At 36.4% G+C, this 925,531-nt stretch overlaps 2 protein-coding genes, 2 long non-coding RNA genes and 2 pseudogenes across 14 annotated transcripts; 2 read left to right on the top strand and 4 right to left on the bottom strand.

The window, feature by feature from the left end:
• Window positions 1-33,101: 33,101 nt before the first annotated feature.
• Window positions 33,102-49,622, top strand: LOC101683142. Its single transcript, XR_001176200.2, has 3 exons — window positions 33,102-33,398; window positions 33,727-33,893; window positions 48,084-49,622. It is a non-coding gene; the product is annotated as an uncharacterized LOC101683142 (long non-coding RNA).
• Window positions 49,623-70,620: 20,998 nt separating this feature from the next.
• NBEA (neurobeachin) lies at window positions 70,621-749,120 on the bottom strand. 11 transcript variants are annotated; one of them, XM_013044893.2, is made up of 59 exons: window positions 748,273-749,120; window positions 670,060-670,291; window positions 666,586-666,686; window positions 666,250-666,345; window positions 660,206-660,327; window positions 657,698-657,824; window positions 650,035-650,154; window positions 647,220-647,366; window positions 626,523-626,720; window positions 625,740-625,873; window positions 603,358-603,466; window positions 592,338-592,490; window positions 591,027-591,195; window positions 584,298-584,377; window positions 583,515-583,577; window positions 583,322-583,419; window positions 579,362-579,454; window positions 551,294-551,402; window positions 545,487-545,568; window positions 544,488-544,611; window positions 543,471-543,663; window positions 540,495-541,511; window positions 538,575-538,792; window positions 534,931-535,084; window positions 528,407-528,415; window positions 525,880-526,060; window positions 523,546-523,676; window positions 520,299-520,406; window positions 514,279-514,447; window positions 512,715-512,810; window positions 498,184-498,622; window positions 486,083-486,237; window positions 483,672-483,798; window positions 466,237-466,364; window positions 428,764-428,825; window positions 407,117-407,181; window positions 378,784-378,892; window positions 374,946-375,112; window positions 303,199-303,323; window positions 285,663-285,806; window positions 265,484-265,620; window positions 181,934-182,051; window positions 181,504-181,606; window positions 175,494-175,609; window positions 164,683-164,795; window positions 148,314-148,454; window positions 138,174-138,293; window positions 126,466-126,618; window positions 111,258-111,425; window positions 95,726-95,788; window positions 95,315-95,404; window positions 92,744-92,936; window positions 91,084-91,155; window positions 89,033-89,188; window positions 88,356-88,526; window positions 77,604-77,705; window positions 75,406-75,602; window positions 74,279-74,430; window positions 70,621-72,519 (listed from the first exon to the last, which is right to left on the bottom strand). In XM_013044893.2, the coding sequence occupies exons 1-59, from the start codon at window positions 748,564-748,566 to the stop codon at window positions 72,429-72,431; spliced, it is 8,904 nt and encodes a 2,967-aa protein (XP_012900347.2). In that variant the 5' UTR covers window positions 748,567-749,120; the 3' UTR covers window positions 70,621-72,428. The 11 variants fall into 11 exon arrangements, with proteins under 11 accessions (XP_012900347.2, XP_012900349.2, XP_012900350.2 ...); XM_013044895.2 differs by having other exon boundaries at window positions 92,744-92,921; XM_013044896.2 differs by having other exon boundaries at window positions 486,101-486,237.
• LOC123389060 lies at window positions 102,467-102,685 on the bottom strand (annotated as a pseudogene).
• On the top strand, window positions 261,227-263,774 carry MAB21L1 (mab-21 like 1). The gene has a single exon (XM_004770791.3). The coding sequence runs from the start codon at window positions 261,837-261,839 to the stop codon at window positions 262,914-262,916; it is 1,080 nt and encodes a 359-aa protein (XP_004770848.1). The 5' UTR covers window positions 261,227-261,836; the 3' UTR covers window positions 262,917-263,774.
• LOC123389016 lies at window positions 640,967-642,579 on the bottom strand (annotated as a pseudogene).
• A 101,332-nt stretch (window positions 749,121-850,452) lies between the features above and the next one.
• On the bottom strand, window positions 850,453-908,358 carry LOC106003603. Its single transcript, XR_001176198.2, has 5 exons — window positions 908,121-908,358; window positions 863,801-863,938; window positions 858,037-858,103; window positions 851,804-851,887; window positions 850,453-850,636 (listed from the first exon to the last, which is right to left on the bottom strand). It is a non-coding gene; the product is annotated as an uncharacterized LOC106003603 (long non-coding RNA).
• Window positions 908,359-925,531: the final 17,173 nt, after the last annotated feature.

Below are 925,531 nucleotides of genomic sequence, written 5' to 3'. Positions count from 1 at the left end.
GGGAGGAAGAAAGAAAGGAGGACCTGAAGGCTGTTGAGATCAAAGGTGCCTCAGTCTTACCACCTGGTGTCTTATCTGGGGAGTTTAAAAGGAAAGTAATATATTAACGGCTCACAGTGTGCTCCTTAAAACCAGTCGCAGGAGATGGTCTGTGGGAATCACAGAACATGCCTTGGCAACATAGCTTTTTCTCCTCCACATTCTTTAGCCAAGTGAATGGTCCCCTGTGATAGGGTGAGTAATAGTAAGATCTCATCAATGGCACCATCCCTGCATTTCTGTAGGAAGCAGGAGGGGGGTATTTCCCAAGAATGTTCTCATTCCCATCCTGTGCTGTCCGTTCTTTCCTTGACTTCCAAGATCCCCTTGGAGGACCCATTCCTCCCCACCTGGAAGAACGGTTTCTGAACCTTCATAACGAACAGAAATTTCAGCCTGAGGCATCCCCCTCCCCCATCTGCCATCAAGAGCAGGTCATCTCCCATCTCCAGCAAGTTCTTATCAGGTCAATCCCTCTGTTGGGTCCTAGTTCACAAAGTAAAACCCGTCACTACTGCCTCTGCTATGCTGGAGGTCCTGGGTAGGAAAGAAGGAAATAGAGAGGTACTATCCAGAACAATCAGGGCTGTGATAAAGAAAAACACAGGATGTTTTGGGAGCATCTGTGATGGCAGAGTTCAGAGGAGGCTTCCTGGAGAGGACGCCCCTGTTGAGGGCCCGAAGTGTAAGTGGGAGTCATCTAAGAGAAGGAGGAAGATACTCCAAGCCAAGAGAACATACACAGAGAACACAAAGGAGCTCAGAATTGGTAAGACAGAGGCCTAGAGTCTGCCCAGTGAAGCCAGGGTACAGCCCAGGGATCCGGGTCTCTGGACCTGCAGCTGTCGTGCAGGGGGACTGACACATCCCCTCATCGTGTGTGCTAGGTGAACTGAAATATGAAACAGGTCCCAATGCAGGTCCCCACGACTTGGCTAAGGAGGAAGTAGGACAGGGCAAACAGCCCTTCAGGGCATTAAAGACACTTTCATAAATAATATGGACCCAAATCACCTCCCCCCCTTAACAACAATAGCAGAGGGCTACTTCCCTTTGCCAGCAAAAGAGCTGGTCACACATTAATCCTGTCCTATAAGGAATAGGATCTCCACCTCACAAAGCTTATCAGCTCATTGCTCACAGGGCAAAATCATTTTTCTCTCCTATGTTGCTCACTTCTGAAAAAAAGAAGAAAAGAAAAGAGAAATGCACTGACCCTGAAAATAGCACTCTCTCTCCTTCTTCCTGGACAAATCCACGTTGTCACCTCTCCCTACAGCAGGGTGATAATTAGCGTTCCACCCAAGAGCGGTTTCGTTATTCCATCAGAATTACCTATTAATTTGCTGGATTTTTCTGATTAAGTAGTGAACTTGTCACTGCCGGCACATGGTTCAGAATGTGAAACACTCTTTCATTTTCAACAGGTAAATCAAGGCCCTAAACAACCCGGACATTTTCAATTTCCTCTCTCGACATGGTTCCCATTGTTCTCACCATTGTGGACGTTCTGTTTTTTAATAACATTTTCCAAACCCTCTGGTCCCCTGCCGAGTAAAGCATTTTTGCTTCATCAGTAGCTTCTGTTGTTTCTACTTTTCTTATAGAGGAGGGTTAATGGTTTACAAGGTTTCTTAAATTGGAAGACTGAAAATTTTCTGCTCAGGTCGGGAGGGGAGCCTCATTTGCACACTTGGACCCTCTGATTTGCTCCAGGAACTTCTCCTTTCTCGTGGGTTTGTGGGTTCTTCTGACTTGCCCATACCTGGGAATGCTCTTCTGCAAAACGGTTGGCAGGTTACGGGTGCTTCTCACCTTCCTCTCTCAACATGCTTGCACTGAGATATCTGATGAAAATACACCGTGGTGGGGAACAGGAAGGAGGCAGATATCACCTAGGCAGCCTGAGTCTCTAGAATGCCCAGAGCTGCATTCATAAAAATGGGAAAGTGAAGATCCACGGCCTGGGTGACTGAGTCACTGGAGGATAATTGCTGCTGAACCTCGGATCTCGTTAGCATCAGCTAAGCCCAGCCTCTCGGACTTGCTCAGAACTAGAGCCCTGTGGGCCGCACTGGTGCTTACAGGAACAGGGGATGCCCTTGGGCCCAAGGGGTCACTCCTGTGAGTCACTCAGGATTATCCTACTCAGTTCCAGCCCCAGCCTAGCAGCAGGGCTTGCTTTCACGAATACGAGGCAGGCCAGGGTTCATGGGACCAAGCGAGGCCTCCTGCCACAGACTATGCCCCCTCCCAGTGCCCGGCTTCTCTAGTCAGTGTTTTAGCCAAAACAGCCGCGCAAGCCCCGATGTGACATAGCTTCCTCCTGCTCTCCTCCCCCAGGGGCCCATCTGCCCCCGAAATCCATGTGGCTCCCCAACCCCCATCCCCATAAATACACATGGTTTCCACTTCTTAACGTGGTCCTCAACCCAGACTGGCCTTTGGGCAACTCTGGCCTTGGCCTCCACCATGCCTCTGACAGTCTGGAGACTTGGGAATCATTTCCAAGAAATGATTTCACGAGGGAGGCCATGTGCCCCAATAAGAGAAATGGGTACCATGTCGAGGTAGTCAAAAGCACAGTTGGTGAGGAGGCTCTCTGCTGTTTCCTGCCTGGTGGGGCACGAATATGTCCTGAGAAATGTCCCAACTACAGCCACTCATCATGAACCCCCTGTGAGCCAGGGAACCTGTGACAAAGCAGTGGAGCGTTCCCGCTCTGAAGTCTGTCGCACCAGCATTGAGGTTTAGAGCTCCCTGCTTCTGAGCAGCTGGAGTTAGCTGGCTCATCTCCCCGCTCCGGGGGCTCAGTGGTGCAGGGGCTGTTACTAGAGTCCCCAGGGGTGCTGTGAACTAGTTCTCCTTAAAGTAGGTGTATGTGTATGGGAGGTGTATGGGGTGTATGTGCATGGGGTGTGTGTGTGTGTGTATGTGTGGTATGTACGTGGTATATGTGCATATGGGGTGTGTGTGCACATGTGTGCATGTGTGTGTGGTGTCTGTGTATGCCTGTACGCATGCATGTGTTTATGTGTGTGGTGTAGGTGGTGCATATATGTATAGTGGTGTATATGTGTATGGCATATATATATATATGTGTGCATGTGTATGCAGTGTGTATGTATGTGCTATGTGGGGTATATATGTGTATATATGTATAGTGTATATGTATGTATGTGGTATATGTGATATATGCATATGTATATGTGATATATACATATGTATACAGTTGCATGTGTGTGGATTATATGTATGTATGTATGTGTGGTATATGTGATATATATTTATGTATATGGTTGCATAGGTGTGTGGCGTATATGTATGTATATGCATGTGGTATATGTGATATATAGATGATGTACATATACACATATATATGTGGTATATGTGATATGTATATGGTTGCATATATGTGTGGTATATATATATATATGTATGTGTGCAGGTTGTGCGGTGTTTGTATAAGTGGGTGGTACGTGTTGTGTATATATGTCCATATAGTGTGTGTATTTATGCATGTGGTTTATATGTGGGCACACACCTGTGTGCATGTAGTATGTGTGTATCCATGTGTGTGGCATGTGTAGGTGTGTAGTGTGCTGTGTGGTGTGTGTAGGGGGCGTGGTAATTGAAAAATGTGAGTTCACCTCCTACAGTGCGGCAAGCTTCCCACTGGGGACAGCTTAACGATCTAAATGTTTGCCATCTTATTATCCCCCATAAAGATGATCCTCGCTCTCCCACAGTGTCAGTCCTGATATCTGCTCTAACAGGGGACCGAGCCCCTGGCCGGAGCCGGCCCCCTCGAGCTCTATTTACTCTCCTACGCTGTCTTCCACTTCATCATTTGCCACAAGCATGGGAGGCAGCTGCAGCAACTTTAGATTTGAGTAGTCAGCCTCAAAAGTCTTGCCGTAAATCAGGAAGGCACAATCTGGCACTTGGAAAATGAGTTGCTCTTCTCTTCAATACAAGTTACTATATTTTCCGTCCAGGGTAAGAGTTTCCTGTCTCCCTGCCTTCCCCAGGGCTGATGCTCTTCACAGATATCTGATGTGAAAGGCTGCCTGCTGGCTATTGGCATCTTAAAAATGTTTACATGTGAAATCACCAGACCATTATCTTTCTTCCACACGAGGCCCAGCTTTAACAATCTGCCAGTTGCCCTCGATATTGACTTTCTTTCTTCCTGTTGGTCTGGCTGACACTAGCATGCCTGCTGGGAAGGCTCACCGTGTCTCCGCAGAGCGGAGGGAGCCCGCCAGGCCCCCTGTCTGGTGATGGGGTCACGGGAGGGAAAGGGCCGTATTTGTAAGTATAAGCACAGACTCACTCGATGCAGCGGGCGAAAACTTCAGAGGGCAAGGGTGTGAAATTCCCCTTTGCCTGAGAAAACCTAGATTCCTCCATTTGGTTTCAGCTATACCTGAGAAGCTGTGCCTTACACGGAATGCATTTTCTGCATCCCTGCACGGATCCTAGAAGCCAGATTGCAAAGGAGGTTGGGGAGTGAGAAGCAGGACAGCCCCTCCTGTCCCACGGGTACACCAATCTCCTTGTATTCTGGAGTTGTGCAGATGGCAGCATGCAGAGGGGTGAGTATGAGATAAGGAAATAAAGCCAGACAAATACAGCTAACTCTTTAGAGCGCATTGGCTGAAAATAGGTAGCCAGAGATTTAAAAAAACAAAATGAGGCTAAAAGAGAATGAGTTAATTGTATCAACTCTTTTAAAATCCAGAGAAGAATGTATGTATTAAAAAGCTAAGCAGACAGATATATTGAGAGAAAGGAAATGACTATAAAAAAGAGTCTCAACATCATTACTCACTAGGTCAATGCAAATCAAAATATCAATGAGATATGCCCCACTGTGTGGGATGACTAAAATAAAAAAGGCAGACACTAACAAGTGTTGGAGAGGATATGAAGAAATTAAACCCCTTATACATGGCTTGTGGGATATGAAAATGGCACATCCACTTTGAAAAATGGCTTGGCAGTTCCTCAGATTGTAAAAGATAGAGTTACCGCAGAACCTGGCAATTCTGCTCCTACATGTATGCCCAAGAGAATTGAGAACACGTTCACACAAAGACCTATACACAAATGTTCACAGCGGCATTATTCATAATTGCCAAAAAATGGACATCATTCAAATGTGATTCACTGTTGAACAAATAAACAAAATTTGGTTTTGTTTATGTATATTCAAAATATCCACACAATCAATAGTATTCTGACACAATAGGAGAGGAAGTACTGATTTGCACTACAACACAGATGAGTTTGGAAACATTACATTGAGTGAGAGAAACTATTTACCAAAGTCTCCCTATTGTAGGAGTCCATTTATATTAAATACCCGGAACAGGTGAATCCAAGGATCAGGCGGAGCTAGTAGTAGGGAGAGACTGCTGCCAGGTATGGGGTTTCTTTGGGAAATGATAAAGGCATTCTAAAATGATACTGGGGTAAAAGTTGCACAACTCTATGAATATACTAAAACCCCTAAAGTGTACACTTTCATGGGGCGACTCCTACGATATGTGAAGGGAGACAGAGCTTCCTAAGGCAGCTGCTGATTTGCATGAGGGAATTTCCACACAACTGGAAGCTCCAGCTCAGTGACATGGGGGCCCCACTGGTCAGTCTCAGGAGGGCCCAGTGGCAACAGACATGGAAATGCCACTGCACTCAGCTAAAACTATTATATTCTAGAAAAGCTGTTATTTTTCAAAATTAAGACTTTCTGTATCCCTGTTCTCTTTCTCTCCTGCCTCATCTGCTGCCTATGCCCCTCCCTTCCTCCAACACTCCCTCTTCCACTGGGTCAAGTTCTAGTATTCCTGTAAGACCCACTAGTACAACTCCATTTGGTGAAGTCTTTGCCAACCACTCCCACCCTCACCCCCAGTAAGTCAACTGGGTCATTTCTGCTTTGAGGACCAGTGTACTATCTCACACTATTTATCATTAAAATTCACCTTGCTCTAGGGCAAGTGTGTGTTTGGATGCCTGTCTCACCTCTTTGGAAGGCCAGTTCGCCTATCTTCTCTCACCCACATTTTTCTCTATAGCTCTTAGTACTGCTTCTAAAAAGAACAGGTGCTTACCAAATGTCTGGGAGCAAAAGCATGGAAGGATGGAAGGAAGAAGAATGCCTTGATAAGCAACTGGGTTTTCAGTGAAAAAGAGAATGCTTTCAGATGTTGAAAAGTCCTGTAGCCCCTAAGTGAAATAAGTCAGAGAGGAGGACAATTACCATATGGTTTAACTTATATGTGAAATCTTAAAAAAAACCCAAACAAGTGAATGAACAAACAAGCAAACAAACAGAAAGCAGAAACAGACCCATAAATACAAAAAACAAACTGATGGTCCTGAGGGAGGGTGGGAGGATACATAAAATGGGTGAAGGGCAGTGGTTGATACAGGCTACTGGTTATGGAATGAATAACTCACAGCGTAGAAAAGCTAGTCAATGGTATTGTAATAGCTTGACTGGTGGCAGATGGGAGCTCCACTTATGGTGAGCACAGCAGAATGGATAGCCTTGTCCAATCACTCTGTTGTCCACATTGGTAACATTGGTGTCAATTCTACTTCAACTAAAAATATGGACTCTAACTTTTGCACTAAGATACATAAAGAAATAACAACTCATGTGCCTACACACTGGTGAACATTCATCAATACTGTCTATTTCTTCACTACTAATGAATGTTCACCAGTGAGTAGGCACATGAACCTAAGTGTTATCTTGTTAATCTGAATCTGGCTTTTAATAGCTATGTAGAAAAGATGTTCAAGAAATGCATACGAACCCTGAGACAAAAAAAGTAAATACAGTCAAGATCTTGATCCTCCAACCAACAGACACCATTTCGATGTGCTAATAGCTGTGAAGAACTGGAGTGATCAGTTAACGCTAAGGAGAGGTGTTAACTGAATTTTAGCATGTATGGAAATGAAATAGCAGATCAGGAAAAGTTTTTGGGTGACAATTTCCATTGACCCATGCCCTAATGTAGGACGTTGTTCAAAGTTGATGTTTTCCTCTTGGCGGTGAAAATGATCAAATGTTTGTATCATTAATCCTAGAACTCCCAGATGCCACAAACATGAAAATACTTGAGCCCACAGTGTGGCAATGAGAAGGTATATCTCCCTAAGGGTAGTGGCTAGATGAGTCACATTTGCCAGGTTTGAGTATCCAAATGTTTTTTGACAAAAGGAATGCATGTTCATTGTTGAAAATTGAACATTATGGGTAAACAAAAAGAAGGGGGAAATCATTTGTAATTCTACCACTGGAAGATAAGTACTATGAAGATGTCAGCATGTATCCTTCCAATCTTTAAAAAAATAAGATTATCCACAGCATGGAGGTTCCTCAAAATGTTGAAAATAGAGCTGCCCTATGACCCAGCAATTGCGCTACTGGGTATTTACCCTAAAGATACAAATGTAGTGATCCAAAGGGGCACGTGCACCCGAATGTTTATAGCAGCAATGTCCACAATAGCCAAACTATGGAAAGAACCTAGATGTCCATCAACAGATGAATGGATCAAGAAGATGTGGTATATATACACAATGGAATACTATGCAGCCATCAAAAGAAATGAAATCTTGCCATTTGCGACAACATGGATGGAACTAGAGCGTATCATGCTTAGCGAAATAAGTCAAGCGGAGAAAGACAACTAGCATATGTTCTCCCTGATATGAGGAAGTGGTGATGCAACATGGGGGCTTAAGTGGGTAGAAGAAGAATCAATGAAACAAGATGGAATTGGGAGGGAGACAAACCATAAGTGACTCTTAATCTCACAAAACAAACTGAGGGTTGCTGGGGGGAGGGAGGTTGGGAGAAGGGGGTGGGATTATGGACATTGGGGAGGGTATGTGCTTTGGTGAGTGCTGTGAAGTGTGTAAACCTAGTGATTCACAGACCTGTACCCCTGGGGATAAAAATATATGTTTATAAAAAATAAAAAATTTAAAAATTTAAAAAAATAAAATAAAATAAAAAATAAGATTATCCCATATATACAAACATTTGAGACATTTAACTACTATTTTTTGAGTCTTCTGGGTGGAAGAGATGTACCCATCAGTAAAACAAGAGCTCCCTCTTGAAGCTTCTATTTTACTTGGAGGGGAATATACTATAAACATAATAAGAAAATTATTCATGTATCTCATTGAATTTCAGGCACCATTGGTATCAGTTATTATTACCTAATAAAAGACATTAAGTCACTATTCTGTGGGTCAGTTTGGTGTGGGCTCAGCTGGGTGGTTCTTCTGATCTCTTCTGAGATGATTCCTCTAATCCACCATCAACTCCCCAGGAGCCCCCAGCTCTGCTTTCAGCATTTTATCTGTCCACTGGGATAGTAGAAGCACCTGGGCCATTTGTCTGTCATCATCCAGGAGGCTAGCTTGGGGTTGTTCATATGGCAGAAGCAAAGTTCCAAGAGAGATCAGGCTTCTTGGGGACCAGGCTAAGAAGTGGCCCCTCACTCCTACCACAGTGTCTCTATCAAAGCAAGCTACTATACCAGGCAAGCAAGGAAATAGAGGAACTACAAAATAAAAGGGGGATATGCAAATAAGGGAATAATCACAACCATTTCTGCCAACAATCCGTCACACGTCAACTGATGATGCGCCATCATCCTATGCATGACTCTAAAAAAGAAAAGTGGGGCTGGCTCAGTGAGTGGAACATGTGACTCTTGATTTCAGGGATGTGAGTTCAAGTCCCACATCAGGTATAGAGATTACTTGGGAAAATTAAAAAAGAAAAGAGAAAAGCCACCAGCTAGTTGTAAGACATAGTGACTGTCAGCTGTATCTCCAGATCAGAAATGTTTAACTGTAGAAATCATAATGCATCATAAATCAATGAAAAATGGCAATTAGAAAGTCATAAGTCTATGGGAAAAATATAGAACTGGGAAAAGTAATGGGGAATACTAGCAGTGAGGGAGGCAAGGTGCAGTTTTAAGTAAGGCAGTCAAGGTCACCCAGAAGGTCTGAGCAAAGATAAGGCTTGAAGCAAGAGTTTGCCTGGTGTGCCCAAGAAATGAGAAGTGTGTTGTGCTGGATCAAGCAAAGGGGAGAGCAGAGAGAGAGGTAATCTGAGAGGTAATAAGAGAAGAGTGAGGTGTGGAGGGCTTTGTAAGCCATTTTATGTGTTGGACTCTGAGTGAGCCAGGAAGCTATGAGCAGAGGAGCTCCGCCTTAGCGGGGTCACTATGCCACTGTGTTGAGAAGAACTTGTGAGGTATAACAGTGAGAAGACCAGAGGAAAGACCACTGTACCCATCCAGCTGAGAGCCAATGGTGGTTCATACTAGGACAATTGCAGTGACTCTGGTGAGATTCAAATTCTGGGTACACTTTGATTGTAGGGGCCAAAGGATTTCCCGAGGGGTGGGATGTGGGCTGTGACGATCAAGGATAACTCCAAAGTTTTGTCCCGAGCAGTTGGAAGGAGGGAGTTGCCATTCACCATGGTAGTGGCTACAGTAAGCATAGTTGGCAAATGGTGGGACATCAGGACTTCATATTTTTTAAAGAGTCGAGATTAACTTTTTAAAAGATTTTATTTATTTATTTGTCAGAGAGAGAGAGTGCGCCCAGGCATGTGTGCTCACAAGCAGGGGAGTGGCAGGCAGAGGGAGAAGCAGGCTCCCCATTGAGCAAGGAGCCTGATGCGGGGCTTGACCCCAGGACCCCAGGATCAAGACCTGAGCCGAAGGCAGATGCTTAACAGACTGAGGCACCCGGATGTCCTAATCAAGATTAATTTTTGTCTATTAAATATCCAAGTGCATTTTAACCATCTTTTCTCAATTAAAATGTTATTATATCATGCTTGTCATTCAATGTTCTTTTACATCTTTTTAAATAATTATACTATTCCTTGCATGGATATATCATGATCTTTTTAATTATCCCCTATTGATAAACATTTAGATGTGTCTAATATTTTATGAATACAAACAAGGACTCAGTGAATATCCTCGTAGCAAAATCTTTGTGCAGATCATTGAATTTCTTAGTATAAATTCCTCAAATTAGAATTGCTGGTACAGAAAGTTTACATATTTTTCATATGTTTAGTATATGTGGTAAAGTTTCTCTGTAGAAAAGTACCAATTTGTGTTCCTACCACAATGAGTGACTTACACTCATGTGCAGTTTTAACTTCAGAGATTCAGATCAGAGAAAACATTTCCTGAGATAAAAATAGTTTTACTGTAAACCTAACAAACATTTATGGTATACCTACTACCTCCCAGATGTATTTTCTGTGCCCAGGCATAACCTTACCGAATTCGCACAAACTATATTAAAGAGCGATTGAGAAATGAGCCCAGAATTAAAGGGCCAGTAAGTGACAACATCAGGATATGAACCACTGAAGAGCAGTCACAAACCTAAATGCATTTGGGGGGCGCCTGGGTGGCTCAGTGAGTTAAAGCCACTGCCTTCGGCTCAGGTCATGATCCCAGGGTCCTGGGATGGAGCCCCACATTGGGCTCTCTGCTCAGCAGGGAGCCTGCTCCCTCCTCTCTCTCCGCCTGCCTCCCTGCCTACTTGTGATCTCTGCCTGTCAAATAAATAAATAAAATCTTTAAAAAAAAATGCATTTGGGACCCACTGAGAGTCACAGAACACCCTGGGGAGGGGTGAGCTGCAGACACACCAACACACAAAACATCAGAGTAAGGAGAAGATCAAGACAGGAGCAAAGGCCCATTTTGTGAGCACGGACAAGTAAGTGTTGTTAAACCAGAAAGAAAGGAGCAGTTCAGGGAACTAAGAACAAAGCCTAACCGTTCCCTCAAAGAAAAGAAACAAGAGCTTAAAGGCATCTTAGTTCCATTGTCTTCCCACAATCGTACGGAGGAGAAGAAACAGAACAGTCGGCCAGAAAATACACATTATGTTGTGAAAAGAGATGATGATGTTACTCAGGCCATAGACACGAGGTCAACGAGGCTGGGTGATTAAATTGCCGAGGCCTAATCCCCCAGCTGGAAGGAATCCAAGAGGAAGAGGGAGGTGGGTCCGTCTGTGTGAAAATAGAGTATTACCCTTAAAGTAAAGGCATTTTCAGAAGGCCTTCAAAGGGCAAATGGGAACAACAACGTGGTAAGACCGATGTCACGTCGCACATGGCCTTGCATTTCACACCTAGAAAAAGTTAATAGATGGGGCAAAAGGAGTGCTGAGACAAGAGAGAAATATGCTATTGTCTGGTAAACGTTGAATCAGTGAGTGAGGCCGGTAGCGATCATAAAGTCCGCCCGGCCTGTCAGACACCTGGCGAGCTTGGTGGTCAGGTGCAGGCCAGACCGGCTGAGGACGGGCTCCTGCTGACGGTCCTTGAGGACCAGACTGGTGCAGACATGAGCTCCTCCCGCCTCCATTCTCACTGGACACGAGGCCCTTCTGCGCTAATACAGAGCGACCTTCAGGCCTTGACCTTGTGAGTTCCTTCTTCCTCTCTGGTGGCAACGTTCAGCCACCAGATGTTTAAGTCATCTTACCCCAGCCTAGGGCCCGAGTGGCAATTAGTTGTTGTTGTTTTATTTTAAATTGAAGTGACATTCGCATAACACAAAATTACCTCCCTGAAAGCGTCCAGTTTGGTGGCAATTAGTACATTCACAGCACTGTACAACCACAACATCTCTCTAGTTCCGAAATGGCCGCTGGCTTTCTCTGAGTGTAGTTGCGGCCCCCGTGAGGCCTTGCTAAATGCATTAGATACGTTCATATCCGAATGGGTGTTAATACAGGTAAACAATGCCTGCACTTAGACTGGGAACCGGGCACTGTTCTCCGCTCTGCTAAAACACACTTGGCATTTGTTCATTCGTTTTTTCAGAGGCTTAAAATTGAGACATGCCTTATAAATGAGGGAGGGAAAGGAAGAACAGAACATCGCTGTAGTTCATTCTTCTTTTTTTTTTTTTTTAAGCTTAAGATAAAAAGGAACACCAATCATTTGAATGTTTTCTAGTATATTCTAAACCCCTGAAAGTAGCGACCTTCTTATTTGTCTTTGTGTTCCTAATACCCAGCACAGCAGTGTCCGCGCTGTTAGGTCAATTCACGCCCACACACCTGTGTATACTATACCTGCTCAACATTTCAGGAAAACTCTACTCTCGTGTGGTTGGTTTTGTTCTTTGGTTCCGAGATTTTTTTTCCCCCCCTTAAAAAATGGTATCTCTTACAAAGATGAGTAAGAAGAAATACTACTGGGGGAAAAGTGGGTTTAGAGCTGGAAAGGACTCGAGAGAATTTTATGCCCTTAATTTACACCTGAGTCCAGAGAGAAACGAAGTCCTGCGAGCTGGAGAGCACACTCCATCTGCCCATGGTAAGCAGAACTCACCTGGGAAATCAAAACCCGCATCTCCCTCCTTACGAAGCGGGGAGGAAGAGGAAGAGGAATTCAGCTTGTTGAGTGCAATCCCCCAGCAAGAAAGCCTCATCGGAAACATTCCCACCTGCAAGCATCTCCCTTGACTGGGGGGGTTATAGTCAGCAACCCCGCAGATGCTCTGTCACCCCTGGCAAAACCGAGGCCAAGTCGGGTCAAGGACGCAGGACTGAGCAAGAGTTCAAGCGCACCCTGCTCCCAGCCCTCCTGCCGGGCCCAGTTTCTCCAGTGCGTCCACCTGCTCGCTCTGCTGTGGCAATACCGCAGACTGGGTTGCTAACAACAAAATGTATTTTCTTGAAATCAAAATAAGGAAGTTTATTTTTCAAGAAATGTTATTCTTGGACTTCCTGGAAAGTCCAAATTCAAGTTGCTAGTAGGTTGACGCGTGGTGAGAGCTCTCCTCCTGGGTGTCAGCGCGGGGCTCACCGGACCTTTCCTCTGCGCGTGCTCCTGGAGCAGGGGAGAGGTGAGGGGGGAAGAGAGCGCTCTGCTTAAAAGCGAGCAAGAGTCCATATTTCAGGCGGCAGAAAGAATGTGTCCCAGTATAGCGTAGTGGTGCAGTTTCAGTTTTACTCCGGCGCGGGTAGGGGGATGGGGTATCGCTCAACACATTGGGTTTTGTCTGCACTTGGGTTTTGGTTTGATTTTCTCTGCTTTGGCTTTAGTGTTTACGGCAGCACACGTGCATTCGATGGGCCCAGGGCCTTTTGTCCTCATAAAGCAGAGGCACAGAATCCATATCCCCTCAAGGCCCCTTCCACCAAATTTGAAGCCAAATTCCAAAGTGTAGACACCAAGCCCAGGCTTGGAAACGTCACAGTGAGATAGATGTTCCTTGTCCTGCTGAGTGCGGCTGCTGATATGAGTAAGGGGACTGTCTTTCCTCCAGGTCAGTGACACCTGGGCCCCACTGGTCAGCCCCAGGGAGGGGACAGAGACAAGGGACCCTGGAATGCCACTACACTTGGCCATTAGGCAAAGAGCTGGCAGCAGGCTTCTGGCTCACGGAAAGACAATCCTGCCCTGACCTTGGCCCTGCTCATTACCCCTTGCCATTTTGGTGGGGGCTTCCAGTGCCATTGCGGAAAGCTGGGATGGTTCTACTTATTTTGGCAAATAAAAATCTGGTAATAAATAATAGGAAATGAAGATGAGAGCTATGTTTATGCTCACATGTATATGAAAAAAAAAAATAAAAACCAGAGTAACCCCATCTTCCAGCTGAATGCTTTTTGCCAGGTCACCCTCCCACACCAGAACTATCTGGAATCGACTGCCTCGTTGTCCTAGGAGTCTGTCTCTTAAATACTAAGCACACATTTGGAGGGAAAGATCCCAAATGCTCCCCTCGGTGGAGTAACCCTGAGCAACTTCCTCAGAATACTGGATCCATGTCACAAACATTTCCTCACAACCCTGTCCCTGGAGCTGTTTCCACCTCTGGACACAAACTCAGAATGTTACTCCCAGATCTGAGGATGATTTTCAAACAGTGGAATGCCAAATGCATGACTGAATTCAGTCTCTCCTTTCCCCATGGTCTCCTCAACTTTAGAAAGAAAAGAAGTCCTTTTCTTAGCCCTTTACAACAATGGTAACATCTTTACACAATGGGAAAAATGCTTTTTATGCAGAATTAATCATTCTGACCAAATATGAAAAGTGCACAATGATGTAAAGCCACTGACTCGAAGACTAGAAATTGAGGAGACTTTTTTTTTAAAGATTTTGTTTATTTATTTGAGGGAGATAGCTTGTGTGTGTGTGTGAGAGAGAGAGAGAGGAGAGAGAGCTAGCTATCACAAGCAGGGGGGTAGGGACAAAGGGAGAAGCAGACTCCCGAACTGAGCAGGAAGCCCAATGTAGAATTCGATCCTAGGACCTGGGGATCATGACCTGAGTTGAAGGCAAATGCTTAACTGACAGAGCCACCCAGGCTCTCAAGGAGATTTTTTTTTTTTTTAAGATTTTTAAAAATTTATTTGACAGACAAAGATCACAAATAAGCAGAGAGGTAGGCAGAGAGAGAGAGAGAGAGAGAGGCTCCCTGCTGAGCAGAAAGCCTGATGCAGGACTCGATCCCTGGACCCTGAGATCATGCCCTGAGCTGAAGGCAGCGGCTTAAACCACTGAGCCACCCAGGCATCCACAGGAGATATTTTTTATAAAGGACTTTAAAGCAGGGCAGTTAATAAACCGCAGAGCCAGAGAGTGAGGGTTGAGTACAGGCCACAAGATCAGGGACTTTATAGTCACATAGACCTAGGTTCAAGGCCAAACTCTGCTACTTACCAGCTACAAGATCTTGGGAAAATTACTTAAACCCCCAACTTCAGATTCCTCTTTGGTGAAAGGGAGATAATCCCTTGCAAGGCTGTTGAAAATGCAGCAAGGTAACATGATAGTTTCCTTAGCCCACAGGGCATGGAACAATCAACTGGGAGCTGTCAGAAATAGAAGTACCTAGGTTCCTGTAGTGATTGGAATAATGTCCCCCTTTGCCTCCCAGAATTTATGTCCCCATGGGAACTCTGAATGTGACTTTATTTGGAAAAAGGGTCTGTGCAGATATAATTAAGGCAAGGATCAAGAAGAGATCATCCCACATTAAGATAGACCCCAAATCTAATGAAAGTGTCCTTATAAGAGACAGAGAAGAAGACGTCCATGTGAAGATGGAGGCAGAGAATGGAGTGATATGTGTACGAGCCAAGAAATGTCCAGAATTGCCCCCAGAATCTGGGAGAAAACATTGGAGGGATTATTCCTGGGGTACCTGGGTGGCTCAGTCAGTTGGGTGTCTGCCTTGGCTCAGGTCATGATCCTAGGTCCTGGGATTAAGCCCCAAATCAGGCTTCCTGCTCAGCAGAGAGTCTACTTCTCCCTCTGCCCCTCCCCCCTCCTAGGGCGCTCTCTCTCTCTCTCTCCCTCTCAAATAAATAAATAAGAATCTTTAAAAAAGGAGGGGGATTATTCTTGTGAGTCTCCAAAAGGAACGAATCCTGCTCACACCTTAATCTTGGACTTCCAGCCTCCAGAACTCCAAGAGAATACAATTCTATTGTATTCCAAGTTCCTGGCAATTTGTTACAGCAGCCCAAGAAGACCCAGAGACCTTCATTTAATTGTAGTCTTTAAATACGTACAGAGTCCTTGCCATGTGCCGACAATTATTCTAGCTCTGCAGCACAATTACAGTAGCCACTAGCCACATATGGCGTTTGAGCACTTGAATCGTGGCCAGTGTGGACTGAGCTATGCTCTATGTGTAAAATACACCTGGATTTCAAAGACTCTGTACCACAAGAAAAGTAAAATGTTTTACAATAACTTTATATTGACTACATGTTAAAGTAATATTTTGAATATATTGAGTTAAATGATAATAGTATTAAAATGAACTTCATTGGTTTCTCTCACTTTTTAAGTGTCTCTACTAGAATATATATATGTATATATATATTAAGATTAAAAAAAAATTATTTGACAGAGAGAGACACAGTGAGAAAGAGAACACAAGCAGAAGGAGTTGGAGGGGAAGAGCAGGCTTCCTGCTGAGCAGGGAGCCTGATGCGGGGCTTGATCCCAAGACCCTGGGATCATGACCTGAGCCAAAGGCGGACACTTAACTGACTGAGCCACCTAGGCACCCCTAGAAGATATTTTTTAAATTACACATGTGACCAAAATCATATTTCTCTTTGACAGTGCTGTTCTAGGCATTGGAAATACACCAATGAATAAAATCCCTGCTGTCAGGTGCCTCACATTCTAGCACTTTCCCCTGGGTGGGGGCAGTGGGGAGTGATCAGGGAAGAATTCCCCATGGAGTATGTGCTGCACCTGGCAGGGCCTCTGGGACATTTTCTGAGCACCTGCTGCTTTGCGCTCCCAAACCCCCAAGCGGCAGCCCTCAGTAGGGACCATCACCTCATTCCAGGGACCATCAACAGCCAGTAACAGCCCCAGGACCAGACCCAAGCAAGACATCAGTCACTAACTCAGGTTTCCTTCCAGGGTGCCCGGAAGCAGAGTAGGTCCTACCTGTGGCCTCACTTCAGAACTCTGCGGGGCCTGCTTCTGGTTCAGTCAGGAAAACCTGAGGGCAGAGCGATTTGCCTGTTCGATTTCCTTATCAGTTACATGAAAATTTTAAGAAAAGAAAAGGACGGGTAGGCGTTATGTTTTAGCATTGTTTTGCCAATTGTACTCCAGAATGTATCGGAAAGAAACATTATTCAAATGTGAGGTCAACGAGGAGAAATCATGGGAATATTGTAAGGCAATTACATCACCTGCAAATACAGTTTTACTTCTTCCTTTTGGGAAGTGCTTTTTATTTCTGGGGTGCTTTTTGTTTCCCTTTCTTGCCTCGTTTTCCTGGCTAGAACCTCCTGTACTCGCTGAATGCAAACTTGGGCTAGGCGCGGGGCTAGTGTTTTACGTGCTTCGTTTCATCAAATTCTCCAGACAACACTATGAAGTAAGTGTCACTATCGCCTGCGTTTTATGGATAAGTGAACTTGGCCTTCAAAGGGTTAAATGGCCTACTGAGGTTACCAACCTTGTCAAGTGACCTACTTAGGTGACCTAGTCAGCAACTCAGCCTGGGGATTTGAACCTGCCTCTGTTGGATTCCACAGCCCAGGGTCTTAAATGACACTGGCCGCGCGTTGCCGAACCAAAGCTCCCTGTGAGCTAGGAGGGAGCGACTCTGGCCCTTCCGGTGGCGACATGGCAGGAGGGCCCCAGCTGCCTTGCCTGATCCGCTGGGTTGCCAGGACACTACTCTAAGCTCCACAATACCGGACTCGGTGAAAGGGTCGTGTTCCACCCTCTACAGCCATGGGTCGTGCTATTCCTAAGAACTAAGAAGGACGTGGGAGGAGAAGAAGGAAAACCCCACAGAGAGAAGGAGCTGAGGGCAGGCCTGGCTCCCCAAAGGTGTCCGATGCAGGAAGTCAAAGGGATGTGGACACACAAAGTGATATTCTGAGGACTGACTCAGTCCTGGTAGCAGAGGACTGTTGTGAGGTGTCTTTTCCCTAAGAGTTCTAGAGTAGACAATAAATGCCCCTGTAGCTAAATCCCAATCATCAATATTTCTAGAGTAGGAAAGGTGATTTGTAGGCACCGAGCGTCCACTCTTACACACAGGAGTCCTTAAGCCTTTCAGGAGCCCTGTGGAGGGTAGCAGCTTTAGCAAAACACTTTATTTATTTATTTATTTTTCTAAAATCTTATTTATTTGACAGAGAGAGAACACAGGCAGGGGAGTATTAGAGGGAGAAGCAGGCTTTCCCCGGAGCAGAGAGCCCAGTGCAGGGCTCGATCCCAGGATCCTGGGATCATGACCTGAACTGAAGGCAAAGGGCTTACCGCTTAACCGGCCAAGCCACACAGGTGTCCCTAATGAGCCATTTTAAAGACGAGGCAGCTGAGGTTCAGAGACCTCGGTTTCTCATCTGCCGAAGCCACACAGTTACCGAGCAGGAAAGCGAGCTTGGCGGACGTCTCCACTCTCAACCCTGAGCTTTAAGATTCAGGCCTCTGACTCCCAGAGACAGAGGAAATGTCGGTCCTCCCAGGACGATGCAGGACAGTCATCATCAAGCTGAAGAACACGTCTCCCTCGGCTGCTGCGACCAAACCTTCCCGTTTGGTGCCTGCATGTGGATAAATCTATCTCGATTCCTCGACTTGCACGAATTCTCGCTCCTAAAAATTAACAGAGAACAAGCCTGTGTGTTTTCCCTCTGCCATTTCTCCTGCCCACTATTCCTTCTTCTATTTTTATAAGAAACACAAAACCAAAAGCAAGCAACCACAACAAAATCGTCCTCTGCCGTGTTGTCCCAGGTTTCAAAACCTCCACGGCACCAAACAAAGAACGGGTCAAAACACCATAAATCTCTCTCATCTCATTAAGAAATATGTCCAGTAAGAACTTCTAATTTTATGCTCATTCTTATTTTTTAAGACGTGTGAAATCTTTATTTGGTTATGAACAATTGCTTATTCGTAATCATAATACCATCTCAATCCTGAAGAAAATTTTAAGCCTATAAACTTAATAGACAGACACACATCTGTATTTATCACAGAAACATAAGAAAGAGTATTTGTAAAAGATAAGCACACAAATTTAATGCAGTCTGATGGGTCTTTTTTTTTTTTTTTTTTTTTAAGGATTTATTTATTTATTTGGGAGAGAGACAGCGAGCCAGAGCATGAAAGGGGAGAAGGTCAGAGGGAGAAGCAGACTCCCTGTGGAGCTGGGAGCCTGATGCGGGACTTGATCCCGGGACTCCAGGATCATAAACTGAGCATAAGACAGTTGCTCAACCAGCTGAGCCACCCAGGTACCCCAGTCTGATGGGTCTTAAAGGGAACTAGAATGGAAATTTGATGTCAAAGAGAAGCACCTATACTTCTGTTTTTAAATGGATGTTGGGGGGGGGGTTCAATCTTCCAGTTGGACAGATTTAAAGAATTCATAACAGTTTAACTTGAATTGTCCAATTTTGCAATCTGCCTGAAGTTACCTCCTTTGCATTGAACACAAGCTTCTGATCAAAAAATGTCTCCATGGGGCACCTGGGTGGCTCAGTGGGTTAAGCCGCTGCCTTCGGCTCAGGTCATGATCTCAGAGTCCTGGGATTGAGCCCTGCATCCGGCTCTCTGCTCAGCGGGGGCCCTGCTTCCTCCTCTCTCTCTGCCTGCCTCTCTGCCTACTTGTGATCTCTCTCTGTCAAATAAATAAATAAAATCTTTAAAAACAAAAAATGTCTCCAGATCATTGCCATAGTCTCTTCCCATCCTCTGAAAACTGGTCATCTATGAAAAATATCTGACTGCCTATTAACCACACACTCCCTACCCTTAGGTATTCTGCAAAGAGAGAGCGTGGAGAGAGAAGGGGGTGAGTGACCTCATCTTTCCCGAGACCACACTGAAAATTCCCCACCCACTGGCAAAAAGAGCACCCAAGCTGCTGCTGAGTTGCGCTCTTCCCAGGTGGCTTTGGAGCCTAATCCCTTCGAGGCTGGGAATGCAGCCATTGTGTCCTTGCTTTTTTACCGTTGTCAGTGACCAGGTTCACTCCAGAGCACCCTGCAAATTATAATGCCTCACAGGTGTATGGCAATGGATTCCCCCCTGACTATTTGCAAAGATCTTTGAAGGACCCAAAGCAGAGCGTTCTCTTTATTATTCTACTCCATTAGGCGTGTTTTCTTTTGTTCTCTACAAGCACTGGGCTTTAACTTCTGGAATATTGAATTTCGTTTGCTTCTTCTCCCCTTCCCCAGGCTACTGAAACCGGTTGCTATCTTCAGCTGCTCTCCCCACCCCCTGTTCTTCTCCTGGTCATGGTGAATTTGGATCCGTAAAAGCCTTGTAGCAGCGTCAATTATTTTTTTAATAAAAGATAATATTGGTCTTGGCACCAAGGCTTGTCAGAAACGCTCCCTTTCGCTTTCCCTGAATGAACAACTTGCTCCTAATCATAGACCTCTTTTTTTCTTGCTTTCTCAGGCTGAGTTCAGCTTGGTATGAACATCTTTTCACAGGCCTTTCTGGTTCATGCTCTGGAGTGATGCAGAAGGATCACATGCCTGGTCACTTCTTGTCCTCTTCCGAGGACATTCCAGAAAGACTTGTTTTGATAAACCTGCTGAGCCAGGCTCTTAAGTCTACTGGGAGCACGGGACTCCCAGGTGGCTGGTCACCTTGGATTTTTGGCAGAAGACCCAGGATTTCCCCTGGGACTGAGTTAGGCACCGGCCTGGGCTGGGATATTGGCTGCTCCACATGCCAACAGCATGATCTCAGGGCCAGAACTCCCTGAACCTCCACGTCCCCATTCGGAACCCCGGAAACATAACTCCTACATCACGAGACTTAACCAAGACAGTGCTTGTCAAATACCCGATTTAGTGCTGAGACCCAGTAAGGGCCAACAAATGGCCCCGTGCATTCTGAGAGTTTGTCCAGCAGGAGAGCCGTGACTTAAAAGGGTTCCTGTTCCATTTAGTGAAACTGTTCATGTAACTCGTTCCTCAACCAGATGCCATGACCTCATATTTCACTAATGTCACTTTTTGTTATATTTAAAATTCTCAACTGGAAGCCTTTTATATCCCGTTCTCTAACTTGCATAATGAGTTTCTGCGGAACTCGAAAATTAAAGTAGCATTTGCTTTCTTTTAACTGCGCTAAGCAAAATCATTTGTTTTATTTCTGCAATTTGAGTCTCTCTTTCAAAGGCTGATTTTTGCCGATTCCCCCTGGGGTTTCCTTTCATCAGCGCGTTCCCGGAGTGCCCCCCTCCCCCCCTCCCCAGCTTAGAAATCACAGGACGCACTGGTCATCGTGTGCATATTCAATTTTCCAAAAGGCAGCTGAGAAATCTCGGCCTTGGAGATCGGCTCTTCTCAGTTTTCAGCTTTGGTTTCTCTCAGCCTGAGGACCGTTTGGACGTGGGCCTAAGAACATAGTCACACAATGTCAGAGTATTAGCATTAAGTGGGCGATGCCCCTCTTCCTGCCTCGCGGCCTCATTTAGAAAAACACGAGAAAATAAATCTAATCTCCTCACGGTTCCCTTGTGCTGCACCACAGCCGGAATGTTATATGATTTCAAATTACTTATTAGAAATATTCCTGTGGGTATCATGTTGAGGATTACTTTTCCAAGGTTATTATAGTGCCTGTATCGTTAGGAAAATGAGGTGTAATTCTACCTGCTATCTCATTCCAAAGGCTTCCTCTACCTTTGGACAAAAACCAACTTCCAAGTCAAGGAGTGGGACATTTATCTTCTGTTTCACCCTCGCTTCCCATCACATTTTGGATGACAAGCAGAGGGTGGGAAAAAGGGCTTTCTCGAACCATTTGCTTCTAATAATAGAGTGCAGGCTTATCTCTTCTTTCAAAAGAGCTGATGTGACACCCAGAGGGAGCTTAGCGTTAGAAAAGGCCAGTGCCCCAGAGTGGCATTGTTGAAGTTTTGCACTCCTGATCATTTGTGAGTAGAAAAACAAGGAAAATGCCTGTGGAAGGAATTCGGAGCAATGCAATGCAAATATGGGTGCCAGAAGGCAGCTTGCTGGGACTCCCTGAGAACCAAATCCCGGAGTGACCTTGAGCAAGTCACTTCACTTCCTTAAGTCTGACCGGAAACTGCCTTCTTTGTACCTATTGGGGGTGTGGCTGTCTCATGAACGCATGTATCAATTATCTGCATTTGGATTTACCGGAGGCAAATCTTTCAAATTCATTGACAGCACTCACCATTTAATTATTTTCCACAGGTAACAGCTCCCTCATTCTGCAAGAAACACTAACATTTCCACTCCGTACTTCTCTGACCTGCCCGTCTCTTGTAGTTCTCGCTTCCTCTATCTCATTGGTGCAGGGAAGTCCCTTGCAACATCAATTACATTGTCATTTTTGCTCCAGGGGCATTTGGAAGGGCAGTACATTCAGCTTTTCCTAGAACCTTTCAGAGAGCCTACAAAAAAGCCCTGTTTTCCGCCCAGGTTTTACTGAGGGATAAACACAGAGAGGGGATGGGAAAGGGAATCTGTTCCCAGCATCTTCAAAATCAGTCTTCAAAGCAAGGGTCCTTGCTTTGTTGGAAGGGAACGTCCACAAAATTTTAAAGCACTGAATTTGATGAAAAGCACAAACCCAGTTCCAAACCAAATACCAGTGAGTTTTGAATAGCCTTCTCTTCTCCTGGTGCAGAAAATGGAAGGTTGACTTCATTTGCATTCACACATTTTTGTCCTTCGAGTTTGAAAGATGTAATTGCTCTCTGGCTAGGCGAACACGGCTGATTTTGACCTGTCCAAAACGAATAAATCAAACTTTGAAAAACGTTTGGAGACCCTGAACAGATCAACCACATTTGTTTTACTCTCATGACTAAGTCTCCTCAGCTAAAACAAAGTAAGAACATTATGCAATTATTTAGAGGAAATTCGGGACCTTTGGGACAGTCAATCATATAATTCAGGCGAAAGTGGATTTGGGGCCCTGACATTTGCAGATAATTGCGCAACCCTCAGCTGTGTGAGCTGGTCCTGGGAGAGCTCGCACCTTCGATTTGCCCCTTTTCTCCCATTCTGCTTCACTTTGTGCCTCTTGATTAGCAATAAAATGAATAAATCACACACAGACCCTTGTCTTGGCTCTTGTGAGATACGCTAAGAGAGATGAATACGAAAACTGTAAAATACCAAACTAAAGGTGTCCTCCCCAACTGCATTTCTCATTTAAAAAAAAAAAAAAGAAGAAGAAGAAGAGAGACTCGTTCAGCAAACATGAGCTTCGAAACTAAGGCTCAGCCCAGATGTTATTAAGTATAAATATTTATAAGACCCATAAAGATCCTGGCTAAGCTCAATTTTGCCTTAATGTGGCAAATGTTTCAAATTCGGCTCTTTCACTGTTTGAAGCCTTTAGAAGGCAGGATACAGTAGAAAACGCATTACTGCTGGTGAGAGCAGGGGAGTTTCTCTTTTATGTTTTATGACCGTTTTTTCATTGGGGGGTATTGCTTTTCTCAGGAATCACTTCTCAAAGCCTGTCTTTTCCAAGAAGCCAGAAGAAGGTATGTTTGCTGTAGTCATGAATTCAAGGGGGCATTGAGTGAGGCCCCCACATGGTGAAACGTGCATCCTCGCCACGAACGGGTGGAGGAAAGCCAGGTTCTCTTTGTTCTTTCCCTGTCTCAGTTATTATGAAACATACAGCAAGAGCCTAAAAGCCTCAGTGTAGTCATCCATTCAGTGGGTATGTGCCTATTACAATAAGCAGTGCACAGTTATCTCATGGTTTTAAATCTTGAATTTGGCTAATTAGTGCATGCTTTTCCACAGAGAAATGTTGAGCCACAGTATGAAAAATCACTGCTCTGATAACTTTTAGAGGCCTAAGTGAAAGAACTGTGGGCACAGAAGCTGTGATTCTGTGACGAAACAAATTTAACTCTATGATGGTTGGGGTTCCAGATTCTTGAACAGGGCTCAATGTATGAAATCATTATTATTTTTCATCCTTTTGTTTTATGGTAACTAAAATCATCTGCCCACAAGTCTTGCCCACCAACGAACCATGCAATGCCTAGTGATCTCAAACCCCTTTGGTTAAACACACCGTGTTAAGATCATACCCACCCACCTGCTGCAAAAAGATTTATTAATGAATAGGAGGATTCATCTCTGGGTGGGGATGAAAAGAACCTTGAGTTTCCCCCTTAGAATAAGTCCTAATTTGCTAAATAATTCGTGCTTCGTTGGGAAAGTCTTGAGGCTCTTTTAGCCAACTGGGCCCAGCCCAGGTCTGGAGCCTATCCCTACACATGCGGCCTTCCTGTTGCTGAGAGCTCAGGAATGGAGGCCCACGGCCCTTCCCCAGCACCACTGTTTTAGCAAGTTCTCCAGGCCTGCCCATGCCAGCCCCACCCTGTTCCCTACCCCCATTCTCACAGCTCAGCCCTTTTTGGCTCCTCAACTTGGCAATTCATGTTCACCCTGGGTGCGCTGTTCTCCTCCATGGAGGCCTTCATCTGCTGGACACATCTGGAAAGTGCTCCATGGTGCTTACCTGGATTCCCTGATTAATGTAGATGTAAAGATTTTATCAAGGCTCCTGGCGGCTGGACTTCAAGATGTAATCACAAAATCAATCCACATAGACTAACTGGGCAGAGACTCACTAAGAAGACATCCCACAATGTCAGGCACTTAATTAAGGCACTCGGGCTCCCCTGCCCCAGATTGATTCTTTTCTCTGCCTAACAGGTGATACTGCTCTAGGTGGACAGGCCACCAGGGGCTGGAGACCAGCCTGCCTTCAGAGTCTTGCAGTTCATAGGACTGCCACCAGGGGGCACCTGCGCATCATCCCACTCCCCAGGGAATGGACCAGAGAGGACCCACGAGATCCCTCTTGCAGTTGCAGCCCCCCAGCAACCTTCAAGAGGCAGCTCACGGGGTTTGTAACATCTGCTCAGCTGCATTTTGTTTGCTGAGCTCCATGATTCTTCTCTTAGCTTCAGGCATGTACTGAGGATACACAGAGACTCCTCTCTTCCCCCTGCCTCCCCTCCCATTCTGTTGTGTCCACTCCCATGAGTGGACACTACGACAGAGGGATTGTCTGACCCCTGGGCACTCAGCCTGCTGCTCTGGCCTTAGCATCTGGGAACACCAGCCAGGCTGGCTTGCTTGGCATCGACGTTTCCATTGGAAATTCAGAGACTTCAGACATAGAGGTTATTAACAATGTAAGCACCTTGTGAAAAGTAGCGCAGATCAGAGATTATCAATTTCCTGCCGCTTGACGATACTGAGCTCAGTCTGTGCAGCCATTGCCTGGCCTTGATTCGTCAGGCTCATCTGGCGTGATTTTAGCACATTATCATTTAATTCCGCAAACATTTGCCAGGCATTGTGCTGGGGATATACTTGTCATGCTCCAGTAATTTACGGACTAGTGAGGGAAGAAAGTCAAGTCAACAGGCCATGATAAAACAGGGCATTCTGGCAAGAGCTGAGGGTAAAGGGCTTCCAAAATCAGGCACTGTCCGACTCAGTCCTGGAGGATGAGTCCCCTCGCCGGCCCTCAGTGGCATCTGAGTAGCTCTGGGCCAGCTCTGGTGCCTGGGCACCTGGCACCTGGCTATAGAGAAGCAGTTCTATTCCCCTGTAGCAGCAAGGGACTGGAAGGCTCCAGAGAAGTTCAGACTGTCATTTATTCATTCAGCATTTGCCGGAGTACCTACTACATGCCAGACAACAAAACCAGTCCAAACTAAGCCAGGCTGGACAGCACTCTTCATCAGGAGGCTACTGACCCACTGATGCCCACATGAGACACCAAAATCTTGAGTCCAATAGTCAGGTAGAGTCCACCCAGTCCTGGCCTGAGAGACAAAGCTTCCAGTTCTTCTTCTCTGGATCCAGACCCTTGGCCATCCTGGAGGATTATCTCTGCTGTGGCCAGAATGTGTCTCATCCACAATTCAGTGGTCTAAGAAATACAAATTTTTAAACATTTTCCATAACTTTATTTCTGTTTCACGTTCCTGTTCCCCTGACAGTCAGAATCAGGTTTTCCATTTATTCTGGATTTCGTCTCCCCATGTTTTCCAGAGTGGCGTTGATGTTCCATGGACTTGGTTATACTGAGGCAGGAGAGTTGGGGGGGGATTTAGTACAGTCTGAGGTGTCAGCTGAGCCTGTCCAAATAGCCCCTCAAGTCAAGGCTCTTTCCACCAAGGAGAGACATTGAGATAAGTTCCTCCCACTGCTCCCATGGGGCCCTGGCCACCTGCAAACTAGCTCTGCAGTCTTCACTTTCAAGATTCTGTCCTGGAAAACTATCAGGGCCTCTTCTGAGGCAGCCAACCTGGGACTCTTTTCTCATTCCTGGGGGGCATTTTTTTTTTTAATAAGCTAGAGGGGGGAATCCATTCTCTTTCTTGACGTTTTTACTCTGAGAGATTTCCTGTACCTTTGGGTCTGCTTTGGAGTCATGGAATAATACGTTTATGGGGTTAGGCTTTGAAAAACCAAGGCAAGAGACAGGTTTCCCTTCTCTCTCTCTCTCTCTCTCTCTCTTTTTTTTTTTTTTTTAAGAAAATGCTTTATTTCAACTTTATTTCTGTTTTCTGTTGGAGAGTCTGTGGAAGAATACACTGGAATGGTTCCTATCCCTCCTGTGACCTGAGCAGTGGGAGCCACAGACCAGGCTTCATGGCCAGCAGAACGCTCTAGGCGGCAGCTCGGGACAGGCTCAGATAGCCTGCGGTCGGACTAGTCTGTGACCTTGGCTTGCGTAGCAGTAAACCTGGGGGCTGGAACAGTCCATTTGCCCTGAAACTCCTCCTTGGTCCCAGCCTTCTCAGCAGCAGTCTGCTCTTCCTGCTCCATCTCCTCCGGAACTCTGTGAAAGCAGACATCCGGCATGACCACGCATGGGTGTTCAAAGTTGACAGTGCCGTGCATGCACTAAACTTTGTCCGCCAGCACCCAGCACAGCAGACCCGCTGCATGAGCTCCCTGTATGTTGCATGGGATGACAATGTCTGCAGAGCACAGAGGATAGTCTGTATCATACAGAGCAGTGGTGGGCAGGCTAACATACAGTGCATGGGAGAGAGAAATCTCAGCTCCTTGAAAAGGCAGGATCTCATTAGTGAGGGTTCCAGGAGCAAAGCCTCCAGTGATGGGAGCAGATCCCGTGGCAGCAGCAAAATTCAGCTTAGCCCACTGGCCAATATTCCTGGAGGCTGTGACAACTGACATCAGCCAGGTTTTCAATGGCAGCAGTCGCTCAAGCTGCGAGCAGAAACTTCTCCCAGGTTCTCTTCTTATTTATGACATAGAGGCCATCACTTTTCCTTTTGTAGATGTACTGATCTGTTTGGAAGTCAGGGTTGATGCCATCTAAGGGGGACATCCTCCCCTTTCAGTTGCAGGATATCAAGAGATCTGGACACTGTGAAAGAGACCCTCTACTCAGAAGAACACTGCATGGCCTCCTCTCTGGGTATTGCAAAAGGGTGCACTTGCAGCTGTGCCATCCGCCTGGCCCTTGGGCAATGCAGTGAGGGGACACAGGGGAGGAAGGACGATTACCAGGAGAGAAATTTTAAAAATCAGTTAATATCTCCGTGAAAGTGTCAAAGATGTTACTCTACCACATCAAGGCATTCTTAGTTTTTAATCCCTGCCTAGACCAAGTTCCCAGTTCCCTTTAAGAACAATCTTTCATCTACCAGCTCTGTGTGGCTCCAACGTGCGCTGCAAAAAGGCTGCCTCCAGATTTATTTCTGCTCCTCCAACCCTGTGCCTGTCTCCCTGAGGGTAAGTCTCCCAGCACCGAGGCAAACAGAGGGGTGGATAGAATATAGCTTGGTGGGAAAGCCTCAATGCCAGAGAAATTTGGGCTAACCAGATCCCCACACTTCTCTGGGTAAATCAACCAGTCTCTAGACTACAGTCACTTTGAAACGTCGCTAGGCAACTATCTCACCACGCACCCCCCCCAAAACAATAAAGAGAATTGACCAGTAAGGCGACTATCTCACCATGTACCCTCCCCCCGCCAACAATAAAGAGAATTGACTAGTAAGGAACCATAGGAGACTCTTTTTTTTTTTTTTTTAAAGATTTTATTTATTTATTTATTTGACAGAGAGAGACACAGTGAGAGAAGGAACACAAGCAGGGGGAGTGGGAGAGGTAGAAGCAGGCTTCCCTCTGAGAGAGAGCCTGATGTGGGGCTTGATCCCAGGACCCTGAGATCAGGGCCTGAGCTGAAGGCAGATGCCTAACAATTGAGCCAATAAGAGACTCTTGGATAGAGAGCAAACTAAGGGTTGATGGAGGTAGGTGGGTGGGGGGGTGGGCTGGATGGGGGATGGGCGTTAAGGGGGCCACTTGTGATGAGCTCCCGGTGCTGTATGTAAGTGATGAATCACTGAATTCTAATCCAGAAACCAATATTGCACTATATGTTAACTAACTAGAATTTACATAAAAATTTGAAAAATACAAAAACAAAACAAAAGCATTGAGTTGGCTCTGGGAAACACAAAAATCAAAGCCACAGACAGGCCTGCCCTTAAAGAGCTTACAGTAGAGGAAGAAAGGACACAGAATGTGTGTTTTGATCTAAGAAAAGGAGCTCAGGTTTGAACATGCACTGTTTTGAGTTAACTGGCAGAAATTTCTGGAACTAAGGATGGAACCAGTAAAGTATAGATGATGATTCAACACTGACAGGAGACAAGATCATTAACAATTAAGAAGAGCTACTATATTGAACACTCTATGTCCTGGGTCACATGATACCCTAATGTCTTCACATGAATTAACTCTTTTAATGAGGTTGGTATTATTATTATTATTATTATATTTATGTCAAATCAAAAGTGAGAAAACTCTGCAAAGGTTAAAGAACTTGTCCAAGGCCTTGGGGCTGACAGGCGGGGATGATAGGAGTCAAGGTCAAGCTGAAGGGCTCGGAATCCATGGAACCAGGGTGCCACGCCTTTGACCAGACAGTGTTTCCCTTAGGTGTCTCTACCATTCTGTTTGAGGGAAGCCGCGCCATCGTTTGTCTCTCGGATTTTCCCCACAGCCCCTCGCACACCTGGCCTCCAGTTAGTGTCTTTGACCGACTGACTTTTTAAGTCTCCTCCTTTGTGAGGTGGCTGTGAAGTGTTATCCGAGACATTGAACTTCATTCCACACACTCGCATTGAGTATCTAAAGCAGGCAGGTGTGAGAGTGGGATTCAAAGATAAGTAAGATGTGATTCCTAGCCTCTAGGAATTTCTGATTTGTGTGTGAGGAGGAGGGAGAGAGAGGAAGAGAAAAACAACTCAGACCAGCTCCTGCCACAGTGCAGGCCCTGGGAATCTTCTGGGCTCCAAGCCAGCTCACAGAGACACTATGACCTCGGGAGCAGCCTCGGGGAGCCTTGATACAGGACTGACTTCCCACTAGGCACAGCGGGAGGAGGGCCTGGGACCCTTGATAGGTTTAGGAGTACTGAAAATGTTTCTACTTTTCTTTTAAATCAGAAAAACAATGGATAATAGTAATGAACTCAGCCTGGATTATGTTTATCTTCTGCCAACACAGGTATTTAACATTTTTAATTAATTAATTATTAATTAATTAAATTAATTAATTAAATTTGCTTCTTTGTTTACTCATTTGTTTATTTGCTTGCTTGCTTGCTCACTGACTTACTTACATGGAGATCACGAAAGCAAAAGTGTCCGAGACCCATGAAAGTCATGGCTCCGTTGTGGGGGCCAGATTAGACGCTCAATGCATGCTGGTGCTGGATTTGCAGGTACTGGATTATATAAGGTGCTAAAAATTGTCCTTGACTCTGAAACTTGGGGTAACGTTTTATCATCGATTAACATCTCAAGGTCCAAAGTTGATAGGAAAACAAACTTTAAACCATGAAATTTTGTCCTTATAAGACCAGGATGGGGGAAAAAAAGATCCAAACACTGGCATCCCCTTCCTGGACCCCAAATAACACCCCTGTGTGCCCCCAACCCTAGAATTATTCAGAATCAATTGCTAAGAACGAGGTTCCATCTCTCTCCCTGCCCCGAGGATGCAAGTGCCAAGAGCAAAAGCCACATTCTGAAAACACAGATGTAACCCACGCATGCTGCCGGTGACTGAGAAGGGAAGCCACGCCAACCCTCCTGCTTCAGTTCTGCTGCTCATCAGTGGGCACGGGAGGCCCTACCGGCTACTGGCTGTCAGACTGGAGCGGGCACCAGAGCTGGAGTCCAGAGTGGCAGCTGGTCTCAGGAAGAGGTGACTGTGGAGAGAGGAGTGCAGTCCCTGTGGGGCCACTGGTAGCAGAGCTGGCGGGAAAGGCAGGGCAGTCAATGCATCGCGAGAGCAAGGGTTAGCCCAGAGGCGGCCTGTTCCCCAAGCCACTCAAGGGATGGCTCCTGGTGTTAAGCTTCTTTCAAAGCCCCACAAGGACTTGGAATCAGGGTGAGGGCAGTTAGACGACATCTGCGAAGGGTAAGAAGAGACAGTGACTCATGCTTGCAAACGCTGACCGATGCTACCTCATACCTGAAGCGCAAAGTGACATTTCTCGCCCTTTCCCCAAATAAATCTTCCCTGTGCTGCATTCTCTGAGGACCTCAAGGCCTGTCAAGGACTTGGCCCCGAGCTCATTGAAACCACAGTAGATTGCCAAGTTTTGCAGATGTTTGCACTGACTGCTTTATGTTTTGCAATATTCTAGATCTGTTCCCAAGTGATGTTCATCCATTCACCAAGTTAATGCTTAATAAGAATGATCTACAGAGGGTGACAGCTCCAAAAGACGAGGAGAGGGAAAAGCACCTCCAAAGAGAATGGATGGGCAAAATAAATAAATAAAAACAGCGCGGTTCCCAATAGCTTGAGGTGCGGAAAAGGGAACTTGAGCAGGAAAAGGAAAGAAGACAATGGGGTTTATTTATGGATACACGGGCATGTTTCTTTTTCTCAGAAGTGCTGTGAGACCCCACCTGGGCCAGGAATGTTCCCGCTGACCCGATCCCGAGGGGAGATGTTGATACGGATGAGCACAGAGGAGCTGTGCCTGAACTCCACGATGTGGGCTCTTACGGAAACATGGATCTAGTCAGTGGCCAAGGAGGGGTTAGTTCCCAGGGCAAGGAAAGTTTGGCTAACTCCGAAGGAAGCAGAATGAGCCCAACCTCCAAAACCTGAATTACAATTCCTGCTTTTTAGCCCGCTTTTATCTACAGCATCTCATTTAATGCTGGAAAAATCCTGTGGGCATCCATATTAGTATCTCTATGGAAAGGTAGAGAGTTAAAGGCCAACTGACAAGGTAGCAGCAGATCGGAGATTAAAGGACAGGCCTCCTTCCCTGCATTTTGTGTGATGTATAAAACACTAAGTATGCTTTATGGCTGCAATGCGCCGTATGGGCCACACATAGTGTCTCCAGTCCTTCCCTCGATGCTACGGGAGTAGTGTTATCATCTTCATTCAAAGATGCCAAAATTAATGCTCAGGGAGAGATTATGCAACAGACCTGAGGTCACAATCCATTCGACAAAAAGATGAGGCCTCTGTTTTGTGCTAAGCCTGGGCTTTCTCAGATACCAAGCAAAGCAGGTAAAATTGAGAAGAAGGAATTCCTAAAAGGTCTCAGTCAAAGTGAGTTGTATTTGAAAAAAAAAAAAAAATTTAAGGCAAAATAATCATTGGGTGCACTGTGGGTTTTGGTTTTTGGGGGGTTTGTTTTGTTTTTTTATTTTTTGTTTTTTGTTTCGTGCTAACAGGCTGAATTCCACGGCGGAACAAGAGAAGAGCCGTAATTGCTTGGAAAGATTGCAGATGTACCCAGACTCATTTTATTAATTAAGCAGGCCTGGATGCTAATTCAGTTGCTATGCACCAGAGCTCCCGGGACATGCACGCAGAAGCTGAACCTTTAAGGAGATTTATATATAATGCAGGTGGGAATTTTAGAAGAGGAGAGGAGGAATGTGGTTGCACAGCCACGCTATGCTAAGCACAGAATCCAGTTTCTTAACAGCGTTGGTGGCTGATGCCACCCCAGCTCTCCACAGGCTGGAGGACATGAGGAGGGACATGGACAATTATAACAGTAAATATAATAGTAATAATCATAGTAAGAAAGCATTCTTAAACAAACACAATTCTGGATCTACCCTCTTTGTAGGACTCCAGCCCGCCTCAGTGTCCCCCCAGCTTGCGACGGGGCCCCAGGGACCCTGGCAGACTTGCTATCTCACAGCGGGCACCAGCCTCCTGCTGCCCCAGGTCCCTCCTCCCCCCATGGCAGCTTCCGTCTCTGAGCCGCCAAGCTGCTGATGCTGCGGAGGCCTGACATCGCCCTCCAGCTGGAGGTTGCCCTGGCTGACCTCCGGCTGCCCTGTCCCTGTCCCCCGCTCCGGAGACTGGCCTCAGGGGCAATCTTGTCTTTAACACGTGGCCTCCTCTGTTCCAGAGGTCACAGAAGACTGCGCCCAGAGCTCCCCACGTCTTACAGAGATTTTAATGAAACAGCTCTCCTATTTATTTGTGTTGCTGCCTCCATTGCCCGGGGCCATGGCACCCGGCCAGGAGCAGGGGGGGCTGAGCTTTTGGGGGTGGGGCTCAGCAGGGACAGCACACTTGCTGTCCTGTCCCTTAGCTCCCGGCTCTGCCGCTCAGCCCGGCATCAATTCTTTATCGTCCCCTCTGTTTCTCCCAGGCACGTCTGAATCCGGGGGTGAATACGGTTTAGCTTGTACCCTGCGACACTCACTAAAGCTAACCAGGTTTCCCCCCAACGTAGGAGATTCCGCCAGAAGGAGAACAAAGGTCAGTGCGGTCGTGTGGAATCTGATTAACACAAAGCTGCAGAAACACACTCCTGGATTAAATGCTTTCCCCAGCCATCCCCCCCTTGGGCAGCAGGAGCAGTTCTCGCTCCAGTGGAATATGGGTCAGTGTGCTTTGCTTGCCCAGTGGGGTGGGTTCAGCGCCCACATTTCAAGTCGGGTTCTGCTATTGTTATTTAAAAATGGTGTATGTTCAAGAACGATGCTATTGCTTGAATTTAAAAGGAAAGGGATTTAAACAAAGTTTATTACATTGGGATAAAGAAGAAAATGTTGCTTTTTTAAAAAATCATTACTACTAAGGCATAATGTACAGACCTCCTCTCCAGTATATAGTTGGGTGACAGATACACACAGTTGGGCATTAACCATGATCGGGTTTCCACTCCTTTCCCCCCAAAGTTTCCCCGTGTCCCTTGGCATACCCACAGCCTATACCCCAGCCCCCCACAACCATCAGTCTGTTTTCTGTCCTTACAGTTTTACCTTTCTGAGGATGTCATCTGAATGGAATCATACACTGTATATAGGGCTTTGTGTCTGGTTAATTTCACCTAGCACAATGCCTTTGAGGTTCATCCCCCTGGCTCTCTTACCAGCCTTTCATTCCTTTTACAGCAGAGCAGGATCCCTTATTTGGAGGCTCTGCAATTTGTCCGTACATTCACCAGTAGACGACTATTTCGGTTGTTCCCAGTTTTTAGCTGCTATGAACACTTGTTTACAAGTCTTTGTGAAAACATATGTTTTCACTTATTTGGGGGTAAATACCTAAGAGTGGGATTGCCGGGCCATTTGGCAAGTATATATAGAAGATTTTTTGGAGCTGAGGGGAGTCTAAGAATGTTGCCTGGGTGGCTTACTCAGGGAGTAACATATCAAGGTGATGGATTTTAAGAAGAATTAGCTCATCTCCGGGGTCTGTCCTGCCTTCCAAGGCCTGAGGTGAGTCAGTTGACTGCATTGTTGGGCTGGACACAAGAGACGGGGCAGGTGTCTTTCATTATTATTAGGGGGCTTCACCACTTACAAAGTTGTGACCTTGGGCAAGTACTGAAGTCATGGTTCTTTTGTTTCCGTTGCTTTAAAATGAGCTATAGCACCGTGCTTACTTCACAGAGACCTGTGAGGGTTTTTTAAAGTAAAGATTGGAGCGTAATGCCTGTCACCTAGCAAGGACTCAATAAACACCACCTATTTAAAGTCGATGGGGAAATCAGAACTAGCATTTAAACTGAAAATGATCATAGCAGGGATCATTTGTCTTCCTCAGGAGCTCTGGTATTTTGAACCAAATATGCTTGCCAGATACCACGAAGAACACATTCATGCATTCAGCACATATTGAGGGCCTGCTGAGTGCCATGAGAGGAAGACAGGCCCCGTTCCCGTCCTTCATATGGAGTTTACAGTCTAGCGGGAGAGACAGGCCCATGAAAGGTATGTCTAATGTGTGTCCTTATGACCCAGAATGAGCACCACGCAAACTGAGAGGACGGGGGAGGGTGTACAAGCCTGCAGGCCTGCCCACCCTACCCCTCTCTGGGCACGGGGATGACCCTTTACCATTTCTTTCTTTCTTTCTTTTTTTAAGATTTTATTTATTAACTTGAGAGAGAGCTTGTGTGAGAGAGAGCATGAGAGAGGAAAGGGTCAGAGTGAGAAGCAGACTCCCCACTGAGCAGGGAGCCGGATGTGGGACTCCATCCTGGGACTCCAGGATCATGATCTGAGCTGAAGGCAGCCGCCGCGCACCCCCGACCCCTCTGGCGCAGCCAACACTTTACAGTTTCTAACCTCAGCTCAGTGATTGCCTGTGCTTAAGAGGAAGGGAAGAACAGCTCCTCCTGATCTCCTTCACTCATTTTCCCGTTGACTCATTATTCATCAGCAACCATTTGCCCGATGCCCTTTAGAATCAGGCTGCCGTCCTGGGCGCCAGGGCCACGTACACACAGGAGTAAAACAAGCTTCTCCTGCCAGGGGGCTTACGACAAAGTTGAGGATGGGACCAGGATGTATGCACAGTGACATCTCGTCTCCCCGCTGCAACCACTCCATGAAAAGGATGGCGCAACTTTGATGAGTCCATGGGAGAGGGAGCTAAGCATGGTTTCCATTTCTGCTGGCCCAGATTTAGCAACAGGAGGATCCCGCGGGGACTTAAAGTTACAAACTTGCTGCCTTGGCTAAACATGACCCACAGACATGGGGACTCGTCTCCTTGGGGGCCCGAGGGAGAAGTTAAAGCCCCTGAGGAGGAGGCGGTAGAGGACGTTAGACCCACCATCAGTCCCGTCCCTGAAGCCAGGTAGTGCTCGCCAAGACTTCCAGAGGAAACTGAGGGTAAACGAGCCACGGGGCTGCTGTGGAGATGGGGAACATGTCTTGGAAAATAACAACTGTTTCAGAAAATTGGAAAGGTACTAATGTGCTGAGAAGCCAGTCCTGATGTGCAGCAACCAGGACCTGCGTGGCAGTCTCAGGGACTAACAGATTGGCCTTTCTCATGGGTCTCATCCAGGCCCAGCCCAAGGCAGCGACTAGCCAAGTGGTAGTGTTAATGCCACCTGTGTGTTCCCCTTTTGTCCCTGCCTAAGTTTTCAGGTGCACCCACTGAATGCCTTCTGAGCGCTAGGCATAGTGCTTGGTCCTATGGGTAGATGTGGGTTGCATTGGCTTTTCCAGCACCCTCAATTTCCTTGGGTACCTGTTCCCTTCCCCCACCCCCAAATCACATGATGTTGCGGAGCTATCCATCTCGGGTTCATAGTCTCCTAGTCAAGAGATGGTCCATACATCCAGGCTCCACCATTCTACCCTTTTTTCTGGTGGCCAATAGTGGTCATATGACGTGAACTGGACCAGTTAGAGCCTCTTGTGCAGCCCAGGTATGAAAGCTTTGTGGTGAACTATATATCCTAGAATTCCCTTTCCAGTATGTTTTTACACAGGGTGGGCTATAAGAGACATTCTGTTGGGAGTTGTGAAGGACAGAAGGGAAGCGGTAGCCATTTCGTAAGATACACTTACCTTCTCCTACTTATTCCCTCAAACACTAATTTGGGTGCTGCTAAAAAGGGATTTTACAGATGTAATTAAAGTCCCTGATCAGTTGACTTGAGGTTAGGGACATTATCCTGGGTTGGCCTAACTTAATCAGTTGGGAGTCCTTAAAAGAAGGCTTAGGCCTTCCCTGGACAGTGGCTTGCACCCATGCCTGTGGGTCCTGCCTGCTTCTGAATTTCCCCCTCTGTAGGCCTCCTCTCTGGATTTCTTATGTGCTTATCCAGCCAATTCCTCATGATAAATCTCCAAGGGTGTGTGTGTGTGTGTGTGTGTGTGTGTGTGTCCTATTGATTCTGCTTCCCTGGTTGAACTCTGACCAGTACAACAAAAGACAGGGTTTTATGTTTGGGTTATTATTGCAGTCCTCCCGCTGTCCCATGCATCCGTTTTCTTCTCCTGTTATACTAGGACTTCTGATTTTCAGCTAGTCTCACAGCCACCCTGAGGTTCAAAAGTCAAAAGGTAAGTATTGACCCAAGAGAAGTAAGAAAAAATAGTCACAGAAAGATTTGTACACTGATATTTGTAGCAGCTTTTTAAAAATTATCACTAAGAATGAGAAAAAAAACCCAATTGTGCATCAAATAGGAAATGGATAAATGGACCACATACATCCATATAATGGGGTAATTCTCAGCAATGAAAAGGAACAACTACCATTCCCAAAGCAGCATGGAGGAATCTCAAAAGCACTCAAAAGCTAAGTGAAAGAAACCAGTTTAAGGCTACGTATTTGCAAATCATATATCTGATAAGAAAATTGCATCCAGAATATCTACATAACTCTTACAATGCAAAAATAAAGACATGTAATGTAACGGAAAAGCAGGTCTAACAAAATCTGAATAGAGATATTTCCAAAGATGATACATAAGTGCCAAGAAGCACATAAAAAGATGATTAACACCAATAGTCACTAGAAAATGCAACTTTAAAACCACAATGAGATACTATTTTACCCCCCCCCAAGATGACTAAAATAAAAAGACAGACAATTACAAGTGTTGGCAAGGATGCTAAGGAAATGAGTACCTTCCCAAGGCAGAAAGAGGACCTAGAGTTATCAACAAAGATAGGGAGTGGGGTAAGAGAGTCTTTATACTTCAGAAGAGCAGCAACTCTGGAGGAGAAGTACACAGATAGCTACTTCAGGTGCTGCTAAGTGGTCAAGGAGGATCCAGACAAGTAAAGAGGGGCATGAATCAACCAGGTTGTCCATGTCCCCCAAGACAGCCCCACTGGCTACACCACACCACCGTGACTTGCAGGGCTGGGTAAAGGGGTGGGAAGAAGACCTTGAAGAAGTCATAAGAGTGAGACAAGCTCTTTAGGAAGACCTGGATGTATTTCTGGGTACAAGGGACTGCCCCAGAGAGTGCAGTGCAGTGGGAGGAGGCTGAAAGCCCAGGAAAATGGAGTGGGCTGGATGAGGAGTAGGGCTTATGGTCCTTTCCCCAAGCTACAACCCCTTTTCCTCTTTCTCCAGTCAGAATGAATAACAGACATCTTCACTGGATATTAGAAAACTTAGTTTCTCAGGCCAAAACCCTTTGGTATGATAATAATAATTGTAACTGATTTATTGGGGGCATAACTCATTGGATACAAACATGAAATGGTTTCTTCTTTCCAATAACTAGCCCTTGATAAAGTCCATGTTGAACTCTCCCTTCTAACTAAGGACCAGATGCCCTCATCACACCAACTTGACCACATTCCATTAGTTTCCATCACTCTTGGTTACTAAAATGTTCGGTGTTGGCATCTAAAACTCAGTCTTCATCATGAAAATGTCTTCATTCTTGAACTGGGGCTATCACTGCTTTGAGAGGAGGAGGCAGTGTGATCTGGCGCCGAGACTCTCCCTTTCCAGTAAGACCTGGCTTTGCCACTGCCATGCCCAAAGAAGACCGTCTCTGCTGGTCACTATCACGGTGGTACGTGGCTCATCTGGTTCCCTGTGCTCTGTGGGCAGCCTCATCTGAGGTGTTACCCTCCACTTAGGCAGTGTGGGGTCTCTTCTTGGAGAAATGTTCAGTTTCACCTCCACTCCTGAAAATAGTTCAGCTCCACTAGCAATGCCTATCTTCCACCCATCCTCAGATGTGGCGTCTCATTGACCTTGACATGTCCCTGGCTCTCACGCCCTTGGTAAATGTTCCACTCTTTCATGGCCATAGAAACCGCTGGGCTCCTCTTCCATAACCTACGATGCTCAGGAATGTTCACATCCTAACTCAACTGGGGCTCCCTAAGAAGTAGGGGAGCCAGCTAAAATAAGCCAAATATACTAGAAAATTATTCATTGTTCTTCTGAAATTCAAACTGACCTGGGCATTCTGTAGCTTTACTTGCTAAATCTGGCAATTGCTGCAGAAACAAACTCTGAGGTGAAGACTTGCATGCAGAAAGCTCATGGGGGAGTGCGCTGGGGATTGATGCCTGTGAGGGAGTGAAGCCAGTAGAAGTGGGCAGAGAAAGGAGTTGAACTGAGATGCAGTCACAACAAAGACCTCAACCCACCGTCCCGGGAGCTCTGGAGCACGGCAGATCCTTCAGAATCGCCCGGCATTGAGGGGAAGGTGGCTGGGGCTTTGTACTCCCCAGATGACCCATCAGTAGATATGGGCTGCCCCTGGAAGGTGTGACCTCCGGCAGGGCAGGGCTCCTCAGCAGCGTCCAGTCTGGCATGAGAGGCTCAGCTGAGAGCTGTAAGCCGCCAGCCAGTCCGGCACAGAGAAGTTAGACCTCTCTATGGAGTGGAAACCACCTGCCATTGGAACTCACCATATAGAGGTTTCACCTCCATCAAGCCGCAAGTAGAATTTGAATGGTCATAAGGCAAAGGGCAAGAAGCCAAGGTAAGAGGAAGCTACACTGCCCAGAATGGACTATTTTTGTGAGGGAACCGGTGATTTTGTTTGGGCACCACACTCTTACCACGAATATCGTGGGTATAAAATGCACATAACCGAGTTTAAAAGCTACGAGCCTAAAGTGTCTGTACAGCTTTATGACCACTTCAGAGTTAACAGTGGGGCTCCGTGAGCATCCTTCCCCTTTAACAGAGGTGCGTGCGGGACTCCCATGCGCACCCACCACACGACGCAGGGGCTTTACAATCCAGCAAACATCATGACAGAGCTCACATAGCTAAATACAATCAACAAGTTACAGAACTTAAAAAAAAAAAAAAAATGCTGGAATGAAGCGAAGCTTTAAGGCACAGTGGGCCCTGAAGCCCTGTCCTGCGCTCAGTCCTGCACCCGTCTCCGCCCGGACCCCCTCCCGCTCGCTCTTTCCCACGGTCCCGGAGGGCAGGGGCTGACTTCTGACACACCGGACACTACTTTGGCTGGCTTCAGCGAAGATCTCGGCGGTCAGGCCGCCCCCTCTGGTGTCCTGGAATGCCCCGCTCGGCTTCCTACACCCCTGCTGGCTCGGCAAATTCAGCCGCTCACACCCACAGCCGCACCCAGGCCTTGTCATCACCGGGCTGCTCTCGCAGACACTCCGCACTCCATCATCCCCACTCGCTGGCCACGAGCCCTGTTTTTCCAGTTGTCTCCTTCCCTCCCGTCCCCGGGCTGTTCTCCCAGCAAGGCAGGCTGCCCCGGGTCCCTGCCTACACCACCATTCAGCACCTCAGCCGCGCTCGCATCAGCGTCCTTGCCCCTTTCCTTCCATCCTGCCCACCTAGGGCATCGCACCTGGGGGGCTGCTGGAGCAGTGCCCACAAGATGGCGCTGCAGAGTGAGATCACACACGCCACCCCTCCACCCCACCCCCTGCCAACCTGCGCCCCTCCACCCCCCTATCCCCACCCCTGTGTTGGCTCTTCTTCCAAAGCTACTCAGTGGCCCTCTTCTTCCAGACAGTTCCCCCTCACTTCTCCAAGAACGTCCCAATTCCTCCTGCCCTCCTCTCCCCCTCCCTCCAGCCGGTGACCTCACCTGCTGCTTCACAGAAGATGGAGGAGGTCCTCAAAGGAGAACGCCCCAACTTTCTGCTGCTTCCTCAAGCTCAGGCACACCTCTCCATTCCCTCCTCCTCGCGCTGGTCTCAGAGGAAGATGCGGCCCTCCCTGTGGAGAGACCTTTTCTATCTGGTCTCCCAAACCTCTCTCCTCCCGTATCTTTAGTCTCCTGCTACCGTGATTTCCTCTCTTACCAAATCACTTCCTTTCTGCAGTCTCCATCTGTCTGGATGTATAAATATACTCAAGATCTTGCCGGACTTTAAAACGAAATTACCAAATGACCCTAAAGTTCCAAGAAGAATCAGCAGGTTTCTGTTCAGTTGGCACTTAGATGACCTGAGAATGAGCGATCGGTAAAGTTTCCGTTTCCACATGCTCCATCTACAATTCAAGTCTCGGAAATACGCCTCCTGCCCCAGCCACATCCCTGCAATGCCTGCATCGTGACCCGTTTCAGTCTTAACTGGACCACACTCTAGTTCTGGCTCTGTAGACTGTTCTCTCCTTGAATGTCTTCCCAGGATGCTCTTGCTCAGGTTCTCCCATGGACATCTGACACCTTGGTGCTGTAAGCGTTCTTCTCTTTCCTCCTTGCTTCTCTCTCTGCTCATCTTCCTGTGGGTTAAACCCTTCTGAGCAGGCCTGTGACTCCCAAAGCATCATCATCTCCAGCCATCCGTCTCCTGGGACCTTCAACCCAGATGCGGAGCTGCCTCCCAGACTCTCCTCCTGAATTATCTGGGGAGACGGGGTTCCTCAACTCATCACAGCCAGACCCACATGTCTTCTCTAGACAGGTCTGCAGGCCAAGTGTGCGTACCACCATTTACCAATGGACTCATAATCAGAAACCTAAGAAGTGTATTTGATTCTTCTCTCTTTCTCCTTCTATATCCAATCTGGACAGAAAACAAGTATACAGGACACCTGGCAACCACCTGGCTAAACTTTGAGTTTCTTAAGCAGTATTCTGATGAGTTTGCATCTTAGCACTCATTAGCAGTGTTTGTTCATGTCTTTATTCTTTCTCTCACTGCCTTATCCAGCCACAAACCAGAGCTCAGTGTCTTCTGGGGCCAGTACTCTGCTCAGCACAACCTGGAGTGGCATAGGGGGTGGGGAGGGACTGCTAATGAGTACAGGGTTTCTTTTCATGGTAATGAAAATATCTTGAAATTGGATTGTAGTGATGCTTGCACAAACCTATACATTTACTGAAAAACACTGCATTGTGTAATATGTGAATTATACCTCAATTTTTTAATTGGCTTACCTATGTTTTAATTTTTGAGTTGTAAGAGTTATTTATATGTAAGTTCCTTAACAGATGTGTGATTTGATAATACCTTTTCCCATTCTGTAGGCTGTCTTTTTACTTTCTTGATGGTATTGTTTGCAGTTCTGAATGTTTGAGTTTTGATGTCATCTTCAGTTCTCTATATATCTGTTTACTTATTTATTGTCACCTGTGCTTTCCATGTCTGGAAAACCATTTGCCTAATCTAAGGTCTTGAAGATTTGTTCCAAAGTTTTCTTTTAAGGTTTTCTAGTTGTAGCTGCTTTTCCATTGAGGCTTATGATTTCATTTATTGTGTGAAGTAGGGATCCAACTTTATTTTTTTCCCCCATTGAATTGTCTTGGCATCCTTGCTGAAAATCAATTGACTGTCAATGTATGAATTTATTTCGGGACTATTAGTTATATTCCATTACTCTAGATATCTATCCTTATGCCAGTACCATGTAGTCTTGATTACTCTTTGTTAAAAGTCTTAAAGTTGGGAAGCATGAATCCTGCAACTTTTTCTTATTTTTCAAGGTCTGTTTGGCTATTCTGGGTAGCTTGAACTTTCATGTGCATTTTAGGATCAGCTTGTCACTTTCTGCAAAGAAGCCAACAGGTCCTAGAATATAACATAGGAGAAAAGCTACATGACCTTGGGTATGGTAATGACTTTCTAAATACAACACCAAAGGCATGAAAATAAATATTTGGTAAACTGGACTTCATTAAAATTAAAAACTTCTGCTTTGTGAAAGACAGTGTTAAGAGAAGGAGAAGACAAGCACAAACTGGGAGAAAATATTTGCAAAAGACACATTTGCTAAAGGGCTGTCACCCAAAATATGCAAAGGACTCTTAAAACTCAACAAGAAACAAAAATAACTCAATTAAAAAATGAGCCAGACATCTTAACAGGCACCTTGCCAAAGAAGATACACAGATGACCAAAAAGCATAGGAAAGGAAGCTCCATTTCCTTTCTATGTCATCAGGGAAATACAAATATAAAAAACAGTGAAATATCATTATACATCTATTAGAGTGGCTATAATATGGAGCAATAACAACACCAAATGCTGGCAAATATGTAGAGCAAAAGGAACTCTAATCATTGCTGGTATGAATGCAAAATGGTACAACCATTTTGGAAGACAGTGTGGCAGTTTCTTACAAACTAAATATACTCCCATCATTATAATCCAGCCGTTGTGCTCTTATTATGTACCCAAAGGAGTTGAAAACTTGAATCTATACAAAAATTTGCACATGGATGTTTATAGCAGCTTTTTAATAATTGCCAAAACCTGGAAGTACCCCAAAATATCCTTCAGCAGATGAACAGATAAACTGCGGTACGTTTAGACAGAGCAGTATTATTCAGTGCTAAAAAGAAATGAGCTGTCAAGCCATGAAAAGACTGGGAGGAACTTTAAGTACATATGACTAAGTGAAAGGAGCCAATCGGAAAAGGTTGCATATTGTATGATTCCATCTATATGACATTCTGGAAAAGGCAAAATGATGGAGACAGTAAAAAGCTCAGTGGTAGGGGGTAGAGGTGGGAAGGCATGAATGGGTAGACAATAGAGGATTTTTAGGGCAGAGAAAAGACTCTGTATGATATTGTAATAGTACACACATTATCATCCATTTGTCGAAACCATAGGATGTTCAATACCAAGACTGCACTATCATGTTAGCTATGGATTTTGAGCAATTGTGATGTATCATCATAGTTTCATCAGTGGTAACAAATGTCCCACTCTAGTGAGGGATGTTGAAAGTGGGGGATGCTAGGTGTGTGTGGGGCAGGGAATGGAAAATCAAGGTACCTTCCCCTCAATTTTGCTGTGAACCTAAAACTGCTCTGAAAAATTGTTGTAAAAAAATAAAATACAATAAAAAGAAGATGCCATGAGGAGTGCTGTAGGTATTGCTTTACAGTTGTAAATCAATTTTGGGACTATTGCCATCTTCATAATATCAAGCCTTCTAATCCATGAACATCTTTCCATTTATTTAGAACTTTACTTTTTTGTAACAATGTTTTGCAGTTTTCAGTATACATGTATTGTATTATTTTGTTAAATTTATACTTAAGGATTGTTAAATTTACATCTAAGCATGCTATTGTAAATGAAGTCGCTTTCTTAATTTCACTTTCAGATTGTTTATTGCTCATGTATAAGAATGCAACTGATTTTTGCACATTGAGCATTATTATAGCAAAAGAGTGTTGGGGGGCGCCTGGATGGCTCAGCGGGTTGGGCCTCTGCCTGAGGCTCAGGTCATGGTCTCGGGGTCCTGGGATTGAGCCGCGCATCAGTCTCTGCTCTCAGCTCAGTGGTAAGCCTGCTTCCCCCTCTCTCTCTGCCTGCCTCTGCCTACTTGTAATCTCTCTGCCAAATAAGTAAATTAAATCTTTAAAAAAAAAAAGAGTGTTGGATTTTGACAAGTATTTTATCTGTGTCTAATGAAATGATCATGTGGTTTCTGTCCTTTATTCTGTTAATATGATTTACTACATAAATTTTTTATATGTTGAGCCAACCTCGCATCCCCAGAATAAATCCTACTTGGTTGTGGTATATAACCTTATGTACATGTTGCTGGATTTGGTTTACTAGAACTTTGTTAGGATTTTTGCATCTGTATTGAAGAGAGATTTGGTCTCAGTTGATTTTCTTTTTAATTTGTGACGTCTTGGCTGGTTTTGGCATCAGGGTAATTCTGTGGCATTCTTGCCCAAAATGCATAACTTGAACTCCATCACGAGGATATCGGACATAGCTAAATTAAGAATGACTCCACAAAAAAACTGGCCAGCACTCTTCAAAAGTGTGACAGTCATGGAAGAGAAAGGAAGCTTGAAAAAATGGGCCGTAGTAAAGGCAACTAAGTTGACATGACAACTAAATGTGAGATGTACTATTAGATGAGAAAAAATGGAACACAAAAACTACATTGGGGGGGGCAATTATTGAAGCTTGATGCAGGTATATAGATTAGATAATAGAATTGGATCAATGTTACTTTCCTGACACTGGTAATTGTACTGTTTCCTGTAAAATGTTAACATTTGGGGAATTCTTTTACTAGTTTCCCGACTTCTTTTATGTCTGAAATTACTACAAAATAGGGAGTTAAAAATTAACAACAACAACAAAAATTTTAAGTGTGTGTGTCTGAAGTACCATTGCTTCAGTGAGGGAAAGAAAGTTTGAGAGCCAGAGAAGCATGAGAACCAAGGCCTGGTGTCTAGTATTTCTGGCACCTGTAAGTGGCTGAGTAGTTTCTGGAACCCAGAGTGTGGAAGGCAGTGAGGATACCCTGAAGGCTGTGGGAAGTCACGATGGGAATGGACACGGATGCAGTCAGATGAGCTTTTTTGATGGATGATTTGGGAGACCAGCAGGGACAGATAGTAATACAGGAGACAAGGGAGAGACTAAGGGATGGGAGTGATAGAAATAGAAAGAAATACAAAGACCCTTATGAACTTGCAAAGAGAAATTATTTTGCCCAATGGAGTTACAGTCCCCATAGTTTCATTGTAGATTTTATTGTAGATTAAAAAAAAATCTAATATTGGAGGGGCACCTGGGTGGCTCAGTCAATTAAGTGGCTGAGTCTTGATTTCAGCTCAGGTCATGATCTCAGGGTCATGGGATCAAGCCCCATGTCAGGGTCCATGCTTAGCATGGAGTCTGCTTGTCCCTCTCCCTCCTCATGCTTGCATACTTTCTCAAATAAATAAACAAAAGTCTTTTTAAAAAAACATTAAAAAAATGAAAATAAATAAATCTAATACTAGAAAGAAAGACCATCCTGATGTCTGTATCCTCAACAATAACAATCTTTGACCCCCAATTCAATCTCAGAGAACTGAGGAGTGTGCTTGGGTAGGAATTAAAATGAATGGACTTTAACTGCAGGGAAGGGAAAGGACTTTCTTTACCATGCTAAAGAGATCTGGCTAATCGATCAGAAGATCCAATCTTGAGGAGCTACAGTTTCTTCCTTTGGGGATGGAGGATTCTCACAATGACCTCCAGGAGAGACTTGAGAAAATTTCTATCAATGGAGAGCTGAGGCAAACTGCATCTGGGTTGTGGTGACCTGGAGGAAAACTATTTTGACCAGAGAACTAAGGCACTAGAAGGGAATGACAGTCTGTGATGGGAAGAGCGGGATAGCGAGGAAGAGAAGAAGCAGGGTGACTGTACTCCTTCCGGTCAGTCCCTTGGAGTTCTAGAGACACCAGCCACTTTATTGGGGTCTCAGGTATACTTTTAAAAAGGAGGGGGAGGGGCACCTGGGTGGCTCAGTGGATTAAAGCCTCTGCCTTTGGCTCAGGTCATGATCCCAGGGTCCTGGGATCGAGCCCCACATCAGGCTCTCTGCTCAGCAGGGAGCCTGCTTCCTACTCTCTCTCTCTCTGCCTCCCTCTCTGCCTACTTGTGATCTCTGTCTGTCAAATAAATAAATAAAATCTTAAAAAAAGAAAAAGGAGAAGGAGGTTTGAAACAAGCTTGCATACATTCTGCCATATTTAGAAATGTTTACACCCAAAAATTATTTTTTCCACTAGCATGATTCCAACTGTATCTATTAGGTTGTACCATGTAACATTGAAAGTTGGCCAGCAGTGAGTTGTGGGTAAAATGGATGCTAATATGGGATTAGAAATAGTCTGGATTGGACACGGAGGAGATCAGGCAAGAGGAGAGCCTACATGGCTTGTTGGGTGGAATCCCTGGACCTGGCTCTTGATTGAGCAGAGGGGAAATGAGTCTCTAAGGAAGGGGGGTTCAAAGCACATGGTCGGCTGTACCAAATGCTTCTGCCAGGAGACGTGGAAACTGAAAGATAGCCAACAGATGTCTTATTGATCAGTTCTTGAAGATTCTATTAGTTTCCTGTGGCTGCTATAACAAACGGCCAAAAACTTGGTGCCTTAAAACATATTTTCTTGTAGTTCTAGAGGTCAGATGTCCAAATCAGTCTCTTTGGGGGTAGGGACAGAGTGTCAGCAAGGCTGCGTCCTCTGGAGGCTCTAGCAGGGAAATGCATCCCTTGCTTCTTCCAGTTTATAGAGGTTGCTGAGGTTCCATGGCTGGCGGTGAACCTGGCCACTCTGGTGTTGGCTTCCGTTGTCTCAGTGCCTTCTCCTTCAGTGTCAGAGTTCCTTCTGTCTCACTCTTATAAGGATCCTCATGATTGCATTTAGAGTCCATCCAGATAATCCAGAATAACCTTCCAATCCCAAGATCCTTGGCTAATCACGTCTTCAAAGTCCCTTTTGCCATGTGAGGTCACCTCTGCCAGGTCCAAGGTTTAGGATGTGGATGTCTTTGGGGGCCATTACTCAGCTTCCCACAAAGACCTTGGTGAGAACAGTCCCCTCACAGCCAGGGGTGTAGCAGCAGAATGCAGAGGGGCGATGTTGGCTGGGACCCTGGCTGGATGACTCATTTGAGACTGTGAGGAGATATATGGGTGGAGGGAACCAACACCTGGGAAAGGACTAAAGAACAGTTTACAGAGTTCTGGTACAGGAGCAGAGCTGAAGATGTGAAGATGGACATTGGTTATTTGTGAAGAGTGTGATTAACATGAAAATGAGAGCAAAAATCATGGCCAGGGTTAAGGATGAAGGGTCCCAGAACTTTAACAGTGTAGGCAACACCAAAGCATGTGGAAAGTTGCCCAGCCTTCAGCCTTCTGGGTTAACAAAGACACTGATGGATGAGTCATGGTCCTGAATGATTCTATCTACCCTAACTGCTAAGATCTTCTACTGTCTTCCATGCTCAGTTTCTTAAAGCTATGTACATCTGAAGCATAAAAGGACCAAGAAAAATTATGAGGGTTTTCAGGGTTGTGTGTGGTTCCTCTACACAGCCCCAGATACCAGGAAATGGCATGTGTGCAAGCCTGGGCCCAGAGATGGGATGAGATGACACCCTCTTCTCTGGGCAAAGAAGCTATTAAGTCAAGAAAGAGCTACTTTGAGAATAAAAGCTCACAGCAATGCCACTACATGGGCCAAACCCTTTTCTTTCTCCTTCTGAGATTCCTTTTCTTCTCTTAATTGGCAAGAGCATGGCAGATGTTTGAAATGCATCTTGTCTGATTTGTCAGGAGGAATCACAATAATTTGATGTTGCTGTCCCTGGTCCAGCTTTCCTTGTGCCTTTTAAAACTGAAACAACTCTTGTCTTTTTAGTTTTCTATTCTTTTCTCTTCTTCCCCGGTCTCATTTCTCTGGTTCTAGCGAAGCTCTTCTGGCGGTTGTGGTTGTTTGCATTATACCTTCTCTACTCTCTTTGCTCCAGCCACACCCCCCCACCCACTCCTCCCCACTGTGCTGGCCTCTATTGTCCCCCATTTTGAGAGGGAGAAGGTGCTCTCCAGTATCTGAAGCAGTGCTCTGACGGAAGCCCCAGACATCCCCAGTGGCCTCCAGAGTCCGTTCCTGCCCAGGGAGGGAAGCTGGAGGCCAGTCAGGGCTCCCACCCTGCACTGAGGAGGCGGAATCCCAGATTCCCAGAAACGCATTTGGGCATTTGGGTCTGTCTTTGTGAAAGAAAATGATACTTCTCCAGGCAGGTGGTACTATTTTGGGGCACATTTTAATGTGCAATTTCGAGTGCACATTTGACACACAGCTCAGACAGAAATAATCAGGTTAATGTGTGTGTCTGCACTGTCACGTGGTCAGGCTTGAGGTGAGAGCAGATTTACACACCGAAATCAAAAGGAAATAGCGGGAACCGTCTTCTGCTACATTCCATGACAATAAATGGTCGCGCGATGGAGGGCTGCCAACACCACTCTCCGCTCCTTTTACTCCCGCCCGGAACGTTCTTCCGTTTGAAAGAAAGTGAGTTTCCGAGGTGCTTGAGTGCATCTGATAAATACAGATTTTTATTAACAGGGGCGCATGTAAACAAAGGCTATGTAAACAGAGAGACGCCTGGCAGCAAGGGAGACGTATGCTCAGTGTCAGGAGATTTTCTTAAAATGAAGTGTAAGGAAGTTTATAGGAATTCTTGAGCAGATGTTTTGGTTCAAGAAGATATCCTGCCTCTCTGATGTCTGATGCAGAAGATGGTCAAACCAGAGGGCTTGAGTTCCACGGCGTCGGGCATTTTTCATTGCATGTTTTTGTTCAAGGAAAAGCGCTTTTTGTTTTCTTTTGTTTGGGGGGGGGGGGCTAGGATGCTAGAGAAACAACCTATTAGATTCACAGCATGGTTTTTTCTTTTCTTTTTTTTTTTTTTTTTTTTGGAAAGTTCAACCTTCAAATGAAAGAACCATATTGAGGGTTATTTTTTAAGTAAAACTGCACGGAAAGCGTCGGCCTGTGAACGCATGAAGAAGTAGAAGCTCCCCACATCCAGCCCACGGGGTAATATCCAAAATATGCGTGTGTCACCCTTTGGCTCCCTGAGTAATGAATCAGTGCAGACTTTGCAAAAGCAGCTGTATTGAGCCTGCAAGTCACCTCGGCCACAGCCTTCAGAGTTGAAGGGAAGAAACTTCGAGATTAAAGGGCAGCCTTTTCCCTCTGAAATGGAATAATTGTGATATGGGATTTGCTTTTTTCCCCCACGTTTTGAAGAAAAACAATGTTCTTCCTGCTGTGATGAATTTATTCAGGAGGTTTGAAAGGAAAGCCGAGTCCCAAGAGGAGGAGGACCCTGAGTCAAGAGGGTGAAGGCTGGGTTTTCAGCACATGTGTTCTCATTTATCAAGGGGCGGTGCTCGGTGTGAAGGGGGAAAATACCCAGGGTGCAAAGATTCAAGGGGATCAAATTATTTTTCCATTTGTCTCAGAAGGAAAGGAAGAGAGGAAATAAAAGAGGGAAGGAAAATCATTTCATTATGTGGTAATCAAATGCAACGTGGGCTGGCCAGCGAGTGGCAACTTTATTTTTCAGAGAGGCTCGCTCTAGGGTGTCCTGAACCTCCCAGGGTGAGGCTCTGATGGTGGAACTTGAAAACAGCGGGAGCACAAGAACAGAAGTCGCAGGGATGTCTACACTTGTCATCTCTCACATGACCTCTTGGCTACGGTCCTTCCTCGCCACACCTGCATGAATCGGTTCGAGGGGGAAGAGGGAAAGGAAAACTGAGTGGAGCATTTACGACAAGCGAGGCATTGCGCATGCGTTTTCTCCCCCACGATAAACCTGCGAGGTAGACGCTATTATCCCCAGTATAGAGGTGAGCAAAAAGTTTCAGTATCTTGTGAGCCTTGTGCAAAGGGCCACTGCTAGGAAGACCTAGCCCCTATCAGAGCTCTTTTTAGGTATTCCTCACCGCCCTCCTGACAAGTGTCCCTGGCATGGGAGCTGCTGGACTGAAGGTCCCTTTGGCATCACAAGATAAAGGCCCAAACGATGTAACACATGCTTGCTGCTGGTCAGTTGCTTTGCCTGCTTTAGGGAACAACGGTGGTGTGAAAATCCCGGGTCCTGAAGCTATTTAGTCTTCCTGATCTGGCACCCTTCCCATAAGCGCAGCACCTAACATAGGAAATTTAATCCCACATCCCCCCAAGGCCTTTCTCTCAGATCCTCGCACAGAGCGAAGGCCACTTATGAAATTCCTGCTAGCTGCCACGACCTTCCAGAATTCCTCAGGAAGGTCACAGATTGGGCTTCACCTTGACGGTGCACACTGGGCTCAGTACTCTGTACTCTGTGCTCAGGCTCCCCAGAGCTGTGGGGAGAGAAGGATAGAGTGGTCTAGAAGCTGAGATGTTTGCAGATTTTTTTAAATTTTTTTTTTAAGATTTTATTTATTAATTTGACAGAGAGAAATCACAAGTAGACGGAGAGGCAGCCAGAGAGAGAGAGAGAGAGGGAAGCAGGCTCTCTGCTCAGCAGAGAGCCCGATGCGGGACTCGATCCCAGGACTCTGAGATCATGACCTGAGCCGAAGGCAGTGGCTTAACCCACTGAGCCACCCAGGCGCCCCTGTTTGCAGATTTTTGAAACACAAGTCTCTTACTTTTAAGTTTAAATGTGGGCCTATTGTTTTCTCCTGATGATAATAAACAGGGTAGGGAAAGAGAAAGACACAGGGGGAAAGAGGGGGAGAGGGCAGGTGGCAGTCATGTCAAGCAAAATGATCCAAACTCAGTCTCAAAGAGGTGTAGATGCAGTTCTATGGCATTTCCACAGCGTGGGCTCTTCTCTCTGTGGGAGTGAGGGCGAGCAGGTCAGATACCAGGAGGCCCCATCAGGGGGAGCAAACAGGCCCTCACAGGCCAGTTCCAGCCTCTGCCAAGCGGCCAGCTCTGCTAATAGGAGTGGACAGGGTAGATTTTGAAAAGAAATCCAGAGAGTCCAGAAATGCGATCACTAAGGGACTGGGGAGATGAGATCCTCACTGTGAAGGCTCAGGGCCTGTGGTCCTTCCTGATGTGCGGGAGCCCAGGCTGGAGCCTCTTGTCACAAATGTGATTACCCTGTCCCTCCTACCCAGCCAGGGCAGAAGAAAGTGACTTCTGTTCACAGGACTGCTATAGTCAGGAGGTGTCGCTGGCCTCTTGCAAATGGCCACAAGCCGCAGGCTTGCTTGGTCTAGAACTTTCTCCTTGAAGTAACAGAAATAAACATTTGGAAAAAAAGATGCAATAAGCGTAACAGCTTGTGACCTGACTTCAGTGCCAGTGAGCCTAGGTGGCATGTGGGACTATGCCATCGGGTCAGCGGTGATCTCTGCAGACTTACAGAGACAGGACAGCCCACCTCCGTTCACAGACAGACTCTCTCCCAAGGAGGACAGTGTGTGAATTGTCTGACAATAAAATGGGCCTCGGGGAACTAAAGCTGCTCCAGGCCAGGGGAAGATCAAAAGGCAGTAGAACACAAGCATCCTGGCATCAGGATGATGGAACCCAACACCAATTCCATACACAAAAAACAAGGTAGCTCCGGAAGTAGACAGACCCAAGTGCAAATCCATAGGCTCAGTCACCTTACTGTTTAGGGGACCTCCTGAATTTCAGCCAGTGGTTCCCCATCTATGAAGATGGAAAGAGTAACCCCTGCCTCTGGGGACTGAGGTTTGGATCAAATGAGACAACATATAGGATTACTTCAATAGCCAGTTACCTGGCAATTATTAATATCATTATGCAAATAAAAATCAATGGAGAGGGGCGCTTGGGTGGCTCAGTGGGTTAAAGCCTTTGCATTGGCTCAGGTCATGATCCCAGGGTCCTGGGATCGAGCCCCGCATCGGTCTCTCTGCTCAGCGGGGAGCCTGCTTCCTCCTCTCTCTCTATCTGCCTGCCTCTCCCCCTACTTGAGATCTCTGTCTGAAAGAACTAACTAAATAAAATAACAAACAAACAAACAAATAAATCTTAAATAAGTAAATAAATCTCTCTGCTTAAATAAATAAAAAAATCTTTAAAAAAAAGGCTCTTAAAGAAAAAAAAATCAATGAAAGAAGATATAAAGGTAACAGCCTTGTCCAGAGTCAGTCCGCGGAAAGTCAGGGATTTGAGCCCTATGTCTATTGTGGTAGGGGGCTTCCAAGAGGGCACCAATGAGTCCTACCTCCTGGAGGTCACATCCTGGCTAATCTCCTGACGCACCGTATCCAGAGGTACAGCAGAAGTTACAGCATGTCATGAGATGAAATTGTAAGAGGCTGTGGCTCAGAGTAGAGTGGTGGTTGCTGGGAGAGGGTGGAAGAAATGGGGAGATGTTCGTCAGAGGCTATAATGTTTCAATTATACAAGATGAAGGAATTCTGGAAATCTAATGAACAGCCTGTTGACTGTAGTTAACAGTACTATATTGTATATTTGAAATTGGCTAAGAGAGTGTATCTTAGGTGTTCTTACCACACATACACACAAATTAACTATGTGAAGTATTGTCAATTATCTTGATTGTGATGATTATTTTACAGTATTTATACATATCAAAATATCAGTTTGTACACCTTAAATATATACAATTTTAATTTGTCAAAATACTTTAATAAAGCTGAAAAGAAGAGACTGTGGCTTCCATCTTGGCTCTGTCTCAGTTGCTCTCTCTGGGCGGAAGCCAGCCGCCATGTCCTGAGGGTGCTCAGGGAGGGAGCCCCACGTGGTGGTAAGATGTTCATGGCCAGCAAGAAGCTGGAGCCTTCCAGCAGCTACTTGAATGAACTTCATATTTTATTTTAGCCAGCCTCAGCCAATAGCTTGCCTGAAACCCAGCGGAGTTCCTCCCAATTCTTATTCCACAGAAACTGTGAGAGAATAAACTGTAATATTTGGGGTAATTCATAGCATAGTAGTAGATTAGTACATCTGTCTTTACATTACACCATTCAATATTATGTTCATTTATTTATTTTTTCAATGAATGTTAACTGAGTACCTTATACATGCCAGGATTCGAGTTAGGGGATCCAAAAAGAATCTCTAGAGGGCTTGCAGGCAGCATGGGTAGGAGTGAGAAAGGAAGACCTTTTTTTTTTTTTTTTTAAAGATTTTATTTATTTATTTGAGAGAGAGAGAGAGAACATGATCTAGGAGGAGGCACAGAGAGAGAAACAGACTCCCACTGAGCAAGGAGCCAGACACTAAGCAGGGAGCCCTACTTGGGGCTAGATCCCAGGACCCTGAGATCATAATCTGAGTCAAAGGCAGATACTTCACTGACTGAGACACCCAGGTGCTCCAAAGGAAGACTTAGAAAAGACAACTGAAAGAAAACCTAAAATGAGGAGTGAGGATAGCTGTGGGCATGGAGGGCACCTCTGGAGAGAGGAAGCTGATGAGGGGCTCAGGGGCTCAAATCAGAGCCATTAGGTGTGAGGGTGGGGGAGAGATGAGTCTGAAGAGATCTACTCTTGTACTCCAAATATGTTAAACCATCCGGCCTCACAGCTGCCTGGAACAACAGATGCTGGCTGGAACACAAGGGGCTGATTCTCGTCACATTTCCAGGAGATGAACAGAGAAACACTGCACAGAGAGGCTGTATTGGTGTCTTGGGGCTGCAATAATAACGTACCACAGGCCTGGGGGCCTTGAACAATGGGGGTTTACTGTCTTGCAATTCTGGAAGTCCTAAGTCTGAGATCAAGGCGTCAGCGGGTTGGTTCCTTCTGAGGGCCATGAAAGAGAATCTATTCCATGCCTCTTGCCTAGTTTCTGGTGGTTTGCTCAAAATCTTTGGCCTTGGCCTGTAGAAACATCACTCTGATCTCAGCCTTTGTCTTCACGTGGCTTTCTGCCTGTGTTTGTCTGTGTCCAGATTTCCTCTTTCTAGAAGAACACCTGTGATATTGGATTAGAACACCCCCTTTATTTTTTTATTTTTTATTTTTTTTTGCTAATGACCTTATCTTAACCTGATTACCTCTGTAAAGACTATTTCCCAATAGGGTCACTTGCTGAAGTACCAGGAGTTGGGACTCCAACATATCTTTTTTTGGGGGGGGGGGTGCCCACAATTCAACCCATAACAGGGACACTGCAGGTTATGAGTTAGTTGATAGACATCTTTTAGAATGACCCAGAAGTCCATGAATAACTATACAGTCCCCAGATGGCTTTTACAACTCACCCTGGGCAGTTAAGGAGGTTGAAAACTAAGCAACTGCACTGGTATTAAGTTAAGAAGCCAACCTATTCCTTTCCTGTTGGGGCAGGCAAGAAAACTACCGTGGGAGTAGTTTTCCTCAGTAGTAAACCTATTTGCTAAAAGAGCCCTAACAAAATACCAATAGACTGTGTGACTTAAACAACAGAAATCTATTTTCTCCCTGTTCTGGAGGCTAGAAGTCCAAGATCAAGGTGCTGGCAGGCCTGGTTTCTCCTGAGGCCTTTCTCCTTGGCTTGCAAAAAGCTGCCTTCTTACTGTGTCCTCACATGGCCTTCCTTCTGCATGAACATATGACTAGTTCTAGTCTTCACCTTGTAAGGATGACAGTCCTATTGGATTAGGGTTAACACTAACAGGCTCCTTTTTAACTCAGTTATCTCTTTAAAGACCTAATCTCCAAATATGGGTACATTCGATGCTGGGGCTCGGGACCTCAACCTAAGAATTTGGGGCAGACACAATTCAAATTCTAACTGTAGCTATAGGGAAAGTCACTGTTCTGACTTAGAGGAACAAGCCAGTAGTTTTAAGTTTGGTCTTTAAGAGGAGCAGATGAATAGCTTTTCCTGGGGGAGGCTATGGGGAGGCTCCTGGAGAGATCTCTCTTAAATCCAGTCCATCCCCGAATATCTCCTGCTCCTTTAAAGTCCTGCCCCAGCCCAGGCCTTCACCTGGCAGTGTGAGAATCCCTCCCCTTCTCCCAGGTTCTGCCATCCGGTCTGTGGGATGGCTCTCAGAAGGCGTCTCTCCCCCGATCCTTCAGCGGAGTGGCTGCCAGCCCCTGGGGGCCCAGCAAAGAGGACTTCTGTTTTGACTCTTCATTTTCTCACATTTTCCCTTTCAACCTAGTCTGTCTTATATCTCTCTTTCTTATTTTTCTTTCTAACCCCCTCTGTTCCTCTTCAATGTAATTTTAAAGTGAAAACACATGGCCGCAAAACCAGGTCTCTCCATTTACTCAGCTGCACCTACTTATTCAATTTAAACTGGAAGGCTAGTTTACAAACTTTCAAAAATAAGTCCTGGGCCAATGTGGAGAACTGTATAAACACAGGTCTAGTTTCATTTCTACTTGTTTCGATCCCCCCCCACCCCCCTTGCAAATAGCCTTCCTAGTATAAAAGCCAGAACATAGGCATGCACACACACATACACACTTTTTCTTTCTGGAAGTTCCTCCTTGATTTCTAATTCTGTAACAAAATAAACAGGTCTTGAACAGAAAATGGGAGTTTTTAAGAGACGGTTTCCAGCAAACTGTCAATTAACATTAGTGACATCATTCAACACAATATCAGTTTAAAGGGCTTCGGGATAGAGTGTTTGATTGTTAGAAAAATGACTAACTGAGTAAGTGAATTCTGCCTTCTCTTCATGAAAGACACACATGCACTAGTTTTTCTAACTGTTAATCCTAATCCTTTTTCACTTTTGGAAGGAAAAGGAAGGCAGCTTTGTAAAATAGGGCAAAAAACCACATTTCTTGTAGTCCTGCTGTTCATGTTTCGGTGCAAGGGAACCAAAATGAGAAAATTAACCCTCAAATACTCTGGAAATAGATTCACGTTGTTTTACCCTAAAATGATCAATAGTATAGCCTTAGAAGTTCCTTATTTGAACCCATCCAACCATACCATATAGATTATGCCCTTCTGAAACATATAGAATGATCAAGAAGGGTCATACCAAAGTAGAACGTTTTATTTATCTCCCATTTGTAGGGTTCAAGACCACACATTTTTCACACAGTGTCTTACGTGGCCCTTACAAAGACCCTATGGAAGAACTTTCTCCCAAGACTGCTTTCGCAGATAAGCAGTAGAAGATTCAAAATCATGTCTAGTGAAAGTAAAGGCAATGCATCTCTACTCAGCTGGGAGGGATACACAAGTCTGGGGTTTTGTCATATTCTCAAGTGTCACAAAATGACCTTCCATAAAGTAATATTCTTGCTGTGGAATCAATAGTGTCCTTCCAAAATTCCTATGTTGAAGCCCTAACCCCCAGTCCCTCAAATGTGACTTTATTTGGAGATAGAGCCTGTAAGGTCATAATAAGGTATGAGTCTTAAGGTAAATGAGGTCATAAGAGCGGGGCCCTAATCCAGTAGGACTGGTATCCTTGTAGGAATAAGAAGAGACAGCAGAGATCCCCCACCCCTCCTCTGAGCACAAGAGAGTAAGGGCCATGTGAAGATATAGCAAGAAGGTAGCCATCTCCAGCCAGAAAGAGACACCTCACCAGAAAGCATCCTTGAGGCTCCTAGCTTCCAGAACTTAAAAAATTATTTTCTGTTGTTTAAGCTACCCAGTCTGTGGTATTTTTTTTATGACAGCCTGAGCAGACTAACACAATTTTATTGGTGAATCTTGGTTGGAGGCTGCTTCCCTAATTTTATCCCATTTAGGGAACCAAACTCTTGTCCTTAATGGTGCCATAAATTTCTCTCTGTGCAGAGACCCCTGTAATAAAACCTGGAGAATTTCTTGAATTTAGGACTTTATGGAAGAAAGCAATGGTAAGACCCATGCCTGGAAATGAAAACCATAATTGCACAATGTGAAAAGTACTATTTCTTGCCTGATTGAAAAATTGGTGAAACCCTTCACGGGTGCAACTTAGGGAGTTACTCCAATGAGACTTGAGTTCTGTCCCTCTTGACTCTCTGTGAGGGTTCCCCACTCTTGTCCCGGTCCAGCCCATACCCCCAAGGGCATGCCTATACATCACGATGTTCTTGCCCTGCAGGAAAATCTGATCCATAGATGTGTTATTATTAGGGTACATTTTCAGGATATCATCATATCAACATTGTCTCTAAGGAAATTTCCTCCTTGCTGTATTTTCAGTGAAACCCTTGAAACTGAATATCCACCATTTCCTTCTCAGTCAGACTGGTGCTTCCTGTTCTTGCCACTTGATATTCTGCTTTACTTCTCCAGGTCTCCAGCAGAAGACCAACTCCTCACTGCTGTCCCCCAGAAAGCAGGACTCCTACCTGAGCCAAAGCCCTCCCTGTGTGATATCATTTCACATCCCTCCAGCTGTGTTCAGGAGTTTTTTTTTTTTTAAAAGCCACTGCGTGCCCATTCTTCCATGGGGCACCCCCGATGAAGTCCAGAAAGATAGCTATTCATTATTAATCCTGACTGCTTTCCAAACAGCTGTGGAAAATGTAGGCCAAGTCTACGGATGCTTAGTCTTTGAGTGTTTTCCTTACCCTGATCCTATAAGGACCTTCTCTTTGTGTACATGGTCTCAGTCCTCTAGCTCTGGGTTTGGTAACAATCAGAAATAAAAACAAGCAGGAGATGATTGGAGGTGACAGAATGGCAAGTATAATACCTAAGAATCTTCTTGTGAATTCATTACATTTAAGGTTTTTTGCCTAAGGAAAACTTAGCATGTATAAGAGATGGCAAACGGAAGCCAGAACTTTGCTTTTTTTTTTTTTTTTCCAACTAACAATCAAAATGGAATTGGGGATGTGGTAGAGTGTGGTATGGTTTCAGTAACAGAGATGTGGAAAGAAAGACGATGCTCCTGGCAATTCTGAAGTCTCACTGATCCGGGGACAACTGTTGATTGAGATTCATCGAGATTCACTGAGATTCCACTGAGATTCATCACCTTTTCTCATCTGATCAGCCACTTTAAACAAAGTCCCCAGAAAATAAATTTTGTGTTTATATTGCCTATCAGCTTTCCTTCTTTTTATTAATTTTTTTTTAAAAGAAAGGAACAAAAGCAAGCTTTTTTTTTTTAAAGAGAGATTTTATTTATTTATTTGTCAGAGAGAGAGAGAGAGCACAGTAGGGGGAGTAACAGGCGGAGGGAGAAACAGACTCCCTGCTGAGCAGAGAGCCTGACACGGGACTTGATCCCAAGCCCTCAAGATCACGACCCAAGCCCAAGGCAGACGTTTAACTGACTGAGCCACCCAAACAAACTTTAATGTTATTCTTTTTGCTGCTCTATACACTGGAGGGGAGACAGTAGGTCTGTAGGCTAAGGCAAGGGATTAGGGATATTCATACCTCCAGGCAGGAAATGGCTTCTGCAGATGAAGGAGAAGTGGCTGGTCTCTTTGTTTTTGGTGATTCATTGTGTTTCCTGCTTTAGAAGATTCACATTTTTCACCAATTTTGTAAGACTCTCAATGACTATCTCTTTGAATATTGCTTTCCTCCCATTCTTTGAAAATTCAGCAGGACATGTAGAACTTCTCATTCTATCTTAGATGTTTCCGTATCTTTTATCTCTTAGCTTTCTATTTTTAATTCTAGTTGATTTCCTCAGAGCTAAATTTCAGGTCACTAATTCTTTCTTTAGCTGAGTCTAATCTGCAGTGTAACCTGTCCATTAAGCTTTATATTTCACTAATTGCATTTTTCTTTCCTTGAAGTTTGATTTTTTTTTTTTTTTTTTTGAAACCAGCTTGGTCTTTTGGATAGTGTGTTTTTCATATTCATTCTCCTTTCCCCTTTGGGTCAAAAAAATAACCATAAGAAATTTAGGATATAAAATACATATTAAAAGATACAGAACATATTAAACCATTTAAACTATTTTGATTTTGACAATTCCAATATCCATAATACTGAATACTTAGGTTGTAATTCTTCTGATGATTGATTCTTGTTTTTGTGGCATGCTTCCTGTGTGTGTGTATGCTTATATTCCATGCAAACTTCTCCATAGGAAGTTGGTGCAGACTCAGAGTCTGTTTGTCTGTTTCTCCAGGAGTGATTTGGATTTATTTTTTGATGCACAGGGAAATACCAAACCAGGACCTCTTTGTGTGTGCTTTCTTTTTAAGATTTATTTATTTGTTTGAGGGGGGCAGGGGGAGAGGAAAAGTGAGTCTAAAGCAGATTTCCTACCATGTCCGGAGGCCAAGACGGGGCTCAATCTACCCACCCTGAGATCACAACCTGACCTGAAACCAAGAGTCAGATGATCAACTGACTGTGACACCAAGGTGCCCTGAGGACCTCTTTGAATGGAAGATATGGCTCTGGGCTTTAAGCATCAAACAGGTAGTGGGCAGGGTTGTGATTATGAACTGTCCATGGAGACTTTTTTCCCTCTCTACACAGAGCCAAGACAAGACAGAAAAATTCCTTGGCTTTGTCTTTTTTTTTGTTTGTTTGTTTTATTTTTATTTTTTTTCCTGGGCATTTTAAGACTAGCCTTCCACTTTAAGAATTGGAATTCTGGGGACGCCTGGACAGCTCAGTTGGCTGGACGACTGGCTTCGGCTCAGGTCAGGTCCCAGGATCGAGTCCCGCATTGGGCTCCCAGCTCTACGGGGAGTCTGCTTCTCTCTCTGACCTTCTCCTCACTCATGTTCTCTCTCACTGTCTTTCTCTAAAATAAATAAATAAAATCTTAAAAAAAAAAAAGAATTGGAATTCTGGCTTTATGGGAGGGTAGCTCTGGTCTAGCTCTTTCCTTTGATGGGTCAAGGCCTTATCTTTTGTTCCCCATGGGGCCTTAAAAACTGGGGATTTACAAATGATCTTTGGGTCATTTGTAGAATTTACCTCTCTGGAATCATGAGTCAGCTTTGTTTTTTGCCTTCTGGTGACCTCCCTAGGGTTTTTGTCAACTGCTGTATTATTAGAAGTTTTGTAGCGCAATGGTGTTTAAATGGCTAAACCTCCATATTGCTAAAATAGAATCTAAATGATTTGCTCTGATTTTTGCCAATTTTTAAAATTTCTGTTTGCTCTTTTGATTCTGTACTTTTCTTTATAAAATAAAAGTGTAATTTACCCAAATTTCTCAAAGAGTTACCCCAATATCTCTGTGCCAATAGCTCACATGCCTTTTCATTTACTTTACATAGTTTTTAGTTTTCTCCTCTAAACTTGTGCCAGTTTTCTCCTTAGAACTTCAGGTCTGGATTTCTCATTATACTATATGAGGAACAACTGGATCTCATTTCCAAACAATGGCCACTTCCTTACTTCTTTTTACATTATGAAGAAATCTGGCAAGGATAATGCAACAACTATTTGCATTTTTCTTTGACCTGTCTGTGGACCAAACATCAGTGCCATTATAAAATCTGGATTCCACTTCTGTGATTCCACAAAATCAATATAGATACTCATGATCTCCTGACTTTGAAGATGGCCATTGGAAGTCCTCAGAAACAGGAATTTTTGGGTTTGTTTCTACCTCCCTTATTTTCAATTTATAAATAAGTGTTTGGGATTCACTTTTAGATGAACTGATTATGGGCTCCCTTGTCAAATTAGGTGGGGAGGTGGTATTCTACTAATTAACGGTGAGGTTTTTGTTGTTGAGGAATGTCATGTAAGCAACTGATGCTGCCAAGGAAAATGTGGACTCCTGGTATTCCTGGTACTGTTGGAACAGCACTAGGTTTGTTCTCCTTATCCTACGGATAAGGTCGGAAGTTTCAGTGAGGTAGATTTATTTTTTATAACAAAGAGAGGAAAACATTCCAGATCTCTCCAATCAAGGAGCCAGAGCTCTGTGCTCCCCATCCCTTACAGGACCAGATAGGAAGCAGTGACAAGGATGAAAACAGACTTTATAACGGGAAACACGGGGTTTGTTTCCAGCTGTATTATCACAGATTAGTGAAATTTAAGCATTAGGAAACAAACAACTTCCACCACAACATAGGCAGCCACATTCTGTGGAATTCATTTCAGAGTCCCTAAAGGAAACCCACATGCTCAGAGTTGGGGGAATGGCAGAGACTCCGCTGCCTGAATCCAAAGTGTCATGGGATGCTCCTGAAATTCTGAAGGGCTGAGGTGGGCCCTGTACAATGTCTGCTTCCAGAATCATCCACATTGGAACCACCTCCCTCAGCTGCGTGTATGTAGCAGGTCAGCTCCTTAGGAACACCAGGCTTTGCCTGTGGTACGCCCCAAGTATGCTTCCCCAAGGGTGGGAGTCACTACTCTCTTCCTGTACATCCTCTTGGGGCTAAAATCCCCACCTGTGAGGCCCCAGCTTCCTGCCACCTGTCTTCCAGGAAGGCTGCCCCAGCCCACACGGATCCCTGCTGTGTTCCCCGGGCTCCTCCCACCCCTGTCCTGAAGTAGTGATCCCAGTATCTACTGGCTTCCAGCTTTCCCGATCCCTGGGTAATAGTTAAGAACAGGGTTACTGGAACTCTGGTTGGTGTAATACCAACTTCCCAGAATTTTCATTCTGAACTCACACTCATTTATACCTTGATATCCAATTATGTAAAATAAAGGCACTGACTTTCCATTTCAAGTTCAACAAAGGTGCTCCTGTGTAGAAAAGGCTCTATCACATCCTTCCTCAGTGCCCAATGCTTTCCAAGAGATCTCTCTTTAATTCCCACCTTTCCTTCTGATTATCAGCTTGTTCATCCCCTCAACGCAGTTTTGGATTCCAACGCACTTCGCGTACTTCAGGAGGCTGGAGAATCACTCAGAATGAGAGTGGGGTGAAGAGGCTCAGCCAGCAAGCAGGTGGAGGCTGCCTGGAGGGGATTAAGAGGCGGGAAGGGAGGGGGATGGGAGGGGGAATAGGCTGTGGAGGGAGTTTCTAGGCTCCCCGTCTTCACCGGGAGCCACCCACAGCCAGCCTTCTCCCAGAGGCGGTTCCTTGCCTTCCCCACCTTCCAACCCTCACCCTTCTGCTTTCCTTCTCAGCTGAAGCCGGTCCCCTAGGGCCTGATCCTTCCTGCCTAGGAACATTTAGTTTAGCCTGGACCTCTTCCCTGATCATCCTACATGAAAAAAGCTGCTGGGAAGGACCTCAGGCCTGGGCCCTAGACCTCTCTTGGCAGGAGTAGAGACTGAGGACTAATTTAGAGTATAATTATTTAGCTATTAGAGCACTGGTTTGGATTTGGCTTTTTAAAAAATAAAATAGCCTTACCCTCTCTCTTTGACATATCCATGACACTCTTCGACACTCCATGACACAACGCTACGGAATGAGAGCTGTGTTGTCATTTTGCCTGTTTTGCCATCACGTTTCCGGCAGTGACACTTGATACGGAAACGGCGAGTGACTCCTTAGTTTCCCCACTGAACTGTCACCCCCAAGGGTTTGTTTTACTTACACTCTGAACCCAGGACCTTACATGAAAGTTGGCAAATGATAGAGGCTTAAAACTTCGTCACATGAATGAATAAACGGATGAAAGGGCGGCTTTCACTCCCAGCAAAGATACCAGCGAAGCTTCTAGACCCTCACGAGAGATCATGGTCCCATTTCTTATATTCAGGATTTTCAAAATCACCAGATGTGCCCTCACCACTAAATTGGGGGAGCATGGCCTCTGGCCCTGGTCCGGGAGGTCCTGGGCCAGGCAGGACTGAACTTTGCAGTGTGCCAGTGAGGGTGAGATTTCCAGAAGGCCGAAAACCTCAGTCCCGCTGAGTTAGTGCTTCCAAGGGTGACCCCTCATTGAGCTGCTTTCCCATTAAATCCTTGGACTTTACCCACTACCATCATAGAAAAGGCCAAATAAAAATGGCATTTGCCCATGCTCCTGAAAAGGCAGAGCTCATTTGATTACTGGAGTTTTGATTTCTCAGTGTCTCGCACTGAAAGATGACTTCATTTCAGAATTTATGATGAGGCATCCCCTCTGTGTGTGCCTATGTCTCTGGGCCTCAGGTCTGTTATGTGAAAATAGGACAGATAAGGTTTCCTTACATGGCTGTTGCTGAGAGGGGAAGAAATAACACACTGAAGTGACCCAATGGTGTGGAGCCCCCCCCCCCGCAGGCACTCAGTAGGAATATCTCAGTGTATTTCTTTTTTTTTTTTTTTTAAGATTTTATTTATTTATTTGTCAGGGATAGAGGGAGAGAGAGAGAATGAGCAAGCACAGGCAGACAGAGAGGCAGGCAGAGGCAGAAGCAGGCTGCCTGCCGAGCAAGGAGCCTGATGTGGGACTTGATCCCAAGACGGTGGGATCATGACCTGGGCCGAAGGCAGCCGCTTAACCCACTGAGCCACCCAGGCGTCCCTCTCTGTGTATTTCTGATGATGCTTCTCCCCTTCTGCTTCTGGCTGGCCCCGCCTGAAAGCTCAACACGAAGTTAAGTCCTGTCACAGCAGCGACAACCCTCCTGGTTAGCAGAGCTGCTTTTTCTTCCCCGTTCCTATTGTTCTCTCTGTAAATCCCTGCGGTGTGGGCCTGTGCTTTGTGCCTGTTACCAGCCTCACCCTCAGGCCTCGCTCTTTGAACCACTCCAGCTCTCCGAGGAAGCCATTGGTCTCGCGTTTCCTCACACACAACAAAACACAGTAAGAGCCATAAACCAGCACACCCACAGTCTCCTGACACCACCGGATCCTCAGTGCCTGGCAGGGCCACCCATTGCGCTGAGGACACTGCCTCACAACCTCCTGTCCTCCCCCCAACCCCCACCCCCAAACAACCGGTGCCTTGTGGGCAACCTGCCTTCCCACTTTCACGTTGGACGTAGCCTCTGGGGAACGTTCCTTCTGTGCCAACTCAGCAGATGCATTTCCACGAGAGCTTTTGTATTTGACCCAACATTCTCGTTGTTCCAATTTGAAAAGGGGGTTCCGGGCATCTGGCTTGCCACACGGCTTGAAACAGAGGAGGCTTTCTGACACTTCCATAAAACACTTTTCTGCTTTAATTCCCTGGAGCTGGATTTTTGCTCGTAAGAAGCCTGGCTGATGGGGAGGAGACTCCTTCTCCAAGGCTTCTGGGGACTCTTTCTCCTGCAGGTGACTCTGGGACAGAAGTGAGGGAAGAATTTATCGATGGAGCCAGGATTTGGAGGCTCACATCCCTTCTTCTGGCTCTGCACCTCTCAAGACTGGACTGGGGGAGAAGTGCAGACTGGGCAGGGCCCCTTCGGAGCGGCAGGGGATTTTGGATGAACCGTATGTTCTCTATGGGCAGGGTTGAGCCAGTGGCTTGCTGCTGTGTCCGATAGACATAAACTTGGTTCTAAGTGCTGTTTGCTAAGAGAGTTTGCTTTGGCTTAATTCTGGGCAGAGGATGGTACCCCTTGCCCTCTTGTACCTTTGGCCTCTGGGCCTTGGAACTGCTGCTTCCTGGATTTCTTTCATTTTCTTTTCTTTCTTTCTTTTTTAAAGATTTTATTTATTTATTTGTCAGAAAGAAAATGAGAGAGAGAGAGAATGCACAAGCAGGGGGAGCAGCAGGCACGGGGAGAAATGGGCTCCCCACTGAGAAGGAAGGCCTAGGCAGGACTTGATCCAGTGACCCTGGGGTCTTGAGCTGAGCTGAAAGCAGACGCTTAGCCCACTGAGCTACCCGGGTGTCCTGCCTCTGTTTTGATTTCTGTGTCTGCTCTGTTTCTGAGGGCAAATGCCAGCTCTTAAATCAGGTGTTTGGGGATTTCAGGAAATAGCATTTCAGAAACATTCTGGATACCAACTTCATTTGATCAAGAAGGACGTGAACAATGATTGTTTACTGTTTCCTTAATTTCATTCGAAAGGAAGAGTTTAGTGCACAGAAAGGCGTCGTCTCCGAGTAGGAAGGCTTGAGTGACTTCAGCTGGAGGACAAATCCCTTCTCCAGGTTTTATTTGTCTGATTTCACTTTAGACCAAAGGTATCTTTGTCCTGGGCCTTCAGATCAGGCTTGGGGAGTGCTGATTTATTTCATGGGGTGTTTCCAGGCCTGCCCCCCCTCTTTGGCCCTCTGGGGGTACTGGCTACGTTGCCCGTGGCTGGTGACCCTGGCAGTATGTACCCAGGGCCTCCCTCATCCCAAACTCTTCGTCTTCTGCACCCCCTAGCAGAGGATGGCCAGTGTCTCTCCAGCCTGCCCCATTCCTGGCTGTTCTGGGGGTCGGATGGCGGGCAGGGGAGCAGGGTGGGAACCTTGTCACTTTTACCGCATGGATGGCTGAATGAGGCAGGAGTCATGACCTCTCTGGCCATCAGCCCTCCCCAGGCATGGAGAACTCAACATTTCCCGAGGCTACCTGGGAAGTGCTGGCTCAGACCTCTCTAGCCAGAGCCCCTGGGCCTGCAGCAGCCACGGCCCGCTCTGCCCTCACAGCAGTTCTCATGGGAATCTTGCCACCAGAGGAGAGGACAGTCTGTCCAGAGGCGTCCAAGCTTCCAACCGCAGCTTTCCCTACCAGGGTTTTCGCTCTAGAAGCAAACAGGGAAAACATGTCATTACCCAAGAGAATCATTGCTCAGAGAAGGTCTGGCTAAGAACTTGAATCTCCCAGTGGTGTTGAGTGGCTTCTTGTTTTTGTTTTTGTACTGACCAAGAAGGGGCATTATAAAAACAGACCAACCAGCCAGAATGAAACCAAACAAAATCTCTTGTTTCTTACCAGGTGCTAAACAGAGCTGAAATCCAAATTTATGTCTGCATGGGGTGTTGGGAAGCTGCCGCCTCAGCCTCTTCCATGGAGGGTTCAGATTCCATCCAAAAAGGTCCACAGTCCCTGCCTCCCCCGTGAGTTCTGCTCCTGTCATACAAGCCCTTGAGTTGGTGCCTGGGGCTTCCTGGTCCGATAGTAACGCCTCACAGTTCTCTAACACTTCATGAGCAGCAAAGCATACAACTGTGCAAAGGCTCTATCTATCACATGCCTGAAAGCCTTGGCCTCACGAACATTCAGTCACCTGCCCAAGGTCACAGAGCTTGGACCCAGACCCAAGCCTCCAAATCCCAAGTCTATTATTTTTTTCCCAAACATGACCCATGCATTTACTTGTTCATTAGTTTATTAATTCATTCCATCAACATTTTGTTTTCTTTTCTTTATTTATTTGACAGAAAGAGAGAGAGAGAGAGATCACAAGGAGGCAGAGAGGCAGGCAGAGAGAGAGGGGTGGGGAGCAGGCTCCCTGCTGAGCAGAGACCCCCCCCCGACATGGGGCTCGATCCCAGGACCCTGAGATCATTACCTGAACCGAAGGCAGAGGCTTAACCCACTGAGCCACCCAGGTGCCCCTTGATCAACATTTTCAAGGGCCTAGCATGTAGGTTCACAGTCCAGTGGGAAAGACAGACACATAAATGACAGTGACAATATAGTTTTGTGCTCAATGTCCAGGACAGCAAAAGGAAAAAATCCGCCAGTCGAGCTGTCTTGTAGTTAGGGAAGATGTGTGTCAGTGAGCAGTGAGAAGACAGGGAGATGGGTGCAAAAGGAGACGTGTGTGTGTAAGCAATCCTGTGCGCAGAGATGGGCACCACCTGTGAGGGGAAGGGGACGTCCCTGAGGAGAAGGCATTGGAGCCAAGGCTGTCATTGGAAGAAAAACAGTGCTCATCAAGACAGGGAAGCCAAGATGGCAGACCTGCAAACCCCAGGAGAAAGAGGCTGCTGCTGGGTGCCAGGCTGGCTCAGTTGTTAAGCGTCTGCCTTCTGCTCAGGTCATGATCCCAGGGTCATGGGATCAAGTCCTGATTCCGGCTTCCTGCTTTGCAGGGAGCCTGCTTCTCCCTCTCCTACTCCCCTTGCTTGTGTTCCCTCTCCTCTGTGTCTCTCTCTGTCAGATTAAATAAATAAAATTAAAAAAAAAAAAAGGCTGCTGCTGGAGGTGGTCACCAGCTATGACTTTGGGACAAGCTTATGTCTGACGAATCTGGAGTGGTCACAAGAGTCAGTGTGAGGCAGGGCACATTTTTTTTTTAACTTTTTAAAGTACGCTTTTTACTCATGTATAACATACACATGGAGAAGTACACAAGTAATTACTGAACATACAGCTCAATGAATATTCACAAAGAGAATGCCCCAGGGTAGCACACCCAGCTCACCAGAGACAACCTAAAGCCCCAAGATAGGACTCCGGCCCCCCAGGGTCCCCCTTCCAGACCCTTACCGGTTACAGTCTCCGACTGAGAGTAATCCCCGTTCTGATTTGTAACAGCCTGTGCCAGCTTCACCGGGTGTGGGACTTTGTGTAAACTCTGGTATATACTCTTTCGTGTCTGGAATTTTCTAGTCAACATCTATGTTTGGTTATTAGGAACAAAGTTGCTAAGGGCATTCCCCCTGCCCACCCAGATCTTGTTGATGGAAAAAAACAGGCATTTCATTTGGGTCTTTACTTAAACATGGGATTGCTGGGTCCTACTATAGGCTGGGAAGAGGCTTAGTTTTACTACCAAATGTAGACTTGTGTCCCATCTTTTTCAGCAGAGGTAGGGAGCTGGGGACAGGGGGCTATATTAGTCAAGGGTGCTTTCATTTGCTCTCAAGCACCAAAAATACAGCTTTGATCAATTAGGGCAGGTGAAGGGGGGGATTTTTTTGGTCATTGAGTAAAGCAGGGGTCCAGAATTGGGCCACCTATTAGAATGAGGGCCACCTATTAGAATGAGGGGTTTGTGGGCTGTGGCTAATGGACGAGTGCACATAATCTTTCATTTCTCATGGCTTTCTCCTCACCTATTGACCACAGGCTTTCTCTGTGTGACGGAGAACATGGTTGCTAGCAGTCCCTGGTTTCTCAGTAACAGATTAGTGACACCAGAGGAGAAGACTTCTCTCCCCCACTTCCGCATATCCAAATTTCAAGGAAGGCTCTGGCCAGTCAACCCTTGTCCAATCACTGAACTCACCAGAATGGAGGTGATATGGACAGACGTGAATCCAGGAGGTCCCAAGGATTGGGGTCCAGTAAACCATATCACAGGAAAGGGAGGAAAAGTACCCCCTCCCAACCATTGCATAGAAGACAAATAGGGGTTGCCTGGGTGGCTCAGTGGGTTAAGCCTCTGCCTTGGGCTCAGGTCATCTCAGGGTCCTGGGATCGAGTCCCGCATCGGGCTCTCTGCTCAGCAAGGAACCTGCTTCCTCTCTCTGCCTGCCTCTCTGCTTACTTGTGATCTCTCTCTATCAAATAAATAAATAAAATCTTAAAAAAAAAAAAAAGAAGACAAATAGGAAAAGGATGCCAAACAGATGAAATGAAACATGTTCACTAGACTGTGGAAGGCAATGTCCATCCGAACTCTACTGAGAGCCAGGTGTTCCACCAGGGGATAGATGTACGTTATGAAATCTGATTGTCAAAAACAGCTTGTAGGGGATGCCTGGGTGGCTCAGTTGGTTAAGCCGCTGCCTTTGGCTCAGGTCATGATCCTAAGGTCCTGGGATCGAGTCCCGCATCGGGCTCCTTGCTCAGCGGGGAGCCTGCTCCCTTCTCTGCCTCTGCCTCCCACTCTGTCTGCTTGTGTGCTCTTTCTCTCTCTGACAAATAAATAAATAAATAAAAATCTTAAAAAAAAAAACAACTTGTAGTGTAGATGCTATTATAACCATTTTAATTGATGAGGGAACTTAAAGTTTACTTCCGGAGTGAGAAGCCCCATTATTGCATCATGCTCTTCTGCGCTCGAACTGACCAGAATACCAGGAGAAATTCTTATCCCAAATCATGTCAGCTCCCCCTTTTTTTTCCCAACTGGATGAATGTGAGTAAAAAAGCAGTAATTTAAAAATTTATTCCTTCTTTTATTGCTATGGGAATTGTTATAATCAGTGATTCCTTGAGCCTGGATGGATAAAGCCCATGACTGGAGGACCACAGAGCGGGGCAGGAGAGGGCAATCCCAAGTAGTGGGGAGAAGTGTCACATCCCAGCCAACTTTATCACTTTTATCTGGGGATCTGGTATTTATCTGTTACGTTCAGCAAGTCTACATTTATTGAAATCTATGTGAATCCAACACTGTACTAAGGCTGTGGGATAAAAGGGTGCCATTGCCCAGGAGACTCACAGCCACCAGGGAAGAGAGACAAGTAAGCCATGACCACACACCACTCAGTGCTGTGAGAGGGACATACCAGGCTTGAGGAAGCTAATGCAGCAGGCAGGGAAAGCCTCACAGAGAAGGGAGCACCTGAGCTGAATCTATAACAATAGGTAGAAGTATTATGATGTTGTAATTTACTTGAAAATATCCACGGTAGCCATTGTGATAGTATTCGCTAATTGATACTACATACTTTTTTTCTTTTTAAGATTTTATTTATTTATTTGAGAGAGAGCATGAGAGGGCAGAAGGTCAGAGGGAGAGGCAGACTCCCCATGGAGCTGGGAACCGGATGTAGGACTCCATCCCTGGACTCCAGGAGGATGAACTGAGCCGAAGACAGTTGCTTAACTAACTGAGCCACCAGGTGCCCTGATACTGCATTCTAAGGGGTGGTCAGTTGCTCTGATCAGAGATTCATGCCCCAGATAATTTAATCAGCAAGGTCTCAATATACGTCAGGGCCTGGAGCTCCAACTTCCTTATTCCAAAGGAAACCAAAAGCTTTTATTAAGTTAGGATAGTGAATGCCAAGAACTGCTTTTCAGTGGGGGAAATTTTTGCCGCCTTAATTAGCATAAGGGATGCTACAAATGGTCTCTCATTGATGAAATTAGTGGTAGTTAATATATGTGAATTCAATATGCACTGGCTACGGTATTTTAGAGACCTTTCCTACCTCTTCACATCCAGGTATAAGAATCCACTGAAGACATTAGTCTATACCCTTAGTTTGGGTGCCCGAAGCTGATACCCAAATGATTGCACTGGATGGCATCACAGCCTTCTGATGGCATCATGAGGCTGATAGGATCCTTCTCCTAAAATGTTGACACAAATGGTTGTCAGGTCATCTAAAAAGGCATTGGAATTCACCACCCAGAAGAACTCTATGCTTGGTTTTGTACTTGACTGCTAGTGTATGTTTGTGAAAGGGGCCCTTGGGTGATGCCGTCAGTTGAGCACGTGACTTGTGATCTCCCCTCGGGTCTGGATCTCACGGTCATGAGTTCAAGCCCCACACTGGGCTCCACACTGGTGAAAAGCTATCTCCACATGTGGTAGAATTTGGTCCTGAAAACTGTTTGCATCATAATATAGTGTGCACGTGCGGTTTGGGTGCTACCTTTCCCTGCCAAAAGACTGACCACGACTAATTGATTTCGGTCGATTTGCAACAAGTTCAGATAGTAAACGCAATGAAGTGCTCTCTGGGTGGGGGAGCACTAGGGCCCAAGGCACAGGGAAGTTCTCAGGGATTTGGAAATAGGCGGGTGCCCCAGAGGTACTGGGTGCCGGAGAGGGATAATGAGAATGTTTCTCTCCTGAAGAACTTCTGTGCTCAATTACTGAGTTGGGATTTCATCCCTCACATTAGTGATGTTGAAAACATGCCCAAGGATGACCCACAGTGGAATCGCTTGGGAGAAAAGGGGCCTAGGTTCCACTCTTAAAAATAAGCTCCCCAGGCAATCTCCGCACCCGCTCCCCCTTGCCCCCGACCCCACCAGAGTTTAAGAATATAGAAAGCCCGTGCTAGGGTGCTCAGCAGTGGGATGACTGGGTATGTGACTGGGTGGTAGTGAACCAGAGCCACCAGCAGCAGGGAGTTTGACTCGAGACGCCGCTACTGGTCAGGAGGTTTTGGTGACAGTTCAGATGATGGTTCTAGAAGCAGGGAGTTGGTTTAAAGAGCCACCAGTAGCCAGCCTGACTGAGTGACTGATGGGCTGCCAGAAGGCCGGTTTGAGGGAGCTGGCTGGGCTTATGATGACTGACAGATGTCTGGCTGGGGGACAGAGTGGAGAGTGATAGGAGCAAGCCTTTCTCAGGCTGCGGTTGGTTGTCCTTTTGGTCTGGAGTATGCAGATGGAAGCTTGCTTGCAGTTCTGTCGCTCCCTGGGCTGGCTGGGCTGCTACCCCACTGCCCGCGCCAAACCAGCCAAATAGAGTCCCCTCAGCACCCCCTCCCCCCGCCCGCACCCCCCCTCCTCTGCCCTGCTGGCAGCTGCTCAGCTCCTGCGGGTTGCTCAGTCCCTGCCCGTGTCATGCCTGGTCCACGACAAATTCTAGAAAGCACGGATCGATTGAGAACAGCATTATTTGATAATATTCATGTAATGAGCAAATATACCCTTCACCATCACCTACATTTAGTTCCTTTTAAATAAAATAAAAATAATCCAAAAAGTGGATTATGTGGAAGAAACAACCGGGCTGTTTCCCTCTGGTCACTGTTGCCCCAAATCCCTGCCAGATGGTCAAGCAGAGAAGCTCACGTTTCAGCAAATTACAGAACCTCATTAGGACTCTAGTTCATGTTTTGAGATGCCGTAGGCCTTTATATGAGGTGATGCTGATTTCTTAAACTTGTATGACAACATAATGAATGCATGTTAGTGAAGTGTCCAATGAAATGTGAAACAATCAGTGAATTCTTTGCATATTTTATTTTTCTTTTTTTGATTTCCAACTCACACACATCTGGCATATTTTACATCTTTGCAATAAAACATGGTTACAATAGCTTAAGGAATTTATATATCCAAAATATTTCACCATGATCTCAAGATGAAATGAACTTGTCTTCCAGATGTTCAGTATCCTCCCAATTCTAAGCTACAAACTCAAGATATTGCTTACAGCCTGGTGATGAATAACTTAATCATTACGCTGATCCCCCAGAATTTCAGAATATCATAAATACAAACAACAATGAAGAAGGAATTCAGTGCTAAAACTTACTAATACAAGGTGGATGACAAATAAGTAATCACGTCAATAAATAATGATATGTTTCTGGTGCAAAGTGCCAATACAAAGAACCCATTATCTTGTTGTATCTTTTTAAATAAATGACTGCAAGTGAGTATAAATTCTGAGAAAATTACATTCCTGGAACATGCCTCATAGCCCTACCGACACAATATGTACATCTATGACGATACAGCCACCAAATATACAAAGAAGAAACATGAATAAAGTGTATATACCCCTGGGCGTATAACTTGATCAGTACAAGGTATGGAAAATCATTTGATACCCATCATTTTATATCATAAAAGATGAAGTGCCTTAGGCTAAGAATGTGGCTTTAGGTGAGAATTGCACAAGAACCTAAAAGAATAACCTCAGTTATTGTTATAATAAAGCCAGACTCGTTATTAAAGAAACTAAGCTATTTGAGAACCAAGGAGGAAGAAAACAAACAAACAAAAAAACCAAAAAACAAAACAAAAAAAAACCCCCCAAAAACGGAACCAAAAATAGTTAGCATCAGATTCTCCTCCCCTAATGTACACACACTAAGCCAGCAGGATGACTCTGGAAGAGATGTCCAGGAGTTGGGAAGTCATTACTATGGAACTAATGATCGTGACTCCTATTTATACAATAAAAACCAAGACCTCATCCCTAAGCCCCCTTTCTGCTGTGTCTTCAAATTATGAAGGGTAGGGCTGAATTTTCTTTGTATAAAGTAGCAAAAATGGCAAATAATGGCTTAGTATCCAAATGCTTTATGAGCAAATTTCACTTAGAAGGGATGAATTTAGATTAAAAAGTGCAAACCATATTTGGTGAGAATGTCAAAAATTACTGATTGAGCCCAAATTCAACCCTTTCATACAAGCTGTGTCCTTGGACAGATCTTTCTGTTTCATAGTGTGAATGCACCTGTTCCATCAAGACATCAGGATTAAAGAACATGCAAGTTGTAACTCCACAATAAAATTAAGAAACGTTTTGTTCTTTATACAAGGTTTTACTTTTACAAAAGTATCCCTTTAAATAAGATGCATCTGATGTACAAAGTATCAAACGTGTTTTTTTTTTTTTTTTTCTCAGCTTGAAAAGAGGCTGGAAATGGGATGCAGGTTAGGTTCAAAGCTTAAACTTTGTAACAACTGGACACAAGGTTCCTCAGAATTGTCAAAAGTCTCTTGTGACGCGTCCTACTACCTTTTCTCAATAAACAACAATATATGAAATAATTACCAAAACATCTCCTAATTCATATAATTTACATGATATAAGCTTGCTTGGTAGCAGCTGGTGTTCAGTCGTGAAAAAACACACAAAGGAAAATGGCTGCTGACTACAATGTACAGCTATTGCTGGGTGTGATGGAATGTACAAACGGAGGTCGATGTAGACGAGTTTTTTCCACCAGAGATATTGCCTTTCCATGAAGCACTTGTGCTCTCAGCTTTGACTTGGCTTTTGGTTCTTCATTTGTCTTCAGTATCTGTTCTGATGTTCATAATGCCACCGATTAAAATCTATATTAAAAGCTACGATGCTACCAGAGGCCATGCCAGTGATCAGCGTCCTGGAAGAGCAGAGACAGTCGTTAAGAAAGAGGTGAGCTCCCTGATGGGGCTGCTCCTTTCTACTAGACCCTGTTACCATCTCTGAGTTCCCCCTGGGTCTTAGTTTTGGGGCCATCGACACGGGATTACAATTTATTCCTGGTTCTCCCTGGAGAACTTGAATCGATCCTGCTCAGACCCAGACTGCCAGACTAGTGTTGTTTAGTTTTGGACCAGACGGCTCACCAGGTAAGTATTTTTCGGGGAAGTAGCCTCAATGTGTGTATATCACTTCTGTGCATGTGCTTCTGCTCTAACGTATCAGGGACAGTGTAAGACACAATAATAACTGAAATTAGGGATGAGATTTACATAGAAATAGAAACCTGACCAGTGTCTTTCTTCACTCCTCTTTGGAGACACCGACCCTCTCTCCTGATGCCTAATGAATAAAGCCCTCCTCACCCCTCCAGAAGTCAGTCACCTCCTTCTCCTGACATGCCAGTCCCTGCCTCCCTCATATACAATTACTATGATTATTTGAGCTCCTAGGGGGTCAGTAATCTTAGTACCTGGTAGTGTTACTCTGTGATGACAGCGAATGTTGGCAGCATGAATACACGCGTGCGTAAGACTGTCAGGGAGAGCACTGGATCTACTCACTTTATTTCAAATGCTTTAGAAACACTCAGGTATCCACACCTAATTACACAACAAAGCATTCCCATTTACTCACGAATAGGGACTGCAGCATTTTGGAACATTGCTTCTTTTAAGTTTTCTTTAAAGACAGGCTAGGCTGCATATCAAAAATACTTCTTTCCCGAAGGGGTACTGTATTTTCTTGATGACTTCAGTACCATTTTACTAGATTGTGTAGGTGCTTTGTTAAGTTTGTGGTATAGCCTTACTGTTTATAATATTTTGAAACCTCTATCTTTATAAAGAATATACGTATAGTTTTAAAAAGTTGGTTAATAAGCTTTTATTTCTGATAAATATACAGAAAAAAGAAGAAATTACATACCCTGTTAAGATTATAGAGTTTAAAATTGTTTAAATTGTTAGAAATTTTAGACTTCATATTTCAAGTATCCTTTTCCCTTTACAGTAAACCCCAAGGTGAGTTTTAGGGACTAGTAAAATCCTGTTGCCAACCGAGGGAAAATGGAAAATTTTATTAATTGCTTAACTCTCACATCAATTCTTTCAAAAAAAAATTGTAGTGTTTCGGGGAAATATATAAACTGTAACAAAATAACATAAATGAGGAATATGTGCATAAGAAAGGGGGGGGAGGGATGGTCTCAGTAACAGGTGAGTGTTTGTAGCTTTTCAAACAGAGGTCAGTTCTGGGGGCATTGCTAGCTACAAGCATGTCTCAAGCTGAAACACACCTGAGCAGAGAAGCATGAATCTCCTTTTCAGAATGGAAGCCGGGGGGCCTGTCTGAGACGGGGTGAGGATCTTAGAACAGAGACGTCGGTGGGAATAATTCTGTTTTGGGCAGTGTCTGCACGTGCCGGTTCTTCCTGAGACCCATGTCTTCCTTTCTTGTTTCCGCCCACCACCCCTTCTGACTTTCCTCCTCTGTTTTCTTCTGACCAGAATCCTTTCGTATAGCACTTCCTCCCCGCCTCCACGTACCCTTTTCGGTGCTAGTCTTTCTTCCATCTGGGTGCTGGAATCTTATTCACAGCACCTGTCACCCTTGGTAGAATGTAAAGAACTTTCAGTGATAGTCCTGACATGATTAAGTTTCTCCCTGATGGGGCTCACCTCTGGTCATGGGACAAGTCCATTGCTCTAATGCCAGCATCACATCCGGGGTAAATGTACAGCTGCTTGAAGTCACAGGCCTGCCAGACCTCCACCACACCGTTGTCGCCTCCGGTCACCAGGTTCTGGCCATCACTGCTCAGGAGAATGGCCTTTGGAAAACGCAGAGAAACAACAATTTCTCTCAGTTTTTCCCAGATGGTCAATGTTCATTACTGAAAAGCCCTCGATCCAGTTCTCTCATAATTATTATCTACTTTTAGCCATTTGTCCAAGTTGCCTGAAGTCCAGTCCACAAAATTTCCAATGTGGAATTCATCAGGGTTCTTACATAAACAAAGGGTCTTATTAAAACCAATTACGGTTACAAAATAACAGAGGTCCCAGAGAGAATATTATCAATCTAATTCAGGAAGAACTTGAGAATTAAGTAACATGATGTTTTGTTAAGTCCTGAACATGAACAATGTCAAGACTTTCAGAACAAATGGCAGAAGCATATTTCAAAACAGTTTCTAATAACGATAAAGCAACCATCACGATTCATTTCTGAGTGAACGGCAGTCTCTCAGCATGTAATTGTGGTCTGGGGCCCTAAAGGTAAGATTCTTTGACAATCAACTCACTTTTAATGTCAGGGGTGCAGCACTGTATATAAAGGAGCCAAAGAAAAATCTCCTTAGGGGTCTGACCTCTAATCAAACAAAAGCTATCATCTTTAAAACCTAATTCACTGAGTTAACTACTTGGGATTAAATGCACTTTGGGTTTGTTCAAAGCACTCATCTACATGAATTTACAGGCTTTTAAAACCAGCACACATTTGGGGCACCTGGGTGGCTCAGATGGTTCAGCTTCTGCCTTCAGCTCAGGTGGTGATCTCAGGGTCGCCCCTTCCTGTCTCCATCCCCTCGCTCAGCGGGGAATCTGCTTCTCTCTCTCTCCTTCACCCCTCCACTCAGCCCATGCTCTTTCTCTCAAATAAATACATAATATCTTAAAAAACAAACCAGCACACATTTATTTATCTGGATACCTGAGAAATTCTATTATAAATTGTTTAATGTAAGAAGGTCGATCTATCTCTTGGCTTCAGTCCCTGTTTAGCACTGAATATGAAGATATACCCTGGTTGAATCGTTGATCTCCATCTGAGCCAGAAGTTTCCCGTTAATGCTGAAATTGCTGAATCGCCCTCGTTCATAGTATATGATACAGTGGCCTTCGCTAGAAACGGAAATCAAGCGCGGGAACAAGCAGTTTTCTGGTCCTTCAAGGGCTCGCAGCAAATCTCCAGTGATGGTGTGGACAAGGCAAGGGCCCTCTGCAGAAGGAAGAAATCCACGGCCACAGTCATTCGTGACAAGTCACATATGAACATATGAACACTCACTAACCCACTGGCTATGTACACTCTGATTTGTTGTGAGAAGGCAGAAAGGAAAGAGGTATATTTAAACAGATCATAGATGCGACTGATGAATTGTTGAGCACTACATCCGAAACTAATGATGTCCTATATGTTGGCTAATTGAATTAAAAAATATATATATATATTTATATATTAAAACAAACAAACAACAACAATAACAACAACAAAACCCAGATTGAATACAGGGAGCTGTTAACACACACAGATCTTCCCAATTTTTTATCTAGGGAAATACTTGGTCTTTTCCTTCATGAGATAATATTCATAAAAAAGGATACACCTCATAGATAATGTGACAAGAGAAGACTGAATGTCCCGAAGTTTTCTTTTTTAGCTTTTGTTTTTGGAAGTTTTCTTTTTTAGTTATGTTTCTCAAAAGTTTAGGAGAATGACCAAAACAACTGCTAATTTTCTTGAGTATCATCAAAACTTCAGCATTGTATCATATAAATACATTGCTATCAAAGGAATTTTACCTTCTCCATAATCCATACACAAAATGTAAAAGGCAAAATTAAGATACTTAATCAAGTAATTCAGACAGCTGAAACACGTTTTGTCTGTGAATATAAACAATGAGGCAAGAGTATAAAAGTAGGCTGGGGAGTGACTTATTTTCCTCTGCACCCACCCCTCCCCAAGGAGAAATTGTGTTGATAAGATAAAAATTTCACTAGGCAAGTTGACAGAAATAACTGGTTCATATAGTTTGGTATTACCCACCCGCCAACAAAACCACCTCACAAAGAGAGTTTAATGCATTCCATTTCTGTTCCAATTGACTCCAGTAGATATGTAGTTTACGAAACAAGTGGCATTATAAGGCTAAGTTTTTTCCTGATTACCAAAAGAAAATTCGGGAGAAAAAGAAAATAGCAATCACCTCTAATATCACCTGCTGCCTTTAGAAAATACCATTTTTTCCCTATACCTACTATGTGTCTTTGTTTTCTTTTCCTTTTCACTTTACAGGATAGAATAACGTTACACATATTGTTGCTCTTTCCTTTTTTGATTAAAAAGACATTTATTGAAAATATCCTATGTGTCCACAGGGTCATTTACTCTTAGATATAAAAGTGAAAAAAACAGTCTCTAACCTTCAGGCATTACATCCATTTTCCATAAAGCAGCCAGGATAAGCTCCTAAAAACCAAATCTGATCATCACATCACTTTGCTTAAAAAAACTTCAGTGGCTTCCTACTACCCCCAGAATAAAATACACATGGCAAATCCACCGGCCTGCCCGCCTGCCAGCCTTCTCTCTCCCTAGCTCTGCCACCACAAGTACCCACTCAGCCCCTCTGGTATTCTGCCATTTCTCCTGAGCCCCAGGCTCCTTCCTGCCCCAGAGCCTCACCACGGAGAATTGGGCATCTGATCTAGGATGGGAATCTGAGTTTCCTGCCTTTTCTTGACACCACACTTTTTCCACAAAAAGTAACCTTCCCCCCCACCAAGTAATCATGTTTCCTTTCCCACCAACCTCAATACAGCCCTGGGCCTTAGGAAGGACGGGGCTCTGGTGGGAGGTGGGTCCAAGGTTATGTCTGAGAAGCAACCTGATGCCCCCAGGACTCCCATTGCCTCACGGTACCTTCCCCCACCTTTTATATGTTCTTTTTAATGGCTGCATCATAGGGATGTGCTGCAGTTTAATTTACCAGTGTCCTGGATAGAATGCTGGTGACCACAAAGTACCACATAAAATTTTATGTATGTTCCATATTAGTACTAGTAAATATTAATAAGAAAACAAAACAGTTACAAGGAACCCAAGGATTCCATTGTCTGTAGAGAGCCTCCCAAAGGCAATAAATCATAAATCACAGTTAGCTTGAGAAAACAGTACCGTTTTAAAAGACCTAAAATGAAGGAAATGCCTTCTGACCTTTAGCACCACTGATAACAAGTCCAAGTTCGGCACAGACAGAAACACAGACAACTTCATGGTCATGGCCTGTGAGGACAGCTCTGGGTGCAGGATAGTCACCTGCAAGGAAACAGCAGCAGTGGGTTAGTACAGACCGATGCCAGAAACGAAGGGCTATACCATTAAATCAAACATTTAAAAATCGTTAATGCTTATTAAGAGCATTTACCAGCCGTGTGATCATGAGCCGGTGGCTTAACCTCTCTGCGGTTTTCTCACCTGTAAACTACTAACTACTACAGTAACCCTACAATACGGGTCATTCAGGTGACTTGAGTAAGTTAACAGATATGTTGTAACAACATCATGACACATAGCTACCCTGCTTTTCCCACTATTAAGAATAGACACCAAACCTGCCACAGCATTTATATGCATTATCTCATTTAATTATGGCAAAGGTCATATGAGACAGGTACTGTTATTATCTCTATTTTATAGCGCAGAAACCAAGGCTTTGCAAGGTTATTCAACCTGCACAAATTCAAACAGCTAGCAAGTGTTGGAATTGAACCCAGAACTATCTAATTTTGAAACTCATGCTCTTACCCATTTAAAAATGTTCTCTACAATCTCCAACAACATATGCTGAGGAGCTTTGATTTTGAGGGGAGGGAAAAGTAGTGAAGGGAAAGAAGAGATGATCATCTTAAGTTTCCACCTGACTTAATATTAAATCGAAGCTAGCCAACAAGTCCAGCTCTGTTACACGACGTAAGCATTTTCACTGCCAAGTGCTTTCACAATCATTAAGTAAATGATTTTTAAGTGACAGGCATTCTTCTAAGCAGGCTCGGAGCTGGAAGTGTAAAGAGGTGTAAGGCATGACATGGAACTCTTGCAAACTCATCAGTAACAACTATGGCCTTTCCCAGGCTTCCCACTGGACAATGCCAAGTGTGAGGAAGAACAGATTATGTGCACAGAGATAGCAGGGATCCAAAGACCTCCGCATAAAGAGCATCAGAATGTCTGGTGAGTAACCTGCACAAAGACAGTGTGAGAAGGATCAGCAAAGTTGAGAGGGCGGCACGCCCAACATGATCTTATTGGGTCAGACCGTTTGGAGAAGCCCATCTGGGAGAGAGATGAGAGGTCTCTACAGACTTGGGTGCAGACTTGTGAAGGAAAAGGAAACAGTGGCAAGTCACAGAGGCACTGTGGAAGGCGAACGGGCTAATGGTGCCAACCTGTGTAGGGTTCTTGGTGGTTCCCTTGGTAGGTGGGAAAAGAAAGCCCGTGTTGGCCATCCTGGGTGTATGTGAGGACCTTTAAAAGACTCACTGCAGTGAAATTCTGCTGGAGGTGGGGTGATCAGAAACGAGGATGTGAAACAGTAACAGTACAGGTTGGACCTGACCCACTCAATGAAATTCAACAAATTATTTATCAATGCCTTGTAATACCCCACTACTTCCATTTTGCATTAACATCACGCTTATTAATGTCTTATGTTGCCTATTTCTGTTTTTGTTTGTAAACAGTTCCAGCTGACTCATACTGTCTGACATTGGTTTATACGGATGTGTGGTTTAGTTGACTCTACAGTATCAGCTTAGCAAACATAAGGAAGTAGTACACATAAATACGCCTCTGTGCATATTTACAAATAAATTATTTCATCTTCAATGGATTATTGACCATCACTTTTTCTCCTTGAAAAGGCACGTTGGAACTTGGTCTTGTAACTGCAACTCCCCCAGAATTCTTGGTATTCCTCAAACTAGGGTCTGTGTACCCTGGGCTCTGTGGATGTTTTCTTGGGAGTGAAAAGTTCCATGGAAAATTTTAAAATCCAGATTTATACTTTGATGATTTTCTAAACATATTTGTTAACCAATTATTAAAGATGAGCTCTCTCTTTGTTGTCAAAAATTTATGCTGTGGCGATTTAAAATTGACATATGCTTTAAAAATTAAGATGAACTAATTAATTCAGTATTTTTTAAACTTGTTTATGGGGTCCAAGAATACATTCCTCAGAGTCAGTTTTTTTGTGGGGGTGGGGGAGGTTAATGACTACTTTGTTGTCCTTAAAAGGGGACAGTGTAATAGTGAAGTTTGAGGAACATTTTTGTAGATTAATTTTCTTTCTCTAAGGTCACAAATTCTTTTTGCTTTGGTAGCCTCCACAAAGATACCTGATCTTCCTTTGTTTTCAGAAATAAATATTTAAAAATCAGTTACATAACATGTTAAATATTTATAACATATGTATAAAATTAAAAGAACAGAATAAATTCAGTTGTACTCACCTCCTAGTTTAAGAAATATAAAACATTGCCAGTAACTTTGGTGCTCTTTCTTATATCTTGGACTTATGCCTTTATAGACACACACACACACACACACACACACACACACGAAATTTTATTTATTTACTTGACAGAAAGAGAGGGACAGTGAATGAGGGAGAGAACACAAGCAGGGTGAGTGGGAGAGGGAGAAGCAGGCTTCCTGCTAAGCAAGGAGCCCGATGTGGGCTTGATCCCAGGACCCTGAGATCATGAACTGAGCTGAAGGCAGATGCTTAACAACTGAGTCACCCAGACACCCCTATTTATACTTTTTTGAGAGAGAGAGTGAGAGTGTGCATGAGTGAGCTGGGGCTGGGAGAAGCAGAGGGAGAGGAGAGAGTGAATCTCAAACAGGCTCCATATTCATCACGGAGCCGCCTGCGGCTCCATCTCATGACCCTGAGATCAGACCTGAGCTGAAACCAAAATTAAGACGCTTAACCGACTGAGCCACCCAGGCGCCCCAGATATGTGCCTTTAAAAAAAAAAAAGTTATGTATTTTTCTCTTTTGTTCATCCTGCTTCACCTGGTCATTGAGTTTGTGATCTTTTTAAATAGTGCTTGCTTGCTTGCATGCTGACCTGTTTTTCCCTGTCAATTATATTCTGGACGGGGTGCCCCCTGCCCACTCCCAATTCTTGTCTCTCAGAAAGCCACCCTGTGCTTTGGGGATGACAATGCTCTGAGCTCCTCCTGGGCTGTGATGTCTGGGCCTCACTGTGGAGGCGGCGGGGGGTGGGGGGTGAGGGGGGCCGGGAGTGAATGTTCAGGGGCTGGTAACAGTGCCTGTCTCCTGGATAGCCCCTCCCTTGGCACCAATGTGACCCACAGCACTGAGCAGCTGCAGGGGTGCTACAGTTCTATGCCCCACAGTGGCCCGAGGGAAGGCAGTAATAGATCTGGGGAAATTTTGGAGGAAAAGGGCTCCTCCTTAGCTCCTCTAACTAAGACAACTCATCCGGCAAAGCACGTAATGCTCTTCCCTCTGGTTTGCCAATACCTCCTCCTTCAGACCCACCCATCTTCTGTCTCTGCAGGAATTGCTCAGTTTTAGGAGAGCTTTCCCAGATCTGTCAGTTTCCATTTTGCTTTGGGGCATCTCTCTGATGGATATGGGAGAGGAGGACAGCAGCCCGAGCGAGTGTGTCATCTTCTTCTAAGTTTATGTACACGGCTATAATATTGGCACGGCATATTGGCAAACTACCCATTTATATTGGTCAGCAGTCCCGGATTTGTCTGAAATGTATTTATAAAATTATGCTTCAAAGATGCCTTGCATTCCCTGGTAAAATGAGAATTAAGATTTTCTGTGTAATACCATCCTTAATTTTTCTAAGTGATTATTTTATGTTGGAGAGGCTGGTGAGCTGAAAAGTCCTGAAATTACATGCTTAATGAAATTTACATAAAGTAGAGTTATCTAAACTTTTCCCTTATAGGCTACAGAAAAAAGTAGAAAGCAATTTAGTTCTCTTGCAGGGAACTGAAAAACATGTATAAAAACTATTCCTTGTGTATGTAATCTATTTTCTATTAGGAAATAAGGTTTTCAAAGGCTTGCATCTGATTTAGAAAGTTAAAAAATTTTTTTTCATTACAGTCTCCCCAGAGCATTTGAATGAACTGTGGAACTTAACTACTAGGGGCCATTGTTTAGGGCCCTGAAAAACCAGTGTTTCCCTCTTTAAACTAGAAGAAAGTAAATAACATGTTTTTCAGGGGTTTCTGAGTTGGGAAACCTGCAGCAGGGGGAAAGCATATTTCCCGGCCAGGGATATTTCATTGCCAGGGACAGATGTCACACACCCCAACAATCATTCAAAATCTTGGGAATATTCTGTCACTGTCACATCACAATTGATGGATGTAGCTGGGGGTTAAAGGGCCTGTGCACAGGGAGGTGCAGGTGAGCCCCCCCCCCAGGACAGCAGTGCTGTCACCCTTGTCCCCCCTCATCTCCTCGACACACGAGCTCTCCCTGTGATGGCATTACCACGTGTGACAGAGAACAAACACGCCCGATTCTGAGGTTGCTTAGAGGCAAGCATTTGGAAACTCCAAGTATCAAAGGCTTATTATAAGCAGATTCCATCTCATTTTTAAGCAAAAGTCATTTCAATATTTTCAAAATGGATGGATGATGAAAACAGTACGAAGATATTAGATGTTATTCACGTGGCTCTGACGAGAACTTTTTCAGTGAGATGGTCTCTGCTTTTAGAGAAATGATCAAAGTAAAGATACTCATGGTTCTTATTATTTTAAACCTTATTTGTGGGACTACTAATACGCAGGGGGAAGCTTTGGTCCTTCTGAATTAAGAGTTAAACAAAAACAGCCGAGTTTCTACAATCTGTGACCCTCAGCGCAGTTCTGCTGGAGTCAGAGGATGAACGTCTCGATGATGTATGACATTCAGATTTTATCTGCCACCTTTGTTAGCTCTCTGCAGAATCCCCGTGGAAGGTATTTTCACTCATGTTTATACCTACATAAAAACAGGATGACTTCAAATCCCCAAATACATATTTTAGTCAGTACTCCAATTTCAAGATTTATTTAAAAAAAAAAAACAAACTGTTAGACAATTGTTATGGTAGCTCAGAAGAATTGTGTCCATGAGCTGTCCCTTATGGAGACTCTGTCCTCAGCCACTTGTGGAGGTCTGGCCCAAGCACCAAGAATGCCTGGTCCTACATTTTCCACAGGTCACAGGTGACCCAAATAAAAACATCCCAGGGGTGGAAAATGCCCTCTAGTGTGGTTTCATTTTATCGTATACTCACAGAATACTCACTGAAAAGCAGAAGATAGCTGTTCATTCACTCTAAGTTCTTTTTCTCTGGGAGAGAAGATACTGACTGACCACCTTTGAGCATGGCCGTAGCAGCACAAATCTCTTCCCTTGAAGTCCTGAGCCTGGATCTAGGTCAAGGACATTACTGTCCTGCCATTACCTTCCCCAAACAGTCAACCGTATAATCCAAGGAAGCAGAGCTTTGCATGATGCCCAGAGACACCTCCAACCCTCCTGGTGTGGATCTGAAGTTCTCTGATCACGGAAACGTATTAGTTGACTCCTGTGTTTTTCTATATTGCTTTTGACTCAAGCCAAAGAGCCTTCCAGCCTCAGTTCCATAAAGGGAGGAAAGGCACTGACCAAGGAGGCATTCAGCCCCCTTCTTAATCAGGAATCCTATAAAGTCTCCTAATGTTAGGCTAAGGGGATGCGAGGCTGGGAAAAGGATGTTATATTACAGACCTCATTGTTGAGAGTCCTAGGAGTTAGGAATTGTTCACATGTCACTATGCTCCCTCTGATACATTTCATAAGCCCTAGATAAGATCCCTTGGTCTGGGAAGTGACGCAAACATACATCTATGTTAAAAATATCTGTGGGCTGTTCTTTGTCCAGGCTTTCATCTGGTATGATACCACCGGTTAGCGGTGGTCATGGAGCTGGGCACCAGGATAGCCGTAGTAAGAGAAGGCTGGATGCAAACAAAGAGAGGGGCAGGATTTGGCAGATGTTTAGTGACAGGCTGTGGCTGGCAGGATGGTCAGTGTCCAGAGCTGAAGCTCACACAATGGGAGCCTGGGGAAGGGATGTGTGCACAGCTGGAGTCTCCTTTTCAATGGGCTTCTCGTTTCAGAGTTTGCATAATGCTCATACAAGAGCTAGAAGACTTATTTTTTAAAAAGTGAAATTGAAAAGGCATAATCATGTCTTATTCGTGTCACTCGAATATCTGTAGATGTGATCTGAAAAGGCGAAAAGTAAATTCTCTTCCAAAGTTTCCTACGGCTAGGATTTTAAAAATGTCCTATGTATGTATCGGCAGACTCTCTACCAACCATCTTGTGTCTGGTATAAACATTAAAACCACACACTTTAAAAGCAAATTGGATTTGGAGCTGAGGTCCTAGTGTATTTTAAGTGTCTGCTGAAGAGACAACAATGTTGACTTGCCCCTCTTGTGACTATCTTGTTGGAAGCTACAGCACGTAATGAGAAATGTCAAGTCCCAAGATCAATGAAATTTTGGGCTCCAGGGATTCAACAGGAATAGCATTGATCCTTTTAAAGAACACCAGTCAGAGATGGGTTGTAATATATTGCAAAGAGGGGCTCAGGAGGATAAGCGGCCAAGTCCAAGATACCTACCTGACAAAAAATTCAATCAGCTTTTAGCACAAATTGCCTGCTCTGCTCTCCTTTCTTTCATGCAGTAGGCTGCTTCCAATTAAAGTGCGCAAATTAATTTTTATCACTTCCAAATTAGTTTCAGAATTTGTGCAAAAGAGTGTTTCAGATGAAAGCATCTGTCCCTCACATCTCTGTGATTCTGTTATCTAGTCAGGGACCTATTTAAATCTCCAAGAAAATTTTCTAATGTCAAAGTCCCAAGTTTGAAAGAGTAACACTGGATATTAGCATTATAAAATATATTCATAAAACAACTGTAATTCAGCTGAAACCTAGCTAGGTAGCACCTGCTTATTTCTTTTATGGTCTGAAGCTCTTTTTAATGATCTGCCTCTAAATGTTCATCGTCTTTGTAGTGAATCCATTACAAATATACAAATAATTAGGAAAAGACTTTCTGAAATGTCTGAATTAGCCACAATAATATATTTGACTCAAAGAAACCCTAAACACTTTCTGCACCTACCTAAAAAATTCTACAAACATTACTCAGATTTTCCTCTGTGGTACTAACAGAGCTCTCCATTAAAAAAGAATAATGACAGTGCAAAAGAGACACAAATATATTAGAGAGCCACTTGAATTAATCTTGAGAAAGTGATTAAGTGAATCCTATCATTTTATGTTGTGCTGAATAAATATGATTCAGCCTCTGACATACAAAGAAATTCAATGTCCACACCAAGACCAAACCGTGAATTCTAATGGCTACTGGCATGTTGTGTTTCACACTAGGACTTTCCCCTTCAAGTCTAGGTTAATATATACAACCCTCAAAACCTAAGGGCATTGTGCTGCACACTTTAATATGAATTTAGATATAACCAGCTTTTTGGTCTTGAGTAGCAATGCATTAAAGATAGAAAACACATACAGCCCGATTCTCTGACCTGTGAATTGGTAGCTAGAATAGATTAAACTGGGACAGAAGAAAAAATCTTTTTCTTTCATGTTGTGAGTTTTCTGATGGCAAGGACTATGTCTATGTCAACACCCATGGCTGATCTCTGATGTGACAGTCAATTCAGTGTGTGCTGTGCCTGCTTTTACAAAAAAAAAAAAAAAAAATAGAGAGAGAATTGACGAATGTATGTGGTCCCTCTCATCATGCGTGTGTTACCAGGTTGGCTAATTTAACAGATTCAGGGAGACATGAATCAGTCAAATCTATCAAATACTGGATATGACTAATGATTAATTTATTATTATTATAATTATCCATATGGTAAAAAGCTGATACATTTTTAATGTAATTATTATTTGGTACCCAAGATGTAAGATCAAACATTTTGTAGTATGATACCAAACATCATCTGATAGCAATTTATGATTCATGTGACAAGTATTCAATATGTTCAGGACATTCAAGCAGACAAAGCAGTTTGGTGATTAGTGTAATACTAGGCCAGAGACTCTGACTACCCCGCTTTCCCAGCGGCTAAGATCGGACCAGCACCCAGCAGGCCTTCAATGCATGTTTGCTGCTTGCCTAACACTTCAGGTGATCATCCTGTTTATTCTAAAAGAGCATTTTTTCCCCCTTACATTAAGGATGATGGATGAAATAAAGCCATATGACGTAAGTCCATATTAAATGTCCAAAACTCTTGACAGGGTGGGTTTTACAAAGTCATTTACAATAGTTTTGACCAAAAATAAATTCTTACAAATGGAGGCAAAAGTAAAAGATATGCATCAATAATATTCTTAATTTCTTAAGGATAATCTTGTCTTATTGAAAGCTTAAATAAAATCCTGCATCTTAACAAATATAATATTCATAATTTTGTTCTTAAGGGTCAATATAAAATTTTTATTTATATAGCTCCTGTTGTAAGGAACCTTATCCACTCTAAGTATTACTACATTTAATTTTTCTTGATAACCGATGGACTAAAGCAACCATCGTTAATCATCTTTTCATTTAAAAGATCATCAGAAAAATCACACAAATTAAGTAGCTAATACAATTACTATAATTTAACATGTAAAAAAAATTCTTTACCTCAGAGCAATATGATATATAAAATATCTTATCTCAGCTACCAGACAGTAGCTTTCAAGAAATGAATCCTCTTTTTGGAAATATCATTTTCATCATTTCTGAGTGCCAGTTTGAAGATGTTAGTTAATGAGATTTAAAGCACTATTCTGTTTCTTAAAAAAAACAAACAAAACAAACACTGTTATCTAAAAACTTCTAATTTTTATCAATATAGATGGAAGATACTACACAGACCTGTTGCTTAGATAAGTTTTTCTAATGAATACTACACTACTACAAAAATGAAGATTTGTAAATACGCAAAAATAAATTTACATGAAATATAGCTGATAATGTACCATGCTTGAGAATAAGAAAGCCATCCGTGGTAGATCAAGGGTCTTATCCACACATGCATATGCACACACGCATACATACACACACTAGAATTCTGCTAAAAATGAAGTTTCTGGTTTTTTTTTTTTTTAAGGGTGTAGCTTTACAAAGGAATAAATGAGGTTAACTTTTTAGTAGTTAGAGTATGATATTTGTTATAATGTGGATTTGGCAGCTAACTATTTGAGCTGGCTGGAAATCAAGCAACACTGAATATTTTTTTCCCTTAAGCCAGTATCATATCTTAGTTCACAACTTAGAGCAGAGGCTGATGTGCATAACGCACACCCTTTCTCTTACTCAGTGTCTATGCTAAGAGCCGTTACTCCATGATGCACCTTGAGGTTCTTCATCTGCAGCAAGCGTGAAACCTTGCGTGATATTTGGTCTCATCTAGTTCATCTCCCACTATCTTCATTCATATATCTATATATCTATATGTCTCTATATATTTCATTTCATTTTTTCTCTACTATGATAGGGAGTTTGTTCCTATCAATTGAAAGCCATTTCCTCTTTTTGCAATATTCCTGTCAAAATGTGTAAGAGCGGGAGCGGGTGGGACTTGAAGGACAGACAGACATACACCTGGGCTTCCATCCTCAGCATTCTCACAGGCTGGAATGAACAGACCAGGGGTGGCAGCCTCCGACCACGCACCTGAAAGAGAGTTTCTTGCCCATTTGTCGTCTACTCTTAAATATTTCAGTGGCAGACACACAGCATTCCTAGAAAACTCTTATTGCTGTTTTGTCATAAACAGAGCCAAACTCATGGTTCAGTTTTTTTCGGAAGTACTGTGTAAGCTGTGACCAATGTATGAATTGCCCTGGTTTATAGGTACTCACCATTATCAACACCTTACAGACACCATACTCTATTTCATAGGAAATCTTTGCACTGAAACTATTGAAAGCTTGGTAATTAATAACAGCGATTATTTCTAGGCAATCTCTTATCTAGTCCTTCATTTAACAATGTTGAAAACCCTATTATGTGTGTCACTATGCCAGGAACCAGAAATTTAAAATGGAAAGGGAGAGCCTCATGATTCATTTTAGTGTTTCATCAGAACAACAGTTCCAAAGAATAATTTTTAAATGTACTGCCATGAGCAAAAGATACCATGGAAAAACATGTTTGAGAAATTGGGGATTAATAAAATTTCAATAGATATGTTTGTTTTAGTAAGACGTTCAGAACTTACCTAGAGAGTAAGAGTAAATGCAGTGTTTTCTAAAATTATTTTACTCTGCAGTCCCCCCATTTTTTTCTCTACAGGATATCTTAGGAGCATTGATGAATAAAAAATACTTAGGAATCATCACAAGCAAAGCAACTATCTTACTCAGTTTTTGCCATTCCAAAGCCTAGTTTGAAGGGAGTACTCAATCATCGTTAAATGAATACATGGAGATACTAGACATGTGGTAGAAAGTAATAAGTGTCCTCATTGAGACACAGATAAAACCTTTTAGGAATTCAGAGGAGGGAGAGAATATATTCATTTGAGAGAAATTATATGAAGTTTAATGGACTAGGTGATACTGAAGGAAATTTCTGAAGGATAGAGACATTTGGACACTGGGGGACGGCTGCCAATGACAGGGTTGATGTGAGGGGACCGGGACTTTCCCCAAGTTGAAGGTTACAGTAATTGCTCTTTTTTCACTTTAACCATAGCGACATTCTAACAAAGATTTTTGCCACTTAAAGCTTTCAGATTTTAAAATCCTTACAACCCTAGGAAAAGCTGTTAGAAAAATTTAAAAAAGCAAAATATGTTGTAGTCTGATGGGACACTTCTAGACAAATACTCACTGCTATTAGGGTTGTCTCCTATGATATGGTGCCGCCCACTCCAGTACCAGAGAAGCAGGGTAGCATCTCGAGACCCAGACACAATGTAGCAGTCCCCACCTATGTAGGACTCAGACCTGGCCAGGCACGTGACCACATCCCAGTGGCCAAACACGATCTGAGTTAATTTCCCTGAAACACAGAAACACTAGGTTTAACTCATTTTGCCATTTTTCTTTAAATGGTAATAAGCTTAACTTTATTTTACTAAATTTGTGAAAAGTAAATGTGTAAATATGAAAATTTATAAGCTAATTCAAATCTAGCCATGGATGCTTTCCTGAATTTCTTCTGGGAAATGATACAAGAGTGTTCCTTGGGATTTTTAAGGACATGACTTAGAAAACAACACAATCGTGATTTTCATTCTTCAGGGGTTGGGCCAGACTAAGGGGAGGTTTAAGGTCCTTTACTGGACTTGGTTTGGGGAAGGGACAACAGTCCCATTTGTCCTATGAAATCAGGACTCATGCAAAGGTTTGGAATGGATAGAATTATAATGGGTTACTTACAATGTGAACACTTAATGTGGCACTCAAGATGAAAATGCCTACATTATTAAACATGATTTTATTTTAAGCCCTGGGTGTAACAATAGGCATTTTGAAGAGAATAAGGTATTTTGTGGTTAACCTTACCTGTTTCTGTAGAGTAAACTCTGAAGCTCTTATCCCAGAATCCACAGATGAGGATATAGCGATTATCTGCTGTGACCACAAAACAATGTGCATTGATTTGTATACTCTGATCGACAAGGTCCGTGATCTGCCTTTTGTTCACACCCGAGTTATTGGCTAGACGGACACAGAAAAAAGAATTTAAAGGAGGATTCCACAGGAGATTCATCAAGGTATATTTTTGTGCTTCTTTTACCTAGAAATGGGTTTTTAAGGTTATAAGATTATTAACATTTTAACATTCCCCCATGGGAACAGAAGCTTAATTTTTAGTAGCTGTGGAAATTTATGAACTCTCTTACCTATCTAAAAGTTGTCAGACATTTCAGTTCTTTCTCCCCCAAGAAATAAGAACAATATGCAGACTTCAGATAATGAATTGAAAATAAAAATATTTAAATGCCTTGAATTCTATCCACGTTCACTACACACAAGTTCATTAGTGTCCAACAAGTTCTGTAATTAGGAGGAAAAAGTATTGTGTGAAGTACGGTATATAAGGGAAAAAAAAGTCTTACTATTTGCCCCAGTCTGTCATTTTCTGATGGCATTTACAATTCATGTGGAAAAAAGAGGGGAGAGGTTTGAGCAAGGGATGTTGTTATGTGGGCAGCCCCACAGGGAGCTTCAGGTCAGCCGCTTTAAAGACCTGGATTGTCAACAAACAGAAGGCCCTTCCAGAATGGGCTGGCAGGGGAGGGGAGGAATAGGAAAGATGGGACTGGGGAGGAAGGAGACAGGCAGAGACTCCAGTGGATAGCACTGGGATTGAACCGGAACAAAGCCAGGAACTCGGAGACACCGTGTGATTTCCCTATGCCTGTCTGCATGCCAGCATGTCCCGTTCTCCGCGCTGTCCTTTGAGGCGACGGCCCTGGGCTGAATTCTTAAGCAGGAGATGCAGACGGTCACCCACACTCTCTCACGCCAATTAGACTGAAGTGCTACTATTTGTAGAGTCCCACTAATGCTACAATAATAACAACGCTAGGGAGGTTAGCCAAAAAAATTATACAGAGAAAGGTAGCAAAGAAAAAGAAAATCAAAGGTTCTGAGTCACTTGAAAACTACATAATTGGTCCTTAATTAATTATAATAGAGCTGCTAATTTTTCCATGGTTGCTTTCCTGCTGTATGTGACTCTGTTGATGTCTCTTGGACGGAGGAATAGCTGGACTAGACTCTAAAAATATGCCCAGTCCTGAATCGTATCTTCCCAAAGACATGTAAATGTTGTTTCGTGTACGGGTATGAAGTAACTAACTCAAATGACTGCCCTTTAGCTTACTTCTGAGTTCAAAGATGAAGGGTGAATTAAGAAATATCAAAAAAGATATACCATAATTGGATATGCCTTTACACTTTTTTATGCCATTTTCATTTTTTTTTCTAATTTAGTTGCCTACATGATCCCATGAAAAAGGCACGACACATATCCTGATCAGTCATTTTGCAGATAGGAAATTGAGGCCTAGGAAAATGAAGGGGCTTGTTCTGGATTATCTGCTTATTAGTATGTATGTGATTTAAAAATATTTCCATTATCTGTTGCAAAGAGTTATAGTTCCTAAGTTTGCAATTCACATGAAATCTTTAATTAAAAAAACCTGGCCCTATTGAAAAGAGATTTGTAGAAAAGAGGTCTTTCGTGTTGGTTCTGTTTAATGATTTTTTTTGAGTCCTTACATATTTTAAGTATTTTAAATAATATACAGTTATTAAAGAATAGTTCAGGCTGAAAGAAAGGACAGTTTAGAATGATTTTCCTTGTTTTGAATGAACTTAAATGACCTTAAATGAACTTAAACTTAAACTTAAATGACCTCCTAAAAAATCAAGGAAATGCCAGATAGCATATTGTGCTTTACACAGCTCCTGTGGTAATTCAGTTTTATTTACACATCAATTTGATGGCAGAAAAATTATCATTCAACTACCTTTTGTGATAAATAACTACATAGGAATCTGTGGACAGTCAGTATTCATGAAAATGTATTTTTTTGTTAACGTACCAATCAGGGGGTCCATTTCAATGGGAAGATGATGAGCTTGATCCAAGGAGTATCCTGGAGCTCCTCTGAGGCCTAAAGATTAAACAGAAGGAGAAAACTAGCACAAAAGTCTGAGAGAGAAGGAACGTCCTAGTAAGCAGTGTTTTATGATGACTGTAGAAAAGGTGTACTGCTTAAAAATGATTTGGCAAATAGTTGTAAGAATGATGGTCATAAAAAACATCCTTGTGGATACTCTCAAAAGAAATCATCACAACAGGGACTGCTAGCTTCCATGGAAAGAATGTTCCTATCCTAACAAGAAAAAGCCACATAGAATAGAAGACCATAACATTTCTTGAACCCAACAAAGAGCTCAGATTTCTGGGCAACCAATAAGGCTGTGCCTGCAAGCAGGGGTGGGCGTGAGCACAGCGGGGCTCACCTGAGCCAGGGCAGAGGGGAAGGCGGGGCTTCCGTCTTCTTTCACTAGACGACAAGTCAACTGAAGGTTAAAACATGGAGCCAAACCTAAGACCTTAAGCTCAGGAGAAGCTGCTATCAGAGGATTAATATTTAGGGCTTCATTGAGTTCATTAGTCATAGTATTTTTACATGTGATTATATAACATATATGATACTTTTGAACAATGCTAAAGAAAAATTAATCCTTTATAGTTTTTTTCTCAATGCAAATATTTCTAGAGGCTCAGACTTCTGTGAATAATAAAGTTATATTTTTTTTCTTAAGATGCTTGCTGCATCTTTCAGATCAAATGGAATTAGTTATACCTCATGTTGATAGTATCACCAACAAACATAAAATAAATGCATCTAGAAACTCTTAGATTAAGCTAGGATTTATATGATACTGTTTTTCAGAGCAATACAAAAGTTAGGAGAATAGAAAAATTCAGATTAATTTACCACGGCTTATCCATTTAGTCCTAGAGACAGTGAGAGTCCTGGGGTTTCCGAGGAAATTGTAAGGGGTGAATCTGGCCAACTAAATCATTTGGTCATGTCAACTTCTGTTCTGGTTAGGTAAGTATCAATACGTCTAATTTTGATAATAGAATCCTATCACTTTAAGTTGCCAGCTGGAACTCTTGGGAATGAGTTTAAAGAAAACACACACGGAATCACTGAACAATTTAGATTTTGTCTTTTCTCAAAGAATCTCAGCTCCTCAAGGAGGGAGACGGTGTCTGTCTTGTTCATTGCTGTACTCCCGGTGTGCATGACTATTTGACACAAAGTGGCCATTCAAATATTTGCCAAATAAATTCGTGAAATGGAAGAAAGAGGATTTGAAACCATTATCTAGGAAATCCAGATTTCAACTCACTTTTGTTTAATATAGCATAAAAGTGGTTTTTTTTCCTTTTCTTCCCTGTGGGGCAGGCATAGAGTAGGGTGGGGGTGGGGCGGAATTATTTGTAGACCTGCTTCAATTCATTGAATATTATTGAACATTTAACCCCCAGCCCAGCATTCTGTGAGGCCCCAACACAGAACAGCTGCGAACAAGACAGACAAGACTCCCCTCGTCAGGTCTGGCAGTGGTCTGCTCTGCCGCTGTCTGTAGACCTGGCATACGGCTAGACCCCAGCACACTTACCTTACCTTAACTGTAGCTCCTAAGAGCCCTCTAGCAAGTGACGCACTTGGACACACGTACCTACTGTGTTGTGCCACCGATTCACCGCAAACAGCCGGCTGCAGGTCACGGTCACCACCGCGGGGATGGTCAGGTGGGGCAGCGTGTTGGCTGCCACGTGGGTCACCGGAGAATTTGATGGGAACTTCAGCACCATGATCACATCCTGTTGCATCTGATCTTTAAACATGAGTGGACTCTGTGGAAGGAAACACTGTTGAATAGAAAGGGAAGAGAGCAGAAGAAAACAGAAGGGATAACACAGTTAGTGAAAGCTCTGGGGAGACGGAGGTTAACACAGACGAGGCTAGCATGAGCAGCGAGCAAAGCAACCCCAACTTCCAGCCTGGGAGGATGGCACAGGGAAAGGGGCAAAGGCTCTCTCTGTGCAGCCGCTGACAGGGGACACCAGTTCACCAAGGACCCGCCTCAGAGTAAGCCTCGTGAGACAGCGGGGTGAGACGGGAGCTCACAGACCGGTCTCATGACACAGCAGCATTGCTCAGGGCGGTGAAAAATCAGTGACTGACACTGTTTACATGAAAGATAACATGAATGAATTGATACTTTCATTTTTTACCTGGTTGATCTGGGGACATGACTCCAGCCTAAGTAACTAAAATACACTAGCCTGCCCTGTCAGAGCTTTGCCCGAGTCCTGGCTGTGGCAATACTGACTGGTTGTGGTTGACGCCTCGTTTCTAGACTGTGCGTTTCCTGAGGGCTACCCCCTTCCATCAGTCTTTGCTTTCATACCTCTAGCATGTGACTCGATAGAAAGCAGACACTATAAATGCTACTATTCGAGCAACTATAAAACACCATAAATACTACCACACCAAAACAAAATGGGGATGCTGGAACTAGCCATTCTGTCGGGTTTGTAACTGTTCTGTAACTGTTTCTACACAAGGAATCGTCTGCTCCACGAGCTTAGAAGGGCTAGGTCTCCTTTATGAGCAGTTCCATGCCAATTTAGTCTCTCACCATTTTCCCCAGGAAAGCAATGAATCCTGCCTGGGCACTTCTCCAGGATAAGTATTTTTATTATTATTATTAAACAGAGACGACTAATATGGGAATAAAACTCTTCTGCCAAAGCATTTCATAAAATAAAGTGTTAGAGATATTCTCTTGGACAGTTTATTAAAAATACTTCATCTAAGGCTTGGGGATCCGAGGCCACATCCCCACGTCTACACCGTGACTACGTGTTCTTATGGAACCGTGTGCTTGGTGTCAACCTCTCTGCTTCGTCACACGCGAGGACCAATTTCAATCACAAGAGATCATTAGTGACTAATCAAGGGGGATGAAGCTGTTGGAGCCATTGTAAAGAGAAAAAAACGCGTTTTCAAACAAACACATTTATTTATGTGTTTCACTAGGAGTTTAACTACTGATTCCTTGACAGTCCCCTCTGGGTTGTCGGCGCTTAGCGTCATGCCTGACACACAGAAGGAACTCGATATGAATTTGTTAAGAAACTGAAAAAATAAATGAAAGGTCTCAGCAGTACTTCCGCCACAAAATAACAGCTTATAAATTTGTTTGCAAATATACTGTGGACCATACTTCAGAGCTCTTTACTCTAAAATTAAGGTACTTGCTGCTTTGATAATTGCCTAGAAAAATGGATGAACTTTAATTCATTTTGCAAACATATTCCTTTGCCTTCAAGCATTTTTCACTTCAGTAAAAAAAAAAATCAGTGAAAAGCCACAGCTTAAAAAATAAATTCCTTCTAAAGAAGTTTCTTGGGAAAAAAATTCACCATCTTCAAATTAAAGAGGGAAATGTTGTACATTTTGCTAATAAAATGAAAAAGGACGGTTTTGTTATGAAAACGAGCTTTTAAAATTCAGATTAAAATGAAAAGAATATTACCCTTCCCCTTGTAAAACGGGAATAAAAGTTTTAATATGAGGAGCTAGCGGAGATGATGACACCAGCTAACATTTATTGAGAACGTATTGCACACCAGGTGCTGGTCTAAGTGCTCTACGGTATTAAGTCATGAAATTCTCAGGGCAGATGCTTTGCTTTCATGGAACAGATGCTGCAACATAAACAGAGAGGTTAAACACCTTGCCCAAGTCATTCCCTAGCTAGAGGCAGAGCTGGTGTTTGACCCGAGTGGCTCTGGAGCTCTTTCTTAACTCTCCTGACCTGGTGAATTACCTCTGTATTTCTGTCTTCTTAAAATCAGCTAGTCCCCCTACCCCACCTTGCCCCAGAAGATTAAATTGGGCCATATCATACTGTGTTGATATTATATTTTCATCCTACTTTATAAATCAAATCTAATTCTGGTGCCTGGATGTGTCTGAATGAGTTTATGCAGGGGCATACAGAGTCAGAGAAGACCGCGATTTTTGTGAACCCCAAACTGGGGGAGCGTAGCAGGACTTAAAGGTAAGAACCGCACTCCCCTCTGTTTCTCCACAGGGTATCGGCATCCACTTAGCCTGGAGAGTTTAACCAGTAAATCGAGAAGCCTTTAAAAATGCTGCTGAAATGACGATTTTATTTGACGTGTTCCCAGGTACAGAAAAAGCAAAAAAACTTTTTGTTCAGGTGGCTCTGTCTTACCAGGTGCATGGCAGAGCTCCGAGGCGGATGTGGTTCGATAAGCAACTGAGAGGGCGTCTGTCCAAAGTTCTGTATCTGTGCCTCCATGGCCTGCAGGGGAAGGAGAGTGACTGTCACAATCGATATGCATCAACGAGAGAGGTCATCACGCTCCCTGCCAGTGCAAGTGGATCCCAAGTCAGCCATGAAAGACGTCCAGAAAATTCACCGGGTGCTCTTTCTCTGAGGGTGCAGAATCACCCACGTGTTAGTATGCTGTAGACAAGCTTTGCTTTCTCTTTCCAAACATGCTTCCGTTAACCAAGTGGCTATTCTTATGTAGAAGCCAGGGTTAAACGTGTGAGGGTTAGATGGTGAATGCATGCGGCTGAAGCCAAACAACACTTCTCACACTCAATACACCACGTGTACCTTCAGAAAGTCCTGTGTGAGGAGGAATGTATGGGGATCTCTAATGAAATAAGCTTCTAGGATCTTGGGGAAAAAGAATGATACATAAAGTCCACCAGTGATAGGAAATAAAATTCAGGAAATCACATGTTCCAGTCAATACAGTGGGTAATCATCAAGACTGCTGTATAATGATTGATTAATGATGGCCAAATTTTCAGTACAAAAAAATATGTTTTAGCATGCTATGCTGTTTTAAGATCAATGCTGAAGTATTATCTAATGTTTATATGGTATGAATTCACATGTCTCAAAAATTCTTTGAAATTTTACAGCCCAAAGAGGAAAGAATTCTTTGGGCATCTTGAGCTAGGAAATATTTTATTAAAGCCTGTGCAGATAAGAAATATTAATGAGATTTTATGGCTTCCAACGAATAAAAATAACTTTGGATCTCAAGCTGTCTGGACTGTGTAATATGCCTTTCTCTGTGTGTATGTCAAAGACACAATCTTACAGGAGATTTATGTATGTCTTCTATATATTAATCCTACAGGCAAAAAAATTTCAATATATTAAGCTAGACTAGCAGAAATATTTTTCCAAAATACTGTTAGCGTGTAATTTAAGTCAACAACGAGAAGCACAATATTTACAATAGTCATTACTCTGTTACCATGCTAATTTTTCCCCTAAAATTGTGTGCAATTTGGTTGCACATAAAAATGAAATACGAAACTCATTGCTGAGTGCTTAGGAATGCAGGTAAGGTGGTAGATGGCTCTCGACACCGCGCTGCCACTAATCGCATCAGTATCTACAAATCTCATTTATAAAGTACTTAAATTTAACAATCTGTCTGCCCACACTGCATTTCAAGAAAATGTTTATCAATAAAAATGTGAATTTTCAAATTTATTAGCAATATTAAACATGAATGCATCATTATCTGCCATATTTTAGCAATTGCACAAATGGGGCTTTGGTTCTTTTATTTGCAGAGGCAATAGGATGAATTATTAAATCTCTTTAAGTGCTGTCCAATTTTAATGTGTCCATTTATTTGCATGGTGTCCACTCACACGCAAAGTGTGACTATTTAAGTAAATCGTATTCACATAGGTACCATCATACTTTATCTCCCCAGTGCAAGATTTACGATTATAAAAGAGGGAAGAGACCATTTCTGGTTAGGTTCACATCATGAACAATAAGCTCTTGAGAATTACCTGGAAGAAGAAAAAAAAAAGGTAATTTCATTGTTAAAGTTGCCCTAGCTAGAGACTTCACATAACATGAAGAGCTGAAGTTGCTCTAACAATAGGTCCTCTGGTTTGTGTTCAGACTTCTCCAGAAAGAGGACTGGGATGGGGTGGGGAGATGAGGGGTAAAATTAAACACAGTTTAGTCTCTAGGTCAGTGTCTGTACTTAGTAGGTAGCCTTTAAATGGCCATAGAAGGACTGAATCCACAAACACGCTCTGTTTGACTTGATTTTTGTTCTGAAAGGCAAGTATTAAAACTGTATCAGAAAATCTCCGGAGACTCACCTATTTTCCAGAAATCGGTACAGTTCTCTTTGGCGGGCCTACCCCCTCCCCGTCCTCTTTGGACTGAGGCAGAGTACACACATGTATTTATTTTAAACTATTCTCATATGACATTAGGGTAAATATTAAGCTGTGATCAAGTTAATATTGTGACTTTTGCCCTCTTATTAAGACAGTCTATTTCCTACACTTACCATTTATTTATTTTTTAAACACTAAACTGAATCCCTCTTCCTTGTGATCCACATCACATGCCTTCATGACCTAAAAGTTCTTAGTCCAATGTTTACCTTTTGGCTCTCTTGTAATCCTGTCTACCAGTAATCCCTTAACCTCTGATTTAAAAATACACAGATCTTTCTGATCTTGAAAAAGCACACTGCCTCCTCTAAGTGTTTCTTGGCACTACCAACACTCTTGAATGAGGAGTGAGCACCCACGGATTTTCTTCACTTCTCCCGTCCCATGTTTTCTGTCCTCCCCACCTTTAGAAAGTCATCAATGTCTTCTTTCTGTTAAGAGGGATGCACTCTGTATGGGAGGGGGCCCAGGGATGTACACAGGCCATTCTGTGATCTATGAAGCATAGCAGCTGAGTGGTTGTTCTGAGAACTACTCCCGATGTAGGAAAAATGCCTCCCTTTCATGTGAACCTTGGGGCAGGTTTCTCAATGCTTCCCAGACTCCCCAAATCGCAGTGAATGTCCTCCATATACTCATTGCACTTTTCTCCCTTCACCATGAAATTCAGTGCACAGCTCTTTACATAGGTCTGTTTGCTCAGACTGTTGATCTTCGCAGGTGAAGGCTGTGACTTAGTCCTAACAGAGTCCAAAAACATTCGCTGAATATGGAAGTGGGGCAACAGTGGGACATTAGTGCAAAACTGAAAGGTAGCCCAGAAAAGGAAAAGCACAGTAGTAGAGAAAACATCGGAGTGCTTTACTTTTACAATTCAATACCACAAGAACAATGACGTTAACAAACGCTGTTAAATGCTTCTATCCCACTGTGTCGAGGGATAAAAAATCAGATACCAGCCTGCCCTCAAGAAGTTTTCAGCCCATGAGGACATAAGATGAGTGAGTAATCAGGGCACACAGCAGGTGGAGGACCCTGGCGATAGAGGGTAGAGGGTAGAGCAGGGCACAGGGACAGCAGGGCTGTTAGGAAAGGGGCTTCCTGAAAAGGGATATGAGCTGAGGTCTGAATATTAAGTCAGAATTGGCTAGCCAAAGGCAAAAAAAGACAATTGGAAATAGCATTAAAAAAAAAAAAATCGGGGCGCCTGGGTGGCTCAGTGGGTTAAAGCCTCTGCCTTCGGCTCAGGTCATGATCCCAGGGTCCTGGGATTGAGCCCCGCATTGGGCTCTCTGCTCAGCAGGGAGCCTGCTTCCTCCTCTCCCTCTGCCTGCTTCTCTGCCTACTTGTGATCTCTATCTGTCAAATAAATAAATAAAATCTTTAAAAAAAAAATCAACACATTTCTATTTTTCTCTACACTGTTCTGTGTGTGTCGAAGAGACTTAATACTAGCTTTATTTATTCATAAAATATTTACTTACTGAGCACTTACTGTGTACTGGGTACCATTTTAGATATTTGTGATATTCACCAAAGAAAACAGATAGAGATTTGGGCTCTTGGGAAGGTTAACACTCTAGCCAGGATGGCACAGGAGCTTACATTCAGCCTGATGTCACAAGCCAGCAGCCTTTGGGCTACAATCAGCTCACAGGTATGGTTTCTATTTGAGCCAACATTTATAGGTCAGAAAATTTCATACAATAAATTGGATTTTTTTTGGCTTCTCTCAAAAAAACCCAGAAGAGGTAGATCATCAGCATTCTTGCACAGCAACACCTGTCTGGTGCCAAAGCAAAGGGGCCCTTTTGTAATGCCCACTGGGCACGTATGCCTCGTGGCCCGCTTCACTGGTTTATTCTCTGACTCCTACACACTTTAGTATTAGTTAATCCTTTTAAAATCTACTACCAAAATGTTAATTTGTATTACAAGGAAGCTATCGCTTTATAGGTCTACAGTAGTCCTGCCCTCTTCCTCGGGGTGTATGGTCCAAGACCCCAAAGAATGCCTGAAACTGGATGGTCCTGAACCCTATGTACAATTTTTTTCCTATACATACACACCTATGATAAAGTTTAATGAATAAATCATGCACAGTGAGAGATTAACAGCAGTAGGTACCGATAAAATAGAATAGCAATAATACACTGTAATAAAAGTTACGTGAATGTGATCTCTCTCTCAAAATACCTTACGGTACTGGGCTCACCCTTCTCCTTAGGATGGTGATGTGAGGCGATAAAATGCCTGTCTGATGAGTGGGCACCTGGGTGGCTTAGTTAGATATCAGCTTAGACATTCAATTAAGCGTCAGCCTTTGGCTCAGGTCAGGATATCAGGGTCCTGGGGTCAAACCCTGCTTTGGGCTCCCTGCTTTGCAGAGAGTCTGCTTCTCCCTCTCCCTATGCCCCATGTACCCCCACCCTGCTCATGTCCTCTCAAATAAATAAAATCTTTTTAAAAAATGATCAACTAATGAGATGAAGTGAGGTAATGAGGTAGTAGGCACTGCAACCTAATATCGAGCTACTGCTGACCTTCTGAGGCTAGGTCAGAATCACTGCTTCTAGAACATGGCTGACCTCGGGTCACTGAAACTGTGGAAAGCCAAACAGTGCCTAGGGAGCCTACTGCTCTGCACTTCCCACTGAAGCAAGAAAGAACCGATAGGGTATGCGTGAGCCCACGACTTTTATAACATGTTTGACAGAAGAGCAAAACTTGGGATATAAGTCTGTCCATCTAGCTTCATCGAATCTCAGACGTTATCTCTTGTGAGAAGCATCATTAATTTATATAATATTAAGATGTAGAAAATGTTACTAATTAAACTATGATCCACTATTCATTGTAAGACACCCTGCAATTTGGAGTGCTGCGATGCGGCAAGGACAAGCATCTCAGAATCAGTCAGTGATCCTAACTTTTTACATATAATAAACAGTGACAGAAATCTTACACATGTCATATAAATCTAGCATGGATAATGGGCTCAAAACAGTAGATTTTTCAAAACAAATGTGACTGACAAAATCTTTGGTGTTTTACAAATAGGAAAGAAATTTTTTAGGGGTAAGCAAGAGGAGGGAAACATGTGACCTAAGTTAGGAACAGCAGCACAAAGTAAACCAGAACAGCACTTTCACATTTCATTACACACATAGGACACATAATTCAGTTCTACCTGCTTATATGTAATACAAAGCTCCCATTAGGGAAAGTTCCTATTAGGGACAGTTTCCTGTTTTTCCCCTCCCTACCTTCTAGATAGGCCCACTTTGTAAAATCCTCCAGAACCCACCCGCCAAGTTACAAAATTACCCACATTTTCATCAAGCTCTGCTTTTTTTCTCACTTATTTTCAACAAGCTCTCTCTTAGTCTTATGCTATGCAAAGGTCAGGGCCAAGGGTACAACTGCATCATCTATGTCCTGCACAGAGGTGCCCAGTTGGGGAGCAAATGAAGGACAGAATATACTTCAAATGCCAAAGGAAGGAGCACCTTTTATTATTCCTCTTTTAATGAGGGTTTCTTTTTTAATTTGCACAAAGGGGCCATCTGTGTTGGCGACGGCCGAGACACACACCTCACTCCTTCGACCTGCTGCACCTCTTGCTTAATTGCTTTTATCTCCTTCTTGCCTTCCGTCCCCGCCAAAAACAAAAGCTACCTCCTCTATAAATACCGATACATAGCTGGGATTAAATCCTCAGAAGAGGAAGTAAATATGCTGTGGCTAATACGCATTATGTGTATCCTGTTAATATGAACGTTTTCATAGCCAGGGTATAATTACATATGGTGACAGATAAGTGGTAGTTCAGAATGATGTTCAAATTACTGATAAATTCAAAATATTCTAAAAGAAAGATATTACTACGTAGGTGAATAAGCAAGCTTTCTCCCTTCCCTTGTGTTTATTAGTTATCTAGAGTACACCCTCTTTGGTCTCCAAGAGATAAAAACTTCGGTTAAACTTGCCTTTCCACAATGCAAAACTTTAATCCAAATACATTTTTCTCCTGTAGAATCTTTACAACTTCTCGTTACATTTACATTTGTAAGTGTAATTTAGTATTGTCTTTCTGGTGACGTGTCATAAGGTTGAAGTGATGAGAAAGACAGTGAGAGGAAGCTAATAAGGTAAAGCTGTCAAATGACCTAGTTCATCCATTTTGCTTGGTCCGTGTCATCTTTTAAATTGTTTTCCAGAAAAGTCAGCATTTTATAAAGTACGACAGGTTGTGCTACCCACAAGGCAAATATCAGACTATGCTGAAATTACTAGTTAATTATTGATAATTTTTCAGAAAATAAAAATAGCAAAAGTGATTCCTTGGGGACAAAGAAAAGGATTTTCTAAAAATTTCCTGTATTATTTCATTTTATAGCTTGTACTTAGCACGGTTTTATTTTAATGCTTTAAAGTGGATATTCTTTTTTTTTTAACCAGAAAATACACCTTTGACATACAATTAAAAATATATATGTGATTTATATCATCTTTCTGTGTTACCTCCAATTCTACCAATTCTATACCAAATAGGAAAAAGGAATGGAATTTTGAAAAGTCTGAAATGATAAAAGAAAAGATTACTTAATGGCAGACTGTATTTTAACTGATATGCTTTTGCTTCTGGTTTATTGTTATAATAAAACAAGATCATATAAAGCATTACTTTTTAATGCTAGAAAAACAGGAGCAAAATAAATCAAGAAAATAATATCTGCATTTTATTATTTCTTGCTTTACAAACATTAAACTATATAAAAAATTAAAAATGCTATTTTATATTCAACTGCTTCTAATTTGTCATAGAAACTACACAATAGAAGAACAATCGTGTTTCCTTTTGTTTTAATAATCAGCTGCATTAAGGCTAAGTCTATACGAGCAAAATTTTTAGAATATTTCAGTAAGTACTTAATAACTCAAGTGAAAAAGAGAACCACATTTGCTGTAACTATCAGACCATGTTAGGCACTATTGAGAGAGAGGATTCTGAATTGTTCATTTACATGCTTCAGTGTTTGGTTTTATTCTTTCAGTATAAACCTAAAAGAAACAAAGAAGAGAATTATCCTCTTGCCGAGTACTATTTCTGCCTGGACTGATGAGTTATAATGATGATATTACACATCTCACTTAACAAAGGAATGTGAACAGTGAAGGTGAAGAGCAAGCACCATATCCTTTGGATAAAAAAAAAAATGCTCCGTCCCAAACATTTTTTTCTTCAAGTTAGGTCAGTGCCATTGGTGGCAAGCTCACTCAATTTTTATGTTTAAACTGATAAGAACAGATACTACACTTGATCTTAGCCAAAAGGCCGAGAAGCGATCAATTTTTATGTTTAAAGATAAGTAAAAGTCAACTCAGGTAGGAAAAGTACATGTATTTTTCATGTGGCAGGTAGTGGCTGTTCCACCCTGGATGCCTTAAATAAATTTGCCTAACGCAGGGCGCCTGGGTGCCTTCAGCTCAGGTCCTGATCCCAGGGTCCTGAGATCTAGCCCCGGATCGGGCTCTCTGCTCAGCAGGGAGCCTGCTTCCTCCTACCTCTCTGCCTGCTTCTCTGCCTACTTGTGATCTCTGTCTGTCAAATAAATAAATAAAATCTTAAAAAAAAAAATTTGCCTAACACTGTGACTAACTCAGGGGGAACACAGTAGTGAGCGGGATCATCTTCCTTGCCCCGGACAGACTGGCTTTCAGAGACTGCATCCTTGCTACTCTCTTGCTCCTCTATCTTCCCAATCTTTTTGGGCAATGAGAGCGCAGGACAGGAAATAGGAAGAGGACGCAAAACTTATCCTCTGGTCCTTCCTTGCTGGGTGCCAGTTTGCCAGTGGCTGGGTTGCAGGCCACAGCTCCACATTGTGGAGTCGACCGGGGCTCCATCTCATGACCATGAGGATCATGACCTGAGCCAAAACCAAGAGTCGGATGGATGCCTAACGGACTGAGCCACCCAAGTGCCCATTGGGTTGACCATTAAGTAGTACCTAAGTAAAGGACTCAACCCAGAAATGCTTATGGAATGTGAGAAGAACCAGTACAATGTTCCTGCCTAATTCTCCCCAGTTGAATCAATGTATATAAAGAAATTCAATGCTGGCTGATGCAGGAAATGGAAGTTGGGGGAAGATGGTGGTGGAGGAGGAGGAATGAGAGACAAGTCGTAGTACCGGTGATGACCTTTCCTCACCATCAAATAAGTTCACATGGAGTGTCTGATCATGGAAAGGAAATAAGGAAAATAATAAAAGTTGAGAAGATTTGCCTGGAAGTGGAATGACATCAAGACAAAGGTTTACCAGGTGGTGGTATAAACATTACAAAATGAAATCATATACTTTTATTAGGCTAAATTCAGATTAAAAAATAGTATTTCATTTATTTGGCAGAACAAAGTACTCTTTTTTGATCTTGACATAAATGGGAAACAGCAATTTAGATATACTGTATTCAGATTTCAAATGGCTTTAAATAGGTTCATTATCAATATGTTTAAAACCTTTAAAAATGAGCTCCCAACATCTAACTGAAATGCTTAGGTATTTAGATTGAGTAATATCTACTTCAACAAACTGAAGCATGCAATATGTTTTGAATAATTGTTAATTTATGCTAAGGTAACAACTGTGTAATATAACTGAAATCTATGTTAATAGAAGATAAGGAAATCCCTTCCAGCTATTTCTATTACAAACAGCAGGCTGCAATTTTCACCCTTCTTCCTTGTGTAAAATATGACTTTAGATTCTTGTGAAAGCATTTGCTGTTAATTTCTGAAAATCAATAATTAGCACTTCTCAACACTACGCAATAAAAATAACACAAAGATGAGAAAAAGCACATCTCACATAAATGACACACATTCCACTTGGACTAGCTGCATTATTTATGCTTTCCTAGTGGACGATTGATGACCATGGACTAGCTAAGGACTGCAGTAATTACAAGGAGAAAAGATAAACCTAAATTAAAGATTTATTCACTCATCAAAATCAAATGTGTGTCATTAATTTTCTTGATACTAATTTCTACATAGAAACTTCTTTATTCACTGATTCTTTGCAATGCAAGTCTCACTGCTCTGAGTGAGGAACACAACATACAAACACATCTGAAACTACACTCTTGTTAGTTTTAGGGATTATAAAATTTTTCTTGCTCCCAAACGATTCTTTAAGCTTCAAGGAATACCTCATGTGTCTTTCTACTCCCATAGTTTAAAATGTAGGGGGTTTCTTCCTATTTTATTTATTATTTTATTTTTCTTTCTTTTTATTTTGACATTTGAATTTGCTGACATTTTTAAGTCAGTAAAACTTCTAGCAATTATAGGGAAAAAATGAAGATGGTTTTAAGAAATCTTTATCAGCCATTTTTTTGATCATTTGTTGCAATCACATCTCAGAATAAATGCCCAGGAGAAAAACCGCGAACATCCCCCACATGAAAACAATCAGGCATCATGGCCTTATAAATGGGCAACATTGTGCTACAACCCACTCAAGTGATCCACAAGGCAGGTGTTGCTATCCCTCATCAGACAGTAGAAAGGAGTCAGATATGGGGGAAGGAAAAGACAAGGGATAACAAATACACAGAAGGAATAAGCAATGACCAGACGGCCATCAGTATCATCCCTACAAATACCATCATTTACATCATTAGGATGAAAAGCGGATTCATTTTTTCCTTATAAATTTTATGAGCTCATCTTCTAGAAAAGCCAGCACTGTAACTGTTTTGGTTAAAGACAGGTCTGTCTTGTGGTTCTTGACAGCCTTATCATGTCAGGTTTCTGTAGTAGCAGGAATGGTTTAGCAAGAAAATAAAGTGAAAACTGAAGGAATCTATCCTACTTTCTTTGGGCATATTCTCACTAAAGCAGGTCCAAAGGAATGCTTTGCTATCCCTGTCAGATCAAAGAAAGAGATAAACGCAGAAAATATAATCTAAGAAGACCAAGAAATATTAGTAACAAGAAATTGGACTAAAAATGCCACACTTTTATAACTACTGGTAATATTAAAATTTAGTATTTAGTGTTTTAATAGTTCCAGCATAGATAAATGTGTACATATGCATTAATAAATAAATATTGCATGGCCCATATGTTCTAATAGTTTGCCAAAAAATAGCCTTTTGTGGTAGGCCTGTGTATATACCTCCCACTGTCGAAGAGAAGTCATTTAAGTCATTTTTCAGTTTGGCAGTATCGACTGCACATATGATGATATAGAGAAATGAATTATTAAAACGAAAGTTCTTCCAAGATAGTACATTTAATTATGCTTTTAGGTAATGATAGCCAGTATCTGTGTAGTGCTTTATGGTTTACAAAGTGTTTTCCCATATCTTTTCTGATATGACCCTCAAATATAGACTTAGGTATCATTTCTGCTGTCATTTTCTAGGTGGGAAAACCAAGGTACGTAAAAGTAAAGTGACTCACTTAATGTCTCATATTGTAACGACTAGCTGTGATAAAACCTATTATCTGAATTCTACCTTTCTATCATCTTTTATTGCCTCTTACATACCATATAATCATACTTTAAGGAAGACAGGCTTGAGTAAGTATATCCATGATTGGAAGAGTGATCCATTTTAGAAACACTTGTAGAATGAAATGTTTTTCACTCATTATAAGAGTATAGTATATAAAAAAAGAATGTGACATTTAATTTGTAATCTCTACTAACCAACTATTGACTATGCCATAATCCCCTAGTGCCTTTGGAACTCTTAACACTGACAAAACAAGTTTTTCTGGAAAGTGGTTAAAATAAACAATGAATAAAACGGCTGAGAAAGAGTTCGTTCTTTCTTTCTTTCTTTCTTTCTTTCTTTCTTTCTTTCTTTCTTTCTAGAGAGCAGGGGCAAGTGAGGGGAGGGTCAGAGGGAGAGAGAGAATCTGAAGCAGGCTCCACACCTAGCGCTGAGCTCAACAGGGGCTCGATTTCCATAACCTGAGATCCTGATCCGAGCCAAAATTAAGAATTGAACTTAGACAACTGAGCCACGAAGGCATCTCACTGAGAAAGATTTCTTAAAACTACCTTAAAATTTGCCTTGTAATTCCTGGAAGTTTTACTGAGTGGAGAGTTTTAAGAAATTCAAAAGCACAAACAAAATAGAAAGAAAAACCTTACAGGTTAAATTAGTGAAATGGGAATACACATCAGGTGTCCCTCATTTTTAAGAATCATTTGGAAAGTAAGAAGAATATCATCTCTAAAACTAGTTGTATTAGTAATTACTGTTACTTTAAAATCCCTAGTATTAGTAATTACTGTTATTTTAAAATCCCTCGGAAGTAAAGGGATTAAAGCAACCCCGACTTGAGAATCAGGAGACCTCACCCAAAGCTGACTCTGGCACTACATAGACAGGTGTCCTTGGAAAAATTATTTTATGAGAGTGTTGGCCTAGATGAATGGCTTTTAACTGGGGATGTGTAAGAAATGCTTGGAAAGGTTTTTGTTTTTCAAAATAAACCTGCTTGACCCCTCTCCCTGGATATCCTGAGATGCCTATGGGATGGGGAGACGGACAGTGGATACGGAGTTAGATGGGGTTAGATGGATATGGCAAGTGTACCTGAAAATAGTCAAGGGCTTAGGGATATAGAAGCAATTCAGTCAAAGCTTGAAACTCGGTGATAGGTACATGGAAGTTCATCACACCATTCTCTCTCCTTTTATAGGAGAGGCAGAAAAGCTTTCCAGATCTTCTTATACACCTCATACACCTTAAACTTTAATGTCTCAGACAAGTCCCTGGGGATCTCCTTAAATGCATGTTCTGATTTATTAGGTTGGAAAGTCCTGAGAGTCTGAAGTTCTCACAAGTCCCAGGTGATGGTGTTACTACTGGTTTATGGACTATATTTGAGTAGAAAAGAATTAGAACACCATGGGACCTGATAATTACTAACTAGAATATTTTATTTCCTCAGTAGGTCATAGGATGGGTGGAATTTCATGGCCATCATTTGGTAAGTAAAAATATAAAGCAAATCACATCATTTTTATTAATATGTAAAATTAATTTTACATAGAGCTTAAAATTACTGCTCAAATAGTTGAGCTCATCTATGAAATAACGTATCTAGAAGATTATGATGTAAGCCAAGACTTAAGACAATTTAAATAATATCTAGATCCAACAGATCTAGTGTTTACATATTAAGAAAAGCTTTGTACCAGAACTGTTCTGTCATGTTTCCGCCCAGAGGCTGTCATGATAAAGTTTATTATCAGTTACTGCTTTACAAGTATAAAATAAGTTAAGCTGTCATATTTTTCTCAGGCAAAGATCCTAAGCTGTCAGAGAATGTCAATTTTAAATCTGACATAGAGAAGAAAATTATCTGTTATTCTGACCTCTAATTTCTTGACATTTTAATGCCATAATTGCTGTGGTTAGTGCTGCTTCATGAGTTCACCTGTCAAGGAAGAATGAATCAATAACCTTAAGCCATTTCTCAAATTTTAGCCCTGACTTCAAAGCTCAAAGTTATACACAGATTATAGGAGATATATATAATTTTTTCACAAGAGACATACTAATATTCATATATTAAATATTTATTGTTTAAATCAGTGCTTAATTTAAGCATCCAAAAAATCACCTTCCTTAGGCTAGCTGGAGTTCAGTATAAGATAACTATAATCTGGGGTGCCTGGGTGGCTCAGTGGGTTAAAGCCTCTGCCTTCAGCTCAGGTCATGATCTCAGGGTCCTGGGATCGAGCCCCGCATCGGGCTCTCTGCTCAGCGGGGAGCCTGCTTCCCCTCTCCCTCTCTGCCTGCCTCTCTGCCTACTTGTGATCACTCTCTCTGTGTCAAATAAATAAATAAAATCTTTAAAAAAAAAAAAGAAACTATAATCTTCCTCAGGTTTTACCTATGTGAAATGTAATGATCTTAATATTTAAAAGATACAAAGACAAACATTATCAAATAAAGGAAATTCATTAAGCTACATAAGAGGGCTAACATTTTGAATAATGCTTTTTCCAAGAGTTTGTGTCCAACCATTTAGGTAGGTATCAACTTTCACAAGTCATGGTACCATAGCTAGTCCTCTGGGATCTCAACAGTGATGTTTTCATAAAACATGCTGTGCCTCCTAGAAGGCCTCCTCACTGGGAAAATGTATATGTTAAGGGGATGTAAATGGCTACCAAATAATGAATATACTGCACTTCATTCCACATTATCTACATTATCTACAGAGTTCTCTTGGGTGACAGTAGATGCTAAACACTTCTCAGGTTGGCAAATATGTCATGTATTAATCCTTCTTTATAGAGAGAGCACTTGACGTAGAGGGAGATCAAACGTCTTGGCCAACACTAGACCACTTACAGATTTTATGTGGATTCTTAAATGATAGTGCAGTACTTTTTTTTTTCCCACAGAATCTCAGTTTTAATTACTAATATGGTAAGAATGGAGAGCTATATCTCACTCAAGCCTTGAATGAGTGGAGGACGTTATTCAGAATATGTTAGGTTTCTGGGGTAGAGGAGATAAATGTGGGGAATAGGAAGAAGGACAGTTAGCTCATGTCCCTTGTTACCATTTAGTCTGTGGCTTTGGCTACAATGTAATAAGCATGTCTTAGCGGTCTTAAGGAGATAAAGTATCTTCCTAAGCAGACTTGAGTTGACAAAGGTCCATGCGGTCAGAGCAAATGTCTCTCTGTGCTGGTGTGTGCTTGCGGCTCTGCTGGCTGGCCGAAGAAAGGTAACCGTGTTCCAGGTGTGTGCTCCCTAAAAGAGTATTCTGAGAACGGATATCAGAGTTTTTGGGTCAGGGTGGCAGGAGAGGAGCTGGGGTAGAAGGACATATCTATCACAGAATGCCTCTGGAAGTTTCTCTGGTGGAACCTCCATATTCAACAATTATGTGCTCAGAATAAGAATGCTAGAAGGAGAGGGTCCTGAACTCAGGCTGCCTAGTGCTTGGCAACTGGTCTCACTATGAGGAAATCAGGAGCAGTAACATATTGTTCAGACCATCTTTATAATAAGCGAACACCATGGCTGAACCACTCTCATCCAATTAAAACTTTTTAAAAATTATACATTTTCATGTAGTATTTCATTGGGAAGTCCTATAATTTGATAAGTAAGTCCCATGCATAGTTTTTCCCCCCACTGTCCAAAGCAAGGATGTGAAATTTTACAGAAGCAGGTATTTTTATAGAATTTAAATAATAAACACAATACCTATGTAAAGAAAGTCTCAATTCTAATTCCATTTTCTTTTTATTCCCATTTATCATTTTACTGACTCTCATATAAATACTAAAAACCTGCATATGTCTGTCAACTGTAATGCTGTCTTGTACTTTCATTACGTACAGTATGCTTAAAAATTATATTTTCCCCAAGAGGATTAATTGCAACTTTCTTTACAAGGACAGAACTCTATATTGGATAAAAAGGTATGATCAGCTATTCAGAAGTAAAAAGGTTTATGGTATTTAAAAGTCAAAAACCAATTTGGAGGTGGCCTTGGGATAAAAGGATAAGCTTCCTCCAATTGCTTTTTTTTTTTTTTCCTGATTCTAAAGTTATTGGTTCTAAAAGGAGAATATAATTTGTAAGGTGTTTACAGAACTGGGCAAAGGTGTATTGTGAAAAAAGTAATTAAGCTCAGAATGATCTTCTATAAAATAATCTGATTACAGTTTGTACAGGGGTTACTAAATCAGGCGAGTGTAATGGTTTGCAGAGAAAAATCCCTTTTTTCACCCATGAATTTCATAATACCTGTCTTCTCTCTCATTCATTTATTCTGCATCTCTGCTCCCTTCTTCCAGCTTCAGGCACAATCCATTTCCTCACACGCACAACGTGATCTAACACTGCACCTAATGACATGCTTACAATGTGTTCTCTGACTATTTAGCCCTAAGAGTCCAATGAGCACCGATCTCAAGTCTCTCTCCTCTCTTCTTCCCTGCTGGAAGCCATACAAATGGAGCCATTTTGTTTTTGTAGAGGTATGTAAGAAACAAGTTTATGGATGTAGATTTTTCTTGTAGAGCTTTACTTCCCAAATCTACAAGCTTTCCACTTCTAAAATTAAAAGTAAAAAAATAAAACAAGCATTCCACTGATGGGAAAAGTAGACACAATTGCTTGTTTTGCACCCAGCAGATGGCCACTATCGGGGGAATGGAGGCTGGGACGTGGCTTCCTAGCAGCGGCACTTACCCAGCAGCTGTTGCTCCGTTAGTCTTTCACCTATCTGAAGTCATTTTGTGCAGTGGGGAAGTGATTTAAGTAATATTTTATATGAATATTTTCACTAAAAATACTTATGCACATAGTAGAGCACATAATTCCCAACTGTTAGCTATAAACTTTCAGGGTAAGAAATACAGGAATAAAAATACTCTGCCCTCATCTATTTTATTGATGTATTTTGGAGAACATTCTGGAATAAAATACTATACCCTCATGTATTTTATCAGTACATTTTTTTGAGCATTCTGTCTGGAAGTCTGTAATTTTGCTTTTATTAAGAAAATGCACACTAGCAGCTTATTTTAATGTGAACAATTCTTTTTCAAATATTTAACTACGTTTCATTAATAACATGCACAGAGCATAAGCATTTTAATGAAGATGCTGAAATAAAACAAGTAAAATAGGAATACTGAAGTGCATTACATGTGTCTATAATTCAAGAGAAGAACACAGCGGTCTCATTACTTGGTTTTGACATATAATATTCACTTTCCTACATTTGTCAAAACCCTGAAATTTATGTTTTATAAAAATTTGTGTTTAAAGGAAATTTACAGAGAAAGAGATGGAAAGCCAAATTTGTGCCTGAGAGATGACAGAAACTTTTGGAATAATATGGAACTTAACACCTACCTCCCTGAGCACCGGGTCAGTGATGCTATCCAGGTTCACAGAGCCTTCATAGGTTAAGTAGTGAAAAACATTCAGAGCACGGACGGCTTCCGGTCCTCGCTGTTTGTAGCCAAATATAAGGTCAATCCACTGATGGAGTTGGCAAGAAACAAATTCACTTTCCAGGGCCTGCAATGAATGAGTCAAGAAAGATGTAAGAGACTGTACAAACTTAGTAAATCTCCCTTTTCCTTAATTTGAAATACTCTATATAAAGAAGTACCATATACTCTTTGCATTACATATATTACACATTTTATCTGCACGTATTAGATGTCCGGTTCCTAGAAATGGTAAAATAATACAACACAGACCCGACTGAAAATTTTCTTTCAAAATGCTTAACTTTCTTGTGGCTCCATTATGTATAGGACACAATTTTTAAACATTAAATAGATTTCTTAAAAAGACACATTCATGTTTTCAACAAAACTAACTTGAAGTACCTGTTTTAATTTTACAGTAATTTCATTTCTCATTTTTAAATAATTTCATTAGAAACTTTGATATACACTTATTTTCCTGCCTAAAGTCTTCAAATGTAATACTAACACTACTAAAAAGGGGATGCCTTCTCTTGGCTACAAATGAACTCTTGCTTTTACACAGCCTAGGAATCACTGGGCAATTTTACATGTTGGCTAGCTAGTAGGAAATGAATGCAAATTACTGACAGGCAATGACCAGACTAAGCTTCTGTAAAGAGTCAGAAAAAAAAGAAGTCCTTTTCATTGCATAAGAAACATCATAAGCTTCCTGGAGGTATCCTGACATGTAGGCACAGAGTTCTGTTGATACCTGTGACATGAGCAGTGTCGATCACTTTATGGCTCTCTATGCCTCTCACTTACTGCATCCACTTGTCATCAATTTCTTATTGATTTTAAGAGTACACTGATTTCAGCAACATGAACAAAAGCTATAGAGATAGCTTCTTAAATTTCAACTAAGTGTAGCGTATTAAGCAATTTTCTAAATTACAGCTGTAACTAAATATGTGAATGAAGTCATTCTATGGCTTCATGACCCTGATTTCTAAGGCGTTGACACCAATTTGGAATAACTTAATTAATAAATGATTTCTTAAATCAGCCCTCTGATAATTTCATTTGATTTTTTAATCTACAAAATGTCCGAATGATACTTTGTAACTTTTCCTATGATCATATTTTACTAGTAATTTTATTTCCCTCAACTTCTTGATTGACTTCTTTCAAAAGTTTTGGTATTTTACTTATACCAATTACTGTGGATGTTTCTCATTCAGAAATATAACAGACTTTATAAAAGGTAGTTTCTGTACTAAAACTAAACATAATTCTATATTCTCTATCTTAGTTGTATTGATATAACAGCTCAGACTAGAATATAGGGAAGAAGACTAAAATATAAGAACGAGGTTGGTTAAACTTCTATATCTGTTATGTCAATACTGTTGATTTGGTCAATGTGTATAAATGATTCTATACAAGCAGTGTAACTAGTTGATAAAGAAAAAAGTCAGTTTAATTATTTAGTAATGTTTTCAGTCCTCAGTACAATAAATGAAAGGACAAAAACAAAAAAATTATGGAGTAGCTATTGTCCAAATGTATTCATGGGAATTCAAAATAGTGAAATCAGATCTGCTACTTAAATAAGATTTTAGGGGCAACGGGGTGGCTCAGTCGGTTGGGTGACCGACTCTTGTTTTTGGCTCAGGCCATGATCTCATGGGTTGTGAGATCTAGTCCTGCCAAGGGCGACCTGTTCACCAAGGAGCTGGCTTGAAGATTCTCTCCCTTCACCCCTCTCCACACTTGTGGCATGCTCTCTTCCAAATACATAAATAAATCTTTAAAAATAGAAATAAAGCATGATTTTACCAACACCATCACATAATCAGTTAAGCAGCAACCATTTCAAATAAATTCTATTGGTACCACTAGACATATTTGGAAAGTATTGATGAAACTTAATATTATTCTGTTACAGTAAAATAATTATTGACTAAAAGGCCAAATGTAGTTGTGAGAGGTAGAGGGAATAATAATTTTCACTAATTTGAATTTTAAAAATCGATTTGTTCTCTTTTATCTCCATCTCCTACTTTCACTTCCCTTCTCCACCAGAAGCAATATCTGTAATATGTTTGATGTTTCTCCTTTTGTTTGCCTGTTTTTATAAAATATTACTCCTTATATGTACGTATACATATTATGCATGTCTTTTTGATTCATAGCAACGGTACAGGGTTATAGATTTCACTTAGTTTCTTATTGTTTCCATGTAGCATTGCTTTTGAAGATCAGCCCAGGTCCCTGTGTTCATATGAAGTCCATGGTGCACAAAGCTACCCCCAGCAGTGAGCGCTAGACTGTCTCTAACGCCTTCAGACACAATGCTGGGATGAATGTCCTCTATTGCATCTTATTTTGGATCTTGGTGAGAATTTCTTGGGGACTCATCATCTGGAGTACGACTGCTATGTCACTGTAGTGGATGTGTACAGACTTAAGGACCCAGAAGTCAGTAGGGCTCAGATGCTCTTCAGGATGGCTGCCCCTGCCTCCACTCCCTCCAGCAGTGCATATAAGGTTCTATATGTCCACACCCCCATCAACTCTTAGTATTATCCAGGTCTCTAATTTAGCCACTGTAAGATATGTGAAACACTATCCCATTGTTATAGTTCTCTAATTAACAAGGAATTTGACATCTTTTTAATATAGCCATTTGGGTTTCCTCTTGTGTAGACTTCTTGTTCACATCCTTTGCTCATCATTTTATGGAGGGTCCTGTCTTTGTGTTGCTACTTTGCAGAAGTTCTTTATATATTTCAGGTAATAGTTCCTTGTTGGTTTAAAACATTGCAAATACATCCTCCAAATGTCACATGTCTATGAACTTTATCCATGTTGTTCTTTGTTAAATAGAAATTCTTTTTTTTTTATTTTTTTATTTTTTATAAACATATATTTTTATCCTCAGGGGTACAGGTCTGTGAATCTCCAGATTTACACACTTCACAGCACTCACCAAAGCACATACCCTCCCCAATGTCCATAACCACATGTTAAATAGAAATTCTTAATTTTGAGTTAATCAAATTTTTTTCTCCTTATTTTTATGCTTTTGGGATTTTGTTTTGAAATTACAAAGATAACTTTCTATAATTTTTATGTATTGGCTTTACTTTTATGGTTTTACTCTCCAAATCATGATCTTTAGTAGACCTAGAGTCTACTTTCACTCATATGTGGTATTAAATAGGGATCCAGTATTATTTTTGTTTATGTAGAAGTCAGTTTTTCCAGTACCGTCTATTAAACAAACACACCTTTCTCAGTGGTATGTGATGCCATCTTTAGTGTGTGTATATTTGAAACAAAGATATAAAACTGCTAGGGTTTATAGATATGATAATCTACCTAGAAAAAGCAATACAATCAGCAGCGAAATTATTAGAACTAATACAAGGGTTGCAAGGTACCTTTTTCTTTCTTTTTCTCCTTTCTTCCGTCCCTCTTTCCTTCCTTCCTCTCTTTTCCCCATGCAACCATCCATTCGGATATGTATGAGTCTCTAGATCTTTCCACTCTTTTTACTTCTTTTATCTTAGTTATCTTTATTTCTCATGTATCTTTACATTTGGTGAATTTCTCTTTTTTTCAGTCATTGCAGCTATTTCTGGGCCTTTATTCTTCCCTAAATAACTTTTATAATAAGTGTACATAGATACATCTTAATTATTTAGAGAAGTCCAATAAACTTATGGATTAATTTGGGAGAATTGATGTTGGGTTTTCCCATCCAAGGTCCTAGAATGTCTTTCTACTAATATAGATTATTTTCTATGTTAAAAAATTAGTATTTTCTTGGGACGCCTGGGTGGCTCAGTTGGTTAAGCAGCTGCCTTCAGTTCAGGTCATGATCCCAGCATCCTGGGATCGAGTCCCACATCGGGCTCCTTGCTCGGCAGGGAGCCTGCTTCTCCCTCTGCCTCTGCCTGCCATTCTGTCTGCCTGTGCTCTCTCTCTCTCTGACAAATAAATAAAATCTTAAAAAAAAAAAATTAGTATTTTCTTGGGATGCCTGGGTGGCTCAGTCATTAAGTGTCTGCCTTCAGCTCAGGTCATGATCCCAGGGTCCTGGGATGGAGCCCAACATCAGGCTCCCTGTATGGCAGGAAGCTTGCTTCTCCCTCTCCCACTCCCCCAACTTGTGTTCCCTCTCTCACTGTCTCTCTCTCTGAAAAATAAATAAATAAATCTTGTAAAAAATTAGTATTTTCTCCATAAACGATGTGGGAATTCTTGCTTAAATTAATTTCCAGACAGTCCATAAGTTTTGATGTAATTATATCATTTCTAAAATTACATTTCATATTTGGTTACTAATGATGTAAAAAAATGCCATTGATTTCTTTAAGGTGATTTTGCTTCAGGCAAGTCTTATTAGTTATAGTGACAATTTCTTTATTTTTTCTTACAGAATTGTTCTTAACTTTGACGACTACATTAAACAATAGTGGTGATATGAAGCATCTTTGTCTTTTTCCTAATCTTAACAATTAGTCTTTTTGTAATACACATATATACACACAAATCTCATACATGCTATATCTATATACACACACACATTTACACATTACATTATATATGTACACACTCACAAATATTATATATATACATATATGTGTATATTTATGTATAATTGTACACATATATGTGTGTGTGTATATATATAAAATTTGGGGGTTAGATAATATTTAACTACTTTTGGAATCAAGATCACACTAGCCTCATGGATGGCTTGCTATGTTTCCTGCAACTACTTTCTAAGAAATGACTTTATTATCTCTTAAAAGTTTGGGAGAATTTACGTGTAAAATAATATGGCCTTCGATAATTTGGAGATGGGAAGATTTTACCATTTACATTTCTTTAAGGCCTCTAAGTCTCTATTTCTTTTGGTGCCAATTTCAACATTCTCTATATTTTTCTCAGTATTTATTTCATCTCAGTTTAAAAAATTATTAGTTCATTCTTGTTTACAACACTCTTTAATTCAATTTAAAAAATCTCTAAGTCTATAGTTATTTATCCTACCCCAGTCTATATGTTAGATAGGCAGCAGAGTGAATCATTGAACGATTAATTATTTAAATAATTCTGCCCCAGCTTTTTTGGGGGGATTATAAAAATTAAATGACAAAGAAACAATAAGATAGCAGATTCAACAGATAATGTCTTGTAGATTGCCTGTCTTGCTAGTCACTATGGGGAGAGAAAAGAAAATCTGGAAAATCTCTTTTCCAGAGAAAAGAAAAGAAAAGTCAACCCTGGTTCTAAATCAAATGCATACCTGAGAAGTGAATTTTAGATAGCCCGTGACAAAAGCATAAAGACCTATCTCAAGCTAAAGGCTGACACTGAGGCTTAACTATATTCTAACCAGTATCAGTCTGTTACTAAATACATGCTATCTGCTTATTTGTTCTTTATAGAAGTATATTTTCTCGTACAAACCCATTTTGGACTCTGAAACAAGATTTTATTGCAAATACTTACAATGGAAAAATATAAAGAAATACTTGATTACTAAGCTATTAGGGTTATAATGGTCTTAATAGCTTTCGTTTCCCTCTACTTGCATATCTAAAAGCAGAAGCAATTGTTTTAAGCCTAGATAAACCAATTCCCAATCCATAATTCTACCCTGGGGATCTGGGAGGAAGGAAATAAAGAGTGAGATTTAAACCAGAGAGGATACCTCTTAGATGGATAATAGTTACCTAATTCTAATTTCCATGTTGTCTCATGGGTATTCTGGAGATAGGTTTAGGATAAAGCATCTCCGAACTTATGAAAAAGGAAACTAGGCTAGGGGTATAAACTCTGAGGAAAGAAAATTTGTTTCTCCTGAATTCTTTTTATTTAGGAATAATGAATTTCCATCTCCTCTTCTAGATTAGAACAAGAATATTTCCAAGCCTTTTCTCTTATTGCCTCAAAAATTTGCTTTTGATATTGAAAAAATTCTCTAAAGAGAGTTGCATCATGTAGTCAAGGGGATAACCAGAAATCATAGCACGACTTTTTCTGTAGGGGTACTTAAATTATTCTGGACTTCATTTCTTTCTTCTTCTTCTTCTTCTTCTTTTTTTTTTTTTTTTAAGATTTTATTTGTTTATTTGACAGAGATTACAAGTAGACAGAGAGGCAGGCATTGAGAGAGAGAGGGAAGCAGGCTCCCTGCTGAGCAGAAAGCCTGATGCGGGACTCGATCCCAGGACCCTGAGATCATGACCTGAGCTGAAAAAAGAGGCTTTAACCCACTGAGCCACCCAGGCACCCTGGACTTGATTTCTTACTGGATGTTTAACCCAGGGGATTTTTCTCCAGTCCCACTAGCCCTACCCTGGTCTTAGCTCTCATTGTTCTCTACATGGGCGACTCCAATACATCTCAACCTCTCTCTCTAATCCAACTCATCTTGCACCCTGCTGGGGGAACAGACCTCTGAAACCATCACACTCACATTGTCCTCCTCTATTTCAAATATCCTAAGGTTCCTCCTAGCAAAACACATTAGGGTTAACTTTACTGACCCCTAAGGCCTTTTCAAACCTTGCTCCCACCTTTCCCCACTAGTTCTTAGGACTTCCGAATATACCTCATTGGCTCCAAGGAGCACAGACAATTCACAGTTACCAGCACAGAGCAGCCCATACAACCTTTGAGTCTCTGTTGCTCCTTTATCCCCTTTGAAAGCATTTCATCCTCCTGCTTCTTTTTCAGTCTTACCCATCCTTCTTACTCAACTGCAAGGTTTGTTTCCTGAGTTCTCCAGATCACACTCTATGAATTCTTCTATGACTTTCTATGATACTTGAAAGCCATACCCTCCTGTTTAATGGAGTAAGATAATGTATACACATTTACTTGTGAAAATCAATTTGCATATAAATTGGAAAGTGCTATACAAACAAATGGGGTTATTACCAATTAGCACTTGTTTCAAACTGGCAACACTGTATCTTCAATTAGAATATAAGCTTTTTGAAGATAAGGATCATATCTAATACTTCTTTTCCATTTGTCATAACTCTTAACCTAGTATTAAATAATAAATATTTAATAAATATTATTGGTTAATTAATTAAGCAATGGGAAAGATACGTTGGTAACAAGAAGGAAGAAATGTCAGGGGTGGTAAAGAAGCTCATTCATTCATTCAGCGAATATTGAGTGAGCATCTGTTATGCCCTGAGACTATTCTAGATTTTAGGGTTATGACAGTAAATAAATCAAGATCCCTGCTCAGCAGCGTCTACACTATAGTGGGGGGCAATCAACACAACCCCAGATAATTAATAAGCTACAGAGCATGTCAGAAGGTGGTTAAGTGCTAAAGAAAAAAGAGTAAGGTAGGAAAGAGAGTTAAGGAGTATATATGGATGGATTGGGGGGGGGGGGACTGTTAATTTGGCAGAGGTGGTCAGAGAAGGCTTCTTTGTGTTTGTGACAATTAAGGACCGCAATGAGGAAAGTAACTACAAAGATATCTGGGGGAAGAGGATTTCAAATGGAGGCCAACAGCCATTCATTCATTCATTCATTCAACCCTAATCCATTCATTATGAAGCATCTATTATGTGGTAGATAGTTATTTTAGGCAGGAGATACTATGATAACCAATACAAAAGCTCAGATCTCTAGGAGCATGCCCCATTGAAATGCAAATAAACAAGGTGAAAATACTCTAATCTCTCTCCAGCCCCCAATTACTAACTATCTACCCCAGAAACTAGCCTAGGAGAATATACAGATGAATAAGGATTCCATGTCCTCAAAAATATCAGTCTAGTGGGAGATAAACATGGCAGCTTGGGCTTTTCCTGGGCTCAAACTCTAAGCTGACAATAGGCACTAAACACAACCCCATCCCATTTCTAGCAGAAATTACTAAATATAATGATGCATCTCCACTGCTTTATCCATCACCACTCTACACACTTGCCTGTATAAGACTAGAGAAATCTGAGAGAAAATGGTCACAGCTAGGAAGCTGCTGAGCGAGGCTATTGGCTTGAACTTTGTTATTTTTTAAAAATTATTTAAAAAAATTTTTTTTTATTTAAATTCAATTTAGTTAACATACACTGAATGAGTAATTTCAGGGACGGAACTTACTGATTCGTCAGTTGCATCTAACAGCCAGTGCTTATCACATCATGTGCCCTTCTTAATGCCCATGCCCCCAGTTACCCCACCCCCACCCCCACATCCCCTCCAGCAGCGCTCAGTTTCTTCCCCATAGTTAAGAGTCTCTGTGGTTTGTCTCCCATTCTTATTTTACTTATTTTACTTTTTCTTCCCTTCCCCTACATTCATCTGCTTTGTTTCTTAAATTCCACACAGGAGTGAAATCCCATGGTATTCGTCTGACTGACTTATGTTGCTTAGCATTATATTAGCATTATACCTTCTAGCTTCATCCACGTTGTTGCAAATGGCAAGATTTCATTCTTTTTTGATGGCTGAGTAATATTCATTGATTAACTTCTTACTAACTTCACTGCTACCACCCTGGTCCAAGCCAACATCATCTCTCATAAAATCTGCTATCCAGATATCCCTGATTCTACCCTGTGCCCTCAACAGTTCATAACTACACTGTAGCCAGAAGGATCCTTTCAAAATGAAGTAGGATCATGCCATGCTTCTGCTGCAACACTGCGATGACTCTCTATTTCACTCAGAGTAAAAATGCAAAGAGTTTACGATGGCCTTCGAGGCCTTCTGTGATCTGGCCTCATTGCTGTTCAGTCTTCTATTAGGTGCCCCCTGCTCACTCCACCCCAGCTCCCTGCCTTGCTTGGGAAGCACATCCCTGCCACAGGACCTTTGCTCCAGATGGTCCTTCTGCCTGCAATGGTCTCTCCCAAGACAGTCACTTGGTCCACTCTCTCACCTCCTTCCAGTCTTTAATGCAAATCTCACTTCCACAGTGAGGGGATCCTGGCCACCTACTCTTGTATTCCTGGCCCCCTTAACCTTCCACTACTTCTTTTTTTCCATAGTATTGATTAATTTCTAATATACTATGTATTTTACTCATTTATTATTTTATTGTTTGTTTGATCAAAAGTAAGCTCTATGAGGGCAGGGATCTTTGTATGTTTCACCCATCTACTCCAAACACATGAAACAGCACGTGAAACACTCAATAATTACCTGTTGAATGAATGGATTAGAGCACCTATCAGTGTTTGCTGGCACTGATGTGTACTTGTCAATGTTCCTACTAGAGTGTGAGCTCCTGAGGGCCATTCACTGTGTTGCTCATGCTTGGGTTTTCAGAGCCCCGAGCAGTGTGAACTGTGTACCAGGCCCTTCATGACTGGGATAAAAGAAGGAATTTCTCTACTTGAGTTTTCTTTCCAGTGGAATCCACGTCCAAGTCTTCTTTTGTGTCTTCCATAATGCCTTCCTCAGAGCTGGTTCAAAGATTTGTGGAATAAATAAATCCCCAGTTTTAGAGATAAGGAGTACCCTGAAGCTCCACTATATTAAGGGGGGGTCTTAATATAGTGCGTCCAAGGGGTCGCAGCTGGCCCGTGGCAGAGCAGGCACGTAAGCACAAAAGCTCTGTTTCAGGAATTTGAGTTTGCCGCAGAACACTTCCACAAATTCTCATTTCCTGAAAATTCTTTTCAGTATAAGGATATAATTCTTTTAGTATAAAGATATAATTCTTTTAGTATAAAGATATACCCCAAATGCAAATTGTTACCTATCGAAAAGAGACTTTTTCTTTAAGATATAAAAATCATATAAAGGATGTGATATAGCAAAAACAAAACCACATTCGGTTCTGCTTTCTCTGCCTCAGTGCCCTGTGCTCTGCTCTGCAGATGGAGACTGTTCTACATTTGGTCCAGGAGCACCAGGGATCTGCTGGGCTGAGGGCCGGATGAGATTATCAGAGCACATCCGTGAAAGGCCTTTTTCTAAAACAAATTTTAAAAAAGGGCAGATTATGATTGATGAACCCAGCATTAGGGTAATGTTATCAGAGATACTTTCTCTTTCTGTCCTTTGTGGAGAGGTCAGATTATAATCACGTTAGAACCGAACACAGTGCTTTATTAATGTTTCATGAGTGAGTCGGCTGTAATCAGCCTAGCCGGGTGTGGGTAAATTAAACCAATTTTTGATGTATGAACTCAGTGCACTTAGAATTTATTGAAATGTCTACCCAACGTGTCCATATCACTTTTCCTGTTTTTCTAATGAGATCAAATTTTGGATTTCACCGTTCTTCAGTAAAACACAGTCCTGGTCCCTGTATTTACAAAGTATAAACAACTGTAATTAATTATATATACTATTTCCCATAACCAGAAAACCAATTAAGCAAAAAAAGTACATCCTTAAAAACCAAAGTACTGTCTCCTTTTTAAAAATAAGAGAAGGAAATTAAGTTGTATACATACGCAAGTTTCCACAAAATACATCAAATACCTTTTCGGTTGCTGCCATAAGATAATAAAACTGATTTATCATCAGTGATATCATCCCTTTTTATAGTATTACTTTTGTCTTCTTTGCTTGGATTTCTTAATGACAGCTTGAAAGAAGGAGAGAATGCTCATGGATGTAGAATACTAATCCATACAAAGAGATGAATGTTTTTTACCACTGTGAATGTCATTTCTTTGGGATATATGACATTTTCATTTTATACTTTAGGCTCATTACAAAGAACCCCTTCAAGTAACTGAAGATAATCCCAGCCCAAATTATACATATACTAGAGTACATTTTCTCTAAACCCATTTCCTAAGAACTAAATCCTATATGAGCTACCCAGCTGGGACAAAGTTAGAAACTTTCAATGTTATAAAACAATTTGAAAACAATTTGCATTCATGGAATTTGTGGAAAATTTAAACCCTTCTGCACCTATATCTGTTACTCAGGCTTTGTATATTAGAGAAATAATCATCAAATAATGATTCCTTCAGTAGAAAAAAACAGAGAGAGAGGCACATGATTGATTAAGTTTCCTAGTGTTGACACAGGGGTCTTGACATGAATTCTGCATGACATCAGCGTGATCATTTCCCATCAGAATGGCCCGAAAACTGACCAGAAGTTGGAGCAAAAGGTCCTGTGAAGGACAACGTGGGCTATGGAAAGCAGCGCAAGGGACACCGAGGGAGGACGGCAGCTGCGGAGACACACAGCTACTCTTCAGAAGACGGCCTCTGAGAGCGTGGCTCCCTAGCCCTGTTCTCAGGGGCAGCACCTCCCATTGCCCCTGCGCCGGAATTCTGATGCAACCAAGAATGGCAGCTATAGATGCAGAGCCTTGTGTATACCAAGGCAGCCTTCCCTTCCCATTCTGCAGAGACCCTTCAAGGAAAACCCAGGCAAAGATGACAGGAAGAATAGATACCTCTCAAGCCACCCAGTCTGTGCTACAGGCACTGCCTACATATGGTCGATTTAACCTGGCCGTGCACCCCGTGGCTGCAGAGAAGCAAGATGGCGGCACTTTGATTTTTTTTCCAGTAGGCAGAATTTTGTGTAAAGCCTTTCATTCCATGGAGTAGAGATTTAGTTAAAGTCTTCACTGACTCATGAATGCCGATGAGATAACAGGAATTTGGTTTAAGATAGAGAAAACCCCCATGCCTTGCTTCTTTAATTTCTTCACAAAAACAAGTTGGAAATTGTTATTATAATAAAAATATAACACATAATATATAATATGTATATAATTATACATGTAATATATAAATAAGAATATGTTATATGTCAATTACACCTCAATTAAAAAAAGAACTACAAATAAGTACGATGCCTTTCTGAAAATGTTTTATGGTATTTTCTGAAAAGCACAAGTATTTATGTCTCATATTTCAGTCAGTTATAAAATTTACTTCTTTTGAATATGTGAGAGAAGATCTTTGAGGACAGTTAATTCATCATATCATATGCAATCTTTAAGTTCCTAGTACACTATATGTACTTGGCTTGACAACACACTTGACTTGATAAATCCGTATTTGCAGTGACAGTAAATAGTGAGATTTATTTTTTTTTATAAAGATTTTATTTATTTGACAGACAGAGATCACAAGTAGGCAGAGAGGCAGGCAGAGAGGAGGAAGCAGGCTCCCTGCCAAGCAGAGAGCCTGATACCGGGCTCGATCCCAGGACTCTGGGATCATGACCTGAGCCGAAGGCAGAGGCTTTAACCCATTGAGCCACCCAGGCGCCTGGTGAGATTTATTTTAAAGAAGCACTGCATTTTGTCTTAAAGTTTGCTCAGCAGCACTTGCGCTTATGGAAAGACAAGATACAGGAGGTATATAAACAGAAGTCAGGTAATTATCAGTCACGTGATAGTAACTGGTAAGGTTAGTATCAGGAGTAAGTTATTTCTTGTATTTTATTTACATGCAATAGAGGTACTCTGGGCAACTACAGATATAAGTTATTACTGAAAAGTATTCATGGATCTAGATAGATGAAGCCTTATGATTTTTCTGCAAATTTAGTCAAGTGTATATGGTCTTTTTTATTTAGTTTATATGAATACTAATTACCTGATAGCTTCTTATCCATAATAATTATCTTTCCCTATATTCACAAAGTTCTATATTTGATGCTGTCTTGGGGATTTGCTTTTAGAAGCACAACTGCCTTTTCTTTTTCAATTAGGCATACTATTAATAAAATTATTAATTCTGGGGGCACATGAACTTCTTTCACTAATGAGGAACACAAAGGTTGTATCTATAATGAATCACTACTTAATGTTTTATTAATATATATGTAAAAATGTTCTGGCATCTAAAAAGCACATGAAGAGACACTCAATATCACTAGTCACTAGAAAAAAGGAAATTAAACTATAATGAGATTTTACTTCATATCCGCTAGAATGGTTATAATAATTAAAAAAAAAACAGGCAATGACAAGTGTTGGTGAAGATACAGGGGAGGTGAGTCACCCTTAGTAGGAATGTAAGATGGTACAATCACTTTACAAAATAGGTAATTTTTAAAAAAGTTAAACATAAATTTACCATGACTCAATAATTCTACTGTAGGTATATACCCCAAAACAATGAAAACCTATGTCCACATTGAGATTGGTATGTGAATGTTCATAGCGGCATTATTTGTAACGGCCAAAAAGTGAAAACCCACGTGTTCAACAACTGATGAATGGTAAACAAAACAATGGCCTATCCATCCATGGACTACCATTACAAAAAAGAGCCAACTACGGATATGTGCTACAACATGGATTAATCTCAGAAACTATGCTAAGTAAAAGAAGTCAAACACAGAAGAACACATATCATACAGTTCTAGTTCTATAAAATGTCCAGAAAAGGCAAGCCTATGGAGAGAGAAAGTTGACTAGTGGTTGCCTGGGCTGGAGGTAGGCATGGGGAGTGACTTCAAATAGGCATATGATCTTTCTGGAATGACAGAAATTTTCTAAAATTAGACTGTGGTGATGGTCACACAACTCTGTAAATTAACTAAAAGTTATTAAATTGTACATCAAAAGAAAATGAATTTTATGGTAATGATTTAAAAAAATTTATAAGGTGGGGCACCTGGGTGGCTCAGTGGGTTAAAGCCTCTGCCTTTGGCTCAGGTCATGATCCCAGGGTCCTGGGATCAAGCCCCACATCAAGCTCTCTGCCTGGCAGGGAGCCTGCTTCCTCCTCTCTCTCTGCCTGCCTCTCTGCCTACTTGTGATCTCTGTATATCAAGTAAATAAATACAATTTAAAAAAATTTATAAGGTATCTATTCATATTTTATAGATGAGAAATGTGAGGACCAGAGATGCTCCACAATCTACCTAGAGCAATGAAGCTAGTAAAGGGCATTGTAGTAATGGTTGTATAATTCTGTGAATAAATGAAAACCCCTTTATTTATTTATTTTTTACTTTATATCGGTGAACTGTATGGTGAATTATATCTGTGTGACATATGTGAATTCTGTAAGTCTTACCAAAAAAATGGACTAAGGAATATGTGAACTCCATTGTAAATATGGACTTTATTTGGATTCTGATTCAAATAAATTGGGTGTAAAAACAAAGTAAAATATATTTATAGGACAGTTGGAAAAAATTGGGAGTGAGTGAACAGATTTATTTTGAGTCACTGACTTTCTTAATTCCTCAATTTACTAAGAATAATAGTATACTAAGGAGGTTGTTTGGCAAAGAGGTTCATTTCCATATACCATAACAACACTGAGATTAAAATCTTCTGAAATATGGATAAAATATATCAAAATCTATAAAATACCCACATGCAAACATTCTATTTACACATTTTTTTACCTGAACACCTAGATATCTGCCAGATATCTGTCACACAGATTTAAAAAGTAATGACATTTTTCAATTTAAGAATGTTTACTAGATGGGTGTTCTCTTAAGGACAAGTATATTATATATATATATTTTTTTCTTTTTAAGAGAGAGAGCGAACATGTGTGTTTGTGTATGTGTGTGCGTGCACGTGCACGTGAGTGGGGGGCTGTGGGGCGGAAGGAGAGGGAGAGAGAGAATCTTAAGCAAGCTCCATACCCAGCACAGAGTCCCACAAAAGCCTCAATCTCAGGACCCTGAGATCATGACTTGGGCTGAAATCAAGAATTGGATCCTGAACCAACTGAGCCACACAGGTGCCCCACGAGGATATCTGAAGGTATGTTTCACAGCTTATGATTTCCTGCATGCAAATATGTTCTAAATGTAAATTATTTTGTTTTGAGTATTTTATGAGTAAAAAAGAGTCCAGATTTAGCTGGTAGACAAAAATAAGAAGTGGACATTTATATCAAGCATTTTAGAATATCTTCTCTTAGTCAACAGATGCTCATCTGACTGTCTTCTCCTAAGGGAGCAAATATAACTGAATTACCATTCCTTTATTAGTCTTCATGAAAGGAAAATCCACTCCACAATAAAGAATAATGTCAAAAGACAATAGTAAAATGCTTGCCTTCTTTTTTCTTAAAATTTTAACCTTGTATTTATAGATGTTAAATGGCAATTTGTTAATAGAAACAAAAGAGAACAGAATGTTTTTACTTCTTGATGACCACTCAAAGCTTAAATAAAATCTCTCTTACCATCCTGTTGATCCGTACAAAGTCTTCAGGTTTTTTTGCCCAAGGAGGAAGACCAACATCATTTACTACAACTTCATCTTCTCTGACTCCGAGATTGTATCCATTACTGTTGACAAACATCTCCGGTAGATAATAGAACTCTGGAATTAGTTCCTGCCAGGAATAAAAATGTGGCATGTTAAACCACTTTAAAAAAGAGTTGAAGTAAAGTATTATAACTTGTTAACTATGAACTGGATTAAATACTTTCTTTACTAAAATTCAATGTTTTATTACCTAATTCTATTCTTCATTTGATTTTCTTTACATAAGAGGAAGAGAAGGAAGAGAGGAGAAGGAAAGAGAAAACAAATATTTTTCTTGAACATTTTATTTGATAATTTATGTTTATAAGACTTTCATTCTTATCTTGCCAGAACTGGTTAAGAGAAATGGGTTACAGGACCCGCAGTAGTTCATAATATCATTCTTAAACAAATACGTAAAGCTATACCTACAAGACTATGCCACTCACCAAACTTTTCTGAATATTATTAAGGAAATATCCAATTAAAAAAAAAGTTGCTGCCAGTATTGGTTAGAAATAATGTCATACCTTTTACTTTTATTTTTGATCACAAGGGCAGTTACAATACATGATTTTTATAAAAAGATTCATAGTTTTATTTCATAATTTGCCAAAATTACTTTTGTACCTATCAGTAAACACAATGAAGAGATGATATACAGTGTGAGAGTAATTTCTAAATATGTAGCACAGCACCTGAATGGTATTGGTTTTTAATAAACTGGATGCAAAGACAACTTGTGTTACTTGGATATAGAGATGGCATAAACAACTTGATTCAAGGCAAAGTTCTGTTTGACGCACAATGTCTAAAATGAGGCTTATGCTTCTTTGGAATAAATCTGGTATAGAAATGAGCTGTTTTTATGACCCTTTTTGTTGTCCCTTTTTTTTTTTTAAAGCAACTGGAAGAAAATGAAAACAAAAACCACTATAGTTTTTATGTATACCTTCTATACAATAATTTAAAAAACCCAACAACAATCTTCTCAAATAGCAATATGAGGGTTAAATTAACTTTAAATTATATTGTGAAAAGCATAAGATCATTTATTTGGGTCATGATCAATGTGGATAATTCAGTGCCTGAAATTCAACTCTTGCTTGGGTCTTCTCAAGAAATTCACAGAAAAATTAAAAAAAAAAAAAGAAAAACAAAAAACAAAGAACAAAAAACACCACCAAACACTGATGTCTTCAAATAAATCAAATTATTAACTTTCAAAGAAAAGCATACACAAAACCTTTCTCTTTATGGGTTCTCCTGCTAAAACCAACATTTGTCCGTGATAACATAAGTGGGTGTTTATCTTTCTAATATTCTATGAGAATTTGATTATTATCCATTCTGATGATGATAAATGTGAACCATAAAAAAAAAATAATAAAGTTTGAGTACAGGGCACTGTGACAGGTATGAAGAAAGAAGAACGAACAAGAGATGGTTTTATTTCAAGGAATTTATAATCTTGTCCACAGGGTAAATGCATAAACAGATGGTTATACTACATAATAATAATAGTTTGAAAGAAGTATGAACCAAGAACAAGGGAACGCAGAGCAGAAGGTAGGGAACTCGGGGCAAGTCTGGAAAGATTTTACTGGAGACCAGATATTTGAATTCAACTATGCCTGAAGATAAAGGCGGGGGGAAGGGGCAAGGGGACCATCAGGGAGTATTACCAGGAAGTGGTAAGGACTGAGTCTGAGTAGAGGATAGGATATACAGGGGGATAAAGGTCAAGATGGGGGAAATGGGCTGGTGAGAGTTATACGGAAGAGGAGATGAAAGAAGCTTCATGACAAGCTAAGCTGTTTGGATTTTAGATTACTGGACAAATTTATTTTATACCAAGACTTTGAGTGTCAACATAAAGGATGGACTGGAGAGGAGAGACTGGGTGTCTATGTGTATGCAGGGAGAAGGGGAACCAGAAGCAGTAAGGGCACCGGGAGGGAAGGGGAGAAGGGCAAGTGCAAGCGACAGTAATGGGACATGTCGTGGGACTTTACCAGGGAGGACAACCTGCGACAGAGGTGAGGAGAGGTGTACAAAGAAGAGGGAATTAGGTGGCTCACACTGTGTGATACTCATTCATTAACAACAAACTATGTGTAAGACATCAAGGCCATAAGAGAGTGTGGGAAAGGAGAATTATGGTGAGATTAACACAAACTCATGTAAATTGTCAGTGACATGTATGTAAAAGGGGAAAATGAGAAAGTGCTGAAAGAAAAACCAATAGGTAAACCAACACCCTTATTTACAAATCATGATATAGTTTAGTGGGTGGGCAAGGCAGGAGCGAAAGACTGCTTCAGAAATATTCTATCAGCAGTGACTATAACGAGCTGATTTCTGGGCTGGGAAAGCGCCATGGTGTGTAGTATATTGCTCTGAAGGAGCAATCTGGTAAAGGCGTGTGTGATCACAGACTAGAAGGTAGAAGTAAAGCATCATTCCAGCTCTCATTGATCTGTATGCCATCAGAAGTACGTAACTGTTATGATGTGATGTTTCTGTTCCTCTAAAATTCAAATGTTGAGGGTGCCTGGGTGGCTCAGGTTGGTTAAGCCTCTGCCATCAGCTCAGGTCATGATCCCAGGGTCCTGGGATTGAGTCCTGCATCAGGTCCCCTGCTCGGGGGGGGGGGGGGGTCTGCTTCTTTCCCCTCCTCTGTCTTCCCTGCTTGCAATCTCTCTTTCAGTATCTCTCCCTCCCCCTCTCTCTGATAAACAAATAAAAAATAAAAAATTAATTCAAATGTTAAAACTCTATCTTCTATGATGGTATTAGGAGGTGGAGTCATTGGAAGTTAATTAGAATTAGATGAGGTCATGAAGGTGGAGCCAGCTCGAACGAGATTAGTGTCCTTAGAGGAGGGAGCCCACTTCTGCCACGGGAGACACAGCTAGACAATGGACGTCTGTGAACCAGGAAGCAGATGCTCACCAGACCTCGAACCTGACCATGTGGGCAACCTTAGTTTTGGACCTCCAGTCTCTACAACTGTGGGAAATAAATACTGTTGTTTAGAAGCTCCCTCATTTATGATAAAATATAGATGCCTAAGCTGACCAAGACAATATTTATTCACTTATTATTTCAGTGCATTAAGAGAAAACTTATAATTTTCTTTTGATCTTACTCTCATGGTTTGGGAAAGCATGAACAATTACTAAAAGATGTAGAGAAAGGTAAAGAATATCACTGTTTGCCCATTACCCATTCTTTATGTGACACAGCACGACAACAGCATTCCAAATGGTCCAGAAGGTGGGAAAGAATGTAAGCTCACATAGTCGCTCTTTGTGGAGTGTGATTTATATGTCGTAGGCTAACAGGAGTCAGGGATTTCCCTTCCTGCCTTTTATCAGTTATTTGTGTTCATGTCCCATCTCTAGAACTAGATCTAAGCTTCCTGGAGGGCACACAGAGAGATATAGCCACAAGGATAAAGCAATATAGATTTATTTTTTATTTAAACAGCCCAAAGAGTCTTAATTTATCTTTGACTATCTTGGTGCTTTATAATGTTTTCCAAATATATTATTTTCCATTCTTCCCTATGGCAAAGGGTCACATAAACTATATGGTTATTATTAACCTACTTACCACCATAATACTATTTTCCTAAATGTCATTAAATTAGAATCAGAAAGGCCACAAAGCCCTAGGATTTTACATTAACACCGATTTAGGTAAAAGCAGATTTTCAAGCCTGATTTTGTGAGGCTTATATTTTGTTGAACCCTCATAGCTCTTGGTGTTATAATTTGTATGCAGCAGGTGCTCATTAAATATTAAGTTATTGATGATATTAGGTAAAGTTATTTTAATATAACTAGAAATCCCTTGGGGCAATATGCAGATGGTTGGGAAAATGCCTCAAGATCGGAAAATAACCAATGAAGGACTTTATTAAATAAAAGAAAAAGGATGAACCCCATCATAAAATTTGTACCCTTTGAGGGGCAATTTTCGCAGTTTAAAAAAAATGTTATCTTGCTTATCCTAGTTAGGTATAAAAGGTTTAATAGTGTAAAAGAGTTCACTTTAAAATACAGAAAAAGTTGGTTTTAAAGTTGCTGACAAAGTTGTACCCAAACTGCAGAAGTGGAAGAAACAAGACCTACTTTTTTTCAATTCAAACTCTCTAGCATAAGAAGGGGCTAAAAGCTGGTGGCCACTAAGGAGGAAAAGGAAGGCTAAGGAAGGTCACGCCTGATGATTACCTAGAAAGGTAGGAGGAAAAGTAAGGAGTTCAGCAGGAGGGAACATTCTGGAAGGCTTTAATCAAGGCCAGTTACATGAAAAAGTAGCGTGACTAGGGCCTTCAGGATGATCCCTTGATAAAGGCTGTGCTCTCTACTCCAGTCCGTCTGGGCAGCCAAACTACGCTCACTAATCAGGGTGTTGATTAAGATGCTGGAAAAAGCTGTTAGACGCCTGATGTTTGAAGGGCTGAAGAAATGCTTTCAGATTTCTAATAGAGGGAACAGTCACAAACAGACACATTTTTTAAGGCAAATATAAAGAAACTCCTGAAGTTCAGCTTAACTGCAAGGCCCCTAAAAACTTCAAAAGACCAGAACCATGTGGGACTAAAGCTGTCTGCACGCTGAATCCTGAGCTGGGGAAGTTTTTGTTTTGTTTTTTTCTTTTTCTTTTTCTGAAGGGGAAGGAACCAGTAAAATCACACAGTCTAGGGAGAAGTTGTTAAAGCAGTAGAGTGGGTGTAAATTTTAATTTTAATGCCTCAGTTTATTTTAAATCTTTAAAATTAAAAGATTAGAAGATCTTGTTTCAAATAGCATTTTAAAATTTAATGCTGGCATATAAATACAGGACATTGGGATATCATTTATATTCATATTTATATAATTTAAGAGATTTGCTTATTTAAAAAAAGAAAAACCTCATGAATAAGTGAGTTTCATCTGGGATATTTAACTGTGAAGTCCAAGAAGATGACAATTACTCTATCTGTGCTCTAAGACAAGGAATGAGCTGAAATGTTACCTCTGGTCATTCAATCTTAAAATAGTACATAGAATTTATTTGTATCTTTTTAAAAATTTTATGTTATTTTGCATTTTATGTTTTTATTTATTTAATTTATTATTTTTATTATTTGTATCTTATGCTATGTCTTGGCACTGTTGTAAAGTGCTTTATATGGATTTTCTTAGTCATCACGAAAATTTCATGAGGTAGGTATTCTCATTCTTCCCATTTTCTAGACATGAACACTGAGGCAGAGAGAACGTTAAGTAATTTGCTAATGACTACACTGGAAATAGGTGGTAAAGCCCCAAATCAAAACTGATTGCTTTAAATCCAGGGTCTCTGCTCTTATAGTTTCTCTTTTGCCTTCTGAAGAAGCGAGCCTATCATTCTGCATGACTTCATTCTGTTTTGATTTCCTGCATAGCAACTATAATATATAATAATATAATATTATATATTCAATATATTCATATTCAATATTCATATAATCAATAGTCAATATATTCTTATCCATGAAATATACTATATATATATATAATATATATTAGGCTCCTGTGTCACACTATACTGGAAATCTCATGACAATAGAGATCATTGTTTTGCTCACTGGTTCACACCACTCACTAGCTAGCAATGGTGTCTAGTACAAAAGAGATGCTCAATACAAATGTTTGAGATACAAAAAAAAAAAAAGAAGAAGAATCAATTACTGCTGTGTGTTTATCATCTCCTGAGTTTCAGGTATGAAATAGTAATAAAAACAATACTGAAGGCCACGGTTTCCAAGCTGTGTTAGATTAAGCAGAGGTCCTTCAGGTGAGCGGTTAGTTGAAGGTAAGAGGGAGGCAGTTTTGGGATGATCTCTTCTTCTACCAGGAAGAGCTATTTTACGTGCATCAGAATTAAATAGATATTAAACCTGGACTTCTTGCCAGCTTGGGCAAGATTTTTTTTTTTAAATAAAGATTTATTTATTTATTTTAGAGAGAGAGAGATTCCACGGTGCTGCAAATCAAATGTGGCCACAGGGTAAAAGGCGTGGCTATAAACCCCTTTATAAGGGCTCAGCAAAATTTAAGGTGGTGGTTTGTAGAACCACTCAGCCACACAAAGGGATTCCGAGAATCCTAAGGGCATCGTAAACAGCATCTTAACTCATAGTCAGAAACAGAGGGGATCCTAACAAAAGGATTTTTGGGTGCATGTTTTTTCTCATAATGAACTATAATTTGATACATAGAAAGTCCACAAAATTTTAAAGGAGGTTGAAAGATGTCTTGGCCCCAACTTTCGATGATCAGGAAGCATTTGGAGAAAGCCACTCAGCTGCAGACAAGGGCTATTTTTAAATGGAGAGGAAAGCTGATCCAGAAGGCAAAGCCAAGGTCTCAGACGACCTGACCCCAGAGTCCAGGAAACTGGCAACACGTGCCTGGCTGTAATTACCAAGAACCAGACACTGCTCTGGACCTTCCACATCCCCTCCTTTGGAGTGGTCTGTTGAGGTTTACCTGGCTCACCACCCTATGCCGAGTGTACATGGGACCGCTAGCTTGCCTTTCCAGGTTCCAGGTGTCCAAATTAGAAATTTCTGCACTGTATCTGTATCTGGACCTGATACAGACCATGAGATACTAGATTTTGACCCTGATACAGTAATGTGGCTAACAAGTTGAGTATATTTTGCATCTAAGAGGAACGTGAATTGTGACCAGAGAGGGGGCTTTAGGAGACTATTTCCAAAGAGGGCCACCAACACCCCTCTAACCTCCATGTCCTATTGAAATGTGACTTTGCTGCTCAGCACACTGGGAAGCAGAGTTCATTGCTCCCCTTCCTTAATTTGGGCTGGTCCCGTGACTTGTTTTGACCAACAGAATGCTGTTTCTCTCAAGTTTAGGCATTTAGCAGCTTTGCAGTTTTTGTTTTGTTTTGTTTTGTTTTAACCCTCTTATTAGGAAGCCACTGTGAAGAGAAGTGTGATTTTCTTAGAAAGACTATTCAGAGAGAGGGCCAGCCAGGCTCCAGCAGTTCCAGCCATCCTTGCTGAAGCAAAGGATAAGTGAGTGAGGTCACCTTGAATCCTCCAGACCCAGACAGGCCCCCCCTCCAGTGGTCCCCAGGTGGATCAGAGTTGAGCTGTACCTGATGAACCTTACTCTGATTGCAGAATCCTAGGGAAAGAAACAGCTGTATTTCTTAAGCCCCTAGGGTTTGAGGTGGTTTGTTACACAGCAAAAAATGACTAAAGGAACACTTGATTGATCAGTGATTCCAAGCTAGTCCGAAGGGCTGAATGTGATGATACGGTCATGCAAAAGAATTAAAGCAGCATGCCAAGCAATGAAAAGGCACTACCAATAACTAAAGAGACCTTGGTGCTGGTTTTGGCTTCCTTCTTACCTACTGTGTGAACTTAGGCAGGCCACTTAATACCTGTGGATCTCCAGGTAGAGAGCAACGATAGCTATCTCACAGGGCTGTTCTGAAGACTACCAAATAAATGACCAAAAAGCATGTTTAAAAACTATTGAGAACCACTCCGAAAACATGCATGCTCCTCTTGTAACTGGGAAGCACGCTCCTTCAGAAGGCACTTCAGAGACCAACTTGTCTACTTCATGTAAGAGCTCTTCTGCTTACTCTATTCCCACTGATAGATTTCTGTTAATTAGCTTCCCTTTAAGCAAACAGTCCAAGTAGTTTAAGGTTTCCTAAATGAAAAACAGTGCGGAAAGACACCAAATACTATCAAAGAAATGGCAAGATGAATATTATAACAGGCATTTTCTGTCCGTAAATGTGATTTCTGGTTTATTTTAACAGCTATACTAAAACCCTACGGTACAGTTAATAGTGTTATATACGTTCTGTCAATAATAAGAAAATATCCTCAAACACAATTTCTAATTTACAAGCTTATGACAAGTTCAAGCTGCTGAGAAATTGGACTTGAAAGTATGTCTTAGAGTGATAGAAGACCACTATTAACACTATCATAATTGTATACCTATTGCATCAAATCTGACATTTCAGTTTAATATATTTTGCTGAGAGAGCATACCATTTTATGGCTTCCTAGTGAAATCAAATCCAACCCAGACGTTTTCACTTTTCTAATATAATTCACTGCAAGGTTTTAAAGCTGCCATCTCTTTTCTTCCTTTTTTTCAAAAGATTGATGCCCTGGCATTCGTTAATTCCACAAGAGCTCATAATGGGTCAATGAGTCAGTGGCGAGCACCTCCATTAACTGTATTAATTTACACTATGTCACCTTAATGACATTTTGTCACAGCTACCTTTCCTGACATCTACATAGCTATTCAAAAGTAATATAACAACTTTTGAAGGCATTAAGGAATCGTAGTGTGAGAACTCCAGTGAGTTGAATGTCATTGTTACCAAGACTACACTAGAGGAGAGAAATAAAAAAGAAAATAAAAATAAAGTAAAAAACTAACAAGTCTGACTTAACTCAGGGGACCTGGCTCCCGAAAGGTCACTTCACCAACACTCCATCTCTGCCCAGCTTGTATGCATTACCACAGGAAGAGACTGATGTTAATAAAGACAGACAGAATGAAACCAACCACTCCATTCTAGTTCTTTCTTATATGATTATCTAAGCTAGGAGATATTGCAGACGTACTTTTCTTCATAAATGGAAACTCATTTCCTTAAAATTATATCCAATGCTTTATTTAACAGCTTGGGGATAAGAAATCAAAAACTTAGGTTTTAACACATGGTTAGCAAAACTATTATTACTCTTGGTAACATATTCTTCCCTGCTAAATCCGGTATTATTTCAGACGGAAAAAGTATCATGGGTTTTAATCAGTACATTTAAATGTGAATTTAGAAAGTCTCAATTTACTACCAGTATTACCAAAAAACCTCTTTAACATTTCCTTAATGAGAACCCTCAAATTCTGATGCCATACATGGAAAGACAGACACATTTGGACACACAGACACACAGATACACACAAAATAGAGGAAAGAAGACTGAGAAACAATACTTGTAATGCAGTTTGATGCGATTTCAAAGATCTTTTTCAAATCAGTAAGAAAAAGATATTTGACCCAACTGAAAAATGGGAAAAAATATGACTAAGTTTAGGGGTCAATTATTGAAATACGAAACATGAAAAATGCTCAACTTCAGTCACAATTAATGACATGCAAGCCCAAACAAAGACAACTCTATTTTCACTCACCAGATTAGCAAAAATTCCACTATTTATTATAATAATGATGAGGGGGGCGTGGGGAAGGAAGCATCTTCACACATGCTCTAGGGAGTGAATTATCATCTTTGGGAATAATGGTTTGGCAATATCTTTCCAAATTAAAAATGTATATAGCCATTTAGCCATTAATAGAAATTATCCTTTACACGTATACGCAAAGTTCATCAAGATCACGTGCAAGGGTGTTTACTGCAGCCTTGTGTTGAACAGGAACAATCGCAGAGAAAGACAAACTACCCATAAATAGGAGATTGTTTACATAAATTATCGTGTATGCGTGCAGTGTGCAGCCTTGAAAAAGAACGGGTCTACATGGAAAGATATTCACGATATGTTATCATAAAATATGAAAGAGAACTGAAAATGGGGGAAAAAAATCCCTGCAATGTCAAGCTGGGTAATGAGCTTCTTATGAACGAATTAAGTTCGGGGGTGGGGGAATAAGTCCTGTTTGTATTCAGCACAGCTGCCTGAGGATAAAAAATAAAAAACCTCCCCATTTAGCGACAGCCACATTGGTCTTTGTCTTTGATGATGTGACCCCCAGGAACCAAAGGAACACAACTGGTAACAACATGCAAGCGTTTCTTGAAAGTACCAGAACAGGAAAACTCTGGGAGAAATCCTAGCAGTTGTAGAGGGAAAAGCCTGATAGGAATATTGATCATTGGAGACTGACCTGTACCTTGGTGAGGTATTTTTGGTGATGAGAAGCATCAATAAAGTTCTCAGTATAGAAAGTAAAGTGTAACGTTGTAGCTACTCACATAAATTAGAATGATTAACTCTGATCTGTGTGTGGGTTTGTGTGGGTTTGTGAGGGTAGGTCTTTGAATTAAGCTGAAAAGCCCATTTTCTTTTTTGTGATGATGTCTGATAAGAGTGAGCAAGCATTTTCATTTGATATAATTTGGTACAATGTGGATACTGCTCTGAATTAAGATATGAATAACCTTAAATATGACAGGAAGCCTTAAAATATAGATAATAATATTTAATTCAAACACAAAATACTTATTAAGGGCTTTTTATGAACATTAGGCTAATTCTAGAAGCTTCTGGACTCCTCATTTTCTGTGTAAATTCTGAGTGTGTTACAAAAGAAAAAACAAGACTCTCTCCCTGATTTCACTGGAAAGGAGTCAGTTTAAATGACAGTTCGCGGATGCTTTAGAGTTTAGAGTTTAGAGTTCCTCAGCGAAGTTATAAGGCTGCTGGGAGAAAACTGTATGCCTTCAGAGTTTAGTATAGTAAGGATGCATGTTAAATTATCTTATTGTCAAAATATGAATATGTTATATGCACAAATTAATATTCATTTATGCAAACTTTGATCGTAATCAGACAAAATACATGAAGAAGCTACATGGATCAATTTTGTTTGTTTTCTGCTTTCAAAAAGAACTGAACAAAGTTGTGTTCAATCAGTTTTCTTACACTTCAGTAACACTGTGATTGCCTTTAAAAATGTTTGCAATAGATAAACACAAATATGAAAATGATAATTTTGACTTTAATTCAGTGCCTTTTGTTGGATTAAGACCCTAAATGGAGTAACTCCGTAATATTTTTATATTTAACAATATGAATGGCAGTGACAGGGAAAAAACTGCCTTGAAGAAAAAGGCTTTAGGAACACGTATATGTGGTGCAATAACCTGATCAGATCAAGTATCAGAGAATAAAAGAGAAAAACGAGAGAACAAATGTATGTTACTGTTTTGAATAGAACCTTTTTTAAGAAACAAAAGCCCATATAAACGAATAACAAACATTAGTATTTAACAATAGTTAAATAGTACCAACTGTAAAATTACTCAGTGCTCTGGCTGTTCCTGGGTATTGTGTGTGTGTTGGTTTAATCTAATGTGTATTGTTGCATGGTATCCCCAGGCACAGTCAAGTAAAAGCTAAGGCCGTACAGAAAAGCCTACATTTTAAATGGGTCTTGTCATTAATGCTTTATTAATTGCCCCAGGCTACGTAAACCCAAAGCTGGGCAAGCTATAACAATATGACACATTAAGGTCAAATCCAATTCCTGCTGTGTTTTATGGAATGGGCCAAATATTGAGTTAACAGCAGGAAAGGCAATTTATGGCCTTTTCTTTCCATCTCCAGATTATTCGATCTAAATTAGATAGGAATTTTTTGAAATTATGAAAACACCTTAACTGAATAATATAAATGAATTCTGAATCGTTTTCTGTGATGCTCAAAATTATTTCCTCTAGTTTCCTTTTAGGTTAGATGTACCACATGCTTTTAAAATACAATGGAACAAAACTGTCTTATACATATAATTAAATTTTTAAAAATCAAGATTTCTGCATATTTTGAAATTAAATTACTACTATTGAATCAAAGAACCCACCTTTACATCAGAAGTATCTCTCTGACTAGTTCTCCAAGATCTTGCAACCGACGAGAAGGTTCGATCTGGATGGTCAAACTTTCCATCATTTGCATTGAGGAAGAAGGTTGTGAAAGGTTCCTAAGAGAAAAGAGGAAGAAGAATCAGGAATTTGACCCTCCTGAAGGCAGCTGCCTTGTTCCACTGAAAATATGATCGTCTTTGAAACCCCTGTAAGGTAGAAACAGTGCAGGGTCCTGGAAAGATGCCTATGTTGAGGAGTCAGGGGGAGACTGACTGGGCCTGACTGGGCTACTGAGGGCCATTTTGCTTCTTGGGCTTTCATCTTCTGATCGGTAAGATGATGGCGTTCTAGTGCTCTAATGATTTAATGATGAATGATTTTGAATTATTATCAGTTTGTAAGTCAGATGTTCTTTCTCATAACTAAGGCCATACGTAACGTATTAATACCGCCGAAGAATATCACTCTGGCACTGATCACTGCACTGTGGAACTGGGTAGGTAGGGAATGGCCATCTTCTATTACCTATGAAAATCTATTAAAAGTACATGTACCACATCATGGTCTGATGATCTTTTTAAAATGCAAAGTTCTGTTGAAAATCTTTCAGTAGCTCTTCAGAGCTCTTCAGAGCAATTCTAAATCATTCAACTTGTCTTAAAAGATCCTGAATGATCTGGAAACTTACCTGTCACCTTCCCTTCTCCACATTCGCAGGTCGTGACACACTGCTCTCACTTTCTGTCCTTTGTAGGGGATGTTCCCTCTGCCTGGTACCAATTTATCCCTTCCCTTCCCCATCCTTGCTTGGCTAAGTGCTGGCTATCCTTTATGCCCCAGCCAAGATGTCACTTTTCTCCCGAAAGATTTTCCTTGATTTGCCAAGCTCTCCAGTATGCTCAAATACAACCTATATTTTCTAAATACGTCACTAAAACACTTGTCACACTGTTTTGTAAGTGATTTGTAACTTGTCTATCTCTCCCCACCCCCCACAGAAACCTGTCATGCTCACTGTTTTATCTTCAACACTTAGAACAATACCTGGTACACAGAAGTTGCTCCATGTATAATTTGGTGAAGAAATGAATGAAATAAAGTGAAGTGCATATAATAAGACTAGATAACTCTAGTCCTTTCGGTACTCTGTCACTGTCACCTCATAGAAACACAGTATCTGCCATCCAGTACATGCCCATAGCAGGAAACCTAAGAATGACTATCACATGGTTCTAATGCACTTAGTTTTAATGCTTTCTGTATACTTTTTATGTGGGGGGAGAGACATTATTTCTGATGCCATTAAGTTCATTTCTGAATAACATTTATTCTTACCAAGGATCTCTTACTTAACTACAAGTATAACACAGATAAATATCTATATTCTTTTCCATGGTTTCATTCTTTCTTAAGTCTAGGATGAATGACATGTCATCCCCTAGGTTCAATAATGCTAAGACGTCTACATGATGTTTTCCTGAACAGTTACATTTCTTCAGTATATAATCCCCATTATTCTTTTATACCTATAAAACATTACTGGGCCCCTTCAAACTTTTCTTGTTGTCATTGGCTGTAAGGGCCAGCTGCCGGCCAACAGGCACAACCATTCATCTTCCTCAGTCTCTTCCTGAAATTTAGTGTGGCTGGACATCATCAGTGTTAAAAGTTGGTAATACATCACCAATTTTTTATGTTCACTATCAGATGACAGTAAGGTGTGATTAAAGAGATAGGATGAAGAATGATATAACAATATATTGAGAAGATCTGTATTACTGATTCTCCTGAAAATCAGATCTGCATCCAGGAAGCCCATATTGCTATGATTTTAAGTGATATGAAAGACAAATAGATGTCACTGAAATTAAGTTAGGAAGAAAAATCTTATGAGATGTCCTTCACTAATCAATTTGATTTGCAGATTTTTTTAGCTAACTAATAAACATTATGTAATTAATGCGGCATATCATGGCACAAAGTTCAAGTGGGGGTAAAAACCATGCTAGAAGTAGCAAATGGCAAACTGAATGAAATATGACAGATGTAAATTGGAATCTTGGTGGAACAAACCATTAACCTCTTTTAGGCAAGTTATTTAACCTTAAGTTTCGTGTTAAGTAACTGCTTCAGGTCCTTCATCTATGTTAATTGGGAAGGGCAACACCTAGGGGATAATTATGGGCATTATAGACAATTAAATAATATTGAGAAAGCTTGAAGTGTCTCACCTGACACAGTTATAAAAATGACTACAGGTTTATGTGCTGTGTCGAGTCCCTACTGCTGGGATGGGCTTCACACCAGACTGACAACCTGGCCAGACGCGTGCTGCCTTAGGTCCTATCCATGTCTGTATCCTTAGCACCAAGTACCCGGCTTGGCTCATAGTCAGTGTTTAATAAAGGTTTCTCGAATGCACCTCAACATACAATTACTGTTGGGAGATTAGGTATGCCTGGGTAAGAGTAAGATAGTTTTTGTCAGTTTTTAACTACTTGTTTGACCAAAACGATATAACTTCAGAATCCACTTCTTCATTGCTCTAGGATGCCGATGTTGGGTGTGGGTTTTTTTTTTTTTTTTCTCTTTCTCTCTGCAGGTGTAGCCAGAGATTAATTTAGAAGGATGGCACTTGTCTCTACAATTTTTAACCTATTATACAGATGTGAGTGAAGACCCATTTATACATGCAAAGCCTTTTTTTTTTTTTATCATCAGCCAGTAAAAGCTGATCTACCTCTATCCTGACCTAAATTATAAAATCCTTCCTGGTTTTCAACCTTAACAGAGGCATGCCCAAAATAGCACAGGTGTGCATAGTACAAAGAAATCTGAAATTAAAGAATTATTTTCCTTTTGGTCATCAAGTTTATGAAACTGGTGGCACCCAAAGGTGGAGAGGATGAAAGAATTCTACATTTCACAGTTTTAAGTAGCTTTTAAAAAGATCTGATTAACAACTGTTTTAGGGTCACATACTACATTACTGACATATATTCTCATTATTCCTGAAGGCCTCCAGCTGCGACAGTGGTAGAATACGAATGGAAATTGATAACCTATTTGTTTCTAAGTGAGTATTGATCTTTCAAGCTCTGATTACCGTAGAGATTACCTTTTTCCATGTGTCTCCTTATTACCTTCAAGGCACAGTGGAAGGCTTTTCTTTTTTCATTTGACTCACGCCTCACTAACAGAGACGATTAAGTGCTATATTATGCTTAAGAAACTTCTGTATTTTTTTACTTAACATATGCTGATTGAACTATTTTCTGTGTGTACATTAGCATATTAGATAATTTATCATTCTACCAGAAAAGCTTTTGGTTTGCAAGATGTACAAATGAAAAAAAATTAAACAGAAATTTCAGAAATTAAAATGTGGGCATTTGTTGCATTTTACGAGCTTCCTGTTAGGTTCTGTCATATGAATGGCTGATGGACCTCCTTCTTCTAATTACATCTACCCTAAGGTCACTTCGTATCTTCCAACCCTGTCTTAGTACTAGAAAACCCAACCAACCATGCCTGCACTGGGTAGTTGTATCTGTCCTACTGCATTCTATCAGAACCTTATCCCCTGTGAGGACACTAACAACTTTTTTGGCCTTTCAATGATGACAGACCCATGAACTCTGTCTTGGGCAATCTAACCTTCTTCCCTGCCCCTCTTCTCTTCACTCAATTCCGCTATTCTTCTGTCTTCTGTATTTGCAGAGTAATCTCATAAGAATCTTTTCAGTCCCTCTCTGCTATGCTTTTCTTCTTTGCCTTCCTTTATTTGGGGGGGTGGGATAGACAGTGCCTGGAACACAATTCTACCAAAGAAAAATGTGTATCTTGGAGTGACATAAAGCATAATAAAGATCAAAGGGAAGGGAACGAAGAAGACTGGGCACATTTTCTGTGCTCAGCCCTGTATTACTTCATTTAACTCATCCTTGTGATTATCCTTCAGAGTAGGTATAATTATTTCTGTTTAACATATGAGAAAATTCAGGGTCATATTCTAGGAAATGGAGGAGCTATTATTTGTACTGTGCATTCCTAATCCAGAAATTTGTTTTCTCCCATTCCTTTTGAAGGAATTCAGAAGTATCTTTTAGAATCTTCAAAAAGTCTCTTTTAATTGACCTACATACCTATTTTAAACCAGGCTTTTGGTTAAAAATTCCTTATCTGTTGGAGATTCTTCAAGAAATTAGGAATAGAATTACTATATAACCCCGCTCTTCCATTTCTGGGTATTTATCCAAGGAATACAAGGAGACTACTTTGAAAAGATACATGTACCTCTATGTTCATTGTGGCATTATTTACAATAACCAAGATATGGAAACAACTTAAATGTCCATTGATAGATGAATGGATAGAGAAGCTGTGGTGAATTTATACAGAGCACTACTACTCAGCTATGAAAAAGGATGAAACTGTCCCATTTGAAATAGTATGGATGGGCCCTAAGTGTATTACATGATAAGCAAAATAAATCAGATAGAGAAAGACAGTATTGCATGATTTCATTCATGTGGAATCTAAAACACACACACACACACACACACACACACAAACAACCATAAATGAAAAAGGTAAAACAAAACAAATTCAGGAACAGACTCTAGTGGTTCTGAGGGGAAGAGCTTCGGGCAGTGGTTGAAGTGGGTGAAGAGGGTCAGCTGTGTGGCAATGAATGGTAACTAGACTGCGGGTGGTGATCATTTTGCAGCAAACACAGATGTCAAATTATAAAGAAAGATGAAACTTGTATAATACCTGAAACATATAATAATTTAAAAATAATAAAAAACCAGAATTCCTCATCTTTAAGTAAATCTGCATTGTCTGTAAGCATCAGTATTCAAGATAAACATGACAACCCTATTTTATTCAGGAGCATTATCTTTGGGCTTTAATTACAATACCTGCAGAAGTGTTTCTGCTATTTTTTTCACTACAAATACATATTTTTAAAGATTCAGACTCTTGGGTAGGCTTTCCAAAAAACCCATAATTTATTTTTAAAAGTCTCAAATTCCACAACTGATTTATAAATGAACTTTTGTTGCACAACCTATTTAACTTCCTTAAAGATTATGATTAAATGTTTGACAAATGAGTTTTGAATAGTTCGGTGGAATACAGTGTATTTGGAAGGTGAACAGGTCGCTGAGGGATGTAAAGGTCAGAGGGTAAGATTTAGTTACTTCTGTGGGTATGTTATATGCTATATATTCAGGGTAAGAGTTAAAGTAAAAACATTCCAAGTAAAATGTGCCCTTTATACTAGTTAATATCTGAAGAAACTCCAAACTCCACTCTAATATTTCATTCATCATTTGCCCAATGGCAGCTACCAAGGAATCCGCGTTTTCAGAATCTTGTAATTCAGATGAGTGATTTCACTGGTAGTTTGTCTAAAATAATATTTTTAATTAAAAGAAATGAGTTATGTAGTTGATTAACATTTTAAAACAGTTATTATCATTGTTGGTACTATACATATTGAGTAAAACTAATAGAGAGTTTAATGACTTTGGGTGCAAAAGGCTTGAAAGTTAAAAGGGAAAACTTACTTACTCTGTATTTTGTTTTTATGAACAAATTCTAGGTGACATGAATTCTAATGCATTTTCTACTTCATAAACTCCATGGGATGGGAGTGAGGAAATCACAATTCCCTGGGCCATTAGGCTAAACACTTAGTAAGCTATTAGAATGGGATACTTTTATTTATAACAGCAGGACACAAGATATGTTGGCCAAATGAATCCCCATAAAAGCAATCCTATAGATCTGTTCTAACTCAGTAGCCACTTGCCACTGTTACTATTGAGTACCTGAAGTATGGCTCCTTCGAACCAAATGTGCTATAAATATAAAAATACATTCTCGATTTCAAAGACTTAGAACCAAAAAAGAGTAGAATATATCTTCAAAAATTTTTATATCGGTTATGTGTTAAAAGTATAACATTCTGGGGTGCCTGGGTGGCTCAGTGGGTTAAAGCCTCTGCCTTCGGCTCAGGTCATGTTCCCAGGGTCCTGGGATCGAGCCCTGTGTCGGGGCTCTCTGCTCAGCAGGGAGCCTGCTTCCCTTCCTCTCTCTCTGCCTGCCTCTGCCTACTTGTGATCTCTGTCTTTCAAATAAATAAAGAAAATCTTTAAAAAAAAAGTATAACATTCTGAATATACTGGGTTAACAAATACATGTATTAATATTAATTCCACCTGTTTTTTTTTTTTTTTACTCTTAAATGTGGCTACTAGAAATTTTAGATTATGTAAGTGGCTAGCATTTTATTTCTATTGTGCAGCACTGTTATAGATAATACTGAAAGGGATTTATAGAATAAATATGAACAGAATTTATGCCATATTCTTATACTGATTCAAATTTGTACTCCATTTCACTGGAATAATAAATCAACTTAAGGATGAATTGTGATTTATGATTTGAGAAAGAATTTAACTTTATCAGGGATACTCGAGTCTTAAATCAAGCTGTTGCTAGCAAGTTTTTTTTTTACAGATTTATTTATTTATTTTTGAGGGAGTGCACACATGCATGTGCAAGTCAGGGGGAGGGGCAGGTGGTGGGGGAAAGGGGGAACCCTCAAGCAGACTCCCTGTTGACTGCAGAGCCTGACACAGGCTCAGCTCCAGGACACTGAGATTATGACCTAAGCTAAAACCAAGATTTAGATGCTCAACCGACTGAGCTACCCAGGTGCCCTAATAGCAAGTATTTTTATGGACTCACATAAGTAAGTAATAAATCTGACTTCAGACTAATTTGATTACACATAAACTATTGAATATCAACTTATATATGTCAAAATGTTATCACATATATACTCTCAATTAATTCTCAAACAATCCAGTTTTATGATAATGTTCTTTCTGAAATGATTTCGGACATTTTTTTTTTAAAATCACCAAAATAAGAGGTGTCTCACTCTCCCCATGGCCATGGTTCACTAGCAATGATTGTCCTTGATGGAATCCAAAGACATCCTTGATGTGAAAAGGCCTCCCAGGATGAGTATCTCTGGCTTCAGTGCTTTCTAAAAATTTCCTTCTCTAACAGTTTTGGAAGTCCCTTTGAGCGTGAACGCTATGTCACCAAATAGACTGGGCTGATTAGGAAGTATATCTAAAGGGCAGTGTAAGCCTGGGTATGTCTTTCCTTGCCCTGCAGAGTGAATTCTGGGCAGCAAATATACCTTGAACTTTACTGACACTCTTTTTCTCTAGGCTTTTTTTTTTTTTAATCCCTTCTGCTCATTTTGTTGTTTATAACATTTATAACACGCACTGCTAATCAGTCATTTCCCATTGGTGGTGGTAATGACCAAGAATTTGGTTTTATGATCTCACCATTTGGTGATCAGAGAATTTATTAGTCTTTTTGTTTTCTTGTCTGCCTATTTGTGAGCCCAAATCAAATAAGAAGATATTTTATGTCCATTGTAAAGGACACCAACTCCTTGAGATCTTGAATGGTAATTTTTTGTCTTCTGTGTTTTGTTTTGGCCTGTGGCTGATATTACAGGATAGCAGCTATAAGTTCTCAATATACCAGTGTGTCTGTAATTCAGAAAAGCTTTTAACTCCTGTGTGAGTGTGAAGTATTTTCCTACATCTGGAGAGTATTTAAAAAATTATTACAACCCATAAACTAAAGTGCTCTGTTCTGATTGGTTTATAGGGGTAACCAGGGACCTATTTAAATCTTATATTCCTCAAAAATTAACAGAAATAGAAATTCTTATTCTTTAAAAGTGTTAGAGTTTAAAAATTTTCTTAAGAAACATTAGCTCAGAAACATTTTTATAAAAGAATCTAAGCTCGTGTAATTAAGGTGAACTTGTGGACAAATCAGACTAATAAAAAAGAAAGTTTTATGTATTTTCTTTTAGTTTATAATTACAGAGTTTGTTTTTTAAATAATATTTGGGCTTATTTTCTAATAGGCTAGTTAGATCTAAACTTTTTAAAACTACTTATACTGCTTTAAGATGATACAAAATTTCTGTTCAGTTAAACTGAGTCACAACTCTGACAAATCTTTTACTGTAATAACAGTAATTGTTTATAACATATTACCTATCAGTGATTTAAAAGTTACTTAAAAGATACTCACACTGTATTTGTTTTAAGTCAATTTGTCCCCATAACAGAAAGAACATTTGAGAAGGACCTCCCAACTAAAGCTGTCAGTTAGGTAGAGGAGAAAAAAATCTTTGGAAAATATAAAATGTGGTCTCACATACACACATTTTCATGTACTCTATGTGTTTCTGAGGTAAATCAGCCTCATGAAACAGAATGGTCTAAGGTATATTTTGGTAAGGGGAGAAGACATTGTTGATTGCACTGATTTATAGATTCGGTTTAACATTCCATAATACTCCTCAGTTGCTTAATAGAAAAAAAAAAAAAATTCAGACCATCTGACTCCAGTAACTGTTCTTAACTAGACTGGTTTGAAGAAAGTAAGACTAAAGACTAAAGGCAAGAAGATTTGTTAAGGGCATTTTCTCATCTAGATGAGAAAAATGGAAACCTAAACTAAGGAAATGCCAGAGTTAATAGAGCAAGGGGACAGACTGCAGACATACTTAGCTGGTAAAATCTAGCTGATGCGATGTCTGACTGGATATAACAGGCTGGTAAAATAGAGCAAGTATCTAGATCAGGCAACTGGGTGAATGATCACACCATTTATTTAGATTGGAAATGCAGGAAGAACCAAAGATGAGTTCATTTTTGGAAATGGTGTACATGGTATTAGGAGGTGTTTAGGTAGAAATATCCAGTAGGCACTTTTGGAAATAAAAATAAAATGAGAATAAAAGCTGGGAGCCCAAGAAAAACGCTTGCAGTGAAGACAGAAGCTGGATGGCATTAGCTTATAATTAAATGGCATAGCCCAGATAAAGAATACAGAAAAATCCTAGGGCACAGAAACATCGAGGAAAAAAAAAAATCTGAGCATGAGACTGAGTAGGGCAGTTAAGATGACAGGAAATGAACCAAGAGAGGATACTGTCTGAGGAGTCATGAGAAGGAAGAATTTTTTTTTCAAGATTTTATTTCTTTGTTTGAGAGAGAGAGAACACAAGCAGTGGGAAAGGGAGAGGGAGAAGCAGGCTCCCAACTGAGAGGGAGCCTGATGAGGGAGGGACTCCATCCTAGGACCCTGGGATCATGACCTGAGCCAAACGCAAACACTTAATCAACTGAGCCACCCAGGCACCTTGAGAGGGAAGAATTTTAAGAAGGAGAGAGTAAGGAATGGTGCCAAAAGCTTCAAATACACTGTGGTAAGAAATGGGAAGTTCTAGCCCCGTCACTTGTGACTTCCGCAAAAACAGTTCAGCAAAGGGGTAGAAAGAACATTTGAGAAGGACCTCCCAACTAAAGCTGTCAGTTAGGTAGAGGAGAAAAAAATCTTTGGAAAATATAAAATGTGGTCTCACATACACACATTTTCATGTACTCTATGTGTTTCTGAGGTAAATCAGCCTCATGAAACAGAATGATCTAAAGATTGGCTAAAGATTGAATGGGAGGTGATAAAGCAGAGAGGAGCACAGGACAGTGCAGTTTAGTGGAGGCTGTGCTGACATGTGGCTCTGAAGAAAGAGAACTGGGAAGTAACTGCAGGTTCGGCCAGGGTGCAAGGAAACATGTCTGTGTGTGTGTGTGTATGTGTGTATACGTATGTGTGCACTTATGGATGTATACTTGTATTTGAAAGATCAGAGAGACTTGAATGTTTTAGGAGAAAGAGAAAGTCTTCAAAACATTTAGAAACTGTTCTTAAAGCATACTGCCCAAGAAGCAAGCTGGAGAGGGCCAGGGAAGAGAGCCAGCTTGCGACCATCGGTGAAAAAAAGAAATGGGACATTACGGATGCACTCCAAGAGTCCGGTTCCTTTTATAACTGGTTTAGGCTTAAGTAGCTCACAATAATCTATCTTCTTAACCCAATTTTCTAAATGAGAAAACTCATTTAAAAAAAAAAAGGATTCAGGTTTTACTAGAGTTTGAAATCTCGTTTCTACTTCACTGGCCTCTAATCTTTGTTTAAAACAAAAAACGGTATAGTAACTTAATGAAGAGACTCACAATTCGAACAAGCCAGGATAAGGTAGATGTTGCTGTTGAGTAGTGCGTATTATAATGGTAGGGGGGGCTTTGATCATCTTCCCATGTCTCATAACGCTCTGCATAAAACACAGCTCTCTTTGGGTTCAAAGCACCGATTGGCTGTAAGAAGAGAAAAGAAGCATTTCACTTAATACAGTTATATTAAGCATGCTACAACTCTTTATGCTAAAAGTATTTACTGTTAATTCATTTTAACCCCAGAGCATACAAAATTTTGTATTATATTTTATCAAATTTGATTTTAATATTAATTATGGATCATGACATACGTCAACAATCTCTCAGGAAGAGATGTCTCTGAATTTTGCGAAGTTTCTGGATTTTACTAAAAGTTTCAGTAAACTGGATTACTAGGATGATCCAGTTTAAACTGTCAAGGCAAAACCAAGACAATGTCATTGTCCTGCCTACTTATTAATAACCATAATGAATGTTTAGCTTGATCATAGGAAATCCAAGGAGGAGAAGGTGAAGCAGTTGACCATGTAACAACCATATTAGAGAAAACCTCCTTTTACCAGAGGGCCACCCACAGTGCAAAAGATAATAATCACCCACATGGAAACCCTGTTGGAAGGCTGGTTCCATTTTTTATTATACAAATGGCGCATACATCTTCTTTATTAAGTGAAACTACAAACCTAAGGCTGATGAAAATAATCCAGACAATTCCCAAGTTCCTAGAAAGCATTTTGTAAAGCCACTAAGACCTTCCTATCATCCCAATGATGACATTAATCCCTGGAGTGGAGCATACAGTAAAATGCTCAGGATACAATATACATAGATTATTTCCCCCCTCAAAAAAGTGTGGGTTAATTGGATCATTGCCTCAAACTTCTTAGCACACCTACCTAATCATTAAAAGAATTTCTAGCATATAGTCCTCATGATTTCAAATAAGAAACTGTTTTAGCTTCAATTTCTTGATTTTGGTTTATGGGACATGGAGTCCATTTTCATGATACCTAATAGCTACGTTATTTTGCTTTAGGATGCATACTATTATATATAAATATTTATAGAGAAAACAAGATGAACACTAAGTATAATATAGAACTCCTTTATTCAAAATTTAATATTACTAGTTAACTATGAAGTTTCCCCCAGGGCTTAATTTTAACAAGAGAAGTAGTAGAAAATTAGTGTTTCAATGGGACAAATAATGTTACACAAGAGAGAAAGATTCATTTATAAATTGTTTGTAAGCTTTTTCTTTTGGTCCTATGGGACTAATTCAAATAACACAATGATGTCAGCAGTTAAAGGTCTGTTAGAATTTCCATAATAAACTCTTATTTGCAAGGGCTCTTATCTTTAATACTAAAATTATTTGTAAACTATGCTCATTTTTCTTTAACTTAATTATGACTTAACAAAGACTAAACAATTTAATTATTTTTAAAAATTTTTGAAAATGTTTAATTATTTAAAAATGTTTAAGAACTTTGGTTTAAATATACTTTTAAATATTCTAAGGCTTACATTTTATTCTACATTAAATTTCACTGTTCATCTTTCAAATCTTTTTGCATAGATATCAAAAGGCAATATAATTTCATTAAATATCACATAGAATATTAATAACACTTAAAACAAATATATAAGTAATTTTTGGTAAAAGGATAGTTACCATAGTAGAAGGAATGTGAGCTCTTCCTGAATTGAAATAGTTTTTCATTTAAGAAAGCCAACATATCTTATACTTTCTAAATGTGCAGACATCTGTTTTTCTTTCTCAATATGAAAAGACTATTTTTTCAAAGCATTTAAAATGTTTAATACTTTGTTCTCTCTTGAATAAGCTAATGGGCTTTCACATGCATAAAATGGCTTCCAATAGGTAAGGATTGACCTTATCTGAGATTTTGTTTGTTCACACAAAAATTCTTGAAAAAGGAACAAGTCCTCCCTTTAATCTTTTCCAGCTTATCACCAACTACCAGAAAAAGGATAAAGTAAATATTTACACTTTTTATTTTACTTGAGTTTCATCAAAGTCATTGTTTTGGAGTGTTTGACAGAGAGTAATACTTTGTAGGAAACAGTTGCACAGTATTAAGGTATACACATGCCTCCATTAGTAACTTCTTAAAATGAATTTCCAATTTTGAATTTTTATCTAATACATTTAGAAACTAATTTTGTATATAACAAGATGTAAATGATCTAGTTTGTACTTATTATTTTTCTATTATTTTGCTCTAGTAATCAGGAAGCAATAAATCATCTGAAGGCAAAATGCTTGAAAATGTCTGAAAAACAAAAATATCATCACAGATGATGTATTTTCTTATGGGATCCAAACACACAATATCTATCTATTTATCTTCCCCCTGTCTACCTGTCCATCTATCATCTACCTGCCTATAGTGATCTACTTACCTGTGTATAAACTGATATGGTTGTGTTTGTTATCCTTTTAAAATTTGAGCAAATAATGCAGTGTCAAAGCCATTTGGATATAGCAAATGAATAAGGTAGGAAATCCGGCGAAACAGTAAAACTCTGCTTAATAAAATGTAGAAGCTTATTTTGTAATCTTTTTCAATTTTTACCATAATTACATAGTAATGATTACCAGTTTTCTCTCAAACAGTAGGCTTTTAGGAACGGCCACTTCTATGCTTTTTAAGTGTTCCCAGATGAAAAGGTTTACCTGAAAGTTTAGAACTTGCTATTAGATGTATTATGATTTTGTTTTTGTTGGTTTGCCATGACTTGACACTAAGAAATAAAATAATGCAGACAACAAGGCAAAAATTAAAAACAAAAATTCCACCTATGTAGCATTTTTATTATAATTCAGTTTCTCAAACTGCTACAAAGCCTACATAGCTTCCAAAATAACTATTTTCAATATAAAATTGATGGAAAATCATACATATTAACATTACCACATCTACATAAAACAACAGAATTTATCAAAGAATCAGTGTTGAGGATATTCGCTACTTTATTACTCAATTTCCCCTGTTTGAATATTAAAGTGAGAAATTTGTCTCTGTCTTAAGTACCACAAAAAGCTTTGTTTTCCTGAAAACAAACAAACAAACAAACAAAAAGCAAAAAAACCCCTGTCTTTATTATATGGAACAAAGATCCTGACAGATACTCATGGAGATTTACATTATGAAAGGCTCTGAGAAATGTTATAAACAGAATTACTTAATCTTGTTCACTCCAGTATTTACCATTTTTTATTTTTACTAGATCCTCATCATTTTTTGTTTTCATAATAACTATTAATAGGCCATAGCACTAGGGCTCCTTGAAAAGTTCTGGTTAGAATCCTTATGGTATGCATTTCTGAGTGTGAACTTTTTCTTTGATTATATTTTCCTATTCTCCTTCCTTTTCTGTTCTCTTAGTCTTGATTGATCAACACAATTCTCTTTCATGAAACCTTACAAGTTTTATCAAGTGCATTTTATGGGATAGGTATATAAATTAAAGAGGTGAAAACAACAAAGATTATTTAAATAAAAAATACTAATTGGGTAAATGGTACTTTATGAAGCATTCAAAGAACTTTAGGGGATGTGAAAGTCTGGGCACATAGCTGGATTATTTGAATAAATAAAGAAATAAAAAATAAATGTGGACTGACTTGAGGTGCAGTCAATGCCATTAAAATAGATTATAATTTTTAAGACTAAAAAAGGTTTTCAAGAGGAATCAGAGGTCCAATTAAAGTAATATTAATAAAACTTAATTCTGGTATTTCAAAAAAAAAAACTTGAAAATGCTCATTATGTTGATGGTATTAGGATTCGACTTACATATATAAAATGTTTGTGAGCTCACTATTGCTAGTGTTCTCTGCTGCAAATGCTGATGGTACCTCATACTTACAACAGATACTGTTTTCACATCCATTTTCTGGATTGATTTGTGTAAGTCTTGAGGTGGGCAAGGCATTCATTCTGAACCTAATTTCATGAGAAGGAAACAGGTACATGGGTCTCTACTCTTTCCACAACACTGAGGTGCCATTTCATGGCGAAATAAGAAATTCTGATCTTGATGTTTTTTTCTCCTATAACCGCGTACTTAATTCCTAAACCATCATGGATCTTCAGAAATTGGAGTACACCCTATAGGCCTGCAAGTCCAGCTCCCTCACAGTATAGACGAGAACAATGAAGAAATGTCCAGTCAAGACTGCACTGCTAGTCAGAGGCTCTACGTTTTGCAGAACCAGCTGAAGCTTTGTGCCAGATACAGCTGGGAGCGGGATAGAGCTGAGTGATCTATTTGACTTCATCTCAATACTCTCAACACATCTGAGCTTCTAACATATTGGAGTTATCTTGTTATCTTTCATTATAATAACCAAGAGCTTGGGAATCCTGAGAAGAGGCTTCAAGAATTCTTGTCCTTTCGGGGCACCTGGGTGGCTCAGTGGGTTAAAGCCTCTGCTTTCGGCTCAGGTCATGGTCCCAGGGTCCTGGGATCGAGCCCCGCATTGGGCTCTCGGTTCAGCGGGGAGCCTGCTTCCTTCTCTCTCTCTCTCTCTCTCTGCCTGCCTCTCTGCCTACTTGTGATCTCTCTGTCAAATAAATAAATAAAATCTTTTTTAAAAAAAAGAATTCTTGTCCTTTCATTTTTTTTTTTCAGTCATGAGCTATATATATGTATCATCATTCTTAAAATTCTCAGGACAACATAGAAATCATACCCACACATGCTTCTGTGCTCAAGGAAATGCCCTGCCTCTCTTCTTATCTGACCAGAGAATTTCAATGTATTCTTCTCATAGCAGCTCAAATTTCATCTGTGAAGCCCTACATGATACTCTCTGGTAATAGGCAAATCTATAACTTCCTTTTACCAGAAGGCTAGCCCTTCAAGGCAATGGTTTTTACTCATTTCTATGTTCGGAGCACTTGATACACAACTTGGCTCTTTTCAGGTATGTAATAAATGCTGAATGAATGAAGATTGAATGATCTGATTATATAACATTAGTTAAGTATGTAATCAATTTCGTGGGGGACGAGGGGCTGAGGGAGAAGGACAGAGAGAACCTCAAGCAGGCTCCACACCTAGTGTGAAGCCTGAGATCATGACCTGAGCCAAAATCAAGAGTTGGACACTTAACTGACTGAGCTACATAGGTGTCCCTGATGATATAACATTTAAATTTCAAAAAGGAAACTTCAGACAAAAATTTTAGGCAAAATCAAAAGACAAATAACAAAGTGAAAAATATTTATAGTGCTCATGATAAAGGGCTAGTTTCCTTAAAATGTGAGCTCTCACAAATCAGTAAGAAACTAATGAATAATCTAGTTGAATAAGTGAGCAAATGAGATGAACAGGCAATTTACAAAAGCAAATCTTCAATATATGTAGGAAAAACATCACTAGTTAACACAATATAATTATATCCAATATAATGGATAGCTATTCTTTTTCTGTTCACCATACATTACTCCTTCTTCCTTTATGAACCACTCCTTCCCTACTCTTGGTATATCTGGTTCAGGTGGGCTGACTCCATTATCTGATTCCCTCAGTGGGCATGTGATCCAGAATTGGCAATCAGCATATTCTATCCACATGGCCACTAAGATTAGTAGAGAAATGGGCAGATGATTCAAGTTACTCTAATGAAACTCTGCTGAGACTCTCTGGGAAAGAAGCTTTCTCTTTTTCTAGTGGAATTACAAAGGCATCACTACTATAACATAGTGAAGCCTGTCTGAAAATGAAAAATACAATTTTTCATGGAAACGAAAAATGGAAAGGAAAAATACCAGAGATGCAGCATCCTATGACACTGGTGAGTTTCCTGAACAAACCAATCCCTGAATTCTAAGTTATGTGGGCCAATAAAAAATTTCTGTTTTTAAATTATAGCCAGTTTAAGTTGATTTTCTTTCCTTATAGTTAAAAATCAGAAGTACATGGCAAGTTTTAAAATGTCCAATAAAAACGAGTTTTATTCATTAGATTGTCAAAAATTAAGTTTCACAATACTCAGTGTTGGCCAGGAAATAGCAAAACATGATATGTCATAATACTGTTGGTGTTATACATTTCTCGTGGGGCAAAGTGGTAATATTTTCTTAAAAATATTCACTTGCTTTTGATCCAATTATTCCACTTCGAGGAATTTATAATATGGAAAGAATCAGATACAAGGATATTTATATTTCTTGCAACATTGCTTGAAATGGCAAAACAAAATGAAACAGAAACTCCCCACAAAACTAGAAATAGTCTAATCCAGTAAGGCACTAGTTAAATAAGTGATGATATACTCATACTACTGCATACTATGCATCTAATTGAAAAGGCTGATTTGGAAAAACTCCCAGATAAACTCATTCAATAAATATTGAGTGCCTACTATGTGTCGGTAATTACTCTAGGCTTACAATAAGATAAATGAGGTTGCTGTTCTCATGATGTTTCCTGTGTGTGTGTGCGCATACGCGCATGCACGCCCTTTAGAGGCAAAGACAGATGGAATCCAAATAAACAATTAGGTAAATGAGAAAAATACCAGAGGTAAGTGCTCTACGGGTAAAACAGAATGGGACAGTAGCGACCGGGTGATACGGACGGCATCTCTCAAGGAGAACCTCTAGGCAGAGATTATATGTAGTTCAGAAACGAGAGAATTCAAGACAGAGGAAAAGCTAGTACAAAGGCTTCTTAGAGGCCTGACTACCAGGCTCAGGGAACAGAAAGAGAGTGTGACTAAAGCACAGTAGACGAGAGGAAGGGATTAGGAGATGACGTGAGAAAATAGGTAAAGGCATATCATATGGTTTTGCAGATCAGGGAAATGAACTACAAATGAAAATTTTATGGTAAGTGAAGGGGAGAGTCACTGAATGCTTTTAAGCAGGAGATAACCAAGATCGAGTTAAGCTTTAAAAAGGTAACTCCAGGGGTGCCTGGGTGGCTCAGGGGGTTAAAGCCTCTGCCTTCCGCTTGGGTCATGAACCCGGGGTCCTGGGATCGAGCCCTGCATCAGGCTCTCTGCTTGGCAGGGAGCCTGCCTCCTCCTCTTTCTCTCTCTCTGCTTGCTTCTCTGCCTGCTTGTGATCTGTCTGTCAAATAAATAAATAAAATCTTAAAAAAAAAAAAAAGGTAACTCCAATAGTTTTGTGGAGAATGGGTTACAGGTAATATTAAATCATTATTATGAGTACTAGGGTTGAAAAAAGCCATTAGCATCATAGCAATATCAGCATTGTAGTCTTATCAATGACTTTATAAAAATAGTATTATCAATAGCTTTCTAAAAATTCTGAGTACATAAGTAATATATTTTTGCTAACTATTCAGAGAAAAAGTTTGAAGAATATACATAAAACATAAAATTATAAAATTAGTTGCCTCTGCCTGCCCCTCTCCCTGGCTCATTCTCTCTCTCTCTCTCTCTCTCTCTCTGTCTCCCCCTCGCTAAATAAATAAATAAATAAATAAAATCTTTAAAAAAAATTGGTTTATCCTGCATATAGAATGTTAAGGGCTTTTCTCAGTTATAGGACCCAGAAAAATCTTTCAAATATGAACATTTAAACTTTTATAAATTTTAGGGTTTTTTGTTTTGTTTTGTTTAGAAAAAGAGCAAGAGAGAGTGTGTGTAGGTCGGCAGGGGCAGAGCAATAGGGAAAGAGAATCTCAAGCAGGCTCCACACTCAGTGCAGAGCCTGATGTGGGGCTTGATCTCACTACCCTGAGAGATCACAGAGGGAGAAGGAGAAACAGGCTCCCCACTGAGCAGGAAGCCTGATAAGGGACTTGATCCCAGGAGCCTGGGATCATGACCCGACCTGAAGGCAGACCCTTAACCTACTGAGCCACCCAGGGGCCCCAGAAAGGTTGCTGTCTTAAACAGACAAAATCCCCCCTTTGCAATTTTATGCACAGAATGGCATCATCAGGTGAACTTCAGCTAATCACCATATAATTCCCACATACATGCCTAAAAAATGGAACCTGAAGTAATGAAGTGTTAATAAAAGTCAGTGTTAAGATTTATACTTTGCTGGCTATCTTTGAGTGCAATTCTTTTCATATTTTTTCAGAGGGTAAATAAACATGACTAGTTACATTATGGGGAAGCAGACTTTGAGCCAAAGTTGAATTCTGAGGAGCACAACGTATTAGCATATTCACAGGTATCTTTGTTCCATGTAGGACTGAAGTCTTTGGAGGTAAAGAATCGCTGACTTGGTATATTTCTTTGCACCCTCTGCTCCTATCACATGGCTGTCCAAAGTGCAGGGCATTTAGAAAAGGTGGAGGGCACCTAGAAGATTAACTAATCACTATAGTTTGGTTGTGTGTGTATTTTCTTAAAGTATATTCTACTTCCCTACTATAGAGAAATAATAGGTAACAAATGAAAGGAAATGCAACTTACAAAGCCCGTGCAATTCATCCTAATGTTGTGAAGATAAAATGAGAAGATCTATGGAAGATGCTTAGCAGGGTGCCTGGCTATATAATAAGTACCTGTCAGTTACTGGCTGGTGTTATCACTGTCCCAGGATAATTCCTAAGAAAATCAGTTTTAAATATTTTAGTGAAAAGTAACCAGTTTTGACATAAAAGCAATGGAGGTATAATTAAGTACCTTAAATCTTCATGTGTCAGTTCTAAAAGCTTTCTAAATATTAAGTAGTACAATGATGAGCCTGTTGAGGAGTTTCAAGATCATCTCCACTGGATCTCCTGTTTCAGCTGGAAAGAAAGGTTAAAGGAGACAGACTCTGGCCTAGGTTTGCCTTGATGCTGCTGTACTTGAGATGTGACACCAAAGTGCACAAGCAAGCTCTCTTTCCTTCTCTGTAGGTAGCATCTAAGAGCAGACACTACAGAAACGCTCCTATTGTTTCCAGCTCCTCCTCTAACAGCTTAAAGTTTTCCTTTCTTTTAAACATTTCTTTCTTTCTCTCTCTCTTTTCCTTCCTTCCTCCCTCCCTGCCCCTCTGTCTCTTTCTCTCTCTCCCTCTTTTCTTTTTCCCTTCCCTTTTCCTTTCTTTTTTCCTTCCCTTTCCCTTTTCTTTCTTCTTCTCTCCCTTCCTCTCCCCCCCCCCTTTCCTCCTTTCTTTCTAAGTAATCTTTCACCTAACATGGGGCTCAAACTCATGACCCTGACATCAAGAGTCTCAAGTAGTACCAATACTGGGAGCCAGCCGGGCACCCTGACAGCTTAAAGTTTTGAAAGCAGGATGGGCTCTAGTATTTTCTCTCTCTCTCTCTCTCTCTCTGAAAGGGAAGAACAACTGGCTAAATGGGAAAGAAACTAGAAAAGAGACTCTAAGGGAGGACATTTAGTATAACCAGGCAGAGCAAGCGACCAGTTTGGGACTTCTGTGTAAATCCTCAAAATGCCCCATCACCCTATTACACATTTCCAACAAACAGTGGAGATAAAAACAAAGAGCACCTCACTCTTTCTGGTTACCACAGTGTCTATGAACCCGCTCTGTTCTTTGTCTACACTTACTTGGTTTTTTTCCTTTCAATTAGAAGGAAAAGAACTTAATATGCCACCAGGTAAACCAAACATGACTTGTAAACCCTTAAGAGCATGGACCAGTTCTTACTGTCTTTTTATCTCCTGTACCCGGAAAACACAGGTGTGGAATAAAGGTTTGTGTAAGGAAAGAACAAATAAATGAATAAAATTATCTACTTCAATAAGTCCAATTTTGAAATTGATACCTTTTTGCATTCCCCCCCCCCCAAGCTAGACCCTCGTCTTGGCTTATTCCATGAGTTTAAGACAGTATTCAAATATTGCCAATCAATATTCTGTCTTCAACATTTCAATATAAGCAAGCCTAACAAAAACAGTTTTCAGGTTGGGCTGTATGTTAAGGTGACATTCAACATATATTTAGAATATTTCAAATTTGGCAGTAGGCTTTTTGGCAGATGGTATAGAATAATCTGTCTTCTACCAGGTTTTCTATCATCATAGTCAGCTACTAATACACTTAATCATTTTGCCATTCTTCACACGCTATTGTTAAAACCCAAGCATTAGGGAGATTGTTATACTAGGGTATACAGAATGAATTTCATTTTAGATACTGTTAACTGAAGATGAAAAAGAAAGACAAAATAACTGCAGAAACTCGCACCACATTGCTGAATCGAGCACTCCCCACCTTAACGACGCACACCCTTCTCTATGTGGTATATAGACATTTGGCAGTAGTATCAGGGGTGCATGGCTGAAGAGTATTCACACTTCAGTGCCTCCATTTGCATTCTCACATTTCAAAGCCTCAAGGCATTATCACTTCCTTTTTTTAAGTGGCATAATAATTTGGGAAAATGGTTATGCTTATCATCATCTGTCAGTCAAACAACTCCTGTGTTAACAAAATATATTTTTTCCACTCAGTGAATGGGTGTGTGTGTGATGTCTTACGCTCATGTCAATATTAGCAGGACTTGGCTTTGTGATGAAACTATTTCATTTATCAGAGGGCATGGCTGGGAAATAGGAAAATTCCATTTACACTTTAATGAGCAGAGGCTGCGCTTCACGTCAAAGTCTTGTAACCACTGTAATTTAAGAGCAAAGTTCATATGAGTATATGTAAATAACTCAAGCACTGGCGTGTATCATGTTTTAAGATAGATTTCACCACGAGGTCACATCTCCATAAGGAAAATCTCGATACATGGAGGGAAAAATTGTCTACACCCACTGCTGGTTGAATATTGAAGAGATAAGTCAATGACATATTGTTTCATTTGCTGTCCATCATGCCAAACGAGAAACATAACCTCTAACCTGTACATGTAATAAATAAAACTTGAAAGTCTGAGGCCTAATCAAATGAGGGATCCAGTAAATTTTACTGATAAAGAATTTTCATTGTTCCTGTGCTCTTCATTCACTGAACTGGGTTAAGGAAAGAACATGAATATTATAAATATAATAAAATAGTTTAGTCTAAATAAATGTGCCTCTCAAGTTTCAATAAATATTTAACTTCAGCATCTCGATGTTTATAGTTCGGAGAAGTTGACAATTTAAAGAGATGCAAAAGCAATTACTTATTGCATGAAAATGTGACTTTATATTTTACTAAAAGGTATTGCTTTTTATTTTATTAGAGCAAAATTAAATCAAGCAATCTTTCCCTATATTTTTTTCAGTTGCACAAACAACAGTGAACCCTCAGCTGACAGTCACGGAAACTGGCTTTGTAGCTCCCAGTCACTGAATGCCACTAGCGAGCCAGGTGTGCCACTAGGTGCCTTTCCTACATTAGAGCATTTAAGTCTTTCAGAAACCGTGTTATGTAAGTACTACTGTGCTTATGTTAAAGAAGAGGAGAAAGAAGTTCACAGAGCTCTCTCTCAGAGGGGCTCTCTAAGAGAATAAACCAGGACTGTGAACATGAAATGAGGGACAAGCTGTAAGAAGCCCCTGAAACTTGAGGGGCTTTGAAGTTTAAGCTTCATGAGCTTTTTGGCAAATTTATCTCTGATTCCACCTAATATTCATATATTAAACTTGTATGTATGTAATAAAAAGCTACTGCCTATCGGCTGTTTTCCCCTCATAACCAGTGACTATTCCTTGAGGGTTAGGACTATATTTTAAAGTCTTCTTAGCACCTTGCAAAGCTCCTTTTATGAAGTAGCTCAGTGCATATAAACCTGTAATTTATTTGCTATTCTCTAGATTATAGAAATCGGAAAGAAGAAGCTCTCAGATATACTATTTTTCACTTTATAACAGAGAGTTGTTTGCTGACCACAACTCAGTCCCCTTTCTTTAGGAAACAGAAACCCAAGTTTCCTTTGGTCAACTCTCAGCCCATCCTTCTTTGACAGGTGTCTGGTGTGATCCTGACTACCACTGACTCCAACCATGGGAAATAATTGGCTTATCTCATCTCCAGTGAACATATTCTACTGCTGTTAAGCAGCACCAATGATACACTAGGAGGCATTTTTGGGGTTTCTAAAAAAGAAAAGTTTTTCTCTCTTCCGTGAGCATGACTTTGGTGAGATACTCGCTCTTTCATTGGGTTGTATGATGTGAGGTCTGGAACTGAGGCACCTGTTTTACTTCTATACTGTCCACAAGTTCTAACTGATGACATAGAATTTCATGAAGCCAGTATAGTGTGGGGATATAAAGATGAAAATATTTTGATATTTTTTAGGATTATATATTTTATTTATTGTATATTTCAAAGCTTCTTAATTTTTTATTCTTTCGAATAAAGAATAGATTCTAAAGATTTGAGAACATAAAAATCATTTGGGGCTTCAAATGTTGTATAATGAAACAAATTCTAGAATTATTCATTACTACAAATTATTCCATGGGTCACAATCTTTGCTTAGGAACAACTTCTTTTGCTCTTAGAGATCTTTTAGAGGGTTCCTGGTTAATAACAACATTCAGATATTTAAATTCTTGCTTGAGCTTCTGAAGATTAACAAACTTTCCATTAAAAATTTCTTACTGTAGTACTGATTATACCTACAAGAATTTCATGTGCTTCTTAGTGGTCATCTCATTACAATAATATTTCATTATTAATAGTTTGTCCTTCCAATTATATTATTATACTTCAAATGTCACTTTCCTGTTAGGTGTATAATATGACACATTTTCATACATTAAAATATTGTTTATTAATGATTTTTCTACAGGATAGTTTTGAGTTTCTAGCCCATTTGTAAGAAGTTCCTATTAAGAAATTCAATGAAGCATGGGAACAAAGCAAGAGTAATTTATTAACACATCAGGAGGCTTTAATTTGCTAACATTTTCCTATCATGTTAGTCTGACAGAATATAAAGAACAAATTACTAAAGCATGGAACATAGCAGAACTGAAAAAAAAAAAGCTATCTATCTTTTAAGAGCTCATGGGTTCAAATGTTCACAACATGAAGGACTCCATGGTTAGTATTCACTCTGCCTTGTCTATTTACCTCTTCTACTTAACATTATATAAACTCAGGAGAGCACACGTGAGTTACAAATGGAAATATTCTGCCAAAAGGAACACAGATTAAATGGTTCAGCATTAAAAACCTGAAGAATGTTTACATATTCTAGTTACTTTAGAAAGAGTGATTTCCTCCTTTAGTTTATGTCATCTTTTCTATATGATATACCAAAATTTTCTGTATGATAAACTAAAAATCCATAATTACTAGTAAATACTTTACTGTATGCTTTCTCTTATCTATATTAATCATAACGAAGGCTGTACTTTCTTTGGTTGGGACAGTGTTGCAAGAACACTGGAGTCCCGTGTCTTCGAGTAGTTAAGTATGAACTCTAATTTGGTACCATCTCCACTACACTGTCGATATGCTGGCCTCAGATTTCTGGTAACTACCTGAGTTTTCATCTCAACTCTGGACTGGACTCTTCCCAAAAAGGGCTGTGACTAAGTCTGTTTTATCAACTCCTGTAGATCCTTTCAGCTAGTACAGTGCTTGACATATAGGAAGTATGTGATAAACATTTATTGACTAAAAATAAATAAATAAACAGAGGAAGTAAAGGAAACTTAGTTGAGAATTTCCTATCACCACAATATTCTAGTTCATTTCAAAGAAAAAGGCCTTCCTTCCCTGTTTTTAAAGTAATTAAAAAAAAAAAAATCTAACATAGCCATAGTGGTAGTCAGCTCTTGAGGTTTTAATACCATGTATCATGCTACTTGAGAATCTAAAAAATTGTACTGTATATATATTTTATAGTGACTAGTGTATAACAGTCATTTGAATAATGCTAAATAAAACATACATGGACAAGACTGTGTTAAAGAACTATTCTGACAGGGGCGCCTGGGTGGTTCAGTGGGTTAAAGCCTCTGCCTTTGGCTCAGGTCATGACCTCAGGGTCCTGGGATCTAGCCCGGCATCGGGCTCTGCGCTCATCAGGGAGCCTGCTTCCTCCTCTCTCTCTCTCTGCCTGCCTCTCTGCCTACTTGTGATCTCTCTCTGTCAAATAAATAAACAAAATCTTTAAAAACAAAAAACAAAAAACAAAAAAACTAGTCTGACAGTTTTTATCCTCACACTGATGAGTTAGTTTGGTTTTGTTTTATAACCAAAGATTATACCGTAACTTTGGCAAGTCATTTCAAAAATGTCTATCTTCAAACATTAAGATCCTAATATGAATATAACAGTATGTATTTGTCATCAATATTTGAAAGAGAATTCAAAATATATGACCTCTATCAATGATTTACATCATTTTTAAACATACAGTGTCGGTGTTCACTAGTATTGATAGGCTAAGCACTATCCCAAGTTCTTTACACTTTTTTTGTTTAGTTCTTATTAACTCATCAAATCCTCACAACAAGCCTATTATTATTGTCCCTATTTTACAGGTGAAGAAACTGAGGCAAAGAGACAATTAACCTTGTCTAAGACCCTGAAGCCAGTAAGTGGCACAATTAAGACTTGAACCCAGTCCATCCAGCTCGAGCGTTCTCATTCCTAACCACTACTTACTGCCTCTTATGTAGATCTCTCTATAAAATATTGGACCTTATTATTTTACTTTGCAGAGACTGGTTTTATGATTCAGATACTTTATAACTGGATTTGCTCCAGAGGGCAGACCCCATGAGTTACAGTGCTTCCATCTATCTACCTGGGCCTGAATCATTAATTACTTGTCCATGGTAAATGACACAAGATTTTTGTTCAGTTTATTTGAACTGGAAAAATTACTATATTTGAAAACCATATTGGAGTTCAGTTGCTCGTACTTTGTTTTCTCCCAGATATGGGACTCTCAGTAAGGTGTAGACTAACCGACCTCTTATGGCCCTTTTGTACCTGTAATATCATAAATAAAATTAGCAGTGAGCTAGCAACGGAGATTAGATAAGGAAGTCACATAAAATAACAGAACGAAAGAGTGAATGATAGATCAGGATATGCAAATATTAGTACACGGGCTTCAAAACGGGCTGAGAAATATTCCATGTGTAATACTAATAGCTAATAATCACGACGTGCTTCAATGCGCCAAGAACCATGTCACATTCTTGATGCACATGTCATTTGATTTTTGCAACTGTGTGGCTTAGGATAGTAGTGCTGTTCTCCTGTTACAAATGTGGAAATGCAGGCTAGGGAAAAGTGACTTCAGGTCACATAGCTAGTAAGCAGTGGAATACAAAACGTCAGCTTAGGTAGGTCTAGTTCTCAAAGGCAAGAGAGCAGGCAAGAGAAGGTGTGCTGAGTGAAAAACCATGTGCGGAATCATTTCTAAACCAGCTGCAATGGTTATGCTCTCAGCCCTCCCCCCGCCCAACCCAAACATTCACCCATACGCCTTGTATGGCCTTGTATGGCCACCAATATGTCCACCAAGTATGACAGAAAAGAGAATGAAGTGAGTTGGGAGAAATTGGAGGGGGAGACGAACCACGAGAGACTGTGGACTCTGAGAAACAAACTGGAGGTTTTGGAAGGGAGCGGTGTGGAGTATGGGTGAGCCTGGTGGTGGGTACTAAGGAGGGCACGTACTGCATGGAGCACTGGGTGTGGTGCATAAACAATGAATCTTGGAACACTGAAAAAATAAAATTTAAAAAGAATAAAATTCAGTGAATGGGGGCTGAGGCTTAAAATGGCTGAAGTATACATATTAAACTTAATGGTCTGGCTCTGACATCAGCTTAGGCTACAGAGAAGTTTTTGGGGGGCTCATTTCCTAATCCTTTACTGCACTTTCAATAATTAAGTACTCCACTTAAGTCTCCTCTGGACAAATGAAGTAAACTAATAGCAAATTTGCTTTTTATTCTTATCCCCCATTATGTAATTTTTATTTTGCCAATTTTAGGGCCAAATCTTCTCTCTTGTATCTTAACAGATCTGTGATGAATTATTGTGTCCTACTTTCTTTTCACTAGGATGTTCCCCTATGTAGTGTGTGTGTGTGTGTGTGTGTGTGTGTGTTATGGTCAAGATTACATGTCTTATCACCTAAGAAATATATCACAGAAATAATTTGCAACCACACCTTGTTCTAATTTCAGGTTTTTTACCTTGACCTTTACAACAAAGGATATCTGAGCAACCTCCCCTTACATCTGCTTTTTCTTAAATATGTATTGCATTTTCCCTATACTAGTACTCATTTATCTTCTTGTAGCTTAATACCTATGCTAAGAATTGATGAGATTTAGATGTTGACCACAAAATGAGAAGACCCAGGTTTTCTTTCTTATAAACATTAATTGGCTATATTGGATACATATACATACCTGGTAGAAATACTTTGAGAATAAAGTTTTATGAAGAAAATTGACTTCAATATATTTAAAAGTTACCTTTGATAGATCCCTGAAGTTTCCTGGAAGAGTCAAGTCCAATTCTTCTGATTCATAGTTTGTTAATACCCATGGAAACACGGGATATTGGTTCAGGTCATTATATGTCCGTCCTAGTAATAAAAAAGAGAAATGAAAATCTGTATATGCACTAAGTGCTTATGAATTGTTCTTGTTCTTATATAAGGAAACCATTGGATTTCAGAAGAGAATAATTATTTATTGAACTCATAAATTTGGTTTAATCAAAAGCAATCTAATAACAATGTATTTCAATTGAATTCACTCAATAATAGTTAAGACACAAGTAACTAGAACTACTTTCTAGAATATAGACTTGTGGTAGAGACTGAGAGCCGTTTATTGTAATTCGTTTCTCTTCTTGGTCTGGACCACATTTCTCAGCCTTCCTTACAAGCAGCTATAGGCATGGTATTCCGTTCTAATTGATAGAACCTGAGCAGAAGTTGTATGTCCCACTCCTGGTCCTGACCCATTGCAACCTGCCACCTGGGGACCTCCATTCTCTTTTCTGTGGATTCTGATGAAGACATTACCGGCATCTGAAAAACAGAGCTTCATTGGTGAAGACCCCCGAAAGTGATCACGGATGAGGGATCCTGCCGATCTGTACATCTTCAGGTTATGTGATGGTATTCTACTACAATGATTATATATCTAGAAGTTACATTGCCAGTGTAAAGAATATTATATGAGCTTATACCAAGAATTACAAAAATAAGAATAACTTGAGAATGTACAAGTTAACAAGTCATCTGAAGCCAATATGAAGAAGTTCAGAAGCAGATGTCTCGCGTATTGTCTTTTCACTCTTTTAGGTTGGTTCACACATTTTCTTTTTGTGTTATGTTGTTTCACTTCAGTGGAGAGTTGCTGTACCTTAGGTTGGGTTTGTTGTTTATTTTCTGATAGAATGACTTAAGAGGCTCAGGTAGGTTATGGAAGCACAGTGGGAAGGTAGAAAGTTTAGGAAGCACACGGCACTGGCTCACTCCCATAAACTGGTACTGGAATACATAGGGATGAAATTAAGAAAATCACTCTTAAAGAAACGGGGCCAAAGGAAACTTTTGTTGCACAAGTTTTTTGTTTTTTGTTTGTTTTTATTTTGTTTTGTTTTGTTTTTGCAAAAATATGTTATAATCTGATCATGGGTAACTTTCTAAATTCCCATTTGAATTCATACAAAAGGGCGATTTCCCCAGTATTTAATGATACAGATTTCACCTAGAATGAATGCTGTGGTGCCCACAACACACAGAGCCTAAGAGTAATATAGATATGCATACATGATCTCATTTGGCATCAAGAATTGTCATTAAATGACACCTACTTTTTGTAGCAATTGGTTAACGTGGTTGTATAATAGGAAAAAAACCAACCCTGATCCAAGGGAGAACTAAATCTGCTACTACAAGCATCAGATCAAATTCATTCATTCATTTCATAAACATTGTAGTGGGTGAATATTTTATCTGTTAATGATACATTAACATTTTATCCACATTTTATAACAAAGTAATATATTGCTTTAAATGTGTAAATTGATGGAGGTAACAGATAGAAAGCAAGACGTTCCTTCTACTTTGCACTTCCTGGACTGAGGTGAGAGGCAGGTTAGGGTCCCCTTTGTTCCCCCAGTACAGGGCTCATGCAGACACGACACAGGGGTTGCTGCTAATACACATCACTGTTTACTTGTCTGCTTCTGCATCACTCTGTGAATGCGTGAATGTAGAGTCTAGAGTTTTGTTTCATTTTTAATCTCAAACATACCATCTGCCAATAAATGTTTGTTGAAGGAATGGATACAGAGGTGATAAAAATGGGATAAGATGAACCAAATTTTAGGTGAACAAATAGCCAAGTGAAAAAAAGGAAAATTGCAGGCTGGTGTCTTTGGTGGATGAGGGCTATGTAGGGCGAGAACAGTATATATGAGAGAGAGTGACACTGTGAACCTGCATGATAAGCTAGAAGGAGACTCTGCAGCTAGACAGCTCAGCCAATGAATGCACCTGTTTTATAAGTCCACTATGAAGATTCAGCCTGATAAGAAAACACACAAGTTCGGAATCTTTATTAAGGTCTCGTGCATGAGAATGTTCTGGTAAAGCAGTATCACTGTAGAGTACAAAGTATAACATTCTAAAATTTGGAATGTATTATTGACAGCTACATATATGTCAGCCTAGGATGCTTGATGACTCTCGGCATTTTTTTTTCTATATGTGTATGGATACAGAGAGTCCAGATTGGCTAGGCAGAGCTATTTCTGGGATTCAAACTGGGCCCATGGCATTTTTAGGGCCCTGTCATTTTCTGGGTTACCATTCTACTTAAAAATCTGTAGGTTTTGGGGCACCTGGGTGGCTCAGTGGGTTAAAGCCTCTGCCTTCGGCTCAAGTCATGATCCCAGGGTCCTGGGATCAAGCCCCACAGTCAGGCTCTCTGTTCAGCAGGGAGCCTGCTTCCCTTCTCTCTCTCGCCTGCCTCTCTGCCTATTTGTGATCTCTGTCTGTCAAATAAATAAATAAAGTCTTAAAAAAAAATCTGCAGGTTTCAATGAAAAATAGGTCTTCCGGTAGGTAAGTGTATTTTTATAGAATAATGTTGTTATTATTTCTGTAACATATATTTATATTACTTATAGGAATAAAATAGTTGGAAATGAGATACCATAGTTTTTTAAAATTTTCTGATAAGGTTTAATTCCATATATACTAAGGGAAAAAACCTATCAAAATAAAATAAATAAAAAGCCCACTTATACTGTCTTAGTACTTAAATGTATCATATAACTACAAACAGCATAAAAATAAAGACCGTATTTGAAGACACCAGCTTCTTAAAAGAAGTGACTTTCTAATATAGGAAACAAGATAATGGTATTTCTGTAAAACAGGCCAAGAAAGAAACCATCATCTTTAAAACATACACACACAAAATTGATTGATGACATCAGTTACAGCTTATGGCAATTGCTCCGTCCTAGGTTTTTTGCAATTCACTTTTACTAATCTATGGAAGTTTCCTTAAAAATAAATTCTAACAAAAATTTAGCAATATTTAAATTACTAAAGTTGATAGTACATTCAAATTCTAATAAACAGAAGAAATTTTATCAATCAGTGTGCTTACATATAGCCAAACTTCTTTAAATAAAAATTTTCACATAAAACCTTTACTCCATGGATAGTCGATATAAATTTTTTATTTAAATTAAAAATGCACAATGTATTTAAAAATCACATGGAATGAAAAAGAATAAATGGCATTTCGGATTTTTAATTCAGGAATTAGCGTTGTTACTTAATTATTTTACTGAATATCTTTGTGAAATGAACAAAAAAACGACTGTTTACTAAATTAGGAAAAGAAGTGAAGTATTTCCAAAGTAATACCTGTTACTTGGAGGTACCTATTTATGAACTGTTCTGTTCTTTGTTTTTTTTTTTTGTTTTGTTTTATGGTTTTTTTTTTAAAGGATAATTTGAAGTTTAGTAAATAACCTTGTGCTATAATTGGTAGGGTTCTATCCTTTTCCAGCAGTGGTAAGTGGCGATTTTTTTTCTTTAACCTAACTATGCTTATAAGGTTTTATCTTAGAAGATGAATATTAAATATTGCAAGCCTATGACACTAATCTACTCAAACAATAAAAGTGAAGCACAGTAAATGAGATCTCAGAAACATTGGATCTGTTTCTTCATTTAAAAAAAAACTTTTTAATTAAACCATCCAATTTAATGTTTTTATATGGCACTTTAGTTTTGAAGGTAAAGTGATCTAGAGACAGCTGACAAAGAAATTATAACTGCAATTCCTTGGTGAAAATGTTAATGACAGCAAAGTATTGTTTAATTAGATGATTGCAGCATCTGGATTAACACTCTTTAAGAGCGATGTTCCTGTGCTTGTCTGCTTCTTCACACTTTACAGACATTTTGTCATCTCTAGGTCATTAGGAAAGAATTTTTAATGATTTTTCTAGAAGCAAGCAGTTCAAGTTACATCTAATTAGATGACAATAATAAGCCCAACACATGCAGTAGCTAAATATATACATAATTAACCAGGGAGGGCTTGTACATCACAGAGTAAAAAAGTGGAAAATGCTAAACAGGAGAAAAAGGTTGGGGTTGGGGAAGTTGTGCTGAATTCATTAGCTGATCATATGAAACACAACTCGAAAACCTTAATTCTCAGACCTAACAGAATCATTTATACAAAGCTATGTTAGCAATCACTCTGCTATTTTCATAAATGCAAGAATGCCAGATTTTAACGTCTTGTTCATGGCAGTATCTAATAAGGTATAAAATGAGGCATAGGTTGTATTTTTCAGCACACAATGAACAAAAATTGGGTCCACACCAGGAATTAGAGGTTGAAGCCACATTTTTATTTGAACTCTAAGCATCATTAAACTTCTTCTATGTGTAAAATAAGAAGAAGAAGAAGAAAAAAGAAAAGAAAAAAAATTATTCTACATAAATCTTCCAAAACTTAAGTTCTTTGAAAGTAAAAAAAGGCATGGGTTTCAAGAATAGTTACATAGATTATTCCAGAGTCCTGAGCTAGACTTTCATGCAGTTTTAAAAATCATGTCTTCCAAGAATATTTAATGAAATTGAAAAAGAAGAATCTGAACCTCTAAGTGTAGCAAGTTCCCAATGAGATAGGACACATAGAAAAAGGAGAAAAACCACCAACACTGTTAAATGGGATGTATACACTGCTAGGCTTATGAGTAAGTTAATCTTTTAATTACTCTACCCCATATTTCCAATTCTTTTTTCTTTTTTTTTTTTTTAAGATTTTATTTATTTATTTGACAGAGATCACAAGTAGGCAGAGAGGCAGACAGAGAGAGAGAGGAGGAAGCAGGCTCCTTGCTGAACAGAGAACCCGATGCGGGGCTCAATCCCAGGACCCTGGGATCATGACCTGAGCTGAAGGCAGAGGCTTTAACCCACTGAGCCACCCAGGTACCCCCATATTTCCAATTTTCTATAGTGAGTATTTATTAAATTTATAAGAAGGCCATAGAAATCAAAGGCCATGAAAATATGTATGGGCTTTTAGGTGTCTTGTAGAAACAGTATGTTCTCTGAATTTTTGATAAACTTCTTTTACTATGTAAAGTAGTTTTACAAAACTCACCTATATAAAATAAAATGTTTATTTATATGCAATTATGTAAATATACATATATCAGATGAGGGTATAAGAAAATTTAATAATGCATCAATACTAAGACACTGCTGTTATATGCTTTATACAGAGTCTCATTTTTAAAAACATCTAGAAAGAAGAACAGCAAAATAATGGAAGGCAAGAAATGAGGCATAAATATACTTTGTATTTTATGTTAAAATATATGTTAATATATTTTATGTTAAAATATATGTTAACATTTTATGTTAACATGTATTTTATGTTAAAATAATATTTTGGAGAAAAAGGAAGTCTGAAAGTGTAAGACAGGAACCAAATTTTTTTTTTTACAGAAAATGTAGATTTACTAAGTGACATTAGCCTGTATTTTTAAAAATGTGAAGCCAAGAAAGATTGTTTCCTCTTTCCAGATTCCCATTCTGTAACCCTTCTCTTTAATCCAGGAAATGTAAAGAATCTCTCATCTAGCAATTCTAGTAAATTCACATAATAGATCACACAATCAAGCACAACACTTGCAAAGCCTAAATATTAAATCAGTCCAATTTGAGGGATATTTACTTGGCAAAACTTCTTTTTTTTCCTCTGTAGCATTATCGTAATCTCATTAGAAAGATGAAAAACCGATATAAGGGGCGCCTGGGTGGCTCAGTCGTTAGGCATTTGCCTTCGGCTAAGGTCATGATCCCAGGGTCCTGGAATCAAGCCCTGCATCGGGCTTCCTGCTCAGCAGGGAGCCTTCTCCCTCTCCCACTCCCCCTGCTTGTGTTCTTTCTCTCACTGTCTCTCTCTCTCTGTGTCAAATAAATAAAATCTTAAAAAAAAAGAAAGAAAGAAAGAAAGGGAGGAAGGAAGGAAATGCTAAGGTCACATCACCATAAATGAATACAGACCTGTGATACATACAGTGCCATAGAAGGTGTGAGTGCTATAGAAGATTAATACGATTATCTTTAGGTATGTCTTCTAAAGAATATAGATACAGTGCAGTGGTCCTCAAAGTGGGGACCCTAGAACAGTGGCATCAGCATCACCTGGGGATTTGTCAGAAATTCAAATTCTTGAGCCCTACCCTCAACTACTGAGTCAGAACCTGTGGGCATGGGGCCCAACCATCCGAGCTGCAGCAAGCCCTCCAGGTGATTCTGGGAACCAGGAGTATCCTGGATGCCGGGTTGGTGACCATGTTGCAGTCTTGTGGCTGGTGATACTCAGCTAAGTTCTCCCCAGGAGTTGCCGTCGTCAGAAGAAAGCCCCCTCACCAGGGTCTGTCTCCTTCCCAGGAGCCTGCATCCAGTGACAGCAGTGTGGAGGAGGTAATGAAGGCCTGGCCCTCTTGTTTCAAGGCAAGACGACTCTGAAGAGATATCCTAGCTCCTGCATCCCTGTGGGACCTGCTGAGGCCTTTGCTGTACAACCCTGGGGTTCAGTTTCTCTTTAGTGAAGCTTCTCTATACAACCATCACCTAAACCCTTGGTGCTGGTGCGCAATACAAGATGGTACTCCTACTTAAAATTTCAAAATGACGGCCAGGGAAGAACTGGCAGGATATATCCACGGAGGGTTCCTTAGGATATTTACATTCATAACTCTTTCCAAGTGTCCTTCTATTTCTGTATCAAGGTTCATGTTGCCTGGATCATCATTAACGTAGACAAAATCCTTGAGATAATTCAAAGCCCAGCATTTCTACAAGGCTCCCCCTTGAGTAGATTGGCTCAGCCCATCTCCCAATTCTGTAAACTTTTAGGACAGTTAATGGCACATAACAGCGTGCCCTCTTGTACGTTCCAAATGTCTTTATATGCAAATATTGTTCTGATAATCAGGCCTTAAATGGCTAGGGCAATGGTGCTCAAACTGCATATGCATCAAAACCATCTAGAAGGCTTGCTGACGCACAGAGAGCTGGGCCCCACTCCCGGGGTTTCTGAGTCAGTAGGGTTGAGGAGGAGGCTGAGGACAAGTGACACTGACACTGCCGGTCAGGGCGCCACACCTGTAAACCAATGAACTAGAACACCGCACTGTGATTTCTACTTTTTGTATAATGACACTGTATACGGAGTCATGCACTTCTCTTTCCCTCTCTCTCTCATTCTCTTTTTGCCATACCTGCTACCACTACTCTAATCCAGCTCTTCACCCCACGTCTTCTTTTCTCTTGGAATGCTCTCTGTTGACTTTCCACTGAATTCTTTCTCATACTACATTTTCCAATTTAAACGTTGTCTATGAGAAGCTTTTCCTGATCTCTTACTTATAAGTAACGCCGTCTAGAACTGTGACTCCAAATGGCTTTGTAGATTCTCCCGTTCTAATAACGATCACTTCTCCTGGGATTGCTGGTGAGCACGGGTGTTTTGCTGACTACACTGCTCTCTCCAAAGGCAGAAACCATACTTTAGTTTTCCCTGCAGTGTCAGCACCCGAGTGTGTGTTCAGTAACTATTTACAAAAAGAACGGAATAAATTGACTTCGTATCTGGAGACCTGTCAAACTCTCCTATCAACAGCTCTCCCCAACTTTAGGCTATCTCATTTCTGGTTCAGGCCATACCCAGTTACCGGCTTAATTTTCCTAAAACTCCACCTGCATCCCCTTCCACTCCAAAATCACACTGACTCCTAAGATTCCAAGATCAGGCTCTTTACAATCTGGCTCTTCCTGATAGCTCCAATATTATCTGTTCTTATTCTCTGTTCCAGCCAAGATACTATTCTCATGTCCACTGAACACATCACATATCCCACTGGCAGAAATTTGTAAAGGTCTGCTCTTTTTTCCCTGCCCAGACAAACACATATTTAAAATTCCTCCACTCTACTTAGCTCTCACAGCATCCATTATTTACAGCTCTTATTCAGCACTTAATATCAGCTCTTAAAATGCTCTCTTATTTATGTATATTTCATTTACCCATCCAGTTGTAAGTGCTCTGCGTTCCTAGTCCCGATTTTATACTTCTTTTTAATCCACTGTCTACAACAGACAGGCTTTAATGTTTAGTTACAACCACTGTAAAGGAGAAGCCTATTAAAAGTCTTTTAAAAAAAAGCCAGTGGCCTCTACATTCTTTGTGTCATCAAATAAAACAGACCCCAATGATTCAAAAGAGAGTAAAATGGCACTTAAAAACCCCTATAACCTGCATGCTCTAGCTCCGAGACCCAAAGACCGTCTCAACCAGAAAAACAAGATGAAACAACAGTGTCTGTCTTGCCCAGGTGTAGCTTTCAGAAAGGATCACAATGTTATACCTCCCTCCACACTGCAATCTTTCCCAGCTTGACGGAGAAGCTCCCAGAAAGCAACAGGCTTGCGGCGGGCAGTGGCTGTAGTTGGTACTGTACCACACCGTAAAGTACATCAGACACCAGTAAAATGTAGTGGGGAAGGACAGAAACCAGGTGAGTCCTTTAATACAATGAACTGGACCACATTCCAACCAGAAAGACGGTGAGAATCCCACTTTGGACTAGCAGAATAGCTTAATATGAATGCCGGCTCCACTGGAAACTGAGCCATGAGTGAGTCTGACCCTCGTCTTCCAGTTTTACATACGACAGCTCCAAGCAGCTTGCACAGCCAAGGAAAAAAGCACATGACCATCTATGACACATGATAGACAATGAGCATTGCTATATTTCTCGAGGATAACACAAAAGCCTAACATATCGAATATGGAAAAATACTGCAGAAGACTGGAAAGAGAACATTATCCTAAAAATCAGGTTAAGTGCCATGTAGCTGAAAGTAATATACTGCACTACCAAGAAGAAAATTTAAATAGGGTTTGAAATCCTTCATAATATGCAAAATATATGGACTCCAAAAAGTAAGAGTTTAATAAGAACATGGATCCTGGGTAGTAAATCATATTGACAGAGGTAGGCAATGAATGAGGACTAAATTGAGTTAAAGTTGAGAATTCAATGTTGATTCGTTTTTTAGTTCAAAAAGAAGAGAAATATACTTTAGAGGGTTTAAAAAATTTAAACCTGTCTCTAGGAGAATAAATAACAAGATGTCTACATTCTAAATCACTAACAAAGTGGGCAAAAATGTATAAGCTAAAGAAAAACAAAATATAAAAACAAGGAAACATTTTAAAAACAATAATATAAAATGAGGTGATAGAAAACCAAACATACCACTTATTATGACAGAGGTGAACATATTAAATATGGTATGGAAAGACTGAAGTCTAAGACGGGGTCAAAACTTGACATTCCACCTGTGCTCTAGGACAAAGTTGGCACATCTGAGATTCTGTCTTTTTTCTCTTTGGCGCTGAAGCTTCTTTCTGCTACATTACGCTCTTAGCTGAATATGCTAATGAAGTTTTTTACATTTCGGATATTTAAGTTCACTTGATCCATGTAAGAAATGCTATTTAAACAGTATAACCCATTTCCTGTGTCTTTGAGGGAGTAAATAGGTTTCTTCAAGATATAAACATCATGCACACTGATATATATACACGTATATATACAAATATGTGATGGGAATATCATAAAGATACGTGTGTATATATATATGTGCATAAAATAAATACTAAATAAATACTAATAAATACTAAAATTAAAATTTATGCAATAATCCTTTGGTTGTACCTCTAGTTTCCTATTAGCAAAGGATTAACATTACAATGTTTTAAGTGATTAAAGTGCAAAACTATTTCCAACAACTCTTTTATTCCTTTTTGTTCACAAATTGCGTTCTCCTGCCTATCTAATACAAATCTATATCTCCCATATTTAATATGCATATCCCTAAAGCATCCATATTCACACATATATGATCGATTTAAAGAGTGCTATTACACACTTATCCTTTTAAGCCTTTATTCATAATAGAACAATAACCAAAGGGAAGCATGTGTATTTATGTAGTTACTTCAATTCATCTGCTTCCAAAAAGTTTTTGTAGAGCCTGATTTATAGAAGTAAACTTCTTGTAATTCAACAAGAAGGGCTTCTGGAGCTTAATTTAGGAAAAAAGAAAGAGGTACTTAAATCTCATAAACATGTTTAACCACTGACAGCCTGTGATTTAGCAGAAAAACAAAGCCACTGCCTTCTTCTAATTTACAAGCATGGCACTGCTGAGGTTGATGGCAGTTACTCATCATTTAGAAAGCCAATCTGATTTTATATTTTTATTTGAAGATTTTAAGAAAAAAAGATCCTGTAACCCAATCATGCCATAATCCAGGTGACATCTGTACTAGGCAGAATCCTGTTGTTATTCTCCTGTCTAGCTGCTATTGCTGAGAATGACAAAGTAGGGAAATTACATTTTCCCATTATTATTTCCAGACACTTTCTGGCAATGGTTTGTTGACTCTAATAAACCTTCAGACAAAGCTGTCAGCAAAGGAAATGGCAAAAGGAGAGCAAGGAAAAGCCTCTTCAACAACAAATGCATCTAAAACCTCAGTACCAGCCTGTGAAGTTTCTGATAACATTTAACATGAGTGCTTCAATATTTATTCTAATGCCGTATTTGAATTCCAAGGGAAAAAAATGTAGTACATCAAGTCATATTACTGATGATTTTGATGAACACAAACATATTATGAAATGAAAGAATGAGATGTCTTACCTGCTATAGTGTTAAGGAACATCAAATATTCGAAGTTGGAAATTTCCCTTCTTTGCCAGCGCTGAGTCATGTTGGAAGATTTATAAAGCTGTCGAGGAGTGGCCAGTGATATCCTCCTAGCAATTAAGCAAACCATAACAAATGTAGTCTCTTTTAAGTAATGACTTTTAAAAATCAATATTAACTAATACATTGGTTTAATATCAATCCATTTAAAGTAATTCATGGTTTATCCTTAGGCAAATTTAAAATACATCTTAATTGCAGATATTAGCAATCTTCAAAAATTCTACTATAGAAAAGATACATTTAGAGACTCAGGATAAACCACTATGAAAACACCTATTTGTATAATATGGCTGCAAATGGGTTTTTTATAAGTCAACAAGAATGAAAAGGTAAAACTACACTCAAGATAATTAAGCAGGTTTTCAACAGTACAGCAAATCTTTCCCATGCTAATAAGCTAAGTAGGTATAGGTAGTCAGGTACCATCTTACAAGCATTTGACTGAAACTTCATATAATCATGGCGGCCACTTTTACTCCTAACCACCGCCCCCCAACCCCCATACACAGAGTGTGCATCTGTGTACAGCCTCTACCCACACCACACATAGCCCTCTCATGATACAAACTACAAGCTGGGAACTTTGAAAACATGAATTCAGAAGGAGGGACACGGGAATAGCTTAAGGGAATAAAATTGGGACAGTTTGTGTAAATGATGAACGTTTTAAGGTTCACTGTGTTTATCTAAGAAATAATGAAAGTGAACTCTATTTGTAAAAGTATGATAAAGCTACTGAGTTTCTAGAATGATCATTACCTATGACAAAGGTTCCTAAACTTTTTCAGTTCATTAGACCCTTAGTGTGTCAGGAATTTTTCATGTTATCCTGAGGCCAGGAGAAACACCCAACAGTTCTGTTTATTAATTAGCTATATCTAAATAATACTTATGTCTTAACAACTCAGTAGCTGTTTGAAAACTCCTAAACTGAAAGAAAAACAATATTTTTACTTTATTCTTAAATAACCACAAATACTTACTAAAGGGCTGTGTGCCCCTGGTGGATACTGCAGAGCTTCTGAAGCCTCAGAGTCACATCAGGCCCCACCACCTTCACCCCTGCTCCACATGGAGTTTCATGCAGCTCTTGTTTCTTATCATAGCAACTCCCCAAAACTGGTTCACAAAGCTAAGACGTCACGGGAAAGAGTGCAGTGCTATCTAATGTTCAAATGTAGAACTAACTCCAGCTAATAGTCTGTGCATTGAGAGATGTTGCTGTGTTCCCTTGAAAAGGATGAATTGCCCTGCAGCACCCTGTGAATTCACGGTGACATCCCAGGCTTCCTTCATGCTCCGTTTGTGAACTGCAGACTTAAGACTATTTCTGTCTCATGTATTAGTATCAAATTTTTTATTCACATGGAATCCTAATAGGTACCCTCTTGTACATAGTAGGAGTTAAAATATGTGTTAGCTGAAGAAAAAGAGGGATGGAAAGGAACTTTTTATCTCAAATTCAAATCTGAATTAAGAATTTCAGAATCATTAGGTGTAACTTAATATTTAAAATATTGACATTTTTGCAGAATTTTCTTAGCAACATATATTTTGACTCCTACTGACTCCAAAGGAACTGTATGAGTTTAATGATTCACTTCAGTGCAATGTTAAATGGTATGTATGTTTCATACTTTAAGTCTAAAGTTCAGTACAGTCCTCAATTAATTTGCAATGATTTTCACAGTGCTTCCAGATTTTGATCCATACTGGTACCGATATTCAAAATCTTCCCAGCTATACTTCCACTCACATAACTATTTCATGTTACAAATTTTAGCCCTGATCCTGATGTTGTCATGGCAACATGCAAAGCTAGACTCTGAATTATCAAGGAATTAATAAGCTATGCTTAGTCCAATTTTCATTGTGCTACTATTATAATTGTATCCCTAGTCTAATTTGCACAGTATTACTATTATAATCATATTCTCACTATTCTGACTAAAATTTTTACCTGTGGCTAAAAGCAATGCATATAACAAAGTTTTGAATTCTTTTTGTTGACATTTTGAACCCAAACAATTAAAGAAGAAAATTGTTGATCTGGAAATAATTCTGACCATCAAAAACACCACCAGATCAAAAACCAAACAAATCCTATCAAGTATAAATAATGGAAATTATGGGGGAAAGTTATTATGTCATTCTTAGAGTATGTGACGGTGAGGAGGAATGTGGCCATGGGAAATGAATTGAGAAAAGCAGGTCAGGGGAAAGGATCAGATTTTCCTATTTAATGCTCCGTGTTTCCCACTATAAACTCATTGAGAGCGGAGCCTTGTTTTACTTATTGTTATATGCTGAGCATTTAGCAATGTTTAGTATATAGTGGGCTCTCGATACTACATGACTTGAATTACTTGTCACCCTGAAAGAAAATATGGCTGAAGAGAAAGGTGATGATAAAAAATTAAATAACTCAACCAGATGAAGAAGAAAAATGGAAAAGAGTAAATCAATAGGGCTTTCCCAAATAACCCATAATAACTTTAGATAGTAGAATGAGGATGGCTGGTATGTATTGGGGCTATAGTAGGATGCTTTTAGAAGCAGGGGATAAGGTGAAGACAAAATTGCCCTCCTGAGAATAAAAACTATTATGTACCATAACAAAAGGTGACCATTTAAAATCAGCAATCCTATGGATACAACCAGGTGTATCCTTAGTAAGTGAAGAATCTGATTAAATCCAAAGTTAATTGATTGTACCATCTGAATAGAAAAATACATTAACCAAATGCTAATAATCAACATGGAATCTAGAATATGGGCATATTTTTGCCAGTATTTTTCCATCATTGTGCAGGGGTGAAGGTGTTGTTCTTATGACCAACATGGGAAACTGTGACAGATGACACAGGATAGAAATTGAGAATGAGCTATGATTTTGGGCAAGATAAGTAACTTATCTGAATTAAAGTCTTCTTCTCTGTAAAATGGGATCTGAATCACATTGTTTTAGGAATGTGGTTGTTTTAAGAATTAAGGGCAAAGAGCTCCCTTTTGTCATATAAGGACATGGGGAGAAAATGGTCATCTGTGAACCAGAAAGTAGGTTCTAGTCAGACCCCAAAATTGCTGGCATCTTGATCTTAGACTTTCTAGCCTCCAGAATGTCAAGAAATTAGTTTTTATTGTTTATAAACCAAAAATGAAGAAAGAAAGAGAGAAAGGAAGGAAAGAAAGAATGAACAAAAAGCAACAATCTGATCTGCAATGTGATCTCTTTGAAGGGCTTGCCCAAGAAGTGGCTTAAATGATAAGCGAAGTCAATTATTCAAGCAGTATACCAGCCTTTGAATTTGGTAAACTTTTTTTTATTTATAAATCTTACAGACTTAGTTTAGAGTAAGCTCCCTAGAGTCTGATAAACTCTGTTTAAACTGCTAAAATCCAATGTCAAGAAAACAAAACAGACAATGAAGCTCTTGGTGATTCTACCATGATACTCTCAGCTGGGAGGCTTCCACTGGTAGGATCCAGACATCGTCCCTTCTCTTTGACAATTCTCTAACTATAACAGGACTTACATATCACACACACACACGTGTTTATGGGAATGTGTGCATAGATCTATTTACCTACCCTCCTACCCACCTCCCAACTTATCTATATCTGTGTGTACGTGTTGCATATACGTGTACAGAGTGTATGTGTTAATAGTTTATAAAATGTCTTCACTTTATGATCTCAAGACATTCATAAAACATCTCTTTTCAGGGATACCGTCTCCATTTTATAGCAGATGAAACTGTCATTCCTCTTGCCCAGTGTTCTTCATCCTTTCCACTAATATGAATTGAGTTCCTCCTAAGTACCAGGCTCTGTTAGTGTTACCTAGACAGTAAGGGGCAGGACTCAGCCTAGATTCAGTGTTTCTCCTTCCCCCATCTACTGCTTCTAAGGCTATATATCATAGGAAATACGTAAAATTGAACTTCGAGAGTATCATTAGGAAACTAAGAATGAGTCGAGGAGAGGGGAACAAAGGACCAGAGGGGTTTAAGATAGAATGGTTGTTTGAAGCCACAGCAAACCCCAAACTACTAACCATCTATTTTGTTTCCAGTTTTTCAATCAAGAAGGATAATCTTCCAACAGCCAAAGGAGACCAAAGGTACCAAAGGAGACCAAAGGAATTATACTCATAATAGATAAGGGAGAGAAAACAAGAGCTTCCGTTGTTTTAAATGCACCCAGGTCCAGACAAGTCCAAAAGCATGGAAGGAACTTATACACATCATTGAGAAACCCCTATTGGTAATCTCTGAAGAAACATGATCATTAAGAAAGATGTCAGGAGGCAGAAGATCATTAAAAAAAAAAAAAAGGATGAAATCTATTTGTCAGTTCTTAATGTCAATTCCTGGAAAAATTCTTGCATTGACAATTAAACAAACAGTTTGAAAGCACTTGGGAAAGGAAGCAGTCATTACATGAGTTAGCTTCGATTCGGTAAGAACAAGTCTGGCAAAACTAACCTCATTTTCTTTTTTTTTTTTTTTTGATAGATTAAATGCATTTTTCCTTTGACCTGTATTCTACAGAAGTACTTCTTCATTACCCACTAATGTCTTAATTTAATCTTGTCATTCTGCTAGTAAATAGCCTAGCGTGTACATACACGTCAGTGAACTGGTCTTACACTGTGAGCTTAATACGAAAGCCGGTGCACTGAGATGGAAGGTAACTCCAGCTGAGTAGCACCTAGAAAGCACCTCAGCAATTAGGCACTGTGCTAGGTGCTTTGGATGAAAGAGAAGTAAGACACAGTCCGTGTCTTTTAAATGTCTGTAGCCTGTTTAAGGGAAGATGGACAAAGATTAGTTTTTCTTTCCCTCCATGCTGGGCTCTGCAATAATTCCCATGGACACAGTGTGCCATGCCGAAGAAGACACTGTTGTTTGTTTGTCTGAAGCTGGGTTCTTTCTTTCTTGCCACCAGGAAACCTATTTTGTTCAAGTAGGAGGTGGCAAGGAGTTCAGAGGTATAGTTTACCCTGAGTCTTACCCAGGGGATGATTGGCCAAAGTCAGTCAACTCACTCTGCTTCGGCAGTGATTGTTTTAAGGACAGGAAGGTGACCCCATTCAGGCTGAGGGGACCTGAGATAAAGACTGTGGGAGGCATGTGACAAATATATTCTTTCCTAAAACATAGAAGTTCAATGAGAAATCCTTTGTGCTTTTTCCCCACCTAATGCATTTGGTGAAACTGTGGTGTCCGGAGCACTAGCAGTGATTTTGTGAATATGAAGTCAACTGAGGCTCCTCACATCACTGAACCTCTGAGCCAGGACTGACAACTCCTTAACTCCAGACCTTTTATAAAATAAGACTCAAACAGCAAAACATCCTTTTGTTTAAGCCATTTTTAGACAGGTATTCAGTTACTTGACTAACTGAATTTAGTGATACACATAATTACTGTGTTATCTATTAGATCAGTATCTTTCAATAAAATAAGATTTCAAGTGATATTTTAAAATAATAGGATGAAAGATTTAGGAAATGGCTAAAAGTACATAATCATTCATGACTATTAATCTCCATAAATTCTCATTTTCATAAAGAAGCATGTATACATAGCATTTACAAAAACAACGTACATGTGATTAAAGAAAATTTAATCACAAATACCATGAAGCTTTTGGCATATTTTTTGTAAGATGTTAAGCAAAAATGTGTTAATTATATGCTAGCTATGATATGCAATCAACTTTTTTGCTTTCTCATTTACATATGTGTTAAAGAAACCTATACACCAACTATTCTGTCATTCTTAAAATAGCTAATTTCTTTCCGTACAAATGGCTTACAGAGAAAAATTTCTTGGTTCTCAAAATAATTATAATGGTATAACCTTATTTATATTTGTCATATTGAGATTAAAGTATGTTAACGAACCACAGATAACGTGTAATATGATATAATTACCTGGCTTGTGGCAAACCATAGCTGGTCCCTACTCCAACCCGAGGCAAACTATAGACAACTTTTTTTACTGTTGCTTGGTCAGGGAAATTAAACATAACCGAGGCTGCGGTAAGAAGAAAAAACATGATTTAGAAAACCACAGGAGAGCTAACCATCAATTTCAGAAATCATTTTCAAGTGCCTCTCATGATTTATTTGTAGAGGTAATGAATCTTCATGGAAAATCAGTTTTCTGTATAACTTTATCCATGAGAAATCTAGGATTAACATTTTTAATTAAGCAAATTAACTTTTACTTTTATTTTTGTTTTAATGAGGGCATATCAAAGAGAGAAATACAGCAGGGAAAAATGAAGACTGTAACACACCATGTAAGTAAATAACATCCAAATATGAGCACATTTATTTCCAAATACTTAAGGGGCCTTACTTCGGTTTGCCATAAATACTTCCAAAGCAGTGTTTTGTAGAAGATAACGTCTTGAAAATACAGCTCGTATCTCGCTGAACATCCATTTTCCATGAAGTCCTTCAGTGTACGCAAGAACCTAAAATAAATCGTTTAAAGGGAAGGGTCAATCAGTAAAATGTGTGTCTAAGACTTAGTCTGACAGTATCTTAGACAGTACTCTATAAAAGTCAGTAAATTAGGGATTACCTTCCTGAATTCATGATAGATCACAACACTGTCAATCATTTGATTCTGTATAAGAGTATTTGCAAAATTTCTACCTTTCTAAATTTTCTTAGTTGCCTCATGAAGAAATCAAGGAGCAGAAAAATTATATGTTCAAAGTCACCCTGTGACTTAAGACAGAAAATATATTCTATTTTCATCTAGTATATAATCAGGTGGACAAGGTAACCTGACATACGCTGTTGGTTCTTTTCCAACATTTGTTTTGTTCCTTCATCCTCAGTTAATGGAAGCTCAGTTAGCCCCAGTACCCATGTGGTCTATGCCAGTCAATGGATCATGGCTGGTCTGTGGCAGGGGTAGCAAGTATTTTTGGTAAATGGACAAATAGCAAATATTTTTGGATTTTAAAAGCCATATGGTCCCTACCACAACTACTCAGCTTTGCCATTATAGAGTGAAAGCAGTCACAGACAATGTATAAATGAATGGGTATGGCTGTGTTCCCATAAAACTTTATTTATAACAACAAGGGTGGCCTGAATTTGGTCCTGGGGCCAATCTGTCTGATCCACAGTCTAAGCCAATCATGGCGAAGGCATGCTTTCTCAAATTGCCTTGAAACTAGAGGTGAGGACATTTGACCCAAAACTGGCTAATGAGAACAAAACCAGAGTCACTTAGGGATGTATCAGCTGATAAAATGAGTTATTCGTAGCTGGTACACTCTTTTCCCCTTCTTTCTTGGGTGGAGATATAATGGCACAAACTGTAGCAGCGATCGAATAACCATGAGAGGAAAGCCAAGGGAATTGCAGCGAGGTTGGCCTGGACACTGAGTTAGTGAAACACGCTCAGCAGCCCCCACATCTGCACTTCCTGTTACACGATATAGTTAAGTCCATACTCGATAAAGGCACTGCAGTCAAAAATGCAACAAATTCATTCCCTCCTGATACACCGATGTAGAGTCACTATACAAAACACATTTCTACTTGCATTACTATATATAATCTACTACATTTACATTTGCTTCGGTGAAATCAAAACCGGTTGAATTCTACGTGCATGGTATTTCTTAAGCTTTGCAAACAAGTTACGAATTCCCTTTTTACATTTCTTTTCTCTAGAAAAAAAAATATGATCCTTTAGTCTTGCATATTTTGAAAATTCCATTTTCTAAATCCTTAATTCAGTTTTTGTCTTTCCCTAGATGCTAGAAAGTTTTGGAGGCAGTCAGACTTCTATTTAAATCCTGAAATGTTTTGGAGCCAGGCAGACTCCTATTGAAATCTTGGCTCTGCTATGCAGCAGTTATAGGACCTTGGAAAAATTATTTAACTCCATCTGATTTTCATCATCTGAAAAACAGTGATAATACTACTATTATTGGTTGGTCTAAGCAGAGACAATGAACCTTAAGTGCATGGTCTTAGTTATTATTTAAGTCCTGTTTATAAGTTTATAGGTCTTTATGGTTGAGCATAAAATGACAACAACTGTTACTTTGACTTCTAAATGTAAAACTATACATTTCACAAACGGGTTATAGTGACTTGCCACAATTTATATCAATAAATTCTTAATCTGATGCAATGTTCTCCAGACTTGAATTTCACAGACTGGTATAATTTTTTTTTTAATTTATTTATTTATTTGACAGACAGAGATCACAAGTAGGCAGAGAGGCAGGCAGAGAGAGGAGGAAGCAGGCTCCCTGCTGAGCAGAGAGCCCGATGCGGGGCTCAATCCCAGGACCCTGAGATCATGACCTGAGCTGAAGGCAGAGGCTTTAACCCACTGAGCCACCCAGGCGCCCCCGGTATAATTTTCTTTTTAATGAGAAGAGTACTGATACAAGATTGATAACTTTTTTTTGTCAAGCAGGGAAAATTTTAAGATAAATAAAACACCCAACACCCAAAACAACAAAAACAATCTTCCACATGACCATTACTTTGCTAAAAAATGTAACTATTAAGGTCTTTTGAAAACCCAAACAGTACAATGATAGTTTTGAACAGTTTTGAAAACCCAAACAGTACCATCTCAGAAAAAAGGAGAGAGCTTTTCACAAAAGCTGTGTTGGCACCTTTCTAGGAAAGCCATTGTGCCAGGAGGATGGGGACAAAAGACCACACACACACACACACACACACACCCTTCACTCACATGTTTACTTCTTCTCCTCTTTGGGAATGATGCGATGTATATTTGGTCTGTATTCCTTTCCATTATTTTACTTCTAGCAGGCAGGTAGTTCACAAACACATGCAAACACGCAGGAGTTAGTCTGACTCCTTAAGCACTCCCTGTAACCCCAAAGCTGGTCTCACCGACTTTGCCGGTTATCACTGGATTGTTTTCCAGCCTCAAGTTCACCCTTAATTGCTCGTTCTCTGTAAATAAATCCGTACCCTTTGTTTTTGCTTTGCTAACTGGCATGATGTTAAGCTTTGTCTAAAAGGACACTGAAGAAATAAATTAAAAAAAAGAAAAAAAAGGACACTGAAGACAAACTGCATGGCAGACAAAGGGGTTTTCAGTGCTGGTGCTGGGCGAGTTCACTCGGCAGCTTCCGGCAGAACCTGGGGCTTCTCCAGGGCCTGGCCCCTGCAGCGTGTGATGGCCAACCGCATCCAGCCACTTGAAGGTTTTTCCTGTACTTCCCTCTGCCCCGGGCAGTTTTGTAGCAGAGTGCCTCTGGTGAGAACCCCTCCCAAGAACAGTTTCAACTACTCCCTCGAAGGTAATTTCTGTAAAGTTCTGGAGCGCAGAGCTCCAGCAAGTACCTGAGCAGAGCCCTGGAGTGACTTCTCCATCCTTCAGGGAGCTACAGCCCCGCCTTCCCCAGGGAGGCCTGGGGGGCCACTTCCTTAGGTTCAGCGACAGCTCTAAGGTAGAGACTGCTCCTTTTCAATACCCTTCTTAGAATCCTTAGAGTTCTTTTTGTTTCTTACTAACCATTCTCTGTACTCTAATCTCCTGGTATAATTTATGATTATTCATTTTACACTTTCCCTGTTTAAGTTGCTATGCGGTTTTCCTCTCCTGATGGATGCAGGCTGATAGACTCAATCAGTTCTCCCTCCAGCTGGGGCCACGACAGTCCTCAGGGGCCCTCAGGAGCAAGAAAAAAGGGAAACTGAGATAGTCAGAGGAACTCAGGAAAGTGGTGCCAAGAAGTAAAAGGAGAATAAAACTAAACGAAAATTATTTCCTAGTAGCTAGTAAACAGGAATTTGGAAGCAAATTCCAAAAGACAGATCCAAAGGTACAAAGCTATTTTGAGTAAGGGCGGGATCACCTGAGTTAAGTGTGCAGCCCTTCCCACAGGGACTGTGGGGAGAAAAATTATTTATATACATAACTACTTACAACTTTATAAAAAATCTTCCTAATTATTTTACAGTAACCTATGTTATATTTAAGCTTTTGAAATCCTTAACGACAAGCTGATAAAAGATAATGCTCTAAACTGGTCATAATTCCCTGCCAGGAAATCCACGAGAGCCTAGAGTCCTCTTCTTTTTTTATAACAAACCACCTCCTGCTTTCCCTTCTCATTCCCGTCAAAACTGCATATGTGATAAAACTCTCCTAAAATACTGTATTTAAACATTGTTATATGCCCTCGTGTGAGGTGCCTTTCCAGTGTGTGGAATCACCACAGCTAACCTCTACTGTCTCTTCTATTGTATCACTATTTTAATTCTTTGCATAGCACTTATTTATTTTTATTTATATTTTTTATTTTTTTTCTCTGTCCTCCCCCGTCACGTGAAAGTTTTAAGAGAACGGGACTCTGTCTGTTGCATTTACTGCTCAATACATAGTGCCTAAAACAGTGCCTGGCATCGGGTGTTCTATACACATTTGTTTGTTGAATAAATCACTAAGAAAAATGGACAGAGATAACAGATATGGGGAAGGCCACAAAGAAATCTTACAATGTGTGGGCATTTCTGACTTCTTGGCTGAACTGGAAAAGCTTTCTAGTTTGGCCCACAGACGTCTCAGGTACTATCTTCATGGTGGAACCCAACAAGCATCTCTCCTGACATGAGATTTAGTTAAGTTCCGAAAAAATAAAATAGGATAACTGGTTTCTCTTCTGTGGTAATCTAATTTTCACTCTTGGGGAACCCTAGACTCAGTTATACCCCATCTTGAAAGACCACACTCCCTCACAAAAAGGAGTCCTTCACGCTCGAGGGATTAGGGGAGCTCTTTAGGCTGCAGTATTTTGACTTCAGTTTATACACTGACATCTCTCACTTTAAAAAAAAAAATGTGTACTGAGGTGTGTCACGGAATATCACCCGGCACCCCTCTTGAGAATCAGTTTTATTTCTGGTAAGCAACAAAATTTTTTGTCATGAAATGGATGGAAATGGATGGAAAGTAAAATGGAAACAATGATGTTCTATCAAGATAAAACTCTGGCATTCTGGTAAGTTTTCTTTACCATGGGCACCCTTAGACTACACCACAATCTCCATTGCTCTTCCCAGCTCTTGGGCAACGAGAAAGCCCGCACACTCAGCAGAGGGTACCCTAGTGCGATTTTTATGACACAACGCTGTGTGGTACGCAGAAGCTGTGGTAAAAGGTTCTGGGACCGGGGGCAGAATGATCTGTTAAGATACTACTTCAGGCAAGTGATGAAGGGTTTAATCAGTTTGTACTCATTTCAGAAATGTAAAGAAATATCATTTATAGTTGGTTACATATTGAGTTTACAGCACGTTTCTATAAAAATTTGGGCCTCAAGCCCAGGTCTGAAATATGACCTCAGACTATAAAACTGATTGTATTTTATTTATACCTTTACTAGTTACATTATGTTCCATAAGTTTCAGGACCTGCCATAATAACTCTTGAAGTTCTTCATCACAGCCCCTTGATGTCTTTCTATACTACATAGAACTTGTACTTTCTATACTATACTACATACATACTTGTACTTTCATTTCTGTTTGAGGTTTGTGGCTTTTGTTTTCTTTCCTAAATCAGCCTTCCTGTATCATCTGGTCTGTCCCTGCCTGCTTCTCCAAATTATTTAATGTACTATGAAATCTAATCAACAGACACTAACTACCCCAATTCAGTTTTGTTTTCTGAAAATCGAATAAATGTAATTTTTAGGATGTCATATAGGTCATAAACAAGAATATGAGAGCATCTTGATCCCAAATCTTAGGGAACTTTGTGGTTTTTTTCTTAACTGACCACTGAACCAGATTGAGCCACCTGCTTACCATCCAAAAGAAGTGAAGGGAGAAAAGAGTTCATGCTGCCTCATACCCTGAGGTCTGCTCTTTTCACTTAGACACTGAGGTGCTCAGGAAGCAATTTATAAAACAAATGTAATAGAGAACCCTTGTAAGCCATCTCACCCAAATGTGTGCTTAACACAGATTATTTGATGATCCTGTTGAAGAAAAATCGGGTTGCTGTACACTCATGTGTATCAGACATGTATATGTTGTCAGAAACATGTATACGGCTGTCAAATCAGTTTTCTCTTTTCTCCCCCCTTTTAAGGCAGCGAATATTGTGCAACCTAAAAAAGTACTTGTTTAGTGGTATCTGTGCTGATCTCCAATCATCGAACACATCTGTTAGAATATTACAAATACTTTCTTTTTTGAATACAAAAGATCTAAATTTTGCTGCAGGTTTTATTTTCTGTTAAGAATTGATGAAAATGTTGCAGAAGGCTGGATAGACATGCCCTTTCCAGCGTTCATGAGGTCGTCATTTCTACCCGACTGGCACTTGCAGCTTAATTAAAGGGGTTTAGTACAATGTAAAGTAACAAGTCCCCATTACTTTCGTAATTCCGTATACATGTTCAGTGATGTGGGCTATAACAGATAAATTCAAGATGGAATAGTTCATACGTAATTTCAGGTTTACATTCCTACGTGATGGTGTATGTTCTTTTCCCATCCGGCAGCTGAATGGAGAGAATTCTAAAGCCTGGAAGTAAAGACGAATCACAAGACGGAGGAAGCTTGCTTTCTATAATGGACCGAGCGCAAGATCATCTTGGACCGCTAACTGCTGTGGTGGCACAAGGGGCGAGGGCATAGGGAGCGGCAGTGACAGTGAGACCTCTGACTGATACTCTCCCCTCTGTTCCCGCCACAATGTCTTGGTGATGCTATTTCCTCATTAAAGGCACGGAGAAGTAGGAGATATAAGAAATAATCAGACATGCATGGAAGGACTGACAAGAGAAACACAACGGAACAGCCTCTTCTCAATGGGCAATACAATAACCTTCCAAGAGATAAGTTAGGTACACACGATTTAACAGAATAAATGTCCAAATCCTCATTTTTTTTAAAGGATTTTATTTATTTATTTGAGAGAGAGAGAGTGAGGGAGAGCACAAGCCAGGGTAGGCAGTGGGAGAAGCAGGCTCCCCGCTGAGCAGGGAGCCTGACTCTAGGCTGGATCCCAGGGGGATCATGATCTGAGCCGAAGGCAGATGCTTATGAGCCACTCAGGCGTCCCCAGATTCTCAACTTCTTAAAATCTATCTGGCTAAGACTGAGCCTATCAGGGAAGTACAGGTTCTCTTTCTCATATCGTTTCTCCCCATTGTCCTTTCCTATTTAAAAAAAAAAAATGTTGTGAAGAAGACAGCTCTCTGGTATATTGCCTGAGGTCTGAGATCTGTTGAGGGGGAAAGAGCCTCGAATAAGGGTAAGTTAAAATACTGACAGAGAGGTTGAAAAGCGGATGTCCTCAATGACCAGATTTTTAAAAATCCTTTTGCAAATCACATGATTTCTCGATTCACTTTCAAAGAGTGAAGGTGGATCTAACGGAGCTGACAATGGAGAGATAATTAAAAGTAATTTTTGATTACAGATCACTGGGTGATTTTTAGCATACAACTTAGAAGCAGTACAAAAAATTATAACACTACTATAATAAAACTTCAATATCCTATTGATTTATGTGAATGAGATTTTCCAACATATCTACAAAAAAGAAAACTAGGAGGAGCTACAATATCGATCCTAGTATTGTCCTAGCGATATCCATATGTGGATATATTAACCGTTCATCTCAATCAGAGACGAATTTCCAACAGCATTTTATTTTTGAGCTTAATAACTATTTTCCAAAGTTCATAATATGTTTGTGTTCTTCTATGGTTGTAAGCTGATGTTATTTATAATAACTTATTCTAGAATATGTGTTAAATATTTAAAATTTTATGATCTTAGAAATTTAAAAATTAAAACTCTAATTCATAAATGTATATACTTTCTGCAGATTCATATAATATAGTAAGTAATAAAAGGCTTTCAAGAATAAGATATCTTAGATAAATTTTGGGGAGGGAATCAACTGAAAATATGAGCTCAAAGAGAAAGAGGAATTACATAAAACGTTCATTTGAAAAAAGAGGATTCATGTATTTTAACCGACTGAGCCACCCAGGCGCCTCTTATTATTCGTGTATTTTAAAATGGGTGATGACAGTAATCAAAGCACTGGTTTATTGGATAGATTTGATTGTACTGAATCCATCTGAAAAGTGATTATGTGAACCAGACTAACCCATTTGGAGAAATCCCCCCCGGGGATGACCATCCTGTAACCTGAAACCTTCCAGCGAGCAGCCCCCCACCCACATTCTTTCTTTTTGTTTAACCACCCCCTTAAGTACCTCTCTGGGGCATAATGTTCTTGATCTGCACTGGAGATATGACTATCACATACACACCTCTTCTTAAAGATCTTCTCCTGGGTGGTCCCTCACCAGGTACTCCCAGCCTCTAGGGCTATAAAAACAGGTCTTAGAGGGTTGTGGGGTTGCAGATCTAGTCCTCTTGCGGCTGCCCAGGACACTCTGTTAAGTTTCCTTGAGAAACCATTTCTCAGGAAGCTGAATTGTTAGCCTTTTTCTTCAGTCTTAAGGCTTCTTTGGCCTTTGGAAGTCATTTATTAGCTATCTCCCCTTCATGAAACAGTGATACAACATTTTACTTTAAAATAGCATTATTTGGAACATGTGGGATATTATATCTTTTAAAAATGTTCAAACTTACGACAAGATTTAGATATAAACTTAAACTTGTGCAGGGCGGTTTTTTATATTGAAGTGTAGCCGACATACAATATTAGGTGGTATATAGTCCTGTGAATATTTTTTACACAATAAATAAGAAAAAAAAGGGGGGGGGAACGATTGCAATAGACCAGTAAAGAGAATAAAGAATAAAGAAATCTTCAAATAGTTGATGGAACAGTCTCACTTTAGCCTCTTGCCCAATTAATAATGAAAATAATCATCAAAACTGTCAAGGGCAGGCAGCATAATCAGTAATATCTAGTACAGACTGAAACATTGATCACAGACTCAAATCTTTTTGTGAATTTTTTCCTGATGAAATGGGGTAATATAAAACTGAAAATGGGGCAAACTGTATATGGCTTAACTCTGAAGTAAGGGAAAATGCTGAAGGAATTAATTTGGCAAATGAGGAATTACAGAAAATATATTCTCAATGAAAATGAAACAATAGATGCTATTACTCCTATAGTTCTAAGGTTAAATATTCATAAACACAGCTATTATCCATATGTGGATTAAAACAGCAGGACTGCAACATCCTCCAACTGGGGGAAATTTAGGCAGCCCATCCATAGAGAGCTTTTTATTTAATAACCTTGCTTTTGTTGTAATTCATCAATGCACATATCTGCCTATCCTAGATTTAAAGTCACCCGAGGGTCCGTCTTTCTTACTAGCTGCGAGAGCTCAGGTAAGTTAGTTACTTTTCAATTCTTTAGTTTACTTAAGATTTGGGGGAAATAATACCTTACCACACAAGGTGATCATGAGAATTCAATGGAATAAATCTTTTTAAAAATGCTTGGTACAGTGCCTGGCACACAGGAAGTGCTAGACAAATCTAACTTATAATTACTGCCCATCAGACACAGAGACACACAACATCGCCAGCAAGGCAGTAAAAAAACCAGACCACAGTAAACAAACTTATACTAAGCTGACAAGTCACAGCTCTTTTTCCTTAGTGGCAGCTGGTACCCTAGAAATTCTCCAGAATCACAGAGCTAAGCTCTCATGAGAAAACCCAGCTGTTTGGGACATGGAGCTACCACCATCAGTAGTGACCATTCTCAGAGGCTTCTTCCTACCTTCTCTTCCTGTCTATGGGTGAGGAGGCCAGCCCTTTTCTACCAAGCCTGACCTCATGATGTATTTTATTTACTTTCAGTGACTTTCATTGAGCAGAGATGTATCGATTGACCTTCATGAGCTGATGGTGAGCATGAGGGGAGGAATCCTTCACCTCCCATAATTCACGGTCTGCTGGAGGATCAGACAGTGGGAAGAGGGGGGAAAGAAGAGGGTCTCGAGCAGAAGGAATAACACGTATGTAAGTATGGTGCTTTGGGGAATGGGTCCAGGCTGTCTGGAACACATACGTAAAGAGGAGAAAGGTGAAAAATATAATTAGAATAATGAAGATGGGCAAGGAACCAGGACATGGGGAAATATGTGATTCATGTTAGAGTTGAACTTGCAGTCTGCAAGAAACAGATAGCCCTTATTGTTAAACAAAGGGCTGAGATGATCAAATTTGCACTTGAAGTCACTGCTGTGGCTACAGGGTATACGAAGTCCCAAATAATCTATGCGAACGTTATTTTATAGTCATTAGTAGAAAACCATGAACTCTTTCAAAAAGAGTATTGTTTGTACCTGGCCGATAGTATCTCATACCATGGCAAATACATTTAAATTTCCTTATTTTATTCCATACATCCCGTCAACAGTTGGAGACTTCTTGAGGGTAGAGACTAGGTTGTATTCTATTTTTTATTCCTTACAGAACCTGCACATGGAAGGAACTCAATCAGTTTTTGTTGAAGAAAATATTGAAAATTTAATTTACAAACAAACTTTGAGTTGCAGCTGGAGTCCTCTGTGACTACTTCATCCTCAAATGCACATGCTCAAAATTACGGTAAAATTCTTGAAATTAAAAAACGATATTGGCAAGGTTGCTTCATTTTTGTCCTACTCATGAATGTCCCCATGTGTAACTATTATATATTTGGCTGTGTTTTCTCATTTTCTCAAATTTGGCAAACTCTAAAATCTTGTATTTGTCTCTCTGCTGTTATTTAACAAAGGGGAGAAATGGAGTAGCGGGAGAGAGAACTCTACACTGTTGGAAAGAAGCTTATTTCTGGCTTCTAGAATTTCCTTTCTTTTACATACTGGATATTTTAACTTCCCCTGTATTATTCTGCATGGTGGCAAGTTTTAAACTAGTTATATATATATACATACATATACATCCACTTATATGTATAGCTTGTCATATGGATGTGTGTGTGTGTATCTAGTATTTATTTATCTATCTATCTATCTATCTATCTATATCCATATCTCCTGTTTTTTAGCTTTATTTTCTTCTATGTGAGATCATCTGGTTTTCTGGATTACAGGTTTTTCTTTGAATCTTTTTGGTAGTAGAGTCTGATTTGTGGATACTATTAGTTGTTAGCACAAATTGTTTCCCTTTTTTTCAAATATTTCACATTCAAGTTCTAGGTGCAGTCAGAAATGATACAAGATTAGATGGGGTATTTGCATTAGCTGCATGTTGCATTAGTGAAATCATTCTTAACTTGCAGAGTAGACATAAAGGAGAATTGCTTTTGACTGGAGATCTAATTATGCTATGAGAGAAATCTTTTAACAAATTAAAATAATTTTATTTAAAATTTTTTATCATAATAGAGTTTATACATAAAAATTATATATACTTATGGTACACAATATTTAATAAGTGCTAACTATTATGATTAGTAGTTAAAAATTAGTAGTTAAAAAATTCCATATTTAGTCACAATGTGCATTATGCCTGGTTCTTCTTCCTTTTTTTTTTTTTTTTAAGATTTTATCTATTTATTTGACAGACAGAGATCACAAGTAGGCAGAGAGGCAGGCAGAAAGGTTGGGGGGGGGCGGGAATCAGGCTCCCAGCAGAGCAGGGGGCCCGATGCGAGCGAGGCTCAATCCCAGGACCCTGGGACCATGATCTGAGCCGAAGGCAGAGGCTTTAACCCACTAAGCCACCCAGGCGCCTCTATGCCTGGTTCTTAAGTCCTAACCATCTTGAACACTTTTCAGCTCCCAAATGTACCATGTTCTATCATGCTTCTGTGTCCTCGTACATGCGGTTTCTTTTGATTAACTCCTATTAATGACTGAGCTAGAAGAGCCTGCTGCTACCTCTGAGGACCCTGTACCCACCTATGACACGTGCCAGACCGTTACTACAATTGATGGTTTACTTGTCTGTGTCTCTTGCTAACCTGTGAGCTCACTGAGGGCAAAAATTCTGTATTTTTGACATCTCTGTATTTTTCATACTTAGCACAGAGCCCAGCACACAGCAATAATTTAACAGTAAGTAGTAATAACTTATAAATGCCTCTGTTGATCAATGTTTAGTAATACACATGTATAGGAAAGTTATCATTTATATGGTCTACATGAATTAAAAAGCAGTCAGGTTAAGACAGTCTAGAGTGATTCCCAATTCATTTTATATTGGACAGGACATGGAAAGTTGCCCCCTCCCGAAAAGTTCCCTTTTACCATGTTGATTACCTATGACCCCACAACTCTGGCCATGGTGACTGAACTAGGATGGACCCCTAATATAAAAGTAGTTATCTAAGTTGGATAGCCACAGTTCATGGCTGTGAGAACCCTGTTGGTCTCTCAGAACCAGGCTGTCATGAATGGTGACTGGCTGACACCATTGATTATTTCTCTTGATGATGTGAATGTGAGATATCCAGAGACAACTCTCACAGGAAGGTGGGAAGAAGCCAAAAGACAGAGAAGGCAGTCAGTCACCAGAAATCATAAGCAGCAGGAGTTCTGAGAAAGCAGAAGTCAAGACCAAAAGAGATGGGTCTAGTCATCGATGTAACTATCTCTTATGCCAGACACATCCGGTACCACTTTGCTCTCCTGGCTCCAGCTCTTTCTTTTCCATACCATGTTGTTTCCTGTCACAGAGCCAATGCTCATATTCTTCCTTCTCTGGAAATATCTCCCCCTCCCCTCTTTGCCTACTTCATTTCTACTCATCCTTGAGCTTTCTTTACTTAGTGTTTTCTCAGCTGACCTCTCTTGCTAGGTTAACCTCCCCCTAGCCCCCATGGCATACTCTCATAGTTCCATATACAAGAGAAGTTCTTTATAGCATGTACCACAAATTTTGCAAATTTATCATATATTTTATTAATGTAATCTCCTCCACTCTTTGACCACTTGTTTCTGCCCATTACTGTATCTCTACTGCTTGGCACAGTGCCTGTTACATTGTAGAAACTCAGTAAATAACCTGCTGAATGACTGAATTAAAGGTGTATTTAGAATGAGTTAGTCTGTAGGAGTGACAATATAAATAAAAATGTAGAGTAACTGGCGCTGTAATGTTAATGGATGTCTATGGTTTAAAGACATTAAAAGAATGGGGTCATGGAGCTTGGATGAAATTACAGTTTCTCTGAAGGCCTGATGAGGATTTCCCTTTTGCACATTACCATGCTTCCCTACAATAAACTCTGTAGTTGACATTATTGTTTCCTCACTCAGAATCTACTTCTGCTTCCCCCATCTTCCACTTTCCTGATTAACAGAACACTGATTGTGTTTTATTGACTTCAACTCCGTGCACTTCTCAGTCAGGACACTGTGACCCCGGGCCAGTCCCAGGGGCAGATCAAGTTAGTAAAAATGTCTCCATACTTAAGAGGAAACCAATGGAAGAGATATTCTCTCCATCCTGTGAACATTCCCGGGCTTACTTTGATTTGGAGAAATATTTGAGCCACACTGTTATCAATGTGAGAATGAGGACAAACCAAGGATGACAGAATGGAGATGGGGAACGAGCCTGGGTTCTTGAAAACATATAGAAGTATCTGGATCAATCAACCTTGGAGATCAGTATAATTCAGGACTTGCCATTTTATGATGCAAACACATCCATCCATGCATATAAAGCTATTTGAATTAGGACATGTGTTACTTACAGCTGAAAATTTTCTGATACAAACTCTTACTGCTTGATGTAACCTTCATGTCTGTTTTATCTGAAGAAGGAAAAAGACTAATACCATACACACACACACACACACACGCACACACACACATACACCAGAAACACTGTACTCTCTGCTCAAGTATCTGTAAACCCAATGGTTCCAAAAAATAAAGTGTACTAAAATTTCTTAAAAATATGCAAACATTAAATGTTTCCATATTTTGTATATGTTCTAGAATAGCTTTTCTTCCTTGATTGCCTGATGAAGTCCTACTTTGTACTAAATGCTGACTGCTGGGTGCCTGGGTGGCTCAGTGGGTTAAGCCACTGCCTTCGGCTTGGGTCATGGTCTCAGGGTCCTGGGATCCAGTCCTGCATCGGGCTCTCTGCTCACCGGAGAGCCTGCTTCCCTCTCTCTCTCTGCCTGCCTCTCTGTCTACTTGTGATCTCTCTCTGTCAAATAAATAAATAAAAATCTTTAAAAGCTGACTGCTCAAAAAAAGTCTCCTCAAAAGACATTGAACTTTTATCCTGTATCTGTCAGGTAGGTTTCCAGGCTCATTGGGGACAGAAAAGACAATATGAAAGTGAATTATTTTTCGAGTTTTAAAGACTTCTTTTTCAGTGATAATTGCAACTGAAAGCTATTTTCGTACAAGTGCAGCTTTTAAGTATGTTTACCCTTGAAAGCCCAAGTATTCTTGGGCACTCACAGATGCACCCACAGGGTTCATGAGAATTTTTCTTTTTCAAAGCTGGAGCTCTTCTAGAATCAGTGTCTCTCAAAGAAGGGGTTAAAAAAATGAAGCCCAATCTTTACGTAGGGAATCTGCATTTGGGAAGTCCCAACTGGGGGTTATTTTTAGTAACACTAATACTGCCTACCACAGTATTAGTGTTACCCTTGACAAATTTCCTCACACGACCAGTATGTACCAAAAAGTATGTGGTTTATTAGCACTTAGTCTGGTGGACTATGATCATTTTTTATAACCAGACTGGAGTTGAAAGAACTTAGACTTTTATAGAGGATGACAGAAAGACTGAGAGCTGAAGTAACCACTTCAGTGCTGTGTTAACACGAGAACATTCCTTAACATAACTGAGACACAGTTGGCACTCACATAAAATAAGAATGATCATGTCCACTTTACTGGGTTGCTGTATTAAGTGAAATAACATAAAAAGTGTCTAGGGGAAAGGTCGGTACAAAAGAAGTACCACATAAATGTGCCAAACAAATGAACTCCCAATCCTTCCCCACCAGGACCTTCGTGAAACTCTCAGTCAGGACTGAATAGAGTGAGTCCCTGCTGTGGTCTTGGCCCAGGTCCTTCTCCAGTGTCCATTATTCTCTGCTTCTCCATCTTACACTGGTTCATCTAAATCTGGCTATTTCCAAGAATTGGTTCTAATATAACCCTTACTGGATGGCTTTGAGTGTTCTATGTTTGAAGTTTACCCTTTAAAAAAAAAAATCTTAACTGCTTCAGCAGGAGACATTTCAGCACCTGAATTTCCTGTGGTATTTTTACTCCTACTCTACATTATCTGATAAATAACAGCTCCTCAAGAAATGCAACTCAATTTAAGTGTAAACAGCTCAGTAAACATTCCTTGTTTGTACATGAATGTCTTTCACACAGATATTTGTAATTAGGGGGTAATAAGAGATTTTAGAGCCCTCCTAACTTTTATAGGCAATGAAAATTGTCCTTCTACGGTTGGGTATCCCCCCCCGCCACAAAGTCTATTCTTCATTACCATCATGCTCCAAGACTATATTTGTTTCTTCTGTTTTCTTTATATTCCTTGGTTGTAAACCTATTTGCAGTAAATACTGTTTTGCTGAGAATTTGCCATTTATGTTCCACTTGAACAACATGAGCAAGTACTCTGTCCCCAGGGAAGGTTGTTAGCATCACATGTCATTTGTTTATCAAACAACAACTTAGTCCACACCTACTAAGCTCCCAATGTTGTGCTAGGTGATGGAAATACACTAGTGAACAAGAGAAAGATGGTCGCTCCGTTTTTCCCCCCTCCTTTTACATGGCTCATCGTATCTCTTTGTAGAAAGCCTTGATAATTGATTAATACAATTCGATTTCACTGGGTTGCTAAAAAAACACCATTAAATAGGTTACTGTACTTAACAGATATCTCCAGTTATAAGTACTTGCTATAGGCAAGAGGCTGTCCAGAGCATTTACGGCAGAAAGGATTCACGGAGACGTTGATTTTCAACTTAGTTCTCATTAAATGGTAGCTCTAACGATGACTGTGAAGCCATTAAGACCAGTGAAAGGAGCACAGGTATAGCATGAACTCTGCATTTCAGAACGACTGTTCTGGCAGTGGTGAGAAGAATTTGGAAGATGCTAGACTGGAAACTTGAACTCTGCCAATAGGAAGTAAAGGAGGTCCTATCTAAGAAAGTTGCAGAAGAGAGGAAGAGGAAAGGAAATATAGTAAACATATTTAGAATTAGGAAGACCTGTATGTTTTTGTTTTGTTTAATACTGACACAAAGAAATGAAAGAAACTGAACCTTTGCAAGAGTTTCTGGCTCCAGGGACTGGGCGAATGGTGCTCTCCACCACACTGTAGGTTTAGGGTTACTGGCAGACCACTGTTGTGAGAAAAGTAAGAGGTTCGGTCCGGTTCCAGATAACACAATCACTACGCTCATCATCACTCATTTAAGCATGAATTTGTGCAAATAAGATGTGTTAACAAAAGCAACCAACATTTGATCTACATTTGACTACTTAAAAAAAAGATAGCATGTGAATAGCATATAAATAAATTAAAATAGCTAATTTTTATTAAAGTTTTGCTCTTCACTTAAAGTATAAGTAAACCCAATATTATTTACCCCAGAAACAGAGGTTATTTATAAGTCTCTATCAACACTGAATGTTTTCCCTGGCACTAGGCATTGTGTCTGGCACACAGCAAGTGTGTGTAGCTCCGTGGACATCTACTGTATGTTTCTCCAATATTCATGTCTTAGTAAAGAAATAAAAATGCATACCAGAGACATCCAGAGAGCAAATTTATTTGCAAAGAAGATGGCCCGTAGGATATAGTATTCCATATAGTAAAAATACACAGATGTATTAATATACTTAACTCTTATTTTTTATTTTTATTAAAAGATTTTATTTACTCAAGAGAGAATGAGAGCGAGAGAGAAAGAGCACAAGTGGGGGGTGGGAAGGCCAGAGGAAGAGGGAGAAGCAGACTTCCCACTGAGCAGGGAGCCTGATATGAGATTATGACCTGAGCTGAAGGTAGATGCTTAACCAACTGAGACACACAGGCGCCCCTAATTATATTATATTTTAAATAATGTCAGGCAGTTCTTAATTTTTGTTTTTATGCCAAAGCAGAAAAATTCTTATTGGGTGGATAGGGAAATTTAAAAGATTCTGACCTTTATAACTAATGCCACTAAAATGTGGGAAGGCATTCCACAAGAGGAATAACAAATTAATCTAGATGGGAAACTGGGGGGGGGGGGGAGGATATATACATATATATATGCAATTTTCATAATGTATAATAGAGGTCCATATGATGTCTAACACACAAAAATACATACATGAGACAAACTGTACTATTTATCAATACTTGCCTCCTATAGACATTGTGATACAGTACAATTTTGCTTAAAACATATCAAACAGATAAAGCCCAGAAAATATAGTACAAATGTCTCTTTGCTGGTTGAATACATGACTAACTTTACTTACAGAAGATTTAAAACTATACGGAGACATAGATATACTATTTTTATCTATGAGATTGACAAAAATCTAAATGTTCAATAATACTGAGCTTGCTGTGGGGAAAATAGTCACTCACTATATTGAGGGTGGGAATGTAAATCAGTATAACTTATATCAAGGAGATTTTGGCATTAGCTATCAAGATTTCAAATATTTACACCCTTCACCCAGTAATCTCATTGCTAGGAATTTATCCTGTGCAAGATGAAGAAAGACAAAGTGTGTACTAGACTCTCGACTGCAGTATTGCTTATAATACCAAAAAAAAAAAAAAAAAAAAAAAAAAAATGGAGGGAAATGCCCACCAATGGGGGGAAGGGGTTAATTCAGTAAAGTAATTAAATAAAATATGGAATAAGCTTACATTATTTAGGATGCTTTTTCAAAGAAAAAGAACACAAAGTTATAAATAAAAAATTAGGTATGTTATATAAGTGAATACTTATTTAGAATAAGAAAAAAAATCACAACAAATATTGGAGCCTTGGACATTACAGTGGTTTTCTTTTGAGGCCTCTTAAAACAGTTGAGTAAACAGCCCACTACACAATTCCCAGAAACTTGTCTTTCACAGGCTTTGTGGACTAAGGGACCCTGGTGCCTATGCTTCGTTAGCTTTACAGTAAATACATAAGAAAATCTAGAGGTATCTGTGATGATGTGTATACTAAACTAATTTCTAATTATTCTAATAATTTTACTTAATTTCTTAACATACATTTAAAATTTTTTTAAATGTGCCACTATATATATAGATCAGAAATCTCAGGTCTGTCATAAAGAGGTAATAATTTCCTCGAATTTACCGTATCTGTAACAAAGCTTTTTATCATCACAAGCATTATATTCAGTGTTCATTTAATTAATTAACATTGTGATTTTGTCATTTTTATTATAAATAAAATATCTAACGTATATTCAACATCATATTTCAAAATACTTAAAAGATTTTGAAAAAACATGGAAAAATATAAATTCACACTTTCTTCATGAAGGATTGATGTGCCTGTGTTTGGCTGCTTTCAGCTTTGCCTGAAAGGTATTTTTCATGTGATAAAGAAAAGATATTTTAATGCATTTTGAAATAAAAATCCAAGCCTTTAATAAATGCCTAAGCATCTAAGCATTAAAGTGAAATTCAACGGTAAATCAAAGCTAAATAAAAATTACACTACCCTCAACTTTTTAGCTCCAAGATAGGGTTTTACACAGTAATATTAAAAAGAAAGTTTAATATATGATAGCTGACAATTTCAAACTAATCCCTACTCTACCTTCTTTTTCTTTTATGAACCACTGAAGCAAAGTCCAACAGACAGCGTAAGATGAATCTCAGGTCCAGTACAAGCTTTTCAAGCCTAATCAAATGGGTGTAAAAACATATATAAAAAGATGAAAGTGCTTTGCTTTTACATATGGCAAAATAAATCAGTAAAAAGCTGAAGAAAGAAGTGAGATGTTCCATAGGGGCAGGTTAAGTCTGATGCTAATGCTTACTTAAAATGGTGACAGTCTGGAGTAGTGAAGCCTTGCTGGGCTGCTTTAATTTCTCCCTGGAATAGCTCCCTCCCAACCTTCTGCAGCACATCAAAGTCTCTGGAGCTCAATTAAAATTGGATTATATTGAAATGCTCTATCTATGGGAACTGTGTGCTCACTAACACTTTTCTCTCAGTAATACTCCAGATGACAGTTGCCCATCCCAATTTAAACAGTTGTCATAGAGACGGGGAACTAAAGCAGCAGAAACTAACAATACAAAGGAAAGGTAAGGGCTAAGATTTCTGTGAATGAGGAGCTTGCTTTTTTCAGCAACACTGTTTATTACACCAATGACAAAGTACAGAGATACAAACAGTGTTACAGTTTGTATCTTGCATGAATAGAGAGTTAACCACAGTAGCACTAAGATCACATGAACATGTATGTCAAATGTTTTCTATCTGGGCATGTTCTGTTTTCCAAAAATTAAAGATCAAATGCTTCTCCCAACAGATAGCAGCTATCAGAAACTACAGATAGTAAAGGGACTATGGCTAGCAAGTTTATAAATAAAGATGTCAATATCTACTTTTTAATTGCAGGTACAACCCAGAGAGAAGAATTTCTTGGATGAAGATTATTTTTCCCTTCTGCAAGACTACAGATTTTAAAAGTTTAAATTTGGGGTTGAAAATGATAAATCATGACTCTGCATGCATATACGTTTCAAACGAGCACTAATTTTTGGCCCAGGCAGTTCACCTTAAAAGTGTTCTTATCATTGACAAAGAAATACATTTCTAAATTTGATTTTGGAATTTATTTCTGGCTTTAATTAGCAGGTATTCTATAATCTTCTCTAATTTCTCTTCCTGACATCAAAGCGTATCAGCACAGGCGGAAAACTCTGTCAGCTTCCTAAAAGCCGAAGAATGAAGATTGCTTAAATTTGTGGCAGTTCTAAAGAGCAGTGTATCTGAGACTGTAGACTGCTAGTAACGATACTATGTTCTCACGGAGATGGCATGTTTCTGGCAGTAGAAAAACTCTAACCTTTCTTGTAATTGGCTTATCCCAAGTCCTAAGATTGTTTTTCCTATCATTGTGCAGATCACCATGGAAATAAATGGACTATTGCTATTTTATAGAATATTGCACCGTTTTTCCTTTTAAGCTCTCAGTACCTGAGGTTCTTTTTCTCTTGGGAAGGCTATGTTGGGATTCTGAAGCAGCAACAAGGCAGAGTGCACAAAGTGCAGGCCAAAGGGGAAGGAAACAAAAATGTGTCAGAAAATCTAAAAACTGCACAGATCAAAATTTGTCAAAACAAGGCCCTGGTTTAAACCAACAAGAAGGGCCCCTACAGCTTGGGCCTTGACAAAGCACAGACTTTTTATTTATTTATTTATTTTTAGCCCAGCTGTAGAAAACACCATCTAATGAACCTGTCTGGGGCGGCTGTCCCCATCCTGTCAGGCATGTCAGGAAATGACAAGCACTGGGGACAGGCCGCCGCCAGTCATAGACAGGCCTGCCAGCTGGAGAGTCCAGCCCCAATCTAATCACACCACCAGAAAATAACTTTCATGCTTTCAGCTTGACAGGATGGACTTGAGGAAAAAAAAAAAAATTAGGACTGGAAACAATGCTTTTGGTTTCAATTACGTATCATTTTTACACAGCAATTAAAAGTAATCTAACTAACCCATGCAATCCCTGTTACTTCACATCGATGCAACAAAGTGTAAATGTCATTATTAGAGAGAAACACATCTAAAGGTTACTTTGATAATATGGGCACGGAAAAAAAGGATATAAGACCACCTCTGTCTCTGTCCATAGAGAAGCTACAACATATCAGAAATTTAATATTTTTTATTCAGTTTATTGATATCATAATCCCTTATGTTCAAAGAATTTTCTTATAAAGATCACCAGGGAGCAGTAGTGCTGATTTTATTTCTTGTGTCTTGAGAACCAATGCATATGAAGAGAGAAACAGGAGAAAACTGGCATTTTCAGATGGCTGTAACACATCTCTGCCTTTTGTGATGTTGGGAAAAAAGAACCATTATGAATAAATACAACCCAATTAGAACATTACAACTTGGATCATGTTTATATTATATAACCTGACATAAAGAACTAAAGCATGAAGACTTGCAATTAAAAAAAATCATACTCTGATTAAATCATTTCCATGAATCAGATGGCTGTTTCAGCAGCATGCAGATCACCATATAAATATGTCCACCTTGCATGGAAGTATTTGGAATAAAGGTACATGTAATATGTATAGGTTAACACTTCATTCAGTATATGCCCACATGTAAATAAATGATTATACAGTAAAATATACCTTATATTCATTAGGGTTTTTCACTCATTTTTTCCATAGAGTAACTGCTGGCATTAACACTGAGAGCAAAAAGAGCCAAATACAGCGCTCTGTGTGTGTTTCAGTCTACATAAATGCATAGAACAGGCTTAAAGGACTACTTATTCTGTTAACTAAAGGTAGACTCCCACGCCCCCTCACTTTTGAAGTCATGAATCATATGATTCAATATGAATGGGAGCAATATCACATCACATAGTAATCTATTTGAAATATATTACTGAAAATAGGTGGCTGGCACATGATAACTGCCACTTACTGGCCTGGTCAATTTGGTCAACTTCTCTAACCGTTCTGAGCCCATTTCCTCTTCTAAAAAATAGTGAAAATGATGTTTGCCTCAAAGCATTGTTGTGGATTAGAGAGTGGATATAGAATCTCTGTCTCCATGCCTAGAACACGTACATGATTAAAAAAGTTACTACCATTACTTAAGAGAATGCAGCGAAGAGTAAACAATTTAAAATCAGGTTTACCCTCTACAAAATAATACTCCTTCTGAAGAGCATATGAGACTGGATATTGCTTCGATAGTATAAAGAACAGTCTTTCATAATAACCCAATCACACTGAAGTCACAGTAAGTATGCAGAACCCAGCAACCAAAACTGGAATATATCCAAGTGATGGTTATGACCCTTGCCCCCAGAAAATGACCAGGAGATTCTTAACGAACTCAAGAGAAAGGGACTTAGTTTTCTCCTTAGACAATCGAGGTAAAGTGGACATGCATTTAAAATTTTATATTTTCTTATGCAAAATACATGTTTCTAACATATAATGATTTTATTCAAGCTCTTAGTATAATTTTGTCATTAGTTTGCTCAGTCCTGCTTTATTGCTGCATTATTTAATTCATTTCAGTCATGTAGGAGCAAAGAGAGCTATGGCCTACTGACCTCAATTTTCACTTAAAGAAACAAATTTCCTTTTTGCAAACTAAGACAATTTTTCTCCTGTCAACCTTGTTTTAAAATATTAACCTTATTCCCATTACAGTAAATATTCATATTTGTCATCCAGATTTGCTTACAATTGCAACTTTAATCAAGTTATGAAATTGCTTCTGTTCTTAGTTTATCTATCCCCCAATACAGATGAAAATATATGTTTTCAATGAGCTATCTTTATTACTGTGTAAATGCACTTAAAAGAATGTGTTCTTTATTTTTGCTTAGCATCAACTAACATCTAGAAAGGGAACAAAACAAGCAAAATAGAGTCTGATTATAGGTTTTCTTGACAATGACTATATACAGTATTTCCGGAGATCTGTGTAATTGGCTTGCCCTCCTGTTAGAAGCCATCATAATGGATATACTTATTTCTGGAGTAAAACTGTTGGATGTATGAACAACTGTGAAAACTGAGGAAGTCTGAATTGAACAGGATCAAATTACTATAATGCATCCATAAAACAATGTGGAATTCCCAGGCAAGGGAAAAGAAAATGAAGCCACGATAGTACAACTTGTACCTCTAAGGATTTCTTTCATATAAAGGGTCAGAAGCAAATATGGCAGAGTTTTATGACATGTTAAAGTTGGGTGTTGGGTACGTGGCATTTGTTATATTATTCTTTGATTTTTTTTTTGTTTGACTATTTCATAATAACATAATGTAAAATATTAACATAACAAAGTTAAAAGTATTGAATGTATGCTCTTATATCTGTATCTCTGTTTACTAAATATTTTCAAATATTCAACTTTATCTCATCATCACAGAATCACCATGTAATGCACAGAGATGAAGTTTTTATTCCCATTTTACCAGTGAGGAAGAAAAGACTCAGGGATGCTGATTTCCTCCCATCCAGTTCATAAGAAATCTGAACAATGGCAGAGCTGGGACTAGAACCCAAGTGCCCTGCTTCAGAGTTCTCAGAGAGTGACACTTCCCCATAAATATGGGCAAGTTTTCTCACATTTATTTCATTCATATTGTAATATTTATGAACAACCTCTCTAGTCATTCACATATGTCTTTATAAACATTTGATGATTTGATATACAATTGTATATAATTTGATATATATAATATATAATTTGATATTATATGTATATAATTAATTTATGATAAGCATCAATTTGTTTTTAAATACTTTCTGAAATATGGTAGGACCTTCAAAAAAAACAAAGAGTCACTAATAAATTTTGTGACTTGGCATAATTCTAAACAAAGGACATCAGGGGCAACTGGGTGGCTCAGTCATTAAGCGTCTGCCTTCAGCTTAGGTCATGATCCCAGGGTCCTGGGATTGAGGACCCTGCATCGGCTCCCTGATCCACGGGGAGAATGCTTCTCCCCTCTCCCATTCCCCTTGCTTGTGTTCCCTTTCTTGCTCTCTCTCTCTGTCAAATAAATTTAAAAAAAAAAATCTTTCAAATAAACAAATAAATAATATAACTAAAAATAGTTCTCTTTGTTAAAAAAAAAAATGGGTCCACCTCAATGATTGGGATATATCATGCCCTACCTATATAGTGCTGTACAGATAAAAGCCTCCTACTCATTCATACAGGTAGTGTTCCTCAAAATACCTTGGGTACTGATGAGGAACATCTATATAAATGTCTATAGTTCTGTTTACCATAGTGTAAAGGAAATTTTATTTGGAAGAGACATGTTTTATAGTTTTCTATGATACAACCATCAGTAAATTTAATTATATAATTTATAAAATCTAGGTGGCGTATTACGCCATTTTAGTTATCCTCGGAAAATATTTAGCTTTATTGTGCCTGCTGGTTGAGTATGAAAAACTCGATGTAATACACCAGGTCGAAATAAAGGGATTTAGAAATGACAATCCTGTCCAATGACACAGAACTTGATACAGAACTTTCTCTAACCAGAATAAATAACCTACGGAGTTCATAGGTTGCGGACAGTCCAACTAAATGGAGTTTACAGGAAGCACTGGGAGGCACCTTGGGGAGGGGTGGGAGAAGACAGTAAGTGGAGGTGAGGAGGTGAAGGGAGGCACTTCCGAGGCATTCCCGGGACTACACTGTTTATTGCCGACCATTTGTTGGGAATGTGTCCGAAAGATCTGGTTTGTTCTTTGGGAACATATTCTCAAGGGAGGAATCCTTCTCTTCTGTTTTGACCTACGGCACAGATCTTCCTTATGGATTCTGCGTTGGCTGGCGGCGCGCGGTGTACCTACAGGGAGCAAGTGAAACGCTGAAGTTTCCTCTGTCCAGTGCCCCCTAAAGAACTTATTACTAAAGACATCCTACCAGTGGATTATTGCCACTGTTGGAACGAATACAGCAACAGAGCACTCAGGAAACAACAAACAAAACATTATACAGAATATGATGAATATGATGCAAACGTCAATACAAGTTCTTAGTTTTAAATGTTTCAACTGTCAAAAAAGAGAAAGAAGATGGGTGAATGTGGCATTCAACTTAAATCTTTAAAAAAGGACAGAAAAACATATCAAAGGAAAAAGGCAGAAGGAAAATAGTTGAAGTAAAAAAATCATTAGAAAATTAAAAAGTGAAAAATTTTTAAGTCTGAAATGGATTCTTTGAGAAGACAAGTGAAAAAGACAAATCCTTGGTAAATATCTTTTAAAAAGAAAAAAGAAAACCATAAAAAAGTTAAAAAAAATAATAGGGCTGCAATAACTAATACAGAAAGATGCTTAAAATTAAAAATGAACACTCTGAAGACTTGTATGTATTTAAGAATAATTTCTCTTTTACACTGTGAAGTAGCTCCCAGGAGAGGCAAGGATCTGCTTTCTCTACCAAGTACGTGGCTATCCTCTCCCAGAGCGAGACCTTCCGCCCTCCTCCAAGAGTCCCCCTTTCAAGCCTCCGACTCAAATCTGAGTGTCCAGGCCAGGCTCCTTGTAAGTTGCAATCCTCATTCCAATGTCCACAAGACCTCTTCAGCTGAATGTTTCATGGGAAACTCAATCCGATATGTCCAAAATAAAACTTACGTTTTCCTTAAAACTTGCTCTTCTTTCTTAGGAAAAGTAAACGTTAGTGCTCCATCATTCCAAAGTCAGACAGAAATGAATGTGAAAATTCACCTTGCATTTTTAGTTATGTGAGCACATGCAAAGTACCTAAATTCTTCGAAGTTTGTATTTACCTCTAAACTAGTGAGAATAATATAATATTCATAGAGACATTATGAGGATTAAGTTAAATAACATAATAATAATAGAAAAGTCTTTAGCGTAGTACTTTTGGATAACACAAGCACTCACAGCAAGTGGTAACTATCATAGGGGTAAGTTCCTATCATTATCTCCGTGAATGGCGCTACTATTCATGAAGGAATCAAAGCTAAAATTTGGACTTATCTGTAAACATTCCTGTTCCTTCACTCCCTAATTCCAGTGGGTGGCTCAATCTTGATGATTTTAGCTCCAAACTATGTTTCAAATCTACCCTTTCCTCTACACTTCCACTACTAACACCCTCACCTGGATCTTTTCAAATCTGGCCTCTATGGTGCCCTGGCCTCTGGACTTGCCTGACCCCCAGCCCTGGCATCTGATAGCTACACTGCTGCTGCCTGTCAGTTCCCTCCTCCAGGAACCCCTTAGTCCCCTCCAGCACCCACCCCTGTGCCCCTGCTTCACACACTCCATGGAAGCTCTGCTGTTCTCAGAACCCATGTGCTTTGCCTCTCCCTGCTTTTGCAGCCTTGTTCCTTCTATCTGTTTGAAATGTCTTGCTTCCCTCCTTCTATCTGTTTGAAATACCTTGCTTCCCTCTCTCTGATCCACTGTTTACAGCTCATGTTTGAATCCTGTCATCCTCCAAACTGGGTTGCTTGTTCCTTCTTTCTTCTTGCGTAGTATAAAGAAGGAAGAAAGCACCAAAATAGTTAAAGAGAGGAACTTTCTGGAGCATGGGTCCCAACCATCCCCTTTTTCTCTGAGAAGTACTTCCATATTGTCAGGAATATGCCCTGCAAATTACATTGATGTGTGGCCCTGCCTCTCCTTACCCACCGCTGATTTAGGCCAGGGTGAACACCGGTTGCAGATGCTAGCCTATGTGAGATCTCCTCTTGCTGGAATGTAAAACTGGATTTTTAGCTGGTGTTGGAGAGGCAGTGAACTGCAGAAAGCCGTAGTGGCTACTTTTGGGTTTTAGACAGGGAGATCTGGGGACACGGGATGTGTGGAGATAAGTGACAAGTAAGCAGCAGCAGAGACAGGAGACCATATCATCAAGAAAGGGAGAAATCTAGACCTTCCAATTCTTTGGAAATTTGGGTTTCCCAATTTTCAGTTCCAGTCTCTCATCAAGCTCAGCTCTACTTGTCACTGGATTCTATGAACCACTCCTAACGGCTTAAAATAAATGATCTTTTAGATTAAGCTAGTTTGAGTTCTATTTCTTGCAACCAAATGCCCCCTGAAAGTTCATACTTGTGACAATAATGGAATTAGGATTAGAATTTGTCGGTGGCATTTTGCTGCCTAAATCCTATCATATTCTGCTTTCTCTGGTAGGGTTCTTGACTGAGAAAATATACAAGAGAGAATAATAACTAGATGCAAAGCTAAGATTTTTTTTTTAATTAATAGCTGAGATTATCCCCCCCCCCCCATTGCAAGGTTATTCTGCCAAGAGTTAGATTAAAGAATTTGGTATGGAGTTGAAGCCAAAGCAGGGCTTCCACCTCCCAGCATGAAAAGAGATCTTGGGGTATATGTACCTGAATATCCCTGTGGGAAATATTTGGCTAGACTTCAAGAGGAATCTATTCAACTTAATGATTCTATGGAATAAAATGGAAGAAAACGGGCTGGCTAGCCTACCTTGAGGGATCAGTTCTGTCCAGATGTGTTTACCTCATGGGAGCACTGACAATTTAACATTATACCGACCCTACCAGTAGTGAATTTTTATGGCCCAGTGAATACTTCTGGCTCTGGAAAATCAGAGTAGAAATTCCTTTCCCATGGGAAGAGCAACAAAAGCTTGTGCCGAAATTTCTCCTCTATGGACAAAGCAGAGATGTGAAGAAATAAAAGGATCCCTCCTTAAATTTGTCAAAAATCTAAAAATTTGGCTTTATGGAATCTCATAAATAAATAATGAGTTTTAAGGGCAACGTCTCAAATTGAAACAATAAGGACACTTAGAAACTTCCAGAGAACTTTACTCTGGTTTAAGGAAGAGAGTTGTGAGAAGCTAGAAGACTGTGTCCTTTTCCTCTGTGGGGTCAAGAGGGAAAGAAAATCAGGCTGAAAGTAATGTTTGGTCCAGGAAAACGAAGAGGAGGAGCCAATTCTTAGGGTTGTCAGGAGAAAAAAAAAGTCAACTGGTCATTTGGTTGATGTCCCTGAGAGCCTTACTGACAGGATGTCCTAGATTTATGGGCACTGGGCTCTTCTAACACTGGATACTCTTACCTACTCCTCACTAGAGATACCACTGGCACATCTTCCCTGACAGGCCCTTATTCTATTCAGAATCCCCTGTCCTCAGTGCCACTGGAGCTAAGGGGAAGAAATATTCCAATCTTGGCAGTAACGGAGAGATGTAGTTGCCTAATGCCTTTTATCACTGAAGCATTGTTATACATGGCAACTGTATCAGTATTAGGCACTTGAGGCTCGACTTCTACCTAACGAAGTCATCAGATTAAGTTATGCTTTTTATTTCCTCTGCAAAGCATACTGACTCACGCCTACATTATACTGAATGCTATTGAAAAGGCTAATATTATTTTTTAAAGTAAATGAAACTAATATTTCATTCATGGATCCTTAGGAAATCTAAATATTAAAGGAGTCGACATTATCATCAAAAGCATTTCTGTAGAAATATTTGGGAATGTCAGTGTGATGGCCTCTATATAAAGCCCATTAGAGACAGGAATGAGCTCACCTTTAAGTTTAAAAGTTGAAATATAAACTTAAAATAATCTATTAGTTACAAGCAATTAAATAAAACTAAAATCCTAATTTATCTGATACTAAGAAGTATCATTTTGGGCCCTGCTAAGTAGACTAGAATTTTGAAATTTGGATAATGTGAGACCATGAGAATACTACTACATTTTTAAAGAACATTAAAAAATTTTTTTATTTATTTTTGAGAGAGCATGCATTATAGGAGCCCAGGATTGCAAGAGAAGGGGGAGGGCAGAGGGAGAGAGAGATTCTCCAGCAGACTCCTGCTGAGTACAGATCCTTACCTAGGGTTCCATCTCATACACCTGAGATCATGACCTGAGCTAAAACCAAGAGTTGGTCGCTTAACTGACTGAGGTGCCCCTCTATGTTTCCCCCCAAAAAAGACCAGATTCATAAAACAGCTTTTAGAATGAGAAGACAAAAGAAGCCTTGACAGTTAAGGGAAGTTTGAATTTAAATAGAAAGAAAAAGAAAGAGAAATCCTGGCATCCAATCTAACAAGCAGTTTGAAAAGTTGTTTAGAAGGCTAAGTAGCATTGTATTGGTCAATCCATTGATGTTCATTTCTCCTCTTCACAGTGGAGTTCAAAATTTGCGAAGGTGAGAAAGGAGCCAATTCTGCTTCTTTTGTCATCTTCTGCACTTGATTTGGGTTTACAGTCACTTAAGAATTGCTTTCCATGGGGCGCCTGGGTGGCTCAGTGGGTTAAAGCCTCTGTCTTCGGCTCAGGTTATGATCTTAGGGTCCTGGGATCGAGCCCCGCATCGGGCTCTCTGCTCAGCAGGGAGCCTGCTTCCTCCTCTCTCTCTGCCTGCCTCTCTGCCTACTTGTGATCTCTGTCTATCAAATAAATAAATAAAATCTTTAAAAAAAAAAAAAAAAAAAAAAAGAATTGCTTTCCTCCAGTTGTCGGAGTGGCAGCAAGTATAGAAGAAAGTGTCAGTTTCTATGAAGTTCCCACAACCTGAGTCCCCCAAATGCTTGGTAGGACACAGAGTACATTGTCCCTGACCCACATTACACCAGTAATCAGAATCAGGTGGCTAGTGCTAGCAAGAAGGGCAACTGGGTGTCCTCACCCTGACTGTGCATTTGTGCACAAAAGTAGTAAGTTGCTTTAGTTCTTCTCATAAAACCACAGGGGTGTGTTTTCCATAAGTGCAATAAGTATTACCATTCTACCCATTATGTAGCGTAATTATGACTAATGCTTCCTGCCTTCTCTAAAAGTCAAGGAACTAGATAAAGTCATGAGTCAAAGAACTCCCGTCATCTAACATCCCTTTTGCTAGAACAAAGACATGTAGAGTCCTGTGCCACAGGAGAAAAGCATGGACTTTGGCATTAAACAAACTTCAGTTCCACTCCTGGCCCTGCTGCATTACAGCTTTTGTGATTTGGAGCAAATGACTTGGACCCAAAGAGTCTGTTTCCTCATGTGTAAAATGAGGTTGTATAATATCTACATTTTAGGATCATTATAAGGAATCAAGATTTAGGTATTTCTAAGTAAAACATAATAAAGTGCTCTATAGATCTGTCTTCTTTCCATATCATAAATGTACCTGTAAGAGTTCAATGAAATTGATTCAAATGTCAAATGAAAAGAACACTATCATCCCAACTAAGCAGGAAACTTCCTGAACACAGGGACGAGTTCACTTCGGCATACTCAGGACAGAACAAAGTGCCTGGTCCGTGTAAGCCACTCAGTAAGTCCATGTTCAACAAATGGCAACTATTTGACAATTTATCAGGATGTACAGATGCAAACTCAACAAGAAAAAAAAAACCCCTTAAAAATGTAAAATTAAAAATCATAAGGTTGGGGCGCCTGGTGGCTCAGTGGGTTAAAGCCTCTGCCTTCGGCTCAGGTCATGATCCCAGGGTCCTGGGATGGAGCACTGCATCGGGCTCTCTGCTCAGCAGGGAGCCTGCTTCCTCTTCTCTCTCTGCTTGCCTCTCTGCCTACTTGTGATCTCTGTCTGTCCAATAAATAATAAATAAAATCTTTAAAAAACTCACAAGGTTAATATTAAATTTTGATATGGCAAAGCCAAGTATAAGGAAAAGTGATATAAATTTAAAAATACTTGAGATTGTTAGGGACCTTGATTTAATTCAAGTCAACAAATATGACCGAGTTTCTTGTTAGGTTTCATGAACTTTGGAGCCAGGAAAAGTTGGGTACAACTTTTTTACATGTTTGGAAAGTTAAAGAAAAGAGAAATACGTACATCTGATGGGTTTGGGGAAAGCTTCCTATTAAAGATAATATTTGATGAGGGCCTTGAAGAGTGGCTGGTGTGTAAAAGATGGAGAAGGGATCAGGGTGGACTTCAGCAGCCTAAAAGGGCAGGAGAGGTTTTAACTGGTTAAAAAATTTCTAGGGGAGGCTGGGTGGCTCAGTCCATTGAGCATCTGACTCTTGGTTTCCGCTTTAGTCTCAGGGTCATGAGACTGAGCCCTGCATCAGGCTCTGCACTCAATGTGATTTGCTTAAGCGCACCTCTCTCTCTCTTCCTGTGCTCCCCCACCTCCATGCATGTGCTCTTTCTCTCTCTAAAATAAAAAATAAAAATCCTGAAAAAAACAAAAAGCTTCTAACTAATTCCAATTGGCAATAATGCCTGGGTGATTAGAGGAAGATGGTATCTTCTAAAATCAGGAAGATGAAATTTTGGAAGAAAAGGAAAATGATGAGTTTGGCTTGGGGCAAGCAAAGCATCCAGAGAGGGCTGTTCAGAGAGCAGGTAGCTAATACGGAAAAGGAACTACAGTGAGAAGACATGACTACAAAGAGGTATTTGGCATCATCTGCACAGAGAGACAGCTTATGGCATGGCGAGAGATTGAATCTCTACGGGAGAGAACGCAGGAGGTGGAAAAAACACACCTTGGAGAATGGGAGAATCACATGCAGGGCACAGCAGAAGGAAGAGCAGCTGGTGAGAAAGACTTCAGGGCCAGTGAATTAGCAGAGTAGTGCTCCTGAGGATTTTGGAAGCTCAGTGTCGAATACTGGGCAGAAATCAAGGAACGCTAGGACAGAAAAAAGCCACTGAATTTAAACATTCAGAGTTCTAAAATATGGGATTGATGCAAAAAGACAGTGTAATTTTGACTGCACATATATGATATAATGTCGACAAGAGTAAAGGGCCATATGGTGTTTGAAAGATCACGAGCTTCGGAGCCAGGAAAACCTGGGTTCGCATCCTTGATACTTCCTGGTTGTGAGCTTGACAAATGACTGAACATGTCTGAATTTTAGTTTCCTCTTTGGTGAAGGGGTGATAATGATATCTAACTCACTTAGCTCTTGGTGAATATTAAGTTAGGTAATGTACGGCGTGTAAGTGTCTAACACAGTGTCTGGTATACATTAGGAACATGACAAATGTTAGTTTCTCTTCCTCGCTCTATGGAAAACACAAGGCAGAGGAAGCTCCCTTAGTGAAGAAACACTTCAGACAGACATACATGAAAAGCAGTAAAATGTAATCAGAGTGTGGCATAAATAATGAATTTTAAAAAATCAAACAGCAAAAGGAAAGAACACTGGATCAGGTGTCTGAAGAGGTTGGGTCTATTCCTAGCAACATCATTTACAATGGAATTATTTAGATAAACTCATTTAATTTTCTGCTCCTCGGTTTTCCCATTTAAAGAGATGAAATAGGAATTCTGGTTCTGCTCATCAAAAATGACTATTTCATGGATCAAATACGAAAAGTTTTATAGGAAGACAGTTTGGAAATTATTACACAATGAAAACATAGTAGTATTTGGTAACATTACTGCTCCGCACGCCCGTATGTGTATGTACACAGTAAACTGTTGGTTGCCAGCTGCATTTTAACAATGAATAATTCTCAGTTCTCGCTGACACCCGAATCCTGACCCTTTGTTACCTTTCCTGAATATATGAACCCATTATGTAGACAAGGATGAAATTCAGGCTTCTTATACTCAAATTAGTCTTCAACTCTTGAGTACGTCCACAGGGTGCAGATTTAAGCATGTAATTTGATCATCTGACTCTCCTACAGGCTCAGTTCACACAAAAAAATATTTTTAAGGTTTCTGCAACATTTAAGGTTAACTCAGTACGAGGTGCAAATTACTATCAGAAGGGAATCCATGTCCCAAAAGGTTTCTCAGATTCCAGCAAAACACCTGTGCTACAGTTCTGCAACCAGAAGGGCAGTGGTTGCTAATATTATAATTGTACCTTAACTGCGTGTGATATACCATGTGCTCTGGAATAATTGACCAAATGAGAAGTTATAAGAAACAGGTAATAGAGGAAAATAGAAATGAAGACGTTAGCATTTAAAATTTTTAATTACACCTTCACTTAAATGTGTTTGCTCTTTACTGTTACCTAAGAGAAACCAGTATTACATGAAAGGGAAATGTGCTGAGAATATGAAAGGAACAAACAAAATGGATTATAAAAAGCATTATTTTCTTAACCTAATGATCTTAGGATGATCAACATAACAATCTAATGCATTATGAAGTGTTTCCTCACTGAATGTGAATCTCTAAATTTAAAAGAACAATTTTGGGGGTAATACATGGAAAAATGCATTTTGAAATTCTATCATTTTTCTTTTTCAAGGTATAACTAATAATGAAAACTGCTGCTAACAGAAGGACAAATATTCTGCTGGATTTTTGTGGTGGCTTCAGAACATTCAAAAGGTGATAGTGATGATGTGTTTTTTTGATAAGAGGGGAGGGGACTAAAAAGTGCCTTGTCAGTTCTCTCCTCCTTGCCAGCTGCATTAAAATGCAGCTCTGAGCACCTTCCCCCCCACCCCAGTCTGGAATTTCAGGAGCAAAGAGTACAAAAGAGCTGATGAGCAATGAATGCTTCACCCATCCTCAATTAATCTTGTCTCTCTACCTTTGCTTTTGCTTTCCCTCTACATGAAGGTAATAATGACACCCTCATCCATTATCCTTTTATCCCTGTTATTCTCGTGAAATTGCTTAATAATATGTTACAGATTCGTCTTCACTCACATAATTCTTCCTGTCATTTGCAGTATATCATCCTACAAACATACAGCCCACTTTCACTGGCCGTTCTTTGAAGATTATTGTCAGTGACATCTTCAGGATGCGTTTAGAATCTGGAGCATCATTTCTGTTGCAACGGGGAATTACACTGACTTATCTGTCATTGCCAAAAGCACAACAAGCAATTCAGTGTTAATGCAAAGGTAACACAGGTTTTTATCCTGCTGCCAGAACGAGAGCTCTTGTAAATTTATGCTAATATAGCCCTTTTGGAGTTTAATAACCTCTTACCCTACTGGAAAAAGACCTCCCCCCCCACACACATACACAAACACAGACGAACTCACACCCCCATATACTGCAACTAGAGCTGACCAACTGGTAATTATTCATTCTCAATATTTTTTCTCCCGTGAATGTTAATTTCACTTGAGTATTACATAGACCGGCGACAGAAAATAAGGGAAATGAAAAGATGGCACTTCGATCACCAAAATACCAAATTCTTTTTGATGAGAAAATATTTTCACTCAAAGAATTAATAAAAGTTCCTCCACGACTGCTGCTGTAGTTTGGTTTTCTATCAAGAGTTCAAGACCACTACAAATGAGCAGTTTTCCCTGATTGAGGGTGGCATTCCAGAGGGACCCAGGCAATCCAGCGTGCATGCCAAGTCTGACAACACATGACAAGCTGGTCGGCGTGCAGTAATTTGACTAATTATACCGGATTAGAGCATATTAATGCAAGCTGTTTTCTCCAGAGTTAATGACCTGCTGACTGGGTTCTGTTAGGCCCCACCAGGTCTACAGGCAGCTAAAAAACAAAACCCTGTTTTGTAAGCCCTCGTCATTTCACATCAGCAAATGAGTATATCAAACTACTGAACAGCAAAATGTAAGCGACATTTTGTCTGCTATAAACTCATACAGCCTTCCCTCAGTTTCCACCTCAAGGGCTTCTTTTAGATAAAATTGATGTCAGTTTCTTTTCTTTTCTTTCTTTTTTTTTCTCTTTTAAAGAGGAGTAGCTGAAAAGTCAAGTCTGGGAGAAAAAGGAAATAATTTTATGAGTGTGTTATTGTTGGAGGGGTAGAGGCTGCTGTTTTGAAACCGTGTTCATGTGAAAACAATTTTAAATGTATACTAATTTTATTACACATCTACTTTCTCAATCACAATGTTACAAATAGTTAAGGAGTGCCAAACGCAGATTAATGTGTAATAAGATTTTTTCTATCTCAAACTTTATTTGAAGGATATTTCTAACCCCAAAGGGATTTTTGTATTTTAGAAAAGCATCTGGATGATTTTAAAATTACATAAATAGAGAAAAATGTGATATATTAACATTTTCAAATTATTTGCTCCTTTCTTTAAAATTAGGTCATGTTTAACTAAAAACTAGCTAGCAATTTTAACATGTCCCTGAGTATGTTAAGGTTTACATAATTTATACACATAGCTTGCTTCTGAAAAGATGTAAAGTAACTTACCAAGGTACATAAAATGTGATTTGAATTAGAGGTCAAAAATAGAGAATAAATCTCGATATAAGACTGGTAACAACAATACAAAGCATACCATAGAATCATTTAAACTTCCTTTGTTTGGGCTACAGACCCGTGAACTCCCAACAGCCAATTTGGAAAAAGAAGTAATAAATTCACAACAATGTTAATAAGATAAAACAAACCGGTTCAGGAATAACCGCATAATTATTTCTAATACAAAGCTAGAAATGACTTTATGCCAAGGGTTTTCACAAAAAGGGCACCGTATCGTGCAATAAATAACATCTCAACAATATCCTTACACTGAATTTCAAAGTATACAGTATTTCTCAAAGCACAAGTTAGAAGCAAATGAGTGCTATTGAGAGGTAGTAAGCGAGACCCCCCAACTGGGCTTCCGAGAGCAGGGAACTCCTCCATAGTTTCTGTGCAAGGGGCCCACCTACAAGGACCATGAGGAGCCTCCCCCGGCAGAATCAATAGCAGCTAATCCTTAGGGTTGCCAATACTCTGTGGTTTGGCCTGGCTCAAGAATATGAACTCAGTGAATCAGATTCCCGTAGAGTACTGGAAATAAGAAACACAGAGAGAACGGTGTACCTGCCAGCTAGGAACAGATGTAATGAGAGGCTAGGGGAGCCGAAGTGAGATCTGGGCAAAGCTGAAAATTCAAGTGAACCAAAGCTATGAGTAAGCATAAGGAGCTTATCTGTTTATGGAGAAGAAAAAGAACGCACTCGTAGATTAGCAGACCAACTGGTTTATGGAAGATGGATGGAGAGATCAGTCCCTAGAACTGACTTAGATTTTTAGTTTTATCACTCTAGACCGTATAGCCTTGCGATAAAGTCCCTCTTTCTTGAGGTAATTTGAATGAAGTCTGTTCCGTGAAGCCAAGGAATTTAACCAGAAAAGAGGCCAACATGGTGATCCAGGATCACAGTTTCTGCTTATCAGGTGTAATCCAGGAGTAGAGAATATTTAGGAATGAACAAACTCTTTTACATGTAGGCAATTCTCTATAAATAATGTTTCATGCAGCCCACACTGGAATTGTCATCGGGGGGTGGGTGAAGATGAGGCTTCCTTTCATGTACCTATAGTGTAACTAATGTGTGTTAGAAATTAAAAGCAAAACCATATGCTTTCACTGACAGTTCAAGACAGGGGTGAACTTGGCAAGCTCTTCCGGAAACCTCAGGGTTTTGTTTGTTTTGTTTTGCTTTGTTTTGTTTTTAAACACCTACCTAAAGAGAAGACTACACTCCATTTCTACTCTGGGTAACCAGGAACAGGGCTAAGACTCCACTTGGAAAACTCAGTCCGAGCCCCATCTAATGCACAGACTGACAGGAGGTCTCATCTTCAGATCTTCACTCCATAGCTAATAGCCATAAAATTCTTTGTTTAAAATAAATAACACACTAGAAGAAGAGGAAAAATATCAAAAATTCTACATTGGGCATTAAAATAAGTTTCAGTAAAGGTACCCACATACGGTCCAATTTCAAACAATATTGCTTTTTAGTGCCCCTACTAGAGTAACACACCCCTTGGATGACTCCTTTTTATTGCTACTACCCTTGGTTAGGCCGTCAAAAACCACTCCTTCAGGGGCGCCTGGGTGGCTCAGTGGTTTGGGCTGCTGCCTTCGGCTCGGTTCATGATCTCAGGGTCCTGGGATCGAGCCCCGCATCGGGCTCTCTGCTCCGCAGGAAGCCTGCTTCCCTCTTTCTCTCTCTCTCTCTCTGCCTGCCTCTCTGCCTACTTGTGATCTCTGTCTGTCAGATAAATAAATAAAATCTTTAAAAAAAAAAAACCCTCTTTCAGCATTGTTGTCTTCAAATTCTTGCTTTGTACTAAACTCAGAGTGATTATTATTTGGAAAAGTAAATATGATTAAAACACTTTATCAGCTTCTCCTTCCTCACGCCTGATAGGAAAGTGTAAACTTTTTGATATGGTTTACTGTCTCCCTCAGAATCTGGCAGTACCCTCTCCAGGCTAATGCTTGCAGGCGTCCTATCCTTTACGTCCTCCCAATATTCAGAGTTTCAAACCCTTGAATGTATCCTTTTCTCTCCCACACTTAAGTCTCCATATCTGGTCACCCAAAAATAGTCAGTGAAATTGAACAGATCTGAATTCTACTGCTTAGTTCTATTAATCTTTAGCTCTGTGATCTTGAGCAAATTACTTCACTTGGTTGAGCCTCTATTTCTTCATCTCTAATTGAGATAATCCTATCCATATTTAAGGGGTTGTGATGATAAAGTTCTGTATGAAGATGTTCAACAAATGATTGGCACTTACAATTACTTTAGATGGGGACACCAATCTACCAACATTAATATTTAAACAATTAATAATTTAAATATTACTAGCCTGGGACACATGGGGGGCTCAGTCTGTTGAGCCGAAGCTCTTGGTTTCAGCTCAGGTCATGATCTCAGGGTCCTGAGATCAAGCCCAGCATTCGGCTCCACACTCAGTGGGGAGTCTGCTTCAGAATTCTTTCTCTCTCTCTGCCCCTCCCCCTACTTACTTTCATTCTCTCTAAAATAAATAAGACTTCAGAATAAATAAATAAATAAAAACATCGAACAAAATAAATAAATAAAAATATCTAGTCTACACTGTAATATAACTCAAATGGTCCTTATAATCCTAAGACAAAATTATTATTTCTTAAAAGATTTATCTATTTATTTTAGAGAGAGAGAGAGAGAGAAAGAGTGAGTTGGCATGAGTGGAGGGAGGGGTAGAGGGAGAGGAGAGAGACTCTCAAGCAGATACCTCGCTGAGCACAGAGCCCGATGTGGAGCTCTATCTCAGGACCCTGAGATCACGGCCTCAGCTGAAATCAAGAACTGGATATTTAATCGACTGAGCCACCACTATGACAAATGATTATGACAGAAAAAGGATATAACTAACATGTTAATCAGGCCATTTCTGAGCATTACACAATAAAAGGTGCATTTAAAATTAAAGAATACCCAGAAGACGCTGGCCCATGTGGTAGCTGTGGAGGTGGTGAGAAGTGGTAAAATCCTGCATATATTTTGAGGTAGAAACGACAGGATTTGCTAAGAGACTATATATATGAGGTAGGAGGGAGAGAGACAAGTCAAGGATAACTCCAAGGTTTTGGCTTGAACAATCCGGCTGATGGAGTTCCAAGAACTTTGATAAGAAAGACTGTAGGCAGAACAGTTTTTTTGGATCGGGGCAGGAGAAAAGGAAAATAGTAGGAGTTCAGGTTTGGACAAGGTGAGTTTGATTTACCTATCAGACACCCAAGTAGAAATGACAAGTAGGCAGCTGAATATCAGAGTTCAACACAGAGATTCAGGCTAGAAAAATACATTGTAAAATTTCGGAATATAGAAGATATTTAAAACCCTAAGACTGAGTGGGATTACCAAGGGGGTAACTATAAAAAGAAAGAGAAGAGGTCCAAGAACTAAGCTTTGAGGCACTCTAGTCCTGGGTAGTTGTGGAGAAAGAAGGGTTCAGCCAACAGGACTGTAAAGGGAAAATAAGGGAGGAGAGTGTATTTTAGGTACAAGGGGAAACATTAACAGGAGATCCGTATTGTTTTACACATCCAAAATGACTGGGTAAGTATTAAAAAGAAGTCTTGCTATGTGAAATTAGATGACTTACGTTCCTTTCTAACTCTATAGCAAATAGTTTCATAACTTTAAAAATGATGTAGAGCTGGGAATGAATTGGGCAGCGCTAGTTCTAACCAGTTGTATGACCTGAGACTATTTGGGGGCCTTATTTGTTCTAAAGAATTGGAATGAAATAATTTATTAGAAATGCTAACCCTAAATACCTAGGGGGTAATTTACTTTGGATTTATCCTCTATGTTGCAAGGAATGAATGAGGGAGTAACAGAATGCTAATGTTTTTTTGGGTGCTAGGCATTTGCTACTTCTTAGTACTATTTAAATTTTCCAAAGATCCTATGAGGTAGCTCTTAATGGTCCCAATTTTTGGATGAGAAAACTCAAGATTTGCAAATTTAAATGTCTTTATATCCGGGCACCTGGGTGGCTAAGGGGGTTAAAGCCTCTGCCTTCAGCTCAGGTCATGATCCCAGGGTCCTGGGATGGAGTCCCACATTGGGCTATCTGCTCAGCGGGGAGCCTGCTTCCTCTTCTCTCTCTCTGCCTGCCTCTCTGCCTACTTGTGATCTCTGTCTGTCAAATAAATAAATAAATAAAATATTTAAAAAAATGTCTTTATATCCAAGCTTGCCTAACTGTGCAGCGTTGGCTGTTTTAATTATGACAATTTTTTTTGTCACAGTTCTGTGTAATAATTTCAAATTACTATTGCTAACTTAATATACATACACATATATATGGTTTATCAAACACCACAAAAACCTAATAAGCAGGCTTATAAATCTAAAAAAAAATCTTTCCAATAACTTAAAAAGTGCCAAAAAAATAATAAATCACACGTATTTAATAGATAAAATTGGAAAGATTTAAGAGAATAGGATGAATTGATACAGATCTGGTGTCAAGTGATTACAAGAATTTGGTTTTTCACCTTCTTTTCTCTGCCTACTTGCAATCTGTCTGTCAAATAAAGTGTTTTTAAAAATATTATTTTGAATTCTGCTTCTTGCCCATTTGCTTTCTTTACAATAATATATGTTTTTATACATTTTCTTTTTAAAAATATTTTAATTATTTGACAGAGAGTGGTCACAGGTATGCAGAGGCAGGCAGAGAAAGAGGGGGAAGCAGGCTCCCTGCTGAGCAGAGAGCTGGATGAGATACTCAATCCCAAGACCCTGAGATCAGGACCTGAGCCGAAGGCAGAGGTTTAACCCACTGAGCCACCCAGGCTCCCCTTTATAGGTTTACTTTTAACAGTCAATTAATATTAGCCAGCAATTTATAATAAATTATGTTCTGGACAGTAGTATTTGTATTTATTACTGAAAGGTAACACTCCACTTAAAAATGAAAATTATACGTCAATAAAAGGATTGTGTGTATGTATGTGAGAGAGAGAGAGAGACAGACAGACAGAAAGAGAGAGAGAGAGAGAGAACAGGCATGCAGGGTCTTGTGAGCAAGTGGGGAGGAGCAAAGGCAGAGGGAGCCAATCTTAAGAAGCAGGCTCCGGGACCAGCGCTGGAGGGGAAGCAGGATTGGATCTCACAACTCTGAGATGACCTGAGCATAAATTAAGAGTCAGACGCACTTGACCGACTGAGCCACCCAGATGCCCCTCAATAAAAGGGTTTTTATATTTTATTTTTACATACTCAGAAACAGAAGTTTCTGGGCGCCTGGGTGGTTCAGTCGGTTAAGCGGCTGCCTTTGGCTCGGGTCATGATCCCAGCACCCTGGGATCGAGCCCCACATCAGCCTCTCTGCTCAATGGGGAGCCTACTTCTCCCTCTCCCTCTGACTGCCGCTCTATCTACTTACTTGTGCTCTCTCCATCTCTCTGTAAAATAAATAAATAAAATCTTAAAAAAAAAAATAATAGAAGTTTCAAGTAAAGCCAACAATGAGGCCGGATGGTGTGAGCCGATAGGAGGAGTCTGAACTCCGCCAACCTTCGAACTGAGCATGCTCAGTCCATGGGCAGCAGGTGCTCTTCAGCTCCACCGTCATTAGAGAAATTCTATTTATACAGTAGTTACACTTAGGGGTAAAAATTTCATGTGTGTGTATCTGAAGCTTCATTAAGTTTTAGGTAAAGGAATGGAAAACCAGTTTTAGTTAAGAACTGGTAAGGAACTATTTTGCATGGGAAGAAAGCCACAAAACTTTTGGCAGAGTTTATAAATTGGCAGCCTTTTGGCCCAAGTTTGTTATAGATATGTTTTACTTGGCTTGTGCTGTGCTTTTGGTTGTGTTGTTGTTTTCAATTCCACTTAGCTGGCAACATTCTATAGTCCAGATGCTCCACATTCTTATTTTGTAATCCAAAACATTTCCTTTAAAATGAATATTCATTTGGGATTACATATAAAGAATGTGAACTATCTCAATAATCTAATTATAAATGAATATTCATAATTGTTTCCTTCATCCTCGATAATATTATAATATACATCCTTCCAGCCCTTTTACCTAAAGCTGTAGTCCTATTCCTTTACTTAAAATTTGCACATTTTGAATTGGCTTTTGTTTCTTTCTCTGAAAGAGTAATGATAATTGGACAATGTGTTAACACTTCACTAGACAACTTTAAGCTCACAATCTATTGATGAAAAAGAAATAAAGATTTTTAAGTATATCACCAAACCATTTTGATAACCAGGTTACCAAAATTTAGTATTAGTGATAATATCCCATGCCTATAAGGGGTCAATGAAATGTGTGCATGTATATGCTACTTTATATACCGAGATACACTTTCAAGCACAGTTTTAAAGGCACGATGTACAAAAGCCTTTTACAAAACAAAACATGAATTCTCCATTCCAGCAACTCTGTTTCTAGGAAATTGTCCTGAGGAATAGGGGAACATTGTATAAAGGGGTATTTACAAAATTATTCATTGTTGAAAATAGAGAATAATTTAAATGTTAATCTAGAGGTGACTGGTTATTGTATTTGCACAATGAAATGTTATATGGCTGCTAAAAAGAATGATGTAGATAAATACTTATTGAAACAGAAATATGTGTCTCTATATTTTATGTATATACAGACATACAGATACATGTATAAATAAGTCTATGTATATGATACTGTTGTGTGAAAAAGCAAGTTAAAAATAATCTGTATACCATCATCTATAAAAATACATCTACTTGTATGTGGAAAGGTACTGAAAAGGTATGGTGTTATAAATGTCAACAAATTTTATTTCTGGGCTGTTGGACAAGGACTATTTTAAATTTTTCTTTTCTCTTTTTTTTGAAGTAGGCTCCATGCCCAGTGTGAAGTCCAACGTGAGGCTTGAACTCATGACCCTGAGTTAAGACCTGAGCTGAGATCATGAGTCAGGTGCTTAGTGGACTGAGCCATATTCCATGCCACAAATTTTAAAAACTATTTTAAATTGCCTGCATTTTAACATTAGCAAATGTGCATGTATATGAAGTTAAAAACAATAAATGTGCTCATTTTGAAAGCAAAACAACTTTTGATTCATTATAGGGAAAAAATAAACAGTGATAGAGGGCATTAGTCTACAGGCTCACAATATACCCTTAACTTTATATTGTCTTTGATTACACTGGAAAACAGTAAACACATGCAAAAGGCAGTTTTTATTTATTTATTTATTTATTTATTTTAAAAGGCAGTTGTTATTTTTTTAGAGATTTTATTTATTTATTTGGGAGAGAGAGAGTGCATGAGAGGAGAAAGGTCAGAGAGAGAAGCAGACTCCCTGCCGAGCAGGTGGTGAAGAGGTATTATTGACTGCTAACCTCAAAAGGTATACAGTATCAGCAAAATTTTTATATAGTGAGAAACTGAATTTAGTTAACTGTAAGTTTTCTATGTTCATAAAACTTCAAATAATTAATAAAAAACACCCCAAACTTGATTTGATGTTTTCTAATTTCCATTCCCAACCCCTGTATACGAATGACATGAAGCTGAGAAACCATGTGCTGAGAAACCAGCGGGGGGTGGTGAGGCTCCTCTGGAGGGTCTGCCAATCCTTGTTGTATAAATACTCACACCACGGCAGATTTCAGGCTGCCAAGGTGAGGTCACCGAATGTGGCGCTGGGAAGAAATGAGCACATGCCGCTTTTCCAGTCTAAAGGAGGGGCTCAGGGCACCACCCATTCCACACTAGCGGATTCCAATCTGTTGCCACATGGTAAGCAGATAAATCATGTACTAAGCCTTGTAGAATGAATTTAAAAAAAAAAAAAAAAACACCAGAGAAAATATAACCAAGAAAGAAATACTGTTCGAGAAGAAGTCACTTGCTTCTTTCCTGCCCACGAACATAGTCTAAAGCTGGCCTGAAGCTTTCCTCTGAACTTACAATTATTTATATCTTTTTAGATGCCTTTTTCTACATGTTCAATTAATAGATGATCAGTGCAAAGATTCACAATGTCAGTGTTGAGTCAGAGGTGTATGTGCAAATGTTTTCGATTCTTTGGAATGAAAATACATAAGTACAAAGGTGTCTTCAACGGGTCAACTCAAAGTCACTTTCTTAGGAAAATCTTCCCCCCAACTCGCCAATCAGATCACATTCCCCAAGAAGAGTATATTCCTGACTGTAAATTTATGTATATTTGTGGGCTTCTTTGATTTCTCCCCTCTCTCCCAACACGAAAGCTCCAAAGGGCAAGGTGGTGTTCTTTCAGTTCTCCACCGTTTCACCAAAAACAGTACTCTCTGCACTAGTAGGTGACTCAAATACATTTTTAAAAATAAATAATTTGGGGCGCCTGGGTGGCTCAGTCGGTTGGGTGTCTGCCTTCGGCTCGGGTCATGATCCCAGGGTCCTGGGATCGAGTCCCACACATTTGCCTCCCTGCTCAGCAGGGAGCCTGCTTCTCCTTCTCCCTCTGCCATTCTGCCCACTTGTGCTTTCTGGCTCTCTGTGTGTCAAATAAATGAATAAAATCTTTAAAAAATAAGTAAGTAAGTAAATAAATAAATAACTTGTTCACTGCAGAAAGATGTTTACTTGTAAACACTCACGTATGAGCGCATACCCACACAACCCACTGGAAAATGTGAACATTAAAATTCGGTGAAGGAATCTGGAATTTGAAAGAATTAACAGTCTTGTTTTACATACTGGAAGCTTCACAGACATACAAGAAGCTGAGGAAAGGGAACTCGGTATGGAATGCACGGGGTCACTATGAAAAGATTTGCAGACAGCAAGAAATACATTTACCATATCCCACTTTTTCAGAAAGACTGATGTGTGTTCAAAAGCAGCTAAGCACACAAAAAGGGTGAAGTTGGTTATTAGCACTGGAAGCTCTTGTGTTCCAGGCCGCTGTGGTCCAAATATAAACAAAGATGTAACCGATTGCATATAATCTAGCCTGATTGCTATTTACCAGGCTCACTTTATAATTGGTCCTTAGTTCTTAGCAAACCAGAGACTAAAAATACAGCTTTGAGAAATGTCAACATTAAGAAGGCATTTACAATAAAAAAATCAAGCAAAAACCCAAAACAGTATTTTTAAGGATTAAGAATGACATCATCATGACACTTTTTTAAATTGGGAAAGCATATTATTAGAAAGTAGCAAAAATGGTTCACAGTAGACGCCCCACAAAACATTTTAGCTGGTATCTTCCACGCACTGCTCCAGTGAAAAAGGGTAAGCGGTAAAAATGTGCTTCTGAGAGTTTTAAACCATATTGTACAGAAGTCACATCAAATTAATACTGAGGACCATTTAGAGCTTTTATTCTGAAAAGCTTTTGAGAAGGGATTAAACTATGAAAACTCTCATGATACTAAAGTACCTATTAATGGGTTGAGGAGGTAAGAAAGGAACAATGAAAGTGTTATTTTTAGATAAATCTTTACTTTGTGTGTCTCAGCACAAAGCTCTGCTGAAGGGCACAGCAACAGTTGTCCAGCAACAGCCCAAGTGTGGAAGCACTGAGTCGCGGAATTCTGTTGTCTTTTATTTTCCAACGAGGTCATTTTCTTCACGGTGACATCACAGAGTTAGAGGACATGAGGAAACATAAATACACCTCGATGGCCTCGGACAGGCTAAAACACCAAGTTATTCTAAGTATTTGCCGAACTGAAGAAGACAATCACGAGGTCCCTCTTTTCTTGAAGGGCAACGCATCTTTGCCGGACCTTAAAACAGACTACTCGCTGAAAAAATGAGTTTCCACTCCCTATGATAATATCTTACAGAATGAACAATTATGTTTTCAAAAAAAAAAAAAAAAAAAAAAAGCAGGAACCAGCACGAGGAGTGAGAACACAAACCTCGGTAGTTGTCATCTCATCAAAAATAATGAATGCTCAAGAGGGTTCAACTTCATGTCTTCCCAGTCATTGGTCCAATCACAATGGGCTACCCGAAGAGAAAGGAGTAGGCAAAAAACATTTCTTCATCAGCCCTAGCTAGCACCCGTAACCTCCAAACAACTATATACCAGCTGATCTGACAAGGCAACAACCCCAAAGACAACTGGAAATGTTGTTGCTAGCCTGCTGAGCCTCCATCAGGGAAGGGGCACACCACATGGTGGATGACAGCTCTGTGTCTGTCCCATCTCGCCGCCTTTCCCCCTCTTCCCTGACACACAGTTATGCACTCACAGAGCAGTCTTATGGCTAATGATGCAAACATGAAGTGTAAAGTCTCCTTAATTTGACCCTTGTTAAACTCCTAATTGGATTGAAGCAGGCTCTGAGTGGAAAGCAACCCTGGATTATACAGGAAAGCCCTTACAAAATGCAGCCCAAATGACAAAGGGCGGCCCTGGCTGCAGGACGTCACAGAGAACAGGCAATGAATTGCAGCTGTCACTTAAGTTAAAAATCTAATCAATTGCCTTTTTTTAAACAGGTAACTTTTAGAACAGTTTCTTCATTGTGATACTCTTCAGAGGACGCTTGACCCAAATTTAATAAGCCGCTATAAAGTAGAAGAGCAGCTGTAGAGCAAACACTGGAGAATGATACTGTGCATTCAGAGTCTTAATGATTTTAAAATGACTACAACCATTGCTTCATTCACGAGGAACAAAGCTCAGGCTCTCCACTCAACAATGTCTTAACACAAACTGTCTGAGCAGACAGCGTTCATTTGTCCTTCATGAACTCCAGAGGTCAGCCGCATTCTGAGGATATCTCAACAGTTTAATTGTGTTTCTTCTGGAAGAAGTCTGAGGAGAGAGACTTAGGATTCCTTGTATATGAAAACTAGCTTTTCTGCAAGGAAATATACAGCTTAAGTACAGAGACGGCGGGGGGGGGCAGTGCATGATATGCAGACAGGTGTAAAACATGAAGTAATTATAGAAGCTCAAATTAGTTCTTAGGCCCGAGGCAAAAAAGAGAACAGTGCCTTGACAAAAGGGAATAGCAAATAAGGGTAGCAAACAAAAAATGGCTTGAATGTGTAAATTAGCAAGAAAAATGAGACAGAAAAGCAGCTTTACTCTACTATTATTCCCCACATGAGAACAGAGCAGCTGAACATGATCAAGAGAGCTTTGGAGAAGAGAGGCAGCCATCAGCGCGGCCTCGCAGCCAAAGAGTGGCAGCTCCGCGCTTTCTAGTCAGTCACTCATTATGTGCTGAAGTGCTCTTGAGAAGTGCCTCTTATACTTGACCTATCATATGACTTCTTCTGTAAACACATAATCCCTGCTTGTTAGGTGGTGTCAACACTAGCATTCATTCACGAGGGTAGTCTTTTTGTGAATAGACACTTTAGAAGTGCTGCCAAAACCAAAGAATTGACACCATAATAAAACAATTTGAATTTCAACCAGGTAAACAGATCTTGTGCTTTTCTGGAGAAAGCAATGGCAAAGAGCATTACATCCATTTTTTCTCTCATTTGGGACAAAAAGCAGAACAAAACAAAACTGCTTGCTGATGGCAAGACTATTTTTTTTCCCCCCACAAGTGATTATGATTAACTTATGTTACAGATCCGAGCCGGGAATAATAGCTAATTTTAAATTGCCCGACGTGGTCACATACATTCCACTAAGGACGCCTGCTTTAAATACCAAAACAACACACAAATCTCAACCACAAGGTCATGAACAACTCATTAATAACATCAGAGAAGTGTAGGTCTGTATGTCTCTTGTATCAGGCATGGCTGACCGCAAGGTATCAAGGAAAAAAAAGGAAATTAATGGAGCATTTAGCACGCTATATTTCCATTAGTGAAGACAGATATCATTTAATTAAAGTATAACAGAAACTAACATTTAATGTAGCTGACAAATTTATTTTTAGTATTTATAGATACTTTCTGTGAAGTATCTCATATTCTTATGGAATATTCTTATGAAGATGCAGATTTGAAGCAAAAAATAGTTTTCAGGTGCATGTGAGTAAGTTCAGTGGTCAGGGAGAAAGTACAATTCATTAAAGAGATTGGAACATTTGTTTTCTTCAACTTCTTCTCTTTCAATTATCCTGAAGCTTTTCAAAAAATGCTAAGTGCAATCCCTGGGCTCCTAGTGCTTTAAGAAGAGTGTGTCATCATCTATATTGCTATAACCACCTCTGAAATAAATAAACCCTGATGTCTTCATGTGCTACAGTCATGATGTGTCAGTGAGGTTTACCCCACCAGTCATCGACACCGGAGGACCCTTGCCTTGGCCCCCTTGCCCTGGGAGCTAGACTGGAACCAATGTGCCTGCAGGAGGAAGAAACTAAATAGTAACTAGCAGATATTTGCCTCATCTCATGGAAGATATTTTGGTAATTCTTATTGGACACACAAAAGACAAGATCAGCCATAAAAAGTTTTCAACCCAGGGAGGACTGGGTGTTACAAGTGAAATATCTATCTCATACATAAACAGATAATTCTTCATGCCTAGGAAAATGTCTACTGAGCATCTCCAGGCCACTTCCTTCATGAAATTTGATTTATGTGACCTTAAAAATTAGAGTTTTCATACAAATAAAAATATGCTAAGATCAAGGTTATAAATCTGTCACTAAATAATTTGGCTTCTAAAATAACAGTCATCTCCAGGAAAAAGCATGAATAAATAAAATGACACATTCAAGGCACAAAATATGAGTTAAAAATCTTACAATGAAAGTTTAGTAATCCATAAACATAAATATTCATTTCAAGTGGATTTTAAATAGACCTCTCTAAACATCTGGTAGAAAATTAATGGAAAAGTATAAATATATTAGTTATATAATATATACGATTATAAGTAAGTAATCTAAAGTCTCCTAGGTACACCGAATACTTTAGATTTCTATAAAATGAAATCTCATTGCCCTCACTCAAAGAGAAAATACGCCAATATCTTTCTCATTTCTGAGGTTCTCCGTCTTTCTAAATTGGCTGGTATTTAGGAAACAAATGGCTGAAAGATGCCATGCCCAGATTTATACAGACCTTCCTGGTGTGTAAATTAGTGCCTTATAGGTACACCAGAAAATTTGGGCGTTACCTTTCTCAGCACTCTAAGGGCATCAGTGACTTCACTGAAAGAATAATGTGTTAAAGGAACCCCAGGGTATAAAAGAATTTGCCTAGCTTACTCCACCAGTATAATTTATTTTCTGGGAGAATATGATAAATGAAACCATTTTTCTTATTAAAATCTTTTCGAAAATTCTGTTCTTAGATAAAAACACTGTCTGAATGAAGAGAATTACAGAAGTTAAGAATAGCTGATGAAATAGGCTTACACTTTTCAGTCCATTTGTGTGTGTGTGTGCATAGGAGGAGTACCTCCTCAATTTCCCCATAGAAGTTTCTTCAGAATTCTGACTGAATAACTTTGGTTGACAATGCTCCCTACTTATGAGATAATGTATTGGAGGTGATCTTGGTCTTTCATATCGTTAATTTTGGTACAAATCTGCATTTTTGAAGAGTCTATATTAATAAGAGCTCTGAATTGCTATTTAAATAATTCAGTTTTTATGATTAGAACATAGATTTAGGAGAAAGAATTGTTCATATGGTTCTCTAGAAATTCAGGCAATTAAGAATTGGCTTGATAAAGTTAAGGAGAAGTTCAAAAGCACAAGGAAATTACACAACAATTTATTTAGAAATTTGTTAAAATTGGTGTGAGGGGAAGAAGGGGGTATGATTTGGGGAAAGAAGAGAAATGGGCTGACTCGGGTTCTAAGCTCTTAGATTCAACCCTGCCTATCAACCTGGGGCTGCTATTAAGGCTTTTCTTTGACTTTTTACGAAAATGTATTTTATAGGAATCATATTTGTAATTATTTAAAACTTTGTGGGAATGGAACCCTTTTCAAAACATTGTTTTATGTTATTGCTTGACCTTCCAATGTAGAATTTTTAAAACATACTTTAAGGGACACAATATATGAAAGTACAAGACTGCCTATGTCTCATTGGAAAGTACTATTAGAATATTCTTCTTTATTTTGTGCTAGGACTTCCATCCATTGGTCTTACTTGTGTTCTTTGGAAGACCACATATAAATATACTCTTTATTATAAATGACAGGCTTTTTAGAGGCAACTGTTATGTCCTACCCCATTCCTATCTTTAGAATCCAAATTAGTCTCTTCAGTGGGCTAACCTAGCCCCAGTTCCTTCAAGTCACATGATGGTGGTTTCTGTATCATTTATATATCTTGATGTCAAAGTATTCACTAACTCAGTTTTGTGCCATCTGTAGATTGGTTTTTAATTTAATTTCATTGTGTCAGAGAAAATTCTTTGTATTATTTAAATGCTTTTAAATTATGGAGTTTTTTTTTTTATGGCCTAACATATGGTTTAGCCTAGAGAACATTGTATGTACACTAGAGAAAAATCCTGTAATTGGGTGGAGTGTTCTTTAGATGTCCATTAGGTCTGCTTAGTTTATTATTCAAGTCTTTCATGGATTTGTTAATTTGCTGTCTACTTAATCTACTTGTTAATCTACTATCTACTGTCTGTCCATAATTGAAAGTGGGGTATGGAAATCTCCAAACTATTATTAAGTAACTATTTCTCCCTTCATTTCAGTCCGTTTTTGCTTTATGTATTTTGGGCTTTGTGTTGGGTGTCTACACATTTATAATTGTTTTATATTCCCAATGCATTAACCCTTTTATCATTTTAAATGTCTCTCTTAAATGACACTGTGCCCCACAGGGTTAATGAGGTTGAAAACAGCATAAAGTTTAAAGTTTGTTTCTCAGAGGGTTGTTTCCCCTGATCCCCCGTTGTGTCTTTTCAGATCCCACTATCAAATCCACTGGTGGTTCCCACAGAAGCCTGGACTCAAGATCAACTGATGCAGTTCCAGCTCAGGAACAAGGAAGGCCCTGCCTTCCATACCCAAGATAAGGAGCCCAAGACCCCCTGCAGTTTAAACCAGCTCTCAGAGCATATGCAACCCGTCTTCTCCATGTCTGCAGTTAATCTCCTGAGGTCAAGGGGCTGAATTTTGTCTCATTCTGATATTGTCTTCTTCTACAGTGAACATGGGACATATGTTACATATATGTTCGCTCAGTGCACACACTCCATCTTTCCTCACGAAGAGTCACAAGTTTCCCTGCCCTTTTCATCAACATGTATGTAATCTCAACCACTATGGTTACAGAAAACTTGTTCTGTCCTCCTTGAGGGAGATGGGTTTGAGGCTTGCCCTCCATCTCATCTCCTCCTCCTTTGGCTGCCTCTTGAATAAACTCTTTCCTTGCTACAAAGCAATGATGTCTCAGTGACTGGCTTTGAGCACTTGGACTTGGGTGCAGTTATATTAGTTAAGATTTTTTTTTTTACGTCAAAACCTATTTTCCTGTTATTAGTATAGTCACTCCGATAGCAGTCTTTTAGGATTGCTGTTTGCATGGTATCCCTTTTTATCATCTATAATTTTCAACCTATTTTTATCTTTAAATCTAAACTGGATCAAAGTATAATTGATTGCATGTAGTTTCAGGTAGAGAGCACATAGGTTTTGTTGCCTTTTTAATTTAAAAAAAATTAAATTGAAAAAAAAGGCAGTCTGACTGTCTTCTTTCTGATTGGCTGTCTAACCTATTCACATTTGATGTTATTATTCGTGTGGCTAGATTTATGTCTGTCATTTTGCTTTTTGTTTTCTACATGTCTCATGTCTTATTCTTCATCTGTTCCTCCTCTACTGTTTTCTTTTGCATTAATATTTTCTAAGGCAACATGGTAATTTCTTTAATGATTTTTTAAACTACTTAAAGTTAGGTTATTTTCCTAGACATGACTTTAGGGTTTATAACATATATCTTATCAGAATACAAATGTATTTCAATAAATTTAGAACTAGTTGCTTATCAAAAGGATCTGAGGCACTCTTGAGTCATTCTCCTAGGTCTTCATTATACCTTTATTAACAATGTTGAACAAGGCACCAAGTACAAAATTTCCTAGTATTTTGCCCATATCTGGACTTTTGATACATCTCATTCTTTATAATCCCTCAATGATGATTAGTTCTTCAATCAAACCTACAGGTTCTTTTATTTCCCTGATGCAATGAATTCATTTAGCGTGATTAATTACTTTTTTCTATATTTTATTTTCATTAGTTCTTACTCTTAATCATATTCACTATATCCTCCCCAAAGCTATATAAAAACAAATATGTAGAGTTGTCTTTTTATTTAATTTTAATTTTTAAAGTTTTTTTTTTTTAATTCATTTGAGAGAGAGAGAGAGAGAGTGAGCACAAGAGAGCATAAGCCAGGGGAGGGTTAGAGGCTCCGGGAGAAGCAGACTCCCTGCTCAGCTCCGCCTCCAGGCTCCATCCCAGGACCTGGGATCATAACCTGAGCTGAAGGCAGAGGCTTAACCATATGAGCTATCCAGGCATTGTTAGAGTCCTCTTTTTAAAAATTAGTAAGTAGGGGTGTCTGGGTGGCTCAGTCAGTTAAGCATCCGACTTTTGGTTTCAGCTGAGTTCATAAGCTCAGGGTCCTGAGATCAAGCCCTCCATTGGGCTCCTCACTTAGTGTGCAGTCTGTTTGTCCTTCTCCCTCTGCCCCTCCCCCTGTTTTTTCTCTCTCTCTCATAAAGATAAAATCTTCAGAAAATTATCTAGTAACTAAAGTTTTAATTTAAAAATGATACATAATGAAGATATCATTAAAAGTATAGACCAATAATTTGTTTATAAAAGATTCATTATGAAATACATTTAAATATATTTCAAATAATAAGAGTATAATTTACAGCTAACTTTCTAGGAATAGATATGCTGCATTTAATGAAGTCTATTTTCAAAGGTAAAAACGCTGATATTTTCTGCTGACCTCAAAGTTAAATAAAATACAGAGAGCTAAATGATTTAGAAGTGGATGTGCAGAATAGGCTTCAGAAATCATGTATCCCAATTCTCTCATTATATATGGCAAGAAACTGGACAGAGGTTACCCTAACCCCCAATAAAGGTCATATAGCTTATTTGAAAAAGACCAAGTCTAGAACCCAAGTGTTCTGATTTTGAGCCAAGTGCTTTTCTTTCTCTACTGAAACATCAAAGGAGTTAGCTGATAGTCAAAGACTTAAAGGAAAAGTATTTTTGGCAGTTTTATATAGCTTAAATGAAACAGATATGCCAAGTTTATTAAGACTTGGGTTGACTTCTTGGGTGCCTGAGTGGCTCAATCAGTTGAGCCTCTGACTCTTGATTTTTGGCTCAAGTCATGATCTCAGGGTCATGGGATTGAGCCCTACTGTGGACTTTGCACTCAGCAGGGAGTCTGCTTAAATTTCTCTCACTCCCTGTACATCTGCCCCTCCCCCGGCTCATGTGTGCTCACACTCTCTCTCTCTCAAATAAATAAATATATCTTAAAAAAAAAAAAAAAAAAAGACTTGTGTTGGTCCCTGAATAAAGTTTCATACATATATCAGGGTCTTTTAAAGAAGCCTATTTTTTCTGCTACAGGAGTAAATTAAAACTCTACTCATCAGCTGCTGATGAAAAAAAAGTTTTATTAAACATCTCAAGAGTACTACTCAAAGCAATGAAGTAGAAATGATTTTCGGATGTAGTCTTTTGGCTCCCAGTATTCCAGCAACCCCTCTCAGGCTCATTTATTTCCTTCTGTGCAGGCTCTGGTGACTCAGCCTCTTTTCCTTTCCTCTCCATTCATTCAATTTGTGTTTTTATTTTTTTTCTATTCCAAAGTTTCTTCTCCCGCCCCCCCCCGCCCAAAATCTTATCACCACTTTTAGAGAATTCAATATTCATATATTCAGTATTCAGTCTATTCCAGTTTAATCTTGAAATTCCTTGACTTCTTTGAATTGCAACCATCTATGTCTGTGGATGGCCACATTCTGCTTCGTGATCTACTCGGCCTCCTACCTTTAATAACTCATCTCACTAGGCTTTTACTTGACTACATCTCACTCTCATCTCGGGTTTCCAGATACAGTACAGGATGTTTGTTTAGGCAAACAATGAAATGCTCATCTGAAACTCAAATCTGATTTCGAGATGTGCTAAGATTTTAGGTAGAGATGGAGAGAACCTTTTTGTATGCTAATGAGAAGCCCTGTATTTCCATATGCTAAATATGCTAAACCCCACAAGACTTCTAGTTTCTTCATCTTTCCATTTTTTTTTGCCATTTGTCAACCTGACTACATTTCTTCCCTCCAGTTTAGAACTAGTAGTCTGTCAGTGTAATCATGTAAGTACCTTTTTTTTTAACGTTCTAGTCACTGACATTTTATTTATTTTTAATTTAAATGCAATTAATTAACATATAATGTATTATTGGTTTCAGAGTAGAGGTCAGTGATTCGGTAGTCTCATATAATGCCCAATGCTCACTACATCACGTGCCCTCCTTAATGTCCATCACTCTTTTCTTCAACTTTTTTGCATCCATATCCTTCAGCCATAAACTCTCCATAAACCCTCATTCTGTAACCTCGTCTTTCCCCTCTTGTACGTTTTGGCTAAATGATACGGATAACTTTGACTTTATGTAAATGGACACCACTGCAAATTCATGGTTTCCATCACGGTGGGGCTTCGCTCTTTCTCCTTCATCTTTTACTTGTTTTTGATTAGTGTATTACCTCCTATCCCTTTTAGTGATGATTTAAACATCCAAGACCCTCAATCCTTACTGAAGTCCCAGCGCTTTCTACTGCCAAGAGAAAACTGAGGCCAACTTATATACTCCATCAACTATTCAACAACCACATATCAACTTCTTTCTCTCCACAATTACCTTGCAACATGCAACAGCTTCTTCCTGGTATATTTCTAGACCTTCCTCCTGCCAATCCCACACCAACACCCTCACCATCCATTGTTTGTATTCCATATGAATACAGTAAACAACCTGTTATGCTAGTAACTGTGCAGAGTCTACTTCCAAGGAAAACGGAACCATCTCTTCATTGCAGCCTCAAGAAAATGATACCATTTCTTTCTGCTGGTCTTGGAGATAAGCCTCCATGAATTAGCCCTCTCTTTTCCAAGTTTAACCTTGCTTCTGTTGTTTGTTTCTGCTCTAAATAGGTGAAAGTCTTTCTTCAAATCTATCCTGCATCCCTCCATAATTGGCACAATATCTCCAACTTTTCCTTTGTATCTCATTTTCTTGACCGTGTATTTTACACTTCACTTACTCCCATTTACTTTTCAACCTCACTGGAATCTGCACTCGGTCTCTACCATTCTGCAAAAACTGGTGTGGACAGACAAAGAACTTTTCATCTTACTTAAACTTCATGTGGTAGCTGAGTGGGTATCCACTACCTTTTTATTAAAACTTGCTTGTTTTTGGCTTTTAAGAGAATCCTGTCTCTTGGTTTTCCTCCTTCCTTTTCTGAGCATCACCTCTCATTCACCTGTCCTGGATCATCATCCTCTGTTGGTACTCCTTAGGATAATGTCCTTGAACCCTTTTTCATTCTATATTGTCTCCTGATGTCTTTCAAGCACTACCATGCTTCTCACTACACAAAATATGATGAAAATGTGACTTTTCTCCTAAGCTCTAAAGTCCTACATTTAGCTGCTTTCTTAACTTTTCCACCTGGATAACCCACAGGTTCAGTAGTTAAAACTGAATTCTTCATCTTCCCAGAAAACATGTTTTTTGCTCCAATATTTCTATATCTCCATTGGTAGAGTTTCTATACATATCACTCGAGGCAGAAACCTGAAAAGCAGCTTAAATGTGCCCAAATACTCTTCTATCTTTTCCAGGCAGTTGCTTTTCACAGTGGAGGCTATAAGCTCCACTGTATTAGTTAGCATAGTGCTTGAGAACAAAAGGATGGGAAGAGAAAAATATATATATATGCTTGATAGGTCTGTTGATAGGACCAATCTACTCATCCTTGAGGTTTTTCATTCAGAAAACTTTCCTGGGGGGTGCCAGGGTGGCTCAGTGGGTTAAAGCCTTTGCCTTCGGCTCAGGTCATGATCCCAGAGTCCTGGGATCTAGCCCTGCATCATGCTCTCTGCTCTGCAGGGAGCCTGCTTCCTCCTCTCTCTCTCTGCCTGCCTCTCTGCCTACTTGTGATCTCTGTCAAATAAATACACAAAAATCTTAAAAAACAAAAACAAAAACAAAAAACAAAAACCTCTCTAAATTCTCCTGAATGAAGACACTCATTTGAAATGTGTTGAGCAGTAAGTGTCTTTAGGGAAGACTATCAGATGATAAAGGAAGGTTCGGAACTGCCATGTGTGGCAATATAAGGCAGGAAAGAGCCCCAGGAATTGCTCCCTTATATCGTCTTATGGCACCAGGTGAACAGTGGCACCTTGAGATGGCTGTGCAACCTACTTAACAATATTTGGTTTTTAATAATTCTCAGGAAAGCAAATAGAAGCCAGCCAGTTTGTCCAATAGACTATATGTATATTATTAATAGTAATCTTGGATGAAATATAATGCTTGAAAATTAGTTTGCCCATTTTTTTGTGGGGCTGGTCTACAGATGAAATGTGTACTATGATCACTGTTTTCTTATAAACACCAAACATGTCCTAATCTTCCTCCTACATTTTTGATACCTTAAGATTAAGGTAAGTTTCATCCACTCAACATTTATGTGTCAGTCATTTACTATGCATGCAGTCTTATGCTGGGTATTTTGGGGCAAGGGTAAATAAGATAAAATTTTGCTTATCATCCAGGAATTTTAAATATATTTGGGGGACAAAAGACATTTACAAATTTAAATACTTTTTTAGATAGCACTCATCTGCACTTGACTTAGAAAAGTCAAGTGATAGAAGATTACTGAGAAGGAAAAATCATTTTTTTATTTGGGAAAATCAGAGAAAAGATACATTTGACTTTAAAAGAAAGGAATGCAATTCTGATAGGTGAAGAGTGAGAGGTAAAAAGGTAGAGAAAGAAATGTAAGAATTATGTTTGGAAAATAATCTGCAGCAGAGAGTTCAAGGTAGAGTGTCAAGAAGTTAATATTGCTATACTGCAGTGAAGTTAATATTGCTATAGTGGCCCAATAGTGAAGAGCTTTGAATGCCAGGAGTGGCTCTTTTCTTTCCCTCCTTTTCCTCCTGCCTCCCTTCCGCTTCTGAGAATTGGGAGTCAAAGTAAGGTTTTTAACAGGGGAGTAGCATGATAGAAGTGTCTGAGAAAGTCTGTCCAGCAGCTTTCTTTATGATGGCCTAGAAAAGGGGAAGACAGCACTGGGAGCCACAGGCGAGTAACAAATTGATAAAGACCTGAACCTGGGTGATGGTGTGGGTATGACAGCAATACATGAGAAAGATACCAGGAAAAAATAAGAATCCACAAGACTTGCTGATGAACAGAGCACGGGGGTCGTAGAGAAAGAGCAAAGGGTGGGAAAGGAGTCAGTGATGACTCGGATGTCAAGTCTTTGCAATTACAGCAATGACTCAAGCCAATGACAGAAACAAAGGGAGAAATGAGATACAGCACTTCTCAGGAAAAGCTTTTGACTACTTGAGAAGGCGGCAGAACAACATGGAGAGAATGGGGGCATCAATCTGGAAAGTGTCCACCAAGAAGGAGAAAATGACGATGAAGGGGAAACAGAGGTCAGGACTAAAGGCACAGATTTGTGACGCATCTACACAGGATCATTCAAGTTGTATAACATAAGACGAGGAGAAGCTAAACAGTACACCCATATTTAAGAGGTTAGAGCTTGAAAGAGAAAGGGGAATCAAGTTAATGGTGAAAACTCAGAGTTAGTGAGGAAAGAGGCAAAGCAGGGTAATGAATGGATACAGTGAGTAGAGCACAACCGTTAAATGTATGGATCCCGAAGTCACAAAGGACGGTTTCAAGTCCCAGCCCCAACCAGAGGCCCTTAATTAACTTTTCTAAGCTCTTCTTTTCTCATCTCCAAAAATGAGATGGCAATACCTACCTCTCAGGGCACTCATCACCAGCTGACATGTTACACAGTTGTTTACTTGCTTATATATTTATATGCTAACTTAATGTCTCCCCACTGGAATGCATACTCATTGTCTAGCCTCAACTGTTTTCAGATCTTTAGGAAATGAGACAGTAGTTGCTTCTTTGCTACGTAGCCCCGGATTCCAATTCTGGGACCAGAGGAAAAATCCCACTGAGTCTCCTGCTGCATACCTAAAGTGTTTAGCGTAAGGCCCTGCCCAGAATAGCTAATATTAGTTCAATAACTAATATTATTCCCTTTGTGAAGAGAGTAAAATTTCAAAAACGAGGAAAAGGTCAATGATGTCAGGATGCCATTAAGATCTGTGAATTAGGTTACAACTTTTAAGTACAGTTTTCATAGCTTTATGACAAACAAAATATGCAGCAGAATTAACTGGTGATCTCCTTTCATTCCTTCTTTCCTGTTTTTTTTTTTCCCTTTATATACCCATTTCTCCCTCCCTCCACCCCTTCCCAACAACAGATATTTATCGAGCACTCATCATAAGCCAGGCACTGTTTTAGATCCTTGGTATGCAGCAATGGAGAGACAAAATCCTTGCCTTCATTAAAAGCTTAGATTTAAATGTGGGGAGAGAGATATTAATCGTGATAAATAAGTAAAAACATATGTAGATAGTGGTAAATGGTAGGGGGAAAAGGCAGCAGAGCGGGAACAGGGAGAGACTGTGTATTTCATTTTTAGATAGGTTAGCACCTGAAAGGCATAAGGGAAAATGTCATGCAGATACCAGAAGCAGAGAGAACTCCACACGGAAGAACCAGCAAATGCACTGGTCCTGGTGTGAGTGGGTGCCAGGGTGCTTGGTGAAGACACAGTAATGGTGACAGTCATAAACAATGATGTCAGGAGGTAAAGGGGGTAGAAACAGAAGGGCAAGGTGCTGGTCGTAGGGCTAACAAAGGCTTGGATTTTTTACTCTGCGGTGGGAAGCCATTAGGGAATTGTGAACTTGAGAGTGGTATGATCTGACCTTAGTTTTAACAGATCTCTCTGGCTGCCATGTCAAGAAAAGAGTAGAGAGGGTAAAGCCAGAAGAGGATAAGGGAGGAAACCAAGGCGCCTCTTGGATAACTACAAGCAAACATAAGAGATGAGGGTGATTTGATCGGGATGGAAGCGATAACGTTGGTGAGAGCGAATCAGATTCTGGATGACTTGCTGACGCACCAGATTTGCGCTACGAAAACATGAGGGGAGTCAAGAATGGCAGCCGACTTGTTGGCAAAAAGGACTGCTGTTTGCCGAAGCAGGGAAGCCTGCGGGAGAAGCAGGCTGGGGTTGAAGGGCGGGGGTTCAGTTCGGAGAGGTTATGTTTGATACACATCTTCCACACGTGAAAAGATGTGGGGGAGACAGCTGCGTAAATGTGTTTGGAGTTGAGAGAAGAGGTCTTGGCTAGAGCTATAAATTTGAGAGTCATCAATATACTGATTTTATTAGCGGTTATAGGATAATCATTCACTCCTTCAACCAGCATTGAGTGTCTGCTGTCGGCTATCAAAACAGCCAGTAAAATTAACAAATTTTTCCACTGGACAGATGATATTCATTTCATGATTCATTCAATAAAGATTCACCTCAGTGCTATGCTAGGTAAGCTCAGGGGTCTAGAGGCAGAAAAAGCAGGGTTAGAATTCTAGTTCTGTACTTACTGTATGGACTTGGAGAATACAAGTTAAGACAATAGTCTAAGCCTTATGTGTATTAATTTATTTAATCTGTGCAATACTGATATAGGTATCATTACCCTTATATTACAGAAGGGAAAACAAACTAGGGTAAGTGTAGTGGGATGACCAAGAAAGCAGGCTCTGAAGTCTGGATTCAGAGGGGCTGGCTGTACAGCTTTGGCTCTGCAAATTCATAGCTCTGCAAATTTGGAGGACTTACTTGGTTTTCCCGTGGCTCAGCTTCTCAACAATGAAATGACAGCAGCAGGATCTACGATAGTGCTGTTCAGAGGAAGGTACAGTAACACTGACCAAGGATCTGGCACAGTACCTAGCATATGATAAGAACTCAGTATTTATTGACTTTGATCAAGCCTATTTGTCTCTTTTAGAGATGGAAGAATTGAAAACTGAGAAAAAAAGATGTTCTTCAAGCCCAAGAAATAACAATCACCTGCAACTTTTTCCTTTATTGTTCTAATACTATTATTTGAGGGTTTAGGTGACTTTCCAGCAGGGGTTAAAGATGAGGAACAGTAAGACTTGGATTTATCAGAGGAAGCATTAAACATTTTGTGATAAAGATCAGGGAATCTCCGACTGGTTCCTAAGTCATTACTTGGGCTATGGAGCTGACGATCTAACTCTTACGTGTCTCCATATATCCAGTGAAGTGGAACGGTACTTGGTCTCAAAGTATTTATTATCTGGGCTCTAGAGGAGGGGGAATTGTATATACTGGGATCACGAGATAAAAGTGGTAACTCAACAACGAATTATGTTAGAGTTTCCAGACAAAGGAGAGCGAATCAGACACAGGCTACAACAACTACCTACTCGAAGGGACTTCAGTATCTTATATCCTGAGCATGAGCCTTTAATTAAGTTATAGCCTTCTTGTGTTGGCAATGGTGTCTGTCCTCATTCTAGGACACCCTCGTAAGCTACCAGATCTTAACCTGCACAACAAAAGTGCTGCTCACTGAAACAGTTATAACAGGAAATGAAAGCAAGTTGATGGGATTTCAAGTGTTTCAAGCCACTGAATCACTGACTACTTGGCGAGGGCATGAGAGAAATGTCAGTCTCAACAGGGCTAACACTGTGAAGCCATATCAGTGAACCAGTTTTGAAACATGAAGGCTGATTTTTAAAAATTTTCTTATTTCCTCAGGAAACCTAATAGGGAACTTCCATTAGAGATTTTCAGTTATTTTGCTTGCAGGTTTATTCCCCAAGGGTACATAATTTTTAAAGAGGCTCTTATCACTTGATATCATCTATCCCCTTATCTCTCACAGGCGCCGTATAAACTTTTTGATATACACACAAAAACAAAAGAGGATGAAGAACTGGCATTCCCCTCACCTCTGGGGACTAGCAAATACCACAAACTTTTACTCTGAACCATTTTTCTCAGGATTTCAAATACACAATCTTTATTTTCAATGCCCATCAAACAAACATAAAAATCGAGTAGCAGTATCAACACAATGCTAGCAAAAACAGAGGGCCTAGATTATGATTTGGAGAATTCTTAGGACTCAGACAAGAGCATAAGAATAAATCATTTAGAGAATTAGCTATGTTCCAGGCTTCATTAGTTCTAATTATCCCCCAAATATGCTCAGCAGAATGCACTTGGGTCAGCTGGGACTGACACACAATAGGGAAGCAACTTATAAACTCCTCAAAGCACAAAAAGAGTTCATAAAACAACTGCTTGTGCATTTAGAGTCATGCGATAACACCTCTTATTGCATAAGCCACCAGATGAAACAGATGGGGCCACTCTTCACTTGAGAATGTTTCTTTTGTAAAAACACTGGACTTCCTTATTCTCCATTCGAGACACAAACTGCAAGAAAGCCAAATCTGAGGCCAGCTCTCTCTGTGTTTTATTGCCTAGATGTCACAGCAATAGTAAATAATGTATTAATGAAATATCCTTATTTAGGGGGGAAAAAAAAACTTGGCAAATAAAAACATGAGCTTCCACTCAGAGAAATTTAAGGCTTTAAAATAACATATCACTTAAAAAGTTTTTTCTTTTTTTTTTTCTTACACAATTCACAGTGCATTTTATCAAAATACTTAATATCGGTTACCTTTTATTACTTAATCTTCTGGGTATGTTTTTCCAGCGATATATTCATTACTTAAGGAGAGCTTCTTTACTCTACATTCAGCAGTTCACTCTGGGTTATTATATATTCAGATTTAGGCATTGCTTTTGAAGAAAATACTAGAGAAGAATGGGTCCTGATTGGTGAAACTACTTTAGCTTAATAAAATGTTTTCACATTGGCTTTAACTTATTAAATACATCACTCTTTTTTTTTTTTTTTTTTTTTTTTTTTTTTTAAATTTTTTATTTTTTATAAACATATATTTTTATCCCCAGGGGTACAGGTCTGTGAATCACCAGGTTTACACACTTCACAGCACTCACCAAATCACATACCCTCCCCAATGTCCATAATCCCACCCCCTTCTCCCAAACCCCCTCCCCCCAGCAACCCTCAGTTTGTTGTGAGATTAAGAGTCACTTATGGTTTGTCTCCCTCCCAATCCCATCTTGTTTCATTTATTCTTCTACCCACTTAAGCCTCCATGTTGCATCACCACTTCCTCATATCAGGGAGATCATATGATAGTTGTCTTTCTCTGCTTGACTTATTTCGCTAAGCATGATACGCTCTAGTTCCATCCATGTTGTTGCAAATGGCAAGATTTCATTTCTTTTGATGGCTGCATAGTATTCCATTGTGTATATATACCACATCTTCTTGATCCATTCATCTGTTGATGGACATCTAGGTTCTTTCCATAGTTTGGCTATTGTGGACATTGCTGCTATAAACATTCGGGTGCAAGTGTCCCTTTGGATCACTACATTTGTATCTTTAGGGTAAATACCCAATAGTGCAATTGCTGGGTCATAGGGCAGTTCTATTTTCAACATTTTGAGGAACCTCCATGCTGTTTTCCAGAGTGGCTGCACCAGCTTGCATTCCCACCAACAGTGTAGGAGGGTTCCCCTTTTCTCCGCATCCTCGCCAGCATCTGTCATTTCCTGACTTGTTGATTTTAGCCATTCTGACTGGTGTGAGGTGATATCTCATTGTGGTTTTGATTTGTATTTCCCTGATGCCGAGTGATATGGAGCACTTTTTCATGTGTCTGTTGGCCATCTGGATGTCTTCTTTGCAGAAATGTCTGTTCATGTCTTCTGCCCATTTCTTGATTGGATTATTTGTTCTTTGGGTGTTGAGTTTGCTAAGTTCTTTATAGATTCTGGACACTAGTCCTTTATCTGATATGTCGTTTGCAAATATCTTCTCCCATTCTGTCAGTTGTCTTTTGATTTTGTTAACTGTTTCCTTTGCTGTGCAAAAGCTTTTGATCTTGATGAAATCCCAATAGTTCATTTTTGCCCTTGCTTCTCTTGCCTTTTGCGTTGTTCCTAGGAAGATGTTGCTGCGGCGGCAGAGGTCGAAGAGGTTGCTGCCCGTGTTCTCCTCCTCAAGGATTTGATGGATTCCTTTCGTACATTGAGGTCCTTCATCCATTTTGAGTCTATTTTTGTGTGTGGTGTAAGGAAATGGTCCAATTTCATTTTTCTGCATGTGGCTGTCCAATTTTCCCAGCACCATTTATTGAAAAGGCTGTCTTTTTTCCATTGGACATTCTTTCCTGCTTTGTCGAAGATTAGTTGACCATAGATTTGAGGGTCTATTTCTGGGCTCTCTATTCTGTTCCATTGATCTATGTGTCTGTTTTTGTGCCAGTACCATGCTGTCTTGATGATGACAGCTTTGTAATAGAGCCTGAAGTCCGGAATTGTGATGCCACCAACGTTGGCTTTCTTTTTCAATATCCCTTTGGCTATTCGAGGTCTTTTCTGGTTCCATATAAATTTTAGAATTATTTGTTCCATTTCTTTGAAAAAGATGGACGGTACTTTGATAGGAATTGCATTAAATGTGTAGATTGCTTTAGGTAGCATAGACATTTTCACAATATTTATTCTTCCAATCCAGGAGCATGGAACATTTTTCCATTTCTTTGTGTCTTCCTCAATTTCTTTCATGAGTACTTTATAGTTTTCTGAGTATAGATTCTGTGTCTCTTTGGTTAGGTTTATTCCTAGGTATCTTATGGTTTTGGATGCAATTGTAAATGGGATTGACTCCTTAATATCTCTTTCTTCTGTCTTGCTGTTGGTGTAGAGAAATGCAACTGATTTCTGTGCATTGATTTTATATCCTGACACTTTACTGAATTCCTGTATAAGTTCTAGCAGTTTTGGAGTGCAGTCTTTTGGGTTTTCCACATATAGTATCATATCATCTGCGAAGAGTGATAATTTGACTTCTTCTTTGCCGATTTGGATGCCTTTAATTTCCTTTTGTTGTCTGATTGCTGAGGCTAGGACCTCTAGTACGATGTTGAATAGCAGTGGTGATAATGGACATCCCTGCCGTGTTCCTGACCTTAGCGGAAAAGCTTTCAGTTTTTCTCCATTGAGAATGATATTTGCGGTGGGTTTTTCATAGATGGCTTTGATGATATTGAGGTATGTGCCCTCTATCCCTACACTTTGAAGAGTTTTGATCAGGAAGGGATGTTGTACTTTGTCAAATGCTTTTTCAGCATCTATTGAGAGTATCATATGGTTCTTGTTCTTACTTTTATTGATGTGTTGTATCACATTGACTGATTTGCGGATGTTGAACCAACCTTGCAGCCCTGGAATAAATCCCACTTGGTCGTGGTGAATAATCTTTTTAATGTACTGTTGAATCCTATTGGCTAGTATTTTGTTGAGTATTTTTCGCATCTGTGTTCATCAAGGATATCGGTCTATAGCTCTCTTTTTTGGTGGGATCCTTGTCTGGTTTTGGGATCAAGGTGATGCTGGCCTCATAAAATGAGTTTGGAAGTTTTCCTTCCATTTCTATTTTTTGGAACAGTTTCAGGAGAATAGGAATTAGTTCTTCTTTAAATGTTTGGTAGAATTCCCCCGGGAAGCCGTCTGGCCCTGGGCTTTTGTTTGTTTGGAGATTTTTAATGACTGTTTCAATCTCCTTACTGGTTATGGGTCTGTTCAGGCTTTCTATTTCTTCCTGGTTCAGTTGTGGTAGTTTATATGTTTCTAGGAATGCATCCATTTCTTCCAGATTGTCAAATTTATTGCCGTAGAGTTGCTCATAGTATGTTCTTATAATAGTTTGTATTTCTTTGGTGTTAGTTGTGATCTCTCCTCTTTCATTCATGATTTTATTTATTTGGGTCCTTTCTCTTTTCTTTTTGATAAGTCGGGCCAGGGGTTTATCAATTTTATTAATTCTTTCAAAGAACCAGCTCCTAGTTTCGTTGATTTGTTCTATTGTTTTTTTGGTTTCTATTTCATTGATTTCTGCTCTGATCTTTATGATTTCTCTTCTCCTGCTGGGCTTAGGGTTTCTTTCTTGTTCTTTCTCCAGCTCCTTTAGGTGTAGGGTTAGGTTGTGTACCTGAGACCTTTCTTGTTTCTTGAGAAAGGCTTGTACCGCTATATATTTTCCTCTCAGGACTGCCTTTGTTGTGTCCCACAGATTTTGAACCGTTGTGTTTTCATTATCATTTGTTTCCATGATTTTTTTCAATTCTTCTTTAATTTCCCGGTTGACCCATTCATTCTTTAGAAGGATACTGTTTAGTCTCCATGTATTTGGGTTCTTTCCAAACTTCCTTTTGTGGTTGAGTTCTAGCTTTAGAGCATTGTGGTCTGAAAATATGCAGGGAATGATCCCAATCTTTTGATACCGGTTGAGTCCTGATTTAGGACCGAGGATGTGATCTATTCTGGAGAATGTTCCATGTGCACTAGAGAAGAATGTGTATTCTGTTGCTTTGGGATGAAATATTCTGAATATATCTGTGATGTCCATCTGGTCCAGTGTGTCATTTAAGGCCTTTATATCCTTGCTGATCTTTTGCTTGGATGACCTGTCCATTTCAGTGAGGGGAGTGTTAAAGTCCCCTACTATCATTGTATTATTGTTGATGTTTTTCTTTGATTTTGTTATTAATTGGTTTATATAGTTGGCTGCTCCCACATTGGGGGCATAGATATTTAAAATTGTTAAATCTTCTTGTTGGACAGACCCTTTGAGTATGATATAGTGTCCTTCCTCATCTCTTATTATAGTCTTTGGCTTAAAATCTAATTGATCTGATATAAGGATTGCCACTCCTGCTTTCTTCTGATGTCCATTAGCATGGTAAATTCTTTTCCACCCCCTCACTTTAAATCTGGAGGTGTCTTCTTCGGCTTAAAATGTGTTTCTTGGAGGCAACATATAGATGGGTTTTGTTTTTTTTATCCATTCTGATACCCTGTGTCTTTTGACAGGGGCATTTAGCCCATTCACATTCAGGGTAACTATTGAGAGATATGAATTTAGTGCCATTGTATTGCCTGTAAGGTGACTGTTACTGTATATGGTCTCTGTTCCTTTCTGATCTACCACTTGTAGGCTCTCTCTTTGCTTAGAGGACCCCTTTCAAGATTTCCTGTAGAGCTGGTTTGGTATTTGCAAATTCTTTCAGTTGTTGTTTGTCCTGGAAGCTTTTAATCTCTCCTTCTATTTTCAATGATAGCCTAGCTGGATATAGTATTCTTGGCTGCATGTTTTTTCTCGTTTAGTGCTCTGAAAATATCATGCCAGCTCTTTCTGGCCTGCCAGGTCTCTGTGGATAAGTCAGCTGCCAATCTAATATTTTTACCATTGTATGTTACAGACTTCTTTTCCCGGGCTGCTTTCAGGATTTTCTCTTTGTCATTGAGACTTGTAAATTTTACTATTAGGTGACGGGGTGTGGGCCTATTCTTATTGATTTTGAGGGGCATTCTCTGAACTTCCTGAATTTTGATGCTCGTTCCCTTTGCCATATTGGGGAAATTCTCCCCAATAATTCTCTCCAGTATACCTTCTGCTCCCCTCTCACTTTCTTCTTCTTCTGGAATCCCAATTATTCTAATGTTGTTTCGTCTTATGGTGTCACTTATCTCTCGAATTCTCCCCTCGTGGTCCAGTAGCTGTTTGTCCCTCTTTTGATCAGCTTCTTTATTCTCTGTCATTTGGTCTTCTATATCACTAATTCTTTCTTCTGCCTCATTTATCCTAGCAGTGAGAGCCTCCATTTTTGATTGCACCTCATTAATAGCTTTTTTGATTTCAACTTGGTTAGATTTTAGTTCTTTTATTTCTCCAGAAAGGGCTTTTATATCTCTCGAGAGGGTTTCTCTAATATCTTCCATGCCTTTTTTCGAGCCCGGCTAGAACCTTGAGAATTGTCATTCTGAACTCTAGATCTGACATATTACCGATGTCTGTATTGATTAGGTCCCTAGCCTTCGGTACTGCCTCTTGTTCTTTTTTTTTGTGTTGAATTTTTACGTCTTGTCATTTTGTCCAGATAAGAGTAAATGAAGGGCAAGTAAAATACTAAAAGGGTGGCAACAACCCCAGGAAAATATGCTTTAACCAAATTAGAAGAGATCCAAAATCGTGAGTGGGGAGAAAGGGGATAAAAAGAGGTTCAAAAAGGAAGAGAGAAAAAAGAAAAAAAAAAAAAAAAAAAAAAAAAAAAAAGAAAAGAATTTTAAAAAAAGAAAACACCTAAGAAAAATTAAAAAAAAAAAAAATATATATATATATTAGATAAACTAGTAAAAAATCGTTAAAAAAGAAAAAGGTAACAGTTAAAAAAAAAAAAAAATTTTACCCGAAGGCGAGAAAAAAAAAAAAGAAAAAGAAAAAATTAAATTAACTGCAAGACTAAAAAAAATCACAGGAAAAAAGCCATGAGTTCCGTGCTTGGCTTTCTCCTCCTCTGGAATTCTGCTGCTCTCCTTGGTATTAAAACCGCACTCCTTGGTAGGTGAACTTGGTCTCGGCTGGATTTCTTGTTGATCTTCTGGGGGAGGGGCCTGTTGTAGTGATTCTCAAGTGTCTTTGCCCCAGGCGGAATTACACTGCCCTTACCCGGGGCCGGGGTGAGTAATCCGCTCGGGTTTGCTTTCAGGAGCTTTTGTTCCCTGAGCGCTTTCCGTAGAGTTCCAGAGGACGGGAATACAAATGGCGGCCTCCTGGTCTCCGGCCCGGAGGAGCCGAGAGCCCAGGGCCCCACTCCTCAGTGCGCCCTCAGAGAACAGCGCCCAGTTACTCCCGTCTGCCTGACCTCCGGCCGCGCTCCGAGCTCACCGAGCCTGCGACCGGTTCAAGGTCACCCCGAGCTGCGAGCTCACTGTCGGCTCTGCCTCTGTAGCCGGCTTTCCCGTTCCAATACCCGCAAGCTCTGCGACACTCAGACACCCCCGATCCTTCTGTGACCCTGCGGGACCTGAGGCCACGCTGACCCCGCGTGGGCTTCGCCCCGGTTTAGCCTCTGGAGCGATGTCCCTCAGCGGAACAGACTTTTAAAAGTCCCGATTTTGTGCGCGGTTGCTCCGCCGCTTGCCGGGAGCCGGCCCCTCCCCCCGGGGTCTATCTTCCCGTCGCTTTGGATTCACTTCTCCGCCGGTCCTACCTTTCAGAAAGTGGTTGATTTTCTGTTTCCAGAATTGCTGTTCTTCTTCTCTTCGATCTGCCGATGGATTTTCAGGTGTTTGCAATCTTTAGATAAGCTATCTAGCTGATCTCCGGCTAGCTGAAGCAGTCTCAGCTTGCTACTTCTCCGCCATCTTGACTCCTCCTTCTAAATACATCACTCTTAAAAAGCATTTGCCTCTGTCCATATTCAGTTATTTAGAAACTATTGTTACCAAAAATTATCACCCAAATATTAGTGGATCAATATGAAAATTATTCCAATAACATTATAAGACTCTATGAACGTATTTATTTACATTAAAAACTTATTGTTTTTTCTGTGCATTCTTCAAACTTATGGGAAATGTGTAGATGCTCTTTGTAGACAAAAAAAAGGCTGACAAAGCAAAACTGATAAATAGGTCAAAATATATAAAGTACACTTTATCCCAAATGGGGCTTATTAGTTACATATTTTGATAACGCCATAAGAAACTAGTATTAGGATTTCAAGTGTTTGGCAAAAAACTACATAAAGGCTATGGAATATTGGGTGAGTCTAATCTAGCCATATATCTTAAGTGGATTAGCCTCTTTGTATACTTAGCTGAGCAAAAACAGTAGATTCATTATAGTTAATTTCCATTTTGCTATGAATGATTGTTCTGTAAAAAGCCTGTAACAACTTTTAAGAAAGAACCCTTATGCCTATTATTCTTATTCAAAACAACAGCATAACTTATAAGTCAAACCACAGGAGAAACAGCTAAAAATGGTAAGATAAAATGAGTTGGAAACATTAAAGAGTCATGTACTTAGGACTCCAAAACATATGTTTAAACAAATATGGTATTTGCTGGCATATAGCTCAGCATTTATCAACGGGATTATGAAGACAACCCCCAAAAGCGAATATGAGTGTGTTTCACTTAACAGAAGCCTCTCCACTCTACATTTCCCAATCTACTCTGGGAGTGATAAATTTACACAACTCACTTGAAGAAAACGATGTATGAGAATGGGTCTTGAATGGTGAAATGACTTAAAATATGTTGTGATGGCTGAAGGTCAGAGGATATTCAATTTGATACCTTAAATGATGAATATAAAGGACTTATTTCTGTTAAATGAGTAAGGCTAAGACAACAAAAGGTGAAAGTTTCAAGGAGAAAAGAGTTTGGTTCAGTATTAAGAAGAGTTTTTTGGGATGCCTGGCTGGCTCAGTCAAAGAGCATGCGACTCTTGATCTCGGGGTCATGAGTTTGAACCCCACATTGAGTGTAGAGATTACTTAAATAAATAAAATTTAAAAAAGAAAAAGAAGCATCTAACTATCAAAACTGTCTGTAAATGCGAGTAGTTAGCTGAGTAGATAATAAAGTTGTCATCAGTGGAGGTAAAAGTAGAGGCTGGATGACCATTCCTTAGTAATGCTGTAGGGAAGATTCAGGCAGTTAATGAGGAGGGCTGCATTATGTTCTCCTCTAAAGTTTCCTTCTTGCCCTGGTATAAAATATCTGACGCATGGAGTAGAATTAGGTTCTTCCTCCTAGCACTAACTGCATAATATATTTTAATGAGATGGCCATTGTAAATTCTACATAATTTTTATATACAGTGAAATACTTGCAACTTACTAAGCATTAGTGCTAATTAGTAATTATAAATAGAATTCTATAATTAAAACATATAAAGATGGAGCGTTCACAACAGGAACAGACACATCATTGATAAAATTCCTTATATGGTAGTATCTGCATCAAATAAAAATTTAGTAAGGAATAAAAACAACTGGCAAACAAATAGCTTTCTTAGAAACAACTGTTTTTTTTTTTTTTTAAATCCATGATGAAAGAGCATTTTTAATGTGTCTTAACTGAAAGATGTGCAATACCATGGCTGGTATAACTCACTGATATCACCAAGTAAAATCATATGTATAAAAAAAGTAAATGGATATTTTATTCAATTAATTGCTGAATTGTTTCTCTTCGTCATTTTTATAAAAGTATATCCCATTAATCATAGGTTTTATTATGAAATGTTTCTTTAGGTGAAATAGTCCAATTTGATGTTCATTAAACAGCACATGTATTTTCTAAATAGTTTCTCTCTATGTGATCAATACATTATTTTCATAAAATAAAGATTTATAACATACAAACAGCCTCACTATTTACTTGATTAAAAGCCTCCTAATAAAGAACTTAATCTTTAAAATTCATCAAACAATCATATTCTTAATGGAAATGTAAGCCTGGTAGTTTCTTTTCATAATAACACTTACTTATATCCCAGCAGCAGTTGCTAAAAATTACCTCTTAGACACAGACAGCACAGACAGGCATGCCTTCACGCACGCGCACAGACATCTACATCTCTGCCACATACAGTCTTGATATTGTGGTGCTGAGAGCAGCTGCAGTCAGACAAACCTAGTTCTGCAATTACCCTTGCTAACACACTTAACCTGTTTAAGCCTCAGTCGCTATTGGTAAATGGGGACTACTATTTGTTGTGAAGATTAAATGTGATCAAATACTCATAAGATTTGTTCTCCCTTTCTTATCACCATCTACTCTCAACTCACTGAATTATTTTAAGTATCAAGTGAAATAATGCATATAAAAGTTTTTTGTAAATCTAAAAGAATGTTGCAATTGTATTATCTCATTTAATAGGCAATTTATCCCCTGCATTGCATGACATCATGGTTAACAGTGTTCATTATTATTATTAATTTTTGTTGTTGTTGGGGGGGTGTGGAGTACCAGAGGGAGAGGGAGAAAGAGAATCTGAAGCAGGCTCCATGCTCAGTGAGGAGCCCAAGGCAGGGCTGGATCTCAGGACCCTGAGATCATGATCTGAGCTGAAATCAAGAGTATGATGCTTAACACTTACTTAATGGACTGAGCCACACAGACACCATTACCCTTTTGAATAACTGTAATAACAAATTTCTATAGAAGAAATAAGCAGCTTAAAACAAAAGCTCAAGTTTGAAAATAGGAAAACCAATCATTAGCAACAATTATTTTCTAAATCGTTTTGGAATAATCCACAGTTTTAAAAAAATAATATAAAAATTTATCTCAAACAGGCTGGGCCAGTACACCCAGCAGGAGAACAGAGGCTTTTCCACTCTTTGCTCGATGAAGAGAAAGAAAGAATACATTTTTCCCTCAAAATTCCACCTATTCCAGCCTATTTTCTAGACTAAACAATTTGGATAATGCTCTCAATAATTCACACTACCTGAGTTACACGCAGAGTTCAAATACACATTCTGGTGCGGCTGTAAAGTATATTTTCCCTAGAGTTCCTCATTTAGGAGTATCCCGGCCTTCCAGGGTCAAGCCATGTAAATGATACCCAACTCGGAAAAATTTTTAAAAAGGGAGTCTGTGTTTTGATCCTGTTCTGATTTTTGTTTTTAAAGATACAGCTATTGGAACTATCGCAGCTGATAATTTCATTCTGACATGAGTTTAAAAGGTTAAGTTACTATCTGAGGAAAGGTAATCTGGTTGCCTTTCACGGCAGCCTGCAAACTCTGCAATCTGCATAGAGCGGGGCATTTGTCATCATTAGCTGAGCTGTGACAGCTGGCACCCAGGGTGTCCCAGAATCAAGAAGTGGCAGAGAGACTCTTGCTTTAGGTGGCCATTAAGTGTAGCAGGTTTCTGGAGGAGGAAGTATATTTTATGAAAAGCTTTGTGATGTAACTAACAGCAGTGAACATATTTGAATTTTCCGTAACATGGATAATACAATGATAGCACATAATTAGCAGGTTGCCTCTAGACAACAAGATGCCAGACTACAGTATGAATAAACATCTCCTGCCTGCCACTTAGAGAGGGAGAATGGTTTGCAGCACCCACATGGCTCGGGCACACTGTGTTTTTTCAAGGTTGGATTAGGGTGATCAACGGGTAAGTATACTCAAAGAAACAGACCAAAGAAACAGACCGAAGACGGAGAGAATAGTTCTCAGTTGTCGTTTAAATTTGGTAGCAAACAATGCACAGTGTCTCAGGAGCGAGCTCAACCACACACACCCATGATAGTGCCCATCCTTTTGATAACATGAATATGAAAACTGAAATCATTCCCACACATGCAATCCTCCAACTGTCTGAGGTGTCTGTAATTGGTACTAAGTCTTTAAAATAATCCTCGGCTGAAGTTAAAATCAGAATCTTTTTACCAGAACGAGGGTTACTAACTACGGGTCTGAAGCAGTTGTGAGGAACACACCCAGAAAAGAATTCTTATGACTTTAAAATTTCATACGTTTGTCTTGTTAGCGCAAAACCATGTAGAGCAAAAGAAAATATAAGTTAAAAAAATAGGTTGATCAGATCTTTGAAACATAAGAGTGCTATGACCCCTTTAAAAAATCATCAATGTTTGCAAACATAATCAATAACACTAGGTTTTATATTATTATGTAAACTAGTTTTCCACAAATAAAACTAATTTTTGTGTTAATGTAAAATCTATGCAAATACATGCAGTCATTTATCAGGAAAGCTGACAAGCATTCCATATTGGAGGGGGAAATGGAACTGCCTCAAGAATAGAGGCAATTAATTATTTCTGTATTTTTTCTTCTTCTGTCTTGAGGCACAAAAGTTATCCATCCAGTTAAAACAGCAAATGAAATAAAGAGATTTTTTTTTTATTTAAACACATATGGCTTTTGCCTGCAATACTGATCACCACAAGGTCTACAGATGCCCGTGGCTAAATTGTACACTGGCAGATGCACACAGGGGAAAACTGTGCTAATGCAGCGTGGAGAGCAAAACAAATGAAGAACTGAATTTGCTAGTAAAAGAAAAAAAAAACACAACAAAAAGCAAAAACCCCCAAACCAAAAGAAACCCTAAAATCACCCCCCCAGCACCTCCCACCCCGGCTCCCCACCCAGGGAGTTACGCAATTTCCTTATCAAATACAGGTTCAGGTTGCAAAAAACTTAACCATCATCTGTTGCAGGAAAGCAGAAAACAATTTTTAAATCTATGAAAGTGTTTTTATGGAAACACATACGTATTATGCGTGTGGGTGACTGAGCAGTATATTTGTGTTTAGAGAAAATGGCTAGCGAAGTTTTATATTTCTCAATTTTGCGATTAAAAGCTTATGATAAGCTTTTAATTGCCACAGTGTGTGTATCTGTATATACACTGTCAGAACTTCCAGTTATTATTATTTAAAAACTCTGTTTAGCATCATCTCTGAAGATATTACTGAAAACTGTCTAGGTTATCATGGACCAATCTTGCAGATGTGATATTATGTCCTGGTGGCCACAAGAATCTTGGATTTAGTAGTTGCTTCCCTTTAACAGATTAAAATAAATGTATAGAGGCCAATTCAATCTTTTCCTATCTGAAATACTCTGTGTGTGTGTGTGTGTGTGTGTGTGTGTACGTGCACAGGCTATTTTGCGAACCATAAAAAGAGTATACTTTCTAAAAATGGTTTAAGATTATTAAGAAAGCAATAACTTCTTTCTTAATAGGCCTGTAAGCATGCATAACATTAAAATCTCTGTTGTAATTGCCAAATAAAAATATAAAACAGAAAACATTTAAATAATTTTATATCTTGGGGAAAATAACAGAAGACTAGTTGGACTACTCCAAGTTGTAAAAAAGGCAAAATACTTGAAAGAGCATCTTGGTCAACGAATACGTCTGCTTTCCTACAATTTAAGAATTCTTTGTTTGGAGTATTTATAACCATTGAAATTTAAATGACAATGTATATTTATATAAAATTAGGATTAGAAGCATATGTTCCAAGAATGTGCATACGTTAATTAATATTAGTTCTAACAAACTCCTTGGCCTTGTCCCCCACCACTCAAAGGGAGGATTAATTTACTGAAAATGTAAAGTACAATGTAATTTAAATACTGAAAGGAGATTCATTTCTCCAGTGACAGAGAGCTAGTAACATTACCAATATGCCTCAAATGTTGCTAACTTATATGAGGAATCCCTGTGTACTACGCATTTGCCATTCAAATATAAACTATATTCTTAAGTCTAATGTACACACTCATGCTTGTGTAACATATAGTAGCAGTTCGTTTGAAAAATAAATCTTTTACCTAGCGTTAAGGTGACATACATTATATTTAAACAACTTTTACGGAACACAAAAAAGTGCAAATCGATTGCTTGCCTATCTGAAATATCATTTTGTACTCTGCCTCCACTTCAGTGCTACTAGATTAAAACTGGCCTTAAATTAGAAGGGAGATAAAATAGTAAATTCTAGAGGAATAAATAAAGATTTACAACCCAAGGATTTTTTGACATAAAAGTAAACCACCCAGATGCATATAAACGAATCATAAAATTTATGAATTAAAAAGAAGAATAGGGGCACGAGGAAACTTTTGTGGCAATGGAAATATTCTATGCCTGTGCCAGATGATCTGACTCTAGATATTTGCTAAAATTCACAGGATGGCACATTCATGTGGAAAAACCAGAGAACAGAATGGTACTGTACATAAAATACACATCAATAAACTTGACTTAAATAATAAAAACAGATTTCACATAAAAATAAAATAAAGGTATACTTTCTATTTGGTGGTTTCACAATTTTTTATTGGAAAGACTACAGTCTTACAAACTCTGCACTCTCATGCTTTTTGATCTAGATGTGCAGACAAAATGAATAAACATGTAGATTAAAAAGTATTAACTACTTACTAGGACTTTGATTTGATATTTTGATAAGTCATGGAAAATTAGGGTTTTTAGAAACGATATGCATTTGTACACTAAAATGTGTATTACTAGAATAGTGAAAATAATCATAAGTGAAAATGAAATCATTATTTAGGTGGTGTATTCTCAGATGTTTATATCTCTATATCATATATATCTATATATATATATATGCAAAACTATAAACGAAATTCCTATTTATAAACGAATTTCCTTCCTTTTCTATAAAGCTTTTATTTTATTACATAAAATATATATGATACAAGGTAATAGTTTTCATTTGATATAATTATTCTTTTAGATTATTACTCCAGTTGCTGATCATTAAAAAAAATAAATCCTAGTAGAGGAATTGCTTTGTTCATTAAAAAGTAAGCTCCAAAACTGTAAATTGGATGTAGAAAAGGTTACTTTAGACATGCAATCACTGAATGTTGATTATCTACATACCATACTCTAGTCTCAAGGTCATGTTGAATATTTCCTGTGGCTTAATCACATACAGTATGGGACAGTAATGAGAGCTCTGCAGTCCAAGATGACCCACTACAGATGTACAGATTAAGACACTAATCGCATCGGATTCCATTGTTTTCTCTAAGAGCAATAAAACTCTAATGCGCTAAGAGTACTAAGGCTGTGGTCACATACACAAATGTCTATAAATCCGCGTGAATTATGGGTTGAGGAGTCCCTAGTTTTCATACATTCATAAAGAAAGGAACTGCCTGTGCCCATTTATCTCGTCAGAATATTTCTACACTATCTGAATGAAAAACAGAGGCTGAAATCTCATAAAGTGAATTTGAATTTTCTACATCATAAAGAGGACAGTGACTTTCTGAAGGGTCTATGAGGAACTGGACTATTGGAACCAACACTTCCTCCATAATACTCAATAAATAAATGACTAACCCCAATATCCTTACATTTCTGGAAGAAAGATAACAATCTGTTTTGAGCAATAAGAAAATCTTTGGCTAATAAACTTCCCCTCAGATTTTTCAATTTACACAAGCAACTTAAAATATCCTACACCTCTATGTATACATTCAAATGAAGTGGGGAAAGTGAGCTGATTACCTAAATAACCCAGGCTTTCAATTTCTTCTTCTACCAAAAGAAACATTTTTATCCAGAATTATCCAGAATCACTACAAATCTGCAAATCCAGCAGTGGTCATAATTCTGGTAAGGTACGCTTCCAGTGTCCATCTTTCATCTCAAATTGACTTTCTTTCCAACGTTTATTAGCACCAATAACAAATTTACTAAGGAACATTGTAGGGAAAAGAAGTGGTCCCCACAACAAATGCTGACTATACGATGGGTACAGGGGGTGAGCAAAACCAAGGCCACAGCCCTGATCATTCAAGTGAAGGATTAAGGAAATAATTTTTTAAAGAACTGCAATCATCAGGATGCGCTGGCTGAAACAACAAAACAGGGTCTAAATTGTGTCAACAGTGACCTCAATTCTCTGCTTTACTTTGTCATAAGCCTGATATTAAAATAAGAAATAAGTGTTTTAAGAAATCATTAAAACTTTGGAAGCTCTCAAGCTATTTTTTTTTCAAGTGTTCTTATACAAGGAGTCACAACAGGAAAAAAGGTAGAGATGCCATCAAATTAGATTACCAGAGAAACTCCCTCTATTTTACTTTATTTAATGTGACACATAAAGAAAACCCTGCACAAATATCTGTCTTTAATTTCTCTAGTGTAAAAAAAGAAATATATTGTGTCTGGCAGAATGAAGCAGATGAAATAGCCTGGGTGCATTTAAAAAACGAAGTGGGGGGAGGCAGAAATCAGATGCGTACAATGAGCCTTCAAAGCCACTCCAGCAGTAGGGATAAATAATTTAATAAACTCAACTTCATATTCTTTTTATCTCCCCAGTGTAATAAGCACATATTAAAAAAATAAAACTTTAAGTTCATGAATACTTGTGAATAGAAGAGCAGCCAGCAAACATGAAAAACACAAAACAATATCTATTTGAGCATTTAACATGTATATGCATATTCCCTAACAGATACATTTTTCTAGATGAAAGGTCACAGTGGCTTAAATTTATGAACATGTAATTCAAATTTAAATTAGTTTTTAAAAAAAACACAGAAACCTTGCATTCCTACATTTCTCAACATAATAGTTTTCCTTTAAACCTAATAAGGTGACTATTTATGCATTACTTTGTGTATCCCATATAAATTATGTAGGTTTACAGAATGCGGGTAAGTTACTTAAGCAACAATACTTCAGGAAAAAAATATTTTGCCATTATTATTTTGAATGTCTGGAAATGTTAAGGATCACAGTATTTAATTGTTTTATATTCATTAATGCTACTAACATGTACAATAATGGTATTTGTGACTTTTTGGGATTCTTTTCATAAACGGTGCATTTTAAATCAAGGCTGCCTAGTATCCTAAGTAAATGAAATGAAAAACTCAAGTCAAATCCCAAATATCATTCAAACTATCATTAAATCATGAGATTCTTGGCTTTTTTTTTTCCCCCTTCAATTAGGTCAGTTTTCTTCAATTATCATTCTATTATTAGCTCGTGTCAAAGATGCCTGCACAGCCTAGGACGAATACAATTAAGCATTTATCTCCTAAAGCATGGGACACACAGAAGCTTTTATTCTAGTACTAAGATTATATATAGTAAAATATATATATATAAGTAAGATTGGGATCATTAGAGTTGTTTTATAACTTCTCACATAAGTAAATAAATTGATTTTAAGCTATCCCCAGGTAGTGCATCCTCATTTGAAATAACCAGTTCAATAGGCCAAAGGTGTTTCAAAAAATTACTATAAAATAAGTTACTCCCACAAAACTATCTCCAAAGCCTAGATTAAAAGCGGCCGAATTACATAAAAATATACCATATATGTTAAATTCCTCTACATAGGTCATTTCAATTAAAAAAAATTAAGGGACAGAAAAACATCCTCCTCGGACAGTTTAATTTTCCCTTCCACAATGAGAGGTGTCTACTAAGATCACTGAAAGGTTTCAGCTACAGAAGGCAATTCATTTCACGTGTTCAGTGTAATAGAAAATCACTGTGTTGCAGCAACAAGCAGAACTTGCACTGGAGTATTATTCTAGGGCGCCCAGTTCACCTGCAGTGATAGCAGCGGGTGGGTGAATCCTGTGTTATGTAAATCACTGTCAGCTCCCAATGTGAAGGGTGCTGGAGGAAGCAGCCCAGAAAACACAGTCCGGCGTCCTTGAAACAGAATGACTTCACTTCCCTGGAACATTCTACGACTAACGAGTTTCTTAGTCCTTTTCTCACCATCCATTTTTCTTCTTCAAAGTGCAAATCGTTAGTGAAAAGGCCCCGGTTACACCAATTAGTTTGCACAAAGTGCTTCGGTGTTTAGCTTCGCTTTAACCCAATTAAGCCGCACAGTGAGCCCCGAAGATGCGCCACCTGCGCGCCAGGCTCCAGCGAGCCGGCCCGGCGCCCCTCGCGTCCTTCGCGTGAGACCCATCCGGACCGCCGCACCACGGTGCCCCCCAAACGGCTCTGGGGCCTCCGCGTCCCAGGCTGCACGTCCTCGGCAACCGGGGACACTTGCAGGTGGCCCAAGAAATCGAGGGACGAGGTCCTGGCCGAGCAATTCTGTTCTGAACCCCAGGGAGATTGCGCTGGGCACAGGGGCCCGCGGCCGGCGACGAGAAAGCGCGGGGCTTGGCTGCGACCTCACGTGGGGCCCAAGGGGGGCGGTCGGGGCCGAGAGGTTCGCGGGCAGGGGCCGTGGCCTGGAGCAGTGGAGAACCCGAGGACACCAAGTAAGGTTTAAAAGGACGGGCACACAGGGAAACAATCCCTATGGAAGAGAGAGAGGAAAAGAAGGATGGCTCGGGAGTGCGGACCAGCGAGAGAGGGAACCTGCGCTGGGCGAGAGCCTGACGCGGCTTTCCCCCTGAGGCCAAGGCACTTCTCCGCCTTCTGGGCCGAGGGTTCTCCGGTTCTGATTTGCCTCCTCTTCTTCTTCCAACTGCCAAAAGGTAGCAGTGCATTCACCCGCAAAGCCTGCGAAGTGGGGAGGGGTTCTTCGGGTTGTTCCCAATCCCTGCTCCTAAGGGAATAGAAGGTTCCTGGGGAAAACAGTAGATGGATGCCATGAGCCCCAACTCTCATGTACTATTTTAAGCTAGATCGGAATCTATTACTCTTGGATAAGGAGAAAAGGAAATAATAGATGGCTTTGTGACGCTCATACCTGTGCAAAAACAAATAAACAAACAAACAAATAAATAAATAAATAAGCAAGCAAATGCTGGAGTAAAAAGTAGGAGCCTGGAACAAGATCTTGTTGAAAGCGGATCTGAAGGAAAGAGCCTACAGACCTGTTACCAGGAGTTATAGGATTTTGCTGGAAATATTGTTAAAGAGATGGCATCTAAATTAAAGGTAGACATTAAAAAATCTGCTTAGGTTTTAAAACCACTACATAATCCCTAAGTGGTATTTATTTCCTTTCCTGTACATTAAGGACACAACTGGTACCACCAGAAAACAAAACAAAACAAAACAAAAACAAAAAGCATATTCTATATAAATCCATTCTCCCCCTCCTGTTTCAAGTTTCCAAAATGCAGAAATGCTGATTTCTTTCAAAGTATTCCAAATGATATTTTAAATTTAAAAGCTCTGGATGACTGCAAATTAATTTTCTCTTAAAATCTTACCCATTTTCCCTCAACCAAATCACATGAAATCCTATAACAATTAGAAGTCTACTGTCAGGTCACCACTAAGGACACTTAAGCGAGGAGGTATAATTATACATCAATAAGCAAGCCAGAAACCCTAAACGTGAACATTTTCAGAACAGTTATCTGCCAGTAGGTCTCATCTCCATGATTCTGCTTTGATTTCACATATTAAAACATAGCTATGAACTCACATTACAGTAATCTCTCAATCATAGAGATAAGTTATTTTTAAAATATTCCCATCAGTGCATACAAAGCTTACTGTCCTGATTATGTTGGGCAAGTCTACCAAAGTACAAAGAGGGCTGCAGTTGGGGAGAGGGGGAGTAACACTAAACATTTTTTAAACATCCTAACTTAAACTGGGGTAGACAACACCTAACAAAGCAATAATTTTCATATTCCTTTCAACAACTGCAAATGAGGGGAAAAAACCAGAGATAAAACGCTGCATAGTGTTAAAAAACAAAACAAAACAAAACAAAACAAAAAAAAAACAACACCAAACGCACACGCACAAAAAACCCAACCCAAAACCCCATTCTAACATATAGGAACATCCCCCAAATGACACAGGCATCAGTCCATCTAAAGCCAACTTACATATACATGAAAGAGCAAACTCTCAACCTGCATTTAAAAAGACCTCAAGGATTACCAGACGTTAATTATCTTACCCTAAATGCAAGTTACTGACTTTTGTTTTAGAAGACCCCATCTAGTTCACTAATTGATGGATGGCCATTAATACACCTGTATTTGCATTTCCCCTGCAAAAAGACAGGCAGGGTTTTCAACACGGAAGAGAACCACTTTGCCAAGTCTTTTCAAAACGTCAATATGCTTCAATTAATACCAAAGCTGAGAGATTCCTCTTGATTTCCAAAACTGTCTAGGTGGCCTGCGTGGTTTTCTGCCGGCAGCAGCCTCCTACCTTTAGTTTGTGTGCCTATATCCATGAGGGGGGATTAATTAGCCGGGTTGGAGCTGAAGGAGGCTGTCCTGACGAGCCCAGTGGCGATTGGCCGCCAGCCTGCCTGGCCCTGCCTTTATAATTTCCACACGAGTGCATCTGGGCTCTTAGACAAACCAACAGCAGCTTCTTCTGACATATACACACTCACACTCACCCCCGACACACTCAGCACACTTTTCCTCCATCTGATTAACAGTCCAGCATACACAATGATTACGGGAAAGCGTAAATAAATACGGAAAGGGTTGATTATTTTGACTACTGGAAGAGCTTTGCTGGGTCTCAGCGCAACTTTTGTTTTCATTACTGAGAAGGTGATCTCTCCATGCGTTTCTCTCACACAAGGATTCTTTAAAAGAGGAAGAAAGACCGAGAGAGGGGGGAGAACAATCTTTCACTTTAAGACCGTCTGGGCTCAAAGATAAAAGGAAGGGGAAAGCAGCGGCTAGGAACCCACCGCAGCAACACATCGGAGAGCGTTTGGGTACATTTCTGAGCGCAGCGGCCCGTTTCTCCACCGAAGTTGGCTCCAGCGCTAGCAGCCGCATTGGATCCCACAGCTTACTGCGAGACTCCGGTGTACAATCCGGATCTCTGCCCCAACATGATCGCGGCCCAGGCCAAGCTGGTATACCATCTGAATAAATACTACAATGAGAAATGCCAAGCCAGGAAAGCTGCCATTGCAAAAACTATCCGGGAAGTCTGCAAAGTAGTTTCCGACGTGCTTAAAGAAGTGGAAGTGCAGGAGCCCCGGTTCATCAGCTCTCTCAACGAGATGGACAACCGCTACGAGGGCCTCGAGGTCATCTCCCCCACCGAATTTGAAGTGGTGCTTTACCTTAACCAAATGGGGGTGTTCAACTTTGTGGACGACGGCTCGCTGCCGGGCTGCGCGGTGCTGAAGTTGAGCGACGGGCGCAAGAGGAGCATGTCCCTCTGGGTGGAATTCATTACCGCCTCCGGCTACCTCTCGGCGCGCAAAATCCGGTCCAGGTTTCAGACGCTGGTGGCTCAAGCGGTAGACAAATGTAGCTACAGGGATGTGGTAAAGATGGTGGCAGACACCAGCGAAGTGAAACTGAGAATCCGAGATAGGTACGTGGTGCAGATCACCCCGGCTTTTAAATGCACCGGGATCTGGCCGAGGAGTGCTGCCCACTGGCCACTTCCCCACATCCCCTGGCCGGGACCCAACCGGGTGGCGGAGGTCAAAGCGGAAGGGTTCAATCTCTTGTCCAAGGAGTGCCACTCCCTGGCCGGCAAACAGAGCTCGGCCGAGAGCGACGCCTGGGTGCTGCAGTTCGCGGAAGCAGAGAACAGACTGCAGATGGGGGGCTGCAGAAAGAAATGCCTCTCCATCCTCAAAACCTTACGGGATCGTCACCTTGAACTGCCAGGCCAGCCCCTGAACAATTACCACATGAAGACTTTGGTTTCCTACGAGTGTGAAAAGCATCCCCGGGAGTCAGACTGGGACGAGTCTTGCCTGGGTGATCGGCTTAACGGGATTTTGCTGCAACTTATCTCCTGCCTGCAGTGCCGGCGGTGTCCTCACTACTTCCTACCGAACTTAGATCTGTTTCAAGGCAAACCTCATTCGGCTCTGGAAAACGCTGCCAAACAAACGTGGCGACTGGCAAGAGAGATCCTGACCAACCCGAAAAGTTTGGAAAAACTTTAGAGGACAGTTTAATCGAGAGCCGAAATGTGATTACTCTTCTCAAAGATCTGATTCAGTGTAAACTTCCTGTTGGATTCCTAATATCCCACTTGTCAGTGCAAACAATTTCTTCCTTAAAAAGGAGTAACAATACAACGTGTAGGCATCATCTCACCCACCCCTCCAAGGGGAGAAAAAGAAGTAGGGAAAGCGGATGGAGAAAAACCCAAACCCACAAGTATTAGAAGACTTCTTTACAAAGGATTTCCCTTGCAAAGTACACAGTAATACCGGGAAAACAACCTGGCTGTAATGCAAGACCACAGCGAACACTCTGCCTAACTTTCAAAGGATTATAGCAATCCTGGTGATTTAGGTGCATCTGTCTGTGAGTAAACACGATTTGGATATGCCATCTGAAGGAAAGTGTAATGTATATTTTGCTTTGTAACAAATATTGTGATCTCACTTTGTCTTTGAAAGTGTGGATGTTGGTGTTTTGTGATTTGGTGAACAGAAGTTAAATTGCCGTTTTGGAGACTGCCAGACATTTTCCACTAACAAAGATACCATTTAAAGGTAGATTTCCTCCTGGTACTTTTATCTGTCTTTGAAAGTGTCTGAACTTTAAAAAGTTTACATTTTGTTTCAAATATAATGCTTGTTCTATTTCTAACATTCCATAAATATACTTGAAATGTTATTTAAATATATTCAAAGAAATTTGAATTCAGCTTATATAATAACGCTTGAATATCTGAATTATATATTTGAAAAATGCACTTGAAATACACTGGATAACTACTTTTGTGATTTAGATTTTAATTTCTGTTGCTGGTTTTTATTTAATTAGAAGCTAATAAATGAAGTAAAATAAAAGTTGTTGTGTCTCACTTTAAATTGTTTTTCTATCAAAAAAGGTAATGCTCCATTTTGAAAATTCAACCCACTCGAGTATTTTAAACATTTTAAGGAGTATGCTAATGAAACTAAAAATAAAACCTTAAAATCCTGGAGAAAACTCTTTGTACAGCTACACAATATAATGATTTACTTATAAGACTATTTCTTTCTACAACAGACACACTTAAATCTACCCTTGAAAGCTTGCTCTTCCAGATTAGTATTTCTGTAGCATTTTTGATAATGAGGAAAAACTATGTCATGATGGTACAGACTGCTCAGTTAAAAATTAGACTAACTCAGAGAAAGTGAACTTCAAGTCATAATGAAAGTTTCAAAATGGCAAGCCCCATTTGCTAACCAAATAAAGATTATTTCTGACCATTTTATGTCAAATCTTATTTTATGCAGTAAGTGTTCCATTAGCTGAGGAAGTTAATCAGAAATCCCAAATTTCTTTTTACTTCAAAGAGCAAACTAATGATAAAAGCATAAAGACACACTTTCGATTATTTAAAAATCAAATACACTACATTCATACCCATTTTAAACATTCCAGCCTTTGGGAGCTGGAAGTGCAAGAAGTCCTATGACTGTCCTTCCAAGTATTTTAATATCAACAAGTGCTGAGAGCACTAATCACCTACAGGCCTCAAGGTAGGTGGTTAATTCAGACGGGAATGAATTTTAGAATTTCAATTCCTCTTCCACAAAGTGTTTAATGATACTTTATCTCTATGTAAAAATTACATATAAGTAGTATAGTTCTGGATCTGTGGGCGCATTTGTCTTTGACGATATTAGAATAGTTCCTTCTGATAACACCACACAGAAAGATCTTTATAAACTGATGCTTGAATATCTGGCATGACACTTGAATTCTTAACCTCAGGAAAAAAGTTTGCAAACTGCACAGGAACATAAAAGTTAAAACAACAATCAAATTGGTTTCAATAAAAAGAGCAGGGGTGTAGAGCTATCCTAATATCAGGTGTTAAAATCTATACATTAAGATATAATAAATAAATATTTATGTACTTCATACTGTCCAAGTAGGTATTTTTCTGGCATGGCACCCACAGAAGAACACGAACTTTAAACATCTGATTGCTAGTATATACCCATATACCTATATACACTTTAAATCAACGCTTCTCAAACAATCAGTTTCTCTTATTCTAAATTCACATGTAAAACTCATTCTCACTTCAGGAGATGAAAAACTGATGTAATAATGGAGTGGAATTTATATCTAAACGCTGCTGCTCCCCAGTTTCCTTACAACCTTTCAATGAATAGTAATTCACATTGCAATTTACACTGTTGGAAAGTAAAAGTCATCTTAAAATATTTCAGAAGACCCCTCCTGGTCTTCCCAGAGAGCCTGGGATGCTGTACCCCAGAGGCTTTGGAACAATTGGCTTACCTACCAAATTTACCCAAGCGCACACAAAGGCACTCATGGAGAGACTGTAATGTGCATGCTCTGGTAACACGGGATTTAAAATCATTAATATATTTTTCAATCCCATAAAAAAGAGCATGTGTTATTTCATTCATTTTATTTCCTATGACAAAAATGGAAATGTGCTCCCCTCCCCCACTGTCATTTAAAACCAAGCAAAATCGAAAACCACTTCCTGCCAGAAAGCCACTAGTACTGCACACGAATCACTCTGACTCACTTTCGTGTCGATCTTCTTGAAGGCAGGATCATCCTCATCTACCTCGAAGTAGATTTCGGTCGTGGTGATGGAGAGAGTCCCCTTGGCCACCACCACAGGAGCGATGAGCTGGGCTGGGGTGCTGAGAACCACTGGGCCTGAAAGACAAGGGCACAGGAGTCAGTCCCTGTGGCCCTCTCCCGCTCCCTCCCAAAGGGTGCCGCAGGTCTTTATTTTTAAAGATGCACTAAGAAAATGGTGCCAGTGTAACCCGGCCAGCTTCTTTCATGTGAGATAAGGTCTGCTTAGCTCTTGCACATTATCTTATAACAAGAGTAGAGATAAATAATCCCATAAAACCCCAAGTGGTCAAGATACCGAATAAGTGACCCTTAGCAAGCGAGTATGTATCCTCCACCTAGAAATCCTATAAATGCTCGGGATTCTCCATTGAGCACCACCGGCTTTCCGAAAGAGACCGCAGGCAGTCAGCACTGCCCCCAAAGACCAGCCATCCTGTAAAGCCGTTCCACTCGGCAGCAGCGTTCCCCAAGGATGGGCGGGAGGATGTGAAGGGGTATGGGATCTAAATATATAAATTCCACTGTACTAACGGGTTTGCATCTTGCAGGAAGATTAATATCAGCGTCCTAGGGCGCGCCACATCCATATCCACGCACACAAAGATATTAAGTACATTTCTTATATAGAAAAGAACAAAAATCGTTAATCGCACCCACAATCAAAAGTGATGAAACTGTAAGACGCTTGAACAAGAAGATTCTTAGAAAAGCGTCCGAAAAGTACTATCTCTCAACTTGGAAAACTAGAGAAACTAATCTCCAGTAAAAGAGATTTTTAGAAAGTGTGCCTACTGAGGTGCTTACTTCGAATTCCCTCAGTCTGAGTTAACGTTGAAAATTACGTCTTAGAATATAAATTCGAAGGGGATTACTTAGCTGCCCTTGAAGATTCCCCAAAAGGGGAGGCTTTTTTTTTTTTTTTTTTTTTTTTTTGCTATACTGTACTTAAGATACAGACACGGAAATCAGAAATTACTTGTTCTTTTTCTCTGCTCTTCTCTTTTCTTTCCTTCCTTCCTTCCTTCTCTCCCCCCGCCCCTTTTTTTCCTCTTCGTTTTTGGTAGCAAGGGCGCCGTTTGTTCCCTTCCACCCGCCCCCCGCCCGCCCGCCCTGAAATGCATATAGTCAAATGAGTCACATTAACAGTAGGATAAAGGCAATAAAAAGGCAGGTCCCCTGCGGCCGCCCAGGCTCGGGCCCCTCGGCGGCTGCTCCTCCCGGGGAGACCCGCTCCTCTGGCCACCGCCAAGGCCACTGATAGCAGGCCCGACCCCGCCGGGCGCAGGAACTGCCGGAAAGTTCACGTTTCCAGGGAGTAGCACACACTAAACCCGCGACCGCCCTGCACAAAGCCCGGCCGTTCCCGCTGCGGGAGGCACACAGAGGAATCGGCCGGCTTCAGCCGCGCTCAACGGGGTGGACGGAAGCAAACTGGGTCAGTGTCGGCCTTCACCCCAGATCCTGACCGCCGGGCTCTGACTAACGCCAAGCCCTTTCTTTCAGTTTACTGCTCCCCGTCCTCCAGGAGCCCGCACTGGGGGCGGGGGAGGGGGGCTCCGGCCCCGGGGCGCGCGGACTCCCGGCCCGGGTTTCCGCCGCGGAGCCCAGCGGAGTCGGGGTCCAGCTCGGCTCCACAAGGTTTTTCTTTCCAAAGGGCGAGGCGGTCGATCTGAAGCGCCACTTTAAAGGCTCATCAATCTTAATCTAAGTTGCTCAAGTAATTATGCCCGAATCTCTTGTACGATTACAAGTGGATTTGGGTTTCTATTCCCCAGGCCCTCCTTTGTGTTTATTGGAGGGTCTGTGCGCGCGCTCCGAGGCGCCTCCTGCCTCCCGCGCCCTCCTCGGAATCCCCCATCGCTCGGGCCGGTTCGAACCGCTCCCTTAACCCTTCCGCCACCAGGACGCTCTTCTGGATGCCACCTTCCCTGTTTCCCTTTCGGAGAAATCCAGAAAGCTTATTCTTGATTGGGGCGAGGTGAGAAAGAAGGTGCCGTGACTGACATCAAAAACAGGGTCTTCTTAAATGTCGCTGGGCCTTGCTAAAACCTCAGGAAAGTCGTCATTCTATACACTGGCGACTACTGATTTCTGGTTTAATAGAGGTTTCTGGCATTTGGAGACGTAGAATGGTCACAAACATTTAAAATGGCGAGCTATTCCTTGCTCTTAAAAAGTAATTTAACATATCCAAACAATTAAATTGGGGTGGCATAAAAAAAAATCCCTGAACACATTATCAAAACCGTACATACTGATTTACTGAAATATATTACGAATTTTTAAGGACACATCTCCGTGAACTTTTAACGAGGAACGCATTCTCTCTACTAAACTCTCTACATTTCTGAGAGAAGACTGCCCTCCTTTCTGCTTTTACTCCAATCTTATTCTGTTGAATTGAGATTTTCTGGGGGTTTATAAAAGGACTTCGAACTGGTCCTTATTTAAAAAAGACGCGTCATGAAACATTCAGCCTTCATAGTGTGTCATTTTTACCCCTGTCCTTGGGAAATCTCCAATTACAACTTCCAATTCCATATTATGTTTAAGGAGCACTGAATCTTTTTGTTGTAGCCTTCAGGGAGCAAACCAGCATCAGAGAGAATACAGAGTTAATCCACTACAGCAATAGAGAGAGGGGATTATGTTTTAATCCCTTTTGGGGGAGCCTCTGGATTTTAGGGATCTGATACGAAAATGTTTACATAAGACACCATCACAAACCAGCAGATCTTACATGGAAGATCTGGTTATCTGAAAGCTTGGGATCCCTGTTCAAATAAAAATAGCTTAAGAAGGGCAGCCTCTCTGGATGCCAGAGAGATGGCGATAGAGCAGATTTTGTTCTAGAAGATAACTGGGTACAAATTTAACCTCCTAACTTTCCTTGGTGTGGTGAGTTCAAGACTGAATGTAGATATATCCATTCCAATCATTACTAGAGCAATAAAAGGATACGTTATAATACTGTTCTCAAGCACACACTGAAGTCAAGTGATGGCTGTTGAAGTGCAGTTAAACAAATAGATGGAACCAAACCTCCTCCCCTGTATTGATGCATACAATACAGTCCTTTAGAATTCCACCATGCAAAGTGGTAACTAAAGGAACTCATAAGTGTTATTTACTTCTAGCACTGACAACAGAGTGTTGAAGCAATATTGATCCATTACTATTTTTGAAAGGAAAAGGATATTACTTGACATTAATTTAAGTGCTAATTTAAAGTCTGTCCTAGAACAAAGATTACCCAAGCATAAGGAAAAGACTCTTCAAATGAATGAACTTCTCTTTCAGAGTCACAGCATCTTTAATCAGTTGAGATGGTAAACCTAGAGTCGAAAGTACATATGTTTTATATTTGAAAAGGGAACTATTCATCAGATGTATTTTAAAAGTAGAATGTTAAAAAATACTTGTGGGTTTGGATGATTCTACTGAAAACAAAATTCCAAGTCTGGAGATCTCACTAATACACCAACTTTTTAATAGAGCTTTAGAGTTTACAAGGTTCTTTTATATCATTTTTACTTAACTACTAGTTCAATATTCATAGTTTAGGAGGTATGGATGTGTCGATACTCTCCTGTCGAAGACCAACCGGGAATACATCTGTAGTTTAAGAGGTTGGGTTTACTGCTCACTGCAGTGAGTAAGACACAGGCAACTTAGAAAGAGTGTCAAAAAGGACTTTTGTAGGATCTGGGCTTTGGTGAAGCGATTCTGGGAAGGGTTCAAGGAGCATGGCTTTGCTCTGGATTGGGCTCTGTCAGGAAGCAGGGATAATTCTGCGATTATGGGTCTTAATAAATCTCATTTAGAGGGAGGGAGGACCAGATCTAGCTAATGCTATAGTTAGCAGAGAAGTGGTAGTCCCTCATATTAAAAAGGAGATGGGGGGGCTGTTTGGTATTGAGGTGGTCTGCAGTGTAACCTTGCTTTTGTCTATACTTCCATGACTTATAAAGTCGTTTTTTGCTTCACATCATCATCATGAGACCTTGTCTGATCCTGGTGTTCTGGGAGGTTGTTTATGACCAACAGGAGAACACCAAGGCCTAGCTGTGAGCTCTAGGCTAATTCCTGGCAATATGCGCTTCCTTTCAAGGCTCAGGGTAGTTTCCAGAGGTCAAGGACTGCTTTTGTTTTTCTTACAAAGAGAAATTAGTCATTTTTTAGGGGTGTCAATAACATTCTAGGTATTAACAGGCAATTAAATTTTCAAACAAGGCTAAGATTCTTTATGAATTTCAATATAATGTACCACAAGAGTATATAGGGACAAAGAATTGAAGTTTAAATAAAATTGGCAATTACAATTATTTGATGAATTTTAATTGGCCCAAACTGTATTTAGTATGTCTGAAGTTACAATGTATTTTAGAATCACTTGAATACTTCCTAAACTTAGTTTAATATTAATAAAAGTATTATTAACTATGTAGATTTTCTCTGACCTCAATTACTTCGAAACCACGTGCTCAATTTGCTTTACGGACACTTAAAAGACAATTATTTGGGAATAATAAACATTGACTAATCTTTATAAATTATTAAACTTAAAATCCTGACATTATTTAAAAGGAATAGAGTTCATCTGAAATCCTTTGTGTTTAGTGCAAAACGATAGCATTCAAAAAAATTAAAAAAAAATAAAAATGATTCTTACAATTATTTCTACACTGTGATTCAATTTGTAGGAAAATAACTCCTAGCACGAGTGACTGAGCATATGTAAGATATCTATCTGCATTGGACTTCTATTATTTTTAAGTATGACAATGTAATTTAAAGAAAACTTTTCTTAGGGTGCCTGCGTAGCTCAGTTGGTTAAGTGTTTGCCTTTGGCTTAGGTCAGGGTCCTGGGGTCCTGGGATGAGCCCTGTGTTCAGCTCTCTCCCTGCTGGGATTTGCTTCTTCCTCTCCCTCTGACCCTTCCTCCTGCCTGTGCTCTCTCTTCTGTTCCTGCTTTCTCTCTCTCTCTCTCTCTCAAATAAATAAATAAATAAAAATCTTAAAAAATATTTCTCCCATAGAATTAAAAGGATAACATGCATCACTCTCAGAACAACTTAAAAGAAACTAATAAGAGTATGAGAAAGTTGGAACTTAGTTTTGAAATCCTAGGAAAGCTTTAGGCACAAAGAAAATGGAGGTGTTTGTGTGTGTGCCTGGGGAAGAGGGAGTTGGGGGAAATGTTGCAGAAGATCTGAGATTTCTATCATTTAGGATAGTTCCCTGGATTTCAGGCATTTGAAATGCCCCAAGAAAAAAGAAAGTATAGTAACAAAATCTCTAGACAATGTTTCTTTTCTTTATGTACAGAGAATATTGATAGTGGTCCAAATATACTACCAGAATAATAGTCCTTTGAGGTTTTCAAAAACTTCTTGCATGAAAGTAGTTTATGTTTGAGTTTGTTATGTTTATACTTGAGTCAAAAAAAATAATGTGAACAACTAAGAGAATACGTAGCTCAAGAATTATGAATTTAACTTCTAGCAGTATTCCCTCCCTCCCTAACACACACACACACACACACACACACATTCCATTACAAACCCCAATTTTTAAAAATGGATTTTTATTACTTATTTGTCAGAGAGAGAGAGTTTCACATGCACAAGCAGGGGGAGCAGCAGGCAGATTGAGAAGCAGGTTCCTTGCTAAGCAGGGAGCCCGATGGGGCACTCTATCCCAGAACCCTGGGATCAGGACCTGAGTCGAAGGCAGATGCTTAACTGAGTCACCCAAGCATCCCTACAAACCCAAATTTTATACAAAGCTCACTGTGCCCAAGACGTGGTTTCTCTTTGGTGACTTTTTGAACATAATCTATCTTTAGATTGAGAGGGACAATAACCAATCATCTCCATAGTGCACTTAGTGTATTAGTTTATTACTGTACAAAAAAAGGAGACAGGTGTTTAAGAACCACATCAGTGTTTTCAGATCCAAGTACTCCTACCTCTGGTAAAACTCAACATGGTCTGAAACAGAAACGGAAAGAGTAGAACCTTCTATATAAGAACAGTTGAAGACTGCATTTAACAAAATATCTGTTCATCAGGGTAGAACACTTATTTTTGCACTAATATATTTTTAAAAGATTTCATTTTTATTTACTTGACACAGAGAGAGATTGCAAGTAGGCAGAGAGGCAGTGGGTGGGGGGGAGCAGGCTCTCTGCTGAGCAGAGAGCCCCATGCGGGCCTTCATCCCAGGATCCCAAGACCATGACCTGAGCCAAAGGCAGAGGCTTAACCCACTGAGCCACTCGGGCACCCTATTTTTGCACTAATATTATCTAACATCTCATCTTATTCATTGTGCTTATAGTAAATAATTTTTAAAAGTAACAAGAGATAATCTGATAGGTTCTAATTTTAACTTACCATTTAGGCTTTCCAATTTATTTGTATAACAGATAATCTTGTGTTAAAAATAAATCAACAAAAACTAGTGCATTTTCCACAAAGGCAATGAATGATTTTACTGGGAAAAAAGCTTATAAAGCATATATAGTCTAAGTAAAATACAAATGAGTTTTTAAGCACAAAAATATACTCAAAAACAGTGATAGTCTTAATGTCCATGGTGATAATTTGTTCTGCTTTTTGATTCAATAGGTGATCCAGATGAGATTTGTGTTTCTAGTTACATCACATTTAGTTCAACATATGGAATACATTTTTCATTTTCTGGAAGGGTAGTGACTCTTTTATGGCACTAGGATATCATTTAATGATTGAGAAGAGTAAATTCCTGCTAGAATAGATGAGTGAATAAACCAGAGGAGATGATTTAAATCTATTGGACTAGGAGGTACTCTTGGCATCCCTTGGTTGGAGTAAGTGCCTTGCCTTCATGCTCCCATGGTTTCCCGGGTGCATCTTCACTGCAGCCTTATAGTATATTAAATATATGTGTTTTGAAGTCTATTTCTCCCATTTGGCATAAGTTACTTACAGAAAGGAGCGTTATCTTCTTATCTAACACAGTAACTGTCACATAGTATGCAATCTGTCTTTATGGAATTGCAAAGAGATTGTCACATTTGTATGTTAGAGCTAAAAGGACACTTACATTAACAGATCACATCCTTTCTATTTTTCTGGAAATGACTTCAAATTATTCTTTAAAAATGTGAAAGACAATGCATTTCGAAGAAAACATAAATAAAAGATGCTGAAAACCAACAAGAGCTATTATGTAATTGGTCAATCTAGCTAGGTTCCACGCATACCATTATTTTTTAAATGGCATAATTTAAAAACTGCCATATCGTTCCTACCAAGTAGTTCCTTCTTGTAAATTAAATGCTTAGAGAGAGATATTCAACTCAGCATTCACTCATTCATTCATGTAGTCAACAAAAATTATTCACTGTTTTTGGTACTAAGAGAGCATATAGTAAAGTATAAGACATGAATTTTTCTCAAGAGCTTATATTACATAGTAAAGATAAGAAATACATAGGACATAAGGGAGGAAGGGTAGCTGAGGATTGTTAAAGCACTTTACATGAATTGATCTCACTTACTCCTCACGACAACAAACCTAGGAGAGAGGTACTGCTACTGTGTCCATTTTACAGATAGAAAATGAGATCAAGGGGTGAAGTAATTTAGGGAAGGCCATACAACTAGTAAATGGTAGAGACAAGATTCGGACTGGTTATGTGACTTCAAAGTCAGAGCCTTTAACTGTTATGCATTCTGCCTCTCAACAAGAGAGGGCCAGATAAATATTCCATAGACATTCACTGAACTGTGATGATTTCCATCCAGCCTCTTTTGGGGGTCGGTGGAGTTGGGACAGGATGATGGCATCGGCATTTAAAGTGAGATATAATGGGTGGGTTGGTGTGGACAGGCGATATGAGAGAGAAGAGCACTGTAAGCAGGGCAGAAGAGTTAGAACAAACACCCAGATAAAGTATGTGAACAGGAATAAGGAAGACTGGCCAGTGATTAGGATGTATAAAGTCTGGGGCCGGGCAGTGTGAGATGCAACTGAAAACACACGTACACCGGGGAGCCTCAGTGACTCAGTCAGTGAAGTGTCTGCCTTTGGCTCAGGTCAAGAGCCAAGGGGTCCTGGGACCGAGCCCCACACGGACCCCACATCGGACTCCCTGCTCAGCGGGAAAGCTACTCTTCCCTCTCCCTCTGCCTGCTGCTCCCCCTGCTTGTGCTCTCCCTCTCTGTCAAATAAATGAGTAAAATCTTGGAAAAAAAAAAAAAAGAAAAAGAAAACATACATAGCTGTGAACGTGAGATGTTTCGGGAATGTTTAAGGAATCAAAGATTAGAGTTCAGGTATTATAGTCTGTGAAGCAGTTATCTATCCCTTTTTGTGGTCACACATCTTGTGGAGAAGACGGTGAAATATATAGTTCCTTCCTAGAAAATTCACATAGGAACATTTTTCCATCCTGACTATATAAAGAAATGAAAGTTTTGTATTTTGGAGGAAAAAGAAAATCTGTCATTGATCTTGATGCCCTCTTCCATCTAAAGACTTTTCTGCCTCTGCGTCTGTCAATACCTCTTTTTCTCCAATTTCAGAAAATGTACCTTCCATCCTGTGCCAAGCAGTTACTCACTCTACCAGGGGTGGTTTCCTACCCATCCTGCCTTGACTAGCAACTGTCTTATCTTTGTTCCTTTTCTCCTTTGTTAGGCTTCTACATATCAGTTTCTACTTCTTAGTTCCTCACTCCTATTCACTCCTTTTTATGTCACTCTCATCCTCTACTTGGGCCAGAGTGATAGGAGAATATACATGAATTAATATGTTAAAAGCTCAGAAAAGTCTATCCATCAATTTTTTTTAAAAAACTGTGTAACATTTTATATTTAAACCCAGAATTTAGCTATACTTCTCCCCCTCATTAACACATTTCAAAACACCTGTGTTCCAAGGAATATCAATTTAAAAATGTTCAGTGAGAGATCCTTGATTTCTACAGCATACTCGTCTCTATTGTTCTTTTACTGCTTGACTTCCGTGGTATCCTTGGTGGACTCTGCCTTTGGCCTGCTGCTCTTCTTCCTGTATAGTCTCACTTTTCTTGGGTGATTTCAGTGGTTTTAATTGTAAACTCCACGCTCAACTTGGGTGTCAAATTCTAAACCTTTGTATTTGGCCAAACTGAACCAAGTGTCTTCAATCTCTTCTCCCCTGAAACCCTGCATCTTCACATTCTCAAACATATTTAATAGTATGTATATCATCCCTTCTCTCAGGCTTTGTTTCCCTCATTCTTACATTCTTACTCCTCACACCCAGCCCGGCATCAGTCGTTGACATTTTAGTGTTGTTTTGAGGCTGTCCCCTTTGCTTTCTTGCCACCACCAACTGAAATTTAGTTCATGCTCCTATCTCTTCGAGTTCAGACAACAGCCTTTTACCTCAAATGTGGGCATCCTAAAATACTGAGCTACACAGTGGCCTGAGTGATTAAAAATATATATATATATATATATATATATACACACACAAAAACACACACATATATATGTCATGATCTCGGGGTCCTGGGGTCAAGCCCCACATCAGGTTCTCTGCTCAACAGGGAGCCTGCTTCCCCCTCTCTCTCTGCCTGCCTCTCTGTCTCCTTGTGATCTCTCTCTCTCTCTGTCAAATAAATGAATAAAGTCTTAAAATAAATAAATATATAGGATCTTCTCATTGCCAGCTTAAAATCCTTCATTGTCTCGCTATGGCTTCAGGATAAAAATCCAGGTTCCTCATGGCACATAAAGCTTCCCTAGCAAGCTTGTTAGTCTCAACTGCAGAGACTCCTTGCCTCATACTTTTACCTGAATAATTTAGAACTACTGTTTCAGAGGGAAGGTGGTATTTTAGTATATGATGTTTTCCACAGTCTGCAACAAGTCTTTAAATCTTTCTAAATCCTTTACTTATGTTCCTGGACTCAAGATAGGAAACACTATTCTAGGAAGGCGTTCCAGAATACACATGATGGTCAAGGGTCCTGTTTTGTGTTAACGTGGTTTCCTTTGTATATCTAGGTTGCTGTTGTTTTTCATTGTCTGTTTTTCCTCTAGACTATAACGTCCTTGGAAGCAGAAACTTTAATCATATGTGTCTTTTTACTTTTAAGCACCCACCATAATGTCATTCATTTAGTAAATATCCAATATCAATACTTGTTTTGCTTGGATAACCACATCCAACCTCAACCAAGTAGGGATCTGGCTTCAGAGAATAAAGACTTGGCAGGTCCTTTCAGCTCTTATTTTTACTGTGTGCAATGAATTTTGACATTCTGTATTCAAATTTATTCTTTTCTCTTTTATTTCATTTACAAATAATGCTGGTAATGATCCATGTAGTTGATTTGCTTACACACCAATGGGTTGAAACTTGTAATTAAAAACCAAGCAAACACTGATATAGTAGAATGAACAAGGGGTTTAACAAAGGCAGAAAAATGGGTTTAATAAATCTCAGCTCATCTCTGCTTGTGATGTGATCATAAGTAAATACTTTAATGTCCAAACCTTAATTTCCACATCTGAAAATGAACTGTAATACTTAATTTAGAGTTGTGAAGTTATCACCTGCAGTATCGTTTTCTTTCAACAAATGTAAATTATGTCTCCCAGCTTCACTTGCCCAATGGTGCATACTTTTTTACTACTACTATCAAGCTCATTTTGCTTTCCCCCTTAAAACTGGTTGGTGAGTTGAGACTCCTCCTCCTAGCCCCTGAGATGCAAGATGTTTTAAGAAAGTTTTCTATGGTATCTGGTTCTTAATGTTCCTGTTTTATATACAAATTGAACTAGAATAACACTACAACTATACTTAGCAGTTTTATTTAGTGACTTAAAATGAAAGAAAAATTCAATAGAATTTTTGGGATTCAAAAAAGCATAAAACACTGCAGTCAGTCATCATCATCATCTTCTTCTTCTTCTTTTTTTTTTTTAAAGATTTTATTTTTAAGTAATCTCTACACCTAATGTGGGACTCAAATTCACAACCTGGAGATCAAGAGTCCCATGCTCTTACTGGTTACTGAATTATTCTTACTAATTAAACCAGGTAGGTATCCTGTAATCAGTCATATTCTGATTAACTGAACTGCTTAAACATTCTATCTGGAAAAGAATGCTTAACAATATTTAGACAGGCAACTCAGTCTGAATTTCTCTTCTTTTTTGCTGATAAAATGTTCTACACTTATATTTATTGGGATGATGATTTGAACTGATGGAGCAGATTCTATTGTGATAACTAACTACTTATAAGTTGATTGCAATGTAAATATTGCTTAAGGACATTTTGCACAAAGCCATGTAAATGAAATAATCAAATGAATAAAATATTTGCACTATACAGAAAGACTTATTTGTCCTTTTGTATAGTAGGGCTCTAAATGCAGTGGTGAAATCCGTTTTTTTTTTTTTTAAGATTTTATTTATTTATTTGACAGAGATCACAAGCAGGCAGAGAGGCAGGCAGAGAGAGAGGAGGAAGCAGGCTCCCCGCTGAGCAGAGAGCCCGATGCGGGGCTCGATCCCAGGACCCTGGGATCATGACCTGAGCCGAAGGCAGCGGCTTAACCCACTGAGCCACCCAGGCGCCCCGAAATCCGTTTTTATATAGTGTTTGAATTCATGCCAAAGTCTTTTGGAGAGAGTCTTCTGGAGCAAGGCCTCATAGGTGTGGCAGTGTGCAATGATGGTTACTCATCTCTTCCTCTTCTCCACGTTTGGCAGTAAAAAAGTTTAATTACCTCACATTTCTTTTTCTCCAAGTGTGACAAAAAAGGTGACCTGTATATTTCCAGTAGGTGATTAATATGTTTATACACACACACACACACACACACACACACATATATATATATATAATTTTTTTTGAATGAGAATTTAGTCCCCTGCATGTAGGAGAGATCTGGTGTACTGATAAGATAGCTCTGTTCTTGATTGCCTCTGCTCTTCAGGTTGAAAATAAGTATAACTATAAGTCTTAGAAGAGTTACTTTATGGGAAATCCTCTGTACAGAGAAGCAAGTAAAAAATAAAAATGAGTTTCAACTAGAACATTGTATGAGGAAGAATAGGCATTGTTGTGGTTTGTGAAACACTTGCACGCATAACAAAGGATGGCCTCTTAAGAAAAGATGTAAGAATTTATATATGATCTGAATCATGGCTGATGGTCTACTAAATAATACTTGAATTTGTCTTTTTATAATATTTTAAATTTACATAGTTTGGTTAGCAGGGATGTGTTATGATGAAGAGTCCCTTTAAAAGTCTTCCTACAGACTAACTATATGGTTGAAAGAGACATTCATTTTTTTGGGGACACTAACAAAATATGGGTTCTAGCAAAATGTTGCAGGCTATAAATGGCCTTGTGGACACTGTAAAGTTGCGAGGAGAGAGTAAAAAGGCTAGATAGTCAAGGTAAAGCTTTTGTTTATTTTTAGAACCCTTTAAGTGAATAAAAAAATTAGGTTAGAAATTTAAATATTTTAGCTTTTATAGGCAATGGGCATGCGTTATTGTTGTCTTCAAGAGCTCTGCGAATTCTGTGTTTGAAGCTGAATGTGACCCCTTTGGGTATACTATTTATGAGTGGCAGAGCAACTTAATTCAAAGAGAGAGAAAAAAGACTTATAAAGACTCATAAGGCTTTTTCAACATCAAATAGCTTTTACTAAACAATATTTTGATGAGTTAAGTGTGAGTGAGTCAGGGACATATGGATTAAATTTCCCTTGAAATACACATGGGCTTAAAAAATTAAGGGGGAAATACTGAGCAAAATGCATTTTAGAGAATGCAGAACATTTAAAAGACATTTTTCTCCTAAATACAAATATCAGATTGATTCAATTCTAGTTTGACTCTGTAACTAAAACTACATAAAATAAATATGAAAAAATCTTGTAAAAATGCTAGTTTTATTAGGGAAACACTGTTCATTAACCATATTTGAATTGTATTGCAGAGCAGTTAGGCTTCAGCAGATCTGATCTGATTATGAGTTTATCTATATCTATGTAACACTGAACTTGTTCCTTCTGTAGTACTTATTCTCTTATTCCATTAAACAATTATAAGAATTTTTTTTGTGTTTAGTTTCAAATGTATTTCTTTCTTAATCACGTATTTCTCTGAAAAACTCTCAGCTTTTAGAATTTTGCTTTTCCTGTATTTTGATTATAATTTTCTCGAATCTTGAGTTCTTCCTTCTTATATGCTGCATATTTTACTTTATCCTCTTTTCTTTGCTCAGTTTTTAGGTAACATTCAATTTGTATATAAACAATTTTGCCTCTGGTATCTGAACATTCCAAGTTAGAACTTTTGAAGGCCTAATTATCTATCTAATCATCTTAATTGTCGACTTTCATTTATTAGGGTAGACATATTTTATGTTCTAACTTCCTGGTTACTGAAGTTCCTGCGAGGTAGTTGTAGGTAGGCTAATTCTCTTGATTTTTTTTCTTTCTATCCGCTTCTGAGTCCCAGCATTCTGCACCCTAAATATTGAATAGTAGGCAAATCAGTGAGTGAATGAAATAAAATAGAGATTTAGGGAGATAGGAATGGTTAACCTTAAAACAAATTCTAACCAAATTTCCACCCCCTCCCCAATTATTTGATATCTGCTTTCATTTTGTGTCTGTGTGGGTTTTTTCTTTTTAAGATTTTATTTATTTATTTGACAGAGAGAGATCACAAGTAGGCAGAGAGGCAGGCAGAGAGAGAGGAGGAAGCAGGCTCCCTGCTGAGCAGAGAGCCCAATGCGGGACTCGATCCCAGGACCCTGAGATCATGACCTGAGCCGAAGGCAGCGGCTTAACCCACTGAGCCACCCAGGCGCCCCTGTGTGGGTTTTTTTTTAAAAAGCTTTTATTTATTTATTTGAGAGACAGACAGAGAGTATGGGGGGGGTGGGGGAGGCAGAGGGAGAAGCAGACTCCCCACTAAGCAGGAAGCCCTTTATGGGGCTTGACACCAGGACCCTGTGATCATGACCTGAACCAAAGGCAGAGGCTTAACTGACTGAGCTACCCAGGTGCCCCTGCTTTCACTTTGAATTAGTAGAATAAAGATAAAAGAAAACAGACAAAGCTTTGACCAGTGAACAACAAGAAAAACAGTCTGAAAGGTATAGCCATCTTAACAACAGTGAAAGTAAACCTGGGAATTTTCTAGGGCATTAAACGTGTGTCCTGCAGAGAAGCTCTCCATCACTTTGGAGAATCTCCTATTAATTGCATCTTGTTTCTCTTAGTAGATGTCCTCCTTATTTCTATGCATTTTTAAAAAAGATTTTATTTATTTCACAGAGAGAGATTACAAGTAGGCAGAGAGGCTGGCCAAGGGGTGGTGGGAAACAGGCTCCCCACTGAGCAGAGAGTCCAATGGGGGAATCAATCCCAGGACCCTGAGATCATGACACGAGCTGACAGCAGAGGCTTTAACCCACTGAGCTACCCAAGCACCCCATTTCTATGTATTTTTATTCTTAAATTCATATAATTCTGAGTTTTGGATTTTTGACTCTGTGCATGGAATATAGTGTATATGTGTATGTGTGAAAAGGATTATAAATGTACCATTTTGAAAAAGCCATATAAAAAATCCAAGTCTTATATTTCAACACTTCTTTCCCATGTTGCTAGTTTTCTATACTAGTTACTTTTTCCCCCCTAGTTACTCTTTTTAAATATTCAAAATAACATTATAATCCTTTGGTAATGGAATATCTTTTCCAAGTGATAAGGTGTTTTTTGGTTAAGAGTCACAGTGGTACTAGACTTTTAAAATGGGAATGTTAAGAACATTTAGTTAAAATGATAAAATTAGCAGAAGCTGGGATGGAAGAAAGATTAATTTAGTTCTTACCTGGAAAAGTCAAGTGATGAGTTGAGTAATTTCAATAATTCAATTAGTATGAGCAAATGATCTGATAATTCAAGCCCTTAAAAACTTAATTTTAATAGTTCAGAATTTTTGTTTTGTTTTTTGTTTTTGGTATAAATTAACCAGATAATGATCTCAGCTCTCTAGTTTATTCCAACCTACATTGAATTTTTCAATGGGAACCTTATTAGGACAAGTAATTGTATTAGAAGATTTCTTCATGGTTCAAAGGTACGTGGGATATGGTTACCATACCTAAGGAATTTGCAGTCTAAAAGGAAAGAAAAAACATATAGAAAGGCATCTTGTGTAAGTATCTTAAGAATGACATGATCAAAACTTTACAGAGTTGGCTATAATAAAAAAGACAGATAGTGACCAGCATTAAGGATGTGGAGAAATGGGACCCTCAGACACTGCTGATAGGAATGTAAAATGATGCAGCCACTTTGGAAAACAGTATTGCAGTTCCTCAAAAAGTTAAAAATAGAGTTATTATTTGACCCAGCAATTTCATACCTAGGTATATATTCAAGAAAAATGAAAGCATATGTTGACATAAAGTGTTGTACATGAATGTTCATAGCAGCATTAGTCACAGTAGCAAAAAGGTGGAAACAAACCAAGTGTCCATCAATTAATGAATGATAAGCAAAATGTGATATATCCATACAATGAATAGCCACCATTTATTCACCATAAAAAGGGACACTCATGCTAAAACATGGATGAGTCTTGAAAACATTATGCTAAGTAAAAGAATTTAGTAAAAGAATTCTTTTACTTAGAAGCTAGTCACAGAAGACTACATATTATACAATTATGTTTATATGAAATGTCCAGAAGAGTTAAATCTATGGAGACTGAAAGTAGATTAGTGGTCCTCCAGGGCAGTGGAGGGGACATGGGAAAATTGGGTAGAATAGCCAAAGGGTATGGAGGTTTCTTTTTTGGTGTGATGAAATGTTCTAAAATTGTGATAATTTGTTTTTAATAATTTGCAGAGCTGATAAACCATAAAGGACCACCATCATGATGAATTCAGAATTCCCCAATTTGACAAAATTAGTAATATTTGGTAGTAACAATAGAGAAATCTGTACATATTCCAAGTCTGTTATGGAAAATATTTCTACTCTCAGTTGGTGTATGTGACAGAACTACTGCCCTAAAAAAAAAAAAAAAATGAAGTACACTTTATGAGCGGAACACAATTCTACCAGTTGAATTATATCATTCACTTTTACTTCACATAAATTTTAGTTAATCTTAAATTTTAGTTACTCAGTAATTGTTTGCAGAAATAACTTGCCACGTTGAGTTTCAAATTAAAGTATACATTGGGATTTTAGATTAAAATCAGTTGAATTATACTAATTAATTTCAGTGTTTTAGATAACAATATAATTAGTAAATTGAAATTTTTAGTTATGTATGGTGTCTTAGGTGCTAATTCACTTTGGTGAGTCACTACAAACTAAAAAAGCAATTAAAATAAATTAAGTTAGATGTTATTAATATAATAATTGCTTAATTCATTTGCATACTTCTATATTATAATTATATTAGCCATTTGCTACAATGCATAATAAATTGAGTAATTAATAATCACACACACTTAACTTGCCTCTTGAGATGAACAGCTTGGGAAGAAAGGGAACTAAAAGTGAAACAGAAAATTGTATGACATTTAAGTCTGTAGAATTTGGTGGACTATTTTATCTTTATTAAAACTAGACAACTCCAAAGCAAATGGTAAAAACATGAGAGTCAATATTTAAATAAAATTGTGTTAAAATCTATCAAATTTTTTAACTTACCAGAATGATTTTAGAGAACAGATACATAAAACTAAAATAAATTATTATGCATATTCTTAGACTTCTAAATATAGTTTAATGGAACTAGTGTAAAAATTGAGGTATAGGCTGAGGATCTTGTCTTTACATCATTTTAGAAGAATCTTTAAGTATATACACATGCATATTTAAATATACTATTTGGCATATTTGAATTCAAATAATAACATATGTATTTTTAAGGAAACACATTATTTTATTTACTTCTTAACCTTATACAATTTCCTTAATCTCTCTTGGTCTCTATAGCCTCATTTGTAAAATTAGGGTAATAATAGTACTAAGCTCATAGAGTTACTGTCAATATTAAAGCTCTTTGAATGCTGCCTGGTTGTTACTTAGTAAGATATGCTAGCTACTCTTCTTTCTCTTTTTTCTTTTTATAAACAGAAACTGATCCTATCTTTTAAACCTCCCAATATAATTAATCTTAACTAAATTAGTACATTCCCTTAGTTTTCTATTCTAATTAATATCTTTTTTCCCTGAAATTTAACTTGACTATTAAGAAATATTGCATATTGACAAATTATAATGCATCATCTCCTCATCTGTGTGCTTGTCAACAAAACAGGGCTTTTTAAGAACAGGAAAATGAATCATACTATTCAGCAGATTTAGGTTTACCATTATTATTGTAAAAATGGTGTCCTCATTCATAGAAAATCTAAAGTCTAAGAAGTCTAACTACTTGTATATTTTTGAAGGTACATTTCTTACATTACTAATATGCAAGCTGTGTCACTGAGTCATGAAAAAAATAAACCTATAATTTTCATCTCAGAAGTGGAAAATGGGCATTGGTTATTTTATATAATATTTCCAGATACCAAGTATAGATTATATTAATTTTGTGCACAGATTTTAGGATCTCCTGGATCTTACTGTAGACTTAGGTCTCCTGCGATCATGAAAGTGTTCTCTAGGCAGCTTAGCACTGTTCAGTTATTTAGAACAATAAGTTAACTATAAGAAAGCCATTATCCTTTAACAACTTTTAATTTCTGAGACAAAGACAACAAAATGGTTACATATTTATGTGGTCTGAAATTTTATTAACAGCTGATTTTTAAAAATCTAACAATAGTGGTTTGTAATTAACTTCCAAAATGATTTTTATGTGATGTCACTATCACACCAGTCTAGCTAATTAACAGGTGTCAGCATTTATAAAATGAATCTATACATTCCTACTTCCTGTACCCTTACTTCTTTCACAAAACATCCATCCCTTCCTTCTTTTCTACTGAATTCAAAGCTCAGAGTAACATTTGTGGACTGCTATTTTAAAGAGGAACATTATAGACTAGATAGGGGATCAATATTTTAGGACAGTTTGTAAGATTTATCAGACACGAGGATTCTGCAAAAAGAGTATGAATTAGAACCAGGTGGAAATGGGCAGGAATGGATCTGCTCAAAGAAAAGTCTACTTAAAAGAGAGAATTTAAAGAAGTCTTGACAGAGTGAGTTGGTCAAGAGCCACACAATTAGATTTTTAAATAATTTACTGCAAGCATACTTTCATTATTCTTTAGATATTTTAACTTAATGTTGTTTTGGGAATTTTGCTTATAAGCATAAATTAATAATAATAATTACTCTAGCTACAATCAAAGGAGAGAAATATAAAGAAGTTATGAGTCTTTATTGGATTTTGCCTCTGGTAGTTTTGGGCAGATCTTATTACAATAAACTTCAGGGTATCAGCCAACTTTGTATCAACTAATTAATTACCTTTTTTTTTTAAGATTATATTTATTTATTTGACAGAGGGGTAGGGGAAGCAGGCTCCCTGCTGAGCAGAGAGCCTGATGTGGGGCTTGATCCCAGGACCCTGAGATCACGACCTGAGCCGAAGGCAGAGGCTTAACCCACTGAGCCACCCAGGTGCCCCTAATTAATTACTTTTATAATGGGAACTAAGGATCAGAGAGTCTAAACTAAACCATATAATGATTGAAACTATTTATCAACATATGTGGATGAGAAAAGATGACATATTATCTGAAAAGGTCATAAATCATGTTTATAAATTTTCTTTCGTTCTTTAGGATCAAAAATAAGACCAGAAAAAGAGAAAACAAATCCGTGGGCAAAAAGAAATCACAGACTTCATTTGCTTAAATTTCCAAATGGCCGCAGAGAAAATCTCTGAACTATTAAAACAAACCACAAAAACAATAAAACCAAACTTCAACATTTACTTAGGAATTCAAGGCAAACATTTGTTCATAGACTTAGGATTACTTTTAAATAGGACAAATAATTTTCATCACACAGAAATGTTAGTGACATAGGTATATCTAGGAGCTGGCATTCGAGTAACTTATTAAACATTCTCTAGAAGAGAGAGAATAAGGTGCCATCTCTAGTTTACAATTAATAAGAACATCCCTTTGATAAAAAGAGAAATCTCTAACTGACAGAAACATCACTGGAGGCTTTCATAAAGCCTGATAATTTTCAGCACACTTCTGGAAATAGGAGTGCAATTTTGTAAACTGAATGATGAGTACAAGTCCACTTTTCTATTGCTATCTGCCACATAGCAGTGTATGGGCTGGAAATACAGAATTAAGGTTAAGACTTAGCCACTACTTGAGCAGGAGTTTTTAACTTGAAATTTAGGATAGGATTCTATAGACTGGTTTCCAGGTGTCAGTGAACCCTCCAAAATTGTGTATAAAATTATACCTGCACCTTCATGAAGCAATGTGTTTTCACAGATTCTCAAAAATAGTTTAAAACCCAAACAAGGTAACGGGCCCAGACCTAAATCCATATATCCATATCCCACATGGTCACTGCAGATACTGCTCTCAATCGACCTGACACCGGCACCAGGACAGGGTAAAAACAGTGTCTGCTAATGGTGGAGATCAGCAGTGTGGGTATACAGAAATACATCAGGGACATTCCAAAGAGTGGTAGCAAATTTGAGTGTCTGCTGGCTGAAGTGGCCATTTTCATGGCTGTTAGCAGGCTAGAGTCATTCGTAAGTCAGTGAGACTATTATTCTGTCCCCTTCCAATTATTCAGGCAGTTAGATGGGACTTCTGCTATAAGCTATCTCTCCTATATTAAAAAGTTGCTCCTCAGTCCAAAGAAAGTAGATGCAGCTATTCATTCATTAGTACTAAAATATATATTTGTTTCCTCTCTCTCCAATATTGCGATTGTGATGAAGTAAATTATTAACGGTCACATGATTCAGTATCGTTCCAACCACTGGCACCAACTCATTCGCCAGGAGATAGATTTTAAGTTCATAAACTTTGCATGTGTTTCTTACTTACAACAAACAGAAGAAAGATATTTAAACATTTACCTGCAAGATTGTCAATCTCTTTCTCCTGCAGGAGACTGACTGCATCATCATCTCCTTCCAGCATAAGTTCTGTCTCTGCGTTTTGATTCACTATTGCTTGACTTCTGAAGGCTTTCTTGGACTTCACCACATCTTCTTCAGTGCCTAATCACAGAGGAAATATAATAATTTAGGTGATTATGATTATTTGGCCTTCAGTATTAAAAATAATCTATTACTTTCTTATAATTATAGGCCGCATTTATGTATGAGTTTACAATTACAGAACATTTTTACCTTCTTTATCTTGTTTGCTGTTCAAAATAACTCTGAGAAAGGCGGGGGGCGGGCAGGAGTGTAATCAATCACCTACCCTTATTTTACAGAGGAGGAAACAGGCCGAAAAAGCTCATTCCTCACTGAGGGACCAAGGAGTTGGCCAGTGGTAGAGAAAAGACTATAAATCCACATCCTGGGGCTCTAACATCACCACTTTCTATAAAAAATCTGCACCTCATCACAAGCTTGGTTTTCTGATACATAAAAGTACACAATTTTGCATAATTATACTTTTATGTGAGTTAGAGAATCAAATGATCAGATCATTTTTGAAAGTAGATAAGGATGAAGAAAACAAGAACGCGTCCACACCTGAAGAGGGCAGTGATTGTCGCTGCGAAGTTACAAATGGTGGAGTTAGGAATGACGGCCACACAAAATGGACTGCACAATAGCTATTTCCTTCACGGTCAGTGAAAGCAATAATGGTTTTCGGAACTGATAGCCTTATTTTGTTATATAAAATAGAATAGAAGGCCAAAAATCCAAAAACAAAGTCATAAAAATTGAAATATCGCCAAAGCTGACCTAGCATTAACATATCAGTCAGTGTAAAGGTTAGAAATTATAATGCATTTGAATTCCTCGTGGATTTGACTCCTTAACAGATATAATTCAATATTTATATTTCAATATTACATTTCAATATTTTAAGGAATAGCCACTTCAGCTACCGCCTTTGGAGGTGGTGATGATTCTAAAATTATCTGAATAGCAAGTAAATTTATATATATAAATATATATGAATATATATATGTACATATATATATATATTTGTATTTCATATCACTTGAGGTTGGAATTCAGCCTGGAAGAGAATGTAATTTACTGTATTCTAGCCATAGTATTAGTATATAGGCTTCAAGGAAGCAGCATTTCCTGGGAAAATACCTACACATGTCATAAGGTGTGGTGGATATATTCCTGAAAATGGGAGCCTAATAAATCACTCCTGCATGGTAGTGTTGTTATCACAGTTCTGGGGACTTATAAAGTGTCTGTGTACATATGCAATTGCTCTCCAAATCTTGCCATGACTTTGGCCAAAATGCCCTCCAGTTAACAATTAACAATACTTTTGGTCATTCTCCCAGGCCCAATATAGGACTTCTGACGGCCCATTACGGTCTGTGGTATCTGCTCAACCATTGTTTTGGAAGTACATTTAGCTGCCGTAACACTTGCATTGTAAAAGTGTTAGTCTCTTTCATTGCAACTTGCATGCTTCTTTTAGTTAGTGACGCAGAGCCAAGTCTGTTCACTAAAACATTAATAAGTTGGTTCAAAAGTAGCACATATAGGAGTAAAAAACACACGAGGAACACAGTCATAACACAAAGGCACCGTAGAATGTAACTGTCACAGAGGTACAGTCTGTCATCCTAGCTCTGACTGGAAAACAGCATTTAGAAAGCATGGCTAAAATATAGCATCACAGCATCAAGTAATACATTGTTAAATATATATTTTGATAAGTACTTCAGAAACAAACAGTATTATTACAACTCAATGCTACATGGCAGGTGAGGGGCATTAAATGGGTTATATGTACATTTTTCTCTCACTGGCCCTCAGATAATTCTTACTTCTGGAATAAAAGACTGAGGACTGATTACTGAATGCTCCAGAACCTTATCTTAATTTTATTTGGTTTCTTGATGATATAAAGCCAGTGAAACAGAAATCTTCCGGGGGTATGTATCCTTATAACTTGTTTGCTTCTTGGGTAGTAACTTAATTTAAGAAGCTCAGAGCTTGTATCATCTGAGAACAGAAGAGGCGAATCCAGTCATTAACAACTGAGAAGCCTCTCCTGAAGTCCTTATAGCCATATTTCTATTAGACATCTGCAGCTGGATATTTGCAGCTCCACATGTCCCTAACTGAATGAATCATCTATTAGTTCCCCACCTGTCCCGATTTTGATCAACCCACTTAAGCCACGAACCTAGGGGTCATCCTGGTGACTGCCATGGCCTGGGCTCAGGCCACCATTGTTTTGGTCTGGAGGTCTTCCATAGCTCCATTATTTACACCATCCCGCACATTTTTGTCAGAGTGATTATTACAAAGCAAAAATAAGTGGAGGATATTTGCCTTCTGCATAATGTTTCCTCCCAATCAACAATACTCAATGCAAGGCTTATATGATAGGAGTCCCAATCTACACTCCTTAGCATGGCTGAGCCAGGCCTTTTATCCTCTCAATACCAGCTTTGCGTTATCTTTTCTCTATCATCAGCAATATGAACCATTTATAGCTCCTCAAACCTTCTTACCTGGGCTAATATTATTCCTTCTATATGGTGTATTCCTTCCTTTCTCCTTTTTGGGGCTCATTCCATTCGATCTTCCAAACTCACCTTTGTTGGGGGCCTTTCCTAGCCAACTGCTCTGTACTTTCACAGTTGACACAGAACTCTACCACACTGTACAGGTGTTATCTGTTATGTGCTTGTCTTCTCCACAGGGCTCCGGGCTCGTTTCTGCAAGCCTCAGTGTGGGGCACACAGCAGACTTGTAACAAACATAACCCAAACTGAGTTCAGCTCTACCCACTTTGTTTTCTTGTTTCTGATTTCTTAAGGTAAATTTGTGTGCCCCTTCCTTGATGATTTCATCACACCTTATAAATCCTATTACTGCAGTTATAGCAACAAGCTTCAGTCTTTGCTTCCTTAGTTTTCAGCACACTGCCTGGCACGGAGCGAGCCCTCATATCAGCTAAACAAATGAATAATCTGAGACATAGAAGTTACCTCTGGATATTTCTTAACCTGAAAATCCCAAGATTTTTCAGAAAGTCCTGGTGATTTGCCTCCAGTTTGGGGACCAATTGGAGAATTTATGTATTTACATGAAAGAGAACTTGGTTCTTTATATGAAATAATCAATAAAATTCCTTAAGTACGAGTCAGCCTGATAAAACAAATTTCCCCTTGTGGACAACCATGTTTAATCTGCTTTGTCATTAAGAAAAGGAATATACATTACTCTTGTGTTATTAAAATTAAAATCTACAAATAAAGTCAATGTAGTCAAAGAAAGGTGAGCTCTGAAATGTGTATTAAGCAGCTTTCACTTTTATCCTCTCTGGTTTTAAAACAGTAAAACAATTATGTCTTTAAGAGGCATATAGTAAGCTGATCCATACCGACACTGAACTCACCATCCCTGTTGAAGTGTTATCAGTCTGTAGCTCAGTAAACTTTCTGATTTTATGGTACTGCACGAAACATTTATCTAAATTAAAGTGTACAAGATCCAAAGGTGCATTTCAATCATAATATCTTCTATGAATTAGAGTTTCATTCATCAAAATTACAAGTAAAAAGAGGTAAGGTCTCAAAGGGCTGTCTCATTACAAGGCTTATAAACACTGTCCTTAGAAAGAATTGGTTTAACACCCAACAAATCAAAATCTGATTGGGAAGAGAATTTCCTTGAGATAATCTATCTTCACAAGACATGTTGGACTGAGTGCACTTCTTGGCCTCTTTAGCCATTCATCAAGAAATTAACAAGCGAATACTACAAACCACCAGATCTCCCTGTGATCTGAAATTGTGAATTATGTGAATTTGAAAATGTGAATTATGTGTAAAAAGTTGGATAGTATAGGCATATATTCTTATTTACTAAGAAGACATCAAAATGCCATAAATTAGGAAGGTTCAGAAGTAATAAAATACCACCAAATTATAGATTAATCCAAATCCAAAATTATTTTTACATTATTTTCCATATCGTGTGACAAATAACAACTACAGAAAAACATTCTATACTCATAAGATTTCTTAGTAAATATATATGCTTGTAGTTCTGTGGGTAAAAACATTATCTAGTATAGAATAATGTATTAGACAAAACTAAATAAAGTTCTTCTTTCAATAAATTTATTTTAACGAATAGGATCCATAGAAACAAAGTGTATTTTAAAACCAAAGTAACAAGAGAACTAAAATGTTTCTAGGATTGTTATTATACTCTAATAATTACTCTATAATTATATTATTATTATATTGTAAATAAGTATGTTAAAATATAGAAATGACAAGTTGGAAACATTAACTTATCTTTTTTTTTTTTTTAAAGATTTTATTTATTTATTTGACAGAGAGAAATCACAAGTAGACGGAGAGGCAGGCAGAAAGAGAGAGAGGGAAGCAGGCTCCCTGCTGAGCAGAGAGCCCGATTCCGGACTCGATCCCAGGACCCTGAGATCATGACCTGAGCCGAAGGCAGCGGCTTAACCCACTGAGCCACCCAGGCGCCCCAACGTTAACTTATCTTAATAATATTCAGAGAATATGTCTATCTGGAAAGTGGACAGTCAGGTGAAGAAGTTATTTTATTTGTTCTTATTTATTGACAAATATAGTTAATGTAAAGAAAAAGACTACATGGTAGTTTATCTGTTTAAGGAATTATTCTATACAAATTCTATACAGCTCTAAAACATCTATACTAATAAAGATGAAAAGTAATTTATAGAGATAGGGAAACCGTAAATAATATATGTGTGGCTAATGCACACAGAGGAAAGATATAAGCCTGTAAATGCCAATTTTATTTTATTTTATTTTATTTTTAAAAAGATTTTATTTATTTATTTGACAGAGATCACAAGTAAGCAGAGAAGCAGGCAGAGAGAGAGGAGGAAACAGGCTCCCCGATCCCAATGTGGGGCTCGATCCCAGAACCCTGGGATCATGACCTGGGCCAAAGGCAGAGGCTTTAACCCACTGAGCCACCCAGGTGCCCCTAACATGCCAATTTTAGCAGAGCATCCGCTTCTTACCAGTTTTGCACTATTATTTATTTATTTTGCATTAAGTATAGAAATATGGCTTTAATTTATTAAAATTTTAATTAAAAAATATAAAAAAATTATATAAAAATATGTATGTATGTGTCCATCTAATGTGAGTCTGTTGTGTAAGAATACATTTTCAATTTTATTTGATCTGTGCAATTAAATACATGGTCTATGACTCATGATCTGGCCCCTACTTCTTTAACCTCACTATTTTACCAGTTTGGTACCTTCACATCTTATATTCCCCAAGAGCAGGATGCTTCTGTTCCCAAACATGCAGCACTTTTTCAAGCGTTTAAATCTGACCTATGTAATTTCTCTTACATGGAATTCTCTTACTTGCCTTGTCCTTCAAGATTCAGTGTAGCTAATTACTCCCTTTTCCGTATAAACTTTTATCTTGCAAATAAGTCAAAATATATTATCATGATTTTTTGATATTTTTTCTGGAGTCTTTTATTTGGGTATTATCTTATTAAAAATGTGTCAAATATCAAACAAAGTGGCAATCGATAATGTTGAATGAGCACGTGAAAACAGAAGCCTAATTCATATGGTCATCATTTTATATGCACACTACATAAATTATTTCTCTTTATGTCCTTTATAGTCTTATAAATGCTGAATATGAGCTTTGCAATTCTAACTTTATTTTCCTCCCTAACATCTATTAAGAACATATTTTTAAAAGATATTTAGACCAATCTCTGGACTTCTTTTTCTCAACCTGTGAAAGAGGAAGTAAGTATTTATCAACCAAACTCCCACAGGGTTACTGCAATGTTAAAATGAGACAATGGATACTAAAATACTTTGAAATGTGTGAAAAGCTTACTTATATAATAAGCTATCAAAACGATTGTTAAGATTTTGGTAAAATAGATAAGAAGAAATATTAGAGGAGTTTACTAAGTGTACAACTCAAAACTGAACAAGAATACAGCCAGTGCTTTACTGCTTATAATACTGTTTCTAACATTTATATGAAGGAGGAAAAAAGCAGGCTGATGTGAGGATTAAAAAACTCAAGATAACTCATGCATGTAAGGTCTCAGTACAGTGCCTGACAAACAATGGGTATTCAACAACTAATCTTTCCTTTCCTTCAGTTGCGATTAATCTTTTTCCCTCTGCCATGCTGTCATTACTCTGTTTATATTCACTACAGTGAAATATGAGCCTTCATCTCCTCCACTGATGGTATGCTCCCTGAAGACAGGAAGTAGAGCTTGTGGACAGGTCCCATGAAGTGTTTGTGAAATTAAATGGAGTGTAAACAGCTTACATTAAAAAACTGTTTCCTCCCAATAAACATAATATTCATTTAAAGATATTATTAAATAAAACTACACAAGCATCAGTATATTTGACATGTGTTTTTGATTTTCTATATCGGTATGTTAAGATATAAGAATTTTTAATATCTTAGATATCTGAAGGAAAAGAACAGCTTTCTCAACAAGGTTGTTATCAGAATTTGCTTTAGAGAATTATACATAGATAATGCATTTAATATATACTTTCCTTCTATCACTGGAAGAAAATGGGCAGAAGAGAAATTCAGTTTTATTTCAATTTTGTCTAAATGTAACATCAGGAACAATTCTAATGTTTCTAAACATCTGGAAGTCAGTTTCACAAATGACATTCTTTTGTGAAAGAAAAATTCTTTTCAATATATACAACTTCATGATATTTCTAGCTTGTAAAATCTGTTTTGACAAAATCTACCCCTATGTAAATAAGATAAAATGTTGCAATTCAATGTCAGTTATACTTCAATAATATAAAAAATGCTGCAATTCATTTTCAAACCTAAATGATCTCCTTTAGAAGTATTAATGACATGAATTTCTTGGGGTATTTTAAAATAAAGATTACTTTTTCCTCATTAAAGCTGAAATCAGAGCCACAAATATTTTTATAGAACAGTGCTTTTAGTAACTTTAAGAGATATTATTTAATTTTCACTAAAAACAAAAGATTTTAAGATAAATGTAACTCTAAACTAATTACATTAGATATGGTGACATGTTATCATGCAATAATAGGTATGAATCAATCTACTGCTGAGAAGTTTATAATGTCGAACATTTCAAAGAAGTTGAAAGAACATTTTTTACTATATTGAGAAAACTATGACTCAAAATATATTATTCTGACCTTAACAAGAAAGCATGTGTGTGTGATAACACAACATACTTTACTATTTTAGTATAAAGTAAATTTGTTTCATTGTCAATAATTTAAATTCAAAATTAAATTTTTTGCTTGCCTTTATACACAGACGTAGCATTTCTTTCCTCAAAAAAACATAAATAATGCTGACATAAAAGGAGAGACCTACTAAAGACTAAGGACTAAAAGAAATCATGTTTTATATAGAACAGTATTCAAAAAACTCTCATACTTTGCAGTAGAAACATCCTAATGATAAAAGCCTGTTAGTGATACTGAATGAAACACTACTAATAGAATGACTAGAAATCTCAGGTATCTTTTCTTCTCTTTTATACCTAGTGCTGAGTCAGGAGACTCACTTCATCAACACAAAGTCATTTTATGAAAGCAAGTATTTTCACAAATGAAATAGATGGTTTTTATTTGCTGTTTTAAATATACTTTAAGTAAAAATCTGAATGGCTATTGACCAGACTTAATAAACACAGAGAAGAAATCCAGACAGTTCTCAGCCACCAAATTCCTCCTTTCTTAGTTGTGGGTATTTTAATCTGAATACATTAGATTTAGCTGTGGTTCCCACTTCATTTTTGCTGACTGAGAATATATTTAATAACCGAACGAGGTATTATCCAAACTACCAAAAAACTAAAAACCCAAGATACCAGGCTTCAAATTTATCATGAAATTGATTCCAAAATAGTAATCCTTGCCTAAATAAATCATTGATGTTACTTATGGTTCATTTTAGCACATTCTTATAGCACATAAAATCAGAGTCTGTGTTTTTACCAATGAAGAACTTGCATAGACTTTTGTTTCAAACTAGACAAACACTATTATCTGCTTTTCTCAAAGAAAATATTCAGTGGAATAGTAAAATGCAGAATTAGCAGTATAGGCATTAATTAAGATAAAGTGTTCACAGAAATTATTCTAAGTGGTAAATTCTTATTCAGATTAGTTATGCTTGTAAACGATTTGCTGGAGTATAAGAAATAAAATAGGAAAATGGCTACCTAACATCAACAGTTATTGCTCAGTGGAAAAGGACATCAAGGACACTTGCAAGTAAAAGAATTGGATCAATATTAACGTGATTTTCATTTCATGCTTCCCCAACTCCAGTAAGCTGACAATATACTCTGATTATGTGAACTGCCTCAGAGTAACACAGAAAAGGTTATTAGAGCAAGAGGTGGAAATGGAATGCACTTTTTATATTGACAGGCCTGCTAATAGAGTATACTGATTTTTCAAGACATGCAATGCATTTTTACAATTTGGTTCTGACAGCAAAAATGGAATTTCATTTATTCCTAATTCAAAATATTCATATGTAAGCAATATTTCTTAGAGCAGACCAACAAAGGGAATATTCTCAAATAGCATTTTGAACTGAAAAAAATGCAATTAAAAAGGTGCAGGAAAATATTATTGAATTTAAGTGCACCACTATATAAGTATAAAATGCTAACTTAATAAACTTCTTAATGGAGTGAATGCAGAAAACTGCATTCTGTGCTTTTTAAAGGAAATTTGATAAATCATATTTTAACAATATACATGATGATAAATGTGGAATCCCTGTGCATTTTAGACTGGATATTACTTGAGAGGCTTTTGATTAGCCATGAAGTTAGAATAATTTTTAAATATTTGAACTAGGATTTTATTATATTCAAAATCACATGGCACAATTTACTTGTGGGAAAAAATGCTAAAACATATAGAAAACTTGGGGCAGTTTGGAAACCTCTAAATATCATACAAAGCAGAATGATGCATTATTCATCTTTGAATAATGGCTCCTATGTTAAAATGCGCTTAGAAAAAGAGTAGTATGAAATTAAGTCCATCGAAAAGAGCAAAATAAGCTATGTTTACATGGTTGTAGTGACTTTTATCCTTGTTCTGTACTTCTCTGGCATTTCTAGATTTTCTACAACGAGCATGTTTCTCTTCAGGAAGGAAAGAAGGAAGGAAGAAAAGAAGGAAGAAAGGAAGAAAAAAGAATTAAAGAATCTTTGCATGATGAGTCAGGAGGAGTAGAGGGTAGATGAGTAGTAGAATGGAAGAAAGTTCTGGCTCTCCTGGGAATGAAAGAAAAGATGATTCGGGCAACTTAAAGGAGGGCTGAGGGGGTGGGCACACTTCCCCGGGCAGTGGGTGGTATCAACCTGGGGAATGATGCTTGTTTTTTCTTCAAAAAGCCTGTCACACACTTCCATGGGCAAAATTTCCTTTAAAACCCTGGGAAATGGGAGTAGGAGGTATTTTGGCTAGATAAGCAACTGGCTCAGAGACATGGGGAAAAAAATGTAATAAACAAAAATTTCTTTTTAGGTATTAAAAAAATTGGAATAGCTAAGAGGTCGGAGCTGATATTGGTTATTTAAAACACTTTTAAAAACACCCAGAATATTTTAAAGTACATTTTTGTAAATGACACAGAAGTGCATTCTATAAATGACACTAAGTTCATCCGTAGTGATATGATATGTCTTTATGGATTGTATATCTCTATAGGATACAAGAGTAAGCCAAAATTTAACAGGTAAAGTTTAAAGTGGGGAAATGCTCAATAACGCTCTTGCAGTTAAGAAAATTCCAAATGTACCAACAGGAACACACTGTACAGTAAGAGAAGGGTGTTGAGACTGAGTTTTTGTTCTCTCTGCCACTTACCAGTTAGCATGTCACCTAACTTCTCTGGTCTGTCATTTTCTGAAATAAAAACTCGTTAATGGCTCTACCTAGTGAGAAGTCCTTGTACAAAATGGTTTCTAACAGGTCTTTCAGCCTCATTTTGTACTATGTCCCCACACTGTCCTGTGTTCCATCACACACCACCATCTTGCACTCCCAGGACACATTATGTCATGTGGTGTGGTCCCTTGCTCCACATGGCCACCTTCTCACCTACTGGCTCAGGAAGATCTCTATTCACCCTTTCAAGTCCAGCTAAAATTTATTTCTTCAGTTAGGCAAACCCCTTCACTGAGCTCAGACAGCATTTTATACACATCAATAAAAAATATTTATCATAGTGTGCTGTAATTATCTCTAAATGCCAACTGTGTATACACTTAGTGAAAAATTAGTCTAAAAGGATATAAGTAAGATTATGAACAGTTCTATGCCACTGAGCAATAATATAATTTTGTCAGCTCTCTATCTTACACAGCCTTTGATGCTTTAAGTGGAAATAAAGTGCTGGCATAAAAAAAAAATTCAAAATTTGAAAACACCATATTTGTAGACCTCTTTCACAGGACTCCCATCCTTCAATGTTATTACTGAAAATGATGAAAATATGTGGCTAAAATACCATATGTATACCTTGAAATTAATCAATTATCAATTAAATTGAAAAAGCAGCAGTGAAAAAAAAAAAAAAAAAACCCAGCAACTAAATGCACAAAATTGAATTAATGTGGATACTCTAAATGAAATAAATAGAAGATATCATTTCCTGTTTTCAAGTGGTTTATATCGCAGATTATGACACATCTAAAATCGGGTATTTTCTGAAATCGTTATGAAGTGGCTGAGCACAAAAAGCAAAATATTGAGGCCATTTAAAGGAATACGTTAGGCTCTTTTATGCCTTCATGTCTTGGTAATTTCTTTAACTACTGCCATTCCTGGCTTACCTGATCTTCTCACAAGACAGTTCCTAAGTAGTTACTTGTGCAAAGTCTACTCCAACTCACCAGACTCAGAGTTAGTCACTCTCTCCACCTGTGCTACTTTATGAATGACTATGACTACCTCTGTCTATGATAACTATTTCTCCTCAGTAAACCAGGATTTTTTAACCTTGGGACTAGTGACATTTAGGGTTGAATTTGCGTTGTCATTGTTCTGTGGAAACTCTCCTGTGCATGACAGGATATTTTAGCAGCAGTTTGTTCAGTAGATGCTCATAACACACGTGTACCTCCCCAACTGTTACAAAGCACCACACTACACTGTGTGCTCCTAGAAGGTAGAAACTGTCTCAAACTCTGAGGCCAGCATTTAGCACATGCTTAGCATGCAGAAGAAATTCAATAAATGCTTTTAAAGTAGTAAGGTTATTTGATTTTTTTCTGAATGTGTTTAAAGCCTACCATCTGAATCTTCAACACAAAACGGAGTTGTTAGAACATTTGTTTTTTGTGTTTTTTTAAGATTTTATTTATTTATTTGACAGAGAGATCACAAGTAGGCAGAGCAGCAGGCAGAGAGAGAGGGGGAAGCAGGCTTCTTGTTGAGCAGAGAGCCCAACTCGGGGCTCGATCCCAGGACCCTGAGATCATGACCTGAACTGAAGGCAGAGGCTTAACCCACTGAGCCACCCAGGTGCCCCATAACATTTGTTGATACAAAAATGTTATATAGTCTGTGAAATGGATTTGATAAGAATATCTTACAATTATATAATTTGTTTTAATTATTTTAAGAGACTATAAGAACCAAAGGGTAAAGGGGTGCCTGGTGGCTCAGTGGGTTCTGCATCTGGCTTAGGCTCAGGTCATGATCTCAGGGTCTCATCTTAGTGGGGAGTCTGCTTCTCCCTCTCCCTCTGACTCTCCCCAGTCTTGCTTTCACTCACTCATGTGCTCTCTCAAACGAATAAAGAAAAAAATCTTAAAAAAAAGAAAAAAAAATCAAAGGTTGAAGAGAATGCTATGATATTACAATATGACACTGGCACCAAAAAGAGCTGAAAGATGGTCCCCTACATTTCTTTTCCTCCCTCTCTTTTCGAAGAGTTTTACATCATTCAATTTTCAGTGAAATATTTTAACCATAATCAGATCACCTAGTTCATTCCAAATATGGAGAGTTAATTAATAATACACCAATTAAAATGGAGTTATCGAGGAACAGTATGTTTGCTAGTGTTTCTACACAAGACGAACAATAGGCTATTAAGTAAAGAAATCAAATCGTATTTCTCAAATATGATAATAACTGTAAACTCTTAAAAAAGAAGTCAGATAATTAGCTTTTTTCTGAACAATTTTTATAGATGCATTAGAATTTTTTATTCTCAGTGCTTTCCTTATTTCTGCAAGTAGCACATTACAGTAGCCATGCATATACCGTCAAAACTAATTTAATTCCAGATTCATTACAGAGCTGTTTTTTATTCATCAAGGTCATATCTTGATGGCTTCACAAGCTTAGATAAATCAGGTGTTAAGGAGACACATCTCTGAGGAACCTAAGGATGTTCTCATTTGCAGTTCTCAGCATATCTTATTATTTATTGCCAAAGAAATGACTGATTAACTTTGTCATCTTTGCTTCATGTTTTTTTTTCTTCCAGCTGAAGCAGTCTGCCCTCTTCTGCAATGCCCGATCAGACCTATTTAAGATGATGTCTTTGATCACAGACATGGGGGAGTTTGCAATCTTAGGCTTTGATGAAACATTGTTCCACTATAATTTTATGGAAGGGAAACAGAGTTTTAAATGATAATCGACAGTCACAAAGACAACCAAACTTATTAGGATTCTGCACTATCCTTTGACAGCATCATCTTTAAGCAGCAAAAATGTACCAGAAGTTGACCACTTCAGGTTTTATTTAAACATATAAACAATATACAAAACCTCCCTTTTCAATCATTTCCTCATTAGCTAATTTGTCCCAAAGAAGAAAGTTAGAAGATGTATTTATGAGTTTGAAAATATGTTCTTTATATTCTTCCTTATGGTCTGAAAATTCAGTCATCAATAAAATTTGCACTTATATGAAATTTTACCATTAGAAAATACCTAAATAATATACTGAATACATATAAAATTAGAACATTAAGCATCAGGAAAAAATCGCATGCCTCTAGGTTTTTATTAATCACATTCCAACACCAAGGTGGAAAGTATATCAAATCACACCAAATCTTTTGCACATGACAACCTCATAAATTATTCAACTCATTAGTATTACTAAGAAGCATGAAAAACTCCATCAGTATTAAAGATGTTTTCCAGCAGAAAAAGGTCAACCAAAAGTTTTAATAATGAACTTGAAGGAAAAGCTTTCCAAAGTCAATATGAAACAAAATTATTGTCCTTTTTGTCTTTTTGAAAATACAGCCAATTCTGATTATTTGCTCATATAAAAGAACGCCCTGTTAATATATTTTCTTTGTGACTCCACATAAATTGTCTGAAAAGAATGTTCAAATTATGGCTAAATGTTCCTGCCCATCCCATGAAAGTTAACTAAAATTTAATGTAAATATCTGAATTTAGAGAAAAATCAAATAATTAAAAAATTTTTAAAGAAAATATTAAGTCTGCTAGTTCAGATTTAGTTCTCTTACATGAATCCAGGCTCACAGTGTAGAAACTGAGTATGCCAGGAACGAACAGAGAGACCTGACCAGTGTTCAAATCCCAGGGACTGCTCTGATGGCCATGTAAGTACTCCCTATCGATGTAATTGAAGATTACCTCCTCAGCTTGTACAACTTGTTTAAAATTCTGAAAACTTTGATCACTGATTCAAACACTTCTAGCCACAATGAAAGTTCCACTCATAATATTTCCTTCTGTTCCTAAAAGAATTTTTTTTGCCACAATGTAGAGGAATACAAATTTTTTTTGACCAGAGATTATAGCAGGGTTTCTGTGTATTTAATGCTCAACTTTCAAGTAAGAATGCATAGGGAAACTGAAATAGTGTCAATATTTAAAATAGAGGAAGGAACATATTGAATTTCAATTTGTCCTATAAGTCCTCTCAAAATGTGGAGGTTTGTACAAAAAATATACCTTTTCTATGTCTACACAAACCAAATCATTCAATCATTTGGGTGTTAGTCTACATACCACAAGACTCTAAGATACTTAAAACATATTTAAATGTTTAAAGGCAGGCAGAGTGGCCAGATGATGGGCAGAATTTTTTACTTTTATATGAATATTTTAGTAGTATATGAATACAAAAGCTTTATTCAAAATACACAAAATATGTTTTCAATTAAGGTTTTCAACACTTATTTTTATTGGGTGAAGTGCTTTATAATAATTACTGATATTTGTTTCCTATTTCTTCTGAAGAAAGAACTTTATAGGTTAGGAGGCACATTAAGAGCTTGGAGGATGATTCAGTAATACATTTTTCTCTTGGCAGTTTGTAATTCCTATTTCTTTTCTTCTTCTTAAAGATTTATTTACTGAAAGAGAGACAGAGAAGCAGAGAGGCAGAGGGAAAGAGAATTTCAAGCAGACTCCCCACTGAGAATGGAGCCCCATGTGGAGCTCATGACCCTGAGATCATGACCTGAGCTGAAATCAATAGATAGATGTGTAACTGAACCACACAGATGCCCCACCTCCTTCTATTTCTTTGAACAGATCACATCAGGGAGTACTCTCCCACTCACTCTTCAGAATCCTCCACATTTTAGTCCCTACTGTCTACATGGTTCTAAAAGTCCGCTGATGTGAACTGTGATAAAGGCTGAAGGGGTATGCTCTTCAATTGTTTTGCAGGTAGAATTGTTTTAGTTCTCCTTTGTCTTCCATCACATGACCTTAATCCAGAAAAAGGATGTGATAATAACTTTGGCATGGGTACCATATAGCTTTCTTGGATGTTTTATGGCATACATGTGGTCTTTGTTCTAGATATGAATAAAATAAAAACATGCCCCTGTTTCCTTCTATCAAAGAACCCAACTCAGGAGAGATAGTAAGTTCTGAATACTGATGATGATGATTCAGTATTTAAAATTCATAAACTGCTACATATTTTAAAATACTCTCATACCACACACAGAGAATATTTAGTATCACCCAGAGCTTCCTTCAATTTTCAAAGTTAGACTACTATTTTCAGTTTAGGTTCATTAACAATAGATACTATATTACCAAAACCTGACAACCAGATGTCTTAAAAGATTTTAAAATTTGTTTCTGATAGGCTTTAACAATGGTTTAAGAATAGAGATATTTTATAAATTAAAGCATCCACTTTTACAGAGAATCCCAATTTTTTTTCTAACACTCTCTTTAAAAGAATGCTGAATGTAGTAAAATGTGGATCCTATATAATTAAACCTTTGGCAACTCATCATCACAAATAATATCAATTTAGCCTAACTCTATAAATTATCTCTAGAGTTTTCTATTTTCTTAAAACAGATTCTTTTTTTTTTTTTAAGATTTTATTATTTATTTGACAGACAGAGGTCACAAGTAGACAGAGAGGCAGGCAGAGAGAGAAGAAGGGAAGCAGGCTTCGCTGCGGAGCAGAGAGCCCGACGTGGGGCTCGATCCCGGGACCTTGGGGTCATGACCTGAGCTGAAGGCAGAGGCTTTAACCCACTGAGCCACCCAGGTGCCCCTAGAGTTTTCTGTTTTCAAATGGGATGAATTCAAACAGGATGAGTTGGTGAAAAAGTCTAAGTTACTAGGTATATGCAATGAAGTTTAAATTATTTTAAGTTCATATTATAAAGCATGCCACTTGAAGTAGGTATTTCTAAAAATCTCTTTTGTAGAGCATAACGATAATACCTCATTTTAAGCATAAATACAATACCTCAAGTTAAGTGCTAAATGCCGTAAGTGCTAAAATCCCTTTGGTGATCTCTCTTGCTGATTAAAGAAATCCTCTATAGTACTGGTCTACTGTAAGGTTTTTTTCCTAATTTTTTCTATTTTTTTCTAGTATATTCTTTCCATTAGTTACTTTTACTATATAAAGTTATGCTGTGATTTTTATCTTAGGCATAAGTTTCATATGAAATCCTCATGTGTTTATTTAATTATGTTTGACTCTTACTAAGTTATTATATCAATTCACAGACTATTTGCACAACAAATTGCAAAAGCTTCATACATTTTCTTTTTAACAGGATTAAGTATTTTCTGTTTAATCCATCAAGAACATGAATAGTTATGAATGTTTATAAATTACATAAATTTTAAAGCAGATGGCTCACATTCAAGTAAATGAAAATTAACATAATAATAACAAAGTAATTGTAAGAATAAAAGTGGTTAATAACAAAAATGAATAAACAGTATTCATTAATGGTATTTTCTGAGTGTATAGAATTTATAAAATTTTGAGATAATAAATCACACTTAAACTTATTAGAGAACTTAAAAAAGGGACAAAACCGTCCTATTTAGATTTCCAGGTAGACAGAAAATATTAATTTAATTTTAAAATGCAGTATTTTTATTAAAGTATAAAATATTTTGGTATTTTCTATTTATTATGCCTTTTATTATTTATTTATTTATTTATTTATTTATTTGTTTGTTTTTAAGGTTTTACTTATTTATTTGAGAGAGAGAAGATGAGGGGAGATGTCAGAGGGAGAAGCAGACTCTCTATTGAGTTGGAAGCCCCATGCGGGACTAGATCCTGGGACTCCAGGATCATGACCTGAGCTGAAGTCAGTTGCTTAACCAACTGGGCCACCCAGGCATCCCTGTTATACTTTTTTAAAGGACAAATTAGGATTAGTTCTATGTGTGATAATTGATATCTTTAAAGTGAGATGGTCTTTTTAAAATTTTATTTGCAACCCAATGGAGGACTGGGAACTTAAATGGACATATTGTAGCAGGATTTTATTTATTTATTTATTTATTTATTTATTTTAATTTTATTTTTTAGACTGAAAAGAATAGAATAATAATACAAAATGTTACATAATAACATTATTAATAAGGCATTTATTTCAGTTAAATACACAAATATGTGCATATATATTCCTAAAAACACCACACATATGTGTATATATATTTCATATATATATATTAACATAGTATACATGAGTGTGTGTACACATATACAAATTATACATAAAAATATTTAAGTCTGAGTATGCGATCACAATTGTATATATTTTTTACACCTTGTGTCTAGGTCACCAAAGTTGAAAAGGCACTGAAAAAGAAATTCACTTTACTCTTGGTTTAGGCTGTATGAGATGGATGGATGTTGGGTAATAATCAGTTATGCCGAGTCTTAAATAGAGTTATATAAACTCTATTAAGAAGATGAAAGGTCTAAAATACATCACAGGCGAAAAACTGGGTTAAGCATCACCTGCATGATGCCGAAGGATAAAGCAGAAGACAGTATTTTTGACTTACAACCTAGAGAATTTTAAGTGCTAGGAAGAAATGAATTATCAACCACAAAGAGTCATGTCATATCCAGAATATTTTTGTGTAAGAGGCATTGGTACTGACCATACTCTACTGCAGCTTTGAGAAGGGCTTCAGCGTGAGTGGAGCCAAATGCATTTCGAACAAACCGTCTCCTTCGGCGAAGATCATCTTCCCAGTAATCCAAACGCCAGAAATCATGCAGTTGGCTAGGAATGAGGAAATAAACAGTCATCACTATTAATAACAATGTAAAATGGGAAATACATTTTTTACACAACATTAAAGCTTTATTTCCTTGGTCTCAATGGAAAATTAAGATGATTTTGGAGATCTTTATCTTTTACATTTGTGTTTACATACGTTTCCTGTACAAATGACCAAAACTTAAAATAGTAACATTCTCGTATTTTAAGCATTGTAACACTCAGTTATGCTTTCTCTACAATGTTCTTCCATCTACTGAAAACATTAATCATGGGGAGTTTAGTAACAAATGCAGCATCAAATTACAAGTATTAATGGCACAGTTTTCATTCTTTTACACTGTTTTTAACAAGGCTTGTAAATCACAGGATAGACCTCACTACAAATAGTTTGCAATTTAATGACCATGGTTTCTTAGTAGACTGAATTAAGAACCATAAAATATTGCCCAGTTGGATTTGGTGGAACAATGATTAAAATAATGTGCTGAAATATTCATTGAAGTAATTCCCTGCTGCCCACAGCAACCTGAGAAAAGTGCAATTTTATCCATTATTAATAATACTGAATTAGAGCTGCAAAAAATTCCAGTATGTGGTAATTGTCTTGGTAAATTATTATTCTAACACTAACAGAGTCCTTGGATGATTTTACCGCTTTCAGCTAATATAAGCTATTAACAATCATAGCCTTCATTGGGTAACATTGCCTAAACCATGTTATGCTCTAAACCAATATTAAAAATCCAAGAGATAGTTCAGAAGATACTGAAATCTGTTCATTGTATATCAATGGAATGTTTCATGATATAATTTTTGTTTTCAACTTAATTTCAATAAACACTGGTGATAAATGCCACTGTTTGAGAAGTCTGTTTTTCTCTATTTACAGTATTTGGAGTACCATACTAAAGAGATAATATTCTAATTTTCCTGAGCAGCACTATTCATAAAAACACATAAAATGCTTTCATAAAAGATTTGATTTCATTTTTATTTTGCCATTTATTGGAAAAAATACTACATTTGATTAAAGCTGTAACTATGTATGTTTTGCTCTTCATTGTTTCTCTAGTGCAAAGACAGAACATACTGTTTTTTATACAATGTTTTTAATAAATATTCAATGAATTAATTATACCAATTTGGTACTTTGGAGATATACAGACATGAACAGTCACTGAGAACAATAATTTACTTTTGAAAAACATTTTGGATTGTATAACTATATAATTTTGTTTTCCACTACTTAATTATAAAATAACGTAACAAGGTAAGGGCTATACAAAACGAATATTAAAATTATAAGGCGAGGATGCGGAGAAAGGGGAACCCTCTTCCACTGTTGGTGGGAATGCAAGCTGGTGCAGCCACTCTGGAAAACAGCATGGAGGTTCCTCAAAATGTTGAAAATAGAACTGCCCTATGACCCAGCAATCGCACTATTGGGTATTTACCCTAAAGATACAAACGTAGTGATCCAAAGGGGCACATGCACCCGAATGTTTATAGCAGCAATGTCCACAATAGCCAAACTATGGAAAGAACCTAGATGTCCATCAACAGATGAATGGATCAAGAAGATGTGGTATATATACACAATGGAATACTATGTAGCCATCAAAAGAAATGAAATCTTGCCATTTGTGACAACATGGATGGAACTAGAGCGTATCATGCTTAGTGAAATAAGTCAAGCAGAGAAAGACAACTATCATATGATCTCCCTGATATGAGGAAGTGGTGATGCAACATGGGGGCTTAAGTGGGTAGGAGAAGAATAAATGAAACAAGATGGGATTGGGAGGGAGACAAACCATAAGTGACTCTTAATCCCACAAAACAAACTGAGGGTTGCTGGGGGGGAGGGGGTTTGGGAGAAGGGGGTGGGATTATGGACATTGGGGAGGGTATGTGCTTTGGTGAGTGCTGTGAAGTGTGTAAACCTGGTGATTCACAGACCTGTACCCCTGGGGATAAAAATATATGTTTATAAAAAATAAAATTAAAAAAAATAAAATAAAATTAAAAAAAAGAAAAAAAATTATAAGGTTTGACGTATATTTGAATATACTTGTTTTTCTATACATTGTAATTATAATAACTATATTTTTCTGAAAGAAATAAGGATTATAAGTGCCTCTGTCACTAATTTAAAATAGGACAATTTCTGGGACAGGGGGGTGGCTCAGTTGGTTAAGTGTCCGACTCTTGATTTCAGCTCAGGTCATAATCTCAGGGTTGTGAGATCAAGTCCTGCACTGGACTTCATGCTGGGCATGGAGCCTGCTTAAGATTCTCTCTTTCCCTCTCCCTCTGCCTCTACCCCTGCTTCCACTGTGTTCTCTCTTTTTCTAAATAAATAAATAAAATGAAATAAAATAGGACCATTTCTATCCTTAAAAATAAAACCAATCCTAGTGGTTTAAGGAAGACCCTGCTAAATCTTGCCATAAAGATTTTTCTTAAGAGTATGTCAAAGTTAAGTTCTGAACTCAGCAGGAGAGACAGATCTAATGTTATCTCAAATTTCTAATTATACACATACTTTTCTATATTCCTCCTATTAAGTATGAGAAAATTTGGACACTGTATGTAAAACAAATATACCAAGATTCTGAAAGGTGGAAAGCAGAAGACAGACTGGCTAACAACCCCAGGGCCTAAGAAAGAACACCCGTGGTCATCTTTTTGTGTAATATATCCTAGACTTTGAAGCAAAGAGGCTAATAACCCAGGCAGATTAATGGGAGTAGACCAAAATAAACAAACAAATAAATCAATAAATAAAATGCCCCCAACAAAAACCTGGTTTCTCTAGCCAAAGAACCAAGAAAGGTACAGCCCAACAAGACAGAAAACTTTTAGACAACTATTGTACTCCAGCCAAACACCAAAGAGAAACTGTGGACCCACTTACTCACACCAAAAAGTATTAGTGGGAAGCCTACATCTGAACCCTAACCAAGGTGAAATCCTAACATCCTCACCAGGGTGGTATCAGAGAAGGTCATACCGGGAACCAGGACTTTATGTCTGTTGACTGGTAACAAGGCATTGCACCCTTATGAGGTCGGTGGGAGACCATGTGGAGGGCCTGGAATCCACCCCTCTCCCCTGCCCCAGCTAGAGGGTAATGAGGTGTCCTCCCTCCCACTGTGGTGCTATCAGTGGGGGCCTAGTAGAGAGTTAGGACTTTCACCAGTGATCAGCACAAATGAGGCAACCCCCACTAGTGGACACCACACAGGAGGTGGGAACTCCCACTCTTGCCAAGCAGTAATGAGGAGTTGCTCACTCTCTGGATGTCAGCAGAGTTCAAGTGGGGAAACTAGATTTCTACCTTCACCTGGCAGTAAAAATGCAGTGCTTCCCCATTTCTCCTAATGGAGTGATGTCAGGGAAAGTCAACTAAAATAGGAGGTTTTAATAAGATACAAAATATCTCAGAAAAGAATAAGAAAATATCCTGCTTCAATCCAAAGTTACCTGTCACACCAAGAACATGGAAGATCTGAAACAGAATGTAAAAAGTCACCCATAGATGCTAACGCTGAGATGACAGGGATGTTAGAATTTTCTGGCAAGGGTTCTAAACTATGTGTGATTTTAAAAATGCTTCACTGAACATTAGGAACATGTTTGGAGCAAATAAAAAAATAGCAAGCCACAGGAAAGAAAATGAAAGTCTCACTTAGCAAAAAATTAGAAGATGTAAATAAGCATCAAATATTTTGGAACTGACAAATATAATAACCAAAATGAAAAGTTCAGTGGATGGGTTCAACAGAATGGAAGGGACAGATGAAAAAACTAGTTAAACGGCAGATAGAACAATAGATACTGCCCAATCATCATAACAGAGCAAATGGACTGAAAAAAAAAAATGAACAAAGCCTCAGGGATCTAACATATTTGAGTCACTGGAGTTCTGGAAGGAGAGAGGAAAGAAAGCAGGGATGAAAACAGTCCCTAAAAAATAATAGCTGAATACTTCCTAAATCCAGTCCAAAAGCATAATGTATAGATTTAAAGAAACTGACTAAACTCCATATATAATAAATCTGAAGAAATGTATGTCAAGACACATCATGATTAAACATCTGAAAAGAAAGGATAAAGAAAAAAAAATCTACAAAACAGCCAGAGAAAAATGACACCTCATCTACAGATATAAAACACTTAGAATGACAGCATATTTTACATCAAAAGCTATGGTGGCCAGAAGAAATAGCCAAGTATTTTTTATGTGCTGAAAAAAAGAGCTGTCAACTCAGTTTCCTGCAACCAGTGAAATTATCCTTCAGGAATAAAAAATAAAGAACTTTCAGATGAGGAAAATGAAGTATTTGTTGCCATCAGGGCTAGTCTAAAAATTGGCTATAGGCAGTCTTATAAACACGGAAGTGATAAAAGGAACACTGGAACACCAGGAAGCAAAAAAGAACATGATAAGCAAAATATGAGTAAATATATAGGTTTTCCTTTTCTTTTTTTAGTGTCCTAAATTATGTTTTATTATTAAGCAAAAATTTTAACACCATCTGCTGTGGTTCTGAGTGTGCGTAGAGGTAATATTTACGACAGATATACTATAAGTGGGGGAGGGTAAAGGGATGTAAAGGAAGTAAAGATTCGATACTTCACTTGGACTGGTAAAATGACATCAACAGTAGACTGTGAGAAAATACATATCCAGTCACTAAAAAGGCAACCACTAAAAGAAGCTATATAAAGCTATACACTCAAAAACACTATGGATAAATCAAAATGGAATTCCAAAAAATGTTCAAGTAATCCACAGGAAGACAGGAAAAACAGAGCAATAAAAAACAAGGATAACAACAACAAAAAATAATGTTTTAAAAAGAAAGCTGTCTATAAGAAACAGACTTCAAATATACTAATATAGACAGGTGGAAAATAAAAGAATAAAAAAGATCATTCAACCATTAATCAAAGGAAAGCAGGAATGGCTATATTAATACCAGATAAACACATACTACAGAAAAAAGTAAAATTACTAGAGACAAAGAAGGACCCTATGAAGACAAAAGGGCCAATCTGCCAATTAGACACAAATCCCAATGTGTATGTGCCAAACAACAGATCTGCAAAACAAGTCAAGCAAAAACTGGTAAACTGAAAGAGACAAAGAAAAATACACAGTTATAGTGTGTGAATATATACCCTTCTTTTCAGCAATTGATAGAACACTTAGAAGCTCAGCAAAGATATAGAAGAACACAATACCATCACAAGCCAACATATTTAGAATACTCCAACTAACAATTACAGAATACACATTTTTTTCAAGTGTAGATGGAACTTATATTACCTATATTACCAAAATAGACCATATGCTGGTCCACAACACACATCTAACAAACTTAGAAGAACTGGTACAATCCTACAAAGTGGAACAAAGAGAAATCAGTAACAGAAGGCAAGAGAAAAAAATTCTCTAAACACTTGGAAACTAAAGCAACACACTATTAAATAACTCATGAGTCAAAAAAGAATAATCAAGGGAAAACAAAAAATAAAATGAACTGAATAAAAATTACAATAAAAATATCAAAGTTTCTGGGACACAGCTAAAATAATAATGATGGGAAAATTTATAGTACAAATACATATCTTAGAAAAGATGAAATATTTCAAATAAATACTCTAACCTCCACTTTGAGAATATAGAAAAGTAAGAGCAACAAGCAGAGGAAGGAAATAATAAAGATAAAATTAAGAATCGGGCCCCTCAGTAGCTCAATTTGTTAAGCTTCTGCCTTTAGCTCAGATCATGATCCCGGGTTCTTGCATTAGGCTCCCTGCTCAGTGGGAATTCTGATTCTCCCTCTACCCTGCCCCCTTCTCATGATCCTTCTCTCCCTCCTTACTCCTTCCTCTCTCTTGGATAAATAAATAAAATCTTTTTAAAAAAGAGATAAAAATAGGAATCACCAAGATTCAAAACAGAAAAACAATAGAGAAAAATCAATACAACAAAGAGCTGAGTCTTAAAAAATACCAACAAAACTGATAAAGGAAAAAGAGAAGACAGATTACCAATATCTGCAAAGAAACAGCATATATAATTACAGGCTCTGAAGACATCAAAAGCATAAGTAAATATATGAAATACTCCACACACATAAATTTGACAGCTTAAACAAAATGGACCAATTCCTCAAAGAGTACAAACTACCACAACTCACTCAATATGAAATAGATAATTTGAATAGATCAGTAACTATTAAGAAAATTTAATACATTTAAAACTGCCCCAAAAGAATCTCCAGGGCCATTTGGTTTTATTGGAAAATTCTATCAAACATTTAAAGAAAACCGACCTCAATTATACATCATTTCACCTAGAAAAAAAGAGAAGGAAATATTTCTTAATTAATTTTATAGCTAGTATTACCAAAATAAAAACCAAAGACAGCACAAAGGAATAAAACTAGACCAATATCCCTTATGGATATAGACTAAAAATCCTTAATAAAATATTAGCAAATAGAATTAGGCAATGTATAATAAAAATTATACATGATGACAAATGAAGTTTATTCCAGGGAAGCAAGTTTTGCTCAGTATTTGAAAATTAATTAATATGATCCACCACATTAATGGCTAAAGAAGAAAAATCATATGACCACATTAGTCAATATAGAAAAGAATTTGACACAATTCAACATGCATCCATGAAAAGAAATTCTCAGAAAAAAAAGAATAAAAGACAACTTCCTCAACTTCATAAAGCATCTACAAAAACCCTACAGCTAAATTATACTTAAAAATGAGGACCGAAGGATTTTCTCCTAAAACTGTAAAAAATACAAAATATCTTCTCTCACAGTTCTTATTCAACATACTACAGGAATTTTTAGCCAATGCAATATGGCAAAAAAGAAGAAAAGGAATATAGTATAGGAAAGGGAGAAATAAAATTTGTCTCTATTTCCAGATCACATTATTGTTTATGTAAAAAATCACACAAAATCTATCAAAAATTCCTGAAACTAATGACTAAGATTAACAAGGTCACAGGATAAACACACAAATATCAGTTGTGTTTCTATATGCTAGCAATGAAGACATGAACAGTGAAAGAAAATTTTAATTTAAAATTACAAAAAAAGAGAAATAATGATAACCTAAAAAAAATGTAGAAGACTTGCATAATGAAAACTACATAGTAATGATGAAAAAAGAGAATAATATCTAAAAAAAAAAAAAAAAAAGAGAATAATATCTAAATAAAGTGGAAAACCATACCATGTTCATGGATTGGAAAATTCAACATGGTAAAAATATCAATTCTCCTCAAATTGATATACAGGTTTAACAGAATTTCTATCAAAATTCCAGCAAGGTTTTTAGTAGATATGAACAAGATTACTTTAAAATTTATATAATAGAAGGTTAAAATGGGAGGAACAAGTCTATTTGATTTCAAGACATTAAATAGTTCAAGACTGTGAGATACTGGTCAGGGATAGACAGAGATTAATGAAATAGAGAACTGAGAAATAAACCTACACAGATATGACCAACTTATTTTGACAGAAGTTAAAAACCAATTCAATGCAGGAAAGATATCTTTTCAGTGAATTGTACTGGAGCAATTGAACATCCATAGGCAAAAAGAAAAAAAAAAAAAACTCCCCAAATTTAAAAAAATAGAGACAAAAAACCAACCAAATAAACAAAAACCCTGACCTAAATCTCATATCTTTAAAAAAATTAACTTAAAATGGTTCTGAATTATGTATAATTGTAAAACTATAAAAATTGGGGGTAAGAAAAGGAGAAAATCTTTGGTAAAGGGCTAGGTAAAGAGTTTGTAGACTTGACACAAAAAGCATAAGCCTGGAAAGGAAAAACTGATAAAGCAAACTAATAGAAATTTAAAACATTTGCTCTACAAAAGAACATATTAAGATGAAAAGAGTATGTGAAACTATTTGTAAACTACCTACCTGACAAAGAATTAAAATTTAGAATATATGCAAAATTCTCAAAACCTAATCTAAAAACCTAAAACCTAAAAAAAGTAAACTATATATATAGAACATGGGCAAAAGACTTGAAGAGACATTTCACGAAACAAGATATACAGATGGCAAATACACACATGAAAAGATGTTCAGTAATATTATCCATTAGGGATAGGAAAATTAAAACCACATGAGATATTTACTATACACCTATCAGAATTGCTAAAATAAAATAAAAAGTGACAACACAGAATGCTGGTAAAAATAGAGAAGCTGGGTCACTCATGACCCAAGAATGAGTAAAATAGAATAGAATGTAAAATAGAATAGTTAGGGTGGAAAACAGTTTTCTTAAAAAATTAAACATGTAATTATCATTTGTCTCAGTAATTATACTCACGGACATTTATCCTAGAAAAATGAAAACTTATGTTCACAGAAAAACATGGACACAAATGTGTATAAGCAGCTGTATTTGTAATACCCCCAAACTGGAAACACCACAAATGTCCTCCAATTGGTAAATGGTTAAACAAATGTGGTACATCCATACCACGGAATACTAGTCAGCAGGAAAGAAAGACAAACTATTGATACATAGGACAACCTGGATGAATCTTCACAGAAGGATGCTGATTGAAAAAAACCCATGCGCAAAATTACCTACAGTATGATTCCATTTATGTAACATTCTTGAAATGACAAAAGTGAAGAAATGAAGAACAGACTAGTGTCTCCTGGGGTTTTAGGAAAAGAGAGTCAGGAATCGGGTGGGTGTTGCCAATAAAAGAGCAATGTGAGGGATCCCTGTGAAAATAGAAATGTTCTGTATCTTGACCGTATCAATACCCTGGCTATAATATCACACTATAGTTCTACAAGATGTTACCATTGGCAGAAACTAGGTAAAAGGCATATGGGATCTGTCTTATTTTGTTTTTGTTGTTTGTTTTTTTAAATTATGTTCAGTTAACCAACATATAGTACATCATTAGTTTTTGATGCAGTATTCAACGATTCATTAGCTGCGTATAAATAACACCCAGGGTTTATCACCACATATGCCCTCTTTAACACCCATCACCCAGTTGCCCCATTCCCCCACCCCTCCCCTCTGTAACCCTGTTTGGTTCCTGGAGTCCAGAGTCTCCCGTGGTTTGTCTCCCTCTTTGATTTCTTCCCATTCCATTTTCCTTCCCTTCTCCTGTGGTCCACAGCACTATTCCTTATGTTTCACATATAAGTGAAATCATCCTAAAATTTGTGTGGAATTGCCAGAGGAATGTCTTATCTCTTAAATGTATGTGAATCTACAGTTATCTCAAAACAAAGCTCAGTTTTAAACATGACCTTACCATACTGAGATTTCAATATTTTGATATGTAAAATTGCCTATACACTCACACAGATAATGAAGTTAAATGAGTCAACTTTTTAAATTTCCAAATTCAGCATATCCTATACCTCCTTTATATTTATTTACTTTTCATGATGAAAAACACACTTTTTCTCCACTGTCTCTGTTCCCCAAAGAACTCTCGATAAAGAAGGATCCTGGATCCTTATTCCTAAGATTAATTTCTATCTCAGTTGGGGAAGACCTTCCTGTACCAATGCTCAGGCAAGCAGCTATGTTTCTGTACCTGTGGTAGAGAATACTGCATATGGGGCAAGTGAGGTCAGGGATGGAATTGCAAGTGAATAATACAGAATACACCAGTTTTCTCTCTGTTTGTCGGGGGGAAAAGGACACTGCCAGTTCATTTCCTTCTCTCCTGGAGGGACATAAACACTTAAAGGCTAGTAACCAAAATGCAAAGAATAAATGACAGAATAAATGCTGCATTTTACTGGAAGTTCTTCTTCCTTCGAATATCACAAACTAGTTTAAATTGTGATTTGATAAAACTGCATTCTGTCATATCTTTTTTTTCAAATCACTATTGCTAATGCCGAAATCCCATATCCTGTTCATTTCAAATGCATTTTCTGTGTTTTGTTCCATTTTAAAGTATATTTCTCTTTCACTGTTTTAAAGCAAAACAAACAAAAAAAGTCCTTATGCTAATTAAATGAGTAATACTCTTCTTGATTCACATAAAAATTTAAGTCTAAGTAACAATGAAAAATATTTATCTGTAACTTCTAAAATCTAAAATCCATCCTCTTATTTTTGTTGAAGGAGGAAGATGGGAAGTTTGAGATATTTGTTCTCTGATTTGTTCTTCTGGTATTTTTCCCATTATTATGTGGAAATTACTTTAGATTATTGAGTCAGTCTTGGATCATATTTAGGGTTTTCAATATTTGAACAGATATCAACTCTTCTATGGAACTATTGGTTCCTTTTAAACCATGCTTATTTTACTCTTTTTAGTTTAAAGACTGTTGACACTGAACACTGATGAAATACCAGCAGATATTGAGAGCTGTGCTTTCTTTGGATGATCTTCTAAAATTACTGTTAGTCCCCGACAACAGGCCAATCCCCAAGTTCACCTTTACCTAGACTGTGACAGAGAGGGTGTCTCTGAGCCGGCAGAGTGTGCCAGCAGCTGCTTCCTTGTCCTCCTTGCAAATGCACGAATGTGTGCCACAAAGTAGCTTTCTCGTTTCTTCATTACTCTGTGCCTTTTCCCCCCTCCCTCCTCCAACCCTAGTAGAAAAGGGGACTTTTCCCTCCTCATTTCTTTATTTCTTAAAATGTAATCAGTTACTGCAAGATGGTCAATACTAGCAAACAACATACTGGTTTGTTCAATAGATAGTCTCCTCTGAGGAGTCTGAAAACCCTAACACAAACAGGTCCCTAAAAATGTGCAAATTATACTGATCCAAGAAAACTCAACAAGAGGCCAAAATAAGCATCCCTATGGCCTTGGCCTTGTATAATCTGGAAGAAGCCATGTTCCTGGACGGTGCAGGAGAACATAGATAGTATAAAAGAGCACAGAGACCAGGAACAGTGGACAGCTCATAAGAGGTTGATTACACAAGCAAATCGTGTACTTTGTAGGAAAAGTAAAGCAGTACTTTGCACCTACAGTGGCCTCCTAGGTCAACGCAGAAGAAAGTCTCTTCCCTGCCACGATGGAACCTGATGGAGGAGTTATATGATTTTTGTAGACTACATCTCTGCCCTTTCTGGGTTTTGGTCTTTCTGACATTTATCTCATAGTTCTGTGTTTGTTCCTTTGCACTTGTGTTCCTCTTTGCGTTTCTTTTTCCTTGTATGTGTTTTTCACTCACACTGGTTTCTTTTTTGTTGGCATTTTCTCTATTGTATTTTCACTACTATGTTTTTAAAACCTTTTATAAATACTGAAGTTTTTTTGTTTGTTGAAATTCTGGTCATGAGACTTGTACCTATTTTCTTGAAATTTCTGAAGCCTACTTTCCTGTATTATATCTAGCAGTCCCATTATTTAAAAAGGAGTATGTGGTAACTTATTCATCACTAACCCATGGAGGGCTTTTATGTGTCCACAAAGCTCCTGAAATGGTATCCAAAATTTTGTGGGATATGAACATATGTATTTTGGGGAAAGAGGTCCACAGTTTCAATAACATTTTTCTCAAAACAGTTTCTGATCCAAAAATGTTTAGAAATTTATTAGAGTATATAAATCATTCTCTCCTTGTGTTTCCACTATTTTTTTTTCTGATCAATAATACTGTTTACCAGCAACTCAAGAGTTGTTGGAAGTACTTCTGTTGGCAGAATGATAGGCCTACAAAAGGCTAACATTTTAACACCATTATATTTAGCATCTGTGCCAAGCTACCAATTCAGAAAATCATCACTCTGTTTTCTTTACAATCTCTTATTCACTTTTTTCCTTCTTCAATGTTTTCATTCAAAAAAAGTATTTATTGAGCATTTATTCCATGTTAGGCAATGTTCTTTGTGCTAAAGATATATTCTAGTAGCAAAACATATATAATAGATATAGTCCCTTCCTTTTATTCTCACTTACATGTTCTTCACCATACTCCCATTGAAATTTATCAGTTTACAGGTTTGTAGATTCTTTAACTAAATCGATCCTCTATCACTCCTTCCACTTAAAATTTCGGTGTAATGAAACTGGACTACTTTATTATACCATACGCAAAAATAAACTCAAAATGGATTAAAGTCCTAAATGTAAGACCTGAAACCATACAGATTTTAGAAGAAAACATGGGCAGTAAGCTCTCTGATATTGACCTAGCAACATTTTTTAAAGATCTGTCTCCTCTGGCAAGGGAAACAAAAGCAAAAATAAACTATTAGAATTATACCAAAATAAAAAGCTTTTGCATAGCAAGGGAAACCATCAACAGAATGAAAAGGCAACCTACTGAGTGCTAAATGATATATGCAAGTGATATATCCAATAAGAGGCATACTGACCAAAATATATAAAGAACTTAGAAAAGTCAACACCAAAAACACAAATAACCCAATTAAAAAATGGGCAGAGGAACTGAATAGGCATTTTTTCAAAGAAGACATACAGATGACCAGCACACATGTAAAGATGTTCAACAACACTAATCATCAGAAAAATGCAAATCAAAACCACAGTGAGATATCACCTTATAACTGTCGGTATGGTCAGCATTGAAAGATAAGAAATAACAAGTTTGGTGAGAATGTGGAGAAAAGGAAACCTTGTGTACTGTTGGTGGGAATGTAAACTGGTGCAGCCACTGTGGAAAAGTGTATGGAGGGGCCTCAAAAATTAAAAATAGAAATACTTGGGCACCTGGGTGGCTCAGTGGGTTAAAGCCTCTGCCTTCGGCTCAGGTCATGATCTCAGGGTCCTGGGATCGAGCCCCGCATCGGGCTCTCTGCTCAACAGGGAGTCTGCTTCCTCCTCTCTCTCTCTCTGCCTGCCTCTCTGCCTACTTGTGATCTGTCAAATAAATAAATAAAATCTTTAAAACAAACAAACAGAAATACCACATAATCCAGTAATTCCACTGCTGCATATTTGGCCAAAGAAAATGAAAACAGTAATTCAAAAAGATATATGCACCCCTATATTTACTGCAGCATTATTTACATTAGCCAAGATAAGGAAGCAATCTGTGTACATTGATAGATGAATGGATAAACTTTAGTGTGTGTGTGTGTGTGTGTACACTTGAATATTACTCAGCCATAAAAAGAATGAGATTTTTCCATTTGTGGAAACATGGATGGACCCAGAGGGTATTATGTTAAGTGAAATAAATCAAACAGAGAAAGACAAATGCCATATGATTTTACTTTATGTGGAGTCTAAAAAGCAAATGAATAAGCAAGCAAACAAAAACCAAAAACAGACCCATAAATATAGAGAATAAACTGATGGCTGCCAGAAGGGAGGGTGTTGGAAGCAATATGGGTGAATGGGAATGCGGAATACAGGCTTCCAATTATGAAATGAATAAGACATGGGGATAATAGGTACAGCCTAGGGAATACAGTCAATGACACTGTAGTTGTTGTATGGTGACAGAGGGCAGCTACAATTGTGGTGAACATAGCATAATGTATAGCCCTTCTGAATATGTTGCATACCCAAAATGAATGGAACATGTGTATAATTCAATAAAAATTAAAAATAAAAAAATTCAGTGTATGTACCTATACTTTGCCATATTATTCTATATCCTGTGAGCCACTCCAGAAAAACAAAACAAAACAGAAAAGGAGCCACTCCACTAAGTTTTTCAGAATAACTCCAGAAAGGACTGTTAGTAATAATTTATAAGCATGATCAAAAATTGTATTCTGTGATACACCTCTTTAGGTCAGTATATTCTGCATGCTCTGAGAGTTTCAGGTGTACAGTTAGGTGCACAGACACTTCTTTCCATGAAGGAGGACTCACTGAGATTCCCTGCCCTGGAGAGCAGCCAGGTGAACACATATGGGAGATACTGTTCGAGCATCACCAAAGATGTGTAGGGAGTCATGCTGCCCTCATGTTCTGCTTGGATTTGCCAGTTTACAGCAGTTAAAATGTCATGTCTGCTACCTCCAATTGGGCAACTAGGAGGGTGCATGTGATATCGTATGTATTTCCATGTATTTATTTATTTTAGTTCTTGTAACCTTGTTTTTACCTTTCAAGAATGAATTATAGAAACACTAAGTATCATATGTATGTGTTGTTCATGAGCATGGTTTTACAAGGAAAGTGAATTAATTGCTAGAAAAGAGTGGGTCAACAGCCAGTAATTAATGAAGAGAAGAGAAGATCATCAGTTAGGTTGTATTATGATAATGAATGTTACTACAACTGCAATGGCATTCATTAAATTAAATTTGGTGTTATTTTAGCATAAACAGAGCTCAGGAAATAATTTTTCTCCAAGAAATTTTTGATAATTACATTTTAGACTCATGAGAATGCACTACATTCTGTAAAAGGGATCCCTCCTGCCCTCCCAGGAATGGATACCTTCATAAGCTAGGGAGAAAACTGAATTTACCTGGTAAAACATGACTGTATTTTTAATTGGTTACTTGGTATTTGGTAACAAAAATTATCCAATGGAACTGAGAAAAGAGTGAAAGGCACAAAGGAATATTTTGCTAAATATACATGTAATATATAATGAGAACGTGAATTTTATACTTGGCTAAATAACTGGTGGTAATCACTGAGGTCAGGACTTCTGTGAATGACTTTTAGTCCTACCAGGATCTAAGAAAACACTAACACTAACTGTCAGACTAATGATTAAAAAATTGTTATCTTCTCTTCCTCTGGACACACTGGAGATTGTACTTCTCCATCCATTTTGAAATACAGCATGTCTACGTGACTTCCTCTCAGTCAATAAAATGTGAGCAAAAGTGAGTCACTTCCAGAAGTATGTTTAAGAGCCAATGAACAGCCTGCCGTGCTCCCTTCCCTCCACTGTAGTGATCAGGAAGATATGCACTGATAGGGAATTTCCATCATTTCGTAACCTGAATGAATGACGTCAGTGAAAGAGTTTCCCTGCAGACCCATGTTGGGTGTGGAGTAGAAGTGAGAAATAAACTTTTCTTGTGATGAACTGAATGAAGGTAATGTGCACGTCACTGTAGTTTAATCTAACCCAACTGGGCAAATTCCTAGATTAACAATACTTTTTCAAGGTCTAATATTTATGGAGGGTTTACTGTGTTCCAGACACTTTTCTGAGCACAGAATGTGGACAACTTCACTCTTGATCTTTTCACTTTGCGAGGAGTATTATTATTAACCCATTTTGCAAATAGAGAAGTGGAGGCAGAGGTGAAATAAGTGCCCAGTATTAAGCAACCAGTAGATGCGAGAATTAGGATCTGTCCCCAGGATGGCTGACTTCTTAACTCCGGCTCCCCTGCTTCAAACTGTAAAGAAAGCAACCAAGGAAATCAGACTATCTTGAGGATACCACACTGAAAGCACCCACACAGCTGTTCCCTGCTTCTTTAATAAGCAGAACTAATTGTTGTAAATCAAAAATAATAACCACGAAATACATAGAATGCTGTGTGCTTATTGTGTATGCTTATCATATAGTCAACAAATATTTATTGGACACCCACCATAAGCCAGGCCATGGGCTAAGAACTAGGTGTGCAGAGGTCAATAAACTAACATGATCCCTGTCTTTGTGCAGCTTTCAGTCTATTTCATAGTGTAAGAAAGCAAATAAATCTATGGTAGCTTTTCTAAGTGTTAAGAACGAAAGAGATAAAAAGATATAGTAATAAAAACAGGGGAACCAACTGGCTGCTAACGTATAAATACACATGTGGGAGTATGCTAATGCAACATCATTACAAAGTATGCTGGCCAAAAGAAGTCTATAGTTACTGGCACCCTTAGTTCTCCTCCATAAGAAAAATCATTTGCCTTTAATTTCACATGCCTTGTGTGCTGTTAGTCAGTTCCTAGTGATATATATTGCCCTAATGCTTTAAGTGCATGTATGTGTGCACACACTCATATCCAAATATGTCTGCACACATACATTTGATATTATCTTAAGCCAATTTTACTGTTTTGACTTTTTCCTATGTATGTACTGAGTCATGTACTGAGTCATTCTTCTATAGTCTTCTTTCTCTGACATGTTTGCATCCACTCTAACCTGAGCTTGCATATTATACCTGCTCATTTAAATTACAAATTAATTGGTGATGCTCCTGAATAATGTATCCTTCCTGTCTTTGAAAAGTGCACTCTCACATTCTGACACTGTAAAGTCAAAGTTCAGAGAGCCAAATCCTAATCTTCAGCCCATCCCTTCTCAGCCAGACTAGTCTGCTCCCTCTCCACAGAATTACTGAACCTGGAAGGAAAGACAGGATTCCATAACCAGGATGCCAGATACACCACTGGGGATGCATTCCAACCTTTTGGCTATATCATTTGCTCCCATGCATATCAGTGGGGAGTAGTTACTATGAATGATGAGTCTTGAGAAGCTCTATAACATTTTGGATTCACAAAGGAGGGAGACAGTGATTGATAAATGTATACGAATTATGCAAGACTCCCAATTAACGAAAATAAAACTTCAGATGAAAAAATAATGAATATTACTAAAGCATATGTTAGACTGCACAGCTGTACTTAACAATGAGAACATTTTTGTTAGCAATCAAATCAAACAGCTAAGACATGAAAAAGAAAGTAGGCAGTAAAGAAAACTTTTTGTCTAAAATTTGCTTCCAATATGGGTTTCTTATTTTTACTGAGTTTCGATCTAACTTTTGGTTTATATTGCTGCTCTCTTTAGATGACCCCATTTGTAGCTTTTGCTACCTTCTGCCTTCCTTTTTCCCATATTGCTTACGGAAGTGACAACGTATTGCACTTCTCATTAGTTTTGATCCTAATTTACTTTTTGTCAGAAGGAAAAAAAAGTAGTATCATTTGGTTAACATATCATAATATTATGTCAGCCACATAACATGAAAAGTAAAGCCTTTCAGCATAAACAACATTATACCAAAAAAAAAAAAAAACCCTCTTAATTTACTCACAATGAGCATTGAAAAGCCATGTTAATATTACCTGGTCATACTGAAGGAGGATATTTTCTATTGTAAGTTTGAAGATAGATGCATGCCTATTTGATAAAGGGCTACTTGCCTATTTGATAAAGGGCTGAGCAAATCATTCAAGAAAAAAATCTTCATTCTGTCCTCAAAATAATTAATCATATCAGAAAGCTTATATTACTTTTTATAATGTTGCAGAAAGAGAAGTCTTTTGATAGAGTACTAGACGTTTTATTTGATTTTTAATTTTTTTTCTTTCTTTTCTTCAGGGACAGCAGTTTTCTGAAGATAAAAAAAAATTCAGATGATTACTTTCGCCTTGTGGGTGCACCATTACTCCCTATGAGCCTGGTTTTCTGGTATCATAAGGAATAAAGTGGTTTTATAGACTTTAAGTGATAGTTTTCAGTGTGAAAATGACAGATGAGGAAAAAAAGCCCAGCAGCATCTGGTCAGGTTCCGTACATTGTCGTAAGATGGAAGAGCAGCTATTTTAAGTGTGTTGTCCAGGAAACTGGGCTCGATTCTCACAGAATACTTATTTACAATACTTGTGAATTGTTAAGTCTCAACTAAAAGAAGAGAAATGAAATTATGGGTCAAGTAGCCCCACAGAGCAGTGGAGTTGGTTTCTGAGTGCCCTTGATCTATAGCTAAAGAGGAAGCACAACCCCAGCAGGGCACCGCAATCTCAATTCCAGTAAGTGTGGTTTCTTAAGGAGGTCACTAGGTGTGACCCTTCATAAAAGATTTGGTTGGAATAAATGGAAAGGTTTTAACAGTGAAATAGTTTAAGGGACAGTTTGATATACAACTTTTATTTTATTAAGGCTTGTGGGGGGAAAAAGTGGCTCCAGTGTTATGAGCAATTAAACAAGGAGGCAGGTCTGGAGAGTAGAGCAGGGAAGTCATCTCCAAAAAAAGGAAGAAGGAAAAAAAAGAACTTCATTCAATGTGGTCTCAATTACCCACATGATGCACAAATGTTTAATTGCATTTTCATTCTTTCTTTCTGCACCTTGAACCAACTATCCTTCTGACTCAGCCTTTTTTGGGGGGAAAAAGGAGCAATAACATTCCAAGCTTTTTAGAGCTTATAAACACTCCTTTTCTTTCTCTCTTCTAGACTTTCAATTTAAAGCAATCTTAGGACAGAAATAATTACCTTAATCTTAATTGAGAAAATTGTAAAATTACTTGTGAAACATCTAATTCTGTACAGCAATCATCGCACTTGAAGAAAATAGATATTCTTTGATCCTGATAATTACTGCTATGGTGAATAGGCTTAAGTATTTTTAGAAATTATAATTAAAAATTCTTCCCTGTAAGACTTCAGGAATTGATCACTATAAGAAATCACACAGAAAAGGATTTACTTAAGTTTGAAGGATATCATCATACTAAATTGTATAAATTTCGATGTTCTTTAAAATTGTATCTATTACCGCTAAATAAATGTTTTCTAAATGCTACAAAAATTTTATATAAAAGGGGTTCCTTTGGTTATATAACAGTTACAAGTCTGGTATTATTTAAAATCATTTACGTTTGTGATTTTCATTACTGCATTCTCTAAGCCTCAGTTCCTTCATTTATAAAAGGGGGTAAATAAAACTTACTTCATGGAATTGTCATAAGGAATGCATGTAAAGTATTCAACTCAGTGCACAGTACATATAAGCAAGAGGCAGGAATAGGAGGAAAAATGGTAAGAATTAGGTTCAAATCCCAGCCCTGTCACTTGTCACAAGAATGACAACTTGTTTGAGTATTACTTTTCTTATCTATATGGGGGTAATATTAATTAATGTTTTCACCCACTACTTGTTAAAAGTCTACCAATAAACAGTAATTATATCACTAGGTACACAAAAGTGCATTTAGTTTTTCATTTCTATTAAACTAAAACAATAAGTTTCCAGAAATTCAGATATGTTTTTAAGGTCTAATATTTTTTAATGTAACATTTAATTGAAGTGACAGATATATGGAAATGAATTCTTTAATCTTGCTTTGCCGGGTCACAGAGTGACCTTCTTTCCAATTTCATCACCCCTATCACATTATTTAGAATCTCTATTCTCTTCAGACTTTAGCTGTTCCTCTCATTAAAATGTTCACGTTTAAAAAAAAAAAAGTTCATGCTTATCCAATTAGCAGTTAATTGTGTATTATTCTGTATGCTATGTTTCTATGTTTATTTTGTATCACATGCCATTCTTCTCTTGAAAAATATTCTTGCTTATAAATTTGGTAATTAAACATTCTATTGTACTTTGGTGAATCTCAAGAACTTTTCATTTGCTATCTCATACATGTACACCTTCACTCTCTCAGACTATAAACAAGAGATCAAGGATCAAGGTATTTGTCTTAGGCAGATTGGTAATGCCACAGTACCTTTTCCTTTCCTTTTTTTTTTTTTTTAAGATTTTATTTATTTATTTGACATAGAGAGAGAGAGTCAGAGGGAGAGGGAATACAAGCAGGGGAAGTGGGACAGGGAGAAGCAGGCTCCCCAGTGAGCAGGGAGCTCAACCCAGGGCTCCATCCCAGGACCCAGGGATTATGACCTGAGCTGAAGGCAGACGCTTAAGGACTAAGCCCCCTAGGTGCCCCAATAATAGACTACTTTAAATGAAGAAAGACAAACTTCAAACAGTGTTTGCAAATAACAGCTGTGCAATAATATTTGTAATTTGATTGTTCTCTCATGGTGTTTTCTAGTGCTAAAAATTAGATTTAACTTTTTAAAAACAAATTTTGACAGAGAGAAATCTTCAAAGGCAGAGCAAAACTACTAATTCTTAAACATGTTTGGCACTAAAAATATCACCTTGTAAGTGATATTTTTATAATAATAATACTGGCACTTAAGAGATCACTTTCTTAGTAATAGCTTATCATCACATTGTAGGGGGGAATGATTTGCCAGTAACATATTTAACCCAAATAGGAAAACATAGTAAACTAAGAACACAGTGACAATTTAGTTTGCCTCTGTGAATTTGCTTTAGGCTATACAATTATTTCAGTAATCAAATGCAAGCTGGAGCATTTATATTTGATTCTTTCTGGTATTTATGAGGCCCACCAAAGAAAATGTTAACATCCAAAAAAAGTTATCTAACACATTTATTTTAAAACTAATTGAAAAAGTTTATGAGTTTTATAATTAACTTTCTATTTTCAAAAGCTCTCAACTTTGTTGATGCTTTTAATTTTGCCCATTCAGAAAACAACCGAATCCTATGCTCCCTTCCCTTTGATTTTTTCCCTATAAATATTCATCTTTAAAAATATTTTAAAAAGTAATTTTATCTCCCTGATTTTTATTTGTTATACTAACAGTCTTATAAAAATAGACAAAACAGAAAAGCACCCCACTAGCTGAGCAAACATTTCATACAGCAAACTTTTCATTATATCTTTACCTCTCACTAATGTAGATAATATTTTGAAGAACTATATTCACAATAGAGGAATACTTTTTAAATCATTTTTAAACTGGTATTTAGGGGCGCTTGGGTGGCTCAGTGGGTTAAAGCCTCTGCCTTTGGCTCAGGTCATGAATCCCGGGTCCTAGGATAGAGCCCCATATTGGGCTCTTTGCTTGGCGGGGAGCCTGCTTCTCCCCCCCTCTCTCTGCCTACTTATGATTTCTGTCTGTCAAATAAATAAATAAAATCTTAAAAAAAAACAAACTGGTGTTTAAATATAACATTTAATTTTGAATTCATTTTTAGTGTTCTGGTAGAACATATTTTTCTAAAGGGTAGCATAACTTGTACACTTACATAACTTACATATATTTAAATATTCACCTCAATACTTGTGGCTCAGTTATTATAATTATATTCAAAGTAATATTTTAATCAAAATGGAATAACTGAAATTTTTTCTTACTTTTGGAATAGTTTTAAATTATTTTCTTAATTTAGATAAGTTTCTTTTTTTTTCTTTCTTTCTTCTTAGATTTTATTTTAAGTAATCTCTACACCTAATGTGGGGCTTGAATTCACAACCCTGAGATCAAGAGTTGCACGCTCAACTGAGGAACCAGGTGCCCCAAATTCAGATAACCTTCTTGCATGACATTTTACTTTTATTTATTTTGACTCAATTTTCAAAATTTAAATAGTTCACGTAAATTTAATAATTTGTACACTTAAAAAATAAGATTTGCTATACACATATTCACATCCTATAATTACAGATGGACAGCTGCTACTCAGTTTTACTCAATTTACATTTCTTCCTTTACATAAGAGCAGCATATATGCTGAAAACGTGACGCAAAAAAAAGTGACTAGAAAACGCAGCACACAGTTCACAATTCACCAATCCATATCAACTAATTTGACCTCCAACAGAAGTATTTTTGAATATAAATATAAAAAATAAGGATAAAATGTACAATTTAGCCGATAAAAAATGGCCTCTATCTTACCTAAAAGCGTATTCTTTCCAAAGTAATTATTTAAAGACAGCAATAACTCTTAGCAAAATACCAAGAAACTTTTCTCTTACAGCTGTCTCAAGATAGAGATAGAGGCCAGTAACAAATGTTTCACAATACAGTTCCATACAGAAAGATTCAATTAACTGAGATGTTTGGGGGCTCTGGTGATGAGTTTTCTGCAGAAGTGGAAGTCTGCATTAAACAAAACTGTTTAATTTTAACTCAAGATCCCAACTCAACATCCCAAGCTCATTTGACCACATAATACTTGACTCAAGTTAACACTGACAGCCCTCGCATCATACTTTGGAATGTTGTCCGTGATTCCTCATTTAAAAACACTATGTACAGGTCTGTGAATCACCAGGTTTACACACTTCACAGCACTCACCAAAGCACAGACCTGTACCCCTGGGGATAAAAATATATGTTTATAAAAAATAAAAAATTTAAAAAAAAATAAATAAATAAAAACACTATGTACTATGAGCCAATGGCTGGTGGCTATGATAGCTGATTCATGCAACCTCCCCCTTGCTGATGAAGGCAGAGACCTTTGCTATTTTGATCACTGCTATATGGCAAGTGTTTAGAAATGGTGCTTGTTATAGTGCCTTGCTCTATAACTACCATGCTCTAGTAACTGTGTTTGGGAACAAAGGAAGAAAGATTAGTTAGGAGCATTTTCTGCTTAAGAAGCTTATGGTCTTATGAGAGGAGGACAAAGATAGAAACAATTACAATATAATGTGGAAATTGATGTTTCAATAAAGCACTTTGAGGGCATATGTGAAGGACTTATGAACTCCACTGGTGAGATCAAAGAGATGGAAGCTAGGAATAAACCTTTAAATGATAAAGAGGGATTACTGGGTGGACAAGGAAAGGAGATATATTGACCCTTTAATACAGCTACACTGAAAAAGAATAATCCTAAAGTTTCCAACTCTAATAACAATGGTTTCTTCATGGTTTTCTCCTCTTTTCCTATATTGGAGTGTTCCATAACTGAGTGAAGAGATAAATAAATTTTATCTTCATTTGATTGTCTCAATTATCTCATAGCTTGAATCTCATTCAAACATTCCCAGGAAACTTCTAGACTAGAAATTCAGACTAGAAATGGTAAAATACAGAAAAAGAAAGATTAGTGTGGGTTGAATGGTAAAAGGAAGTATTGAGCCAGATTACAGGCCTGCATGAAGTTTTTTGATCATCTTTAATATTCTCAACTCCAAAGTTCATTCTCTTCAAAGTCCTTTTCAAGGTTGTTATAATCCTTTACAAATATATAATTTTTCTAGTTCTGAAAAAATAGGTTATAACAGATGTCTCTCTTTTCTTTTTTGTGACTCTCATTGTGCTGTTTTTTGAGCAACAAATATGAACCAGGAACCACATTACATTCTTTAAACATAACATTTAAGCCTTACAACAGTTCTATGAAATATGTATTTCAACCTCTAATTTATAGATGGAAAAGGAGGCTCAAGAAGTTATATACCAGTCCAACTTGCAGGTTCAATATTCAATAAATACATACTTAATGCCTATTCTAAAATAGGCATTATTTCTAGGAACTAGGGATTCAACAGTGACCAGATTGAAAAGGTCTCTGTTGTCATGAAGTTTACATTCTCATATGGTGAAATAGACAATAAGTATGTAAAAAAGTAACAAAACCTCACTTTGGATAATGGTAATACATACAAAGAAAATACAGCTTCATTGTGGAATAGAGAGTGAGTGGGTATACTCTATACAATACGCTTAGGGAACGCCTCTATGAGAAGTTAACATGTGAGCTAGTATCTCATTGATGAGAAAGACCCAGCAGCCACCCAATAATGAAAGGTTCTAGACTATAGAGGGAGCTAGCTCAGAAGGCATTGCATTGGAAATGAGCATCGCACGTCTGAGTAACAAAAGGAACGCTAGTGAAGTTCAAGCTTAGAAAATAGCATCAAATATGTTCTGATATTAGGCAGGGACAGGATCATTTGGGGTCTTGAAGGAATCTATAGAAGGAATAATAAGATTTTATTTATACTTCTCTTACTCTGGCTTCTGTGTGAGGAAAAAATGGTTTAAGGTTAAGTGAAACCTGAAAAAGAGGTAAGGAGGATGTTGAAGGAGTCAAGATGGAGACAGGAAAGGAGGGCACATTTGAAATATATTTTACAGCTAGAGCCAATAGGATGAGTTAATACAAAGGCGAAGGCAGAGGCAGGGAACGAGTGGTGAGAGTGGTGAGAAAAAAAAGGGAATGAAAAATCATTCTTAATCGGAGTTCTGCCTCTAATTTGGAAGAGTACCAACAAATTGGATGTCCCACAGATCACACCTATAAAATTTGAGAAATTAGATATAACAATGACCTGAGAGCTGTGGAGGATAAATGAAACAGTATGATTTTGGAAGGGGAGTTAAAATGAGGAAGTGATCATCTTTCTGATCATCTAGTTCTGAAAAGGAAGAGTTCTTTATTTTTGAGTGTAAAATATTTTTTATTTAAAATATTAAAAAAAATACCCTCAAAATATTTTAAATATTTTTTTTCTTAATTTTTTATTTTTTTATAAACATATATTTTTATCCCTAGGGGTACAGGTCTGTGAATCACCAGGTTTATTTTAAATATTTTGAGGGTATTTTTGAGGTATTTTTGTCAGAAGGATAGCTACAGTCAGGAAAATGGTACAAGGTGACTTGAACTCTAATAGAAAGTCTGCTTCTAGACATGGGACCAGGGGGAAGGACCTTGAGGTAAACAGAGATGCTGAAAAATAAGGTGGGAACCATGAAAAGGAGAGTTCCTGTGAAGTAGAATGCCAATTCTATGTTTAAGTTCTGTTCAAGACCCTTGCTAAATCTTGAACTGCATGTGTAGGACAGACAAAAGCAATCTGAACTAAGATGTGAGCCACAACCCACTGTTTATATGACAGAGTTTATAGTTTGAGTCTAACCTAGCTAACTGCAAGCTAAAACAATAATCTCAACATTCTTTGAAGGAATGTACCAGAACCCACAGTTCTCATCACATAACATTTGCAATTTCTGGGATACAGCAAAAAGCTACAAAGAGTCAGAAAAAGTATGACCCATTCTCAAGAAAAAAGGTAATCAGTGAATGTCAACCCCAAGATAATTCAAGTCTAGGAATTACTAGACAAAGGGCTTTAAAACAGTATAATAAAGTAAAGAAAAATACATGATTAATGAAAGATAGGAAATCTCAGCAATAGAAATGTAAAAGAGAATCAAATGTAAATTTCAGAATGCAGAAGTCAAATGTCTGAAATAATATTCACTGGGTAGATTTAAGAGTTGAATGGAAATACAGAGAAAGTGAACTTGAAGATAGATCAATAGAATTTATCCAACCTGAAAAGAAAATTGAAAAAAAAAAATCAACAGAGCCTTGGGTTTCTGTAGTACAATATCAGAAGGTCTATCAAACTTATAATTGGGAGTCCCCCAAATACAAAGATACTTGAGGAAAGAATGGCCTAAAACTTCCCACATTCACAATGATATAAATACAGAGATTTAAGAAGTTGAGTGATCTCCTAGAACATAAAGATCAAGAAAACCACACATTAGAACATCCTAGTCAGGTTGTTCAAAACTAAAGATAAAGATAAAATCGTGAAAGTGGCTGGAGAAAAAGAACAAACTACAAATTACAAATGGGAAAATATGGAAGGCAGGAAACAGAGCGGAAACATCTTTACGATACATAAAGAAAGTAATAAACTACCAGCCTAGAATTCTATATCCAGGAAAAATATCCTTCAAGAATAAAGATAAAATAATTGACTTTTCAGCAAAAGGAAAAGTATGAGTGTCCACTGACATCAGATGTGCACTATTAGATGTGATAAAGAAAATTCTTCAGTCTGAAGGAAAATACCAGATGGAAACTTAAATCTTCTGAAATGACCAAAGAGTGCTAGAAATAGTAAATGCTTGGATAATATACATAACTATTTTATCCCTTAATTTCTCCAATATATATATGATATCAAAGCAAAAATTATGATATGCTCTTGTGGAATTCCTAATGTATGCAGGTGTTATACATTATACAAGAAATACAGCACAAAGTATTTTGGATGAGGGATGGGGAAGATAAATGGATATTTATGGATGTAAAGTTTTTATATTTTACACAAAGTGGTAGACAATTAAATCGAGGTAGACTGAAAATTAAGATGTATAAAATAATCTCCAGATCAACCACTAAAAATATATAATGCAAAGAAGTACAGCTAAAAAGCTGGCATATAAGTTAAAATGAAATTATATAAGATATTCAAATAATCCAAAAGAAGACAGAGAGGAGAAACATATCAAAAGCAGAGAAGACACATGAAAAACAAACATTAAAATTATAAACTAAATCTAATCATATAAATATTAACACACTATTCCAATTGGAAAATGGAGACCAAAATGGATTAAAAGCAATACCCAACTATATGCTGTGTACAAGACATCCTTAGTAAAGGGGTCAATTCTTCAAGAATACATAATATTCATGTGTATTTAGCTAATATTAGAACCTCATAATAGAGGCATAGCTTGGAGACTCACCACCTCAATAAAGTGAGTATTACTAAAAAGTAAGTAAAGTGCATTTTTTGGCTTCCCAATGCATGTAAGTTATGTTACCCTATACTGTAGTTTATTCAGTATGCAATGGCATTATGTCTAAAAAACAAGATACATTAATTATAAGATGTCTTATTGCTAAAAAACGCTAACCATCATCTGAGCTTTGAGCGAGTCATAACCACTGATCACAGATCACCAAAACAGCAATAATAATAATGAAAAAATTTGAAATATTGTGTGAATTACCAAAATGTGACACTATGCGAGCAAATGCTGGAAAAACGGTGCCAATGGAGTTCCCTGGTGCAGGATTTCTACAAACCTACAATTTGTAAAAAACAAAACAAAACACAAAAAACCCCACAAAAAAACAAACCAAAACAAAAAACTGCGTATCTATGAAACACAATAAAGCAAAACACAATAAAATGAAGTATGCCTCATGTGAAGCAAAAGTGACAGAATTAAAGGGAGAAAGAGATAATCCCATTATACTGTTAGGAGATTTTAATACCTCTCTTTCAGTAGATAGAATTAGTAAACAAAAAATATCAGTAAAGGCACAGACCATCTGAACGATAGTATCAACCACTTTGGCCTAGTTTAAATTTATAGGACACTATGCTCAATGACTAAAGAATGCATATTATCTCCAAGTGCACATGGTATGTCTACCAAAATATGCCATGCTTACAGGTCCATAAAACAATCTTTAAATTTAGAATAATTGAAATTATTGTTCTTTGATTACAATGGAATAAATAATGGTAAGATCTATGAACACTCCAAATATTCGTAAATGAAATAACACACGTATACATGTTATACAAGAGATTTCAAACTTAATGATGAAAGTACAATGAATGTGAGATGCAGCTAATGCAATCATAGAAATTTACAGCTTTAAATACTTACATGAGAAAAGAAAGAGAAGATACATTAGAAAACCAGTAACCTAAGATTGCACCCCCAGAATACTAGAAAAATAAGAGCAAAGTAAACTTAACATAAGTAGAAAAAGGAAAACAATAAAGGTAAGAGCAGAAATCACAAATTGTTATTTGGCAGAGAATTTGTTAAACTAGCAAGACCCAGGTTTAGCATACATTTGGAAATCTCCCAAGAATGTGCTTATGTTCTATGTTTATGTGTATGCATATGTTATGTGGAGGAGATATCAAGATCTAGAACCATTCGCACAAAGAAAATGGCCAATTTTATAATGAATTTGGGTAACTGGAGCTCCTTCTTGCTTTTATAGCAAGAAAAATAAATTTGTTAATTCTTAGAATTTTTAGGTAAATTGGTATTGCGCTACTTTTCATTTGATTTGGAAAATCTTTATAACAACCAAAGAAAATCTGTTTTATAATATTAGCTTTACTGTGACATAGATTTTCATCAGTGATCATATATATACTTCAAGCTCCAATGTCAGATTATAAAAAAGGGAACAGAGAGAGAAGAAAGGATGAAAGGATGAAAGGAGAGAATTATGTCCCTTTTGTATCTTGAGGAGATAATCATTTTCTTCAAAGATAAAGAAATACCTAAATTTCTGTTCCTAGGAGCAGTGCTTTCAGATCTTATAATGCTCCACTGAAGTATTCCTTCGTATGGTGGAGACAGACCAATCCATCAATGATAGGGAGCAAGAGAGAAAATTACTAGAACATTTTTGGTTTCAGTCTTCCAGTCCTTGGCTTTATAAAGAAGTAATGAACTTGTCCTTTTTGGAAGTGGAAGATGAGCTATTTTCCTAATATATCTGCTTAAGTATGATGATATAATATAGTTCAAATAGAAGGTAAGCCTTTGTTACCTCGATATGCTGCATATGAGAATAGAACACCTACAGGGTGCCTGGGTGCCTCAGTTGGTTAAGTGTCTGCCTTTAACTCAGGTCATGGTCCCAGGGTCCTGGGATCAAGTCCTGCATCAGGCTCCCTGCTCAGAATCTGCTTCTCCCTCTGCCTCTGCCATTTCCACCCCCCACTCCCGGTCATGCTCTTTCTCTCTCTTGCTCTTTCTCAAATAAATAAAGTCTTTAAAAAAAAAAGTTTAGAATAGAATACCTACAATGGACTTCTGGTCTCTAAGATAAAACTCTTGGCAGTAAGAGCGGTAGTTGCACTGCTTAGCAAATATCCACAGAGAAAACAAGCCAGTTAGAGAGATTTCTCCTAAAAGGATAGAACTTGAGTCGAGGTTTGCTATGTCTAATAAAAAACAAATCTAAATGGATGGGAGGCAGAATGCAAGGATAGACAAGGGATTTGCTGCTGTTTCCTTTCATTTGAAAACAGAGAAATTAAAATTGTATTTCCAATTATTTCAGTGTTCTAGGAACTTCTTAGCTTCAAATCAGGATATCAATGGTCGTATTCATACAAAAATTTTAAATAAGGACATTTTAGAGTTTCCTTAATTTTCCATAAATGCTTGAAACTAACCAAATAAAAAAGGCCTCTAAATTTAAATTACCTAAATATGATAATTGGAAAACTTTTTAAAACAAACAAGTCTTTTGTGCTCGCTTCGGCAGCACATATACTAAAACAAGTCTTTCAATGATGCTTTGAATACCAACTTTTACCAAACACAAACTTTCAAAGAAAAAAGCATACCATAGGATTTTAATTAAAAGCTTGATAATGAAACCTGTTATCACTTATTTCTTATTCTATGATTTACATAATTACTAATTTTGGAGCACTGCATTTATAGTTCATTTCAGATAGGAGGAAAGCAAAATTCAGTGGGAATTCTTCAATTTTAAGTTTAGGAGTCTATCAGAATTTTCAAAATCTATTTTTTTTTTAAAATGTGCTAAGAATGTGTATTGAGAGGAAGATGCTTCTTCTGCTTTAGGCTAACTCTCTAAGGTACTACAGCGGGCAATTATCTATTAAAATTGCTATCTTTCAGTGTTAGGATAACTGGACAACTTACACTGACTAAGTACAATTGGAACCTAGTCATAGTGGTTGGGATAGTTTAGTGAGGTTGTAAAGAAACAGCTGCTCAGAAAGAATGTGGATTCTTACTGAATTTGGACTCAGCCTGAGGTCCCAGCTAGCTACAAGTGCTAGCTCTGGAGAGTCAACCAATACAACTATAACAGGAAACAAGCAGTGGAATGTTCAGCTGTGACCTAGAAGGTCATTTACAATCACAATGTATTCTACCTGAACTTCTCTTCTGAATGCTGTTGACTCTACTGAGTCTTTAACTCTGTGTCTCAAAATGCCATTGGTTCTGGACAAGATTACCATTCTTAATATGAAATTATGTACGATAAAGAAAATCCCATGTATTTAAATACCTGACTTTATTTATTTTCAGATATCTCCAGGTCTCATGGCAACTTTGATCTGCTATTTCTATCGTTAGGATGGCTTTTATCTGAAACTCCTGGGATAGATTATGTTTTGCAAGCCATAATTTTTCAGATGTTAGAAAAACAGTATGTTGTGGCTCTTTGTATTATGGATGACTCCTGGTAGCATTTCATTTGGGTTAGTATTTCCTGATCAAATAAATTAATATTTCTGCAAAGAAATGTACAAAAACTTTACTAAATGAGATAGAGACAACAAATAGCCACATATATTGGCTAACACTATTTTATCACCCAATATATTGTCCACAAACATATAAAAAAATTTACAGTTTTCAGAGCTTTAAAAGGATTAGATCTATAACAAATCCTAGAAGTGAAACTTTTATTCTCATTTGGCCCAAATGCTAAATGGATACAAAGTTTATTTTATTTTCCAATAGTATTACTCTGTCGCCATATTAGAGTCCTAGTAAGTAAACGTAAACCTTTTTTTTTTTTTAGATTTTATTTATTTATTTGACAGACAGAGATCACAAGTAGGCAGAGAGGCAGGCAAGAGAGAGAGGGTGGGAAGCAGGCTCCCTGCTGAGCAGAGAGCCAGATGCAGAGCTTAATCCCAGGACGCTGAGATTGTGACCCTAGCTGAAGGCAGAGGCTTAATCTGTTGAGCCACCCAGGCACCCTAAACTTAAAGTTATTTTGCTTTCATTTTCATAAATGATGAAATCATAATCTTATTAGCCTTCTTGGGTTCCTCTAAATAAAATTAATAAAACATACTGCATATAAAATATGAGTAATGCATTTGTGGAAAAGTTCATTTTCATTGATTTGTTATATAACATCCCAAAGAAACAGTGGGTTTGTGATGTCTCCTACTTGCTATTGTTCTTACATCTCTCTTACATACAGATTCTAATACCAGCAATGTCTACAGTCAAATTAATATGAAAGCAGCATTATATACATTATGCATACACCTGAGATCTAAAGAAAAACTAAATTCAGTTGCATATAATAATTAATTTATGAAACTAACATATATAATATTTGAAGATGTAATTCAGTTAGAATTAAGAAATACTTTCCTGATAACCTAGTCTGATGAGCCATGACAGAGATAGTCTTCAACTCATATGTGTAAATTTCTTGATTTCACTTTTTTTTGAAATTGTATTTATTTGACTGAGAGAGAGAAAGCAAACACACAGGAGAAGGAGCAGGCAGAAGGAGAGGAAGAAGAGACTCCCTGGGAGAGCAAAGAACCCATGCGGGGCTTGTTGCTAGGACCCTGGGATCATGACCAGAGCCAAAGGCATACCCTTAACCGACTGAACCACCCAGGTGCCCCACTGATTTCACTTTTTTTAATGTTTTAGGTGTAGTTCTTAAAAGCATTATGATGAGAACAGAAATTTTCCTTTTGAAATCCCTACACATTCCACATTTCCATAATTCTTATTTATCTACACACACACCCATGGGACCTACAATTCTAAATAGACATCTATGAAAACCACTGGCATATATACACACATATACATACATATTATGTTCTTTTAAGCAAAGTTTAGTATTAAATTAATATGGAATTAAATAACAAATCAGGATAAATCTGTATAAGGCATAAAGATTTTGTAAATTTTTTTTTAGGGGAGAGGCATTGCTTGATTCCACAACCCTGCGATCATGACCTGAGCCGAAATCAAGAGCTGGGGGCTTAACCAACTGAGTCCCTGATTTTGTACACTTTTAACTATCCTCATTATTCACCAAGTCTTTCTAAATTATGTTTTTCTGTTGTATTATCACTCCATATCTATGTTAACTGGCATATAACTGCAATTTCAAATTCTCCGGTGTGTATAATGTACATGAAATTCATTAATGAGAAGGCTCGGCACACCCTTACACTGAGCTGTTTTATCGAGAAACATTTAAATTACATGTAAAGCTTCCTTTTGGCATATGAAAAGTGATTTAAGACTTCAGGTAAGTTGCAGGAATAAAACCATTGCTCTTACTATATATCAACAATATCAACAAAACAATAATGTGAACACTGATGACATGGGATAGGTAGAAGTGGAGATAATACAATTCGACACTCTTCAAGTATATATAAAATCTATGATTTATTTATTTTTTGCCCTTTAAAAAATATTTTATTTAAATTCAAGTTAGATAACATATAATATATTATTAATTTCCGGGGTAGAATTTAGTGATTCATCAGTTGCGCATAAACCCAGTGTTTATGACAAGTGTCCTCCTAATGCCCATTACCTATTTACCCCAACTCCTCTCTCACCTCCCCTCTAGCAGTCCTGTTTGTTCCTTATGTTTAAGAGTTTCTTATGGTTTACTTTCCTTTCTGTTTTTATCTTATTTTATTTTTCTATCCTATGTTCATCTGTTTTGCTTGGAACTGAGGTATTAAATATTATCTGTCCTGTCAGAGGTGCCAGTATAGGTAACAGCCTGAAATTCAGGAAAAATGGTTCTTGTGAAGCAGGTGACTGGGGTGTGGGATGGTAATGCTATTTTAGAGATTATAAACTTCCTGAAAATCGCTCTTGAATATCAGCCTTTATCTGTAATGTCATTTGCAAATATCCTCTCCCATTCCGTGGGCTGTCTCTTAGTTTTGTTGACTGTTTCCTTTGCTGTGCAGAAGTTTTTTGTTTTGATGAAAGTTCATTTTTGCTTTTGTTTCACTTGCTTTTGGAGATGTATCTTGAAAGAAGTTACTGTGGCCAGTGTTCTCCTCTAGGATTTTGATGGATTCCTGTCTCACTTTGAAGTCTTTCATCCATTTGAGTTTATCTTTGTGTATGGGGTAAGGGAATGGTCCAGTTTCACTCTTCTTTATGTAGCTGTTCAATTTTCCCAGCACCACTTATAGAAGAGACTGTCTTTTTTCCACTGGTTATTTTTTTCTGATTTGTCAAAGATTAGTAGACCATACAGTTGAGGGTCCATTTCTAACTTCTCAAACTCAACACTCAAAAAACTAATAAGTCAGACAAAAAACAGGCTGAAGACATAAACAGACAATTCTCCAAAGAAGACAAGCCAATGGCTAACACACACATGAGAAAATGCTCAACATCACTTAGTCATCAGGGAAATATAAATCAAAACCACAATGAGATATCACCTTACATCAATTAGAATGGCAAAAATTAACAAAACAGGAAATAAGTGTTGGCGAGGATGTGAAAAAAGGGGAACACTCTGACACTGTTTGGTGGGAATGCAAGCTGGTATGGCCACTCTGGAAAACAGTATGGAGGTTCCTCAAGACGTTAAGAATAGAGCTACCTTACAATCCAGCATTTGCACTACTAGGTGTTTACCCCAAAGATTCAGATGTAGTGAAAAGAACGGGCATGTGCACCCCAATGTTCATAGCAGCAATGTCCACAATAGCCAAACGGTGGAAGGAGCTGAGATGCCCTTCAACAGATGAATGGATAAAGAAGATGTGGTCTATATATATAATGGAATACTACTTAGCCATCAGAAAGGATGAATACCCACCATTTGCATTGACAAGGATGGAACTGAGGGGATTATGCTTAGTGAAGTAAGTCAAGCAGAAAAGACAATTATCATATGGTTTCACTTATATGTGGAACATAAAGAATAGCAGCATTAAAAGAAGGAAGGGAAAAATGAAGGGGAGACGAACCATGAGAGACTATGGACTTCGGGAAAGAAACTGAGGCTTTCAGAGGGGAGGGAAGGAGGGGGATGGGTTAACCTGGCGATGGGTATTAAAGAGGGCACATATTGCCTGGAGCACTGGATGTTATATGCAAATAATGAACCATGGAACGCTACATCAAAAACAAATGATGTGCTGTATAGTGACTAACAGAACATAATAAAAAACAAAACAAAAACAAAAACTTTCTGAAAACAAAGATTACCTAGTAAATAAGTACTTTGTGCTGACAGGTATCTTGAGCATAATAGGTGTTCAAGAATATTTTTTAGAAAATTGTTTTCTTTTTTAAATCAAAGTAGCAAAAGAAGCACCACTTTTTAAATCACAGATTTATTTTTAATGAGTATAATTTAAAAGAAGAAAAATAAAATCTATAAAAAAAAAGTGGTATTTCTTTTGCTACTTTTAAAATCATGACTTAGATAAAAAAATTTTTTTTTTTCTGAGATACCTAATAGCTCAAGATACCTAATAGCACAAAGTACCTAACTAGGTGATCTTTGATTTCAGGAAGTTTATAATCTCTAAAAATAGCATTATCATCCCCCATCAAGTCACCTACTTCACAAGAACCATTTTTCCTGAACTTCAGTCTGCTACCCACCCTGGCACCTCTGACAGGACAGATAATATTTAATGCCATAGTTCCTTTTCTCTATAGGCATGGATTCCCTAACAGTTGGTTTACTTTAGTAGTTGAGCAAACATTGTAGATTCACCAGTCACCAGTCTGGGGGAAAAAAAATTCAAAAATCTACTTAATTGAATTTAGTATTTTTCAAAGTACTGTATCTTGAATTTTCTTGTGTCTGCCTCCAAATGGATAAAGTCTCAAAGGAAAAAGTGCTGTTATGCTCCAAATCCTTGTTTTTGAAGAATGAGGAAAGATCCAGTATATATTTAACCTGAGTGTCAAATACAAAGATTTTGATAGAAAAGATATTAGCACTGAATATGTCTGAAGTCTGCAAACTGTCTTCCCATATTTATTTCATTGGGCCCATTTTACTTAAGCTTGAAGAAGAAGAATTAGAGGTGATAAATGAATGGACTCCTCTTATACACCAATAAATTAAAAAAATATATAGGTTAATACTAAAAAGCCATCTTAGGAAAAATAAGTGTACAAATGAAAATTCCAAAACAAAGATTACATATTAGAGGGTATTGAGTGCTATGTGTTTGTGGACCTTCCTTATTTCAGAAAACACACACAAATATATATAGAAACCCTACAAAAGAAATAAACCATAGAAGAGACTAAAGGACAGGTTCTTTATTAGAAAAAAATGTGCCCTTAGTCACATAAACTACCAAAGCAAATGAACTAAGATAGAATAATAAAATTAGTATACTTAGCTAGCAGTTGAACCATTTGCAAAAAAGGACCACTTTATCTGTGCTCTTTTCTTTGGCAGAATCCAATAAACTGCCATTATATTCTTTCTAAATGGTTCCATTACAAGGATTCTATAACAACAGCCTAATCTCTTGATAATTATAATAAATGCTTGTAATCAAAGTAGGAACCATTTAAAATAGGAAGGAGAAAGGCTGTTTTCCATCAAACTCATTGTAGTTCCGTGACCTCTGAAGCATTCAGCTACAAATACAGCTTTCCACCCAATCGTGTTCAAATAAATATGCAAGAAAATACTAGATCAATGATGGTTGGGGTTGGGCTATTTTAGTATTTTTTGTTTCAGAATTTTAAATTGTGTTAACATTAAGAATAAAGAGACATCTCTGCTCAGAGTTTAAATGTCCAGAATTCAAATGATAAATGATTTGATTAGATTTGTAATATTTCTTTCAGGAGAACAAAAGTAATAGTTATTTTAGAAACCTATAATGATGAGCTATTCACAGTGTTTATGGCATTAAGGAAGTATTATTTTCCTAGAGGACAGCACATCTCAACACAGAAGTTAGGACTGTATTTACTTGAACAATGATTTCCAGAGATCACATAAGTAACTGAAGGCTGATAAAGTTACGGGAAATGACTATATACGATCAGAATGGCTTTCATCTGCATTTTGTTAGACCCAGCATTGATTTCACTTTTCAGCTGTGAACAGCGAGAGCCCAGCTGTGGCCAGAGTGGGAGCAAACTGTGAACCAGGGTTACATTAGAGGGGGATTGTTGAAAAAAAAAAAAAGAAAAGAAAAGAAAAGGTAATGCTTTTTAATAAGCCTTGGTAAAAAACTACTCTTTGTAAACATTTGGAGAAATACATATAAGGGTTTCCACAAACTGTCAAGAGTGGTGAATCTAATTTATGACAAAATGAAAGCTTTGTGCTCAGTTATGGGAATAAACAGAATTATAGGGAGAAAATAAACAAAGAGAAGGAAAATATAAAATATACTGCCTTCAAGGCAGAAACAACTACATTTTACTTGGTATTCCCAGATGTGCTAAGAGGAAATTTATGACAGCACACTGAAAAGCAAGATTCCCTTTGTGAAACCTTTCACATTTATTTAACTAAGCGCAATCATTGAAAATGACCTTTATCCAAACCCTTCACAGCAGTCTTAAAATGATCTAAAATGACTGCCAGATATTCTTTAAATAACATTACTTAACTAAAAGTCATTACCCAGGGGCAATATTAAAGTACTGGCAAGTATTTACAGATCTATTTTCAGCAAAATATAACATAGGCTTAATGAAAAATTGATAGCACATTAAACATCTTTGTTGAAAAGCTAACAAATAATACAAATTATTTGAGTTTTCCAGAACTGGTAGGAAATGCATGGTGGTTTTCACATTCAAGGCATCTTATTTACTTTTGAATGGAGATAAATGGCACAAGAAAAGAAATCCAAGAAATGTTTACTGCTTAAAACTATAAAAAAACAAAAGTGTTATGCCAAGAGAAAGACTTTCCAAAACAGTTTTAAACTAAATAAACTAAATTTTTATGTTTGTCAAATGTAGTAAATTTCAGAAAACTGGACTTATTGATTCTATTGCCAAGATAAGCACATAAAAATTTGACTATTTCTGTTTTCCTTTTTAATTTAGATTCAATGGAAGATGAAAGTCTAACTACTGGTCTGGGAATGGAGAGATGGGTAAAAGCATAGGTGAGGAATCATTGATAATTGATTTAAAAAGATGTATAATTGTGGAATCTGAATTTTTCAAAAAAAATTTCCATTGTTTCATAATGCATTTGTTTTAGTTAGCAAAAACTGGATGTGCTCTGGGGGAAAGATTTTCCTCTATTAAGAGGATGATTAGTTCAGTAAATCATGGCTTTGAGATAAAGATGATTACTGTATCTCCTTGATGGGAAAAGGAGAAGGGTAGAGGAGGTTCATTTCACCACAAAGCAATTATGCTGAGCCAGAACGTTACAATTTATCATGGCTGAAAGATGACACTCACTGTTAGCCAAGGGAAACTGCTACTCAAATGCTCCCATCTAGATCAATACACCATGGGTTTTTTTTCCCCCTTAGCAAAAAGTAATTATACAACAGAAACTTCACAATCAATACCTTCTCAGGCTAACTTAAAGTCAGCTATATAGGCATGAAGGTATGGTACTGTCAGCTGTCACTGAAGTCTACCCCATTAAATCCAAATTAAGCCTGTTATCCTGTGCTGTTAATCAAATCTTTACCAGTATTATTTCAAGTCCTCAATATTGGTTCCTTAGAAATAAAATGTTGTCAGGTTTTGTGTTTGTTTTTTGTCACTAAAACATACCAAGTTTCTATTGACCATATAACAACATAGGAGAACTGCCTTTAATTAGCCCATTAGTATGTTAGAAGGAAATAAAAAGAAAAAAATGAAAAGAAAAAAATCATTTCACAAAATGAAAACCATCAATGTCTCTAACTCAGTGAAAAGTAAGTACTTCTGGAAGCCTGCTTCCTAATCTTCCAGTTGAGGCTCTGACCTTTGAACTGCTAAGATCCCTTAACAGAAAAATGCACAATTTTGTCATGTGCGATTGAAGTTTTCTCAGGAAAAAATGAGAGACCTGCAGTTGTGGAGGTGATCGTAGATAATTGTACATATGCTTATTTTGTAAACATGGATAAAAAATAGGTGTCACAATCATTTGAAAATCTATCCAATGTCAATTTGACAACTGCTTTTTGTGAGATAGAGCTTAGTCTTATAAACCAATCTAATATACCAGAAAAGGTTAAAGGGCATGGAAAAATCACTCCTTTGGTGAAAAAAATTTTGACATCCAATTTTCAAGCTGATTTATCAGTAGAAAGCTAAAATTGATAGGTTGCCATTACTGGGGAGTAGCCTGTCTAAGAAAGCCGTTACAAAACCTCTCGTTTTGATTTAGCCACATTAATCAATACAAACCTATACTGTTTCAATTTTTAAAACATTGATCTTCTGCTATAAGCTGAGTACAGCCACATTTATCAACAATCATAAAAAAAGCTCAATCTATTTTTAAACAAATGTTCAGAAAATAAAATGAGCAGATGAAATTCAGGTTTACTTGCCTTGTTGGTTAATCATTTTACCAAGAATGGTTTAATATAGTTAATTGAGGAACTGAGTTCAACTTTTTTTATATAACTTTTTAATATAACTATTACTTTTCACTTTGTTCTCAATTTTAACTAGTCCAACATTATCTCCTGGGTTTCCCAGTTATTAATTCTAGTTTCAGATTATCCTAGAGTTACTCTAAGTTACTCTAAATATTTACATAAGCAGTGATAAAAATTATAGAGTGAATTACTACTTAATACACAAAATACTTCATTTGCTAATCAACAGCTAAAACTGACAACACAGAATGACAGACATTTTGAAAGAATTTTAGACTGCACAGTAGAAATATTTTTGGGGCACAGAGGACTTAAATATTTCTGAATTCACAACTACAGAGATGAAAATCCTGCTAACTTAAAAATATAGGAATTTTGCTCAAAATTATCTGTCATGTTCTGGAAGATTCAAAGTAGAAAAAGTAAAAATCAATATGCTTTGCAAACAAAGTTTAAGTATTTGTTGTGGCACAATTAGCATTTTATTATAAGTGGTATTAAGAATCTACAAGAAATGAACAGAAGGAAATACTACTATGGAATAATCCTGCCTTTAAAAATTTTTCCAAAATGAAAGCATTCAAGTTATATCATATATGTTAAATAAGTATATTTGTTTTACATTTAGAAACATTATGTTTTCTATTATATATTTGTTAAATATATACTTATGTTAAAAATCTGTCACATTAAAATAATTATACATGAAATACTATCTCATTTGCTATGGATCTCTAAAGAAAATTATATAAAACATTATGAGAAAATGGAAGGGATGAGGAAATGAAGTAAATCATACACGTTAGCCATTATTTATTAAGATTCCCTTTCCATGTGTGCACGGCATTATGGTAAAGGTTATACAAAGCCAGATAAATGGATTCAGTCCCTGTCCATTCAGTATGAAGCAGATAACATCAAAAGAGATTTTATTGTACTAGGCACATATTACAGATAAAACATTTCCAACTAACATGTTAAGTAAAAGAAAATATTAATTTCTTAAATTTACAAACCTAGAACATATGATTTGTATTCTTTAACTGGCAGAAGTAAAATGATCAAAACAATAGAAAAGCAAAACAAAAAAAAAATCAGTTACTATGAAAAACTGTAAAGTTAAAACAAAAAATATTTAAAATTTACAATGTAAATAATCAAAAAGAAGTACTCTGTAGACAATACATGTATATACTCATGCCAACCTTAATTTATCAAATTTACCAAAATTAGAACTCCCTAAAATTTTTTTTTTAAGATTTATTTATTTGACAGACAGAAATCACAAGTAGGCAGAGAAGCATGCAGAGAGAGAGGGGGAAGCAGGCTCCTTACCAAGCAGAAAGCCCCATGTGGGGCTCCATCCCAGGACCCTGGGATCGTGACCTGAGCCGAAGGCAGAGGCTTTAACACATTGAGCCACCCAGGTGCCCCAAAACTCCCTAAAATTTTTAACATAATAAAGAGTCAAAAAGGTTTACCTGAAGAACAAAAATAATGCTAGAAGAAAATGTATGCCATCAATGCAGAGTTTCAAACATAAAGTATCTGAGGCAACAGTGGCTGGAGTGTATTTTTGAAAGAAAAAGTTACATGAAAAAGTAGATAAAATCTTCAGACTGAATTGTTTGGTGATCCCCAAGTGAGCTCATAATTAACTTTGGGAATGGCACAATATTATAGTCTTATCTCTCTAAAAAAGGTAGTCCATTTGCATAAGGGCATGATTGAAAGTGTATCAGTAATTTCTTAAAAAACCATTTTAAAATTGTAGTGTAGGTGCTAACATACTCTGATTTGTAAAGAAGCATAAGTAGGGAGCCTTGATAAAAACTAGAATATAACCTACTGTGTGATGAAATTATGTCTCTTTTAATTATATATCAGGCACTTTTGGAGACGTCAAGGGTTAATGCCTAAGAGATGTAATTTGTACTTAGCGATTTTTACTAAAGATAGAAAGAATCTATTTAGTTATAAACGTTTAGGATAAGTAAAGGCTCTCTAGAACATGAAAATGATTCAGTAACAAGGTACTAACATTAATATTTAAAATTGATACTCATGGGGCACCTGGTGGCTCATATAATAAATAAATAATTTTTTTTAAAGATTTTATTTATTTATTTGACAGACAGAGATCACAAGTAGGCAGAGAGGCAGGCAGAGAGAGAGAGGGAAGCAGGCTCCCTACCAAGCAGAGAGCCTGTTGCGGGGCTCCATCCCAGGACCCTGAGATCATGACCTGAGCCGAAGGCAGAGGCTTCAACCCACTGAGCCACTCAGGCACCCCTAAATAAATACAATTAAAAAAAAATTGATACTCATAATGTTCACAGTTTTTCTTTTTATTCGCTGACCTTATCTTTGGTGTCTTAGTTATGTCCCAAATCCGTGTATTTTGGGGGTCTGGATATTAGAATCTCTTTTCTTTTTTTTTTTTTTTTAAGATTTTTATTTATTTATTTGACAGAGAGAGATCACAAGTAGGCAGAGAGACAGGCAGGGTGAGAGAGAGAGGGAAGCAGGCTCCCAGGACCCTGAGATCATGACCTGAGCCGAAGGCAGCGGCTTAACCCACTGAGCCACCCAGGTGCCCCTAGAATCTCTTTTCTTTTCAATCTTTATCTTAGTTCTAAAAACCACCTGGGCCTTGTGTTAGATTTATCTTTCCAGATGGGACTCTCATAAGTCCAGCCCATCACATCACAGCCCAATACTTATCTGCTTGGCTGCTTCAGCACTCTTCCAAACATAGAGGAAAATACCCATTCACCTCCAACATAGAAAAATGTTTGAACATATACACATACTGTTTTGACTCTTTTCCTGATATTCTTTTCCCTTTTCCTCTTTTAAAATACCAACAGAAATTTTACCAACATTATTCTTGTCATCAAGGTCAATTTTTAAGAATAATTTAATTTTCTGCTTTCCCAACTTTTTTTTTTTTTTTTTTTTTAAAGTAGGCTCCATGCTTAGTGTGGAGCTCAATGCAGGGTTTGAACCTAAGACCCTGCGATCAAGACCTGAGCTGAGATGAAGAGTTGGAGGCTTAACCAACCAAGCCACCTAGACGGCCTTGCTTTCTCAACTTTGATAGCTTTCTTATTCCTTTCCATGTCTTTTCAAGCAAAAGAGCTGTGTAAAATATATCCTGTGTACCAACTGTGGCCTCTGAGCCACGAGAATGCCCACAGTAGTCTAAACTAGGGGTGTTTGTAAACCTGACTGAGGTTTTCTTTGTTGTTAAAGTTAAGCCATTTTCATTTTTAGTTCAACTTAGCTTACAAGTTTTTAGTTGCTGTTACAAAATGTAGATATTTTTGTTATTATTAATGTGGGTATTATTATAAATAACTATAACACTTTTTGGAAATGTAAACCTATTGTAAAGTTAAGATAAAAGAAGAGTGAATAATAAAGGAATCATGCCTTCCTTCCTCCCAGGTTTGTGCAGGAATACTAGTAACAATTCAGTTATTTTCTTCATTAATTCATTCATTTTATAATTATCTAATTGACCATTTTCAGATGCATTAATGTTTTCTGAAATATACAACTTAATACCCATAAGGCATTATACTACATAAAAATAACAACTAATTATTTACTCCAAATCCATTTAGTACTTTCTCCTTTCATGTTTGCTGTACATTTTTTAAAAATTTTTTATTTTTTATAAAAATATATTTTTATCCCCAGGGGTACAGGTCTGTGAATCACCAGGTTTACACACTTCACAGCACTCACCAAAGCACATACCCTCCCCAATGTCCATAACCCCACCCCCCTTCTCCCACCCCCTCCCCCCAGCAACCCTCAGTTTGTTTTGTGAGATTAAGAGTCACTTATGGTTTGTCTCCCTCCCAATCCCATCTTGTTTCATTGATTCTTCTCCTACCCAGTTAAGCCCCCATGTTGTTTGCTGTACTTTTGACTAAAAAGTAAAAGCTAAGTAACTTTGTGGTACTTAAATATATGCTAAATAAAATAGAATAGAACTAAACGATCTGTTCTGAATATTAAGACAACAAGGACAGTACCAAAAAGTAATAAGTAATGACACTTTCATCATTCCCAATGACTCTCATAGCCATTTGCTTCTTATTTAAGAAAGCACTGAGCTAATGGGATAAAGAAGCCATCATCAAGAGATTCTATGGGATTCTGGTATCATGACTACCATAGAAAAACCTTGTTATCATGTCATCAGAGTTTCAGCCCTACATGATAAATATCCTGGCTAGTACCCTATATAAGATGTTTCCCCTCACATTCATCACCCTGAGGTACTATATTGCTTGTTTCCTTTTCTCTAGTGCCCTGTGACCTCATTTTAACATTCAGTATCATATGACATGAATGCCTATTATATCTGTCATGGCTAAAGAATAATTGTTTTTTTTCCCCCCCTGCTCCTCATCCATTTACTTTTGTCTGTGTTTGTGTGAATGTTAATTATTATTTTATTATTTATTTATTGGTGACTTATTACATTAAAATGTATTTTCATCATTACAGAATTGTTTTTATTTTTTTAATTTTTTTTTATCCCTGCCAGGCTTTACATTAACATATAATGTATTATTTGTTTCAAGGGTTCCATTTACTTTTATAACTGGGTATTAAATATAATTAGACATAGAAGAATACAAAAAAATTTTAAAATGACAAGAAACAAACTATTTTTATGAATATAAAGTAATACCATTATAAAAATTAGTTAAATGAACTTGTTTGGAGGGGGTAGAAAATTTCATTAAGAATCAAGAAGATTGTGCTCTTTTTTTTAAATGCACTCCCAGTTCTGATTTAGTATCACCAAAAGCAGGTCATGACCTCTCAAGACTTATTTCCTTATCTATAAAATTGAGTTGCCTACACAACCGGGTCTAATCTTTAGCTGGGCATTCAAGATCTTCCTTGATTGAATTTGAACTCTGTTTTGCAGTCTTATCTGTAACTACTACCATTCTCATACTTTATTCTGAATAATTTAATGTAATGAGATAAGCCTGGCTGTTTCAACACTGTGCTATTCCTTGGAACTGAAAAATCTGAGTATTCATCTATGTCTTTATAAAGCATACAGTCTAGTTAATAGGTCACTTAAATATAACTAAATACTGTTTGAGATGATCTTATAAACTAAACTACTTGAGGTAGCATACTTGAGGCTGAGACTAATTTTTACACATCTTTGTATTTTATGCAGTGCACAGCACAATGGCTTGCTATGTGTCACTTCACAGAATTGTTGTCTAATATATATTAACTTGGATGGAAGAAGGCATATTGTCCCAAATGACATATTATTTGAATTACCAGTTAGCTAACAAACACAGCAATCTATGTGCTAAACACATCGCTAGAGGTTAGGCACTTGAACTTTTGAGAAGTTTTCAATCTAAAAAGTTGTTTTCTATTTTAATAATCACCCATTGATAGCTTAATATTATAACACCAATCAACCGACTCACTACTTCCATAGAAGAGGAGAAAAATCATATGAATACTGCGATGAAGAAAAAACATACAACAAAGTTACAAATTTATTTAGGATAAAAACTTTAAACAAACCAAAACGGAAAGGGGAAGCGAACTTTCTTTTACCTAATAAAGAATACTTACCAAGCAACAAACAATCCTCTGGCAAATACCACAATCACTACAAAATACGTGAAACTTTCTCATTGCCATTAGGAACAAGACAAGTGGTGCCATACTTCAATATTATACTGGGGGTTCTAGCCATTAGAATAAAGTAAGAAAAACAACCAAGAAAAAAGTATGCAGATTAAAAAGGAAGTAAAATTCAGTATTTGCAGATGATATGATGTGTCCACAAGAAGTCTAATAAATATACAAATTATTATAATTAAGAACTGAATTTGGAAGTGGGTAAAAGTCTATGCAAGGAAACAACTATATTTCATGTGTCAGTCTCAAGCTCACAGTTAAATTTTTAAAACATTTGCAGCAGTTTCACAAAAAAAATACCCAAGAATAAATCCTAGGAAAGATTTATACCTCCACATTAAAACCCCAAATTACTACTGAGAGAAATTAAAGAAGACCTACATGAATAGAGTTGTAAGGTCATCTAAATGATAACATTTATATTTCAGTATTTTAAAGATGTCAATTCTCTTCAGCTTCTTCCAAAGAGTCAATGCACTCCTAATCAAAATTCCAACACATTTTTTTTTCTTGCAGAAAGTGGCAAAGCAAATTAAAAAAAAAAAAAAACACACACACACACAACAAAAAACTACAGTGGAAATGAAAAGACCAGGAATGGTCAAGTGAAGTTGTGAGAACCACAAAGCTGAAGGACTTGCTCAAGCAGGTGCCAAGACCTATTTACAGAGCAGCAGTAAGTAAGGCAGTGTGGGACTGGTGCAGGAATAGACAAAGTGATCAATAGTATTGAAGAGAAAGTCCAGAAAGTCCAGAGACAGGCCCAGAAATTGACATTTTAGTACAGTGGAGGGAAAGAATGATCTTTTCAATAAATAGGGCTGTGTCAAATGAATATCCATATGGTAAAACATTAATCTTGACTTCCACCACTTGCCATACATGATTCCAGATGGGTTTCAACTCTAAATGTGAAAAGGCAAAGCAATAAAGCTTTTAGAAGAAAACCTAGGAGAATATCTCTGTGATGCTGGAGCAGGCAAAGATATCTTAAACAAGAAAAAGAAATCACTAACCATAAGAGAAAAAATGGACAATCTGGACAAGATATAGGAAAGCAAAAGGCAACCCACAGAGTGGGAGATTTCTGCAATATATACATCCAACAAAAAGGCCATAGATCCAGAAAACTTAATGAAGTCTTAAAAATCAATAAGAATAAAAAGATAGCCAAGAGAACAACAGACAGAAGACTTATACTGACGTTTGACAAAAGTGGATGGGGAAACCTTTAAGTGGTCATTATAAAAGGTGCTCAAATTGATTAGTTATTGGGAAAATTCAGATTAAGACTATAATGTAATATATTCAACTTTGGCCTGAACGGTTAAAATGAAAAAGACCAAAAATGCCAAGTGTTAGAGAGGATATAGAGGATATAGAATGACTAAGTGAACACTTTGGAAAACTTACACTGTAAAGCTAAACACAAGCTATACTATGACTTAACAACCAATCCTAGATACATGCGTAATAGAAATATGTTGATTTTTCATCAAAGAAGTAACAAAAATGAAAACAAACACATACTAAAATGTTCACAACAATATGACTCATACTAGTCAAAATCTGTATAATAAGTTCAAGTATATTCACAAAATGAAATACTATCTACGCAACAGGGATGAATCTCACAAATGTTATACTGAGTAGAAGGTACCAGACAAAAGAGTTCATACTCTATGATTCATTCACATAAATACAGAAGTAGGTAAAAGAAATATATTGTCTTAGAATATAGGATACTGGTTATTGGTAGTTGGCTGGGTAGAAGTACAAATGAGACTTCTAAGGTTTGGTAATGTTCTGTTTCTTTATCTAGGATAACTACATGTTTTCAGTTTTTGAAAATTCACTGGTCTGTTTCGTGATATATGCACAAACTGTCTATGTTTGCCTTTTTTCACTCTGTGATAATCTGTAGTCTATTTTGCTGCTTATTTGAAATCCATATCTATCAATCTGAGTTACTTATAAAATAAAATCTATTAAAGATGCCCCAAACCCTGATTTTACTTGCATTCTTTACCAGCACATGAAGAAAAACTACAAAACCAACTTAATAAGCAAACGATGTTAAATGGCCAGCCAAAGTCATGATATATTTAAATATACCAGGAAACCTCTAAAATATGTTTACAATGACCAGTTGTATTTTCTAGAGTTTGACCACAAACATTCATTCCTGTGAGTTAGAAACCTGTCTCTTTTAGCTTCCACTAGAAAAACAGATTTATGCTTATGGGGGAGAAACACTTTATTTAGGGTTTTATTTTTCAGAGGCCATGCCAGCCAACAGGGCCAGAGAAACTTCTGGAAAGAGAGACTCTGAAACACAAAACAAAATGAAAGAAAAATAGATTTAACTTAGTTTATGTAGGCCTACTCCTAGATTCACACACATACACACACATATATATACACAGAAGCTTACTCATCATTTTGTAGATCTAAACTTATTTTTCCCCAAGACAGTAAGATTCAATGACATATCAATTCAATTTTGATAGATCATTATCAGAATTATTATTTTGTTCTTTTAATTTTGTTCTAATCCTAAAGCTACACTGAAATCAGAGTAACTATGATGGTTTTTAGAAAGATAAATGATAGGATGACACTCTGTCCTCTAAGCCGCTCTCTTAGAGTGATTAGTAAAGAGCTTGTGAAGATCAGAATAAGAATAAGGAATTTCAATGAAAAGACCCAAATGTGTATTCTTGTTTTTGGCAGGGAGTGAGTCTGTGTACTTGTATGTATGTTTGTGGTTACTTATGTATTTTGATAGCATAAATGACATATAGGCATGACAGAGGTCATAAAGTCAGGGCTGGAAGTATCATAATTTATCATGAAGTTACTGTAAAGGCATGTGTCAGGTAGCTTCCAAGGCAATATGATATGGTAAAGCCCTGGCCGAGAAAAGAACTGAAGTCCAAAGGCTAAATATCTGGATGGATTAGTAAAGACAATTGGGATCTGAGCTAGAGGCTTATTTATTTATTTATTTATTTATTTATTTAAAGAGAGAGTTTTCCTTTTTTTTTTTTTTTAAGATTTTATTTATTTATTTGACATACAGAAATCACGAGTAGACAGAGAGGCAGGCAGAGAGAGAGGGGGAGGCAGAGAGAGAGGGGGAGGCAGGCTTCCCACTGAGCAGAGAGCCTGATGTGGGGCTTGATCCCAGGACCCTGGGATCATGACCTGAGCCGAAGGCAGAGGCTTAACCCACTGAGGCACCCAGGCGCCCTGAGGCTTATTTATTAAAAGAGGTAAATTTTAACAAGGTTATGGAATGAGAGGCAGCACCTTGTCGCTTTTTGATGTGTTTCAAATGTACAAGTTTGGACACATTTGCATTTGGGGGAAATTAACCACCCAAACAAACCATAGAGAATAGAGATTATTGCTATACGGGAAGGGGACATCCTATCAAACCCTAATCCCCAAAGTATAGTTCTTTCTTACTGCCAGACTCAACAGTTTAGTCCTACTTGGCAGGGGAATGGATTCTGCCTTGTGTTTCTGTCCACAATCACTGGTCAGTGTTTAAATCAGCTTTTTCCTCTACCTAGTGTTTCACCATCTTTGCTGCTGGTCCTTCCTACCCATTAGCCTGATAGGGCTTTCGATCAACATCAATAAGCCTGCTACCAGGGTAACTCACTCCCACAGTTGGTAGGGATGTCTGTCTGTCTCTTAATCTCTGTGTGGTAAAAATACAAAATAAGATAACGTGAAATAAAATAAAATCCCCAAACACAGAAAACAACCTGTCAACAAACAAAATCTCTCGAAACATAAACTTGGTTCTTACCCGTGTTTTCGCTATTTCTTAGCTCTTTAAACCTGAAAACAAAGGGTACTGGATTCCCATGGCCTTTTCCTCACCATAGAATTTATCCTCTTACTAAGATGAACAAGGTCTGAAAATCTGCCAGGAAGAGACATTGTACATACTGCTCTGTGTATGAGCCTCCCAACTTCTCAGTGGGGTACTGCACTGTCCACCCTAACCAGGATTGTAACAACTCTTCTGTGGTCTCCCTTTATTAAAGCATGTGCCCACAACTTCACACCCCCTTTTCCTAATTGCTCTGCGACTCTAAATCCCCCTCTTCTTCAACAGCTTAACCCATCCATGGGGAGGACAACCTATTTCTTCCACCCTCAGTGTCACCTGAAGACTCCAGCCTCCTGGAGACCTAGTCCTCAGGTCTTGCACAACTCTATAGACAACCGGGATAATTGCTAGAATGAATGAAAAGGAAGAAAAGAAGAAAAATGAACTAAACTTAGGCCATGTGTGACACCAAAGTATCTGTTTTTTTCCTCAAGTAGGATCTGACACATACTAATCTGGGCTTTATGAATAATAGTAACATCATAATTATATTGTAGTTTATGTGACAGAAATTGTAAATAAGGAAAAAAATTTAGTCTTATAAAATTATTTACAGACATTTCATCCACAGCAGTGAAATTAAATTTAACCAAATTTAAGATGAAAGAAACATTCTTAAAAAGTAATGAAGACTTTCACTCTGAAATGATTCCAGCATTCAAATATAGCAGCCATCTCAACGAACGAACACCAGACAGCAACTTCATAATGCTTAAGGGCTCTGTACTTTACAACAGGGCCCTTAATGGAAAAGTTAATGTTGCGTTGAATAAAAGTGAGCTGCTCAGCTGCTGTGGTAAAACCTTTAGATCATGGAAATAATGAGTCATTTTTCTTTCTCTATTCTTGACCAAAAACAAGAGTTAAAAAAAAAAAGGAATTAAGAAAAAGATAATAAAAACAACAACAATGACAGGTTTATGCTTATACACCCCCCCCCTTAGGTTAGTTCCTGACAAACTGCATCCTAGTCATGATGTTAAAAGTAGCAAAAGTTGGATTAATAGTAGCCAAAGTACAAAATCCTATTGGAAAAGAGGATTAGAGGTTTTACCATACCAAACTGACAAAAAGTTTTTTACATATGGAAATTGGGAGACAAATGTAACTTGCTTTAAGATCATTTCATCTTTAAGATTGTTTCATCCTATAGATCTATTATCTAAGCAATAAGAGTATTAACAGCATTTGCTTTTTCAAAGGATGTTGAAGCAAAATTTATTTTCTTCCAATTTGTGGACATGATCCCTGGAATATGGTTGAGTGAGAACTGGGTGTTAAGTTCTTTTAGTTTCTTCCATTAATGTACCTAAGTGCTATGAAATGTTAGTTTTTTTTCTTGAATGTATCAATGTCCTCAATTTTTTTCCCTCAATGCCTTAATAGTTGCTTACAAAAATGAGTGGGGTAAGAAACTACTGAAGTAAAAAATTTACATTTGAAAAATTAAATAATTGCAAATATTTTTAAAAAGTGAATATAGAAAAAATAACAATGTAATACATTGAAAACACAATAGAAAGCTATATTAAAATATCCTTGCAGAAAACAAGTTTTAAATTTTTAATCTTAAATACACCAACAAATTTGAACTGCCTTAATAATGTCATAATATACATGATTTTTATCTATTTTTTTCTTTTAATGATATGACTACTAGATACAGCAAATATTATCTAAGAATGGAATACAAACTATAATACATGATTATTTTCTAGTATTGCTTGTTAGACAAAGGGAGTGGTAAAATCCTTCTGTAATAGTACTATGCAGGCCATATTTATTCCATCACATAGTTAATTCCTAAAGCTGAAACAATCATTACATTTTGATGTTCATCTGTTTTATTGAACTACCCACAGGGAGATTTATGGGAATGCTATCATGTCAGGGTCACAAGATTAAGTGAATAGTGATGACAGTAAACAAGCCATTTCTCTATATTCCAAAGGGTTTAACTCAGTTACTTAAAATGCCATAAACATAAATAGTCTTCTCTCTACAATGTATCCATGACAGATGACTTCAAAATATAGCACTCTAGGGCAATGGCACTTTCCAACTAAAAAGGCAAGTCTTATTATTGACAAAAGACAGTAAAGTACTTGTGAACACAAGCAGCAAAAAACACTTCACAATCTAATGCATAAAACTGTAGCATGAATATAATATACAGAAATGCCACTGGAAATTAATTTACTCATTTCATTTATATAAACAAAAATATATATGATATGTGGTATCTGATATGCAATTATAAAAAGATCTTTGAAGAGAAAAATACTGTTTGAATTCAAATTAAACATTTTTGTATGTCTCTTTATGATTTTCAAAAAGTCAATGGGTTGAACATACTATATTAGGGAATATAGTGGTATTTAACTAAAAATGTCTAACATACAGGCTTATTAAAAAAAATCACATTAAATGAGTCCAGAGATTTTTCTCAACAGCCTAGTAAGGTATCATCTTCAATGATCCCAGCAAAAACACCATCTGCCAAGACAGCAGATGTTACTGCTTGAGAAATATTTCCTACAGTTTCACAAATGCATATGGTAATTAGGAGCCCAATAAATGACTGAGGGATTGTGATCATCTCCCTTTAATTCCAGGCACTTGTTGCAAATGGTCAAAAATTTCAAACTTTATGCCATCTCCAAATCAAGGAGAAGTTTCATTTATGTGAAAATCCAAAACTTTGTTTTTTGTTTTAGACCTAATGACTTCCATGCTAAGAAAGTGAGACTTTGTGAGATTTTTAATTTTATAATCTATTTATTATTTTCTTCATTTGTGTATTTTATACAACTCTAACTCCATGTATTAAGCATTTTATAGAGTGTTTTATTTCTGAGACTTATTAAAATAATCATTTTAATTTTTAAAAAGCCTATATATGTTAGGGAAAAAAGCAACAGAAATAATTGGCTGGCAATCAACTGGGTCATAAAGGTTTTAGTGTAATCATCTTCATAGTCAAATTATAGACATTTTTGGTCTTGCCCTGTGCAACCACTATCGGTTTATATCACCTCATCATTTCAAATCATTGCTCTTGCCTATGTGATCTGCATTAGATTTCTATCAGAGAAAATGATCTGATAGACTTTTTAAAGTTCTGCCATCCATCCTATAGTATATTTTCTATTCTTATTTGGAGTTGCCAAATATTTATATATATTATATATATATATGTGTATATATATACACATATATATGTGTGTGTGTATAAAATTGAACTATCACAGGGAGTTATATATAATTATATTTATAGTTATAGCTATATATTATTTATTTATTTATTCATTTATTTATTTTTAGGAGAGGTGAACTTTGAACTTTAGGAAAGGTGAACTTTGAGACTCCTTTAAGGCTCTTGCTGAATCTGGCAATACCATCTATTCCTCTCTCCACCTGGAGTCCTATACCAACATCCTCTGTCATTCCTTTTATTTGCTGAAGTTTTAAAAGATGCTGACAATCATCCTTTCCATCCCAAGTAGTGAAATTATCTTGGGTAATTCAATAGAAGTGCCAAATACAAGGTCCCATCTTTTTTTCAGTTTATTGACCTCCTCATTACCATTATCTTCAATTGATTTCACTTAACCACTTTCAGGACCCCATTCTGGATTTGTTAATCTTGTACTGCTGTTGCTCTGAAATCTTATATTAAAACATCCTAAAACTTCCCATTCTTTCAGCTTATCAACCTTGTTTTCTTGACTTATTATCTGCCTACCAATCTCCTTCTTTCCCTCCTGAACTACCTTAGACTAAGTACACAATCTATCATTACAACCATTTTCTTACTTGTATCTTAATATCTTTGCTCCTTTCCCTTGATGAACCTACCCAGCAAAACACAACCCTGGAAGAATCTACCATTTTCAGTGCTTGGAAGAAGAAAGAATATATATATATTGCTGACAGCACCTGTTGATGGAAAATCTGTGTATGTGTGCTGTATGGGGAAGGGAGGACTGAAAGAAAGAAGTAAATCAAGGATGTCTCCTACATGTCCTTCGCTGGGTGAAAAAGAGAGATGAAATTTGTACTGGAAAAAGTTTTGGCCATGCCTGAGAAAGTTATCACATGCATAACTAGTGACCTAATGTCAAATGGAGCTCTAGTTTCAATCTTGTGGTGGACATTTATACTAGAATATGCCACAGGCAAGGCAAACTCAGTATTCATTTTCCCATCTATACCAGTTCTTTGAGTGCTTTTCAATTCTAAGAATGGCCCACCATTTACCCACAGAATCATGAAAGTAACATGGACAACATCCTTGGTTCTTTCCTATCTAGTTAATTACTAAGTCATCACAACTCTTAGATGTGTGTTTTCTATTAGAGCAGTAATAATTAGTAATCTCTGAGGAGGAGTCAAGATGGCGGAGAAGTAGCAGGCTGAGACTACATCAGCTAGCCTGAGATCAGCTAGATAGCTTATCTAAAGATTGCAAACACCTGAAAATCCATCTGCCGATGGAAGAGAAGAAGAACAGCAATTCTGGAAACAGAAAAACAACCACTTTCTGAAAGGTAGGACCGGCGGAGAAGTGAATCCAAAGCGAGGGGAAGATAGACCCCGGGGGGAGGGGCCGGCTCCCGGCAAGTGGCAGAGCAACAGCGCACAAAATCAGGACTTTTAAAAGTCTGTTCCGCTGAGGGACATCGCGTCAGAGGCTAAACCAGGGCGAAGCCCATGCGAGGTCAGCGTGGCCGCAGGTCCCGCAGGGTCACAGAAGGATCGGGGGTGTCTGAGTGTCGCAGAGCTTGTGGGTATTGGAACGGGAAAGCCGGCTACAGAGACAGAGCCGACAGTAAGCTCGCAGCTCAGGGTAACCTTGAACCGGTCGCAGGCTCGGTGAGCTCGGAGCGCGGCCGGAGGTCAGACAGACGGGAGTAACTGGGCGCTGTTCTCTGAGGGCGCACTGAGGAGTGGGGCCCTGGGCTCTCAGCTCCTCCGGGCCCGGAGACCAGGAGGCCACCATTTGTATTCCCCGTCCTCCGGAACTCTACAGAAAGCGCTCAGGGAACAAAAGCTCCTGAAAGCAAAACCAAGCGGATTACTCACCCCGGCCCCTGGTAAGGGCGGTGCAATTCCGCCTGGGGCAAAGACACTTGAGAATCTCTACAACAGGCCCCTCCCCCAGAAGATCAACAAGAAATCCAGCCGAGACCAAGTTCACCTACCAAGGAGTGCGGTTTCAATACCAAGGAGAGCAGCAGAATTCCAGAGGAGGAGAAAGCAAAGCACGGAACTCATGGCTTTTTCCCTGTGATTTTTTTTAGTCTTGCAGTTAATTTAATTTTTTTCTTTTTCATTTTTTCTTGCCTTCTGGTAAAACTTTTTTTTAACTTTTACCTTTTTCTTTTTTAATGTTTTTTAACCAGTTTATCTAATATATATATTTTTTCCTTTTTATATTTTTCTTATTTGTTTTTTTTTTAATTCTTTTCTTTTTTTTTTCTTTTTTCTTTTTTTTTCTTTCTTCCTTTTTGAACCTCTTTTTATCCCCTTTCTCCCCCCTCACGATTTGTGATCTCTTCTAATTTGGTTATAGCATATTGCCTGGGGTTGTTGCCACCCTTTTAGTATTTTACTTGCTCCTTCATATACTCTTATCTGGACAAAATGACAAGAAGGAAAAATTCAACACTAAAAAAAGAACAAGAGGCAGTACCAAAGGCTAGGGACCTAATCAATACAGACATTGGTAATATGTCAGATCTAGAGTTCAGAATGACAATTCTCAAGGTTCTAGCCGGGCTCGAAAAAGGCATGGAAGATATCACAGAAACCCTCACGAGAGATATAAAAGCCCTTTCTGGAGAAATAAAAGAACTAAAATCTAACCAAGTTGAAATCAAAAAAGCTATTAATGAGGTGCAATCAAAAATGGAGGCTCTCACTGCTAGGATAAATGAGGCAGAAGAAAGAATTAGTGATATAGAAGACCAAATGACAGAGAATAAAGAAGCTGAGCAAAAGAGGGACAAACAGCTACTGGACCACGAGGGGAGAATTCGAGAGATAAGTGACACCATAAGACGAAACAACATTAAAATAATTGGGATTCCAGAAGAAGAAGAAAGAGAGAGGGGAGCAGAAAGTATACTGGAGAGAATTATTGGGGAGAATTTCCCCAATATGGCAAAGGGAACGAGCATCAAAATTCAGGAGGTTCAGAGAACGCCCCTCAAAATCAATAAGAATAGGCCCACACCCCGTCAGCTAATAGTAAAATTTACAAGTCTCAGTGACAAAGAGAAAATCCTGAAAGCAGCCCGGGAAAAGAAGTCTGTAACATACAATGGTAAAAATATTAGATTGGCAGCTGACTTATCCACAGAGACCTGGCAGGCCAGAAAGAGCTGGCATGATATTTTCAGAGCACTAAACGAGAAAAACATGCAGCCAAGAATACTATATCCAGCTAGGCTATCATTGAAAATAGAAGGAGAGATTAAAAGCTTCCAGGACAAACAAAAACTGAAAGAATTTGCAAACACCAAACCAGCTCTACAGGAAATATTGAAAGGGGTCCTCTAAGCAAAGAGAGAGCGTACAAGTGGTAGATCAGAAAGGAACAGAGACTATATACAGTAACAGTCACCTTACAGGCAATACAATGGCACTAAATTCATATCTCTCAATAGTTACCCTGAATGTTAATGGGCTAAATGCCCCTGTCAAAAGACACAGGGTATCAGAATGGATAAAAAAACAAAACCCATCTATATGCTGCCTCCAAGAAACTCATTTTAAGCCCGAAGACACCTCCAGATTTAAAGTGAGGTGGTGGAAAAGAATTTACCATGCTAATGCACATCAGAAGAAAGCAGGAGTGGCAATCCTTATATCAGATCAATTAGATTTTAAGCCAAAGACTATAGTAAGAGATGAGGAAGGACACTATATCATACTCAAAGGGTCTGTCCAACAAGAAGATCTAACAATTTTAAATATCTATGCTCCCAACGTGGGAGCAGCCAACTATATAAACCAATTAATAACAAAATCAAAGAAACACATAAACAATAATACAATAATAGTAGGGGACTTTAACACTCCCCTCACTGAAATGGACAGATCATCCAAGCAAAAGATCAGCAAGGAAATAAAGGCCTTAAACGACACACTGGACCAGATGGACATCACAGATACATTCAGAACATTTCATCCCAAAGCAACAGAATACACATTCTTCTCTAGTGCACATGGAACATTCCATCCTCGGTCCTAAATCAGGACTCAACCGGTATCAAAAGATTGGGATCATTCCCTGCATATTTTCAGACCACAATGCTCTAAAGCTAGAACTCAACCACAAAAGGAAGTTTAGAAAGAACCCAAATACATGGAGACTAAACAGCATCCTTCTAAAGAATGAATGCGTCAACCGGGAAATTAAAGAAGAATTGAAAAAAATCATGGAAACAAATGATAATGAAAATACAATGGTTCATAATCTGTGGGACACAACAAAGGCAGTCCTGAGAGGAAAATATATAGCGGTACAAGCCTTTCTCAAGAAACAAGAAAGGTCTCAGGTACACAACCTAACCCTACACCTAAAGGAGCTGGAGAAAGAACAAGAAAGAAACCCTAAGCCCAGCAGGAGAAGAGAAATCATAAAGATCAGAGCAGAAATCAATGAAATAGAAGCCAAAAAAACTATAGAACAAATCAACGGAACTAGGAGCTGGTTCTTTGAAAGAATTAATAAAATTGATAAACCCCTGGCCCGACTTATCAAAAAGAAAAGAGAAAGGACCCAAATAAATAAAATCAGGAACGAAAGAGGAGAGATCACAACTAACACCAAAGAAATACAAACTATTATAAGAACATACTATGAGCAACTCTACGCCAATAAATTTGACAATCTGGAAGAAATGGATGCATTCCTAGAAACATATAAACTACCACAACTGAACCAGGAAGAAATAGAAAGCCTGAACAGACCCATAACCAGTAAGGAGATTGAAACAGTCATTAAAAATCTCCAAACAAACAAAAGCCCAGGGCCAGACGGCTTCCCGGGGGAATTCTACCAAACATTTAAAGAAGAACTAATTCCTATTCTCCTGAAACTGTTCCAAAAAATAGAAATGGAAGGAAAACTTCCAAACTCATTTTATGAGGCCAGCATCACCTTGATCCCAAAGCCAGACAAGGATCCCATCAAAAAAGAGAGCTATAGACCAATATCCTTGATGAACACAGATGCGAAAATACTCAACAAAATACTAGCCAATAGGATTCAACAGTACATTAAAAGGATTATTCACCACGACCAAGTGGGATTTATTCCAGGGCTGCAAGGTTGGTTCAACATCAGCAAATCAGTCAATGTGATACAACACATCAATAAAAGAAAGAACAAGAACCATATCATACTCTCAATAGATGCTGAAAAAGCATTTGACAAAGTACAGCATCCCTTCCTGATCAAAACTCTTCAAAGTGTAGGGATAGAGGGCACATACCTCAATATCATCAAAGCCATCTATGAAAACCTAATATCATTCTCAATGGATAAAAACTGAAAGCTTTTCCGCTAAGGTCAGGAACACGGCAGGGATGTCCATTATCACCACTGCTATTCAACATAGTACTAGAGGTCCTAGCCTCAGCAATCAGACAACAAAAGGAAATTAAAGGCATCCAAATTGGCAAAGAAGAAGTCAAATTATCACTCTTCGCAGATGATATGATACTATATGTGGAAAATCCAAAAGACTCCACTCCAAAACTGCTAGAACTTATACAGGAATTCAGTAAAGTGTCAGGATATAAAATCAATGCACAGAAATCAGTTGCATTTCTCTACACCAACAGCAAGACAGAAGAAAGAGAAATTAAGGAGTCAATCCCATTTACAATTGCACCCAAAACCATAAGATACCTAGGAATAAACATAACCAAAGAGGCACAGAATCTATACTCAGAAAACTATAAAGTACTCATGAAAGAAATTGAGGAAGACACAAAGAAATGGAAAAATGTTCCATGCTCCTGGATTAGAAAAATAAATATTGTGAAAATGTCTATGCTACCTAAAGCAATCTACACATTTAATGCAATTCCTATCAAAGTACAATCCATCTTTTTCAAAGAAATGGAACAAATAATTCTAAAATTTATATGGAACCAGAAAAGACCTCGAATAGCCAAAGGGATATTAAAAAAGAAAGCCAACGTTGGTGACATCACAATTCTGGACTTCAAGCTCTATTACAAAGCTGTCATCATCAAGAGAGCATGGTACTGGCACAAAAACAGACACATAGATCAATGGAACAGAATAGAGAGCCCAGAAAGAGACCCTCAACTCTACAGTCAACTAATCTTCGACAAAGCAGGAAAGAATGTCCAATGGAAAAAAGACAGCCTCTTCAATAAATGGTGTTGGGAAAATTGGACAGCCACATGCAGAAAAATGAAATTGGACCATTTCCTTACACCACACACAAAAATAGACTCAAAATGGATGAAGGACCTCAATGTGCGAAAGGAATCCATCAAAATCCTTGAGGAGAACACAGGCAGCAACCTCTTCGACCTCAGCCGCAGCAATATCTTCCTAGGAACAACGCCAAAGGCAAGGGAAGCAAGGGCAAAAATGAACTATTGGGATTTCATCAAGATCAAAAGCTTTTGCACAGCAAAGGAAACAGTTAATAAAATCAAAAGACAACTGACAGAATGGGAGAAGATATTTGCAAACAACATATCAGATAAAGGACTAGTGTGCAGAATCTATAAAGAACTTAGCAAACTCAACACCCAAAGAACAAATAATCCAATCAAGAAATGGGCAGAAGACATGAACAGACATTTCTGCAAAGAAGACATCCAGATGGCCAACAGACACATGAAAAAGTGCTCCATATCAGTCGGCATCAGGGAAATACAAATCAAAACCACAATGAGATATCACCTCACACCAAGTCAAAATGGCTAAAATCAACAAGTCGGGAAATGACAGATGTTGGCGAGGATGCGGAGAAAGGGGAACCCTCTTCCACTGTTGGTGGGAATGCAAGCTGGTGCAGCCACTCTGGAAAACAGCATGGAGGTTCCTCAAAATGTTGAAAATAGAACTGCCCTATGACCCAGCAATCGCACTATTGGGTATTTACCCTAAAGATACAAACGTAGTGATCCAAAGGGGCACATGCACCCGAATGTTTATAGCAGCAATGTCCACAATAGCCAAACTATGGAAAGAACCTAGATGTCCATCAACAGATGAATGGATCAAGAAGAAGTGGTATATATACACAATGGAATACTATGTAGCCATCAAAAGAAATGAAATCTTGCCATTTGCGACAACATGGATGGAACTAGAGCGTATCATGCTTAGCAAAATAAGTCAAGCAGAGAAAGACAACTATCATATGATCTCCCTGATATGAGGAAGTGGTGATGCAACATGGGGGCTTAAGTGGGTAGGAGAAGAATAAATGAAACAAGATGGGATTGGGAGGGAGACAAACCATAAGTGACTCTTAATCTCACAAAACAAACTGAGGGTTGCTGGGGGGAGGGGTTTGGGAGAAGGGGGGAGGGATTATGGACATTGGGGGGGGTATGTGCTTTGGTGAGTGCTGTGAAGTGTGTAAACCTGGTGATTCACAGACCTGTTCCCCTGGGGATAAAAATATATGTTTATAAAAAATAAAAAATTTAAAAAAAAAGAATTAGTAATCTCAATTAAAACAGTGAGTTGATGTCAAAGGGTCAAATTACCAATGAAAAATAAAATATGTTCCATGATTACAGAACCTTTGCTCCAAACAGATGTCCCAGGATAGTTGTAGAAAGGTTTGGGCTAGGGAATCTACATTGATCAGAAAAATAAGCAAAATCTCTACTTCACTGTATGCCAACCCCTCCAAAACAAGAAAGATTTGAATCTAGGAGACCTGAGGCTACCTTTATCTTCTTAGGATCCCTAAGGGATACTCCTTTTAAAAAGTAGTTCAACTATCTCTAAAGAGATGATAGACCATAGAGGCTTGAGTGGCGAAGAGACTGAAGTATCCAAGGTTTGAGTTTATTCGAAGACTAAGAAGATGATATATGAAGAGGGTCCTGAAAATTGTTTGGGGGACATCTACTCCCAGTGAAATAGCAGGAACATACAAGGCTGTACCTTAGGTGCCACAGCTCCTTGCATTAATATAGAACCTCATCTCTCATTCTGTCCAGAAACAGACCTCCCTTCAAGCATAAATTAAGCATATCTCTAGAGCCCAGAGTGAAATGAGGATCCTAGGACTTTATATTAATAAGATTACTAGAATCTCTGCATAATCCAGGGATGTATATATAGGGACTTATTAATAACTGAGATTGAATTTTCAAACAGTCCCATGGAGGGGACTCACAGCAAATTAGTTTTGAATTAAATAAATACCTGAGCAGTGGCTGTAGTTTTTACCCATTAGAGATGGCAACAGAGAATGTTTAAAGAGAAGGGAAATAGAAGTGAAACCAGGAAGTGAAAGTTAATGGGATTATTTCAGAATATTCTTTTTTTTTTTTTTTTTTTTTTTTATTTTTTTTTTTTTTTTTTTTAATTTTTAATTTTTATAAACATATATTTTTATCCCCAGGGGTACAGGTCTGTGAATCACCAGGTTTACACACTTCACAGCACTCACCAAATCACATACCCTCCCCAATGTCCATAATCCCACCCCCTTCTCCCAAACCCCCTCCCCCCGGCAACCCTCAGTTTGTTTTGTGAGATTAAGAGTCACTTATGGTTTGTCAGATGAATGGATCAAGAAGATGTGGTATATATACACAATGGAATACTATGCAGCCATCAAAAGAAATGAAATCTTGCCATTTGCGACAACATGGATGGAACTAGAGCGTATCATGCTTAGCGAAATAAGTCAAGCAGAGAAAGACAACTATCATATGATATCCCTGATATGAGGAAGTGGTGATGCAACATGGAGGCTTAAGTGGGTAGAAGAATAAATTTCAGAATATTCTAAAGCCAAAATTTATTTCCAGTCTTCACTCCACAGCACTACTTGCTCATTCTTTATGATTTTAAATTCATGATACAGTGAGTATGGGAACTCTTGTTTTGAAGGTGTAGAATATCAGGTTGAAATCCAGTAAGTATGTCATTTTCCCACTTGAAAACGTTCATTTGCATAGCTCTTAGGAAGCTAAGGAATAAGCATTCTATGAAACTTCATAGCCATTAAACAAATGTGGACTGTGATATAAATATATTTTATTTCTAAGCAGGTTTTTTTCCCCATCTTATATCTCACATTGTTATGGAGATCATAATTAGTAGATTTAGTATAACCCTTAACAATCAATACACCTGGCAGCACAGTTTGTAACAACTGTATTCACTGAGCATAGAGCACATTCTTAATTTAAATCCTGACACTTTAAACTACTTAGAAATTGCTGTGAGAAAGTTCTTTTTTCCTCCCTTTGAACATTTCATAATCTTTATTAGAGAATAATACATTTACTACATTTACTTTAGGATTTTAAAAACTATATAATTAAAAAAGGACATATAGTGAAAATCAATTCATTTATAGGTATTAGGTACCGAAAAATCTAACTTACATTCTTAAAATTATATGACAAATACACCTGCGGTGGCATGAAAATAATTGAGATAATCTAAGTTGTAATTTATTTAACTTTAAAACAGTAGATTAATAATATTTTATTATAATTCTCAATATTAAAAATTGAATATACTTTGATAAATATTAGTATTCACAGCTCAAGAGTCATCTATAAAACTTTTCTGGGCCTTTGATTTTTTAACTTTCTGAACATTTATTAATTTATATACAGTAAAATTCATTTTTTTTGGTGTACAGTTCTATGAATCCTGATAAAAGCATAGCCATGAAACCTACTGTAGTTAAGATATAGAACAGTTCAATCCTCCCCTAAAACTCGCTCACATTATCCCTTACTCGTCAAATTCTCTTTCTACTCTTAACTCCTAGAAACAACCAATATGTTTTATTTGCCTACAGTTTTGCTTTTTCCAAATGTCACATAAATGGAAGTAAACAATTGTGTTCTTTTGAGTCTGGGTTCTTTCATTTTTGTAGAATACACCTGAGATTCATTCAGGTTGTTGCATGTATCAAGAGCTGATTCCTTTATATTGCTGAGTACTATTCCATTATATGGATGTACTATTTATTTATCCATTCACCAGCTGAAGAACATTTGGGCTATTTTCAATTGGGGGGCATTTATTAATAGAGCCGCTATGAGCATTCATGTGAAAGTTTTCTGTGTGGATGTTAAGTCTTCATTTCTCTTGGAGTAAATACCTAGGAGTAGGATTGTTGTGTCACATGGTAAGTAGATGTTTGATTGTATAAGAAAAGCACCAAACAGCTTTCCAAATAGGATACACCATTTTGTATTTCCAGTGGCAATGTACGTGAGTTCCAGCTACTTCACCTGTTTGCCAGCTCTTGATTGTAAGGTTTTTGTTTTAACTTTAGTCATACGAATAGATAAGTATTAGCATCTGACTGTTGTTTTACTTTGAACTTTCTTAATAGCCAAGGATAGTATCTTTTCATGTAGGTATTAGTCATCTATATAGTCTGTGCTGAAGTGTCCAAATATTTTGCTTGCTTTTTTATTGTAATGTTTTTCTTACTGTTAAGTTTGAAAAGTTCTTTATACATACATATCACATATATACAAATATACGTATATATTTGTATATGCACACACACCCCCCCACACACTTATAAGTCCCTTGTATACTATTATACTTGGGTAAATATATATACTAATATTTCCATCCATTTATATTTGTAAGACCTTTGCAAGATTATGTGATTTGTAGTCTGTAGTTTTCCCAATCTGAGAGAATGTGGCATTCTCAACAGTTTCTTTCACACAAAAAAGTTTTTAATTTGATAAAGCCTGCCATGGATTGAATGTTTTTGTGTCCTCCCAGCAGCCCATACCGCCCCCACCCCAATTTTATGTTGAAACCCAATCCCCAGTGTGGTAGTATTGGAAGTGAGGTCTTTGGAAAGTGATTAGGTAATGATGGTGGAGTCCTCCTCAATGGGATTAATGCCCTTATAAAAGGAACCTTATGAAGATCCCTCAACTCTTTCATCTTGTGAAAATACAGCATGAAGGCACCCATCTACATGAACGGGGATGTGGGCTCACCTGACACTAAATTTGCCAGTGCTTCTATCTTGGACTTATCAGCCTCCAGAATTGTTAGATACAAAAATTTCTGTTGTTTATAAGCTACCATATGGTGTTTTTGTTATAGTAGCCCAAGCAGACTAAGATGAAGTCCACTGTAGCACTTTCTCTTTCATTTATCAATCAGGCTTTTAGTGCTGTATTTAATAACTCTGTCCAACATGAACAAGGCTGAAAAGATTTCCTCCTATATTTTCTTCCAGAAATTTTAGAATTTACATTGTATATATACGTCTACATCAATTTAAAGTTAAATTTTGCATAAGACGCAAGTCATAGTTCAGGGTCTAATTTTTGCATTTGAATATTTGATTGTTCCAGCATTATTTGTTGAAAAGACAGACTGTAATGTCTCCACTAACTTGTCTTTGCATCTTTGTGGGAAAAACCATAACAAAACAAAACAACTCTCTCTTCATTCCTGATTTCCAAGTTCCCTTATGTTTCTTTCTCCTTGTGCCTGAAGAACATCCTTCAGCATTTCTTTGAGAACATGTCTGGCAGAGAGGAATTCTCTTAGATTTCCACCATTTGACAATGTATTTAGTTTGTTTGTATTTCTAGAGGGTATTTTTGTTAAATTAAGAATTTTGGTTTGGCAATTGCTGGACTCCATGATTTCTGATGAAATGCGATAATTATTTGAATTGTTTTTCCTTTATACATAATGTTTATATGCTCTGGATTCTGTTAAGATTTTCTTTTTAATCTTTAGTTTTTAGGAGATGGATTATGATGTGTCTGGGTATAGTTTTTACTGAGCTTATCCTGAGCTTCTTCAATATCTAACTTGACATCTTTCACCAAATTTGTTAAATGTTCAGCCATTTTTTTCTTTTAGTAATTGTTCTGCATGAATCTCTTTCTCCTCCTTCTATGAGACATCAATGATATGAATTTTAGACCTTTTAATATTGTCCCACAGGTAACTGGAGCTCTTTCCCTTATTTTCCCCACTCTGTTTCTCTGTGTTCTTCACTTGTATAATTTTGGCGATCTATCTTCAAGCTCACGGACTCTCTCTTCTGTCAGAATCTTCATTCTACTATTAAGCTCATTAAATCATTTTTTATTTCAGATACTACATTATTTATTTTCATTTGACTCTTTCATATACTTTCTATTTCTCTTCTGAGATCTTCTGTCATTCCATTCATTTAAAAAATGTTAACTTGACTTCATGGAAGGTAGTTCTAACAGCTGCTTTAAAGTACTTTTCTCATACTTCTAATATCTGGGTTATCTTGGATTGGTATTTATTAATTATCTTTTCTTGAGAAATGATAAGATTTCACAGGTTCTTTGTATATTAGGTAATTTTGGATTATATCTTGGATATCTTAAATATTATGCTGTTGGACACTGGACCCTGTTAGCCACCTATTAAGAATATGTATGTGTTTATTTTTGTTTGAGCAGTCAATCTACCACGGATTGCAAGTTCTATCTTGCCTTCTGTGGGCAGTAGTTCTATTGTCCATTTAGACCATTATCTTGGACTTGTAAAAACTTTAAAAATACCTTCTAAAGCCCCAGACTTTTTAGTCTTATTCAGTTTAGTGTTTTTGTCTCATTATTCCAATCAATAATTTTTACAATAAATACAAAAATTAATTTCATTATTGAAATCACCATGGGCTTTAGGGTTACATGGATCTGGATTCAAATCCTATTCCTATTACTTAGTTGTATAACACTGGGCCAGCTACTCCACTTCTCTGAGACTCACATTTCTTTTTTTTTTTAAGATTTTATTTATTTATTTGAGAGACAGGGATCATAAGTAGGCAGAGAGATGGGGAGAGGGGGCAGGGAGCAGGCTCCCCACTGAGCAGAGAACCAGACATGGGGCTTAGTCCCAGGACCCTGGGATCATGTCCTGAGCCGAAGGCAGCAGCTTTTACTCACTGAGCCACCCAGGTGCCCCAAGACTCACATTTCTTACATGCAAATCGGAAAAAATAATACCTACCTTATAAAGTTATTAGAATAAAAATAAGATATTAGATGGAAGTATCAACTGAGAGACTCCCATTACAAAGCTGCCCTCAATAAAATCTTCTACTATAAAAAACTCAATAGTAATGCCTATATGAAAATGTACACTAAAAATTGGGATTATGTGTGTGTGTGTGTGTTTATGTGCATTTTTACTCAAGAGCCTATTAAAATCTCGAGTTTAATTTAGGTTGTTATGGCTTATGCAGTTTTTTCCCCAGTTTTACTAAGATATAGTTGAAATCCAGCATGATATAAGTTTAAGGTATAAAGCAAAATAATTTGACTTATGTGTATTGTGAAATGATTACCATAGTAAGATTAGTCAACATCCATCATCTCACAGAGACATGAAAAAAAGGGAAAAAATGGTTTTTTCCTTTGTGATAAGAATGCTTAGTATCTAGTGTCTTAACTTTCATATGTGCCATCTAGCAGTGAGCTAGTCATCATGTTGTACATTATATCCCCAGTACTTATTTATCTTACTACTGAAAGTTGGTACATTTTGACCACCTTCCTCCAATTCACCCTCCACCAACCACCTATAGCTGGTAACCACAAGTCTGATCTCTTTTTCTATGACTTTGTTTCTTTCTTTCTTTCTTTTTGGTTCCACATGTGAGATCATATAATATTTGTCCTTCTCTGTCTGATTTATTTCACTTAGCATAATGTGAGGTTCATCCATGTTGTTGCACATGGCAGGACTCCCTTGTTTTGTTTTGTTTTGTTTTTCTTTATGGCTGAGTAACATTCCATCACACACACACACACACACACACACACACACACATTCCTATAGATATGACACAAAACTGGATCCATTCACAGATTGATGGACACTTAAATTGTTTCCATGTCTCAGCTATTGTAAATAATGCTGCTATGATCATGCGGGTCCAGATATCTTTTCAATATAATGTTTTCATTTCCTTCGAATATATTCTAGAATAGGAATTGCTGAATCATATGGTATTTCTATTTTTAATTTTTTGAGGAACCTCCATACTACTGCCCATAGTTTCTGCACCAACTTACATTCTTGCCAACAGTTGCTCAAGGGCACCTTTTTCTCTACATTCTTACCACATTTGTTCTCTCTTGTCTTCTTGATGATAGCCATTCTAACAGGTGTGAGGTGATATCTCACCGTGGTTTTGATTTGTGTTTCCCTAATCATTGGTAATGTTGAGCATCTTTTCATGTACCTGTTGGCAATTCTTATATCGTCTTTGGAAAAATGCCTATCAAGTCCTTTGCCCAGTTTTTAAGTAAGCGATATAGTTTAAGAAACTGAAAATATGATCCAAAAATATAAGATAAAGAAAAACTATTCATACATACTAAGGATTATTTTAAAACATTAATTCTTGAATATGCATTTTTAAAGGGCTGTCAGATTCTAGTTCCTCCTCAGGAAAAAATAAAGAGCAATAATATTAATTCAAATGCTGAAGTATGTTAGAGCCAGCATAACCACTGAGTCAAAAGATAAAAGGAATTTTAAGTTAAAATTCAATATTTTCTTGGGTAAGATAGCAAGTATAACATTATAGGAATGAAATTCCTTCAGATTTAACATATATTTAATAACAGGGATGTAATTGTACCATTTAATCCTTCCTCTTAGGAAGCTACAAGTCTATTGGAAGATATGTGTATCCGCACAGCTATAAAACATTAAGTGGTGTAGCAAAGATAATTGCAATACAGATAATAACAAAATAGGAGGAGGTAGGGTTAAGAAAAATAGGGAAAGTCAGGGAATGCTACAGGAGGGGTGATATTTGAACTCAGATATAAATAGAGAGACCATACTTCCCTATTACTTCCAATATGTCTTTAAAAAGCAGTCAGACTGATCTTTTAAAACATTAATCAGATCACGTTACTCTTCTGCTCAAAACCTTTCACTGCTGTTTATGCCACTTAGGATAAAGTCACAAATTCTTAACATGATCTATAAGACTTTAAATCATCCGGCTCATATGTTACTCTCCAGCCTTATCTCAAGCCACTATCCCCACTGCTCACTAAGCTCTAGAAATATGAGCCTCCTTTCCGTTCATTTTATTATTTCTAAGCTGAGTCTCTGTTTAATATTTCTCTCTCTTGAATGTTCTATACCTCACCTGTTGTGATGATTCCCTGTTCATTCTTTAGCTCAAACAGAACTTATTTAAAGAAATCTTCTCTTTCCCTGATCTAACATGAAGATCATTCGTTATACCCTCTCCTTTAGATTACCCTGTACTTTTCTTTCCTAGTAATTGCCAGAGTTTGTATTTACATTTTTTATTTCTATAATCATTTGTTTTGTTTAATATCAGTCACTTCTATTTGACTATTGTGAATTAAATGAGGACAGGGAGTAAGTCTTCTTTACCACTATGCTAATGCAAGTTATCTGTTCATTAAATTAATAAGATCAATAAATTATAGCTATATATTAGAGGGTTAGAGGGTTCTGGGAAATCTCTTTTCATGAATTGATGGCTGATGGGAAATTACTTTAAAAAGGTCTTTGGAAGGAGAAGAATAAAGTGGGAGGATTGATGCTACTTGTTTCAAAACTACCATAAAGCCGCATTAACCAAGACAATATGGTATTGCTGGAAGTACAGACGAATAGGTCAATGGGACACAGAACCCAGAAATACAATACAGACTTCACATCCTTCAAAAAAAATTAGCTAAAAACAGATCACAGACCTAAATATAAAATGCAAAACCATAAAACTTCTAGAAGAGAAAACCTAGATGACTTTGGGTATAGATGGGTGGTGCCTTTTTAGATACAACACCAAAGATATTACCCATGAAAGAAACAACAGAAGCCAGACTTTATTAAAATTAGTAACTTCTGCACTACAAAGGACACCATCAAGAGAATGAAAAGACAAGCCACAGACTGGGAGAAAATATTTGCAAAAGACATATCTGATAAAGGATGGTTATGCAAAACATAGAAAGAATTCTTAAAACTCAATAATAAGAAAGCAAAGAGCTTGGTTAAAAAATGGACCAAAGACTTAACAGACACCTCACCAAAGAAGATATACATATGGAAAATAAGCACATGACAAGATGCTCCACATCATATGTCATCAGGAATATTCAAATCAAAACAATGAGATACCACTACTACATACACCTATTGGATGGTCCAAATCTGGTACACTGACAATAGTTAAAGCTGGTGAGGAGGCAGAACAACAGAAATTCTCATACATTGGTAGTGAGAATGCAAAATGTTATAGCCTCTTTGAAGACACTCTGGTGGTTTCATACAGAACTAAACATATTCTTATCATACCATTCAGCAATCATGGTTTTTAGTGTTTACCCAAAGGAGCTGAAAACCAATGTCCATACAAAAACCTGCCCAAAAATATTTATTCATAACTGCCAAAACTTGGAAGCAACCAAGACACTCTCCAGTAGGTAAATGGATAAATAAACTGTGGTATATCCAGACAATGAAATATTATTCAGCACTAAAAGAAAATCAGCCATCAAGCCATGAAAAGATATGGAGGAACCTTAATTGCATGTCACTGAGTAAAAGAACCAAATCTGAAAAGGTTACATACTGTACGACTTCAACTATATAACATTCTGGAAAAGGCAAAACTATAGATTTAAAAACAAAACAAAACAAAACAAAAAAACCAGTGGTTGCCCAGGGTGGGGGAGGGGGGGGGGAGAGAGAAATGAATAAGCAGAACACAGAGAAATTTTAGAGCAATTAAAATACTCCATAGGATATTATAATGCTGGATATATGGGATAATTTGTCCCAACCCACAGAACCAACTCCAAGAGTGAGCCGTCAGGTGGACTATGGAGTTCGGGTGACTATGCTATACTGTGTCAATGTGGGTTCAGTCCCGGTAAAAAATGTACCATTTGGGAGAATGACCATGATTACGGGAGAGGGTATACATGTGTGTTGGGAGAGGGTATAAGGAAAATCTGTTGTGAACCTAAAGCTGCTCTAAAAAAAGGCTTTTTAAAAAGGCTTTTTTTCAAAGAGCTAACAAAAAAGAAAAGAGACTAACAAATATAAAAAGTCTACTCTGTGTCAGCTACTGTATTAAGCATTTTGCATTATAATACTTCAGTTTACCATTTAAATAATCCAATGAAATGAGAATTGCTTCTCTCACTTTCCAGATGAACCCAAGCTTTGGTTTTATGCAAGGCTAAGTACATTTTGTCATTTAATAATACGATTTCATTCAAAATATAAAATCGTCCCAGACAACAGACTAATTTATTTTCCATTCCATTACCAGTATCACTGTAAAAAAGGTATACATCAAGTGTTCATTTATTAATTTATTCAGTGGATATTTATTTAGCACCATGTATCAGGCATTATTCTAGGTGTGAGGTATTCTATGGACAAAAGAGAGAAAAATCCCTTCCATTATGGAGCTTGTATTCTCATGGGAGACAAAACAATACAACTAATAAATAAGTACATAATATATAAGATAGTAATAAATGTTGGAAAAGGAAAAATAAAGCAGAGAAATACAATACAAAACACGTGGGTGGGAAGAAGTGGCTACAGATAATGGCTTTTTTGAGAAAGTACTATTTCAATTAAAACTGGAAGAAAGTGGGAGAGGGAGCTGCATAGATTGGGAGAAAATATTCCAAATAGAATAGGCATGTCCTAAAAGCCAGAAAAACAGCAAAAAGCCACAGTGACTGGAATAAAATGAGCCAGGGGAGAGTAGCAGGAGAGGAGGTCAAAGAGTTAACAAAGATCATAACCTCTCATCCATGGCTCACTCCACGGCAGCCATACTGGTCTCTGCCTGCTCTTGGAACAGGCCAAGCACCTCCTTCTTTTGCAGGCTGTTCCCTCTGTTTAAAATGCTCAGAGAGTTCTTTGCCCAAGTGGTTCTTTATTAGAATGGATTTCTCTGAACACTCTATCAAAAATAGCGCATTCTGTCCTTGTAGGTCATTGTAAGGATATTAACTTTCAGTGGCACAGGAAACTTCTGGAGCAACACCGTTCAGTGCAACTTTGTGCAATAATGGAAACGTTCTGTGCTGTCTAATATGCTAGCTGCCACCCACATGTGGCTACTGAGTACCTGAAAGGTGGCCCTACATTTTAAATTAAATTTAATTTTTATTAAATTTCAATAGCCACATGTGACTAATGGTTACCATCTTGCGCAGCACGTCTGAGCAGAGGAGCAAAAGGATACACATTTTAATAAAATTCGCCCAGGCTGTTGTTTTGAGAATGGCCTTTAGGAGGATCAAGGCAGAAGCAGGAAGACTATTGAAAACGCTGCTGGGACAAGGCAAGTGAGAAATGATGGCATCATTTTAGATCAAGGGGACCGCAAGGGTAATGTGCTAGACATATTCTGTGACAGAGTCAGTAAGATGTGCCTCAGGGTTCAATATGTGATGTGTTAGGAGCACATTTACGGCCTGGGCAAATTTAAGAATGGAGCTGCCCTCGGCTGAGGTAGAGATGGTTTGGGAGAAAGTCTTAGGAGCTGTTTCATCACCTGAAGTATGGTATCTAAGTAGAAGATGCCAAATAGGTAGATGGATAAACAAGTCTGGAGGTGAGTGAGAGATCTGGAGTAGGGATAATAAACTAGGGAGTTATCAACGTAGTGGTTGCGTTTTTAAGCCATGAGATTTGTAAAAGCTACAATAAAGAGTGAATAAAACAAAAAAGAGAAGCAATCTAATGACTGAGTCTTATTAATTAGTCAAATACTAAGTAAGATTATAGAGAACAAAACCTATTCTTAAATATTTAGCGTTCAGTGACTTACTTAAGAAAGGATGATTAACAGAAAGATTGTGTGTGTTTTTTGTTAATCACTGGGAATTAATGTGCAGGAAAGAAGAGAATCTACCTTTATATCTAAGGGGTCCTACTGCCAGTCTTTCTATCAGTCTAATGAAACCCAGTAAAGGATTAGCTGAACAGAGGATGCACTTGACTCATGACTGCATCCATGGAGGTGATTCTCTGTTAACTATATCCTAATTAGATGATGAAATAATTAAGACCTCAAGTTCTCATGCATCTTTAAACACTGAAGGCAATATCCTGAGTCATATCACCTGAATTATTAGCAATATTATATTACAATCCTGATTGTATATAACTAAGAAGATAAATCCAATTCAGAAAACACAAAAACGAGAGACAAGGTCTAGAGCTGGGCAAAAGGCCCATATTATTGTTACCAGGTATGATGTTATACTTTATGTGTCACGTTGACTAGGCTATGGTGCTCAGTTGTTTGGTCAAATAACAGTCTAGATGTTGCTGCGAAGGTATTTCCTAAATGTAGTTAATTAACATTTATAATCACTGGACTTTAAATAAAAGATAAAATGTGGGTGGACCTCATCCAATTAGTTGAAGGCCTTAAAAAAACAAAAATAAGAACAAAACAAAATAAACCTTGAGGTTCATTGGAGAAGAAGAAATCCTCTGTTAGGACTATAGCAAAACTCATGCCTTAGTTTCTAGCCTGCCAGTCTATCCTACAGATTTCAGACGTACCAGCCCTCATAATCATGTGAGTCAATTCTTTAAAATAAATCTATTTGTATTTCTATATTTATATTTATACCTATATCTCTATGTCTCAAATATATCCCATTGGTTCTGTTTTTATGTTTTTCTGGAGAACTCTGACTAAAACACTGTCTCTCTTTGTGTGATACTATGTACGTTTTTATTTAACTTCTGAAAGCTCCAGTTTCCTCAATATAATATGGAAAACATTTGAGTACCAAACTAAATAGAGATGTTCTAAAGGTTAAATGAAATAATTCATGTAAAATTCTTAATATGATGCTTGGCACACAATAAGCATTCAATAAATCTAGGTGTCACAGTATCACTATTATTATAAGAAAGAAATACTGAGTGTTGATTATTTTTAAGGTCATTAAGTTATAATTTTGCCTTAAATACAAAAATTATAAAGATTTACCAAGTGTATCTTATATTTGAAATACCAGGCCAGATGATCAAACAGTATCATGGTCATATTCTAGATGTTCTTCCCCAACTAAGAGAGTAAGTTCTATCAGGAGTCTTCTTAGTTGTGTGCTGGTCACAGTTAACCAAGCCCTAAACTCTGCCAGAGACTTAAAAGCATTTTTTTTTTCCAGAAAATATTTTTTTTTTATTTTATTTTTTATAAACTTATATTTTTATCCCCAGGGGTACAGGTCTGTAAATCGCCAGGTATACACACTTCACAGCACTCACCAAAGCACATATTTAATAGGATCAAATATAATGAAGATCTAAAAATGAAGAACATTAGCAATCGAAATATTGTGACCTGCCTCACTATTATTTTTCTAGAAAACTTCATTGTGTAGAGGAAATAAAAAAAAATTTATGCCCACAAAACTTCTGCGAGAACATCTGTAATTCATAAACAACCAATTTTGGTTTTACTTTTACTATGATATCATAAATGCCCTAATTATAAATACTTTTACTATGATATCATAAATGAAAATCTTTCCTAAGAAAGACTGAATAGAAAAATATGGAAGAAAAGTTTTAAAAAATGTGTTACCTCTACACAGTAAATGTTTCTATTATTACCTGTTTTTAAGAAAAATTAAGAATGATATAAATTTAATTACTAGGTAAAGTTGACTCTTCAAAGTTGAAAAAAAGCCACTTCTTATAATTAACACACATCATATAAGAGATAGTAATCTAAAATACTTGCCTAATTTTTTTATATTACATATTACTGTTAAATTAGAAATGGCTTGCACTGGAGCTTCTGCTAAAAGTTTAGATTTTCTAACTGAAGGATTCTAACAAGGAATTACTAAAGATATCAGGGAAAAATTCAAGCAATTTTGTATGCTTTAAATAATTTTTTCTGCATAATTTTAAAGTTTCTAATCTTTAACTTCTAACTATTATAAATAACCTGTGAGTTATTATTTACTTGTAAATTTGTGAAACTCACCTATGGGAAACTGCTCCCCAAGCACCATGCTTATTTGTGAGAATATTAAGGATCTTCTGTTTCAGTTGGTTTGCTGTAACGTGGTCTCGATGTTTAGCAGCACTTATGAGATGATCACACATCTTTTCCTCCTCTCTTCTATCAGCAGCATACTGGGCACACTGCGACTACAAAAAATATGAACAATGCATAATGTTTAACAATGTATAACTTCTGCGGTGTCCAAGTAAGGAAGGATATCTGACCTTAAATTGAAGGGTAATAACACAATCTTGTGAAAATTTAATTTAAGGAAAGTAAAACAGAAAGAATATGGTCACTACAATCACTTTTCAAAGTGATTATAGATGTAAAGATGTGTGCTATGTGATTATTCATGAAGTATATAGAAGATAATTTGGATGGTATTATATTAAGCAATTAATGATCTTTAAGGCTCCTAAAATTCTGAGTCTGATTTTAATATGTTCCCAAAGTAATAATTTTAGAAGAATGGTTTATTAAAAATATAAATCTAATTATTATTTTAACCAATATGGTATATGCCACACTTAAAATGAGAATTACATTCTTGAAAATTAATATAGAGATCCAAAACTTGCCATTTTATTTCTAGTTTTCCAATTTCATGAATGGCAATGTGGTATACAAGGAAAAGGAATGACTTAGGAATTTAGATTTGGATTTATTCCATACTTTGTGAAAATTCTTTTCTTTCCCCAGTTTCATATTTAAAGAATGAGAAGCTAAAGTTTTCTCTATAATCTCTCCCAACTCTAGAATTTAATGTGTTCAAAGGTTCCCATGATAACAACCCTCTTATTCTCATCTTTTCTAATAATCAGTTGTTCTGTCCACTGTCCGCATTCATGCTCACCAGTATCAGTGACATAGCTAATCAGTATCCATCTCACTATGTATCAGACAGGTTCAATATGAACATGAAGATGAACATCTCTTTAATTAGGTTTGTTTTTTTGTATAGTAATTTTTATATAGGGTGGACTGATCGTAAATTCTAACTTTACCAAGCATATAATATGAGTCATATAACTAGAGGAAAAAAAAGCCTCACATCTAAAAATACATATAATTGGTTCACATTCATCTTTACTACGTAAAAATTTGTTTCATGGAAGGAATTTGAACATATCCCTTCAGTCTATCTATTGATGCAGACTATTACCACAAGTCATCTCTTTCAGAGAAATAACCTTACAGTACTCTAAGAAGGATTAATTCATTTTCCAATTTATCTTTTTGTACAGGGAATCACCAATTAGTACAATGATCTGCCTCCATAATGAGGTTAATATTTCATTAGCTCATTGAGAGCAAAATGAAATTTTCATTTTTCTTCCTTAACAATTACAATGGTTAACTAAAAAAACTGTGAAGTACCCATCTCAAATTAAATATACTTTATCTCTTAATCACAGGCTTATATGGGAGACAGAGAAATTCCCAACAAGTCCTAATAAAATATCATGGCTTTTATAAAATCTTTTACAATTTAAAAGTGTTAAGTGTTTGGTAAACCACTTAAGCGTGCACATGCACACACACACTCAAAGTCAATGCATTTAGCAATACAGCTCTAACCTAAAAAGAACAAATTTAAACATTTCTGTTAAAAAAATACATCCATTAAATAGCAATGATGATACTCTCAAAATTTGATTTATGTAATTTTATTTTCTATTTACATAATCTAAAAAGCCCTGAGTCTTCATGTCCACTTCATAGTCTCTTATCACTCTTTGACATGCATCCTCAACAGGAATGAACTCATGCCCAGGGCATAAAAAGTGGTATTGAGGATGAGAAAAAACCATATCCTTTCTACGTATAAAGCACAGATGCATATATAGTACACAAACAGATATGCAGCATATTATAGAAATAAAATTTTACTGCGAGAGGGAGATTAGAAAAGATTCCTTAGGGGGCACTAATGAAAAAAAGGCCGAGAACCACTGTCCTCAGCTTAATTCCATTTTGGCTAAATATGTGTTAAAACTTGTCACTAATATCTAGCTGCTTAAAAATCTATTTTAAATGCTTTCATATAATAAATATTAACTGTTTTATATCCCCACAAAATTTCTTGATTTTCTTAGTAGATATATGAATGATTCAAAACTCATCCTGCAGGGGATTCAGCTAATATTCTAAATCTTATTTACTAACAGAAGTTAATTGAATATCCTTATTTTGTTTCAACTCCTGACATATCTCATATCTAAACATATTCTTCAAAAAACAGATAAGTCAAAATTTTCTTGACACCCAGATTATAGCAGGATATCTTGATAAATATCCAATAGTATTTACTCTTTAAGGGATATGATACTTTGATAAACACCCAATTGTCAATGTATTTTTATCAAAGTTTAAAATATTTGTTATTATTTTTTTTTTTTTTCAAAATAAGGTTGTTGCAATCTCATGTGACAAATGTGTGCTGTCTCCTCTGACAAATGAAGCAGAGGTTGGGTATGAGAGTGACAACAGTTATTTCTCTGTCTTGTGCTTTTCAGCTAGCAAGGTCAGAGATTACTAGACCGAGGGCATCAACTTGCATGACTAAGAGAGCTGGCTTACTGAGATAAAAACCTCATCAAAACTGAAATCTTGGACTCTGATTTCCAGCCGTGCCCCACTTGTTTGCATGTTGCATCAGGAAAATAAATTGATGGTTATTTATTATTTTCAAGGCCTATGTTCTCCTCTAAGATTTTTATAGATTCCTGCCTCACGTTGAGTGAAATAAGTCAAGCAGAGAAAGTCAATGATATGGTTTCAGTTACTTGTGGAGCATAAGGAATAACACTGAGGACATTAGGAGAAGGAAAGGAAAAGTGAATTGGGGGAAAACGGAGAGGGAGATGAAGTATGAGACTGTGGGTTCTGAGAAACAAAAAGGGTTTTGGAAGGGTTGGGGTGGGGGGATGGGTGAGCCTGGTGGTGGGTATGTAGGAGGGCACGTATTGCATGGAGCACTGGGTGTGCTGCATAAACAATGAATCTTGGAAAAATAAAATTAAATTAAACAAAAAAAAAAAAAAAGAAGAAGAGTATTTTCAGGGCCACTGACAGTTCAACCTAAGCCAAATGGCAGGTCACCTGAATATTTCTGAAACCAAGTTTTGTCAAAAATTGAGTGAATTAAGTAATCACTATAATTTAAAACACTGAAATCAAGATATTGAATTGAGGCAATTCAAATAATGGCAAATAATTATTAACATGCTGGAAATATAAAAATATTTTTATAAAACCTATTAGTATAGAATATACAATATCTCAATACACTTTAGTTTTTGCACGTGAAATAGAAATGATAATTTTTCTTTAGCCAAGGTACTTATGAGGATTTTAAAATTATTCTATTCCCAATATATGTATAGATCTACATGTATACCATATAATAGCAAAGCTTAAGTTGTCAGTGAAATATCGATTATAATAATGAGACAACTGAAGTGATCTTCAGTCACTCTAAAGATGGATATACTGATAAATAATAAATTATGGAATATTTGGTAAAACTGAGGTTCTTCATATAACAACTTATTATGCCCATCTCTAAGTGATGTATAAAACTAGTTTAAAAATTACTAAAGTAATTGCATCATAAAATTTTATTTGCCTTTAAGAGTATATCAGAACAACTTCAGTCTACCAAAGGGTTAGGCATATTGTAAGAAGAATTTCTGAATGTTGTAAATGAGGTAAAAATTAGTGCTCTGTGTTTGGCATTTACGAAAGCTTTAAAAAAAAAAAAAAGAACTGCTTTAAAACGGTTTATAAAAAACCTTCTTTATAAAAACCTTACCTCAAACTCTGCATGTTTATGTACATCCTCAGCTCGCTGTCTGTTCAAAATAAACTCAGCTTCATTTGCAACACGAACTATATGGTCCTTCATAGCATGGCATAGTAATCTAAAAAGGAAGATACCTTTGGAATTATTATTCTTAATAGCTTCAGTTAATACTACTTTTTAATAATCAAGTTTCAGTATTTGAAATATTAATTATGCATAAAGTTTAAAGTTACATTATGAAATTAAGATAGATGAAATTATAATTCAAAGACATTTGAAATACAGAAATATACCGTAAAAATGTTACAACAATGCCTCTATGTGGTAAGTACTGTGTATCTTGTGAAAGAATGATTCACTTAATTTGATGTAGTTAATGCAAAAGAATCAAGGCTTTTTGACAGTGTTTTAAATGGTTAAAACAGAATTCACCACCTTTGAAGTAAATGGTTAAAACAACAGAATTCACTATCATAGAAGTAAATTTTCACACAAAATCTAGATGGCCATATATTAGGAAATCTATAAATTTCATTTTTAAACAATAGAACTTATTTGAATATTCAAATTGTTTTGAAAAAGTATGTAGCCATATAGTGAAAAGCCTCCCTTTATCACCTAGACACATGATTTCCAAACACATCAGGCACCGTTTGTTATTAGTTTCTTGCATGTTTTCAGAGACTTTTAAAAATACATAATACAAATACATTCTCCCCCCCCAACTTCCTTACACTATTGTTAGTGTATTATACAGTCTTTTCTATACCTAGCTTTTCTCACTTAGCAATATCCTTTGAAGACCTTTTCTTTTCTCTCTCTGTTTTTTAAAGATTTTATTTATTTATTTGACAGGCAGAGATCACAAGTAGGCAGAGAGGCAGGCGGGGGGGGGGGAGCAGGCTCCCTGCTGAGCAGCGGGCCCCATGTGGGGGGTGCGATCCCAGAACCCTGGGATCATGACCTGAGCTGAAGGCAGAGGCTTTAACCCACTGAGCCACCCAGGCACCCCTTGAAGACCTTTTCTTATGTACACACAGGGAGCTTCTTCATATTTCTTTTATAGCAAAGGGCAGAGGTTATTCAAAGATGGCTGCAACAGTATCTCCGATCCCACATGCTCTTTTGAAGTGTGAGAGTGTTATTGCTCCATCAAAAAGAGGAGTCATTTTCTGCAGCTCTTAGGTCTGCCTGTGACTTCTTGTGACCAACAGAATATAACAGAGGTGATGCTTTGTGACTTCTGAGTCCAGGCCATAAGATGTCTTGCACATTTTGCCTTCCTTTCTTGGAACTTTGTCTTCTAGAATCTGCTGCCCTGCTGAGAGAAACTCAAATTATGTGGCCAATCCAAGGAGGAGAATAGAGGATCTCAGGATCCCAGGCCTACATGAGCTCCTAGCCCAGAGCCAGCCTCCCAGGTGAATGAAATGCCAGACAACTTCACAGGGAACAAAGGAATTGCTGAGCTGAGCCCAGTTATGTGAATAAAGACAGGTTTAAACCACATGATGATGATGATGATGATGATGAAGGAGGAGGAGGAGAAGGATAAGAAATCAATCATAACTGTCACCAAATCACTTATTGAGAGATAGATAATAAAATATGTAGTTTACACAAAATATTTAATCCTCACAAGAATCCTCAGACATATATATTATTTTCATTTTTATACATAAGAAACTAAGGCTCAGAAAAATTAAGTTCTTTGCCTCAGATTATAATTTTTAAAAAATTCTCAAAATTCTATATATTTGGCATTGCATTTTCATTAGCCAACAGTATTTTTTGAAGTAAAACCTTTCATGTTAACTACTGCTCTCCTCCGCTGTGGGCATTCTAACATTAATTCTTGTCATTTTGTCAATTATAAACAGTGATTTGGCCCTCTGCATCTTTTAAAATGTTTTCTTCTGCAATAAGCGATTACTGTGTTAAAGACATACAAATGGCTATCAGACACAGGAAAAAATGTTCATCATCACTAGCCATCAGGGAGATTCAAATTAAAACCACATTGAGATACCACCTTACACCAGTTAGAATGGCCAAAATTAGCAAGACAGGAAACAACATGTGTTGGAGGGGATGTGGAGAAAGGGGAACCCTCTTACACTGTTGGTGGGAATGCAAGTTGGTGCAGCCTCTTTGGAGAACAGTGTGGAGATTCCTCAAGAAATTAAAAATAGAGCTTCCCTATGACCCTGCCATTGCACTACTGAGTATTTATCCCGAAGATACAGATGTAGTGAAAAGAAGGGCCATCTGTACCCCAATGTTTATAGCAGCAATGGCCACGGTCGCCAAACTGTGGAAAGAACCAAGATGCCCTTCAACGGACGAATGGATAAGGAAGATGTGGTCCATATACACTATGGAGTATTATGCCTCCATCAGAAAGGATGAATACCCAACTTTTGTAGCAACATGGACGGGACTGGAAGAGATTATGCTAAGTGAAATAAGTCAAGCAGAGAGGGTCAATTATCATATGGTTTCACCTATTTGTGGAGCATAACAAATAGCACGGAGGACATAGGGAGTTAGAGAGGAGAAGGGAGGTGGGGGAAATTGGAAGGGGAGGTGAACCATGAGAGACTATGGACTCTGAAAAACAATCTGAGGGTTTTGAAGGGGCGGGGGGTGGGAGGTTGGGGTACCAGGTGGTGGGTATTAGAGAGGGCACGGATTGCATGGAGCACTGGGTGTGGTGCAAAAATAATGAATACTGTTATGCTGAAAAATAAATAAATAAATAAATAAATAAAATCTTTTAAAAAATACAAAGAAAAGATGTGAAATACATTAGCATATACACAGAACATGTAGGAGGGATTAAAAAACTTTTTTTTTTCTTGAATGATAGCATGGAGGACATCAGGACAAGGAAGGGAAAAATGAAGGTGGGGAATCAGAGGGGGAGATGAACTACGAGAGACTATGGACTCTGGGACACATACTGAGGGTTTCAGAGGGGAGGGAGTGGGGGCATGGGTTAGCCTGGTGATGGGTATTAAGGGCATATACTGCAATGATCACTGGGTCTTATATGTAAACAATGAATCATGGAACACTACATCAAAAACTAATGAAGTATTGTATGGTGACTTACATTACATAAAAGAAAGAGAGTAAGGAAGTTACATAACAATAAAGGAAAACAAAAAAAAATATAATAATAATCGAAGGACATTTGAAGTTACCCTTAAGTCTTTCTGGGTTTTTCTTTAAGGGCAAACTTACAAAATAATATCTATTCTTTTACCTATGTCTTTTCAAGATTCAATTCAAATACTTACCTCCATTCATGGTCCAGTTTTTTCTCTACTTAGATTTTTAACAAGAGTGCTCTTTTTAAGACTGTTGTTCTTTATTTCCACTGCTCATTAATAAAATGAATTATCATTTTTTTCTTGCTCAAGTTGTTGAAAATTTTAATCAGAATGGGAAAGATTGAACCTCATTTTAACTTTTGTATTTACTAAAGAGCAACTCCTAGTAACTATTCCTATATTGTTCACTACATTGTCTACCCAAGGCAAACTCCTCTTTTTCACTGATAAATATGAATAAGCAAACAAAAAACCATTACTGAGTACCCTGATATTTCTAAATTATTGCCTAAATATAATTTGTAAAAGCTCTATAACATGTCTTGGAAGTGAGTCTGTACTGAATTTATTTCACCTTTGAAGTATATTAAGGTTGAATTACATAGCAGTAAGTTTTACTATCTTTTCACCAAATTATGTGCGATAACTGTGTAGCATCTTCTATAAAAATCAGCAGGTGAATGATCTCTATGTTTCGTAAGGCAGTAATGTAGATACTGAATTCAAGATAGTTCTCAGTAAAAACCTATTCCCCCAAAGTCTGTATGTAGTCTGACATCATCACTCCATGGGGAGATTTAAGGTAAATAATGGCTGTCACTCTCAGACCAGCAGGCACTTCCCACCTTATGACACAGGCACAACTAAAATCTTGCATAGCAGCAGAGTAAGTGGAAATATCACCTGGAAGCATGCAGCAATAATCTCTCCAGTTACTTAAGAGGAACACAGGCATATTCCAATGGGAATATTTTCTTAATTTTTAGAACAAAAGTTAATGATAATATAAATGAAGATAATAAAAATGAAGAACGAAAAGGTTAGGGGAATCTGTTAGAAACCACAATACTTGGAAAAAAGGCTCAGACTTCTCTATAATGTTGGAAGGCAAACAATCATACAGATAATCTTCAATTCACTGATGGAGGTAGAAAAAGAAAAGAAGTTAAAAAAAGACTGTAACTTAAACTCTGAATATTAACTTTTGATGAAATAATTGGTCTATATTTGTTAGGCTGGCTTCAAAAGAGAAAAGAGATGTGAAATACAGGAATATTCTGTTCAATGGCTTTGTCTAGTGCATGAAAGCTGAAGAAAGCCAGGAGGAAATCTAATATGTGCAAATTAGTGTGGATTACAAAACTTAAATAGATTAACAGAAGACAGCAGGGAAGGAGAGGCCCTGGGTCTGGCAGTTAATAGGTAGGACTCCCCAGGAGCAAAACAGTGGATTGGTAAAGCAAAGAGGCATGGTGGCAGAGAGGGGCAGGGGTGGGGAAGACTCTTACCTCAGAAACACCAGAGAAACTGTATCAATTATCTGAAAGTCAGTCTGTCCTCCTAGCTCTGCTCTGACACTAATGAGTTCTGCATCAATGAACATACTTATGAGTTACACATCAACTAACTTAGGTTGTTTTACTTCCATGGAGAGAAGGAATCTTTAGTTGACTTAATCATTCTGGGTAACTTCATTATCCACAGGGAAAACCATTCCCCAGATTATATCGCAATTCCTTGTCCCTTTTTTTTTTTTTAATATTTTATTTATTTATTTGACAGAGATCACAAGTAGGCAGAGAGGCAGGCAGAGAGAGAGGGGGAAGCAGGCTCCCCGCTGAGCAGAGAGCCCGATGTGGGGCTCGATCCCAGGATCCTGGGATCATGACCTGAGCCGAAAGCAGAGGCTTTAACCCACTGAGCCACCCAGGCGCCCCTCCTTGTCCCTTTTTATTTTTTTTTTATTTTTTTATTTTTTTAAAAGATTTTATTTATTTGTCAGAGAGAGCGAGCGAAAGCGAGCACAGGCAGACAGAGTGGAAGGCAGAGTCAGACGGAGAAGCAGGCTCCCTGCAGAGCAAGGAGCCCGATATGGGACTCATCCCAGGACGCTGGGATCATGACCTGAGCCGAAGGCAGCTGCTTAACCAACTGAGCCACCCAGGCGCCCCTCCTTGTCCCTTTTTAACAGGATCTAAAAATACCTAAATCTATGATTCCTTTAGAAACTTCAATTCTACTTCACTTCAGGAAATCACTCTACTGGCCCTAATTGTCTTCACTTCCTAAATCTTTAAACTCCAACAATCTACTTTCTGGCTACAACCTCCCTACACTTACTGTTCTCTCTTGCCTTTATTTGTCCCTCCCCTGGATCCAGGCAAAAACAAGCTCTGAATTCTTCTAACTGCACTTGTTTAATCCCTCTATTTTCTCTTAATCCTTCTTCCACCGCTCAGATTCACTTCTTTTCCCATTGAACTTGCCATCCCGTAGTTCCATGTTGTAACTACTTTCTTGCTGGCACTGTCACTCAATTCTTATCTACCTGCTACAATTGCTCAGGCATCCCTAGATTAAGACATTGGTCTCGCTTCTCTGTCCTATATCTGGACTGTTGAGGAAACTCACAAAACCAAATTTCATTGAAGATGAAATTTCTATTTCTTTTTCACAGCCAATTTCTTTTACTCATGTTTTGAGAGTCCACAGAAATGTCTTTAGTGTTCTAACTTTATTCACTTAAATTTTTTCTTTATTTAAAAAAATACTGTCTTTACTCGAAGGTATGTTTGTAGTGATTTGGATATGTATTTAACACATAAACACACACATTTATTAACCACTCTGCTGCACTTCATGTTTATCATTCTTTTGCCTCTTCATCGTTTAATCTAATCTATGTATATTGCAAAATATGTTGCCCAGATTAACTTGTTTTGAAGTTTTAGAAATAAAGTGGCATGTTTTCTGCACTCTTCAGATTAAGAAAATCCTTTTCTGTTTCTCGTTTGCTAAGACTATTTTTTAAAAAATCACGAATGTTGAATTTTATTGGGTGCGTCTGAACAGACTGAGAGGATAATAAGGATTTAATAGGATAAATCAAACACATTTTTAGGAATTTTACAATAATGAACAACTTTGGCCTTCCTGGGTTAACTTTCCCCCTTCTCCCTTCCCCAGTTCTCCACTCCCACAGACATAGTATATCTTTATACATGGCTGGACTGTGTTCTGCAAATATTTTAATTAGGATTCACACATCTACATTAATAATGGAGACTGGCTTGTGATTTTCCTTTCTCCCACACATCTTGTTTGCTTTTGTAGTCAGGATTAAACAGTCCTCAAAGAATGAATTAAGAGCGTTCCCTCTGTGTTCTCGAGCAGTTGGTATATGGTTGGAACAGTGTTTTATTTGAACATTTGGTAGCATATACTTAAACTATAACTGTAGGAAGAATTTTTACTGATTAAATTTCCTTCATACTTAGAATTTTAGGGTTTTGCTACTTGTTACTCAGTCTTTAGAACTTATATATTTTCTAGGAATCTTCCCATTTCATTAAAATTTTTATTTTTAATGGTAAAACATTTTGATAGCACCCTCATTATCTTTTCCAAGTTTTTTTTTTTTAAGATTTTATTTATTTATTTGACAGACAGAGATCACAAGTAGGCAGAGAAGCAGGCAGAGAGAGGGGGAAGCAGGCTCTCTGCTGAGCAGAGAGCCCAATGCGGGACTTCATCCCAGGACGCTGGGATCATGACCTGAGAGGAAGGCCAAGGCTTTAACCCACTGAGCCACCCAGAGGACCCTCCAAGTTTGTTTTATCTACAATTATGTTTCTTTTTTAAATTTCTGATGTTTATTTTTCTGTTTTGTTCTTGATCAATCTTGGCATAGTTTGCCTGTGTTATTATTATTTAAAGAAAAAAACTTTGTATTTGTTCATCCACTCTATTTTAACTTATTTTTCTGTTCAGTGATTTCTGGTCTTTATTATCAACTTCCTTCTACTTTGTGACAGCTTATTCTGTTATTCTGTTTTTTCTAACTGGGACATTATTTTTTTAGCTGGTGATTCAGCTCCTTAGTTTTAGGCTTATTCTCTAATATAAGCTTTTAAAACTACACATTTATCTTCAAATTCCATTTTTCTTGCATTACATCCATTTTAGTATTCAGCATCTTCATTACTGTTTAGTTTCAAATATTTTTCTCTTCTGATTTTTCTTTAAAATATAAATTACTTAGATATTTAAATTTTTTCTATAATTATGAGGCTGTTATTTTTCTTCTTGTCTTTAAATGTAAATGTGCTATCAGATATCATGGTAACACTAACTCTTAAAATTTTGATGAGATGATCTGGCTGTGTCATCAGACTCCATTAATGTGACTCATTTATTTGTGAGTATGTATTCTTTACGGTTGGCACAAAGTTCCTATAATGTTAGGAAAAAGCTAGATATGACAGTGGAAGGAATGCCTGGAGGCAAACTCCCAAGACCTTGATGGGGAATGATAGAGACCTGAGGTAGAAGCAAGGATGGTGATAAAGAGGGCTCACATTAGAAGCCCAAGGGTACAACATCTTGACCTTGAGGCTTCTAAGACTTTGGGACTAATAGACCAAGAGCCTCCGGTATGGAGCATGCCCCTCTCCTCTTCTACCTCTGCCCCAGGGTAGCCCCTAAACTCATTATAATGCATTTGCTTTGCAGTTATAGCACAGCCCCCCATGGAGAAAAGTTGCCATGATGATTCCAGTACAAACTGTGTAGGGTCAAAAACTACCCCTCCCAACCCCCAAATGACTGGAAGTAGTGTCCGAAAGTGATCACCCTACTTGACAAAACAGCTCCTACCAGCCCAGAAAGACCCAACAAATATCCAATCCTCAAACTGCTTTGTGCTTGCTGCTTTCCTTCTGGCTGTCTTTATTGGAGCACCCATCCTCAAGTATATCTTTTTGTGGGGAATCCAAGAATGGAGACCTTAATTCACACAATGCAGACTCTCCCACTGATTAACAATAATATCAAACCCGCTAACTTATGTCACTCAAATCTTGTGTATTTCTTTTCTTTCTTTCTTTTTTCTTCTCCTTTATTTTTTTTGGCAGGAGGCAGGTAGGGGAGAGAGAGAAAGGGAAAGAAAGAATCTTAAGCAGGCTCCAAGCTAGCTCCAAGGTAGGCATGGAGCCTGATGCAGGGCTTGATCCCACAACCCTGAAATAATGACCAAAGCAGAAATCCAAGAGTTGGATGCTTAACAAATGAGCCACCCAGGTGCCCCCAATCCTGTATGTTTTTGTTAATTTTTTTGTGTGACGGATATTTTGATGATTGATATTAGAGTATTAAAATCATTAAGGTGGAAGATTTGTCATTTTCTTCCTGATGTTCCATCAATTTTTGCTTTAATATTTCGATGCTATTTTATGAAACGTAAAAGTATAGACTGTAGTACCTTACTGATAAAATCAATTTTTTTAAAAGCTATATGACCTGATTCATTAATATTAATAATTTGTACCTTAAAACCTATTTTGTATATTAGCATAGCTGTGTAAGCTTTGTTTTGGTTACTGTCCACCATATACTTGTCTATCATTTTACTTTTAACATTCCTTAGGTTTCAGGAATGTCTTTAGTAAATAGAACATAAAAAGTTTTTAATTCAAACTCACAAATTCTGTTCCTTATGGAAATTATTGTCCATTTGCCCCAATTGTGCACATTGTTATACAATGTACTTATTTCTAACACAATATTTCTGTGCGTCTCAGTTTTTTAATGTTTTGTTTTATTTTCATTTTTTTCCTTTCACTAATTGGAATTGTGTTTATGCAATTCTTTTCACTGTTATTCTTGGAATTTTATCAGGTATAGTTAACAAAGTATAAAATTAATACTGTAACTGTCTTCTACAACAATATGACCTAACAATTTTTGTCTTACACATTATTGTCCAATATTGTCCAGTTCAAACTCACACATTATATATCATTATCACTTTGAAAAAACAATCCCTAGGGCGCCTGGGTGGCTCAGTGGGTTAAGACGCTGCCTTCGGCTCATGTCATGATCTCAGGGTCCTGGGATCGAGTCCCGCATTGGGCTCTCTGCTCAGCAGGGAGCCTGCTTCCCTTCCTCTCTCTCTGCCTGCCTTTCTGCCTACTTGTGATCTCTCTCTGTCAAGTAAATAAATAAAATCTAAAAAAAAAAGAAAAAAGAAAAAACAATCCCTATTTTAAATGTATATGCATATTTATTACATAAATACAATTTATTTGCACATTTTTTGTCTCTTTGTCTTTCTGAGATTATTTCTTTGAATCTGACATGTACACACTATAAATTAAGTAGTGGCCATTCTCTCAGTGGTAAACTCTAAGATTCTGATTATCACTAAATTTTATTTTACCTTAAATTGTGTAGCATTCTAAAAATTCAGATATATTTCACATTAATGACATTTAAAAATGTATACTTTAGTGGTTTTTAGTATGTTCTCTATGTTGTACAATGATCAGCACTATCTAATTCTAGAACATTTCCATCATTCCTCAAAAAACCCCATATTAGATATTTTTTCCAAAGAAGATATCCAAATATCAAGCAGGTACATGAAAAGATGCTCAACATCATTAATAACGAGGGAAATGCAAATCAAAACCACAATGAGATAAGAGATAACAAGGGTTGGCAAGGATGTGGAGAAAAGGGAACACCTGTATACTGTTGGTAGGAATGTACATTAGTTCAACCACTATGGAACCAATATGGAGGTTCCCCCCAAAATTAAAAACTCTACATCAAGATGATATAGCAATTTCGCTTTTGGGAATACACCCAAGAAAAAGAAAACAGGGTATCAAAGAGATACATGCATTCCCATGTTTACTGCATCATTATTCAGAATAGCCAGGAAATGGAAACAACCTAAGTGTCCATCAATGAATGAATGGATAAAGAAGATAAGGAGCATCTTTCAGCCACAAAATGGGAACATCACTCAGCCACAAGAAAGAAGGATGTCCTGCCAAATGCTCAAGACCTTGAGCATTTTATACAATTGAGATAAGCCAGACAAAGAAAGACAAGTATTGTACAATATAACTTATATGTGGAATCTAAAAAAACCGAAACTCCTAAAAGCAGAGAGTAAGATGATAGTTACCAGGGGTTGGGGGATGGAGGTGTAGGCCAGATATTGTTTAAGATTATAGACTTGCAATGAATAAGCCCTAGAGATCTAAAATTTCACATTATACTGACCATACAATATTTTATTTTAATCAACTGTGCTAGGAGACTAGAACTTAATGATTCCAACCACTAAAAAGAAAGGATAATTATATAATATGATATAGCAATCACATTACAATGTATAAATGTGTTAATATGTTATATACCTTAAATTTGCAATAAAAACAACACTAAAACAAAAACTCCCTTTACCTATTGGTAGTTCCAATTTCCCCTTTCTTACTCCTTCCACCCCCTGGTAACTAATTTTCTTTCTGTATCTATGGAATTACCTATTCTGGACATTTCACATAAATGGAATCATATAATATATGCCCTTTTGTGTCTGGATGCTTTAGTACCATAATGTTTTTCAGGTTTATCCATGTTGTTGTATGTATAAGTACTTTGTTCCTTTTGATGGCTAAATAATATTCCATCGATACAGCTTTTTTTCACTTTGCCATTAGTGTTATCTACACTTAAATTTCTTAAATGTCTACTCAATAGATAAGATAATAGTTAGAGTCACTATATACAGATATTAGTCTACTTTTCTAATCTTACTGCCTCTTTAACATACTTATTCCATGTCCTAGAAAATAATCTTTGGAACTCTTTTAAAAACTCACACTCTTTCAGGACTTCAAAAAGTGCCATTTCTTCCTGTAACTCTTTCACACCCTCCTCCCAAAAAAGCTAAAAGACCTTCCAATTTCTCAAATGTGCTGGCATTATAATATTTATCACATTGTTTTATGTACTTTTTCTTTTCTTTTTAACAACTTTCTCTCTCTTAGACTGTGAAATTCATAAAATTAGGTACAGTGCCTATTCATCTCTAAGGCCAACATGATTTGCAAGGTACCTGGTATGAAATATGGACTCACCAATAACATATGGCTAATTGGATGAATGACTGAATGAATACACAAATATGTTATATGAGAAGGAGGGGCAAAGAAGAAATAGAATTTTAATATTAAGGTAATTTTTTAACACCATGAAATTCTATGGTACATTTAGCACATGGTGTAAATAAAAAATGCTGGGTAACTCAGAAATATCTATTACAGAACATTTTCTTCCTCATAGTATCTATACAATACAGAAAATGAAAGAAATTATCTTCATCATCTTCTTCTTCTTCTTCTTTTTTTGTTTTTTAAAGAAAAAGAGAGGTGGGGTAGAGGCAGAGGGAGAGGGATGGAGAGAGTCTTGAATAGGCTCCATGCCCAACACAGAGTTCAACACAGGGCTCCATCTTACAACTTTGAGATCATGACCTGAGCCAAAATCAAGAGTCTGATGCTTAACCAATGGCCATCCAGGCATTCCAAGTAGCCCTTATCTTCTAATGTGAGCCTATTTTCCAAAGGAAATAGAAAAAAACCCCATCAATTTGTTCAATCCTATTTATTCCTACTTTTGAAACAGACAGAGTTGTCATGGATATAAGAAAGAAGTCAAGAGACAAAACAAAGTAATCTATTCTAAATGGAACAGATATCAGTAGGGCAAAATATGATATTCTAGAAAGAATCCAATTTTATGCAGTATTGTTATAATTTAATTGCTTGTCTTTGACTTGAGATTAACAGATACTGAATTTTAAATATAATCTCTGTAATTTGATGAAAGAAAAAAATCAATAGAAAAAGCAATACAAGAGGTCAGAAAAATTAGTATTCCGTTATTTATGATGAATGAGGGGACAAAAGCAAATCTAGTTTATATTTAGGTTCTGCCTTTTATCAGTATTATGAATTGAGCAATTTTCCTTGTGTCTGAGTTTCAGTTTCCTGATTGGAAAATGAGGGTGTACTATTTCAGATATCTTATAAACTGTGGGAAAAAATGTATGTCCAAACTTTAAGATTAGATTTTTAGATCCTGATTTATTTAGCCAAGAAGACAGACTCCAAATGGAAGTTAAGTGGTCACACAGCATAGAAGCACAATTGCCTTTGGCCCCAAAATCTGGCATAGAGATTCTGGTGACACTGCAAGGTAGAGTCTGGTTGGGTCAGAGAAGCTCAATTGTTTCCTGTATGATACTCTTTAATAGACTATTTAGGGATACCTGGGTGGCTCAGTTGGTTAAGGATCTGCCTTTGGCTCAGGTCATGATCCCCAGGTGTCCCGGTATGGAGCTCCAAGTCAGGTTACCTGCTCAGTGGGGAGCCTGCTTTTCCCTCTACTGTTCTCCCTGCTTGTGCTCTGTCAAATAAATAGGCAGTCTTTAAAAAAATAAACTGTTTAAAAATCTAGAAAATCCCTATAATTTAATTTTAAATTTTAAAAAATTTTAGAAAATGTTTACAAACTTTGGGCTCTACTGGTTCTTGAAATATTTTAGTGCCAACAAGTCTTCACCTTATGAAAATAGCAGAATAAATACCATGTTGTTCCTGAGAAGTGTATCTCTGACTTTAACTTTCTTACATTCCCCAAAAGTACATTTTCTTTAAGGAGGGACAACAGCTCATAGGGTTGTGATGAGCACAAGTGAGAGAACACTTGTGAAGCGTCTGATATGTACTATGTGCCCCCCCCATAGTAGTTCACTTTTCTAAAAGGTACACATTGATACATTGGTTCTTTTACATTCATTAAGAAGGAAAAACAATGGCAGATCTTGACATTTGTTTATGAATCCCCACATCAGGCTGTGGTGGGACTCTCAAACTGATTCTGCATATTCAAACCTAGATTTGTAAGTCAGCATATTAGTTATGAACTGTACTACTCATAAAACTTTGTATTTTTTAGGCAAGACCCAATTTACTCAATTATATGACTGGTAAAATACGAAGATTAGAAAACTGGGGCATAGTAGGGGGTCTCTGTAGTGGGCTACCCTGAGTGTTTCTTTGGTGCAAAGGAAAGAAAAGTAGAAAAACAGACATTAGAGACCTGAAAACGCTCTCTCTCTACGGCTGTTAGAAAAAAAAAATTACATACAGTATCAAGTTTTTCTTTTAAAACACTAAGTCTTTCCCAGAGAATAAGATCTACGAATTATTCATGCTTTTAGATCAACTTACTATATGAAAACCTATTCTATACAAATATAATCAGACTTACCCTTGTCTCAGATTCCCTAGAAAACTGGAGTTTTGATTTGGGAAACGTAGAAAGAAGGAAGATAAAACCTAAAGGACAATTTTGGAGTTTGAGATTGATATCTAAGGACTGGATATGGAAGGGAGGCATTAAAGAGAGAAAGGGCGGTGAGGAGAGGGAATTAGCACTGGTTGAAACCTACCCCCCTACCTAATTAACTGTTATGAAAAAAGCCCTGGAAATTAAGTAATTATGTTGGATGAAGACTCATTTTCTTATCACCTATTTGAGGCTTCAAGTAAGTCTATCATTTCAAATACCAAAAGGTAGAAATTTATATTATAATCTGCCATGAACCTAAATAGTTATTATACTCCTTAGTGAAGCATAGGGAAAAAAAACCACTTAGCTTATGATTATATTTATGTTTCCAGTTATGCGTAAAGATGGTGATAATTTTAGATGACTCCTAAGATGAATGAATAAAGTGTAGTAGTTCTCATAGTTCTCAAATTTTGGTGTACATTTTGGTGTACTGATCACTTGCAGAACATATTAAAAATGGTGATATAACTCCTATCCAGAGATACTGACTGCACAGGTCTGAAGTGAGACCCTAGCATCTACATGTTTCATAAACATCCCTGTGATACTAAAGCACATTGACATTTGAGGACCACTGAATTCACACAGTGTAAATGATGGGAAAGTCTGTATATGATTTCTTAGAAATCTCCATGTCTCTCTCTTCACGTGGGGAATATGGCACTGCTTAGTTAACTTCATTTATTTGCACAATCCCAAAATCAATCCTCAAGTTAACTAGCTCAGAAATAACACCACTAGAAGGATTACAAAGAGCATATATACATGTATTTAACATTGTAGGTTAGGGTCATTTCTTAAGATGAGTCCCCAGGTATTCTAATACTAGTTTGGTCACTAGATTAAGTAAATCAACTTGTACGGTACACATGCAAAGGGAGTTACTTTTGATTTGTTCAAAGGCCAAAATGGTCAATTTATATAAAACCTCCTACTTTTCTCCTTTCCAATCTCTTCGGTGATAGGTTGCTTAGCTATTTACTCTTCTATGTAAAACCAGTCTCAACAAGCTAATACCAGTATGAAGGATTTGTATAACTTACTGAGATTATAGTTTAATATGGATTTAGAAACATTGCTATTAGAATAGGGTATGTTAAGGTTGTTTTAAGACACAAAACCTGTCAATTCAGCTTAGAAGAGTGACTTTTAAACTGTGTCTCAAAGTAAAATACGAGAAATATACTTCTTATCACAACCCTATATACCCACACAACAAACACTTTAGCAAACAATATTTACCTGAACAGATAATACACTCAATTATTTTTTCTATTATTTACAATTTTCTATTTTGGAAAATGCTGATAGCGGTAACCCATTAAATTGATTTCATGCACTATTAATGGTCAAGAAAATAGTTTCAAAAATACTGACCAGAAGACTCATTCCTATTAGGGTTAAACCTGGGTCAAATAATCAATCTCCTAGCTTAAATTTTGGGCTTCCATGTAAACAGCTCCAAATTGCAATGTCCAGAAGGACAGTCAATGCTAACAAGAATACAAGTCTGAAAAGCAATGGAATAGGACTCGGTGAATTGAGAAATACCAGCTCAAGATCAGGGATGTGGCAGTGACTAAAGGAAAGAAGGCTTGCTTCAAGCCATTTTAGTCTACTTAACTTCTAATAATAGAAGCAGAGAAACATGGATTGATGGTGTGTACACAAATAGCATGGAGGACATGGGGAGTTAGGGAGGAGAAGAAAGTTGGGGGAAATTGGAAGGGGAGGTGAACCATGAGAGACTATGGACTCTGAAAAACAAACTGAGGGGTTTGAAGTGGTGGGGGGGGGTGGGAGGTTGGGGTACCAGGTGGTGGGTATTATAGAGGGCACAGATTGCATGGAGCACTGGGTGTGATGCAAAAATAATGACTACTGTTATGCTGAAAATAAATAAAAATAAATTAAAAAAAAAAAGAAAATTTGGGGGAAAAATTTGGAGGCAAATGAGGCATAACAGCACCATTATAATACAATGATGCCAGGAAGAATTGTGTACTCCAGGAGAGTCTCTTTGGTTAATTTCCCAAGTCCTGTGCTCCCTCAATGATATCGTTCCTTTTCCAAAAGAAAAGTGTTGCAGAAGTATCCCAATATTATGACCCCAAGTCCCAATAAGAGCTTTTACCTTGATTAAAAATTTAATATCTTAAATTCTTATTTTTTAAAAATATAATCTTCTCGAAGAACTAGAGAATAATGCAATATAAAATACATTTCTTTTAGAAAGAAGGGAGAGAACAAGTAACATATGACTTTTATTTACTGTTTTGACTGCTAAGTAGCACAATACACTAGGAAGCCTCTGAAAAGGTCATTATTACTACCCTACCTACCACCTGGATGTGTATATTAGTGTTCTGCATAAAATGTGATTTAGCCAATAAGGGAGTAGTGAGACTATCATAATAAGAACACAGAAAAACCCATTAGTGCTCTCGACAGGATGTGTAAGGTACTATAGAGTCATCAACCTTCAAAACCCAGCTCACATGCCACTTATTAAATATATAATAATAAAAACAAATGATCATTTCTTGGGTGCCTATTATGCATCAGGAACATTGCAAATTGATTACTTATCAGGCTAGGAGCATTATAGGTATCATTTCATATGATGCTTACTTCCTTTGATATCTTATTAGATAAGCATTATTAGCCCATTATACTGATGAAGAAACTAAGGCTTAGAAAGATTGACTAAGTTGCCCAAAGTTGCACAGTCAATTGTGTTTGACTTGTTTGGGAAACGTAATCACTTTGATTTGGCTTCTCACAGGGCATTCCAGAGAGTGAGATATAGAGTTAGGCATTCATTCATTCAACAGTAATTTATTGAGGACCTTCTTTGTTGTAGTAAAGGACCATGAAATATGAGGGTGACACAGGAGTGAATGGAGGGAGCCAGGATCAGTGTGGAAGGTAAGGGAGGCCAATTAAGTAAAGTCCTTGCAGGTCATATTACAGAACTTCGCAAGCAGTGAAGCACTACTGTACTTCTTTTTTTTTTTTTTAAGTTAGGTTTATTGAGATCTAATTTACAAATAATAAAATTAATTCTCATTAAATGCACATTTCCATGAGTTTTGACAAATGCATATTTTAAGCCACCACTACAAACAAGAACATTTCCATCACCCAAAAATGTTCCCTTGTGTTCTTCTCTTGCCATCGCAAGAACTGAACTATTCTCTGTCCCTCTAATTTTGAGTTTTCCATAATATCTCATAAATGCAAAGATAGCATATTTTTGCTGTCTGGCTTCTTTAGCTTCACAAAATTAAGTTCCTTGTATGTGGTGCATTTCAGTGGCTCATACCTTTTACTGCTGAGTAGTATTCCATAATGCTAGATCATAGTTATTTTATTCACTTACCTAGTGATGGACATTTGGGCCATTTCCTGTCTTTCACTATTATAAATAAAGCTGCTGTGAACATTCACATACAGATCTTAATGTGAACTAATGTTTTCATTTCTCTTGGGAAGATATGTAAAGCTTAGAATTATTGGGCCAAATGGTTAAGTGTTTGTTTAACCCTTTAAGATACTGACAAACTGGTTTTCAAGTGGATTCCCACCAGCAAGGTACAGCCAGTGGCTCCACAGTCTCATCAATGTTTAGTATTGTCAGTCAACTGAATTATATCGATTATAGTATGTGCATAATGCCATCTCACTAAGTTTAAAATTGAATTTTTCAAATGAATAATGATGTGGAACATGGTTTCATGCGCTGATTGGCCACCTGTATATCTTGTTTGTTACTGTGTCTGTTTAAATCATTTGCCCGATTTATATTGGGTACTTTGTCTTTTTATTACTGAGTTGTAAGATCTTTTTTCTTCCCTTCCATTGATATACCTATCTTTATAGCAATCCTTCAACTCTGTTCATTTTTTATTTTTGCTATCACAGGTCCTTTGTATTGTCACAGAAATTTAAAACTCAGCTTACTAATTTCCACCAAGAAAACTAAAATTGCCTGCTGGAATTTTGATTAGATTTGAGTCTACAGACCAGTCTGGGGAGCACTAACATATTAACCATGTTAGGTCCTCTGATCCATGGATACATATTTCTGCATTTCTTTATTTTTAATTTTTTTTTACAAAATTGTTTTGTAGTTTTATCATATAGATCTTTCACAAATGTTATTAAGTACAACAACCCTAAGTAGTTCTTATTTTTGATACCATTATGGTTTTGATTTAAGCTTCTAATATTTCACATATATTATAAATACACATTATTATTATTGATTTTTGAATACTGACCTCATATCATCTTGCAACTTTGTTAAATTCACTTATTATAGTACCTTTTATCAGCCACCTTAGAACTTTCTACTGGCCTAACTTAACTGGCCATGACCTCCAGCCCAATACTGAATACAAATAGTGAGTGAGAACATCTTTGCCTTGTTTTTGATCCAATGGGAAATCATGTAAGTCTTTCACCATTATGTAGGATGTTAGCTGTATGTTTTTTTGTAGATAGCATTTATTACATTGAGGGAGTTTAACTTCTAGTTTACTGAGAGTTTTTTTTATGAATATATGTTGAATTTTTCAAATGTTTTTCTTATGTCTACTAAAATACCCTTACTTTTTTCTTTTTTAATCTGTTGATATAGTGTATTACATTGATAGCTATTTTTGAATCTGAAACCAACTCTGCATCCTTGGAATAAACACCTTTTGCTTATGATATAACTCTTTTCATATAGATTTAATTTGACAATTTTTATAAGGGCAAGTAATATTGCACTTATGTTTACAATGGATATTGATCTGTAATTTTATTTCTTGTAATTGTTATTATTATCAAGGTGATGAAATCACACTAAATGAGATGTAAAGTATTACTTACTCTTCTATTTTTGGAAGACTGAGTATAATTGGTATTAGTTTTTCCTTAAATATTGGGTAGAAATATTAAATAATTTTAAAAATCAATCTACTCCTAAGAGTAAGTCTATTGTTTTCCTTTGTGCTAAGAATGAAAAAAAACTAGACTTTGAATGAATAATGGACTGTTTTGAAGTCTGCTCATAAGTATAAGTAGTGTTTTTAAAAATATATCTAAATATTTAATATATGCAAACATAAACAATGAACTTTTTCTTATTCCTCTTCCAGCTTGGACTGTGACCCTTTATAACAGTCATATCATAAAAGAAGTATTCTGGTTTGTCAGATGTTGGTCTATACAACAATAACTAAAGAATAGGTAAAGGGCTTTCCCTTTACCAACATGAAAAATAATCAGCCTATGGGGCACCTGGGTGGCTCAGTGGGTTAAAGCCTCTGCCTTTGGCTCAGGTCATGATCCCAGGGTCCTGGAATCGAGCCCCGCATTGGGCTCTCTGCTCCGTGGGGAGCCTGCTTCCTCCTCTCTCTCTCTGCTTGCCTCTCTGCCTACTTGTAATATCTGTCAAATAAATAAATAAAATCTTTTAAAAAATTATTTATAAAAAAAATAATCAGCCTATAGAATACACATGAGAAAATGTTCATCATCATTGGCCATCAGGGAAATTAAATCAAAACCACATTTAGATACCACCCTACACCAGTTAGAATTGCAAAGATTAAAAAGGCAGGAAACAACAAATGTTGGAGAGGATGTGGAGAAACTGCAATGCTCTTACACTGCTGGTGGGAATGTAAGTTGGTGTAGTCACTTTGGAAAACAGTGTGGAGATTCCTCAGAAAATTAAAAATACAGCTACCCTATGACCCGGCAATTACACTACAGGGTATTTACCCCAAAGATACAGATGTAGTGAAAAGAAGGGTCATATGTACCTCAATTTTCATAGCAGCAATGTCCACAATAGCCAAACTGTGGAAAGAGCTAAGATGCCCTTTAACAGATGAATGGATAAAGACGTGGTCCATATATATACAATGGAATATTACTCAACCATAAGAAAGGATGAATACCCAGCTTTTGCATCAACATGGATGGGACTGGAGGGGATTATGCTGAGTAAAATAAGTCAAGCAAAGAAAGTCAAGTATCATATGGTTTCACTTACTTGTGGAACATAAGGAATAATGGGGGGGGCATTAAGAGAAGGAAAGGAAAAGTGAATTGGGGCAAATCGGAGGGGGAGATGAACCATGAGGGTCTGTGGACTCTGAGAAACAATCTGAGGGTTTTAATGGGGAGGGGGTGGGGAGATGGGTGAGCCTGGTGGTGGGTATTATGGAGGGCACGTATTGCATGGAGCACTAGTGTGGTGCATAAAAAATGAATCTTGGAACACTGCAACAAAAACTAAAGATGTATTTTATAGTAACTAAAATAACACAATTAAAAAAAAAAGAAAAAAGAAAAATAATCAGCTTATATGCAACACTTAAATTCCCCTGGCACCTTAGGAAGAGCTTCTAGACTAAAATCTATAGTTCAGGCCATGGCTATTCTCTTGTCTTACCAGGCTTGCTCATTCTATTCCTTCAGCTCAGCTTTTACCTTTAGCATATCCTTGGAATGGCCATACACATTGTACCTTCATGTTAGCATGGTCCCTCCAGCAACCTGTTAGTTTGCCCATACCTGTTATTTAATCAACATATGACCCACAAACGTCAATTCTAGGTTCCTCTGTCGCCAAGTTATGTCAGAATGGGATAGAAACTGAATCAAGGTTTCCTATAAAGAAATGGGTCATCTGAATCTTGATTTTCCTGCCATAAGTAATTTTCCTGCAATAAGTAAGCTAAGATCAACAATAAAAAATTAATGTCTTTAAGAAATAAGAATAAGCAGGAAATAAGGCATTATATAAATGAATATACTAAAAATTGAGCACTCTTGGCGTTTGTCTTTTAATATAAAGAACTGTGAGTGTTTTGTGAATTGTTACTTAACTCTTACCAAAGTTAAAATAATGTTGCCTAGGAGGAAAGCATATTTAAAAAGTTGTCCTCATAAAGAATCTCAATATATACACTTATGCAGATATATTTTAAACATGGTTAAAATGTAATTCAAATAAAGTTTATGATGACTAAATTCTAAAATTTATTTTCTTATTCCTTGAAATTAGCTATTATTACATAGTTTGCTTATCTTAGTTGTAGGTAAACATTTTATTTATAATCAATGTCTAAAATTAAGTCTATAAATTAGCAATACTATTTAAATGATACAATTAATTTTGTAAAAGCACAAGATTTCCCCTCTCGTTCATTTGCAAAATTCAGCATGATTTAAAAACCTATTACATGAGTAAAATGAGTAACACATAGTAAGGAAAAGGTATAGATTAGGTGAGTTGGGAACTTCTGTTTTCCAGAAGTTTTCAGGGGTTCTTGATTCAAAATTAAACCAACTCTCAACTCTAAGAAAAAAAAGTTTCTTATCTTACAGTTTTGGAAGTTATTTATTTATTTTTTTAATACAGATGTTGCCAAATCAAAGATACAAATAGATAAATTCAAACTTTATTGCTTTGATTATTAAATAAGCCAAACCAAAACTTACTGTTTTAATTATTATATAGCATTTGTTAAATTAAAGAAGATATTCAAATCAAGGCCATATAATTACTAAAGAATTATGTTAAGATGCAATATCCTTTTCCTTTTCAAAAACTAAGAAATGCAAGCTATATATTTTTCACTATTTTAAAGAACAAAATAAAAATTGGAATCTAATCTTACATTAAATTCAGTACCAAACACAAATACGCACTGGTTCTTATATTATATCTTATATGGTTTCAAAAGAGTGATGAAGGTTTATTTTAGGCAAATGATAAATTCATTTCAAAGGATCACTCAAATTGATTATTTAAAAATGTCTTTCTTATTTGCTTTATAGTTCAATTCATATTTTAATAATTTAAATTCCAATTATTATTGCCAAGATATTATAGGCAATTTTACATCCCATTAACCTTGCTTTGTTTTAATTATAAAGATCCTTTGTTAGATTCCTTTAAATGATCCAGTTTATAATTTCAGCCTGTCCTAGGGAGTACTTTAATTCAGCTGCACATTCATCAACTGTTTTTGTCCTGTTAATTGTAGACAACTGCACAATTGCTTTCTCTAGCTATGATTGATGAATTATATTCACGAGTATAGCTGTTAAGTAGGATAAACATTTATAACAATTTCCACTTAAAGATTTTTAACTTCATTCCTACGAGGACAAATTAAAAACTAATATTCTAATGACCAAGAGAAAGTGGTTTTTTTTTATATGCTTCATTTTAAATTATTAGAAAGAGTTAAGGAAAAGACTGTATGTCTGTGCAAACGAGATAAGAGTGTATAAAGAATTTAATTTGTGTTTAGCAAATAGGAGGCCTCAACAAATAGAAGCCAGATAAATGGAGTAATGTGTATTTAGTATAACTACATCTCAACTATCTCGTATGATATTTTTTTACTTGAAACTCCCAAGTTCAAATTTATGAAAGAGAAAGGTCTAAATTGAAAGGAGAGGAAGCAAACTATAAAGTTGAGAGTCAGCAAAATTCTGAATATATGTTGTAAGTAATGACAACAACAATAAAACTTCCTTTTTTAAAGTCTGTGTTGTAGCAGTTATAATAAATGTCATATATTATTTCCAACCTTCAGAGAAAATGGGCAAGAAAGGTGTTACGCCCTTCTACAGATGTGAAACGATGTCAGAGGGAGATTATGTTACATGCCTAGAGTCTGACAGTTTATCAATACAAGAACTAGTATTTGAATGCCATACAAATGATACACATACGTGACGTGCTGTAATAGGCACTGTGGAAAGAACCCTACAAAACACACGATGACAAAACAGGCCCTAACACTGTATGGAAGTACACACCAGGACAACTGTAAGGTGCTATGAGAACACAGGAGGGCACCTCATCTGGAATAGGGGTGGGGTATAGCTGTATAACCCTACAGGGATGGGGTCAGGGGTTGGCACTCAGTGAAGACGTTTTTTCATTGAAGTATGAGAAATGAGTGTCTTAAAGCAAATGCCCATCTTCTCTGTACTGTGGACGGCTGAGGAAAACATTCCAGTATCAAAGACGGCAGTCTCCATCTGGCCCCACAACATCTGGGCCAGAGGCCCAAGGTTCCTATCTTTTCTCTCTGTTCTTTTACACTGGTTATTTTCAACAATCTCCTTTCTTCTCAAATGTGACACCTACTTCTCCAAATTTTCTTCATTTTCAGTAAAGGGTCCTACCTGTCACTTCATAGAGAAGACAGAAGGTATCCTCAAAAACCCCTTTGAGACCTGACGCCAACATAACTGTCTGCCTCTTTTCTCAGTGCTTTTCCACAAGGGGCCAAGCCATGCACCTCTATCTAAATGAGATGTATTCAGTGACCATTTAAAAAATACTCGAGTTCTTCCTTTCTTCCAAAAAATACCCCATTACCTCAAACCCACCTCCAGCAATCACTTTATCCATCCTCTTCTTGACCAAACTCCTTACTTAGAGTTGCTGTATGTGTGAACAACACTCATCTCCCACACATTCCTCAGCTCAGAACAACCTAGGTCCTGAACCCAGTTCTCTCATTAAATCACCACCTTCTCAGAAATCATTCCCTGAATCATCTGCTCCCTGTTGTACCCTTTACTTTGGCACATTTATTGTATCAGTAATTGTAAGACTGTTGTCCCCATGAGACTGTAAACTCTTACAGCAGGGCCGGGGTCTCTACCCAGCATTTGAGCACAAAGGAATTCACCAGCATACATATGAATGAAATCAACACTGACAGCCTCGTCACTGAATCCGGTGGTCTCTTTCATCCTAGCTTGAAAACCCTTTTGCTGACTGCTCATTTCATCTCAAACATTCTAGTCACCATTCTTTCCTTCATTCCTCCAAAAAATATTTGTGATTGTGAACTACGTGTTGGGTATTATACCAGAAACCAGGAATAGATCAGTGAAGAGGATACAAGTTCTTAAGGAAAGTACATTTTGGTGGGGAAGATAGATGTAGACAACGAAAATAATCTGAGATGATCTTACTAAATGTTAAAACAGAGCCATGTGATGGAAGTGTGGTAACTCAATAAGATGGGTCAAGGGAGCCTCTCTGAGAGGGTGACATTTAAGCTGATTCCTAATGATAGAAAACAGCCAATAATGTACAGCTGTGGGGAAAGAGGATTCCCAGCAGGAACAGCAGTAAAATGGCCTCAGGTTCTCTGTTCGCTCTACACAGGTTTGCCGAGAATCACATCTGTATCCTTATCTACCATTTACACATAGAAGCTGAGGACGCCTAAATCCAAATCCCCCTTCTCCTTGTCTCTTTGCAGAATTAGAGACCCACGTTCAAGATGTGTATTCTACATTTTCACTCAGAGATTTCACAGGTGCTACAAAATCAGCATAGCCAAAGGTGAAACCATCTCCCACCCAGACCATGTCCTTCCTTCTGTATTGTTCTAAGTAAGCTATACTTAGAGTATAAACTATCCAGCTTTAAAGCCAGAAATCAAGTTCTCCTTGATTCCTTCTTTTCCCTCTCATACTTCAATCTATCAGCAATTCTCTAGACTTAATTTCTAAAGTATACTTTAATTCTGTCCACTTCTTCTTTCCTCATACCACTAGTAGTCAGTCTATGACATCATCATCTTAAATGAGATTACTGAACCTCTGATTAAATTCAGTCTAGAGCCCCTGAAGTCCATTTGCCACAGTGTGGATTATGCCTAGCTCTCTTCAATTCTATCACAGCACCCTTAGCATAGCTTAGAAACCCCCTCATGGCATGACTCTTGCCAGCGATCCTTGCCATGAAGGGATGACATTGCCTTTACATGGCTGGTATACAACAGGCACTTAAATAGCTCTTGGCTGACTAAAAAGAGATGTCCAGCAACATGTCTTGCTGTCTCTTGCTTCCAGGCTTTGATATCACACCATTCCCTTGGCCCAGAGAACAGAGAACCATCTCTCAGTTCTCAATGAAGATGGCATTCTATTTGTATACACTTTTTTTTGGAACCTCCTGGATTTTTTTTTTTTTTTTACTTTTATAGACTATTTTTAGAGAATTTTAGGTTCACAGCAACCTTGAGGAGAAGACATAGAGATTTCCCAGATACCCCCTCCTCACACACAGACTTTCCCCCATTATCACCATCCCCTAACAGAGTGGTACATTTGTAACAAATGATGAACCTAACTTAATATAGTATTATCACTTTCACTATATCACTATATTATCACTTAATATAGTATTAACACTTTCGGTGTTTTACATTCTATGGGTTTCAATAAATGTATAATGACATGTATCCACTATTATAGTATCAAACAGAGTAGATTCACTGGCCTGAAAATCCTCTGTGTTCTGCCTATTTATGCCTTCCTCCTCTCTAACCCCTGGCAACTACTAATCTTTTTACTGTCTCTATAAGTCTTGCCTTTTCAAGAATGTATATGGCTGGAATCATAGAGTAGGTTTTCAGATTGGCTTTTTCTACTTAGTAATATGCAACTAGGGTTTCTCCATGTCTTTTCATGTTTTGATAGCTCATATATACATATTTTTTGGGGTAAAGATTTTATTTATTTGACAGAGAGAGAGCAAGAGAGAGAGAGAGCCAGAGAGCACAAGCAGGGGGAGTGGCAGGGGAAGAGGGAGAAGCAAGTTTACCACTGAGCAGAGAGCCCAATATGGGGCTCGATCCCAGGACCCTAAGATCATGACCTGAGCTGAAGGCAGATGCTTAGTTGACTTAGCCACCCAGGTACTCTGACAGCTCATTTCTTACTATCACTAGATAATAAATATTCCATCATCTGGTTATACCACATCAATAAATGAGTATCTACTTATCCATTCATCTACTGAAGGACATCTTGGTTGCTTCCATGTTTTGGCAATTATGAATAAATAAGTGAGTATCTACTTATCCATTCATCTACTGAAGGACATCTTGGTTGCTTCCATGTTTTGGCAATTATGAATAAATAAATGAGTATCTACTTATCCATTCATCTACTGAAGGACATCTTGGTTGCTTCCATGTTTTGGCAATTATGAATAAAGTGGTATAAACATCTGTGTGCAGGTTTTTACATGAACATAAGTTTTCAAGTCCTCTGAGAAGATATAAGGGAGAATAACTGCTAGATCTGCAGTAAGAGTATGTTAAGTTTTGTAAAAATCTACCAACCTATTTTGCAAAGTGGCTGTACCATTCTGTATTCTCACCACCAATGAATGAGAGTTCCTGCTGCTCTATATCCTGGTCAGCACTCAGTGTTGTCAGCGTTCCAGATTTTGGTGATTCTATTAGGTGCGTAGTAGTATCTCGTTGTTTTTATTTGTATTTCCCTGATGACTTATGATGACAGGCATATTTTCCTAAGCTTATCTGCTGTATGTAGATCTTCTTTGCTGAGGTGTCTGTTAAGGTTTTTGCCTCATTTTTTAATCAGGTTATTTTCTTATTATTAAATTTTAAGAGTTCTTTGTATATTTTAGAGAACAGTCCTTTATCAGAAGTGTCTTTTGCAAATATTTTCTCCCAGTCTGTGGCTTGTCTTTTCATTCTCTTGACACTGACTTTTGTAAAATGGAACTATTTAATTCTAGACTACCAACTCTTTCTTTCATGGATCATGTCTTTGGTATTATATCTAAACAGTCATCACCAAACCCAAGGTCATCCAGATTTTCTCCTATGTTATCTTCAATACACTTTAGTTTTGTATCTTACATTCAGATCTCAGATCCATTTTGAGTTAATTTTTGTGAAGACTATAAGGTCTTTATCTAGATTTATATTTTTGCACGTGGATGTCTAGCACCATTTACTGAAAATGCTATCTTTGTTCTATTGTATTGGTTTTTCTTAGATAAGTTTTTTGAAAACCCTGATACTCCTACCACTGGAGAATATACCCTTTTCAGTCTAGATTAAGTGTCCTCTCTTATACTTGTATTAATACCTATCCCATCTCTATCACAGCACCCTTATAATATGGTATGTGTTATTCTAATATTTGCCTTTTCCCAAAAATTCAGAACCATGTTTGTCTCCTTGACTTCTCTATTCCCATCTCCTATAATAGTATTTGGTATGTAGTAGACACTGAATAGACATTTGCTGTATTGATGTACACATGATCTATTCTTTCATATTATAACTACTCGTGTTTTTATTTTTGTTCCAAAATCATCTTTCTTAACAAGTGGTATGTAAAGTGAAAACAAAAATCTATAATAGAACGAATAACATTATGGTGAACATTTTGAAGGTTTCTATAATTCCAACTTTTTTCCTAAAAAGCAAAATAAAATGAACTCCAACCTTTATCACTGAACAGTAAAATAGGATCAAAACTAAAACCTCTGATATCAGCAAAATTTCCCCCCCTTCTCTTTTCTAAGACAATAGCTATAATCTTAAGTGCTGAATATTCAATTATATTAACTCTTCAGAGAGTTACTGACGACAAGATAATTTCTGTTTTCTTCCTTCCCAGTAGAAACAAATTGACAAAATTAGCATGTATGTGAATTGAGAGATTTCTATAACTGATATGAAAATGAATAGTCTGGGCAACATTTTTTTTTTCTATTTTTCATCCCCTTAAGATGGATAATAATCATGATCAATTTTTATCACAAAATAGTTTTATAAGAACTATAGTATGCTATTATTATGTAAAATTCGTATTTATATTATAAAAGAAAACTGTTATTTTCCTGCATCTTTTGCTTTGTGGTGAATGTAAAACTTATTCTAACTTCTAGAGGTGTGTTATTATGACTAAAAATAATTCAGTCATGGAATATGTTTAAGTGAGGAATATACAATAAAATGAATTATAAAAACAGAGGTTATGTCTCTGCATTATAATAAAGTGATAGGAGAAAACTATTACTAAAAAGGAATCCTAAAGAGCATTTAACTTTTTAAAAATAGGTTTCATTACCATATATAAACTAATTTTCAGAGAATATCTTGTAAAATATTCTTTCATGACATCTCCCTGGACAAAGAGAAGTTTTATATACAGTAAGCATTATTCCCTTATCATCAACTTAATTAAATATAGTTTCAAATAAGAAGTAAGTAGATTATGCCAAATATTCAGTTGTTATTTTCCAGAGAATACGTTATAGCATAGAAAAAACATTGTAGTGGATGCAGGACATTGGCTGACAGAAGCCATACATCTCAAAATGGTGACAGTTAACATCTGTCTCAATGTATCCACTGCCAATAAAGTACTGGAAAAACCACAGTGAACAACTGTTTATCCTAAAGTGATAAGTATAATAATGGGCCCAAACACAAATTTACTTACAGCATCATCTTAACAATGGGGCATATGAATTCCTAACCTGACCATATTTAACATTCTTCACATTTTCAGTGGGATATCCAAGAGCATGATATGTTCAGGTAAAACGGCTTCACATGAACTGAGATGGGCTGAGGGAGCAAACACTGAGCAAGGCTTTGAAAACAGATGGAGTGGCAGATGGGACTGCAGACTGGGTTCACTTGATCTGTGTTAAACAACTCTACTACCCAGTAAGACGGGGCTCAAATCTTACAGAAGCCTTATAAAGTTCGTTCCTTTAGTTCATAGATGCTTTTCCCCACCCTAAAAATAAATATGATTTATATCTTAAACTTTGTTCCTTTTAATTACCTGTGTGATAAGTTATTTAACTCAAGTATATTTTCTTACTCATTTTTGGAACAGATGGTAGGAGAGCAGTTGCCTAGTGGAATAAAATGTACATGGATTAATTGTCTAAAAATTGTAAAATTAATTACCTTCCTTCATTGATGAGTTCAATAAATGCAAGTCCTGCATTCTTCTGAATAGAATTCTGCCATTCCTAAAGGAGAAACCAAACCAAATATCAGAAAAATGAGCATGTAAACAAAAGTAACATCTGGTTTAAGGATCATATTGATGTTGTTAACAACTTCCATGTTACATCATTTCTAAATCATTTTTAAATCTATTTCTAACATATGTTAAAATATTTTGTAAGAAATCGAAATTTTAAAAGTAGCTCTGTATCACTTAGTTCAGAAGATGCTTTTGAATATGAATTCCCAGTAAATTTCAGGCTTGAAATTTACTGGATTGAGAAAGTGAGACACAGGTTACAGAAGGCTCTCAGCACAAAGCCTCCTTCCAAAAGAAATAAAATAACTAGTCATGCAACTATACAAGCACTAGAATCATCAGGGAAAGAAAATATTAGCTCTGAATATAGAGATTTTTCACTGAGGCTGCAAAACAAAAATCAGAATTATATACAAGAGATTTAAATTGATTTGGAAATGTTCTAGTTACACATGCATTCCAAGTGACTGAAAACTACGTAGGAAAAAGGGTTACGAATGAATTCTTTTGAATTTGCAAAAAAAGGGGGGGGAATAATATACCATAAGTGACTCTTAATCTCACAAAACAAACTGAGGGTTGCTGGGGGGAGGGGGTTTGGGAGAAGGGGGTGGGATTATGGACATTGGGGAGGGTATGTGCTTTGGTGAGTGCTGTGAAATGTGTAAACCTGGTGATTCACAGACCTGTACCCCTGGGGATAAAAATATATGTTTATAAAAAATAAAAAAAAAATTCAAAAAAAAAAAACTATATCCAAATGAAACCTCTCTTTGCTAATCTAGTTTAGAATATATTTGTTCATTTGGCAGTTCCACAGTGTCATCATTATAAATTTGTCATTGTTTTAGTGTTTTGGATTAGGAAAGTATACTGCTTATTTTGTATTCTTCCAATGGCATATTTAGAATATGCCTTAGCCATTTTTTAAGCCCTTTTTAAAGGGTATTGGTTTCTTTTAGTGATTTCAATTTTTTGTTTTTTTATATACCTGGTAAGTTGCATTTTTGGGATTAAAAATCACATCCCTTTCAATAGTACTATAAATAAATGCCTCCTTAATACATTTTATACAAGATCCCTATTGATCACTCACATCACTCATCTATAGGTAATTTTTCTCCACGAGAAAAGTTGCTAAGTTGCTACACACCATGGTAGTCAGCTGACTTGTCACAAATTCACTTTCATAAAAAACAGTCTCTATGTCAACCCTTTCCTCTACTCTTGATCATATTGCCTTTTTAAAGCTTTGCATATATACTGGGAATAAATGTGGTCCCAAAAAGTAGGTACTTGGATTTGTAAATATTTTCTGCTCGAAGTAAATCTGTGAAGAATTACAGAAGAATGCATCATGATCTGTTTCCCCAGAAGGGAGAATCAACAACTTGGGAAAAGAGATGTGGAAGCCTGGGGACAGTAATGATCGTACGAAGGCCTAAATGCTTCTATGGTTTGCTAAATGGTTTTAGCAAAGCCACTTTTAGCTATCATATATAATCTTTAATGAAAATTCATCTAAATGACAAGATCACTATAGCATTTTACAGTGCTTATTAAAACTTTAAAATCATTTCTGTTGAAAATAATTACAGCAAACTTTTTCCTATATTTTAATAAAATGGTTTCTATTATCATCGTTTTATATATTTTGTATATTCCCATATATTTATTGCAAACCAATATCCCACAAAATGTGCAAATTTCTCAGGAAAACTTGATATTTATTGTGATATTAGCTTCGAGAGAAAACTGACTCTTATTTAAAAAGAATCATGACACTCTGAAGAATAAATTCTTACAGACAACTTCTTAAACATGATTTCCTTTATAATACTGTTTGTACACCAATGCTCTTTTACAGCAGAAACTTTAATATGCATAGGATTTTTCAAGAAGATATTTCAAAGTACATATTCAGGTACTACATATGCATCCCAAATTATACCATGTCTAGAAGATCATAGAGTAAAATGTTTTAAAAACTCTGTTCAGATCAAAGATCAAACAAAAGATACCTGTGAGGTGCTTCAGCCCATGAGACACTAATTTGCAATCTTTGATAAAGGAACAGCAGAAATAACTCTGAGTCAAGTCAAGGACATTAGAGTTTAAAGGATGAGGAAAGCCAATGAAAGTATATGACTGCAAAACTTCATTCAAGAATATATGTTTTAGAAGTGTGATTTGTCATTTTTGAGCCAGAGAAAACAGTAGAAGATCGTTTTATATGCCTTTCTAGAAGAGAAACAGTAAGGGCTTATAATGCACTGGTGTTTTGAATAGGGAAATGGAAATTAAGAGACAATACAAAGAAAAGATGTCAGGACTGGATAAGAAATTGGATTTAAGGGCTAAAGTAAAAAAGTGGAACAGTATAGAGTTTAAGTTTTTAGCATGAATGATAGAAAGAATGGTAATATTACTATGCAAATAAGGGTACCCATTTAAGGAAAATCATAGGGTTGTCTTTTATTTTATTAATACATAAGGTATTATTTGTTTCAGGGGTACAGCCCTGTGATTCATCAGTCTTACACAATTCACAGCACTCACCATAGCACATACCCTCCCCATTGTCCATCACCCAGCCACTCCATCCCTCCCACCCCTAGGGTTGTCTTAAGTTTATATTTGTTGGATTTAGAGTGATGATGGTATATCAAAATGGAATGTGGAATTTGGAATTATTTGCACAAAAATATTGTTTAAGGCAAACCATCAGGCAAAAGTCTCTAAAGATGGAATGAGCACTGGGTGTTATAGGCAACTGATGAATCTCTAAATTCTACCTCTGAAACTAATAATATACTATATGTTAACTAAACTGAATTTAAATAAGAATTGTTCAAAAAAGAAGAAACACAAGGAGGATGAAAAGACCTAGGTCTGGATGAATTTTGGGAATCATTCAAGCTTTTAAGATTAGGAAAAGAAGCTGAAAATAGGCATAAGAAAAGATCTAACAAAATTTAAGAATAGCAGCAAAGTATTATAGTACCATTTAAAAGAAAATAGTTCACTTAATACACAGGCTTAACAAAACAAAAACATACAAAAAAAAACCCCTTTGATCATTAACATTCTCTTTTTTAGTGATTAAGGATTTAAGTTTTACTGCATGTGAACTATAAAACACAAAATATGGTAAAGCACAAAGTGCATGAAACATACATTGAAAAGCACACACACACACAAAAAGATGCCATTCCAAGGAAGGGGATAGAAAGCTAAAGCCACACCAGCTGTAGCTCAGAACTGGCAGAGGAGCTGATGCCTGAGCTGCCCATCTCTGATGCTAGAGGTGGATCTGGGAATGGAATTGGCACTAAATGTATAGCTAGATCAGCTCTAGAGATGATGCCGAATCTGGCTGTATCTCAGACTGCAATGCTAGAGGTGGTTGTGGAACTGACTCTAGTTCTGGGCTGACTTCATGTATGTTGCCAGACCTGATAGGAAAACTGGTGATGGAGAGGACTCTAGTCTGGATCTGATAGTGTCTCTGAGGCTAGAACTGGAGCTGGAGCTGCCACTAAGTCTGGAGCTGGTATGAGAGCTCCTGCTGGTATTGGCTGTAGCTCTGCAGCTAGCCCTAGCACTATTTCTGGAGCTAGTGCAGAAGGTGGCTCTAACTCAAGAGTTGCTGGTAGGATGAGTTCTGGACTTGGCTCTAGCTTTGCAGGTGCTGCTGAAGCAAGTACTGCCAATTAATGACGGAACTTCCTCTATCCCTGGAGCTGGCTCTAGCTCTGCTCTGTAGCTGGTCTGGAGCTGATTCTAGCTCCAGAGCTGGCACTGCTTTCAGCTCTGGAGATGGAGGAGGTCCCAGAGCTGTGTGAAACTCTAGAGCTTGTTCAAGAGCTGGCCCAAACTATAGGTGCTGCAGCTGGTGCCAGAGCTGGCATAAGAGCTGCTGCCTACGCTACTAACAGCACTTTTGAAGCCATTATCTAGAGTTGGCAACCTGACACGAAAGACACAGACCAAGATAAGGTACAGAAGAGATACTGGGAACAGCAACAGCAACACAAGAAAAAAGGAAACCTGGAAAATGAGAGACAGTGAAACAACAGGGAAAAAAATCTGTAATTACACAGTTGAGATACATGAAGATATTGCAAACATCAAAAAAAAAAAAAAAAGAAAGAAAGAAAGAAAAAGAAAAAAAGCAAGCAAGGAAGCAAGCAAGCTTAAAAGACAAAGTCACAAGCATCTCCCAAAAGTATAGAAGAAAAGATAAGGTGCCAACAAAAAGATAGAGGGATGAAACAACAATACAACAATAAAAATAAAGAAATTAAGAAAACTAGAGGATCTCCAACAGAAAGACCATATACATTGATTAGGAACTGTAGAAAGAGTGAATGGTGAAGAGAGAATGGGGAACATGGAAGAGAGGAAATTATCAAATAAATTTAAAACTGTTCCCAGAAATGAAATATCTGACTTAAAACCCCTAGCAAACCACATTATCATAAAATTCTCCTTAACATGAGGGTCAAGGAAAAGGCTAACAATAAAAAAAGTTTGTACAAAGAATCAAGAATAAGAATGAAACTTAACTTCTCAACAGTAAAGCTAGGAAAGAGAAGAAAAGGAAACACTGCTTGCATGGTTATGGAGAACGTAACACTCAGAACACAATATCCACCACAACTATCAATAACATCCAAAGATAGACTAGTTTCAGACATGCATAAACATTTGCTTTTCATCCATTCTCTTTCCAGAACCTAGTGATGGTGTACTCTGCCAAAACGAGGGTGTCTCTCCCACAGGAGAGACAAGATTATGTTGTGACAGTTACTGAACCTTGGGGGCTTAAACAACAAAGATGTATTTCTTGCTCAAGCTCCATGTCCATTGCGGGTGTTCCCCTCTACATCCTCATCAGCCTCACTCTGGGAGCCAGACAGACAACGCAGCCACTGTCTGGAATGCTGTCGGCTGCCAAGGTGGAAATAGATAATTTTTATCAGATTACAGAGAGTAAAAAATTTTGAATGACAATTTATCATAGCCATATACATAGTTTTGACTTCAGAGTTGTTTTTTGGGTAAGCAGGCAAAATAATTCCTTAGTTTGCTGATGACAATATAATGCTGTTGACAGGCTTTGTTATTTGAGTTCAACTTCTTCCTCAGAAAGGCTGAAGTAAGAATTGTTCTTTTCTCAAAATTCTTACCTAAATCAGAGCTCACAAAAGAGGCTCTATCTTGTTTTTCTGCCACCTCTCATTTTCTTTCCTCAGGCAGAAATAGGCATCAAATAGTTAAGTGACACAGAATTTTAAAACAACATAAACTGAAATACCGATTTTCCAAAATGGAGTTCAACATTCGCTAGCTTAAAAGTGTTGTTCTGTATGTCTCTAAACCTCAATTTACTCTTTTTATGTTTTATGTATGCACTATATGATTAGATCTTAGGTAATGCATCTTTGAAGGAGAAGCCACAGTTTATTCATCTCTAGTAACTAAACAGCCAGAAGAAACAAATGATGTAATTTCTACAATGACTATACTACAGCATTAAGGCAACAAGAGGTCAATTCTATTAGGTTAGTGACATTGGATGGAAAACAAAGAAAAAAAATCCTATGAATCCTATGAATAAAATGTAAGAAATATTGTATTCCCTAGTAATCTGTTTTCTAGGGTTTGTTGATAGTTATTTGCTATTCACATTTGAGTATTTTCTTCCTTATGATAGAAGTCTACTGGGTTGCACATTAACATGTTCTGAATGAGAATAGAGTGATTTTACAGGCTTTGTCTTAAGTAAGGGTCAAAGTGGATTCCACTAATGTTAAATGAGTATAATTCAAGTTCTGAAGGTTTTCAAATTTCCCAAATAACTGTAACAACCAATATGCATAATTTCAATTTATCAAGTCAATTTCAGCTAACCACATTAACAACCAAGGTCACAAAAATGCTACCAATTGTCTTTCTTTAAGAGGACTTAGGTTTTCAATTTTCAAACTGTGGTATGAGATAAAAAAAAGTGCGAGGCAGGAGATAAACGAAGTCCCAGGATATTCACAGTAATCTCTCTGGCATCTGAGGGAAAAAAAAGTCGAGTAATTGAATTCAAAATTATGAGTAATATAGGAATGATACAGTAAAATTTAAAATACGAGTTTTAAAACCAAAGAACAAATCATGTTCATGCTTACAGTGGGCTGCATGGGGTACAGTTAGGTCCCCTTCCCCTCCTTCCAACTATGCTGCATTCCAAGGGGCTGCTTCAATAGAAGAGTTGGGAAAGTAACGACCTACGCCATAGAAATTGCACCAGACCTAGAGATTTGAAGTATGTTTGCATCACCAGTTGTCTGGGATTTAGAGAATTCAGTCTCTCCTGGTTTTGGTGAATTTTAAACAAACATTTCATAAGGCAATGAAGAAAACATGGAATTTTTTTCTTCCAACTACTTAGAAAAACTAAATGAGACAGAGAAAAGGGGATAACAAATATTCCTCACAAGATGAAGTGTATTTTCCCTCTCAGAAAATGTCAGGATCAAATGTGTTTTTAAAACTTACATAATGATTTCTGAGTGACAATTGTAAAAGCACAAATTATTTAGGCATCTTTATCTGAAAATTCCAAACTCAGAAAAATATGGTCCTGAGTACAGAATAGTAAATAAAAACACAGGCGTGCAAAGAAAAAACCTGGACTGTGAAGGGAAAAGTGTCCTATAGGAAAACTATAACTTGTAACAACCGTTTATGTTGGCAAGACAATAAATCTTTTTTTCTAAGCAGGTAGCAGGGTGAGGAGCAGAGGGAGAGGGAGAAGCAAACTCTCGGCTGAGCAGAGAGCCTGATGTGGAGCTCTGTCCCAGGACCTTGGGATCATGACCTGAGCTGGAGGCAGAACCTTAATCAAATGCGTCACCTAGGCACCCTGACAAGGCAATAAATCTTCGAGTGTTTAAAAAGAAATGATTATTTTAAAACTTTGGAAATGGGATCAATCCTAAATCATTATTTTCTCAATGCCTAATACTTTCATTAGTCAGAAAATAGTCCATCTGAAATATAATTCTTTATATTTTGTAGTGATTTGCTCATACATATTTCTCCCCACTAGATCATAAATTGGTTATTGAAAGGAAGGATCTTATTTTATTTAACTATACATACCTACTAAGCAGCAAGTGTCTGGCATACTGTATAGACGTAATGTATTTTTGTTATTGAACTGAATTTAATCCTCCCAAATCAAGGGTATCACTTAAATCTATGGTTCTCAATTTGCCTGAAGAAAAGAATCAACAGGGGAATTCTTAAAAAGTACTAATCATAACAGAATAATCTCTAAGGATAGGGCCCAGGCAGAGAATAATTTAGTCATGAGGTGATGTATATATTTTCTTTCAAGTTGATCGATTATTTAAGTTTCCTTTCTAAATTAGTGTATTACTGCATCATAATTACATAATTTACACCATAATCATTGAAGTATCCACATCTCTAAACTAACATCATTATGAAGGTCCTTTTCAGCTCTGACACGGCATTTCATTCCCATGAGTGGTATTTTTGTAAGATTGAAAGTGTTAACTTATTTTGACTGTGTAAAACCATAAGTGACTCTTAATCTCACAAAACAAACTGAGGGTTGCTGGGGGGAGGGGGTTTGGAAGAAGGGGGGTGGGATTATGGACATTGAGGAGGGTATGTGCTTTGGTGAGTGCTGTGAAATGTGTAAACCTGGTGATTCACAGGCCTGTACCCCTGGGGATAAAAATATATGTTTATAAAATAAAAAAAAAAGAAAAAAAAAAGAAATGTGAGTAACGAATGAGGCTAGGCGATCATCATATTCTTTTATGTTGGTGCACATTTGATTTTGTATTTCAAAAAGTGGGTTTTTAAAAAAGATTTATTTATTGAGAGACAGAGAGAGAGCGAGAGAAAGAGACAGAGTGTGTCCAAGTGCAAGGGGCAGAGGTAGAGTGAGAGAATCCCAAGCAGACTCCATGCTGAGCAAGAAGCCTGATATGGGGCTCAATCTCATGACCCTGAGATCATGACCTGAGCCAAAACCAAGAGTTGGACACTTAAGTGATTCAGCCACCCAGACACCCCAAAAAGTGTTTCTTAAATGTACACTACCATGAAACTGGGATTCTAGGAGTTTCAAAAGAAAAATTAGGTAAAATATTGAAAGGATGACAAGAAAAGTACTTGCATATAGAAAGGAACTAAGTGTTGTAGTTGCTAACGTATGAACTACATTGAGAGTTGATAAATGGGATATGGCTGGACAGGGAAGACACTTTAATCACTGTCTTAGCTTTCTAACCATTCCCTCTGACAGGTAGACTTAGAGAAATTACTTAAAACAAGGGAAATGGATACATGAGAATGTACACAGAAGGATAATAACTTATTGTCATTTCAACAAAGACAATTTTTTGACAATGTCAGGAAAAAAGTGTACTTTAAAATTGTGTCTACATAGGATTCCAGAAAATCTTCTGACATTTAAGAAAGCACATACACACACACACACACACTCATTCAACTCCTGAAAAAAAAAAAAAAAAAAAAAAACATCTATAAGAAAAGGTGTAAATTAAATATAGGCATCAAATTTTTGTCTTCATGGGAAACATACTAAACTGGGTTTGAATGCCTGCAGAGAGCTGCCAAGTCTTTAGACAGCTTTGTCATAATTTTTTAACTCTTCTGTATGGATGCATAAAATTTCTTCAAGATGAAGGACTTTTTCAGAGAAATGGATATCAAGTTAAGGATCCTTTGAAACTAAACACTTTGAAGACAAATAGGTTCCAGAAGGATGACAATGAAATCCCTATGTTCTCTTCAACAATCACTTCATGGTAGTTAGATGACCTAGTACAAACCTCAGACACAGAACATAATTTTTTTTCCCCACCAGTTTTTCCTCATCTACGTCAGCTCAATGCATATTTCTCTTTCCCTTTAGCTTTGTATACAATTAAGTAAACCAACTTAATGTCCTTCAAGACTCAATTCATCTCAAAATCTTTGAAAATATAGAAAATATTTCAAGGTTAAAAAGGGAGGTTAAATTGGAATCTTGTCTTCAGGAACTCCAGAACTGATTTTTTACTTTCTATACCCTTAATGTCTATTTATCATTTACGGCCATTAAAAGAGGTTGGTAAATGCCTCAAAAATTTTTCTAGTGAATGTTCATTATAACTGGCATGCTTATTAATTCTCTGCAGTAAGAGAAATTAATAAGTACAAGGATCAAAGTAAAAATGTACTATATATAGAGAAAACTAGATTTATGTCATGTGTTCAATGTATATGAAAATAAATATTCAAGTATTCAACATATCATCTGTTCTCATTTTCATTGCTTTTGTTTTTTTGTTTAAGATTTTATTTATTTATTTGACAGACAAGTAGGCAGAGAGGCAGGCAGAGAGAGAGACACGAGGAGACAGGCTCCCTGCTGAGCAGAGAGCCTGACACAGGGCTCAATCCCAGAACCCTGGGATCATGACCTGAGCTGAAGGCAGAGGCTTTAACCCACTGAGCCACCCAGACACCCCTTCATTGTTTATTTTTGTGAACATCTTACTAAAAGCATTATAGGTAAAATTGGATATAAAAAATGAACAAGATGAGATTGGGAGGGAGACAAACCATAAGTGACTCTTAATCTCACAAAACAAACTGAGGGTTACTGGGGGGAGGGGGTTTGGGAGAAGGGGGTGGGATTATGGACATTGGGGAGGGTATGTGGTGATTCACAGACCTGTACCCCTGGGGATAAAAATATATGTTTATAAAAAATAAAAAATTAAAAAAAAAAGAAGAAAGAAACAGTATATGCTCCACAAATAAGTGTGGAGGATATGGGGAGTTAGAGAGGAGAAGGAAGTTGGGGGAAATTGGAAGGGGAGATGAACCATGAGAGACTATGGACTCTAAAAAACAATCTGAGGGGTTTGAAGTGGCGGGGGGGGGTGGGAGGTTGGGGTACCAGGTGGTGGGTAATATAGAGGGCACGGATTGCACGGAGCACTGGGTGTGGTGAAAAAATAATGAATACTGTTATGCTAAAAATAAATAAAAAATAAATTTTAAAAAAATGAATAATCAATAGCAAAGAGATTAATATGAAGGTCAACCACAGAAAAATCATTAGGTAATATAGAAATACATCTAGTGGGTTACTAAAATTGGTGTATCATATAAACAGGTTTCCCTGGATCCTAACAGATCACTAAATTATATAAATATATTTAACACTTTTTATTACAAATATTCATATGTGTGTGTATATGTACATATACATATACACATAAACATATACTTGTACTTGTTTTTCTAATGAAAAATAATCTAGGTTATTTTACAAGGTACTTTTAAACAGCTTTTTTTCTATAACTGTGAATACATACAATAAACAAGCCTATTATATGCTAAGTTGTTGAGGATACTTCTTCCTTGGTGAGAAAACATCTGCTACTAGAAATGATCAGAAAAAGATCAAAGCTATTTAAGAAATAACTTTATTAAATATAAAAATAGTGGCAATTTTTAATATTTTCTATTTAGATAGAAAAACAGTAAAAGCTAGGATAGGATTTAAAAAAAATTTTAAATTTTAAATAAAGACTTTATTTATTTATTTGACAGAGAGAGAGCGAGAGAGCACAAGCAGGGGAGCTTCAGAGGGAGAGGGAGAAGCAGGCTCCCTGCTGAGCAGGGACCACCCTCCACCATGTGGGACTTGTTCTTAGGACCCTGAGATCATGATCTGAGCCAAAGGCAAACGCCTAACCAACTGAGCCACCCAGGCGCCCCAAGAACAGGATTAAAAAAAAAAAAAACTTTAAAATTTGTGCCTTTTTAATTAAAAAATTATAAATTTAAATTAAAAACTAAAAACAAATATGCAACATTTAAAATATTAGGGTTTATCTCATTCAAATATGCAGTTTAAGATTTAATGCTAATGTGGTTTTAAAGGACTTCAGTTTGCTAGAACAATAACTTCTAAAACTTGGAAATAAAACAAATCCTGTACTGGTCTGTAATCAATGAAAAACAGGACTATATTTCTCTAATTTCCAAGATTTATCATGGAAAAGGTATTTACTTCTGTTCAACAAAATTCGTTTCTGAAGAGCATATCACATGTTTGAGTCATGACTGATATACAACTATTTTATCTTAAGTTGCACTGTTTTGTTAATATTACTCTTTTGATGATCTTTGAGTGTCATATTTTTCTAGGGCTGAGAATTAGTGTATCAGTAGATTGATTCTCAAAACACAATAACTTAAGAAAAGTATATAGTAAAATATAAATATAAAGGAAATTATACCATTAGCTTAAGAGCTCCAGACTGTATTTAACTATGGCATAAAAATGCTGGGTATTATTAAGCTACTATGCAAGTTTAACTTCTCAAAAACTGTTCATATATAACCTAATGATACAAAAGACATTTGATATTTCTCAAAATGCACATCCTAAGACCTTTGTACTTAGTCATGTTTTGAGACTACCACCTAGGCCTATACTATAACCCACAATAAAAGATCATTATAAAAACTGCCTTATTTTCAAGAATAAATAGAAAATAACCATGTTGCTTTGAGCTGTTGATGCTTTGTTGCTGCTTGGCTAATTCATTCCCACATACTAAATTTGTAGCACACACAGTCTCAATTCATGCCTTGGTAAAATAATAAATCACACTATTCCAGTCATCTATGTACCACTTAGGAACAGAAGGAACTTTCAGTGTTAAATCCTGAATGCTAAGATCCTGTCATGCGTCACTGGCATAAAGCAGAATTATGTACAGTTACATTAAATATTTTATATTTATTCATGAATAATCACGTAGCAATAGGTGTATAAGCGAGTATAAGAATGTTAGTGTTGTAGAAACTTAGATCTCATTATTTTTAACCCACTGCAAGAATCTTTGACATACAATTAGCTGATTTTTGCTTGGACACCTATAATATTCTGGGATTCTGGAAAAGCTTATTCTACTTTTGGACTATACTAATATTAAACAACAAAAAGCACAGATATTCATATATGAAAGGGAGAGCATCCTAAGACCTTTGTACTTAGTCATGTTTTGAGACTACCACCTAGGCCTTTACTACCTACCAGCATCTATTACTCACATGTGGCTATTACAAGTATGTGAAATGCAGCTAGTAGGAACTGATATGAGTTCTATTAAAAAGTATATACCTGGTTAATTTTAAATAATTGATAAACTTGTGTGATGTTTTGACTTCTGAACAATGACTTGTAAAGTTGGCTCCCTCAAGGAACTGTTACTTGTGAGTAAAATTGTGTTTGTCATTATAATTAACACAAGCTAGTAACAAGGTCATCAAACCAATTTAAAAACAATAAAAAAAAGCACATGGGTGGCTCAGATGGTTAAGCATCTGCTTTTGCTCAGGTTATGGTCCTGGGGTTCTGGGATGGAGTCCTGCATTAGGTTCCCTGTTCAATGGGGAGCCTCCTTCTCCCTCTACCTCTCTCTCTATTCTCATTCTATTTCTAATAAATAAATAAATAAAATCTTCAAAAAAATAAAATAAAAAATAAAAACAACAAAAAAGTGTCCACAAGTGTGCATGTGTGTGTGTTCACACACACACATCTATCTGATTTGAAAGACTTATTATAAAAAACAAGGATATAAAATCTTAACTATTTTTATATTCATGACATGTTGAAATGATACTTAGGTTAAATAAAATATATGAAAATTAATCTCATCTGTGTCTTTTTTACCTTTCTAAATGTGGTGATTAGAAAATTCTAAATTGTACATGACTCACATTTCATTTTTTCAAACGATACTGCTGTAGAGTACCAATTGGGAAAACAATTGCTGTTACAAGAACAATTTCCACTTATACTAATAACAAAAGAAATAACTTTGCATTTATGTGTAGAAATGTAGTTTGAAAAAATATTTATTCAGTGACTAATTGTTATTACTCCTGAGTAATGAAAATATGAGGTAAGGGCAAATTTTATATAACCTTCTACTATTCTAAAACTGTTTTTTCTTTAATGTACAGGAAATACTCTTGAATTAAATATCATCTTGGGCATATACACTTAAATTATTTTCAGCAAGGGTACCAAGACGATTCAACAGAAAAGAATGGTCTCTTCAACAAATGGTGATGGGAAAATTGGATATCCACATCCACAAGTATGAATTTAGATCCTTACTTGGATCATATATAAGAAATAACTCAAAATGGATCAAAAACCCAAATCTAGGAAATAAAACTATTAGAAGAAAATATAATGAAAAGTCTGTATGAACTCAGATTTGGCCATGGGTTCAAAAATATGATACCAAAAGTATAAGCAACAATAACAACAAAAGTAAACAAACTGGACATCACTGAAATAAAAAAAAAATTGTGTGTCAAAAATCACTATCAAAAGAATGAAAATAACCTAGAGAAGAGGAGAAAATATTTGCAAATCACCGACTTGATAAAGATTTTATATCCAGAATAAAATACACGTAAAACCCAACAATGAAAAAAAATAACCCAAACAAACTCAATTAGAAAATGGAAATGGATGTGAATAGACATTTCTCCAAAGAGGATACAAAATTTGCCAATAGATGCATGCAAAGATGCTCAACATCATTAGTCATTAGGGAAATTAAAATCAAAACTACATGAAATACCATTTTCCACTCACCAGGATGACGATAATTAAACAAAAACAACATATTAAAACAACAACAAAAAGAGAAAATAATAAGAGCTGGAGCAGATATGGAGATATTGGAAACTTGTTCATTCCTTATGGAAGTATAAAATATGCAGCCATCATGGAAAACTGGGAGTATCTCAAAAAGCGAAAGAGAATTATCACATACCTCAGCAATTCTACTCCTAGGTATATGTTTAAAAGAACTGAAAATAGGAACTCAAAGAGATACTCGGACACCAATGCTAATACAGCAGCATTATTCACAACAGTAAGAAGGGGAAACAACCCATGTGTCCATCAAAATGTAGGTACTATACATAATGGAACATCATTCAGCCATCAAAAAATGAAGTTCTGATGCATGTTACAACATGGATGAACCTTGAAAATATTACACTGAGTGAAATAAACTAGACATAAAAGGACAAATATAATTCCACTTATATAAAATATCAAGAATAGGCAAATCAATGAGATAAAAAGTAGATTAGAGGTACCAGAATCTGGAGGAATGAGATATGGGGAATTACTGCATAGTGGGTACAGAGTTATTGTTTGGGGTACTGAAAATTCTTGGACATAAATTATGATAATGGCTATATAGCACTGTGAATATAGTTAATGCCATTTAATTGCATGCTTAAAAATGGTTAAAAAGCACATTTTATGTTATGTATGTTTTAGCACAATATAAGTATGTATGTAAAATCATCCTGGGGACTGTGTTTTCTCTTTAGTCATGCATTAGCTTAATAAGTAATAATACATATACTATGTGTTGGACCATCTGCTAGGTGTGGGTCACATAATGGTGAATGGAAAAATACAATGAACTTTGTTATGGTATAAATTTGCAGTGTAATTGACATGGATAACATCCATAAAGTAACCTTGGAAGACTTTAAGGCTCTGTATCATCCTTAGGAAGTCTTTCTTTTTGCATAGTTTGAAACAGATATTCTGTTATTTAAAATACTCTCCATAAATATTAAATATACTGATGACACTATATGTAACTAATTTCCTCTACTGGCTGAATGGAATGTTTCCCAAAGAGAAGAAATACTGGACACGATGTTTCTCCTAAAGGGATTTCCAATTAAATGGATAAAAACAATCATGCCTGTATTACATGTAAAGCATCCAGTTAAAACATGTAAACAGATACCTATATTTACTATCTAAATATACTTATTTCAAATGCTAAGGGAAATGATGGAGTGATTAGAACCACATAACACAAATGAGAAAAGCTTTATGAAAGAAAAGAGTTTAGAAATAAATGGAAGATACAAGGTAATAATAGCAATTTTATATTTTGATAATGGTAGTAGTTACATCAATATAAGGAATGAACTTGCTTTGATCTATATACACGCAAATGAATGAATGTAATAGCAAAATAGTGAGATAATGCTGTGGGAAGGGCACATGAACCTCTATGTACTACTTTTGCAACTTACCATGAGTCTATACTTATTAAAACAGTGGAAGAAAAAGAGGACACCAAAAATTACTTATCACATAATAGCCTTTAAAAATAAAATATGTTGAAATATACACAGGATGAAAGTAACAAAACAAAATAAAACAAAACCAAAAACACCACCAAAAAGCAAGAGAATGTATAATGGTAGGGCTGTGACATGCACACACATTGTTTTTGTTATTTTTCAATGTTGTGGTAATATTAATATGCCTGAAGAATTTATATAATGTAAACACTGCAAAATAGACATGGGGAAAAACAAACATACCAAAATAACCAGAAAGAAAGTAAAGGCGTGGATATTGTGGCAAAGTATGGGAAGGGGTTTTGGATCAGGGAGGTGATCTATCAGTGACCCAAGGAAATGGGTTTACCTCAGAATATGCTACCTTCTCCCTCCTTTCCTACAGAAATTATAGCTCTTAAGGATTATTCTACAGGTGGCCAAGGCTTACTGATTTCTTTTTGTCTTGATTTTACTAAAATTGTAAGAATTCACACATGAGAAAAGGACTATTATTTCTCATATTTTACTACATGCATACAGATGAACTCAGAACTTCTGTTCAGTCATCATTTTTCTTCCACTTACAATTTGGGTTGGATATGAATTAATTAATATACAAGGATGAGATACCATGTTTGAGTATCACATATACTACAGGTAGCTTAGAAAATAAATATTTTATCATATAAAAGTGATTAACTCAAAATTTATTATACCTCCTAACTTCGCTAGGAGTTGAAATAAAAGAAACCAATAATGAAATATATGAAAATAATCAAAAGTAATTTGATTTGTATGTTCTTTAAATCTTTGATTAAATTTTCATTGAGGGATGCTGTAAATAGTTGGGTAAATAACAGTAGTTGAGTCGGCTCTCCTGTTGCAATTGTGCAGTAGGCATTGTCCCCAAGATATATACCACGGAAAGTTTCTGATTATTTCATACTTATGTGGTCTTTCTTTTTCCTTCAAAATGTCTATATTTTTACTATATATTTTCTAATAATGTTAATGTTCTAATAATTTTATTATAACCCAAGTCGAAAGTAATCTTTATACATCATTATATTTTCAATTTCCTGTTATACTTCTGTTTATATTTAAGACATATTACAACCGATATATTCATCACAATTCCAAAAACTTTAAATGCCTAATGTGAGGCATTTGTGCCTAATGTGAGATGACATTATACCAGAGATAAAAGTTCAGGTCAGGCACTGTCCAGAGAAAAAGGCAGGGATTTATTAGATAGATATTCAGGAATGAAACCGTGGCTTTATCCCTTCTAAAAAGAGAGGCAGAACTTGTGAAAGCAAACCAGGAACTACCCAATGCTAATCACAAGTTAGAAATTTCTCAATTTCTCTGCCTCAATTCTATGCTATTAACACACTACAATATTTTATATTAAAAAATACCCTTGATGATGGGATGCCTGGGGGGGCTCCGTCAGCTGAGCCTTCAGCTCAGGTCATGATCCCAAAGTCCTGGGATCAAGCCCTATGTGGGGCTTCCTGCTCAGCTGGGAGCCTGCTTCTCTCTCTCCCTTTATCCCCCATTCCTGCTTGTGCACGCTCTCTCTCTCTCTCACTCTCTCAAACAAATAAATAAAATTGCAAAAAAAAAAAAAAAAGTTCGCTTGAGGAAACATTGTTTCATATACTGCCTGGAAATGAGTTAACTCCCTACATCACAAATTAAACACAAATAGATATATTATATGGTTACTTAATTTATCCTGCGTTTTATTTGAGTCTAGCCACTGCTCTAAGCATGTCATAAGTCTGTTTCTCACCAGACTTTTGTCAGTTTCCCTGGCCTGAATCTTCTTTCTTCCTTATGCTGTGTAGAAAGTCCATTAGCTGCAACAGATCCATCTTTCTTCTATCTCAATAAAGCTTCCCACAAAAGTCTTACTATTGCTTCACGGGACCAGTTTTCTGAACCATATGTAGTATTTGATTATATTCAACTCAAAATATCATGTCATAATATTTTATTGTCATTGATTTCAAATTCAGCTACGTAACAGTTAACAGTTTCACAGAAAATACCAGACTCCTTTTAGAAATGGAAGAACATTACCAATAAATCTTCAGTAACCATCACAATGCTAATACTAAAGGCAGTCACTTACAAAATAATTGTGACATAATTTCATCAGACAACTAGGATTTCATATTTCCAAAGATGCTTTTTAAAAAAATCTAGTCTACCTCTAGTTCTCTTACACTTAAAATCTTATTATGCACACCCGAATTTTTTTTCAATACTCATGGACAAGTATGCTTTACTAGGTCTCCATATTTAGCTCATCTATATATTTTTTTAACCACCCTCTCCAGTTTATTATAGTTAGAAGGAAAGTATGTCCTTTTCCTTTGTACCATCTGAATAAACTGTATCAATTTGGAGAAAAAATGAAAAATTTCAAAGTTCAAAGGCCAAATCATTTGGAAAAGGAAGACTATTCTTCAGTTGTGGTTCTTTTGTAAGTGCTGTGTTTAGAAGTCCTGGGTCAGAGCCTTGATTACATCAGTGCAGTCACTAAAGTCCTTTTTACTTAAGTATACGAAATAGTTAGAAAAAAATAAAGGCAAATAAAACCACAAAATAATTCATGTTAGTAACTCCATACACAAATCCTGAAGACACTTGCAAGGCTAACTTCTATTTTATATTACTTATACATTTGGGGGTTTCTAATGAGAATAAAAATGATTTATTAAGCATACATTTTGCTTAATCAGTACTTCAAGTCAGAAAGTCTGAATACTGGGAGACATTATTTTTACATAGAAGTTTCTCAATTTATAAAACATTTTCTATTGACAGATAAGGCACAGAAAAATCCAAGTGACATCTGCTAAGCTTTACTTAGGAAAACTTAAAGAAATCCTACGGGATAACATCACTCAATTTTTCCTGGAGTAACTCTGATGGAGACTTCCTAAAAAAAAAAAAATCTGGAAATAATTAGAAACTATTATAGTACCTAAAAAAGTTTACTTGAAAACTAAATCTGCTATTCATCAAAGACCATAATACACTCAGAATAATGTAATGGAAAAATAAGGTACACATATAGAATAACATAAAGCACCTCAACCAAATCTGATTGCAAAACATAAAAAAGAAAAAAAGAAGGTTGACAGAACACAGTATCAGACCCATGATATACTGAAGCACTATGTTGGAAAAATTGCACTTAACAGATTAAGCAATGATTTTGTTAAACCAGTATATATTGATTATTTTATTTATTTTAATTTACTTCTGTTCATTTTACTTCCAAATGACAAGAAACCATTTTTTTTTAAAAGATACTAAGCACAACTTTAATACAAATTGAAAGGGAAGAAGAATTAATAGTTAATTCTTAAAATTTGCTCTTGTCAATAAGATCTGCATGGAAAAGAAAAGTATCCAAAATATAGTAAAAAGTATTTTGGGTATTTCTGGAGCAATAAATGCGATATAATGATAATGCTAATAGCTTCTTAAACTAAAAATATGTTCTCTACAGAGACCTAAAATTCCACTGGGGGGTAGACTGGATGGCATGTCCCTTGGAGTTTAAAAGGCTGTCCATATGAACTGAATTATCCTTGACAAGTACCTTCAGACACTTGTAATATGATCTCATGTAAATTTAGACCATATTTTGCACACAAACCAGTGGCGATAGTAAGTTTATTCAGGAGCTCAGATAAGAAGGAAAGAAAAACTGATATCCTTAATAACAGTTGTTCAACATGAAAATTCCAAAATGAAAAGCTTAAAAATAAAAGCATCTAATGTGTTGCAGCAAATGAAAGAAAAACAAATATTAAGAAAAATGTTGCATTTTTTTTCTTTTCAACCCTTAGCTACCTAGTGTTTCCATGCAAAATTCTATCCTTCAATAGCTTATTTAAATTGGAAAAAGAAAAGCACATTTTAAGCAAATAAATAAACTGGAAAATACCATTTGCACTGGAGTTATAATAACATAATATAATCAAAATATTACAACAAATCATAACACAGAGCTGTAAATGTTTACAAAAAGCTGACTATAAGGCAAAACAAAAGGACAACTCAGAACTCTGCAGCTTTAAAGATTGCTAAGGATTGCCTTCTGCCTTGGCACAGACAGCCCTACAAACTTTGCTAACTCTCCAGGGATCGGCTCCATCGTCCAAGAGACACATTAAGGCCTGTAGAAGAGAACCAGGCTTTGGAGAGGGCCAGGCCAGGCAAGCGCCTTAGCATCATTAACTGTATTTAGTTTTCTTTATCAGAAGTCTGCTACTGCTATGGTTGTCCTGCTAATGGATGAAAACAGAATATATATCATCTTGAATTTGAGTAGTAGAGAAAAATGAGAGATTATGTTAAGAAATTTTAAAGGCATGTATATTTTTTTGTGGGTCCTTAAAACCAAGATTTTATACATCCATGGAATAATTAACAATTGTCAAAGATCATGTTACAAGCTAATTTCATAGCAGAATAATAAAGTCCTCCCACTTGAACTGTATTAAAGGAAATTATTAATTTGTTTCTTTAAAAATATTTTGTGGAAAGCAACACTTCAGTTTAACAAAATAGCAAAACAATTGGAAACCTTTACAAACATACATTTTGTAGTCACTTAAATGAGGTATATTTAATCCATTAACCACCTGAAATATTTAAATATACTCTGAATTATTTAAAAAATTCAACTTAAAAATCAAACCAAGAAACATGTTTATAATATTGCTTTGCTGAAACACTGAAGGAAAGTGCACTGCATAGAGTGCTTAAATTTCTCACTCTTCCTTTCAATCAATATCTGAGGCAAAGTTTCATCTCTAGGGCCCTTAATGGCAGGAATTCCTGGAGCCAGCAAATGAGTAATGTTAAACCTATGATTAGATGATGAGGCCATCAAAGACACTAGACCCTAATGCTACATTCTTCTTTATTTCTCTGAACTGCAGTAAAACCCTGAGCTAAAGAAGAAGGAATTTTAAGCTACCTTTTTTTTCCCCCACAAAAGCTTTTTTTTTTTTTTTTTTAATAAATGTACATCATCAAGAACTTAAAAGGTCTGAACAGATCTCTCAGAATGTCTCTTGAACTCAGGACTCCAGCATTAGGAAACAATTTTCAAATGCCCTGCAGATGAACTCCTGCCAGGAATGCTGTTTTCTTTAACTTCTTCCTTATTAATATTCTTCTTATTTTTCCTGGCTGAAAAGGAAGGAATGGACCTAATGGTTTCCCTATGAATATATTCTTGAAGAAAGTAAACCTGAAGACTGGAAATCAATAGGTAAGTTTCGGTTGCTTTGTGTTGGCTAATATTTTAAAGGATCAGTTAAAGCCATATTGTTTATTTGGGAGTTAGTTGTGGCTTTGGGCAGACCTCAAGGTCAGTAACTAGAAAGAGTTTAGATGTATTTTGCTACTGAGGAAGCTAGGAATAAATGTAATAACTACTTATTGTAAACAAACATAACCTGTCTTTCTTATTTTCACATTAAAAAATATTTAATACTTATATGAAAATTAGGATCATTAGGAGACTTGGCAGAGCTAGTAAGAAAAAGACCACTAGGTCCCTAATTTCAGTTATCAGAAAAATGTTTATATATATATATATAAACATTTATATATATATATAAATATATATATATATATATAGTTTCTTATAAATGCTAAGAAAAAAGCCAACAACTACAAATTCTATTTTAAAATCTGATTATTAAAGATAAATAGCATAAGTATATTTTTAGAATGTACACTGAAATGTACACATTACATCAAAAAAAGAAAGCAACAAGGTATTGTATAAAAGACCACTCACTAATGAGCTATATTTTATACTCGGGCTATTGCATGAAAAAGACTTTGTTTTCATTATCTGTACTCAAATAGAAGAAAACACTTAATAATAAATGTCAGAATAATAAATTCTATGGTACCATTTTTAAACGGTGGAATGTAAAGAAGGGTATCAAAAGATCTGTAACAGACCATATATATATATACTTTTTTTTTTTTTTGCAGATAGAGGACAATAGAAGGATAGGAAGGTCGGAAAGAATAAGATAGCTAAAGAGAGCGGAAGAACGGAGAGGGAGACTGAATCAATATTTACAAGGTACTATCATCTAAAAATATATCTTATTTTGTTCATCTGCAGGATAAGAAATGTAAGTTTTAAAAATATGTGAACACACACATATATAGGCACACACATTCTACTAACTAAATAACATTAAAAAAAAAAAAACCACCTCCCATAGTTTAATGTAATCCAGTGGAAGAGATGTCCTACCTGAGAACACAGCAGCATGACCAGCTCAACCACAGACGTGCTGGACTTCATACAAACGAGGCCTGCAACAAAGAAAGGTTGAACAAAATGAAATTACAGTGGTAGAAATCATCACTCCAAGTTGCTTTACTATGTAATTTTAATTTACAAAACGTTCTACAGATTAGAACTCCTAAAATAAAACAAATAAAAGAAAGATTCACTAACACTGATTTTTTATGGCATTAATTTCAAAACATTCAGATATTCAAGATGTAGAAAAAAATACTAAAAACTGACTTCATGCTTGGGTTATTTATTGGTCAAGGCATTTTTTTATATTTAAACAAGATGGAAGGTAGTTATTGGAATTGGTGCGCTTGTTAGAGCTACTTTGAATCCAATGACATTCGCTATGTGATTGTCTCCTGGAAAAAGAAGCAATCATCAGTGAACATCTGCCTAAATTTTCTTCTAAAAGACAACATTAATATAATTTACAAATAAATAACTGCCCATAGGTTATCAATTGTTAAATGTTTTTAAAATATTAAGAAATGAATTTCACACACAATACGTTAAGCAATGTTCATAGAATCTTGAAATGTTGTAATTTGTACAAATAATGGCTACTACTCATTGATCACTTACTGTGTGCGAGGCACTGTGTTAAGTGCCTTATATTCATAGTGTCATTTAAATCTTATTTCTATTCTGTTACATACTATTATTATACCCATTCTACAGATAAGAAAATATTCTTCCTATAAACAGTTTAAACATTAATTATTCATTGGGACGTTTCCCAGTTGAAAGGATAACTGCTGAATAACATGTAATAAGAAAGCCAATCATGACGGGTAGTTTTTTTTTAAAGTGCCAACAATGGAGGAAGACATAACTAAAAATAGAGAACAATTCCTGGTTGAGAGTATATAATCATGATGCTTACTAACATAAAAAAGATTTAAAATTTTTCATTTAAAAAAAATAATGTTTTTTCTTTTTAAGGAGGACAGAAGCGATCAGTAAAAGCATGGATAGCAGGAAATGCCATGGTCTTACATTAGTTGTTGCTAAATGAAAAGCTTAAGTGAAACCAGTTTTTCTCTTCTTTTCTTCTTAAGGTGATTTCAGTAAATAGTCTCAAATGCCTTCTAGGCTCTAGCATGTATATTTACGTAGGTTGTGGATAAATACCCTTTTGTGCCCACTCTGCTAACAACCCTATCCTTATTGTACACATGACAGAAAAAGCTGTAAAAGGCATCTTATCAGATCTTTGGGCAGACAGTTAACTAATGAAATAAGAGGCAGATGTGAAAAGCTCATTTAAGAGACAATTGCTGTAATTGATCAGCAATTCTTATGCTCAGGAGCTAGAGAGTCAAAAAGATTAATGGGACATTTATCACCTGTTGGCTACTCAACTATTTGAAATTCTGACAAAGAAAAACTAAGGAAAAGGCCAAAGGACTATGCATAGCAAAAGAATCATAATCCTGATATGTACTCCATATAAATTTAGATTTTAGACTATAGGCTATATAAGGGATGACTATATAAAGAATTATTCACCATATATTTATTTTGTGTATTAGAATTTTTTTAATACATAACAACTTAAAAGTAAAAATTAGGAAAAACATGCTATTATGTTAATTTCTCACAGCCTGATTTTTAAAATGAACTTCTAAAAACCTCCTGGGGCGCCTGGGTGGCTCAGTGGGTTAAGCCTCTGCCTTCGGCTCAGGTCATGATCTCAGGGTTCTGGGATCGAGCCCCATATTGGGCTTTCTGCTCAGCGGGGAGTCTGCTTCCCCCCCTTCTCTCTGCCTGCCTTTCTGCCTACTTGTGATCTCTGTCTGTCAAATGAATAAATAAAATCTTCAAAGAAAATTTAAAAAACCTCCTATGTAACAGGAATGTTCATAATCTTTACAATTTCATACAGAAAATATAAAATGTTCCATCAATGCTTTGTTCAAAGGACATGACAACAAATTGATAGGATCGCAAAACTGCAATTTGCAAACAGTATGGCCTTTGTGATTTCAACTCCATAGATCCACACACCTTTACTGGTGTGTTTTGTCTAATTAGCTTTGAACACAATGAACTAATGGATTCTCCTTAAAAGGAAAAAAATAATCTACCATTGACAATGCGAACATAAGCAGAGGCAATTCTGGAAGACTTATCAACCTTCAACTATTACACAATCACTTTGGTTGGAAGTATTTCTGGGTGTTAACAAAAGTATTACTAAAACAAATACCCAAACTCCAATGATTTTTATTAGCGATACTAAAAATACAAGCAATGTCTGGTAATACTCTAACCTTGCACACTTTCTAAATAAAGAGACATACCCACATTTGAAAGTTTAAAATGTAGGAATAAACATGGTATTATATTAACTTAAATCATAAGCTCAAGAAAGCCACATTTATCTCATGATGCTATGAATACCTAAGCTATATAAGCATAAGGCAAATATTTTATAAGTGTATATTTCAAACAGGTTGATTTTATCCTTCTTGTATCTGGCAAGAAATTCATAATCAAATCAACTCATTTGGCAGCTACTCACATGAGCAAAGTATAGTGTTAGCACTGAGTAGTTTACAGTAATGGATAAGACATTATCTACTCCTTCCCATGTGTTCCATGTTTAATTTTATTTTATATTTTTTAAGATTTTATTTTTATTTATTTGACAGACAGAGATCACAGGCAGGCAGAGAGAGAGGAGGAAGCAGGCTCCCCTCGTGCAGAGAGCCCAATGCGGGGCTCGATCCCAGGACCCCAGGATCATAACCCGAGCAGAAGGCAAAGGCTTTAATCCACTGAGCCACCCAGGCGCCCCGTGTTCCATGTTTTAAATCAAATCTAAGATTATCTAACATTTACCTGGAGTTTTATCATTTACAAAACATTTTTACGTATGCTATCTCATTTCATTCTCTTAATAACTCTTTGATTTAGTTATTATTACCTCATATGATAGATAAAAAATGAAGAGTCAGTGACTAGCCCAAGAGGTGTCATTCAGTTTAGTAGAACTGGAACCCAAATTCAAGGAACCTAACTTGAATGTCCATTTGACGTCTGCTGCAGAGCTATATAAATAATTAAACATGAATAGGATGGCAATATGTCTCTATGAGAAAGGTCATAATGGTTCTTTCGAACTGGGATGATTTTGACAGTTTTCTTGGAGAAGGTAGCATATGTTGGTCAGACATGAGGACAAAAAGCACTATCTTTAGCAAAAGCAAAGAGGGAGAAGGGAAAAAAATGTGAAAGACCTTTATTATTTGGAGGGTGGATGAGTAGAATATAGGCAGTGTATAAAAGTAGGACTGAGGGCTATCATAAAATTCAAAAATAAATAAAGATCAAAAGCAGTAAAATTATGTTTTTGAAAAGGGAAGAACTTAGTGCAAGTTATATAATGAAGGAAATGATACTAGGGTTAAGTATTCCTATTTCATGATCATTTATCCCACGCTGTTAACTGAGAAGTCCCCAAAGGAGCTGTATATGTTTGCCCCATCATCAAAAACCTACTTAGACATATCGGCCAGTTAATATTTACCAGCAAATATACATTCACCAGAATAAATATTCTGACTAGGAATACTAATCCAATACTTTATACCACACAAGTTACCGTATAAAATTAAGACCTGGAGCAAAGTGAGCAAAGGGGGTTTGTATGTAAAGGAGGTATTTGACAGTGAAGAAACTATCTAGTAAGAATTTTTGAATATATTATGAACTACACTGTTGACAGATAAGGTCAACTGACTGGTTAACATACAAGCACGTGAGTAGATTAATTAGATGGACAAATTTGAGGTGGTCCAGATGCAAGAAGCAAAGAATGAATAGAACGGAATAAACTAAACCATCATCCAAAACACTGGCAGTTCTTTTGGGATCCCCCCCCTACTAGGGATAAGAAGTCAGTTTTATTTTCAGAACTATGTGTCTTCACCATAAACAACAAAATAGGGGGGCCTGTGTGGCTCAGTGGGTTAAAGCCTCTGCCTTCAGCTCAGGTCGTGATCCCAGGGTCCTGGGATGGAGCCCCGCATCGGGCTCTCTGCTCAGCGGGGAGCCTGCTTCCTCCTCTGCCTGCCTCTCTGCCTACTTGTGATCTCTGTCTGTCAAATAAATAAATAAAAACCTTTTAAAAAGAAAAAAAAAAACAACAAAATAAACAAAACCCCACCAAGCCCCACTAAAATTTAGGATGAGTATGAAGTTTTAAGTTTGACTTTGGGACAAAGCTATCTTTTTTAATACAAGGAAGACTGCAAGGTACAGTGACGCTGTTTTACTACAAAGCTTTCAGATTCTTCTGAGTTCATCTGTCAATCTGACTTTGTGTGTCTATAGAATTAGATCAAGTTAAAAGAGCCCTTCAGCTCTAAAATATTGTAGGAAAATTCCATCTCTAGCAGGATGTTCCTCACAGTGGGAAATAAAGGGTATGAAGCCTTACAGTGATAAGCAAGAAATCACACTCCAAGCAAGAAATCACATAGATAACGGTGCCCGAGTTGCTTAAGGTGGCCACTTGGTTAAGGGAAAACCTCTTGGTTTTGGTCAGGTCATGATCCCAGGGCCCTTGGATCTAGCACAGCTTCCAACTCCACCCTCAGCAGGGAGTCTGCTTGGGGATTTTTTTTTTTCTCTCCTTCTGCCCTTTCCCCTCACACACACACACACACACACACACACACTCTCTCTCTCTCTCTCTCTCTCTCAGCTAAATAAATATATAAATAAGTAAATAATATTTAAAAAGAATAATAATCACACCCATAGGTGGGACTCCTCTTTTAAGCAGTGTCAGAATTTTCTTTCAGCAAGGGCCCTCTTTCAAAAGAGGAGACCCCCAGACATCTATGACTAGGGCAGGGCTCTGAGTACACTCTCATTAAATGTCAATTAAATGAATAAATCTAGAGACCATCATTCACTGAGTAACTGTGTAGTTGGTGATAGAGAAAAAAAAAATTGGATTTTGAGAAAAAGAAACCAAGCATATTTTCAAGGGAAGTAAGACCCATTTCCTTCAAAAGGCATTTATTGAGTGTAATGTCTAATGTGCTAAATACCGTGTCGGATACTAAGTATAAAAAGAAGTGAGGAAAGTGGCACAGATTTTGTAAACAAATAGTCATGACATAGAATCCTAGGAGATACTCAGATCATAAAGTGTTAGAAGCACAGAAAGGTAGTGAGCAACTCTGCTGAGGAGAACTTATAGGGTATGTGATATATCAGTTGGATGTCTGGGCAAAAAAAGATAGAATGGAAAGTCATCCAAGGCGAGAGAAACACGAGAGGTATAAAGAAACATGAAATAGCTAGTAAAACGGGGTTGGAATGTTATGTTGGGTTGTTGAGAGGACAAAAGGCAAGGAGTGGAAATGAAGACAGAAGGGGAGACAGGGAGGCAGGGCCATATATGGTGTGGCATTGGCAACAGGGGGCCAATGAAGGACTCTAAACAAGTGACAGACATAATCCCATCTATTTGGAAAGATGCCTTTCTGTCAGTATATAGGAAGAAATCCTTAACTGTAAAGTCTAGTTAAGATAATGAAAGCCTGAGCTGAAGGCAATGGCAACGCAAATAGAGGAAGACTTGAAAGCCATTTTGGAATGAGACAATACAGTATTTCAGACAATGGAATATGAGGTTAAATTCTAGGGTAAAGGAGCAATGCAAGTGTGAATGATGACACCTTTACCTGAGCTAGATAAAACAAATGAAGAAGAAGGTATGTGGGAAGAGAGTGCTGACTTTCATTCTGGATGAAATTAGGAATACAGGCACAAAAATTAATGTTGAGCTTTAGAAGTGCTGTTTTTTAGATGATGTAACTCTGATAAACCAGATATAAATATAAACCATGCTATCAGACAGGTAGCATGCTGTTGAAGAAAACACAATTGTGTAGTTTTTATAAGAGTCCCATTAGTAGACTACCAGTAACAATCCTACAAATAGTTTTAAGATCTAGATTTTCCATTTTTCCTCAGAATAAGATATACAAATTAGTTTTCCTTTAAATAGACATGACTGTTCCAGTAATGTGAATTTTAAAAACAAAGTCTTCCCAGGACTACTTACTTTTTAAATAACTTTCTAATGATTTTAACTTTTTTAAATTCCAAAATTAGTAGAGATTAAGTGGCACTGAAATAGTTTCATCTTAGTAATAAATGTTGAATTAGAACCACTGACCTTGAAAGGAACTACACAAGCTCACTAGGTTTCACTGCTTTAGTGTCACTGGTGTGTGGCTAGCTGGTAATTTCTTTGAAATTCTCTGTTCTATGTAGTTTTTGCATTGTGTTACAAAGCATTCTAAAATACAGTGCATAACCATAAAATAGTCTATCTTTAATGATTTCTGCAATACTTATATATCTCTACCAGTATATTAACAATTTCCTTTGTTTTTTACCAGCCTTTTACTTTTTTATCTGCAATACGCAATCTGTTTCCTTATGTCATCACACTGTATGCTCCTGTATGTAAAAGAGTACTTTTGGTTTTATTGTTTAAGTCATCTGAACTTATTAAGGTCAAAACGTTAAGAATTACCAAACCAAATATATTTTTCTCATTTAAAACAACAACAACAAAATCACTATTAAGCATCCTTTGAAATAGTAATGGCCTGAATATTAATTACTATTGTTACAACTAATATTAATATGGGCATGGTAGTATTAGTAATATAATATTTCAAGATTTGCCTACAGAGATTTAACTTAAAACTGCATTACAAATGGAAACAATTATATTACTTTACAGAAACTAAAATAACATTAAGTTCATTTTCTAAGAAAAAGCTTAAGTGTAATTAAATCATTACAGCTTGTTTTTATATTTAGATTATAAAGTTTAAGTGGAAAAAAACCCTCACAATACTGTAAAGTCAGTGAGAGTTCATTCATTCACTGATTTATTTGTTTGTTAAGAACTCAGTTATCACCAACTTATGGCACTCTTAATGTCTTTGGAATAGGAACAAAACTGAAGTCCCTGGACATATCACACATATCAGGAGTCAGCAAACTTTTTCTGTAAAGGCACAGATAAAATATTTTGGCTTTGGTGGCCAATAAGTTTCTGTCACAACTACTCAACTCTGCCATTGTAGGTGCAAAAGCAGCCACACAACACATAAAACCAATGAACTTGACTGTCTTCCACAAAAACTATTTAGTTATTACAACGTGTGTGGGTACATGTGCATGTGTGTACATCTCTGTGTAAGAAGAGAGAGAACACATAATATGCACACATAATCACATATGCACCTACAGAATTTTAAAACTGCAGGGTAAATTATTTTAAATATAGATCTATGATGCTTTATAATTTCAAATCCAAAAAGCTCTGGAAAAATAAAAGCTTTCTTGAAAAACTGTCACAAACTCAATTATCAAGCAACATTTCACCTAATATGAAGCTGTTTATAATCTTTATTCCACTAAGTGTGAATGTATCTATGTATTACTGAAGACATATTAATGTGTTTGATTAACAAACTACCACATAATCCTCTGAAGATGCTAGGAAATAACACATATCGGTACCTATTTCTTGAGTCCCAGTGTGTCTATATTACAAGACACATATGGCTCTAACTTTTGAATAAGGCATCGTAGGCACTTATTAAAATTTTAAAAATGTGACAGCTTTTTAAAAGTGAGAAATCAGTAGTACTCTCACATGAAATATTTTGAAAGATTTACAAATTAATATTAATATTAATTATAATTTCAAAGCAATTTGATATTGTGCCTTTCCCCAAGGAAATTCCATATATCCAGAACTAAAAATCTATTTCCACATGGGAATGGTTGTCTAAGTGCTTTTAAACTGTAAATTTAGAGTATGTAGATTGATCAAATATAAAATTAATTGCAACTATAGTTACACGATATCCAAATAATCATTTTGACAGATTTATTTAAATCAATTCTAATTTTTGTTGTTGTTTTTGTGTTGATACAGCCTAGTAATTTAACAGACTGTGGATTTTTTTTTCCTTTTTTTACACTTTTGTTTCTGCTAAGAATGTTTGCATAATGATAGGGCTGAAGTTCCTAAAACTCATAGATAATTCTTCTACACAATGATAGATTATAATAAAAAAATGAAGATACAGTGATGGTTAATACATGGATGTTTATTAGTGATTATAACATGAGCTGAGATGAGACTATTCTAATGGCACTGTTAACACCTATTAAATATAAAACACTGCCACAAATTTACTCTTTTGTTACTTATGCTTTAGAAAGTATGTGCTAGACCATCAAAATGTCGTATCAGGGGAAATATTCTGGAAAACTCCTAATGTCCAATGTCATCCTTTTTTTGTTTCCATATGACTTTAAACTTCTGTTTGCATGCTCCATTTAAGTATCATTTTTTATTTACACCTCCTTAAAAACAAATTACAATTTCCAAATCATTTGGGATTAATTAAGTTTTGAGTTGGCTATCTCTTGAGACATTTTCATTTAAATAATTTATTTATGGAACTATAAGTAAGCCATTGCTGTATGCACAGAGATGACACAGTCTTTGACCACAAGGAGCTAACAGCCTAGTTACAAAGATAATATATTTTGAAGGATTCTAGAGAGCATTATACTGAAAAAAATTACAATAAAGCACTATGCCTCAAAATAACTTAAAATAATTACTTGTGAAGTTTTCATTAAGCATTTTGATTCACAGTATTAGACTCAAGTTTCCACTACATAAGTGATTGACCTGAGTGTCTTGCCCTTTCCTTGACTTCCTGATTTAATCACAACAGCAATGAGAAAGGATGAAATAAGGGAAATAAGAGACATTTTCACTATCATAAATCATCTGGATCATCTCAATTCTCTTTGGGTTAAATTTAATTATAGGACCAATTGTTATTCCTATCTCACTTCTTTGCACCAATTTTCTTCTCCCTTCCCTGCACACCTTCATATTCCAAAAAGCCTCAATTAAATTCTAAAACTACTAAACTATGTCTTGTCTAAATTTTGCCATTACCCATGAAAAGACTCTAGTCCCAAATAATCATTAAGAATGATACATGTGTTTTAACCCCGTATTTCATCTCAAGAAATACTGATACTCAAAAGAGTAGAAAATATTTCAAGTTAGTCATACAATTAAATCACAGGAACGGTTACAATTAAATCACATGAATGATTAGAGTTAAATAAAATGGCTAAACTGATGCCTTCATTTTAAAAATAAAGCAATTTATATTCTGTAAAATATGAGATTCTCCTTTTAAACATAGTGTGTATAAATGTATAATCTGTATTGTTTCAGTTCCAAACTACCCAAATTTTGACTTTCATTGATTTACATTCTCAAGTAAATATGTTCAATAATTTAAAGTTCACAAATTTAAATTTAAAGTAGTTTTTGTGGTAACATACACCTTTAAATTCTTTATTTTGGGGTTCAGATAAACACTGGCTCTTTTTCTTTCAAATACTTAAATAGGGTGCAAAATGGAAATTGTATACTTTTCTTTTAATAATGCATTCATGAGCTTAAAATAAAAACTAAGACATGTAATTGGTAGAAGGAAATCATTTAATGATTATTGTGATTATGGCATACAGTGGGGAAAAAAAAGTTAAGATAGACTCAAGGAGAGATCAGTCGGATGAACCTCACTTATATTCAAAAGTGCGTAAACTTTATCCAATAAATATTGGTTTCAACTGTTGAAGTAATCTGGGATAATAAGGTTCACAAAGTTCCTTATCTGTGTCTAAAGCAATAAATTCTCCAATGTGACCAAAGCTGATTTTCTTTACTAAATTCTGCATTTAGGGCAAAATATTGAAGAGCTGAGTAACCAGCCCAGTTTTGTTCATTCTTAGTAAAAAATGGGAAGTTCTTGGAACTTGGAGGAACTTGGAAGTTCCTTAAATTTTACAACATTGAAGCTATTCTCAAAAGTTACAGAAATTATTCATAAGCATATGATCCCATTTAAGCAATATTTATTGGGAATATATGCCATTGGTTATACAAAGAAGTACAGATTACTGAATTAACAAGATTATTTTGTCTATATCAGAAAATCCTACATCAAACTCACACCTATTCATAATTCAGAATGATATCTTGGAGTCAAATGATATAGTCACAGAATATAATCCAATAATGATGGCAGTAAAGAAATCAGCATGGGCATTGCTTTGTACTTAAAAAATAACACTTGAAGTATAAAATATTAGACCTACTCATAAACTAAAAGTAAATGGTGCTGTTATTTCTCTAAGCCTTCCTGAAATAATAGATTATAAATAGCAATTATCTTTTGAAACAGTACAGCTGGGGAAATCAACAAAATGGAATCAAATAAATAACCACAAAAAATCTGTCAAAAACTGAAGAGCTAGTAATTTCCAAGAATTAATGATATTCATTGATTCGTATGTTTCATTGATACTGTATGCTTACTATATGCCAAACACAAATACGAAACAGCCATTTGTTTGAGAAGCCTATGTTGCAAGCAGATAAACAAATCAATTTAACATGAAGAGACCAAGAGTTATCTCAGAATCATTATAAGATGTTGACTTAGAAGGCAAGAGAAATAATGTCATTAAAGTAATTCCTACAGTAATTACAAAAAATAGTGGAATTGAGAAATAACAGGATTTAGCTTGAAATAACGTGCAGTTATCAATTTCTTTAAAAAAAGACTCAGAGATCATTCCAAGATCAGCAGTCACAAAAAGTATTATTCAATTTGTAAAACAGAATCTGATTCACATGAACAAATTCCTCTAGTCCTGTCAGTGTATCTAGACTTAATGTGTCCTCTATCAAAATAAACATGTAAATACAAAACATGTTTAAGTCAAGAATATTCTCTAGTTTAAATGTTGCAAAGTATAGCTGCTGAAATGACCTCTATAGACTTTTTTTAAAAAGATTTTATTTATTTATTTGACAGATAGAGATCACAAGTAGGCAGAGAGGAAGGCAGAGAGAGAGAGAAAGGAGGAAGCAGGCTCCCTGCTGAGCAGAGACCACCCCCGCCCCCTCCGATGTAGGGCTCCATCCCAGGACCCTGGGATCATGACCCAAGCTGAAGGCAGAAGCCTTAACCCACTGAGACACACAGGTGCCCCCTGTATAGACTTTTTAAGTAATTAGTTTCAAAGTTAAAATAATATACTGACAGAAAACTATCTTTGATTGGGTTTAGTGTAAGGAGAATAAGCCTATTGAGTATGGGAGAACCACATTTTAGGAATGGATAGTAGCATGTAAATTATGCATCTTCCGTATGCAGGAGAAAACGGAGACAATCATCCTCTAGCAGTTAAAACTGGTCACGAGTCTAAACTGTAGCTTTCATGGATTCCATTACACACATTAGACTCTATTTTATATCCAATCTAGTAAATTCTGTTAGCTGGATACCAAGGAAAAGTGGATTAAAAGTGCTGATATTATATGGAGGGGCAGTGTATATACAAAAAAAGCAGTGAAATCAAAGAAGCTATAAAGGAAAATACCTTTGAAGGAGACACAAGGGGAAAAGTTTAGTCTTCTAGAAAACGTTCACAGAGGCAACAGCTCTACACACTTACTGGCTTAGAAATAACTGAAACCAAACCAAAACAAACCAAAACAAAAACAAAATTGATCAAAATCCAACCATGTATGGCAAAACTTACATAATCTTGGTTTGCATTATTGTATATAGAAACATTACGGAAGAAGTCAATATCTTACTGTCTTTTGCAATAATGGGCTTGAAACCGTAAATTATGAAATGCTACAATTTCTGAGAGACATAGTGAAATGTGGCCCATTTAGTTAAATGCATACTAGATTGATAGAGGTGAGGTCTAGGAAATAGTTAGAGGAAAACAAAAATGGTCACTTGGTCAATGAGGAAGCTCCTGGGGAAATTTACTGTAGAAAGACCTTATTTTTGGGGTGCCCAGGTGGCTCAGTGGGTTGGGCCTCTGCCTTTGGCTCGGGTCATGGTCTCAGGGTCCTGGAATTGAAGCCAGCATTGGGCTCCCTGCTCAGCAGGAAGCCAGCTTCCCCCCCTCTCTCTGCCTGCCTTTCTGTCTACTTGTGGTCTTTCTCTCTCTGTGTCAAATGAATAAATAAAATCTTTAAAAAAAGGAAAGAAAGAAAGACTTTATTTTTCTTGGGATCCAGGGTCCACCTGAGTTGCAGCTACTTCAGCTAATTAAGGGGCATCTGTAATGTGGGAAATTGCGTTTTGATATCTGAGAAGGACAGACTGGAGACTGATGTTCAAGGGTGACATGCCCTGCACCTGACCTCATTATCAGAAAATAGAGAGAAGGAACAACAAATGTGGACAGCAGAGATCATGGACCAGGAAAAAGTGTGCCTGTATGTATTCTCTTTGATTGTAGTGGTATTTCAAACACCATGCAGGTGGACACAAATTATTATCTGAATGTTAAGTAACAAACCTGTTAGGTCCTTACATTTCTAAATATTTTCACACTTGGGTTTACCCAATTTTATTAGCATTACAGAATTCATTCAGCTGAATCTAGTTTTTAATTAAGCCAAAGCAGCTCTGGACTGAAAATGCGAAGACCTAGTTTTAGCCGACAATCTAAACTGTTATGTGAACCTCAGCTAAGACACTTACCTTCCTTGACACAAAAACTCTTTGCTGGTGAACAGTAAATCATTTTGAAGCTTTGAAAAATTACAACCAAAGGAATACATTTTACTTCATGATTCAGTATATATAACTGAAATAAATGTTTCATGAAACACTTCCTCTCACTGTGTATTATATTCTCATCTATGTTGTACTACGTAATGATATGCCATTAAAAAATACCATCGGGGTATCCTTTATTGATTACACCATACCATTAATGGGTCACAGTCTGCAGTCTGAACATACTAAAGGTGAACTACCTCCTGTTTTTATATGGGCCACAAGCTAAGCCCATGGTTTTTACATTTTGAAATGTTTGGAGAATAAAAGAGAATAAAAATACTTCATGACATTTAAATTTATATAATATTCACATTTCACTGTTCATAAATAAAATTTTAACTTATAGCCAAGTTCATCCCTTTACATATTATGTGTGGCAACTTCCTCACTACAATGGCAAAACTGAGAACTTGTGACAGACTGTATGGCCACAAATTATTTATTTTTGGCTCCTTATTGAAAAAAGGCTTTGAGTCCCACAATAAAGGATACAAACAGTTATTTGAGGCTTGGTTCTAAGTCCTTCATGTCTTTCTGGGCTAACCTGGGAACAAGGGGAAGTAGGTGCATGATAGTGGAAAGAAAATGATGCGGGAAAGTGGGCTCTTGGTCAGTTATTTAGGCATTAGTTTTCTATTTCATTCCATAACTTGAAAATAAGAAGGAAAAGGGGGAAAACTGACAAGCAGTATTTGGTGATAGCATAAAGATTAAAATCATTTACAGAATCTGCTCCTGTGATAGCATAAAGATTAAAATCATTTACAGAATCTGCTCCTGTGAGTTCATAGGGCTTTAACTTGCAGCCCTTAAGTACTTCAGTTTTATGATGGGCCAGTAAAGGTTGGTAATTGTTTCAGCAAGGATTACTTTGCACCTGAAGTGGTCAATTACGTTGCATTGTATTCATACGTACATTTTAAATTCACAATGATGAAATAATCATTGGGTAAGGAAAGTGAAGCCATATCTGAGTTGAAACTCTTTCAATTGTGCTTGTTAAATATTTCCTTGTTCACATTAGACCTTTATCTAAACAGCACTTTTTCCAATAAGATCTTTTTGTTCTTTTAGCCTTCAGAAATTTGATAGATTGTTTCTTAGTCATACTTGATTTTGTCCCTCCCTGTTCAAAATTCTTCCAAGGAGGACTAGGATCTAATTTTTTGTTTCTGCAGAATAGGTGTATTTGGCAAAGTCAATGCCCCTGCCTCTCCGTAGTTTTCAAAAGTAGTCATGAACAAATAGGTACTTTTCTGTCCCTGGTTTCTTCATCAGGTTTAAACCTGACCGACATGTCATCCATGACATGTTTTTGTGCATTTAGTACCCTTATTTTACTTCTGTTTTAAGAGTATAGTTGGAAATAAAGCAGTATCAAGATAAAGAATACAGATAAAACTTCAAGAATTATAATGAAATATATTATTTCCTGTGCAATATCAAAAATTGGTCACAATCACTCTTAAAGTCCTCCAGACAATGTTGCAATAAGGTAATCCAGGAACTTTTGCTTTTTGGTTAAGCTAAATTTTACCCTTCTCTCTGATTATTAAGACCAATTACTGAAATCTACTTGAGTATAGAAAACAATCTCATTTGTTCTCCCACCTGTTATTCAACCACAGGTGTTTTTGAGGGTATGCTGGCAGGTCCTGAAGACCTGGTGGAGTCTGATCTGGTAAGTGATAGAAACACTATTAAGTAATTATACACATATAGGTTGCTTACTATAATTTTGATACATGTTCTAGAGAAAAAGCACATGGTGCTATGAAAGGTTTTAAGAAGGGAACCTCACTAATTCAGATGTGGCGTGGCTAGATCTTGATATCCTTTCTGCACTAATTTCTCTTATCCCTACCAAGTACCTTCATTTTTACATTTCCAGGATTTTTTTTTCCTTTCTGTCTCCTAACAGGTCTAGATTTCCCCACCATGAATAAAATTCCATGCAGCCAAATGAACTTCTATCAATTTTTCCTCTTCTCTCTCATCATTAAATTTTTTCAATGACTGGTCTATGTTCAGCTTTTACAAACACTTCCACATTCTACAATACTGTATCTGTGCCTACAACTCTTCTGCAATGTCTCCAGGATAACCAAATGTGACTTATGAAACCAAGGAGTAAGTTTTTAGACTTTCTCTTGACTTCCATAGAATATTTACCATTTCCAAGTATTAAGAATATATATGCATCCCCATATTCAATAACTAAGTTGTTTTATTATTTTAATTCAACTTTACTGAAGGGTAGTTTACATAAAATACAATGTGACCATTCTGAATGGACACTTCTTTGAATTAGGAAAATGTATATGTCCATGTGGTCACCAGTACAAGGTACCCACCTGCCACCCCCACAAAGTCCCTTGTGCCTATTCTCATCCTCTCTACATCCTTAACCCCAGGCACTTTCCTGCATTCTACACTATAAAAACGATGTGTTCTTTTCCAGTATTTCATAAAAATGAAAACACACAATATGAACTTGTTGAGCCAAGCTGCTCTCTTACACAGTATTTCTGAAATTCATGGATTTTTCTGAGTATCAGGTTTTTTTTTTATTCTTGAGTAGTAATCTGTATCATATGGATAATACAAGCATTTGTTAAATTTACTTTTTTTTTTTACTTTTTGATGATTATAGTAGTTGTTTCCAGTTTATATTTATTATGAATGTTGCTACGAAATTTTATATAAGTATGTGGACATATGTTTGCATCTCTCTTGAATAATAATTACTGTGGAATTGCTGGGTCAAATTTTAATTGCATATTTCACTATAAAACACTACCAAATTGTTTTTCAAACTTGTACCATTTTACATTGCCAATCAGTAAGGTATGAGATCCTTAGGATTTTCTACATACATGATAATTTCACCTGCATTTAAAAAGTTTTACTTCCTCCAGTCTGTGTATCTTTTATTCTCACATCTTGTTTTACTCTAGTACTTTGATACTTCAGTAACATTTTGAATTACAGTGGTTAAATTGAATTAGAAAGGCAAAATCTTTCCCTTTTCAATCTCATTTGATTTTTCACTATTACATATAACATCAGTTGTTGATTTTTTTATAGGTACCAATTTCAGGTTAGGTTTACCCCCTTTGGAACCTATTTTTCTCAGATATTTTATCATGAATGGATGCTGAATTTTAATGAATGCTTTTTCTGCACCAGTTAAAAATGAGAAAAAAAATTTATCTGCATATTTTTTGTACTCTCCTTTGTGTGTCTAAGTTTCCATCTGATATCCTTAACTCTACTTGAAAAATCTCTTTTGACAATTCTTATAGCACAGATGTGCTGGCAATGAATTTTATCTTTTGTAATCTGAACGTCTTTCCCCTTCATTTTTGAAGATATTCATTAAAGAATTCTAGGTTGGAAATCTTTTCTATCAGCACTTTAATGAAGTTCCATTATCTTCTGATCTGCATAATTTCTGACTAAATGTTGGTAATAATTTTTATTTTTGTAAGTAATGCATTTCTCCTCTGACAGCTCTTTAAAATTTTAATAAAAGGGGCATCTGCGTGGTTCAGTTGGTTAAGTTTCTGCCTTTAGCTCAGGTCATGATCCTAGGGTCCTGGTATCGAGTCCTGCCAAGGAGTCTGCTTCTCTATCTTGTCTGCCCCTCCCCACCATTCGTGCTCTCTTTACCTTCTCTCTCTCAAATAAATAAAATGTATTTTTTTAGCAAAGCAATAGAATTTTATTAAATGAAGATATAGGAAAAGCTCTCAGGAGTGAGAGGGGTCCCAACAGGTTGCCAATAAATAAAACCTTAATTTTTTAAATAGAAAATTTAATTTAAAATTTAAATTATTATGCATTAAAATTGGCCTTTTCACTTTGTATGTAAATTTCTATGAGATTTAACACATATATTAACTCATGTATGGCCACTATAATCAGAACACAAAATTGTTCCATCATCCCAAGAAATCCCTTGTACTATTCCTTTGCAGTGGCCTTCTCCCCCTACCCATAATCCCTGGCTACTGCTGGTCTGTTTCCCATCCCTAGTTTTGTCTTTTTGAGAATGTCCAAAAAGACAATGGGAACACAAAATATACAACCCTTTGAGATAAGCTTTTCTTACACACAACAATGTCATATGTATATATACACACACACATATATACATATCTACATACATACATACTTAACTGCTTGATTTATCCATAGGCTTTTGTGGCTCTGTTCCCCATTTATATATTTAGGTTGTTTTTGCTTTTTTTTTCCTGTTTCAGTTTGGAAAGATACCATTCTGTATCTTATAGTTCACTGTTACTACAGTAATCAGTGTATAATAAACTGTAAAATCCATCAAATTAATTTTCTCATTTTTCTTTCTTATATTGTTCATTTTTCTCCACATTGTGTTGTTTTCCTTTAATACCTAAACATTCTTATGACATCTGATAATCCTTGTCTTTTAAACTCACCATCTCTGTCAGTTTTATCAACTCATTTCCTTCTGGTCTTGTGCTACACTACACTGCTTCATCTCAGGTCTAATAATTTTATATGGATACTGGGAATTATGATTATTGCATTGTTAAGTGTTAGCATCTTGCTTTGTTCCTTTAAAGTGTGATAGGCTTTGCTCTGAAGTTAAATTATTGGTGGGTCAAGTTGATTCTTTTGAGGCTTATTTTTAAGTGTGTGTGTGTGTGTTTATGTGTTTTAAAGGGTGGATCTACACTAGAGTATCCTGTACTCTAAAAATAATTAAACTCTACTACTAATGTGTTAATCTTCTGAGCACTATACACACTACTTCCAATAATGTGAGGACCAACCACTCTGGCTGGGCAGAGCTAGAATAATGCTCTCTCTCCTGTGAAGTAAAGAAAATACTTCAAAGCCCCTTGGACATAATTTGCCAGTCTGCATTCTCCCTGTACATGTGCCACTTGGTATTCAGTAAAGATCCAAGGGGCCCATTCACAGATTTCTGGAGCTATTTTACTGTGTAGCTACCTACTCTATGAAAGTGTGCTCCACAACTTCTTGACCTCTGGTTCCTATCTCTCAGTTCACCAAGACTACTGCATTTTACTTCAGATTTCCCTTCTTTCACAATATTTCATAATGTGCCTCCAGGCAAAATGTTAATGGAAATCCCTGAACCCAACTTAATTATTTCCTTTTTTTCAGGGATTTCAGTTCACATTGACGTACTGTCAAAGTTCTAAAAACTGTTGGTTTATATACTTTGTTCAATTTTCTAATGGTTACAGTGGAGGGCAAGTCCACTCCCTGTTATTCTATCATGACAAAAGAGAGGAAACCATGCTAAATATTTTAGAGTTTTCCTTCAAAACATTGTGTTATTGCCCCTTTCTTGTTCTTTTTGTCAACATCATATGCAGGATTTATATTCGACTAACAGTACTAGAAGAGTATTAATCCTGACTAAAAACACCTTGTTATTTCACAGGTTTTAATATTATCTCCCTTTTCTGAAAGCAGAGAAAGCAAGATAGGATCTTATGCATTTAAAGTAAAATCCTTAAACATATACCATATACTATGGAACAAATACTAAAAGATAGTCTGATCTTCACAACAGATTATAATTTTTATATGACAGCAATATGGCTGTCACAATTATTAAACCACTGATTGTCAATGTTAAGTTATCTGGTGGATCAATCATGCACATCTCTTTTCCATCTTGTTTTGATTCATATGAAAAACTTTTTGAAGATATCGTTTCTAAAGGATCATTTCTTTAAATTTCTGCTATACTATGATCTCTTGACATCCTTACACCCTAATTACTCAGGTATCTAACAATCTTCAGTAGCTACCTGAAAATTGTAATAAGATCCCTTGATAAAATGTGACTTTATATTTGTAAAAACAAGTGATCATCTTCTCTTTACTAACCAATACCTCCAAAGCATAATTCAGAAAGATAAAATTTCTGAATTACACATAAAATTTTTTGCTTGAATCAAAATCGTTGATTAAAAATTCCTATTTTTTAAATATTTAGCACAATATATGAAGTATATTCCCCCAATACAAAAATGGATCATTTGCAAAAATATGGGATGTTATACAAAACATCACTGGTGTATGTTTGTAAAATTTTCCTAAAATGCTAGTGACCATTTCTTAAAATAACATCAATAACAACTCTAGGAACTAAACGATACACGCTTACATAGAATTAGCACAGAATGGATAGTGATACCTAGGTGTCAGTTAACCAAATTTATCAAAAGTAATAATCAAAAATAGGAAGAGAAATGCATTCTACAGTCAGTATAGTTCAATTTTTTAAAAAATATTTTTCAGAGAGAGAGTGCATGCACATAGAAAGGACAGGTAGATGGAGAGAGAGAATCTTAAGCAGGCTCCATACAGAGTGAAGGGCCCCATGTGAGGCTGGATCTCACAACACAGAGATCATCACCTGAGATGAATACAAGAATAAGACACTGAACTGACTGAGCCACCCAGGCACCCAACTGTAGTTCAAGCTTACGCAACACAGCACTGAGTTGTGGCTGGTCAAAAATTATACCAGTCGATCTTGGTTTTCAGCTAAAAGAAACTTATCTTTTTAAACAAAAATTTCAAAAAACAATTTGTATCCAGGACACCATGTAATGAATAAAATAAAAAGCAGTTTCCTATAGCCATTTATTAAGGAAAAAATTTAATTTTTCTTTTGATGATGCCATTTGGCTAGAGTGAGAGATAATGTCCACAATCTAGAGCCTTAAAGAACAAGTTTGCAAATTCTTGTTCTAGAGTACTTCTGGATTTAAAATACAACCAGAAAACAAAGAGAAATGCTGAATTCTTTAAAAGGAAAATTTGCATTATACAGAAAATTCATTAGAAATAAAATATTAGAAATGAAAATCTGTAAAAGTTGTTTATAATTCCATTATGTAAGAGATAAAACTTATGAATACTGAGCTCATGGATAAGGTAACTTCCTGCATAAGAGAAATGCTGTTAGATTGTTATCTCACAATCTCATGTTGGAAAATTATAATTATTCATCCAAATAAAAAAATTGGGAGATTTTTCCTTTCACATGTTAGACTACTGAATTTCTTTTTTATTAATCAGATCCCTGTGAAGCATAGAGATAACATAATTATCTATCTTACCATTCACAAGATCAATACTACATTTTTTTTAATCCCTTAAGAATGAGCTGCAAATATGGCTAACCCTTTAATATATAACTTCTCCCAAAGTGGTTTCCTTGTTGTTGTTATTGTTGTTAGAGTCATCTGTGTCTAAGGTAGGACCCACCTAAGTTTGCTTTCCATTTCCTCCAGCTTACATCATCACCTTGTGCTTTAAGAACTCAGTCATATTTACATAAAAATTCAAACTAACCACATGTTCTTAAAAATATCTCAAATAGTCTCTAGACATTGCCACAGTTATCACAACAATTGCTACTTTTAAAACATTAATTTTAATAGAAATTGTGAGAAAAATTAGATGACTACGGTACCATGTCATCTCCTAGAAACAGTAGGGAAATTAATCATATATACAATATTTTAAATAGATGATAATCACACCAGTCAGAATGGCTAAAATCAACAAGTCAGGAAATGACAGATGCTGGCGAGGATGCGGAGAAAGGGGAACCCTCCTACACTGTTGGTGGGAATGCAAGCTGGTGCAACCTCTCTGGAAAACAGCATGGAGGTTCCTCAAAATGTTGAATATAGAACTGCCCTATGACCCAGCAATTGCACTATTGGGTATTTACCCTAAAGATACAAACGTAGTGATCCAAAGGGGCACGTGTACTCGAATGTTTATAGCAGCAATGTCCTCAATAGCCAAACTATGGAAAGAACCTAGATGTCCATCAACAGATGAATGGATCAAGAAGATGTGGTATATATACACAATGGAATACTATGCAGCCATCAAAAGAAATGAAATCTTGCCATTTGCGACAACATGGATGGAACTAGAGCGTATCATGCTTAGCGAAATAAGTCAGGCGGAGAAAGACAACTATCATATGATCTCCCTGATATGAGGAAGTGGTGATGCAACATGGGGGCTTAAGTGGGTAGGAGAAGAATCAGTGAAACAAGATGGGATTGGGAGGGAGACAAACCATAAGTGACTCTTAATCTCACAAAACAAACTGAGGGTTGCTGGGGGGAGGGGGTTTGAGAGAAGGGGGTGGGATTATGGACATTGGGGAGGGTATGTGCTTTGGTGAGTGCTGTGAAGTCTGTAAACCTGGTGATTCACAGACCTGTACCCCTGGGGATAAAAATATATGTTTATAAAAAATAAAAAAATTATATTAAAAAAAAAGACATCTTGATGGGTGAAAAAAAGTAAACAGAGCTGTTTTTCCCATTAAAAAGAATAATAAATAAATAAATAAATAAATAGATGATAAGATACTGGCACGAATCACCAAGACTAAAACTGAAAATTCAGGCTGTGTCAAAAATGTATTAACATCTATAATCTTTAATAAACATTTGACTTTTAGAATCCAGTTTACATATTTATCTATTTGAACTTTTGGAGATAACACTGCAATAGCAGTGTTGTTGTTGTTGTTGTTGTTATTGTTGTTTTTCAGGAATGAAATATATTTGCTGCATTGATCCTAAATATTTTTAAATTTAAATAACAGAATTTGAACTAAAAGTAGTATTTCAACAATTATCAGCAAAAGACATAATATTAAGAAAGTTAAACTATTACTTTTTAACTTAGAAAAAAATTGTCAGCTGATTTCAAGAATACCAAAGAAGTATTATTTCTATTGATACTGCTATTAAAAGAATAAAAACTATAGACACATGTTTTTGAAGACTTTAGAATACAACTGCTTAAGAGTTTTACAATAAAAATATTACCCCTGAAGATTCTAGTTAGAATTGAACAAGTAACAACTAAATACTTTTATCTAGGGGTCAAGTTCTTATGTAGTATTGTGACCATTTACTCAAAAAGGTGGAGAAATAAGGTCATGTTTAATTCATTATCTTAGCTAACTAAAAACTTAGATAAGGACTTGGTTATAACAGAGACATAGTAAATTATAGGGCATATTGGTGATATTATGAATTGAATCTTAAGAAATAATGTATGTGACCTGACTAATTTCCAACTGCATGTCTAAAACTAAATAATTGGGAACCAATCAACTTTATTCACTACATTTTGCTCACCTTGGACCACAGACAGCCTTTAGAACTTCATAAAAAGTGTACACAAATCAACAAACAATCATAATACATCATTTCTTTATTCTTTTTGTTGTTGATAGGAACAGTGAAAGGCATATTGGTATAGATTAAGGGTAAGCGATTTTTTCCTACAAGTCAGAAAATGTTTTAGGCTTTTGGGCTATTAGTCTTTGAATCAATCAACTCTGCCACTGCAACACAAAAATAGTTTAGATATGCATAAAAGAATGGCATACCTGGGTTCCAATAAGATTTTATTTACAAAAACAGAGGGCTGGTATATTTGGCTGTCAGGCCATAGTTTGTTGACCCCTGCTAATGTAATGATAATCAACACCCAGGTTAAGAAATAAAAATTATAGACTTGAAGCACTTGTGTAACCCTACTTGATCCCATTTGTCTAGGGTAAAAAAAAATGTTGTAAATTAACCATCTTGAATCAAATTCTAAAAATTCTACCATATACTAATGAATTTCTAAATAAGATGTAGTACTATCTTTATGTATGTGTTAAGCTCTTTTGGTCAATACTATTTTCATAAAATTGCATTTCACTATTGCATAGTACTGCATTGTACAACAATATCATTCATTTGTCCCCTCTTGTGTTAGTGAACAGTTAGTTTGTTTCCAGTTTGTCCTTGGCTAAAACATCATTGCTCAACACATTTTATATCTACATCTGCTTGTGTACATATGCAAAAATTACTTGAGGATATATATACACATGTGAGATTCCAGAGTCAATGTGACTTACAAATTCAAATTAATGATAGCATGAAATTATATTTCAAATTGTTTGCATTAATTTATACTTGTAGAAGATTCTATACCCCTAATACATGGATTTTAAAAATATATTTTGTACCAGTGGGATGGGTTCTAAATATAAATTTTTAACCAACTGGATACAAATACCCACTTTGTAACATCTACCTGATTAAAAATGAGGTTAAACTTTATTTTTACAGTTCTTATTGACCATCTGCATTTTCCTCAACTGCAAATTATCTACTGGTCTACGGAATTATAATTTTCTTATCGATTTGTAGCTTTTTTGTAAAATGTTATAATTATTGATGTTAGAAGTACATCTTCCCAGTCTTTCCTTAAAATTATGGCAAAATTCATGTAAAATAAAAATTTCCATCTTAGCCACTTTTAAGTGGTAGGTATATTCACAATGTTGTGCAAACAATCTCTAGAACTTTTTCATCTTGTAATACTGAAACTCTATCACCATTAAACAACCTCCCATTTCTCCCTTATCCGTTGGCAGCTACCATTCTACTTTCTATTTTCCTAAATTTCACTATTCTAGATATTTCATATAAAGGGAATCACACAGTCTTTTTGGAACGTGCTTACTTCACCCAGCATAATGTCCTTGAGGGTATATCCATATGATAGCAAGTCAGATTCTTCCTCTTTTTTGAAGACTGAATAATATTCAACTGTGTGTATATATTACATTTTGTGTATCCATTCTTCCACATGTGGTCACTTGGGGTGCTACCACCCTTTGGGTATTTTGAATGCCACTATGAACATGAGTGTACAAATATACCTTTGAGATCTGCTTTCAATTTTTTTTTAGATAATATACCCAGAAGCAGAATTGCTGATTCATTTGATAATTCTATTTTCAATTTTTTGAGGAACCACCATGCTATTTTCTGTACTGCCTACAAGATTTTACATTCCCACCAACAGTGTGCAAGGTTTCCAATTTCTTCACATCATTGCCAACATGTTATTTTCTGGGTTTTTGATAGTAACCATCTTAAGTGATATGAGGTTTGAAAGTAGTCACATCAATTTTTTTTTTAAGAAAACTCTGAAGAGAACTGGTTGTATTCTTAAACATCTGGAATAATGTACCAGTGAAGCCATCTGGTCCTAGGCTTTTTTTTGGTGGGAGATTTTTGATTACTGATTTAATCTCTTTATTCATTTTGGGTCTGCTCTGATTTTCTATTTCTCCATGATTCTGTATGTGTTACCCACTTCATCTAGGTTATCCAATTTGTTGGCATACAGCTGTTCATAGTATTCCCATATAATCCTTCTTATGTTAATAACACAGGATGCACTATCCCCTTTTTCATCTCTAATTTTAGTTAAACCTTCTCTCTTTTGATTTTGTTAGTCTAACTAAAGGTTTGTCAATTTTGTTGATCTTTACAAAGAACCAAATCTTGCTCATCTTCTTTATTATTTTTCCATATTCAATTTTATCTCTGCTCTAATCTTTATTATTTTCTTTTTCCTGTCAGCTTGAGGTTTAGTTTGTTCATCTTTTCCTAGTTCATTAAGGTAGAAAGTTAGGTATTGCTTTGACATCTTTCTCTTTCTTTTTTTTTTTTTTTTTTTTTTAAAGATTTTATTTATTTATTTGACAGAGAGAAATCACAAGTAGATGGAGAAGCAGGCAGAGAGAGAGAGAGGGAAGCAGGCTCCCCGCTGAGCAGAGAGCCCGATGCGGGACTCGATCCCAGGACCCTGAGATCATGACCTGAGCCGAAGGCAGCGGCTTAACCCACTGAGCCACCCAGGCGCCCCGACATCTTTCTCTTTCTAATGTAAACTTTTATAACTACAAATTTCCCTATGAGGTCTGCTTTGCACAAATCTTAGTTTTGGTATTTTGTTTCACTTTTCATTTGCCTCAAGATCTTTTCTAATTTCTTCTTTGTTGTCATGGTTATTTAGGGTGTGCTGTATAATTTCCAACATTTTGTGGATTTGCCAATTTTCTTGCTGTTACTGATTTCTAGTTTTATTCCACTGTGAAGAGAAAAGATACTTTGTATGACTTCACTTTAAATACATTAAGACTTATTTTGTGGCTTAAGCAACAGTCTATCCTAAAACATGCTGCATGTGCCCTTGAGAAAAATATGTATTCTGTTGCAGTGGGTAGGATTTTGCACATGTCTGTTAGGTGTAACTGGTCTGTAAGTATTGTTCAAGTCATCTGGTTTCCCTACTGAACTTCCATCTGGCTGTTCTACCCATTATTGAAAATGAGGTACTGAAATGTCCTCCTATTACAGACTCTCCTTATTTCTCCCTTCAATTCTGTCAATTTCCATTTGATATATTTAGGAATTCTGATGTCTGATATATAAAAAACTAATTATTATATGTTCTTAGTAAATCAACCCTCTTATTCTTATGTATTATCCTTCTTTGCCTCTTTTAAAAGTTTTTCAGGTAAAGTCTATTTTGTCTTATAATAGAGTGCATCTACCTCTGCTCTGTTTTGGTTACTATTTCCATGGAATATCATTTTTCCACTCTTTCATTTTCTATCTATGAATGTACTTACATTTAAAGTGAATCTCTTGTAGACAGAATTTAACTGAATTCTGTTTTCCTTTGTAATTCATTCAGCCAATCTACATCCTTTGATTAGAGCATTTAATACACTTAACATTTTAAGTAATTACTAATAGGGAAGAACTTACTATTGCCATTTTTTGAACTGCGCTCTGCATGTTTGAAAGCATTCTTGTCCTTTATTTGTTCTGTTACTGACTTTCTTTGCATTTAATTTTTTTTAAATTTTTTATTTTTTATAAACATATATTTTTATCCCCAGGGGTACAGGTCTGTGAATCACCAGGTTTACAGACTTCACAGCACTCACCAAAGCACATACCCTCCCCAATGTCCATAATCCCACCCCCTTCTCCCAAACCCCCTCCCCCCAGCAACCCTCAGTTTGTTTTGTGAGATTAAGAGTCACTTATGGTTTGTCTCCCTCCCAATCCCATCTTGTTTCACTGATTCTTCTCCTACCCACTTAAGCCCCCATGTTGCATCACCACTTCCTCATATCAGGGAGATCATATGACAGTTGTCTTTCTCTGCTTGACTTATTTCGCTAAGCATGATACGCTCTAGTTCCATCCATGTTGTCGCAAATGGCAAGATTTCATTTCTTTAAAGACGTACTTTCATCCCCTTTTTAATTTCTTCTACATGAATTCTATAGATATTTTCTTTGTAATCATGGGGATTACATAAAATATCTTAAAGGTATAACAATGTTTTACACTGAACTTAAATTGCTACAATACCTACAAAAATTCCTTTACATCACTGTGACTCCCTCCATGATTTATCTTGCTGTCACAAATTATATCTTTATATATTGCGTGCCCATTAGCAAAGATTTAGATATTTGTATGGTTCGCCTTTCAAATCCTATAAAAGAAGTGAAAGTGGAGTTATCAACCAAAATTATAATACAGTTTTTGCTATTTATCCAGGTATTTACCTTTATTGGAGAACTTTATATTTTCTTGTGTCTTCAAGTTATTGTCATTTTGTTTCAAGTGGAAGGGCTATCTCTGCCATTTCTTCTAGATTAGGTCTAGTGATAATGAACTCTCTCAGTTTTTGTTTATTTGGGGAATTTTCTCTTCTCTAGTTTTGAAGACATTGGTGCTGGATATAGTATTTTGGTTAATGGTATTTTAAAAAATATATTATCCCACTGCCTTTTGGTGTACGAGTTTATTGCTGAAAAAGCTGTTGACATTCTTAGAGAACTTCTTTGTATGTGACAAGTAGTTTTTCTCTCATTGCTTTCGAGATTTTCTCTTTGTCTTCAACTTTTCTTGGTTGAATTATAATGTATCCTGGCATATGTTTGTTTGGCTTCATGAAATTGTATTAAGTTTTCAGCCATTATCTCTTCAAATTCATTCTCTGTCCCTTTTTGTCTTCTCTTTCTGGTACTGCCATAGATGCCCATATTAATCTGTCTGATAATATACCATAAGTCCCATAGTTTCTGCTCACTTTTCTCATTCCTTTTTCCTTTTGCTCCTCTAACTTAGTCATTTCAAATGACCTGTCTTTAAGTTCACTGACTCTCATCTGTCTTATCAAGTCTGCTCTTGAACCCCGGCAGTGAATTTTTCAATTAAGCTGTTGCATTTTTAAAAGTCCAATTTTATTTAGTTCTTTTAAAATATCTCTTTGCTGATGTTCTTCTTTTGTTAATAAAATATTTTCATGATTTTCTTGTCAGTCTGTGTTTTCATTTAGTTCATTAAACATATTTAAGCAAGCTAAAAAAAAAACCTTTGTCATATAAAATCAAAGGATGCATTTCCTTAGGATCAGTTTTTGGAAATTTATTTCAAAGGGTCATGTATCCCTGTTCTTTGCATAAATTGCAAACTTCTGTGGAGATCTGGGCATTTGGAAAAAAGTAACCTCTTCCAATCTTTATGAACTGTCTTTGTGTAAGAGAAGAACTTCACTGACTGGCTGGCTTAAAGATCCCCTCAAAACTTTCCCCATAATCTCATCCCCTCAACTGCCCACAGAACTGCATAGCTCCTGCATCAATAACGTGCCATGTTACCTATTACTTCTTTTAGTAGCCTTTAAACTATTAGCGAAATCGCACCACCATTTCCATCACTGTTTTGAGACAGGCAAGACAGAAATTAGTCTTTTGCACAGCCACCAGACAATCTAGAATGTTGCAAGGAATCTGTACTCTTTTCTTGCATGCTAAGGGAAAAAATGGGAATTCAGTGATTTCCTCCTGACCATGGCATCTCATGTTGCACTGGGGAGGAGGTGGCACAAAGACAAAACACCATGGGATTTCTAACTTTTGGAGTATTTTCTTGGTAGCAGCAGTTTTTTAACTGGTTCTTACAGTTTTAATAAAGCTCTTTTGGTCTGTATATTATTGTTTATTCAGTGTTTCTATGGTGGAACCAAGGTCTGAAGCTTTCTGGTTTGGCATCTTGTTGATGTCACTCTCCATCTTTTCACTTTTTAATGTGTCCTTTTGATAAACCAAAGTAATTCTTAGATGGTCAAATTTATCAACCACTAAATTTTATACTTTTTTGGGGGGAGGTCTAATTAAAAAATATTTTGACTTTAGAAATACAGATATTTTCCTGTATTTTCTTCTACAGAATTTGAAGTTTTGCTTTTTCAACCATCTTAGTATGACTTTTTGTGTATACAGTGAAGAAGGGATTCAATTATTTTAATTACCAAAAAGTTTTCCAATTGATTTAGCTGTATTTACTGCATTGTTCATCCATCTCCTTTTGTAATGACAGCTCTGTCAAAGCCCTGTCCCTCTGAGTTGGGATCTGGTTCTGGATATTTATTCAGACACAATGATCTGTTTAGCCCTGGGCCATTATACACTTTTAAAATTACAATAGCTTTCTCATCTTCAAAGTTATTTTGGTTATTTTCAGCCATTCAACTATAGAAAATTAAGAGAAAAACTCATCAAATTCCATGAAAATAATCTGAGATTTCTGAAAACAAGTTCTTATTCAAGTGATGGATAATCATGGACAGAAATTACTTCTTTGTGAGATCATCTTCCTATTATGAACATGATATAGTTCACCATTACTTGTTTTTAATGTCATTAAAAGCTTTTTATAACTTTCTTCTTAGAGAACATTAAAATACTTCTGTAAAATATAACACAGATAAGTTAAATGCATAAAACAGCTAATGAATTATTTAAGAACAAACACCCTTAAAACCATTACATAAGTTGAAGAAACAGACTTTTGCCAAATTTCCCAAAAAGTCTCCTCTCCTTGTGTCTTGCACTATTCTCCTTACTTTCAACAAACTATTATCTAGTTTTTATGATAATCACTTAAGGTGTTTTTTTTTTTAAATAATTTATTTATTTATTCTGACAGAGAGAGATCCTGGGACTAAGGAGCTGACCTGACTCAGGACCCTGGGATCATGACCTGAGCCAAAGGTAGACACTTAACTGACTGAGCCACCCAGGCATCCTTCACTTTGTTTTTTTTAAAAGCTCATCACCAAAATGACAGAATTATATGTATAAACAACTCAATTTTACTGATTTTTTGAGATATCTTTTAGAGCTGTTTTAAGCTACAGATCCCCTCATCTCTTCTTTTGCTATATAAATTATTTTGAAGAAACCAAGACATTTGTAGTGCAAAATTTCCACCAGTGTTAATTTTTGTTTTTTAAAGATTTTTTATTTATTCATTTGACAGAGAGAGATCACATGTAGGCAGAAAGGTAGTCAGAGAGAGAGAGAGGAGAAAGCAGGCTCCCTGCTGAGCAGAGAGCCCGATGCAGGACTCGATCCCAGGACCCTGAGATCATGACCTGAGCCAAAGGCAGCGGCTTAACCCACTGAGCTACCTAGGCACCCCACTGATCAGTTTTTAAAATAATGAGCTGGTTCCTTATATTCTAAATTCAACTAAGTCATTTTAAAAATCATTCTTATGACTTACATATTTAAACATACCCATGCATTTTGATACATTGCAGTTATTAATTTGCTGATGCTCAAAATGCCCCATCTTTGGCCAAGAAGATTGTCTTCAAGTCAGCTCCTCAGTCTTTTTGATAGTGTTTGGTATCTTCTTTGGTTTTGGTATCACCAAATCTTGCAGGCAAATCAAGAGCACTTACAGCTTTGAAATCACCCATTTCTCCAAGAAACTGGCTTCTTTCAACAGCAAATAATAATTCAAGTCTGCAATCTGGACTCTAGATATACTTAACTGCTACTAACTTGGTCATTGCTCCTAGGCGAAACAGTACATAGGACTGCAGTACATATGTGAGTGTGAGCGTGTGTATGTGTGTTGTGTGTGTGCACATAATAATTTAGCTCTTATAATGTCTCATTCAAATTCAAAACAGAATGATTTTGCTTAAACTGTATTTTATATCTGGATTTCCTTTATTTAATGAGAATCCTGATTGTCAAAATAAAATAATTAGAATATCAATAATTACTAATTGTTTTATAAAACATGCAACAGTTTTATAAAAATATCAATAATGGCGCTACAAATATAATTACTGTTCTACCTTTTTCAGTTTTCAGAGCACATAGCCATTATACACCACATTCTCTCTCACATAACTAAAGGGTTAGTTCTCCAAAATACATGTATATTTGAGGGTTATCATGAGTCCCTGTGTTTACACTCTGTAGTTGCTTCAGTTGTCTGACACTTATTCTACAGTAGATTCCTCAGGAGGCCTCATAGGAATAATATTCCCCGAATTCTTGCATTTTAATAGTTTATCTGCAGTCTCTATACACAAAAGCCAGTTTTGCCATCATTTTCATTCCTTGACTATCTTAAATATCCTACTCCATTTTCTTCTGGCAGAAAATACATCTGTCAAAAAAGTATGATGACAATTTGATTCTCTTTCTCCTATAAGTTAATTTGCATTTTAATCTAGATGCTATGGGTTTTCTTTTCCTTTGAAGTTTATTAATTGTATTAGATATGTCTCAATGTTGGTTGCCTGAGTAATTTTTTCATTCAGTGTGCTTTTTATATATATATTTTTAAAAATCTTTTATTTTTATTTTTTTATTGTGTTGTGTTAATCATCATACAGTACATCGTTACTTTTTGATGTAGTGTTCCATGATTCATTGTCTGCTTGTAACACCCAGTGCTCCATGCAATACATGCCTTCCTTAATACCCATCATCAGGCTCATTCAAACCACCCAACCCTCTTCCTTCTAAAACTCTCCATTTGTTTCCTGGAGTCCATAGTCTCCATGGTTCTTCTCCCACTCCAATTCCACCCCCCCCAACCCCCGCGCCCTGCCAAATTCCAAGAGTTTCCTTGAATGACTGATCCTATTATTTTAGAGTTCTTTTCTTTGGTTTTCTTTTTTGGAAACTCATACATATGTTCAATATTCTAAATCTGTCCTAGATTTTCTAGTCTCTTTAGTCATTTAAAAAAATTTATCATTTTTCTTTTTTACCTTCTATGTCTTTTATAGCCTTATCTGTTGAGTTTACATACTTCTTTATTTCTTCTAACTTAGTTTTCATTTCTAAAATTATTTTTCTTCTTACTTTCAATTATCTCCTAAGTTCTATCACCACATTTGTGATATTCTCTAAATTCTGATATAAATTTTTCTTTCATATCCTGTATCTTTTCTAATGTCTTTTCAGCTCATTTACATAATTTTGCCTTTTTTTCTGGCCTGCCTTCACGGTTTGAGGGGGTATATTCTACTTATTCTTATTTTTCTTACTGTAAAATGTGGGATTATGATCCTTTTTGTTACTTATTGTTTTATGTTAAATTAATTTACCCAAACTTACAGGATAGCCCTTTTCCTTCTTTCTTCAGGTTCTAGAGATCCCTCTTCTGTTTTCATATAGTTTTCAAAAATACGACAACCTATTTTCTGAGAACTATCAGCTCTGCCTGTGTTCACAACCCAGTTTTATGTGGACTTTCTCTTTGACTCTCTTGCACTTCTGTTGCTCAGTTTGGATTCTTTTCATATTAGTTTCTTCCCAATGTGGACCTTTGTCTTGGGAGAACTCTACTTGGTTAATTACTTATGGGGCCTGGATGGCTTAGCCCCATCCAGCCTTACCATGGAACCCTTGGAATCATCTGCTATTATAGTGTGCAAAAACCCTCTCTATTTTAGCTGCTGTTTTCAAATTGGCCCTCTGGGTTTACCAGTAAGTACTTATAGACTATTTTCCTCAGAGCCATCTTGCTTTCCCCCTCCCTTCTACTAACCCATGAGTTATCTTGTAGCTCTTATATCTCAACACAGTCATATTTGGAGGATTGATGGGATACCTTGTCACCTAGTTTAATTGTAACCTTCATTTGTTGTTGCTGTAGTTCTTGTTTCAACATCTACCATTCTGATTTTCATGGAGGAATTCGGGGTTATTTCAAAAGTATGCCCCTCGTTACCGTCTATACTGAATCTTCCACGTACTTTTTTTGGTATTATTGTTATTTTAATAACTTCTGAAAATACATTTCAATCTATAATTTTTTAATTAAAATAAACATATTCAAGTTTTTCTAATTATGTAGCTATACTGTTACTATGAATGATCCAAAGGTGAACTGGACTTCTTGATTAGGGTCATTCTTTTTATAATAACATTTCAATGATGTTCTTTTGGTTGAGTGGAAATTCCATGCTATTATATAAAAAATGCTAGGGACACCTGGGTGGCTCAGTTGGTTAAACATCGGCTTTCAGCTCAGGTCATGATCCCAGGGTTCTGAAGAGCCCTGAATCGGGCTCCTTGCTCAGTGGGGAGCTTGCTTCCCCTTCTCCCTCCACCATTCCCCCTGCTTGGGCTCTCTTGTTCTTGCTGACAAATAAATAAATAAATAAATCTTTAAAAAATAAAAATAAAGAAATGCTGGTCTTGGAAACTTAAATATTCTTGAGTACTATATAACTTCAATAAAACATTTATTAGTATCACCAAAAGTATAATAGACACTTTAGTATAATATTTCCTGCACTGCCACCATCCCTTTCTAAGATGTTTAACTTAAATGTATAGCTTCTAAAAGATTCAGACTATATATTACATCCAACTTCACCCTTCCCATCTACCCCAATATTAGCTGATTGTAACTGAGGTAGATACCAAAGCCAAGGCTGAGCCCCTCAGATCCTCTCTTCATAAACAGTGACTATAGTCAACTGATGAAAGACATTTACATTAAAAGCACATTTGGAGTTAGGGTGGGGTACTATACTGGGTCATGTTCTGATGACTAAAAATGTGAGGTTAGTCTGAGAAAGAAGTAAAAAATTGAGTTAATACACAGAGAGAAGCCAAGATAGAAAGCTTTATAAAGTTGCCTTGAGAGTCAAAGGGAGTAGGATACTGACTCTCCTCTCCCATTTTAAGGCTGCTTTACATCTACCTGTTTTTTCATTTCCTGTCTTTGGTAGCTGTAAGACTTTAAGCTACCTCATCATAATTAAGCTACCTTTAATACTCTTTTGAGTTCTTAATCAAACATAAATAATGCTCACAGAATATAAACAGTGATTTCTCAGGGCCAATCTGCTGTGGTGGAATAAGACAGAGTAAAGGACATGAGATTAAGACACACACACCCCTAAACATTTTCTCTTCTAATTAACTTAAGTGACTACTGATTCTTTATTATTAATGATAACTCTGGGTTCACTGTATTCCTTAGGACTCTTGAATAAAAATTAGCAAGATCTAATCTGCTTCCTGACAGCCTCCAATCTCCAACTGGACCCCTTCAGCACAACCTCCATTGCTGCAGCAAACCAAGCAAATATAACTGTTGGACCAAGGGTTGTTTTGTCATGGGCTGGTGGATTTTGATACTTGCATACATAGTGACTTTAATTTTTATGCTTTAGTTTGCACCTTTGAAAGCTAGGATTTTCTCAGAGAAAGTTCACCAATCTCCAAATAACCACTGTCTCCAAAAATCCTTAATTATTGCCATGAGAAAACAAGTATACATCAAAAGGCATATAAAAATAGGTACTGTCAATGAATGACCTTAAAATGTTAAGAACTATATTAAATTAAATACTCTAGAATCATACAATAATAATAAACACAGATTGACTAATAAAAGTGACAAATTAAGAAAATGAAAGGATACCTTTTTAGCTTGTATTTTAAAGGACGTAGACAATACAAAATATCAATGATTACTTTATAAAAAAAACTACATGAATACAAGTATAAATTAAGAACAAATGAATATAAAACAAATAAAGATGCAATTCAAATATACTTTATGGTTACTTGAAACTAAGAATAATTGCCTTCTCTTTTCTTAAGACATAAAATATCTTCAGTTATCCAAATCCAGCTTTGTTCTTAACATTTAGATATACATGATGAAGTCAAAAGCAGTGGGATATATTCATCATAAGCATTATTTTTAAATACTCAATGGCTAACAAAAAATATTTTTATCATATACATCCCCTGAGTCTTTTATAATAGTTTGACAGTTTTTCTTCTCAGAGAACAACAGTGTTTCAAATGAGAAAAAGGAGGAAAATGGAGGAGGAGGAAAAAGAAAGAATGACCAAGAATACATGTTCAAGAATGAGAACATGAAAGGACATGTATTTCCGGAGGCTGGGTTAGAGAGCAAGAATAGACGTTGGATGAGCAAAGCAGTCAGTTCACAGTTGTGGATGACTGATCAAAACTGGGAATTTTTACCAAAGAACCCAACATTTTACTTGTCTGACCACCTCATTTTAAAACTTACCTCTACCAATATCAGTAACAAAAATAATTTTCTAGTCAAGTATAAAAGGAAAAAATACTGACTATTATGTACCAAATTAAGCTAGACTATACAATATAAACAATAAGATATTTCTTATTTATAAGTGATGAATAATTTTATCAAAATTGTATAAATAAAATGGCACAGGATCACAGAAGAGAAGACATTAATTAGACTTAAGGAATCTGAAACAGAATTCAAAGGATGGGAATAATTTGGGGGAGAGAAAAAAGAAAAAAAGATCCAATCCAGAAGAGTTGTACAAAAACAAGGAAATGTAATATTGAGTAACTTTTTTTCATGTTTAATTAATGTCTTCCATACAAGAGGACAGAGACTAGTTGAGTCTGAAAAGGAAAGTTATAACTAAATTGTGAGGGATACAGAACGCTGTTCTGTTATACAGCAGATGTTTCTAGACTTTTAGATTGTATTGATCAGCAGAAATTTGAGGACATACTGTGTCAACCTTCTATTTAAAAAATGTGGACTCTGAAAAACAATCTGAGGGGTTTGAAGGGGCGGGGGGTGGGAGGTTGGGGTACCAGGTGGTGGGTATTTTAGAGGGCATGGATTGCATGGAGCACTGGGTGTGGTGAAAAAATAATGAATACTGTTAGGCTGAAAATAAATTAATTAATTTAAAAAATACAACTCAAAATCTAAAATTCTGCCATTTACTATCATCATTTTATTAAGCACAATAAATTGAACACAAAAAAGGGATACCAACATTATATCCACATAGTTTTAAAAATGGGATATATTAAACTCTTTGGATGCAGAAAAGTTACAACATAAAATTGTATTCTGCCAGATGAACACAAAATGAACTTTCAACTCTTAACATGTTCCAATGTTTCATTTTTAGCATAGTCACTTTTTTAAAAATCCAAGAGATATGTTCTTAAGTCTTTCAACTCAACTCAAAATATTTTACGTAAACTTAGGGAAGCCCAAGAAAAACTGCTCTCAATTACCTACCCAGCTTTTTCTCCTACCTTCTTACTGCGGTTTTGGGAAGAAATAAGAAAGTCTACAGATGCCTGGTCATAGCAAATTCTGGAAAGGGGCTACCTATGTGGGGTTTTGCCTAACCAACAAAGAGCAGTTAAGTGTTATCTGATAGTAATTCCTTAGAGCTTCAAATTGTCACAAACTGTCACTGAGGAACCAGGAATGTGGTTCTTATAACTTAAAATAATTCCTTCCTTAGCTTTGGCTGCCAGAAAACTTACTGCTGATTTGTGTCCCAGTTTTAATAGCACTATAAGGACCCATTATTAACATTTCTAAATTTGTTCTCTGGTTTTTTTAGCATGTCTTGGACCACTATTTATATTTCCTTATATAAATTTGTCAAATCATTTTAGGAAAATATATATAGGAAAAATAAAAGATTTACACTGAATGAAAAAAAATTTAAGATTTATTTTTTCAATAATGTTTATTAATTTTTTTTCTTATGGTAAAGTAACACATTATGAGGTCATTTTACTAAATATTCTCTCAGTCTAGAACACTTTTCTAGTAAGCTATATGACTCACCTCCTTTCAGTCTTTGCTTAAATGTAATTTTTACCATTGGTCTACTTAAAATTATAGAGCATGTTAGAAGATGGTAAATGCTATGTTAAAGGATAAGTTCAACATAGCGGTTTAGGCTTTTAAAAATGGCAGAGATGGGCTGCAGTTTAAAAGAGAGTGATTTATTAAATAAACTGCAACCCGACCCTGTCATTTTTAGAATCCCAAACCCCTCTGTTGGACTTATCCTTTAACATAGCATTGACCATCTTCCATCATGTTCTATAATTTATTTATTATGTTCAGTACTTACCTAAATGTCTTGTCCTTGCTGAAATATAAGCTTCACAAGGCAGGGATTTTTTTTTTTTTTAAATAAGGTTGTTTTTTGTTTGTTTGTTTGTTTGTTTTATAAAGTAGAGCTGACACACAGTGTTACATTAGCTTCAGGTGTACAACACAGTGATTCAATAATTTTATATGTTCTACTATGCTCCCCACAAATGTAGCTTCCAACTGTTACTGTACAATGCTATTATAATACTACTCACTGTATTCCCCTATGCTGTAATCTTTCATCCCTGTGACTTACTCATTCCATAACCAGAAGCTTATCTGCCACTCCCCTTCACCCATTTTATCCAGCCCCCATCCTCCTCTTCTCTGTCCACCACCAGCTTGTTCTATTTATGAGTCTGTTTCTGTTTTTTCATTTGTTTCCTTTTTTAGATTGGTCTTTTATATACTAATATATTCTAAAGTACCTAAGACAATGCTTGGCCTAGAACAAGAATTCAGTGTTTAAAAAAAAAAAAAAAAAAGAATAGCTCACTTGTGTGTCCCTGTTCTAAGAACTTTATATGCATTATATAATTTAATCTTCACAAGAACCCTGGGAAAGAGGTGCTATCACTGATTATATTTTATAGAAAGAATGTTAAGTTACAAAATGGCTAAATTATTCAAAAAGTTCAGAGAGCCCAGGAAGTAGTAGAACAAGGATTTAAACCCAGTCTGACTATTAACATTACTGTCTCACCTAACTGAAAGAGATTGTGTAAAAGCAATTGAGACAATGATAGAATAATCATAGAAAATGACAGTAAATAGAAAGTGAAAAGCAAAAAAACATACATAAGGCTGCTAAATTCAAGGAATAGTACCTATAGCCATTATTTACGCACAGGATCATCTAGATATGGATTACCCCTTTCTGAAGTTCTTGAATATTTATAAAATGAACTTTTTAAAGAAAGAAGACTTCAGAGAACCGTATTTTTAAAAGCTGCTCTCCTAATTTTGATACATAATAATTAATTTATCTGTTTTCCTTTCTCATTCCATTGAAGCAGCTGTTGAGTAAAAAAGACAGTAACTTCATTAATTCCAGGTAAATATTTCTTTACATTTTTTCAGTTAAGAATTTTCATATTACAAATATTATAAGAATAAGAAATGACTTATAGAAGCAGGGCTCTTAGATTTGAAGGAAATTTTAGAGCATATTGCTTAGTAAACATACCATTCTCATGAAGGATACACTGCAACCCTGGTAGACTAGGATTATAAGAGCCAGAGTCTCCTAGTCCAATACTTTTTCAAAATTCTCCATTCTGTTATGAGAACATGTTATTTTTAAAAATAATTAAGAAGAAAGCATGTATGAATATCTTATTAGAATTTGTGGAAGCAATGTCTTTATATTCTTTTGGCAATAAATATTCCGCCAGAAGTACAGATTATATCATGAGTAATAGATACATTATAGGAAACTAAAATAATTAGAATAGAGAGAGAAATCATACCTTCTATCAATAGCTCTTGTCCATGACTGCCAAGAAGTGTACGAGATAGGAATGGGGCAAAGTCTACAAAAATTTCACGAAGAAGAGGAGCAACTTTTTCTAAAGCTCTTTCAAGTTTTGCAGTGATGCTGTTGAAATTAAGACATAAACACTAGTAAATATAATTCAATACAAAAGTCAAATAAAGTTAACTTCCAAATTAAAATCTTGAAAAATCATAAAAGTACAATTCTAACTCATGGAATATTAACAGCTTCAGTAGAGGGGACACCCTGTAGAGTTTCACATCAATCATAAGGCTACTCTAAAGACTGCAGCCAAAGTAGAATGAGCAGAGGTGCCTGGGTGGCTCAGTGGGTTAAGCCCAGGACTCTCAAACTGGGCTCTGGTCATGATCTCAAAGTCATGAAATCAAGCCCTCCCTGTGCTCAGTGGGGAGTCTGCATGATATTCCCTCTCTCCTTCTCCATTTGCCCCTCCCTGCCATGCTCTCTAAAATAAATAAGCAAATCTTAAAAGAAAAAAAAAAAGTAGAATATTCTGTGAAAGGCAACTGGGATTCTTTAACCTGCACAGGCCACAGACTCTGCTCTTGGTTCTATTCTCTTCCATGACTATCCTTCTATCTATGAAAGAAAACTGTTTTGAACACCTACTAAATGGATCATTGTGTCAGTTACAAAGAATTCAACTTTGTTCTCTAGAGTTGCCTAAAAATTCCCTGAAAAGCTGGATAAATAAGAAGATAAATAGAATTCAGTGTAATAAAATTAAATTGCTGTTGCTCAGGTAGGCATTTTTTATTTCTATTACTATTTTTTACTAATTCCTACATTATCATTTATATTTGTTCACTGTTAAATTTTGAGTTATATGGCCTCACATAAGCACTATTTGACAGTCTTGAAAATACTTCAAGTAATATATGTAAAAAAATAGTATATGTAAAAAAAAATTAGTAAAGACTAATTCTGCTCAAGCAAATAAATAATCCATTAACATCTAACTATCTCTCTTAGAAAATAAATGCTTTGAAATAAGACTGCATAGACTGAAATGCTAGTTCTCTCTTATGCTACCTAGGTGAGCTTGGGGCATTAGACTTCCTTTGCCTATAAAATGGAAATAACCATGGTGCCTACTGGTGAGAGTTAAATGCACTAAGGCACATAGAGTGCAGAGAAAACTACCGGGCACACACAGTGAGATGTCAATAATGGCAGCTCTTATAATAGCTACTTTGAATAAAACAAATCTATATTTACTCTCAGAAAATATAGCTCTGATTAAAAAACAAAATCAATATAATAATACAATGTTAGAGGAACACACACTGTTCTACACAGAAGACATGTACAGCAAAAAACTAAACAATGCTTCAAAATAATAAAAGTTCCACCACAAAGCTGTGTAACACTTTGCTATATGCGAGGAAAACTTAAATGACAAAAAGGTAATTAATCATAGGATAATTTTCAAAATACTACTAATATTTGAAACTAAAGTACTGCATTGTTGGCGATTAAATAGGGGTGAGGGAATAATCTAGGATTCCTTCTTTCCCAACTTGGAATCATGGAATCTGAATCATTTAAGCACTCAAAGAGTCACCATTAGCACTTCTATCTGACTTTGTCTCCTCTTACCTGGGTCAAAGCTTTAGAGAAAGAACTTAGAGAGGAAACTGGTGTGGCACTTCCACAAATACCTCAAGAGAATATTCCAGAGGAAAAATTTAAGCAAGAAAAAGGGAACTGGGTAGGGCTTTGAAGACATGCTGAAGATATAGAGAATTCTCAGTATTCTCCCTTACTCTGTTATTCCCGAACTAAGTCAGCACCTTCTTTATTTTTTTATCATGTTTAATTAGCCAACATGTAGTACATCATTAATCACTGGTAATGCTGTTTAAACACAGATTCCTAGAACCCCATCCCCATAACTTCTGATTCAGCAGGTCTGGGTGTACTGTGAGAATCTGCACTTCTAAAAAATTCTCAGGTGGTTTGCTACTGCTGATCCAGGAAACTCACTTTGAAAATACCTGTTTTAATGAGAGTACTTACTACTAGTAAATTGTAATAAAGCTGCAAAGGGAAGGCTACCTGAAGTCATAAAATAATCATAACAACTTATCTCTGATTTTAGTGAATACAGACAGAACTCCTTTTTTATATCTACTAATTAATACATTCCTTCTAATCTCCAAGATCATGTCCCATAACTTCCCAGGTAACATAATCCCCTCCTCTAAGGAAAGATGAGTAAGAATGTTAAGAGCAAACCTATGAACAGGGGATAAATCTAGATGTTATTATTTGTTTCTGTACCTAAATTCTCAGTGAAGCGTAAATACTTTTATTTAAGAATAATTAATAAGAATGAAATTAAATTTAGAAAATTCTTAGATGTATAAAGATTCACATCATAGTTATCTATTGTAATATATTATTATCTAATTAAATTCAGGTATATTTCTTCCCCAGGTTATGACTTTTTTCCATAATTTATGGGTTTCTATAAGACTTACAGGCTTCAAAATTACTGTTTCAAAAGTACTGTTCTGCGATACATATCAAATAGAAACCTCAATTAATTTAATAACTAATCACATGTGTGTGCATACATGTGTATTAATGACTTAAGGGTAAGGGATAAAAAAGAATCCCTACAATAGTATAAAACTCAATAGAATATTAAATGATGCTCTTACATATCATTCTGTAACCATCATTTTAATATTCTAATGGAGAACAATGTAACATTTTACCCAGCAAGAAATCAAAGGTTTTGAGTACAGAAAACCATCATCAAATTAAACTGCCAGATTTATTGTATTATTGTTGATGTGTTTCTTTGATTTTGTTATTAATTGGTTTATATAGTTGGCTGCTCCCACATTGGGGGCATAGATATTTAAAATTGTTAAATCTTCCAGATTTAGCTATCAAACAACAGCCTATTCTAAGTGGAAAAGTTGCACCATCACTTTTTTACAGTGAAAAAAATGGACAAGTTTTAGTTGTTGTCATTAATATTTATAGATTCCACACAATGTATTTTAAAGGAAAGTAAACATCATATAAAGTGTGTGATCCTCATCTTTACACAATTTAAATTCTCAAAAAACATGATATAAATATAGATCAGCTTAATATCCTCCTCTATCACCAGGCAAAAAACACCAATCACCAAAAAAAAACACCAAAAAACAAAAAACTGATATTTCATTTCTCATCTGAGAAAAGTACATAATGTAGAACTTCCTTTTCTCAAGACATAGCTGAAAAATTTATCTGTTAACATGTAAAAAAAAAAAAAAAAGTTAACACTAGAGAATTCCTTGGCCTTATGTCCTATCAAAATAAATGAGTTATTCTCTTCATTTTGAATATAATTTTTTTAAACAGTACATGTAATAACTACCAGAAAATGAAGTTTTTTGGCAAATTATTTTGTAAGAAAAATTGGCATATTTTACTTGATTTAGGGAAAAGATTAATAATTTTTCAGTTTCATTTGAAAGCTTACTTTCATTTATTCAAGAAACATTAATTCATTAAAAGATACCTTATGCACAAAAAAATCTGAGGTTTCAGGACATGGGTAATTTGCCCTGTACAGTCTTGAGTGAGATTTATAATCTTAACACTCTAGCAGCTTCATAGTATTTAGGAAAGTTCTTGGGCCAACTCCAGGCTGAAATGCATTCTCTCAAGCTTCTCATTTTTCTCCTCCTACTCAATTTTTTTTAATTCCCTTCAGTCACATTAATGATGCTTATGATGTTATTTTGACATTGGCTATTTTTCTTGATAGCTAAGTGCAAATTCTTTAAAGAGGGATATGAAGAAAACTACTGTTGCAAGTTGGGTAATTTATCAACCACTCTCACAAATTTTACAACTACAAAAACAAAATATTCAAAGAAAATAATAATGCTTTAGATGAAATGTTAAAGCATCAATGCCTGGATTAAGATAGCATGACTTAAAACACAAGAGTTTTATTTTTATGGTTTTAAAAAACAAAATAATGTATTGGTTTTTACTTACATTAAGAAAATCTCATTTACAGAGATTTACAGATTCTAAGAAATTTCATGAATAAAGATATAATTGTTTCATGATAGGAAAAAAATGTGTGAAAATCCATCGAATCTTGCCAACTGTAAATGACCTCAGGACATACAAAAGCTAAGGCGACTAACTAAATCAGCAGAAAAAGGTAAGATTTTTGTCTCACTTTCTAAATCAATCTCCTTACAAACATGTTTCACTACAAAGTATTGATTATTTTCAAATGTTATATGCTTTAGAATTCTAGAAAAACACAGTAACTTTACTTTCATTTAGGACACTGCTTATGTTGTGAGTACTATATTAATAAGCTCCTTTACACTTACGCCACTTAATACATTTATAATTCTTACTTTTGGTTTTAACTTTTTGTACTCTCCTAGGTCCTTAACATATCATAAATATAACAAATACTTAATTTAATTTTGTACATTAAAGTTCTTAAATTTCTTCATTCCTTAAATCATATAAAATGGTTATATATAATAATAAAATCTAGAATGAAAATAATTATATAACTTTAAGTACTGTACATAATAAGAGAGCTTAGATATAAAGGAAATTATTACACTAGTGAATTCCATAAGATTTCATTAATCAAATGTTCCTGGGTAAGTTAGGAAATATGAGCATAGGTAAATGAAGTGATTTGCTTAAGTAAAATCAGATAAAAAGAAAAGATTAGGAGATTATTAATGACAGCAAAACTGTAAATTGTAAAGTTGAATTCTTGACTTGGCTATATACCATGACTAGGAAATGACAAACACTGACTTAAAATACTTTGTTTGGCTTTCGTTAAGCTTCCAATGTGAAATATATATACATATATTTAAGAGAGAGCAAGCACGAGTAGAGGGGAGAGGCACAGGGACAGGGAGAAAGAATCTTAAGCAGTCTCCATGCTTATCAGGGAGCCCGACCAGGGGATCAATCTCACGACCCTGAGATCACAACCTGAGCTGAAATCTAGAGTCAGACGCTTGGGGAGCCTGGGTGGCTCAGTGGGTTAAAGCCTCTGCCTTCGGCTCAGGTCATGATCCCAGGGTCTTGGGATCAAACCCTGCCTTGGGCTCTCTGCTCAGCCGAAGGTCGGCTTCCCTTCCTCTCTCTGCCTGCCTCTCTGCCTACTTGTGATCTCTATCTGTCAAATAAATAAATAAAAATCTTAAAAAAAAAAAGAGAGCGACGCTCAATGAATTCAGCCACCCAGGCATCTCTAAAATATAATTTAACATTAGATAGCTGATGAGTAAATGCATCCTGAATCTCAGATTCTATAACCCTATGACCTACTGCTAAACAGTTTTTCTCACTATAACTTTTTATGGTTACCCTAATCAAAACATGAAGGTGAAAAAATGCTTGCTTACTTTACTTCCTCATGATCTTTTAAACTAAAAACCGACATTTTCTCCTTATTCTTTTTTGAAAGAATCACATACATTTTTAAGTGCATGAGTACAGGTGAAGAAAATAGATGAACTTAAACTAAAAACAGAAAACTAAACCTAAATAGAATTCTTCTGCATGTAAGAGGTTTACTCTATACGGTAAACTAAATTCCAAATACATACTTTTCAAGTTTTAGGAAATGTAATGCTGGAATGTCTTTAGATAAGTATAAAAGCTTTTTATGAAGTGCATGTTGGAAATTGTTAATTACATGTGTTTTAGACAGAAAAAAAACCAAAACAAATGGATAAATTCCTCCTTTCTAGTCAACTAGTCCAATAAAACATAACTGTTGCAGAAAAGACACAAAGCCCTGCCTGCACCTTCTTCCCCATAACCTCTATGGAACAAAGGTCTTATACATCTTAGAAAAGAACAGCAAACCCTGCCCCTTCCAGGGTAGCAGAGAGACTAGTTTGAAGCTGGAGAAAGGAACAGGAAAAAAACTCTATTCTAATGGAGGGCAAGAAAAATTCCCGAGTTCTAATAATTAGAGATTCCCCAACTACTTGGAAATGGGCAGGATCAGTGGAAAATCCCACTTCCAAAATCCAGGGCAATACCTGCCTAAAACCAAGTCTGAACCAGAAAAACAGGAAACAACTCCATGTCCACCGAAAACCAGGCTTGCAAGTGCTCAATACAAATAACAGAAGTCTACTACTGTAGAAGGCACCACAGTGTAGAGGACTTCGTTAAAATGTAGGCTTAAAGGAAAGCCTAAAAATCAGGGTAGAATAGGGTAAAACATTCTGACAGACCAGCCCCCAGATAAAGACAAGGTACACATAAAAGAATTTAAGGCATGTGGTGCACTGAGAGTAACTAAAACAAGAAAACACAGTATCTCAGATGCTGGGTAGAATGACTTAACCTACAACATTAAAGGCCCACCATAAGAGGCAAGCCCATTTCCAGAATAAATACTATGAATGTCAGTTATTACCACCCTCTATATAATGTCCAGCTTTCAATCAAAAAGCACAAGACGTACAAAGAAGGAAAACTGACAGATTCACAAACTAACAGAACGAGAATCACAGATAAACCATGTGTTAGAACTATCAAAGAATTTTAAAATAACTATTATTAATATATTAAGAGTTAATAGTTGAAAAGATAAGTCCACAATGCATAAACTGATGGGGAATTTTAAAACAAAGTAAGAAACTATAAAAATGTTAGAAATTAAAAAATACAGTAAAAGAGATAATAATGCCTTCAATAGGCTTATCAATAGACTCAATAAGGTTAAAAGAGAATTAGTGGATTTAAAGATAGGCCAATTAAACAAACAAAAAGAGAATAAAAGAATATGTAAAAAGAGAGAGAGAAGGGGTGCCTGGGTGGCTCAGAGGGTTAAGCCTCTGCCTTCGGCTCAGGTCATGGTCCCAGGGTCCTGGGATCGAACCCTGCATCAGGCTCTCTGCTCAGCAGGGAGCCTGCTTCCTCCTCTCTCTCTGCCTGCCTCTCTGCCTACCTCTCTGCCTACTTGTGATCACTGTCTGTCAAATAAATAAATAAAATCTTTTAAAAAAAAAGGCAAGGGAAGCAAGGGCAAAAATGAACTATTGGCATTTCATCAAGATCAAAAGCTTTTGCACAGCATAGGAAACAGTTAACAAAATCAAAAGACAACTGACAGAATGGGAGAAGATATTTGCAAACGACATATCAGATAAAGGACTAGTGTCCAGAATCTATAAAGAACTTAGCAAACTCAACACCCAAAGAACAAATAATCCAATCAAGAAATGGGCAGAGGACATGAACAGACATTTCTGCAAAGAAGACATCCAGATGGCCAACAGACACATGAAAAAGTGCTCCATATCACTAGGCATCAGGGAAATACAAATCAAAACCACAATGCGATATCACCTCACACCAGTCAGAATGGCTAAAATCAACAAGTCAGGAAATGACAGATGCTGGCGAGGATGCGGAGAAAGGGGAACCCTCCTACACTGTTGGTGGGAATGCAAGCTGGTGCAGCCACTCTGGAAAACAGCATGGAGGTTCCTCAAAATGTTGAAAATAGAACTGCCCTATGACCCAGCAATTGCACTATTGGGTATTTACCCTAAAGATACAAATGTAGTGATCCAAAGGGGCACATGCACCCGAATGTTTATAGCAGCAATGTCCACAATAGCCAAACTATGGAAAGAACCTAGATGTCCATCAACAGATGAATGGATCAAGAAGATGTGGTATATATACACAATGGAATACTATGCAGCCATCAAAAGAAATGAAATCTTGCCATTTGCGACAACATGGATGGAACTAGAGCGTATCATGCTTAGTGAAATAAGTCAAGCAGAGAAAGACAACTATCATATGATCTCCCTGATATGAAGAAGTGGTGATGCAACATGGGGGCTTAAGTAGGTAGGAGAAGAATAAATGAAACAAGATGGGATTGGGAGGGAGACAAACCATAAGTGACTCTTAATCTCACAAAACAAACTGAGGGTTGCTGGGGGGAGGGGTTTGTGAGAAGGGGGGTGGGATTATGGACATTGGGGAGGGTACGTGCTTTGGTGAGTGCTGTGAAGAGTGTAAACCTGGTGATTCACAGACCTGTACCCCTGGGGATAAAAATATATGTTTATAAAAAATAAAAAATTAAAAAAAAAAAGAGAGAGAGAGAGAGAAGGGAGTGTGTTTGCAAGTGAAATGAAGAACTATGGGGGCGCCTGGGTGGCTCAGTGGGTTAAGCTGCTGCCTTCGGCTCGGGTCATGATCTCAGGGTCCTGGGATCGAGTCCCGCATCGGGCTCTCTGCTCGGCAGGGAGCCTGCTTCCTTCTCTCTCTCTCTCTCTGCCTGCCTCTCAGTGTACTTGTAATTTCTCTCTGTCAAATAAATAAATAAAATCTTAAAAAAAAAAAAAAAAGAAATGAAGAACTATGTAAGAGTATCCGTCTGTCATTACAATACTAGAAGCAGAAATGCAGTAGGCCAAATAATGGCTGCTCAAATGTGTCTAAACCATAATCCTTGGTATTTGTGAGTACAATAAAATTCAGTACACAAAATCATACCATCTTTGTTAATTATAAACACAAGAGATGTCTTATATTTGATAGAGTATCTTTAGTAAATAGAGAGGAGGCATCATAATTAATCATGCTCAAAGCTTTCCATCTAAGATGAAGAAAATGCTTTTTCTAACCACTTTTACAGAAAATTGCATTGGAGGTACTAGGTGGTACTATAAGACAAGAAAAAAAAAGGTGCAAAGATTACAATAGGGGATGAAACTACCAATATTCTCAGATGAAATGACTGTGTATATACATATTTATTTAGAAAGAATTATAGATAAATAATTAGGAATAATAAGTAGTTAAAAGTTAGTTCAATATACCAAAATGGATTATATATGCCAGCAAACAATTAAAAATGAAATTTATAAAAGAAATAATTTACAATATAAAATATAAATTCCATTTTTCACCTTGAAGGAATAAGACAGTTTAGAATTACCTCCCACACTATTAACTAGAAATAGGTACAAAATACAGAGGACAGCCGTTTTCAGGCAACAAAAGTAGCATAAGACCATAAACCCTAATTGATTTCCACCATCATTCAGGTTTCTTGCATGGAGGTATTTCCCTTATTAGGGCAAATACAGAACCCAGCAACTATTCTGGGTTGAAAAGACTAAAACCACAGTTCAGGCAGGCCAAGGTGAATAGAATTTGAAGGACAGAACACCCAAGAGGAAAAAGTTATAAAGAGAAGTAATCCCCAAAACAGGAGTCTTCACTTGAATAACAATCTATGTATGTGACATCTGAAAGCTCCCAAGGTTAGAATTAGGACAAATTCTGAGGGAAGAACAATTATGAAAGAGCTATAACACAAACATTTCCTATAGCTCACAAAGGGCTGAGAAATGTCTGTGTTCCCTCCCACCAAATGAAAAGACCTCATTAAGTATATTGAACATTCAGGAGAAGTCCCAGCACACTTTCTTAGTGTAACAAAATTAGCCCAGGAATAAAGGCCACTTTGGACTTGCCTTAAAATACCTTAAAAGTATGACTCATATGGAGGCATAGCATTTTGAATAAATAGTGCTGGAGCAACTGAACAATCGTAGACAAAAATACAAACCTCAATATAAACCTCACACCTTATACAAAAATTAGCTCAAGATGGGTCACAGACTTAAAAGTGAAACTGTTTATGAAGCCATGGAACTTTATGGAAAACATATGAGAAAATTTTTAGGACTCAGTGGGGGTAAGAATTCTTAGACATGACAGCATGGTAAGTCAGACTACAACAAAAATTTAGTGTTCCTTTGCCAAAGACCCTATTAAAAGGATGAAACAAGAAGCCACAGTCTGGAAGAAAACAACTGAAAACCACATTTCTGAGAAAGGCCTAGTATTTAGAAAATACGATGAACTCTGAAGACTTAAAAATAAGAAAGCAATCCAATTATGAAATGGGCAAAAAATATGAACAGATATTACAATGAAGAGAAATTTTAATATTGATGACAAAAAGCGCACAAGAAGATGTTCAGAATCATCTACTAGGAACATGACAAATTAGGAGCACAGTATCAGTACATACCTACCAGAATGACTTAAAAAAAAAAAAAAGACACCACCAAATGTCAGTAAAAATGAAGAGAAACTGGATTATGTATACATTGCTGGTAGAAGTTTTTTTTTAAATAAAACTAATAAGGTACTTATCATAAAACCCAGTAATCTCACTCTTGAGCACTTATACTAGAGAAATGAAAACTTATGTTTATAAAAAAAATTATTCACTACAGCTTTTTTCATAAAAGCCAAAAACTAGAAAAAAACTGAATGGCCTTTAATGAGTGAATGGTTGAACGAACTGTCATATATCCATAACACAGAATACCACTAAGAAATACAAATGGAAGGACCTATTGAACAAGTTGGATGGATCTCACAGTTTTGCGTTTAAATGAGAAAAGGTCATTTTCAAAATGCACCTCTAAAACACCTATGAGTCAAAAAAAAATTAGAGGGAAATTTAGAAAAAATAATGAAAATTAAAATATTACAATGAAATTTGTTAAACATAGGTAAAACAGTCCTTTAAGGAAAAGTTGTGGCTTTAAAAGCTCATATTAGAAAAGAAGATCTAAAATCAATGGTCTAAGCAAGGGGTCAGTAAATGTTTTCTCTAAAGGGTACAGTAAATATTTTAAGCTTTTAGATAATACTATAGAGAGGTTACAACAACTTAACTTTGCCATTGTAATGTGAAAGCAATTAGTATATAAACAAGCAGTATATAAACAAATTATATAACTATATACCAATAAAAGTTTATTTTTGATATAAACTGGTGGGAGGCAGATTTAACCCATAAGCCATAGCTTAAACTCCTATTATAAGTTCCCATCCAAAGACTCTAGAAAGAGAAAAAAAAAGTAAGCCTCAAATAATGAAAAGGAATCAGTAAGAGCAGAATTCAGTTTAATAGAAAACACACACAAAAAAAAAATTGAAAGAAGCTAATAGCTAATTTCTAGAAAAAATCTAATATTGAAAAATCAATAGCTATTCTAATACTGATAAAATGAGAAAAAGATATTAATTAACAAAATCTGGAATGAAGGAGAGAACATCACTAGAGATCCTATAAATATTTTATTGTATTTTTTATTTTTTTATTTTTATTTTTTTTAAAGATTTTATTTATTTATTTGACAGAGAGAGATTACAAGCAAGCAGAGAGAGAGGAGGAAGCAGGCTCCCCGCTGAGCAGAAAGCCCGATGCGGGACTCGATCCCAGGACCCTGAGATCACGACCTGAGCCGAAGGCAGCGGCTTAACCCACTGAGTCATCCAGGCACCCTTATTGTATTTTTTAAAAGAATGAATTTATTTGCGAGAGAGAGAGTGAGTGAGAGAGAGGGAGAGAACACGAGCTGAAGGAGGCACAGAGGGAGAGGGAGAAGCAGACTCCCCATTGAGCAGGGAGCCCAAGAACCTGGAATCACAACCTGAGGTGAAGGAAGATGCTTAACCAACTGAGCCACCCAGGCACCCTACAAATATTTTTAAATAATAAAATATAAAAACTTTATGGCAATTAATCCAACAATTTAGGTAAGATGGCTAAATTTTTAGAAGTCATCAATGACCAAAATGTGTAAACCTGGCGATTCACGGACCTGTACCCCTGGGGATAAAAATATATTATATCTTTATAAAAAACAAAAATTTAAAAAAAAAGAAGTCATCAATGACCAAAGCTGATGTGAATCAGTTTTGCAAATAAGCATATTTTTGCCAATAAGCAAAATATGAATAGTCACTGATCCATTAAAGAAACTTAATTTGTAATTTAAAACTCTCCCATAAAGAAAATTTCATTTTGATTTGGCGCCACTGGTGAATTTTCAAACGCTTAAGGATAAATATCACTAAAACTACAAGTAACACTACCTTACACCTTGAAAATAATAAGGAAACTACAGATAATATAATTATTGAGTTAAGAATAGTTCTAAACTACCACATCTACTAAAATTAAGTGGATTAAGCAAAGCTACAGGATATAAAGTCAAATATGCAAAATTAAATTATCTTTTTTTTAAAGATTTTTAAAATTTATTTGACAGAGATCACAAGTAATCAGAGAGGCAGGCACAGAGAGAGGAAGGGAAGCAGGCTCCCTGCTGAGCAAAGAGCCTGATGCAGGGCTCGATCCCAGGACCCTGAAATTATGACCTGAGCCGAAGGCAGAAGCTTTAACCCACTGAGCCACCCAGGCACTCCAAATTGTCTTTCTATACACGATAAACATCCAGTTAACATGTTTCATTTTTCTCTGCTCTACTGAGGTATAATTGACACAGGCAGTCATCAATTTACTCTGTGTTAAGATAAACTTATTTGTATTTTGTATAAATGGAGACATACAGTATTGGCTCTTTTCTGTTTGCCTTCTAATTCAAAATTGGAAATTTAAAGTAAAAATTTTAATTAGAATATCATCAAAGACAAGTAAAAATAATAAAAATGAAAAAAGTAAGCACAAGACTTTACAATGAAAACTATATTAAGTTGCTGAAAGTAAAGATCTCAGTGAATGCATATAGACAATGTTCAAAGATTGGAAGACTCAATATTATTAAGACATCAATTCTCCTTAAATTTAAAGATTCATCAAAATCCTAATTAAAACTGCAGCAGTTTTCTTTTAGAAACTGTCAAGTACAAACAAATTCTAAAATTTATATGAAAATGCCTATAACCTAGGACAGTTAAGCAACTGTAGAAGGGTAGAGAGTTAGAAAACTTGTACTACCTGCTTTGAAGATTTACTATAAAGTTGCAGTGAAGAAGACAGTAAAGTATTGGCATAAGAATAGCCATATAGGTCATAGAACAGTATGGAATCTAGAAATAGATCCACACATAGATGGTCAACTGATTTTAAACCAGTGTGCCAAGATAATATAATGGTGCTGAAAAACTGATATGAAAATGATTAAAAACAAACCCCAACATTTTTCTCACCATATAGATAGAAATTAAGTGAATGGATCACAGACCTAATTATAAAAGCTGAAAACCACAATTTTAAAAGAAAATGTGTAAGAATATATTCATGACTTTTGGGTAAAGATTTCTTAGGACACTAAGACACATATCACTACAGAAAAGACTTTTGGAACAATGGACTTTATCAAAATTAGAAAGTTCCTATTCTAAACACTTTTAACAAAATAAAAATATAAAAGTGAACAGAAAAATTACGCAATCTAACAGAGGACATATATTCAGAATATATAACGAACTCTTACAAATCAATGAGAAAAACAATCCAATTTTTTTTAAACAGCAGAAGATTTCACTGGCCCATAACACATACAAAAAAACAAACCTTCTCACCATTAATCATTAGGAAAACTGAAAATAAAACCAAATGAAATATGCTTACCTAGCCATTATAAAGCCTTAAAATAAAAAGATTAACAATACCAGTGTTGACAAGAATGGAGAACAAATTGGCACTTTTACACATTGTTGACAGGAATATAATACGATACAACCACTTTGCAAAATAGCAGTTTCTTATAAGGAGAAGCATAATACTTACTATACAACCAGCAGTTTTACTCTAAGTTATTTACCCAAGAATGTATGTCCAAGACAAGCCTTATACTCAAATGCCCACAGAATATTAAATGTCCACAGAAAACAAAAAGATACAGATAAATCTCAGAATCTCAAAAACTGAGTGGAAGAAGATAGAGACACACACAAAAATACATTTTGTATGATTCCATCTACATGAAACCCTAGAAAAGTCAAATTTAAGTTATACTATTAAAAAGTACATAAGTCCCTATGACCCTGCAATTGCACTACTGGGTATTTACCCCAAAGATACAGATGTAGTGAAAAGAAGGGCCATCTGTACCCCAATGTTCATAGCAGCAATGGCCATGGTCGCCAAACTGTGGAAAGAACCAAGATGCCCTTCAACAGACTAATGGATAAGGAAGATGTGGTCCATATACACTATGGAGTATTATGCCTCCATCAGAAAGGATGAATGAATACCCAACTTCTCTATCAACATGGACGGGAGTGGAAGAGATTATGCTGAGTGAAATAAATCAAGCAGAGAGAGTCAATTATCATATGGTTTCACTTATTTGTGGAACATAAGAAATAACATGGAGGACATGGGGAGATGGAGAGGAGAAGGGAGTTGGGGGAAATTGGAGGGGGAGATGAATCATGAGAGACTATGGACTCGGAAAAACAACGTGAGGGTTTTGAAGGGGCAGGGGTGGGAAGTTAGGTGAGCCTGGTGGTGGGTATTAAGGAGGGCATGTAGTGCATGGAGCACTGAGTGTGGTGCATAAACAACGAATTCTGGTACACTGAAAAGAAATTACAAAAATAAAAATAAATTTTAAAAAAGTACATAAGTGTTTGCCTGAGGCAAAGATGGATGAATTACATATGGAGCACAAGGGAGCTTTCTGGGGTAATGGGTGGTTTTATAGGTATATAAACTGATCAAAACTCATTAAAATAGGGGTGCCTGGGTGGCTCAGTGGGTTAAGCCGCTGCCTTCGGCTCAGGTCATGATCTCGGGGACCCGGGATCGAGCCCCACATCGGGCTCTCTGCTCAGCAGGGAGCCTGCTTCCTCCTCTCTCTCTCTCTCTCTGCCTGCCTCTCTGCCTACTTGTGATCTCTGTCTGTCAAATAAATAAATAAAATCTTAAAAAAAAAACTCATTAAAATGATAAAGTCCGTTGTTTCAAAAGTATACTCGAAAGGAGTATTTTTATTGAGTTCAAACAATATAAATAAATGGTCTCAATAATAATGATTTGAAAACTAGCTAGAGAAAAACAATAAATACAAAATATTAAAATCCTAAGAATAAATGAAATACGAACGTGTAAATTTCTGCCTAGAAAACTAAATATTGTTACTAGGAAAAACTCAGAAACAAAATGAAGAAATGTGAAGAATATATGATGCTCATAGTTTGAAAATTTCAATACTGAAGGAGATCTATACATGCAATATAGATTTTAGTTGTACTAGATCCATGAATTCCATGCATAGCTAAACTCCATCAAGATTTTTAAAATATGGATACTGACAAATTGATTCTAAAATTTAAATAGAAATGCTAAGTATCAAGAATATTTTGGACTTAATTGAAAAAGAAGTGGACAAAGTGGAAAGATCTTACTCAACCAGATACTGACCTTTATTAAACCTAAAGCTAATTATGACAGTATGGCACAAGGATACACAGGCAAATGGGGCAGAACTGAGTGGCAAGCCATATCCAGCATTTAGGGGCACTTGATCTGTGACAGAGTGGCAGAGATAGGAGGAAGGAAGAGTTTTTAAAGTAAATGATGATGGGTCATCCTGACATTCATATTACTCTACCTCCATTAAATTTACAGAACTCAATTCTAAATGGACTGTATGTATAAATATAAAAGATAATAAAGCAGCCAGGAGATAAGGTGGGGGAAATGTAGGCAAAAATTTCATCTATAATAGAAAAAGCATTAAGACTTGACAAATTGAGTTTCAGTAAAATTACAACTTCTGTGGACCCAAACAGAGCATATAAATGCATAGAGAAGATACAGAATGGGAGAAGATATATATAAAACATATAATCTTCAGGGGTGCCTGGGTGGCTCAGTGGGTTAAGCCGCTGCCTTCGGCTCAGGTCATGATCTCAGGGTCCTGGGATCGAGTCCCGTATGGGGCTCTCTGCTCAGCAGGGAGCCTGCTTCCTCCTCTCTCTATCTCTCTGCCTACTTGTGATCTCTCTCTGTCAAATAAATAAATAAAATCTTAAAAAAAAAAAAAAAAAGAATACTTTAAAAAAAAAAAAAAAAAAAAAAAAACATATAATCTTCAAACGAGCCATTTTCAAATACATAAAGAACCTTACAAATTATTAACAAGAAGAAAAACAACTCAATTTTTAAAAATGGGAAAGAGATTTCAATAGGCAAATCACAAAAGAATAAAACCAAAAGACCAATAAATATGTAAGAAGATGCTCACCCATTAACCACAGGAAAATGCAAACTACAAATACGATGAAATACTTCGAACAAAAGGGCTAAAATTTAAGAATGACCATACTAAGTACCATTGAAGTTATGAAGAAACAGGAACTCTCATATGCCGCTGCAGAATTAGTAAACTTTCATAAGCACTCCAGGAAATTGTTTGGGATTATCTAGTAAAACTGAACACGCACAGTCACGTGAATCAGCAGTTCTACTCCTTGTTATTTAACCCACATACATGCACGCAAGCAAATGTGTGGCACACTCAAGAGTAATGTCAAGCAGCATCACTGCATAAAAAGCATCATTATTTTTAATAGTCTAAACCTAGAAAATTCTAAAATGCCCATCATCGGTAAAAAAGACTAGTGAATTATAGTATCCAACCACAAAGGAATAAAAATGGAATAAAAATAAAACTATTACTACATGCAACATAGATGAATCTCATAAACAAAGCTGAACAAAAGACACTCCAAAACAAAAGAACATGTACTGTGCAATTTCATTTACATAAAATTCAAAAAAATACAAAGATGCCCTCATATTAAAAGTCAGGATTATAAATGAGGAGCAAGATTACTGATAGGAAAAGGAACACAAGGTGGAGGTTTTTGGGGTACTTGGAACATTGTATTTCCTGAGTTGAGTGATGGTAACATGAGTGTCTTCACTGTTTCACTGAGCTTTTATAGTCTGCATTTGTGTAATTCTTGAATTTAAAACATGAATACATATCACTTCTCAGCCTTTGGCTAAGATCAAGTGTAAAACATGAATACACACACACACACACACACACACACACATGTATGTGTGTGTGATTTAACTCTAAGACTGTGGACTAATCTTCCAGGAATGCTCTGTGATGTGCTACCATAAATTTTTATCTATTCAGCTTGAAGAAAAAGATAATGCTCATTTGTTCAATTACATGTATTATAAATAATTTTGCAGATTTATTTTGAAAGTCTGTATTTTAAACTTTTCATCACCACTGCAAAGATGCACAATGTTATCATGTTACCATTTGTGCATGTTTTTACTGTAATAGAAATAGTAACATGCTATATGACAATGGATGACAAATCCAACAGGGTCACTGAACATCAGTCACCACCTCTGTTTAGGCCCTGAAATATAGTGACTTTTAAAAATGCCAGAACAATACAATTATGCAATATAGCACAAAATTCATAATTAGCTCTTCTCAAAAATTCTAAATTATACCTTTGTATTTACTGTGTACTGTTTCACTATGTTTGAAGATGGAGTTGGAAAATGAGTATAAAAGATAGTTATGTATATACCTCATGTTTTCAGCTGAGTCTTCTGGCATTGGAGCAACAGTTTGTACAGCTGGAAGGTTTTTGCTGGTAGCACCGTTCACAAAACTAGAAGAGGAGGAAGAGGAGGAGGACCCTGAATCCACGGCACCTGTTCCCAAAATAATAATTTTTAGCCTTAAGCATATTTAACAAAATAATTTTCATTATATCATTACTATCTGATTTTGAAGATTTAGTCATCTGAATTTCAAAACAGAATTCAACAATTAAAAAATCATTTGGCCATTATGCCCTAATAACTCTTCATAATTACAAATAATAGCTGTTGCACTAAAATCCAGTTGATTTACTTATAATATTCTAACAGAAGTACATTATTACAAATGGGGTATAAATAAAAGACATCAACAAATGAAAATAATTTTAGATAAAATGAGGCCGATAAACAATTCAAATTTAGAAATGAAAAATTTATTTTTATTGTTATATTGTAATATTTTAATTTTCACCATCTAAGATATAATTTACAACAAACTGAGCATAAATCTATGGCCCTGAAGCATCAAATGCTTATTTTGATAAAATGATTGTTTTAAGAAGGGCTATAATGAATATAATTGTACCTGCTTTTAAAATAATGAGTTCTCCTCAATGATATCAAGATGACACTTTGGAACAGACTTTTCTATAATACACCATGTAAGTATATTAAAGAGCTGTGGAGTTGAGGGACATCTAGTGTTCCTGAATATTATCTTATCTCACACTATTTCTCATAAAACTGAACTGCTACTGGGATTCTGCTGTAACACTAACCTGCCCAAACTGCCAAAACACTAAACACAACTGCCAAAAACTAAACTGGACAATGGGCCCAGTTTAAGTGTAGGTATAAAAAATGTGTGTGTGTGTGTGTGTGTGTGTGTAGGTGTGTCTGTACATATTTCTGAGGAGGACATTTAATTACTTACATTTTATTTTCCACTGTAATATTATGTACTTTATACATAATATTATATTATCATTATATTTCTTGCTACCATCACTTTCTGTATCTATTATTAATTCATAAAATAGAAATTATAAGGAAATATAACTTGTTTCATATAAAGATAAAAAAGAGGTAATATAATTTTCCTTTAACCTCTCTCTCAAAAATTAGGAATTATTCATTAGACACTAAATGTAGACTTCTTTCAACTATACTGGCATATTTTCAAAATCTTAACATGTTTTTTGATATATATTTTGGTAAAACAGTATTTTTCTTCCTATTTCTAGAAAGCAGAATGAATATATAGAATGAGATTATAAACTATATAGAAAAACTTTGAAGTCTTCAGACAAGGTGGATATATTTATTTATAATATAGATAAACTAAGGGTGTTATGTTCTTTAACACAATGCCATTACTAATGTTTATTTGCTAATATAAATATGCTTGATAGAGTATATTCTACTTACTAAAACCCCATAAATGTGTTGGTCATGATATGTCAGACTCAGGTGGTATGATAAACAAGATAGATACAGAAAGCACATAGAAGAGCTATGAAATTCATAAAAATGGGAAGAATCTAAGTAATGATAATAGATGGAAAAGTTCAAGGCTATACAGTTTGGAGAAGAGAAGGCTACTATAGTCAGGGAAGAAAAGTCAGGGATCATCTTGCGTTGTATAAATACCTAAAACGGAATCACAAAGATTTGGGTAAGGATTTATTTAGCTAATAATCAACAGGAACATTTCTGGAAATTTACATAAATAAAGGTTATTTTAGGCAGGCTTTTAAAATTTGTAGTGATTTGGAATTTTCTGTTCCTAGTATCATTAGGAAAATGTTGGACAATGAATTAGATACAACTGTAATCTAAGTACATAAATTAATTCAATGTCAAATAATGGTTCTTATTCACATGCATTTTTTCCCCCATCACCTTGAGGCTCTTGCAAACCATTCAGGTTCTTAGGGGAGCTCTGCCTTTCATTAGAGGATTTTGCAAAAAATATACATTAGGATTCAACCAGTAAATGTCACTAAATCTATTTTCTATCACTAACATATTTTGTGATATTCTTGATACTGTTTACTAATTTTTATATATCAAACTCCAATGTTTAAATTATCTTTTGGTCTTCCTCCCCAAATAACTTTCAGCAATCTGATTTAACTCTGAAAGTAAACAGCACTGTGCTTTGAGAGGACTCAAAACAAAAACAATAGTGTCCTCTAAAATGACCACTAAAAATGTCTTAGAAGTACAGATAAATTCTAAAAGGTGGTAACATAAAGTAGAACCTTCTTAAAGATTATGACAATCCCAAATGATTAGAGCAATTTAATTTTTAAGATAAAATAAGCAGAAAAATGAAGATAAAGAAAACAGAAAGAAAAAGATGAGGTATCACAAAAATATATAAGGACAATACCTGTTGTATTAATCATACTTTTTGGTGTAGCTCCAGTAGCAGCAAATATATTAGAAGTACTGCCAGTTGGCAGCCCACTTCCAGCAGCAGTGGCTCCCACAGTGGTTACAGCCAAACTACCTGGAGGTGGCTTCTTAACAGGTACCACAACACTCCTGGAAAGTAAGAAGTGATGGAAAATAACTAACACAAGGTTTAAGATGAAATCCAACCCTGCTACGACATATTCAGTCAACATTTAATTGTCCTTTTTTTTTCTTTCTCTCTCTTTCTTTCTTTTTATTTCTGAGTCCAATTTCATTGGTGAAGGAGATATGGACATTAGGATATATTGTGAAATGTGTTCACTTTTATTCATTTGGTAAATGTTTAAGTAGAATGTGGAGTTTTCTTAAGATGGCTTGTAGTATAGCTATAATCATGATTCTGGAAAAACTGCGAAAATGTGTGCTCAAGTTAGAATATTTTGCATCTGCATAGTCTTTTGGCAAAATATGCATAAAATGTCCTTCTTACCCATATTATATTCTCCATTTGTAAAATAATCATAACATAAAAACCATTCCAAAAGCCAGATTCTGAAGCTTCTTCATAGTAAAGCTAAAAATTAACCAAGGACTACTGAATAACATCTAATGGCATAATAAGATTACAGTTTATTTTTCTGAAAAAAAAATTTAGTTATTTTTCATAGTTGTTATAATGAAAAAGAACTCAATGATACACTCAATACTCAGTTAAAGATCTATTTAGCTTTCAAGACTTGACATTTTGAACACAGGTGTTTCCCATGTTACTTTAACATAGATGAATTTCACACTAAAAAGTTCTGAATTTGTCATTGTGTTAACCTGAAGTAAATTTAAAATTTTTTTAAATTAGTATAATTTTAAAAGATAAACTATTTATCTAAAATAATAAGTATCTATATTTCTAAATAAAGTAGGGAAGCTTCATTCTTCTCAAAGTATACAGACTGAAACTTCATAGAAAAAGTATTTACCAGTGTTACTCAACCATCATTGAGCTTTTTCATCTAGAGAGTAGATGTATGAGATGCTATAAGCTCAAATGTAATGCTTGAAAACTAATGACTGACAGTACAAAACTCTCCAAACTAAACTAGTTCTCGTAAATATGCCTATACACATTTTAAAAATTTTAATTGTCCCATTAAAAAGCTTTACTTAAAATCATATTAGTGGCTTATCCTCAAGTAAGTCTATAGCTTAAGCTTCCTTAATAACATTGTTTTTCCTAGAAACACTTATGTTGCTGTCTTCAATGATTTCTTCAATATCAAAAAGCTAAATTTATAAGAATAATTACTCTCAATTTAAGGAATACTTAAAACTTTTTTTGTGACCAAATGTATTGCAGTCTTAAATAATTTTACTCATGCCAAAAAATTTCTACATTATCTCTTTCTGGATATTTTCTTCTTTACTCTTTATAGGTGGAATCTAATTCATTAGACTCAATCTTGAACTCTTAACTATCTTATCTAATTTCCAAAAGTACACTTTATGCTTTCAACACTTTCACTGGCCATTCCTCATCCAATGCCTTCATTTATTACATTTTGAGAAACCATGTGACATTATGGAAAGAATACAGGACATGGAGCTAGAAGACTAAATCTTGAGACCTAAATCACTCTCAAGTTGTGTGATTTTAAATTTCAGTTCTTCATTGCAAATATGGCAAGATGTATGCCATATACTTCACATATAACTGGAGAAATTAAATTAAATTGTATTTAAAAGGGTTTTTTTTTTAGCATAAGCTGTCTTATAAATGTTATTATTACCACTGTGTAAAGTGAAATAATTCTCTGCCTACATCATATAAGGTAGGTGGTTATACTGATCTATCAAAAGAAAAAAAAACTAGTATTTTGGGTTTATCGTCAAAACTCTTCTCTAAACTTCTAAACTGTTGAGATGCACTAGTTTCCTGGATGTCCAGCAAGAAGACAAAATTATCAACTCTCAATTTGAAAAAAAGTTATTAGTAATCTATAACACTTTTTTAAACAACTCATTAAAATCCCTGTGGATAAAATAAGAAACACGGGCTGGTTTATAGTGCTGTGAGACAGATTTATATATTGTAGGAGAACTATCACCCAAAATTCCTAATTAACAGGTCATCACCAAATTTGGGCAGAAATTTTTATTAACGGACTACTACAGCATCTTGTCAAGTGCTGAGGCTATGCAAAATATATTCTGAAAAACAGTTATATTAATGAGAGAAAAAAATTTTATCTCAACAACCTGTAACAATAGCTTGTAAATAAATACACACAATATTAAATGCCAGTCTCCTTAAGAACGGAAAGCATCTGGTTCAATAGCAATTAATGTGAAAGTCTTCAGAAACTTCATTGACAGCGAACACAGCAAATCTGGTAGTGCAAAATGGCGTTTAAATATAGTAAAACAGTGGCTAAAAAAACCAGTTTTCAATGACAGATGGATCAGAGTTAGAATTCTATTCTACCTTCCACAATTTCTAGCTGTGTGGTATTAGGCAAGTAAATCTAAGTTCCATTCTCCTCACCTTTAAAATGAGACTCATAACAGTTTGTAGCTTATAAGATTTTTAGAAAGATGAGTATAAAATACATATAAAATGTTTAGCACTTTGCCTGGAATACCATGTGATCTATAGCAATTGTTAGGACTGCTATAGCTTCCAAAAGTGCTGATGCAACCTAGGTCTGCACCAGCAACACTACACAGTTTTGAAAGAAGTGATAATCCTGACATCCTTTTTGATTGTCAGACTTCATAAACAAAATCTTGTGTGCAGTTTTAGGCATCAGATTTCAAGAATAATGACAAACAGCATCATGCCCATAAAAGAAAAAGTCATGGGAGGGAAGGCTGAGAGACCAGAAAATTATAGTTAAACAAACAAACAAACAAAACAAACAAAAAAACAACTTTTTTTTTTAAATCTGAAGGTATATGAAAAGGAAAGAAGAAGAAACTATATATCTCCCTATCAAATTAAAACCAACAGGAAGAAGGTTCTCTAGTAACTTTTATGAGCTCCAGTTTCCAACTACTGATGTGTTCAAATGACTAGGAAAATCATGTCACCAGAGCTGGGTTGAGAGAGGTGGGAAGCTGGCTTTGACTGACTTCTCAGATCCTGTCTCAGTCTACAACTTCATGCAGCCTACTCTTTCTTCTTTGAGTATAATGGCCAGATGGTTTACAGAATCAGAGTACAGTACATTCTGTTCCTTAATATCATTCCTTCAACACTGCCCATTCCCTAACACATCAAAACATTCTGTTTCCTAACAATCTACTTTATAAATAATCCATAAGTTTGCATTTATTAATATGCATTGATTAACATATTATGTGAAAACTGAACTTTTAGCTCTTACAAGATCTTCTTTCAGTGACTCAACATGTTCTACTTGGTAACTTATTCTATCCGTACTAAAAGGCTTAACCTTACCTAGGAGTCTTCATAACTATTGTGGGTACCCATTTCGATTCCATAAATATGCTAAACTATACATAAAATTCTGAAGTGCATACACTTTTTCTAGGGTGAGCAAATAATTATCTGGGTTTCAAAAATACAGCCACAAGGGGCGCCTGGGTGGCTCAGTGGGTTAAGCCGCTGCCTTCGGCTCGGGTCATGATCTCAGGGTCCTGGGATCGGGTCCCGCATGGAGCTCTCTGCTTGGCAGGGAGCCTGCTTCCTCCTCTCTCTCTCTGCCTGCCTCTCCAACTACTTGTGATTTCTCTCTGTCAAATAAATAAATAAAATCTTTAAAAAAAAAATACAGCCACAAAAAAGTTAAGACCCACCAATATAGACTATTAACATATTCCACTCTCCTTCTAGATCTGCTATTCATACAGTTACGTACATAGAATCCTCTATACTACACACACATTACCAACTGCATTTTTCTATCTCAAGAACATTGTTTCCATGTTTTCCTAAACAATTTCACAATTCTGCTCCATAACCTTAAGACAGCAAACTATAAATAAGTAGATTATTCCTCTGTACTACATAAAACTCATGCATACTCTAAGGTTGTGAAGGTTATCATCAAAACAGCACAAGTCAAGAAATTATTCAATCTAACTCACATCAACAAAATGTTCCATTCAGTGATTAACTATGTTTTGTGATAGAGTGAGCGATATATAATACATATAAATGTAAATTTTCCATCACTGAATTTATCCTATCTCAAAACCAGAAATTTGGGCTGTAATCTGAGATTCATTTGTTCATTTATTCAACAAATACTTACTGAGCCTCTGACAGTAAGGTGAGGTGTGGTTCTAAATTCTGACATATAGAAATATATGGAACAAACAAAACCTCTGCCTTCATGGAACTTATATTCCAATATGGAGAGACACAAGATACAATAACATGAATGGGTTAATACAGTATATGAGATGGAAAGTGCTATGAGAAAAATAAAGCACAGACAAGAATAAGGAGAACTGCTTAGAGAACACTTACTAAAAATAGTAGTATTTGAGGAAACACTGGAAGGTGTAAGAGGAGCAAGCTATAAGATATCCAGGAAAGAGTGTAAGACTGTCACAGGCATGGTTTGTTTCCTTCTCCTAATGTCATCCATGCTATTCCTTCTGTTCCACAAATTATAAATGAAACCACATGAAAATTGTTTTTCTCTGCTTAACTTATTTAATTCAGCATAATCTCCTCTAGTTCCATCCATGGTATGCAAAAGTTGGGCTTTCATCTTTTCTGAAGGCTGAGTAATATTCCATTGTGTATAGGGACCACATCTTCTTTATCCATTTGCCTGTTGAAGGGGGTATCTTGGCTCTTTCCACAGTTTAGCTCTTGTGGACGTTGCTGCTATTGGGATACCAATGGCCCTTCTTTTTACCCCATCTGTGTCTTTGGGGTAAATACCCAGCAGTGCAATTGCTGGGTCTTCAGATAGTTGTATTTTTAATTTTTTTTTTAAGAATCTCCACACTGTTTTCCAATGTGGCTGCACCAGCTTGCATTCTCACTAACAGTGTAATAGAGTTCCCCTTTCCCGATATCCTTTCCAACATATGTTGTTTCTTGCCTTGTCAATTTTGGCCATTCTAACTGGATAAACTGGTAAGGTCTTAACAAACCATGAAAGACTATGGACTATGGGAAACAAACTGAAGGTTTCAGGCGGGGGAGATGGGCTAGCCCAGACTTGGGTATTAAGGAGGGCATGCATTGCATGGAGCACTGGGTGTTACATGCAAACAATGAATCATGGAACACATGGAACACATGGAACATCAAAAATTAATGATGTAATGTATGGTGAGTAACATAATAAAATAAAAAAAATGCAAAAGCAAAAAAAAAAGCAAAAGCAAAAGCAAAAAATAAAAAAAAAAAAAGAGTGTCACAGGTAGTGGGACCAGGAAGAAGGCTAGTGTTGAGTCTAGAAGATGTGGAGGCTTGTAAGAGGTGAGACCAAGGTAAGTGGGGTTCTGATCATAGGTCCTTATAGTCCATTGTAAAGACGTTGGCTTTTTCTCACAGTGGATCAGAAGCTACTAAAACCTTATGAACAAGGGAGGAATTTGATCTCAGGTTAAGGAGGACCATTCTGGCAGTTGTATTAAGGAAACACTTAATGGGGGAAGGGAAAGTAGTAGGAGTTTAGTGTAATAAACCAAGCAAGAAATGATGTAGTTTGGATCGGAATGGCAAAATATAGTCAATATTTTGACTATATTAAGAAGGCAGAGAAAACAGCACTTGTGGAAGACTGGATGTGAGTGTGAGAGTAAAGTCAAAGAAGATGTAAAGATTTTTGCCTTAAGCAGAATGAAGGGCAGAGCTGCCATTAACTAAGATAGGGGCGAACATGGTTGGAGCAGTTATTAATCATCCAAATATATTGAAAAAACTATTGGATAGAGGAATCTCTAATCGAGGAGAGAGGACTGGGCTGAGACATAAATTTGGGAATCATCAACGTAAATGCTATTTAATGGCAGGAAATTGGATGAAATCACCGAAGAAGTGAGTTCAAGTGGATAGGAGAAGTGGTTCAAGGACAGAGTCCTGGAGAGTCCATTAATTATTTCTGTGGCTCTTATAAAAAGATTCTTAGTTTATCTGTATATTCAAGATTTGGCCTATGTATAAAGTAAGATAGTGAAGATAAGGGTTTTTCAATAGTGACTCATCAAGGCAAATGAGTTTTGCAATTGTTTGTGACACCCTAAAAGAATCCCTTTCTTCTTTCTGCTCCCTCTCTCTTTTCTGTAACACTTATTGAGCACTGACAGGTTAAAGGAATACAACTTCCCTGACAAGTTTGAGGGATAAAAAGAAAGTAAGATATAACCAATGCCTTAGAGATACCTGAAGGAAATACAAGAAACCAACAAATCAACTGTGCAATATATTTCAATAACTGCTTTGATCAAAGTTATGCACAGGATCTTTCAGGAACACAATGGATGTGCATTATCTGGGAACAGTGAGCTGAATCTAAAAGTAGCACAATAGGAATTAGCCAAGAGGAGAAAAAGTTCAGTAATAAAGCCTTAGTGAGGCAAAGACATAGGAAAAAACATAGTAGATTGAAGGAACTGAAAATACATCCTTATCACTGATAAAAGGTAAGGACGTTTCAAACTAAGAAGTTCATCATCTTTTGTTTTGTAATATATTTTGTAATAAGCAAAAATTATTTCAGAATTTTTATCAGTTTTGCATTTAAGAAAAATGACTCTGGCAGAAATGTGGAAGATACACTGGCTGGGGTGGTGGAGACCTGGAAATAGTGAGGCCAATTAGGAGATAAGACAAAGAATCCACTTGAGATTCTTTGTCCTAAAGTGAGCTGATAGCTTTGGGAATGGACATGTCCTATCTTTTCTGGAACTCAGGTCTTTTAACCAAGTTCAAAAATAGCTATCTGCTACTTTTTTAAGACTCATTACAAGATCATTTCATTTATGATAGGGTTTGGAACTTTATGGGACTTTTAAGGAATAATGCATTATTTTATATGCTGACAAAGCCAAAGAGAATAAAAGTAATATCACACAACTAATTTTGTAATCCATTATTATTATTATTGAGATCCATTATTAATGACCAATTCTCCTAATTTCCAGATTAACACTCTTCCCTAGCAAGGCTTATATAAATGCTAAACATTTATCTGGAAAGAAAAAATTGAAGCTTAGGAAAGAAACAATGCTACTGACTTTAGGCTGACACTACAATTTATTGCAGCTCATCAGATATCACAAGGCTACTGCTATGACATTTTCATGTTTTATATGTCTTTATTTTGTAAAATATTTAGAATACCAATGAAAAAATATGTATAAGAAATAATTGAGTATTTCATTAATCTACTCCTTAAAGAGAGATACTTTTTCAGTTCACTGACTTGTCTGTGAAAATGCCAGGAGAGACAAAGGTAACATTAGGGACATTAGGATACCATCATGCTTAGTCAAAACTGCATCTTCCGGCAACTGGCCTTAAAATACTATACCCAGGACACTTGGGAGCATAATGAAAGCTGGAATTTCAGTGCCTAGACTTCATAGATACCTTGAAATGTAAAGGTTGGCAGACTTTTAATCAGTTTGGCTTACAATTACTTGTTCATCCTTTAAGTGATACAAGCAAAACACTTCACAAAAATTAATAAAGGAAGAGAAATGGAAGTCCTCAGCAGTAACTGTAATTTTTAATAATCTTTAATCAATGTAGGTAGATTCCATCACGTATATCAAACATTTCTTTATTATTTTCCCTAAATTGTCATCCTTAGCATTAATGTTAAAAATGTTAATATTAGAAAGCTAGAGAGAAAATAGCTACCCGAATCTTATTCTTTAAGTTTAATAATATAAAGGCTATCTATATTGCTTTTTTAGTCCTATAATATTTACAAATTTTATTTTAGAGATTTTCTTATTCAGAGAATAAAACACTTGAAAGTGAGGAAATTAGGTTTGAATGGAAAAATATACAGAACATTCTGCCTGAACTTATCAAACCCAGTGATTCAAATATAAGTGGGATTGTAAAATCAAAAGAGATGAAATATAAATCATGAAAGATCGATGTTTGTTATCCAGAGAAGCAACACAATTGTGAGTTTTTTGTTATATCCCAGACATAAAATAATTTTCCAAAACACAGTAACAGTTAAAAGGAAGAAGCATATTGCCCCCCCCATCTTTTGTCCAAACTAAGGCGTGGGGGGGAGGTGCGGAGAAATAGCTTAGAAATCCCTGGGGAATTAAGACTGACCTAAATCACAAATATATACCAAAATGTCCAAAAATAAAATCATGTGGACATATAAGATTACAATCTTAACATAAAAGATAGGATAAAACTTAATTGGTGGTTTTAGAGAAAAGCATTACACCAACCTAAAAGTTACACAGGTACTAATGTATAAAAAATATAGCTCAGCTAGAGTATTTTATAAATTATAAATCTATATTTAAATCTATCAAAAGAGATTGCATTGCTGGGGAACTTCGCAATTTGGCTTATGTGTTCTATGATGAGATTATTAAGCACTTCTCTCCAAAATAAAACCATGATAATGTTATCATTTCCTAACTGTATTTTCTCTACATACAGTGTTTCCTCACTATAGAATAGTACCAGTGAATTGCTAGCATTTTCAGTGCTTTGCAATCATAAAAACGAATTTGTTAGGGCCACTCAGTGTAATCAGACATTTATGAAAATCTGCACAAGTGATGACTGGAAGAAATGGAGGAAAAAGCATCAGTACTTTCCAGATATGTTAATAAGACTATTTATACAGTATTTCATAATACATTGTGAGAAAATAATACTGACAGAAAAGTTTTATTTTAGGTAAGTCTAAATGTTTCTAAAATTGAGGTTGTAATTTAACTAAAGAAAATATTATAAATCTCACAACTGAAATTCATAAATGCTCCATCCCAAGTGGGGAGAAACACCCTATGTGGAACACAAGTTAACATAACTCAAATTACATCAGTTGTTTTAGGAAGCTATTTTCAAATTTGCTGTATAGAATGAGTATAAAGAATACATTGTTAGCATGCTTAGAATAAAACCAATAAACTGTTGGTTAACAAAAGTAAAATCCTAGGTGATCTCCATTGGCATTGAGCACTATTATCAGGAAGCATGATTTAGTTACAGAGAAAGGAGCAACTAAGACTGTAGCTATTTTTCAACTAAAGGTAAAAATGAAAAATATATTATTGGTAGAGTAAGACCCATGATAATTCTGTGTTTGAAACTGGTAGTCATCAGGACTTTGTTTCTGAGTCCTGTCATCTTGGATCCTATTTTCAAGGAATTCAATCTGATGTTAAAAGACATGTCATAACTTGGATTTCAGATTTTAGTGCTTCAGAAATATGTTTATATACTTCATAATGTAATTATAGCTACCTTAAGACAGATAAGGCAAATGGTAGCAATATATTGGAAGTATAATTGAAAAATGCAGTTGTCCAGAAGCACTTGTGGGGATGATGCCTCTGAAAAGCTGCTCAAAGCTCTAGAGTTTGAAGTTAAATTTTTGATGTTGTCACTCTCAATCTATTGAATGGCTGACAGACAATCAAACCCGTCTGGCTGGCTGGCAGCTCATTTTGCTGGCAGGTGGCAAACAATTAGACACACCAATTTGTGCCTCCTGATGACATTAAAGCATGAAACTAAGTTGTATGCAGGGCCTAGTGATTTGTGTGAAAGCATTTCAAAAATAATACTCTTTGCCGTGGCAACTCATTTCAGACTGCCACCTCCCATTATGGCTTTGAGCAGTGAAGACGACAGACTTGAGTTACGTGCAGTGCAAGGCCGCTTCTGTTCAATCCGTCATCAGCGCCCCCTGAGACCTCAATCCCCTCCTTTCATCAATATCACCTCATCATTTACATTTGATAGTACTTGAGCTACTGCATATATTAACTACACTAGAGACCCTTTTCCTAAAAAGAACTGAAGTATGCTTTGTGTGCCTCGATTTCATTTCTACTTATGCAATTTAGAATAATGATCCCACTCCCACTGCACTTTGCACAAATGCTACAAGGAACAAATGGAAAGTTCTATTTTTTTTAAAGCAATATTCACTAAAGTGTAATAAATTTTGAGTAGCTGTGAATATTGGCACTTTTGTTGTTTTAATGAAAACATTGTTCTAAGAATAATTCAAATTAAAACAAAAAATGTTGAATTTTTATTTCACTGGATTCTCTTATGCAAATCAGAATAATTCTCTGTATTTATTTGTTTTGTATTCTAACAAAATTTAAATATATAATTGAAAAGTAAGTGGAACACAAAATTTTTATGATCCTAAGTTAAATTACTGTAACATTTTTATAAATATATACAATTACAGATACTTACATACACATGTTTACATACACTTATAAAGAAAGATGCACATATATCCAGGAGACATAAACTGAATACGTGAAATAGAGGACATCAATCTGAGATGACATAAGCAACATCCAAGAAACTATATGAATGAATATCCAAATATAATATTAACACAAACTGTTAGAAAAAATATTTTCCTACATTCTAACCCTCCTTTTTTCAGTTTTTTAAAATTCTGAGACTTAACACATTTTAACTTGTGTGACAATTTTTGCAAACATTTCATCTCCATTTACCACTCTCTAAGTTCAATGTAGAAAACACTGTTTTTATCCATCTTTATATCAACATGATGACTGATGCTATTTATATTTTCACAATAAAATGTTCAAGAAGTATCTGTAGGACAGGTATTAAAATCTTTAAAGGTAAAAGTTTAATTAATATCTATATATAAAAAAGATAATCTGCCTAACTGAAAATGCCTTTACTGCCATACCTCTAACCCTTAATACTAAAAAATGTACAAAGCAGTATGGCTATCTTGGAAAAACAAAACAGAATAGCTAGTACATTTTGATTATGTGTTTATTTTTGACACTCCGTTTTAAGAACCATTTGATTTTCTAACTTGAATTTTTCTCTCTAAAAAACAATTGTTTACAATTCTTACACACACATATAAATTTTGGGTGGGGAAAGTGTTTTTAACTTCAACCACAATTTAATTCAGATGGTAAACACATTCTTTAGTTTACATGCTAATATGTAAATATTAGTCCCAGTATCAATGTTAAGTACTATTAGTAATTATGACTAACCTCAAATATTGTTTCTTATGCTGTATAAGTTTTTAAATAGTAGGATAAATTACATGAACAAATTCTTAGGTTCTAAAATGTTTTATCCTGCTTCTGTGGACTATCATTTTTATGGCATATATAATGGAACAGAATAAAGTCTGGTGGTCCTCAACTTAAAACCCTTGTATGATTTAACATTTGAGTGCAGATATATGAGCCACCTTATAGTTTAGAAACTTAAAATGCCTTTCAACAATATTTACTTTCAAACACATGCCTCAAAATATGGCTTTTACATTGATTTTGAAAATTCCACACATATATTCAGATGATAATGCACATTTTCAAATTTTTTCCATCCTTGGATTTAAAACTCGAATTTGAATTTTATTACTTAAAGGAAGCTTCTTTGGTCTCCAGCAATTATTACAGTTTTTAGTATTATGATATAGGAACTTTAGAGCCAGATTAGACCAGAGAGATAGGACCTATCCCTCCCCCATTTTATCCATGAAACAATTAAATCCAAAAAGACAGAAGTACTTCCTCAAGGTAGTGTAGTCACTGATGATGGATTATAATCAGAATCTGCATTTCCCTATTCTGAATTTAACATGCTGTCTTGCATACCATATTGAAACATCTTTTTTGAGATGTATTATTTAAGTGCTTTACTATGAGATCTGGTTTTTATATTGATATAAATTGATATATATTGATATAAATTGATATTTGATATTCTTTGTATTTTAGCATTTTAGTAATTTTGTATTTTAGTAATACTTATATTACTAAATATAAGGTTTTTGAGCTCCTTCTAATATTTTTAAAAATAAACTCTAGTTTTCCTTCTGTGTTTAGAGCACTATGAATAGTAAGTTTGGTACCCACCTGTCAAAGGAATGAAACTGCATAGGAAGAATAGCTTGCGCTTCTCTCTTCAATGTTGGGTCTGGGTATGGAATAGGTTCAGGTCCACATTCTGCAATTTCAACTGGGGCAGCCACAAGACTTTTCAAGATCTCCTTGACATTGATGCCTTTGGTTTGACTAATGCTAGATATGGATGGTGCAGGTTTCAACAGTTCACTGGGGTTCTCAGTTAAGCTTTCCTGTGATTTTTTCACTTCAGATGACAAAGTGGATAACAGTTCACTCATGGCATCAGGGCCTGTGCCCGTCTCCAATTCTGCCCCATTCAGGATGCTAGCCACTTGCTCCTCTCCAATTCCTGAATCTGTATGTGGAATGGAACTTTCTAGCTGAATATCTTCACCAGGCGTTGGTGTTTCTTTTTCCTTTATAGTGTCTGGAAATGTAGCAGGAGTTTCTGTAATAAAAGAAACTGGTTTAAACAAAAAGCTTCACAAGTGAAAATTCAGTATTATTAATAAAATATTCTCACATATTGGAATAAAGAAAATAAGACCTGTGGGAAACAAAGAAAAATCTGCTAAGTGGATGTGCATAACAACACAACTGGATTGAAACATATCATCCATGTACATCTGCCACTTTGTTCGGGAAGCCTCAACAGAACCCTATTTCTTTTAAAAGCCATGTGGCACTTCAAAACTGATGTCTTTAAAAGTGTGGAGAAATAGTACTCACAACAATTTCTTATAACAGCTTACAAATAATTATTATATGAAGTTCCCCTTTATCCTTTGTCATTTACCAAACATGTAAGAGAAATTATTATACTTCTCTAATATTACCTTAAAAATATAAAGTCGTTTTATACCTTTTTGGTATTTCAATAACCATTAATATAATATATAGTTAAAATACTTAAACTAGTTAAAAATATTATTTTAAAATCACATAATATTACACCTAAAATTCTGCAGTGTTAATAGCAAAAAGCATGCCAAATGATTATTTCAAAAGAATAAATACTTTAATAAGAAAATAATGATCCTCAAGAATTTAGCTTATATGTGCCTTTTATTTTTAAAGATTTTATTTATTTATTTGACAGAAAGAGAGAGATCATAAGTAGGCAGAGGGTCAGGCAGAGAGAGAGGAGGAAGCCAGCTCCCTGTTGAGCAGAGAGCCCAATGCGGGGCTCAATCTCAGGACCCTGAGATCATGACCTGAGCCGAAGGCAGTGGCTTAATCCACGGAGCCACCCAGGCACCCCTATATGTGCCTTTAAGAACAATTATTTTGGAATACTCATTCTTTGTGAATAAATATAAATTTCAATTTGTGAAAACTGAAGCAGATAAAATATATACAGATATGAAATACACATACATTATCAATTAAAACAGAAAGACATCTTTAAAATGTTATATGCCTATCATTCTCATTATACAAACGTTAATACAATGAAGTTCCCTATATAATAAAATGTTATCAAATTCTAAATCATGACCTTGAAAATTGATGTAATCTAGGTATAATAGGGATAACAGCTCTTAATAAAGTGATGTGGAAGAAGAAAATAAGATACTATAGGTAAATTACTTGCAGGTCCAATATGAAGTAGATACTTAATCAATGTTAGGTACTTGATTTACTCTGATTTATATTTAAGTTTATCCTTTGTAAAACAAGAAGCGCAGAGTAAGTTATTTCTAAGATCTCTTCAAAATGAACATCTGTAAGTTCTATAAAACTGCCCTTAGATTTTTGTTACTTTGGTTGGTTGTTTCTTTCTTTTGAAATGTTTTTAGGACAGGAAATCAGAAGACTGTCCAACAGGAAATAGGCTATTTTGATTTCAGCAAAACATCTCATAAAACCTTTGGTCAAGTCTCTAATAAAAACACAGAGAAATGTTGTTTTGGCAATACTATTTTTGGGGTAGGATCATAATTTTTTCAAAGTTTTATACACACATGCTAAAGGATTAAACATAATGTGGAGGAAATTTCTTTAGCAACAGGGCTTGACTCTTAGACTCTATGACAGTTTTGTTAATTTCTTAAATGTAGAGTAATGTCATGACATCCAAATTTACTTAGTATGTGAATTTATTAATTTTTCCAGATTTCAGAATAATTCTGTCAAGTTCCAAAAGAAAGTTTTCTTTCAATTCTCCTTTCCTTTTGATTCAAACTGTATTAGATACATACATCACTTTAAAAAAATAACATTTTCATATTATTCAACTTAATATACAATATCCATTTGAATTGGCTAAAAATATACATCTCTCACAACTAAGTGTTTTATTGTCATTTTCCTTAAATAGTGTTATTTGTTTGCTCAAGGATGTTAGAATTGACAGGAAAGATTAATCAGTAGAACAAGACAATAATATTCAAACACCAGATGACCAACATGAAAAACAGGTAGACATATTAGAAACCTAATTGTTCCAAGACTAAAAATTAAGATAACTACATGAAAGTTTTGAGAAAACAGATAATTTTAATAATACTCCTGGCAAAGCACTGGAGAAGGAAAAGGTAAGAGGTAAGGTAATAGTTTCAGATTTTCTATAAAACCTTGTGACAGAAAATTAAGACTTTGAATAATAGCATTTGGGATAAAAAAGGAAGGAAAAGAATGAAGATGTTCCTGGAATATCTAGCTTAAGAAAAACAATGGAGACATGGCACTAAGTGAGGAAGAAAGCAAAAGATAAGAAACTTTGTTCAGAAATAGTGGCAGGGGGAGTGCCTGGTTGGTTCAGTCAGTTGAGCATCAAATTCTTGGTTTTGGTTTGGGTCATGATTCAGGGTTTTGAGATCAAGCCCCGAGCAGGGCTCCATGCTCAGTGGGGAGTCTGCTTGAGATTTTCTCCTTCTCATTCCCTCCCTCTCTCTCGTTCTGTCCTCCTGCTTACTCACTCTAAAATAAATAAATCTAAAAAAAGAAAAGAAAATTTAAAAAAGATTTATTTATATATTTGTGAGAGAGATAGCACACATGTGTATGTGAGAATGGGGGTGGGGCAGAGGGAGAGAATCTCAAGCAGATTCCCCACTGAGCATGGAGCCCTACATGGGGCTTGATCTCACAACCCTGAGATCAAGACTTGAGCTGAAACCAAGAGACTGATACTCAACCAACTGAGTCATCCAGGTGCTCCTGTTCAGAAATACAATGAGTTAAATTTTGAAATTAATTGAGTGCAGAATTTCTGAAATATTTATAGCTGTTGAGTCAAAAGAAATACAGCCATGTATTTTGGGATTATTCAAATTGAGATGATAATTGATACTTTTGAAAAGTTGATGAAGTAAGTTGGGAATAAAGAATGAGAACAATTGCTAAGGCAGTTACTGCCCCTATTGGAGGTATTACTGAATTTATTTAATGCACATTTGCATTTATATATTATATATTTGGGGAGAAAAATCAGTTGTGGTAGAAAATCAGTACAAAATTAAATAGCAATTAAATAGAAATTAAATACCTTCTACAACAATAGGACAGAAAATGTAAATGCAGAAACAAAATAAGAACTCTAACAAGAAATCACAGTGGCATGGTTACCAGCATGAGCTAAATTTTCTTTCAGAATTTAATTCTCAAAAGGCATATAGTCAAATCTAGCACCTAGTCTGAACTTGGCTGATTTACAGATTTGGCCAAGGGTTTCACTTTATCCTAATGTGATGTTTCAGTGTCTTTATTTATGGCATGTTTTACATTAAGAACTACACAAAAATATAAGTAGTATAGGAACCTGAAATATAAGAATTTTGCTAAAAACAGGATATCTAAAATAAAATCCTTGATTTAGTGTCCACAAGGTACAATATAATAAGATTTTTCCATCAACTACATACTTTTTTGCTTTTCCATTCAATGAACTCTCAGGGAACAATGACAATCTATAACTCACTACTAGATACTTGAAACTCCAATATAAATGTTGACCTCTTAATTATAAAATGCAATTAAGTTTGTTAAAATTGAATATTGGAATATTTTCAAATGACTCATTAAAATATTTACACAGTAATATAATTCTAATTTATGTTTACTGAGGCTGGTAAATCAATGATTTCAAAATGAAGCAGTTTTTGATATTTCAATAAGAATTCTATTCAAATCAATAAACTCTGCAAAGCATAATTTATTATCATATTATGCAGAAATAAAAATAAACACCATTGGAAAATTTTATAATAGTAATTGCAAATAAAAAAGAGATCAGTAATTCAAAGCCTACCTTAACTTCCCATCACGCATTAATATTTTTTACAGAGCATGCTCATAGTTTATAGCATCAACTTCAGTTTGAATAATTTATATTGCATTTCCAGACTGCTTCTCTCGGACAGTTAAGTACTCTGAGGATTTAACCCAAGTGACTTCAATAGGATGTTAAGCATGAACAAGAAAGTACAAATGATTACAGCTGTGCCAGTTATATCAATGACAATGGATTTGTAATTTTTCAATCATTCTTCATCAGTTTCTACAGCAAGAGGCACATTAGTACACAAAGCAGAAACATGACTGGTCTGAGTGATCTTAACCTTATAAGAAACATGGAGCTGGATGCCAGATGCCTCTTTTTCTTACTGATTTTCATTGAACCTAATGAGTACATCTAATATATTTTAGAAAACATATAGGGTTAACTGCAGCAGATGAAATGATTTCTGTATGGGACCTCATTTATCACAATATTTTTTGAAAAATCTTGTTTTACAGTGATGTATATATAAAGTGTTTCAATGTCTTACCTATTAAATTATTCAAATTGCTATTTTCCAAACTACTTAAGAAATAACATTAAAGGAACATACAGGGCGCCTGGGTGGCTCAGAGGGTTAAGCCTCTGCCTTCGGCTCAGGTCATGATCTCAGGGTCCTGGGATCGAGTCCCGCATCGGGCTCTCTGCTCAGCAGGGAGCCTGCTTCCTCCTCTCTCTCTCTCTGCCTGCCTCTCTACCTGCTTGTGATCTCTGTCTGTCAAATAAAAAATAAAATCTTTAAAAAAAAAAAAAAAAGGAACATACAGCTCCTTTTTGTATACCACTAAAAATCTTATTATTTGCTCAAGTTGTAATACTAAGCAAATTAAATCACCTTAGAGTAATTTAAAATATAAAAAACTATATGTAACTTGTATTTTTTATATTAAATCCCCAAATGCCAAGTTACACAAAAATTAACCTGAATTCCAAGAAAGAAAAAGCTGCCATATGTAAGATTTAAAATTGTTATTATTCATTTTACACAACAAAGACTGCAAAAGCACTGAGTAGTTTTTTGCAATTATTTATATATGATTTAATTTTGTTTGTTACATTAAAAGTATAAGAATACAACTTCAGGAATTCGGTATTTTCAATGAATATACCCATAACAGACAAAATTATAATTCAGGAGAAACAATTAGGAGCCAAAAGGTATTTCTAATTAGTTCTTATTATAATGTATAGATCTGTTTGAGTTTATCTTAGTTGGAATACATGCTTTTTGGATGTGCATACTGATGATTTTCATCAAATTAGGAAAGTTATCAGGCCACTTTTTCTTCAAAAATTCTTTCTTCCCATTTCTGCCTCTTGTCTTCTCTTAGCCTCCCATTATTTGTATGTTGGTTCACTTGATGGTGTCTCACACGTCCCTGAGGCTCTCCCCTTTTCTCATTCCACTTTTCTTCATTCTTCTCTTTATTCTGTTCCTCAGAGTAAGATAACAGCAATTGACCTGTCTTCAAGTATATTGATTCCTTCTTGTGCCAACTCAAATATTCTGTTGAACCCCTCTAATGAATTCTTATTTATTGTAATTTTCAACTCCAGATTGCTATTGAATTCTTTTCTATATTTCTTTACTGATACTCTTTGGTGAGACATTACCAAATTTTAATTCTTTAGAAAAGTGTTCCTTTAATTACTTGAGCATTTTTACAACAGCTGGTTTAAAATATTTATCTAGTCAGTCCAACATCAGGGCTTCCTCAGGGGCAGTTTCTAAGGACTGTTTTTTCCCCCCTGTGAATTGGCCATCCTTTCCTCTTTCTTTACAAGCGTCAGAAAATTTTTGTTGAAAATTTTTAAATATAATGTGGATATCTTGGAAATCAGACCCTTCCCACAGGGCTCATTGTTGTTCTGCTTACTTATTGACTTTTCCAAACAAATTTTATAAAATTCTACCATAAAATTTTATAGAATTTTGTTTGATATTTCTTGATATTCCCATAACACCTGCAGCCACAGAAGTTTCTGTTCAGTTAGCTTAGTCATCAGCTAATGACTAGATAGAGACTGCTTTACTTATCTTGCACAAACAAAATCTTCCACTCTTTGCCAGAGGCTTTGGATGTGCAGTAGGGCATGCTTTCAATACTCTCCCTCAGCCTTCATTTCTTGCTTGAACAGAGCCTTCAAGGTTATCCAGAGATGAGTGACTGGGGCTTTCTCAGGTCTTTCCTGGACCTGAATACAGCCCAGAGTATGGACATCTCATTCTCAGGTTTTCCTTTAGGCTTTTGGTAAGGCTCCTACTTAGCCCAACTGGTACTGCCACCTTGGGCAGTTCCAATATTTTTTTAAAAAGATGCTGCTGATTATTTCAAAAAAATATCCAGGACTTTTCTCATTAGGCAAGCTCTGACCAGGTTAAATAATGACAAACTCTGTGAACGAAGCTTTACCAGGGAGCTTCCAGACAGGTCTGATACAGTGCTCAGTGGACTTTCTGACCTCCTTCCAGTGCTGCTATGCTGCTGGTTTTCACAGCTACCACAGTTTTCTGGATATGGATTTTCAAGGACACCACAGAGCTGAGGAGAACTGGATACTAACACAGCAAGCTAAATCACAAAAAGCCTGCTATTCTCATAAAGATTTATATAGTTTTTCTTATATTAGTGCTCTCTGGATTGTTGCAAGCCTTTGGTTACTTTCCAGTGAATGGGAAAAGTGATTTTGACAATTTTTGCTAGTGTTCTCATTGTTTTTTGGAGGAGCAGTTCTTTGGCGATCCTTACTGCATTCTTTCAGAAGTCCTACCTCTGAGGGATGTTTACAATTCCAACTTGTACATTTTGAGTAGAGTATCAATTATCAAATATTCATACATACAAATTTTGCCTTTCCTTTGACCTAGCTTGCTATAGTATTCTTTATCACTTCTCTTCTTAAAAAACAAAAACAAAACAAATAAAAACACTACTTTCCTATTAAAATACACCATGTATTTCTGTAGTATTATGGAGGCAATCATTAACATTAATAATAAAATGCCAACATATATGCCTAAAAGTTGCCTTCAGTTGCAGAATCTATATGCTGCTTACAAGAGACTAGCTTTAGATGTAAAAACATGCAGAGAACAGAAGTGTCATTCTATTCGACCTTTCTTAACAGTATTGTTTGCTTTGATAAATGGCCATTTGGTCTCAGAACTTCAGACAGATAGCCAGGCACTATCTTTGAAAACTTGGTATACCCTCTGCCCCACAACCAATCTATTACCAGATACTTTCACTTTTACTTCCAAGGTATGTCTAATTTATCTTCCTCTTCAACCTCCACTGCCACCACAACTTTGTGCTAAGCAATAGCATCACTTACCTAAAGAGCAACAGCCTCCAATTGGTTTATACAGATTCCCTCATTGCCCTCTTTAATATATTCCCTCATTATACCCAAAATGCTCTTGTAAAATTATAAGCAGATTATGATACTTACAGTAGACAAAATAGTGAACACTCCCCTTAAAGATGTCCATGCCCTAACTCTCATAACCTATGACTGTCACCTTATACAGCAAGAAAGACATTAAATGGAAGGGCTTTGCAAAGGGAAGACCATCCTGGATAATCCAGGTGGGCTCAATCTAATCTGATGAGTCCACAGAGGAAGAAAACCCTTCCTCGCTGTGCTCAGAAGAAGAAATGCCTTCCTCGCTGTGCTCAGAGGAGGATGTCACTACAGAAAAACAATCTAAAAGATTCATTGTTCCAGGTTTTAAGGATGGAGGGAGAAGCAAGAAAGCCAGGGGTCAAGGATTATGGGTGGTCTCTAGAAGCTAAAAGGCGAAGAAAATGGATTCTTCTCAACAGCCTCCAGAGAGGCATGCAGTATTGGGGAAGCCTTGATTTTAGCCTGGCCAAATCCGTATTAGACTTAAAATGAAGATTTTATTTATTTGTCAGAGAAACAGAGCACAAGCAGGGAGAGCAGCAGGAAGAGGGAGAAGCAGGCTCCCCACTGAGCAAGAAACCTAATAGGGGACTCGATTCCAGGACCCTGGGACCATGATCTGAGCCTTAAGGCAGATACTTGACTGACCGAGCCATCCAGATGTCCCTGAACTCATCTTTTTGTTGCTGTTTTAAATGTCTCTTCTGTGAAAAGTCATCCCCAACCCACAAATCAAATTAGGTTTCTTATTTTGTAGTTTCTTATAACAGTCTGTAATTTTATTCATAGAATGCAGCAACTTGCAATTATATGTTTAAGTGTGTGGTTTCTATAAATGTATCTACCTTGCAAGAATATTAGTTTCATAAAGACATGGACTCTTTGTTCATTATTATATATTCCCAGCAACTAGGATGTAATAGGAAACCATTCATTTATTCAACAAATATATAATAAAGGAATCATAAAGAAAGAAAGAGTAAATTAGACATGGAAGAAAAGGAAGAAAGAGGAGGGAGAGGCTTTTGTTGGTACATATATTAATACCAAAAACAGACACTTATTTCAAAAAGTTGATGTAAAACTAAGAAATATTTGCTAGGAATACCTGTGCATGATTTTTACCTATAAATAAATACAATATATATTATGCAACATCAGTACCAATAAAAGCTCTATAAGTATTATGATGATGGTGTTTTAGAGTACTTAGAAATTATAATGCATCCACATAATGGATTACAATGGATACATTAAAAATGATTTCAAAAGCAAGAGAAAATAAATTTGTAATACTGAAAAAGTCTGCAGTTGATATGAATGTAATAATTTACTTAAAAAATATTAACTTTATTTCTAAACATACAATAAAAACTTAATGGTAAATATATTTCTATACAAATTATTGGCATAACCTTAATTGTTTCCTTAAGATACAATTCTAAATGTAAAATTACTAGCGTAAGGGTTATAAATATTTTTATGCAATGTAAAGAGCACATCTTTGCATTCTAACCCTTCAGAATTTTGTCCAAATTACAAATTATGAGATACATATATATATATATATATATATATATATATTTGAAGTTTTTTATTACACACACACACACACACACACACACGGAGGGGAGGAAGATGGGCAGACAGAATCTCCAGCAGGGTAGTCTAATGTGGAGCTCTACTTCACGACCTTGATATGATGACCTGAGCCAGAAACCAAGAGTTGGATGTTTAACTGACTGAGCCACACAGGATCAAAGTATATTCTTCCTTCAATATAAATTTGGTTATTAGATTTAAATATATTTTCCTTATCTGTACTATACAATGATTTTCTTCTGTTAACTCTTTTGATGCTTTCTACATGTTTCCCTTAGCGTGATACATTCTTTTAATTGATCTTTAAGAGCTTTCTCTTCATTAAGGCTATTAACTTTCATCACATACATATAAAAGTTCTCTTGTTAGCATTTGTTTGAAATTTGGTTGATATTTTCAGACATGGAAATATATAAAACTTTGATTTAGTCATATCTTCTACTTTAAACTTTAGTTTTTGATGTTACAATTTAAAATACCTTTTTATACAAATATTAACTTTAATTGTCATAAATTATGGTCAGTTTCATTTTTACCTTTAAATTTAATGCACGTGAAGTAGATCTGGCATAATAGATAAGGATATAAATGAACTTTTTCAAATGGTTGCCATTTGCCAAATGATACTTCCATTTGACTAGAAAAGTTGCATTTATAATATGCTATATAACATATACAGTACTATATACTAATATATAGGATACTATATGTAATATACTAGAGGAAACATTCATACAAATTCCAGCTTATTTAGAGACCAATCATGCCATACGCCTCTTCTTTTTTTTTTTTTTAATTTTTATTTTTTATAAACATATATTTTTATCCCCAGGGGTACAGATTCTTTTAGCAGTACTATATTATTTTAACTATTTTATTTACAGTGTTAATTCTTTTCCCTAATAACAAATTGTTAGATGAAAACCAACATACTTATTTTTAAGTTCACCTAAGTATTAACTTTATTCTTATTAAACCTAAATTGAAATGATTAACAGAAAGCTTCTACAGCTTCTAGATTAAGTTATCAATAAAAGTTTCTTGTCCCTATTTTTAAAAAGTTTGAAAATAAAATACATTTTTTTTTAAAGATTTTATTTATTTATTTGACAGACAGAGACCACAAGTAAGCAGAGAGGCAGGCAGAGAGAGAGGAGGAAGCAGGCTCCCCGCCGAGCAGAGAGCCCGATGCGGGGCTCGATCCCAGGACACCGGGACCATGACCCGAGCCGAAGGCAGAGGCTTTAACCCACTGCGCCACCCAGGCGCCCCTAATAAAATACATTTTATGGCTATCATAAAATACATTTTATTTTTAAAAAACTGGTTAGCTTTCTCACTGGCTTACTCATTTACTAACAAATATTTGATATATTAAGTTCTGAGCACCATGCTAGGTCTCAGGGACTATGCTCTTGAAGTACATATTCAATAAGCAACTAAACAAATACATAAATTGTGTCAGTGCAAAAAAGGAAATGAAGATGTAGTGGTAGAGAACAGGCTGGTCATGTGGAGGAAGCTACTCAGCTACAGAAATCAGGGAAGACCTCTGTGAGGTGGGCACCTTCAGGGAGACACCTGAAGGATGAAAATGCACCAGTCGTGCAAAAAATAGGGAAGAAAGCAAACTAAAAACCAGAAACAAAATACAAAGATCAAGAGGCAGGACAGTACTTGTAATTATTAAGGAATGGAGAAGTCTATGTGATATTTTTACTCTAAATGCTACCAAAAAATTAAAAAAAAAAAAAGAACCAATATCACTTACATTTTAAAACAAATTTTAGCAAAATTGCAATAAATCAAATAAAGATCAGTAAAAAAAGAGGTAACTACTTTGGAAGCAATTGTATAATCCAGGTAAATTAGAACTAAAGTAGTATGCCACTGTAAGACATTTTAATTTTGTTCTCTAAATTATAAGAAGCCTTTAGAAACTTTTAGAAAGAAACACTGCTTAATTATATTTGTTATATTGTATATTATAAAATATTTATTATAAGAATGTATAATATTAAATATAAAGTATGTTTCATTATTTTATTATATACATTAGTGTTACTTTTTACTGTCATCAGTTACAGACTAAATGACTAAAGAAAAGAAAGCCAAAGAAGAAACTATGGCAATGCTAAAGAGATGAGACTTTGAACTGAGGGACTATCAAAGATTTAAAAAAAAAAAAAGAGAGAGAGAGAGGCCCGAGAGCTAGTTAAGAACTTTCCAAAAAGCTCAATAATGAGCTGAAAGGAGAAAGTAAAATGTGAAGGAGTTGAAGAGTATTCCAAATCAGTGCTTCTCAAACTATCTGTGAAAATTCACCTTTTTAAAAATCCATCACTGACTGACATTCTGAAAATGAATTTAAAATAATTTTAAAAATTAAGTACACAAAACAAAAACCCAAATGTTTTTGACTCTCTAGAAAAAATAAATTTCAATTTGATCAGAACAAAGATAACATTGGGAAAAGAAAATAATTATAAAACTGTTCATCATGCTGTTCACTGAAAGTATGTGTATAGGTGACCAATATATACAAATGTTATTATACTTGTGACTTTTTCCCATCACAAATCATAAACAAACAAAGTTTTAAGCAGAAGAGTGATTCTCTAAAATACATTCCTATATAAATGTTTTGTACAAACACTGGGAATATAAATATTTAAGGCGATAATGTGACAGTGAGAGCTTTTTGCTTGTTAACTTATCTAATCCAAGTTGAACTGGCAATAATGCCACTCATGGGAATAACATATAGCTAAGCTGTTTTTGTTTTATTTTAATATCGTGCAGAGTAGAGGAAATAGTTTCACAGAGGTATGTTCATGGAATGAAAACTCAGAAAGCTCGGAATATTCATTTTAAGCTTTTATCCAAAATGAAAAGAGAAATGCTGTGTCTTAAAAATTTTCCTCAATGCTCATCAATGCCCAATTCCAGTAACTTATCTTGTATTGTTATAATCAAATACAAATTATATTTCAATGAAAGCAATGAATTCCAATTTGGTGAATCTCTTACATATGAATTTTCTTCTGGTGGAAAATTAAACACAAAACATTCTATCAAATACATAAAATGTCAGGAGATAAATTTTCAAGGATGATCAAAATCAAAATCATCCTTACAGATCAAGATAATTTCTTGATAATTATATTAAATAATAATTTTTAAGTAATAAAAAGTCATAAATCACTTCTAAGATTCTAACTTTTTGTCCTTTGAGCTTTTCTGCTACTAAAAAAACATGTTGCAATCATTCCCCATTTATAACTACTGAATTCATTAAAAATATTTTACAGGTCTGACCAAGAACCAGTTCTACTAGTCTTTAAAGAACGAAATCAAACTGGATTCTTACTCAGTAAGAGTAAACACCAAGAGTTGACTCTTGTTCCAATATCATCAACAAGATTTTTTGACTTTCAATACCCATCACACCATAGAACACCGTACCAGTTATTTATAATCATCTTCCACATTACTACACAGGAAAGAAAATAGCAAATTCACCACAACAGTCTTAAAGTAATTCAAAATTTTATTATGCCAGTAAGAACACTGTGCAGTTGAGCTAATGTTGTTTTCACAAGATTTCTTTGATAAAGAAAGAAGTACATTGATATTCTGATACAGGCTCCTTAATCTGGGTAACTATTCTAGAATATTTTCCAGGCACTATAGCTAAGTCTGTGGAACACCACTACACACACGCACACAAAACCCTCCAGATTTTTAATCTAATCTAATTTAATCTAATTCTTCTTAGTTCATAGCTAGATATTTGTAAGCAATAAAGCTGAAAAGAATTTTTCCTTTATTTCATCATGATGTTCAAATGTTGCACATTTATTGAAAAAAAATCTCTGCCTTCAACCAAGATGTAACAGAAAATAGTTCACTGCTTTATGTGTTCTATAAATTGGTCTTCCATATCATTAGCCAATATAGAGAAAACACTGAACTAGGGTATCATCTGGAGTGCAGGGTCCTCTTTAAACTCATTCAAGTTACTGGAGGAATTCCGTTCTTTGTTGCTGTGGGCTAAGTCCCCCCACTTACTTGCTGACTGCCAGCCACGTAGTGCTCTCAAGCTCATACAAGGTGATTTTAGGTCTCTGAACTGCAGTCACCTTCATCTCAGCAACAAAGAACTTACTTCAAGTCAAATCACTTTCACACTCTCAGTCTCTCTGACTTCCTTTTCATAACCAGTAAGAGAAAACGCTCTGCCTTTATGGTCTTAGGTTATTAGGTCATGGATATGGACAATCACTTTCTCTTAAAACTTTAAACTTTCTAAACTTAAAACTTAAAACTTTCTAAAGCAACTGTGCCATGTAATACAACATAGTCGCAGGAGTAAGATATTCCCAGGAATCATGCAGGGTGTGTACACGGGAACATCTTGGGTGGGGTGGCACAGGGAGAGCAGAATTCGGCTTACTACAATCCTCTGTTTTGCAGAGAATAATCCTATGTCAACCTTACCCAGAGACATCATATCAGCTATTTTATTATTTATCTCTATAAACTCCAACTGATTCTTTAAAAAAAAAAAAATTCCTTTTTTTTCCCCTCATTACATTCACTATTTCTTTTAAACTGAAAAACATTTTAAACATACTTATAATAGCTGTTTTAATGTTCTTATCTGGCAAGTCTGCCATCTGTCATTTCTGAATCTGTTTCTATTGAAGTAGTTTTTCCCCTTGCTTATATATCACATTTTCCTGATTCTTCTCATGTTTAATAATTTTTTTTTATTGAATGCTTAACATTGAATTTTATGTTGTTTGTTGAAGAACTTTATGTAGTCCTTTAAAGAGAGGTAGAACTTTGCTCTGACAGAAAGTAAAGTAACTTAGAGATCAATTTAATATTTTCAAGGCTTGTTTTTAAGTTTTTTTTTTCTTGTGAGTCTACAGCAGCCTTCCTTTCAGGGCTATTTTAGTCCCACTACTAAGGTGTGACTCTTCTGCAATCTCTAGTGAATGCTACCACTGTGAATATTCTTAAAAATATAATTAAATATCCTTAATTTGCAGATGATATAAAGAAATACAAATATAAAAACTGTATTTTGCTTTCAAGAGCCAAATGTAAATACAACATATCATATCTCCATGAAACCTGAAGTGAATACTTGTTTATAAACAATTACATTATGGATATTTATTGTAGAACAATTAATGAAATACAAATACCCAAACAGGTCAGGAGATGAGGTCAATATTACCTTTGTAAAATGAGTGGGCAAAGCTCTGCTCAGGAATTAACTTGGCAAGGAATCCATGGTTCAAACTTGGATGAGGGATAGATGGTATGACCACAACTGTAGAGAAAATCATGGAATCAAATTTGAGCCAGCATGTAACAACCTGCAACATGGTCCACTGGAGATCCATGACAACTCTGTATTATTGCAACATGCAAACAGTACTAGCAATAAAGACTGCATCTCTGGGGAAAGGAAAAAGGCTATGTATTAAGAGAAAGGAGAAATCAGACACTTGTTAAGTAGAGTAATTTTGGCAACATACAGGAAGACATACACATACAAAATCAGAACTGGAAGGCTGACTACAGTATTGCTTGTTTTATACATATAAAGCTGATACGAATGCATTAAAAATGAAGCAAAAGTTGATTAACATAATAGAGTCTTAGTGTTTTAAGTGGTGTTTTAAGACATAAACTGGAATGGTAGGATAATGTTTAATTTGAAGAATAAAGTTAAAAGTATACTATGATGAAGTAACATCATGTTTATGTGTTCAAAGTAAATACTGCATGCAACAATAAAGTATTATAGTTAAAACATAATCCATATTTCCACAAAAGCAAGGTAAAGGAGATATGATATGCTCAGGGAAAACAAGATGCAGAGATTTGACCACTAATTTCTACTCACTTTTTAAAATATCCATTTTACTTATATGTCATATACATTTATTTAGGAAAGACAATTTCAGCTACAAATTTGTCCAGTGGCATATGAAATAACCACTAGGTTACCAAGGATACATTGCAAAAAACCAAGAAACAATCTTGATATAAACACATGGCAGGAAATGCAACTGATAGAAGGCACCCTGTGATATTAAAATACTAGCTACCAGAAAATATATTTATTATTTTCAAGCAGAGTAGGCAAAGCTGATAATGCAAGAACTCCCACAACATGAACACCTTCTCTAAATAAGAGAGATAATATGATCCAAGATGGTTCATTGTTGTCTTTAAGTCTTTAGTTTTATTTAAAGGAACTTTGGTATAAAGTTTAGAATGTATGTTGGCTTATTATGAATCTCTGACAGAATATTTAGATATTTAAATAACTATAAAGAGCAAAAGAAATACAGAGAAAGAGAGAGAGAGAGAGAGAATAAGCCAGCAAGAAAGTAGCTATCTTTAAACTTGGCGGTAATAATTTATATTTTGGCTTATTCTTGGTCTTGAACTACTGTATAAGAATCTCCTACTTTCATGTTCATAATAGTTAAAAAGTAGTATATTTAAAATGTATCAGTTATTTGCATCTTAAATAGTAAATGACTTGTATTAATATATGGAAAACACTAAAACCCAAACAGCACTGATAAAATGAGAATATAGCAAATATCGTAGAAATTCACACATTTTTGTGGAATTAAAGAGTATTAAATTGGTATTTACATACCACCTACTTATAAATACTTAAGGTGATCATCAGTAGGACTAGTTTAAAACTGGGTGTAAAAATAAAACGAAAAGGAGATGAATGATGATAAAAATTCAAATAACTAAGAAAAAAATAGTACCTGTACTTGTTGGCGAATTTATTTCTTGTCTGATGTTTCTACCTTGTTGGCTTCCAGTTCTTGCAGTCTCTCGCTGGGGTTCTAATATGTCACGGTACTTGGAAACCATCAGAACCGAAATGAAGTAAACAACAGCTAGAGCTAAGAACTGTGCCTGCTTGCTATCATCCTGTGTAAAATAAAAAGGCAGTTCTGACATTCAAATTTTTAAAGTTATCAGTGTACAAGAAACTACTATTTCATTTTCTTTATGGAGGCAAAACATGACATTTAACTTTTACTAAAACTTTTAAGTATACATTGTTATTTAATTAGTATCTTATAGGTATAAATATAAAATTCCAGAAATATATCATGAGTCACAGATTGAAATTTAATTTCAAAAAATGAGAACCTTAAAATTTTGCTGAATAGGCCACAAAATTTTATTCTTTGTTCTTGTCACCATCACTGTCTGTTACGTCCATAACAATAAAGTAGGTATTTTTATAAAATATACAGAAAGCAGAAGGCTGAAAGAATAATATCTGGATAAAAATCAATAGTTCCAAATGTTATAATTTTAAAAATGAATAGAATAAAATTATAATTGAGATACATATACAATTCTATCATATTACTACCTTAAAATACTGTACAAGTACAAAATAGGGGAAACAAACAATGGGGGAACAGAAAACATAAACTTTATACAAGCTCAACAGGAGCTGGAAGTGTGATATGGCAGCTTAAGAAATGCTAATCCAACTTCTGACTACTTAAATAGATAAAAATAAGTGACAGGCCCACACTGGGAAAATGATCTCTAAAACACTGCCAATATTTGAGACTTTGAACTTCAAAAGCTCATGACAAAATGGGAGTTTTTCCAGTGCAACAAATTGGTAAAATGTATGAAAACAACTGGTGAAGTTAGGATACAGAGAGAATAGTTTCAAAAAAGCAGAATGCAGGGGCACCTGGGTGGCTCAGCTGGTTGAACGTCTGACTCTTAATTTCAGCTCAGTCATGGTCTCAGGGTCTTGGACTCCACCCTCACAGGGGAGTCTACCTGAGATTCTCTTTGGCCCTCTTCCTTTGCCCCCACCCACACCCCTTCTCTTTCTTTTTCTAATAAATCTTAAAAAAAAAAAAGAAAGAAAGAAAAGCAGACTGCAGTCTAGTAGAAAAAATAACTCTCTAAGTAAACTTTGTAAACTATAAAGAGTTGTATGCAACCTTGAAAGCCTAGATAACTATATCATAAGGGAAAAATTGATAAAGAAGCAAACATAACCTCTAATACTACTTTGAAACTAGCCTGGATCGAAGGCATCAAATGTAAATGGTTATAATACCCTTTTTCTAAGCTAGGTAAAGGTAGATCCTTCAAACCAGAACTGCAAGTCATTACTGTGTCCCCCAGATAACAGATAAAAAATAGAATGATATGAATATGGAAAGCGAATATGCATTAAAGTGTAGCAACTCCATTAAAGGCACTTTATATTTTTACTTCATTTAGTAAAATGCAAACAAGATTCAGAATGTATGTGCCTTTTGTCTTTTGTCAGAAAAGAAAGCAAACAAGAAATATATAGTAATAATTTAATACTGTGAAATGGTATTAGTACAGAAAAATACCAAAACAGATTAAATTTGTTCTAAAATATTATAAATTTAGTATTTCATATTCTGAGGGTGACAGCTTTCCTATAGTTTCTTATAAAGTGTTTGAAATGCATACTCTGTTCACTATAATGCTGATGGGATAAATATACAGAGAAGGGACAAAATAAAATACTTAAATTATTTATTATAAAGGAAAATGAGGTGCAATCCTATCGACAAAGATACTGACCAGGAATAAATTCAAACACAGCTCAAACTGTGATAGACTGTGATATTCTACAACATTTACATTTCTACCACTGGAAACTCAATGCGAGGCAATTAAAAAGCATGTGTGGAATGAATGCATGTTAACTACAAAGCTGCCGAGTTGCAAACAACAGATATTGTGAAGTGTCCTAGCCAAGCTAAAATCTCCCATATGTATGACATGAAAACAGCTGACTTTTCTTTTCAAATCCAGATCTGCAAACCAATTGTGCTGCTTATTCCCAGCTCTTTCTTTAAAAATGAAGTACAACATCTGGAGAACTAAATTTTTATACAAATTAATTGCTTGCCTATATATTTTATTATTATGAAGACATAAACTCTTATGTTTCTCCCATCTGCTAAAGAAATGGGTCCCTCCACTATTCAATCTTGAATCAATAATATAATTAACTCTTAAATCCTTTAAAAATTTTAAAGCTTCGGGCTCCTGGGTGGCTCAGTGGATTAAAGCCTCTTTTTTTCTTTTTTAAGATTTTATTTATTTATTTGACAGAAATCACAAGCAGGCAGAGAGGCAGGCAGAGAGAGAGAGGGAGAAGCAGGCTTCCCGCTGAGCAGAGAGCCTGATGTGGGGCTCGATCCCAGGACCCTGGGACCATGACCTGAGCCAAAGCCAGAGGCTTTAACCCACTGAGCCACCCAGGAGCTCCAATAAATAAAATCTTTACAAAAAAAATTTTTTAAACTTCAACTAGGATGTTAAAAACTTTTTTTTCAAATTTTAAGGGTTAAAATTATTTCAGTTTATATAATTTTGTATTTAAGGGACAAGTATAGAAGAATAATGTATTTGCTTTCAAATTTTAGTTTACTGGGGAAACACTGAAAACAATGTTGATTTTTATTTTATTTTATTTAACAATGATGATAAGTCTAATTTTATTTCTTACACATAACAAATTTTGCCATGTAAAGCTTTGGCCTAGATTTAAACAGTTCATGTGAGTTTAAGTCAGCAAATGTCTTCAAAACAGAAAATAAACAAAAGCAAGATATATAGTCATTTATTACATATTATAGGCATGTATATAAAATGTACACATATTTTTCCTTAAAAACATAATTTTTGATCTCATTTGTTTGTAAAATCAAGGCAATTAAAAATGACTGATGATTCACAAAATTTTCAAAGCCAAGTAGAATTCTTAGCATGATATCTGCAATTGACTCTAAAATATATCAACTGTCAAAAGCCAACAGGTGATGGGAGGAGCGCACTCATTGTGCACTCTACTAGGTGCTGTAGAGAAGTGTTGGATCACTATATTGTACACCTGAAACTAATATTAAACTAAGAATCTAAACAAAAACTTAATAAATAAATAAATAATAAATAAACAAAAGTGAAAAAGGTATTTCAGAATCTATGAAATATGGTGGTAAAAAAAAGAATACTTTGGAAAGGTCTACCTTAAAGTTCTCACCACCTCATACTACCTGGGTGATCTTAACATTTCTGAGTCTTAAGTTTCTCTTAACTCTTAAATGGAAGCTTATGATAATACATGTTAATTGTCTAAAACACATTATAAACTCAAGGAACACAAGTTATATTACCTTAATGGTATTTGGAAGGTACCTCTGGGAACACTTAATTCCCATCCTTCAGGAAGAAAGCTAGGCACCATTGCTGAGTTATCCAACATATTTAACATCCAGAAGTCTTAGAAAATATTATCATAATCTACCATAATAACCAAGGCAGAATTCACTAACAATTTAAACATAATGTTACACTTAACATAAACCCTTCTATGTTAGATCTGAGTGTGCCTCTTGGAGATGAGGATATGCTCCATGTTTTAATCATTCTTCATTTGAAAAACATTCTTTCTACAGCATATTGTTTCAGGGTGAATAGTTATAATTTCTAAATGATAGACCTGTTAGTGATTTTTTTTTCCAAGTCTGGATTAGAGTCCAGATTGTTGTAAGACTCTCACATCATGATTTTTATACTGTCATGCATTTTATTTCCATTTTTAAAAAGTTACTTTATTATTTATTAATTACAAAAGAAATATGGGTTTACAACAGAACTTTTGAAAACACAAAAAAGTAAAAAGACTAAGATACCAAATAAAAATTGTTTACCTGGAGATAATCATTAGTAGCACTTGGTATACTTTTTCTAGTCTTTTTTTTTTTTTTAAGATTTCATTCATTCATGACAGAGAAGAGAGGGAGAGAGGGAACACAAGCACAGAGATGCTGCAGAGGGAGAAGCAGGATCTCTGCAGAACAGGGAGCCTGATATGGGACTCAATCCCAGGACACTGGGATCCTGACCTGAGCTGAAGGCAGATGCTTAACAACTGAGCCACTCAGGCGCCCCTCTAGTCTTCTATTTTTAAAGGCACACATGTACATGTACATACACTCAACATAAAAATGTAGTATTTGTGTAATATAAGTAACTTTTGTGTACTGATGCTTTCCCTTAAAATATATCATGACCATTTCTCTATGCCACAAAATTTCCCTCGCAAATACTGTTTTATGGCTGCATAGTGTCCCACACAATGAATAGACTATGATCTACTAAGCTGAAACTTTGTGAGATATTTGCAACATTGCCAACCTTTCTGTAGGCATCTTTGATGAGCACATGAAGTCAAATTACTTCTGGGTAGAACCAAAAGGTCATAGGACATCTCACAGGGTGTCAATATTTGTAAGAGTTTTAACACATAATGCTAACTAACTATTTAGAAAGTTTATCCAATTTAAACATCTACCAGTGCTATATAACAGAACATGTTTCAATGCACCCTTGCAATGCTGGGTATTATTATTTAAAATTTTTTATTTATCTAATACTAAAAATATCTCACTTATTTTAATTTGCATTCCTTTGACTATTAGTAATCCTGACTTCATCATTTATTTGTTACCTTATCTTTTATAGTTTATGCCCACTATCTAATTTTCTGTTGGTATGTTTATAATTTTTCTAGTAATTTATAAGAAAAGATACATATTAAAGAGAGTGAAAATTTTTTGTTGCATCTACTTACCATGCAGTATTATGCTGTGTGACTTACATATGCTTTAGCTACTTCCTAAAGTACAAAGTACTCATCCAATTTATTGTTAAATATAAATTTAAAATACAGACTTTCTTACTCTTGATCTCAGGTTCATGAATTCAAGCCCCATATTGGACATGGAACATACTTAAAATAATTAAATAAACTTTCTTCTGTTTCATAAATCATCAATTAAAATAAGAAAAACAGAATGCAAAGTAGCTGGAAAATAATAACTATGTTAAGGAGTAATGTCAATATTGAATCTGCTGCGAAATACTATATACATCTCTACATGATTTGTGAAAAGTCCAATCTTATCTTCACTTGAATAAGTGATCATATAGCTGGGTGTTCCAAGAAACTATTTCCATAAGTTATCTTTTCCTTAAGCTTTACAAATCTACTTTTGTAACTCAAATTCTCATAAATACCTATTATTTTTAAAATGTAGATCTTCTTTCAAAAGTAAATTGCTGCCCCTCAAAAAAGTAATTGCCTTTCACCTTAGTAAATTATTCCCTTTCATCCATACTACAAGGCACATTGATAATAACAAAATAGTACCTAGAAATGGAGCAAGGAATACAAAAGAAAAAATGTAGGTGATTCAACACAAAGTGAATCATAATTTTTCAAGGTTATCCCTAGTCTTAGTATACACAGAACTAAATCAAAATTTCACATCATCTAAAAAAAATGAGATCTATCAATGAGCTTTCAGAGAAAGCAAAAACTCAATCATTCTACAATCAGAAGTATGTTCTAAACCTCTAATTCCTGACATTAGGACATTTAGTTGTAATTTCAGCTTTCTTTTTTTTTTTTTAAAGATTTTATTTATTTATTTGAGAGATAGAAATCACAAGTAGGCAGAGAGGCAGGAAGAGAGAGAGGAGGAAGCAGGCTCCCTGCTGAGCAGAGAGCCTGTTGCGAGGCCCGATCCTAGGACCCTGCGTTCATGACCTGAGCTGAAGGCAGAGGTTTTAACCCACTGAGCCACCCAGGCTCCCCTGTAATTTCAGCTTTCTTATAAAATTTAAATTATTTTACACAAATGACAGTGGAAGATTTTTTTCCCTGGGAAATCAAGCAGGTATAACTTACCACATCCCGAAAGACGACGGCACGAAGACGATTAATATCAACATCCTGAAGAAGTCTATCAGGATCTTTAATAGGAGAAAGGTTACCTGGAACACTTTCTAATGGGGTCTTAAAAAAGAAAGAGAATTGTTAAAAAGAAAATAGCATAATGCAGAAAGGAGAGTAATTTCTAGTATCTTCAGGTATTTCATGAGCCATGGTCTTTACCTCCCTATCACTGAGTAACATTTATTGACAATATCATTCTATTACAAGACACTTTTTCTGTTCTCCTCTCTACTCTTGTCACAGTTTCACTTACTTGTAGGGTTCTTGTTTTTCAACACCACAGCTACCACAACAGACTCAGAAAAGTAGACTGAGGTGGAAAAGAGACGGATCTTGGACTTCTGAGAGTTTGAGCTTAAACTCTGCTGTGTAGCCTTGGACTTGTTACTAAAATTTTCTGAGCCTCACTTTTCCAATATCTACTTAATAGATCTCTTTGAGTCACTTGATTCATTTATCCATCATGCCTTTACAACATATGAGATTACTATATTATACTACATGAGATTTTATACATATAAATATGTTATATCTATGAAAAGCTAAAAAAGGCAAACAAAAATCAAGCTTTAATATTAAAGCTGAAAAACATAAAAGGTCATAACCACCAAAAATCCTTTTTAAAGCTGAAGATACAAAAACTGACAAATTTTAAGTAATGTACCACACAGCAAACTGGTCAAAGAGCCAGGCTCCCTGAAATTCAGTCTAGTACTTCATTACTTATACAATATTTTAAGAATTGTTTGGATTAAATTAGGTCATATAGAGTACCAAATACAATTCCTGCAAACAGAGTAACTTGTTACCCTAATAAAAATAAATAAGCTTCCTTTTAAATCTTCTACACACTTCAATTATGATATTTCACTCTTAATAAGATGTTTGATTCCTCTGCAGCACAGGATAGTGAAAAGAACATGGCTAAGTTATTTGGTTTCCATTATAATTCCACAACTTACCAGCCATATGACTTTAGGTGAGATATTAACCTCTCTGGACATCAGCTATATGATTTAAATGATAAGTTAATAATAATATTTATCACAAGATGATTAAAGAAAATAACACATTGTTTACAGCAGAGATGAAAAGAACACATTTTACAGCTTAGATGAAGAAATATATGAATACTTTAACTTATATGTATCATTTTACATTTTAAAAAGTGTTTTTACAACCATAATTGAATTTAGGGTAAAGCTTATATTATTACTCCTTTTTACAAAGTATAGAAAGTGGGGCCCAATGAAGATGTATGACTCTTACAAGTCTACACGGATTAGTATTACATCAAAATTATCCATGGTTTACTTACTAAAGTCACATAAAAATGCATAAACACAGGGAGATAAAAGAAAACCCTCATTTGCTAGGTCCACTGACTCCCTTTCTTGAAATGTGTTTTCTTACAAAGTCCACTTTTCCTCTAATATTTCTGTATCTATCACTTATTAACCATTTCTTGTTGCCAAGGTTCTTTCTAAAGAGATAGTGACTAGCTCAACTAAATTACCACAAAATTCCTTCATGTTGGACTTTCTCTCCATGTTCTGTAATCAGAAAAATAGTTGGTTTGACAGTGTTGAAAAATTCCCTATTATCTAGTGAATTAGCTACAGATTCCTTTAAGATCAAAGTTCTCAAAAATACTAATTTATTTATTCATTTCATGAGTATATAGACCCAATAGAGGAAAATTAGTATTAATTGAAAGTTCACTGTGTGTCAGGAATTAACTAAGAACTTTAATTACTGTTTTTCATTTAGTTCATATAAACGCCTTGTAAATTAATATTTGCATCCATTTTAAAGACTGGAAAACTGAGGCACAGGAGACTAAGGAATTTGTTTCGGGTCACAAAACTAGTTATGGGGTAGAGCCAGCATAAAAATTCAGACTTCTTTGATTCTAGAGTTAGTGCTCTCTTAACAAAGTACTGCCAGTGCTGTACATACATGCTCTGGAATTCCAAAGATGTGGAAGATATGCACATGCCCTCAAGTAACTTACAATCTACTACGCCTACACATAACATGAGGCATTCTTGCTGAAATGTTCATATTTCATTTTCTAAGCAATGGAGAACCCTTTGGAGACTTGTTAACAATAAAATATGGTCTGATTATTGTAGAAATGTTTTCTGATAGACGTGAAAAAGAGGCTACAATATAGATATATTAAATATGTGGTTGTTCTGTTTGAAAGTTACAGAAGTTTGAAGCCATAGAAATATTTAAATGAATTAAACTTATATTTCATGTCTTCGCTTACTGAGCAGAAAAAACGTTTCTCAGTATCAAACATCTAATTACAAGTGTAGTGTGTGATATGATACACACACAGTTTTATGAAAATATCAAATAGAGGAAACCTTAGATTGGGGTGGTTATAAGGCTATCTGAAAACATTTTCCCAAAAAGTAGCACTTAAGCTGACGCCAAGAGCTGAATGAAATTTAACTGGATGAAAAGTAAGGATGGACCCTTCAAGTAAAGGGAAACTATGAAAAAGTCTGAAGGCAAAAAAAAACCAAAACCCAAAACAAAAAAAAACCTCTGATGAACTAAATAAAGTCTATCATGTGACTAAAATGGCAAAAACAATGGGAAAGGGAATACAAGTTGCAGTTGGAGAAGTAAGCCAGCGTCAGTCATGGAGGACCATAAAAGTCATGTTAAAAAAGTCATGATAAAACTCTGGATGTGATGCAAAGGGTTAATTAAACTTGTGATAAAGAGCTAATTTAAAATGAGAATTACTGGTATATTCCAAAATAGACTATTCACTCATTTCCTGGGCATTCAATATATGTGTTTAATATTATGGGAGTATCCATCACCAAAAACATATCCACTTAAAAAGCATAATCCACATATTGAGCTCTGTGAAAGTACATTTAACTATGAAAAATAGTAATAACTAAGAACTTTCAGAACTATGTACACTGATATCCTTATAAAAAACCCTATGAAGTAGAAATTATTAGTACCTTCATTTAATAAAGAATGCAAGTCTCAGAGAGGTTAAATAATCTTGGTAACACAATTATGAAGAAGAAAAGCCAGCATCAAAGAAGCCTACAGTTGTCCAATTACCAAATGTTTGCTCTTTCATTACAAATACCATGTTACTTTTCTCTCACACTTAAACAAATTTTAGAGTACATGATATTGAACATAGAAAATGCTTTATTACCTTTGAAGCTGCTGTGGCGGTCACACTTTGGGGAACTTCCTGAGGTTTACTACTGCCATGGGAAGATTTGCTCCCCCTATCTCTCTGTCTCTGCCGACATTCTAAACAGTTTCTCACAGCAACACAACAAACTATTTAAAAACCAAAAGCATATTATTAATATAAATGCTTGACTCTGACATGTTGAAAAGAGTTGCTAACTTTTTTTCTTTCTTTCCATTTTCTCCATTCATTATTCCTAGATAAAATATTTTTTAAATTATGAAATACAGTAATGAAAAGTACATTTAAAACATGTATAGTTAAAAAACAAAAACAAAAACAACATACCCATACACTACCAATCAATCGCAGGAACAGAATATTACTGAAGTTCCCACTATATGCCTTCCTTATTCTATCTCCCTCCATCATTTAAAATTCTGAATTTCACAGATAAACAAAAATTTTTTGAAACTTCATATTCACATTTGATAAACTGTTTTGATTGGTAAGACTTCTTTAGTAGCATGACTACTTGGTGACTCTACGGAGCACAGCTCCCTATTTCAGGAAGTGACAGAACACCACCATGCAGTCCATCTCACAAGTTCCAACCCACCTTTCTGCATGATGGGAAAGTCGACAGCCTTGTCAATAAGCATTCCATACATATAAGCTTTTCACTTATTTACTTATTTTAAGAAGTCCTATTCATATAGTAATAAACATTACAAGTTCTGGAATCTGACCACCTGAATTTTACTCTTGGCTCTGACCCTTATGAGCTGTGTGATCTTGGGCCAGCAGCTTAAGCTACGTGTGCCTCAGTTTCCTCATAAGTAAAATGAATATAAACATAGTAACCTCCTTACGGGATTGCTGTGGGGATTTATGGAATTGATATTTTTATAAAGTGCTTAGAACAGTAGACAGCACATATTGATATATTATTGCTTCATTATTATTCACTTATAAAACTTTCCTGTAGATGACAAAAAAGCAAATCAGCTAGGAAATATTGGGATAAAAATGAAATTACTTTGAAATATATTCAGAAATAAAAGCTCAGAATAACCAAATAAATGCTAGTTTTAAGATACTGAGGTATTTTAAACATTTCTCTGTTTCAGAGTTCACTGTCCGCTATTGTTAATTATCAAAGGATATGTCCATACTGGCCACAGTAAATTACCCCACACCTACTGGTTGTCAGAGAGATCTCAATGTGATCAGTCTCTCCATTATAGTGAGTATGAAGTGATTCCACTTAACCTGCCCGACTTTAAAAAATGCAAAAGAAAACAAGTAGGTTTCATTCCATCATTCTTAAAGCAAGTTATTATTCCTACCTTGGATCAGAACAATTTATCTGAAACTATACATGTGTAGATTCGTATATAATTTTAAAAGTTATGTTTAAAAAGAGTACACATCAGAAATGTCCTTCCTATTTAATGCCTTACTTTCTTGTGTTGTACTCCTGCTCCAAGGCTAGGATAAAAACAATTGCTTTCTGGTCCCTTATAAAGTCTAAGTAGTATACAAAAATTTCTCCTTTAAGAAAGGTAGGCTATATAGGGCACCTGGGTGGCTCAGTGGGTTAAAGCCTCTGCCTTCGGCTCAGGTCATGATCCCAGGGTCCTGGGATCGAGCCCTGCATCGGGCTCTCTGCTCAGCAGGGAGCCTGCTTCCTCCTCTCTCTCTCTGCTTGCCTCTCTGCCTACCTGTGATCTCTGTCAAATAAATAAATAAAATCTTTAAAAAAAAAAAAAAAGAAAGGTAAGCTATAGAAGAATGGATGTAAAGAGATGGATTAAATTTACTAAGAGTTTTCAGTGCTAATTTTTCTTTGTGACACGGGATCGTAAATGAACAGTATAGGTATAGTAATGTTTGTTAGTGTTAACTGCTTACTCTGAGAAACAGTGACACTGGCATAGTCAGCTTTATCCTTTGGCATTCTGTGTATAAAAACTATGTCACTGGTCTTCTGACATATTTGTGGGTCAGGACAACTATCAACTATGGTACACTACATTAGTACCAAAACAGGAGTCCTAAGTGGATTTACATTAAAATCATGTCAATGAAAAAATGTTATAGCACTTTTGATTTTGAAACAATTCAATATATATTTGACTTCATTTCAAATTATAATCCATTAAAGATGATCTATTTCATGAAATCTCCAATGTGATGATGCCACAATATTTTTAAGTTAGTAACTGTCAAGAATTACAAGGTAATCTCTTAATCATTAACTTGTTTCATCAATAATTTACACACCAAAGAACATCAAAAACTAATTGTAGGTAATTATTTAATATGCCCCATTATTCTTAACAAACTTACCTAGCCTCAGGCACTGTCTCATTAAACCTCCAGAAGACATGTTTTTTTCAGCTTCAATCTCACTAAAATTTAGAGAGCTGGCAAATACAAGTACATCAACCATTGCCATCAATCGGCTGAGGAAAGTTACTGCTGTCTCAGCTGACATGCCTTGTGTCACTTCAATATTTTCCAATTCCGTCTTTAAAAAAGTAGAAGAATTAAGTCTTGCTTAAAATTTGGAAATATAATACATACACATACAAGCTATTGGTAAACAGTAATTCAGCATATCTAGTATATTTTCTAAACAAAATAAATTATAAGCTAATTCTACATATCAAAAGAGCTGGTTGTCAAATTTAACCAGTTTACCTATGAATTATCCTTGAAAAAAGGAAAAGTCCATTTTTAAGATGAAGGTTAAAATTTAAATGTTATCATTTGTAAAAGCTATATTCCAAACTTAAGGTCATTTCACAAAAACATCTAGGAATAATTATATAGCTTTATTTGTACTACTTTTGTCTTATTTTATTAATAAAGAGATAAAATTGATACTTTGCTAAAATCTTCACTCTCATTTATTAAAAGACATGCTTTAATTTCTCTTTAGTATAAATGCATGATGAGTAATAGTAGAGATATATGGCACTTCCAATCAGCATCAAAATGAGATGACTGTCAAATGAGAATACATAATTTCTTACCCATTTCAGAATAAACTAAGCCACTAGGTATCTCACACATATAATACTAGGGTAAAAATAACCAAGATCATTAAATTCCTCTAAAGATATTAATTTGTGACAATTAAGATACTAGCAACAAGAAGAATCAGTAACAATTTAGTTAGGTACAACTATACTTTCACTAAAGTATTGTTCATGATAAAAGATAATTTCTTGCTTTCAAAGGAAATATTAGAAACTATTTCTGGGGATGTGTAACTTTGTATTTTATAAGCAACAGCAACATTTCTTATTTTAATTTTCATTCTGTATTATACAACATTTTGATTATTTTCATTCATTATAACTAGGCCTCATTTTCTCAATGCCACAAGGAGCAGAGAAAATTAAGAAGTGCTTTATAAATAAAAAATACTACTGCTTAAATTTTCTGAAAATCGGCACACTAGCCATATTGATTAATCTTATTTCTTCACCCACTGATAAATTCAACTATAAGGTAAGCATATATTATAGGTATCGATTCCTATTTAATGTTCCATTTTGATATTGTTTATGCCCATCATTCTATCTAAACATATTACTGGCTCCCATTAAAATGGAAATGTCAGCAGAAAACACTGACTGAAAAACAACAACAACAAAACACTTCTTAAAACACTTCTTGAGCACAAGATGGGTAATAAAAATGATAGGTGACTACTGCAAGCACTATATAATAACTAAACTCAATTTTAAATGGAGTATAAAATGAAACAACCTTTCTTCCTTCTATTTAACAGCAAATAGTGTTAAAACCATTCTCTCTAAAATGAGCTTGAAAACAGACAAAAACCTGTTTTCAACTGTTGATTTATAATATGCCGATTCAGTATCTATGGTCTAACGAAGTAATTCGTTACTTGGATTTCTTAACTACAGATTCCTTATTTCCTAGAACCTCATTGATATACAGCATTATTTCATAGCACAAATTAAAAATCTGTGATGACAACACAATAGTTTATATTAAAAAGCAAAAAAAAAAAAAAAACACACAAGAACTCTTTTAAATCTCAGTTAATAAAAAAGTGTCTCATAATGGACTGGAAGATCTGGCCATTGCTTAGGTGTATCAAATATTCTCAACAATTTTTCAAAAATACTAGAATTCTAGAATATCTGTAGATGTATTCTCAAAGAAATTAATTGTTTTGAATTACTCAAATTATAAGATTTATTAGTTATCACTTTATTAGTTAACAGACTTATTTTCATGTCTTTTGTGGTCTACTAGGTCTAACCTTCAAAATATGCTTTCATTTTTAAAATGACTGAATTATAGCAGAAATTACTAACAAAATTATTAATCAGCCATGTTATTAGCCAAACTGTTATTTTTGACTAAACAAAATAAAATTTTAAAATAAAAAGCATTCTTAACACAAAACCCAAAAAGGGAGTTCTTAATTAATTTCATATAAAAGTAATTTATATTTTTATGAAGTATTATATAAACATTATAACATATATTTAACAATAAAGATCACTCACATAAGATTATTATTAAATCTTAAAATAATATACATCCCATCCAATTTCCTTTCATTGGAATCAATTAACATCTGGCTGTATGTATGACTGAAATTTGTTTTCATTATATTACAATAGTTTAGCCTAAAGGTTATTGTGAATAAGATGATAATTCATCAATGCATTGAGAGAAAAATCTTTTTAATGAATATTTAAAATATACCAAAGATATGTCTATAGATGGTATGGAAACTCAAAATATAACCAAGTCAAAAATTTTATAAATAAGCAAAAATAAAACTTAAAACTGAAAACCTGAAAATTACTTAAGTAATAATACTAACCTTAGAACCCTGGACATGCATTAGACAAAACAGACAACAGATCAAAAAAGTACAAGAAAAGGAAATTATTAAAATTAAATGAAAATACAATGTAAAATTGAAACACAAAATAATATATTTAAAATTTTTATTTAATTATTTTATTAGAAGCCAAGTTCTTAGAAGAGGTATTCCTTTTATAAATTACATATGATTAAGATTAAATATCAAATATTTAGACTAATGTTTATTTTTTTCATTAGGGTAACTCTGCCCAAATAATATATATATATATATATATATATATATATATATAAAAATATAGGGTAACTCTGCCCAAATAATATATATATACATACATACATACATACATATATATGTATGTGTGTATATATTTCATACACTAGAAATTATGCATATTCTACTTTATAAAATAAATATATATTCCTAGCAGATGCCTAAGGAAACATTTTAATAAAAAACTGGTAAGATTTCTCTGTAAAAGCCCTAGCTCAGTACTGGTTTGAGCAGAAATGACTTAAGGAAATAAACTCTTTATACCAAACTTCCAGAATTTTCATTTAGGAATCACGTTATGATTTGTTTTCTAAAATATCTGGAATCAAAGAATAAAATAAAATACTGTAGTGATTATAACTTAAAAAACATTTTTCTTTGCTAGAATAGAACTTACTGATACACTAATCAGGCTTGCATGTGAACTAAGCTAATTACATAGATTTACACTAAATTTCAGAGTCTCAACTAAGAATTATGTTTAATATATTCAGAAGTTTGGCTAGAATTAAATTTCACAATAAAAGTCATCAATTTTCCTATTCTGATTTTTGACAACAAATATAAGTGAGTGTAAATTTCCAAAAAAAAAAAAAAACCACACCATTTTCTTGGTACACTGTATAGGAAAATACATAAAAGCCTCCTCAGAATACTACAGTATGTTCAGTAGTATGAGACAAAGGAAAAATTAATTTTTCCAAGTCCATTAACTCCACATTCTGATAATGGTAAGGAAATATAAACTAAAATTAAGACTTTATCATCATTTTTGACAGAAAATATTGCTCTTCTTTCATGATTATGAAACTATGAGGAAAGCCAGACATATCAGTCACTGCTATTTTTCTTAACAGACAAATGAAACCATACCTGACCCTGAATTAAATTCTAAACAAACTGTTTTGGATGGTTGACCAAAATGATCAACTTAAAATCACAAAGTGATTATGCAATTTGTAGCTGGATCCATGTTCTTTGCCTCTCTTCATTTTTTTTTTCTACAACTCCTGCTTTCACTAAAGACCAACTTATATAATATATAGAGAATAAAAGAAAGGGTTCAACTGACTAGTCATAGAAACACTAACTCTAAAAAATCAACAACAACAAAAATAATTCCTCTTTCCAAAACCAAAGATTGATCTAACTGAATACTAAGTTTAAATTTTTTCCCTGGGTACTAAAGTTAAAAACATTGTTCTAATTTATAGAAATTATTTTGTAATTTATTTTCTATGCCACATAAGACTTTAAATAGTCCAGGCAAAGCTAAAATTCCAAAAAGTCCTGCCTCTTCAATGAATATTAAGTTAAGGGTATTCACTAATATTGCATGTGTATACATTTTTCCTTAAAGTGTCCACTGAAATGTTACTTACAATAATCTAAACTTTTCCTTTTTTTTAGTTTATTTATTTATTTTTTAAATAATTTTTAAAATATTTTAATAAACATATAATGTATTATTAGCCCCAAGGTTACAGGTCTGTGAATTGCCAGGTTTACACACTTTACAGCACTCACCATAGCACATACCCTCCCCAATATCCATAATCCCACCACCCTCTCCTAACCCCTCCTCCCCTCAGCAACCCTCAGTTTGTTTTGTGAGATTAAGAGTCTCTTATGATTTGTCTCCTTCCTGATCCCACCTTCTTTCATTTATTCTTTTCCTACCACAAACCGCCCACGTTGCATCTCCACTTCCTCGTATCAGGGAGAACATATGATAGTTGTCTACGAATCTAAACTTTTCTTGCATGACAATACTACAACAGCAATACACAAATGTTACTCCTAATGGGAATTAGTATATTCATATGAGATCTCAGAGCAGAAAACAGACCACCACTATGCCAATCCCACTGGGATTGCAGACAAAAAGACTGTACCATGTAAATCTTTGCCATCAAAATAAATCACCCATTATAAATAAATTTGCCTCAAATATCCTATTTTAGAATTCTGAATATGGCAGATTATTTTATAAATGGGAAAATTACTCTATCATGACACAGTTCTGAATAAACAGTTTCAAAAAGAACTAAATGAAGGAAACATCAAGAGCCTCTTCTCCATCTAATGAGCTTTAAACAGATTACTTATCCTAATTTTCACAAACTCCCTGTTAAATAAGCATAATTAATACCTTTTCATAATGAAGAAATTGTGAGGTCCTATCTAGTAAGTGGTAGAACCCAGATTAAAATACAGATTTATATTGTGCCCAAATCCATATACTTTAATATTGAATCCTAACTCCAAAAAGATTATGTCTGAATCTGACTGGTGATGGGAAACATGTTTGTTTTGATGAAAATGAGATTTCCATACTTATCTGTGATCTATTACTTATACTGAGAAATGGGAAGGACATATTCCTAAGTCGAGCTTTGTATCATAATTTTTTTCAACAGAGAACTATAAAGAAAACCTAGCATTACCCTGTTTATGTGAACTGCTTATGACGTATGTGGGGGAAAAAATTGTGTATTTTGGGGGGGATCCATTTCTGTGTTTTTGTTCTGTTCCATCAACTAAGCCTCTCTAAGATACCACAGAGTCATGGTTACTGTGTGTAATATATAATGATTCTTTCAAAAGTGTTTTAAGTATCCCTTGTGAATTTTTTTAAAAATAGTTTTTATAACTACAAAAAGTTTTGGTAGGATTTTGAGAGAAACTGTGATACATCTAAGTATCAACTTGGGAGCAAGTGTTACCTTTATTACGTTGAGTCTCCAACCCATAAACATGGTATAGTCTCCATTTATTTAGACCATTTTTGATTGCTTTTACCCATTTTTTACAGTTTTTGGAATACAAATATCAAATATTTATTGTTATATTTACAACTAAATTGAGCGATTACATATGGTACCATATTTTAAATTCCTCTGTACACATATTCATTGCTAGTAGAAATAAATACAACTAATGCTGTTGTTCACCTTGGTAAAATGGAGAAAGATGACTACCTAGCATTCTACTTACCCTCTCAAAATTAATACAATTTCAACACTAGACATGTCAAATGCTACAAAAAATTAGCATGGCTGAATGTGAAAAGTTACATTATCTTCTAATAGAACATAATGACCACAATGTTCAATGAAATTGTTCTAAAATTAAAATTCTAAATTTCTAAATTTCTAAAATTCTAAAAATTCAAGTTCTTGTTTAATAGGAAATAATGAGTTTATCTTAAGCCCTAACTACTGAATTTTCAATGGTCAGTAAATAATAGCTTTCCCACTAAAACATTATACTATGATATTTGCATTTTATCTGAGGATTATGCTCTACGTCAGAGGTCAGTAAACTATGACCCAGAAGTCACCCTACCCCACTGCCTGTTTTTATAAATAAAGCTTTATTGAGACAAATCCACACATTCTGTTATATAACTGTCTATGGTTGTTTTTGCAAAAAAGCAGAGTTGAGTAGTTGAGACAGATACTATTACAGCCCACATAACTGAAAATAGTTATCATCTGACACATACAGAAAAAGTTTGCCAGTCACAGCCATCCATCATTATTCATATTTATTCATTAAATACACCTCTGCATTATTCATAATGCATAAATATTTTTAAAACTACACAAACCTAAACAAAATCATGAGATCACTCAAACATCAGTATCAAATGTTTCTAGGATCGAAATTCTAATAGCATCTACATTACAGTGTTTCCTTTTGCTAACCTGTATGCTTCCTTTTTCACGTTTGGATTTTTACAGGTTAAATCTAAACCAAACGTTCTTTATATATTCAGTTATAATTTTCTTCTTTATTTGATCTCATCTTTCCCAACTTTCTCCCTCTACTACATTACAATTTTTAGCACAAATATTACACAATTAAGTAAAGAAAAACAATGCTCAGCAATCAGCACTAGTCATGGTTCTACTAGTATGAAATAGGACAAAACGTCTGGGTGTTTCTTTTAAGGAAGCAACTTATTCAAAGAACACAACCAGCTCTTGTATAACCAGGCACAGGTACAACCAGTTAATGAACCAAAATGACAGAAATACAGAGATAGAAATGAAAAAAAATTTCTACACCTGAATTCCTAAATCTGTTAAGAATATTCTAGGCAAGGGTTCCTAGGTGGCTCAGTCAGTTAAATGTCCGCCATAAGCTCAGGTCATGATCCCAGGTTGGCGGGATTGAGTCCCATGGAGGGCTCCCTGCTCAGTGGAGAGCCTGTTTCTCCCTCTCCCCCCACCCCACCTCATGCTCTCCCTTGCTCTTGAGTAAATAAATAAAATCTTTTTAAAAAAGGAATATTCTAAGCAACAAGTAGTTTCAAACTGTAAAATACAGTGGTCTAAACTGTAAAGGTAATAATTTTCAAAGTCAAACCTCAAAATGTCAGTATCTTTATTATATATTCATTACAAAATAAAAAATAAGTAAATTTGTGCAGTGAAATAGTATGTAAATCATAACATTTATGAACAATTTATTTTGGTAATTTCCTATTATCTCTATCTTGATGGAGATCTTTTAGCTTAAAAAATTGGAAGATTATTTGTAATATGAATATTTTAAGCCTATACAAATTTTAATACTACTAATTTTATATAGGAGTCATTTTCAGTTCTGCACTAAATTTTAAAACAATATTGTAAAATTATTTCAATTCAACCTTTTAAAATTTCTTGATAACAAATAATTATATAGAAAAAATTAAAAATTTTTATATGATGAAGAAAAATGTCAGGAGAAAAAAATTGATTTTTTTCAGTTTTTAATGTGTAGAAGGGAAAAAGACCCTCCCCTGTTTTAATGTTAGAATGCATTTTGACAACAACTCTCGATTTACCTGAATTGGGGATAAATCACCAGGAGAAATCAGAGACTGAAGAGAAGGCAAGGTAGGTACATTAATCTCACAGGATATCTACATTCTTCACATACCATCAACTATTTTTCTTCCAGGCTCATTTCCTTGCTTAGCTGCTAATTTCATTAAGGCCCTAATAATGATGATCCTTTTGCTGCTCTCCCTCTTGATCTAGACTTTGTCAACTTTTTGAATAAATTCATGGGTGAAATGAAAGTGTATGTGCCTGTGAGGAGGGAAAGATGTTGGGCATGCAATCTTTTGTTGCTAATCTTTAAATTTCAGTGATACTTCGGGGATGATGGCATTGAAAAAACTATAGAGAGAAAAGGAATCATGTAAGATAAGCTGGTTAATAATGTAATAAAACTAGAGATTAATTTGGAAACATTGCTGCGCCAAGTAAAAGATATCTTAACAAAAGGGCCAGTTTCTTTGGAGAGAGTACTTTTTGGGCTCATGGATTAGTTTCCAGTATAGTGGCAGGAACACAATCAATACGCGAAACAGAGTTCTGCATTCTTTCCTATCTGAGCAAGGAGTATGGAGTCTTTTTTTAATATATATATAAATCAGAAATTTTTTTGAACTACAACTAAAATATAAAGTTAATATTTACCTACTATATTTTAAACATATATAATTAATGTTAAATGCCTTTCAAACTTATTAATATATTTCCATGTTTTATCTAGAAAGACAGCTATACTTTTTAAATAAACGATGAACTAGATAAAGTCAGATGTAAATATTATTACAGTCCATATGTCCATAAAAAGTTGAGTTTTTTGAGATTATGAAATTGTTCAGATAGCATAAAAATGGTATGTTATTTACATTTTTTTCTGAGATGCCTAAGTTTTAAATAAGAATTCATTAATTTGGCTCCCTTTTGGAAGCCATTTGCTAGCTTCAAGATTAAATCTCAGAGAATTAGAATGTAAAGTTCCACATATAGTTTAAAATACTACTAAGTTTAGAAATAATATTTCAATTCACATGAGGTTTTGCATATCTCATGACTTTTTCTAAATTTAGATTTATGACTCTACTTACACAATAACCATGTGCTTGTATTTCGAATTTCAAGAGTAACAGAATAAAAATTTTAAGTTCACCATAATACGTATTTGAAGAAATAGGCAATATATAGAAAATAAAGTAGGTCACTTATAGTTATGGCTCTTCTTCAAAAGTATTCATCAAATCACCAGAGAACTGTTTCCATAAACACACATAGCTGAAACCCAACACTGACAAAAAGAAACGGGGAGAAGTTGCCTTAGGTGAATATGTCTCCTTAAAATCTATCCATTTACGGCAGAAAACACGGACAGGCTCTAGCCAGGTAATTACAAAATACACCACTAGATGGAAGCAAAGTACTTACAGTTGGTGATGTAGCCGCAGAGAGCAAAGGTAAAATTCCTCCACAAGCAATAATGATGTTGTCTACCATTTGGGAAATGAGGTGAATTGTGTTATGTACAAAAATAATATTTTCATTGCTATTGACAAAATCCATTACAGACTTTGTGGAATGGCTAAAAGAGTAGAAAAACAAAACATAAATGAACATTTTCTTAGCTTAAGAAGTTAACTATAACATTTATAAAGTGAAAAATATTGAAGAGCTAGGCAAATTTAAAATGGAATTATTAGAAAAGAAAATAATTTACAATTGAGATAGCATATTACCCAAAACTTAACATTCATCCTTGCAGAGTTTCTTTGTGTCCAAATATATTAACTCATTAATGGGAGTTTCTGCTTTAAAAATAAGTGTGTTGACCAGACTTAGGTCAATGGATTTAAATTAGCTAAAGTTTATTTTCACAAAAGCTGGTTATTTTATGTTGAAATCAGTTTTCCTTATTTACCATCCTCAAGTAATCTAGAACAACTGGATAGTTAACCCCAAGTTTACCTTTCAGGGAGTTTCTGTTTATCACCAGATTGCAGCCCCACCTGAGACCAGCCATACTGAAAATAAGTACTGCTAGTCAGAGAAGTGACATATTTGGGAAATAAAAATAAATCAGTAAAAATTCAAGAACTTACTGAATAAAAAAATGAAAAAGATCTTAAAGGTCAGCAGTGCAGCTTTTCCATACAAAACATGCAACTTAGATACCCAGAAAAATACACTGCTTTAGTTTGATGTCTGTCAAGAATTTAAACTATTTTCTAATGGAAAAAAAGAGATTACTCCATGATCAATTGCTCTTTCTTGTTCAATTTTCTCAAATTTGGTCTATTTTCAAATTTTGAAGTTTCACTTTTTCCCCAACATCCCACAAACAGCTGTAGACGTGAAATGGTGTCCATGTGTCAAAGGGTTCGTCAAGGAAAGCTGCCAGTAGGTTTCTGTACTGATGCCAACAGCCAGTCCCGTCAACCAAAAGGTTCAGTTTTAGGAAAGACTGAAAAGAAAGCTCATCACCCTATTTTTATAGGAAATCAGTGGTATCTGGTATGCAGTGGCTACTCCAATGTTGGAAACAGGGCAAAGTGCTATAGGACTTAAAACACTGTGACAGATCCAGTCAAGAAGACAGTGAAACCAACTGAGGCCTCATTCACTCCAACGACTCAGCATTAGTTCACTAGGAGGGGTATGGCCACTTTCTTCTCCGTGTGTGTGAAGTCAAGTAATATTCACGGTATTTGCAATAAGAAAAAGGCCTTCCATTGCTCATGATGCATTGTACTGACAGCAAAAATAATCAGTCATTCTTCTTTTCATATACAGGATAGTGGCAAGATGAGAGAACATGCTTGTCTAAGGATGCTTGGTTTGGGTTTGGTTAAGGATAAATTCTCTGAAGACAAAGCATCAGCAACTGAATGGAATGGCAGATATCAGTTCATCTTTAGTGTAGCTGATACTCAATCTTCAGCATGATCAATTAAGTCAATTGATTCTCACTCCTTCCAATTGTAAACTATCATCTATGACATCTTAGGTGTCAAGATGTTTGCCCAATCCTAAAAACAAGTGCTATCTTTAAAAAAATAATAATAATTAGGGGCACCTGGGTGGTTTAGTTCGTTAAGCATTTGCCTTCAGCTCAGGTTATGATCTCAGGGTCCTGGGATGGAGCCCTGCATCAGGCTCCCCGCTCAGTGGGGAGTCCGCTTTTCTCCTTCCCCCTCTGCCCCTCCCTGTACCTGACTGTGCACATGCTCTCTTTCTCTCTCAAATAAATAAAAATAAATGCTTTTAAAAACTTAAGTAAAGTTCTGTTTGGGGAATTTTATGAGAGCTCATGAAAGAGAACAGACACACATGGTATCTGTGTGCATGTTATGTTTTCATCTTATGTTAAAGGAAGGAAAGTGGACTAGCTCTCATTTGGGGACTACTAATATTGTTAATTAGTAAGTTATAGTATACATCTCCACTGATAATCATATTAATAGTAATGTATTTCATTGTATTCCAGTTTCTTTACTTAGTATCCCCAAGTAATTTAGCATATAACAGCACTAGCAATGGAAAGACCATTGTTTTTATCACATAAGTAGACTAAGGACAAACTAATAAAATTTACAAGTAAAAACATTCTATGGCAGACACTGATTGTTTTTGATAATAGTTATTCCTTCTTCCCTACTAACACAATCTAGATTTTCTTCTATTGTTGAGCTAGATCAGGTATAGGAAAGGTTGGTCTTTCTCTAGTTAGTAGGTTACTAACCAGTATTGCTCAATATAAACAAGTCACTATAACCTCATTTCCCCTTTGCTGGTGATTCCCCTTTGTTGGCACATGAGAGCTAACGGGGAGATTTCTTGAGGAGCTTCTTTTAGAAAAGAAGAAGAGGGGAAGTAAGGAGTGGGAAAGGGAAAAAGTAGAGGAAAAAGTAGAGGAGGAAAGAATAGAGAAGAAGGAAAAGAAAATGGGGAGAAGAAAAAAGAGGAGACAGAGGTGGAAGAGGGAGAGGGAAAAAAGGAAGAGGAAGAATGAAGAAAGGGATGAAGGAGGAAGAAGAAGAGCCCCTGCCTTCTAGTTTGGGCAAGTTTCCTATGTTGAACTGGTGCTGGAAGATGAATTAGCCACCTTGAAACTCAGAGGAAAATTAAGAGAAGGAGAGAAGTATCCTTCAGTCCAGAGAAGACCACGGTACTGACTGTTTAAGTCAATGACAGTGGAGTATTATAACAGCTGTCAACTTCCTAATTTATGTGCATGCACATACAAATGATGTACTCTCGTAACTGCGTAATTTGTTGCATATTTGCTATTAGAAAATTAACAGAAAGTGAGGCAAGATAATGATTTAACTTACGCAGACTTTGTTTTCCTTAAATGATGTAGACTGTTTCTTTAAGTGATTATATATGAAGTGATACTAACTACTTTAAGGGTAAAGGCTCTAAAAATAGATGCCATAAGGTAATCTAGATTTTATTTTAACACTATATGTTATAATCTTATTGCCAAGAATATATTTAGTATATGGTACTAATTTTAACAGAAAAAGAATAAAAATGTGGAAACAGCTTGTAACAAAAACTGAACCTTTCTATTGTTATTGTTAAATCTTTTTTTAATGATTGTGTTTGTTTTTTTTTAAAGATTTTATTTATTTATTTGACAGAGATCACAAGTAGGCAGAAAGGCAGGCAGAGAGAGAGCTGGGGAAAATAGGCTCCCTGCTGAGCAGAGAGCCTGATGTGGGGGATCATGACATGAGCTGAAGGCAGAGGCTTTAACCCACTGAGCCACCCAGGTGCCCTGTTAAGTCTCTTTTATACAGAGAATAGGCAATACCAGATTTCAAACTTTTGCTTTTTAATTGTCTAAAGACTAAATTCTTGGATTCCTTTTGATACGAGCCCAAGGCCTTATAACCTTTGTGAAAATATTCATGTTTCTATATAAAATTTCAATGTTGGATTTTTAATAAATTCAATTTTTGAGATTATCCAGTGATATAATTCCCTTATGGATCAACTGATGTCACTAATTTAAAATATTCATTTTCTTAAGTGAAAGCTGCCTTATTTAATAAAAGAAATATTTCTACCTCCTCCAAACATGTACATCTGTTTCTAATGCAAATAGTAAGTCGGTGAGAAGTCGCTGATGCATTGGAGACCATTTAAACTCAGGAATACGGAACATTGTAGTGCGTGGGCCTGGGCTGAACTGGCGCCGCTGTTCCTCAGTCATAGGCATTCCTCGAAATCCTAAATCGACACGGAGATCTCTGTCCTGCTGTGTAATAGACCGGCCCTGAACAGCCTAGAGAAAGACAAGGTAAACTTTTGTAGACTGCGAAAGAAATGTCTCGTCTCAAAAAGAAAACAGCAAGTATAGTCAAGTGAGTGAGTGAATAAAGATTTGCATATTACTTTTGTAAGTTAATATATTTTACATATATTAGTCATCTGGTGAGTCCATGGACAGAAACCTTTTTAAGCCGAAGAGGCCACTTTGATTATTTTTATTTTGCTGTTTCAGAAATTAGGCAAGGCATTCAAAGACCTCAGTTCCAACACCAAGGTTCACATTGAAAACCAAGTCCTCTTTACTCCTATTTATGGAGTCTTCATATTAGACCACATTTCTTCCTTAGGAAAGAAAGCATATAACTCAAATTGAAATGTACTGGATATATGTCATCAACTAACTCTAACTGGAAACACAAGATTAAAAAAAATATTACTTGAACCAATTTCAAGTTAATTCAAAGTCTATTTCATTCACAATACTTCAATTTAGAAAAACAGTACATCTATTTGATAAGTCAGCAAACCAGAAAATGCCTACAAACTCTACATAAAAACCAGGCAAGCCTAGTGATTATCATGTTGAAAAACAATGCACCATGCTTTCCTTTCTTTAAAGTCTCTTAATGCAGTATTTTCACTCCCTTTCAGTTATCACTGTGGTACAACTGCCACAAAAAATGGAAAACAGCATTCAAAAAAAAATTTTAAATACCCTACCCATACACAGAAGATATTTTTTGTTTCTGTTTTTATTTTCCAAACACAGAATATAATACTATCATTAGAGTACAAAGAAAGGTGTGGTTTACTCTTTATAATTCTAATGGAAACATGTTAATTTTGTCTTTGAGGACATTAAAGGTGAGTGGAAAACCACCAAAAAACAAATCATTAAGGGTTAAAGTATGTTTCAACTCTTAACGGTAAGGTAATTTAGTCTAGAAAATAAGGAAGTAGTCTTAAAACTCAGAGCTCCACAATTAAAATTCGTATCAGAAAACATCATCTATTTTTAGCTTTATTCTGGTGAGGCCAGAACTGCAGCACTAACATTTCCTCACTGCCAGATCTAAGAGTCTTTAGTTTTCTTATAACAGATTCCTAGCCATGTCGTTGTAAAGAAAATTCTCACTGCTAATAATGCAAATTTTCTCAGCCAATTACCTACCTCACAGGGTGGTTGTGAGGATTAAATCTGAAAACATACAGCAAGCACAGTGCCTGGAACATAGTAGGCATTTGCTAAATAACAGTTCCCTTTTCCCTTCCCCTTCATTTATCAGTTCAATCTGGGCTCCAAGTCCTCTTTTCAGAACAAGGTTGGGCCTGAAGCTTAAAAGGTTAAAATTAATCAAGTATTCAGAATGAAGATCTTGAATACAAAATGTGTAAATTTAGTCACAGAGTCATAAGTTATCAGAATAGGTAAAGCCCTAAAAGGTCATATTTTAATAGAGTACAACCTCTTGTACTGTATAAGGAAATGCAGGCCCAGAGAGTTTCAACCAAGTTACACAGACAAAACATGGCAGAGCTCGAAATACAATTCAGGTATCTTAAATGTCTCTACCGTACTATTTGACTCCATATATTACTACAATACCATAATTAAGTATAAACATGGTGTAACTGGTAAGAAATGACTCTTACTGCTGTAATGTTAACTTGTTACCTGTTCGATGCATTTTTAGAACTCATGTAGAATAACTCACTTGCGTTGTAGCAGTGGTCTGGATTTTTCGAATTTCCTTTCCTGATTCCTTGCCATCGTCAGATCTCTCAGTGTCTGAAATTATACTTCCAGCATCAATATTTGGTACAATTTTGCTACCAGATGACTCAGTTTCCAGAGTTGTAGCAGTCATTTCAGCATACTCTAACCCTTTAGAGGAAGATGCTAAGTCTCTTTCAGAAATACTGCTCATTCCATCTGAAGTTGTATGGATTTTGAACTCTTTTTCTTCTATTATACTTGATGTACAGCTTAAATCTACACTACCAGTCATATGAGCAAGCAATCCAAGATCATCACTAACACCCAGATGTACTTGTGTATCCTGGATATTTGGAATAATGTGATTGCTAGAAAGTTCAGGAAGAAGTTTCTCCTCCTGTTTGGGTATTTTATCAAAGAGAAATGACGTACTACTATTAGGAAGTTCATCTTTCTCATCTGCTAATGTTATCAATGGACCATTATCCTTTTCTTCATTTTTTTTAATGATACCAACACTTCCATGTACATTGTTCTGGAGTTTTTCAACAGCAGCACTATACACATTATCCAGCAAGGATTCAACCTCCACAAGGGCACCATTTTCTCCACCGACTAAAGTCTCCGGTGATAAATCCATATCATCAAGTTTTACTTCTGTTGCTTCTACTTTCTCTGCTTTTATATCAACTAAAAGATCATGCACTTCCACGTGTACACCACTTCCTGGTCTATCTGAATTTCCAAGAATATCATCTGGCACTTTTGTTGACATGAGCAAGTCTCTAGTATCTGTGCTGACAGGGTAATCTGTCTCACTTTCTGGACTCTGGCTTTGCGAAAGATCTTCTATCTCTCGAATTTCCATTCCACCTTTTGCTCCTGTAGTCTGTGATGAAAGACCAGAGATGGTGCTCACATTCCCTTTTTTTCCCTTTTTAATGTTTTCCTCCTCTTGTCTCTGATATTCTTCATACATTTTAGCTAGGTATTCCTTATGTGCTTCATAAGTGACCTTAGGAATAAGTGAAAAAATTAAGGCATTTTATATACATACTGAGAAGAAAAAAAAAGTAGAAATAAAGTTATAATAGAAAAAGTATCAAAATTTTAATATTTCAAATGTAGTACATATTAGTTTTAAGATAAGTTCCATTAAGTAATTGGAAATATCATCAAAAATAGATATGACTTATTATATGACCTGTAAACTAGCAACATTAAACTTTTAAGTACAACAATCTTTTCTTCTAGATTAAGTCTTTAAATGTTACCTAACCAATGTTACTCTAACCTAGTATGTCAGTTGAACTCCTACATAATTGAGTTCAGCTGAAACAGAAAATCAGCTAATAATATATAATATCCAACGTACTATTGCTATATCAATTTTCAGCATCTATTACTCACATGTGTCTATCTCCAACAACTAAGATTTTTTTTAAATCACATATATATAAATATATACATTTTAAAATGTTAAAACATCACAATTTTATCTTTATATAAGCTACTTTAATTGGTTACTTTACATAGACTTGTTTAAAAATAATTACGATATATATTTTTTCACAAAAATGCAATGTTTTTTCTTAAAAAATACTACTTTAAACTTTGTTAATGTAATGATAAAAGGTGCCAATATATTGTAATACGTAAGTTTTAACAGAAATAAAAAAGCTCTTCTAAAATTGAAAACAATAGGGGTGCCTGGGCAGCTCAGTCTGCCTCCAGCCTCAGGTCATGATCCTGGACCCAAGAGCTCTAGCCCCTATGCAGGCTCCCTGCTCAGCAGGGAGTCTGCTTTCCCCTCTCCTCTGTCCCTACCCCTGTTCATGCTTGTGCACGCATGCTCATTCTTTCTCTCTCTCGCTCACTCTCAAATAAGTAAGTTTTTAAAAACTTAAAAATAAAGAAAAAAAGTTCAAAATCTTTCCTTATAGGTACACATTATACTGACTTATATTTAAATGAGAATAGGATTTTAGTTTGAGAGGGATCTTCCTTTGGAGATTATCTTGAAACCAAACCCCCTTTACTTTACAAAAGAGGAAATCAAGTCCCAAAGTGGGGGCTGACAAACTATGACCCATGAACCAGATCTGCTTATTACCTGGTCAGTAAGTAAAGTTTTATGAGAACACAGCCATACTCAGTTTTCTACATACTGCTTATGGCTATTTTCACACCACACGTCAGAGTTAAATAGTTGCTTCAGAGGCTGTACAGCTCCCCAAACCTAAGATATTTACTATCTGTACATCTTAAAAACATTAAAAAAAAATTTTCTAATCCTTGCACAAAAGGACTAAATGCATTTTCTAAAGTCACAAAACTGAACTGTGGCATAGACTTAGAGTAAAAGCTAAACTTCTAACACCCATGCTTTTTCTATGGCTCCACACAATGAGAAATGTTATAGAATATAAAGTGCACATAATTGTTTATTGTAAGCCACTACTCTTTCTTACCAAGATCAGATAACGTTTAAAATATAGATATACAAATTCTTAGAATTAAAAAGAAAAGATAATGCCATTAAAAATACCATTAAGCTTAAATACTGAATTATGATTCACTTGGAAATAAAGGCAATTTTGACTACTTTTTAAAAGTCTTAAGACATATATTTCAGAGTATATTTCATGAAATATTCTTTTAAGAACCAATAGGTATGTTTTAGGTAAAAGAGCTACTGACTAAGACTCAAGCTATAAAAAAAAGGTGGGGTAATTTGTGGGGTCTAAAATTCCTAATTCATAAACCTGGGGTTTCAGTTAAATTATCTACAAAACATTTCATGCTCTAACAGTTTATAAACGGAGAGAAAATAAAACCAAAAACAAGAAAGAAAGGTGAGATAAAGGAATGGGCCATGCGGTAAATTGTCCACAAGATGGCACCAGGAGAGTGTTTACAGACATTCAAACTGCGCTGAAACACAGATGATATAAAATACTGAATCTCTTGTTACCTTGGAATGGGCTATTGAGAGCGTATCCACCCAGACTCTCCAACCTCCCCATTCATATTTTATTGCATGGTACAACAGAATTCGGAAGATATTGTAGACCATCTCGGTAATCTTCTGTTCCTCAGAATTTTTAGGATTGATATAGCCAAGAGAAAACATCCAATCTTGCCATACTGAACACTGCAATAAGCATCTAGTGGGGAAAAAACTCATTAAAAACATCTAATTTATATTAGAATTTACTATTTTGAAATTTAGATAGTGAAAATATGATCTGACCTAGATAAAGTAAGGTGCACAGTCATTCTGCACATTCTATTTTCTATACCTGGAAAGATTTCCTCCCATTTTTCTACCTGGAAAAATCCAAATTATCATTTCAAATTGGTTTCCTAACACTCCCAGTCATATTTAGCTACTGTTTCTCTACTCCCCATCACATGTACCACTCACAATGCACTTAATACATTATATATTAATCACTGTTTTATTATCTTCCCCACTAACTTGTACCAAGACTATATACTAAGGTAACCTGTGCAGCACAGTGCTTTCTACATACTATTCAATAAGTATTCGTGAAATTAAAGACTTACGAAGCCACCATAGCCTTAGTTTGTACCCTAAGTCTTAGCTAACCAGCTCAAAAATGCATGACAACAATCAGTTATCAGACAAAAATTGAGAGAAGCATAGATGAATATGAGCAAATCCAACTTGATTACAATAGATAGGTATCACCAAAAGGAATGGTAAATTTGAAAAAAGGGTTTGTGAAAATATATATTTACAGACACAATTAAAATATAATACCCACATAATCACATAAAAATATAATAATGAATACAAATATAATGAATTTTGATTATATCAAAGAAACATAAAATGCCTTTTCTGATAATTACAATTATTTAGCAATATGGGAAAAATTTGAAAACATTTTTTTAAAGAGACTAAAAATAAAGGGGAGAATATCATTACAGAACAAAGTTTTGTTATGGTATTGAAACTGCTTACCTTCTATTTTCACGGCTGTTACTGAAAAGTTTTATCATGTCAGATAAAAATAAACGACGAACTTCCATCAGTTCTGGACTTGGTGTGGAATTTTTTAACAGAGTTGCCACCACCTTAAGAATCACTGTGAATGAACAATAACAACAAAAAAAGAAGTCAAGATTTATAACTGCACCATAACTTCCCCTTAAAAAGTTTTACTCATTTTCAACTTAGCCTTATGATAAGTGAGTTATAAGTATCATTAACTATGGCAATCACCAGTTATGCAAAGTTTTGATTTAGTTTTCCGTGTTACCATGTTACTATTGCATTACAATAAAGAATGTTTGGCTAGCTTCAAAAAATAATAATTACAATAAAGAACAAAATATTTCTTATCAAAAAATAAGAAATAAGTTTTGGTGAGGGATGTGGAGAAAAGGGAACTCTCATGCACTGTTGATGAGAATGTAACTTGGTGCAGCCACTGTGAAACACAGTATGAAGGGTCCTCAAAAAATTAAAAATGGAATTATCTTATGATCCAATGATTCCACTACTGGGTACTGACCCAAAGAAGATGAAAACACTAATTCTAAAAGATGCATGTACCTCTATTCACTACAATATTATTTATAATAGCCAAGATATGGAACCAATCTAAATGCCCATCAGCAGACAAAAAAGATGTATATACACACAATAGAATATTAGTCATTAAAAAGAATGAGATCTTGCCTTTCAACAACATGGATGGACTTACAGGGTACTATGCTAAGTGAAAAATGCCAAGTACCATATGATTTCAATAACGTGTGGAATCTAAAAAAACAACAAACAGAAATGGATTCATAAATATACAAAACAAACTGGTGGTTGTCAGTTGAGAGGAGGATAGGGAGATGGGCAAATGAGAGGTGAAGGGAATTAAGCTGCAGACTTCCAGTTACAAAATAAGTCACAGGGATGAAAAGTACAACATAGGAAATATAAGAAAAAAAAATGCTGTTTGCTCACTTGGATTCTGAATTTTCACTGTAGAATCTGGCTCTGGATGTGGTTTGTGTACAACTTGAGTACATACTTGCTCTGTCAAAATCTGAAAGATGAAGAATTTGAATTTCATTGAGAAAATAATTTAAAATCATTATTTCAAAGTATACAAAGACTCTGCAAGAAATGTTAATTCTGTCAAAATCAAATGAAATCTTCTTCTAAAGTGTCTTCTAGTCATTCCACATCTTCTAAACTCTTTAACTCTTTAGTTTCCAAATTCTGTTTATTATGGATAAAGACAAAAAAGAACCAATATCTATAATAGGAAGGATTAATTATGAAATCCAAAATTTATTCTGTTTGAAATACCTTCACAGTGTACTTCCTTAATATACTTAAACTATGAGTTGTAAACATTTGACTCTTTATGTTATCATTAATTTAAAAAAACTTAGAAAATAAGTAAATTAAAAAGTAAATTAAAAAAATAATGTATGAGCCTGGATCCTAACATCAAAATGAAGTGTGGGAGGGGAAAAATCTTTACTAAAAATGGCTTTACTAAAAGTGGCTCATTGCCACTTACCCATGAATTTTTCTTTAAACTTTTTGAAAAAACAAAATGACAAAAAGTTGACCAAATCAAAAATAAAATTCTAAAACATTTTTTAAATTTTTCCACTAAAATGCATTCTCTATAAGTGCTGCATTCTTATACATCTTTTTTACTATTATGTTCCTAGCAATCAGCAAAGTGCCTGACACAGTGCCAGTACTCAAACATTTATGAAATTTAAGCATGGATAACTGAAATATATATATATATACACATATATATATATGTATATATATATATATAATGAATATGTGACTCTTCGCTGTATTTTAGGCTTTATCTTGTACATACCTCTATTCCTGCATATATAAAAAAATCTAATGGGACTATACTTAATAAAGATGTAATTTTATATTAGTGATTTAATTTCCTGTTTAACTTAACATATTAAGTCTGAATGAAACTTTTGGTTCACCCCAAGGCAAGGTAAAATAATCTGTGCATAAACCATAAAAATTAGTTGAGAGCCTAGTTGTACCTAACTATTTTGTAAAAGTTGGGGCTGCAGAAAAGTAAATGAGCCAGATATGATCCCATCTGATTAGAAAAAGACCATAACAACAGTGGCATTTTTCTGACCTTTCCGCTCAGACTTGAGAAAAAAAGAAAAAGGAAGAAGATAAGAAACTGACTTATTACATATCAGGGATGTCTATCAAAAAAGTATTGACTTGAAATAAAAACTAACCTATTACTAAAATGATAAATATAGACCACAAGGCAATATAGACCACAAGGCACTCTCATGAAACACTTTGTTGTTAATACCAAAGTGGGCCTAAGAATTTTCTCAACAGAGCACTACAGACATGCACTACTAATTAGATTGAACTGACACATGGGACAGAAATTTCTTTGAAAACCCAAAGAATCTGAAAATGCCAAAGAACATTCAGTGGTTGGTATATGCTTACAAGGTTTTCCCATTGATCTGCCCAAAAAAAGCACTGGTGGGGACCTACAGCTGAGCAAAAAAAATCCCTAAAATTCTGGTTATAAATAGATAAAAAATAACTGTAGACAAGCTTGGAAAAGACTAGGCCATACTCTTCCATGATAGAGAATAGTCAAAACTTCCTCACCCCAAAAAGATGAAACCTCATTATACAGAAAACAAAACTTATCTCAAGGAATCTACAGTTTTACATTTTCCTTTCTTTTTTTAAAAAAAAAAAATTTTTAAAGATTATTTATTTATTTATTTGACAGAGAGAGATGACAACCAGGCAGAGAGGCAGGCAGAGAGAGAGAGGAGGAAGCAGGCTCCCTGCTGAGCAGAGAGCCCGATACGGGGCTCGATCCCAGGACCGTGGGATCATGACCTGAGCCGAAGGCAGCGGCTTAACCCACTGAGCCACCCAGGCACCCCTAACATTTTCCTTTTTAAGTTCCTATTTGATCTTCTAAAGATGAGGGTAATTGTCTTGCCTATCTAATATAAAACTGCTAGGAAGATCAAATAAGTAAGGCTCTACATGTGAAAAGTATTTTGAATACTACCACATATTCACATAAGAGCTTTTTTAAATTACCAAAACATATTTAGAAACTCAATCTAGCATGTATTTAAAAGAGCCCTTTATGTGTCCACACTCTGCTATATGTTTGGAATGAGAATCGTAGTTGCTACGTAGGACTGTATTTCAAGAATCAATTAATTAATACTCCAGAGAAAGGCAAAAATGTATGCTCCTGTTAAATAATAAAACATGATAGACTGTCATTAAGAACCTATGTGAGTTTTTAAAAGGGAGAGGGAAATAATGAGATATAGATAAGAAGATATAAATAAACATTTTAATGAAAGGATATGACTAAAAGATGGGCCACGGAGGTTTGACCGGTATTGATTAGAGATATACATAGGAAGTAACCCCAGCCCCTAAAAAAACAAAATAGTACAAAATAGACAGAGCCACATATGGACATGAAATCCCTCAAAGCACATCTCAATTCACATTAGCCACAATTTAAGTGTTACACAACCATCTTTACATCTTTTATACAGTGTTGTCTGTTATATACTGCCAAAAGGTATAACTCACTTTGTCCTTTAATATTGTCACTTATTCTACTATAGGTATTATCAAATGTAGAATTTTAAAGTCCACAGTGACACTGAACTTGTCTTAATGACCTTCTAAAAACTTTGCAAAATCCTCACATTCTAAAATATCATTATCAAAACCATGGGTTTGACATAGTTCTCTATTATTTCTGTACTTGATTTTATGTTTTTCTATTGTTGGAGTGATCCGTATTTTGACACATTGTTTGGGGTTAAGGTCATTTCCCCAAACCAAGACAGAAAATGAAAGTAAAAAGAGCTTTCAAACTGAAGATTATCAACCAAATGCTTCTTGCCGGGGTGCAAGTCCTGGCTGATGCTCACAAGGGGAATCAAACTCATTTCAGGCTGTAGGTTTTGAGGCTGAGTATTCTTTTTATAGTTAAATTTCACTTACTATGTTAATGAATGAAGTTCAAACCTATCACAAGTGTTAATTTTCTGCAACCAGAGGCCACCGTCCAAAACGGTGCAGTCTAACTTTGTGATCTAGAATTAGTCATCCACTATCCTGTCTGATAACACATTTTGGTTTGTTAGTAGTAGTAAAGTTTATGTTGAAGACCCTTTCCACTTTTTAATGGGATCAACATTGCTACCCAATCATATCAAAATCATCTTTCTTTGTTATTTTTTGTATACTTATGTTAATTTTTCTTTCTGGAGTATCATAATTTAGTCCATCTTTCAAATTAACCATGATTATTTTTCTACTTTAAAAGTATATATTGCCAAATTGGTCAGAGACCTTGTAAGTCAGTTCCTTCACCTGCATCACCTAACAACCAGTATCAGGAGATCCAAACTTATCAGAATTTCTCCAACAACTAAGACATGGAATTAGCAGCAGTTTGGCTTTGTATAATATCATTAGAGACTAAAATCTGGACACTAAGAGAGTGCACATGAGTATAGATGGTAGGTAAAAATGCTGCTGCACTTGCTGTTGAGCCACTTTCAGCAAGACTAATAGAAATACGTGTGTACACACACACACACACACACACAGGACATTTTACTTAAGGTTAAGAGTACATAATGTTTTCAATTCGACATATCATATTGTTATGCTACATTCCTATTAATATAAGTTTTCACTGACTATAAAGACTTTCTGCTCTATTGATACTAATTGGTCAAAACAAGCAGAGGATCAAAAATGTAGACAAAAAATGATTTAAAAAACATGTACACGAATCATTAACCAAGGGATTTGTCTAAGAAAACCAAGATAGAAACACAGATACAGCTCTAATCTGATACTGTAGCAAGGTTTTGATTCAGAGGACTTTAATGTTGCCCACTGAAGGTAGACACTGTCGTTTTTGGCCTCATAGTATGAACTGTGTCTATTTTATGACAATTTACTAGTGGTGAGACAGAGAAAATTATTTACCCTGTGGTTCTCAATTTGTCTGTTAAAAAGGCAAGAAAAACAACCCAGTTTCAGAGGGTTGTGTAGGGATCTGAGATGATGTATATAAAGTATTTATACCAGAGTGACTGTCACAGGAAATATACCCCTCAAAACAGTTACTGTCATTAGGGAAATATATCAGAATCAAGATGCTTTGCATAGGGTAGGCATTTCTATTCAGTTCTGTAGGCCAAATATTGGAGCAATACTAAAAAACTATTATTACTCACAAAAGCTGGGTTCTAGAGGATGAGAGTTTATAAATCATGTAATCAGAGGAATAACAGACCTAGAGTTACAATATTAAGCTTAGAAATCAGTAGCCAAAAGAGTTTTTTAATTTATCTAAAAGGCAGCCACTCTTAAATTCACTGATAATAATAGAAAACAGAAAAAAGGTGAAATAAAAGTAAAGCAATGTGGCAGATCTGGGGTCAAAATATTACTCTGGATATCATCTGTTTTTGTAAACAGATACAGTGCAGTTTTATTGGACAGCACGCTCATTTGGTTCATATTGTCTATGGCTGCTTCTGAGCACCAACTGCAGAGATGAGTAGTTCCACAGACACCACATAGCCTGCTGTTACAGACTGCAAGTTTGTATCCCCCCCAAATTCCTCTGTTGAAATCTAATCTCTGGTGTGATGGTATTAAAAGATGTGGGGCCTTTTAGGAGGTGTGTAGGGCCACAGAGCCCTTATTAGGAAACCTAAGAACTCCCCTGACACTTCTGCTATGTGAGGACTTAGTGAAAAGATGGTTTGTGAACCATGAAGTGAGTCCTCACCAGACACCAAATCTGCCACCGCCTTGCTAACTGGACCTGTTAGCCTCAGAACTGTGAGACAGAAACTTCTGTTGTCTATAAGCCACCCAGTGTATAGTATTCTGTTATAACCAAGACAAACTAAGACTACCACAAAGCCTAAAATATCTATTATCTGGCCCTTTACCAGAAAAGGTCACTGTCCCTACCTATGATAAACATTTGGCTTTCTGTATTTCATAGAAAATACTGAGCTCAAGTTATATGGCCATATCTTAGAAAAGGTGAGAAAAGGATTTCTGAATTGAAATGATGAGATCTATAGCTTCCTTCCAGATAGTGCTTTTTACAAATCATTTTTACCTACAGTGTAACCCACTATCAACTCAAGGTTAATATTGGTAATTGCAAAGGAGAGAGAGATGAAAAGAATCAGCAGCGGGCAAGGGAGAGAACTAACATGTAATACATAATGGGTGTGATTCATGTGAGAAAAGATCTGCACAAAGTCAATCATCAGCCAACTCACACTCAAAGAAAAGTCCTTGGACCAACACAAAAATATTGGCAAATAAATGTGCATGAATATGTTTTAAAATAAAAATTTTAAATGTTAAGTATGTGTTCATTTAAAAAAAAAAGTTACTGGCTTTTTGATTAACCGACCAACAATGTGATCCCAATTACATAGAAGGTTTCCACTAAATACATTTTATATTTTCTTTTCAAATATTTTATTTATTTATTTGAAAGAGAGATCACAAGTAGGCAGAGCATCAGGCGGTGGGGTGGGGGGGAGCAGGCTCCCTACCGAGCAGACAGCCCAATGCGGGCTTGATCCCAGGATCCTGAGATCATGACCTTAGCCGAAGGCAGAGGCTTAACACACTGAGCCACCCAGGTGCCCCTCCAATAAAAACATTTTAAATTATCATCACACATTTTTTTAAAATTTTACCTCATAAAGTGTGTTGTATGTGGTGACAGTCACAGTGTTTGTATGCAACATCAGCCTTTCTCCAAGAAGAGTGAAAAGACTATGAGTATGCATAATTTCCACTTTTCTCCTGGAGAAAAAGGGGGAAAAAAACACAAAAAAACTATGAAATACATTGGATTTTCTAATCACATGACTTTGGGATAAAAGTACTATCCATTAAGTAGATATAGAATCATACAGGTAATTATTTTTAGTAACTTCCATCTACCAAAAACAAACCATTTTATACCACAGCTATCTTGTAAAGTTATAAAAATACTATTTAGACACTTCTTAAATAAAATGTAAAATATTCAAATTATAAATTATACAAATGTTGACAGCTATTATTTTCAGATTTCTTATTAACCATTTATGAGTTATTTTTATTAGGTTAAAACTACTGGTTTCCCCTAACAGAGACCAAAGAATTTTTAAATCCTTTCCGTCTAAATATAAAGTCTATAAAATAATCTGTGATAAGTTTTAATACCAAGAATTTAAAATTAAAGCTAAAAATGAGTACTGCAGTTTGATGTTGGGATTACACAGCAAAGTAATTCAACAGAAGTAAAGGGGACTCATCATTGCTTGTATTTGTGGCCTGCCATTGGATTTAAAACCAAACAAAGAGAAAAAACACGAAAAAACTTTCTTAGTTACTTACTGTTGGTTCATTTAACTGTCTCCCCCCTATCTCCGACCCCCACTAAATCCATAAATAGGATAGAAGGCTCTACTAGAGGCTTTCTGCAACACTTGGCTCTAGTTCAGGGAATTGCCTCTCATTTGTATTACTGTCACAGAATCCAAGATCTGATCTTCTTGGCTCTCAACCCGAGATATTTCATTTATTACCTTGATTTTTCTATTGTTCCCTGTTCAGATCTGGCAACTACGACATAAGCTGCCTAGTATTCACCAATTCTTATTCCTTTCTTCCTGAGTCCAAAATTGTACTATTAATTTCAGCCTCTCTTACAGCCAGGTGTGACCATTTAACTGAGCTTTAGCCAATGGAATATGAACAGAAAAGTCATGAACCATTTTCAGGCCTGGTCAATAGAATAGCACTCATGCATGCCTTCCATGCTCTTTCCCCAAGGCAGAAACACAGGAGTCACATGATGAAGACAGCGAGGCACAAGATGGAAGCAGTAGCCTGGGTCTCTAAATTACAGCTTGCAAGAAAATTGCCTGCTAAGTAATACTCATTTAGATTTTCAGTGAACAAGAAAGAAACTACTAGTGTGATAAGTAACTAACATTTCATTGTTCGTCTGTTAGAGCAGCCATTGTTACCTTAATTAATACAGAAAGAAGATAATCAACCATATATCTGGATATGACTCACCTGGAAATCCCCTCTTCTAAGATCAGTCTCCAAGCTCCACGCTGCACAACAAAAGACACAAGGCAGCTGTCTCCCCTCACCTAATCCTCCTCAGTTCAGGAAGGGAAACAGCAAAATAACCTAAACCCAAAGCTTAGGCATTTGTCTTGTGGCTGTGTTTGCAAAACACTTAATAAGTAAGATTTAAAAAGTCAACTGGTCATAAAAAAAATAAACCAGGACTAATGAATACTATAGGATTATAGAGGGGAAGGTTTTATTTCTCTTCTAATTCAAGCTACACCCAAGGCAAGGAGAACTGAAACTTTCATTTGCTCCTAATCCAGAAAGGAAAAAAAAAAAAAAAGCCAAAGAGTGTTCTTTAATATATCTCTCTGATACATGAAGCTGGTAAAAGTTACCCAAATTAGGCTATGTGGGATAGCCTAATTAAGAATTTACAGTAATGTCTTACCTGCACCAGGACAGTGTCAGTTACTAAAGAAATCCATGCCCTCCGGATTATCTCCCACAGCGTAAATGTTTACAGAACAGCTATATTCTAGGCCTTGCAGGGTGGGGGTGGGGGTGGGGAGACCTGAAGAATGCTCTGCATATACCAGAGAAGAGATGGGTCAGCTTCCTCCTGCAGTTTGCTTTAAAACGATGTTTACCAGTAAATTTTGCTGCACGGCAGTCAAAAGATAGCAAAAAATGCCATCCATTATCTTGGACAGAGTGTAGGTGTGCTATCACATGATTTTGTTTCCCACAGAATCCCTATGCATTCAGCTCTGAAAAGTTCAATAGGGCATATATGAGAGAAACTAACATCCTGACCCTACTTAACTTTAAGACCTAAACAGACTTCAGGCCTATTTATCCACCTCTGAATTTTATGCAATTTCTGTCCACTTAGATTAAGAATGAAATCTTTTTTTTAAAAAAAGATTTTATTTACTTCTTTGACAGAGAGAGATCACAAGTAGGCAGAGAGAGAGAGAGAGAGAAAGAGAGACGCAGAATCCCTGCTGAGCAGAGAGCCCGATGCGGAACTCGATTCCAGGACCCTGAGATCCCATGACCTGAGCCAAAGGCAGAGGCTTAATGCACTGAGCCACCCAGGCACCCTGAAGTCTTCTTCTTTTTTTCTTTCTTTCTTTCTTTTTTTTTTTTTAAACAAAGGGTAAACTTTTAATCTCATACAAATTACACATTTATTAGTTTACTGAACATTCCAATGAATATAGACTCCAATTTTCCTCTTCCCAAAACAAACTAGCTTTTCTTCTGGATGGTCAAAAAATATTTCTTGTAACAAACTCAGACCATATGTTGGAGGAAGAAAAAATAAAAGAGACCCATAACTCCATAACACAGAGAAAATTATTATGAAGTATCAGTTTAGGTACTGCTACATGAATTATTATGTATATAAATATAGATGACAAATACAGATGGTATCAATGCAATGAAAATAATTCTATATAAGGTAATATATAGCTCTTTTTTCCTTTAAATCCAGAATATATGCTATCTTGAATATTCAGTTCTTAAATATAATAAGTACACAGCATAATATATGCACTCATTACTGTTGGCACATATGGTATTTCCAATTTCTTTCTACCATCAACAGAATTTTGCCCTTGTAGGTAAATCTTTGAGCATATCCATGACTATTTCCTTAGAACAAATTCTTGTAACTGGAATGATGGGTGTTAAAAGCTTTTATATTTAATTTTATGAGACTTTGCAATTTATGACCTCCAAAAATATGTACATTCATACTTCCACCATCAAAACGTAAACACAATTTACCAGCAGCTCCACTCACCAACGTAAACATAAAATTCATATTTTGTAAGTATATAATTTAGTGGTTTTTGGAAAACTTTACAGAGTAATGCAGTCATCATCAATTTCCAGTTTTGAATATTTTCATTACCCTAAAAAGTTCCCTTGTGCCTATTTGTGGTCACCCCACTCCCATCACTACCCCAATGTACTCATTAATCTGTATCCTGGATATTTCATATAAATGTAATCATTTAATATGTAGTCTTCTACATCAGGCCTCTTTCATTTACCATAATAATGATTTTTAGGACTCATTAATGTAATAGTATGCATCAGCAGTTTGTTTCCTTTTAATTGTGCACTAGTGTTTCATTTTATGGACATATGATACCTCATCCATTCACCAAACCATGGAATTTTAGATTATTTCCAGTTTTGAACTATCATGGATAATGGTATTAAGAACATCCTTGCACAGTTACAAGTGTGAACATATGGTGTCATTTCTCTTGAGTAGATACCCAAGCATGGAAATGCTAGGGTATGCAGTAAGTGTTACATTTTTTAAGAAATTTGAAAATTCTTCTGGAACATGGCTGGAGTATTTTACATTTCTATCAACAATGCATGGGAATTCAGGAAGTTGTTACATGTTCTGGTTTTATGTTATATACTGTGGTTTTATTCAAATCAAGCCATTATCTGTTTTTCTTTGTGATTCTTTTTTGACCTAGGGGGTTCTTAGAAATGTGTTGTTTATTTTCCAAATATCAAGCAATTTATTAACTCTCTTTCTGCAATTGATTCCTAATTTAATTTTGTTGTGGTCCAAGAAAATATTTTGTTTGATCTCAATTCTTTTAAATTTATTGAAACTTATCTTATGTTTTATAGTCCAGTACATAATCCATTTATGCTAGAAAACAATTTGCCAGCTTCATGTGGACTATTCTATGAATGTCAATAAATTGTTTAATTATGATCTTGAACAGAGAGGGAAGAACAGGCTTTCATTAATTATTAGTTATTGAAAGGGAATGCTTCTAATATTTTACTACTAAATAGGACTATGGTAATTTTCCAGTAGATATACCTTTTCAGGTTAAAGAAATCATCTGTTCCTGATTTCCCAAGAATTCTTATTAGGTACTGAATTTTACCCAAATTTTCTGTATCTATTAGTATAATTATATAGCTATTCTTTAATGTGTTTTCTAAAGAGATCATATTAAAGGATATTCTGATAGTAAGCTATCCTTACCTTCATCATAAAAATAAACCTGGAGGCAAACAATCTTTCTTTTTTTTAATATAAATATTTATGGCTAGGGATGCCACAGTGGCCCAGTCAAGTGTCCAACTCTTGATTTCAGCTCAGGTCATGATCTCAAGGTTTTGAGATGGAGCCCTACATCAGACTCCGAACTCAGCAGGGTCTACTTGAGGGTCTCCCTCCCTCTCCCCTGCTCCTCCCCTTGCTGGTGTGTGTGCTCTTTCTCTTTTAAAACAAAACAAAACAATAAAATTAATAAATAAATACAATACAATAATATTTATGGCTATAAGTTACCTCCACTATCACTTAGGCCAACTCTCAGAAGTGTAAATGTACAAAATTTTCAAAATTTTTAATTCTAAGCATTTCATAATGTGTACAATAATTTCTTGTTATGAATTATTTAAAATATGTACATTTCCATTGTCTTACCTTGATTTTTATCGTTGATTTCTTGCATAATTGCACTATGGGTGAGAAGTCATCTTTATGACAATTTAAGTTTTTATGACTTCAAGTGACAATTTTTACAGTGTTATGTGTGTTTGAAAAGAATGTGTATGTGAATCGAGCCAGTGGATTTTTTGTTCAAATTTATACTGTGAAGTTATTTTGGAATTGCTCTTTTAAAAAAAAGAATATGTTAAAATTTCTAAACCATTTTGATTTCTATTTCAAATTTAGTCAATTTTGCTTTCTATACCTCCTCTATGCTGTTATGTACAAATGCATTTGAAATTGTTTTCTCTTCCTGGTGAATTGTACCTTTTTCCTTACATGGTACTGCTCTTTAGCCTCATCAACTTTTTTGTGTTAAAGCTTATGTAATTTTACTTAAATACTGATCTAGCAATTTTTATCATTTAGCTTTAAAAACAAATAACACTTTTATATTGTTAAAAATAATAACATATAAAGATATAGAAAAGTTTCACATCCAACTCATACCATCATTCACAGTCTCCACTCCCAACATACATGTAAACATTTTTCCGTTTCTTATTTCCCTCTGTTTATCCACCACTCATACTCTTAAATGGATTTTATAAGGGCAGTTTTAGGTATACAGCAAAATTGAGCAGAAAGTAGAAAGAGTTCCCATATATTCCCTACTCCATATATGTCATGTACTCGTGGTTTCCTCTAACTACCAACATTCACCCACAGAGTGGTACATTTCTTATAACTATCACCTTGATTCAACCCCCAGTTTTATTGAGCTACGATTAACATACATGCTTAAGTTTTAAGTAGTTCAAGGTGTACAACATAATGATTTGATATAGGTATAAATTGCAAAATGATTACCATTATAAGGTGAGTTAACATCCCTCACCTACACAGGCACAAAATATTTTTCCTGCAGGGTACCTGGGTGGCTCAGTAGGTTAAGCCTCTGCCTTCAGCTCAGGTCATGATCTCAGGGTCCTGGGATTGAGCCCCGCATGGGGCTCTGCTCGGCGGGAGCCTGCTTCCCCCTCTCTCTGCCTAACTCTCTGCCTACTTGTGATCTCTTTATCTCTCTCTCTCTCTCAAATAAATAAACAAAATCTTAAAAAAAAAATTTTTTTTTCCTGTGATGAGAACTTCAAAGATCTAATCTCTCAGCAACACTCAAATATATAACAGTTAACTACAGTCACCATGCTATACATTATATCCCTAAAACTTATCTGTCTTATAACTCCAAGTTTGTGCCTTTTGAGTACATTCAACCATTCCCCATATTCCCTGCTTCCACCTCAATGCTCTGTTTCTATGAGATTGGTTTCTCTAGTTTCTATACATGAGATCATACAGTATTTGTTTTTCTCTGATGTATTTCTCTCAACGGAATGCCCTCAGGATCCACCCATGTTGTTGAAAAGGGCAGAATTTACTCCCTTTTATGGTTGAACAACATTCCATTACATATATATGTTAATATATATGCATAACAACCTATGTGTCCATCAACAGATGAATGAGAAAAGAAAATGTGGATATATAGGTTGTTTCCATGTCTTGGCTCTTTGTAAATAATGTTGAAATGAACACAGGGGTACATATCTCTTTGAGATAATGCTTTTGCTTACTTTGGATATCTACCCAAAAGAATGCCTGGATCACAGGACAGTTCTATTTTTAATTTTGTGAGGACACCCCATATTGTTTTCCATAGTGTCTGTAACTAATTTATATTCATACCAACAGTACACAAAAGTTCTATTCTTTCCATAACCTTAGCAACATTTGTTATCTCTTGCATTTTTGATGATAGCCATCTGAAAGGTGTGAGGTGGTATCTATCTACTGTGGTTTAGATTTGCATTTTCTTGATGATTAGTGATGCTAAGCACCTTTTCGTTCACCAATTGGTCATTTGTATGTCTTCTTTGGAACTTCAGATCTTCTCCCCATGACTTTTAAATCAAATTGTTTATTTTCAAATGATTTGCATGAATTTTTAAAATCTTCTGTGTATTAACCCTTCATCAGATACATAACTGCAAATACGTTTTTTCCTTCTGTAGGCTGATTTTTCATTTATTGATCATTTTCTTTGCTGTACAGAAGCCTTTTAATTTGCTGTAGTCTTGATTATTTATTTTTGCTTTTGTTGCTTTGCTTTGGGTGTCAAATCCAAAAACTCATCGCTAAGACCAATGTCTAGGAGCTTACTGATATGCTTTCTTCTAAGAGTGTTGTAGTTTCAAGTCTTAAATCCCTTTCGAACTGACTTTTGCATATAATGTAAAACAGGAGTCCAATTTCATTCTTTTGCTTTTGGCTATCCAGTTTCGCCGACATTTATTGAAGAGACTGTCCTTTTCCCATCGTAGATTCTCAGCTCCTTTGTCATAAATTGAGCACATATATACAGGTTTATTTCTGGATTCTCTACTCTGTTCCCTTAACCTACATCTGTTTTTAAGCCAGAATCATACTGTTTGATTATTATAGCTTTGCAATAGTTTCTTTTTCCACCTTTGCTCATTTGTTTGGTCTCTTAAATTCCACATGAGTGAAATCATATATGTCTTTCTCCAACTGACTTACATTGCTTAGCATAACACTGTCTAGTATATCCAGGTCACTGCAAACGGCAAGATTTTACTCTTTTCATGGCTGAATAATATTCCGTTGTATATACGTACGTGTGTGTGTGTGTGTGTATACATATACATACCACATCTTCTTTGTCCATTTTTCCGTTGATGGAAACTTGAGCCCTTCTCAGTCAATCTTACTCCAGTCCCAGTGAGGCAGGCCTCTCCCTCAGAAGACCAGCACAAGTGTCTGCCCACAATATATCTCCCAACGTGTGAGTTCTGTGAGCCTCAGCTCTGGTGGAGTTGGTGTCAGGTCTCATTTTACAATCAAATCAGAGCACAACTAGTAAAAATTCACCACATTCTGGCCAGAGACCAAACACTGCCCACAGCAAACAAGGAGGAAAGCCTCTGCAGATTACTAGCCTGAAGAACAGAGCAGCCAAGACACAACAATGGAGAGCAAGTAGCACACACCAGAGATATTCCCTAAAGCACCAGGACCTGGACATTACATGACCTCTTCTTCATAAGAGGGTATGCTTTGGGTATCTTGAGGTCTTTTGAGGTTGCCATTGGGATGATGATAAGGGCTGCACTGAATCTATAGATTGCTTTGGATAATATGGACATTTAACAATATCAGTTCTTCCAATATGTGTTCATAGAATAATATCTTATTTCTTAATTCTTTCATCGATGTTTTACAGCTTTCAGTTTATAGATCTTTTATCTCCCTGGTTAAATTTATTCCTGGGCATTTTATTCTATGAAAACTTTCATTCATTTTTTTTTCATCTCTTAACCTCTTAACCTCCTATCTTTACTCTGTCATCTTTATTCTTGATGCTACATTCTGTGTAATTTCTTCATTTTGAGTTTCCAGCTCACCATTCTTGTCTTTTTTTATTTTATTTTATTTTTTTTAAGTAGGCTAAACATTTGGCATGGAGCCCAACATGTAGCCCGAACTCAAGACCCTGAGATCAAGAGTCAGGCACCCAACCAAAGGAGCCACTCCGTATCCCACCAATTCTTATGTTTTATCTAATCTGTTTAATATGACTATGGAATTGTTAATTTTACTTACTGCCTTTTCATTTCCATAAGTTATTTTTGATTACTTTTTAAAGCTGCATGGTTTAATATTATCTTGCTTCTTTTTTTTTAATTTAATTTATTTATTTGACAGAGAGAGATGACAAGCAGGCAGAGAGGCAGGCAGAGAGAGAGGAGGAAGCAGGCTCCCTGCTGAGCAGAGAGCCTGATGTGGGCCTCGATCCCAGGACCCTGAGATCATGAACTGAGCCAAAGACAAGCAGCTTAACCCACTGAGCCACCCAGGCGCCCCTATTATCTTGCTTCTTAAGAACAATTTCTTCTATTGTGCTTTTCATTTTTAGCACATAAGAATTTACCTACTTTTGTGTGCTCAGCTATATGTCTGAAAGGATTTTTGTATTATTTTACCTAAAATTTAGAAATTTTTAGGTAAAATTTATAAATTGTTTAAGGATATCCTGTTAAACCCATTATTTTTCTCCTCCAAGAATTCTTATTTACATTTTGTTTCTTATTGCCTATGTCGTTATCTTTTCTTTCACCTTATATTGTTGGACCATGCTTTGGGAACTTCCAGTCCACTAATTTGGTTAAACTGGAAAATAAATCACGAGCTAACAAGGCAGATTATCAATTTTGGTGCTCTACTTGAATCTCAATTGCTTTTTCTAAAAATAAAATTCAATGGTTCCACCACAGCCGGCACCACTAGTTCTCTTTCAATGAATACACAATTTGATGTTTCTCTTATCTTCTGTCTCTGGCTATTAGCCTTTAATGAGTTGTTATATTTCACTTTTACACAGTTGAGGTCAGATGTCACTGCTGTGAATTTACATGATGGAATCCTTGCAGGTGGTGTAACGCAGAAGACCTTTTAAATATACTAATCTTTAGTACGAAACTTAGCTTGCTGTAACTCCTAGGCCACCATCATGGCACTCCTGTATTCCCATACTTCCACAAGTTCAAGGACATTCTATCCTGACAGGTTTGGAGGAAAAGAATGAAAATGGCAGCTTCCCAATCTCTGGCCCTGGAAGAGCAGAGAAGAAGAATCATTCCATCATTTCAGGTAACTTTTCGCCTTCTGGTGGTAACCCACATAGAAGTCAATGTTAACATTACTCAGAGGGAGGGAGGTGCAGAGGAGAGAGAATAAGAGGCAGAGAACTTTTAGAGCAAAGCGATCCCTCAAGATTTGCTGCTTCTTAGTCTTTTCCTTAGGCTTCTAACATAGTTCTTCACCTGCTTGGCATTTCCATGGGAGAAAAAACCTGGCACCAGTTATCTTATTATCTCTATTCCTACTCCAGATACACACAAGAGCTAACATTCGCCTGAAGAAAGCCAAATAGCTTAGAGTTGAGAATAGATGGAAAGGAAACGTTTTTCCAACTCTCATACTCCCAGAACCTATATCACTACTTTTTGATAACAGATAACTGGTTTTGCCAGGAAAAACTGGACTAGTTCAACCAGTCCAAAAAGAACCAAACCATTAGGTTAAACAATGGTCAATGTATAACAAGCCAACATCATAGAGAGTAAGTTGATCTATTTACAGTGTGAACAATGAAGAATTCACTCAGAAGTTACAGGGTTTGAAGTTAAGATATCAAAAAAATATACTTGGTTGAGAACCAGTGAACATTCAATAACAACTGTTTTAAAATTTCCTCCGCAAGATGGCAGAGGAGTAGGAGACCCAAATTTTGTCTGATCCCAAGAATTCATCTAGATACTTATCAAACCATTCTGAACACCTAAAAGAAAAAAATAGCAGCAATTCTATGAACAGAGAAGTGACCACTGTCTGGAAAGTAGGACATGTGGAGAAGTGAATCTGAGGTGATATATGGGAAGATAGACCACTATGGGAAGGAGGCTCCATCAGCTGGCTACCAGGAAATGATGGAGCAACAGAACACAAAATCAGAACTTTGAGAAGTCTGCTCTGCTGAGGGATGTTACTCCAGTGGCTTGGAAGACTCAGTGGGACAGTGTGGTCTCAGGACCCTCAGCATTACAGAAAAACCAGGGGTACCTGAATGTGGCAGAGCCCCCAAGTATCCGAGCAGGAAAGCCAGCTGCAAAGATGGAGCCAAGGAGTGGGTTCACAGCTCACGAATACCATAAACCATGATCCACAGCCCAGTTGGGCCGCTACTCTTCAAGCAAGGACCCAACAAGAGGCAGATATGGAAGACTCCCTTTCTTTCCCTCCCACCCAAGGAGTGCCACAGGAGCACACCGCAGGAATCTGCTGGGTTTGGACACTCCCAATGGGGTCATGTACCAGAGACAGAAACACTAAGTCACAGGCCAGGTGACCAAAGAGTGTGGCCAGAGACGAGGGAAAAAGGAGTGACTGCTTTTCTCTAAGGGCTCACTGAGAAATCGGGCCCCAAGTTCTCCGCTCTTCCAGGGCCAGAGATTGGGAAGCTGCCATTTTCATTCTTGTCCTCCAAACCTGTCAGGAAATCTTTCAGGGAACAAAAGCTACTGAGAAGCAAACCCAGCAGATTATCTTGGCCCCTGGCAAGGGCTGTGCAATTCCACCTCAGGCAAAGACATTTGAGAATCACAGCAACAGGCCCTTCCCCAGAAGATCAGAAATAACATCCAGCCAAGACCAAGTTTACTGATCAATGAGAACCACAAAACTCTAGTGCTAGGGGCATAAATCACATAGAATTTATGGCTTTTTTCCTACAGTTCTTTTATCTTTCAAAGACAAAAGGTTGATATCCAGGATCTATAAAGAACTTCTCAAACTCAACACATACAAAACAGATAATCATATCAAAAAATGGGCAGAAGATATGAGCAGACACTTCTCCAATAAAGACATACAAATGGCTAACAGACACATGAAAAAATGTTTATCATCACTAGCCATCAGGGAGATTCAAATTAAAACCACATTGATACCACCTTACACCAGTTAGAATGGCCAAAATTAGCAAGACAGGAAACAACGTATGTTGGAGAAGATGTGGAGAAAGGGGAACCCTCTTACACTGTTGGTGGGAATGCAAGTTGGTACAGCCACTTTGGAGAACAGTGTGGAGATTCCTCAAGAAATTAAAAACAGAGCTTCCCTATGACCCTGCAATTGCACTACTGGGTATTTACCCCGAAGATACAGATGTAGTGAAAAGAAGGGCCATCTGTACCCCAATGTTCATAGCAGCAATGGCCACAGTCGCCAAACTGTGGAAAGAACAAAGATGCCCTTCAACGGATGAATGGATAAGGAAGATGTGGTCCATATACACTATGGAGTATTATGCCTCCATCAGAAAAGATGAATATCCAACATTTGTATCAACATGGACAGGACTGGAGGAGATTATGCTGAGTGAAATAAGTCAAGCAGAGAGAGTCAATTATCATATGGTTTCACTTATTTGTGGAGCATAACAAATAACATGGAGGACATAGGGAGATGGAGAGGAGATGGGAGTTGAGGGGTATTGGAGGGGGAGGTGAATCATGAGAGACTATGGACTGTGGAAAACAATCTGAGGGTTTTGAAGGGGCAGGGGGTGGGAAGGTAGGAGCGCCAGGTGGTGGGTATTATGGAGAGCATGTATTGAATGGAGCACTGGGTGTGGTGCAAAAACAATGAATTTCTGAAAAGAAATAAAAAAAAATTTTTTTTCTTTTTCTGTATCTTTCTTCTTGCTTTTTTCAAACAACATCTTACCAATTCCTTTTTAAAAATATATTTTTAACTTTCATTATTACAGTCATAGTCTATCCCTTCATTTGTATTTAAAATTTTATATATATATTTTTTTCCTTTGTTTAAAATCTTGGAGTAAAGTTTCTTCTAACAGACCAAAATATACCCTAATTTTATCAAGCAACTTACTGATTTTTTAAAATCTTTTTAAATTTTCATCTTTACAGTCATATTCCATCCCTTCATCATACTGACCCTTATTTTTTGTATATATAAGTTTTCTTTCTTTAAAATTTGGGGAGGCAGTTTCTTCTAACAGACCAAAATACACCCAAAATCTAGTGTATGGCTCTCTTCTGTTCACCAGCCTGACCATATTAAGACCCCCCGCCCCCGCTTTCTTTTTTTTCCCAGTTTCAGGTCTCTTCTGATTTGTTTACTGTATATTTCTCAGAGGTCATTGTTACCCTGTTAGCATTTTGTTCTCTCATTCATTTATTCTTCTCTGGACAAAATGACAAAACAGAAAAACTCACCTCAAAAAAAGAACAAGAGGCAGTACCAACTGCCTGGGATGTAATCAGTACAGACATTAGTAAGATGACGGAAAAAGAGTTCAGAATGAAGATTATAAAGATACTAGGTGGGCTTGAAAAAAGCATAGAAGATACTAGAGAATCCCTTTCTGGAGAAATAAAATAATTAAAATCTAACCAAGTCAAAATCAAAAAGGCTACTAATGTGGTGCACTAAAAAATGGAGGCTCTAACTGCTAGGATAAATGAGGCAGAATACAGAATTAGTGATAAAGAAGACCAAATGACGGAGAATAAAGGAGCTGAGAAAAAGAGAGATAAATAACTACTGGATCAAGTGGGGAGAATTCAAGAGATAAGTGATACCATAAGATGAAACAATATTAGAATAATTAGGATTGCAGAAGAAGAAGGGGGGGCAGAAGGTATATTGGGGCAAATTATAACAGAGAACTTCCCTAATTTGGGGAAGGAAACAAGCATCAAAATCCAGGAAGCACAGAGAATCTCCCTTAAAATCAATAAAAATGGGTAAATACCTGTCATCTAATCGTAAAACTTACCAATGCCTCAGAGACAAAGAGAAAATCCTGAAACCAGCTCGGGACAAGAAAATCTGTAACCAGATGTATTAGACTAGCAACAGACCTATCCACAGGGACGTGGCAGATCAGAAAGGACTGGCATGATATATTCAGAGCACTAAACAAGGAATATATGCAGCCAAGAATACTATATCCAGCTAGGCTGTCAACTGAAAATAGAAGGAGAAATTTTTAAAATCTTCCAGGACAAGCAAAAACTAAGAATTTGCAGACACCAAATGAGCCCTACAGGAAATACTGAAAGGGGTCCTCTAAGCAAAGAGAGAGCCTAAAAGTAATGTAGTCCAGAAAGGAACAGAGACAATATGCAGTAGCAATCACATCACAGCAAATACAATGGCACTAAGTTCATAACTTTTGATAGCTTCACTAAATGTAAATGGGCTAAATGCTCCAATCAAAAGACACAGGGAAGTGTGTAAACCTGGTGATTCAGAGACCTGTACCCCTGGGGATAAAAATATATGTTTATAAAAAATAAAAAATTAAAAATAAATAAATTTAAAAAAAGACAGGGTATCAGAATGGATAAAAATGGATAAAAAATGGATTAAAATGGATTAAAAAAAAACAAGACCCATCAATATGCTGCAGAAGACATTTTAGACACAAAGACACCTCTATATTTAAAGTGAGGTGGGGGAAAACAATTTACTAGCTAATGGTAATCAAAAGAAAGCTGTGGTGGAAATCCTTATATCAGGAAATTTGTTTTTAAGCCAAAGACTATAATAAGATGTGAGGAAGGACACTATATCTATATTAAAAGGGTCTGTACAACAAGAATATATGACAAGTTTTAATATCTATGCCCCTAACATGGGAGTAGCCAAATATATAAAACAATAACAAAATCAAAGAAACACATCAACAATAATAGTAGGGGACTTTAAAACCCCCTTCACTTGAAATGGATAGATCATCTAAGCAAAAGATCAAAAAGGAAATAAAGACCTTAAAAGGCTTTACATGACACACTGGAACAGATGGACATCACAGATACATTCAGAACATTCTATCCCAAAGCAAGAGAATACACATTCTTTTCCAGTGTACATGGAATATTCTCCAGAACAGATTCATATCCTGGGTCACAAATCAGGTCTCAACCAGTACCAAAAGATGGAATAATTCTCTGCATTTTTTCAGACCTCAATACTTTGAAACTAGAACTCAACCACAAGAGGAAAATTGGAAAGAACACAAATACATGGAGACTAAAGGGCATCCTACTAAAGAATGAACAGGTCAACCAGAAAGTTAAAGAATTAGAAAAATCATGAAAACAAATGAAAATGAAAACATAAATTGTTCAAAATTTTGGAGGTGCAGCAAAGGCACCTGAGAGGAAAGTATATAGCAATACAAGCCTTTCTCAAGAAAAAAGAAAGGTCTCAAATACATAACTTAACCCTACACCTAAAGGAGCTGGAGAGAGAACAGCAAAGAAAGCCTAAACCCAGCAGGAGAAGAGAAGTAACAAAGATCAGAGCAGAAAGCAATGAAATAGAAATCAAAAGAACAGTAGAACAGATCAATTAAACTAGAAGCTGGTTCTCTGAAAGAATTAATAAGATTGATAAATCCTTAGCTAAACTTATCAAAAAGAAAAGAGAAAGGACCTAAATTAATAAAATCATGAATGAAAGAGGAGAGATCAAAACCAATACTAAAGAAATACAACCAATTATAGAAACATATTATGCACAAATATAAGCCAGCAAATTTGACAATCTGGAAGAAAAGGATGCATTCCTAGAGACATATAAGCTACCAAAACTGAACCAGGAAGAAATAGAAAACCTGAACAGACCCATAACCAGTAAGGAGATTGAACAATCATCAAAAATCTCCCATCAAACAAGAGACCAGGGCAAGACAGCTTCCCAGGGGAATTCTACCAAACATTTTTAAAGAAGAATTAATATCTATTCTCCTGAAACTGTTCCAAAATAAATAGAAATGGAGGGAAAACTTCCAAACTCATTTTATGAGGCCAGCATTACCTTGACCCCAAAATGAGACAAAGATCCCATCAAGAGAATTACAGACCAATATCCTTGATGAACACAGATGCGAAAATTCTCACCAAAATACTAGCCAATAGGATCCAACAGTACATTAAAAGGATTATTCACCATAACCAAGTGGGATTTATTCCTGGGCTGCAAACTTGGTTCAACATCTGCAAATCAATCCATATGATACAATACATTAATAAAAGAAAGAACAAGAACCACATGATATTCTCAACAGATGCTGAAAAAGCATGTGACAAAGTTCAGCATCCTTTCCTGATCAAAACTCTTCAAAGTGTAGGGATAGAGGGTACATACCTCAATATCATCAAAGCCATCTATGAAAAACCCACAGCGAATATCATTCCCAATGGGGAAAAACTGGGAGCTTTTCCCCTAAGGTCAGGAACAAGACAGGGATGTCCACTATCACCACTGCTATTCAACATAGTACTAGAAGTCCTAGCCTCAGCAATCGGACAACAAAAAGAAACAGAAGGCATTCGAATCAGCAAAGAAGTCAAACTCTCAGTATTTGCAGATGATATGATACTTTATGTGGAAAAGCCAAGACTCTACTCCAAATCTGCTAGAACTCATACAGGAATTCAGTAAAGTGTCAGGATATAAAATCAATGTACAGAAATCAGTTGCATTTCTATACACCAACAGCGAGACAGAAGAAAGAGAAATTAAGTAGTCAATCCTATTTACAACTGCACACCAAAGCATAAGATACCTAGGAATAAACCTAACCAAAGAGGCAAAGAATCTGTACTCAGAGAACTATAAAGTATTCATGAAAGAAATTGAGGAAGACACAAAGAAATGGAAAAATGTTCAGTGTTCATGGATTGGAAGAACAAATATTGTGAAAATGTCTGTGCTACCTAAAGCAATCTACACATTTAATGCACTCCCTATCAAAATTTTTTTCAAGAAATAGAACAAATAATCCTAAAATTTGTGTGCAACCAGAAAATACCCAAAATAGCCAGAGGAATGTTTAAAAAGAAAATCAAAGCTGGTGGTATCACAATTCCAGATTTCATGCTCTATTACAAAGCTGTAATCATGAAGACAGTATGTTTCTGGCATAAAAACAGACACACAGATCAATAGAACAGAATAGAATGACCAGAAATGGAAGTCCATGGTAAATTAATATTTGACAAAGCAGGAAAAGAACACCCAATGGACAAAAGATAGACTCTTCAACAAATGGTGTTGGAAAAATTCGGACGGCCACATGCAAAAGAATGAAACTGGACCATTTCCTTATACCACATACAAAAATAGACTCGAAATAGATGAAAGACCTAAATGTGAGACAGGAAACCATCAAAATCCTAGAGGAAAACACAGGCAGCAACCTCTTTGACCTCAACCACAACAACTTCTTTCTAGAAACATCACCATGGGCAAGGAAGCAAGGGCCAAAAATGAACTCTTAGGACTTCAAGATCAAAAGCTTTTGCACAGCAAAGGAAACAGTCAACAAAACCAAAAGACAACTGACAGAATGGGAGATAATATTTGCAAATGACATATCAGATAAAGGGCTAGTATCTAAAATCTATAAAGAACTTGTTAAACTCAATACCCAAGGAGCAATCAATCCAATCAAGAAATGGGTAGAAGACACAGAGATTTCTGCAAAGAATAATTAAACTAGAAGCTGGTTCTCTGAAAGAATTAATAAGATTGATAAATCCTTGGCTAGACTTATCAAAAAGAAAAGAGAAAGGACCTAAATTAATAAAATCATGAATGAAAGAGGAGAGATCAAAACCAAACATGTGTATAATGGCCATTATACACATGAAAAAATGCTCCACATCACTCAGCATCAGGAAAATACAAAAAAAAAAAAAAAAAAAAAAACCACAGTGAGTACCACATCACACAAGTCAGAATGGCTAAAATTAACAAGCCAGGAAATGACAGATATTGGTGAGGATGCAGAGAAAGGGGAACCCTCCTACACTGTTGGTGGGAATGCAAGCTGGTGCAGTCACTGTAGAAAACAGTATGGAGGTTTCTCAAAAAGTTGAAAATAGAGCTATACTATAACCCAGCAAGTGTATTACTAGATATTTACCCCAAAGGTTCAAATGTAGTGATCCGAAGTGGCACCTGCACCCCAATGTTTATAGCAGCAATGTCCACAATAGCCAAACTATGGAAAGAGCCTAGATGTCCATCAACAGATGAATGGATAAAGAAGATGTGGTGTGCGTGTGTGTGTTGGAATGTGTGTTGGTGTGTGTATATGTATGTGTGCATATATCTGTGTATATATAAACATGTATGTATATATGTACATAGGTATATAGATGCATACATACATATACATACAATGGAATATTACGCAGCCATCAAAAAAAACACCAAAATCTTGCCATTTGCAATGACGTGCTTGGAACTAAAGGATATTATGCTAAGCAAAATAAGTCAATCAGAGAAAGACAATTATTATATGATCTCATTGATATGTATAATTTGAAAAACAAGGCAGAGGATCATAGGGGAAGAGAGGGAAAAATGAAACAAGACAAAACCAGATGGGAAGAAAACTATAAGTAACTCTTAATCTCAGGAAACAAACTGAGGGTTGCTAGAGTGAAGTGGAGTGGAATGGAGTGGGGGTGACAGACACTGGGGAGTGTATGTGCTATGGGGAGCATTATGAATTGTGTAAAACTGATAAATCATAGACCTGTATCCCTGAAACAAATACTACATTATATGTTAATAAAAAATTTATAGAAGCTAAAATGATCATAACTATATTACAGTACAGCCATTTAGGCATTTTGATCATCTATCTGAATCATTTGTTAAATTCTGTTCTGAGGATAACTGTAATACTACTTCCATGAAAGAATAGTTTGGCTTTCTCCTCAAGCATACCTCCCAAGTTATGGTTCTCCATCTTTTGGGATGGGGGCAGAGGGAGAGAGAGAATCTTAAGCAGACTCCCTGCTGAGCATAGAGCCTGATGTGGGGCTTGTTTTCATGACCCTGAGATCATGACCTGAGCTGAAATCAAGAGTTGGAATGCTTAACCAACTGAGCCACCCGGGTAACCTATGTTTCTCATTTTTATGTACCTTTTTATTTTGGAAGCTTTTAAGATTTACAGAAAAGTTAAAAATATAGTACAGATAGTTCTCCTATATTACTCACCCAGCTTCCCTATGTGTTAATATATTATCTCATCATAATATATCTCTTCTCATAGGGAAGAGATAATATATCTCTTATATATAGGGTATATCCTATATCAGGGATACAGGTCTATAATATATCTCTTCCCTATGTGTTAATATATTATCTCATATGTCATAAGACATATGTCAAAATTAAGAATCAACACAGGTACAGTATTATTGACTATACTATAGACTTTTTCTTAAATTTAATTTTATTTCTTTTCAGTGTTCCAGAATTCACAGTTTATGCCACACACCCAGTGCTCCATGCTATATGTGCCCTCCATAATACCACCCACCAGGCTTACCCTTTTTGTTCATATTTTACTAGTTTCCCCTAATGTCCTTTTTCTGTTCAGGATCCAATCCAGAATACTACCTCAAATTTAGTCATCATCTCTCCTTAAACTCCTCTGGTGTGTAGCAGTTTCCCACTGTTTTTCATGCTCTTCAACAGTTTTGAAGGGTACTGGTCAAGTGTTTTGTACAATATCCCTCAATCTGGGATGTATGATGCTTTCTCTGGACTAGGCTTGAGTTATTTTTCTTATAAAATAATATCACAGAGATGAAGTGTCTTTTTCATCACATCGTATCAGGAAATACATCACCTCAGGATGCTGTATGACTGTTGATGTTAGCCCTAATCAATATTGAAAATCACTGCCAGGTTTCACTATCCTTGGAAGCAAGTGAGTAAGTCCATCTCACATTTCCGTAGAGGAGATTTAAGTTCCATCCCCAGGAGGGAAGAGCAGCTGTATATACTATTTGGAACAGACTTCTCAATTTTAGTGACAGATTTCAAACCTATCTCTAGTTCAGCTGACAATTAAAGTGTACGGATTTAACAACCTATATTCCAGACACTTGATAGAAATTATAAACTAGGTGTTAGGAGGGACCAATCCACCAGACTTCAGTGTAGCTTCATCTGTGGACTCATCTAAGATTTCCTGCCAGATAATTGCTCTATACACAAATGAGACACTAAGTTTGGGTGATATCTCATTTCTTAAATTTTAGAGATGATTTTCTTAAGCTTTTAGGTATTTAATCAAACCCTTCATAAATACTACCTATTTCCTCTTCCCTAATTTTTTTTTTCAAATCTTGAACAATAATAGTAATAATTTTAGTAGAAAAACTTATCTCACTGAACTGAAAGCTGCTAGTATGTCATACTTAAATTTTATATTAAAGATAAATATCTTATTGAGGGTATGTTCTGCTTTTATCAGAATTACATGTTAAATTGTACCTATTATGTTTTTGCTAACAATTTAAATTATCACATTGCAATATACTGTGATTAACCATTTTATGTCTACTTTATCCTTTATCTTTAAAACTCAGTGCGGGAAGCAATATGGTTTTACTCATTTATGGGATAAAAACTGAAGCTCAAGGATGTTTTAAAAACTATTCAGAAAATGTGTGACTAAGCCAGGATCCAAACCTATGCAGTCTAAATAGAAAGGTAATGAATTACATCTATTTTACTAACCATTATCTCTATTAACCATCAAATAATACATGCTTTGTTTTAAATATCATATTTTACAATAAGATTTAATTTTATAATCATATTGATAGAAATCAATTGGACTTAATTCCCTGTGTAGCTAAGTAGTTAAGAAAACACTTAATTTCAGTGTTACCTTAGTCCTTTTACTCCATGATTGCACCAATCAAGAACAACTCATTTAAACTAATCAGTCATTGATTTTTATTCAGTTCAACTCCATCAATAAAATAATGAATGAAAATTCTCCCAAGATTTTAAGTTGCTTGTTATTTTAAATATTTGCATGTTTTTTTCCTAAACAATGTTATTAATATTTGCATGCCTAAAAGATTAAATTGATCCACATTCACCATCATTTCTACCAACTCCCCATTAGGAACCACTGGTTTTTTTGTTTTGTTTTGTTTTGTTAAGACTTTATTTATTTATCAGAGAGTGAGAGAGCACAAGCAGAGTGAACAATAAAGGGAGAGGGAGAAGCAGACTCCCTGCTGGGGAACGAACCCAAAGTGGGGATCCATCTCAGGACCCTGGCATCATGACCTGAATCAAAGGCAAAGGCTTAACCAACTGAGCTACCTAGGTGCCCCTAGGAGCCACTGTTCTTAAGTTTGTTTCTTACATATGCTTCTAGATTTTAATGTAATATAGGAAGTACTATATTTTTATATCCTCTCTTTTATACAAAACTACACCCAGTACATATTCATCTATATATACTATTTGTTTTTAATCATGCAACAATGTAATTGTGATATCAACATAACTAAGACTTAATCTCAATAGTTTTGTTTTACAACTGCTGACATTCTATTTAATGAATGAACGATACATGATTTAACAAATTCTCTATTAATAGAAATTTAAGATTTCTCCTAACCTTTCCAATTTTAAACAGCAGAACAATGAATAACTCTGAAGGGTCATGTTTTCAAATGGGTATAAGCAATAAATTGCTGGGTTAAAAAGTATATGTATTTGTATTTTTGACAGACACTGATCAAAATTAACACGGCATTCCAAATAGTACTATAGTAACTTGTGCTCCAGTTAGCAATGTATAAGAATGCTTGCTCCCCCCACATCCAATCTAATATATTGATGTCTTACTTTATTTTCAGATTAGATTTCCCTTTTTTCTTAAGATTTTATTTATTTGTCAGAGAGAGAAAGAGCACAAGCAGGAGAAGCAGCAGGCAGAGGGAGAAGCAGGCTCCTCGCTGAGCAAAGAGCTAGATGGGGGACTGGATCCCAGGACTCTGGAATCCTGACCTTGCCTGAGGCAGGTGCTTAACCAACTGAGGAACTAGTGTCCCTTTATTTCTCTTATTACTAGTAGGACTCCATTCCTTTCAAATGTTTATGTGCCATGCATTCTCCTCTATGAGCTGATCATTCATTCATATTCTTTTCCTTGTTTCTACTAGGTTAGCTTATCAATTTCTAGGAAAAGCTGGGCAAAATTATTATGTAAAGTTCTTTTAATTTTCTGTTTGTATATTAATTATGGAAATTATAATTTTGTACATTCACACTTTTGCCCTTTCTTGAGTTGATTAATGATGACTTATCCATCTATATCGGGAGTTTAAAAAAAAAAAAAAACAGTTTTTTAAATGATTCTTTGTGTCCTGAATATTAATTCCTACCTTCCATTTATTTGGCTATTCATTTCCTAACTTACACATTTTGATTATTTTTTTCTGTATTTTCTTTTTATTGCTCTATAACTATGGATATTTCCCTTAGGCACTTCTTTAGCTGTAGCTCATAGGTTTTTGAAGGTTTTTTTGTTTATGTTTTTGTTTTAATTCTGAAGTGTGTCCACATCATTTTTGAGCTTTTTTTGAGCTTTACATTGTGTTATTCTGATCTGTGTATCTATTTTCATGCCAGTATTACACAGGTTTAATTACTACTACCCTGTAATCGAACTTGAAATCTGGAATTTAATAATTTTTCAAGACGGCTTTGTCCATCTGGGATCTAATCTTTTGTGATTCCATATAAATTTTAGGATTATTTGTTCTACTTCTGCGAAAAATGCTTTTGTTATTTTGATAGAGATTGCATTAAGTCTGTACATTGCTTTGGGTAATACAGACATTTTGTTAATATATTTTTTAAATATTTTATTTATTTATTTATTTGTCAGAGAGAGAGAGAGAGTATGCGCAAGCCAGGCAGAGTAGCAGACAGAGGTGGAGAGAGAAGCAGGCTCCCTGCTGAGCAAGGAGCCCGATGCAGGATGCAGGACTCGATCCCAGGACGCTGGGATGATGACCTGAGCTGAAGGCAGCGGCTTAACGGACTGAGCCACCCAGGTATCCTGGGGTAGTACAGACATTTTAACAATATTGTTTTCCCAACTCGTGAGTATGGAATGTGTTCCCATTTCTTTGCATATTCTTGAATTTCTTTCATCAGTGTTTTATAGTTTTCAGGGTAGCAGGTCTTTCATCTCTCCAGTTAAGTTTTATTCCTAGATACTTTATTGTTTCTGGTGCAACTGTAAATTATATGCTAACAATGAATCATGGTGCACTACATCAAAAACTAATGATGTTGGGGCGCCTGGGTGGCTCAGTGGGTTGAGCCGCTGCCTTCGACTCAGGTCATGATCTCAGGGTCCTGGGATCGAGTTCCGCATTGGGCTCTCTGCTCAGCAGGGAGCCTGCTTCCCTCTCTCTCTCTCTGCCTGCCTCTCTGCCTACTTGTGATCTCTCTCTGTCAAATAAATAAATAAAATCTTAAAAAAAAAAAAACTAATGATGTACTGTATCATGACTAATATAACACAATAAAAAAATTTTAAAAAATAAAGTAACTTGAACCACCAACAGAGAATGGAAAAAATATTCCAAATACAGATTCAGGATAATATTAAATAAAATCTCACAGTTCTGCATCCAGAAAAAAATTTGTAAATGGAATTGCTTTGTTAATTTCACTTTTTGCTACTTCATTCTTAATGCATAGGAATGCAACAAATTTCTTTACATTGATTCTGTAATCAACAAAGGAGGACTGAATATACAATGGGAAATTGACAGCTTTTTCAACAAATGGTGTTAGAAAAACTGGACAGCCATAGGCAAAAGAATGAAACTGGACCACTTTTTCATCATACACAAAAACAAAGTTTAAATTGATTAAAGACCTAAGTGTGAGACATGAAACCATGAAATTGATAGAAGAGAGCACAGATAATAATCTCTCTGACATCAGCCATAATAACATTTTTCTAGATATGTCTCCTGAGGCAAGGGAAATAAAAGCAAAAATAAACCATGGGGACCACATCAAAATCCAAAGTTTCTGCACAGCAAAGAAAACAATCAACAAAATTAAAAGGCAACCCAAAGAATGGGAGAAGATATTTGCAAATGACATACCCGATAAAGGGTTAGTATCAAAAATATATAAAGAACTGATACAACTCAACCTAAAAAAAAACTAATCCAATTAAAAATGGGCAGAAGTGGGCATCTGGGTGGCTTAACCAAGCTTCTGCGTTGGGCTCAGGTTATGATCTCAGAGTCCTGGGATTGAATCCTGCACTGGGCTCTCTGCTCAGCAGGGCATCTGCTTCCCCCCTCCCCTCTCTCTGCTTGCCACTCTGCCTACTTGTGATGCCTGCCTGTCAAATAAAAAAAAATAAAATCTTTTTTAAAAAATGGGCAGAAGATATGAACGGACAATTCTCTGAAGAAGACATGCAGATGGCCAACACACACTTGAAAAAATGTTAATATCACTCATTATCAGGGAAATGCAAATCAAAACTATAATGAGGTATCTCCTCACATCTATCAGAAGGTTAAAATCAAAATATAAGAAACAAGTGTTGGTGAGAATATGGAGGAAAAAGGAACGCTCTTGCAATGTGGATGGGAATGTAAACTGGTGCAGTCACTGTAGAAAACAGCATGGAAGTTCCTCAAAAAATTAAGAACAGAACTATACTACAATCCAGGAATTGCACTGCTGGGTATTTACCCCCAAAATACAAAACATGAATTCAAAGGGATGCATGCACCTTTATGTTCATTATTTACAATAGACAAACTATGGAAGCAGTGCAGAGTCCACTGATAGATTAATGGACAAAAATATTTATCTTTATAGACACACACAAAGGAATATTATTTGGCCATTAAAAAATGAAATCTTGCTACTTGCAATAACATGGATAGAGCTAGAGAGTATAATGCAAAGCAAATAAGTAAGAGAAAGACAAATACCATATGATCTCACTTATATGTGGAACTTAAGAAACAAACAAGCAAAGGGGGAAAAAAAAGAGAGAGAGAGAGAAAGAGACAAAACAAGACTCTACACTACAGAAGATAAACTGATAGTTTACCAGAGGGATGGTGGATGAGGGGGCATGGGGAAAATAGGGGATGGGAATAAGTGTACACTTACCAGGATGAAAAATAAAATAAAATCCTGAAAAAAATTCTGTAAAATTGTGTGCATCTTCTCTTTGACACAAAAGTTATTCAATTAATTTTAACTTTCTAGGTAGAAGAAACTTTGGTTTCTAATTTTGTTCCTATTTTCTAACTTTACCGTATGTTAATAAGAGAACCTTCTCTGTTTTATTTTTACATTTTAGAATTGTTCTTTGATGTCTACAATGCCATGTCAAATTTCCATAAATATTCCATGGCACTGAGCTATTTTATTAACATGATACAGACTTCAAATATATTAATCAGATTTATCTTATTATTTATATTACTTTCCCCTTTGATTTTTATGAATGAAGGTGAACTAAAATTTGCTTTAATGTTTTAAATTAATGGTAATTGTACTAATTCTCCTAAAACTCCTTTTCATGAAAGTTTCACCCTTTAACACTATGTGTCCTTCTTTATGGTATTTATTGCTTTCTGATTTGATTTTTAATTTGTCCAATGCTAAGATTATGATTCCTACTTTTTTCATTTGTATATATGTGGTATAACATTTAAGTATCCTTTAATTTTCAGCCTTTCTAAATCACTTTATTTCGGTATGTTTCTTGCATATAGATCTGCATTTTATTACTGTGATGAACTGTTTTTCTTTTTTCTTAAAATAGGTGACTTAGTAAAAATTTTACATTTATCTTCATGGCAGATGTTTGGCATTAGAGTCATATTTTACATTATGCTTCCAACTTTCATAGATTTATTTCTTTGATTTATTTATACTTATTAATATCTTGAAAGCATTATAATTTTGCCAAATTTCTTACTCTGTAGCTATAAAGGAATAAGAAGTCTTCTATGTGTTTAGCAAGTGTATTTTCCCATTATGAGGAACGATAAGTTCAATATATTTACTCTTAATTTTTCATCTCTCCTGTGCCATCAAATCTTAGTCAGTAAGCCTGTGTTTCTAATACATCATTTGTCAACTTCTTATGGATAATCTCTGACTCTTTGGATTTACTCTACTTTCTGTCTTTCCTTAGTCCTTTCCCACTTCATTGTAACTGTAGCATTTCTACATTACTAAGATATATAAAAGTAAATTCTGGTCTGTCACTCTAATTCAAATATTTGTTTCAGGCTTAGTTTTACTGTTAAATTCATTCAGTGTTCACCAGTAGTACTTAGCTATAGTCTTCCCAGTCATCCTGATTGGCTGAACTTTGTCCCCAGAAATTTTCTCAATAATTATTCAGAAAAATAATTCCTTGTATGGTTAAAGATTATTTGGCAGCATTATTTTTTTTTTTAAAGATTTTATTTATTTATTTGACAGGCAGGTATCAGTAGGTAGAGAGGCAGGCAAATAGAGAGAGAGGTGAAAGCAGGCTCCCTGCTGAGCAGAGAGCCTGGTGCAGGGCTTGATCCCAGGACCCTGGGATCATGACCTGAGCCGAAGGCAGAGGCTTTAACTCACTGAGCCACCCAGGTGCCCCTGTTTGGCAGCATTCCTTTTACTAAAATGATACTTTGGCTCCCATTTTCTTCACTTCAATATCCTATGGGTGTTGCTCTATGTTTCCTTTATTGAAAAATGTGGGACGCCTGGGTGGCTCAGTTGGTTAAGCGGCTGCCTTCGGCTCAGGTCAAGGTCCCAGCGTCCTGGGATCGAGTCCCACATCGGGCTCCTTGCTTGGCGGGGAGCCTGCTTCTCCCTCTGCCTCTGCCTGCCACTCTGTCTGCCTGTGTTTGCTCTCGCTTCTCTCTCTATGACAAATAAATAAATAAAATTTAAAAAAAAAAAAAAAAAGAAGAAAAATGTTATAGAAAAGTCCAATGCCCAACTCAAATTTTCCTCTTATTTCCACACTGCTGAATAAAAGATTCTTGACTTACATTTAAACACAATAGTTTAATTTTGAACTGACCGTTCTAGGAAAATTCTCTCTGGTACACAACATGACGTTTTTAATATGGATGGCAAAATCTTTTATTAGGACGTTGCAGAATTATAGCTTTAAGTATTTGTTTAGTCCCATTGTTCTGCTTTTATTTGGAAACTCAATTTATACCATTATTGGAATTTCTGTGCCTTCAATATCAATCATTTTCTCTTTGATCCTTCTGAACTCTTATATTTCCAACCATACATATTTAATCGTTTTGTTTTCATTTCTATCTTCTGTGTATCTCACTCTGCCAACCACACAATTTATCTTCCTTTAGGCTTCCTCTGATTTCATTTTTATTTGTATAAATTTTTTTTTTCTTCAACAAAAATAGAAACTTCCCTCCAAAGTTTTGTTAGTCCATGATCCAATGCTTCTGTGTTATACCATCTGCTTAGTAGTAATCCTTCCTCAGAAGCAATTCATTCCTTACATTTTAAACTTACAGTAAAATTTCTAATTGCAATTATTATGTACTCTGTAACAGTATTTTTCCAGTGAATGTTTTTATCTGCAGGTTAGTTAGGCTTATCTTTTCCACACTGCTATATTTTTAAATGTACTTTCTTAATAGTTTTTGCATCTGGGACTAGAATCCTTTATTTAATTTCTCCAAGTCAATTTCTTTTACTTAACCAAAGTTACATGAGTAATCCCTTTCTCTTAATTTTGAAAGTACATGTGCTTCTTACTCAGTAATCAAACAACCAGTACATTTACAGATCCTCATATATGCATAATTTTTTTCCTACAAGGGAGGAATTTCCTATATTTGTAGTATGTCTATTCTCCCTTACTTGACTATTTATTTGGAACCAAAATAAAAAGCATATCTACTCTTTCAAACTATTTAGCATGTTACAGATGTCTATCTAGATCTTGTGTAGTTTTCATCAGTGTTATCAATAAACTCTTCGTAAATCTAAGCACCAAAAAGAAATGGCAACAGTGAGGTTTTGAGAGGAACCCCATCTAGTGATAATTAAATGATACTTTCTTGGGTTCATTTGTATAGAAAATGAATTTTAAAAAGAATAATTTTGTACTGGATAACATAATATGAAAAACATTCCTTATATCAGAAAGTGACATTTGGGGAAAAAAGAAATATTCTAGATCTTTAAATCAAAAACATAATAAGCCTCAATGCTACAAAAAAGTACAAATAATAAAATACTGACTTAGCATGTAAGCAAAAGAGCAACTCTCATATACATGGTATTCCCTGTTAGGAAAGTTTTGATCAAAATCATGACCAAAAGTGTTTTGGATTTAGTTGATGAAATATTTTCTACATCCTTTAAATGAACAGTATTTTCCAGCAAACAAATAAAAAGAAACTATATTACTTAAATTATAAATTTTTCTATAACCTATTGTTAATAAACATTCTTTCATAAAACAGTTTTACAACTTTAAGAGTCACTTATGGTTTGTCTCCCCCCCAATGAATAGGAAGCTATTATTTTCTGCTGTAAGATTATTAAAGTCAATTTTCATGTTCCATTATATATGAAACTATAAAAATACAATTTCAATGGGTATTTCCACAATTCATTATTTTGAAAAACATCGACTTACTTGTGACCTAAATGCTTCAGAAAGTATCCCAGAACCTTCAGAGCTTGAACCCAAATACTTTCACTTTTAGAAGCCAATAATTTGTAGATTACTCTAAAAAATACAAAAATAAATGACTTTTTAAGCAATTACAAATATTAAAAATATAAGCACTATGTACTTTACAATGAACTATAAATATAAAAAATCAAAAGTTCCTCTCAGGATTTTAAATTCTTCAGAAAAATTTAAAAACTAACAAATTTTACTACTTTATTTTTAATTTTGCCTGCAAATAAATACTCAAAAGTTCAAAGTGATTCATTGCTCCTAAGTATTGCCTTCTAGCACAATGAAAAAAAAAATCTATCTTAAGTAAGATACATGCTTAGTTAGGCTATATCTCCCCTTCTATTAGAACTGTCCCTGACATTTCTACTTGATGACCTTTTTTTCTTGCTTATTGCTAATTGGACCATGGATAGATACTTGCCCAATTATTTCTCTTTTCTGAGCACTTGGAGCAAGATCTGAGAAACAATATCTAGTACTTTTTGGCCTCCTGAATTAGAAAATTATTTAAAACAGAAACTATAAGCAGCCTTGTTTTGTTTGCAGACATGAGTCTGTACACAAAAGGAAGAATAAAGTAACCATATAGGAAGTAGCAGAGAAAGTAAAGTTGTTTCCTTATACCTTTCCAATTCCTTATTCTTACCCTAATGAGATTTCTATAACAAACACATCATTCTGTTTTTACTTAAATTGGCTTGAGAAGTCTTCTGGTACTTTGAGCAAACAAGTCTCTACTAACATATAGCCTAATTTAACAAATATAGTCATTTTGAACATGACATAAGAACAAGGCTATATGCACTATAATTTTCATAAATATTTAAAAATTTTAAAGTTTTTCCAAAACATAAAAGTAAACATTTTTTCCATAAGGTGGTAGGGGACAATAATAACTAATTGTTTTGCAACTAATTCTAGAATTTAAGAAAGTTCTTTGAACTTGGTGGTGGTAATGATAAAATTAGGATGTGCTTTATTGTATTAAATTCTATTTAAAAAATAAAGTTCGTTTTATGTTTTTAAGATGGAGTCATCTAGGCTAAACAGAAAGTTGGTATTAGAAGATACAGTATAATTTTTATATCGTTTCAGTAACATTAAGAAAAGAGAACACATTACTTAAAGCTAGTCACATCTGTTTTAACAGTGGCTTATACTATTATAAAAGAAGATAATATATTGTTGATACTGTTTCTTATTTGTGTGTTACTCTACTGAAGAACAGATTGAGGTAAACATTAGAGTTACTATTTCTTTTAGAAGATGAATTTTTTCTAAAAGCCTTAAGTTCCTAAATATGTATTTACACTGAAATCTATTTTCAGAACTTTTATGAACCAAGATCAGTAATGAAAAAAAAAAAAAAACAAGCATAAGACTAGAAAAGTTATGCATATAAGATAAAGGACTATTCAGGAAATCATGAGAAAGAACATTCAACAGTAAAAATAATCTGGAAAACCAAAGTAAAAGCTCACAGTCTAAAAACATGACTATACTCAGATATGGAATCAGAAACTCCAACAGAATTCCTGTTTTCTAGAAATAACTTTAAACTGTAGGGATAAGAAAGGTATAAAATCTACCCAGGAGTAACAGAAATTATGATTAACAACTGAAACATGAAAACATCCGGGGTCCTTACTCAAGCACATTACATAGGATTTTCTTTACAACTAGACAGTTGTTCATTAACAAAACAAGATATGAACACAGGATTACAATATAGTGTGAATGGGAAATTTACTGACAAATCAGTTAATGAATGTTCACCTGAAATATAATAAGATAGTTAGGTGAATCCTAATTCATCAGTTTGAGCTTACTATATTAAGCCAGCAAATGATCTAAATTACTTGAGACAAGTACATACATATTCTTTTCTTCAAAGATTTTCAGATATAAATATATCATATTTTTAGCTGCTGAGTTTAAGGTTGTACTATTACATGGTCTTTCTTAAGACCATGAATTAAGTTCATTCTTTGTGCTCAGTAATTATTAGTATATAGTCTATAATATACTATATACTATATAATATAATATAATATAATATAATATAATATATAATAATTACTATATATATAGTAATTATTAGTATATAGTATATAAGTATTAGTAAATAATTAATCAGAATTTTTCCCCAGAAAATTCTGGGTAATTTTATATATAAAATATAAAATATTTTATATTTTAAAATATAATATAAATATTAAATATTAAGTATTTTTATAAAATATATAAATTTTATATATAAAGTTATACATACAATAGCTATACATACATATAACTGTTATCCTTGAGTACCTAAGATGCAGACCTGTAAGTGTTCCATTTAAAAAGCCTATTTTTTCAATATCTCTAGTCAAAGCCTACATTCTTCACATTTTTTTTGAAATGTGCATCTTTGTCACTGTTTTGAACACAATGGTAACAAGAGGACATGTTTAACAGGTGTCAGTCATGAGCAACCAGGCTTTGGTATTCATTGTGTCTAATCATTCTACTCATACTACACATATTAATTACTATTTCAGTCCCCTAAAAATCTAACCAAATATAATTTTCCTTTGTAAGATCATATTTTCACTGTGTCAAAATAACACAGAATTTTGTCTGTATTTCATACTAACCAATCTAAGGTTGGTATCATTCACAAGGATAAGGACATTTTTAATTGATTCACTTATCAGTCAATATAATAAACAAAAGATATACTAGCATCTAAGGTCAAAGATACTAATTGTTCAGTCTAAATATAATTTAAGAAGAATAACTTTATTATATGATCAGGTTGAACCATATGAAACTGTTATTATTTAGTAAACAGTTAAGTATCAGCAAATTCATATAGTTCAACTCATAGTAAGAAAATGTTTATAGTTCTTAATAATTAGATGTGTAATCCTCTTCTTCAAATAAAGTAGTAACTGCATGGCTTGTAAACTCAAAGGTCACAGTGATAACTCAAACGGACATCCAATAGAAATGATGTGATTGCTTCTCTGACTTGGAAAGGAGTCCTTAAAATCTAGAAAACTGTCATTTGTTGATATAAATGGCCAAGTAAAAGAAGCACTACTAAAATGCCTTGGCAGGTGTATTTTTTTCAAATTCTTCTACAACCTGGAGAAGTTCACTGAGTTTCACATGTCTAACTTAGATTTCCTCTTTGTTCTAATAATTTAGACTTCAGAAAAATTAAAAAGAAGAATCCCTAAAGGGCTACGTTATAGGCCAATGTTTGTAAGAATACTAATCAAGTAATAATTAATTAAAATCATTATAACTAAACTTCAAACTCTCTTGGTTTTGTACTCTAGTTCCAATTACATTGCCACTTCCCAACTCATCATCCCTAATAGTGATGAATAAAATAATCTACTGATTTTGCTATATCAATTTTATCCCTCTCTAGTTCATTTTCCACATTGCTGACTATAAATCTAACAAAATGGAAATCTGAGCAAATTGGTACCCCATTCAAAATACTTTATTTCATCACCAGCAAAATAAAATCTTAACTTCTTTCTATTATGTATCTTCCAAATTTGGCCACTATCTAGTTCTTCAGCCTAAATTCATATAATTTTCTTGTGCTCTCTTTTGCTGAAATATACCATGATCTCTTGACTTTCTGAAAAAAAAAAGAAAATTGTTCTTCACACTACTTGAAATCTTTACTATAGCATCAATAAATTAATTACTCTTCTTGAGACCAAGACCCATTCTTTAAATACTTCATCAGTTTGAGTATTAGAAGATTAATACTAGTTTTCTCCATTTATTCCTTTCTTAGTGAGATTTTGCCATATTTATTCAAAAGTTCCTAGAGAAGGAGATATTCTAGAAAGCACAACTGTACTCAATTAAAGTTTGCTAGTAATACCATTATTATAATCATACCTTATTCCATTTCTTTGATCAAATGCTGGTATCATTGAGGCTGGGTGTTCTGACATTAAAGCCACTAGTAACTGTAACACATCATGAATATTTTCATCCTGCATAATAAGGATCACCAATATTCTTTAGTTAATATTTTATTCTAGTACTTTACATAAAATAATTAAAATAGAAGACTCAGACCATGTCCTACCTCATGCATGGTAAGAAGGTAATTTAATATACTCTGAAGTTCATCTTCCTTGACCCCTCGATCCTAATTTTAAAAAATATGTATATTATTTAAATCTAAAATTAATACCATAAAGAGACATCAAATGATCAGAAAAATTAAAAGAAAATTTTTGAAAGAAAATAAGAACAACTTGCAAGTAGTGATGTTTTCATTAAATCTTTAAATATGCCATAATTCATAAACTATCTTTTCCCACATAATTAAGTAAATATTTGGAAAACTGTACCTAGTCTTTTAAAGTTGCTAAGATTTGCCTGACCATCACTATCAAAAGTTCGTATATTTTGCTCACCCAACTGTATTATTATTATTATTTTCTAACCACTTATTCTTTTCTTAAAATAATGCAAAACTTTATAGGACCAACTGATGTATATTTTACTTTTATTTTCCATTTTTCTTTATCTTAATCTTTTAAAAATCCTACTGTGATAAAATACATAATGTAAGTCTTCTCAAACTGACACACAGTTCATTTTCTAGAATAAAAACTATATGCTCATTTCTTATGCATATGTTCTTTGTCCATTTCTTATATCCCTTAGAATGGATGATCTCAAAGAAGATCAGCAAAAAGTGAAGTTTAACAAAAGTTAACACTAAGATTTACTTTGGGATTTTGAAAGCTACTCATAAATTTAAAGTAATCACTGTGAATTTAACAATATTGATTTTAAACAATGCCAAAAATTCCTCTTTATTTAATATACTACAATTCTAAATTATGTAAAATTATTTTACCTTTAGTATGAGCTGTTTCAGGAAAAGTAGCATAAATGCCCGTAGTGATATAATTTCTTTTTGTGATGGCCGGGGACCATCTAGAATAAAACAGAAAACATAAAGAAAAGAAAAAAGGAAGGGGTAACGTCATGATATTAAATAAGTTTAATGCAATTTTGTTAGAATACTATGGAATTCTTTTCAAATTGCATTTATTAGGATTATAATATTTGTTAGTATTAATACTATATCACTTCAGTTATATCAAAGGGTCCAAATGTTAATTTTCAGATTTTGGCAATTTCAAATTATTCACCAAATTTCAGATTTGGGGGAAAGAATTATTTCTTAAAAAATTATAATATATTACCATCCATTCATAATGTATAATCATCAAGTGTTTATATAAATTTTCTACTTTTATTAATTTAATAGGTTCCCTTTTCCCCCAGATCCAAGTTTTCTCAACATTTCTTTCATCTTCAATTAAACCTTTCTTCATTTAAAGACTGTCTCCAATTTCACACCACACAGTATATAACAAAGCACAGAAAAAGTGACACTTTATTGTAATTATTTGCTTTGCAGCTTTTTCCCCCCATGTTACCTGTATATACCAAATACATATCATAATGGACACTCAAAAAATGCTCCTGAGTCAATAAATGAAAATGAATGTCAACAGTTAGTGTATCTATCAATTCCATCATAACATCTAAATTTCAAAGTAATTAATTGAAAATATTTACTTACCAATAAATGAGATTATTCAATGATATATGTAACTTACAAAGTATATAATAATTAAATTATATCTTTAACTATTTAGCTAGAACCATGAAAGCCCTTAAATATCAAGCCTTTCTTGAAGCAATAAGGATTTATATAGCTTCTTCATAAGTTTTAAAATAAAAATCCCCATATGTATAATTTATAACATCTTTTATTCACTCAACAAATATTTACATACAAGTTATTACTCAAACCATCCATTCCATTTATTCTTGAGAAAGAAATCTCTTTCTCATTTCCCAGACCGCCCTCAACATTTTTTGCTCCACTGCTGCCAACAGTGTACAAAATACTGTTTCCTTCCTTACCAACACTCGGTATTAATTTTTTAAAAATAATTTTTTTTGTGGGGGAGCCTGGATAGCTCAGTTGGTTAAGTGTCTGACTTTTGATTTTGGTTCAGGTTATTATCTCAGGGTTATGAGATCAAGTCCCACATCCAGCTCTGCACTGAGCAGAGAGCCTACTTAAGATTGTCTCTCCCTTTCTCTCTCTCTGCCCCTCCCTATCTGCTCATGATCTTCATCTCAAAAACACAAACAAACCTGTTTTTCATTGTGAAATGAATACAGAAGATGTAAATGTACAACTTAATGAATTGGTATAAAATGAACACGTGTATTAGGTCAAGATACTGAACACTCACAGTAACCTGGCAAAGAAATCCATTAACGATTGGTGTGCAGATAAAGGAACTACACGAGTGAAGGGGTGAGGTCCTGACTTGAATCAGATTAAATAACTGCAGACTTGTGATTTTTGTTATATAAATATTCCCACTATGACTGAATTCAAGCTCAGGCTACCAATGATTTTAAAAACCAGGTTGTAAAATCCTTAAATATTTAATAATTGGCTATGTACCAGCTTGTTCCAGCATACTAAAGTCCTCACCCTACACCAGTCCTCAGCTCTGAGCCATACCTTGATCACATGCTTCAGCTCCATTCCATCCCATTAGAGACAGCCATTATCTTAGTAATAATTTTCTTACTTTCATTTAATGAAATTGATCAAGTTTTATATTATCTTAGTGAGCATTTTTTTTAATTGTAAGGATGAGAGTAATAATAGTGCTTATGTCACAGGGTATTTTATAAGAACTAAACAAAGCAATACATGTTAAAGGAATTAGAATGGTGCCTGGTCCATTTTAATTATAAGTATTCAGTAAATGTGAGCTATAATTACTATTTTCAGACATGGTACAATGTAAAGAGGATATTGCAGAAGAATACACACATATGTATGAGTCTTATTTATATACATAATATGAATCCTTATTTTATAAAATAGAATAAACAGATATTTTACAAATATAAAAGCGACATAAATCACAAATGATACTATTTATGTAAAGTACAGAAGGCTAAACAGTCAATTGCTTAGGAATACACATATAAATAGCAAAGTAGTAAAGCACACTAAAAAGTAATAAGCATTCAAGTAAGGAAAGGCATAATAAACATAAAAGAAAACATGAAACAAAATTGAGCATAGTGTTATCTCTATGGCTGGGAATGGGAGGAAGATAATGACCAAAGATAAGTAAATACAGGTTTATGGTAATATCCTTTCAAGTTTGGTGAGACCCATATGAGGTTTATTACATATTTACATATTTGCATTTATGATATATTCAAAATAGAACTTTGAAACACCTATAATTTGAAGCATCTACATGTAGGCATGTGTAAGTTGGTGTTTGTATGAACAGAGAAAAAGAGGTAGATGAATGTAAGACTGGTCATACTGGCTCCTTGGGAGATAAGTAAGTTTTTATTCATAAACCTTTTTATTATTCTACTTGTTAACTAAGATCATGTATTACTATGGTACCGTATTAATATAAAAAGTTTTTTATAATGCACCTGACAGAATAATAATTTTTAAAGTGTTAAATAAGAGCTAAAGCCAAAAGACCCTACTTCTCAAGTCAGTGCCTGCAAATGAATTATTACTATGAAAAGCTAGTGTGTACAAATTATCTTTACAGTGTCCTTAAAAGAAAAAGAAAGCATTTCAGTTCAAAATGGTATTGAAAAAAGTTGTTATGTAGAAAGCGTGTTTCAAGTAAAATCCTCACATTTCACTAAATATCGAAGTTAATTTCAGATAGACTAAAAAGTTAAATTAAAAAGATACATTAAAAATAATAAATAAGGGGCGCCTGGGTGGCTCAGTGGGTTAAGCCGCTGCCTTCGGCTCAGGTCATGATCTCAGGGTCCTGGGATGGAGTCCCGCATCGGGCTCTCTGCTCAGCGGGGAGCCTGCTTCCTTCTCTCTCTCTCTCTGCCTGCCTCTCAGTGTACTTGTAATTTCTCTCTGTCAAATAAATAAATAAATAAATATCTTTAAAAAAAATAATAATAAATAAAAAGATGCATTAAAAAAGAATAACCCAGGGCGCCTGGGTGGATCAGTAGGTTAAGCCACTGCCTTCGGCTCGGGTCATGATCTCAGGGTCCTGGGATCGAGTACCGCATCAGGCTCTCTGCTCAGCAGGGAGCCTGCTTCCTCCTCTCTCTCTGCCTGCCTCTCTGCCTACTTGTGATCTCTGTCTGTCAAATAAATAAATAAAATCTTTAAAAAAAAAAAAAAAAAGAATAACCCAGGGGCGCCTGGGTGGCTCAGTGGGTTAAAGCCTCTACTTTGGCTCAGGTCATGATCCCAGGGTTCTGTGATCGAGCCCCTCATTGGGCTCTCTGCTCTTGGGGGAGCCTGCTTCTCTGTCTCTCTGCCTGCCTCTCTGCCTACATGAGATCTCTGTCTGTCAAATAAATAAATAAAATCCTAAAAAAAAAAAAAGAATAACCCATAAAGAAAAAGAAATTCTCTTCCAGGTTCTTGTAACTTTTCTTTAAAATATATGTATTTGGTTTCTTCCCTCCCCTCTCCTTGAAGAAGCCAGAGCCAGCCAGGCTTGAGGGTCTAGGGATGGGAGAAAAAAGCAGAGGACAAGGAAACACCAGATGCTGGCAGGGCTGAAGAGGCAACTAAGTCTGGCAGGAACTTCAGGGTCAGAGTGAGGAGACAAAATGGGCTACCAGTGTGGTCAGCAGCGAAGAAACAATCGGGTCTAAAGAGGTGACAAGGATCAGCCAGAGTTAGAGGTGAGGGGATGGTCAGAACTGACTGGCAATGTCTAATCTGAGAAGGTGATGGCGCACATGTCAAAAAACTGCTTCATAAATTAGAATAAGCAAATATATAAATACATTATTAAAGATCACCTAAGGCAGATTTTTTTCACTATTGAAAAAAGAAAACTATAAATATAATAAGCTTAAGGCTTCTTTGAACCATGTGTTTTTAAACTGTATTTCCTAGATCCACGCAGAATCACTAGAAGCAATGCCACTCAAAGAGCAGTGAGTACAACAAGCCCACCAAACACCTAAATCTTGGTTTCCAAAACCCACATCTACCACAACAAACCAGGGCTCAGGACTGGGTAAATATAAAATGAAGCAAAAACATCTTGCGGCAGAGAGCTAGTCCTATATAATTATAAACATCTGTCATAAAGAACCAAAATCTCATGTGAAGGTCTCCTACAAGCCAAATGTGGGACAACCTTAAATCCAATAAATAATGATAAAATCCACGGGATAGTTGCTGGGCTAAATCCATTAAGCCTTAACATTTCTCAAGTTTCACTAAAACAAACCATATCTATTCATTTACATACTGTCTATGTCTATTTTTGCTATACACTGGCAGAGTTGACTACCTGTAACAAAGCCCCTATGACTTCCCAAGCCTAAAATATTTCTGTGTGGCCCTTTGCTGAGAAAACGTGCCAACTATCAATATAATACACAGAATAAAACAAATCCATAAAATTTGTGTTGATATAAAATGAACAAATAAATGGAAGAGGAAAAAATACGTTCCTTCTTATAGAATTCAAACAAATAAATGTCTTAGAAAATATTGCCATTTAGCAGCAATCATAATAAAGATCAATTATGGCAAGAGTCACTGATGAACAAAAACCAGGAGGCAAAGGTTTGTTGAAGAACAGGATATTTACACAGTCTCAATGTATTTCTCTACCAAATACTTATTATTCCAAAAGAGAAAGTAGTTAATTTTATAATGAAGAAACCTGGCAAACACCACACTAACCAAATGAGCAAAATCAATATCCCCAGTAATAAGACAACTCGGTGTCATGTGCCTCTTGACATGATATGATGCGGCAGAACTGGTATGACTTCTAAGCGACTCCAACCAAAAATGAAAAACCTGGATCACCATGAGCAAATATCAAACAAATCCAAATTAAGGGACATTCTAAAAAGTAATTTGTCTGTGTTCTTTGAAAATATCAAAGTCATGGAAGACAAAGAATACTAACAAAAAACTATTCTATATTGAAGAATATTAAAGTGACAAGGCAACTAAAGCAGAAATGAATATGTATGAATATATGATCTGTTTGGGGTAAAGAAACTATTAGAGTACAGTGTTTTAAAAAGGTGTTGAATCACATAGATATGATTCAAATTTTAGTTCTGTTACATTGTACCAGCTTTCAGTTTCCAAACTGAAGACATAACAGTGATACTGACAATTTAGTACATAGTCCAATGTGTATGAGGTAAACATGTCTATGCATATATAATTACATTATATATAAATGACTACAAAATAAACAGGATATTTAGTGTAGATTCAAACTCATGGTGAACATTCAGTAAATTTTAGGCATTATCAAGACTAAAAGCAACAAAAAAGTCATAAATGACAGAATAATATACCAGATTGCAAATCACACAATTTTTAAAGTCCTATCAATAAAAGGCATAACATAAGCTAATAAATGAAAATTAAAGTAGTGAAATGTTATTTTCCCTTATTAAAAAGATTTTTATGAAACAATGCTTTTCAACACTATTGTTATTAAGCTTAGAAAAGCACTCTCCCATACTACATAGTTATTCTCTCAGTAAGCTTAAACAAATCAAAGATGGAAATAAATGATTATATACAAAGGAATAGATCACTGTTATTTATAGGATCAAAATTTTAGAAACATGTAAATGGTACATTCTTTTAGATTACTATGTAGAGTCAAGAAGAAAACAGAAAAAGATCAAGAAAATCTCAGTTCTGTAAGAGTTTAAATATTTCACATATTTAATACAATGAAAAACAGTGTAAGAACATACACCAAGCTTGTAACAGTTCTTATGTCCGGGGTTGGGTTATGTATATTTTTTTTCTCCATCATTTTATTTTCTATGATGAGTATATATTTTTATATAATTAGGAAACTGGTGATTTTTTTTTTATTTTTATTTTTTAAGATTTTACTTATTTTATTTTAGGGAAAGAGAAAGTGAGCACACCCATGCACATGTACATGAGCATGGCACAGGGAGAAGCAGAGACCCCAAGCAGACTCTGCACTGAGCACGGAGCTAAAGGCAGAGCCCAATCTCAAGACCTCAAGACCATAGCTTGAGCTAAAACCAAGAGTCCGATGCCCAACTGAGCTACACAGGTACCCTGGCAATATTTTTTAAACAATACAATGAAGTATTAAATTAGTTTCTACTACACTTACATTAAAGGGTAAAGTTTGGGGGAAAAACATAAAGAAAGGTAACTATCTCAAAGGGTTGAAACAACAGTATTAGAACATCTGGTCATAATCAACTTCAGCTATTTTTTTTTAATATTACAAATATATTTTCCTGAGCACAAAAAGCAATCAGCTAAAAGGTAGAATATTATTTTTTACCCACCTTTATTATAAAAATAATGTAATATTTCAGAACTATAAACTTCTCTACCACAAAAAAATTCTCAATATACAAGGTTACATTAAGAAAGACAGTAGTAGTTCAGTGATATTTTCATAACTGTGCACTTCTGGTGCCTATAATAGTACTCAGGATATAGAACAGTATTAGTACAATGAATGAGTGGTAGTATTATACTTACCTAATCCTTTAGGTGTAATGCCACTACTGTCAGCAGGATTAATGACCCAGTAATAATATTTCAATGTGTGCATTAGCTGTAATACTGTTCCTACTCTGCGTATGGTGGTGTAAATGGTAGCAGTTCCAATAAATTCAGCCGACAAGTAAGTGTATAGGGAAAGCTGAACCTAATACAGAATATTAACAAAGCATTAAAATAAATTTAAAATGCCTCAAAAGTTTATATTATATACATACATTCTAATTTAAATGCAAATTAGTAAAGGCCAAGAAAGAACCATTTATTATGAGGTTAAAAATAACTATTTATTAAATAGTACTTGTGTTTTTAAACAAAAATAGTATGCAGCCAACACATTCTAAGAAAACTTATTTTAATAAAGATAATCTGCAGCTATTAACAACGAAATAATTTTAAATGAGTTAATAGATCAAAAGTAACTGATAGGAAGATTAAATTATTTTAAAAGTTACCTAATCTAAAGCCCTTAATGAAAATATATTTCAGCAGCTCAAAGGTACAGAACTAACATTAGTCAGCTATATTACATTTGGAAAAAATATACACAATCTTATATCCTAAGAGTTAATATAATTCCAAATTTTCTTAACCCATTGTCAAAGTATCAGAATCTAATCATGTAAGTAGAGAGATAAGTCTAACAACTTGTTTAAAAAGTGAACAAACTTAAAGTTTGAGCTTAACACCACAACTAACATGCTGAACTAAATATTAAATATTTAGACCCTTTATAAATTAAGCAAAGTTATGTGGAATCTGAAAACCATAAAAGGCAGCCCACTCTCATGAAGAATATCACTCCATTACTGATTTCCACTAGAGTATAACAGGGTTAAATTTAGGTATGCAAAATTCAAAAAAAATTATGTTGATATATAAAAAACAATGTATATGTTTATTTTAAAACAAAGAAATTTACAATCATGATATAAACTCTGTATTCACAATATAAGCAATTTTCAGTCACAGTGATTGTAATTATCATTATATAATTAGTTGCCTAATACATTCTCTTTTCTTAGTCTTAATAATCAGTGTACCAAATTCTTTCTTGGAAAGATATGAAATACAACTACTAACTTCAGAATGCAGTTATTGTATCAATATAATAATTTTCAGTTATTTTAATATTTATATATTTAATATTTAGTTGCTGATTCTAGTAACACAACTATTTCAGGTTGACTATACGATACGCTGAAAAAATCCAAATGCTTTCTACTGCATAGTTTAGATCATATTATTAATATTACACTAAAATAAAATGAATGAGAATGAAATTTATACCTTTGCAGGTGTATGTATCCAGATGGCTGGGTTGAATAAAATATGATCACAAAGCTGCTTTAGCAAAGGTGCTCCATGAGATAAACCATCAAGGTATTTTGCAAAGGATAAAAATTGCTCCAGGACAGCTCTAGTTATATGAACTCTTGATGACTAAAGAAAAAGAAAAGATTTTCAAGTAAAAATACTCAGAATATAAAATTTTAAGACTGCTGACATAATAAATACATATGAATTTTTCATAATGCCATACCTAATAATTTAAACATACTATATAACCATATATTTCTTTTGCTATTCAAAACTTAATTAAATTCAGAAACATTAGCTTTTAAGATAATTTTCTGAATGACAATTTGTTACCTGAAGCCCTTTCCAGAATAACTGCAGATAAGTAACTCAGGTTAAATAATTCCACTCTCAACACAAACTAAAGAAATAAAATGTTATGAATAAAAATGGTTTCAGACCATTTTTATATAAATTGACTAAAGGAGAGATCTCAAAGGAAACTGAAATGGTATAAAACTTATTATAATGATAATACATACACACACACACACACACACACACACACCACAAGATACTAGGAAAGAGAAGTGCTTTCACAAGATCCAAAACAATGGGTAAATAAATTGACTCCACCATTCCACTGAATCATTTCTTCATAAAGTCACAAATGAGTTGCACACGGATAAATGCAATGCATCTTACTTAGCATAAACCTTTCAACCTAGCCATGGTATGAAAAGTACATCTTACTTTCCTGGAAATACTGCCCCTTTGGCTTTCATGAACCTCAAATTCCTCCCCAGTGCCCTTTGGTTCAAAGATGGGAACTGCTGAAACTTATTTATTTGGTTTCTCTTCCCATAAAATCATTCTCTCTCAATGATATTTTATGTTTCCACAGCTTCATATAGCATATCTCTTTGCTAAACACCCCCAACATGATTTTCAACTGCCAGTAAGCAACCTACTACCAATGCTATTTAGATAAATGACAGACCTCCCAAAATTAAAACCAAACCTAAAAGTTGCATTGTCCAATAGAGAAGCCACTAGCCATGTATAGCTACTGAGTCTTGTAATGTGGCCAGTCCTAGGTGGTAAGTGTTATAAACACGTGCAGACTTGAAGATTCAGAATAAAAAATAAAGCAAAGTATCCTTTATAATTTTTTAATTGAGTATATGTTGAAGTTATAATATTTAGGATATATAAGGTTAAATTATATACATTATTAAAATTAATTTCACTGGTTATGTTTTACTAGAACTTTTTAAATAACACATGAGGCTTGCATTAGATTTTGAATGGAAAATACCACCTTCAAGTATAATTTCAGATGAAAATATTATAGAGGAAATGCTGTTCTTTAACAGCCAATAATCCTGATTTGACTGTCAAAAATATATTTTACTAAAATGTTTTCTTCCTCATCTAGTGATCCTTTTTGATACTCCCTAGGATAAAGAACCATCTACCACTCAACCCCAGAGCTCAGGTCACATCACACTTTCTCTCCACTATCCAGCGACTAAAGTCCAAGTATCACTATAGGATAATTAAGGTCTAAAAGAGTTTAAATTGTCTTACCAATTTTACTTCCCATAGGTTTACTTAACAAGGGCAGCTCAATAACTTTCTCATAAGCATGCTATGCATTTCACACTTCTACACAAGGTATCACAAACTCATATGATCACAATATTCAAATAGTTAACAGTGTATGCCTTTACGGTAGGAGACAATAAACAGTAGTGAGAACTGCCCAAAGTACCTAAAGGAAATAAAATTCATAACTAGAAAAAAAATAAAATAAAAAATTCTTTAAAAATTCATAACTAGAAAACTTTTCAGTGAGCCAAACAAAGTATTTCTTTGGGTAAATTTTGCTTGCACAACAGCAGTTTGCTTCATCTGCTTTCTCTACTATGTTCCCTCAACTTGTAAAACCCTTGCATCCATTTCCTTTACTTAAAGGCAGAGTCAGGACTTTTCATTTAGTCATATGGAAAATATGCAAGTTGAGTACTTACTATTTGCCAGGGACTCTCCTTGGCACTGTGGAAAGAATAGTTAACAAAACTGAAAAACTCCTGCCCTCACAGAACTCAAATTCTAAGGGAGGAGAGGACAGGGACATAGTATTACATAAAAAAGTAAAATATGTAACAAGTTAGACGTCAGTAAGTGCACGAAAAAACACAGAGGATAGCAAATTTGTGGAAGAGTTACTAGGAAAAGGATTTACTGAGTAGGAACCAATTAGTTTTAAGTATGATAAGGCTAGTAATGATTTTTTATTACTATACTTGTATGTTTGACAAAATGCCAGTGGTAAGTAGATTAGCAATATTCCCACAAAATTCAAACCAAGCCTAGAAGCATAACTTTACATGAAAATTTAATAAGAAGATAGAAAAATGATCCTAACAATGAGCTAAATCATTAAAGCAGGGGATGGAAGACAAAAGCAAATAAATATTTAAGTAAAGAGAAAAATCAAAGCTTGAACACTCACTTTAAAGAAACTTTAATAAAAATACAATACTTTAAAATTCTAAAACATTTTATTTGTAGGTGAAGAAAATTAAAACAAGAGATCAACGGTTATATAAAGCTTTAGCCCCTCCTTTACTAGGTATAATTTGACAAAGTTTATAATTACAATGATTATAAATGTCTTTTTATTCAGTAATAATGACTTTAAGAACATTATCTGATAAATTCTACTTTTATGCTTAAAACTCTGAAATAAAACAGTCAGATCATGTTCCTAGATAAACATTTTTGGAGATTAGATTTTATCCTATAAAATGATCATGTGTTGGGGTGCCTGGGTAGCTCAGTCCACTAGGCGTCTTAAACTCAGGTCATGATCCCAGAATTGTGGAAGCCCTGCATTGGGCTCCTTACTCAGCAGGGAACCAGCCTCTCCCTCTCCCTCTGGCTGCCACTCCCACTGCTTGTGCTCCCGAGCTCGCTCTCTCTCTCTCCTCTTGCTGTCAAATAAATAAATGCTTAAAAAATAAAAATAAAAAAATAATATTGTTGTGTTTATAAAGAATACTAAAGCAATATAAAATCAGATTGGCCATTATAAATATATTCATTTGAGGAAGTAATTCATAATTTGAAAATAAGTTTTTAACTTGCTGTGTTTATAAAAGGATATCCTGGAAGCATCACATGAGGTCTTCCTTCCACTTTAATAAAAAAGTATCAGTTTTTTTTCATAGCAATTAAACTCTTAGGTGGTAGTTCTTATTCTAAAATTGATCTTTAGGAAATAACCTTTCCAAACTTGTTGTTTCTTATTGGCCTACTCAAAAATCCAATCAGGCAGAAAATTAAAGTTCTCTCCAATAGCATGTTATCTTTACCATAAGTAGTACTTCTTCCTTCTGCCTTCCATTACTGTTAATTATTCATATATCTTTCTTTCTTGTAATAAAAGATGATATATCTTATTCATCTTTTTTTCCGTCTGGTACCTGCCATAATCCTCAGCAGATATTTAACTGAATTCATGTTAAATTTAAGAACAGAGTAAGAATAGGACAGATAAGACAAAACATTGATTAGGAGAAGATAAAAGATGTCCAACTCTGTTTTAAAGTGTTTAGTTCACAAGATTGCTTTAAATTTCTTTTATTTTGATATTTGCTTTCATTTCTCAAATAAATCTATTTTAAAAAGTTATATTTGGGGATGCCTGGGTGGCTCAGTTGGTTAAACGGCTGCCTTCGGCTCAGGTCATGATCCCGGCATCCTGGGATCGAGTCCCACATCGGGCTCCTTGCTCCGCAGGGAGCCTGCTTCTCCTTCTGACTCTGCCTTCCACTCTGTCTGCCTGTGCTCGCTCTCGCTCTCTCTCTCTCTGACAAATAAATAAATAAAATCTTTAAAAAAAAAAAGTTATATTTGTCTAATTGATAGTTACAAATCTGTAAAATGCATGCTCTGAAATTAAAACTATATGACATTACTTTTGTGTGATAATTGAAGATATAATCTGTATGATAAGAGCTATATGAATTGTGATGGAACATATCTGGAAATAGAATTTCAGAAGCCTGGAAAAAATAGCATCCACTTCAGAAGTAACTAAATCAAACAGGAGCAATGGATGTTTTAGGGACAAGTTGCTATTCAGTAAAAAGAGGTCTTTCACACATTTAGAACAGCCCACAATGGAAGGGATCACCAGAAATGTTCGTTTTTATTGCAGAAATCAGTGTGTGTATACACACACGTACACACACACACACGACATACATTATATTATGAAGTAAATTTTGGGAAATTGTTTTAAATAGTAGAGGCACATCATAAAGTAGGTGATCCTCAACATCTATTTCATTCATTTCAGGATCCCAAAATTGGGCTCCAAAAACCTAACCCAACATGAATAACCTATGTGTTGTTGTTGCTGTTGCTGTTTTTGAGGGGAGAAAGGCAGACAATGATTCATCGAAATTTCATGGCAGCAAATAATTGAAAGTAGGTCAAGACTTAACCTGAGCAATCAAATTGGAGGAAAGGATGTTGTTAAGTAATTGAGAGAAAGGAGCTCTTCTGTCTATCCTCAACCTGGATATGAGAGCCTATAGCACTAAACTGACCTGGCAACCTTCTTAGGACCACAAAGAATAGTAGCTATAGCAGCAAATAAAATCACGAGTATGGGTAGCCGAGCAGACATACAGGAAAAACCGTGGGTTCTTGATGACGTAATTGAGACTCAGGCACAAAATTCTAAAGTCCAACTTAATGGACATGTTTTACTGGCTATACTGATCTACTCCCCAACTTTCCCCATCCTATTTCTGTGCTTGGGAACTCCCTTGGCTATTGGCTTCCGTTGGGTTGGACTGTTAGAGACACCAGCAGGAAATTAAAGGACAAGAAGAAAATGAAGTTGGAGGGACCCTGGCTTTACTCCTTCAGGCCAATATACTATATTCTTTTACTGAAGACCACACTCTGGTCAGGTACAATTTCTCCCACAACTATAGTAACTTTCTTTTTGAGTTATGATAAACACTCACTCCTCTCACTTCTGCGAACCTTGCTGATCTCCCTTAACAAGGCTCACAACATTTAAAGAGCCTTGCCTTAAACTCTTTTCCATAACCAAGTCTGAGTGTGCTGTTTCCTGCTGGGACTATAAGTGATAAGTTACCTGTCACTAGACTTCCAGTTTCATTAGCAAGCGTAATTGCTAAATGTTTAAGCTACTTTGAATCATTTTTTTTTAATTAACAACAACAAAAATATTGAATACATCAGATAACCTCTAAGTTTCCTTCAAACTCATATTTTGGCAAAAGAAAACAAAGTACCTCAAAATTTGTTTATGAAATAGTCTAAATGCAATGAATAAGAAAGCCTCTCATCATTAGACTACCTTCCTTGATAACTAAATTATACCTTCTGAGACAAGGAGATAAAGCTAAGGGACGGTTAACCATTAGCTAATTATTAGTTGATGATAAAATAAAAATGGAATCTTTATTATCTATACTATTAACCCAGCAACTGATCTTTATATTTTTTTTAAAAGATTTTATTTATTACTTGATAGATGGAGATCACAAGTAGGCAGAGAAGCAGGCAGAGAGAGAGGAGGAAGCACGCTCCCTGCTGAGCAGAAAGCCCCATGCAGGGCTGGATCCCAGAACTCTGGGATCTTGACCTGAACGGAAGGCAAAGGCTTAACCCACTAAGGTACTTAGGTGCCCCGCAACTGATCTTTAAAAATAAAAAAGTGTGACTGTTCATCTGGGAAGGTAAAAAACATATGCTTTGAAGTATTCAGACAAGGATGCAAATGCTTTTCACTTATTCAATTAAATCCAACAAATATTTATTAAGGCAGGCACTCTTTCTTTAGGTGCCGAAGATGTGGCAATAAGGTGAGAACAAAAGTGATACTGTCCCTGCTTTCATTAAGCTGAAGCTTACATTCCAGTGAAAAGAAGCAGAAAATAAGCAAGTAAAAAAAGAAGTCAGAATCGTGATGTAAAAAAATTAGCAGAGGAGGGAGACAGTTACTGATGGTTATGTAAGAAGGGGTGGTATTCTATTTAGAGTGATCAGGGAAGACTTCTCTGATAAGGTGTCATTAGCAAAATCCTAAATGAAGTGTAGAACCAATCCATTTTGGATATCTACAAAAAGAATAATGAAAGCAATGGGAAAATGCAAAAGTCCTGAGATGGACTCATGCTTACACTTTAGTTTTTAAGGGAAAGAGAGAGGCCTTTGCATGGCCAGTGTGTCTGCAACAAAGTAAGAAGGGACATGATAAGAGATGATGTCAGAGGTAAGAGAATTGTTAATTTACCCTCAGAAGGATGGAGCAGTAAGGTCTGAGACATTTTAGGAAGACTAGTCTGACTGCAAGTGAAAAACAGATTGTGGATAACCAAAGTGAAAGAAAAGATGACTGTTTGAAATACGATGATATCAATGTGATACAGAAAGGAGTAGGGTTTTAAGTAGGAAGTAGTCACTCATTCTGGGTATGTTTTGATACCAAGACAACATAATTAGGAGGGTATGAACTTAGTGTGTGAAAAGAGTCAAAAAGATTAAAATTTTTGGTCTGAACTACTTAGTGAATGGCAATGCTATTAAGTAAGAGAAAACTGAGGAATGAAACATTTGAGAGGAAAATCAGTCTTTAAAATTTAGAAAGAAGAGGCACTAGTAGGAAAGAATGAAACAGGAGACCAAGGAAGTAGGAAGAAAACAAAGAAAGAATGCTGTCACAAAATACAAGTGAAAAGAGCATTTAAAAAAGGAAAGACTTTTAGAACGAAAATGTTAATAGGTCAAGTAAGATGAAAACTGAGAATCTTTAGATGTAAGAATGTAAGACTACTGGTGACACTGACATGAGCCATTTTAAGGAAAAAATACTGAATGGAATAGGGGTGGATCTAAAGCTAAATAGGGCTCCAGGAATATAGGGATGGATTAACATATGAAAAGCAATTAATGTAGTTCACTAAACTAAGAAAAAATTGAAGGAACATCATAATTATCTCAAATAATGCAAAAAAGGTGTTTGATAAAATTTAGCACCTATTTATGATTAAAAAAAAAACTCTTAGCAAACTTGTAGTAGAGAGCTTCTTAATTTGATTTAAAAATCTACAAAAGTAACCTACAGCATAAGCCATACTTAGTGGATGATTATTGAAAGCTTTGCATATGAGATCTGAAATATGATAGGGATGCTCACTATTACAACTTCTGTTCAGCACTCTACTGGAAGTCTTAGTACAATATCAAGGAAAAACATAAAAGAATAAATACTGGAAAGAAAAAAATAAAACTGCCATTCTCCGATGACGAGATTTTCTATATATCAAATGCTTCTGAGAAATCAATGAACTACTAGAATTAATAGAAAAAGAGCAATATAAAAGAAGAGTATATAAAGGTTGATATAAATACCAATTATATTTCTATATTTCTGGGACAAATATAAAAACCAACATTTGAAAAACCTCAAGTTATCTAGAAATAAATCTAGAAAAAGAAAGTTTTCAACACAGAAAACTACCAAAGAGATCTAAATAAATAGAAGAAAACACTAAATGTATGAACTGGATGGTTTAATATCAAGATATCAGTATAATACAATGAAAATTCTAGCATTTTTGACGGAAATTGAAAGGAATATATATATGTGTGTATGTGTATTTATATATATTTATATATGTATATAAATTTACATTTATATTTGTGTGTGCATAAAAGCAAAAACCCAAGAATAGCCAAAGCAATCTCGAAGACCAATAAAACTAGTTGACACACTATGAGATATCAAATACTATGAGATATCAAAATACACTAAAAAGGCATACAAATTATGATAATGCTGTACTGCCTCAAATGGGAAAACCGACAACAGATCAATTCTGGAAATGATCCCATTTATATAATGGTCATCAGATTCATAGCAAAAATTAAATTGTGATACAGTGGGAAGTCAACTTCAATAAACAGTACCAGGCCAGCTCGCTACTACATATTTGAGGTTAAAAGAGAAATCTGACCTTATGCCTCATGCCCTACACAAAATTTAATTCTAGATGGACTGTAAATAGAAATGTGAAAAGTAAAACAAAACTTTAGGAAAAAAACATAGAATAGTCTTGTGGCTTTGGGATACATTAGTGTCCAAAATGGGATAATCATAAAAGAAAATGAAACATGACATCTATTATAATTAAGGACTTCCATTCACCAAAACGTCATTAACAGAATGGAAAAGCAAGCCACAAGAAAGTGATATTCATGATACATACCCAACAAAGGTCTCATATCTGTCATAAAAACAGAATTTCCACAAATCAATAAAAAAATGATAGACAATTCAAATGAAAAAGGGCAAACACTCTGAACAGGTGTTTACCAAAAAAGGATAACTACCAAAAGACAATGTATGAAAATGTTCAACTTAATTTATCATCAGGAAGGCAAATTAAAACATAATTTGATCTATAGACTATAAGACTATCTTTGCAAATCATATATCAAACAAAATTGGTGTACAGAATAAAAAATTGCTACAATTCAATAATGAAAAGAAAATACAATGTTTTTAATGGGCAAAAATTTTTAAAAGACATTTCTCTAAAGAAAATATACAAATAGCCAATAAGCACATGAAAAGATACTAAACATGATTAGACATCACATAACTGCAGATAAAAAATGATATGTCATTTCACACCCACTAGGACAAGCTAGAATAAAAAAAAGACAATTAACAAATGTTGGCAAGGATGTGAAAAAAACTAGAAACCTAACACACTGCTGATGAAAATGTAAAATGATGGAGCCACTTTGGAAAACAATCTGGCAGTTTCTCAAGTGTTTAAACATTAAGTAATGATAGGACCCAGCAAATCAATTCACAGATAGGTATCTACCAAAGAGAAATAAAAATATATGTCCACACAAAAACTTGTACATGAACATTCACAGCAGCTTTATTCATAACATCCAAGGTGGGAAAAACACAATGTCTATTGACATTTGGATTTATAAACAAAATGTGTCATATACAACAATTAATATAAATTAAAAGGATGAAAGTACTGATACATGCTACAACATGGATCAAAGTTATACACATTATGACACATGAAATGAGATACAAAAAGACAAATATATGATCTCACTTATATGAAATATCTAGAGAACACCAAATCAGAGTCCAAAGTAGATTTCAGGTAGCCTAGGAGTGGGGAGGTCTTCAAAGGAAATTGGGCAAACTGGCAAAAGACATAAATAATTACTCCACAAAAAAGAAAAAGTGGATGTACTATAAGTAATATGATAATATGTCCCAGCTTACCTAAATTTTCCAAAAATAAAAATTAAAACCACAATGAAATAATATTTTATACCAAACTTGACAATATAATTTTAAGGATATTAATTTTGAGAAAGAAGAAGAACTGATTATAATGTCTTTTTTTAATTTAAAGTCCATTTACTGAATTTCTAATTTTTAAAATTTTTTTAAGATTTTATTTTTAAGTAATATCTATGTCTAACTTGAGGCTCAAACCTGGAACCCTGACATCAAGAGTCACATGCTCTACTGATGGAGCTAACCAGGTACCCCTCAATGAATTTCTTATTTTAAGCTAAGTTTTAACTATAAAGGAATGCTCACTTTAGAATTATACTGGTAAACTCACAGCAAATAGATGAAAAGTATATTCAAGGGGTAGCTCCTGTTACTGATCTTGTCATACACAGTAATATCACAAAGGCATTTCATAATACCTAATTCATGTAAAACATATTTCAACATAAAATCTTCTAAACAATTCTTAATACTCTAGATAGAAAATAATAGTTGTCCATAAAACCAAACATCCTAATGAGAAGCTTAATTTTCCCTAAAAAATTATTTCAGTAAAGAAATGCTGCCAATGACTGATCTATTTAATAACATACCACTCCTCAATCACCAGTCCTTCAAGAAAGAATACTTACTTCGAAGCAAAGATAGGTTATAGGATTTCAAAGGCAGAGCAATCTGAGTTGAAAAACTATCTCCAAAAGTCTTCTCAATATTATTTCTGAAGGGAAAAATAATTTTATTCCTCTAACTTGAGACCTCACCTCTATTATTTCTCAAACAGTTCATTTTCAGAGCAGCTCGGTGTTAGAGTTAACTGATGGAACAGGTTTGAGAGAACTAATGTGGATGACAGATTATCCTTAGGAAAGAAAAAGGCCAATACTTGTATTCATGACCTTCCCCTTTAATTTTGAAAAGAAATCACATGATACAACCAGATTCTTATGAGACCATAATCAGAAACCCAGGATTCATTACCAGAATTAGTACAGTTGTGACTAAAGCAAAGGTCATTAAAAAAAAAAAAAAGAAAAAAGAAAGACAAAAATGGCACAAAATGAGGAAAATTAAGTCCATCTAATTTGTATTGCTTATATTATGTAGTGATTAGAGAAAAGCTACCTTAAATAATCAGATATATGAAAAGCAGAGACAAATCACAAACTATTGTCTTGCTTATTACAAAAGAAAGATTGTTCACTTTATAACTGAACAATTAAGGAAATCCATGTAAAATAAAAATTTAGAAAATCCATGTAAAATAAAATGGACAAAACTTTTCTAAGAAACCTAGTTTGAATGTAAAAATAGCAAAGAAACAATTAGATAAAAGAATTAAGGGGAAATACTTGTAACTTTGAAATAAAGACAGAGGAAAAAAGATTTCTTTAGTTTCTATCTTTACTCAAAATTCCTTATTTATATAGATTCCCTGCTCCCAATTTAATTCAATGTCTACACTTAAGTCTCACTGCAAAATATAAAAGTAAATATTTGTGAATGAGCCAACAATAATGAGTAGTACATGAAAAGAGAAAGCATAGAGAAAATATAGTTAGGGGTTGTCAGTTCAGCTATGAACATAACACAATAAAACCATCAACACATATCGCTTACCTTTTCAAGTAAGTAGCCAATGACTAAAAAGCCTTTTCCACCGAGCATCTGTTCTTGCATGGCTACTGAACTTTTAAGTAGTTCAACCAGGAATGCCAAAAGAGTAGCACTGCATGTAAAGTACAAATAATTTTCATTATGTAATCATCAAATGCTGATTATAAACAAAGTGTTCCATTTCAGAATTTTATTATGCCAAAAGATAACAACCAAATTCAAATCTAATTTTGCTGACAAAGATTATTATATTTTATATTGTACAGGAATATATTTTCTCACAAGCATGAGAAAACTAGTCTCATCTCTTTAAAATTAAGAATCATAAATCAAAACATAAATGCATTTTTTTTATATTCCATAGTCAAACACTGAAGGTCATCCGCACATATGTACATTACCTGCTTCAAGTAAATCTAACATAAGAAACATGCGCACAAATACATCAATTCTCCACAATAAAGACTTTCATCATAATATTCTTTTAAAGAACATACTATCTTAGAGAATTTTAAATACGTATGTGATATTGCTTTGGAAAAACACACTTGTTTTTGAAATAAACTTTTCATTTAGACCTATTTTTCAAAAAATCTTATTTTTTTTTTTAGAAAATATCCAGAGAAATATGCAACATGTTATTTAATATGTCCATATATGCCCTCAGGAAAGCTCACAGGAACAGAAAAACAAATGATCTGTATAATATTGAAATGAAAGTGGCAGTTAATTACACAATGTATACACAAACACACAAAAGCACACAAAGATAAGTGCCCAAAGATAAAGCCCTTAATGTGTCTGTTGAATGAAAGAAGAAAACAAAAGAAAAATAATGACTGCATTGAATTAAGCTTTGATAATATATTACTTCACAAAGTTATACTGAGAATTTTTCAACTAGCAGCATTAATACACAATGGCATTCCTAATTAAGAAAATATATATTCCTTCATTGTATATGGTTATTGTAGTTTATAATAAGTGACAAGCCAAACTTCATCAGCAATTAAAATATCTATTTGCTGTGTTTTGTAATGTACCCTAAATTACCTATTTATATTCACAAGAAAGAGTAAAACCACAAATTTCTAAATATACTTTAAATTCACCAGTACTCATTACTGCAAGGAATTAAGAAAATCTGTTAAAGAGGAAACTAGAAAAAACTAAAGTCCAAAAGTGATTTTATTCTCTCAAGTTACTCTCTTCTGGTTTCAATAGAATTGACAACACATTTCTCCGATAATGTGACTATTCTTGTTCAAATCAGAAATATTGTCATTGAAAGAATCAATAGCAAAATTATTGTTATTATAAAAACTAATAGTTTAATGGGTTACATGACATCAGTCAGAAAAAACTGGAGTATATCTGGAAATAAAGTACTTCATTACAGGAAATTAAAATTGAATTACATTGATTGGCTCTATTTCTTTAAACCACACAAAAAAAGTTAACTGGTATCACAAGTCAAAGATGTCCTTTTACCTTGTCCTAAAGTTAGACATTTACAAATAAACCACAACTACCAAAGAATCTCTGGGGATTTTTTTAATGTTTCTGTAAGGAAGAACAGCTATTAGGCAATCTATTCATTTTTAATGAATTGTATCAATGATAAAATCCACTTCACAAATAACTGCACAGGTACTACTGCACAAAATACTTCTACCTAAATGTTTGAGAAGAATAAATAAACTACTGCACAGAGATTACACAATGTCCTAATCTTTTCATGGAATTCTTAACTACACTTAACTTAATGATGTAGGGGGAAAGATGACTAAAATTCCTAAAAACCAGCACTGCCAAAAAGAAATGCCTATGGCTCCTATGGTCCATTAAAAAAAATGCAAAAATATATTTTTTATAATAAATCACCCTCTATATAAAATTACCATGGATTTTCTTATTCTTTTCTATCAGAAGCACTACTCTTTCTCAAACATCTAAGGAATAAGCTCAGACTTCTCTTCACAGTGGAGTTCCATTACAAAATTGGAAATATTAATTTTATTCCCAAATCTTAACACATGACTATGCTAACCCATATAAAGTTAATTTCACTTCCGTTTTAGCTACAATTGAAAAGTCAAATGCATTCACTAGCAAAAGTATTTTACATTTATACCTAAAACTGAATGCAATAGCAATACCACATCTTAAAAAAAAAAATCTTTAAATTAGGTATATTTGACATGGTGGATGTAATAGTAAATAGATGGCCATCTTCGAAGAGTTACATTTTCAAACATAATTTAACAAACTTACCAGTAACTAAAATGCATCGGATTGCTGCGGGGCTCACAATAAACTTGCAAAATTCTGTGTACTGCCATACAAAATTTCTCTCCATTCTTGCCTATTTCCAACTCCCCTAGATACAAAGGCAAATATAAAGGATACTTCAGCCCATTCCTATATCTCCTACATACCACTTCCTGTCTAGACACATCAGTTCATCTGCAGAGGATCTAAGTATATAGGATAACCCAAAACCAAGTATCTGTGTCAGCCAAGACTAGTATACACAACATAGAAGATTCTCTTGAAAAGTATAGCAATACCTAGAAACAGATTTTCATGGAATCTTTTACTTGACAAAAAAAAGCATAGTAACTTTTAGCTCATAAAATAAAATTGCTAAACTTTTCAATAGACAGTACTATAACATATCACGTTCTATACGTAGCAATTCTACTTCAGGAATAGTTAAGGGTGTTTAATAATCCTGTCTCCCTTTAAGGAAAACGACACTAACAATCTATACTGTTATTTTTAAAATATAATTACCATCTTCCAGTTCTTAGAAAGCTCCCATTAAATTAGACAATAGTATTCATTTCAAGTAACATAAAGTGCTAGGCCTTAGGAAAAATGAAGAAAATAGTATAATAATACCTCTAATGACAGCATATTTATTATCTCTCTAGAGCTTTCTGGTCCATATTATTAAAGAATCCCACATAGTTTTCGCCCACAAATACCTGAGAATATTTAATAACTATGCATGAACATGACTAATTTCTGTTTCTAATGAAAAATATGTACTATATTTAGGTTCCATTAAAATTTATATATAGATTTGGATTTGATTTTAATGTAACTTTATCTGTTTCAGTTTGTCCATTATTTATTTTTTGAAAGTAACTAGTGTGGACAACTCATGTCATGTGGTCCTAAAAGTTTTATTATCTTTGATATATTTCATTATTTAAAGATGTAATATATCCTAAGGAGAGACCTAATATATAACAGAAATTATTAAGATTGAATATGTAACCTAAGTTCAGTTCAAAGACAAGTTCTTAGAATATAGAAAACTGACTTTTCAATCTGCTTTGTACTGAAACAAGCCAAGTACCTCAGTTAGATGAACTGCTTAAATATACTGATATAATGTAAATAATGTATATAATGTAAAAAATTAAAGACTGCCCAAGATCCAACACCTCTTTCCCTTTTAAAAGGGTGTTTTTAATATCTTAAGAAACACTATGGACTAAGTAATTGCCATAACAAACTCAGAAGCAGATTAAGTTCCATTGAGATTAAGGTCCCAGTAAGGGTAACTCTTGACTTTTTCTAAGGTTTCATCTTTCATGTAGCCTAATTTGTTATTAAGATATATTGAAATCTTGCAAAGGATGATTAAAATTATACAAAATATCTAATACCTTTGTTTCTATGCTATGTTTTTGACTAGAAAACTTTTCTGAGATGAGAGTGATCACAGCAGGAACAAAACTGTAAAAGAAATCAACTCAAGTCCATACTCAAGATAATCTCTCACTCAACGCAATTAATTTCTAGTGACACACAGGGAAAAATAAGCCTCACAAAAGTTAGAAGAGTTAAATTCCTTCACAGTTCAAAATCAGAAAGCTCTAAACCAAAATTTCTAATTACAGGTACATCTAATGGTCACTTTTAGACAATGTATTCCTGAAGATGCGCTCTTAAAAGAACACTGCCTACCTGCCTATGAATGCAATGAACCTGATAGGCAAACTGTCACATTCATCAGTTCGGACATCAAGTGGAGATACATGCTGAAATAAGTAAAATACATTTATCTGCAGAGTCAAATAAGGAAAACAGTGAAATGCAGCACAGTAAAATGTAAGGACAGATGGAACACACCGGTTGCACATGAAATCACTAAGCCTGCCTTTAGCCATTAAATATCTCAGTAATTTCTACCTTTTCTTACAGCCTGATAAGGAAACAGGCAGCCTTATAAATTGGAATTACTGATACTGTCATGGCTATTTAAGAGTATTCTTTAAAGGCCCTATTTTAATCAGGCTATTACACATTTTTACTTTCTTCTGGTAACAGATTATGACTTTATGTTTCATCTGCTATGTTATTTCTGACCAAATATAGCCAAAAAGTCTAAGTTTATAAACTTATAACTGAAATATCTCAAAACCTTTCTTATGTAGGAAACAAAATTTTAAAATTTTTACTTCTAAAGGAACTTATCTGAAACCTCTTATGACATAGTTGTATGTTATTATATAGTATCTACTGGTATTAACATAGTTTGAGAACAAAATAGCCTTTTGATCAGCTCCATTCATAACTCTAAAAAGCCAAAAGATACTTACTAAAAAGGCTCTATTGTAGCAGAAATAACTCTCAAAGCCTACTGTTTTCAATTTAATTCCCACTGAAAAATGACCACTTATAATACTCTAAATGTGCTTGTCCCTTTATGAAAATTGAGTAAACATACTACAGTAATGTGTAATCCATTGGATACATGAATACTTCAGAAATTTCATGATGTAACCTCCTAACACCCAAGTAGCTCAAAATTTCAAAAGTGAGACAGAGAGGTCATAATAACACATGTGTGACCTTAACTATGCATGCATCCTCCAATGCCATTCAAGATCAAAATATGCCACAGCAGGGAGGCCAAATGGCCAGTCCTTTATCCTGGTGCTGGCTCCATTTTCAGCCAAGCCCAGCCTATTTAACAGAAGCAGGGTTAAAAAGTACACCCTGGAGGTGCTAAAATTATCCAATAAGGAAAACAGTAACAGCTGACTGCACAAAAAGCTGAAATAATTATTTCGTATTCAGGCTTTATAGGAATTTTCTGTTGTTTTTAATTATCTTTTAAATAATTGGGCAAAAAAAGCCTGACTTTTTTTTATTCTTTCTTTTCTTTTGTGTTTGTGTATACAATTCTAAAAATGTCAGAATTGTAGATTTGTATAACTGCACCACAATCAAGATAGATCAGTTCCATCACACCAAGAAAAACCTTCATTTATCCTATCCCTTCTCAGCTTTATAATCACATCCTTCCAACTCCCATCATCTTGAATAACTACTCATCTCTTATCTATCACTACAGTTCTGACATTTGAACAATGTCCTATAACTTGAATCATATAGTATGCAACCTTCTGAGTCTGTCTTTCTGACCTCAATATATTGCCTTTGAGATGCATCCCAAGTAGTTGTGTATGTCCAAGAGTTTATTCCTCTAATTGCCGACTAGTATTTCATTTTACAAATGGATTACCACAGTTTGTGTACATCTGAGTTGTACTAGTTAACAATTATGAATAGCACTATTATAAATATTCATATAAAGGCTGCTGTGGGAACACAAGTTTTCACTCATTTCTCATAAATGCAAACCTATGAGGAGAGAGGCTGAATAAAAAGGTAACTGTGTATGTTTAACTTTGTAATAAACTGCCAAACTGCCAGAGTGGCTGTACCACTTGGCAATAGCACCAGTAATCTATTCCAGTTGCTTCTCATCCTTGCTAGCATTTGGCACCATAAGTATTTTCTATTTTAGCTATTCTACTAAGTGTGTAGCTATATCTTAAACTAGTTTTAATATATATTACCCTATTGACTAATGATGCTGAACATCTTTTCATGTACTATTTTGACATCCTTATATCCTCTTGGGTCAAGTGTCTGTTCAAGTTTAAGCCCATTTTTTAAATTGAATTTTATGTTTTCCCACTATTAAAGCTTAAGGGACTTCTTTACATATTTTTGATATAGTCTTTTGTCAAGTAAAAATTTTTCTACCATCTTCCTCCAGTCTGTAACATGTCTTTTTGTTGCATCTTTGGAAAACTAAAAGATTTTAACTTTAATGAAGTCCAAGTCAAATTTATCAATTTTTGTCTTTTATGTACATCCTTCTATTATCATGTCTAAAATGATGTTGCCTAGTTTAGATCACAAAGATTCTGCCCTATAAGTTTTCTTCTACATGTTTAATAGTTTTATATTTTAGATTTAGAGTTAATTTTGAGTTAATTTTTTTAAGGTGTGAGGTTAGGTCAGGAACCATTTTTTGGCATATAACTATCCTTCCTCCCTTAGACTGATTTTGCACCTTTGCTACAAATCAATTGTCCATACATGTGCAAGACTATTTCTAGACTTTATTCTGTTGTATAGATACATGTGTCTATCACCTTGCTGATATCATATACTATATTCTTTCTTAGAGCTTTATAGTACATCTTAAAGCCAGTAAGTATTATTCTCTCAACTTTATTCTTCTTCAAAGTCATTTCAGCTATTCTTGTTACTTTATCTTTTCATATAAATTTTAGAATCGCCTTGCGTATATCAACCAACAAAGCTAGCCAGGATCTTAATTGGTATTGTGTTGAATCTATAGGTCTCTTCAATGACATCTTTACTATTTTGTGTCTTCCTATACATGAGCACAATACATCTCATCATTTAATTAATACTTTCATTTCTTTCATCAGCGATTTATAGATTTCAGCACACAGATCCTTACATGTTTTGGACATTGATATTTTCAATACTTAACTTACTTACTTCAATTTCTGAAGCTATTGTTAAAGGTATTTTTCACTTGGTATCCTACTATACATTGTTAATGCACAGAAATAATTTATTTTTGTATGAAAAACTTGTCTCTTGCAAATTTTCTGAATTTGCTTACTAGAATTTTGAGTGTATTAATCCTTAAGAATTTTTTACATAGACAATCATGTCATCTGTAAAAGGGACAGTTCGATTCTTTTCCTTTCCAGCCTGAATGACTTTTGATTCTTTATCTTGCTTTACTGTAACGGTTAGATGTCTAATTTGGATCAAAATCACAAAGATACGGCTCAGAGCTGAATTCATACATAATGTTATTGAGCAACTTCCCAGGTTCTTCCCTTTCCATGATTTCCCCAATAATTTCTGGTTGTGGGGCCCTTCTTCTCATTTCTGCTGTCAAAACGCTAGTCCTTCAATTTCCTCACTGTGCTGCATACTTCTATAATGCTGTTCAAATTCAGGGCAAACCAGTAGTAAAAGAGAGATGAAACAAATCAACATAGAGGTTTCTGGTTCTGAAAGTAAAAATCCTGGAATCCAAAAAAGTCCATGCATTCTATCAAGTAAAAAGCTAAACAAACTGATATATATCAACAGCTCTTCTAGGATCCAATAAGAGAGGAGAAGAACAAGGCAAACCGATGCCCTAAAAATTTGGGAGACAAAGAGCAAACTATAGGGAGTCATGGATTATTGGAGTAGAGACACACAAGTGGAAATCACTATGGCAAACAGTGTCCAGGTAGGGAAAACTGAACTGTAATTGACAAATTGCCAGAATCTCAGTGGTTTCAGCCGCTCCATAGAGAGGACTCTACATTTGTAGTATGATTTATTTCCAGGAGATCAACCAGATTTTCTTAATAAGCAACAGAAAAAGTCACTTATGGTTTGTCTCCCTCCCAATCCCATCTTGTTTCATTTATTCTTCTCCTCCCAGGCTTTCCAGGGGAAAGGAAAATGAATTTGAAATATACCAGAGCAATCTGTTAACAAGGCCTGCCTTCAGGAGAAACTAGTTAACCAATCCTAACCTGCTGAGGTATTTTAAGAGCCCAACTGACTGAGAGAAGGGAAATATCTAACTATAGCCAACTACAGTCATCTTTTCCCACCCAATGGGGCTAAAAAAAACCCTGAGAAACACTTGTGAAGTTTATAGTTCAGTGGCATAAACTGACTAAAAACAAACAAACTAACAAACAAAAAAACAGTATTTAATCACAAGGCTAAGGATGCTTTCTCTCCCCAACACCTCACCACCACATTCCTACAGGCCTATTTACAGCAGTTCCTTTTACCAAGTCCATGGTGTCTGACTCTCAAGAAAAAATTATGCTAAGCCCTTATGGTAAGGGCTCTAATGGATAAAAGAGACATCATAAAAGAACAAATGGACAATGTAAAAGCAGAGAGATGGAATTCCTAAGAACAAAAAAGAAATGCTATCAGTAAAAAATACTGTGAAAGAAATGAGAAGTGTGTTTGATGGGAATATTAGTAGACTGAACATAGGTGAGGAAAAATCTGTAATCTCAAGTATATATCAACAGAGTCCTCAAAAACCCAAAACCAAAGAGAACAAAAACTAAAAAAAGAAAAAGAATACCAAGAGCTGTGGGACAACTACAAAATGTATAACGTACACAAAATGGGAATACCAGAAGGAGAAGAATACTAGAAAGGAACAGAAGAAATATTTTTTAAAAACAATGATTAAGAATTTCCCCCAAAATTTTTATCAGAAACCAAACCACATATTCAGAAAACTCAGAGAACACCAATCAAGATAAAAGTCAAAATAAACTATACCTAGGTATATCATTTTCAAATTAAAGAAAATCAAATATAACAAAAAATTCTGATAAGAAACCAAAGGGAAAAAACACAATACCAAGAATGGAAGTAAGATAAGAATTACATCTGATTTTCTGATCTGATCAGAAACCATGCAAGAGAATGGAGTAAAAAATTTAAAGTGATGGAGTAGGGGAGGGGAGGAACCCAGCAACCTCAAGTTCTCTACTCTGAAAAATTATCTTTCAAAAGTGAAGGAAAAATAAAGACTTTCTCAGACAAAAACTGAGGGTATCTGTTGCTAGTAGACCTAGCGTGCAAAAAAATGTTAGCAAAATTTCTTTAGCAAGAAGGAAAATAATAAAGTTCAGAAACTTGGATCTATATAAAGAAAACCAAGAGCACTAAAGAAGGAATAGTAAAGGTAAAATGAAAACTTCTATTTTTTTTTAAACTTTTTTTAAATTCTAACTGATCTAATATACAACAGTTTCTTCAAAATAGTAACAGCAACACTGTATTTCATCATGTATACTTATACATATGTATATATGCCTATGTATGCTTCTATATGAAATTAATGATACATGAATGATACTAGGAATAAGAAGGAATGATTATTTTGTTGATATGAAGTACACACAATACCCATGCAGTTGTATATTGTTGATAGTAGAATTTAGTTGCAGACTCTGTGGCAACAATTTAAAAAGGTTAATAAAGTAATTTTAACTGATGTGCTTCTAAGAAAGGAGTCAAAACTGAATTATATAAAATGCTTACTTAAAATCAAAAAGACAGAAAAACAGTAGAAGATGAAAGCAGGAACAAAGAACAAGAGAACAAATATAAAACAGTAATAAACATGGCAGCTATTAATCCAAATACAAAAATAATCAACTTGAATGTCAATGTCTAAATGCATCAATTAAAGGTCAGAAACTGTCAGGATAAAGTGAAAAACACAATCCATCTATATGTTGTCTAAAAGAGACCTAGTTTAAATATAAAGACACATACAGATTTAAAGTATATATAGGAAAAAATATACCATGTTAACAACAATCAAAAAAAGTAGCGGTACCTACATTAACTTTGTATAGGGGAGTCTTCAAAGTAAGGAAAGTAATCAGAGATTAAGAAGGGCATTATATAATGATAAAGGTGTCAATTCTTCAAAAGGCATTACATTTCTTAAAGTGTAAGTGCCTAACAACAGAGCATCAAACTAGTGAGGCAAATATCACTAAAACTACAAGAAGAAACAGATGAATCTACTGTCACCCTTGGAGACTTCAACACCCCTCTCTCAGAAATTGACACATACAGCAGGCAGAAAATCAGTTAGGACATCACTCAACTCAACAACACCAACAAATAACTGGAGATAACTGATATCTATACATGACTTCATCTGACAACAGCTGAATACACATTTCTCTGAAGCTCACATGGAACATTCGCTAAGTAAGATCATATTCAGGGCTGTAAATGGCATCTTACAAATTAAATTTTCTCTTTATTTATTAAAGAGAATAAAAAATCATATATGTCTACTCTCAGATCACAATAAAATTAATAATTAGAAATCAAAACCAGAAAGATAACTGGAAAATCCCATAACATGTGAAGATTAAAGGCACATTTCTAAATAACATGAGTCAAAGAAATCTTCAGATATAGTAAAAATATTTTGAAAGAAATGAAAACACAACTTAGTATAATTTTTGGAACGGAGTGAAAGCAATGCTTACAAGGAAATTTACAGCACCGAATGTTGTGATACTGGATTTATAATATCAGTATACATATTTGGTCTTCATCCCTCTTTCTGGCACAAAGCTCCTAAAACCCTTGAAATTTCCTAAGTGATGAGTGTGAGAAAGATGTCTTTTGTCATGTTAATGAGATGACTTTTGAAATTCAGCTAAGGACAAGACCTAGTTGCCAGTGAAGCCAACCATGTGATTAGAAGATTGGAACTTTCAGTTCCACTTGCCCCACCCAGTCTTTCAGGAAAGGAGAGAACCTGGAGATCAAGTTCAATCACCAAGAGCCAATGACTGAATCAATCATACCTATATAACAAAATCTCCATAAAATCCCAAAAGGACAGGGTTCAGAGAGCTGGTCTGTAAGCACATGGAGATGGTGGCAGAGTGGCATGCCTGGAGAGGACATGGAAGCTCTGTGCCCTTTCCCCATACATTGCCCTATGCATTTCCTCCATCTGGATGTTCATTGAACCATTCTTCTGTATCTTTCATCATATCTTTTTATCACAAACCGGAAAGCCAGTAATTAAAATATTTCCCTGAGCTCTGTGAGACACTCTAGCAAATTAATTCAACTGAAAGCGATGGTGGTAGGAACCTCTGATTGATAGTTAGTCTGTTACATGTCCAGGTAACACCTGGCATCAGAAGACCAAGGAGGGGGGTCGATCAAATTTCCAGTCTATAGTCAGTTGGTCAAAAGCACAGGTGATAATCTGGGCTTGTGAGTGGTGTCCTAAAGTCATAGCAGCAATCTTCTATGACTGGGCCCTTAACATGTGGGATCTGACACTATCTCCAAGTAGACAGTATTAGAACTGAATTAGGGGCACCTGCGTGGCTCAGTCATTAAGTATGCCTTCTGCTCAGGTCATGATCCCAGGGTTCTAGGAACAAGCCCCACATTGGGATCCCTGCTTGGCAGGAAGCCTGCTTCTCCCTCTCCCATTCTCCCTGCTTGTATTCCCTCTCTCTGTGTATCTCTCTCTGTCAAATAATAAATCAAATCTTAAAAAAAAAAAAAAAAAAGAATTGAATTAAATTGTAGGACAACCAGCTAATGTTATAGAGAATTGTTTGGTGATGGCAGTGGTATAGGGAATCACCTCTCCACACACACAAGAATCCGGAGTTCAAACCTCTATTATGCACCCCTAGAAAAGAAGAAAGATCTAAAATAACTATCTACATTTCCACCTTTGGAAACTAGAAAAAGAAGAGTAAACTAAATCCAAAGTAAGCATAAGAGAAGAAATAGTAAGAATTAAGGTATAAATGAAAGCAACTGGAAAGAGCAAATCAATAGAGAAAATCAATGAAACAAAAAGCTGATTCACTGAAAAGATCAATAAAATTGATTAAGCGTCAAGCCAGCCTACGAAAAAAAAGAGAGAGGACACGAAATACTAATATCAGAAATGAAAGAAGAGATGTAACTACAGATCCTGTGGAAATTAAAAGGACAAAAAGGAATACTAGGAAAAATTCTATGCCCACAGATTTGATAACCTAATGAAAAGGACCAGTAACCTGAAAGACACAATCTGTCAAAGCTCACACAAAAAGAAAGACATTCTGAACAGATCTAGATCTATTAAAGAAACTGACTCAATAATTAACAATGTTCCAAAACAGAAAGCACCAGGCCCAGATGGGTTCACTAGTGAATTCTATCAAACAATTTAAATGGAAAAAAATTATACCAATTCTCTACAATATCTTTCAGAGGGTCGAAGCAGAGTAATTACTTCCTAACTCATTCTTTGAGCCCAACATCACTCTAATACCAAAACCAGACAAAAAGATTTTAAGAAAACTATGGACCAATACCTCCCACAAACTTAAATACAAAATACCTCAACATAATATAATAAATTGTATCCAAAAAAGCATAAAAAGAATTATACAACAAACCACGTGGGATTTATCCACAGTATGCAAGGCTAGTTAAAGATTCAAAAATCAATTAATATAATCTATCACATCAACAGCTAAAAAACAAAAATGATGTGCTCATATCAATAAATGCAGAAAAAGCATTTGACACAATTCAACAACCATTTATGATAAAAAAAAAAAAAAGCTTAGTAAAAAAGGAACTTTCCCAACTTGATAAAAACTATCTATTAAAACCCTATAGCTAGGGGCACCTGGGTGCCTTAGTCAGTTAAGCACCTGCCTTCGGCTCAATTCATAATCCCAGGATCCTGGGATTGAGCCCTGTGATGAGCCCTGTGATGGGCTCGCCACTCAGCAGGGATCCTGCTTCTCCCTCTCCCTCCACGTTCTCCTCCCCACCCCACATGCTCCCATGCTCAAGCTCGCTCTCTCTCTCCTACTCTCTCTCTAATAAATAAAATCCTAAAAACAAAAACCTACAGCTAACATCATACTTAATGATGAAAGCCACAAAGATTTCCCACTAAGATCAGACACAAGGCAATGATGTCTCCTCTCATCACTCCTTCTCCACATCATACCAGGAGTCCTTGCTATTGTGATAAAAAAAGAAAACATATACAAATTGGCAAGGAAGACATGAAACTGTCTTTGTTTTTTAGGTGGTATGATTATCTGTATAGAAAAATCCAAATAATATACAAAAGTCCTCTTGGAACTAATAAGAAATTACAGCAAGCTTGCAGGATATAAATTAATTTAAAAAGTCAATTATTTTCCTATAAACAAGTGAAATTTGAAATTAAACCTTTAGTATTATTTACTTTAGCAAACCCCCCAAAAATACTTATGTGTAAATCTAACAAAATATATACAAGATCTAAGTGATAAAAATTATAAAACTCCAGAATGATATAAAAAATGAACTAAATAAATGGACAGTCCAGTAGATGAATAGGAGGAATAAATACTGTTAAGATGTCAGTCCTTCCAAATTGATCTATAGGTTCAGTGCAATACTAGCCAAAATCCAGTAAGTTATTTTATGGATAGTCATAATGTATTCCAAAGTTTATATGAAGAGTCAAAAAACAGCCAACAAAGTACAAAAGAACAAAGTTGGAGGACTGACACTACCATCCTCAAGACTTACTATAAAGCTATGGTCATCAAAATAGTGTGGTATTGGTGAAAGAACAAAAAATAGATCAATGGATAGAACAGAAGAGAGAGCCCAGAAATAGACACCAATAAATAGTCGCCTGATCTCTGACAAATGGAACAAAGTGTCTTCAATAATGCTGCTGGAAAAACTGATCAACCACATGAAAAAGTAAAGTAAAAAAGTAAATCCAGAAAACAGACCTTACATGCTTCACAAAAATTTACTTGAAATGGACCACAACCCTAAATATGAAATGCAAAACTAAATAACTCCTAGAAGATAACATAAGAAAAAAAACATACAAGACCTTGAGTATGGGGATGACTTTTTAGATACAACACCAAAGACACAATCCATGAAGAAATAATTGGTAAGTTGGACTTCATTGAAGTGTGTAAACCTGGTGATTCACAGACCTGTACCCCTGGGGATAAAAATATATGTTTATAAAAAATAAAAAATATAAAAAATAAATAAATAAATAAATAATACATTTTAAAAATGAAAAAAAAAATTAAAATCTTCTCCAGGAAAGACACTATAAAGAGAATTAAAAGACAAACCACAGATTGGGAGAAAATATTTGCCAAAGACATATCTGATGAAGGATTATTATTCAAAATATGAAAAGAACTCTTAAAACTGAACCGTAAGAAACAAATAAGATGACTAAAAAATGAACCTCAGGCCTGAACAGACACCTCACTGAAGTAGATATACAGATGACAAATAGAGATATAAAAAGATACGTCACGTCATCATCAAAAAGATGATGCATATAAAAAAGATGCATCACATCACGTCATCAGGGAAATGCAAATTAAAACATTGAGATACCAAACACAGCTTCTACAATGGCCAGATTCCAGACCACTGACAACACCAAATGCTAATGAGGTTAAAGAACCACAGGAACTCACATTCACTGCTGGTGGAATGCAGAAAATGGTATGGCTACTCTGGAAGACAGCTGAGAGGTTTCTTACAAAACTAAACATACATTTATCACATGAACCAGCAATCACGCTCCGCGATATCTACCCAAAGGATTTGAAAATTTAAATCCACCGAAAAACCTGTAAAGTGTTTGCAGCTTTAGTCATAATTGCCCAAACTTGGAAACAACCAACATGTCCTTCAATAGGTGAATGAATAAATAAACTGCTACCTACAAAGGAATGTATATATTCAGTGCTAAGAAGACATGAACACTGAATCCTGAAAAGCCATGGAGGGATCCTAACTGCATATTACTATGTGAAAGAAGACAATCTGAAAAGGTTACTTATTATATTATTTCAACTATGGCATTGTGGAAAATACAAAACAAGAGACAATAAAAAGACCAATGGTTTCCAGGTAGAGAGTATGAGCAGCAAAAGGATGAATAAGTGGAGCACAAAGAATTTTTAGGGAAGTAAAAATACTTTTTATGTTATTATATGATAGATACATGTCATTATACTTTTGTCCAAACCCACAGAACGTAAAACACCAAGAGTGAATTCTGAGATGCTACAGACTTTGAATGATTATACTGTAATAATTTAGTTTCATCCTTGATTTAAAAAAAAAAAAAGTCATTCTGGTGAGTGACATTGACTAAGGGAGAGGGTATCTATTTGTGGGGAAAGGGAGTGTAGGGAAATCGCAGTACTGTCTTGATTTTATTGTAAGCCTAAAACTGCTCTAAAACAATGAAGTCTCTAAAAAAGTTAACACAAATTTTGGGGCGCCTGGATAGCTCCGTCGTTAAGTGTCTGCCTTCAGCTCAGGTCATGATCCTAGGGTCCCGGGATGAGCCCCGGGTTAGGTTTCCTGTTCCAGGGGAAGCATACTTCTCCCTCTCCCACTCCCCCTGTGTTCCCTCTCTGTCTGTCTCTCTGTCAAATAAATTTTAAAATCTTAAAAAATTTTTAAACAAATTCTAAAATTTAAAAATAAAAAGAATATCAAAAGCAAAAGAAATTATGCAGAGAAGAAAGTTTTGGGTTTTTATTTAAGGCATGTTGATTTTGAGATACTTTCTACATGGTTTGGGTATAGGGACCTAAATAGAAGATAACTAGAAAAGAAGTTTGGAAGTTGTCAGCATAGGTATAAGACTGTGGACCTAGAAACAAAATAAAGTGAAAACAAATATAATTACAATACTAAACTGACTAGAATCTCCTGATGATGACTTATTAATTCCTTTCTTAAAGATTCAACTCAGTGCACGTATTGGTCATCACATCTAGGGAAGAGTAAGGAAAAAGAACCTCAACAATGGGGACACTCTTGGTATTATACCCACTTTTCATCAGAAAATCTGGGCTTCTGAAAGTGAAGAGATCAGCATGTGACAATAGTTCTTGTAAAAGCAAATAATATTTATTTTAGCTTCAGACTCTGATTATCACAAAACCAAAATGAATGAAGAATTTTTCTTATTTCTAAAAGGAATACAAAGAGAGAAAAGTTAGAAGAAATGAATGCTATTTAATGCGAAAAATAACAAGATTGTGTAAGACTGATTAAAATATCAAAGGAGAAATTACATGGATATACAAACTAGAGGAAAATTAAGGCAACTAATTCAGTAAAGATGTGCTTATAGTTGCCAAAATTTATGCAACAAATAATTTGCAGTTACCCTTTTGACAAAGCAATTATCTTTTTGGGAGCCTTGACCTCTACAGAGCAAAAAAAGGTACTAAAATGAAATAACACTCACTAACACAGCATTAAAAACGCATTTCACTAAATTTAAAGGGAACTTTTTAAGAAAGAATCATTGTGAAGGCAATCACTCCTTATTAAAAAACAAACACACACACACACTTTAAAATGGACAAGAAAGCACCAGCTTATTTGAAAAGTCAATAAATCATAAGTCATAAATCTAGAATAAAACAAAACATCCATTCTTGTTGACAGCTGACAAATTTATTAAATTTCTAGATATACTAAGAGTTTTATAGAGACTCCATAGAGTATAAAGAACTTGCCTGACAAGAATAAGTTATCTGAACATTTAATTAGTTTCCTTATGTTTCAGGCAGAATTCTGTATTTAATTTTTTACTTCTTAAAAATTAATTTTCACAGTAAATTCAATATAAATTCCACTTTACTGTATTTAATCTTACCAAATAAATTATTTCTTTGCTTTTTTCCTCCTCTATTAGTAGTAATAATGTACATCAATTATACTTCTTGTATCTGTTTTCCTTAAAGAATTTTTCATCAATAATTCAGTAAGCTAAAAAAAGGCAAACTAGCAAATATAAGAAGTGACATACATTCTTTCTGAAAAAATATAAAGGGAATATAATTTGATAGGTGTATATTTGAAAATACTTAAATGCTTTTGGAAACAAAAATATTATATTCTACATATATTAACAACTTTATAAGAGAGACAGTCATTATCAACAGGTACTGATTTCGCTTCTTTTGCCTACTGAAATCAATCACATTTCATTTTTTTGTCAGTTGCATTAAAACTATAAAATAAAATTATGACACTGTATGTGTAATAGGTAATTTTCCCTGAACTAACAACCAGAAAACATGGTTGAACAAAGGATTTTTAGATAACTTCAAAGTGTAAGGGCAAATCTGGTTTAGGTACTCACTGAAATACTGAAATTTCCAGGCAATTCTGTTGGTTTACACATGGCAGCAGTGCTAACCAGGACTTTACAGTGACTCACAATGAAATTTTTAATTAAAGGAATGGCTTAATTATTCAGAGGGTTACAAAATTCAAGATAATCATTGAAATAACTGATGAGCAAAATACATTTTAAGAAAAAGAAATGTTTGGGGAGCCTGAGTGGCTCAATCAGTTAAGCATCTAACTCTTCATTTTGGCTCAGGTCATGATTTCAGGGTTGTAAGATCCAAACCAGTGTCAGGCTCCACTCTGGGCTGGAGCCCGCTTGGGATTCTCTCTCTCTCCCTCACCTTCTGCCCCTTCCCACCCCATTCCTTTCCCTCACTCAGGAAAAAAAAAGGAAAAACATCTTCATTTAAGTTCACTAAACAAATTAACATCATTAACATCACATTACAAGAAGATCCTTAATGACAGATCACTGACATAAATTCCTTATGGATTCTCTAATTTTTTGTATCTCACGTTTCAACAAACAGTCTACCAAACAACTTGTGTCATAACTAAAAACAAAAAGAACAGTTTTCTGAGAAAAATATTTATATATTTAAAAGAATTCATTTAAACTATCACTCAAAAAATATGTTTATAAAAAATTTAAAAAAGAACATTAAACTATCACTCAAAATTGAATTTTAGTTTGTAAAATTTTTCAGAGTTAAAACAGCATCAGAAATAAATTTTAGTAATACAAAATTATATCACACCTATAGACTAGTATTTACTGAGGAAAGAGAGAAAATACATTCAATGTCTATTATGTACCAGACACTATGATGGATATTTCACATATACTATCTTAGATTAATTCATTTTGCAGTCAGATAAAATTGGCATTTCTAAAAAATCATTCCACAGCTGGCAAAAGTGATTCTCAGAGTTGTCCACAATGGTTTAGAGTGAGGGCTCTGGAGTCAGGCTTTCAGGATTAGGATTCTGGTTCTAATCTTCCACTTAAGTCTTGTGCCTTGAGGAAGTAACTCAGTTTTTCTCTCCCTCATCAGTAGATAGTATTAGATGAGATAGTGTAGTTACAGAGACTGGCACATAGTAAGTACTCAGTAAATGCCATGTACTACTACTACCTACTACTACTACACACCCTTGAACAATCCCCATCACCCAAGATCAGATAGTACAGTACAGTGATTTGAGTCTTAATCTGTCTGACATAAAGGAAGTCTTGCTCATTGCATCACACTGTCTCTAAAGAGAATTTTTTGATTAGTGCATTTTTAGCTATTTGATGTACGAAAGTCCATTTATACCTTGCACCAGAAAACGTATTTTTTTTTCAAAGCAGATTCTTCCCATATTACACAATAAGGAAGATTTATTTCATATCACATAAAGAATTTAATAACATATGTTCTGAAAAAAAGGAGGGTGGACCAAATGAAAAAGATCTGTCATTACAATATATCTGATCATCCAAATCAAAGGAAAATGAAATTTCTAATTTACTGAGTCATTCTGAGATACAAAATACCAAAAAGATTATTTCACGATTAGAGTTGTACTTCTTGAAATAATTTATTAATTATTTGTTTATTCTTTTAGTCATTAACTATTTATTAAGTGTCTAATGAAAGGCAATTTGTTTAGTTATTGCTCTCAATAGTCACTAGACAGAGACTGATGAGTCCAATATAAAATAGTTCCTGAGGAAAGACAAAATATCCAAACAGCTTTGATCACTTGGCAGAATTACTTAAGGTGATCTTAGAGCTTAAGAATCATTATGAATAGAAGAAATCACAATGGTAACTACATATTGGCCTAATTTACTTGTCAAAAATAGGTAACATCAAAAATATTGTTTGTGATGCCACAGGCTATTTAGCTCAGTTCAGTAATATTTATCTACTCATTTTGTTGGTGAATATTTTTGTGCCATGATAAAAGCTAAAACTAAATGTTAAAAGAAAAGGTGACAAAATGTGTTATTCCTGGAAATTTAAGTACTAAAGGGGATGCTATATAAAACCCAAACCAAGCTAAAGAAAAATCTTTAAACCCTTCTAGGCTTTTATTATCTTGGTATTGACTTCAGAACCAATATACACATTTACACATCCTCTATATTAAGCCACCATATCTAGAAAATGGATAGTTCAAAAACCAGTTTTCATCACTACAACTAAAATTCAAAATATGTCCTAATTAATTACTTAAGTCTCTATTGTAAATACGAACATTGATAAAAAGAAGTTCAAATATAAAGTAATACAGCCCATATTATAACAACCAATTTCCAAGATTAATGATATATAATTTTTTAAAAATAAAGCCATGGTATTAGAGAGGCTCTTATAGATCACCTAGCCCATTGTCATGCTAACAAAACCCAACATGTACTGAGTGCTTACTATAATGATCTGCATATTTTATAACATTTAATCTAAATAATCTAATGTGCTATTTTTATTGCAATTTTGTAACAGTGGAAACAGAAACACAAAATTGTTAACATATTCAAAGGTGCACTAATAATACAGTAAACTCGGAATTTGAACCCAAGACTATCTGACTTGAAAGTCCACACATATAACAACCATAATACATACCCTTCATGATAAAAAAAAAAAAAGCCACAAAATTGTACACAGAGCCTATTTATAAAGACCCCAGAAAAAAATTATTCCTTCAATAAATTATTTTAATACTAAGCTCCCTAGGTAGAGTAAAACTCATCAAGATTTCTAAGAAAAGTAGAATAGTGCCACCAGAGAAACAATAAAGTTTCATAAAAAAGGCCTACTGAGTGGGGGGGAAACATGGTAACTAAATGCTTCACCTTAAAACACAGAAGACAGAGAAGTAACTGATTATATAGCTTAGTTCAATTTCTCCAAAAAGTAATGAAATATTAGATAATATTATTATTGCTGGCATAAGTTTTTATGCAAACAGATTTTCAAAAAAATAATATATCTAATTTTCTCTGGAAATTTAAAAACTTCAAATAGGTTCTCATTCATCTAGAACAATAATAAATAAAAATAAGATGATATATCCTATTTCAAGATTTCATTCATCTATATGAATTTATGATATAGCCAGAAAACAAGAAACTCTATCAACTCTGGCCTTGCAACTAAGAACCTGGGTTCTTCAAGTAGAGACAGAAGTCCCATTTAATAACTTGTTTTAACATTTTAAAAACCAAAAGACTGTACCACTCATGTACACACTTATCTGTAACGGCCCCCTTCAAAACTTGAAATAACAAAAGACCTTATTACTGATAGACACAATTTTCCGCAAAAGAGCCAACCTCAGACATCAAGGACTTTGACATAATTAATGCAAAAGTATTAGATAAGAATTCAAAATAGCACATAACTGAATGCAGGGTAGCTTGGAATTGGGTATGTGTTATTACAAAGAGCACAATGATACTTTTCTTATTATATGTTTTCTGTTGGATTTAAACTAAGAACATGTATATCACTGCAAAAGTTGGAAGTTCTTTATTACAGAGAAAAATTAAGATGAATGATATAAAAAACTAAAAACAAATGAAAATGAAAATCATAATACTGTCCCCTTATATTGTCTTCTACCTCCATGATGAAATAAATACAGTTTAAATATCAAAATATAAACATTTAAATGAGTTTTGAAGACAGGCAATGAAAAATATTCATGTGCCCTGGATGAATGGACCAGATAAACTGTTAAAATATGATTTTAGCCCTAAGATTTTATAATAGATATTCATGTAGATATAAATTATTGTGATAGTTTTAGTTATAACATTTTCAAACTATATAATCTTTCTAATGTTTCTTCACAAACAACAAATTCCATGTCAGGTTAAAATGATTATAGACAATATTAATTCATAAGGAATATTTAAATTACACATGGGAGTTTGCTACAGACTACTTCATCCCCAACTTCTTTTCATAGAACTTACTAAGTTTTTAATTACTGATCACAATGTATATTGATGATTCACCTAGATGATAAAGAGCAAAACATTTGAATTTAGACCCAGGACTGAAATTTAAAGTTTTATTTTTCCACCAGGTTGAAATCCACCCCCATCCCAGTGAAATTATTTAAGATCTTACAGCAAAATAGTATCACAGCAGGGCATGATCTCAGGGTTCCTTTTTTACCTCAAAGCTTTTTACTTCAAGACTCCAACCTTTACACTGATATAAAAGAAAGAATGACCCATCAACAGGAGCTGAATGTTGTAAATGTACAGGTCCCATTTATATTCATGTTTATACTGCACATAAAGGTGGTCTCAATACAGGGACAGTATTATTAGAAATTAAAATAGAATTTTGTTAATAGCTTATTTAGATAATAAGTAAGAAAAAATCATGTTACATTCCAAAGGACTTTTAATTTATTTTCCCATCTTTGCTTCATTCCCTAGGTTTTCCAACAATTCAAAATTGGATAACCCATGAAGAACTTCAGTATATATGTGCACAATATAGGGAAGCATTCCTATATTGTTTCTGGAGTAAAAATGAATGTTTACCTATATATTTTTTTCTTGAAATTCTTCAAACATACCAATGTATGGAGTAAAAATAGTTAAAAATTCACATTTAACTTCTTATAGAAATGATTGTTATAAAATTAAATCAGCATTTGATGCATTAGGTATGTTTTTATAAAAAGCAAAGAAGCTACAGAATTGCACATGAAATAAGCCTAATTAGAAAATAACTGAATTTTTATATAAACACAGATATACCAATGGGTAGATTTAGATTCTCATATATGAATCATATATAAAAGAAAGCTAATGTCAATTAATATTATCCTAATATTATGATAACATAAGTACAAAATAATACTAATATATAATTTATAAATTATGTGACTGTTATCAAATACATTTTTTCGGAATGAACTTTACCCTAGTAATTTTATATAAGTTAAGAGGATTTCATGGATGGTCCAAACCATAAAGCATTTCTAAAGGTTAAAGCTGGGACTAGTATTTCTCCTCAATTTGTATTAAAATCATGCTACATCTGGTAAGAAGTTTTGATTTATTATCAAGGAAGTCATTCCTTTATGATTTTAAGTGTCAAGTTTTAATATTATGTAAATATATATCTGCCTTAGTCCTAAAGATACTTTTATTAGCACTTCAGGGATAAAAACCAAATATTGTAACACATTTACACAGCATTGACTACGCCACGCATAATCTAAGCGTGTAAAAATTACAAGAAATTACACATTTAAAGAAAACTTACCAGACAGTTGTTTCCACTTGACTGTCATTGAGCTGCCGATTGTCCAGTTGGGCAAAAAGTGGAAAAAGTACTTGAATCCCTCCAATTGAATGAATTGCACTATGAATTGAATGTGTTACTATAGCTTTCACATCCTATGTTCAAAAACAAAAATGTGTATTAACTTCTGAAGCATAAAGTTATCACTATTTCCTTGTTCTAAGTAACTCTGTGAAAAAATTTAAAAACATAGACATTTTAAATCCCTCAATTACAAAATTTTTGATACACATATAAAATAAAAACTTGAAATCTTTGTCAACCACTTTCAATTTGAATTTGAAGTTGAGATTTTTATATGGAAAATGTGAAGCTATAAATCAAAAATCAATTTAGAATAAGAAATATTATTAGTAGATTTAAAGATTTTCAAGTAATTTTTATTTCGGGTGTTATACTAGTACATTTTTAAAGCAAAGTATATATTTGTGTCTAGCAATTTTCTGTTCAGCTAATCAACCAATTTTATTTCAAAGGTTATGGAACAGACAAGGTAACCGAGATGACAGATTCCCTACTAAAGAAGACTGACTAGTCCAGGGTAAAGTATATTGCCAAAAAATAAAATAAAATAAAATAAAATAATAAAATAAGGGAGAAAGAAAAAATGTCATTCAAAGAACTAGAAAACAAAAAAAGAAAAAGAAAAGCAACTATAGATCTGCAGATTAGCAAGATTTAATATGTAAAATACATACTGTTAATGCTTAATGAGAATATTACACTAAGCCACTATTCACCTACCTGGAGCATTAGAGCATGTGGGGAATGAACAAAAATTGATGCATTTTCCTTTGGTGATGATTCCAGGCATAGCTGAGCGTCAGTGGCCTTAGCATTATATGTAAATGCAATACTACTCGCAAGTTTCCCATCATACAGAACCTGTTTATGATGTTCTGCCAAGTGAATGTCACTCTCAGATTTAAATTTGAAGGTGCTCTGAAAAAATAAAACTAAACTAAATACTCTTTTTAAATGTAACACAATAAAACTCTAAAGTTTTAAAGCAGAGAAACATTTAAGATAATAGACAATTTGTTTGACCCTTCCAAGTGTCAGGCATTAGTCAGTGGTATTATTTTGCTATTCTTACTTCAATTCAAGGAGTTAAATTTTACTCATCATGTTATTAAACACAACTCATCTGCATATTTTGGTTTATATTTTTAAAATAATTTTATTAGAAAAAAATATAAAGCCAGATGCTATTAAATCTGTAGTAAAAGGATTTTGATTTAATACTATTTAATATTTAAATAATAAATATTATTACTAAATATTTAAATAATATTTATTTAAACATAAATTTAATTTTCCTGCTTAACACATTCAAAAGTATTTACATGAATAAATAGCACCTGGTATAGAAATCACTTATATAGAAAAACAATTTAAGACTATGGAAAAAGTTTATAAGCAAAAATATTTATACCTCTACTATAAAAATTATATCAACATACTGAGTAACAACACTATCCACAAAAGTATCAGATAGTCATGTGAACCCAGAAGAAAACTTCATTAAAATACGTCACTGCTTTATAAAGAAATAACAAAGATGTACTAGTTGTAATCAGAAAGGTACTGTTAGGGCGCCTGGGTGGCTCAGTCAGTTAAGCTTCTGGCTTCAGCTCAGGTCCTGATCCCCAAGTCCTGGGATAGAGTACCACACTGGGCTCCCCGCTCATTGGGGAGTCTGTTTCTCCCTCTGCCCCTCACCCTACTCTTGTGCTCTCTATCAAATAAAGAAAATCTTTAAAAAAAGAAACATACTATTGTTAGAAATGGTCAGAATTTCTCTGCAGATATAAACCTGACAAACACAAATAATACTTAACCTTTTCAAAAATCACATGATGTTATTATGATTATTTTCAACTTACAACTATGAAAACTGAATGTTAGATTAAGATCTGGAAGGGATAGTGCCACGACACAATGTCAAGTCTTCTCTCTCATAGTATTAATGGATTAATGCTGAAGTGATCTGGATTATAATCCAGACTCTATCACTGATTATCTCTGCACCTTTATTTAATAAGTGTCAAAGAAATCATATAACCAATGTGCCCCCATTTCATTACTCTAATGTTACAGTAAGTGTAAACTGAATGTTCCAAACTCGGACTCTTACAGGAGGCAAACAAATACGTGTATAAATGAAGCAGATTACATGGAGATTTCTTCAGTCTAGACAATGTATATCCTGTCTAAAAGTGCTCCTCAATGCTCAGCTCAAATCCATTTTTGTACCATGTTGTCAGTTCTTCAGTATTTTTCAAAAGAAACATGAACTCTGGACATCTTTATAAAATATCACCTAATTTGTAATTTAATGCAAATGTTCAAAAACACTGTGAAGACCAAACATGTCAGGCCAAATTTAGCCCATTTTCTACTTTTAAACTAGTATCAGAGAGCCTCCCCTCCTTGAACTTGGACACAAACCACTTACTAAGCATCTACCAATATAAGAGCAACATAATAAATGAAAATTTATATATATTTGGTTATGGCTGATATTTTTTGTCCTTTAAATGTAAGCACATTTACATATTTTGATATAAGAAATAAGCTAACAAAATTACAGTACTTTGGATTGAACCTTGCCTTCTCTTCCCAATTAAATGGAATATAGAACTTTATCTGCCACCTCAGAGTTTCAAAATTTAATCTGTTTATGTAACTCACAGATTCTGACTTCCTAATCTAGAGGTAACAGTTGGGCTTAACACATGTTCTGGTTTAAAATAAAGATTGTATTTCAGTCTCTCCTGTACTAAAGAAATAGGCAACCATAAAAAAATATTTTTTTAAAAAGTAATATCTGAATGAAATTATGAGTAAACTATATTAGATAGTAATATTGGCAACATAAAACCAATTTAATTTGCCTTCTTCACTGGTTGCTTTGGTATTAAAAAAATAAATATTTTAATAGGCATTTAGGTAGAATTATACATACTCAAAATGTTTCATATTTATGTTTCTAATCCAGTAATTTTGAAGTAAAATTTCACAAATAAAATTTGATTATTTACTTACGTTGCAAAGCACAGATCAAAAGAAAGATTTAATTATCTTGAAGGAGTAAAACATAGCAGTTAGTTTGTAGAAATAAAAGTATTTAATTGCGGGAATTTGGGAGAAGAGTTGATATGACATTAAAACACTAGAGAAAAGGGGGCACGTGGGTGGCTCAGTGGGTTAAAGCCTCTGCCTTCAACTCGGGTCATGATCCCGGGGTCCTGGGATTGAGCCCCACATCGGGCTCTCTGCTCAGCAGGGAGCCTGCTTCCCCCCTCCCCTCTCTCTGCCTGCCTCTCAGCCTCTTTGTGATCTCTGTCAAATAAATAAATAAATAAATCTTTTTAAAAATAAATAAATAGAAATAAAGCACTAGAGAAGAAGACCAAATAAGGAAGAGGAGAGTCAAGGAGTTGGATGACCCAAGGGGAGATTCTAGTTTAATCATGTAAAGTAGTGGTGCTTCCTTATGCTGATGACATCATACTGAGAAAAGCAATGTGTAAATGATGGGAATAGCAACTGCAGGAAGAGGAACACAGACTCTAGCCAGTAAAGTGACCTTATATGAAGGAATATTTTGGATTTGACAAAAACAAAGGTAACAAAAGCAAAAATAAACCAGTGGACCAATGGACTACATCAAACTAAAAAGCTTCTGCACAGTGAAGGAAACCACCAACAAAATGAAAAAGCAAGCTATCAAATAAGAGAAAATATCTGCAAATCATATACTGATAAGGGGTTACTATCCAAAATACATAAAAAACTCATATAACTCACATCAAAAAAAATCTGATTTAAAAATGGGCAGAGGATCGAATAGTCATTTTTCCAAAAAAAAGACACATTGATGGCCGACTGGCACATGAAAAATGCTCAGGATCACTAATTAGGGAAATGCAAATCAAAACCACAACCCTAACCCTAACCTCACACCTGTTGGAATAGCTATTATTGACTACTACCAAAAAGACAAAATATATAACAAGTATTGTCAAGGATATGGAAGAAAGAGAATCCTTTTGCACTGTTGGTGGGTATGTAAGTGCAACAACTATGGAAAACAGTATGACATATTCTCTAAAACTTAAAAAAAAGAGGGGCACCTGGGTGGCTCAGTCTGTTCAGAGTCTGATTCTTGGTTTTGGCTCAGGTTATGGATTTGCGGTCTGGGATTGAGCCCCACCTTGTATTCCGCACTCAAGTGGAGTCTGCTTGGGATTCTCTCCCTTTCCCTCCGCTCCTCCCCTCTCCCCCTCACACAAACACATACAGGCATGCACGTGCGTATGATTGTTCACTCTCTCTCTCTCTCAAATAAAATTTTAAAAACTTTAAAAAGTTTATAAAAAACTTAAAGATAGAACTACCTACCATATAACCTAGTAATTCCACTTCTTGATATTTAGCCAAAAAACCCCAAAAACATTAATTCAAAAAGATATATGTATCCCCATGTTCATTGCAGCATTATTTATAATAATGGATAAAGAAAATATGGTGTGTGTGTATAAACACACACACACACAAAGGGATGTTATTCAGCCATTAAAAAAAATTAAATCATGCCATTTGCAACAACATATAGACTTTAAGGGTATTATGTTAGGTGAAATAAGTCAGAGAAAAACCAATACTATAGGACCTTACATGTATGTGGAACCTCAAACAAAGAACTCATAGATACAAAGAATAATTAGAGATGGAGGTTGGGGGTAGATAAATTGGTGAGGGTAAACAAGAGTATAAACCTCTACTTTGAAGATGAGTAAGTTCTGAAGATAAAATATACAAAATGTTGATTAGATACTTTATTGTATATATGTAAATTGCTAAAAGAGTAGATTTAAAAGTTCTCAGTACACACTAAAAATTATAATTATGTGAGTTGCTATATGTGGCAATTGTCATCATTTCACAATATATACATACATCAAATCATTACATTGTATGCTTTAAACTAATACAATGTTAAGTGTCAATTATATCTCAGTATAACTTGAATAAAATCTTTGAAATTTAAAAAAGTAAAAATGACTGTATTGTCGGTTTTATACAGTACAAAACCATTAGGTTCAAAATCAGTTAGACTTAAGTCTGAATCCTAACTCTATCACTGACCGGATGTGCATCCATCTACAAGTTATCTACCTCTCATCTGTTACACACTTAACAGGTAAAATAGTAAGTAGAGTACTTTGAACAATAAAAGGACCTTTAAAAAAGCAACTCAAAATAGTAGCTGCTATTACTGTGTCCTTTTCTACTTGGTATTATACAAATTTTTCTAGGTTCAATATTTTTTTCATAAATGTCACTCATAAAACATTTACTATAAATTTTATATAATGGCATATTACACTTATCTTAGTGAACATTCAGATATCTGTAACATAGTTGCTAATGAGGCAAAGTCTCATTGGGTAGAACCCAAATCACCTAAACTGGAATTACTTAACAAGAATATCAGAACATATTCCAAAATACTGTGAAACTCAACCAAACTAAGTTTATCTGATTACTACAAGAGCAGAGACTTGTTATTTTCTAATACTAACATCTGAAAACTTCATCAATGCCAAGAATATAGCCATTTTCCATTGAAATTATGTAAGAATAATATATATATGGCAATACCTATTGCTATTCCAGGATCTCTATGTCACAAGTGTTGCTGATTTTAATAGGGAAAGACACTGCAACATTCTATGAATTATATTTCCTGATGTATAACTAAGAGAATGTTGCTACCTGTGCATGGTAGAATTTTCCCTTCAAAATGAATAATCCAACTGAACTCATTAAAAATATTTCGGACTCTAGTATCTAAATTTCCAAACTTCTCTAGGAAAGTACATAAGTATGATTAATCCTTTCTTTTGCTACAATTTTTTTTATAACTCCAAATGACTAGAAACTAAGTCATTGAGGATTTTGATATTCAAAATGCTCAATAACTTGGTTTCAACCTATCATAATCATCCTCACATTCCACCATAAACCACTCAGCATACCTACTCTATATTCTGCCAGGAAGCCATGCCTGATTGTGGATTAATGGCTTAATGGGTTAATCGGTTAATCCATAAACACTTCCTTGCTTCTATCCCTATAAGCATGCCTGCTGTCTCATTCTATCATCACATCCTGCTCACCCTCTGAAATTCATGCATTTTTCAAGAACCATAAAAAACTTTTTTTTAAAGATTTTATTCACTTATTTGTGTGTGAGAGAGAGAGAGAGAAAGAAAGCACACACAAGCAGAGGAAGCAGCAGGCAGAGGAAGAAGCAGGCAGAGGAAGCAGGCTCCCTGAGCAGGGAGCATAGTGTGGGGCTTGATCCCAGGAGCCTGGGATCATGACCTGAGCCAAAGGCAGATGCTTAACTGACTGAACCACTCAGGCATCCCCTAGAAAACTTTTCCACAGAGTTCCTAAAGCCTTTGTAGCTGAAATTAATCATCCTTCCACAGAACTTTAATAGGATTTGCATTATATTTCCTTTCGGGTACACATAACAACTCTCAATCATAAACATTTAGGGATATTCTCATGAAAAGTATAACCATGATCATTTTTAATCCTAAAAGCTTAGGACAGTTCCTTGACTATAATAAATATTTGATATACTAATGAATTTTGTTTAATTGCATTTCCTACAATCATTAATTACAACCACCTCTTAACAAGAATGTAAAGAAAAGATTATAGTCACAAACATATGTCAACAAATGGCAACTAGATCAGCACAGAAAACTTCAGTGCATGAAATTAGTACTTCAACACAATGGATAACTGTTCACCCAACCAAGTCTTCTTTTTAAAGATTTATTTATTTGAGAGAGAGAGAGAGAGAGACCAAGAGCATACAACCAGGGGGAGGAGCAGAGGGAGAGAGAGCTGACTCCGCACAGAGTGCAGAGTCTGCGACATGAGGCTTAATCCCAGGACCCTGAGATCATGACGTGGTCAGACACTTAACCGACTCAGCCACCCAGGTGCCCCCACCAAATCAAATCTTTAAAAATTATGATAATGGCAGAAATACCAAGAATGAGCTCTATAAGTACAATATTTCAAATATTAGAAGGAAACATTTCACTGATACCAACCAATATCCAAAAAATTTTAACAATGGTACTGAGAAACTACTTATATCAAATTAAGTAATCATTTGCCAATATTAAGCAATTTCATGTAACTCATTCTTCGAATATGAATAAAAGTTTTTCACATGCATGCAGTTGCACAGAAGAATTGGATATTTGAAAGGCTAGAAATTTTAAAAATTGCAAAAGCAATCAATATTACATAATCATAAAAGATACACTTTGTAGAAATGATCTGGTTGGACACATGTTTAAGTAATCATAATCCAGCAGAGTAAAACTCCAAAACTTCTGTGTCACTACTGTCACTTATTCTTATAATAATTACTGCCCACCAAAGGATTTAGAAATAAACCTTCCCTCATCGGGGTGATCCTCCACAGTCTCAAACAATTGTGTGACCTCTCCTACCTCTCTTCTGCTACTAAGGAACACCTGCTTTCTGCTAAGGTGCATGGAACCACCACCACCCCCCCCCCCCCCCCCGCTGTTAATGTACAGCTCTACACCTGGCAAAGAATGCACAGGAAATCTTCAGAAAGACTTTTGTCCCTACCCCAACAGCTTGCTCCTTTTACCCCGTTCCACATATTCTAGCTGTTTCAAGCTGCCCTGAATTTCTGATCTCAACATCCTCAGCTCAGCTACCTCCAGAGCTAAAATATGTGGAAGTATTTTTATTGGTTCCAGTCAGATCTCAAGGGTGAATACCAAGCTCATTAAATATATTCCTACTCTCAATGATCTCAAGCCTGTGCTGGTATTGACAAGTGTCAAAAACAGATGTTTTGTATATTTTGCCCATTTTTATAATTATTTACAGTAGTCCAACACATTCAGTACCAGTATTCCTACACTGACAAAATCAGAAATCAGATTGACTATTTTCTGAAATTAATTAAGCTAACACAGTTTTCTTGTTTTTTTATTTTAGCCATAGGTGTAAAGTGATATCTAATTGTGGTTTTGATTTGCATTTCCCTAATGATTAGTGATGTTGAAAATTTTCTCACGTGTCTGTTGGCCATCTGGATGTCTTCTTTGAAAAAAATGTCTATTCAGGTCCTCTGCCATTTTTTAATTGGACTTTTTTTTCTTTTTTTTTTTTAGAGTACAGTTGCATGAGTTCCTTATATATTTTGGATATTAATCTCTTATCGGTGATATCATTTGTGAGTATCTCCTCTTGTTCAATAGGTTACCTTTTCATTTCGTGAGTGGTTTCCTTCCTATATTTTGCAAAAACTTTCTATTTTGATGCAGTCCTAATAGTTTTTTTTTTTTTTGCTTTTGTTTCCTTTGCCTTAGGAGACATATCTATAAAAATGTTATAAACGCCAATGTCAGAGAAAATACTGCTTGTGTACTTTCCAAGGATTTTTATGGTTTTCAGGTCTCACATTTAGGTCCTTACTCCAATTTGAGTTTTTAAGTTTATTTTCAGCCACTGTAGAAAACAAATATGGAGGGTCCTCAAAACATTAAAAATAGAAATATCCCATAATCTAATAATCTCACTACTGGACATCTATCTAAAGAAAATGAAAACACTAATTTGGAATGATATATGCACCCCCTATGTTTACTAAGCATTATTTATAACAGCCAAGATATGGAAGATAATGGTTGCTAGAGGGGAGCAGGATAGAGGAATGGGCAAAATGGGTAAAGGGGACTGCAGATACAAGCTTCCAGTTATGGAATGAATAAGTCACAGGAACAAAAGGCACTGCATTAAGAATATAGTCAATGAGGAGCACCTGGGTGGCTCAGTGGTTTAAAGCCTCTGCCTTTGGCTCAGGTCATGGTCCCAGGGTCCTGGAATCAAACCCCACATCGGGCTCTCTGCTCAGGAGGGAGCCTGCTTTTCCCTCTCTCTCTGCCTGCCTCTCTGCCTGACAAATAAAAAAATAAAATCTTTTTTTAAAAAATGAATATAGTCAATGATATTATACTAGTGATATATGGTGACAAAAAGCTACAGTTGTATTGAACATAGCATAATGTATAAACTTGTCAAATCACTATGCTATACACCTAAAATGTATGTAACATTGTGTCAACTCTACTCAAAATTTTAATTAAGGAATTTTGTAATTAGATTGGTTTTAAAAGATTGTTTTGCAAATTCTAATTGTCATCCCCACAGGAAAAAAAAATCAAAGATTAGAAGCTTAAAGCCTGACTGAACTGGCTTTAAAGCTATCTTTCTCTATGAAGCATTTCTCAGTTCCTACAATCAGAATCCTTTTCCATGATCCCATTGGACTTACTGTTCTCAGATTATATCATGATTATAAATTCAACTAACTTTACTTTTTAACTTTTTGTATGTTTTTCTTCCCTATATGGTTAAAAGTTCCTTAAAGGTAATTTACAGCTTTGCATGTTCCATAATGCCTATAACAGTGCTCCATGCATAGGAATGCCTTAACAAATGTTCTCTGAATTTTAAAGTTTTATAAGGAAATTCATCCAAATAGAATCCTTTCAGTTTTTCCTTTAGTCATTCTAAAGCTACTTTAAATGACTTTTCCTTATTCAGGGAAAATTCAGAATTTAAAATAAAATTATCCATTCCTCTTTTTTTCTTTAACACTTTGGCATTTTTATTTTCTAATCTCTTTTTGACAAAATACATCCACTTTATATTTAATTGCACTCATACTTTTAAGACTAAAAATATATTACCCATATTTCTTCCTTGATTTTGGTCTTCTTTCTGGATTCAATTCAATCACAAAACTTTTGTTTTCTACCATTGCTTAAAACCCACCACTTCTCAGTTCTTATTTCTTTAAATATCTTTCTTTGGCTCTTTTTTGCTTCTTTCTGCTTTTTTGTGCCCTTTCCTTTACTTAACAACATGTATAAAAGAGTTGGTTGCTTTGAGAAACGCAGCAACCATTAAATATGACTAAGAAATCACCAGTGTTATTCACCACACACTGAACTTAAGCAGTAAAATCTCTTTTCAGCTGAAAGTCTTATACCAGTAATTACTAATATAATGCGTTCTTAAAATCTTCAATGAATTTAAGTGAAAAGTACTAGAAAACATTGAAGATATCCCTCTGTTTGGCTCATGGTTACTGTTATTTTTAAAGCAATGTCTGAAACAGGTAATTAATTCTTCCTATTTTTTTTATATGTCTCTCTTGCTTAAGAACTCAGAATACCTGCTTTCTAAAAATAATGATTGAAATACTGACAAATGTATTGTTAAATATTGTAATTAGCTTTTCCACATTGGCATTTTAACAATTCTGAAATGTATGTACATTCTACTGTCTGGAACAAAACCTTTATTTTCATTTTGTTCCTATTACTTACAATGGAATAAATGATGTTTAATATATTCTCTGGGAAATCATAAAATCTTTTTGGGAAATATAATGTAGTAAGTCTAATAAAACATATTCTTATTTAAATAATGACTGGCCTTAAGTTTCTCAGTTTACAATGCAAATAACATATTCCCTACTTTGGTTTGTAGAAGCAAAACAACCTTACATCATAATTAATTAAATATAACATTTTTACTTTTTTTTAAATTATGATGCAATTTAAATGACTATAAAGATAATCTATTATTAAAATATGATAATTTTCTTATATTTACTCCATTTTTGGTATTTAGATTACCTCCAGCATTTCAAAATTATATATTAAGGCATAATAAGAATGCTTATGCATAAATATCATTACTCACTAAATTATTCCTTGAAGGATTTTCAGAAGCACAATTGTTATATAAAATGGTATGAGTAGGATGGGGATGAGAATGAGGAATGACTGCCAATAGGCATGCTGGGTGACAGAAATGTTCTAAAACTGGATTGTGGTGATGTCTGTATAACTCCGTAAGTTACTTAAAATAATTTACTTGTATACTTAAAGGAGTGAATTATATGATATGTAAATTGCATTTCAATAAAGTTATTATAATTTTTTAAAAGAAAAAAGAGAGTAGGGACATTTTCCAACCAGACACTGAGAGACATGGAATGGGACAGGAAAATATAACCCATACATATGGGAAAAAGCAGGCAACAAAAACTGCCAGTGAGAGCAAACAGATGTCAGATTTAACAGAAAAAGACTCCAAAGAAGCCAATAAAAATACATTCTAAAAACTAAAAGGAAACTGTAATTAGAGAAGTAAACGTAGGTATGGTGACAATGTCATATTAAAAAGAGACTATTAGGGAGCCTGGGTGGCCCAGTCAGTTATGCGTCTGACTCCTGGTTTTGGCTCAGGTCTGATCTCAGGGTCTAGAGATCAAGCCCCACACGGGGCTCAGCATGGACTCTGCTTGAGTTTCTCTTCCTTTGCCTCTGCCCCTACTCTCACTCCCTCTCTCTCTCTCACTCATTCACTGAAATAAGTAAATAAATCTTTGAAAAAGTTATTAAATAGAGAGTATCAATTAAGAGAGTAATACTATAAAAAGAATCCAAATGGAAATTCTAGAGCTGAAAAGTGTAATTGAATTGAAAACTGTTCTATAGATGCTCAACAAAAGATCTGAACAAGCAGATGACAGAATTAGCACACATGAAAATAAATTAATAAAGATTATGTAATCCAAAAACCAAAAAGAAAAAAAGAGTAAAGAAAAATTACTGGAACCTCAGAGAAATGTGGGAAACAACTAAATATACCAACATACACAGAATGGGAATAGCAGAAGTAGAGAAGAAAGAGAAAAGAGAAAAATATTCAAAAACTTGATGAACTGAGAACTTCCCCAATTTTTGGAAAACTCTAATTTGCATATTCAGGAAGCCCATGGACTCAAAGAAAAATAAAAGCAAAGAAATCTACAAACAGAAAAATCATAGTAAAAGTGCTGGAAGCCAAAGACAGGGAGACAATCTTAACAGCAGCATGAGAAAAATGACTCTTCACCTATAAGATCAAAAGTTGACTTCTCAGGGCACCTGGGTGACTCAGTGGATTAAAGTCTCTGCCTTTGGCTCAGGTCATGGTCCCAGGGTCCTGGGATGGAGCCCTGAGTCAGGCTCTCTGCTTAGCAGAGAGCCTGCTTCCTCCTCTCTCTCTCTGCCTGTCTCTCTGCCTGCCTCTCTGCCTACTTGTGATCTCTGTCTGTTAAATAAATAAATAAAATCTTTGGCAGGGGGGGGGTTGCCTTCTCACCTAAAAAAAAAATGGAGGCTGGAACACAGTGAAATAAAACATTCAAAGTGCTCAAAGAAAAACCTTTCAACCAAGAATTTATATCCAGAAAAGCTATGTGAAAGCAAAATGAAATATATTCACAAAAAAATAAAAACTGAGATAATTTGTTGCTGACTCACCCTACAAAAAATAACAGAGTCTTTCAAATGAAAAGAAACCCGAAAAATAATTTGACTACACACACACACACACACACACACAGAATGACAAATATTAAAGATAAGTAAATCAAACATGTATAATCAGGTCTCTGAAAAGGAAAACCAAAGTAAGGAAACACAAATACTAAACAATGTAAGAAAAAAAATTTGAAATATAAAAAGATGCAAAACTACATACTGAAAGTACACACCACCCATCTGAGAAATCAACTCCAAATGACTAAGACATATCTAGAAAAATGACTAGATATAAAGAAAAAAAAATCCTTTGAACACATAGGCAAAAAGAAAGGATATTAAAACTGTCATCAGACTTTCAACAAAACATTTTAATCCAGAAGAAAATCAGTAACATATTTAAGACATTCAAAGAAAGGTTAGTCAAGAATTTTATAAGAGGCAAATGCCTTTCAAGTGTAAGTACCCCTAACAAACTAATAATGAAATGCAGTTCTTAAGAAATACTATTCCCTGGGGTGCCTGGGTGGCTCAGTGGGTTAAGCCTCTCCCTTCAGCTCAGGTCATGATCTCAGGGTCCTGGGACTGAGCCCAGCATCCGGCTCTCTGCTCAGCAGGGAGCCTGCTTCCCCCCTCTCTCTCTGCCTGCCTCTCTGCCTACTTGTGATCTCTCTCTGTCAAATAAATAAATAAAATCAGGAAAAAAAAAAGAAATACTATTCCCATAAGCCCTTCTAGAGAAACACACTACAGAATAAGCTTCAGATAGCCAAAATGCATCAATATAAGCAGTATGATAAAGCTTAAATATGTAAATACTCATAGGACTACAATTAAAGAATGTTTAAAATTGAGAATAGTTATGTAATAACTACATATACTCACAGTGTAGATCATACCTGTATTAGTCTGCTAGGTAGAGTTGCCACAACAAAGTACCAAAGTCAGGTAATTTAAGCAACAAAAATTTATTTCCTTACAATTCTGGGGGCTAGAAATCTAAAATCAAGATGTCAACAGACTTGGTTCCTTCTGGAACCTCTTCTCTTCCCTGTATCTTCATATACTTTTCCCTCTGTGCATGTTTGTATCTTAATTTCCTCTTATACGGATACCATTCATATTAAATTAAGACCCACTTTAATAGCCTCACTTAAGTTTAATTACCTCTTTAAAGACCCTATCTCCAAATATCACATTCTAAGCTACTAGGATCTAGGACTTCAGAATAACAATTTGAGGGAAATACAACTCAGCCTATAATAGATTTAAACTATTAAGAAATGGCAAGGAGAATGAAGAGAACATATGCCCCCCCCAAAAAAAAAACATTTTCAGTAATAATGTCAGTAGAGTAATACTGGTAGTGCTATTCATAGACTGTTATATGTGTAACTATGGGCTTTCCTAATCCTATTACCCTCTGTACATTTGACAACTTGTATTCTCAATATAGAAAAGAGATATAGATTTAACTTAGAGAAGGTCAAATTAAAACACAGCAAAGTCCTCAATTTCACACTAATAGAAACTAAGGATTCATGGAATAATGGCTGATTCCAGGATTGAAAACAACAAAATGTTCAAGATGAGTCTGAAATCTTGTCATGGGAAATAGCAAGGAATCTATTGAAGACTACAGGGTCTGGTCAAAGTACTAAGGAACCAACTAGAACAGACAATCATCACTTAAAGGTGGGACAATTTTAATTTTAAAAAGGACAATGACTAATATAGATTAAAATATTTCAAATATATTTAAATCTATAAGTATATAATAAAATTTTAAAAACAGTTAATTCAAGATCTTTGAAAATGAAAAAATGGCATTGGGTTATACATTTCCCCTCCTGACCACTAGGAAGCATTATTCGATTGAGTTGGTAGAGTAAAAACATGTTAGTATACACAAAATGATCCAATAATTGAATACGAACATTGTAGGAATTGCAGATTTAAATTTAGGACCAGTAAGTAAAAATTATTTGAACTGGATAATAAAATAAGTCTAAAGGCATTACATTGGTGAGGTGAGATAGGACTAGGTCACCGGAAAACACTTTTCTCACCATTCATTGATATTCTAGTATTTTAAGTATAGTATGGCTTTAAGGTAATATACCTGATATATTTTAAGATTTTATTTATTTATTTATTTATTTGAGAGAAAGAGAGGACTTGAGAGAGAAAGAGAGAGTGCATATGAGAGGGATAAGCAGAATCCCACTGAGCAGGGAGCGCGAGGCCGGGCTCAACCCCAGGGCCCTGGGTTCATGACCTAAGCTGAAGGCATATGCTTAACCAACTGAGCCACCCAAACACCCAACCCCTGATACTGTAAAGCAAATATTACTAAACAATATGATCACAAGTCGCATATTTTCCAAAAGAATTACCTTAGAAATACACATAATAGAATGTCTATTGTTCAAAACATTCCTTTTATCTAGGATTTTTTTAAGGTTTTATTTATTTATTTGACAGACAGAGATCACAAGTAGGCAAAGAGGCAGGCAGAGAGAGAGGGGGTGAAGCAGGCTCCCCAAAGAAGAGAGAGACCGAAGAGGGGCTCAATCCCAGGACCCTGAAATCATGCCCTGAGGTGAAGGCAGAGGCTTTAACCCACTGAGCCACCCAGGCACCCCGCGTTTTATCTAGAATTTTTAAAAACATTTTCAAAATCTACAACATTTTTAAAGAACTTTATTAAAAGGTGTTTGCAATTTGTTCAGTTTTTTGGAAAAAAAAAAGTTGTAAACATTTATTATAAATTAAAAATGGGGTTCTTAAAAATCTCAACTTTTTCAGACATGAGACAATTTAAAAACCTTTGTAACTATAGTGAAGAAAACCAGGCTTTAAGAAAAAAATTGCCATTACCAAAAAATAGACATCTTGAGGTAAAGATAATAAAAATTCCAGTCTGCAGAGATAATGGAGAAAGTTTAACTATCTGGTCAATGAACAAAAATCAAGCATTTTAGCTCCAACCTTCTGTTATTTTTCATTGTAGAAACGTCATATTCACATCCTCTTTTTGGATGATCAAACCAATGGTGGGATGATGGCAGAGATAATAAGCTTGCAGTTACTCAGCCCTACCCTGTACAGCCTTGGTAAGGGGACTAATGCTCCACTGGTGGACCAGCAGCTTTGTCTCTTTGCATTCTTGTCAATTAGGGCTTTCTGGGCTTCTGTGTTCTGGTAGTTGAAGTTGTAGTAGTATAGAATGTTGAGATGGCTGCTGACCTTGGGTCTCATCTCCTTGATTCTCCTTATCTCTTTCACTGCCATCCTCTTTAGTCCATCTTCGGCAAGGAGAGCCCCTGTGGAATGGTCCTTTATAACCCCAATGCATATTCTGTCTCACTGGTCAACCCTGCTCTCCTGCATCCTGGTTGTCAGCACCCTCCATCACTTCTCCCCGTACAGGAAGGTTGGAATACTGTGGTCAACATACATAAGGTCTCCCCATGTAGTAAAGTAGGCACCGTGGCCTGAATTAGGTCCTGGTCTTCAGGAGTACTTTCTGATCCTGCATTCTTTTCCCCATTCTCACTATTCTAGAAATTCTACTGGTAATTGCGTGGAGGCCCCTGCAATGTGGATAGTGTATATAATTTAGCAGGTTACAGTCTGCCACACATTTATTGCCTTTCACTGGAAATCTACCAGGACCTGTAACATTTGCTGCCTCTGCACCCTTTTTATCCTTTCAACGATATCAAACTCGACAGACTTTTTATCTTCTACACTGCAAAGGTACTTCCTGGTGTACAAATACATATTCTCTGGTATCATTCCTGTTGATTTAATCTTATCTGTTTCTTTCACTGAACCATTTTATTGTTCCCAAAAACTTCCTTGTGATAAACTTGACCCTTCAGGCACTGCCAATATGAGGCTGCCCTTGATGCCGCTCACTTAGAGGCTAGATCTTGGCCTCACTGCTAAGGTTGCAATGATGGTGAGCTGGGCCAGAAGCAGCAGTGGTGGTTCCTGAAGGGGAGAAAGTGGAAGGAGAGCTACTCAGGGCTCTCTGAGATCTGCTCTCCACTCCCAATCTCTACTCCACTATCAATCGAACATTACAGCATTTTAAATTTTATTTTTGAAAGCAAACTGTCATCCTCAAGGGATAGATTTAATTTTTGGAAAAGGAAGAGCAACTTGAAGCCATGTCTGATGAATTAATAGGTATCACAAAATCATCTATTATCAAAAATATAGCGTAGCTCTAAAGTAATGAGAACTGTTTTCTTGTGTAACTTAAAAACTGACCTTTCAAAAGCAATTCCAAAAGAACTGCAACTAACTTGAGAAATGGTAGCATACATTGAATATGCTCGTATCACCCTAAAGATAGTGACTAAAATGAAAATAAAGCTTCACTATTTTGCAGAAAAGGTATGTAACCATATTCATATGCACATGAGTACATATTACTCAGGTGTTTTCCTATCAAATTTTTATTTACAAATATATTGAACATAAATAAATGTATAGTACAGTAAAAGCAAATAACCAGGAGACCAGAAAAAACAGCTACATATAAACAATTCTTCAAAAGGACAAAATGATAGAAATGGGAGTTACAGAATATTACAGAGGCAGAGAGGTAAAGCCTTCTCACATAATGTATTAGAATGATACAAGCAAAACTAAATAACTACACTTTCAATCATAAACTAATGTTTCTCTTTCAATTCTGAAAAAATACTACTGTCTTCATTAAATGAAAGTACTTTCACCCACTTCAGCTAACATAAGTGTGATAATCAAGATCACCCATGACTTCCATGCTGCTCGATGCAATAGCCATTTCTTAGTCCTGAATTTACTCAACCTGGCAGCAGCATTTGATAATTAATCACCTCTTCTTCTTTTAAAAACATCCAGGACACCACTCTCCTGCATTTTCCTCTTACTCCCTTGCTCTCCTTCTAATTTCCCCTTACTAGGTCCTTCTCATCTCCACAACCTGCAAACTTTGGCTTTTCCAAAGACCCATTACTCAGTCATCTTTTATCTCTGAACTCATTTCATTGGTATCAAAATCCAGTCTCAGAGCTTTAAATCCTGTCTATACCCTACCAATGCTAAAGTTCCATCTCCAACCTAGACTCCTCCCCAAACTCCAGGCTTACATCACTTCTCCATTTAGATGTCTAACTGGCATCTCAAACATCATATATCTATAAACAAACCTTGACTTTTCTCCCCCAAATTTAGTCTTTCCAAATCTTTCCTATCTCAGTAAATAAAAAGCCCATCAATTCAGTTGTTCAGGCAAAAATAATTGGGTAACCTCTGAATCTCTTCTTGCACCTTTAGTCCATATTCACAGGAACAGAAAATCCTCCTGGATTTACCTCATTTTATGCAAAAGCTGACCTCTTACAGTATTATTTTAAGTATGGCTTATCAAAACTCCAAACAAGTTCCATTACTTTCTGTTGCTATCTGCCTTGTCTAAACCCCTCTATCCTAGTCACGGTAAAACACAATCAGTGTTTGTTACAATCTATCAAGTAAGATCCTATTTTTTTAAAGATTTTATTTATTTATTTGACAGAGAGAGACACAGAGAGAGAGGGAACACAAGCACGCAGAGTGGGAGAGGAAGAAACAGACTCCCTTGCCCAGCAAGGAGTCCAATGTGGGCCTTGATCCCAGGACCGGGGATCATGACCTGAGCCCAAGGCAGATGCCCAGTGACTGGGTTGACAGGTTCTGCTCCCACTTTGTGGTTTCCCTGACTTTATTTTCCTTGGAGTTTACAAAGTTCCTTCAATCTATAAATATGTTTGTTTTTGTTTTTGTCTTTGTTTTTAATGAAATTTGGTAAGTTTTTGACCATTATTTCCTCCTATATTTTTTCTTATACATTGCATATGACATTTCTAAACCATCCCATTCATCTCTATGGTTTTCTTCTTTCCCCCCTAATCTTTTCATTTTCTTCTAATGGTTCTGTCAACCTATATCCAAGTTTATTTCTCTATCATATTAATTTTGCTAATAATAAACCTATACAGTGAATTTTTCTTAACTTCAGATGTATTTTCAGTTCTAAAATTTCCACTTCTTAAAAATTTTGTGGCTGATAATTCCTAGTTCCTTACAAGCAAAATTTTTTTAACCTCACTAGTTATAATAGCTCCCTAAAAGTGCTCATGTAATAATTCCATGATTCTGGGTTACCTGGTAGTTGGTGTGTGCTGATTTTCCCTTTCCTTGAGAATACATCACATTTTCCTGGCCTTTCATAGGATGAGAAATTTTGGTTTATATATACGCTGGACATGGTGAAAATTATTCCGTAGAGACCATATTGTTCTGAAAAGTATTTCTGTTTTTGTTTTGTCAGATCATTTTCCTGCTTAGATACAATTACAGACTGTCATACCTCCTATGTGTGGTATCTCAGGTCTCAGTTCAGTTCTTGAAGCCTTATTTATAATCTATTATCAGTATGTCATGATCATCAGTTTCAGGGGTTGGCTAGAGATTCAAGCTAAGTTTTTTAAATACAGAATTCAGATTCTTCTCTGACTGTCTATTTTCTGGGGTTGCCCATTAATCCATGTGATGTTGATTGGCCAAGTACTTTTTAACCTTAATTTTTCTGGCCACAAAGTTTCTCTATCAAAGTAAAAAGTAGGGAATTCAGCCCATTCTGATCACCTGTTTCATGTTTTAACACCTCTCTAAAACCTGGCTGCATTTACTCAGTTTTTAGAGCCTCACATAGTTCTTTATATAACATGCAGAAAGTGGTTATTGTGGGAATATTACTTTCTTAGGAGTTTGCCTATTCAAGCAAATATCAGAAACCCTCCAAAATGATTTTTTTAATGATTTTTATTTATTTATCTGAGAGAGTGAGAGACAGAGAGAAAAAGAAAGAGAGAGAATGCACACATAAGCAGGGGGAAAAGCAGAAGGAAGAGGAAAAGCAGACTCCCTGCTGAGCAGGGAGCCCAATGATGTGGGGCTCGATCCCAGGACCCTGGGATCGTGACCTGAGCCGAAGGCAGACACTTAACCAACTGAGCCACTCAGACTCTCCTCCAAAGTGATTTTTAACTAACTAACTCTGTATATTTTTTCTATATCAGTTAGATCTTTATCATAATATAATAAACTGATAAAGAATCACTATGCTATCATTTTATTGAAGGGAGGACAAAACACAAAGCAAAATTTTAGTACTGAAAAATTTAGCAATGCAGACAAAGTGCTTAATAATTAGGAAATGTACAATAACAATTATAAAATATCAGAATTTTAAAATCTGTTTTGCAAACTCATGTCAAAAAGCCACTGTATAAGATACTTGTAGCCACTGAATAACCACATCAAACAGAACTTAACTCACAGTAAATTTTTCCATACTAGAAAAAATTACAGTGAGAAATTTTTGCTTTACAAATTATTACCAAATCTAATGCTTTGTCTGATTAGTAATACCCTCCTTTTATTTACTCTCTCTCTCTCTCTCTCTGCCTGCCTCTCCATCTACTTGTGATCTCTCTCTCTGTCAAATAAATAAATAAATAATCTTTAAAAAAAAAAAAACAAAAGAAAGTACATTAATTTAAAAATCTGAATTACAAGGTGCCTCGTTAGTGCAGTAGATAGCGTGTCAGTCTCATAAAAATCTGAATTACAGAAACATTCCCATGCAAAGCCAACACATGGCAGAACCATGACCCAAACGAAACTAAAGGAATGACAGAATAAAAAGTGCTGTATAAGCACAAAGTCGTTTCTAGGGATAGTAAAATTAATGATATGGAAAATAGATCGTAGCAAATATTTTCACGTTGACACAAAAATAACAGCATTATTGTCATTTAATATTATTCTGATTATTTTATATATACTGGGAACAGACTTATTTTTGTACCCTTGTTTTCATAATATAGTCTTCATACTGATTATTTGAACACTGTTTTTAAGAAAACAGCTCTTCCATGCAAGACATAAACTTATAAATACTTTGACTTACACCCCATAATTTTCTCTCAGCTCCTAAATGTTTGGGATGTCACAGCTTCTAATGTAATTTAAATAAAACTCTTATTTCTTATTATTACAGGTATACTGTACATTAAAAACTAATTTATATATGGGAATGCAGTATCTTGCCTAATTCAGTCTTCGTTTTGAAAGTTAAAAAACAGGAAGAATATGATAAATCATATTAAATAATTGATTTTGCAAAACTCAGATACTCACTACTATACTGACCTTCTCCACCTATTGTAAAGGACGAGCAAAAGTAAAAACTAAAACTGAATTAATTTCAGTCACATGTAATTTTAGACCATTTTCTTCTTAAATCTTTATTCTTTCCAAATTATCTCTAATTTGAACAATAATGGTCATTTCATGTGTTCATCTATATTTCAAAATTTGAGATTTTAAATTCCACATTAAGCAATATGCTTTTATAAAATATAAAAGCATATTTCAGAATTATGTTAACAAAAGCCATGGCTTTAATATTAGAAAATATTCTGAAGAATTTTAAAACTTCGGGGTGCCTGGGTGGCTCAGTGGGCTAAGCCGCTGCCTTCAGCTCAGGTCATGATCTCAGGGTCCTGGGATCGAGTCCCACATCGGGCTCTCTGCTTGGCAGGGAGCCTGCTTCCTCCCCTCTCTCTCTGCCTGCCTCTCTGCCTACTTGTGATCTCTCTCTGTCAAATAAATAAATAAAATCTTTTTAAAAAAATTAAAAAAAAATAAAAAACATAAAAAGAATTTTAAAACTTCATGAAAATAGTGAAAAAGAGAAAAAGCACCTTGGAAACAAAATGAAGCCTGTAATAACAGCTGAGTTCCAAACAGCAGAGATAACTCTGAAACCACCTTGAAGGAAGATTATTGCTATATATTATATAGTATCACATTTCACATAGAGTTCACATAAAACTTTCCACAGAATTTATAACAAGATACTTATTACTACCTTATATCCAGGTCCTAACTGATGAATTGCAAATATCTGTGCAGGGTTGAGCGCTTCACTGAATACATACACGGCACCGAGTTGACCACAGAACACCCTATTTGCATCAGCAGTTTCTGAAGATCCGAGAAAGCACTTGTCATAGCTCTATTTTTTAAAAAGTCACACAAAAAAAAAATCAATGTATTATTTTGTAATGATAAAATATTTAAAGACAACTGCCTTCACTGTCATGAATACCTTAAAATATAACAATAACAACAGAAGAAAGCATCACTTAAGACTTTATGGAGTATTGAAGTAATAAAGACCAGCTAAAGACTTTCAGAAAAAGTGTATCAGTTAAATATTTTATATCTATACAAAAGCAAAACAAAACAAATCATCTATTCAATAATCACTTAACCACTATAGAAATGTTATCTTAAAGGCAAGGGGGCTTATAATTTTATTTACAAAAGTAAAACTAATTTTAAAACTCTAATCATTTAACAATTGTCCATATAGAGAGAGATTCATCTAAATCAGAGAATGACTATTCCATATGTTAACCATAAACACATAAGCCCTAATTTTTGAAACTAATGTCTCCCCCAGGGATATATATTCCTCTATCTCTCCACACTAAGTCAAGGACACAACAAAAATCACTTCCCTCTCTTCCATGAGTAGGCATTATGCAGAATCAAATCAATATCGATCACCAAAATTTGCCACCTAAAGCACGTGGTATGGTGCTCTCCATTGGAAGAGTTCAAGACCTTAAGAAGCCACATTTATGAAGACCCTTCCCATCTCTGCTTCTTAAAATCTCACCAAATATTAGGCCCTGGTTTCCTTCCCCCATCCTCACAGGATATTACACTCCTTAGCACTAGTAAGCAAGACATTAAATATATATGGATTTCCTTTGGCGCTTCAATAAAATGACAAAATATCTGTGAATGAACTATGAGGACAGAAACTCATCAACAGATACCCAAACTGTAATTAAAACTATAGGAACTGAAGAATTTGTTGCATAATGTTATGTGCACATATGTGTTATTGCCCAGACCTCTCCATTTCTTGGTACACCACTGCAAATAATTTAAAAATCTAAGTCTTTTTTTTCTTTTCTTTCTTTCCTTCCCTTCCTTTCTCCCTCCTTCATTCTTTCCTTCCTTCCTTCCTTTTTAAATATAACTGTAGAGTTAGTGAAAGTCGTCAAAATCTCTTGGGTTTCTTCCACTCTATAATTAAAAAGTCTCCCCTTTGGAAGGCAGATATGAAGTAGAATTGCATCTATGTATTCTAACTCTGCAAAATCATTCTCAAAAATTGACTGTTTTTGGCCCCACTATGAGTTTCTGGGGCAGAAAGAGCAAACTTGTTCTATAAATGAATAGACAGTAAATATTTTAAACTTTTCAAGCCACATGTGGTTTCTACCATATAATCTTTTTTGATTTTTGTTTGTCTCAATATTTAAAAAAAAAAAAAAAAAAAAAAAAGAAAAACCTCTAAAAATGAAAAAAAAAAAAAACCCACAAAGATTCTTAGGTCATGCAAAAACAGGTCAAGGTTCAGATATGGTCTTCGGGGGTACTCTTGACTTAGGGCAAAAGCAATGGACTGTGCATACAGTATTATGTGGAAGAAAACCAGAGAGAACAAGAGACCCTGCTCTTGAGTAAATTAAAGTCTGGAGAGATACAGACAATACTAAGAAGTGAATTTTGTTAAAAAGATATAAGTTTTTGTAAAACCAGGCATGCTGGAATGCTCGTATATTATTGGGTTTGGAATACTTTTGGCACTAGAAAACATATTTTCCTTTGGTTCTAACAGGCCAGGATAATGACAGGGGAAAGCCGAGAACAGAGCTCTTGAGGTTTTAACTCTAGATATTCTCTATCCGGAATCCAACTGTGTTACCTCCCTCACTGTTAACAGGCAAGTCAAAACTAGTATTGTTTGTTATTTACAAAATAAATCACTTAATTGATCTCCCTACTTCTGTCATTTTTTTTTCCTTCAGAATATTCTCAATACTGCAGCCTGACTGATATTTTTAACATATGCACCAGCATTACATCACTCGTCTGCTCAAAACCTTCCAAAGATTTTTAATGTTGGGTAAGATGGGAAAATCCAGGTATTGTGTCTGCACATAAGGCCCTGCATGATTTCACTCCCTGCTGTCTACCTAGCCTTATCTCTTAAACATTATTCTGTCCATTCCTCCCTCTGTTCTAGACAAAGTGATTGCTTTTTTCTTCAATTAACTTCTCAGCTCTGTCTCAAAGACTGCACTCACTGCTTCCAGCAAATGGGATATTTCTCCTCAATATTCACATGACTTGCTCCCTCAACTCTTCTAAAATCATCTCATACCATCTGGCTTCCCACTTCCCTACACCTATAATTTCTATACCTAGTCCCACTAAAATTTTTTCCACAGCATTTATCATACTGGCTAAATGTTATATTTATTCATTTTGTAATTAGAATCTTCTTATCACATCCAAATAAGGTACAAGACCCAGTTTTTAACTGACTGAAATTTTGAAAAGAATAGAATACTGCATAGATGTTTTTGACCTAATACTTAATTTATTGAGCAATTTTCTTTTTTTTTTACCACTAATTGTCTATTTTAGCAACTTAATTATATTAAAGACCTAAAAATTCACTTAAAAGAAAATAACTTTGAAAGTATAACTATTAAGTTCCTTCCAAACTATTTTTTATACAATTCATGTTATGAACAATGACAGATCACACACTGAAAAACATTAAAGCACAGATTAAAAACAAAAAACAAAAAACTTACATCATTTGTGTTAACATGCCAAGCCATATCACCATAGGATACCAGCTGCCCATTAACATAACACCGAATTTCACTGTTCCTCCATCGATTATAAATGTGGACAATGCTGATCATGTACCACTTAAATAAAAAAAATTTTAAAGACCTTAATATGTCATGTTTAGTTATTGTCTAAAAAAGCAATCATAACATTCATACACAATACAAAAATGCTTGATATAATAACAATTACACCTTACTATTTCAAGTTTCCCCTTATTTCTCATTTTGTAGATGGAAGAAGTGACTCATAAAGAATAAATCTGTGATGAAGACAGACCTAGAACACCTTGAACTCTGGAATGATACTCCTTCCATTATACTAAGATCCAAATATTATGGAAATACAATATATTTGTGTTCATTCATTTAATAACATGTATATTCTGCCAGGCACCACAAATGCCCAAGTTTGGCCAGACAGAGCATAGGTCCAACTCTCCTGAAATTCATGGTATAATGAAAGAGACACAGATTAGATATATAAAGATATATAAAATGATGAACAATGAACTCTACAAAGGGGGAAAAACAAAACCACTGTAAACTGAGAAAGAATAACCTAGGATTCTACTTTGGATTGTATGGTCAGGAAAGACCTGTCAGAGGAACAACATTTTAACATTTATAATGAAATTTAGGTAATTTCAATTCCACAATTTAGATTTATTAGGTCCAAGTATAATTATATATTTTTAACCTGATAATGTGCGACTATGCATTAAGAATCTAGGAATGAGTTTATATTAAGTTCTAACATTATAGCTCCTAAGTTCAACCAAAAGCATTTTAAGTGTATACTTTGATACAGAATGGTTTAAGTTCTGTAACAATTTGTGGCTCCAACCCTTACTCTAAGGCTGAGAATACAGCAATATTTTTCTAAAATATTAAAAAAATTCAAAAATTTACAGATACTTGAACAAGTATGCCTTCAGTGGTTAAGGAGGGAAAATTAGATTTAGTTTCCTCCCCCAAATTAAAAATATATAATACATACTTTATTTCCCAAATTTCTTAGAAATACTATTCAATTATTTCATATAGCATATTTTCAAAAACATAAACCTATAGTAATAATTCCCAACCACTAAAATATTAGTTATTTCAAGGTGTCTGAAAAACTTTGAACAAAATTCAATTTCTTTCATTTTGATTTAGAAAATAAAAATTGTGCACTCAAACGTCATGGAAGACAATAACACAAACAACACTGTTCCTCAATTATAGAAACAAAATGTCAGGTCAAACTGCTGAACCCCTAAAACATGGGCCTTTTTAAAAGTTGTTTTCATTTTAGGTAATCCTTAACTCCAATTATCGCAAACTAAACCTTCACTGGATCAGAAACCAATATATATGTTTGTCCTGACTAAAAGCAGAAGAAAATCTTTAAAGTCAGTCATTTAACAACTTGTATTTCTAAATACTATGAAATTATCAGGCAAAAGCCATGAAAATGAAGCTTTAAATAAATTTAAGAAAAATCTTACAGTTTACATGTGTCAGAAATCAAATGTACCTATGTTACCCTCACTGAGTTTGAAAATTTTCCATCAGAATGCCATCTAGGTAACACAGGAAATATAATCTTTATATTTTGGAGTAAAATTTTTAGAAATTTCAAATTTCTAAGAAGAATACACATAAAAAAATGTCTTTAAATAGAAGAGGACTTCCTGCTATCCAAAGACAAGTTTAAGATAAATAATATTAGGTGTATTATTATAGTTACTGAGATACCTAATATAGAAAAGTACTTATTGAATAAATATTTATTGAGCTCTTTTTCCTGTGTACCAGATAATTTAGTGTACTGGGCTGGAAAATACAAACTGCAAATTCATACAGATATAAAATGAGTTCCCAGGTTACCAGCTCTATGGCTTCTGGCAAATTATTTAGCCTCTCTGAAAAAACTTCCATGTCTAAAAAAGGAGGAATAATAATGCCTGCTTTATGGAATGACTGTGAATATTACAAATAATAGACAACATATGAAAATTATAAGGGACAGTTCTTAATACATATTTAGTACCCATATAAATAAGATAGCATTAACTAAATATATATTCATTTTTTAATGCACTATGTCCCCAAATGAGATTTTTTTCTGCTGGAATTAACACTATTTACTCCTCAGGGTCATTCCCTCATTTAAAAAATTTACTGAGCATCTGTTTCATGCCAAGTATCACCCAGATTGTGGGCATACGAAGATAACATATAAACCCTTAAGGAGGTTTCACCAGAAAAACAAACATAAAAACAACTATAAAACCATCACAAATATCTAAAACACAGATTTGGAGCAAAAGAAGTAATGACTAACTGAAGGCATAGGGCAAAGACAAGACAAATGGAGAAGGAAGGCTAACAAAGAAGTCACTAAAAGAGTAAACTGAAACTTAAGATATAGCTTAAAGGATGAATACAAACTGTTGCGGAAAAAGGAGGGAAAGAAACATTCCAAGCAGAAGAAGCCTAATACTTCACATTATAACACAGAGTCCTGACAAAATTTTTCTCCGTGTTTAGATTTAGCTGCAATAACAAAGGTCAGCTTGTAAAGAGAAGTGTAGACACCTTTAGTAATTGGACTTTGTTTCTGCATAATGTGGTACCACTAGGAATTTTAAGCAGGAAAGTGAAATAATCATCTTCACAATTTAGGAAATAACCAGCTATAGTGAGTGAGTGGGTTAGTTAGGAAAATGTGGTTAAAGATAAAGCTGAAAACTATTGCAAAGGTTCAGGTAAGAAAACTATAAAAGCCTAAATTAAGATAAAGGTATTTGTAATTAAAAGAAGGGGGATAGGGACTAATTAACAGAACTGACTGAAAGTGCTGATACAAAAAAGGCAAATGTAAGATAGTTTCCAATTTTTTACTTAATTTGGTTGCGGTACCATTAACTTGAGATAATTAATACAGTTAGCCACTTAATTAGCCAGATAACAAGATATGGAATAACAGAGTTTGCTTTTGGTCATAACACTGATATTTGATAAAACTGATGAATGAATAAATGAATGCAGAGTTGAGTGAATGAACTGATCTCAGTGAAGATCAATGTAGTTTCAGGAAAATTAACTTTTCTGTTCTCTTTTCTTGGTATATCAATATATCCTTTATATATAATAGACAAATGCTTTTTCAATTCCAAAGAGCTCAACCTTTGACTTGATAGTTTTGACTAGTTTTTAAAGAAATGGGAGGAAAGCTGGAAACTGTGTATAATATGATAGTATGTATATCTACTAAGGTCTGCATTTAATTAAGACTCAACAATAGATCTATAAAAGAAAACAAGAAAAAAACCTGTAATAAGAATTCACAGGAAAGGGGTGCCTGAGTGGCTCAGTGGGTTAAAGCCTCTGCCTTCGGCTCAGGTCATGATCCCAGGGTCCTAGGATCCAGCCCCACATCGGGCTCTGCTCGGCAGGGATCCTGCTTCCCTTCCTCTCTCTGCCTGCCTCTCTGCCTACTCATGATCTCGATCTGTCAAATAAATAAATAAAATCTTAAAAAAAAAAAAAAGAATTCACAGGAAAATATAACATGATAATTATACAAATACCAACAGTAGCTAACACATAGGTATTAACACAAGGTCAAACATCTGTAAGTGGTACAGGTAAGGAAGCGAAAGTTTTAATATAAACATTTCTTTTTGAAAGGTCAGTTAAATACCTTATTAAACGATAACAATTTAGCTAGGGCATCTTCTGGAAAAATAAGGAAAAAAAAGAATGTATTTATCTTGAATAATGAAACAATAAAATAAAATACTACGGTTTTCAAGGTTTCTGAGAATCTTAACAGGTTTTTCAAAACCTCTATCACTCTATGGCCTTGCACCGGCCAAGACTCCTTAGAATCAATGTATACAGAGCTGCTACAAATGGGAATGTATCTCTCATAAGGAAATAGCATAGAAACAAAAACAGAGAGAACAAATGGGTTAAATTGCTTTTATTGGTTAATGACAATTTTATTTGGTTCTTAACTTTACCCTAACTTTCCTTATTTATACTCTTCAAACCACTGTTATCTAAACTTATCTAATGAAAAAAAAAATCACCTAGAGCATTTGTTAAAAACATATTCCTAATACGAAAATTCTAATTCTAAGAAGCTGTATTTATTACAAATTCCTGAGGAAATTCAAAATAGTTTGGCACATTTGGCAAACCCTCCTGGGTGTCATCTCAAATCTAATAAGTCAGAATTTCTGATGGAGGGACAACTGAAGTTATAGGAACTAACTGTGATTTGTATCAAGGAAAAAAGAACCTCCGATCTAATATAAAAATTTATTTTGAATCATTGCTTTTTAAGCTATTTTCCAAGTATATATTAATGAATGATTGTTACACTGATATTCTTTAATAAAAATAGCTATTACTATTGCTTAAACATAAAGCAAATATTTTTATTAGACTCAGGTAAAATTTTTAAATGTGTATTTGAAAACCCCATCCTAAATCATAATTTCATCAATACATGGCAAAACACACATGGGATCATAAGCAAACAAGAAAACAAACGAAAAGAAAGAAAAAGAAATGGCATCCCTCTGCTATATGTGGGCTCATCATCTCTGTTATGGTTGTTCCTGTGGATAAATATTCCCGTGGGCAAAATGTAGAGTGTGCCCTAAAGAAGGTAGACAATCTCACTGTCATATATCCAAAAGACCCTTTAACCTGGAAGGGGTAACTGGCCTTAAACATGTGGAAATAGGAACTCCTATTATTTCTGTCCTTTTTTTTTAAGATTGAGAACTTTCAAATGGTTAGTTACTCTTACACACAGATGGAGTCCATTAAAATATTTTATACACACACACACACATATATAAAATGGAACATTTCTCTAGAAAAACCCCAGGTAATAGCAAATTATATCTCATAAATCTAGTTACACAGTTACACATTTCTCTGCATTTTCTCTTGTTATTTTTTATGTTCAGAGTAGGCTTTTAAAAGTGCATTTCAACCTGGTCTCTGAAGATCCATATTCTACTAGATATTAGGCAAAGGTATATTTAATGGGCCAAAACATTAGCTGTAGAGCAACATTCCCTCCTTGAAGTCAGCATTACTGAAGAAGCAGAAATCACTGCAACCTTCAATCTCAGGAAACACGATTCAGGACTACCAGAATTAACTAAAACTCCCTCAAGAAAAATCTCTCTGTATTACCAAATCTAGAGGTTTAACACCTGACCTTTTGAAAGAGCTAAATATCTATAAATCCATAGTGCATGATATGTACACATTTAAAAACTACTGTGAAGTCTGAATCTCCAGTCTAAAAACTGGTTCTAATATCTAAATCAAGTGAAGTCAGAGGAAGAAGAGGGAAGAAGAACAAGAAAAAGGAGGAGGAGGGAAAAGGGAAAAAGAAGGGGAAACAGGGGAAGATGAAAAGGATGAACAAGAGGAATTAGAGGCAAAAGAGGGACAAGAGAATATTGAGGAGGAGAAAAGCAAAGGAAGAAGAAGAATAAGATAGAACGGTAATTAAAGCAAAATTTCTGCAAATGCTCTTCATACATAATTCCTCAAAACTATCATTAAATAACAAAGTTCATATATAAGTTTGCCTTTGAATAAACTTTGAATTAATAATGTAATTGTTAAAACTCTTTAATACTGTTTTCATAAACATGCTGAAAATTGAAAAGACACTGTATTATTTCCATATAACATACAGCAAATTTATATATTCCATAAATTATTATATATGACATATACAAAATTATGTACCAAAATTTTAGGATCTAAATAAAGATATAAGAATGTGTCAGTAGCTAGGATTCTAAGTGACTATATTTTCCATTAAACCTGTATAAAACACCTTGTCAAAAAGCATAAAATCTCTCTTAATGCTCATGGATAATACTCTAATTCTCTATAAATCCAATAATTAACTTAGTTTTTGCAGTGTATATTACTGTGCTAGAACAACAAGAAAGGCTGGTGAACTTTCGATTTTAAAAATGTATCACATAGTAACAACCACATTACTTGGCCTTTATTGCCATGACTACCTTTCTTACTCCTGCCACATGGAAAAGGTCCTTGGCATACTGCCCCAGAAAGAGCAATGACCACAACAACACCCAGGCCTCCTTTCTCACTTTATCAACAGTAACACCTCATTTATTTTACACCACTAGAAAATAAACTGCTCAACAGAAATTAGCTGTCCAGATAAACAGAACCTACTCCTTCAGGAAACAAAGGGTTCTCTTTGGTTGTTAAAGCATATTTTATGCACTTATCCAACATATATTATTAGCAATCCACCAAGATCAGAATTCTGTGGCAAGTTTATGAAGGAATACAAAGATGAATCTAACACATAGCTTAGTTTCAACAGTTACTAAATAATGCACATATGAATAATAAAGATTTAAGAGAAATAATTGCTATAAGAAATACTGAAATAATATGCAATGAGAGAGATTATATTGGAAAGCAAGGAAATCAAGGAAAGATTCCACAGAAATGGTGTTATATGGAATGGAACCTATCAATAAGGTGGGATTTGAAGACCAATAGCCATAAATGAGGAGACACGTAAATGTTTTCACACCAGAGACCGAACATTTGAAAAGGAAAAGATAAAAACTGAAACACGTAGAGTAGTTCAGTTTTGACAGAGTAAAGAGGATAAGTAAAAAGCTAAAAATCCAAATCATGAAGGACTAGACTAAGAATGTGAAGTTATTCTATAGTTAGTGAGAAGCTAATGACTGGTTTGAGCAGTGGAATAATATGATCATGACCATAAATCAGATATTAGTATACAAATAGTTTGGGAGAGGAAGAGACAAAGGATCCAAGATAAGGAGAGAACAATATGAAGAATTTAAGCAACAACTAAGGAATTTTCTTAAAGACATATATTACAGAGATACACAGTAAAGAACCATGATCAAAAAGGGGGTGAAGAACAAAGACGATTCAAGTCCCCACTATCATGAAGATGGTAGTCTTTGGCTTTGATTAAGCAGCTTAATCAAAACAGGGGACTTAAGAATATACTGAATATGGGACTGGAAATGTAAATTCAGTGTTACATTTTCTGTAAATAAATGAGGGGCCAGAAAGACATTTACATGGCAGTATCTTTGGTAGATATAAGAACAGAGCTATAAGATATAACAGAGCTGTAAGATATAAGAACAGAGCTTGGAGGTAAGAGTAATAGTGGAAAGCTTATCATGAAACTGAAGAAAAATTTTCAAAAAATTATATCCTCCACAAAAGCAGGAATGTTATCTGTTTTGTTCACTGTCTTCTTTCTAGTGCCTACAACAATGTCTGGAACTCAGTAAGTACACAGTAAGTATTTACTATAAGAATGCCATAGAATAGATCCCAGCGAGCAAGTAAGTGAGACAGATACTGTGAGAGGTCAAGAGACTTTTTATGTGAATAGTTAGACATAAAAATAAAAAGAAAATGCAGACAAGGAGAAGAGAAAAGCACTATGAGTCATAAGAAAAACCAATGAAAGAGAATATTACAGAAGTCATAAAAGGTGAATTTTAAGATGGGGAAATGGTGAATTGTGTCATTCTCAATAGAAACATTTACTTATACCTACCTTACGTGGTTGAAAATCATATTTCACACAGTGCTGAAAACCTTTTCCTTTAGACTTCAGTGATGTGACTATTAGACAGTTGCCAACGAAGTGAGCAGAGTAACCAACTCCTTTGCTAGTACGAAAGCTGTAAAGAAAACTGAGAATAGTATAATATCCTCTGATACAAAGAACTATATTTCTAAAAATTATTAAATAAATAAAATATAAAACACTATTATAAAAATGAAACTCATTTCCCCATAGAGTAAAAGAGTATTACATGTACCAAAGAAAGATTAAACCATAAAAGGTTTAGAACAACTAAAGAAGAACTTTAAATTGAGAAAATAAGACTACAGATCAAAAACCTTGTGAAATTTCAAGGTAAAATATCACAAATACATAAAAACAGATTAATGGCCAATGAAAGCCTACCAAGTAGACTTCATTTCCTTCCAGGACCCCTGAAATTAGCAAATACAGACACCATTTACACAGCTACTCTTTTTAAAACAACTTAATTCCAATTCTATTTTATCTTTTAAAATAGCTTAAAAATTACAAAAAAAAAAAAAAGTTAGAGCCAAGTTTGATAAATGATGTAGGTAATCAAATAAAGGAGTACATTTAAGAAAGAGAACATGTCTATGAAATACAGTTATTTTCTTCTAAGGGAGCACTCCTCCTAGCTGTGAATTTAAGCACAGTATTATAAAAATTGTAAATGCTCTGCAAAATAATGGTATTATTAAAATATATGTATGATCTGCCAAAATGACCATTCTGAAATTCAACCCATTTATGTTTGGAAGTTCAGACGTTTGTTTAGAACTCCCTCTCTCTACTATCCTTACATAATCTTTTATAACAGAGCTTACGATCTGTTAATAGCTCAAATTTTTCTGCACTCACATTTCTGAAGCAGTCAATGTTCAAAAGCGCTTAATAATTCTCTCATTAAATCTGATGTGACAGGTACTACTGTTATCTTCACTTTACAGTTGAAGGCACCAAAGCACAGGATCAATATGTAGTGAAGACTTAATCCCAGGCAGTCTTATTTCAAAGCATTGCAAACATTAAATGAGGTAATACATGTAAACATTTACAAGGCCTAGTGTATGCTAAGGCAGTCAATGAAAGTTTGATCTTCTCATTACTGTGCATTATTGGTAAACTAAAACAATCAAGCTCTTGGTCCTTACAGGTCAACCTATCTGGGTTTATCAACCTATTCTGTTAGTTATCTATCAAACAATTACTTTTATTATTTGTTATTTTCTTGCACTGTAGTTATCACTAATATTTTTAAAGCATATCTTAATTATGTTCATAGAACAAAGAAAGTAAAAAGGCAAAGTAATGAAATCTAGAAGGAGTTCGGTTTATTTTTTCCTCCCCTGGGTTGGGGACTTGCTTGTCCACTAACAATCCCCTTACTAATCTATACTGATGTGGACTGGAAAAAGAGGCTTGTAAATATTGACTTTCTAATGTTACCATTAGAAAAAAATAATGAAAAATAAATAAATAAAAATAAATAAAATAATCAACAAGTCAGGAAATGACAGATGCTGGCGAGGATGCGGGGAAAGGGGAACGCTCCTACACTGTTGGTGGGAATGCAAGCTGGTGCAACTACTCTAGAAAACAGCATGGAGGTTCCTCAAGAAGTTGAAAATAGAGCTATCCTATGACCCAGCAATTGCACTACTGGGTATTTACCCTAAAGATACAAACGTAGTTATCCGAAGGGGCACGTGCACCCAAATGTTTATAGCAACAATGTCCACAATAGCCAAACTATGGAAAGAACCAAGATGTCCATCAACAGATGAATGGATAAAGAAGATGTGGTATATATACACAATGGAATACTATGCAGCCATCAAAAGAAATGAAATTTTGCCATTTGCGACAACGTGGATGAAACTAGAGCGTATCATGCTTAGCGAAATAAGTCAAGCAGAGAAAGACAACTATCATATGTGGTGATGCAACATGGGGGCTTAAGTGGGTAGGAGAAAAATCAATGAAACAAGATGAGATTGGGAGGGAGACAAACCATAAGTGACTCTTAATCTCACAAAACAAACTGATAGTTGCTGGGGGGGAGGGGGGTCAGGAGAAGGGGGGTAGGGTTATGGCCATTGGGGAGGGTATGTGCTTTGGTGAGTGCTGTGAAGTGTGTAAACCTGGCGATTCACAGACATGTACCCCTGGGGATAAAAATATGTTTATAAAAAATTAAAAATTAAAAAATAATTAATTAATTAATTAAAAATAAAGGAAAAAAATAGTGACACAGGTTGCCTAAAACCAATAGCAAAAAATGAATAAACTGACATGTCTTTATAGTTTTAACATATACAAATATATATATTTTTATATATTTTTTAATATATATATACACACACACACACAAACACATATACATTCTATTTGATATGTTGCCTTGAAACTGTTACATATTTACAAAACTGAAATACTTAAGATGAAAGTATGAAAATTAAATACATTACTTACCAATAAAGATAAGGTTTATCCTTATCAACATTAATGTTATTTAATGGATCCATACGAAACCAAGTATTTAGGGTGAAGCCATTCTGATAAGGCCACTTTGCAATAGGAGGCAATGCAATTGCCTACAAGGCAATGAAAAAAAAGTATCAGCTTAAGAAAATGTGATAGTAACCAAGGCCAAACATAGCCTTTACAGATCAAAAAACAAGGAAGGTATAAATATCAGAAAATCATGGACTTATCCCCAACCAATACACTTTTTGTATCACCAGTTTCAACATCCAGTCCACTAAACCCTAAATCAGAACTTAAAGATTGCACTAACCTAAGAGATAGAGGAAAGAATTTGAGTCAAGCTGCCCTTCAAGTTTTTTAGACCTACCACTCTTCCACTAAGAAAAAGACAGGCAGTCCAACAGATCATTTGTTATTACCTCCATAGTAGGACTGAAAGAGCCCCAAATCACATAAAGTTGCAAACACTAGTGAACCAAATTACAACAGAAAAAAAAAAAAAAGTCTTACAAAAGAAAAATATAATCTTAAGTGATAATGAAATAATACTAATTTTTGTTGATCTTGCTACAACTGGTACAAAACACACACTTGAGAGGCTCTAGAATAGCATTTGTCTCAGTTTCATTGTGGACTTCCAGTATCATGCTCATCCAGAAGAAAATTAGCAAAAACACTGTAATGGTAAGGATTTTAAAGTCAGTTCCTATCTGAATTTTTCAGTAGTTCAGTACCAAAGATAACACACCTGGAAATAAGCCAATCCATTGCTAAAAAACAAAACAAAACACTGGATTTAAGGTCAAGCAAATTTTAATTCAGGCTGTGACTCTGCTTTATGACCCTGAACCATGTAACACTGCTGAGGCTCTTTCCACAACAAATTTAATAGCAATAATATCATTTATCTTATACATAGCTTTTATGACCCAAATGAAATAAGAGTTGTAAAAGTTCTAGTTCCTTCTTTGCTTCCTTTACTACATAGACTATATTTCTAATTGATAATACCCTTCATGAAAATGAGTGATACAGGGAAAACCAAGAAAGATGGAGTAGATAGTCTAAGTCCATCAAAATTCCCTGAATGAAAATAACTCAACCATACACCCCTAGAAACATATAAGTAAAATTCTCTGTGTGTGTGTGCATGCATGTATGTGTAAAATGCATTACATACTGATAGAAAATATTCACAGACTTCTGGTAAATGGATCAAATATATAAAAACAGGATGACGTGCAACCCTATTGAAGAAATTCAAATCATTTATTAAAACAGTTTAAACATTGTTTTAGCTAGTTTTGTTGATTCTATCAGTAAGACAGTAACCTGATTAATATTTCTATTAAAACACTTGGCTCTTCTCACTCCTTAAACTGCTATCTACTAGATGTCAGATCAAGAACACTTTTATAACATATATCAAAATATATGTATGTATACAAATAGAACTATTACATAAATCTGAGAAAACTGATACCTTCTTAGGGACAGTGACACTGTTTTCCCTGCTACGCACCACAATGTACATTTGATATGTGCTCCACTCTAACAATCTGATATGTAAAATTATTAACTTTCATCTGGAAAGAGATTTTTAACTTTATTATTTTTGTTTCAAAATTTTTAATTTTCCCATTTTTGTTTCACAATTTTGTTACAATGGAAAAATATAATCTAAAAAAAAGGGTTAGTAACAAAATATTAAGGAAAAAAAAGCTAAGGGAATGGTTGATGAACTGAGAGACTACAAGGATACTTATGCACTAATAACCGAAGAGCAAGAAATATTTACATGATCTGTACAACTTATATAGTACTTAAATATGGAAAAAGTGTATTATTTCATTACAGGCTCACATTAACACTCTTCCATGAGAAAGTACTAACATTTTACATGAAGGTAAGCCAAGAAACATTAAGGCACTAGTCCTCCACAGTAATGAAGTAGAGGATTCTGAAATCAAAACCAGTTTTCTAGTCAAAAGTTAGACATACTCTCTACAATGCTACAATGTTAGATGAAAACGATGAAATCAAGTAGACTGAGAATGTGAATTCTTTGAAAAGAACAACAAAATGGATAAACTTCCAGCTAAATTAATCAATAAAAAAAAATCCAGTTTCAAGAATGAAGGAGGAGTTGGGCAGCTGGGTGGCTCAGTGGTTTAAAGCCTCTGCCTTCAGCTCAGGTCATGATCCCAGGGTCCTGGGATTGAGCCCCACACTGGGCTCTTTGCTCAGTAGGGAGCCTGCTTTTTCTTCTCTCTCCCTGCCTACCTCTCTGTCTACTTGTGATTTCTGTCTATCAAATAAATAAATAAAATCTTTAAAAAAAAAAAAAGAATGAAGGAGGAGGCATCACTAAATATCCTACAGACATTAAAAGGATAAGAAGGATATGATGATAAACTTATACCAATAAAGTCAACAACTCAGATTAACTGGAAAAATTACTTGGAAGACACAAACTACCAAAGCTCACTCAAAAGAAAATAGAAAACCTCCCTATGTCTATTAAAGAAATTAAGTTCATAGTTTAAAACCTTCCCACAAAGAAAACTCCAGGCCCAAACAGCTACAATAGTGAATTCTAGCATACATTTAAGAATAAGTAATATCAAATCTACATAAATTCTTTAATAGAAGGAAAGAAATAATTCCAAACTCATCATATGAGGAATTACTCTAACACCAAACCAGAAAAAGATATTATAATAGAAAACTACACCCCCAAATCACTCATAAAAATAATTGCGAAATTTCTTAGCATTACATTAGCAAATCAAATCCAGTGTTGGACAAAAATATTAAAACATAGCAACCAACTAGTTTTGATCCCAGGAACACAAAGGTTGGTTTAACACTGAAATATCAATCATTGTAACATACTATATTATTAAAGATTAAGAAGAAAATCCATATGTTCACTTCAATAAAATCAGAAAAAGCATTGGACAGAATTCAACACTAGTATCAACACATTGATGATTAAAAAACCACCCCGCTGGGCTTAAGTGGGTAGGAGAAGAATAAATGAAACAAGATGGGATTGGGAGGGAGACAAACCATAAGTGACTCTTAATCTCACAAAACAAACTGAGGGTTGCTGGGGGGAGGGGGTTTGGGAGAAGGGGGTGGGATTATGGACATTGGGGAGGGTATGTGCTTTGGTGAGTGCTGTGAAGTGTGTAAACCTGGTGATTCACAGACCTGTACCCCTGGGGATAAAAATATATGTTTATAAAAAATAAAAAATTTAAAAAAAAAAAAAACCTCCCCGTACATAGGAAGAGAAACAGAAGATATTTAAAACTTAATGCTAAAAACTGCAAAACACTGAAAAATCATAGAAAACAAATAAAGGTAGAGATATACTATGTTCATGAACTAGAAGACTCAATAATCTCTCCAAATTGTTCTATAGATTTAACATCATAAAATCTAAATCACGGTAAGCATTTTACAAAAGTTGACAAGTCTATTCACATGTATTAAAATGCTATCTAGAATAGCCAAAGTTATTTTAAAATAAAGACCAGATTTGGAGTATTCACACAACCTGATTTCAAGAACCACTTACTATACAGCTACAAAAATAAAGACAATCTGATATTGGCATAAAAGCAGAAACAGAAGACAAAGGAACCAGAGTTCAGGAACAAATCCACATACCCCCTAGCCAGATAATTTTCAAGAAAGGTGCCAAGGTAATCCAATGTCAAAGGACTCTCTCTTTAACAAATGGTCAAGAAAACAATTCAATATTCTTATGCAAAACAAACAAAACTTTAACCTTCAACCTTCTGTCATATCATATTTTAAAAGTTCACATGAAGAGAATCACAGACCTAAATGTAAGAGCTAAAACAAAAGAACTCTTGGTAGAAAGCGCAAGAAAAAAAGGTCATGACCTTGGTTTATACTAATTTCTTGGATTACAAAAGCATATGCCATTTAAAAAAGTTTAACTGAACTTCACCAAAATTAAAATCTATTTGCTTCGGGACACCTGGGTGGCTCAGTTGGTTAAGTGGCTGGCTGCCTTCAGCTCAGGTCATGATCCCAGCGTCCCAGGATCGAGTCCCACATGGGGCTCTGTGCTCAGCAGAGAGCCTGCTTCTCCCTCTGCCTCTGCCTGCCACTCTGCCTGTGCTCACTCTCTCTCTCTCTCTGACAAATAAATAAAAATAAATTTTAAAAAATATAATAAAATAAAATAAAATCTATTTGCTTTAAGAAATACTGTTAAGAGGGGTGCCTCGGTGGCTGAGTGGGTTAAAGCCTCTGCCTTCGGCTCAGGTCATGGTCTCAGGGTCCTGGGATCAAGCCCCAAGTCGGGCTCTCTGCTCAGCAGGGAGCCTGCTTCCTCCTCTCTCCCTGCCTGCCTCTCTGACTACCTGTAATCTCTATCAAATAAATAAATAAAATCTTTTTAAAAAAGGAAATACTGTTAAGAAAGTAAGAGAAAAGCCAGACTGGGCAAAGATATTTGATAATTATCCATCTGACAAATTAAGTTATATACCAAATACATAATGAACACTTAAAATAATAAAACAACCAACTTTTTTATCTGAACAAAGATTTGAACACAAATATCACAAAAGATGTAAAAACAACTAATAAACATGAAAAAATGCTCAATAGCATCAGTCATTAGGGCAATATAAAAATTATAACTACAATGATACACCATTACATAACCATTTAAATGCCTCACATTAAAAAGATGGACATTGTCCAGGATGCAGATCAACTGGGATTCTCATACACTATTGATGAGAATGCAAAATTTTCCACTATGGAAAGCAATCTGCCCTTTTTCATGAAATGAAGCAAACACTTAGCATAAAATCCAGCAATTTTGCTTTGTTTCATTTTGTTTTATTTTTATTGTGTTATGTTAGTCACCACACAATATATTATTAGTTTTTGATGTCATGTTCCATGATTCATTGTTTGCATATAACACCCAGTGCTCCATGCAATCTGTCTCCTCCTTAATACCCATCACCAGACTCACCCATTCTAAAACTCTGTTCCTGGAGTCCATAGTCTCTCATGGTTTATCTCGCACTCCAGATTCTTCCCCTTCATTTTTCCCATCTCCTAATGTCCTCCATGCTAGTCCTTATGTTTCACAAATAAGTGAAACCATATGATAATTGACTTTCCCTGTCTGACTTATTTCACTTAGCATAATCTCCTCCAGTCCCATCCATCTTGATGCAAAAGTTGGGTATTCATCCTTTCTGATGGCTGAGTAATATTCCATTGTGTATATGGACCACGTCTTCTTTATTCATTCATCTGTTGAAGGGCACCTTGTTTTTTCCACATTTTGGCTATGGTGGACAATTCCTGCTATGAACATTGGGGTGCATATGGCCCTTCTTTTCACGACATCTGTGTCTTTGGAGTAAATACCCAGAGGTGCAATTGCTGGGTCATAGGATAGCTCTATCTTTAATTTCTTGAGGCAATTTCACTTATGTTTTTAACTTAAGAGATGAGAAAATATGCCCACAGAAGATCTATGTTCAAATGAGCATAGCAGTTTTATTTAAAATAGCCAAAAACTGAAAACTCAAGTAGTGAGTTGGATAAACTAGTGAATGGATAAACTGTGGCACATCCATAAAATGTAACCAACTCAGAATAAAAAGGAACAGAATAAACTACTTGGAAGCTATAACATGGGCAACCTCAAGAGCATTACAGTAAGTGAAAGAAGGCTGACAGAAAAAATTACATACTGTAAGATTTATTTGAAATTCTAGAAAAGGCAAAATCATAAAAGCACAAAATAAATTGGAAGTTGCAAAGAACAGAAGCTGGAGAAGGGACTGGTCAAAGACACACAAGGGAACCTCAGAAAGTGATGTAATTGTTCAAAATCATGACTGTGATTATAATTATAAACTTTAAAACTCATCAAATTGTACTTTTAGATGAGTGAATTTTATGTGAATTATATCTTAACAGAACTAAATTAAAAATAAACACATGTATTTAAAACTCACCGCAGCACTACAACCAGGGAAATTGAAAAAAGTATCAGGACCATGTCTTTGTGGCATCTGATTAAGAACTGATAATAATTTTACTGCATGTCTTGGCTAAAGAAACAAGAAAAAGAAATGTCACTGTACAAATTAGGCAAAAATACCTAATATATCATGTTAGACACTAGACTGTTTTCTAACTAGAGAGAAATTAATTTTACATCATTTACTAAACTCTTTAAGGAGAACAATTTCCATTACAAATTCAAGTTTATAGCTCTCTAGAGACAAATTGTTGAGCATTAAGTATTAATGCACTAATACAGAGTACTTTTCCCTCTGACCACAGCTTACCCAGATTCCACTTTCTCCTCGAAGCATGCTGAACAAAAGCTTCAACTCCTTGACAGTGATGCTGTAGCTGGCAAGAACCCCCAACATATCAACTAGAAGATCTTCAAAGGAAAATAAAGTTATTCTGAACTCTAGTCATGAGCTGCCATCTGTCAAGGTAATACACTTTTTGAAAGACAAAAGTTATCAATTCTCATTTCTACAAACATATTTATCTAAACGTCCTCATGAATAATCATTCTAATTAACAATTTTTAGGTCCTCAGATAGCCAAACACACTGTATTCGAATTTTAGGATTTTCTCCCCATCAGATTTACCATTACAATTGTTTCATTAGAAAATATATAAAATAGATTTTATAAATTCCCACAATACACACACACATACACACACACACACCTGCTATATGCAGGGAAAGGAAAGCAAAAATACACAAAGGTACAATGATTTAACGTTGTAAATTAGTTGTTTTCAATAAAAAAAGTGAGAGTCGACCATATTTTATTTTAGATTTATCTATTCTTAATAAAATATATTCTTGAAATATTCCTTGCCCCATTAACAATTCCTTGCCTGGCATTATTCCAAGTAGTTTACAGTTATTAAGTACAAAAATCTTTGTAACAGGCCTATGAATAAGTACTATTATTAGCCACTTCCTAAAATGGGGAAAGTGAGACATAAATAACCTAATCACCTTTTCCAAGAACACACTCTACTAAGTGGCTGGGTCAGGATTAAAGCCTAGGCTGTATGGCTCCAGAGACTAGTCTCTAAATCTAAGTACCACTTAAACACATTAATAGTGGTATCCATTCTGCTCATGTGTTTATGTGCATATAAGAGACACACCAGCTCACCAGATAATAAGAAAATTATACATTTAATCTATTGTCCTTGATTTCTTTCTCATCTAGACATTGTGAGTAGTACTTCTATCAATCATTCTTTGTAATAAACTAAATATCTGAATATTTATACTTCATTTTCTTACTCTAAAGCTCTTCCTAAGGATTAGAAATACTATATAAAGTATTATAATCAATACACATATATATATTCTAAATATATATATTCTAAATAACATATCATTAATTAATTTAAAAAGTGAGTTAGGATAAGCTTAAATAATTAGTTACTGATTAGTATCACAAATTAATACCTGGAATTTGAAAGTTTAAAGTATTTATTATGTACCCATTTCAAAATAGAAATTTCAAATGGTTATTTTCATCAATAAATAATTGAATAATCTTGGTTAATGCCACAATAAGTAAGCAATCCCTATGATTAAACTGTCACTTTTGATATGCCATTTTTGAGAGATCTTTTAATGAAATAAAGTGTTTCACCATTCAGTAAAAAAGTTTATAGTTACTACATATCAGTCAGAAGATTTTTTAAGAAAAAAATCTACATAGAGATCAAGCACCTTAAAGCCCTAAGTTAGTAAGAAGCAGTTTCAGGCAATTAGCTGCAATGGCAAATTCATAGATATCTTAACATTTACCTACAAATACTTTCCTAAAAAATTATACTTCTTTTTCTAAAACATTATCCCAACTTATATGTGGGTCACAAAAAGTAGTCTATTAAATTCATATTTAACTACACAGTTATTAAATTTCTTATTTATTGTATATATAACGTAACAAGTAGCTCAGTTTAATTTTTTTTATAACAGGTGTTTTTTTTCTGAACAAAATTTTTAAAGAAGAAAAAATACTCAGCTATGAAATTCTCTTATCAATTTAGTATATACAGATATTTACTACCTTCTAGTAAAGCCTATAAGTACCTCTTTGAACGTGACATGGCATAAATATCAAGAGTGAAAACTTAGTCATGGTTTTTGGTACTGCATTACTATGGTTATATAAATTTTATTTTCTCTACTGAAAAGTAAGGTAGAGGTATTTATTTGGCATTTATTCAATGATAAAATAACAAAAAGTGAAAGTTTGTGTTACCAGTATTATTATTGAAAAGCAAAGATAAGAGAATTAAGAAGCTTTATATAATAGAAAACATGAACATACGAACTTTTGCAGTACTAATCAAGCTTACTATCATCTTATATCTCAAAGCTCATGAATTATGAACCAGTAAATTACCATGTATGTAATTGTGGCTCATTTTCTAAAGTGCACTTTATAAAGTGGTAGCCACTTTATTTCAAAAAACAAACAGGCAAACAAAAAAACTTCAGGGATTAAACCCTGATATGAGGACTCAGAGATCACATGATATTCTATACAACATGTAAGCACCAAACATAAAAGCTTATGCAAATAAATTCCTGTTAAACAATGCTAGAATTTACAGAATGGTTTACAGATGGTACATATCATCATTAAAAGGTTTTAAGTTTGAACTTCATTTTTCATCAAGTTAACCATTAATAACCAATATAGAGAATGCTAAATCACTCTAGAGATAGATACCACCTTGAAAGTAACAGAAATTATTTTAATATAGTCTATAAGAAAAACAAAAATGTTTAAATATTGTTTAAGAGACATTCATCTTTAACTAATTCTTCACTCCATTACTTCTTAATGTTTTGTTCTACTAATATTAAAATTAATTATGCATAAATCAAAATATGATGGAGGATTCTCCAGTATCTGAACTACTTGTTAAGAATCAGATATGAGATTGTGAGGAATCATATTAGCACTTTTAAAATTATGAAAACTCTTTTATATCAGAAGAGACATATGCTGAAGATTCATGGCTTAAAAGAATGAACATTTTAAACACTAAGCTTATTTTCTGGGAATAATGTTACTCTGAGACCATATCTTTCAAAACATTTCTATTGAAGTGCATCTAACAATAAAGGAGAATGAACTTGCAGGGAGATAAAGGATTGGCAATGAATAATCATAGACTTCATATTTGAAGTAACACATAACAAGGACAAAAATTAGTATTTTTATCTTATCCAGGCAAATTTCATGCTGTATTCTATATCTGTTTAATACAAAAGTTTCTCTAAAGAATATCAAAGTAAAATAGAGATACTTTCCAAAAATTCAACATGCTTATCCTAAGGACATTAGTTCCTCCTGTCATAGTTCCATATATGCAAAACTGAAAAGCATGGAGCTTGAAGTTGGTAAAGTGCACATATACAGAATTGTAATACATATTGTAAAATTTTAATTATGTAAAATTTAACTAAGTACTATGTTAAAAGGTACTGTTTATTTTTCTGTTAGATTTCGTGGTTATTTATTCCATGTAATGAGATTTTCTAAAACCTGGAAAAGCAAAATCAGAATTATGCTTGTCTAATAAAGAAAAAGGTATTTTCCATTCTTCAAGTTTTCCCTTAATATACACGGCAAATTTTCCATACATTTCTACTATCTATTTTAAATCAAGTTTAAACCAATAGAATTTAAAGAGAAGTATGTGACTCTTGATAAACACTTTAAGTATATTATCCTGTCAGATAACCTCATACCTGCTATCATGTCATCTACAGCACTCATTTTCAGCAATACTTGTTCAATTAGCCCAACTTCTGTGCTAGTCTGTAAATTCCGAACACTTTTTCGTAAAATGGCTGTAAACATGCTCCATATTTCTGCTTGACATGTTACATCACAGTGCTCCAAAAGCTCTGTCATGCATGTTATACTCTCAGCATCCTGGATAATAAAGTTCATCTCCAAGTCAAATTCTCCACCAACCAGCTGAAAATAAACAAAAAGAAACAATAACTAATGATAACATGAGAGATTATTTATAACAATAAAATAAAAATAATAATTCAACCTGCATGATAGCATAGCTACTCTAAAACATTTCAAGTTTTCTAGTCTAACACTACTTTTAATAAAAATTTGAAAGCTACAGATTAAGGGTGCTATAAGAATGAAAACTAGCAATGTCTAGTTTTTTAAAAATGGAAAAGGGTAATTTCAAATCAAATGGAGCAAAATGGTGCAGAGGACTACTGGATAGGATTCAGGACAAATTCCTATAAAAAAGAATTTGGCTCCAAAAAGTGATAATCATTAGAAAATGCAGAACTCACAAAGGATAAATTTTAAGACATGAAGTTCATTTTCTTTTGTGATATTACTAGACTAACAAATGAGATGTAACAGAAAAGAAACAAAGGGCCTAATCACCATGTACAGAAGATAAAGAAATATGACTGATACTAGCAAACTTAGAGTAAAAATTCAAATGATAGAATCAATGTTTAAAATGTTTAAAATATACCTACTATCATAATATTTTACTTTAAAAATTGTGAATTGATATACAAAGATGATTTAACAGCAATGTATTTGACTTGTGGCATTACAACAAGTGAGTCAAAAGTATTACTGTCCTCTGTATCTAAGAGTTCGGTTTGTTTGTTCCTTTGTTTTTTGTTTATTTCACATCTGACTTTAGTTGCCAGACAGATGGTGAGCAAGGAGATAGGCAAAATAGATAAAGGGTATTTAGAGGTACAAACTTCCAGTCATAAAATAAGTAAGTCATGGAAACGAACAATTCAGTAGTCAATAGCCAATAATATTGTCAAGATATTGCGTGGTTACAGGTGGTGACTACATGTGTGGTTAGCATTGAGAAATGCACAGAATTGTCGAATCACCATGTTGAATACCTGCAACCAATAAACACTGTATGTCAACTCTACTTCAATAGTAAACTTAAATAAAAGCTTTTAAAAAAGTATTACTCTTTCCTACTTTAAGTACAGTGATAGATAAATACTCATAGAATACATAGAATAAAAGATGTAATGACATTCTTATTCTCTATTGTTCAAATCACACGTGACATATTAATTATATTGTTATAAGTACTATTCTTAATGAAGAACATTGAAAAACTAGGTATCTTTCTGGTCTATAGAAGAAAATTTAGAAAGAAAATAATAGCCACATACAAAATACCTAATAAATTTGAAATCATACATGCATTATTCATTCATTCAGTTAATATTTTATTTATTAAAAGTTAGAAATTACTGTTCAAGGAACTAGGGATATATCTATGGACAAGAAAAACCCCATGTGCTAATAGTGTTAAGTTCCAGAAATAAAGATGTGTGTGCGTGTACACACACACACACACACACATACACACACGTGTGTATGTATGTATATATGTATGTATGATTATATGTGTGTGTGTGTATATATATATACGTATATATATATACACACTCTACCTTATTGCCCCAAAAGTTGAAATTGGTTCATAAGTTACAGAAAGCATAAAAGAAGATATAAAGTAGTCAGGAAAATGGAAATAAGAGGGAAATAAAATTAGGGGCAGATAGGTACCAGAAATTAGGTTCACGAAATAGAATTTTTTATCAAAGAAAAATGTTCATTATAAGGGTAGATATATGGGATAAATATAATAATAATAATAATACCATAAAGTAAGCTTACATACCACTTAGCACTATTCTAAGGGCTTTTCATATATTAAATAATTATTAACAACTTATGAGACAGGACCTATTATTATCTTCATTTTACAGATAAGGAAGAATAGGCACAGAAAATTTAACTTGGAAAAGATCACAAAACTAGTAGACAGAGGATCCAGGATCAAAACCCAATTAAGTCCATCTTCAAACAAGTCCATACAAGCAATAATCTCATTTAAGAATATTTTTAAAGTCTTTAAATTTAAGAATTTAAAAACAAAATATTCTCAAATTTTAAAATTATACTCAGTATTTTTCTCTGTAAAAGCTGTAAAACTCAACTATATGAGAAACCAGCCCTCATCCTAACTCTGACTTTTTTTTTTCTTTTTTTTTTTTTTTAACTGACCTAGATATTCTCTTGGGTTAAAGGCTGGTTTTACCTCTGTGTATGAAACAACTTCAACTCCTCTTACTATTTCAGTCTTATTAACAAAAAGAGCTACTAGAATGGTTAAGAGATTGTTTCTGAATTCAGACTTCCTGGATTCAGATTTTAGCTGTACCACTTACTGTGTGACCTTAATGACTCTACTTCTCTAAGTCTCAGTTACTTTATCTAAATACGGGAATAAAAGTTCCTATCTAACAGTGTTGTAGTTATGAGGATTAAATAAAGTAATGGTGTTTAGTGCTTAGGAACAAAATTAGCCATGTAGCTAACATTCAGTTGAGATTAGCTATTAGCAGTTCTCTTATGACCCTAACTTTAACAACAACAACAAAAAAAGTGGTCATATAATCACGTATGTCTGAAGTACCACAAAATTAATAGCTTGAGCCTTATGTTTCCAGCAAGTTAAACTATTGTGGATCATGTACTCTCTTAGATATTAATTGCAGATTTATAAGAACCAACTCAAACATCTTTTCACCATACCATGGTCTTATCAAAGAACTGGTGACTTTTCTACTATTATATGTCCAATTGACTTGGGTCACTACTTAAGACCCTTGTAGACCAATGGTTAGTAACTCAGAAGAGATGCTCTAAAAGGGAACCATATAGAGTGGGAGGAAAAAAAAAAAACAGGTTTGAAAATCAATGATGTGGACACTTACTACTAACTGAACTAATAGAAGGAGATAACTAAGGTTTAAGCCTACATATCTCTGAATAAATGTGCATAAGAATTAGTATATACTAAAATGGGAGAATATTGAAGAATTTTTTAGACTAATCTCCTAAATGAATTGTAAGTGCTTCCATAGAGTCTGGCATAACCAACAACCATTATGTAATGTGTAAATAACAGAGATGGGTTCAGTTAGAAGGAAAAAAAAAAGTCTGCTTTTAAAGGAATCAACAATTAATATGTATAACTCTAACAATGAGTCCTCTGTTTTAGGAAGCTTACAGTTTCATCTTTCACAGTTAAAAAACAATGCTCCTTTCTATGCATCATTTAATTACAAAAGAGTACAGTTTGGATCTCTGACTTCTCTGCAAGAAGCTGTAAAAATATTTATTGTAGATGTTGTAAAGTGACCTGTATTTTCAGATGTTCTTTCTAACCTCACTGTAATTTTTAATACTTTAGTGTTAATAAGGTTAAATACTTACAAAACTATCATTCCGAGATTAGAGAAATATTTATTCCCTACTTATAAATGAGTGGTTCCACATTTACCAACTAAAGCATGTAAGAAAAAGTAGAAATAACTGGCTTTCATTATTTAAACTATTCTCTAACAATCCTTTGAGGAAAATGCATAATTGTCTTCATAAAAGTGAAAATAAATGAGGTTAAACAGCACGAACAAGGTCACATATAAGTAAAATGACAGATCCAGGAGTCTAATCTAGATGAGAAATGAACCTAAATACCTTCCTATGAAGTTAGAAGTATAGACTTAAAAATAAATAAATAAATAAAACAAGGCGTATCATAGTAGATCTATAAAGAAATCAGTGTTGTATGAACTCTATGTGGAATAAAAGAAGAGAAAATAATTTCTATGGGTAAGAAATAAAACACCCAGAGGTAGTAAATAAAATTTTTAAAAAACAACTAATTCATGAGAGACTATGGACTCAAAAACAATCTGAGGGGTTTGAAGTGGCGGGGAGGGGGGGGAGAGGTCAGGGTACCAGGTGGTAGGTATTATAGAGGGCACGGATTGCATGGAGCATTGGGTGTGGTGAAAAAATAATGAATACTGTTTTTCTGAAAATAAATTTTAAAAAAACTAATTTATTTAAGGTTATTTCAGCAAGAAAGTGGAAGACTTTGAAGGCTCAATTATAGGAAAATTAGCAATAAACACTACACATTGGACATTGGGGAGGGTATGTGCTTTGGTGAGTGCTGTGAAGTGTGTAAACCTGGTGATTCACAGACCTGTACCCCTGGGGATAAAAATATATGTTTATAAAAAATAAAAAATTAAAAAATAATAAATTAAAAAAAATAAAGAGGAGAAATTTCGGTAAAAAAAAAAAAAAAGAGAGTTCTTTTTTTCTAGGCCTTTTTCTTAAAATTCTAAAAGGATGGTGAGTGCTGTGAATTGTGTAAGAAAGACTGATGAATCACAGACCTATACCCCTAAAACAAATATTATATGTTAATAAAAAAAAAAACTGTGGTGAAATACACATAACATAATATATATCATTTTAACCATGTGTAAGCATATAATTTAGTATGAATACATCCACAATGTTTGATGTTGTTACAGTCTGAAAATCAAAACTTTGTAACTGTAACCTCCAAATCAAAATCTATCTATGGGAAGAAGGAAAAGATGAACCAAGAGTAAAAAAAATGGGTGGAAGATGATGGAATAAGCAAAGTTGATTAAAATTAAGATTTTTTTTTTTTTTACTCACACTGTAGTTTTTCTATTTTGCTTTTGGTTTCATAAAGTCATAAAGCACTATCCTAAAATTTAAAAAAAAAAAATTCTAAAAGGTATTGCCACTATAAGAAAAGTGGTCCACAATGGTGCTTCCTACCCAAGAATTGGTCATAGAGGAATTTATATAAAATAAATACCATAGCTGAGCTTTTTAAATGAAGTTACTCTTATTTACATAAAGAAGAAAAATTTACTATATAAAAAGTTAGAATATAAAATCTAACTGACTTGGAAAATACCTTCTGAAAGCACTAAGTTTGTAATTACTAGCAATTTAAGTATCTTTTATCTTTTTAAATATAGAGTTTTTAAATGCCTTTATTTTGAAATCTTAGATTATTAGAATCATATGAGATAATTCTTCTTCATTAATTAGATCAATTAGTAACCATTTGGATTTCTTTGCAACTTATCTTTCTGGATAAATTCTAAACTAGATAACACTGCCTATAAAGTCACAATTTAACACCTCAGTTCCAGCTTCCTCTACTTCCCATTTACTAGCTACAGTCATAGGAATATTTCTGCACTGCATCTAACTTCATCTAAAACTTTTCATATATGTTATTCCCTATACGTGACACAGAGTTCTCTTCAAACCTGTACATTTGTTAACATTGTTAACATCCAGTAAGCCTCCAAATACCAGTTTAGATAGCACTTAATCCAGAAAGCCTTCCCAGAACCCACAGTTTGCCTTTTTCTAAATTCCCAGTAACACCCATGCACACCATAGCAACCATGACTTAATACTATAGATGTTCACAGGTATCTTTCTATCCCCCACATTAGTAAACTTTGTTAGGGTAAGGACCATTTCTAACTACCCCTGCATCTTCACATAAGCACAGTGACAAGCCAATGAAAATTATTCAGTGTTTAACAAGGAATGGGAAGATGGCAAGATGGAAGTTCAGGAGGGTGGAGCAAGAGGGTCTGATTCATGGCCAATCATCAAGTTTTAATCGAGATTATTCAAGTTTTTCCCCTTCAGTAATGAATTGCCCTTACTGCCACATAACTTTTTTAATGTTCCACTGGGGATTACAAAGCCAGAGATACTTTCTCTTTCCTGATTATGTCTTCAGCTGCCTTAATTTTCCTTCTATTACTTGGAAAATATATAAGGATTAATAAGTAAAATTTAGAAGACTTGTACACTTGACTTAGTAAAGCACTAAGTATACTACATACAATTTTTAGTTGTTAAAATCAGGCTTAATAGTATTTCCACTTCCAGTTTCTATTTTCAAGTGAAATCAGTTTAAAACATCTTCCTTTGAAAAATAACACCACCACCAAAAAATGGCAGAATTGGAAACTTTAAGGCTATGTTCTCCCTAAAAAACTAATAAGCTGGCAAAAACTCAAAATCAACTTCTGAAAAATTCTGGAGTCAAGACAAAAATGTACACCAGCCAGGGGAAGATGTAGTGAAGAAGAAGCTATTGTTCTTTGTCCCACCTATAATCCCCCAAACCCTGGAGGGCAATAGTCATGAGGGCAGCATCCTGTACAAGTTCCAGAGGAACTGCTTTCTAGTTCCAGAGAAGTAGCAAGAACCTTATATTCAAGCTTATGGGTCTCAACCAATCTGGCAGCTCCCTCAAGGACAGGTGCAAAGAACTGTCTTTATTTCACCAAACTTAGAACACCTCCAGGTAGGGGACATCTGACCTGCTGAAAGCATGCTGCTGAAAGCATGTAAAGGCACAGATATTAGCTGCAGCAGCCTGAGCTAGAGACAACACTTAGAATACACAAAAAACATACCTGGAAGTCTGGGAAAGAATATGTGCAGAAAGAAGGTATGTGTGGGCATAAAGACCTAGATATCTCCTGGGCAGCCTGCACATACAGAAAAAGCCTAAAAGCCTAAAAAGACCCTAAGCCTTCACTTGGAACTGGCCTTTAGAGTCTACACAAGTAGGAAGTAAATGCTAAAAGAGAGCTGCAAATAGCCTGACTAAGCATTGCAGGAGTGCCCCAAGAGCAAATCTACAAAGGCAGGAAGAGTATTTTTTTATTTTTCATTTTTTCTTTCCTTGGCTCAAGGCATTGAAGATAACTGTGTCAAAACATCAGCTGAGGGGCACCTCGGTAGCTAAGCAGGTTAAGTGTCTGCCTTTGGCTCAGGTCATGATCCCAGGATCCTAGGATCAAGCCCTGCATTGGGCTGCCTGCTCCATAGGGAGTCTGATTCTCCCTCTCCCCCTGCCCCTTCCCCTGCTCATGCTTTCTCTTTCTCTCATTCTCTCTCTCTCTCTCTCAAAAAAAAAAAAAAAAAAATCAAAAAAACTAATGTATCAGCACCACCAAACAAACAGAACTTCAATGGCTATACACAACAGAGAGTACAGACTTAGAAACATATTTTAGAAAATCACTAAGCCAACAACCCAAAACAGCAACAACAAATACAAGGAAAAGGAAAGAATATGATTTCCAGCCTTTCCATATGACAATATTCAAAATGTCCATTCTTCAACAAAAAAATTATGAGACATACAAAGAAACAAAAGTATGGTCCATCTAAAGAGAAAATATTAATATAATGTTCAAACTTTGATAACTACATTTGTTATCATTTCCTTCCTCTATTCTGTCCTCCTGCTTACATTTTATTTTCTTCCTCTTACTACACACAGATGTCTTTTCCTATAAGCCAATCAAATTACTTTAGAAACAGATACAATCTAAATTTAAAAGTATTGAGTTATTAACCTCTAAAAAAGGAATCTTTGAGATAAACCTATCTATAATTTTACAAAGAAAGTGGAAACATGATATTTAAAATGACCACTCCGTGACCATTGATATGCTGAATAATTTATGTGTATCATCTCATTTAATTCACCACAATTTTGTAAAATAGCATCTCAATCAAGGAAACTGAGGTTAGCATAAGTTAAGTAACCAGGCCAAGGTCCCAAAGCTAGTGTCAGCATCAGAATTTGTCTAGTCTTGTCAATTTAATATAGAATTAAGAAGTATACCAAAACTAAAGAGACCATCCCCCACACATAAATACATACCTCCACCAGTCATTGAATCTTCAAGATCTGATACACGTATCATAAATGACTTTCAGATAAATTTTTAGTATGTAACAGGAAAATATTTTATAATTTGGACATGAACATAATAAAAGCTAATGTTATAATCTTAAACCCAGCTGACAAACTCAAGTGAGAAAAATAGAAAATTACTTGTTTCCTATTTCTTTCACGATAGTCCTTAAAAAAATTATTTTAAAAGTAATTCATATTGGTAATCCTTCTATGGTATAGAAATAACTATACCCAGGAATATAGCAAATACTATAAATATAGTCCATAAAAATTCTAAGGATTGGAGGAGAAAACAAAGTGAGTGACTTTCTTTTTATTTTTTTTAATCTTAAAAGATTTTATTTATTTATTTGACAGAGATAGACATAGCAAGAGAGGGATCACAGGCAGGGGGAACGAGATAGGAAAAAGCAGGCTTCCCGCAGAGCAAGGAGCCTGATGCGGAGCTCAATCCCAGGACCATGGGATCATGACCTGAGCCAACTATCTGAGCCACCCAGGCATCCCTCAATTACTGTTTAGCAGGATAATGTTTTGAGGGAAAGAATGCCTTTATTGCTCTAACTTCAACATTAAATATTTTAATGCTTTATTTTTGACCAAAAGGTGATATGTTCTATTCTATTTATTTATTTATTTTTATGATTTTTTTTTTCTTTTTTATTAACATATAATGTATTATTAGCCCCAGGGATACAGGTCTGTGAATCGCCAGGTTTACACACTTCACAGCACAGTGAGTGACTTTCATATAATAACTAGCCTCCTCAAAATATATTTAAAATAGGGGCACCTGGGTGGCCCAATGGGTTAAGCCTCTGCCTTCAGCTCAGGTCCTGATGTCAGCGTCCTGGGATTGAGCCCTGCATCAGGCTCTCTGCTCAGTGGGGGGCCTGCTTCTCCCTCTCTCTGTCTGCCTCCCTCTCAGCCTGCTTGTGATCTTTCTTTCTGTCAAATAAATAAATAAAATCTTTAAAAAATAATAATAATAAAGTAAAATATATTTAAAACAACATGAAGTTTTATCAAAAGTGGTATAACCACTTTTATATTTACTTAATAAGATTATAACAGATGATAAGTACACTTAGATGCTAGCCGTCATCCAATGAGTAAAAAAAAAAGTAAAAATTAGAAGTCTTAACTGCCAAATCACTATATACTTTCAAATTGTAACTCTAAGGCTAATACTAAAAACCCGAATCCATCTCATAAATAAAAGCAAAATAAAAACTTCTACAGACAAATAAAAGCTGAGAGAATTCATTGCCAGCAGACTTTTACTACAAGAATTGCTAAAGTAAATTCTTTCAGCAGAAGGAAAATAAACCAGATGGAAATATGAAATAACAAAAAATGAAAGAATTCTGAAATTGTTAAGTTTGTTGTTAAATACAAAAGACTTGTTTTCTCATTTTGAAACTCTTTAAAAAATAATTGGGAAAACTAACAATGATGTATTAAGGGACTTATAAACATACAGAAGTAAAAGCAATGACTGCAATAGCACAAAGGACAGCAGAGGAAGAAATATAAGTATACATTTAAAAGGTTCCAACCATATACTTGAAGTGATATATTATTTGAAGATGGAGAATAAGTTAATAACGTATATTGTAAACTCTAGGAAACACTGAATGTGAAAAAGAAACAATATCAGGGTACCTGGGTGGCTCAGTGGGTTAAAGCCTCTGCCTTCGGCTAAGGTCATGATCCCAGGGTCCTGGGATTGAGCCCCACATCAGGCTCTCTGCCCAGCAGGGAGCCTGCTTCCTCCTCTCTCTTTGCCTGCCTCTCTGCCTACTTGTGCTGTCTGTCAAATAAATAAATAAAGTCTTTTAAAAAAAAAAAAAAAAAAAAAAGCAAAAGGTTATAGAATTACCTAAAAAAAAAGAAAAGAAAAGAAAAAAAGGTCACTACACAACTATTAGAATGGCCAAAATCCAGTACACACTAACAATACCAAATGCTGCAAGGATGTGCAGCAACAGGAACTCTTACTCATTGCTGATGGGAATACAAAACAGTACAGCCACTTTGGAAGACAGTTTGGTGGTTTCTAACAAAACTAAACATATTCTTACCATATTGCACTCACTGGTATGCACTCAAAGGAGCTGACAACTCAGGTTCATGCAAATATCTGCACACAAATGTCTATAGTATTTGTAATAATTAATTTAATAATTAACTTAAAATTTTATTAGATTAAATTAATAATTTAATAATTTGCTTTTAATAACTACCAAAACTTAGAAGAAACCAAGATGTCCTTCAGTAAGTGAATGGATAAAATTTGGTACATCCAGACAATGGACTATTATTGAGCACTAAAAAGAAATGAGCTATCAAGTTACGATAAGATACAGAAGAATCTTAATTGCATTTCACTAAGTGAAAGAAGCCAATCTGAAAACACTGTATATTGTATGATTCCAACTATATGACATTCTGGAAAAGGCAAAACTATGGAGACAATAAAAAGATCAGTGATTGCCAGGGGTTGGCGAAAGGACAGATGAATGGGTGGAGCACAGAGGATTTTTAGAGCAGTAAAAATATTTTACATTGTATATATGATGGATATTTGTCTTTATACACTGTCACATCCAAGAGTGTTTAAAACCAAGAGTGAGCCACAGTGTAAACCACTAGACTTTTAAATGTTTAAAACCAAGAGTGAGCCACAGTGTAAACCACTGGACATTAAATGATTATGATGTATCCAGGTAGGTTCATCTATTGTTAATACATGTCCACTCTGGTGGAAGATGTTGGTAAGTGGAGAGAATATGCATGTGTGGGATCAGGGGATATGTGGAAAACCTCTGTACCTTTCCCTCGATTTTGCTGTGAATCTAAAACTTCTCTAAAATGCTAAAGTCTTAATTTAAAAGAACTATTTTAAAGAAAAGATAGGTATAGTTAATAAATCAATAGTAATATAGAATGGAATCATAATATTCAGTTAATCCAAAACTAGACATGAAATAGGAAAAATAAAAACAAAAAAAAGATGTGAATATTAAACAGCAAAAACAGCAGATTGAAATGTTGCCATAATGATTACATTAAATGTAAATAATATAAAACCACCACTTAAAATACAGAGATTATAAGAATGTATAAAATGTAGCAAGACCCAATTATATTCCATATACTATATATATATATATGTATGTGTATATATACCTCCATATATATATATATAGATATATATATATGCATGGGCACACACACATGTACACACATATATATACACATATACATACATATATGTGTGTGCCCACACATATATATGTATATATATATATATGGAGGTCAGCAAATGTCTTCTTGAAGAGCTAGACAATAAAGATTGTAGACTTCCAGGACCGTATGGTCTCTATCATTACTGCTTAACTCTGAATTTGTAATTTGAAGACAGCGACCTAAATAATATAGTATGGTTGTGTTCCAACAAAAAAATTTATAAAATCAGGTGACTAGCACATAGGCAATAGTTTGCTGACCCCAGAATTAAAACAGAAATAGTTTAAAAAGAAAAGGATTTAAAAAGATACACTATGTAGGGGCGCCTGGGTGGCTCAGTGTGTTAAGGCCTCTGCCTTTGGCTCAGGTCATGGTCTCAGGGTTCTGGGATCAAGCTCCACATTGGGCTCTCTGCTCAGCAGGGAGCCTGCTTCCCCCTCTCTCTCTGCCTGCCTCTCTGCCTATTGCGATCTATCAAATAAATAAATAAAATCTTGAAAAATAAAGATACACTATGTAAATACAATAAAAAAGAAAATGTTGTAGTGATATTGGTATCAAACAAAGCAGACTTTATAAAAGAAAAATAGAAACTTTCCATAAGGAGGAAGGGGCTAATTCATCAAAATGACATAGCAATCCCAACTATGAATGATTCTAATAAGAGAACAAAAGAGAAAAAACAAATCTACGATTTTTGTTGTAAATTTCAATACTCCTCTCTCAGTAGTTGGGAGAACAAACAGACCCCCCAAAATCAGTAAAGATATAGAAGTTTTAAATAACATTAATCAGCTTGATCTAGTTGTTAGGGAGGCATATAAAACATGCCATCCAGAAAGAGCAGAAAAAACATTGTTTTAAAGTGCATATCAAATATTCACCAAGATGAGACTAACTTGGACTACAAAAGGAATCTCAATAAAGTTTAAAATTCTGATCAAAATAAAATTAAAATCACTAAATATACATCAGGGAAAAAAGACTAAAGTATTTTGCAACTTATTCTTAATAACCTGTTGACCAAAGAAGACGTCACTGGAGAAAGCAGAAAAAAATTTAACTGAATAAAATGAAAACATATCCCAAAATTTATGGGATGCAGCTAAAAAGGTGCTTCAGGAAAATTTACAATATTAAATATCCATTTACTGAAGAAGAAAGATTTCAAATCAGTCACCTCAGTTTCTACATTTAGAAGCTACAAGGAGTAAATTACACATAAAGTAAGTCAAATAAAAAAATATAACCACAACAAAAGAAAAATTAAAGATACAAAAAACAGCCAAAACAAGAGAGAATAATGAAAACAAATGGTTCTTCAACTTATTTAGGAGATGAACCAAAAGTCAGGGTTGCAGAGAGCTTGGGAAAGGCTAGAGTGGAATACAAATTAGCACTGACACAAAGAAAAGTCACCACTATAGATCCCACATACACTAAAAGGATAATAAGCAATTCTTCTAAATAATTTTATGTCTACCAATTTGACAACTTAAATGTAAAACACAAATTATTTGGATGCAAACTGCCAAAGGTTACTTTAAGAAGAAAGAGATCATCTAAACAGTCCTATGTCTATTAGAGAAATCTGTATTTACCAAGTTTCTTAGAGGGGTACCTGGTTGGCTCATTCAGTTAAGAAGCTGCCTTCAGCTCAGGTCATGATCTCAGGGTCCTGGGAATCGAGCCCCATATGGGGCTCCCTGCTCAGTGGAAAGCCTGCTTTTCCCTCTCTTTCTGCCACTCCCCCTGCTTATGCGCAAGGGCACGCACACACTTGGGCACGCACACACTTGGTCGCGCTCGCGCGCGCACTCTCTCTCTCTCTCTCTGTCAAATAAATAAATAAATAACTCCCCAAAACAAACAAACAAAAAAACCCCAACACCTCAGATCCAGAAAATTTATTTAACAAAGAATTACCATGAATTATACGTGATCTCTCCCAGAAAATCTTAAAAGAAGGAACACTATCAAATTTATTTTATAAGCCAACAGTACCATGACAATAAAACCAAAGAAACTATCAGAGAAAGAAAACTAAAGGCAAATAATCTTCATGAAAATAGACACAAAACACCTTAACAAAATATACAGGAATTCAAATACAGCAACATGTTAACAACAACAAAAATGACCAAGGACATTTTATTCCAGGAATACAGGTGAACTTACCAATCATAATATCAAACAATGTAATTCACCATATCAAAAGACTAAAAAACAAAAGCCATCTGATAATCTCAAAAGGTAAACAAAAATCATTTGACAAAATTCAAAAGTGGTCATTATGAAAACTTGCAGCAAACTAGGAATATAAAAGGAACATCCACAAACCTATAAAAGTCATCTATGAAAACTTACAGCTAACATCATACTTAAGGCTGAATGACTGCATGTTTTCCAGAAATAAGGCAAGGATATTCCCCTCTCCAACCACTTCTATTCAGCATTATCCTGGATGTTCAAAGCAATGCAAAATGCCAGGAAAAGTAAATATATAAGACATACATATTGGGAAGGAAAAAGTAAAATTATATTTATTCACAAACCTGAAAATCATTTACCTAGAAACTACTAAGAAATCTACTTAAAACTTCTCAAATTAATAAAGAATTTTACTAGTCTCAGGATTTAAGATTCTGTACACATAAATCTATTAAATTTCTCTGTATTAACAAAGAATAATCAGAATAAATTAAAACCAAAACCAATAAAACAGTATAAAATATGAAATACTCAAGATAAAATTTTACCTAAATATGTGTAAAGTCTGTACAGTCAAAACTACATGGGGCACCTGGGTGGCTCAGTTGGTTAAGTGTCCAATTCTTGACTTCAGCTCAGATCATGATCTCAAGAGTCATGGATGGAGCCTCAGGTCAGGCTCTAAACTCAGCAGGAAGTCTACCTGAGATTCATTTTCTCTGTGTCTCTCTCTCTTTCTCTCTCTCTTTCTCCCTCTGCCTTTCCCCCTCATGAGCTTGCACACACTGAATTTCTCTCTCTGTAAAATAAATTTTAAAAAATACAAATCACGGCTATGTTGGTTTTCATTGTTGTTGTTGTTGTTTTTTAAAAGAGAGAGTGGAAAAAAACCTAAGCAGATATAGAAATGTACCATATTCAAGGATTGGAAGATGTCAATTCCATCCCTATTTTTATACAATCAAGGCCACAGTTGTGGCTGTCATTTTGTTAGGAATTCATAGATTCTAAAATGTATCTGGAAAGTAAAGAAGCATATGATAACCAAAACAATCTGAAAAAGAATAAACTTGAGAGACTTCATAACTTACTACAAAGCCACATAAATCAAGACAATACGGTATTGCCATTAGAATAAATATATGCATTAACAGAACATAACAGAAAGTTCAAACATAGAACCAAACAAATCAGAAAACAAAATCAATACATGATCCACTGAATATAGACAAAGGTGTCAAAATAAATAATGGGAGAAAGAACAGTATTTATAAATAGTGAGGAACTGCTGGACATCCATATGCCAATAAGTAAAACTTGTCTCTTTATACTATTCATAAATGTAAGGGTTAAACTTATAAAACATCTACGAAAGAAACTTCTTGACTTCAGATTAGGCAAATATTTTTTAAACAGCACACAAAAGGACAAGCTACATTAAGAAATTGATAATTTGGACTTCTACAAATTAATATACTATTAAGAAAATGAAAAGAAAAACCACAGCCCCAGAAGAAATATTTGTAAATCACATATCTGATTAAAGACTATCCAGAATATATAATATATAAGGCACTCTTACATTTTGATAATAAAAAGACAACCCACTTCTTTTTAAATGGGTACCTGGGTAGCTCAGTTGGTTAAGCGTATCACTCTTGGTTTTCAGCTCAGGTCATGATCTGGGGGTCATGAGAGCAAGCTGAATACGGAGTCTGCTTGTGCTTCTCTGCCTCTCTCTTCCCCTCTGCCCCTCTCCCCTGCCCATGTTATCTTTCTCTCTCTTTAAAATAAATAAATAAAATCTTTTTTTAAATGTTCTATAAGCCCATGAAAAAAGATCCTTGGTACATCATTTGACATTAAGAAAATACAAAATAAACCATTGTAAGTTACTCGTATACACCCACTAAAATCAAATAAAAACAGACTGATAATACCAAATGCTGAAGAGGATATGAAATAATTGGAACTCCCACATGTCTCTTGTGTTAATACAAAATGACATAACCACTTTGAAAAACAATTTGCTAAGTCTTTCATTATGTTAAATATACATATACCTATATATCCAGGTAATTCTACTCTTAGATATTTACCCAAGGTAAATGAAAACCTAGGTTCACCCATTTTTACTAATACTCTACAAATGGAAACAAAGTTATTGGAAACAGCAAGAAACAAACCTCCTGCTTAATTCTAGTTTCATCACTTTAGGAATTAAAAAAAAAAAAAATCACTGTGTAGCTATAGTGAACAGAATACTACATCAGGTATCACTTCCTTTACTCCTATATCTTTCCACTGCAGTCAGATGACCCTTTCACAACACATGCATCACTCCTGGAACTGAAAGCCTTTCAATGGCTTCCCACTGCTCTTTTAATGGAATCCAAGCTATTTCCAATAATCTGTAAAACCTGAATAAATTTTCACGTCTGCCTCACAAATTTCATCTCACAGTGCTCTCTCCTTTGCTCATTACAGGCTTCAATCACTCAGATTTGATCAGTTCCTAGATAGGCCTTGTTTCCAACCCAATTCCTGGGTCTTTTGCTCACCGTTCCTTCTGATTGCAGTGCTCTTTCACTGGCTACTATGCCTAAAATATGTCTTCGTTATTCTGTATCAAGAAACATTGCTTCACTCACAACACTAATTACAGCCTGTATTTTATGTGTATGTTATCTGTCTCCCATAAAAAATATAAACTTTCTATAAGACAGAGTCCTGGCATTGCTCTCTACTGTATCTCTTAGTGTCTTCCTCAGTGCCTGGTACATAATGTTCTAACTTTCATGCAAGAGGCCCAAGAAATTCAAGTAGCTAATGAATCAATCACCTAAAATGTATATTTCCAAACTAAATATATTAATAGATTCTAATGCAAAGTAATAAATTCCATTTTTTACCACAAAACATAAAAACCCCTTCAAAATAATCTTCATTATATATTTTATTGTGTTTATGTACATGTACACACAAACATACGCAGTAGTAGTACAAGAAAATTGTATAGAAAATCACATCAAAGTCTAATGCACAAAAGTTATATGAGAGCATAATGCATTTCATTTCTAAATTTTAAGTTCTAATTGTAAACAATACTTGAAATCTGAGTTGTTTTGAGTTTTAAGAGTTATTTGATATAAAAATATAACTTTATTCTAGTTATTTGCTTCAATTTAAATGTAACTGTAAAATGATTGATGAATTTTACACTGATGAATAAAGGTCAACCAAAGATTATATAAAAAGAAAAACATCTACAAAGATTATATAAAAAGAAAAACATTTACATTCCATTCCAATCTCAAAGATTATATAAAAAGAAAAACATCTACATTCCATCACAATCCAGTCATCAATATACCTGAACTCTGTGAGAAGACAAATAAAAGTTGCATACATAAATCTGTTATACATAGTCAAGTAAGTATTATGTAAGTTCTCTCACAGAGCACATAAAATTTTGAGTCTTACTCTTATACACATGAAGTCTTAAAATGTAGAATTTAAGTTTTAAAATATGTATAAAATTAGAAAAAATAAAGTATTTTTACAATTAGAACTATTCTTTATCTTCATAAGAAGATCTTTCTTAAACCTGAGCCAATCTTCTTTTATCTTTCTTAAGGCTTATTTTCTCATGATTTTTGGATTTTGCAGGCCACATGACTTGAATTAATTAGCATTTATTACACATCCCTTAACGACATTAGTTGTGACATAATGCAATAGTTCACATAAAAGAAAACTAAAATACTAATACTGAAAAAGAGTAAAAAGTAGTTCTATACTCTGTTGGCTTTTGGTATTTGTTTTCTAAACATTCTTGGGATCAAATACAGAAGCAACATATTACAAGAACAGCTGAAATCATTTATAACAATAAATACATTTTTATATATTTTTTATATTTTTATTTTAAAGATTTTATTTATTTATTTTAAAGAAAGAGAAAGAGACTGTTTGAGCTAGAGAGCAGGGATAGGAGCAGAAGGGCAGAAGGAGAGGGATAAGCAAACTCCCTGCTGAGCATGGAACCAGATGTAGGGCTGGAACCCTGAAATCATGATCAAAGCTGAAACCAAGAGTCAGACACTTAAAGTAAATTCTGCATATGTATGAGTGTAATAAAGCTTTAGTTGGTGAAAGGAAAATTTTAAAAAATATTTCTACTCTTATTTAATGTTTCATTTAATGTTTCATTATCACTTTATTAATGTCTTACATGATTAAATTATCTTAGAACTCTAGAACTCAGAAATTTTTTAAAAAATCACTAGTTACATGTGCTACTGGGTTCATTTTATAAAAAATAAAGTTATTAAGATGGATTAATTCAAATCATGGGTTATTGGTAGTCAACTACTATGTAAAATACCCTTAATAAAATAATCTTGAACTGCTCAAGGTTTCACAGGCCTCACCAATCCCATTCCTTTCTTTACAATTTTTTCCCATAGAAATAACATAAAATCTATATTCTGAATGAAAAATTAAAACAAGAACAAAAAAGTTTTAACTGAACTTAAGAGCTGATTTTTAGCTATACAGAATGCATTTATATACACATGCGTGCGTGTGTGTATGTATGGACATATATTTACACATACATAAACAGAACACACTCCTCAAAATTTCAACTTTTTGGAAAATGACTATCATCCATTCTGCAATACATAGTGAATAAAAAGGGGGAAAAAAAACCTATCTCCCCAAAATAAAACTGCTTTCTTGAAGAGCAAACCTAATCTTCCCTCTTCATACAAACTTGATACTTTTATATTACCTTTGACTTGTCTGCGTTTTTCTCTATTCCAATTGTCAAGCCCTACTTTCTTTCTTCCTTGCTCCAATATCTCAGATTCAATCCTTCATTTTCTTCCTTGTTCAAATATCTCACATTCAACCCTTCATTCTCCCTAGCTACCACACCGAAGAGTTTCAAAATTCTTACTTTGCATCCTTACAGTATCTCACTACTTCAAGTCACCAGCGAATATCACTGCCAAATTCATCTTCCTAAAAAACATTTAGCTCATAACACTGTTTCTCAATAACCTTTTTACTAGGTGAATTTTTACTTATTTATTATCTGAATATCTAAATTATCTGAATCCACCATATGAAATCCTACAATAGCTTCTCACAGAAGTACTGATCAAGCCCAAAGGGATAAAATGAAAGGAGAGACCCCTGGTTTTAAATCAAAGCTCTGCTAAAACCTCTGAGTAGAAATAGATTAGTTTAATATGCCAGGTACATTGGTTTATTTCTCCTCTGAGCCCCAGTTTCCATATCACTATATATAAAAGAATAGAGCAAAATTATATGATCTCTAAGATCTTCTGGCTCTGGAATACAAAGTTGTACAATCCCTACTGAGAAGACAGCTGTGACGTATGCAAAAACTGTGGTGTTATAAAGCAAGAGCAGAATGTATAATCCAAAGACCCGAGGAGGATAAAGTAACATTTAAAAGACTATAAATAAGGCACTGGATAAACTGCCAGGATTACCTGATGAGGTAAATACAGAGAGGAAGATTCACCAGTTCAACCAGTTTGTTTGAAAGAAATAAAAAATATGTGACTAGAACAATAAAACATTACTCTCTGATTCCTAGAGTTCACAAAGCTACTTGAGATGACTTCTATCAGTACTAACAACCAGGACAAGAATCTGAATTTTCAAATAACTGTTTATATCCCAATGAGAAGGCATTCCTACCATAAAAGGCTTTAATTAGGAAGCAACAAAGAAAAATGAATGAATCAAGCATTTAACTCAAGAAATTGGGAAAAGAGTTTTAAAAAGCAAGCCTGAAATATTTACGCAGAAAGATATTTTAATTGTTAAAGCAGAATTTCATGGGTTAGAAAATTTTAAAATTGTACATTTGGTTAAAAAATCCACAATGTGGGGACGCCTGGGTGGCTCAGTTGGTTAAGCAGCTGCCTTCGGCTCAGGTCATGATCCCAGCGTCCTGGGATCGAGTCCCACATCGGGCTCCTTGCTCAGCAGGGAGCCTGCTTCTCCCTCTGCCTCTGCCTGCCATTCTGTCTGCCTGTACTTGCTCTCTCCCCCTCTCTCTCTCTGATAAATAAATAAAATTAAAAAAATAAATAAATAAACAAAAAATTAAAAAAAAAATCCACAATGTGATTTATAGCCAGAAAATGAATAATATATACAACCCTCAGACAACGAGAGAAAAGACTGAAAATAAAAGCGAAATATAGCAAGTAGACCTTTCATCTCATGAGACATATGTTCAATCTGTACTACTAAATTTATAGAGAAAAGGAACTAAATCAAAATTGTTTCTCAAAGTGTAGCTCTGAGTTAGGGGTTATAAATTTTTTTATCTTTACATATTTTCCAATGAATTTTTTTAAAAGAACTTTTTAACTTTTGTTATCAATTATATTCTACCCTCTTGAACTTATATTTAGGAGGGTATAATAATTCTCAGATTCAGGGGTTATATATAAACACTAGACTATAAACTGCCAAATGATAGGACCCACATATGTCCTATTGACCAATCCATGAGCAACACCTATATAGTATGCACTGAAATATCTGAAAACATCTTATATCTATTAAACAAGTATTTAACATAGTTATGGGGATACCAGTATTTTAAAAGTGGATTTAAATAATGTGTATTTTTAGAGTTTTCAAACTTCTAGCCCTACAGCCTATTTGATAAAAGAACTTCTGCCAATTCTTCTACAAAAACAACCTATCTCTTGGGTGCAGAATCCAGAGTGAACCTAGTGTCATTAAACTTTCCATCTCTAATTCCATTCCATAAGATCCTAAGTACTCCCTTCATTAGAAATTTCTTTCTAAAACATGAAAGTTTATCAAGTTCCCAATCAGAAAATAAAATGAAAAATTAAAGAAAGGTGACAGAACCCAGGAAGATACTGATTAAAAAGACACTTGAAAAGATGAGGAGAAACAATTCACTAGCATAAGGCTAGTGAATAAACCATCACTTATTATTCAATATTATGTAAAAAAATGCTTTTTACTGACCCACAATTAATTAATGCACAATCTCTGGAGATAGGCTAACTTGGGATTCAAATCCCAATTCTGCTACTTATTGAATTCATGACTTGACAGGTAACTTCTCAGTTAAGAGATAATACCACCTATCTCACAGGGATGATGGATCATTAAAGAAGCTATTTTATGTAAAGTATGCAACAGTAAATAGCTTAGTCTAGGTACTCAATACATGTTAAGTTTACCTTCTTTTTCCAGTATAGGATGGAGAGCCAAAAAAAAAATAAAATAAAGACGAATACTTAGCAGCACAGAAAGGAGTAATATCCATGACTTTAACTTCATTAGCACTACGTGCTGATCAATACATCGGAATGACAAGAGTTTAATATTACTAAATATCAGAAGAATGTTAATTTAAAAAACAAAAACCTTGAGATGGTTTAAAAAATCACAAAGTCTTTGCTTTGTGTTTGTTTTTATTTATTTATTTATCTGTTTATTTATTTATTTTTTTAGGGAAAGAGAAGAAAAGAGGGAGAGAGAGAATCTTAAGGAGGCTCTATGCCTGGTGCAGAGCCCCACAAGTGGTTCGATCTCATGACCCTGAAATAATGACCTGAGCCAAAAATCAAGAGTTGGATGCTCAACTGACTGGGCCATCTAGGTGCCCATGTTTGATCTTAGAAAACATAAACACACATTATACACACAGGCATAAAAATTAGTAATTTTCCTTATAACTACAATATTATAACCATGAAGAATTAAGCACAAGTTAAACATCAACTAAACTAAAATGAGTAATTCCTGAAATGAAGATACAGACTTAAGCTAAGCTTCTGTAAATATTTCTTAGAAATTCCTACAAGTATTAAGGTCAGTCTGTACTTCACATAGGAAGTCCCACTAGGCAATCAACTTCCTTAATATAGAACTTAAACTGTATACAGAAATCAATATCAAAATAAGGTTTGCCAGAAACAAAGTTTGCGTTTTATGTCACATTTATATCAATTAATATTAAATTTACCCACAATTTAGTTTAATATTATATCAATATCAAAGAGTTGATTTTACTGTTTGGAAAGTAAGCTACAGCAAATAAAAGCAATAATCTATATAGATTCGGGGTGTGGTAGTCAACACTTATTCATACTGAAGGGGGTCAGGAAGTGTCACCCAAAATATGCCACTCTGGCATAAGAATTATTTTAAATTGATGGCAATTAATAAGCAAAAAATATAGGAAGAGTATTCTGCTCTCCCACAATCTGTCTAAAAGCAGGGCATAAATATATCTTTGTGAAAGTGGTATAAATATCCCACCTCTCCTATGCTAGGATGAGAAGAGCAACTCTTATCCCTGGAGAAGGAAAGCCCACACCAAAATGAGTCTGCATAAACAAACTTTACCAAAATAACCTTTATCTTCCATTAGCTCGCCCATGTATTTCCTAGTCACTTCCCCACAGTGTAATGTCCCTTGAATTCCATACCCTCTTTCCTTCCTCACGAAGGGTAATAATCTCTCTTTGAGTTTCACTTCATTTCTGTGAATCATGCATGTAAAAATACCAATAAATTGTGTATTTGTTTTCTCCTGTTAATCTTGTTTGTCAGTTAATTTCACAAGCAACTTGGGGCTAGAACCTTAGTGAGTAGAAAGACAATTTTCCCTCCCCAACAATATCATAAAAACTTTAGAGTTGTATCTAAACTCTTTCAATTTATATATGAGAAAGTAATATTATCTCAGTGCTCTTCTTTCACCCTACACTTCCCAAGACTATTTACTTTCCTATATAACCATATTATAGCTTCTCTTCTCTGTTTAAACTTCTAAGACCTCCTTCCCCATCCTTACTCTAGTGATAGCTAGCTTCCTTTTGCACTAACAACATAAAAGCAATCAGGAAATAACTGTCATCTTTATCACATTAACTGTGCAAGTATACCCATATTATCTCCCTTCTCATTTCTTCTTAGGGATGAACTATCCAGACTCCTATATAAACCTAACTGTAGGAGTGCTAATACCACTGACTCCATCTCTATACTTTTATCTCTTCACGCTGGCTCCATGACTTCTCTCAGGAATCTTCTACTACATTTTCTGGCCCCTGGGAGAGTAATATACATACTTTAGAACCCTCCAAGGTCAGGACTGGAAGATAACACAGTCATTCCAGGTGGTGTCACAAGATCTAATTAAAGGTTAGCTGTCAACTAATCCTTTGATTCACTATAATGCCCTCTATTGTGCCCTCACTCTATAAAATCTGTCAACTAAGGTCCAGACTTTGTGGAGAACAACTACACAGAGAATAACTACGCAACTACCATGGATTGCCATCCACCTGATTCCCCTGTCAGTTATTTACCCTGAATAAAACTCTGTGTAAACTATATGGAGTTGCCCACTTCATTTTTCTGATCTCAAAGTGCCATCTTCATTTGAGAGATATTTTACTGTTCCTTCTCCAACTTCTTAACAGCTAATGCTTCCATCTGTGCCTTCTATACTCCATGCCCATTCTCTTTCTCAAGTAAATAGCTCTAAGAACTGTTCTTGACATCTGTACCCCTGCCTCATCAGGGGCTGGATCATTCCCTCTACCGGATCAGTCTCATCAGCATGCAAATCTACTAAAATCTAACCCATCTTAATCATTGACTCCACCTCATCCTTCAACCTACCAACCTATTTTTCTACTTTTTGTTATTGAATCCTCTTCATCCCTGGAACTTACAAAAGCTGAACTGTCCTTGGTGTCAGTACTTGCATCACTTCTCTGTCCATACTCATAATGTCATTCATTCTCATAGCTTTTAGTACCAAGTAGCTATTATTGCCTCACTAATGTGTATCTTTTTTTTTTTTTTAAGATTTTACTTATTTGTCAGAGAGAGAGAGAGGAGCGAGAGTGAGCACAGACAGACAGAGTGACAGGCAGAGGCAGAGGGAGAAGCAGGCTCCCTGCCGAGCAAGGAGCCCGATGTGGGACTCGATCCCAGGATGCTGGGATCATAACCTGTGCTGAAGGCAGCGGCTTAACCAACTGAGCCACCCAGGTGTCCCACTAATGTGTATCTTTATCTCAACTATTTGCAGCCTCATCTATCAAAAAATTTCTTGTCATCTTCTCTTATATGGGAAATGGACATCTATTTAACAGGTTCAAGAACAAATTCCTGATCTTCTCGCCATCCCACCCCCATATTATATCTTCTAACAAACTTCCCAGTCTCAGTCAACGATAAACTCTTCATCCTTCCAATTAGTACAAAAGTTTCAGTCATCCTTGACTCCTCTTTTTCATACACGCCCAATTCCAAAAAGCCAGCAAATCCAGTTAGCTCTTCCTTCAAAAGACATCTAGAGAGCGCCTGGGTTGCTCAGTGGGTTAAAGCCTCTGCCTTCAACTCAGGTCATGGTCTCAGGGTCCTGGGATCGAGCCCCACATCGGGCTCTCTGCTCAGCGAAGAGCCTGCTTCCTCCTCTCTCCCTGCCTGCCTCTCTGACTACTTGTAATCTCTGTCTATCAAATAAATAAATAAAATCTTTAAAAAAAAAAAAAGACATCTAGAATCTAATCAATTTTTACTACTGTATTGGTACCACCATAATCTGAAACAATATCTATCGTTTGTCTGGGTTACTGAAAGAATATCCTCATGGGTTTCTCTCATCTACCCTCATCACCCAGGCCTTATTCTCAATACAAGTTTTAACAGGATCAGTGCAATCCTAAACAGATGTGATCCTAAACAAATAATATCTCTCTTCTGCTCAAAGCATTGCAATGGCTTCCCAATCCAATAAAACCCAAACTTATACAGCACTTTACATAATCTGCCCCATCCTTCACCTCTCAGATCTAATCCATCAACTTCACTCTACTTCAGCCACAATCTTGACACTCCCCATTCATTTGTGCCTACTTGCTGTTCTCTCTGCCTGTTGTGGTCTCTCCCTGGTATCCACCTGGCTCTCCCCTCAAGTCTCTCTTTGGATGTTACCTCATTAAAGAATTCTTCCCTAAATTACTTTACTTAAGATAGCGAATATTCCAGAAATCTATCCTTAACCACAATATTTTTCTCCATAAAGTCTCACCATCTGGCATACTATGTACATATTTTAGGTGTGTGTTTATTTCCTACAGCCTCTCCCTAAACTGCCACCTCCATGGGAGCAGAGACTCTTACCTGTTTTGATGTTTGCTATTATCTCCAGTACCTAGTATATATTTGCCATTCAATAAATACTAATTGAATAAAGGAATTTAGTCCTTCACCAAAATTTCTAAAACCCAATCTCATTGTGCTCTCAAGCAGAATTTTAAAAGGTAGACAAAATATAAAAACAATATTCGAAGACATCAGATAGCTGCCAAGATAGAAGAACTGCAAAGCCAGATCCATAGAGGAAGAAAGTCCATAGAAATAAGCCCAGCCCAGAATTAAATGTATTTTTCCCTTCAAGGCAAATGCCCAGTACAAAAGCAACAGTGGAAAGGCTGAGAACCTGAATATAAATACTGACATATCCATGGAAAAACTGGTTTAAAGACTTACAACAGAAGAACCCTTTCAAACACCACAAGCTTTTTGCTTGCAACCTTGAAGAGCTATTTCCCTAGAGTAAGGGTGGAAAAGAAAATAACCCAAACATGCTAAATTAAAGAAGCCAGTCACAAAAAAAAACTACATATTGTATGATTCTGATGTAAATGAGTAGTTGCTAGAGGATGGGAAAATCAGGAATTCAGAGATACAAGAGTTTCTTTTTCGAGTGATGGAAATATTCTGAAACTAGAAAGTCCTAATGGCTACACAACATTATAAATATACTAAACACCATATTGTACTGATGTTTGAATCGTACTGAATCCATAACCTTTAAAATGGCTAAAATGAATTATAAATAATGTGAATTTTATATCTGTTAAAAAAGAAACAGACAAGCCCTTACAGAGACCAATTATCAATTCAAATCATCTCAGCAATCTAAGACTGCTAGGGTCTCAGGCCTAGATGCCAGTGTGAACAAAAAGTCATCATCTCTGGAGGAAGATAACAGCACCCAAAGTCTCAAATTAGCTCTACAACTTTTTGATGTACTTTATTCAAGCCTCAATAAAAAACAGCCAGACACACTACTAAAATATAAGATGAGAATGAAAGCCAAGTAAAAGAAAAGATGTATTAGGTGACTAGATATGTACACTTCAACACACAGATGAAAAGATAATGGAGTTATCAGGCATAAAATTATAACTAATACGTTCCAGGAATTAAAAAAAAAAAAAAACAAGATTGAGGATTTCAGCAACTAACAGGAAACCATAAGAGTACTGAAAAATAACTGAATTCAGAAATTCAATAAGTTTGACAGCAGATTACATACAGCTGGAAAAAGAATTAGTGAGCTAGAACATGTATTAAAAGACATACGCAAATAGTAAAGTAAGGGTGAAAGCAGAGGGGAAGAAAGGATGTAGAATACAATGAATAGGTCTATCATATGTATAAGTAGACCTCCAGAAGGACAGGGGGAAGAAATGAAGCAGGAACACTATTTGAATGTATAACAGTAAAGAAATTTCAAAGCTATTTAAAAAAAAATTAAGCTTTCAGATTATAACGAGGAGACCTTCAATAAAGAAAATACTAAAATGTATTTTTAGGCAAAAAATAAATAATCCCAGATGGATGCTTAGAGATGCAGAAAGAAATAAAAGTCAGTAAAATTATACAGGTAAATCCAAACAATTGCTTACTGTGTATATCAATAATGACAATGCCAAGATATAAGATATTAAGATAAATGAAAACAACAGCACTAAATGGGGGAGAGGAATAAAAAGAATGGATCTATTTTACCCTTCAATTAATCAAAGATGTATGTTATAATATCCAGGGTAACCACTAAAAGAATAGCAAAAGAATATATTCCTAAAAGTTAATAGGGGTGTTGAATAATTATGAAAAATATTTAAATCCAAAAGAAGTCAAGAAAGGTAAGGAAAAACATACTGAAAGGCCACGACAAACACGGTAAGTATAAATCCAAACATATCAATCATTATATCACATGTAAAGAAATTAAATACTCCAATTTAAAAACAAGGATTGTCAAACTGCATATATTTTTTAAGACAAAAAACAAAAACAAAAATCCCTCAACTAAATGCAGCTTACAAGAAATAAAGAAATATACCTTTACATGAGGATCCAGTACAGAATGAAACCTGTGGGGGATATGAAATGGGGCCCATCTTTCAGGAGTTTAACATATGATAGCAAGGTAACTCATAAACACAAAACAAAGAAAAGCCTAAAGCAATTATACATATATCTTAAGAAGTATAAACGTTTTCCCAACCCTGTCTTTTCCCTGGGTAGCTTATGCTTATCCTCCAGTTCTTATCATGTTACTTCCTCCAGAAAGCTTTCCTTACTCTCCCTAACCAGGTTAACAGGGTTAAGTGCTCCTGCTAGGTAATTCCATACAAACTGTGCTTTTTCATCATGACAATTATTACAGTATATAGTAAGTAACTGTTTGACTATTCCCTCCACTAGAAAACAAATCTTGTAAGATCAAAACCCAGTCTCTACTGGGTCCAGAACCGTGAAAGTTCTGAGACCTTCTCCTACTTGCAAGGTAACCAATTAGCTGGTTTTATAAATGCTGGCAAAATAGGTGATTCCCAGGTCACAGACAAAAGATTTTATTATTCAAGCACAACCGCTTATATAAGCTTCCCACCTCCATTGGTTCCCTCTGTCCTCCAAAGTCCACAGGGCTGATGCACAGACAAGCCCAAGTGATGGTGCACATATAGAAACTCCAATCTTTTAAAGGGGCTGTGGCAAGCCTGACACGTTTTTGCCTTAGACAGAGATACCTTTATTATTATGGTCAAAAAAAATAAGTCTGCCCTATCCCCTAAATATCTCTTTCAAGACTATTTCCTATATAAAAATCCTTGAAAAGATACTTAAGAACAAATCCTAATTTTAAAAAAAAATTTTTTTAATGAATTATTGCCACTCAAGAACAAATCCTGATAAATTTTTTTTTTAAAAAGGAGAATTGCCCCAAAATACATTTCACCATTTCACCTGTAACACTTAGCACAATGCCTGGCACATAAATGGTAATCAACATTAGCAGAATACTATGCATTCTACTGTAGTATTATAGGCAATAAGTATTAGACTATAGTATTATAGACATATAATACTATATAGACTATAGTATTATAGACAATAAGCATCATGATAAAACACTGAATCACTTTTAATTCTCTTAAGATTCTTTAAATAGCTCTATTTTGATTCTATCGTGTACATAATTGCATTGCTTCAACATTGTAAATTCACATACTTTATTCTATTACTCTCTTTTTAAATGAGTAATTTCTAAGGTCTAGGCAAACACTGTATATTCTAAATTCTCTTTATTTGGATCTTTAATCAGCTAGGATCTTTATCATGATATGCACCCACTGGAAATACCATGACTATTTTATTCAATGGTAGACTTACCGAAATAAATAAGCTAGTGTGTAGATCAAATAGTGCACTGATATTTTCTATAGAGGCAAAATATGGAGATATCCCTAACCTACAAGAATTGCTTCCCAAAGGCACAAGAGGGCCTTAAAGAGCATTAATGAAACGAGTAACTTCTCAAGAGGAAATGACAAAGCTTGTCAGTGGTAGTGACATACACCACCGGTCTAACTGCCCATTGTTGTTTTTTTCCTTTAATTTCCTTTCTCATCACAGCAAACATTCCAAACATCCTGCAATTCACAGAAGATAGGAACACAGCCTTTAGCTCTTGATTAGAAGATAAAGCAACCTAACTAACTCTAAGTTAGACCAAAATTCAAGTTAAGGAATAAAATGTACATGGATGAAAATTTCATAGTATAACTATAAGGGAACATACAATCACATACTTGGAGGAATTAAAATTACTTACATTCTTTCCACATGAATAAACGAAAATGTAATCAGTTGATGACTGTCTTAATCCTTTTTATCTTAAAGTCATATTTGTGTATTTTTAATAAATTGGTATTTGGGGGAGGTAGGAAGAGGGAGAATGAGGATTGCTAATTACCTGGTTCATTTGCTGTCCTTTTACCACTTATAATCTCTTGTAAAAAAGCATACACAGAATTTTATTTTCTTCCCCATATATAATTTCAATCATGTAGTTATACACACACACACACACACACACACACACACAGTACTGTCACTTACTTTGATTACTAATATATCAAGTTTTCTCTATCATCTGTGTTTTCTGTTGTTGAAATAAATTCCTAGGCCCAAGATGAAATAAATTTCTAGGGATACCTCGATGGCTTAGTTGGTTGAACATCTGCCTTCAGCTCAGGTCATGATCTCAGGGTCCTGGGATTGAGAAGCAGGGAGTCTGCTCTTCCCTCTCCCTCTGCCCCCCTTATGAATTATCTCCCTCTCTCTCAAATAAATATTTAAAAAATAAAAAAGAAATTTCTAGGCATCTCTGCCCAGAACACTACTTCAGCAAACTGAACTTTTGTTATTCCTGTAAATGCTACTCTTGACTGGAAATACAATATATCCAGTCATCCCATCCCCAAATGCCAAGCCAATTCTATGCTCTATGCTCATTTCCTTGCTCCTTAATTTTTCAAAATAAGCTCAGACATGCAACTCAAGCAATAATGCCATTTCCAAAATGCAAGTATTAATCCTTTATAAAAATCCTTCTTAAACAAAACTCCTCAGGAAGTGTGTTCCCCTGCTTGTGAGGTTCTTTACTCACCCAATTCATGGATTGTTTCCTTTGAATAAAGGACATCAAACTCATTACACTAAATTATTTTAGTTCTGTCATCTGATGGTACTTATCCAGGGTTTTCTGTGAATCATTTTACTACTTGCTGTTTTTGGAATGAGTATGTTCATTCTCAACATTTTGCATTGTGATCAGAGAATGCTGTTTTTATTATTTCCCTTCTTTGGAATTCATTGAGATTTGTTTTTGTTGGCTTTTAACATGTTCAATGTTCATTATTGTTTAATGTGCACTTAAAAAGAAGATACGGGGGGCGCCTGGGTGGCTCAGTGGGTTAAAGCCTCTTCGGCTCAGTCATGATCCCAGGGTCCTGGGTCTACTTAGATCCCAGGCTCTCTGCTCAGCAGGGAGCCTGCTTCCTCCTCTGTCTCTGCCTGCCTCTCTGCCTACTTGGGATCTCTGTCTGTCAAATAAATAAATAAAATCTTAAAAAAAAAAAAAAGTAAAAAAAAAAAAAAGAAGCTACAGTCTACTAACGTGAGGGTTTAGAGTCTGATATAAATAGGATCCATTCTTGATTATATTTTAAGGTACTCAATACCCTTGCTAAATTTCATGAATGTAATCTTCCTTGGATGGAGAGGGAAGTGTTAAAATCTCCAATTATTTATGTGTCTGTCTCTTGAATTTATGTGTCTGTGTTGAATTTATGTGTCTAACTCTTGAATTTATGTGTCTGTCTCTGACCTTGAATGTGTCTGTCTCTGACCTTGTAGAAACTACAGTTTCTATTCTGAGAGCTGACCTGAAGTGATAATGTGATTTATAATAATAGATATATATGTATAAACAATATATATATATATTTATTTGTACTTTGTTCCCATTTTTGGCATAGGCTTCTCAAGCCCTTAAAATTTCCTAACAGAAGAGAGAAATAAAGGTATCTTTTGTCATTTTAATGAAATGACTGAGGAAGCCTCTAGGTAACCTAATATTGAGGACTGGTTGCCAGGGAACCAACCTTGGGACTAAAGGGTTAGAACTTTCAGTCTACATCTCCCATCCATTCCCAAGTACAGGTCTGAGGAAATAAGAAGGGTTAGAGACGGAGTTCAATCACTACTAACGGCCAAAGACTTCATCAATCATGCCTATGTAATAAAGCCTCCATAAAACCCCAAAAGGCTGGGGTTCATGGAATTTCCAGGTTGGTGAACACTCAGAGATTCAGGGAAAATGGCATACTTAGAGACCACACAAGCTCCATGCCTTTTTCCCCATATTTTGCCCTGTATATCTCTTCCATTTGGTCATTCCTAAGTTATGTCCTTTTGTAATAAACTGGTAATCTAGCAGGTAAACTGTTTTGAGTTCTGTGAGCCACTCTAGCAAATTAATTGAACCCAAGAAAGGGGTTGTTGGAACCTCCAATCTATAGCCAGTTGTTGAGAAGCAAAGGTGTCAACCTGGACTTAAAATTGGCTTCTGGGGTTGGGGAGAAAGCAGTCTTGTGAGACTGAGCCCTTAATCTGTGGGATCTGACACTATCTCCAAGTAGACAATGTCCAAACTGAGTCAACTGCTTTGTGGTATATGGAAAAACATACATCCAAAATTGAATCAGAATCTGAATCGGTGTCAGAATTATAATTGGTGGCAGAGAAATGAAACGTACTAGAATGGGCTTGGCTCACAGAAACCTGTGGTTCAGGAAAGGATGAAAGGGGAGGTGGAGGGAAAAAGAACCTTTGATTACTAGGTGGCCATATGTCACCCATTGTATCGAGCAGCAGTTATGCTGTGCTCAGTTGCTAAAGGGAAAAGTTAACAAAGGAATATACAGGTGAATCCAACTCCCTGAGAACTGGTTCCCTGGATGCATAAAGAAATGCAAACTAATAAGAAAAAGACAAAATATACAATCTCTTGGTTACTGTTATCTGTAATAGCTAAAATAACATTAGTAAAAAGTGTTGAGTCAGACCTTGATGAGAGACCAAACTCAAATTTCAGTCAGTCTGGGCTTAAGTCACTAGCCTCAAATTCACTCCTCAAAGGAAAAATTACGCAGAAACAATAGAGAGTACTTCTAAGAACTTTGGTCATGAAGAAGGTAGTCCACATGGAGGGAGGACAAAACCAGGAAAGTAATGGAAATAGTGTGAACTTGTTTCATTTTGTAAGCTGGTATCATTAGCGTCCTGAAGAACATTTAATAAAATTATGAAAATGACTAATTTAGGAGTATCTGGTCTTGAATGATGCAGAGTTGGAAGAGCGTATGTAGGCTGATATTGGATCCATAGCTCACCACGGAAGAATCACCAATGGCTATCGGTAATCCAGACATACCCACAGGAAGTTATTCTTGAGGGAACAGCTAGCATGAAGACTAGATAAAAGCCACTATAAAGTCTGTTTACCCTCAGAAAGACAGCCTGCCACTCCCCATAAATGCTAAGTGGAACACCCCAGATGAAGCAGCCAATATGCTTGACATACAAACTATACTAGACTAGCTTTATGATGACCAGGACACTCATCACTGAATACACCCATTACCCAGGTTGTGGAAATGCAGGTAAGGGGGACTCTTTCACATAGCCACCTCATACAACATGATTACTGCAAAAATGAAAAATAGTTCTAGAAGCTTTATTAAATTTGGTGACTCAGCTTTCCCTTATGGGTTTTACAGATGCTAATAAAAACATTAGGTTAATTAGAGAATGGGAAGAGGCTAAAGGGAGAGTCAAGGGACTTCTCCCAACAAGCTGGAAATTTTAAGCAGGTATTAAGAAATAAGATGAATAAAGCAAGTACTGATAGAGATAAAACAAAGAATCATCCTAAAGGGAAGAGTCAGAGGATTCAAACTAAGAGGGTGGAAATCTTTAGATGGTTATTAAAATGTGGGATAAATAAAATGGACAGTGATGAGGTTAAAATACAGGTTTTAAGGGGCACCTGGGTGGCTCGGTTGGTTGGGCAGCTGCCTCCGGCTCAGGTCGTGATCCCAGAGTCCTGGGATTGAACCCCACATCGGGCTCCCTGTTCAGCGGAGAGCCTGCGTCTCCCTCTTCCTCTGCCTGCTGCTCTGCCTACTTGTGGTCTCTCTCTATTTCCCTAATGAGTAATAAAATCTTAAAAAAAAAACAAAAAAACAGGTTTTAATACAGCACTACCAAAAGCTGGGTGGGCCAAACACATCCTCTGTCAGTCTGCCAACATTATAGAGACCCAAACAAATCCACCCCAATTTACCACATTTTGAAAAAATTTTAAAAGTCAGAAGGCAGAGATTACAATGAGAAACTTTATCTGCAATACCCTGGGACAGTTGTTAGGCAGATGAATCAAAATAAAGATTGACAAAACGGCAGGGTCCCTTGGATCAATCCCTTGCTGGGAACCCAAAGACTTTCACACTAGAGTGGATAAAATGATAAGAGGGTAAAAAAAAGAAGTTTCCAGAACTCCTTTATACAGAAATCCTATAAATGGTGATACTAAAACCAACAGATAATGCCCTGACCTGGGCTAAAATTAGATTAAGAGAACATAAAAATGTAATGGATGACATGATATAACATGATATGAAAGTTAAAATGTTTAAGCAGTTATGAGGTAAAAAAGTTGTATCAACTTTACCTGAACGTTTAATAGGAATGGATATTATATCTGGCTGGGGAACACCTTTCCTTATCTAACATTACAAAAACTAAAACCTATGGATAAAGTCCTAACAGAAGCTACATTAGGAATATAAGAGTTGATGGAATTAAGATAAGGGTCTGTAGCAGAGCTGGTATGTCTGAACAGGCTTTATGTGAAGTGGTTGCATCTTTTTTTTCGAACTGTATTATGGAGATAGACATTATATCTGACTAGGAAACACTTCCCTTGAAAAACCACAAGGCATGTAAATCTTGCCCTCCAAGCAATATTAATTGGACATGCTAAATAGGAACCAATAAGATTGCCTGAGTCCACACATCGTGGAATAGAAGCTGGAGTGCTGGTAGCAGCAAATTCTCTGTGTAATAGCCCCATGTGGAGCACAGACAAGGGCTTAGGGCAAGAGCCTATGAGTGCCTCCCAGCAATGACTACTAGAACGCTGGACTAAAGAATTTCCATTTGAGGGGCATGCAGTACCTTGCTATTGGACATTACTTACTGAAGTCACCCCTATGATTGAAGGACATAAAATGATCTTGGAACCTGAAATAGCCGTAACAGCGAGGATGATGTCAGAGAAACACACGAATGGGGATGGCAGTATACAGAACAGTAACAAAATGAAATGAATATGGTTTATACAGGATCATGCTGCCTGGGAAATGCAAAGAGGGGGTTCTCAGGAGCAGGGAGTTTCTTTTCCCCTAGGGCTGACTCTGCAAATGTGTGAGAAGGAACTGGATTTTATTGCTACTTGGACAATGCTATATAAGCAGTTCTTGACTAACCAACAAAGACCTCCTTGATTTGTATTAGCAGTTCCAAAGTGAATGGACAACATCCTGTTTGGAAGATTATCACTCTGAGTGAAGAAAAGGTAAAAACAGATCAGCTTGGTATGCCGAACTGCATTTTTCCTAGTAGTGATGGAAGAATTGAACATTGAGAAAAGCCACTATGTTTGGGTATTTACTGACTCATAGGCAATGGCCAGTGGCCTGCCCCTATGCTTAGGCATGAGGGCAATGGAAACTTGGCCTATACAAGGGATGTTCACATTGGGCATGGCCCTATGGAAGTCATTATCAGAATATCAGAAATGCATTAGCGTAGGACACGTTGAAGGCCATCAGAAGAACTCTTTCAGATTTAGAAGATGAATGGAATCAATAAGCAGATATCACTGTGTACTCACTTAAGTTGGCCATCTGGACCCATGAAATGAGTAGACATGGGGGCACTATAGCAATGCAGAGTTGGTCTAAATCTAAACATGTTACTCTTGTACTCTCTGAAGGGTACAATGACAATAAATGACAATAAAAACTGTTCTGCCAGTCAATGAGACAGAGACTACAGATGACTATGTGGCAGATTCCCTAGTGGGAAGGCCCTAACTGGTGGCAGATCAGACTGATGCTAGTAGTACTGGAGGCTACAAAGGGAGGTCTTAACAGGAATAGACACTGCCTCTGGACTGGGCTTTGCTTACCCAGGGATAAATGCAAATGCTCTGAGTACTATAAAAGAACCAGAACAGATGATATTGCACCAGCTTGAAGAGCTGATGGTCATTTCTTCAGACCAAGGAAAACACACATTACAGCTCCTAACGTCTAACAATGGGCAGAGAGATATCCTCCTCAGAGTAACAGTTTGATACTGGAATGCACAATTAAAACACTGGTTGTCTAAAAGAGAGGAAAACAAAGGCAGGAAGGACTGACTTACACACCTTCACAAGTATGTACTCATATTCAAGATATATGTATATCTTATAATCCATGTAAAATTTTTACAAAATATCTACTATATGCTAAATGCTTAGTGAAATGTAGATTATCATTAGTTATTTTTTCCTAGCCGAATCTGACATTAGCAAGTCTATCTATCCTTCCCCCCAAAAAGGACAAGAAATATAGCTTACTATTTTGTTTTTTTCTATACTTCTTTCTCTTCCAACTCCTATGTAACTTTTTCAATTCTATTTAGATTTAATAATATGTTTTACAGTTTTCTTTGTGCATCATTACATCCTGTATCCCACTATTTTGTATCAGGTTACTGCTGTTCTTGCTAGAGTACATCATTAGTAATTCTTTCATCAATAATCAACAGACAAGACAGTTTCTGATCCCTGTATGCCTGAAATTGTCTTTATCTCTATCTTATTCTAAAATGTTAATATGTATGGATAAGACATTGGTACATTCAAAGTTACTTCCCCTTAGTCATTTTATCAGTGTACTATCTTAGGGAATCTGATATTGCTGATAAAGAAATGTACTGTCCAGGGGCGCCTGGGTGGCTCAGTGGGTTAAGCCTCTGCCTTCCGCTCAGGTCATGGTCCCAGGGTCCTGGGATCAAGCCCCGCATGGGGCTCTCTGCTGAGCAGGGAGCCTGCTTCCCCCTCTCTCTCTACCTGCCTCTCCACCTACTTGTGATCTCTGTCTGTTAAATAAATTAATTAATTAACTAATTAATTAATAAAAGAAAGAAATGTACTGTCCATCTGACTCTTAATTTCCTGTAGGTATCTGTTGGTATTTTAAATACAGTAAATACAGAGAGAGAGACAAAAAGAAGATAAATATATCTCTGATTAGCAGTGAATGTAAAGACCATGTAATGGGTAAGAGTCTGAACATTGAGATACACTTCCTGGGTTAAAATCTAGACAGTGAAACTAACTGCAGGCATAACCTCACGCCAGTCACTTAAATATACATCTGTGCTCAGCTTCCGCATCCGTAAGGTCTGGATAAAAATAGTATCTATCTCACAGCATTGTGCAGAGGTTTAAGATAGTCAAATGAATGAATTCAAACCCATGATGTTGAATCTAAAAAAAACAAAAAACAAAAGAACAAAAAAAACTTTTTTCAGAAAATCACATATAGGCTTCCATTTTATAAAGCTTATTTTTTAAAAATCATAGCTAAGCAACAAACAGCTGATGTACTCATATATACATATACATGTTTTTAAAACCATATGAAAGGGAAGAGAATGGTAAGTATAAATGTAATAATCAAAATGAGTTATTCTGAGGAAGATAGGATTGGGAAGTAAGATACATGGGGCTTCAACAATATTGGTATTATTCTAGATCACAAGTTGGAGAGTGACTCACAAGTATTATTTTATTATTGAGAATGGGGACTGGATGAGAAACAGCAGATAATTACCAAATGCACAATATGTAAATTCACCTTATTGCAGCACACCTGATCACCAGTCTTCATATGCACTGGAAAAAGACTGACAGCATATATACTAAAACTAGAACCATTAAAAAATTATTGGGAGACACCAAGCAGCCAGAGTATTTAAAAACATGAGTTTCTAATAAACCAATCAAGATAATTATGGGATTTTTCTCCCCCGCATTGCCAAGCTAACTTACAACTAACATACAGAACACACATGTATGTATTTTTATGGGATTATCAAAAAATAAGAGTGGCAAGGTCAAATAAGCTAAAGACTCTCGCGTATGTGCATATCTGTAACAATATTCAATTGCATCTGAATTTGGCAGAAAGAAGAATGAAGGAAAGAGTTTTAAGAAACCAGATATCAGGGCAAAAGTCAGGTTATTGGAAATGAAAACATAAAAGATATATTGATATCAGAATAAATAATTATAGCATTTAAGATTTTTAAAACAACAGCTCTGGTGATTCTGAAGTTTGATGTCTGGCTGGCCAGTTGCTAGAGTGGTATGAAAATGTAAGTTGTCAGAACAGGAATGAACTGAGAGGCATACTCTGCAGGAAACCTTTACCTATGAGGTGAAATTATCCATGACTCCTAGAAGACAGGCCACAAAGGAAAATGGTGACAAAAGTCCTTCAGGAATATTCTACAGGTTAATAGATAATGGAACAAGGATGATATGGCAGGTAAAGCACAGATTGCAAAGTACAAAGGGATTGCTAGAAAAGGGTAACTTTTAAAAAGTGATCTAGAAGCAAAATATCTGGAGAACGCCAGATTCTCTGCTGATCTTGAGGCACACCAGAACTTGGAATAAGAAAAAGCACTTAATAGATTTCAGGTAAGGACGTAAAAGAACTGGAGGGAAAGGGTGAGAATACAAAGAAAGGTTTTTATGGGAAAAGATCCCATGACGGAGAAACAGGACAAAAAAAGAAAAGGTTATGTTTTCTCACATCCCTAAGCTTCTGCACATGCCTGAAATGCCCTTTTTAATCCCCTAGATCCGGGTAACAAGATTCCACTCAGGAGTTATTTCTTAAAGAAAACATTTTCTAACCCATCCCCCAATTCAGTGCCATTTCCTAAGCAGTATACCTTGTGCTTATCTTTATGAAAGCATTTATCTATGTATAATTGTTATTTTTCAATTTCTGTCTATAACTAGATTAATGTGACCTAAGTGGGTTTTGTTTGGGGGTTTTTTGTTTGTTTGTTTTAAGATTTTTTTTATTTCTTTTTTTGAGAGAGAGAGAGAAAAAAAAACACCAGGGGGAGCAGCAGAGGGAGAAGGAGAAGCAGCCCGAAGGGGGGCATGATCCCAGAACCCACTTAACCAACAGAGCCACCCAGGTACCCAAGCGCCAAGTATTTACTTGCTATTTCCCATCACAGTGCCTGGCAAAGAAGTATGCAATCTGGTGACCATGTATCATACAGAATCACTGCACCATACCGAGTTGACAGGCGAGAAAACTTGTTCACAGAGGTTTGTATGCTGAGCAATGCCCAAGGAAGAATGCCATGCAGAACTACAAGAAGAACCTGGCTTAGAAATAACCTCAAGGTATCTAGTGTTAACAGTAGAATAGCATTTCTGTCAAAGTGAATACAACTCATTTTAATTACTAAATGTATTTTAATTCTCAAATCTGAAATCACATTCTAAAAAGTTGTGCTTAACCAAAACTAATAATAAAAAATGATAATAATAAAGGTATCAAAAGTATTAATTAAGATGTTATTTTATTATTCAAGTATCAATTAAAATTGCTAAAATCATTAACTTAATTTCTATGCCCCCTTTTTATATAGCTTTGTCATCCCTGAGTCAGTGAGGACACAAACAATAGATTAAATAAATATATTAATCAAAAAAAACTTTTAGTATTATTCTTACAAAGAAACTATTAAAGAATAAATGCAGGACTAAATTTTACCTCAGTTTTATTTGGTTTTTATCAGAATAAGCATTTACAATATTTCTCTAATACTACAGTAAGGTAAGAGACATGCTGTTTTTAGTTACATGATTTTATCAAGTCTATACTGAAAAATATCTGATAAGGATGAAACTGGAGGTGTGTCTACATAAAAGAAGTGAAAGTAAGCCAAACAACACTCTGAAAAAGCTATTATGTATCTCATTGGTTTCATTATAATAATAAGGTCAGCTGGAGCTGCACCAAACAAGTAAATATAAAACCTGTAAGATACCAGAAAATCCTTTTGTTGGTATTTACCACTGGTAGTACCACATACAAGCTTCAGACAGTAGAAACTGATAGATATGTTGCCAAAAATTACAACAATGAATGCAACTTTGAAAAACAGCTTCATAATACTCTGCCTCAAAGTGAGAACCTTAAAATGCAAACACATTTTTTGACAACAGCTTCAGTAATATTTGATTAGGATAAGATTGGTAAAAATACAAAGAATATATTTACTTTCAGTTTCTCATAAAACGGATATTAGGCAAAAGAATATGGTAACTTTGAGTGATATCATGTCTGCAACTCAAATTATTCACAGTAAAATAACTATGTTCACGTGCAAGTTTTTGATATAGTTTACTGGTCTAGAAAGCAAAATAATTACCATTTGGGGAATAATAATAAGGAAGAAAGAGTTCATACCAACGTGCAATGGAATCAGGGTATCAGCATTTTAAACCTTAAAGGGTTTTACTACAGTGCATCTGCTCCAACTGTTCCCTTCATGGAGACCCTAGGACTTTATAGAGTCAAATGGGCAATGCTCAATCCATTTTTAATACTACAAAAATTATAATATACTAGGTACCCCAGAATTAAAAGTATATTAGCTAACCTAAACATCATCTTCCTTTGTTCTTCACTGAGTGTAGATAAATGAATTATTGTTAAACTATCCCCTTATAAATCAAAGTAATATTTATTTATTAAAAATAATTTAGTAGAAATTTGGAAAGAAGAAAGGGTAAGAAAAGGGATCTTTCATGATTTAAAAAAAAATGGGGGGCGCCTGGGTGGCTCAGTGGGTTAAAGCCTCTGCCTTCGGCTCAGGTCATGATCCTAGGGTCCTGGGATGGAGCCCCACATCGGGTTCTCTGCTCAGCAGAGAGCCTGCTTCCCCCCTCTCTCTGCCTCTGCCAGCCTCTCTGCCTACTTGTGATCTCTGTCAAATAAACAAAATCTTTAATTTTAAAAAATGGTAATAAACCCTACAACCAAGGCCAACAACTAAGGTAATGGACCAGCAGAATATACATGTTTCCTTATTTGCAGTCTCGATTCCACAGCATTTTGAATAGTAACTATATGATGGTATTAACAAATATACTGAAGTATTTACAGTGATTAATATAGAGTGAAGAGATTACTGTTAATTTTTAATTTCTTCCTTCACATAAACTTTCAAAACGATCTTCAATGAGCATATATGCTATTATAATCAGAAAACACACACACACATTCTTATAAACACTTAAGAGTAAACTTTTTTAAAACCAAATCTGTTAAATATACAAATCTAAAAGCATGATTTTCCAGTGTGCCCCTATCATTCTATTCTGATAACCTCTGGGTATGTTTCCTCATTTATAAAATTAAGGACAACTGTTAAGTTCTCACTCCTATTTCAGTAACTATTACTGTAACAACTCAAAAGAGCAACTGTAAAAGTTAAGTCTGCCACAGATCACTTCGAAAACCAAGCTGATCTTCACTAGAATATAAATTCCATCATGGTCAAGATTATACAGATATACAACTTTAAGAGGCCCAACTCTTCTGACTACCATTTCAGGTTATCAGCATCCATTCAACACTTAACCCTAACATTGCTAGAAATTCAATAAAATGGGGCAAGCTAATTCCCATGGGATGAAAATTAAAGTAAAATAATAATAAAAACCATACCAAATTTTTTATTTAACGCAACTGCATATTTGTATAATATCGAGATTCATTTATTCAAAAATGTTTCTCCAAGTTGTGGTTATCTTTTAGATTTTATAGCAATAATCATACTTTGTGAAGTAACTATGAGGTTACACTTAATCTTAACATTCAAGATGATGTAATACAGCCAAAAGCACTAGATTAGAAAAGAAGAGAGCATTAAGATGTAGATCACCATTCTAACACCAACTCAAATGGAAAATACGATCTTGGGCAAGTGACTTATCTAAGATTGAATCCCTGCTTTTCCAAACCCCAAGAGCCTCAAGTAATAAAGTCTCAGCCTCAAGCCTAGCAGAGTATTAAGGACTCAGGGCCTGCTAACTTCCAGTAGCAGGTAGGACTGAGAAATAGTCTTTCTGCTTTGTGCTCTAATTCAGATATTCTGGGGAATAAACTTTTAAACCCTAATGCTCACTGAGTTTATCTGGTTTCAAAAACGGGATTCTCTGTTGGTTTCCTGAGCTAACTCTAGTTTCACTGCCAGAAGGTCAGGGGCAGAGAAAACCTACAGCTGAGGTCCCCAACACCTAACAACTCACGAAAGTCCTCATCTCTGGATGTATGCATTCATCTCTAGCCACTGACTGAACTTCTGTTTCAGTGTATAATAATTATTTTTGTAAGCATTACATTATCAACTATCAAATATAAACATTATCATTTGTCCATACTACCCAAAACCATCTCAAATGCACCAGAAATAAATACAGTGATTTGAACTTTCAGCTATCTGCCAAGAGTCTAAATTCCTACCTTACAGTTTCAGTTGATTTCCCTGTTGCACAAGGTCCCTTCCTATAACAACTAATCAATGAAATATATCTGATGGTCAAAACTTTAAGTAATGCAAATTTTACATACATGTTAATATGTATGTTATATATAATATGTCTTTTTCACACTTTTTTAATGGTAAAAGGAGGGTTTTTCTAAAATCATGGGATTAAAAAAATTACTAACAAAAAGATGGGTAAGCTGCAGCTGAACCACCACCATTAAAATTATGCACATCAAAACAAGTAACAATAAGTACTGCAAATTGGGTTCCAAATTAGAATATGTAAGAAAGGGACGCCTGGGCGGCTCAGTTGGTTAAGCAGCTGCCTTCGGCTCAGGTCATGATCCCAGCATCCTGGGATCGAGTCCCACATCAGGCTCCTTGCTCAGCGAGGAGCCTGCTTCTCCCTCTGCCTCTGCTGCCACTCTGCCTGCCTGTGCGCTCTATCTCTCTCTCTCTGGCAAATAAATAAATAAAATCTTCAAAAAAAAAAAAAAAGAATATGTAAGAAATAATTCCTTTGAAAACTGTACAACTCTTTTGTAAAACACAGTATGAAGAGCCTTGAAAGACATTTCATTACTCTAAATAATCCTAATGGTGGAAACATATTTATGCACAAAAGTGTTCTCTATAGCATAACTGTCATGGTCAACAACTGGAAACAACCTAAATATCCAAAAATAGGAAAGTTACAAAAATGCATTTTATACACAAATAGGATATAATACATCCATTCTAAATTAGTTGACAAAGCTATGTAAGAAGTAAATTTTTGTAACATATTAGCTAAAAATCTTAAATTTATATACAAAAATACACATGACTATGATTAAACAAATAGACCAGTTCTCTGTATAGGTGAAAATCTAAAAGAAAAATAATAAAAATAATAGTAGTTATAGTGTTTCAGTGGTGGAACAATAAGTAATCTTGTTTTCTTCTTATACTAATTATCTTATAATATGGTTATGTTAATTTTAATATAAAAAATTTTAATTACATAATCCAAACACACAAATCTTTTATATATAAAAATTATATATTATATAAAAATTATACATATATATATATCAAATTCCAAGATCATAAAATAACCAAGTTCACTCAGCTAAAAAAAAAAAAAAAAAAAAAAAAAAAAAAAAAGCCTAAAATTAAATACTTTCTCCCCAATTCCATATTGGACAAAGTGCTGCTTCTACATAATTTCTTTTAATCAAAAGCATGCCTGTTTGTATCACACAAACATCTTTTACTTCTTATACAAAATGCTATAGGGAAAGGAAAGATAGAGAAATATTAACCAGATCTCAAGTAATGTATAATTTAGTTGGATTATACCCAACATAAGCAAAGAAACAAATATAAGAAAACTTCAAAAATCAAGATATAAGGTAATTATAAAATCGCCTTACAGCAATTTTATATGTATGTATTAGTTTGCTAAGGTTGTACTAACAACATACTACAAACTAGGTGGCTTAACCAACAAATTTATTTTCTCACAGTCTGAAAGTCTGAACCAAGGTGTCAACAGGGTTGTTTCCTTGGGAGGGGTGTATGAGAGGGGATCCGTTCCATGCCACCCTCCTTGGCATATAGATGACCATCTTCGTATCATCTTCCCTGTGTCCCTTCACATCAGCTTCTCTCTATGTATGTCTGTGTCCAGATTTCCTCTTTTATAGGGATAACAGTCATACAGGATTAGGACCCTCCCTAATGACTACATTTTAACTGTAAAGACCCAACTTCAAGGTCATATTCTATATTACTGGAGGTTAAGACTCCAACATACCTTTTTGTTACCGTTGTTGGGGAGATGGCAGTAAATTCCACCCATAACAACATGGTTTCAACATCACAAATACAAACCAACATGGATAAGGTATTTACTTTGCCTAGTGCCTACCAAAGCCAAAACAAACAAATGAACAAACAAAAACTCAGAAGGAACTTATATCAAGTTATAAATATAGACTTTTGATGACACTATTAATGGATGACTATTACTTCTGATAAACTGAATTTTTCATTAAGGGAACATATTTTTTAAATCAGAAAATATTTTTAATTAAATTGTGATTTCACTGGTTTCTAACCCCAATCTATTCCTAACTATTAATATCTTCTAGCAGAGGCTCTTCTTTGAGAAATGAGTCTCAAAGTCATAAGTGTCCCTCTGCTGCTATGACTCTCTAAGGAGAATAAAAATCACGTGGAAGTTCTTCTCCTTTTTTCAAAGATGTACATACTTGAGGAAGCATAGGGGACATACAGGCAGAAGGAGAGAATCTTTCAAGCAAACTCCCTGCTGAGCAGGGAGCCAGACACAGGGCTCAATCCCACAACCCATGAGATCATGACCTGACCCAAAACCAAGAGTCAGACTGAGCCACCCATGCACCCCAAAATCATGTGAAAGTTTTAAAGACTTCAGATAAAATGCGGTATTTTATCTCAAATTCCAAATAAAAGCAAGTCTTACTTAAAAAGTAAATCTTAAAAAAAAAAACCTAAAAATAAAAATTAAATCTCATTCTTAAAATGTAAGCCCTTTATGCCAGGCATTGTAAGGAAAGAGAGAGAGACAAAGCACAACATTCATTCATGCAGGTATGAATCACACTCTCAGGCACACATAAAAAGAAAAAAAGTGATTGAGCATTGCAATAATTCTATGTGGCCCATTGAAAATAAGTAAAATAAATGAAACTAGACAATCACATAATCACAACTGGAAATAAGTAGGAGATCTTGTCCAAACTAGTTGTCTTTATTCAATGAAATATTTTTGCAACTAATATTTTCTAATTTTCTTTTTAAAAGGTCTTCAAGGATAAACTGTCAACATCCTCACTTCCTAGAATATTTCTACATCTGTCTCACTCTTAGTCCTCAAAACGTTTTTTCTTTCATCTGAAATAAATCTTTCCTATTAAAGGCTAACTTTTCTCATCTTTTCATTAAAGTCAGTAAAAATCATTTTAATTTAATATAGGTACCCCTTCAAAGTATTTCATATAAACTATCAAACTTCATCTAACATATTTTTAATAGCTTTAACTGTATGAACCTTTACTGGTTTCTGCATATGTCTTTGGAAGGACGATAATCAAAATGCTGCTCAAACCCCTAAGGAAAAACATAATTTTTTAAAAATCTAACTAATGTAGAGTGTTGAAAGAATTACAATGCTTCTTACACATAACTATCTTTGTAACAGTCTGAGTGAAAAGCCAGACATAGCATTATTTATTATAGTTCAATTTAGTGTATGCACTGGGCTTCATCTATATAACAAGTACTACAGCTTGCGAGGCATTACTCATTATAACTAGGGATCATACTCAAACAATGAGACCATAAATCTCTAAAAGCAACTGGTTATTTATTTCTAAAGATTTACTTCCTCACTTTAATAGGAAGTGGTAGGAATAAATTCTTCATACTAATTTTTGGCAGATTTATTTCTCACTGAAAATTAACTAAATTGGATTCTGAATAATCCATTCATCTCTGGATTTATTCATTCATTTATTCATTCAAATATTTACTAAGCACACACCATATGCAAAGGTCTAGGTTAGGTATTCAAAATACAGTAGTTAAGATGAAAACTCCTGGTGCCATAATGCTTATATTCTAACACAGTGAGATTATTAATGCATTTTAACTTATTTGGAGAGGCCATGAAATATCTGAAAAATTAATTTGGGAGAGGAGAAAGTAACTAGGAGGAGATAAGAGAGAAATGAAGAAAAGAATCTGAGGCAGAGATAATAATGTTTACCAAAGCCCTAGGATAATAAGAACCTCTAATTAAAGATAATAAAAGAATACCAGTGTGGCTGGAGTGCAGAGAACAAGGGGGAAGAGGAAGGAAAAATGAATGGAAGAGTAGCAAGAGATGAGACAAGTGAGCTCTGCTGGTATTAGATCATGTAGGGGCTTACAGGTCATATGAAGAATTTTCAGCTTTACCTTAAGAGTAACTGGTAACCACTGAAGGATGCTATTCCTTTCTCCAATATCTGTTAACCACATCAAAAATTTAACACTTGCTGATTTGTTCATTTCATCTTAGCTCCTTTTCTCCCAATTAAGGGACTCCAGGTTTCAAAATTATTTGAAGCTAACCCCTTCCCTAGACGGATGGTTAAGATTTTCTTGGTTCTTAGTGCCAATGTTCTAAGGGACTCAGCAACTACAAACTTGGACAGTTAATCTAGACATTAAGATGAGCCTGGAACTATTAGTAAAAGTAAAATGAATTAATAGGCTTCTAATGTGCATCTATTAAAATTCTTATACAAATAGAGCAAAGATCCCTGACACAAATAAATACTTTTTTTTTAACTTTATTTTTTTTAAAGATTTTATTTATTTATTTGACAGACAGAGATCACAAGTAGGCAGAGAGGTAGGCAGAGAGGAGGAAGCAGGCTCCCCACAGAGCAGAGAGCCTGATGCGGGGCTCGATCCCAGGACCCTGAGATCATGACCTGAGCCGAAGGCAGCGGCTTAACCCACTGAGCCACCCAGGCGCCCCCAAATAAATACTTTAAAATAGACTAGCTGATAGGGGGACTTAACACTGTTCATTGATCAATTCTTTTTTTTTTTTTTTAAGATTTTATTTATTTATTTGACAGACGGAGATCACAGAGAAACAGGCAGAGAAGAGCAGGCTTCCCGCTGAGCAGAGGGCCAGATGTGGGGCTCAATCCCAGGACCCTGGGACCATGACCTGAGCCAAAGGCAGAGGCTTTAACCCACTGATCCACCCAGGTGTCCCCACTGATCAATTCTTAAACAATAATTAATTCCTACCAGGAGCTTACCACTGTGATCAAGGCCCATTTGTTGCCTCAGCTATTTGAAATGCTTTCAGGACCAGGCTAAAAACCTAGTGGTTTTTTTTATGTTCTAGCTCTCAACTCTTCCCAGCTAAAGGGCTAATGTTAAATATTTGTAGAACACAGAGAAAACTGGTCAGGTCACATTTGAATTTAGTAAATCAGCAGAGCAGTCACCCAATGATTTAAGTGGAGGAAATCTTAAAGTCAGACATAACGGAAGGAAGAAAGGCAAGAGAAGTTAAAATTTCCAGCTGAACTTCACTCTATGTTTTACATCGCCTCTTTATAACATCCATATATTGAAACTTAAAAGCATAGTACATCCATCCTCCCTCCCTGTTTGCCTAAAAACACCTATTAACGTTTCAAACTCTAAGCAAGATATAATATTCCTTCAGAATTCATCCCTTAAACTCTCTGCCAGTGTGTCCATATTGCCTAGCCCAGTGAGAATCAATCACTTTCTCCACTATTGTCTTTCCAAGCAGGTATTTCTATTACTGTATTTCTCACACTTGTTTATATTTATTTCTCCTATGTACATGTGAAAACCCTGAGAGGAGGGGTCTATGTTGTCAAGCACACATAAGAGACTCTATAATCATTGGGTGAACTAGTAGGGACATTAAGTTTTGTCTTTTATTTTAATTTAGGATAGAAGCAGAATCTGCTCTTAATGACCTGGTTCTTAGCACAGCACAGATCAGAACTATAAACTCTGGACAAATTATTTAAAAACAGCTTTCTGAAGGTGCAGAAGAGCAAACAAAGGCAGACATGTGAAAGAACAGAAATGGAGTTTATAGGTATAAAACAGTAATGGTATTATATAAAATTCCCTGTTTCTTACAAGTTTTTATTTAGGGAAAGCCCTAATCTACATCATGAATTAACAGGCTTCTATTAGGGACAATCCCAGCAGTTTGAACGTAACAGAAACAATTCTTGAAACAAAAGCACTAGAGAAAAGAAGCCCTCTAAATAAATTCTGGATAAATGTCTGGCTGAACCAATAACTACTCGCATTCATGAAATTTCAACTGTTGCCAACCACTGAGTTCTGCAGTTTGAGTTTATCCAAGTAAACAGACACCTTAAAATTTTTCCAACAAAATTCAGAAGAGCGTAACAAAATGAGAATCTCTACACAGCATTATTCACAGTGTTCAGGATACAATCCAAAATTATTTAACATACAAATAACCAGGAAAATTCATAAGATAAAACACAATCAATAGAAATCAACAGAGAGATGACCCAGATCCTGAATTAGCAGATAAAGATTTTATTTGTTTTATTATGTTATGTTAGCCATCATAGAATACTTCATTAGTTTTTGATATAGTGTTCCATCTGTTCATTTTTTGCAGATAAAGATTTTAAATCAACTATTATAAATGTCTTCATGGAAGTTTAAAAAAAAATCTCATAATGAATGAAAAGATTGGAAATAATAACAGAGAAGTACAAACTACAAAGCTCCAAATACAAAATCTAGAACAGAAAGCTATGATACTTAAAGAAAAATGTTCACAAGACAAGCTAAACGCATATTAGATAAAAAAGAGTCAGTGAAATTAAGGATAAATCAATTTATCTAATCTAAAGAAAAAGGAGAGGGAAAAAATTGGGAGAAAACAAATAGAAACTCAGAGGCTTGTAGGACAAAATCAAAGATCTAATATAATTGTAAATGCAGTACCAATTTAAAAAAAGAGGACTAGAATAGAAAAGTAAAAATATTTATAGAAATCAATAAGGGGCTCCTGAGTGGCTCAGTCGGTTAACTCCAACTCTTTTTTTTCCTTTTAATTTATTTATTTATTTATTTGACAGAGAGATCACAAGTAGGCAGAGAGGCAGGCAGAGAGTGAGGGGGAAGCAGACTCCCGGCTGAGCAGAGAGCCTGATGGGGCACTCGATCCCAGGACCCAGGGATCATGACCTGAGCTGAAGGCAGAGGCTTTAACCCACTGAGCCACCCAGGCACCTCAAGTCCAACTCTTGATTTCAGCTCAGGTCATGATCTCAGGCTCCTGGGATTGAGCTCCCCATTGTGATCCTCCATTAGCAGGGAATCTGCTTCTTTCCCTCTCTCTCTGTCCCTCCCCCTGCTTGCATGCTCATTCTCTCTAAAATAAATAAATCTTAAAAAAAAAAAAAAGAAAGAAAGAAAAGAAACCAATAACAGTAAAAACTTTAGAAATGCCTCCAAAAACAATACACCTAATGTGTCTGATCAAAATCCTGTATGTTGTGAGATGAGCTAAAACAGTTCTTAAAGAGAATTATATATCATTAGAAAAGAAAAAGCTCTCCTTGACCTAAAGTTTCATTTTATGCATTTAAAGAACAGAACAAGTAGAAGAGTAGAAATACCGCACAGAATTCAATGAAATAAAAAACAAAAGAAAAATTATCAAAGCCAAATTTTTTCTTTGAAATGAATTGATAAAATTGATAAACCACTAACTCAAATAAATGAGAAAGAAAAAAATGCAAATTGTCAACGTCTGTAATGGATTATCACTACAAACCCTACAGACATTAAAAGCAATTACAGAAATGTTTATGAATGACACTATGTCAACAAATTTGATTACTTAGATAAAACAGACAAATCCTTTGCAAAACACAACTTTCCAAACTGACACAAGATAAATGAAAATCCAAATAGCCCATATTTATCAAAAAGTTCATTATCAAAAAGCCTTCCAGTAAATAAAAGTACAGACCTAGATGTTTTCATTGGTGAATTCTATGAAACTTATTCATAGTACAGGAGAAAGGGACACTCTTCAACCTATTTTATGATAGTCCCGGTAGCAAAACCCAACAAGGACGTTACAAGAAAATAAAATTATGGACCAAATTCTCTCATGAACACAGCCATAGAAATCCTTAAATATTGTAAGCAAGCCAGATCCAGCAATATATAAGATGGAAAATACAGCAGAGTTATCCTAAGAATGTAAAGTTGTTTTAACACTTAAAAAATCAATTTAGCATTGCCACTGGGAATGTACATGGTACAATCATTCTGGGAAACAATTTGGCAGTTCTTAAAAAGTTGAACACACATTTACCATATGACCTAGCATTCCACTCCTACATATCTACAGAAATAGCTGTCCACATAGACTTGTACACAATTATATAAAAGAGTATTATTAATAAAACTAAAATGGCAACAATAATTCAAATGTCCATGAACTGGTAAAGCGATAATCAGATGTAAAGAAAACACAATGGATGAGTATTTGGCAATAAAAAAGAGCATGAGTAAACCTCATAAGATAAATGGCAAAAGTCAAACATATAAAAGATGACATGCTGTATGACTCTCTTTTTATGAAATATTCAGAAAAGGTAAATATAGAAAGAATAAATTAGGGATTGCTGGAGGCTGGAGGTGTGAATATATAAGTGCACTTGAGCTTTCTTTTGGGGGGTGATAGAAATGTAATAAAAGTACATTATGGTTATGCTGAGAATGACCATGGAAAAATAATGTCATTGACTTTTATGCAAAAAATAGATTCATTTTATGGTAAGTAAATTATAGCTTATGAAAGTTGTTTTAAAAAATAATTATTACCATACTAATACAACAAAGAAGAAAAACCAGATGAGAGTATCATTCAACACAAAAAAATTAACAAAATCTACCCACTCATGATAAAAACTCTTTAGAAAATAGGAATAAAAGGAATTTCTTCAACCAGAGAAATGGTTTTTAGAAAAACCTTTGACTAACACAGTATTGATGAATGCACTTAATCTTCCAATAATGAATATTTTCCCCCTAATATCCTGAAAAATTAAAGGATGCCCACTCTCTTCACATAGTCTACAATGTACTACAGATCCTAGCTTGTGTAGTAAGGCAAGAAAAAAAGGATAATGATCAGAAAAGGAAAAGTACAACTGTCATTGCTAGATACATGTAGACTTGACTGTTTACAGAGAATATCTTAAGTGATCTACAAAACAACTAATTAAACAAATATGTGATTTTAGTGAAGTAAGAGACTATAATATATATAAATCGATTTCTTTGTGAGTACAAATTAAAAAATGAAATTTTAAAATTCTATTTATAATAGCAGGTAACATCAATAAATCACTTAGAAATAGATGTAACAAAAAATATATAATGCCACGAAATTATAAACTCTAAAACACTGCTGGGAGAAATTTTTAAAAGACCCAAGCAAATAAGAGATACACCATGTTAATGAATCAGGAAACTCAGTATTTTTAAGACGTCAACTCTCCCCAACCCACCAAATGAAGCTATACATTCCTGCGGACCTATGTGTAATACATCCTCTGGGTCTCCTTGCAGACTGACAATGGATCCTAAAAAGTTTATATAAATGAAACCATAACAGCGGCAAAAACATCTTGGAAAAAGAAAAAATTAACAAAAGTTAATTCAAAGCTATCTTGGAAAAAGAAAAGTAGAGTATGTACAAACTACCCATTTCAAAATTTATCGTAAAGCTCTGGTAATCAAAATATCATAGTACTGGCATAGACTGACAAATAGATCACTGGAACAAGACAGAATCACACTTACACATCACTCAATTTTCTACAAAGGTGCTACAGCAATCCAAAAGAGAAAATTAAGTCTTTTCCACAAGTAATAATGAAACAAATAGATGATCAATATGAGGAAGATATAAAACCTGAATCCATAACTCATATCACAAACAAGAAATTTTATATAGATTATAGATTAAACAAAGGAATTAAAACTATAAAGCTTCTAAAAGAAAACACAAAAGAATATGTGCATCATCTGTAGTGAGCACAAAATTTTCTTAAGGACACAGAAAGCAAAAACCATAAAAAAATTGATGAATTAGATTTAATCAAAATTAAAAAGTCTTTGCTCATGAAGACAGTTATAGATAAAAAATTCAAAGACTGTGAACATTTTTCAAAAAACAAATCTGGCAAAGGCATGGTATCTAAGAATAAAGAACTCCTAAATTTTTTTTTAATTTAAAAATGGCAAAAGATTTCAATGGCTCTTCAAAAAAATATGTACAAATCATGAAAAATTGTTAACCATCATTAGCTACCACAGAAGTTCAAATTAAAACCACAATGAAATAACATACATCCATCCTGGTAAGAGCAGGCACTCTCACATAGTGTTGGAAGTACAAAAGACTTCAACCATTTGGAAAAAGGTCTAGCAGGTATATTTTGTCTTAACAATATTCTGACAAACAATTTTTTAAGTAAGGATGATTGACAGGTTTTGGCAAATTATACATATTATAATAATAAGATTCCTAATAACTTTATAGATGATGAAAATGTTCACTCAATCATAATAAATTAAATTTTAGAATGTTTCCTAAAAAAAAAAAGAAATGAAAATTGAATAAGATTTGTAAGGAAATTATACAAAGAGAGGCACTGTGATATTACCTTAAAACCCTATCTATTTTTCCCACTATATTTAGCTTTTTTTATTCTAGTAAGAAATAACATTAAATTTAGCATTTTAAGTATTTTTAAGTGTGTCATTCAGCAGTGGTAAGTATATTTACATTGTTGTGTAATAGATCTCTAGACTATTTAGCTTTTGTCTACAATAAAGATTATAGCTCTGGAAAAAAAAAAAAAAAAAAAAAAAAAAAAAAAAAAAAAAACCAAATATACATCATCTCTCTGACCCAGCAATTACCTTCTTAACAATTTACCCTAAGTAAATAAACTGCAAATCCCCAAATGACTTGTATAAGAATGTTCAAGGAAGCTTTATCCATAATGGTCCCAAACTGGAAACGCCCAGAGTTCCAACAACACAAGCATGGATAAAGGATGGTATACTTACATGACAGTCTCAGCAATTAAAAGTAACAAACTTCTGAGAAACAACATGAAAAAATGCAAAAGTACCATGTTTAATGAAGAAAGCTTTAATAAGAAGGGTTCATTCCTATGGTCAGATCCCATTTAAACAAATTCTATGGCAGTAATCTGTGGTGGGAAAAAACTCGAGAGTAGATGCCTAGGGGGATATGGGGTAGAGATTAACTGGTAGAGGATAGGCCGAAACTTTCTGAGGTGACCATAATATTCTTTATCTTGACAGGGGTTTGGGTTATCCTCATATAAGCATTTGTCAAAACTCATTAAATATTATAATTAAGATTGATTTTTCATTATATGTAATTTGGGGGAGGAAGTGTATAGGGAGACCACAACTGATTTAATAGATACATATGTACGGCTACAACCTAATTTGAAATGTATATATAAAAAACAACAACAACAACAAAAAGCCAAGATGGACTGATGGATGGATACATATGTGATAAAACAAGTGATAGAAAATGTGAACAGTAGAGCCTAAGTGGTAGAATGATAGGCACAGGAAATCCTGAACTTCATGAACCTTGGTCTGGAAAGCTAAATGCCTCCCAATTATCAAGATGGATTACAGTTCCTTTAAAGTAGCAGTTAATGGGGCACCTGGGTGGCTCAGTGGGTTAAGCCACTGCCTTCGGCTCAGGTCATGATCTCAGGGTCCTGGGATCAAGTCCCGCATCAGGCTCTCTGCTCAGCAGGGAGCCTGCTTCCTCCCCTCTCTCTCTCTCTGCCTGCCTCTGTGCCTACTTGTGATCTCTCTCTCTCTGTCAAATAAGTAAATAAATAAATAAATAAATAATCTTAAAGTAGCAGTTAATATTACCACTTATTCTGCTTAAGATAATCAAGTATAATCTACATCCATTCATATTTATGCTTAAATACATATTGATAGGCATACAAACAAGTAGAGCAGAAGTAAAGAAGTTTCCTAAAAATAAAATACCACAACTACAAAGCCTCAAAAATCCAAACATTTTCTCCAGAGAAAAAAGCAGCATGAAGAGTTCGCAAAAGGCCACAATGAACAAATAGATAACTTTATGTCTCAGATAACTTTCCATATCGTGACCTAATATCCTATGCCCTCCTTACCCAAGACTCACCTTATATTTTCATTTTACCTTGCATGTCTCTCCTTTATAAAGCTTTCCCTGAGGCTCCACTCCCCAAAGATATTATCCACCCCTCCTCAGAAATTCCATTAATTCTTTGTATTTCTCTTATAAGACTTAAGAAATCTACATCTACTAGGAAAGAAAAAACTGTTTAAAGGATTGGGCATCAGGAAGCCAACTCTACCTGTGTGACCTAAGATAAATTACTTAATCTTGTTTCCTTGTATCTAAATTGTAGGTAACAGGACTTTCATCTCATAAGATTATTACGCTTAGCCTTCTGCATAAAGTACTGGATAAAAATTATTATTATTCTATTATTAACTCCATATAAGCCTAATTCAGTACCAACAATATTTAATAGGTATTCAATTTTTAAAAAAATATTTCAGTTGAAATAGCAAGTGAATAAGCTATTCATGTGTTACTGATTGATAGACTATTGCTGTGGCCCATATACAGAAACATACTTAAGGAACTGCCCCTTCAGTTTAAGGATGATCCTAGTAAGTCATCTGTGGTTACTCACAAAAAAAAATGAGCTTCACGTTGGTTCTTCTGAACTTTGCTTTTATTTTATCCCAAAAAGATTAGATTTTTTCCCATTACCCTCATTTTCATCATAATTTCTAAGGGCAATTCTCTTCATTCCCTACCCTAAGCTTGTGGGCACATCACCCAAACACCTGGATAACAGTAAACCCAAACCCTCCCCTTGCTGTCCCTGTTAAAACAGTCAGTTATAGCCCATTTCCAATATTCCTTGTTTAGAGGCCTTCCAAATGCTTATCTTTATGCACATTTGAAACTTCAGACATACTAAGACATAAAATTAACAAGATGAATTGATAAATTATCAGCATGATCATTCTTTCCATGTGAAACCTTCATGCAACCAAAGTATATGATTCATACACTGGAAGAAAGAAAAAAAGAGGCAAAAACCAAAAGTTCTTAAATGTTCATGTCTTAATCTCCATTATTCAGCAGTAAATGCCAAATTTCTATTCTCTTATTGCATAGCTCTCATAATGTGGAACTCACACAGCCTCCCTTAGTCAAAGGGATAAAACTCAAATGCAAGTCTCCAAATCTTTTTATTAAAAAAACAAAAAAGTGGGATTCAACATAAAATAGATGGGAAACAACATCCTAATGATAACAGATTAGACAAAATATTACTAATCAGGAAATATAAAAATCATGGTCACTCAGCAGAATAACACCTACCTACCAGTTGCTATCTGGTAGACAATATTCAAAGCCTTCTTAATTATAGGAGTGAAAAGGAATTAATGTCTGAGAACTGAAGTCTTCCTCAAAGAATACTAAAACACATTAGTAATCAGGATAAATGTGTGGAAAAATTTCCTTGGTCACTCACCAAGCATCCTCAAACAAGAATTTCTCTATGGGTAGCACCACTGTAGTACTGAGCTTTTCACTAAAATTACACCACTAATGTTGTAACATATAATTTTTAAAATTCTACAAATTAGGGGTGCTGTGGGTCATTCAGTCAGTTAAGTATCCGACTCCTGGTTTCTGCTCATGCTTAGTATGGATTCTGCTTCAGGTTCTTTCTTCCTTCCCCTCTGCTCCCCTCACCTGTGATTTCTCTCTCTCTCTCAAACAAATAAATAAGATCTTTTTTATAAATTCTATAAAATTAGTGTAACATCAACAAAAAAATTTTGAAGAAAGAGAAAATACGGTTCAAATGTCATCTTCTTGGAGAAGTCATTCCCATTTTCCTAGAGCAAGGGTCTACAAACTACTGCCACCAGATCAATTCTAGCTTGCTGCTTTTTTGTAAGTAAGATTTTATTGAAACACAGAGCCATGTCTGTTCACGGACATATTGTTTAAGACTGACTACCGTATAATTAAAAATATGTATTTGGTCTTTGCCCCCAGTTTCTGGAACATACCTTCAAAACCCTTGGCATTTCATAGGTGTCTTTTGTTATCCATTATTAGTTCCTTTTTATTATACCTAAGGTTATGCTAACAAGGTGACTCATAGTCAGTCCCCAGATAGTTTAAAAAGAGGGGCTAGCTGTAAAAGACCAAGCATGTGACCAGAGAGCTAGAGATTGAGTTCAATTATGTGGTCAATAATTAAACCAATCATGCCTACATAATGAAGACTCCATAAAAACTCCTGAACAATGAGATTCAGGAAGCTTCCAGGTTGATGAACACATGATGCACTGAAAAGGTGCTGAGAAAGGGGACAGAAGCTCTGTGCACCCACTCCCCACCCCTAACACCTTGCCTTCTACATCTCTTCCACTTGCTATTCCTGAGTTGTTATGAAACTAATTGTAAGTATGGTGCTCTCCTGAGTCTGTGAGTCATTCTAGCAAATTACTGAACTTGAGGGTGGGGATGTACTCAGCAAGGCAGAAATGTCGGTAGCCCCACTTGTAGCTAGCATCTGAAATGGAGACTTATGGGACCAAGTCCTTAGTTTATATTGTTTGTACTAACTCTAAGTTGTTAGTCAGAATTGAACTGAATCACAGGACACCTAGTTGAGGTCAGAGAATTAATGATGCTGACTTTCCACTACAACAAGTTGAGTAGCTGCAATAGACACAATATGGCCCACAAAGCCTAAAATGCCTGGATCTTTATATAAAATGTTTGCCTCCTGTTTTAACATTTTGGGTACAGATCACTAACATATTACCTATTATATTATATATTTGTCTATCTCCTCCAGGATATTACTACTTATGAACAAAATATAGTTTTATTATCATTTTATCTTTAAGACCAACTTTTTGGCATACAGTTGACAGGAGCTTAATAAAAATACTGATTTCAGGGGGGGGGGAACTTCCTAAAGCATGTTTCTATCTCAGTGTACTTTATTTCCTACATTAATATCAGTCCTATGTTATGATTCTAAAAGAAAATAAAAATTGAAAGATGATGGATTATTAGCATGCTTAAGGCTGAGAGGACCACAAACATTATCTAACTCAGTTTTTATTTTCAGTTAGGCAAAATAAAGTCTAGGACACTTACATGAATTGCCCAACTAGTTAGTAACAAGGGACACCTGGGTGGCTCAGTGGGTTGAGCCTCTGCCTTCAGCTTGGGTCATGGTCTGAGGGTCCTGGGATGGAGCCCCGAGGAGGGCTTTCTGCTCAGTGAGGAGCCTGCTTCCTCCTCTTTCTCTGCCTGCCTCTCTGCCTACTTGTGATCTTTCTCTCTAGAGAGATTTATCAAATAAATTAATTAATTAAAAAAAAAGATTAGACTCCAAGTCGAAAATCAATAATCTTTTCACTAACAATAGCAAACCTTTTTCACAAGTGAGAAAAGAATAACAACATAACTAAACTTTATTCAAAATATCCCATCCAAAAGTGCTCTCCATTCATGCTACTCAGAGTACCAGCCATGAATGAAGAGACTGAATCAGAACATGAATCAATGTTCCGCTTCTTTCAAAAGCAAGCTTTGTTATGGAAAAAGAAACAATTATTTGAAATAAACAATGTACCTACAAAGTTGATTCCTATTCTGGAACAAGCTCCTTATCTCCTCTTAGACCAAGAAACATTTTACAAATACACAAACCTGTTTTGGGGGCCACATTTTCCATAGCAACGTATTAAATAAACATTTGGTACAGAAGCAGAAACTGTTAATAATATAATGATCATATATAGAATTCACATACACAGTTCCCACTTGAAAGGAATAAGAAGGAAAATAACCTATTTCGTTTCGTATTTATGGATTTTCATACACACACACACACACACATATGCAGTGTAGTTACAAACATAAAGAGAAAGAAACAGAAGCTCAGAGAGATACAATACTTGCCTCAAGGTCACAAAGCAAAGAAAAGGCAGAGTCAGGATTTGAATTCAGATTAGTCTTACCACAAAGGCCAAGCAAGCTCTTTACAGAAAACCAGGATACAAAAACAGACTTGACTCAAACAGCATTTACACATTAATTCATAAATCTAAATATAGTCAGATACATCAGCTCATAGGTATAAAAGGCCTAAAATGAGCAGGTACACAATGGAGCTAGAAGAAACACTGACTATTTATATACACTTCCCCACTGAACAAGTCAGCTTCTCTGACCGATCCAGTTGTTTCAGGAGAGAAACAAGAAGTACTGAAAGAATAAGACAACACTATTCTATCTCACCAAATTAATTTACAGGAAATGTATGGATTGCTTTGCTCTTTTCACTCTCTTGCCAAAACCTCTTCCTCCACATTGCCCAAAGGCCTTAGCTTCAAATTCACTCAGCTTCACTTATCTCATGTGTAAAAAGGGTACAGAAGTGCCTATGTCATGGAGTTACTGAATTAATTGAGTCAGAGAAGAATCCAGTAGACATGGAAGCTTAAGCTAAGTTCTAAAGGATAGGCAGTAATTTGCAAGGAGAGAAAAATACTCCTAGAAAGAAGGTACTACTTTAAACATACTATGTTGATTCAAATTTCCAGACGGAGAATGCTCTCACTCCACTACTCTATCTACTCCGCAAACTCCTGCTCACCCTTCAAAGCCAATCTCAAAAGGATCCTCCACCTTAAAATTTTTCCTGACTTTTGCAAATAGTTTGTCACTTTCTCTTCTATGATTTGTATTCTAAGACACATTTTGAGTCAAGATCATAGGAGAAATAAAAGAACCCCAGGATCTGAATTCTGATTAGTCAAACCACAAAGGCCTGATCACATTACTTACTACTTTTTAATTTATACATGGGTCTCTCTTTTCAGAACTTGACGAAATGAAACATCTTTCCAATCCCATTCTATCCCAGATTTGACTATACTATCCTAGATATGGGCCAATTTAGGTCCCAAGAAATAAAAATATTTAGATTCATCTCCTCCTTCAAGGTTAAAGCATCCAAAAATGTTGAAGTATATTCTAAAATTATAATGAAAAACCACAACACACACCACCAACTCTCAAGAACTAGACAATTACCCAAATTGACAGTGCTAGCCTTTAGCCAAGTCAGCCCTAGAACACTGCTATGATGGGTTCTCTACTCTGGACACTGCTGTGAATCACCATGAAGCCACTCACAACAGTTCTTTGCCAATCCACAATTTCTAGCACCTGTTGGTCCCAATTTTGTTCTGGTATTAATTTGATCTAGAGGGTGTCAAGTGTTTGCCAACTAATCACCTGGTAAACTAGACAATGCTCTTCCCCTGGCTATTCCTTCACAAGGATGTGAGAAAATAAATTTCTGTTGTTCAAGCTATCCACTTTGTGGCAATTGTTACAGCAGCTCTAGCAAACTAATACACCAGCCAAATCCAACAACCTCAAGTTGAATATAATAGAAGGAGTAATTGCTAGTCTAGAAATTCAGAAACCTGAAATCTAGTCTTAAGGTATGGCAATTTTAAAACTGTGAAGCCCAGATTAGATCAGTAACTTCCCTGTGCCTAGGTTTCTGTAGCTAAAAACCAGATAATCTTTGAAGTCCTGATAATTAATACTAAAATTAGCAATCTAAATACAATAGGCGACCCTGATTCTGATAAATCAAGTAAATAACAAACTGTATATCCTATTTTCCAGGTAAAAGTAAGATTACTTCTTGATTTCTGATTTTGGTAAATAGAACAAACATGATTTCCAGAAAGTATATTTTCACATATATTTTAAAATAGTAATTCACAAAAAGCAGTCATTTATTTTATTAAGAAACAGTCTAGCAAATAATATAAGCAAATATCTAGCAAAACACATTAGAAGTAACAGCACTTTCATCCAACTCCTACAAAACAAATTCCTAACATTTTATTGTAATTGTTTCTTCAACTCTGAAGCAATGTTTACAATTTGCCTTCCAAAGTATTTGCTGACAATAAAATGCATTTTAATTTGTTGCCATATTGATCTCCATGAATTATTTAGGCAATTTTTACCAGAGCAGGGAGAACAAGGTTTTCCTCAATGATATGTGGTTTTTAAATTGTTGCTATTAAGTCAATGCATTAGTTAGGAGGTGGTATACTGACACATAACAGGAATACCCAAAATATGAGTGGCTCAAACAATATAAGATTATAGATATGCATCTGTATGTACAAGTATATGTTATCTAGGTATACACAGACACCTACGTATATACATATCCATACATATGAAGAAAGAAAACATACTAGCATATTATTTTATTTCTGTATTCCCAATGGTTCATTTATTTTTGAGATTTCCCCTTTAAACTAGGGCTGCCCAGTAAAAATGTAAGCCACATATGTAGTTTTAAATTTTATTGATCCTATTATAAGAAAATGTAAACATGAGAAATTAAATTACATTTTTTAACCCAATATATCTAAAGTAACCTTTCAACATGTAACAAATATTTTTCAATTACTAATTTTACATTTTTTATACCAAGTCTTCAAAATCAAGTGTGCATTTTATGCTTTCAGAACATTTCTTCTGGTCACTAACCACATGTGGTTGGTGGCTACCAAAAGACTGCACAGCTCTAGACAGATAGCCATATTTCAAACCTCAACTCAAGCACCACCGCTTGTATGAAGCCCTCCCCTGACTTCATAAGTAAGTCACTCTCTTCAGTGTGGCACACTATACCCTCATTTATTTCTATTATAGGAATTTAAACATTTAATTGCCTGTATTTATCACCTGATACAGTATGAAAAACTCCAGGGTAGGGTGTTGTCTTGATCACTGTATCCTCACTGTATCCTCAGTGCCTAGCATTACATACATACATTACATACATGAATACAAATATTCAATAAATATTTGTTTGAACAAAATGGATACACAGTCAGAGATGGAGGCTAGGCTAAAAATGAGTATATACAGTCAGATACCATAGACCAATATTTAAATAGGGAAGGGAGAAAGGGCAAACAAAAGAACAAAAGAACTAGATAAACTACAAATTAAATATTGTACTCTAACTTGAATAATTTAATCAATCAGAAAATAAAGTCAACTATAGAATGCTATAATTCGATAACAGTATATATTAAACATTACTGAGTATCATAATACAAAGCAAAGCATTTATAAGATCTCTGGTGTTTCTTCAGGAATAAACTTCATTAACAGAGTCCCTTTTTAACAAGTAGCAACATATATCACAAATATAATACATCTAATTATTAAATTGTATTCCCATAAACTACCTCCCCATTAATAGATCTTTATTCCTTTTACATACGAAGATAATAAATTAAGGCTCTAAGATACGAAATACATTATCATATTGATCCAAAACCTCAACCACTCTCTCTCTGGAACTGTAATCTATGTTGTAAATGTCTATATCCCATATTTTCTAAGCAGGTCATCTTCAATTTATTTCAGTTTGGCAGCACAATTGTTCAATGTAAGTGGGTTCAGCTGTCATTCTGAATGACAGTTTGTCATGCAGTAACTAAAATACTTTACCTTTCAGAGTGCAATCACTAATCAGGTTGAATGTTATCTCTAGAATTAAAAAGCCCAATATAATTAATTTTAAAAATCAGCAAATTTAACTAATATAAATTTGCTCAACATAATTCCTAAAAAAGTAGCTAAATAGTATTTTCATAGAGAAAAATGCTTCTTCTACAGCTTCTCAAACCATCCCCAAAATAAGTCAATTATCCCAAAAATGAATGTTCTTGATTCTAAAGCCCAGATGAGAAAATGTTAATAGTTCAAAAACAATTCCATGACCATTCAGGCAATCTGTTGAACTGTGACCACTTAGTTCACTCAGTCTCTGTGTGATACTAATGAGACTAAGAAAATGGATTACATTTCCATCTGAATCTAACCTTAGTATAGTCAATGGTTAAAAGATTGAACCTACAATCCCACCCAGTTAGGGCCTGCTGTCTGCCAGGTGGAAGACTTCAACAATAATAGCAATGAAACAAGCAAGTAAATATGAACAGATTAACAGCTAGGGAGAAAATTCACAACTTAGCATATTTTATTCATAGGTACAGATACTCCAAAGAAAACTACATTGTGAAAAGTCACGCCTTGGTAAAGATGAATCATTAAATCTCAACTCTTAAAAACCAAGACAAGTAAATATGCTGCCTTATAAATAGCTGGTGCATTATTACATATACTAATACTTGATCTAGCTGCTAACAGTTTTAGGGGGGGCGGTTTGGAACATTCTTTCAATTCTGAAATGCTGGTAAATGAAAAACTATAATTTGAAGTGCAGAAAGGAAAAACCGGCATCCTTTCAGTGGTGGGAGGGAACAGAATTTGCTCAGAGGAAGAAAAGTACAATATAGTATTAAGACCAAGTCAGTTAAAGCAAAAGCCTTATTTATGGTGATCCTGATACTGAACTCTCTCAAGCCAGTTTGAATTTTCCTCTACATTTCAGAAAACCATTAACTCTACTTTGATAAAATATTGTAATTTTTAGAATTCTATTTTTATGAGACTGAAAAAATTCAAAATAACTTCCAACACCCGCAGTTCCGTTCCTTTCATCTCTTCCTCCACCTTCTCTCTTATTCATGAACTACAAATGCCCAGAGAGATCTAGCTCCTCCCCTTCAAGACAGTAGGTAGGCACTGAAAACCAAACTCACCTTCTCTCTCCACAGGGCACAAATTTACACAGGTATATTTAAGCTACAGCTTTACTCAATAAAATATAGGTGTCATATACCCTATCATCAACTACCTTTTCAAATCTCAACCTAAACATTATTTTAAGTTAATATTCATCGAGTGCTTACAGTGTATCAGACCCATCACCAGGCATCAGGAATCTCTTCTCATATCCCTTCCCTCAATGAGAGCTTAAAAATGTGAATCTATCATCTCCTCCTTACTGATGAACATACTCTAATAGCAGTGTTAAGCATGAATCTTTTTTTCTCCAAAGATAAAGGGTAAGTAACTTATATGAAAATTTAGAAAATCAGGCAAAGTATAATTTACTTCCCAAAGTTTTCAATTTAAGACCTACAGGACCTAATTACTGAGTTAGTTGTATACCCAATATTTAAGTTAGCTATAGACAAAAAAATAAGAGAAATATAATGTCAGCCACATATATAATTAAAAAATTATAATAGCCACATTAGAACAAGTAAAATTAAACAGGTGAGGGTAACATATATATAAATATCTGTATATTTATATATATATATATAAAACTTATTTATAATAAAATAACCCAAGAGGCAATATAACTAAAACTTTCATTTCAACATGTAACCAATATAAAAATTAATAATAAGAGTTTATATATTTTTTTCCCAAACTAAGTCTTAAAAATCGGTGTGTATTTTAAACTTAAAGCACATCTATATTCTTACTAGCCACATTTTAAGAAGTGCTCAATAGTCCCAAAATGGAGTGGCTTCTACACTGTATAGTATAGCTACAGACAAGCAAAAAGAGATGGCACTTCAAAACAAGTAGTAAATATATGAAAAGACAAGCTTATACAATGAGTCATAGTTTTCATTAGACTTTAAAATAGCATAAATAGGGGCACCTGGGTGGCTCAGTGGGTTAAAGCCTTTGCCTTCGGCTGAGGTCATGATCCCATTGTCCTGGGATTGAGCCCCACATCAGGCTCTCTGCTCAGCAGGGCGCCTGCTTCCCTCTCTCTCTCTGCCTGCCTCTCTGCCTACTTGTGATCTCTGTCTGTCAAATAAACAAAATCTTTAAAATAGCATAAATATAGTCATGATTGATAAACCTTTAGTAAGTTATTTAAGATAAGCTAGGCCTAGGGGTGCTTGCATGGCTCAGTCAGTTAAGCACCAGACTCTTGATTTCAGCTCAGGTCACAATCTCAGGATCTTAAGATCTAGCCCGGCATTGGGCTCTGTACTCAACATGGAGTTGGCTTGCCTCCCCATAATCTCCCCACAAAACACACACAAAAGCTTGCTGTCTCACTCTCAAAAAAATAAAATCTTTGGAAATAGAAAGATAAGCTAGACCTATACTGAAACGGTATAAAAGAAGATAGCTAAATTATGTTATTTGTTAAAAACAAAGGGAAAAGGGGTTAAAAATAATGTCATCTTCAGAAGCTGTGTATTATATAAAATGACTTCAAACAGATATGGGCATGCTCTCTAGAAGCTTGTAACTAGGTACATAACTTGACAGAAAAATTTTAGAGATAAGAAAAATTGAACAGATTTTTAAAATAATTTATTTATTTGACAGACAGACATCACAAAAAGGCAGAGAGGCAGGCAGAGAGAGGGGGAAGCAGGCTCCCCACTGAGCAAAGAGCCCAATGCAGGACTCGATCCCAGGACCCCAAGAGATCATGACCTGAGCCAAAGGCAGAGGCTTTAACCCATGGAGCCACCCAGGCACCCAAACAGATTTTTTTAATAGAAGCACATTAAAAAAAAAACCTCTCAAGGAAAAATAAATTACAGGTTGTTGTTTTTTTTTTTTAAATGAAGGAGGAATTGAGGTAAAAATCACTACTGAGTATCCCATAAAAAACTGAAATCACTGTAACAAATTAGCTGCCATCTTCCATAATTAATTAATTTTTTAGGTGACAAGAATTATTCATATGTGAATGTCCCTGGTCTTTCTTTCCCTGTGCCTACTCAAAGAGAATTCTGGCTTGGCCTGCTGAGTCTCTTCCCTTCCCTCACCCTCTGAGACTGTCTTACCAGTGTAAATGTAAATTATGTTAGGCTTTTAATATAAAGAGAAGAAAGAGAAATACTAAGAATTTACAGGGTAAGAACTCTATGCTGATTTTCTGACAAGTCCCAAAATAAAAGGATCAAGAACAGTTATACTATGGGAGTAAATTTTTAAAGAACTACTACTACTACTACTACTACTACTACTAGTTTATATATCTCTATTCCACGTAATATTCAAGAAATAGGAGTAAAGAACCTGAGTCATAGAGAAATTACTTTTTCTTATTGGGGACTACGTTCTTTTGGTTCCATCAACAAAGAGACTGATCATGCAGATCATGAATTTATAAATGTAACATACAAATATAGTCTCCAGAGTATCTTATCTGTGTTGCCAATGGAGACTGGTTTGAATAAAAACTCTTACTCTTTGAAGACATATGGTAAGTGAAATAAGCCAGACTCAGAAAGACAAATACTGTATGATTACACTTACATGAAGTACCCAGAATAGTCAAATTCATAGGGACAGAAAAGTATAATGATGGTCCCCAGGGCCTGAGGGAAAAGGACTGGGGAGTTACTATTTAATAGGTACAGAGTTCCAATTTAGGAATAGTTAAGAAGTTCTGGTTATTCACCTGGTTTTTATTGAATGCCTACTATGTGTACATAATTATTACACAATAGTATAACAGTCAGAAGAAAGGAAAAGTTGACAGGAAAAAGATAAGCCCCTCTATGTCAAAGAGCCAATTTATCAGAAGTTTGGGTAAGTATAAGTAAGATACCTATCTATATACATTGAGCTCCTGAAATAATTAACTGAATTGGACTCTAATAAATTTTATACCTCCCCTGAAAAGCCTGAGAGGGGGGGAAAAATGTGAATACTCATGGAATAAAAATAGAGGGATTTCTATAAAAAGAAATGAAGTTGATCTAACAGTAGATTATAGTTAACAGTAGAAAACAAAACCATGGAAACACTTTCTCATGACCTGTGTCCTTATGCAAGCTACCTCCTCTTTATAGAAAGCTTTTCCATTCTTGCCCTTTATATCCTGGGAAACAGTTGCTTGTCCTTCAAAATCCAGTTCAAAAGTCACCTAACAAGATGACCTTCCTGGAATCCTCCACGGAAAGTTAGTGGATCCATTGTCTCTATGGCATTTTATGTAAATCTTTATAATATCACTATTTACCATTGTAATGTATCTGCTTATTCTATTTCCTGGTGCTGAACCTCCAGTTACTGAAGGGAGGGACTACGTAAAAAATTCTTTTTTATATGCCCAATGAGTATCTTTACTCTGACAATAGAACACTAGGTTAGGATTACTCAGTAATTTCTTGAATGGTCATTTAAGTATCCTGAGCTTGCCTGAGTGAAAAAACGAAAACAAAAAACAAACAAGCAAACAAACAAAAAGCATGCTTCTATTTGATAAGAGCTGGGGCAAAGCGCAACTGTAGGCACCAAGATAAAATGGATAAAGCACTGGATGAAGAGTCAGGGAATCTAGGTGTTAATTCCTAGTCTGTGAAAGACCACAGGATCTTAATCTACCTGATTCTCATTCCTCGCCTAGGTAAGAGATAGAGTTAGACTTTTGCCCAGATCTGAAGACCCTATAACCCATTTCAAATTTAAACTTTCTTTTAAACATAAAAACCATGCATGTACACACCTAAAAATATTTATCTTCCCCCTGCCCCAAGAAAAATAAAAATTGAAATGTTACAAAAGAGGCAAACATAGAAATTGAAAGAACCATAAAAGCTTGCGAAGACAAGATTTATACCCAAATCAAAAGTGTCAAAAACAAGCACACAATATCAAAGGTGAAAAAAAAAATCCTCATTCCAAAACCAAGTTCAATAAGCAGCACAAAATTCCAGATTCTACGATAAGTACTCATGAAACCAAGGTGAATAACACAATGTTCTGATCTCAAGGGATTCAGAGTCTCTAGGGTAGTCTGACAAGTAAACAAATATTTAAAATAGAATGTGCAAGTACTGATTCTAAGGTATGTACAAAATGATATGGGAAAGCACAAGATTGGAGGAAGAGCTTTTAGGGGGAGCTCCAGGAAGGTATGGCCTAAGTAGGGGATGAGAACTAAATCTTGAAACACAAGTAGGTGTTTTTTTAGAGAAAGGTGGAAAAATATGATGACTTAAGAAATGCAGTAATTATTTAGCAAGTAACAGTCAATATAATATAATAAAAGGAACACTTTTCCAGTGATGACTCCTATCTCATAAGTTTTTTAAATAATTTAAATTCAAGGACTTCAAAAGGGTAATTAAATTATACAAAATTAGTACAAATCAAGTAAAATAGTTTTATGACATTTTATAATAAAATATTGCTTAACTGAAGCTCAAAACACTTCTCTTTTAAGATATCAGACTTAGTGTAACTTAGAAAGAAGACTATTTTTATTTCACTGAAGATTTTACATTTAACAACAAGATGATAAAATGAGATAATGCATATCATATGCTTAACATACTGCTTGGCATGTATGGATTTAATAAGTGTAAGCTGCTATCACTGTCATCACCATCATTAAAGGTTTCTATTTTTTTTTTTTTTTTAATTTATTTGACAGACAGAGATCACAAGCAGGCAGAGAGGCAGGCAGAGAGAGGAGGAAGCAGGCTCCCCACTGAGCAGAGAGCCTGACACAGGGCCCAGGACCCTGGGATCATGACCTGAGCCGAATGCAGAGGCCTCAACCCACTGAGCCACCCAGGCGCCCCAAAGGTTTCTATATATTTTAAACAGCAATGAACCTGGAAATGAGACCTCTAGCTTTTAGTCTCATTTCTCCAACTAAACTGCTTTGCAAACTTGGACAGCCACTTAACTTCAGCCACAGTTGACTTATTATATTAAAGTAAACCCACATTTACTTCAATGGGGTTGGGAGAGAATAATTAAAAACATAAAGTATGAAACCAAACCCAACCTATAAATGCCAATCCCTCCCCACAAGTAAAAAATTTTAAGATAACTGTAGAAATACATGTATGCCATCTTTAAACCAGCTGCAGGTTATATCTCTCAGAATATGAAGGTATTTGCTAAAGATAAATGTATCTAGACATTTACACTTCCATAAAATTTGCTATTTATCAATGTTTGCTTTATTTTCTTAAACTGAAAAAGGAATCACAATTACGGGAACTTATATTACCTAGACCCTAGAATAATTCCTTCTATAACTCATTTGTTTTATCCATGCAAATATGATATATGTGGTGGTCCATATAATTAATACTAACATATCACATATCCACTTTCTCTATATAAGATAAATATATTAATGTATGCTACTATTTTGGTTCAAAGTAGCCTAAGAAAAGGTCAACAATTCAAAATTAGTTACCATTTATAACACTGTATAATCAATTATTCCCAAAAACTCAAAAATAAATAGTTCACACTAACTTTTGCTAAAATCTTTTTTGTATACAAATCCATCAAACTGTCCTACATTCATTTTGATTTCCTGTAAACAGCTAGTCCTGAGTCCTCCAAGGGCAGTATTCCCTACCATAGCACCAGCTCACTGAGACTGGCTGGACCCTCCCTACCAACATCACTCTCCATATAGTGCTGGCCTTTGGGATGATTTCTAAGTAGCTTCACTTTGTTTAATAATGAAAAGGACTCTAGCTTTTTTGAATCTGAAGGCCTGAGTCCCACCTCTGCTACTTAATACCTAGACAGACTTATCTAACTACCTCACACACATTTCCTGCAGCCTTAGTATCCACATCTATAGAGTGGTATCCGAACAAGAAGTTATTCTGAGGACTAGTTAACACAGTACAATTTCACAAATGGATTTTAAACAGTTAAGAGCTGTTAACCTATAGGCTAATATTGTTTTCCAAAACAACAGATCACAAAATAGTTTTTAATCCCCTAACTTCCCCCTTTGGCTTGTTACTCAAGAAGTCTTCTAAATATTTAAGCTAATACTCCCAGAGGGAAGAATTATTTACTAGGATCACCAATCATGTCCTACTACATCTAAATGTAAAATACAGCCATGTGAGGAAAGGAAGAGATAGAACTGATTCTAGGCAAAGAAACTTGTGTTACCTCCTATCTATTTCCTTCCCCAGTTTTCCATCTACCTTACTCAAAGTAGGTAATTAGGAAAAACTACCTCAGGCACTAATACAGACAATGCAGGATGCTGGAAAACAGACCTCCTGTGTTTCACCAGAAGAGCCTGATCTGTAAGTACCTATGATCCCTTCTCTGACAGGTTCATCAGGGTCAGGTACTCCAAACTAAAAGAGAACAGCTCAGTTTTATTTAGATCATTGTCTTTTTTCTATGATCAGATGATCCTCAGGCTCAAGATAAGAATAAAGTTAATAATAGTAAGCCCTAAATAAACTGTGTACCAAAGGCTTTACATACACTATTTCATTTAATCTGCCCAACAGCCTTGAGGTAAATATCCCCTTTTACCCATAAGGAAATTGAGGCACATAAAGTGTTAACAGCTGTGTGATATCCCATAATATGGATGTAAAATAATTCATTTAACCTTTTCCTACTGTTGAACTTTTAGGTTGTTGCCAATTTTTTCTTATATCATAAAACTACATTTATCCCTCATACCTGTCCCCAGGTAATTCTTCCTCAGCCTAAAGAACTAAGAATTAATGACAAGAACATCTTTAAATCTCTTGATACATAGGGTTAAAATGTCATTCAGAGTAGCTGTTAACATTTTACATACCCTACAACATCATTTAAGACTACTTTATCCAGGCACCTCGGTGGCTCAGTGGGTCTTAAGTGTCTGCCTTCAGCTCAGGTCATGATCTTGGGGTCCTGGGATCCAGCTCTGGGGTCAGACTCCTTGCTCAGCAGGGAGTCTTCTTCTCCCTTTCCCTCTGCCCCTCCCCTGGCTCATGCTTACTCACTCGCACCCACTGTCTCTCAAATAAATAAATAATCTTTTAAAAATGATTATTTTAGCATGCCTAGGAAACAATGGTAATTTTTTAATCACTTGTTTTTCATTGTACATTATTATTGTTATTAGTGAAAATAAATTTTTATATCAATGAGCAATATGTATTCTTGAAATATACCAAGTCCTTTGCCAAGTTAATATTTTTCTTAGGACTCGTCCTATAATACTTAATACCTAAGGTTTTGGGGATTTTTTGTTTTTTGGGGTTTTTTTGTTTTTTTTTTTTTATTTAGAATACTGGTCAGGAGTCAGTGGAGTGCAACTCAAACTGGCTCAAGCAAAATAAGAAATTTATTAGCTTAATGCATTGAAAGGTCAGGGGATACAACTGACCTGAACGGTTCTAAAGATGTTGTTGGTAATCTATCTCCTCATTCTAGGTGCCTCTGTGATAGGTCCATTCTCAAGCATACCCTGATTCATGGTGACAGATTGCCAGTCAAATACAGACTTATATTCTAACATTTTGTCAACACTAATGGTCAATATCTTTCTCTGACAGAATTAAAGAAGTTACCAAGCTACTCAGATGTGCAGCTAGAATTTTAACCAAAAGTTTTATTGATGAGCCAGGTCCAGTTTCTGCTTCTGATTCAGGAAAGCAGAAAGGAATCCACAGAAACCCCAAACCATATAAACAAAGAATCAAGAAGGGATGACTTCGAGAGGAGTCTCAAAAAATCTAGAACTGTTAGCAGCAGAAAAAATGGATGTTATACAGCCAAAATGTCAGAAAATTGTAACATTCTAGCCCTTGGCTGCCCATAAGGTATGTATACATAATTTTTCATGTATATATTCACTTCTCCATATATACATAATTCTTTAATACCCATGTTTAACAATGTTACTACTGGGCACCTGGGTGGCTCAGTTGTTAGGTGTCTGCCGTAGGCTTGGGCTGTGATCCCAGGGTCCTATGGAGCCCCACACCCTGCTCAGCAGGAAGCCTGCTTCTCCCTCTCCCGCTCCCCCTGCTTGTGTTACCTCTCTTACTGTGTCTGTCAAATAAATAAATAAAATCTTGGGACGCCTGGGTGGCTCAGTTGGTTGGGCAGCTGCCTTCAGCTCAGGTCATGATCCCAGCGTCCTGGTATCGAGTCCCACATCGGGCTCCTTGCTCGGCAGGGAGCCTGCTTCTCCCTCTGCCTCTGCCTGCCATTCTGTCTGCCTGTGCTCGCTCTCTCCCCTCTCTCTGATAAATAAAATCTTAAAATAAATAAATAAATAAATAAAATCTTTAGAAGAAAAAGATGTTACTACCATAGCCTCAAGGAGGTGTGGGGTGAGCAGGGAGTGAGGAAGAGACAAAGACAATGTCAAGTTAATGCATCAAGCTACAAGTCTAATAAAACTTTATGTTATGAATTGGTCAAGTCCAAATGTGCATTCTTTTTGGTGGTACCTCATTACCTGACAACATGTAGTTATACAATAAATTTAGCTACCTCCCTGATACTTAATATAGGATGGTAAAGAACATAAATAATAATTTGCACTTAGAAGAGTGGCAAAGGTAAACCATGGTCACTAATTTGAAGCACACACGGTACACTACTGGTTAGAGTAGCAAGAACTTCTTATCCTGGCAATGCAGTTGCTTGTTCAACCAATGCAGATGTACTCATTCCTACTAACTCAGAAGACCTCACTTGTCTGCTCACCTTCATAGCTCATAGCTTAGATTTTCCATCCAGCAGCTACGCTGCTTTAGCAGCCAACTTCCTCTTACTAAAGCTTAGAACTGCCTTAGAAGGAAAGGAATACAGATCTTTGTTTCCCAGACTTGAAGTTATTCTTGAAGTCTCTTTTTTTTTTTTTTAGATTTTATTTATTTATTTGAGAGAGAGAGAGAGAGATTGAGAGAGATGCATGACAGAGGAGAAGGTCAGAGGGAGAAGCAGACTCTCCATGGAGCTGGGAGCTCAACGCGGGACTCGATCCTAGGACTCTAGGATCATGACCTGAGCCGAAGGCAGTCATTTAACCAACTGAGCCGACCGCGCACCCCTCTCAAAGTAGTTTTCTCAAACCTAAGAAATTTTTGGTCAATTACCTTCAATCAACTGGTTGAATTAGCATCAGAGCCAGAAATCTTGTCAAGATATAGCTTAATCCAGATTTCCATCTTTTCAATATCCTAACAACATTCAGTCTCCCAGTATTTTCTTCCCTGTCTTTCAACCATGCCAGCTTGCACCAAAGCTAGCTGCTCTCCTCTAAAACATTATCAAAGGCCACAAAAAAGTGACCAAAAACTAAAGTATCCCCCTAAAGTTACCAACTCAGTAATTCCATGGGCAAAGATACCCAGGTGACAATTTAAAGCAGCTGTTCTGTAATTCCTTAAAAGGAATTGCTAGGGGAAAGCAAAGTCTTCATTGCCTTCTACTCCATTTCAACATTTAAAGTCTATTCCTTACAACATACCATTTCTATTTACTAAAGTCTATGCTAGGAAGGATTCTTTCCATTAACAAGTGACAGAGCCCCAATTTAAAATGACTTGAAGCTAACAACAATAATAAACTTTAAAAGAGAATTTAATGGTTAGAAAATAATCTCCATAGATTATTCTCTCCAGAGAATGCCAGAGGTTCAAGCAGAATCAAGAATGTATTTCTCTCTCTCTTGGGGCACCAGAGTGGCTGTCAGTTAAGCATCCACTCTTGATTTCAGCTCAGGTCATGATCTCGAGGTCCTGGGATTGAGCCCAGCTTGGAGCCCACCATTGGGCTCCATGCTCAGCAGGAAGTCTGTTCCAGGTTCTCCTTCTCCCTCTGCCCCTTCCCCTGCTCATGCACATGCGCAAACACTCATGCACAAACATTCTCTCAAATAAATGTTTTGTTTTGTTTTTTTAAAAAGGACATATTTCTCTCTCTCCCCATACTAAGTCAAATTCTAATACAGGCTCCCACAACTATAGGATGATACCAATTTAGCATCCCCAAAAGAATGAGTTTCAGCACAAGTCCTATGACTGACCCTATGACTCCCCTTGAGTTAAATGTTCAACCCTGAGCCAATCACAGTGATTCTGGCCATGCCTGGGTTAGATACCCAGCCCACCTAAACCAGCTGAACTAAAAAACGGCAGGTAAGTGCTTCCTCAAAGGCAACTACAGTGCCCTTATCAAAAAGGGAAATGTATGCCAGAGAGACAAAAACAAAAGATGTCCACTATTCCTGGCAATATGACATACTGCAAAAACACTTTAATTTTTTTTAAGATTTTATTTACTTATTTGTCAGAGAAAGAGAGAGAGAGAGAGTGCACATAAGCACAGGCACAAGCAGGGGGAGGGGCAGTCAGAGGGAGAAGCAGGCTACTCACTGAGCAAGGAGCCTGATACAGGACTTGATTCCAGGACACTGGGATCATGATCTGAGCCAAAGGCAGACAGACACTTAACTGACTGAGCCACCCAGGTGTCCCAATAACTTTTTAATTTCTATTCAAAGCCTTATATGTATTCTTTGCTAATAAGAACATAATCTTTGTCATGTGCTTATACATTTGATATATACATAGGTTTATTGAAACAAAAAGTTCTTATCAGATACTTACTTCTTCCAATGTGTCAGTTTAAAAATAACATTTACCTATATAGTAAGGTCTACATAATGCATACATATTTAACACACATTTCTAGTTACGAAACTAGGCAATACATTAAATGAGTCTCATTTATTTCAGGATCTTGGGTCTGGACGTTACTGTTGACTGCTGAGAAACTGGTCTTCTACTGCCTAATAATACGGTCCTTCCTACTCAAAATGCATTTAACTTACCCAAGAACCAAAACATAAAAGATAAATATGTATCTTCAACTTATGATGTTATGTTCTGATAAACCCATTGTAAGTTGAAAATATCAAAAGTCAAAAATGCATTTAATACATCTAACATTCTGAACATCATTGCTTGGCCTAGCCCACCTTAAACATTTTCAGAACACTTACAGTAGCCTACAATTGGGTAAATCATCTAACATAAAGCCTATTTTATAATAAAGTGTTGAATTATCTCCTGTAATTTATTGAATACTACACACTGAAAGTAGAGAAAAACAGAATGGTTGTATGGGTACAGAATGGCTGAGTATATCAGTTGTCCACCTCATGATCCAGTGGCTAATAGGGAGGTGACTTGCTGCCTAGCATCACGCGAGAGTATCATACTACATATCACTAACCGAGGAAAAGGTCAAATTCTAAGTATGGTTTTTAATGAGTGTGTTTTACTTTTGGACCATTGTAAAGTCTAAAAATTACTGAGCCATCAGTTAAGGCAAGGACCATCTGTATGCATAAATCAGACTCCTGCCCTTGTGGAGTTCACAGCATAGGAGGGGTAACACACATAAATAACAACAGTAGGAAAATAAATAAATAAAAATATTTGAGAGTGATAGGTGTATCTCTGGAGAAGGAGATACTGGTTCCCCCACTACCCAAAAGTAGAGTATTCTGTGAAACCTTTCAAAAGTCGAAATGCATAAAATGAAGAGTATCTCCCACTCTCCTTAAGTTGGCAATATGCTACTTCACTTTTACAAAAGACCTATTACTAAATAAAATCTTTAAAAAAAAAAAAAGGGTTGTACTCTTAACTGACTGAGCCACCCAGGTGCCCCAAGGGGGCACCTGGGTGGCTCAGTGGGTTAAAGCCTCTGCTTTCGGCTCAGGTCATGGTCTCAGGGTCCTGGGATCGAGCCCCACATCAGGCTCTCTGCTCGGCGGGGAGCCTGCTTCCTCCCTCTCTCTCTGCCTGACTCTCTGCCTACTTCTGATCTCTCTCTGTCAAATAAATCAATAAAATCTTTAAAAAAAAAAAAAGACAAAAGACCTATTACTGGTACAGTAATGGTTTTTTTTTGTAAAAGCAAAAATCTTCAGATTTTTTTTTGGTTAACAAAAACAGGTATTAACATAGGTCTTTCATAAAAGTGAAATGGCAAAACATCAACTTTTGGAAAGCAGGGGATACCTGTATGCTGACAATGCATGAAATGTGAAAAGTTCAGGCAAAAAATTAGAAGCCTATGAAACTGATGTAAAATAATATTTAAATAAACAGTCAAAAATGTGGATGATTGAATTTTAGGATACAGTAGCACATCAGTGATCCAAAATGGAGGGCGGGGGGATAAGACAAATAGCTCCCTTTGTCATATAATCTTTTCCCCAAAAGTTTCTATTTAAAGACCTACTGCATCTTTAAATGTACAAAGAAATTTTAAACCTAACTTTTTTTATTCCAATTGAATAAACTCCAATGAATTTCTCTATACTGTGTTTGGGGAAAGCATAGCAAACATAGAACCTTGAGATACATTTATTCAACAGCATAGTATTTGCCAAAAACTGACTAGCAATATACAAAATACTTATTTAAAATTAATATGCCTTGATCATAATCTGGCTATAGAGTATTTGCACTTTGCTCTTTTTTTATTCAACTATAATTAACATACAGTGTTACATCATAATGTAACATCATAATGTAACATCATAATGATTCAACAATTCTATACATTTCTCAGGGCTTATCCATACTGCTTTGGTGTCATTCCATGACTAAATGAATCTTTCTGTGGAAAATCTCAGAACTCTTGATGGTGTAACTTCCAATGTTTACAAATGGATTCTTAATTTAATTTGCAATACTCAATAGCAAAAATAAAATAATTCAAGTTAATATGAAATGACTTACATGCCAATGTAAATTAAAATGCAGGAAATTCTCTTTTTATATAGGTAAATGTAATTTTGTTAATATTATGGACTTTCATGATTCCAAGATGCAACTACATATTTTTAAAATAAATTCAGTTCAAATGCAGAATATACCTTTTGTTTGTGAAATTCTATGTATCTTTAAAGGGAAAATGATTCTGATTTTCAAACTACAAAGGAAAAAACTCTAAAAAAAGCTACTGTCCCATTCAATCACAAGAGAATCACTTAAAAATTCCCTATTAACAAAAATACTATGACTCATATGCAAGAGAGGAGAGTAACTTTGCCCACAAAATCCCGGGTAAGTATCTTATATTGTTTTCAATATAATATGCCATTCACATGTAAAAAAATGAAATTATCAGAGGAAGTATTTTTTTTACAAGATACACTGATATGGGGCGCCTGGGTGGCTCAGTGGGTTAAGCCGCTGCCTTCGGCTCAGGTCATGATCTCAGGGTCCTGGGATCGAGTCCCGCATCAGGCTCTCTGCTTGGCAGGGAGCCTGCTTCCCTCTCTCTCTCTGCCTGCCTCTCCTCTACTTGTGATTTCTCTCTGTCAAATAAATAAATAAAATCTTAAAAAAAAAAAAAAAAGATACACTGATATGGCACTGTAATTTGGGGAAAAAAATTTTTAATCAAATGCTATAGAATTATACTACCTAAGACAACTATTCAAACCTGAATTCTTTCACTAAGTAAATATCAATCCTCTATTTTATCTTTTCTAAAACTATGTTTATATTAAAATCTTTGATAAAAAGAAACTTTCATTTATAAACAAAGAACACATGATATTTACATAGCATTTACTTCAAGGAAAGAAAAGCCTTATACAAACATATGTTAAGGGTGTTTACAAAAGAAGCACTCGATTAAGCAGTATGCCTATTTTATAACTGAAACAGGCAACCAAATTCCTTATCTAGAGTTAGGACTCTCTTGTACTGCTACATTAAATAATTCTTCCTAAAGTCAAAGTTTGTTGATGATCAGCTTCTTTCACAGCTACACTGCAAAATTCTTGACACTATAATATCATTGTAACATTATTTATAAATTGATTTACTCATCTTCCTGATTCTGTAAATATAAATATTGGGTGCTATATTTTAACATTTCAAGTTATCAATATCATTATACAAAATATATCCATCTACAATTGAAATTAATCACTTTATTTCTCTTTACATCTGTGATTCTTCGACAAATTCATAACCCACCTGATTAATGGAAACAGCTCTACCTTGGCAAACAAAAGCAGAAAAATTACAGCTATGACTGCGTAGAAACCCTATATTTTACTGCATACTTAAACTTCACTCAGCAAAACTTTTAATTCTTTAGGCAAGGCAAGAGAAAAAAAACACCTGAAAACCATGAATTAGTATTCCCATTTTATCTAGAGATATAGAATGTACATGAAAAATGATAAATATTTTGGCAAAAGTGACTGATTAAGACTGTTTAAGTAGAAACTGTTTTGTTTTGAAGTTTCATCAGTTTCCCTCCTTTCTTTTCTGTCATAAATGGCACTGTGATAGAGATTTCACTATTTCTACCTACTTTTTTAATTTAATATTTTAAATTAAGATTGAAAATTGAAAAAACTCACTTTAGAGATAATATTAGAAGCTTCTAACTTCTAACTAGTCACGAAGCTCCCTAAATGGATTTTACTGATTTACTTATTAACAGAATTGTTTTGATAATTATTTTCTAAATGCCTATGATTTCCAAGTATTTTCAGAACCAGCTTAAGCATGACATTTTTTTCATGAGTATATTAGAAAGATAAAGCCCTAAACCTACAGCTCAAGAAATATTACCCTTCAAGTGATCAATTTGTATTCTAAAATCAATATAATTAACAACTTAATAGCAAATAGCTCCCTTTGTCATATATTCTTTTCCCCAAACGTTTCAAGAACTACTGCATCCTTTAAATATGTACAAAGAAATTTTAAACCTAACCTTTTTTATTCCAAAATCAATGAGTTAAAGGTCTTATGTGGATTTGGGATATAACATTTCAGTATTACCTTATTTCTGATTACTCCAATTAAGCTTAACAGTAAAGCTAATCTCTAACATAATGTTTGCATACTGAGACTTCACGCCAGATTTTTACTGCACTGTAAGAGAGTTAAATTTCTTTTCTATTTCAAAAGAAGTATTTCACTTCCTTTCTTAACCTAACTGTATATGTATAGAACCCCATCTGTTAAGAACTGATCTGGCATACATCACTACTGCTGCAGAGTCCAAACTGGTTACACATTCAAATCAGTTTCCAGCTTGTGAGAGCTCTATTGCCTCTTATCATGTTAAAATGTACTAAGCATACAAACACTTATTAAAATAACCTAATATCACATCACCTAAGGTTAAAAAATGGTATTGGTTAGGTGAAAACTGGAAAAAAAAACTTTATATGTGTTCTTTTAAATTTACAGAAATACAGTACCTGCTAATATACTAATATATTTTGAGATTTCATCTTGCTTGTTTTTTAAAAAGGCAAGTACTGATCTCCTATTTGCAGCTGGTTAAAAGAAACAATATTTCTGTCATTGTTTTGAAAAGAATTTGGTTATATCCAGGTGACATTCCCCCAAACTTACAATGACTTTTTTGGTGATTTATTTGACAGGTAGAGTAGAAAGAGGTGTATTCTATGTAAAAAGTAATAATATAACAAAGCAAACACATATTCTTTGACTTGACATACTAGCAAAAAAGGGGGAAAAAAGCAGCTTTAACTTTTCTGTGAATTTAAGAGGTTCATAAGACCACAGACATTAATCCACGTCTCAGGGCACCACTGCTGTAGTTGCAGCTTTCTTTCAGTTTTCCAATAGATGAAATAAAAATAATTGCTTGGCTGAAAAATCAGACTATATAGGTGTTATAAAATCTCCTTGTAAACATATTTTTACATTTCTGTGACTCCACACCAAACACAAGTCAACTGATCCGCTCCTGATTTAAGCCTTGTCTTCCAAAACCCTACCTTAACAGTGTATCAAAGACTAGATATTGCAGAGGAAACTGCTTTAAAAGCTTTGCTGCAGCAAAACTGCATTTGCAAAACATTAAAAATGAACTACTCTTAATTATCCGTAATTTATGATTCTGCTTTCTTTATTTCTTCTCATTTCTTCCCCTGACATCTTGAACGCTTCTTAGCCTCTCTGTAGATAGCGCAAAACATTAAGTCATACACAGTTCTGCTGTAACTCTTTCTTATCATGAAAGAAACCAAAACCCACGGCTTCATTTAACACCTTGCCTTTAGTCTTGATCCACATGCCACGCTCTCGGAAGGCAACCATAGAAACCAACCTGTATGATTGGGTGCCCTCACATTTTAACACCTTGTGTGCATTAAAAAAAAAAAAAAATGTCTAAGAGGTCAGCATACCCTGGGCAATATTACAAAGAAAGAAGGCTGCCTAAAAAGAGATGGGGCGGGAAAGGGGGGGGGCATGCAAAATACAGCCACAACACTCTCCATCACAGCCTCTGAATATATTTAAAGGCAGATGCAAAACTGCATCATTTTCCTCATTTGAAAACATCACACCCCAGCTGCTCAAGTTAGAGCTAATGCGCTTCTCACATTTCGGTAGCACGGGGGAATTTAGGCTCCAGGGGCAAGGCTTTCATCCTCGGAGAGCGACACCACAGACAATTAAGAGTGTAGAAGAAAGAACCCCAGAGAAAAGGAGGCCTCCTCTCCCCCTAACTAAACTCTCAAGTCAACCCACAACCTGCACGGCAAGGAATAATTTCTGCTCATAGTCAGGAGAAGTGATAATAAGCGGTGTTAAGTTGGGCACCGCACTCAGGAGGCAGGAGAGGACCAGAGGAGAGCTGGGAGGTGGCGTGGCTAAGGCTGCACGCAGGCAGGTCACCCGCTGGGCAATACCCGCCCGACGATCGGGGCTCCCAGGGACGCGCAGCGTATGCGACCCTGGGGGTGGAGGTGTGTGGGAGCAAGAGGCTGGGGAGGCAAGCTATGGGGGGCTGGGAGGCAGATGGAGAGCACGCCTTTTCCCTTACCAGGTTGAGCACCGTCTCCACGATGTCCCTGTTGCTGACCTCTCCGACCTGTATGAGTCCAATCAACACTGCGAATTTCATCCGGATGTTGCGGATCGGCACCGAAGGGTTAATCATCCCCGCGGGCAGCACCACCGAGCCGGAGCCGGACGCCCCCCTCAGCTCTCCCATCCCACTGCCCCCGCTGCCGCCACCGCCGCTGCCCCCGCCGCCTCCGCCTCCGGCCCCGACGGCGATGAGCCCCACGGGCTGAGGCTCGAGCCCCGGGCCCGGGCCCGGCTTCTCGCTCGCCATTTGCCCCCCTCCTGGGTAGAAGGGAAGAGCAGAGGCGCTGCCTCCGCCGGTACCGTTATACCTGCCTCGGCCCCCGCCCCCCGGCCGTCGCCTCGGAGCCCCAGCATCCACCAGCGCCGCGGCGCCGGGCCCGCTCCCGCCTGCGCGTCAGCCCGGCCCGCTCCGGCGCCCTCCCCGGCGGAGGCGGTGGGTTATTCCCAGGCTTATTCCCGGCGGTGGCTGCGCCGCTAACCGCTGCCCGGCGAGCGGCAGTGCCCGCCCAGCAGCTATACCGCTGTCGCCGCCGCTACCGCTGCCTCCTCTCTCTCCCCCTCCCGGTCCGTCCGGCCCGGCCCGCCCCCCGCGGAGATGCGGCCGCCGCTCTGAAAAGCCCTGAGGGGCGAGCAGCTGGCCACGACGCTGGCCGGTGCTGAAGCTCAGGCTGTAGCCGACGCTACTGACGCTGCTGCTACTGCTGCTACGGGCGCCACTGTTGTTGTGAAGCCCCGACGCCGCCGCTCACTCCGCCATGTTGCCGCCCCCTGCCTGCGGTAGCGGCCACTGCGCCTGCGCAGAGTCTCCGGGGGTGGAGCCCTCGGTGCACCCCCTCTTTTGCCCTGCCCTCCTTCTCTTTTCCACCCACCCACCCCGACACCCCTCCTCCCTCCCCCAACCACCCTGAGCCGATAGACAGGTGAGCAGGTGCATGGGGACCAATGCCAGACCCTGGGGCAAGCTGGTAGAGGCGGGACAGGTAGTGGCTTCCTTGTACTTTTTCCCTAGAGGGTGGATTCTCCCTGTAGGGAAGGACACAGTGAGTGTGTGTCTTGCCTTCGCTGCCTCCTCCTCCTTCCTTCAATATCCTTTTGCTAAGAGGAGGTTCATCATCTTCGTCTTCATCATTGCATCTAGCAGCTGCCACTGCCAGTGCCACGTGCCTTGTAAGGTAGGGGAGTGGCAGACGACCTCTTTCTGCCCCTCTTCGTCCTTCCTCGCAGTACTACCCGCCTAGCGCCCCCCATCCCCCAATTTCCCAAATAAAAAGTGGCTGGCAAAGCAGAAACAAACGCACCACGGGGAAAGATCTTGCATTGTCGGGGAAGGCTACAGATGGAGTGTAATGGGTCTTTTTCTACAGCTATGAAAGAGGCTGACACCTGCACACACAGGCACGACTTAAAATAGAACTTGTCAAACAGTGATCCGCTCTGGATGGAGCTCTGAACAACAAACAGCTCTTGAACTCACCTATCAGCCTAAAAAGGCTGCACTGAGTGACACTATATGGTAGTTTGGTGGGAGCTACATATCCCATATTACAGAAATCTCTTGAGATCTTCAGGTATGATGCCAACTAATGATGCCTCCCTTTTCCTTAGTCATGTACAGCTCAGAGGTTTTTGAAAGTATCTAAAAATACAGGTAATCCTCATCACCAGTCTTAATGTGCAAAACAAAGTAGATTACTATGCCTGTATAAATATAAATATAAAACAAAAATATTATTGCTTAAGAAAATTAAACTGTATACAGTAATCTTGCTGCTAGTCCTGAATTAAAACTAAACAGGCATGACTGCTGTTTTCTCCTTTGAAATGAAGGATTAATTTTCTTTAATATTTCATGAAGTATTCCCTTTTCAATAAAGATATATTACAAGCCACCAGAAATAGTTGGTATCTGGAGGTATATTCAAGTCATTCTAATTGTCATCTCAAATAAACAGAGTCAATATACAAATCTATCATAACCCAGTTATTACTCATATTTAACTGGGCCACCTAGTCAAGTTAACTTTCAGGATATTGGAACATGGTAAAATTCTAAGGTACTATAGGTTATGTATAACAAAGCTCCTCAAAACCAGCACTTACAATTACTTTTTAGTTGTTTTAAATTTGCGCTGAATTGGTTGAATTAGCAAATTGAGTTGAATTATTAGCAAAAAAAAAAAATCCTTTTGAAAGAAGTGGTAATTGGTATGTCCATTTATATTAAATAGCAATTGAATTATAAAATGCTTAAATGATTGAAACTGTATGAAAAACTTGCAAAACCAGTAACTTTTAATAGTGTGACTTAGATAAGATATAATTTAAAATCCCTGCAACATATATAACTGCCTATCAAGTCTTTTATTTATAGTGTTGTCTACTTTTATGAGCACAATTTTCATTTGTAAATCAAAAATGATATAACTTCAATATGTAAATCCAGACTGAAAGATCATCACACTAGCTTTTTTTTCACCCTGCTGTATAAAAAAATATGGCAGCAGGTTCTACCTCTTGCTATTTTTAGACTTCTTGCATGAGTGCTTTGAAAGACAGTGACAACCGGAACTTTCTATTTCCTTTTCAAATGAATAGCTTAACATCATCTTAATATTTTCATTTTAATTTTCTCTGTTTTGTTTCTTAAGCAGTATGTGTGTGCACTTTGGTTTTGTTTTTCTTATTCGTTTTGTATTTGTTCATTTTCCTTTAGTGGAGACAGGGAGTGGGTTAAAAGGATATAACCTTTTCAAAGTAGGAAGACCCTACTTCTGTTGCATACTTAATTCAATATCAGAAATATTTAAAAGAGCTTACCAATTAAAAAATACTCTCCAGCATGCTGTCAGCTCCTTGAAGGCAGTATGGTAGTGTGGAAAATGCACAAGCATTGGAATAATTCTCAAAACTTACCACCTGCACAGTCTACTCAATTTATCAAGCTAGTCTCCTAGCTCCTAGAATACCTACCCCATAAGGAAGTGAGAATTCAATGAATCACTTGAACTCAGCTGCCAGCACATAGTAAATGTGTCCTTGTACCTTTAGTATACAGGCACAATATGTGTTGAATGACCTATAAACACATGTAAAACCAATTATAACCACATACAAGTCTTTATAATTACACAGTTATGTGTTTTCAATACTATCCCCCAAAGCATAAAGTTTAGAAAAGACAGCAGGTATGTTTCTTTTTAGCCTATAAAGCCTATTTCCCGGTAAATGTACAAATAGCTTAGTGTTTGCATTAACAATATTTTTGAAATAAAAGCAGTTACATAATAATAGAACCTACCTAAAATGTTCTTTTTTTAAACTCTCCAGATTAAAGCCATTGATGTGGTGAATATTAATTTTGTGTACATTTTTACTTGAATAGATGCATACCTCTATTTTCAAAGGGCAGTTTTTCAAAGATAAGAAGCCCATGCATCTGAGTTCTAAGGAGCAATATTTTTTTAATTTTAATTCCAGTACAGTTAACATACAGTGTTAGATTATTTTCAGGGGGTACAATAGAGTAATTTGGTATTGCAAATAACATATCAAGAAGCAATATTGCATAGTGGTTGAGAATACATGCTTGGTATAGTAGGACCTGAGTTTGGATTCCAGTTTCTGAGCCACTTACCTGTGTAATCTTGGACAAATGACTTATCTTCAAAGCCATAGTTTATCCAACCCAAAGTAGAGATTCATAGGATTAAAGGATGAAAGGAATTAATACCTTTAAGGTATTAATGCAATAACAAGGGTCAGTAAATAATGTTTTCATTCATTGGCTGTGGGAAAACACAATGTTGTGGTTTTCTTTGTGTCTTCAGCTGCTAACATGGCTGGCTTATAATTTCCATTGAATAAAGGTGTTAAAAAAAAAATGAATGAATGAAAACAGCAATTCTCCAGGCTAAACATCCCCATTCCCTTAACATATTCTTTAAAGAACAGGTTTCTAGCTATCCTCTAAACTTCAGCTGAAAAGGTGTTCAGGTAAATAGGTTTGGACCAGTATAATATAGAAAGTAACTCTTAAACAAACCTCAACCTTTAGAAATATAATTCCTGTTAATGTAACCCCAAATCAATTCTGTTTAGTTTGGCTCTAGGTTTTACAGCAATGTGACACTAATGATTCATTTAATGCACCAATGATTCCTGTTTGGCATATTGTAGATTTCCAAATAATTTCAGTTCCATTCCCCTCGTTTTAAAATTCTTATCAAATGAAACACCAAGATTTTTGTTTCATTGTTATTGTTTTGTTTTGTTGTAGACATGCTGCTGCTAAGCAGCAACACTCACATATAGATTTTGAGATATAAAGTGCAGAATTGTATGTACATATTTAAATTTAATTTAATTCTATTTCTATCTTATTCCATTTTTCTGTTTAATTTTCCATGTAAATTTAATTTGCTGGGAATTTCTTAATCCTATTTTTATTATGCAAAAATTTTGTCTTATTATTATATTATCTGCAAACTTTAGCACAAACCTTATATATCTTCATCCAAATATTTGATGAAACAGGATACAAACAGCTGTTTTGTCACTAGAAACATTCTGATTGAAATCAATTTACATTTTTCAAACTATAGACCTCAACCCATTTGTGAGTAGTGAAATAGAATTAGACGGTTGCAACCAGCAGTTTAGTGAAACAGAATGTAAAGTATCAAACAGAATGTAAAATATCTATTTTTTAAATTACATACACATAGATACACATATATACACATAGATATGTACATGTGTGCTCACTAGATAATCATGTAAAATGAATCTTTGACTGTAAGTCATAACCAAAAGTTTGAAGATCACTGATTTAAGTTGTTTATAAGTACCTGTTTTATATAATCCTTCAACTATGAAATAGTTACCACCTTATGCTAACAACTAGCTCATGTTACTGTAACTTGTGCAGAAGAGAATCATAAGGGAACGTGACAACTGGCGAGCTGAAATCCAGATTCACTGTCTCTGTGTCTGGGAGAAATTTAAGTAAAAACTATAAAGAGATAGGAATTATTATCAGTTTCCAATAACTACATCATAAACAAGAAAATGTGTTTAATGTGATGACATGACTTACTGCTTCCTTTTCTAGTGAACGGACCGTTCTGTAATCTTACTTGTAGATAATATTCAGCTACCTGCTGTGGTTTTTCAAGAATTTATCTCCTTTTTCTCCCCTTTGGCACTTTAATCCTCCAGCACTTCTCCAAGACTTCTTCAAGACCACTGAGAGTTGTTCAACATGATCTAGTTTTCAGATTCTGTCAGGACCAATGTATATAATTTGCCCTGCCTTGGGAACTTGAAATCATGTAGACTAGCTAAGTGCCTTTTTACAGTTTCTTCACCAAATTTTAATTTCAACTTTCCTCCAACTACTTATTTCTATCTTTTTCACCTGACTAGTTTTTGTCCTGAGCAGAAAACACACACACAAAATAGAAATTCAATATTTGTTAACAAATTGGACCTGGATTTGGAATGGCTAAAATGTTGATGGTTACCAGCCAACAAATATTTGATGGCCTACTGTGTACAGGAAAGTAGACTAGCTGAAATAAATTGTTTTCCATGTAATTAGCAAGTCAAAACCTTAAAAGTAACAAATGAGTGGTACAGAAATAATAAGTACTGTTGAATTTCAAAAGCACGCAAACATCATACTGCATACATATACCCTCAAATATCCACATAAACATATGTACAAATGCACACACATATACATGTTCACATCAGATTGGTCAGACCTCTGTCCCTTCTTCCTTGGCAATATGCCCAGCATGTGTCTTGTTCTTTTTATCCTCAATGAGATCCTACTCACTTCCTACGCTCTCCTTGTCTCCACATTCACTCTTCTTCAGTCCATCCTGTACATGGTAATTTTCCTAAAGCTCCACTTTGGTGGACAGAGTGGTGTGGTAAGAATTTTTAATATATTAATCACAATAACATCTATGTGCGTATGTGTCATCTGCTCAAAAAGTCACCCATAATTCTCTTTACCAAATAAAGGAAGCCCAGAGTCCTTATCTTACTTAGTACCAAAGGCCCTCCATACCTAAACTTACTTTCTAGTTTACCTCATTCTGTTCTGGACAGGAAACTTACAACAATAACTCTCAACATTTTTAAGTACAACTCTTTTTATCAAGAAAAAAAACTGTGGACTCCTGGACTCTTCCCAGAGAGATTTATTATTTGAATATCCATTGAGAAAAATATGGTATTAAAAAGATATATTTAATTCAATAATGCTATTTAAATAATTTCTGCTTTTTAAAAATCATAATAATTATATATATTTGAATACACACACACACACACACACACACACTGTGTTATGGGTTGAATTGTGTCCTCCTCCCTCCGACAAAATATGTTCAAGTCCTGCCTGGGATCTGGGCATGTGACCTTGTTTGGAAGTAAGGCCTTTGTAGATCCTATCTAATTCAAATGAGGATCTACTGGGATTAGGTAGGCCCTTAACCAAATATGACTGGTATTCTTATAAAAAAAGGGGAAGAGATACACAGCCAAACAGGCACACAGAAGAATGATGATGTGAAGACAGACACAGGAAAGAAGGCCATGAAAAGACAGAGGCAGAGATTGAAGTTATGCTACTCTGAGCCTAGGAAATCTGAGGATTGCTGGCAACCACCAGAAGCTAGGAAGAGACAATGAAGGACTTTTTTTTTTTTTTTAATTGAAGTGTACTTGACATACTTTGTTATATCTGTTTCAGGTATACAACATAGCAATTTGACAATTTTATACATTACTCTGCTTGTTACCATAGAAAGTGTAGTCACCATCTTTCACCATACAACATTATTACAATATTATTGACTATATTCTCTATGCTGTACTTTTCATCTCTGTGACTTACTTATTTTATAACTCGAAGTTTGAACTTCTTAATCCCCTTCACTTATTTCACCCATTTCCCCATCTACCTCCCATCTGGCAACCACAGTTTGTTTTCTGTATTTAAGTCTGTTGGTTTTGTTTGGTTGTTCCTTTGTTTTGTTTTTTAGAGTCCACATATAAATAAAATCAAATGATAATTTGTCTTTCCCAGATATGGAAAACAGTATGGAGATTCCTTAAAAAATTAAAAATGGAAATACTATATGATCTAGTTCTATTACTGGGAATTTACTAAAAAAAAACAAAAACACATTCAAAAAGATATATGCACCCCTATGTTTATTGTGGAATTATTTACAAGGCCAGGATATGGAAGCAATACAAGCATCCATCAATAGATGAACACATAAAGAAAGTATGATATCTGTCTGTCTATCTAATAGAATATTACTCTACTCTAAAAAATAAAAAAATCTTGCTATTTGTGACAATATGGATGGACCTAAAGGGTATTATGCTAAGTGAAGTAAGTTAGACAAAAAGAGGCAATAATTCTTTTCTAGAGCCTTCAGGAAAAGCATGACCATGTTGATACCTTGATTTTGGACTTCTAGATTCCAGAACTGTGAGAGAATAAATTTCTGTTATTTGCAGCCACCTCGTCTATGGTAACAAAAGTTACAGGGGCGCCTGGGTGGCTCAGCGGGTTGGGGCCTCTGCCTTCGGCTCAGGTCATGATCCCAGGGTCCTGGAATCGAGCCCCGCATCGGGCTCTCTGCTCAGCAGGGAGCCTGCGTCCTCCTTTCTCTCTGCCTGCTTCTCTGCCTACTTGTGATCTCTGTCAAATAAATAAATGAAAATCTTTAAAAAAAAAAAAGTTACAGCAGCCCTATGAAACTAATATACATACATGCAACATAAATGTGTTTGGTGTTTGTCCATAAACAATATCTGGTGTATATAAGCAATATAAGTATTCATGGATCACTTTCTTAGGTCCCCAGGTTGGGAAACAATGCTTAGCCAAACTGAATCACTCTGTTTCCAATTAATAAATCGTGCTTTCCTATTTGGGTGCCTTACTCGTGTTCTTCCTCCTATCTATAGCTCTGTCCTCCTCTCCCCTCCTATTGAAATTCCTTAAATGCCACCTTCATGAATACATTTCAAAATACCACCTAGGTGAAAGTGACCTGAAATTGGTACCCATTTCCAGCATTTAAAAAAAAAAAAAGATTCTGGCTTTTTTACTGTTGTTTTCAAGTAGCCTAGGTTGACAAATTTTCATTTAATAAATTAATAGTTTCTGTCTTCTGTGTCATTTTCCAAAGATAAGAAATTCACATGACAATATATATAGCCACCTATACTCCCTTTACTGAAAACAAAATTTTAAAGAACACATGTAATTATTTTCATACTAATAAACACTGAACATACATTAAAGATGGAGTTTATGGTTGATTGTTGTCAACCATTATAGCTGTCATAGACTGTTCATTTCTTATCCTATGTACTTCTACATGTACTATTTCTTTCTCTTTTTTTTTTTTTAAGATTTTATTTATTTATTTGACAGACAGAGATCACAAGTAGGCAGAGAGGCAGGCAGAGAGAGAGGAGGAAGCAGGCTCCCTGCTGAGCAGAGAGCCCGATGCGGGGCTCGATCCCAGGACCTTGGGATCATGACCCAAGCCGAAGGCAGAGGCTTCAACCCACTGAGCCACCCAGGCGCCCCTACATGTACTATTTCTATTCCTTACTATAGTCCTGCAAGTAAGGTCTTATTGTTCCCATTTTTCAAATGAGGAAGCTAATATGAAAAGAGTTTGTCAGTTGTGCAAGGTCATACTTCAAGTGACCAAAAATAACAAACAAACTCCATTAGCCTTTCTGTTTCTTGGGAATCACTTTAATCTAGACAAAAATTGCTTAGGGTGAATAAATTGTTTTTAATTGTATTCATTAAGATTAACCTAAACTTAATTTCATAGTCCATTAATATATCACTCCTTATTATGCTTTTCTGGCAAAGGATTTGTTATGTGTCTCAGTCTCAATCTCCTAGTCTCTATTGAAAGTATTATCATATGTCTATATAATTATAATGAAAAACATATATTCTGGGTAGAAGCAGGAAAAGAATGTTATGAGTAAATGTCCAAGAGTCCTTTAGAATAGTTATCTCATTAATAGAATCTTTTCAAAGTCAGAGATTTTTAGGAAACTTTAGCTCAACAGGAGATGGGGTATAAAATCGATTTCCGAACCCCAGTACTAGTGCATGAAACTTTGGATTACAGCCTTTCTGTATTGGTGCCAGCAACTATGGAGTAACCAGTGGAAGAATGGCTTGAAACAACTACCTCAATGGTCAATTAGCAGGTAGTACACTGAGACAATCTCAGATTTATGTTTGATTTCCTGGGACTATCGTTTATTTCCTTTCACTTCTTGAGAGTTTAATCTTACAGAATTTGAGATATATATTGTATATAGCATCTTGGTTTTTGATGTGAAAACAATTATTAAATCACATAATCATAAGGTTAAAGGACATATTGAGTGATCCAGAAGCTTAATCATATTTAGCATTTGAATATCTGTTAAGTGTGCATGAATGTATATATTAAACTTTCTCTTTGCTAATCTATGCTTGTGATAAGTAGATGGAGTGCCATATGTTGGCCACAGCTTTATCACTAGTGTCTTTGTTTAATAAAAACAGACTCAGTCTGATTTATTTAGCAGCAGCAAGAAGATATAACAGCAGGTTTCAGGACTAGTCACATTCAGCAAGCACATTAGGGTCATGGGCACATGATTTGCCCTCATAATTCATATCACTCTATTTTTCTTTCGTAAGCACAACAGAAGGCTCCCATGGTTACCTTGTATAATACAGCATTTCTCCCAAACATTGTTTATTGTTTCACCATTCCCACCCTAATCCCAAATAATCCTTTGCAGTATGGGATAGTGGCTAAAGGAATGGTTTTGAAATCAGATAGATTGGGTTCAAATCCAGACAAATTGCTTTTGAACCCATTTCTGCACCTGTAATATCAGTCACATATGCATTGCCTGGAAGATTTAAAGAGATAAAACATATAAACCATTTAAAGCAATGTCTGTAATAAGTACTCAACAGATGATAGAAGTTGTGCTTCTCTGTTAACACAAAAAGACAGTAGCATTTTGTGAGTGTTCAGATTATATAATTCAGTACACTAATATCCACTTGTATCTCTTTATTCATTGATCTGATTTCCCTTTCTTCAGAGAGGGAAAGGACAACATTGTCTTCTTTAGTTTTTTTTTTTTAATAGATAAATATATATATGCATACACACACAGAAAGATATATAGAATATATATACTATATTTGCTTACTTTGTAAGGCTTTTAAGAATTTTGTGTCTCGGGGCACCTGGGTGGCTCAGTGGATTAAGCCGCTGCCTTCGGCTCAGGTCATGATCTCAGCGTCCTGGGATCGAGCCCCGCATCGGGCTCTCTGCTCAGCGGGGAGCCTGCTTCCTCCTCTCTCTCTCTCTGCCTGCCTCTCTGCCTACTTGTGATCTCTGTCTGTCAAATAAATAAATAAAATCTTTAAAAAAAAAAAAATTTTGTGTCTCAACCTTGAGTTTTTTATCTCTGCTAAAAACATTAAGCCGAATTAGCTATGTATTTTTTCTTTGTTTTTCAGGGTTTTTTTCACTCCATACTAGAGGAGACATATTACAAAATAGGATTTTTTTCTCTGAACCCTTATAAAAGTAAAAAAGTCAAAGGAATAAGCAAATAATAATAGCAAAATAATCCTTTAAATTTACTAATCCATAGAAAACAGTTGACTAGAAAGTTGACCAGAAGTTGACCAAAATGCACCTGAGATTTTAAACTACACTTTTGTTCTGTTGTTTCAATATCTGATTTTCTCTATCTTTCATTTTCATTGAACTTTTGTGTTATTGATTTTTTTGTAAATAAAGTTTAGTACTTTAAGTTCCAGCCAAGAAAGAGTTTCTTCCTTATTTTTATTTTTTTAAGAGACAGTGGAACTTCATGGGGTTAAATTTTACGAATTATTTCTCAGGTGTGTGTGTTTAGTTTTAACATTGACAGGAATCCACACCACTACTGGCATTATGCATATGCCATAAACTACTTCTTTTTAAAAATTTTTTTATTTTTTATTTTTTAAAAGATTTTATTTATTTATGAGAGACAAAGAGAGAGAGAGAGAGAGAGAGAGAGGCAGAAAGAGAAGCAGGCTCCCCACTGAGCAGGGAGTCTGTTGGCGCTCGATTTCAGGACCCCAAGATCATGACCTGAGACAAAGGCAGACTCCTAACCATTTGAGCCACCCAGGCATCCCATATGCTATAAACTTAGCTATTACTAAGCTTCCAGGTATTAAAATGTAAATTGACTGGATATTTCTATAATTCTACTTTCTTTTTCCTATCTGTTAGTCCTTTGGAATTGTCCTAACTCAGAATATTTATAAAATTCAAAATGTCTTTTATTGTCTCAATACCTCCACTAATGCCTAAACTGAAAATGTGTTATATTGAATCAACATAAAACATATATTAGCTTTTCTCAAGTAAACAATCCTGTTAATTATTTTGAAAGCTTACTAGGGAGACATGGCTTCAGTACTCTGGAATTGTAAAATGTAATCTATTTGACGTTTAAATAAGGGAAATGCCAAAGGAAATACAATCACCTATAAAACAGAACACAGAGCTGAAATGTAGTGGAAGTTAGAACACCACAACTATAAACGTAAAATACTGAATATAATTGAAACATCAATCCTTTGAGCTTTTTGGCCATCTACTACTCAATAAGCATTAACAGAAAATGAAATGTCATATAGACTAATAATTGGATAAGAACTTAATTCTCCAATATTATTACATAAACAAGTAGCAACTCTATAATTTCATTACAAATTCACTTAAAAGCATTCTAAAGAGTCTCAAATAATGAAACCATGAAATAGGACGACTTCAAGGAGACATTATATATTCTAGCAGTTCGTATTTCTCATTAAATAAATGAAAGGTAGTCTATATTTAAAAGATTGTATATCTAGGGGCGCCTGGGTGGCTCAGTGGGTTAATGCCTCTGCCTTTGGCTCAGGTCATGGTCTCAGGGTCCTGGGATCGAGCTCCACATTGGGCTTTCTGCTCAGTGGGGAGCCTGCTTCCCCCTCTCTCTGCCTGTCTCTCTGCCTACTTGTGATCTCTGTCTCTCTCTGTCAAATAAATAAATAAAATATTTTTAAATAATTAAAAAATAAAAGATTGTATAATTTATTAAATAATATAACTCAAATGGCCTGTTTGATAAAGACAGAAAACTTAAAAAAAATTCTACTATAAAGAACCAAAACTTTAGGAGAAATACATTGAATTTGTGTATTTCGTAGTCTTCAATCCCTAGAAACATAATATGATTAATTATTTTTTTAAGGCCTAAAAGAAAAGAAACATCTTCTTCCTTACTATACATATCTATTGTGTTCTCCAAGCCATGGATAGTACCAAGGCACCAGAAATATAGTAATGAATAAGACAAAGTCCCTGTCCTCATGGACATTCTAATAAAGAACACAGATAATAAATTAGCAAAATTTATGTTAATATGCTATTTTAACATAAGATGATATTTTAATACAGTAATTATTTTCATATTAAAAATATATGATGGTGTGGTCATTTATTATGTAGGTTTTTTGTTTGTTTTTTGTTTTTTTGTTTTTGATTGAGACCGAGAGAGGGAGCATAAGCAGGCAGATGGGCAGGCAGAGGGAGAGGGAGAAGCAGGCTTCCTGCTGAGCAGGGAGCCCTTTGCTGGACTGGATCCCAGGACTTTTGGATCATGACCCTAGCCAAAGGCAGATGCTTAACAGGCTGAGCCACCCATGCACTCTCTTGTGTGTTTTTTCCTCATTGGGTTGGCAGCTACTTGAAGGCAGGGACTTCATCTTTTCTTTAAAATCTTCAGCAGTGTACTGTGATTATTGGCTGATACATGGTAAGTACTCAATAAATGTTTAGATAAAGGAAAGGAGGAAAGAAAAGGCAGAAATTTAATAATTCAATAAATTCAAAACCCAATACAATAATTGCTTATCTCAACACTTAAAGAAAGAAGATCAAAGACTTTAAAACAGAATGAAATCATTCCTCTATATGGCTGTTAAATTCCTTAAGACATGGGGTGCCTGGGTGGCTCAGTGGGTTAAGCCTCTGCCTTCGGCTCAGGTCATGATCCCACGGTCCTGGGATCGAGCCCCACATTGGGCTCTCTGCTCTGCAGGGAGCCTGCTTCCTCCTCTCTCTCTGCCTGCCTCTCTGCCTACTTGTGATCTCTGTCAGATAAATAAAGAAAAAATCTTTAAAAAAAATAAAAGACATGAATTTTGAGGAAGGTTAAATTCCTTAAAATTAGCATTCACATTATTGAATATTCACTATTTAGTATTAAGCAAACTATTTGGGCTCTTCAAGTCTCATTTTTCTTACCAATAAAATGGGAATGAATAACTCTTGTTCTACAGTAACACTGTTGTAAGAGCAAATGAGATAAATCATGATCGTGCTTTGAAAAGTAGAGTATTACAGAGAAAACAATAGCATTCATTCTGGCAGCTATCTGGAATGAATACTACTCTTTCAGTTCTGGTAATGCAGGAAGTAGTGAGTCATGACTGTGGACTCAGAGCAGGAAACTGATGTTAATAAAGTATCTGACAAACTGTGGGGAGAGTTAAAAGGAGGATAGAGAGGTTCAATGCCCAGAGCTAGTATTCAGGAATCAAATGATTAGGAATCAAAACTGGTGAGACAAGCTACAGTTGAGGCAACTTGAAAAGGAGAGTCAAAGCAACCACAAATCTGCAAGAACACATCAAGAAGGCAGTGCAAAATTGGGCAAACAGTCAAGAGTCTGAAAACATGAAACCAAAATTGAGATACTCAGAATACCTTAAAACAACTCTTATGCCTCAGTTTCAATGCATTTATACATTTCCTTTGGAGGAAAGTCCCTCAGGAATGGATATTCAGGAGTACCTGGCTGAGGTAGGGAATATTGGTGGAGCCAAACAGCCAGTTTCTCTGCAGATAATTTTGTCAATAAATATCTTTAACCAACTAGAAGACTCTTTCCTATCATCCATTTTCTAATTGAACAGTAAGGTAAAGCTTTGTCAAATCTCTAAATAAACTTCCTTTGGGATCTGCATCATGTTTTCATGATACTACAAAATATTTTGAAAGGAAAACAACCCTATAAATTAGTGATTCATGCATTCATTACTAGATGCTCAATATGTACGGTTTCATTTCAAATTGAACTTGCTGATTCTGCTCATTTTCCATGTCCCAAGTTTACTAACTTATTGGCAAAAGGTAGTTAATAGATAAATTACAATGTAACACTGTGTTTGTGAATGCTAGGCAAAACTCTTGTCCCCTTGTGTATAAGGACAAATTACTGACATCAGGTATCTCTATCTCTGCATTCAATAGTGACCAACCACTGTGACTAGTTAGATGTTTGACATGATCACCAATGAACTTCAGGCCAGACCTATTGAGGATTGGTTCTCATCATGTTGGAGAAATCGCATGCCAGGAAGGGGTCAGGCTCAGTATCAAGTTGTTTCTGCAAATATTGTGCACTTGTTCTCCCCAAAACTTTGTGCCCCTCAGTTTGTGGGAGATTTTCTAGGCTGTTGGGTTAATGAAACTTTGGTTTATACACCTGTGTGTTTACTGAATTCTGGCCATTCCATTATGTACTCCTGGTAATTGGGTTTTTGAGTACTAATTTCCCAGATCCGGTATCAGTCTTAGATGCCAATTAACTATAAATTGACATAATAACCATGATATATCAACATAGATGTGAATCCATCCATTACAAATATGTTGGGTGTTAGTGGCCTCAAAATGTTTTTTAAGTTGTTGGCATATAAACAAATAAATGGCCATGTGCAAAATTGTCCTAAACCCAGATTACTTAGCTTCTAATGATGAATATGTACTAATTTAAATATACCTATTTATATATTAATGGCTTTTTTCCAAATTAACCAACTTTTTTGGAACAATTATATCTTAAAAATTGCATGAATTTACAGTTATTCGTGGGATTGGCATTTACACCTCTTGATAATCTATGTGGATTACTAAAATACTTTAACTTTCTAGAGCTTTTGGTGGTTTTTTTTAATTTAAAAATGCATATAATATTAAATATATATATTATAGTTAATCAACAGTTCACTAATTGCTTTATTCTTCAGAGCACGCAGGGAAAATATACCAATGAAAATTCGTGAACATTTATAATATACAGGAAACTTATGCCTATGTTTGGGAAGATAATATTTCTTTAAAATTTTGTGCTTTCTTTTTTTTTTTCCTTCTGCAGTGCAATTGCAAATTTGCAATTGCAAATCAAATTTTAATTAATAATTCTTAATGTTTTTCTTTCTTATATTTTGCTAATATCAAGAAATGGTGATCAATTGTGTTGTATTTTAAATTAAAATGTATGAGACAAAAAATATTTAAGGTCATTAATTTTCCATATTTTATTGGTGTCTATAACTAAGAAGAAATTTAACTATCTTTTTATTGCATCATTTCACACATAACAAAAATAATAGCACAAACAACAAAAAAATTTTATGGAATCTTTCCCTGTGCTTATGCTCTTAACTATCATGTCATACTGACTCATATAAACCTTGCAAGTAATTTGAATTTAGAACCTTAGCCTTTTTTTTTTAACTTTTTTTTAAATAAACATATAATATATTTTTATCCCCAGGGGTACAGGTCTGTGAATCGCCAGGTTTACACACTTCACAGCACTCACCAAAGCACATACTCTCCCCAGTGTCCATAACCCCATAGACCCTTAGCCTTTATTCATCTGTATTATGGCTTTCAGTGTTATCCAATAGGATTACTATCCCTGGTGCTGAAATTGCTCTGTGCAGTCCTTGCGGTTGAACAATGTAACAGCTTTCTCCTAGTCATACTCTTTAATTGAAATTTTGAAGGATAAACGTTAATACCTTAACAGAATATTAATTTTCATACATTAACATCTTGATTAATGATTATGAGATTAATATTTAATCTTCTACTTACTCTTACTATATTATTGGAAATTTTTTCTATAACAGTTCAAAAAATTTTAGTACACAGGCATTAAGGTCTATAAATGTTCCAGAAGAAACATGAGGTCTATAAATGTTCCAAAACGTATTACTACCCACCAAAAAGCTGACCTTGATAGTGATAACTAGCAGTTGACTTAATGCATCAGAATTAAAGGATTTGTTTTAAAAATAAACACCTACAATCAAATTCTCTAAGTGTGTAATAGTCCTCTTGACTATAGGTAGTTACCACTTGTTCAATGCTTATAATGATTTAGAAGTATGGTGAAAATGTGCTTCCCCTAAGAGAATTGTTTTGTTGATTCGGAGTAAGGGTCAGGAGATAGCTATGCCTTTATATATTTCCAAAAATAGAAGTATAAAAAGTGTTAATGTAATTCCTCCTTAGATAGCTAAACCCAGAGTAAGTATAAGTCATTGACAAAGAAAGAATAGAACATTATAGGTCTAATGAGACCCTATCTTGGTCAGACAGTGTCATCAGCATTTATATGGTCACATGGGGACTTTGGGAGACAAGGGACTCTATTCTGGGATATGCAGCAGTTACTCCTGCTTGATATAAACACCCAATTTTGCATTCTTGACTAATAAAATCATAAATATAATATAATCTCTGTGTCTATTCTCTTTTTGTTAATTTATACCTTACCTAAAAATGATTGTGTTGGGAAAGGTATAAAATATAAGTTGAATGTGAATGACATTAAACCAGTTGTTAGTTTTATCCAATAAGATGTTAGCTTAGGTGTGTTTTTTTTTCTCTCCATGACTAAATTAGTTGATAACAGGAGTATTCTTTTTTTAACTTTAAACTTCAAGCACAATTTTCCAGGTCACTCTTTCAAATAGAATAGTACCTGTATTTTACAACTGAATAAATTAACTTCTTTAACTGTTTTAATAAGACATGAGGTGCTTTGCTATAAAAACTCCTTCTCCAAAGCCTGCTTCTCCTCCTATATTCCATGTCTTTGTGATTGGTACCACCAACCCCTCCAGCCTACTTCTGTTTTCTGTGAGTCAAGTCCTGATGATTCTATTTCTTAAGTATTTTTTAGGCCTATTGTTCCTCTTCATCACCACTGAGTAAGTTCGTTCAGATCCTTATGGTATCTTCCCTAGTTTATTGCATCAATTAGAGAGTCAACCTCCTTCATTCAGGTCTCATTTCTCCTAATTTGTTTTTCACACTGACATCACAAAGATTTTTTAAATAAATTAGAACTAGTTTTATATAAAACAAATACACACCTAAACACAAACTTTAGATTCTCTATGATGTTCCCAATTATATGTAATAGGAGGCACTTCATGATCTGACCTTGACCTTTCAACTCTAAACATATCTTCTATCACTATTTCCCTTGCACATTATAATTCCAGTTATTTCAGAACATGTAATATTCATGGAGCTCTCCCTGGGTTTCAGCCATTGCATAAAATACTTCATATATATTATGTCATTTAGTCTCAGTAACTTTATTAGGTAGGTCTTATTATTATCCATATTTTATAGTTAAGAAAAGAGAGGTTAAATACGTGCCAAAGTTCTACATCTAAGAAGTGTAGTAGCTGAGGTTTGATTCTACACAGCCTGCCTCTAGAGTCTACAGTGACTTTTTTGTGCTAAAGTACTTGCAGTTCCTTAAATTTGACATTTATCATAAGTCTTTATGTCTTTCACATGCTCCTCCCATCGTCTGGAAAGCTTTTCACAACTGTATCTACCCGTGTGACTAATGCTTATGCCACAAGACTTGACTCCAGCTGTCCCATTTTCATGGAAGTGTCTCTGTCTCCTTCAGCAGAGTTAAGCTCTTGGTACCTGTGGCACCTTGCAAAGCCCAGGGAGGTCACTGGGTGTGGTGGATAGGATGCAACTCTGATGTGAGACAAGCCTGATTTGGATTTATGGATCTGTTGCATATTGGTTTTGTGACTTGGGGAGTCACTTAATCACTCTGGATTTTAGTGGTTTTTTTTGAATTAATACTTTTTCCAGGAAGTTGTTATAAGAATTAAATTAGTTAGTTTTATGAGTTATATCAACCACAATAAGCAGGACACAACAAAAATGCATTCGTCTCTTCCCTCCCTCCTTCCACTGCAGTGCTTGGAACCTGGATGGTAGTTGTTCTTCTCACTTGCAGTGCCTGGTAGGCACTTGTGAAATGTGTGAAATGGATGAATGAACAACTGAATGTTCCGTACTTCATGGCATGATTAAATGAAACCTTTTTGTATCTTATGGCCTGCAAATTAATATAATTAAGAAGTAACAACTAGCAAAGAAAAGAAACTCCAGATATGCATTGTGTTTTCTTCACCTAATATTTAAAACTTTTCCCTCCTTATTAAAAAATTAAAACTGAGCAGTCTTTTTGAACATGACTCAGATTTTATATAAACAAAACAAGTGATCACAGACTAGTGTAACATTAAAAAATTATGTGATTTAAAAAAATCAGTTCATAAACGTATAGCCTTGGGATAAAAATATATATTTATTTATAGACATATATAATATATATTTATGTATACATATAATGTATGTTTATAGATAAATATATATAATGTATATTTTTATATATGTAATCTTCAAGTAAGTTGAAGCTGCCACAATTCTGAGGACATTCATTATTTCATTTTTAAAAATATTTGGTATTGCCTGATATATTGGTTATATGTATTTATGATGAGAAGAGACATGCCAGAGACAGCTCCCCAGAATTTTGAATTATGAGATATATAAGTAGTGCGAGAAGGCAACCAAGATGGTGTGTTTGAGAACACTATGTGTTACAACTTCTTGTGTCAACTGCCACCCTCCTTGTTTCATACTTGTTTATTGCACATTCCAAACCCTGTGTATTTGTGGGCTCTTGAACTCAAACAAATATTAGAAGATGCCATAGATGAAAAACCATAGAAAATGTGAACAAGTTAGAGATCTACAAAATTAGAGGTCATTATAGCTGGGTTCCACACTGGCTTAATTGTTTTTCACAGAAATTAAACTATAGAGAATCATGTGACAGGTTGAAAATGATCATGATTTCTAGAAATACCTTTATGTAAACTACCTATGTAAATACATTAAAATATGAATTATTTGGAAAATGAATAATAGGTCCTCTGAAGAGCCAAACAGTAAGTATACAGTAAGAAGAGCACAGGTTTAGAAGCAAAATTCTTATGAAGCTCCCAATCATGGTTTCTTCCGTAAGATTCTGCTGTTTTCTGAAACTATCCATTATATTCCCATTAAGTGAAAAAGAAACAAACTTCCATCTTGAGAACATACTGTTAAACATGTAACATATCAATGAAAGCTGTTTCTTGTAATTAATATGACTGGCTTAATTAAGCATCTATTAAAAGTGAAAAAAAGTCCCTGGGAAGAATCTCGCAGAACAGAGAACTCTCACGCCAAGTTTCCCATTACCTTTTTGGAGTAAGTATTATTCTGGACTGAAGGTAAAACTGGGAAGTTGAGAGCACATAATCATTTACTTCCTGGTTTGCAAGTTCATTTGTGTGAGCTTGCACTCTCTCTCTATCAATCAATAAATAACATCTTTCAAAAAAAATTTTTTTTTAAAGAGAGAATGGGGGGTGGGAAAAGAAGCAGAATAGGGTCACATGCAAAGATTATTGTCATTCCTGAGGATGCCGCTGAGATCAGAGTTTGTATATTTGCAGTTAGCATCGGTTTCTTGGTTGCTGGATGTTCCCCAGCAGTATCCGACAGCTTGAGTATAGGAGGGGAAACATTGACAATGTATCGATGCAGGATTAAGACTCTTCCAGGCATTCCATGTCAGATGATAAAGAAAGCTAAAGATCTTAGCTTAAGCATGGTTGTATCAGGTATTATATCACATATCATGCAATTTAGTCAAATAAGAAAGTTAAGATAGGAACAGTTGATAAATTTGGAAAATAGGAAAAAGATCATTCTCAGCTCAGAGAGGAGGTTAAATAGAAGTAAGGAATAAGATATTTTCAAGGATCAAAATAAGAATCAGAGAGTAAGGATACTAAAGCTTATGAATTTTGAGATAGAGCAGTTGGGGTGATAAAAATTTCTAGGATACAGGTGGTGGGAGGCTGAAGTCAACAAGTACAGGTTGTCAAAGCCTAGGGAATCAAGAACATATGAGGTTAAGATGTTAGATGAGTTAATCACATGGGCATTGAAGGGAAGGCAAATAAAACAATGATGGGGATTTGGGAAGAGAGGAAGTCCTGGAAATTAATGTGGTGGTGGTTGTGACTACAGGTAGATGGAAAGATCCTCAAGGAAGGTCTTCACACAAACCTGAAGAGCAATGACTTGAAATGATTTGGAATAGGCAATGTTGAACTAAAAGCGTGCAAGCCTGTTTTTAAATTCTGTGGTAACCTAGCTTTTGGAAAAATGGTCAGCCTCCACTTGAGTGCATGTCAAGGGAAGCACTTTGTCCATAGAGGAAATTGATTTTTAATTAAAATAACAAAATGGAGCGACTGTCCTGCAAAGAGGTTTTCAGATGTCACAGTGGAAAGGTTTGGGAAAGGGTTTGATTCAGAAGTAAGGCCCAGAGAGGTGTGGGGATAAGAAAATGCAAAGGATAAGTAGCTGGCAGTTTCGGGGGGGGGGGGGACAACAAACAAACAAACAAAAAAAAAAAAAACCAAAAAACAAAAATCCTAAAAAACAACCAAAAAAACCCCACCCAAAACAGAACAAAATGATTTTGTAGTTGCCTATTTTCTTCCCTGATGCTTTTTAAGGAGATGTAACTGAAGACCTCCAAAGAAGTAATTATAGAGCCCCCAAAGAAACCCTATCTATAGGATTTCTATCCATAGGATACAAAAGAAGTTCTTTTCCAAGAACCCCTCCTGAACGAATTATTTGTCTTTATGACAGAAGACTGAATGTAAATAACAGCAAAATTATCTTGGATATTATTGTAAAGAATAAAATAATGCCACTTTGTATATAAAGTGGAATCATTTCTACGAAGAGTACTGACCCAATGTCAGTTTTGTGGCTAGTTTTAAAATTCAGATATACCTTTCCATATCCCCTATTGTGCCTTTTTCAGCGAAAGTAAAGTGCTGCCTTCAGGGAGCACACCTCCCAAGAGATCACTAAAATCAATGAGAAATCCAATGTCTATTTGTCAGTAAAGACATGTGAAGTCTGATGGGTCTTTTGGGACTCGGACACTAGTTAAAGATTCTAAAACAAAATTAAGTGGAGCAAAGATGCCAAAAATCTCAAGAGATCCTTGAAGAATGAAATGTGGGAGATGGAGACAAATTTCAAGAATTGTTGCTGTTGTAGACCTGACCTTCCAGAAGAAGATGGGGATGAAATAGCATACACACACACACACACACACACACACACACACTCAAAAGACAGGAGAAAATGTTAGTCCCTATTGGCAAAAAGAATATGAGAAAATGTTAAAGAAAGACCTTTAAACATGTGCAAATGAATAAAAATGGATGCAATTGGAAAAGAAATATCCTGTTGGTACTTTTAAAAATCACTCTTTAGGGACGCCTGGGTGGCTCAGTGGGTTAAAGCCTCTGCCTTAGGCTCAGGTCATGTTCCCAGGGTCCTGGGATCAAGCCCCACATTGGGCTCCCTGCTCAGCAGGGAGCCTGCTTCCCTCTCTCTCTCTCTCTGCCTTCCTCTCTGCCTACTTGTGACCTCTGTCTGTCAAATAAATAAATAAAATCTTTAAAAAATCACTCTTTAATAGCTAATGCCATGATTGTGAAACCCTTTGATGAGGAATTATTAATTATTAATAATTATTAATCATTATTACGCCCTATGGTAGTTTTTCTTTTTAAATAAACCATGTATTAAGACACACGGTTTAAAAGTACTGATTGACATACAAGAGGTTTTTGAAGAACTTTTCTAACTATTTGGGTTACAGATACAGAACTAGGGAGACCTGTAGTCTATATCAAAGGCCACACCTTATTTATTTGCTATTTTCTGGTTCTTAAACTAATGCAGAATTATTAGTGATTTTAATCACTAATAATCAGTGAATTATTACTGATTTAAAATGATTATTCAAAAAGGTAAATCTTTCTTTAATAATGCAAATTAGGAGAAATATTGATCCTTTTAAAAATGCCATAGGAAACGTTTGGATCAACTTATGAATAGGTGTTCACGATCTGACATGGGTGTTTCTAAGCTCTCATCATCCTAATGATCTCCACCTCCCGACCTGCCATGGCTGTAAGGCATGTGAACTCTTGGTGTCTCCTCTCAGAATCCAGTATGCCTTAGAGTCCTCTTTTTCTCGTTCATAGGTAATAAACTATAGCCCTCTTTTGTTAGAATCATTAAAGAAGAAATATTACTTACTTAAAGTAAAAGACCAACTTAAAGGTAATCCTTTTGTCACAGTAAATGGGCTCACCCTAGCAACTCTAAAGTATTAAGAAATTTAACACAGTTTAAAAGTGGGTAACACAGTTTGAGTCCAGACTTAACTAGGCAATTTACAAACTGTGCAGTCAGGGTGTTACAGAGTCTTGGTCACATCTTTCTGCAGGCAGCAAGGATTGTACCACATATGGTTCTTTCAGATGTTCTGTTTTCGTGTTACTGTAGAGGGGATTCTTGAACCACAATCATGGCATGCCTGGTTTTTTGTTCATATTCATGCCCAGCACTAAATAAGATAAGATCTTCAACAAAGAGCTGCTAGAAAGAATCCCGTCTGTCATCACTGAAGTTATCACCAAAGCAACTCAGCTGTGAAAATAAAGGACAGTGGGATCTTTGAGTTTTTGCTTCAGGATTCGCTAAAGTGAGAAAACTAAGTAGAGAAAAAAAAAATCCACAAAGATGTGGTCACTTACCACATGAGTCTGTATTTCCCCATGTGCAAATCAAATTAGAGTAAATTCAAAGGTGTGTGTGTGTGTGTGTGTTTTGTTTTGTTTTTATTATTATTATTATTTTTACAAATGTTTATTGCAACCTCTTTTGTGTCCCTTGGTGCTGACCCCCTTCCTTTATTCACTCAATAAATATTTATTGGAGGCCTATTGTTCTAGGCACTAGGTGTCTAGTGGTGCATAGGACAGAGGAGTTCTGTGCTTTCATGGACCTAACAGTCTATGGGAGCAGACAATGAGCAAATAAATATATCAGACAGTGATAGGTGCAATGAAGAAAGAGAAACATAGTAATAGGCTAAATGGTTATGCGTGAGTTGACGTTCCTTTAGACTGGAGTGTCTCTCTGAGGAGAGCCTATGGAAATAAGGAATAGCAATAGGAAGAACTGTTGTAATGGCATACCAGAGAGAGGGAACAGTTAGTGCAAGATCTAAAATAAGAGTCAGTCTGGTTTGTTCAAAGAACTAAAGGAAGGCCAATGACTAGAGTACTGACTAGTTTACTAACCTACCAGTTGTCTCAAAAATCATGCATATACCAAATATCACAGAACAGTCTCAACCATGTAAAAAAATATTAATTTTATTTCAATGAGCATTATTTAGGTTGTGCAAAGTATTGGTGATGTAAAGATGTAAAAATAATGATCTAGGATTTTATGTAACTGGAGAATGATTAGGACTGAAAAAATCTGATAAATGCTTTGTCAAACGTGTATACAGTGTGTTGGGAGCAATTACATGGGATTCTGCCTTATATGGGTTGGTAAAAGCAAACATTTGAGTTGGGCCCTGAAGAATAAACAGGAACTTACTGTACAAGAAAATAAATGGTGTAGATTTCTTTACTGAGTACCTGACCCATACACCAATGGCCTCCTGGTTATCTTCATCAGGATACCTCACTCCATCCAGATACCTCACTTCATCCAGATTTAAGATGCTACCAGAAATTTCCTTGCCCCAAACATGCCCCACCCTATCTTTTGCATTTTAGTGAACAGTTGCTCTGAAAATGGTAATCAGCTTGACTCCCTCCTCTTCCCAGTTTCTGCAACTGCTTTGTAACCAAATATTGCCAATTTTATACCTAGATCGTCAACCTTTCTCTTCTTCACTATACCCATCCTTTGTAATTTTCCATATGGATTCATTTTTTGCCCCAGAATGCATTTCACACCTCCAAGCCAAATTTCAGTTCAAGATTCACTATAACACTATATATGACTGCCTTTGACCAAAAAGTACATAAAGGCTTAAGATATAGGGCATGAAAATTCTTCCATTCATCTTCAGAGGCCTATTTCTGCCAACCCTCTTCTTGGTTCTCTGTCTCCCAGAAAGAAGAAATAAAATGAAATCTCAAGAAACAAATTCATTCTTTAGATCATGGTTTCCTACTGAGCAGAATTACTACAGTGTTAGGAAGCTCTACCCTTAGAACTAGGAATTCAGCCTTGTTTACCTTCTTGTATATTCTTTCTCTCTCATCTCTCTTTAGGATGTAGACTGGATGGGACCCGAGTCTCTGGGCTGCCAGATTTCTTTCTGATTTTGGATTTCTTTCTTTTTCCATTTCTGATTCCTTCTACATTTGTCTCAGGCTGATAAATGAGACCAAGTTAATAAATTAAACTGAAACGTACCTTAGCTACATAGCCAATATCTCTGCTTCTTTCCCTTTCTTCCTCAAGTCAGCCCCTTGGAAAGTTTTGTCTTTGTTTATGGGAGTGGAATAGGAGTAGAAAGCTGAGCATAGGCCGCTGCATATAAACTTTAATCGTCAATCTGAACTTTTTTTTTTTTTTTAAAGATTTTATTTATTTGACAGACAGAGATCACAAGTAGGCAAAGAGGCAGGCAGAGAGAGAGAGGAGAAAGCAGGCTCCCCGCTGAGCAGAGAGCCCGACGCGGGGCTCAATCCCAGGACCCGGAGATCATGACCTGAGCCGAAGGCAGAGGTTTTAACCCACTGAGCCAACCAGGTGCCCCTCAATCTGAACTTTTAATAAAAACTCTCCTTGATATATCAGGCGTTTGTTCAGCCATTTATGAAGTGCTATTTTGGCCTCCATTTTGTTATGGTTCTTTCTGTGTATCATGCTTTCTCTGACTTCAAGGGGTAAGGAGGCAGGGAGGGGGCAGAGTGATGATGGATAAAGACAATTTGCATAATTCCTATTACCTTATGGGAGGGAACAGCATGTTGAGCAGAGAGTGATTTATTGGGGATCTAGGTCAGAATTTCTGCCTTCCTGGACCAGAACAATAAATCTGTTATTATATCAACAAGCTCCTCTCAGCTCCTCATTAAAAAAAACAAAAACAAACAAAAACAACAACAACAAAAAAAAACCACACAAGGCTTGATGGTAAACTGCTAAGGGAAATAATTTGGTCCATTCTGCTGAAGTGCTTGGGGTTCTGTATACACTTACAAATAAAGACATCACGGGGTGCCTGGGTGGCTCAGTGGGTTAAGCCTCTGCCTTTGGCTCAGGTCTTGATCTCAGGGTCCTGGAATCCAGCCCAGCATAGCACTGGGCTCTCTGTTCAGCAGGGAGCTTGCTTCCCCCTTTCTCTCTGCCTGCCTCTCTGCCTACTTGTGATTTTTCTTCTGTCAAATAAATAAATAAAATCTTCAAAAAAAAAAAGATATCAAAAGAAGCAAGTGGACTATTAGCTTCTTAGATGAGAAATCTATTCTGTGAGAATATCCCCCAAGTTGTAGAAATGTTAGCATTCCTGTCCCTGCTCCCCACCCCCACCAAATGCTATTGCTACCCTGCAGTCATTGTGACTACACAAACGACTACACATTTCCATTTCCATATACCTTCTGTGGGGGGTAATACCTCCCAGCATTAAGAACTACTAAAAGGAGGAAAGCAGTCATGAATCTGCTTTAGAGTTTCAGGCTTTATTTGGAAACAGCATGTTAGATGAGAAATGGATATCAGGATATGATATCAAACAAATTATCAAATTAAAAAAAATAAGGCTGGAAACACAGAAGAAAGCAGAGTCCACCTAATCAATTTTAGGAAGATCGGAAGTTAATGAAAGACGGTAAGGATGATTTATAGGTCCCAAAACGAGAAAGTTAAGATGAACTAATTACTAACACTAAGGAGAAATGAAGCATCTTAAGTATCCCAGGGTTTTTCCTCTTTAACCTGACCCAGATTCATAGGTGAACCCTGTTTGCTTTAGCACCCTTATTTCCCCTCCAGAGGGTTCCCAGGTATTTTGCAAATAGTCTGCATCTATATGAACAAGGGTTTAATCTTCCACCTCTTAAATCTGAAGGAGATAGATGAGAATAAAGCAATCCATCTAGATTTGTGGCTTATCACTAAGGTAGAGATTGTTAACCTTCTAAAAACAAATGAAGGTAGGAATAAAAGTCATTTAGATCAATTAGAATTTCAAGACTTTCTTACGTTAACTACTTACAGCTCCTTTTTTGTTGAAATATAATCAACATGCAATATCCTATTTGCTTCAGATGTGCATCATAGTGATTCAGTATTTTTACACATTACAAAATGATCCCAAGTCTAGCCACTATCGTCACCATACAAAGTTATTATATTATTGACTATATTCCCTCTTCCGTACATTATATCCTCATGACATTTATTTTATAACTGAAAGTTTGTATCTCTTAATCCCCTTCTTCTATGTCACCTGCCCCTATCTGGTAATCAGCAGTTTGTTTCCTGAACCTATTAGTCTGTTTTTTAGAGTTTTTTTTTTTTTAAATTTTATTTATGTATCAGAGAGAGAGAGAGGGAGAGAGAGCGAGCACAGGCAGACAGAATGGCAGGCAGAGGCAGAGGGAGAAGCAGGCTCCCCGCCGAGCAAAGAGCCGGATGTGGGACTCAATCCCAGAACGCCAGGATCATGACCCGAGCCGAAGGCAGCTACTTAACCAACTGAGCCACCCAGGCGTCCCAGCTCATTTTGTTTTTTAAATTCCACACATAAGTGAAATCAGCATTTATTTTTCTCTGTCTGACTTCTTTCACTTAGCATAAAACCCTCTAGATCCATCCATATGGTCAAAAATGGCAAGATTTAATTTTTATGGCTAAGTAACATTCCATTATATATAGATCTCATATCTTCTTTATCCATTCATCTATCAATGGATACTTAGGTTTCTTTCATATTTTGGCTATTGTAAGTAATGCTGCAATGAACATTGGGGTGCATATATCTTTTTGAATGGGTATTTTCATTTTCTTCGGATAAATATCCAGAAGTGGAATTGCTGGATCATATGGTAGTTCTATTTTTAATTTTTTTGAGGAACTTTCACACTATTTTCCATAGTGGTTACACTAATTTGCATTCCCACCAAATCATAAAATGCCTGGAAGAAAACACTGGCAGTTAGTTCTTTAATATTGATCTTAGCAATGGTTTTTGGACAAGTTTTCTCAGGCAAGGACCAAAAAAAGCTAAAATAAACAAACAAAAAAAATTGTGTAGTGAAGGAAACCATCAACCAAACGTAAGGGCAAACTATTGAATGGGAGAAGATACTTGCAAATCATACAGTTTCTCAGAGATGGTGGCATTCTTGTGTTTCCAAGTCCCCTCTTATGGCCCCCTTCCACCTGCACTTGCCTTTCCCTCCCTCTCACTATCTGTCCAAACCCATCCTCCAAGGTTTAGCTCTGAGGCCACTTCCTACAAAAGCCATTTCCAAACTCCCATGGTTCTTTGCTTTTTTCTAAATCACAGATCTCGAAGTGTTTTGCTTCATTTTATAGTTTTTGTATATAGGTCTTATTTTCCTGACAGGGATTGGAAATTTCTCGAACGTAAGCGCTAATGTGTTATTCACAGTAGTTGCTACCATGCTTGTGGTCATCTGCTACTTCAGATGACAACTTTCACTGGTATGCCACCAAATCTTCAACAACATGTAAAAATTACGTTACTGTATAACTAAGGATGCATATGGTTACAGCAATCAATGTCTGCTGTAACGAAATAGTTGAGTGCTTGGGACCCTACAGTAAAGGGCAAGGTATCATTTGCAGCAAATGAGAAGAGGCTTGACGTTATGAAAACTGCATCAAAGAAAGATCATTTGAATAACTGAAAGAAGAAATGACCATTTAAAACAAAAATGGACTGCAATTGCTTTTTCCATCTAGAGCAGTTGGCAAAATTCATTTCTGGAATAGATGGATATTGTAGTTTTAAAAGTACTTTGATGGGTAAGGGTGAGAAAACAAGGAAGCTGGACTGCTCTGTCAAGTGAAGACCGATCCACAATCTTCCAGGAGGTAGAAGTGAACTGGGAGACAGAGGCAAAGAGTATGGGATGTAATCTGGGGAAGAGGAGATGGGCTGCCGGAAACAGAGCTGGATGGACTTTGTGCATGGGAAAACAAACAAGGCTGGAACCTGGAGTGTGACCAGGAGAGAACCCCTATGAAAGTGTTTACATGTATTTTTCCCCTTGGTTTGTGGGAACAGTCACAATTAGTACCTAATTTTGAGATTTTTCTCCCCTGTTATTATGTAAATTACACAAAACCTTCCAAAAAGTGTGCTGCACACAACAGCTTGCTTTTAGTGAGATTTGGGGAACAAAAAGAGTAAAGCTGGTTCTCCATGAGGGACAAATTATATGAAAAAAAGAAAGTGATCATAGGGGCTGTTCTGGTTATGTGGCTGTTGGCTCTCTGCCCCATTCCTAACTCCTTTGAATCGCAGGGGATCCAAAGACGGCAAACGATATTTCCCAGATTCTCTTGCCTTAGAGCTTATACGAAAGTCCTGCCCATGGCCCACCCGAGGCATTGGGTGGGAGAATGGACGAAGGGCGGAAGGGGGAAGAAGTCCTTTTTTCCCTGCTTGTGGCAGCACTTGTGTAGAGAAGCAGCAGTAAGCAGGCAGTGCTTTCAGCAACAGAGCACGTGTGGGCGCTGGCTTCAGCCGCAGAGCAACGACGGGCAACGACGGGCATCTCCCGGCCTCCGTGCTCCCGCGGTTTCAGTGGGAATGCAGGCGCCGGGCTCTCTGCTGGGTGGAAGCAGCAGAGCGGAAGAGCCGCGGAGGCCGCGCTGGGTGGAAGCAGCAGAGCGGAAGAGCCGCGGAGGCCGCAGCAGCTCCCAGAAGCCTCAGCGCCACAGGGGCGTGGTTTCTGTGGGACACGAGATCCCCCTTTGTTCTTGCCGCCTCCACGGGTGAACGCCTCTTTCCCTATTTGCTTCGTCAGCTCTGCCATCAGTTTTGTGACCGACTCGTTGTGGGACGTTCCCTCCGCTTGAGAAGCTGTGGTGAATTCTGCGTGTCCATGGAGTTCTGTGGCGCCCAGTATTGGGTCCAGTGGTATTCTGGGTGTGTCTGTGAGGTGTTTTTGGCCGAGATGAACATTGGGGGCGTAGACTGAGGAAAGCAGATTGCTCTCCCTTGGGGATGGCCCTTATCTAATCAGTTAAAGGCGCGAAGGCGACGGAAAGGCTGACCTGCCTGAGAGTAGGTGGGGCTCCCCCTGCCGGACTGTCCTGAGTCGGGACGTTGGGCTTCTCCTGCTTTCGGACTCCCAGCTGAAGTGCTGGCTCTGCCTGGGTCTTGAGTCGCTTTCGCATCGGAATTCCCCATCAGCTCTCCTGGGACCCCAGCTTGCGGACTACAGTACAGATCTTGGGACTCCTTGGCTTCCAAAATCGTGAGTGCTAATTTATAATAAATAATAAATGTATAATATTTTTGTATAATCATAGAATTATGATTTTGGTACTGGGAGATGGGGGGCTGCTGTGAACAGCTAAAGAGGTACAAGAGGGCTTGGACGTGGGGAGGGGGTAGAGAGGCTGGAGGAGTTTAGAGGCGCCTGCTAAAAAAAAGCTGACGTTTTGCCATGAACAGTAGGTAGAAATATGAACATTGTTATTCTGAACGCTGTGATGACTATATACTTCCTTCCAGGTTTACTGAGATATAATTATCTTAATAGTTTTAGGTGCACTGAAGTTACTGTTTGTACGCCTATTAGTTTAGTGTTAGTTTTAAGTGTACAAGTAAGGATTTGATAATGTACATATTGTGACATGGTTGCCACAATAATTTTAGTCAACATTCATGTCACATAGTTACAGTTTTTTCCCTTGTGATCAGAAGTTTTAAGACCTACTCTCAATATCTTTCAAATATACAATACAGTATTGTTAAGTATAGACACCATGCAATCTATACATCCATAGGATTAATTTGTCTTAAAATGGGAAGTTTGTACCTTTTGATCCTCTTCACCCATTTTTACACCCTCTCACCCCCACAAGCCCCAACTTTGGCACCCCCTAATGTGTTTTCTATATCTCTGAATTCAGTTTTCTTAGATTCCACATATAAATGAGGTCATACAGTACTTGTCTTTCTCTGACTTACTTCATTTAGCATCGTGCCCTCAAGTTCCATCCATGTTGTCACAAGTGTCAATATTTCTTTCTAATTTATGGCAGAGTAATATTCCTTTGTGTGTGTATTATATATATATATATATATATATATTATACTATATATTATATATTATACTGTATATATTATATATTATACTGTATATAATTTTCTTTATCCATTTGCCCATTGTTGGACATTTAGGTGTTTCCATGTCTTAGCTATTGTAAATAATGCTGTAATGAATATGGGGTATGAATATCTATTTGAGATAATGATTTCATTTCCTTTAGAGATATGCCTAGAAATGGAATTGCTGGGTCACATGGTAATTCTTTTCTTTTTCTTTCTTTCTTTCTTTCTTTTTTTTTGGGGGGGGGGAAGCTCTATACTGTTTTCCATAGCACCGTGCCCCAATTTACATTCCCACAAAGAGTGCACAAGGATTTCCTTTTTTCCACATCCTTGCCAACACTTGTTTTTTTATTCTTTTGATGACTACCATCCTATTGGTATAAGGTGATAATGACTGTACACTTTCATAGATACTATGAGACATTATATTTTGGGATTGCAGTATAATTTGTGGGATATGTTTAATCTCTTCAAGTGTGTTGCTTAAAATAGCTGGCTTTCAAAGTATTCCCCTCAAGCACAAAAAATGTTGAGAGCCATAGCTTTACGTAGCGGACATTTAACAAATATTTGATTTAGTGCTCTTTCAACTTTGCATTATCTAAGTGGTTGGTGATTACCAGCAAAGCATCAATGTATCTTTTGTGTTACATAAAGAATGTTTCAATATATGCCTTGGTACAATTGACATTTATAGTGCACAATAATAATCAATTATGTTACTGTGAAAATAAAGAGAAATATAAAATGTTATTAATTACAGCATATCATAGCATCAGAGTGAGTAGTTAAAATGTCTATCTTAAAAGTGAAACTAGTGGTCAAAAGGAACCTTTGAATTTTACTTAAAATACTGCAGGTTTTAATTTTTATTGAATGAGTTAAATTGAGCATTATAAACTAATAGAAATTATTTAAAGAAAATTGAAGTTTAAAGCAGAAATAAAAACACCAACTAACTGACAATTATAGTTTTTAGAGTCTGTGAACGAATGGTTACAATATAGCAGAAGACTTCTGGGAAACTGGAGGAAGAGAAATGTAAAAATGTTTTATATAAGCTATTAAAATGGCTGGCTACATAATCCGTCATATTTAGAAAATGTGATTTTATTTGTGGACCCTCTAATAGCAATGATAAATAACTCACACTGTTTTTTCCTGTTGGTAATAATTTTTGGTATATCACTTTTTTTCTTACAGATTTTTATTGCAGTATAATTCACATACTGTAAAATTGACCCATCCAAAGTGGTACAATCAGTGGCTTGTAGTATATTCACAAGGTTGTGCCCCCATCATCACTACATTTTTATCAGCCCCAAAAGAAACCTGTATTCATTAGAAGTCACTTTCTATTTTTCTGGCTACTGGCCACCATTAATCTACTTTCTGTAGCTGTGGTTTTGCCTATTCTGGACACTTCATATAAATAGAATTATATATTATATGACCTTTTGTATCTGGCTTTTTTCCACTTAGCATGTTATAGCATATATCAAGATTTTTTTCCTTTCTATGGTCGTGTTGTTTTTTTATTACTGATATTACTCAAGTATCTCAGCAGCTAGAGTAATTATAAAGTTTATTGATGCTTTCCTGGTTGAATGCCTCATACCGTAGCCCTCAGTTTTCCTTACATATAGATGCTGGACGCCCACTTAATGTTACTTGAAGATTGCTAAGAAATCTTAGTAATTTGTCCTCCCAACTTTATCATGCTACCCTTCTTCCTACTGCTATACTTCTTTAAGTCTCATCAGTAAAAGTTCATTTCATTGTCTTAACAAGTGCTGTATTTGAAAATACAAATATCCTTTAGATATATACTGAACTGTAATTATCAGTTGACTTGCTCAGTTTCATCATTGATAGTGAGCTAATAGCACTGCTTAGAAATTGGGATTTTTTTTTTTTTTTAATTTATTTGACAGACAAAGATCACAAGTAGGCAGAGAGGCAGGCAGAGAGAGAGGAAGGAAAGCAGGCTCCTCTGTGGAGCAGGGAGCCCGATGCGGGGCTCGATCCCAGGACCCTGGGATCATGACCTGAGCCTAAAGCAGAGGCTTTAACCCACTGAGCCACCCAGGCGCCCCAGAAATTGGGATTTTTAATAGAGGAAGGAATGAGATAAGAATAATTTTGAAGGTTTTTTGGGAAGCAAAGTTGGCCTGGTGTCTCTGAGCACCAGATGAAAAGAAGTTTGTTTTTTTAATTCACCCAGCAGTCATTTATTGAATCCCAGCTCAACAGTGTTACACGTTATTCTTGGAACTGCTGCCAGAAAGTTGTATCCTATCATTAAGAATCACACAGTCTTACACAGGAGACAGACACATAATCAAGTCTAATGCAGGGTACTGAGTGCTGGGATAAATGTATCTAGGAAGGGCTATGAAAGCACAGTGCAAATTAAATGAGATTGAAGTGGAAGCATTAAGGAAGTCTTCCTGGAAGAAAGGACATGAGAACGGTTTTTAAACCGAGTGTGTGTTAGCTAGATAAAGGATGGAGGATAAGGCATTCTAAGCAAAGGCAACAGCACCGTGAGGAAGCCAAAACAATAAAATCACAAGCTGTTTTCACAAATGTCAAGTAGACCAGTATGGCCAAAGAGAAAGGAAGAAAAAGCTTAGAAAGGTGGTAGTAATAATACCTGCAAAAAACCGAGTTGCCTATTATGTGCTGGGCACTGCCTTAAGTACTTCATATGTCTCAACTCACTCAATTCTCCCAATAATCTTCTAGCTCTATTCTCATGGAGGAAACTGAGGCATAGGAAGGTTAAGTAACGTGTCTGCGTTCTCACCTCTAACAAGAGAAGTAGATGCCAGAGTATTAAACTCTCTCCATTGGATCATGATGGGTCTTGTGTGGTAGACTGAGGGATTTGACCTTCATCCTGAAAGTCATGGGAGCCTGAAGGGCTTTAAGCAGGAAAATGACCTCCCATGAACAGATTGACAGTTTTAGAAAATCACTCTCGTGCTTGGGAAGGAAAAAAGGGTTTGTGTAATCTAGAGGCTGAGAGAGCAATAATCAGGCAAAAAAAAAAAAAAAAAAAAAAAAAAAGACAAGGGCCTGAAATTGGCAGTGCACGAGGAGAAGAAGATAGCTCAAGATATATGTAGGAAGGAAATCAAACTCTCAGAAGATGAAGACAGAAGGGACAGAGTCTAGAATGCCTGAAATGCTAAGTCACTGAACGATTATGCTTTCAACGAGGAGAATACAGAGGGACTAGGGATCTTAATTCAGGTTGAATATGGAGTGAGTAGGCAATGTTCAGGTAGAAATGCCAAATACAGAACAGAATTTGCAGGTCCCAAGCCCAGCAGTGATGTCTGAGCTGAAAACAAGGAGTCAGAGGCACTGGGTCATAAGTGGTCACTGAAGGAAAGCAGAGACTTAAACATGGCCAGTCGGTGAGGACATATGTGGCTGGAAGAGCACAGAACAAAGAATCAGGCTCTGAACAGTGATGGCAGCATCGCTGAGGCATCATTGGATGATGAGATCCTGCATGCAAGAGATGAAAAATGGTCAGAGAAGGAGGTGGACAAGTAGATATGGGTGGTATCACTTATGCTAAGGTGAGTTTTAAGGAGGGAGTGGGCACGGTGTCAAATGCCACCATGAGGTCAAATAAGACGAAGACATAAACTATCATTGAATTTGACAATTTGAAGATAAATGTGAGTTTACAGAGAGGAGTTTCAGGGATTGGAATCAAACTGCAACAAAGGGTGAATGTGAGGGGGGGAGTAAAGAAAGTGAGCACAGAACCACTCACTGGGAAGTTTTGTAGGGAAGGAAAGCTGCAAGAGGGAATGCAAAGGAGAAAAAGAGGGCATTTGAGCGCAGATTTATTCTGACCACACGTCTGTACATGGGGAACATATTCTAAATCCTCATTTTTAAGTTTGCAGCTGAAGGCAAATAAGTAAAGAATTGGCATACCATTTCTAAAGTTTTCTGAGCAACAGAATCTGCAGGATCTTCTGTTGCCTTTAGAGCGAGAAGGGTCCTGATAAGACAGCAATGTGAATTAAGAGAAACAGAAATCACCTTTAGCTTCCTCTGGAGCCAAATTCAGGCTGGGCAAATTTGGAGGTTTCCTGTTGGTTTGGGGTCAGCTAGGGAAGGTAGCTGAGATCTTGGCGGGCTACCCAGCTAATGCTACAACAAGATTCCCAGGGTGGACAACGCCTTATATACTAAGACCGTGGTATAGACCACTCATTGGGTATTGTCCAACCAGGAAGCTGCCCTAAGGCCTTTCTTTCAGAACTGCTGTAGACCATCTAAAGGACAACTCCAAAGAAGCCGGAGTATTGAAACTCTGGTGTCAGTGAGCAGACGAAGTAAGGACTTAACAGCCATATCGTGCTAAAGAAAGGTCCCAGTACAAAGTGCAGTCAGTCATGTAACCGAATCTCCTTTCCTCCTTGGCTGCTGCTGCTGCTGGGTGTTTTAATCTCTTATTGGTCCTGTTGGTAAGAGGATTCCTGCTTTAGAGTTATAGGGACAGTCAAACACAGGATACCTGACACTGGACAGCTGAAATGCCCGTAGCCAATTAGTTACACGTACTCACAGCCCAGGGAAGGAGGATACAGCCTGTCTCGCAAAGCTGCATTGGCGGCACTAGGACTAGAGGAAATAATCAGGGGTGGTGGGAGCTAACTCTTGTATTATCAAGAGAAGGAGGGGACCCTGGTTCCTGTGGGAGGATGTGATTGGCTATGAATACTTCTGGGGGTGGGCAGGGAACAGAAATCCCCTGCTCAGGGATAAGCAGCTGCTGTGCCTAGTCCCCTTGGTAAGGTGGGTTTTCAGCTAGGGGACCTTATACATGGAGCAGAGTAAGGAGGAGAATTTGGGGATTAGGTGGTTTGAGGCCCTTCCAATTTTATCATATGGTAAAGGAGCATGTAATATTGGGTCTTAATTTTAGGTATTACACCACAGGGTTGATAGACCAGGAACCCCTTACAGGTTCCTGAGAGTTAGATGAATAAACACTGCCTCAGTCTATTTGGCTATTATAACCACATGCCATAGACTGGGTGGTTTATAAACAACACACATTTATTTTTTATGGTATGGAAGCTGAAAGCCTGAAGTCAGGGTGCCCACATGGTTATGGTCAGATCTGTGTCTGGTGAGGGCCTGCTTCGTGGGTCATAAATGGTCAACCTTTCACTGTATGCTCATAAAGGGGAAGGTTCTAGGGAGCTCTGGTTGGGGGGGGGCATCTCTTTTATAAGAGCACTAATCCCATTCACAATGCTCTACCCTCAGGACCTAATAGTATCCCAAAGACCCACCTTCTAATACTGTCATTTTCAGGTGAGAATTTTAACAGATGAATTTGGGGGGACACAGACATGCAGTCCATAGCAGAGGAGGAGGATTATAGGCAGAGAGAGAACACTGAACTGGACAATGATCATTCATAATTATAGTTGCATCTGATTGAATATTTACCTGAGAGATCTCAATTTTAAATCAGAAGCAACTAGAAAATTTACAGTTTGGGTTAAGTTTTCTGACTGAACCAAATTCAGTTTTTCTGGTACTGAGCAGCAACAGGGCTTGTCAAAGAAAAGTATGTGTAGTCATAAGAATAAAACGAGTTTATGTTTCCACAGGACTGATTGGTGACATCCAATTCATACTTGCAATGCCCACTGTTAAAAACTGCAAAGGGGCTACAGAGAAGGTTAGGGTCCTTCCAGGAGAATGCTACAAGTTTTTCAAGAAGCCTCATGGGAGATATTACCTTTGGTGAATTTAGCAAGGCACCCGGTCTGGCCCTCAGCCGTGTCAGTTTTTCTGAGCCAAAAAGCCTAGGGAAGATGATTCATGGGAATCTACTCACAAGAGACCTAAGCGATTTAGTGTGAGAGATTCAATTCTAGTTGCTGGAATGCATGCATTCTCTGTCTGGGGTGTTCCTGTGCTGGAATTAGGGTACTCAGAGAGATAAACTGATAATCAAGAGTATTGATTAGTGAGCACCAGGATAGATTTCATTAGTTTATGACGGGCCTGATCAATCATCTCTTCTCCACTTACAGAGGTACTTATCCAGCGACTGGAAAGTTCATCTTGGCCACATTTGGTGCTTCTCTTTGGATCCTGCTGAATAAACACTCTTCAGGTCTCCCTTAATCCTACCTTTCTTTATGCTCTGCACTGACCCAGACTGGAATGCATATATCTCTTATGGGCTCCCTTAGCATGCTTTGATCTTGTGCAGGTCATATGTTTTAGTTATCTGTTTGCTGGTATGTCTCCTTCATGACTATAGTACTTTTAGGGCAGGAGTGCTATCATCTTGCTAATCTCAACCTTCAAGTTATTCTCCCACATTCATGAAAGTATTCTGGCCTCTGGCTCTAGGTCTTCCTCTCCTCCTCTTTATTCTGGGGAATTTTGATTGCTCTGTGGCTAGTCAGTTGATGGTCTTCACCTCTACTTTCACTCATACATCATTTCAACCCACTTCCTTCACCACACCATGGATTTCTCCATCATCTGGAACCGAATGGGAGTAGAGGGCTGATGTTGAAGAGACTGAAGGTTCAGCTGAATTGGACGGCACGTTTACCAAAGCAGCTTGTGACACTGGTCATGTGACCCTGTTAACATTGATGTTACATGGGAGAAACTCTTCGAGGATTTAGAGTATGAGCTTTGACTGACTAACTTTGCATGGGATGGTCAATATCATAGAGGTGAATTTGTTCTTGGATGGCGTTTAAAAAGAGATCTTCAATAGTGAGGCACACACCAGATCCCTTGGCCTGATATATGAATCTGTTAGTATACTAGGACTACCATAATGAAATACTGCACACTGGATGGCTTAAACAATAGAAATGTATTTTTCACAGTCCTGGCTGGAGGTCCATATCATGGTACTCTCAGGGTTGGTTCCCTCTAAGGGCCATAAGTAAAGGATTTTTACAGGCCTCTCTCTTTGGTTTGCAGATGAGCACTGTCTTTTCTGCCTCTTCACATGATTGTCTCTCTGCGCATGCGTTGTACCTCTGATGTTTCTTCTCATAGTGATATCAGTTATTGGATTAGGGCCCCACCATAATGGTTTCATTTAATTGAATCCCTTCTTTAAAGAACTCAACTCTAAATACAGTTACGTTCTTAAGTGTTAGGGATTGGAAATTCAATGTATTAATTGGGGTGAGGGGGAGGGTCCACAGCTAGCCTATAACAATGAATAAAACTACAATAGAGCAACTCTCAATAATTGTTGCATAGTTTTCCCCCTACAAATTGTTTATATTCTTTGTTGCTTTGTCTAAACCATGAAGTGAAATAAGATTTTAAGTATAAAAAAGAGTGGAAATCTGCCCAGTTGCAAAATAAACTCTTCTGTAACAGATTTTTCAATGGAAGTTCTGATAGGATAAATAAAATCACAAAAAAACCTCATTAATCAGAATTGGAGGCTTAATTTTTTTATAAATGTGGATAGATATTGATATTACTTATTAAGAATTGTATTTACATTGATCTAATAAGTAAACTACTAAAAGATAATTTTCAAAAATAGGGAAAATCACAACTCATATAAATATAAAAGAAACATTGATTAGCTATCTGAACTAACTCATTGATCAGTGATAAAACAGATGTTATAAGCAATTCAGAGAAGAATCCAAAAGAACAGATATATTTCTAGATGAGAACTATTGAAATGAATATACCAATGGAAACAGACTGTGTCTTTCCATAGGTAGGAGTGTGGGTCTCTCCATCAGTCAGAGTTTACTTGCATGTCTACAGACATGAAATATTTTGCAGTGCTATCAGCTGCCTGCAGCTTATAGAATTGGAGATAAATCTCCTATAGAGTCAGAATCAAGTAAGTGAAAGAGCATGCTATAGACAACGCATAGTTTTATAAGGAAATGTAAATTTTTCCTTACAGTCTCAAAAACACGGAAATTTTAAAATTCTAATACTCCACATTTAATGATATTGTAATAAGAAGTTGTTAAAATATATTCAGAAAGATTGTGATCAATGAATTTGAGGCCTTGACAGCATGTTAATGGGAAAGAAATTTGGGGGTTAGGAAGAGGATTTGTTATATCAAACTCCTTCATCATATAGGCCATTACCAGCTACCCAATTTTCTCTAAGAGTTTATGTTAGTACTGAGTTAGCTACTATTGGAAATGGAATTTGTGGACCTTTCCTTATTTTGAATAGAATTTTGGTAGAGGATTTATTCGAAGGAAAACCTAGTGAATTAACAGAAAGAACCAATATGATAGATTTGCTACTATTTTTCTAGAAAGAAATTCCTTCTGGAGTTAAAAATAAATGGATGTGTGTTTTAAAATATATTTCTAGACACTTGAATGCCCTTACCTCATGGAGGATAATATTTTTCAATTACTTTGTTGGTTTCGTTCTCCCAGTCAAGAATTAAAACACCAAAAAGTAATTGTTTTTGGGTTGCTTTCCAGTGTTGGATTTTATTTGTTTCACTTTAAAATAAAAATATCTAGACTTTATATTAAAGTGCCTTCTAATTCTAAAGAACAACTCATTTTGGTAAATAGTTTAATAGCTAATTTATTTTGGTAATAAACTGAATAGCTAGATTATCAACACAGATTAAAATATTTAATGATCTGACACCTGATTGGTCTACGGTAGTAAAATTCTGCTCTGATAGTTTTACATCACCAGAACTCTGAATAAATTATATCATAGGTATTTGAATGATAAATCAAATTGATTATCTCCCCTTCATCTTAGTGCTGAATGTGTTAGCTTGATTTGTGCATCATGAATTACAAGCAAAGACACCTGATTGTTGGCAGGGCTCTCGTGTTTATTGAAAAACAGCACTCTATTTTCCCAGGTTCTGGAGAACTTGAGAGAAAAACACCAAATTGAAGAGTTAAAGAAGTAAGAGTAGCTGAAAACACTTATTCTATCACCAATCATAACCGTCACGGGGAGAGTGTGCCTGAAGAATGGCCAATACATGTGTTACGTGCCATCATTCAGAACTAATAATGCAACATGGTACTTTTTCGGCTGACCCAGAACTAGCCTCTGAATCCTAAACACAATGCTCAGGGTAACCATAACTAATGAATCAGAGTTGGCATGCAATTTAGAAATTATTTGCTATCCTTACTCCTTCTCTTGTTTTTGAATTTCAGTTGACCATGAACACCATGAAATAGGAAATGATTGATGAGATCAAAGATTATTCTTCTGCATTTTTTTTTTCTTTTTTGAATTACTAGTTGCCAACATTCAAGGGTCAGGAAATTTCATACAAAATACTTGGATTTCTGTCTTTTCTTTAAAAATCCAATTTGGCATCATTAAGCGTTTCTTGACACATGTCAGCAACTGTCTAGATCTGAGAATTGATTCTTTCCTAAAGTATTTAAGCTCACAAATTTGTTGTGGATTCCACCCATCCAGTTGGGCTCATTTGCATGCTGAACTTTGCATATACACCTCCACTTTGTTGTACTGTGACTCTAAGTCTCCTGTCCCTTAGTGCTGTTTCATCTCACAGAATTTTCAGGCTCAGTAGTCAGGGGGCAGGATCTGCCTGCCCTTCTTGGTGCCAAGGCAACTTCAGAAGTGTAGAAAGAGAGCAATAGAAACTCCTTTAGGTTAGCTTCTTTCCCTGTGGTTCAGGTCGTCCAAGTAGGGCACGCATTTCTCAGCCTGAACTGAAGAATCCAGAAGGCCAAGGTACCCTCAGGGTGCTGAATGATTTCATTTTGGCGAGATTGGCATGGGGTCTGCGGCCTTGCAGCTGTCAGTGAGATGTCACCTCTGAGCAATTAAGATCACAGCAGGAGGTGGAGGGGGGGGCTAAGAAAACCCAAATAGATCCAAAAAGTGTTTTATTATGGTCTACACATTCAGAAGAAGTAGATCTAAAATGGTTGCTTTTAGAATAACTGGCCTAAGCTGCAGGTAAAGTGGAAGCTCAGTGATACCAGATACAATAAGGGTCAGGAAAGCTTAAGAAAATATGAACTCTTATACTTTAGCTTTATATCATATTTTTCTTGATTTGAGGAAAATATTAGCCATGGGAGATCTAAGTGCTATAGATGCTGGGTTCTTATTTCTAGGCCCCTTGCTCTCTCTCAAGGCCCGAGTTTGCTGTTCGCTTTACCTGCAACTCTCTTTCCTTCCTTAAGGCTTTGAGTGACGCCTCAGAGCCATGGCCACATCACCTCCCCATCTCCCTTTCCTCCTTACTTTTTTCCCCTAACACTTTTAACTGTCTATCGTAAATATTTAACTCAATCATCTTGTTTAGGGTAGGTGTTCCTTCCATCACTGGATGAGCGGAGGAGTTTTTGTCTTGGTTTTTCATAGCTGTATCCCAGACAGAGCCACATACAGAGAAATTACTCAACAAACGTTGGTGGAATTGGGGTGGAAAGCACGTGGGTACAGTGATGCAGAGCACTAGGTCTTGAGGACTATGAGAAATTGTATCTGGTTTCCTAGACCCCCTGAATTTTAAAGAAAGCTAGGGGCAGGATTACAGAGTATAATCTCCCTAATATCTCAAATTTCATTATTTCAAAATTAGAAGATTTTATTGGGTGAGAGATGGAAACTCCGATACAGCCTCCCAGCTGTTTATTATGCAGACAGACACTTCGAAGTTATGCAAATATAAAGAAAAGCCTGTAAAAGAGAGGTGGTCAAAGGAGCTTGCATTGCTTTGGGAAGGACCATGTGGAAGGGCACAGTGGTCTGGGGCAGATTTGTCACTTTCTTTGCTTGAAGGAGAAAGACGCGGGAGGTCTCTTTGTGAGAGAAAAACCATTTCAAAACAAATTGGACCATAGTACTGGCCCATTTAAACCTCTATAGCAGGGTCTGTATTTTATATTTGCCCTACCTGTTCTCTGTAGTTTGAGTAAAGAAGAAAGACAGTTGGTAAGAAAGGAAATTTCAGCCTTCCTGCTTACGTGGCCAGGTAACTGAGGTTTGAAGCTGCAGCATCGGTAGGCTTCAAGGCTGAGCTCTACCTGGTTTGGGAATGTCCAGTAACTACAACTCCCAGCATCAAGGTAAGGGGGTGACAACTATACTGTGCTCTAGCTAAGAAAAGTTGGTAGGTTGAAAAAGATTGTCTCTCATTTACTTGGAAATTCTACTTGCAGAGATCTATGAATGTGAATTATCTTCTGTTTTTGGCCATTATCATTTAGTGTTCAAACCTGAAGCACCAGGCAAATCCTGTTGGAGGACTAGAAAATACTTTTAAAATGATGTGTTGATCTATTTTAATACATTGTGCAATGATCATCATAAGAGGTTAACAAGAAAAAATCAAGCATGACTATAAAAAGAAATCACTGTATTAAGTGGCACATGACATTCTAGAAAGGTGGTACAGTGGAGGAAATAGCATCATAGCATCAGTTAAAAAAAAATGTGTCAGCTAAAAAGAGAAAATAGCAGAATTCAAGAATTTAAGTTCCCAAACAAAGAAGCATGTTCAAAATTCCATGCTCTGTGTACAAGTGAGAATTGCAACATCAAAGTGGAAAAGAGATGGAAAAAGATGGAAAACATGATGCCTAAAATAATTACTGAACACTGACCTGAACATTGACTCAATATTTTTGAGAAATAATGCAAGCAAAAACCAGGATCCCAGAGAAGTAATTAGCTCCGACAATGAAAGACAAGTTCTAAACCAGTGAATACTACAGATAAACCCAACATATTTCTGGAGGATGTGAAGAGCAGTAATAAAGCAACTAAGAGAAACTGTCCAGAACAGTGTGTCCCATCATGGATAAAATATGTAATTACAATGACATGGGAGAATACAACAGGCCTAGAAAACAGTTGAACATTTACAAATATTATAGGTGGCTGATGAGATTTTTTAAAAAATTATTTTATTTATTTATTTGACAGAGAGGCAGGCAGAGAGAGAGGAGGAAGGAGGCTCCCCACGGAGCAGAGAGCCTGATGTGGGGCTCAATCCCAGGACCCTGGGATCAGGACCGGAGCAGAAGGCAGAGGCTTTAACCCACTGAGCTACCCAGGTGCCCAGCTGATGAGATCATTATAGGTGGCTGATGATATTTAAAAGTTCTGTAACATAGGACGTCTCATTTGAGGAAAAACTGGAATTTTTCTTGAACTGGAAGGAGTACCTGGATGACTTGAAAATATCATCAAAGACAATAATGATATATTTGTATATATTTGCTGAAATAGAGTAAAATAATTATTAAAAGAAGACTAACCAAAACTTAAACTGTGCTTCATAGAACTAATATGAGCTTTTACTTAAAAAATATTTTTTTTGCCATTTTTATATGTGAGATGATGAATATTTAGAATCCGTGTGAGAAATTGTCAAGAGGGGAAAGAGATTTTAGAATCTTAACTTCTCAAAGAGTAATGGTATGCTCCTTTTTTTGCATGTGGAAGACACAGAAACCCAAGGTGGGAGGAGAGGGAAAGTTTAAGACAGAAGATTTTTCAAAATATTCATGATGTGCAGTGAGAGGACATTGTAAAGGAAATGGGTTGTATTTGTGAATGGTGTGGGCCAGAAAAAATAAATAAATAAAAGGCAAAGAATATCTGGTTTTCACGCAAGAAAAACTAAGCATTAGAAGAACACCCTTCAAGGGTTTCAGTGGCAGATTGCTTTCTACTGTGGTGACCCTGGATGGGTGATCTTCTTTATCTCAGTTTCAACCTACTCATCTGTAAAATTCATCCTGGCATATAACAAACATTCGAAAAATGTAAGCCACTGATGCTATCATGCTAATCAACATCTCTCCCAGTCTGGGTAGGAATAAATCATTGTAATAGTGACTGGTGTTTGAGCGCACAGTGCTAGACAGTGCTGCCAGGCCTGATAAAAGATATGATACTGTATTTGTAAAATTGCATATATTCTGTATGTGAGGAAAAAGTGAATAGCTTTTTTTTTTTTTAAGATTTTATTTATTTATTTGACAGAGATATAGAGCCAGAGAGTATAAGCAGGGGAGTGGAAGAGGGAGAAGGAGAAACAGGCTCCCTGCTGAACAGAGAGCCTGATGTGGGGCTCCATCCCAGGACCCTGGGTTCATGACCTGAGCTGAAGGCAGATGCTTAACCGACTGAGCCACCCATGTGGCCCAGGTGAACAGTTTGTTAACTATTCATATGCACATTAAAAGTTTTAAGGTATAATGAAGTTAGCAATAAATTAAAGTTCATTATTTTAAAAGCTTATATATGTGTGTATTGATATTCAGAAGAATACAGCAACATGAAAATGTAATTTAATTACATACAAGTTTTTAATTCATATATGGGTATATATATTCATATGTGTATATGTATATACATACATGGAGAAAGAGATGTTTTCTGATTAGAGAAATAAGTAAGCAACAACGTTTTCACAACCTTTTTGGTCCTACTCTAGTAATATTTTCCCCTGGCACCCCTATTCCTTTGTGCATGAGTTATAATCATGAAAGTGATACTATAGGAAGAGGAAAAAGGATGGGAATGCAAATATCACAGAGCACTAAAATAACTCTAGGAGTGTTTGGGCTGTGGCTACACTGGCTGGATGTCAGAAAGTGTTCCTCTGAGGCAAGTGTCCCTGAAATGCTCCAGGAAGAACTCTGAAGACAGCTTAAAATCATGCCCTTGTAATTTACCCTAATGATGAAATTCATCTTTTCTAAGGCTTGTGAAGGGATTTTATAGATGGTAGAAGATATAGAAACTTTTTGGTGTTAAAGGAGTAATCCACATTTTAGTTTAAGTGAATTCTGAATGGTGACTAATTTGTAGAACAGGGGTTGAAACAACAAAATTGAATCTAATAGCTTCATATATTGTAGTCAATTTCATAGAGTGAGCCTAATGAATGGAAAAGATAAGAGCCGTTCTGAGGAATTCCTACTCATTACTCTGACTGTATCTGCTCAAAGTTTGCAGACAGGAGTTCATCTAAGACTTGGTGAATTTAATTTACAAAAGGTCTTCCATTATTTTAGAGTTTGACTGAGAAAATCAGTTACTTGTTTTGACTAACTCTTCATTGCAAAACAATATTAATCATTCTTTGTGAATTTATTTCTGTTTCAGTAATACAGAACACAGCAAAAGTACCATTTTTAAAAAATAAGGGAAGGGGCACCTGGGTGGCTCAGTTAGTTAAGCGTCCAACTCTTGGTTTCAGCTCAGGTCAAGATCTCAGGTTTGGGAGATGGAGCCCTGCGGTGGGCTCTGAGCTCAGCATGGAGTCCGCTTGGGATTCTCTCTCACCCTCTCTCTGTCCCTGCCCTCTACTCGCTCATGTGAGCTGTGCTCTCTCTCAAATAAATAAATATTAAAAAAAAAAGAGAGAAAACAATAGACCATATAACCATAGGAAAAATAAAAAATATGTTAATGATGATTTTGCATTATTAAAAAGATAAAATAGTACACAAAATTTCTAAGCAAAACAAGGATTCGTAATGATCCTAAAAATGTATCTGCTATACTTTAAGACAACTTTGATTCTCTTTTGCATCTTTCCTTGAATTGAAGATGTTCCATAGGTAGAAGAGATAGTTATGAAATGAAAATAAAGACAAATAAGACTTTCTGCAAATATCCGGGGATGGAAGAAGCTGAAAGGATAAAGTAAGTTACCAAGGAACTGCAAAGTATGATTATCCTGCTGAGGAAAATATTTATAGTTACAGATTACATTTTTGAATTTTGAAGAGCTAACCAAACCTTAGTGAAAATAGAGAAATATTGGTCCAAGGAGATTTAAAAGGCAATCTTGAGTTATAAAAGGCAATCTTGAGTTATAAAAAACAGAGGAGATTCATAAAGACATGCCGTAACAAGTCATAAGATGAAATTGTCTGTACTGTCAACACATACACTCAAGGAAGTCACTTGGGAATTTTATGGAGTATGCAAATTATACTGGAATTTGAAAGCTAAAAGAGTTAAAATGGGAATAATTTATCTGAAAAAAAAAAAAAGGCAAATGTGAACTGTTGTTCTGTATGAGGAATAGTTGAGCTGTGAGTCTTGGTTTCTGCACCGAAGCAGCTTCAAATTCATCTGTAGAAGTTGCATTGGTAATGTTTTGGGTAGAACAGGTAGCTTATGCTGGAATCCAAAGGCTTCAGCATTTTGCTGTTAGCTGAACTATATGATTCTGGCTTTTGTGAATTTTAGTTAAGCCAAAAAAAATGAGGGAGCAGGACTAGATCATTTCTAAGGTTCTTCTTAGGTGTGATTCTGTGTGTCTTTAGTTTATTTGATTAATAAATAAACCTGAGCTGACACAAACATTCTTGCCTTTATTCATGAAACCAATAAAAAGACCCTCAAAAAGAAGTCTCATTGTACTGCTTCCTGGAGTCAATAATGGTTTGAGAATATTCTTTTTAAAAAATTAAGGTCTAGGGTTGATTTTATAATCACAGAGATAAATTATGGGTACTCTGCATGGCACAGTACTTAACATAACTGCCTAGATTTTTCGGTTGCAAACTTTTTCACCCCCAGCTGGTTAAACCTCTCTAAATCCTTAAGCACACTTAGTCTTTTCTGGTGGGACTCCAAGGTTCAATCCCCTGGTATTTAAAAATCAAAACTGTACACTTTGCAGCCACCTGATTATGAATTGAATTCTTTGCATAGATCCTAAAACCATAACACTATGTTTGTTTTTATTGCTCAGATCTTTTAAGCTGCGTCAAGTTTCATAAGAAGCTTCTTTCATTTAGCCTTGACTCTTAAAGCTTCATCAAACTCCCCTATTCTTGTTGGCTTACTGGAGTTCCTAAATTCATGTTGATTTACTTTTGCCTGTCTTAAGGCTACTTCCACTGATGTTGTCTCCTGCACATGCATAAAGGAAGTCTGTTAACTTCCTTGTCTTCTCCCAACAACCTCAACATTTCCTGATCTGGTAGTTTTATCCCCCTCTGCTCCTAATGGCCTGATTTGGTCATCATGCAGGGGTGAAGAAGGCAGTCCAAATGCAAATAGATAAAACTTAAAGGTTAGGTCATTACAAAAGTTGGACTAGAAATTTGACTCTGATCTTAATGATAGCTGTAATTATGTGCTTATCAGTGTGCAGAAGGGAGAGACATATTAGCTCTTTAGAGAAACAGATCTTTCTGGTATTAGGTTCTGAGGGAAATTTCTGGAGTATTAATATCACACTGAAAAAGTATCCCTGAGTACAATACATTTTTAGTCTATTATTCCCTTGATATAAGTTAAGGACATACAGCTCAAGTGAAACTCAGTGAAAGAATTTCTGGGGAGCGAGACAAATACTACCTTATGAAGTTTTCTGTTCTGATTTGGCCTAATCTATAGGAAAATAGAAAGTCTATTCTTCAGGCACTCTTCTGTATCATTTCTCTCAAGTAGGGTTTTGACAGAAATTGGGCAGCAAACTGTTAGAGGTTGCTCAGATCTATACTGGTGATCTGCATATATTATGAAGAGGATTCAGCACTTCTTAAAATCCCTGCCTTATACATTTTATGTTAATAAAAATAATTTTAAAAAAATTCCCCCCTCTGTCACCAATGTACTTTCTCTTCTTCTGCAGGGGTTGTCAGACTTACCTTTCTCAAAGTCTTCCTGAAAAATGTGTTCCCCAGCCTTAGTTTATGCTTTTCTTTCTATGCTTTCTCTCTTTTCTTATTCTGCACCATCAGATTCCAAATAATGAACCAGGCTTAGGCAGAATTGTCCTTGGAAGACAAGGAAAGGAAAGAAGATGAGATAGAAAGACAGGATCCTCTTCAGCAAGTCTAATGGCAAAGAGCCATACTTTGGTATTTTTATTCAATCACATGTATATTATCTTCATTTAGCTTTATAATAATTCAGTGTGATATTTATTGTTTTTCTGCTTGCAAAAAGGAAACCAAGGTTCAGAGGTTATGAGATTTTCTGAGAGTCTTAAAATTACAAAGGCTTCAGCTGGCATTGTGAACTCTGGTTTTGCAAGAGCTTGGAGAACAAGTTTTCTTTGTGACTGGTTAGGGGTTAAGCCAATGGTAACATTGATATCCTTTCATCAAAAATGGGGGTCCTGGCTTAAGGTCTTACCAGTTTTTATGACTTGTCCACTTATATGTGGGCTTGAGAACTTTTCACATACGTATTACACACAAGCAAATGTAATATAGAGCATAGTACTATAGATTGATCACATGTATACTCTGTGGAGAAGTATATTCCAATGAGGTATATTTGCACAAGGAGTTATGTCTTCAGGGGTCCCCAAGACCACCCTCACATTCAGTGATTTGTAGAAAGGCTTGCAAAACCTGCCTACCATTTCTTCAGTCAGAGCAGTTTTTTTTTTTTTTTTAAATTTTATTTATTCATTTGAGATAGAATGAGAGAGAGAGGGAGAGAAAGAGAGAGAGAGCACAAGCAGGGGGAACAGCAAGTAGAGAAGAAGCAGGCTCTCCACTGAGCAGGAAGCCAGACACAGGGCTCAATTCCAGGACTCTGAGATCATGGCCCAGGCGGAAGGCAGACACGCAACTGACTGAGCCACCCAGGTTCCCCCAGAGCAGTTCTGTTTTAAACAATTTTCTGACTGATACTTCTGGGTAAAAGGTTAGATGAGGTCATACTGCAGAAGGCAGTATGTAGTGGACCCTTCATCCAATATGACTGGTGTCCTTACAGGAAGGGGAGAGAAATCACATGGTGAAGGCAGCTCTGTGAAGGAAAATATAGACAGAGATTGAAGCAGCTGCAAGCCAACGGAAGCCAGAAGAGGCAAGGACAGATTCTCCTCTATGAGTTTCAGAAGGAGCATGGCCCCCCTGGCAACTTGACTTTGCACTTCTAACCTTCTGGACTGTGTGACAATACATTTTTGTTGTCTTAGGTAACCCAATTTGTGGTACCATGCTACCCTAGAAAACTAATTACACCCATCAGTCTCAGTTCGTCCTGTTGAGCAAAAACCAAGACCAAAAATGTTAGGCCTGCTCGCTCGCTCGCTCAATCTTTCTTTATTTCTTTCTTTCTCCCTCCTCCCCTCCCTCCCTCTCCCTCCATCTCTCCTTCCTTTCCTCCATTCCTTCCTCCATTCCTTTCTTTTACTATTATTTGAAAGAAAGAGAGAGAGAGACAGCGCTCGCGCACAAAAGCTGGAGGAGGGGCAGACTGAGAGGGAGAAGCAGACTCCCTGGGTGAGCAGGGAGTCTGACCAGGGCTTGATCCCAGAACCCCAGGATTATGATCTGAGTTGAAGGCAGAAGCTTAACTGACCGAGCCACCCAGGTGCACATTTAGGCGATCAGGTCAGTTTCTGAAGACTGAGAGTACTAAAGAGGTTAAGAATTTGCTGTATCTCTGTTCAAAGAATATTTTGTAATACCATGTGTTTTAAATGGATTGCATTATTCAGTCAGCAACAACAAAATACCTCTTTAAGGATACATCTCTTAAGAAAAGGCCTTTATTGGGCACCTGGGTGGCTCAGTCTGTTAAGCCTCTTCCTTAAGCCTCAGTTCAGGTCATGATCTCAGAGTCCTGGGATGGAGACGCATATTGGATTCCCTGCTCAGCTGAGAATCTGCTTCTCCCTCTCCCTCTGCTGCTCCCCCCACTCATGCCCTCTCTCAAATTAATAAATAAAATCTTAAAAAACAAAACAAAACCACACTTTATCAAATCAGCTTGTTGTACACCTTAAATGTATACAAGTTTTATTTGTCAGTTATATATCAATGAAACTGGGGAAAAAAAAAGGAACAGCCTGGTGGATGAAGTTAAGACTGCTGATAGCAGTGCAAATTTTACAACTGTCATAAGGAGTGGGATTGCAGGGCAATTCGCCTCCCCTGTGTTAAAAGAAATCAGGCAAGTAGATTCTTAATCCATTCAAGTGCTCATTCATTGCTATTTTCACTGGAGGAAAAAGGAATGAGGGTGGGAGTAAAGGCAGTGAGCAATGTTTTTTAGTCATTGACTTAAAATTTTCAGTGGAATAAGCAAAGAAGATGCAGGAAAAAAAAGTCATAGTCTTATACTGGATATTAACAGCCCTATTTGGGGAATGGATCTAATGTTAGATTTAATGTTCAAATCAATTCACTATTAGTGGCTTAACAAAAACAACATATTGTTGCTTATATCTGCGGGTCAGCTGGAGGCCGGGCTTGGCTGGAGTGGCTCTGCTTCCAATGTCTTTCATGCTCCTTAAACCAGCAGGAAATTGTTCTCATGTCAGTCAAGAGCTGTAAGAGGGCAAGTGGGAAAGTGTGAAGTGTTTTAAGGCCTAGGCTGGGGACCTGCGCACAACTGCTTCCAGCCATGCATCACTGGGCAGAGCAAGTTATAGGCGGTATTAGTTTCTGACGAAGTACCATGGACTAGGTGGTGCATGGAAATTTATTGTCCCCCAGTCCTGGGGGGCCCAAAGTCCAAAATCAAGGTGTTACCTGGGTTGATTTTTTCTGAAGGCTGTGAGGGGAAGATTTTTCCAGGCTTCTGTCCTTGGCTGGTAGATGGCTATATTCATACTCTCCCTGTACGCATGTCTGTCTTCAAATTTCCCTTTTTTATAAGGATGCCAATCACATTAGACTAGGGCTTACCCAGTCATTTGAACTAGATTACTTCTGTAAAGACCCTTCTCCAAATAAAGTCACATTCTGACATATTGGGGGTTAAGACTTCAACATATGAATTTTTTTGGAGGGGGTGGATAGGCCACAGTGTAACTCATGATGTAGGGATTATACAACCTCCCACAATGACGTCATGGCAAGGGTATGAATGTAGGAAGGGGTGAAGAATGGGGCATGCTCTTAATAGTCTAAACTTTAAACCAGGCAGAGGGGTTGACAAACCATGACCCATGGGCCAAACCTGGCCTACTAACAGCTTTTTTTAAAATAAAGTTTTATTGGAATACAGGCATGTTTATTTTTTAATGTATTAATGGTGTCTGCTTTTGTGCAACGACAGAATAGAGTAGTTGTGACAAAATATTGTATGACCTGAAAAGCCTAAAATAATTATTATCTGGCCTTTATGGAAAAAAAATGTGCTGACTCCTGATCTTGCCAGAGCAGCAAGGCCTATGGATAAAAACTAGTATACTTTTCCTAAATCTAGGTAACTGTGACAATGGAGCAATGAGAAAAACTCTGTTTTGGAACTGTGAAGTTTTGTCTTTTGCCATCAGTTCTGCCATTAGCTGGCTCTGTAACCTTGAGCCTTGACTTCCCTCTTTCTGTTTCTCATATAGGAAATCAGGGAATTGGTCATGTTGCTTGTCTAACTTTCTTCTTAATTATAACCAGATTAGTAATTATAACCAGATAGTAAACGTTCCCCCCCAAAAACCCCCAAATCAAACATAGCATTGTTGTAGAAAAATATAGTTCTCTCCCCATGGGTCTTAATCTCTTATTTTAATGAAGTAAAAGTTACTTTTTTTTTCCCCCCTGAATTGAAACCCTGCTTATTCTGGAATTAAGAGTCTCATGCTCTACCAATTGAGCTAGCCGGGCTTATTCTGGAATTAAATGAGATCTAAAATCCTTTCTTATTTTTATTTTTTAAAGATTTTATTCATTTATTTGTCAGAGAGAGAGAGAGCAAGAGAGCGCACAAGCAGGGAGAGCATCAGGCAGAAGGAGAAGCAGGCTCTCTACCTAGCAAGGGACCCCATGAGGGATTTGATCCTTTCTTCTTTTTAATATTAGGGTTGTACAAAATCAAATATAAAAGGAGGGCAAATGTGTGAGATGCACCCTTAGAAATAAGCTTCAGTGTGAGAATTATATTAAACCAACTTCTTATCCATTGTGGCCACTGTGGGTGTCAGAGAGACCATCTGGTCCTGCTATTCATAATAATATGAAGAGCTTAATTCAGGATTTTGTGAAAGAACAGAAGAATGTATTAAATAAAGCTACAACTCCATCAGGAGTGGCAGATTGAAAAGATGTCCCCAATATCTTGCAGAGCTGTCCATCAAGAAATAGAGTCTTTTTTCCTACCCCTTGAATCTTACTTTGATCAGTGGAATGTAGGTAAAGAGGGGTGTAAGTTCTGTTTCAGCCTCAAAGGGCTTGTGGGTTTAGGTTTTGCGGTCTTGGAATATCTACAAAGACCACCATGTAAGGAAACTGGTCTAGTATCCTGGGGGATGAGAAACCACATGGAGGAGAACCAAGGTGGCCCGGGTGATAATGCTAATCACCAGTCATCAGAGTGTGGCTAAGGACAAAGTTGTGGTCCAATCCGGATCACTTTTTGTGTGCCCCTCATTTCCCTAATCCCATAGCAGCTGCCCAAACTCTCTGCTTCAGGCTTTGTTTTCTATAAATGGTAGAAAGGTTTTTTTCTATTTCCTTTGGCATGCACTTAAATTAGTCTTTAATTACAGAATTTTATTGATTGATTTCTTTGGGAATCTTGGCTCTCATCCCAATATGCTATGTGGAATGCCGACCACATGCTTTGGATAAGACATGGCTTGTTGCAGTTCCCTGAATCTCTAACATGCACACATGGCTTAATGTTCCCTCTGTGAGATCAGCTAACTCTTCGCTGCGGTGATGGGAAGGGTGTTTATACCCCTGGAGAGAAGAATAATTTCCTGCTTGTTGTCTGTGCTGGAAAAAAACATCTCCTAGTGGGCTAAGAACCTCACATAGATTTCATCTTGTCTGCTAACTCTGATTTGTAGTGACTGCCTTGAGCAATATCAGGAAATATTGCAAAGCTGCATCTAGTCTTAGCTATAACTGATTGGCAATGTCTTTCCTAGAAAGGAAGAGGGCCCTGTATATCCCAAGTATTTCCTCCTGTTGACCATGGTACATTCTACAAAAACAATTAAACAGTTCTTCTACTCTAGTAGTTTTAGCACTAGGGAATTTCTATTTATTCACTTTGTACCTAGTAGGCATACTTTATAAAGTTATATTAGCCTGCCTAGATAAAGTGTAATTAAATCCCCTAATAACTGACATCATTACAGATGGTAATCTCATCAAAAGTGCATAGGTTATTATTTGGGTCATTCTTATTTACGCAGTTTCTTTAATAATCATATATAATAGTTACTTAGTTATTTAGTCCATGGCAATATTTTTGCATTAAATAATGTTTTGAAAGTATAAAATAAGACTACAACAATAAAATTGCAAAAGGCTGCAAGAGTTGAATTGCAGGGTGATATACTGAAAGATTTAGCAAATTATGACTAGTAGCCGGCAGCCAAACCCATCCGTCACCTGTTTCTGTAAATAAAGTTTTATTGGAACATAGCCAGGCCTGTATGTTTCATTTGGTCTCTGGCTGGTTATGCATACAATGACAGGATCCAGTAGTTGTAATGGAGCCCAGCAGAATTAAGTAATTGTGGTAGAGACCTTATGACCTGCAAACCCTGAGATATTTGGCCTATTACGGAAGAAGTCTGCCAACCCCCAATGGGTTGAAACAGTTGAGAATCTAACTTTTGACCACTCTTCATATTCAGGGAACAGTGAACAACAACAACAGTGAACAATGCCCTTGAAAGGCTCTTTACTTAAAAAAAAAAAAAAAAAGTTGTAGCAGAAGCAGTTGCTTTGAATTCTGTCTGCACATTAAAGTCATCTGGGTAGAGTTAGTAAAATTACTAATACTAGGACCTGACCTGCACAGGACATGGGTATTGCATGTTTCTGAAAGTTACTCAGCTAGATCTATTGTGCAGCAAGTTACAAAACATTGATCAGGGTTCTTATTTTACACTTCAACTCTTGTTCTTCTACAGGTTAGATGGTGTAACTACCCAGTGTGACTTGGATGTGATAGAAAGGAAATCTGAAATAGCTCAACACAATGAAAAATAAAAATTTCAAGGAATGTTACGTGTTAATTCCAATTGGGTGAAAATCCTAAACTAAAAGAATTCTTGCTGGTCTAAGATTCTTATTTATATAAAATACCATCATTTCCTCCACAAATCCAGATTTAAAACGCATTGTTAGACTAACAAAAAAGTCACTGAAGACTAAATTTTTTTGGAGGGGGGGTTTACTTTCCTACCAGTCTCAAACTGCCCTACTTCAGAAGATAAAACTTCACATGGCTATAGTCTGTCCTGCTGTCAGAATTTTTTTTTCACATTGCAATACTTAGAAAGTATTTGGGAAATTGGGTAAAATACAAGTAGATGAATTGTGATTAGATAAAATGATTTTTTCTGGTTCAACATGTGGCACATTATAATGGCTATCCCAGAAACAGGGGATCAGGAAGCTCTCTTATAGCTTTGGTTTTAAGTATTATAAGGGTGTATGATTTCATTGACCTGTCTAGTGGACAACTGATTTTTTATGGGTTTAAATAATAATAATTTAAATAAGTCATTAGCCAAAATTTTCCAAAGGCATCTGAAAGTAAGACTTGTGTGAATTATTGGAATTACACATAGAAGTTATTTATAGATGGAAAAACTCACACTTTCAGATGTTTTTTCCAAATATAGATCCTGAAAACTTCCTAGGCAGGTTAGTGCACCAGTACAAAAATTATACATTTATAATTTAATATGTTACCAACCCAACAGCTAGTTTGAGCATATGCAGAGATAAAAATTTCCATCCATTTTACCCAAATCACACTTTCCTCAGTCTGCAAATTCTATTTTGGCCCCACCCACCCTTTTTGGTGCCAACTCTTCTTTGTTACTATCATCTCGAAGCCTGAAATTTCTTCTCGCAGAAAACTAGGACAAACATGGAGATCCCTCCAGGAGAGATACTCTTACAGATCCTTAAAAACTTGCAATTCAGACAGAGAGAATATAAGGATGAGAAGACTCTATCATATTTTTGAAAATTATTCTTTTATTCCCTCTTTATGTTCTTCTGCTCTTACTTTCTATAGAATTGAATTGGCAGAAGCACCACCATGAAAGCTATTCTGACCCTCATGGCCCATGAATTTCTGTTTTTTACTGAGACTCGCTTTTCTTTAAAAATGACACATTATACTTTTCCTTTTCAGAATACTTCAAAGCCCTGGTTCTGCTTCCCTCATTTGTCCATATCTTGGAGCAGGACCCTAGACTGTATCAGAATCAATATTCTCCACAGTGAGATAAGTACGTATTTTCTGACATACTCTTACTCTCACCGTTAGAGAGAAAGTACCAAGAAGCACAATGCAAATAAGTACAGTAAGATACACAAGAAAGAAATATTTATTTAGTATGTAATATACACAAAGCGCTGATAAGCACTCCTCATAAGTTATTTAATCATCATGGGAAACCATCATGTGGGTATTATTCCCATTTTTAGTGATGAGTAGATGAATTTCTAAAAGTAGCACAGCTAGTAAACAATGTTTTTTATAGTCCTATATGGCTAACAAGTGATCAATTAATGTTATGTATAAATCAGTGGATTCCTATATAATGAGTTTTTGCTCATTTGATTTGGAAATCAGTTTTAATTTTCATGTATATGTCTCAGAATGTATCATTGGCTTTTACAGATGGGCAATTTCCACCTTCATGTGACAAATATGGGTGACTTTCCAAAAATATCTACCCACTTGGAGTAGCTTCCCACTATTTCCTAAGAGTAAGTTAGGTCTCTTTATGATGTCAGTCTCTGAAGCTCAGCCCTTTCTCTTCAGTTGAAGGGTGCTACTTTGAAAATGACTGCAGTTTGATGTCTTACAACTTATTGCAGTTCTCTGCAAGTTCAGACATTTTTTGAGGTGAACAGAGAGTACAAATGTAGCTAAGTGTTAATTAAAAAGAACATCTTGAGTGTAAACATTAAAAATTGATCACCTTCTGTGAGCAATTTAATTTATGAGCATTAACATATTCTAAGCTGATGTCTTGAATTTTACTAGAACATCTCTTAGTGCATAATGACGGAGAAGAAGGAAGAACTTAACGTGAATACATTTAAATTTCTCTTTTCTCAGGCACCATGGGTGTGCCAATTTTAAGGCCAAAGAGGCAGCTCCTCTAGGATGGCTCCAGCCGCAGCAGCTGCAAAGAGCAGCGGTGGCCACAGCAGCCCCGGGCCCCCACAGGCGGGTTCGTGCTGTCAGTCCTGCACCACTGTAATCGGTACTGGCAAAGTGGGAGACCTGTGGAGTGGCTCCGGCAGCTTTCCTCTCCTTTTGGGTTACACTAAATCATTAATGAATGTATTTATTTATTGAATTTTCAGCTTGTTCAGGAAGGTGTAACAGAGTGTGCATAGGAGAGAATGGAGAAAAGAATAAATTACCTTTCATTGCTGAAGTCAGCCAGCTATCTCCATGAGCTTAATTAAGAGAATAATCCACCTCCCCCCACATAGTTCTCAATGTCTTCTGGATCCTCCTATACATTTTGAAAATGTCAGTAAATAGAATTAATGCTGTCTAAAATGCGAGGTTGGTGAAATTTTTTGTGGGTTTCTTTTAAGGTCCTTCTACCTGCCCCACCTTGTAGCCCCTTCCTACTCAGAGGCTAGTGGCTCAGAGCTTTCCTGATGCTCCCTGGCTGCTCAAAAGCTCCGCAGGGTCATTTTGAACTTTCTTCCTGCCTCTCCACTTTCCTACCAAAACACATTGATTCACTGTTCCATTCCTTTAGTGATTCACGCTAACAGGAAATCTGCTTTGTTAATCCATGACCAGATGTTAGCATTTGATAGTGGTAATGCAAAGAGGTACAAAAGTGCCGGCTCTCAACAGTATTAAGTGATTTAAATTTTGAGAGATGAGGAATCTTCAAAATCCTGTTGCATTGACAGTACTTTGCTGAAGGCCTTGGCTTTAACCCACTGAGCCACCCAGGCGCCCCAGTACTTTGCACACAGAATTGAGTCTACTGTCTCTGTATGTTATTCACGTTTAAGCTTTGGGTAAGTGAGATGGAAATAAATTCAGAAAAATTCTTAGATAGATTTAGCTTAAATTAACCAAAAAAAAGGGGAGGGTGTTCAGAATGGATTTAGTAAAAATTTCTAGATTGGGGCGCCTGGGTGGCTCAGTGGGTTAAGCCGCTGCCTTCGGCTCAGGTCATGATCTCAGGGTCCTGGGATCAAGCCCCACATGGGGCTCCCTGCTCAGCGGGGAGCCTGCTTCCTCCTCTCTCTCTGCCTGCCTCTCTGCCTACTTGTGCACTCTCTCTATCAAATAAATAAATAAAAATCTTTTAAAAAAAATTTCTAGATTTGTTTCTTTTGCTTCATAAACTGATATTTTAATGAAGAAATTGTGGTTCATGAGCACAAATACGAAGATTTAACAAATGATACCAGGATATCTTATGGGCAACAAATAGTAATATTTATACTTTGAAATAAAGCTTTAATTAATAGCTCATCAAAGTAAAAATGAATTAAGTGGTGATGATGTCTGGCTTATTTAGCAGGTGACTTAGTGGAGGGCTTGCATTTGCAAAACTGATGGTATCATTCTTCAAAGATGGACACAAGAAAACAAAAGACTATCCAAATGGAATTCTAGGGGACTAAAATATAATGGAATCTGAAAGAGACAGTTTCATTTTATTAGGTTGTCAAGAAAATAAAGTGCAGTGAATTTTAACATAAATTTAATCATCAGTGAAATTTTAAAATAAATAATTTTTTAAATGTACCAATTCAAATTTATTATTTCTTTGGCATATTTTAGAGTAATGGAGCAAAAAATTATTCTGTTCCCTAAATCCTACAGCTTTAAGGACCAATCTCTCAATAGAACAGGAAATTTTTCATTTCAAAATAAATAGTTACAGTTTTCTTTGTTTTATTTTTTTGCTCAGGACTTCTGTATTCTTAAGAGAATTCGGAATCTGGATAAAATAATATTTCTGTCTGTCATCTGATGAATACCTATGTGTGTTCTTGCCGTAACTATTTTCAGATATTTTTGCCGAGTTTCAAAAAATATGCATTTATTCACTACATTAAAAAAAAACTTGGCATGATTTAAGGTTCTTAAAAAATCTGATTATAATATTAACTTATCAAAAAATTTGCATATTAAAATTAAACTGTAGCTGAGTAATAAAATTTATGCTATGATTCTAATTCTTTGAAAAAGATAATTAAATAGATTCATAATTTTCCTGTGGACATTTTCCAGTTGATACCTCAAGGGAGTAGGGCTGGAGTTGGAGGCTGATTATAGTGACACTGGCATGGGAGGGGACAGAATCTAGAGGGAGTAGGAATCCGAGATGTGGAATGGTGCAAGAATGCCTTTCCAGGTACTAAATCAGTCACTTCATAGCTAATCAACCTTGGAAAACCACTACAAAATGGCGGTAATAATACCCACTTTACAGAAATTGTAGGAAGGCCACAGGAAACCATGTGAGGAACTGTCACAATAAGTATTATGCAAATGAGTTACTACAACCCATTTGTTGTAGGAAAGAGTAGGGAAAGATAGGACAAGGACAAGTCAGTTTTGTCCTCCCTGTCCCCAAACACACTAAGCCATTTGGGTCAGAGATAATTTGTGCACAGAACAGAAATTTATTCAGAAATAGCTGTATTAATAAGGATGCTCTTAGTTGTGACTGAAAGCAACTCATTTAACTTCAGAAACAAAATGAATATTGGCTCGTGTAACTAGAAAGCCTTAGAGATACTTAAAAAGATGTCATCAGGCATCTTTGTCTCTTTCTGAATCTCTCTTCTCTGCCATCCTCTGTGGTGTCTTCATGCTCAGGCAAGCCCTCTCCAAGTGTGGCAAGGGTGGTCCCAGCAGCTCCAGCCTTAAAAGGTCTTTTGTGCTTGAGATCCTGGAAGGACAGAGGCTCTCTTTCCATTCTCTTCTATCAGTCCCCACAAAAATGATTCTGAGTCACCTGGACAAGAAAGGACAGTTCCTAAAATGACAGTGTTAAAAAGATTATGGGGCAGACAAAATGTATCAGGTATCTAGTGTGCTGGTTCAAGTGAAAATAGAGCTTATTCTTGAAGAGATAAAGAGGAATCTCATAGATGCCAAAGGACAAGAAATAAGATACAACTGGACCACAAAAGGATTGGATCTGGAAAGTCCAAGGGCTCGATCAGGTTGGGTTCCCCAGTTTTATGTTCCCATAGCATTCTGAACTTTCCCTATTGTAACATTGATGAAACTTCATCATAATCAGTTTCTTTCTTTTTTAAAAAAAATTTTATTTGACAGAGATCATAAGTAGGCAGAGAGGCAGGCAGAGAGTGAGAGAGGGAAGCAGGCTCCTCGCCGAGCATAGAGCCGATGTGGGGCTCGATCCCAGGACCCTGAGACCATGACCTGAGCTGAAGGCAGAGGCCCAATCCACTGAGCCACCCAGGTGCCCCCATCCATAATCAGTTTCAATTGGTCCTTTTTATAGGACTTCAAGCCCTATGAAAGCAATGACTTTCATTGTCCTATTTGCTCTTGAATCCTCAGGAAATATTTGAATGGATACATAGATAAATGAGGCTGCCCTCTTCATATCTTATGGTACTAGATAATCTGTCATCTCTGCATACTTGCTTCATTTATCTGCTTCTTTGTGCTCTATGCATGGGCCCTTCTGTTCTCTCAAGTTATGGCTTGTCATTGGCTTTGTCCTGCTACAGCAATGATTTGGCCCTGATTTTGTATATTCTTTGGCCCTAGAGTCTCTCAGTTTCCCAATTTCAAATTTAGGAAAGAAAATAAAATTAGACATGTTTAGATCTGGTGTCCATGCCTTATTTATAGATTGGGGGTCAGGGGGATGGGTTGTCACAGGCTATATAGGATTGTGGAAACCAATCTCTTCAGCAGTAGCTCTAATTATAAGTATATTCATCCCTCAACCCTCAAGTGGTTTACAGAGGAAAAGTGTCTCAAATCAGACTTAAGTATGACATATTCTAGTCCTTAAAAGTTCTCCTATTCTCTTAAACACCATAGACGACCTATCATCTTGAATATTCTCTAAGTCTGCTCTATCTAGTTCTTTTTCATATCATAACTATGATACTTCCTATCATGTATCCATATACTCAATAAGTAGTCCTTGCAGTAGAACCTGACTCCAATCTCAGAAGTGGAGGAAGATATATATGAAGTAAATGATGTTGGCTGTATCCTTGAGAATCTTACAAGGGAATTGTTTGTTCATTCAATTGATATTGATTGAACTTTGAGCCCCTAGTATGTGTTAGAAGCTATGCCAGAAGCTGAGGGTAAACAAGATGGATATTCCTTGGCCATACATGCACTATAACATGTCAAGAGATCTGTGATAGAGGGAGAAGATGTAAGGAGCCAAATAAGAAGGGGACCTAAACTCAGCTTGGGGACTAGGGAAGCCTAGTGGCCTGAGAAAGTGGCCTGATAGTGGGGATGGGAAGGAGACAATCAGAGGGAAGAGCATTCTAAGTAGGGAATGTCATGTGCAGAGGGTAGAGGAACTGTAAGAAACACACACACATACACACACAGTATATAGTAACCAGGGTTTTAGGAGAGTCATTTTCATTTTAAGAAAATGATATTCTATCATATACAGTTTCACTGTGCCTTCCTCATTTAACTATACGTATTGGAAATCCCTCCAAATCAGTTAGTGAAGATCTAATTCATTCTTTTAATGGTTTTCACGGTGTTACATATTGTAGATGCACCGCAGTTTTTTCAGTTATTCCTGAATGGATCAGTCTTTCTTTGTTTCCATCTTTGCCACTAAAACAATGTTGCATAAATATCATATTCTTATATATACTGGAAATGTTTATTTTCTAGGACTATTGCTACTGGGCCAAAACATGTGTATTTTAAATTTTAATAGACATACCAATTGTTTTCCCAAAATGCTATAACAGTTTGTATTTTTACCAATTTGTTTGTAGGTAATTTTATATGGGATTTTTTTTTTTTAAAGATTATGCTTATTTATTTGACAGACAGAGATCACAAGTAGGCAGAGAGGCAGGCGGAAAGAGAGGAGGAAGCAGGCTCCCCGCCGAGCTGAGAGCCCGATGCAGAGCTTGATCCCAGGACCTAGGATCATGACCTGAGCCAAAGGCAGAGGCCTTACCCACTGAGCCATCCAGGTGCCCCTATATGGGATCTTTAACAGCCACAGATACAGCAACAGATATCATCATCATTTTAAATTACTGTTAATTAAGTGATTGGTACTTTAGTTATTTATTCCTGACTTCTTTGGAGGTTAAACCTCCTTTCATATGTGTACTAATAATTTTATTTGCCTTTCTGAGAGTTGTCATATTCCATTATGTTTTTATGATTTTCTATGAGATCTTTGTTTAATGAAGATATTAATCTGTTATAAATGTGCAGAGTTCCCCAGAGACATAGAACCAATAGGATAGATGATAGATATATAGATAGATAGATAGATAGATAGATATAAGAGGAGATTCATCAGGAATTGGCTCACATGTTATGGAGACTGAGAAGTCCCATGATCTGCTGTCTGCAGGAAAGCCAGTGGTTTGAGAGTTTGAGCCTGAAGGCCAGGAGGTCCAAAAATCTAAGAGTAGTAGAAGGTGACATGCCAGCTTAAGAACAGAGAGGGAATTGCCCTGCCTCTCACTTTTTGTTTTATTTTGGCCCTCAAGAACTGGATCACACCCTCGAGTATTGGTGAGGGCAGATCTTTAGTGTAATGAATTCAAATGCTAATCACTTCGAGAACCATTCTCACAGGCACACGCAGAAATAATGGTTTACCAGCTATCTGGGCATCTCTTGGCTCAGTCAAGTTGACAAATAAAATTAAACATCACACTTATTTAGCTATATCTTTCTTGACTTTTAGAGCTTTGGGCTATTTGGTTTAAAACATCTTCCCAACCCTTAAATTTCTTTTTATAAAATAATTATTATATTATTTTTACATGTAAGTCTTTTATCCATTTTAGATTCCATGTCAGCATTGTAGGGGATAGAGGTCTTAGTTTATTTCTTTCAGATGGATTGTCAGGGTTACATTATTAATTGTTTAAGTTATACTTTTTTCATAGAATGGAAGTTCTGTCTTTACAATAGATTAAATTCCTTATATATTGGTATGTATTTCAGGGTTTTTTTCTTCTGTTCCACTGATCTACTTTGTTCATTGCTGTGTCAGTACTGTATTGTTTAATTATAGTGGCTTTAGTATATATTTTTATACCCAGTTAGGCAAACCCTCATCTTCATTTTTCTTATAAATAACTTTTCCCCATTATTCTTGGACATTAATTCATCTATACTGACTTTAATATTATATTACCCAAACTCTTTATCCCTTCAGAATTTCCTGTATATTTTTATTTGAAGAGATTTGACATTTTAATCATACTGTGTTCCTATTTATGGATATAAAATCATTCAATAAGATTTTATTATTTTGTTCATGCAGGTCTTATGTTCTTGTTTTAATCATTTTCATTAGCACTGTGAGTGGAATATTTTCAGTAGCTAGTGAAAATGGAGGAAAAAACTAGTATATGTTAGTAACATTTATTATCTAGTACATTTATTATGGGTTCAACCTTTCTTTCATTTATTATGCATTCAGCCATCTTACTATATGTCTTACTAAATTCTAGTGATGTTTCATTGGGGTCTCTTGGATTCCTTAGGTATACAGTAATGTCATCAGTAAATATAAACTAAGTTTTTAATCTTTTCCAATTTATACAGCGTATTTCATTTTCTTGTCTTATTGCATTTTCTAGGGTCTTAAAACAATGTTGAATGGTAATGGTGTTATCAAGCATCCATATCTGAGTTTAATGAGAAAGTCTTTATTGTTTCATAATTTTAAAATATTTTACGATAAGCTTTGGTAAGTTGTTTTACCATATTCAAGTTGTTTCTTTTTCTTGCTATTTTACTAAAACTTTTTGATTTTGAAAAATTCTTGAAATCCCAGAGTAAATACTACTTGATCAGAGGGAATTACTTTCTTTTGATACAATGCAGAAGTCTATATGTTAGTATTTATTTATTTATTTTATTTTTTTAAATTTTTTTTTATTTATTTATGAGAGAGAGCGAGAGCGAGCACAGGCAGACAGAGTGGAAGGCAGAGTCAGAGGGAGAAGCAGGCTCCCCGCGGAGCAAGGAGCCCGATGTGGGACTCGATCCCAGGATGCCGGGATCATGACCTGAGCCGAAGGCAGCTGCTTAACCAACTGAGCCACCCAGGCGTCCCCTATATGTTAATATTTTAATTAGAATTTTTGCATTTCAAATCATGTTTTATATTTTTCTTCAGAGTTTTATATCATCATTATCATGTTTTATTCTTTAATTTCACTGTGGTACCTATTAGTTTTATTCTAAGATTTCTTTACTGTTTTTTCTTAATTTTTTGTGACTTGATACCATTATTTGCCTTTTGCTCCTGCCCCTTGCATTAATTTAGAAGTTCTTCTGCAGTATTACATTCAACTAGTAGTTATCCTTCTCCCAACACTCATAAATGCCTGTTTATATATTATTGCATGATAATAAGAAACCGTTTTCCCCAATTACTCTGATACTTGCCCCAATCTAACAGGCAGTTATAGAATGTTTTTACTTTTCTCATACTTGTCTCCCCCATATAAATGTGATATCCAGAAAACTTTTACCTTACTTCTTTCTTCTTTACCACCCTACTTCCTTGGTTTTGTTGAGATAATTTTTTACTTTCCAAACTATAGGATTTTCACGTGTAGCATAACTTTTTTTTTCCCTGATGATCCTTATTTAGCATGTATTTTATACACAGTTATTATCTATTTAAATTTAAGTATGTATATTGCAAAGTTAAAATCACTGCTGTTCCCTTCTGTCTTCATCTTTCCTTTTTTTCTTTCTTCTTTCTTCTTATTAAGGTCTTTCTTCTTATTAATTTGCTGTTTGGTTATTGGTATGTATGGAGTACTATTTTCAGTGGGAACTATCTGAATTCTGGCTTTTTGGCAAATACCTTTCCTTTAACCTGGCTTGTAAGTGGTATCTTGGAGGTCTTTAGGATTCTTGGGTTGCTGTACTTTTCTCTCTAGATTAGGTGATAGTAATCTACTATTTTCTGGTTTCCTCTGTTATGTGTAGATGAGGAACTCAGCAAGCCCTTCAAATCTATTCTCTTCCATCAACTCAGGGACATTAGTTTTCTGTGCTTAATTAGAATCTATCCTCAATCTGCAACTTTTTTCCTGGAATTCCTATCATTTTTGTGTTATGTACCTTAAGTCTGCCTACCTCATCTAATTTTTCTTTTTTTCATAATTTGTAGTAGCCCTTTGAATAGAAATTTTCCAGCAATTCCTTCCACTTGATCTTCCAGGTTACTCATTTGGGTCTCATTTTTTAAAGTTTGAAAATCATAAATTTGTGTTATGTCTTTTTTGGGGAGTAGAAGAAATGATGAAATTGACTTCTCCCATGTACTGCTATTACTGGTAGTGCTATTACTTCTGCTGTTGCCTATTTACTTATCTCTCTATCATCTATCTCCATATATCCATAGCTACACATCTATATGTATCTAGTAGATGCATATCTAATAATAGCAGTAGTAGAAATAGTATGGCTTGGGTTGACCTCTGTCTTCATTTGCAGTTCCATTTTACTAGAAATCCTCTCTTCTGATATTTTACTTTTTTTTTTTTTTTTAAAGATTTTATTTATGGGGCGCCTGGGTGGCTCAGTGGGTTAAAGCCTCTGCCTTCGGCTCAGGTCATGATTCTAGGGTCCTGGGATTGAGCCCCGCATCGGGCTCTCTGCTCAGTGGGGAGTCTGCTTCCTCCTCTTTCTCTCTGCCTGCCTCTCTATCTACTTGTGATCTCTGTCTGTCAAATAAATAAAATCTTAAATAAAAAAGATTTTATCTATTTAACTGACAGAGACCACAAATAGGCAGAGAGGGTTGGGGTGGAAGCAGGCTCCCTACTGAGCAGGGAGCCCAATGTGGGGCTTGATCCCCGGACCGTGGGATCATGACCTGAGCCAAAGGTAAAGCCTTTAACCCACTGAGCCACCCAGGTACTCCTCTTCTGGATATTTTAACCAAAATTCCTCTCTCTGGTTACTGTGTCATCATTGGATAGGTGTGTTGTTTTCTTCACACCATCACTGGGGCTCAGGTTCTGCTGCTGGGGTACTAAACTTCTCTGCTTCCCTGTCTCCTTAGTTTAAAGGAAAATAGTTGGTTAGTCTCAGGGGCAAGGAGAATTCAATACCAGAGAATTAATTGTTGTAGTGATGATATGAAATGCAGCTGAGTGAAACTTTAACATACTCATTTCTAAAAACTGAGGAGTAAGTACTAAATAATTTCTGACTTAACATTGTTCTAGATGTGCTACTGAGACTGCAGTTAGCTTTTATCTGCATATTATGGGCTCCTAAACAAAGCACTGAACTCTGGGGACCAGTTTGAGCCCAGCCTCCACTGCTAACAACCGAGGATGGGTTGTTCCCTAACCTCAGCATGCCCCAGTTTCTGCATCTTTAACAAGGGATAAGAATACTTGTCCTACTTCCCTCATAGACTTGTTTTGTGACTAAAATGAGATGACAGGACACATTTTAAAGTGGTGTGAAATACAAGGTATGGACATTACTGTAGGACTTCACCTTAGTGTATTTTAAATATGAAAATACAAAAATTCTTTTTTATGCGAGATTTCTATATTTTACATACATATATCCTACCATTAAAGTCTTCTTGCTCCTTTGCTTTAACCTGCAAATGAAAAAAAAAAAAGGAAAGAAAGAAACTAAGGTTTCCAAATGGAAATAGTATGCCAAGTTTTTACTATGTGGCAAGTATACTTTTTTGGCAGATTATCTCAAAAAGGTAAGGATTATCCACCATTTTATGCATGAGGAGACATTAGCAAGTGCCAGAGCAAGAATTTGAACCCAGCTCTCTTGATTTCCATGTCTTGTTGGTACTTGCTCTGCAATCATCCAGGTTCATAACATTTGCTCTCTTCCTCTGATTTCTTCCACGCCCTACTGTTATGGTCTGTTCCACATTTGTTCACGTTTAGTTTTGCATGATTGCCTTAGAATTGCTCTTCAATTATTATGATGATGCCTCATCTTCTCAGTTATACCCTATCTTCATTACATGTCCCTCTCCACTGTGCTTTTTCTCCCCAACCTTTGACAGGCAAACTTAGTGAACATGTTTCTATACTTTGTCTCTCTCTTTCTTCCCATTTTTTCTCCTCTCCAATTTTTATCTCTATTTGTATTCTTACTGCTTCCCTGGAGCTGCTCTCTCCAAGGTCACCACTAGCCTCCATGTCTCTCAAATGAATGAACACTTCAGCAATGATCTTATTTCATTTTTCAGCAGTGTTTTAAGTGTTAGCCACACCCTGCTCCTTGTACTTTTTTTTTTTTTTTTAAATACATTTTACTCTCCTGGTTGGTCTTGTCCCTTCAAGTAAACTTTCTTTTTCTTTTCCAAAGTCTCCTTTGTTCTCTAATTTTTTTTAAATCTGGATCTTCCTCTGGGTTCTGGTTATTTGTGCTCTATTCATTCTCCTAGGGAGATACTAACTTTGTGATCTATATGCTGATGATACCAGAATTATTTATCCTGTTCAGATTTTTCTCCTGACCTCCAAGTGTGGATTTCCAGACTACCAGACGTCTCCACTTAGAGGCCAAATAAGTACCTCAACTTCACAAGGTCTACAATTGAACATCCTATATCCTATGTACTCTAGTTTGATGAATGAAACCACCATCTACCTAATTGTTTAGATCAAAACCTGAAAGTTTTCCTTGACTCTTCTTTTTCCTTCGTCACCCCCTTTGTATCAGCCCCTGAAATTCTGGCAAATATCTCTCAAATCTGTATTTTTCTCTTCCTCAGTGTAGCCACCATCTAGTCCAGGCAATCACCACCTGCTTGTTGCTCTTGTTTCTCTCAAATTCATTGTCATTCAGTATCCAGAATGACCTTCCTAAAATACCATCCTGAGGGGACCAGCAAGTAGCTGAGGACCTAGCTGGGTCTTTCAGGTCCAAATGGAAAGAGTTAACACAGGAGTTCTTTCCATTTGGGCATATAAGGCTGGAGCCAAGAGGAGGAAGATCAGAACACAATGACTTGAAATTCCTGAGGTCAAGGGCAGGGTAGACTGTGAATTTCTAAAAGGATCTGATGTTCATTCTGGTCCCTGGAGGAATTATAGGAAGGCTGAACAGGTGATTTGAATCCTCCTTGCCTCTGAGACCAACCAAGTGTTAACCTTTGCAGCAAGAGAGATCTGGGAACAGAGAGATTTAGTCCTGCTACTAAACAGCAGGACCCAAGCCCCAGTGATAGAAGATTAATCTATACAAAATGAGTTTTTCTCTTTTCTTCTTATTTCTTTTTCTGCAACATCAGAATGTATTGCTACATTTATTTCCAGTCAAGCCATGGTAATAGGTTTTAGTTCCAGGTAAAGGGCATTATTTCCAATTAGATGCAATATAACACATGCCTGTGCATATAGATCCCACCCTCACCCCCTCTCCTCTCTTTTCTCCTTATGAAGGCTGCATCCTGGCCTCCCTAGTCCATTTCTCAGTTTCTCTAATCCCCATGTTGCCCTCAGCTTTAGTACAACAGATTTTGAAATTTAAACATCTAATGCTTTTCTTTTTTTCTTTTTGAAACTACCCTCTTTTAGTCTAAAGTCATGTCAGGCCTCTGACATCTCCCATAGGAGCTTTAACAATTGCCTGCTTAACTGGCCTCCCGGTGTACATCCCATTCAATCTACCCCCCCCCTTTGCTTCTAGAATACTCACTTTGATCTGCAGATTGGATCCTTGTTAAATACTTCAACAGCTATTCTTTACTTACAGGAGGAAGTGTAGAGGCTTAGATTGGCAAACACAGTCCTTTGCTACCTCTTCTACCCACATTGCACCCTATTGTCTATGTGAACTACTTGGAGTTCCTGAGTACATCATTATTGGTCCATTCATCTGCACCTTTGAATACCTTTTCTCTGTCTCTAGTTCCCTTCTACCCTCACCTTCAGGGTAAACTCTCTTTAACCTAAAGAGCTTAGCCCAAAGATCACACTGAGGACCATTCCCACACGTCCTGGTTAGACCTAATTATTCCTGTCTTGGTGTGTTCAGCTTGTAACTTGGTATTGATACAATGTACACTGTGGAAATACCCTTTTTTTTTTTTAAAGATTTTATTTATTTATTTGACAGACAGAGATCACAAGTAGGCAGAGAGGCAGGCAGAGAGAGAGAGAGAGAGAGGGAAGCAGGCTCCCTGCTGAGCAGAGAGCCCGACGCAGGGCTCGATCCCAGGACCCTGAGATCATGACCTGAGCTGAAGGCAGCAGCTTAACCCACCCAGGCGCCCCAGAAATACCCTTTTTTATTAACATGTCTGTGTCTTCTACCAAATCAAATGCCTTGTACCTTATATAGGGCCTGGTGTGTAGTAGATATTCAATAAATGTTTGTTTTGAAAGATATAGATAGATATAGATGTAAACATAAGTATATAGATGTAAGAAGTAAGGGAATAATATGTGACATCTCCATACCGTCTTAAAACTTAAGGACATTAACCCTATTTCCTCAACATTGACTGTGCTCTTCAAATTTGTCAAACTTATTCAGCAAGGTTATTTATATTGTTGTTTGTTTCCCTTTATATTCACCCAGAAAAGTTGGGTCTGATCAGAGCAGGGAATGGGACAAAAAGAGTAAAAATCAGGGCAGGGTGGGGGGGTGGAGAATGATCTCAATCTGCTTTTCTGGAGTCCAAGTCCACTATGAAAGAGGTCTGTTATCAAGCATGGTCACCTGGCCACGTAGGAAGAAAAAGCATATCTCTATTGCTTTAGATAACATACCAGGGGTCACACACTATCCCACTTCAACTGAGATGCTGCCAGTCCAGACTGGGATGGAAGTTTCCACCAGATTAAGCCATTGACATAGAGAACTCATGCACCAAATCCCAGGCTGACCCTCACATCTGTCTGTACCTTCTTGCCCCACTTCTATTTGTTTAATTTATGTCTGTGATGCTAGTTTGTACCCCTGCATCTTCTGGGGACTCCAAAGCATGCTACCATTATGCTTATCTTCCTATGGTTCCATTAAGCTTAATTGGTGCCTATTGGCAGCAGTTCCAGGGCAACATGGACTGAAGTGTTAACCCTGTGTCTGGTTGGCCATATGCAGGATTGATCACCTATTTCATTGCAAGCATCACTGAGATGATACTATGGGACCAATGTAAATCAAACAATTTCTGAATCAGTTGTGACTTGATCTTAAGAAGATGATTTAAGATTTTTTTCCCCTAGTAAATCATAGTAATGCCTAGAAGTAAACAGAAAAAATAAAAGGGGGAAATTTTAGCTTTACTATTCCTGTTTTGGAGAATGATGTCCACTGGTGAGAAGACTGAATAACTGGAAACACATCACTTCTTTTTTTTTTTTTTTTAAATAACATAATTTGTTTATTATGATAACATACACATAACATGGACATATATAGTAAATACATATATGTGCATATTAAGTGTGTGATATATGCACCAACAAATGAATATTTCAAAATTATTATTCCACTGAAGTATATTTTACAATGGAAGTCAGAAAAGATTTAGTCTTTAATCATTTTCCTCCCCTGCACTCTTTCTCTCTCTCTCTCATTTCTTTTTTTTTGAAACACATCACTTCTGTCAGGCAAAATATAAATATTAATAAATCGATTCTAGTAGAAATAAGTATTTATTTTTAAAGTTATACACAGACAACATTTAAGCATTCTTAATACATTCTTTATTTTGGATAAGCTTTTCTTTTCAAGGCTCCACAATGACATTTTTTTTTCAGATTTTTGATTTATTATTTATTTAGCAATGAGAGATCATAAACAGGCAGAGAGGCAGGCAGAGAGAGAGGGGGAAGCAGACTCCCCGATGAGCAAAGATCCCAATGTGGGTCTCTATCCCAGGATTCTGGGATCATGACCTGAGCTGAAGGCAGAGGCTTTAACCCACTGAGCCACCCAGGTGCCCCCACAATGACATTTTTATCAAGAAATATCTTTAATTTTACATAAAATGCTATGAGACACTTTTTTTTACATGCATACATTTTGGGTGGATATTGTATTAAAAAATTGTAATCTTTCAGAGAAAATCTCTTTTGGAGGAGGTGGAGAAATTTTTTATTTGAAAGATATTATATGATCATTATTTAAATTTTTAGAAAAATGTGAAAAAAATTTTAAAACACAAAATTCACCCAAACCCAGAAATAATCTTGTTAACATTTTTTGTGTGTTTTCTTCCAGTCCTTTCTTTTGTTAAGCATATATTGAATATTAACCAGTTTGGGATTATTCTATGTATATAGTTTTATAACCTTATAGTAATTATGATTTTGTCTGCATGTTTTCTTATTTAAAATGTATGTAATTATCATTTTAATGGCTGCATTGTTATGCATAATATCCATAATAGTGCACAATGTGCCACCATTTACACAGTTTCCTCTATTTTATGGACATTTAGTTGCTGCCTTTCTTATTATAAATAATATGTATGAATTTTTTTAGATAATAACAGTTGTCTACATACATGATCATTGAATTCAGAAAAACTCCTGAGAGTATACTGGATCAAATGGCATGAGAAACCTTAAGCTCCAATGTATTTGGCTGAATTGCTTTCCAGAATGTTGGACATAATTTATCCCCCCACCAGCCAGGTTAAGTATTATTTTTATGCAGACTAAACTTTTTTTCCCACTGAAATATAATTGACAAACAATATGCTATTAGTTCCAGGTGTGTATCAGAGTGATTAGATATTTTTATACATTATGAAATGATCCCTGTGAGTCTAGTTTGCATCTATCATCATGCAAAGTTATTACAGTATTACTGACACTATTCCCTATGCTGTTCATTACGTTCCTGTGACTTATTTTATTTTGTAACTGGAAGTTGGAAAACCTTCATCCCCTTCACCTATTCTGCCATCTGGTAACTAACAGTTTGTTTCTTGTATTTGTGAGTCTGTTTTCTTTTGTTCTCTTGTTTTGTTTTTTAGATTCCATATCCAAGTGAAATCACACTGATGAGGGATAGAAGCAGACAAATGTTCACCTTTAGCCCAGAAGGCTCACCGATAGCCTGCAGAGTTTTGATAAGGATTGAATAAGTGCTGGTTGGTATATTCTTAAAGGGTCTCATGACTGCATGTAAATCTCATTGATAGCTAATATCGAGCTGAAATAAACACCAGAGAAATCTTGCAAAAAATAGTTTTATGTGTAGAATTTTCGAGGAAGACATTTATGATCTCATACTCCCTGCATAATTGCCCCCCTGAACCGCCCTTGAGCACTAAGCATGTAATCACCAGCTTCATACAGCAAGAGTACAACTCTTTCTGCCTATGGGTCCTGTCCCTATGCTACTTGAAAAAACTTACTAAATTGCACAGTAAAAAGTCTCAAGAATTTTTTCTTGACTAGCGGTCAATGATCTTGAGACAATATGGCTTTGTGTTTTTCTGTCTGACTTATTTCACTTGGCATAATGTCCCCTAGGTTCATCCATGTTGCTATTAATGGAAAGACTTCATTCTTTTTTATGACTGAGTAGTATTCTATTGTGTATATTCATCTTCTTTATTCATTCATCTGTTGGTGGGCATTTGGGTTGCTTCCGTATCTTCGCAATTTTCAATATAGGCTTACTTTGGAGAGATTGTGGGTTCAGTTCTAAACCGTTGCCATAAGACACATGTTGCACTAAAGCAAGTCAAATGAAGTTTTTGTTTTCCCAAATGCATGCAAAAGTTATGTTTAGTGGTGGTCTAGTAAGTGTACAATAGCATTATGTCTAAAAAAATGTATGTATCTTGATTAAAATATTATACTGCTGAGGTGCCTGGGTGGCTCAGTGGGTTAAAGCCTCTGCCTTCGTCTCAGGTCATGATCCCAGGGTCCTGGGATCGGGCTCTGCATTGAACTCTCAGCTCAGTGGGGAGCCTGCTTCTCCCTCTCTCTCTGTCTGCTTCTCTGCCTACTTGTGATCTCTCTCTCTCTGTCAAATAAATAAATAAAATTTTAAAAATAAAAATAAAAATATTATACTGCTAAAAAGTACATTATCTGAGCTTTCAGCATGTTATGATCTTTTTGCTGCTGGAAGGCCTTGCCTGAGTGTTGATGGCTCCCAACTGATCAGGGTCGTGGTTGCCAAAGATCAGGGTGGCAGGGGCAATTTCTTAAAATAAGACAACAATGAAATTTTCCACACTGAACTGTGCCGGGGGTGCAGACAGGTGGATGCTGTAGGGTTAGAGTAAGTGGATTTCCTTTACTTATAGTCTAGTTGTCCTTTAAACTACAGTTTCTTTGCTGTGTCCCAGGGTAGGTGAAGCTATCCCTCTGGTGATATCTCTCTCCACTACAGGTTGTCTCATAGGGAGTGAGGTTCCCCTCATTACTGTGTCTCCATCTTTTCTACCCTTACCTATGTGGTTCTGATACCCTTTGTTGTGCTGAAGCTGTTCAGTCAGCCCTCAGTTCTTCTGGAGGATTTGCTCTCTATATAATTGTAGATTCTGTGTATCCATGGGAGGTGAATTTGGGGTCTTCCTGTACCTCCATAATAAGGAAAAATAGAATGTAGGTTTTTAAAAAGATACTATTTTTTATTTGACAGAGAGACACACAGCAAAAGAAGGGACACAAACAGGTGGAGTGGGAGAGAGAAAAGCAGGCTTCCTGCCGAGCAGGGAGCCCGATGCAGAACTTGATCCCAAGACCCTGGGATAGTGATCTCAGCCAAAGGCAGACACTTAATGAATGAGCCACCCAGGTGCCCCTAGAATGTAGTTTTAATGCAATTATGATGTTTTATATATAAAGCATAAGATCTAGCTTATATATTTCACCAAAAATTTAAATAAATGCAAAGCAAGACTCTTCATATTTCAATATTTGAGCTTAGATAATTTTTTTGCAATTCCATAATTTGGAAACATAATTATTTCCCAAATTGATGTAATGCAGCCCATGAAAACTCTTGGCATGTTGTTCTTTTGTCCACCCATGACTAGGGAGGTATGGTGTGGTGCCTCCACAGAGGAAGCATTTGTTCAGCTTGCAACGGATATAGACATGGTATAGAAGGCAAGAGAAAGGGGCCTATGCATTAATGCAGTGAGAGTCCTCACTCGGATTTGGGAGTATCCTTCACATATTTAAGTTTTCCCCAAGAAGGCACCAGTTATCGGGAGCCTATCCAGTAATGACTTCACACAGTTTGTTTCTATTCTCAGTTTGGTTAACAGTACCTTAACACTTATCTGGATGTTCCTAAGAACATAGGTATACAATGAAGGAGCAGAGGAATGCAAACATCATCTTTGAGCAAGGTGACAAATTCACTCAACTATAGTCAAAAAAGGCTTAACAAAAGGCAATATATGATTGTCATAATGGATTTTGTTTTAAGAGAATTGGGCGAGGATTTGGGAAATTATAGCCAGACATCCTCCCCACAAACTCCCTGGGGTCAGCACTGGACATCTTGCCAACACTGTCCATTTCTGAAATTGGAGACAATCCCACTTAATTTACTTTTAAAAACTCAAAAATCCCTGACTCCTTGGCTGCTAGTTAACATCCTAATTATCAGTTAACACCTTAGGAGGGATTTGTACGCTGCCATGGGGGAGAGAGACCCAGTAGGAAGGATGGCCTCCTGTCAACTTATACACCTTGCATCTTTTACTCAATTTATCCTCACGTATCCTGCCCTGGAGGACAGTAACACTGTATTTTCATATTACCAATATGGAAATTCTGAGAGGGAACAGAGAAAATGACTTGTCTCATGTCACAGAGCTAATTAAAGGGAGAGCTGCATCTGGGCCCTTTGTCTCTGACTCCCTGAAGCTTATGGCTTCCAATTCTGAGACAGCCTCATAAGGTGGAAGAAATTCAGCCAAGAAACCATACCTGCTTCCTTCTTCGCCTGGTAATTACTCTCTGCTAAGAAATCAGAACTTAAAAATATCAAAATCAGCTTCGAGAGTGAGGATGACTGAGAAGTATACAAATTAGTAAAGAAAAAGAAAAGCGGCATTAATTGTTTAAAAATTTTAAAAGCTTAGCATAAGACTGGCCTTTTCAAAGGTGGTCTTAATAGTTTTAGGACCTTTGGCTATTTATACGGACAAAAATTGATTCTTTTTTTAGCTCACTCACAGAAATCTTCCTTCAAGTGCTTGGATTTCCATAGGAGACAAAAGGTCACATTCTTATTCATAAGCAGATTTGAAGAGATTTTGAAGGAACCTGTACTGGGAAAGATATTCCTAACTCTAATAACACATTTACTTCCTGGAAAACAAAAACAAACACAAACACAACACACACACACCCCTACAAAATCTCTCTACCTATGTTTTTGTCCCTTACTCCTGTCACCTTCCCCAGAATGAATGTAATATCTTGCTTAAAAAAATAAATCACTTGAACGGGTTGCCTGGGTGGCTCAGTCAGTTAAACGTTTGCCTTCGGTTCAGGTCATGATCTCAGGGTTCTGGGATGGAGTTCCAAGTCAGGCTCCTTGCTCAGTGGGGAGCCTGCTTCTCCCTCTCCCCACTGCCTGTGCTCTCTCTCTCAAACAAATAAATCTCTCTCATTCTCTCTCAAATGAATAAATAAAATCTTTAAAAAATCATTTGAACAATTTGAAGATCTAAAAAAATAATAATATAAAATCAATATATGTTCAATACAGTAAATTTTTAAAAAGCATTTTAAAACCAAATCATCCTAATAGCACAGGCTAAAGATAATCACAGTTAAATGGAGTGGTTTCACACGCATGAGCAGGCACATGCACACATGACTAATATGCTGATGAGTGATTAGGACTATGTTGCATGTACTACTAAGGATGGCAGATATAATGCATGTGTGCCGCTATTTCCTACCTGTTATGCCGATGGCAGATATTACTGATCACAGCCTTCTTTCCTGCTGAGCCCAGATGCCGTGTCAGAATATACTTCAATGCAGCACTCCAAAAAGCCAATACCAAAAAATTTCAAAAGCTATCTCCAATGAACCCTGTTCTATATCTTGATTTTTTCCATTAATTTTTTGGTATGAGCTTTCTCAAATCACTAGAATTTAATATTTTTTATATTACTGCATTATATTCATAAGAAATAGAAGACTATTTAACCATAATGTCAAGTATAAGCTATTCTATAAATTTTGTTTTTATAAAGAAAGCTTTGGTACATATAGTTACGCTTCAAATTTTGTCTGAAACTCTGGTTATTTCACAGGAAAATTTTCCAAGTTTACTTAGGAGTGGGTTCACAGGACCAAGGACTGAAAGCATTTTTATTACTTCTCATTTAGCCAAATTGCTTTCCCCAAAAATTGGATCACTTTTCTGAGAAGGCTATTAGAATCTTGGTCTTAACATCCTTCACCAACATAAAATATTAACATATTTCAAAATCTTTGCTAATTTATTAGGGGAAAAATGTATGTAGTTTAAGTTTGCAATTCTTTTTCCACTAATAACATAAATTATCTATGTCTAGTTCTAGACCATATTTCTACTGAGATGCTAGAGTTTTATTATTGGTTTGTATATTATGGACATGAATGCTTTGTGGATGATGGTATTTCTCAGTTTTCATTTAGCTTGGCGTTTCCTAACATATGGAAGGTTTCAATTCTTATGTAGTCAAATCTATCTTTTCCTTTGTGACCCGTTTTACTTCTTTATGCTTAGAAAATTCTTCCCCATCCCAAGAGAAGGAAAATATTTACCTAAATTTTCTTTCAGCATTCTTCTAGTTACACAAAGAATGAAACACATCATGAGTAAGAAATAATTTTTAAAGGAAGCCATATCTATGTCTTGTAAAATCTGTAATCACCAGACCACCCTTAGAAGAAGGGAGCTCCTGTGAGCTGTGGTTTAACTGAACTGAAAAAATCTTGCATCAAAATTACAATCTCCTCACCCATCATTACATTACTATAGATTTATTTCGTAGGGCCCTGAAGACTCTTTGTTTTTATTTTTTTATTTTATTTATATATTTTTTTAAAAAGATTTTTTAATTTATTTATTTGACAGATCACAAGTAGGCAGAGAGGCAGGCAAAGAGAGAGAGAGGAGGAAGCAGGCTCTCCGCGGAGCAGAGAGCCCGATATGGGGCTCGATATGGGGCTCGATCCCAGGACCCTGGGATCATAACCTGAGCCGAAGGCAGAGGCTTTAACCCACTGAGCCACCCAGGTGCCCCAGATTCTTTGTTTTTAAAAGTCCCTCTTCATTACTGAGTTTTTAGCTAACATACTCACTACTGATTAATATTCCTTTGGATTTTCTGCCCATCTAATAATTCAGTAGCACAATGTCTAGTAAAAATGGCACCTCAAACCTGTGCTTTGGGTACTGAGGGAAGAAAGAGGAATAGATGCTGGAGATTGAGAAATGCTTGATTCACAACTGCTGGGATGGGGCTTGGTTCACAACTCCCAAGATCTGTTGCTAACAAGACAGTGGCCAAAATATATGATGATTTATTGCAGTTCTTACTTTAGCTTCAGAGTGTAAATGAACAGATATTCAGGAATCCCTTTGATTCTATCATGGAAATGTTAATACCACATACTCCTTTACTATCTGATTAGTGCTGGGCTAAAACAGTCTATGTATTGCTGTCACTGCACCCACACAGGCAAGCTCTATTTTATTGGAATAGAACTTGCTCATTCATTCTTTCTGTCCCTGGTAATGTCCTCTTTCATAGCAATATCATCATCATCATCATCATCTGCCTTTTATTGGGCAAGTATTGTTTATTATTTAATCTTAATGATCACTTTATGAGTTTGATATTGATTGTTATCGTGGTTTTGTAGAGGAAGTGCTAATTCTCAGAGTGTTAAAAGGCCACACACACCATTTCATAAGATAGTTATGAGCTGACTTCTCAGTCCCACGAACTGTTTTAAAAGCATTATCTCATTTAATGACCACAACAGTCTTCTCAGTCCATTCTAGGATTGGAGCAACAGAGGCTTACACAGATTAAGTATCTTGTTTCAGATCACACACATCTGGAAGGTGCTAGACCTGGATTTAAACCCAGGCACACAAACCCCTTAGGCTTCTCTCCTTCTCTGTCAGTTACTGAGCTAGCATTTAAGTAGCAGAGGTGAGATTCAAAACCAGCTCCACTGATTTCAAAGCTCATGCTCTTAAATAGGGTAGTCTTCCAGATGTGAGGAGTAAGCAGTGATGTTTTGCAATCACGTGTAAACTGTGTTCTATCACAGTAATAATTAAAGCTAATAATTAAAGCATGAAAGTTTGTGAATGTTGTGCTTTGAAATCAATTAGAGTGAATTAAAAGTGTCCTATAATGTCATTTTACTAATCTTCATTCTAATAATATACCTTCTTGAATGGGAAAAGGTGGAGTAATTCTGTAAATAGATTCTGTGGGTCAGGAATCCAGACATGGCAGAACAGGGATGGCTTCTCTCTGCTCCATGATGTTAGAGTTTCATCAATGGATGGTAACTTGATCATCTACAGCAGTGCATCTTGAATCATCGGGAAATGTAGACGTAATTAAATTATCTAGTCCCATCCCAGATATGCTGTATTAGAAACGTTAGCAGTTGGACTCAACCTATGTTTTTAATAAGCCCTTAGGTGACTCTAATGCATGCTAATATTTGAGAACCACAGAACCAGAGGATTCTTCCCTCATATATATGCATCTCAGCTAGGATGACTCAAAAGGAGGAGTCATTTGGGACCTGTCAATAAGAGGACCTATGTGTTGCCTCTCCCTGGATTTGGGCTTCTCATTACATGGCCCTTGGGGCCTTAGAGTTTCCTCCAAGGAGGCATCTGGAAAGCAGGAATTTAAAAAGAGAATCAGTATCTGTTCTTTTCTGTTCTAGCCTCAGAAGTCAGGATCACTTTTGCTCTATTCATCTTGACTGAAGCAGTTGCAAGCCTACTCAGAATCATGGGGTAGAGATGAAGACCCCACTTCTTGAAACGAGACATGTCAAAAAATTTGGAGGCAGTATTATAAAACCTCCAGAGGTTGCCCTGTGCCTTCTAGCCTAACTGCCTTATGCAAAATAGTCTTTCACTTCCAAGCTCCCCAAATGTCTTAAGCATTTGACATCAGGCTAAGACCCAAGGTCCATGGGATGATGATGTGACTAGTTCACAGTGAGTGTTTTTGTGGTTGAAAATACATTGAGAAACACTTCATCATTCGATTATACTTTCCTTAAGAGGGTAAGATTTTTTGAGTGCAAGACTCTTATAAATGTGATTTTTTAAAAAAACCAATACACAGCAAAGCATAAAATATATAACAGTACATAGAGTGTGAGCTCAGTTAGTGATTATTGAATTGAGTTTAAAAATTTAATATTTGAACTTCTATATTCTATCTCACACACACACACACACACACACACACACGTAAGTTAGTGTAATGTTCATTCTTCCCTTTTCTTTATTTAATACCCTGTAACAAAGCTCAAATCTCTCAAAATTGTACAATGGTAGAAGACATGACATAGAGACGCTATTATCCTGGTTATCTCCTGATACTATATGTCTAACAAATAATTTTCACTTGGAGCTGAAGTAGGTGGTAGTTACCATAGTCTGAGAAAATAGAGGCTGGTAACTTCTTGACTGGATTAAGTTTAGGCAAAAATAACTACTTAAGTACCTTATAGTCACATTTTGTAAATTTCAGGTGACAATTTAAACTTGTCTTCTTGAAGGCTCATACATGAATTTTCAGGTGTTCAGTTTTTCTGCCAACTCTCAGTTTGATTTCACAACACACTCTAAATGAGGACGTTCAAGTACGTTTAGCAAGAGCTCATTCCATGTACAGGGGTTAACTTGGAACCTTGTTTTGATAATGAAATGAAACTCTGATATTAATTTGCTTTTATGATTTGGTCAGTAGTTTTGTTAGCCTGTTTTTGATATCTAGTGGCTGTGCCTTTGAGTTCCAACTAAGTATTGGTATATCATTCCTTTGGCTTTCTTGCTATACTCTGAAAAATAACACATCTCTATTTCCTTTTCAGATATAAGCTTTTGATTCTTAACACATACATATGCTTTATTTTGAATTGCTAGGCTTTCTAGAAAACATATATTTAGTTGTGTATCATAAAGAAGTAGCATAAATCTTACATCTCAGGTTTATATGTATTTGGAAGGGAACTTGGAGCAGCATTGGAGAAGACAGTGGGAAGTAAACATTTTCAGCAGCCTTTGAAAGAATAGGAAATTATGAGGGGATTAGATTTTAATTCCAAGTATTCTACATCACCACCATCAAGGCACAGGACTTTCCAGGGCCTGAAGCACAAATTACTCTGTCTAGGCTACCAATGATTTCTATAATAACTGCAAATGCACAGTGATTGTTGTTTAAAGCATAATTCAGTCTATTTAGTGCATTTGCAAAGATGGTCTTTGTGAAAAATTGTGGCCACCTATAATGTTATATTGTATGTTCATGCATGTGTACACACACATGTGGACAAGTCACAAATGAAAGAAAGGAAGGCTCAGTCAGGTGAAAGAAGAGCCTCCTAAAATATTTCTGAATAAGGGGTTATATTGAGTCTAAATTCAGATTGTTCCTGTTCTTCAGTAGTTTCCATTAACTATTCAATTTTGTTTCTTTTCTTCTTGTCCTTCAGCTTCACATAAAGAAAACTGTTTCTTTACAATCAACTCATTTATTTGTTCATTCATTCACTTATGTATTCATGTAGGCATTTATTCTGCTAATGGCACCAAATGGGTGACTGAAGGTACAAAGATGAATAAAGCATGGTTTCTGTTTTCCGGGAGCTCACATGCATAGATAAGTAAACAAGTATATATTAAGGTGCAGTGAAAGCTATGATAGTGGTAGAGACAAGGGCCTGGACTGGGATTGGATGTTAAACTGTGCCTATGAGTGGGAGATAAGGAAAAACTTCACAGATAAGCTGAGGTGGATAAGAGCTGAAAAGAATCTTGAGGTAGGATAGAAACATCGGGCATTCATATCATTCCTTAGGAAGAAACATCTTCAGTTCTGATTCTGTCATCTAGCACATTATTGCTCTCTGCTAAATTATCTACATATGCTATGTCTTCTGTATAGTTATCCATTGTTGATTACAAAAAAGTTTGGCAGAAGAAGCTAAAGGCAAAAAGAATTGAGACACACTACCAAAGACTTCCCTCCATTATGTAACCATCTATTAACCTGCCCAATTAAACCTTTGTTCAATCCACATATCTTCATTGAATATACAGGGATACGCAAGAGACCTTTCAAATGCTTTGCTGTGATAATTATATATTCTGTAGTAGTTAGAATACTTTTGGCTACAAAAGAGCCCAACTCATTGGTCTTAACTAATAATATGTATTATCTTACATAATAAGAAGTCCAGAGGCAGGACGCCTGGGTGGCTCAGTGGGTTAAGCCGCTGCCTTCGGCTCAGGTCATGATCTCAGGGTCCTTGGATCGAGTCCCGCATCGGGCTCTCTGCTCAGCACGGAGCCTGCTTCCTCCTCCTCTCTCTCTGCCTGCCTCTCTGCCTACTTGTGATCTCTCTCTGTCAAATAAATAAATAAAATCTTAAAAAAAAAAAAAAAAAGATGTCCAGAGGCAAAAGAGCTCCAGGATTGGTTAATCTAGCTGCTCAGTGAGGTAAAGGACCTGCGTTTTTTCCATTACTATGCTCTGCCATCCAGAGGATACTGGATCATCCATCATTAGTGGTTGCAAAATAGCTGCATTAGTTCCAGGCATTGCACCTAGACAAAACACTTAGTGAGTAGATGAGAGAAGTTTTTTCTGTGTCTTAAAAAAAAAAATGTTTTAAGTAGGGTCCACACTGAGCATGGAGCCCAATCTTTGGGGCTGGAACTCATGACCCTGAGATGAAGACTCAGATGCCTAACCAACTGAGCCACACAGATTCCCCTGTCTTTTTATTTTTAATCAGTAAAGAAGGCTCTACAGTGGACTTCTGTTTTGTATCATTGATCAGAATTGCACTACATGCTTATTTCTAAGCCAGTCATTTCATGGCAAAGGATTACCATGATTGGAATAGACTAATGAGCCTTTACTCCTCAGTTAGGATTTAGAATATTCTTCCTAATAAGATATAGGACAGTAAAACAAAACAAAACAAAACAAAACAAAACAAAAGAGGGATCTTTAGGAAGGAAGATTAGGGGAGTGGATTTTTGATAGATAACCAAAACAGATTGCTATGCCTATGGCATAGCATGTTCCAAAACATGAACATATGGTGCACCTCTTATATAACATGATGTGTTTTGCAAAACAACATACGTTACATTATTACTTTCCAGGAATAGTAATTTTTCTATAAAATATGATATTTCTGCCTATCTCTACATGTCTAAAGCAATACATATAAAATTTATAGGGGAGCATATGTCCGAGTTTTTCCACTATTATTTTTTTATTTACCATTCTGTTGTCTGCTAGTGATTGGTTGTAAATGACTGGCTATGAGTATCAAAGATGTTTTAAAAGTATAGTAGAAAAATCCTATCTATATTCTTCATTTTCTCATGATTTTAGCATTACATTCCTTTGATATTATGGAGCAATACAGGCCCATTGCATTTCAGTAGTAGCTACCAGCTGAGTTATTTACACAAACCATCTCTTACATTATCAGTTTCTGCTTCTTTTTCCTAGTACAATTCTTGTACAGGTCCAGGATTTAATTTGGTTGAAGGGTTTATGCTGGAGACATGAGTGTGCATATTGGAACATTTGCATTTTTGAAATTTGGGACCAGAAAGACTTACATAAAAGGCAAGAACAAAACAAAACAAAGAACCACAAATGAACAAAAAAAAAGCACTTTAAGTGTGGTATTTCACACATCAGTGAGTAGAGTTGTGGTTGGTCTCAGCTTTTCACAATTTATGTCAGGTAGGAAGCCTTCTCGTTCACTCACTGGGTAAGAACAACCTAGTTGGGGATGATTATGCAGTGGCCAGGAAAGGCCAGATTGTCCAGAGAATATAGGGGCACCACTTCAATGCGTACTCCAAATTTTGAAAATATAATTCTATACTTGGAAAGTCAATTTCTTTTTGTTTCATTTTTATGATAATGGAAATGAAAAAGTAAGTATCCAAATGATTTCAACCTCTCATTGGAAGCTGAATGGTTGCTGATTGCTGTAACCTGAATTCTATTTTATTTACCTAGTATTACTGCTGTTACTAGGAAACCATGCTTCATAGTTTAGCATTTTATTGTGAAGAATAAAATGTCCAATTATTGCTAAGGTACCTTGATGTGTGATTTAGCCCATTATGTTTAAAGCCTATCATGTTTTTCTGGAAGTTATTTTATGATGAATTAAGAGCACATATTTAATTTCTTTTCAACATTATTTATATCAGCCTCCCCAAAGCTGATTTATATTTTACATCTTAGCCAATTTGTCTGGTATTTTAAAAATATTTGCAAAACTGTTCCAGAATTGAGGAACTTCTCTAGTGAGTCACTGGATGGCTTTAAGATGGTTGATATATTCCTTTCTACTTGCTACTGTGGAGCTGTTTGATTATAAACCCTAAGTTGAACTTTGAGGAAAACTGCACCGACCCTGAAGCATTCACTGTGTTAAGTGTAAAATTCATCTGTTGTATCTGATCTGTAGTGATTTATTGTTTTTACAATAGAGTATATCCTTGGAAAACTACTTTCCAAAAATGTATTAATTTCCATAGCTCTCTTAAAATTTCCTGTAATGTTACAGATGAATTTGTATATCATTTTCCAAACCTACTCTTCAGTGTCCAGAGAGAGATACCATACTAATATAATCACAGCAATTACATTAATATCCTAGATTTATATTGTTCTTTCCAATGAATTTTCTTATTTGACTTTGTGCTTATAATAACTCGCACAGTATGTGATTGAGATGATTACTCCCATTCTTACAAGTCAGAAAATGGATATTTGGATGAGTTAAATGACGTTTCCAACTTCAGATAACTGGTTAGTGGTAAAACTGGGATTCGTATTTAGTTTTTCTGACTTGAAATTCAGTGCTGCTTTCTGTCTACTTGTACAAAACTGTTATGTGTGTTTAATGTATGTACTTGCTTATCTGTATTCTCTGAGTTGTGGCAAACAATGTTTCTTATTGTAGAGACTTTATCTGAAATAATTATTTTTAATCACTGACAATGGGAATAGACTTAATTCAAATATTTATTGGGTGCTTACAAAATGCCAGGTCCTATATTAGGCTCTCATATGCCCATTTCACCTATACTATCCCATTTAATACTCTTAAGTGATCTTCCAATTCCCTTCCAACCCTAAGATTGTTTAGTTATGTAGAGTCTGCCATGTGGAAGAAACATGTTTGTAGAGGCTCTAAGTTCTCCAGATGATGACATTAATTAGGTTTTAATATTTATCATGCTTAGAAGTTAGGTCATCAGCTCTAAATTTTGTAATTTAAATGACCTCTGAAGAATTCTATTAGGATTTACAGATAGACTTTTTTTTCCCCCTAAAAGCTTGTATTATTAAGCTCTAAATTTCTTATTCTTAGTTTCTGTTTGGAGTTTTATTAAGTGTTTAAAAATAATCTGCAATGGAATTCAAGTGGTATTGAACACTTACATATTTGTTCATGAATAGAGATCTGGAATCAGGGCTTGAATTTGGCTATTTGGCTTTCATTTGCCTTATTTATATTGAAAGATGTATTGATTTTTAAGATAGTAACAGCAGTCATGTCTTTTCTAAATGGTTAAGATGACTGTTTATGACTACTACTACTTTTTAGGTCCAGCAGCATATCTTCAGCCATAGAAACACACTGAATTTTGGCCAATGTATTTAAAATTTGAATTTGATTACTTACTGTTAGGCTACTAAGGCATGAAGATCAAAGTAAAAGATTCAGTACCTTTAGTACTCAGGGAGGTATACCATCAGGAATGAAAACATTAAAGAACATTTTTTTAGTAGCAATAATTAGGAGCTACTGACCATCACTGTAAGTGGTCCTTTTAGCTATCTCAAAGGGCTATATTATAATCTGCCAGTTTGTGTGTGTGTGTGGGGGGGGGTCATATGCTATGGTTTGACTCCTATAAACAGATTTCATAGGATATAGCATCCTGTCATAATGTATATGCATTGTGGCTGCATATACATTAACCTTGATTAACTAATGTACACAACAGAGAGAAGGAAGTGATCAAGACTATGCTATTCGTGGTTGCAGTGTTTTCTTTAGAAATGGGATTGAGAAGACTTCAAAAAATAGTTATTGTACTCCTATAATTTATTTAATTCATTCAACAAATATTTCTAAGGACCTATTGGTTACTAGTCACTTTATTTGGTCCGGGGAAAACAATAATAAATAACAAAATATCTTCTGACTTCAAAGACTTTTTAGTTTGGTGTGTGAAAGACAGACTCATAAAATAAGATCAATACAGTAATATTAAAAAATAAGTCACCATTACCAAATCAGGTTCTGCCAGGAATTCAAGAGAATTCAGTAATTGAAAATATCTTAATTTAATTCATGGGATTATTATATCAAAAGAGAAAAAAAATATGTCTTCACTGATGCTGAAAGACATTTGATAAAAATTCAATGTTCTTTTAGTAGAATGTTCTGGTAAAATAGAAATAGATGGATACTTCTTTAGCATCATAAAAAATGCATGTGTCAGTGGTAACTCCATCATTGCACTTAATTGAGAACACTAGAATCATTACCATTCAAGTTAGGAATAAACTAAAAAATCTTCACAGAATCAATATTATTATATATCATGGTTCTGGATGGTTCTACCAATGTAATAAGACAAGAGAAAGTGAGAATATGGTAGAAAGGATGCTATGACAGTTTCCAGGCACAAGTCTTAAGAAACTAACAACTTCCTCTTCCTGTCTCTTGGCTGTGTGCTCTTGGTATCTAAGCCACTATGCCATCAGAAAGCCTAAGCCAAATGCACCTCCAGGAGGCCCACACAGACAGACCTGCAATGAGCCCTTAGGTAGTGGTTAGCACCCATTTGTCATCTTGAAAGTTAGTTTTCCAGATTCTAGTCAGGCAGCCACAAATGATACTGTGAAATAAAGAGGAGCGATTCCTTCTAAGCCCTGCCCCAACTGAAAATTTGTGAGCAAAATTAATGTGTGCTATTATTTTAAGCCACTAACTTTTGGAGTGGTTTATTAAGACTATGTTGGATAAAGGGAATGGGTTTTGGTACCTAGATGTGGGTGCCGCCATAACAAAACCTTAAGACGTGTGGTCTGGTTCTGGCACTGTGCTGTAGTCAGAAGCTGAAAGGGCCCTGAGGAAAATGTCAGCAAAATCCTCAAATATGTCGAGAAAAATGTCAACAGCATTCTGAAAGGCCTAGTGGGATGGAGGTGAGGGAATATATCACAGTAAGAACATTCTTTCCCAAAGCATTTATATCCAAGAAAAGAGAATTACTTAGTTTGAGGATTCTCTTCAGTGGCAAAGAGCAGAAACAACGTTTGTGTTCTGAGCAAAAATAGCCTACCTTCACTTCATTCCTGATTTTGTACGGCAGTTTTCAGCTCTTCAAAATAGTTTCACTTAGGTGATTCTCTTTTATACTTTAGACAGCTGGCTGAAGTAAGTGAGTCAGACACTACTCTATGATGCCATTCTAAGGTAGGCAGATCAAGAAGCTAAGCCACACAGTGATCTAGGATGTGGCTCCCAGTACTCATGCTTCCAGAGAGGGACTTCCTGCAGTGGGTGGTAATGCAACACTTGCTACCACTTGCTCGGGGGCAGGGGTGGTCGGAAGAACTGGAGAACAACAGACATGACTCTCAGTCTTTGACTGCATCTCAATATTTCTTTCAGAACACACATTCTGGGAAAAACAGAACACTGTGGTTGTATTGACTTGTTTTTCTTTCCTGTCCTAGCTCTTTGTATTCTAAGTGTAGTTCCAAATAAATGTTTCAGGTGTTGGAGGGTTGGTTTTGGCTCCAACAACTTCAATATTTGATGAGTTTGGAAACTGAGAAGCTGATAAGAAGCACATCCAACACAAGTTGCTATTAGATTGCTTTTATACTGTGTCCCTAAAAATCATACTTAAACGTGAATCCTGGATACAATTCACTAGTGCAATTACATGCAGTATTTTTTTGTAAATAGGAAGAACCCACAGAGGAGTATAGCAATAATTTGTGGATGGGGCTTTAAGACAGTCACCAGGGCACCTGATTCTTTAAGATAATTGTAAGAAGACTATAGGCTACTTTTTCACCTCTGAAGTCACGCAAATATGGTCATTATTATACAATATTTTTTAAAGGATTTTATTTGTTTAGAGACAGAGAGCACATGCATGTGTGCAAGTGCAAGTGGGGGCAGCAGCAGGGGTGAGGGAGAGAGAGAATCCCCAAACAGACTTATTATTACTGAGCACAGATCCTGATGGGCTCCATCTCACCACCCTGAGATCATGGCCTTAGCTGAAGTCAAGAGTCACACGTTCAACTGACTGAGCCACCCAGGTACCCCATTATCCAAGATATTTAAATTTTAAAAATTTAATAATTTAAAAAATTATTTTTAAAATTACTAATTTTAAATTAGTAAAAGATACCTTCCTTGGAATAAGCAAGAGTAAAAGGTAACACTTTGATATTTGGATAATCAGGAAACTCAAGATAATTTCTGAACTAAACTGTGTTAATCTCTTAAGTTTTCTGCTTTACTTTAAAATTAGGCCATGGCTTCTCCAGCTCTCTGACTTCCCAGAGTATTTCCGTCCTGAGTGTTTTCCGCCAGTGAACACTGGGCTCACCTATGGATTTATTTTTATTGTTTTAAAACCCTAAATTGAATCATGATTACGTGTTTGGCAGCCTTCGTTCTTAAAGAAACAGCATGAGCATATCTGAGGCCACTGAACAGAGCTCTGGCCTCAAAACAACAGAGGTAGGAACATAAGACTTTGGAAGGGAAGCCTATGCAATGTATGTGGCCACTGCAGATTACCACATAAAATGATGGTCTCCATGTGGAGCACTTTGTAAGCTATAAAATGTTTTGCAAATGTGCATTGTCAAATATGTTTGTTTCAGTGAGATGTTCTGAAAGTCCAGGCAATGTTTATGTACTCTGGAGCCAATACTCATGTATGCTAATTTGCAATGAAGATCAAATGTCAACATAATCACCATCAGTGATGTCAACTATATCAAGTAAATAAAGTGATAGCGTTTGCCAAAAAGCAACAAAAGAGCAATACACCATTTTAAGTCTATTTAAGTAAAAAGTCAACAAAAATACTCAATTTCCCCCAAAATTTGTGAAGCAGATTGCTTGCCCAGGTTTTGCAGATTTGGAAATGAAATTAAGAAAGTTTACTAGAACCTTTCATGTCCTGCTGCCTCAGTGCTGCCTGGCCCCTCTGGATAGACCTACTTCCTGTGTGATCACTCTCTCCCTGGCTGCAGATATTGGGCCAGTGTAAATACCTTGGTTAGGATTGGTCCTTATTGCTTGCCAGTGATGTAGGAATCCAGTAGATCGGTCTGGTAGGAAGGGATTATCTACCACAATCTGGTTTTTCCTCTCTGGATGTGGAACCAAAAAATAAAAAATATCTGGCAGTAAGTCACTGACTTAAGGATCTATAGGCCTAATGAGGATGCTGCCATTTATGGTCAGGCTTAAGACGAGTAAGCAGAGGAATCTGAACAACCCAAAAGAAAATGACAGACATGTTCCAAGAAGCACAGATATGCTGAGACAAATGGAAGTCAGAAAGTGGTCACTCCCAAAGTTACCTTGAATTCTACCCATCTTTGGCCTGCCTTTTTTTTTTTTTTTCTTTTTTCTTTTTGGTTTCCTATGAAGCTTCAGTAAATCTGAAATAGATTCTCTTTCTTACTTAAGAGAGTTTGAGTGATTTTTGATTTATAAGAGCCTTAAATGAAAGAATTTATTGGTAGAGGTCACATAGATAATAATTGGAGGTAAAAATCAGGTATACATGACTGTTAGGCTCTCTTCTAGCTGTAAGCTCCATCTTTTTGCCCAGAACCTTCTCATTATTTACTAGGCTCCTCCTGAAAGGCTCAAAGAATGGGTCAGATTTTGTGGATGGCACTATGACATTCCATTAAAAGAGAGAGCGGGAGGAAACCTTCCAATTAAGCCAGGTAGGCTGCCACCTACTTTGTTAATGACTGTTGCTGTTTCATTGGTTTTAAGGTAAGAATAATTTAGATCAGTGCCTTGAAGAAACATTGTAAATGACCCCTTGGAGAGCTTTGCATTCTCTTCAAAGAGCAGCCCCTATCTTCATTGTAACAACCTTTGCTTTTTCTAGAGACTATGCCTGTAGTGACAATTTATGTATAACATCATAGTCTCCTGTATCACTTTTGTTGCAATGTAATCCAGTTCATGTTTATTCTATTTTACAATTAACTTGGGGAAACAAGGAACAGTTTAACCATTAGAATGAATTAAATCTATAAGAAATTTTTCATCTTCAAGAAATTTATTCTAAAGTATATTTCTTTAGATTCCTAACATAGTTGAATCAAAGATTTGAGGATACCAAAGTCATCACCAGGGAATGTATTTAGAAACATTTTTCAATTTGGTGATAACAAAAGAAATTTGACATACATTTACAAACTGTCAGTTTATCATTTTGTGGTTATTACCAAGGATAAAATACATTGTATTTTTAAATGGCAGAGTGTGCTATAAAATCAGTTTTTCCATTGTCCTTTGGGTATTGCAAATACAAAGACCATATTGAAGTAAGGGATTTATATAATCTTTATAAAGAATTCTAAAATAAAGCAGATACGTGAATTTGTATGACGTATACACCAGATATCTGTCTGTGGGGTTTTGTGGTTGAATGGTAGAAATATTTGATATCTTTAATCACCTCTCATTCCTTTCCATCCATCATTTTGACGATGGTATGGATGAAGACCATGTTCTGCTATATGAGAATATCTACATTCTCTGGTGTTCACAAAGGAAGTTTCTGCTTGGATGTTTAAAAGCATTACATTAAAATTCAACATATGAAGTGTGATTTTACTTGAATTTAAAAAAAGAAAAAGAAACTGAAGTGAAACTTATGAGTTTTCTTTTCTTCAGATAAATGGTTTTCTCTTTTTCTCCACAAGTGCTACTGTGTCCTCAGAGATTTTTCTGTCTCTGGTCAAGATAGAGGACTAATGATTTGTTTTTACATGTTTTTCCCTAAATTCCATGACGACCCTAGTTAAAACATATAAAAGGGAATAGAGTCATCATAGGTAGAGAAAAACATGATATAGATTGGGCAACAGTCTAGTCCATTTGGTAGAAAATTTCTAGAAGACTGAAAAATGATGGGGTTATGCAGTGAAATAAACTAGACTGGAGAGCTCTTCATGCCAAATATGTGCTGAAGCCTAAAGCAGAGAATTATCCCTTGAGAGAAAGAAGAGTTCCTCATGCAGAGTCTTGGAGACATGGTATAGTCAGAAAGAAAGGTGAAGGACGGACCCACCGAAATGACTCCTTGAAGGGGTATCTTCTGAACAGATGTGCCTTCTCTACCTTCCTTCCTGTTCTCTCCGTTATTAATACACAGAGTTCCTGGCCTTCTCTGTTTACTCTCAGGCTAAATTGCTCTGTTGGGGTGTGGAATTGGTATAGGCAAACAGGATATAGCCCTCATCAGTTCAGCCTGATGACGGGGCTGTGTGGGTTGGTAGGGTTGGGTGAAAGCTTGCTTGTCACCAGCCCCCCATTAATGGAAACAGACTTTAAAATAAATAAATAACATAGCATAACAGAAACAGACCTTTGTACTTGCAGAGATACAGCATCATAGCTGCCTTCATTCATAAATATAAATGGGTATCTCAGGACTGCCAGATATTTGAAGAAATAAACAGCACAGAGGAGAAACAGTAAAAACAAAGTGGCCAAAAGAGAAACAGACAAATCTTGGATAAAGGGTAATTTTAAGAATCATTTATTCCGGGGTGCCTGGGTGGCTCAGTGGGTTGGGCCTCTGCCTTTGGCTCAGGTGGTGATCTTGGTGTCCTGGGATTGTGCCCTGCGTTGGGCTCTCTGCTTGTCAGGGAGCCTGCTTCCCCCCTCTCTCTGCTTGCCTCTGCATACTTGAGATCTCTCTCTGTGTCAAATAAATAAATAAAATCTTAAAAAAAAAAGGAATCATTTATTCCATATTCATTCAAGAAATGTTTGTTAAATACCCAGTGTCTTCTAGATACTATTGTAAGCACTTGAGACACATCAGTGAGTAAAAAGAAACATCTCTGGCACATGGGTCTTATATTCTAGCAGGAGGGGCAAACAATACATAAATAATAAACACAACAAATATGTAATTTAGGTAGGATGGTAAAGATGAAAATAGAACCCATAAAGCGATATAAAAAAACAAAAGTCCTGAGAAGGCAAAAATGTTATAGTTTTTTGTTTTTGTTTTTTAAATTTTACTTATTTGACAGACAGATCACAGGTAGGCAGAGAGGCTGGCTGAGGGAGAGAGGGGAAAAGCAGCCTCCCTGCTGAGCAGAGAGCCCGATGCAGGGCTTGATCCTAGGACCCTGAGATCAGGACCTGCGCTGAAGGCAGAGGCTTAACCCACTGAGCCACCCAGGTGCCCCAGAAATGTTATAGTTTTAAATAGAGTAGTTAGGGAAGGCTTTATTGAGATAATGACAACCGAGCAAAGAATTGAAGTCAGGAAGGTAAGCCAAGATGAAGGAGCCCTGTAGGATGATGAAACAGCCAGGGCAGAGACCCCAACATGGGAGCACACCTAGCATCTTTCAGATAAACAAGACCTATCACTTCCTTTGCCAGCATAGGACAGAGGCAGAGAAAGAATAGGAATAGCCCAAGCAGAGAAAGAGTAGGAGCAACTCCTACCCAAAGAGTAGGAGTAAGGCCATATCTTGTAAGGCTTTTGTCGGCCATTGTAAGAGCTTTGACTTTTATGCCTAGTGAACTGGAAAACCCTTCAAGGAAAAGGAGCAGAGAAGTAACAGGATCTGACTTGGAATTTAAAAGGATCCTTCAGGGTGCTATGGTGAGGGGTGGGGAAGATGTAGAAGCTGGAGATCAGTACATTCAGAAGCTGTGGCTGAAATCCAGGCAAGACATGAAGAATTGGACTGGGGTGTTAGTAGTGGGGACAGTAAGAAGTGATTGTAATTTAGAGTATATTTTGGAAGTAGAAATCACAAAGGAAAATTATACCCTCCTTAAGAAGCTACAGTAGCCTGATGGAGGATGTCCAAGCTCAGTCACCATGCCACAGGAGCTAACAGAAGATCGGAAAAAACTGTACTTAAAAATAAACAAACAAACAAACAAACAAATAAATAAATAAAGCAAATACTCAAGGGGATACAATAAGATCACAGAAGAAGATTTTCAGAGCATAACTCCACCCCCTCATAATTTCCAAAATTATAAACTTGCTAGATGAACTGAAAAAGAGACCACCTATTGCCCAGAGTTCTGGAATATAAATGAAAGAGGTATCTCACCATGTAGTGACAAAAGCCACAAAGAGGTAGAACCTTTAGATTTGGAAAGTGGATTTATTTAGTTTCAGGCGTAAAGTGAGGAAAGGGATAAAATGAGGTATAGCTTCCTCCTATTCTCCATGATTCTCCCCCACTCTGGGATCCTGCACTTTCAATAACAGTGACTCTAACACTCACTCTGGCTTGTGGGTCCTTCAGTGTCAAAAATGCTATAACCTTCTGAAACAGCAGGTCTCTAAGTTTTTGTGTTTGCATCATACTTTTGGGTACTAAACTTTTTTTTGGACACACAGTTAAGAGATTCATATATTTGAGCTGGCATATTTGCAAAGTATTACCCCTGTTATTTATTGTTCTCATGGAGATCAATTATAGCGTCAAACTAGTAGGATGGCCAGACATTCTGTGCCTCCTGATGTGTTGTAATACAAAATTCACAGCATTGCCTACAAAGTAATCTTGCCGAAAATGCTTAACTGAAATTTATCAAGTTCTTAGCTGTAACTTCCATCTTTCAGAAAATACAAAGTAAAGGAAAAAGTTAAAAGATGCCTTATGCTCCCTTCCCATAGTCCATCACTGTGATACTGCCTTTCCCTGTACCCCCAAATCCCTCTACCTTTCCTTTCTTCATTGTACTCGCCTGGCAAAGCCTGCTTTGGTTAAATCCAATCCTCCGCCCTGTGGGCCAACCTCGAGCCTACATCTTAGCACCTGCTTATGGCTGGTAGAAAGCACACAACCATGCCAACTGGTTTCATTTTGAATCTCTGACCACAAACCTCAAGTGAGCCCTTGGGACTCTTTGGCAGTTGAACTCTCCTCAAACCTCCAAAACCACTTTCCTCTGCCTTACTATCAGCTGATCATTTAGCTGCTTCTTTTACTGAGAAAATAAAAGCAGTCATTAAGGAATGTCTTCATCTTCCCACCACAAAATCTATTTTTCCTGCATCTCTCCCGCAAGTCCAGCCTGATTTCTCAAGGGTGGATAAACTTATCTGTTCTGACCTAGCGGCAACTCCTTCCTCTGGTGCATGGAACCCATCCTCTCTTAGCACTTAAGGACTTCACTCTTACATCTTTCCCTCCTTTTCATGTATCAGATTTACCCATAAACTAAATCAGAACCAAGAAGGCTCCCTCGATCCTGTTGCTGTGCTCCACATTACAGCAAAATATCAGGAAAACCTTGTCCAATGTTATTAACCTGTTAACCTCCCATTTTCCCACCCTCAGCCTGAAATAAAGAGACTAAACAAAGTATACATCTACATCCCCACTCCCCAGATTCAGAAGTAAAATATCACAAATACATTTAGAGCTCTTTTATATCTCCCCTGGATCACATCCTCCTCCCTTATACTCTCGCTCAGAGAGAACCAATATGACACCCGTGAAAACTAGACCACCCACATCCCCAGCTGGAAAACCATAGTGATAATGATCCCAGATGATTCTCCTCCGAATTAACCACTGTCTTCGGTTCTTCCAGGCTGCTCCCAGCAATGACTGAGCTCAGTGGAATACAGGTTCAGGCCCATTCATGTTTGAGTTAGATCACTAACTTAAGGACTCCTCACTGGCCTGGCCATGACATTTTTTTTTTTTTAATTCAATTAATTAACATATTGTATTATTAGTTTTGGAGGTAGAGTTCAGTGATTCATTAATCTTATATAACACCCACTGATCATTCCACCAAGTGCTCTTCTTAGTGTCCACCACCCAGTTATTCCATACCACCCTCCTCCCCTCCCGCAGTCCTCAGTTTGTTTCCTGTGATGAAGAGTCTCTTATGGTTTATCTCCCTTTCCTGTTTTCTTTTTCCCTTCCTTCCCCTGGCTACAGTATTCTTAAATGCTACTGCTCTGAGCTCTTCCCACCCAATCCTTCTTTCCCTGTCTCCTTTCATAGGTATCAACTCTGGCTTTTGGTGTGACGTGTCCTGCCTACTCCTCCTCCTTCCCTTTTATCCTTCACAGCCATTTTCCCTAAAAAGTTTCTTACCATCTAATCCCAACTTGGTATCTGCTTCTTGGGTGGTTGGGGAGATGGCGGGTGGGCGAGACCCAAAGTAAACACAGACACGTCCTCGTCCTGATTTTGGTATTCATTATTTTTGTGTCTCTCTGTCTCTCTTTATGTATTCATATTCTTTTTATGTCATTAAACTTTGTGCATGGTTTTTTTTGTAACTTGCTCTTTTTCTGCACAGGGACATTTGTTTAGAATTTATCTATGTTGAAATATGTAGCTCACAATTCATTTTTACTGCTATATTAATATTTATTATCTAAATATGTTATGATTTATTCATTCTCCTGTTAATGTACAACTATGTTGTTCTAACTTTTGGTTATTGTAAGTTACAGTGAGCATTATTTTGTGTGTCTCCATTGTATCCATTGTACACTCCTGTAAGAGTTTCTTTGGGATATATAGGTGTTAAATTCTGAGTCATACTGTATGCACATCTTTGACTTGACTAAATATTGTCAGATTCTCTCCAAAGCAGTTGTTTTAATTTTTCACTCCTACAAGCAGTGAATGAAATGTTCTTGCTTCTCTACCTTCTTGTCATTTCTTGATAATGTCAGATTTTTTGGTTTTTGCTAATATGATGAGTGAAGTTATCTTAATATGGTTTTAATATGCATTTTCCTGATTACTAGTGAGGTAGAGCATCTTATTATGTGTTTCCTGGCCTTTTGCCTGTCCTCTTCATTGAAATATTTATTTAAAGCTTTTGCCCTTTTTTCTACTATGTTGTTTTTCTTATTGACATTGGAGTTCTTGATATACTCAGGATATTATTAGCTACATTCATTGAAAATACATTATTCTGGGCTGTGACTGTCTTTTCACTTTGTTTATGACATCCTTTGAATAACAGAAGTTTACAAATTTAAAATAGTCAAACATTCAATCTTTTCCTTTATATTTCTTTCTCTCTCCATGTCTCTCTTTCTCTTTGTGTGTGTGTTTGTGTGTGTCTGCTTCCATCTCTCCCTCCTTTTTCCTTTGATGTGCTTAGTTTCAGAAATTCTACTGTATCTTAAAATCATAAGTATATTCTCACGATTTATCCTAGAAGAGTTAAACTTTATATTTCACATCTAGGATTTTAGTGCATCTGGAATTTATTTTTGTATATAGTTAGGTAAAAATCCAGTTCATTTAGTCTATTTTCCACAGAGCAGTTGGAGCTTTTTTTAAAAACAGAGATACAGTCTAGTGATTCTCTTGCTCAGAACTTTCGATGAGTTCCTGTCCCACTTTGAATATAACCCAGTGTCTTAATTTGTCCTATAGGGTCACACATGGACTGACCTTTGGTGACTTTCCAACCTTATCTTCTGTCACCCCTTTATTTATTCTGTTCAAGCCATACTGGCCTATTAGCTATTCTTCAAACATTCCAAAGTTGTGTCTACCTCAGAGCTTTACTGTTTCTTCTGCATAAAATGTTCTTTTCCTCGGGCAATTTCATGAAATCTCTTCTTCCGTTAATATAGATTCCTACCCAAATATTAATTTATCGGAGAGGATTTCCCTGTCACTCTATATAAAATTCCTGTCCCCTGCCTAATTCCTCTTACCTTGCTTTATTTTGATTTTTCTTCATAGTACTTATAACTCTCTGACCTATATTTGGTTTAGTTATTTATTGTTTTCTTAACCAAAATATAAATTCCTTGAGGGAAGGTGCTTTCTATATCTATACCTATGCATTGCTAGTACCTAGGGAAGTACCTGGAACATAGTGGGGGCTCAGTAAATATTTGCCAAATGAATAAATGAGTGATGTCTCTTAGGGCTTACAAAAATATCTACTATTTATTTCATTGGACCTGTTTGCTTTTCAGGTCTGTGTCACAATTTGAGTAGAGCAATTTCCTATCCTGTTTAAATTTTAGCAAAATTCCCACCTGTTTTAATAAATACACACCTTTTCTTTAATCATGATTGGATGATATTATCTCTTTATTCATAGCAAGTTTTATCTTTTCAGTCCAATCTGTTGCATTGCCTTACAATCCTTTTAACTCGACATTTTATTTTATGTAAAGCACTTCGACTAGAAAAGTTTCCTCAATGGCCAAATTTGGTGGCACACATGTGAAAAGTTGGCTGTCTAGAATGTGATCTAAAGGAAAATATTCTCAATGGTAAAGTCTCATTTCTGAGCGTGTTAAGACCATACAACTGAAAATGAATGTTTTATCACCCAAAACCACACTGCAGGAAAGCAGTGAGAGTGTATTCATTTTTGGCTTTAACTTAGTTGTTTGAGGCCAATGATCTTGGTTGATAGAAGGAAAATCTCCAGGTGGTCTCTTTGATTCATAGACTTCATGCCCTCAGCATTGGCTGACTTTGTAATCATTTTGTAGTTGGCCTGAATATTGACTCACACTATGACTGAGATGTGCAAAGAAAATGAAATTGGTTCCTAAACATTTTACTTCCTAAAACAGATCTAATCAACATCAGAACACTACAGCATTGCAGAGAAAGACTTAAACTTACCATAGTGATTTCTCAGCGTTTCATTGGATATCATGTATAGGGTGGTGGCTCTGTGTCGGGAGCACAGATTTTTTAATTATGGATTTTTAAAAACCGTTTGTTATTAATTCATTTTATAAATGATTGAAAAGGCTGTTGCTTGTAGGTAAATGTTTAGGTTTCTTCCCTCTGAGTGGAAATCTTTATGGTGGTTCGGTGTATTAAGTCTTTGTGTTGACCTCCAGTTCCCTGCTTCCTTGAGATGGGCTTACCCTTCATTTATCCATCAGTTAGAAATCTGGGAGAGAAGCCAGAGTTCTGGTTATAGGAGATCCAAAAATCTTAGTATACTATATTTGAAAGCAATAGTGTTACAAATATTTAATTGTATTTTATTAAAATATGTGTTGGGTGTATTTTATTAAAATACATGCTGGATGTCTTAATGACTTAGCATCTTCTCTATATCAAGAAGGGGCTAACAAAACTGCATTGAAGGGCTGTTGTGAGTATTCAGATAAGAAGAGCAGTGGACAAAACCTGGGAGAAGGCATGGCTCATAGAAATTGACTCAGCACTGGCTCATTGCCTCTCTTTCCCTGGGAAAGTAATGGAATTTTTTTCCCCCTAAAGCATAACTTGTTTTAATTATAGATGTTTTAAAAATGTTTGTTATTAATTCCTTTCTATGAATGATTAAAAAGGCTGCCTCTCTTTTCTGTGCACTTAGTTAAAAGCTTTTCATCCTTAATGTAGACTCTACAGAAGAAAATGTTTGAAAGAGCAATCGTGTGCAGGAGATGCCAAGAAGCTATTACTGGTTAAGTAAAGTGATACTCACTGTTATTAAGATTCACGAGGTTTATGAGCAATTATCATATCACTACAATTCTTTATCAGTAGGAAGCAAATGCCTTATTTTCAATATGGAGAAAGCTGTGAAAGAAGTTACATGCTTTTCCCCAGATCAAGGCAAATTGAATATTAGAACAGAATCTCTCTTCGTTGACTTATAGTCTGGTGTTCTTTGCTTTTACAATTTCTTATGCTTTGCCTCTATAGGAAAAATATTGAATTTGGCCTATGTTTGAGCTAAATGGGAAAGTAGATCATTGTAATTATTTCACAGTTTTGGGCTGGATAGTGCTTATTTTGATTTTGATATTTAACAAAAAGAAAATCTGTAACTATCACAAGGAAGTAGTGCTTGACATAATTTCTAGGGCTTGTACCCACCCACTTCCCCAGGCACTTCATTAAAAGCATTTCAAACTTAATGTAGGCTACAGAAGAAAGTGTTAGAAAGAGGAATCATGTACAGGAGATGCTATTAAGTTATAACTAAAGAACAGCTCCAGGAAAATTGAAAGTAGCTGCCTTCTAGAGATTGTAGAGTTTGGAAGAAGCAGTGAATGTATTTTGCCCTCTCTTAGTTGAGAACAGCCAATGCTAGACACTGAGAATCCCTAAGTGGTTTGATTGTTTTTTTTTCCCCCTACTGGGTGGGAGTAAATTGGGCTGGAAGGATAATCATGTGTGGCTAATTCTTGGGGGAAAGACCATTAAACTCTATGGTTGAAAGTTAGGTCAGTTATTGAGATAAAGATTCTGTGTTGCTGCCTTTCCTACAGCATGGAATGGAGATTGAATTCCAAAGACCAGAGTGGGTCACTCATTAGAATAATTCAATGTTTATTCATTAGTCAGTCATGTGTTCAGTCCTTCAATAGGTACCATGCTAAGTGCTGAGGATATTAAATCAGACAGAAGCTCTTTCTCTAAGAATGAGTTTCTTTGTGTGCCTAAGATTATCTGGAAGAGACGAATTTAAGGCATTAAAAGAAGACATTGCTTTTCTGAAATAGCAATGCTATGGCCTCTGGGTTGCATAGGTAGGATTTTTGATAAATGAAAAGTAAAAACTGGACCCTTTTGGCCTACCAAGAGGTATAGTAGGTACCCTCATGGTCCAAAAAAGAATACCTGCTGGCTGAAGATGCTGAATCAGGTAAACAGAGGACATTAGTCATGTGACCTGAATTGACATCTCAACTAAGGTAACTTCTTAGATCAAAGAGAGTAGAACATATTTTGAAGTGACCACGCCAACAGACTTTGGGCTCAAGGAAGAACTTAGTATTAGAATATATCTCATACCAAGCCAGTAAGTGATAAGGAAGGATAGATCAGATGGTTATAAGTGTGTGTAGATAATATAGAAAATTTGTTTCATTCTAGGCCTAGTGAAAATATCCTTCTGAAAAGTCTGGGAGATCTTTGGTTTTTGAGTAGGAGCTTGGTCAAAAGCCAAGTATGACACTATCACACATGTGTGACACAGAATTCTATAAGGCAAATCAGAAATATATAAATAATATAAAAAATATCATAATTTTTTATTCATCATTCCATCTATCTATCCACCAGTTTATCTATAGAATATTTGGCAAACATCTCCATTCCAGGCTTTGTGCCTACTATTGAAGATACAGCATAGATATACCCTACCTTAAGAAGTGTGTAGTCCCAGGATTGAAGAAAAAAATATTATGAAGTTTCTACTGGGCGGTGGGGGGGGTGCTACAGGGTGCCTGGGTGGCTCAGTGGGTTAAGCCTCTGCCTTCGGCTCAGGTTATGATCTCAGAGTCCTGGAATCGAGCCCCACATCAGGCTCTCTGCTCAGCAGGGAGCCTGTTCCCCCCCGCCCCCCGCCTGCTTGTGATCTCTCTCTCTCCATCAAATAAATAAAGTCTTAAAAAAAAAAAAGAAAGAAGGTCTATCTACTGGGGTGGAGTATACACTTAGGGTCATAATATTAGAAAATACTCCTTCTCCTTGTCCTGCCCCAGTCTGCTTTATGAGAACTTGCAGTCATCCCCTAAGGGTTCTCAACAACCTCAAGGGTATCTTGGAAAGGGTATCTTTAGAAATCTTCCCAATTCCATATGGGATTTATAGCTATCCCGTCTTCCCTAGATTCTAGTGACAAGGTCTTCTATATCTGCAAAAGGTAATAGTGGCAACCTTCTTGCCTATCATTTTCCTCTTATCTCCAACAGCTACATACCCTTCTCTCTTTTCTTCTGATCTCTCTGAGAAATAGCAGCCATCATCAGAGGATCTTTCATCTTTCTAAAACCAAATCCATCAATCTCTCTTATTATGGAATGTTATTATGGATGGACAACCCCTTTCCTACTTAAGGCCAACTTCTCCACTTGAACCCTAGATCCCATGCTCCCATCCCTTTGCATCTACTCAAGGACTTGACTCTAGTAATTATTTTTTTTCTCTCCTGTAATTATGTCTCTGTCTTAGATCATTCCCAATAGCATACAAAGGTCATAGAACACAACCTGTGTCCAGTTAGGGCTCAATGTGCATGGTTGAGTATAATTATTGCCATCATTATCCCTCTCTTCTTCAGGCTCATCCCTACTAAGCTTTGTCATAGTAATAGATATCAGGGCTTCCCATTTCAAGTCTTAGGAAATTCACTCTAGGGAGTGTCACCAGGACCAGCATTTAGGCACTCAAGGATAAGGAGAATTTAAAAAAACAAAAACAACAAATGGTTAGTATTTTCTGTCTTTTTTGTGGGTATTCTTTAAAGAAATACATGGGAAGACAGAATGAGCTAATACCTCAAGATATCTGTGCTTTCATGGAGGACCCAAAAGAAAAGATGTTATTTTAAGTGTTGTCTTCATAGTAGTTTATTTGGAGGAATCCTAATAAATGCAATAGTAAAACAGCTCAAAAATTTTAGCTTATTGTGCCACATGGCTACTATAATTAATAATACCGTATTGCATATTTAAGGGTTGCTAAGAGAGTAGATCTTGAAAATTTCATCATAAAAAATTCTGTAATTATGTATGGTAATAAGTGTTAACTAGAGTTATCATGGTGATCATTTTGTAATATATACAAATATCAAATCATAATATTGTATACCTGAAACTAATAAAATATTGTATGTCAATTATACCTCAATAAAAATAATTCTTACCTGGCCATAGCAACCTTTTTCTAGATATGACACCTGAGGCAAGACAAACAAAAGCAAAAATAAACTATTGGGACTACATCAAAATAAAAATTTTTTGTACAGCAAAGAAAATAATCAACAAAACTAAAGACAGCCTACTGAATGAGGAAAGATATTTGCAAACAACATATCTGATAAAGGGTTTTTATTCAAAATTTAAAGAACTTATGCAATTCAACACACACAAAAACCAAATAATCCAATTAAAAATGGGCAGAAGACATGAACAGACATTTCTCCAAAGATGGCCAACAGACACATGAAAAGATGCTCAACAACACTCATCACCAGGGAAATGAAAATCAAAATCACCTTGCATCTGTCAGAATGGCTAAAACAAAAAACACAAGAAACAATAAGTGTTGAAAATCTGGAGAAAAAAGGACCCTTGTTTACTGTTGGTGGGACTTGGTGCAGACAATGTGGAAAATAGTATGGCTATTCCTCAAAAAGTTAGAAGTAGAACTACATTATCATCCAGTAATCACACTAATGGGTATTTACCCAAAAAATATATAAACACTAATTCAAAGGAATACATGCACCCCTATGTTTATTGCAGCATTATTTACAATAGTCAAGCTAAGGAAACAAGCCCAAGTGTCCATCAATAGATGAATGGATAAAGAAGAGATGGTATATATTTACTTGGAATATTATGGATAGAGCTAGAGAGTATAATGCTAAGTGAAAAACTTAGGCAGAGAAAGATAAATACTATATGGTGTCATTCATGGGATTTAAGAAATAAAAAAGAAATAATAAAAAGATAATAAAGGAAAAATTTAAAAAAGGAATAAAAGGGAAAAAAGATAAATCAAGAAAGTCTTTTTTTTTTTTTTTTTTTTGTAAGATTGTAAGTAATCTCTAAACTCATTGTGGGACTTGAACTCACAACCCTGAGATCAAGAGTCACCTGCTCTACTGACTGAACCAGCCAGGGGCCCACAGATTCTTAACAATAGAGAACAAACTGATGGTTGCCAGAGGGGAGATAGGTGGAAGGTGGATTAAATAGGTGATGGAGATTAAAGAGTATGCTTAACATGATGAGCTCTGAATACTGTACAGAATAGCTGAACTACTACATTATATATCTGAAACTAATACAACACTGTATGTTAACTATACTGGAATTAAAATAAAAACTTAAAGTTGCAGTTTTAACAAAAAACGATTGAAGTATACATAATATTTATCAATGCAAAAGTAAAATGCAAGAACAATTAACAGTAATTGTGAGAGTTAATTTTCTGAACAAATTTAGGAGTTCTAAATGGTTAAATAGGAAAACAGATCAATATGTAATATAAATATTAAGAGATAGTGTGTTGAGTATTAGTTTTTTTAAAAAAACATCTTCTACAGCCAATACATATTTATAAATTTTAAATATACAGAGGAGAATAATGGAAATTAGAAATCAGAGTTCTAATCTTTGTAAAATTACGTGGTGTTCTGTATTTGTAATTTTATTTTATATTATTTTGTTTTTTAAAGATTTTATTTATTTATTTGAGGGAAAGTGAGAGTGAGAGTGAGAGAGCTCAAGTTGGGGGCAAGGACAGAGGGAGAGGGAAAAGCAGACTCCCCTCTGAGCAGGGAGCCTGATGTGGGACTTGATGCCAGGACCTTGGGATCATGACCTGAGCTGAAGGCAGATGCTTAACTGACTGAGCCACCTAGGCACCCCTGTATTTATAATTTTAAATAAAACAAATATTTATCACTGTAAAATAATAAAATAAAAAAAATGATTCTGAGCGCAATAGACAGAGGGATTATTAGTTAATATTTTGGCTAACTATTGAGTGCTGGGAAAGGCACAGGGCATGACTTTTTTTCCTTAAGGAGTTGCTCTAAATGATATGACTATACAGGGTTGTTTTTTTCTTTTTTTTTTTTTTAATAAAAAAGAGGTTTCTTTGTGGGTTCTCATTGTTATTTACATTTCTAGTATTTAGAAATCTACCATTCTGGAGAAAAATAGATTCTTTTCCATTATTTATGCTTACTTCTTATTGGAGAATTATATTTCAAAGACTCCTGGTATTCATATATTGAGAGCTTTCGAAACCATGTGGAACCAATTAGAAGGCATGCTGAAACTTCATCCAGTTAAGCACAGAGAAAAGGTATAGACTAGGAATCCACAAGACTGGGACTCTGAGAACTCATCCAGCAAGAAGAGTGACTCCTATAGTGGACAATTTTATTTTGGCAGCTCAGTATCTTTTCTCCCTTTTTGTGATCACGGCATTCCAAATGTGGTTTGGATAAACACTTCTTTTTTACAGGATATAGTCAATAGTGGTACCTATCTTCTTCTGGCCAATGGTGGACACATGGCCTAAGCTTAGCCAACCTGATGCCTTCTCCCTAGAATTGAAGGAAAATGAATGAATAGTCAATTGAAGGAATTAAATTGAATTCAAATTGAATGTATTCAAATATTCAATTTCAATACATTCCCCATTGTATTCAAAGTAGTATAAATATTGGGGAATACACTGGGGAATGTATTTGTCCTAGCAGTGGCCTCCTGAAGAGACTGTCCTTTCATTCCTGCTACCAGCATCCCTGGTGGTCTAGTGGTTAGGTTTTGGTGCTCTTATTCCTGCAACCGAAGTACCCAGAACAGCTCTGGTTTCTGGTCTTTCTGGACTTCGGTGTTTTAGATTTTCACTTCACTTTGAGCTACACAACTTCTTTCCAATTATTATTATTATTTTTTTTTCATTAAGGAAGCTTGAAATGACTTGTATTTGTTACACTTACAGATACACATCCTACCCCAAGGGAGGGACGCTTAGCAGTGTCTGCTGTATTACAGTGTTCATGGGGATATGGCTACTTTTCTCATGAAATGATATTTGTTTCCTTGAGGCTCAACTGGATAGATTTTTCTGGGCCTATCCCATAATGAAAGTTATGGGGCACTGGAAACTTGATCCCTGGGAAGGGTAGGGATGAGATTGGGAGAATTTGGCAAGGACTAGACAGAAAGTCAGGGACCTGGGCAAACCTGCCAGGATTCAGAAGAATGCTCCAGTCTCTCTAGAAATTGAAATTCACTCCTAAAACTAAGCAAAAAATTGAGAGTAATGGAGGTAACATTATATACTGGGAAGCACAATCCCTTGGGCCCCCTTAGGCTCATTAGGTAAGAGATTTAAGAAAGCAAGACCAACTCCAACAAGAGTGAGCCAATTGGGGATGAGGAGGAAGTTAGCAGTATGCTACAGAAGAGTCACATGGAATGGGGTTCAAAACCTCGGTTCAAAATCTGGTTTCTCCCAGTGGTAATTGTGAGACTATGGAGAAGCTCACAAGGGGTGAAATACTTGTGTCTTCCTCTGGAATGCTTTCCCTGTCATTTCCCCGTTTCCTTCTTTCCATCCTGTGCTGGTTTCAGCGTTCCAGCTATGTGCCCCAATGTAACATCTACTTTCCCTGTCACAGTGTCTATGAACTTCATGTCATTTGTTTGTCACTCCAACCAGACTGCCAACTTAACGAAAGAGCAACCTTGTCTTTCTTATTCACCTTTGTATCCTCAAGATATCCACAGTGCCCAGCACTTCATAAAAAGGAGTTGAGTGTTGAATAAGCAAAAAGGAGGCTGCAGAACTGTAAGAGAGGGAAAAGGCAATGAAAAGCCCTTTTTATTTGTTGTAGTATTACATTAAACAGTGTATTTGTAAAGTGCTGTATCTGAGGTTGATTCTAAATGATAAAAATAAGAGGTCTCTTGGCAGTAATTCTGGGATTTTTGATAATAATGTAAAACTTCTTTAAAGCATGTTAAATCTTTTCATACAGGGTATTTTTCTTTATTATACTAGACCAATCACCTAATATATGTAGGAAAATGTTTTGCTTCACAATGACATATAACAATTTTAATAGCACCTATTAAAGTGCTTTACACATAATAGTTGTTCAGCAACTAATTGTTGATGGAGCAAATATATTCAGCAAAATTGGCCTTCTTTTATAAAGCGCTTTTAAAGCCAAGAATAACTACTTGCTATATAATTCTATAACAGCTCACATTACAGCAAAAGATTAAATGAGAATAAAGAAGAAAAATATCTTATATATTTGTCTTGATATAAACTTGTGTTATAACTTATTCTTGCTTATCCAACCAATGAGGTTTGGATTTTGAAATGAATTACAACACATCTTGTCCCTTGACACATTCTTTCGTAAAGAACCTTTGATAAATCTTGGCTGCACACATTAGCTGTGTTAAGGTCTTAATCCTACATGAAAAAATATCTCTGTTTACCTAGTGAAAAAGGATCATTTTCTTCCTCTTGGTAGAAATTAAAAGCCCATAGCATTTGAAAGGGTAGACTCTGCCAATGTATTTCTGTCTCTATAAATCGTCATAGGCAGTGATTTCTTGCAAAACAGGTTTCATGTAATATTTATGTAAGTTGCACATGACCTTGAATGAAAGCAAGGGTTAGAAGAAACAGTGTTCTTATTGTTCGACAGAATGCTTCACTATTTTGTCAGATATTACTTACTCAGGTCAGACGTGATTTTTTTTTTTTTTTAACAGAATAGAATTTGTTTATTTTAAAGCTGGACTATGGAGAAATGTGACATTTCTTTTTAGAATCAATATACTATTTTATCTTCTACTTGTGAGAGGTTTCTGTAAATAAGCAAAGAGGAATACCAGCAGCAAATCTGGGTATAGAATAAATGTGGGTGAGCAGAAAATTAAAATGTCCTCTTACCGTTCACAGTGTTGATTCTGGAGGAATCATGAGAGCAGATGGAAAAGATCAGATGTGTGAGAGGTAGGGTGCAGGTTGCTGTGTTTGAGAAACATCTGCCCTCATCCAACTTTGCTGCTCTAAAGAAAATCTATAGAGTAAGGATAGGTAGAGCTACTGAGTTCTGGCCTGGCCTGTAGAATTTATTAGCTGTGTGACATTGAGTAATTCATTTAGCTCCCCTGAACTTTTCATTGCCCATAAATATGTAGGGTTCTTACCTGGCTTCTCCTACCTTTCCAACTTATGGCTCCCTTCTTAGCACTCTAAGTTCCAGTCATATTCAACTGGAATATTCAACCACATCACTTCCTTTTATTTTCTTTATAGAACTCTCTTGAAATGATCTTATTCATTTATTGTTTTCCTTCACTAGAATATAAGTGTCATGATGGGAAGGATCGTGGGTGTTGTTCTTATCATAGACCAAGTACTGCAGTGATGCCAGGAAATTAGCTGAGACATAAAAATAATTGATGAATGACTTTGGGGTATATATCCAAAAGAATTGAATTTGGGAACTGAAACAGATACTTATACACCCTTGTTCATAACAACGTGCACATTGCACAACAATGTGAAAGTACTTCATGCCACTGAACTATGTACTTAAAAGTGGTTAAAATGGTAAATTTTATGTTGTGTGCATTTTACAACAATAAAAGAGAAATTGGTGAATCAGGGAGTGTGGAGGTTCTTCATGTAAATGGTTCTCACTTCCTGGAACATTGTCTTCTGTCATTCCACGATCCCTGCTCTATCTTCCCCTTATCCTTCCACCAAGCAAAATTTTAGTCATATACCAGGTCTCAGCTTATCAAGGTTTCTCAACAACAACACTATTGAAGTTTTGGATCAAATAATTTTATTGTGGGAGGTTGTCCTGTGGGTGAGTTTCTAACACTTCCTATAGTTTATTTATTACACTTAATTAGAGTACTATATCTTATACATCTCACTTGTATCACTCAAGAAGTCAGCGTCTGAATAGGGATAGAATAAGTCCTATCCCTGAGCATACTTCTATCCTTGGAAATGCAGTCTGGGTGCATGAAAGTCATGAGTTGGAAATTCACTATAATTTGGGGCTGGATCTTTGGGGGTCAAAAACTAAAACCCATGTAAAAATTAATTTATTTTGGCTTATGAATTTTGACAAAAGAGTGCTATATATAATATACTAAAATTAGATAACTTAATTGTTGTCTCTAATGTGCTATAAAGGTATCAAGTACAGAAGAAGGAATTGAAATTATGTCCAATTTATCTGTTCTGATGGAAATAACTTAGAATTATGATTTTACATTTGAGAGGATCTTTTGTTGTTGTTGTTAGTCAGAGTCATTATGTGTTATAATCAGAGGGTTCATGTTCTTACACAAATGAAAAGGAATGCAATATATGTCAAATCACATGCCAAACTGAAAAAAGTACGTAGATGGTATGAGCATTAGAAACATTTAGAAAAAGGTGATATGCTAAAGACAGAACAAAGGAAATAATTGCCTGAAAAGAAGAACATAAATAATATTTTTGAAGGAATAATGATACATTTTGTTACTCAAAAGCTAAATTTGAAAACCTTAAATAGCAGAATATGGAGGAGAAAAGATGATCTTCATGTTTCAACCTTCTATGTGTTCCTTCCCTCCTTGACTTTTATTAGGCATGTATGTGAGAGGAACTGCAAAGTGGCTCACTCATCACCCACTCCTGCCCCTTTTACTATGACTTCCTGAACCACTGAGGCAGGAAGGTTAAATTACATTTCTTAGACTCCTCTAAGGTTAAGATTTCACATATGAGCTATGCTTCCTCAGCCATATGTAACTTGTGTGAATTGTGCCTCAGTATATGGCTTACAGGCTTTCTGTGCTGTGATGGTACCTTCTGGAGTGGTGCATGTTCTCCTTTTTGTAGTTGAGACTTGGAAAGAAGTGAGTGGTAAGTGGTTGGTGTAAATATGCAGGAGACTGAATATTCTGGCAAGTTTGGTAGTGAAATGTTTGGTTCTTCTGGAGAAACTTTGACAAAGGAACTACAGATCCTGTCATTGGCCAGCAGTGAGGTTTCAGCTAGAACAGGATCATAGAGAAACTGAGTGTTCTACTCAGTTCAACTGAGTATTGTTGGTTGAGTAGCTCCCAAGCTACACAGCCTGCCTCTTCTAGACATTTTGTTAGCTGCCTAATACCTTGTAATAATTCCCTCTTGGCGTAGACTAGCTAAATGACATTACATTTCCAGAAACTATCGGTTTTGACAGACACAGTTCATTATGGTCAACATCTGTGCAAAGTACTATAGATAAGGTGCCCAACTTCTAATTTTCGGTTCATGGATGTTCATTCTGAAAGGGCTTTGCAGTCTTGTGGAGGAAGCCAAAAATAGGCATGCAAAGAAATGGTAACAGTACAATTCAACAGACACTCTTAGAGATGAGTAATACACAGTGAAATAGGAGCAAAGAAAATGAACAATGGTCTAGTAAGGTGACTGGTCAAGAAGAGTAACTGGATCAGGGAAAGTTTCATAGAAAGGGTAGCATTTGCACCGTATCCTTAAGAATGAATGGAGGGGTGCCTGGGTGGCTCAGTGGGTTAAGCCTCTGCCTTCAGCTCAGGTCATGATCTCGGGGTCCTGGGATTGAGCCCCACATCGGGCTCTCTGCTCAGCGGGGAGCCTGTTCCCCCTCTCTCTCTCTGCCTGTCTCTCTGCCTACTTGTGATCTCTCTCTCTCAAATAAATAAATAAAATCTTAAAAAAAAAAGAATGAATGGAAGTGTCTCAGGTAAAGAAAGTGGGAAGGATATTCCTAGAAGAAGGAAGAGAAAATGCATGATCATCAACCTTCTAATATGTTTATTCACTTTCATTCCTCCATTCACTCCTTCAGTCAGCAAGTGTTTATTGAAAATGGTTGATGTGGTAGCACTCAGCTAGGCACTGTGCATTCCACAGAGAATTAATTATCCAACTAGGTGGGATAGCAGACATAAAATGAATGATCAAGTAACTAATTACAGTCATGATGAACATTCTGAAGGGTAAGCACAGGGCATTTTATGATAGGGAAGATTTAAGGTTATTATTATTATTATTATTCATGTAGTAAGACTAAAACTTGTTTTTCTAAAGAAGATTGCACTCTTAAAAATCTATCATGCTATCCAGATTTCATAAAGGCCATTGTTCTTATATCTGGTGTCATTGTTGGAAATCTTTCTCTATGCAGGGCAGATCTACCCATGCATTATCCCTTCTTCCACTATTAGTAAAGACTCTTCTGATTAATTATTAACTAGCAAATGTATCTCTAGAACACCACACTAAGTGGTAACATATTAATGAAGATGGATTTGAGGTCCTATTCACACTTCTTGAGGGAAGGAAGCTGGACTATGCTGACAACCAATCCCATTAATCACTTTCTATTAGATTTACTGTGTGATTTAGTTTGCTTTTTAGTGGGGATTCTTTTCTCCATTTGAAAATAGATACTTTCTGCAGATAAAGGAAATGCCTATAAGATTTACAATGACACCAACCACACTAATTTATAGAGAAAGCCTGCATGGGTTACTAGGAAGAACATTTATGAGTTTATAGACCCAATATAAGTCATATATTGGTTTTGGCTATCACCTCCTAAGTGAAACAGTCTGTCCATATGTGTATCAAACTAATTGAAGAAACCTGAAGTAAAGTACAATGTTTAATTGTCTGAGAGCAGTGTTTTTCAAACTTTAGATTGCAACTTATTAACGGCTTTGAAATCAATTAAATAGGTTGTGATCAATGTAATTTAAAAGTGGAAATATAATTGAATGTAGTAAAATAGGAGAGAATATTGTGTATAGGAAGAATAAGTACTGTTTTGTAAAACTTTTATTTCATATATATGCATACCTAATATATATATGTAGTATTGCATATATGCATATCATGTGTATATAAGCATAAATATATGTAAACTTATTTATGTACATCCTAGGTCAATATGTGAAATGTCAAGGCAATTTCAAAGCCATAGATCTGGAAAAAGGCATTCTAAAAGTTCCCTTCAAGTCTTCCATTAGCATACCAATTCCAAGTTAATTATTATTGCTTAAAGCACATTGGAAAATATTGTAACCGTTGGGATGGAGAATTAGTTAAAAATTTTTGCTTTGAATGAGTTCTAGGTAAAACAAAATGTGAGTACTCTTGGTTTGGTAAAATATATATTTGAAATATTAAATAAAGGTGACTTAACATCTTGGGGTTTACTAATTTTGTTGCTTACAAAGAATTTTACGTAGTCACCCCTTATCTGTGGGGTATATATTCCCAGACCCCTGGTAAAAGTCTGAAACCACAGATAGTATCAAACCCTATATATACTATGTATTTTCCCTATGCATACATACCTATGACAAAGTTTAATTTATAAATTATCCATGGTAAGAGATTAACAATAATAAAATGAAACAATTATAACAAAATAATAAACTATAATAAAAGTTATGTGAATGTGGTCTTTGTTTCTCTTTCAAAAAAATTTTTTTAAGCTTTTCTTTTTTTTTTTTTTAAGGTTTTATTTACTTATTTGACACAGAGAGAGAGCACAAGCAGGAGGAACGGCAGGGAGAGAGAGAAGCAGGCTCCCACTAAGCAGAAAGCCAGATGTGGGGCTTGATCCCAGAACCGTGGGATCATGACCTGAGCTGAAAGCAGACGCTTAACTGAGTGAGCCACCAAAGCGCCCCTCAAAACTTTATTATTGTCCTATACTCCCCCTTGGTTTTCCTGTGATGATGTGAGATGGTGATATGTTCACTCGATGAGATAAAGTGAGGTGAATGAAGTAGGTATTGTGACGTAGTGTGAGGTTACTTCTGAGGACAGTCAGAAGGCAGGTCACTGCTTCTAGACTGCAGGTAACTGAAACCTTAGAAAACAAAACCATGGGTACAAGGGAGAGGGGCCTACTGTATTTCCTCTTACCTTTAAGGAGTTTCATATCAAATAGAAGAAATGGATTCATTCATCTTCATAAGTACATTATCGTAATCTGGAAGAGATCAGAGATTTATACTTCTGTTTTTGTATCTGAGGATAGCTGCGTTTGTGATCTGTGGACACCCATTAAGAATGCCTTCATTCTGACCCATGATTAATCATTTTAAATAGAAATAGTATTATTTATTTTATTTATGGTATTTTGTAAAGAGTTATTTCTTTAGCATAGCATATGGGCATTATTGTCTTCAAGGTGTAACCATGGGCATTCTTCTTCATTTCTACCTTATATAAAAAACAAAGCTATAATTAATGTTCTGTTCTAAACAGATAATATGCATGTCTTCCTATCCGTATCACTATGCCCATTCTCCAGAGAATCCTGCTTTTGATTTTGAATGCTGTCATGCTGCTTCATTAACTGAATGGTTTTCCCCAGTTTATTGAGAAATAATTGGCATACATCACTGTATAAGTGTAAGGCAGAAAGCATGATGGTTTGATTTACATATATTGTGAAATGATTATCACTATAGATCTGACCAACATCCATAGACTTATATATGCACAATAAAAAGAAAGAAGAAAAAAAAAGGAATAAAGTTTTTTTTTCCTTATGATGAGAACTCTTAGGATTCACTCTTTTAACAAGTTCCAGGAGCATTAGCTATAGTTATTTTGTTGTATATGTTGTAGAGTACATCCCTAGGACTTATCAGTCTTATAACTGGAAGTTTGTAACTTTTGACTACCTTCCTCCAACTCCCCCCCACCACACACCTCTGCTAATCACAAATATGATCTTTTTTTTCCCTATGAGTTTGATTGTTTTTAGAGCCCACATATAAGTAAGATCATACAGTATTTGTCTTTCTATATCTGCCTTTTTTATTTATTTTATTTTTTTTTAAGATTTTATTTATTTATTTGACAGACAGAGATCACAAGTAGGCAGAGAGGCAGGCAGAGAGAGAGAGAGAGAGAGAGAGAGAGGGAAGCAGGCTTCCTGCGGAGCAGAGAGCCCGATGTGGGGCTCGATCCCAGGACCCTGAGATCATGACCCGAGCCGAAGGCAGCAGCCCAAACCACTGAGCCACCCAGGAGCCCCATATATCTGCCTTTTTAAAAAAAAAGATTTTATTTATTTGAGATAGAGCTTATTTGAGATAGAGTTTATTTATTTGAGAGAGAAAGAGTGAGAGAGAGCATAAGCAAGGCGGAGAGGCAGAGGGAGAAGGAGAAGCAGGCTCCCCGCTGAGCAGGGAGCCCAGTGCAGGGCTCAATCCCAGGGTCCTGGGATCATGACCTGAGCCAAAGGCAGACACTTACAGGACTGAGCCACCCAGGCACCACCTGTCAAACTTTCATTTAGCATAATGCCCTCAAGGCCCAGTGATGTTGTAAATGTTAGGATTTCCTCATTTTGTTATGGTTAATATTCCATTCTGTATGTGTGTGTCTGTATATATATATATATATATATATATATATATATATATATATATATAATAGATTATTATTTCATTTATTGATGGATACTTAGGTTGTTTCCATGTCTTGACTGTTGTACATGATGCTGCTATAAACATGGGAGTGCAGATATCTTTTGAGTGTTTTCATTACCTTTGGATATATTCCCAGTAGTAGAATTGTGAAATCACATGGTAGCTTTATTTTTAACTTTTTGAGGGTCCCCTATACTGTTATGCATTATGGCTGTGTCAATTCACAATCCCATTAATAGTGCACAAGTTTTCACATTCTTCACATCCATGCCAGCTTTTTAATCTTTTTTTTCTCTTTGATGATTGGCCATACCAATAGGCATGAGGTGATATTTATTGTGGTTTTAATTTGCATTTCCCTAATGACTGGTGATGTTGAGTTTCTTTTCATGTACCTATTGGCCTTTTGTATATCTTCTTTGGAGAAATATCTACTTAGGTTTTTTGCCCATTTTTTAATTTGGTTATTTATTTTTTTGCTATTAAAGTATATGAGTTCTTTGCATGTTTGGATATTAATCACTTATCAAATATATGGTTTGAAAATATGTTTTCCCATTCTGTAGGTTATCTTTTTACTTTGCTGGTCATTTCTTCTGTTGTGCAGGAGTTTTTGGTTTGATGTAATCCCATTGGTTTATTTTTTATTTTGTACTTTAGGTGACATCTTCAAAAATCATTGTCAAGACCCATGTCAAGGAACTATGTTCCTATGATTTCTTCTAGCCCTTTCTTTTCTTCTAGTCCTTTCATAATTAAGTCTTTAATCCATTTTGAATTAATTTTTGTGAGAATATCTAGTTGTCCTAGCACCATTTATTAAAGAGATTGTCTTTTCTCCATTGGGTATTGTTGGCTCCCTTGTCAAATATTAGTTGACCATATATGCTTGGGTTTATTTCTGGGCTCTCAATTCTGTTCTCTTGGCCTATTTGTCTATTTTTATGCCAGTATCATACTGCTTTGATGACTAGCTTTATAATATAACTTGAAATCAGGAAATGTAATACCTCCTAGTTTGTTCTTTATTGGGTTTCTTTGGCTGCAAGGTCTTTTGCATTTTCATATAAGTTTTAACAGTATTTTGTCTAGTTCTATAAAAATGTCTTTGGAATCTTGATAGGGATTGCATTTAATCTATAAATGGCTTTTAGCAGTATTGACATTTTAAGAATATTAATTCCTCCAATCCATGAACACAGGATACCTTTCCATTTATTTCTGTCTTCTTTGATTTCTTTCATCAGTGTTTTGTAGTTTTCAGTATAGAGATTTTTCACCTCCTTATTTAAATTTATTCTTACGTATTTTGTTGTTTCTGATGCCATTGTAAATGAGATCTTTATTTCTTTTTCAGAAATTTCAGTTAATGTATAGAAACGCTTTTGATTTTTGTATGTTAATTTTATATATGGCCACTTTATTGAATTCATTAATTAGATACAATAATTTTTTAGTTGAGTCTTTAGCATTTTGCTATAAATAAAATTCATCTACAAATAGATGGTTTTGCTTATTCCTTTCTGATTTAGATATATTTTATTTCTTTTTCTTACCTTATTACTCTAGCTAGAATTTTCAGTACTATATTGCATAGGCGTGCTGAAAATGGGCACCCTTGTCTTATTCCTGATCATAGAGGAAAAACATTCAGCCTTTCACCATTAAGCCTTTATTATAGACAGATATATTCCTTCTATGCCTAATTTGTTAAGCACTTTTATCATGAATGGATGTTGGATTTTGTTTAATGCTTTTTCTGTGTCTATGAGATGAGTATATGATTTTCTTTTTCATTCTGTTAATGCGGTGTAACACATTGGATAATTTGCATATGTTGAACCATCTTTATTTATTTTTTTAAAGATTTTATTTAAGATTTTATTTATTTATTTGAGAGAGAGACAGTGAGAGAAAACATGAGCGAGGAGAAGGTCAGAGAGAGAAGCAGACTCCCCGTGGAGCTGGGAGTCCAATGCGGGACTTGATCCCGGGACTCCGGGATCATGACCCGAGCCGAGGGCAGTTGTCCAACCAACTGAGCCACCCAGGCGTCCCTCTTGAACCATCTTTAAATCTCAGGAATAAATCCCACTTGATCATGTTGAATGATCTTTTAATATGCTGCTGAATTCAGTTTACTAATATTTTATTGAGAATGGTTGCATTTACATTGGCCTAGAGATATTGGCTGCCTGTAGCTTTCTTTTCTAATCATTTCCTTTTCTGGTTTTGGTATCAGGACAATGATGGACTCATAAAATGAGTTTGGGATTGTTCCCTCTTCCATTTGTTTGGAAGAATTTAAGAAAGGCTGGTGTTAATTCTTTAAGTGTTTGGTAAAATTCACCAGTGAAGCCATCTGGTCTTGGGCTTTTTTTCATTGGCAGATTTTTGATACCTGATTCACTCTCATTACTAGTAATTTGTCCATTCAGATTTCCTATTTCTTCCTGATTCAATCTTGGTAAACTGTATGTTTTTAAGAATTTTTACATTTCTTCTTGGTTGTCCAGTTTATTGCCACCCAGTTGTTCAAAGTAGCCTCTAATGATCTTTTGAATTTCTGGGGTATCAGTTGTAATGTTGTTGTTGTTGTTGTTTTCATTTATAATTTTGTTGATTTGCATCCTTTCTTTTTCCCCTCTTGATTAGTCTAGCTAAAGGATTGTCAATTTTGTTTATTATTTCCTTGCTCCTGCTAACTTTGGGCTTGATTTATTCTTCGCTTTTTAGTTCCTTAAGGCATAGAGTTAGGTTTTTATTTGGAATCTTTCTTGCTCTTAATGTAGGCATTCATTGCTATGAACTTGGCTATTGAAAATTGATTTTGCTGCATCCCATAAGTTCCAGTATGTTCTTTGATGTATTGGTTGTTCAGGAGAGTTTGATTTCTTATAGAAACGTATTTCATTACTTTATAACATCAGTCTCGTTTTCATTCTTCACTGCCTGGTCTCAAATTCAGCCTCACAAGATAACAATTAAGCCGGATAAATAAGTAGCTATTTCTGTATTAATCCGCAAGGTTTATTCCATTGCAGAATATATAGACACTTATCATTTTGTACCTTCTTACAGCCTCATTTCAAATATCTTGTTTCATATATAGTCCAGAAGGGGCAACCTTATTGCCATATGATTCTGCCCTTGACCAGAGCTGACTGCAAAGGGATGGAGGCTTGATCTACATGGGGCCAATCAAAATGAAGGAAATGTTTCATATTGAAATAATTAGTCTTATTGACCTAGGGTGGGAATGTGTACCAGGCAGAACCAGAGCCACCTACCTGTTAATGATTCAGAAAAGAAGAAACAACAGTTTTGAAGAGAAAGTTGGAAAACTAGAGGTCAGAGCAAAGAGGTAGAATTGAGGGAAGCCATGTGGCTTTGAGAAATGAAGAGCAATCTTGGTGCCCATATTCCATTCCCAGTGAATTTTTTGTTCCCTAGATCCTGTGACACCTCTATTTGAGCTGCCTTGACTAGATTTACATTTCTAGATGTGTTCTGATTAGGACATTTCCCTTTGTTTAGTTCACTTTGTTTCTCTCCCAACCCCATGTATTCATGCCATTCAACTCTATTCCTTTCTTTGGGATCCACAACTATCCTATTTCTTCTGTAATTTGTCTCTGAAGTCCTGTTTCATGGCAGACCAAGAAATATTGGCAATGAGAGGGAGCCAAAATAAAATGAGAGGAAAAATCCTTATGTTATTTCAGTCAATGTTGCACTGAAATGTGTTTAAATTTTTGAATTAGGAAAAAAAAGTAGCCAAGGTCCACCATTTATTTAATATATGATAGTAAACCCCATCTTTTTGTCTTATTTTGATTATAGTATCTATCTATCCCCAGTATTTGGGAAACACCATGTTTTGAAGCTGTATTCCCTATAAAATAAGATTGTGTGGAAGAGGGCAGTTTTCAGTTGGGGTTGATTTCTCTCTAGAGTTCAAAATCACAGTGGCTTTGGGCAGGATTTTGCCTTAAGAAGGCAGTTGATTTCATACTAAAATGAAATGATCATTATCTAGAATAAGATTTTCTTTTGGAAAATAACTGGTCTCCAGTTGTTGTTTGTTTGTTTGTTTTTAATAAACACACCATCCTAAATTACATCTCTATTCACCATCATACAACCTATAGTTCTCCTGGTGCTCTGTCCTTAAGGAGAAATCTGTATTCTATTTATGAGATTGTATTAGAAAGTGTTTAATGTACATTATCATATGGACCCACCTTTTATTTTTTCTGGTAAGTGTCGGAGGCTGAAGTCTAGAAGTAAATACTCTTCACAACTAGTACAGCTCACCCAGAGTGGTCACTTGAAGAACAACGATAGTGGAAGTTGATTGAATTGTGCTGATTACAAAGGTGCTGTGGGAAAGAAATTTCTAGGGTAGATTCAGGACTTTAAGATTATCTTTTTTTGTTTGTTTAATTTTTGTTTGTTTTAAAATAATTAAAATGGCTATCCTTGAGAGACAAAGTCCTGCTAACAATAGCCTTTTCATAGGAAGGAGAGAAAATGCATTTGATTTGCTTGTTTAAATTGAGAGCTGTGAGCTTGCCAAAGGATAAGACTGGAATTCCCCTGAAGCAATAAATACTGCTGTGGATTAAAGAAAGAAACATTTCTTTTCTCAAAGTGTACCCTTTATAAATAGGAAGCAGATGCTGCAACAGAAGAGTGAGATATTACTCTTTCCGAGAAGAGGAGCTCAATTGGATGCTCCATGACCTCAGAAATCAGAGATTAAGGCAGAAAAGAGGTTGATGTGGTCAGAGACCTTTTCTTCAACAAGAGATATTACACACTAGTGGGTAGACTCTGCTCCGTTTGCATGATAAGCATTGAGAGAGAATATTTGTTTCCAAAGAAGACATACTGTATTCTTATGAGTTACAGAAGGGAACTCATTGCCTGGTCACTTTGGTTCAGACACTTCAGCTTGTTCCCAGGCTCTGACAAGGAGGGCTTTAAAATGGCTGTGAACTGAAAATACTTTCTGGTAACTGACATGCAAATGAGCACTCGAAACATTCCTCCCGTCCGTGTGGGTTGCCAGGAGTGCTTATTTGCATGTCAATCCCTGTGGTCTTCCTGCTCTTTGTTACTTCACTGGATTGCTAGGTTTTAGCGCAAGGAGTAAATTGGTGATTTGAGGGAGCAGTATCCTAGCATTGGTATCTCTTGCCCTGTTACCTTTGGACTCTCTTGTAGATGTACTGCCTGATCAGCACCCAAATCTTTCCATTGTCTTGGGAAAACTAGTGCTTTCCTCCCTTTTACTGTCCGTAGACACTTCAGAGTGCATGCATAGTGCTGGAAGGTTTCAAAGGGATGTGAAGCATGCTTGTCATCCTATCTCTAATGATTTAATAGTCCCCAATCAGATCATTAAGGGATTATGCCTGGAGAAAAGATGTGAAGGGCTTGTTTCATTCATGCATGAGTCATTAAGTATGTCAACTGTCCTTATTTGAAGTAGTCTCTGACATGTTTTCATTGTACCTCTTAAAATTGTTTCAACTAAGTGTTTGTTTCACAACCCAGGATATTGTGATATAATGAGCTATATATTTGGTCTTCTCCCTGGTTCCTGGCACAGAGTTCCCCGAACCCTTGTAATTTTCTGAGAGACAGGGAAGAGAGGAGTATCTTTTGTTATTCACAGTAAAAACCTTTCAATTATACCTAAGTTTATGCTATTGAAGTTACTCTTGGAGGATGAGGGCAGGCTGCCAAAGGAACCTACCAAGTAATTAGAATTTTTCAGCCCCATCCACCAGCCTCCTGGACCTGGAGAGGGGTTGGGGATTGATTTAATCATCAATGGCCAATTGTTTCCTCAATCATGCATATGTAATGAAACCTCCCCAAAACTCCTAAAAAATAAGGGTTGTAGAATTCCTGGTTTGGTGATGGCATCCCTGGGCCAGGCAGGTGAAGCACTGAAACTGCATGGGACAGAAACCCTCAAACTCAGAATTTTTCTACTTCTCTCCCTGGGTATCTCTATCTAGCTATTCATCTGTATGTTTTATAATAAAAAGGAACATAAAAAAATATTTTCCTGCATTCTGTGAGCAGTTACAGCGTATTATTCAATATGAGGAGGGGATGTAGGGAATCTTCAATTTATAGCCAATTGGTCAGCAGTACAGTTGGCAATTAGGATTTGCGACTGGTGTCTGAAGTAGAGTCATCTTTTGGAACTGAGCCCTTAACTTGTGGGGTCTGCTTTAACTCTAGGTGTGTAGTTAGTGTCAGAATTGGATTGTAGGATACCCCCTGGGTGTCCAGTTGGGAAATTACTTAATGTGAGGGAAAACCCCACACATTTGGTGTCAGAATATTGTGAATAGAGAAAACAAATTTTCCTTCACATTCTATCAGCTATTGGAGGGATGTCATTATCTAACAACAATTTAATCATATACTCAATGGATTCATTTAGTGCTCCTTTCTAAAATAAGTTGGGTGACAGAATTGTTTTCTGGCAACTGTGAACTGCCCATTCTACTCATGATGACTATGAAGTATTTTAGGGCTGGGATTTAGTTCTCTCTTTGAACTGAAAGTGACCTTTGAGGCTGTAAAGTTACTTTAGTTGGTAACTTTGGAAGTTAAAGAAAAATATTAATGCATTCATCGCAAGAAAAACTAGCTTATTTTAAGTACACTTAGCAATAGTTTGGCATTTTCTTTGGATATGAGAGTTGGGGTAGGACAAGGCATGAGTCTTAAAATTTCTTCAGGCTACATGTTCTGGAAAGTGTTCCGTGTTTGGAGGGGTGTTATTTGTATCGAAAGTGATTTTTAAGTATAGAAATGTGGCCAACAACTTAAAATTGTAGTACACTGCAAGTTCAAACAAAACAAAGCAAGACACAAATAGCCATTCTGAAATAACTCACCCAGAACCCAACACTAGGTAAGTCAAAAACAAACCAATTGAATTTTAGGTGAACTAGAAATCACTCTAAATAAATGTTTGTCTGGCTTTTGTGTGCAGAGGGCTTTTTAAAGTGTTACTATGAAGACTGGTAGGTGTTGTTACATTAACAGAAAAGTTCTGTACATCAAAAAACATTATATTCAGTATTAGAAAGTAAATATCAAATTGAGGGAAAATTTGCAAAATGTGGGACAGAAAAAAATTGAGGTCTTAAAAATATAAAGAGTACTGATCAATCATCAAAAAGCTGTTTAAACATATAAATTAAATACAGACATTTGTCTCTATTTCTTCTCAAAGCTCCTTTGAATGACAGTAAAGGAATGTGTAGGAATGAACTACAAGGACAAAAAGAACAGGAAAGTAGACTGCTGATTGGAGACATGAATCAAATTCTGAAGGTCAGGAAACAGATGGACAGGTGATAACGGACTTTGCAGAGCAGAGAGAGCTGATGCCTAACTGGCTGCAAAAGACAAAGAGAACTAGAAGGTACAGTTGTTCCCCTGCCAACACCGGGAACTAGAAGACATTGGGGCATGATGGACTAAGGCCTGAGGCTGAGGCCTAGTTGAGCACAGGGCTCAGAGGAACTTGACCAAGGTTTGTTCACAGAGAGAACCTTTATGACCTACTTCTTTTATAATAAGTGAAATAAAATTTTTAAACACATATTCATTTTCTTATCTGTATGAGAGATAGGATTTAATCTTTTTCTAAAAATTATTTTTTTTTAGCACAGATGAAACATTTCTTGTAGTGTTTACCAAACGCATCTAGGACATATACTAACTGGATTATCTTTTTCAAAGCTCTGAATTCTAACACTTTTAGAAAAGAAATATGTCAGTTATTATAGCAAAATATTTAAATCTGAAAGCAATATATCTCATAAACAACCGAGCAACAAATATACTATATCATTCTTCCTATACATAGCTGCCAAATTTAACAAAATTACTTTTAATTAAAAGGAGAAAATAGGGGTGCCTGGATGGCTCAGTTGATTAATTGTCCGACTCTTGATTTCCGCTCAGGTCATGATCTCAGGGTAGTGAGATCGAGCCCTGTTCGTGCGCTCTCTCTCTCTCTCTCACTCTCAAAAAAAAAAGGAAAAAGAAAAGGGGGAGACACTGCATGTAACTTATGTATAAAACACATTCACACAAGAGGAATGCTTCAGGAAATAGAAAGTTTTAAATGTTGATTATGCTATTTCCATTTAGTAAGAAAATAGTTACCATGGAAATAGCGAGTATATACAGTATTTCACTTCCACATTAAGACAGCTTCTAAAAGGAATGCATTTAGCGAACACTTGTTCTTGACATAGTTTGAAAGGAGAAGTGGTTCATAAAGAATACAGCATTTCAATTTAGATTCATTATATTCATACGGCTGTTTCATTTTCTCACTTCATGATAAAATAATTTGAATAAACCTGACCCATTTTAGGGATTTGGGTAAACTATACACATTATGTGGTTTTTACCCTAATCTAAGACCACATTACCCTTTTGATTATAATTTTTCCATTGGAATATCAGGTTCTTGGGTGGATGTCAACTCCCAACTTGGGACATAAATATAATTTTAATTAATTAAAAATTGTTTGATGAAGATGTTGATCCAAACTCAGAGGACACTTAGAATGTGGGGACCCAGATTAGAAATTGGGGTTTCCTGAATATTTCCATCTCCAGGTTATTAGTCTCAAGGTCTTATATTAATTCCATGTCTCCACTCTTCCCTGGGGTGAGCCATGCTGTGAATTTGAGGGATTGGCCTGACTGAAGCCGGCCTTTTCTCTCTGTTCTACTGTAGGTGTCCCATTCCCCAGCTTTGCTTTTCTATCTGTCAGTGGCACTCACTCTAGATCTCTTTTATGTTCTTTCCAAAAACAATCACTCATCTTAGCCAGGGAATATATTGATTCTGCATAAGTAAGTAACTATTCATTTCATGATCTGAGCTCTAATGTACCTTGGGGGATAAGGTCGGATGGCTTCAAGTGTGGCTTCTTGATGTTCTGTATACTTTTAGAAGGCTGTGTTAAATACTTAGAAGTAAATACCAGGTTGAAAGGTCAGCAGTAGCAGAGTGTGGTGGAAAGGTACAGTATTAGAAGGGCATCTGACTGTAGGTCTGCTGCCAACTGGTAATGCAATTTGGTTAAATCACCCCATTGTGCCCATGAAATGGGAGGGCTTTGATCTATTTCTTGTAAGAACTTTAAGAAAGCTCTAGATATCAGAATTGAAAAAGATATTGATAATACAAGCCAAAGTCTTCAGCATCCAAAATTTTGGGGCTTGTGATTACTCATTTCATAAAAAAGACAATTAACATAGTCTTGGGCCAGTGACTAGTATTTGAATGGTTAGAGAATGAAGGGAGAAAAAGAATTTGTTTCCTAAATATATCTAGAATATATCGCTTCTAAATCTTTGCTGTCACTGCCCTACTTTGGCCACCATTATTTTTTTTTCCTGTGTTGGCAACTAATCTCTTATGTTTCCACTATTACTAAGCTCACACTCCATCTGCTTCTTGGACATCAAGTCCTTATTTCTCAATACATTTACTATACTGCTCAATATCTTCCCCTCCTCTACCTCTACCTCAGTGCAGAATACCGATATCTACAGAACTTCCAAGCACAAAACCTGGGAGTTAACTTCTAGTTCTTTCTTATCCTAGCACTGTTCATATTCTAATTAATCATCAGTCCAGTTAAATCTCTCCATCCTTAATATCTTTAAAATGTGCCCCCCTCTCTTGACCACAGCAACTGCCTTAATGAAAGCCACCACAGTCTCTCCCAAGTATTACTGTAACAGTGATGAGGGAGCAGGAGGCTGGCTGAGGGACAAAGCAAGAGCTGGTGCCTTGCACCCCCCCCTTCATCCGCTCCCCTCCATATGTGTAGCATTCCTCAGGCACCCCTGACTGCCATAAAATGATAAATAGTTAACTTGTTGAGATCACAATCCTGCAAGACAGGAGTTTCCCTTGGTTTGCAAATGTCCTTGAGATTACAACAAAGAAGTTACCTTATCAATAGCCCAATTTCCAAAGACACAGAACTCAGTTCCTCAAGCCCTAATGTCACCCTCCCCTCCATAAAAAACCGAAGGAGGTGGAGGTAGAAGGAAAAGTAAATAAAGTTAAATTTCTTCTAAACCTAAATCTCATTAACAAGGATGCTTGATAGCAGGAATGTAACATTCCACCAGGAGACTCTCAATTGTCTTTACTTGATAGCAACTAAGCCTTCAATATCCTGATAGTATTCTTTGCCCCAATAGCCCTTCTAAACACCCCTTTGTCCTCACCTACCCGACTCCTGTGTATATAACCAGCCACTCCTCACAACCCGGGGCAGCAGCTCTTCTTGCCCACGGGTCCTGTCCCCGTGCTTTAATAAACCACCATTTTGCACCAAAGATGTCTTAAGAATTCTTTCTTTAGTCGTCAGCTCCGAACCTCACCCCACCGAACCTGACTTAGGTTCTGGGACTTTATCAACAGCCTTTGAACTTGGTATCATTTTCTTAACACATTGCTCTTTCTCCTTCTGTGAAGATGCGGACAGGAGGCTGGATCCTAGAAGAGAAGTTTATCCTATCACCCAGTGAAAGCTCTTCAGTGGCTCCCTTCTCCCTAGTGGATGAAATAAGTGCAACCTCCATATTATGGTATTAGGCTAATTACACAAAGAGGCCATTAGATTGAGGTGGCACTAAAGACGTTGTGGTCTATGTAAGAAAACAAAAATTTAAGCCTATAAATGCCTCAAGGTTATGCAATCAAAACCCAAGGATAACCAGTCACAAACAGCCAACTAGGCTTTATGCAATAAGTTATTAATAATTTCCTTACTTCACTTCTGCCTTTTTTCTATAAAAGTCTCTGCCTGAGCTTCTGTAGGTGGAGTGTGCTCTTAACTGCTTCCAGTTTGTTGCTGCCTGATTGGAATTGCTCAGATAGACTCTTAAAAGTTTAACATGCCTCAGTTTATCTTATAACAATGGCCAACCCAGCCCTTCATCTCATACCATTCACACCCAAAACTCCCTGTAGCTCTTCCAAATACAGATTATAAAATCTTCTACTTTAGGTGTCCTTTCTAGCAATTATACTTCCTTTAGTCCTCAGCTCAAGTGTGATATCTTTTAGGATCTTCTCTGACCACCCACCTGCCTGCCATAGGTGCTCCTGTTCATGCTCCTATCATGCTCTGTTCACATTTCCATTGCTGCACTGAGCATGTTGGGTTACATAATTGCCTGCTGGTTGTCATTTCCCCTGACTGCGTTGGGTGTTCCTGAAGGCAGGCTCTGTGTTCTTTCTCCTAGCAGAGGGAATAGCATGGACGCACCGGGGTAGGGGGGGGGGATTGGGAGATGATGGGATGGTGGGACTGCCAGAAGTTCAGTATATGGGGGGCTGACATTTGGTAGAGGTGGGGGAGTGGGGGAGTTGAGGGAGGAGATGAGGTTGAATTGGTGAGTGGTCAGACTCTGAAAGTCTTCTTAGCCGTGACCCCATTTCCGAATTATTTTTTCCTCTTGTTAATGGACATTGTTCAACTATATTTTTCTGGACAACAATGATGGAGATAATAAATGCAATGTTTTTTGCCTTTCTGTCAGAGTAGGAAAGAAAATGATTTGCCTCTTAATTTTGGGAAAAAAAAATCAGCTAACAAAAGAGTGGTTGTAAACAATAGATTTAATTGCCTCTCTTAGGACTATTATTTGGTGTCTATTTAAGACTACTAGATTTTACTTTAATTAATCCATTGTGTGGCCTATTTGCATATATTTGCATATATCTATGCGATGCCTTTAAGGAGTGACTCTAACTAACCAAGATGCCTTGACTTCAAACCTTGCCTTTAGAGCCTAACATCACTGAAATAGATGGTAGCTCTTGAAATAGTTTACAGAGAACAAAAGGAAGTGCCTTAGGGCAGAGACAGAAGGTTCTTTTCTTAGGGAAAGCTTGGAGAAAAGGCCAGGCTCCTGAACTGCCAGGGTCTTCCTCTCTCCCCAGCCTGCACACCATGTACTTTTGAGTGGCCCAACTCTTAGGGTGCTTGTCTAATTGGATAGCCCTTGGATGGGGCTAAATTATTAAAATAACACTGAGTTTCATTCTTTTTCACGAATGGAGACATAAGCTGCCTTTAAAGCGTTTATTACTTCATGTCAATATTTTCTTTTGAGGCTCAGCGTTCCCCAAGGAGCCAGCCAACTGGAGCCTCAGAGGAAGGGTATGTGAGACTGTCGAGGTAGTCCCTGGGGAACTGTGCTCAGCTGTGAAGTGGGAAGGTGGGAAGGAAGTACTCCTATTGGGATTTCTTAGGACTAATATGGTTAAGGAAGTCTTTTCAGGGGAAAGGGAGGAGGAACCAATCCACACTCCATAAGTGAGCTCAGAAGCCCTCTACAAAAAGAGGGAAAATGGGATGTCATAGGTGTCAGAAAAAATTCTGAAAGACTTGAAATGGGCTAAATATATAAATCAGTGATGATTAAGTATCCATTCTAGTGCACCCTTCAGGTTTATCTCTACCTTTCATTGACTTTGAGCTATTTACAACTCTGTTAGTTTTAATAACTAGCAATGCAAATGACTCTATCTATAAACATGCAAATGAATTCTGTCTTGTGGAGAGACAATTGATTTCCCCTCACCAACCCCTCTACCAAAAGAAGCCAATTTGCATTTATTTGTAACTCTACGTCAGCATCCTTCTTGTCTACATATATGTTGGTCTTTTTATTTATTTATTTGTTTGTTTGTTTATTTGACAGAGAGAGATGACAAGCAGGCAGAGAGGCAGGCAGAGAGAGAGGAGGAAGCAGGCTCCCCGCTGAGCAGAGAGCCCCATGCGGGGCTCCATCCCAGGACCCTGGGATCATGACCTGAGCCGAAGGCAGAGGCTTAACCCACTGAGCCACCCAGGTGCCCCTATATGTTGGTCTTTGAATTTTTCTTTGACACTATTGGAATATGTTGTTATTCTCTCATACATTAAATAAATATTGCTATGTATTCATTTCATATTTGTATGAGGGTTATGATTTTACCTTTCAAAAAAAAAAAAATACCAGAACAAACGATATACAGGACAGGGAAGTTTTCAAGTTATCATTAAGTCTCTAAGGATTATTTTTGATCACACAAAAAAGAGGCTATCACTTTGTGTTCTGGCCTGATTAATTTACATAGCTTTAGTAAGAAGTCTTAATTAAAGATATGAGCCTCTGAGTGTATTAGTGAACCTAGTCTTACAGGTGCTGAACGATGACAAGCCCAGAGAATTATCTTCAGTCTAGAAGTTTTAGAAGGAATCTCAGGTGGCATTTTCAATTATTCCAATTATTCAGCAAAAATTCTTATTGGTTCTTGTGTTTTGACTCTAGAAAACCAAGCCTAAGAAATTAATGTCCACAGTTTTCTCCTGTAGTATCTATACATTAGGCTAAATTCTTGTCTCCTTAAAGTCTCCACAAACTGCTGAGATTCCTGATCTTCATTGCTATTAAATCTAGGAACCTGACAGCCATAGGACAGGTAACAGACCATTTCCTAAGAAAGATTTGTGGGCACTGGTTCCACACATGAAGTACAATGCTTGTTCCTTAATGATGGGCTTGTCAAAGCTCACTAAATGTGCTTTATTCTCAAGTATGATACTCTAGGTATGGACTCATAAATATTTGTTAAATGATTTTTTTATGTACAAAGAAGGATAAGTTTGTACTGGCTTTATGCAAAAACCTACATTGCTATGAAAAGGAGATTCAATTAAAGTATTTGTTCCTGAATTCTGAAGACCAGAATTTTAAAATTTAGAATTGTGAGAACCAGATACTACTTAAAGAATATTAAATTTCAATTTCAGTTTACAAAAGCGTAATTTGAGAATTATAGATTTTTAACGATAAAGAACTTCCTTATATATGTATGAGAAAATAGAACATGTAGACTAATGTAATTCCAAAAATATTCCCCCCCGCAAAATGCTACATGACATTTCCTTCATTAGTTTAGCACATCCTACTTTTACTTAAGTCTTTTTCTACTGGATATTGGTTCGGCAGAATGATTTTCCTGGGAATCATTTGCTTCTGAACTCAAAAGCATCTAAGATGCCCCGGATCAGTTCTCCAGGGCAGTTTCATGGTTGACTAAGTAATGTTGAGTGAAGCTCCAAAGCCTGTTCCCATGAGTATATGTCTTGAATTATCAATAGTTAAAGAAAGAAATAACAGTAGTGATATAGTGAACAGTACCTGGTTCAGTTCTTTCTATAAGGCTCTAAGACTCGGTTTTTCAGAGTTAATTTCTGTCTGGAGTCTTAATTAGTCTTCAGACAAAGAAGGAAAAGCAAAAACCACAAGTTGATGGTAAGGCTGAATGAATGTAGCTAATTTGTTTCAATAACAAATACACAGAATAAAGGGGAGTGAAGTTCTCTGTTGGATTATATATATTACATAATTCTTCCATAAGGATTTCACCAGTGTTCCCTTTGGTATAAGAACATATATGGGTATCAGAGTCATTGACAAATCTTCAAAATCTTTCAATCTACCTTGGAAAAGTGCAAATCTGGATAAAGAGAGAATATTCTTAACACTAAAGCTAATACTGTTAAAATGAAAAAATAAATAGAAAAAAAGCATGTGAAATTTAGAGATAAATGCTCTTAAGTAAAAAGAACATATCATATTCTAATATGTAGTAATGTACTCCAGGTAGAACAGAAGATTTTAGTAAGACTTTGTTTAGTGAACTGGAACATAAAAGGGAGATGACATATAAATACATTTTACCTAAGCTACATTGACATACACTTGCATCATGCCTGTTTTTTGGAGAAATGCTATTTACCCTTAGATATTGTTTATTGTTATTTTATAAACCTGTATTTTATGATTTAAACATCAGATTGAAAGTTGACTGAATGATTGCATGGTTGTGCCACATTGTAATATCATGAGTTCTATGAATCATTAAAAAACTTACCTGACCTGTTTGTTTTAGATGCCATCCAGTGGATTTGTTACATATACAAAATTATTTATTTTAGTAATGTTTTACTTGTACAAAATTAACCCAGGGAAAGCTGACCTTCTTTGACAACTTTTCCCTATAACTTTTATATTGATATAGTGCTACTCAAGAAATACGAGTTTACCAGAAAACGTAACTATTTCTCGTACTCTTTTTAAAAAAAATTTTTTTTAAAGATTTATTTATTTACTTGAGAGAGAGAGATCACAGTCTGGGTTGAAACCAAGATTTGCAGGCTTAACTGCTTGTACCACTGAGGTGCCCCATCTTTTTTTTTTTTTTTAAAGATTTTATTTTTTAAAGTAATCTCTAAACCCACCATGGGCCTCAAACTCATAATCCTGAGATCAAGAGTCCATCAGCTGAGCCAGACAGACTCCCCTCTCATAGTCTGTTTTAAATAAGGTGTGACAGACTGAATAACATGTCCACCAAAGATCTTCATGTCCTAATCCCTGGAGTCTTTGAATATGTTACTTTACATGAAAAAAGGTACTTCACAGACATGATTCAATTAAGGAACTGGGAGATTATTCCAGGTCTGCCCAATATGATCATTAGGGTTATAAGAGATAAGAGAAGAGAATGTAATGGAATGATGAAATTGATGATGGGCTTTGCAGATGAAAGAAGAAGCCACACGCCAAGCAAGATAGGTGGCCACTAGCAGCTGAGAAAAGTAAGAAAATGGATTCTCCCCTCAGAGCCTCCAGAAAGAAACATACCTTCCAATATCTTGATTTTAGCCTACTGAAGCTCATTTTTGGCGTCTGATCCTAAGAACTGTAAAGGAGTACATCTGTGTTATTTTAAGTCGCTAAGTTTGCACTGATTTGTTACAGTGGCAACAGGACATTAATACATTAGTTAAATAAACCCCCAAATTTTGTGATTTCTCAGGAGTCCTTTGGAAGATCCTAAAGGTAGTTTAGGTATAAAAGACACTTTGAGAGGGGGTGTCCAAGATGGTGGTGTTGGAAGACCCTGAACTCACCTCCTCCCACGTACACACCAAATTTATAGCTATATATAGATCATTTCCCTCTGAAAAAGATGGAAAACTAGATGAACTCTTCTCCACAACAAAGGATAAAAAGACGACACTGAGATGGGTTGGAGACCTGGGATAAGGTCTGACCAAAAAACCCCCATCTCTAGCACACCAACACATTAGGAAGGAATTTCAACAGACAGCAGGCCCAAGGGGTCAGTGCCTACTTCAGGCACCCTGGCCCTAAGATCTGCACCAGAAAGATGAGCTCCCAGAATGATTGGCCTGGAAAACCAATGGAGCTGATGTGCAGGGGAGGAATCCCAAAGTGCTACAGGAAACTGAGATTCTCCTCTTGAAGAGATTATATGCAGTGTCACTCACCCTGAGACCCAGCAAAAACCCCAGCAGTTTGAAAAGCACCTAAATTATATGTGAAGGTGATTCATTTGCTGAGCTGTGGCATTGGCTGGAGGGGGAGAAGCTGGGTGAGATGCCCCCCCCAGAGATGGAGGCATGGACTGATGCTATTGTTGCACTCTCTACATGGCAGAGGTGGGTAGGCTCAGAGGCAGAACCTTCCCACCACCTTCCTGGAACAGGCGGGGGCCAGGGGCTGTAGCATCTGCCGACACTGGAAAGTCAGGGCTTCCTGACTCCATAGCACAACAAATGGAACTACATTAAACTAAAAAGCTTTTACAGAGTGAAGGAAATCTGTCAACCACAACAAAAAAGTGCAGCTTACTGAAATGAGAAGGTATTTGCAAATCATGGATCTTTTAAATGGTTAATACCCAAAATATATAAAGAACTCATGCAACTCAATAACAATAACAACAACAACAACAAAATAAACCCAAACAATCTGATTAAAAAATAAGCAAAGGATTTGAATAGACATTTTTCCAAAGAAGACATTCAGGTGGCCAACAGATATATGAAACGATGCTCAACATCACTCATCATCAGGGAAATGGAAATCAAAACCACAGTGAGATATCACCCCTAGTATACCTGTCAGAATGGTTAGTATGATAAATACAAGAAATAACAAATGTCATGAGAATGTGGAGAAAAAAATCCTCATGCACTATTGGTGGGAATGTAAACTGTTGTAGCGACTATAGAAAACAGTATGGAGATTACTCAAAAAGCTAAAACTAGATATACCATATGATCCAACAGTTCCATTACTGGGTATATGCCCAAAGAAAATAAAAACAAGAATTTGAAAAGATACATGCACCATTATGTTCCTTGCAGCATTATTTATAATAGCCAAGATCTGGAAAAACCTAAGTGTTCACTGATGGATAAGTGGATAAAGGAGATGTGGTTTATATATACTGCTGAGCATTAAAAAAAAAAAAAAAATGTTATTTTACCCTTTGTGACAACACAGGTGGACCTTGAAGGTATTACACTAGGTGAAATAAGTCAGACAGAGAAAGATGATTATTACATGATTTCACTTAGATATAAAATCTAAAAAACAAAACAATAAACAAAACAAAGCAAAACCAAGACTCAAATACAGAGAACAGATTGCTGGTTGCCTGAACAGAAGGTGGTTAGGGGAAGTGAAGGGGCAAAGGGGATTAAGAAAAACAAACTTCCAGTTGTAAAATAAATAGTCATGGGGATATAATGTACGACATGGAAAATAGAGTCAATAACATTTTATAAACTTTATAAGGTGCCAGATGGTAACTCGACTTATTGTGGTGATCATTTTGCAATGTATACACAAGTCACAATCATGGTGTACACCTGAACTAAATTAGTATTGTATGTCAGTTACACCTCAGTTAAAAAAAGACACCTGACATTTTGTTACCTAATTTTATTTTATTTTTATTTTTTTTAAAGATTTTATTTATTTATTTGACAGACGCAGATCACAAGTAGGCAGAGAACCAGGCAGAGAGAGAGGGAAGCGGGCTCCCTGCTGAGCAGAGAGCCCGATGTGGGGCTCGATCCCAGGACCCTGGACCACGACCTGAGCCCGAAGGCAGAGGCTTTAACCCACCGAGCTACCCAGGCACCCCTTGTTACCTAATTTTAGAATATAATATTGAAAAAACAAAAATGAAAAGAGAGGAAGATGGGCCATTCCTTAAAAGAATCAGATGCCTGAGTACATGGATAGTTTTAGCTAGACTACTTATTAATCAAAATGAAAATGGAGTGTATTAAATTAAGTACAGAAGAAGTTATCAGGATGTTAGCTCCTTCAGTGAGGATTAAAAAAACCAAACCAAACAAACAAACAAAAAACAATCAAGGACATGGCTAAATCAGCCAAAGCACAATAAGTTATTCTGGTGAGACATTGAATCTCTGGTATCTGAACAGAGTACATAGATGATACATAATAACCTTGTTAAGAGTAGATCAAATACTCCAATTTTAGCTCCTTGCTAAGAGTAGATTAAATACTCCAATTTTAAAGGAAAGATCAATTTTAATGGAAAGAAAGACAAATTCTAATTCTGTGCTAACATAACGTTTGGCCATGAAGGATTAACGGAATTCTTTCTTTTTTTCTAAATGTGAATTATTTTATCAAAACTGTGCCAACTTTGCCAAATTGTGAACATAAGTCATTGCTTACATTTAGGCTCATTATTCATATTTATTACAAACCAAGGCAACAAAATCATTTTCTGCATTCCTTTTACCATGTAATCTATCCATTCAACTTTGAACCTTCAGTCCTTCTACATGTTATCTAGCCATTCAAGTTTGAACCTTCATTATCGTCATTCATATTCCAGAACAGCAGACTTAATTTTAGGACAAAATACTTTTCCCTTAATAAACTCTCCATTACCTTTTAAACACAGTGTAATTTCTCTGCCACTCTAGTCCCTACCGTCTTAATCACCCATTTTAATTTTAACTCTTAACTGAATTAACTAACTTCCACTTTACAGAGAGAGCAGAGTGGGAGGATGGGGATAGATCTGTTGTATTTGAGCATTTTAGAAACTCAGAGTAAATCAAGCATGACTTCCAATAGTCAGAGGGATCGTTTTACCACATTGTTAATGTGGCAAAAATGAACACCTTCATTAATGAAGTAGTTCTCAGTTTTTCTTCCAAGGGATATTTGCCAGTTTTGGAGACATTTTTGATTATTATGACGTGGAGGGCAGTAGGCTGTGCTGATGGTGTCTTGTGGGTAAAGGGCAGGGATGTATATAATATTATCCAGTACATAGGATAGTGCTTCACAACAAAGAATTATGGGTCCAAAATTCCAGTAGTACCTTCGTTGAGAAACCCTGCTTAACATGACCTCAAGGTAGAGCCATGTTACAACATATTGTAATAGGAAGCAAACCTGTGTGTGTATATAGGTATGTATACTTGTATTATTTACATGTATATGTAAATACATACACAATGTATATGTTTTCTGGCCAATCTTATAGTATTCTGTCCTATTAGAAATTATCCAGATAGCCAAAGATTATTCATTAACTCAACTTACCAGTGTATTCGGTTCTTAATGTTAACTAAAGGTCTTGAAAGTTATGTGTAAGATGCACTATAAAACACAAACACTGCCAAAGTAAAAATTTATCAGAATTATAACTGCTTACTTGAATACATCATGTTATAGTTTTCATAACCCAAAACCTTATATGGAAATATGTTGGCTTCTCTGATCAGTAAACCAATATAAGGCTTTTGGGGAATTGAGATTAAATAGTCTATTCATGAGAAAACAAATAGGGATCTATTATGACATGTTTTCTCATAGTGTACTCTACATAGAGAAAACAAGGGAGCAGATATACAGCTGCTTTTAAACCAAAGTGATTAAACAAGTCTCATATGTCCCAGGAATCACTTTGATTATAGGAACTTGGGGTTTCCTATAAAAAGCATTCTGAGCTAGCAGTTTCTGAGTTCACTAGTGGTTTGTTCATCAATTTGGGGAATGGGTGATAGTACGTTTGAAGAATTAGAAATTTAGTTTATTTTCCAGGGATTTTGGTGATATTAGATTTATGTAAGGCCTTGTTAGTATCTATAACACAATCAGAACAGAGCTCCTTTACAAAGCTTTATAATTTACTTTATTAATACACACAGGTGTAGTAAAATATTTGAAACTCACACACCAAGAGGAATAGGGTTTTCTCACCTCCAAACACCTGGACAATAGCTTGACACTTCACTACTATTGCATTAGCCAAGTAAACTCAGAATCACAAAATGTGAGTGGCCCAGATCTCAGAGTTGCTCTCTCTTACAGTGGGCACATTTAAAAAATTGATTTGAGCTCACAAATAGTCTGACAATCAAACAAAAATACTAACAACCTAAACATTACCTTTCTTAACTTGAGCTTCATCATTTACTGGGATATCTCGGTGGTGTGGTCCTCAAAGCTGCTAAAATACTATCTCTAAAGTGTTAAAATATGGGGGCACCTGCGTAGCTTAGTCCATTAAGCATCTTGATTTCCACTCAGGTCATGACCTCAGGGTCCTGAGATTGAGCAACATCTTGGACTTGGTATTGGGTGGGGAGCCTGCTTAAGATTTTATCTCTCCTTCTCCCTCTGCACCCCCCCTTCCCCTTAACCAATCCCACCCCGAAAAAAATAAGAAATGTTAAAACATGACAATTCTACAAATACAGACTAAGCACATGTTAAAGACTTATTTAACTCCTTGACAAGAGAACCAGCATGGTGGTAGAGCTGGTTCAAAGTGCATTTAAGGCAAGGAAGAAAAGATTGCTAGGTTAGATACAAAATGGTTTAGGTCCAACGATGCAATAAAAATATGACATTTGGGGTTATTGTTTCTCTGTACAGAATTATTTAATCTCTAGCAGACAAAAATCTGATAGTCACCATGTAACTTGATAGAGTCTGGACCCTAATCAATAGTAAATGATATGACAAATCAAGATATATTCCCCTGGAGAATTAAACAATGTCTGCATGGATCTATCAGACAATGATTCAATATGACATTAAATCAGGATAAGCAGACATCCTTTATTTCCAAGTTTTTGTTAATTTTCTTAATGTAAGATGCTTTTGTAGTTCACCCCAGCGAACTTGCAAGGAAATGTGGACTTCCAAATTCAGGAGGGGAAGGTCTCTTTCATTTATTCAACAAAAATATGTGGCATTTATTAGGTACCAGGCACTGCACTAGACCCTGGAGCTATATAATGAACAAAGCAAAAGTAAAATCCCCCTGTGGTTCTGACATTCTAGTAGAGGAGGTAGATTAATAAGCAAGCTATGTTTACATATTCGTTGGAGAAAAGGGATGTTGATGATATGTTATAGTATGTTAAGTGATGGAGAGTGCTAAGGGGAAAAATCAAGCAGGCAGGGGAGTGGGGAGTGTTAGTATTTCTAGGAAAGGCAACCAAGAAAACACTCATGCAAGGGACATTTGAGTAAAGAGCTGGAGGAGGTGAGAGGTAGGATGCCTGGTGCAAGGTGAGGTGGGGAAGAAGCTATTGTTGTGCTTCAGACCTGCTGAGTTCTGGAAACAAGGGAGAGGAGGGTGTGGAGAGGTCAACTCCTAATAGCCAGGTGTGGGCCTGGATGCCATTTGAGAGCTCTGGATTTATTACCGTCATTATAATAACCATTATGTGGCTACATATAATAGAGTAACTATACATAAACTCCATTGTATGGTTCTAAAGAGGTTTTGTAAAATTGGGGCTTGGTTAGTGACTGATAGGTTGGGAACTCACATTAAAAATGTGATTTAAAAAATAAATTATAAAAAAGACTTTTGAATCATAAATTATATTTGATTGTATATGATAAAAACATTTAAATGATAAAATAATCATCATATTCTTTTAGGGATTTTTAAAATGATATAATGGCATGGATGCTATTCTACCTCCTGCTTCAAACTCTTTTGGGAGGAAAAGAGGGGTAATTTTAAAAAAAGGCGCCTTATCCTACATTATGCCTTAGTCTTTTCCTCTCCTTTATAAGCCTGTCTGGAAGTAAAGTGCACCTGTCATTGATTTTGGTCTCCAAAAACCCCGTCTTGTCCCATAATTTCATTTCATTTCTACACTTAGAGTACCATTTATAATATTGTATCATTTCTACACTTAGAGTACCATTTATAATATTGTATATGTCACGCTGAGAAAAGTGGAAATATTAATTGCCAGTGCTTCAGTCCAATTTGTGTGTCTCTGAGAAGTGTCAGTGATAGGCAGCATGTACTTCTGATGCTGGTGAGTCAGCAGAACAAGGCAGGCTTAAACAGAAACAACCCCAGCACAGGATGGAAGATACACAGGAGTAATAGACAAAGTTAGTAGGGTAGTGCACCAATTAGCTTGATTGTGTGCAGAAGATATCTCAGAAGAGTGTATTATCTTAGAAATCCTAATGGAATAAAGCAGTCTTCAGACAGACCCTCCTTTTTGTCTCTCAGTATGATTTTTCAGGAGTACCAGGTCACAGCCTCTGCAGTGTGATGGTAGTAATGGATCTGAATCAGCAATCCAAGGGGAATTTCAATTTCAATTAAAATTCCTGCTGGACCGTACCCTCTCTCTTCTTCAACTCCAATTGACTCAGGCTATTTTTGTACTTACACAATTAGAAACCCCTTGCAGGCACCTGGGCGGCACCTAGTGCATCACAGGTGTGCACCCGGGGTTTGCTGAATGGAATAACAGCGCTGTCGCTAAATGAGGGGTCACTCTCGGACACTAATGACGAATAAACGGCTCCTGAGCGCCAGGCACTGAGAGGTGCTCTGGGCACATGCGTGCTCTCCCCTAATCCCCTCAGCAATTTCAGGACTCAAAGATAAACTCATGGCTCCCAAAGTTCAGTCGTTTTCCAAAGCTAGGCCGCTTTCAAAGTCCTCAACTTACTATTTAAATTCTCTGTCACGCTAGTTACTCTGCCTTCACGTAATCTTGGCAGTTTTTCATTAAAACCAAACAAGCAATAGGAAAAACAATTTTAAAAGTCCTTTGCATATTTGTAATCTTACGTTAAAGCCCCAAATAAGGTCACACGTGGAAAGAACCTTTAGCATAGATTGAAAAATGAGGACTTTTTACTTTTATAGCTGTGTCCCACTTAGAATCACTTTTCATCTAAAAAAAAAAAAGAAAGAAAGAAAGCAATTTCATGAAGTGCTAATTTTAATCAGCTTGCATCTGCATAAGGACCTCCAGCCCTGCTCTTGTATATTCTATTATATAATTCTCCCTTTCCAGGTTTGACAGTGCTTAAAAGATTTATACCTGGACTTGTAGTTCCATATACCAGTAAAAATGTTAGGCTGCTTTTATCCCATTTCAAATACCCTCTCTTTTCTGAATATTAGTTGTATAGAAGGGCCTCAGTAAATATTGCAACACATATTAATTTAAGTTAAAAATCAGAGTAATCATAGGTTCTTTTGGTCTTTGAGAAAAGTTTGTTCTGTTGGGTTTTTCCTACTTTGTTTACAAGTTTCTAAATTTCAACAATTTCTGAATTGAGGTAAGTAGATCAAAAATTTTATTTCACTGTTTTTCTTTCACAATTCCCACATGCTAGAGAGGCTACTGGAATGGTGTTCACCATTCAGTATACATATTATATTTGATGTGGTTGTTTTTGCTAAAGTATAATGGGTTTTTACCACCATAAAACCACTTTACTAAGGCTTAGAAGTGAAGCTGCTTTTTTTTTTCCTTTTTTTTAATTAGTTTTTTATTTTTTTATAAACATGTATTTTTATCCCCAGGGGTACAAGTCTGTGAATCGCCAGGTTTACACACTTCACAGCACTCACCAAAGCACATACCCTCCCCAATGTCCATAATCCCACCCCCCCTTCTCCCAACCCCCCTCCCCCCAGCAACCCTCAGTTTGTTTTGTAAGATTAAGAGTCACTTATGGTTTGTCTCCCTCCCAATCCCATCTTGTTTCATTGATTCTTCTCCTACCCACTTAAGCCCCCATGTTGCATCACCACTTCCTCATATCAGGGAGATCATATGATAGTTGTCTTTCTCTGCTTGACTTATTTCGCTAAGCATGATACGCTCTAGTTCCATCCACGTTGTCGCAAATGGCAAGATTTCATTTCTTTTGATGGCTGCATAGTAGTCCATTGTGTATATATACACATCTTCTTGATCCATTCATCTGTTGATGGACATCTAGGTTCTTTCCATAGTTTGGCAATTGTGGACGTTGCTGCTACAAACATTCGGGTGCACGTGCCCCTTTGGATCACTGCGTTTGTATCTTTAGGGTAGATACCCAATAGTGCAATTGCTGGGTCATAGGGCAGTTCTATTTTCAACATTTTGAGGAACCTCCATGCTGTTTTCCAGAGTGGTTACACCAGCTTGCATTCCCACCAACAGTGTAGGAGGGTTCCCCTTTCTCCGCATCCTCGCCAGCATCTGTCATTTCCTGACTTGTTGATTTTAGCCATTCTGACTGGTGTGAGGTGATATCTCATTGTGGTTTTGATTTGTATTTCCCTGATGCCAAGTGATATGGCGGACTTTTTCATGTGTCTGTTGGCCATCTGGATGTCTTCTTTGCAGAAATGTCTGTTCATGTCCTCTGCCCATTTCTTGATTGGATTATTTGTTCTTTGGGTGTTGAGTTTGCTAAGTTCTTTATAGATTCTGGACACTAGTCCTTTATCTGATATGTCGTTGGCAAATATCTTCTCCCATTCTGTCAGTTGTCTTTTGATTTTGTGAACTGTTTCCTTTGCTGTGCAAAAGCTTTTGATCTTGATGAAATCCCAGTAGTTCATTTTTGCCCTTGCTTCCCTTGCCTTTGGCGTTGTTCCTAGGAAGATGTTGCTGCGGCTGAGGTTGAAGAGGATGCTGCCTGTGTTCTCCTCAAGGATTTTGATGGATTCCTTTCTCACATTGAGGTCCTTCATCCATTTTGAATCTATATTCGTGTGTGGTGTAAGGAAATGGTCCAATTTCATTTTTCTGCATGTGGCTGTCCAATTTTCCCAGCACCATTTATAGAAGAGGCTGTCTTTTTTCCATTGGACATTCTTTCCTGCTTTGTCGAAGATTAGTTGACCATAGAGTTGAGGGTCTATTTCCGGGCTCTCTATTCTGTTCCATTGATCTATGTGTCTGTTTTTGTGCCAGTACCATGCTGTCTTGATGATAGCTTTGTAATAGAGCTTGAAGTCCGGAAATTGATGCCACCAACTTTGGCTTTCTTTTTCAATATCCCTTTGGTTATTCGAGGTCTTTTCTGGTTCCATATAAATTTTAGAATTATTTGTTCCATTTCTTTGAAAAAGATGGATGGTACTTTGATAGGAATTGCATTAAATGTGTAGATTGCTTTAGGTAGCATAGACATTTTCACAATATTTATTCTTCCAATCCAGGAGCATGGAACATTTTTTCCATTTCTTTGTGTCTTCCTCAATTTCTTTCATGAGTACTTCATAGTTTTCTGAGTATAGATTCTGTGCCTCTTTGGTTAGGTTTATTCCTAGATATCTTATGGTTTGGAGTGCAATTGTAAATGGGATGGACTCCTTAATTTCTCTTTCTTCTGTCTTGTTGTTGGTGTAGAGAAATGCAACTGATTTCTGTGCATTGATTTTATATCCTGACACTTTACTGAATTCCTGTACAAGTTCTAGCAGTTTTGGAGTGGAGTCTTTTGGGTTTTCCACATATAGTATCATATCATCTGCGAAGAGTGATAATTTGACTACTTCTTTGCCGATTTGGATGCCTTTAATTTCCTTTTGTTGTCTCATTGCTGAGGCTAGGACCTCTAGTATTATGTTGAATAGCAGTGGTGACAATGGACATCCCTGCCGTGTTCCTGACCTTATCGGAAAAGCTTTCAGTTTTTCTCCATTGAGAATGATATTTGCGGTGGGGTTTTCATAGATGGCTTTAATGATATTGAGGTATGTGTCCTCTATCCCTACACTTTGAAGAGTTTTGATCAGGAAGGGATGCTGTACTTTGTCAAATGCCTTTTCAGCATCTATTGAGAGTATCATATGGTTCTTGTTCTTTCTTTTATTGATGTGTTGTATCACATTGACTGATTTGCGGATGTTGAACCAACCTTGCAGCCCTGGAATAAATCCCACTTGGTCGTGGTGAATAATCCTTTTAATGTGCTGTTGAGTCCTATTGGCTAGTAATTGGTGAGAATTTTCGCATCCGTGTTCATCAAGGATATTGGTCTGTAGCTCTCTTTTTTGATGGGATCCTTGTCTGGTTTTCGGATCAAGGTGATGCTGGCCTCATAAAATGAGTTTGGAAGTTTTCCTTCCATTTCTATTTATTGGAACAGTTTCAGGAGAATAGGAATTAGTTCTTCTTTAAATGTTTAGTAGAATTCCCCCAGGAAGCCGTCTGGTCCTGGGCTTTTATTTCTTGGAGATTTTTAATGACTGTTTCAATCTCCTTACTGGTTATGGGTCTGTTCAGGCTTTCTACTTCTTCCTGGTTCAGTTGTGGTAGTTTATATGTTTCTAGGAATGCATCCATTTCTTCCAGATTCTCAAATTTGTTGGCATAGAGTTGCTCATAATATGTTCTTATAATACTTTGTATTTCTTTGGTGTTAGTTGTGATCTCTCCTCTTTCATTCATGATTTTATTTATTTGAGTCCTTTCTCTTTTCTTTTTGATAAGTCTGGCCAGGGGTTTATCAATTTTATTAATTCTTTCAAAGAACCAGCTCTTAGTTTCGTTGATTTGTTCTATTGTTTTTTTGGTTTCTATTTCATTGATTTCTGCTCTGATCTTTATGATTTCTCTTCTCCTGCTGGGCTTAGGGTTTCTTTCTTGTTCTTTCTCCAGCTCCTTTAGGTGTAGGGTTAGGTTGTGTACCTGAGACCTTTCTTGTTTCTTGAGAAAGGCTTGTACCGCTATATATTTTCCTCTCAGGACTGCCTTTGTTGTGTCCCACAGATTTTGAACCGTTGTATTTTCATTATTTGTTTCCATGATTTTTTTCAATTCTTCTTTAATTTCCCTGTTGACCCATTCATTCTTTAGAAGGATGCTGTTTAGTCTCCATGTATTTGGGTTCTTTCCAAACTTCCTCTTGTGGTTGAGTTCTAGCTTCAGAGCATTGTGGTCTGAAAATATGCAGGGAGTGATCCCAATCTTTTGATACCGGTTGAGTCCTGATTTAGGACCGAGGATGTGATCTATTCTGGCGAATGTTCCATGTGCACTAGAGAAGAATGTGTATTCTGTTGCTTTGGGATGCAATGTTCTGAATATATCTGTGATGTCCATCTGGTCCAGTGTGTCGTTTAAGGCCTTTATTTCCTTGCTGATCTTTTGCTTGGATGATCTGTCCATTTCAGTGAGGGGAGTGTTAAAGTCCCCTACTATTATTGTATTATTGTTGATGTGTTTCTTTGATTTTGTTATTAATTGGTTTATATAGTTAGCTGCTCCCACGTTGGGGGCATAGATATTTAAAATTGTTAGATCTCCTTGTTGGACAGACTCTTTGAGTATGATATAGTGTCCTTCCTCATCTCTTAATTATAGTCTTTCGTTTAAAATCTAATTGATCTGATATAAGGATTGCCACTCCTGCTTTCTTCTGATGTCCATTAGCATGTTAAATTGTTTTCCACCCCCTCACTTTAAATCTGGAGGTGTCTTTAGGCTTAAAATGAGTTTCTTGGAGGCAACATATAGATGGGTTTTGTTTTTTTATCCATTCTGATACCCTGTGTCTTTTGATTGGGGCATTTCGCCCATTAACATTCAGGGTAACTATTGAGAGATATGAATTTAGTGTCATTGTATTGCCTGTAAGGTGACTGTTACTGTATATTGTCTCTGTTCCTTACTGATCTACCACTTGTAGGCTCTCTCTTTGCTTAGAGGACCCCTTTCAAGATTTCCTGTAGAGCTGGTTTGGTGTTTGCAAATTCTTTCAGTTTTTGTTTTTCCTGGAAGCTTTTAATCTCTCCTTCTATTTTCAATGATAGCCTAGCTGGATATAGTATTCTTGGCTGCATGTTTTTCTCGTTTAGTGCTCTGAAAATATCATGCCAGCTCTTTCTGGCCTGCCAGGTCTCTGTGGATAAGTCAGCTGCCAATCTAATATTTTTACTGTTGTATGTTACAGACCTCTTTTCCTGGGCTGCTTTCAGGATGTTCTCTTTTTCACTAAGAGTTGTAAATTTCACTATAAGGTGACGGGTTGTGGGCATATTCTTATTGATTGTGAGGGGCGTTCTCTGAACCTCCTGAATTTTGATGCTCGTTCCCTTTGCCTTATTGGGGAAATTCTCCCCAATAATTCTCTCCAATATACCTTTTGCTCCCCTCTCTCTTTCTTCTTCTTCTGGAATCCCAATTATTCTAATGTTGTTTCGTTTTATGGTGTCACTTATCTCTCGAATTCTCCCCTCGTGGTCCAGTAGTTGTTTGTCCCTCTTTTGCTCAGCTTCTTTATTCTCTGTCATTTGGTCTTCTATATCACTAATTCTTTCTTCTGCCTCATTTATCCTAGCAGTGAGAGCCTTCATTTTTGATTGCACCTCATTAATTGCTTTTTTTAATTTCAACTTGGTTAGATTTTAGTTTTATTTCTCCAGAAAGGGCTTTTATATCTCCCGAGAGGGTTTCTCTAATATCTTCCATGCCTTTTTCGAGCCTGGCTAGAATCTGAGAATTGTCATTCTGAACTCTAGATCTGACATATTACCAATGTCTGTATTGATTACGTCCCTAGGCTTCGGTACTGCCTCTTGTTCTTTTTTTTGTGGTGAGTTTTTCCGCCTTGTCATTTTGTTCAGATAAGAGTATATGAAAGAGCAAGTAAAATACTAAAAGTGTGGCAACAACCCCAAGAACATATGGTTTAACCAAATCGGAAGAGATCCCAAATCATGAGGGGGGAGAAAGGGGATAAAAAGAGGTTCAAAAAGAAAGAAAGAAAGAGAAAAAAAAAGAGAAAAGAAAAAAAAAAAGAATTTAAAAAAGGAAAACTAATAAAGAAAGATATAAAAAGGAAAATATATATATATTAGATCAACTAGTTAAAAAAACGTTAAAAAATAAAAAGGTAAAAGTTTAAAAAAATTTTAGCATAAGAAGAGAAAAAAAATGAAAGGGTAAAAAATTTAATTAACTGCAAGACTATAAAAATCACAGGGAAAAAAAACTCACAGGGAGAAAGCCATGAGTTCCGTGCTTTGCTTTCTCCTCCTCTGGAATTCTGCTGCTCTCCTTGGTATTGAAACCGCAGTCCTTGGTCGGTGAACTTGGTCTTGGCTGGATTTCTTGTTGATCTTCTGGGGGAGGGGCCTGGTGTAGTGATTCTCAAGTGTCTTTGCCCCAGGCGGAATTGCACCGCCCTTACCAGGGGCCAGGCTGAGTAATGCGCTGGGGTTTGCTTTCAGGAGCTTTTGTTCCCTGAGTGCTTTCCGTATCTGTCTCTTTCTGCCATCTTAGTTCTCCCTTCTGAAGTTCTGCTTATGAGGACCAGAGGTGAGGTTGGACCTATGGGTTCACAGAACGAAGGGGTCCTGGGCCAATGATACGTACTTGCTCTATAGGAGCCACTCGTGGACAAGAACATCTGTACATAGCTGTGGCTTGTCAATTAGCCTGCTAAATAGCCATAGGTCTTATGTGTGTTTTTGGGTAGAGTGTACATTGGGTCAGCCTGAGGCCATCCTGGATGTCACTCCTGAGTGACTGATTTTGAGGGTGATATAGCTGTCAATTCAGGGGTGGCTTGATTTCATCTTTTTATGCCCTTCATTTTCTAAACAGCACTATTGCTTTTTATTTGTTCCACTGGTTGTTGACATGTGTTATAGGTTACTACCTTAACCTATAACTACCTTAACTATGTCAAAATTTAACATTTAAAATGAATTCTACTTGTATCTCACAAATTACTTTCTTACTCATTATGTGCACAAAACAACATATCCTATGAGTTTCATCTATTAAAATTTATACCATGCTTAACATTTCTTATGTGTTCGGTCCATCCTGTTTGTTTTTCTGCCTTCTATTACAGAATTGAAAATTCTCAAACAACAAAGGAAGTTCACATTATAAGACCTTATTTTTGAATTCCAATACCATGTCACACTTGGGTATTGATACTCAATTTCAATAGTTACATCTTTCACTATAAAAACTTCCTTAGTTATGTTATAATGATTAACAGCATGCATTTCTACCCCAATCTTAAAATTCTCTTTATCTCTTCTATCAGAATCATGGAAGACTTTTGCTTGTCTTCCCTCAAAAATACCTCTTTCAGTTTTTTACCTTCTATTCAAGAATTTTTCACTTGCTGCCGGCATTATTTTTCTGCAGTACAAACTGAGCCCAACATCCTCTCATCCCTATCCCTCACCCAGGATAACTTGTGCTATTTTTCCTAATCACCATGCATATTAATACAGGTGATAATTAGCATATTAAAATGTTTAATTTTGAAATATAGATTTGTAGATACTTGATTAAATGACATAGAGAGGTCTTCTGTATCCTTCATCCAGTTTCTACCGGGTAGATTTTTTTTTTTTTTTGGAATCTAAGTTTTTAAATTCCAGTATAGTTAATATATAATGTTTGATTAGTTTCGGGTATACAGTATAGTGACTCAACTCTTCTATATGTTATTTAGTGGTCATCATGATAAGTGCACTCTTTAATCTCCATCATCTATTTCACCTATCCCCCTAAAATCGCTCTTCTGACAACCATCAGTTTTTCTCTATAGTTAAGAGTTTGTTTCTTGGTTTATCTCTTTTTTCCTTTGCTCGTTTGTTTTTTGTTTCTTAAATTCCACATATGAGTGAGATCATATTTGTCTCTCTGACTGACTTATTTCACTTTTTAGCAAAATACTCTCTAGTTCCATCCATGTTATTAATGGGAAGATTTCATTCTTTTTAATGGCTGAATAATATTTCTTTGTTTATACATATGCCACTTCTTCTTTATCCATTCATCTATTGATGGACACTTGGGCTGCTTCCACAATTTGGCTATTATAAATAATTCCTCAACCAGGTACATATTCTCCTTATGTTTGGAACATCCCTTTTTTTCTGAATTACCTGGCATAGTTTTCATCATCTTTTAATATCCAGCTTCAGAGTCATGAAGCTTTCCCAGCTTTCTTCCAACTAGTGCTGAATTAATTGCTTCTTTTTTAATGCTTTGTTCTACATGTTATCATAAATATTGTCTCTGATAATCCATGACCTCTTTAAGGTTAAAAACTATGTTTTATTCATCTTTGAATCCCTAGGACCTAGCTCAAAGCATGGCACATATTAAGTACCTGATAAAATATGGCGAATTTAATATAAATTACATTTCATTTTGAGAAAATGGGATGTAAAAATCCAATTACACAAAATAGATGCATTTAATGGGCGATGTTTTAATGAGTGGTGTTACGACAAATTCCTTGTAATATCTTTCCCAGAGAATTTAAAAGATAATTTAATTTTCAAAAAAATTTACTATTATGTTCATGAATATATCTACTGGGTAATATGAGATTAATATTGAAATGTATACTCTAATGAAAAATTGCCATCTAATGTATGGAACCAGCTTTATTCTTTCTCTTCTTTTTTATGTAGTAGTATGTTCTATTTTCTATCTTATTTATTCTATTTTTTTATTCTATTCTATTTTATTTATTATTTTTATGTATTCTATTTTTTATTCTATTCTTTTTTTATTCTATTTTATACATATTTTATGTACTAATATGTTATATATTCACTCCTAGATTGGGGATTCTTTCTTCCTACTGACTACTGCTGCATTCTCTGGTGGAAAAGTCGCATGAGATCTGAATGCACGTAGGCCTCTCAAGGCTTCGTGTATGAAGGAGGACACGTGAAAGTGTTGGCTGACCTCAGCCCCTCTTCAAAGTCTCCTCAACTTTGTTTCACTTTTGTTCTTCATCAAGACCTCTAATCTTTTGCCTCTCTGTGCACCTCAGGAATCTTCCCCCCAAGGAAGCTCCAGGCTGCAATGCCTGTAGGTGGGACTTGTGAGAACTTTGCTGTGCTGGGGTGGGAACGCAACACTCTTTTTGCTGCTGTGTCCATTGCTAGTCGTAGAGCTCGCTGCTGCTGCACAGAGGTTGTAACAGGAACAGTGATTCCCATCCATCACATTCTCCAAAACTATTGATGAATGGCTTTTAAAAAAAGGTATTGTGTTGACATTGTGGCTGTTAAGACTGGGATGGTAGGAAAATGAGGAAGAAATTGATGGCAAGACACTGATACAGACAGAGGAAATCGATAAATGTGGTACTTCCCATATGTGTGCTCACTCCTTCAGCCACCGTTGATGAGAGATCCATCAGCCCCACACCAGGCTGCCCCTGGCTTGCCTCCCTGCATCTTAGCCTGCTCACACCTCTGGACACTGGTGGAGCTACTCTCTGTCCTTCTCATTTTCAAGCTTATATCCAGAATCTTAAAAGTTCCCGCATCCTAATGGCCTTTCCTTTCCTTTCTTAGGAAGGTTCGGCCTAGTCTCACAGACTGGTTGGGATTAGATACCATTTTATCCTTTCTTTCTCTCTGTCTTTCCCAACTTTTTTTTCCCCAAGGCCCCTGTGTAAACCCTTCTCAACCTTCGTCAGTCCAAGAACTAAAAGCTGCCATGCACATCACTGCTCACCTCTGTCTATCCAAGTATTAAAAACCTCCAAGCAATTAATTGTATGTTAGGTATAGCTGGGTGATCCTGCTGCAGGTTGGTTAAGTTGGAGGTAGGAGGTAGTGTTGTCATTCCCATGATCACCATCCCTGTTAATGAATGAAACCATGTTTTTTTTTTTTTTCCTTAAAGATTTTATTTATTTGTTTGACAGAGAGAGACACAGCGAGAGAGGCAACACAAGCAGGGGTAGGGAGAGTGGGAGAAGCAGGCTCTCTGCTAAGCAGGGAGCCCAATGTGGGGCTTGATCCCAGGACCTGGGATCATGACCTGAGCCGAAGGCAGAGCCTTAACGATGGAGCCACCCAGGTGCCCCTGAAACCATGTTCTGAACATGTAACACAACTTCTTTTTGCCTTTGGTCTCTCATTAAATTAAAAAATAATAATTAAGTATGGATTTTTTTTTTTTTTGACAAGTTAAGTATTTCTTTACCTGTGAATTAGAAACAGAAGAATCAGCCTTCATATTCTCCTATTGATCTCAGAGTGATTGGTATTGTTTGGAAATGATCACACAGGCATCCCTACTTCTGGGCACTGAAATTACTTTTCTCTCTTTTCATTCTCTGACATCTTAGAAATGAAAACAAGGACTTTTCATCTGTTTAGGGACAAAGAACCAGTGGCGTGAGTGACACAGCACTTTTATTCTTGGCAAGGCCTGACACCGAAAGAGCAGTGGGAGATAACTTTCAAGTGGGCCTTAGGAGGAAATCCAAAGGACTGCCTTTCTGCAGGGTCAAATATCTCTATCCTGAGTAAATCATTCAAAGCAACAGGGCTAGAGGCAAGCCGGCACTGTCAGCCGGCACATGCTGTTAGCTGTCACCTTCTGTTCTGTTAAGTAGAAGAATTTACAAGAATAGTGATTCATTGAATAAAATAGTTCATTAGGGTAAAATTAGATGGCCAGGAAACCAAGTCAGCCTTTCAGAACTGTTACAGTAAAATAAGTACTTTGTAATATGATGCTTTAGAGTTCATATTCTAAGCAATATTATCTTGGTTATTTGTGGAGAGCCTATCAGTGAAGACCCTTAGGAAGCAATGAGTGTTTTTCTGTAGAAGTCTTTTTTCATTGATTTCTATACCAAGCTATACCCTCAGCTGATTGTGAAGGTAAAACACTAGAAAAAGTTTTCACCTAAAGAAATAATTTAAGGGACTAAATATTTGTCCTTTAAAAGGGGTTATTTTGGATCAAATTTTATCCCAAGTATAGTTATTGTGTCCCACATGGATACCATTCTCTTATTGATTGTGCTATTTGGGGCCATCTCTTTCCCTCCCAGCTTATAACTAATACCCCATCTTGCTCTGCACACATAGAAGATCTTCCCTTTGGAATCAATAAAATTCAGATGGAAAAAGCAAGGAGAACAATGGGATCTGAACCTTTTATTTCTGAATTTCTGGTTAGAGACTTTAAATTTGCTAGATTCATCGAGCGTAGACAGAATGAGTTTAATCTCATTGAGGTATCCAGCACAGTTTACATTTACTGAGTACCAGTGTTGTGGTGGTAAGTTTCTCTGAGCGAGAGTATACTCTGTGATACTCAAGACTAGCACTGTCCAACAGAGATACAATGCCAACCTCACACATAATTTAAAGTCTTCTAGGGGCGCCTGGGTGGCTCAGTGGGTTAAGCCACTGCCTTCGGCTCGGGTCATGATCTCAGGGTCCTGGAATCGAATCCCGCATCGGGCTCTCTGCTCGGCAGGGAGCCTGCTTCCCTCTCTCTCTCTCTCTGCCTGCCTCTCCATCTACTTGTGATTTCTCTCTGTCAAAGAAATAAATAAAATCTTAAAAAAAAAAATAAAGTCTTCTAGTAATTACATTTAAAAAGCTGAAAAAGGATGCATTTTAATAGTGTGTTTTATTTAATCCAATGTATCTAAAATATTATCATTTCAATATGTAATCAAAATGTATAAGATGGAGATATTTTACACTTTTTATTGCACTAAGTCTTCAATATTCAGTGTGTATTTTCTGCTATCTAAATTTGGACTAGCCACATTTCAAAACCACATGTGGTTAGTAGCTACCATATTAGATAGCTCAGCTCTGAAGGATGGTAAGTATAATAAAATTAGTGCATATTCTGCATATCTACATGGCTATATATAATTTTAAAACATTTCCTATTTCCAACAATGTTGGATTTTCTGAACATGAATATTTTGTTTTTAATTAGATTTTGAAGTCTCATAGGTAAAGACATGTTATAGATGATGGTTATATGAAATAAATTTAATTTAAAACGTATTAAAATACAGGCACAGCTTTTTTATGTGTAGATTTATCCACATATATCAACTGAGTTTGTCTTTTCTTAATTTTGATCTATAGCTATTTTTGCAAAGACTTCATCACCTCTTAATAGCTTAGGATTCTTAATGTTTCTTTTTAAACATATTGAAAGAATGAATTCAAGAGCCCAGTAATTTTACAGACAACGTTTTGAACTTTTCACTGTTAGTTGGATGTCCACTTCTGACATGTGTGGTTTTTAATTTACATTTAGAAACACATTTGCTTTTCCCTTGATTATTTGACTGCTATTGAGATAAATGCAGGCTATTCTTTATTAGTCTCACTTTTCTTTCTATTTAAAATTCCTTTCAATTCAAATTCACCTTTGAAGACTCAGTCTGGATTATCTCCTAAAACTTCTGCTAGAATAGACCCATAACATTCTTGGATTTGACATGAAGTCTTGTTTTCTTCACATGTAAATACATGTTCTTTCACAGTGTTGGAAAGGCACTGTTTCTCAGTGACCTTTGAATTCAGAGTGAACCTGTACTTTACTGGTTGTGAGACTAGGTATTGAAATCTGTCACTAAACCACACAGCAGCCAGGAGATTGTGCCTCACTCTCCTAGTTTTCCCAGCTCCCCTTTGTAATGCACTAATTCTTGGGGAAGAGATAGTATCTTTTTGTGAATAATAGCCACTGGGTTAAGTGGCACTCAAGTGCAATTACTACTAGGGAGAGAAGTGAGGAAAGATTACAAGGTTTTAAGTGGTTCTTTGATAAAAAATATAGAATTTGGATAAATTGAAAGTAGGATATGGAATATTGACACAGAGATGTGACAAACTGCCATAAGGAAATTAAAAACAAAGTGATACCTGAAATTAGTTCAGAGTTCCTGTGGCTGAGAGGTTTCTATTTTTTTTTTTTTTTGGTAAGATTTTTTTTAATTTATTTGACAGCCAGAAAGAGAGAGAGCACAAGCAGGAGGAGTGGCAGCAGAGGCAGAGGGAGAAGCACGCTTCCTGGCTGAGTGATCAAGGAAGCCGAGGTGGGGCTCCATCCCAGGACCCTGAGATCATGATCTGAGCTGAAGGCAGACACTTAAACTACTGAGCCACCCAGGTATTCAAGGCTTTCATCTTTTAAATCAGGGACCAATAAGCTTTTTCTATAAAGGTCCATATAGTAAATAGTTTAGTCTTTGTGCACTATATGGTCTTTGTCAGAACTACTCAAGTCTGCTATTGTAGCTCAGAAAACAGACATAGACAACATACAAACGAATATGGTTGTGTTCCAACAAAACTTTATTTATAGGGGCGCCTAGGTGGCTCAACGGGTTAAAGCCTCTGCCTTCGGCTCAGGTCATGATCTCAGGGTCTTGGGATCGAGTCCCGCATCGGGCTCTCTGTTCAGCAGGGAGCCTGCTTCCTCCTCTCTCTCTCTCTGTCTGCCTCTCTGCCTACTTGTGATCTGTTTGTCAAATAAATAAATAAATAAATAAAATCTTTAAAACAAAAACAACAACAACTTTATTTATAAACACATGGTTGGCTGGCTTTGACCCATGTAACCCAGTATAAGAAATAAACATGTGCAAGTTCTGCCTGGCAGCTGAACTGCTACCTGGTGCCTGGGAATGCTAACTGCCTGGGAATATCCATAAAATGGGAATGACTTTCTCCTGAATCACAGTTCCTGTAAGAAGACATGTGCTTCTTGTGCACATTTCCATACTCCAAACTAACTATTTTATTAGATGAAGTACGTGTCTCTAAGAGAGACTTGAAATTATAGTGGTTTGAGCATATAAATTTCCTTGTGTTAGCAGCATACGGCTAATATAGTGACTCCAGGTGTTACCCTACCATCATTCCCTCGTGGCTCCCCTTCACTCAGTCGGCCTTGGAACCAGCAGGAAGGGGAAAGAGCACAACCTGGAAGCTGCTCACATCACTTCTTCTGATATCTCATTGGTCAGCTCTTAGTCAAATAGCCCCATCTATCTGCAAGAGAGGCTGAAGGTGGAGTACTTATTCTGGGCAGCTGTGTGCCCCATAAATTTCTAGAGCCTCTACTACTGCTACACAAAAGATGAATGGAGCTGCAGCTAGCTTTTCTGCTTTAATCTTATATTTACACAATAATTAAGAGCCGGAAAGAAGTTACTTCCATTTTAAAGTTCCATTTTTGCTGTATTTCATGTGACAAATGATAGGCTGTTGCATCGAGAATAGAGGCCGTTCTAAGTCTTCAGACACAAATAACAGGAATCCACTATGCATGGTTAGAATATTGTTTTATATGGCAAATATCCTGCATACGCTACTACTCTTCTCTTCTGAGCCCACAGTAGACAGTACTAATAAATCACAGCATTCTTTCCCACTGAACTCAGACTTGGCCTTAAAACCCTCTATATCCTTCTCTAGACAGCCTCTACCAATCAGGTCGTGTTGGCATGCCATCAGCAATTTATTTGCCTTTCTTGGCTTAAAGTTTTACCATTTTTCTTTTTGGGACTTTGACACAGTCTTATCTATATATGGTGACATGGCAAATTATGAATTAAATGTTGTTTTTTTGTCTTTTAAGTCAAATATCCTCTTGAGTTTTGTCATTTTCATCTTGTTATTTCCAGATCATGATTAAATCTCAGTTTTATATAACTGACTTTAGTTACAAAACCAAAGTTGAAATAATTGTATTCAACCTCTTAATTTTATAAATAGAGAAATTGGAACCCAAAAAGATGAAAGGATTTACCCAGGGGCATATAGCAGCATTGAAACTAGACTCCTGAAACCCTGAGTCCTATTCTAGTACCTTTTCTTTGCAAAGATCAAATCAGAAGTAAGAAGAGTAATTAAACATCAGCAATATTTGTGGTGGTAATTGGGTTGATTGATTAACAATGTAGGCAAGGACCAACATACCTCACCTTTTCTTATGTAAAAGAAATAGTATCGCCAGCATGTTTGGCTGCTCCCCTGTTTGGCTCCCCTGTTTGGCTGCTTCCCTGTTTAGCTGCTTCTAGAACTTTCCAAATTTTATAAAAGGGATATGCATTGTGAAAGATAAGATTTGAAGACTGCTTTCTAGGACATTCATATTTCCGTTATGTTAAAAGAATGGTGAAGCTGTTCTTGTAATACCTTAGCGTTTCCTGTTTTAATAGGATGCGTTTATGTGAGATTGAAAGTACTGACTTTTGTAGGACATTTTCCAGATGAATTTATAATAGCAATTTGAATTCTTTTTAGCATATTTTGACCTATGGGTCTATTAGGTTATGTTGCTTCTCAGTTTATTCAGATCCCTTTGTCCAGCCCAGATTGTTTGCGTTCTCTCAGGCAAGGCTGTACACTTGGGTTCTTCTTATGTGCAAACAGTTTCTCAGCAGGAGTGCTACTTAAAAGGCAACTCTACATGAAACATGAAAACTCTCATCAATAGGCAGGTGGAGTTAGATTATCTCATTCTTTGAAGAGCAGGAAAAAAAAAAAACAAAACACCTCAGCAAAAATAAGTTAAAAAAGTGAGACCAATTATAGACCAGGCAAATCTAACTATAGTGTCTATAGCTAAGAAAGTATATATTAACTAAAACTAGATTTTAAAAGATTAACTAAATCTTCCCATTAAACTTCAAGTCCATTAAGTACCAAAAATTATGGCACTTTCACATGACAGAGAAAATTAGCCTAGTACAACAGATCAAGGGAAATTTTGATAAGGGGCATTTCTTGATTTAACTATTAATTAAAATGCTTGAGACACTGAAGAATTTTCCTCTTTTCGTCTTTCAATGTTGAGGGAAGAGCCTAAAAGCAGTAAAACTTCATGACTGTAACCAAAAGATAGAAAATAATTTCAGTGAGATGGACCTAAATCTTGAGCTTAGCTGCATTTACCAGACCTGGAAAGTTCTGTGTCCTCTGACACACAGGGAGGACAAAATCCTCCTTCATACTGAAACCAAGCTCAAGTAAATTCGGAAATGCCTCCTTATCATTCGCACACTCTCTTTCAGTGACGGTATCTATTTTTGTTTTGCTAATTCAAATTTGGCCCAGTGAAGCCTTTCTGAATAGATAAGCAACTACTTACATGCCCATGAGGCTCCATCAGTAGGTTCATTTTTTAAAAAACAAATATTTAGTGAGCATTTACTGAGTTAGGATATATGGTACCTAAAGCTGGGAAAGTAAAAATCATAGCCCTCAGAAGTCCACCATTTCATGTGCTAGACAAACAAATGAGCAAATAATTTCAGTATGACATAGTTCAATTGCTGTGGAAGCAGCAAATTCTGCCCAAGTATTGACAGAGGAAACAAAGCTGGAGCTGGCTGAAAGACTCAGAGACTTCATGAAGCAGAAAAGATGGGCAAGAAATCAGAGGCAAAAACATTATATATAAAGGCATGGAATGGGGGCACCTGGCTGGCTCAGTTGGTTAAAGTGTCTGCCTTTGGTTCAGGTCCTTTGGCTCAGGTCATGGGATTGAGTCCCACATCAGGCTCCCTGCTCAGTGGGGAGCTTGTTTCTCTCTCCCCCTCTGCCACTCCTGCTTGTACTCTCTTGCCCTTTCTTTCTCTCAAATAAATAAAATTAAAAAAAAAAAAAAGAAAGAAAGAAGGGCATGGAAGTGTGAAAAAGCATATGGCCTTTGATTGTAGAGTGTGGCAGGGATGTAAGGTGGGGGAGAGGGTGTGGCAGGGAATTGTGTTCAATAATTAGCAAATATGAATTGAGTGACTCTTTAGCTTGGGCACTGTGCAGGAATAAATGCAGCTTTGTCCTGGTACTTGAGACATTAACAAAGGAGACACAGGTCACAGATAAATTACATTTGAGTGAAGACATAACAACAGAAGAAGTGCCAGGTTCTTTTTCTTCACAAAGAAGTAACAGCATCCTGTTGTTGGCAGGAATACCTGCAAAGGTGAGCAATAGCACATACCGCCTGTTTGCAAGGACCACACAGTATAGTGGGGGTGACAGACATAGATCAAGCAGTTACAGCAACATGTATACGCCAGCAACTGTGACAAATGTCACCCAGAAAGTACAGAGTTCTAGAGACCTATAGTGGGAGATTATGTTCTAATCAGGGAGGGTAGGAAAAAATTATATTTATCACCCCTCTTCTTACACAATAACTTCTGCATGCCTGAATTCTTAATTTGCTTTATCTTAGAGTTCAAGTAGGTTTTGAAAGAAGGTTACCTGGGTAACAGCTTGTCAGAGCTCTTGTGTCTCTGAGAGAATATTTGTCTTCCACTTTCATAAATGACCAATAACACTAGTATAGAAAAGTCCAAAGTTACAATTTCCTTTCTTAAACCTCTCCTAGCATTTGAGTCCTTGTCAAACGACAATGTGATTTAGAATAGATGTTTCCTCTTTAGGTACATTTATTTTTATGACTCAATCTTACAGTTTTTAAAAAAGATTTTTAAAATTCATTTATTTGAGAGAGTAAGAGAGAACACCAGCGGGGTGGAGGGACAGAGGCCAAGGGAGAAGCAGGCTCCCTGCTGGGATCGGGGATCAATCCCAGGACCCTGGGTGGCAATGGATCTCTTTGGTATTTCCCCCAAATGACCTGAAAAGTTACATCTACACAAAAACCTGCACGATGTTTATAGCAACTTCATTCTTAGCTGCCAAAAGTTAGAAGCAAGGTCAATGGATAAATAAACTCTGGTACATACAGATAATGGAATATTATTTAGTGTTAAAAAGAAGTGAGCTATCAAGCTCTGAAAAGACGTGGAGGAAGCTTAAAGGCATATTACCAAGTGAAAGAAGCAGATCTGAAAAAACTATGCATTATATGATTCTAATTATGTGACATTCTAGTTTGATTCTAATTATATGACATTCTCGGAAGGGGAAAACTGTGAAGATAGTAAAGGATCAGTGATTGCTAGGGTTTGTGGGGAGGGAAGGAGGAATAGGCAGAACACAGAGGATTTTTAGGGCAATGAAACTCTCCTGTATGATAGTACAATAGTGGATCTATGCCATTATACGTTTCTCCAAATCCATAGAATATACAAGACCAAATGACGTATTTATTAGCATAATACTCTCTAGTTCCATCCATGTCATTGCAAATGGCAAGATTTTATTTTTTGATGGCTGTGTAATGTTCTCTCGTGTATGTATACACCACATCTTCTTTATCCATTCATCTGTTGATGAAAAAGACAAAACTGGAGAAGGAGACAAACCATAAGAAACTTTTAGTCTTAGGAAACAAACTGAGGGTTGCTGGAGGGGAGGGGGGCTAGGGGGATGGAGTGGCTGGGTGTTGGACGTTGGGGAGGGTATGTGTTGTGGTGAGTGCTGGGTGTTGTGAAAGACTAATGATTCACAGACCTGTACCCCTGAAACAAATAATACACTATATGTTAATTAAAAAAATTTTTAAAAGAGAAAAACACAAATTTGTCTACCAGAATATTCTTAGAATAATACCATAAAATTAGAGAGTACTCAAATATCAGTAGGGAAACAGTTACTTAAAGTACATCCATACCTACCAATGCATGGGATACTATGGATTTGTGTTTTAAGAAGTGATTTGGTTTTTTAAGAAGTAGATATATGTATATGGATATGAAAAAAATGTCCATGACAAATCCTTGGGCAGAAATAGCAAGATATAAAACAAAAACCAAAACAAAATAAAACAAAGAATATATAAACACCAAGCTTGAACCCAAATTTTAACTACCGACTTCAGGTAGAGATGATGTGTTAATGTATGTCGCCTGCCATGCAGGGGGTTAATAGTGGGGAAGGCTGTGCAAATGTGGAAATCTCTATACCTGCTTAATTTTGCTGTGAACCTAAAAGTGCCCTAAAAAATAAAGTCTATTTTAAAAAAATCAAAACAAATGAATGAAATTCCCTGTACATAAAAACAATTGTACTAGGAAATCTAGTCACCTAGGCTCCCCTTTTCTCACCTTTATTAAGATATAATTTACATGCTATAAAATCTGCTCACTTAAAATATACAATTCAATTTTTAGTATATTCACAGAGTTGTGTGACCACAACCAAAATAAAATTTTAGAACCTTTTATCACTACCTTTCCACCAAAAATCTCACATACATTACAAGCCATTACCCTTCGCCACTTTCCCAACCCTTGGCAAGTAATAATATGCTTTCTGTCTCTATACATTTGCCTACTCTAAACATTTAATATAAATAGGACCATACCTTATGTGGTCTTTTGTGATTGGCTTCTTTCACTTAGTATGTTGTCAAAATTCATCTTGTCTTGGGGTGCCTGCGTGGCTCAGCCGGTTACACATCTGCCTTCGGCTCAGGTCATGATCCCAGGGTATACTGGGATCAAGACTTAAGTCAGTCTCCCTGCTAGTGGGGAGCCTGTTTCTTCCTTTCCTGCTACCCTGCTTGTGTTCCCTCTCTAGCTTTCTCTTTCCATCAAATAAATAAAATCTTAAAAAAAGAAATTCATCTGATTGTATAGCATGTATCAGTGTATCACTTTTTAATTGTTAAATAATGTTCCTTTGTAACAATTTGAGGAATGCAAACAGATTTCCAAAGTGACTATTATTTTACATTTCTACCCACAAAGAAGGATTTCAGTTTTTCTGTTTTCTCATCAGCATTTGATATGGTCTGTGTGTGTGTGTGTGTTTGTTTGTTTGTTTGTTTATTGTTTTTGAAGGTGGTTATATATTATTTACAAACCTTTTCTCCCAATCTGTGAGTTGTATTTTTACTTTCTTTCTAGTAGCACTTGCAGTACAAAGGATTTAGCTTTATGTAGTTCTATTTACCTATTTTTTTCATCCTTTCTTTCTTGTGTTTTGGTGTCACATTTAAGAAACCATTGACTAATCCAATGACCTGAAGATTTATTTCTCTGTGTTTTCTTCTAAGAGTTTTATATTTGTAGCTCATTCATTTAGATTTTTGATCCATTTTGAGCTCATTTGTGTATAAGTGAGATAGTCCAAATTTATTACTTTGCATGTGGTTATGTAGTTGTCTTAGTATCATTGAAAGACTACTCCTTCCCCTTTTAATTATCTTGGCAGTTTTGTTGAAATACTGTTGACCACAGAAACATAAGTTTATTTCTGGACTTTCAGTTCTATTGAATTGATGTATATATCTATTCTTATGCCATACCACATTCTTTTGATTACTCTATCTTTGTGGTAACTTGTGAAATTTGGAAGTTTGAGTATTCCAACTTTGTTCTTCTTTTCCAAGATTACTTATTCTGGGTCCTTTGGATTTCATATGAATTTTAAGATCAGCTTGACAATTCCTGTGAAAAAACAGTATTTTAAGAATCACAATGAATCTGAACATCAGATTAGACCTGATGTTAGATCCTCTCTAACTTTTTTCAGTAATATTTTATAGATTTCAATGTAGAAGTCTTTTTTTTTTTTTTAAGATTTTATTTATTTATTTGACAGACAGAGATCACAAGTAGGCAGAGAGGCAGGCAGAGAGAGAGAGAAGGAAGCAGGCTCCCTGCTGAGCAGAGAGCCCGATGTGGGACTCGATCCCAGGACCCTGAGATCATGACCTGAGCCGAAGGCAGCGGCTTAACCCACTGAGCCACCCAGGTGCCCTCAATGTAGAAGTCTTAAATGTCTTTTGTTAAATTTATATCTAAGAATTTTATTTTTTTTCACAGTATTTTACATGGAATTATTTAATTTCATTTTCAAATTCCTCATTGTTCATATATAGAAATAACTGACTTTTTGTATATTGATCACATATCTTGCAACTTTGCTGTCATTATTTATACATTATATACAAATAATTTTATTTCTTCCTTTCTAATATGGATACCTGGTGTTTCTTTTTCTTGCCTAATTTCCCTGGATACAACCTCTAGTACAACATGGAATAAAAGGGGCAAAATCAGAAAAAAAAATCTCTGTTATAATTCTGATTTTAGAGAGAAACCAGTTTTTCACTATTAAGTATGACTTTAGGTGTGGGTTTTTTCATTGATGCTCTTTATCAGCTTGAAGAGGTTCATTTCTATTCCTAGCTTGTTGAGGGTTTCTATCATGAAAGGATGTTGGATTTTGTCGGCTGCTTTTTCCACATCTATTGAGTTGATTATGTTGTTTTTCCCCCTATTTTATTAAAATAAATTTCCTATCTTGAACCAGCTTTGCATTCTTGGGATGAATCCCACTTAGTATGGTGTATGATCCTTTTATATGTTGCTGAATTTAGTTTGCTAAAATTTTGTTGGGGATTTTTGCATCTATATTCATAAAAGACATTGGGATATAATTTCATTTTATTACATCGTCTTTTTCTGGTTTTGGCAAAAGTGAAATAATGACTGTACAGAATTAATTGAGAAGTGTTTTCTTGTATTTTTGAGTGAGTTTGTGAAGGATTGGTTTTCATCTTTAAAATATTTAGCAGAATTCATCAGTGAAGCCATCTGAGCCTAGGCATTTCTTTGTGGTAAGTTTTATTTTTTATTTTTTTAATTTTTAAAAAAGATTTTATTTATTTATTTGACAGAGATCACAAGTAGGCAGAGAGGCAGGCAGGGAGAGAGGGGGAAGCAGGCTCCCTCCTGAGCAAAGATCCCAATGTGGGGCTCAATCCCAGGACCCTGGGATCATGACCCAAGCTGATGGCAGAGGCTTTAACCCACTGAGCCACCTAAGCGCCCCTGTGGTAAGTTTTATGTTACTATTTCTGTGTGTTTATTTGTTATAAGTCCACTTAGAGTTTTCATTTCTTCTTGAGTAGGTTTTGAGAAAGTCTTTCTAGAGATTTTTCTATTTTATCTAAGTTATCAAACTGTTGACAAATAATTTTTCATAGTATGTTTTTATAGTTCTTTTATTTCTATAATGTCAGGTTATTAATTTGAGATTTTCTCTTCTTTAGTATAGGTACTTAAAGCTATAAATCTCCCTCTGAGCACTGCTTTCTCAGCCTGCCATAAGTCTTGATATATTGTGTTTTGATATGTATGGGTTTTGGCCATCAAAGGAACTGAGAAAGAATGGGTGATGAGATAGAAAGAAACCTAAAGAGCTGGTTTCATGGAAGTTAAAAGATTAACATTTTTCAAGAAGAGAGTGCAACTCCAAAGACTAATGTTGAGAGTAAAATGAGGTCAAAGAAGTGAAGGTTTTCCTTGGTATTATAGAAGTTATTGATGGTTGTTTATGAACAGTGGTATTGGGTTGGAAGGGAAGACAGAAACCCTACAGAAGGGGCCAAAGAGATGACTAGAAGTGAAAACATAGGCAATAAATATTAGACAACTACTTTCATAAGTTTCGTTGTAATGTGGAGCAGAGAAATATGAGCACTCTTTGGGGAGGGATGCAAGATCACAGGAACACTTGTTAAAGATGGGGAATCTTAGAGCATGCTTGCATGCTGATAGAAGTGAGAAAGACTAATGAATCAAAAGAGTTGCAGAAATCCTTGAGAAGGAGAGAGAGGATGGGAAACATCCATGTGTTTGCCTTTGATGGGAACATAAAAACTGTAGCAGGAAGAAAGGCAGAGCATTTGGGTACAGATGCAGGTAGAGGTGATGATGGAAAAAGTGAGAATTCCTGTTTAATTGTGGCTAGCTTGTCAGTGAAATATGAACTGAAATCAGCAGTTAAAAGTTAGAGTGGGTTATAGGGAATATTGGAGGTTGGAAAATATATGAAAAGGTGTTAAATAGAACTTCTGGGGAAAGTTTGCTTCTGAAAGACTTATAAGATTTGCTGGGCGTTTTTTTGTTTGTTTGTTTGTTTTTGTTTTGTTTTGATAGCCCATTTTGAATTTAAAAGGAGCCCAGTTAGCACAGCTGTGTTTATTTTCTAAGGGGCAGCCTCAGAGTTGGTAGATAGTTTTAAGTGTAATTGATTGTTCTCCCAGGTAAGTGAATAGAGGATCATAAAGCAAGGATATGCTAAATGGGCTTTACCCTGCACACCCAGACATGCCACACTCCTTCATATGCATCGTACACTCCCATGTGCATGCATATACACACACATCACACTTCTATACACACGCTCATCACACTTACAAGTACTACCCCACTTAATTTTTACAGTAACCCTCCAATAGCATTTTACTACTGGTTTTGAAGTATCTGAAGATTGAAGTACACTTGTAGTTTCCACTATATGGATCACTCTCCACTCTGTTCTTTCAAAGTTTTCAACATGATCATGAAATAAAAGTAGAGCCACTGCTGGGATTCCATTTGAGTCATCCCTTCAGTGTAATTTGCCTTGGAGGTTTTTCCTTTGACACCTAGCCTACTACTGTCCTGGCTGTCCCGGGACCTCTTCATGCACTGGACCTTCTCCAGACTTTTCTCCACACCCACCAACTACCCCAATTCTTTCATCAGTATAGCTGGATTTCAGGCTCTGCTCCTCATTGGCTGTGTGAACTACTATGTAGTATGGGAGCAATAATAATTTGTTCTGAGGATTAAAGAGTTTAATGCATGGAAAGTGCTCAAGTCTGTGTACATGGCAGGCATTCAATAAAATGTCACTCTTTCTCTGTCCCTTAACCTCAATCTCAATATCTCTACCTGTGTTATTTGTTCTGGTCATATTGCCTGACGGGATCTTCATTCAGTAACCATTTTGTTTTTAATTTTTACTACTATAATTTAATTCTTGGTGATGGAATTTTAAGAATTGTTTAAAGATTTATTTATTTATTTGAGGGAGGGTACGGAAGAGGGAGAGAGCATGAGCATGATGAGCAGGGAGAGGGGCAGAGGGAGAGAATCTTCAAACGGACTACTCCCCGCTGAGTGCAGAGCCTGACAGGGGGCTGGATCTCATGACCCGTGAGATCATGACCCGAGCCAGAACCAAGAGTTGGGCACTCAACTAACTGAGCCACCCAGGTGTCTCCAGAATGTTTTTTTTTTTTTTTAAGATTTTATTTATTTATTTGACAGACAGAGATCACAAGTAGGCAGAAAGGAAGGCAGAGAGGGGGGGGATGCAGGCTCCCCACTGAGCAGAGAGCCTGATGTGGGGCTCAGCTTCAGGACACTGGGATCACGACTTGAGCCGAAGGCAGAGGCTTAACCCACTGAACCACTCAGGTGGCCCACATCTCTAGAATTTTAAGTTTAATGGTGTTCTTCTGGAAATAATGTCAGAATCTACAATTGACTCTAATAGGACTTCCAAGTGGACAGAAGATTATATTTAGAGCATATAGATCTTTCCACTTGACTCAAATCCTACAGAAGGACTGACTCTGATTATCACAAATTAAACTAAACTCTAACACTGAGCACAAAAAGTTATTTTTTTTTCATGTCTTGGTTGTTAGAGTATTTCCTAAGTTAGTGAATTATTAGGCCTTTTAAAATATCAGAGGTTTGTGCCATATCCAGAGTCTTTACAATGTAACAGAACAGAATTGCAATATCATAAAATAGGTGTTATGTCACTGACATAAACTCAAGGGCATCTCTTTAAAAAGCATCACCTTGGGAATGTGGTTGGGACTCTCACTCTCATTTCCCTTTTTGCTACCGTGACATTGGCTCCTCAAGTCCCACGTGGTACGTCACTCTTGGTCTTAGAGGACAGAAGGTTTTACATAAAGGGGCCTCGTTTACTACCTTATTTTTTCTGCACCAATCATTATTCACTATTTTATTTTGACCATAAGACAAATGGCTAAGGTTAATCCTGAGTGGTGCTGGAGCAAAGTGAACACACTCCTGCCTTTTAAAAGTTGTACTACTGAGCACATTTGCTTTCTGTGACATGTGACATGTCACAGAACTGTTCAGAAGGAAAGCTGAGACCTTGTGCTTTGATCTTTTACAGTTCCCTTTTATTCTTAGCTCTTAGCAATGTTAGCAAATTATATGTTATTGAAGACTTTATATTGGCATGTGCAAACAATACTATACTTGTACTGTGTAGCAATGGTAGCTCATATTCTGTGTGGAATATAAGCCCCCTTACAGACATTACAGTCATGTGGTATTATGCATGCAAAGCCATGTTCCTATGGTTTTGATGCTCTGGGAAGTAGCAGACTGTTTTCTTAATTCTCTTAAGTTGAATTTCCCCCTAAAGACTCATTAGGAAAAGACATGTTGAAACGTGTGGTGTCGTTACAACCATTGTTCTCACTTGGCGACAAGCAACAAAAGAAGAAAAACATTTCTGACAATTTCTGAAATGCGATCGTTAGAAATCACTCTCTGAAATTAATGAGATGCTAGAGAAAGCCAAGAGCTTTATAGATCATATCATGTGTGCAGCTTGATGAGGGCTTTAAGTGGGGATGTGATCATGTGCCAAGTGAACGCAACAGTTTTCATGATCATCTACTTTTCTCACTAATGCTGCTTAATGAAAATCAAGCAGATCTACCACGATAAACATTGAAATGATTACAGAATATTCTGACCCTCAGGAAATTATATGGAATGAACAGCTAAAGCTTTAGTCTTACTCACCTATGGACCATCTTGTTTGTTTTCTTGTTTTAAGATGAGGAAATATTTTAAAAATCAGCTAGAAGGTAAATTCTTCCACCCAAACAATTGAGTCTCCCATTTAGTGTTTCTTGTTTTTTCCCATCTGTTGACTCTTGGCATCTCCCCTGCTGCTCCTGGTCCCCACCTGGCCCCGGCTTGATTCTTCTGTTGCCTGTCTGTCTCCATGGAGACAGACTGCTTGGAGGAAGGAACCGTGAACAGTATCCAGAGGCATGCCTCACCGGACCCTCTGTGGGAACAGCTTCCCTTTGATCACAGTGCAGAAAGGGGCAGTTATCTCTTCTTAAGACAAGCAAAATGTGTTTAGGACCTACATTTCTACCCCCATGTATTTCTGCGGATGTAACTCAACAAAGCCTGGAGAGGAGAGATGGGGCACCATCTGTTTTCCATGGTGCTTCCGTGTCAGGAGAGGCGCGGCAATTGTCAGGAGGACCCAGAGGGAAGGAGAGAGAGGGACAGAAGATAAGATAAGAGAATGAAAGGGTTTCCAATGAACAGACACCAGCAGTCCAACTGTGCAAGGGAAAGGTTAACTAGACACCTGCGAAATATATGGCAACTGTGCATATATTTCCCCATAAAACACACAATTATACTGAATAGAAAAGTACTGAAATGCATAAAGAATTTGTTTCTTAATGACAAAATTGCTTATTTTACAGAGGAGGCACCCAGGCTTATAAGAAAGCATAAATTTGCCAAGAGCCCAGTGTTATGGGGGGGTCTCGCACTTTGCACTTTCCAGCCTTTTTTTGTTGCTACCCACAGTAGTACTTTTCATGCAAGCCCATCAGCACAGTTTTGTCATTAGATTTTTAGACCTATATGAAAAGCTAAACTTGCCTATGGAATAGATAATAGTGTTGAAATTTAAAGAAAAAACATAAGTACATGAGATCAACATTGTGTAAATGCCAATTGTTATCATTTCTGGGTGTCAAAAAATCACTCTGATATTCGAGACACCAGAACTAAGAGCTGAACACTTTCGTTTTCAAAACACACTTGTGCAAAAGATGTCATTATCTTTCTGGTGTGCACTGTTAGCTCCGGACACCTGGTAAATCCAGAATTTGATTTTGACTCACTCTATTGTACTGGCATTCACTCCAATTTGCAGTTCTATCTTTCAGAATTACTGCTTTTTAAGTTGGACATTTTCCTGCAGTTTAGATCTCTACCTTCTAGATTAACAAAAAGAAACATCTATAAAACAATAATGAATAACATGTATAATTTGTGTTATGGTTTACTGAGCCTCTCAGAATATGCCTGATTTTATCTGTGTCTTAGAGGAAAGCTGAAAGATGGAAATAGTTACAACAACCAAAGCCCAGAGAAGTTAAGTGATTTGCCCAATGTCACACAGCTAGTAAGTGACAGATCTCAATCCCAGTTCTTTTCACTTCAGAGCCTGTGCAACCCTCCATGCTCATTAATGGTTTCTTAATGCCAAGAGTCACTCAAGTGTTAGATTATAAATCACTAGAGGGCAGAAATCGGATTCTGTTGCTCCCCGGGAGTGGTGCCTCTGTATATTTGCTGTGTGCCCTCTAGGGTAGAGAGAATTACAGCTGTACTCATCTACCACAAGACATAATAATTCCTTTGAATTTTCTAGGAATGGAGATGAAAAATCTCCTCAGTTTCAGCACTGTTACTTTGGTATTTATGCAGTGCCTGCCAAAAACAAGTAATCAGAAACAAGTAGGTCTTAGAATCCTGAGAATCTAACAAAGCTGTTTTTCTCTTCATGTTGGGAGGAGGAGAGGGTGTGTTACTGAGGTAGTCCTGTTCTCTGTGCTTAATAATGCTAGTGGGCAAGAAGAAAACCTGCCCAATCATCTAGTGACTCATAGGGCTTGTTTATTTTCTCACTGTTAATAATTTAGCAAACATTAATTGAAGATTAAGCATTGTGCTCCATAGATAAAAAGCAGAATAAAAACATTGTCCCTAGCATTAAAGAGTTTATCGTCCAAAATATTCACCACCATATGAACTTCTAAAACCAATGGTTCTATCTAATATTTTGAAAAAGAGAAGCTGAAACCTTGGGAAGTCATTAAAACCTGGTTGTTTCAAATCAGCCAGCCAGCGACAATACTAGGAAACATATCTAATATGTCCAGCAGGCTGATCTCCATCACTTAACTACCTTGTTAGAAAAAAAAAAAAAAAAAAGATTGCATCATTTCAGGATGAAGAGTAATGCCGATTATTGGCTAATTTTGGCTCTCAGTGCTTCATTATCAAATGCACTTCCTGAGAGCCCTGTATTTCCTGGTGTAAGTGTGGCACATGACGTACTTGTAACCAAGGAACTCGGCTCAGCCCAAGCGCTTCTCCCTGACTAATAGGGAGCCTGCCAAGTAAACAAGCACTTCGCTGCACTGTGTGTAAGAAAAGGAATGGAAGGATTAATTCACTGGCCCTAATATCTTTAATCCAATAATTCACAAACAAACAATGCCATTTGGATTTCAGTAGCCGTAATGGTATAACCATTGTTGACTTTTATTAGTGTGTAATTAACTCTGTAGTGTGTCAAGATGACAGTTCTGACTTTCTGTTCATTTAGAGATGCCCACAGACCTCAGTTTCATGGCTAGTTTGTGATACTCTTTTAATACTTTGCCAATGCCAACATTTGTGACCATGTTGACAGGGAGCAGTGATGGGTATATTTATTACAAGGCACAGAGTATGCATGTGTGTATGTGTATTCATGTATGTAGTTATCTTCAACTGGTTTCAAGTTCTGAGGCAAAGCTGAGTGTGGGATTTGGAGATGGCTGTGGTGGATCATGGGGAGTAGAGCTGGGTTGTCCCTCAAGCCAGTACTCTTCAGAATCAGGACCTCTTTCAGCTGGCTTCTATTTCAGCCTGCAGACATTCCGAAGATGATTGAATCAATGTACCATGCTCCTTAGCTGAGGCCTGTCCCGAATGACCTGGTCACCTCTGTCCATGACAGCTTCTTGCTATTCCAGGACTCTCAATTCTTGAGCTCACCAGACCATTGCCGCTGCTACAACTTTTGTCAATTTTGTGGAACAGCCACATCCCTACGGACTCCAGCTCCCAGCCAGTCCCAGGACATGGAATTCCATCTTTGCAGGGCTCATGGCGGTGCATGCCTCCAACACACAGGGACCTCTCCTCCAGGTCTTCTTCCTCTTTTGGCCTCTGAGGCCTCACAAGTTTGGGGGCCCCAGAAGGTACCCTAGGTATCTTGCTCACTGTTGTATCTCTTTAGTGCAGGGCACAGATTGAGCCTGCCACTTGCTATACCCGTGGTAACCTTGTAATGCCATCCTTAAAGCCCAAGCCCTTTAAGTGCCGCATGGACCAGAGGTCCTAGCTAGACTGCAAGGACGCATGTCTTTTCTCTCTTTCTTTTAAAAGCCTCTCCTTTCTGTTGTTGCAGTGACTACTTACACTTTCCTCATCACCACTGTAGGATGAGTTGCCTCCTTTTTGGGCCTCATGCAAATACTTGGTTAATTTCCAGTCTTTCTCTGAACCCTGGGCCAAACATACTGTTCATAGGAGGCTAGAAAGTTGCTTTTATAAATGGTGGTCTCGGTGTTCACCAGTGTGTAATATGCAGTTAGTAGTCCTAGAATAGAGTGAAAGTTATTAGCCTTGAGGGCCTTAAATGAACTTGAGACTTTAACCTCATTAGCTTTATGCTCAGGAGCACAAGGCAACTGCCTCATATACAACCTAAAGTTTGTCAAATTCTTGAAAACTTTGGGATTGTTTAGTTAAAAATGAGCTGAGATGGAAGCTTAGATTGTTTTCTGGGTAATAGATCTTGTTTCAGAGCTTTTTTTTCCTTTTTTTTTTTTCCCCTAGTGCAGCTTGAAAACCACCTGACAGTAATTAAATTATTCTAACATCTCACTCCCACCTCCCACACACATTTTCCCCTTTTGTTTTGTTATTTGGTGGTGTGTGCAATTATCTTCTTTTAAGAAACAAGCACAGCCACCCACAGCTACACGTGTTAGCTGTAAATCTGAACTTGCGGCAGTGGGAAGGAGGCATCCTTTTCCCTTTTTCTCACAGGTTGTAAACTGGTTATTCACATTTTCTTTGATGAGAATTTTAAGCACCGAGTACCGTCTTCATGAGCACATGCAGCAGATGGTGGGGAATATCGTGTGATAGGGAACGCTGGCCAATTTCTTTAGCTATTTTCACCTCCTGAAAACACTCCAAAGAAATGCAACGGCATATTTTATGGGTGTGTCTTTACAAGACCTCTTTCCTTAAACATGAATATAATTTGCTGATGTGTTCACTTTAAGATAGATTCATTTGGGGGATGTCTCTGCCGTAAGTGATCTTGTAGCATTTTCAAATAAAATTAGACTTCTGTTGAAAGCTCTCCTGGGTGTTGCCGCCTAGGAATTAACCCAGCTGTTCCCTCTCTTCACTCAGTCAGACTATGAGACAGGAGGAAATGAAGCGAGATATTTAGATGACCCCTAATGACCTTCCTGAACATTATCTGTGTGATGAAATAATCTGCATAGAGGAAGAAAGCAATTTCCAGGTCACTCGACAGGCTCTGTGAACTAACTCAACCCTTTACTAGCCTAGGGGCTCTAGGCCTATTGCTTAGACTCCACATCTTTCTGTAAAATGAATATAACTAATACTACCTCCTTGGGTTTTTGTGAGGTTAATAAGACATTAGGTAGAGCTCCCTCCCCCCATAAAAATGCTCAATAAAAAGTAGTGAAGCTGATGGACAAGTGATAAAGAAATATGAACACACATCTGGCTGCTATGCCCAGGGCTTGCTTCCTGCAGACGTATCTCAAAGTTTCCTCATTTGGGGAAAGTCCTCTGCTAGACAGCAACCCGCAATTGAAAACGCTATCTGGACTTTTTCCTCCCTGATATATTCCCTTATTTCCACCTATTGCTTCCAGAGAGCGTGCAGATTCATAAATTGACTCCAAAGTTTAGTTTCAGGGGAGTTTAGAGTCACAGAGCTTAGGGGTCATAAGAGAGTTCCCAGTGAAAATGGTAATAGTTAGCTACAGCAGTAGGAAATTTGCAGTGAAACAGTGGGATAGACAAGTGACTGGATGACATCACTCACCATTTTGGATGTTTGCACAACTGGCAAATTCAACAATCAAAGGGTAAATATAGTATGCTATTTTACTATCATCACTGTTTCCATGAACACAACCAGCTTCAGTGTGTGTGTGTGTGTGTATGTGTATGTGTACGTAAGATATCTGGCCCCCTCATGTCATGATTTTTATTTATTTTTATATTATTCAGCATAAAGAACTTTCAGAATTCTTTGTTTTGGTTTATCCTCATATATATATACACACACATATATGTACATGCACAAATGTACATATACATATATATGTGTATATATATACACACATCATATAATGTATATGTATATGTATATATATGAATATGCACAAATCTTAAATGGACAGAGAATAACTTTTTGGAGTGTGACTTAAATTCTTTGTATAGATTTGTCCTTGGATTTGCTCTGAATATCTAAATAAGGTTTTAGATGACCTCTAGTAAAGTCACTTTTAATTGTTTCATTTGTATAGACATTTCATCTCTCCAGTCCAACGGTTGTACATATAGATTTTTACATTTAAAATGTTTGGATCAATTTTCTTTAACTTTGGAAAAGTGGTAATAATTCATCCATTAAAACGTCAATACTAGAAGCAAGGGTCGGTTGCTTACAAAAAGACAAGAGTGATTTAGAAGAGTAATAAACCAAATACTTTTTCTGGTGTGCATAGTGATCAATAAGCTGATGCAAACACAAATTCAGAGAGGAAGTTAATAAAAGTTTTTATTTCCAGATGACAATTCTAGCCTCACATGTATTTGGAAATATTTCACTTTTTTTGGTTTGTTTAGTGTACGGTTCCTCTTCCCTTCATCCCTGAAACAGTGAAGGTGTTTAAGAGGCCACTGTTTAAAAATGCAGATGGTTTTTGCATTGTAAAGCCTATGTTAATACCTTCGGTGACTTAAGGCTGGTAGAGAAAGACCTCCGTGGTCCCAGACTAGAAATTCTGGAGTCTAAAGCATGAGGCTGGCCTGTAATTTTAGCTCTGCAGTGTCTAATACAGTAGCCACTGGCTAGATGTGACTATTCAAATTTAAATTAATTAAAATTAAATTAAATTTAAAATTCAGTTGTAGTAGCTTCATTTTCAGTGCTCATAGACCTATTTGGTGAGTAGGTATTGTATTGGACCATGCAGAGATGACCAGGTCTATCACTTGAGGCAGTTCTATTGGACAACACCGATATAAGGAGTCATAGAGCATAGAGTAATGTGAATCAGGAGACCCTTTAAAAAGAAAAGACAGGTCGGGGTGCCTGAGTGGCTGGGTGGGTTAAGGCCTCTGCCTTTGGCTTGGGTTGTGATCCCAGGGTCCTGGGATTGAGCCTCACATGGGGGTCTCTGCTCAGCAGGAAGCCTGCTTCCTCTTCTCTCTCTCTCTGCCTACATGTGATCTCTATCTGTCAAATAAAAAAAATAAAATCTTAAAAAAAAAAAAAAAGACAGGTGAGATACAGTATTATTGACATTATAATCTAACCAAGGCCAAAGTTTTGGATATTTATATAAGCAGAAGCAGTGTAAGAAGTCCTCCAGATGGTCCAGGTGGGCAGGTAGCTATCACAACAAACAACTTGTGAGTGTTGCAACCTGTTCACCAGGGTTCTGAGGCATGCTAGGTCCAGCTGTCAGAGTACCTGGAAGCTAACATAGCATGACAACCTCATTGTCATCCCCAACTTATGATTCTGAAGGCACATCTAATATCTAGCCTGAGGGAGGACTGTGCACCCAGAGGCCAAAGCCAGGGTGGACACGTCACAGATCATTGCTGGGAGAATTCATTGACAAAGCTATGAGCAAAACCGAGGAACTGGGTGCAAGAGAAGCTTCTAGAGGATGGGATGGTCATCAGGCTGGATGCATTAATATATGACTCAGAGAGGGTCCTGACTTTGCTTACTCCCTAATTTTATCTAGTCTTGGTTCAAGGTAAGACAGAAAAAAGATTAGACTACTCCTTGAGACCACTTTTGGATTAGACTAAATTCTTTGGAACTTTTGGAGACATTTCTTCAGAACTTTTGGAGATGTTTTGCTCTCCCCATATGCTATCATTCATTCTCTCACTCCTTTACTCATTTACCAAAAATACGTTGAGTGTCCTTTATGTGCCAGGGATAACATAGGAAGAAAACAGGCAAAATTCCTATCTCCTTGTGGAGGGAAACAGACAATTAACAGAAAAAAGAATTGGTAGACTGTACAGTGTATCAAAGGGTAATAAAGTAATATGGAGAAAAAGATAGTAGGAGAGGGGGCCGGGAAAATTGTGATTTTAAGCAGTCATAGAAGGCACACTGATCTTGAAATACCTCAAGGAAATAAAAGGTGTGCAGAGACCTACAGCAGGCAAAGAGGCAGTCTGTTGTAGATACATGAGGGAAATGAGTTCTCACCTGAGGAAAGAGCTGGGTGTTGTTCCCCTCGCTTGTTCCAGGAACAGCAAGCAGCTGTGAGGAGGGTGTGATGGCAGAACATCAGTAAAGATCACTTCTAATGTTAGTAGGCCAATAAGGACTTCACCTTTTTCCTTAAATGATTTTGGAAGGAAGCCTGTGGAGGATTTTGATCAGGGAAATGACATGACCTGATTTACATTTTAAAAGAATCTGGATGTGGTTTGGGAATATTATGCAAAGAAACAAGATGGGAGCAGGGAGATCTGTAAGAGATTAGTACAAAGATTCAGAGGGTGATGATAATGGCTTGAAACAGAGTGGCAACAGTGAGGCAATATTTCTCAAACATTTTGGTCTCAGAGCCTGTTTATATTCACTTCTAAGAATTATTGAAGACCTCAAAAAGTTTTAGTTGATGTGGATTCTATCTATCAATATTTACCACGTTAGAAACTAAAACCGAGGACGTTAAAAATGCATTTATTGATGGGGTGCCTGGGTGGCTTTATTGGTTGAGTGTCTAACTCTTGATTTTGGCTCAGATCATGATCTCACGATCCTGAGATCAAGCCCCATATTGGGCTCTGCACTGAGTGTGGAGCCTGCTTGAGAGTCTCTCTCTCCCTCTGCCCTTCCCCTCCAACCCATGCACTTGCTCTCTCTCTTAAAAAAAAAAAATTATTGATTCATGTAAAAATGACAGTAATAAATCTATAATGTTAACATTATTATGAAAAATAAATGTGTTTTCCAAAAGAAAAAGAAATTTGTGAGATTATTGGCATTGCCTTAGACTTTTGCAAATCTCTTTAATGTTTGGCTTCATAGAAGACACCTAGAGTCTCATATTTGCTACTGCATTCAATCTGTTATGATATATTGTACTAGTTGAAGTATATGAAGAAAATCTACTTTTACAGAGATATGTACTTGGAAAACAGAAGAGTTTTCAGTTAACAGTGGATATTTCATGATATTCTAGCAAAATTTATAAGTAATAGTTCTTCAAGTTTAGCTTCAATACGCAGTTTAGTTTCATTGAAACCAAATCAATGAAGTTTTTGTACTCAGTTACCTTAAAATCCATTGGTCTGTTTCAGACTGTGAATAAATCTTTACATATGCTTAATTGGATAGCATCATGAACTGGTCATTTGGAAAATACTGAATATTGAGTTATGCAGATTTTCTAAATGTTGATGGACTTTTTTATTGTACGACATAAAAATCACATTTGCTAGTAATATCATGATCTCATCAAAAACATTTTTAAGTATTGGGAAGATTTAAGCCCACACTGGTGGATATAAGTTTTCAAAAAATTCTAATTTCCCTCTGAAATCTCAATTCTACGTTAGCACTAATTTCTGTGGTTTCTTTTCTTTGAAATGACAAGCCCACTTTGTTCACTTTTCAAGAAAATATCTGCAAATAATCAATGTGAGTGACAGTTTATCAGTAGCTCTCTTAAGTCAAAGTGGTGTTCTATAAAAAAAGTGGTTAGCTCAGCTTGCAACAAATAATTGCACAAGTGTATTTCAGTGTGTAACAAAGTGCTTGGTGTATATTTTCCATTTTATCATCTAGCATGTATTTAGGTATTGATACTTAATACAATTAAAATAAAAAATTGATAGTTTCATTAAGGCATTCTTTTTTTTAAAGATTTTATTTATTTATTTGACAGAGAGAGAGAGAATACAAACAGACAAAACAGTTGGCAGAGGGAGAGGGAGAAGCAGACCCCCAAAGGAGCAGGGAGCCCGAAGCATGGCTTAATCCCAGGACCCTGGGATAATGACCTGAGCCAAAGGCAGACACTTACCAGACTGCGCCACCCAGGCATTAAGGGCATTCTTAAATGAAACTGAGTGCCTCTTCCTTTCTTTCCTTTTTCTTGTGAGCTCATGGCAGTGAGGAATACTAATACCACTTGGTGCCACTGGTTTGATTTGTGCTATGGCACCAACAGTTTTATACACCATTGTTTTTACACCATCACTGCAAGTATCGATTCAGTGAAAAAGACAAATAATATTTGAGTGTTATGAAAAATTTTCCCTTCAAGTGATGGGCTCACTCTTTTGGACTGTCTCTTTAGTGGACGTGTTGTTGACCCCCCATATTTATCTTGAGGACTCCTAGGAATCGACGGACCACAATTTGAGAGCTGCTGCATAGAAGATGAGATATTGTCTGCTGTTGAATACCTCTTGAAGGATTTGAAGATGTGGGGTATGAGAAAAATACAGGAGACGAGGAGGATTCCAGGGTTGATGGCCTGAACGATGGATGTTTTCTTTGCTGAGATGGGGAAAGACGGGGGAAGGGAGCAGGTGATAGGGTGGAGTTTAGAAAGCAGAGTGAGAAGGAAGTGGTGGGTAGAAAAGATTAAGAGCTGGGTATTGAGTTTTCTGTGTTGGGAAACCTTGTGTTCTACTTTCATTTTTTATTTTCTTCATTTGGAAGGTGTAGGGTAGAAGAGAATTTAAGATACTTAGGCTTTTAAACAGCTGCAGGATTTCTGATGACTTAATAGCCATCTTTTGTAAGTTTTAGAAGCCACCCGACTCTTTTCCATGGCTAATGAGGCTTCTTCTTGAAGAACACTTCATCCATTTGGAAAACTCTTCGCTTAGGACTCTGAGAGCAATGGTTTGTAATGTAAGTTTTTGGTCAAAGAGCCCTTTAAAAATCGGACAACAGATATGGATTCTCATTGTGTTATAATACAAGTCTGAGTTAGTTAACCATGCAGAGTTAGTGTCAGACTCCACAGGGTTAATAGCACCTTCCCCACAAAGCTTCCTTACTTCAGATGCCCACTGCAAGTTCACGTCCCCAGGCCACCCATACTCCTACCAACCAGCTACAAATTAAGGGATTTTGAGGATTCACTAGACTAAAACAACTAATAGAATTCAGGAAAGTGTAATTACAAGCACAGTTGTATTATAGAGGATACAAATGAGGACCAGCTAAATGAAGACTCTGAGGGCAAGATCTGAGAGAATTTTAAACACTGAGTTTCCATTTTCTTCTCTCTACAGAGTCTGAGTGAATCACCTCCTCCACATCAGTCTATCAATGTGTTTAACAACTGGAAAACTCACCTACATCTCGGTGTCTGGAGTTTTTATTGGTGTTTCATTACATGGGCATGATTGACTGAATCATTGGCTATAGGGCAGAACTCAGTCTGTAGCTCTCCTCCTACCCCCAGAACCTAGGCTGGGTCAAGACCCCTAGCCTTCAGTCACATGGTTGTTTTTTTGTTTTGTTTTGTTTTCTGGTAACAGCCTCTATCTTGATTCATCTCATTAGTAGAAACTCAGGTGTGATCTAAAGGGCTCATGAATAATAAAGACACTCCTATCACTCCAGACATTCTGAGTTTTAAAAGCTACATGTTAAGAACCCAAAGTGAAGTGAGACAAATCCTTTATTATCCTTTACTCCAAATATTGTTTAAAATGTCAGGGGTTAATGGATATCTAGAAAACCCCAGGAGAAAAGACCCTGGTTAAGAATCAAAAACAAGCTTTTAAAATGCAGAATTGAGACAAGTATCCAATTCACTCTTAAACATAGAAGTACATGGAAAAATTTCCAAGCTCATGGTCCAAAGACAGCAATCAGAGAGCTGTATGAATGCTTTCATTAATCCAACCACAGATAATTTTGTAACGTTACTAGTTTTTTATGCTGTAATATGTAGGTTAATAAGAAGCGGTAATTTGTAGGACAAAGTTGTTAGAGGGAGCAGAGGCTTTTAGAAATTCTGATTGATCCAAATATTAAGGGTTACAGAGTTTCTGAACACAGAGCTTAAAATCAGGGTTTTTAAGCAGGTTGCAATGCTGAGTTTAACAATCCCCTGTGAGCAGACCCTCCAGCAGGAGATCAGGTTGCCTTCACATTGGCACTTAGTACATTTTTGCTGATTTATCGCTAAAGGAATTTTTGGTAAATGAGGTGGAGACTATTCTTTCCACTAGCCTATAGCTGGTGACTGGTCATGTGCATTAGACAAGGGGTCACACCTGACTTGAGAGGACCTTTTCTTGAGGAGATTTGTACTTGAGGTCATGAGTAGCTATTGTATTCCTTAATCTTACGGGTCTCGTGGCACATTTTTGAAAAAGCTCTGGCATTAATTTAGCTGGGCTAGCCAAATTCCAGGCAAGACAATTGCATTCCTCCTAACTTAAATTCCATTAATTTTTCTAAACTCCTAGGAGGTAGGCATTTTTAGTATTCTATTATTTCTAAAATTTTACATCTTGGAAAACAGACATACGACATGTGTGAAGTGAAGCAGAGGATGAAGATTATTATCTTGGTCAGATAATTGATGTAAAGTTGTTTTAATTTTGCTTCACTTACACAGATAATGAGCTTACTTCCTTATTTTACTCTCACTCAAGAAATGGATTCTTTCTGTCTGGAAGTGTTAAGATAGATTCTTTAAAAAATGTAAGAAAAAAAATCTCCTCTATTGAGGTAAGAATGGCAGGGTTCAATTAAAGAGAAGGTACTTGTATGATTGTTTCATGGAGTAAGTGCTTTTTTGGGCTAACGTCAGTCTCATTAGAAAGTCATATGGAAGCAAGCGTAGCTCTCCATATTTGCTCTATCAATCAGGATTTTAATGATTCTACACAATTTAAATAAATAGAGTAGTCCTTTGGGGGCAGTCTATCCTCCTAAGAGAAATTTGTCCACCGACTATGTGATTTTTTTTCTCTCCATTTCCTGATTTTCGAAAAGACATTTTGTGTGTGTGTGTGTATGTGTGTCTAAGACAGGGCACCTTTGGTAATGGTAACTTCCATCTCTCTTGCCTCACTCCCTTCTCATCTGGTCATGTCCCTGCCCTTTCAGCCCAAGACTCTATATCCTACTGACGTGGACTTCATAGTTGGGGATCATAAACCTTAGTTGCACAGGATCTTTTCTTGTAACGACTATATGCCAGCTGTATTGTTCAGAGGGAGTTGACATATCTACATGATGTTTCCACCATGACTAGCTTATTTGATCAGAACAGTCAATTTACATGTCTGTGCATTGGTGGCCTCACAATTATCCAGTTGTAATGAGATGTGTTATCATTTTTTTTTTCATGGACAAGCATTGGTTTAGATACTTTTTCTATTTTTCACTTGTTTATCTTAGTGATGTTGCTGACTCTCTTGGCATTCTGTGTAACTAACAATTGTAATAGTGGACCAATCATAATCTAGCTGACGTGAGCTCATGAGAATGGTGGTGACAGGTAGCCTGCTGCTCCTGCCAGAAGAGTCAATGAAATGGGAATATTATTTCGGAGAATGTCTTTTCTCTTGTCATGATTCAAATAAGAGTAGAGATATGGAAGACTTATTTTAAAATATATGTAAGATATATATATTTAGTAACTATTTTAGCCATTTATTTTCTTAGGCAAAAAGAGATTGCTTTGCTGAAGATCACTTAGGGGCTCTCCTTTCCTCTTGGGATTATATATATATATGTTTATATATATATATATACACATACATATGTATATATATTTTTAAGATTTTTATTTATTTATTTGATAGACAGAGATCACAAGGAGGCAGAGAGGCAGGCAGAGAGAGAGGGGGAAGCAGGCTCCCTGCTGAGCAGAGAGCCCGATACGGGGCTTAACCCCAAGACCTGGAATCGACCTGAGCTGAAGGCAGAGGCTTAACCCACTGAGCTATCCAGGCGCCTCTGGGATTACTAATATTTTATGGCAACTGAATTCTTAGCTTTTGAGGGCAGGGATGAGAACATATTTTTAATTCTTTTTTTAAAAGATTATATCTATTTGAGACACAGAGAGACAGAGAGAGAACACAAGCAGAGGGGAGGGGCAAGGGGGAGGGAGAAGCAGACTCCCTGCTGAGGAGGGAGCTTAATGTGGGGCTCAATCCCAGAACCCCAAGATCATGATGTGAGCTGAAGGCAGATGCTCAACTGACTGAGCCACCAAGGTGCCCCAACATATTTTTAATTCTTATAATGCTTTCAATTTAGCTGTAATTTGATAATTAGGGATTCTTAGCTGATGAAATTGATGACTCTTAAAAACAGAGCTTTTGAACCAAACGAGATGAATGACTGATAACGAAAGTTTAGTTATCATAAGAGAAAAAAAATTTTGGTAAGAAATTCTACTCCAGGGCGCCTGGGTGGCTCAGTGGGTTAAGCCTCTGCCTTCGGCTCAGGTCATGATCTCGGAGTCCTGGGATCGAGTCCCGCATCGGGCTCTCTGCTCAGCAGGGAGCCTGCTTCCTCCTCTCTCTCTGCCTGCCTCTCCATCTACTTGTGATTTCTGTCAAATAAATAAATAAAAATCTTAAAAAAAAAATTCTACTCCATTCTTTTAAATCACACTGTCTTCTCTGATCATCCTTGAATTAAATACTTGCTCTAAAATCTTGGGAATGCAAGGAAATCTAATGTTGGGAGTCCTTGAGGACTCACATTATCAAAGGACAATAATGGCATCTGATGCAAATTCAGTTTTAAAAAAATCAAGCAAGAAGTTATTATTTAAGTCTTGTCTGTTTCAAAATGGAATTTGAGGGGTGCCAGCCCAGGTTGAGGGGGGTGAATATGGATTCTTCCTCCTTTTTGGGGAGGATCTACTAAATGTGCAAAATACTTAAAGGCCAATAATTAGGATCATCAGTACAATTAATACAATACACTAAATAAGTAAAATACACAGTATATCAGATAATGTTGATGTTGTTTAGCAAAACAAGGCAGAGAATGAGGTAGGGAGTAAAGGTCGGTGATTTTTGGGAAATCTCTGAAGAAGAAAAGGAGACAAGCTCTAAGATGTTCAGGTAGAGCAAGTCAAAGGACCTGAAGTAGAAATGTGGTGGGCATGTCTGAGTAGGAGAAAGGCCGGCATAATTGGAGTATGACTAATAATGCCCTGAAGGGCAGTGTAAGAATTCTCACTTCTATGAGGAAGCCATTGGCTAGACTTGAACGAAGGAATGCCATAAGGTATTTGGGGGCTGCATTAAGAATAGGCTAGAGAAAGCGTAAGGGAAAGAGGGAGAACAGGTGGAAAAGTATTGTAATAATCCAGAGGACAGATGAGGGTGTTTGACTAGAGTGGGAACAATGGAGGTGGTGAGAAACAGTGAGATTCTGAATATATTTGGATAATAGAACTCATGACTTAGTCACTCAGTCACTCTTGTATTTATGTTTAGAAATAGAACATAATATGTATAAAAATAAGCCAGTTGATTATTTTTTTCCAACTATAAAGATCCCAAATATTCTAAACAAAACATTTTTTGTGGTATATTTTGAGTTGCAAGTATACTTAAATTTACATTTTAAATTTCATTTGTCTCTAAAAATCATGATGTATTATTTTAAATTTGTTAATAACATGTTCATCTAATGTAGCAAATTCAAAATAACTTAGAGTTTGTCACCTGTTTGAAAAACAAAGTGAGAGATTGCTTTCATGTATATGATAAATAGTGATGGTTTCAAGTACTGTTAAAATCTTACCCTTAATAACCTGTTGATTTATTAAAATAAGCTGTAATTTTTACAGCTTTTTGGAAGTATGGTTAACAATAAACTGCACATATTTAAATTCAGCAATTTGATCAGCTTTTACATATATTTATATCTATCTGTGCGACTATAACCACGATCAAGATAAAATCATGTCTATCATCCTCAAAAGTTTTCTTGGACTTTTTTGTAATTCCTCCCTCCTCCTCTTCCCTGTCTTCCCTCAATCAACCACTCAGCTGTTTAACATGACTAGAAATAAGTTTGATTTTTCTAGGATTTTATATGAATGGAATCATATAGTATATACTCCCTTTTGTCTGGCTTCTTTTACCTGCATAATTATCTTGAGATTCTTTTGTGTTGTCTCAATATATGCAGTTCATTTCTTTTTGTTCCTGAGCAGGATGTATGTGATTGTATCAAAATTTGTTTACTCATTCACCTGTTGTTAGACATTTAGGTTGTTTCTAGTTTGGGGCTATTGTAAATAAAACTTTTGTGAATGTTTGTATACAAGTGTTTATGTGGATTTTTGCTTCCATTTTTCTTTTGTAAATACCTGTGTATGATCATGGATTAGGTATATGTATTAACTATTAAAGAAACTTCCAAACTGTTTTCCCAAAGTGATTTTAGCATTTTACATCCTCCAAGCATGTACAAAAGTTCTAGTTCCTCAACTAGTTCCTCTAGTTCCTCTTTCTGATATTTGTATCATCTACTTTTCAATTTAAAGTATAGTTTTGTTGTGGTTTTAATTTGCCTGTCCCTAAAGACTAATGGTGTTGAACTTCTTTTATTTTTTAAGGTGTTTGGATTTTATTATTAAAGTTTTTTTTTTTTTTTTTTTTAAACACCTTTCATGTATTTATTTGCTAGCCATACATCTCCTTTGGAGAAGTGTACAAATTTTTAACTCATCTTAAATTGGGTTTTGTTGGGGCACCTGGGTGGCTCAGATGGTTGGTTGAGCATCTGACTTCGACTCAGGTTGTGATCTCCAGGTCATGGGATTGAGCCCCACATAGATAGGGCTCTGGGTTCAGCAGGGATTCTGCTTCTCAGTCTCCCTCCATCTCTCCTCCTGCCCATGTTCTGTCTATCTCTCTGTCTCAAATGAATAAATGAAATCTTAAAAAATAAAATATATAAATTGGGTTTTGTTTACTTACTGAATTTGAGATTTTTTTTTTTAGATTTTTTTAATTTTTAAAATTTATTTGTCAGAGAGAGAGCGAGCAAGAGTGAGCACAGGCAGATAGAGTGGAAGGCAGAGTCAGAGGGAGAAGCAGGCTCCCCATGGAGCAAGGAGCCCGATGCGGGACTTGATCCCAGGATGCTGGGATCATGACCTGAGCCGAAGGCAGCTGCTTAACCAACTGAGCCACCCAGGCGTCCCTGAATTTGAGATTTTTAAATATGTATTATGGATACAAATCTTTTTTAGTTCTATGAATTTTCAACTAGTTTTTCCAAGATAGTGGTCTGTCTGTATTTTCTTAGCAGTGTCTTTGGAAGAGCATACATCGTCAATATTGATAAAATCCAGTATATCATCTTTTCTTTCATAAATAATGGTTATGGTGTCAAATCTAAGAAATTCTTGCCCAATCCAAGGTAAGCAAAGGTTTTCTCCTGTGTTCTTTTCTAGAAGTTTATAGTGTTATTTTATGTCTATGATCCATTTCGAGTTAATTTTTGTACATGGTGTGAAATTTGGATTAAAATTTGTGTTTTTTGCATGTGGATTTTCAATGGTCCCAGCACCATTTTTCTTTTTTTTAGAATTTTATTTTATTAATTTAATTTAATTTTATGCGTCACACCCAGTGCTCCAGCAATATGTACCCTTCTTAATACCCACCATCAGGCACCCAACCCCCTACCACCCTCTCCTCCAAAACCCTCAGTTGTTTTCTCAGAGTCCACAGAGTCCCCCAACTCACTTCTCCTCTCCATCTCTCAATACCCTCCATGTTATTCCTAATGCTCCACAAGTAAGTGAAACCATACAATAATTGACTCTCTCTGCTTGACTTATTTCACTCAGCATAATCACCTCCAGTCCCATCCGTGTTGATACAAAAGTTGGGTATTCATTCTTTCTGATGGAGGCACAATACTCCATTGTATATATGGACCATATCTTCTCTATCCATTCTTCTGTTGAAAGGCATCTTGGCTCTTTCCACCTTTTGGCGACTGTGGCCATCGCTGCTATGAACATTGGGGGTACAGATGGTCCTTCTTTTCACTACAT

This window comes from Mustela putorius, unplaced genomic scaffold (assembly GCF_011764305.1).
Source record: "Mustela putorius furo isolate JIRA1106 unplaced genomic scaffold, ASM1176430v1.1 tig00003942_pilon_pilon_pilon, whole genome shotgun sequence".
Lineage (NCBI taxonomy): Eukaryota > Metazoa > Chordata > Mammalia > Carnivora > Mustelidae > Mustela > Mustela putorius.
Note: the sequence above shows the minus strand (reverse complement) of the source record. Positions and strands in the feature narration are given on the sequence as shown.

What these genes read in the sequence shown, in the direction of transcription:
- MAB21L1 (XM_004770791.3), top strand. Translation starts at nt 261,837, where the DNA reads ATGATCGCGGCCCAGGCCAAGCTGGTATACCATCTGAATAAATACTAC.
- NBEA (XM_013044893.2), bottom strand. Translation starts at nt 748,566, where the DNA reads ATGGCGAGCGAGAAGCCGGGCCCGGGCCCGGGGCTCGAGCCTCAGCCC. An exon ending in GACTCAGCTGAAAACATGAG is followed by an intron (nt 466,365 to 483,671) that starts GTATATACATAA and finishes TAATTTCAACAG; the next exon opens with CATCACTGCAAAACTTGAAA. An exon ending in ACTTCAGGGATCTATCAAAG is followed by an intron (nt 148,455 to 164,682) that starts GTAACTTTTAAA and finishes CTCTTCTTACAG; the next exon opens with CCAATCGGTGCTTTGAACCC.